The following is a 1153433-nucleotide window of genomic DNA, read 5'->3' as shown; positions in this document are numbered from 1 at the left end:
GTCGTCAAGTCTAGGAGGCTTAGGTGGGCAGGTCATGTAGCTAGAATGGAAGAAAGTAGAAACGCTTTCAAAGCCTTGACTGGAAGACCAATCGGAAGACGACCATTAGGAAGACCTAGGCGCAGATGGGAGGATAATATTAAGATGGATCTCGCAGAGATAGGAATACAAACTAGAAACTGGATGCAATTAGCTAAGGATAGAAGTCAGTGGAGAGCTTTTGTGAACGCGGCACTGAACCTGCGGGTTCCATAGGCCATAGAGTTAGTTTTTTAGTTAGTTAGAGGTTGTTTGACCAATTTTTACTTCAAACGTTCTGTTTGCTAGATAGCTTACAAACCATCGAATGTACAATGGAGATAGATCTATGTTTCTTAATTTATCAATAAGAAGTTTGTGCTCTATGGAATCAAAAGCTTTTGACATATCTATATATATAGTGTCTACTTGTAATCTATTCTTAAGTCCTAAATGTGTAAAATCAGTAAAATGTACTGTACAAGATTTGTTACAATCGATTTCCCTTTATAAAATCCATGCTGAAATTCACTTAATTTGTTTTTTACATTAAAATATAAATGTTTGTGTATTATAATTTCAAAAATCTTGCAAAATGCATTGACTAGTGTTATTGGTCTATATTTTTTTTTTTTTTTTATAATTCTACGATCACCTGCTTTGTATACTGGTAAAATGTATACTTCTTTCCACATTGAAGGAAACTCACCATTTCTCAGGGATGCATTAAATATATTTGTTAAAACAGTTGACAGTTCGGTACTACAGGCTTTAATTATATAATAGGGAATATTGTCAGGACCAGGAGCTGTGCTCGCCTTAATAACTTTGATTGCATGAATTACATCAGACTCAGTGATATTCGGTATATCTATGACGTCATGGTTGCTAATGAGCGAAGGAGAATTCATAAAATGGCTATCTGGGTAATGTCCTAATTCTAAATTAAAATTTTCACTAAAATCATCTTTAAATAATCCCACAACATCATTTAATTCAGTAACTGATTTGTCATTATGTTTCATTTCAGTTGGTATTTGCTTGCCATCAGAATTTTTAAATATTTTCCAGAAAAACATATTGTTATTGACAACACTATTTTCCAGACTCATACACCGTATAATATGATTTTCTCGCCTCTAATTATTTCCTTTTGACAATTTTCCGTAAATTGAAGTATCTTTGATACCATGTATTACTATTTGTTTGTCTTGCTATTATTATTATTATTATTATTATTATTATTATTATTATTATTATTATTATTATTGTTATTATTATTATTAATAATAATAACCTTTACAGTTGAAAGAAAGCAATTTCGTTCCTCAAACCCTGGAAGTGGAAGAAGGACTCTGAATATACAACATTAATAAGCTATGTCATAACATCCAGTTTACAAGTTTTCACCGAAAATAAGAAACACGACCTAAATAAAATTTATACATGAATCTTTAAAATTTGTTTCAAAATTTGTAAATGTTCTGCTAGGTAGAGCTAGGTTGATGAAATAAGAATCCAGACTCCCACTACCAGTTTATTTATAAAAGTGATCCAATAACAACAATATTTTCACAAATACTTTTAGCAAAATTTCGTCTGTTATAGAAATTAGGTGCTCCAAGGCCGTGCGGTCGTGGGCAGAATCTCCACAGAACACCAGAGCAGGATAAGCAGAGTGGCGTAGGAATCCCAAATGCTCCGCAGCAAGCAGTAAGGGGGTTAAAGTCACAGTGCCCCGAAGCAGGCTTAGTAGCTGAAGTTGGAATCTTGACAGAGCGCCGAAGCAAGCTAAGGCAGAAGCAAAAGAATAGCCAAGAGTCCCGCAGCAGACTATGCGCTTTCATGTTGGTTTCTCCTAGTGCTCCAGGCAAGCAAAGGGAAGAAGACCAATCAAAGACTGTCCGCTGGTTGCAGTTCAATTTATAGGTTTCTGGCTGCGGTGGAGCTGCAGCTGCCATGTCGTCATGTAACTTGTAGGAAGTGCTGGTGGTCTGTCATTTGCTTCTCTTATAATGGCATGTGGTATATAGTACTCGAATATAAATACATGTGAGGATGCTTGCAAACAGGAGCATATAACATAGTCTGTATACAGAAGCACGTGGTACACTACAATATACGTATAATAACAGTAACAATCTTTACAGATAAAAGAAATCAATTTCACTCTCCTTCCTCTTGCTCTGGAAGTGAAAGAAGGACTCTGAATATACAATATTAATAAGCTCTGTCATAACATCCAGTCTACAAGTTTGTACGGTGAATAAGATAAAGAAACACTACTAAACAAAATTCCTACAATTTGTTTCAAAATTAAGTCAAATGCATATCGGCATAACAAACATGCTATTTTCCCTATATGAATCAGAACAATGGAGATTGTCACTTTTATGCAACAAATAATAATGTTATTAATAGTGGGTTCGTGTGCTCTCAGACACACATTCAATTATCTATTTTATTTCTTGTTCCATTATCAGATTTTGAGAAAATCATCGGTGCTGTTATGCAACAACCACCAACCTTCACTTTTCAAAAGTGCAGTTAACCCTGCTGTAGGGTGCTGAAATATGTAAGGAACATACTAAAATCCCGAATTCGTGTTTGCAATCTGACTGCCACCAATGGAAAGAAACACCAATGTTCATGTTGGGTCAATGCAGTGTTGCCAGATCTACTGATTTTGCAGGAGATCTCCTGCTTTTTCTACGTTCTACTGATCTACTGCGAAAGAAAATGAAAAGTGAACAATCTCCTGCTTTTTCCTTACTTCGAGAAGTTGAAGAAATATATTATTATTAATATTGGATTTTCAATGCTTCCTCACATAAAAACATGAAATTTCTCTGTTATAATACACAAAGCACTGTAGAGCATATAGTTATAGAGCTTTACTGTATATAATATGAATCCAAAGAATACAACTGTACGTCATCTTCTATATGCATTAGGGTTAGCGTTTTTATGACTTTCTGTAAGATTTACAAGTAAGTGTTGTTCACATTGGGACGTGAGTTGGAAGAGTGGCTTAGATCACTTCCCCACGATCGTCAGCAAGAAATCGTCTTACGCCACGATCACGTGTGAGTGTACCATACAGCTACATTATCGCTACGTGCATGAAAAGACATTTTCCCACTGCACTTTGCTCTTTCACTATGTTTTACTTCACACACGTGTGTATCAAATAATATTACTATAAATCGGGACTTTTCCCTTTCATTTGCTCAACGTAGTTCATCGGAAATGAATTTTGGACTGCTTGTTTTGACTACTGCCCCTTTAATAATGGCAAATTTTATTGCCCCTCCCCCCGGATTTACATTCAAATGCCACCACTGTATGTGTCTACTACTTTCTCCTGTTTTTTTATCTTCGAATCTCCTGCTTTTCCAACTGACTGGTCTGGCAACACTGGGTCAATGTCTGCTACGGCAAAGTTGCGTCTATAAAATGGAGCCGCCTAGTTAACCAGGGTGTAAGTAAAGTCAGGTTAATCTGCAACTATCAGTTATTCCGCATTCAATATTAACAATATCTCTTATGGCAACTTTTCTAGTGTTGTGGATTTCAAAAACAATACTAGAAGATGATGCCATTACATTATTACAAAGCTGTTATTACTATTAATTTTGGCTATGAAAAATATCTATATTTGTTTTGCTTGTTTTTCCAGTTTTCTTGATTAACATACTTTTGCAGATCAACAATAGCTATTAAAAATCAATGAACAGCTACATTATTCTGCTACTATGTGGTCTAACCGGTTGTGACAGGATACACGTGTAGCTTAGTGAAATCAATTGAAAATTTTGTGCCTTCAGACATGTTCCGTCTTGCAGTAAAGTGTTGTATGTTTTATAATAACACGATGTGTAAGCTTACTCTCCACATCGAAAATTTTCCAGGAGTTCTGTAGACCATGACCACACGTACTAGATGAAATCTGCAAAAGGCGTTAAGCCTTATATCCACCCAGGGTGTGGGGTCCACAAACAAGCCACCAACTACGTCTCGTCTCTTTCTTAACCACCTTCATTGAGCCATAAACTGAAAAATTTCGTTTCATTTCATTTTTATCTAGAAGTGAATATCAACAATCGCTTGAGTATAAGATTAGCAACAATAGTTAGTTACAAAAAGACATGACTCCATAGACAGCTCGCAACAGTAACTACGTATAAACGGAAAGATTATGTAAATGGGCAGAATAAAATCAATGCTTTGGAAAATATGAGACAAAAATCAACAAATTCAGAAAACCTTGCAACAAATGAGTTCTTTATACACTCTAACTGCGAGAACATTGAGTTAAAGAATAACGTTTAAAAGTACAGGAATGTGGAAACAAATTTTATTTTTTTTTCAAATCTGACAGACCTATGGTTGGAAGGATGAAGCGTGACCGAAAATGTAAAGTCTTTTTTAGTTAATCTCGTGAAGACCGGAAATGCCAAGCCGTATACCAGTAGCAGAGGAAAGTAGGTTGCATCGAAATCATTTGATGAGAATGCTACTTGAACTTGCTCTAAAAAAAATACCAACTCAGTAGCAATAGGTCTTTAAAACAAACTTTTTACTCAGTACTGAAATATAGGAACATTTGAAGCTAGGTGTGTATTGTTAAATGCTTGTAAAGTAAAAGAAAAACTCTTATACGATGCATCCTTTTAAAAAGTAATTATACTAGAAAGTATTGTATTCAGGGTATAGAAGTTTCAAAATAATTCTCTTAAAATCATTGCAAAGTGGACATTGCCTTAAAGAAAAAATAAATCAAACTTTTAAAAACAACCGCGGGGAGGCTAATGGTGGTTTGAATCAAGTATTTCAGGACAAAGTGGCTACTGTAGTGAATCATATTTCATCATAACTAATCTATTGTTTCCATTGTGCTGTAGCCATACGGATCCAAACTTTGAAGTATAGATTTGAATTTCTCTTCAATGTAAGAGCTGTACAAGGCACGAGTAAAAGGAACTGTTGTCAGCTTCGCAAAGTATAAAAAATATGTATTACGAGAAATTCAATATTCGGTTGAAAAAACACAGGAAGGTAAGTATTTTAAAAGTGGCATATTTCAATCGAGGAAAGCAGGATTGCAAAGTGATGAATTGACAGCTGCGGAACGTGATCATGATAATCGCTTAGAAACTGCATCTGACTTGTATGAACAAGTAAAAAACGACTTACAAGCTACTGCAACAGACAAAAGAGCTGAACCTCTTATCTTTTGTCTACCCGTTACCTAAAATGTTGACTAATGTAGTTTACTACGAACATGAACTCAAAGTATACAACTTGAGTATTCATGTTGGTACTGATGTTCAACATTTAATTAGAACATCAGATAGGTAGAGGATCACAAGAAATGGACTCATGTATAAGAATACACATTACAGAAAGATACTGTGAAAAAGTTAACTTTATGGTTACATTGTTGTGATGGGCTAAATAGAACTATCAAGCTTATGCTCATGTTGATAAATATTCTTGAAAACTATTCTTCCCTTGAGTCCATCGTCATTAAGTACTTGCTGTGAGGAAGCACTTTTCTGACGAAGGACTCTGAATTCGTCAATGCTGAATGCGCTATGAAAATATGAAAACACTTGTACACGGATAATAATTACATGAATGCTATAAGCGAGTGACGAAAGCAAAAGAGATTTCAACTGTATCACATGATTAGTGAAGTTTTTTTGCCCATCCAGACTATTGAAACCCTATTATGAATCGTGAACTGGACTAAATCAAGGAAGAAACAAACTTGTTGTTAATGCAAGAAATTTTTTTGAAGGAAGATTTCTCCACCACCCTATACATGAAACAAAACGGATGATCAACAGAACTTCAAGGTCAATATAGAGAAAGGTGGTAAAGGATAGAGCCCATCATTAAAGCAAGTACAGTTCGCCAACTTTGTCCTAGTGGAAAACTAATCTCTAACGAAAACAAGGATTTAAGTGACATTATGCAGTTCATTTCAAAGGATGACTGATTCTTTTACAAGTTTCTGAAAAACATTCCAGATGCAGATTTCATAGATGATGTTATAGTTTTGGACCTAGTATAGATATTGATCTTGACATCAATGAAAATTAGTCTTCAGAATGACATGTTAACGACCTTTACAAGGACGCTGTTTATAGAATATTTTCCATTTATACTTAACATTTTCCACAAGTTTTCTTTCTAGTTTGGCATGATTCTTTATTTTCCCCCAATTGTATGGAAAAAAATGTCAATAATAATTTGTTTAGACGTTAGGTGCCAATCAGAGGCGCGGGTCAAAGTGCCAATAATGACTCTGCGCGCTGGGAACAAACCGCCCAGCGTGCGAATTCAAAATTTATCTATTATGGATAAATTTTGTGTGTGTGTGTATGTATAATGTGCTTTTTCTACTTCTTGGACGAAACATACTCAGAACGTGGGACCTGGGGTGGTTGCCACATTAACCATTCCTAAAATCCGCTTCTGTTAGTATTGAATGTTTGACTGAGATGTTAACAGAAGATTTTTCGAGTTGTGTGATTATTATTATTATTATTATTATTATTATTATTATTATTATTATTATTATTATTATTATTATTATTATTATTATTATTATTAATAATAATAATAATAATAATAATAATAATAATAATAATAATAATAATAATATTCAAGACGGAATACATAACATTCGTAACACTACAGAATTTGCAACAATGAAGGAAGGCAAATTCTAAGATTTAAATGATTGTTGTAGATCCAAACAATGTAATTACAATTCGTAATAATCAACTAAACCACGATCTTAGGTTTAAAGAATTGTTACAGATTGTTTTATTGTTCAGGACAATCAGTTAAACTATTGCTCTGTAAAAATATTGCGATAAACAACAGTTGTCTGAAAAAAGGCAAGAAATGAATTCCTACGTCAAGCATAAATCAGCATGCGTTATCACACTCTCCTAAATAAAAATAGTAAAATTTGGCAACAATTATAGGTCTACCTATTATTGCGATTTTCTAACACTATTACATTTTGGGTTGACATATGTATTGCACAACACCGCCCTAATTTCCTTTATGAAATAGAGCTAGGAATTTTAGGTACAAAATTTTGGATAAAAAGGAACAGCAAAGTATAAAATTTTGGTTTAAAGTGTGCAAATATTATGCAAAATATTGGGAAAAAGGTTGGAATTTCAAATGTAAATATTCATACAAACAGTAGCAAAGTTATTTTATACTCTATAGAAGGACTAAAAGTTTAGTGATGTATTTTTTTTTTAAGTCACAAGTCCAGACAACATAAAATATGTATTACATTTAATGTTTTCCATTTCTATGAGGTTGGATCTCTGGTCAGTAACTAAGGTTCATGCTCTACAATTAACATACGTGGGGGGTGCGGTGGCTCAGCGGTAGAACGTTCACCTCCGGTGCTTGGGGTTCCTGGTTCGATCCCAGCTCGCGTCGTGTGGACTTTGTGGTGGACAAATACCGTGCTCGTGGGTTTACTCGGGGTTCTCTCGTTTCCTCCCACTTTCTTCATTCCACCATTTCACTCATCATCACCATCTCCTTTAGCCTAACCGGCATAATCGTGGGACGTAAAACTTAAAGATTTCATTTCATTTAATTTACAATTAACATACATGTTTTCGGCATTGAAGGCAAAGGTTCGATTCTCATTGCGAAATTCATGTGGTTCGGAGTCATTGTTACACCTAGGTCTACGTTCAATGTAGCTTCGGTGTTAACCAGGACGTTAAAGCCCAAATCCAATCACTAAATAAATATTTATAATTAGAAAAGCACGTAACAATACTGATTAATGATAGCCGTGATTGGTCACTTTGATGTTGTCACCTCTCTTTAATTTCAATTCAATAACTATCGAATAACGGAACTGAACTAAAGCAAAATTAAATGAGACACCACAGACGCTTGGCGTTTCTTGTTTATTTATTATAAAGACAAAACGCAGAAAAGAATTCGAAACTAATATAGTCATTTCATACCAAAGTAAAAGAAATGATAGGGTGCAGCAATTAAAATTCCTTGCCCTACTTACGTGCTTAAAAGTGGTTGTTCAGGAAACTCATATGAATCTTCCGTTTTGTTCTTTTGCTTCTTTTTCTTCTCTTTGTGGTATGTCTTTTAGTTTCGTTACCTGTATGGAATGTTTTAATTAGTTTCATTCTACTTCATACAGTGCTCAAGACTTTCCTCGTAAGAACGACTATACTTATCCTCTACGTACCTGCTTTCCTATCACCATAAAGAGCAATTCGATACTACGAAACACAGTTCCTTTCCGTATTCAAACGGATCTTCACAGGCTCTATTGATAATGGGAAACAAAACCACATAACATTAATAACGTTCAAGGTTTAACTGTAGACCACTATCCTATCTTTATGTTACATACACTGGATGGCGCACACGAAATCATTATACAACTCCCCTTTATATCTTCAATTCCACAACATGGATACGTGTTCTCTATTTTTATAAATGTAACGTTTTCAAGTATGTTCGACGCACTGAAACCCTTATTTCCCTCAACAGCTTATTTGCAATTCGCTGAAGAAATAAGCCTCTTTGCAGGCATATTAGAACTCAGGAATGAGGATGAGCTCACATGATAGGAAACCACTGACAATATTATTCAACATACAAAAAATAAAAGGCATTTTTGTATCATACCTCGTGAATTGCATGAGGCTCTAAATAAATGTATATATGTATCTATGTTATTACATTATTATTATTATTATTATTATTATTATTATTATTATTAGTGAAATCCTATTCTTCCACGATGAGAATAAAGTTAGTGATATATCATATCTAAAAGTGAAGAAATGAGTGAAGTAAATAAATAAGAAAAGAGAAACACCATTCATTATGCCCTTCTCAATATCAGTTAAATATATAAATAGCAAAGAGGGAATAAATAACAAACTTTGGCGTTGTCCCTGTCAAGATCAGTAATAGAAGATAACAGTAACATAAGAATGACTAATGCCTTCGACATTTCCCTATTTCATGTAAGTGTTATAAATAAATACATAACGAATAACAACACCTTCGACATTGTCGCTTTGAATATGACTGAAATTAATAAATAGCGAAGTGAAACTTCTTCGGCAATACTCGCCAGTTCCCGGACCATCTGCCACGTCCCTTCTTGCCTAAACCTAGGCTAAAATACCATTGAGATTGTAAACAAGAAACTTAGCCAGCTTGAAAACTATAACTCGACGACACTAATACAGGTAATTTTGGACACGTTATTTTTCAAGACTACCAGCCGCCATGAGAGTGGGGCCAAAACTTGGACATAAACAGTTTTGAAAGTGATACTATTCATTTAAGTGACACCGGGAACTATAAGTTCGACAGCAATATCAGTCATTTTGGAGATGAGATTTTTCACGATCCCCCTAACTTTACATGACAATTGGGGCAAATATTCGATTGAACGGAGTCGAGAGTGTTAGCATTTACCTCAGTGACCCTGATAACTATGGATTCCACAATAATATCAGTCTTTTCGATTATTTCCACATGTCACCCTTTCCCACCCTCCTAGGGGTGTCTTACTGAAATAGTACCGGTACTGCTTTTTAGATTGTAACTCATATGTGCATGTCAGCTTGTTTTTAATGATTTGATTACATACGGAGTTTCATTTTCCTAAAATGAAATATTCGTGAGATATTCTACTTTACACAAAATTTTCAAACAATTTTTCACTTAAAAGCCCTCTCCTCACCCCTTAGCATAGGAAAAAGAAAGTCCTATGTATAGCCTATGGTCTCTTTTAAACTAATGTTTTTGATAAAATTACTTTGATTTATAGCATGTCACGTTTAAGATTTGAATACCAAAGAAACACACAAACAGGAACATTTATTTCTATATTATTATTATTATTATTATTATTATTATTATTATTATTATTATTATTATTATTATTATTATTATTATTATTATTACTTCCACAACTCTTCTGATCATCTCCAAATTACATAGAAGTTACTGACATACCTTCTCTTCAGGCATTAGAAAGCACAGCTAGCAATAACGAAGAGAATAACTGTGAATTATTAGAAATTAATGTGGTACATACTCTGAGGCGTCTTGCCTTTGTAATAAGGATTATTATTATTTTATGGTACTTAGAACTATTTTAAAGTCCAAAGGTATCATTGAAACCTCAACTAAGATTTAATTTCCGTCACGTTTGTATCACTACCGTTGCTTTCTTGCAACAAAAGCTCTTAGATTTGAACGACTTTGGGGCAGCGTGGCTTAATGAGAGAGTGTTCACATCTGGTGCGTGGGGACCCTTATTCAATCCTAGCTCAAGCCAAGTGGATTTTGTGGTGGAGAAACTCCGTGTTTGTGGATTTTCTCGGAGTTCTCTGTTTCCTCCCACTTTATTCATTCCAGCATTGCATCTGCATCAAATCATTACAGCCTCTTCGCGTAGCCGGCATAACAAGTGGGACATAAAACTGAAAGATTTCTTTTTATTTCAATTGAACGGCTTGGACGACTCAAATTCCGGTGAAATTGAGTTATTAGTGGGAATGGGTTGACATCGAACGAAAGAAGAGTATATATATATATTTTTGTTTAAGAAATGTGCCTACAGAAGACGGGGGAACCATGTTTGGTATTGTCATTGCATTGAAGTGAGTGAGAATGGTAAATTCCTTTTTCCTACTTTACTCGAAATTTAGAATGTGTAGTATACCATGATTTACCAGAGATGTTCGTTTAGAAGTAATTTATGCATAAAGGAGTATGTATGATACCGCTACGAAAAGACAAACAACAATCAGCTAGATGACGATGTGGTTTACTACATATGTCTACGTAAGCATCCATTTCTTATAGCAAAATAACTATGTAAGTGTTATTGTCAACAAAGACACTACCATATAAGTTTTAACACATAGCAGAATATAATACAAATTTTCTTGCTATTATTTTGTTTCTGTAGTAAGAAATGAGGTTAAAAATATTTATTGAATTATCACCGCATATATGTACAGTAAAAATGAGTTCTAAATAAGTTGGTCTGTTGTATATTCTTGGTTTTGCTTTCAATTTTATCGAAAACTATGCTGGAATTCCCTCCTGATTACGTGGTTAGATTTGGCCTGGGTCACTAGGGTTCAATTTCCGGTGAGAGTTCATATATTTCGGAAATCCCATTGAGCTGAGGGTTGACGTCTCATGTAAACTGGTGGTGAAGGGAATTCTAAACTCGAAATCCCTCACTCACTCACTAACGAAAACTACACATTAATTTTCTACTGTGTTGAGCGCTCCGCCTATTGATTGGTATATTTGTCTTCTTTGTATTCTTTTTGTAAAAATAAAACAATACTTCAGAATTTAACAACTAAGAAAATACTCCTAGTATTACTCTTCTAACAAAACTACTTCTTACTATAGTGTTTACTTAATAATACTTGTTTCAGGAAGATTACCATGCTGTAACTTTCGCTACATGTTTTTTTAAAGAATGTTTCGTTTGTTCATTCAACATCAAATCTATCAATTTGGATCATTTTGCAAGAGGCTAAATTTGAAGAAATTTGAACTTTGTGATATATTCTTTTTTGCTTAGTATTTAACCCTTCGCAAAAATATTAAATTTTCTTTCTCATACAATTTCGTTTCCACTATAACAATTAAGCATGAAGATCTTACTTGAATTGTCAACATCTAATTTTTAAATATGTTGGTTTGTTGTAAAATGTTTTTGTTTTTACATCAGCCGGTTGGGTTTCGTAATTGACTTTTTTTATTTCTTTGTGTTCTAAATCAAACTTATTGATTTTATCTTGAGTAACAAAATAATATAAATATAAGAGAAATTCGTTGCTGTCTTATGATTGTGAAGCTTTATTTAAGATTAGTATCAGATATAGTTACACAAGACTCCAACTAAGTCAAATGTTGAATTGTTCTGTTTATTCACATTATTGGTTTCCAAATGTATTTATTTCGTTGTTCTTTCCTAATGACAATTATGGTTTATTAATAAAGAATAAAGGTTGTACTTATTCATCTTTTCTACACAAGACAACGAAACTTTTGTACACCATCACGCATCTTCAAACACAATTCTATAACATTCCACATGCTTTCATTAAAAAAAAAAGAAAAAAAGCAAAACAAAAAAGCGAGACTATAATTTTAACACACATGTTACTAGTAATTACAACCACAAAATATTTTGCTTAACTGTGATATATTGAAGTATATTTCTAATGATCTAATCCACACTAAACAGGTCTAATCCTTCAGCAGATCTGTTAAAGAAAATAGTGTACTGTTTTTAAGAGTACAGCTGTAAAATAATACAAAGAAAACTGTGTAAACCAACTTTCACCTCTGTTAACTTCTAATCTATTCCCAGTTTGTTTACAAGTAAAGTCTACCCTAATTAAGTTGTTGTAAAATGTAATAAGGCAGAAAAGTGTATATTGAAATTAAATTTTCAAAATAAGTTTTTAATTGAAATAGCAAGCACATTCCTAAATTCCTGTCATCACATGTTATATTTAACTACAGTCAGCAGAGAAAACCATTTTCTCATGATCCTATTTTGCTGGTCTACACAAAGCTAATCGGAAATAACTTCTACACCATGTTGAATGCAAATAGCTTTAGTGTGTTGCTTCAACGTATGTTCGTGAAACTCCGAGTACTTATATATGTATATGTGTGCGTGTGTGTAAAATGAAGGAGCAAAGTCTCTTCAGAAGCAATTCGTTGCGTAAGGTAAACACGTCAACTCGAGGCATTAATCTTCTTCTGATGCTCCGAGTGTTTCTACAGAGTTCACTTAGTTTCGGAAATTATTCTCAGGAATGTCATTGTGTTTTCCTCAACATCCATCTGTGACAGAAGCAACGGTTTTGCGGACAGGGCAAAATATCTGTCACATGAATGCAACATTTTCGCTCAACAACCCTACTTTCAAAACACCCTTCCATTCTTGCTTATCCCTTCCGCTAGTACCCTTCTCGTTCATCCCTCCTTAAAATCCTGTTGAATTCAAATGAGACAACACGCACTTGACTGAATCCAATTACTCCACGCGCACACCAGAGAATAATGTTGACGAACACAGAAAATCAGAAGAGGATATTATAACAAATATATTGTATATTACATCCAAACGTTTTCTGATTTCTCAAAGACCGTTCGATTTTTTATTCGATTTTCAAAAAAAAATCTTACAAAACTTAAATTAGCAGTATCAAAATTATGTTTTATTCTAAAGAAAATAGTTATATTTGATCCAATTTGATGCTTAAGAAAATCATTGTTTATACGTATATCCATTCGCAATTTGTTGAGTCATTTACGAAAAATACAGAGAAATACGCATAGATGTAGAAAGTCATCCTTGACCCCCTCCCCCATATCTTAGAAATCAAAAGTCAATCACTACACAATGTTTCACACGCTTAAATATCAGAACACGTTCTAAAACCACAATAATTTAAACTCAATCGGATTTGCTAGTTGAATGGATTTTTGCTTTCAACTGCCCATAACTCGGGAGCTAAGAGCCTATACAACATAATATTTCACATGATTTTATAGCTCTACGCTATGCCAAGTCTGATTCTGATTGACTTTTGTGTATCGCTTTTGTTTGCTAAATTATGACGCAGGATGTGACTCGTAAACCGTAAGCCTGCAAAACATAATATACCATACACTTATACAAGATGTCAAGGTCTACCATCATAACAATCTGCCCCCGATCAGATTGTTTACATATACCTAAATTCGCTTGCCTTTGAAAATATTACGCACAATTTCATCGCCCATACCAAGCTAACTGTAAATCTTTACAAGATAATATTACGCACATGGACGCCCGCAGGAGTTTTTTTTTCCAAGGGAGAGTAAAACACCTACACATACACACAGACATATACATATATATATCACTCTCTCTCACATAATCACCGTAAGAGACGTGTGCACATAATCCTTCATGTCAAACTGATCAGTTATTGAAACACAAACAAACTATTTGCTGAGCAAAACAATATATTCACATAAAAAACTACATGCGTGTTACAGTTTCGCCAACTAATATTTTGGCTTTATCAGACACTATGAGATACATGAGACACGTGCAATCTTATATACACACAAGATCAGTTATTTTAGCACATAGTATAACTTCATTAACTATATAGCAAATCAGCAGATTACATGTAGGATATCATTGACAGGAAAAAAATACACAACACAAATAATCTACATTTCATTCACTGGTGTTCATCGAAAAGAAATTGCGGCCGACGAGGACCCTCCTTAGCGAATCTTGTAATTTCTTGTTCTTTAAACACATTCTTATTTTTAAACACATGTTTTCGATGGACACTTAATATACACAGTCCACTGAGTTTTTCCTCCTTCTTGAGCGTAACTAAGTTATTGCTCTCATTAAAGTACTAAATGAACGTTCTACTGTGCAAGTAGTCCCTGGAAGCGAAAAAAAAGTTTCTGTTACACTCCCAACAGGGACAACCCAGGCTTTGGCAACTGTGTATAGTTGGTGAAAGCAGTTAATGACATCTCAGCAATGATTTTCAAACATGTCCAAAATAACTTCAATGTATTGTTGTATTTTGAAAATATCTATTGTCTCTCCTTGTAGAGCATTCGTAGTTGGCTCTAAAATAGCACTGTATTTGGCCATGATGTGCATATATTACAAATGTACCAAATGACGCTGAAGAATTGAGCACGTCGTCGCGCTTCTGTTTCCATCAGAGGACAGCTGTTTTAGGCAGTTCACTATTTCTGCGAAGTTTTCCGAAACTATTATGATGTTTTTCTTCTTTCCAGACCACCATGTTTCACAGAAGAGAGACACATTACTAACAAGAATTCTTCTAACGGAGCTTTCACGATAAAAAATGATTATATTTTGCACAGTTGCAACAGAACTTCGAATGTGTTGAACTTCATTAGAGTCATTAATAACCAAATTTAATTTGTGGCTAGCACAGTGAAGAAATAACGCCTTAGCATACTGCTCTTGTGTTATTTCATTCACACCACCTTCCCAGGGGCGAATCTAGTCCGGGGCCGGGGCCTAGGCCCCCTAGGGTTTTGAGCGACAAAAATTATTGAGACTATTATTTATATATTTTGAAAGTATATAGTAAACTCATCATATACCTATTATAGTCTGCTGTCTGGCTGCCCTCCAAGTTTTTACATTCTAGATCCGTCACTGCACCTTCAGCTCGTGCCATTGTGGTGCACCCATCATAACCCGTTCCTGTACACATAATTTCGACATATCAAGGTCACATTTTGACAAAAAGGATTAAACTTCATTTGCAATTGCCTTTGCATTAAGTTCCTGTAAAGCCACAAAACCAAGGTATTCTTGTACTTTGGGTTGATTTAGAGTTGAGCCTAAATATCTAATTCCGACTGACAACTGATCTTCGCCAGAAATGTCCACAGTTTCATCAATAATTACTGAAAGTTGCTTTCCTTATCTGCTTTCTTAAGCAAAACATTTTAAAATTCATTTTCACAAGCTGAAATCAATTCATTTTCAATTCAATGAGAAGTATTTTTGGCATTGACAGATGGTCCTTCAATGTGTTGTTTGAACACAGCGTGCCAATCCTCGATTCAAAAGTAACAGATCATGGAACACGCCCGAGCCTGATTTATCACCACGAAGAGGTAATTTATGTATTGTACAGAAAAAGATGGAAGATAATATAGAAAGTAGCTTTTTTTCTGTTACTTTCAATTTGCTTTCTGAGTCCGGAATCCATCTGTCCTATCACGTTTATTGCTTAATTGTCCATCGTATTTAAAAAGCATTTGGCTTTTTGAACTGACTCTTTATGTCGTTCAGATTTCATGTGATATCCTGCTGCTTCGTGAAACGTTTTATACTTAGTAAAAGGCCTAATAATAAAACTATCCTGAAAGCATATACTGTTAATGGTGAAAATTGTGTTTAAATAAAACACGTGTGACTCAGAGGTACCTTAAGCACGGAGTAGTATGATAACTAGGACCCATAATCCTTTATCCACTGATGTCTGAAAGGATGATAATTTCCTCTTTAGAAAAGTCTTATATCCTTTGCCTCTAAAAAAGTATTATATTCAATCTGAACACTACACCATTAAGATACATTAACAAACTAAAGAAACAAGCAACAGTAATCGACTCCTGAAAGCAATTGAACTCAAACTTTTGTCACTAGAACAGCCTATAAATGTTAAGCTTTTCGAAAATCAAGTGAGGGGAATTTGCCCAGTCTTGCCCCCCTCTGTGGGCGCCCATGATAACAAACGTTCTCGGAGTAGGTAGAGTTCTACCACCATGCCGGGCCTGATCTCAACCGGATGTTTGGTTGCTTTTTTGTTTTCTTGTTTGCTTGTTTGGTACATGGATTATCGAAAATACGCCACGAGTTCGACTATGTACAACTCGTGAACAGTAAGCCTCTACATTATATTTCACATGGTTATAAAATAAATCTAGGTTTACCATCATGGCGAAATTTATCCTGATAAACATATTCAGATGTTAATGAGTATCAGGGACGTAGCTAGGGAGGGGCACGGGGGGGCACCGGCCCCCCCAAATCTTGGTTTGGCCCCCTCAAATATTTATTTAAAATTATGTTACAAATTGTTTTTATCCGACAATAAATGAAAAAAATATCCATAGTAAACTGAAATTATTCATACTTCTAAGAAAAGGTTATTTTTAAAACCCATTTATAGGCTATTTCTTAAACATTAAGTGAACGGTAATGTGAGTTTAAGATCAGTAACTTTGGGGCTGGGAGTCGTCGGGCCTTATGCAGAGTCGTTTTGACGCTATATTAGTGCCATACTAAAGAGTTCGACTAACATATGTTTCTTGCAGTAGTCAAGCCTTTAGTATGACGCTAATATAACGTCAAAACGACTCTGCATAAGGCGGGTCATTTTTAACATTGCTAGGTTCTTCCAGCCCATAGTGATTCCAGCCTTATAGTCGCCTTGAGGTACCAAGGGCTAAAAATCTATACGAATGCACTTTTTATAACCGACTAACAAGTAAAGGGTCCAAATGGTTGAGTTGAGATGCAGGATGAGACTTAGTGCACCTGATAAAGTATGTGAAAATATTTTTATGTGCAAAATTATAGTGGCTGAGCGCCATAAGGAACGGAGGGGGAGGGGGTCAAATTTGGTGGGAGAAAGGTATGTTATGTTATAGAAATATATCAAATAAACTGTTGAATTGTAAAAATAGTGAAAGATAGACAATTCAAACAGTGGTACTTTCACATATTGAAAAGAGAAAAATGGGCAAAGTAGATCAGAAACCTCCGCCGCTATTTTGCAATCTGTCATTTTGAAATATGTGATATTTTTTGAAATGGAAAGGTACTCACGTGATATATCAATTAGGGCCAACATGTTTTTAAACAGTCAATTATGAACTTTAGTGATCGTTATCTGTACTTATTTGGAAAATTTAGGACCATCTTTAGAATTATTTACGAAAATTTAGGAGAATGATGACAACATTGTGAACGCGTTCGTCAGAAAATTCTGCAAGGAAAATATATCTGTAATTGGTGGTATTCAAGCATGTCATCTTAAAACAAAACTGTTCTTGATGAAGGAGGCAATGGAAGAGTGTGCTACGCAATTCGAAATAGATTTTCCTGAATATGAATTCGTTATTGTAAAAATTACGTAGTACCTCTTATGGAGAAAGAAATTACAAATATCTCGGACTTGCGAGCTGTTCTGCCCAAGGCAATTTTCCCCCAAATTACGAATTTGCTGGAAATAGCCTTGACGCTACCTGTGTTATCAGCTTCTTGTGAGTGTTCTTTCAGCGTGCATAAAACTCTCAAATCCAGTGGCGTATTTACGATTTTGTTTCGGGGACTTTGCTAACTTTAGTCCTGGAAATATTAAAATTCTGCAAGATATGTCATTTACTTTAATATAGTAAATAAAATTTCGTGGGGAAGGCTTAAGCCCAGAGCCCCTAAATACGCCACTGATCAAATAATATCTTCGTTATAAGTCTGGTCAGGACAGAACATCAGCATTAGCCGCACTTGAAATAGAACAAGAGATAGCCTCTAAGCTTGAAGAAAATAAAATTATTGACATAGGCCTATTCAGAAAGTCGTCGCAGACGCGCTTCAGTTTGTGTCCAACAGGTAATTTGTAAATGCAATGCGGCACAACATTGTCAGGTGGATGCAAGAACAGCATAAAAAGTGGTGGTGTAACATTGGTGGGGTGCTGACTGCCACGGGTGCTGACCGCCACAGCCAATTATTGGTGCTGACTGCCACAAGCCTGAGAGAAAGTTGCTAGACGTAACATTACCGGACGCCAAGAAGCATGAAAGAAACTAGATGATCCTTAGGATCGTGTTGTTCAGACCAGCACCTAACAAAGGTAAACAAGTCTCTGTACGTACACTCATGTCCAAAATTATTGTCACACGATTATAAATATGTTGTTCTAGTAATATAATTTGATAACGAATTCGCCCGGTATTTCTTATAATGTTAGTATGTGTATAATCGGCAAAGATAAATATGTGGTAAATTTCACGTCAAAAGAGCAATAAATAAGAACAATAAAACGAAAATAAAATTTTCCTGCCCATTTAGTTACATTTTATTTTACTCATTATGATTTTCGTATTTATAATTCTTTTCCTATGAAATTTATCACAAATATACATTTGCTGATTATACACATAATATAAGTATTAAAAGTACTCTGCAAAATTATCAAATTATATTCTTACAAGAAGACAGTTATAGATATGTGACAATAATTTTGGACATGAGTGTACTTTCAGTTTTCTCAGGGAGCGGTGCGTACAAAATTGGTACGATTTATGTATTCTCACTTGAACTCCCTATGTCAGCATGAACTGTGTATAGTTGTGCAAATTGTTTCGAGCAGCTCTTGAAAGTTCCATCAAAAAAGCACTGCTGGCTGTACCTCACAAGGGAAGTTCAGGAGAAAGCACTCGCCTGCAAAGAAACTAAGCATGCCATTTGAAGTTCCAATTCTTGCTAATTATAACAAGCTAATAAAATTCCTGTACGGTTGAGAACGGTTCGAGATATTCAACTTGGAAGTTTATATGAGAAAATGAGGATATACGCATTTATACGCGTTAAGTACAACATAATTAGTAACGAACATTGATATACGAATTGAAAGTTATCGGAAGTAACAGAAAAAAAGTGTTTCGCAATAACTAACGGGTTTGTTAGATACAATTAGTCATTACATTGTTCACAATAATCATAGGTTAGAGATGGAAATTGATCACTGTTGTTCTTCTGTTTTATGAAGAAATGACGCAGGCAAAATACTCCCTTGCACCATGAACATTTTATATGTGCAATTGTGTTGCATCCGTCAAGATAACAGTTCGCAGAACCAAAGCAAAAATCAAATTCGACAAGTGATTCAAAAGTTATAGGCCTATAATTTGTTCGTAACCTGCCTTGCAGAACGCAAACTGAAACAATCCAATGTATCGCGGTGATCGGAAGTGATTCGTATGGACACGAACTTTATTTGATTGTTTCGTTGGTACATTATAACGTCCAGATGAAGAAGATTCATACTATGTACAAATCTCCTGCCATAATCTTTGATTGATCGGAATCAAAACACATCAAATGGTTGCACAAATCATGTGCAATTCTTTGGTATCTTCTCAACCATTAGGTCTTTGCCATCCGTCATGCAACTTGTAATGGACAATTTGTCTGTGAATGGACCCCAGTGATCAAGCAATAGCAAGTTCAAACCATCAGGCTTCGCCATGAGGAAGAATACTTAACGCATTGAAACGTGCATCCACTCATTTTCTCATATAAATTTCCAAGCTGAATATCTCGAACAGTTCTCAACGTACAGGAGTTTTATTACCTGTTGTAATCAGCATGAATTGGTCCTTCAAATGACATGCTTATTTCTCTGCAGGCGAGTGCTTCTCCCAAACTTCCCTTGTCAGCTGGCTTCAGACAATCATATCCATTAAATAATACAATAAAACAATTAATATAAACAATGAAATGTGCAAATTGTACATATAACAGAAAAGACAATCCCTTTATAAACATGCAAGTGTATGTCGTTCCACTTAGTGAGCAACTTTGTAACTTATAGGATGCCACATAGATTTGCTGTGATGATTATTAAATTAACCCCTACTAAATTAATTAATAATCATGAATTTAGTACTCTCTTTCCAAATACAGTTTCTCCCAGGTTCGTGGCAGTCAGCACGCCGTCGTGGCAGTCAGCACCTTCATATTTGCAATCAGCGACAGTCGTGGCAGTCAGCACCAATAATTGGCTGTGGCAGTCAGCACCCGTGGCAATCAGCACCTATCCGTAACATTAGACCATTATTTTACCAATTACTATTGTATATGTACTTCGTTGATTAGATTTTTTATGCTTACGGACGTTCAAGTATTGTAGGCCTCTTTAATATTCATATGTTTGAGACGCACGGAAGACGTTAACTATTTTGTGAACAATAAAAATGTACTAATATATAAAGGAAGTCAAGAGCTTTAATAAATGCTAAAGTTTGTTAATGGTTATTAAATTTACATAATAGTCAGTTGAAATATTGAAGTTTATTAGTCTAGTATAGGCTATAGTGTTTCTTTAACTATGTAGAATATTACATTTTAACGCAAAAATATGTCTTGAGAGCCTTTGTGTTCAGTTTAGGGAACCTCATGAAAATCATGTCACTTTTTTTTAGGGTAGTTACTGTATCACCTGTTACCTATTACTTGTTACTATATTATTTGAAACTATTTTTATCAAGCTACAAAGTATATAAAGCTACAAGGAAAAAATGTACAGTATATATAAATGTATCAAAAAGTAATTATATGAAGTATTGCGTTTTTTAATGTTCTAGTTGGATGTCCTTGCATAAGTAAACAACACTACTAATACATAGTTTTTAAATTATTGTTTTATTATCGCATTTCGTAGGAGAGGTTCACTTTTCTTTTCTAACCCCCTAAAGAGTAGTTAAAGTTTAACTTCAAACAATTTACTGGTGAGTTCTCCATACGATGTTTTCGTGTTGATTATCCGCGGTTGCCGCGCCACCCGATTCAGCGAATTATCGTGAGTACACAATATAATTTGCTTGAAAAACTAGCTCTTATGAATCTTTCTAAGTAAGCATTAGTACTTTTCACATCATACTTACGTGATCGCAAACGATCTGTAGCTTACAAAGGTCATATCTCCAACAATTTTAATGCTACATCGGGAGTACCGCAAGGATCAAACCTTGGACCTTTATTATTCCTCATCACTATCAATGACATAACTAAGCACATCAAGAAATCTCATACTTTACTCTTTGCAGATGACTTAAAATTATATGCTCAAATTAAATCACTTGAAGACTGTAAAAACCTCCAGGAAGACTTGGAAAATGTAAAACACTGGTGCCACGTGAATAAATTTAGCCTAAACATAACTAAATGTAAAGCTATTACATTTACTAGAAAAGGAAAATACATAAATTATGATTATACTATTGACGGTATAAATTTTTGTAGGCCGGAAACTGTTAAAGACCTTGGTGTTACCTTCGACCCAAAACTGACTTTCGCAAATCACTTTGAAACTATTGCAAACAATGCTTATAAGAGTCTTGGATTTGTTTGTCGTGTAAGTAGAGACTTCCGTAGCCACACTACAATTTTAAAACTATATTATTCGTATATCAGATCCCAACTGGAATACGCTTCTGTTATTTGGACTCCTCATAATGGAAAATATATCCAGATGATTGAAAGAGTGCAGTGTAAGTTTTTGAGATTACTAATGTATAAAAAAACTGGAATGTACCCAGCATACATATCATACCCAGAACTAACAAACAATTTCAATATACCGTCATTAGAGCAACGTAGGTATGTTAATGATTTAGTTTTTCTTCATAAAATAATAAATAATAAAATTGATTGCATAGAACTAAGTTCTAATATATTTCTGCATGTTCCGACGTCTAGAACGAGGTTAAGCAATAGTAGTATTATGTACTGTAAGCAAGCACGCACTGACATCCTGTATAAATCCCCTTTATGGAGAATGAGCTCTCACTACAATAATATTGAAGAAAAGTGTGAAATGATAGACATATTCAATATGTCTGAAAAAATGTTTAGGAACACAATTTGTAGTATGATGAGCTGAGTTAATTAATGAAACAATAAAAATTTCTGTATGTTTTTCTTCTGTAAAAATAATGATATTTTATCATATATGTAAACAAACACTGTAAATGGGCAGGACGCCTGTTGTGTTGTTGTTACAATAAATAATACACACATGGTTTATTTCATTTGCAAATGTGGCCCCCCCAAACTCAGAACTCTGGCTACGTCCCTGATGAGTATTGTTTTTGAAATGAGCAATAGTAACACAACAACCAAAAATTCTGTACAATATGATACAGTATGTTGTATAGAAAGCTTTCATAGTAAGTAGAGTACCACTATGCTAAGTTTAATCTTGATTGAATGAGTTAGGCATATGGGTTTTAGTTTTCGAAAATATGATCCGTAATTCACTAGCTCATAACATCAAAAAGTGATATCTTTTATACTTATATAGCTCGTTAAGGTTTATTGTCATGTCGCATTTTGATCTCCGTAGGATCATTTACACTTACATGGGTTTTTGTTTTCGAAAATATGACGCAAATATTGACAACCTTTAACTCACTAACCATACAGCGAGGAAAAGAATTGTAGGTGGCGCACTTTAAAAGTTATGTTACATGAGTAATTGCTGTAGTTTTTGGACTTAACGCACAGCAGACATATAACTGAACACTCATGTTTTATAATACTTCCTGTATAAGTGTTTCATCTATACGTACTTTCCGTATAAAACAATACAGGCATTCAGGATCTCACAAACAAATTGACGTATGTAACATAAGTATATGCATTGATATACGGAAAACTGTTAGATGTCAGACATCCTGCAAGACATCCTGTAACATCTAACAAGGGAAGAGAGGGAGATTATATATCGAAATGGAAGATGGTTTATATACCAATTGAAAGTACCAATGGCGCCTATTACGAAACCGTGATAAAAATTTTCCGAATGCATATACTGTGCGAGTTATATGAATATACAGGGTGTCTACAAAATCCATTTCCATCCCTAGAAATCGCAAAAGTGGAGACAGATGCCAAAACACGAAAACACGTGTTTGATCATTTTAAAAGTACAACGATCAAGGCAAAATATGTTGTCTAAGGGCCTCCTGCAGGGTCCCAGGCTGGGTCCAACTCAAAAATTGCAAAAGGTAAGGGGTCAAGTAGCATCTCGTTGGAAACCTTTTACGAAATGAAATGACGGAACGAGTCTCGACTCTCTGATATTACCCTGTGCAAGATGGCCGCCGTTTTCAATATGTAGCAAAGACGTCATTGTAAAGTCTATTGCTACTCCCAAAAAACCTGAAGCAGTGAGACAAATGTCAAAATAGGAAAACATGTGTGTCATCTTTTCAAAATTACAATGATTGGAAGTAAAAATATTTGTCCCAGGGTCCAAGACAGGGTCCTACTCAAAATTATCAAATTGCAGGGCGGTTCAAGTAGCACATCGTTTAAATCTGTTGTTAAATGAAAGAAGATAGAACAAGCCTGGACGCTCTAAGATAACACTCTGCAAACATCTTGCGTTTTATTTCCTTTTTCTATAGTTAGGTTTTAGCTTACTTTCACTTTAAATCTTGTGCTCAACAGAAATGCTCCTACTGTGAGACTCTGCTCTTTGGGCCTAGTAATGTCTAAATACATAAAAATATATAATAAAAAAGCAACGTAAAGAATAAAGAACGGAAAGGAAAGACATAACATTTGGCATCTTTGAGTATAGAACTGACTAGTTGACATATAATGTGCTACCACGAACATAAATAAGTAGAGGTTGGAGCCAAAAGAAATAAAGACTCTTACCTCTACTTATTTATGTTTATAACTGTACAATAGTGATACTTACGTTTGTTGTCTGGATTATCAATTATAAAATGATTTAAACAAACAAACAAACAAAAACTCTTGCAGCAGGAACAGTGAATACTTGCAAATATCTCACAATGACAACAAGTGCCGATTGCAACATGGAAAGTGAATGCGCTCAGAGAATCGAAATGAAGATGTACATTTAGACCGAAAACCATTTTACACAGGGTAATTTTAGAGAGTCGAGACTTGTTCCGTCTTCTGTCTTTTCTCAACAGCTTTCCAACAATATGCTACTTGACCTCCCTTGCCATTTGAAAATTTTGAGTAGAATCCCAAGTGCGGCGTAGTGGAGGATCCTGGGACAAATATTTTACTTTAAATCATTGTACTTTTGAAATGATGACACTCTTAATTTCCTGTTTGACATCTGTTTTACCATTTCAGTTTTTTTTTTTTTTTTTTTTTTTGTAGTGGCCATAGAGTTTACAATGACGTTTTCGCTAACATTTTGAAAACGGACGCCATTTTGCACAGGATAATTTTAGAGAGTCGAGATTCGTTCCGTCTGATTTCATTTTCCAACAGGTTTCCAACGAGATGCTACTTGACCCCTTACCTTTTGCTATTTTTGAATTGTATCCCGCCTGGGACCCTCCGGGTGGCCCTGGCACAACAATTTTTGCTTTGATACGTTGTACTTCTAAAATAATCAAACACGTGTTTTCGTGTTTTGGCATCTGTCTCATCGTTTGCGATTTCTCCTTTTGCGAGTGGAAACGGATTTTCTGGATACCCTATATATTCATATAACTCGCACAGTATATGCATTCGGAAAATTTTTATTACAGTTTCCCGTAACAGGTGTCTCTGTGCTTTCGATTGGTATATAACCCATCTTCCACTTCGATATATAATCTCCCTCTCTTCCCTTGTAGGGGCAGTGCCTATGTAGCATAAGGATGACGTATGTTGTATACTGATTTGTGCAGTAAGCAAGGGAATTCCGTGTATTTGTACAGTATACAGCTGTCCGGAGATCGGATTGTTCACAGTGTAAGCCTGTACAAAATAATTTTGCAAACTTTTATATAAATTTAGCATCATACAGAAAATTTGATTCCGATCGGATTATTTACACATAAATGGGTTTATGCTTTTATGAATATGAATCAATATTTGACAGCTCGTAACTCGGGAACGGTTACACTGTATGATATATTGCTTCACACTAACTTATAGCAGATGAAGTTCTATCACAATTCTATGTTTGATCCCAATGAGTTTCTTGTATGGGATTTTGTTTTAGAGTATATGATAGAATCTTCGATTGTTCATAACTCGGAAACAATAAGCCTTCACAACATATTGTCTAACGAATTTATAGTAGAACAAGGTCTATGGCAGTACCAACTTTGATTGTGATAGCATGAGATCGGTTAAACTCTTACAATATATATTGTGTTTGATTTTTTATTGACGAAGATAACTGTTTCATCTTAGCTCACACGGATCATTGCATTGTTCCCTTTGTATCGTTACTTGTTTACATGGAGAGTAAGTTATTAACATGAAATTGAATATCCCTTTGGGGATCCCATGGTACAATTTGTACCATACGGGGTGTTTCATGGTACATTGCGTTATAACTCTAGTATTCGAGCTTTTTCGTCCGTTTTTTTTTTCAAGTCCAGAGGCATTGTAGAAGACATTACGTATGGTTTCACACCTTCCTGCGTCGAGACATAGGAGGTGATGACGTCATAAGTCTAAAATTTATGTTTTCGCGTAATACTTTTTTGGGGGGGTTATGCAAAGTATTTTTGGCGGGCTTATTTTTGTACGTAGAAGATTGAAATTTTGCACAAACATGCAGTCCACCGAGTAGTATTTACCAGATTTTTTTCTGATTTCTGCGTTAAAACAGGGGGGATCCAGAGGGTCAAAAAGTTGAAAAAAGGGATATTTTTACCAAAAAATCCCGTTTTTCCTCATTTTCCCGCCTTAGATACATGATGGAGACAAGTAAATGGTATCGCCTGAAAGGCAGTTCTATTCTGAAGAGAATGATGTGCGACACATGGCCCTAGGGTAATTAGGGAAGTGTCAGGGAATTTTTATCAAAATATACTTCTGTATAGGGGAATTTTGGACATTTTCGGTATTATTTTTTGCGGGCTTATTTTTGCACCTAGAAGATTGAAATTGTGCACAAACATTCAGTCCACCGAGTAGTATTTACCAGATTTTTTTCAGATTTCTGCGTTAAAACAGGGGGTACAGAGGGGCTGAACGTTGAAAAGGGAAATTTTTACCAAAAAATCCCTTTCATGGGATTTTCCCGCCTTAAGTACACGATGGGGGCAAGTGAATGGTACTGCCTGAAATGCAGTTCTATTCTGAAGAGAATGATGGGCGAGACATGACCCTAGGGTAATTAGGGATGTCTCAGGAATGTTTAAAAATTTCCTTGGTGAATGCCCTTGGTATTCAAGATAGAAACTTGAAATTTGGCACACACATTCAGTAAACCAAGTGCTATTTATTAATTTTTTTTAGATGGGTACGTTCACACAGGGCCGCTCCAGAGGGGCCCAAAGTGCGAGAAAAAAATTCCCTCCGAAATTTTTCCTTTGACATCATTTTCCCCGCTCCTGGCATACGGTATGAGCGTGCAAGTGGTATCGTTTGAAAGCCAGCTCCATTCTGAAGAGAATGAGGTATGAACCATGATCCTAGGATAAATAGTGACGGTACAGTAGCTGCTTGACTGAAAGTCTAAAAAATAGCCCAAAAACCCCGGATCTCTTAAGGGATATAATGACTGAAATAATTCAACTAGGCAAAATTCATTCATATAGTCTATGTTATTTACTGAAGCAAGTGAATGAACTGTTTTCATTCTACACGATTGTATCTGTCTATCTGCTAATTTGTCTATTCAATGATAAAACTCGTCTAACGTATCCGATTTTAATGAAACTTGGTATGTATATATATCTCCAACCTTTCTAAATAAGTCTATTACTCAGGGTTACAATCCATAAAGAATAACTGGGTGAAAGGGCAAAAGCATTCCTGTGTTCTAAATTTGAACCATTTGTTTTGAAAACAATTTTGCATAATACACTAAAAAGAAATTACTAGATTTTGACAAACAGGGTGTGTGTAATTATTTATTGAATTACAATGATTCTCACAGCTTGGGGTTAAAATTATTGAAGAACAAAATGATGAATCTCCACATTCTCCCGAAGTTTCGTTACATATTTTTGATTTGGATTCAACATTATGTATTTTTCTTGAGGTTTTCGAATTGAGATATAATCAAGAAAGAATAAAAAGGTGAATTAGCTTCCCAATTCCTTTAAAGAATAGATTCACAGTAACATTTGAGAACATTATTCGATTTTGAGAAAATTTTGCTTAGATTTTCTTTAAGGCTTTTCGACAGTCTTCCGTGCTTTGAAATACAATCAGTAATAAATAATAAATTGAGCTCTCTAATAAAGTATGAGTTACTCCTCCACAAAAATTTAGAAAAGTTCAAAGCAGGCCGATAGCCAGCCCAAAAATGTAGGGGGGGGGGGGGCGGATCCATCTATATTATAGTTTATCACCATATTATAGTTCATTTGCAAACCTGCAGTGAAAAGTTTATGGGGGCAGTAAAAATTTATGGCAGCCCGCCCCACCTAGCTCCCGTGGATATCGAAATGGTTCAAAGATAATTTATATAAAAATAATTTGATTTTGATTCAGTATATCTTTTTTTTTTCTGACATCATAGTTATCCTGACTCTTTGCATTAAAAATCAATCAAGAACTTTTCTCCTCTCTGTAGAGAAATACTGTAGTTTCTACAATTATCTATGTAAAAAAAAATTGTATTTTAGACAAAATTGTATGTATGTTTCTTAAGGGTCTCAAACAATCTCAAATTCTTGAAGTTAAGGTAGATAAAAACGATGTATCACTCTTTCCGTTACCCTTAAAAATACACGAGCTCCTTCGTAGCTAAACGGTTAGCGTACGCGCCTTTGGCGTGGGAGACTCGGGTTCGATTTCCCGGGGAGCTCATATGGTTCGAATTCCACGTTAATCAGTAGGTAAACGTCTCATATAGCCGCACTGCTGAAAGGAAGGTTAAACTCAAAGTCAACTCGTTTCACTATAGTTTTCGAAAAACAAGATTATTCGATGTTTGCACCACATGGTACACTTAATTTTTCTCAGAATTCCCAATTGGTTTTACTGATTGGAGCTTAGATGTGTGAACAGGGCCGTGCCGTGGAAAATCAGCGCCCGGGGCGAGAGTATACGACGGCGCCCCCATACATATATTCCAAGCAATTTTTTCTATCTTTTCCTTTTTTCGCCCCTTCACTCCGGCGCCCGAGGCCGTCGCCCCGTTCGTCCCCCATGGCACGGCCCTGTGTGTGAATTACGTGATGTGGTTTAAGTATTGTAAATAAAGCATTTCCGTGATAATTCTTAAAAAAGCTTCTATTTACATGAAACATAATGCTCTTTTTGTTTAGGATTAAGTTGTAATTAGCAAAATAAAAGAAGAAACGTGTACAGTGTATCTCGTCACAATGTACAACATTACTAGTGCAACCACTATTTAATTGATATCCTAAAATAATTTTAACAACTAACGAGAATTAACATTTAAAATATGGTTTGGATTAGGAATTAGATTTCTGAGCTCCCTGCACCTATGGTCAGTTAGCCCGTCACCTATATATTTGGCATTAAAGCCCGCCATGTTTGGGATTGAATTTGTAATTTTGCATTATCAAACAACCAACTTCATGAATTATTTATAAAGTATGATAACAAGAGAAAAATATATATTGAATAGTTGACGAAATATATGAAATAATAGCCTAGAGCTGCTCTTTTCTTCTATAATTGAAGAGGTGAATGTTTTCGTATTTTGATAATTTTGGATGCATGCTGAAAACTTTGATTTGCTTTACTCTAAATTTTCTTTCTTTCCTATCCGCAGAAGATGAATAAAATTACTAAACAAAGTTAGCTAATTGAAAATTAGATAATCAATTTGAATGTATGTTGGTTTCTTTTGCACTATGTCCAGAAAAAACACACACTGATCCTTAAAGACTTATACTACTTTTGTCAGAGAAACGGTACTTCCCGATCTTTAAAAAAAAATCGCTACGGTTCTCGCTTTTGAAGTGGAAGACCCATCTTGAACTATAGGCTACAGTTTATGTACCGACATACTCACTACATATTATAGGTTATATCTCATAGCCAGTGACGACGCCAGCTTTAAGTTCTTTGGGGGGCAAAGGAGGGGCAGATACATTTTCAGGGGGGCGGCTATTTGTCATACCAAAAATGACATATTTATTACGTTTGACTTATTTTACATTACATTGTGTAATTTCGTTGCTGTTTTCATATTAGACCTATATGATTATAAATTAAACTTATTTCAAGTAAAATTTGTAACTAACAAATTAGTAACGTCTGCACATGAAATATTTTTCAATGAAACTTTTGAAGCCTAAATATAAACTGAATTACTTTCGCGTATGCAACACATTCGTCTAGTACTATATGCTATGTATATATCTTCTCTCTCTCTTATATATATATATATATATATATATATATATATATATATATATAGAGAGAGAGAGAGAGAGAGAGAGAGAGAATTTTCGAGGAGCTGCTGAAAATATCGTAGTCCAATCCAGAAGGAGTGTAGGTACTAGGTAGAAAAATGAAAAGAAAATTTAGAAAAACATATCTCTGTATGTACAAATACAAATTTTCATATTAATAATGAAATTCTTATTGTTTATCAGGCCTCTGAAGTGATTATGTGTGCCCAAACAGATAATTTCACGAATATCCACATCCTAACTGTTATAACATTTTTGTGCCACCAAGGAAAGTTACCGAAGTGAATTAATTAGGAAATCAGTGAAACACCGCGGGAGTCTCCTCCGTTATATACAGTGGTGGAGAAGGAAGTGGCTTAGTATAAACATGGCGATTTCTCAACAAATTATGCTTTACGTCCAGGATGATTAAAAGCAATGACACTTCCCGAAATCATGGATGCAATATGTGACATTCTTCTTGAAAATTGCAACATTTCAGCCAGTGGTGGATATAGCCCGGGGCCGGAGGGCTTAGGCCACCCCAGTTTTTGAGTGACAAAAATAATTTAAGCTATTATTTATATAGTTTTTAAAGTGTATAGTAAACTCACGATATACTTATTATAGTCTGAGGTCTGGCTGCACCCCGCTTTCTCAGTTTTTACCTTCTCAGCAAAACTCGTGTTAGAGATTCTGAACTCGTAGGTAGCATAATTCAGAATGACTTGGGTATGCTCAAGTTCTCGACATAATGGGTTCCCATAAAATCTGTCAGGAGAATAAAAGAGTGACGGCATTAAGAGAAACCTTCTTCCAATTTGAAAGTAATGCTGACCAATTTCGCTCACGAATAGTAACCATAGATGAAATATGGTTGTACCACTATGATCCTGAGTCGAAGCGTCGAAACAATAGTCAATGGAGTAGTAGCACTTATTTCTCCATCGCTCCAAGCAGTTCAAAACACAGAAGAAGGTTGAGAAACTTTTTCTTCTTGGATAAGTATGGAGTGGTACTCATAGACTACCTCCGCAACGGTCAGATGTTTAATCCAGAATCTCTACATTGCTTACAAAACTGAAAGAAAAATTCAAAGTTCAACGCCGCGGAAAATGAAAAGAAAGGAATTCTGTTCCTTCAGGAGAATACACCTGTCCATAGAGCCCCTGCGAACACAACTGATATTGCATAATCTAGGATTTCAATATCTAGATCATCATTCTTATTCCGCAGATTTAGCTCCGTGTAACACGTGTACTTATTTCCCAAACTTAATAACACTTGAAAGGACGCCATTTTAGATCTGATAGGGGTAGTACTACGAATAGTGGTGCGAGGAAACCTTAAGTTTTTTTTTTTTTTTTTAACTTTTCAGCAAAACTGGAGCAGTGTACAAGGTAGTATATTGACTCTCGGGGGAAGTGATGAAGAAGTAAAACTTCACCATTCCACGTGCAACCCATCTGGGGTGGGCTACGAATATTTCAGCAGTTCCTAGTCAATAAGATAGACGTCTCGTCAGTACTTTGAGACAAAACAAGTAAGGGAGCACTAGTATAAACCAATTACCAACAAGATCACCACTGTGACAATACGTTTTATTGGGAATCAATTTAATTCCATAAATTTATTATTATCATTTGCAGGAAGGGAAAAAAAACTCTTTTTATCCCCTTCAAAAAATTAAGCCCTGGTAGTTGCAAACTAAGCTGTTATAAGCACATCCTCTGAATATTGAAAGCCGAGAATAATGTTTCAGAAAAAAGAAGTATAGAACCTTTAAATAAAACAAAATATGAAACTGAAAACTTCAAACCTGGATAAATACAAACAAGTTACGTAACTGGTTTTACCTTTCTTTTGTTTCCAATCGAAGTTGAACCAACGAGAAGAAAACAAGTCGACCAAATCTAGTATTGTTCGCTAGGCACAATAATTAAAAACCATAAGAAAGAAGTATAACTAAAATTTACCTCAAAAGGCGCTAAATTAGAAAACAGAAATATGCGTGCATATCTAGACGCTCAAAGAAGAAAGCTTGAGGACTAATCTACCACATAGTAAATGCATGGAAAGTAGACTAGAATTTGACAATGAGATTGGTTATGATACTGATATAAAATACTACATGTAAAATGTTTAAAGACTGTAGGACTCTGGGGGGCAGTCTAGGTGGCAGTTAGGGGGGCAGAAGTAGCTACTAGGGGGGTGCTCGCCCCCTTGTCCCCCCTCTGGCGTTGTCACTGCTCATAGCCATTGAAAAGTTAACTTTGTAGACGAAATAAATAAACGCTATTCATCGAAATCTGATAATATAAAAGCTTTTAAAACTACAATTTGATTGGAAAGATTAACTCTATGTGTAACAGACACATTCCATGATATTAAGGCGAAAACAAGAAAAATAAAACACAAATGCAATGTGCACAGTGTGTACAGAGAAGTTATTTTATAACGGAAAACTGATCAATGATCTCATATGCATGTATATACGAATCAATCTTCTATATGTGCTCGCTACAAATAATTGTAATAATGTTTTCATTCAATAGGAACATAATTCGAAATTTTAGAACATTGAGTTATATTGATTGATCCTTTCTCTTTCTCTTGAGGGGCACAGTTACTCAGTAGTAGAGCACTTACCTTTTGTACGTGGGGTTCCTGATTCGATCGCCAGCCAAGTAAGTTTGTAGTGAACAACATCGTGTCCGCGAGATTTCTCAGGGTACTCCTACTTCCTCTCACATTCTCATTTTACCAATTATTACCTAGTTATATCATAAATACTGTTCCAAAGTTTGGACTAGCGCTGTAAGCATCCGGAGTGGCACAGTGCTGCCATCTGTGTATAAAGCGGAAGATGCATTTAGTGTGTGTTTGACTGTTCATGACATACGTTAATATTGTACTGAGTTCTGATGGAGTAAGGCAGTTACGAAAATCGTGTTGCAGTAATTGCACTACACAAGGTCGGGAAGGCAGCAGGTTAGATTTACAACCTCCTGAAACCCCTACAAATCAGCAAGAGATTCGTATATCGCTCTATGCAGCGATACACCGAGACTGCAACGGCAACTGACCGCGCAAGGATCGAACCCCGTAGGTCCAAAAAGCAGTCGCAGCAAGAATTCGAAGAAATCCTGTTCGAACACAAAGTGTGATGGCTGCTGAGATGAAAATCAGCAGCAATTCCATGTCTCGTTTACTCAGGAGTGTCCTATATGTACAGGCGTATAAGAGGTGGACCGGTCACTTTCTGATCCAAACATTAATGCCAGAGAGGGTCCTTAAATCAAATAGACTGTTGTGGCATTACGCCAACAATCTGCACGGAAAGTTTTTGTTCACTGACGAAAATGTGTTCGTAATTGACCAGGCCTACAACGCCCAAAATTACGGTGTGTATGTCACGTCATCTACTGCAGCTGCTGAGGCAGCTCTAAGGTTTCAGAGGGCACATCATCCTGCCTCAGTGATGGTTTGGTGGGGAGTGAGCTACTCAGGCACAACCCAGCTGCAGTTTTGCGAACAAGGTGTTAAAACATCTGCCAAGGTGTAGCAGGACACAGTGCTAACACCGATAATGAAACCATTATCTGCTACCATGTTCCCTGGAGAAAGGCGGATCTTCGAGCAGGATTCCGTTCCAGGCCACAAAGCGAAAACAGCCCAGGACTGTCTGTCAGGAAAGGTTCCCGACTTCATTTTGACCGGTAATTGGCCTTCTAGCAGCCCGGACCTTAACCCTTTGGACTACAAACTTTTTTCAGTCCTTCAGACAAAGGTCTGCCATAAGCATCATTCATCTGTCGACAGTCTGAAACAACCCTTGACCCGAGCAGTGAACAATTTTCCCATGGACGTTGTGCGTAATGCCATTGACCAGTAGCCGGACAGACTTCGTGAATGCATCAAGGCCAAGGGGGACATTTCGAAAAAAGTCAGGTGTACAGCATATCAATGTAAAACATGACCAAAATAAATTGTCTTTGTGTTAATACTCTCTGTGTTATTCACATTCAAACTTGGACAGTATTTATGATATAACTAGGTACATCATCAATCACTTATATATCATCTGTCATCCTCATACAAATACCAAGTGGCACATTTGCCATGTACAATTAGTAAGGTTGAACAACCAAACACACAGTGAATTAAGCAGTGCTGACTGCATCAAAGATAGTGATAAGCGCAAGAGTCTTGGTCTTGCAGTTTTTGCAAGAGTCTTGCATGCAAGACCAAGACCAAGACCAGGAATCCCGATGCAAGACCAAGACCAAGACCAGGGGGTGGAAGACCAAGACCAAGACCAAGACCATACTTGAAAGACCAAGACCAAGACCAAGATTCTTGCGCAAGAGGCTTGCACAAGTACCGGCTAAGTAGTAGAGCGTTCACCTTTCGTGCTGGGGTCCTTAGTTCGATACCAGCTTGCACCATGTGAGATTTTTTGGTGGATACAGACAGTGTGCGTAGGTTTTCTCGGGGTTTTCCCGTTTCCTCCTACTTTCTTCATTCCACCACTTCATTCATTTCTCATCATCACCATCTCTCTTAGCATAATCGTGGCACGTAAAACTAGATACTATATCATTTCAAAACGTATTAGTGGTGTTCTTTTTCTAAAACTAAAGAGAAATGTAGTATTGGTAATTCCGTACACCATAGGTGCCGACTCTGATTCCGAGGCTCAAGCATCCATTGGAAATTTTTAATGTGTGTTCATAAAATCAATATCAAAATAACATTTTCTTGACATTGACAAAAACTTGTGTATGTGACCGCAAGTTTGGTTTCATGGGCGGGTGCTTGTACGTTGAAGAATTGTCTATCAATATAACTTTTAGCCTCCTCAGGCACACGAGGATTGACAGATATAATATTACACACCAATAAATAATCCATATTCACAAGCGAGAGTGATTTGGTACAGTTATTTCAAATAACTTGGAGTTTGGTGCTGGGTTTTTGTATTTCTAGTATAGATCAAAAGTATTTGTATAAGTTGAGTTTACACAAAAGACATGGACAGTTGAGTCGTTTTCAGTTTTTACTCAAGTTATACTAAAATATTAAGAGGTTTGATTATAACCGTTATTATTTTAATTTGTCTCTCTCTTTTTTGGCCAATATTGATAACATATCATCAGCATAACTATTCTGCCATTATTGGCAGGTCACTTGCTGCAGCTGAGAAACTTCGATGTACTGTGATCCTCAGCTAGTCTCTTCGTCTTGACGTAGCAATTTTCTGTTTTGATACCTTCTTTCAACTACTGTCTCCTTTGCCCCCTCTATCTCTTTCCTTTCACCATATTCTCTAGCATGTCCCTCATAATAAAGTTCTTCCTTAGACCGTGTGCGTCCCAAGCAGTTCCTTTTTCTCCTCTTAATTACATCTAAAATTATTCTTTTCTCCCCTACTGCTACCATTTCTAACACCTTCTCATTTGTTTTCCGTTCAACCTAGCTAATTTTCTCCTTTTATCGAAAGCCTCCAATATTTTTGTCATCGATTTTGCGTAATGTCTACGTTTCTGTTCCATAGAGTACATATTAGAATCAGTAAAATAAAATCTCAATATTTAATTGGAAGTTTGTTCAATACAAAGATTAGCTAATCTTAGTTGAAATTTATATATATATATATATATATAATATATATATATATATATATATATAACACCTTTGGAGTGTAAAAATAATTTAAAAATTTATGGTATTTCAGTAATCTGTGCGTCTTAATTTTCTTCCATGCGTCTCTCCAATTTGAGAACCAGTAGAGTATTGAATCTGTTAAGAAATATAAAAAGATTACGAAACATTGTAATTTATCTTATAAGTACTGAAGCGTGGGGGACCCATTGAAAAAAAAGGTTATCACCTATGTTGTATTATATCATCATACCTACACGAAGGTAAACTATATTTCATTTAGAAACATACATTTTATTTCCGTTACTATTGGCGCATTGTAGGATTTATCCAGAGTAAAATGTACGTATGTAAAACATAAGATTTCTTAAAACCAAGACTTGCAAGACTCTTGCAGCAAAACCAAGACCAAGACCAAGACTGGATCTGCAAGCCCAAGATCAAGACCAAGGCCACCCGGGTCTTGGTCTTGGTCTTGCATTTGCTCATCACTAATCCAAGGGGAGAGAGCTTACAAAAACACTTTGTCTTTGTAGAAACAAGTGCATATCACAGTTAAGAATTATATTGAAGGTATCATGAGAATTACTTTGAACGATATTCGTATAGCATAAGAGATGTGGAAGTTTTTAAAAGTCACTTACTGTTCGAAGGAAGTATATATTTAATAACAATTTAATTTCGAGTAAATGAGGTAAAAAAGGAAAAAAGAAGGAAAATAACCCTAAAGTTCGAGTGAAGAAAATTTCTAAGGTAGGTTATGGGTTTTTGCAATTACCTTATAACGGGATCGAGCTCTGTGACAAAAGGTCTGTTCAACATCAATCATGAGCAAATGTTTCTAATTGAATTCTAGCAGAAATTGGTACTAGTAATATGCTAGCAATTAGTAATCAAACCACTGATCTAATTTGTTCACCAACTAAACAAAAAGGACTATTTCATTTAAGACAATGCAAACTACACCTGTTTATATAAGATATTTTCCATCTAAAATAAATAACCGCTTGTTACATATTAAATTCTTTGAAGCCGAATAATCCACAAAGTCTCCTCTTTTATTTAACTGACTTCATCCAAATATGCCAGATAATAATTTTAAACACATCAATATGAACATTAGTAATATAATTAAGTCATAAGAAATGATATTGTTTATCAAAAGACAATTTAAGATTATAGGATCATCATTTTCCGAATGTTCCTAAAGAAATATGCATACGGAAGCGAACGATAGAAAATACTAGGAAACAAGCATTTCGAGAACATTCGTAGATTTCATTACCATTCTTTACTGCAAATTATGTGCATCGTTTACACAAAAAACTATAATTCTAATCAGGATTGTCATAGGCAGGTATTGAAATATCATACACAAACGTTTTTTAAATTGTACATAATTCCAAACAATTTACTTCACACGCAGGATGATTTTAAAATAATCTATGTTACACTGTGTTGTATAAATATGTTCATCCCATTTATGAGTAATAATTATACTAGTATGTGCACAGGATATAGAAACTTTGATTATTTGTATTAACACAACGTAGAAAAGCAATAAATTAATCTAAATGAACTCACAATAACCAGTAGAAATAGGAAAAGAAATTCATGGATCAAGAGAATGTAAAGAGTGACGGATATAATCAGAGAAAAGGATTAGAAAGGCAGTGGGTGTGACACATTACAAGATGAACTGCTGACAGGTGGACAAAAGCAATCATTGACTGGATACAAAGAGTCGAGAAGTGACCTACGAAACGTCTTAATACAAAGTAATGTGACGAATTTAATAAGTACTGTGGCTTAACTTGATAACGGACTGCCCAAGAGAGATAGCTGAGGAGAAATATTGGTGTTACCATCATACAGCAGTGGATCCACAACGGTAGATAATGATGATGAATAAAACAATTAGAAGAAGATTGTTATTAAATACGTCCGCGAAAATAAAGAAAAGCCTACTCGAAATTTATGGATTATTGGTAATAATAGACAATTCATTGTGCATATAGTTATGTTCAAATAAGCAGAGAAACATTGAACTCTGAACGGAAGGCAATCGAAGCCCAGCCTTTTACATGTTGGATAGTTTCTTTACCACTAAGCAAGGTATTCTCATCAATTCTTGCTTTTCCTGTGTGCGTTATTCGTTTTCCATATTTTACCAAAGTCTGGCAACTCTGTAGTCTAACCCGGGAAAGCCTGGTGTCCGCTACAGGGGACAGTAGTTTAAATGTCTCCTTTGTTTTACCTGAAGGAAGTATTTCGGTTATATTTGGAGTTTTGGAAAGTTTATAGTCTGAAGATTACCTGGCAGTACTGTGCGATTTCAGATCCACCTAGCGGCGGAAATATGAAGTAGAGAATTACGCATTCTGTGGGCTGAGTGGCTGTTTGCACACTTCGCTGCATGAAAATAGCTTCCAAGAAAGGTAACAGATAACTATCTTTTTTAAATTCTTGATTTATTATCTTGAAACATTCATGTTCACATATAAAATGTAAGATTTGGTCACAAATAAGTAAAAGTACTTATAATTTTGCAAAAGAAAGAAGGTATCCCCTGTGTGGGACACTGGGCACTGTACGTACATAATCTCTTTTTTTGTATAATTTTCGAATTTGAGAACACAGTTTGAATATATTATGTCGTAGATTTCTTACACTGTATACAAAGTAGATACGTGATACTTTGCTTATTATACTTTGATTTACTTACTTTGATTTACGTCCAGTTTTCCTCAAAGGCGAAGGCCTTCGAGAACGGTTCCTGTCTACAGAAAGGTTTTCAAGATGAATTTGTCTACTACATAACAATGATAATGATTGTTGTAAGTAAAGTAAAAAATTAAACAACAATTATAAAAATTGCATTGTATTGTTGAAGTTTATATAACCAAACCAAACCTAATCAAATCTACCTAGCGCAATCTATTTGATTACGTTTTCTATGTGTAAGTAGGTTGTGCTTTGTGTGCCAATTTACGTGAAGCTAATTTTCTTTTCAGCCTTAAGCTCCATGAAATTGTAGAAATCATCTGAGATTTGGCTATAAATTGTGGTCAGGTGCCACGTGAACAGGCTATTTGATTGCTTTTGAACCCTATCAGGAAGCTCACTATAGCAAGCTAGCGTATAAAGAGGTTCTTGGTCTAGGACCAAGTGTTGTTTTGGATATCGAGTTTAGGTTACCGCAAGGTCTTGGATCTTACAATTTTTATTTTGATACCTTTGTCATAACATTGCCATTTATTGAAACTTTGTCAGCGCATGGAAATGGAGACACTGGTACAGTACGAGAGAATCGTATCCAGAAATGTCCGTTGCAAGAGACAAAGTCGCTTAAGAAGGAGAAGAGATGTACGCTCTCCGTCGCAGCAAAAAGTGATATGGTTTTAGTAAAATGGCAAGATAATAGTATTGTGAGTGTATTATCTAACTACTGTAGTGTACTGCCAATACAGAAAGTAGATAGTATTGGTGTTGTTGCCGGAAGGAGAACAAAAACTTCTGTGGAGAGCCCATCTCTTATTCAAAAATACAATAAATATATGGGGAGAGTCGATGAAAATGTACACTCAATACGAATTTTCTTTTCGAGGGAAAAAATTGTGGTTCACTCTCTTCGCGTTTGGTGTGGATGCCGCTTCTCATAATGCATAGCTAATGCTAAAAGAATGCGACCAAGGTGAAAAACTCACTTATTGTCAGTTTCGTAGAATGACTGTTCAAATTTACTGCGGTATTTATGGGGAACCACCTGTGAAGAGTGTCACTTGTAGCGCGCCATCAGTGTGTGCCGAATGACGTTCGCCTTAACTCTAACCCTAAGGACCATGTACAAAGAAGTGCGCACAAAAGAGGTGTGGTTTGAGCCACAAAACACAAGAATCATGTAACAAAAGTGTGAGATTGGGTTACATGTTCGTTGTTGGTATGACTTTCACAGCCGAAAGTAAACATTGAAGTCCCTATTGTAATTTGCGTTCTGTAATGCTATTCTTTTACCTTGCTTTTGGGCAGCGTATTCAAATGTTATAACCAGAGTATCCGTATTTAATATTTTGCATTTTTATAGTTATTCTATGTATAAGTGATATTTGTGTTCATTTATATTTTATTTAGAATAAAACCTGTATTTTTTAAGCCACTAGTCTTTTCAATATATGCCCATTATATTTCTAAAGCCCAGTGTCCCCTACAGGGAAACCCCTATTTCTCCGCATTGGGTCCACTTATGAAATTATTTTCCTGGTAATATCGATTTAGTGTCTCCAAAGGACGCAAAAAACAAGAAAATTATTGAATACACACATTGCAATAAGTATGGGCTTTCCCGGGCTTAAACAGCTTCCCATGCTTTCCTTTCCGTAATCATCCCAGCAGGAGGTGACCAAATGTTTTAATGTCACAGACACCAGATAGACATGTTTTCATATGTTTAGTCATTTCTTTTGTTGTTGTTGTTTACCAAATTCATACGCGTTTTTTCTATCTTTCCAGTTGGAAAAATGCGTAGTTGTTTAAGCTTTACAGAAAGGAAGTTGCGGATATGTGAGTCTAACATTTCATAGAAATTTTACGAATATAATATTTCAGGTTAATCGACTTCTGCAATCTGTAGTGTATTCTACTTTAATAACTCTTAAATCCCCTTTTTTCATTCTGGTGTTCTGTTGGTTTATTGTTTGGGTACTATTGTATACGATATGACGTCATATCTGGCAACGTGATTTGAAGTCCTTCTACCCCTAGTCAGATTGACTTCAAATCGGGTGCGTATTGGCTGGAGCTTTTTTTCTAAGTGTAATATTGTGTGTAATATTATGGACAATGAGGGAATGAATCGAAGACGGAAGTGTTCAGTTATTTAGTTCTGTAAAGTAATTGCGTTTTCTTTATAGTTTCTTCCTCTAGTCTTCTTTAGGTAAAAGTAGTGCTAAATTAATATATCATTAAATTTAATTATTTTTATTAATTTTGCTATAACCTACTCTTTCTACCGTGTTATACATATATATATCTATAAAGAGATTAACTGAAATTCAAATTGAAATTTGAGGATCTCTCTCTCTCTCTCTGTATCTATCTATCTATCTATCTATCTATCTATCTATCTATCTATATCTATATCTATATCTATCTATCTATCTATCTATCTATCTATCTATCTATCTATATATATATATATATATATATAATATATATATATATATATATATATATATATATATATATATATATATATATATATATATATATATATATATAAATCTTGTCCTATATGAGCTTTACTCATATATTTATATACGGTATATTTGGTTCTTTACTTGTTTCTTATTATCTTGTCAATAAATTGTTCATTGGTCCGTTTTAAATGAGGATAATATTTTGATTTTAAAAGCCTATAGGTTCTATTATATCTGCCTAAGTGACTTATCCAATCTAATCACGTGCCGTTATGTGTGTGTCGTGGGGGCTGCTGCTATAATGCGGGGAAGTATTGTCTGTTATTAAATTATCTAATTAGTGGGATAGTGCTTCCCTTGACTTCCGGTGGTGCGTTTACGATACATTACAAATCCGATGTCCTTTTTCAGTTTTCTGGGATAATATTTCAAGTATATTCCAAGAATAGTGAATAAGATAGGGTTCCAGTTGTACAGGGCAACATCTTGAAAAAGCTACATATACTCTTTACATTACCAACCTTTGAGTGAGTATTCGATAGAAAAGAAAAGGTAGGAAAGACCGAAGACACCTGTAGATTGAATCCTTTTGCTTTACAGCAGAGAGAGAGAGAGAGAGAGAGAGAATAAGAAATAACATCTTAAATGATATGAATTTTCATGATTATGTTTATGTTAACCCGTCAAGGAAGTTCTCGCTCTACTCACACAAAGGAATGAACACTATCCAAGATGAGGTAATTGTGCCACGTAAAGACACAGGCTGCTGTTTAGTTTAAGTAATACTGCATTTTAAATTAAATTTCATAAACTACCACTATGCTCAAATTGGTCTACGACACCTCTGGGAGTCCAATTCATAGTTTGACATTCATGGATTATTTAATCAAACTCTCAACTAGCAGTAGTTCATTTAGTTTAACTACGACGCCTTACCAAGAAAGTAAACTTGTCGAAATAAGTATCATTACATACTTACTGCGTAATGTTCTTGAAGATAACAAATAGCTTTTCTCATTAACATCGTTGTCACGTATTGCATTTACTCTCTTGTTTGCTCCTTGGAAGAGCAGTGTTTTCTAAGTTTCTGTACGTTTAAATACATGTGCTGACGATAATCATTGTATCGGGAATCGTTCTTCAACTAACCTCCAAGCTTCGGAAGCATTTCGCTGCGTTTCACCATAAATAAGAATAATGTCCCTGTAATTCTCACGTAAAAGAATTATGTCCCTACAACATCAGTCATTTCGTTACAAATTAGGTTCCTTACTACCTACTGCCTCTACTAGTGCAGTCTATGACCATAATATAGAAATAAAGACTCAACAGGAATAAACAAGCTCCATCTAACGACCCATCTTCATCTTTCAGGAAGTTCAAGATGGCGTCTAGTGATCTGTCGGTGTTTTGTTGTGATCTGATATTTTTAAGTTTTTGTCTGGTTTACCCGTGTGTTAGAGCGTTTCTGTTATCTATATCTGCACAGTGGTGTGACATTGATAAACAGTGTGTTTTTCAGTGTAGTGTTTTTGGTCTTTTTGCTCCGAAAGGATGTTTTCTTTTCCTGTATCATCCTTTTCAAATGCTCTTTGGACTGCCATTACGAAACCTTCTTCTGTCGGGCAGACATTTTCAGGTAAGAATTCTAACAGTAGATGGCACTACCTACTACTGGTCGTTCTGCTTAATGGCTATGTAGACCCCAATCCGGGACCCAGTGAGCGCCATGCCCTTTCTGTCTATTATCAAATTGTTCGCTTCATTAAAAAACAAAGTGACTGCGAAGTACATTACGTGAACTTCTATAATATAACTGTTTAGTTTTTTTTTCTGAAACTTGGATGACTGATAATGTGCTTCACTGTGAACTACCATTCTCCGACAACTTTCCTATATACAGACAGGACAGCGGTTTACGTGGTGGTGGTATAATGATATGCGTAATCTCTACATTAAAAAGTAAAAAACGTAACGACTTATACAATAGGGAGCATGAAATCTTATGAGTTGAAATAAAAGTTCCGGATGGTCAAAAGCAAATCATAGGCTGCTTTTATCGACCACACAAATACTCTCTCTTGTACATACTGGAAGCATGTCGTGATTCTATGATTGCCGCCGTAGCAGACTGCAATGCAACTTTTCTTGGAGATTTGAATCTCCCCGTTGACTGGCTTTCTCCCACTTGTGGTGTTCCACACTCTAAAACTTTAATAATAATTTTTGTTTTTGGACAATTTTATACATTGTCTTGGAATTGTACAGTGCAATATGCACCCTACTAGACGCAATTGTAACCTGGACTATATTGTGTCAACCCACAAATCTACTGTTGTGTTTCCTAAGTTACACATTTTCCCATATGATCACGCACGACTCTCTAAGTGTGTTCTTTCCTCATGTAAAACACAAAGTACTTCTACGACAAAAGTCTGTGACTTCTTTACCCGAGTGGAAAAAAGCCACTTGGAGTAAAATACGTCAAGCTTTTCATATTTTTCCATGGTGCTTACTTGCCTCAGGTTCAGTTGACGATGCAGCTGACTTATTTACTAACGTCATACAGGCTGTTGTTAAAGATTTTGAGCCTTTCCATAAAAGGCCTTCTTCAAAGTTTCCCCCGTGGTTTGATGAGGAAATAAAGTGCGTACTTCGCAACGAAAAGGTGCATGGAAGCAATGGAAGGATTTGTCCAGCGAATATACTCATAAGTACTTTACAGTTATTAAAAGACACAATAAATATCTTATGAAAAGAAACTATGATGAGTACACTGAACACTAGGGTGGATCGAAAAAAACTTTTTTTTAGTTTCCGAGTTGCTATGCCGCGGCAAAGTTGTGGTTAGTGATGACTTGAAAAATAAAAAAAGAAATGTCGAAATCGGTTAATATCTTCCGATCGCGCAAAGCGTCTGAAAAATTTTAAACATGAAAAGGTTAATTTTCTCGTACTCTTTATTAAAATAAAATACTCTCGTATTTTTTACGCTATAGTGATAAAACGTTACAACATGCCTTATTTAATAATAAAAACAGTTGTTTTATGATTTTAGAGATTATCTTCCGATTGCGCAAAGAACAATGAAGTTTAAGAAAAATGTCTGTTGTTCGTATTAAAAAAAATCAAAAATTATAAACTGCGATATTTTTAATGCCTTATAGTGCTGATGTAATAACATGCGTTCTAATATGTTTTATAATGTTTAATGTTTTAATGAGAGAGTTCCAAGGCTATGACATATAATTTCCAAAGCTAACACAAATGTGAAGCTCTTCGCTTGTTTTTATATATAAAAACAACCCAGAGGAGGAACTGCACTTCGAGTTCCACCCACACTCTTCCCATCCACTCAGCCATAAAGGGTGTGTACTATTTACAATATTTACATATTTAAATTTGTTTTTCTTTTTTGAAAGATTTACAAAATTGAAGCGATTTTATAGTCAGATTTTGTTCTGAACTCAGGCATCAAAGATCTGGATTTCAACGTTGCTCTGATGTAGCCATCTCTTGATTTGGATCCGCATACTTTGAGCGAAGCTTCTGTAATTAGCTTCACTCATCGCTCCACGGCTTGCGTATGGCGGGGGAACTTCTTGATATCCCCATCTGGATTTCACCTCGTTGAATGAAAGAGTTGATGTCGTTGTTTGAAACTTTTCGAAGAAGAGGTGGAGAAGAATACTTGGCTTCAGTCCAGTCAATCATGTCAATGTAATCTGAGGCTTCAAAATGTACAGTTGGAGTAAGAAATGTTCTGATGGTTTTTCCTTTCGAATCAGACTGCCTGGCTTGCAACACTCTTCTAAGCTTTAGTTCTCTAATGTGCTCTCTCTCATCAAAAATCATGGCTATTAAAAGATTTTCGGGGTGGGCAAAGAACGAGTTCCTTTCAATGACGGGAAAACAACTTGCTTCAAATTGTCAGGCAAGTATCGAGATGTTTCAATTGTTCTATATACATGAATAGGTCCATTTATGAAGGTATTGCTGTTTTTAATTGCACGCCACACTGGCATCTAAGATTTCAAAATGAAAGTCACTATGGTTTTTAACTCATTTGAAGGATTTGCTTCACTTATGTATAGTCTGAGAACTCTATTTGCACAAGTGAGCCATCTGGAATGTGAAAGTGGTCCGGGATCACTAATTGATAAATCACTTGGACATATGCCACTTTTGACCGCCTGACATATATCTAAAAGATATCTCTGGTCTTTACTCAAAGAAATTCTGTCAACTTCTGAAATTACACAATCTATTGGTTGAAAATCTATCACTGGCAGTTTCTCACACCCGCTTAGATTATTTCCAGTTGGTCCAGAAAATGTTGTGGGGCCAACTGTTCCTCTATCCAAATGTTGAAAAAGATGACGGAAAGGTAATTTATTGGAATCTAGTAGGCAAATAGGCCATTGCAAAGGTCGCCCAACATGGACCTCAAGATGATGAATAACACCATTTTTCCAGCCAATATTTGTATTAGTACCATCACAACCGATGATATCCAAATCTTCCACTGAAATTCCTTGTTCATTAAGGCAAGACACAATATTTTTAGCAGATTCAGAGCTCGGCGACATATGGCCAATGTATGCAGAACCAGGTTCTTTGATGAGCGAGAAATGGTAATCCTTAATAGTACGACGAAATTGTTTGGATTCAATCTTATCTATAACCAAGGTGTTATCCTTTCTTCCATCAAAATAAATACCACGCAGTTTATCTAAATCATTTTCACTGTTGTTTTGCAAGTCACTTCTAATTTTGCTCCTTTCCCTTCTAATTTTACACCTTCAAAAACCATAGACGTATCTGCTTTGGTTATTATACCAAAGTCTTCTAGCACATTAGGTGCTATAGCAGAACCTGCACGGTCACTGACTCCATATCGATCGTATGTTAAAGCTGTAGCTCCTAGTTTAATTCTCATCTGCCATGGAGATGGAGACTCCTTTTTCTCAGAGTCATTTGGTTTGTATTCTGGTTCAATTTCAGAACACACTTCGGCTGAACAACTTGGCTCTTCCACAAGTAAACAATCAGGGCTAATCTCTATTTAAATCTCTATTTAAAGTATAGCTTCTTCTTTCAAGTCTACGTTTCAACTTTGATGTCTCCTTCCGATCCAAAGCACTAATTTTTCCTAACCCATGCTCCCTCTGAAGATATAAGAATTTTCGCTCAAGGACAAGAATCTTGTTAGGTTTCTCACACGTGCGCGATCGGAAGATACTCCCTAAAAACATATAACATGTGTTTTTCTTATTAAATATTACTAGTTGCAACATTTTATCACTATAGTATTAAAAATACGAGAGTATTTTGTCTTCATAAAAAGTACGAAAACATTAAATTTTTCGTGCTTTTTAAAAATTTTCAGACGCTTTGCGCGATCGGAAGATATTAACCGATTTCGACACTTCTTTTTTTATTTTTCAAGTCATCACTAACCACAACTTTTCCGCGGTATAGCAACTTGGAAACTAAAAAAAAGTTTTTTTCGATCCACCCTACTGAACACATCACAATCGATAAAAGTAAAAACCCTAAGCGTTTCTGGATCGTAATAAACAATCGAAAAAATAGTTCTCGTGTACCGACAGAACTGACCTACAAAAATGCTTGTGTAAATGAAGAAGACAGAGCAAAGGTTTTTAATAATGGGAGGGGGCTAGTATCTTTGCATCATCACCTCTTCTTCCTTCTCCTACCCTCTTCAACCGGTCTGTTCTGAGTCTTTGTCTTCCATCAGTACCACACCGATTGGTCTTTGTCTTCCATCAGTACCACACCGACTGAAGTACAATTTCTTACTTTGACATAGATCCAACAGCGCTTCTTAGGGCCAGATAATATCTACACTTGCTTCCTACGCAGTGTTGCCAGATTGCTTTCTCAACCACTTTCGGATTTACTAAATTGCTGCTTTGGAGAAGGTGTCTTTCCAACCTGTTGGAAGAGAGCTAATACTCCTGTTCATAAGTCTGGTAAAAAAAAATGACGTGTCCTTTTATCAACCTATTTCATTATTATCACCTCTCTCACTTATTTGTGAAAAGATAATCTAAAACAGGCTCCTTCAATTTGCTGCTCCATTCATAAACTCCTCCCAACAAGGCTTTTTGCCAGGTAAATCTTGTCTTACCAATTTATCTGTTCTGTCCGATGCTGTGGACAGCATCTCAAAATATTTTCAACTCTACATTTTGTATTTGGACCTGGCGAAGTCTTTCGATTCTTTTCCACCATTTTATATACAAACTCAGTTCTGGATTCAATCTGCATGGTAAATTACTTTGTCTGCAAAACTATCTCAGTAATAGGACACAACGAGTTTCAGTTTCAGATTACTTTTCTGACTTAGTCCCATATCTTCTGGAGTTCCTCAAGGCAGTGTTCTGGGTTCACTTCTGTTCCTATTATACATGGAGGATCTGCCTTCTTTGTTCACAAACAGCTCTAACAATATTCTTATATTCGCTGATGATTGGAAACTCTGCAGACAAGTACAGTCAGAGTTCGACGCTCTTTCTCTTCAGTATGGTGCTTCAATCCTTCTCAACTGGTGTAATTCTTGGAAACTTTGCTCAAAGATCAAAAAATGTGTTTCTCTTACGAATTCTCTAAAAAAAGCTATAAACATCTACAAAATTCGTAGTAACAAAAATCTTGTTACCTCTTTCAGAAATCTTGGTGTTATCATTGACAGTAAGCTTAATTTTGCGGATCATCTAAGCAAAATATCTTGTACTGCTATGAGAAAAACTGCTTCACTCGCTTCTTTATGCTTCACTGACATGAAAAATACTAATTCCTTATGTTTGTTCTACATGTCATATGTTGCTCCTATTATTGAATATTGCTCTCCTATCTGGTCTATGACCTGCCCTACTCATTTTAAAAGATTAAATTTCTGGAATTTATTTCTTTTTAGCCTTTGTATCATACTGAGTATCTCACTTTCGACCCCTTCAAAAAATGATACTCTAAATTCCCTCAATGTCAAACCTCCCCTAGCGAGAAACAAAATTTCTGACCTAATATTTCTGCATAAAATTTGAATGGCCATATATCATGTGAACAATTATTAAGTCGGATCAATTTTAGCGTACCCGCTAGAACAGCACAGTCTAGTGATCTCTTTTACACTCGAGCAGCGAGGGTAAATATTGTCCATAAGTCTCTTCTAAACCGAATTTTCAGTACTTATAATCATTGCCAGAAACTGTAGACGTTTCTTTAAACGAGTATACTTTCAGATCTTCTATAAATAAGCTATTTTTATAATATTGCTTTTGCGCTGTACCATCTTGAACTCCATAGTTATTCAATTGTTATGTTATCAAAATGTTAAAATGTTTCTGTGTAAAATGACTTAGTGCTGTATCTGAAACCTATTATAAATAAACAAATAAATAAATAAATAAATCATGCATGGTTTTAATTACCTTCGCTATTATTTGCAATCTGGGTGCATCGTAAAGTTAGGCAACTGTTTCTTCAGATAAGTATGGTTGGTCGTCTATCTACGTATTGGCACTAGTGGATAACTTAGTATATATATATATATATATATATATATATATATATATATATATATATATATATATATATATATATATATATATATATATATATATACAGGGTATTAATGAACTATACTAACAAACTGTAAGAGGTGATTCCTCAAATCAAAATAAGATAAATAACTCATATGGACCTATGGGGAAAAGTGCATAGTTTCAGAGCTAGGGATGTCGCGAAAAAGACAAAGATCAAAATCGCGGAAAAGACTAAGATCAAAATCGCGAAAAAGACAAATTTCAACATGTCCTTTCGAATTCTTGAAACTTTGGATGGTGGTCATTATCAGCGTTAAGGAAGCGACGCATACACAATCCAGAGAGCAAATTTCGTCAGTTTTCATTAGGTATACCGGGTATTCTCTACAGAGTAATTCTCAAATATGCTCTCAATAGAGTTTTCAAGAAGGGTCTTAAGAAGGCAGAAGATAAGCCTTAACAACAATAGACATCCAATGATTCGGAGGAAAGTCGGAAGTGTTAGGAATGGGCCGCTACATGTTCTTTTGTGTTCGGTGATGTGTTTCGTCATGATGCAATGTATGATGCAATGTGTTTCGTCATGGTATATTTCACGTTTTCTTCACTTACAAGAGTGAAAGTTTTCTTTCTCTCTTGCAGCATGTGTTTTCCCGAGTATGAGAAACCGTGCTGCTGACGATTCTTAACACTTCCGACATCGCGCCAAAGGATTCTTTGTTCACTGCTATCAAAGCTTATCGTTTGCCTGCTTTGGACCAATCATAAAGTCAGAGCGTATCTCAAAATTCGGTTGATGGCATGTCTGGAAATTTCACCCTGTATGGAATACCCTGTACATCATATGCAATGAAAATTAGTGAAATATGCATTTTTGGATTGCGTATGCATGACTTCTTTTACGCATATAAGGATCACCACCCACAGTTTCTGGAATTCGAAATAGGGCATGTTGAAATTTGGCTTTTTCGCGATATTTGGACAGCCGTAGCTCTGAAAATATGCATTTTCCGCTATAGGCTTATATGAACTTTTTCTCTTATTTTGATGTGAGGAATCACCTCTTACAATTTGTCAGTATAGTTCATTAACACCCTATATATATATATATATATATATATATATATATATATATATATATATATATATATATATATATATATATATATATATATATATGTGTGTGTGTGTGTGTGTGTGTGTGTATTGTTTCGCAGTGGAATATGTGTCATATTTGATGACACTACAGATAAAGTGACAGGCATAGTAGGGATTGTCGTAATCGATGCAATTAGTTTTAAGTCATGTACATCTGTTCTAGTGTGTAAGGTCATTGAGAAATGCAGCAACAAGACAATAGCCAAAATATTCAATGATTCTTTCTGTGGCCATGCATATCACATATAGAAATGTTTCTTAGTTACCCAGCCTCCAACATCAAAAGGATTGGGAAACGTTAAAGTAATTTATCCGAAGATTATTCACTCCACTGTGTAGCTCATACCTTTTATACACGTGCTTAAGATTTTCTAAACTAGACTTGTTTATAACATCAATGAAGTCTTTCTTCTGGAGACTACCAAAAGGATTAAAGTGTTGAAAGGTATGTACCCTTTACATCTAACTGAAATACAAAACCATTCTAATACGATAAAGAATGTGTAGAATCGGTAGCTTATTATTCTCGATATCGTCTCAGAACCATTTGAAACGTGTTAAGTGCTCTACACTCTGAAAGTGCTATTTCAATCCAATCTTCTGTTTGTTGTTAATGTCACCACAGTGAAAATGAAATAGCATACATTGAAACTAATTTGTCGTACACCATACTTGCATTATCATGTTTTCAGAAACAAGGCATTCAACGGAACGAGAGACTCGGTATCGTCGGAAAGGTAGGCGAGTATCTCAATTCTGATGTTGGAGAGCTCCCTTGTGACTGTTCGGTTATCATGCGCGCCTTTAGGCTGGGATATCCGGGTTCGATTGTCCATGGAAGCTCATGTAGTTGTTATTCCATGTCAAACTGTAGTCGGCGTCTCATATATTCTCGTTGCTAAAAGGGACGCTAAAAATCAAATCAAATGTCGAAGTCGCAGAAGTAGTGACAGAAGTTCTACGTAATGCTAGCAGGGAATTGAGACTGTATTAAAATAAGTAAAACCAATCCAATCATAAGCGATAAGTCAAATATAAGACTGTAGATTTAGCACCTCAAAATTAAGCAAACTTTAAAATCATCCTCTTAGTGCTTGTGATGTAGAGCGATATTTCAGTCAGTACAAAGATATCGAGAGACCAAAAACATAGTTTCAGATTCCAAAATTTAAAACAATGATTTATTGCTCATTGTTTGGCAAATAGGCAATCTTAATAAGTAATTTATTACAACACTAATTTGTAATAATCCTAGTTGAACGTGAAATATTGGAACAGTACTGTCTTAACTAGCTTTGGAACAATAAATTATTAATTGAAATTTCTTAATGTGTTCAACTACTTGTGTGAAGAACTCGTACTGGTTTAATCACTTAGAACTTGATCTGCAAACTTGAAAAGAAATGAATAAAAGGAACGACAATAAGAATAAAAAATATTCTAAAAGGTGTTTTACTAAATTGTTAATCAAAATAAATGTTCATTAGAACAGACATGAAATCACACACAAATTATGAAATCACTGTGAATAAATATTCTTGAATTATTATTTACACATATGTCAGTGAATGTTTTTTCCAAATTTAAATAAATATAAACGGAGATATGAAGTCGTTTGCTAATACATATAAATTCTAGCCTTCATAATGATTAGTAATGGACGGATGTTAGAACATGTATTAAAAAGTTATGAGACAGGGACAAATGTTAATTAAAACACGAGGGAAATAATTTCAGCAGTTGGTGTTATTGTGAGTTCTTTATATTTTCCACAGTCGTGACCTTACGTAACTACACACATGTTTCGCCATTATGTAAGAACTAGACAGTTATCAAAGTGGACTATCCCGTTGACATAAAGTACAACGTATTTCATTAATTCATCAAAATGTTATTATTACATGACACATTAATAACATATTATGAAGTCTTATGCTTCCCCTGTCTCTGTAAAAAAAATATTACAAAAACAATGAGGATCCTTTGTAGCACTTCATCGGCGCCATTATAAACGCAATTGTGAACTAGGTAAATCCATCTCACTGGTGTATCCAGTATCAAAGCTAATGAATACGTCATAATACAAGCTTTGCCCCTTTTCAAATGAGCAGTTAGGATTTAGCTTGCATTGGTGAGCTGAAAATAAATTAACAAAACCTTCATTTGCTGAGCACAATACGCGTAATTATCACCTTTCAGTTCCATAGAAACAAGGAAAATATAAATGAAACACTCACAGTGACAAATGGGTACAAGAAATTATCCTACATTGTTCTCCGTAATAAGAGAAGTTGATACCTGATATTTATACCTTAGAACGTAATTAGAATAATATCGTCTGAGTAGAATAATATGGTCTATTTATATAAGCATAGTGAGACCTTGCAAGTTAAAAAGTAACCAGGATATTATTTTGAAATTAAGACATTTTAGTCAAAACACAAAGTGTCAATATTAAATTTAACCTGATATCATTAAGCGGATATGCCTTGTCGTTTCAAAGCATAAATTTAACATTTTTAAAATAAAGTCTTTTTTTTAAAACATTTTGAACCCGATTTCTACCTGTAAATTTTGGGTGGTTTACATTATAAAATATGTTTTCTAAACTCGAAATGAATGAAAGCATATTATAAAATTTCGTGTTTAACGCGACATTGAATCAAAGTAGAAGTTTAGGAACCCCATACTGTATTTATTAGGCTCTCTAATCCATATCTCATGAAAGCATTGACTTGCGGGAACTGCCTATTTTGCATGACAGTCTGTGCACCTGTAAACGTTACTGTATCCAAGTCTCAGTTGTGGGGCGGAGCTCAAGTTAATAAAAGAGACCCCCCTTCCATAATATAACTAGAATTAGGAATTACATATATGTGGATTCAGAATCTATGGTCCTTTAGCCCTCCATAGATAAGGGATGAAGTCTCTTCACAGTTATCATACTGCATGGGGAAGTGGTAGAGGAGGAAAGTGGCCTGGGATTTTCATGTTGGGTGCCATCCCGGCATTCACCTGGTATGAATGAGGAAAACCCAGGAGAAAAACTTCATGAAGATGTATGTTTAATATTCCGACCAATTGTTAGCAATGGTAATAAAACCTTTCTCCATAATAGTAAGTGACGTCTATGGTGTAGCACAAGGACACGAAATATTAAAGCTTAAAGTCGAATTAGAACATGAAGAATGATCAGAAGGTCTTCCGTATATGTAAGAAACTATTATTTAGAGGTTATATTTGCAAATTGAACAATTAAACGTCCAAGATGACCTAATTGCAACTGAGCTAACTCCAGGTGGGCACTGAGTCGATTGCTAGCATTTAATTGCGTAACACAAAACTCAGCTTGATAGCATTTACCGTTTTGTGTTACGAAAATCAGTATAGAAACCGAATTGACTCACTTTCAGTATTGATAGTGTGTTGTGGATAGTCACGATATATTGTCCTGAGATGTTCAATCATTTGAAAAACAAAAAGAAAGAAACATGCATCACGCTATCTGTTACTATTCTTGTTCAATGACGGTAAACGTCGAAAGTGGAAATCAAATCGGAAGTACAATTAAATTTGAATATATTCTGGTTTTTGTAGAGTGTTATGGATAGCCGTGTCCTGAGATGCTGAATCATTTTTAAGAAACTGCTTCTCGCTGGCTTTTACCGTTTTCATTCTGTGGCAATAAACATTGAACCAAAAGATGATTAATTTAAACCAATTTCGCTTTAAATAGGGAGTTAATAGAGAGGATGGAACCTATCCTTGGGACCATTAACGGATTGGGAAAATCCACATTTCGATACCTCATACATTTTTGCTCTGATAACTATCAAGAGACGGACAGACTAAAGGAACGACAAAGCATGCATAACATAGTTTAGAAGTCTAATAATTTAGACAATAAAATAACAGGTTTTAAAGGAATAATGTAGTTGTTTAATGCATAAGAATTGGTTTAGTGAAGAAGTGTATCCAAAGCTGACCTATGATAACAATTCCTGCTGAATTAAATTTACACCTTTAAAATCACTCCCCTCCCCCTCAGTTCGCGACATGCTAAAAGAGACCAATAGACTGGGTGAGGAAAAGACTAGATACTTTATTAATATCAGCACACTAAACCATGTAGATTAGGATTGCCCATGAGACGAGACGAGACGAGACAGTGTTTCCGGGACGAGCTCTTCAAGAAGAAATTTATGCAAATTGTTTAGTCATGAGGAACCTTGATTGGCGAGATGAAGTACTAGATAAAGGATCATAGACAACAGATTCAAACGAGACGATCTTAAACACCACCTGCTTGTTCACTAACAAACTTCCACCAGATGAGGATGTATAATATACATGTGTGTATATGTGTATAGGTGTGTGTGTGTGCATCACAGATACGGTTATGGGTACTAGGTAGAGTTATAATCAGAGATTAGTATTTTGAGAATAACTTTTGTTGTTGTTGAAGGAATTTTCTCGTTTCACCATTCGTGTATTAATTTCCTGAACGCTTAGCATGCATTTGTGAATTATGATATATCTGAAATGAAATCCAAATTTATGTTTACGCTGCTTAAGACAAGAGAAGTACAAAAGCGAATATGTACACTATTTTCACAATATTTGACATGTAGGTATCCTGTCGTTATTTAAATGCTAAGAATGGGTTCGAAACGTTCCTCAATTCGAAATATATCTGAGACTTCAGTATTTTTAAAATTTTCAATTCTGCATGCATCCAATATCAGGTGAATCTAGTTTTGAACAATTATTGTAACTGTCCTCATTGATTTAATAAAATGACTCCGATGGAAAGAGAGTAAATAGAATTTTCAAGATTTTTGAATCCTACAATTTTCGACAGTTTAACAAACTTTGTATAGCTCCTGTAAAAAGAAACAATACAGTGAGATATTATCTAATTCACTAACACATGTTCTACAAACATTGTGCAACCTATTAGATCACTGACTTATAGAACGACACCATACTACAAGTTATGTGGATAAATGACCAACATAACTGATTTTATTGTACCTGATTAAAAAAAAAACATTTTAAAGCCCCCATCTTGATTAATAACACTGCCTAGCAAATATATATAGTTGTAATATACATATTTTGAGTCTCATCACCTAGCATTTCGGCCATCCTATTTAATTGCAACGATGATTATTTTCTACAAATCACAAATACACTGGTACAATATACCTAATCTTTGGGGCCTGAGCAGGAATAGTAGGTACATCACTAAGCCATCTTATTCGAGCAGAATTCGGTCGTCCTGGTAGTTTAATTGGAGACGATCAAATCTACAACGTAATTGTAACTGCCCATGTCTTCATTATAATTTTCTTCGTAGTTATGCCGATTATAATTGGCGGATTTGGTAATTGATTAGTTCCCTTAATATTAGGAGCACCTGACATAGCATTTCCGCGCTTAAATAATATAAGATTTTGACTACTTCCCTCCTCTCCACTTTCCTCTTAACTGGAAGAATATAGCAATTGATACAGCAAACGTAACAAATGACCCACGTGGATAAATGACCAACATAACTGATTTTATTGTACCTGATTAAAAAAACATTTTAAAGCCCCCATCTTGATTAATAACACTGCCTAGCAAATATATATAGTTGTAATATACATATTTTGAATCCTATGCAGTAGTTTAATAATAATAAAAAAAAAGAAACTGGTTTAATATCTGAAAATGTTGTTATTTTTAGAACGAATATTAAATTGTTATTACGTTATAATATAGGCTATGTTTACCCTATTTTTTCGTACGTGGCTTTATTAAAATATGAAATGGATTTTAGTTTAACGTGACGTGCTTTTTCGTGCGTTAAACTATAACTTAAATTGTTAAAAGATATATGTATGCAGTTATGTTAACTGTTTTTTACTCGCATTCTAAATTAAATAAAGTTGCATAGAGTTTAGTATTTATCTAAGAATTACCTTGTCTTGATCATCTTGAATAAAAATTGTTTTCAAAAATCTGCAAACTGATTCTTTTTACTTTCCACTTGGCAATAGGCGACTTTGAAATATACTCAATAATCCAATAAATGTCTCAAGAGGGTCTGGACGTAGTTTCCTTACCTCGTAAAACACTAGGATCAGTAAGAAAACATAGCTTTAGTTTCTATTTCATAATTAAAAGAGAAAAAAGTATTGTAATCTTTATTCGTACTTTTAGATAGACGGAAATGATTGGAAAATGGCTATTTCATCTCGTCCTGAACCATTTCTTGTAATCTTTGTCTTAAGAATCAAGGGGAAATTTATAGAGTAGTAGCCGACAGACGACCATTGATGCTCCTGAATTATCCCAGTGTCATAAATCTCTCCGAAGCTCTAGAGAGCTATTCTATACCCCTAGGGACATCTAAACGTCGTCTTGAATTGGAACTTCAGACTCTTTGCTTCAAATCTTCAGCAATGACTTGCGACTATTACACCGTCAAAGAATCATATTTTGAATGTAATATTAAAAGTGCGTGAAGCAAGTTTAATTCTATTAGGAAATACTGTGCTGTTGTCTTCAGAAATTGAATGGGTTTATTTTAATAATCAATCTTAAAATAATAGTTATAATTGTTTAACTCTTAGATTACTTCGTTCTTTTCTTATAGTAGCATCTCTAAACTATAGATTTATATACGAAGAGTAACATGAGATTTTCCTAAACCAAATACTCTTACAATAATTTCTTATTTATATCTTTCTTTTTCGCTTCGTTTCTCATTGACTTTTCTTCAAGAACAAATTCCTTTATTTATTTATGTAGTAATTTATAGACCCATAACTCGAATTGGCAATTATTTTTCTTCCTTGCTAAAGTGATAGAACTGAAGAAAAGATCTCAAACTGCTGAATGAGCTGGAAAAATAACTTACGCCGATATTTTATTTATTTGTTACAGTTAAATGTTCGTTCCAAATGTTTCACGCTCTAGAGAATTAAATCTTATCATTAGATCACTTTATGTTTGAGCATTACTAGAGAAAATTCTTTCCCTATCTGTTTCCTTTCTATTTTATTTAAAATCGTAAAGTAATATATATTAGCCCATTGATGTGAAATAAAACTCCGAATACATATACCTAGTATAAATTACGTATTGCTTTCACTTAAATCTCGTTAATTAATATACATTTTACCAGCAGATTTTTTAAATACATATTTTAATAATTTTTGTCTATGTTTGTATAACTCCTAAACTTGCTAACAAATTACGCAATCATTAATTAAAATTGTAACTACATTCCACGGATATTGGAATATTCTTTAGTATTGTTTTACAGATCGAATATGTCCGTCTGTTTTTATGTCTATCTACGTTGTCCGTCAACTGGCATCAGATCATAAAGGAAATAGTCATAAACGGTTTTATTCCATGGATTCAGTATCCCAGCAATCCTCTGTGTTCTTCTTCATGTCTCTATCGTCACAAGAAGTGGTAAAAGTTTACTTTCGATATGAATTTTAATTTCAATAGAGTGAAAATGTTTAAAGATCTCAGTGATAGAACACACTTTCATCTAATTTTAGCATGTAGCTGCTAAAAGTGCTGAAATCTGCTGAAACTTGAGGTTAAGGTATTGGTCATCATTGGAGAAAAGCATAATAAATAACAAAAACTTTCTTGTATATATATATATATGAAACATTCTTGCTATTATATACAGAAATTTTTATATAAGCGCCTGTTGCCAAACGCTTTAAAATTCTAGGTTTAGAAGTAGGTTCAGAATAGAATTCCAAGACTACTCTGAAAAATCCAGTTTTAATATGAATGTATTTATATATATATATATGTATATATGGATACGTATATGTATGTAAGTATTACCGCGTATAAAGAAAGAAAGTGAGAGGGGAAATGAGATTAAAGGAAAGTAAGGACAGTTTTTTCTTCACTTTACATCAGCAAACACAAAAACTATATGGTATCAATCTTTCATACGGAACATGACTTTTTTTTGAGACTCTTCCAATCTGAGTGTTCTGCCTGAAGGCAGGTTCTAGCTGATTTACTGCTGAGTACCAAGGTGAAATCACTAAGTCAGTTAGACAGTGGTAGGATGATCAGTTACTTTTCTTTTTGGTTCGAGAAGGGAGTTCGACCAACTTGCAATTAAGACCTGGAGTTTAGAAAATTCGTAAAGATACCACATTGCAGGAACTTTGTAATTATAGAATTATTACAGAGAGAGTCGCTTCTGTACATTACTACTGATTCAAGGTGCATTGATTGGAATTGAAATATTACTACCGGCTTCACAAGCTTAGTCGTATAATACGACTGGATAGAATATAATTTAGGCTGCATTAGAGACAAGTATCAAAAGTCACATATTATTTTTTATGCTAGAATAGGGGGAACTATTTCACAAGGTATTATGAATTACTATCCGTTAATATATTACACGAAATTAACAATACGTAAAGCAAAAAATTAACTATTAATTGTTTTCAATACTCTCAATAAAACAGAAATTTCAATATATAGGAAGTTTTCAAAAAGAAACAAACCGGAGGCGAGGAACAGAAACTCTTACTTGTATGTTAGAAGTATTGGTCCTGGCTGTTGAGGCACTTGAGGTGAATGGCTGTATCCCTGTGCTGCGTTGAAAACCAGTTCAAACGTATAGATGGACATCGTCGTCCAAGTTGAATCGTTTGCCCCTCAGAGGCTTTTTAAGGGGACCAAAAATGTTGTAATCACAGGAAAAGAGGTCTGGACTATATGGAGGGTGACCGAGAACCTCTCATTTGAATTTCCACACGGCTGCCTCGACTGTGTTGGCTGTATGAAGTCGGGCATTGTCATGAAGCAAAATGATCCCATAGGTGTGCTTACTTGGTAGTTTTGATTTGATCGCTTGCGAAGGTTGGTCAATGTTTGCGCGTAACGCTGGACATTCACTGTCGTTCCGTGCTGCACGGAGTCTATAGGAATTGTTCCGTCTTGGTCAAAGAAGAATGTCAGCATAACCTTTCCGGCACTTTTGTGGATGATCTGGGATTTTTTTGTGTTGGTGACCTTGGATGCTTCCACTGGAGATTTTGTTGTTTCCATTCTGGTTCGAAGTAATGACGCCAAGACTCAACTCCAGCCACCACTCGTACCAGGAAGAGCTCTTTCGTGACTAACCGGTTACCGTACACGCCCTTGTGGTGGGAAACCTGGTTCGACTCCGGCGTGAGCTCATGTGGTTCGGATACCACGTTAATCAGTAAGTCTCGTCTCATATAGCCTCGCTCTGAAAGGGACTTTAAACTCAAGATCAACTCAAAAACTTGTGTCAGGAGCTCATTCCCTTCCCTGGAATAGCGCTGCAAGTGATCAAGAAAGTGGGTCATTTGACATGCTTCCTGTTGTATTTGAAGGCTGTGCGACACACTGAGCCAGTTCAATCTTTCTGTCATGATGGTGTGCACACTTCCGACGCTCAAGTTGACCTCGGCGGCTACGGCTTTCACTGTAACTCTGTGGTTCTGGGTATCGTGTGCATCAATCTGCTGCACGATCTCATCTGTAATGCGGTGGGTGTTCCAGACCGTGTGTCATCGGCTAACGACACCCGTCCTTTCCTGAAGCACTTGTGCCACTCCTTGACCCTTGCAAGGGACATGCTGTGTTCACCGTGCACTTGTGACATTATTCGATGAGTTTCTTTTCCCCCTACTCCTTTCGCCATCAGAAAACGAACAAAACCTCTTTTTCCTTCCTTTGACTTCTCCATTTCACTGTTGCACTGCTCACAACACGAATGACCACGCTGGATGATTGGCGTCTGCTGGCTTTATAAGTCACATGGCTTGCACACGTGAGCCTCTAAGGGCGTGTTGTGAAATTACGCGTTCTTTTCGGAACGCCTATTTGTTACACGCGCAACAATATTACCATTCAATCACCAGTTTATACATTACAGCCGTCGGCTCGTTTGTTTTTGAACGCTCCTTATATAACATTTTACAAAAGTAATAATTTGCACATGCAAGGATTTATCATGTACATGCAAATTCCACAACAATAGTGAACCAAAGTGACTCATTGTAATTTGCAATGAAAATAATAAAGTGCAGACTTAAATTGTTGCACTTGGCAATGTAGAATCATTAAATTCAACGATAATTAGCTCTAGCAATAATAAACGGATAATCAAGCAAGTAAATATTCCTCTAAAAATCGTTAATAACGTATTTACATAAGTACTATGACTACTTCATACATTACTGCCATATAACACAACTAAAATGATATATCCTACTATCTATTGATATAATCCCTAGTAATACACAATTATTGTTAAATTTGTAATGCTTGTTAATGAAACAAATTATAATACAAATAACGATGACAAATACAAACTTTTTTATCAGTCTATTAGTGTAGAGTCGCGTACATTCACATCTTAGTAATTTCAAGTATTAATATAAATAATTTTAAAAATCTAAAGTAAGAATCTCATTTTGAAGGAGTTATATAATAATATTATATATTAATGCATATGAACTTTTTATACTTAATCTAAATTATATAAACCTTCAAATTAATTGTTGTGCGATTCAAACAAGTTAGTTGTGATATTGGTTCCAGATAGCTCTGATCATGTGATATAATATCTGTTATCGTAGCTAACCCGAAGTAATAAATATCACCCTCTTTCTACCTCTCTGGAAGATAAGTATGTAACACACACAGCAGAAACGCATCAATAAATACGTTCTTTTAAGTAGAAATGATAGTATATTTTGTTTGAACTAAGTCATTATTTGTTTTGCACAATTCTAGCTATAGATACCTACACTCCCTTCCAGAGATCAAAGCAAAAATTTTGACTAATCTTCAAAATACACTGGAAATGCTTTTTCCCTACATTCTCGCGCAAGGAGTAACATATATAAAGGAAGTAGACCATTTTAACGTTGCCACCAAATACGTAATTGGTATTTACAAAATAGTCTCAATAAATTATTAAAAGAAGATAAAATTAAAGAAAACTACATTTTCCTGATGATCAAAACCACTATATTGAGGAAAATCACAAATATAGAAACAATGATCATATAAACATAGAATTAAAAATATCTAGATCGGAAGACTGGAAAAGATACTATATACTAAATGTCTCACCAAATAAAGTTACACGATGCAGAGTAACTAATACAATTTAATGAATAGCACGTAGGCCCTATACGTATAAAACTGAAACGTATTTATTTATGATAAATCTAAATGTCATTCATCGTATAGAAGATTTTAAATAATTAGTTATAAAGGAAGTATCAATGAGCTCATATCGAAACCTACCGTAAAATTTCACTCCGAGGAAGGGAGTCCCACAAAAAGACCACACACAAAAAAGCAGCTGCGTTTTTGAAGTGGAATTAACCAAAATGGCAGATCGAAATGTCGGGTATCCATGTCGACAATTACACACTACGTTCAGTACCACCCTTTGTAAACTGCCTGTTAATAATAAAAAGTCAATAACAACAATGTGGGTACATACTATACCTAAGGGGAAGTCGTACGGTAAGGTGAACCTTGACGGCAGCCATCTTGAATGCAGGACAAATTTTGTAAATAGGAATAGGGCAATATGATACATGATTTCGGGCTACAATTTAAACAGAAAAGCAATGGTAGCAATAGCTTTAAGATACGCTCATTTGGTAAAATGTTAGAGGCATACAGGCCAAGTTCACGTCTCATATCGCTTCGCTGTTGAAAGGGACACCAAACTCAAATCAAATCGAATCAGAAAAAAAACTTAAAATGTAGTAGAATATTGAGTATTATTGCCATTCTAGAATTAGCATCGAATAAATTATTTATATTTAAATTTCATGTGGACGCAACAATGAAAATAATGTATTTTCTAATCAGGCTTTCAATGTATTTGAGATTTTTAATTTAAACTTACTTTCCTATTAATATAACGTAATTCCATTTTTTTTAAATTTACTTTTGAAATATAGTTTCCATGTAATTACCAAATAATTAGAACAGATAGTAACAGAAAAAGAGTACGAAATACTCTCTAATCATTCACTCTCACTTATCCTATCAGCTAATTTTCAAGAGAGGTTTCTACACATAGAAGATGCTCAATAAGGCAATGTTATTAGTGTAACACTATTTGCTATTACTTTCTGCAGTGTTCTATCAGATATGCAGACTCATGTCTGTCGTCTGCTATGCTTTCACAGTCTTTTTCTTTATTTGCGCTATCTTCTTCATGGTACATCAATTAACTTTAAATCATCTTGTTACCCGATCCAATAAGACACATTTCCTGTTTACTAGTATGAAAACTAAATTTGTACACGTTTGCCTTTAACAAACTTACCATGTTGATCTTTACCTATCTCTTGATGACACTTGTAAATCAAAAATGTGAATGAAATCTGAGTTTTACGTCCCACGATTATGCCAGCCAGGCTAAAGGAGACGGTGTTGATGAGAAATGAATGAAGTAGTGAAATGAGGAAAATGGGAGGAAATGGGAGAACCCCAAGGAAACCCACGCAAATGGTGTTTGTCCACCACAAAGTTTAGTTGGCGGGAGCTGGAATTGAACCCGGGACCCCATGCACCAGAGGTGAATGCTTTACCACTTTTTTAAGTTTTCATTTCACATGAATGTTGACTATTACATTGTATAACAAGACAAATCAAAAGAAGTAAATTAATACAGAAAAAAATAACTATATTATTGTTGGACAAGCAAAATGCGTAAGAAGTTTCCAAATTTTTTGTCTCTATTTGAGGAGTTACATTATACAAATGCAATCTCTGAGTTTGTAAGTACCAAATAAAATCCAAATATGACAACTTGATAGGATATTGTAACATATAGAATATAATATGTCCATTCAACCAATTAATCGCATTTAGTTTGGTCTGAGGGTACCAGTGATAGTATGAAAATCGTAAGGTGGAGGGAGAGAATGTAAATGGTGGCTGTCGAGAAATAAATCGCAGCATCCCACGCAAGGCATCCAAAATTGGTCGTGTGAAAATACAGGATGTGATGCAATGTAGTAGAGCATCAAGCTGACCATATAAAAACACTCCGCTTTCACTACATGATGGATAGCAAATAATTTCTCATTTATAGGTAATAAGTCATAAATGAGACAGTTCCACGCACTTCTAACATCTGCTATGAGACACTCTGAATTACAGTTTTTCCATATACGTGGCCAATTGTACTGCAGAAATTTTTGACACTCTAATGGACTAGCACCCGCATAAACTGATAGCATTAACAGCGAATAGAGTTGTTTGGAAGACAAATCATTGGGGTTTTCTTGAATACCACTGTAAGTCCCAGTATTGAATAAAAGTATGAATAAAAGCATAAATTAATCTGTGATCAATTTATAAAAACGAATTAAAGGCGGATTACTCGGAATATAGTTTATGCTCAAAAGTGGAACCACAGATACGTATGAGCCTATTGGTCCATATAACATCGGTAGCCTGTTCCCATATACAGTGTCTGACATTTTTCTAATATTCACTGAATTTAATCTACCTGCAGAACTTGGAAGATATAGATTTTTTATTAATTCTAAAGAACATGTTTGACCATATAAAGAAAAAGACACAGTTTATCTTTTTTTTTTTTTTTTTTTTTTTTTTGCATACAGTTCTGGTGAAGAGCATATTTGCGATATACCAAAGTTTGGAGTAAATGTACGTATACAAGACTAACTTTCTGCAGTAAGTTCAATGGTCGATACCTTTGTTCTTTAGTAAATGAGCAAATCTGCTGCACGATTGGATCCCATATTAAATTGTAAGAGCACTGGAAATCACAGGAGAAACGTAATCCCAATATATTAACACTGTCGGCTACAATATAAGTATCCATTAAAGGAAAATAGTCCTGGTGGGCATCCACATAATAAAGCAGAATAATTGACTTCATATAATTAATCATAGCTCCACTCACGTTTTGGTGATCCCGTAAACAGTCTTGGAGATAAGATAATTTTGTCGGTGTCGTACCCATTAAAGTCGCATCGCAGGTAAAATCTTGCACATTGAGTACTTGAAAGTCATTTAACTGAAGTTCATGGAACTGCATCAGTTTTCGTAGTAAAACGTCTACAGCAAGGCAACATAATCCCATAGATAACGGAGATCCTTGCTGTGCGCCACAATTCACATTGACCTTTTGTTGTAGTATGTGTATACGTTGACTGTACAACCTGGACAAATAACGGAGGAAAGCCATATACACGAAGGACCGCAAATAAGTAGTAGTGAGATAGATAGTCAAAAGCCTGTTTGAAATCAACGGATACGAGAAAAGGAAGATTCTGTTTAAACTTATAGTATGCTGAGAAATCACGAATTTTACTAAGTGCTGCAAAAACATTTTACTTCGGATTTAATGCAGCTTGGTAGTCACTAATAACTAAAACTTAGATAGCTTTAAGTAGATTATCAATAACTTTTTGGAATATTTTGATATTAGTGTTAAGTAGGATCATGACCAATAATTATGAACACTAACTGCTTTCCTTTCTTTGGAAATAGTATTTTGGATTATAGGTATGCTATGTTGACGGAGTATATCATTATGTAATTCACTTAAGATATCCTGGAAAATCCCCCAATAATGCTTGTAAAGTTCATAAGACATGCCATCAGGCCGTGCACATATGCGATCTTTGCAAGTTTGAAGCACACAATAAATATCGTCTTTCTGTATAGGTGCCATAATGATTTTCTAATAAATGTTTAAGTACTTGAGGGAGCAACACTTGTAAATATTCGCTAATATTTCGCTGGTTCTTGGCAATCTTTCCATACATGTCACTAAAATGATTATAAGGATAGTCTGATGAATGCGATGAGGGTCTGTAAGAAATCTACCATCTTCTGCCTGAAGAGAGCTCACATATTGAGAATGCCGCTGTTTCGGTGACGAATATAATGATAAAGAGGCGGTTGATAATTGGGAATTACATCATTCGTATCCATTGTGACATAGTATTTCTGAAGTAATTGTGATTGTACACTGAGAACGTGGGCTTTAATATGATTGATCTGTTGACGATTGGTAGGGCTACTAGGACGGTCCCAGAAATCAATTAAAAGACGGTAATAGTATTTCAGTGTATTGTGTACATCCTGTTTTCGTTCACGACGTTTAGCCCGAAAAAACTCCTATTTTTGGTTTGACATAACGATTCCACCATTCAATGATATTAGAAAGATATTTTCTCTGATTTTGCCAATATGTCCAACACATATGAAAGTTTGTACGCATATCGCTATGTTGTGACCGTGTATTGCTTAATTTCCAATGACTTGAATCATACCAGTATTAGTGACCTTGACTGCACTCAGCAGAAGTGAAAAGAGGAAAGTGGAAGATCCCATCATACAATAGTGTCCACACAAATCAACGAACCCAAAAGTTCTTATGACCAAAATAACAGCAAATCTTCGAACATTCTAGTGCATAATATTCGAGGAATAAAATAGACGACCTTGAGGTGCTTGTAAGCTCTATAGAAACAACACCTGATGTAAGTTGTATTACCGAACATTGGTGCAATAAAGATAATCTAAATTACGTAAAAATTCGGAACTATAGGATCATTAGTATTTTCTGCAGAACAGATCATATACGAGGTGGGTCTCTTATTTTCTTAGCAAACTCAGTAGAAGATCAGGTTAAGGAATTAACTGATTGTGTAGCTTATCACGTGAATTTGGCTTCGAATGTTCAGCTGTGTTATTTGAAAATTTAAATTTTATTATTATGACAATATACCGTAGAGAATCTGGTTCGATACAAATGTTCTACAAGATCTGCTCGATAAAATCAATGAATTACATAAAAAGAAAGTACCAATATGTGGTGATTTTAACGTAGATTTTTTGAAACAAACTTCGAAAAAACATTGTGTGTTGTCGCTCATCAATTCTTGTAATATCAATTATATGATTAAAAGACCAACTAGAATAACTTCACACTCACAAATAACTATTGATAATGCCTTTACAAATATAGAGTACGAAAACTTTTGATACCACATACTTGATGGTCTCTATGACCATACGTGTCAATTACTGAAAATTAGGCTAGGAAGTAAATTTAATCACATCAATAAAACAATTACCTGTAGGTCTTATAGCGCAAAAAATATTAGTAAATTTCTAAACCTACTTGAAAAAGAAAAAAATGGGAAGATATATACAAAAAGACTATATTGACAAATCCTTTGAATTGTTTTCCAATATCCTAAATGTTTTCGAAAAATGCTTTCCGAACGTAAAGCGCGAAAGCTCAAACAGGAGTTATAAAGGGTGGGTAACGCCAGAAAACAAACAGTATGGTAAACTAAAACGCCAACTTCTTAGACACACACAAATTTCGGTAGGACAGAAATCTTATATTAAGCTATTTGTGAGAAAATAAAAAAAAAAATACGAAATACCAAACAAGACTTTTTTCACGCAAAATTGCAACTGCACAAAATAAATCTAACGCTTTATGGGAAGTGGTAAGATATAATATTGAATGTAATAAAAAAAAACATGATATCAAACTAAATATTAATAGAACACTGACTAGCGACCCATTTGTGAGGCCCTAAATAAACATTTCAGTGGAGTTGCTCAGACAGTCACTGTTATCTCAAATAACACAGAAGTTCCTATGACACTATTAAAAGCGGCTACTTCAGGAGTATCTGAAACTATGTTTTCCAGGCCCATAACTGAATACGAAATTATATCCCAAATAAACAAAATGCATGATAAAGCCACAGATGAGGAAATCCCGGTAAAAATCACTAGACAATGTGCCAAGCTACTAGCATCACAGCTTTCTTATTTATTTAATGAATGCATTGTACAGCGGTGGACACTTCTAAATGGTACACCTTAGCCGTAAATCTCCATATGGCTGTACCATTTAGAAGTGTCCACCGCTGTACAAGGAATCCTTCCTACTAAACTAAAACTAGCTAAAATTGAACCAATTTTTAAAAAAGGTAACAAATACTTAGCTGAAAATTATAGAGCAATCTCACTATTACCTGCTTTTAGCAAAATCCTTGAAAACATAATCAGAACCAGGCTCCTACATTTTCCATGATACACGATACTATATTAAAACACCAACACGGTTTTCTTCCAGTCAAAAGTACTACTTCAGCTACTTTCAATCTTATTGATAGTATACTGCAAGGACTAAACGAAAAACATCTAGAACTAGGTATATTCTATGATTTACCTAAAGCTTTTGATCTTGTAAATCATGAAATTCTCCTGCAGAAGCTGGAACACTACGGCATAAGAGGCAAGTGTTTGACGCTCTTGGAGTAATACTTAAAAGATAGAAAGCAAACAGTAGAAATCACTAATACTTCAACTGGACATTCACAGAATTTCCAATCAACTCTCAGAGAAATACGACATGGTGTTCCTCAGGGCACCATCCTAGGTCAGTTCTTTTTTTCTAATTTATATAAATTATTTACAAACGAACATACCAGATACAAATATAATACCGTATGCGGTTGACACCAATATAATAATAAAAGCTAAGAATCTAAATTCATTATATCTTAAATTTGAAGAGTTTACTGAACCATTAAAAATGGTTTAGCAGTAACAAATTAGTTTTGAATAACATTAAAACTCAATATATTTTTTTTCACACCACTTAAAATAAAAGAAGAAAAGATGACATGATAACAACAATAAACACATCTATGCAAGTAGCAAGTACTACTAAATTCTTCGGGACTATTATTAATGAAAATCTTAAATGGACAAAACATATTCAGGCAGTATCATATAAACTTGACTAAAATTGTATGCTTTAAGAATATTTAAAGGCACTTTAAACTAGAGATGCAAGGGCTCGGAAAAAAAAAACCGGCTTTTTTGGAAAAAAAAATCGGTTTTTTCCGCTTCGCTTTTTTGCTTGGGAAATTTTGGGCTTTTTTGAAAATTCTCCTTTAAATTGATAAACCAGATTTTGTTTCGCTTCTCTACAATACAAAAAGTCATTTAATTAGTGGTTGATGCCGATAATAATATAAAACCTCGAAAATAAACCATGAATTTCGAAAAGATATTTCAAACAGTTTTACTTCTCAACATATTTACATTATGAATTCCAAAGGATTAACCAATGTATATAATAAGATTTTTTTAACCTCCTACATACAAAAGTAAGCAGGGTTGGCAAGAGCCATGGTTGTTTTTGAAAATGCCAAAAACCCGTTTTTTTGGGGGGAGGAGTTTAAACTAGGCTTTTTTGGTTTAAACCAGTTTTTTTGGGGGGGTTTAGATATTTTGCTTTATGTATTTATATTACATATTGACAGAAATAAGTTTTTTCGCCTTGGTGTTATTATGCAACAACGGGGTTATGCTGGAAGAGGTCACATAAGCTTAAAGAAGTCCGGTCAGTAAATTTCTTAAATTAAGAAACTCTCGCCCTAGCCATCGGGAAAATCCCGTCATTACTCTAAATGTAAAACAATAACGGAAAAAATCCTGTTATTGCTTTGCATGTAAAATTTAAAGGTCAACGTATCATAATCAGTACGCTAAAACTGAGGTAATAAATTACAAATTTAGTGCGTACATATCATTGAAAATACAATCCAAGCTAATGTTGGAAGCTACGTAGGCAATCGATAAATTTTGTCAATTTATATCAGTATATTTAAGCAACCTTGGCTTCTTTATAAAACAACAGGCATTCAGGCATGCAGAAATATACAATTTAGTTTCGTTTCGTATGTTCAGGCTTAACATCCTTACGTAATACCGAGGTTATCAAGGAGAAGACTTTCGCTTAAAGTGACATCCGAATCGCTACTTTGTTTACGCATGAAAGAAGGATTGTGGTTCGACCGAGAATTGAACATGGGACACCTTGATTAAAAGGTGAAAAGGAAATAAAACTAATGCAGATGGTTTGATGTATGGAAACGTCACCATGAAGTTCACACGATTCGCATTTTTCGTACCTTTTATTTTTTTTCGGTTTAAACCAGTTGTTTATTTTAAAAAAGAAGAAAAACAGCTGTTGTAAACCAGCCAACCCTAAAAGTAAATACTTCTTTTAAAAAAATACTCAAATAAGTAGCAAAATTCTATGTAGTATTTTTACTTCAAAATATTCCATACGCTCTTTTTGGAACAAAATAAAATTAAAATAAAACATAAGAAAAATACTTAGTTTTATATGATACACTTAAAGGCTGCACACCTAGAGCTTTTGGTTTTGTATATTCTTGAAATTCTACAGTTTTATATAAGCACCATCACGGTTTATTCAGTCCTCAAGTTTTCTGTATTTTTAACAAGAGGGATTGAACACGAAGGGTGTGAGATAAGAACATGGTAACCCATAATTTTACTATTTTAAGAAATTAGAAATTTTCTGCTGCACAATCCATTTTGAAAGTCGGAAAGCTGATTTTTCACATAAGTCTATACATGAGGGATTAAACGAAGCGGTATGCGTTGCTGCCTATCTGATGCTGCGTAACTCAGCAATTGAAAATTTGTTAGTTACCATGTTCTTGGCTCACACCCTTCATATCATTATGGACCTCTCCCTACCCCACCAACACACACACAAAAAAAGGACTACGGAATATATTTAAGTTAAGATAAATACAACTGCACAACAAACATGATTGACTGGAGCTTTTGCGCTTCTATCGAGAAGTCCGGAATTCAACTCAGCATTCGACCATTCTGACAAAACTTTTCTTCATTCCATCTATGAAATAGAAATAGTGCGTGTACTGTGAGTTGGCTGACTTCATTTCTTATTGTTATTAAATCGTTATTATTACTAATTATCAGCAGTGACGGTTTTGCGAGGGTTAGGGGGGCGGTCTTTCGGACAGAAGCCTGTTCCCCAAAATTACGGAATGTCTAAAACAAACTAAATATCTATTAGTTATGCCTTCACTCATAAACTTTAAGCTGCCGTCAAATAAAAATTACGAATGTTTAGAAAAACTAAACATTAGTAAGAAAATAACCCTCCCAAAATACTTTTCTAAATCCGCCACTGATTCTCAGTATAAAATGATCTTCAAGGTTGTATCCGGAAGATTATCGCTAAATATATAAACGAAACGAAATACAGTATTAGTTATGCTTGTACTCATAAACTTCAAGCTCCTCTCAAATAAAATTAGGAGATTTTAGAAAATGAAACAATCAGGGAAACCCGTCCCAAAGTACGTTTCTATATCCGCTACTGATTATTTGTATAAATTAGTATTCAAGGTTTTATCCGGAAAATTATTGCTAAATCGTTGCCCAGCTACAGTATAACAGAAATATGGAAGTACGGTTAGACGGATATATTGAAAAACGTACGCTTTGACGGATATATAGAAAAACGTAAGTTTAACTTCTGCGTTAGAAGCTAAAGTACTAAGCTTTTAGAAATGAAACAGACGACAAACTGAAATGATATCGAGAAGAAAAAATATCGATAACTCAAAAGTTAAAATAAAGTTAAATAGCCTCTAAAATTGCCCTCAAATACTACATTCTTCATGTTAGCTTTAATTCGTAAAACATGTCCTCCATTCATGTTGATGGTGAATTTTAGAGCGAAATATGGCATTTAGGTCATGGAATTCTTATCTAAGTATAGAATATACTATAAGAAAGCTACTTAGATAGAAAAATCATGAAACTGAAAAAAACCAAAATTTCCAAAATTCTCGTTTTTTTCCCAAAAAAGCCGGCTTTTTATGTGAAAAAAACCATCGATTCAAAAAGGCCGGCTTTTTTGCATCTCTATTTTAAACACAAACACTCTCATACAAGTCTACTAGGGCCTTATCCATCCATTTGTCAGTTTTGGAATTATTTTCTGGGGTAACTGTAGGGAAAGCTCTGCACTATTTTTAAAACAAAAACAAGCAATACAAATTATAGCAGCTTTAAAGCGTAGAAACAGCTGCAAACATTTTTTTAGGAAATTTAAAATAGTAACTCTTGCTTCATTGTATATACATGAAATAGCTAGTTTTATCAGAAACATATACGAGAATTTTCCAACAACACACATATAGTATTAGAAACATTTATAAGAAGTTCTATTTCAGTAGATTAAGCTTAGTCCAGCATGGACCCAGACATATGGGTAACACTACGTACAATAAACTACCAAATGAAATGAAACTTGAAAACAATTACAAGCTTTTTTAAAGAAAAATCTAAAAAAATACTTAATCCAAAACGCGTACTATTCCATAAATGAGTATCTGCAAGATTAAAAATGTCAGTAACTGACAAATTAGTTTTTATTTAGCAAATACTGGAAAATTATGTAAATGTTTAATGTTCTATTAGTTTTCCTTTTATTTTCCTTCACTTAATACTATTTTTGTTAATGTAAACTTTTAAATATTTTTTGTAATGTAAAAGTGTTGATGACTTTCTTCACTTTAAGTATTATGTATTTTTATATATGTATCTATTTGTGTACTGTACTGAACCCTCTAAATACCATGTATTATGGTTTCATGGAGTAAATAAAACAAATCAAAGCAAACCAAATCAAATCTTGATCCATATGTTGGTCTAATACACGTCTGAAATTTTAGAGTACAATAAAGAGCAGCATGGTTAGTGAACGCTGAAACAATAATATCAATTTCGGTTACCTTATACCTTTGCGTATCCATGAAATAGAAACTATGAAGCCCAAACATCATTTCTGAATTTTGAACGTAAATTTAGGAACTGCTAATGGAACCACCACACGTCTGGAATCCATAGAAAATTCACAAAATTCTGAAATTCCATACTAGGACGGAAGTGAGAGTCACGTCTCGTTGTTGTTCCTACGTGCTTAGATCACCACCGGTAAAAACGCAACTAGAATCTGCCGGTAATAGGGATAATATGTCTTCATTATAAAAACGTTCGCGTTTAGCACGTTTGCTATTGCCCTATGGATCATGCAGACTTATCACATAGATGCCATCAATGTAGACACTAATACCACGTTCCGATGGAATACGTTTCACTTGAGAGTAATCAATACCATCTTTCAATAGGATCGCAGTTCCACGAGCATTGGTACCCACATTTACAATCGCACTGTATGTGGGAAGAAAATCGAAGACAGAAAAACTAACTTCTTGTAGCAAAACGTATTCAAAACTTTGTTGTTGAATAAACAGTTTAAGGTTCTGCGTATAACAGTCAGACTTTATACCATTTATATTTAAAGAACAAAATTTTCTTGCATTTGTTTGAAGAAAAGGCAGAGGGTCTGACAACACAGGAGGATTGAACTGCGGAACCTCATATTGGATGTATACTAGGTAAAACATATCATAATTGACATTATCGGAACGTAATTCCCTTCAAATCAACATAACGGAAAAACCAATAATATTAAATACAAGCTAGAAAGAAAACACTGCTTCACAGAAATGCATTCCACGATTTAAACAAAACGAGAGTCGCAAAACACCTCTAACACACACGGACAAAAAGGGGAGGAAAACACACCAAAGCTTATTACGTAACATGCTGCTTCGTTGCTGGGACGTGTGGTTATCGCCTGACGAAGTCCCGTGGTTCTTAAAGCTGGGTTCAACGTCACTATTCTGAGTCAATGACTCGATTTCACTTCCATTGTCTGGAATTGTACTGCTGTCCTTGGAGAAAACTATCCTCTTCTTCCTTAAAGAATGCCTAGGGAGTTGAGAAAGATTCGGCTTATACTGTTTTTCGGAACGAGGGGAGATTTCATTAATATCAAGGGAAGATAAAGTAGATTTTTGATCCTTCGTATTGTGGAGTGACATGGCATATGTATTTTCACTAAGTGATAGGGCAGCGTTCGTTTTAATATGTGATCTATGCACTAAACGGTCTTGACTCGAAACTGACAACAGTAGTTCTGGGAAAGATTCTTCACACAACGTCGGCTTGAGAGCAGGAAAGGCATTAAGATCGGCAACTGCGGGCAGAATACGATTAGAGTCACGATTGGTAGATGTAGGGGGAAGAACATGGGCAGAAGGATACCCTAAAGCATGTGTTCCTATTTTCCATTGTGTCAGTAATCCGCGAGTAAATAAATATATCATTTTTAATTCATTCGGTCTAGATTCTGGTCGAGATGAAGCACGGGATGGTACTTTACATTGAGAGAGTACGTGATCCCCCAGACATTGGAAACACGTTTTTTGTTGATTATAATAAACAACATATGCAGAATATGACATCACTTTAACTTTTGAAGGAATTTATTTTTCAGAATAATATATACAGATCGAATCAGATTCAAAATTGTATATTTATAAGTAGCACTTCACTTTTCGTTAATAATTTGCTTGATTTCACCATATTCGCTCAACACTTCATGAAGGAAACTATTGTCTACTTCAAGAGGCAAATCAAATACCCGAACTTTGATGTAATTGAGTTCAGCGTTCGATATACGAACAGTACTGCGTAGCACATTTGAATGAACATAGGGAACAGTTTCAGGTAACTGAGTCATTTTTCACATACAAAGCAAAGCCCTCAGTATGCAGCTGTAAAGCGACTGCTTGGTTCATAACGTCACTAAAGTTCTCAGATAACCAAACATGAATGTCACTTGCACTAGGTTTTATATATATCTCAGAGCGGTGGAATTCGAATTTCACGGGGGGCGCGGTGGCTCAGTGGTAGAGCGTTTGTTCTTGTGGTGGCCAAACACCGCGTTCGTGGGTTTTCTCGGGGTTCTCCCGTTTCCTCCCACTTTCATCATTCCACCATTTCACTCATCTCTTATCATCACCGTCTCCTTTAGCCTAACCGGCATAATCGTGGGACATAAAACTTAAAGATTTCAGTTCATTTCATTTTCAAATTTCAAGTTGAAAGAATCTAGTCTCAGTTCATACAAATTCTCCGGTGTTGATCAGTGTACAAAAGTTTATAAAAGTTTATGCTGTGACTTGGTGATTTAATATATATATATATATATATATATATACAGCCCCAGACAACACGTACGTGTACGACACATGTGCACTATCCATGCATAAGCTGTACATTTGCACATGTGCATTTGCGTGGATGATGAACACGTACATAACCCGTGCATAAGCCGTACACGTGAATTATCGTGGATGAATCACATATACATACCCCGTGTATGTGCACATATGCATTTACGTGGGTTATGAACACGTACATAACCAGTGACTAAGTCGTGCATGTGCACATGTGCATTTGCATGGATAAAGTACACATTTACATAATCTGTGCCTAATCCGTTACATATACATGTGCATTTGCGTGGATGAAGCACAAGTACAGAACCCGTGCTTAAAGCCGCTATGTGCACATGTGCATTTGCATGGATGAAGTACACATTTATATAACTCGTGGTCTAGCCGTTATATACACATGTGCATTTGTGTGGATGCAACGCACGCACGTAACCCGTGCTTAAGCCGTTATGTACACATGTGCATTTGCGTGGATGCAGCGCACGTACAGAACCCGTACTTAAGCCGTTATGTGCACATGTGCATTCGCATGGATGAAGCACACATTTATATAACCCGTGCTTAAGCCGTTATGTTCACATGTGCATTTGCATGGATGCAGCGCACGTACGTAACCCGTGCTTAAGCCGCTATGTGCACATATGCATTTGCATGGATGAAACACATATTTATATAACCCGTGCTTAAGCCGTTATGTACGCATGTGCATTTGCATGGATGCAGCGCACGTACGTAACCCGTGCTTAAGCCGTTAAGTGCACATGTGCATTTTCATGGATGAAGCACACATTTATATAACCCGTACTTAAGCCGTTATATACACATGTGCATTTGTGTGGATGCAACGCACGCACGTAACCCGTGCTTAAGCCGTTATGTACACATGTGCATTTGCGTGGATGCAGCGCACGTACAGAACCCGTACTTAAGCCGTTATGTGCACATGTGCATTCGCATGGATGAAGCACACATTTATATAACCCGTGCTTAAGCCGTTATGTTCACATGTGCATTTGCATGGATGCAGCGCACGTACGTAACCCGTGCTTAAGCCGCTATGTGCACATATGCATTTGCATGGATGAAACACATATTTATAAAACCCGTGCTTAAGCCGTTATGTACGCATGTGCATGTGCATGGATGCAGCGCACGTACGTAACCCGTGCTTAAGCCGTTAAGTGCACATGTGAATTTTCATGGTGAAGCACACATTTATATAACCCGTGCTGTAGCCGTTATGTACACATGTGCTTTTGCGTGGATGCAGCGCATGTACATAACCCATGCTTGAGCCGTGCATGTGGACATGTGCATTTGCGTGGATGAAGCACATTTAAATTACCGGTGTTTAAGCCGTTGTGTGCACATGGGTATTTGCACGGCTACTGCACGTGTGTATGAGACGTCCATAATACCGTGCAAGTGTATATTTTTACTTTCATTCTTTTACTTTTATTCTCATCAACAGAAAGTAACCTCCATTTTTGGTACGTGTCGTTTTTCCTCCAGGCGGTGTTATAGAGACTTTTCGATGAATATCAGCCGAATGATTGTAAAAACTCCATAACGTCCACTGAGCTAGGATACAATATCAACAGGTGGCAGCATTGTACTGATGTAACTACAGTCAGACAGTTCATAGGTTTACAAAATTATTTTCGTGACCGATTACAGCGGAATATGTTGCGTTATTTGTTACTTGGCAAACATGTCAAAGATACTACCTAAAACTTTGCTCGTTGCAAATAATAAACTCAAAAACTAAAATTCTCACTGACAAGTCTTAGTTACTTGTTATATACTTTGAAGGTGATGTCTTTGAAGATACGGATTGTGTTACTGTGTAAGACACCAAATATATAAACTCTTTTTTTTTTCGTTGCCTCTCGAATTTGCTTTTACATCACCTCTGTGCTACGAGGAAATCACCTGTGCACTACATGTAGCTAAGTCATTTGGGTACTGCTTGAAATTTACCTCTATCGAACATGTAAATCATCTGGGTACTGCGTGTAGAGCACCTCTGTCCTACATGTAAATCACCTGTGTGTTACGTGTAAATCATCTCTATCCTACATGTAAATCATCTGGGTACTGCGTGTAAATCACCTCTGTCCTACGTGTAAATCACCTGGTTACTGTGTGTAAATCACCTGTGTGTTACGTGTAAATCATCTCTGTCCTACATGTTAATCACCTGGGTACTGTGTGTAAATCACCTGTGTGTTACGTGTAAATCATCTCTGTCCTACATGTAAATCACCTGGTTACTGCATGTAAATCACCTGTGTGCTACATGTAAATCACCTGTGTGCTACGTGTAAATCACCACTGTCCTACATGTAAATCACCTGTGAACTACATGTAAATCGAATACGTGTTACTTGTAAATCATCTGCGCGGTAGGTGTAAATCACTTGTGCAGGACGTGTACGTGTGCATTGCACATGTTCTGTGTACGTGAAGATGTTGAATAGGACCTGGCATGTATATGTGCATCATATGTACAGGCGTGCATTTATACAGATGATGCACATGTTGCATCCGTGCAATTGTACATGTACTATACGCATACTGTACGTGCATTGTGCTGTCTGGGGTGCGTCCCACTAGCTTTCGAACCCGAAAAAACGTTATAATTTCCGAACAAATATACATGAAATTCACAGTACACGTACCTTGTTTCATGCTGAATACATGACCGTCACAGCAGGTGCTGAAAGTGTCCTCCCTGGACGTCAAGACATGTTTGTACACGGCATTCCATATTGTGAAAAGTCCGATGTAGAGTCTCCGGTGTGATCTCATGAATCGCATTCTCAATGATGTTTCGCAACTCTTGCAGTGATCGTGGGTTGTTTTTATAGACACAACCCCCATAAGAAGAAATCAGGTGGTTTCAAATCCGGGGATTTTGGCGGCCATAATCTTTTGAAGATTATCCTGTCAGCAAAAAAGGACTCAAATTCTGCCATGGCCACGTTGGAAGTATGGCATGTTGCTCCGTCTTGTTGGAAATAACCGCGACGCAGTTCTTGATCATCCAGCTGATTCACAAATTCACTGAAGATTTGTAAGTAAACTTGTGTGTTTACTGTATCTTCAAAGAAGATGGGTCCAATGATACGCTGTCGGGAAATTGCACATCAAACTCCCACTTTCAAGGAATGAAGTGGAATCTCATGGTACACATGCGGATTTTCGGCGGCCCACACCCGAGTATTCTGCGAGTTCACATAACCGGAGAGATGGAACCAAGCTTCATCTGTGAACCAAGTATAGTCTAGAATTCCCGGATTGTCATGCCACAAAGCTTGCAACCAACGATAATACATCACGCGCTTTTCCCAATCTGTAGTCTTCAACTCCTGGACGACTGTAACGCGATATGGAAACAGCTTGGCTCTTTTTTTTCGGCTCTTTGCACAGTTGACTTTCGCTTCCCTACCTGTTGTGATAATCGACGCAGGCTCTTCTTAGGGGACTGCAAAAGACGTTGCCGCACATTCTGTACTGTCTCCTCGGACATCCGTGGACGCGCGCCTCCATGTACCGTAAGCAACGTTCCTGTTGTTTCGAACTTTTTCACCAAATGATATATTGATGATTTCGATGGTCCTTTACGGCATCCAAATTCACGGCAAACTTCACGTTGATCGGTTTGATATCCAGTATTTTTTAACAATGAACACGCGTTCCTGTACGGTGTACAGAACCATCCACGCGATGCAGCGACTCGAGTCACACTAATGCACGAAGACCATGCCAAGCAACACTCCCTCTGGCGCCACCTATCGTCTTTGTTTTGACGTGTGCGCTTCTGTTCAACCCTTTCTCGTGTTTAGCATGAAATATGGTACGTGTATTGTGAATTTCATTTTCTTTTGTACATTTGTTCGGAAATCACAACATTTTTTCGGGTTCGAAAGCTAGTGGGACGCACTGTATATATAATAAGACTGCCTTGAACAGTTTTGGGCATAATTGTAGAGTATACGTTGCCTGAAAATAAATCTACGTTATTAAGAAATGAATAAATATAAAGGAGTAATAATAATAGTAATGATATATATGATAATAAGTATAAGTAAAAAATTGACGCCCGTGCATATATGTACCCAGTTGTAAATTTTGCCACAAGTTGATGATCATATATATGTATAATAATAATAAACGTTAGTGCATTGATCATTACGTCAGAATATTTGTGTGAGGAGAGTGTGTCATGTTAAAATGACGGGTGGTATTTTCACTTTGTGGCTTGACATTTGATTGCAAACATACAGGCCAACTAATCGACAGGCTTGACAATACGAATAATTGTCTTATAGTAAACGATTCCAGACATTTTCCAGTTAATCACAGAATAAAATAACCGTTTGCAGAATATACACCATTTAAAATACGCGTTCAGCTCACATTTCCGATACTACTTCGCAACTTTGAATTTTTTCCACGTCACCTTTAAGCTATGTTCACTACTATTCGCAGGGGTGATGAGGTGGATAGGATCGATTAATATAGAAAATTTATTACAGTGGAATTCGTTATTCCGTACCAAAGTATCGATCTTCCCCCTCCAAATATTTTAATTTTTCTTAGTTTTAAACTAGGTAGTGATTAAAATTAAATAACACCTCAAAGTTGGCGCCCTTGCGGATGTGGGAGCTACTAGTAAGATTTGGCACATAACTTACTAGTACAAAATTTGTTTTATTTAATTTTTTGTTAATTTTGGTAAATCCTAGTTAGAATTCTCTCTATTTTATCGACTTTATTCTAGTTTTTATACTTTACGCGGAACTCTTCTCAGTTTCTGAGGGATCGAATATTTTTTTGAAATTCTAAATTAAGAAACCACAGTGACACTTCTCGCTTGTCCGGCCGTAATCTGAGTGAATTGGTACCGGAAACGGTTAATAGTCTATCATTCCACAGGGCTTATTCCTTGTGAGATGGTTCCCTAGAAGGCACGGACTAGTACTTAGGCACTCAGAGACCCCGTTGGGCCACGCATTTTAGTAGGCCACTCTTTTTCGGCATATGAAAACATATTTGGTTGCGGATTGTTGTATGTCTAAATTCGACCATTTATCTTTGCAGTTTTAGTGTCCTAGGTTATTCCTTTAACCCTGCGTTTGCTTTTTCTTCTCTTATCTACCTATCCCTCTATTCTGTTCTTCAAGATTTTTCTTTAATTTTTCAAACTTCCCCCCACAAGGTTTTGAACTTGGCAAATATCAACTGTCTAACATATATCTTTTGAACTTGAATTACCAACTGGGATGTCGCGAAGTACAATTCGTGCAGGTATTCGTTGATGGGGAATATTGAGGAAACTTCTCCCCATCATATTTCGACCCACTGCAATAGCGAGCGATGGTTCAGTACACGATAAAATGTTACCTTTTTTCATAATTTGTTCGGGATTCCCCTTCGGATTATCAGTCATCACTAGTTTTGTTTCCATTGGTTACCATGAATGTAAATGTTGTCATAGTAGTTTGGGCCCAAAAATAGTGTTAACATTTTCGAACATATTCTGTTTTTACGTGGCTGTCATGCGAATTAAATGTCTCAGTTTAATTAAAATGTTTGAGAATATTGATTTTATCATTATGTGCTATCAGTTAGTTAATTTTGCGATATATTCTGATTCTCTCATGTGAAGTTATGCAACCAAAAATTTTAATTGGTTGGGGTTTATTGATTTTAAGATTTAAATGATTATTGAATATATGTATATTAGGATATAAATATGTGTGGTATATATGTATGATATTGAAATAAAATGTATAATGGAGAATTAAATAAATACCTGTAAAGGGTCTTGGTATCTACCCCGAACGGTCCTTGGTTGCTATAGTTCCGAGATATCCGATAAATGTAAAATGTGAATGTTAGAATATACGGCCGTATGTTAGATATTCTCTTCAATCTTTATGATATCATTAAGTAACATATGTAACAATTAATATCATCTGTATTACACTAACTGCATGTAGAATGGGATTTAGACAGGTCATCGTAACCCTAAATCTACCCTCAAGTTACTAAATTGAAACTCTTCTGTAAAACTACATTTAGATTCCATCCCTCCCATACGAATTCTCAAACTTGACCAGTGTTTCCAGCGTTTCCAAACAATGTATAGTCGTGTTCTCAATAAAAACGAAAGTCCTTCTGAACTTGGAAAATTCTAGTTCCTACATATACATTGTGTAAATCTAACGATAAATGTTTGCACTAGGTAGTATAAGGTGATATTAACTGAAAGATCGTCAATGAATGGGATAGTAAGTGAATGACAGAATAAGTAACATTAGTCAATGTGATATCAGTAACAATACTTTGATATCTTAATCCCAGCATTGGGAGAAATGTATTCGATAGAAACTTCAACGAACAGAATATGTGTAAATGACGATTAATAAACGTAATCATATGTTTGTATAAGAAATGCAATAAAGTGAAATGCATGGATACCAGAAAGGGTGCTTCGACACTACGTATGATATTATAGCTCGTCTAGAGCTACGAGAGAGGACTCGTATCATTACTTTAAACATTTTCATATATGGAATAAAGACTCATTTATAAGCCTCATTTTAAGTTTTTTTCTTTCAGTCATCGTATTTTATACTGTACTTATTCAATGATCTATATCATATTTACCGAAAGTTCAATAAAAATATATTTTTTATTCCTTTTAATATGTCTGTTAATATATATATGTAAATATATATATGTGTATATATATCCTTGCATTACTATTGTTCAATCAAGTGTGTGGATTCAGGTATTTATATGTATGTTTAAACAAATGTTTCACAACAAAAAATATATACATTATTTTTTTTCTTGGCTGATTCAGATGTGTGTTCGATCTCCATTTGAATATTCAAATACTGGATACAGGTTATTTAACATTTCGAAATATTAGACAAAAAAGTAAATTAAAACTTCTAGTCATCTGGGCTGGGTTAGGTCAATTCCCACTTGTGCAGTTGCCTGGATCCATGTCGGGATCCTATGAGGGAACATGTGCCTCTCCGGAATCACTTCAAAATTGATCCTCAAATAATAACATTCGAATATGAATCACCTTCGTAAGAACTATTCAAGATCCTTAGCATATTTCCACAATTATCCAGTAATCCTTTACCTCTAGTTTCTTCTTCCTTTCTACTTTTCTTCTTCCTCTTTTCGTCCTTTCTCCTACCTTCTTCTTTTCTTTCTCACTCTTTCTTTCCTCTTTCTAATAAAACTGAAGACGGGTAGTGACTGGGAGTTATAGCTATAGACACGGTCATTAAATTGCTTTTATGTTCCTCTTCGGAAGTCCGATATGAATTAGTAAATCCTAAAACATACATATGAAGCAAGAATTTTAAAATTCATTTATGTTCATTTCATATTTTACTAAAATTATCAAGATTCAGTTTCAAAAATAAGTCGACTCCACATCTTCCCAGTCACGACATTTGTCTTCAATTGGAATTGAAGTGTTGGAAAAACTTTAAACAGATAACTATGATATATACTGTCAAAGCATTTTGAGAAAACTGTAAATGTGATAGCAACGGGAGTGGGGGAAGCAGGCTCATGATACGCTATAAAATATGATATGTTAGTTAAAGCATCATGAAGATGAGTGTGTTGGGGATGCGTATATTACCTAGAACTTTGCTTTGCGAATATGTCAGAAGCTGTTTCATACGAAATGTTATTCTTCTTAAGATTTTAGGTCTACATATAAAGACTATTCCGACAACAATTATTGATGTAGTTAGAAGTGATTGTTTACGTACTAAGATAATAATATCTGTGAAAAGTCACTTTTCTATGCTACAGTGTTGTCTGTAAATTGTAGAGATTCATGAAAAATGAGGCAACTATATTAACCCTTAGATTCATGGTATGAAAATTATACATAAATGCATATGCAGGGCCTCCGAGGCCCTGTAGATTTTTCAATGGAAAAAATACGCTTTTAAATCATTTCACCTAAATAACATGCATTGGCGTTTGTAATAATGTATTTTATTATAACTATAGTCTATAATACACACACACACACACACACACACACACACACACATATATATATATATATATATATATATATATATATATATATATATATATATATATATATATATATATATAAAGCTTTTGAACTCTAGCTATGCAGCATGTATACCAAGAGCTTTAGTGATTTGATTATTATTGGGATTATAAGCCTTTTATGACATTTATATTATCACTACAATGACTTAAATAACATTAGTTCCTATATCACAATACATAAACTTTTCTAAGCATGTGCCGTCCAGTTTGCAAAGTTCAGTAGTTCAGGAAACACTGTTTACTTATGAGAAGCAAGAGTTACAAACTAACTTACTGTGTTGCTTACCAAAGTTTTTTCCACACATGAAGCATGTCAAGGTGCTTTTTCTGTGAAGATCGTAAGGGCACAATCCGCATCTCCTCCTTTTTGGTTCTTGAGCTCTGACTTCTTCTTCGGTTGGCTTGGAAACTCCACACCTTTTCAAGGCATCTTGAACTGACTTTGGGAGATTAGGTATTGAAAGTCTCATGATCATCTGAGGTTTCACTAATTCTTCTGCGAGTTCTCTAAGAAAAAGATTACGTTTGTCTGTTCTGTTAGGAAAATAGCCTGGATGTTGAGGGGAGAAGACAACATAACTGTTCAAACTGTAACATCCATCATATTCGTCCATAATACAAAAGGACTTTGTCTTTTGGAAGTATAACAACGAACTTTCTGGTCCATTCCGTCGACACCTCCCTTTGTTGAGTTATAGAAACTTATTATTTCCGGTTTCTTCTTCGGATGGTCTTCAACAATGGATTTGTCATGATGCATTGCACTAAGCATAATTACTCATCTGTTCCTTTTGGGTACGTAACTTACAAGAGTGACGTCATTTTTGAAGGCGAAAATTGAAGATCTTAATTCTCTTGAGGGGGATGCTTTCAGCTCCTTCGGGATATCAGATTTGTTTTGTCTCATTGTTCCCACTATTGTGATTCCTTGCTGAAGCATATCCTCTGCAAGACTAACATTGGTAAAATAATTATCCATTGTTACGTTTCTTGAAGAGTTTTTCACGGTTTGAGTGAGTTCTTTGACAATATTTGCTCCCAAATTTCTTTGAACTGGCTCATTTCGTTTTCTGCCTGTATATACATACCCATCAACAACGTATGATGATTTGGCGTCGCACAACCAAAATATCTTTATGCCATATTTGGAAGGTTTTTTCGGCATATATTGGATGAAACTACACTTTCCGCGAAATGGCACTAATTGTTCATCAATCGTTACAAACTCACTGGGAATAATTACTTTTCTGCAATTATGAAGAAAAAGATTCCACACATAACTAATTGGTGCAAGCTTGTCCGTTTGCAGACGAACACTTCGTGTAAGCTTGTCGTCAAATCTTAGTGCTTTACGGATATCTTCAAACCGGTTGACAGATGTTGTTGCTTTGTAAAGATGATTAGACCTCTTGTCCAGGAATAGCTCACGAATAGGCACATCCCAACTCTTTTCAACTCCAACAAAACTCATAATTACATCAATATCTATTACATTCTCCAAAATTGATATACGTTGGATACAATTTACTAAACACATTTTACTTCTTTGCGAATTTACAATGTAAAATGCTTTGGGGAAAAAATCTACAAGAAAATCACTATCAACGTGCGTAGTGCCATCTATTGACAATCTTAAAATGTATAAAAGCACCCAGTTATTCAATGCCAGGTCTGAAAATATTATAGAAAGATATATTTTACGTCAAAAAGTTTGAAAATAATGCAATGCGAACGCAATCTGTTCAAGGGCCTCGCAGGCCCTGCATATGCATTGATAGGGTATAAATGAAAAAATGCAAATTACTAAAAAGCGTTGACAGCTAATGGCTACAGAAAGACAATACACAATGTACATCCTCAATCTGAAGATTACGCAAAGCCACAGCCTTTTACACAATAAAATATTTCAAAGGCTAAGGAAACAAAACTACATAGGGCCTCGGAGGCCCTGCTTATGCATCCAAGGGTTTGAAAGTAAATATAATATTCTAAGGGAAAGATTAGATTTCACTAGTTTTCCACTTTTTTCTAATTTAATTCATTTTTCAATGTCCTCAATTTGAAGGGGTCGTTTATATACATTTGAGTACTTACATCTAGGATATGAGGAATAAAATTACATAGGAGATTCATCCACACCTTTGAGATTAGGTGTTGTATACAGTGTTTGTAATAGTTAACAAATTGGGACAGTATATTTAAAACTTCATGGATTTTATGTTATTATCTTTCGTGACTCAAATTTTTGTTCATCTATAAGCCATTGTTTTTGAACAAACATTATGTTCGACCCATTGTGCATCATTCTTGGGGAAACTATATAGATTTCCCATATAGAGTGAAATGATATAGACTTCCTACAAAGAACTCGTTCGTTATTTTTGCAAAGGCAATAATTGGGCTTTGATTTCTTGAGCCCTAACCAGAGGTCATCATCGTTGTTTTGCGTGTTGGTCAAAGGTAATATGGGATATATAATACGCATATGTATTGAATAGAATAATGTTTACTAAGCGAGGAGAAATTTAAATGTACTAGGTTATTCCAAAAATACATGCGTTTGCCTCTATAGTGTGATTTTAATTGTAACAGTACCTTCGACTTTGCATGAAGGTATTGGTGATATTCAGCTCCCATAATTACGAAATTTTGAAGGATAAATTTATTATTTTCAAAATTTTCATCCAAGTAAAATTGATGTGAAAAAGAGCATGCTGATCACTGAAACAAACCGTTTAGGGTGTATTTCCCTATAAATGTTTAATAAGAGAGCAAGAGTCGAATATCGAAGACGAGTGGGAGGTGTAAAAAGAACGGCCCAGATCTTTTGGCCATCATACAGCAACTAAAACATTTGTTTTTACTATCACCTAGAGCTTCGTAGAAAACCCGAAATTGAGAAATTGGTCCACAAAATGTAAAATTGAGTTATAATCTGTAGCTAGAATGTTGGGGCTAGAAACACTGTAGATAGTTTATGCTGGGTCAGTTGTAATAAACTCTTTTCTTCGGTTGAATCCCGGTGACGAATATATAAATTGCACAATTTGATGGAGTTAATTGTTCTAGAGAGATTCTTTCATCTGAGTGGTGCGGAATTTACTTGAATCCTATATCATTGGACAGATTATAGCCATGGTCGTAACTTGGGGGCGGCAGGGGGGCACCAGTCCCCCAAGGAAGCTTCCCGCTGTTCAAGGAGGAGCCCATTTTAAGACAAAATTTTCTTACTGCACATACGATGCGAACATGAAATTATAAATGAAGCATCAAACAGGTTCACTACATTACATAAACAAACCAGCACACAAAAGGTAAATAAAACAAAAATGAATCGTAGGCCCATTTCAGGAAAAGATGTCTACTATTAGGGGACCTAGAAATAATATTATTTAGTATGTCTTTGAGATTTGGCAATATTGCCCCCTCAATTTATTTGTCATGTTTGGAACGGGCCCAGGGGCGTAATTAACGGCCCCGCAGACCTTGTCGTGAAGGAGGGCCCACAGGCTCCGAGGGGAAGGCCATAAAGAGTAAGAGAAAGATGAAAAGAGGAGGCCAAGAATTAGAAAAACAACTTTTCCTACGCGTATTAATGCTTGCAACCCAGAAAAAATCTAACTTACAGCGCTGAATATAGCTGTACCTACTCCATTCTCTGTAGAGCGGTAATTTGCTGGTATAATTAACAAAACCAGCCACATTGGGGATGGCTAGTTCTTGAACGAAAAATACATCAATACCAGCTGCGTATATAAGCTCCATTAATGCCTATTATTTGACAGGATATGTAAAATCGTTAGGATTGATAGTTGCAAAAGAAATACTACACATAAAGATATGGATTAATATTAAGAAAAAAGAATTAAATAAAGTTTCACTCATAAATAAATAGATAACAGAAATCGCGTTGATGCATATAATTTTTGGTATCCACTTGAGGTCTATCTGCCTTTAACGTGTTTGTATAAGCATGTATTCGTAAATCTGTAATTCATAATTTATCAGAAATATGCAGACACAACAAAAACATTTGTCTATAGTTTACGAAGTTTATGTTTCTCAGGTTAATCTATAACAACCGGCAGTGCAGAGTTTAGTTCATAGCATCATGATCAGTTTCTACGACTTCCGTGACGTGTTTGTCACCTACTTCTATGTCAATTCAATCCTGTGGAATATTTGGAATTGTGACTTCACGAGAAAAGTGTGATGCTGTATTACAATCTAGAAGAGCTACTACGACCGGTTCAGTTGAAAGCACTTACAGACGGGTAAGATTTGAGCGAAAGTTAAAATTTGTCCTATATTGCATGCAAGTATATTCAGGACTTGAAGTATAAGATGTTTTGGTAGAATGATCAGGAGGAAGAAAAGGAAATTCCGTGTAATTTACAGATGTTCAATGAGTATTTTTGCTGGAGGCGGCAGAGAGTTTCGAGCTGATGCCTTGCCATAAGATGAAAAACTTTTTTCGTGAACAACTTTGGACAAAATAACCCTGAGAAATACACAGCTCACATGTTTGTATTTGTCTTTAAGAAAATTCTTCTTGAAAGAAAATTCTTGATTTTCATTATAACTATCTTGCGACTAATACTTGTAATAAACATGATCTGTATAATTATCTTCATCAATTAGTGACTGTATATCACTATAATGTAATAAAAATCTTGCTAAATGGTGACTACTAAGTTCCGCAGGGCACAACGAAACTTTAACGGGCATAACACAATGGTTAGTTAGATCAATATAAAGAAAATGATCGCTGTATTTGACCTCAAGGTGTGATTTAATGAGCATCTTCACATAACAATTTAATTTCTAACTTGATATAGAAAGTTTTGCGAATGAAGCCCGTTTCCATACTGTGCATTTGATCTATGGATAATTTAAATATATTTAGTTACCATTCATGTATCATCTGTGACAAAAAATGCATGTGTTTCGCAGGATAGTATTTTGCCTGTCACTACAAGAATAAAATAGGTACGCAAAATTTTCTACCACCTCGTGCTTTATTTAAATTGCTTCAAAAGTTTCAAAGGCCCATTCACTAACAAAATCGATAAATGTACTATCTTTCTCTTTGCAATTCACACAAGACGCTATAGAAATATAATGCAACTAACAAAAGGAAAAAAATCAAACTACGTTTTGTTCTTTCACAGCACGAAAGATACGGCTTTTAACCACATATTCCCAGAATAAATAAGTTCTGCTACACGTTATTCCGTGGCTCATTGGATCCGTACAGGATTCCTACACACACGATCGGTGTTCAGATCTTCGTCACGTTTTGCATGTGTTTTTTGTTATAGATCAGGAAGTACATCATCAAAAAGAAAAAAAACATGATTACAATTCCAAGTGCGATTCGACATTCCGTAATCAATCCTTCCTCTCTCAGTCTCTCTTTTTTTAAATGAAGAGGATGGTATAGGATTTTCCGTCCATGAAGACCGTTCTAGATTTTTCTATTACTAAAAACTATGAATAGATTTACAGCGGAAAAATAAATGGAGTTCTCTTCGATTATAGTCCATAAATAGCCATGATCAACGAGATGAATTTATGTTATTTTGTGTGTGGTCAGCACATTGGCTTCCATCACATTTTTTCCATAAATATAAATATAAATAAAATATTTTTTTCTTTAGACATAAAATATTCAACTTTAATTCCAAAAACAGACCAAGTACAAAATATCACTATGCCATTACTTTTCGTTACAGAAACAAATGGAAAATTGTATTGGCTTATACTTGAAATTGTCGAAGATGACGTGACAAACAATGAACAATTCTGTAATAAAGTAAGCAAAGGTTTATATTAAAATAAACAGAAATGAAGTGCAAAGTATTGGAAGTTTCAAACATATTTGTTCTTATATGCTGAAATACAAGTCTCTTGAATAGGTACGGTTACATGGTCATAAAATATATCTTTACGGTCACTTCGTCATAAAATTTTAAACCTTGAGAAAATGGACACAAGTTTGACGCCCCATAACTATAATATTTTCATTACAAACTGACTAAAGTAGCGATAAATACAGGGATATCTTAAAGTACTAGCTCCTGTTTCCCGATTTGTTTATAAATCAACATAACTAATTACGTTACTGGATTTTAGGTTAAAAAATATTTTTTCCTTTGAATATATATTTCAAGAAGAACAAGTAACGTCAACGTTTCACTAGCAAATGTAGGAAGTGATCAAATTTATTAATAATTAAGATGGCCTACTTTGTTTATTACAATGTATTTTTGGCGAAAGCCCCTACATCAAACTTTTTTTTTTTTTTACAAGAATTTGGAATATTTCTTAAAGTTTTCAGAATGCTTGCTGTTATGCATACATGCTTGTATTTTTTGATACGAATACAATTTTACTATAAGAAAATGGATTGCAAACCGCCCTTTATAGAATATCCCTTACTAGTTGATGTAGTTGATTTGAGTTTAGCAGTTCAAAAGCGTGGTTATTTGAGACTTGGAACTACAACTTACATGGGATCCAAACAATGTAACCTCCCGCCTGAAACTTAAGTCCATTTTTTAAGTATCTGATCACAGTCACTTTCTTATTGTTAGTATTGAATCGAACTCTTGTAGTATACTCAAAGGGGGGCAATGAAGAAACTTGTTACTGATTTTTTGACCTGGAAGCATCAGACCCATAATCAGTTTTTGCCCAAACAAACCTGGTGAGGACGAAGCATTGTCATACACACAGATAATTTGTATTACCTGTTAATGTACTTTTAACCTTTTCTGCTAGTCTAATGGGTAACACGTACGCCACTGGTACGGGTTTAATTTCCATTAGGAAAACACTAAAATTTCCTTTAACAAACATTTACTTTAATTGATCATCTGTCGTCTTTAGTCTAAAGGGCTTAATTGTGGAACGTTAACATAATTCCTCATTAACGATCATTTCATTTTGAAATGTAATTTTAGGAAACACGATTCTGCCCTCTCTTCTCAATAAATCCGTAATTGTCTTTCTCTCTGGATATGTGCGTCTATGTGTATCAAAATATTGCACTGAAAGGTAACTACAAGGTCTATAGGAGTACAAAGGTGTGAAAAGTACGGGATAGGTAAGTTGTATGATTTTCTTATGAGGGATCGTCAAATGTTAATCAAGCGAGCCCGTAAAATTTCTCGTGTAGAATATAAGAAATTCCACTGAGCCTAAATTAGTGTTTGTTAAATCTTTTTGAGTACGGTATCAATAAAACCACTGCAACACTTTTAGTGTAAGAAGACAAATAAACGTAAAATATATTAGAAATAATGAAGTCTTCGGAGATTAAGAAATCTGAAGCTCATGAAAAGATACGAGAAATATTTAAATGATGGTGGTGATTATAGAGAGGAGTGAGAGAAGCTTCAAGTATGGAATAGAATTGTTTTCTTCCAATAAATATTGTTTTTCTTTTTTTAAAAAAAAATGTATAACTATAGTGACTGCAATGACTAGTGAAGTCTGAGCTTTACACCAATCATAGAACTGCTTTCCCTCACGTGTGATGCATCGGAAGAATTCGGGACGATTCGTGAAGCTGCCTTCCGAACTCACACTTAAAAAAAAAAAGTGAAACAGCAGCATTGCACTAACAATGTTGCCAAACTTAGAAGACATGGCAAATGAGCGACAAAATACAGCACTTAAAGAATTATAACAAGAACACTAATAATTATTCGAAATAAATGATAATAATAGCAAAAATATAAAATAATAACCACAACAAAACGACAAAACGATACTTTGCGGCAACTGTTCCCTCAGGAAATCCTCTCCACATAGCAGGAGAAACAACACTGGTAAAAATTCATGGGTATGTGATGAATAACAGGACACACCCTCGCGTTCTAGTGAGTGGTAAAGTTGGTAAATCTAGGTCAAGTTTCACGAGTACTCGAGATTACTATAGAAGCCTTTATTTTCTGGATAACCCTCGTATAATATTTACATACATAGTAAACGAGGAATTTATATGCTAGTAGTGTCTCCCTAATTTCAGGGATTGTTGTGAAACATTTGTTCCCTTAGGCTAAATAGCTTTTCAAGAATAATTTTTAGCTCTTGCTAATGTAGTAAAAGAAGATTTCTATTCAACTTCACATTTCTAGAGATAGTAGAATGTCATGGGCGTTGATGAATGAGTCACTTTTAATATTTCATTTAATAGAATTAAGCACCCTACATTTTTCCTTTAGAGGAAACATTCCTAAACTCTGATACCTAGTTTTCCTTATCTTTAGTTGATACTTTAAACATCGTATTAACACTTTGAGCTTTGTAGTACTTTTACTTTGGATATTTTTCTGAATAAATAGTTTAAAGTGCAATATTAGTTAAATTAACCCTTGCTTCCCTTAGGTGCAGTATTGTTTTTTTTTCTTTCAAGAAGAAAAACATGCATTTCTTATTGGTTATTTCAGATACTGTATTTTACACCTTCAACTTAAAGGAATCCTTGTAGTGGGCGTTCGGAGCACAAAGCTCTGAAAAAAAGAGACAATGTTTGTACAGAACGATAAAAGATTCGTACATTGGAAAGTTAACAGTATATAATACTGTTAATAGTAATAATAGCAGTAGAAAAGTAAGAGTTGAAGTTACTAGTATACGACTTACAATATAGGCGTTTGTTTAATATATCTGGACGTTGATCTTTTAAGTTCTTTGTACTCTGAATACGCCATATTAGGCCTTGTCTGAGGATAGAATAGAAAATTTTCAGATTATAATTTTTTCTTTCCCCCATTAGGACTGCAATTTTTGGAAATGTTTAAGCACGCATTCCCTTACTTTTAGTTAAGAGTTGAAACAATGAATATCTACCTTTAACTTAACTCGTTTCTTTCATGGGAAACAAATAATGGGAAATAATAATATTATACATGTTGCCACTTTTCCTTCCTTAAGAGTGAAATTTTCAGAAACTCTGAAAAACATTTCCTTTAATTATACTTAATATTTCAAATACCAAGTTTCTCATGTTCAACTTAAATGAATTTTTACTTTGCACATTTTTGAATAAGTAATTGGGAAGTTTTAATATTAAAGAATTTTGCCTCCTTTCTCTCTTCAAGTATGTATTTTCGAAAAAAAAGCATAAGCAAATATTCAGTTATCTTTAGTAGTTTATATCTTACCTTTTATCTTTCTAACTTCATGGATTTTTAAATACATTATTCTTGAAAACAAATAATCTACTGTACCTTGGAATAAGTCTTTCAGAATGATGCTTTCCTTAACAAACTGACAGTTCTAAACTAAGATTTGGATAAAAATTTTATGGAAAGATAATATGACATAACACTTTATACAATGTCACACAATGCAACCACAATATCTTCATTTTCATGTTATTCTTCTTGTTTATTTTGTATTAATGTACAGCTTTTATGTTCTGCAGATATTTATTAAATAACTTATTACAGTTTTTTTCCGTTCTAAATCGAGTACCAAACTGAGAAATTTAGCAATGAATAAAATAGTGAACAAGAACCTGGATATTGAAAAATATAAATCAAGATGAGAGGAAGAAGTGAGAAGAATGTGAAAAGTATTAGAAAAAGTATTTAAATCATCTGTCTTTTCATGTAACACTTGACAATAAAGAGCTTTTTGATTTCGTTTATTTTAAACCGATTGTGAATTTTGTCATATCATTTAGAAAACCAATCAATTTAGTTTCGCAGTGTAAAGCTACGGTAGACTTCCGAACTATGGCAATTCAATATTCGAACTTCAAGTAGTATATCTATAACTACTGTTTGCAGTAGAGTAATAAGATCGAAGGTAAAACCTGTTCCTCGGACGCTGAACCCATATCACGAATGCGATATGCTTTATTTTTTTTTGTTCAATTGTGATAAAAGTTGAAACCAGAAATTGTTAATTTGAACCCGGTTTAAATATCTGGTTAAGGGAGGAGATAGAAACTAGGCTTTGAAAGCTGAATCGATTGCCAAAAGAAAAGAAAAAAACTGCAACTCAATATATCTTATCGTTTTTGTTCTACAGAAATTTTTGAAAGTGAGAGTAGTAGTAAATTTTAACCTATTCTGGTTTTGGTAGAGTGTTACGAGTTGTCATGGTATGTTCTGTTGACATCCTGAATAGATTTCAGAAAACCATGTGTCGCCATCTCTTACCATTTTTGTTCTGTGGTGATAAGTATTGAAACCAAAAATGGCTAATTTGAACCACTTCCTATTTGAATAGATGGTTAGTGGAGAAGAGAGAATCTATTCTTGGAAAGCTAAAATAATTGGAACAAACCGCATCTCCTACCGTGTTTACTCTATGAAAATAGCAGCAAATTTCAATCACTTTTAATTTTGGTATAGAGTTTGAGATAGTCATCGTACGTTGCCTTGAGACGCTGAATCGTTTGCAAAAACGATTCACGCCATCTGTTACAATTTTTGTTCTATGGCAATAAATGTTAGAACAGGAAATGGTTAATTTTAACTACTTCCGGTTCCAATAAATGGTTAAAGGAAAAGATGAAACCTATTTTTGGGACGCTGAATCGATTGCAGGAAATATCATCCCGATATATTTCACCGTTTGTGCTATCAGTATTGAAATATAGCAAGTAATATTATATTTCAACCACTTCTGATTTTGGTAAAGTATTTGAAATAGTCATGGTTTATTGCCTTGGAACTAAATCATTTGACAAAGAAGCACATCTAGCTATCTGTTACGTTTTCTTTTTATGGCAAAAAACCTTGAAACCGCAAATGAATGATTTGTACCACTTCTAGGTTGAATAGAGAGTTAACGAAGGAAATGAAACCTATCCTTTGGACAGTGAATTTATTACAAAAAAGCACATCTTGATATATTATTTACAGCTTTCGCTCTGATACCTGCCGACAAACGGACGGGCAAAGCCGTTCTATAATACTTTCAACAGTTATGCATAGTTTGTACTTCTAAATGGAGAGAAGTAAAAAGGGATTCACGTTTCTCTTGAAAGAAGTTCCTTCAAATATAGATGCGTTTACACTATTATCGTAATGAATTGTTGTTGTAGATGTAATTGGAATACCTTGAAAGTTTTCTATTGAAGTAGACTTAAAGGAGAACATATATTGTACTGGGAAACTTTTTGAGTGTGCAGAGACCTAATTTGCTTACCATGGCACGTAACTTTTGTATTCCTCACCTATCTTATATGAGAGTTTTAGTGGTTGATGTCTTCTCTAAACTACTCTATACCGCTGACGTTTTGGGGTTACAATTCATATGCATAGACTGTAGGCTACCGTGATTATAGAATTTTCAAATATAATCACACAAGTTAATTAAACAGGAACTGACTTAAGTATTCAGCCGTGTAATTAAAATAAAACGTTATTCGTAATAATAATAATAATAATAATAATAATAATAATAATAATAATAATAATAATAATAATAATAATAATAATAATTATTATTATTATTATTATTATTATTATTATTATTATTATATCGGTAGTACTTGCAATTAGTAGTAGTTAAAGCTATTCTATTTGTAGGCTGCTCAACCATTTTATAGTAGGAAATGCTTGCTCATTATTTCATTGGTAAAACAAGTACTCTTTAGCGAACCGCCAAACAACGAGTGTATCAGTAGAATTCCCCTATCGTTACATGGTATCAGGAAATCACAGTCTGTTTACTGGAGTTTTCACAGGGAGCGCTAATGAGGATGCATAACTGCGAAAATCTTGTTTATATTTCCGTAGAGGGATTAGTACACTCATGGATTTAGTTCCAATGTGGATAACCAAAGTATCCACGCTCCATGGCCATTAAACCCTCTAGCAGCAGTATCTGCACAATGCAAGGGGAGTCCGGCTGAATACACAACTCAGCATAAACCATGAGTCAGGGAGGAGGAGTAGACGCGCTACGAATGCAACCCGAGGCTGAAAGATAAGACCATTATCTAATTGCTAGAATACATTAAATAACTTGCAAAAGAAATCACATCATGTTAACTATTAGCTAATTTGGAAGGAAGACTCCTTCTCTAAGCCACTATCATTATACATTTATTATGAATTTTGAAAACACATGATAATACTAAAACTTTTGAGTAAAATTAACGAAACTCAGTCTGTTTCGTGCTACTCTGTTTCCATATTGCTTTGGAAAAGAAAATTACCTACAAAAATAAATATACAAATAAATACATACTTAACTGACCATTTTTTAAAATTCTCTGGTGGTCGTCTAAACAATCTAAGGTCGTGTCGTTAGCTGATTGTCATATTTTTGTGGTTAACAAATCTGTATTGAATGATGATAATCGATATCAACGCAACTATGATTCCTCTACCATCAGCTTTCATGAACCACGGCGTCTTGTTAACCTCTTTTAAAAAACGCGGATCTTTTTCGTATTTTTGCATTTTGGTTATTGCCATTTATCTTAAACGTAAATAAAGTGGAATTTTTTCGTTAGTGTCAAATTCCAGCCAATCACAAGGCCATTTTCAAATGACTACGAATGTGTACTCGTTGCGGATATGATATCATATTGAAATTCACAAAATCTTGAAAGAAACAACAAAAAAAGGAAAACTTGCAAAAAAAAAAAATTGTTGCAATAATGACTTTATACTGGCTCTAATCTTGCTACCTTTGTGGAGAAAGAGTCTTAAAATTACACTGTTGCAAATTATATGATTTATTCAATTTGCTTCGTTTACCAACTATAAATTCCATTCAATCAAATTTAGTAGAACATAAAAACTTTTCCAATCTATATATGTGTCATTACAATATTGACAGTCAAAAAATTTGTGTGTTTCGTTCACTGTCATGGAGAAATTATGTTCACGACTTTGAACAGCAAATCGCGTAGTTTGTCGAACAATCAGCTCTACAATATCTTCCGGAAATAAAATGCGAGAAAATGAATAAGGCGATTCTTGATTCTTCATCTGAGTAAAGTTGAAGCTAGTAGTGCCTTTGAAAGGGAGGGGTTCCCTGCAAAGTCGTTGTCCTTATTTGCGTAAATTATTGGTTTCTTTGAATTACTTGGTGAAATCCCTTGTACTGTATCTGTATCATGTTCACAACTCTTCACCAAGGTTTGTGGAGCGAAAAGATCAGTAGACTGATGGGAATATGCAAAATCATTTCTCGGGGTTTGTATGGAGAACAGACCGGTAGAATGATGGGAATGTCCAGAATCCTTTCTCAAGGTCTGTGGTGCTAGTATCCAATGTTCACCACTGTTGGAGCCAGTCTGGGTCACTGCTAGTTTTGAAGTTCCAGGTTGATCACTACTTACTAAGAAAGAATCCACTATTTCATTTATATCGTTGTAGGTATCATGATCCGAATGTTCCATCAAAGTTTCTGTCTTACTCGCTTGATCCCTTGGAATCAAATTCAAATCAGAGCTATTAAGATCACTAACACATTTTAGAATTTCTAGAATATCTTCTTCCAATAACCTTCTTCTTCTGGACATTTTGCAAAAAAAAAAAAAAAAAAAATGCTAGTGACTGAACATGTACCAGTGTCTTTTTACACAAAATGCTATTCACTGTATACGGGAAAATATGGGTTACTCTGATGCACTTCGTAAACAAACGCATACTTTTCAAAACACACTGCTTGCAACGCAGATAGACACAACAGTTTAAACTAGAATAAAACACTGTAATGAATGTTATTACAAATTCTAGCCATAAAATACCGCCAACAACAATCACTAGGAGAAAAAAATAAAGGTGTGTCTAATTTGCTGACGAACACATTTCTCTGGCCACCAGCCAAACTATAATGGCCACCGACACCAAACTCTACACATATTTCAACATCAAAATCGCCCACATATTTAATAAAAATCATAAAAATGTCCTGATATCTAATATTTTTTTAAATCAAGAAAAGCTATCAAAAGCATGATAGAAATTTGGCCACCAGCCAAACTATAACGGTAACAGACACCAAGCTCTACAAAAATATCTTACTATATGAGCTCGACATATTTGCGAATATATATATATATATATATATATATATATATATATATATATATATATATATATATATATATATATATATATATATATATATAGTGGTATTTAATATACCGTTATCACGAAAAACTAACAAAAATGGATATCAAACACTACAACACCGATATATTTACTAAACATCATAAAATTATTGTGATATTTAATATATCTTTATCAGGAAACTATCAAAAAATAAAAAATTGGCCACCAGCCAAACTAAAATGGCTACCGATTCCCAACTCTACACAAATATAAACGTATATGACCCAATTCTACACGTGGCATATTTTCCGACATTTACTATATCTTTATCACAGAAGCTATCAAAAAATTGATAAAAATTTGGCTACCAAACAAACCATAATTGGCACTGTCACCAAACTTTGCACAAGCATCAACCTCTAAAATTCCAATGTATTCAGAAAAAAACATAGAAATATCGTGATATTTAATATATCTATATCATGAAGAACTATCAAAAATATGGTAAAAATTTGGCCACCACAGAAAATATAATACCCACCGACACTACACTCTACACAAACATCAATCTCTAACACCCCGACATGTTTACTAAAAATTATAAAAATATCATGATATTTAATATATTGTTATCACTGAAAAACTATCATAAATATGATTAAAACAACTAGGCCAACACGGAAACTGCAATGCCCATCGACCCCAAACTATACAAAAATCAATCTTTATGACTCCAAAACATTTATTGAAAACCGTAAATATGTCGTGATATTTAATATATCTTTATCACGAAAAACTCAAAAATATTTTAAAAGCTAGCCACAAGCTAAGATATTACGGCCACGACACCAAACTCCACACAAATATCCTCCTCTAAAACACCTATATATTTATTACAAACCATAAAAATATCACGATATTTACCATATCTTTATCACGGAAACTATGAAAAATATTACTAAAATTTGACCAGAAGCCAAATTGTAATACTAACCGACACCAAATTCTACACAAACATCAACTCCTAAAACCCCAAAACATTTAACAAAATCATAAATATATCATATTTTTTAAATATATCTTTATCAAGATAACTATCAAAAATATGAAACAAATTTGTCACCAGAGAAACTATAACAACCAACGACACTAAACTTGACACAAATATCAACCTCTAGAACTCCGACGTATTTAGTAAAAATCATTAATATTTCGTGATATTTAATGTATTTTTATCACAAAAATCTATAAAAATATCGTTAAAAAATGACCACGAGCCGAACTATAACGGCCACCGACACCAAACTCTACACAAATATCACCCTCTAAGGCCCCGACAAGTATACTAACAATCATAGAAATATCACGATATTTAATATATCTTTATTAAGAAAAACTATAAAAACTATGGTAGAAATTAGGCTATCAGCCGAAATATAACAGCCACCAACACCAAACTCTGTACAAATATCAACCTCTAACTCCCCAAAATATTTTCCAAAAATCATAAAATTATCGTCATATTTAATATATGTTTATCATGAAAAACTATCATAGATATTATAAAAAAAAATAGCCACCGCTGAAACTATAACGGCCACCGACACCAAACCCCACAAAAATATCACCCTCTAAGACCCCGACAAGTATACTAAAAATCATAGAAATATCGCGATATGTAATGTATCTTTGTCACGGACAAAAATTTGGCCACCACGAAAACTGGCCAACACGGAACTCTACACAAATATCAACCTCTAAAACCCCGACAAAGTTAGTAAAAATCATAAAAATTTAATATATTTTTATCACAAATAACTATAAAATATATAATAAAAATTTGGCCACCAGCCAAACTATAACTTGCACCTACACCAAACTCTACAAAAATATCAACCTCTAAGACCCCGACACATTTAGTAACAATCATAAAAGTATTCAGATATTTAATATATTTCTATCACGAAAAACTATCAAAAATACAATTAAAATTTGGCCAACAGCTAAGATATAACGGCCACCGACACCAAACTCTACAGAAATATCAACCCCTAAATCCCCGATATATTTACAAAAAATCATAAAAGTATCGTGTTATTTGAAATATCCTTATCACGAAAAACTATCAAAAATATGATAAAAGTTTGGCCACTACGAACATTATAATAGCCACCGACACCAAACTCCTAAGAAATATCAACAAAGCGCAGTGTCAAAATTGGGTCTTGGAAGTCAATATCACACGTACTATGCATCAACTAAGAAAAATGTGAAAAGCCAATGTACAACACGAAGGAATCTTCAAAATGGGTGAAACACGAGGTTTCCTCCGTCCCCCGTTTTGGGGGAGTGGAGAATACGTCAAATTTTCAAATGACAATATAGGTTGAATGATACCTTGTTTGATAGATCGTAGAAAACCTAACAGCTTAGAACAACATATTATTCAGGGAAGCCTCTATCAATAGCATTACCACAAGCTAATATTATCTGAAATAGTAGAGTAATATTATCTACGGGATATGTGCGATGTTAGAAGTTACTTTCAAATACAGTAAACAAATAATCTCAATACTTAACGTGTCACAAATGATCCTCAATATGCCATCCATCCTCTTCCACACACTTTCGTAAACTGCAGCAAAGGGATGTACGTGCAGCACGTAGCATCTCTGGACTGACAGATGCATGCACATAGTTGAATATGCACCTTCATATAATCAAGAGTTGTCAGTACGTTGGATACTATTCGATCCTTAACATATCCACAGAGGAGCTAAGCAAGTGGAGTTAGGTTAAGAGATCGTGGAGGCCAGTGAATAGAACCTTTACAACCAACACATGTATTACCCATACGTTGTTCCAATAAGGCCCCGACCTGGCGTACGTTGTGTGTTCGAGCGCCATCGTGTTGATACCACATACGCATAAGTTCGACCAGAGGAATATTCTGTAACAACTTTTGCAATAGTGCATCACTGATTAATGCGGCATAGATATTGGCAGTAACATATCCATTAAAAAAATATGACCCAATGATATGCTTATCAGAAATGCCATACCATACATTAAAAAACCACCGATGTTGATGAGAACTTGTCTCTGCCACAGTAGATTTTTCCTAGCCCAATAATGCATATTGTGCCGGTTTACATGCTCTGTGTTGCACTCTGCACTCTGGCATAGCACAAAATTGCACTCTGGCATAGAAATCATTGACAGAAAGTTCCCGATGTAAGATGATATGATACGGATGAAACCTGTGCTCATGTAAAATACTCACTATAGATTGTAGGCTAACTTCACTGCACTGAGACAAGTGTCTCGTACTAACATGAGTGTTTATATGTACTTCTCCAATATTCCTGTTGCCCGTTTTTCATTTGTTGCAGAGCGTTATTGACTCGAACCCCATCTCCGGACGAGACACCCATCTTGCCGCAGACGTCTCTCCAATCGCAAAGATACTATACGAGATGTTTCTTCGCGTTCGGGTTAGCGTACAACCTACAACGATATTGTCTATCTTTATACATACTATCTAATTATTGTTTATAGTTAATGGTAAAAGTACTATTTTGAAGGCACAAACACTTAGGACAAGAAGAAAGATATAAAGAAATAATTGAGCCCCTCGGGGGAACATAATGGTAAGCGCCAAAATCGTTATTTTGAAACTAATCTGTTACACAGAAATGTTTTCTGGAACGGAATGGTATCCGCCTCTTGAAGTTAATGAAAGCACTTAACCAGGAACATAATGGTAAAGGACAGTAAAAATGGCGGGTAGTAGCAGAGTCGCTGTGTATTTCTCTCGCTATTGGATAAATTAAATAAAATAGAAGAGGACTATGTGGATTATTGTGATCTAGACAATAGTGTTGATGATCCTGATTATGTTCCTGACTCTGAAGAAGTATTACAGGTACGAAAAATAGTATTTATTTTATTGTTATATTACTTTGGAAACAAAATGGTAAATACACTGATATAACATTATGTTACTGAAGTGCGGATAACTGCAACAACGAAAGTGCTATTATTATTTACCAGGATAGTGGAACACCTCATACTTCCACGTAGTAAAAAATAATTTTATTTACATGTATAAGTATAGTAAAAATGGATAACAAAAGTAATAAACTGAAGAAAAAATAGTTTTAAAGTGGACACTTCTAATAATAAGAGATGATAAACAGTATGTGAGCGTAATGTACAAGAAGCACGTAAATAAAGGTGTATAGTGTATCAAAACTTGAACCTTGGGAAATCAGAGGAAATTGCAAGCTGTCTCCTTCGCTACTACAAAGACAACAATATAAAAAGGAAATATTTGATCGCAATTTCGGACAACTGTGCCGGTCAAAATAAAAATTGGAACATAGTTATGTTCTGGCACCAGTGTTGGGCAAAATCAATTGAAATCAATTGCAATTGATCAATCAATTGAAAGTAATTGCTCTGAAAATCAATTGCAATTGATTTCAATTGCAATTGATTTCAATTTGTAATTGACAATTAGTTTCAATTCCAATTGAATTCAATCATAAAATTTGCAATTAATTTTTCGTCAATTGTTAATTGTTAATTGGTCACCAGGAAATTGAAACTTTTAATTGTTAATTGTCAATCGCAAAGAGTGCAATTGAAACATTTAATTGTTAATTGCAATTGATAATTGAAACTTGTAACTGTTAATTGTAATTGTTAGTTGCAATTGAAATCAGCAATTAAAACTGAAGATAAGAAGATATGTGTATATTGTGTTGTCCACTTGTTACTGTTTTACATATTTAAAAAAAAAAAGTACTAATAAGAAATGCTGGATAACTACCATCCCTTCGCCCTCCTGGGAAGAAAGCCGTGAAACTAAGCATTTTTTAAATATATTATGTTTATGATTCTATTCCCCTCGAAAGAACTCTATATGCCCGTCATGCATACAATAGCGATGGGCACGAGCGAGTTCGAGCGAGTTTTCTTTAAAACTCGACTCGACTCGCAGTAGACATCTTTGAGCTCGACTCGAGAACTCGGCTCGAAAAGTTTCCCCCAACTCGACTCAATTCGGATCGAGTTTCCAGTCGACTCGAGCCAAAACGAGCTAATTCGAGCTAAATCCTTTGTGTAGTTCCAAGTACTACTCTCTACAAGTATCCCATATAGACAATACAATTATCCATGATATTACTACTATTATTACCTGACAGGATAGCAGTGCGGTTTTGGAAAGATGGCGCTGCTGTTGTGTTTACATAAGTTTCTTGGCAAGCGCGGTGGGACAGGGGAGCGGAGAGTTTCATTCTGCAGTGTATCCAACGGTTTTTAAAAGTTGCAGTTTGGATGATATGCATAGCGTAAACTCTTTCCGCTTAATAAAGCCGTAAGTTATGTGGTTGTAGTGAACCATTCCTGCAGTAATGCAGATGTATTGTGGATAGTGATATATGAATGGAAATTACAAATTTAAGAACAACATAGCACAATTGACAATTCAGTGAGCTTCTACCGTGTATTAAGCAGACTGTATAAAAATTGATTACGTTTTATTCGATGCCATTATAAAATAGGAGCAGCCTGTAAAACGCTGCTCGCTAGTTTGTTCGTAAGTCAATATGGAGGGTATATTTTGTTGTAGTTGATTTTTGCTTGTTACTTAAGATGTTCTGTAAATAACTTCAATAACTTTTGAAACTTTTTGTCTTAACTTGAGCCAGGGGCGGATCCAGGCTGAATGTTTGAAGTCAAATCAAGGTAAGAGTGTATTGCAAAAAGTAAAACAACTTTAGAAAAGGAGAAACAGCTATTGTCTGCAATTCTAGAACAGAAATGGCCATCTGCGATTTCGAAGGTGGACATTTTTTTGAGCAAGAACGAAAATGTAAATAATTTCTTACAATTTATTGCTTTATTTGACTTCTGCAAAGTAAAACAAAAAAAGTAAGACCTACCTATTTTAGGTTTTATTTTACATTTATAATACAAAGGTGAAAATTCTTAGGTTTTATTTTTAAAATAAAAAAATATCCTATTCTGTGGGGGAGGGCTATTGCCCCGATCGCCCCACCCCTTGAATCTGCCCCTGACTTGAGCATATGCCTGAAGTGATTTACTACGAACAGAACAATAAGAACTGTGATAGATTGATTACAAGTAATAAGGTTAGAAACACTGCTGCTTGCATTTTAGTTCCAAAACCGGCCGCCCGCACTCGTTGGCTGGTCAGGTAATACTATAACTAATTATTATTATAACACCGTATATAAACATGGAATATAGGCGGTTTGTATCTGAATACTAAAACTTAGTTGACTGTCGATCTCGGTCGTCAAGAAATCTTCAGGAGGTAAGGACATCGGTCACGAGGTTCTAGGTTTGAGTTGAGAAGGAGCAAGTATTCGGGTTTAAGCCAAAAATTGTTAAAAGTTATGGGACTCTAGCCAAACATGTTCAAAACTGCTCGACCCGGGTTTAGGGTTGTTAACGACTCAAGCGGCTCTCTCACAGCTCATTAACTTATGAAGCCGAACAGAGAAGTGAGCCGAGCCAACAGCTCATCCAACCGAACCAGCTCGAGCCGGTGGATCACACGAGTTGAACCGAACCGAGCTGATTGCTTACCCCAACCGAGCCGGTTCGAGCCATCAGCTCAGTTGAGCTGACTCGAACCCAGCCTATGGACTCGTTTCAACGAAGCTGGTTCGAGCCATTGGTTCCAATCGAGTCGAGTCGATGACTTGTCCCTACCGAGCCGGCTCAAGCCATCGGCTCAATTGAGCCCAGTCGATGGGTCATCCCAACCAAGCCAGCTCAAGATGTTCGCTCAGTTGAACCGAGCCGAGCCGGTTGACATCACTATCCCGGTTGAGCTTCTACTTTGGTTAAAAAAATAGACCGTGCAGTTCTCAACCTTGATGGTAAGAACTACAGACTTATGAATTTCGCCACCAATGAATTTCGAGGTCGTTGCCTTCACATTGTTTTGTGTGTCTACTTCCACGTGTTGTGCGTCATGGAAAGTGGGTTAAAATGAGTCCCCAAGGTGGGACGAAAATGAATCACTGTTCGTCACCAACGAATTTCGAGGTCGCTTCTTTCGCATCGTTTAGTGCCAGTTTCTTGCCGTTTTGAGCGCGTAATTTTACATTTTGTGCGTCACCGGAAGTGGGTCAAAATGGGCTTCTAAGATGGGACGAAAATGACCAAGAGTTCTGCCACTATCGAATTTCGAGGTCGTTAATTTCACATCGCGTACTCTTTCGTGCGGCTATTTCGATGTTTTGTGCGTCAGTGGAAGAGGGTCAAAATGGGCCTCGAAGGTGGGACGAAAATGACCCACTGCTTCGCCACTACCGAATTTCGAGGTCCTTCTTTTCGCATCGACTAGTGAATTTTCGTGCCGTTTCGTGCCCCTATTCCCACGTTTTGTGCGTCACCGGAAGTGGGTCAAAATGGGCTTCTAAGATGGGACAAAAATGACCAAGAGTTCCGCCACTATCGAATTTCGAGGACGTTAATTTCTCATTGCGTACCCTTTTGTGCGCCTATTTATGCGTCACTGGAAGAGGGTCAAAATGGGCCTTGAAGGTGGGACGAAAATGACCCACTGCTCCGCCACTACCGAATTTCGATGTCCCTCCTTTCGCATCGACTAGTGAATTTTCGTGCCGTTTCGTGCCCCTATTCCCACGTTTCGTGCGTCACCGGAAGTGGGTCAAAATGGGCTTCTAAGATGGGACTAAAATGACCAAGAGTTCCGATAGTATCGAATTTCGAGGTTGTTAATTTCACATCGCGTACCCTTTTGTGCGCCTATTTATGCGTCACTGGAAAAGGGTCAAAATGGACCTTGAAGATGGGACGAAAATGACCCACTGCTCCGCCACTACCGAATTTCGAGGTCCTTACTTTCGCATCGACTATTGAATTTTCGTGCCGTTTCCTGCCCCTATTTCCACGTTTTGTACGTCACCGGAAGTGGGTCAAAATGGGCTTCCAGGATGGGACAAAACTGACCAAGAGTTCCGCCACTATCGAATTTTGAGGTCGTTTCTTTCGCATCGTTTAGTGACTATTTGTAAAAAAGTTTTCTGTGCCTACTTCCTCGTCTTGTGAGTCACCGAAAGTGAGTTAAACGAGCCTTCGAAATGGGAGTTAAGTGACTCACTGCTCCACCACTACCGAATTTCGAGGTCCTTCTTTCTCATTGACTAATGCCTGATTTGTGCCGTTTTGTGCCCCATTTCCACGTTTTTGCGTCACCAGAAGTGTGTCAAGATTAGCCTCCAAGGTGTGACGAAAATGACCTACTGTTCCGACACTACTGAATTTCTAGATCGTTTCTTTCGCATCGCTTAGTACCTTTCTTTCTTTCTTTTTTTTTAAAAAAAAAAAAGGTTTTCTGAATCTATTTCTCGTCTTCTGCATCATCCGAGGTGAGTAAAACGGGCCTTTAAAGTGGGAGTTAAATGGCTCACTGTTCCACGACTATCGAATTTCGGGATCGTTTCTTTCGCATCGTTTAGTGCCTGTTTTGTACGTTTTGTGCGTCACCGGAAGTGGGTCAAAATGGACCTATGAATATAACGAAACAAGTTAATGCTGTTCCGCCACCAACGAATTTGGAGGACGATTCCTTCACATCGTTTAGTGTGTATTTTGTACTGTTCTGTTCGCCTACTTCCACGTTTTGAGCATCACCAGAAATGCGTCAAAATGGTCCATCAAGGTGTGAGGAAAAAGAGCCATTGTTCCGCCACTATCGAATTTGGAGGTCGTTTCTTTCGCATCGTATAGTGCCTGTTCTGTACAGTTTTGTGCTCCTATTTCCACTTTAGTGCGAGAACAAAAATGGGTCAAAATGGCCTACAAGTATAGCTGTTCCGTCACCATCGAATGTCGAGGTCGTTTCCTTCACACTTTTTATGCATGATTTGTGTAGCTTTGTGAATCAGTGGAAGTGGGTCAAAATGTGGGATGAATATGTCTTTTTCTGCCATATTTGTAGGTTCTCTTTGATCCACTTTCGGTGGCACAGAAAACGTGAAAATATACGCAGAAACGGTACAAAACATGCACTAAACAATGCGAGAAAAGCGACCTCGAAATTTAATACTGGTGGGAGAGTGCGTCATTTTTCTTTCCACATTGAATGTCCATTTTGACCCACTACCATTTATTCACAAAACGTGGAAATAGGCTTAGAAAACGGTAGAAAACACAAGATGATGTGAAGGAAACGACCTCGAAATCGTTCCTGACGGAACAGCATTAACTTGTCCCACCATATTTGTAGGATAACATTGACCCATTTCCGGTGACGCGATAAAACGTGGAAATAAGCTCACAAAACGACACAAAAATGGAAATTTAGCTTAATTACATTGAAATTTTAAGTTTGCACGGTATACTTAATTATATGGAAAATTTTATACATGTTTTCTTTACGTTTGTCTGCTTTACGTTGATTTGGGACTTTTAAATTTTATTCTTTTTTCAACTGAAAAGTATCTATAATTTAAGAAGAAAATAATTATCAATGATAATTATCTATATAATTGAATTCATGGTGGCTAAATTTGAAAATCATCGCTAATGAAAGTATCACCATTGATCTCAGCGACCGCGAAAACTACTGATTTGACACTAATATCGGTCATTGTGGATTATTTTTACATGTCTCTTGATCCACTTTATAATGCCTCCGTTCCTTAGCTAATGGAAGCTAAATGTGAAAGTAAACGTGGTCTTGAGTTTCACCATTGAGCTCAGCGACTCCGAAAACTATGAATTTGACATTAATATCGGCCATTTTTGATTATTTTTACATGTCTCGGAATTTCCCCCTCTGGTGACCCAAGGCACGCATACAACGGTGGATGAATTTGAAAGTCATCGTTAATGGTAGTGTCACCATTGATCTCAGCGACCGCGAAAACTATGAAATCGACATTAATATCGGTCATTTTCAACTACTTTTACATGTCCCGGTAAAGGCCCCCCTGAGACCCCCTGGTTCGAATTTTGTCAAAAACGCTTTTCCTTGGTGTGGGACCTGGACCAATGTACCCGTGACCAAAATTTGGTTACTCTCGGTCAACTTGTCTGGTCCCTAGGCCGGTCCCGGAAAACCCCTATGACCCCCTTAGTTCGAAATTTGAAAAGAAAAACTCTTCGTCTTGATCTGGGGCCTAGACCAAGCTACCCGTGACCAAATTTTGAAAAGTTTCGGTCCACTCGTCTGGTCCACAGGCCGCACAAAGATACACAGACACAAACAAACTCTTTATTTTATTTATATTAGAAAGGTCAGATCCGCCGTTATTGTAATAGAGCGGTGCTTGAGCGATTGATAGTAGAAATACAAACTCCGATGAGTGATAATTTTGTAGGCTTGTTTTATTACAAGTTTAAACTCTTTAGTCAGTAGAGAAGAGGGCGTGTATCATGGGTCAGAATTGATGACAATGGGTTTTGGTAGTTCTGTGGGTCACAGTGGGTGAGAGTGGTTTATGGTGGGTGGTGGGTCAGAGTGTGTCACGGTGGGTCGTGGATCACGATGGCTGGTGAGTCAATTGGTCGTGGCTAAAGTTTTCATTTTCCCACGCCCTCTCCAAACTACAGTGTTGAAAATTAATCAGTGAAAATCAATTGCAATTGATCAATCAATTGAAAGTAATTGCTGTGGAAATCAATTGCAATTGAATTGTCAATTAATTTCAATTGCAATTGAATGGCTGAATTCAATTGCAATTTCTTTCCACTGCAATTACTTTCAATCAATTGATTAATTGCAAATGATTTTCCATTATTAATGGCCAACTGCAATTAACAATTAACCATTACTTACTTCAATTGTTAATTGCAATTAACAATTCAATTTAGAGATTAATTGTTAATTGTTAATTCAATTGAAATTTGCCCAACACTATCTGGCACTACCTTCTATCTTTAAACACGTTTGAAGTTATTGAACATCGTTTTCCTGTTAGTGGCCACATAATGTTGCCCTCAGACAGGGATTTCGCTGTTATTGAAAACTACACACGACGTTGAGCAGAAGAAGTTTACAGTCCATCACACTAGGAAGATATCAACTGGGAAAACATACTAGGCTTGCTGTGTTAATATACACGTACAACATACAGGTACGTTCAAATGTTCCCAGTGGAACACTGAAAATCACAATTCCTGTCCTTTTTGATCGACTTTATTGACACGTGAGCAAACCAGCTAGCATTAAGTAGGTTTAGTATTAACTCTGTTGCGAAGATCATTGGTTCCTTTCCCAAGGCCGATAACGTTGATGGGGTTTCCTTACTCTAATTGCGCGCATGTTGAGATACTACCTTCAAAGAGGTCCTAATACTTACCTTCCTACCCCTATCTCATAACTAACTAACTAACTCTATGGCCTATGGAACCCGGAGGTTTAATGCCGCGTTCACAAAAGCTCTCCACTGACTTCTATCCTTAGCTAACTGAATCCAGTTTCTACTTTGTATTCCAATCTCTGCGAGATTCATCTTAATATTGTCCTCCCATCTGCGCCTAATGGTCGTTTTCTGATGGGTCTTCCAGTGAAGACTTTGAAAGCGTTTCTACTTTCTTCCATTCTAGCTACATGACCTGCCCACTTAAACCTCCTAGACTTGACGACCCTAACAATGTTGGGTAAACCGTATAAAGTATGTAGTTCCTCGTTATGAAGTTTCCGCCATTCCCCATTCTCGTTCCTCTTGGGTCCGAATATATTTAACATAGCGTAATTTTTTATTTTTTAACAAATATGGCGGGCTCATGTACGTTTATTTTTGTGTAGAGTTTGATGTCGATGTCCTTTATAGTGGGCTGGTGGCCAAATTTTTATCATATTTTGACAGTTTTCTTGATAAACATTTATTAAATATCGGTATAATTTTATTAATTTTCTTAAATATGTCGAGATAGTAGAGGTTAATATTTATGTAGATTTTGTGTGTCGGTTGACACTGTAGTTTGGCTGATGGCGATTTTTTTGTATTTTTAATAGTTTTTCGTGTTAAAGATATATTAAGTATCATGAAAATTGTATGAATTTTCGTAAATGTGTCGGGTCGGGTTCTGGTAGGTTTATATTTGTGTAGAGCTTGGTGTCGCTGGTCATTATAGTTTTCGTGGTGGCCAAATTTTAATTACATTTTTGATAGTTTTTCGTGATAAAGATATATTAAACATCATGTTATTTTTGTGATTTTTAATAAATATGTCTGGGCCCTAAAGGTTCATATTTGTGTAGAGTTTGGTGTCGATGACCATTATAATTTAGCTTGTGGCGAGAGAAGTGTGCCGGTCAGCAAATTAAACACAGGTTTATTGTTTTGTAACACCAAATCAAATTCGTACTAGGAAATAAAACAAGTGCAAGCAGAAAATATAATGTTAAATGAAAAAATCGTGAGAGCCTAGCAGATGAGGACCATTTTCTCGGCCGAGAAAAAGTTATTCAAATTTGTGGCAACATATGTGCCAAGCTCTCTGAAGTGGTTAATCTCTTCATATTAACGCTATAACTCCCCTCTGTATGCTGTATTAATTTTGCTCATTTTGTTTTACATTCATTACTTATTTGAGAAAAATATAATTAATATTTCCCAATACTATGTAGCGTTTACTTATATAACTTTTGAGTTAAATGCGTTAATCCTACTACTGAACCATAATACACTCTTCACAAATCATAATCGTACTCGCAATGAATGCTTTATTTGAACTACAAACCTTCATAATACATTAGTATTCATAAAAATAATCTGAGCTCCTAGGCTTATTAAATATTCCGTTTAATACTCAATTATAATATTGTTACAGTTCCAATAACCCGTCAATACGATTCATCATGAGAAACAACACAGAGATGAGTAACTAATATTGATCGTACGCTATTCTGAATACACCCAATTAATTAACATTTTTAGCAAGCTATTATTACATTTAATCCACAGAATCCAGCACTTCTCAAGGAAAATTAAAACTAGTGCGCTCTCTCGAAATCTTCCTACGTCTACTTCTACGTTGACCTTACTCTGGAATTAATTTATTTTCCTTGTTAGCAAAACACACATCAGTCTCTGGCAGTTGTTTGGAGTTAAATACTGGTTTCTATTTGACTGTCATTGTAAAATACATCTAAACCATATAGCAGTATATGTAAAGCTCGTTACTAGCTAACTCTCTATAGTTCCTCTTAGTAAAATTCGTTATGTGTTTATTACTATTATTTTAGAACGACGACTCTATCTTAATAGATGTTATTCAGGTCTTAATATTAGGATTTAACCTTAAACTATTAACGCTATTCATTGTTGAAGCGAGCAACTCTCCAGTTAAGGTTAACTTAAACTATAGGAGAAATCTCCGACGAACACACACAATGTTCTAGAAGAATCTGAGGGTGATTTCTTAATTCCAATAAATATTAAGAAATTGGGTAATACGCACTGCATTTTTATTGGCCCATTTTAACTACAAGTAATTGATACGATTGGAAACTCTAAAACAATAATATCAATATTCGATAAAGTTATATTTTCTCTACGAAAGCTGGAGGCAGAGGATAAAATGAGTCCCTGATATAAAATGAGTCAAAAATGTACATTATAGGATATCAAAACTGAACAAATTTTAGAAAATTTATTGTAGGACTCTGAAATAAATCAAAGCAGGGTTAATAGGGGATAGGAGGGTAAAAGCGTAAATTCACTTCTTCACTCTTTGCTGATTTCAACTTCATACAGAAGGGATGATTGTTAATATTAAAGAATCTAAGCGATTTTGAGTTGATCGTCCCTTTTGAGCAGCGAGGCTATATGAGACGGGACCTACTGAGTAATAGTGGATTACTATCATTTCTAGTTTTAGTACGTAGTTAAATTCTGAAATAAAGTGTATTCTTGTGACATTTGATTGATTGCATGAATCCCTTACTGTCTATCTATTACTGGTTTTACTTTATAGTGATCAGTATTAAAACTGGAATAGTTGATTTAGTGCTGTTTCCGGTTTTAAGAGAGAGATTCGAGTGGACAGAAAATATATTCTCTGGACGCTTAGTTGATTGCAGCAAATCGTTTCTCGCTATTTGTTAATATTTATACTCACTCTACAACGATCAATTTTAAAACTTGAAGTCGTTGATTTCTATCCCTACATACGTTACGCGTACTCCACGTAAACAGTGCTGGGTTTTCTCTCTTATAAGTATCTGGTCATGTGCCATATGACATTGCCACATCGTTACAATTTTCCGCGTTCAAGAGCCAAAACAAGGGCCGAGAGATAAGGGGTCATTGTGTTCACTGAGATTCAGATTAATCTCAATAATCACAGTAATTTGCCGTCGACTGGTTTGAACACCACAACCTTATTTTATTCACTGTATACGTATCATATTTAGAACTAAGGCGGAAAACAAATCCTGTATGGCGCGCTTCTTTTGTGTCTTATTCTCTTTCTCAGCCCGAGTTTGAAATTTATCTGCATTTCAAAGGATGGGAGGAAAGGAAAAACTATATTAGAGCATAAGCTGAATGGTTCTGAGTAAAAATGTAGATCCAAGGAGGATCTTACCAAAAGTTACTTTCTTAATTTATTCTTTCAGCTCTTATTAATGTAAAAATTTTACACATATTATTTTATTTTTTAATAGTATAATCCCATATACGTACTACACAAAAAAGGAAGAAAGAAAATAAATATATCCTATCCAGTGTCAAAATATTATGCGAATTTGTACTTTCTCATTATCCAACTCTATTCAACTGTGTTCATCCCACTTTATCCTCTACTCATTAACCCATGAGGTCTTACTTTCTAAGAGATTCCTACATTTTACCATATATATAACTATTTTTATCCGCAGTGTGTCGCTTTCATATTAGTAACCGCTGCTATGAGTTTTCTTGACTGTTTCTATATTCGTGGGCGAAAATTTGTTTACACTACCCAATAGATTCTACATGCTTAGCAGATCATCTAGACATAATGGGCCTTATGCAGAGTTATTTTCACGTCTGATTAGAATCTTACTAAAGGCCTGACTACTGCAGGAAACATATGGTGGTCGAACCCGTAGTCGTAGTCGTATGGCACTAATCACGCGTCAGAACGACTCTGAATAAGGCCTAATAGGTTTAAGCAAATAAATTCAATATTTTTGTAAGTTCATTTTGCCCCTTATCAAGTTACTTTATTGAAAACTAAATATTTCTTTGCAAATGTGTTCTCTCATTACAAAAATTCTTGAAAGAATTCTGCCAGGAAACACTTAAACCAGCTTAATTGTGTTGTTTTGTTTATAATAGTAGTATTAATTTATATTTTGTATTATTATTTCATATTTTAAGGGAACATTTTTAAACAGGGTAGTTTTCTATAATCCCATATACTTATCACTCATCTTTAACCAAAGAGTGAAGGAAAATTTTATAAATGCTAAAAATCCTCAACGCAAAATCGTATTTCCCGGCGGGAGCTCATGTGGTTCGGATTCCACGTTAATCAGTAGGTCCACGTCTCATAGAGCCTCGCTGCTGAACGGGACGTTAAACTGAAAATCAACTCAACTCAACGCAAAATCGTATTTACGCAAAATTTTCTATGCATGGGCGTACAAAATATCATGTAAAGTTCTATGGTCAATCGTAGATGAATCATTCAGAGGAATACGGTTTACCTCGTACTTTATGTCCATTTTCCTCCCTTTTAGGAGATTAGTGTTTGATTTTGTTCGATAATATAAATTGCATTTCATTAATGAAAAAGCTTCATAATAATAACTTTACTCCTTTCGTATAAACATTACAATCATTCTAGAATCGATTAACTATTTAACAGGTTTCCAAATTAATAATGAAAAGGAATATCTTTGTTTTGGTTCACTTAATCAAACTGTCAGATACTTATATATGTAGTTTTCAGTTTCTTGACACAAACTTGACTGGTGGAAACAACTGTAGATAATGAAAGTTTGTTAATTTCCTATTCAAAGTAGACGTATGTAATATTGTATAACGTCTCAATCATAATCACTTTTAATATTGTTCAAAATATAAAAATACAATTACGAAAATGGCTTTAACCACTCTTATTATTATTATTATTATTATTATTATTATTATTATTATTATTATTATTATTATTATTATTATTATTATTATTATTATTATAGAGATTGATTCACTTATATTGAACCGAATTTGAATGTGTCACTTACCAAGAAATACCGTGTTTCTAACACCGGTTATTTTTTAAATCTGCAAGGCACCACCACAGACTAATTTATTGAGTTGCTTATGTAAGTATTACGATGTATGGCTAAACATAACGCTACTGAGGCCAAAAGCACGGTTCATTCTCCCAAAGTTACAAACTAAAGGTGAACTCCTTCAACATACTCCCCTCTTCTCTGTAAACGATTCTGTACGAAATTTCTATTTATGAAAGCAGTTGTGAAAATCTCCAGATTTCACCGTCTTGAGTGTTACTGCCGTTTTTTGCTCCACGTTTACCACAGTGTGAAGATGAATTCTCTTGAGAGGACATTTCACTTACGGTAAAATAGAAATAAAAAATCACACAGAGCCAAATCTTGCGAATAAGGTGGGTGTTTAAACACTGGGGTCTTCTTGGCTGCTATAAACTGCTTAACGGAGAAAGCAGCATTCGAAAGAGCATTATTGTGATGCAGATTTCGTTCATTATTCCTTCACAAGAGGCTCCTTCTCTTTGTCACACTTTTACCCAGCTTCACCAAAACCTGATTATAACACAGCTTATTCATTGCTTGATTTGATGGTAGCAGTTCAATCAGAAACAGGCTATTAATATCAAAGAACACAATAAGGATTATATTCACTTTCGATTTCGAGCAGTGACGAAGGAGTTTTCCAGTGAATAGATTCCTTTTCGTTTCATGATCATACCGAAAGATCCACTTCTCGTCATCAGTGATGAGTTTCGTTTACAAAAAAACGCTTCTGCTTTCAGTTGTTCGATTAAGTCACTGCACACGTGCTTCAGGAAGTTGTTCTCCTACTGTTATCTTTATTTACTGGGATAATTTTAGCGCAAAACTTTGGGCATATTTAAATTATCGTTCACAATTGCGCGGACACACTCTTTATCAATGATCACCATTCCTCTATCATTTGAATGCTGAGCCTGAGATCTTTCCGGATAATTTTATTCGATTTTGCCACAATTTCCTCTGTTGCTGATAGTGACAGGACTATTCGGCCTTTCATCATCATCAACGTTCTCGTGTACTCTCTGAAGCGTTTCTGCTACTCAAACACTCGCGTACGTGACAACTATTATCACCATACAAATACTGAAACAGTTGTTCACTCTTTCGGTGAATTTTTACATTTCATTAGGTATTTGATGCACTGCTCAATTTTCACATTTGCCATTCTTCCGCAACACAATTGCATACCTCTCTCTTCAATCGTTGTTCACATACTAAATCTCACTGAGATTGGCAATTCATGTATATCATTCTCTTCTCCAAGATTCAAGATTTTTCTGTCCTGGGCTTCCAACTGCTTTACGTATACTACTGCCACGGTTACCTGTCTCGTATTTTTTTTCTTAGGCAAGCCTTGTAGTTTGTTTTCGTAACTTTTGATTGCCTTTCACATCTCAGGAACTTCCAGGAAACTTGTAATAATTAACGGAGCAATTCACGCTGCGAAGCAAAAGGAAACAGAGGGGAAAAGTTAACCAAACAATTCCTTGCTGGTTTGTATTTATTAGTAGCTGTCTGTAAAAATGAAATGAAATCTTTGAATTTTACGTCCCACGGTTATGTCGCTTAGGCTAAAAGAGACGGTGATAAGGAGAAATGAGTTAAATGGTGGAATGAAGAAAGTGGAAGAAAACGGGAAAGCCCCGAGAAAACCCACGAGCTCGGTGTTTGTCCACCACTAGCTCTCTGTGAATTTTCAACCAAAAGTCGTTTTGGGCGTGTCTTTATTTTAGGTAATACAGCCAATTCTGGTATTATCTTAAACTGACTACCTTAGCTTCGTATGTTGTAATAGGCAGAAGAAATCAAGCAATAAATGAAGAATATATCGTAGAGTTTTATTGGTAATTACCATACTGAAATTACAACTAAATCAAGTATGGCCACAGGTGAATTTAGAACACAGTAGGGCTCAAGATATTATGAAGGATATAGTTATTTATTAAAAGTGGTTCAACTTATCTCTAATTACATCATAATGATGCTCTCCATTACGCTAATTGTTAAGGGTAAATTAACATGATTGTCATTTTAAATAACTAATTATCAGAATTAGGAGGTTTAGGGGTACGGAAAGTTTCAGATTTGAGTCTCCCTGCATTCTTGTCTTCTTCTTATGGGGTGTTGTCGCTCGTCTCCAAAGTTCTTAATATTCCAGTTGACGATGTGAAGATTCCTCATCTGACAGAGGCATTAGAAATATGGAGAGGCATTTATAACACAGTTCCGGTTGTAAAGGAGTCGCAAAGAAAATGGGATGAAATTGTAATCAACGAGATAGCTGAAAACGAGGTAGTTTCGCAAAATGACATTGATTCAGCTCGCCTCAAAGCACTACGTCAAAAAGAGTCTGGAGAATGGTTGCAAGCCACACCCTCTAAAAACATCGGAACATTTTTAGAAACAAATATTTTTCAAATATGTGTAGCTTTACGCCTAGGACTTAGTATTTGCTATGAATTCACATGTGCGTGTCAAAGTCGGATGGATGAGAAAGGCTTACACGCATTAAGTTGCATCAAAAGTGGAGGGAGAATTTCACGTTACAGTGAATTAAATCAAATAATAAAACAAACCCTCACCAGTATAGACTGTCCTAACATTTTAGAGCCACCAGGAATGTATCGGAATGACAATAAGCGGCCAGATGGAATTACTTTGACACCTTGGAAAAGGGGTCAATGTCTAGTATGGGATGTAACATGTGTAGATACTTTTGCCCCATCTTACTTAACGTCAACTAGTGAAGAAGCGGGAAGTGCAGCAGAGACAGCGTGTATGCGGAAACATTCTAAATATTCAAAACTTAAAGAAGATCACATTTTTATTGCGTTTGCCACGGAAACAGTGGGCGTTTTTAGCAAAGAAGCCAGAATGTTTTTAAAGGAATTAGGATCAAAATTAATTAATAAATCAGGAGATCCTAGAAGTGCTTACTTTTTGACACAAAGGATAAACCTAGCCATACAAAGAGGCAATGCCATTAGCATATTAAACTCCTTCCCATCTTCACCCAAGCTAGACGAAATTTTTTATCTAAAACTAGCAGCGTTCACCCCGCTTCGCTGGGGTCACCCCGGAACGCAATAAACTTTGTTACTTAGATAATTTTTACTTTTTCGCTTTCAAGTGATATGATAAAAACCACAGTAGATTGCAGTAAATGTTAACATTATATCGCCTGTCATTTATGTTAACCCGCCGAGTGACACGGTCATGCGGGTTGCATATAAATACGTTTATTTTTACCTATGATGAACTAACAAAGGATTTGTACGTTATGGACACTTGAATGGTCAATTATCTCAAGACACTGGTAATTGAAAATTAAAGTGATATGATAAAAACCATCTAGGGTCCAAATCCTAATAACCCCCCAAAAATGAAAGAAATTGGTTCAGCCGTATTAGCGTGATGAGGGAACAAAGGATTTGTGCGTTCTCTTTTATATATAAGATAAATATAAACATTTTCTGAATGTTAATAATTGCTACTTCAAAGACATATACAGTATAAAATGATATTTTTGTTTATTATTGTGTGACTGGGATTATGGCAAAATCTAAGTATAGAGGACTGAAACACTTATTAATCATCATGTGTTATCCTTCGTTTCTACAATTGTCGGTTTATATAGTACCAAAATTATGTTTAATTTTTACTGTTTGCTGTTTTAAATATGTTAATTTTGATGTTTCTCTAAATGTATTAGTACTTTTGTATATACTATTTTTTTCTAGAAACTTCATTAACCAGAAATGTTATATAGAAGCAAATTAAAGCAAAAATTATCAGAAATAATATATTCCCTTTTTGTTTAAATTTTGGCGGCTAGCGAAAATGGATATAGATGGATTTTGTTAAAAAGAAAGGTCAGAGTGAACAGCATTTTTTTTTTTTTTTTTTTTTTTTTGTGGGTGAGGAAATGAATGGTAAATTTGGGAGGACTGTGCCCAATCACTTTCTGGCATGGGTACTACTTACTTAAATCATATTGTGTGAATATCGAACTTAGCAATGGATTGCATGCAATATTTTCATATTGCAGTAATTAGTATATTTAACAAATTTTACAATTAGAATATTTTATGCTTCAAAATACACTTACCTTCTGTATGTTGACCACCTGTCTAGGATGGCCAATTTTTTAATGCATCCAATGGAGGTCAAAATATATAGCTTTCCCTGTGTTTCAGTAGGTTGTAAAGGAAATCAGTGTATTCGTTTGCAAATGACATATGTCTTAACCGAAAATTACGGTTCAAAATTTGAAAAAGACACTTAAAAATATAAGATAAAACTAAATATTAAAAGAGTTAAAAAATAATGATAACTAGAAATAAGAAAACCGTGTCAAATTCGAAAGTCAAAATCGAGTTAATTTGAACAAATAAAGAGCTTAATACACTTATGTAGCATCATTATTGAACACTTCAGACGTGAACTAAGATTAAAGATATGAATAGATAGATGTAGCGAAAGAAATAATTAGGAAAAATTTATTTCATTACTGTTGTCTTTCTTTCTCTTATCTTTTGTTTCTAGATTGAATAGAGTTAGAAAAATGATTAGGTATGGGATAATTAACTGTATGGAACAGTAACATGAATATTGAAGGAAAACGACAAGAAATGACTCGATATGTGGTGAAGTGCAGGGGACAAGAAAAAATAAACATTAGTGAAGGTTGGAGAAATATAAAATACGGCAATGGAAACAATTAGTGTAATCTAGTTAAGGAATATTCTTATTTGAAAGAATAAAATCTACTTAAAACCTGCGGGAGAAAGGCGAGTCAAAATGATACTATTAATTTATTATTTTAGTTCAAGCAATGCTCATGTCAAAAGAAATAGAGTTGTTGTTCGATCTATAGTGATGATTCTCACAAGAGATAACAGCACCTCCTAATAACATCATCAGTAGTGTCGATATATCAGACTTTAGTATATTTATCACAGGTATAAAATTCGTTTTGAAGAATGGCGCTGAAGATTTATCCTTACTAGGAAGCTTACATAACAGCAGCTTTTGATGCCAAATAGATTGATTAGAAAACCAATTTATTGATAAACATTGATTGCACTTGCATAAATGAAAACCAGATAAGTGTGATATAGTTGCATCAAGAAGAGATTCCACAAAATATATTCGATGTTTATCTTTCTTTGACGATTGGCAGGAGTTTGTATCTGAGTAGTTCCCTGCACCCATATTCCAGTGTAAGCTCTATACCAGATTTCACGAATTGAGAAATTTTTCTTTGGTGCTCTGACAAAGCGCATACCACGCATCATTAACGGGCTGCCCAAGCTTGTAAAAATAATTAGTTGAGTCTGGACATGTATTTCCTGCGTGTGACTCAAATTAAATGGAAATTAAGATACACGTTTGATAACAAGAGTTTAAAGACACTAAATTGTCACTACACATCGAAAACGTCCTCTGTAGATTAGGATGGGTCTCCACTCTGCATATCCAGTCCCAAGGCTGTGTTGAGAAAGAAGGAAAAAAAGAGAACACTATATTTGGAGCGCTAAAATGACAGAGAAAGAAGTTTGGCACAATTTGGGAGAATTAAATTAGTGCTGTGCAATTGTATAGTTGTTACTTAAGAAATCAAGACATGCGTGGAGATAATAATGCGAGATTCCCTACCGAGTGAGGTGGTTATGTCAACTTCTTTAACGATTCATTACCATGGACTGTTAGATATAAAAGTGTACGTGGTAGTTCAACATGGAATTTTCGAAGATTTGAGGTAGGCAACTATTGCCATCCCTACTGGGGTAGAGCTTAACCTCAAAAAGAGCAATGTCTGACTCTCCAAATCAGTCGTAAGGTTTGTTATTTGTCATTTGCGATGTATTTGTACCGTAATTAGAGGAAGGCAGAGTTTGGAACCCTGTCGCTCGTACCAGTAAGAGAGGCTGATGCTTCTCTTGTAAATAGTTTCCTACAAACTGGATTTAGGCTAACACTGAAACCGGGAAGACATGTCATTCGGTATGAATGGTAGAGGTCTTGCGTACCAGAAATGTAGTGGGTCGGTGGGTCAAGTGGGTCAGTGGGTCGTGGGTCAACAACATGTGACCCACTGTGACCCATCACCCACCGTGACCCACTGCGACCCACCGACTCAGTCTGATCTATCGACTCACTCTGCTCTCTGCATTGTAAACAGTATCTTGTGAAGACTGGTAAATTTGTCTTCGTTTTACTTTCAAGACCTTCATTTCCCTTCCTTTTCCATTTGTTTCTGCCTACTTACCTGAGGTGAGTATATCTAACCAAGTGTAAAAAGAACTTCAGGCACTTTTGGATATTGATATTTGTAATTGTAACAATAGCAATAGGGTTTGTACTACTTCTTGCTTTCGAGACCTGTGAGTTTTGTAGAGAAGCTAACTCATGGAAAAAATACATTTTTGAATCTCTGTAATATATAAATTATTATATAAAAAAATTGAATGTAACAATGTGTGCCTGATCATCACGGTCAAATTGCAAACTCAAATGAAATTACTTTTGGTATATAGTTGGGCCTTAATCCACACTGGGATGTTATATTGCTTTCATTATAATACATAATATCCTAAGGAGGTAGTGAGGATCCGAATTAATGCGAAAAAGAAATGGAGTATATCGCAAGCCGTTAAACTTACGGAGCTGAAATTCAGTATATTAACTCTTTATTGAAAATAAACAGAATGTGCCCTTGCTTTTTTTTTTAAAAATTCTCCTTTATGGAGGTGGGCACTTTCTATATCTCGAAAATTGATAGTGAGTTTGTTTGTAAAAGTGATCTAAAACGATCGATATTGTTAAGAAAAAATAAGAAACAAAAGATACAGTACTTTGCTTCATATAGCCATTGCTTTCTACTATAATAATTGCTGAAGCTTATGTTTATTATATGGAGCGCTTACACCACAGGGCAATCAACCCATAAAGTTGCAAGAAAAATAGACATAAAATTTGTACTGTAAGCTTAATTACACGGAAATTTTAGTTTGGATTGTACGCATAATTATATGGAAAATTTTACTCTTTTTTTTTTTTCCTTTACGTTGGTCTACTTACCTTGATTTTGGACTTTCAAGTTTCATTCTTTTTTCCACTTAAAAGTATCGATAATTCATCAAGGAAATAATTATACTATGATAATTCAATTGGAATTCATCGTAATTTGGCCCATGGCAAACAGGAGTGTGGTAATTGAAGGGAAGAAGGAGGGAAATTCCCATTCACCTCTGAACACTTCTCCGGAACTTCGTTCCGTTTTGCTTTCTGGGGGGGGGGGGCTCGGTAATGACATCAAACCTTCATGTGTAATTACAAAAATTAAATTTATAAACAAATAAGAAATCATCAATTTATCTGGCTTTAATTGATAATTTATGCACAAGATTCCTTATCGAAGGTATGGTAGATGAAGTTTCTGTTCTCCATAGGTCGACATTGCCAACCGACATGGTCGATATGAAAAGATGTTGTATGGTGGTAGAGAGATGATACTTCTTGCTGAGTATTTCAAAACTGGCCGAGACAAATCGTTATCAGACTTAAGTCTAACAAGCAGATTGTCCATGAGGAGTTGCAGAATCGGGTAGAAGTATTATCAATTTCCACGACAGAGTGCGAACGGGGATTTCCCCTTATGAATTTCCAGATAACTTATTAGAAATAGACTAAGTGCTCAAACTTTGTCTAACTTGTTGTTCATCAACGTTAAGGGCCCACCGCTAGACAAGCTCAAAGTAGACGAGCTAGTTATTTCTTGACTGAAGGATGAACATAATTCCGCTGCGGATGATTTACCACAAAAAAGTTCTGGAGGCCAACAGGAAATAAACCCGATTTCAGATTTGTTTTAAGGTTTAAAATTACGAGTTATGGAAAATGTATACTTGTGTTACTAATGGCTTATTTGTGTTATTCAACTTTGTACCTAATTTTTAGTAAGTCTCTTCTTTGCTTGAGGTTAACTACTTTGAATAAAAATTCATAATAATTGCAATTATGCATATTTGTAACTTAAATTTAACGTTGTGTTTTAGCGATTACACAAATTACAATTATGAGCATACTATATGAAGATGCTCTCATAGAGGGTACCCGAGCATCTTTATACACTATGAAAAACTGATTTGTTGTCTTTTGTGAAAAAAAAAAATACTGTGAACTGAGAAATCATGACCTTTTCCATATTGTGCAGGGGTATTTTTCCTGTGAATAGAAGTTTCTTTTGGAATGCGTTGAGAAATTAACACTTGCAAGAATACTCTCTTAGTATATTTTATATTTTAGACACGCACTAATTTCCCCCCACCTCGAAGTGCTTTAATTTCCTCACTGACAAACACTTTACTATTTGATATTGTAATGGTCAGATCCACCGTTATAGTAACAGAGTGGTGCTTGAGCGATTGACTAGAAATTCAAACTCCGATTAGTGACAATTTCACAGTGTTGCTTTATTACAAGTGTAAACTCTTTAGTCAGTACAGAAGAGACCATGGATCGTGTTCAGAGTTGATGACGATGGATTTTGGTGAGTCAGAGTAGGTCAGAGTGGATGAGTGGTTCATGGTGGGTGATGCGTCACGGTGGGTCAGAGCGGGTCACACTGGGTGGTGGATCATGGCGGGTCAGAGTAGGTCACAATGGGTGGTGGGTCAAAGTGGGTCACAGTGGGTGGTGGGTCAGAGTGGGTCACGGTGGGTGGTGGGTCACTATGGGTGGTGCGTCAGTGGGCCGTGGGTCAAGTTTGATTAACCTACGCCAACTCTGTTGCGTACTCAGTGTGGAATATGAATGATCTGAGGTACGCAGGGCGGGAATTAGTAAACTTACTCCGGAATTCCAGATCCCAAAATTAGCTTATTCACATCGTGGGATTCGGTATCCTAGATTTTCGGCACTAATGGGTAGGTAAAACTACCTCACTGCTCGGATGCATCACTACAGATATTGCTCAACTTCTAATCGCTGGGGGAATTATATCAACGAATATATTTCTTGTAGACACTCAGTGGCCCAAAGAATTTGAATAAGGAGACTAAGGTCCTACAAGCTTAGTGGGCGTAACCCATTTCCTTCTTTGAAGATTATGTATTCCATGGGAAGAAGGCAAGGACAATCGCTATCCAACGCTTGCAATCATGGAACAGCTATAAACTTTTACTTAGGTCCTTTAAGGCAATGTATACAACCATCCCATAACGAGAAAACCACAAACGGCGTAGCCGTATAAAATATTTACGTATATGCAGATACTCCCAGCTTCACAAAATTAAGGTACAATATTGACGCATAAATTTTACGAGGGCGAAGAAGGGGCTATTCACATACCAGGGATGGCCAAAAATTTTCGGAAACGGATATCTCGGAACCAATGAGATCTGGATCCGAACCTCAGATCAGGATCTCGGATCTGAATACGAAATTCAGATCTCGAATCTGGGTCCGAATCCCGGATATGGATCCGAAATTTGGATCTCAGATCTGGGTCATGATCTCAGATCAGGATCCAAAATCCGGTATCGGATCTGAGTCCGGATCCCGGATATGAATCCGAAATTCGAATCTCGGATATGGATCCGCAATCCGGATCTCAGATATTAATTCGTATCCAAACCTACATCTGCAATTGTGATGATAAATTTGAATATCTAAAATTCGTCAATTTTTTTTTTTTTCAGATTCACTAATATAGTAGTATCCTATGCTTTTAAATGTTTCCATAACACATTTGTGCTACCTTTGTTCTTTATTTTATTTTAACCTTGCAATATTTGCATGTTATACTTTCTGTTGAAGTCTCTTTAGTAAAATGTTTCAAAGTTTGACTTCTTCCCATTTCAGAGTATAGTGACTGTCTGAAAACTGATGTAAATGGTAACAAATTCTTCTGTTTAGCTCCTCTTCAAAATTTAATGTAAGCTTCACATTGAAAATAATTATTTTATTCTTAGATAATAACTTTACTATTTTCTCATATATAAATGAAAGATCTTTTAGATAAGGCCCTTCCAATCACAGGAATACTAGAAAAACAAACTCTTTATTAATTGTAGTTTCTGACTCACTCGAGCCCAACCATCAACAAATGTAATAAATTATGAACTTCGAAGATACAACCAAAACTATAGACTGGTTGGCGTGACATAACAGTAGAATTGTAAACATACAGACGAGAACTTCAGAAGAGCAATATGGTTGTGTAGCTTTTATACATTATTAGTTATTAACAAAAGTGTTCGTTGTATGACTTTAACACCTAACTTATGGCTTGCCCTTCTGAAATCGGGGATTTGTTGAAGGAGTAAATAAAAAAGAGATTTCTGTTATTTTTTTCTTCAAACTCCAGGTTTATTTAATCATACATTGCAGGACGTAACCAAAACATATTCATGCATCGTATCATTGAAGTGTTTCGTATTTTGTATATTAAAGTGTTCAAAAATATTTAACATATCCGCATTTGTTCATGTGATCTCAGGTTCAATTCTCGATGGGAATATACATGAAACAATTGGAAGCTAAAATAACATGAAAATAGTACTCAAAAGTCAGGAAATTGATATTAAATTTTAAGCTATCTGTTGGGACTGTAAGGCTGTAGTTAAATTAACTCACACGCTTCATGAAAATATATTCTGACATTATTGTTTATTTAATATAAGCTACCAGATACATCTTCAGAGGCCATTTTACATTGTAGTAATCAACAGATGAAAACAACATTGGAAAGGAAATGAAAGGAAGGTCTCTAGAGCCTTAGATTAACGTACTAACCTAGCATTTGCCCTGTATAACTGAGGAACAACCCAGGAATATCCTCAGTCAGGATGGCCAGTCTCCGAATTCGAACCCAGTACTACCCATTTTCGAAGAATTCATCAACTAGCCTACGCTCGCTCCGTATTATTATTATTTAGCTAATAATTAACGTAATATTCTAAAATTAGTGCAAATTAAGCCCTACTTTCTTTATTGCTGAAAATGGCAAAATACCCTTCAACTAAAAAAGGTTAAAAATAACTAAACTTTGAGCTACGAAAGACGCGAGACGAATTTTATTGAAAAGATTGCTCTTCCTTAGTGATTACTTGTACTAACTATGAACATGAATTAAAAAGAAAACAATTAGCTAGTTCTGAATTTCGCAAACCAGCTGAAATGAAAATATTGAATAAAATTTAATAATGAAGAAAGCATTTAACATAATTAAAACAAACTAAGCTCTTGGCACGACAGTCCCTTGGTCCCTGCCAGCGGGCTTACGTTCAAAGTGGAGAGGTGGTCAGCGGAATGACACCCAAAGTTCCTAATGCTGGCTATCTAGACTTGAGGCCGCTATCTCTTAGTTCAAATAACTCCCCAATTCTCCTCAGGATGCTGAGTCAACATTGAAATTTTTAGTGCCTCTCCGGAAATTGAACCCGTGACCATTGGCACCGAAGGCACGCGCTAACAATTTTTTTTTTTTTTTTAAAGTCATGTATTTAACCAAATTTTCTCTATTTAACCTGGTGAATGCTTTGCAAGGATTACACTGTAACCATTACGACACCACACATAGAAGTAAACGAGAACAGTTAAAAACACTTGGGATTCGAATCCGCAACACTCACAACAAACGATCCATAGTCTAATGCCGCAGAACACTCGACTATACCTGTCGGGATTTCTCGGCTAAGCGGTAGCACATTTAAGGTAATTGATTATCTTAAATGTTGCTCCTAAACACCGACAATCTAAGTCTTATGTATCAAATATTTACTGTGATAATACCATTCGTTTTCTATAGATGAAAAGCTATAGTAACTCACATAATCTAGTACAGAAATAAGTTTTGATTTTCTAATAGCTGGTGATGGTGATAATCAAGGTTCAGCGAAGCATGATCTCCCAAACCCAAACTGTTATATTGATGTTATTGGAAGGCTTGAAAAGTCATCGTGGGTAAGTGAATTACCCACTTGTCAGCATGAAGGGTGCTTGTGATGTGATGTAGATGTCTGTCAGATGTAGGCTCTACTACTTATAATAATTGGAATTTTAATTTTCTGTGTTGTCGTAAACCCTCTTCAAGAAGATTTACTGTTAATCTTAGCTTTGAAAATGTTACATAAGGAGTTTTAATTGCTATCTTTAAGTTACAAATAAATCTCTTCATTCCGGAATTATCGGATTTATTTTAACGCTTAACTTTCACCTCTCTTCTGATTTACGAATATTTAAATCACGGTTGTCCCCTCAAGTAAATTAGTGATATTCTAAGTCCTTTCGAACCAACTATATATATGGTTATTCTTGTTATATGTGAATAATTGAGACCAGAAGCAGTCTACAGGCTAAGTCCAGAAGAATCTTGGCCGACCTCCTGATAAACCACGTCGTTCAGCAAGGTAAATTGTGACAATCCAATTCTCACATGGGGAAACCTTCCGGTTCCATATGAAAGCTCCCATAAGAACTAATACCATAATCAGTAGAGTATGCCTTGTTAATTTTTCCCAATGTGAAAATCATTGTTAAAAAAGCAAGGACTTTATTTGAAAGAAGTCGCCACTACAGTTTTCGTATTTGTACACAACACTCATGAAAAGTCATGTTAAAGCGCGATTTACCCCTGAAAAAGTTTTTTTTTTTTAAAGTTTCTCGTGTTCTCCAAAGTATGTCCGGAATTAGTGTAAGTACCTTCCGCTCGCATTACATCGGCTACGATCTTGGTACTAAAACATGTTTCGGTTTCCAGATCTCAAATATTTATCTTTCAGCCTAATTTTACGTATGAATCCGAAATTTCAAATCTAGATAAGGGGCACCAAAATTCATGTTTTATCCTCGGTGCTCATGTTGTGATTTGATAAATTATTATTAAATACAATTTTAAGGTATACATTTAATATTTTGAGCAAACTTATAGGGACTTATCAATATTCGTCTTAATTTTCTGTTTTGTTCTTCACTGTCAAGACTTCATGAACTTATTTTGAGCGAATTTTAGATATTCAATTTTATCGCAATTTCGGATGTGGGTTAAGATAAGAATCAAGATCTGAAATCCGGATTTAGGATCCAAATTTCGGACCCCGATCCGAGATTCGGATCCGTATCCGAGATGCAGACCCAGATCTGAGATCTGGATCCTAAGGATCCGGACGCAATCAGATCCGGATCTTCGGATCCAGCCATCCCTATTCACGGCTATTTTAACGCCAACAAAATTCGTTTCAGTTTATTTTGGAATAAGTACATTGCGTGCAATTTGTAAGCAGCCAACAGTGGCCAACAGTAGTAGAGAATTCTATGTATGCTAGTGAGTGAGTACGTGCTAGGAAGAAAGGAAATCAATGTTGCCAGATCTGACAATTTCCATACATAATAAGATAGAGCTAGATTTGTATAGGTATTCGACCCTGGTATGATTGATAATGAACTTTTACTTTTTAAAAAATATTATTTTCTTTAATTTAAAAAAAAAAACTCATGAAATAGCAACTGTTCTTTAAGTTTAGTCAGAAGATATATAAAAGTGTTCGGTTCATAGCGAATTCTAATTTCTTTTTCTTTTTTTTTTTTTTTTTCAGATTGAATGATGGCTCTGTCTAAAGAAGAACGAGTCGAGTTGGCACTCTTAAGTGGACGCGAAGGATGGTCGTATCGCAAAATTACGGAAGAATTTAACCTTCGGCACCGTCATCGTCAACCTATTTGTTATGCTACGTCGGGAAATAATCATCAAGTTTAAAGAAACAGGCAGTGTGTTGGAGCTATTCCATCGAGTTTATCTTAATTTTGCAAAACGCATCAAATTACGTATTGAACAGCACGGAAATCATGTTGAAAACATTATTTATTGAAATTAAATTGACTAAAATGTGTTTGTCCTCTGTACCCAAACTTTATGGACACACTAGTATCTACATACTCCACGAAACAGAATCTTAGATAGTAAAAGAATAATTCGGAAGGAATTGTTTGAAGTATTAGAAGTTCCGTTTTGTAGCATGGAAGCAAAGAAGTAGAATATAACTGTTTGTTAGACTAAAAATGTAAAAAAGATGTAAGCTAATGGAATATACCTAGGTAATAGCTAACATATGTACTTTGAAACACGTGATTCGCAGTTCCAACGTCGATGGGGGATCATTTGTGATTTCTATTCCGCATTATGAGCCAATTGGAGGACTACTTGAGTTAAAAGTTTTAGTATTGAGAGCAGATATACAGAAGTATGCTATTTACTAAAATGTATGTTTATACCTCAAACTCGAGAGGGAAAGAATTGCAGACTAACATGACTTCCCTGTCATAGCAGCACTCTTAAAGACGTAAGGAATTAAACATTTATGTAATTATAAAATATTATGAATGTCCAACGTTTGACTTTAGCAATACCATCACCCTACTTCATTGGAAGGCGTGTAGCATGGCATAAAAATGAGACATTCTTCTGTGTTTTGTCACTGGAAGTAATGACATGATGGCACTACAAACACGGCCACATATTTGTGTGCATACTGAGGAAGGTTGTTCGAACTTGGGTGCTTTGTTTCATGCGTAGATGTCACCAAGTAATGTGAACACGAAGTAATGTGACATGCCAATCGTCACTTTTAGTTCGCAACTTTCTGTTGAGTGACGAAAATGGATAAAGAGAAGTTGATAACGTAGTACAGACTAAAGAATGTCTGTATAATATGTAGCACATATACATTTGGCAATAAATATGACAAGAATTGAGACTGTTAGATAACATTATTTTAATAAATAACATTTTAAAAAGACATTTATATACAAATACAAAATATATATTGTTTTTGTGTTATTTATATGACACGGATTTTTACTTTATATGGGAAAGATTTTTCAGATTCGTGAACGTAGTGGGTCAGTGATAAAGTTATTTATCTCTGAAGCATGGAGTCTCTGTTTCAATCCCAATTCGCGCCAAGGGACCTTTATGTTGGATATGCATTAAGTGCGTCGGTTTTCTCTGAATTTTTGCTTTCCCTCCCACTTCATTTACTCCTTCATTTCGTTCATTATCAACACAGATGTCTCCCTTCACCATGGACCATAGTCGTGGAACGTTAAACTAAAATGGCGAAGAAATAAACAGCTTTCAAAAGCTTTCTCATTAAAAAATCTTAAAATAATGATAGCATTTATGTTTAAAGTCACACATTATATTATTATATTACAGCATGTAAGTATTTTTTACAAATGGTGAGCTAAAGGAGATGGTGATGATTAAAGTTAATAATATGATTGGATTAACGACGTTTGAAGTAAAGAAAGAACATCTTATTGAAGAAACAGGAGGAGTTTTCTGCGTGGTTATGAAGTGTACATCTTAACATCTGAAGTTATATTTTTATCAAATAGATTGTATTTTACTCAGAGGCGTCATTTGGGAAATGCAGGTTGGCATTTGCCCTCTATGAGTTTCAGCAATCCATACATTTTAATTGATTATATACTAATAGTAAGAAAACACGAAACCTTTATGTCGGTAGACTATATTGCTCCCCTCTGGCAAAATCTGAAATGATGATACTGATTTGATTTGACCTTATCGTAATGTTAATCATAAATATGTCACCTTTTTATAAGTGTGAATTATCATTCTAGCTCCTTGTGTTGTCTTAAAATCAATACCGTAATTTAGATTTTGCCAACGAGAAAGGGGTAAGATTGTTCACCCACGTTTTATTAATATATTAAAATACATTTGCTCAAAAAGCATGCGTTTCTCAAAGTCAAGGGTAATTCCCCTGCCCTCCTCAAATAACACCCTTGCTGAAAACTGTTCAAGTGAATAACATTGCGGACTCACTCTTTGGACAGAGAAAACAACTGTAATAATGTAAGAAAATATTGCCTAGCAACCTTATTCAACTGGTCAGAATTACGTCTTAATTTATAGAAGTCTGGTGGAATTTCGTATTTTGAAACCGACAGGTTTTTCGGTGTGTGTACGGAGCTCCAAAGAAGAGTATTTTCATAAGAATCATTCTCAAAAAGCTCTCAGTGTATTCTGTTCTCAAAACATTGAATTTTATGAATTACTATATGTGCTACTTTAATAAATTGTATATGTAATATTATATTGTCACAGAAAAAGAAAGCATGAAAGGAAAATGAAAAAAGGGCTATTTCATACATTTATAGAAAATTAATTCAACATGTTAATCCAAAAGTTAATAAAAGTAGAAAATAATGTTATGAGCAACACTCAAAAAATAATTATCAGAACCAGTATTTACCCTCAACAAACTTCCTTATCAATAATTTGTACGCACTATGGCTAATTAGAGTACAATTTTGACTATGTAACAGATAATTGCGTTATCTTTAAGCTAAAGAAAATGGCATTGATTTGTCAGTTTGTACGTGAATTTAGTTTTACTAAAGTAAATAAATAACGAATTAACTTAGGTTTCTACAAACCATAATATACCTTTGAATCAGCGCCGTAACTTACATTTTTCTGGGATAAGCAAACATTAATACGCGTATTTACGCCCCTAGAAAAAGTTGTTATTCTAATTCTTGGGCCCCCTCTTACTCTTTATGGGTCGCCCGGAAACTGTGGGCACTCCCGCATGGCAAGGTCTGTGGGGCCGTTACGACAAATTAATTAAGGAGACAATATTGACAAATCTCAAAGCCATACGAATATATATTGCTTCTAGGGCCCCGTAATAGTAGACTTTTTCACTGAAATGGGCTCCTGTTTGTTTTATTTACCTTCTGTATGCTACTTTGTTATGTAATGCAGTGAACCTGTTCGATGCATCATTTATAATTTCATGTTCGTATCGTATATGGAGTAAGAAAATTTTGTCTTAAAGTGGGCTCTTCTCGATCCGAGGGGAATTTCCCTGGGGAGTAGTTGCCTTCATGCCTCTCACAAGTTACGGTCTGCTTTGAATCAAAACTATGCTTGCCATTAATTCCCAAATTTCACAAGATAGGAACTGAAAATCGAACCTTCCTTCAACGACAGCACTTTCAAACACCAAAATTTCAACAAAAAGAGAGGGAAAAGGTTTCTAAAAAAGAAAACGACGCCATCTAATATTAATAAATCTGGTTGTATTTCCCATCAGGAAGTCGCGGTTCGCAAGAGAGATTGCCGCCGTCGACTGTGGTAGGCCGCCGGTAGGCAGACGGCACGCGTCCGCGGCGGCACGACGATCTACTTGTTCAAAGTTGCCGACCTTTTGCCGAGGAGGCAAGCGGTCGAAAATCGTAAAAAGACAAATATCTTTTGCCGACTCTTGGCGACCGTCAAAGTACGTTCGGACTGTTCGTTTTCGGACTGTTCGGCAAGGCAACTATTCGACGGCGGCGCTGGCGCATTTTATGCACCTTTTTTTTTCGTTTGCCGACTGCTTGGAAATGTTATTTTCCAGCGGCTGCACCGGCGCATTTTATATACCTTTCCGGCTGTTTGCCGACTGCCCGAAAGGACCTCTTTTCGATGTCGGCTTCCCGATTCTCCCAGAGGCGGCGTCCGACCTCTTGCCGCCGTCGTAAATTGACCCTTTGCCGACTGGAAATCAACCCTTCAGGAAGGCAAAATTTTCATCACCTTTTACGTTAGTCTTGCTTAAATCTTCCCCCATGCTATGATTTCTCGACAAGGAGTACCCTTGCAAGTTCTTGAAGTATAATACTTGCATTTTTGTGTGTGTCACTGTATAAAATTTATTCTCTTTTGCTTTTTTGCACCACTCTAAACCATAAAAGAAGTTGAATGGGACATGCAAATATTGTATACTTTCACAACTAGCAATTTTATAATCTCGCTAGAGAACACGCACCACTGTTCGCTCGCTCTAGCGTGTGAATTGAAGGAAGGAAAAATTTGGCGAAAAGTGATTTTCTAAATTTTTTAAGGTACAAGGGTCCCACTCATCCTGTAAAATGAGATTTAAATAAAAATTAGTGAAGTAAAATTATAAATAAAAATATTGTAATAAAAGTTATGTAGTGGCGGAGAGATTCAAACCGTGCCTACCACTCACGGCCCTGGTGTTTTCCCCCTGAAGTACGGATTTCTGCTTGGAAATAGCGTTCTTTTGATTGTATTATGGGAGTGCAGCCTGTATACCTCCTTGCTTTATTAAGTATTTTTGCCATAATAAAATGCCGCGGATCCCTTATTCACTCTATTATGCAACAGCTATTCACAAAAAGACAAAATCAAGTTATAACCTCTAGCAGTAAGCCAGAGCTCTTAATCTAAACATTATCCAAACTAACCGAACCTAAATTTAGGGAATTACTGCTGAATCGCAGGACCAACTTGTGAATCGAAAAAAAAAATGTACCAAAAAGTACTCCAATCGTATATTTGGTTGGATTATATTAAGTTAGATCGATTACGTTACATTAGGATAGGGGCATGTAAAATACAGTGCAAAAAGCACAAACCATCATGTGCTATTTGGCCATTAAAAAGCACGAATGCTATATAACTGAGTCAGGGCAGGGCAATGCTGGTTGTCCCTCGCTTGAAGCGTATGGGGGTATCCGAAGGGAACAGGTGCGTCAGCGACGGTGGGTATACGCCTAAGCGAGGGTAGTGAAAACATGTGGGCTTTGGTAATGATACATATTTCAATATCACTTGTTGTGGTTTCATACTATAACGCTTCAGTTGTAAACATAAAATACAGCTTTCGTACACTGTGCAGAAATACATTGCAGCTGAGTTAGAAGCCACATACCTTCAAAACTAAGGCTTGTAAACTTTTGCAATTTCAAGAAGAAAATAGTTTATTACAGTTTTTTAACTCTCGCTCGTTATTTTTTAATAAAAAATGAAATGAAATCTTTACGTCCCACGTTTATGCCAGTTAGGTTAAAGGAGACGATGTTGATTAGAAATGAACAAAATCGTGGAATGAAGAAAGTGGTAGGAAACGGGAGAACCCTAAGAAAGCCCACGAGCACGGTGTTTATCCACCACAAAGTCCACACGGCGCGAGGTGGGATCAAACCAGGGACCCCAAGCACCGGAGGTGAACGCTCTACTACTGAGCCACCGCGCCCCGTATTTTTTAATAGTTCTATATAACTCACACATGATATGTCATTCCCTTGATATACAGGGTGTCCGAGAAGTCCTTCCCTGATTACAGAAATTGATAACTCAGGCTAGAAATAAGATAGAAATATAAAACTGGTGTTGAATTGTTTACAAACTATAAAAGTTTTGGTCACATGAGTGCACTTCCACATGAGCACCCTTGGTAGCACGTAGCACATCAGGCGTGTCTGCTGAGGTTCTTAGTCGACCAGACCTCGGAAGGTCAGCAACCGACCCTGTGTTCTTGAACTTCTCATGTCAGTCTTTAATGCTCTTGACATCAGGTGGAGTCCTCCCAAATGTTGTCTGGAATTGTCTCTGCACCGTGGTTGGTGATCGTGTCTCATGGTACCACAGGACACACTGTGCCTTCTCCTGGTTGGTTGGCATGGCTTCTTGGGCTTCTTACTTACGTACTACAAACCTAAAACAAAAAAATGAGACTTGGTAAAACAGAACAAACGTAACACAGACAAAAACTTTTATAGTTTGTAAACAATTCAACACCAGTTTCATATTTCTATCTTATTTCTAGCCTGAGTTATCAATTTCTGTAATCAGGGAAGGACTTCTCGGACACCCTGTACACACACCATTTCCACACTGCCTTTCGCGCCACTATATCGTAACAAGTGTACCTCTCCACGAAATAGTCTATCCGCCTCCACATACAGTGAAGGTTACATCAAAAACAACCACTTTCTTAACTTACTATTCCCATTACCTGACTTTCACTCATTCTTCCCCACAATATTAAACAAATTCTCCAATTCACCCGGTAAATGTCCAGCGATACAGCAATTAACCCAAATTTAGTACCTTGAGTCGTAGTCTTACAAACGTATTCTTATTGTGTGTGTTGTTCGGGCGTAGCTGAGAGCGATTATTCAATAGTAACCCAACGTTCTATTGCACGGGAAGACGGACGTCTCTGGTGGAGGAACGTGGGGGACGCGTCCCCCAATATTTCGAAGTACGAAATATTTAATATTTTATTCGAATTTAATTTATTTAGTAACAACAGAATATCATATAAGTAATAATAATTATATTTATTAGGAATATAATATTCAGGCTGTGAAACGATTGTAATCGATTTCTTGACATGCCTTAGGGTTCCGTGAAGGTAAGTGGAAAGGTAACAAATAGAATTGAACTTAATAAACAGGTTAGGCTAGGTAGTACCATGTAAATCATCTTCCTTGATGTCCCCTCAAATTTTACATGCCAGAGACGCCAGTGCGCGGGAACATACTATAGCCGAATCTTCTTCATGTACAGGAACAATTTACATATGTAAAACAACATATAAAATTTATGACAATTTGAAATGTATATGCATAATATTAAATTAACTCACCACATATATATAGCTCTTCCACTTCGTATTCAGGCCACGATTCCTCAGGTTTCACATGGAATACTATTAGCCGCTTAATATTTAGTTTTATTCGTCGTCTTCCCCACCAGAGAACTTACACATCACGTTTCCGTCATATTTGTTTAACCAGCAACTTGGTACAGTTGAAAATGAATGAACATTTTTTTCACACAAAAACTCTTTTCCCACTTGTAAACTCACCTTCACCTTAACCTATTTATAGGTGTTGTAATTGGCAGAGTGCAGGCATAGCCTGTTTCACTCACATCCTTTTGTAAACGTTTGAAGACACTGACTATAAAAATCAACAAACTTTGTTTGAAGCAGTCCACCCACACTGCATAACCATGTGGCCAATGAAAAACACGAACCGAACATACAGGCAGCGCGATCAGACGACGATTTCTCCAATCAGACTATTCAGCGGCAAAGGTGTTATCACCGCTGGCGGGCCGCCATCGGGAAAGAGCTGCAAAACGGCATAAGAGGAAAATGCCCACATCCCGCCTTGACGTCGCCCGTGTTTGCGGCCTGGCTGCTGAAGTAGGAGGCGGTCAGCCATTGACGGCTGCAAATTGTCAACGGGGGGGCTTATACGAGCATTAACTGCCGCAGTCGTTTTGTCCAGGTCCACTGTCTGCCGACCCTTTAAAAGGATCATCAGCTTACTGAATTAGCTGTTAAACTTACTTTCCATATACTGTTCTGCTTTCAGGTCTTATAGTACAAGAGTTATCTTACTAGTCGGCGAACCACCAGCGTTTCGGCGCCTTCCCGAGCATATTTGCCGTCCGCTGTTTACCGACCTTCTTTCGGCTCCTTTACCTGTCGACACGACGCCAGCGTTTCGGCTTCTTTCCGACAACATTTACCGCGATCGGCCTGTTTGCCGTCTTCTTCAAAAATGTTTGTCAAGGATCCTCTCGTACTTGTATTTTAATTTTAAATGTTTACTTCCATATACCCTTTACGTACAGTCCCTTTACTACATTTCTTTTTGTTTTTACATTTACCTTTCTATGCTAGGCACGCCGTCAGCGTTTCGACGTCTTTACAACCATCATTTGCCTCGATCGTTCCGTCCGCTGTATGCCGACTTCTTGCCGACTCCGTTTTCACAGGACATATTTAGTGGAATTAGTGTCCACCCACAAGAAAAACTATCCGACTGTTTCAATTTTTACTTCATCATTAAAGAAGATACAGGCTCTTTTAATTTTCCAAAATGCGACTCGTTGCCGCTGGTACGCGATATTGAAACTTTCGCCGACGTCGTTCCTAAAGAAATTGGCGACAGTGTTCTTTTGCAGTCGTCGTCCGACTGTCTGCCGACTTTTTCAAGAAAGCTTTATACGAGGGGAATATAACCCGTAATTCGTATTTTAAAGCAACAAATTATCTTTTAACTCTCTTTGTTTTCTTTTGGTGAAAGACTCTGTGCTTCCTCGTCGCGATCGAAAATCGCGCGGAAAGATTGAAGGTGTTCGGCGCCGGTTATCCGACCGCGGCATCTGGTCGGCATGGACAAATTGTCCGACTGTAGGCGGCAGGATCTTAATGGGGTTAAATAATCATTTTGAACTGTATGTTCTTCCATCTCAACATTTTTATAAAGTTTTATAGCCGCATTTATATATTCAGCCTTATATATTATCAACACATTTATTATAGAATAAAAATCCTTTTTTATGTAGTAAATATTTCAACAAAAATATATAATTTATATCGTTTTAGATTTTCAAACTACGTTACTCGTATTAATCGAAAGTCTCTTAAAACGGATATGTCCGTCTATCTATCAACAAGTAGCAGAGCAAAACCAGTATGGTTGATATATCATCGTGATTTTAGAAAGTGCACCAATAGCCGAAACAGACAGTAATACAAAATGGCAAGGTCGGAACCACATGCTGGATGTGACATCACTTCAATGTCATCAAGTGTCTGGATTTTGTTGCAACTAAGAGACGAATTTATATTTGAGTTATTCTGTTGCACCAGGCCACACTTTCATTTCATCAACGCAGCACAGTTTTGGCGTAATGCATCATACATTCTCTCCAATTATTCCGAATAAATATCAGAATTGATGGTACAATCTTTAGAAATGAATTCGAAGTGGGATATACCCTTGTAACTCCACCACACTCAGAGCAGAGCTTTATGCTAGAAATGTTCCTTATTGACGATGAGCTTTGGAACTTGGTCCTTTCTCAATTATTCTTTGGGCACAATCGGAATTCGGAAAAGCGCCCATTATTCATCCCATGTGACAATTCGTTTTATGAAACTCGCATTATGTTTATTTTGCAGCAGTAATTTTCACAAATCTACTCTTCTCTGGACCCGAGCTGTGGCAGCACAATGTGGCAAATCCTGCTATTTTAACCGAGTTCTTAAAGGTAACGTTCTACATTGGACTGTGATATGCCGAGTTAGTTGGACAATCATGATCTGCTGGTGAAACAATTTATCTCAATGACCTGTCTTATAACCTCAGAATATGGTATCCTTTTACGATTGGACCATGGCAGATGTCAATATATTCAATAGCTGCCCGAAATTTCTGTAACCAACGAGTTGCTGTGATGTTGTTTCCCGCACCTTCTCCTTCTGCATGACAAATGTTCTCGGTTTATGCTCTAGTACGAACTCTTACAGTAAGGGTTTGTATATCAGACGTTGTTGAGCACTCATCCTCACTGCCAATAAAAGCTCACTGAATATAATGAGGTAGTGACGTCCTTCGTGAGAAATAGCTCGTTAGCCACACTACCTCTTGGACGAGTTTGACTTTGTACTTGTGGTAGATAAGGTGTGTACACGCGCCTGCACTTTTGGTTTTGAAAAGATTGAAATATTTACTATTAACTCCTGTATTGAAATCGATTAAGCATTTCAAGAATATGCTCCTTCTTATGCTCTAACCCTCAGTATAAGCATTACAAGGTACCAACGAGTTGTTTTTTGGAATTACTTGTGTGTCTCAAAAAATATACCTAGGTAATATGCTCGCCCGTATGTCTTTAATAAACCTGAAGTGATAGAAATTTAATACTGCTTCTGATTTGGATATTGATCTCCATAGAGTAAAAACTGTCAGGAAAAGCGAAAACAGTATTTTGTTCAGTCGATTGAACGTTTCAACAATAGGTCTTAGCTACTCCATTAACCCTGTATTCAAAAGGAAATGCTAGAAATTAACCATTTCCAGTTTTAATCTTGATTGCCATAGATCAAAAACGGTAGGAAATAACAATAGCGTTCTTTTGAAATCGATTCATCTCCCCCAAGAGTATTTCAATTAACGATATGCATTAAATCGACTCAATACTTGAAGGAAATGCAGTATTTTCAATAGAATATCACAAGGAGCAGGCCCGTGCTGGCCCACCGGGACACCGGGACATGTCCCGGTGCGCCCTCCGAAACATCACATTATAAATAAAAGTACAAGTTTTTTAAAATAAATTCTTACAGTTGTTATTGGTAAAGAACCTGTGGTAAGTACACTGCGCCCTGTATATAGGGCGCCCTTGCGAAACCACATCAAAGGCAAACGGTTTTATTTATTCTTCTGTATGGCACAATTCTATACAATGAATACATACTTTTACTGCTGGTAAAGAAGCCGTGAAGGGTACATTGCGCCCTTGCGAAACCACATCAAAGAAAAACTGTTTTATTTATTCCTCTGTATGGCACAGTTCTGTAGAATGAAGCCTACATACTTTTACTGTTGGTAAAGAACCCGTCAAGGGTACACTGCGCCCTCACATAAGGCGCCCTTGCGAAACCACATCAAAGAAAAACGGATTTATTTATTCTTCTGTATGGCACAGTTCTGTACAATGAATACATACTTTTACTGTTGGTAAAGAACCCGTGAAGGGTACCTTGCGCCCTTTACATAAGACGCCCTTGCGAAATCACACTAAAGAAAAACTTTTATTTATTCCCCTGTAGCTGTATGGCACAGACAATGAATACATACTTTGCTGTTGGTAAAGAACCCGTGAAGGGTACCTTGCGCCCTTTACATAAGGCGCCCTTGCGAAACCACACCAAAGAAAAACTTATATTTATTCCCCTGTAGCTGTATGGCACAGTTCTGTACAATTAATTCATACTTTTACTGTTGATAAAGACCCATTTGGAAGGTACAGTGCGCCATGCGTACAGAGCGTCCTGCGAAACATCACATTATATATTAGTGGCTTTAGTTGTTGTTCTGTAGTTCTGCATATCATTTCAGTATAGTAAATTTATATAGTGGCTGTTGGTAAAGAGCCTGTGAAGGCTATAGTGTGCCCTTATAAAAGACGGCCTACGAAATATCATATTACAAATATTTAAAAAAAAAAATTCTTCTGAAAAGTTTTGTACTATGCATTTATGCAGTTGCTATTGACAGAGAATAGGTAAAGAGTACAATCACTTTTCAAATTATTATAAAGCCAGTAAAGCAATTACTAATTTATTGGCAAAATACTAATTTATTGGCAAAAAACCAAGTTTCAGAAGTTAAGCGTAATCGATATAGTGCAGTTTAAACAATTCAAGATTATTTTAAGCTCTTTGTTTACAAATTTGATTGTTCCTGTGTGTTTTTGAGCTGTGTTCGAACAATCATTCCATTGTATTTCTAAAATATAGCTTATATCACTATATTTATTTATTGGTATATACTTAGCTTCATTTTGTTGGACAAAAAATTTATTAGAAGAAATAACATTGTTTCTCTAATAAAGACGTTTTCACGGTTTAGCTATTTACGTAACTAATGGCGCCCTATATACACAGAGTGTAACTTAATTAATATAACAAAAATCCTGAGGTGGTTCCCGACACCGAGGTAAAATGAAACGCATGAACCCAACTGGGTGTAAAAATGCCTCCCTTCGGTACCTTGATCACTCAAAATTTGTCGAATAATGTAAAAACAGTCATAGCTCAAGAACAAAACGTCCGATCAAAGTCAGGTAAAAGAGAATGTCCATTAATTTTAAATTCAGTTAGTGCACAATCGGATATAGTGCAATGGCGGCGCAAGGGTGACTCCCGAAGAAAGTCCCATTTGAAAAGTATTCCTTTGAGTATTTTATCGAACGTTACGTGAGGGAAATAAACAAAAAGTTAAATTCAAGATTTCAACAATCAGAAATAATAGTATATCGTTCAAGTTATAAGAACACTTATAATTCGAAAGAAAGAGAGATACACATATGTAATTGATCTATTTTATGCCAGTACAGAATAAACTCTCATAAGAAAAACTTAAATGAAACGAAATCTATGTCTTCTATGTCTTCTAGGCTAATGGTGACGGGTGATAAATGAACGGCTTCCTGACCAAGTTACGAGTGTGTGAAAATGGAAAAAATAACTTTGGTTAGGTTTAAAAGGACAGTGCATAGGACAATCAGGTGGCATGTAAATAAACATAACATGTAGTATCCAAAAATGCAAAGATCATAAGCGATGAATGAGTATACAATGGTTTCTCTACATAGTACAAGGATTCCCAAATATTTCCTGAATACATATTTGTCAAAAGTAACCTGGATTAAAAGGATTCCTCCTCATAATATGTAATTCCGTGCTATATATTATTTCTATGCACAGAAGCAACAAAAATAGACGAAACACGAGATGTTGTACATGTTACATATCGATGCGAAGAAATGCACAGAGTATACTTGATTTATCCGTTAGGTGAATATTCTTCCAGGATACTTTCAAGGGGCTTTTCCCCTCCCTTGGAGTTGGCAAACCGCCCCTTACCCATGAGCTACAAAAAATTACATTGCTATTGTGAATATACCAAAATCGCGTCCTAGTGTAGCTCACTTACATTTTGATTTTGTTACTGCTGTAGAAAATTTCTAGAAAAAAGCTCGTTGGAATTACATCCAAAAATTGGGGAAAATCTTTTTTCGACGTTCTAATGTATCTTGTAGCTGGATGAATACCTACATGGAGGAAAGAGAATGTGGCACTTTTCCGTACATGTAGCAGTACATATTTAGCTCATAGTGCTTTCACTAAGGGCATGATGCTTTGGTCGCACACTACGGAATTCTCGTCCCTTGTGTGTCAATTGCGAGTGGCTCGCAGAAGATTGTCTTGCAGTTTTGTGGTGGAATAGCGTCAGTTAGCGTGGTTGTGCTATAGTAGGCATCTACGCAACTTGAGTGATATACATAGTCCGATGGAATTGCTTTATAACAGAATAGGAAATGATGTGTTCAACGTTAGAAGGTTGTGTCTAGGTATTCACGATCGTGTAAAAGTATAGACGTTGGTGTTTAAGTAAAATTGATCGTGTTAACCTGTATGTGCCTGCGCAATGGTAGATTACCCTATCCATTAGCTGGCAGATATTCACCTCATTTATGGAGATGCAAAAAGAAATAGCCCAGAGGCGATTCGTTTATATCATGACCGTCGCCCTCAAAGGAGACTAATTTTCCCTGTATTCTTTCCACGCGTCCATATTCGCATTCGAGAAGTAGGATCTCTTCAATTTCCCCTACATGAAATCGGAATAGCACCATGTGGGCAGTTGAATTTGAAGACAGCGAACTTGGAATGGTCAGAGACCGTCCTGAAACTAGTAGTAGCCAAGTGAAGGGCGTAAAAATCCACTGAACGATCAGCAGCAGATATTTAATGTGAACGTGCTCTGCAATATAGTGGATAATTTTGTGGTAGGACCTTATTTATTACCTCTGTGAGAGGACGTACTTTTTTATTTTTACGTAATGTTCTCCCGAAATTGTTAAATCATATGCCCTTGAACATAAGACAGTAGATGTGATCCCAGCATGACAGCTATATTAACAACAATATGCAGACCTACCTAAATAAAACATTCCAGATCTTTGGATTGGGGAGAAGGACCTGGGTTATGATGACCTCGTTCACCCTACCTCAGCCCCTTTGATTCCCTTTTTAAGGGGGTAATTGAAACATTTTTTGTATGCAACACCAGCTACGACAGCCGAAGAACTTGTTGTTCGAATTAATATAGTTGCGGCAGTCATCTGAGAAATTTCAGGTGTGTTTCATTGCATGCGGAAAATTTTGCTTCACCGATATCACCTTTGCAATACTGTCGACGATCTACAATATAAGACTGTGAACTCTTATTCACAGCTGTCTCGTGTTACAAAATTACTTTTGATTGTTGAAATCTTGTACTTGATTGTTGTACATTTTCCTCATTTAACGTTTGCTAAAATACTCGAAGGAATACTCCAGTTTCTTTGGGAGTCATCCTTGCACCGCCATTGCACTACACCTGATTGTACACTAATGGAATCTACAATTAAACATAATGGACATTCTCTTTTGCCCAATTTCGATCCGACATTTTGTTCTCGAGTATGGCTGTTTTTGCATTTTTCCGAAAATTTTCGGGTGGTCATAGCTCCGATGCATCTCTATATCCAGGTTGGTCTATACTTCCCATTTTGTCTCTGGGACAGGAAACATCTCCTGACGTTTACCACTTTAATTAAGTTATACCACACACACACACACACACACATATATATATATATATATATATATATATATATATATATATATATATATATATACAGGGTGCGGCACGTAAAACCGGCCCGTCGTAATATTCTGGTATATTGTGTTTTTGGCAACACTTAAATAATCTACCTTCCTACCAAGAGATGGAGTGTCGAGGTCGGGTCGACCTACGTGACCTGCAGCAGTCACGTGCAGCCGCAGCCAGTGAAACTTGTCGAAACCAGTTGAGAAAAAGGTCTCGTTGTGTTAAGCCGGGTGAGTGTCAGTGTGTGATAATGCCGTATTCGATACCCGAGCATGTTGCCATTGTTGAAGGGTTCATTCTCACTGGAGCTTTTGTGAAAACAAAGAATTTGTTTCGGGAGAAATTTCCCAGGAATTGATTGAAAAATGGCGGCGTACAGGATCGGTTCAAAATGCTCTCAGGAACAGACGACCATCTGTCTGCACACCTGAATTAAAGATGCAGGTGGAGGAGATAATGACAAGAAGTCCTCGAAAGTCAACTAGGAGATTGAGTCAACAGGTTCATGTGAGTGAGAGAAGTTGCAGACGTGTTTTAAGGCGACTGAAGTTAAAACCGTACCGGATAAGTGTTGTGCAAGAACTGAAGGAGCCTGACCTGCAGAAGAGGGTGCATTTCTGTTCATGGCTGTTGAGCAATGTTGCCAGTGGTTTCTTGGATCCACTAATGCTCATCATGAGTGACGAGGCGTGGTTCCACCTGTCTGGGTACGTAAATTCCCAAAACAACCGGTATTGGTCGACAGAAAATCCACACGCAATCCACCAGGTTCCCTTGCATGATGAGAAGATTGGTGTTTGGTGTGCCATTTCCGCCACACACGTTATTGGGCCCATATTCTTTGAGACGACAGTGAACAGTGACGTGTATATGGGAATCCTGGAGGAGTTTTATACACACTTGACCGAAGAGGAGCGTCAGTTATGTTACTTTGCCACACATCAGCTGCATCATTGTCCCTTGTGCATGAGATGTTTACACCAGAGAGGACAATCAGCAAAGGCTTGTGGCCTCCTCGGTCACCAGACTTGTCCACGTGTGACTTTTACTTATGGAGATTGTTAAAGGGAAGAGTATACGAAACAAATCCACACACAATTGAAGAACTCAAGACCAGGATCCAGGATGTCACCAATAGCATTACAACACAAGAACTGACAAGGGTATATATGAATCTCCTCAATCGTGCTCACATGTGTGTTGAAGTGGGCGGAGGACACTTTCAGCACCTGCTGTGAAGGTTGCTGTGAAGGTGAGTAGTCATATTCAATACATTACATTTCATTTTATGTGTTCACTTTACGGGCCGGTTTTACGTGCCTCACCCTGTATATATATATACGTTTGTATGTGCGCCCTTTTGGTAGACATGTCCACCGCCCCCGTTAGTATCCCAGCACGGCCCTGACAAGGAGTTGGTTTGAATTGTTCCTTATTTTATGTGTGTTTTGTACTAATTATTAAACTTTTTATACTTTTATATAAATTGATAAATTGAATTTCATACTTTGATTCATTTTACTTATTAAAAATAATAAAAATAGCACTTTTAGATGCTCACTTCATATAATATTGTAATACTGTATATCATGTTAGCTGTTGAAAAACTTTGTTCACTGTAACGGGTATATAAAGTCAATGGTTGTTTTTTTCCGTAACTAAAGCTGGATATTTCTGTTCATTGAGTCCACATTTGCTGGATATATTTACTGAAAAATCACAGGCAATATGTATATTATTATTGTCATCTAATCGCTATTAATAACAGCTAAACTATTTATATTTATGTTGTCGAATCATTTTTCTCTTCCTTTTGTAGGAACCTTTTATCCCGAGAACCATATAAATAATATTTTATATCCTTAGGTATCAGGAACTGTTTCTGATTTGAATGAAGTTTAGAGCGAGATTTAGGTTGGATTTTGTAATCTACAACATATTAGAATTAAGATACTTAAAAATATTTACCACTATTCACTTTTTGTTTTAGTTGTAACGCATAGTTTGGACAGAGACATGAAAGCGTCGGTTGATGGCCTATTAATAAATAATATAAAATTCGAGTTATGCTTTTTGACACAAGAAAAATACTTTAAATAGCGGCATTTAATCTGAACCCCATCTTGCAGACCAAAGATTCAATTGAGTACAAGTTTTGTGTATATATATACGAGGGTCACTACAAACGTTGTGCGATGAGAAATAACTTACATAATTAAAATCAATTTAACACTTATATTTTCTCAAGGTATTCATCATTACACTATACACACTTTTGAATCCTCGAAAACCACTTTTGGAAGCAGTGTTTCCAGTGTTTTTCTTCAAGTGTTGAAATTTCATTTTCGTAAGACACTACAGCTTCTTCAGGGCTGCAAAATCTCTTCCCACGCATGCGATTTTTGATCCTGTGGAACAGAAAAAAATCACATGGGTCCAGATCAGGGCTATACGGTGGATGAGTCATAAGTTTGACCTCCGTAGATTCTAAAAACTGAATTGTGATGTTGGCCGTGTGTGTGGACGCATTGTCATGATGAAGCAGGATCTCACGTAATCCAGCTCTTGGACGCCATTTCCGAAGCTTCTGGAACACTTTGGTTAGGCAAATAGTGGTGTAATACTGAGCATTAACAGTCCTTTGTTCTTCAAGTGGAACAGTTGCAACATGGCCAGATTTGGAGAAGAAAGTTGCGACCATCTGCTTCCCCACACTTCGGGGTCGCTTCACTTTCGTGGGTAGATTTTCGTCTGGAACGATCCAAACTGTAGACTGGCATTTATTTTCAGGGTCAAATTGATAGATCCAAGTCTCATCACCAGTAACAATATCAGAGACGCATCGAGAATTGCCTCCATCAAATCTTGCAAGCATTTCTTCACACCATTCCACACGCATGAGCTTTTGCTGTTCAGTCAAAGTGTGAGGCACCCAACGAGATGAAACTTTCCTGAGCCGAACATGATCATGATGAATTTTTGTTACTGCTGGGGATACAATGTTCACTGTAGATTCAATGTCCTTGAAAGTTGTTCGAGAATTTCTCGAATGACTTGTTCCACAGCGGCAATGTTTTCATCTGAGACAGCTGTTGCCAGACGTCCAGCTCTCTCTTCATCTTTAAGCGATGTCCGACCTCTTCTGAACTCACCAAACCACCGAAAAATTGTAGCACGGGAATTAGCAAGGTCCCTAAATACCCCTGCAGACGGTCAAGACTTTGTGTCTCGTTCTAACCACTTTTAGAACCGTAAAGGATCATTGTCCGAAAATGTTCCCTTTCGAGCTCTATTCTATACAGCCGAATACTGCTCACATCAACATACAAGTGAAGGCGATACGACCAAGCCGATAAGCGAGGCGAGTTGAAACTCGCTTCGCTTCTTCGCTCTCGATACCACTACCGAACGCAATTGTTGGAATTTAAATACTGTGCCACAACAATGCGTATCTCAAAACTTTCGTAGTGACCCTCGTATATATATATATATATATATATATATATATATATATATATATATATATATATGTGTGTGTGTGAGTGTGTGTTTTACATAAATCTTAACATTATATAGTTTTCTTATCCTCTTATAATTGTGCTTGTGCAACAGAAATCAACTTTATTAATATTATATTGTTCAATTATATAAAGGGAGTGCACTTGGTTAGGTGTTAGAAAGCACAAAATGACAGTAGGGCCGTAAACGTTTCCAAGATAAGGGATTACTGTAGAGAAAGTTCATTTTTTATGATGTATATGTAACATTGTAGCTTCTATGGAATATAAAACAAAAATGTATGTAGTAATCTTTAGAAATATCCTCACCTATATTCTAATTAAGTTCCTGAACCACAGATTTTCAAAAATTTCATTAGAGAAAAATATTTTTCTTTACGATTTGTTGCGTTATAATTTCTACTCTATTATAATATGTGAGAAGATCAGTAAAATAATAAACAGTCTATGTTGATTGTTTCTTAACTATAAATATAATTAGCCTACTTAAAACGTAGATGAGAAAACATGACCAAATCAACATGCACGGCAGTGCATGGCAGCCAAGTTCCGCGAAGCAAATGAAAACTGGCCTGCACTGCCGTAAGCATATTATACACGAACAAGAGTTTTCGGTAAAATCGCCGATTTCGATACTTTGTAAAAACGATTCTATTAAGGGTAGAAACATGAAATTTAGAATGTGAGGAGATATCCCACAGATCTACACATATGTCAAATCCCACATTCCTACCTTCAACCATATTCGAGTACTGCACCCCCAAAATATGCAGTTTTCAGGCTCACTGACTCACTGACTCACTCATCAAATTGATGAAGTACTTCCCAATTAGATAGAAATGTGAAACGTTTCATAAAGGTACCCTATAACAATTTGAGTATGGAAAAAGTCCGAAATCTGATGAATGTGCTATGGGAAATTTTGTATAGGCAAAAAACTGTCCTTAGCCAGGAGAAAAATCGTTTCATTCACTCACTCATCAAATTGATTAGGTACTTCCCAATGAGATAGAAACTTAAAACTTTACATAAAGGAACCCTATAACGACCTGAGTATGGAAAAAGTCCGAAACCTGATTAATGTGCTATTGGAAATTTTTTATAGGCAAAAAGCTGTCCTTAGCCAGGAAAAAAATCGTTTCACTCACTCACTCATCAAATTGATTAGGTACTTCCCAATGAGATAGAAACCTGAAACTTTGCATAAGGGTACCATACAATAACTTGAGTATGGAAAAAGTCCGAAATCTGAGGAATGTGCTATGGAAAATTTTTTATAGGCAAAAAACTGTCCTTAGCCAGGAAAAAAATCGTTTCACTCACTCACTCATCAAATTGATTAGGTACTTTCCAATGAGATAGAAACCTGAAACTTTGTATAAAGGTACCCTATAACAACCTGAGTATGGAAAAGGTCCGAAATCTGAAGAATGTGCTATGCGAAATTTTTTATAGGCAAAAAATTGTCCTTAGAAAGGAAAAAAATCGTTTCACTCACTCACTCATCTAATTGATTAGGTACTTCTCAATGAGATAGAAACTTAAAACTTTACATAAAGGAACCCTATAACGACCTGAGTATGGAAAAGGTCCGAAATCTGAGGAATGTGCTATGGGAAATTTTTTATAGGCAAAAAATTGTCCTTAGAAAGGAAAAAATCGTTTCACTCACTCACTCATCAAATTGATTAGGTACTTTCCAATGAGATAGAAACCTGAAACTTTGCATAAAGGTACCCTATAACAACCTGAGTATGGAAAATGTCCGAAATCTGAGGAATGTGCTATGCGAAATTCTTTATAGGCAAAAAATTGTCCTTAGAAAGGAAAAAATCGTTTCACTCACTCACTCATCAAATTGATTAGGTACTTCTCAATGAGATAGAAACTTAAAACTTTACATAAAGGAACCCTATAACGACCTGAGTATGGAAAATGTCCGAAATCTGAGGAATGTGCTATGGGAATTTTTTTATAGGCAAAAAACTGTCCTTAGAAAGGAAAAAATCGTTTCACTCACTCACTCATCAAATTCATTAGGTACTTTCCAATGAGATAGAAACCTGAAACTTTGCATAAAGGTACCCTATAAGAACTTGAGTATGGAAAAAGTCCTAAATCTGAGGAATGTGATATGGAAATTTTTTTATAGGCAAGATACTATCGTTAGCCAGGAAAAAAATCGTTTCACTCACTCATCAAATTGATTAGATACTTCCCAATGAGATAGAAATCTGAAACTTTGCATAAAGGTACCCTATAACGACGTGAGTATCGAAGAAGTCCAAAATCTGAGGAATGTGGTATGGGAAATCTTTTATGGGCATAAAACTGTCCTTAGCCAGGAAAAAATCGTTTCACTCACTCACTCATCAAATTGATTAGGTACTTCTCAATGAGATAGAAACTTAAAACTTTACATAAAGGAACCCTATAACGACCTGAGCATGGAAAAAGTCCGAAATCTGAGGAATGTGCTATGGGAATTTTTTATAGGCAAAAAACTGTCCTTAGAAAGGAAAAAATCGTTTCACTCACTCACTCATCAAATTGATTAGGTACTTTCCAATGAGATAGAAACCCCAAACTTTGCATAAAGGTACCCTATGACAACCTGAGTATGGAAAAGGTCCGAAATCTGAGGAATGTGCTATGGGAAATTCTTTATAGGCAAAAAATTGTCCTTAGAAAGGAAAAAATCGTTTCACTCACTCACTCATCAAATTGATTAGGTACTTCTCAATGAGATAGAAACTTAAAACTTTACATAAAGGTATCCTACAATAACTTGAGTATGGAAAAAATCCGAAATCTGAGGAATGTGCTATAGGAAATTGTTTATAGACGAAAAATTGTCCGTAGCCATTAGGTATTTCCCAATGAGATGAAGATGTGAATGTCTACACGAAGGTTGCTTATAATGGCTTAAATATGGAAAATATCCGAAATTTAAGGAATATGATATGGAATTTTCTATGGGTGAAAAATTGTGCTTACTCAAACAGAAATCGGTTCATTTACTCACTCATCATTGATTAGGTGCTTCCAAATGAGATAGAGATTTGAAACTCTGCATAATGGTACCTACCTTATGTAATGACCTGTGTAAATAAAGGTTCCAAATTTAAGGAATGTACTATGGGAATTTTTATGGGCGAAAAACTGCCCATAGCCATTAGGTACTTCTTAATGAGATGAAGATGCGAAACTCTCCATAAAGGTATAACGGCATGAAAATGAAATTTGAGGAATTTGCTACGGAAATTTTTTCATTAGCAAAAAAAAAAAAAAAAAAAAAAACTGTCCTTACAATCAGAAATCGGGAACGATTCCGTTATTGAACACATCATGTGCATAGTGATAATGTTGTCAATCGTCTGAGTAGTGTTGTAAATAGAAAAAAAAAAGGTTCGTATTTTTTCAGAAATGTACGTTTTTTTTTTAGAAAAAAACATTGCCTCTCGTTTTTTTCTAAATTTCGTTTTTTTTTTCAAGTACTCATTTGTAATGCATCTTACGTCTATTTAAGTATGAAATATTTTTATGTAGGTGTAATCACCGTAAAATGCAATATAAATTAAACGCTAGATACTGATACGCTACAAATATTTTACAATTTGCATGAATACCATACCTATTAACAATTCGGGTTTCAGCAGTTTTCATCAATATCAACTAAGAAATAAAAGTAGAAATGAATTTTTCTTTTTTTTTTTTTTTTTTGTGAAAGCAGGCTTTAATAAGTACGAAAATAATGTCACAAACAGTATAAAATTCCAATAACTTGTCTAAAGGTAAAACCTAATACTAATTTGCCTAATAGTATTTTTCTAAATATCATATATAAATAATTTGTCGACTAGATATATATGATATGCAGATCCGGCTCTACCATATATGCAGTGGCGTATTTACGATTTTGTTTCGGGAGGGGCTTTGCTAACTTTCAGGGGGGCTTTGCCTGAAAATGTGAAAATCCTGCAAGATATTTCATATATTTTACTACAGTACGTAAGATTTCGGGGGGGGGGCTTAAGCCTGGAAGCTCCCCCTAAATTTGCCACTGCATGTATGCAACACGTGCATTTGCGTGGAACGGCAAGCTTGGATGGTCCGGCAAAATCTGTCACAAGTATATTATTTAAGTTAAATATTTCTTGTTGGAAACAGACTTCATGATGATGGTAGTTGCATTTACTAAGCTGACCTTCTATTTGAATACTACATTCATAAATTATGTTTAGGTTGCATTAGTTTAAGGCCACATGGACAATGCTAAAGCAAATGGTCGAATAAATCCGAGCACAAATTGCTTGATTGTTGTCAAATGCAAGAATTCAATTCTCGAATAGTAGTGAATATCTGTTCTATTTAGTAAGTTATCACAGTTCTGATATGAAACTAATCTTGTTTTTGTCAGAAACGAGTTCCTTATCATTGAAGATAGAAACAAGTTTTTTTTTAAAAAAAATGTTAGAAGATGTAGAAGAAAAAATCAAGAAAGAAAGATAAAAGAGCTAGTTGCACTGGAATTGCAAACTGATACATTGAGATTGAAGCTCGATAGTGAATTCTATAAAAATGATTACCATCTTTCCTCTTCAGGTGTGTTTGCTTTATCTTTCACTAACATAATAGATTAATATTTAAAGAAAAAAAAACAGACACAACGGAATTGCATTTTTAGTAACTATTTAAGCCTGCACTTACCCTCGCCTTTGTTGTTCATGCTGGAGTAGCATACTTAAAATCATGACTTTTAAGATTTGTTCTTTCTGGAGAAAGGGGGAGGCGGCAAATTATGCAATTGCACGAGGCGACAAATTGACTAGGACCGCCCCTGATGATATGCATATAAAAGACATGAATATAGGATGACTCAATTGAAGTAATGCAAGGTGTTTCAAAATTAATATTAGGGTTTTGAAACTTTATAGTATCTATTACAATTAACTTATAATTATAAATATTATATCAAATGAAAGAGCAACTCAAACAGTTTTGTACGCACGCATGTACATGCATTGTTTCTTCTGTCTGCCGTTAGAAAGAGCAAGTAGCGAAGATGGAGACTAGAGAGCAGAAAGCTTCTTGTGTTTTAATAAAAACTGAATCTGTACAGCGCAACCGTCTGTGTGAAGAATATTAAGGAGACGCTTTCAACTACGTCTTTATCGTTTGCAGTTGCTACAGGTCTAAAGCCTACAGACTACGGTTTACGTGCCAATTTCGCAAGTGAAATATTCCTGTAACAATGAAGATTTTCTGGATCGTGTCGTCTTCAGTGATAAATCGAGTTGAGTTGAGTTGATTTTAGTTTAGCGTCCCTTTCAGCAGCGAGGCCATATGAGACGTGGACCTACTGATTAACTTGGAATCCGAACCACATGAGCTCCCGCCGGGAATCGAACCCGGGTCTCCCACACCAAAGGCGCGTACGCTAACCGCTTAGCCACAGAGGAGCTCAGTGATAAATCGACATTTCACCTAAGAGCTAATATGAACACTCATAATGTTAGCATCTGGCCGTCAGCAAATCCTCAGGAGATGGTACAGTTGAAACGAAGCTCCCCTAAATTGAATGTGTTTTGTGCCATATGGCGGAAAGTTTATGGGCCTTTCTCGCCTATCGACTAGATGTGTGCCGTGCGACGAATGAATCTCACATTGAACACTTCTAGCAAAGACTGTTTGAGGTGGTCTTTTACTTGATGCATTGCTTATAATTGTACGTAAAATGTAATAAGTACTACGAAGAGTTAAAACCCCACAATTTATTTTGAAACACCCTGCATTTCTCACCAACAGTGTTGGAACTAAGATGTAAAAAAGAAGAAAATTTTCCTTATAAAGTTATTGTTTACAACGATATTATTATTAGTCGAGACTATAACTACAACAACAACACGAGTTAGTAGTAAATGTAATCAAATGTATACTCGGTGGCCCTGGTGGCCAAAGTGGCACACACAGGTGTGTCACTGGTTTAATCCGCTCCTGTGTGGACACTAATTAAGATATCGGGATATTATTCTTGCAAAACATGGTTGGACTATAGTTTATCATATTAATTTCTTTTTCTTCTGGTGTCGAATTTCCTTCTCAAATTTCACCCCAGTCAAAAATTCAGAATTTTCTAATTTCGAATTTCCTTTACTTTTTTCCCTGTAGCTTCCTTCGTTGTAGAAAGACATACTTAAGACTTGCCAGGTAGATACCTTGGATAGATACTTAACTGTGGACATCAATTGGACGGGCCTGCGCGCAGTGTTACCGATTAGGGAAATTAACATTCTCCAATATTTGTGCAAAAAATTAGACATTTTTGTTCATAAATCCGCACCTATACGTCTGAGTGCAAATCAACTTACGCCAATCGAACATTTGTCCTTACTTAACAAACGAAAGTACAGATCGTTACAAGGGGGTAATTAGGGGGCGCACATAAAATTCGTATTTAGGTTCTAACCCTTGATTTTTCTAGTTTTTCCTTACTTTTCTGTTTACCGTAATATATTTTTGGTAATTAGAAGCTTTGTTCCTTAAATATCGCCATAATACTTGTAGGATATATTAATGGTGTACCAAAGTTTAATTTAAGATAGTTTGCGTCTGTCTGGTAGCAGTGTTACAAGCTACAGAAAATTTTAATTCCAGATTTTAGGGGGAAAGTTTGGAAAAATTATATGTTTTGTCTATATTATTTCCCACTTGTTGGCTATATCGGAACAAACGTACCAGTATCTAGAAGTCTCATCTTTGCTCTACACAACGCACTATAGAAAGTTTCAATAGGATAATTAGGGGAAGTACAGTTGAGGTTTACAGTGGACCTTGTTCTCCAATTGGAAAGATAACTGTGATTTTTTTAAAGATAGAATGAGATATTTTTTATTGACATGCTTACTTTATTAGATATCGTCACAATACTTGTAGGATATATTAGATGGATACCAAAGCTTATTTTAAGATAGTTTGTGTGTGTCTGATAGTTGTGTTGCCAGCTACAGAAAATTTTAATTCCAGATTTTAGGGGCAAATTTTGGGAAAAAATTCCCTTTTTTATTTCTATTATTTCCTTCTTGTTGGCTACATTCGAACAAATGTACAGTGTCTAACAGCCTCATCTTTAGTCTACACAGCGCACCATAAGAAGTTTCACTAGAATAATTACGGGAAGTACAGTTGAGGTTTATAATACACCGTGTTCTGGAAATGGTAAGACAATGGTGAATTTCTGAGGTAGAATGAGATTTTTTTTAATTTCATGCTTACTTTGTTATATATCGCAATGATACTTGTAGGATATATTCTTGGAGTACTATGGTTTATTTTCAGATAGATTTCGTCTGTCTGATGGCAGCGTTTCCAGCCAAAACAATTAATTCCCGCTATTAGGTAAAAAATTAAGAAAATTTCCCTTTTCCCCTCTATTATTACCCTCTTACTGGCTACATTGAAACAAACGTACCACTACCTGAAAGCTTCCTCTTTGCCCTACAGAACGCACCATAAAAAGTTTCAATAGGATAATTAGAGAAGCTGTACCCCGGCATATTTGATTTTTGCTTCTGAGGCGTAAAAAGTGTCAAAATTTCATGTGTATGACAGAATTTTTTCTTTCCCTCTTTGAATGGAAGCCAGCGACTTCAGGATTTCACTGTACCTTGTCAACACACCAAAGATTTGTTTATGTGACTTGAACCCATATAACAGCAGTGGTGCTAGATACAAAAAATTTTGAAATTCGGTTGGGGAACATTTTGTAAATTTTCATTCCTACATTTCCCTCAATTATTTCCCACCTGTTGGCAACACTGCAATACAACGTACACCAAAAAATAGCCACATCCATTTTCTAAAAAACAAGGCCTTAACCATATCAATCGAATGAATAGTTTTTGAGCAATAAGTCACTAACTGGAAACGTAGGAAAACGCCAAAAATGACCTGGGGCCGAAAGGAATAATCACACAATATTGCTCATATAGGTACAAAGAAACAAACGATTTATAAATTACGAGAGCTTCGACTCAAGTTCTGTTGATTATTTCAATAATCTGCAACATAAATCAATAAATAAGAGTTGCCAGAAAAAAAACAGACATTTGAAAAAAAACATGAAAAAGAACGATGTTTTTTATTGAAAAAAAACTTCACAGAAAAAAAAACGTTTTTTTACAACACTACGTCTGAGTGGTCGAGTTGGTGTATTGGCTATATTTAACATACGTTATCCATATGTTACATACGCACTGCCCTCTTTCCCGCTTAGATGTTACACAATGTCGTTGCAGGATGTCTGACATCTAACAGTCTTCCGTACATTACGTACGTCAACTATAAGTTACATACGGCCATCTGTATGTGAGATCCTGACCGCCTACATACAGTATTTTCGTTCGTGTGGAAAGTACGTTCATTCGGAACACTTATACGGAAAGTACGTTCAAATATACTTTTTCAGTTATACGTTTACTGTACGTTAAGTCCAGTAACTACAGGATTTAGACATGTAACAAACGTTTTTACGTACGCCACATACAGTTTTTCTCAGTGTGCGAGTAAAATAAGTGAAAGCTAGTAATAAGTAGTTAAGCAAGTTAATGAGGCACGTTCTGTGAATCAGTTAACTTTTAAAACCGTGGGCTAAGACACGTACATACTGCCGTAAATTTCGCGGTTGGTAACCCAGACAAGGAAAGCCAATATTTTGTCTTTTTCCGGTGAATATTTTTCCTTTATTGCAGTCATTGGTATTAAATAGATATTGAAATTAATTTGATAAGTAAGATAATGTAGAGGTGAGAATATTTAAAATTAATGAAGTTTTCGAAGAAATGAGAAATCCAATTGTTCGAATTTATGTGAGACTAGCAACAAAATTTAACCGATTTCGTAAATATATTGGTACCAGAGTTATATTATAGTTACCACAGTCGTTATGTAAAAATGTTCTTGATACTTCGTGTTTCTATCTGTGAACAGTGTGAGAATCTCTTACGTATCAGCCTTTTCATCAACAGTGAATTTCGTGTCTTTTGTTCTTTATATTTTATGAATTCGCCCTTCGGGGGTTCGCCCCTACACCCTCGCCTTTGTTCGTCCTACTTCCTCACACCTCTTAAGCTTATAATTCCCGAATTTCAAGTTTCTTTTCCTATTTCAACTATCTAAAAGATAATATTTTGTATTCCAGGAAAACGCCTATTTAAATAACATGGTGATTTCTTCATCTTCCTTTAGACTCCTTAAAAATTAAAAATATTCAATTCTAGCAATTTTCCTGTTGGTTAGTCCCGGGAGGCTACAATCGTGCCAAATTTCATCATTCTAACCGTGCCGGAAGTGCCTAAACATTTTGGGGTTTAGAAGACGTCCAATATAAATAACATGGAAAAGGTTTTTCTGTTCCCTATAAAACTACTCTAAATTTGGATATTTTCATTTTTACTGACTTACTTAGGTAATACTAACGCAAACGTTGAAGCATACCGAATCTCACGTTTGCATTCCAGTTTCAAGTACCTAAAATATGAGATTATTAGTCCAAAAAACGGCTTATTTAAATAGCATGGGGAATTTCTTCATCTCCCCTTTAGACTTCCTAAAAATTAAAAATATTCACTTTTGGCAATTGTTCTGTCGGTTAGTTCCGAAAAACTACAATCACGTCAAATTTAATCATTGTAGCCGTACAGGAAGTTCCGTATAATTTTGGGGTGTAAAAGGTGTCCCATATAAATACGTACCATGGGAAAGATTTTTCAGTTCCCCAGAAAACCACTCTAAAGTTGGAATTGTTTATTTTTACTGATTTACTTAGGTAATACTAATGAAAACGTACAAGGATGCCAAATTTCAATTTTTTATTCCTATTCCAAGTTCCAAAAACATGAGATTATATGTAAAAAAAAATTACCCATTTAAATAACATGGGAAAATCCTTCATCCCCCTTCATCATTTCAACTTTACACGTCAACCGGAAGCACCCCTTTAATTTATGCCAGTTCATGTAGCTTTATATACAGTTAGGATATGTTGGTGGCAAATATTATTAAGTTTACAAGCTATTTGAAAGGTGTATATCATTGGAAGGAAAACCCGAGGCAGTATGAAACTGCGCAACATGTGCGTCATGTAATGAACTTCGTAATTTCGCAATGTGAAAAGGTAGAGAACAACTATGTCTAGTGATGTAGCAGCGAGGATTCAGCATCAAGGGTTTTGGGCCCTGTTGATACTCTTCGTATTTAGGCAATGAAAAATGAGATGTTAGCAATCGTGATTTCGTAGTTCGGGTAAATGAATTGGAATCTCGTTTGGACATAACGCTCTGACAGATATTTGATACAATAAATCCTCCCGGCTGTTCTAGTGGCTAGCATGTGCGCCTCTTGTACAGGTTTTGGGTTCGATTCCCGGTGGGAGAGCCCTTGGGAACTAATGATGTATGTGACACATTATGACTCCTTTAAAAGTGTACAATTTTAAATTTAAATCCAGCAATATGCCACAATTGAGAATTCCAATATACGATATTGACATGGTGAACTACGAAAAGAAGTGAAATATGAACAAAAACACCAGAGGTGCAAAAAGTGCAGCCAAGTTCGTCAGCCTCAAAAAGTGTTGAGATGGGGATGGATGAGCCAAGTTCCTTGGCCACTGCATCTGAAAGGGACACTGGAACTTGGCGCGAGGTGTCAAGGAAAATGATGTTAAGGAACCTTAGGGATAATGGTGGTGGGCGTGGTGGGTTTGGGACCACCATCAACCTTAGGAATATCAACTTTGCTAATGAGCTAAGGCACATATACAGAACCCGCAGTAAGATTGGTGGTTCGAAACCCAGACAAGGAAGACTTATATTCCTCCACGAAGTGTCAAAGTAAATGATGTTAACGAGCCTTAGGGGTGGTGTTTGTGAGCGTGGTGGATTTGGGGGTCACCACTAGCCTTAGGACTGAAATGTCCCGGTCGTGAAACTAGGAACAGACATCTTAATGTATTCGAATATGTTAGACACCTCACGCCAAGTTCCAGTGTTCCTTTCAGATGCAGTGGCCAAGGAACTTGGCTCATCCATCCCCATCTCAACACTTTTTGAGGCTGACGAACTTGGCTGCACTTTTTGCATCTCTGGTGTTTTTGTTCATATATAATGATTACACAATTGCACATGTTTCTTCTTACATTATTACGTTCAACTATCAGCTGGATGCATATTAGCGCCAGATGGACAGTACAAGAAGCTTTCAGAGAAAATTATTATTTAAAACCATGGTATTTTTAAATCAATAATTGCGTCGTAAGTTCTGGTCTATTGTATACCAAAGACCTATGTATATTTGAAATTGAAGATTTGTTTAGTTATTTAGTTACATTTTCTTATTCTGTGATAAGTTTTGATGACATAGTGTATATATAAGATATTATTGCAACCACAAATAGCCACGATATATATATATAGAGGTTATAAAAGGACATTACTAGCGAAAAAGAAGCAGCAGTAGTAGTTGGTACATACTGAACACCAAGTAAACAACGAATGAACTGCTTTATTCTAACAGAAAAAATATTCAATGGAAGAAGAAGCCATTGATTTCTCTAGATTTGCATGTTTCAACAGGTAACTGAGGTTTAGTTCACTTATCGGCAAGAGAAATTTATACAATCGATTAGTTTCTACAATGTGTATAATAATAGATATTATAAACGACATTATTGATGTTATCAAGATAAAAGTCCTTCAATCAGCTAATCATTCAAATCTACAAATAAAGCAGAAGTTATATTTTTCAGAGTTGAATTTAATAATAAGTTGTCTAAAATTTCGAAAGACATCGAGGGTTAAGTAATTATTTTTAGAAGTTAATGCATGGAAAAAGAAAGAAAATAATATGTATATCCACATTTATTGCAAAAAATACCTTTTTACATCTCCGTTTCTCCGAAGAAACTATTGCTTCAAGAACTTTCGTAGGTAACGGTGTCTTACTACAATATCCGTATGCCTACTAAAATGCATATACAATTGAACGTAAAGAAAAACTTTTACAATAAACATTTTACTACCTTGTGTTATTTACAATTCTAAATTCCGTAATTGCAAGGTCAATGAGAGAAATTACTAAACATGGAAATGTCTTAGAATATAATTAGAATATAATAGCATAAATACAGCTGTAAGCCTTTATACTAACACTTAAAAAATCGTATCTTCGATATTGCTGTATCTGACAAAAGTTTAACGAATTAAAATTGCCCACAATTCAGCTGAAATTAGCATAAACCCAGAACAACATACATATAAATCCATTACATAAAACATATACACTCACAAGATGTAATATTTCTATTTAATATGTGTATTATAGAAACTAACGGAAATGAAACACACATTTTAAAGTATATACAATACATGAATGTCACTTTAATTTACCCACTATTTTGTTGCTCGTAACCAATGCTTACTGCAAGAAGTTAATCCATTTTGTTTTGTACAAGAGACAATAATAATTAGGGCCCGAAAGTTGAGGAAAAATACTCTTTTTATACGAGTGCCAGAAGGCAAGGCTTAACTTAATATATGTGCATTTTGGGTCATTGTAGGCCAGAAAATGGTGGAGTTTAGTTGTTCTATTTTGTCTTTTTCGAAGTTTTTTTCTTTATTGGTCTTTCCAAAAGCTTTTTATAGATATTAACTTTTTTTTTGTCACTTTAGATAAAAATTGACTGGCCATTATCCCGAATCTCCATCACCTCTTAAACATCTTTCCTTTAGTAAAGAAAATTCAAAATATAAGACAATCTTCAACGACTGGACTGATAAGAACAGACTTGCAACAATCACAAGTCAGATAAGGAGGTGTAACAATTTCCTGTAACAGGGGGCGACGGTGGGGAAGTTTTCTTATATTAGCTTGGACTTCAGTTTGTGGAAAAGGTACAGGCTAGCAAAACTTTCTTCTTGCGTCAACTTGTGTCTAAATTTATATAATGTCTTGTACGGAAAGGACAGGAAGGCCCAAGAATGAGCAGTTACCTGGGACGCCACCGTCAGGAGAGAAGGAACAAAAAAATTAAACAGTTTGGTACTTTTTTTGAACAGTTACTGATCTTTTTCTCCCACAAAAAAAAGAAGAAATGTCGAAGCACCACGGTATGTGTTGTATGTTTAGACCTGAATGACAGGAATTTCGTGCAGACCGTAACGGCTGATTGCAGTGGCGTATTTAGGGGGTTATTGGGCTGAAACCCTCCGCGAATTATTTTTTTAAATCATTTTCTCGTATCTGTAAATGGAGATTTCGTGACCTGTGTAGTGCATATAATCCCAAAATAATATTTTAAATACGCCACTGGTTGCTTTAAACTGTATTTCAACTCAGAATCGTATTAGAACCCGCCCTACCTCCTTCCGAAAAATGGCTTCGAAATTATTAAAGACATTGTAGTAAAATGTAAACCATATGTTAGAACAAGAAAAGGAGCAACACTCTTTGGCCAGGTGAAAATTTTGCCTTGAGAAGTTCCTGGAAAAGGCCTAGTAAAAATTTATTTTCGTACGTCTTGCTACTCAAGGCTGCCGAATTCACGTCCGGCGGGGAAATAATTTTGTTCTTTACTTACAATTTAAAACATAAAATATTTAAATATGTTTTTATTACGTGCCAACTGATACACAGATCAATTATAATTTCAGAGTGTTATGAGCCAATGTGGTGTCCTGGCCTTCTCCAAAAGTGACCGGTTTCTAGTTGTCCTTCAAAAGTGATCAAAATGTAGGTTTTAACTTGGAGAACAACAAAAAAAATATATAACAAAAATGCAAATTGAACGATAAAGCAAAGCATTTCATGGATAAAGTTTCTTCAACAGAGTACTGCTAGCATTTATTGAGCATTATATTCATTAAATATGTAATTCTAAATGAATAGGGTCTTATTTATAGGTCCTTTTTTCCAGTTTTTAGGTCCATTTTTTAAAGATATTTTAAATCTTTTTGTAGGTCCTTTTTATGCAATTTTTAGGTCTTCAACTTCCGAGGTCTAATAATATTGTATACAACTAGGTCTGAACTTATTATTACAAAAAATGAAAGATATTACTTATAGAAAAAGAATGATATTGTTGCGTATTTATAGAGATGAAACAATAATACATTATGGAATGAATAAAATATGTTATTGTGAATTATAAACTTGAAGTTTGCTATTATACAATTATACCCTAAAGTTTCTTAAAATATACAACAGTGATAAATTTCACATTCTTCCCCACGATTCATCATTATTTTTATGTTAATGAATGTTAGGATTCAGAAAATCTTATTTCATCGTCAATTGCCTGGAATACAAAGAGTACACATCAAAAACATAAAAGTTACAAATAAAGCTAAGTTATTGTAATTGATGACTTCGTGTTGCAAAGAAAAATGTAGACATGAGAATCGTTCTACTAAAATCAGAAAATCGGAAAATCAAGTTTGCTACTTTAGTGATGAGAACAACTTGCAAGCAACAGCACAAGGTGGCACTATTAAAACTTCCTCTTAATACTAAAGTTGTAAATGTCATTTTCCATTTTTCAGTGTCAGTACTAAACAGTTATAATTATACAATTCTTATTTTTCCTTGCCTCGGAGGGGAAATTAAGACATTTTTAGATTTTGTCACCATAACGCGTACATTTATACGAAATTTCAAGTTTACATGTTTACAGGAAGTACTCTTAGGGTTTGAAACATTTTCATACACGATGAGATTGAATTAATTATTTGAATTTCTCCAAGTAAATTTTCAAGATGGAGTTGAAATATTGTTTTCATATTTTCATTTATTTATCTAAAACCCTTATATTTATAAGAAGTTTGGAGTACCCATGCATACAGCAAATTTTGAAACATCTTATTACAAGTGACGTAACGATATATAGTTTTGTCCATACCCCTTAATTTCTTCCTGGTAGAGAAAATTTTAGAGTTTCCAGATTTTTTCCGTACGTTGTATCAACTACAACTGTATCAACTTTCAAGTTTCGGTGTTTACGGTTAGTATCCTACAAGTTTTCAATCTTATTTATAAGTGTTACGACTATTCATATTCTTTTATATATATATATATATATATATATATATATATATATATATATATTTAAATCCCTCTACCAATATGGGGACCGTCATAAAACGTATCCTTTTTGCAACCGGGTGAACGGCTGGAGTATAGAAATTTCTTTTTGGATATATTGTCTCTAGACATTGAGGATGACACCGTAGTCAACTTTTTTTCTTCAAAATTGATGTATTTCTGCCTATTCCCAAACTGGCGTTCTTCTGGAGACAATTCACTCAAGTACCTCTTCGGAGTCCAGTATAGATGCTTTTTTGCGTACAGTTTCAGGCAATTTCTGCGCCCATTCAAGCAGAAGTACCAACGTTTGCTTGGGCGTCCAATTAGCCTTACAATGAAGCGGACTTCAGGCGAAGCTGTGTATAGATGTTTTACGCACCTCTAGTTATGGTAACAGATATGTATGTATTTATCTGATTTAGCGACGAGCTTTTTATTCTGTTCCTTCAGCTTTTTACTATATACAAGGAGTATCAGACCACCCGTCCCAGGCACTTTTCTCGCCTCGTAGTGCACGTAGCCACTTGAAACAAAAAATGAACTACCAAATCGTATGTGAAGAATCAAACAGTGGTGCCTCCGTATCCAGCGGCGTAGCGGGAATACTTCCACGGGGGATCAACTTCAAAAATTTTAATAGAATACTTCCACGGGGGATCAACTTCAAAAATTTTAATAGAATACTTCCACGGGGGATCAACTTCAAAAAAAATATATGGAAAGTGGTATGAGTTTCGATTTCTTTGGAAGTATTATTGAAAAACAAGCAATTTTGCAGGAAACACTTTTCTTTAAATTCTACGGTTTGTCATCTATGTGTGTTATTTGTTGTTGAATTGCTATCAGACCACCCGTTCCACGCATTTTTCTCAGTTCGTACTTCGTAGTGCATGTAGACACTTCATACAAACAAACAAACAAAAAAAAAAAAAAGAATTACCAAATCGTATGTGAAGAATCAACTGTGATTCTTTCATATTCACGATTCCCGGCGAGAGCTCGTGTGGTTCGGATTCCACGTTAATCAGTAGGTCCACGTCTCATATAGCCTCGCTGCTGAAAGGGACGCTAAACTAAAATCAACTCAACTCTTTCATATTCAGTGGCGTAGCGAGAATACTTCCGCGGGGGATTAACTCCAAAATTTTAAATGGATAGTGGTACCAATTTCGATTTATTTGGAAGTATTATTGAAAAGGAAACAACTTTTAAAGGAACATATTCGTTAAACTGTACGGTTTGGCATCTACTGTATGTATTATTTGCTGTTGAATTGCAACTAAGAACAACAGTTTTAGTTGGTAATGACTCCAAAAGAACATCAGATAGCACATGTTCTATTAAATAGTTGTTGAAAACCCTTTACAGAATTCAGTATCAAACGTTAGGGCATATCTCGTCTCCTTATCAACAAACGAAAACAATATTACAGAACAGTACTAGTTTAAATTTCGGAATCTGAACCAATTTAAAACAGAAAAACACTCTGGTTTTAAACTGCGTATGAAACAAATTTGGATGTAAAGTCCAACACCCCTCCCAAAAGAATCAAACTTACGAAATCACTGCCACTCTCTTAGTCTTCTTAACGTATGTAAACATTTTAATAAATCACTTTTTGGAACTCATTGCACAAACAATTGTTCAAGAATAGTATATATAAACAAACTGAAGATAATAAATAAAATAAATAACATGAACTGCAAGTTCTGAACATTCTCACCAAAATATCGTACCCCCCCAAAAAACTCACAATAACTGTTCAAAGGATCGTCCAGCACGTGCGATGCACATTCGAATGCGCACCGGGACATTGTAGATTGCTCTTAACACTTCATTTCCTCTTAGTCCATGGCAGACATTATAGATCTTGTTCATTGTGTCTTCCCTTGTAGTAGGACGCTCTTGCTAAACCAGCTCCTTGACTCGTCCCCAAAAGAAAAATCGAGAGGAGTCAGATCCGGAGAACGAGCTGACGAGGAAACGGCTTCCTCTTCCGATCCAAATGTTTGGAAATAAATGAGCAACAGTTTGTCCGGCAACTCTTGCAAAATGAGCAGAGTAACCGTCTTGTAATCACATTGTTTTACGAGTTGCTAACGAGACCTCTTCCAAGAGCTCACAAAGAACATCTGACAAAAAATTAGCGTATCCTACTTCTGTTAAAGTACCTTCGAAGAAGTAAGGTCCAATTTGGCCTCCCAATATACCACAGCAGACATTTAGACCTCAGATATGTTGATTGTCAACTTCACGTACCCAGTGAGCATTCTCGCTGGACTAGTAGTGAGCGTTGTGTAAGTTGACCTACATTAATCTTGAAGGTCGCCTCATCCGTACACAGAATGTTCTAGTGAAACATGGGTTCCTGGCGCTCACCCATTGACAAAACTCCAGACGGTTATGGAAATCTTGTTCTCGGAGTTTTTGGTGCAGACGAACATGATAAGGATTTAACGCGTTATTGTGCAGAATCCTCCAAATCATTAAGTGGCTCATAGCAGCATCCCTAGCTAATCGTCCTGTTGATATTTGAGGAACAATAAGGACTGCATCAAGGATGTCGGGAGCCGTTTATCCTGCACATGACGCCTGATCTGCAGACGCTGGTGGTGGTGAGGATGGACGTGCCCAATCCTTTGCACACAAAGTGCCGATCAGATACTCGTGGACGTTTGCGGACAGAGTGTCAGTGTCTGTGAATATCTGAGGGTTCAGTGAATATATTCTAGTGAATTCAAATCGGTTGAGAGCTACGTCCATGTGACATACCTTTTGGTATGCCTCTGAAACAAGATGTGCTACATCGTATTCGGATGTCTACTCCAGCATTTTTGCGCATCCACAGTGAACAAGCATTATTGTATGCGTCTTGAAATGGTTTCATAAAACATCTAGCAGTGAGTTGAGTCTTGTGAGTGATATGTGGAGAAGTACTGAGCAGTGAATCCTGTGATTCCTCGCATATTTAATCACTTTCAGTTCTTTATGGCTGCCATGTCCATCAACAATTAGCAGAACTGGGATGTGAGGGGAAGGATGACAGAATTTCACAAAGTGTTGCAACAAAGTTAAAAAAAGTATCACTCGTTATCCAATCAGTACTTTGTGCTACAGCAATACTCTCAGGTGGAGCATCAACAAACAGTCCCTCACTCGCTCTCTGGCGCGGAAATACGACTATGAAGAGGGGTAGTACAAACTGACCAGTAGCACTCACTCAGAATATCAATGTTATATTCCGACCTCTTTCGCCCGACGTAGGATTGCCAGATTTTGTAAGCGAAAAACCGGGACACCAATCTCACGCTATATAGTCATTAAGATCACGGTTCATACTCATTTGTCAAGAATCGATTATACCTGTCTTTTCCAGATTAGTAGCTACTTACAATTTTCAGGTGAGACATACTAGTTCTTGCGGGCTGATTTTTTTTCGATCTGAAGAGCGAAAACAGGCGTCCTGAAAGCCTTTCTCGGGGCACTTAATTCTTTCATTGAAAACCGACACGTCTGGCAACCCTAGCCCGATGTCAACTTGCCCAGAACTCGTTTCCGTTTTTCACATATCACTTTGGGATTAACATGAACACACGATACACCAATCTCATGAGCGTTCAGTATTCGTGCTGGTGGAAAAGAACATTTGTTCATCAGTGTGCACTAATTTGTATAGAACTTTGCAATTTGTTCCTTATTGAAAGTTGTTGTTCACGATATAATTACCGACCGCGGTGGCTCAGTGGTAGAGCGTTCACCTCTGCTGCATAGAGTTCTTGGTTCGATCACAGCTCCGCCAAGTGACCTTTGTGGTGGACAAATACCGTGTGTGTGTGTTTCCTCCAGGTTCTTCCGTTTTCTCCCACTTTCTTGATTCCACCATTTCATTCATTTCTCATCATTGCCGTCTCCATTAGCCTAGACGGCATAAGCGTGGGAAATAAAACTCAAAGATTTCAATATACTTGTAGGCACAGGTGTTCTAACAAATAAATTGGGAAGTTACTTCTTAAACTCGTATAAAAACCTTTCACAGCACTCTGTTTATCTTTGTTGAACCTGTCATTGATATTTAGTTCTTCAGCTAAGTCAAACTAGCTTCAGGTATTCTTACCGTGATAATGACATTAAACGATCAGCTAACTGTTTCACATGGCATTTCAGCTCTTTTCCATAAATATCGGGGAAAGTATTTTCTCAACTCCTAACTTACGCGCAACAGGTAATTTCATTCCTTGCTTTCGCTGTGACAGTCTGTGTTGTAGAGAAGTATTTGGGACACCAAATCTATGTATCAAATGCCATGTGAAGCAGTTAGCTGATCGCTTAATAGCATTGTCATAAGAAGAATACCTGAAGCTAGTTTGACTTAGTTGAAGAACCAAATATAAAAGCATCACCATTTGTTGTCTGAAGTGTATACGTGCACTACAAGTCGAAAAAAAGCCTGGGACGGCTAATCTGATACACCCTGTATACATGTTACTTTAAAATTTCTGCAAAATTCCGGAAATGGGTTAAGTGAAATAACATCTGAGGTTTCAAACATTTCTTTCAGTTTCAAACAGTGTTCAGTTCTTTTAAAATAAAACGTTTATTTTCCTTTAAATGGGTGAATATGCAACTGAGGTAAACAGTATTGCGTTTTTTCTCTTCAAATGTAATTTTCTGTTATGTAAAAGTAAAGCGTTGACTTTCATTTATATATCTACAGAATACTTCAAAAGCGCTGTAATATACAATAAATTGGTGAAACTGAATTTGCGGTGAAAATGTGTGAAAACAAAATTTCTACAATTTTAAACATTATGTTCACTTCTGTATATATTAAGTGTTTCTGAGGTTCCCAACGTAGTTTCGTTGGGGTAAATATCCGTGGCCATAGGAAAAATTGTTGAATATGCATCTCAACTAAAAGTTCATAAGAATAAAAGTTTAGCAGTTTCAACGTAGGTTTCAATTAAAGCGGGTTGCAGGACATTTTAGATACCGTATTTACGTGAGTCTAAAACGCCCTCAAATGTGAGACGGAAAAAAAACTACTCGGCATTGACTTTTAAGAATGAAAAAGATAAATAAACATGTGAAAACACAATGAAAATGTTTCGTCTTCCATTTTCAGTTTTCAATTTCCGGATAGAACAATTTCCCATTTTTCGGAAAATGTGGGTATTCCTAGTACACATTTTTCACAGAATCATGACTAACGAGATTAGCTATCTCCGGCAAAACTCAATCGTTTTCTGCTGTAAATTGGGCCTTACTGACAGTGCTTGGGCCTAAACTTGCAAAACACCTCGATTTTGGGGCTGAAAAATAATTAAAATGTGCGTTTTAGGATTGCGTAAATACGGTATTTGAAAACGAAGGGAGGACAGGAGGATACCACAAGACGCTCAACCGTTCGCGATATCCCAAAGGAAAACTACATCCATTTAAGCTGCGACTTTTCCTTCCCGAAGATCGTGAATATAAACTAGTATTGTGTGGTCATTTCTTGAACATGGATAAGAATATTGCACTTTGTTATTAGAACATATAAAGAAAGCATGGTTCACGCAAGTTGGTGCCCTAGCACACTACGTCTTGCTCATACTAAACTACTTGAAAACTAAATTTCAGGCAAACTGTATTGATCGTCAAGGAGCCCGAGGCTTACTTTGAGTTCGATGAACTACGCTTTCTGGGAGTACGGTTATCTCTGTTGTAATGCAGCATATAGATTCGCGACGGGGCTCATCTTTGCACGAAAACAAAGAATATATAAGGGAAGCAATTTTCCCAAATTCCTCCCCCCCTATCCTTTATCATTCCACTTCAAAACATGGGTAGAATTCAACAGAGGGCACATTGAACAAATGTGCTCCCATCTATGATACGGTCCTTTTTGGACACCCTGTAAACAAACTTCATATTTCGTTGCTTCTTGAAACTATTGTCATCTCCTTAAAAATTTTAACCTTATACGTATAGCTTTACTACGAACTTTTATATTTACCTATCATCCTCCGCAACAAAATCTACTTTTTTTCTTGACACTCACCCTCTTTAAATCAAACATTTTTCATAGGGATGCACGCGAGACGAGACGAGACGAGAAATGGAAATATCTCGTCTCGCAGCCTCAAATGTTGGTCTTGTCTTGCGTCTCGTCTTGTCTCGCAAATGTGAACTCTCGTCTCGCGTAAAATTTTGAGTCTCATCTCACGTCTCGCGCGAGACTATCTCGCATGGTCTCGCATATATTCTGGGTCAAAATTTTGCAATGTGTTATTCTATGGCTGTTAATGAATGATGATGTGATATTCTGTCCGAAGGCAGGTATTTGACCTAAAAGTCCCTTGGCAAGGTGAATCCATGTTGGTTTGCCATTGCTTTCCATGGGATGAATGTTTATAACATCCTAAGGAAACGGAACCTAGAGTTCAACATGGTATCCGAACTTGTGTCCCCTCCGCTTCAAATTAAAAGAAAAGTTGTGCTGGAATTTGATTGCTGGACCATTAATTTTCGTCAAATTAATAGCATAATTTACAGCAAAACCAGCATAAATTGTTACTGGATCCAACATTGTTTTCCAGCTTAGAGGTCTCCAGCAATATTTGGCTCTTCAAAAATATCGTCGCCACTATCAACATTTACACGTTTTGGTCGTTTCCTTGAAGGGTGATTTTCCATTATAAAGATGTTTTTGTATCACCAAAAGCACTTGTAGAAAAAAAAAAACTCCCCACAACACAATACGACCCAATTCTTTCGGTTCGTTCGCGCTTGTGGCAATGTAGCATTATCGCATTTTATCAACTTTCGCTTTTAACTTATATAGTGTTGCCAGATCTAGAAAATAAAATACTGACAGATATAGGGCTATTCCTACTATCTCCCATCAAACCTATAGGGCCATCCTACCAAACCAGTGTTTGAATTAAACTTCCGAACTAGAGGGGAATGTTTTTGACAAATATATAGAAAGAAAATACTTATTCCATGTAAAAATATCATGTTATTTCTGGGAGCCGGGTCGGGGATAAACTTTGACGAGAGGGGATTTTTCCGCCATCCCCCAACATTAATCGCTGGTAGTAATGTGAAAAAGACAGAAACAACAGAAATATAACATTTCGCAGCAATAGATTCTTATTCGCTTTCCAGACCAAAAACAGAAGTTCATGTATTCGTGCGCGCCCGCGTGTATGTGTTTGTGTCGCAAAATAAAGTCCAAAATCGATGCTGTAACAAATTTCCAGTTTACAAACTTTTCTTTTTTAATGATGTTTAGAAACTAAAGAAGACTTTAATTCTGAAAATCGACCTTGAATAATAATAAATCTCATAAAATGTCTATTGCCCCAATCACTTTTTTGTTCCTGGAGGCATTAACGCTCAACTTAGAAAACTCAATAAATGTAAACTCACTAAATATACAATTAAATGTAATTCATAAGTGTTGCGAGACTTCTCATGCGAGACTTAACAGAGTCTCGTCTAGCGTCTCGTCTCGCATGGTTTAGTCTCGTCTCGCGTCTCGCATAAAATTTTCACTCTCGTCTCGTGTCTCGTCTCGCATTTGCGAGACAAGACACGAGACAAGAAGAGACTTCTCGCGTCTCGCGTGCATCCCTACTCTTTCAGGCTGTTGCTTCGTAATGGACAATTTAATTGTCTCATTTTTCATTACAACCTTACGTGCTTATTGACGAGTGTCACATCAAGAGGCAAGTAAAAGTATTGAAGCCTAAAATACCAATTATCTATAAAGAAATCCTACTTCCAGTAGTGACAGCAAAAGCAATAGTGTTGATTATCCGCATTAATTGAGACAGGGGTTACGCATCTAATTAAACATGCGTTTGTTTAGCAAAGAAAGACACTACAGTGCATTGTTACTTTTCTTATAATACGTCAGGCTTGAAAATGCAATCTCAAGCAGTGATGGCGGAATCTCAAGCAATCTTCAAAGCCTTCAAGTATTAGTTTAGACTATCATGTTTACGTTGTTCCAAGAAAAATATATAAAGGAAAAAATGTCTGAACAGTGATCAGAAGGAATGATGCTTGCTTCAATTCATTATTTCTGATCACTGTTCAAATGATGTATGTCAATGGAATATTGTCCCACAACCCATTGACCCACCACCCATTGTGACCATGATCCACTGTGCCCCATCATCCACCATGACCCACTTCGACAAACCGTGACCCAATATGTCCCACTACCTAACGTGACGCACTCTGACCCACTACCCATCAAAACCCATCGTAATCAACTTTAACCCATGATCCACGTCCTCCTGTTCACTGACTAAAGAGTTTACACTTGCAATTAAACAATGCTGTGAAATTATCACTAATCAGAGTTTGAATTTCTACGGTCAATCGCTCAAGCACCGCTCTGTTACAATAAGGTGGATCTGACCTTTACAATATAAAATGGTAAAATATTTGCCATGGGTACATTTACGATGAATGTGAAGTATTATATATAATTATTTCCTTGCTGAATTACAGATACTTTTCAGTGGAAAATAGGATGAAATTTGAAAGTCTCAAATCAAGGTATAGTGGACCAAAGTAAATGTGAAAAAAATGTAAAGTTTTCCATATAATTAAGTATACAGTGAAAACTTAAGATTTCCATGTAATTAAACTTACAGTACAAATTTTGTATATATATATACGCAAATTTTCTCGCAACCTTATAGCTTCACTGCCTTGTGCTGAGAAGGCTCCATATAATAAACATAAGATTCAAAAATTATTATATTAGAAAGTAGTGGATATATGATGCCATTGCTTTCTAATTATTACTGCTTTCTAATTAATTGATACTGTATTTTTTGTGTCTCAATTAATAATTGTTTCTTATTTTTTTCTCAACTAATATCGATCGTTTTTGATTAGTTTTACAAATCAACCCACTACCAATTTCCCATATATAGAAAGTCTCCCCCATAGAAGAGAAATTGAAAAATTGCTAGAACACGTTCTGTTTATTTTTAATAAAGAGTTAATATACTGAATTTCACTCCCTAAGTTGAACGACTTGTGAGATACTCAATTTTTCGTAAAAACTTGGACCTCCTCTCCCCCTTTAGTACATGTATTATAATAAAAGTGATATGATAACATCCCAGTTGGGATTAGGGTCTAACTATCTACCACAATTCATTTCATTTGGCTTTGCCATTTGTCCGTGATCATCACTCACACATAGTTACATTCGCTTTTATGTAATAATTCATGTATTACAGGTAATTCAAAAAAGTATTTTTTCAGTAGTTAGCTTCTCTAAAAACTCTCAGGCTGTATCTCGAAAGCCAGGTAGTAAGTCCTATTGTTGTTACAACAGTTAAAAATATCAATATCCAAAATACCTGAAGTTCTTTTTTCACATAGATATACTCATCTCAGATAAGTAAACAGAAAAAAATGAAAAAAGAATAAAATGGAGGCCTTGAAAGTGAAACACAGGCACATTCATCAGTGTTCAGAAGATGCTGGCTACTATGGACTGAATAGAGTGAGTCAGTCGGTCTGAGTGTGTCGGTGAGTCAGAGTGGGTCACGGTGGGTGGTAGGTAGCAGGGGTCACGTCCTGCTGACCACGACCCACTGATCCACTCACAAATCTTGACCCACTGACCTATTCCATCTGTGGTGCAGACATTATATCCTTTGGGGACTTTCCTTGAAAAAAAAAGAATCATCATAGTTCAAGTCTTCAAAAGTGTGAAGGCTGATTGAGATTCAGACATCACTTCAACAAACCAGAAAACAAGATACAGTAATCACAAGAATTTTCATTGAATTTGCGTAGTGAGGACAACATAATTACAATTCCGTACTCATTAAGATTACTCGAGAAAAGTATAAATAAGTCATGAGAGCTGTCAACGGAACAACTCTCTTCTTCTTCGGTCGGGGTAAAGTAGGACTAGTTTATCAAATTGAATGTAAATGTTCAACTTTCTAAATTAAAACATTCTGATTTGCTCAGTGATGATATTAATGTATATTAAGTAAGCAAAGCTTGTAACATGTAAAATGTCACAAACATTATCACAAAGACATACTGGAAGTGAAAATACAAGTATTGATTAATTACTTTCTTATTGGAAAAAAATTCTTCAATTTACACACAGTATGAAAGATTATAAGTTACTTTGAATAAAACCGTCAGTAATAGAACTTAATTACTTGACCAATAATTATGTAATAATGTTTGCACTAAATTATTTTGAGAACCAACTTACATCATTTACTTCAATTATTTTAACTCCAGCCAAAAACAAAGAATAATTAAGGAGGAAAATGAGTGATTGAACAACGAGGAAGAGTTGTACCTAAATACATGAAATTACTCGTACTTTTAAAGAAGCTCGAAAGCAGTTGACTGTACCAGTAAATATATCAGCACAATCTTCCTATCTTTACCCAATAATGAAAAATTAAAATTACCCTTACAATTTCAACCTAGAGATTACAAATGTTCAGAAAAGGAAGTTCATATCTCATTTAAGGGCTTGATTGTGCCACCGTTTTAAAGTTATTTGCCTTTCTCATTGTTAAAGCATGCCATACACCATGAATGAGCTCGGTATTCCGTTTTGTAAGAACTCCGTTCGAACTTTTTACATGTCAACAGAGTTTTTTTTTTTTTTTAATACCGTCAACCAGAACCGTAAATAGAGATTTCGGTGCCCGGGGTGAAGTAGAATTCAGCACCCAGTACAGACACCTTACCAAGCTTTTTTTTTTTTTTTTTTACATAAGAAAAGCAGCTTTTGTTATTATACTACACTGAATTTTTATTAAGCTGCTTAAAAGAGCATTACAACAGCCAAAAGCGATCATTATGTATGATACAAGATCATACGCGAAGACGAAAAGGTTAGCGGAGGACCGTAGAGCATGGAAGCTTCTCAGCTGCGGCAAGTGACTTGCCAATAAAGGCAGAATACCTATGATGATGATGATGTATTCTTTTACAAATAAGAGCTGCTTTCAAGTTTTTTTTTTTTTTTTTTTTTTTTTGAATTTTTTGTTAAACTTGACAAAACTCCCTTTGATTCTATACAAATCCACTTGGAGAACAGTTATGGAAACTTACAGTACAACTATTTGCTATATTTGATTCTATCGATAAGAAATGAAATTTCAGTACATTAGAAACTATGTGCTTTTAAAATGTTCGAAATGAATTATAGCATTAATTTCCAGTAATAATTGTAAGCTATTGTAATTTTATTCTGTAGGTAAATAGGATTTTAATTTCAATTCTTTTACGATAAAAAAATATTTTGTGAAATGTAATGGACATTTAGAAGGAGCCTTCTTTGCGAATTTCTCAATATTGATCTATGGAGCTAAAGAATATGTTTAGTGCTGTATTTCAAATCCAAAATATACTTCGCTACACATTTTGAAATAATAGTAATTACTTAATCTCTTAATGAATAGAAGTTCTGAATTTAAGGTTGCTTATTATTAATTAACATATTAAAAATACACGAACACACACATATATATATTATATATATGTGTATACGTTTGGTATGTATGCTGATAGAAAACCACAAAACTAGATACGTATGCACAAAAGAAAATATCCTGGCGATACAAGTGGTTGAAGGAGAAATAATTCCAACAAATTCCTTCAAATTGGAAGCATTTCTTATAACCTATCAAAGGAATAAAAAAATACACTGGTAGTGATCAATCTTTGAGAAAGAGAAAATTCGCTGACTCCTTTCTTACACCTGCTTAAAGTTCGAAAGTGTTATTATTCCTGTTGTTTACCTACACTTTTAATATTCCCGCGCAAACAGCAACTTGCATGTCCTCTCGTGTCTCTTCACTCCTTTCATTTTTGTATCTTCATTCTCACAGAAATATCAATCCCATTGGGTAGAAAAGCATTATTAAGTAAGCAAACTTATCACCATCAACGTATTTCAGACTCAGACTTTGACTGTTTCTGATTTTGAAAACGCTCTTGAATACATTATAAATCATTACTTAGCACCTTATATATATCACATCGTCATTAAAAATGATATACAGCAATAACTTTCTTTAAGTACTAACATGTAACACTTCCCAAGTGTAACACTCCGATTTTGATAAAATTTGGCAGGTAGATGTTACACATGAAAAAATTATTACGTAATTTCTTCCTACGGAAAAAGTTTTAGGGTGCACAAGCCCCAACCCAAAATTTTGAAAGTTGGCGTTCGAAAAGCAAGAAGTGGACCGAAGTAAATGAAATTATGCATAGATACGGTAGAATTAAAACGAAGGAATACGTATTTCGTATTTTCTTTAAAAAAAAAAAAAAAAAAAAAACTGGTGGATGGGGCACAGACCTTTCCAAACCTTTGATTACGAAATATCAAAAGTGCGAATAAGTATATATTAGAAGTGCCTAAAGGATAAGAAGAATTACTACAACACTTTGTGTAGGGACAATAGGCAAAATAATAATAATACTAATAAGCAAACACGTGTTTTTAGTTTCTGCGGAAAAATAGTGTTGGGCCAAGGCCCCTCCGAAGAAAGTAAATATTACAGCAGAAGCGCAAGAAGGAGTGGAGCGAAGCGAATGAAATTGTGTGTAGATATTGTATATGTAAAATAAAGCAACCCGTGTTTTCCAAGTATCCCGTACTGATTTGCTACAAATTTGCAGATCAACAGTAAACAGCAAATAAATCGACACGTGTTTTCATTTATGGAAAAACACTGTAAGGGTTAAAGGCGCACCCCGAAATACTATAAAATATGCTATATGTAGGAAAAACTAGTGTGAAAATAGTGAAATTTTACCAATAGATAGATGTCCCAAAGTACAGTGAATCAATACAATGAATTTCGAGTGTTTCGTGTTTCTGCCCTCAAAAGTTCAAGTTCAAAGACTGAAGTTAGCGCCCCCTAACTACTTGCGAAACACATATTGCCTTATTTTACATATACAAGATCTATGTATAATTTCATTCGCTTCGGTCCACTCCTTCCTGCACTTCTGCTTTATTATGTACTTTTTTTAGGAGAGGACCTTGGCATCCACACAGTTTTTCCGCACAAACTACAAAACACGGGTTAGCTTGTTTTTGTGTATTGTTTCTTAACATACTTACGTTGCGATTCTCTATGTAATTTAGGCACTTCGAAAGTATACTCTTTAGCACTTTTCATATTTCGTAATTAAATATTTGGAAGGGTCTTTGCCCCACCCATTTATTTCTTTGTTTCAGGAAAATACGAAACAAGTATTCGCATATTTTATATCTACTAGGTACAATATCTGTGTACAATTTCATTCACTTCGGTCCACTTCATACTGCGTTCGGGCGTGAACTTTCGAAATATTGGGTAGGGGTTTTGGTCCCCAATTATTGTTTCTCCGCAGAAAATTAAAAAAAAAAAACACGTATTCGTGTATTTTATGTGTAGTATCTAACTGCCAAATTTTATCAAAATCGGAGTGTTACAGTTGTATCAAATTGTATCAAAATCGACAACAACATTGATTTAATAGGGCGTCAATACTTTTTTAATCATTTCTAGCACTTTTTCTTTCTTTTTGCTCGTTCGGCGCTTTCTAGCCATCAGCGCCCGGGACGACCGCCCCGCGCGTCCCCTTCGAGCTACGGCTCTGCGGGAAACATATCTGAGATTTAAGGAAACTAGTATAAAACGATTAACAATTTTCTTATAAATGGATATAAAACATTTTTAAACTTCTGCCAGTAACTTTCGGCTTTTATTATGTGAAAGTGGGCCAAAGACGCCCAACACTGCTTGTAAAAGTATTTGACATCCCACACGATTAATATGTATGATAATAATTGAAACAACGTATTATAATAATTATTTGTAGATAGTCACATGTATTCTATGTACAAGCTAAAAACATTGTTACTTTTTCTTATTGTCTTGTATATTACTATATAAAATATTCTGTCAGTTTTTAAAGTTATATTTTAATCATTGTTTGATTCATTCATTCGTGTTGTTTCTTCTAGCTTCCGAAACCGCGAGAAATCTCTTTATCTGCAAACAGAACAAAGTGCATGCACGAGCCAATGGTGAGCACAGCTGCCAACTGCGAAATGAGAACTTCCGGTGGTCCAACGCGCCTTGATGTAGATAGAACTATACGCTCGACAAGCTATACGCTCGCGACTGTCGCGCACCTGCCGATGAAACCCTGAACTTCAGTTATACAAAAAAAAGTTATCTCAGCACCGTTGGGACCACCAACATCAATTTTCAAAGTTGATTTCTACGCATTAGTGATGGTGAGAGGAGACCGTCTAACATGGTTTCCCACTGGACGACCATATAGTGTCGCCTGATCGACCAGGTCGCCTGATGGAATGCAAATCGCCAATGTATGGTCGTTCCACCGGTATCAGGATAAATATATATATATATATATATATATATATATATATATATATATATATATATATATATATATATATAATTGCAATCCTAAATTTCTTACTTGAGGGAACGGAGTAAATTTCGAGTTTTCATATTTCATTTCCTTCATTAATACTAAAACCGATACTTAAGTCTAATTTAGAGTTTCAATATCTACAGAAAATACCACATAGATTTTGAATCCTCTTGTCATAAGTGACGTAATATAATGTAGTTTACCACTTCCCCTAATTTTCCCCTTGGAAAGAAATATCCTGTTTGCGATTATTTTTGTTTGCTTGAATTGGAAATCTGCATTTGTTTCGAATAACAATTCTGTCAAATTTCAAGTTACTACGTTTACAGAAAATATGCTATGGGTCTTAAATCAGTGCCTTAACGAAACGAAACGACGTGTAACTTTATATTTACCCCTACTCGTCCCTCGCGGAGGAAGAAATTTCCAGTTTTCAGACTTTCTCATCTTTTATATCACAAATTCTACATTTGTGGCAAATTTCAAGTTTTCATATTTATAGAAAGTGCCGTATACGTTTTAAAAGTTCTTGATATAAGTATAACAATATTCAATTTTTGGTCGTTTCCCCTAATGTTTAATTCTTCGAAGAAGAAATTTCCAGTTTTCTATTTTTCCTTTACTTGTGTTATAAATTTTATACTTGTGTCAACTTTCATGTTTTTAAGTCCAAAGGAAGTCTCATATACGGTTTGATAAATTACTGAGTGGTGAGTTCTAGAATTAGAGATATTCAGAAAATTCTACCTTGTGAACAGTTAGAGATTAAATGCAAAAAGTTAACATACGCCATAACTTCTGCAGGTCATTGAACCACGTGATTGCAATTGCATTATCTTTATATGAAGCGAAATTACGAATGTTCAAAATATGCCCTGCATTTCTTCGTACAAATAGACTCTCTGTGTGACCCAGCTGAGAGTGAGCGACAATTTGGCTTGCACATTATTGTGCACCTAGATATCATCTTCTATTCTTAGAAACTAATTAGTTGATTCTACTCGCTTATGTAATTATTGTATTTGGATTAGTTTAAATCTCCACACAAATATTTCTATAACGAAGGTAATTGAGCTCATAATAGATCCAAACAATAAAACATAAAATATAGGTTTAATGTGTTGCATATTAATGATGATATTGCCATGAAATTCATATTTATCATTACACATCATATTCAATGGTTTTAATTTTGTCCATTTTGCCAATAAACCAGAAGAAGCAAGTCTTCCTATAATTGTGTCCATTCTTTCACTATACGGAGATTGTCTGGGAAGTATAAAGGATTTCATGGTACTCCCTACATATTCGGATACTACGTGAAGAGGGATATTACCAAATGAACATTCAATTGGAATTTCAGAGTATAAACCATATAGATTAGACTTGCTTAAAATCAGTGCCACAGACTTATTTGTCGTAACCTCTAGAAGTTCTTTAGAATAATTTTTAATTACTGTGTATCTAGAACACAAAAGTCGAGTTTGGTAATTTGTAGATGCATTCAAAATATCATAAATGAACCGCCCACCTTTGATTGTTAATTGTAAATTATTAACATCCTCTATTGTATTTATATCAGTATAAAATCTTGGAATAGTAAGGGAACCTACAACCTTAGCTACATATAATGAACTAATTATCATTGTAAAATATACCCAGGAAAAGTATAATATTTTTATTACTTTATATTTAGGCTTACGAACAGATATTTGAAGGAAGATTCCATAAAACTTAAAGATAACATCATACAACGTTTTGTAATATGGTTCTTTAAAACTAATTTGAAACATTATTGTTAGAATACCTAAAATTATGATCAGTACAAACAGGGTAAGCCATAGTAAATACTGGAAAGGTAGAAATAGAGCATAGTAATCTGGTACAGCATCTGATCGTTTTACTACAAGAATAATTTTGTCAAACATAATTGGTGAGATAAAGTTTACGTATTGGAACCTATTGTATGTTATATGTGAGGGACCAAATCCTACGTCTGCCTTACCTTGAACTATGTCTCCCATAACATATGTCCATGACTTATTTGGTAACTGAGAACCACCTTCCACAGTATTATGTTTGATGAAGTGAACTGGTGTAAAATTCATATAAAATATCAGTTCTTGAAACACATGACCAATAGGCCCTCCATAGACGTAATTCTTTTCTGCGTGATCTACTATTTCAAATTCATAGGGATATTTCTGAGTTATGTAGGATATGTAAAGGGGAGAACCGTGTAGGTTTCTAATCTGTGTTTCCCTAATTACATAATCACATATTACTTGACTTGTAAGTTGTTTTCCAATAAAATTTCTGTTACAATACTTATGGATATGTATAGGACAACTTTTAAACTTGTTTGTCCTTTTTATATTATGGGACCTTTCGAACAATCCAATAATATTATATGGTTTCAATAAAGATAATTTTGATAGAAAGTTATTAAGAGCACTTTGGTTGATTTCTTTAATGTACACCACAATTACGATATTCTTGCATTTTGAATGTAAATGACTTTGATTGTATCTTGAAGTAACCGAATGCATACATTCAACAGGTATTTCACGAGTGCATACATCCAGATTTAAAGCAATACATTGTTCTATGTCGACATTTGACTCACATTCTACAAAATTGTAGGTTGGTAAGAGTATATTCGTATGAAGAAATTTGAGAAGAACAGTTATAGTTTGGTCCACATTTGTGAAGTTTAATATAAATAACGTTTTGCTGTAAGTTTCAGTCCATATTGATATTATAGTAAATACCACTAGAATAAGTTGATTATACATATTGTGAAGGTTAAATATTTCTGCTATCACATTATTTGTTCTGATAAGCGCCACTATTTTATAAAACATGAAATGAACCCATATTTTCTTAGTTTTGTTGCTCGTGTAGTATATTGTAATATTAGAGTTGTGGATTTCTACATACAAAGTAATATATTACCTACATAACATGTATAAAATATTATTTGTATACCAGATATAAAAAAAAATATATATATATTTTAATCGTAATAATATGTCTTTCAGCATACAAATTATAAGCTACTGTCTTTCAACGGTACTGTGTAACATACAAGATGAAAAGCGGATTCATGTATGCTACATAAGTTGAGACCGGTCAAAAAGAATCGCCGTTTAGAAGTATGCATTTCTATGAATATCAGAAATTGAAGAAAAATTACATAGGATAATCACTTTAGACGAAAACTGCATGTAATAAGACAATCATAAACAGACATAACATTTGTAACAAAAGTAATTTCAATTGATAATTAATGAAAACTACATTAATACATTGTTTCACTACTGAATTTATATTTTTAATAATTTTGAAGATATGTCCGCTATCTACAACTAAAACCAAACAAAAGGAAACTACATTGTCCAGAAACAACTTTCTTCTTATTATTAGTGGTTTTACTAAATTACCTCAAGATTTGCAGCAAACTCAGTAAACCAAACCCTATCCCTAACATCCACTCCACTTCTTTATTACAATTACAACTACCAAGTCATGCCGGCAATCAACATTCACAATCTAGCATAAGTAACCAAAGTAAGTAAGTATCTAATGGGAGGGCTATACTTAGTACACCTTATTAACTTGTTGTATCACGTACATTTGTTCATTAAGAACATTTTCAATAACGGTGGAACGAGTTATCTTATCTCACATTACTACACCTACTTATTACAATGGTAGGCTACTTAAGTTTATGTGTAAATCATCGTCCATACTTGCAATACCTATTTAGCAGAAAATTCTATGTAATGAATGAATGGGTACAGAATTTTGTTTTGAGAAATTAGAGAAAACAATTTTCTCCATGTTATAGATAATAATACAGTATATTGCTATGAAATAATTATTGTAGTGAAATGGCAACACATAAATAATTGTGTTTGACTTTATTGATTTTATAACACCAATCATTCCTTAAGGTAAACATACAAATCAATTACTTACTAGAGGGAAAAAAGTTTAATGTGATGACGTATTTACATTGCATTAGAAATATTTATATTACTTCGATTTAACAAAACACTTGCGAAATGATTAGGTTTATTTTTGTTGATCACAATTAAAATAATTTTGTATTTGAACGTTGATTTACACATTGTTTTCTAATATTTTAGCCTAGTTTATTTATGCCAATCAATCATGCTGAAATGTCCAGAAATTTCATCAATTTGACAAAATAATAATTTAAAGATTTAAAGAAGATAGTAAGGTCTATATTAATTGACACTTTCCCTTTGTCTGTCTATCTGTCTCTCTCTCTCTGTCTCTCTGAGTATATACAGGGTGTAATAAAAAGGTGCGGCAAAATTTCAGGTGTAGATTCTTTACGGGTAGACAAGCAAAAAAGTTCATTGACTATATTTCGGGAAATGCAACGTTATAGAGCTACGTGAACTGAACCGCCTGACTGTGTAAAAGTCACATTTTGGTCACCCCTTAATGTGACTCAATTTAAACGTCAATAATTCAGCCACTAATTAAGCTACAAAAATACGTTTGGTATCTGCAAATTCCTGAAGGACGACGCTTTCCGCCGATATGTATTTTATGCATGTGGGAGTACCACTGTGGACGCGGGAGGGTAACTACGTGTTTCTTTTCCACCACGATTTTGGGGAAAATATTTCTTTCCCCTTGGGGGTACACTAAGAACAATTGATATGTGAAGCAACGAAAAAGTCCACTATATTGTAATACCCTGTATGTGTACTTGTTGCTTATATGAGGGAGAGGGAAAGTTTCAGTTTTTGACGTAAATTACATTTATTTTCAGGGTGGATCCAAATGAGACTTCCTCTTTGAATATGGGGGAATTGCACAAATGTTACCTTGTTGAATTTGTGTTTCTTGAGCTTTCCAATCATGATTCTGTGATTATTAGAGGGGTCACCAGGGTCCCTAACGTGAAAGTCTACGATTTCGTTCAAATTCCTGGCCGGGGTTTAAAGGTTAATTTCCTTAATGCTAAAGTGCAACAATAATGCAAATCGAAAAGTGACAATAGCATAGCCACTCTTGCTTGTCAGTACCAAAATAGGAAGAAAAATATATCATGCGGGAGCTACAACCACGAACACAAACTGTTCGGCGTCATCGATGCAAATATTTATTTGCAACTTTATAGAATTAAACGCAGGCGTAATGTCTTAGATGAAATTTTGAAAATGTCTACCTTCTTGCCCGAACGCAAGCTTCAACACGAATACGCTTTCAAGTTCCAGAGGTTTACTTTCCCTGGCAAAATATGTCTATGCGAACACGGATTTTTTCTACAGTATCCACAGCAGACTCTACACCAAAGACTTTAAATGCTTCCACAGGTATTAATCCAGAGGATTAGATCTAGTGAATGTGGAGGCCAAGCAACTGGTCCTACACGCCGTATCCATCTATCAAGAGATACAGCATTTAGATACTGCCGCGCGGTAACTCATAAATGATGGGGCGCAGCTTTATGAATGAAATGCACAAATGGACCCGGAACCACGGGCAAGTTATTCAAATATCCGCAATATGTTTGTATGAGGTCTCGATAGTACGGATGGATTAACCTATCTGGAGGCCCGGGGCTAGAAAAAAAATATCTGGCTCCTGCTGACTTCAACTAATGCATTTCTGTGAATATACAGTAGGAAAATTGAGGGAATATGTTTTATATTTTTGGTCATATTTTGTTTTACAATGATGACTGTGTCTTCATGATTCATTTTAGATAACGAGTTGAGATTCTGATCAGAGTGGAGGCCCAGATTTATATCTCCCTCTAAGCCCTACCCATAATTCAGCACTGTTCGATAGGCATTTCCCGTCAATCTCTGTGGTAGTATGTGTGGGCCGAGTAAAATGTCGCCGACAATACCGTACGACACATTGAGAGCAAATTATTGTTCATATCTTCTGGGACTGATCGCATGAGGATTATCGTCTACCCAAACATGTACATTATGGTAATTGCAAAATGCCTTCTCCTGTGAATTGAGCCTCGTCTCTAACACTATTGATTATTGGAATACTGGATTAACGACTCACTGCTGGAGATCACACTGGATTAAACGTACTCACGGTAGATAATCGGCTGTTGACAAAGACTGCAGTCGTTGCAGGTGATCTGGATACCGACTCGCTCGACAACATGCATATGCATGTAGTTTACACGTAGTTTCCGGTCGAATAATTTTGTGCTGCACTTAGGGCTGTTCCTCATAGCATCTAAAATAGCTTCAAATGCTTTTCTATTACTATCCGCCAACCCCTATGTGAAATGCATATCGACCAATTCTCCATGTTGTACGTGTTGCACCTGTGTCTTACAAACTACTGGCCACAGATATACATGTTATGCTGTTTAAAATCACGTATTCCCATGTTCCACAATACCACCTGTTGCCATTAGCATTAACCTCCCTCTTCTGTTTTTTCTTGGAAAATTAATATACTTAGTCGATAAAAATAATTATGGTACATTTACATATTACATGTACCCTACTCTCTCACATACTCGCATTTGATTACTACTAACACTAACAGTGTTGATATGAAACAGGAAAGTAATCTATAATTAACAATATATTACACCGTGCAAGAGAAGAAGTAGTGAAAAGTGACTACGAGTAGTGGTGTACTGCGGAAACAATGTGATGAAAAATGGAAACAACAGTTGTTGTGACAATGGTGCTGGAAAACAGAAGAAGATGGTTAAAGTGACTTCTAACTGTGCCGTGCAAGAGAAGACATGGTGCAGTTGGCTACAAGTAGTTTTGCGGAAGAAGGGAATATGTGGTTGTGGAAATATACGTATCTGTGGACAGTAGCTTGTAGAACATAAGTGCAACATGTACACAATGCAGAATTGGACGATATGCATTTCACATGCGGCTTGGCGGATGATAATGCACTCGAAGCACGGCGTCTGTACTAGCAGAAATACCCCGAACAGCGCTGTCCAAACATTTGAAGCTATCCATCGCCGCTGCGTGAACATGAGAATTTTCCGCCGCTTGCTGCTGGAAACAGTGGAAGACCAAGAGCTATGACCCCACAAGCAGAAGAGCATATTTTAAATTAGATGCTGTGAGGGTCAGTTCTACGTGCAGCACAAGAGGATTGGATCAGCAACTACATGTAAGCAGATATATGCAGACGTATATCGACGAGTGAGTCATTATCCAGATCAAGTGCAACGAGTGCAGTCTTTGTCAGCATCCGTTTATCTGCCGCGAGTACGCTTAATCCAGTATGATCTCCAGCAGTGTGTCGTCAATCCCGTGTGGAAATCCTCAATATTGTTTACAGATGATGCTCAGTTCACACGAGAAGGCATTTCAATTACCATAACGTACATGTTTGGGTAGACGATAATCGTCATGCGATCAGTCCCAAAAGCCACCAATAACAGTTTTCTCTTAGTATGTGGCGCGGAATTATCGGTGGCATTTTACTAGGCCCAAACATAATCCCCCAGAGGTTGACGGAAAACACCTATAGGGATTTCCTGCAAACACACATTCCGGATGAATTGAATAACTTGCCCCTGGCTCTGCGTCCAATTGTGCATTTCATGCATAAGACCTACCGCTCACTGGCAACATTTTGTGGGACAACTATCTTTTTGCTCTGGCCAAATGCATTGAGTCTTATGGGAGTCCGCTCACTGAGGCGACGGCGACATAAAAGTTGCCGAGGTACCTCCAAGTAGAAAGGTAAAAGATAAATGTTTTCTACAAGTTTTTTCATGTAACAGTTCGTTCCGTGTATAGCGCGTGAAAAGAAGTGTGCGCAATGGAAACTAATACATTCTTTGATTAGTGACTAGCATGTCTTTAATTAGTGATAAAGACTATGAAAAATTAATTGAGGAAATAGAGAAACGCCCAGCGTTAAAGAAGAAATATATAGGTCTATATAAAGAAGAAGCTGTGGAAGGAAGTGTGTTTCGCTGTTATTAGAAACTAGAATGAGCTTTCCAGTCAAGGAAAAACAACACAGGTAGGAACATTATTCGATAATGACATATCGCTGTCATACTACACACTACTACTTTCATTAATTTGCCACAAGTAGAACAAATTAGAGATAAAATTATCATTCTCAATTTTCTTTCCATTTCAAATATAAAAAAGAAAAAAATACTTTTTAGTATAATAATGGCCGATTTTAAAACGTGAAGAATACGCGCGAAGATCGAAGAAAGCCAATTTTTATTTTATGGCTATACGTAGAACATCTGAGAGTACAGTTACGGTACAGTGTTGTCGGATTGCCGCTTTTGTTAGTTTCGTTCTGTTAGTTATTTCCAGTCGTTTTATATTTTCGTTATTCTTGTTATCTTTTGATTCGAATAATTGTTCCCGTTCCTATTAGCTTACACAATGCTGTTACTTTTGTCACCCATTCACGCTCATGGACGTCATTTAGGGGGTTAGGAGGGGGCCCCCAAGAATTTGAGGAATACATATACTTCAATCAATTTTCTAATAATATACTAGTAGAAAACGTGAAAGTCTTCTGCCAGTGGTGCTCTTGCCCCCCTCAAGCTCAATCTGAAATGGCGCCCCTGTTAACGCTACCTTACAAAGTTTGATAGCATTGGCGTAATTAGAATAATTCGCTGGGGAGCCATAGCCCCTTACTTCTACAAATTGCAAGAACATTTTAGAAGATCTTGTTATAATAATGTTATATATGTCGTCTGAGTCCATCCCCCGTCCTCACTGTTAATCTCTTCATATTATTTAGTTCCGCATTGTTAGTTCCACTCATTGCTTGTTTGAACTTATACACCTTTAACAAGCCCGAAAACCTGTGCACGCTAATTCCGAGTGTAAATTCATAAAAAGAAGAAAAGAAATTTAAAAAACTCATGCAAATGGTAAAGGTGCCCACGATAGGGTACATGTCTAATAGACCTTTCGTACTAATTTGAGGACGTTCAATCTACCCAATTTCAAAATTCTTTTTCTCGAGACCCTATAGATGGACATGTTAAGAAAGTTCTATTGAATTGAGCGTCTAGAAAAGGAGGAGTTTGAAATTAGTTGAAGCAGGTCTTATTTCATTGATTTAAATTTATCTATTTAACCATTGGAATGCGCGGTAGTTTTTTTTAAATTCCCGAAACCAGCGATTATGTGAACTGTTCCGGTTGCCGATTATGTAAATTGTGATATCAAATGCTCGGTAACTTTTCTGTTGCCGTCGCCAGTGAGTGAGGGTATTGCATAAAAAAGTTTGGTCACAGTGAAGTTGCTGACTGCAAGCGACAGCAGATCAAAATCCTATGGATTACTACCTGTGGGAGCATTTAAAGTCTTTGGTGCACAAGTCTGGTGTGAATACTGTGGAAAAAGTCCGAATTTCCATCGACCCAGGTTGACAGGGAATATAGAAAACCCCTGGAACTTGAAAGCGTGTTCGTGCCTCCATATGGCGATGCATTAAAGATTGCATTCGGGCAGAAGATGGACATTCTCAACATTTACTCTAAGGCATCACGTCTGTGCTTAATTCTATGAAATTGCAAATAAATATTTGTATCGATGACGCAGAACATTTTGTGTTCGTGGTTGTAGCTCCTGCATGATACGTTTTTTTTTTCAATTTTTGTTTCTGACAAGGAAGAATGGTTGTGCTTTCGTCGTTTTTCGATTTGTATTATTGTTGCACTTTAACATTCAGGAAGATAAACTTTAAACGCCTGCCAGGGATTTGAACGAAATCGTAGACTTTTAACTTAGATACTCTGGTGATCCCTCTAATTATCACAGAAACTGATGCAAAAATTAAAAAAAAAAACAAAAAAAAAACAGTATTTTACCCTGCCCTCTCCACCGTAGTACCCCCAGATACATAAGATGCATATCGGCGGAAAGCTTCATCCTTCAGAAACACATTGCTACAAAAATTATATTCCTAGCGTAATTAGCGGTTGAGTTATTGAGATTTAAATTGAGTGACATTGAGGGGCGTCGGAATGTGACTATTTCACACCATCATGCTGCTTAATGGCATAAATCTGTAACAGTGCATTTCCCAACATATAGTCATATGAACTTTTTTGCTTGTCTACCCAGAAGGTATCTACCCCTGAAATTTTGCTGTACCTTTTTGTTACATCCTATATATATATATATATACCAGGTGTTCAGAAAGTAACGATGCGGTGCCATGTTGTGGTGTGCTAACAATAAGTGATGACTGATATGATTGTCAATTAGTAATACAACATTTTCCATTCTTTAACATATTGGAACCTTATTTGAACCGTATTTGTCCAGGTATTTGTATTTGTTCTCAGGTCCGGATTGGTTGAAGACAAACGTCTTGTGTGACATCATTGGGATCCAGGTCATCATGCTGAGCGATGAGATATTTACAGGACATCTTCCGTGACCGCATCATCTCTCGACTACTCTTGCCTCAGCGTTCACCAGAGTTGACTCCAACGCATTACTTTCTATGGGGTACGTTGAAGGGAGAGGCCTATGAAGGCAATCCGCACACCAAAGAAGAACTCAAAGCTGCACTGACACGTCACATTTTGAACATCACTCCCGATGTTCTGCACAACGTCTTCAAGAACGTGCACAAACTTGTACAACTGTGTCTTCCAGCATCTCTCATAACTTCCATGACATTAAAGTTTAACTTTGAGTTAATTTCAGTTGTTTAAAGTGGTTTATGGAAAATAAAATAGGTCAAGTTATGTACTGCATAGGTACTTTCTAAACACCCTTTATTGAACTATATCATTTTTGAATCAGAATCCACATGGTAACTAAATAATACAGGATAATATCACGTTGAAAGACCCTTAGTTGATTGTGTTGACTCATTCAGATGTAGAAATAATGAGTTTCGTAATTATTGTATGGGGGATGTTTGACTATTATTCACTCAGACTTTTATATTGGTTCATATCCATTGACATTGCTATTTTGTGCCTACCAAGGTTGAGTGTTTTTAGCAGAATGGCAAGCGACCCAAACTTATACAAACAGAGTTGTTTTTGGAACCAATGCAGTGTAAAATATGATAATAGACTACAGCAGCTCAGAATGTCCAGAGCTCGAAAGGAGCATAGAATTGAGTGCACTGTTCCCCCCACTGGGCTTCGGCCTACTCGAAAATTTAAAATTGTAAATTTGTAAATTGTAAAATTGTAAATTAATGTACCGTGCTTTTCATATTTCACGGAAAGTATTATGGGATAACAGCTTTTATAGGAAATAGTTTTTCATATGGGTACTGTTTACGAAAAATCCACTATTCAAGTGTGAGTTTACCTATGAGAGAGTTCAGAATTAAATAGTGGCAAAAATAAACGGTGTCCTACACAACAGACTAGTCCCCTATAAAAGTTCTAGATAACCCCGAAGCCCTATGAGGGGAAACCGTGAAGTATAAATGTAGCATTCTATTCAATACACCTTCTGAGATTTTCCTGTCTCACTTTTATTTTGTGTGGGTTGTAGATCATGGGCACTTAACCTATATATGCCCAAAACAATTTTTGTTCGTGGTTTTGTTCACATTTTGAGTGAATATTTCAAACATAGCATACACAAAAGGAATATGCATTATTTGCTCCGAAACGTTTATTTTCACGGATTTTCGGGATGGGTCGTTAACGATTCAGTGGGCATACAGTTTGTAACTAATTTAGTTGTACACAACTTTGAGTTTAGAACAGTTATCAACAAAGAAGACAATAATTTTCACTGTGTAATTATAAAGTGCTATATACAGAGTGTCTCAAAAGTCCCCTGAGAAGGTTAACTCTGCTATTACCAAAGTTACAACAAAATGTAAGAGAGGATACCGTCTCTTAATATGATATTTACAATCTAAAGTGAAGGAATTTTTAAAATCGGACGAGCCGTTAGGGCTGTATACTCTCTATGCGCCCAAAGTTAAATGAACATGCAACGTTGCCATTTACCTGGATCCACAACATAAGTCAATTAAGTTACTGTATTTTACGCTAACGTGTCGATGGCCAGCCCCCATTTCAAATATGCCCCCATTCACCATACTCTTACAAAATTTATCCATCCTCCTATAAATCGCAACGTTGCATTTTCATTCAACATTGGACGCATGAAAAGTACAGCCCAAAAGGCTCTTTCGATTTAAAAAGAAAATCTTCACTTTAGACTGAAAACATCACATTTGGAGACGGTTTTTCTTCTTTCATGTTGTTTTAACTCGGATAATAACAGATTTATCGTATGTCAGGTTACTTTTGAGACCCCCTGTATATAAATATATTGCAGGAAAACAATTGTTCGTCACGATTTCGTTAGGCTTTTTCAACATAACTATACAGGGTAATTGAAAAAGAACTCCCTATAGTTTTAAGTATACATTTAATTGGGAAATGAATGTAAACTTATATCAATGAGTGCATATCATGAAAGAGAATTCCTCCAAGTTTTGTTTAATGTTGGTAGACTGCAACGTGGGATCCATTTAGCCCTGTACACGTCGAGACGATATTCCACTTCTCGCCACGTATTCACCAATATTTCAGGTGTAACTGTCCCAACCGACGTGATGATCCTTTCCCGTAAATGATTGATGTCTCTGATCTTTTCACTGTACACATTTTTTATGTGGCCCGAAAAGAAAAAAGTCCAGTGGGGTTAAGTCCGGGCTTCGTGGTGGCCAAGGTATTGAGCCAGCCCTGCCTATCCACCTTTCTGGAAAGCGAGTGTCAAGAGCCGCACGCACATGGGGCGCCATCTTGTTGGAAGTCTTTTTCCGCCTCAATATCGTTCATTTGGGAAAAGACGTACTCTGTCAGCATGTCATAGTAAACGTCCCCGTTTATTGTTTTTCTACAAAATGAAAGGACCAATCACACGATATTCCATCAAACCGCACCAGACATTAAGTTTGGGAGAGTCACGTTGATGCTGAATAACTTCATGTGGATGCTCTGCCACCCAAATTCTGCAGTTATGACGATTAACTGTTGCACTGGCATGAAATGTAGCCTTATTAGAAAAGATAATCTTTTTTAAAATATTGACATCATCAATTCTGTGTAGAAAGTCAGCAGCAAACTCATACTTTTCGATTTTATCAGCAGGTTTAATTTCATGTAACAGTTGCAATTTGTAGGCGCTAAACTTTAGTCTTTTTATTCACAACATCATACATAATACCTTTAGGCGCACCTAATTGTAGACTACATCTGCCCAATGACTTCTTCGGGCTCCGAACACAAGAAACACGGATCTGTTCAACAACATCTTCAGAATTTTCGGTCTACCTGGCAATTTTGCTTTTAAAACACTACCGGTTTCCTTGAAAGACTTTAGCCAATGACGGATAGTTTTTGCTGTCGGTGGTTCACCACCATACTGACGTCTACAATTACGTTGCGCTGTTATAACTGACTAAGTTTTCACAAGCCGAATAACACACTGCGCTATCTGTTGCGGAGTACACATTGTTGTTGAGTTGCTCTGCACTGCACGCCTGCCTGGACTGAACTCAGGAAACAGAGGAAGAAAACAGCACTGGTGCCTCTCAAGGTTAAGCAGACCTGCCAACTAGTGATGGGCAAAACGATTCACCTCTCAAATTCGTTGGTCAGTAGTTCGCTCATTAAAATGAATCGCTTCATTTAAACAGTTCAGTGACACACTTACAACCGGGAGAGGGTGCGGTTAAAACATAAAATCATAGTATCAGACTAAATACAATTAACGGATGTCATCTACGAAAAAGTGTAATTCTAATGCAAAATCGAACAATTTGGATTAAATAAAATTATTAGAATCTAAAAGATACAACACTAAAGCTATATATATATATATATATATATATATATAGGATACGGACCCGCTTATTCTTAGTGAGGAGTTTACTTCCCGAGTTTCATATTTCTAACTTCACAGTACCGTGAGAAACTATATTTTTAAATGCCCACCGCTCACTCCTCCTTAGGAATCAATGATATGAAAAATTCGAGTTCGAGGTAGGTGATAACTATATCTAAAATTTCATTTAAACGGTTCAACTGTTTTCCCGTGATGTGATCATAAACAAGATTCTTGTCATTTTTATATAAAATAGATTTTTGTGTCAATAATATAATATTGCGGTTTAAGAATTGTTTAAATACACAAAGTCTTAATAGGGGCGTAGGCCCCAAACATCCCAACCCTGAGTACATCCATAAAATACAGAGCTGTTCGGATACAATTTAGGTGAAATACGTTTTGAATTTTGTACATCACAGCCTTAAGAATTTCCATAAAATACCATTAAGCAGACCTTTATTATTTAGGCTGAAATTAGCTTCTGCAAAGAAAATAATGAACTAAGTCATAATCAGATTTGATTCTCTCTTATTATAAAATGTAATTACAGTTTACTGCAATTATTAAGAATTTATTTGAATTATATATGCTTATTTCAACATATCATTCCCTCTTAAGAATTGTGTGATGCATACTTGTATTTGAAACTACCAGTTGCACAATTGGTGTACGAACAAACATAGTAGCACTAATCAGTTCTTACCACTACTGCACATTTATGTTCTCATTTTTTAAATATTCTCAAATGAATAGCTGTAGCTGATTTCCAGAGCAGATGCAGGGAAAAGAAAAGGACCAGCTGTTAAGGGCTTCTATTTACTTGACCTACTCCCCCATTGTGCAAATTTAATTTTAATTAATAGTGAAACGTTTACGAATTAGTTTTGCGCTTTATATGTGAAATATCATCATAATTCCAATTCTTGCATTAAAGTGCAAAACATTTACGTTGTTGGTACTACTTTTAATTTATTCAAGTCAAAGTTACACATACATGTACAGTAAATACATTAACATTTATGACAACGCACACTTACTGAACTAGATTGAAAAGGAGCTCACTCTAGTGAGAAACAGCGAAACCACCTCTCCAAAAGAACAACAGACTAAACCGACCACAAGATCGTGAAGCAAGAGAGTGCTTCGCGAGTGAGTGACGTAGTGCAAGATTCACGTTCCTCAAACATTGGCACTCCCAAAGAAACGTGGCTACCAGAGAATAGTGATTCCAAAACAATCACGACTCCTGAAGAGTAGCTACTCTTGAAGAACTACAACTCCCGAATATTCACGACTCTTAAAGAACAACGACTACCAGAGAATCACAACTCTTAAAGAACAACAACTCCAGGAGAATTACGACTCCCAAAGAGTCGTCGCTCATTTCTAGTGAGCCATGACTCACTCACTTACCCAAAAGAGTCGGTCAGAAGAGAGTAGGCTCACTCGTGAATTACACATCACTACTGCCAACTGCAGGGGAGCCAAACTTGGGGAGTTGATGAATCAAACACCACAAACTAGAATAGTGTATGTCACTTTGTTCAGATTCTAGGATACATTAAAACTAGGGAGTTCTTTTTCAAACACGCTGTATATGAAAGGCAGAGAAGCATCTGTCGTGGAGTGCTACACTACATTTTCTATGCCCTTTTGTTGTTTTAGTACTGTAAAGCTCATAACGACGCCTCCGTTGCTTCGAAATAATCATATGTTCTTACACTTTTACAGTAGAGCCCCACTACGAAATGCTAAACTTTCACTGGTTAGGCCTTTTGTTCTTGCCAAAAGCCAAGAATTATTCAACACAACATCGAACATCCAAAACGCAATGGGTATGTCCCACTATTTTCCTCTGATACTAAGACGGTAAGCTTCTATATTTTGGTCCATTCTATCCACCTTGTCCATATATTTACTGTATATTTGGCTGGGGAATAGTTACTTTTCTCTTCTCTGAAGAAGAATAATGTTCTGTACTTTGCACAGGATGAACGTCAAATTCAGTTGAGGGAACCGTCACAGCATTATTGCCCTTCCACCTAATTGCGTTAACGTTGTTTATAGAATCACCTTTCGCAACATATGTTCCAAGTCGTTCTTTCTTGAAGGTGTTTGTGGCAGGTCATGGGCATTTTCCAACGCGATTTTCTTCTACGTTTCCTGTTCCACAGAAACCTCTTTTTGAAAATTACACCAATAACACTAACAACGTAAAGGTATTGTCAAAAAATAAGGAGAAACAAAGGTCCTTATATTTTGCTTGATTTTTTTTTTCAACCAATCCAAGAACTACATATTCACCTAAATTATGCGTAGTTCGTTCAGCGACGCATCTTACTTGATTCAAATCAAACTGCAGGAAATAATCTAATCTACTACAAGCTGCGGTCGCTTTGAATCCAAAATTACTAGACTTGCCTCGTATAAATTGCTTGCAACCATGGCGATAAAATTACGATAAAATTATTTCTACGTAAAACCATGTATTCTTTTGTTGCTAAATGATGTAAAAGTCAAATCTATATACAAACAATTGATTTCAATAAAGTAGGCCCACTGGGTTGATAACGACTCACCTGCTCACTGGGTCGTTAACGATCTACCTGAAATTTCATAGCTTCTAAAATCCATACTATTCAAAGTTATACAATATGGCTCATAACATAACTATAGCGCTCTCTCGTCTTTCTAATAACGCTATGCAATGTTTAAGAAAAGAAAGCGCATAAGGTGTATAATGTCTTTTGTGGAGGAAAGTGGGTGAGTAAAACTAGCTATTACAGATTCCGGGAGAAAAATTATTATATAAGAAACTAGATGTAGTGTCAGATGCAAATAACTACAAAGGCAAGTAAAAAAAAGTAATCAAAAAATGGAAGTCAAGCATGAAATAAGCAATTGTATTTAACCATATTAAACTACCTCGAATCGAAAAAGTGGGTCGTTAACGACCTAGTAGGCATATATGGGAAAACTTTAAGCGATTTTTTATAAAATTTAATTTTATTTATATAATAGCTGAAAATTTGATTTTTTTTAGTACATTGTAACTCAACGAATAAGAAATCCTACATACTACTAATACTGGAGATGTATTTGATAAAAGTGATGTTGTTTTCGCTTCAAATGGAATTTGACTGATATTGCTTTTCCTCAAGTTTGTTTACAAACCCTTTTATCCTGTATCGTTCATCTGTTCTCTTCTGTCCGTTTGCAGGTTTTTATTTTTGAGTCATACAGGAACATAGTTAAATTTTTCCGATCTGGCTATGTTTAAACATATTACTGTTTGTTTTTTAGTTTAAAAAATGTTTTATGTACTTAAAAAGATAAATGTGTGTTTGTGTTCCTTTGCTAGCTCTAATTAAGCTGGAACACTAATAAGTTAAAGCAGTTTATTACTAAATTTAAAACTATTTTTCTACTATTTATTTTAAATATGAAAGTGAACAAACATTAATCCATGACTAATTTTTAACATGTTACAATATTAAATTATAATAAGTAATTGCATGTCAATTGATTTATATTTTTATAAGATGTAAAGAGCAAACTAAAAACGTTAAGATATGTTACGAATATGTTCGACTTTGCTCTGAATTACATGAGTAAATTGGGTGTAAATTGTAAGAGAAAATTGTGAATTCTCATAATTAGAAAAGAGTTATAGGTAGTTATTTAGTTACAACTAATTATATAGAATATATATAATTTAAAAAAAAAGATTTCTGAGGTAATAAGTTTTCACCGATCTGTGTAATATCAAAATGTCGGGTTACAAGACATAACACTTACATTCTTGAAAATGAAAAAGAGGAAATGGAAATTAAAGAATCCATGAACAAGAGAAATATAGAAGGAATCCAATGGAAAAAACACAGAAGTGAAGGAGAGAGAGACAATTAAAGAATTTTAAGATATACAATGAGGGTGAGGATGGGGGATCAGGAGGTAATACAAAAATTATTATAACAAGATTTTCTAAAAGATTATTGTAATGTTGAGAAGAAAATGGCCTTGCCGCCCGACCAAAATATCCTAGTTACGCCAGTGACTAGTACCTAAGGCTCCCAATTCTCAGAGTTCTGACCTCATAGGTGAGCTCTTCCTGAATCCCAATTACTCGAATTTTTAATATTCGGCAGTAATAGGTCAGATTTTTCCATTCTTGTTTTTCAAATGAACAATGTTACCTTCTTACTCGGAGCCTATGGCACTAAATTTAATGAGTTGTGACCTTGTATGCCGAGTTTGCTTGAGTTATGATTATTCAATTATAAAACTTCAACAGTAGGGGAGGCAATCTTCATATAGATTTCTTTTTCTTTTAAAAACGTTACATTTCTACCTGGAGTTTGTCTACCCCTCCCTCCATTTCTGGCTTGTTTCTACTACTCAATTTTTGGATTAAACAGATTTGATATCTCTATTCAAATTTGATATAGATATGAGTAATATGTGTTTTGGTGACAAATTTACGATGTACCGGAAGAAAAAATAAAGGGAGGGATATTTAAATATAATTTTCTTTCAATTCAATTGCAATTAGATTATCAGAATACTCATGAGAACATATTTTCACATCTGAATTCATTAAATGGGAAAAAGAAGTTACTTTTCTTTGCCCAAAGATATTATTTAGTTGTAAGTCTGAATTACATTTTCATTTGTGTTTATTTGATTTTCAGGTTACTAAAATATTCTGAATTGGGAATTGTTGTTGTGAGTTCTAAAGAAGGTTAGGTTGGAATGGAAAGATCGAAGACTCATAAGAAACTTATAAATAAACAAACAAGTAAGTGTTAGGATAGGGGAGGAATTGAAAGAAGAAATTGCAATTGGAAGGGGAGTTCGACAAGGATGCTGTCTCTTGCCAAACATTATTCAATATCTATTTAATGAGATAGTGAAAAAGAGTTTAGATGAAGACGGAATTTCGGTAGAAGGTAGAATGAAATGAAATGAAATTATTGAATTTATGTCCCACGCATATGCTCGCTAAGCTAAAGGAGACGTGATGATGAGAGATGAATGAAATGGTCTAATGAAAAAGTGGGAGGAAACAGGAGAACCCCGAGGAAACCCACTCACACAGTGCTTGTACACCACAAAGTTCACTTGTCGAGGGCTGGGATTGAACTCAGGACCCCTAACACTAGAAATGAACGCTTTACCTCAAAAGGTAAAATGTTAAGATGTATAAGATTTGCAGACGATAGGGTGCTTGTTGCAGAATCTGAAAAGAAAATAAACAGGATGTTAGAAAACTTAAGGAAAGGCTTTGAAGAATATGGGATGAAAATAAATGTTAGAAAGACAAAAGCGCTGGTAATTGGAACGAAGCAGTTCGTGTCAAATATAAAAGTCGGGGGAGAAAATAGAAGAAGTGAATAGTTTTAATATCTAGGTAGTATTCTTAGTAATGACATGAAGTGCTAACGTGAAATAAAAACAGGAATAGAAATGGTGAAAGAAGTATTTACGAGGAAGAAAAGTTTATTTGTGGGACTTTGAATAAAGTATTAAGAAAAAGACTTATAAAATGCTTCGTATTGAGTATTTTATTGTATGAGGCGGAAACACTGACATTACGTAAAAGTGATGGAAAACGACTGGGAGACTTTGAAATGTGGGCGTGGAGAAGAATGAAAAGTATTAGTTGGGTCGAGCTGAAGATGAATGAGAAAGTGTTAGAAATCGTGGGGGAGAAAAGAACACTATTAGGTATTATTGAGAAGAGGAAGAGAAACTGGTTGGGACACTGCCTAAGAAGAAACTGTATCACGAGGGACGTCCTAGAGGGTACGGTGGCAGGAAAGAGAGGGATAGGTCGAAGGAGACTACAATTGATAGACGACATAAAAACAGAAAGATCATACGTGAAAATGAAGAGTTTGCGAAAAACCGTGGAGTATGGAAGCTTCTCAGCTGCGGCAAGTGCCAATAAGGGCAGAATACCTATGATGATGATGAATATATTATGGACGACCAAAGCAAAACTTTTGTCCATGATTGCAATTTATTTTGTCTTCTTTTAATATTGTTGCGCATAAAAGGTAAAGAAAATGCAGGAAAGATTTCTCAGCACATTTATGTTACCAATAGACTATATAAAAAATAAAGAATTTCTATGTAATTCCATCTGAGTGAGCATTGATAGATTTCATCTTATGACAAAATTCCTAACAGATCTTAAACTCGGATTTCTACGTCTTGTCCACGGGCATGATAAGTTACATCCTCAGAACGATTATTTTTTTTAATGCATATTTCTTGATTGAGTGATTGTGGTTTAATGGGTACGTCAGTATCTAGGCTACTTGTCGCAGTCGCGATCAACATCATGATAACAAAAAAAATATCAAAATATAACTGCTGCAAAATAGAAATAAAAAACTACATGAAGAGAAAATAATAAATATACGAGGGTAAACAATACATAAAATAACAGAAATAGGAAATATATATCAATAACAATAAGTAGGCCTAGTAATAATAGTAACAACAGGGAACTAATATATATCAATAGCAATAAATAGTAATAATAGAAACAATAGAGAAAATGTATACCAATAAAAGTAAATAGTAAAAACAATAAAAGATCAGAAATTAACGTTTGAAGGAAACCAAAAATCTAAAAGAAGAAATAAAATAATGTATGAGAATAAATATATAACAATAACAATAAATATATATCATTAACAATCAATAATAACAATAGAGAAAATATTTAACAATGACAATATTGAAAAACAGTAAAAGGTCAGAAATCAATGTTTGAGGCAAATCTTTCATCATGGGCCAAGTACCGTACACGTAGTGTCCATTAGTTCATCCTACACCATGTGAGATTTCGAAGAACCTGCAGATGTGTTACGAACAGATGTAGATTTTGGTCTTTTCGTAAACCTACCATATTTTCTCCATGAGAATACGAGACACCTTAGTTCCCCCCTCCCCAAACCTTCCAACACAATTCAATGAACTGTAACTCTGGTTATGAACAACAGTATAGTAGGCCGCGATGGCTCAGTTTAGAGCGTTCAGGTCTGTGCATGGGATCTTTGGTTCGATCCCAGCTCGTGCCAATTAATGTTTGTGGTGGACAAACACTGTGTTTGTAGATTTTCCCAGGGTTCTCCAGTTTCCTCCCACTTTCTTCATTCCACCATTTCATTCATTTTTCTTCATCACAGTCTCCTTTAGCTTACCAGACATAAACGTGAGACGTAAAACTAAAAGATTTCGTTTTATTTTTTTTCAACAATATAATCGGCGAAAGTTCCCTAAGCTGCCGCTACTTTTCTCTCTTCATTTCCTGTGATTAATTGTACGAAGGGAAGATGTTTACAATCCAACTACAAAAGAATCGCCTTAAAAACTTTCGTATTATAAAAATGTTTTTCAGTAGATCAATATGCAAATTATTTAAATCAGTGATACACTCTAACTTCAATATTCTTCACACGTTTAGCAACATTTATTTATATAGCTGTATTTGCCAAATCTATGCTGGTCAGTTTAATCTGATGAAAAGCTGATTTTTTTTCTTGTTTCGTGAGACCAATTGTCAGGACCAGTTCTACATATTTCTAAGCCTTGGATCAAAGCACAATTCTGTGCCACTAGCTGCTCGAAAAGATTATAATGTTTGTTAAATTCTCTATTGTCTTACTGTAGAAAAAGTCACTTATCTTCCCTGTGCTTCTAGATGTAGAAACACTCAAATCTATCTTACGTTTGTTTATATTTTTTATGTTGGAGAATGTCCGAGTTTCCACCAAATGCAGTGGAAAAAGGAGCATTGCAAATTTCGCTCGCTATCACGTCGGACAGGGTGGTGTGATAACTTGCTCAAAACTGTTACATACTACAGCTTATTGTTCATTCATTGTAATCCAGCTTATTGCAATTACAGGGTTCCCAGCCAATGTAAGAATTTTTTACTTTTCACGTTTCAAATAAGCTGATATCAATGGCAGAAATGGAACGGAATTAAAATACTGCACATTTGCCTGTCCCGACAAAATTTACGGGCACGCGGGACACTTGGATCCAAAATCTCTCCAAGTTTTTTACGGGACTTATGGCAGGCTTATCTTTTCGGGGAAAGAACTGCATCACTGAGTCGGCTTGTATGTTTCAAGTCGTTTACAAAAGATGGGCGGCAAATATCTGTTATTCACCGAAGACCAATACTAATAGAAACATGTGGGGTTTTGGGGGGTTCACTAGTCGATTTGACTGGCGTAGGAATTTCTGGACTTTTGTCAGGAACCAGGTCGGTTTGGGTGGAAATTTCGCAGGTTTGGGTTGCCACAGATTTAAGAGAAGTTGCTGCAGCAGTAGCAAAGGGAATAAAGAAGGAACATTTGAATCTTATTAATCACTTATAAACATTAATGTATAATTGGAATTTGCTCCTCTCTAAGGATTTTTGGGACTGATTACAGGTTCGGAAATTGCAAATCAAGCTTGGATACTCAGGTTATTCAACTTGTGTCAGACGTTGATTGTGAAAATATGCTATTCCAGATGCTGATTCAAATCCACAATCACTTTTCCACATTCGGTAAGCAGACCTTGCTGACAGTTCTCTTTCTTGGGGAACCTCCACTGACCTTTCATTTCGTCCATTTTTACTCTTAGCTAATGCTCTTATTGTGCAATAAGTTATTTAGGATTCCATCGCTTTGGACACTCTTCTTCACTGTACAGCTTGCAAAGTGGTCACCTTAGATACACTTGTAAATTAACTGCTGACCAATCTTTGAAACACCGCTGCATCCTATTTTCATCACCAGTGTCTGTTCACTTTATGACATTATTTTATTCAATTTGGCTTGATCTATTATAGTCTACCATCTAACACACCAATGACAATGATCATCAATGTTATCTCCTCACATATCTGATGTGTTGTAACTACAGTAGTTTCCATAATGTGAATGAGTATATGTGTATGACATTCCAATAAATACATTATCTAAATATATTTTTCTTTTCATGAAAGTTCCAAATCGATCAAGGGATAGTTTCATAGTATCGTATATCTTCTCACTTTCCTTACGTCTTTCTGGAAACAAATTTACATGTTGTCCTATGTACTTGAAGGTATTGCTCTTGCATTCGAATCACAGACATAAGGAAAACTTGGATAAACTATACTTTCATAGGGATCTTTCTTCGTTTCAAGAGAAACGAGGATATTAATGCAGAACTTTAGTTTTAAATAATAATATATTAACCCGATATTTTAACTAAAAATTTTAAACGCTACATCAAGAGGACATTTTCCTTAATATATAACGTTTTGTTATTTACAATGTTTTAATCACTCAGAACAAACCAGTACGTGCTGTAAAATAATAAGATACCTATAATTCTGGAGATGCACATTTTGAAATTTCTGTTACTAAACAATGTATTAGAACAGCCATTGTGTTTATTTTAAAAGTGAATAAAGCCCTTTAATGGTCAAATTATAATACTTGATGAAAGAAAATAACTTCAGATTGTTTAGAAGTTAATTTCAAATAAATTATAGCAATTTTCTACTCTATCTCTTTATTTGCTGCTTAACCAAGGATGTAGTATAAACTATGAATACGTTGATGTTGAATAGAAAAAAAATGTAAAACCGATTGATGTATATAATGATTTCATTAGTTTTTTATGAGTTGATGTTCTTTGTTAAATATAAGATTCTTACAACATTGTGACTCATGTCCTTATAACAGGAAATGCTAAAAATGTTAAAGTAATGAATGCTAATCTGAAATCATTAAGGAATTTGATATTCAGTGTTATAAACATTTTTCTTCTATTTACATTTCTCTTCTTGTATTTAATGAATGAAATATATTAACCACTGTAATATGCTACTTTTATGTTTCTTAATGGAAGCTAAAACATAAAAAGCCACTTCAACGTCTGCTATGTTCATCAATAAACTGTGGAAAAGTGTTTGGATTTAGAGAGATATATTTTAAAATTTTGTATACTTATAACTACCGTACAGCGACATTAAATTTCTGAGTGACATAAAATGAAACATTTAGTTTAAAGTCCTAGGAAATCGAGGCGAAGGAAGACGGTGTTGATGAGAAATGAATAATATGGTGGAATTAAGAAAGTGGGAGGAAACGGGATAACCCCGAGAAAGCCCACGAACACGATGTTTTCTGTAATTTCTAATAACCAAATCATTGGAAAAGTGTGTTACGTGAAATATTAGCATGCTTATCAGTTTTCTTGCTACAAATACTGCTTTATACTGAATATCAACTAGCAGACCTAATATTTTCTAATTTTGAAAAATATAATTTCTGTAAGAAAAATAGTAAAACTCGAAACACATCCAATTACTAATAAGCCAAATACTGGTATTAAGTGCTCAAGAGATATTACAATGTTATCATCAAATTCGCATTTAGCATTACATGCAATACTATAAGGGTCAATTTTTGACCATTTAGACAGTAAACCAGAGCTAGCAGCTCTCCCTATAAGTATGTTCATTCTGTCACGGAAAGGAGACCATTTTGGTATAACAAATGACTTAATTAAAGTTCCCAATGATTCAGAAACTTCATGAATAGGAAATTTGCAGAATGAACACATATTAGAAATTCGGAGTAAGTAACCGCGCACATATAACTGACTAAATAGCAATGCCTCACTTCTGTTTTTCATAATATTAACAACTTCTTTCTCATAGTCGGAAACTACAACATATTTAGAGCTTATATCAATTGTTTTAGGATTGGAGGATGAACCCAAAATATTATGCATTGTTACTCCACCTTTGATTGTTAATTGTAAACTAATAACATCATCTAATGTATTTATATCAGGATAAAATCTCGGAATAGTCAGAAAACTTACCACCTTACCTTGATACAAAGTAATAATTACTAATGTAAAATATGACCAGGCTAAGAATATTAATCTTACCACCTTGCACTTAGGTTTACTGACTGACACTTGCAAAAATGTTCCGTACAGCTTAAATATAATGTCACTCATTGTTTTATAAAATGGATCCTTAAAAACATAGGATATTTTCATAAATCTTATTACCATGCTTACAAGTATAAACACAGCAACCAAACTTAGCCATAATACATAACGAAAAGGTAGAAATAGAGCATGATAACGAGGTAGAACATCTGCTTTTTTAACAACCATTACAAGTCTGTCAAATAAAATTGGTGACACAAATTCTACAAATTGCAGCCTATCATATGTTATAATTGAAGGTCCTAAACCTAAATCTGCTTTTCCGTTAATTATATCTCCCATAACGGATGTCCATGACCGATTTGGCAACTGGAAACCTCCTTCTAGAGTTTGATGTTTTATCGAATGAACAGGTGTAAAATTCATATAAACCATAAGTTCATTAAACATGAGGCCAATGGGTCCACTATAAGTATAATATTCATCTCCATTATCAATTATTTCCATTTCATAAGGAAATTTTTCAGTTATAGAGGATACATAAAGTGGAAGACCCTGTAAATTTGTAACTTGTGAAGTAGTAATTACATTATCACATACCAATGGATGTTTGAATTCAATACTAGCTACAGGAGTTAACATGTTTTCTCTGTCGTAAAAGCTATATGTTGCAAGGTAGAAGTATTTATTCTTTACTCTACTTGTTTTGAACAATACATTTATGCTGTATACATTGAACAAAAATAGCTTCGAAAACAAACTATCAAGGTCTTCTTTATTAACTTCATTAAGGAAGCTAATAAATAAAATCAACTTACATTTGGAATGGAAATTTATTTGTTCATATGTTCTAAGAGCTAAGAAGAAGTCTTCAGTAGATTCTGCTACTATTACTAGAGTATGGTCTTCTATATAAAATTCAGTTGACTGATCCATATTTAGTGATGTGCTTCTACCGATACTTGACATGCATTCTTCTGAATAGTAGATTGGCACAATTAACTGTGTTTGTAAATGTTTCAGAAACAAAGGTATTTGTTGCTCCGTTCGTAAACAGTTTATTATGAGAAGTTGTTTAGTGCTAGGCACTATGCATAAAGACGTTACAGCAAATGCTAATTTCATTAGTAACTTGTTTATATTTTCTGCATTGTATATTCCGTCTATTACTCTATTAATTTTTAAGTTCTCCATTATTTTTAACTGTAGAATAGAAGCAAATCTAAGCTATTTTAGTAGTTTCTCCGTTATTGATACGTTGAGAATGATATATCACCTGCAATAAACTGTATGTGAAAATCTTACAATAGAAATTAGTGATTATATTAGATTGTAAAATAACTACAGTATACTTTAAAAAATACTGTGCATGAATATTATTGTTACAGCGTAAGTAATATGGAAAATTAGTATGCAACATATGAAACAAAGGATACGCTATAGGTTTATTTATCATTACTAGAAAAACAAGAAAAAATACTGTATCATGTAAATAGTCCAAAATTTTTATTAGAAACATGTTCACATATTAAGGCAAACAACCTTAATTTGAAATTTGAGTTTTGAGGAAAGATTAAATTTATTTAAAGGTATCCCCAATTCATCCGAACTTAACAGAAAATTTACTCTTGGTACAAAATGGATAACACTTGAAATTCGAAAATTGTCAATTAGTAATCAATGTTATACAATGTGTCCGTAAAGTTGCGCAAACCAAATTAAGATTGTCTGTATCTTTTGAACCAAGAACGATGAAGAACTGAAACTTGAAACAAATGTAGGCCTAAGTGTGTTCTACGTAGATATTTTCGAGACCATGACCGATGTTGGAATTTGTAACGTTTTTGATAGTAACGAAAGAAATTATCGAAAGTGTAAAATACAAAATGTATATGCAAAATGAAGAAAATCAATATTCATTTGCAGAAAACTGATTTCCTGTGGGTGAACCTATGGGTATATGTGCAGTATACATCAGCGATTATCCATTGGTGCGAAAATGTGAAAGTTGATGCAGTGTTGCCACACAAAAGGTTTATTTATTGCAAGTCCGTAAAATGGGTGTGTTTTGACAGAAACCCGGCCACTGCAAACACTGTTGTCGTAAAATTGCTGCGACAGGCGTGATTTAGGTTAATTAATGATAAGCAATGAGAATTTTGATAACCTAATTTGAGAATTTTGATAACATAATTGATAACCTAAGTTTTATGCAAAAAATTGCGATAAAAAATTACACATCAACAGCTGGCAACCCAGGAATGATAGCAAAAAGAGAAGAGCACCTTACAACAAATGCTTGAAGTGGCTGCCGTGTTTTTGTAGACATAAATTTACACGTTTTACAATGTTTGTTGACGTCTTTTAAAGAGTGTTCCTAGTGACTGATTGAAATTTTGTTTCAATGTTCGTCTTCAGTTCCTCAGTGGCAATGGGGTTTTTCTTGTGCACCACATTTTTTAGGAAATACGACAAGAAAAAGTCAGGAGATTTAACTTCGGACAACAAGAGGGTTACAAATTTTTGGAGATGATGTGGTCACAAAAAAAAACTCTCCTAATATTTGCTGTAAAGCACCCTTCTCTTTCTACTGGGATTCCAGGATTGTCAGCTGTAGGCGAGTAATAGTTTTATCGTAATTTTTTGCTGAAAAACTCAGTTATCAATTGTGTGCAAATTCCAATTGCTTATCATTAATTAGCCTAAAACACACGTATTGCAGTAATTTTACGGCTACAGTGTTTGCGGAGGCAGCGTTTCTATAAAAAAGAAGAAAAGAAAAGAAAAAGTAAACTAGGGATGCGCACGAGACGAGTCAAGACAGGATTTTCCTGACAAAATTCGAGTCGAGACACGGCTCTTCCAATAGAAAAATATGCATTTTTCGAATCGTGACATAACTTTTACAGCAGATTTCCGAGATGAGACAGCCACAAATCTTGTCTCGTGCGCATCCCTAAAGAAAACACCCATTTTACGGACTTGTATTGTATAGCCTTTTTATATGGCAACACTACATCAACTTCGTCATATTTTCGCACCAATAGCTAAATGTTGATGCATACTGCACATATACACAGAGATTCACCCACAGGAAATTCGTTTTCTGCAACTGAATAATGATTTTCTTCATTTTGTACGTTACCAAAGAGCTAAACACCTGACACTCCAACATCATATAGTTAATATTAGACATTAATTTCATATTCCCTTCTCTCATCTGCATAAAAATAAGATACTCTTACACTTCATTATTATTATTATTATTATTATTATTATTATTATTATTATTATTATTATTATTATTATTATTATTATTATTATTATTATTATTATTGTTATTATTATTATTATTATTATTATTATTATTAATATTATTAATAATATTATTAAACTGGTCATTCTGAATATGTCAACACTTGTTATTTAGTTATTTATTTAACTAAAGTCAATTCTCAAGATGTACGACACAAATAACCATATTAATAGTTAAGGTATTTGTACAAATTAAAGTTCTACAATAAAACATAATTAAAAATATACCATAATAAATAATGTTCTCAATTAGTTTCAGTAAAATCCTGGATGGAGACGTGTTAAAGTTTAGTGTCCTCCTTAGTACTAGGGCTATATGAAACATGTACCTATAGTTTAAGGCGTAAATGAATGACTGTTGTGCGTTCAAATGTCAATACCTTCTCTTTGAGAATCAAACACAAGAACTCTACATGGAGAAGCGAGAACTAACCACTATAGCAGTGGGAAGAGTTAAAGTAAGTGAAAAGTACTGAAGTAAAATGTTAAAAATTCGGACTTCAAAGAAATAAGATCGTTGGCATGAGTCATGTTGTTTCCTCAACCAAGTAATACCTTCAATTCATTTTGTATTACATTGTATATTTTATATTAAATAAAATAGCATGTGTAATATTTGAATTTGTAAATTTGGTAATACTAGTAACAATTCGATGTCATTTTTAGTTATTTAACAACCACTCTAGAAATGTTTTTTTCTTATTTAATTCATGGTAATTATATGATTCTAACCTTATCTTTATACGGAGAATATGGTAAATTGAAAATTTTGAATTTAATTTAAAGCATTACAGAGTAAATTCAATTCTATAAACAGTAGATGATTTTCCTTGCCGAGCATAATTTTGTTTAATTGAAGCTACGCCCATAAGAAATATTATTAATGAAGATAATCTGCAAAATGTATTTTCTCTGTTGTCAAACTAAACACACAAACAATATTATATACTTTATGTAATCAATTTTAATTATTTCTTCGGTTGTGTAAATAAAATTTTAGCTTTTGGGGTCATAAATGACAATCCATTTATTGTGATTAAAAACAATATTAGAACACACTGTACAATTTTGATCGATGCCCTTCTGTTTTTTTTTCGGCAACACCATGATCTCATTTCAATAGAATTTATATTATTTCTGATGTAAAACTTGTGACACGTGGTTTCCACTGACATATTTCAAAACTACGAGGGCAAGTCAATAAGTATCTCAAATCATTTTTTTTATTATTTACAAACACAACAGTACAATGTTTTTATTCATATCGTTTATCAACATAGCATCCTGCCTTCCAATGCACCTGGTCTACCGTTGCATAAGGTTTTAGTTATCCTGTGCAAAAGAGGTTTCTGATTGCGCAGAAGCCAAGAATACACTTCTGTCTCCACCTGTTGATCAGAGTTGAATCGACGGTCTGTGAGACCATCGTTAAGTGAACTAAACAGATAATAATCTAATGGGCGAGATAGGAACTGTATGCAGGATGCTCCAACACCAGAAATGAAGAGTTTGTGCAGTGTGGGCGGCAGTATGTGGACGCGCACACCATGCAATATAAGAACGTCTTCCGACAATCGACATCTGCTTTTTGTTACGAATTGCAGGCTTCAGCTTGAGTAGCAACATATTGCTGTACATAGTACTCTTTACTGTTGTTCCCTTTTCCAGGTAATGAACCAGGATTGGAACTTGTGATTCTCAAAATATTGTGAACATCACTTTCCCTGCAGAAGATTGACTTTTGATTTTTTTTCTTGACGACAGATCCCATGTGTTAACTTTCCATGATCCGGCATTTGCTTTCTGGGTCAAATTGATGGATCCAAGTTTCATCTCCAGTGATGATTCGCTTGAGAAACGCTTTGCTCTCATTAGCATAATAGTCCATTAGATGCTGACAGTTCCTCACACTGTTTCTCTTGTGCTCTTCATCGTCTTTTTCCGGAACTCATTTTACACAGACTTTGTGAATGTTAAGGGGCAGGACCATGGAGGACCATGACTGATCTGCATATGGGTTGCCACTTCATCAACAGTTACTACTCTGTTATTCAGAATCAAGGCATGGACTTGTTCAATAGTGTCATCAGTTGTTGCTGTAGCTAGGCGCTTGTTCTGTCCTCGTTCTTTTATGCTCACTAGACCACTTTTCAACTGTTCAATACACTTATAAACACTTCGCTGTGGTAACACATTGAACCCGTATTCCGGTGAAAGTCTTGTATGAATTTCAGCTCTGGATACACCTCCAGACCACAAAAAGCGGATGACAGATAGTTTTTCTTCTTTGGTACACACAGACAGTGTTCTTCTAGACATGTTTTATTGGGGGGCAGTGCCCCCCGAAGCTCTGAGAGTGTCCCCGAAAGATATCAGAATATTACTCTATAGTGTAATAACAAATAGAATAATACCAGAAATGCCCCTCCGACTACTCAATTTGCCACCCGGAACATTTTTTTCTGAAAGAAACCCTGCACACAGAAAGTGCCGTGCCTATCCTTACTTCGCCAGGACAAAGCGGACCTATGTAATATTGTAACATCTCTGCAACCTACCACAAGCGAAGCCAACGGTGACACTTAGCGCCTGGTAAGCATACAATGTTGTAGAGATAACTTAAAAAGAAACTGAAAAGCGTACATATGAATGAGCTTTCGTAAAGGCACTGACTTTACACAACGCCGAGGGTCAATTCTATTGCTTGTTTATCGCTACTGCGAAGACAAAATGTAAAAAGTTTCTAAGGACCTCGTTCGGACTTTTGACGTTCGAATTATCGACGTCCTACTGTATCTAGAAAATACACGTTTCTTTTTCCTTAACAGTTTCTCATCTTTCCTATTCTTGGTTTTATTTTCGTCCGCTTCATGTCTTCACTAACGATACTTCCCAGGTACCGAAGAGTAAATGCTTCTTTCACTTTCGTATCTAAAACTCCTATATTTGATACATTCTATTGCTGCATTACTATATCATGTAACACATTCGTGAATTGTGGTTCCCCAAGTATGGGGATGTTGTTATATTTAACACAGCTACTTCGACTCTATTATTTCTACAACGTTCGTGGAATTAATACAGCCTATTGTGTGACTGTTAGTCATGGATCTGACTATGGTTCTGTAGGAAAGTTTGAGTATGGAGATTTTTTCTTCAGAAATCGTTAGTAGGTATCTTACTAATTATTTTTTACTTGGGTGGACATCCGACATCATGCACGTTTTCCGGATATGACGTCATCAAATATGGCGGCTACTTAGTCACAAAAATGTTCATATCTAGGCTAATATCGGACTGATTAACATGTAATTTTGTGATTTTTCTTTAAGGATTGCTTAACAGGGTTCCTAGTAAGTATTTTTCTTACTAAAGTCATCCGACACATTGCTCTGGGATGACGTCGTCCAAGAGGCGGCTGCTTAATTACAAAAAATATTCATACTTCTGGTAACATTTTACTAAAATTAATACATAATTTCGTTATAACTTTTCATTTATGTTAAACAATTTTTCATGCAACTAGTTTCAATTTAGGTGGTCATCCGACAAATTTTTGAAACATCATCCCAAATGACGTCTATTCAATCACAGAAATCTTCATACCGCTGGTAATATTTGACTAATCAACATGAAAGCTTCTTTGGTTGTTTTAAGGAAAACAGCAGGTGACGTAGTAAGTACTTTTAATTTAGCTGGACATTCAACACATTTTCCAATATGAGGTCATCAAATATGGCGGCTGCTACATTACATTAATTTTGTTCGTATCTATGTCAATTTTAAGTGTAAATTTAGAAAATGCTTCAAGTGTCCTAATTAGGTTATAAGTTTCTTTTTCCTTTTCCCTCAGGCTTTTGAAATGAAAATATAGTTGCCACAAAATTGTCGAGAGTCCCAATATACTAAAAATTAATGCATCATATGCAATGTAATTGACCCTTGTGTATTAACTACCGAAAATGGCAGAGAAAATTTAAGGGCAGCTGCCCAAAAGCGAAATGACATTGTTGTTAAACCTTTTTGCTCTATAAATGTGTAAACAATATTTTGCCACAATCTGAATAACGCATGTTATAAACGTATACTCATAAAAAGACTTTTGCAGCCTGAAAGAAATAAGAAAACATTAACAAATGAGACTATGGAAACTAATTCTTTATCTAATGATAAGGAAAATGTTTGGAAATCGTCAAGGAAACGAGCACGTCACCACAGTCCTCAAGGAGAGACTTCTAAGCGACACCATTTGTGTGTTATTTTGAACAAAAAGAATCACATAATCGTGTTTACGAATGAGTGTCCAAGAGCTATCCAAGAGCTTTGTACATCTAAATAATTCTCTACTCCTCGATGAAGAAGGGTTTACGAGGAAGCCACAAAAAGGAGCGTTATTGAAAGGGCTACCTAGGTAAAAACGTCTATCACTATAACCAATAACGATCCCTTGTTCCAAATGGATCGGAAAACTTGTTTGTCTATAGATGTTATGAATTCCACCTGGAAAATGAAAACTGACAAGAATTGTGTTAGTTAAAGAGCTTCTTTTTACTTTACGTATATTCCGAGAATTCCAAAGAACTGTGAAGGGTCGATTATGTGTTTGATAGCACCACAAACCATCACCAAAAGAACACGAGAAAATGCGAGGGCAAAATAGTGTTTCTGTTATATATACAGCTACCATCTCCGAAGACATTCAATTGGCCGTATAACTTACTAGTTTCTGAGGATCTTCAAGCAACAAACTGCTATTTTAGTGTTTATTGCAAAAATATTGATGTCATTTTTGATTCAAGCTCCATGTTAACTACACTTTAGTGCCTTCGCTGGTGATGAGATAACATTCAACTGCACATCTGTGAAAAATGGAATGCAAGTTAATCATCCACAAATAAATTGTTTACTAGTAGAGGAAGCTGACTTTAGAATGATGATTCATTCTAAGCATGTATCCCAGTATGGGTTCACCAAAATTGTTCCCATTAGTGATGACATTGATATAATGGTATTAGCATTGTTTCATTTGCCTACTCTACATTGAATTGGTTTACAAGAAATGTGATTACACAATGGAATTGTTGAATCCATACAACTTTTGAATATGCATTTTAAAGAAAAATTGGAAAAGACCTGTGCAAATTGCTTCCAGCTATTCATGCTCTGTCATGGTCTTACACTAGTAAGTTCGGTACGAAGAAAGCTGCTATTCATTCTGCAGCGAACATATATGTGGAAAATTTTGTAGTGATGTCTGACTGGGATGATGTAGAAAAGGCCTTAAAGTTGCAGGAGAAGAATACTTAGTACAGGTACCGAAGAAACTATCCCATTGCAGTCTATAGATGAATTCAGGGTTTGTCAGTATCATCATGGAAAAAATTAGACATTGACGGGACACTTATTAAGCTCTTTTATGCATACCTTTAGCGAAACTGTATTGATGACACAATTGTTCACTTAGACCGTGTGATTTTGGTTTTGAAGTAACAGAAGATTGTTTGATGTCAAAACAAAACTAACAGCAGTATCCTAATGAGTTTGTTGGGGCTTGTACTTCTTTGACATATACAAAATCCCCGTACACTGTAAGAAAAATAAGGAAACATGTTGTTCCTTTTGCAAGTGTAAAGGAGTCGCATTCAATTTGTAAAAATCCTTTTAAGACAAGATCTTTAAAAGCTCTTGGTGATACTCATTGTAGTATATTACATTCCGTTTTTCATATAGTGTATTTTAAAACTTCTGATGCACCTCATATTTGTAAACAGATCGGTTTTTAGGGAAGGGTATTGACATTATGTTGTTAATAATATTTATAAAATCAGAATGAACGCAGCTGTTTATAAATTTATTATCTTGATAATTAGTTATTGCGTTACAACATATTTCAGTTAAACGGATTTAATAGAGCGCATAGTTTACTGGATTAGAAAATTAGTTAGATTTTTAGTTCTCGATATTAATAAGAGGAACGGATATATGAGTTGCTGTGAATGTCTCTGCTGATATAAATGGTTTAATATATTTTAAGTACTATTTAAATAATGTATATTTAGCACATCTAAAAATATGTTAGAATTAAAGTGAATTGCTAGTAGTAATTAAAACATACTAACGAAATTTCATGTTGATTAGACAAATATTACCAGCGATACAAAAAATTCTGTGATTAGATATGTCATCGTGGATAATATCATATGTGGAGAATTTGTCGGATGACCACCTAAATTGAAATAGTTACAAGAACTTTGGTCTAACAAGAATGAAAAATTATAACGGAATTCTGTGTTAATTTCAGTAAAATATTACCAGAAGTATGAATATTTTTGTAATTGAGCAGCCGCCATCTTGGATGACGTAATCTCAAAGAAATGTGTCAGATGTTCACTTTAGTAAGAAGAATACTTACTAGGACCCCTGTTAAGCAAATCTTAAAAAAAAGAACGAAATTGCATGTCAATTAGTCCAATATTAGTCGAAATCTGAACACTTTTGTGATTAAGCAGCCGCCATCTTGGATGATGTCATCCTAGAGAAATATCGAGTATTCACCTTAGTAAAAAGATACGTACTAGGAACCCTGCTAAGGAATCCTGAAAGAAAAGAACGAAATTACATGTTAATCACTCCAATCTTAGCCTAGATATCAACATTTTTGTGATTAAGTAGCCGCCATATTTGATGACGTCATACCCGGAAAACGTACCAGATGTCGGATGTCCACCCAAGTAAAACATAATTAGTAAGACAGCTACTAACGATTTCTGAAGAAAAAATCTCCATACTCAAACTCTCCTACAGAACCATACTCAGATCCTGGACTATGTACATTGATTTCACTATCACACCAACCAAATTCACCAAGGGGCGTGATCGTTCTGTTATTACTCTATTGGTCTGTACTACGTTGCGATGCACTTCCTACTATCTGATAGCGTCTGTCACTAGGTGCACCGTTTTGGATGGAACTCTATTGCTTCTTTCACCGCCAATTTATATTAACCGCATGTTTATATTTGGATCCACTTGGACGAGTTCAAATAAATCTTTTGTGTGTTAGTCGTGTTAATGTTACATATTATGACATCTGGCTTTAGGTGGATTCAAAAAAGATATAGTTGATTTGAAAAGTATTTAATAGTTATATTTATTTTCAGTGTAAGGTTAACACAAATAAATTTGTTTTGGCATGCGTTTGCTATCGTAAATAAAATCATTAATAGGCCTACATAATGCAGGAATTCAAAAGGTATTAACACTTTCTTGCGAAACACATAATCAAAGAACTATATGTAAGTATCAATATGTGAAGGTGTTTGTTGCCTCCGATATAATTAAGAAATAGTTTAGATTTATTAACAATGCTGAAATTTCTAGTTCATTGTTTTGAAAGGTTAATTTAAAGGGTATTTCACCAGTGGCTGTGGACAATTGAAGGATTTTGAATAGCAAAATGTGGTTGAAAAATACATCATTTAAAAGAGGTTAAGAAAAGAAATAATGTGTTATTTCTCCATATTGATTTATATAGCCATATTGTTTTGTTTATCACATCATACTTCTTTGCATGGCGTAGAATCACATGACAACAATGCTGAACTAATAATTGTATTTATAGATTTTTCATTGCACATGTTTAGATTATGTTTTCTAAAGTTGTAGGTCAATATATGTTTGCTTTCTAGCCGTAAGCAAGCACAATATAAATTAATATTACAAGGGAAAATTAATGTCAAAAAATATCAATGGGAAGTTACTCTAGAATAGATAATATGGCAAACGAAAAAATTGTATTTCTTACTTTTACTAAAACGTGCAGTGTAGATTCAAACATAATGAACGACTGGTCTTTAGGAGTACTTAATTAAATAAGAAGACTTTCATGAATGTGAGAATGTTACTAAGTAATGATGTTTGCTTTCTTCGTGTTTGTCTATCCATGACCAATTGAATGAATATAAAATAAATGTGGCAGAAGCTTGATGTATAAAGACAGGCTGTTCAAGGAAAGCATCATGAACTAAGTATATAAAATAAAGGAAGAATAACATAATATAATATTGTAATTGCCAAAGTTTCAAAAATAACAGTTAAAAGAACTAAGATAAATTTTATGATTGGTTACTTTATTACTAACATAATTATCCTTTATGTAATATTTTATATTGGTTTTACACAAAACATCGTTAAAGTAATGTAGAAAGACTTCTTTATTACACAAAAAAGAAAGAAAGAAAACAAAATGCTCGATTGAAAAGTCAGTTGCTATTGAGTTAATAAAAATGATTATATTCAATCAACTTGTTTTTTTTTAGCTATAGTCTTGGAACGTTTTACTTTTCTTCTTACGTGTTCAGATAATATAATTACCTTTATAATAATACGAAATATGTAAAGGTTTATTCTGGGTTTTCCAGGTGTGCAGAAAATATAAAATTTACCAAAATGTTCTGTTGCCTTTTCACCCAACATCTTAGAACATATATATATATAATCTAAGACGTACCTGGAAGATAAAAAAGTCGCGGTAGAACTTCGTGGGTCGTGAAGCGAAGGAGGTATCAAATGTATTTTGAACTTCTACTAATGATTTGAAGTGGCTCCTCTAGAGTGATTTTCCAAAGAATGGAACAGGTAATAATTGGACGGTGCAATGTCTGTGCAGTATGGCTGATGCAATAGTGTTTCCCCATCCAAGGAGTAGAATGGTGTCCCATTTCATTCTAGCAACATAGTGTGAAGATATGTGAAGACCGACAAGGGGCGACTGCACAATAGGGCTTTGCATTGTACTGTAACAGTAGGCCCCATTTGATTCAGAAGTGCTGGCTCCAGAGTTATGAGTTTCTCTTGATCACGGCTCAACTGCTGACAGTACACTGTTGCATTGACGCTCTGATCAGCTGGTAGCAGTTTCCGATGCACGATGCCGCGAGCAGTCCATCAAATACACAGGAGGTCCTTCTTCTGGTGCAGTGTAGGTTTCAGCTTTTTTCAAACCGGTGTATGAGATGTTAACCAATAATGGTGGCACCGTGGAGCTTCTCACACCCTTCTCGCTCGGAGTCAAATCATATGAGACACGTCGACCCAACTTGTAGTGTTTTCCAAGTTGATGGAGGTGCTGCCAAGTTGTTTCTCCACTCACACTGAATTGTAGTCTCAGTTCCTCACTTGTCTGGGGCACTGTTCGCCTCAATTGATGGGTAAAGATCTTCATTTTGTACATGTGTTGGTCGTCCGGCACGCGGTGCAACTTTGAGTGTTTCGTTACGGTTCTTAAACTAGATGAAGTACCGCTGTACTGCCCGCGTAAGTACGACACCCTCACCAAAGGCCTGGCATAACTTCCGCCCAAACTACAGCGGCGTTTGACCCCAGTTTGAACTCGTAAAGCATACACTCCCTTATGACGCTCTGTGGAGGTCCCGTTGTTCACTCTGTCCTTAAGCAAGTTCAAGTTGGAACTGAACTGCCACAGCCAGATAGTACGTTGGATATACCCACACCTATAATTGGCCTTCGCCTTATCTCCATTCGCATTCAACACACGGTGTGAGGGCTAATTGAACATCCATAACAGACATCCATAAAAAGCGACAGAACTCTGTTAGTTACCTTTATATATTGTTTACTAAGGAATAATTGAAAACAACATTGCTTTTGAGTTGCTATCAATTCTGTTTACAAAATATATAATTCTGGTTGATGAGTCTAATCTTTGAATACAGAATTCACGTAATATTTATATGCAAGAAAGTGATCCAAAAGTTGTTGAAATCGGAATAAATTTGTAATGGTTACAGAATATGAGTCATGGTAACACTGTGATGTGGTACTGTCTCCTCCACTATGTCTCCCGGTTGAAAATAAACTCTTCCAGTGAGGGAAAGAATGACAGACACGTACAGAGCTTTTATTAATAAAAAATATCACTCTCTCCTAGAACAGTAACCACCTGACAAAGAGAAACTGTTACAGTCCTATTTGGTAAATACTTTCTTTAACACGATAAAACATTAACCTCCTTTAATTCACCCTCTTTTCCGATGAAATCATTTTGAATTTGCACCAAACGGTAAACGCACATTTGATGCAGGGTAACCAACAACTAACACATCCTTCATTTAATTCCACCTTAACTCTTAGGTTTATGGTGAGCCATGTCGATATGTAGAATCAGCACTGAAGTGATGGATGAAATTTGTTAGCATATAATATGGCAATTCATTTCCTTAGATAGCTGAGGAAATATTATAATTGTTGCAATAGTAAAAGACAACTGACATACTGTATTTTCAACTATGGACACTTTTCTGAGAACAAAATTACACCAGAGTAATTGTGTGACTTCCAAAATTCCATGACCTTTTGCTCGGGATTTTCTTTATATGCGAACGAATTAAAGAGTGCATTTATCATGACCAGAAATGTGAGGGACGTGGAGGGAAGCACTCTGTCCTTTGTTGTAGAAATAATCATGCCATATTATCTGATCTGTATAAGCATATTTTCGTTTGTAAGGGGCAACATGAAATTCTGGAATGTCAGTTCCAAGTGCATTATTCCGAAAGACTCGAAAAATTCAAACTACAATACCTGGTAAACCAAATCGCCATTGGCAGCCACATATTTTGTCATTCCTGAGCCAACGATTAAATTCCGTAGTGAATAGTCTTTAATCAGGCGTTGGAAGAAATCCGATGATGTTGCACGACTAAACCACCCAAGAAATGCTGAAGAGACCAGAAGAGATGGAAGCTGGTGGAAGAACATCAGGAAAACACCTCAGATGAAGAATGGTTTCATGCTGCAACTTACGAATTGTCCACAATATCTTTTCAACGACAATTAATCAATCACTGGCAGGTATTATGAACACACAAATTTTGTTTTAAATTTGCAATATGCTTGCTGGCAAAAACGCAGTGAATTTCACGGCGTTCAGCACTGGACCGATATGCAGTGACGATTTTGCCTGGACAGAGAGAAAGACGTAATGGATCAACTCTACTCCAAAGTTTTAGAATCCGCATGTATTTTTTAGAACATTCAGACACTGTCTTTGCTATTTACAATTGTAATAATATAAATCCATTTTCATAAAATGTGACAATTGAATTTAGGAAACTTTCCCGGTTATTACTTACTCTCCGAGAACTACACACGTCTAAATCGTGAATCTAGATGACTACGTCCATTCATATGTAACCCATGAGTCGAATATTTTAATCTTATCGATCGCACGGGTTAATCGAACGAAAGTGGAATTGTGTATGCTAAACTTGTCAACAATGGCATCAAAGCGTTTTTGAGGAATTTCATTTGCAATTTGCTTCTGAGGAGATTATCTGAATATAATGTTGGTGGGTATCAAGGGGCAGGCTCGAAACCAGCCACGGACTTTTCGGTTGGGTATGAGCATGTTAGGGGAGCCAAGTCATTAAAACTTGTCTTATAAATATCTAAATTGTGTTTTTGTATTAATAATAGCATTTTGTTTTAAGGTCTGGAGAGGCCATGAAACGTTTAGGAGGTCCTGTCCCCCTCTAGTCCTCCTCGGGTTGCGGGCCTGTTAAGGGGTTCACTTTGCACTCCATCTTCTCCCTCTGAGTACCACAGCCTGTTTATTTGGCAACATTATGGCGATAGACACGTGATTTTACACAATCTGGATTGAGTTGGTGAGGTGTGTGCCCCACCAGGCATCAAAGTGAACATTTCATTCGCACGAAGATAATATAATATGACATACTTGGCTTTATAGGATTTTGCGCCACACTATCCCTACTTCTCAATTTTTTGTCCTGGTGTCTATCGATAGATGAATGTGGATTTTCACTCTGAAATTTCCATTTATACATATCATAGTACAAAATTTTCTAAAGATATATAATATATCCATCCAACTTGGCCTAGAATCTCTTCTCAACTGCTCTCTTACGGATAGGTCATGGTTACAGGCATCTCTCCCAGTGGATCACTGAGGTCTAGGTATTCGTCGAGCCCTTGATTTGGCCACTCCATCTTTCCTTTCTTCCATTCATAGCTCTATGCCATTGATCACTTCTCTTCTTCGCCAGGATATTCATCAAGATTCTGAAGCTGAGATTAATGATTGTATCTCCCAGTGGAGATCGTGCGGCGGACTTGCTCTACCTGATCTTGATAAGAGAAGTTTACAATCTTCATGGGACGCTTCTCTTATAAACTCCAGATTTTCTTCTCTTCTTCAGTCCTCCACCAATCCTGAGGATAAGGCACGTCTTCTAGGTACTTCATCCCCTGAAGCAGGTGCCTGGGTACAGGTTATTCCATCTCCATCCCTAGGGCTGCATCTTCCCGACGAAAGTTATCGAATCACTTGTGCGTTACGTTTGGGAGCAGATGTCTGCGAACAACACCGGTGCCTGGCTTGCGGAAGTTTAGTGGATAAGAAAGGTATACATGGCCTCTCATGCCTCCACAGTGCTGGCAGATACTCTCGCCACTCAGATGTAAATGACCTCATCATGAGAGCCCTCATCTCTTCTGGAACGCCTTCCGTGAGAGAACCAATGGGGTGTAGTCGTTCTGACGGCAAGAAACCTGATGGAATGTCTTTGGTGCCATGGAAATGAGGGAAGGCTTTAATATGGGATTTCACTTGTGCCGATACTCTAGCCCCCTCTAATCTTCCTACTTCTTCCACAAAAGCTGGGATGGTGGCAACTCGTAGAGAATCTGAAAAGAGACGAAAATATAACAACCTCCTGGACAAATACCACTTCATCACCATCGCCATCGAAACTTGTGGGTCCTGGGGTCATGAAGGATTAAATTTTATTACAGAAATTGGGCGCCGAATAACTCTCAAAACAGGCGACACTCGAGCTTCAGCCCTTCTTATACAGAGATTAAGTATGGCTGTGCAAAGAGGGAACGTAGCAGCGATGCTAGGAACGCTTCCACCGGGAAAAGCACTGGAAGAAATCTTCCTTCTGTAACCACTCTCCTCTCACCAAACTCACGCAATTATTCCAATTTGTGTTATTAAATTTTAATTTCGATATTGTTACAATATTCGTTAAAAGAATAATTATACCAATGATTGTTATACATCAAATAAAAAAATATTTAATAATATACACAATATTATACTCTAAAAAAAGACTTTTTTTTTACAAGTTATATGCTGAAAGATGACTCGAAATTGTCACTATTAAGAATGCGAAAATTTTACAGATAACAAATAAGTGACTTAGGGTCATTGTACACTGTCATATATAGTGTACGAATCGTCTTACGAAGGTCCGTTTGGGGTACTGATCGGAAGAGATGTTGTTGTACATACGGACTAACGGTGGAGAGTAAAATTTCTCTTATTCTAAGCGAAAGAAACTGCTAATTTTCAAAAGCAAAACATTTGGTTTTAAATTCTTCTATAGGTAAAATACTACAGACGTAAGATTGTGCGACCCGCACAGGTACTACAGAGTGTACTCTATACAATTAGCTGAAGAGCAGCAAGTTTCAGGAAGTTAAAAGGTACCTCCTTATTTTGGAAACTAGAAAGAATAGACCATATGTTCATATAAACTTTTCTGGATTAATATGAGCTCGCATAGCCTCCAAAAATATATGCACCTCATCAACGGTCATCCTATGTACATACACACACACACACACACACACACACACACACATATATATATATATATATATATATATATATATATATATATATATATATATATATAGAACAATCATTGATGACATCTGACTCATGAGTATATTAAGTATCGAAACAAGTATTATTTAGAAACGAAAGTTTATATAAATAGCTACTTAAATTTTCACTTTTGATTTGGTTAATTTTCATATTCCGTATTAATATTGGTACCGGTGAAATGCAAATACCCTGCGGGTACAAAATCTTATAGTAGGACATTGTATAGATTCCAAATTCCATTAGTAATTCACAATAAATGTAGCATCGGAAAACTCTGTTTCATCTTATACATTTGTAAATATTATCTACGTAGGTAGTTTGGTTTTATAATTCTAAGCATTTGTTTTGAGATATTTTGGTCCTGAATACGTTTTACGAAAATAGCAGAACATCCAAACTTAAATTATGTATTTTTCATTTAAAGCTTCTTATTTCCTTTTAGTCTGGGTTTAAAATGAGTTGAGTTGAGTTGATTTTAGTTTAGCGTCCCGTTCAGCAGCGAGGCTATATGAGACGTGAACCTACTGATTAACGTGGAATCCGAACCACATGAGCTCCCGCCGGGAATCGAACCCGGCTCTCCCGCGCCAAAGGCGCGTACGCTAACCTATTAGCCACGAGGGAGCTCTGGGTTTAAAATGACACAGATATATCGACATTATTGCCAACTTTCAAACTCCAATGATTGTTTAACTGCAGAAAGTGTATTAATAATATTAGTTAAAATAATGTAAAGATATACCAGCAACGTATAACAGCAATATAATGTATAATAACATTAACACAATAACAAGAAAGCATTCTAATGCCACTTAAGGTGGCTCATTACAAAATCTACTAGTCAAATTATCTCAATTTGTAACTGGTCGTTAATGATATATGTGATCGTCCATTGTCAATATGGTCTACTACACCCTTTTTATGTTGACCAGTTCCAGTCGTTCCTTTCCAATTCCTAGATACACTGGAACTAACTGTCGACAGTACGTGTTCGATTCAATTGTTCTGCCTCACGGCAACAGCTTGTTATGCACGATACCCTTCTAATCCAGGTATAACTTTTCTGGGTGTCAGTATGGAGTTTGCCAAAGACTGTGGTGCCTCTTGGTTCTAACTCGGTTGGCTATGCTTTTGTCATGGGCGACGATAGCTCAGAATTCAGTCTACATCATTCATTATCAGTACTTACTACTGAACCAGTAGCAGTTAAGCTTGACCTGAACCATGCGTTTAAACTTTCACTGCATCATGCGCATATTTGCACTCACCCCCAAATAATTATTATAAGCCTGCAAAATGTCCTTAGCAAAAACACTGTTCTGCAAGATATTTTGGTGGTAGATTATATTGCTAGGTACCGGGACATGTCTTCATTTGCGGAAACAAGATTGCCCACACTGCCGGCAAGAACACCTCATTGGCAGAGGTAGAAATGCAACATCCTTTCCAGTGCATGGATATCCGTAGCTGTTTCTTCAAACGGATGTGCACTGATTGGCATGCTGATTGGGACAAGGCAAATAAAAACTGGCTTCGCTCAGCAAAAATCTTTCTTACTATTGGACCTAGTCGCAACTAGCCCTCTAGATGAAATGATTATGAAACACTTGTGTTCGGACACTCTTCAATGCATTTTTATTTAGAATAGAAAATAAAAAAAATATGCAGTGATCATTCGTATTGTGAAGACTATATCGTGGAATTGAGTATTCGATATACGAGGGAATGATAATATTTTTTCCTGCAAGGTCATATAAAAACCACAAATCACAGAACTAAGTATGTACTATCAAATGAAATCTTACAAAATTCTCTACAAGATCATGAGCTCATTTTCAATCTACAGCAATACATTTGCGCCAGCAATAAACAAGTGATTTCATTCCGTCGGCATGGAACTTAGGATCATTTGAGCGTAACAAAGAGTAAACAGAAGTCTCAACTTCTGCATCACAGGTGTAGTGTGTGCCCTTCAATTGTTCCTTCAATTGTGGAAATAAAAAATCACCAAGGGCAAGATCAGGGCTGTAAGATGGGTGGGGTAACATAGAGAACTTCATGGTTTCAAGAACGGATGTAATCATGTGGCTTGTATCTAGCCTTGAATTGTCATGATGTACGAGGACGTTCACAGCCTGTCGAACCCTGTTGACACGCACTCTTAATATTTTCAGTATTGCCACATACGACTCAGAGTTTACACTTTTCCTGTTGTACAAGAATTCACAATGAACAGCACCTCGGCTATCCCAGAACACCTTTCCTGTTGTTGGCACTGTTTTAGCTTTTTTGGATCTTGGTACCGCTGTGGCGAAATTACATGGATTGTCTTTTGTTTTCAGGCTCATAATGGTGGGCATATGACTCACTACCTGTGAGAATTCTTTGCTGAAATGCTTCACCTTCAGCCTCATACCACTGCAGAAGTTGTTGAAAAATGTGTAATCTCTTCTGTTTCATTTCTTCTGTCAACGGATGAGGCACCCGATGGGCACACACCTTGCGGTACCCTAAACTTTGAATAATATGTGCCACCCTTTCACGTGAGATGCCAAGGGCATTGGACAGTTCGTACTGGGTGATTCTTCGATCCTGACGAATCAATTCATCAGCAAGTTGTTAGTGATGACCATCTGTCACACTCACCGATCTTCCTGTATGGGGTTCATCGTTCAGTGATGAGGAGAACGGATCTGCGTCCTTGGTCTTTCGGGCACAACGACTCACAGTTTTCACATCAACACATGATGCACCATACACTTGCACTATACGACAATGAATGTCAATAAGAGGAACGCCCTCTGTTGTGCGAAAGAAGCTCTATTATTGCCTGCTGTTTTAATCGTACATCCAAATTTGCTGTCATGTTTACACCTATAGCTTTTCCGAATACCATCACACTGGCCTCAAACTTGGTACACTTAAACGTCACAGACCACCAGTCACACAGACCATCAAACCACCAGTCACAATTTCGGAAGGTACCTAAAAAATAAATGTTAGGAGGCAAAAATTATCAGCATGCGCTTGTATTCTTGAAGAATGGCTAGAAAATTCTATACATCAGAGAACATTTAGGATTACCTGGGGAATCGTAGTTTTTGAAAGAAAATGTATTATTCCGTAACCGCATTTTCATCTTTATTCGTTAAATTTTGAAAGCATATTTGTTTTGAGTTTTTTCTTATTATACACTTCACTTAATATTTTATTATTGTCTCAATTTTTGTAATTTTCTTGTTGAATATCTTATACTTTGTTATTTTTATATTTTTCAATTTTTATAGGCTTTTTTAGTTTTAATTTCTTATTTTGTAGTGCTTTTCTTGAACAAATTTTTTCAAAGTTTTATTTTGAATATGTGATGTACTTTATGTCTGGTATTTGCCATATCGTGATGGGAACAAGTAGACTAGCTGCTGATACTCTCTCCAATCAAATCAAATCATCCATTCTTTGATTCCACGTTAGGCTGTAGCTCCATGTCTCGTGAGCATCACTGATACCAATACGTAAGGAAAATTGACATAGGAAATAAAGTAATTTTAAATAAGAAAACTAATTTATTTTAACTATTAAAATCTGTAAATTAATTCGTAAAAAATTACTAAATGCATAATATTATCATGACAGTTGTATTTTGTTATTTTTAAAGTGTTTGGTATAATTTAAAATGTTTATACTTTCGGTCTGAAGAAGTGATAATACAGAAATTCTTGCGTGAAATACGTAGAAAAAAGTATTGTAGTTATTATCTAGAAAATTATTTTGTCTCAGTGAACAGTCAATTTAGGGTATTAATACTAAATATGGTAAGGTTAGAAAGTAAGCTAGAAAATGATATGTTTGAAAAGGAAATCACAGCGTAGAAAAGTGTTAGAGAGGAATATTGCCTGTTGCATGCTATACGTAATGTCTATTTGCAATAAATAATGAACATCGCTGAATATAGGGCAGCGTCCTTTGTATTAAAGGTAATTAGAATGATTACATATTGCACTGTGATTGAAGCAGAAACTCGACCAAAATTAAAATAATTGACACAAGAAAAAGAATGCAATAGAAATAAACGGCAAAAGGAAGTAGCAAGGTGCAATCGAACAAAGTTCGTGGACAATAGAAATACGAAGTAAAAAATAAATAAATAAACATATTTCCGGATCGATTGAAATTATAAGGCTGATAGAGTAAAATAAACTAGTACCTAGAAAGGGATGCATAACAATAATTGAGAGATAAAGCATTTTAGTTTGTCAGTTTATAATAAAAAGTTTAGAAAAATATTTGTGTGAGTCATAATATTCAAAATCATTTTTCTGTTACTCCTTAATTTGTGGTATATGAGCAGTATCATTCTTGACTTTCACTTAACATATTTCTTAAATAATTATCCAAAGTTAAAGGCACTTTATTTTGCATCAAAATAAATTACTTACTTTAAAAATTAAATTCAATTTTTCAGCTTAAATGTGTGTGAAACTTATGCTTGACGCGGCATCACAATCATATGATATATTATACAGAATCGAATCCGGTTTTCCTGTGACGAAACCTAAAACACTAATATTATAAGGAGTTCATCGAATAAAGATTTCTGATAATATTGATAGTTTGATGTATATTTTTAAATACAAGTTCGCTATCGCATTGAAAAACTCGATACAGACTGTTATGTTTTCTTTTTCTTTCTTTTCCCTTTCTTAGCTTAAAAGTTACATCTTCAACACAGTAATTTAGAAGTTACAATTTTTCGAAATCAATGTCTAAACAGCTATGATATTTACCTAGGAAACGAAATTACGACTTTAATCCACCTTGTCCAACATTTAAAGAGGAGGTTTCTTTGAAATTTTATGCCGTTGCTATTTTTACAGAGTAGATAATATCTTAGAAAGAAAGATAATAATTCCTTTCACAAATTTTTCACTTGAGGTTAATACATAGTAGGGGGAACATCAAATGATGTAAACTCTCCCAAATTGGTATCTTTCTGAAACCAATGGGGATGAGATTTTTTTTAAATGAACGTTACATTGCACGAATTTTGTGTCCTAGACAAATCAGTTTCTAGTTCAAATAGTCAAAAAAGTTGTTCTATTAAATCAAATATCTTTGAGGTTACTACTGTAACCGGTAACAATAACTAACTAGGATATGTTGCATGATAATGATTCTTCAAGTGCAAACGACATGTTAATATCCTGATATCGAATACGTAATGTTGACAAATTTAGTCTTTTCTTGCTTTACGATTACTGAAGTTCGATGTTTGTATGTTATGACGATTGCACAAAAGGAATGTGATTTTCTGCAATCTAGTGGCAGAAACTGCACCTTTGGTGGTCTCCGCTTTTCTTGTCACTGTAAAAACATTTAAAAAGTTTGAAGATTTAGGGTTGTGGGATTCCATCTTAATTTCTAATTTCATGTCCTATATAGTCTTGATGTTGAAAACGGACGTCAAATGGGAACTAACAATAAATTGAGACAAATATTTCAATAGAGAGGTAACAACTCCTCTTTATCATTATAGATACATTAACATTACATGTTTAGAAATAGTAGACATTTCTCACAAGGTAAGAAAGACAGTTATTTGCGATTGCAAATTTGAGCATTGTACTTTTTTCATAAACAGTATAAGTGTTCCGATCAACAATCTAGTCTTTCGTTTTTATCATATATTAGTTATAATATGTAGTATACCCAAAACACAGGGATGAAATAAAACAGAGCATGTAACGTGATATGCAGTTCCTCACATTTATCTGTTGATATTGCGTTTTCTCGTAGAGAATAAGTGAAGATGTAGTATGTAAATTTAATACAAATGTATGGTTTTAACAACAGTAAAATTCTATCTGCTGCGAACTATACTTTGTTTGCTTTGAACATTGTGATTCGATTTCAAAGCAGACGACAAGAAAAGTTCTTTTCACCTTGTTTAGCACAAACTAATAACACGCTGTTGAACTTGGGTTTACTACGCGTCCGAGGAAAAAGCCTTCTAAAATACGTCTTGGTTGTGAGCTCTGGAACCATGTCTCTCTGCGGTTTCTCCGTGAGCAGCCAAGATTTTTCGTTTAAAATATCTAGCTTGGCATCCAACCACATATTAGCATTACCAGGAACATCTTCGAATACTGAGGTATGGAATTTAATTTCCTGTATCGTCCTCGAGATAAATTCTACGACTAACTGAATTTAGTCTCTGCCTTCGGTAAAGCAGTTACGAATTCACATGAGTTTCAAAGCAAGATTCCATTTAGAAAACGTATAATCCAGACAATACTACTGCATCTGAAACACAAAAAGAGAATTATTACTCCTACTATTACTATAAAATCAGAAGAAATCTTACATGTATATGTCTATGAGATATTATTTTTCTCTAGAACACTATACTGAAAAAAAACATTTGTATAATTATTATATAAAACGAGTCTCTAGAAAAAGCATTTAGAGACAAGAAAGGTTTTGAAGAAATTTAAATTGGTATAAATTATATTAATTCCCTCTCTCTTAATGTCGGAAATAAGTTTCTATTGGTTATTTCAAACTGTATTATCTTATTAATTACAGCTATTGCTTAATGAAATTATTCAAGTTATTAAAAGCACCGAGTATTGGAACCTGTGCTAATATCCATTGCAATTGCTACTCTTTTAAGATTTATCTTTCGATTCTCCTTCCATTTCTTGTTCTCCTTATCTTACCGATAAATATCTTTCTGAAGGGCTACCAAAATATAATTATATTTAACCGCTGTATATTGCTCGTGCCAGAAAATTACCTAACTTTTTTCACTCTAGTTTAATCATATTTGGTATCAACATGTTGTGCAGTCAGAAACAGTATTAAGTTGGAGTTATCATTTCTTATATCTCCAACCTATACTTAATATTGTTTCTGACTGTAGCAGGGTATGCACCTACTGTAAAATTTTGCGTCATTTAGTATCCCTCTGCTTTTCAGTATATTTATGCATCTATGGTTTTCTTCAATTCTACACTACGTCCGTTCTAAACTCTAAAAAAAGTGAACCAATGTTGAACCAATTACTCAACATTTTTTTTTGTTGATCAATGCATGAAATGTATTAGGGGGGATGTATCGAGAAACAGGAAAACTTTTTTAAAAAAAAGTCGATATCTCGTATCTTATTACAGAAATAAATATGGTGGTTTCGAAGTAGGCTACCTATGATAGCAGCCTCTGCTTCCATTGAGCGGATTCTTTCTACGCTTCATACAACTTTCATTATACACAATGGAATGAAAGACAAACCATAAAAATAGTATATGTCTTTTCTCCGGAAGTGGCTGAATGGATTTGTGTAAAAAATGAGAGCTTTCTTAACTATTATATTGTCTTTATTAGGAACTAAAACTAATGTAAATGAATTGATATATGCGTAGGAAATCATGTGTTGAAGTTTGCCTTTCACTAAAGTGTATTTCAAAAGCAAAATTATGTTTCATCGTCGCAAGTTACAAATTCAACTAACAGAATACTTCTAGTTCAGAAATATTACTATAAGATTAGTATTATTGTTAGAACAAATACGCGTATCAGAAATATACTTCTCATAATTTCTGAAGAAAAGGTACACATAGGACAAAAATTTCACTTCTGCAATAAACATATGAAATCTTTGGCCACTATTCACATTGTTTCGAATTGAAACAATCCAGAATGCGCCGTATCAATATTCTCATTTGTCTTGCTAGCTTTCTTCTATGATCTTTTCATCTTTTTTGGCTCGCTTTTCTGTTCTTGTACAAATAGCTACTATTCTTAAATATTTTCGGACAATATTCTTGAAAACTAGTGAAAGCTTCACAATAACTTCTTCAAAGCTTCACATCTTATGTATTTAATATTCGCAAACAGAGAACCAATAAGGAAACCTCTATTAACATAGAAATATTAATTATCGACAGCTGTTTGTACTACTATTGCAGCAAACAAGAGAGTTTGGAAAAACATTATCAAATCATATTTTGTTAAACTTTCATTGGAGTTCTGAGTTTTGCTGCTAAGACATTTGTTGAGAATCTGTAGTTTAGCAACAGCTTAAAATGTGATCTTGATTTCATTCATTAAGATCTTGATAGGAAATATTTATGTTCGCATTATTTGTTATGGTGCACTATGAATTCTTGGTCACAGCATATATGTCGGTTTATTCATCAGTTGATAAGTTAAGAAAACAATATACAGTGTTCAATATACACTGTCATTCTGCTGCTCCTCACGTACTAAGGCGCTTGCCCTAATACACTACTTTAAAATTCCATTGCATCGGTCAGTGCCTGATCGTTGCCAACCCAAGTAACTGAAGTATTTTCATCTCCAGGTACTTCCATTAAATTGATGAGTATCAGTATATGCTTGAAAAAAAATGCTTACAGAAAAGAAAATGATCCCGAACATTTTAACTCCAACCGGATACATTCCCACTAAAATAATAAGGTTACCATAAAATTTACTTAAGTAATTTTCGTATATTTCCTTAACACCTAAAAGATGGAATTTTCCATTTGTGTTATTAATTATTGAAAACTGTTTTTAATTAATTATTCGAAAGTATAACTAAATGGTAGATCAACTAATTGTAGCGAAACTACACCAATATAAAATATGGTAACATTCTATGATTGATATATATTTTAAAGTAATTATATAAATATTTAGTGTGATACAATGCTTCATTTAACGAAAGATTCATTGAATAAATTTTCTGATGAATCGGCATACTAATTAATTATGTTAATTAATTAGGTCTTTTGCAATAAAGAACAGAGAGCAACTATATGCATAAACATAATACCAACTACGACAACTTAAAATATTACCAACAACAGACTTTGATAAACTATCAATTTATATTATTGGAAATCACATTTTATTGCTAACTAGCTGAAATGTTCGCTCTTTGCACGGGGAAAATAGCTTAAGTTTGATTCCCGCCTTTAAATACGAATTTTAATGACAGTGTAATGATAAAAACATAAATGTACTATTTTTGAGATATATTGTGTATCCCTATATTTCCTTAGGGCTTGATCTTATTTCAAAATGGCACGATGAAGTTTGAGGTAGGTATTGTGTTCCAAAACTCATTTCAAATGGTTTAATCATTTTCCTTTGATGTAATAGCAAACAATAACTAACACGGATTTCAATGTTCTGAAAGCAATTACATGAATAATAAAATTTCTGTTCTTTCGAAAACTTCAAAACACCTGCCCAATTATCGTTCTATTATACATGTATTAAACTTGGGTTCATGGATCAACTTAGCGACCCAAAAGAACTATAGATTTGACATTAACGTCGGTCATTTTGGATATTTTAATTTCAACTCTTCTAACGATATCTCCACTCCCATGCTGAAATTGAATTTAAGTGACATCTGGATTGTCACTATTGGTCTCAGTGACTCCGAAAACTATTGAGTGAACCTTAACCCAGTTATGCCTGAAAAAAATTTCTACTATTAATTGTCTTAATCTTTTCTATTTTAGCTCATATTACTGGCTTATGACGAAAAAAGGCAAAAAAGATGATCCCCCACTTCCAGTTTCACCGGGAGGGGGTGTCCTTTAAAAAGGACAGTAGGCACATACAAGTATAAAAATAATATATTTTTGAAAACTAAACTTTTGTCAAGTATTTGGAATGTTGTCTACAAAGAAAGGAAGAATGCAAGTAAAGTAACGAAGAACCCAGGTATATTTGCAGTTGCTATTCATATATTTATTCATTACATATCTTTCTTTTACATACTCTATAAAAATTACATATTATTCTTCAAAATACACACTTTTAGTGGTATCAAAATTTTTCAATCGTATCCTTTTCCTTGCACTTCTGATTTCATTTCGGCGTGTGGTACGCATCAAAACATTTACCAACGTGTAAGGTTACATCACACTTTACACACTTTTTTGAAACTTTCTTGTGGCACAGGCGGCACCTTATCTGCTTTCCCTGAGACACCAGCTTATGATCCAATCGATCAAATCGCATCTCTGCATTTTCAAGACTGGACGGGCGCAAGAGTTTACATTTCCCTTTGGATTTGTTGGATTCCAAAAGTGCCAGTGCAATTCTTCTCCGAAATGTCAGTTGACCAAGTTTCCTCCCCGTTGTCTGTGTAATTGCCATGAGTTTTGTGTTGCAGCGTTTAGTAGAAAAATAACCAATGGGAAGTGCCATTTTTTCCCTCGAATTGTAGTGCGATACAAACTGATATTTGATCAGAACCATCAACACCCCCATTGCTGTGTTGTACACATATACGTTATGAGGTTGTTGTATTGTAACATTCGCCTTCTTTCTTTGAGAAAATCTGGAAGCAGTATTCATGGGAGTTGCTGGTATGGCATTTGAAGCCACAGCTACAATGTTGTTGTCATAGATAAATTTGTGCATGATGTGAGGAATATGTTTAGTAACATTTCCTGCCTTGTACACAATTAAACACAATTTGATTATTCAACATCTAAATTAAAATTTTTTAGCGAAAGTTTGGTTAGTTTGCAATAGAATAGTGCTGATAAAGAGTTAATTATGTTGTGAGGAGTATAATTGAATAATGTTTGGCCTTGTACTTCAAAATATGATCCTGCCTGCTGAAGAGAATACTAATCCACTTATTTTAATAAAAATATTTCATATTGCACATTGTGCAGTTAAATGTTATGTAAATATAGTAGCAGAAATGAAAATTGTATAAAAACAACACGAACCACAATATTTGATTTTCTTAATTTTTTGACTCTTATGTTCCTTGTGTCCTTTTTGAAGGACACTAAGAATTCAAATTGAATTACAAGAACGTTAAAAGGAAAATTAAATAAATATCATTACGGACATTATACCTCTTCTTTATTCAAGCAGCGCAAACCCTCAACAATGAAATAAATTCAATAGTATTTATAAAAGCTATCCTTTTAGAACGACATCTGTCCTTCCCTGCCATTCTTCTAACCACATGTGACAATACGCGACCACCACGCCACCTATATTTAAAACAAAAGAAAGCGCGCGCAAGTGATTTTTTGAACATTCTCGTAGGCATATAAGCCAGTAGAAAGCACATTGGATTGATAGAGCATAGACGAGGACGCCTTAAAGTAAGTATTGCAGAGTGTCCTTTTAAAAGGATGGTAGGCATATCTGGATCACCATTATTTTAAATGTCACTTCTTTTCCCACCACAACCCTGGGAATAAAGGGTTGTGTAGATGCATTGTCGACAAAGTATAATTACGAATATTGTAATTGATAGATCAACCAAGTTTGTTGGAATGGCCGTTGGCATTCCAACATATACCCACACACAAACATCCATGATGTATATATGTCACATAGATACCTAGGTCTTAATGGTACACCTAAAAATATAAGACCTCATTTGAGATGCGGAAGGAAAAATAAAATTAATGAAGACTGTTGAAAGTGGTATTGTAATCTTAACTTAAAATTTAAAGAGTCACGATCCTCAAAATAATTTATTTGTGAAATCCTACAAACCTTCATGGAATATGACTGCAACTTTAAAATTATGTTACAATTTTATAACAGTGTGTTATTAAGTTTTGATTTCAGTTCCTCGTATTCACTACAACTATTTTTCTCTTCTTGTTTCTGCACTCAGAAAATAACTCAATGGCTTAAAGAAGAGAAAGATTCTTTATTACAGAAGAAAAACATTGTTTTTTATTCTGAATTATGGCACGTTTAGTTTGGATTAAGATAGCAATCAACCGAAGATTTGCTTTATATTATTATTCCTGCTTTCCTGACTCCCAAAAGTCTCTTTCCTAAAGGACTTTAGACGAGCATTCTACTCGCATTTCCTGAGCAACCCAGGTGTTCCCTGCAACTAAAACGTATCGAATGTGCAATTTGGTAACCTATATCTATTGTAAAATTTTCTCACTCTTCACTTTCTAAATTTATAAGTTCATTATTTTTAGTAATACATAACTCTAATAGTATTATTTTGGAAAACCATCTGTCTTTGTTAGTTACAAAAACTACGAACTTAAGTTCATTTACTATATTTTCAATGACTGTTTTTCTGATAATTCATAATTAATTTATTTAAATACATACTCCTTTCGCAATTTTAGTATTATTACTTGTAACATTTTTTATATTTCTGAGAAACTGCAGGATTCCTGTGTTATATAAATTCATGTTCAGATGGATTTACTTTGAATTAACTATGTTGTGACTTTTTTTGTAAGTCCTGTACCATCTTATAACAAATCGACATTTTTAACAAGAAAGGGAGTCTCAATTCGACTTGCATATCATTATCATCGTCATAGGTATTCTGCCATTATTGACAGGTCCCTAGCTGCAAATAGCAAGCCTCTATGTTCTACAGTCTTCAGCTAATCTCCTTGTCTTTATACATACATTCTCCCGTCCTCTCTTTCCTGCCACAACATCCTCTAGCATTCCTCACAGTTCGTTTCTACTGTATGTCTCAACCTGTTTCTCTTCCTCTTCTTAATAATATCTAAAATAGTTCTTCTCTTCCTACCATTTCTAACACTCTTTCATTCATTTTTCGCTCGACCCAGCTAATTCTTTCCATTATTCTCCACACCCGCATTTCGAAAACTTCCAGTCGTTTTTTGTCATTTTGAATAATAATAACGTTTCTTTCCTATACAGTATACTCCAAGCGAAGCGTTTTATAAGGTTTTTTTCTCAACTCTCTACTGAAGGTATCACAAAACATACTTTCCTTCCTCCTAACGACTTCTTTTGCTATTCATATTTTTTGTTTTATTTCACGTTCGTACTTCATATTATCACAACATATTATTCAGGTATCGAAAACTGGTCATCTATTCTAGTTTCTTCCTTCCCACTTCTACATTTGACATCGACCGCTTCGTTCTAATCACCATGACTTCTGTTTTTCTCACATTTATTTTTATTTCATATTCTTCACAACATTTTCAGTTTTCTAACATCCTATTGATTTTCTATTCAATAATATATATTATGTGTCTATGTTCACATAGCTGAACCAATTTTGATTATTCTTTTTCTCTTTGAACAGTATACTTTCCTTGTGTTACCATGTGAACTTCATAAGAATATAACTATAATCTAAGGAGCAAGACCAAGAAACTCCTCAGTTGGTTGATGTTCATCATTAGTTTATTATTATTATTATTATTATTATTATTATTATTATTATTATTATTATTATTATTATTATTATTATTATTATTATTATTATTTATATTATTATTATTATGTGTATGATCATTCATAACTTCGAAACAACATACAGAGATTTTGATTATTATTTTTTCTTTGTGGTCACTTGTTAACTTCGTACGGATCTAATGGTAGTTTTGGGGGTTTTAGTGTGGACTTTGGACCTTTAGTTTAGATATCTAACTAAAATATTAGGACTCGGACGAAATCTGTAGAAAGGTTTTTTTCGGACAGGTATCCTGAATGAGGTATTCCTGGGTTTTCCTCATCCACATCAGGCAAATACAAGGGTGGTACCTAATATATAGGTCCCAGGCCGCTTCCTTCCATCACCAATGCCTTCTTTCTTCCATTTCCCCGGATAGTGTGCTCGCCGAGGAACATCATCTCTCATACATGACGGGATAAATGGTCATAGATGCCGAAATGAAAATCCTAAATCCTAAGCTACTAGAGTAATTTGAATGTGGAAAAAATAAACAGATTTAAGAGAAAAATAACTAAAAATTAAATAAAAGCAGAGATACAATATTCTTAAAAAGCAATGTTATTCGGTTTTAACAAAAGCACTAAAAATAAAATATAATTGTAACACTCAAATTAATACCTAATATAATATTAGTGTTGATGATAATTTTATTAGGAATAAATTTATTTGTCTTGGCATAGGCTTCAATTTTTCGTAGATAATAGTAATTAAATATCATTTTCTGCTTTTATTATTTTATAATTTTTAGTGGTTTTGTTGAGGTCAGTTATATTGCTTTCTTAAAGATTGTATTCGTATCAATAATCAACTGGCTAAATTTATTTATTAAAGATATTTCTATATAAATATGTAAGTATTCTTACATTATACATTTAAGAAAATGTTTCTCGTTATTAAGTACTTACTGACATGACTAATAATAATACTGCCCTATTTTTAAAATGTACCAATATTTTGTATTTATATCTTTATAAAATTTGTGTTACGCAATAGGTTGACAATTTGCTAATTTAAAATAATGCATACTCTCGTTTTCACATAATTTGTAAAGGTTTTCACATTAGTTCTTGTTATAATTAGTTATATTAATACATTAGTACATTTGAAATATGTAGATCACACGACATACTTATATCGTTAAAATTGCAATGAGCATCTCACTATACCACATCTAAATATGCTCTTTAGAGCACAACAATCACCTTTATGTCTTTTGTGCACAGTAATAAGGACTTAAGTCTGGAATGTACCATTAGTTCAGTGACAGTACGGCAATAAAAAAACGTGTTACATATACATACCAGAGCTAGTCCAAGTAAATATTTGTAATCATGAGTCAGTAATTTTTCTTTGTTATCTTTAATTATTATCTCGTTATTGTTAGCTGCTGTTAGGTTTGCGGGGAGACAGGATAGGCAGCGTCCACGCTTTAGAATTTTTTGTGCATTAAGTTTAGATAAGTTAAAATTTTGTAAAGTTTCTTTTCCCTTATTTCTTTCTTCCCTTTGTTTTCAAGATGGAACTATATCCTTTTATAGACTGTTTTCTCCATATTTATTGAAAGAATCTATAGAAGCATAGGAATACCCGCCGTACAAGGAACAAAGGACTAACTGCTTGCTCTGTAGAAGCCCTCAAAAGATGGTAGGCACTCAGTCTATTATAACGTTGCCAGTCTAGTTAACTTGAAACTACCTAGATAGATTTGTAAGTGTCCGAAACACCTCTATTTCTTTTCGGTGTTGTTGTTGGTATTTATTTTGAATCACCTTTCGAGCTCTCAATAAAAAATGTTAAATTGTTATAACATGTCTTTTAAAAACGGTTTGTTTTATCTGTTGTATACCTAACATTCGAAAGAAAATCTAGCAGAAAGTTTAGATGCCGCAGTGAAACAACTGTTCAGTGAAACAACTCATGGTCTTGCGAAAACAGCATCAGATAAACTTTGCAAGGTATTAGGCAAAACTTCCGGGTAAAAAACAATCTGTGCCATTCCAAATGTAATTAATTTTGAAAACATGGAATTGGAAGAGAACGTAACACATTAAGACATTTGGTGTTTTTCAGATGCACCAGTGACTTCTCCTGATGTAGAAAGAAACTTTTCGACCTACAAAACCTTTCTTACTGATAAACGCAGACGGTTGACAGAAGAAAACCTAAGGAAAATGTTAATAGTTCATTGCAACAGAGATCATTAAGACAAGATATCTTTGCTAAGAAACTGACATTTTATTTTTATGGTATATTTCAGTGCATATGTAAATTTTTTAAATGTATATTCTAGTGAATATTTTTTATATTTTCCGTGAATATTTGCTTGCATTTTTTTTCGTGCATGGAAATCCGGGCTCTACTAACCACTATACCAGAGGGCAGAACTGTTTCGAAAATGTTGATTAGCGGCTCATGTAAAGGAACTATTCTTACTATTGTTGCAAGTCACTGAAAGGGACCTAATAGCTTATGATAAAATAATTTTCAACGAACTTCGATACTTGGGAACGAGTTTGTATTACCTTTAATTCCCTCTACACCAAAGCAACCTGAATTAATATTGGAAATCGTTTCCGTGATATTTCTCGGGGTATTCCCCTTTCCTCCCAGTTATTCTTCCATCTTCATTCACTTCCTTTAATCATCGTCTCCCTAAGCGTAGAGGTCATAGTTGCGGGACGTTACTCTGAAATATTTCACTTTACTACTATTGGAAAGTAAACTTGTTAGTACGACATTATGATGAAATTAGTATATTTTCACACCATTACAGAAAAATGTCACCTGCGCAAGGTTGATAGAAAATACCATTTGAATTTTACAACCATTCCCATATACTTACAGGGGCCACGGCGGTTCAGTGGTACAGCGTTCACCTCTGATGCATGGGTCCCTGCTTCAATCCCAGCTCGCGCCATGTGAACTTTGTGGTGGACAAACACCGCGTGTGTGAGTTTTCTCGGGATCCTCCCATTTCATTTCACTTTATTCAATCCACCCTTTCATTCATTTCTCATAATCACTGTCTCCTTTAACCTAGTCGGTACAAGCGTGGGTCGTAAATCTTAAAGATTTTATTTATTTTTTCTATCTACTTACAAGAATACTGTACTCTGGAATAAATTGAAGGGCAACGGGACTTACTAATATATGGATACAAGGAGGAATTAAGAGCAATACTTGAGAAGTGCATATATGATAAGCAGTAATATAGCAGTATATTAATTAAAAACGCGAAACATTTATGGGTGTATACATACAATGCCTCTCCCATCAAAATCTTAATTGACGCTGCTGTGTTGTGTATTAAGCTTTAGAGATGAGGAAGTGGAACAAACCTGTGAGCAAATAAAAATATTGAAGAAAGTTCAAGACCAGGACAATTTAATCATCGTGAGTGACTGGAACGCAGTAGTCAGCAAAGGCAAAGAAGAGAATGTAACTGGGAATTTCGGCCTAGGAGAAAGGGATGCAGGAGGTGCACGATTAGTTGAGTTCTGCAAAGGACATAATCTGAATGTAACAAACAATCTCTTCGAACAATCACTAAGAAGAAGATACACATGGACAAGACAAGAAGAGAAAGAAAGATAACAAATAGACAATATACTGTTCCGACAAGCATTTAGAAATCAAGTCAAGAACAGTAAGAGTTACCCAGGAGCAGACGTTGACTCAAACCATAATTTATTTTTGATGAAGAGCGAACTCCGACTAAAGAGGAAAAGAAAAAAAAATGAAATGAAATCTTTGAGTTTTACGTCCCACGGTTATGCCGGTTAAGCTAAAGGAGATGATGTATATGAAAAATAAGTAAATTGGTGGAATGAAGAAAGTTGGAGGAAACGTGAGAACCCCGAGAAAACCCAAGAGTACTGTTTGTCCGCCACAAAGTCCACACGAGCTGGGATCGAACCAGGGACCCCGAGCAACGGAGGTGATAAAGAGGAAAAGAGTGATAGCAACAAACAAAAGATGGAACAAGTTTAAAAGATTTGAAAACATGAAAAGGGAATTTGCAAATGCGACGGACAAAGAGACGTCGAAGGTAGCTTAAGCTGAGGATGACATCAACTCGAAATGGGAAGCCATGAAAGCAGGGATTACAAAAGATGCCGGCGAGCACATAGGAAGAGAAATGAGAAGCCAATATAAACTCTGGATAACAGAAGAAATATTGGAAATGATGGAGAAACGAAGACAGTTCAAGATAACAAACAAAGAAGAGTAATACAGAAGGTACAGAAATCATATCAACAGAGAAGTAAAGGAATCCAGAGAAAACTGGATAAACAACCTGTGCAAGGAAATTGAGGAAAATATAGTCAAAGGCAATACCGAAACGGCATAAAGAAATGTTAGGAAACAGTTCGGTGAGAAAAAGAAACGTACAGACATTATCATAGACAAAAACGATACAACGCTAATAGAAGAGGAGCAGATAACAAGGAAATGGAAGGAATACACTGAAGAACTCTACAAATGAGACAGAGTGATAGAAGAAAAAATAGAGAAGGAAGAAGACTCGATGAAATTGAAATAGGACCATGAATTACACTGTGAATTTGACAATGGTTTGGAGAAAATGCAACATGGTTAAGCCCCAGAAATAGATCAAATACCAACGGAAGTAATTAAGAATCTCGGAATAGCAACAAAGAAGAAACATTTAATTTTATTAACGAAATGTAGTTCTCGGGAAAATTACCAAGCGACTTCGAGAAAAGCATATTGGTATCTATCCCAAAGAGAAAAGGCGCACGGAAATGCGAATAAAACAGAACGTTAAGTTCGCTTTCACATGCATCAAAAATACTGTGCAAAATTGTTGCACAATAAAAGGGAAAATCGAAGAATGGCTATCGGAGAACCAGTTTGGATTCAGGAGAAAAAGAGGAACAAGGCAAGCAATGCTGAGTCTACGGTTAATCATGGAACAGCACATCAGAATAAACAAACCAATTGTGATAGCATTTGTAGATATAGAAAAAGCTTTTGACAACGTAGATTGGAATATCATTGTCAGAGTGTTAAGAATCTGAAAGCGGATTACAGAAACAGAAGAATAACATACCAACTTTATAGGAACAAAACAGATGTTATAGGAATAGATCAGAAGGAAGCAGAACAAGAGTGAGGCATGGATGCGAACTTTCACTTCTCCTATTCAACGTCTATGTAGAAGAGGGTATGAAAGAGATCTTTGATAAAAACGAGAAAGGTGTAAAAGTAAATGGTCAGGTTTTCAGCACAATAAAGTTTGCTGATGACATAGCATTGATAGAGGAGAACGAAAATACTTGCAGGAAGCACTTTCAAACCTGAAAGACCAAATGAAAGAAAACATACAAAATGAAGATAAATAAAAATAAACCAAAGCGATAAAGTGCACGAGAGAAGGACAGGAAGTGGCAAACGTATTGCTAGATGGAGAGAAACTAGAAGACGTTAAGACGTTTTCCTATTTAGGAAGTCTAATATCCTCGGACGGAAGAAGTGAAAAGACGTAAGTTCCAGAATAGCACAGGCTAAACAAGTATTCAATAGGAAAAGAGGACTACTAACATCTAGATATATCTCGTTAGACGTTCGTAAACAATTTATTAAAATATGTATGGAGCGTGGCACCTTACGGATCAGAGACGTGGACATTGAGGAAAGCTGAAATATCCAAACTGAAAGCATTTGAAATGTGGTATTGGCGCAGAATGATGCGCATATCATGGACCGAAAGGAAAAGGAATGAAGACGTACTAAATTAAGCTAATGAAGAACGACAAATCATGAAGATAATAGAAAAAACAAACAGAATGCTTGGCCATCTAATTCGGCACTCCGATTAGATCACCGTGCTGATAGAGGGAAGAGCAGAAGAAAAAACCAAAAAGAGGAAGACCAAGGATAGAATATCTAGATGTAGCTACGAAGAAGATGTCTTATCAAAGTATAAAACAGTTCTCCCAAGAGAGAGAAGGGTTTTAAAATGTCCATGTTACCCACCAACCTATGGTTGAGGTGAACAAGAAGAAAAAGAAGTGTTGTGTATTAACATAAAACCCTATTCGTTGATATGTTGATCTTAACTTTATTATAACCACAATATCAAGTTAAATATCTATCTATTTTGTTAATTTTAGTCTGTTTCTCACGGGAAAATTTCTTGAAATACCTTCAAAAGCTTAGTCATTTTCAGTTTTCACTTCAATTATTAGACTCTTGCGTAAGAGTTGGAAGTCTTATGGAACGACTTTGTCCGGCCGTCCACCACTTAGTCGACAGGTATCAAAGCAAAGACAGTAAGACATATCAAGATGTGGTTTCTTGCAATTAGTTCGTCATCCCAAGGATAGGTTCCATCGCTTCTATTAACCATCTATTCAAACCAAAAGTGGTTTAAATTGGCAATTTTTAGTTTCAACGTTTATTAGCATAGCACGTAAACGGTAACAGACAGTGAGAAGTTTTTTAAAAATTTTTAATTAATTAATTTATTTATTTATTGCAAACGATTCAGCGTCTTAAGGTATCTCAATCTTCATTTTCTATTGAAGCTAGAAGTGTTAAAATTAAGCTTTTCTGGTTTTAACATTTATCACTATAAAAGAGTAGTGGTAATAAACAGCTACAATAAATTTTCTTCTATCGATTTAGGGTCTTAAGAGTACATACCATCAGAAGCAGCGAAACTCTGCTAAAACCGAACGTGCTTGAAATTTACTACTACTTCCAGTTTTAACACTGATTTCAGTAGAGCAAACCTGTAAGGGATATTGAAATGTGGTTTCTTGCAATCAGTTCTATTTGTTCCTTTAACTAACTCAATCCGAAATTGGCTCAAATTAACGAATTTTGGTTTCCATCTTTAGTTGCATAAACACAAATAGTAAGGCATAGCGAGTAATTGCTTTATGATTCGAATTCAGTTTCCGTGGAACAGATTCTACTTTTTATCTTCGTCGTGTACTCCAAAAGTCTACCATTGTTTCACACGGGAAATGAACCCCGCTTGTTCTCATATGTTTCCAAGGTTGATTTGTAATAATAATTCTTTTATTAATTCCTTCTGCTCAATAATGCTGGTAAGTATTTAAAATGCAAGAAACAAAATATCAGTGTTTAGTTTAAGTTTTGTTCAATATAAAATTTGAGTAATTGTGGTTGAAAAAAGAATGCCTTTGTAGTGTAGACATTACTTCATACATTATTTTATTCCAACTGCTTATCTTATCTTGATGGTCTTTCGGGCTTCTCAGTGAGAGTTCTGAGTTTGAGAACCACTGGTTTGTTGAATCTATGAGAAAAGTAGAATAAGAGAAGTTGTGATTATATCTTAGAAGTATGTATAGAAGCTTGAGTACTCATTGAAGAAATTAGAAGACGGTGTCTATGAAGTATGAAATATATTCGTATAATTTATATTATTAATTGTTATTAGCTTTTAGTAATACAGTAAATATCTTTTTAGTGCAATAAGAGTTTTCAAAATTGAATAAAAAATAAATGTAGTTTATACATTATTCACTTTTGCTTCATTTAGTAAATTAGTTTTTAAAATACTATGAAAAAGGTAATGTAAAATGGTAATTGAGTATTCGCTATAAACACCTTTACCTCCTTTCGAATTTTTTGGGTGTTGCGTCCTTCTTTTCTTTCTCTGACATCATCCAATTCTGGAGAGAAGAGCATCGTTGGAAGAGAAATTTCATTCAGGAGCCAAGCATTAAAGCTGAAGCTAGGAGACAAGATTGACTTAATATAGAAAGGTGAAAGTTACATTCAAGCTCCTCTTATCATGGTAGGTTAGGAGGTAATGTAAACGTTGGTGATTTCGCTCTTAGGAGAGGAAGCTGCTGCTGAAAGAGTAACATTGTGGACGAATCTGATGAGGTGGAGTCGTGTTAGTTTCCCCAACTCTCTCTCTCTCTCTCTCTCTCTCTCTCTCTCTCTCTTTCTCTCCCTCTCTCTCTATTCCACCCTCTTCTTGTTCAAGGAAGCAGTTGTGTTTGAGTATTTGTGTGTTTGTGTGTGTTGTATTGATCGAAAGACTTTCCTCATACTCTACCTTTCAGTGTGAAAAAAAAAAACAAAAACACTCACTCTATTTCTGGACCCCTTTAGCATCACTTCTATACAACGATACCGAGAATGAATCGAAAATCACTAAAATTACGGTGACTTCCGTTCATTTCGATGACGTAAACTAACCTCTGGAGCTTGGAACGTCAGTTAGTATTTTCAGAACATTTTAAGTGCCACCAATAGGTTTTATGAGTCCTTCAAAATCTATACATTAATTTTATATATATATTTATAATTTTGTTCAAATGACTTGAACAAATTTTACAGTACTGAAATAAAATCTTTCCATTTAATTCATAATTACTATGTCTTGAGGAGTCTTATCCTTTGGACTCAAATTGAAATATATTTTCAAATATATTCACAAACCCTAAATCATTTGCTGTCAATATATTTAATATGTGAATCTTCGAAAGGATAAATGTAAAATAGTGTGGTAAAATGCTTGAAGAATGTATGAAAAGATCATATTCAGAACAATATAAAAAATATATTAACTGAATAATCAGAAATTTTCGTAACATGACAGCTACAGGAAATTTGAATTTTCACAACTTGGTAGAAAGTAGAAATTTGAAATATTGATTTCATAATGGATGTAAGTAGTTCTAGTTATCAAATGTAAGCAACGAAGTTTTCTGTTAAGGTTTTAGATTATTTGGATTCAATATTATTAGCCAACTGTAATGAAAACATAATGTATTATCAAGAAATAACTATCTTATAAAATGCATTATTGTTGATTATGAGGGAGAACTGTACAAATTATAACATCAAAAAATGTACAATGTCTTCGTAAGTTTCCTCTATTTTGTCATCAAATACTTAGATTAACTTCTATATTTTAGACCTATAATTTCTGCTTTATTTCAAAGAATAATGAAGAAACAACAAAATAAACAATACTATTTAAGATCTATGAGATCAATCCCATAATGAGGATAGACCATGTTTTTACATTATCTCAGAGTGAGTCGGAAAATACTTTAATTCAGAACTTTTAAAACAACAACTCATAAGTGTGTGTGAAACATTCGCTTGCTGCCATAAGAGTTTTTTTTTTCAGAAGTAATGGATTATAGAATTAACTCACGAACCCTGGTCAATGCTATGGAATAGAAGAAATGATTGGCTAATTAGTTTAAAGTATCGTGTACAGTTTAACCTCGAAGATTTATGAGACGTGCACCTAAGGCTAAACGTAGGGTTGGAAACATAAGAGCTTGCATTTGGAACACAGAAGAAATGTATTTAGTGTCAAATAATAAAGAAAGGTACTTTTTCTAATGTTTAAGTCTTTAATAATGAATAAAACATCACTATACATAAGAATGTTTTGGTTAACAATGCTAGAAGAAGCAGGAAATGATCGAACAAGTAACTAATTCGTTCACTGCAAGTAGAATTTTCTTCAGTCACTGGAACTTCCTCTATTTTCGAAGAACCTTACCAGTTCTTTCAACACCACACCAAATATTCTTTACTACTTCTCACTTCCTTCTCCAGTTTTTCTCTTTTATTGTATCTCCTGTGCAATCCCCAAACCTTCCCAAAGAAAAGAAGACGGGAAAATAAAAGACGAGGCGAATATTCGGACTCGATCTCGTTGTGTCACTTGGTGACGATCCGTAAAACGAAACTCAACCCATCCCTGAGGAAAAGCTCTATCCTCTCTTCAAGTCGTCCTTTTTTTCGCCCTTTCTCCATGAACAAACCTCAATTTGAATAACGAAAGCGGTGGACGACCTCCTAAATGGACATTCCCGCCTGCAACCACGTCACAAATCGCCCGTTGGCGAATATGCAGCGAATAAACCAATAAAAAGATTTTGTGGTTTTAGAAATGCAAAGACAGTTTTAAAAAATAAATAGAAAATTTCTTGAAAAGAAGTAATTCCCAAGATACTTTTCCGTGTGCACCGTCATTTAGGATAAACAGAAAAACATTTTCATCTTCGAGATTATTGAGCTTCTGATATATTAATGTTAGTAAATCAAAAACTATTTCAAACGTTGAGCCTTATCTACCTTACGAAATTTAGCACACGACACAATAGTTAATTTAGCTCAGAATTTTCTTCTTCCTTTTATATAATTTGATATTTCTGTTTACCCCTTATGTAGGGGTAAACAAAACATTAATTTACAAATCTTGATTGTTTATATTTATTCTTTACAAAGGAAAACAGAAAGGTTCCTTTTAGTTATTGTTTTTTCTCTAATTAGAATATGAACAAAAACACCAAAGGTGCAAAAAGTGCAGCCAAGTTCGTCAGCCTCAAAAAGTATTGAGATGAGGATGGATGAGCCAAGTTCCTTGGGCACTGTATGTGAAACGAACACTGGAACTTGGCGCGTGGTCTCTAACATATTCGAATACATTAAGATGTCTCTTCCTAGTTTCACGGCCGGGACATTTCAGCCCTAAGGCTAGTGGTGACCCCCAAAACCACCACGCTCACAAACACCATCCCTAAGGCTTGGAAACATCACTTACCTTGGCACTTCGTAGAGGAATATAAGGTTTCCTTGTCTGGGTTTCGAACCATCAAATCTTACTGCAATATACTGTATTCTTACTTCACATTGTACCTTAGCGTCTTAGCAAAGTTGATATTCCTAAGGTTGGTGGTGGTCCCAAACCCACCACTCCCACCACCAGTATCCCTAAGGTTCCTTAACATCATTTTCCTTGAAACTTCGCGCCAAGTTCCAGTGTTCGTTTCAGATGCAGTGACCAAGGAACTTGGCTAATCCATCCTCATCTCAACACTTTTTGAGGCTGACGAGCTTGGCTGCATTTTTTTTTTTTTTGCACCTCTGGTGTTTTTGTTCATATTTCACTTCTTTTTGTAGTTCACCATGTCAATGCCGTATATTGGGATTCTCAATTGTAGTATATTGCTGGATTTAAATTTAAAATTGTACATTTTAAAGGAGCTATAATGTGTGACATGCAACATTAGTTCCCAAGGGCTCTCCCACCGGGAATCGAACCCAAGACCCTGTACAAGAAAGACGCACATGATAGAAACTAGAACAGCGGGGAGGATTTATTATTTAATATCTGTCAGAGAGTTATGTAAAAACGAGATTCTAATTCATTTACCCGAACTACAAAATCACGATCGCTAATATCTCATTTTACATTACCTAAATGCGAAGAGTATCAACAGGGCCCAAAACCCTGGATGCTGAATTCTAGCTGCTACGTCACTAGACATAACTGGTGTTACAATATACTTAATTGTTCTCTACCTTTCCACATTGCGAAATTACTGAGTTCATTACAAGACGCGCATGTTGCGCAGTTTCATACAGCCTCGGGTTTTCTTTCCAATGATGTATACCTTTCAAATATCTTGTAATCTTAATTATATTTGCCACCAACGTATTCTAAATGTATATAAAACTACATGAACTGATATAAAATAAAGGGGCGCTTGCGGTTGACGTGGAAAGTTGAAATCATAAAGGGGGATGAAGAATTTCCCCATGTTACTTAAATTTGTCTTTTTTTGGACTTATAATCTCATATTTAGGTACTTGAAATTGGAATACAAACGTGAAATTCGGTATGCTTGAACGTTTTCGTTAGCATTACCTAAGTAGGTCAGTAAGAATTAAAATTTCCAACTGTAGAGTGTTTTTTTTGGGGAACAGAAAAACCTTTTCCATGTTATTTATATTGGACGTCTTCTACACCCCAAAATGTTTAGGCACTTCCGGCAGGATTAGAATGATGAAATTTGGCACGATTGTAGCATCCCGGGACTAACCTAGAGGAAAATTGCTAAAAGCGAATATTTTTAATTTTTAAGGAGTCTAAAGGGAGATGAAGAAATCCCCATGTTATTTAAATAGGCGTTTTCCTGGAATACAAAATCTTATCTTTTAGATAGTTGAAATAGGAAAAGAAACTTGAAATTTGGAAATTGTGAGCTTACGAGGTGTGAGGAATTAGGCTGAGCAAAGGCGGCGGTGTGGGGCGAATCCCCAGGAGGGCAAATTCAGGAAATATGAAGAGCAAAGGCATGAAATTCACTGTTGATGAAAAGGCTGATACGAAAGAGATTCGCACACTGTTTACAGATAGAGATACGAAGCATCAAGTACATCTTTACATAACGACTGTGGTAATCATAATATAACTCGTGGTACTAATATATTTACGAAATCGGTTACATTATGTTGCTAGTCCTACATAAATTCGAACAATTGAATTTCTCATTTCTTCAAAAACTTCATTAATTTCAAATATTCTCACCTCTACATTATCTTACTTATCAAATTTATTTCAATATCTATTTAATACAAATGACTGCAATAAAGGAAAAATCTAAACCGAGAAAAGAAAAAAAATATTGGTTTTTCTTGTTTGGGTTTCCAACCACGAAATTTACGGCAGTATGTACGGGTCTTATCCCACGTTTTTAAAAGTTAACTGATTCACAGAACATGCCTCATTAACTTACTTAACTACTTATTAATAGCTTTCACTTATTTTACTCGCACACTGAGAAAAATGTATGTGGCGTACGTAGAAATGTTGGTTACATGTGTAAATCCTGTAGTTTTTGCACTTAACGTACACAGAACGTATAACTGAAAAAGTATGTTTTAAACATACTTTCTCGTATAAGTGTTCCGAATAAACGTACTTTCCGCACGAACGAAAGAACTGTATGGTGGCGGTCATGATCTCACATACAGATGGTCGTATGTAACTTATAGCTGACGTACGTAATGTACGGAACACTGTTAGATGTCAGACATCCTGCAACGGCATTGTGTAACATCTAAGCGGGAAACAGGGCGGTACGTATGTAGCATATGGATAACGTATGTTAGTATTGATTTCTGTAGTAAACAGAAGGATCCCGTATATTTGTACACTATACCGCTGTCCGGATAACGGATTTTCTCAGTAATCTTAGCTCGTTTTTCTATTAACCTAAAACGACAGGGACACGAACACCAAAACATCGAGGAGAGTTAAGATTCCAAAGATTCCACCTGGAATCGAACCCAGGACTCCATACACCAAAGGCGCACATGGCAGCCAATAGACCAGCGAGGATGGCACCAACTCGACCACTCGGACGATTGACAACATTATTACTATACACATGATGTGTTCAATAACGGAATCTTTCCCGATTTCTGATTGTAAGGGCAGTTTTTTTTTCTTTTTGTTTTGCCAATGAAAAATTTCCCATAGCAAATTCCTTAAATTTCACTCTCAAGCCATTATAGGGTACCTTTATGGAGAGTTTCGTATCTTTATCCCACTAAGAAGTACCTAATGGCTATCAACAGTTTTTCGCCCATAGGAAATTCCATAGCACATTCCTTAAATTTCCCATGAAAATTGATCCATGAAAAATTTCCCATAGCACATTCCTCGCTTACCGTCCTTTTTCACTCTCAAGTCATTATAAGGTACCTTTATGCACAGCTTCACGTCATTATCTCATTGGGAACTAGCAAATCAATGTGATGAGTGAGTAAATGAAAAGTTTTCTGCTTTGCTAAGGACAGTTTTTCGCCCATGAAAAATTCCCCATCGTATATTCCTCACATTTCGGAATATGTTCACATTTAAGCCATTATAAGATACATTTATGGAGAGTTTCGCGTCTCTATCTCATTGAGAAGTACCTAATCAACTTGATGATTGAGTGAGTGAAGCGATTTTTTTCCTGGCTAAGGACAATTTCTCGCCCATAAAAAATTCCCATACCACATTAACCATATTTCGGACTTTTTCTGTACATGAGTGATTATAGGGTGCTTCTATGCAAAGTTACACATCTATATCTTATTGGGAAGTACCTAATCAATTTGATGAGTGAGAGAGTGAACCAATTTCTGCATGGCTATGAAAATTTTTCGCCACTAAATAATTTCTCTTAACACACGCCACATATTTCGGAATTTTTCTATACTCAAATCATTATAGGGTACCTTTATGCAAAGTTTCACGTCTCTATCTCATTGAGAAATACCTAATGAATTTGATGAGTGAGAGAATGAACCGATTTGTGTTTGACTAACAACAGTTTTTCGCCCATAAAAAACTCTCATAGCACTTCCTCACATTTCGGACTTTTTCCATATTCAAGTCATTACAGGGTACCTTTATGCATGTCTCTGTCTCATTGGGAAGCACCTAATCAATTTGATAAGTGAGTGAGTGAAATGATTTCTTGCCACGCAAAGGACATTTGTTTGCCTATAAAGAATCCCACAGCACATTTATCATATTTAGGACTTTTCCTATACTCAAGTCATTATAGGGTACCATTATGTAAATTTCCACGTTTCTATCTCATTGGGATGTGCCTAATCAATTTGGTGAGTGAGTGAGTGAAATGATTTCTTGCTTGGCTAAGGACAGTTTCTTGCCCATAAAAAAAATCCCCATAGCACGCTCCTCAAATTTCGATTTTTCCATACTCAAGTCATTATAAGATACTTTTGTGCAGAGTTTCACGTCTTTGTCTCATTGGGAAGTAGCTAATCAATTTGATAAGTGAGTGAAACGATTCCTTGCTTGACTAAGGACAGTTTTTTGCCCATGAAAACTCAAATTTTGGACTTTTTCCGTACTCAAGTCATTATAAAGAACCTTTGTGCAGAATTTGACGTCTCTGTCCCATTGGGAAGTACCTAATCAATTTGATGAGTCAGTGATTGAAACTATTTTTTTCCTGGCTAAGGACAGTTTTTTGCCCATAAAAAATTTCGCATATAGCATTCCTCAAATTTCGGACTCTTTCATACTCAAGTCGTTATATGGTACCTTTATGCAAAGCTTCACGTTTCTATCTCATTGGGAAGTACCTAATCAATTTCATAAGTAAGTGAGTGAAACGATTTCTTGCTTGGCTAAGGACAGTTTCTTGCCCATAGAAACTTTTCCATTGCACATTCCTCAAATTTCGGACTTTTTCCATACTCAAGTCATTATAGGGTACCTTTATGCAAAGTTTCACGTTTCTATCTCATTGGGAAGTACCTAATCAATTTGACGAGTGAATGAGTGAAACGATTTCTTGCTTGCTTAAGGAAATTTTTTTCCTATAAAAACTTTCCCATAGAACATTCCTCAAATTTCGGAGTTTTCCATACTCAAGTCATTATAAGGTACCTTTGTGCAGAGTTTGACATCTCTCTCCCATTCGGAAGTACCTAATCAATTTGATGAGTGAGTTAGTGAAACTATTTTTTTCCTGGCTAAGGACAGTTTTTTGCTCATAAAAAATTCCCATAGCTCATTCCTCAGATTTAGGACTTTTCCCATACTTAAGTTGTTAGAGGGTATCTTTATGCGAAGTTCCACGTCTCTATCTCATTGAGAGGTACCTAATCAATTTGATGAGTGAGTCAGTGAGCCTGAAAACTGCATATTTTAGTGATCCAGTACTCAAATATGGTTGAAGGTAGGAATGAGAGATTTGGCATATGAGTACATCTCTCGGATATCTCGTTAAATTCTAAATTTTATGTTTCTACCCTTAATAGAATTGTTTTCACAAAGCCTCGAAATAGGCGATTTTACCCAAAACTCTTGTTCGTGTATAATATGCTTATAGCAGTGCAGGCCAGTTTTCATTTTCTTCGCGGAACTTGGCTGCCATGCACTGCCGTGCATGTTGATGTTGTGTTATTAGTATAATAATCCCAGCTGAATCATAAATGTAGACGTTTTATATCTTGTTCAATAGTGAGCCAAACTATAACGCAAACTATGAATCAAGGTAGAAACATATAATAGTAATTAAAATGAATCTCATATTTAACAATCACTTTCACCTTTGATTTTATCTTTCTTTTCTATTATATCTTTCATCAGCCTCTTTTATATACAACGATCAATCTTTATATGGTTATTTCGTCCGAATCTATATTCTTTAGGAACTAAATTGTAATACATTTATATATATTTTGGTTTTGATCTAACGTTAACCGCTTCTGTTTGTTCCTGGTAGTTAATTTCCAAATCTCTCTCTACATTTTCATGGCCCATCTCGCAGCAGATCATGTTTCCTTGCCTGTAAGTATTATAATGACTGTCTGATTGTTAGCTGATACTATTGTACGAAAGTACCTCAGAAAGCGACCTCCATTGTGGGTCTAGGAGTAATGGCCGGAGAGCCACTTTTGTTGCATCATGTAAACTGTAATTTGGTTTATATATCCCACATTTTGTGCTACCATAGAAAATCCTACCAAATGCGGGGTACTCAAAGTAATAAGATTTCTTCCGGCAAAATATTTGTCAGATGTAGACATTCATCGTATTTTGTACGCTGTCTACGGCCGAAACGTTATACGTGAAGCTGCTGTCCCCCAGTGGATTAAATTTGTTAACAAAAAACATTTATGATAAAGTCAGGAATTGTAGTTAGTGATTATCTTATCAAGAAAATTAACAACAAAGTTAGTGGGAATAGTCTCGGAACTTTTCGAACAATTTTCGAGCACTTCGTGGATTTTCTGTACGATGTAGTCACCGGAAAATTAGGCTACCGAACATTCTGTGCTTTTTAAGTATCGAAAATGTAATAGAGATTCCGAAAAAGACCAGAATGGGCTTTTTATTAGATTTTCTTTCCAGGTACAAAACGGTAGAGAAGGAGTTTTTGACCAGAGTGGTGACTGTCAACGAGATTTGTATGGTGTATATAAATTCGTAAGCAAAACGGCAGTCAATAACATGAAGTCATATCATTTCTCCAATGCGAAGGAAAACCTGTCAAGTTTTTTTCAGCAAGGAGGATTATAATCATCGTGATTTGAAAAAATGAAATGAAATCTTTAAGTTTAACGTCCCACGGTTATGCCTGTTAGGCTAAATGAGACGGTGATAATGAGAAATGAGTGAAATGATGGAATGAAGAAAGTGGGAGGAAACGGGAGAACCCCGAGAAAACCCACGAGCACGGTTTTTGTCCATCACAGAGTCCACACAGCGCGAGCTGGGGCATCTTGATTTGAAATGCTAAGTGAATCTTGATAGTCGAACTCATAGAGCATAGTACAAATATCAATTTAGAAGTTTACTGAAACTCTTTGAAAAACTGGGAACAGTACTCAGAACGAATGTTTCGGTCTGCTGCCTTCTACAGTTGTGTTCTTGCATGGCAACGCTACCCGTCCCCACTCTTCCTGTCGAACAAAAGGCCTTTTGCACCAAAATAATAGGCCAAGTTTAATCATCCTCTTAACATCCCGGATTTGATTTCTTCTGACTTCTTTCGTTTGCTCACATGTAGAAGTGGTTTAAGATACAGCACTTTGCTGACTAGAATCTACAAAATAGTTTGACAGATCGATTGAATTCCCAGGAAGTTCGTTTTATACAGATTGGTGTGACAAATGCTTGAATTTACATTCCGAACATATGTGAAAATATATAGGACAGCTGTGCTTTTCAAATTTAAGTACAAAAGAACTTATATATGAATTTTCTTTTAATTTAAGCAAATTGGAAATTTCTTTCCGAATTACCTTCGTACTTATTCTTCACTTCTTTCTCTTCTTACTTCACTCTGTCTTCCGTTTCATCTTTCTAAAACCTGCTGCAACTAATAGATTTTGATTTATCGTTTTCCCTGGAAGAAACTGTGGAGTGACTTTAGGAAGTAATGTCTTGCATTACGGACGGGTGCATTTTGACAAAATATCATGACTACAATAATAGGTGAAATTGTCAAAGTAATATCAGTTCGATGGAACGTCAGATGTGTACTCTGTATTTCATACGGTATTATCGCAGAACTTCAGTCTGATCAGTTGTTTCTGATCATTTGTTTCTACCGAACCGGTTTTGGAGAAAAACGAGATATCGGTTTTTATAGAAAACGGTTTCAGGTTTTATAATAAAACGGTTTGGCCCATCCCTACCAAAAATACAGTATCATAGGAGTGTGAAATCAGGTAGACGAAGCTAGGTATATAAATTCTTCATTGAAAGTAAAGACACGAACTTTAAGGCAGGAAAATGGGGTATTTTGTATAACGTATTTTTTCATACGGCAATTGAAACTCGGTAACTCGGTTTTCCCATTTGATATCATTTCTTGAACATCGTTATCATCTGTGTTAAGCTGAAATTTATCATGCCACTTTGATTAAAAGGTGTATCCTAAGGATGACTGGAAACTCAAAATCACGAACTAAAATGCATATTATGGGTTATTGTCTATGTCTATGTCTATGTAACATATTGTCTATGCACTTTGATGATATGAGTATCTTAAGATTGGAAGGAAATCAAGAGGGTTAAAATACTACCCAAATCTTATTCTCCCTATCTGAGAACGGGCATTTTAGTTAATATACAGGGTGTCAAAGACAATATGTTACAGAGCTTGTCTGTAAATTCGTTGAACGAAACTGGTTAAGTTTCCTCAATACCATTTGTGCAATTGCGGCGTCGTTTTCGAAATACAGGGTTGCCAATTGCGACTCACTATTGACTTTTGTGAATGGGCATAATAGTTATAATATTTTGCAGTTATAATATCTAATAAGGGTTTACCCAACATTGTTAGGGTCGTCAAGTCTATGAGGCTTAGGTGGGCAGGTTATGTAGCTAGAATAGAAGAAAGTAGAAACGATTTCAAAGTCTTGACTGGAAGACAAATCGGAAAACGACCATTAGGAAGATCTAGGCGCAGATGGGAGGACAATATTAAGATGGATCTCGCAGAGATTGGAATACAAAGTAGAAACTGGATGCAGTTAGCTAAGGATAGAAGTCAGTGGAGAGCTTTTGTGAACGCGGCATTGAACCTCCGGGTTCTATAGGCCATAGAGTTAGTTAGTTAAGGTGTTGTGTATACAGTTAGTGCGACAGTGGTTTTCAACGGAGATGATAACGCTGGAAACCATGAATAACATTATGTGGAAAAAACATCACTCTGTCCTTATTGCATGTTTAGTGTCCTTTGGTACTGCTCAAGAAAATATGGGAAGACAATAATTCTGTGTTGCTATCTACCAGGAATAAACACGACATCACGGCTTCGCCCTTTATCATGAGTTGTACTGACTTGTTGTACTGACCGGTTTCAACACTCTATATCGGGCTCCGTAAATCAGCATGAAAGACAAGAAATGAACAATAAACTCACTTTTGAAGAATAAAAAACAACAACGAAAACCATCGTAGCACCCCTAGTGTTTTCCTATGTACTGTAGAAGTTCGAATATTACAATTGGTATTCAGTTATTGCAAGTAATTAGAAAGTGGCACTGAGAGATCTTTGATCTGAATAATAATTACAATAATAACAATAATAATAACAAGACGGCAGTAAAATAAGAAGACAAAGAAGAGGCGGTGGAAGAGTAAAATTCTAATTTACAGTATATGTAACGAGAATCGACATGATATGTATAGCTTTCAGGATTTCAAATCTAGTTTGCACCCTTCTATTTGAACGAACAACAAAGAGAGACAGAATGAAACCTGCACAAGTAATATTTGTTCGTTCATTTAACAGACGTTCTCAGGGTCAGTGCCTCTCCTCTTGTCCACTATTTCTATCTTAATTGCATCAAATCCCACCTAATTGTCTGAGCAGTGTCCCAATGTAACCGAAGTTAAGCTTATGACAACACTTCAATTTTAACAGTGCCTCAGAATCAGACGCTACATGTTGATCGGTATTGTACAGACGAATCGGTTTTAAGGAAGAAAAAATGCAAGTTTAATGGCATATCCATACACATATAATGGGTACACTGATATGTTTTTCGTATACGGACAAAACAGGCTAAATGAAAGAAAGGCAAGGGGACTGTATCTGGAGTGTTTTTCGAATAGGCTACAACCTATACACACATAATATTTGAAAGCCTTGCATGTCGTTTACGTGAAATAGACTTTCTGTGCTACTAAGCAAGAGTGTGGGGTTCCCAGGAGAGTACCATCAGTGTGTAGCAATGTGTTGAAAACAATCGTTCCGCCAGCACCATAGCTTTCGCATATGCCTTCAATGTTGGCCGTATGATGGTGTGGTGCGTTCTTGACAATGTACACATTTATAGTAATCACATCCAGGAGAGAAGTTGAAACCACTAGAGTTCGCTACACACGGGCAAATCTGTTGATGGTTTCTTGACAGAGTAGTTAAAGATTCGGAGTTCACATCCTTCCTCTTGTTTAGCGACGAAGGTATTTTTACACAAACGGGAATACAAGAAACGTACACGTATGTTCAACTGAAAAATCATATGCTGTGCATTCCAAAGGTTACCAATATCGTTTCTCGGTCATGTTTTGGCTGGAACTGTAGAAGATCAACTGATTTCAGCATGATGGTGCAGCTCCACAATTCATTGCATTGAGTATCTCTAAAACATATTTGAAGAGAGATGGATCGGTCACAGTGGTCCAGTGGCTTGGCCTGCTCCTCTGAACTCTTTCCTTTCGGGTTTCATGAAGGAACTTCTTTTTGAAACCTCAGTTTATACTTTGGAAATTCTACTAGAAAAACTGTGGCAGCTACAGCAAAAATACTTAAAACGCCAGGCATCTTTCAACGAGTTCGTCAGAATCGGTATAGAATGTATACAATGTGTTTTAATGTCGATAGACACAATTTTACGCTGTTTCCACTCTTCGTCGAACATAACAAAGTATGATTTTCAAGATTCTGTTGTTGCTGCACGGTGCGATTGACATTTCAATAACAAGACGGCAGTAAAATAAGAAGACAAAGAAGAGGCGGTGGAAGAGTAAAATTCTAATTTACAGTATATGTAACGAGAATCGACATGATATGTATAGCTTTCAGGATTTCAAATCTAGTTTGCACCCTTCTATTTGAACGAACAACAAAGAGAGACAGAATGAAACCTGCACAAGTAATATTTGTTCGTTCATTTAACAGACGTTCTCAGGGTCAGTGCCTCTCCTCTTGTCCACTATTTCTATCTTAATTGCATCAAATCCCACCTAATTGTCTGAGCAGTGTCCCAATGTAACCGAAGTTAAGCTTATGACAACACTTCAATTTTAACAGTGCCTCAGAATCAGACGCTACATGTTGATCGGTATTGTACAGACGAATCGGTTTTAAGGAAGAAAAAATGCAAGTTTAATGGCATATCCATACACATATAATGGGTACACTGATATGTTTTTCGTATACGGACAAAACAGGCTAAATGAAAGAAAGGCAAGGGGACTGTATCTGGAGTGTTTTTCGAATAGGCTACAACCTATACACACATAATATTTGAAAGCCTTGCATGTCGTTTACGTGAAATAGACTTTCTGTGCTACTAAGCAAGAGTGTGGGGTTCCCAGGAGAGTACCATCAGTGTGTAGCAATGTGTTGAAAACAATCGTTCCGCCAGCACCATAGCTTTCGCATATGCCTTCAATGTTGGCCGTATGATGGTGTGGTGCGTTCTTGACAATGTACACATTTATAGTAATCACATCCAGGAGAGAAGTTGAAACCACTAGAGTTCGCTACACACGGGCAAATCTGTTGATGGTTTCTTGACAGAGTAGTTAAAGATTCGGAGTTCACATCCTTCCTCTTGTTTAGCGACGAAGGTATTTTTACACAAACGGGAATACAAGAAACGTACACGTATGTTCAACTGAAAAATCATATGCTGTGCATTCCAAAGGTTACCAATATCGTTTCTCGGTCATGTTTTGGCTGGAACTGTAGAAGATCAACTGATTTCAGCATGATGGTGCAGCTCCACAATTCATTGCATTGAGTATCTCTAAAACATATTTGAAGAGAGATGGATCGGTCACAGTGGTCCAGTGGCTTGGCCTGCTCCTCTGAACTCTTTCCTTTCGGGTTTCATGAAGGAACTTCTTTTTGAAACCTTAGTTTATACTTTGGAAATTCTACTAGAAAAACTGTGGCAGCTACAGCAAAAATACTTAAAACGCCAGGCATCTTTCAACGAGTTCGTCAGAATCGGTATAGAATGTATACAATGTGTTTTAATGTCGATAGACACAATTTTACGCTGTTTCCACTCTTCGTCGAACATAACAAAGTATGATTTTCAAGATTCTGTTGTTGCTGCACGGTGCGATTGACATTTCCCAAACACATATTTAGTTGATTCACCATTTGTCTTTTACTCAGAGGATTTTGAGTTTTGCATGCTTGCTGGTTGTTGATTGTGTGCACAGTTGTAATCTCGTCCTCTTTGTTCCAGAACTGAACATTGGTGGAATATAATACACATATTTGCAGATCATTCTTGAATTATATTAAGTTAATGTTACACCAAACTTTGAATCGTAAAGGAATATAGAATAGCCTTCCAGAATGCGGCTCAGTTTGGGCGGGAAATTGGTTGCAATAGCAAACACAGTCTCTCAAAGCTCACATTCTACACTGACAAACAGGCCTGCTCAAAATCGGGGGAATTTGTTCTACATGGAGGGAAAATGAATCGCATTTGGTCAAATATATACAGAACAATCTTCTGTAGTGTCTCTTAACAATATTTTTATGATAGTGTCTTGTTCATTGATAGAAGATACAACCGATTGTGCTTGCGTGTTCTTTCTTGCCTCTATATGCAATTGTTTACTGTTGACTGCCGAGTATTTGTATAAGCTTCTTAGTATCTAAGCTATAATGACTCTTTTGTTTTTCGTTCCGAAATATGCTCAGTGTTTAAGATTTCTTGTCGTTCCACCGTTTCAGTTCTCAGTATTCTCGATAGCAGAATATGATTGCGATGATTTTTTACCGCTCCGATTTTCTGAAAGAGGATAATAAGTTTCAGTAAAGTGTTTTTCTTTTTTTATATAATTATTTCCGGGTGAACAGTTTTAACTGCTTATATTTGAAACATGTATATTTTGTAGCATGAAAAAAGCTCTTGAATGGATATTCTTCATAAGTGTTACTACTACATTGTAGCGAACAGTTAGTGGTATTAATATTAGCTCGCAAGAGCAGGGAATGGAAATATGCAAGAAGGGAGGAGTGGAGAAACAGTTAAGCAGACTACAGGAAAAAATTATTATTCTGTCCATGAATGCAAGACTCAGGGAAAATAACATATATATATATATATATATATATATATATATATATATATATATATATATAATACAGCAATATTTCTAAATCCATTACTGGTTAAGATTAGTTGTTCTTCTTCAGTCAACACTACCCTTACCAATATACTTATTTCGATTTACAGTAACTGGACATCCTAGAAATTATTTTGTAATTGAACGTCCAATGATTATGAGTTCAACTAGAAATTAGTGAATGATTGTGATTGTCGGAAGTAAATTTTTATGTGTGCGATGATTAATGAAGGTAAATTATTTAGAAAACAAACTTTTGGTGCTCTTCCACCGGGAAGCAAAAACATGACCATGGGCATAGAAGGCATTTGCACATGCCTCTGGACCAGCGGAGATGGCTATGCATCCTACAGCTACACTCTACAGCTATGCATCTTATACAGTGTTGATTCTGTTTCGTTTCGGTGTCTCGAAAGTGTTGTCTCACCCCGGAAAGTGTATGTTTCTATTAAACAAATCTGCATCGTCTCGTTTTGTGAGCAATCCTGAAGACCCCATTATTTTATTTATGTCTGGTTTCACGGCAAAGCATGGGCGGACTAAGGGCCGGGGACTCGGGTGACTGCCCGAGGTGCCACAATCAAGGGGAACCAAAACGAGCCTCAAAACATAAATTTTATAATGTTTTTTCTACTGACGTTTTTGGTTTAAATATTTGTAAAGTAGTGCCAATTACGCCACCGTTTTTCCAATCCACCATGGAGTTTCAGAGCACTAGGGTGCTGTATCGACAAATGGAGACATGGTATGTAGAAGAAACATTAATAGAGATTGTTGCATAGTCGGATATACCAGTAGGGTAGAATGACTCCCGATGTTATTGATATAACAATTTACAGTGTAACCATAATTATGTCACAATTAGTAGTATCCAATAAATGTTGTTTGATATTGTTTTTGTTTATACATATCGGTACATAAATAATAATAATAATAATAATAATAATAATAATAATAATAATAATAATAATAATAATAATAATAATAATAATAATAAAAGCACAATGTAATTGATGTCATATATATTTTTTAAGAAATAAATATACCTATATAATGTATTTGAGTAATGGAGTTAAATATTAAAATCACTGTAATAAAATGGAAAATATAGGCTGGGACTAGGAGAAAGGAGCCAAAAAGTTACTTTGGTCGGATAAAAATTTTACTTTGGTCCACCCCTGCGGCAAAGCTCTCATCCTTGTTGTATTACATCTTGAGTTTAAGCCTTCTTACGGTGGCCACATACCCATGTGCGATAGCTTTACAAGATGTGTTCCCCCAATCTTCATTTCGCTGTTTTCAAATAATGAACACAAAATATCATCATTTACTTATGCACATCATCGCACAGTGGGGTATTTCGGCTGAAGAGTTAGTCAATATGCGAAAAGAACATTTATTGGGGTAGAAACTCTGTTATGGTCTAGTCGATTAGCATTAATATTATGCGAGAGTAATCCATTACAATTCATAGCAGCAGGGAAGATGTATTAGTAGTGACTATTCAGTCCTTGTGTGTAACAGTGGCAACTTCTGAAGGAATTCTAATTGGGAAAATTAAATTACATCGCTACAAGTGAAGATAAGGAACCTGATCAAATGGATTTATTCGTAGTAATTTTTATAGCTTTGAAAGTTGTATGAAACTTTCTTTCGTTAGCTTGTAGCTTGTCTTCCAGATTCAGCAAGTAAACATTTGACCACTTTGTCACTAACAATAACTATTCACTGCTAGAATAGTTAAAAATAATATTAACACACTAGGATTGGCAACACAATGTTCAAAACCAAAATAAATGTTATAGGAGTGTATACTAGGCAAAAACTAGACATCCGAACATAGAAAATGAGATTTGCCAATTCCTGGTCCTATTGGAATGCTAGTAAAAGAAATCAGATGCGCAGTCCATTCTGTGACCAGTAAGCATAGATGTTGGAACATGCAATGCTCAGCACTATTGTCAGAGAAAAATTAAGTGTATTATCTTGCAGGAAATGGTCTGGTCTTCATAAATCTGACAATTACCTTTCGATTTACAATATGAGATTGCGCTAGGCGACTGCAACCTAAGACCATCTTGTCACCCTCATTTTAGGGTGCTTGTTCATTATTCGTACAATCCCGCATCGCGACCAGTGACTTCCATTTCATTTCAGCATTGAAGATAGCTCCTACTGAGCTGAAAGTACTTTGAAACAAATGATCCATTAGTTTCAAAGCAGTAAAGATACCCATGAAGAAATTATAACCTACATAAGAGACACATTCTTTTTAAGAGTTTAAAGCATCATGACAAATGTACCAATGTTCTTGATTCTTATGTGGAAAAATGAAATATGTCTTGTTCTTTATTTTTGAAGTATATTATTTGTCTTTTTTAAACATCTCTGCCCATAGCTATCCATGGATTTTTTCCGACTTACCTTCATATTTGAACCATTCATGTATTTACTCCATTTGTTACAACATATCTATTCCTTCATTATTTAGTTTACTCTACATGTCCTTATTAAATACTTTTAGTTGTTCCATTCTATATATTGTACACCAACCATATGTTAAAACAAAGATAGTACAAGTATAGTACCAGAAAGACTACTCTTTTGATAATTCGAATCCCTGTCACGTCTCAGACGATGTGTATTTTTCTTTCACTACTCATTTCGTTATCATTATTTAACACTCACCACATCCTTAAGTGTAAAGGAGAAAAGTGTAGGATGTAAAGCTCAAAATTACAATATAATTACTTATTGCAGGTTTTAGAAAAGAAAGAGTTAATCGTATATTTGCCAGAGTTGGATCATTTTCAATAGCAAAATATCAAATTAGATAATAAACTTGAACAAATAAAATACTACTCTGTACAACAATCCTTTAATAAACACATGCGACATGTCACATAAGTATATATAATTCTTAAAGAGAGAAACAATATTTAATTCATATAGTTGTGAGGTACTAAAATTACGAGTATGATAACCATTTTATATCATTGCTATGATCATAATGAAACCAATTATATGTTTCAGTCTTACATACTGAACATTTCATTTTAAGAGATTCAACATTTTACTTTAAGAGATTTAAATTTCTCAATGAAATAAAGCAATCCGTTACGATCTCTACACTATATTAATGGTAAATTGATAAACGGACCATAAGCACTTTGACATCTTATTGCACTTGAAAATAAAACGCTTCAATGGGTATCAAGATGCCAGACTCCAACTTACTTTCGAAAACTTGATCACTAATAATCGATCTTTCTGCCTTTGTACCTGCATAGTTGTTTCAAGCGTTAGAGAGTGGTCTGTCCGAAATTGACAATTGTAATTGTTTCATGCTACAGATCCACACGTATTCGTTTCGCTACTTCAGAAATATTCGTTTTGTTAAGCATTTCATTACTTTAAAAAATAGTTTTCTGTTTACAACGTGAAAAATAAAAAAAAATAAAATACGAACTGAATCCGAAGAAAATTTTGCTGTATTATGAGTACATCATAATCGGGTAAGTGAAATTAAGTTACTAAGTCTTGCTAGTAAAACTCAAGGTTCACTTCATAAACTACGTGGCTCATAATTATGTAAATAATGTTTGGCTGGCTGTAGTATTTATAATTCTGGACAAAAATATTCGATATGGCAACAAACACTATGTAGCCTGAGAGTAGGGATAATGCAAGATGGAGTGCAGCCACATTGTGTCATACCAATGCGAGAGTGGCTGAACGAAATATTCCCGAACAGTTGGATCTATCGACTTGAGTGTGTGGTGCTGCCAGCTCGATCTCCCGATTTACCACAATCTGACTTTTTCTAATGGGATGTTTTAAAGGACAAAGTATGTCAACACCACATACACAATTTGACCGAAATACGGGAACCTATCACAAAAAAGTTCCACAGGATACCAGTGTTGGTCTGTCAAGCTACTTGTGACAAAGTTGCTCTTCGTCTCCATTCATGTATCGATTTGGATGGTGCATTTGTGGATCTTGTCATGGAGAACATAAATTAACATTTTTGTAAGGAAAGGTACGAGAGTAATATATTTATATTCAATTTCATGTTTAAGTATTGTAGCTACTTTCTTTACTGCAGTTTTTGAAACATCGCATACATAATTATGGACTAACCTGTATGTATTTGTTTCTTTATGGCTTTACAAATTTGTGGTTGGTAAGAACTGTATCTAAATAGTCTGTAGGATGACAAAGCTAGTACTTTCAATGTACTGTATATCGAATTAATATTGTATAAATAAAACTATATAGTTCCATTATCTCAGGTGTACGTAAAACATCAAACAGATTAATAATAATACAAATAACTATTATACCGATTTGCTTTTGGTGACGAAAATACTAAAGAAAACGCAAGTGCAATATAAATTTAACTTTGTTTATGTACGACACAAGAATCAACATAAAAAGCCACTTATATTCACTGTGCATTGATATAAAAGTTTTTGTTGATTATTAAAAACAAAAACAAAAATTATTTTAATATTATGTATAGACTTTTATTTCATATTGAAGACTCACAAAGGAAAAGTAATGACAAAGAAATATGTGTAGGGAATCCATGATCATGCTATTCAGACTTCTGAGTTAGCGAATTTTATGACATTATTCTTTCCCCGTAGGTGCTTTAGTTACGGAGAGTGAGACAATGAGTAGCAAAAGAGATATCGGCAAAGAAAGATGGAGAAGAAGAACGAAGAAAGTTCTTCTTCTGTTCTACTTCAAGAAATTGACGAACTCCAGACTTCAATGTTAAGCCCATTTAGCGGAAACGAGGAAAATATAAGTGGGACCTCTACTTTAGTTTGAGTCTTTATCATACAGAAAATAAAGAATATCTTGTTCCTTATTTCATTTTTTGTTTGAGTATACTTGGAAAATTGTTTGTAGATAAGAAAATCCAATTTTTAAATGCAGATATTAAAACCGACATTGTGATGGTATCACGCTCAAATATTTACCAATGTCCCAGATGACTTAAATCTAAGTTAGTTGTATATACCTAATAACAAACATATAAAAGTATGTTGAGTTACAATTGAACATTAATAAGAATAAACATATAAAGTGTTATTGTATGCATCAGTGGTTGCGAGAGGGAGAAAGAAAAGATATATGACCTATATTTATTTATTTAAAAATCAAGAGACAAAAATAACATTTCCTCAGAAAGCATGAATAATCTCGTAATATACCAGAAGCTGATTATGTAAAGCTCAATATGGTTAGAATATGAATCTGTGATTAATTTGAAACTCAGCTGCAAAGTAAAACCTCTCTATGAAATTGATATTAGGAAATCGGATTTTAATTTGATTCACCCAGTTTGTGCACTAATTATTATATGGATAATAATTGATAATGGTTCACCTGAAACTTGAATGATATTTTCTAAGTTTTAATAATTTAATGCACATTTTATCAAGTTCAACTTACTGCATTAAGTTGCATGACGTGGAATTCAGCATTGCACATTCATCGCCGGATATTGTGCGACTTGCGAAGATTAACGTGGTAGAAAAATATTTTCGTAAGAGATCTCTGGAAGCCATGGAAACTATTGTGTAGCAATCTCGACTGAGTTGTTTTGTCATAGTATGGAATCCAATAGTTTGATTTCTTTTTTGTGGCAATACAATTCCAGACTCTTTAAGACAACAAAGTTAGCCAGTTGGTAATTTACACAGTAACAGATTAGACCGGCTACAGCTAAAAAGCTTATATCTGCTATACAACACAGCTGACACTAACAATTTTTCTTTTTCATTAGCTCAGCCGCATGTATTCTCAGTCGGTTACCTTGAACGTTCAAAAACCGACGAATTATCATCATTGGGAATGGTTCATACTTGCACATTTTTTCTTTATTTTTTTAAAAAGAATAGAAAAAATAAGAAAAGAAAACACAATGACAATTGTGTAATATTATTCTATATATTATTTTAAATAACCAAAATTAGATTTTCATTGTTATAATTATTAAAAATATTATTAATTGCCATCGCACATGCTGACCACAATGTTAGTGGTTTTCTTTGGATAACGTGAACATTGAGTCATGAAGAAATTTTTGTAGAAACTTCTCATTGATCAATTCAGTTTTCTTCTTTTTATTTTATGCCTTTATTTTCATGATTGTAATTAAGTAAACCAATGATACATAATTAATGGATTAACAAGTTATATTTATTAACAAAAAGAAATGTTTTTTATAGCATTACACTTATGATGAAAAGCTACAAAATATACTTTGATACGAAAATCCTTTTCTACTTATAAGAGCAAAAGTCCTATATACTTTTGCTTACAAACAAAATCAGAAAATATGCATATTCTGCAATTTTCTATGTAAATCATCGATTTCTTTCTTTTCTTACCAATTCATTATTTTTCACCTATTCTATGACATATATTTCTACAATTTGCTAAACATAAGTTTTCAAACGATATGAACAAGGAATAAAACCAGCATATTTTATTAAGGATTAGGGATTAGATTTCTGAGCTGTTGATATCTATGGCCATTTAGCCCTTCACGTACGAGGGTGACATCCCTCGGCGAGCACATTATCGGAGGAAAGAAAAAGAAGCAAGCGGTCTGGAACCTGTATGTTAGTTATTATCCCGACATTTGCATAGGGTGAATGAGAAATCTCATGAAAAATCTGACTCAAAATGTCTGGCCTGAAAAAGCTGTTACACTTTTCGACCGAGTGCCACAACCGGGAATCGAACCCAGGACCGCTCGCACCAAAGAAGATAGTGATAGCGACTACGCCACGTGGGGCCAAAGCATATTATATTATCACTAATATGTGTCAAAATAAAAGTTCCCGAATTCATACATTAATTTTGTGAAAACCAAGCGAATAAGACACGGGAAAATCCTACAGTACATCAGCATATTGTATCCAGATAGCTTTAAAGCAAATTGCTACTTTATTTTGCGCATATCATGCTGGGTTCAGAAACTAACCGCCTCTGGTCCTATTAATAAATTATTCTGTTTGCGTTATTCCCGAAAGTAAAGTACAGTAGACTCTGCACTATCCGGCCTAGTTAAGAAACAGAAAAAGAAAAAAAGAAAACTCCGTAATAAAATAAGAAATGTTTTGTAAATCATCTACTAAACTTGTGACGCTTTCAAAGAAACGCGACTATCCTAAGAAGAAACAGTCATAAATCGAGGACGTTTCCAAAAAACTAGAAACTGTACTTTTTGACTGTTTTAGGTCTAGTTAATTTTGATTGCGAGTTGCATATGGCAGTACGCCAGTGCAAAAGTTGAAAACTCCTGATTTACATTTTTTTCATGTTTCTTGCAACTAAATTAGACATTATTATATTTATTTTAAAATGTATATATACCCCTCCTACATTTATTGATTTCTGACTTCCTTTTCATGTAATATCATTTAGACGTATGTTACAATATTAACAAATATTTATAAATTATTTGTCTGTATTAAGTGTTCATGTAATATTAGTAAGACGGAATGTGATGTAAAAAGCGTGTTTTAATGGTATGTGCGGAACAACAAGTGATTAGTACCACATAGTACCACATAGTACCACAATGTACTCGGCATTTTCGTTATCCGACTTGCCCTTCTGTTACATTAGACCAGATAGTCAGTTGTCTACTGTATATACATTTACGACACAGATGATGAGAAATTCATCGAAGGGAAACAAAACAGACTGGGCTAGAATCGATTTAAGACGAGAGAGAACCGTTTGGGAATCGAAGCGAGACTTTTACAAAACATGATACGATACAATAAAACTTTTTCTCGTCTCGTCTCGTTTCGTGGGTAACACTAATATGGTTATTTTAAGAAAGTAAATGTCATCCCTGTTCTGCTACTTCCCCATCGAATCTCCAAAATTCCTTTTCTTGTTATACCTATTATATGTCTTGTCCAAATTTCAAGTTTCTACTTTAAGCTGTTTGGCTTGAACGTTGATCAGTCAGTCAGACACTCACCCAGCCAGGACTTTTTTCAAATATATATATATATATATGTATTTGAAAAAAGTCCTGGCTGGGTGAGTGTCTGACTGACTGATCAACGTTCAAGCCAAACAGCTTAAAGTAGAAACTTGAAATTTATGAATATATATGAATATATATGAATATATATGAATACAGGCCGCTACTAAGGGGAAAGGAACGTGCCCTGGGCGTGTGGTTGGAAGGGCGCCTAAAGGGGCAATGGATAGATAGAGGTACATATATATTACGGGGCTCCGAATTTTATGTTTGTCCCGGCTGATATAAACCCTGTAAGAATAAAGAAAATATAATGTCCGTGAAGTTGACAAGCCACTTACGTCAGGCCCTAATTTCGAATTTACACGTCACTTCTGCTACGTTAGTGTTCAATAGTGACGCAAATCAGTTGTACTCCTGAGACAGTGTGTACTTTTTTAAATAATGAGTATGACTCTTTTAACTGCATGCCAACAGACATCCATTTAAGAATCATCTCAAAAAATGAGGTTAACCATTAGAGCAAGGTAAGAGCTCATTAGTGTCATCAATATTAACGTTAATGTCTCCATCATACAGCTCTTGGCGTAATAATACGACTTTAACAACTTTATACATCATTCTCATCTTATTAAAATGAGCCAAACGAAGATGATAACACCACGCTCCTTGTTAGAGTCTCAATACGTCCCCCAATTCTCGCGAACGTAATGCGTAATGTGGATGTGTTGCCTGACGTACCCAAGTTAGTTACTTCGTTGCAATTATTGTTTATCTGTTATTTATTGCTAGTCTGCAAAGTATTCCTTGTCCTTGATAGTCATTGCGTATTGACAAGTAGTATGTGCATTACTGTTAGAAGATATAAAAAAATAATAGATAAAATCTGCTACTTAAAGGTTCATTTTTTCTTTTATACTACATATAATGAAATACTACTACTACTACTACTACTACTACTACTACTACTACTACTACTACTACTACTAATAATAATAATAATAATAATAATAATAATAATAATAATAATAATAATAATAATAATAAATAATATTCAAGTAACTTATAAATTGCATCACATTGGTAACAAGCGACTCATATTTTCACTTCATAAATATTCGTTTGTTACGATTTTCTCCAAAACTATGCATGATAATTATTCATCTTCAGTATGTCATTTTCTTTATCTCGGTGCGACATATGTGTTACCTTTGGACAATATCATAGCAAAAGAAAAAAATAAATATTAGGAGTACATCATACGTTTTGGTTACATCTCATTAACAATGGTAACATTGACTAGTGTAGACCCTATACTTCAGGGTGTAAGTTTCAGCTTATCTTGCATCATTATTCTTAGAATTACATTCTTCTTATTCTTAAGATTCTATTATTCTTAGGATTCCTTTGCATTAGAACAAAATTCTTAGAATTACAGAAAGGAAAATAATTTTTCCGAAATCGGAATCTTCTAAATTTCGGATTTTTTCGCGAATTCCGAAATTTTTCCGAATTGCGGATTTTTTCTGAATTCCTGATTTTTCCGAATTCCGAAATCAGAATTTGCGAATTCTGGATGTTTTCCCGATTTTATTTTCCATATTCCGGAAAGTAAAATTCTGGAATTGGCCATCCCTGGTTTCCATAGTAGAAGAGCTGCCGGCAAGCAACAAATCATTCCAACGAACACAAGCCAGAAGGTTGGTATAGTGTACCTCGAAATTGAACCCTAGATGAATAAAAACATGTGTTATTGAGTCATAAATCACGCTACATGTGTTTCATATCACGTGGTCGGATGTGGGCGTAGCGGCAACCCCAGGATCGCTTCTTATCAGACTGCACTGTGCCAGCAGTGAAATTTCATAGTTGCTATCTAATGGTGTGGGGTACATTTTGTTGATTCGGCCTAGACCCGCTTGTTGTTGTGCCTGGTAAGGTGACGAGTGTAAATTATCTGGACGTTGTGGACAATTCCGTGCGTGCCACATTGTGTAAATTGTTTGGAATGGACCCATGTTACTATCAGAATGATAATGTCCTTGGCCATAAAGCTGCCAATGTTATGTCGTGGTATGACAAGAACAATCTGCAATGACTCCAGTGGTCTCCTCAATCGCCCGACTTGATTTTGGTATGGTTTTCTACGATTTTTCCACAGTCTTTGCATTCCGATCTTATCAGAAGATTCACACACACACATGGAATAAAAGAAAGGGTTGCCAGGCACATCTGTTTCTGATCCCCTGGAACAACTAGTAAGTGTTCTCGCCTTTAAAAGAGAGAGATCTCATTAGACTCGCTACTGAAAGACAACATTAAGCTCCAAACAAACGAACACAAAACATCATTAATATCACAATAGCTTAATAAATTTAATAATTGCAATTTCTCTTTTAACAGAGTTCTTAAATATCACCTTCTGTTACATAATATTCTGCTTTTCGTTATTCGACGCGACTGGATTTTTTATACTTAAGAAAAATGAAATGAAAAATTCAGTTTTACGTCCCACGAGTGTACTGTGTAAACTAAAGGATATAATGATGAGAATGAATTAAAATAGGTATTGAAGAAAGTGGGAGGAAATAGAAGTTCCACGAGCAAACATCATGCACACGGTGTTTGTCCGCTACAAAACTCACTTCGCGTGAGCTGGAATCTAGCCAGAGACCTCAAATACCATCGGTGAATGCTTTACCACTGAACACCTTTGTCCCCCCATATATATGCTCTGAAAGTAATAGGAGAAAACACAAAATGTCAACTATAACACAAGTATATATGTTAACTAACGAAGCTCAAAGTTTATGTCATATAGCCCTAATACTATTTCTAACTCGTTTCTGATACCTCGCAGCAGGCTTTCTATAGAGATAATATACTATAGAGTAGAATTTATGCGATCAAAAACATGAAATAAAATAATGAAATAAAATCATAAAATAATGGTTCATACTGCTAGGCGATTCCTATTAGAACCTTGGTGTCTGCATTCTGTGCAAACTACATGTCCATGAAGAAAAACATAAATAGGAAATAAAATGCTGCTATTAACTACAGAAATTTATGTATAAAGCTCAAGCTTCTGAGATATTTTCTCAGATCACCATGTTCTCTCAGATGATGAAGTATTGACCGTATGCTATTATCAAGTTTTATATAGATTGCTTTTTTTTTTCTCTTCTTAATTTCCATTCTTCTGAAAACATTAAAATTAAATATAACATCTTCCTTTAGTATCTTCACAAAGTTAAAAATTTGATAAGAGGTCCTGGATATTTTGTTTAATCGGTTATGCCAACATTCTACGGCGTTATTTGTTGGGTCCTCTGACTGCTACAGTTCCAACTTTCCACAGGAATATTTGAATTTTTCAGCCATTGCCCCGTAAAGTAATCGTTGAAAGCTTCGTTTTTTTTTGTTTTTTTTTGCCAAATTGGCCAGTCCTCCATGATGATCAACTAACCATCAGAGATATATTCTACTGGTATTAGTGCCAGTGCTGCACATATCCGAACATGACGGTACACCTTCTGATTCTGAAGATAGTCATCGACTAGCACTATACCCTGTACTTTCCGCCAGATGCTCTGGTTAAAATGCTAGCGCATCCTGAAATCCCTGCATTTGGAAACTTACTTAATGTACTAATTGCTCACAATCTTCCTTCAAAATTCTTGAATGATTTTGTTCTCACCAAGTTTTCACAAATGAAAATAGATGTCTATAAGTGTTCTGTGTTTCACCAGGGAGCAGAGCATATAAAACTGGCACAACCGATGTACTGTCAAGTCCACTTCCTAGATGGACATGCATAGAGCTGCGAGAATTGCTTGGAGAAACTTTTCAACGTACCATCCGCGAACCACTGTTGGCTAGTCTGCAGAGCTGATCTAAGACCCTCGAATCCAAAAGAAAGTATTCGTTTGTCGTCATCCAGTTAGTCGTACTCCAAGAAAGAATACCATCACTGAAACGAATAAAGTCATCGGGCCGCAGATTTTGCTAGGAGTCTATACATATCTTGCTTAATGCCAAGAACGTTCCTTATAGCAGGGTTTAAAGAACGTTTTTTCTAGGTATATAGTGGAATGGTAGTCACCAGAACGATTTACAGAGATAGCCACTTCATTTTTAAATATCATAAACACTGGTGTCAATATTTTTGGTGCTCTCTCCTTCACCTTGTAAATCGCATTTTTACTTCATAATCTGCGAAGTCAGGCTCACATGTATATGCTCTTAGGAAGGCTAGTTTCATCCTCTGACTTCCCTGTTCTTGGAAACTTTGTCTTTTTTCCATTTATGCACAGTTGAAACAAAAATAATATATGTTACTTTCAGGGCCGGCCTTAGGTGGTGCGGGGCCCGATTGGAAACATTTTGCGGGGCCCTCGGTTTACAACTAGCTTGCACTAATATATATATATATATATATATATATATATATATTGCATTCTCCTTGTTGTTCTAGTGGTTAGCGCATGCGCCTGTGTTGTACATAGTCCCGAGCCCGATTTCTGGTGGGAGAGCACAAAATTTCATAATTACTCCTTTTCATGCAGTTAGAATGGATGGCAATCACAATGTGCGCTTAAATGATGCGTGAAAGTTAATAGACTAATCATTTATAAGGTACATTTCAATATAAAATTACAGCTAGCAATATTAGTATATCAATCTGAAAAGGACAGTCATAATACTACTTGTTTTAGAGACTGTGAAATGATTTATTTAAACAATTAATTTAGTTCAGAAAAGACAAGACAAGAAGTGTTGCTTCGTTCCCGCGAAGTCTTGGTGTCATATCTTCTTGGCGATGATTGTGGAAATACACTTATGTTTGATTGAGGGTAATGTAGAAATTGCCTAAGGTTAATGGTATAATGTGTAGCTTCTTCTGTAGAATCGTATGTTTACATGTAGTTTCAGCAATAAACTTTGTAGCACTGATAGCACATATCTACACATTTCAACTTTCAAAAATGTGCAGAGATTATGCAATCCTTACTAAATCGAAGTCGTGAAAAGGAAAATGCAGTCAGTTTTTTCGTATCAGCCTAAGATTTTCTGCTATGATAATGATAATTATTAACTGCTGATAGGAGCAAATGGAATTTGAGATATAAAATAAAAGGTGTTTATGTAGATAAATTCTATGTTTTAATGAAAGAAATTCATGTATGTGATACTATGTCATTCTAAACATTGCAAACACATAATTTATAAACTTATGTGTATATCGTTATTACGTATTCATATACAGGGTGTTCCGGGAAAAGCTGACAAACTTCGGATATGTGTTCAGAACCTCAATTCAAGAAAAACTCTTCAACTTTAATTTTGTTGTTTTGAAACATTTATCTTGTATAGAGATTCTGAACACATATGATAATTTTGTCAGTTTATCCCCGAAATAAATTGAATGTTTACTTATAAGCTTGATTAAGAAAAATGATTAACAGCAAAGACAGTTTCGAAACATTTTCCCGTTTCTATGTTGTGGAAACCTCTTTCGGAAGGAACTAACAGTAATCTCTCATCATGGATAGGTCCGATTTCCCTTTATAACGTTTTTCCATCTGCAAAATGTTCTGGTGAAAACTCTCACCCTGTTCCTTACTTATAGCAGCTAATTTTTCAGAGAAATACCTCAAATAGAAATGCAGACAGTGAATGAATTTTAAAATACATATTTCACTGTTGTACCTCGCAATTTTTCAAGAAGATTCTGTACCAGTATTTTATAATTTTCATTTCTTACAAGTTAACCTATTGATGTCTACTTTCTTCACCAAACTAGGCAGAGAAGTGTGGACTATCAAGAAACGAGCGTAAGCAAAATTTGAAATGCTTCCGTCCATAAAGACGACCGCAGTCGCCAAAACCCTAATTGATCAGAATAAGCCATAACAAGGTGTTTCAAGTTTGAAATTTTCATTTAATTTGTAAAACGGGTAAAGGGATAAAAAACAAAGACACATTTAACCGACACCGGGAGGATGTAGACATCTATTTGAGGGTATGTTTATCATGGCCATCATCTTAAAGTCAGCCATCTTGTATCTCGCTCGTCTTTTTAAATAGGAAGCAAGACAAGTAAAATATCAAGTTGGCTAGAATTTTACGAGAAATACAATGGTGAAGTCTATGTTTCCATACATTTATATTTGTAAGACATAATGAAATGCACATTGATATGAATTCGTTGGTTCAAAGATTTCTTAACAGCTCTATTTTTTGAAAAAAAAAAAATCAAGTCAGGAAAATCTAATGTACGCTAGTGAGAATATCGTAGATAGCTATTTATGAAAGGTATAAGTATAATCAGCTTGAAATCGGTTTCGATTGCAGACAAAATGAAATGACGATGAGACGATCACAAACCTTAAGAAACTGATGGAAGATGGATGACGTATTTTCCATTGGATTATTCGAGTAAGAAGACAAACCTTCATAAGCAGCCACCTGTTCAGTACGCACTAGTATACATTCGATTTTCCTGACTTGATCCCTATATATACCCACGGGATTTTTCGCAGGAGAGGGCAGTCTTCTGGTTTTGTGTTTTTAATATAGTTATAATAAGAGAAAGGATATGCAAAGAATTCGCACTGAGGCTGATTTATTTGATATCTCAGTATTCACGGTAGTATCACATGACACAATCAGTAAGAACGCCATGAATTTTCATTTAGTGGGGCATTCAAAATAAAAGAGGGTGTGCACCCAGAATAATGATATACAGAATAATGATATAATGATACACCAACTCAAAGAAAACATTATTTTTACGCCTAGAGGTGCATGTAAGGAAATTTGCGGGAGCGTTAGAGGTGTGCAGAATACTCCCTGGATATACTATCAATTTTTACAACAGAAGTTTTAAACGTAAAAAATAGAGAAACTACTGCTGCATTAAATTCAGAAAACATTCGCCTATGCCCGGAAACTTAATACAAACTATTCATTTACTTGTTAGGGAGAGGCCATATTCTCCCTTGTGGAGTTCATGGATGTATTTGTATTCCAAAATGTTGTGTATACTTGACATCCGAGAGTAGCAGAGCCATCTTAACGGTATCATAACCACTTGGCCGGGAGCCCCGCGAGCAGAATTGCATGTATTAATTACATATATTAGTACACGGACAAATTTAGTCTAATTTAGGAGGACAAATCTAGTCATAGGAACCACAACACATTTGTTTGCTCTTGGGCCTAATATGCTGTTAAAGCGGCGCTGGAGAGTAGATTAGACTGGGCAGTAGAATAGACGGCCTAGTGCGGGGCCCCCTTAGGCGCGGGGCCCGATTGGGAGCAATCGGTCCAATCGGCTTAAAGCCGGCCCTGGTTACTTTAATGACGTAATGAAAATAACGCATTTAGTGATGAAAACAATGGAGTGCCATTTTTCTACTTTTTATAAAAATAAATGTATTTAATTTTTGTCTCTTAGTAAAACTCATTCTTAAGGATGTTTATGCGTATGTACATACTAAAACTTAAGAGCCTTTCTCATATACTTAACTTCTGAAATTCAAGCTAAACGGCTTAAATGGTCATTGCTATGTAAGTCATGAAAAACCCTTACAAAAGACTAAATATTGAGATGAACTGTAGAAAAATTTGAAATTGTTACATATTACTGAATTTATTTAATTGTTCATCTTCCTAATACATGTCTACATATTAAATTTTGCACAGAAAATATGAATACATCTATAGTCAGCTATTTCTGAAATGTCAGCCATGTAGCACTTAAAATAACCACAAACAAAAGTCTAAAACATGATTGCTAGATTTTTCTTTTGTTTTCTTTAGACAAGCTATTTGTAAGAAGTTACTTTTGTCTTCTGTATTTGACTTTCAGATATTTTGCTCCGATATGCCATCTGGTAAAGAAACAAATTGCCCGCCACACATTTATATTTTGCTATTATTATTATTATTATCATTATTATTATTATTATTATTATTATTATTATTATTATTATTATTATTATTATTATTATTATTATTATTATTACAAAACTATACTTCCAAAAATTAAAAAAAAGAGTTCTTAATTCACGAAGGAGCATTTATGTAACTCAGACTTATAGACACCATATTTTAAAATATGAAATAACAGAAACAAATATACTCCATAGAAACGAGCGTCAGCGGAAGTTCACACTTCAAATTGATGAAATTAAAATAACATTCCCTGGCATGACTATAAACGCGCAACAGAACACATCTAGAAAAAATCAGACTATCCTTAAATATAAATGTATATCAATAGAATCAGCCCATACAAACATTAAAACATCAATTAATAACAATCGAGTACTGTGTAAGGTCAAACGAGCAAATAATAAAATGATCAAAGTAAGAAATGGAACATTCAGATATAATTTAAATTTTGAGACTAAAGTAATACAATCCTAATATCTCTTTGGAGAAGAATGTTTAGTGAATACAAAAAACTATGGTTACGGAATGGAAGCAGTAACCCAATAATGTGTTCGGGACTGTTTGTATTATAAAGGGTGCGGCAGAAATAGTTAGACGATGTAAAATGAAGATAGAAAACGTAACCCGATAGATAACGTGCTAATTGTTGTTTCGTTTTGTAAAGTGGTTCATAGCATTGTGTATGCATGTAGGCTTGTTCGACTGTTCAGTGCGCATGTGTAGTATTGTAAGAATTACGTAAGCTTTCCGTCAGTAGTCATGGAACGTTGGTCGGATGAACATCGCGCTTTCGCAGTGGAGTGTTTCTTCAAGAACAAAGAATCTGGAACAATTACGCAGCGTAAGTTTCGGAGTCATTTTAACATTGGCAGAAATGGACAAGTACCGACACGACAAACTATTCTTAATTGGGTAAAAAAAAAAAAAAAAAAGTTCCGAGCTTCGTCTTCTGCAAGATCAAAGAAATCCTCAGGTCGTCGACGTTCAGGGAGAACACCAGGCAACGTAGAGAGGGTTCGAGAAGTCTGTGTCACTTGGCATGTTTCCACCCATTCAAATTCAGATTATTTACAACTTTCTCCCTGAGGATTTTAATGCTCGCGTACAATTCCGCAATACGTTGTTGCAAATGATTAACGAGAACCCAAACTTTCTACAGAGATTAATCATGTCCGACGAGGCTCATTTTCACATTGACGGGTGTGTAAATAAGCAGAATATCCGTTACTGGGCACCCAGAAATCCAAGATTGTTGCATGAAGTGCCCCTTCATAGCCCTAAAGTAACAGTACGGTGTGATGTTTATTTTGATGGGATTATTGGACCATACTTTTTCAACGGTGAGGGTGGTAACACTGTAACTGTCACGTGTGCTCGATATGTGGGCATGTTCGAAAACTTTTTACTCCCAGAACTGCGACGACATTGCCTTAGACAAATGTGGTTTCAACAAGACGGGGCCATGCCCACACAGCAATTGCATCGATCAACATTCTTGCGAGGATGTTTCCAGGACGGGTTGCCTCTCGTCGCGGCAATGTTCCTTGGCCTGCACGCTCGCCTGATCTATCGACATGTGACTTCTTCCTATGGAGTTACTTGAAGCAACAAGTGTACGCAATGAAACCTGCAACATTACAGGATTTGCGTGAATCCATTCAACATGCAATCACCAAACCCCGCTGGACATGGTTCAACGAGCTGTGAGTACTGTGAGGAGACGTGCAGAGATCTGTTTGATTAACCATGGTGCACACCTCATTGACATAATTTTCAAGACATAGTTACCATATGTAATGCTTTTGTATGTACATTCTGCACATGTAAAACTTTTGTTCATAAAAGGTCATTAAAATATTTAATTTGAAAAAAAAACATAGTCTAACTATTTCTGTCGCACCCTATATGAATTATGTTTATAATAGATCTGACTTATAATGTAGTCATCTGGCAACCCATAGCTTATTAGTCGATTTTGTGTAACTTTTCACGATTATGATATAAGATAAATCAGAAAGAACAATACCGTGGCAAACAACACGAAATTTGAGTCGTGGCAAATGATACCGTGGCAAACAACATATAATCTGGATTTTTCAGTAATAATACGAAATGGTGCTATTCTTCGATTTTGTGTTAAAATGGCCAGTGTGGGATATATCTATTCTAGTGGAAGATAATGACCTATAAGTAGTTATAATTATTAACTTATTTTGTGTGCTTCGGTCTGTTAAGTGGTATTTCTAGTATTACCACTTATAACTTGCTCATTCGACAAAATTAAAAAGACTTGAACTTAATTCGAAGTATATATGAAGTTTCCATGTGGAAGTTAAGTGGAATGTTCCATTAGAAATTAGTATCATATTCTGACAAGTTTATGGATCTTCGGTTATTGTGGACTTGTGGATTTACGGGTAAGATGAACTATGTTATTCACTATAATATTATTATACCCAAAAATAAGGTAAGAACATTTAATACTGACTGTTGTATACGAGAAAAGTTGTTCTAATTGAGGATGCAATGTTACTGTTACTGTTTAAAAGTTTTTACAAAGAATTATATTGCACAGTTCAAGTTTTTAATTGATATCAAGTTGGATGTATTTTGTATTATTATTGAGTTTTTCACCACGAAAAGACTATTAAATTGCCACTATAAATTTTATGAAGGAATGTTTGTTTGAATGCTCCAGTGGAACTAATAAGTAATTCTATAATGCTTAATGCTTTGCACGTTATATTTCTGATCACCCAAAAGTTAACTTTAATCAATTTGTGTAATTATTACTCGGCAGAGGGCGTGTCTCGTTTGATGCAAGACGCGTTGTCACAAAGATCAGAATCCCTATCCGTGTTTTGAGTGCGAAATTTTTGTGCAAAGTTACATTTATACGAACTGTGCATTGAAGTAAACATTAGTGAAGAAAAGAATAAACTGGCTCTGTCGTGCTATTGAAAAAGAAAAAGAATGCAGGAAGTGTGTTAACCTAGCTGTGACCTTGTAGCTGGCAGTAGACAGACATGTGTATTTGTTTTTCTACGCACATTCAAGCCTTTATACAAGTTAGAGGTCTGCATGGACTCGGGCCTACAAAGCATATATCACTTCGGGCTCGGGCCGTAAATTGTAAAATATACAACCATATTTCTCGGGCCTTTTGGGGCCCAGCTTTGTAAATATACTTTACAACGATATATATTGCATCATATTTTTCTGGAAAACTTTTAAAGCACAACTACAAATTTAAATCTCTAATTGTTGTAAATAAAAATACAATTTTGCGTTAATTATTAAGGTTCCGTAATTCGGGCTTATTTCGGGCTCATTTGATTATCACATGAGCTCGGACCGGGCTCGGGCCTAAATGCTGAAAACTATTTCGTACTCGGGTCGGGCGTCACATTGTAAATTCACGGGCCGGGCCGGACCTGGACATAAAATTTCGGCCGTGCAGACTTCTAATACAGGTAGTGATCAGAACAGAAAGGAAAGTTTTGTTTTTAATACTCTTGATAAATTTGTTTGGTATTGTAGTAATGACTTATAGTAGATCATTTATGCGACAGAGACCACAGTCAGTGTTAAATCATTTTGATAATGGAGATATAAGAATTTATAATCATTTTCCTAATATTATGGATGGCAGTTTCTCATCAAGTGGTTATTATGAAGTTCAAGGTCGATCTCGAGCTGAGGTAGGTAATCCATTCGTTACGCCTGGGAATGCAGACAATTTGGTGGAACGCAAGTGGTTTCTATCGACAGAAAGTGATAGTGATTGCGGAAGGTCAGTTATGCATAAAACAAATATAAACCAGTTTCATAGTAGTGGCAGTGAAAATCCACTGTTTGATACCATTCCTTTCGTTGTTCACTCGGCAGAAGTAGTCGATAAAACAATTTTTTATCTTGTGAAAAAGAATTTCAATATGACGCTGGAAACAGGAATCCTTTTGTAAATATGAAGTCAACGCAAACTGACTTCATATTACTATGTTATTTCATGATTTTCGTCCATTTAGGAATAATTTAGATAAGCTCAGCATAGGCGTAGCAAATAATATATTTTGCAGGCAGAGCAATGAAATTAAATTGTGTGATGGAAATTACGATATTACATTGTTTCAATGTTATAAATTATGTTTAACTTTCAATGAATGAAAAAAAATACCCAAAGTAAACTGAAATTATTCATACTTCTAAGAAAAGGTTATTTAAAATAAAATACATTTATAGGCTATTTCTTAAACGTTAATTAAACGGTAATAAGAGTATAATATCAGTAACTTTCAGTATCAGTATCAGTATCAGTATCAGTATCAGTATCAGTATCAGTATCAGTAACTTGTGAGGTTCTTCCAGCCCTTAGAGAGTTTCCAGCCTTATTGTCGCCTTGGAGTACTAAGGGCAAGAAATCTATGCGAATGCATTTTCTGTTATCGACTAAAATAAAACTGAAAGATCGATTCGACTCAGAGGCTAGGAGTATACGCTCCCATTGGTGACATTTGCAACATAGTATCCTATATTTTAATTCTTTTACAACAAGGTATTGAGTGTAGATTTACTTTCTTCTTTTTATTATAATTATTTTACAACGATTTTGGCAAAACAGAGGAGGATGGAATATGTAAACTACTTAGACCCTGACTTATCTGCTGGCGCTTGTAATACTGAGCGGGAAAGTGGAGTGCGCAGTGTTAAGTTTGATATGTATGTGTTCTTAGAATGAAGTTAAATATGGAGAGATTTATAAATATGGATATTTTATTTAATATGGAAAAAGAGATAATCAATTGGTGAGTACTTGCGACGAAACTGATTAAGTGCATGTTGTTGCTGAGAAAAATATTCATTCGGACACCGTTGATGAAGAAGCTAAGGAAGTTGCTAGCACCTCACATCTAAACGTTAATGTGAATGACTGTTTTCAGGGCTTTAAACAAACTGGAGATGTTCTGGTTCTGCAAAATCACGCATCTAGAGAAGAAATTCGCGTGTTCTTAAAATGCATAGTGCTGATTGTGATTCATTTGCATCGATAGGGATTGGCTTTCTGAAGCAACGATGAAGATGACAGCAGTTTATATAAAGGGATTTTTTTTCAAACATTCAAGTTGTTAAGATGTCTTGACCCTTTTTTTAAAGAATTATACAGCGCCAGGGAATATCACTTATTTATCCCCAGAAATTCAAAATGAAGTTTCTTTGTGCTGCGATAAGGAAATCATTAATGTCATTGTAAGTGAATTGAACGTCGCTGGAAATTCAGCGTTATGGATGATGAAATGCAAGATGTCAATGTTTCTGAACATATGTTTGCGTAAAATATGTGAAAAATTCTAAACCGAGAGAGAGCACATTTTGAGGTAAATGCTGAATACATATCGAAAACCATTATCGAAACTTTGGCTTCTGTAGGTGTTAATAAGGATTGTAAATGAATTGGGCAAGATTACGATGGGGCGAGTGTTATGAGAGGCCACATAGGCGGTGAGCAGAAGTTATTTTGGAAATCTCATCCCCTCGCGCTGTATATCATTGCTATACGCACCAGCTAAATTTAGTAATTGTAGAAGTGTGTTTGTTCGAACAAACAAATACTTGTTTGATTTACTGAAGACTTTGCATAATTGTTTCTCTGCCGTAAAAGCTCATAATCGATTACAGCAAGTTCAAAAAGCGTTAGGTTTGGAGCAGTCCAGTATACCTGGCCTTTCAGACATTTCTTCGGCTTCACATATTCGTTCACTGAATGCTGTAAAAACGAATTATGGGGCTATTATTTCGGCATTAGAGGGTAAGTATGCTAAGAAGGCTACTAAAGCTGAGGGTATTGCGAACGAACTGAAATCATTAGCAACTGTTTAATGCTTGATTGTTTTTAGCCAGATTTTGGGAATTACTAGTGGCCTGAATAATTTTCTTCAAGGAGAAGATATTACGCTAGCAGACACCCAGCAACTTATTTGTTCGGTTGTTGAAGCTATAAAAGAACATAGAACAGAGGAAAATTCATTACGTCTCTACACTGAAGCATTGAAGTTTACCACACAAAATGGTGTAGAATGTTTTAATCAACCAAAGAGTCGAGAAAAGCGAGATGATATTAGTATGAAGGTTTTCTGGTTTCGGGTAGTATTCCGAAGAAAAAAACACAGGGTTATACTTAGGCGAGTTTTCGTACACAACTTCTATATCCAGTAGTTGACAACATCGTGAATGAGTTTGGCAGATGATTCTGTAAGGAAGATTTATCTGTGATTCGTTGCATTCAAGCATATCATCCTAAATCAAAACTGTTCTTGATGGAGGAGGCAACGGAAGAGTTTTCTACGCAATTCAAATTAGATCTTCCTGTACATAAATTCGTTGCTGTAAAAAATTACGTAGAATCTCTTATGAAGGAAAAATAAATTACACTTATTTTGGACCTGTATGCTACTCTGCCCAATGCAATTTTCCCCCAAACTGTGAAATTGCTGGAAATAGACTTGGCACTACCTGCGTCATCAGCAGGGTTAGGATTTTTAGGTGCGCACTTTTTCTTTGTAGGGCAAATTAGAACTCTCTGAAAGAAATCAATGTGTGAGATGTTGCCTGAAATTGAGAATGAGGGTCATTTTTCAGCACCTTTTCCCCTTTTTGTCGCCTTTATCCTTTTTTTCTCCACTCTGTTCAAATCCCCTTTTCTCCCTCTTTTCTGGTCTTTGTCTTATTTCTTCATTTTTCTACAGCACATTTTACCATTTTATTTACTTTCCAATCCATAAGAAAACATCAACAAGACAGTATCCTGCAACACATTTCTAGTTCAAAGCATCAAAAGAATAAGTCTCTTCAAACTAACAAATTCCGACAGCCGCTATTAAGAAGCGCCTTTGAGCAGTTCTTCAAAGGTCCAAAATCTAAACGAATTTAGCATTGGTTTTTGTGCAGCTTTAATTCCACTCAATAAGGTGAACCATCCGGCCTTGAAAGGATTTCTTGAAAAGAATACACAAACGTCAGTTCCCGATGAGAGTACTTTAAGAAAAAACTATCTTGAACCTGTTTATCAAGAAACCATACAAAGAATCAATGAGAAGGTGTCGGATTTCGATGTGGGAATCATGCTGGATAAAACTACAGATTCAATGATCGATATATTTTGAGCATTCTGATCTTTCCCGTGGCAGGTGAAAAAGTTTAGCCCATGTTCAAGATGTATGAGTTGCAGAAAACCAATGCCAGTACAGTCATGCAGTCATTTATGGACTTTTGTCAAAAGCTCTGTCCCAATGATACCCATTTCGAGAAAGTTGTCCTGGTCATTACGGACCAGGCTCCATACATGCTTTCAGCAGTTAACCAGTTGAGGACATTGTTTCCCAAGTTAAAGCATGTAACCTGTTTGGTCCATGCCCTTCATAGGGTTTGTGAATCTATTAGGAATGAATACGACATAATGAATCAGTTCATCGCTTTCCTGAAGATAATTCTCCTGAAAGCCCTGAGTCGCGCCGTTGTCTACAGAGAAATCACAGACCTACCCCTCCCAAAATTGCCGGTCGTTACTCGCTGGGTAACATGGATTGAGTGTGGTGTTTTCGTATGTGAGAGTTTTGAGAAGATCAAGGACTTTGTGCTTTCTTTGGATCCAACTGACACAGATGCTATCACGAAAACACAGCAACTGCTACCGAAGAAGATACAAGATTTACAGACAGAACTATTTTGTGCCTATGCTTAGAAGTATATTCCAATAGCCATTAAAAGTTCGGAAGAAGAAGGCTTCGAGAACAAAAAACAGTGGAAAATATTTACATCGGTGAGGAAACAGTTAAATGGTTCTGCCAGAGACAAGTTCACAAGAATCCGGATGTTGTGGAGTTTGCTACATCTACAGAGTTACCATTCCGAGTGAACACGAAGTTTGCCCCTTGTGTCTGTGTGTGTGGAAAGAAGTTTTAGAATCTATAAAGATGTCTTATCTTCTGATAGGAACAAACTTACCCTTCAGAACATAGAGATGCTTCATGTATTGAGGTACAACAGCTTCATGTTCTTTTATTCCCCTCTGATCAATAATTTTCAATGGTGTGGAAAAACATGTGAATTTATTTCAATTATCTTAAGTAGGAAAAGAAAACTTTTTGTCGTTCATTTTTAGGGCTATCTTACATTTACTAGTTGTGTTTTTAGTACGTTTATTAGTTGTGATAAAGCAATATTATGGATAGAGTTAGAATGTAAACAGGTTTTTAATTCACACTATTGTTGTACAAATAGGAACATGTTTTTACTTTTTTAAACTTTCAATTTCTTAATAAATAATGTGTTATGGGCTATAAAGAGAAAGAACATCTTTTTGTCCCCTTTCTTGGCTTATTTTTAGCACCTTATCCCTCCCTTTTTGCCATGAAAATTGCACCTAAAAATCCTAATCCTGGTCATCATCTTCTTGTGAGTGTTCTTTCAGCGTGCATAAGAGGCTAAAATCATATCTTCGTTGTAAATCTGGTCAGAACAGAGCATCAGCGTTAGCCGCACTTGAAATAGAACAAGAGATAGCCTCTAAGCTTGAAGAAGACAAAACTATTGACATATTCACATAGTCATATTATAGGAGTCACAGTTTGTGTCCAGCAAGTAATTTGTAAATGCAGTGTGCCAGAACGTTGTCAGATGACACAAGAAGAGTGTAAAAACATAGTGTTGTAATATTAGGAAAATATTTTACCAATTATTATTTTATTATATATGTAATTCTTTGATTGGATTTTTTATGTTCACGAAAGTTCAAGTGAGTGTAGGCCTCTTAGATATTGATTTATGTTTGAGATTCACGGAAGACGTTAACGATTTTGTGAACAATAAAATGTACTAATATATTAATAAAGGAAGCCAGGATCTTTGAAAGAATGTTAGGTTTCTTAAAGCTTATTAATTTCACACGATAGTCAGTTGAACTTATATTGAAGTTTATTAGTATAGTATATGTTTCTTCAACTATGTAGAATATTACATTTTAACGCAAAAGTATACGTCTTGATACCCTGTGTGTTCAGTTTAGGTAGCCTCTTCGAAGTCATATCACCTTCCTACGGTAGTGAACGTCTGTTACTATATTATTTGTAACTATTTTTTAAAAATACAAAGTATATAGTAAAGGCAGGTTTAAATGTACCAAAAAGTGTTTGTATGAAGTATTGCGTTTTATAATGTTCTAGTTGGATGTCGTTGCATAAGTAAACACTATTAATACATAGTTTTTAAATTATTGTATCGTTATCGCATTTCGTAGGAGAGATTAACTTTTCTCTTCTAACTACCGAAAAAGTAGTTAAAACCTTAATTTAGGGCAATGTATTGATGAGTTCTCCAAACGATATTTTTGTGTTGATTATCCACAGTTGCTTCGCTACTCGATTCCACGAATTATCGTGAGTATACTATATATATGCATTTGCAAATATGCCCCCAAACTCAGAACTCTAGGTACGTCTCTGATCAAAAGTATGTAAATGCTATGCAATCTCGAGGATATAATCCAATTGAATTTGTAGAAATAGTTAAAAATGGATATGAAATACTCCAGGGTAGATTAGATAAGGATCATGTAAGAGAATTTGTGTTGGATGGTCTGGATCCACAACTTGAAAGGGAGATATTTGGAGTTCGAGTCCCGAGTAGCTTAGAGCCCTTGGGAATGAATTACATTCATATGTTATTTATTTAAAGAATTTAAATACTCATGAGACACTTAATAAATTTTCTGAAACTGAAGAAAAGCTAAAAGAAAGGGGGCTTGAAAAAGCCTATAACATGTTTTGAGAGTGGTGGTCCGCATTATGCTAGAAGATTCAATTTGAAACGTGTGTTGAGTATCCCTAAAAGATTGAATAGTTTACAGGAAGATAATAGGGAAAATGAAAATGTAGGAGGAGATATTAAACATAATGCCAATTTCTTTCATAAAAGAAAATAAAAGATAAAAATCTCAGTCAAGAGAAAACATGTATTAATAATTCAGATGTAAACATAGCAATAACAGTACGGAAATAGATGGAGACAAAAGTGTTGCAACCTTTGTTGAGACTTTTATATTAGGAAAAAGAATTCGAGGTTTTATAGATTAATGCTCGGCTATTAGTGCCATAGACGCAACTGATTTTAAGCAATGGAATGAAAAACTTAAAAATAAATTGAAAATTAGTCAGGATTCTTTTAGAGGTAAACGAATTGACAATAAAACAGTCACATTGAATAAAGCAATTATATTGCCCTTAACATTATTAAATCGTGTATATAAATTTAAATTCTATTTAGCAGATGAATTGAAACCGACTTTTATTTTAGGGATTCAAGAGTTGAAAAAATGAAAGTTTCAGTTACCCTTCCTACACAGGATGTACAATAATAACATAAAATGTAGCTAATTGTTTTCTTGCGAAATAGGAAAACTGGTGTAGAAAATTATAACTTTTTCTCCCTTACCTACAAAAAATAATTCGGACAAATATACTAGGAAAGGGTCGATTAGAAGGATGATAGAAGCATTTAACAAACTAAACAGAAATACTAAAACATTAGATATTTATGCTTACTCTTTTACAAAATTCCAAGCAAAAATTTTGAAAATAGTGTGTAGCGAACCAGGGAACATCATAATTATTACTATTAAGTATGCTGCCTTTCGGCAGGTCCTGGGACTAATGATGATTTTTCAATTTTAGATTTGGGCCTGTGTTTCTTCCACTTTTGTCGATCTTCAGCTTCCTCTTTTAACTCCCAATATTTTCTCCTATCTTTCAAATCATCGATCACCTGGGTTCTTCTTCTTCCTATTCCTCGCTTCCCTTCCATCTTTCTTTCTATGGAGGTGTAAAGAAGACAAATTCTTCGCAAGATGTGTCCAATTCAATTGGCCTTTCTACAAAGAATGGTGGCTAGAAGTGTCCTCTTCTCCCCTATCCGTTTAAAAATGTCTTCGTTTGTTGCTCTCTCTGTCCATTTTATCTTCTCCATCTTCCTCCAGCACCACATTTCGAAGCTCTTTAAATATTTCTTCTCTAACTTCCGTAATATCCAAGTCTCTTAACCATACAGTCCAAAGCTCCATATATAGCACTTGACCAACTTCTTCGTAAGTTCAATATAAGAGTGATCTTTTCTTGTCGAATGCTTCTTTAGCTATGGCAATTCTTGACCTGATCTCTTTTGTGCAGTAAGTGTTTCTTGTTAAAATACTTTTCACATACTTGAAATTGTCGACCTCCACAAGTTCTCTTTGTTCTACTCTGATCCCTAAGGGCGTATTTTCACAGGATAACCTCATGAATTTCGACTTTTCGATGTTAATTTCCATTCCATACAGTTTTCCGGTGTCAAATATTTTGTCAATCACCTCCTGTAGTCCTTCGGTTTTAGCCATTGTAATCGTATCATCTGCATACCTGATATTGTTAGTGATCTGCCCTCTAATCTTGAAATCTCCAATCCCTTTAATGCTTTCTTCATTAAACATTCACTGTAAATGTTGAATAATTGGGGCGACAAACTACATCCTTGTCTGAATCCTCTTCCAATCTCCACACTATTGGTGTCTCCTTCATCCAAGCGCAACTTCTCTCGTTCTATGTACATTAGGGTGGTCCTTATTTATATGGGCAAAAATAAATTTAGGACTTTCCTTGGACTCACCCCCTAAAATTATTCCATGTGGGACAAAATTAAGCCACGAGAAAAATTAGATCCATTGAATAATTTTAAATGGTGCCCCAAACGGCCTAAAATTTTGAATGCGTTTACAATACATAGTATCTTGGATAATGGAACTAAAGGAAATGACCAACCTAATTTTGTATAGCATTATTATGGCGGCCATCTTGAAGTCCGCCATATTGAATTCAGGTCAAAATTTTCAAATAGGAAGAGGGTCATGTCACATATCATTTTGAGGTGGCGTTTTCCCAGAAGCACAAATCTTGTATTATTTTCAAACTACCAATAATCTTGTAAGAGTTATTACGTGTGAAAAACGAAATGCTTCGATGCAATGTTATTTTATTGTAGTTATGGACCACAGACTTGTAAGAATTTTGGAAGTATTTTACATAAACTGGAAATAAACTGCTAGAGAAAGTTAAATCTTTGTTTCCCCATGAACTACCAATAAGTTTTTCCATCAAGATGATTCATAGACCATTATGAGGAAAAAGAAAAAATATAACATGGAAGAAATTGAAATATTCCTTATTTATGTAGTACTGTAGCTTTGGGATAAGTTTTCAATAGGTTTTCAATCTTATATACTACACAGTTCACTTTTGTCACATCTAGGAAAAGATTATATATGAGAATTCACTATGTACAAAATAAACTTTTTCTGATACTCATTTTTCGTAAAAACGATGTTGTAATCTTCTGTTAGTTTCACTCCCCTTTCAGCTGCATCGTTTATTACGGAGATGAATTTAACTATTATCTTTCCTTGAAGATAGTCATTGTTATCTGACCATGAAATCGGATCACACTCAAGAAACCCTTTGGGTATTTTAAATCTCACGAGAAAAAAATGTTTGTTGTATGAAAATCACTGATTTCTCTTTTCGCAAGAATTTTTGATATTTTCCTTGCGTCAAGCCTCTTTGCTGCTTCACGGTTTCTCCTTACAGTTTTAATTCTTTCAACCAATTTTTGTTTTTCCACTATGTTAACTTCATCATCAAAAATCTCCAATGCTACATATTCCTCCTTCAAGTACCAGAGATGCCGAGAAAATTTAGAAAGAGCCACTTCAGATAATTCATTATCTATTTGCCTATAACTGTACAAAGCTTTCAAAAATTGCAGGTCTTGTAATGGTGAATGAGATACTTGATCACATTTAAATCAAGCTTGGTCATATAGTCGTATCAGAAAAATTCATGCATTCCGAAGACCCGTTTCTATTTGCTTCGTTAAACGAAAATGTTGGCGAAAGAGAAATATTTTTAAACAGTATATTGCTTTTCCCGTCTACCTAGCATGGTGAATTGCTCCAGGCAAACGAAAGAAAACTCTTCGAGGAGGTATGCCATCCAAGAATGTCAGTTCTAAAAATTTACTGTAATCTTCTTTGCGGTGTCCTGCTTCTACAATTTTGATAGCAAAATTCAATACTTCATTTCTTACATCTGAAATGTTGTTCCTTACGTCATTATCATAATCAATTCTGGAATAAAGTTAGTACAATCTATTTTAGACAAATCGTTCTGTAAATTCTTAAATAGGCGAACGTCCGGTCCAGATGCAAACGAAACACAACACTTGTCAAATACACATTTTAAAACCAATTCATAAGTGTAGTGTCTACAAGGAAGGTACAGAAGATCATTTTGGAGCATCTGCTCTGGCAGAATGAAAGCACCGTTCACATGACACATATTGCAGGGAATAGTGTGACAACAAACTGCCTGCACGAACTTTATCAAGTTCCATTCTTCAAGCTAATGAACTGTAGTAGAAATAATATGTTCGTTCTCCTCTTCATGATGACAAACTGAGAACACCAATTAGTCTCTCATGAGCATCTCCTGTAATAAATATTGATAACCTGTAGATAGTCTCTCTACCAGTCAAATTCGGCAGTAGTTTTCCGTCTCATTGCACAAACAACGCATTTTATGCACTCCGAAATTGTTTGTGTGGTCTTATGCAACTTCGCTACGGATTTTCTCTCAGCATCGATGCATATTTATTACTAATTCCTTTACATTATGGCCTAATGTTTCTGCCGTCGCTGTCAGAATATGTATTCTCGTTCTATCAGTGGACTTGTTTTTATCAAGAGCAGCAACCTGTCTTGGAGTTTTAAAATTAGCTTTTCCCCTTTTACATCTCTTGCAGGGTCCGGGCGCACACAGGCACATATTTACATTTTATCTTACATACTCAACTGGGTTTTCCTCTTCATTTCTTGAAATGCTTACCTCCGTGTATTTTGGTGTAAAATGCATACAAATCATTTTCGGAAGTGCATTTTTCTTTCGCGTTCCTCTTTCTAATGAAGCCGCGCATATCCCTCTTGTTCTTTTCGAGCCAAACTCATGTCTTTACATTTAGTTGTGTAAGAGTTATTACTTGTGAAAAAGAGAAATATTTTCACAGGTAATAATTCTTAGACGACTAACGCTATGTTTAAAATAGTAGCAGATTTGTGTTTCTGGTGAAACGCCACCTCAAAACGATATGTCACATGACCCTCTTCCGATTTAAAAATTTTGATATGAATCCAAGATGGCGGACTTCAAAATGGCCGCTGTAACAACACTATACAACATTAGGTGTGTTTCTTCCTCTAGTTCCATTATTCAGCGTATTTTTGCGTTCCCTTAAGCCGTTTCTAAATTACAAGATTTTATTCCAGATTTTTCCCATATATTATGTACTGCAATCGGATTCAAAATTTTAGGTCGCTTGGGGCACCATTTAATATTATTCAATGAAGTTAATTTTTCTCCTTCCTTAATTTAGTCCCATATGGAACCATTTTAGGGGGTGAGACCAAAGAAATTAGGAAATCAAAAATTAAGTACCACCCTAATCGTCGTTCTCTCCCGTTGACTCCGATTTCTTTAAGTATTTTTAGGAGTTTCGTCCAATTGACTCGGTCGAAAGCTTTTCACCAGTCGATGAAACACAAGCACAACTCTTCCTTTACATCAAGAATTCTTTCTGATATAATTCCCATCAATCCAATAGCATCTCTGGTGCCTTTTCCTTTCCGGAATCCAAACTGATATTCTTCCAACCTCTCATCATTCTTACTTTCGAGCTCCCGGTTCAGTATGTGTGCAATGATCTTTCCAGTGCACAGTGGTCCAGAAACCCCCAAAACCTGGCCAAAAACCAACTCCTTAAAAATAGCAAACTACCAAATGTGTTTGAAAGTCAATGACCTGGGGTATTCAAACCTACCTGGGTCTTAACGAAATTGTCACCCCTTAGTCAGAAAGTGACTTCCGAAGTGAGAGGTTAACCTTGTGCATTAATTACTGAAGATTTTTAAGTTAGCGCCAACAAAGTGTGAGAATGTTTTCTACCTAGTCTTCCTGTAGCCAGGTGGAATGAAATACTTTTGTCACATCTATAAAGATTATTATTTATGATGATGAGTTTAGATTAGTGTGTAGCTATTAAATTTATCGATTTACAGGGATGAAATGCAAGTAAATTGGAGCAAGAAATGTTATGTGTATTTTTTTGTTCTCATAGAGTTATCTTTTGACTTCCACGTACTTCCACTTTGGTATCGCACTCTGGAAGTAGTTCAACACTTCCTCTTTCAGAAACCGTAAACCAAACTTGCTCATTTTTGCTCGTCTGTGAAATATTTTTTTTGTAAATAAGACTCATTGTACAAAGTGCAAAATTATTTGTACTGTATTTTTTTCTTCTATTTTTCAGCCATGTCCTATCAAACACCAGAAAGACAGCTATTGGAGGTCCTTCGGAGTGCAAAAGGAGACAGAGCTGTGAAAAAGAAGCACCCGTTCACGTACCTCAAAGATAAAGCAACTGCTGAATTGTCAAAGGAAGCCAAGCAGAGTGTGCACGTGTTTTGCTCGAAATTGTTTCACATGCTTGACAAGTGCAACAGTAATTACCAAAAATTGGAAGAGGAGAATGTGGATTGGCTAAACGGTGAGTTATTAATGATGACTGAACCTGTCAGTGAAGATGACTGGAGGCCATCGACTTCAGTAGGTATAGCTGGACCTGGAAGACCAGAGGTGGCTTTCTCTGTGAGCAAGGAGCGCTCGAAGAGGAGAAAAACAGGAACATTGCGCTCCTCATTCAGCGGTACTACTCTTGCTTATGCTACTCAAATGAAATATAGAGAGGAGAGAGAATTGGAAAAAACGAAACTTCTTCAAGAAATGGAAGAATCGCCTACTAGGGCTGGCAAGATTCGAAAGCCATGGGCACATACCCAAAAACAGAATTCCAAATTTTAAAACCCAGAGGAGGCTTTGGCACTGATACTCGAAGGAGATCTGACACGTCACTAGTACCAGCTGCTAAGAAACGGAGCAAAGGACTTGGATCACAATATATGTCTTGCTTACAACCATGTTCTGGACGCAAAGAAAGTCACTAACGTCACAGAATCTGTAGCTGAAGTAGCTGTACAATCTCTCCTCGACCATACAACTGCAATAATTCTGCAAATACAGGAACCTGTGCTCGAAACCATCCCAGAAAAGTATCAGAAATCTCTGCATCTGATTACCAAATGGGGATGTGACTGAACCTCTGGTCAAGCCCAATTCAAACAGACAGCTCTGGAGGTGGGCTTTCAAGACAGAGACAATTTTTCATGTCAGTTGTGCCTCTGCAACTTTATTATGAGAAAAAAGGGGTTAGAGTTGTAGTGTGGCAAAATCAACGTCCTTCATCGACAAGATATTGTCAGTCGATAAAGTTACAATTCAGGAAAGAAACTGAAGAACTTGCAAGGGAAGAAGCTAGCCTAATGGAAGAGCAAATTAGGTGCCTGACTCCAAGTTGCATCAGTATTCCGCTGTTAGGAGATCGCAGTATAGAAACAACTGAATTCGAGGTTACACACAATCTTCAGTTCACAATGGTGGATGGCAAAATATGTAACGCCGTAACACAAACAAGATCGGCACAAACTTGCTACTTATGCGGCGCTAATCCAAAAGAAATGAATTCCTTCCAGAAGGGATCCAGAACTGTAAAACCGAAAACTTTCCGATTCGGATTGTCCACGCTACATGCCTGGATTAGATTTATGGAGTGGTTGCTGCATGTGCCATACCGTTTGGAATTAAGAAATAGCAGGTGCGGAAAGGCGATCAACCGACCATGATGAAGAAAAAAGAGATCCAAGAGGCCATGAAAGCTGAGTTAGGCCTCAATATTGACGAACCGAGGCAAGACAGCAATGGTACTTCCAACGACAGCAATACAGCCAGACGATTTTTTGGAAACTGAAACAAGTTGCAGCAATAACAGGTCTGAATGAAAAGCTTGTTGAGCAGTGTGGCGTCTTGCTGCAATCATAGTCTTGTGGACTGGCTATCGATCCAAACAAATTTGAAACTTGGACAAACGATATCAGGGATCTCTACACCAATTCTCGCTCATGGGTCTCAATAATCTCGCACGACCTATTACCCATTGCACAGGTGACGGAGGAGGCCCAAGAAGCCCGACATAAGCATATTAAACATTATCGGGAGCATCATTCCCGAAAGTGCTCACGCAAAGAAACAATGAAGGATGTGTTGTAGCGGGTCCTAGTGACAAGCAACCCAAAGATATCCACGCTTCGGAATCCCATAACACAGAAGCACAAGAAAAGAAACTTATCTTCAGCCGTACTGAACCTTTTGAAAGAGATGGAGCTGTCATCTGAGGATGAATCAGAATAGGCTTATTGTGTAAAAGTCATAAACTGTTCAGTTATTCTTTATTTCACGTGCAAAAATATTATTCTCATTGTGCAAATATGTGCAAATATATTATTAAAATTGTTAGTAAAACATTTTGTCTTCTTGTTTCGCATTCATTAACAGCTGTCATCTGAGGATGAATCAGAATAGCCTTTATGTGTAAAAATCATAAGCTGTTATTAATAACATGTTACGCTGTATTTTATGTGGAAAAATATTATTCTCGTTGTACAAATATGTGCAAATACATTATTATAGATGTTCTTCCATCATTTTGTCTTATTTTTAGTATAACATAACATTTCTGCAACGAAAAACACAATATTTCAACTTTTCGCACGAAAAGATAATTTTGGCCAGGTTTTGAGGGTTTCTGGACCACTGTGCAGTGTGGGAAATCAGGTTAATGGTTCCGTGATCGCTGCACTTCTTTGCTTGCTTTTTCTTGGGCAATGCAATCATTGTAACATCAAGAAAATCCTTTGTCCATTCTCCACTCAGGTAGATCTTTTAAATAAGCTAAGTTAGTGCTTTCATTGCTTTGTCTCCTAATCCCTTGATCAAATCTACTGACATGTCATCGTCTCCAGTGGCCTTTCTTCTTCGCATGTCTTTGATTGCTTGTACTACTTCACTTTTCAATATACTGGGATCTTTTTCATCATCATCCACTTCTTCCTCCGCTTCGATTGCAATATCTTTGGGGTGGTTCTTCTGATCAAACAGATCTTTTATGTATTCCTCCCAATTCTAAGGATTCTCTGATGGTCAGTAGTTACATTACCTTGTTGTTCTCCGATGTCGAACGTTCGTATACTTTCGCCAGCTCTCCCTCCTAATTCTTGTGCTTTTTAGTACATCAGATCATATCTGCCGCGCCGTTGAAGTTCCATTATTTCTTCACAAATCTGCTTCATGCACATTTTTTTTTTACTTGGTCCGTTTCTTTTCTCAATTCATTATTCAGCCTTCTGTATTCATTGATGTCCGTGTTTTTTTACCATTCTTAGTTCCTCCATCTTCTTAAGCATTACTTCAGTTATCCATGGTTTTCTCGGTGCTCTTTCCATCCTACCAATGTTATTGTGGAGGGTGTCAAGTTGAGTCTGTTTAACTTTTTCCCATCTATTCTGTATATTGTCAACCACATCGCCCATTGCACAAAATTTTTCTTCAATCTCTTCTTTCACATCATCGTCGATATTTTTTAATCGCTCTAAGTTCCATTTTCGATTTCTCCTCCCATTTTTCTTGATCAACTTTAGTCAGGTTTTAACTTCCACCACCAGTAGATTGTGATCCGATTCAATGTCCGCTACTGGCAATGTATTTACGTCTCGTACACTATTCCTGAAACGTTGCTTTTGAAGAATTTAATCGATTTGGTAGCATTTCTTATCTCCTGGACTTTTCCACTTGTATAGCTTGTTTCTTTCTTTTCTTAAACCATGTATTCATCACCACCACATCATGTTGCGTCAGAAGTCGATAAGCTTTTGACCTCGTTCATTTCTTGTATCTAGTCCAAACGGTCCCACTACCTTATTCGCAGCTCCTTTTCCAACTACGCTGTTGAAGTCTCCCATTACTATGGCCTTGACCTTGGACAAATGGATAAACGTAAAGTGGACATAGTGGGCTTGATTGAAGTGAGATGGCCACGGAAAGATGAGATAGTATCGGTGCGTTGACCTCTTTCTTCCTGATGCAATATGTCACTGATCTGATCATACATTACTTCTACTTCATTATCATCATTGCCAGTTGTTGGCACATATTCTTGTGTTATCACAATATTCACTGATTTTTCATTAAGTTTTAGAAACTTCAAGCGGTCACTGCAATGTTCCACTTTGGTTACACTTTTTGCTACTTCGTTCTTCATTGCTATCGCAACACCATTCTTGGCCTTATCGCCACCGGAATAGTATATTCTGTAATTTCTCCACACTATCTCATCTTTCCCTGGCCATCTCACTTCACTCAAGCCCACTATGTCCACTTTACATTGTCGATTCTCCTATGATAATTCTTCCCGGAGTAGTCCCCACCCGAAGATCCGAAAGGGGACTATTTTACCTCCGGAATTTTTACCTCGAAAAGGAATATCATATTTATTTATTCTCCTCCTTCGTCCCTTCTGGGAAGAAAAATAACGTGGTATTATTCCCATTTCCTTTCCATATCTCCATGGCGTTGACCATCTAGTGGTTCATCCGCCTTTTAGGGAAGTTTCACCTCCTAAGGACGAGAAGGTTCCCTGACCTCCACCCGCTCATCCACCCTCCGAGAAGGCCGTTTTCACTTGGTAGAAACTGACTCCTTATCCCGGGAGTCGGTCGGTCCCCACTTAGTCGGTCGGTAGCCGCCAAAGACGTTGCAGGCTTTCACCCACAGGGAGGTGTAGGTTGGGATTTTCCCTTCGTTTAGGATCATACCCGAAGGTTTTTCTCAAACTACTCCAGTACTTTTAGAAAGCAGGAACATCATAATTTGGTAATTATGCCTGCTGTGTTATTCTTTCTGAATAAGGCATGATGACATAGATTTTTGTGCCTAATTTAGCACGTGTTGCCGTCATGTGACGTAAGGTTTTGCTTACTTGCTAGAGAAAGCCCAAAAACCAGTTATAAAATTGCGTAGCTCAATAGACTCAAATCAACAATTTTGTTTGTAGTACGTAAGCAGGTGTTGGATGGACAGTAGAAGACCATTTGACACCACTACCCTCAACCGTGAAACTGTGCAAACATGACATTTCCGATGGTTGTAATCCAACAGAACTTTCAGAGAGCAAAAGGGATATTTGCTTCCATTCGGATATTGGGTTAGGTTACAAACGCACTTGAATATATTAGTAGGGCAGCAGCACCTAAATCATTAATCACAAAACTCAAGAAACAGACACTCCAGGGGTATTTGGATAACCATCACTGGACTCTGAAATGCTGCAAATTGGTTTACTGTAGTGACATATCATGTTACATTTTCTTAAAATTATATGGATAAATGTAGGTGTGGTGGGGTATTGCAGGAGAAATGGTGGCAAACTCTAAAGGATGGACTGATGAAGAACATACCTGACAGGATAAAACTGTAATAGCAATACCTGGTCCATTTGCGAGGATCTGACAGGGACCGGGTTCTCGGATAATTCTACCAAGTGGGTGCCCAATTACTTGTCACGACATAGTGTATAATAGAATACCTTAACTTACTGTTAACTTTCTTGTTCACTTATCTATAATTCTACTAATTTGTTGAATCTCAGCCTTTCCGAAAGTCAAGCCCATAAATATGTCCATTACAAACAAAATTGCTACCTTAAGGGCTAGCAAGTGTACCATATATAGATAGAATATGAGAGATAGTAGTAATTCGGAAAGTTAGAAAGACGCTTTTACGTATAATACAACAAATTGATGTGTATATGATTTCTTCTATATCAACTGCCATTCTCAACCAAATGCCATATAGACCAACTGTCGTGCCAACCAATTATTTTGTCGACAAATTGTCTTGTCGGTTAGTTATACGTTAATCTAAAATCCGGATCCCTTCTAGTTGAAATAACAACTTTCCGTCCAATACTGTTTTATTTAGTTCGATGTTTTATAAATAAAAATTTGTAAAATAATGCATCTTTCAGATACGTGAGTTTCCTTCCGAAGATTTTAAAATTACAATATTGCCTCTTAATAATAATAATAATAATAATAATAATAATAATAATAATAATAATAATAATAATAATAATAATATAGTTATTCATTGAAATGTATTGTCCATTTTCAGCACCGAGGATAAGGACTTGTGTTTACAGTTTAATACGGAACCCGTAATATCGTAATACCTTCAAATATCAAGGTTTTGTAGCGAGAAACGAATCAGGAATCTCGTGCACCAAAGTTGTGTGCAATGGTCACTAGAGCATCCAACAAGGCATTTATAATAAAGTATAGAAAATTAATTTACAAAGAAAAGAAACAAAAGGTGGCATATCTTTCCAATAAAAGGCGTCTTATGAATATTCATAACTCGTAAAATTAAGCAATCAGCTCAGCAAAAGTGAAGTCGAGAGTTATATAGGAACTAATGTATTGTAATTGTCAAGCGTTTTGATATTTTTTACCTAATGTAAAATGCTAGAATTTTGTACAAATTTTATTGAGCATAAAAATTGATCAAAAATATTTAGAGGATGATAGCAGGAAGAAGCAAGAAAATCAGTGTAATTTGCTTATTTAAACATAAAATACTAATATTCTGTGAATAATTTGTTTTCCAGGTTCGGTGTATATTTTAATAAATTATATTTGGCTGGTTTACGTAGAACTCGGTTTATCGGTTTGTCTCTCCATTAATCCTGCAAATCTCTCCATTAGTCCAATAGTATTTTCAAATAACTGAAAAAATTACGAAGCACAGATTGTTATATTGGAAAGAATTACCAGGTAAAAGGACACAAGCTGAAAAAGAATCATATTAGACAACAAATTGTTATCGCAGTAACTTGAGTTTGCACTACTGATCCTCAACGTAGTAATTTCTTCTTATTCTTTCCTTCTTCTTTTACGAGCTGTACATGAGGGGCACGAAACTTATCTCGTTCGAATCTACAAGGGGTCCGAGAAGTCCTTCCCTGATTACAGAAATTGATAACTCAGGCTAGAAATACGATAGAAATATGAAACTGGTGTTGAATTGTTTACAAACTATAAAAGTTTTGGTCACATCAGTACACTTCCACATGAGCACCCTTGGTAGCACGTAGCACATCTAGGCCATATTCAATTTCCATCCACACATTAGCCAACATCATTGGAGGGATCGATGCAACGACTGTGCTTATTCGTTGCTGCATGGTTTCAAGATCTGGTACATGTGTTCGGTAGACCTCATCCTTGACATAACCCCATAAAAAGAAGTCTAATGGGGTTATGTCAGGAGAGCGTGGAGGCCAAGCTGTTGGTCCATCACGACCAATCCATCGCCCAAGAAATGTCCTATCGAGATAGGCACGGACGTCCAAACCCCAATGAGGTGGTGCACCGTCTTGCTGAAAAACGACATCAGGGTGATACTGAAGCAGCTGAGGAACAGCATACAGCTGCAACACAGCATACAGCATACACTGCAGATGTGATGTTATCCTCAGCGAAGAAGAATGGCCCGATAATTCGATTTTGCAAACATTCACCTTTGGACTGCCTCTGGTGAACTCCCTGACCTCCCTGGGGGGTTCTGAATCCCAAATGCGTACATTATGGCGATTCACTACTCCACTGACAAAGAATGTCGCTTCGTCGGAAAAGCAATTCGTCTGAGATAACCATTATCGTCCTCAATACGTGATAGCATTTCGACCGCAAAGTCATATCGACGTGTACCGTCTTCGGGCAACAGGGCCTGAACGAGTTGCACTTTGTAAGCACGAAACAATAAACGTTTGTGTAAAATGTCATGGATAGAGCTTTTTGGCATCTGTAATTCACGTGAGGGTCTGCGCACCGATTTCTTATGACTTCTCAGAAAAGACTGCCGCACAGCCTCCACTGTGTCTGCTGATCTCGGTTCTTGGTCGACCAGATCTCGGAAGGTCAGCAACCGACCCTGTGTTCTTGAACTTCTCATACCAGGCTTTAATGCTCTTGACATCAGGTGGAGTCCTCCCAAATGTTGTCTGGAACTGTCTCTGCACCGTGGTTGGTGATCGTGTCTCATGGTACCACAGGACACACTGTGCCTTCTCCTGGTTGGTTGGCATGGCTTCTTGGGCTTCTTACTTACGTACTACAAACCTAAAACAAACAAAATTGAGACTTGATAAAACAGAACAAACCTAACACAGACAAAAACTTTTATAGTTTGTAAACAATTCAACACCAGTTTCATATTTCTATCTTATTTCTAGTCTGAGTTATCAATTTCTGTAGTGAGGGAAGGACTTCTCGGACACCCTGTATGTCCCATGGATTTTCTAGCGAGGTATAGTTCATGTCCGTTTGCAATAAGAGGAGTCGCTTGGGCTGCCAACCTGAGGGTACACTACAGTCCATCGAAAATTCTACAAGGTAACTATCGCAGGCGTACGACGTTCCAATTTTTTTTCTCTCTCTTCTATTTTACCCTTGGCATTCATTGTTTATATTATTGTTCCCAATGTCTAGCGTACATATGAGATCCTTTTCTCCCACATACGACAAATAACAGGGTTGCCACAGTCCCAAAATGACAGAATATATGTTTTCATTTTTCTTACATTATTCTTTTCCTTTATACAGGTAGGACACTGGGACACTAAAGTTACCTAATTGGAATCTGTGTTTGATAATTTTTCCAACTTTTCAATGAAGTTTCGTTTATGTCCCTGTAATAATTAAAACAGATACTAGAGCCGCCAACGTCTAGGTCTACAATTTACTTGAAATTAATTGCCGTCCAGAATAGGTTGGGGAATACAGAGGAAAGCTTTAAAAGTGTCGCAGCTGCATCTGATTTTGGATCACTTGTCTATGCACCCAGTTCATTCGTATACCAAGATAAACGGATTGTATTTCAGAAGAAAGAAATGCAATCATTATTTATTTCACTTATCCTATAGTCCTTTTTGCATGGACAAAGCATTCAGTCTCTTTACTTAAATTGAGTCAACAAGTAAAATAATTGAAAATACTTTGCCTGTTGTTCCCTTTCTCTACATTCTTGTATAGTTTATTCTTACTTTAATAACGAGCTTCTGTGACTTTGGCCTGAACTGAAGACAACTGAAAATAATGTCCCACCACAATTGTGGAGATCAAAAAACTAGTTAGAGAATGTCGTTTACAATTCCCCTTAAGTAACTTCTATAGATCTTTACTGTAGAAACTCTACTGAAATACTATATCTAATTAGCAGGCGTCACACAAATCACTGCAATGAGAAGGGAAAATATTTACGTATGTATGAGCGCATAAGAAATACATTAAAATTCAAATCTATTTAAAATTTATATTTATTAAAACTACCAAGAATCGAAATACTTTTCCTCTCTTCCGTAACATTATTGATAGAAAAGTGCCACCACGAACGATCAAAGTAAGACCCTATTACACCCCACTAAGCAGTGGTGGAATTCCTCTTTAATTCCTGGGATAACTCGACATAATCGACTCGTGGTACGAGTTGCCAGTATATGTGCACGATACAATGAATCAAAGTAATGTGTGTCAATAAGTTCAGGAATTAAGACATGGTAATTGCAATAAGTGGCGTAAAGACCTATATTAATAGCTTTACAAATGTCTATTCCTGATTTGGGAACAAAATCTACTTCAGTGCAATAAATCAAATTGATTATATATTGATTTACGTTTCCACGAGAATAAAGCTTCTACCTTACGAAACCATTTTTTTCGTGTTTACCATTACAGAGTTACAGCGGATTGGGCATTACTTTTCGGCTAACCTTCGTATGAATGATCCAGTTATCGTCAAAAGTTTGGTTTGTTGTTTCCTTGATTAACTCTTTCCTATTCAGCACCTATGCTGAATAATGCTTGAACCTACAACTTATCTTCGAATTCAAATCACATTAATGGGAACCAGTAAGCAAACCAGTTTCTCCCACGTCAAATCTACCTACTTTAGCTAAATAGTTAAGGAGGAATTATGTTTGGCATTTCATATTATCTGATTTTAGAAGATGAAAATAAACAAAATAACACCACTCGAGCTATCAAATATATCAGATTTGAATCATGTAATGAAAAACTGTATGTAATGGAATAAAGTTTTTCATTTCAATGAAATAAGCAGTATAGAATACAAACAATATAATCACTACTACAAAGTACTTGTTCTGAAATATGAGTTAGGGGCAATGTATATCCAGAGATTAAACTTCGCTGGTGCATCGAATTGTTTGACACATATATTTCATGTGATTTGTGATTTGTGTGTACATGCTTCTTTTTTTATTATTTTGCTGAACGCATTAGAAAACATGAATACCATGTGCTACTATACGCGAGGCATTATATCATTTTCCGAGTTATACTCTGAGAGTTATTTTAGTGTTTTTCGTTAACAATAAACAACTGATATCATCACAATATTGCAACAGAAGATGTACGTTTAATCAATAACTACTGAAAAAATATAACATGAACACAAATATGAAACTGTTTTAAACAATAACAATTTTCAGAAAGGAGTAAAATATTGTAAATTTTATTACTGCGCATATTTAAAATAAAATAGAAGTGGAAATGTATATCAAACATACGATAAGATCAACTTTATACTTATGAAATGTATTCTTAGGCTGTTTCGTGTTAGGTCGATGTATTGTTTCGTAAACGCAAATGAGAAAAATTATGTTCCAAGTGTAAATTAATGAACTTATAGACGAAATTATTCATTAAATATCTTAATATATACACTTAACTCAGTTTTGTCTATTATCCACACTTCCGTTGTTAAGATTATATAAAATAAGGAATTTTTTGGAAAGGTAACCAGTTATCTTTCTAAGACATCAACAAAAGATTAATTTTATTAAACTATTTAGATACTTGTTGAAATATTTGTACACATTTTTCACAAGACAAATAAAGATATCCATTTGTATTCTTCAGTTCTGGAAAAGCTTTTTAATACTTCTTCCGTCGAACACTATGTTCTGACAATTTCGTATAGAAAACACAATACAAAATGTTTTTTCTGACATCGTTCTCAGAAACTGTAAGTTCAGATAAAGACTTTAAACGAAGTTATTGTATGATTTCCTATCTAGATATCTTAATTTTAGTTTTTTTTTTATCAACAACGACTTGAGTTTTTGTACACATACTGATAAGAAAGAATGGGACTAATTTTGTTGAGTGAATTGGAAACAATATATTTTATTCCAATTTCATTACTGCTTAATAATTAGAATTGATGGCAGGGTCAGCCAACGACTGGAACGATCTCTGCATATCAGTTTCCGATATGTCCCAAAGAGTTGATGTCACAATCCTTTTCAAAACATAGTCACCCAGTAATTTCAGTTTTGGAAAAAAACGATAGTTATAGTAATATGGATGGAACTAATAGCGGGGTTAAGTACGCAACTTGCTTATGAGGCAAAACTTGCCGTACAATTATTGTCCGGTGAGCGAAAGAATGCAATTGATAAGGCAAAGAAACTGCAACATGACTTCTTTTCTTGTCTAAACCCTACACTAAGATGTCGCGATTCCTTACAACAAACCGTCTCCTGCAACATATCCTCTCAATTCTGTGATGAAATCTTCTTTATGCATTGAAGTTGAGGACTAGGTCTTGCTTCATCGTCAATTGATTACACAACAGTTTTAGTCACTCATGGCACCTACATATATGTACAAGAGTTAAACAAATCTTTCCATAATTTACCACATGAGTTAAACAGTATCGGTGGCATTTTTGTAGAGTTTCAAACATAATTTAATATTCACTCGTTGCTTCATGGCTCTAACATGGCAACAGACTTCCACTACTGAATCAACATGACGTAATAGTTCTCATCATTTTAAAGTGCTGCAATTAAAACGCACCAGTTTATACACGGAGGTTACATATTACGTTGAAATACAATCATTAATTGTTAACATTTTCTTCTTTCCAGTGCGAAAAAATCAGGCTTATTATTTAATTGTCAGTCTATTATACAATTGTGTGTCATATTTTCCTTATTCAAATACATCATACTTTTATTATTATTTTACAAACATTGTTAAATATGAAATTATTCACCCTGTAAGCACTGTATGTAACTATTATCAAACGTGAATTATTCAATAATTTTCAGAACCTAAAAATATGTGTAACAGCTCAATGAAAATTTTAGTTAAATTATATTTTTAATTTCTCAAACTAGAAATATATTAATAGCTGGAGCAGAATCTATTTTGAATTTCAGTTCAATATCCAAATATGATCTAACATTTTACAAAATAAAAAAAAAGAAACTCATGCTAGAAACATTTAAACTCCATATACAATGCATAAATATGATTGGTTATTAATAGCATGTATAAGGATAAAAATTTTAGGTCAGTTTAATCTCTGTATATTTAATAACAACACTTAAATTATAGTAGATTTTAGACTCCTGGATTTTATTCAATTTATAGCAAACAGAAAAAACATGATGAAGATTATAAAAAGATAGCATAAACAGTGAAAATAATCAGAATTAAAGTATTGCATTAACAAATAGTAAAGAACGAAATAAATAATTTAATTCGAAATTTCCAGTAATGAACTGCATCGTGTGCGCAATGCTACAGAAGAAGAGAAGTTTTAGTTTATTTAATCACATTTTCTATTTAGTTTCTTCATTACGTACAGTCAAGAAATCAAAGGAAACCTGGAAGTATAACTGTTTCTTAGAGAGCCTTAATTTCTTAATGAAACATAAGATTTTCATTGTCCCTTTCTTTTTTATGGGCTTCACTTATTTTTTCTTTTATCTTTTTCCTCTTCTTTTGTTCTCATAATTTTCCCTTTTATGAAGCTTTCGTCATCTTCTTCTTTCTTTGTCTTAGAACTACAATTTTTGGCTCTCCTAGTTGCTTCTTAACGGTTTCCAGGGTTGAATGATAATGCTACTCCCTCCGTTGCCAACTCTTACCTTCATCTTGGTATTGCGTCTCAATTTATCTCCGGGAGTTTCTTCCTTCTTTCATGGCTTATAATACCCTCCTCTTAGCATCCATCTCATGCTTCTACCCTCTAGGGACAAAAGAATAAATGAAGTAATGGGGAGGGGTCCTTGATCCACATAAGCTGAAGCATAGCAGGAAAAAGCTGCTTTCCTTCATCCATATTCTCTCGTGAAGAACAAGACCAAAATAACATTTCTTCGAAAAACTTAACCAATAATCTACACATAATAAGAAACTTGAGAGTCTTGTATCCTGTAAATGCGGCTACCACACTAACACGTAATTAATCATTTCCACTTCACGTTCCTTCTCTCAGTGGCAACCTAGTTTTTCGTTTCACGTACCTTGTAATTTAACAAGCCGAGGGAGGGAAAGCAAGAAAGAGGAAAGGAATTCCCCGTTCTAAAAGGAATATTGCATGCTCCTCTTGTAAGTACACAATATCTTTTACGCGATGTTATTTTCTGACAGAACATTTTAAGATTTCACCATTTCTCTAGTGCTGTAAGATTCGCTGACAAATTAATTTGTAAGTAACGGAATGATTTACAACTACTCATGTCAATCGTGATAAACGTGCATACACAAGATACTAGTGATTTATTTACGAATTGATAGACAACTCAAATAATCGTGTAGTGAAATATGTTATTACGCTTTTTGGATTTACCATTACGTATGAAATAATACAAAGAAAAAATGAACAGTTATTAACCAAACTGAGTTTTTTTATTTAGTCTGTACTCAGTTTATAGCATATTAAAACATCTACTATGCACATGTTTAAAAACATAATGAGGTATAGATTGTTTTCTGCTCTTCTCAGTAATCGAGAAATCTAGTTTCTGAGTCCAGTCATCGAACTGTGATTTTCCAAGATTGGTGACAGTAGACAATTATGTATGACAGTGAAAATCTGAATATATGGCTTGATCAACATTCTTCCAAAAATATCTTAACAACATGTTTATTGATTAATACTTCTAGCACAAACAGCCATTGGAAATGGGCATGAGCCATAATAAATAAATAAATAAATATATAAATAAATCCTATAATTATGTGAATCTTATTAAATGTTGTGTTCATTAAATTTTCCTTTCACATCTGAGAGAAATTTACGATATCTCGGTGGATAATTCATTATACCAAATCGACATGAAATTAAGACATAATAAGAAACTAAAATGCGTCTTTTCGGACCTAAAAGCTCATTATGTTCTAAAAATGAGTTTTAATTAGGGGTGTTCGATAAGGCTGAGGACCTATCGAACTTCGGGACTGAAAATTTATCGAGTTGTCATCGGTTACTCGAAACCTTTCGAGTATTTGAAATTATCGAAGTTTCGGGTATTATCGAAATTTCGAGTATTATCGAAGTTTCGGGTATTATCGAAATTTCGAGTATTATCGAAGTTTCGGGTATTATCGAAATTTCGAGTATTATCGAAGTTTCGGGTATTATCGAAATTTCGAGTATTATCGAAGTTTCGGGTATTATCGACATTTCGAGTATTATCGAAGTTTCGGGTATTATCGAAATTTCGAGTATTATCGAAGTTTCGGGTATTATCGAAATTTCGAGTATTATTGAAGTTTCGGATATTATCAAAAGTAGTGATGGACAGTTCGGTTCCTTCACCTCTCCAATGATTCCTTCTTGCAGCCAAACTAGTCAAAAAACATTTTTCATCTGATAAGTTATTGCAAAGTTGTATTTGTGAGGAGAAAGGAAACCGTGCAGAAAGGGATTGCTTTTTCGTCCCCCCTCCCCACACACAGAAAGCGTTCATTTTTTTCCTGAATTTTATCTCTTGTTTGTTAGTTGCTAACAGCTAGTGTATTAGTGTTGCCAGAGATACGGTCTTAAGCGTACAAATAAGGTAATTTGCTCTTCATATGATATAGTATACACCCAACACCTCAACCATATTAATCACGCACGGTGTTGCTAAAATGTTATAGCAAAATTTTATTTTTAAGCCAAATGTGTTATCTTCTGTCATGTTTGCTTTCTCTTAATGGCCACTATAGTGCGTCCAGTAAGAGAACGTCTCTGACAGCTCGCAGTGACATTGCCACTACTCGCGTGTCAAAATTGTTTTCGGTGCAACTGTAGTGGCAATTTAATTAATGGTATAAGACAGAGTGATCGTGGTTGGTAATACTGGTATCAAAGTAGCTACTGCAATGTCCCACCGCATGTGGTAAGAAACGTCAGAGACCATCTCTTGTTGGCCGTGCTATAGTTCACACATTGCCGCAATCAGATATAATGATGCTTTGGGCGCAAACTCCCCCTTTAGCCTTTCAGTAAAATAAATGTTAGTCAAATCAGTGGTGATTTCAGGGGTTGTTCAGGAGGAATATTTCCCCACAAACATATCTCTGATCATGTTCACCGTGGTTTACCAGTATTTTTGCTACTTTCACCCTCCATGTATTCAAAATCTCCCGGGGTAGGATTACCATAATTTCTGGATATTTTTTAGAATGATGTGTGTGTTTATTGAGAAGTTAAGAAAAGTCTAATCTTAACTTCCTAAAATGCTTATGCTCATTTTCTATACTTAAAATATATTTTTTATATTATTGTCTTAATTATTTTCCTGAGTAAAGTATTCTTTCGAAGAACACCTTATCGTTATTGATTTTTTCATAAATATCAGCACAAGACAGAATTGCAAGCCAAGCACTTGACCAAACACAGCGAAATTTCCCAGTCTTCCATTTTCCCTAAAATTTCGGGCATTAGTTAATCTCAGACAATTTTCCGGATCGGGCTTGAATCTAGGACGTATGATAAGACTACGCGGGGGAAACCTTGAAATCATCACTAAGTTTAATGAAGGTGAAAAACGGAAATAAATCTATTTCCTCGACAGTGAATATACAGTGTAGCATATGTTCTATACAGTTGGTTTGTACATTATAATGAATCCACACACTAGCGGGTCCAGAAGCGTCGTTTGGTGGAGGCAAATTGCTTCCTGGACGAATAATGTAGGTTTTAAAAACGTAAGAGTTTTGCATCAATTTAGAATAACGTGGTGCATTATTTTATATAGAGTGTTTCAAAACAACACCGCCAACGTTTGGGTTGCCACATTACCTAATTTTAGCGGATAACACCAGATTTTCAGGTCTTATATTCGGCCCCCGCTTACTCATCTCTTAATCACGAAAAACCATCCGCTTTTTTGGATTGGAGAAAAATCTAAGACAACTTTGTTGATAAAGTGTTGTTATATTGAACGTAAACCGCTACATTTCTGTGTCAATCTCAATCGCGAATGGACAGATGACAGAAACAAGATGAACGCAAAAACTGTCAAATTATTACTACTGGTTTTGTACAATATGAAAGACGTATCATGCGTACAATTTTATGATAAGATTTTATGCCATCGAGATTTTTTAAAGGAAGTTAAAGGGAATGAAAAATGTAAAAAAAAATTGGCATAATCATACACATTTTGGTTCAACCCATGAATACTAATGTATGATCTCATGGGTGCGTATTTCTTTGATAACATTCTCTCCAGTTCAAATGAACACGTCTATGTTGTTACGTGCCGTTTTATCCAGTGGAAAGCAGAATTGAAGCCCATTTTATCCAGTGTAAACCTGAGCGTCAAGGGGAGGGGGCTATAGCCCCTTAGCCCCCCCTTGGATCCGCCCTTGTGTTCAACTAGTCTTTATATATTCAGAAATGATTGCAAATTGAACCTACAGATCGTTAGCATATTGTTTAGATTAGATTCATTATTAGTATTTTTTGTTTTAAAATGTTTATACTGTATTTCATATATTGTGAAACTGTGGTATTTTCGTATGTTAGTATGACTTCAAGTAGAAATCTTTGAAAATGATAAGAAATTTTATAAGAGATGGACCAAGACTCTTAAGTATGTTTTAGCTTTCTTACGATAAAAGTTTAGAAATTATTTTGTATTCCTTAGAGAGAAAACCGTATGAACAACATCTGCCATATATCGCTTGCTTTTTTTTTTGTTTTGTTTTTTTGTTTTTTGGAAAACTTGTCTTACAGAATCCTTATTAGAGATATTTTACTGTAATACTTATTTAATACTTACTTTACAATTCGAGACTCACATTTGTTGAACTTAATAAAACATTAAAGGCAAAAACTAAATTTTCTTTACTTTAGTTTTGTTAGAAAAGTACATTGGAAGTGTCGAAATCACAAAAAAAAAAAAAAAAAAAAAATGGTCAGAAGGATCGTCAGTATTTCTAATACACAAATTCACATCAGTACTTACGGTTTAGAATCCCCCGCTTTTCTAATTTCAAAATATGGCAACCCTATCCTGAGACCAAGATAAAACAAAAAGTAGAGACCAACCTGGGTGCACAAATGCTTCCTTTTGGAGTTATAGGATGCCAAAAACATGAATAAATGAACTTTATAGGTCCATAGCTCCAATACTATAGGATCTACCGTAGTCCGGTCAAGATTTTATTTAGGAACTAGTATGTGCCCTATCCAAATATCCAAGTTTCAGAATGATCCGAATATCCCACATGACCTTTTCGTTGACATTTTCACTACAGTAACTTAAACACACTTTCCAGCACCGTTTCAGCTTGAATTAGCAGTATAACCTTGTTTCCCATAGAAAAATCTGATTACAACCGAAGTGCAATGTAATCGCAATCGATTTCAAAGACATTGGCTTCTTGTTTCGGAAAAGAAAGAAACAGTGGTGAGTAGTCTATTGTGTGCAGGACACGACAGGAGAGATAGGGTCTAATATTTCTTTCAACAACTGCAAAGCAAGTAACTGCAGGACCATCTTTCTTTGAAAGTATGTTTGCAACAATATACGAAGCAGCTGAGAGAACTCCTGAGGAAATAATGTTTTCTATTTTTCCTTAAGAAGTGATCGGAAGTTATTTTAATTTGATATGGAAATTGAATCAGAGCCATTGAAATGTAAGTCAGAGGATGTGTGTTTTCCTACCCTTTCCCCTTCATCCCTTTTGTCCCTCCCTGTTTCCATCCCCGACCAAGTAAGTTTGTGGTGGACAACATCGTGTCCGTGGGTTTTCTTGGCGTACTCCCGTTTCCTTCCACATTCCCATTCCACCAATTATTCCATCATCATTCACTTGCCTTAATCATACTTCTCTCTTAGCTTAACAGACATAATAGTAGGTCATTAAACTGGAAGATTTCACTTCATTTCATTTTCCTTTAGTCTTCGTTCTGTCATATGTAAAGTTCTCCCTTGTGCATAGCATCATGCCATGAGGGCATGTAGGAAGTGTGCCCTCAGTCGTAGATGAATGTGGTGTTGTCGGCACCACGCTTCGGGCGCATCCCCCCCCTCCCAGGTACGCATTGAATCTGAGGTTGGTGATACCCAGAGCCGCACGGCATCTTATGCACAAAATCAAATATCGTAAAGAACCAAGAGCAACAGATACCTGACATATGCATTTAGACCAATGCTCTTTAAAATCGGATAATTCATTCGAAAGTTATCGTAGCTTTCACACGCCTACGCCCAAAGTAAGAACAAATACTTCAATTCGGGAAAAATCCCCTTGTGGTATGGCAACCAAAACAATAGGTGTCTGGTGAAAGCAAAAGAGAGCATTTTAAAATGAGTTCCATCAAAATCGGAAAATCCGTTCGAAAGTTATCGTCGGATGCCACATACAAACAGACAGACAGGACGGCTTCGCACCCAAAATTCTAAAGGTTTGTTTCACGACAATCTCAAATACTCGAAGGCATTCGAGCGCCGGAAAGTAAATTTTCGAAACGGAAGTTTGATAAGTCTTCAGTCTTATCGAATTTCCTTACTTCTACCTATATCAGTAGCTGTCTCTATACAGAACTTTAAATTAAACCTTCGAAATCATATGTAAAATTATTTTTCTGCCTGCTCCGTTATTGGCGCAGTCGGCAAAGTGACTATTAGTAGACTAATGGTGTCTTGGATTCCAATTCCATTCAGGTGATGCATGTTTTCTCTTCCTCTTTCTCTCTTCTGACAGACTGCTTAAACCTTATACAGATCTGTGGGAAAAAAAAAAAAAAAACTTTTTCTTCACTTCATTGCTAAGGGAAGAAGTTTTAATATGAACACCCTGCATATATGTAATACATATTATATACAACTATGATAACCTCGAATGCATTGTTTCTTCCGAACACTCCGATAATCCCGAACTTTCCAAAATATTCAAGCGACTCAACAAATGCGATCATATTGATATATTTCTGTATTTGCTGCTTTCAAACAATTCGAGACTCTCGAAGAGTTCGAGTGTCTCGAAGTTGTCTAATGTTTTTTTACATTTCGAGTGCCTCGAACACTTCGAGAGTCCCGAACATTTCGGGAGTCTCGATCATTTCGGGAGTCTCGATCATTTCGGGAGTCTCGAACATTTCGGGAGTCCCGAACATTTCGAGAGTCTCGAACATTTCGGGAGTCTCGATCATTTCGAGAGTCTCGAACATTTCGGGAGTCTCGAAAGTTCGATAATTCGATAAAATTAAAATTCTTTATCGATGAAACGGTTTTGAAATTTTATCGAATTGTTATCGATTACTCGATTATCGGAACAGCCCTAGTTTTAATAAGATTCTAGTTTAATAAGTACCAGTGTCAAAGTGTACAGTACGAGAAAGAGTTTGATTTGTTAGAGTGCACACAACGTCAAAACTAAAGTCCGAATTTTGAATTTCCCCCGATTGTCCATTTCCCACTCAGAAATTTTTCCCACTCAGAAATTCAGAAGGTGACTGAATATTTCAAAATATGAAATATTTAATTCGAATCATCGATTAGAAAGACATTTAATTTTATTTTACCGTTGTAGACCAGTTTAGATTAATATTTTAATCCTGAACATTATAATCCTCTAATCTAAACAGTATTGCGTTTAATCTATCAAGTAAGGGCGATATTCATAATTATTCCCATAGGAATAACTGAGGAACCGATGTTGATTGTCCATATCTTGATACCCACTCGATGAATCACGTCCATCGACAAAGGCGGTTCCTAACTTTTGCTTCTCTATCTTCTAAACAAAGTGAATGGTGATCTATCACATATAGTTCTTCAGCATATGTGTATCTGGACGTTACATGGACAGACAGAGTAAATACATAAAGAGTTTTCAGTAAAACAAACTTCCTCCCAATAGAACTCGAATGGTCAGAAAAATATTCAAGAACTACTACAAGGTATATTTACACATCTGTGTTTCTGAAATGTATCTCTTGAGTAATTGTGACATTACAAGACCTAATATTTCATTACAAACTGGACTGTATCAGACTATGTTCACAAACCTGGAACTAAAGAGAAAGTCTATTACTTCTTGCAAGATTCTCGAACCCCTTGGGGAGTGGTTCAGTAAATTTCAACTCAGCGTTTGTTCGTCGATCTAAAGTTGTCACAACAGATGTTAACATTATCCACTTGGAACAGGCCACAGATGGCCCAAGGTGTGTTTTAAAGTAAGGTCCTACACTTATTAGACATCGGGACATACACGTGATAATGTAGCCAGCACCGTGCTCTTGCAATAACTAGGTCATTTAGATGGAGGACGAATGCGTACCCAATACTTCAGAGACTTGTCAAATTCTTTGTGGAAATATTTAAGGTATCGAAGCTGTTATGCGTATCAGAAGTCTCATAAAACAGCTATGTCCATCTGTCCATCTGTCGACAAATATTAGAGCAAAAACAGTAAGAAATGCCTCGAATCGTGTTTTTTAATCGATTTGAAGTCTCAAGAATTGGATGCATCTTCTCCATCTTCTCTGTTAACAAATTATTCAAACCAGTATTATTAGAAATTTACCGTTTCTGTTTTCAACGCTAATAGCCATAAAACGAAAACCGTAACAGGAAACGACAAGCATATTTTGAAATCAAATTTGCACCTTAAGGAAGAGACCATCTCCACTCGTATTACTCTACTGAAACCGGAAGTAGCATAAATTTACTATCCAAGTTTAACAGTTTAACATTGATAGTTACAGAACCAAGGTGGAAGAATATCGTCGTGCGTTTCCTGGAATCGATTCAGCGTCTTAAAAATTATACGCTCTATATCCGTAACACTTTACTAATAACAGAAGTGGTAGAAACTTATTAGTATTTCAGATTTAAATATTGTTGTTCAAAAAGCACCAACGGTACAGGATACCAAGTGGTTTCCTAGTATCGATTTATCGTTATGTGAATAAGTTCCAACTCCTAATATACTCTTTTCGTCAAACCAGAAGTGCTGGAAATTAATCGTTTCAGATTTCAGCCTTAATCATCATAGAACGAAAATGGTAATAGATAGCGAATAGTTTCTTTTTTTTCTACAGTTGATTCAGTATCTCTAAAGAGATTTCATCTCCACCGCACATTACTCCACTGAAATCGAAAGTGGAAGAAATCTACAAATACTTTTGGTTTCAATATTAATCTGCATAGAGTGATAACGGTGAGATAATTGAAGAAAGTTCTTTTTTTTTTTTAAAAAAAAAAAAACGAAACTCTATTCCGCATTATAAACATGTTTCATCTCCTTCGTTAACACTCAAGTCAAACCGGAAGTTGCATAAATATACTAGAAATTCCGAGTTCAATGTTGATAGTCATGAAACAAAGGAGGTAAAAGATAGCAACAAGCATCTTCCTAGGAATCGATATAACATCTTAAGAAACCAAACCATATCAGCCTGTAAAACTGTAATAAAGCAGGAAATGGTAAGGAAAAATCATTAGTATTTCCAGCTTTAATATTGATTTCTATAACGGTAAGAAATATCGAGAAGCGATTTCTTGAAATCAGAAGAGTACGTTAGATGGCGGAGCAAAAAGAATCGATACAAGTTATTAACATTATTACAATGGATTAGAAGAAAGTGATTGACACTAGAAAGCCCACTTCCAGTTTCAAGCATAATCAGCTGTTTCAGAGGTTATAGAGATCAGCAATATTGCCACTAAAAGATGTATAGACTTGGAATATATCATGAAATATGAACTGTGCTTGATTGTTTTAACTTTAAAGATGCCTCGTTTCGACCAATAAACAAGGATTCTGTTGCTAGCGCCTTATGTAAAACATCTAAGTCTTCAGCAAAAGAACCAAAATTGTTGAAAATGAAATTCATGACATGAAGTTGTTTCATTGTTTGAAATGGAGAATTACCAATTAATTTTAATAATTATTTTTATTTGCAAATTTCGTACACCAAACATTCAAAGGGCCATGATTATTTTTAATATGTTACATTGCTGAACTTTTAACAAAAGATCCATTAAACAATTAGAATTAGAATTACGACAGATAAATTTTAAATGTTGTATTGTGAGAATGATGCAAGAACAGTACTATTATCGTAAAACAACCGTAAAGAAGGCATGAATTGAAGATACTTAAGCAATTGAAATATGATTCTAAATAATTTGCTCTTTTTTCCTAGACTTTCTATTACTCTTTGTAAATGGTGGACAAACTTTTTAGGTAATAAAATCTTCTAAATCAGATCTCAAGAACGGCACAAAGTACCTACTATTTATACGAGTGTTCCAATGTTATAATAAAACACCTCGATTCTTTGACATTGGCACTGAAAAAAAGTATGTACAGTAAAACCTGTCTTCAACGGACCCTTTATTAAACGGAAAACTGTCTTAAACGGAAATATTTCACGGTCCCATGAATTTTTGAGAACAAAACGTGTAAAACTCCCTTCATTAAGCGAAAACTGTGTTACGCGTACAACGGAAAGAAAAATAAACATTTAACGGAAAATTCTGAGTTCCGGACTACAGCGTTTAAAAGATGTTTAGACATTCTGTGAGACATATACATTACACTGTCTGCGATAAAATGTTCGTTCTTTTGTTAAATATTTCTGGACAGTGTTGACCTTCCCCAACCACTACTCATATTCACCCCCACAAATTGTCCTTAATCCCCGCAACTTAATCAAGAATCATATGGAATGTCGGAAAGAAGAAAACGAGATAGAGGAAGAAGAGGAATACGATACCGAGTTCCAAGAAGAGTGTAGAATAAATACATATCAAGATTCTCTCAGAAGTTTAAAGGAACTGCAAAAATTTGCCTTACGAAAAAATGATTCTGATTCACTTAGTATAATTTCTCAGGTAAAGTGTATGCGGAAAGTCAAGCAGCCAAGCAGCAATGTACACAGAAAACCTTGCTTGGCAATTAGAAAAATAAATGAAACGTGTGCATAGCATATTTTGTATTCATTTTAATTTTTTGTGTACTTATTCGTAGAAGAAAGAAGTACTGTAATCGAACAATGTACGTACAGCAATATATTTTCTCAGTATGCCCCTTTATAAGCATGTATTTTTTTTTAAAGAAAGGAAAAGTCTACCTCCACTAAGCGGAAACCTGACTTGAACGGAAATTTTTGCAGGTCCCGCTCGATTCCGCTAAAGACAGGTTTCACTGTAGTTACATCTTGTAGAGACAGATTATGTCTTTCAAAAATCCGTTTGTGGTATAAGCGAGGAAACTATATTTAAGGAAGAGACAATTGAGCTGGAAAACAAATAATTATAAAATTATATAAAGGTCTTGACAATAACTATTTTCTTATTGTAAGAAGGAGGAAGTTACAAAGCAAAGTTCATACATCAACTTTACCTCCGTAAAATTAGCGACCAAAAGTTTAATAAATCAATATATTTTTAGAGTTCTGAGTAGCACTCAAAGAGTTCTAGAGTTCCTGCTAGGTTAGACCAATAGTTCTGGGTAAATATTCTATAGCGATTTTAAAGTTTCGGTGCTAACTTCACACAAAGCCAAAAATCTTAAAATGTCTATATTTTTTTTAGAGTTCTGAGTAGCACTCAAAGAGTTCTAGAGTTCCTGCTAGGTTAGACCAATAGTTCTGAGTAAATAAAGATTTTATAGCGATTTTAAAGTTTTGGTGCTAACTTCATGCAAAACCAAAAATCTTAACATGTCTATTTTTTCCGAGTTCTGAGTAGCACTCAAAGAGTTCTAGAGTTCCTGCTAGGTTAGACCAATAGTTCTGGGTAAATAAAGATTTTATAGCGATTTTAAAGTTTCGGTGCTAACTTCACACAAAGTCAAAAATCTTGAAATGTCTATATTTTTTGAGTTCTGAGTAGCACTCAAAGAGGTTCAAGAGTTCCTGCTAAGTTAGACCAATAGTTCTGGGTAAATAAAGATTTTATAGCGATTTAAAATTTTTGGTGCTAACTTCACCCAAAACCAAAAATCTTAAAATGTGTATATTTTTTAGAATTCTGAGTAGCACTCGAAGAGTTCTAAAGTTCCTCATGAAAATTTAGAACAGTTCTTGCAAAATAACGGAGTAAACGGGAAATAAATGTTTCCTCATAATCTACTGACCACACATTCAATCGGTGCAAATCATTAACAAATATTTTACACGTACCTAAGAAAAGTCAACAAAAGTTACCCAAAACATTATAGAAATCCACAAGTGCTACTCAAAACTCTCATCAGAACTCTATTTCATTACAAAACAAAAGAGTTCTATCATCTTGTTCACAGACGGTTCGTGAATAGCCCTTAAATTGTTGATTTAAATTGTTATAAATAAATATTTAACCATTCTACGAACAGAACTTGAAAGAACATGACGAGCATTATTAAGAATTCTGATCAAAACTTTATTTCATTACGAAATAAAAGAGTTCTATCACCTTGTTCAAAGTCGTGTTGCGAGAGTCCCATAAATTATTAATCTAAATTGTTATAAATAAAAATATAACCATTCTACGAACAGAAATTTATAGAACTTGAAGAGTGATACCAAGAACTCTCATCAGAACTCCATTTGATAGCGAAATAAAAGAGTTCTATCACCTAGTTCACAGTCGGTTCCTGAAAGGCCTTACATTGTTAATTTAAATTATTATGAATAAAGATTTAACTGTTCTACGAACAGAACTTTATATAACGTGACGAGCGCTACTCAGAGCCCTCAGTAGAACTCCATTTCATTGCGAAATAAAACAGTTCTATCACCTTGTTCACAGTCGGATCGCAAAATGCCCATAAATTGTTATAAATAAAGATTTAACTATTTAACTGGAGCTAATTAATAATAAGTAAATTAACACTAATAACACTAAAGTTTTTCAATTTTTTTTTAAATTTTCACTTTCATTGTTCTTTACAGCTAAATTTGATTAATTACACTTCTTTCTTATATATATTAGGGTGTCCCTTATACAAGGTAATTTCGACTTACGGTACACACACCCGCGAAATATATTATATGTGACTGTAAGCACGCATTAATGAAATAACAGCTCCATACAAGAACGTTATACCCCTGCCGACTCGACGACAAAGTCATGAAATAACATTTGCATATTGTAATATAATTTAGGATGTCCAACCAAAAGGTACACACAAACGAAACTTTGCATGAAGCAACTAGAAAAAGGAAGACACCTGCGGTGCATTGAGGACCATCACCAGATGAATAGTGTTCCCAACTCAAGAGAAAGTTAGGGGCCGCAATGGCTCAGTGGTAGAGCGTTCACCTATGGTGTCTCGGGTCCCGGGTTCAAAACCCAAGTAAACTTTGTGGTGGACAAACACCGTGTGCGTGGGCTTTCTCGGGGTTCACCCTTTTCCTCCCACTTTCTTCATTCCACTATTTCATTCATCTCTCATTATCACCGTCTCTTTTAGCCTAACCGGCATAATCGTGGGACGTAAAACTCAAAAATTTCGTTTCATTTCCAAGCGAAAGTTATTTCTCGTAAATGAAATGACCTAAATTGGATATCATCACTGGAAGCAACAATGAAACTAAAGAAGATAGTGATGGTAAACGCAGATCAATGTTGCAATTTTTTTTTTTTAGAAATAGCGTGAAACATGTGTTAAATGGAAACGCCGTTGGCGCACACAGAGAGTGAGGTACTAACGTTTTGCATACCTAAAATTAAGTATTTACAAGAACTGATCACGCTGACTACAAGTCTAGGAAGTTCCGTTGAACACCGTTGCCATAAAAGGAAAATAAAATTTGAGTATGGAAAAGGTGCAATAACTCGGAAAAGGTCACTATGCAATATGTTTTAAAACCTATAATGCAAGGTAGTAGAGCATCAGGAGCAGTACTGTGGTTATATGAGACCGATAAGTCACGTACTGAATGCGATATTCGGTATCTTGTTAAAGCTGAGATATGTGGTTTGTAAAAGATGGTAACGCTGCGTGCGCCAACCGCTTTTGCATTTAATACATGTTTCACGTTATATCTGGAAAAGTTTGCAACATTGATCTGCATTTGCCATCTCTTTTGTCTTTAGTTTCAGTGTTGCTTGAAATGATGATATCCAATTTATGTCATTCGATTTACAAAAACATAATTTTCTCTTGGGTTTGAAACACTGTTCATCCGGTTATGTTCATCAATACATGGCACAGGTCCCATTTCTCTAGTCGATTCTTGCAAAGTTTCAATTCTCTCTCTCTTTTGGTTTCTCCGTGATCACGATTGGACATTCTAAATTTTATTATAATGTGGAAATATCATTTCATGATTTAGGCGTCACGTCGTCACGGTAGGGATGCGCTCGAGTCGAGACATGTCTCGAATCTCGACTCGACTCGACTCGAATTCGAGTCGAGATTCGAGTCGAGACACACTTTGTAAAATTCGAGACGAGTCGAGACAAACGTATTTCTCGACTCGAATTTTCGAGTCGAGACACGAGTCGAGTCGAGACGGCTCTTAAAAATCTCGACTCGACTCGAATATCTCGAAAATCTTTCTATAATTTTTAATATTATTTTGAAGAAAGTATTCACTCAGAAACAGCCTTGAAACCAATTCCAGCTTTTATTCCTTCAGAAAGGTACAGAACGCATAAAATTAATAGTTAATCTTAGATCAAGATTTAATTTTCAGCTCAATTCAGTTAATTAGAACTAATAGTTAATGTCGTTGTATTTGGTTGTACTGCAAATATAATGATAATGATAATAATAATTGATTATCTAGTTTGTATAAAACTATTATCCGTAGTCTAAATCTAGTTTGTATAAAACTATTGCGATAAAGTGAACTTCATAAATTCTCTGAATGAGCAGTTGGTAGTCTATAGTAATTTAGCATAGTTATAATTATTGTGTTTTCGTTCCCATGAACGCAATACGTAACTTCTGGATTATTCGCTTGCCCAACTATTCTGAGGCTTTAATATGTTGCAGCATATCACGAGCTACGGATAATATATAATGTAACATTTGTTGTACATCACGTATTATGATACGAGACTATTTTACATAGTATATCTTATCTAATATAAATAAAATAAAGAGTTTGTTTGTGTGTTTGTCTGTCTGTCTGTGTGCGACCTGGGGACCAGACAAGTTGACCGAGAGTTAAAAAATTTTGGTCACGGATACCTTGGTCCAGGTCCCAGTCTAAGGCGAAGCGTTTTTGTCAAAATTGGAACCAGGGGGTCTCAGGGGGGCGTTTAGCGAGACATGTAGTAAAAGTAATCCAAATTGATCGACATTAGTGTCAAATCCATAGTTTTCACGGTCGCTGAGATCAATGGTGACACTTCCATCAGCGATGACTTGCAAATTCAGCTACTACTGTATGCGGGCCGGGTGTCAGCGGGTGAGGAATACCGAGACATGTATAAATAGCCCATATTGATTGATACTAGTGTCAAATCCATAGTTTTCGCGGTCACTGAAATGAATGGTGATACTTCCACAGGTGTTGACTTCCAAATACAGCCCCCATGCGAAGAATGGGTATATTAAGCTAGTATTACAATAAATGGACTGCTTGGATGCCAAGAACTAGTACAGATAAGTACCATTCACTTCTATGAATAGGTATTTTTTAAAAGGATTTTTGTAAACACTAAGTTATAAAACAATGAACTACATACAGTAGTTATGGTTTTGGTTCCCAACATAAAAGAAATATGGATTGTTCATGAGATATTGAACTTCAACTTTCACTCCTGGAAAATTTCAATTTTGGAGTTAGGCCACTTGGCATCAAAGCAGTTCACTGTAAGATAAATACATTCCGCACATTAGTAACATAGTTGTTCAGGGGCCTTCGATTTCCATCCTCTCAAATGAAAGCTAAACGATTGCTTGATACATGCTGACTATATAGGAGAAATAGTGTATTAAGTTTTCGAGCTTTGGTGCGTATCCTTATTTACACTCTGATATAACTTTAAGTTCACACTCAAATCGAGCTAATTGTTTAATGCATTTCGAAAGCTTTTGTTTTTATGCAGCTCATTAAGGAAAATCTATTTCATAATCGTAACATTTATGTACTAAGAAACTATGAACGTAAAGTGGACTCGACCTAGCCCCATGGCCGCTGTGACTCAGTGGCACAGCTCTCACCCTTGGTGTGTGAGGACTCTGATTCTGTGTGTGTGTGTGTGAGGCAATAATCCACAAATATTGCCTCAAGTGAGTTTAAAGATTTCTAAACACTAGTGCGAAACCGGGCTCTGCCGTTGCGATCGATTTACAGGTCTTGAGACGAAAGTAAGAAGGGACTTACGCACACAGTAAGTAAAAATAATTAATATGTCTGTAACTTTCCCCCAAATGGGTGTATCTTAAAACTAACCTCGCCATTATTTTTCTAATTAAATTCTAGCCCGAAATTATGTATCATATTACCCTATTCCCATTTTGAAAACTTGACCTTAATTCAAAATGGCGGATTTCAAGATGGCTGCCATCAAGGTCATATCTACCATACGACTTCCCCCCAGGACTTATATGTATCCACATGGTTTTTCTTCACTTTTCTTCATTAACGCTCCGTTTACAAAGGGTAGTAAGGGACTTCTGTAGTAATCTCTAATAACCACATCACAACTCTTAAAAGTTATTTAAAAAAATAGAAAACATGCACCATGGCAAAAATTTGTCATCACAAGTAATGATGCATGCATGCCTTCTATCAGCAAAAAAAGTTTCATTGAAATTGGAGCCGGACATTTGAGTGATGTCCCTTGTGGGATGTGATTGAACGTGACGTCAGAACACATCGCCCCCCTTCCCGGAATTACGGAAATTAGGTGACCTGAGTGAGCACATGTGGTGCCAGCTCTCTCCAGCGACCTATCAAGGATCATTGCGTGTATGCCAAGACGTGTCGCCGTTTTTATCCATGCCAAAAGTCGACATACTGACAATTAGGTAGGTAGTCATGAAGGTCTGGCTGATGTGTGCGTATATTTTAACTCGTACATTTTGTCTCGACTCGAATTTCGAGACGTCTCGACTCGAATTCAAGTCGAGTCGAGACAGAGACTGTCGAGTCGAGACACGAGTCGAGACAGAAACATATTTTCGAGTCGAGACACGAGTCGAGACAACATTTTCTCGAGACGAGTCGAGACAGGCTTAAATCTCGACTCGACTCGACTCGAATGCATCCCTAGTCACGGGTTAACGTTCTCGTAGGGAACTGCTATTTCACTAATACGTGTTTACGGTCACATATAATACATTTCGCAGGTGTGGGTATCGTAGCTCGAAGTTACCTTAAATAAGGGATACCTGACTGAAATCCGTATTTTTTTGTTTTACAGTTTTACACTCAATTCACTCGTTCATAGCTGAGCAAAAGTTAACATATTCGTACACTTAACTAATACATAACTCATTGTGTTGCTTGTATCTGAACAACACAAGTAAATCTACATACATATTACAAGTAATCACTTGGTAAGGTAATTACTTTAAATGTTAATATAATTACTTGGATTGTAGTTTGCCACGTATTTTAATACACCTTCTTTCTACAAGACTGGCATTTGCTAAAACAAGAAAGTACATTTCCTGTATAAAGATAATGGAATCTTACATGTTGTACCTAGATCAATTGAAGGAATTGCAAAAATATACATGTTGCAAAATATACATGTCATATTGTAATTAACTACTTGGACTCTAAGGAGAGCCAAACTCGAAAATCAATGTATATTTTTTCAACCAGCGTGCTCAGATTGAGTCCTAGGAGCTTGAAGTTCTTTATATACATTCGATTTGGTATGGTTTTCTTCCTGATCTCCGTTTTAAAGTTTCTTAACTGATCTTCATGCTATTTTTACTCAAAACATTCCTGGGCCGTTAAGGCTCCGTGGTAAAGCCTCACTCATAATGCATGGGATTCCTTGTTCGATTCCAGCTTGTACAAACGGGGCTGTATGATGGTGTTCGGGGGTGTGTCATGGGTTTTCCCATTTTATTCCACTTGTTTCATCCTACCATTACATTATCATTAAACACTGTCTCCCTTAGCATCGGTGCATGATCATAGGACGTTAAACGAAATATTTCATTTCATTTCATTGAAAACATACTTAACGACCAGACTTTCAGCTTGTATTTCACAGGTAATTTAGAGGAAAATCAAGAAGGTTCAACATGATCTTTCCCTGTTATAGTTACATTTGTGACTCCGCTCTAGTAGTTTTTTTGCCAGGTTTCCCCTCATACTCATTTAAGAGGGCATTGAAACGAGAGTGAAACGTGAAAAATTTACATCTCCTAGATAGTAGAAAACGTCACGAGGGCTCTGTTTTGAAGAAACAAACTTCAAGTAATAACCATAAATATATTCAAATAAATTATTTCTAACATTGCTTGGTTGTGTAATCTTAAGTGACTTGCACCTAAAAGATTGTCAACTTTCTTCCACTTTAAAGAAAACTTTTTAAAAGTCAGACTTATGGTTGATTTTCCACTCAAACTTAATTAGAAGCAGTATTTTATGAATATCGATATTTAATATTCAAACTTTACAAACGTAACATTTTGATTTATTCGCTTTACTCGTACCATAATTTCCAACTCTGAAGAAAGGTTGAATGATCAATGTTGAAACATTAAACATAAAATCCTGTTTGCAGTGGCAATTGATCTCAGCAATTTACAAGTAAGCTTTAAGCTGAAAATCAATTGTGCCCGGAAACCATACATGATAGCCTAAAGGCATCACCACTTTCAAACAAGAGTATCCATAAATATACCTAATTGTGCAAATGTAGCGTCAAACTACTTCTCTACAGCCTATTGTATGATTTAATATCGTATTGAGACTTTTTGTTAATACTTTAACCAAACAATAAAACATGTTCACATGAAAATTGGTATTAATTAATTTTAATTGTCATTAACACCTGAGTTGAAATTTCTTGCTTTGAAAAGAGTAATCTTCCACCAATTTTACTCTCGCTCTATGAATTGATGGAACACTTATTCAAAGTTCATAATATATTCACGCAATTTCCCGTAGTGGACATTTAACGAAAACATGAACTGGAGAAAAGTTATAGTCTGGAAGTGCTGGAACACCCTTGGCCCTGTCAGCTCCATTCATCTCTGAGATGACGGACCAGTGAACGCTTATCATTCTTTCGCTGTAATTCCCCAAGAGCGGCTTGCTAAAAAGGAAAGATTAATGGCCTATCCTTCTGTCGAGAAAGTTCAGTGAAATATCATTCTTCAAAGTAGAAGTTTTCTACTTCAACGCCCGAAACATAATCCAAAGTTACATGGACATTACGCTCCTAAGCTTGAATGACGAGAGAAGATTATTATGCAGAAAAAATATCATTGAAAACTAGAGGAGTTAGTTCTAGTTTCTTTAAAACAAAAGAAATATATTAAAAGAATTTAGATCCTTCCTTTTATAGTTGTTAAGTCACTTAGATGATTACGCTATGTCTTTAGTTGGGAGGAGTGTTACAAATTGCGCCATTTAGTGAATGTTAGTTTCGTATTTTGTTAGTAATGGGTTATAAATTCTTACCATAAAACGTGATAAATTTAAAGCTACAGGAAGAAGAATAAAGAAAAAAATAATGATACTTTGTACATAATACACAGTCTTTTATAACAATGATAATTTGCTAATAAACAATCTGACGGAATTAGGAGAAATTATGAGTACAATATGACTACATTATGTTTGATGTGTTAGCTTATAAGCTATGTAAGTGTACTTCTATATACAAATCTCTCTAATTTTGTCTCTGGTAAAAATCATCAGTTACAAATAAACTGAGTGATATTCTTATCATCACCCTCTCTTCCTAGATGATTCATAATTCTGACATTGTAATGAGGATAGTAATCCGATCTACTTGTTTTATCTCCCACCGAATGAATATGAAGAGTTAAATGTAGAATTATAGAAAAAATAAATTCATGAACATTTTTTTAGGAAAATAAAGAATGATGAACGAAGTTTACTTTCTTGCACTAGGTTAAGTGTTAAAATAATAGTCATAATTTCTTTAAAGTTTATTTATTTATATATAAATGTCCATTCGGAATTGCACCTTAATATATACTCTAATATATGCACTGCATTATAAAAACAGGTTTTACTAAACTTAAATAGCAAACATATTCTCGTAGAGCAATATCAGTTGCATCAAGACCACTAATTTAAAATTTTTACTAATTTTTGAAGGAAGAATAAAATATTTATGTAAAATGAGACGAAATTTCAATAAGTTGAATAAATGTTTTTTAATAACATGAGAAAAGTTTGACATAATTCATCAATGTACTATGGGTTTATAGAAAAATATGTTGTAACTTTTAAAAGCATTTTTTCATTCCATGGCAATCAAACAATTGTCAACAGGTCGTTAATTTACAATTTTGCAAATTATAGACAGCGTGGGATATACTATTTCTTATTGAATATAGTCACATTTACTTGAGTTATAATAAAAATAATTATTCCTTAGATAGGCTATTTTCTTAAGAAGTGATTAAACAGCTGAATAAACTTCAAATGATTACGAGGGATTCAGAAAGCCACTCATGTTTCGGCTAGGTATCGCTAAGGGCATGGCAAGTGTCCCAATTTTGTTCAGGAGCTTCCGCCTGTTCAGTTTGTATGCAGATGTGGACATGTAAACTTCGTGTAGCTTCTATTTGGTTCGGAAGACATTGAAAACATAAATGCTTCGATGAAAATTTCCTCAGATGTGAAGTGAAGTCGGCCATACAAGTTTTGTTGACGAAAAGCATCAAACCGATTATCAATAATCGACAACTATGTAAAGTTTACAGTAAAGATGTGGTGAGTGAAAGTGAATTGCGCGCATTGATGCGTCATCTTTAAAGATGATCGCAAAAACTTACGCGATGAAGACTGAAAATTACTTGAACAATACTAAGAGGTGTACTGGATACTTGTACCAAAAATCACTGAGATACCTTGAAAATAAAGGAGGGGGAAATTATTTACCACTGTAAAATGCATATAAAATAATAAGGCTAATCGTTTCCCAAACAAAATACGTAAGGTAAAAATTTGCTGACAAATTACTATTTATCCTAATATCATGGTTAACACCTCATTCTCTTCAGAATGAAACAGCCTTTGAAATGGTGCTACTAACATGTCCAAATCATATACCCGAAAAGGGAAATTTGATGCGAAATGAGAAATGTTCTGCAAAAAATCCCTTTTGCGAAGTTTGGGCCCCTCTGGACCGGTTCTGTGTAAATGTAGAGGACCCAAATTCACTTGAGAAATACTAAGAGATCTACTGGATACTTGTACAAAAAATCAATCCGATATCTTGAAAATAAAGGACGGTAAAAATCCCTCCGTACTACACATATATGAAGCTAAGCCTAATATTTCCCCAAACTAAGGACAATTTAAAAATTTCCTAACAAGTCACTACTTCCCCTCATGATTCATACCCCATTCTCTTCAGAATAGAGCAGCCTTTCAAATGGTTCCACTAACATGTCCATACAATATACCAGAAAGGAAAAATATTGACGCAAAATGGGACATTTTCTGGAAAAAATCCGTTTTGCAAAGTTTGGTCCCCTCTGGACCTACGGAGCGTACGCATTCGCTCTAAAACGTAAAATGATCTTAGTTTGCAATACTTCAGTAGCTGAAAATGATGAAAACGGACGAAAAGTCTTAAATAGAAGAGCTTTAACGCAAAATTCCAGAAAACAAAGAAAAAATATATCGTATTGGTGACGTATATGCCGTTACTACATCTACGTAGCGTATGCATTCGCTCTAAAACGTAAAGAAACTTACTTTCCAATGTTTCCGTGTGTAAAAAATAAAAGAAACCCGGACGAAAAGCTTAAATAAGAGAATTATAACGCGAAGTTTCAGAAAACACCTGTATGGTACAAATTGTACCATAAGATCTTAAAAGGGATAATAGAATTTCTCTATATTATTAATTATTTACAAATACCCAATGTTATTTATCAATGCTTAAATAACTTTATAAATTATTCTTCTATTTTTCTGTAAGAGGAGGTTTCACTTAATGGTAACTATTTGTTTTTATGAGGTGAGAGATACACTCATCTAAAGGACTGCCCTTTTCTCTTCCCTTTTGCAGGCATCACAGCCCATCATTCCGTTTCTTTTTTCAAAAATTGCTCTTTTTCTTCATGTTGGACGTTTGTCTTCACAGAAGAGATTTTCCCAGATGACATACCATCATAGGAAAGCTTTTATTTCCTCTTGGTTGTAGGACAGAGGGATCTCAGGTAAGTCACTTTTCTACGATGCACTGTAATGAAAGAATCTTTTATTGAGGTCGAAGGTAAGAGACAAAGTTCGCTACTAAAACAGAAGATGAGATCTTAGGTCAAGTAATAAAGTTTGTATGTTCTAACGGTTTCGTAAATGTAGTTTACCTTAGGTCTCCATGTAGCTTTCAGTGATATGCTTTCTTCTTCTTTTCCGTGTGACTTACAAGAAAATCTTAACAAATTACTGGAGACAGTTTTGTTTAGATATTATTACATCAGTGTTGTTTGTCGTTCAAGTTTTCATAAAATAAGGATTAAGGATTAGAGACCACGAGAGGAAGGAAAGAAACTGCAACTTCCCTGGATTGCGATTATACATGCTTTGTTAAGTAAACTTAACAAGATTATGTATGAGAATAGGATTATATAAAGGATTTGCCTTAAGTCTAAACACCCACGGAAACAAAGTTCCATCTCGATTACTTTTCTTCGTTAAGTAGGAGAAAAATCATTGTCTTAATCATCATCATAATTTAAGCTTATAGCCTAGGTCATGAATGTGAAATAAATTTGTAAAATAAAATACATCAAACCGATTTTTTCATGCACTCTTAAACAAATACATAGTTAGCTGTGTACTTCACTTCATCCATTTCTAGAACAACGTTTAATTTTAAACTCAATTTAAACTAATTAAATCTCTGATTTCAAAGGTCAATACATCATCAATACAAAAGATAGATACATATAACAAACTAGACTTTTATCCCTGTATTTTCTGTATAGAATTTTGTTAAGTACTTGTAAATGTTCATTGGGGTGCATGATTTAAAACCGACCCCCAAAGAAAAGTGCATGCGTTGAGTTTTGTTGATACAGAAGGCGTTAAAAGTGTGAACCATTGATATTACGACACGCTTCAATCCTCTTGAACAGTTTATTGAAGGCTCATTCTAGAAACTGGCCCAGAGTCATATTTCTTACTTCCTGGTGAATGTTCGATTTCAAATGTTCAACATTTCGTGGGCTGGGATTAAACCTTATTTTTCATACAAACTTCTTTATCCTTTGATTTTACTGATCTCATTTCTTATTTAGCCACATGTTTTTCTTTTACTCATTGTTGGACTCACTACTTGGCACTAAATATTCGATCATTTTAAAAATGTATGTTTTTATATTAAAAATAATATTTAAAAATATTAAAAATTATAATACTTAAAAGAGTACTTAATGTAAAATACAAAATAAAGAACAGACTACGAAAGCCAATGACTGTGTGTGGCACTAAAAGCACCACGTCTTCCTTACGTCGGCACTCATAGAGGTGACATAGTGGTCACTACTCTCTACTTCTTTCCAAGTTACCTCAGGTATCCATATTAGGAAGGCTAAGTGAACATCAGAGTCCAATCAGAAGGATGGTAGAACAAAAAAATCCCCTTATGTTTCTCTGATTAGTGCAAATAATAAAAATTATGAGAAAGCGTTAAGAGCGTTCTTTTTTAAATCCGTGTTTAAACAAATTCTACAAATTTGTAGATATTAAGTTTCCCCAAATTATTTTTGATATTTCTCTGGCGTCAAGCACATGAAATTTGGTACACGTTAAAATGTACACAATTATCTCTTGACCACAACAACAACAACAACAACAACAAAAAGGAATGTGGTACGAATATTATTGCGTAAGTACTAAGGTTAAAATTGAGATGGAGATTTGATTCATACAAGATTACCGGTTTTTTTTTTTTTTTTTTGTATATTCTATTATTAAATTTTACTCGGTTACTATAACAGAGGGGATAGCCCATCTTTGCTATTGTGGAAAACTTTATGCTCTTGCTTTCCCATAGATTTCGATCTATAATATGTAATGTTAATAACAGAAATTATATAAATTTTCTTTGGAGGTAATTTAAATTCATGAAAAATCATTGCTTGATGGTACTAAAGCAATAAGATTTAAAATATCGCACATTTTGTGATACTAATAGAGATATATATATGTCCCCACTGCTTATGATATCAATATTATTTTTATTTATATTTCGTAGCATATTTTAGTAACATACAATCTTATTTTTTCTAACAAATTTAATGCAAAGCAATAAAATAAAAAAATAACTATGTATGAATTTTAACAGTATATGGTAATGTACACTTGTGTTATCGCCACCACTAATTTACCGTATACTGCATACAATGTATTTTAGTAAAACAAACTAAATGTTTCAAGTAAAACAAACAATTTATTCAATATATAGTCAAATGAATAAATGATACTGTAAGAAATCAAGAATCTCTTAAAGAATCAATATTGTGATAAACAGAATGAGATTACTAACGAAATAATATAACTACACTAAGGTAATAAATTGACTGGTGTCCATTTTTTGATAGTCAGTTCCTAGTCACTTTAGTTCTGCTGCACAGTTTAACAATTTTGTAGAGAATTAGCCACTTTGTTAAATGAAAGAAAATAAAACTTTTATCCTTGAAAGTAGAGATACACTACGATCAAAAATTTTGTATCACTACAAACCATTGTAAATTAAGTGTTATCTCATCAAAACGTAGATCAAAAAGTGAAGACTTTCTTTATATTTTAGTTTCACTAAACGGCGTGACAAACATCTTGGCATTTGAAGGCTGCGCTTCAAGTTCCCTTTAAATGTTGCTAGCAAACGAGAGGCCAGCGGTATTGCCACGTTTATTTTGTTCACATCCACGTCTGTCCTCTGCCAACTGATCGCTCTGTACTTCGTCTGCTTAGCCATAGCCACACCCATTAGCACTCAGCAACGTCGCGTCAGGGCTTTTATTCGTTTAGCTGAAATGCCAAGATGTTTTTCACAGGCTTTATTTCCTAGGTAATTGGCCATTCAATTCGATATCATTTCAAGACACGTCCTAATTGGAAAAATAACAATTGGTGATATATCTTCAGATGAATGATCCTAATTTAGAAAAACATGTAATTTAAACGTGGTAAATGTGATTTAGGGATAACAGATACAGCTTTCTACATGCAATGGAGGAAAATAGAGAGCAAATGCATTTCTAAAGTTAATTACAGTTGAGCAAAGATAAAGCGGGAAGAACCTAACACACTAAAATTGACTAACAACTCCATTTGCTTTGTCAAATTTCAAAATGTGGCATATGAATAACTGACGCTCTACTGGCTGGTTAAGAACGTGCACGTTTCGTAATAATTCTGACAAAGCAGAAAATAATATGCTTGATTAAAGGTATTGTCTGTATTATTTCGCTCTATATGCAGACATTATTAAATTATTTCTATTATGTAATATGTTCTACTAGATGTGTCCTGAGATAATAAATGAGTCATGTGTAGATTGCGAAATTCTTACATTAGACTAAATTCGTACATTCACTATACTGATATTTTTGTCATATCGGTATAAATATTGTAGTTTTAAGTAAAGTATTGAGTAGCTCATGCCATGTTTTACTAATCGTTTGGATGATACGAGTTCATGTTACTATATCCAAGCCAAGAATGTAAGCCAAGTACCTAAGTAAAGTTTTTTTTTTTTTTCAGATTTCGTATTTCAACTACTACCCATTTAACAGAAATGTCGAGGTTTAAAAAGAAATAAATTGAAACAGGAAACCCAAGTCAAGCTCCTTCCGCGAAGTTAAATGTATTTTCTTTTCAAAGTTCACCGTCGCTAATTAGAGGAAATTAGTTTCTAGACTAAGAGGGGTTTTCGTTACAGTTTGGATTCTGTGGAGTGTATTATTTTTCATAGTGGCTTCCAGAATCGAAATAGTCGAGAAACATCATTTAGAATACAGAAGTCAGAGCTTCAGTTCTTAAGTCATGTATGAATTTTCCAAAGAAAAATAATTTTACTTCCTTATGTTTAAATATTTTATATAACCGAAATACACTATATTACTTTAGTACATGGCAGTAACAATTACAAATAGTATATGCTTTTCTGTTAGGTTTACTTGTCACTCTTAGATATAAATTTGCTACTTAAGAATGTAAACTTTTCATATACTGTATGCAGTGTTCCAAGTGAAAAAAGGCGGTATGCTTTATTATGATTTTGACTTGACATACCGGCTGCCTAACTGTTTAAATGCAGTGAAATGCACTCTTCTTACCTAAAAGAGTGTGTTTCTATTTACATCATGACTGAAAATCATTGGAGATCTTTTCTGTAGTAACGCGGGGGGAAGTAGGCATGGAGAGACTTTGATTCCCTCCAACTTTCTGAAAAAGTCCCCTTATGGTGTATTATAGAGAACTATACACGAAAATTCTCAAAAACCTAATGAGGATATTAATAATTTCCTGTAGGAAAACTCCCGGTCCTCCACTCGACTGTGGGGTATTCCAAAAACCTGGAAAGGCCGCTCCGACAGCAGATAACTCCTAAATCTCTTCATGCTCAAAACACGGCATTTATATGCATTAAGGCAAGAAGACACATACATACAAACATACCTGAACAAAGAAATAATTCAATATGGCACATCAAAAAATCAACTAGGTGAACTTCTTTGCAGTCACTTCATTTTAAAAACAAAAGGTAAGAAAACTGTCGGTGTTGTCAACTTAGAAATTATTCCTACACAAATAATAAAACCTTTTACGTGCAAAGTTATTCGTCAATTACTGTGTATAAAATGGATTTATTAAAAGTATCTAGCATCTACTTTCCAGTAACGGTATGCTTTAATTATTGGAAAACCAGAGACGGTATGCCTTCATCACTGAAAAACCAGAGGCTGTTTGGCATACAACCGGATACCGTCTCACTTTGAATACTGATTGTACGAAAATAAATAAATAATGGAATAAAAACTATTAGAATATCGAATTTGCAACAAACAATAACTTTTTTGTCGATTCTCTCGAAAACTTCGCATGAAAATTTATCATGATAAATGCAATTTTGTACATCTCAATTTAATATATCAATACATATTTTCTTGATATAGAAATTATTATAGTTAAGTAAAATTAATATTGAGCTTATTTCATTAGCTTCTAGAACGTTCGTTTTCTCTAAGATTTTCTCGGAAGACACATGGCGACGTACACCATCTTACATCATTTTGTTCAAATCAATGAAGTCTATTGGTTGGTGTGTCTCATCTTTGGGATGGTTTTAATTCAACAGTACTAGTATTGTTGACAGTCAGTAAATTCATTTGGTTTCTTCCGAAATTTTTAAGACGTGTGTTTAGTCCCAAATATGAGTTTCAATTGATGACATGCTTCCACCCGATTTGATTTGAGTCGACAAATGTAAACAGAAATACAGTGCAATGAAGTGATATATAGCTAGTAATTAATTACTTATGAAGGTCTTGATTTAAACCAGTCTTGATAAGAGTTAACTAACTTGCAATTTTAAAGAGACGATTAGATGTTTTTGATTCTAGGTCACTTAAACGAACTAATGTAATACACACCTTATACAATTCTGTTTCTTTACCTACACTTGTAGTCCTCTTCTTAATCTTTATTTTTCCTTGTTTCAATGTGTTAGGATCCTTTTATAGCAGTTCTCTTCTTTCTTTCAGTGCCTGTTTTCCTTAGCTTTTTCTCTTTTCTTTTCTACTGAGGCAAAACCACAGCATACAGACAGAGCCCACCACCCAGCCACATCTTGGAACACAATCAGCCTTTCTAGTAGGATGCGATCTCAATTAGGTTTGACAGTCGGCACTCCCACTGTGTTCGTAACATCCAGCTCGACGAAAACTTTCAACTCAGTTCTCTTTCTTTCAATGGGTAAGAAGAAAGAGAGACAAAAAGAGAATTCTTAGAAAAAGCAGTCTGATAATAGAACCATCCTCCGAATTCCTCATATTTATCCGTTCTTTCTGCCGGAAGAACAGAAAAAGCGGAACGAGTAAAGAAAGCTGAAATTAAAAGAAAAAACATTTCCAAGAGTGTCTAGAAAGAAGAGAGAAATCGTGTACATAACTGACTTCAAAAAACCTGACTAAAATAACCACAGTGGACTTTTTTTATTATTATTTCATTTTGAGCGACTTTTATTATTATTTTTTTCTTCAAATCCAAGTCACGTCAGATTTAGGATCAAATTAGTAAGTGCCAACTTCGTTTTTTCTCCTACATGAGAGATGAAATTAGATTGGAAAGATAAAATTTTATAAAACAATTTCTACGTACGAAATAGAGAAATAGCACAGAAACCCATAACCACATTTCCTGGAGAAAGAGACCAAAGAAAAATCTTTCCTTTCCATTCGCATAGTGTAATTGGTTAAAAATGTGTATATATATATAGATATAGATATATATATATGCGTGTGTGTGTGTGTGTGAGTCTGTGTAATGAATCATGAACAATTTAAAACTAATAGTTAGTGTAACAGTTTAAGTACAATGGCTTGGAAAAATACTGAGAAAAATAAAAGATCGGCATAATCAATACGCAAACAATATCCTATGATTTAAGAGAGGTACGTTGTATAATATTTATAGAAACCTATTCGATTGTTCCACAGACACCTTTAGAAGTAGTTTTACCTGATATCTTACGTCGTTTTCAAGATGATAAGAGTCTGTGTCCTATGTATGACTCAAACAGAAGGATCCTCTTTAATTACGCGTATTAAACGTTCTAATGTAATTTGAAGTACTGATTAACTAGAAAAACTAGTACTGATTAAGTAAATGCAAGTTGGAAAAACAAAGTAGCTTTAGTATATGTTCCTTTGAGCCAAATCTCAGCTGATTGAAACCTGAAACCTATTCCTTTTCTCTTCATGTACTACTATGAGCAAAATAAATGACGCGTCTCTTTATTTAGAAGTTTTTTGAAAATATATCCGTTTTCTTTATATGTTCGAAATTTCGGAAGGTATCCCCAGCAGGACAGGTTAATAACAAACCCGTTTTTAATATTTGTGTTAGATATTAGCTTAAAATAAATAAATTAGAAGCAAAAAACATTAAATCGACAGAAATCTCGAGAATTACCAACTCTGCTAAAGTGGGAAATATTCAAGAACGCGAGGGAATTCTGCAGTTCAACACGAAGCAGCGACATCTATGTCATTGAGAGAAGCGTGGATTAGATCTACAAACGAAAATTTTAACGAAATATTTCTAGTATGTCTTATTATATGCATTATCAGCGAACTCCAAATATATGAATCTATGCTAAGTATTAACGTATAGATAGTGCAAATAGTGGAAATTACGTATGGAAAAAGACGAATTGTTAGCCCAATCGTAATGAAAAATCGTCTTTACTGTAGAATAGGTTCAGCTTACGTAAGAAAGCAAATAGCTCAGTTAGATAAAGCAACGAGACTGTATACCGAAGGTAGACGGTTCGAATCCTGTAGAAGTACTGTTGTCATTTTTATCACTAAGGTTATTTTATTAATTTTTTATTTGGGAAAGAATCAAATTGTAACATATGTGTAAAACTCATGACGATACCAAAAAAAAAAAAAAAAAAAAAAGAGAGAGAAAATATCGTCGCATTTGCATTAGCGTCTCTAATTTTTGTTTGCAAACAGATTCGTAATTATTTCCCCTGTGCTCACTGATGCATAACGAATGTTTTCCAGTAAATGTTAATTCTAATTTGGAGAATTTTATAGTTTCACAATGTTTCTCACTACATAGTCTTCTATTTACGTGTTTGGATATTTTGATAACAGATTTCCCTATTAAATGTTTAATTTTCTCTATAAATATTTGTCTTAAATTGAAATTGTTTTGAATTTACTACATAAGCAAAGTTGCCCGAAGGAGGAGAGCTCAAGTAATAGATATTCTACGTAAAAGCAACCTATTGTAGAATGATGATGCTTCTTACCTTCAGCACATAATCTTAACGTTAGAGAGTCAGAGAGAGAAAAATCCTGTTTTTCTTCCCCTATGACCACTCATCTTAAAGCTCTACCTATAATGATTCGTGTCACATAATTTCGGCTCTCCAAAGACATTCATATTTATTATTATTATTATTATTATTATTATTATTATTATTATTATTATTATTATTATTATTATTATTATTATTATTATTCCTGAATATGCCACCCTTACATAATGTAGTAACTTTAGACATCTTAGTTTAAAGTGCTTTCTTTAGTAATAATTTGAGCAACCACGTCACAAAATTTAAAATGTATGAGGGGGCACGACGTTTTATTTCCCCTCCTCTATTTTCAGTACCGTTCAACAGAAGGTATATAATTTCTGAGAAGCAGGGAAGACAAAATGAATAAAAAATATATTTTGAGCATCCTTTCCTCCTTCGTGAATGGAATATCACGTAGCATTTTTTATTCTACTGAAGACGACCCTAGGCCGTTATGGTTAGGTAACAAAAGAAATACCTAATATATTTATAGCGCCCCTTAACTGTAATATTCCCTGTTCTTTATTTGTTCGAGGATGCCCTACACAACCAAGGGTGACAAAAAGAATAGGAAAAGTGTCTAAAGATTACAAAAGACTTTATATTTTGTCAGAAACAACGCAGTATATACACAACATTGCTTTCATTAACAAGTGTTTCACCCTTGAGTCGCTTATAAAATTAGGCAGAATAACTTTTGCCGATCATTGTTCTAGAGGGATTTGTCCAGGATGGTTTGGTGTCGAGCTAATAACGATGAGTATGTTTATTTACATCACCGTTAAAGAAATAGCAAACTTTCTGAAAGGAACTTACTTAGGAAACAGATCTTCCTTCTACTTAGCCAGAGCCCACTCTGAAAAATTGCATCTGGCGTTCTGAGTGAAAGTTCTATGGGACTATTAGAAAAATATATTCCCGTTTCCACGCTGATGGTAGAATTTCTTAAACAGTTATTGAATTACGTGCGAAGGGTAGGCGTAAATAGCGCCCCCGCAACAATGCGGCGTGGGGACCGCACAAGCTGCAAGGGCAAAACATATACAGAAAGTACGCAGGGGCGGAGCAGGCCAAATTTTCACACGGGCAAAGTGACTTTTTGGCGCCCTTCCCCTAGTAGTAGCCTATATTTTACATTTTATCATAGTGTTTTTAATAGTTTAAACCAGGAGCGTCATTTCAGATTTTACTTTGGGGGAGGGGGGCAAGACCTCTTGATATAAGTAAAATTTCGCGTTTTTCACTGATTTACTACTATTCTAATGATAAAATCTATATACATCTCAAACTCAGGGGGGCAAATGCCCCTCCCTGCCCTCCCTAAATGACGCCTCTGTTTTAAACCCATTTTCAAAAAGAAATCCATTACCTAGGAAAACTTCACAAAGAATATGGCCCGCTATAAACAATACCAACTCCACCCCCCTGGTCTAGTGGCTAGCACTCCTGCCTTCTGTGGTACCGGGTCCTATTCCCGGTGGATTACTGTTGAACGATAAAAGTGGCTCGAATTCCACTATAATTAGTATCCACATCTCCCTTGCCCATTAAGGCATAACCGTGGAATGCTAAACTCAAGCAAACAAACAAACAATACTTAATTCCCGGCACTCTTTATTCTACATGCCATCTCTCCATTTTTCGATACAGCCCCCTTAGTACTATGAAACTCTCTTCTTCCATAGTGAAATGGAAAAAGATCATATAATTGCCACTACTTTACAAGAATATAAACCAAAACGTCAGTAGAAAGCACATTATAAAATTTACTTTTTAAGGCTCGTTTTGGTGCCCCTCTTTCTCTGGCGCCCCGGGCAGTTGCCCGGCCCTTAGTCCGCCCTTGAAAGTACGGACGCATAACTAAGGACTGCGGAGGAGAGGTTAACCTTCATGTTATGCCACTGGTTTGACGTGTTTGAAATGTTCAGTAAGTGATCGGTTAGTGAAATAATTTCGACGGTTACTGATATTTAAAGTTTAGCTAAGACAAAGCTACCTAATCAAATACATTTGATATCGAGATGTCACAATTTGATTTTTCCTTACATAAAAAAGATAAAAACAATAGTAATAAAAACCCTTACTCGTACTGGGCTCCTAACTAACTAACAAACTAATTCGTACAGACTAGTTGCTCTGACCAACTGAGTTTCGATTTCTTACGCGAAAGAAGTCTGTTATATTAAGAGGCATGCTTTTCATTATCAAAACTGTTCGAAGTAATACGAACATGGCTTAAGAACAGAGACGGAACTGAATTACCACTCGATTGACCTTGAGGGCAAATCACCAAAGCGTAGCTATAAACGTAAGTTCAGCATGCATTTCTCTGGAGTTGTGTTCAGTATTCCTATCTGCCAGACATGCTTGTTCGTAGGAGTAATATGTTACAAACCTAACCTTTCGATAGAGCACAATGAGAGAGAATGAGAGGAAAGGAATTCTTGCCATTGTGAACGTGGGATACCACCATGTACAATAAAACTGACGCGTCTCCTTGAAGTGATATTTCATCAAAAATAACTCGTTTTCCTTTATATAGTCTATCCGAAGTTTTTGAGGGTTTCAAAATGAGGAAACGTTACTGACAAACAAGGACGCATTTAGGGGTGGGTCCAGGGGGTCCGGACCCCATCTAAAACCCCAACTTTTCTGTAAATTTAGCCTAATTTTGGGGATTATCTTTTAAAATTTTATTATAATTTATCCTAATATTGAAGTCGGACCCCTCCCGAAATAAATTACTGCATACGTGTCTCTGATAATTTTCAATATATTAGTTAAATAATAAAGTAAAATAACTAAATTAGGAGCAAAAATCTTCAACACGGGCTAACTTTTGTCCACTGCCAATATTCCTAGAAGGGATATTAATAGCAAAAACTGCTAGTCAATGCTAAACCTTGGAACGTCATCCCGAACAACAAGTCTATTATTGAGAACTACATATGAAACATGTTATTAAAACTTATCCAGCTTTTTCTCTGGCATGAAATTAAAATGCACTCTCCTAAAATGTGTATCTAAACATTGTTGTACGTATCTACGAAGCAATGAAAATTTTTTATCGAAATATGTGAGCAGGAAACTCTAACAGCCAGCCATTTTATTTAAATCCCAATAAACCCTGTAACCGTACGTTAACGTGAGGACAAAGCTTGGTCCATTGGTAAACTGTTTGAAGAATAAAAACTCAATGTTCGTAGGTTCGAATCTATCCAGTCACCACAACATTTTATTCTTATGTGTAACGATGAAATAAGAAAAAAATGTATAACCGTTAAGACAAAACTTCAACCAAGTCTGAAGAGAACAATACTAAAATAGTAACACAATGACGTCAACCAAAAATTATTTCATGTAGCGTTTGGACGAAATTACAGCAGTTAACAATTGCAAAAGTAAAAACAGGCTGATAGCTGTAATGTAGTCTAGACTTCTGAATGAATTTACTTCCCGAAAACTTCCGTCTCGTCATTGGTATGACGTTAATCATTGTAAAATCTTTCAATTGGAAGTGAAATGACACAAACTAAAACAGTTTTAAATCAATAAATGTCTATGTGTAAAAGTAGGTATCTCTTATCTGTAGTTCTGAGTTCCTTTTACTTTGAAGTGACAAATGAGAGAAGAAAGTATGGTGTTCGAAAAAAAAATCAAATTTGAGATTTCAACGAATTTACACGTATTATAGCCCCTAACACCGAAAAAGTTATTTTTCGATACATGTCTATCTGTTCTTCCGTCCGTTCGCTACACTTTTCTGTGCACTCGTCTAGAGGCCATACCGTTCAACTTATCTGCACCAAATTTTAGTTTAAGATTTTCATAGTATTTCCTATAATTTTTTTTATTTCCCTCCTACTCCCAAAACAAGGGTAGTTTCCTGTACGATGAAAATAGAAAAAAGATATTTTCTCATAACTGACTCTAACGATCTTGTTTTCTTTCTTTTTTTATAAATCAATATTTAATTAGCAACCCTATTTTGTGGTATAAGGCATTTATCTGAGAAAAATCTACAAGGGGTAGTTTATACTAAGGGGGTGAGTTTTTTCTCAGTGATTTCCTCAAAATGGACTCAAGTGTTTTCGTTCATATTTCATAAATAAAGATTTCATTAATAACTTATCAATATGGCATAACTCGTTTGTCCTAAAAAAATGCGAGGGGTAGTATATTCTTGGTGGAGTGTTGTCTGGGCGATTTTCTCAAAAACGACTCAAAAGAGTTTATTCATATTTCAAAAATAAATATTTCGTTAATAACCTAACAATATGGCAAAACTCGTTTGTCCTGAAAAAATATGCGAGGGGTAGTTTACTCTTGGGGGTGTTTTTCCTCCACGGTTTTCTCAAAAATGAGTCAAGCAATTTTGTTCGTACTCAGAAATAAATATTTCATTAAAAATCTAGTAATATGGAATAACTCGCTTACCCTGAAAGAACCCTCAAGAGATAGTTTATTCGGGGAGTTATTTTTCCCTCACGATTTTCTCAAAAATTACTCGGACAATTTTATTGATAATTCATAAAAAGTATTTCATTAATAACCCTATATTTTAGTATAAGTCATTTCTATGAAAAACAATTACAACGAATAGTTTATTTTTGGGGTCAAGGTTATTTCCCCGACAATTTTCTCGAACGACAGGCGATTTTGTTCAAATTTCGCAAATAAATATTTCATTAATAACCAAAAGTATATCTTAACTCATTGTTCGAAACAATTCACAAGAGGTAGGTTACTCCTGACGTGTTCTTTTTGAACGAATTTCCCAAAGTGACTCATTTGATTTTTTTCATATTTCATAAACAATGATTGCATTAATTGGTCTATTATATGTCTAATGAAAATGTGCTCAAAGTGTGAGTTAGTTTTGTAGTGTGGATTTTCTTCAATCGAAGTTTTTTATTCGATAATCTGACATTCGATGTATTTGAATAGTACGATAATTTTATTCGTATTATCCAAATACACACTTCAGTAACAACTGCGGCCTAACACAGTTAAGAAATTCAATTGAAAAAGTTAAGTGCGGTGGCCGTGTAATTGAATATTTTTTGAGAAACTACCTAGCTTTTTGTGATAAACTCAGGCTTTTCTTTTTCAAGCGACAAAAGAGAGAAGAAAATATAGTGATTATGAAAATAATATCAAATTCAGATTTCAACGGATTTACATGTTTCATGGCGTCTACATACCGAAAATGTGAGTTTGCGACACCCGTCCTTCCGGTCCGTCCGTTCGGCACACTTTTATATGCACTCGCCTAGAGGCCATACCGTTCAACTTATCTACACCAAATTTTAAACTTAGGGTTTACTTAGTATTCTTACAGGAGCTTTTCCATTTTTTCCTACCACCTAAAATAAGTGTGGTTTACCAACAGCCGAAAATCGAAAAACGCTATTTTCTCAAAATTGGTTTTAACAATTTTGTTTATTTTTCATTAATCAATATTTAATTAACAACCCTATATTGCAGTATCAGATATTTCTCTTAGAAAAAATTTACGAGGGGTAGTTTATTCTTGGAGGTGACTTTTTCTCGACGATTTTCTCAGAAAAGACACTGGCGAATTTTGTACACACTTTATAAATAAATATTTGACCTTACAACATGGTATAAGTCAATTGACCTGAAAAATATATGAGTAGTAGTTTTTTCTTGTACTTGAATTATTCCCAGTGAGTTTCTCAAACACGACCAGTTGGCAACCCTGTATCTCGACAACGAAGCTGAATTCGAAAACTGCAAGAGGAGCATTTGTCTCCTTTTGATGTTACGAATCACCTCCCGAAGTTTGTGGACATCTTTCAGGTTCACCTTTAATGAAGCTTCTTTTCGAAAAGTTAACTATTAACTTTAAGCATTGTTTATCTTTTTTTAAATCACAAATGCCGTTATTAATTTTAAGGCAGAGAACTACTTCTGAGAGAATAGATCTTGAAAAATAATTTTAAAACTTAGACTTTTGTTTTCGAGACATTCCAGACAAGACGAGACATTTTACATGCTATCTCGTGTCCAAAACATTTGCCTCGTATTATCTTGGATGTCACAAAGCGCGTCTTGTCTCTTTCTCGAGACATGTCTTATCTCGTGCGCATTCGTTAACACTTGGAAAGGATTATCTTTCTACTCAAAGCATTGTTGTTATAATGGTTGCATATTTATGATAATTGCTGTCCACATAAATTACAGTCCTTTCAGTTGAATTAATTTTTATTATTATTATTATTATTATTATTATTATTATTATTATTATTGAAATTGCAATATCTAGTTTAACGTTGGACGATTATGCACCTACGCTAAGGGAGAATGATGATGAATGAAATGGTGAAATGAAGAAAGTGGGAGGAAAATGGAAAATCTCAAGAAAACACATACCCATGCACACGGTATTTGTCCACCTCAAATTTCACTTGGCACGAAGTGGAATCGAGCCACGGACCCTCTGCACCAAAGGTCCCTGCAATGCTTTATTATTAATAATAATAATAATAATAATAATAATAATAATAATAATAATAATAATAATAATAATAATTGAAGCTTAACGAGTTTCAACCGTACGACTCAACCAACGTTTGGGTGCCTGTTCATTCGTCTGCTCCTCTCAAAAAAGACATTTCATTTTAATGAAACTAGTAAGTGCCTTCTTTTAGCTCTGCGAAGTAACTATTGCTTTGAATATGAATCTGCAAAACATAAGAGGTAAAATTAACCAAATGGTGCAAGTTTCCACTCATATATACAAAACAATTTTGCAATATCAACTACGTGACTCTTGTCCCATAAAGAAGCCGAAACCCCTACACCGAAGAGCCCTCCGAGATTTGATCATTGTCCACACGGACTGAAATTGTCATTTGAAGCCAAGACTTTAATATGAAGCCAATAATTTCTTTAAAATAGACGGAAAATTCGAAAGTTATAAGCATTTTCATATTTTTGCCTTTTCCCATAAGGGAGCCGTAGCCCCCTATACTGAAGAGCCCCCCCCCCGGAGATTTGATCATTGTCCACTCGGACTGGAATTATCATTTGGAACCAACATTTTAATACGAAGCAAAATATTTCTTTAAAATAGTCGAAAAATTCGAAAGTTATAAACATGTTAATATTTTTGCCTTTTCTCATAAGGGGGCCGTATTAGCCTACACTGAAGAGCCCCACGAGATTTGATCATTGACCACTTGGACTGAAATTCTCATTTGAAACCAAAACTTTAATATGAAGCCAAAAATTAAACTTTTACATCAATTTAAACTGACTGGGTTCCGGTTCCCCCCACTATTGTTTAGTTTAGTTAAGTGGTAATTTGTGACAGCTTCACATCATCAAAAGAATGTTTCACTTCCCCTCCCCTCCCCCAGGAGTTCGTGCTGGATCCACCACTGCAAAACAATAGACACTCTTCCTATTCTTTTTGTCACCCTTAATTGTGTAGGGGCTCCCTCGTACAAATAAAGAAGCGGTAATATTACAATCAAGGGGCGCTATATATTTGGTATTTTTTTAGTTACCTACCCCTAACCGCACAAGGCCATCTTTCGTAGAATAAAAAATATTACGTGATATTCCAATCATGAAAGGGGAGAGGATGCTGTAAATATATTTCTTATTCATTTTGTCTGTCCTGCTTATCAAAAATTACTTTCTGTTGGAAGGGTACTGAAATGAGAGGGGCAAAATAAAAAGTCGTACCCCCTCCTACATGGTTGCTCAAATAAGTACTAAAGAAAGCATTTTAAACTAAGATATTTAAGATTTAAACTAGGAAACTAATATATCCTTACATTATGTAAGGATGGCATATTCAGGATGATTATCATTATTATTATTATTATTATTATTATTATTATTATTATTATTATTATTATTATTATTATTATTATTATTATTATTATTTGAACGTTTTTGGAGCACCGAAATTTTGTGAGACGAACAATGATATGTAGAGGTTTAAGATGGGTGGTCATAGGGGAGGAAAAACCAGGATTTTTCTCTGTCTGACTCTCTAACGTAAAGATTATGTGCTGAAGGTAAGAAACATCATCTTTCTTATTTTTGTTGCAACCTGATTGTTTGGTCACATTGAAATCTTTGTTTAACACTATTACAAAAGGTTCATTATTTCTTACAGCTTTTGGACCACAGTTTTAAAATTTTTGTTTGAAAATTTTTTAAATCTAGAATTGTATCTACTATTAACAGTCTAATAAAATTGGTGAAAATATTTTCGATTTGAAAACAGATATGTAACTATTTACTAACTAATATATATGAATAACAAATTCACAAATTTGACTTTAATCACAACTCATACCCGGACGTCATTAGTGGAAAACTACTGTCGGTGTAATCTAATTTGTTAATCACATTGAAATTTTAATTTAAAAGTTTAAGTGTAAGAAGAGAGCCGTAAGTGTTTAAAAGTAAAATATATGGTAATATTGTACACAGATGTTGCGTTATCGTAATGCGATTATACATGCCTGAACCACTTTAAGTAACGTCAGAAGAATTGCAGCACATTCGTTTATAATTGGTTGTGAAATCTTCGGGTAACATTTGAAAATATATTTTATTTTTACTTTTATGATACTTTTATGGAGCACGTGGTTGGTTACTGTAACTTTCAAACATTCATATTCTATAATGGATTTGAATATTGTTTGTAAAGTTTATTCTATATTTTATATTTCTTCATAGCTTTTGTTTGCAGCATAATTTTCATTCAAATTTAACTGTTGTTAAGGATGTGATAATAACTATAGATGGAAAATCAATTACTATATTATCACAATATACTGTTTATTAGTACAAGTATGCAATCAGAAATGACGACGACAAACTTTACACATTACATAAATGTTTACGAGATGCAACACATATACTTAAGAAGTACTTTTAGCAATACACTTGCTATGTAAAACATTGTAATGCACTTATAAATTTGTTCAACTCAGTTTGTAAAACATCTGCAATATTTCGTTCTATATGCAATGAACTTTTCTTAGAAGATGTATAATTTTACCATCGAATATTCTACGAAATTCTGACATCAGATACATTATGTACACTAATATATTTATTAAGGCCTATTTACAATGTTAAAATGTAATGGTATTTCGAGAATTTGTTAATTAAATTTGAATAGACATTTTCTAAGAAATTCTTTGTAAAATAAGTATATGGTACTAGTATTTAAAAATTTAATAGATCATGTTCTTTTCAACTTCCGTTGGTGAGTAGCTTGGAGGTAAATTAAACAAAAATATCTTCTTCAAGAATCATCAGGTGTGCAAATTTTGTAAAAATTATTTGGCTGAATATAGTTTTATAACATTCTGATGTAAATTTAAGTATTTAAGTATTTTTAAAGCATCAATTTGTGCAAAACATTTTATATTTGAAAAAATTCAAACAAAAATGTTGAAATAAAATCTAAAAGCCATGTTTAAAAAATTTGGACAAAGGGCTTCAAAAGCTTATTAAAATTTTTATTTAAAAGTGAAAGTGTTTAACATTTTTTCAAAGAGACCAAGGCTTATTAACACTAAACATGAAATAAAAAATATTCAGGAATTTTATGACTAAATTTTTCAAATCTAAGAAATATTTATTCAAAGATGTTCCAATAAAAATCTGAAAACAATAACAAAAGTTACTTTAAAAAAGAATTACAAAATCTTTCAGAATGTTCGGCCACTCAAATTGCACCAAGGGCAACTTTCCATTAATAACCACAGTTTCTCTACGCGATGCAGGTGAAGTCTTACTATTTCCTGGTACTGTTTAATCCAAGTTCATCACACGTTTGACTAGTGTCCTCTATGGCTGCCATCAGGACCTCGCCATCAAACACCTGTGGTCACTTGCTGCAGTGTTTATCACAAAAACTCAAATCTCTTGACCTGAACTACTGGCATCAATACCTGGCAGTGTGCCTTCCACGGCATCGTTTCCAAATGTCTGATGTATTCGACCACTTGATGCAACTGCGTTAGATCTACTTTAATGTCATACAACGAAAACCACGAATAAGTTGCTTTTATACCTCAATTTCTCTTCGGCATTAGGCGAGCAGTTATTGTTAAATGCCCGTGATGTATTTACATCGGCGCAGGTCGATAGTCACACTAACCTCATTGTATTTCCGCTGCGTTAATCACTTCGCTTCCTCTCTGTAAACACTTCTCCAATTAGAAGTCAAAAGCGGGAAGAAAATGTTTGGTTACCTTGTATTTTGAGTTTATACGATATTTAATTTTACGGCGCTTTATTACAATATTAGTTATATTTGTAAGTTATAATAAGAAACTGCATAATTAAATGCGCATACATTGTTTTCTTTCCTTCTCAATTGGTTAATATTCTTCTATTATTCTTTCTCGATACTTGCAACGTAACATCAGCAACCGTGCCCACAATAATAATAATAATATAATCAATGTTACTGTTAACAAATATCTTAAAAAATAAAGAGTAACAAGTAATATAAAAATTAGGAATATTTAGTCATGAAATGTGTAGAGTTTGTGAAGTTTACTGAATCTAAATTATGAATGCTCATTACAAGTGGTGTTTTATTAATAACTTCACACATTATTTGTCAGTTGTTCGCGCCTCAAAGTTTGAAAATCAGTGATGATATAGAGAAAAAATATTATTAGTGGTATATCAATTTATGACTGATAGATAATAAAACCAGGAATAAACTTGAGTTTCCTCAATCGATACATCTGAAAGATATTTAAAAATATTTGACAGTATAGTTACAAAGTTAAAATGTGAAACAAAAACTAATTGAAGGCGAAAGCGTCTATAATATTTAATAGTACATTTTTTTTAACAAAAAGATAATAACATGTTAGTACAAAAATAATTCAAGAGCATTTACGAAATATTGTATTGTGACATGGAAGCACAATATACAGATGTATCGGTGAATTATATCATACTTTATTCTTCACACAATTTGACATGTAAGTATACTTGTTTTTAAAAAATGAAATATTGGCTTATGTACAATTTCTATTTATTTTAAAAATGGTCATGTTCTCTATCGTCGTAGAGGTGTACGATAAACACGGACAGCCGTCATATTTCTTGCGAAAAGGTCCTAGTTCTCTGTTAGGAGCGTTCATCTGCGATGCAAGTTGTCCCTGACTTGTTCCAAGAGCATGTGAGTTTGTGATTAATAACATCGTGTCAAAAGACTTTTCTCGGAATTCTATCTTTTTATTTTTCATACCAGTTATTTCATAATAATTTATTACCAAGAATCATCCTTCTGCTTTAGCCTAAACAGTATAATCGTAAGACGTAAAACTAGAAATTTATTTCAACTCATTTCATTTCAAATTTAGTTCTATAAACACATTTCCATTTAAAAATAGTGGTTTCAAATAAATTTAAATATAAAATATTTGAAATATATTTCAAATGATGAACTTAAATTTACCATCATTTTATTTTCTTCTGAAGACGTCAACATTTTTCTTTGACTGAAAATACCCACAACGTTTTCAGGTTACTTTTTAAGAACTCTTGGCTCAGGAAATGTTTGAAGCGTCAGCTCCACTGTAACCAAGACCACAAAGCAGTTAGCTTTCCAGAACTCAAGTAAGAAAAATGGAGTCTGCAAGAGCATTTGTTTAACTGAAGAGCCGCAAAGTAACCCAGAAACATCTGCATAACACTGGGTTTTGTGACAAGTTTATAATTACGAAGTAGTTGTTTCATGAACTTCCAGAAAGAGTTCTTTGTTGTGTTGCGTTATGCTGCAAACAACAGTCTCTAACTCTTTGTTTTCTTTAAAGTTTGAAACCTCGCTAATACTTACTTATATATTCTATGCTTGTAGAGTACACATATAGTAACTCTGGTCTGAGAGGTCTTCGGTTCAATCTTAATAGTCAGTTGAGTCAGTGTAAAAATATTTTACTTAGGGAAACACATATGAAATTACGCACCGTGTTTATGTACATATCTAGGAATAAAAAGAATGCCGCGGCACTTGATCAGAGGTCATAGACCCTTGTGGTGACATCATTAAAATGACTACTATATGGAAAGACTGGTCTGGTTAAATGATTTTATTTGCCAATCATAATATTGTAATAATTCAATACACCATTTGAAATATATTTAATTAAGTTACAGAAAAGTTCAGTTGAGGGAGAATATACCCTGACAAAATAGGATTTTTTTTAAAACTATATTTATCTGAAATTTGACTAATTAATAAACAAATGAAACACTAACTGGGTTATAAAAATCTAAATTTTTTTTAATTATAGAAGTCAATCATAGCAATGTTTCAAACATGTCTGGAACATACTAATAAGTTCAGGCGAGAATGAAGCAACTTTATCCTCAAGCTGATTACGTTCAATGTGTTTCATATTCTCCTACTGGGTTCATTGCTAATTAAACAGATACGATATGTTTCTTTTAGCTCTATAACCATTTCACGACTTCTGCGCACTGATGGAAACTTGTTAGTACTGCAAACTTAAACTCGACAGTCTGAGCAAATCATGATGGTCTGCCCGTTATGATACGTGTCACACATAGCAAGATGATTTGCCAGAAGATATTCAACGCTTAGAAATAATTTCCAGTTACGAAGTACAAAACACGAGACAAAGCCAGATCACTAATGAAAAATCTTTCAAAGTTCTTTCGAAAACAGAATTTATGGCAGTTCTTCGGGAGCTAGAATAGATTGCTGGACTTCTGGTCTAAATATTGATGCAGGACAAGTATGTGTCTTGTATATTTCACTATCAGGTTTCGTGTTTTAGAGAAGAATGGTTTGGCTTGAAGAATTGGACATACCTCTGGACATCACAGTAATGAGCTCGATGTCAAGAGACGGAGAAATATCGATTATTGCCTGGTGACATCTTCACTGAAACGACAGAACTAAACAGTGGATAAGAAAGAATTTATTGTAACCGTCCCAACAAATTATTCATTACAGATTTCGTTCTATAGCAGTCAAAGTTCAAAAACCAAAAACAACTTATTTTTACCACTTTCAGTTTGAATAGTTGATTAGCGGAGAAGATGAAGTTTATTCTTGGAAAGCTGAATCATAAAATATAAGCCTTTCACGATATCTTTTATCGTTTTTATTCTATGGAAATCAATATTGAATCTGGAAATACTGGTCAATTTCTACACTCCAGTTTCAGTAGAGTGCCATGGGTGGAAATTGAATTATTTTTTTTTTTTTAGATAAGGAATCAATGCCGAAGAACAAAGAATGCTTGCCGCTACCTGTTATCGGGGTTATTGAATGTTGATCAATGTTGAAAAGGGTAAATGTTGATTTCTACCATTTCCGGTTTCAATTCAAGAGTAAGAGAGAAGATTTAACTTACTTTGATTGATTTCAAAATATTACTTTTCAATATCTCTTACCGGTTTTGTTCTAAGGGAATCAATATTGAAACCTGAATTAGTAAAAAATTTCTTCCACTTTCAACTGTAGTAAAGTGTTCCAGGTGGAAATGGTTTGCTTCCTTGAGACGGTCAACTGACTCAAAAAGTCGTTTTTGGTATCTATTACTGTTCTTGTTCTATGGCAATCGGCATTTAAATCATAAACATTAGTAAATGCTTGCCTCCTCTATTTTTAGTTGGGTAATAGCGAAAATTACATCTTTTATTTATATGCGGAATCAAACCTACGAAAACACTTGCCGCTATCTATTACTACCTATATTTGTTCAGTGTCAATCATGACTGAAACCGCAAAACGTTCATTTCTAAAACTTCCGACTTTAGTCCAGGGAGAGTTAGTTTTGGAATGGTGAATTGATTCAAGGGTGTATATGTATCGTATGTTCTATTGTATTATGAAATATCGTATGTTCTCTCTCTCTCTCTCTTTCTCAAGCAAAAAAGAAATTGTAAATACTAACAGGAAATATCTGACTTATTTTAATCTCATTAATGTCAGTTTTCTTTGCAAATAACAATAGAATAGCAAAATATTATAGAGAGCAAGGACGATTAAGTTGAAAATAAATATGTAAAGGAGAAATGTGTGCCTACTTCTACCTGCAACAGAACATCCATGAATGCAGCATTAGTGAATAAAGTAATTAGGGGCGCTCATCTGTCCTGGGTCGTTCTTAATTTACACAATTTCTCTCTAAAAAGCAAAATGTAGCGACTTCTAATTTACTTTAAAAACTGTGGTTTCCAAGGCTACCCACTCATTTAGGTATACTGGTTACGAAATAAATGGAACATCTTTTTGTTTTGAATTTTAAACTTCACTTTTAGTTATAATGGGTTTAATTACTACATTTTAATATTTATCTTAAAATTTCAATAACGCGGTTTCCATAGTAACTTTGTACTCACCCTTAAATCGATTGTCTCATTGACTTAGGCTGAAAGATAAACTGAAGTAAGAGCTTCGGATTAAAATAAGTTGCTAATGAGTCTAAAGTGTACAATTTTGAATTAATTAATTTTACGCCTTTTGCCATATGGGTCCGCGGATGCTTAGTGGTAGAGCGTTCACCTCTGCTGCCTGGGGTCCTTGGTTCAATCCCAGCTCGTGCCAAGTTAGCCTTATGGTGGACAAATACAGTGTGCATGAGTTTTCTGGGTGTTCTTTCGTTTCCTCAAAAATTTCTTCATTCTATAATTTCATTCATTTCTCATCATCACTTTCTTCTTTTGCCTAGCCGGCATAATCGTGGTACGTAAAATTTAAAGATTTCATTGTTTTGCCATATGTGTTGAAAATGTGGATAAATAAAATAACCTATTTACCACCTACAGACTAAACAACAAAATACGAACATTTCTATAAAATAAATTACAACAAAATTTAAAAAAGACATGGATTAGGAATATGGCAGAAGTGATGGACATTATTGTGCAATTAAAGGAACTGAAGTAGTTGCTCCAGATTTTATGGAAATTAAATAATCAGTTAAACAAAACAACCTTTGATTTGATCAGGAAGTGACCTGGGAAGTTTTCTGACACAGAGGAGTACAATGTTAAAAGGATCGCTTAAGGAGTAAAATGAGCCAGATGAAAAGCACTGCCATGTAAAATTCAAAAGAATTGAACACGATATGTGGTTGTAGAAAAATGTTGGGAAAGTCTTCATACAGCAATGGATTGACAGTCACTGATTATGAAACACGTTCATAGTTACATGCGCTTCATATATTATTCAGAGGTCGCTGAGCAATGTATTGTAATCATCCTGTTTTAATATAATAAACTAAAGCATTATAGACGAATTACAAGACAAAATATAGTGAATTATTATACAATAACATGGGGCCAGCTATACTTGAGTATATATTTTCCCTCTGTTATTCTCGTTCCTTTATCTCCCACAGCTATTGCTCTTACACTGCCATTTCCAGAGCAGAACAATGTTCATTCAGACAATTTTCTTTTTGTGCTGCCATTTTGACGAAGAGTCAGAGACCAAAATACGTTGTTTGTTTAATCGAGGAGCCGAACCTTTAGCTCATTGTGGTTTTCGGACAAGTAGCCACTTTCCACTCGAGAAACTGTTTCACAACGGCCCAATTGGAACGTCTTCGTTTTGCCACGCTAACTAGAACACGCTTAATGACTTAAGCGGAAATTGCTTGTTTGCAGAATGTAGAGAAACTCTTACAAAGTCTAAGTGGTAGAAACAAGTTTTACTTTTTCCGTTACAAACTAGCTTAAACTGAACATTTGCGTTCTTGGAATAAGAATATTGTACTAATTAGAAAGAGATTTTGAACTCAGTGCTTTATTCATTGTGGCTTCAGTTTCATTTCTAGTTTTACTTGCAATTGTTTTAGTTCATTACAAGAAAGAAACTTACGTATTGATTTAGATCAGTGGTAGCTAAATGGCGATCCTCAGACCAAATTTGGCTTGTTAGAATAAAATGTTTTCTTCGAGCATGCAAATAAAATTGCCATGTTTTCATTTTCTAACTTTATTCGTGACAGGAAGAGTATAGCTGGCCATCATAACCTGAATCGGAAATTGAAATTTAACTGTGGAAATATTATTAACTTTTTACTACCAAGTCCATTCGGAAAGATAATGAATTTCGTACTGGGCATATTTTCTTATTTTTTTTTAAAGAAGTCTAGATTCCAAATAGTTCCTTTCAAATGATCATACATCAAGCTGTAAGTAGAAGCCTAGGTACAAAATCATATATCCATGATTCACAGACTAGACCAAAGATTTAGAACATGTATGACTTACAAACATTCGGCAAACCGTCGCCTCATGAATCAAGATAAATGACTGTCAAATATGACTGGTATTTTGTCCTGGTCTGCAATGCAATGCATAAATCGGCGATCTCTGTTCTAGATGATAATACACTACAAACATTTCAACTAATCACAGCTTCTGGAACAGCATTGTCTACACTGTGAGTTAGCTGTTCATCATGAACTGAAATAAATTTCAAAACTTACTCATGACTGTAACAGGTAGGTATTCTAATTCTTGGTAGACGTTGTGGATTTATCTGGTTTGTAGCTTGGAAAAACTAGAAACTCAAATTATTGTGTTGAAAACATTCCCCAAGAGATAAATTTATAAAATTGTAATGACGCAAACTAATATTGTGCAAAATGTTATTCCAATTATTGACACTTACAATATAAAAGCATTAATTAGTAGTAGTTATATCTACCATTAATATTTTCTTCGAAACTGTCCTTTAATCATATTTATTATCATTAGTGTTACACTCGTGTAATTTTTAATCATTCATCTTCATCTATCTAAATCCTAGTAATAGTAAAGAAATTACGTAGGTATATTCATCCTCTTCTGTCATGCAATTTCATGGAACTAAATGTTCAATACTAGCTGACAATAATAAATAACTAACAACTTAATTTATATGTTCACCATTCTTCACTATTTTTCAAATGTTCTTTTGGTTCAAATACATTTGTTTTACTTTATCATCCCTACATAAATTGTTTTGGTATTGTTTGCATTTATCTTTAAACACTCTAGCCAGTAACAATGGCCATGACGCAGGTGTCAAATAATCATAATCTAACAGTTATACTTATAATCTATATATATATAATAATAATAATAATTGTAATATATCAGTTACAATAGATATCACTCTCTCTCCGACTCCAAAGAAAATTTAATGCGATCATTAGTGATACGGCCATCACAATTTATTTCTATTACTGCTTTCACAATGGGTTGTTGGTACTCGCTTCGTGGCCGTCTTTTCAAACTATTTCAACTGCATTATTTCAGGGAGCAACACACTCGTTGAGTTGATTTTGAGTTTAACTTCCCTTTCAGCAGCGAGGCTATATGAGACGGGTGCAACCCACTCGTATTAGCCATTCCAATATCAGCCATTCCAATTCATCACTAAATTTGTAGGTTCCATCTCCAAAGTACTCGGTATCGCATCATTATCATGATATCGCTCGTCAGTAATCTTCTGCTATATTAACTCGCGATTACTAGTGCTTTTAATTGATTCCAAGACAAATTTTCCATAAAATTGATTTTTCATTAATCTCTAATTTATTATTCTAGTAAAACATTTTATCGTGACAGTATATAACATAGTGGTTCAACAATCAACAAGCAAAACAATATGTACCCTTTGTTCTAGAAATGTTTGCTGCATGTTCTAGGCCAAAAACCTTATATATTGCTAATTGTCAGTGACTCCGTTGATTATCTCTGTAGAACCAAACAGTGAAATTGACAAATATGTAGAAGTTTTGCTCAATATCATATGTTCTTAAAATTATTATGGTTTCAACTGTTTGACCTTCTCCAGCGCCTGACACAAAGCTCCATTTTGGATTTGTATTATACTATTGCGAACATTTTCATTTTAGATTCCACACAATAATTGCCCGGAACGATTTCCTCTTTTAGGGTTTCAATATCTCACTTGTTTGTGTGACTCCTCTATTGCATGGCGTGCTTAGTTACAGACTTGCCTCACTATTCATTAAGATTGTAAAATAGATATAGCACCGATTTAAACGAATCCAAGAATAAGTGTCACAAATGGCATGTTGAATACAACACTAAGTGCTAACAATTCTTTCAAAGTTTCCAAATCCTGACAATCCACGACAGATATGAAACAAAAGAAAATTGCAATTATTTGATACCTTCGACTTACGATACTGTATAAATCGCTTCAGATACATCAGGATCTAGTGATCTATTTGAACAATTAGCACGTTGGCAGACATGCTGCGATCATTCAGCCTAAGTTGGGGACTGGCTCCGCGACAAGCATCCCAGTTCGTTGTTCCTCAGATATGGATATTATATCCATGTTCACGTAGTGCACAATCAATTTGTGTCCCTTACCTTGATTCCCAGTTACGATGCTCTAAAGGAGTCGGATACATTCACTGCGTTACCAGATCGAAATCCTGAATACCTACGGCTTAACTTACTGGTCAAGGTGGCCCACTAGCGAGTCAGGTCCTCCCATGTTTTTGCAGACGTGGTACCCTAGCGATAAGGTAAACTCACCTCCCGCTCATGCCTGCAGCTACTCAGATTATTGGGATAAGTTAACGCAGGCTATCGAATCTCAAGGTATGACCACAGTTTGGCAGAGTCCAACACAATCCGGGAGCCATAGGCATGTTTGAAGGGGCTTGTTCAGTCCCAACCCTGCCTATCTGTATACGTACAATGACTACCGCCTTCGTGTGTAGATGTACAACTCACAAGTCAAGATACTTCTGTATCTCTCCCGGTATTCTCTGATACGTATTAAGTTACCATTTGAGTTTGATGCCAACTCTTATCTCACAGAGCTTCCTCCCTTCTACTGGAATCAGAAACAGTTACCCAGAATCCCGCGATAGGCACTTGTACCCAGTTACCGTTGAGCCTGCCTGCAGGCAGGAATCTGAAATTTCCTTTCTGATAGGATCAACCAAGCAATAGAGACTTCCTCTAATTACTGTGGAGGTAGGCTCACGCAAGCAATACTGAGCTACCCATCTCTTATGTTTCAGATACCACTTAGACGTTATAGCTTAACTACCTTCAGAATCCATTGGTACGTGTAGGCTACCATTAGCAGGGATTACCCTATCCTCCCTCTGGTCGTTCAAGCAATACGGAACTTCATCTAACTGCGGTAGAGGTACACGGTACATTAGCAGACCTAATGGGTGATGTACAATGCTTCCCTTTAAAAACCCATTTGGGAACGGCGGTTCCCTGGTACGAGCGTGAATCTCAATCTCCGGCTTAGTCATCACTACAGCTCTTAGTCTTGAGGTACGAGTGTGCGTTGCGATACAAGTATCCCATCCCGGGCCCAAGAGCACACACGAAACACTCTTTGAGGGCTATAGTACAACGTGCTCCAGGTAGGCCATAGACGCGCTGCACTGAGTACACTACTACCCTCCTTTCATGCGTGTTGGGGTACGACGTAGTCTTATCTCCAGGACGCAGGGCACAACCCATTTGCCCATTTCGGAAGATATACGAAGCCTCACCACCACCGATAAGCTGTTATCCTGATACGCACTAACACCTACAGAACAGTGTCAGTTCCTGGCACAGGATATATGAGAGTATTGTATCTCCACACGCTTCTCTATCCCTATTTCCCCTCATGGTAGAACCAGTCATCACAACGCATGTGATCTGGGCAACAACGAGCGTGTCCCCCGTCCCAGCACGGTCTTGGGAATGCCATGGCGTGGTTCTATTTTTCATTTTTAAATAATTAAATTGAAAGAATATAATTTAAATTCCAACTAAATAAAATGAAAAAAATGAAAATAAAGCTTTGAGTTTTATGTCCCACGCTTATGCCGGTTATGCTAAAGGAGACATTGATGATGACTAATGAATGAAATTGTGGAATGAAGAAAGTGGAAGGAAACTGGAGAACCCCGAGATAAACCACACACGCGGTGTTTATCCACCACAAGGTTCACTTAGCGGGGGCTGGGATCGAACCCGGGATCTCAAGCACCAGAGGTGAACGCTCTACCACTGAGCCACCGCGGTCCCTAAATAAAATGCATTGCTGCAGAAATGCACTATTTTGTTATAACCCTTATTCTATTTTAAAATATTATAATTGTAACAATATAGTTTTTAAGTCATATTTAAAACTACAGAAGTTGCAAATCAGAAAATTGTTTGTACATCTATTAACATGACTGTTCTTCATTAGGACTTAGCATTATCTACTAAGACATTTGCTGTTTATAAATACTAGTTTTTCCCCCAAAACTTTCTAGTTGTCTGTAAATTTCCTATATGCTGGCAACATATTTTATTGTCAGGTAAAAGGCAGCCCAGATAGTGAAAACTGTTAACCTGACTGTGAATTGTTACGAGAATAATTGACACAAGATTAACCCTCATAAGAGCCGTGATACTGCGAAGCATGCAACAAAGGAACTCAAGCACCAATTCACACAGTCTATACCTGCCATCACATCCTGCCGCGAGTTACATTACATGGATAGACAACCTGGGTTGCATAGACTAAACCTCTGAGAAGGGACCATGACCCTTTAGTACGACACTAGCGGACCACTGATGACTACAAACATATGGTAGATGAATCACTGATATATTGTTGCAAACCACGATCCGTGTTTATGTATGAAGTATGTACAAAGAGTTGTATGATCCACAATGGCTCTGCCCAAAAGAACGGAAAAGTAGATCTGTAATGCTGTGGATTTTAATGTAAAAGCTTTACTTTCAGCGGCTAATGAGCTGACATTTCCCGGTTGCGTCACTACCATTGATTATGTTTTCATTTTAGAGAACCAAGTGCATCTGATAGTTTAGAGGTTTCCGTCTAATGATTATTATAATGCATGCATTATAATGCACTTGGAACTTTTGTTGTGAAGTTTAAGGAAGATCGGGGTGAAGTTGAACACTTCTTCTGGCCTGACCAATCCTCAAACTTAGACACGAGTCAGGCAATGGGTCTTAAGATGATTCAGAAACACATATATATTAAGTAAAGGGAATATATATATTTTTGGACAAATATCATACATTAAAGATAGGGGCTATGATGGCACCTCTGACCCATGTAATTCCGGATTTGATCCCAGCCCAACACAAGTAAAAATTGTGGTCGACAAACACCGTGTGAATGAGTTTTCTCCGGGTTCTCCAATTTCCTGCTACTTCTTCGTTCCACCCTTACCATCCATCTCGTCATCACCGTTTCTCGTCTCGATGCATAATCGTGGTAGGTGATATATATATATGGTGTTCCAAAACAACACCGACAACGTTTGGGAGGTGATTCTTGACACCAAGGTAAGACGTAAAGTATAGAACAACCTGGGTGAACAAATGCCTCCTTTCGGAGTTTAGGGTGAAGAAAACACAAATGTATAGTTTTTTTAATGTCCATAGCTCCAAAAATATGAGATCTGGAGAGACTACCGTAGTCCAGTCAAGACTTCACTTAGGAATGAATATGAGCACCATCCAAAAACGCATGTTTCAGATTCTAAGGTGCATACACAACAATTTTTATAGACGCGCTGTGGGTACGGGCATATAGTTTGAACTACGTCTATAAAAATTGTTGCGGGAGTACCGCAGGATTCTGAAATATGGATATTTTCGTTAGGTCACATGGTTGTTCTTATATAAAGTTTTGACCCGACTACGATAGGTCCCATAGTTTTGGAGCTATGAACCTATAAACTAGATTTTTTCATGTTCTCGGCAGCCTTTAATTCCGAAAGGAAACATTTGTGCACCCAGGTTGGTCTATACTTTTCGTCTTATCTTGCTGTCAGGAATCACCTACCAAACGTTGTTGGTGTTCTTTTGAAACACCCTGTATATCTATCTATCTATCTATCTATCTATCTATATATATATATATATATATATATATATATATATATATATATATATATATATATATATATATGTATGTATGTGTGTGTGTGTGTGTGTGTGTGTATGTAAGACATCTATGAAGTAAACGGATTGCTGTGGTAATAACGTTGTTATGAATGACGTTTCTGCATTTAAAAAAAGCAACATTCGAGTTGTTTAGCCTTTGTGTAATATTTCTATTATATATATTGAATAAATGAAACCACCTTTGTTGTTCGTACGTTTGTATAGTTTTTGTGCCCGTGCCACAGTATTTTACAGATGACAAAAGATCAAGATTACATTCACAACTTTTCTTTAGCTTCTATATTTTATTTTGCTACACAGTTTTCTTTCTTTCTTTTTTGTAGCGTTCGTTTTTCCACTTTTGACTCCTATTCTGTTCCCATGTTTTCCGATACGAACTTACTTCAAAGGTTCTCTCGTTTATTTTCATTTTCTTTTTTCTCCTCGGTTCCTTTTCCTTTCGGTCTTTCTTTCTTTCCTTCATTTATTATTTTTTCCTTCCTATTCTTACTCGTGCCTTCGGAAAAGTCATCAATCTATAGAGAAGGACCCTGCAACACGATCTGACAGGCGTATGCCACCATTCATAACGCCACAGATGTAGAAGGAACCAGGGGAGAAGAAAAGAAGGTGGCAGTCGAAAAACAAGACGTGACAGCCTGGGAATGAGATCCTTTTGGCGGGTAAAGGATGGAAGAAGAATGGGAGTGGAATATTGAAGTAAAAGAAGACAAGTAAAACAGAAAGAGACAAAGAGGCAAGGCTCCTTCTGAGAGGAAAGTGCGGTTGAGCACAAAAGCAAGTATAAAGAAAAAAGAAGTTCATCAACTTCGACAGAGGAGGTCGTCGGGAGACATCATCACTTTACTTTATTTTCCTCAACTAAAACCACATTTCAGTAACTACGTTAACGTGAAAGTTATTCCCCAGGTAGAATTAAGTTAATTAATACACTTTTATCTATCTAGATATATAGGTTTCTTACTTCCTTAATCTTCTTGCCTTCCTCTCTCTTTAATACCAACCCATCACATGCCGTCATACTGCGTTTATGTCGAATTGATAATTATAGAGAAAACAGCTTGTGAAGGACGACCAGAGCTCTTCAAGTATCTGAGGAAGAATGAGAATATTAGGGGTACTTGTTAAATAATCAGAAATGTCAAATGTTACCAGATGAATGTAAATATAGAAATTCATTCCATTTATTTTCATTCAATAGACTTATTTCATTAATTAATCGAAAAGTTTACACGATTCAAATCTGCTTAAATGCAATATTTGTCTATTCATTTCTTTATAAAAAAGTTGTTATTGACTTAAGATCTACATTCTGAGATATTACCTACTGGAATTTTCTTTACCTTTTTTTTTCAATTGATATGAAGTAAAATTTCAGGGTTTGTGTATTCTGAAAGTTAACGCTCTTACACAGATACTGTTCATTCAGTGGAGCTTAATACAACTTGTGCATATTTTACATTTTCAGATTTTATTCTAGTCGGAGTGCATATGGTCGGAATTTCACTTCACATTACTAATTTGTGATTGTGATAGTTGATTACCAAGAAGCAAATGAAATATATACAGCTAGACATAATCATGAGATCTGTATTTCGTAGTAAATAGTTAATGTTTTAGTTAAATGTCCAATCCTGATATTTGAATATGCTTGGTGGTACGAACTGTTTTACCTATTCGCGTATACGTTTGATTCCTATATGTTTTCTAACTAGAAAATTATCTCTATCTCTCGCATTATATATATAAAAGGGAAGGAGTTTTCTAGTTAGAAAAAGTATTGAAATCAAACGTATGTACTGTATGTTGCAGGATCAGCTGTTGTATATCTCTCAGCTGTAAGATAAACTCTAAGCGTATAATACTGCCTTATTTTAAAGTAAGTTAATATGTTTCACAGTTGAATTTTATGCTAACATTTCTCCAAACTCTTTTATATTATTTAAGTTTATAAATACGTTTATATGTATACAGTAAGATATATAGTTGATAATATAAATATCATTATTGACAATTCATGCGTAAATAGAACCTTTTCCTCAAACATATGTTAATCTAGTCCATACTCACTCCTCGGGCGAACATAGTGATTCACGCCACCTCCGGTGAAATTGAATTATTACGTGAAACGGGGTTGTGATCAAACCACAGAAGAGTATGAGTGGTTTTATTTCGGAAAGGTACCACCAGAAGGCGGCAAAAGATCGCTTAGTATGTGTTATTGTATTCAATTGCATGATACTGGTCAACTTTCTCTTTTAAAAATGTAATGAAATCTTTCACTTCAACGCCCAATTTAGGATAAGGGAGACGATAAATAAAGCAAGTGTATGATGATTTAAGAATTGGTGGAATGGGAAAGAGGGATTAAACGAGAGTACCCCGAGAAATCCAACGGACACCATGTTGTTCACCACAAACTTACTTGGCCGGCGATCGAACCAGGGACCCAACTAGATGTAAGCGCTGTACTATTGAGCCACCGTGTTGTCTTCTTTAGCAGTTTACTCGAAAGTTACAAAATATGACATACCATTATGTTCATCCAACATGCTAAAAAATGAATTTATGCCTCACACTATGAATTTGAGCGCCTGGCATTTTATAAACAGTGTGTTTGCAAACTATACATTACAACGTATGAGAGCCGATTCTACTCATGAAAACAAGAAAAAATCTAATCTGTATTCAATAATCATTTTGTAATTGCGTAAGGGATATCCTCGAGGCGTGAGCGATTCTAGAATATTCCATTAGGAAAGGTGGACTAGACTGAAGTCCACCTGGAGTGAAGTCGAAGTATGTTAGAAAAAAGTATTTTTCCTATGTTATGAACGGTTGCATAGCTACGGCAAGGAACGACTGTATCGCTTAAAATGCATTGAAATTAAATCTTTAGTTTGTCTCCGAATCACGCCCTGTGGGCTAAAGGAGACATTGTTAATGATTATGCAAAAATCGGTGCTGTGAGAATGTAGTAGGAAACGAGAGTTCTTCCGTCTCAAAGGAAACAGAAACATGATGTTATTCACAAGTAGCTCACCTATTCATGGATAGAAACTGGGTTCATATACAGTAGAGATAAACGCTCTACCAATGAGACACCGGGTCCTAACTCCCACAAATAACGAAAGATCGTCGACAACGCATGCGAAGTGATTATATATGGAAGAAAAAAGGATTGCGTAACAAAAAATGCAAGTTAAGGTTGGTAGGCACCTTCGAGAGCTTGCAATATAAATAAAAGAGGGGAATGCCGGCAAGGGAACCATACTACAGAAATACGTCACCAGGTGGATCACAAACGGTAAACGACACGGACTGATGCTGTGCCCACTGCAGAAAATCCACCTGAGCATATAATCACGACACCGCCAGTCGCCCAAGACAGTTAGACCAACGCTACAACCGAAACACAAACCGCACCAGCGTCAACCACTACAGGGTCAGCACCAGCTACCGCAGTAGAGAAAACAGATGCCGAGACAGCACTGTCCTACTAAACCACCGCCAGCAGCGGATACCTCCCTGATCACCACTCTCAAAGCAATAATAAATCTTCTGACTGGTTTGACCGTTAAGAAATTCCTCGAGACGCTCAAGACAGAACTACACAAGATTAGTGAAGCCAAAGACCAGGTCTCCAAAATGGCGGCCATCGTAGAAGTAGTTGACGCAAACATCGACGATGGATTCCGCTAGAATCGGAATTAACCGGGACATCATATTGATCTGCTGGAATGCAGATGGCATCAAAAATCAGCAGAATGAATTCACAAGCTTCCTGACCAGGGAGAGTTTCGACTTCGCGCTAGTCAGCGAGACTTGGCTCAAGCCTCAAAACACTTTTCGAATCAGGAATTACAACATATACAGAACTGATCGAGCAGGCATCAAAGATGGCACAGCAGTAATCATCAAAACACAGAATCCACACGACCCATTTCCACTACCACCATGCAGTCAATAGAAGCGACAGGTCTAACTCTGCAATATATTTCAAACCTATATAGTAGAAATTTTACGTTCTATCACTAGTTTTGTGCACTATTTACTTCAAGCTTTCTACATTGCTTGGAGAAGTAGTCTGTATGAACATGAGAGAAAATATTGGTGGATTGGATTTTAGTCTTCCTTTCATTAATTTCATTCCTGACTGATTGCAAGCATTTCATTATACTGTGGTAAGAAAGTCTGTGCAAAAGGACAACAATACAGTCAAAGCATATTATCGTATTCTTTCGTCATGGCATTTTTACAGTATTTAACTGAGGTATAGTGCTAAGGCTTTATATACAGATTTAAATGCAGGTAAGGACGGAGCTTTTAGCACTCTTTTATGTGATATTTCCATGCTTGCCCCGGTGAATGTCTAGCAACAGCCGGAATTATAACATTTCTATTTTCTGATTTTTTCATTACACTAGAGTTTTTACATGACCAGTAATGGCGTAGTTCCATTATTACAGTCATTATCTATAACATCATATCTTTCATAAGCTTTGACGGCATCATTTTTATCTGGAAAAGTAAGGAGAAAATATAGTAAAACGGACAAGAACAATTAACATTCTCCATAGTGTTGAAAAGTCATTCTTCTGCAAGTTCCAAAAAATCACCGTAGTTTACGTACGGTGTGTAAGAGGTGATTCCTCACATCAAAGTAAGTCGAAAAGTTCTGATGGACCTGTTGGGAGAAATGCATAGTTTCAGAGCTAGGGCTGTCCAAAATCGCTAAAAAGACAAATTTCAAGACGCCCTATTTCGAATTTCAGAAATCGTGGATTATGGTCCTTATCCCTGTAAAGGAAGTCACGCATACAAATCCAAAAATGCATATTTCATTAATGTTCAATAGGTGTACAGAGTATTCCCTGAGGGTGAAATTCCCAGACATGCCATCAATCGAATATTGATATACGTTCTGACTGATGATTGGTCCAAAGTAAGCAAACTATAAGCCTTGACAGCAGGGAACACGGAATCCTTTGGCACGTCAGAAGTGTTAAGGGTATTCAACAGCATGAGCTCTCTCGTACTCGGGAAAATGTATACTATGATGTTTTCTTTCACACTTATAAGTGAAGAAAACGTGAAATATACCGTGACAAAATACATCGCATCACATGTTATTTTGAACATAAAGAAGAATGAAGTTGCTTTTTCCTAACACTTCCAACTTCCCTCCGAAGCACTGGATGTCGATTGTTGTCAAGGATTGCCTCGTGCCTACTTTGGACCCTCCTTGAAATCAGGGTACACCTGAAAGGTCTGAGAGCATATTTGAGAATTATACCCTGTACAGAATATCCTGCACGCCCATTGAAAATTAATGTAATATGCATTTTTGGATTTGTATGCATGACTTCCTTTATCCAGATAAGGACCATCATCCCCAGTTTCTGGAATTCGAAGCAGGGCCTGTTGAAAGTTAGCTTTTTGGCGATTTTGAACAGAATAGCTCTGAAACTATGCAGTTTTTAATTGGTCCATATGAACTTTTTTTCTTATTTTGATGTGAGGAATCACCTCTTACATTTTGTCGGTATAGTTGTGTGTACGTGTGTGTGTGTATGTGTGTGGGGGTGTTTGTGTATGTTTGTGTTCTAGCATGACTCTGGAATAAACAGAACAATTTCAACGAAGCTTGTTACACATATGGCTTGCATGTGGATATATTATTGTGAGGCTGATACACCAGTAGAATCTCTAGGGCTGAGAGGAATGAATGAATGACAAATAAAAAATAGACAAGAAACTATATTTAGAATAAAATCTATAGTTTTCGTTGCCACTGTGTCAGTCACAATACACATGCCGTTTAAGTTCGTATTCAACTGAAATGACTGAAATTAATTCCAAATACATAATCTTTGGGGCAGCTAAACTGATTAACGACAGTCTAGATGACAAATGAGCCCACCTGGACAACATCAGTGAATCATTTGGTATTAAAAATATGTGCTAAAGAGCTTTCCATTATGCATGATATTACGAGTAATCACATTAGCAAAACTGATCATATTATTTGTTAATTACAACCTATTTAGATGTAAGAAATATATTTACTTGATGAATAAGAAACTTTACCAAAATCCACCCTGAATTTGTTTCAAGTTTCATAACGAGTTTGTATCTTAAAATAACGTCAACTGCTTTTCTTGATCTGTGATAACAATACTAACCAACAGACACTTTTTTAACAGAGTATTGCTGAGAAAAGCTATTTCCGAAACATATGGACAGTATTTGAATTAATATATGGTCTAAGATATAATAACTTCGCGAATTAGGAGAAAAGAATTGCAACTTTATCCGTTTCACTTCATCATGCCCATATAGTTATGTATAAAGATAGCTCCGGTACAGTAACCTATTACAAAAGACCAATTACTTTCTGCGTCATAAATTGCGCCATTTACAGAGCCGCGAACCTTCCTTGCAGTTTATGATGCCATTTGCAAGTGACTGCGTGTGAGGAACTTTTGGAATGCAGATGACAACTTTAGTGTTCGACTTTTCGTACCAGATTTCGTTTTACGACTGCACATCGCTAGCTATGTAATGGCCTGTTTTGTGGTCAACTTGGTTTGGAATGCTGCAAAAGCATTATAGTTACTCTAGTTAGAAAATGCTGTGTGTGTTTTTAATTATCTATGTATTCTTTAAAATTGTGACATAACAATGCATTAGGGATCTACTAGCAACGATGTGCTTGTGTAGTACATGTAATTTTAATTTTGGTAATAACCTAAAAAGGAAATCAAACTTTAAGAGAATCCAAACCTCTCTTTAAACCCAGCCAGTGATTCTCAGTTGCTAATCTATATTATAAAAGAGAACGTACAAATCCTTTGTTCCCTCATCACGCTAATACGGCTGAACCAATTTCTTTTATTTTTGGGGGGTTATTAGGATTTGGACCCTAGATGGTTTTTATCATATCACTTTAATTTTTAATTACCAGTGTCTTGAGATAATTGACCATTCAAGTGTCCATAACGTACAAATCCTTTGTTAGTTCATCATAGGTATAAAAATAAACGTATTTATATGCAACCCGCATGACCGTGTCACTCGGCGGGTTAACATAAATGACAAGCGCTATAATGTTAACATTTACTGCAATTTGAAAGCGAAAAAGTAAAAATTATCTAAGTAACAAAGTTTATTGCGTTCCGGGGTGACCGCAGCGAAGCGGGGTGAACGCTGCTAGTATGGAATAAAACGTAATAGTTTAGCTAAATTGCGGTATTCTTCGTTTAAAATGTTTACAGCTAAAATAGTTTAGGTCACAACCTGAGATTAAACATGAGAATTTATTTTCTTCTTACATATTCTAATACGTATGTAGGTATTTGTAAACCATCATATTATTATAAGATAAACAAACATATAAAAGTTTCTGGTACCATGTTATTACATTTCCAAAGTTAAATTTAACTCTAGATTTCTTGTTTGCATGAAAGCTTAAATGAATGTCTCTCTTCAATAACATACAGCTTATATCCGATTATTTAAATTCTTTACAATTAATTCCAGGCATAAAATATACCTCCGTTAATTCACCTGTGTCTTAGATGATGTTAAAATTGTTCGGCTTAATATAATCAACAAAACGCTCAACCGATTTAACTTTCTTGTTCCCAACTCTCAATTGAATCATGTTATACTGCAGTTATTACAGGAGCATTTATTTGTGAAATATAAACAATAGTCGTTTTCGAACAAATGAAGATGAATAGGACTTTGCGAACAGAAAACTGCTTCAAGAAGAGTCATTCTAAACAACAACTACCCACTGTAATTTTTTCACAAGAAATGAATTTTCGTGGGGTCGTTAGAGAAATATTTATTTATGAAATACGAACGAAATCAATACAACAGTTTCTGAGCCGGAGAAAACTTACCTCCAAGAAGAAATTATTCATTGTAGACTTTTATAAGAAATAATGGCAAATTATAGATTTGTTAATGTATGAGTAATACTAATTTTAAGATTTGTACTAGGTCTCATTTTGTTGGAATTTCCACGAGAAATTTTGTATGCCGCTCTACAGGTTTGTAAATTTAATATTTCTTTATGAAATATAAATAAAATTACCTGCGTTCTGTTTGAAAAATATCGGAAGAAAACATCCCAACAGTAAAGTAACCCTTGCATACATTTTCATGAGGAATACTCTAGTGATACCAATTAAATATACTTGTGAAATATGAAGAAATTTGTTTCTGAGAAAGTCGATCGAAAATTCCATCTTTGTAAAATTTTAATGGAGTTAACACTTCCCCCACAATATCAATGAAATATAAACAAAATCACCTGTTATTAATATTTGTAAACTATCCTTATTTTGAGAACCGGAAAAATATCAGAAAATCTCACTGAAGAATGTTTTTAAAATGTTACATTTACTATTTGGTGTAGATACATTCAACAGTATGATCTATGAGCAGCAGAACCTATATACATTGGCGGGGATGGAAGAACGAAAAAACAGTTGGACAAGTATCCTAAAATTATTCTATTTCGAGATGTAGTGGTTGCGAAACTTATAAAGTGTTAAAAGGTATTTTTTTACGATCAGCATACTTTCATCTCTCTACTATTTTCGTCGCTCGAAAGTCAAAGCTATCGAAAAACTTCATCTAAATTAAACAAAGTTCTTTCTGATTGATTCTTTGATTGGATTGTTAGATTGAACAATGCTTGAAGACAAAATCTACTAGCTCGGATTCTTTCTTGACAGGTTTATAAACGGAGTAATCAGTATATGTTTTCACAGTTGCAATGATGTCGAAGGTAGCTCAAACGCGAGTTAATATACGGTCGACAAGAGAAATTATATAGTTTATATTAGTTAGAAGTCCCTCGCGGCTTGCAAATCACTCATCCGGTTCGTTTTCAGGAAGGAGGTTATGTGGGTGTTCAAATAGTTTCCCTGGTGAAATGTTATATTGAAAATAAATCAAATTATACTGTACGTATTATATTAAGTAGCACGACAAGATATAATTGAGGCAAAGATTTTATCTTTTAATGCGCGTGTCCATAGACTTAAATACCGCATAGGTTTCCACAACGTATTGTTGGGTATAAGTGCTATTTTCGGTATAACTTGGAATCGATATGAATAGGTCACATATGTTATTGCATAAATTAAAAGTATCATGTGTAGACCGTTGAGAGGAATGGGAGTTTGAATAAACAAATAACTAGTATATTTGTCGGGTTGCGATATTCGTCGCCTAATACTCGCTGAGAGCTCTCTGGTTGCGATAGAACCTAAATTATAGATAAATAGTCCAGGAAAATTAGGCTTTAACCCGGACATTTTGATAAACAAGCTGAAAATAGGTGGAAATGTTCAGAATGTTATCCTAATCAACTCACCCAAAGTCCAAAAAAATCCAGTTTGGGGAAACCGAGATATGACGTCATCAATATAGCCACCGTCCGAATTCATCCCTTAAATTTTAAAACGTTAAATCTACTCTGCCTTTCAAGATAGAAATATAATTTTCTCTTCATGTTGCAGGAAACTTATTGTAAATTGTTAATTAAAATGGCTACTTGTTTTACATTGGCACTGTTTTCAAATAGAGGACCTCAAATTGAAAATAATGTGCATTCTAGTTCTTTTTTCTGAAATTTAACTGTAAATAACTTGAAAAGGGGAAATATACGATAAAATGTCTTGAAGTAATCGTTATTCATCGTTTCAAGAGCTTTCCAACGATCCAAGTTACATTGCTGTCTTAAACTAACATAGAAATTTAATTGTATGTGAAGCAAGCCGTAATCTCTTATTAAATTTATTGTGACGCTGTAGGGGTTAAAGACCAGTCCGTAGGGGTAAAAGTTTAGGGAAACCTATGCAAAATTAGTGAATTTTCGTAATTTGGTGGGCAAGATCCTAACCAACATCCCGAAGACCCAAAAGATCCCACTGCTCCAAGATTACGTCATCCAATATGGCGGCTATTGCCAATATGGCTGCAGCATCTACGGGCTTAAAACTAGAGTTTGACTTGGGCATTTCGAAAAACTCGCTGAAAATTGGTGGAAATATCCTGGTAAGTGATAAAATTAGAGACTGAAAGTCTCAAAGCAACCATTTTGGGGAAGACGCGCCATTTTGAAGACTGCCACCATCTTGGGTATTAGCGTTTTGGGATGTATCTTTAAATGTAGCAGTCCGATGAAACTATTTTTCGGGCCAAGTTAATATTTTTAGGCCAAATCACATAACTAAAAGACTAATTTCAAATTGAAACCATAATTTAATGCGTCTTGACTACTTTAATTGAATTATGTGCCATGGCAGTGGTGTAAAAAAAATAAAAGTTTTAGTAAACATCTTTACAGTAGAAAAATTATAAGTAAATATGTAGTTTTGAAATACTACCCGAAACGGTGTTTACTGAAACTATATAATAGTAATGTCCTAATTGATTCACACCATGAGAGCCGAAGAAACACTGATTTTTTTTTTTTTTTTTTTGTTATAGAAATCAGAGCATTCACAATTATTGTTATTCTATAACATTGTTGAAACTATTTTGCATGTTACACTTGAGCAGCGTCTACTGTGTCATTGTCCTCAGTATCCTCACAATGTGCTTGGTTTTGGCATCCGTGGCCAGCGCAGTATCCACATACACTAGTACATCGTAAACTACTTCTCAGGCACTTGCAATCTTTTTCACATCCTGACTTACATTTGCAGGAAATGATATGTAATACATTGTTAGGTGCTGCATCTAGCTCGCTGGGGGCGGGTTTGTATCAGCCGTTCTTCAGCATCCAACCCCATTCTGTTGGATTTAAATGCACACCCTTCCACTCTTGAATCCAGCAGATAAATAAAGAATCAAAAATCCAACAAAAATATTTACGTATGATAAAAAAAAAACGAAAAGGTATAAAGGAGCTAAATGCAGAATATTGTGTGGATATGAATTTAATTTGAGTAAAAAGGGAGAGAGCTGACAGAGCAGTATAATCTTCATGAAAGTGTTTTTAGAGTGCTATTCTTAGTTGTAATTCTTTCTGTGAGAACTACCCACCGGATCTTGCAGAGTCAGGACGGCTCATTTTGTCCCGACCACAAATATAAAAAGCACAAAAAATAGGATGAAACAATTTTTGTTTAATTCGAACTGAAAACATGCTGTTCTAACGAACGAAAATGAGTGAAAAGTTTTGTTTGTTTCCAGAAACGGAGGGATAAAAAGTAAATTAATTTGAATCTGAGCTTCACCTGTTGATAAACTCGAGAGAAATGATGCTTTGCTGCAGAGAAAGTAGGTGGAAGATTCGCCAAATCAAATAATTTCAGAAATAGTTTTGCCATTTTGGGAATATAAAGTTCATACCTTGCTTGTTCCAAAATTCCATTAATGTCACATCTATACAAACTAAGCAGAATAGTCTCTCCTGCCGCAAGGATTTTTTCATGAGTGACGTTTGGTTTGTCAAATTTTAACACCTTATCCCTCAAAACTTCGTTGTAATTAGGCTTTTTGAAAGATTTGACTTTTCCTTTCCTGAAGGGCGCAGAAGTTGTTACAGCCTGTTGCAGCGTGGAAGGAAAGTATGGAAAGGAGATTTCCAAGGCCAGCCTTTAATTTGACACTGCAGAAGATTTCGTCTGCATTTTTCTTCCCAGTTATTAACATTTGGACTTTTTGTTCACCAGAAAGAGAAACTATAAGAACAAGGAGATAGGTGTCTTCTTCTACAATGACGAAATTCAATCCTTTTTTTGACGCTTCCACAGAATTTAGCACTACCATCTTATCTGTTTTGTCTGGAGCTTGAAGTACTTTGATGACAACTTTTTCAAGATGACCTGACAAAAGTGGATTGAAGCCTGTCTTATTCTTTGCGTTTGTCAGGAATACTTGCTATGGTACAATTGGTACGGTAGCGTCTGTGATAACCGTCTCTGCTGCTGCTTATTTTCTACTTTTGATACCATGTTCTTCTTCCTTTGTGCTTGGAGAGACATAGCCGTCAAACGCCACCATCACTTTCGACCATAGTGATTAGTTATGTATTTCACATACTGTTGGCATATCTGTTCAAAGTTTGCTGGATGCATTCATGCCACACAATGCAGTAGAAATTCTCAATCCATTGTGAAAACCAAATTTGGTGTAAGAGGTTTTTATAAGGTCCTACCTCCAGCAGAACGCTTATGAATGCTGACTTGTTCCTTTCCGCATTACTGAACCATCGAAAATTGCAGGTGATTTAGCAGTCAGCTCGTACTTGAAGGAAACTGCTACCATCTCTTCACTGCGCACAACGCACAGAAGGCGATGGAAAAGCTGGTTTGGGTTTACTTCAACGGATGTGTCTTTTAATCTTAATCGTTCTGGCTACACTTGCAAGTGACTGAACCGTATCTCTTCGTTTAAGATGAACGTAACTGAAGCGCTAACCCACAATTGACTTCATGGCGTGCATACCGCACTCATGAGCATTATCGCAGTAGACGGTTTCATCAGCAACCAATCCAGTAGATCATGAAAAAACGAAATCTGAATATCATTCCAATGGGCTATGAGTTACGAGCCAACCCACTAGCTTTTCGACCATTTTTGTCTCTGGCCATTCGGAAAGTTCTACATGTTGCTCGGACGTTTCGGAATAGATGCCACTAAAATCTATTCGCCTCAATAATGTTCAATGAAGCTGGCATTGCAGACACCCAATAAGCAATCACTACTTCAGACGGCCCCCGTCCGTGTGTCAATTCTCCAACAGTTTTCATAGTTAACCTAATACTTGCTGGATGACCATGTACCTATGATCCTGACCCCTGACCAAAATTTTTCCGATCTTCTAATAGTGAAATAGCCTTTGGTGGCCAACCGTTTGAATTCTGAGATTGTCATGGTTTTTTCTAATTTCATCATTTACTGAAGGCAAATCTGAGTAAACCTTGCGTAATTTAAGTGCCCAGCAGCGTACAAATACGGTATAGTACATTTTACAGAGTAGATGTAGAAGTTCACTCACTAGAGCGTTCTGCTGTAATAGAAAGACGCATAATGTTGACCATTTGGAAGTACTTCACCGATAATTTGGCAAAACGACTAGATGAGGAAACTTCCAGTTTGACGTTTAACAGTGTAGAAGCTTCAATCAAACCTTCAGGCATGCAAACCGTTTTCAGCGAAACATTTCCTTCGAGTAGATCATTGAATAATGTCTTGGGTTGTTGAGCAACGTCAATATTGCCCATTTTACCCAAAATGGATGCTTTTAGATTTTCAGTATGGTAATTTTGTCACCTCCTGGGATATTTCCACCAATTTGCAGAGTATTTTTCGAAATGTCCGGGTCAAAGCCTAGTTTTAAGCCCTTAAATGCGGCAGCCATTTTGGCAATAACAGCCATATTGGATGACGAAAACCTTGGAGTAGCGAGATCTTTTGGGCTTAGGGGATGTTGGTTAGGATCTTGCCCGCCAAGCTAGGAAACTTCACTAATTTTGTATACGTTTCACTAATTTTTACCCCTACGGAGTGGTCTTTAACCCCTACAGTGTCACAATAAATTTAATAAGAGATTACGGCTTGCTTCACATAAAATTGAATATCTCTGTTACTTTAAGAGATAAAGGAACGTAACTTGGCTCCTTGGAAAGCTCTTGAAACGGCGAATAACGATTACTTCAAGACATTTTATCGTATATGTACCCCTTCGCAAGTTATTTACAGTTAAATCTTATAAACAGAACAAGAATACACATTATTTTCTTTTTGAGGTCCTTTATTTGAAACCAGCGCCAATGTAAAACAAGTAGCCATTTTAAATAACAATTTACAATAAGTTTCCTGCAACATGAAGCAAAAATGAAATTTCTATCTTGAAAGGCAGAGTAGATTTAACGTTTTAAAATTTAAGGGATGAATTCGGACGGTGGAAATATTGATGACGTCATATCTCGGTTTCCCCAAACTGGATTTTTTTGGACTTTGAGTGAGTTGATTAGGATAACATTTTGAACATTTCCACCAATTTTCAGCTTGTTTATTTAAATCTCCGGGTTCTTTCATTTTTCTCTAATTTTCCTGGACTAGAATAGTGATTAAAATAATTTAAGAGTGTCGTTATTAATAACATGTTAATTCTTATTTGTTATCAATACTGTCAGTTCGGTGTATACACCGCATTGCTCTATGGAAGCAGTGAGTCGAGCTTAAGAAATTGCAATTCATATTCATCATATACCATCATATGCATGCATTTAAACTTAGTTTTCTTTTTTTGCCATGCAACAAACAAAATCAATCAAACATTAACATTACTAGCAAACGTTTTGCTTTAGGCTAAATAAACTGGACGACGAGCATTAGAATTCATTTCAGGTTTAACTGTACAAAACCACCGTCACTAAACTGACTATACAGAGTAAAAGCATAGTTAAAGTACATTCTTCCTATGTTTAATTTTCCCGAAGTCGAGACCCAAATGAATCAAATCATTGAGTCCAGAAACTGTGGTATTAATTTTTCCTGAATGGCAAAAGTCTTTTCTTTTCGCATGGCCCCAGTGGCACTTATCTTGCTGGACGTTATTGGTTTGGGTACACACCTAAGTTTAAGTTCGGAACACACTTTAAGGTGTTGTTCCCGTCTTACGTAGCCTCGGTGCTAAAATTTCAATCTGCCAATCAACCACCCGAAAGTGGGAGACTCACCACATTGCATGGTAACTGTGATCAATCACACAAGATAAATGAATTAGTTATTTTGATACATTACTATATATTCTCCATCTTGAAAGCTTTTTCGTCTGTCTCAGAATACTAGGGGTGTTAAAGCACCATTAGTCCATTCTCAATTCCGTTGAAGTTAATAGTGAAAGTTTAGTTGAAATCGGTCCACCAGCTGTTGAATTAATGACTTACATATATTCATTGCCTTTTATAGTTTTATTTATTAACATAGATATGTGTCGTTAAATAATATAGTAAATGTATAAAATTTTGTCACTATTCGTTGTCACTGGTTTTGAGTGGAACAGTAGGTAAGAAATCATGGCTTAGACTTAATATATTTAGCATTTTAATTGAAAAGTTTCTTCTCAGATTTGTATTCAACTCACACACCTCTCAGTTGTTTGTTTAAACTAAATTGGACTGATCATAATGAAAATGAATAAAGTAAAAGGTATGTAAACACATACGGCTATGTAAAGTTATGTAAAAGATATGTCAAATAAATACATACAGCTGTGTAAACTTATGTAAAACATATCTAAAATTGGTACATATAATTAATTGTCATTAAAAAGATCAAAGTAACTTTTAGAAACAAACCGCAAGAAATGTATAATATTATTTTTCAATTGTGATAATGCAAGTCCGCAAACGGGTACACAGGATAATCTAGATTAGAAACAAAGAAAAACAAGTTTAAAACACATAGTTTCCTAACTAAGCTATACGAGCTGCCAGTTCTGTTTTCTCCCTTACCAGAATGAACAGTAGAGAAACTATTCAGTTCCCTCAATATTCATTGATTGTTCCCTATAACCCCTGCAAATAGCAGTTTGAAATGTGTGCCGATGTATGCGCGAATAGTACTGTCTTTCGCAACTAAATGGACTTGCTGTTTCTCATAGGTGGTGCATTCCAGCAGTACTTTTTCCGGCTTGCGAGTACACAAGCTGGTAGCGAGAAGACAAGATTGAGGCGGACAAGCGTGGATGAAGGTGGACAGTCTGGTTTCTCTGGAGAGAAGGAGATACTGCTTCAGACATCCATAAGAAGTTAGTAGCCATATGTGGGGAAAAAACAAGTTGTAGATTCATGTATCGTTGAGTGTCAGAATTCAGAGACACCAGGGATTGTGCTGAAAAGATCAGAAGCATTGGGCATCCAGCAACTGCTCGCAAACCAAATCATATTCAGTATGTCAATGAATTGATAATGAGTTTGCATTGAACATTTGATGAACTAGAGAAGGCAACAAGTCTATCACGGGCAACCCTATACACATCACCCATGATGGTTTGAAAATGAAGAGGGTGTATGAACAATGGGTGCCCCATTCCCTGACCATTGCTCAGGAAGAGAAGCATGTGGAGATATTCAACAGTTGGTGCAACAATACAGTGGATATCCAGCGGAATGCTTTGAGCTTCTGGTCACTGTCGACGAGTCATGGTTCTTCCATGAAACTCCAGAAAAGAAACGCAAGTTTATCGAGTGAAAGCTTACTGGGAGCCTTGTTGCAAAGAAGTCATGGCCGGGACTATTGGTGCAGAGACAAATGGCGACTGTGTTCTGCAACCAGGAAGGGATACTGCTGGTGAATTGGCAACCTCTTATTACCTTGTCAACAGTGTTCAGCACTGCAGTTTACGGCACCAACTCCTACGCATTTCACAACGCCGTCACGGAAAATGGGACCATGGCGTTCTGCTGCAATACGACAATGCACGAAAAGATACCAGTCACCAGATTATTGCCACCGTGAACCAGGGTTTACGGTATTGCCACATACTACATATTCGTCAGATATTGTATGGCTCCAAGTGACTATGTCCTATTCGACTGAACGAAAGCGGTCATGCGAGATAAGAAGTTCACCATCAACGAAGAACTTCCTGTAGCTTTTCACCACTGGCCACCACTGGAGTTGGAATATTGGAATGGTTTGCTACGAAAATAGCCAGAACGATAACAAAAGTTCATAGTCATTGGCGGGGAATACCTGTAATATCATCTGTATTCGTTTGTTCAGTAGAGCTCCTTCGTGGCTGAGAGGTTAGCGTACGTGCCTTTAGAGTGGGAGACCCGGGTTCGATTCCTGGCGGGAGCTCATGTGGTTCGGATTTCACGTTAATCTGTAGGTCCACGTTTCATATAGCCTCGCTGCTTATAGGGACGCTAAACTAAAAATCAACATCAACATTGTTTGTTCAGTAGACGAAAATTTAATGTCAGCCATTTTTGAACGATCTAAGTTAAAACAGTATTTTAAAAACAGATTTATCTGAGCCAATCAGAAGCTCAGTCCCCATTCATAACTCAGCCTCTGTGTAGTTACATTATACGTATGTGTGTCCATATATGTCTGCTATTTTCACCACAATGTATGCATTCGAAACCCCAGGCGTGAATATTTTCCCGTGGTTAATAGTCCGAGAATCACGTCGCCAGGGAAAAAAAATCTATTCGATTCTCTCTTCATATTATATTAGGTTTCCGGGTCTAACTGGCAACAAGATATCAAGGAAAAATAAAAATTTACTATATTAAGGTATGTACCTAGAACCTGTAAGTCCTGGAAAAAATATGAGATTGGTGCTTGAATTCTCCTCTTGCTCAAATTCTGTGAACGACAATGGTTACAAACCTATGAGATACTATCTACGTCACTGGTACTGGATTAGTACTGGATATAAATTTTGGAAACAAACATTCTGTTATTTAGTTTTATTCTTTTGACGTTTTTCAATTACAAATAAAATCTAACTACATCTTTCTAAATGTAAAGATAGTAAGTTGCTATAAAATTTAGGACCTAAACATGTTTCAAGCACTTTAAAAATATTAGAAACAGCAATTTTAGATATTTCTCGACAAACAACTAGGAGAAAAACGAGAATAGACGAAATTGTCTCCACTTTCCAATTCAGGGACACGTTGTAAAGTGGTTAAAAAGAAAGACCTATATAGTGACAAGCTGTGCTTAATAGCAGACATCTTCAAGGAAAACACAAGTAAAAGAAGAATAACACAAAGTTATATTTTCCTCTGCTTTTTCTGTAATGCTTTTTATTTGGCTACGTAAAGTAATTTAGTTTAACGCACAACGAAGGCCTGTCAGAGAGCGCTTAAGAGTGGCGCTCAGCAGCTCCAACACAGACCTTCCGACCTCTGATAAACAGCCTCTCCCAAAGGAATGGCGTGTCTCGACACGAATACATGGTCTCATTCTCTCGGTTTCGTTGCTTTCAGCCAGGTCGTAGACGGCTCTTTCCAACTTGACATTAACGTCAAAAGCCAAGTCTGTATATCTGAGGGGCGAAAACTTGCTTTCCTCTGGAAAACGCTGGAAATTGGCTATCATCACATACTCTCACGCCTTGCTTCCTAACATCAATGGGGCCATTGAAAAATCTTTGTATCCGACGAGAAAAATGTTCCTAAGGAATTTAGATGATTTTTTTCTTTTTTAAAGAAACAGTATTAAGAAAATTTATCCGCCAACTACTTGCGTGTGTGGCAGCCATTATGTAAGTAATATAGAGTTAACTGATCTGCTCTAAACTTCCCTAACTATAAGTGCAGAATTGATTTATTTTTCACTTAGTGGTGGGCTAAGAATAAGGGGTCAGCACTGAAGAGATTCTCGTGCAAAAAGGGAAATACAGTCCCATAGACTCAGAAATGACTTATATACCTGTATATAAAGTCAGAAATGTGTACTGTACAAAATAATAATAATAATAATAATAATAATAATAATAATAATAATAATAATAATAATAATAATTCACTATTTCATGTGTTACCTTCACATTGTTTAACATGTATAGGGATCACTGAGAAAACCATATTGTATCAAGTATTTATCCGCTATTTGACAGAGAAAATTGGCATTTTTTATCTCACTGTTTGTAACATGACTAAATTCTGTTGATCCAAAACATACTTTATATATTTAGTAAATCATTGTATAATGTATTGTAGCCAATTACCATTCTATATATCTATTATATATGCAGTGTATTGGGTGCAAAATGCATTAGATATTTTGATAGGTATCTACATTTGTTATTTTGTTTTAGTTAGTGCTACTTACTACAATGTTTTCATCAGGATTAGAATATTTATATCAATCTTATTTTTGTTTCATAAAACGTTGATAACAATTTGCTGAAGCGCATCTTACCTATAATAACATCTTGATATGTTCCTTTTGTTCCATACTACCAATGAAATAACTGCCTCATCATGTTATTATCCTTGCTCTGTATGGACAAATATTATTACAAATTGGAATGCTGATCTCATAATTTGCAATATTCTACACCTCTTTATTTCATCTGTTCCCAGTAAGTGTTAATTCGTAATCCTGTCATTTTGTTCAAACTACTTTCATTGGTTTCATTAAAATTAAGAAATGTGTATATGGTTAATAAAAGTATATCACGAACCAAAATGGTATTAGCATTTTGTAATGTCTTTTTAGTTTACATCTGAACTTATATATGACATATTTGATAACATATTTGATATATGTATTTCAAATACACCATGACTTCAGTGAATTACATACTGGTACTCTTGTGTAAACAAATGTGGAACAACGGGTATATATAATAACTATATGTTATAACGGGTTCTAAGTTCGATTAAATAAAAGAAAGTAAAAAAAAAATCATATAAGAATATCAGAATTATGGGAATTGGGTACTACTAAACGGTCAAATATGCAAATGCTTATTACTGATTAGGAATTTATATTCAGAAATTCACGTTCACAAATTTAGGATTGAAATTCTACACCTCAACCCTAAACTGCATTACTTTAAAATTTAATATTGCCATTATTTACACTTTCGACTTCAATTTTGTTACAATAGCGCCTCATATTAAAGCAAATAATTTGTTTCCAGCCCAATATTACAGTCTTCTGCTTGAGATAGTTGCGCTATATGTAATTTTAGCAACATCACCTGAAACAATCATATAAAAATTAAAATGCTCATTTCCAATTTCATTATATGAAGCAATATCAGACATTTAGCGTATTGTTAAATTTTGGTGGACGCACATGAAACGTAAAAAATATTATTGTGTTGTTCTGTAACACTAATTGATATGTTGGCGTATGTTCCAAATCAATTGCTTTTCATAGGTGACTTAAATAAATATTTTTTTTTAGTACAAAGACTTAGTTAATGTGTGTAATGGGTAAAAATAAAAATTGTTTCTGCACAAAATAAAAAAAATATACTTGAAACTGACCGTATAACAGAAGGGCAGAAGTAGTAGTTTTGAATACGAATGTATACTCTGCACAAAGAAATTATTTTGCACAACTCAAAGTGTACGTCAAAGTTCTGATGCGTAACACTTCAGTAAAAAAACTTTCTCTTATCAAACATTACGTCTCGCATAAAAAAGAATAGAAACTTTTTTCCTAGCTGAAAAGTTAGAACTTCATTTGAGACAGCAGGTATTCCTGACATGAGCCACGAAAAGAAAGACGGAAACTACATTGAGAGAGAAAGAGCAGAATGTTATTTGCTCATATTTTCAAAGGGACAAGACTTTTTTATATATAACCAAAAGTTAGGAAATCTTTGTTAGGAAAGACGTAGTTTCATTCAAAGAGAAGAAAAACCTGACAGGAGTACGAAAAATAGATTCTTTCAAACATTCCATGCATAAAATAAAATTAAAAAAAACTATCATGTTTGTCTGATTCATTTCATCATATAGATGAAGCATTACTCTGTCATTACTGCGTACAAAATTTGACAAGAAGCATTTATTATAACAAGTAAATATATGAAATGAGATAAGATATTTAATTTCACGTTCCGTGGGTATGCTGTATAAGCTAAAGGAGATGGATGGAAGAAAATAATCATTTAAGTATTTGTGGGGGAAATGAGAAAACGCTCAGGCAATCATTTCCATTGTCAGTTACAAGCTTACATATTACGGGATCAAATCGGGTACCTTTCGAATTAGAGGTAGGTAATGTTATAGATATCCTGTCATCTATATTTATTTCCAGAGAACTATTAAAGTCTATCTTAATTTACATACGAAATAGAGTTATATGATACATGTTTAATTGTTTAGGTCGTATCTATAGTATGTAGTCTAAAGTGAAATGAAATTTTGCAGTTTTACGTCCCACAGTTACGATATGCAGTCAGGTGAAGCTATTAGAAAAATTGAAAATACTAAGACAAAATGGAATGATAAAAAAGGGAAAAGTACAATTTAAGCGAAATATTACTATCTATATATCGCATTACCAGGCGATGCTATTATTCTGTAAAACTTCAAAGGTCAATGTCATTTGCAGGACTATTTTCAGGACTATTTGCAGGACAGAAAACAGTCAGCGGACTTAAATAATCTTATAATTAACTCAAATGAGGAACTATAAACAAGTTAACTTACTTCAAATGACTATACATATATGCGTATCAAATAAAACACGGATAGATTATGCGGTATATGTAGTACGATATTTTTTTAAGAAAACACAAAGGCTTGGGCTGAGTTTTGAAACTATTAACTGCAAATCAATTAAAATATGGATCGATCATTCTGGGAAGAGCCCAGCCTCCAAAGAAAATTTTGGGAGTCTAACAGGGCCTGAGTTCCTTGGATCCGGCTCCACTGATTGATACGTAATACTATTTTGAAAGAAGAACTTGTCCGACTTCATTATTCGTTAAATGACTTTTGAAAATGCTAAGACGCAGTAATTTATTTGTAAATATTAAAAATACAAAATTCGTTGGATAATTTATTCGTACTAAGAGTATTTCTCCTTAGGTTGCAAATATAACTGAAGGTTCCTGATTGTATAATATTTGTGAAAATTTACACATTGAGATGCAAGGGGAAAAGGGGAGAATATAGTGTCAATTAACAAGAATTTTAAAACGCACGAAATTAAGGGATAATATCAAATATAAAACCATTAACAGAATTAAATCTGTAATTCGTTTTCTCCATTCATTTTTCTTCCTATATTTTCAGGATTAAATCATCATTGAATTTCTCAACTGGAGATTATCTTCGTTTAGCAGCATCCAACTGGAGCTCAACCTTGTAAATGAAACATTTTTAAAAGACTAAAGAGAGCGGGAGGGAATCGAACCCAGGCCAGGAAAGTGGCAAATCACAACGCTAACCAATCACCTAAAGAGTTACTTACTCTGGCTCGCCTAAATAAAGTCTATTTTCTGTTCGCTCAAAACAGTAGCTTGTTTATAGTCAAATTGATTGCCAAAACACAACAATATGAAATATATCGAGTCCCTACATTGGCTCACTATGCAAAAGTAAATGGAAATGTTCAATATTACAATAATACGATAAAGTGGAATTATGTCTGTGCAAATACTTTTATACTAACATAGAGTATGAAGGTAATCAATATTTGAGGTTACTGGGTTGACAATGTTACTAACCTGGTACGAAGTGTTATGTTCTCAAATAACAGTAGATGTACACATTTTTAGCCTATGCTTGCTGACATCAAAACATGCTTAAATATGGGGCACTGTCTTCCGAAGTTTATGTGTGGCATAAATGAAACATGCGTCAAAATCATCATCATCACCACCAGGCGCGGGTTCACGTGGTTCGGTTTTTACGGTAATCCAACTCAGAACATAGTTCTGAGTTAAATATCAACTTAAAACAATACCTGTATATATATATATATATATATATATATATATATATATATATATATATATATATATATATATATATATATATATAGGTAGATAGATAGATAGAGAGAGAGAGAGAGAGCAGAATAAATATGGTTGTATTTTTCATAGGATCACGATGGCTTAGTGGTAGAGCGTTCACCTCTGGTGCATGGGGTCCTTGGTTCGATACCAGCTTGCACAAGTTGAGATTTGTGGTGGAGAAACCCCGTGTTGCGTGGGTTTTATCAGGGTTTCCCTGTTTCCTCCCACTTTCTTCGTTCCACAATTTTCATTTAGTCCTCATCATCACCGTCCCCTTTACCTAGCTGACATATGCTTGGGACGTCTAACTTAAAGATTTAATTTCATTTATTAGTATAATTTTATTAGATTAGTATAATTTTAATCTGCATCTTTATAAAGCAACTTGAACAATCATATAGATGTATAATGCTTAAAATTGAATTAAATCGCAATTTCAGTAATCTGCAACATCTTAGGTTTCTCATTCATTCACATCAAATATTTAGTTATTTTATACTTGATAGCAAGAAACATGAAATGAAATGATTAAGTTTTACGTCCCACGGTTATGCCGGTTAGTCTAAAAGAGACGGTGATGATAAGTGAATGAAATGGTGGAATGAAGAAAGTGGGAGGAAACGGGAGAAGCCCGAGAAAACCCACGAGCACGGTGTTTGTCCACCACAAAGTCGATATTAGCTGCTATACAAGACACAATTATTTATACCTTTGGTTTGGGAGGCCCTGGTTCGATTCTGGCCGGAGCTCATGTGGTTCGGATTCCATGTTAATCAGTAGGTCCCGTCTCATATAGCCTCGCTGCTTAAAAGGACGCTAAACTCAAAATCAGCTCAACTAAACAATTATCTATACATTAAACTTAATTAGGAAATCTGTATCGTTATCATAAGAGCAAGTTTATGAAAATGAAATGTATAATAATGATTGTATATAAATTAGAGTTTACGTAATGTTGTAATGCTCAATTAGGGTTTCAATAGTGGACGGTTCAAACTGTCAATCCCATCATTGTAATTATTTCACTTCAGTGTTCATGTTCCAAATGCATTGATACACTAGCAAAAGCAAGCAAATAGTCGCTGCTCAGACGCTGAAGTCATGGACAACTAACGAAATCATGGACTCCGTGTACTAATCTCGCTGCGGTCATAATTGTTCATAGTTGGGATTCATTTGCTACGAAGCGTATTTTTGCCTTGCTGAAGCATTCAAATCTCTTCTATTTCTAGCGGTAGCTTCTATTTCTATCAGTATGTTCTGTTGGACGCCCCAACAGATCATAAAAGTATTTCTTATTGCTAACAGCCAGAATCCACTCCTCATTTCGATATATGTTGTTTCACTTAAAGTGAGCACTGTACAACTGTTTAAGATTCTGTTTTACTTTCCTTCAGACAACTTTTACACATTAACAGACAATATTGTACTGACCTTGTAAATGCCTCTAGGCATAAGACAAAATCAAAATGTTAACGCACTGTTCTATGAGTATTAGGTCAGCAGAGGTTTCGATTTATGTTTACTTGCTATGTTCCTGCTCTTTTTAGAAACGACAGCTATTTGTCGTATAAAGGAATGAATTTGTTCCATTACTTTTTAAACGTTCATCCACTAAAGCTAAACAATCATCTGTTTTACAGAAAAAATAATTTGTCAAGTTTTACTTTCCTCTTTAAAATTTAATTCTTTTAAAGTGCTGTATGCTAATCAGTGCTTTATTTGTAGAGGGGAAGAGGAAATTATGTAATTATTGCTTAGAAACCATGTAGAAACCTAACAATTCTCATAAGCATTATGAGTTCGGCAATATTCCTTCTACAATACTGCAACTATAGTTTCCATCTCAAATAATACGTAAAATATTAATATTAATAATAATAATAATAATAATAATAATAATAATAATAATAATAATAATAATAATAATAATAATAATAATAATAATAATAATAATGTTTTACTATCAGACTTGAAAAGATTTCTATATGATACATGTATTCATGAAAATAGTCACTACTTGTTTCGTACTCACTTAGTCTTCCATTCCCAACGGGAGCTCATGTGGTTCGGATTCCACGTTAATCAGTAGATTCTGTCTCATATATTCTCGCTGCTGAAAGGCATGTTAAACTCTACAATGAAACTCTATCTTTGAGTTTTACATCTCACGAATATGTCAGCTGGGCTAAAAGAGACGGTGATGATGAGAAATAAATGAAAGGGTGGAATTAAAAAACTGGGAGAACTCCGAGAACACCCATGCACACGGTGTTTGTCAATCACAAAGTTTACTTGGTGCGAGCTGAGATCGAATGCACTAGAAGTTAACGCTCTACCACTGAGCCACTGCGGCTAGTTTAAACTGTACATATCTAACATGTAATACTTCCTAAGTGAAACACTCCGCTTTGAAGTACACTTTTTTTGTTGGTAGATAATAAAGCATGGTCTGTCGATCATTGTAAAGATTGATGAGTTGTCTTTCTCTTTTCTTTCAATATCAGGCCTAAAAGTATGTGTGTAGGTAGAGAGTCGTATTCTTCAGATTGCATACGTCTCATCATTAAACATGGCAGCAACTTTGTGCTTATATGTGCTACAATTTCATAGTATTCAGTTTTTCCTATTATTCATTCCATGGGATGAATTATTCCACTGGCAATATGAACATTCTACATGATCAAGTGTGGGACGATACAGATCTTATTCTCTAATACGTGTTTCCACGAGACGAGGCGAGATAATAATCAGGTTTTATCGTCTTGTCTCGTATATATTTGTATAATTTTCGTTACACCTCCATTCTTAAAGATTTTTCTCATCTCTTTTCGCATCTCGGAATGCTTTTCCTGTCTCGTCTCGATATTTCTCGTCTCACTTTGTAAATATATGTACAAAATCTATGTTCTTCTTAACTATATAAAAAGTGTCATCATCCTTCTGGGGGTAAAGAAGTTCAAAAAGGATGTGACATAACAACACTTAAATCATATTTATTTTTGGAGTGTATTGCGCAATGACTTGTACATCTCTAACAATGTCGGTCCCGGCGTCTCTCACAGAGGACATAAAATATGACGATATTATTCTTTCTTTACAACTTTAAAAACAGACTGGCAACATTGAAAAGTATTTACAAGGTATGAACCAGTTTCCAATGTTGCCAGTCTGATTTTAAAGTTGTAAAGAAAGAATAAAATCATCATATTTTATGTCCCCTGTGGGGGACGCCAGGACCGACATGGTTAAACATTGGTGAACGCTATTTCTTATGTTGATACAATTATTTTATTAATTTATAGATTTTATACTATGAATCATATTACACTAAAAGAGTGTTTGAGATCTAATACTTGGGTGAATTAGTGTTGACTTTGAAACTCGATAAATTTTTCGTTTTGTCTTGATTCTTTTCTCTAAAACGATTCGAGAATTATCGTCTCGAAATTGAAAATATACTTCTCGTCTTGTGGGTGACATTACTCCACAATGAGACACAGTCTTCCAAGATGACAGTGCACAGGTACGCAGAGACACAAGTAGACAGACCTTGTTTGAGAAACATCAGGATGAACTCCATCACCTATTGTGTTCCACTCAATTCCTCGAATTGAAAATATCTAGTAAGTTCTGAAACAATATATCTGGGGCAGGGTTATATTCTCGCTGATGTACCTGGGTACTTTACTATATGATGAACGATCCATACTATTCGTGTGATACCTACTGGTAATTTTCATTAATCATTGTATCACTGGTGTTTGCTATGATCTGTATTTGTGCTTTTTCCCCTGCCATATTCGTACTTAGTGCTTCAGGGGTTTGTCTCATATCCACGCTCTGGTTCTGTCGATTGATTATCATCACTGTATTAATTTGTACATACATATTATTGTGAAACCCGAAGCTTTTTACTTTTCTTTGTGACGCTGACAGCCCTGACTATACATTTTCCGCGGCATTACTAGTATTATATTATTGGTACTGTGAGATGAGCTGGTTGTTCATATGTGTTAAATTCTCATATCTCAGTAGCACGACCAATCCTTCTTTCTGTCTTCGGGGTAATTCTCCTCTGTACCAGACATACCTCTTTGCGCTTGTATTGGGGGCTTATGTTTGCATATGGTCACTATTTGTGAAAGTGGTTATTTGTGTCTGATGCCTTGCGTCGCTCTTTTCTGACTGTCTGATTATTACTTCATACTGGGGATCCCAATCAGTTTGTGGGAGTCTCCATGGTGGCATGACCACCCCGCTTACATTTATACGTTATTGGATTTGTCGTGTACAACTATTTGTGTAATTATTCTACCCAAGAGTAGTATCTTTCCACGATCGTGAGCTATTCGACATATTAGCGTCTTTGCAACCATTTGAACGCTTCTTAGGGTAAAGCGATGGCACTCTTAATTAATGTTCGTTGGATATTTTTTTTTGCTTATTTTCATGTTTATTATAATCTCCTTCAAATTGTCAGAATAATATCGTTCCCCTATATCTATATCTATCTATCTATCTATCTATCTATCTATCTATCTATCTATCTATCTATATATATATATATATATATATATATATATATATATATATATATATATATATATATATATATATATATATATATATATACACATTTGATATTTCAATTTTGCATACGCAGCTTTGCATTGAGATTCTGAAATCAGACGCCACTACTATATTAATATGTTGAGTAGCCACCTCGGACACAGACTTCTATCAAAATCAATAGTTTCTGTCATTCTATGATTGTAGTATTTGATGTTTCGCATTTAAATATTCGGTTTCTGACTTGGGTCAATATGTGCAGTACATTCAAATAATAATAATAATAATAATAATAATAATAATAATAATAATAATAATAATAATAATAATAATAATAATAATAATAATTACCAAAATGATATTGCAGATCTTATACATTTTACGTGTTTAGTTTGCTTATTATACTTCGTCTGGATTGAGTTTTATTAAGAGTCTGTTACTTACCCTCTTTATTGGAGCATCACGATAATAAAGTTTACTTCAATGTCTTACGTTCTCACCTACAGATTATTAGAAAATAATCAGAGGATGCCTTTATTCGTTTATGAGAATATATCGTGAAGACTTTTAGTCCTTTCTCTTCTCTCTACTCCCTTTATGTGATGTCCTAGTCTTGAACATCTATTTTTCTGAGCTCTGACGTTGACCGTAAACATTCCATAAAGGCTTTGGTTCCTCTATTGTTCTTCATAGACTGCAGAAGGAAATAATCTTAGAACACGCTGAAAGTCTTGTACTCAAGAGTAATATCCGCTATAGGAGAATTCCATCTTCGGTTTTCTTAAGTCTGCCCATAGTGTAAACGTTCCAATTCAACTCATATAGTTTCCATTCTAGACTTTATTGAATTTTTCAGTAAAATATCATGCACTATACACTTAATGGAAAATAATACTAATATTTATCATAACGATATATTTTAGCTCTAAATGTTTGCCTTATCAAATCCAATTATTTAGCAGAAACTCAACATCGATCAGCAATTTTATATTACGGTTTTATATACTTGGGAAGTAATATCTTTGTTTGCAAGTGATGTGACACAATGTTGGTGTTGTCAAAGATACTGCTAATACTTGAAGTTACAAGACAATATAAAGAAAAATACAATTCTAATCAAAATTTGTGTGAAAGGAGTAATGTACATACTGATTAATAAAAATGAAAGTGTAATGGATTTATGTTGGTAAATGTTGTATTAAAATGTAATTATTTTAATGGGATATAATATTCTAACCTGTTAGAGTTGAACATTTGAGCACAAGAGGTAGTTTTCTTTCTGCGCAAGTAAAGTAAAATAAACATTTCACCTCTGAGTGAATATCCACAATTTTATTAACATAAAAGAAAGTAATAATTTTTACAAAAAGAAAAAATAATAATATGTATATTTTTTCGAAGCTGCTACTGAGTTACATGCCACAAACCTATGTTCGCAAGGAAACCAAAACTAAAACTCAGCGCCGTAACTTACATTTTTTGTGGGGGGAGCAAACATTAATATTTGGACCCCTTAGAAAAAGTTGTTTTTCTAATTCTTGAACACCTTCGTTGTACCTTTCTTTTACTCTTTGTGAGCCCCCGGGAGCCTGTGGGCCTTTATCCATGCCCCTGGACCCGTCCCATACATGACAAATTAATTAATGGGACAATATTGACAAATCTCAAAGCCATACAAATAAATATTATTTCTAGGGCCCCTAATAGTAGATATTTTTACTGAAATAGGCCCATGACTCATTTTTATTTTATTTACCTTTTGGTGCTTTTTGTTTATGTAATGTGGTGAAACTGTTTGATGATACATTTATAATTTTATGTTCGTATCGTATATGCAGTGAGAAAATTTTGTTTTCAAGTTGGCTCCCGTCGAACGGCGGGGAGCTTCCATATGGGGCAGTTGCCCCCTGCCCCCACAAGTTAAACCTCAAACTCAGACCCTGCTTTTTAACTAAATTTTACATATGCCAATAAAAGAGACTTACATGAAGATATGAGAACCTCTCAAACCAAGTCCAAAGTTCGTTTTTACGTACATGGCTAATGTGATTTCGTGGAACCCTCTGTTCACCCCGTTTGCCAATATTGGCACTTACCAAGACAAACAAATGATCTCACCTTCCCGGTACCCTTTTTCATTTCAAATATTTTAGTTATTAATTTGAAATCAAATGCTATAACTACGATTCTGCACCAACTAAAAGTCCCATTAGCTTATATCACCTTTGTTTCTTAGGACAAGTCACTTTCAAAACGAAAACATATTAATAGTGCATTTAAGTTACAGTCTCAAGTTTTTTTTTTTTTTTGTCTTACCATTACACTTGAGCAATAAAACCATGTATAATATTTGTATATCTATTAAGTATTATTTTCATATAATCTCTGTCCTCAAAATAATTCTTTTAGTTGCTTCTAATTGAATGTATAAAACAAGTTAATATGGAATCAAAGAATAAACTATCCAAATGGTTGCTATCTTAATTGTGCTATATAATAAAAGAAACGTAAACATTAAAGAATATCTTAAAAGTATTATTTTTGCATTAATACATTAATATAGAACTTCAAGACGTTTCATATAATACTTCAAGTATCAGACTAAATAAATTACTTTGAGTGACATTTTTTGTAGTGTTTCCATTTTCCTCTTCAAATCACAGTAATGTCTTATTTCTATAAACTATTTCTATAGTTATTTCTATAAACTAACAAAACAAAACGAGGAATGGAGTATGTATTTTGAATACTACTATTAATATCATCTGGAAACTTTATAACATAATACAGAAATTAACTCTTATTTCTTCTCCAGCACCCACTTTAAAACCAATAATACATAATAAACAAAACAGATGTACTCTATTAATTAATGCACTAGCTCATCAGACTCGTATTAAATTCTATTCTCAAGTTAATAATAACAAAACCGTACACTCTTATAGAACAAACAAAAACATTGAAATCAAAAATAATGACTATAATTAATGAATGAGATTAAAATGGTTAAAATCAGGATTGGTTGGTTTCCACTTGGTGGTTTTTTTTTTAAAATGGTTTAAACAAAAATAAATAAATAAAAGCAAAAATTCAACAAATAGTGTATAGTTCATGCTGGTATTTATCTCCTATCTCAAACCATTTGAAAGATCATATTCCATAGATTATAAAACCATAAAACATGAATTAAGTTGTTTATTAAAATTAAAAATAATAAAACATTTTCTACACATGTGTATGTGCAAGATTATGGTCTTATCAGCTGAAATGATTCGCGATTTATTCACTTCTCTCCTAATTGATATGCAAATTGCATAAGCTGTTGTATTTCTCACTCCGTGAATTTACTTGGACTAAATTATATCTCCTTTATTCTGCATTTTTTAATTGTCTATTTAATAGTATATATAACTGTGCAGATGTATAACTTTTTGTCTTTCTGAAGTGATTCTTAAAATATCCACAAATACATACGATCAGCACATCATACTTTCATCAGGTTTCCTCCGTGGGTTAGTCGATAGTTTCATCCTCTTTGTAGATAATCAATGGGTTCCACGCTCGAGTCAAGATGGAGGACAATTTCTCTCTGATGAAAATCAAGTAGTGGTTGGATCCCACTTTGAGCTAAGGGATCCCAGATTTTGAAGGGAGAAAGATAAGTTTTTACGAATTTCAGAGAAAAAGTGGAATATATGCTATATTGAATATGTACGTAAACCATAGTAATGCAGTGTAATTTAGATTGGGAACTGGTACATTTTCATTAAAAACAACTGCAAAACATTAATCACAAGAAAGCGTATTAAACTCCCGGTGAAAGACCATGTGACTCGGATTCCAAATTGAGCTGTAGATCCTTGTCACATAAAACCTCGGTGCTGAATGAAGCGCTACACTCAAATCTACGCTTCCAAGTATATTTTATAAATTCTAGTTGCCTTTTAACTGTATTTTAATGAAGATTGCATCTATTAACAGTCCTACATCCTTTTCTATATGTTCAATAATATTTGCAGAACATTTCGAAACATACAGTCATTTGGGATTATGCTTTCATCAGTTCTCACTAGCTTCTGTTCCTAACCTCAGTATATTGCTATCGGTAGAAATTGCGATATGGTCGAGACGACGACGATACACGAAGGAAAAGTGCTGTATCCAAATTATCCTAGATAGGAGGTAAAAAACGTAACAGTTTTTATTTTCCTCTCTAAATATTATATTAACATCGTTATGTTGTATTGTTAACAGTAAGTGAGAAGGCAGTTCATGTAATTATAAAAAATGCACTCAACAAATCACATAAAAAGTATTTAAAATGTCCAGGACTATGATTTATTTTATTTATTAGAGAAACCGGAACAAACCATTTTGCGGAGAAATTTAAAAAGTTCAACTTCAAAAGTGACACAACACATAAAATTTAAGAGAAAAACTTAAGGTCTGGCAACCCTATTTAAGCTCTAGGATCCATTCTTCATAGCCCCGTTGTTGCATAAGACTGCTAAGACCAAACAAACTTATTTCTATCTATAAGTAATCTAAATACGTAAATTACGCAAATTAAAAATTTAAACAAAAGAAACTGTTTTAAACGAAAAATCAAAAAAAGCATTTTTTGCCAACTTTGCTTAAAATTAATTGTTAGAAAAATAAAACGGAAATCCACAAGAAAATAGAGTAAATTAATGGCTGTGTATAGAGGCTCTCCCTACATACTACTTTTATGCACTTTTTGTTTTGGCCACTAATGTCGACAGAGGGCATAAACATGAGATCTTAAACTTGTAAAATGTCGGCAAATTTCAAATGGACAATATACACGACGTAAATTTATAATTCTACCTACTCTGCCACATCACTGCAACGATGGGACGCTAACTTGTAGATATGAGCAATGTCGATGATCATCAATATTAATATCAATTACTTATTCTGTCCTTACTAGCAAATCTCTTGAAAGAATTTAGAAACTACCATACTTTATGGATTTTTTCGTCTTAACATAGCAAGAATACATTTCAATATTATTCATCAATTGTTTTACCTCTTCTATACCTTTATATTACAAGAATATCACTTCTTCTTAGAACCTATTAAGTAGAGCTTTATGAAGATACATCTGACACAGTTTCTTTGAGTATTAAAGAATGCTTGTCGGATTGAACGAATCAATGCCTGCGACAGAATACTACCAGAAGAGTAACCCGTGTTGGAATGATCAAACTTGACAAGAAAAACAATGAATTCCTGGAAGAAACAGTAGACCATACAGTAGTCAATATGGAAGAAGTCATAGTGTTTGACGCAGAAACTTGACTCTAATTCTAAGCAATTGCGAGAGTAAGCTCAACGAGATCAATAGCAGCACTACGGTAGGGAAAGCCATAAAGAACTATCTCACAGTCTTCCTACCTTACAAAAAGGAAAAGAGTCAATAGAAAATTTCTTGTTCTTTCTCATGGCTAAAAAAGACTTGTTAAGAATTTCCACACACACTAAGATCTAGAAGACGGACGTTTTTAGAAAGATTTTTTCGCAAGAAGGCAACAATTTGGTAAAGAAGAAACTAGAAGCCAAACTGAAGCAAATGATAAGGATAGGAACATGAAATGTACACAATATGTAATAGGAAGTAAAAATATAGAAATATCGAGTCAAATAAAATTATCAGTATTTAGTGAAAACTTGTCTAGTTAGGTGGAAAAAGTGAAGCGGAATTGGATAGCGACTCATATAGAATGCTAGACTGAAGTAACCAGAAAGATAATCATCATGCCATACAAACTATTTTTATCTTCCACTTGAAAGAAAACAGATAGTGCAAAGAGAATTTATTTTCAGATATTTTCATTTTTTGACATTGTTTCGTTTTCCGACAATCAGCAACTTTATGGTGGTAATGTGACATGGAACAAAATGTTGAACGAGTATAATTTCACATCGACTATCATCATACTTTTTAAAATTTATAATGAAATTGGTACACATCCGTGAAAACATAATTGTTTGTTCAAACGTGAAGAGTGGGTAAACTGAAAAGATTTCTGTTTTCAGAAGTCTAGCAGGTATTACTCACATTGCAGGTATTATTCACATTGCAGGTCTCCAACTAAAATAATGCATACGCTCGTGGACAATACAATAAATACTGAAAACAAATGTTACTTTCATGAAGGCAATTTAGCATATCTCCTGAATGAAAGTAGACATTACCATGAAAATTGCTAGTGTTGTTATATATATCAGGTTGTTTACAAACTTTTTGCATTTTTTGTGCAAAGCAGTGACTGAAATAAGCTGGTACCAGCTGATATGGCTACTGGTAGTAAATTAAGATACCAAACCAGTTGTTCAAATTTAGAGTAAGGTCTATGGTATTGAAATTATTCGTAAAAGTACACTGTTCATTCGTAATTCCTCTCTTTCTTCTCTCATTTTTCTCTCTTGCTTTGCTGGTTTGAATTGCAAACCATTCTGCATACTTCACTCACTTCCCACGCAACAACGGTATAGAGGACAGACACTTTCCAGTTTCCAGCATTGTCTTTAAAATATTACGACTGACAGAACAAAGGCGTCTGTAATAAAAATAAACAAATACAGAATTTCTGATAACGTCAACTTTGCTCGCTACAGTATATATGATTATTGAAATACACGGTTCTCAGAGTACCGAGGAATCAAGTCTAATATTCAAAATTGTGAGAAAAATAAAAATAAAATATCTATGGTACCCTTAAGCATAGATTACATGGATAAGTAATATTTTTTGTATTATACAAGTTTTTTACTCTATCTAGACAGGAACTTCATGTTTTAACTAATTTTTTATATATATGATGATAATTGTATTTCGGTAGAAGGTAGAATGATTAGATGCATAAGAATTGCAAACGATATAGTGCTTGTTGCAGAATCTGAAAAGAAAATCAATAAGCTGTTAGAAAACGTGAGGAAGGACTGTGAAGAACATGAAATGAAAATAAATGTTAGAAAGACAAAAGCCATGGTGATTGGAACGAAGGGGTCTGTGTCAAACATAAAGTATGAGGGGAGAAAATAGAACAAGTGAACAGTTTTCGATATCTGGGTAGTATCCTTAGTAACGGCGTGAAGGGCGAACGTGAAATAAAAGAAAGGATAGAAATGGCGAAAGAAGCTTTTAGGAATGAGAAAGTCTGTTTTGTGGAACCTTGAATAAAGAGTTGAGAAAAGAACTCATAAAATAGAGTGTTGTACTGTATGGTTCGGAAACGTGGACATTAGTAAAAATGATGAAAAGCGACTGGAAGCCTTCGAAATGTGGGTATTGAGAAGAATGCATAGAATTAGTTGGGTCGAGCGGAAAACGAATGATTGGGTGTTAGAAATGGTGGGGGAGAAAAGGACAGTCTTAGATATTATTAAGAAGAGGAAGAGAAACTGGATGGGGCATTGCCTAAGAAGAAATTGTCTCCTGAGGGACGTTCTAGAAGGTATGGTAGCGAAAAAGAGAGGGATGGGGCGAAGGAGACTACAATTAATGTATGATATGAAAACAGGAAGATCATACGTGAGAACGAAGACGTTAGCGGGGAACCGTGGAGCATGGAAGCTTCTCGTGAGCATCCTTACAAGCTGCGCATGGAACATAAACTGAACGAGGATGACCCTGAGCGCCAGTTGAAGTTCTGCATGTGGGCTACTGAACAACACGAACTGGATCCTGCGTTTGCCAAGGGCATACTGTTCAGCGACGAGGCGTATTTCACTTTGAACGGGGAGGTTAATCGACATAATTGTCGATACTGGTGTGACGCAAATCCGAACTGGGTTGACCCGAGTCGAGAACATAGTTCAGCGAAGGTGATTGTGTGGTGTGGCATATGGGACACCCGCATCATTGCGCCATTTTTCATTTACAACACCTTAACTGCACCACAGTATCTGATGCTGCTGCATGACCTTGTGTTCACTGCCACACTGAACGCTGACGGCATTCTCCCATCTTATTTTCAGCACGATGGAGCCCCTCCATACTATGGACTTTGTGTCCGTGAATGGTTGTATGAACAACTGCCAGGGAAGTGGATTGGTCGCCGTAGTCCCATGGAGTGGCATGCCAGATCCCCTGACTTAACGCCTCTAGATTATCTATGGGGACATCTTAAGCAGATAGTGTATGCTGAGACAATCCGTGATTTGAGACACCTGCAGGATCGCATCCAACAAGCTTGTGACCAAATTTCAGGAGACATTCTCCTCCGTGTGCAGTCAGAGTGGTTGCGGCGACTACAGTTGAGCACTGCACGGGATGGACAACACGTAGAACATTTTTGTAGCATTCAGTATCAAGGTAATTTCAAACATTTGAACATTACTAACTTCTAAACTGTACCAGATAGAAAAAAACAAATTACGCCACTAAATTCCTGAGCTCAGGTTAGTGTTATTTGATGTTTCATACACCCCCTTCCCATTTAAACAAATTGACTTGAATCCATAATGGCGAATTTCAAGATGGCGGCCATGAATGACATACACTCCGAAAGTAGCGGCCCCTCACCAAGCTTCTGTTCCCATCATCACTCTTTACTTTTCCCTTCGATTTTCAAACTTATACAGGTGTCCAGTTTTTTTTGACTCACCCTGTATATTTCTCATATCCCTGGCCTCCGTCCCCTCAGGACTATGAATACAACAGATTCAGCAAATAATTTTTTGATTTATAGTCAATAATTCTTGCCAAGTTCAAAACAACTACATTTAGGGAAATAAGTATATTTGCATGCATGCTGTGTATAGACGTACTGTTGATTTTTTCACATAATATTACTTTCAAAGAAGTTGGATAGTGCTACAAAAATTATTTCTCGTCACACTTTGCTGCATACCATATAAATAATGTATAAAATTGTGAAGAATATTGTACTAAAGAAGTGGAAAATATTAAGGTAAGAGAGTACCGTATACGAGACGGTTTCTTTCCTAGTCTTTAATTCACTTTTCTGTGTTCATCTGGAAACAATGGAATCAATGAGTAACCTAGCTTCACATGAGAAATTATGTATATTTTTGTTATTAGTTATTATGTATACAGCACATATAGAGATGTTTCTTTCTTCTTTCCTAAGCGAATTTCAGCATTTTACAGATATATATATATATATATATATATATATATATATATATATATATATATATATATATATATATATATATATATATATATATATATACATGAAGCGTTCTAAGAAACATACCAAAATTCTAGCGTATCTACGCTAAAAAGCAGCAATCTACTTCAGAGTGATAGTAAAGTGTGTTTCTTTCCTAAATGCTAGGAAGAATTTGGAAGAATTTGAATAATTCTTCCACCATGTGATTTATTGTAAGAATTCAGGCACCATTATGCATATTCGGTCCTAGAGAATGGAGAATATTAAAAGACTAGTTAAAGACTAATTTAAAAATTGTTTTGTTGGGCAATGGTAATTACTTTATGCCATTAGTTTATGCAACTAACATAAAGGAAACATATTAAACCAGTTGAGAATGCTCGAATAGCATTGCCAGAACGAACTTGAAAAGAATTATTTTTATCGAAATTTAATTCCTGGAGAAAATTCAGCACAACAAATATAATTGGATCCTATATTCTGATTTAAAAATCATTTCATTGTAAATAAGTTTACAGCTTGGATAGATCTCTATACTGTTGTTTCTTGTGAAAATTCGAGAGCAGGAACAAAACTTTTTTAATTCATTACAACAGGAACAACTGACCAAAACTTGTACCAATTCCTAAACAAAAGAATGTATTATATCCTTCACTAGAGAATTCTAACAATATAATTCTACCTGCACTTCATATAAAGATATGACTTTTCTAAAACTTCATAAAGCTGTTGGATAAAAGTGTTTGCCCTTCACTTTCTGATGTAAAATTGTTCTGATGAAAGTGGTGCTCAAATCAAGAAATGTATACTTGCTGAACCTCAAATAAGGTATTTGGCTCAAGATTAAAAATTCGACAAATGAAGGGCCAGGGGGAAGAACGCTTTCAGTCCAAAAAAATCGATATCTCCAACACCAATTTTCTAATTTGCTGTAAAAATAAGTTTTTCTTTACATATATACAATATTTACCATGATATAAACTTAAAACTATTTTTCTAACAATGTAATGACAATGGTTATTCAATGAATAACTTGTGTTTTTCCTCTCCTAAAAATTTCATTAAATGGACTGAAAGCGTTCTTCCCCCTGACCCTTCAAATATTAAGCCAAGTTAAAAATCAATCATGAATTTCAATAAACACGTTTAAGAATTTCTATATTTCTATTTGATTATAAAGCAACAAACCGGAGTGATATTTTGAGCCAATTCAAAAGCCATTATTACCAGCCAAAATATTTTAGGTAAGCTGAAGCAATTTTTCATTTACTATTTATTATTAATTTGAGATTTAATTTTCTAACTTACACAGTTGCTCCTGTTGAGCAAGGGTTATGGATATGAAGAGTGTGTAAAAAGGAATTTTGAGACCATTTTCCATAAATCCCTCTGCCTTACAAAAACTGTTGGTGATAGAGAATAACTGATTGATTACATATTAGGAATCTTCCATAAGATCAGGTGTTTTCTCTGTTGTACAGAGAATAGAAGTTTCATATTTTTATTCGTTTTATTTAAGATGTTACGAGAAAAAAGATCCTTTACACGAATACTTGATGCTATTTATATAGTTGAAGCAATGAATTGACATGACAACATCTGTACACTTACGGTGATCGTTGTGTGTATTTTTAAGTGAATAGTTTAGTATGCAACACATCGAGAGCAAAGGTGGTTTCAGTAAATTCGTAGAAAGTGGAATCTACTCATTGTCATAGGAATTTGAAGCTTCATTCCATATTATATATACTATCGCTCAAAAATTTTCAAAAACCCTGAATTTTTATAAGCATCTACTGTGATCCTATTATTTTGGCATGAGATCATCACCGCCTTGCATCAGATGTACTCCTGTCTGAAGCATAGAATTAGACGACAGTTTGTATTGAGGACTGAGAGGTACTGCAGATGAAATGTCAAATTATAATTCTTAAAATTGAAACCAAGAAAGACAATTTGATATATATGTTGCATAGTATAAACAAAACTGTGGAAAGTGAGGCAAGATATTACTTTTGTTTGGAAGGGTAAATATAGAGGGTAAATTCTGTAACACAAGTTTCAAAGAAAAAGTAGTTCTCCAAATTTTACAGTTCTCTGTACCTTATAGATATTCTGACTTTAACGAAGTCGGAAACGCTAGTCTTTGAAAAATGTTTATGATCTTTAATATACACCTTTCTCTGCTCACTTGTCGCTCAGTGGAAGCGTATATGTAATGCTTGTTTTTACTATTTCAAAGAGCAACAATGGAGCATACGAAATTATCGTAAACACTTTTCAAAATATGGTACTTTTGGCGCTTTAAACGTTAGCATATCAAGAAGCTATAAAGAACTGTCAAATTTTGAAAGCTACATACTGTTTCAGTTTTTGTTACTACGTAGACTCTCTATGTCTATAGTTTCCAAAAAATAACCACAACCTCACACTTTTGCTTATACTATGCAATATCTATATCAACTTGTCTCTTTTGGTTTCAATTTAGTAATAAAAATAATTTGACATATCATCTGCAGTATCTGTCAGATCTCGACTCAACTGTCGTCAAATTTGATGCTGTAGGTAGATGTACATCTGTGCAGGGCCGCAAAATTCTCGTGCCAAAATGAGCACATTATATGCTTATAAAAATCTGGGGTGTTAGAAATCTCTTGAGCGGTAGTATATTCGAGGTCACACTGATTTGGGAGGTGTGTCAGTGACGCAAATTTTCTTAAGATAATACAGAATGAGCTCCTTGCTCTTGGAAAATTAATTTGAAAACGCATTAACTTTAAAATTGATGTCTTGTGTAAGTACGACTCAAAAAGTATATGTGAGATAGGTCTACGCATATGCCCACAGCATATTAATTTATTCCAAATTCGACAACTGGTGCAAAAGTATGTAGAGCTCGCCGAAGTTCGGACAATAATCAGCTAAAAATTTGTCCAGTATTGTGATTGGGATATTATACTGACAACGAGATATTGACATTTTTCTTTTATTATTAACCAAATTATGTATAATCTTTCATTTTGCATTGGGTAAATTTGAAGTAAAATACATCTAAATAAAAGTCACCAGCACCCTTATAAATAAACGTGTTAGAAAATGATGTACGATATTTGAACTAAATTCACCTAACATATTTAGCAATAATCGTACTAGCATGACTGAATCAGCACATTATAACATTTTCTTTTAGCTTTTCGTTCTGTGGCGTTGGGATTGCTGTAACGACAGAACGTAAGGTACATAATTGTGTTGTTATTAGCTAGATGCTAAACAGTTTCTAGAGTTGATTTTATCTGTATGTGGTCAGATAAATCACTCTGGCACTTTTGCTATTCGTTTTGATATATACGTTAAAATATACTGTACTTTAAATATGTTCAGCTGAAGCTAGGAAGTTGTGAACTGATTAAATAAAGCTATAATGTAGCAAATAAATATTTTGCAAAGCAAGTAGTAACAAAGAGCAGTAACTAACATAACTAACCAATGGTTGGCTTACAACTCAAGTTGAACTGCAGCAATTGCAGCAATAATAAAATAATAACTCTCCATTTCTCCCCTTCAGAGAGCTGTTTAATTTCCTTTTCGTTTTACCCTCCTGGCGGTTTCAACGTCTGCAGTAAATCCAGATCTTGTTTCGCTCTTCGAAAGTCTTCAGCGTCAGCGGCTGATGAATGGACATCCAATCAAGGTCAGTGGGAGAAAAAAGAAAACTAGAAAGGAAATTGCGATCCTTTCTTCAAGGAATTAGGTTTTTGTTTACTTGGTGCTCCTTCCCTTCCTTGTTCTTACTCTCTCAAACTGTTAAACTATCAGAAGAAGAAAGTTAAGCTTGGCCATAAATCTCGAAGTGATTGCACACCCTACATTATTCCAGGAAATTAATCAATCTTCGATATATTAATAAAATTGTTACCACTGCTATTCTTCGTATTCTAACTTGAGGGTAAATAAATATAGATTTTGAACCAATCTTACGATACATATTTAAAGAATTTCAATTTGATTACGATCTCTCCTAGTGTTGTTCAATTTAACTTTTCGGAAAACACAAAATGAATTCTTCAAGAGATTTAAATTTCAAAAAATTGGTTTCTGTTTTCTAACGAAATTTTCTTTTTTTCTTTTTATGAAAACGTTTCATATGTTTTAACGTTTTGAATTAGTGCTGGAAAGTGCATCTGTGTAAGACGATAATGTTTATTAACATACAAAAACAGATTTACGCGTACATATAATATGCAAGATATGCACATTTCTTGCATGAAAAGAGACTAAACGGTTCACCTTCAATGTGGTGATTTGAGTCTCTATTTTGGCACATTAGAACTTAGTACAATCTTACATGTTGTGCGTAGATAATGTTTCACATCTGCAGTCATTTCAGAATACGAAAAGAAATATCAGAAATATCTTTTGATTGGAACACGGATCATGTGATTGATAGGCTCATACTTACTCCTACTCCGTACCGAGCAAAGACAATCCCTTGCTGTCAGAGGCTTGTTTTGCTAATCTTTCTTGTAACATACCAAATTCACATATTCATGCATTTATCTATAGCGGGAACAAAGACCCATAATTTCAATTTCAATGTTATATGACATTTTTGTCACTGTTTTATCTATAGCATCATCTCCCGTTGAACACGGGCGAGAGCATTAGATGTACACTCATGTCCAAAATTATTGTCGCATGTCTATAAATATGTTATTCTAGGAATATACTTTTATAACAAATTCGCCCGGTATTTCTTATAATGTTAGTATATGTATAATCGGCTAAGACATGTATGTGGCAAATTTTATGTCAAAAGAGTAGTAAATAAGAACAATAAAATGAAAATAAAATTTTATTGTTCATTTGGCAACATTTTGTTTTACTCATTATAATTTTCGTATTTATAATTCCTTGACTATGAAATTTACCGCAAACATACATTTCCCGATTATATTCATGTATATAATATCAGTATTGAAAGTACCCTGCAAAATCAATTTTGGACATGAGTGTACATCTAGTTAGGTATATAGTAAAATTATGTCACTTTACCTGCACTGTTCTATCCCTAGCATCATCTCCTGTTGAACACGGACGAGAGCATTAGATGTACATCTATTTAGATATATAGTAAAATGTTGTCAATTCACCTGAAAACTCGAACACCAAGTCCAGGCGGCGGTGGCTCAGTAGTAGAGCGTTCACCTCTTGTGCTTGAAGTTCCTGGATCGATCCTAGCTAGCGCGAAGTAGACTTTGTGATGGACAAACGCCATGTGGGTCGGTTTTCTCGGGGTTCTTTCGTTTTTTCCCACTTTATTCATTCCACCATTGCATTCATTGCTCATCATCACTGTCTCCTTAAATCCAGCTGGCAGCGACGTGAGACGTAATACTGAAAGATTTCTATCACTAAGTTAATGATATACCACCTGAACAGTACATAATTAGTATGTGTTACTTTTTTTATTTAGCAAAACGCGTTAAATACAAACGATCCGTAAAAATTATAATGCCCTTTTCTTCTGTTAGCCAATAACTCGGAAAGCCTACTTTCCAGTGGCGGCGCCGTTGCATTTTTTGCGACTTTCCGGCTGTTTGCCGACTGCTCGAAAGGATCTCTTTTCGATGTCGGCTTCCCCATTCTCCTACAGGCTTCATCCGACGTCTCGCCAAAGTCGAAAAGTGGCTCTTTGCCGACTGGAAATCAACCCTTCAGGAAAACAAAATTTTCCATCACCTTTTACATTAGGCTTGCCTAAGTCTTCCCCCATGCTATGATTTCTCGGAGCACTCTTGCAATTTCTTGAAGTACAATACTTGCATTCTTTGTATGTGTCCCAGTATAAAATTTCTTCCTTTTTGCTTTTTTACAGAACTCTAAACCAAAAAGAAAAAGAAAAAGAAATTGAATGGGACATGGAAATATTATACTTTCAGAACTATCTGTTAATGCGAATTCCACAAATTTATGCTTAACGAAAGCAGTTAGCCGTCTCGTGATAACTCTATCTCATGCACACTACTGTTCCTACAAAGCAATTTTTCGAATCTTTTTCAGTTTGATTACAGAAAAATTATAAAATTAGCGTCACTTTAGTTGGGTTTATGAGACCCCAGACACACAGTAACACACTCCCAATGACTATAATATTGATAGGTATAAGGGTTCTATGCCAAAATGAACTTGTAGAGCTTCCACAGGTGTAGTACCCATTGCCCCAGACATTCTTATTAAAATACTTCTTTGAATACTATCTACCTTTGTTCGCATTTTAACATTTTCTAGTAGTCTGTGGCTCCAAGAACTTGAGCCATAAGCAGCGATTGCTATAAATGTTGCCTTGTAATATCTTATACAATGCCTTGCAGACGATCTAAAGTCTCTTGCCATTATATAAAAAGTATTTGCAATTCTAATTATCTTCTCTTTTTGTTTGTTTATATGGGCTGCAAAATTCAGCAGTTCATCTAACCATATGCCAAGATATTTGAAAATTTCTACTCTGAAAATGGTCTTATTATCAATTTATATAATAGGGTTTCTTTCCAATTTCCCATTAATTAACATGTATTTTGTTTTGTCAGGAGATATATTTAATTTCGTTAATTTAAACCAATTTAATAATTTTTCCATAACTAGGTTTGACCTTGCTTCCAATTCCGTTTGGCTTTTTGCATTTATGATTAAGGCTATGTCGTCTGCGTAAGTCACTAAGCCAGTTATTTCTTCTAAGTTATTCATGCTTCTTAAACCTGGTTGCAGCATGATGTCCCAGAACAGAGGTCCCAATATAGATCCTTGTGGACATCCCTTTGTTATGTGTTTTTTTCTTTCTTATTTCCATATTAGAAGCTGAATAAATTACTTCTCTATCTGTGCTGTAACTTTTGACTAACCGAAGAATACCTGCATCAATCTGTAGGTTCTGCAATTCTTTAAACATAGCAGGCCACCATAATTTATCAAAGCGCCAGCAATACGACAAAAATTACGACAGTGTATTTTCCTCCTATGCCTTTAGCTCTTTCTATTAAATCCAAAAGTCTGTTTATTGCATCTGGCATTCCCTTATTTTTTCTAAAACCGAATTGTAGTTTACACTTGGTTAAATCCCCTCGCTTAGCATTTATTCGTTTAGCTATTATTTTTTCTAGTAGTTTGCCTAAAATATCCAAGAGGCAAATTGGTCTATATGACTTGGGAGAGGTGATCGTACCGGCTTTTTGTTTCTGTAATATGATTAATTTGGCTTTCTTCCAGTTTCTTGGGAATGAACCTAATTCAATGCATTTATTATATAACATTACTAAATAGGGTACCCAACTTTGCTATTTTTTATAAATTTCGGATTTCAAACCATCAGGTCCTGGCGCTTTGTTGTTTTTCATATCCTTTACAATTGTTTCTATCTCCTCATTCTTAGATTTTATTTCTTCTAAGTTTGAGAGTTCACTTGGATTTTAGTTGATATAGTTTTCCCTGTCCTTATTTTCGTCATTATCTGTAGATGGGTTGTCATTGGGAAGTAATGTATCTATTATGAACTCCATTGTTTCTTTCGTATCACTTGTGTATGTTTCATCATGTTTCTTTCATATTAGACAGCACCAAGGAAGGTTGTACTTTCTCTGTTATTATTTTATAAGGCATGCCCGATGGGCCCATGCTTAATTTTTCCATGGCAAAATTTGACCATGCCTTATTTTAGCTCTCCTTTAATTTTTCTTTATATTCATTTTTAATTTGAAGGTATTGATTTAACCTTATATCCTTTAAATGTGGATCTTGTGTCCTTTGGTACTGTCGTCTTTTCGCTCTTAATTTTCTTTTTAACACTTTTTGACCTGAATTCCAAAAATAGTTTGTACCATTTGACTTGTTTATACTCCGTTTCTTTATTGACTTTTTAACTGCTTCAAACGGTGAAATACCTATTTCTTTTATTTTGTCATTTAGTTCATTTTCATTACCGCAGTTTAATTCTGGTAAACGAATTTCTTTATTTAATTTTTCCCAATCGATCCATTTTATCTTATAAGGTATATCTTGTTCATCTCTTCTTCTAATGCTATTGTCCGGTTTCACTATATTAAATCTTATTATTCGGTGATCACTCGTAGTTTCACTGTCTAATACCTTCCAATTAACGATGGCCCTTATAAAATTTGTAGACGCAAGTGTTACATCAATGTTCGTCTCGTTCCCATTACTGTTTCTATATGTCGGTGGATTATTAGGCTGATTTATTATAATTAAATTTAGTTCGTTTATCATGTTTTCCTAATTTTCTCGTCTTTCATCCAACAGGTTGGAATTCGAAGAAGGTGATTTAGCGTTTGCATCTCCACATATTAACAGTCTTTCTTCTGAGTATGTATTACAAACTGACATTATGTTTTCTATATATGGTTCTATGGGATGTGAATACTGAAAGTAAGAATTTATCAATATAATATTTATTAAACCAAATTTTATTTGTATACAGTTTATCAATTTATTTGAAAAATGTACAATATTTTAAATCTGTAGTCCATTGTTTAAAACTATTATTGAGACAAGTGCTTGTCTATCTTCTCTTATTATTCTATAATTAATATTTGGAATTTCAAACTCGTCATTTTTAAAACAGGGTTCTTGTGGACATAAAATACATTTCCATTCTACACTTGTTTGAATAATTTCTTCCATAACGACCTCTAACCGCATCGTATTAAGTTGTATAATTCTCAGGTTATTATCCATAAAACTTAAGTGTGTGAGGTTTTGACCCAGCAATTGGGCCAGTCATCGTGGCCGTACAGTCGTAAAAATGTATATAAACTCTATTCAGGCCCAAAATCTAAATTTCTTCTTGCATAGCCATGTCTACAAGCTCTAATAGTTGTCTTGGGTTTGTAGGGAAGTTATTTAGACTTACGAGGAAGGTCCATAAACCGTGAGAGTTGAATTTTGATGAAAATTAGTGACAAGATTCAGTTCGAGATGCTAAGTAACGTAGTAATAGTCACTAGATGCGCAAATGCTTCGTTGAGTTGCTACACCGACGCCATCTTGAAATCCAATAGGCAATGTCCAAGAATACCCTTTTGGCATAAAAATGAAAAAGCTTTTGGTAGATCTGACTTCAACATTGTAAACCGGGATAGGGCATCTATATGTGGGAGTACTTCCAGTGCATGATCGCCATCTTGAAAGGCGCCATATTGAATCGCGGTCAAATATGATTAAAGGCAAGGGGGCCATCTGGGATATTAAATAGCACTGGAATTTACTCCTAATCAATTTTCGTAACTAATGTTTACATATCTATTTTCAGTTCAGAGTTAAAAGCTCTCTCATCTACAGGAATACATAAAACTGCGAGTTAGATTTGTGTTATGAAACATAGTCGTGCGAGCAAAACATAGTCGTGCGAGCAAATACAGGGTTTTAACTAATGCAGTAGTAGTCATTTTATTCACAAGAGCCACTATACCAATAAGATCTTGAGCCTAGTGAGAGAAATCATAAATTAAATTGAAATGCCTGTAGTGAAAAAAGGAAAGCAGCACTGTAATAAATTATACCAATTTCAAAGTGCGATGGAATAAACTGGTGGTCGATGAAACACACGTTTAATAGTAGCTACTGAAGAGCATAGCGGGCATAAGTGTGGGACGTTGAACTGAATCAAACCAAAAATCTGTTTTAGGCAATTTTACATGGTCCATTATATTGTGTTTCCTGATCCAATCTTGAAACCTACGCAAAGACCCTCATTGTTGCAGAATATTGCGTTCCTTTTTTCCAATACTCTTATTTGACAACCTATAATTTACCGTACATATTACGAAGTTAAAATACTTTAATGCATTTATTGTCACTTTTGTCTAAATAAAATCGATTTATCGCTGACGCATTTGAACAATGAAGGGGATTTAAATTATCAGTTCACAGCCTACTCTTAGAATATACACCTGGAAACATAGAATTCACTTTTTCTTGTGTGTGTTCTGCTATTAGTGATGTACACACCTGCTAAGAAGAGTGGCAATAAAGATTGTTACAAGATTCAATATCAAGTTGCAATCCATAAAGGGCCTCTTCTTGTTTTTTTCTTCAATATTAAAAAATAAATATTAGCATCTTTCCACCTTTAACGGTAAAACACTAGTTTATAATAAGGACAAGACTAGTTTTCATATCAAAACTGTGATAAATAACTAATTGTAGCAGGTGTTTCGAGGATGTATTTATTATTGAAATCACGTACTTGACAACTCAAGAAATTCATTTTGGGATTTGTTTATTCATGTGCTGTAACACTCACAGTGATGGCTCTTTTTTGTGTTTGAAATATTCTATGTGAATGTGGTGAATTTCCTCAACATTGTACTCCGTACTATTAAAAACAAAGTAGACTTATTAGTTGTCTTGACTTTAGACTATTGTTTAGGGTATTAAGACATATCACGCAGAATTTAGAGAGTTTTCCTACAGGCAATAATTGCAACATGGGTGTGCAGTGATGTGTATGGTGTCTGTCTCCGAATGGCAAACGGTAGTAGTACAGCAATTTTGGTGCGGGCAGGCGTGTGACGTTCGATATGAACGATTTGTTGGACCAGTGAAACATTTTGTTCCGTGCATAAAATGCGAACATTTAATCCAATAAACGTAGTCAACATTTTAAATCAAGCAGTGGTGGAAAAATATAGTGTCGTGAGTGAGAATGGGGTAGGAGATAAGGCATTTCCAGGTACATTGCTTGCAATGATAGCAACCAAATATGATGGTAACATTTCTCTAACAGTGAGTGACACATTAGATGTAGACACTGACACAGAGAGTGAGCCTGAAGATTCGATAAACTAAATGGATTTGGAACAGATAACTAGTCCATCAATTAGTGAAAGTGAGCCTTCTACGAGCGAGTGTGAGATGTCATCTCCAAGCCGGAGAAAATCTATGCGTGTGACAGAAGCTGTCGTTAAAAAATACAAACAAGTTCAGGAGCACGTTGCATTATAAAATCCATAAAGGGAATCCAAAAAGAATGGGAAACGTAACACTGTTGCAGCTGCAGCGAAGAAATTCAAATACAATACGGCGTTTGTTTATAAGCAGGGCCCGGATCTTGTTGACAAGTCAACTTTTTTCTGTTACGCATAGGACAAGGCAAGTTCAAATAAAAACATTATCCATCAACTCTAGGTTCTAAAAATATAGTTTTTTAGGGTCAACTTTAGGTCACTTTTTGCCATTTTGAAATTTCCGGTCATTTTTTAATATTTTAAGGTAACTTTTAGGTCACTTATGGTCTTTTTATTCTTTTTCTTCTACATAAGGAAACCTTTACATGAACACGGTTTACGAATGTGGAAAAGACGAAGTTGAATAATCTCTTTTCTTGCTTCTTGACTATTGGGGTGGAAAAACTGCATTCTTAACAAACTAACGAAAACTAAACTGTAGCTGGTTAACGAAAATTGGGGGTTGGTAGGTGGCCAAACAGATAGTTTTGAGTTGTTGACCACAAAGGATGTGATCACGTGAATAACTAAAAATGGATTAGAAGGCGTACAAGGATTTTAAACAGGTTTCTATCTATTATTTTCATGTAGTCTACACTTGCGAACTAGTATTGTTTAAGAGTGCTTCCTAGCTTTAACTCAGGAGTGAATTGACACCTTCAATACTTACAATGCCGTACAATGGACTGATCAATAGAAATAAATGATCAATGGACTGCAACTAAACGAAACAATACTTTTTGAATATGAGTGAGAAATGTTAACTAAAAGTCCAATGGACATTAAAAAATGTCAATGTTTAACGAAATAAACGTTTAAGAAAACGCAAGTTTTAAGGTCAATTTTTGTGATTTTTTGGGTCATTTTACAGGAATTTTAGTGTCATTTTATAGGTCACTTTTAGAAAATTTTAGGTCCACAACATCCGGGCTCTGTTTATAAGGCTTTGAAATTCCGTAACAAACCTCCTCGCTCTCATGTCATGTCACTACTAAAATACGAAGTACTGAAAACATTCAACATTTATCGCACTGAAGGACTTACGGTACATGATTATCATTTAAAAACGTTCATGTTACTGACAGCGAGGAAATTGAACTATCCATTCCGTGCAAGGGCACAGGATTCGCTCACGAAGGATTACTCAATTTGTAACGAAGAAAGATGTTGAAAACGAAGGTGAATTACTTGATAATGCCCAACATTTTGTGATTAAAATTAATAAAATAATACATGAGAAACCGTACAACAGTGAATGCATGTTTAATACTAATCAGTCTAGGTTTGAGTACGAAATGGCCTCTGGTAGAACTCTGTCAGAAATAGGTGAGAAACATACCACAGCAGTTGTTCAGTCTTTGGCCTCAGTGTCCCACGCATATACCATCCAAATTCACATTTCCCCAGTACGGCTAGCACACACATATATGTTTCCAGGAGCCTAAAGGCGTGTTCGGACCCAAAGTGAAACAACAGTTAGCTAGACAGACACCTTTCAACATTATTATTGATGCGAGCAAATCAGGAAAACTCACTCGCAAACACGTCAAACGGTGGCTAAAAGACGTGGTTATTCCTGATGTGCAAGAGGATTCCCTGCTGTTGCTTGACTCATGGAGTGGACGGACGAGTGAAGACGTGCGAGAATTGTTACATGAGAAAAACATTCGTGTTGAAGTTATACCCCCAAAGACCACCAAATGTATTTAGCCTCTTAATGTATACTTTTTTTTTGCAATATAAACTGGTAATTCGGAGACTTGAGAATTATTTTCGACATAAATTCATTGTTTCTGGTACATCGAACAAGTTATATGAGAGAATTTTAATAATGAAAATGCATTCTGTTGTGTATCATCAATTTTGTGCTCCAGTCCTAAAGGACATGCTTGCATATGCAAGGCAAAAATGTGGGTAAGTCACCAGAGCAATAGTTGGTTCATTTACAAATGCTCTGGACTATGTTGCAAATAGAAAATAGTGTCTGCGGTTATGAAGATTGTGACGAAAATGCATTTGTAAAGTGTTTGTACTGTTCCATGATGCTGTGTGTTAATTACTTCGTTATGGATCTCCATCATCACAACTGAAGAGAAGATTTTATTGATATAGTGGCTATTGTAGATCAAGTGACTACTACTGCATTAGTTAAAACCCTGTATTTGCTCGTATGACCGTCTTCCATAACACAAATTTAACTTGCACAGTGTTTATATGTTCCTGTGGGTAAGAGAGCTCTTAACTCTGAACTGAAAACAGATATGTAAACATTGGTTACGGAAAGCGATTCAGGAGTAAATTCCAATGCTATTAGATACCCCACATGACCCCTTGCCATTTATCATATTTGACCGCGATTCAATATGGCGCCTTTCAAAATGGTGATCATGCACTGGAAGTACTCCCACATACAGATGCCCTATCCCGGTTTACAATGTTGAAGTCAAATCTACCAAAAGCTTTTTCATTTTTATGCCAAAATGGTATTTTTGGACATTGCCTATTGGATTTCAAGATGGCGTTGGTGTAGCAGCTCAACGAAGCATTTGTGCATCGAGTGACTATTACTACGTTACTTAGCATCTCGAACTGAATCTTGTCACTAATTTTCATCAAAATTCAACTCTCACGGTTTATGGACCTTCCTCGTTAGTTCCATTTCGTCCTCGTCTCGTGAGAAAGGAAAAACTATCTGATTTCCATTTTCCTTAAGATTGCGAATTATGTGCTTCAAGGCTAGTCTTAAAATTGCAGACTGCCCTAGTCTGAAATGTTTTAATGTTAAAGTTCTCAAAATATTTGTAAGATCAGTTTTATTTGTTTCGCCAATCCTCTCCTTTCCATCTTGATTTGAAGACTGTCTACAGCTACTCCTGCTTTGAGCATCTCCCATCTTCATGATTGGTTTCTGGGCTTCTTGTTCTTCTTGTTTGGAGTTTCCAGAATCCAACGCAGTATTACGACTTACTTTATTCTTGTTCTTCTTCTTCCAATTTCTCTTTAAAATTCCCAAAATTACGGGATGTTCATTTTCCTTCATGTCAGAAAGGTTCTTTACTTGACCTCTTTGGAGGTCGCTCGGATTTTCGCTAGGACTTTTATTCTCATCCTGGTTTGTTCCTTCCGCTTCAGTAGCTTCAAGTGATTTATTAGTCTCATTTTCCACTATTCTTTCCTTGTTTATTCGTTGTTCCTTGTTCTCGTATGTACCCTCTTTGAGACCTTCTGTACTAGTTATTTGTGTGGCGATATCTTTACGCTTCTTCATTGTTATCTTAGAAGTATGATTCTCCAACAATTCACTGGTCTCTTCCCGTAGTGGTGTCTGGATTTCTTAGGTTATCATGAAACTTTATAAGCTCCCAATCCACTTCAACATATATATGCGTGATTTCTATTATCATTTTAAAAATGAACTTTTGAATCGCAAAATAACAATAATCTTGAAAAACAGACCTGGGCTATTTTCTCCATAGTCCCATATCTATTGCCGGAATTATTATTTGGATATATGTTAAGCACCCGTTGTTTTTCTGTAAGAAATTCAAAATTGTTCCTAGATCCTCTAAAATGTTTCTTTGCATGAAATAACATGTTGAAACTACATATGTATTTGTTTATGCTATATAACACCTTTATTATTTTTCCCTTTCCATCAAGTATTTCGAGGTCTTTGAACTTGTCACGTCAAATTTTTCATGGGAATTGGCAACAATTCTTGCAACACCTGCCGGGAATGTCCTTAAATTTGGATTTATAAGGTGTAAAATGCATAGTCCTTCAATGTTTACATCGAGAGCTCCTGGTTCCTCCCACTGGTACGTCAGGTATATTGTTAATAGCCCAATTCAGAAACTTTTCTTCACTCTTCTTTAAATTGTAATCTCTCATTCTTAGAGAGTCCCTTTGCAATTTTGAAAAATTGTTTCCTTCTTGTTTGCTTTTTCTGCTTGACATGTTGATATTGTCGCTTATATCCGCTTGTTTTGTATGCTGTTCTATCATAATTTTCTCAGTTTCCGCAGCCATAGTCATACTTAGCTACCTTCCTTTCGTAGAAATACTTATAAGTCAAGCAGTCCAAGCAGTCTTTTTCAACTTTAGCTTACATTTCCTCTTCCTGATTTGGCAGGGGACACATACTTTTGTGTTTTCCAAATACTTACGGGCGTTTTTCACACGTTTTTCCTTCTCTACAAAGGGGACATCTTACTTCCTGTGCACGACAATATCGTGCTATGTGTCCATAATCCTTTCATTTGCTGCATTTTGCCACGCTTAAGAATTCCTTTACCGAAAGCGACTCATACATAATGAAGATTCGCTTGTTGTTTAGTAAGTTCCTGAAGATGTTGAACGGGACCTCTATAACTTTGTGGCATCTGGGCGCATTTTTTGGGCCAGTTCGAAACTTAGCCTTCATCTCTTTCCCTGCTAGCTCTTTCTCCTTCTCTTCCACGTTTTGTCCAATGAGCGTCTCAATTAGGAGGTCATGGGAATACGTTAATGGTATATTATATATTGTAAACTGAGAATTTCTTTTATTTCTTTGTTCCATTTTGATCTCTTCCAGTAGTTGTTTGATTTTCTGTAGCTTTTCTAGGTCTTCCTTTGTGGCAGGCTCAATAATAAGTGTTTTACCTGCTGCTCTAGTTGCCATTATTTTAACATTCTCTTTTTCATGATTGAAAGTTGTAGCTAACTTTTTCTGCATTTCCTTAGCGTCCATCACTTTTATGGCTTCTTTGGGAAAGATTGTCGGGTGTTGTTTTTTAATGGCTTCTTTTATTATTTTTATTCGTAATGTGTCTTCATTTTTGGTAGATTCCGAAAATGTCAAGACAGGGAATTGGTCTTAGTTTGCTTGTGCAAAGTTCTGCTTATTCTTTAATTCATAATTTTCTTCTTTGAGTTTGTCGTTTTCTTCTTCTAATTCTTTTATCTGTTCCTTTAAACAAGTAATGATACCCTCCACTTTTGATTGGTATGCTACCCATTCCACATATTTCTTTTTCAACGTTTCTATTTTAAACTTGCCTACTTTACTTGATTCGAGCGTATTGTACATGAACTTTAGTGATTGTTCACACATTTTCCAATTTTCTTCTTCTTCTTCTTCTTCTGTGTCTGTGTTTCTCGTACTTAGAGGGGTTGCTGCTAAATTCTTTGGCATCCTTGGTGATTTGTTCCCTGACTGAGAGAGTTGGGCATCCAACATCTCTTCATAACTCCCAAAATTTTCCCTAGATGTTCTTTCATATCTGAGACGCGATTTATTTCTGTCCCTGTCCATCCTCGGATGTACACAGCCCCTTAATTTTACGGATAAACCTCTCAAATCAAACGTATTGTGGGTTGTCTATAAGTTGCTTGCATGACTCGAAGTAACAATATTATAATATACAGTTTATACCAGCTCTCAATAAACGCGCAACATTATGCAACTCACATTACCACTGAGTCATTCGGGTTGCCAAACCACCAGTCATTTCTATCGTAAGAGCTGTATCTTTGTATTAGAGATATAAACACGAACACATAACCTGCATGAAATATAGAGCAATTACGCCTCAAATGTTATGCAACCTCCCTTGCACAACGATCAAGGATTTGCCTAGTTTAGAGTCAAAGTACAAACTGAATAAATACACTATATTGAGCATTCAATGTAAACACATTGTTCAGCATTCTTTAAGAGTCAATAAACGCATTCGCTTACTGTTAATCATTAAAAAGTATAATTCTTGTCACTAAAAGACGCGACTTTAAAACATTAACTCAAAGAATAAAATATAACGTTAAAAGTTTAAAAACTTATAGCGTCTTTGTGTTTCGGTAGAATTAAATAGAATTCACATACCATGTGTTCTAGGACCCGCTCTTTCATTTGGTGCTGTTGTCAGACCTCTTATCATGATATACATGATATACATATACCTCTTATCATGTCAGACCTCTTATAATTACAAAGTTGTGATAACATGCCTTTAAGGGTGTCACCTACACACTCCACACACTTCACCTTGACAGTTTTAACGTCCCACAAGTCAATTAGGAGTGTTTTGCAACACGTTTTACCTTCACTAAAGATGGCTTGCGACGGAGCGAAAAAAACGCGTCTTCACTCATTCAAGTCCAATACTCTAATATATTTCAATATCACTTGTTATGGTTTCAATATCACTAGTAACTGTTCAGTTATACACATAAAATAAAGCTCTTGTACACTGTGCAAAAATACATTGCCGTTGAGTTAGAAGCCACTTAACTTCGAAACTAAGACTTGTAAAATTTTACAATTTCAAGACGAAAGTCGTGTACTACAGTTTCTTAACTGTCGCTCGTTATTTTTTAATAGTTCTATATTACTCACACATGATATGCCATTCCCTTGACATACACGCTCCATTTCCACACTGCCTTCCGCGCCACTATATCGTAACAATTGTACGTCTCCGCGAAATAGTCTATCCGCCTCCACATACAGTGAAGCTTACATTGAAAACAGCCACGTTCATAACTTTTACTATTCCCATTACATGACTCTCACTTATTCTTTCTCACAAACTTAAAGAATTCTCCAATTCAATCGGTAAATTTTCTAAGATTGGTCCGGCGATACATCAACTAACCCAAATTTAGTACCTTTAGTACCTCCACCCACACTGCATCACCATGTGACAAATAAAGAACACGAACCGAACATACAGGCAGCGCGACCATTCGACGATTTCTCCAATCAGGCTCTTCAGCGGCAAAGGTGTTATCGTCGCTGGCGGGCCACCATCAGGAAAGAGCTGCAAAACGCCATAAGTGAAAAATGCCCACATTCCGCCTTGACACAACCAGTGTTGCCGGCCTGGTCGCTGAAGTAGGAGCCGGTCCGCCATCGACGGCGGCAAATTGTCAATGGGAGAGGCATATACGAGCATTAACTGCCGCTGTCGTTTCGTCCACTGTCTGCTGACCCTTTTCCGACTCGTTTTAAAAGGATTATAAGCTTACTGTATTAGCTGGGAAACTTACTTTCCATATACTTATTTGCAGGTCCTATAGTACAGGATTTATCTTACTAATTGGCGAACCGCTAGCGTTTCAGCGCCTGTCCGAGCATCTTTGTCAAGGTCGGTCCGTCCGCCTTTTGCCTACCTTCTTTCGGCTCCTTTACTGGTCGGCACGCCTTCAGCGATTCTGCGTCTTCTGCCGACAACATTTGCCGCAGTCGGCCCGTTCGCTGTTTGCCATCTTCTAAAATGTTTGTCAAGGATCCTCTTGTAATTTAATTTTAAAAATGTACTTCTCATATACCCTTTACGTGCAGTCCCTTTACTGCATTTCTTTTCATAAATTAACCGTTTTTTGGGGGGGGGCACGCAGTCAATGTTTCGACGTCTTTACAAACATCATTTCCCGTGGTCGTTCCGTGCGCTGTATGACGACTTTCTGCACACTCCGTTTTCACAAGACATATTTAATGCAATTAGTGTCCACCCTCAAGAAAAACCTTCGGACAGTTTCAATTTTTACTTCATCATTAAAGAAGACACAGACTCTATTCATTTTCCAAAATTTGACTCGTTGCGGCTGGTGCGCGATATTGAAAGTTTTGCCGACGTCGTTTCCAAGAAATTGCATGCAGTGTCTTTTTGCAGTCGTCGTCCGACTGTCTATAGACTGTTTCGAGAAAGCTTTATGCGACGGGAATATAAGCCAAAATTTGTATTTTAAAGCCAAAAATTACCTTCTAACTCGTTTTTTTTTTTCTTGGTGAACGACTCTTTTTTCTCGTCGCGGTCGAAAATCGGGAGGAAAGACGCCGGTGTCCGGCTCCGGCAATTCGACCGCGGCATCTAGTTGGAATGGACAAATTGTCCGACGGTAGGCAGCAGGATCCTGATGAGATAAGTACTCATAATTTTATCTGATACAGGACCATTTATGGGAGTCATCTTGAAAACGGTGCGAAGTATCAAAAATTGTTTCCTACAAAAATTGTTCAATTTTCCAACCTCTTTCGAACGAGGTATCACTCGACCTATGTTCCCATTTGAAAATTTCCCGTACTCCCCCTGCCCCTAAAATGGGGCGGAGGAACCTTGTGTTTGACACATTTTTAGTGCCCTTTGTATTGTACATTGACTCTTAACATTTTTCTTATTTGATGTATAGTTCGCGAGATATTGGCTGGTAACACTTATTTTAACACCCCCCTCTCTCTCTCTGTCAATATATATATATATATATATATAATATGTTATAGTTAATTTTGAAAATATGTCAGCTGTAATTTAAATTAACGACTTGATTATCCCGTTTCATGTGTTTTTACGTAAATTATCTTACACAATTATAGAAGGAATAAATTAGGAACAAGGTTGTAAGGAATATATATGTATTTGTTGAACATTCACGGGTATACTTATATCGTGACACAAATTTATTCCGGTATGATATACACTAATACTTCATATTTCCATTAATTTTCATACCAGCATGTAAAGTTTTTGATTGGACGGTAAACTTGAAAACATATATATAGGATACCAGTGGTGACGTTTGTAATTTCTCGTTTCGATTACTGGTTATACAAAGAATGTTTCGAAAACAAGTGAAATATTAACCTTAATGAAATAAGAAGACACGGAATACCGTTCATCCTAATTTGATCACTTACGTGAACGTATTTTCGTAATAGAGAGACTACCAAAGACCCTAGTTATTGTTGGATTATTACACCAATTTATAATTTTAGAACAAAGGTTCAATTTCATCTTTTATAACAGACGTTTGGTTTCAAAAACCGAAAATCGAATTTCAGATTTTCGATTTTTCAGAAAACCAAAAATGTCATGAAATGTAAGCAGCATTAGCCTCTTCCTTACAGGTATACAGAAATGCGCCAAGCTAGCAGTATGCAAGAATATATTTAATTTTTGGCAAGGTACAGGAATATGACATTTGTCACATCTCATATCAGAACTAACCGCTGCCGTAAGACTCGGTGAACCACCGATGGACAACTAGAAACAACTCCCTAAAAATTGGCGGCCCCATAAAGACGATTTGCGGTGGCCGCACTTCTCTTTTGAAATTATACCACCAGCGACAAGGACACGGAGAAACGGCAATGAACTTCAAAATTACACCTCCCAAAATATGTTAAATCGTCTATATGCAATTACATTAAAGTGACTTTAAAAGCTGTTAAAAAAAGTACCCCAGGGTGAGCGCGAACCACCAACCTTATGATTCCTAGGCGCGTGTTCTTCCGACTTCACCAAGGAAGCATTCAAAATATCTCGCTTGTAGAGGGATAAATCATCGAGGTCGTTTTAATTTGGCCAATCAGAATGCTCCTTTAACCGTGTATATTTGACGATAACCGTTGGGGATCAATTGGGATCAGATAAAATGCGTTCGCCACGTAATTTTATAATAAAATGGCACGTGCCTCTTTAATTTTTTTTTCATACTTCTTCCGTATTCACTTCTAAAAATCGGCGACATTTGCCATCTAAATTCATACAATTTTACGTACTCATTTCAAGACTTTTCATTTCATAATATAGGGCAGGGGTTACTCTTGAGCCCCGGAGCTCACTTTAGGGACAATTTTCCAGGAAAAATCATATATAATATATAATAAAATACCGTATGCACATGACTCGCTATAGTTTGTGTTGGTCCCTTCGCGAATCGAAAGAGTGCAGACGAAAATGAAGTTCTCCTTGCTACGCGGGGGTAACTTGCAATACCCCGATTCTAGATATATGTTTCGACTCGACGAAACTCTGCCGCAGTGGCCCATTAATGTCAATCCTTCCATGGATCGCTGTATCGACGGTCGACATTTACCGGAAAATGGGCTATTATGCGTTGGTGAAGTGTGCGGCATGGGGAAGATATCTCGAAAATTCTCAGAAGAATAAAGTAAGTTTGCAACTCGTATTAAGTTGACTTTCTTATTTAGATTGAAACACATTAGACTATTTTAAGAGCATGACATATAATTCTATCTATGGAGGCAAGGTGACTCAGTGTTAGAGAGTTTACATCTAGTATGTGACATTCCTGGCTCGACCCCTGACTAAGTAAGTTTGTGGAGGACAAAGTCGTGTTCGTGGGTTTTCTGGGATACTCTCGCTTCCCCTCACATTCTCATACTACCAGTTCTTCTATTATAATTATTTTGCCTTCATTTTCTGTCTCTTTAGCTTAAACATCATAATCGTGGGACAATAAACTGAAGTATTTTATTTCATATCAATTCAGTTCGAGGTAAATGGTAATACAGTAAAACCTGTCTTTAGCGAAATCGAACGAGACTCAAAAATCTCCGTTAAAGAGAGGTTTCCGGTTAACGAAGGTAGCCCTACGCAAAACGTGCATGAATATAATGCTGTACTGAGATAACACAAGATACTGAACGTACCTTAGTCAATTTACAGTATTTATTTCTACTACGAATTAATACACGAGAAACGTATAATGAACAGACAAAATACTGTAGAAACATTAGCTTAATTTTTTCAATAGTCAAGGAGAGATTTTTGTACACAGCGCTGCTTCTCTGCTGAAATTTCAACAGAGATTTTAGCCTGAGGAACCACACTAAGCATATCAGTATCATTTCGTCGTAATTCAAATATTGTAGTGCGTTTAAACTTTAGACAGCATCTTGATAAAACTTTAACCTACACTCTTCTTCTAACTCAATGTCTTATTTCTCTTGTTCCTGCACCTCATCTTCTCTCTAGTACATTCATGAAACCGGAAAATATTTCCGTTTAATAAAGAGTCCGTTGAAGATAGATTTTACTGTAATTAATTAATTAGCATGTTTTTATTACCTACTGCACAAGTTTTGTTCCGTTATATAATATCCAACACAGTAAGAACTACACGTGTTCATATAACTGAATCACCGATGTAAATGGATTTTTATGAATCAACGCAACGTTACCGCTGAGTATATTATTTGTCTCAATACAAAGTCATGACTTTTTCCACTCATTTGTTAACGATTTTGAAAATAGAAAAATAAAGATGGAATATCTATCCCTTTTTTTAACAAGGTTAACTAAACTCACTTTAATTCTGCTTACAAAAGAAAGTTAAACGATGGTTTTCAGTTAGAAGGAACTTTTCTGACTTTCAATAGCAAACGAATACATCTTTTAACTAGAGATCTGTAAAAACTATTCGGTGGAAGTATGCAGCAAGGAAGTACGAGCAGCACTCAAATGCAAACAGATAACCATCCCTATTGTATAAACCTTCCATGATTGTGTACTTTCACTTTGCCTTATGCGATTTTAGATCGTCATACTCAGATTACATTTCATAGAAAGGATTGCTTCCTTGCTTCTTATCTATGTGCTTCTTTTTCGTTTCACTATATTATTTTTCCATGAATATGTACCGAAACATTCGTAAGTAAATCCTTAGTTGACAATGTGTATAATACAATTTTATGCCGAGTTTTACGTAAATTACACGGAATATACTACTAATTTACATCACGTAACAATCCAGTTAATTACACAAATGTACAAAATTATTTATCTTTTCAAAAAATAACCTAAAATAAACTAAAATAATTCAAAATCAGAAATGTTGAAAGCAGAACACGAAACACAGTTTCTTCAAATTTGGTAATTGTATCAACTGAAGCGTAGTCTGAACATTCAGAGTTTATACTAATAACGGAGAGTGCGGAAAAGAACATGTAACGTAAAATAATGTTTTACTCTCTTTGCAGACTGATGAGCGGACAAAGCATTGAGAACTGAAACCGTCAAATGAGCCGATAGCAAGTGTAAAGCAGAATAGGTTTGTTAGTGCAGAAAATCGTCAGGCGTGATGACCACAAGGCGTACGAACATCAACAGCAAGTATTGTTGTTACGTTGTACAATCGTTCCTTGTGTCACCATGGCTTCTCCAGCTTGAATATTTTATCGACCAGAGGTTATTTAAGACGCAACGCATTACGATTAAAAAAACATAGTCATACTCGCAAATCGTAATACTTTGTTGCTATTTATATTGGCAAGGCTACTTTATGAAGTCAATATGGAAGTTTACAAAATTGAATAATTTACCGGGAGTCCTTACAAATTCATAGAACACTTTTCTCATTACCTAACTCTAATATATCTTGTATGTATTGTCCATATAGAGGTTACGCTTATTTTATACAGTATATACCAATATGTACTTAGTTTTGATAATTCATTTCGACCTAACTTTAATAGAACAAATGTCCACTTATAACTTTCTAAATGACAGTTGTAAAATTAGAAACGTATTTTCCTTTCCGTATTTTCCTTACTTAGCAAGAGATTAGGATTTATGTTGCAAGTTTTTACTATGTGCTAAAAAAAGAGAAAGATTATTATTTTGAACTCGCAATTTTTTTCTTTTTGTCTTTAATACTTGGAGACCGTTGGAAGGAGCAAGTATATCAACTTAGATAATAATAAGGAAGGTGTGGATGGTACTGTCGTAAATTACGTTGTTGATTTCCATATAGTTGATAACAGTAATTCTCACAGCAGTATTTGGTTGACTTCTTTTGTAATTCTAGTGACAATGATTGCGGTGGACTTAACAGACAGTAGTATTGCAACCCACCCGGATTCAAGTCACATACAAGCAACTCCGAGGAAAACGGAAAACAAATCGTTTAGAAGTTTCTTAATTAAAGACTGGAATTATGAAGACGGCGAAAATTATAGTTCTCCAAATACAGGCAGTACCTCAAGGTAAAAAATAAAAATAAAATAAAATAAAATAAAAACTTCAGAGGTATTGAATAATAAAATTAAGAAACTGTCGAAAATCTACGACTTAATTTGGGAAATATTTAGGAGCAAAATTTGTGTTATTATGTATACATAGTTTGAATGAAATACTGCACTAACTTGGAAGTGAGTATATAGTTTCCTACATGAAAGAATTATTTTAAGTTTCTAGTTGCAAAAATTCTACTTCAATTACCATACTTTAAAACAGACTAGACGGGCACCAGTAGTGGCTTGGGTGTATATGTTTTTGTCGAGACTATCAGCAGAGGAACAGCAGCTGCAACATTATTTAGTAAATGCGACTTTTCATTATATTCAAGATGTGGTAAATACCATGATGTGACACTTCCTACTCTTGGTTTAAGGCGAGCACTACCTGCTTTAAAGCAATTTTGTGATAGTATTGCGTAATGCTGGATACCGTTAGTGGTTCTAACACGGTATACTCAATACGTCTACAAAATTTAATGACGCAATAGGCATTCTGGAATGTCAAGCGACTCTATTCCAAATTATTTCTTATTAGCTGTGTTTAAGAGACAACCAGAAAAATGCACACAAGGGAATAATTCCTTTCAAATAACACAATACAGGATCAGATTCGCGAAATTTTGAATTTGATACTCAACTATTACTGTCTGAATCAAACAGAATTAGCATGGGCACGGTTCAGAATGTGTGCAAGAAAAAACAAAACAATATTTTCCTTTCCCTTAGTGCTACTATACTCAACTTATTGAGAACAACTTATGGGGAATTATTAAGACAGTAACTTGTAGGGAAACTATGTTCATCATACTTAGAAAACTGAAGATTTTTTATAATCATTGTCATTCTTTGTCTTGGAGAATCAGAAACTCAAGATAGTAATAGTGGCGAATATTAGGAGCGCCTAAGGCAAGCACAAAAATTATGGCCCAATCTTCCTACTTCATCAACAGTACACTATTATTTTGTTTCTATTTATCTGTCAGACATAATTATGACTTGTCTTGAGAACACATCATTATTAATTTAAAAAACTCGTTATTTGGAATACGTATTTTATTGTACTTACCACTTTATTTCTAAAGATTCTACACGCTTAAGGATTGATTGATACACATAAGAGCCAGGTAATACCTCAAAAATGTTATTCAATTTAAAAAGAAAAAAGTGCCGTTACCAAACTTTTGCTTATAAAAGGTCCATTTTATAAATAACCGAAAAAGGTTATAAAAATACACTTTGATAAAGTTGGTGCTACTTTGTTATTTTTTGTTAGTGTCCTACAACTGTTAGCAAATGATGCTGGCACGCCTGCCTCGTGAATTGGATTCTGGGAATCAGCGAAACAAGATGACGGCACTCTTGCAGGTTTGCACCAACATGGAGCAGCGGTATGTCATTAGATTTCTGTTAGCGGTTGGATGCCAGTGCAATATGGTGAAAATTGTTTGAGTCCAACAGAAATGTACCAGTATGCATATAAGTTCAAATGGGGTGTAACGAGTGTTGAAGATTTTTCACGCCAAGGACCTGTGCAGTCAGGGAGAACAGCATTGAGAGTTCATGAAATGAAATAAAATCTGATAAGTTTTAGGTCACAAGGTTATGCCGCTAGGCTACAGGAGACCGTGATGATGAGAAATGAATGAACTGGTGAATGAAAAAAGTGGGAGGAAGCGGAAGAACCCCGAAGAAACCCAACCACACGGTGTTTGTCAACCACAAACTTCACTTGACATGTGCTGGGATCGAACCAACGACCCAACGCTCTACCACTGAGCCACCGTGACGCGCAAGAGTTCACGAGTTTTATGGAGAAACAAGTTATAACGGCGAATGATGTTACAGCAAAGATGAACATCAGTATACCCCTACGTCATTAATAATATGGATGCGCTGATTCGAAACTTATGTTTATCCGTCCCTTCAGCTAATAGAAATCTAATGACACTTTGCGACTCCAAGTTGGTGCAAACCTGCAAGGTGTTCTTAAGTTAAGTTCTATATTTATTGAAAATTTCAAAGAAAATTTAGTAAAATAGTTAGAAATACAAATACACGAAATTATAAATTATAATAAAACATAAATATGTATAGCTATGAATACCCTACAACGTAAATTTCCTCTCTTGCGCTTCAGACGATGCAGTGAAGTTAAATAACCTAATAGTGTGCATAAAATACTGTGGGTAATTTTGTTTCAAACTATCTGGCAATTCTGTTTGTGACACGCAGATACAAAGAATATCGCCATCTAAAATGGGTTAGGCTAACGGAATAAATAGCTTTAATGATAATATTATTTTTAATCTATGGATTTATTTCATTCGTGAAAAGAACTGCACGGCACCTCTCTTCGAGTGTGCCTGTAGATAGAGTGTAGGATGCTGTAGCCTTGAGCCGGCCCAGTTGACTAGGGATGGGCACGAGCGAGTTGGAGTGAGTTTTCATTGAAACTCGACTCGACTCGGAACAGACATCTTTGAGCTCGACCTGAGAACTCGGATCGAAAAATTTCATCCAACTCGACTCGAATTTGACTCGAGTTTCGAGTCAAGTCGAGCCAAATCGAACCAAATGCTGTGTGTAGTTTCAAGTACTTTCCTCAAGTATCCTACATAGACAATATAATTATTACCAATGATACTACTACTACTATAACATTATTATTATTATTATTATTATTATTATTATTATTATTATTATTATTATTATTATTATTATTATTATTATTATTATCATTATTACTATTATTATTATTATTAGAACAACATCGTGTATAAACATAAAAGGTAGATGGTTTGTATCAGAATACTAAAAACTAGTTGACTGCTGACCTCGGTAGTCGTGAAGTCTAGGAGGCAAGGACATCGTTCATGAGGTTCTGGGTTTTAGTTCCGGCTCGAGTAAGTATCCTGGCTTGAACCAAAACTCATTAAAAGTTAGAGGGCGCCGGCCACACATGTTCAAAATTGCTGGGTCCGGGTTTAGGGTTCTCAACGGCTCGACTCATAGCTCATTCCCTATCGAGCCGAGCCAACAGCTCACCCACCCAGCAGAAAAAACGGAGTTAATGGCTAACCAAAACCGAGCCGGCTCGAGACGATGGCTCACTTGAGCCGAGTCATTGCCTCATCCCGGCTCGAGTTGTTCGCTCAGTTGAACCGAACTAAGCCGTTAACATCCCTACACGGGTTGGCCTTCTGCTTCGGCTCAAAACTTTCACCGTGCAGGTCTCAGCCTTGGTGGTGAGAACTACAGTATATACTTATGTTAGTGCTCACGACATTTGAGACTGTCTAGTTATAAAAATCCATTGTCGTCTCGTTAATCGAGACGAGGCGAGATGCGAGCAGAGTCTCACATTGTGAGCAACACTAAAAATATTCCACATTACTGTTTACATTTCTCATAGCTTTCGCTTTCCAGTCTAATCAGGCAATGATTTCAAAACGAGTTAAAATGAGCTAAACGAGCGAGCCATTTTTCAAACTGGACTCGACTCAAAACTCGACCTCAAAACGGTGACTCGGCTCCAAACTCGACTCGAAAATATTACCTTTGACTAGACTCGAAACTCGACTCGAATTCGCTTCGAGTTTTGAGTCGAGTTGAGTTGAGCTCGACTCGTGGCCATCCCAACAGCTGACAAATATTTCGTGAGTTTCAATATGATTTGATGTCAAAGAGCAACAGTAAGATAGAACTTCTAGTACGTATACCTAGCGAAAATAATATCAATATTGATTTAAGAGATAACTGAGTGAAAAAATCTTTAAATTAAGAACTCTACAGTTTTGAAAGTTCTATGCTAAAATCAACTCATATTTGTCTAATTCATTCCTTACTTTACATAATTGTGCTTTATATAGGTATTACACATCAGTTTCGCGGACATAGAATATCTGAAACTAAATAAAACAACTCTTCCAACAATTCAAAAAATCCAACCGGTCAAAAAATGGCTGAACCGAGAACAAGTTGCAATACATTTACTGTTAACGGGATCTTATGGAAAATTACCAGAGGAAAACAATAGCAAAAAGTCTATCACTCTCCGAGGTGGGTATGCAGAATTTTCCAACACGGCTGCCACGCGCTACTACTATTCGCAAAGTTTTACTTACGTATATACATGCTGTATCACGGATTTTACTGGAGGAAGTATACCATTGTATGAGAACATCATGCAATGTAATAGTTGTTCTCATTTGTTTCAACTGGTAAATTATTAGAAGTGGAATATGGGGCTTAACAGGTTAAGAAATTTAGGTAGGAAAAACACTGAAACGCGATTTTACTGTAATGTATAATTTAGTGTTGACTTTTTCTTTTAAAAAAGCTTGGAAAACAGTGTTGAAAAGTCTCCACTCTCCGAGAGTGCATAGGTCCGCTATGGTGATTTTTCCAATATGAGCGCCACGTTTCCTAATACTTGATATTATTACATGCTGAGGATTGTTTAATATTTGGAACATAATTTTTATATCAATTGGAACCAAACTCTTAAACAAGTTTTTACAAATGTTTTTATTACAATATTTTTTTTTCCATGGTACACTGAAGTTTTGTATCCAGTACAATTTTCAATAGTTTCCATGTGTTAGACCTTACTTACATTAAAATGAGTATATGCTAAACAAATTAACCATTATGCATTATGTTGAAAAAAGAATTACATGTACAAGTATAATATGTACAAAACTATGTTAAGTTGTGCTACAAGGAGTTATAAATGAAGTAGGCAATGTTTAACACTAATGTATTTAAATTTTCAAAGTTAATTAACATACTTGGGAATATGTCATAAGCAGCTATGGCAGATTTAAATTTTCTCTTATAATATCACTTTCATCTCAATCATCATCTATGTCAACTTCCACAGAATTACAACAACTTGTATCTCTACAATGAATACAAACATTTGTACTTAAGCATTCCTTGCCTTCTGCATACATACTGTTGGGTAGCAGATTGTGTTGTGCTGCATCCGCATTACAAATAAGTGGGTGCTGGTGATTGTCATTTTCACTGGTTTCAGGTGTTCGTGACGCAATTCCCATCACCAGGTACATGGATTCATTTCATTACCCATTCACTGTTGAACCTGATGATGCACTCGTTAACTATGAAATTTACATGCATCTACTGAGGGAAGCAGTCCTTTCGGTTTCACTTGTTCTCTTGATTTTGTCTCCCTTGATGTGAACATTCGAAACCTCATTTTCTTTAGTGTATCCCCTGAATAGGATCAATATTAACAGACGAAAATCATATTCACGAAGAAATTAAATGTCGACTAAAAGCAGGGAATTCGTGTTACTATTCGGTTCAAAATCTCTTGTCGTCGCGAATTCTGTCGAGGAATTTGAAGCTTAAAATATATAAAACGATAATCATGCCTGTTGTTCTGTATGGTTGCGAAACATGGTCGCTTACTCTGAGGGAAGAACATAGACTGAAAGTATTTGAGAACAGGATCCTGAGAAGAATATTCGGACCCAAGAGGAACGAGAATGGGGAATGGCGGAAGCTTCATAACGAGGAACTACATAGTTTATACGGTTTGCCCAACATTGTTAGGGTCGTCAAGTCTAGGAGGCTTAGGTGGGCAGGTCATGTAGCTAGAATGGAAGAAAGTAGAAACGCTTTCAAAGTCTTGACTGGTAGACCCATAGGAAAACGACCATTAGGAAGACCTAGGCGAAGATGGGAGGATAATATTAAGATGGATCTCGCAGAGATAGGAATACAAAGTAGAAACTGGATGCAATTAGCTAAGGATAGAAGTCAGTGGAGAGCTTTTGTGAACGCGGCACTGAACCTCCGGGTTCCATAGGCCATAGAGTTAGTTAGTTAGTTAGTATCCCCTGAATTTCCATATAAAGGTAGACCATATGTCGTGACCAGCAATGTGAACTTCTTTCAATTTCCCAGCTGTCTTGAAATCAGCAAAACGTTTCTTAAACGTCTTATTGGACTTTAACGTTTTTATAGAATCACATTTTCTTAGGCCGTACGGTCGTAAAACTTTAGGTATCAGTATTAATTCCAATATAGCAACACATAGGCACTTTTAAGACATAACAGAACAGGAAACAGTTTCTGACCTGAATTGAGCTTCAGATTAACATGTCTCACTGCAGGTTTACTGCGTTAGGAAGTTACAAGTCTGTTTCAATATTGAATTTGCACAGTTTGTGAGCCTACCGTAGTTTCACACCTATACAGTGAAACTCACAACTTATTCTTTTTTTAATTGTGGAGGAAGAAAATAAGTCCAACTAAGAGTTGAACTTTTGATTTGGTGTTTATTTCCTTCTTCCAGTTGTAAATTAAATTAAAGCTAGGTAGAAAATTCAACATTCAAAATCTAATACACTCTTACACGGTTTCTTTTTTCGTAAATTTTTCTTTAGAATATTGATTTCATTACGTACATTTATTACTAGATCATCCTTTAAATTTTCTTGATACCTTCTCAGAAGTAAATATAGGTTAGAAGCGACTAGTGATACTTCTCCTCCTCCTCCTCCTCCTCCTCCTCCTACTACTACTACTACTACTACTACTAATAATAATAATAATAATAATAATAATAATAATAATAATAATAATAATAATAATAATAATAAGTAGTAGTTGTAGTAATAGTAGTTGTTGTTGTTATTGATGTTGTTTTAAAGAGATAGTGATAAAATAAAATTGTAATGGACGAAGAAGTGAAACATCAGCCAATGGTGTGAAATTTGTGATACTAAAACAAGTAATTAAGTTATTTTTAGAAATGACTTCTATTGTATATGCCCAAAGTGAGTTTGATGGATGAATATAATAATTGGTCTGTGTCCAGTGTATAGAGGGATATAGATATAAAAATCCTTATCTGATAGATTTAAAATTCAAATTCTTTCTTCAGATGTTCTGTATGTGTGGAATACAAAAATAGTAAAACTAATATGAACAAATTGATGTATAGGGAAAGCTACACGATGCTGAAATACACACGTCTTCGAACAACGTGCGGGTAATTTGTGGAATTGACAATAACAAACGAAAAAAATGACTATGATTCTCACACGAAAGAAGATGAGAAGTTGATCAGTCTGAAACCACAGTGAACTAATTTTATTTTCGTTTTGAGGAAAATTACCGTTTGTGGGAAAAGTGACAACTTTACACGAAGTGTTGCCATTGAGAAATGGGCTTCACATGATCTTTACCTCAGTTTTCTACACTTAGTTCGTTGTGACATAAAGTTCAGTGCGGAATACTAGTAACTCAAATAATTTCATGTTTAAACTCAGAAATCGGCGAGAGTGTATTTCATTTTTGTTTAAGATAATATAATACTACATGATTTAAAAAAATCCAAAGTAACGTGCCATGCCCACTTATTTCATATTCACATAAAATTGTAAAACGAAAAGTAATAATTACATTCAATTATACTATTATTATTTAACCTGTCTGAAACCAGAGGGAACTGACTACATTCCCGCTGATTTCTAAATTTACGCAAGAAATCATTTGAGTTACGCGTATTTCACACCGAACATCATGCCACAACGAAGTAAGTATAGAAACTGACCGTGAAATTGATTTCTCAATGACAGCAGTTCGTGTCAAGTCGTCATTGTTTCCATTAAGTGCTAATTTCCAAGAAAACGAAAAGGTATTTAGTTCACTCTGGTATCAGACAACTCAATTCAAAGCGGGAGTTGTAAAGCCTTTAGAACACAGATTGGTTTGGGTAGACTGAAATGTAGACATAGGATAATAGGAAGAAGTTTCATAACAATGCTAATTACATTTTCGTGGTACAGAGGATGAACTTTCTGGTACAGAGGATGATCTTGTTTCAAGGAAGATGAACTTTTCACCTTCTTGGGCAATAGAGTTTGTTAGTCATACGATAGTTACAGTTATTGAATTCAGTGAATTTTGCCACTGTAGATTGTGGCAATTACTCAACTTCGCCGTTCCTCTTCTCCTATTCAATTTATTTACTTTCATTTCATTCGCACTGCCTTCTCAAATATGAGGATGGTATGAACTATCAGCTTTATGTTAACAGCTTCTAAAATCTGCATTTTTGACTTGGGTATTTTAAGGTCAGAATTTTCCATTTTCTTTCTTTGTTTTTGTTCATTTTCTTTTAAATTGGTTATATTGAAATGCAAATAATTGAAAATGTAATTCATGGAACTATATGTTGATAATGTATTCCTTTGCTCAAAACGAAATTTGATAACTTCTTTTGTTTATTTGTATATCAGAATATTAATTAATGGGTTGATGTACCTTTTCCACTCAGAGATTAACTCTCAACAGGCTTGCCAACCATACGATAATTTATCGCGATATAGTATAATTTAAGTCTTATGCTATATACGATAATGACCTTGCGGTAATCAGTGACTATAGGATATCTTTAGAGCACACATTTTTGCAGTTTTCGAATGTGCAGATAAATTGTAGATGTACATTACATAATTATGCAACTCTATCCATCACGACTCTGGAACTCACTACAGAAATAATAAACACTTCTGACCAGAGTATATACACTTGTTTATTAAAAACTAAATTTCAGTGTAACAGTTTCAACAACGTAACGTTCTCTTCATCAGACACTAACTCTGAGTTAGTGTCTGATGAAGACAACCTTACGTTGTTGAAACTGTTACACTGGAATTTAGTTTTTAATAAACAAGTATATATACTCTGGTCAGGAGTGTTTATTATTAAATAATTATGCAACACACATAGAGGTTTATACAGCTATTTCTGCTAAAATAAGTCAATAATGATTTGAGAATCAGCAAATATCAATCCTGCATCTATTCTTTAAGTTTAATTATGTTTACGAGAGGGTGCAAATATTATTGTTGTTCAAAGTAATGTTAATGAGGATTTTGAAAAGAGTGGTGAAGACAGTTATGCCAAATTGGAGTTCGAAACTTAAGATCACGATATAACTATTATATATTATTGCTATTATTAGTAGTATTAAACTTGTTTCTGCAATTGTACGTAACGAATATAAGTTATTTTCTCTAATATACTATACTTTTAAAGACGAAAATAGATTTTTTGTTCACTGAGGTTGGGAACCCTGGATTTTAAGGTGTCTTCTGCTCACAACGGGAACTTAACAACAGCTCATGTTTTTATATGAGATTTGATGTTCACTGCGACCCGAACAAAAACGTATCTTCGTGTTCTGCATGAAGGGTATTTCTGTTTAATTTAGTTACCTGGCTACCAGGACACTATATCGTAGAAAAGGGGTGTGGGTAGACAGTTGCTTTCCCTTTTGTTCAAACGGTATAAAGAGAACCGGAAATTACAAACTTGTAAACTGATAGACAGAGGTTTAGAATTAGACATCTCAAGTAATTATATTATACTAAATTATATTTGATAATTTAGTAATAATGGTTGCAGTACAGACTTTTATTAGAACAGATCACTTATTACTCCTACAAAGTAAGGCATTTTCACTTTGTTAACAGATTTGGCTTTAAGCCAATTTTTTAATGGAGATTGTTTTGATTTCGTGGTAAATTCAATAAATAATTCTGAATAATACTGGCGGACTTTTAACTGCAAATACACACTTATTTCCTGGAAGGTTTGAAGAACTTGAACGATTTTACTTAAGATCTTAAAAATTATTAGTAAAATTTTGTGACTTACAGTGGGAAGATAATAATTAAGCTGTTTTCTCTACAATATTCAGTTGAATTTCTAGCTTAGAAGATTACAAATTAGATATTTTTAGCGTGATTTCAATCAAATAGAATTGTACTGCAGCAGACACACCAGATACAATCGACTTCGCATATATGTTCACCTCAATTCAAGAAAAAAATATCTATGGTTCTGGTTAGAAACGCCTAATTACGAAGATAGGACTAATTTAAAGTAACTAATGGAATTGGTGGTACAGTATCCATATTGAATAATACAATGTAAAAGTTTGGCATACGTATTAAACTACAACACAAGAAATAAATGTATGTGCATCTTTGGACGGAAACGCCTAATTACGAAGATAGGAAAAATTAAAGGTGTAGAAACTGGTAAGAGAGCAGTTACCTTACATTACCCCTATAATCGTAAGTAGGTGTTTTCGACCATAGTCACTGATAAGCTTTTCCTTGTATTTTGGTTCTGAATGCATATGCAAAGTTTGTCGATTTATTCCCGGAACACATTGTGCATAAGCAAACACGTCGATTTCATCATACACCTGGAAAGATATAACACATACAGGAATTACGAATAACGGTTTCGGAAGCTGAACTGGGAACTGCGTTCACATAACTCTTTTTCACCACTTCGGTAAAACCTAATTTGAAATGTGATCGAAGATGTACAGATCCCTGTGTGTAGTTGCAAGGGTAATTACTATAGACAGAAAACTATTTTTCTTATTTAAATAAAATATTAACATTGACTAGCCATTCTATTTTCTGTATTAGAAATTTGATACTGTTATGTAGTGTACTTATTACCCCGCTCTAGTATATAAACTACCTCTACATTACTTCCCCTTAGTAAACACACACAAACATGTAATATATACGCATTATAATGACATAACAAAGTAAATTAAAATTCTCTCCCGTTCATTATGGTTATGTTGAAAGGCTTTAATGAGAATTAGTTTTCATTGTCTTAATTAAATACTAATTGAACCAATCACCTTTTTCGTTGTTTATAAAAATAGTATTATTTAAATTTAAAAGTAAATAGCCAAATAATTCACGTAACATGTTAATTTGCAAACAACATTTGTGGTTTTCATTAATGTGATATGCTATGGGCATTTTTATTTTACATGATAATCACATTGCTAATGGGAAATGCTGTATACCATAAGGGAAACATTTATACCAATTTCCATATTAATGAACATTAATTTATAATATGTAGTAACACCCATTGTCTGGTATATACATGTGTTACTACAAAATTAGCAATATTACTGAAATTACATGTTAATACAGTAGAAAAGGACAGTAAATTGTGGATCTTCTGGAAATCATTCTGTATTACCTGAATTTTAGTTCCCAAATATATGACTTAGGTATAATAGAGCAAGCAACCATTTCTATTTGGGTCAAGATGAATCTCTCGGTGGTATCTCGAACTGTTTGGCTATGTGCAATGGATGCTCAACTGCTATTGAACAAAAAGATATTTTAGAAATTCCGACAGCTTACGACTCAGAAACGAAGTGTTTCTTCTCACTCTTTATTAGACTTTTCTCATATTCATTTTGTTAAAGAAAGGTTTAACAAGGTTGTATTAAGAGGTGATGTTCCTTGTCTAGTAAAAATGAAAATGAACATAGTTAGTTTCAACTATTAAAGCGGAAATTATTGTGTCAAGTCAAAGTTGTAGTGAATGAACAGTTTTGGTTGGATCAACTTAGGTTAGTTGGAGTTTAGTGTTTTCTTTCATCTCCGAGATTTCATGAGGTCTGGAGCTACAGCATAAGATGGTATTAGAGTAAATTTAATGCGTTTCAAATGTCACGAATTTCATGTCAGTACATGGTACACTAAAGGTATGGGCATTAGCTATTATACCAGCAAGGAATACTCTTAACCGTCACAAAGTATTTTAAAGAAGAGGTGCAGATTTATTATTGTATGACAAATTTAATATTTAATGAACATGGACCAAAATGAAATTAGAGTTTTAGAGATTACGTTAGTCACCAATAATCTTACAGTGTATGGTTCAAATTTTATTGTCACTCTTTATGGGATATAGTTAATATACTGTTATGTCTTTCCTGCATACAGTAGTTTCGCGTCTAAGCGTATTGGTAATATTCCTTAATTAATTATATATATTCAAAATATTTTTCTAAATTAGATTATTTTTAACAGAATATATTCAAAATTTATTTATACGTAGGTTAAAGGAAATAATTTTATATCACTGTTCGAACGTTTCTGTATATTAATCAATTTTATTGGATTATTTCTCGTTATTGGATTATTTATTCTCGGCGACAGGAGTTTCCCTGTTTCACAATATTCTTTGTGTGTTTCCATGGAAATATTCGAGTATCCTCTTTTCTTAGGATGATTGATATTAATCGTAAACATTCAACAGCGAATATTCTGAGCTAAAGATTGATAGATCCAATGGTAGAAGAAGATTACGAAGAGAACGGATTATGTAATTTTGCTGGACATGAAATTGATATATTTTAAATAAATTATATAAAGGTTTTGATCAGTGTCAGCATAAAAATTTGTTATGAATATAATAATTTACATGAGATTAAGATTTTACATGTCAAATTTAAACTTGAATATTTGTTGAAGTTCGCCATTTTTGGGAATTGAAGTGATCCGACTGTTCGAACGTTGATCTTTGGAGAAAATGAAGAAGCGTTTATCACCTAATTATTTGTTTGACTACTGAAATTTATAGGTTGAATATTATCTTTTTTCTTATTGTTGGGAATAAGTTGGATGTTAATGAACCAGAAGTTGGTTAGTGCATAAAAGTTTACTCTGTCTTGAGAATATTTGGTAGTCCACCAGTTTAACTTTTATTACTTTTCACAAATACTAAGATAAATAGAATTATACAAGCTTAAACCATTGCGTCTTTTTCCCCCAGAGCAAAGTGGCTATAATCTGAGGCCACTGCATGATGTTTCTGCTTTTATCTTGAACCCCACTTGACCACAACTAAAATGTTTTGATTAGGAATTAAAATTTGGTTTAACTTCTAAATCTCAAATATCATATATCATATATATATCATGTGTTCGATGATTTGAAAAATAGATGAAAATATCGGGAATTAAAAGAGGAAGCTGAAAATCGAGAAACATGGATGAAATATTTCCAGGCCCAAAGTGAAAACCGAAAATCATAAAGAAAGGGAAAAGACACCTCATTAGTACCAGAACCTGCAAAAAGACAGAATACTTAATAATAATAATAATAATAATAATAATAATAATAATAATAATAATAATAATAATAATAATAATAATAATAATAATAATAATATGGGTAAATTACGTTCCTACCACTGAATCTGTACCGTTACTTTTAAATCAAATAATTTCAGTTGCAATGGCAAATTATACATTTATTGTTTATTGAAAAGTTTACAGTTTCAGTTATCCGTTTTCTTTTCTTCTTAATTAAACTTACTAAATTAGTATCAATTTTCATCTAGATTTCCTTACAGTTTTATCTTTACAAACCTGACCTGATTTGTATAAATGATTATTCATGCGATTCACAGTAGCTATGGCTATGACTGACTGGAAGAATAAATTACGAAGTAGATTAGGAACAGTTTAGAATTAGGAGAGACAAGGGCACAAGAGATGCAATTAACTTATTACGAGTAAAGGTTTATAGAACAAGGGAAAGAGATGTATGTTCTATTTATTAATTTAAAAAGGTTATTGACCACTTTAACTGGGAATTTTTGTTTGGAGTTAGAAGAAGGTTGGGTTAGAATGGGAAGTTCTAGGAAAAGAAACTTAAATATAAACCAACAAGTAAGTGTTAGAATAGGGGCAAAAATGGCAGACTAGAGTGCAATTGGAAAGGGAATTCGAGAAGATGATGTCTTTTACACATATTATTTAATAACTATCTAGAAGGTATAGTTAAAAACAGCCTATGTAATGAAGACGGTATTTCGGTAGGAGCTAGAATGGTTACTTGTATACGATTTGCAGATGATATGGTGCTCCTTGCAGAATCTGGAAAGAGAATCAGTAATATGTTACAAAACTAGGAACGGCTATGAATAATATGGGATGAAAATAAATGTTAGAAAGACGAAATTCATGGTATTTGGTACTAACCGGTAGTTGTGAAATATAGAAATAGGACACAAAATAAACCAGGTCACTAGTATTCACCCCTGAGTAGTATACTGCAGTCCATTTAGGAGAAAGAACTGTCAACTTTGAATTTCCTTAAATAAAATGTTAAAATAACATAAAATGCTTCATTTGGAATATTTTATTGAATGAGACAGAAATATGGACATTACGTAAAATTAATAAAAAGAAGACTAGAAACTTTCTAAGCATGTGTACCGAGAAGAACGGAGGGAATATGCTGGGTCGAGCGAAAAACAAATCAGAAGGTGTTAAAATGGTTGGGAGGGGGAGAGAATGTTAAATGTAGTTGAAAATAGTAAGTAGTTGGGACATTGACTAAGAAGGAACTATATCATGAAGGACGTGATAGAGGGTTATGGTGTCATAAGAGAAAGGAAAAGTACGAAGGAAGCTACAGTTGTTGGAGTGTATCGAAGCAAGAAAACTATACATAAACAGGTTAGCTGAAGACCATAGAGTATAGGAAATTCAATTGCGATAAGTGAGCTACAAATAATGCTAAGTACTTATGATGATGATAGAAGTTATTGGAGAATAACTTGAGCTATATAATGAAGCAATATTTTAGTGAGAATAAATGTGTGCAATTTGTCAGAGATGTAGAGAATATATTTAAAATGAAGAGCACAACATTTCATTTATTTATTTATTTTTATTTTATTTTATTTTTATTTAAATATATATTTATTTATTTTTTCATTTAAAAGGGACGGCATTTGTTATATTTGCACAACGAAAGATTACGCTAGAATATGTAAAAATCAAAGTTCGAGTTTCGATTAACACTAATAACTATACTTATTGAATTTATGTAAACATTTAAACAAAAAACTTTGTTTAGAAAAAAAGGTCTGTGAAGAACTTACAAGCATTCTTTTGTGTACAACATTATGCATTGTGAATGAAACTATTTGGTTCCAAGAATTGATTTACGTACAAGATACCGCTAGAACCAATTAGTAATAAAACGCTGTATTAAGTTATCAGTTGTTTATTATTTTGAAAGGTTCTTTTTCGTCTTATATTGTACAGAGAAGGTGTGTTTGATTCTGAAATATTGCTAGTGTTCAATGAAGAATAGTTGGTCCAAAGATGAGGAATATATTTATTTATTTATTTAATTTTATTTGAAAAGAACACAACAGGTTATACTACCCAATTACAGTGGTAACCAGGAGTAAAAGTGGATCTGAAAACGTAGGGGGACGCATGATATAATCCCATCCACAATGCCTATCTTTGCTCATTGAAACTTTTAGGAAGTGGAGGGACTCCCCAGAAATTCTTTTGGAAGTGTTTTGACGACGTCCTCCCATATTCTCTGTCACGTTTACCCCTAGTTGTAACACATTTGCGAAACCTATCTTGATTCATTCTATATGTAACCAGAACATTTTTATATTTATCAGTTTGTTGTACACTGCATATATCCTCCACGTTGATGACGGTTTTCTTGCATTTGTTCGAGATTTCTTACAATGAAAGAATTTTTTATTGCCTACACGCATGTTGCTACAGGGTACCCTGAGATGAAAGGCAGAGACCAAATTCGTACTATTTAATTCGTTATTTAATATTTTGTACAAGAAAATCATATCAGTTAACACTCTTCTGTGATTGAGAGACATTTTTTTTATCATTTTCATTAAGCGAAGTACTATTATCGTATCTGGGGAAGATGTTTGTTCTCTTGTATACCAGAAACCGTAGAAATTTATTCTGAACACTTTCTATTCTAGTAGAGTATTTCTTAGTTTGGGGGTTCCATATAATAGACGTGTATATGAATAATTAGACCTTATTGTTGTTATCAGAATTATATACGTGTATACGAATAATTAGACCATCCTTAGTTTTCAAGAAAATGAAGAGAAATTATTTTATTTGTAAACCTGAAATATAAATTGATTGAGCTCTTTGATATGACACTTTAAATTCTGATTTCTTTACAATTAAAATATTGTCAAAAGATAAGACACACATCAGACGATAGGTCATATCAAGCTGAGCAAAATATCATCGTTGAGTGTAAATTCACATAGATAGTTTCCGAGAAAATCGAAAAGGAAATCAACTTTTGTGGTGCTAGAAAGTAGGTCGTTATGCTAATAAGAGTTTACAGAGTTTACTTTGTTGGAAACATTTCTAGTACATTTGCATCTACTGTTGTATGTCTAAATAAAGACGACAAGCATACTTCTTTACCAGAGGCGGATCTAGAAGGTAAACACCTGGGGGAAGGGGAGCAGTCAGGTCCCAGACTATGATAGGTATATGGTGAAATCAGGTAATCTCGTGATAATTTTTGTGAGCTTTTGTGCGAAAAGAAAGGAGAAGGACAAGCATACAGTTATTTTTTCGGCAGATAGCACAAGATTATAGGATGCTGTGAAAAAATTGGCGGTAGAATGGAGTAACGTTTGGGGTCTGGATGAAGTGTTGTCCGAAAGATCTGTAAAAAGGATCGTTTTTCATAGGTGTTTTGCAAGATATTGAAAACATTACCTGCAGAAACGTTACAGCGAGTGAACACCTGCCTCATTTTGAAGTAGAAACTCAAAAAATGAGTGAAAATGTCTGTTATTGGCAGTTATCATTTCATTGTAATTGCTGAACCCTTATTTTCGGTGACTAATTTCTTAGCTTCAGCCATGCATATTACCTCTAACCTTGAAACTGAAAACGAAATATCAGCTTGTTAAAATGTTTCGAGGGTAGAAAAACTGGTTATATGCTACACATACGCATAGTAAGTGATAATAAGTTTCTACGCAGTTGTAGTAAGTGGTCATGGAATGCCAGAATATCGTAAGGGGAGAGAGCATCCATGCACCGTGCCTAAAAGTCATGATTTCACCATACCTGAGTTTACTATAAACTTTCAAAAATGTATAAATAATAGCTTATTTTAATCACTCGAAAGTTGGGAGGTTTAGGCCCCCAGTCCCGGGCTATATCCGTTACTGTTTTTTTTAAGGATATACTAATAAAATATGTATATAATTTACGGTAATATATATCATTTGAGCAGATTGTGGATCAAATGCAACAAAAGTTTTTTTATTTAGTTTCTAATTACGATTATTTTCTGCGGTATTTGTAACGAAAATCTTTTGACAATTAACTAAACACGCGGCCAAAAAAATATGTTGAAGAAGAAAGTGAAATGCATACAGCAGAACTTGTATGCATTCCAGAGCCTAACCAAACAGAAATAAATATCGCTGTAAATAAATTAATCAAACACAAACCTCCAGCTATGCACAAAATTCATGTTCAGATAATTTAGCGATAGGGAAAAAATATAGAATGAGATATGCAAACATATCAGCTGTGCAATGGAATACGAAATAATTCTAATCACCTGGAACAAGGACGAAGCGCCACAAGAACGGAAAGAATCGAAAATAGTTTCAATTCAGAAGAAAGCTGACAAAACTGATTCTAATAATTATCGAGGATCTCTCTTTTCTCATCATTTTATAAACTCCTCTCAATCATTGTCTTAACAAAATTGACCCTACACACAGGTAAAATTATTGGAGATTCATTTTTTTCTCTGTATTACGCTATACGGAAAATTAAACAAAGCAACAAAAGCATAGAGCTGAATGGCTGTTACCAGGTTATGCTAGTAGTGTCAGTCTGATAGAAGATGATATAAGGACACTGAAAAGAATGGAAAGGTTCTGTTAAACAATGCAGGAACATGGTTTAGAAGTAAATTCATGGAAATTCACCGTGCTTTGAAACTACAAGCTGTGCATACATTTAAATGCCAAGTAGTGATTTCGATCAAGTGGACACTTTCCAATATCTAGGAGCAACATTAATAGATCAAAATTATGTTCACGAAGAAACTACATTTCGACTGAAAGCAGGAAATGTCTGCTATTATTCAGTCAAAATTTTGTCTTCGTGCTCATTCTGCCGAAGAATTTAAAACTTCAAACATAAAATAATGATTATGAATGTTATATTGTATAGTTGCGAAACATTGTTCCTTACTTTGAGGAAAGAATCCAGTCTGAAAGTATTTGAAAATAAAATCGTGAGGTGAATATTCGGATCCAAGAGGGAATGGACGAGAATGCAGGAAAATTCATAGCGAGAAACTGGAATTTATACTGTCTATCAAACATTCTTAGGGTAACTAAATCTAGGAAGCTGAGATGCCCAGGTCATGTAGCCAGAATGGAAGAATATAGGAACTTAAAAAAAATTAACTGTAAACTCAATTGGAAGACCCTAAAAAGACGTAGGTGCAGATAAGAGATGGCGGGTTCTCGACGAAATAGAAAAAGGTAAAACTAGGTAAAAGTTAAAAGGTAAAAGGTGGACCAAATTATGTCAATGTAGTGCTTGTTAATATGGCATTGAACTTTGGGATTTCAAAGACCAAGGACTTAATTAATTTTCAACATAATACTAATGGTTTAGAAAGAGAATTTGGGGGATCTTGTATCTATCAAGATTTAAGTTACATCTTTCAATATATACAGTATATAATGGGTGGTTCACGGAAACAAGGACCGCCTGTATTTTTGCAATGAAAATCCTTATTGTTGTCGGCACAGTCAGTTCCACTAATCATTGCCATTGATTGATTGTATTTTCTAAGAGAGTTATATATCTATCTACCTATCCATTACCTATCCATCTACTATCTCTCTATCCCTCTCTCTCTCTTACAGAGTGCTAATGAACTATATATACAGGGTGTTCAACAGGCCCTGCTAAATTTAAGCTAAATTTCAACAGGCCCTATTTCGAATTCCAGAAACTGTAAATGGTGGTCCTTATCAGCATAAAGGAAGCCATACATACACAATTCAAAAGTGCATATTTCTTCAATTTTCAATAGGTGTGCATGGTATTCTCTACTGAGTGTAATTCTCAGATATACTCTCAATGAAGTTTTCAGAAATACCATTATTTCAAGGACGATCCAAGTTAGGCAAAAGGTAAGTCGGACAACAATGAGCATCCAATGCTTCGGAGGGAGGTCAGAAGTGTTAGGAACCGGCAGCTTCATATTTTTCTGTGTTCAGAATAACGTGTAATGCGATGTATTTCTTCACGGTATGTTACACGTTTTCTTCACTTATAAGCGTGAAAGTAAACATCGCAGCATTAATTTTCCCGAGTACGAGAGACCGTACTGCCGACGATCCTTAACACTTCCGACATCGCGTCAAAGGATTCCGTGTTCACTGCCTTCAAGACTTATTGTTTGCCTACTTTGGTTGGACCAATCATAAAATTCAGTGTATATCTCAAAATTCTGTTGATGGCATGTCTGAGAATTTGGCCATGCAGGGAATACTATGTACACCCATTAAACATTAATAAAATGTGCATTTTTAAACTTCGTATGCATGACTTTGTTTACGCTGGTAAGTACTACCATCAACAGTTTCTCGAATTCGAAATAGGTCTTCTTGAAATGTGGCTTTTTCACGATTTTGGTCAGCCCTAGCTCTGAAGCTATGCACTTTTCCCACAGGTCCTTATGAACTTTTTCTCATATTTTGATGTGAGGAATCACTTCTTACAGTTTGTCAGTTTAATTCATTAACCCCCTTTATGTACCAGATGGTTCATTTGCGTCTTACAATTAGTGAAGTTGGACAAACAACAATGCAGATAAATAAGGCTAGGTAAGCGGTAACATGCTTACAAAAGCACTTTGTCTTCGTAGAAAACACATGTTTATAATATAATATATTTAAGAATTTTTTTCTAGTTTTTTCATTGGTATATTTTATACATTATTTATATTTTCAAACAAACTAATAAAATCAATAATTATTTAAAAATTTAAAATTACAGAAACAAATAGAAATTTGAATATAACGTTTCTACAACAATTAATTTTCCGACATTCTTAGATGGAAACCTCGGCCGAATATATGATTGTTTACAAATATTTAGAATAGTAATATTGATTCAAACGGAGGTCGATGCATTTGACCAACTGTGCTCTCTGCTGAGAAAGGGAAAACCAGAATTAGTTTTCTTCGGGCTAACATAGTTCTGTATAATGTATTGTCTGACGCTTTAACTCCCAGAAGATTTGGGGTTCAAATGTATTCTAGATCTCTCTAACTTTATTTTCAAATTTCAGTGCTCTTAGTGTACTATTCGCCGTCAGAAATTATAAAAGAAAAGTCTCTTCTAATTCTTCACCAGTGGGTAACGTGCCCATAATAGCGGCTACGTTCCCTCGTTGAATGGCAATGCTTATGCGTCGAATTAGAAAAGATTTAGCTCGAATGTCTGCTGATTTAATGGATATACGCTTGCCAATTCCGTTAATAAATTTTGCGCCCTCTTGATCCCAGGATCCACTAGATTCAGTTGCTATTGCAATAAACCAATACTTATCTAGGAGATTAACGTATTTATTTCTTTTTCTTTTGCTCTTCGTGCAGCGATAAGTCCTGCTTTGGTCGATGAAAATTGCAGATTGGAGGGTGCATAAGTGTCTGAGCAAGTGAAATCCCAAATCAACGACTTTCCTTGCTTCCAGGGCACCAAACCTCCTGGCCTTGTTCCGTCTGAACGGCTGCACCCAATTGGTTCTCTCACTGCTGGCACCCCTGCGGATGTTAAGGCTCTCAAAATAATGTCATTCACATTCGAATGCGTGAATGTCTGCCGGCACTGCTTTTGCATGACAGACAGTGTAAACCTCTTTTATCTACGAGAGCGTTGCATCTTGGGCAGTGGTGTTGTTCGCATATATTTGCTCCTAGTCGAAGGGCGACGGACACACAGAAGCTTTCGTTGTCTAGGTGTAGGCCGAGAGAAGGTGAAGGTAGAGCTTGAAGCCATGCTCCGTTTTCAGGGGACATGACAGCAAGTAATCTGGCCTTATCTTCGATATTATTAGAAGTCTGCAATAATAAATCCAAACGGTAATTCACGATAGGCTCGTCCCAGACCGACTGATTATTTCGACTTTCGACTTAAGAATTATATTGAAAGTAATATGCGAGTTGCTTTTACCAATACTGAAAGAAACAAGTTATATTCCTATAGAATAAGAGAAGTGGAAATTGTTTAGAAATCGATTATCGTTCCAAGAAGGTATAGATTTAAGATCAATCTACATTTACGTTAAATGAGGTAAGGGAAATAAACCGAGAGCTCGAATGAAGAAAATTGTTAAGGCAAGTTATGTGTTTCAGCAATTATTTTATTATGCAATCGAGCTTCACGACAAAAGGTTTGTTTAGCATCAATTGTAAATGAGTGTTTCTAATCAAGTAGAGCCGAAATTCCTTAATAATATACTAGCAATTAGTAATCAAATGCTCAGAAATCAAAGCACTGATCTAATTTCTTCATCAATTAAACAAAATAAATTTAGACCATCTACACTACACCTGTAGTTTCAAATTAGCAGAAGTCAGTATGTTTCAAATCCACCATTAAATACAACATCTTTAATCTAAAGTAACCTATTGTTATATATCTAAATTTTCATATGCCAACTAATTCACAAAGTCTTCTCTTTCATTTAACTGTCTTAACTCGTACGAGGCCAGATAATAACTTCAAACACCTCAATATGAACATTAGGAATACAATTTAATTATATACACATTAAAAATGATTGTGTTAACTCAACTCAAATTTAACCCGGGCAGTGGTTCCAGTGTGACTACCATTATGCGGTGTTAATTCAACACAGGTTGGTGTTTAACACAGAGGGTGTGTTACGGTTTTAACACACAACCAGTATTGGGCGGTGTTAAATTCGGATCTGTGTTAGTATTTTCGGTATTGATTCGACACCATGACAGGGTGGGTAGTGTGGGGAAAAGTGTTGAGTGTTACTTCTGGCAGCGTTGTACCAACACGAAGAAGGTAACACAGTGTGTAGTGTGTTAATTATTTAGTGTTAATGTTACACCATGTCAAGTAGCAATGTTACTGTGTTATTTCAACACAATTTCCTTACTATTTCAACACATCATTTGCGTCATAATTTAAGGTGAAAGCCGTATAAATAACACCGTTTCCGTGTTAATTCAACACTCCCTGTGTTAAAATTCAAGGTCAGTCCACCAGATTAACACCATTTTTGGTGTTTGTTCGACTCCACTTCTGTGTTACTACGACACCTATTTCGGTGTTGAAATATCGCCGTGTGCTGTGCTGATGTAACTATTTTTCTGTTGGAAAAGCTTGTTGTGTGCATACTTACAATTACCGAAGATTCCAGTTTCAAATTAGAATAGTAAACTGCAGAACACTTCATTTAGAAAATCTTCATAAAACTTTTTGTCATCCTCCCCAACATTTATTGTGCGAAAGACAACCTTCACCAACATCTTGTTCAAGAATGATAGGAAACTCTTACCTATATCCTTATAATAGGTTTGCCTCTTAATTGTGATTCGACTTGTTTTCCGCCATTTTTGAAGCTCAGTTCCTTGGTGTTGACTAGTGAGATCTAGTGCAGGGTAGAAGTGACACAGTAATAGGTATTGTTTCTCCCTGGTGACATATTTCTTCAGAAACATTATGTAAAATATTTGAGAACACATTGCGCGATTTACAGATTGAAATTTTGCGAATACCTGGATTTGATTAGGTATTTCTTTCTAATGTGTTTGTCTGTAGCTTCAGTACATAAGTCTTTATAATTAGATGCCTAACATATTTGGCAATCACGCAGAAAACAACACCAAAGATTCTACACTTGTGTCAATTTAACACAAAGGCTTGTGTGTCATTTCAACTACCAGCATTTGCCACACAGCTCCAAATTGAGGGTCGGTTGTTCTAACCACATTTTTGTGTTATATTTTAACACAATCGTGTTAACACATAGGCATGTTGTTGAAATAACTCAACGGTTTTTTACAGTGTAGAAATCATCTTGTTTATCAAAAACAATTTAACATCGCACTATCTTCATTTGCCGAAATTTCTAAAGAAGCATGCATACCAAAGCTAACTATAAAGAATACTAGCAAACGAGCATTTACAGAGCATTAGTAAATGTTCATCACCGCTAATAACTGTGAATTCCGTGTGTTATTTATATCACCAGTAACAGCTTAATTTGAATCAGAGTTATCATACGCAAATGTCAAAATATCATAGGTAAATGCCATTCTTTGAACTTTGACGATTTTGATAAATAGAACATAGGAAAACAATAAATTAAGCTAAATATGCTTGGAATAACCGGAAAGATAGGAAAATGAATACATGGATCAGGAAGATGATAGATGTGACGGATATAGTCGCGAAAATAAAGGGATTCAAAAGGCAGTGGACGGGACACGTTGTAAGCAGAAATGATGACAGGTGGACAAAGGTAATCCTTCACTGGATATCAATAATAAAGAAGTGACATAGAAAACGTTCTAATACGAGATGATGTAACGAAATTAAGAAGCACTGTGGGTTAACTTGAAAACGGACTGCCCAAGACAGATGGTTATGGAGAAATATTGGATACACCTTCATCCAAGAGTGGAGTGACAACGAGTGTCAATGATAATCATAATGAATAGCAATAATAATCTTTATCTCAGTAGATGCAGAAAATACCTACTAGAAATTTCCTAAAAAAATACCTATTAGAAGAAATAAGCCTACTAGAAATTTAGTGTGTAGTGTACTGGTAATTATAAAGACAATTGGTTGTGCGTGCAATTATGTTCCAATAAGCAAAAAAAAAAAAAAAAAAAAAAAAAAACAACCTGAACGCTGAATTAACGGTAATCGAAATCCGGACCCCTCCATGTTGGATACTTGCTGTACCACTATGCAAGAATATATGATCAATTCTTGCTTTTCATGCGTGTGTTATTCGTTTTTCATATCTTGTCAAACTTCGGTAATGCGTAATTTCAACAACCCCTCATGTTTTCCTTTCCGTGTTCCTCCCAGTAGTACATGACCACATCTTTTTATGCAAAAGACACTAGATAAACATGTTTTCATACGTTTAATCATTTTTCTTGTTTTTTTGTTTTCTAAGCAAATATGCATTTTCCTATTTTTCCAGTTGCGTTGGAAATGTGTAGTTGCTCAAACTCCATGGCCGAGAAGTTGTGAACATGTAAGTAACATTTAAGTAAGTTAGTTTACCAATAAAAGAAATCAAGTTTACTAATATTGTTTTCCAGGTTAATCGACATCTCCAAACCAAAAGTCCTTTTGCAGTTCGTCGGGATGAGGAAATAAGATAGGGATTTAGAGTTGCTGGGCAACATCTTCAGAAAAGTACAAATACATACGAAATTTACCTTGACAGCCTATGAGTGAGACTTCGATAGAAAGGATACTTTCCTCTTTAAGACTGAATTATTTTTGCTTTACAACAGAGAGAGAGAGAGAGTGAGAGTAAGAATAAAATTTAACATTTTAAACTATAAGAAATTTCCTGGTTGTATTTGCGCTAACCCGTTAGGGTCATTCTCGCATTGTTCACACAAACAAACGAACACTATCCATGGTGAGGTAATTGCGCCACATGAAGACACAGACTGTTGTTTAATGTGCTGTAATACAGTATCCTAAATGAAATTTTACAAATCACTATGACACCCACATTGGACCGCGAGACCTCTGGGAACCCTGAACCACATTTTGATATTCATGGATTATTTAAGCAAAATTGTCAGCTCGCAGTAGTTCATTATAGCTTAAGTGAACGCCTTAAATGCCAAAAAATGTAACAAGAATGATGAATTAAATACCACTACATTTTTATTATGTATCGGATGTTCAAGAACATAACCAATCACTCTTTCTACATTATCCTTGTTGTCACGTACTGTTCTGTCTTCTTATTAGTACTTAGCATGACCCAAGTGTTCTAAATCTTAATTCTATACGTCTAAATACATGTACTGACTGACGGGAATCGTTCCATTGGGAATCATTCCTGTCCGTGTATTCATCACGTAAAAGCACCTCGAACACCACTCATCTCGTCACAAATTACGTCATTTACTACTGATTAATACTACTACTGCAGTCTATGACATCATACAGAAATAAAGGCCCAAAAGGAATAAGGAAGTCCTATCTAGCGATCATACATAGTTTTAATTACTTTAGTAATTACTCGAAACCTGTGCGCGCAGTGATGTTTGGCAACTGCTTCTTCACATCAGTATGGTTGGTCATCTACAGTACTTACGTATTGTAAGGCGCACTGGAAAATTTATCTTGTTCATCCGCTATAACGGACAAACCAAAAGAGAGAAAAAAACGAAACTTTGCGCGAAACAAATATAAGGAACAATTGATAACATTCCCAGAGGAACATAGTGATCTCCTATAACCTGGCAAGTAATCTCTATGTTCCTTTGGAGAATCCCTTACACACATCTTGGGGAGGTTTGAAGCATACATTTTTAATCGACAGGTATGACTTCGAGTGTCATGTTCTAAATCGCACTCTCTACGTTGAGTTGTTTTTTAATTACAGCCCTCTGAAATTCATTTTCCACACGCTTTCGGAACTATCCCTCACTGACCAAAGTTCCAGAGGACTTGTTTGCTTGTTTCGGTGTCAGGATCAGCTTCCGAAGTTTTTTGTAGAACCGGTAAAATATAGAACAAAATCACTACTGGTTTAATCAGGAAATGATTTAACTGTATTGTACAATATTATATTAAATACCTGTATTCCGCCAACAGTCCGTATGAAATTCTACTACTTTTTCTCTAAATAAAGATTTCAGTGGACCAAAGCAAATCCACATATGTTTGATATAATTCTGACTGTTGGTACCAGTATAAGTTATCTCAGAGAGGTGGATACTTCTTTTTTAACAAGACTGTACACGAGTTTTAGTACCGCATTAGAAAAAAATCCAATAAATTTTAGACTTCATACATTTCTGTCCAGAAAACATGTATGTATTACCTAAGTACATTAATTCTTTAGTATTCTGAACATTTACAGTAGAAATTCTGAACACATACACTTTTTCAATTGTTACTTCTTGTTTCTCAATTAGCGTACTGAATGAACAAACCTCTATTTCCTAGAATGATTGTGTCAACAAACCGTTCGTAAGCGTCACTTTCTCTCCACTGAAGAGCAAACATGTGGAAGCTTTATTGACTTTCAGAATGAATTTATGTGTTCTGGCACGGCTTTGAGTTCGACCACAATATTATGATCATACTTGGCAAGCGTTCGTTTCGCGCTGCGACGTTAGCCACATTTGTTACGTCTCCTCTCTCTTCAGCACCGTCTCCTAAAGACCATATAATGTCATTCTGGCGTAAAACGGATATGCTTGATTGACCAAAGTTGTTAAATTTAAACGGGTTTCTTGCTCCCAACTCAACACGAAGACATCGTTGCTATTTTATCAGCATGTTGCAGAAAGTGATTGTTGTTCTCATTAAATGAAGGGAAATTACCTGTTTCAACATATTTTGTTACAATAGCACATAATTGTTGTACGAAAGTATCAGAGATAGCTAGCTTGCAGGTGATAATTACGTGTTCAATTTGTATTTCGGTCCTGTTTTATTAAGTTTGGTCTTCATTATATATCGTAAAGAAAGATAAATGGAACTTATAGTCAAATGCACTTCAAATAGTAATTGGGTTTCTGAAGATAGCACAATATTCCTTCGTTACAAGATCCCTTCCATATATGTATATTGGCTCTGTTTAATTTCAGTTGTGCTCCGAAGCACTTCTTCCCACCTCAAAGAATTTTAATTACCACGTTTAAATAGCCTGGAATTTTCCATGATTCTATGTGATGAGCTTTCTTACTGTTCAATTGCATTGAAAGATAAAGTAATATCCAGAAGCTGTTGTGATAATAACATAAATTGAATGTGACATTATTCAAAAGGGTAGGGGTAAAATTTTAGTGTGGCTGTGTTGGATCGAGTTAATCCTACGCCAACTAGTAGTGAGTTCATTGGTCAACCTTAAAAATAGGCTTAGCAAAAACCCATTTCAGCTATTACCCCCATTGTTTACAAGCAAAGAATCGTTTTATCGAGCGACGAAAGTATATGAAACAATCTTCCTAAACAATCAATTAACTGTGAAATGCAACTACCTACGAAGGCAATTATCTTCTTTATTTTGAAGACAAACGTAAATTGACAAGTGTGTTCGAGGATGTTCATTATATTGTCACTGACTTTCCTACCGATAACGACCATGCTTTATAAGGAAAGGAAACGAGGATCTCCGTAGGTCATTCAGATGTGAAATGAAACAATGGATCATGTGTCGCACTCTAATTGTATGGCATCTCTGGATAAGAGTAACGTGATTTATCCATCTTATCAACGTTTAGACATGATTTTTGGTATCCCTAGCTTATACGTTACAGTAATTCTGAGATTTGTAAACTATTTTCTGATAAAATGTTGAAAACTTATCAATGAATATATGAAAAATAATAATAAAATGACGATTCTTAGAGAAATTTTAAAAGAATAAATAATGTTATGCAAATTTTATTCTAAACGAAACATGGAAGGACCTTTATGAACCTTGATTGTATATTTGATTGTATATACATATATATTGAGTACCCTGTCAATTAATTAATTCGGTACCATTTCCTTCCCCATAGAAATATTTCATACAAATAAATATTTAAAATCGTAGAATCTCATCCTTGTGGAAATATTTTTACAACAGTAACAATAAAATAATTAGCACTGGTTTGCGTTTACACCTCACTTGATAACAAGAAGGTTAACAAAGAAAATAACAAATATCCTAAACTTATTTTGTTATTTACATAAATATGTTTAAAATAAAAGATTATGTTCAATGTATTAAGAAAAAGATTTACACTCGTTGTGGACTTCAGTGAATGAGATATAAGAAAGATGGAATCATATTTGTGGTATTAAATGCTAGTGTGGTAGTCGAATGAGTCTTGATAAACCAACGTTTTGCAATAAATACTTTAAAAACTAAAACAAAGATTAGAATAGTTTTACCATAATAAATCAGATCGTTAAATTTTTAATGGACCTAAGGCTAGTAACTCATTAACGTATTCATATTTAAATATTATTTTTAGTACAATATATTCATTATGATTTTTTAGATGTTTGTATTTGTATACGAAACATCTTGATTTATTTTTCTGTTTTGTGTTGTATGCAAACATTCTCCTAAAGTTCCTCTGTTCCATCCAGTTCCTTTATATATGTAAGTTTAACTTAACCTATTTCGTCTGTTTGCTTGTAGTTTAGTTCGCAAATTGTCAATTGTTTGTGTACACGCTGTGAGCAGAAGTTCAGAAAATAAACTATACCATCAACGAAAAGAGTGAGGGACAGAGGGGAAAGAGAAATAAAAAGAGAGAATGTGAGACTTAAAGAGATCCACAAGAATCAAAACTAGAAGATTTTATCTCCAGCTTACACTGGTCATGACGTTTTTGTTTAAGGAGAGAAAAGGGAACAGAAAATACAGGAACTAAAATCAATTAAGTGTCTCTGTTTGGCCACCTGTCGCAGGTGTAAACGATATACCGGTTACCATTCGACACGTAATAGTATATTGCATTTAATTGATTTCTCAGTGATGACAGAAAACACAATAAAAAGAAGCAATATGGTGTAAGGTTTCAAATTTTTGATACAACGTTTGGTTCTTATGAAGGTATAAAGATTGGCTCATCTATAATTTCTTTTCAAATCAGAAAGATTTTGATGATGTTCCTTAAAGCTAGAGCTACGAGATACGCTTTTATCAATTGATTCATCCAGTTCCAAGACGACTCTTCTCCATTTACAGCAAATCCCAGAAAACAAAACAAAACAAAAAAAAAGGATCTACATATTTTGTAGAACTGGGAATACTTCGGTGTTCATATGAAAAAATTGAACATCCTCAGATATTTCCAGTTCTACAAAACGTACAAAACGCATCGATCCTACAGTTTTCCCTGGTTTTCTTGGATTTGATACAAATGGACTAGATTCGGTTTAAAAATGGACGACTTAATTAGAATACATAACCGTTATACAAAAGTCACATACAACTGCATTTTGTAAAACAAAGAAAAATAAAAGAAATAAGAAAGAACATTATATTACACTGATCCAATCTTCTAATTCGACCTAACTGTAAAAGGGAAAGAGTTTGTAAGTTTTGTACCATAGTATCCTGGACTGTTATGTAATCTTGCTCATTGTTGCTGGTATAAAAACAAGGGGAACAATAAGAATCATTGTAGTAAACACCTAACGTCTCGTGGGTCATGTTAATCCCTAATGTTAAATAGTCATGCTAATAGTTGTCGCTATATGCGCTATCTCTTCCATGTCTGACACTGATAAAAAAAAACTCTCATCTGAGATTGTTTCGTGTAACCAAGTCCTGGAAAAATTGAATAAGAAATATGGTATATACTTCTGGGATGGTTGCTGGGCGAACTCAAAAATGATATAAAATGTAATCAATTCAAGCCTTTAATTAAACATTATTTTAACCTATAGTGTACAGTGAGCCGAAACTTTGGGCGCAAAAACTAGTAATATTTAATTAATTTTTAATTAACATAAAATAGTACTAAATAAAGATAAGATCTTGTAGAAGTAACTGTAAATACTTGTTATTATTATCATTGTCACTAAACTTGGTGTCGTTATTGCAATCCTCTTAAGTCCACTCTTAATTAAATTAATTTTACTCTTTCTATCACAGCACGTAACTGACTATTAAAACAAATTTTATTGACTGTATTGACTGATCTATTACTCCAATTAAATAAGATGTATTAACCATTCATTGTAACACATTTATAGACTGAAATAGTAGTGACTTCATTTCCTCTCCGTTACCATGGTGATCGCCATTTTGTTTTCTACATAAACGTGAGTTGAAGTATGAGGTGTTGTGTAGTTTCATGTGCATACGAACAATGACTGTGAAATTATTTAGAATGTTCAAATACTTTGATAACGAAGTGAAGTTGGTGGGAAAAGGTACAACAAGAAACAACTAGTCATGAGTGGTTCTGCACATATATTTAAACAACTGTTAAAACAGTAATTCTTCGTGCTTGGAATACTATATGTAATAGCGATACCACTGAGTGAAAAATTTAAACTTACAGTGAATAAGATGGATGCACTTTGACAGATATTGTAAATATCAAAATGAAAATAAATAACAAAAGTACGATATGAAAAAGAACATTTCCGAGGGAATGTAAACTTGCCCTTATTTCATTTTAATATTTGTCAATATAGGCCTATAATTTTCTCTCTATGAAACTAAATATTACTTACCTAATTGTTTTTCCCATCTCCTTTTTCTGCTTCATTCATGGGAAATGTAAAAAATTGCTATCGCTATAAATTATACAACCAGTACATAACACATAACCATTTTTACGTTATTTCTCAGCCTTCGCTCGTGTTTGTATAGAAAATAAAATGGCGATCACCATAGCAACGAAAAGGATGTGACGTCACACTATTTCAGTCTATTCATATAAATCTCTCATATCTTGGATTATTGTTTCCTCTTTCTTTATTATTTATTTTGGAGTATACATGAATAAGACTACTATTCCAATACATTCTATAACCCATTTCCATTTTTTACTGCTTGGCATTATAAAAAACATAAGTTAACGGGAAAGATTTATCGCTTCTCGAGTGGAAATGAAACATCTTGTTAGAAGAAACAACTAATATAAATTCATTAAAGGACTGACTTATTTTCTCAATAAAAATAAAAAGAAATAAAATGCACAAAGCAATTTTGTACTAACTGTTTAATGTTATAAAATATTCATGCGAATAAAATTTAGAAATAATATAATACTAGCATACACTCATAACAATATGAAGAGGTCGAAATTAAAATGGAAGTAATTGTAACACATTATAACAAATACAATGTTATGAAGTTTATGTGTAAACCAAACCTTATTTGGAAAATAAAAGTACAATTTATATAATAAATACATCGCGTTCAATTAATGTAATTAACTGTAATGTTCCTTTTTATTATAGTTGAATAAAAGTTGGCTGTGACTAATATGTGTAATAAATTGCAGCAGGAAGTTAACACACGAGTCTCCTCGAAGCAGCACTAGGAGGTCATCACTGTTTGTGCTCATTAAATATATTTCAAGTTCCTAAAATTCACGTAATGAAATGTGAGTTTTTCAAGTGAAACCGTTTTCAAATTAAGTTTGATGCAAAAAAAATTGAGGCATACATTTTTCTATATCCGAAATAGAGTTCACACGAAATTGTCATTTAACTCGCTATTGTGATTTTCAAGTTGTAGACAAACACACACACACAAACACAATAACATGTTATTTAGATCTTATCAAAGGAAGGTAGATTTAAAAACTTTGGAATATAACTAATTTATTTCTTGTATCCGAAATCTAGTTTTAAGTAAATTTCATAAAATTTGTAAGAACTGTTTGCAAAATTCATTTTACAATCATTCATCTGAGAAACTTGCTTCAGATGATTTGGATGATGAAGTTCAAGTAGTAGATGCATCGCTCTTTCATAAGCATTTCATTTATTTAGCATTGATGAATCAGAGATTAAGATATTTGTATAAGAAATGAATAGAATTAAGTTTTCGAAAGCCAGAATTCCCATTTATATTCTACTAATATGCAACATGCTATTCACATCTATTGATTTATAGTTCTAATATAGGTTTTCGTTGTAAGTATTCATTTAATTAGTGCAATGTAAGTGGAAGATGTTGTAAGACTTAAATCAACTCTACCTTACACACACAAACACATACAGCTACAGACATTATATACGATAAAACATGTTTCTTGAGTATCGTAAATGAAAATTGTTATTTCGTGGTTTCAGAGTCTCTTGGTAAATGTAACTAAATGACACATATCTGGAGGAATAGAACGTCCTTGAGGAACCTCGAAGACGTTAGAATACCGCAACCAAGAGAAGTAACAGCCGCAGCAAACGATAATGAATTGCTGTGTTTCATGTAATGTGTGTTTGGAAGTATCATGAAACTGTTTCAAATCTCTTGCTTGCAAATTAATTTGTCGTCTAATGACGTGAAACAAGAAGCTAAATTTTTAAAGTAAAATACAATTTCACGAAATTGAGGTATGCGCCGTTTCAAGTTCTTAAAGCACAAGTTCAACTTTAAAGCTTTAAATATCAATTAAATGTATTAAAAATATACTTTCAGGTTTAACGAGAGAGAAACAAATGTCAGTGTAGTTACAAATTGAATTATTTTTGCTCAAGTCGCATATTAGCGAAGGAAATCAATACTGTTTCATTATCGAGATTGGAACCTTAAGTTATATTAAATTTACAGCATCTATACACCAACTTACTATTTGTAAGCTAATGCTTATACTGTTTCATAGGATATGTAAATTACTTGTATTTCTTGAACACAAACAATTTGCTGAGGAAACAGTATATTCACATAAAAACACTACATACGTGTTATAGTTTCGCCAACTAGCACTTTGCCTTCATCAGACGCTATCAACGCTTATATTTCTTATCTGTGACTTTGAAATGAATTACAAGAAGAACAAAGTTATTCAAATTATCGTGCTTTATTCTTAGGCTACGATAATATCTATATAATGAAAATCGAAAGCTTTAAATGTGACAAGAAGCAGAATTCTCTGTGAATTGGTATCATCATCTACATGCTTTTGTTTAAAAGATTTTCTTATCTTATATTACAAACAACTACTTTATTACTACACTCAAATAACGGAAATACTTGGAAACCTTAAAACAAAGTGGAACACAGATAGTGAGTCAAATTCAGAAATTTTCAGGCCGCAAGCCTGTGGAACAGAGAAACTGTTACAGAACCTAGCCTGTCCCTAGTCGAGCGATCTACATTTCATAGATGATGTAATGGCAAACTTTGTTCAGATCTGGCGAATAGTTACCGAAAAATTAAGTACATATCAACCAATGCTATATTGTCTGTGTCCGATCACGGTCACCAAATAAACTATCTTTATTCTTTAGAGGATGAGCTATTTGCCCACTAAATTTCGTTTGTTATTGTCGGCTATCAAATATAGCAATCTTTATTCCTTAGAAGATGAGCTATTTTCTCATCAAATCTGTTTTGTGTCCGGCCAACAGTTACCGAGTTATAAAGTACCAATTAAAATCAAGACGACCTTGTCTCTATCTGATCAAGGCCACCAAATAAGCGATTTTTATTCCTTAGACGTTGCACAAGTTTTGCTCAAATCCGATCAGTAGTTACCGAGAAATAAAGTACCATATACAAGACAAGATAAGCAGAGCCGAGTCTATCCGTGTCCGAGGTCGGCCACCAAATATAGCGATCTTTTTTCTTAGGCTATGGCTATTTGCCCATCGAATTTCGTTTATATTCGGCCAGTATTTACCGAGAAAGAAAGTAGTATATACAGTAATTATTATTCAACAATAATTCTTCAATATTAGTTGGTGAAGTTTCAAGTTTACGGTAATTCCCAATTTTGAATATTCAATTTCTAGTTAAGAGTGAGGAAACAGAATAAAATATTGACATTTTCTGAGAGAAAAAAGCAGGAAAGACGTTGGCTTTAATGATTCTTCAAAATAAGTTGGTGACATTTGAAGTTGATGATAATGTGTCATTTGCGAATTTTTGAAATTCTCTTCAGATGATAGGATACAAAATGAACTATTCGCATTCTATGAGCTCGAAAAACTCGAAGATGATTTTGACGTCTCAAGTTATTCAAAATGAGTTTTTGGTGTTCTAAGTTACTAGTAATTTCCCATTTTGAATTCCAAACTTCTCGTTAACTGTGAGGGTAAAAAACAAAATATTGCTATTTTCTAAAGACGCAAAGCTCTGAGAAGACGTTGCTGTTGTTAGTTCTTGAAATAGTTTGTGATGTTCCAAATTAATCGTAATTTGACATTTTGAATTTATCTTTAACTGTGAGGGTAAAAAATTAAATATTTCTATTTTCTGAATGTCGTCCTGTTTATTGTAATTTAAATTGAACTAGAAGGCGAAAATAATTTCATGCGGAAGTGATACCGAATGAAAGACCATTTTAAAGAGTTTTGTTGGACACAAATGCTGGTTTCCCTCTTTCAGTCTGGAATAAAACTTAGAATCGAAAAGATCACAAAAAGAACAATATGTTTATCTGAGTTTAAGAAAGTACAAAAGGCGCAACCGTGTGCTTTTATCTTCTTTCACGTTAGACTTCAAAAGCACATCTTGAACTATGGGTATGGAAATTACTACATCTTTTGAAAGAAACTGAACTTTAAAATGCACTTTAACTGTTTTGTGCTCGTATTTATTTTTCTCCTGACCGTAGCTGACTAATGTATGGAAAACATAGCAAATAGCCGTAAGGTTTTATAAAGTAAAAATTGTGAATTACATTCAATATGCAGATACTGACAGCACCATTGGTGATTTGAATTGTGAATTTTCGCTAATTGTGAAAGTAAGAAATGAAATATTCGCAATTTCTTTATGTGCAAAACTCAGAGAAGACGTTGATGGCTCTCAAGGGTAATGGTCATTTCGCATTTTGAATTGTGGATTTTTGTTTAACTATAAGGTGCAAATATATTAGCATTTTCTGAAGGTGCAAAACCCGGAGAAAACATTGGGTTCTTGATTATTCATAATGAGGTAGTATGTTTCAAATTAACAATAATTTTCATTTTAAGTTTTGAATTTATCGTTAACTGAACGCAGAAAATGAAATATTCCCATTTTCTGTGAGAGAGAAAATTTCAGAAGTTGTTTTTTTTTTATGAGTAATTAGATAGAAAGGAAGATAAATGAAAGTTTTTGATGAACATGGTGTGATTGGAAACTTTTAAGACATGAGATGCCGCTTTACAAGAGGAGGGGCTAAGTTTCACCCCGAGTGTCTAAATGGATGCTAATTCTCCACTTAAAACATCCTGCGCAAATCATTGTGAAATCTTTATCAGTAGAGAGTGGCAGTCTGAAAAGTGAAGAACAATATTCATTTCTAGACGGATTAATGATTCCGTAAAACGAATTAAATTTTAAGAATGGATGTTCTCAAAATCTTGTGTTAAAACTCAGAAATCACTCTTGGAGACTTATGAACTCTTAAAACCTGATTCCCGGGATAAACATCTGAGCAAGTCAAATATTTTATCTGCTACAACAGATTTGAAGATGGCTGAGAGTCAGTCGAAGACGAATCCCATGCCGATAGACGTTTTAGTTCAAATACCAATAGAAATAATTTAAAAGTTCGTGGCTTAATGCTTTCGAACCGTAGACATAAAGCAGAGAGCAAACTGATGAAATGATATGAAGTCCATACGCGGTTCAGTCAATTTTAACTAAAGAATTTTAAACAAAAGTCGAGTGTTCAATGATAAATTTTTAGACGAGCAGAAGCAATACATACTTGAAGTGTCCCATGGACGTTATCATATTTAACAAATCATTGTCAGATTATGTCCGACAATGATTTGTTAAATATGATAATTACAGGCTACGAATATTTTTATAGGTATGAGTCATAAACAAGAGGTAAAATCATCTCACTAGAATGGTCGAAGATCGCAATGACTGCATAAAAACCGAGATAAAGTCGGTCAATTTTGAAGACAATGGTAATCGAGTTTTCCGACTCCAGGGATAACATGTATCATAAATTTACCCCTAAGGACCAGACAGTCAACTAGGAATGTTACAAATAGTGTCCTTCAGCGTTTGATTGAAAATTCTGGAAGAAAAGATCTGTTGTGTGGTGAGGCAGGAAATAGATTCTCCACCACGACAATGCTTCGGATCATCGTGCGTTCTCGTTCAAAGAATTTTTGGACAAATTCGAAGTACCTGTCCTTTCTCAATCTTCCTATCCCCTTGAATATAACTTACCAACTTATAACCGTTTTATTAATTGATATCTTTTCCGAAAAGAAAATCAATTTTACTCCATTGAATGTATTCCGGCAAACATGGAAAACACGATTTCAAATAAGCTGATTTTTTTATAAATCAAAAATAAAAACGATGTTTAAAATATTAAATACGTGCGTCCCTGCTCAATAAAGTTTTTAACCTCCCCTGAGATTCTGATGAAACTTACCTGGGAACATCCTCTTAAAAAACTGTCCAAGCATAACGAAAATATAGGTACGTGCATTTCTGTTTACGAAAACCATGAATTCTCCCTTGAGATATTCTCAAAATTTATATGGGGTCATCAGTAAAGAATTCTCTTTCAAGCAAAATAATAATAATAGTAAATCAAAACTGATCAATGTTTTACGAAAATATACTTGAGCATACATAAATATGTAATAATGAAATGCATTAACGACATACTGTTATAGATTATTCAGGCCTATACATGAGTGTATTACTTCAGATCTTTAAAAAAGAAAAGAAAGAAAGAAAGAAAGAAAAGAAAAGAAAGAAAAAGCAGAAAATGTAGTGAGTAATATTGGCTTGTTCAAGCTTCAAAGTTTTTAATATGAACTGATATTGCTGTTTCTTTTGCTATTGTAAATATCTTCCTTTGAATTCACTTAGTTTAAGCATTGATTATATAATTACTGTTTGTACTAAAATTTTTACTTCGTTGAAGATCACTATAAATAGAAGAGAAGTTTGCGTGTAAGATACCAGCGAGCAAGCGCTTGTTAAAAGTTCATCTGACTCTCGTTAGCCACGTCTGTGACCAAGATGACGTCATGCGCCAGAGCGACAAGAATGTAGCTCTGCATTGCATTCACCTTGTAGTCTTTCCACCATGGCAAATCCCAAGTAGTGTTTATACCAGACTAGAGCATATAACTGGCTTACAAGGTTAAAATCGTAAGTGTTGCCAACGAAAAGAGGACATTACGCCAGAAAGATTTCCAACAAATATTTTATTAGTTTACATTTTCATGTGTTCCAAATTATAATGTTATGGGCAAAATTATTGTGCACTACTTTCTCAATTCTCAAAATTTGTAAGAGTTCCCTCGTGATTATAAGGTTAGCATATGTGTTTTTGCGCTCGAGAGCACCGGTTTTGATTTCCGTTGGGAGCTCATGTGTTCGGAATCACTCAGTAAACTATAGGTCTACGTCTCGTATTACCTTGCTGCAGAAAGGGACACTAAACTCTAGCCAACCAACCAACGAAATCAAAATGCATCTAGTCGAGTGGTCTGAGATGCTCACAACGTTGTCAGACCTCACGATTAGACGAAGTGAGGCCAGATGAAGTCGCGGGTTTGAATTCCCTTTGTAGAGAAGGAGTGTTTGTATATGTTGTTATATTGACTATCATAATTATTGCGATCATTTCTGATTTTCTCATATACTCTACAGAGCTTCCTTATGATTATACAGTTAACATACATTCTTCAGCGAGTGAAACTCTGGTTCGACTGCCAATCTGTGTTCATGTGTTCAGATCCCACATTAAGCTGAAAGTCTACCTCTCATATAGCTTTGGTACTAGCAATGACATTCAGCTTCAAACAAGCAATCAATCCATTTATTCTAAAAAACACACGTTAATTATAGTTTTTTTTAAATGTAACCACAATAGAAACAATTTTCTCCCTCACCATCCTTTATTGCTAATATTTTTTTTCATCTTCTCTCTTCGAAAAATATGGTATTTATGGATTTAATTGTGACCTTAAAGTAGAATTAAACTACTAAATTGAAAATGTAATAGCTCTTTGTATTCCAAAGTTTTGTATAAGGTAGTACTACTCACATCAGCCATGAATTCATTCTACTCAAACATAACTATTACATTGAATTTGTACAAAGAGACTTAAACCATGTGATATGGTCGGATGAATCATCGTTCACCTTATGTCAAGGAAGCGTATGAAGCGAATGCTGCCTCCGACCAACCATGTAACATGGCATCTCTGTAGTGCCCAGGACCACAATATTCTGGTTTTCACTGGTCGTGTCACTGGCCGTGACTATATCGCCATTTTAGGGATCCGTTTATATCCTGTGGTCCATATTTTTTTTTCGGGAAATATAGCAATATTTTAAGATACTAAAATCTACTGCCCATCACACTACTGGAGCTGTTCCAGCGTAGATTAAGGAACATCTAGGTGAATTTTATTCCTTCCCTGGCCTGCCTAGTTTCCGAACCTGAATGTAATTGAATTCCTGCTTTCCATTTTGGAGGCACGAATCCAACGCAGATTTCTGCTTCCATTTTCTCGCTCACTCTCTGTCCACTTTCTACCATTTACGATCTCTACGACTCTATTCTATGTCGCATAAGAGTTGTTCGGAGCGGTCCAATAGTCAGAGCAGCTATCGGAAAAGTGGTCCAACGCCATACTAAGCTGGTACGTATTAAACCACGGAGGACAAATCAGCATGGGGTATTTGCCACAAGGTTTGAATAGGTGCAGGATCGTCGTAAGAGGCAGAAGCACCATTGGATTTCAACCAACTCCATGTCTTGGAAATACCATTCTGTAGTTTCATCGCCACAGATTCACTTGAGTTAGACACCTGATTAGTCGAATGGAGATGAAGGAGTATATCTTTAAAGACACACCATTACTAGAGAACTCGACGCCCCTAGCAGCTCAACAGGATTGGGATCTAATTGTTGGCTGACTCCAGTGCATCTAGGTTCTTCCCGGGAACACTATTCGTCAACCCAGATGATCAGAACAACACCAGTCTCGTTGGAATTATCAGGCTAGTGCTCATCCTTTGCCCCATAGTTTAAACCTTACTTTCTTTCTCTCTCTCTCTCTCTCTCTCTCTCTCTCACACACACACACACAAACACACACACACACACACACCTTTCCCTCAACTAGTCATTCTCATAAAATTGGATTGGAACATTTGAATTTTATTTAAATTGAACCATAATTTTTGCAGTTAAGTACCGTATTGAGCATCAGTTTCATCCCCAGTTGTCACATTCATTTAAAGAGTATTTAGAGATTGTTCTGAGCTACAGATTCATGGCACGTCGGAGCACAATAACTGTTCTTTTATTGTATTTACGATAATTTTGTCAACTTAATGATTGGTTTGTTAAAGTGTAATGGAAACATCAGCAGCGAGGCCACTTGTTCGTGTCATGTTATACTATGAAATCAGTAACAATAAAACAGGGTTTGAGAGTGAAAACTTCTGTAAAGTAATGCGTCTTAAAGTCAGTCGTATTTTTTTGTCTCCAAAACGAGGCGAGATTTGTCTTGTTTCTCGTCTTGTCTGGAATTTTAAGATGCACTTGCCGTCTCGTTCTAGAGAAGGGGGCACAGTGGTTCAGTAGTAGAATGGTTACCTCTGCTGTATGGGATCCTTCGTTCGATCCCCTTCCAAGTAACTTTGTGGTGGACAACACCATGTCTGCTGGTTTTCTCAGAGTACTACTGTTTTCTTCTACAATCTCATTCCACCAAATCTTCCATCATTATTCACTTGCCTTTGCCTAAAGGGAATTATTTGGAATATTAAACTGAAAAAAATTCATTTCATTTTCACTTTTCTTTGTAGAAAAGAGATATTTCTGGTTTCATGGACGCACTAACTCCATAATATTTTATTCCACATTTCAACAGAATTCTCGTGAATATTTTAAATATTTGTTAAGTGGGTAATATCTTCTCATCTGATTCGATATGTGAGTATTCTTTTTGTTTTATACCACGCGTTACAATCAAATGCAAAGAAAGTAATTACGTACAAAACATGCAGGTAAATAGAGGATACGGATTGCAAATAGCCTATGAAGGGGTATTTAAAATGACTGAGTAAATCGAGGATACGGGTTCCAAGTCTAAAGCTCATTAACAGACAGATTTTATCGTCATTGAGAGACAGGGTTTTACATGCATGCAGATTGACGGAAATACAAAAAGATAATAATAAGTAATAACATTAAAAACAATCAGAGTAATGGAGGGGGCTCATTCTGAATCTGAAGTCTATTCTTTCTATTTATCATGTCGTTCCATATGAAATCCCCGTTTTTATGTTGGTTGATTTTCCTTATAATTTAACTTGTGTAGTTTAATATAAGTTGATGTATATATATTACTTTGTTGCTTAATCTTTGCTCTATCTCTAACTTTTTTCAGAGTAGAGCAGAAATATAAAAGGAATTCTAAATGAAGTATAGACATGGAAACCTATGTGGCTTATTTTGCTTTATAAACTCAAACTTGAACATTCTAAGCCCACATAACTCTAAATATCAATGCTACTTCTCAGAAAAATAGTACAGGGTGTTTCAATAAATTATTCAATTTTTCATTTTATTGTTGTGACCAGACGAATTAACATATACAAATAACCAAAGCATCACTGTAAAGAAGAATGTTCTAAGTTTCATTACTGGTAAACAGAATGTTTGACATGTTCAACATCAACCACATCCCTGTTGCATGCAAATCGTGAAATTCTGGAAAACCCGTCTACTGATATTTCTATTGACAGGTGTGTATCAGTCAATGATTACCCTTCGCAAACCTTGCAGTGTACGAGGTGCCCTAGCGATCAATTTTTCCTTCAACAATACCCATGGGAAAAATCGAAGGGGTTCAAATCAGAGCAGGTGGAGTGGCCAGGAAAATCCACAATCCAAGAACCCCGGAAATCGATTTAGCTCCACTAGATCCTGGAACTTCGAATGGAGATAAATGAGTACTTTTGCAGTCTTGTTAGGTCTAACCCCTTCCTATTAGAAACACTGTTGACTTAATGGAAACTTTTTCGTCGCAATTCAGGAGGAAAAAAGGTCGCGAACATTTCCTTTTAAATTCTCACAGTGACGTGTTCATCAAAGAAGAAGAGATCAATCAACCTGTAGGTTCCACACCACATTAACAGTTTTGGCCGGATGAAGGCTGGTTTTCTCGATCACGTGTACATTTTTAGCAGTACTTAGAACGGGTATTTTGTTTGTTTACGCCTCTCGTGAGGTGGAAGTACGCTTCATCTATCATCCACAGTTTATCCAACACATCTGAATTTTCTTATACGTAATTACCGAATTCACGTAAAAACGTCTCCCTCTTAACAAGATTAGTATTCGTTAGCCCCTGGCAATACTTGAATTTTGAAGGAGAAAATCTGCAGATCTTGCCGAAGAATACACCAGGTGCTGGCTGATTGCACTTTCATCGGAAGTACATGAACACTTAGGGTCTTATGAATAAAACGGAGTCTTGACTCTGCTCACTTTGTTCATGAGTAAGGTGAGCAAGCTCTGTTTCATAAGCAAACTCTCAAATTTCAAATGAATAAAAACTATCGTAGTTTTGAAAACTTAGTCCTAAATAACCTAAGCATGCTCACAGTGTTTGCTCCATTTTACGCCATGACGGCCAAACAAGTAGGGCTGTGCGATATCGAATAGATATATCGATATCGACAATATCGATATCGAATATCGACCATATCAATATCGAATATCGACAATATCAATATCGAATATTGATATCAACAATATCGATATCGCATATCGACAGTATCGAATATCGATATCTACAATATCGAATATCGATATTGACAACATCCAATACTGATTTCGACAATATCAAATATGGATATTCAACATATTGATTGGTCTTGAATATTCATGTTGATATAGACAATCTGGTCTCAAAACATTTCAATGGGGGATATCTCAGAATACTTGTTAATCACAGAAAACAGACTTGTGTTCCTTCTAATCCACCACTCTTTCCTCAGAGAAAGTTAATAAAAATAGTCATTTAATTTCTTTCCCAGCTATCATATTTGTCTTCATTACGGAAATAATGAGAGTGAAGCAGGGTGACATAGAATATGCGTGTTTTATTTGTGTGTAGGTGTTTATTTCATGTGTGAATTGTGAATGTGCACGTGTGGCGGTATGCGTTTGATAGAGAGAAGTTCTTTCTATAACATAACAAGTGCGTGCGTGGTATTTTAAGCTCACGCACAAAAAATACTTGATCCAGATATGGAAGGTAGGGGCCGCGGTGGCTCAGTGGTAGAGCGTTCACCTCTGGTGCATGTGGTCCCGGGTTCAAACCCTGCTCCCGCCAAGAGAACTTTGTGGTGGACAAAACCCGTGATCTTGGGTTTCCTCGGGGTTCTCCCACTTTCTTCGTTCCACCATTTTCATTCATTTCTCATATCACCTCTTCTTTAGCCTAACCTGCCTAACCGTGGGACGTAAAACTCAAATATTTTATTTCATTTCAGAGGTGGACGAATGACGTACCCGATCAACAAAAGCAAACTCGGGGAATTCCCGTTTTTCTTTTCTGCTAATCATTTGATGCTTTACTGCAACAGGAAATCGATGCATAACCAGTTGTTAGAAAATTAGAATAGCACCACTGCCTACAGATATGGAAGAAAACCTTCACTGGAGGAAATCTCATGACAGTGACTTACCAAAATTAGCTCTTCTGGCTCGTAAGTGTTTGTGTAGGTATCAGCGTTCTATCGGAAAGTGTATTTAGTTGTGGATGCAATATAGTAACTGATGCTTATACTTCACTTAGTGCAGAACTTGCTAAACAACTTATTTTCATTCCATGAATGAAAAAGCTCATTCTAAATAGTAGTGTCAGGAACTGTAATGCATCATACATTTCTAGTTGAAAATTCAGTGGTAATTGGTATATTTCTAAACAAGACAGTTATTGTTCATTTCTCTCTCTGTGTGTGAGGTATGTGTTTGTGTTCTTCTAAGTTAATCCGTTGGCTTTACAAATGTAACACTTGGACTTATTCTTTTGTAGTATTCTATTTTAAGATTCAATTAAAAAAGCATGCGATCAATCGAGATCTGTAGCATGTAATTATTAAATTTAGAAAGGTTCTAAGTCATTCCTAATAATAGTGCACCTAATAATACATATTCTAATACTTAAGCAAATCCAAAGAAATAATGAAGTGTTTATACTACCTAAACAGAATATGTAGGTCTGTGTATTGAAATGACAGAATGGAGGCTTATGTTTGTTTTAGTGGGCGAGTTGTGTTGCCAGATGTAACCGAAGGTGTAAATCAATTTTTCTGCAAAACATGTAAATTGACTCATAACTCATACGTATGGATGTTCTGTCGTTAATTTTCATTTTGTTTAGTTGGAGTAGCTTGGAAACTAGGGAGCAGAAAAAACAATTTTTCATTTCCATCGACAACTAATCGGATGAGGCCCCTGTAAGAGGAACTAGAGAAATCGTAGTTTTCATAAATTAACACTCTGAATTGGCAACTTTGCTGAAGTTTCAGTACATCCAAAGGTGTGTTAAGGATCTGTCTACATTATGCAATTCCTGAAAACATGAAAAACATACTTTGAAATTATCATGATAAAACGTTTACTTACATGCACCCGGCAACGCTGCTACTATCAGAAATGAGTTACCAGCTCTACAGCGGATGCTGGGAGTGTCCCCTGTTTTGATTCGCAGCAACCTTACGAAGATTAGACGTGTTAATGTTCTCAATGGCACTGCGAATGTTCGTTTCCAGATCTTGAATAGTTCAAGAATTGTTCTTGTATACCCCTTGCTTTAAATAGCTACATAGAAATGAATAGCAGTGTTGCCGAGTGCATGTAAGTAAAAATTTTATCATGATAATTTCAAAGCTTGTTTTTCATTGTTTAAAGGAATTGCATAATGTAGACAGACCCTTAACACACCTTTTGATGCACTGAAACATCAGCAAAGTTGATAATTAAGAGTGTTAATTTATGAAATTACGATTTCCCTAGTTCCCCCTTACAGAGGCCTCATGCGATTCCCCCTCCCCTTACAGACACCTTCGGTTACATCTGGCAACACTGTGTGGTTCATAGTGTACTTCAATCGTTGCTTCCTATTTTAAAAATATATGCATGAACAAGGCTTCATTTTGATATAACCATTATTTGTGTATCACTTAAGGTTCAAAAGTTCTACTATCCCAAACTCCGGGTTGCATTGTATATTGTGTATTGGTGCATTGTGTATATATATATTAGCAGTAGTAGTAAAGAACAGGAAAGAATACTTTCTAATACTCCCATATACTTTAAATAATACATTTTTTTTATTTCTATAACTATAAAATCTATTAATCCGTTTTAAAGAGCGACAAACAATCCGTCAGAGTGTCTCTAATTTATATTGCGTTCCAGCGAGCATATAACGACCAGATTTCTTCAGCATGGCAATTGGAGCGAATGTTAAGTCTCCTTTCCCCTATCTCAGAAGTTAAAGGCTCTGGTCGTTGCAGTGCTTCTGCAATAACGCGGCACGGTTTCCAGTGAACAAGAAGGTTTTTCGTGCTAAATAAGATTTCTGAATTTTAATTTACTATCAATTGAAAATGGAATTTATTTTTATGCATTCATAATTACGTGACTATACTGAAGCAAATCAATGTAATGACAAAAAAACAGTGTTTGCAGAATTACAAAATAAGAAAGAAAATATGTAATAAAGTAGATAACAAATGAAAGTAAACACACATTTACACGTTAATTCTTAGCTTATATAGATAATGAAGGCTTCCTGTACAGCAGTTAGTGAACCAGATATTGATAAATCAATATATAGAATTCTCCCTCTGTGGGTAGTATTTTAGTATATGAATATTTGTTTTATAAAACAAATGTATTTTATATTCTTGATAACTTTAAACATAAAACTGTATGATAGGAAACGCCACATTGAATTTGGGACTAATTAGCAATGCTCAGGGGCGCTACCACGAGGGATGGGTCCACCGGGTTCGGACCTCCCAAAAATTTCCAAACTCGACTAACATTTGTAGACTTTCTTAATGAACTATACTTGTTTAACAGAAAAATGATTGATGTAGACTAAATATTTTATTTTAATCCGTATCATGTACTCTTTCTTTTCTTATAAAAATAATCGTTCTATCATTTTTTTTTAAATATAGGTGAAATACTTTACTACTTATCGTCTTGTCGGGTGCAGAATAATACAGGCTTGATATTACAAGACGTATTGGACCCCTCCTAGCAAACATTTCTGGATGTAAAACTGGCAATGCTGTTTGCTTTGACGTTCTTCGACTTTATGTGTCTGTTACATGCTGATCTTACGTCTGGCGGGTTTTAAAGTATGCTTTCCAGAACATACTACATTAATAAGCATTGTTTTGCCTCCTATGGAAGTATATTGTGTTCATCGTGCATTGCTACAACCAAGACGGATGATTTGGAATGTAGGTTTTCTTTTACGCACGTGCGTGAGTTGATGTATATGTGACATTCGCGACTCATATATCTCCTTTGTATCAGCTGTCATTTCTGAATCAGCTGTTTTTGGTTTTAATTATTAGATTTACTTGAGTTGTGTACTCTAATTCTGTAAATAATCTTCAAATTCTGAATGAATTCCATACCATGACTTCTGTAACTAGCGTACAAAAAAGCAATTTGTCCAGCTCTCCATTGAGGAAAAACTTGCAATGAGGGTTAGAGGCTTAGACAAAACTAGCAAAAGGCAATTCGGAAGGAAGTTCGAAAGAATCCGGTTTAAATTCACAGGATATCATACGGCAGCAATGTTGTTTGCCTTAGATATATTTCTACAATTTGTTTTAAATTTTCCTAGATAAACTGTGAATAAAGTATATTCAATTTACATTTTTATAATAATAATCCCTGCCACAAACTGTCTTCAGTCTATGCTGCAGAGGAATTAGGATCACTGTCAGGACTGGGTTTGCTAGAATGAATTGTTCGCAATAATCTAGAAAAAAATAGTGAATTTACAAAGCTTCTTAAATTATAATTAACTGTCCCTATGACGTAAGTAAAAGGAAACAAGCGTTTTTCCACATCGAAAAGAATTGACACTTTTAAGAAATTCAATGTTCCAAAAAAGATTATCATCATTGGTTATACTTTCCATAGAAAAAGACCTCATAATGGGAATACCAGAGGTCAACAAGCATGTATTAGAGAAATTTACTCCAATCGAAGAGAGGAGAATAGAACAAAATAGGGTGTCTAATCGGATAAAATGTTCTGCATTTTTTTTTACTATTTTTAAAATCAGAATTTTATTTAATTTCACATGTCACATAGCATTTGCATCTAAAGTTATGCTGATTAGGCAATGAGTGCAGTTTCTATCTTCTGTCTCTTATCGTTCGCACTGCAACACCGGAAGCCACAATCCACTGGCCGTCACTGGCCAGAAGTAAGAAACAAGAAAGTATCTACATTTTCGACCATTAGAAAAAAATATGAAGAATCATTTGGTGTCCCTGTAACAGAATCGCACTTGAATAAGGAATAGCTAACATGAAACCAGGGTTAAGAAGAGAACGGAGCAGAATAGGATAGGAAACATATCAATAAAACTGACTGATTGAAAAAAAAAACTACTGGAGCTAATAGATTGAAATACCAATCCTGTCATTAATAAGTTTGAAGATAAGCCTACTTTAGTCTAAAGTCATATGCTATTTCTGATTAAAATATGACAATTTATAATAAAACAGGCATTTCTAAAATAAGATACACGAACGCCGGGAGTCCATGGACATTTTAAAGCCTCTCCCTGTGAAATAAAAGAAATTGGCCTATAGCCTATAGTCGGTACGGTTAATTTATTTGTCATCTTACGTCTTTATTATTTTTCTCGCAAGTATTTTCTTGCATAAGCTTAATGAGCTAATAATTGAAGTCGTCGTTTCCATGTGTAGGAATACGAGCGAGATTTTTCACTTAACATCCAAATAAGTTACATACGTTTAATGTGAAACGATCCAATAAGTGTGTAATTATATATATGCTTTCCAAAAGTACTGGAGAGGTTTGAGAAAAGCCTTCGGGTCTCATCCTAAACGAAGGAAAAATCCCAACATACACCTCCTCGCGGGAGAAAGCGGGCAACGTCTTTGGCGGCTAACGTAGGTGGGGACCAACCGACTTCCGGGATAAGAAGTCAGCTTTTACCAAGTGCCAACGCCATGCTCGCAAGGCGGATGATCGGGTGGAGGTAAGGGCACCTTGTCCTTATTAAAGAAAACTCTTTTAAAAGGAGGTGTGCAAATGAAATGGGAATGCTACCGCATTATCCTTTTTCCAGAGGGGATGAAAGAGGAGAATAAAGAAATATGATGGTTCTTCCCGAGGTAAAAATATTCCGGAGGTAAAATAGTCCCCCGTTCGGATCTTCAGGTGGGGACTACTCCGGGAAGAATTATCATAGAAGAATGGACAAATGTAAAGTGGACATAACGGGCTTGAGTGAAGTGAGATGACCAGGGAAAGCGGGAAATTACAGAATATACTATTCGGGTGGCGATAAGGCCAAGAATGGTGTCGCGAAAGCAATGAAGAACGAAGTAGCAAGGAATGTAACCAAATTGGAATACTGCAGTGACCGCTTGATGTTTGTAAAACTACACGCAAAACCCGTGGATATTGTGATAATACAAGTGTGTATGCCAGCAAGCGACCATGGTGATAATGAAGTAGAAGTAATGTATGATCAGATCAGTGACATATTGCATCAGGGAGGATGAGGTAAGGTCAACGCCATAGTAATGGGAGACCACAACAGCGTAGAAAGAGCTGCGAATAAGGTAATGGGACTATCTGGAATAGGTAGAAGCAAAGAACGAGGTCAAATGCTTATCGATTTTTGTAGGCAACACGATCTGGTGGTGATGAACACTTGATTGAAGAAAAGAAAAACCAAGCTGTACACGTGGAAGAGTCCAGGAGATAAGAAACGCTACCAAATCGATTTCGTTCTTGTGAAGCAAGCTTCAGGAATAGCGTACGAGATGTAAAGACATTGCCAGGAGCAAACATTGATTTGGATCACAATCTACTGGTGGCGGAAGTTAAAACCTGGTTAAAGTCGATCAAGAAAACTGCGAAGAGAAATCGAAAATGGAACATAGAGCGACTAAAAAATATCGACGATAATGTGAAAGAAGAGATTGAAGAAAAAATCTGTGCAATGGGCGATGTGGTTGACAATATAGAGAATACATGAGAAAAAAGTTAAACAGATTTTACTTGATACACTCCACAACAACATTGGTAGGATGGAAAGAGCACCGAGAAAACCATGGGTAACTGAAGCAATGCTTAAGAACATGGCGGAACGCAGAATGGCAAAAAAAAACACGTACATCAATGAATACAGAAAGCTGAATAATGAATTGAGAAGAGAAACGGACAAAGCCAAAGAAATGTATACGGAGGAGATTTGTGAAGAAATAATGGAATTTCAACGGCGCGGCAGATATGATCTAATGTACTAGAAAGAACGAAAATTAGGAGGAAGAGCTAGCAAAAGTATATGAACGTTCGACATCGACGATCAACAAGGTTATGTAACCACTAACCATCAAAGAATCCTTAGAAATTGGGAAAAATACATAAAAGATCTGTATGATCAGAAGAACCGCCCCAAAGATATTGCGATCGAAACAGAGGAAGAGTTGGATAATGATGAAAAAGGACCCAGTATATTGAAAAGTGAAGTAGTACGAGCAATCAAAGACATGCGATAGAGAAAGGCCACTGGAGACGACGACATACCAGTAGATTTGTTCAAAGAATTAGGAGACAATGCAATGAAAGTATTGACTTCACTTATTAACAAGATCTACCTGAGTAGAGAATGTCCAAAGGAGGAGATGTTACAATGATTGCATTGCCCAAGAAAAAGCAAGCAAAGAAGTGCAGCGATCACAGAACCATTAGCCTGATTTCCCATACTGGAAAGATCATTGCACACATACTGAACAGGCAGTTGGAAAACAAGATAGATGAGAGGTTAGAAGATGAATTTGGATTCCGGAAAGGAAAAGGCACCAGAGATGCTATTAGATTGATGAGAATTATATAAGAAAGAATTATTGATGTAAAGGAAGAGTTGTGTTCGTGCTTCATCGACTGGCAAAAAACTTTCGACTGAGTCAATAGGACGAAACTTCTGAAAATACTTAAAGAAATCGAATTCAACAGGAGAGATCGACCACTCATTCAAAACCTGTACATAGGACAACGAATGAGGATGCGCTTGAATGAAGGAGAAACTAATAGTGTGGAGATTGGACGAGGAGTCAGACAACGATATAGTTTGTCGCCCCAATTATTCAACATTTACAGTGTATGTTTAATGAAGGAAGCATTAATGGGAACTGGAGACTTCAAGATTTTAGGGCAGATCATTAGCAAGATCAGGTATGCAGATGATACGGTTATAACAGCTAAAACCAAAGGAGTACTACAGGAGATGCTTGACAAAATAGTTGACACTGGAAAACTGTATGGAATGGAAATTAACATCGGAAAGTCGACAGTCATGAGAATATCCCGTGGAAACACGCCCTTGCGGATCAGAGTAGAACAAAGAGAACTTAAAGAGGTCGATAATTTCAAGTATCAGGGAAGTATTTTGACGAGAGACGCTTATTGCACCAAAGAGATCAGGTCAAGAATTACCATAGCTGAAGAAGTATACAACAAGGAAAGATCACTCTTAACTAATCTGGCTCAATATTGGACTTAAGAAGAAGTTGGTCAAGTGCTATATATGGAGCATTGGACCGTATGGTTCAAAGACTTGGATATTACGGAAGTTGGAGAAGAAATATTTGGGGAGCTTCGAAATGTGGTGTTGGAGGAAGATGGAGAAGATGAAGTTTACAGAGAGAGCAACAAACGAAGAAGTTTGAAAACGGATAGGAAGGGAGAGGACACTTCTAGTCACCATCCTTCGCAGAAAGGTCAATTGGACTGGACACATCTTGAGAAGAAATTGTCTTCTTCACACCGCCATAGAAGGAAAGATGTAAGGGAAGCGAGGAATAGGAAGAAGAAGAACACAGCTGATCTATGATTTGAAAGATAAGAGAAAATATTGGGAGTTAAAATAGGAAGCTGAAGATCGACTAAAGTGGAAGAAATATTTCCAGCCCCCAATCTAAAATTGAAGATCTTCATTATATATATATATATAATATGTGTGTATGTTATTATCATATTTTACTGTATTTTTGGCCTTCATATTAACAAAGACTACATGCCATCACATTTTAAACTTTCCGTGGGATAAGGAATGAAGGAGAAGTGGACAGAGCTTCTGATAAAAGCATTATCCTTAATTCATATGGTGGGAATAGCGAAAGCCATGAAAATTTACACAACATGTCCAACATTACAGGTATTCGAATCCTCGCTGCTTCGCAATGGCGTCCTCTTCTTTAAACTCTCTCTCAACAATATCAAAATCTTGGTCTTTCATTTATTTAGTCACATTATGCAGAACATAGCAGGCTAGAATCACTGTACTTTTTTTGACATTATTATTTTATTTTTCGGAATACGGAATCGTTGCTTCACTTGTCCGAAGCATCTTGCTTACAACGTGTTCCCCGGTGAAGTCGTTGTTGAATTTCCTTTCTGTTGTAGCTGGATTGCGAAAAGGAGTTAGGCCAAGGAGAAATGGCATATATAGAGTCTCCCAGAAGCAAGGCTTATGATCTGTTTTCTGCTATGTCCCATGCGAACAGCTGACTTTATCCATATTTGCGAATCGTGCATACAACCTGGCCAGGGAACATCCACACTCGTGAATTCCTCGTCACAATTGAGGAGTTTGGGTGCAATAAAAGCGTAATTCTGAAAGATGCAGTTGGAGAAAACCGATGTTAAAAATTTAAGTAGTGTTTTTTCTTCCATAAAACAATGGAGTATGCAGCATTTATTCCGATTTGAATTGCAATGTCACCAGGAGGCTAAATAAGCATGGCATAAGCACAAATGCGTTTGATGCAAGAAGGGCGTAATCTTGCTTACGCCCTTATTACATGAAACTCCTCAATTACAAGTGGCTTCAACATTCCAAGTGTAACGCTCTTTCCTATTTACAGACTCATCCCCGTGTTCGTGAGGCCATTTAGTTTCGATATATATATATATATATATATATATATATATATATATATATATATATATATATATATATATATATATATATATATATATATATATATATATATATATATACAGAGGGTGTTCAGCCTACGTTTGGCCGATTTCGTTCCTTCCCCCTCCCGGGCAGAATGGACTCAGCCGACCTGGCTCGTGGCGTCCTCCAGTGTTGTGCAGTGGCTTCCTGGGAACGAAGTTGTTTTTCCGCGCGGACGACAACAACGCACAAAAAAGGACCATTGTTGTGAACGTAGTGTTAAATCTGTCTCTAAGTGTGTGGGTTTCCGCTCTGTGACCAAAATGCCGCCCAAACTATGCCGGTTTTGGGAAGGCTATGTTGCTGCTCTTTATGACGCTACTGTTTCTGTCATTAGAAAACAGTGCAAGAAGAATGGTTGCAATATCAGTTTAAGTGGAATAAAAAATGTTATTAAAAAGTACAAGGGCAACGAAGTTCCACCATTTGGATCACCAACGAAGTTGCCTTGGAAGTGGGAATGCACCAAGGCCATCTCCACCATGCGGAGGAAACTTCGTAAAATGGCAGTGCAAGAAAATCCGCCAACACAAAGGTGTATGGCTAATCGCCTTGACGTGCCTTTGGGGACTGTGAGCCGGACGTTACACCATCAACTCAAGCTGGAAAAAGTCATGACAGCTCGCGGCCATCTTCTCACGGATTCCCACCAAAAGGAACGAAAGTGTAACTCCCGGAAGCTGTACGAAAGGCATCTGGCAAAACAAAGGTGGGTGTACGTCGTAACGCTCGATGAAGCATGGATTTACTTTTCCGTCTGCGGCAAACCGAGAGTCATCATGAACCGAGAGGAAGACGCCAAGAACTTCAGAAGATGCATCCGTGTCTGTAAAGAATCTTTCCCAAAAGGGTTCATGGTCGTTACTGGCTACTGTTACCGAAATAAACTGAAGATTCGTATGGTGGCGAAGAACTGCAAAATAAATTCGCAGTATTTTCAGGAGCAGATCATGCGGCCGATCTACGAGCATAAGATTCCAACAATGTACGGAAATGATGCCACTCTGGTGCCCATCCACATGGACAAGACCTCATCACACACCTCACAAACTTCACGATATTGTGGATTCGGATTTCTGAAGCGAGCTTTGGGAAAACGCCGTGTGACAACTGTGGAAGGACTTTGAAAACCTGAGCAAAGGGAATGGGACAAGATTCCCCTCCCAGTTCTTCAGAGAAGCCTATTACAGTGGAAATTACGCTGTCGTGTTATTGTTAGGAATCAAGGGAAACACATCGAGCACTTACGGACCAGGCGCCATGGATTCTTCTAAATTTTTAGGTAAATCGAAATTGGCCAAATGTAGACTGAACAACCTCGCGCTATTTGTTTATTGATGTCTCCTGTTTAGCAAGAGTTGATGTGAATTTTATTCACGAGGATATTCTCGAATATTTTCCCTAGAACTTTTGAAAATGTGATATACACAGTATTTTCTGTTGTTGCTGCATTTAGTCATTTCCATAAGACGTCATCACTTCACAGCTGGAGTCAGCAAATAAGGTAACCCAATATTGTTGGAGAGAGTACTCCGAAGTGTGAGACATATCACAGTTTTATTCATACGAAATTAGAGCTATCTCAATAGTGGTGACTCCTTGCTCAGACGCAGAGTGACCTCTCGAAGAATTTGCTAATCTTTCTCGTCTTTATTCATATGAAAAGGAGTAAACTCTCCAAAACTGGAGTAAGCTCACCTTGCTCAACTTTATTCATAAGACCCCTATACTCTTTCCTGAAGATTCTCTACGCTTTAGTAGGCCATTTTGGTTCAAGATACCATTGTACAACACGGAATTTTTGTTACGTGATTAAGGGCGGCGCCATTTTGAAGTATGCGTAGTTGTCAAGTCTTACCAAATGTCAAAAGAAACTTAGAAGTCCAGTGTACACGACAATATCATTAACAGCGCTCCATCGTATTTTGTTTAGTCACAGTGGTAAAATGAGAAATTGAGTAATTGACTGAAACCTGTGTTATTAATTAATGCATAATGAGATACTGGCTTGAAATGTTCTGTTCATTAGATTTGGCCCGTGTGAGAGCTGAAAGCGTCATTTTCAAATAAAAAGCGGTGAAATTTTATAAAATTATTCCCAATATAGATGCCTAGTCAACTAAGTGTTTTCAATTTCGATAGTTAACTTATCACCGTTGTTGAAAGCTGCTCATTATTGCCAAATGAGTCGCATTATTTCATTCTGTTTTTCAAAAATGAATAAGTAATTCTGTACTCTCAGAGCTATTAACTCAAGAGTTTCCAAAGTCTTTCTAATCATTATACGCTCTTCGTATCTATTATAGAAACTATTTGTTGCAAAAATAATGGTAAGCCACAAGACGAAACTATGTTTAAACAATCTAAACTTAACACAATATCTCACCTTTTTTTGAGAAAAATATGATTGTTTTCATATTGTTCATAGTTAATTCATCTAAGGGAACGGATACGTAGAATTTTGATATTTTTTTAATTACAATTGATGGAAGCTGCTCATTTTTGTCACAGTCGAACTGTTTACAGTCAGATTTAGCTGATTATATTTAAAAAGTTCCCATATTTTCGAAATAACAAATTCAAAAGTTTCCAAAGCGTTTCTGTGAATTACAACTATTTGTAACTACTGTGTTATCGACAAGCCATAGTTGTAAGACACAAGACGGAATTATATAAATTTTATTTCGCCCATTCTCTCATATAAAATGGTTAGCTATTTTAATATTACCAATAGAGATATCTGGTGAATTGAATAAATAGAACTTTGATATGATTCAGTTATTATTGTGTTCGTCAAACAAGATCGAACTATCCTATCTTAAAGTGAGGGTTAGTTTATAATTTTAAACAAGTTGCAATTCTGTTAGAACAATTAATTCAAGAGTTTACAAAGAGTTTTTATCACTTTAAACTCTATGTAGCTATTACCTAAAAGACATTGTTCTGACAAAACACAAGATTGAACCATATAGGAACATTTTAAACAAGATACATTAATTTGACTATTTTCTGGAGGAAAGGGTTAAATTTTTAGCACTGTTCCACTATTCCATAGCTAGGAAGCCGAGTATGTGGATTTTCAATATTTTGCTCCTGACTGTTCTTTGAAAGGTTATTGTTCTGAGAAAAGATCGAACTATTCAGATCTGTAGCTTCGGAAGTACAGCAGACAATTATGGGCTTGAGAAAGACATGTTTTATCAATAAATTGTATACTAATATTCTCGTAAAAAGCGTGAAACTCTTATTTCGGTAAATTGACTCACTCCTTGGCAAAACCTGAAATAACGCTACTTAAAGTATCTTAGACTTAGTTTGCAATAAAACATATTTCAATAATTTCGGAATGACCATTTGAAAAGCATTTCAGAGTCTTTCTTGCCATAATCATATGTATCATGATTTGATTCTTGAAAAATAAATAAATAAGAATAAATGTTGAAACGGAAGACCTTAACCATATGTGTAAATTTTGAATCGGCTTCAATAACACGTCCATATAGAAAGCGATGAATATTGTAATACTAACTCCAATAAATGAATGTAGGTAGTGTAGTATGACATTTGGGTTGTTTGTTTAAGATCATATTTTGAAATTTACAATGCAAAATCGAAATTCACTTATTATAGGACAAGGTTTATTGTTTTTTTAAAAAAAAAAAAAAACTTTCCTTGTTTAGTAGTGTTGCGACACAACTTAACTGTCGGGATAGAAACGAGAGGCACCTAAGAGGTGCAGGATAACAATACCAAATTTATAGCAATAAAGCACATGTTAAACGGGGGCGTCTCCACAACTAGAACCATGAGCAAAATTAGACAGAGTAACGAATCTGAATTTAGTGTTAAAATAATTTGAAAATAACCAATGCATTTTCATTGAGAATTGGTAGCAATTAGGGCGTTAAGGAATAGATGGTAGAGCAAAGGAATAGCAACTAATTTAGAACAGTCTCTTCCTAATTGGAAGTAGTTCCAATCTCCTCCCTCTTACTCATAGGTGATGTTTAGGCGCTGTCCTCGAAGTGCCAGTGACTTGCAGGTTGGGTTGTCTTGATGAAGTCCATGATGAAAACTTGTCCAACAAACAACCATGGCATTGAATGCCGGTCCCAAAGGCAGGGAGACTCCGATGTGTCTCGCGTCGTGGTTGAGATCTGAAGACCAAGATCGTGCTCTCTCAATTGCTTTTGACCTGACTGTCCCTCTTACGTCAGAATGAGATGATGGTGACACCACAAGATTTCCTGAGCGTGGTCGATTACCCAAAACTGACATTGAACAAGTCCATGTTTCTACATGTCGTCGACTAAACACAAAGTTCTCAAACTTCCTCCTGAGCTTGCTAACGTTGTTAGGTAGATGAACCAAAAGGAGACTCACCTGAGTCAAAGTACTTACTTCTATATTCATTACTTCCTTGTTGTAACATCGTGTCATGGGTAAACGAACGAAACGAACAATGTCTTATAGTAGCCTGACTATGAGGAGCCAATGAGGTCGAACCAATTGAGAGAGGCAATTGATCTAACAAAGCAAATTAAAAGCGTCGCGTGTGAGACTGTTACAAAGGGTGAAGGTTCTAAAGGTCGCTACCACTGTTTATTACAGATTACAAGTACAAAGACTTCCTCAATAACAGCAAAGCAATACTTAATTTATCTTTCAATGTGAAGTCAGCTAGACATACAACAGAATATTGGTGTTAATAACATCAGGCAGTGAACTCTTGAAGGCTGCTTGGCTTCCATTGATGACTGGTTGAATTTCCACATGAAATAAAGATATCCTAGCTTGTCCTTACTTCATATCCAGTAACAGTAGAATTAATATTCTCTCACGATGTATCACCGTGAATTTTCAGGAAAGGTTTTTTATATACCTAGGTAATTACCTTTTACAGTTATTAGAATAAATGATTGCAAAGGTGTACCTGTAACCTGTACTTACAATCATTGAGTGAATTTCCTTTCCAGCATCGATTCCACAAGAGATCACATCCTAAAGCCTCTCATGACTATACGGGAGACCCGGAACATTCACGGTGGAGCTCATGTTGTTCAAATTCCGCAGGTTCACGTCTCATATAGTTTCGCTGTTGAATGGAACGGTAACTCCATTTGAACCAACCAATCATTTCTATTTGAAGTATACATTGGAAATAATTAGCACCGCCTAAAATCATCGTTCTCGTAACCTAGGCAGAAACCTTCGTTAACCAGTCGGGCAGTAATTAACATAAACACTTTACTGTAACAATGTCCTTGGAAATAGTAATTTGCACAGACGCAAATACCCTCTTTCACTATTGGAATGAGAAAAACTTTATGTTATGAGTTTTAGGCAGAGAATAACTCGCTCTTCAACTTGAGGTTGGCACATTCAATCACATTTGGTATTTGGAGCTGTCTGATTCATAGGAAGGTCAATATAATTTTTGTCCTTCACTTCAGTAAAAACTGTTACATTATAATTATCTTTCTACAGATTATTTTCGTATGACAATGATTTCGCAGAAAAATGTATACATGTTGTAGGTTCATTTGAATCAAACTGAGAAACGAATGTCAATAAATCGACAAAGTTGAAGCGGAAGCATAGACAAATCAGCTAAAACAATCATTAAGTCCAAGTGAAAATGATAAGAATGCGACTTGTCATTGCCACCTGCAGCTCGAACTTTTGAAGAGAGTTTACTTCCGGAAAATAAATATCAAAACATATCAATTTTCTCTCATATACTATAGTACTTAATATTTATATTTAAATAGTATAAAACATTTTATTTCCTTGTAGTTAGTGATGGACTGTGAGGGAATAATTGTAGACTGACTATAAAATCCATGCTGTGCCAAAATAAAAATGTTGAGTAAAGATTATAGATTTTACTTCATAACTGATGAGACATATACCTACGCGCATTCTTCTGGAAATTATTTGAAGTATTTATACTTCCACAGTGAATACTAGGTAGCAGGGTTGGAAAAAATACAGTTTGTTTTTGAAAAAGAACAAAACATGTGTTAAAATATGAAAAAGGTGTTTAAAATATTTTAAACATATTTTAAAACACACACGAAAAAAATGTTTTAAACATTTTGAACAGTTTAAAACATGATTTTAACATATATTTCAAAATCGGGTAATAAACTTATTTGTTAAGATTTCTTGCTCTTTACTAGCAATCGGTGATGTTATTCTAATTCTTTAACAACCGGGTCTGTATATATACACAGAGAGAGTGAGAGAGGGTAGACGGATAGGTAGATAAATAGATACAACTCCCTTAGGAAACAAACCGTACAAGGTAGACCAAAGCAGTTTTTTTATTGGATACCACGAGTGACAAGAAGCGAGCTACACAGCATTCTAATACAAAGTGGTGTGACGAAATTAGGTACTACTGCAAATATCTAGGAAATAAATTACCCAACATAGATGGTTGTCAAAAAGTAATGGAAAGACTTTAATCCAGCAATGGATCGGCAAATGTTGATAATATATATGCGTTTCAAATATAAGTAGACCTAAATAACCCTCATCATTACACTCATGTGATCCCAGTTTCCATTCTTGAATTTTGAGCATTTGAGGTTAAGAAATAAATCGCTTATACTTTGTTTCTCGGAATCATATGTTTAACCCTTTAGCTGTGAGAATTTCTAAAAACAATAATAGTTAAACTAAAATTTACTGTTCCTGAGTATAACTGGGTAAAATTTACTGTTATGTCCGGTTATAACAAACGGTTATGCGAACTCGGAATATTTAACAACCGGTTCTAGCGAATCGATCGGAACCCGCTGAATAGCACCACTGCTTGTAGTTGACCTTTTCATTTATCCCTGTTAAAACTACAATGTGTTGGGTACAGAATATTTCAGTATAGATTAGAAATTCTCAACTTTTTTCACATCACGATCCCCTTTTGTTACACCCTCTTGCCAGTAACTCTCATAAGTACTTTCTTGGTTGTAATAAGCTTGTTAGGTTGTTAGATTGTTAGGTTCTAATAAGCTTGGTTGTAATAAGGTTTTAAAATCTACCTACTATGGAGATTTCACACCATCTATCAATATACATGGTAAAATAAAAGTCCTCACCACCTTGTGTGTTGAGAACGTTTTGAGGGAGAATCATGAAACTTGAAAGTGGTCTGATACACCAGATTGTGCTATCATGCATCATGGCGGCCATCTTTGATTGCAATTCGAAATTTCAAATGAAAAGGGAGTGATTTTACATGTTTTAAGGTTAGAATTTTACCAGAAATACGCTTGTGAGGTCATTTTAGCCCTAAGACAAGTCATTTCAAAGCCAGTTTCTGAACGTTTTCTGGTTATGTCCTTAGGAGCTAAACTCACGTATCGTGAGGCGGGTGAGACTTAAGTTGCAAAATTTGATTACTATTTCAGAACACTGATGCTAATATTTTTTTAATAATACATTTTCGAAAAGTAATATTTGAAGTACACTTCGCGTTGTGCTAACTTTAGAATATTTTCTGTAAGCCTATATAATTGGTTCCTTTTTTTCAAGCCAATAATTTATTGAAGAAAAGTAATGTTTGCGGCGTTCAGAGCACAACGGATCCAACTCCATTTTCAATAAGGTTCAGTTTTACTCAGGAAATGAATTACATTTCAAAACGTAATATCTTCGCAGTCAAGAGTCCGAAATAAATGTAACTAAAACCACGTAAAATCGCGTAGGATAGTTTCATATGACAGCCGTTAGAAAGGGGCATCAATGGGGAAGGAGGCCGCCGCCCCCATCCCCACCCTGTATCTGAGATTTTGGGGACAGTAAGGCAGTTTTAGAAACCTTTTGATAAGCAAAGTCCAACAGAACAAGTTTGAGGTCCTTACCAGGGTTACAAACCGTCCCGATTCTGTCGGGACTGTACCGATTTCTGACATATTTGTCCCGCGTTCCGACCGGACATTCGTCGGTACGCACATTGTCCCGTTTTATCGATTTTCTAAGTTAATTAATATTTTACTGGACCATTTTTACAAAGAAATAACATTCTTTTACATTCAGTTTTATGTACAGAATCACTTGTAGCAAATGTATGTTTTAATTTGACTAATAAAAAATAGCAGCTCGTCTTTAATTTATAGTTATTCCCTAATTGTTTTGAGTTGATAATCCAGCCTATTATGATAAGAGTATATTCCATACAACACTAAAAATAATGCTTTAGCAACCTCTTTTAATCGCTGTTTATGTTAAATAAAGCACTCATGTGTGATAAAAAATCTATACAGTTTTTTTCTCTAAACTTCGTTTATATTAAATAAATTACAGTTGTTTTGGTTTGAATTTGTTGCATATATTGCTTGTACTTACTGATGAGCAGTGGGTAGGAAAATAAAAAAATAAGGTGCCGCATTCATTCAGGTTCCTGTTATTCAGCTGATTATTTACATTGTTTCAACGACTCGCCGTATGTGTAGTTTTCTCGCGGGGGTAGGTTCCAACACAGATTGTTCCGTCCGGATATTTTCTTAAGAGAAGTTGGCAGGCCTGGTCCTTACACAGAATAAATAGGAGGAAATATAAATGATTAAAACTGGAACGTTACTTAGGCCCAATTTCCAGAATTTTAAGCAGGCTGGAAACTCGAAAGTAGATCCACTTTTGAAATTCTAGGCCAAAAAATAAACAATAGAGCAATTTAGGCCTATAGTTCCTTACGGTCAATAGAAATGGTCATCAAAATCCGTATTTATACGGTATAGGGTTGGGAAAGTCCATGATTTTTATTGAAAAAAAAAGAAAAGCCGATTTTTTGGTTTAAACCAGTTTGTTGTTGTTGTTTAAACCACGTCTCTCTGGTTTAAATAACACTAGTTAACAAATTTAAACTTTTTGTTTGTTACATGAGAAAAATCACCTGATCTTAAAGGAACTTTTTGCGCTGAATTCGAATATGCACTCGGTTTCTCTCCATCACGTACAGTTTTCCCGTAACGGAGGGATTTTCGGGAAATTCCCTCAAAAATTTCCCTTTTTCAGATATTTTATTCCCCTAGCTCCTGTCCCCTTACATATAGTAACATAGAAATTATACCTTAGTATACCTTGATTTATATTTAATAAACCCTAAAAGTTTCGTAAAAATCGCTTTGTTCTTTCTAGAGAAATAAATATATTTGTATGTATACTCTGTGCACTGTTTATTGCACCTGATAGTAATGCTTTCAGATCTCCTGAGTTGGGGTAAAAACGATTTGCTTTATTACTACAAACACAGACATAAAAATTAATATTTACAATAGTCAACAACACACTTGTATTGCTCTCTGTAAATTAGAAACGTGTATAAAAATAGAATGTACTTCCAACGTATATTTTTTAAACGTACAGTATATGTATATCTTAATACATATATATACAATTCTCCAAGTTTTTTCGTTTTGTTCATGAAATGGTTATCAATATTTGTTATCAAATGTAACAGAATGCAAAAGAAAGAAAGAATGGAATACAGACTCATTGTTGACAACAATGAACTAATGCAGTCTGAATTTTCCACTACGGTATCGTTTCCCCCCTCCCCCCGCGCATTTCTTTCTTTCTTGTGTTTTTTACACCTGGTGAGGGACTTTTGTACATTTTTATATTGACGTGTGGTTTAACTAGGGATTGTCCCGTTTTTTCACTACCATTCTCGGTGTCCCAAAACATCTTCCCGGGACGCCAAAATGTCCCGTATTTACGTACATTGGGTACAAAAAACTTTCGAATCTAAAATTTCCTAATTTATATTATTATTTTCTAAGCTATGTGATTATATTTTAATATGTCTAATTACTGAGCAACATCATTACGACGTTTGCGATATTGGATGTAGTGGGGGTGGCTGCATTGTTTTCCCTCCTAGGCCTCTCCCTACAAGACTCCCACTCCGCAGACGGTAGTGCAAGGCTGAAAGTCTTATGAAAAACAAACTGCTTTTACTCTCTGTTTCGGGCGGTGGAAGACTGAGGCGCTGTCCCCAGTACAGTACAGTGTTTCCGTACTGTCATTTACGAAAGGGGGACAAAGTATAGAACTATAAAACTGAAAGTTAAGAAAAACAAAAACTATTTGTAAGTGAAATAATGTTTAAAAGTAAGAAAAAGAAAATAAAGGAAGTTGGAATCCGATGTTGAGAGTAGTTCGTTATAAATTCTACCGGTGACAGATTTTGTTGATTGACAAATATTGATGAATGTTTCATATATTTTTAGTCTTGTTGTTCACCTCAACCATAGGTTGGTGGGCATCATGGATATTTTAAAACTTTTCTCTCGCTTGGAAGGGCTAATGTTTTCAAAATTTCATTTTTTGTTAGTTGCTGATAGAGGGGAGAAACCTATCCAAAAGTAAAAAGTTGTCCCGTTGTTTCTAGTTAAGGATTTGGTCACCCTAGGTTTAACACTACTTCACTTTCAAAGTTGTCTTTGCTGCTAAGAGTGCTTTCATGTTTGATCTTAACGGCATTATACCCAACTAAGACCAGAAGTTTAGTTTGTGATCAGTACAATGGCGTCAAGAGGACGGCGTTCGTGTGTTAACTCACCAAATAGATTTTGTTATGTGTGTGGCAAGTTTGTAGTTAAAGGACAGTGTAGATCCATTACGCCATCGGTGAAACTAGCATATTATATATATTTCGGATGTCGTGTGGGAGATCAGGACAAAACTTGGGCACCCAACATAATTTGTGCGTCGTGCTACGTCACTTTACTTGCATGGGCCAAAGGGAAACGGAGGTTCATGAAATTTGCTGTACCAATGGTGTGGAGAGAACCCACCAACCATCTGGATGATTGTTATTTTTGTCTCACAGTAGTTAAGGGACATTCTAAAAAAAGCAAATACACAATAAGTTATCCCAACGTTAAATCCGCAATTAGACCTATTCCGCACGGGGATGAACTTCCACTTCCCGATCCCCCTACCAACTGGGAAGAGATATGGCCAAAAGACTCTGATGATGATCATGACCTTAATGAACCATCGACATCAACATGTACATCCAAGGATCCAACGTTCATCCCTGACTGTGTTCGCGAGCCACATTTCATCCGGCAATGTGAACTTAATGACCTAGTCCGTGATTTGCACCTGACAAAACAAGAGGCGGAACTTCTGGGATCAAGGCTCCAGCAGTGGAACTTATTGGATGCAGAAACGAACATATCAGTGTACAGGAAAAGGCATGTTCAATTTTCAAGCTATTTTTCAATGCAAGATAATGTGTGCGTATGTACGGATATAAATGTGTTGATGGCGGAGCTAGGAATTCCTTACGTTCCAGAAGAGTGGAGGTTATTTATCGACGTGTCAAAGGTCAGCCTTAAAGCTGTCCTTTTACATAATGGAAATAAAAAACCTTCTATACCACTTGCGCACTCGGTGAAGATTAAGGAATCCTATGACACCATGTCAACTTTGCTAAATCTTATAAATTACAAAGACCATTGTTGGCAAATATGTTGTGATCTCAAGGTAGTTGGTATTTTATTAGGACTGCAGTGCGGTTACACGAAGTACCAATGTTTTTTATGTTTATGGGATAGCCGAGCTGATGACAAACATTATGAAGTGAAGGAATGGGAACCTAGAGTGAATTACGTACCTGGAGAATGCAACGTCAAATACGCTCCTTTGGTAGATCCTAATAAGATATTACTACCGCAACTTCATATCAAGTTAGGACTTATGAAAAACTTTGTCAAACCCATGGACACATCTGGTGAAGGTTTCAAGTATTTGCGAGATAAGTTCCCTAACCTGAGTGATGCTAAGATTTCAGCGGGAGTGTTTGTTGGTCCCCAAATTAGGAAATTAATGCTTGATGATAGCTTTTACAGCAAGTTAAACAGTGCTGAGCTAGCTGCCTGGACAGCATTTAAGTGTGTTGTGCGCAACTTTCTGGGCAATAACAAAGCTGAGAGTTTCACAGAAATCGTACAGGACATGATACAGAAATACAAAGAGTTGGGTTGTAGGATGTCTTTAAAAATCCACTTTTTGCACTTCCACCTCAGCTTCTTTCCTGCTAACCTAGGTGCTCTCAGCGACGAACAGGGGGAAAGATTCCACCAAGATATAATGGCAATGGAAAAAAGGTACCAGGGACGATGGGATCCTTCAATGATGGGGAACTATTGTTGGGGTATTGTTAGAGAATGCAACATTTTTTACAAAAGAAGGAAGTAGTGTACGTTTTTGTAACCCAATGGAAGTTTCATATATTGTGATAGTTTTGATTATCTTTTCATGACCTTTTGGTACATTTCTATTATTGTGTATTGTAAATTGTCACACTTGTATTATATTATTGTATTATATTTTATATATCTGTTTGTGGTAATAAAGCAAAACGTTTTACCTCAACTTAAGGGATCTGAAAGCATTACTATAAGGTGCAATAAACAGTACACACAGTATACATACAAACATATTTATTTCTCTGGAAAGAATAAAGCGATTATTACGAAACTTGGAAGGTTTGTTAAATATGAATCAAAGTATACTTAGGTATAATTTATATGTTAGTATATAAAAGGGGACAAGATCTTGGGGTGTAAAATAAACGAAAAGGGAAATTTTTGAGGGATTTTCCAGAAAATCCCTCTGTTACGGGATAATCGTACGTGATGGAGAAAAACCGAGTGCATATTCGAATTTAGCGCAAAAAGTTCCTTATGTTATTATGCAACAACCGGGTCATACTGGAAGGGATCAAAGAAGCTTAAAGCGGAATCCAAACCGCTTCTCGGCTTACATCCGGGAGAAATTGTCCTCCATTTTAACTCGAAACCGGGAGTATTTGGCCACAAATGCTATACGACTGCTGACTAACTCACGAAGGACTCCTGATAAAAATACGTTGTATTGATCTTTACATATGCCAACATATTGGACCGAGAATCCGGACGTTGACATATACAATTTTATGCACACACAACTCAATGTATTAATAACCATAATAGCATGGGGGCAATTTGAAGAGTTTTCTTATAATAAACTTAACCATTAAATTTTAGGTAGAGCAAATATTAGTTAAGATGGATGAATTAGATTGTAGAAATAAAAGTAGAGATATCAGATCAGAAAATTACCCAAAATCTGGTGCTGAGGCCTTACGTTAAAATTTATAAAAGCTGTCATAATGAATTTTGAAGATAGGATAAGAATCAAACGAATTTTGAGACAAGGTAGAATAACAAAGTGTGATATCAATTAATAACCAGCATTGTACTCACCCAGACTTTGACGAGTGAAAATTTTGAGATGTTGATCCTTCCAGTCAGACGGTCACTTCAGAACTCTCTTTAGTTCTCAACTCTTTTTCGTCCACCTACCTTTTCTTCGTAGTTTTGGTAGCGTCATTTCTTCCGCTTACCATTACATTTTTAGACTTACTTCATAACGTGAAGTGGGAAGTGTTATTATTTCCTTGATACATTGCTACGTAACATATTTTTATATTTCCTATTTAGAAGAATGTTTTAACTAGACATAGTTTTAAATTATTATGAGACTTCCTTGATTTCTTTGCATGTGTGAATGACCTACAGCACCAGACTGGGGATTGAATTTTATTTGCATTTAATATAACAAGGTTTACAAAATATTGAGCCAAAACCAATAAAATATTGATCGCCCTTCACCAAAATGCTTTAGTCACATTATATTCCTCCCCGCTTGGATATTCGGCATCTCCGATGTCGATATAAATATTTAAAAATCAAAGTAACACCAAACCATAAATATATTGAATATATGTATCAAACGTTTTGTTAAAATAAAAATCAGTTTGTGACAAGTTAAAATAAAAGAGTTATAAAACACTGTTTAGTCCATGATAATTATATCAAGCATAGAAAAGAAGTGATTACGTTTGCATATTGCAAGGTCAGTAATACAGTCTCAAGAATATACATGCGTCCTTGAATACACAAACAATGTCAATGTAAAAAAAAATCTCCATACAGCAAAACAGAATATAGGTCAGTTTTACATTGTTTGTGTTCTGTGATTGAGTGAATTGTATTTGTTTTTAAGATTTATTCGCTGATATATTGGTAAGTAATTATTTATATCATTATATAAAAACAAAATTCACTCGTTTTTTTTTATAAACACTGATTGTGTGTTATGTGAATTTTCACTGATGTTCGCAACTGCACTACACTAAATAATTATGAATATATGTATATATGTGTATATAAGTAACATGAAGATAATCATAATTATATCCATCACCAAAATTATTCGTGAATTCACTCTCACTTTTCTTTTTACTAAAAATTAAATATGCACTAAAATCAACACACTATTTTACATAATTATATATATATATATATCGGGTGTTGCAAAATAAGTGTTACAACTCTTGGGAGGTGACTCCTGCCACTGAGACAAGAAAAAAGTTCTCTTCAACTTTCGGCTATCGGACATAGTTTCAGATCTACAAGGTGCCGAAAGCGTGGGAAAATGACTTTTGGGACGCCAATAGTTCGGAAACTATCCAACGTAAACAGGGCGGGTAAAAAATTTACTGAAGAAGTCATACCTGCTGTATTGAATTTTGCATGTTTCACAATCCTACCATGCACGCGCAAGGGATTCCCCAAAGGAACGTAGGGAGTCCCGGATAATCTTCCAAATGAAAATTGGTCTAAATGGATATGAATTGATAGGGTTTGTACCAGATAACAACAATTCATTTGAATTACGTCGATATCTGGAACAAATACAAAATGGCGGACACTTTCATGCCCGTTGTTTGTGGTTGCATAATCGCCAGGAACGGATGCTGGCCAACAGTGACGTTCTGAGTATTAAGTATAGCGAATTTGTACTCAAATGGTCTAGAAAGACATCTGGAATGTCGGTAGAGCACAACAGATGAAGCAGGGTGGTTCACATGTGTGGAGACACTTAGCAAAAATGCTCAGAAATGCACTCATACTAAGTAAACGTGAGTTCAAAGCGTCAGAAATGTAATGAATAGCATCAAGAACATGAAAGCCATTGCCAATTCACCAATAATATTCCCTCAAACCGATGCAATATGATGTGCACGGTTGCATACCAATAAGGATGTAACAACTGAGGCCAAGTTGAAATTGTGCGAGGGGATTCACTAAGAAACTAGATAAACTAAAGGAATGTCACTAGTGGGATCGCATGATCGATATTGAAATGTGGCCAATGTTTGTGTGGATACCAACATGTAGCTAAAGGACAAATGACATGTCCCACTACTGCTGGAACACCGCCCCAGGTGCGCAAAATAGGAAAATCACATTGTACATTCTGCTATTACATCTGGTGCACTTTTTGGTAGAATGTAACTACAACACGATTGTATTAATGTCCCTCTTTGTTTGCGACATTGTCCCACATGCGACACATATGAAAAGAAATCTCTTAATCAATTTTTCAAATTCTGATAGAGCGTGAAAATAACGAACTTGTATCATGTCCCACGTCCTCTGGGACATATCACGTACTCGAAATATAGGAAAACACCTCCAGAAATTCATAACTTACACACAGTGCACATGCCAAGACAAAGACGAAAATGAACCAATTTGGCACATGTAACATTACTGCTGGAACACCATACATATGGAAAATAAAACGACATGAGAGATAGGAAGAAACATCTTAAAGCTCTGATTGTTTACAACTGCAGAAGAAGTAACAAAATGAAACATACAAGAGCGCTTGCCAAACAAAGTGGGTACTCCTCAAAGAAATGAATACAGTGAAAGTGAGGCTCCCTTGATGCCTCAGGGCTAGAGCGCTAGCTTTCGCTCGCGTGGTCGCAGTTTCCAGTCCTACTGGGAGCCCACGGCCTCAGATTCAAGACCCGAGTAGTTATTTTCCTATTTTTTGCACGTGGGGCGGTGTCCCAGCAGTAGTGCGACACGTGGACATTTGTCCATTAGCTGTTGATATCCACACACACATTGGCCACATTTCAATATTGATCATGCGATCCCACTAGTGACATTCCTTTAGTTTACCCAGTTTCTTAGTGAATCCCCTCGCACAATTTCAACCTGGCCTCAGTTGTTACATCCTTATTGGTATGCAACCGTGCACACCATATTGCATCCGTTTGAGGGAATATTATTGGTGAATTGGCAATGGCTTTCATGTTCTTGAACATATTCATTACATTTCCGATGCTTTGAACTCACGTTTACTTAGTATGAGTGCATTTCTGAGCATTTTTTCTTAAGTGTCTCCACACATGTGAATCACCCTGCTTCATCTGTTGTGCTCTACCGACATTCCAGATGTCTTTCTAGACCATTTGAGTACAAATTCGCTATACTTAATACTCAGAACGTCACTGTTGGCCAGCATCCGTTCCTGGCGATTATGCAACCACACACAACGGGCATGAAAATGTCCACCATTTTGTATTTATTCCAGATATCGACGTAATTCAAATGAATTGTTGTTACCTGGCAGAAACCTATCAATTCATATCCATTCAGTCCAATTTTCATTTGGCAGAATAACCGGGACTCCCTACGTTCCTTTGGGTAATCCCTTGCGCGTGCATGGTAGGATTGTAAAACATGCAGAATTTAATACAGCAGGTATGACTTCTTCAGTGAATTTTTTACCCGCCCTGTTTACGTTGGATAGTTTCGGAACTATTGGCGTCCGAAAGTCATTTTCCCACGCTTTCGGCACCTTGTAGATCTGAAACTATGTCCGATAGCCGAAAGTTGAAGAGAACTTTTTTCTTGTCTCAGTGGCAGGAGTCACCTCCCAAGAGTTGTAACACTTATTTTGCAACACCCTATATATATATATATATATATATATATATATATATATATATATATATATATATATATATATATATATAGCATTTTCACTATTGATACCACATTATTTCACACATAATCACTTAGCACTGTTCACTTACACATATGGACTTGGGGGGAGGGGAAATCACACTAGGAAGGGGGGTTCAGACGAGTATTTCCTGGTTCATCCGATTTCCAGTGGATATGGCAGGAATCCAAATGTGTCCTCTTCCGTTGTACTTGTTGAAATTTTTAGTGTGCATGGAAAATATATTGATGGAATTTAGTAGTTAATATCGTCTTGATGTAAAGAATGATTATTTATTAGCATATGGTATGTCGACATAGCCGTCTTGAAGTATATTCTTTAAAGTCAATGGTTGGCGATTTGTAATTTCAAAACTGTGGGGATGTCTTAGAGTACATGCATGCTGGTTTGATTTACACGACACAAATTCGACTTAAGAAGAAATATTTGAAGTATAGTTGGAATAAGTAACTATGTAATTTAAACCATGAACGCGCAGAGAAATATTATCTGAAGAGAAATTAGGAATGTTTTGTTTTTGTTCATTTACGTAGTAGATATCATCATATACAGGGTCTAGTTGAGGTAAAGATGGGATTTGAATAGAACAAATTTTTTGCTGTGGCTGTTGATTTACATTTTCTGAAGATTTTCTGCATTGAAAGTAAATAAAAATGGCTAACATAAGGAGAATTAAGATAGAAATGATAGTGAATATAATTATATAGAATATGGCGAAGTTCATGTTGATTATTTGCCTATAAAGGAAAACAGAAGAAAATGCTATATAATTTTAGTATGGGAGTTTAATGAATAGATTTATAATTACATAAGACACAATATATATTTGTTTCATATGCGCATACACACTTCCAAAAATTCGCTTTGCGAATGCCTTTTTGTGTACCACCTTTTTTTTCAGTTTGATGTCTTCGTCTCGCTTTGCAAGAAATTGATATTCAAAACTGGAATTTTTCTTTAAAAAAATAATAATCTGTCTTTGGATTTGCTTTGCAAATCATGTTATGACTATTATTTGATTACTTCAGTAATATATAACTTAGGTTTCTATCATCATGTTGCAATAATATTTTTCGTATAAGGAAACCTTTCATACACTATTCGTTTGCACGTGCTTAAAATCATTTAAAGTTTCTTCATTATGTAAATGTAATTTCGTATTTATATTCGATAACTCCCTATTAATTTTAAATAATTTTATAGATAAAAATATGATAATGAGAGGTGACAGTACAGCACTTGTAGTAGATATTATTAATAGCAATGACATTGGGTCATTAGAAATTTGTAAAGATGGAGTGTAGGCATTTACAGTTATATTTTCTATTTGCTGCGCTAAAGATTCCAACTTATTCGAAAGAGTATCCATATGAGGAGAAAACGGGGGATAAGTGATGTTAGGCATTAACATTTTGTGAGTTAAATTTAAAGTGCGTCGTGAATCAAGAATTTGATCGGCTATTGTTATGGATTCAAAATCTTCGTACACGAAAAATGAAGCATTTTCATGATTGACGTTGACACTGCTATAGGCTGGTTTTCCGTGTATCCTTTTAATTAGGTGACCATTTACATTTGTGGAGAGAATTATTCCCAAAGGAGTATGCTTGAAAATAAACTTAGTATTTGTTTCTCTGGTTTTCATTTCACAAAATTCAGTAGAATTATGAAACAATAAGTTTGATAAACATTTCGCTTTAGGTAAGATCGACATTTGATTAGTGTAGCAAAGAAACAAGAAAGAAATCCAATGGCACTGATCTTTTTCTATTAAGTGAAGAGAATCTTGGTATAAGTATACATGTTCTGGAAGCTTGAAGGAAACAATACGATTTTGTGATAAATAACCCAAATTGGTTACTTGGTATAAAGGATTTATGTTTTGTGGAAGGATTAAAGGAATGTCTAATAAAACAGATAGCGTATGAATGTTGGGATTATACTCTAAAAGAAGCGTTTTCGTAATACCATAAAATAAACCTAAGTCTCTTTGAAACACACTATACTTAAGTAAAGAATGATTAGCAATAAGTTCTTTGGCATGAATAGAATTTAGAATTCGAAAAGTTAATTTATTTGATAGCACATCTCTAAAAGTACGTAAGGTTTCATCTTTTGAAGCATCGTAAGCTTGTTTAGCCAATAACCAAGTATCAGAGGACAGATGGTTACAATATTGTTCAAACATGTCTTTCTTTAATTCATGAAGAGCCGATTGTATTACCAAAATAGTGTCATGTTGTATAGACATTTGATTCTTAAAATCTGCTTTCAATTTGAAATTTCAGTAGTGAGAATTTGATCGTGATTTCTGAGATGGTTAACTACGTGCTTTAACTTTTGTGTTTCGTAATAATTATATGTTGAAAAGCCAAGATAAAGCTGAGAAGAATAAGGACCGTTTCTTCTTAGATTCACGTGTTGTTTTGTTCCGAAAACATGAAATGACATGGAATGAGATTCGCTAATTGGTCGTAAAATGTCGTGTCGTTTTGAATCCAAGATTTCGCAAATAAATGTGAATTAGAACAATGGTTAATTCGTATTGTTTCAAATTTCAAATCAAAATGTATCCTTAAAGGAACGAAAATTTGGTCACTATGTTGAATCGAAAGTCCAATTTTATGAATAGCAACGCCGAACTTCTGTAAAGTTAACTGAGAATGTTCAATTAAATCATGCACACTTGCGTATGTATCAACACCAGCGAAAACAATAATTGAAGCTATGATCAATTTCCTAATGATTTCGTTCATGTTGCCTGAAATAAAAGGAGAAAAACGAAATAATAGGTTCTGTACTTTACTAATGCAAAAAAAAAAAAAATATAACATTAATTAATCTAAAATGCAATATGTATATGTATATATATATATATATATATCAGTTTTAGCTAATGTCTCTAACGAAAATTTTATTCTGGGGGGGGAATGGGAGGGGATTCCGAATCGAAATGACGTCCTATTCTACCCCAAAGATAGATGAAAGAGTCAACACAATGTTACAAGAGTACTAAATCGTATTCAATGTTCGAAAAATGAAGGTTTGAACTACATTTCTGCAGCTCGATTTTGCAGCTTTTAGCTTAAGGTTTGGTTGAGTTTTAGGAGAGCGCCTTATACTCGCTCACCCACAAAGAATACTATTTAGTACAAATAGACCACACCAACATATAACCTAACTTAAACCGTATTTACAGAGGGGAAAAAGGGGATGAAATAAAAATATTCTAACTTACTCTTTTCTTTCATGAATTTCACTAATTATGTTATTTAAGTTATTTTGATAATTTAGATATAGACTTCTTCTTGCACAATTATGCTGTGTTTCACTGGTTGCATATTTCCAAGGATGACGTTTGTCTCTTCTTGTCCTTTGTTAGCATTTTCATTTGCTGTTGAAGATTGCAGCGGCTTTAATCGACGTACTTCTATCTCATCTTGGACATCAGCTCCTTTTGCATTTTTAAAAGAAACAAGATATTTGTTTGAGCTGGGCAAACGTGATAGTATCACACCTTGCTTGTCATAACGGAAATCAAATGCTGCTGGTATTCCTTTATGTCTTGTCACGTTTTGAATCAAGACCTTTTGTCCAGGGTGAAATTGTGTTTGCGCATGATGGTCTTCGTACTTCTCCAATTGCTTGAGATAACTTTTATACATATTCTGATAGGCATCATCTCTAGCGAGACGCATCGTTTCCATCCGTTCGACATTTTCTTCCTCTTAAATTGGTGATCAAAAACAATCTTTGCTTCAAATCCATGGAGCAAGTAGAACTCGAATATTTAGTAGTTTGATTCTTCAAATTATTTAATTCAAACACAATTTGCGGTAACATGATGTCCCAATTATTTCCAGTTGATTTGATGTAGTGACGTAACGCTCTTTGAATTGTGTCACTTGTTTTCTCAGCCAAATTGAGAGAATAATGTGAATTAACTGGAAGGAATTTCAATTCTATTCCTAATAATTTCGCTAATTCTGACATGATCTTAGATTTATGAGATGGAAGACGGTCTAGTATTAAAGATGATGGTGCCCCGTACTTTAAGATGAGTTTATTATAAATAGCAGTCTCAATAGTGTCTCCCGTTAAATCCGGTATGCTTTCAGCTATGACATATCTTGTACACGCATCACACATAATTAAAATATACTTGTGACGATATGTAGAAGATGTTGGAAAGGGGCCGCATTGATCAATTGTGACTACTGAAAATGGGGCCGCTTTTGGAAATATTTGAGGTTTAATAGTAGCTACTTGGCTTCCTCTTTTATTCACTTGACAAGAAACACATTGTCTAATTTTCTGACGAAAGTAATTGCGCATGTGTGGAAAATACACCTTTTGTAGCGGTAATTGATATGTACGATTCTGGCCTGCATGCGCTACGGCTGACGGATGAGCGTGCAATAAGTTAAAAATTTCATCTCTCATTTTGAATGGAATACACAATAAATGTTTCGTGATATTTCCAAATCTATGTGCACGGTATAACTTTCCATCAATTAATTGAAATGCTCTAGCTTGCCGTTCGAGCCTGTAGTCTTCTCCTTGCTTATTTTCCTGTAAGCATCTGTATATGGGTCCAAAATAAGAGTCCGTCTTCTGCATTTTTCCAATGTTTTCGGGTGCTTGGAAATTTACTAAACATCTCTCTTGGTCCAAATCTTCTAATAACAGGTCTCCCGGTTGTGGGGGAACAACCGAAATGCGACTCATCGAGTCTACAGGGTTATTCTCACTGCGAACATGAACAGGGGTAAAATCATACTCCGACAAAATTAAACTCCAACGAAGTAGTTTGGGCGGTAGATTAGCTGCTGTCTTGAGGTAGATTAATGCTCGGTTGTCTATTTTCAAATAAAAATGCCTTCCTATTAAATAATATTTAAATGCCTTTACTGCGGCTAATACGGCTAGCAATTCCTGTTCTATTGTTGAAAGTTTCTGTTCTGCTGGTGTCAAAAGCCTCGAGTAATAACCAATGGGAGTCCAATCTTGTAATTTTTCGTCCGTACACTGCGTAGAGATTGCAGAAATTCCGATTTTGGATGCATCTGTCCATAAACACAAAGGTTTGTCTGGCCGGTAAGGAGCTAGTATTGGTGCTTCCAAAAGTTTCTTCTTTAATGTCTCAAATGCCTGTTGGTGAGTAGAGTCCCAACTAAATTTCACGCCCTTTTTTAATAACTTTTGTAAATTTTGTACTACTTCCGCGTAATTAGGTAAAAATTTCCTTACAAAATTGCACAAACCGAGAAACGATCTAACGTTCTTCGTCGATTTTGGGACAGGATAAGTTTCAATTGCTTTTAACAGCCGATCTGAGATTTGGTAGCCATAACGCGACACTTTCTGTCCGAGCGCTAAAATTTCTTGAAATAAAAATTGAGATTTTTCTACTGAAATTCTAAGTCCTGATTTTCTAAGACGTTTAAAAAGATCTCTTAAAATCTCAATAATTTGTTCCTGTGAGTTGGCAAAAATGTATAAATCGTCTACATAACAGGCTATGTTTTCTGGATGGATGTTGGCCAACACCATAGACATGAATCTATTGTACACAGCACCACTATTTACAAATCCTTGGGGAGTAACACAATACTGAAATGTCCCAAGTGACGGTAGAGAAAAGGCAAAATATGAACGAGAATCTGGTAATAATTCTATATTAAAGTATGCCGAAGTTATGTCCAAATTTACATACCAAACATGTCCAGCCATGGAAGAAATTATATCATGTATAGGTGGTAAAGCCAAGGAATGATGAACCACTTTTGAATTCAACAGTCGCATATCAGCTATTTTTCTCAGCTTTCCCGATGGTTTTCTCAAAAATAACACTGGCGAATTAAAAGGAGAATTAGACCTTTCCACAACACGTTGCTGAATTCATGTATTCACGTACTTCTGATTGCAAGGCTTTCGAAATTTGATATTGTTTACGAGAGGTAGGTAACTCTGACTTTAGTTGCACCCTGTATTGATATCCTCTCGCAAGGCCTAATTTATTTGGATTCCAGGTAAAAATATCGGCAAATTCACAACATAAATCTATTACTTTTTGTTTATATTCCGGACTAGCTTTTTCTCCTATTTTCAATTTTGAAGCATCAAATAACCTATGACCTTCTTCCAAAAATTCATGATTTATGTAATCGTCATCTTCTAATGCGGTAATAACATCTGTCGGTTGAATATATACGTCTTCTGCCTTACCAACTACGAGATTAGTATTCAATACTACTTTTTGTGCTAATGGATTTATTATTTCAATAACTGGAGACTTATCTGACACAAGAGCTCTCGGAATTAAAATTCCTAACCTTTCCGGTAATTCTTGATTCGGTTCAAGAACAATTTCTTTATGTGACCTAGATTGTTTTAATGTAAGTGGAACGATAACCTTAGATCTCGCTGGTAGCATAGATCTTTTCTTTACAACAAATTTAGGTGCAAAAGCTTCCTCAACCAAAAAGAATACGAAATTCGACACATTATGCTCCTTATTTACATCAATTTCTGTATTCTTGTGTGGTAATCCAAACCTAGTTAACGTTAAAAGATTCTTTCCTAGACACAAGTTAGCTTGGTGAAATATTAAGAAATCGTTTCCTATTAACACTTTCGGTTTAAAATGTTCCAAGACACGAAACTTGTGGTGAAAAGTCCTTCCATTAATGCAAAAACGAACAATTGCCATATATTTTATAATTACGGGGTTCTGAGATACACCCGACACTTTAGTCTGTGTTTCAATAAGTGTTACATTTCTGGGCAACAATGATTTTTCTATGATGCTGATAGTAGAAGCAGAATCAGCAATAGCATTAACTGTCTTAGAATTTACGTCTATAGGAAACTTAGCTATTTCATTTTCTATATTTAAAGGGACTTGAATGAATTCCTTTTTCGATTTTCTAGCATTTTTACGCCATTCGTTATATGTGACTAGATTATCTTTCTGTTGACGGTTTTGATTATTAGGCTGTACTTTGTTATTCTCCGAACATGCACCGCCGTCATGCACGGATGAACTCAGTTTAAACCTTGCGTTTGAGATGCATTTGCGTTTGAGCCCTGCATATTTTGATAAGTAGGAACTACATATTGGGGAAAACTTTGTTGTACTGGTACCATTTGTGGAATGCACAGATTTCCCTGTGATATATAATTTGGGTCATTAACTACTGGTAATTGCCAAGTTTGATACATCTGGGGTACAAATGACTGTTGTGGGTAATAATTATTTCGACCTCTACTTTTAAAATTATTTTTACCTCTAAAAGCTTTGCCTCTATATGAACCTGTTCCAACACTATTTTGTGACTGATAATTATTTTGTCTATAATTTCTCGAATTTCCTCTGAAATTTCCACGAAACTTTCCTCTATGGAAACCTCTGTTGTTCTGATTAAAATTTTGTTTAGCAGAATTATTTCCCTGTGTTATCTGGACATTAGTTTCCTCACATTGTTTTTGTGTATCCTCAAAATTTTCCATTTTCAACGTTAATTGTTCTAGTTGTTTCTGAACATTCTCCATTGCCTGCGATATTTTGTCATGTTCTTTGTTATTTCGTTCCGATCCACTAGTTTCAAATTTATTATCGTCCTGTTTAGTCACTTTCGCAACCTGCGAACTAGATCTTATATTAGTACGCGATCTCCTATTTTGACGCAAAACTATATTATCTTCATCTTCATCTGACTCGGATAATTCGGCCTCACTTGATTCTGATGATGTTTCAGAATCCGACGACATATATTTACGCAATTTTCCCAATTTACGCAACTCCTTTTTCATTGACGAATTTAGTCTAGCATGAAGCTCGTGTTTCTTCCTATTTTTCACCCTATACCTATTCGTTTCGAGATTATTCAAGGCTTGAATAAACTCGTCCAATGAATTTAAATTGCTGCACACCTACTCTTTCTAAAAAGTATGGCCTCAAACCATTTGTCAAAATAGAAATAATCTGGGCTTCCGTTAATGTAGGTGCTCCTTTATCTATTAGTCCTAACACATCGTATATGTAACTTTGTACCGACCCGTGTTTCTTTTGAACTCTGTTTTGAATTTTGGCAAATATATCTACATTCTTTTTCGGTGTTTTAAAACACTTTTTTACTTCTTCCTTAAATGTGTCATATGACTTAGAATTTAACTGCTTTCTATTTATAAAAACACGTAAATCTTTAGCCTCATCCGGGGATAATTTGTTTAGCTTTATAGTATCGTCAAATGCAGAAAAGAATCGCTGAATAGTCATTTCTTTCGGATTATATTTAGGAAAAGGAAAAGCATTGCTATACACATTTACAATAGGTCGTGAATTTTGGTTGGGTGTTCCTGACTGAGAACTAGATTGAGAAACATTATGGGAGGGAGATAGAGGGGTCGCCATGTCTGATCTTAATTTCACCCTACGTCTGCTCATAAGTTTTATAAGAATAATATTTAATTCTTGAACGTGATTTCTGTACTGAAACTAACTTCGTTTTTCAAGATAACCTTCGCACACGCTAATGTCTACATAAGCATTTCCTGTTTCAATGCACTGCAATACGATATCCTAAGAATGCCTGACATATGAAAAACAACTCAAACATGAACGCAAAACGTATCTATATGTATATGTAATATTTCTTTATTGTAAGTTACCACAGAATTCTCTATAGGAAATGGTATGCACATATTCAAACATATATATGAGCACCATCCTGGATAATAACAAATCTGATATCCCATGTAATTTTTCTCTGCATGATTTTATTCCTTACTCATATATGTGTAGCTTCGGGATCTATATCTATATTTTAAACGGAAAATTGTTCTATAACGTGTTTCTAACACGGGCGCTAGCCACAAAATTCGGCGCTTATTTCACCATGACATATGCCAACATATTGGACCGAGAATCCGGACGTTGATATATACAATTTTATCCACACACAACTCAATGTATTAATAACCATAATAGCATGGGGGCAATTTGAATAGTTTTCTTATAATAAACTTAAACATTAAATTTTAGGTAGAGCAAATATTAGTTAAGATGGATGAATTAGATTGTAGAAATAAAAGTAGAGATATCAGATCAGAAAATTACCCAAAATCTGGTGCTGAGGCCTTACGTTAAAATTTATAATAGCTGTCATAATGAATTTTGAAGATAGGATAAGAATCAAACGAATTTTGAGACAAGGTAGAATAACAAAGTGTGATATCAATTAATAACCAGCATTGCACTCACCCAGACTTTGACGAGTGAAAATTTTGAGATGTTGATCCTTCCAGTCAGACGGTCACTTCAGAACTCTCTTTAGTTCTCAACTCTTTTTCGTCCACCTACCTTTTCTTCGTAGTTTTGGTAGCGTCATTTCTTCCGCTTACCATTACATTTTTAGACTTACTTCATAACATGAAGTGGGAAGTGTTATTATTTCCTTGATATATTGCTACGTAACATGTTTTTATATTTCCTATTTAGAAGAATGTTTTAACTAGACATAGTTTTAAATTATTATGAGACTTCCTTGATTTCTTTGCATGTGTGAATGACCTACAGCACCAGACTGGGGATTGAATTTTATTTGCATTTAATATAACAAGGTTTACAAAATATTGAGCCAAAACCAATAAAATATCGATCGCCCTTCACCAAAATGCTTTAGTCACATTACATACTTGTTAATATAATTGTCAAGAGTCATTTCAGAACAAAAAGATAAACTGTTGCCCAAGGAAAACCATTATACAGAATAACATATGGACAATTTCAAAATACTGCAGAGTACTGAAGAACAAAGTTAGTCCAAGTTAGTTCACTAAGACTTTTATTAGTGCAAGTTAAAAAAATACAACGACTTAATTTGCATATGAGTAAGAAAAGGAATAAAGATAAGAATTATTTGAGTCCACTTAGGCTCTGACCCAATTATACATAAATAGATACCAAAGATACTTTTTATTTCCATAAATGCCCCTCGTGGGGGTGTATGACCCCTCCCCCCGAAAATGTACGGCATTTCCATGTACTTTATCAATAACAAACATGATTAAAACCAAACAATATTTAGAATTTTTCTTTGATTGCAGTTGGATAACAATAATAACTGCAAAAAATTATAAAAGAAACATTCATAAACTTATAAAAAAACAGAAGTTGCTTTTGTAGTATAATCCCTTTGAGTAATGAAGGGGGAATTTAGGTCTGAATTTAATACGAATTATATACGGAAATGAAACGTGATTTATGAACATTTTTCGTTTTTTGGTTTAAACCAATCGTTTTCTTTGAAAAAGCCAGCTGGTTTAAACCAAAGTTTAAACCATGGTTTAAACCACCTTGGTTTAAACCAGCCAATCCTGATTCGGTATAAGAACTTCAGATCTTTTTGTGGATTTTGCTCAGCAAAGGGTTTCTTTCGCTGCATGACTGCTCCCAACATCTGAAATTGAGGCTAGGGGCAGATGACTTCTAAACGGACTCCCATCTCTAGCGGCAATCATATAAAACTCTAGATTGCACCTTGTCATGTAGTTTTTCTTTCTTTCATTTCGGATTCTTTCTTTCTCTAAAGATGTATATATGAAGACTGAGAACCAACACTGTATCAACGAATGCCTGCGATATTTCAAAAGCACAATTTAGCAAAGAACCCTTTGTTTGTTTCCTGAATACAACACACAAACTTGATTCTATGATAATTATTTTATTTATTTTTAATATCAGTTCTATCAGAAGTCCAACCTTCGACTACGACACTTTCTCGCAAGTTAACTAATAAGCATTTAAACAGTACAATAAACGTTAAAAACAAGGGGGAAAAGGGACAAAATAAATTGTAAATTCTTGACATGGGAAAAATATAGTCTTTTGTATGAGAAGCAATTTTTGACCATTTCTTTCTCTGGCAGATTTTTTTTTTTTTTTTTTTTTTTTTTTTTTACAAAAATGAAATAAAATAAAAATAAGTTTATGTTTAAAACAAGTCTTAAAAATACATATGTTAAAAACAAAATGCTTAAAAGTATATGAAATTTGTTTAAAACAAAATCAATTGTTTAAAACAAGTTTTAATAATTTGTTTTAAACATTTTGTTTTAAGCAAAACAACCCTGCTAGATAGCCCGTTGTTCACTGCGCAGTATTACGCACATAGGCTACATTTTGATATTAAACCGAAATTTTTTACTTTTGGCACTGAGTACGGATTTTCAGTCAACAATTGTTGTTTTATGTGATATGTTATTTACAGGTGTGCATCAAAATGTGTGTATATTTATGACTGTGGTTGAGAACCGGCCCTTTGCCCCAGTTGGTATTGTATTTTGACCCTTCTTGGAAAATATCCTGCGGGCATCTCTGTGGCTTTGCAATGTTTTTCTCCCGGAATCTCGTTATCGATAAAGGTATGACTTGACTATATAAGTCTTGTCCCTGCTTGTGAGGATTGACAAGGTAACTTACTCGCTGTTATTTTATGTAAGTTACGAGTAATTTATGTCATGTTGGAAATAAGTTTTTCATGCAGATAGAAAGGTATTTTACTTAAAAAATTAAAAATACTCAAAAACAGCACACTGTCAAAAGTTGAACGCAAAATACATTTCATCCTGTTATTACCTGAAGAGCGAACGAGTGCAGGCGGCCGGTTTTGGAATTAAAATGCAAACAACAATGTTTCTAACGGGATTACCACTTCACGCATATGTTCAAGTTAAGACAAACACAGCTTTAAAAGTTATAGAAGTTATTTCCAAAACACTTTAAGGGACTGCAGAAAAGCACATGCACCCTCCAGATTAATTTGGCAATAAATTGCGAATAAACTAACCTCAGTGTTGTACAAAGAAACACTAAGAACTTCCCAGCATTTGAGTGTAAGGAATTCCTACTTCTCCTATTAACAAAACCTCGAATTTCATTATTGTGAATCAAAGTTATACTTTGGCAACTGCGCTTTCATTGCTTAAAGCAAGTTCTATTGTGTAGTTTAGAAATAAGATGTTTTCGAAATTGCGACCAGGTTGGACCATGTGATCTCCGATCGATTGTCTAATCAGGGAAGGATCTGAATGGGGTACTGGAGTTGCCGAACGACATGTATCAGATATGAAAGAGGGGTAAAACTATGAACATATACAAATTTATAGCGGCTGAGGGTAACATGGAGAAGCATGAGGTCGGAAGAAATATGGCCGGCCGTAGGACTCAATACAGACCAAAGGAACAGTGTGTTTACATGGAGAATATTTGAGAGTAAGGGAAAGATCGTCAATTCCCTGTAAAGATGCCTGACATCCCTTTGAATATCAAGGCACTTGCTAGAAAATCAACAAATGTGTGCATGATGATTTGAAGAATTTTCTTCAGAAAGTATTTGGCCACGTGTGCACTAGAATCGCATTTGCGTAGTTTTGTAACGAAGATGATAAATTAATAAATTCCACTGTTCCAGATAATATTGACTTTCACAAGAAACTGATACCCCCAGGCAAGTATACACGGGGGGCCGAGCCCGACTTTTTTTTTTTTTTTTTTTTTTTTTTTTTACTGACCTCTCTAAAATTTTCATGGTAGGCTTGCAAATGAACTATACTATGTTGGATCACCACCCCCGTGCACTTTCGGGCTGGCTATGAGCCTGACCGCTAAATGCATTGGACGTATTTAAGCTCTCGATGTTGGATTTTTTAGCACATACAAACAGTACATGACGTTTATCACGGATGCTGCGTTACATATAGATAGATTTCATGTATGGCATTGTGACAATTTCATCCGTCTCTAAGCTTTTACGTATTTCCAGTTTAGCGCTCCCCGGTCACCAGTTTCAAACATGCCTTCTAAATGGCTGGATATCTTGAAGAGCATCCTCGAAAATTCCAGACTCCAATGTCCTATTCTTTTGATTATGAAACATAATCAGATTGTCAGCAGTGTTAGGCAATTGTCCCTGTTTTTTCAAGCGTGGACACTGCGAACAGCTCTTGTGTTTTCATCACAATCTTATAGATACTCTTCACATCAACCGCCCTTCATAGATTGGAATGCGCCTTTATCAGAATACTTGCTTATGTGATGATATATGAAGAACCACATCATAATTGTACTTGTAATCCCCAACCCTTATTTGTTTCGGGTGTTTTAACATGACGACGACTGTCCATCTTTAACACTGCAATATCACCAACTCTTGCATGTGCAAATTTTTTTTCTAGATGCACATTCCCTGCCAACATGTTGCAGATAGTTAAGATATACGATTTTCCACACGCTCATTAGAACATATGGTACTTGTCGCTTTTTGCACGTAGATATTGCTGGTCATTTTTCTTGTATCTTATCAATACACCAAACGGCAAACGGCAACAAACGTTTGTGCAATATCTCCTCACGACTTTCTTTCATGTTACTTCTCAACTCACAATAGAGTTACTACAGAATCGTTAACACCAATGAACTCCTGGAAAAAATTTCAGTGACATTTGATGTGCCACATGACCTACTTTTTCTTTTACATTGTGAATCTAAATTTAAGATGGCCACTTTCAATATGGAAGCCATGATGATCATGTTCCCCAACATAGAGCAGATCTTATCATGCATCTACTACTAAAAATTTGACCTTCATTTCTGTGGGTATTCACGCGCGGAACGACTAATCTTTAGTTTTCTCTGTTGTTGAGCCCTATGGTCGGCCATATTTCTTCCGGCTCTCATGCATCTCCATGTTACCTTCAGCCACTATAAATTTGCACATGTATATAGATAGTTTCACACCCTCTTTCATATCTGATACAAGTTGTTCGACCACTTGAGCACCCCATTTGGGCCCTTCCCTGGTAAGCTGTGTCTGAGTAACAAACTACTTTTGCATTGAGATCATTTTCGGACGTGCTGCAAAAGTTCGGTCAGAGAGAAAGTGATAATCTTTCACCGCCACACTCCTAACCGCCTCCGAAGGAGACTTAGATCCGCTCCTGATTGATATGGTAGATAAAGATAACTCTCTCTGATGTCTAACCTGTCATTATTTAGCATGGTTTGATAATTTAAAAAAAAAAATCCAACAATTCTGCCACATTTTGAAAACTTTATTTGAAAGAAATATACCCAGTGTTAAATTCGAGGCGATAGGGGAGCATATAAAGTTTAAAGTGGGGTGCCTGACAATTGAAGGTTCCTTGTCCTTCCAAACAATTGAACTCCGGCGAAGTTCAGAAAAAAAGAATTACGTATTAAAAAAGAAATACAAAATACATTTTCATGGTAACTCTTAGAGGCATTATGTTATTATAAAATTAATGATACTTCTGAAACTGATTAGAGTGAATAGATATGATTTTGAATAACAAAACCACTTGCCTAAGTTTTTCAAAGTATGAAATTTGAAGAACGAAGTTTGTCTTCCACTGTTATCTCTTTGTTCAAAGATACCAGTGATGAAACAATTGGCCGGAAATAACAGGACCGCTTCTTTCATCAATTCATGAAGAAGATGAGTGTCAATGTTAGGTACGTAAGTTCAGTATTAGCAAAAAAAAAAGGTTGTTTAAAGATGATTACCTTTGTCTTTGAATTTCATATGCAGACAATAATATAGGGCTTTTCATATAGAGGTAGGGAAGGGGCATATTTTGTAAACAAGACCGTTCATCTGATATGTTTGAACTATATGCAATTTGTGCTTACAGGCTAAACTCAGTCCTTTGAAGTCAATCGCCAAATGATTATGTAAGAACACAAAGATAACACTAGGCTCCCAAGTTCTAAAATTATATTGTTTAAGAAAACAAATAATAGAATTAATTCTTTGTCATGTGAGACCTAGAGTCTGAAAGAAATTCAGAGGGAGTTCAAGGGGAATTTCTGTACTCATAAATAAAAGTTGTGATTTTATTATGTGTTGAATCAATTATGCTTAAGCTTACATTACCCATACGCTGATGTCTTATCAATACTTTCTTTCCACATTTACCAAAAGGCTGGATTACGATAATCTAAAGGAAAGATGAACTGTAATCAGATTTTACAAGTCAATCCCAAAGGCAAACTATCCAATCCCATAGTCCTTTAAAAAATGAAGCAAAGATTTCTTCTTCGCTTCCTCCCCCCCCCCCACCTTTGCCAAAGAGTTCACATTCATCGAAAAAATGAAATGAAATTTCTGTAGTTTAATGTCCCATGATTATGCTCTTTATGCAAGAGGAGACAGATGATTAATGAAAGTAAAAGATTGTAAAATTAATTTTTGAGCTCTCACTGGGATTTGAACCCAGAACCACGTACAACAAAGGCACATGCACTAGCAAAAAGACCAACGTAGAGGACTTGTACAGTTCTCGAGTGGAAACGTATCGGAATTCTTCCTTGTCTAAAGCCCAAGAAAATAATTTGTTTGTTAACCGATAAACATACATTTAAAACAAACACAAGCATCGCGAGTCTTATTGTTAACTTGATTTAAACTTACAGCTACAAGATATTACGCAAGTCTCTAATCTATCAACCCTTAATTAATCATTTAGTCATTGGTATCGTTATTTCTGTATTTTACAGGTTGTTCCTGTCTTATGATGAAATCAAATAAAACGTAATCATTTTTTTTTTTTTTTTTGCAATCTGCTTAATACATGATAGAAACTCACTTGCGTGCTATGTTATTCTTAAATTGTTAATTTCTATGCATATGTCATTATCCACAATACATCTGCATTAGTGCAAGAACAGCCATTCCTGCATTCAATAACAACTATAATATGGTGTTCTTTATTAAGCGAAACAGATTAGGCTACTTACAACATGTAAATTGAAACTTTTAGCAATCGTTTTATACACTGCAGAGTAACGCACTCCGCTCCCCTGTCCTACCGTGCTTACTTAGAAACTGATGTAGACATAACAGCAGTGCCCTCCATGAAAAACCGCACTAATATCCTGGTCAGGTAATAGTATGAATGAAGTGGCATCAAAACGTTCAGAGTAAAACATTCCTACGCATAATATTGCCTAGGACAAAACCTCCCCGCCCAAAATCTTGCGGGACAAACTTTCGCCATAGCGACTTACTCAAAGTATTCAAAATACCGTTGTATGTATATGCACTTAAATAATTTATGCAGTTGAGTCTCTATTAACAGATATATTTAAAATACTGACAGAGTTTTGTTAAGGCAGTCTTATCCCCTCATCTTCCGCTCATGTTTCTAACATTCTGTTTTATCTCTTTATTACTACTTTCGATTCACTAGAGAACTATTCTCAATTCACACGTATATAGCACAGAAATCTTCGCCTTTCTGCATATTAAAAGCAGAGTACAGTACAGTAGATAGAAACGATACTGGTGACACAGATAACATTGATTTAAATCTATAGAAAATAATATACAAGTTGTCCCTTTATCTCTTAAAATCGGAATTTTTGAAAACGCTAGTACATGTTTCCATTGTTTCTAATGAGAAGTTTATATATAGAGATTAATCATCTTAACATAAATAATTCGAGATGTAGTAGATTTCTGGCATTAATTTTGAACCATTAGTGGAATTCACAGTTCACATTCACCAAATAATTTTACTAAAATAGATTCAACGAATAAGATTTCTCATAATGTTTTCGCTTTAGTGTACAAATTGAGTGGTGTACCGAGGTATTATTATTATTATTATTATTATTATTATTATTATTATTATTATTATTATTATTATTATTACCATTATTATCATCTCATACAGGTATATTGTTATGGCGAAGTTTTGGCCACGCGAGATTTTAGTTACCCGGGATTTTGCTCCCAGTTATTGGGTGGCGAGGTTTTGCCCACGTAAACCTTTCATCGCTGAGTTTTCGGACGCGAGATTTTGCCCATATACCATTAAACATTATGAAATATTTTTTAAACGTAATCTTGCGTGCCACAAATCATGTTACTTATTTGTTATTTGTACAGGCAAAAGTCCATTAAGAAGTCAATTTGATAGTTTATAAAATGGCAAAATTAAGCGAAAGTCGAGAAAAATTTGGAATAACCATTTAAAGATCTTCTTTCTTGTATCAAACCAAAGAGTAACAAGCATAATAAATTTAATTTGTAGACTTGTTTCTAAATTTTTTACGCACTTCACATATAGTACGTGTCACGTAGTAAATAATTATTTCGTGTAACTACACAACCCTGGTTACGGTCGTGCCGCCAGCCTCGAAATATTTCAGCAAACAGCCGTTGTTAGTCTGTGTACTACACATTTCTCTTTCACATACACACACACACACACACACAAACACACACATATATATATATATACACTACACACACACTAGCAAAATAAATCTGGTTAAAACCAGTTTGAGCACAGGAAGGGAGGGAGAACGAGATATTTTCTTAAGTTTCCAATAAAAATCGAACCAATGCCGGGAGAGAAATAATTTGATCTTGTTTATTTATCAGTGTATATACATTCTAGATGCACACTTTAACTTTCATAAGGTATTAAAGTGTTTTCTCTCGACTTTAAGGTCTTTCTCCAGAAATAAAGTTCCATTCTGCAAAGTGAAAAATTAAAATTTGATTTACACTAAACAACTAGTAAGTTTACTTATATTTTTGAAATCAGTCCTTCATAGTAACAGCGTTGCTGCTAGAAAATATATTTTAATTGGATTACTGATTCTCACATGTACGTGTGGTATCTGGTACAGATTGAAATGTAGTGTATGTTTCTTTCAAATGTGTTTATGATATCACAATTTTGTATGCGATGCTTAATGATTCAGTACAGAATTTCCTTCATTAGTGTAGAAAATCTCATGGTTTTAGGTGAGATTGGAATTCCTATGTCGCCCAAAATGGAGGAAGTTGTTATTTTGGAAAAATCAGTGTCCGATATGCAAGATGGGATTAGCAGGATGGGATTCTTCATCAATTGAGGTCGTTACTTCAATCACAAATAATAATATTTCCTATGTGAGATTGTGATAATATAGTGCGTAAGACAGAGATCGTTGCTCGCTTCATTCAACAAGGCTGTTATTGCGTTTTCACTTCAATAACGTTGAGATTTGTTGGAAAAACCCTTTTGGGGGTGTGACGTGTTGTAGTTGAGCAATTTGAGATGATAGGCTGATAGTCTTGAGGGGAACCTCATCGAGGATTCAAAATAGAAGAACAACATTGAGGTTTTAACTGTTTTCGATGTTTCTGTGTCCATATCCCTGTCAAATCCACGCTTACCTTCGGTGTGGGGTTCCTGATTTAATTCCAGGTCAAGTAAGTTTGGAGTGGACAACATTGTAACCGTTTCAACGTTATTCTCTTGTTTCTTCCTTTATTCCCATTCTACCAATTCTTTCACAGTAATTGGCTTTCATAATCACCTGCCTCCTTTAACTAACATTGTATAACCGTGGGAGTAAAATTGAAAAAAATCAAAGTTTAAGAAATCTTGTATGTTGAACAAGTGGTTACGTGTTCAGTGATCATTAGCTTGGGGAATACGAATTTTGTCTAGTCAAAATTTATTCTAAGATTGATTAATTATATAAAGCAACTCTCAAAGATAAGGCTAGTCTCATTTGAAAATCCAGATTAAAACAGATTTCTATACTTAGTTGTTTTCATCTCTATGTGGTAAATAAATATTGGTATTTAATACGTTCTGTTAAGCTTCTGTTTCTTAGCTCATTTTCTAATACGTGTATTTCTCTTACTGTGAATTCTGTAGTTCTTTCTTTTTCCTTTGCTCTACGTTGTAGAACAAACAAAATTTTTATTATTATTATTTTATTAAATATTAATTCCTTATTTATCTATTTTAGTAAATAAATTTCATTACCTTTTCTTCACTAAACTAAATTCCAAATAACAAGAATACCATTACAGAAAAACACTCACGTGCTTTATGAAAATCAGCTAGAAAGAATAAAGTTACGCTGAAACTCACTGATTGAGTTTGCCCCTTTTCCATTGATGAAGTCTACCAATAACAAAGGACCCCACTTAAAACAAAATATTTGATGACAATTGGATGTCTTTCAAAAGATGAAGTGAATTAGTAATCTTCTTTTTGAGTAATTTCCAGACTGAACAATAGGAATACATTTCAGTGGTTACCTCTGGTGCGAGGGGTCCCTGATTCCACCCCAGCCTGTGCCAAGTTATTGTAACATATAGAAATAGAGGAAATAAATTCATTTTTTACTTTGGGAAAATTAACCGCTCGCTCATGACCAATATTAAGGCCATCTAGTGCAGATTCTTGAGAAACCTTAAATAAAATACTGATTATTGTATCAAAATTGTATAACTTTTACAAAAGCATATGCCGAGATTCATTGAAGTCAAATAAATTTTACCAGTTTTTTAAATTGCAAAACAGTCCCACACACAAACACAGGTCGAGTCGCATGATAGAAGCCTGCTTCAATAAGTATGATGATTAGGGTGACCAAATATTTCCATTCTGAGATCAAATACTCTACACACTTAGACCCTATCTTCTTGCCAAATCGTTGCTTCTAGAGAACTATTTTGCTGCTACTATTTTAGGGGTTTCTCTCTAATTTAAGAGACTCTCTACTTATGGAAATACCTTTGTTTCAATTCTTCTGTTGATTTACATCAATATACTGTTTCTGATCAAAATAGTTTTCAAGTTTAGGAAACCTTATACGCTGAACAACTAGTTACGTGGTCGCCTTAGCGTTGGTATTTACGTCTATACGAAAAACGAATGCACGTTTAGAAATAATACATTCTAAGGATACAATATCTTATGACAAGTGACATTCTTTCACTTATAACAGTCTTGAACAATCTTATCGAATTTTGCTACCCGTAAAAGGAGCTCCATCGAACAGAATATACTCTAACTATAGGTTGGAAGGGCAATAAGATAACTTAAAACTACAACCTTTCTTGCAAAGATTACTCTTCTCTGTAACTGTTTATTGCTGTGTAACCCTCTTAATTCGAAGCGACCACTACAAACTTTTCTCTATTCTTAGCAGATTCTCTAATAATGGCAATAATTAAAAAAAACAGTAAATAATAGCCAAAACATGTACTACATTCACCAAGAAAAACATTGCATTCAAAACAACGTTAAATTGTGTTGGTGAAGCTGTTCTGTTCGTGCGTTTGGAAAGAAGCAACGTGAATGTTGCCCAAAATGCTCTTTGAGATTGCTACTCTTCCAATCATTTAAGTAACTTATATACTTTAATTTAATAATGCACATGGAATTTTGTGAATAATATAAGTAAGAAATGAACTAAATTAAATTCATATAATTTAAGGATGTTTTTCAGAATTAATAATAATGAAATATTATTAATATCGATTAATTGTCTGTATATATTAAGACGACACCTCATTAAAAATAAGTCAATTGATTCATGTCCTTTCTAAATTCAAAATCTCAAATAGTTGACAAACAATGCGAAAAGTAGGGTCTACATATTTATGATACGTTAATCCGAATTTTTATTATGCATACACATTGGACTTATTATTTAAATAATGTACAAGAAACATTTCATTTAAAAAAAAAGAGACCAAAATCAGAATCCTGCAAAATATTTAGATTAGTAAAATAATTTTTATAGTACACAGATACTTCTCAATATTTTTAAACGAAACGCAGATGCAGAAATGTTTAGTCTCACAAAATATTTTTGATTTCCTTTCAGAACAATGGCTCAGTATTTCAGATATAAAAAAGGACTGTTTGTTGTTACTAAAAGAGTGTGTGTGACATCTTTTGGACAGAACGCACCACCCGCTGAGAGCAATTTGAAATACGTATTCAACACGAGAATCCGATGAAAACTGTCGATTCTCGTTCAAGAGAATTTTTCCTTCTAACTCACGCTGACCACAACAAAGTATTATTTTTTTTTTTTTTTTTTTTTTTTAATCCGTATTTCAACATGCATGATGAAACTGAAAGAAAGTTACAACAGTTCTAACCTCACTTCAAACTTTCCTAGTGTACAAGAGACAAAGTGGTATTTAAATCACTTTCAACTATCATTAGAGAGTTTGTTGCTTTCTAGAGAAACCTGCTTCTTCGGAATTTTTTCTTGGACTGCCATTGTTAAATTGTCTGATGAATTGAAGACTTTGGGGCAATAAACCGTTAAATCCAAAAACGTGAAAGTGTAAAGGAGATAGCTTCACTCGGTTTTCTCTTCATGCGATTTTATTTAAGCTTGGCACATATACACTAGACCGAAAATAAATCGAACCGTTTCTTTCGGAAAATAGGTTAAGAGGGGCAAAGGTCCCTTTTTCAAAAAAGAACCCCCTTGATTAGAAGGGCCAATTTAAAGAAACGAAACTCTACCGATGCAAAGATGACTTCAAAGTAGGAAATACGGGTTTTGTCGTTTTGGGGAGAAAAGGGTTGTACAGGCTATGGCCACCTTCGAAATGACAAAGGACCCCGTACAATCCTTATGGAAATTGAATTTCGGTGGAATTGCTTAAAACCATGTTATGTTGTTGATATGATGTTCCTGAGAAAAAGTATCAATGAGCAAAACCACATATCATTGACCGTTTGACCACTGCAGGGCCACTTTTCTTAAAACAGCCGAAGATAACGACATCCTGGATTTCGTAAAAATGACTAAAACCGTTATATGTTGTAGATATTATGATCCTGAGAAAAATTCTTAATGGGAATAACCATCTATCACTGACCATTTGGCCGCAACAGGGCCACTTTTTTTAAAAACAGCCGGAAGATAGTGATATTCTGGATTTCGATGAAAATGACTGAGACTGTGATTTTTTGTAGATGTTCTGATCCTGAGAAAAGTCCTTAATGGGTACAACCATTAACCACTGACCGTTTGACCACTACAGAGTCGTGTTTTGAAAACAAAAGGTAACGGTATTCCATATTTCGCTGGAATTGCCTGAAACCGTGTTATGCTGTATATATTATGACCCTGTGGAAAAGTATTAACCCTGCGTTAGTCTGCTGGGGTGTGACAAACCCTGGTCGTACTTTATTAGTTTATTTCTTAACGATTTGGCAACACTGAACTCTGTCCATCCGTGTTCCTGGCAACTATTTATTGTTGATGTTTGTAGTGTATTTGCAATTGTAAGTTCTGGAAGTGTTACGTAGTTATCACACTTTTGTTGGCTTTGGGGTATGACACATCCTGCCAGACTAGTCACTGTTCTGTTTTAATGTGCGGACTAAACATAATAAAGAGCTCATTTTTCGTTACAGTTTCTTTGCTATTGTTTTGTTAGTGCTTGTGTATTCTGCAAACAACGGATTCTGAAGTGGAACGTATTAGGCAATTGCTACAAGAATGTGAAGAAGTGGAATCTGATATGGAGGGCGGTGAGAGCAGTGATTATTGGTCGGACCATGCTAGCGAAAATGAACATTACACAGATTCTGAAGAAAATGCGGATTTAGACAATACCAATAGTGTAAATGAGAATTTTTACGTAGGTAAGGACAGTGTCACAAAGTGGAGCAAGGCAGCACCACGTACAAACACAAGGGCACGAGCGAGTAATATTATTAGAACACGTCTCCCATGTGTACGAGGTATGGCAAAGAACTGCAAAATCCTTCGCAATGTTTTCAGTTATTTCTTACTGACGACACTGGAGAAAATCGTAAATAACACTAACAAATTCATAGACAGTGCGTCCCAAAAGTATGGTGAACATGAAAAATATAAAGTAAAAATACGTCATTAGTAGAATTGAAAGCTGTGATTGGTCTTTTTCACCGTATATGGCAGGTCTTTACAAAGCAAACAGAGTGAACTTAGATTATTTGTGGGCAAGAGATGGTACAGGTATGGATATATTTTGGAGTACAATGACGATGCAACGCTTCCGATTCTTATTCACTTGTATACGTTTCGACGACAAATCTACGAGAGCTGAGCGATCTCAATTTGATAAACTTGCACCAATAAGAGATTTTTTGAATCTTTCATTGAGCAGTGTAAAGTACATTACCCTGTCGGTGAAAATGTAACAATAGATGAGAAATTCGAAAAGTTTATAGGAAGGTGTCAATTTTCGCAATATTTACCAAACAAGCCAGGCAAATATGGCATTAGAATTTTTGTAGATTCAAGAATCTTCTATTCACAAAACCTTGAAATATATGCTGGTAAACAACCTGATGGATCGTTCAAGATCCATCTCCGGTATCTGTCGTAGGGCGAATGATATAGAGCGAATGGTATCACCAATAACAGGCTCTGAAAGAAACGTCATGGTGAATAATTGGTTCACCAGCATACCACTGGTCAACAAACTACTGAAAGATCATAACCTAACCTTACTTGGTAAAATCAGGAAAAACAAGAGAAATGAAATGAAATGAAATCGTTGTTTTACGTCCCACGCTTATGCCAGTTAGGCTAAAGGAGACGGTGATGCTGAGAGATGAATGAAGTGGTGGAATGAAGAAAGTGGGAGGAAACGGGAGAACCCCGAGAAAACCCACGAGCACGGTGTTTGGCCACGGAAAAACAAGAGAGAAGAACCACCTGAGTTAACTGAAGGTACACAACGAACAATGAACAACAGTTTCTTTGGTTTCACCAAAGATATGACATTAGTTTCATACTATCCCCGAAAAAATTGTTCTTGTCGTTTCTACTATGCATCATGATGACAGGATTGACGAAACAACAGGTGATCTTCGAAAACCAGAAATGATCACAACGTACAATTTATATAAGGATGGTGTTGACACAGGGGATCAAATGTGTGCTACGTACGACGTTTCTAGAAACTCTAGACATTGACCATTGACGGTATTTTATGCTGTACTGAATATCTGTGGTATCAATTCTCAGGGTATATTTGTGAGTAACACCAGTAAGCAAATAAAAAAAAACCTAAGTTTCTAAAAATGTTGAAATTGATCGAAGAACACCACAATCTTCGGGCTGGTTCCAGCAGCAATCTTCTCAGAGAACTACAAGTGAAGCTGAAAAGGAAACATCATACAGAAGAGGAAGTTCCAGCTCCAGGTCCAAAGCGTTCTCAAGGAAGATGTGTAATATGTCCACGTTCCAAAGATCGAAAGACTAGCTTCACTTGTGCAAAATGTGAAAAAGTTCTGTTTGGAACACGCACTTTCTCTTTGTAAAAAATGTTATGGACAAGCAAACAACAGTGAATCCAACTGAATGTCACTTAATTTTATGATATTTTTTTTTAAATTTTTGCTTTCCAAAATTATTTGTAACGATAGAAAAGCTTTTAGAGCAAACGTGAGGTATTTGTACAAAACATAAACCCCCAAAATAAAAATAAATATTGGGGTGTCCCACATCCGACCAGACTAATGGTGTATGTTTTTTCTCCAGACTAACGCAGGATGGGCTCAACTACCGCTCACTGACCGTTTGACCACTACGAAGCCACTTTTCTGGAAGTAACCAAAGATAGTGATACTCTGGATTTTGGTAACAGTGATATGTTGTAGATATTGTCATCCTGAGGAAGGACTCAATACACAACCATAAATCACTAATTCTTTGGTCACTACAGGTTACTTTATTGAAAACAGCCGAGTATAACGACGTTCTGGGTTTCGGTAAGATTGAGTAAAACTAAGATATGTTGAAGGCCTTCTTATCATGAGGAAAAGTCTTAATAGACACAGAAATCGAATTATGACCGTTTGGTCACTACAGGTCCAGATTTTTCAAAACAGCCGGGTATAACGATATTTTTGATTTCGGTATAAATGAATGAAACTGTGATATGTTGCAGATGTCAAGACCCTGAGAAAAATTGTCTAGGGCTTTCCAAGGTTTTCCTTTGTAAATCAAGTTGATTATCTGAGTGTTGTCTGTGCTTAAATGATGTTGGCCACTACTCTTCCCATCCCGTTTTCCGGTTGTGGGATCGGACTTTTCAGGGTTTCATATAATTTTACCAAAATTCCAGAGTATCCTTACCTTCTGTTGTTTTGAAAAATGTGGCCCCGTAGTTGCCAAATGGTCACTGATTGGTGGTTTTGTCCATTGAGATTTTTATTCAGGATCACAATATCTACAACATATCACAGTTTCAAGCAATTTCATCGAAGTCCAGAAAAACGTTACCTCTTGTTCGGTTTAAAAGATAGCCCTATAGTGGCTAAACGATTAGTGATGGAGGGTGGTAATTCTTCACATTTTTTCTCGGGATCACAATATCTACAACATATAACGCTTTTAAGAAGTTCCACCGAAATCCAGAATAACGTTACCTTCTGCTGTTTTCAAAAATGTGTTCCTGTGTCCGAACGGTCAGTGATTTGTGATTGTTCCTGTTGAGACCTTTTCTCAGGCTCAGAAAATTTGAACATACTCGTATCACAGTTTCAGTCATTTTCATTGAAATCCAGAATATCGCTATCGTGAACTGTTTTTTTTTTTTTTTTTTTTAAAAAGTGGCCCTGTAGTGGCCAAACGGTCAGTGATTTGTGGTTGACCCTGTTGAGACTCTTTCTCAGGCTCACAACATCTGTAATATACTCGTATCACAGTTTCAGTCATTTTCATTGAAATCCAGAATATCACTATCGTCAACTGTTTTAAAAAAAGTGGCCCTGTAATGGCCAAACAGTCAGTGATTTGTGGTTGTGCCTGTTGAGACTTTTTCTCAGGATCACAATATCTACAACATATCACGGGTTTAGTTATTTTTACCGGAACCTAGAATATCCTTATCTTCGGCTGTGTTCAAAAAATGGCCAAACGGTCAGTGATTTGGGGTTGTGCTCACTGAGACTTTTTCTCAGGAACATCATATCTACAACATAACATGGTTTTAAGCAATTCCACGGAAATCCAATTTCCATAAGGATTGTAGGTGTCCTTTGTCATTTCGAAGGGGACCACAGCCCCTGCAACCCTTTTCTCCCGAAAGCAACAAAACCCGTATTTCCTACTTTGAAGTCATCTTTGCATCGCCAGAGTTTCGTTTCTTTAAATTGGCCCTTTTAATCAAGAGGGAACTTTTTTAAAAGGGGCCTTTGCCCCCCTTAACCTATTTTCAGAAAGAAACAAAAAAATTCGTGTCGATTTATTTTCGGTCTAGTATATATGTGCCCAGCTTAAAGAAAATCGCATAAATAGAAACCCGTGTGAAGCAATTTTTTTTACAGTTTCACTTTTTGGACTTAATTGTTTTTTGCCCCAAAGTCTTCAATTGTTTCGTTTACTTGTTTTCCATTAAACGTTATTTTAGGAATGGATAAGTATAAGATTGATAGACCTCTCCTAAGAATTTAAAGGAAGAAATCTTACTTCCTGAAATTAGGCTTATTTAGTGAAAGCATTATTTCATTAAATATGATTGGTTTTACTTCACAGAATGATACACGTATTATACTGCACCTAACAATTAAATGATAGAAATAATAAACATATAACTACTTAATCTCGCGCAGAAATGAAAGGCATGACGTATCTTAACATAGTATCCATATATACTGATATTTATATCCTGATTTCCAGTATGCTATGAATACCGAATAATATCGGTGCACTAACAAAAACGAATCGTACAGAATGGTACCGAAAAATATCGAATGGTACAGGACCGAAATATTGAACGATACTAAGCAACTAAGAATTCCGAAATAACGAAAATACCGACAGCCCGAAAAATGATATACCGAAAATAAGATACGTAACCAAGAAGAGAATCAAATGAAAGGAAGCAACAATCAAGATAAAATACATGACGAAATTCACAAAGAACTACAGGTTGTATGCATTACAGGACTCAGGATTTAGATTTCTAGACTTTCTACACCTGAAGTAATTTGGAACGTCACGTTCTTTGAGGGAAGGCATCTCTCGGCGAGCACACTATCCGGGGAAAGGAAGGAAACGGCCTGGTACCTATATGCTACTTATCACCCCAGGATTTGCCTGGTGTGTTTATGAAAAATCCAGTAAAATCTCATTGAGAGTATCTGGCCAAAAAAAAAACATTTTACACATTTTTGACCGAGTGCCTCCACTTGGAATCGAACCCGGGACCCGTCGCACAGAAGGCGAGAGCGTGACGACTGTGCCAGTGTAGGCGTTACAGTTTTTGAGTTAGGTAATAAGTCTGAAGAGACCTATTTTAAAAAATCAGAAATGTTACAGCGTCTTGTAAAAACCATATAATTTTAAAAGCGAAAATTCGTATAAAATCGCTTTTTTTAGTTGTTAAAAGAGTAAAAGCGGTAACGTAAAGCAGGGTGGCTGGAAAAAAGCTTGCTTTTTTGTTCAATTCGAATTTATTTAGTTCAGAAAAGCTGGACATCTATGCAAATGTCTAACTGTATTTCCTAATCAGACAATATCTTAAGTTCGCGATCGAGGTCAAAATTTTGTCAAATTGTCAAAAATCCCAGATTTTTGGAACATCCTGTATAAAATACAGTTTACTTCTTATAGTTCAAATAGGGCAGACATATTTTTCGTAGACGTGTAACAATGCACAGAAGAAAGGAAAATCGAAAGCGGATTGTATTTTCAGTTAGAGCATTGAAGTCAAAATTCGTCAAATTGCCAAATCTTGTAGTTTTTGGAACACCCTGTATAAAATACAGTTTACTTTCTTATAGTTCTAATAGGGCGATAATTTTCTTACTGATATTTAATATTAAACAAATAAAAGAAAATCGAAATTGCATTGTATCTTTAGTTCTTACATTGCATATCAGAAATTGTAAACTTTACAAAAAGAAGGACTCTTAACTCATTTCTGAACTTAGATGATCCATAACTCGTCACTTGAACTTCAAATTCCACCCACACCCTTCCTAACCATTCATGGAGTTTCAAATTTATTCCTTTTCTATTTCTGGCACAACTCTGAAGTCAGCTTCTCACTGAAATTTGGCATTAGTATAGGCGAATTAGGGTTGGAGACGGAAAAAATATTAGGAAGCAACTTTTCATTTTAACACATTCTATGGACTCCCCTGATACTCCACACAAAAGTCCTAAAATATCCCACGTGGACAACCGCCTGAAATGACGTAATCAATATGGCGGCCACACAACTACGACTACTTATGCTTATGAGATAATATCTCATCACAGAACTGAGATACAAATTTCCTTCTGGTGCTAAATTAAAGATAAGGCATTGTGTAAGTGATTTCCGCTAACATCTTTCTTACGTGTTGCCGCCATTTTTAAATATGGCGGTTATTATCTTAAAAATTAATTTTCTCCGTTTCATTATATTTGTTTTAAAGTAGATTACTATGAAACTATCAGATATACGGAAAAACGCATCGAAGTAAACGTTATAGAGTAGAGTCTCACCTTTCTAATGATATCAATATTATTTCTGTATCTTAAAAATTAAGCGAACTACTTCATTTTCTGTAGCGCAAGCAGTTGAATTTTTAGGACTTAGAATACGCTAAACATGTGAGAATATTTTTACAATAAAGGCGGAAAAACGTTTTGAAAAGAAACTTTTAACACAGTTTCTTTAAACCGCTGAGACTTCTGAGAGAATCGTCAAAAATAGCAGGTTTTCGAGCCATTTTTGGTTTAATTTTCCTATGCTACATTAAACAGCAAATCAAAAGTGTCGTCCTTATAAAATCATTTCTATTTAAGGGGCCATACCCTTTTGTTGCAGCCTTTGTTACAAGTGTCATGCATCTTTGTATGGACTGTCTCTCACGTGGAAATTTTACGTAGTCAAACTCAGGTAGTTTATTCATCTTTAGTAGTGACAATATACTCTCTGTTGTTACATGAGCCATCATTGGTGGTGAAGAAAGTTTACATGTAGACGAATATATCAATGCTGTGAAGTCAGTGGCTTGAAAATTAAGATCAAGTGGCAGTAAATTTCTCACTCTTTGACATAATGATGGGTAATTACGTCAATCCAACACCACTGCTAAAAGATTTTCGGGGTGCGCAAAGACAGCTCTCCACTGTATCGATAATTTCCAGTATGTGCTCCGGTAGATACCGTGTTGTATGCAATGATTAAAGCCATGTTTTCACCATTTTTGTAAAAAGTATCCTTTCTTTACAGCAAATCAAACTGGTGTTCTGTTTTAATATTTTACGTTGCTAATGTTTTCAGCTTAAATAAAGGATCTCTCATCGAAATATACAATCTCAAAATACGATTGGTAGAGACACTATTTTTTGATGACACGCGAAAATGCGAAATGTATCAGTTTTGTATGAAAATGTTGTGTGTAAAATATATATTTTTTTCACTAATTTTTAGATTATATAGCCCTCGCAATTAAACGCAAAATTCGGTCGAAGTAGCAAAATTTGCAATAAGTACCGATATTCCACGAAATTTACCCAAAAGTGACAATTTTTCGACGCTTTTACGATTTACTCATTACCATTATTTCTCCCTTCTACATACTTGACCGTGAGTAAACTACTAGTTCATTTGTTTACCACAATGAAATATGAGACTGTCGGATGTCTTTCGCCAGCCTTCTCTCAGTTTGTTTCCTTGGCTGCAACGAGTGTGGTTCCAGATTTGCCTCGAGTGCTTCTGAAAATCACATGTTTCGATAGAGTACACGATTTTGATACATGTTGCGTAGCTTCCAAACTATCATTGTTTTTATAAAACATTTTTGTGGCTAACGCACGTAGTTGCAGGCACGATCTTGTTACTAAAATCGCAAAGTATTTACTTGCTTAAGGTCACTGTCTCGCAGTGCTGCTACCTGCTCACGGCTACCAATACACATTTCAAACATACACATTTCGTTATTCTATGTCACCGTGTAGCAGGGTTTTTTTGTTTAAAACAAATTATTAAAACTTGTTTCACACAATTGATTTTGTTTAAAACAAATTTTATATAGTGTGTTTTAAATATTTTGTTTTAAACACGTGTATTTTTAAGGTTTGTTTTAAACATATGTTTATTTCTATTATATTTTATTTTTATAAAAACAAATCTGCCAGAGAAAGAAAATAGACAAAAAGTGCTCCCCATTTAGAAGGCTATTTTCTTCCCGTGTGAATATTGATTATTATTATATCTCGTAACTACAATAGGTCAATGTGGTGATCCACAATTTATTTTGTCTCTTTTTCTACCTTGCTTTTAGCTTCTATTGTATTGTTTGAATGTTTATCAGTTAACTTGCGAGAAAGTGTCGTACATGAAGATTGACTACTTGTAGAACTGATATTAAAAAATACATAAAAGACTTATCAGGGAAACAAGTGTTTGTGTGTTGTATTCAGGAAAGAAGGGTTCCTTGCTAAATTGCTATTCTGAAATTAAAAATAAATATCCCAGGTATCCATTGATACAGTACATGTTGGTTATCAATCTCTGTACAATTTCCAATCATTTAACATAAGAAGAAAAAAGGGCATCATTTGGAGATAATTTTTCAAAGTAACTCTAACTCTATCAGATAAGAAAACGACCATACGAGCTCGTTGCGAACGTGTAAGAAAGAAATAGTTGGTTTAATTCAAAGAATAAACAATCAATATAAAAAATCCAAAACCTGGAAACCCAAACTGATAGAAGTGTTGATCCGAAAATTACTTCTAATTCTAATGTCAGTGATGTGGTTGAGATGCAAATGGGAACTTCAGTTAGAAGCTAATTTTCTATCATAAATTTTTTCATTATATTATGAAAATTTTATTTCGTCTCTCTCCCTCACCTCCGTTCTATTCTTTTTAAAACTACCCCCTTGCATAGCTTGTATTAAAGGGATCAGGCGAGAAAGTGCAAAGTATGGGAGTCACTATCCTTTAAAGCGTGATACTTATTGTCACATCACTGCTGAACGTCAGTGAGGATCCTGGAACGACTTGATCTACATTTTCTGCCTGAATGTATTTACCACGCTACAGGGCGCAGTTTTTGGTCTTTTAACATTAAACTTTGAGGATAGAGGCACGAGACAGCGATAGATTTTGACTGCGATGCGACCTAAAATTTCAAATTCGAATCACACCTTAAACAATAGGTCTTGCTACTGATGCAAATCTGTAATCAATCAAACCAAACACACTTATTTTATGAGTTTCGAAGAAACTTGGGTTGCAGGATAAATTTGGCTCTAACTTAGGTTTTTTTTTAAAAAAAAAACAAATATATTTTTAGAGATGGGTTGTTCAGCACACAAAGGTTCCAAGTCCAATGTTAAAAAGATTAATTTTTGCTCAGCAAACGTAGTATCCTCGTAACAAAGGGTTCGAAATAAATTAAACAAAAACCACGTGAAAGTGTGTGGTATGGGCTAGAGTTTTATAAGACAACCGCTAGACAAAGGCGTTTCTGGAACAGGGAAACAAGTGGGCTAATTTCCTCCTACCTGTTCATGAATTTAAGATATTGACATTGTTTTGTGTACGTTGCAGCGTGGAAAACATTAACAAGTCAAGCTCCGAATGCCATAGTCAGTGATGCATAATTACGTTAAATAAATGCAGGATGTGTCAGAAAGAACACACTGACAAAAACGTCATATCTTCGCAACCACAAATCCAAAACGAAACTTTTGCTGAGCACAGTCCAACAGCACAAATTTGAAGTCCTTACACCGAATTAATACGGATTTTGATCAGTTATAATCCATTTCCGTTGGCCATAGGAAGCTATAGGAATATGTTGCTCTTTTTTTTTTTTTTTTTTTTTTTTTTGACCAAAGGTTTCAAAGGTGGCTCTACTTTCGAGTTTCGGGCCTGCTTAAAATTCTAAAAAATGGGCCTAAGCAACTTTTCAGTTTTGATAATCTATATTTCGTCCGTATTTATTCGGTGTAACAGCCTCAAACTTGTTCTGTTGGACTTTGCTAATCAAAAGGTTTCTAAAACTGCCTTACTGCCCCCAAAAACTGAAATTCAAGGGGCTGCCCTCCTACGCTCACTGACACCCTTGTCTAGCGCCTGTCATATGAAACTAGCTCACAACTTTCACGTGGTTTTAGTTTCATTTATATCAGACTCTTGACTGCGAAGATATAAAGTTTTGATATGGAATTTATTTGCTGAGCAAAACTAAACCTTACTGAAAATGGATTTGGATCCACCTTGCTTGAATACCCCAAATATTACTTTTCTTCAACACAAATATTGACTAACAAGGAAAAAAAAACAATACCTAGGCTTGCAGAAAATATTCTAAAGTTAGCTCAACATGAGGTGTGCTTCAAACATTACTTTTCAAAAATTTATTATTTTAAAGTAATTTTATTAGCATCATTGTTCCGGAAAAGCAATCCAATTTTGTAACTAAATTTCAGCCGCTTTCAGATGACCAATTGAATAAAAAGTATGCACACGTGTGTACAATTCCCATAACAATATAATTATTTGAGTCAAATGTCGCAAAGAATGCCATGTTAAAACCAATGGTCATTAGAAATTCATTTTGAAACCACTGGTGCTACATAAATGAAATTAGGTTAAAAAAAATAACAAGTGCGTTATCAGTAATACCTTACGGAAATAGAAAGTCACCATATTGAAAGTCTATAGTCTGTAAATCCGATATGGATACGCAAAAGTCATTTCCAAAACTGCTCGTGCTACAAAACCGAAAATTTGGTATAATAAGCTGCATTATCACTAGTGAACAACGAAAGTATTAAATATTTTTTAGAAAATCATCTTGAATGCAATGTGCCCAACAAAAATTCATTTAAAAAATTTATATAAAACCTATTGTTTAGTCAAACAATTTTATTTCTGTTATCAATGTTGCACTAAATGGTATATACAGGATGAATCTGTAATATCGGTTGAAAATAAAGTAAAAAGTCTTAACAAATAAGTTATTACACGATTTTGAAATATGTTTAAAATCATGTTCTTAACTGTTCAAAATGTTTAAAATATGTTGTGTGTGTGTGTGTTTTAAAACATGTTCAAAACATTTTAATATTTTTTTTTTATGTTTTAAACACATGTTTTGTTCTTTTTTTTAAAAAAAAATACTGTATTTTCTAACTCTGTTCTTTAGGTCCTCTTCTAGGCATTACATTTCCTTTGCCGATCCACTTCTAAGTACTACATGGACAATAATCAATCAGGCTCTTGAAATAAGGGTATATTATCTTCTTTTCTTATTCTTCGGTACATTTTATTGCCTACCTTTCCTTATATCAGAGTTTCATCTTTGTGACATTTATTTCGTAATGCTATTCTAGTTTGCTCTTCTCTTCTAATTTTAATTTTATCCATAACCGAGACCGTGTCCGATTATGTAATTAAATCAAAATCGTATAAAAGACTGGAAGCAACTGCTGCGGTCACTGTGTCCGATAAACCGATCGATCACTTGCTTAGGATGTAGCTGTCAGTTTCAATCTCATTTGCGGTTGTACTGGTGAATATTCTGCTCGTATGTTTTCTTCAATACTGTGTTTATCTTCTCGTCCAAACAAATCTCAAATGATGTTGTGTTACCTTGGTACTGAACAGTAACAATTACAGCTGTTTCTTCCTCTCTTCTTTTATTCTAATTCTTGTAGTTTGTTTCTAGTACGTTAACAATGAAACAAATTCTTAGCGTTGTTTGCTTGTGAAGAAATTTTCCTTCAATCATAAATCAACTGTATTTTATACAGTGTTCCAAAAAGTACGATTTTTATCAATTTGAAGAAATTTTGTCCTCAATGCGCAAACTGAAGATACTATCCGATTTCGATTTTATTTTATTCTGTGCATTGCTACATGTCCGCGAAAAATCTTATGACCCTATTAAAACTATAGAAAGTATAGTATATTTTATACAGGGTGTTCCAGAAAGAGTACAATTTTTGACAAAATGTTGAGTTTGTTACGTAAACTGAAGATATTGCCCTATTTTAAAAAACAGATTATAGATTCACGTTTGGTTGGACGTTTTACTTTTCCACACTATTAGAATTCGATTTGAGAAACTAAATATATTTCAACCCATCGTAATACGTACGGAAATTGAAAGTGGTAACGAAATATGATAATTCTATCGAAAATATGTTGTGAGAAGCTCATAGAATAGGAACCTGAATGAAGCATCGGATATTGAAAAATGATTATAGAGACAGTGGTAATCATAACGATAACGCAAAAGGTGATGGTATGAAAGCTCTGGATATGATAACCTATATGTTATATAAAGAATACGAATTAATACTACTTATTAAGGCTTCTTTTTGTGGTCTGTGCTGGAAACTCAATTTTTTTGTATCCTCTACTATGTACAGATATTTAAAAACTCTCATAGTGTTGATACTTTAATGTTGAGAATGTACAGCCTTTATAGTTTGTGAAATTTTAGCCTGATTCCCACAAATAGAAAAGATAAAACAAGGACATTCTGTTTAACATGGGTTCTTGTCATCACGGCAGGATGTATCATCAGGTTGCATATCATAGAGGTTGCATACAGATATAGAGGTAAACTGCGAATACATTCAATAAACAACCTGACAGGCGACAAGGAGTGGTCCTCTAACTTGGGAGTTTAGAGTAACTTTATATTGTAGACTAACAACTTTATCCTGTAGGAGAGGGGCTGTACTTGTTCATGCACACTCACAGAAAACCTCGGGCTAGGACTGATTACCAACACAACCTAAGCAAAATAGAAGTAATTACAGGTAGAACGAAATACATGGAAACTCGACGTGACCAAAATAATGTAAATTATAGTTGCGTTAAAATATCAGATAATACTATTAACAAAGTGAATACTGCCAAGTATCTCGGATAACATTAATAGACCAAATTCATATCCACGAAAAAAAAATTTAATGTTAATCGAAAATTCTTGTTAATATTCAGTTCAAACTCTTTTGTTTTGTAGGGGGGCGCGGTGGCTCAGTGGTAGAGCGTTCACCTCTGGTGCTTGGGGTCCCGGGTTCGATCCCAGCCCCCGCCAAGTGAACTTTGTGGTGGACAAACACCGTGCTCGTGGGTTTTCTCGGGGTTCTCCCGTTTCCTCCCACTTTCTTCATTCCATCGTTTCACTCATCTCTCATCATCACCGTCTCCGTTAGCCTATCCGGCATAAGCGTGGGACGTAAAACTTAAAGATTTCATTTCATTTTTCTTTTGTTTTTGTAAATTCTGACGAATAATTCGAAATTTGAAGTGTATAAAACAGGAATTATGTTTGTTGTGCTGAATGGTTGCGAAACATAGTCCTTATTTAGAAGGAAGAATATAGACTGAAAGTACTTGAAAATAAAATCCTGAGCCTAAAATTCGAACCCAAGAGGAACGAAAATGGAAATGACGGAACCTTCATAACGAAGAACTGCATAACTTACACAATTTACGAAACAGTATTAGGATCTTCAAGTTTAGGAGACTCAGGTATATAGATCATGTAGCCAGAATGGGAAAAATATAGGATCAGTTTCAAAATTGTAACTGGAAACCCAATCAGAACAAGACCATAGGGCAGACGAAGCCGCAGATAGGAAGGCAATATTAAGACAGACCTCACAGAGTTAGGAAAGCAAGGAAGAAATTGGATCTAATCAACTAAAGACAAAAGTCAAGGGAGAGCTTTTAAGTATGTAACACTGAACCTCTGGATTCGATATTCCGTAGTTAGTTTAGTTACTTAATTAAAGCGAAGACATTAGACTGGTAAGAAAACGTTCATGAGGGAGGTTTGTATGGTATATATATATATATATATATATATATATATATATATATATATATATATATATATATATATATATATATGTGTGTGTGTGTGTGTGTGTGTGTGTGTACACAATATCGGCCTTGTAACAGCCAATGCTACACAAAATATAGCAAAAGAATGTGTTTGATTATTTTAAACCAGTGCATGCTCCTTAATTTTAGTTTTAGATTCTTTCAATATTTTCGAAAATATAATAACTGCAAGTTTTAAAGGGGGCTCTAACACAGTACTAGTGTTTGTGCCTAGTCACTATGTCCGTAGAAACTACATGCAATTTAGCTTGGAAGGTCATTACCTCCACTTTCAATGTACCAGTTTGTGCAGTGTGTTTCATTTAATGGACGATTTTGTGCATGTTCTATTTCGAACTAAGACGATGAATAAAAATAGAATACGATGGATTCGACTAATATCAATAATGTTCGGTCATTTTTAAATATATCTCCCTCCCCCTTCAATAAGTTGCCGTAAAAGTTAAATGACAAAAACTATTTCAGGTCCGAACCTCATCTCTGATGAAAATTTGATCAAGATTGGTCGGGTAGTTGAAGAATTATTAAGTCACAAACACAGTAACTTTCGTTTATATATCTATTGATTTTTAAATATCTCCGCCACCGGGTACTTCAAGAATTATTAAGTTTTATTTATTTTTATATATCTCCTCCACCCATATATACTACAGTAAAAGTGAAATGTTAAAAATCATCCCAGGCCTGAACCTCATCTACGTTGAAAATTTGATCGAGATTGGTTATTAAATCAATAGTTATGAAGTCAAAAACATAGTCCCTTTCGATTTTATATATTAGATAGGGCACCTTACCAGAGTAGAGCTAAACGGCTCATGCGAGTGGAAAATCACTTTCATTTTAGATTAAAAACCACCTCTCTCTTACAAATATCCTCTCTATCCATTTTTCTCATATTCCTACATAACGGTGTAAGCTTATGGCCTCGGAAACTTGATACACTCTAAGTATGTGCTACACTGGTGTGAAGAACGTGAGAACAAGATAGGTAAAGTAACTAAAAATGCTGTGTAGTCGGTGGAAATGAGCGAATGTCTGCCGGAATGCTGCCACAAATCTCCTGCATGTGCACAGGAGCAAAAAGGATTGTATGACATGACGTTATCTTAACCGTAGCCCCGAATTTGTCTGCTCCAGCAACATGAAGTAATTGAATAAATAGGACGAGACTATGCATCAAGTACTCACATGTTAGGGGACAAAATTTAGATGACTTTACATGGGAAAGAATCAACTGGAGACTGACGACTGTGGCACCGTAGTTTAGTATGAGCAACATGTGATGACCGTTAACTTATGATCGAGAGAAAAATAAGTTTGCCGCTTATGTCCCCATTATACAGTAATCAGTTATTGAAATCAATTTATATAATCGAAAATAAGTGAAATACAATATGTTTTTGAAAGACATGTATCAAATAAATCCATATATTATTCCTAATCTAAAAATAAATTTCCTCTTTGAATTATACAGTTATTTATTTGTTATCTCTTCAACTTTATTTTAAACCACTGTTTGAAACAAACACAATTTTATTCAATATTTCGTCATTGTCTTATTGTGTTTGTATTAGAATAAAATATGACTGTATTTCAAACTCATATAAACGAATTGGAGTTCACTTTATCCTAAGTCCTTACTTGTAATCTTGTGGAGTCTTACACATATTTGTCGTTTATTGCATTTTGTAATTGTATATTTAATTATTAAGTGATTCGAGATTTGAAATCACTAATTTTCGATAAGTTTGAAAAATATTAGCTTTTCAATTATAATTGTTATATTAGTTACTAACAAATAGAAGTTACCCTGATTACTAATTCTTCATCCTTCTGTGTTGAATTATATATACGGGTAGATATAGATATATATTTCAGTATGACATTCTGACGTTCAGATGCAGAATATCTTCTAATAATGGGCATGACAGACGCATTATAAAGGGCTTCAGCTTAAGAATGGATACTTAAACCCAACTTTTGATTACTCAAGTTTCGTGTGAAAATCAATAGCTATGACTGTTAAGTGTAACACTTAGGGCTAACGTGTACCCTTTAGAAACTAAGAACTTTTACAAATATTATTTGAAATACGGTAAAGACTGATTAGAGCTGATTAAGGAATGGTGGTTAATTCTTGAAATTACCTTAGTTTATGGTCAAGAAACCTAATATATAACTACCATAATCAAGAAATTGGAAAGAAAATTTCTCAAAGAAAATGAAAACCTTTATTGAGCAAATTGGGAACTATACAAATGCTGTGTTACTCAGTGTAAAATTGAAATTTTCGAGAAAAGGAATTTTGACACTTCCAATATCCCTGTTGGTACAGGTTTGATCTGAAATCAATTCATTACATTTCCTTAATGACATAGATTACTTTTATCGTTCTGTTCGTATCTGCGTAGCCCAGATTCGAAATTTGGGAATCTACTTCCAAACCTTGTAATAACGTGACTCGTATTCTCAATAAGTTTGCCTTGCAACACTTCTCTCTTTTTATCCTTTAGCGTCTTCCTAAAATGAAATTCCAGTATTCTAGAGTCAACTATTGAACTGCCATTTAAAAAAAAATCTGAGCTGAGGGCTGCCATATTTACATTTTTTTTTAATTTACAGAGAAAGAAAAATGAACTTTATAAGTATTATGCAAAAGAAGGTGATCTTAGGTAGTGCGCTGGTTTAGAAAATTTAAGTCATATTTACTTTAATGACGTTTCTGACAGGTGGGAAGTGAAGCTGAACTTCACTTTTGCCAGATGAATTTCACTTTTGCAGTGTCAAGAAAGTGCTATTTAACTATAATGAGAACTCACGATAACGTGAGGACACAAAAGTGCATTCTCTATACTTTAATGTAGTGTTAAATTAATTTCAGGAGACTCATGTAGTACAGTGCATATTATACTGTAGTTACCTCTATACATGAAATAGTATGGTTTTACTTTTACAATATTGCCCAGATAGCCTCTGTTTCTATGCAAGTGTTACACGTCGCTGGTGAATATGCTATCTAATAATTTAGAATTTATATATGTATGGTCGTTCCATTCCTGTATTTACCTTAGAGAATTCCGTCGTGCCGTATATAGTTACGTACTAGTCTTCGATGTGAGAGATCCGAGAGCTTATGCAATTTTGACTCCACATTAAGCTGTAGGTCCACGCATCATGTAGCCAAGGTGCTGAAAAGGGAAAGTAAACTCGAAAGCAACCAATCAATTCTGTGACTGGTATAAGTTATATCTCTAGCAATTCATATATGATATTCAAATTATGGAATATTCATGAAAGTTATATAAAATTTGGTTTCAGCATTACATACAGAGTCTTGAGGGCTAATCCTCAATTTCACATAAAAATTGGAGTGTTTTGTTATGATCGTTGTATATTGGCTTTTAATGTTTCTTCCATTCATTTGATGAGTCATAATGCGTTGTTTTATGCTAAAGTTTAGTAATGTTATTTTGACAAGTAATAAACTTTTCAAGAAAATATTATTATTTCTACTTTCACTGATTTAGCCTCTTCTCGTTACTTCAGAGGGAACTCTATAGTCCAGAGTTCCGTATTGAAATAACAGAAAAGAAACAAAAAACATTGTGTCCTTTAAGGAAGTAGTATGCATTATTCTTAACACTAACTGCAGTTTTCAGGAAAGAATACAGACTCTTTTTCAATCAAGAGACAGTAAATATTTTCTGTCAATTGTCTGGCAACATGGTATGTAGTCATACGAGGCTAGGTTAGTGAAATTCGATATATTCTGCGTAAATTGTTTTCTAATACAATTTTAGTTCGGTTAAATGATATGCTTTAAATATAATTAGTACTATATTAAAGAGCTAAAGACTATGATTTATATCTTTAATTCGAAAATGCCCTTTTAAATAAGTGACACAAAAACAAGAAAGATATAATTTTATGAAGAGCTAGTGAATGAAGAATTAATATTTTTATTGGTACTCTTGTATCGATTCTTTTGCATCACAGTAATAGCAATTTTACGGTAATGAATATTCCAGACACATCTGTAATCATTATCAAATGATTTCATGTTCCCTGTTTGGAAATTACAGCCAGTAACTGAAGATCATATTGACAATAAACTATTTATGAAATACGTGCGCCAGGAAGGATGGAAAAATGAAATAATAAATGCTGACGTAGGCAGCACCAGTTTCGGAAGTTATATGTATATGAATGCTATTTGCTCTCGTAGTTTACGTCAGGCAGATGGACAATCGATAAACACGAAAATGCACGGAGAGAACTCTGGTGCCATATTATATATATGCATATCTCTTTTACTTTTTTTATTAAAGGGAAAGGCTAATATGAAAAATGAGAACTCAAGTAAATTGTGTGTGTGTGTTTGTGTGTGTGTAGTTATCTGTTGGTAAGCGTGAGGTATCATGCTCGATAACAAATTGCAAATGTACAGTTTTATATTTGGCATAACAAACAAGAGTTAAGAGTCGTACAGAAATGTTCAAATAAAAAAAATATACATCGCCAACATAAAAAAACACCATACACACCGAGATGCTAACATTTTGTGCTGTACATGTATAATATACATATGTATTGTATTTCACGTGGCATGAGAGTCAGTAATTCTCTACGAAAATTGGTTTTGGAAGAAGAAAAGTGTATTATAAAGCTAATCTCTGCAGTGAGTTGTTCACAGTTCAATCCAACAACCCAAACCACGTCTCGTGAGCCATATGAATCCCAATTGATGTGAGCTTATTATACTCCTTGTCAGTGGATGCATCTGTCTTCTGTTCCTACTATACTTCTTACTAACAAAACTTAAGATGTCCATGAAATGTTAAACTAAAACGTTTAATTTATTTTTTTACGAGAAAATTAGACATCGCTATTCTTATGTAGGGTTATCACATGCCCTCTATTACTCGGAATATCCCCTTTCGGGAGCCCTAAATCTGATCCCAGCAAGATTTTATTACAATTAAAAAATGCTATATTTTTAAAAACTATAGATAACTTGTTCAACTTGAAAATTGATATATATATATATATATAAGGGTGTCCCCTATTTTGGGTAATTTCGTGTTGCCATACGCACACCCCCAAATGCATTCTATGTGACCCTAAACACACATTAGTGAAATAGCAGCTCTCTACGAGAAAGTTAATCCGTGCCGACTTGACGACAAAGTCATCAAATGACGTTTCCACACTATAATATGCTTTAGAATTTCCAACCGTGATAACGGAGAAACTAAAAGTGACAGTAAAACGAAACTTTTCACGAAGCAACTAGAGAAAAGGGGACATCTGATCTTGTATTAACAAACAGCACCGGATGAACAGTGTTGCCTACCCAAGAGAAAGTTGTCTACCACTGAGCCACCGCAGCCTCTTTGAGAGCAAATGTGGAGTGCTCTGGATATTCCCTTCGTAGGAATCTTTCCTGATGAAAACTAATCACTTCATACCTGTTTTCATTAGCTATTCGTTAGATAAACACAAATCGATGAGCTCGTCAACCGAAAACTGCATTGCACTGCCGAAGTATTTATTGTTACACAAACGACACATTGAGTAACTGCAGCACATCAGTTTGTCAGCACTAACCAGAATACTGCCAACAAGTTTTCGCATCTGCATGAAACGAAACACTTCAGAAGGAAGTGGTAGCTGATGTGGTAGGCAAATGACTCTTGCGAACTGAAGTACTGTGGTAAAGAGGGCGTGATTACGTTCTTTCTGTCATCAGTTTCGGCTAGCACTGCACCTACTGTCCATTTTCTGGCACTCCGTGCGTTTGTCCTACTAAAAGTATAAAATGTTTTCACTGGCAAGATAAAAAACTGTTGTGGAAATTTTTTGGCTTGAAATTTCGTTGACACTAGACACAGATCATGCAAATCGCGACGAGACTACAGAAAGACATGCGAGACTAGTATTAGAGATGGCACAATACTTTTTATAACATCTACAAAACTAGACAAGAAAACTTTACTATTGATCACAAGGGGAAAACTACAACAGCTTCTCTGACCGGATTAGATTTCGATGTTTTGTTCGCAGTTATTGCATATTCCCGTCACTTTTCTGGAGAAGAATATTTGGAAACGATATATTTCGGGCACTGACCAGTAACATAGGTTCGTTTTTTCTCGATTGTCCACTATTTATAACAATGTTTTCCACAATGACAGATGCCACTGAGTTAGAAGCTTATGCTTTAGCTGATCAATGTTTTTCCCCATTTTATTCACGTAGTGGACATCTTTCTACTAGAAACAATTTTATTGCGTACAATTGACGATTGTTTGTTTCAGATATACGAAATATTCTACTTTTCTTTGGGCTACTCTTGAGCCACCTACAGTATATTCGAATTCGTTTCTACAATAAATAAATCCATCTATTACAATGCAATAATGTATATTGTTTATGATAAGAAGTCTTTTAAGTTTTACGTCCAACGGTTATGCCGGTTAGGCTAAAGGAGACGGTGCTAAGGAGAAATGAGTGAAATGGTGAAATGAAGAAAGTGAGAAGAAACGGGAGAACCCCGAGAAAACCCATGAGCACGGTGTTTGTCCACCACAAAGTCCACACGTCGCGAGCTGAGATCGAACCAAGGACCCCAAGCACCGGAGGTGAACGCTCTACCACTGAGCCACCGCGCCCCTCTGTGTTTGATATGACTTCATCCGACCTTTCGTTCTCGAGCCATTTTCCATTTTTGTCCCTTTTTGACATATTTTCAGTGCCCTTTATCTCCGAAACGACGCACTTCCGTACATTTGTTCCTATTCTCAAATTACTTCTATATCATCGTATATCTGAGTTTGTCTTAAGGTCACAGAAATGCACTGTGTAAGATAAATTTGCGTATATCAACATTGCTGCAATTCTTCATTTCTAAGAAATCATTAGGGGCGCGCTGGCTCAGTGGTAGAGCGTTCACCTTCGGTGCTTGTGATCCCTGGTTCGATCTCCGTTCGCGCCGTGGGGATTTTGTGGTGGACAAACACCGTTCTCGTAGATTTTCTCGGGATTCTCCCGTTTCCTCCCACTTTCTTTATTCCACCATTTCATTCATTTCTCGTCATTACCGTCTCCTTTAGCCTAACCCGCATAACCGTAGGACGTAAAACTTAAAAGATTTTTTTCTAAGAAAACACAACACATCTAGGTATAAGCGCGAAGGAAAGAAATTTAATATGTCTGTAATGGATAATTTAAAAGTTTGGTTGTATAAATTATATTCTTTTTCTGAAATATGTATATACTTTTGTGAAATCTGAAAATATTTGTTTTAAGTCTGTCACATGATAACCCTTTCCATGGGTCAATATTTATAGGCTGGATGAAAAAGTAGTGTCAACGCTGTTCTCACGTCAGAGAGCTGTGTCTCAGCGTTACAAGATTCTTGCTGCTGATGAGGGTATATACGGTGATGAAGTAGGGTGAGTGGTAACGGCTATATATTATTTAGTCAAAAGCAACAGTGTTGTAAAATAGAGAAGGAAATTAAAATAGAGAAGTGTCATAACAAGAAATTGCGGAAAGGTGAATGACATGCCTGAATAAGGTTGAAGTGGTACGTGGACGTAGTGTACAACAATGTTTTTTGGGACTTTGTGAGAACGTTTTGGCCGAGATGAAGAAACAACTTTACGGGAAGCACTACCACACAAGAGAAACCATCATCCAAGCCGTATGGCGGTCCTTAAGATAAATCGACAAAGGTTTACTCGCTGATGGAATAGGACGCCCTCCACAGGTGTGACAGAAGATGCTAGAGTCTGGAGGCGATTACATTAAAGATATATAAGAAGTATTCTTCTGTCCATAAAGCCAGATACGATTACAACAATGTCGCCATTATTTTTGATCCAGTCCTTGTACATTTTTATTAAAAACTCCTCGCAAGCCACTCATGTCTGTAAAACGATATTCCTAACGAGAAATGGAGTTAAATGACAAAAGTGTGATTTGTCCAATTGGGATTTCTGTTTCCAGCCAGTGTATTAAAATTTCCAGCCAGTATATGACTAGGATTATTTGTGTCGTTTTCATTGCAGATATTATTTCTGGTTGAAAAAGAATTCTCCACGCTCTAAATGATAATTATAAACATATTTTCACAATATTTTTTCTCAAAGTAGAGGAGTGAACATGATATATAGAGAAATACTTCTTTTAGGCCTATATAAATACTCCCTCGTCATATATATTGAAAACCATTTCATTCTCATACATATTGTAAAGAGATGAGTTTTGTCTTCTGATACTAATCTAGGCCCACATTTCCTTTCCTTTACTCTATGTGTTTGGAAGAGACATGAATCTTCAACAAAATAACCTAAAAAAAATTGGAAGAATATGAAACTGATTTGTCAGCTTGTAACATGTTTTTAATTTCTTAAGAAATGTTTCGTATTCTACCTTAAAGCTTTCAACTTTCCGCGTGACACATATCGATTTCTGATAAGGAGTATCATGTTTTTAAACGAAATGTATAAAATTTACAAAACTTATTGATTTTCCATATATTTCCATTTTATTTGTAATATAGATGTTATAAGAAGGGGTCCAGTAGGAGAAAAGTTTCCTAATGTAGAGGTCCAGTTCTGCTCAAAACATATACGACAAACTAATGTTGAAAAACATCAGCTTCAGTGTAAAAAGTCAGAGACGATGGGTTAGATTTAATGAATGCTACAATTTCCCTTCTTGAAAGCAAGAACTGCAGAGATGTTGAAACGTAATATAATGTGCTCTGGCTTGTCAAGCACTTTCCGTTCGTACTCTTAAAACTGAAATGTGTATGACATGCTTACGTAGAGAGTTCAGTTTGTTGGTATAACTTCCTCGAGATCCCACGAAAAAGTTGGAATGATACGTATTTTCTACACGTTAAATTTTATTTCGCAGTATCCATGTTGCCTATACTATATAATGCAATTAGCTAATCTACATACATAAAAATGCTCACTTATCACCGCAGCTAAGTCATTTGAAATAATTTTTGCAGTGTATTTAGTACTTAGATATAAGCGTATTTCTGTAATTTCACCTTGACAATCAAAGATCAACAAGTTGAGTAATAATTGATAGTCAAATTGTCAAAGGTTTCATTATTATGCCTGGTTACTATTAATTTCCATAGGCCTTGTAACCAGTGATGTAAGATACATCCATTAGGCCACCCTCTTTGATAAAAGTTTCATTATTACTCATTTAGCCTATTACTTAAAATCCTATATATTTCAATTAATTGTTATATTATTTGTTTAATTGTTATATTTAAAGGTTTCTTGTCATTCCAGCAAAGTAGGTTGAATATAACTAACCAGTATATAATTGTCAAAAAAATTGTATGAACGATCTAGTAGCATAGCGTTAATGTCTCTAACTACTGGTTTTGTGCAAATGATTTTTGAAAACTTCGTTAGTTTGCTATTTATCATGGTGATGATTGATTTACTTATGAAAAAGGCGAATGCTTTTTCATTCACAAAAGTGACCCTGGCTAGATCTTCTTCAACAAAAATGCAGTACACTATAAAAAAACGCTACGCTGTGAGATTGCAGTTACCAAACATATATGAGGCCTCTAGGGTAGCAACGTTCCAATTTTACTCTTTTTGTATCAAGGCGTTCTGAAATATCCTTTTATTGTCATTGAGGGTGATTTTATTAAAAAATTAACAGAAGTAGAATGTGGTACATACGTCGCGTCCATAGATAGCAGAAAAAAAATCAAAATTTAAGATCAATAGGTAGAAACGTCGTTTGTTTTCTAGACGTCTCGTAGTATATGTGCTTATGGAATCCGACTGAAAATATGAACACTGATAGGTACGAAAACGTAGACGAGAGAGCTAAAGTAGAAAAGAGAGAAGAAATTAAATTAAATTGTTAACGGAAGATTTACAAAGAGCGATGCAAAAATGAAAATAAGAAAGCTTGAGGTGTAGATCTTTGAAGATCTATCGCAGATATAGTTCATCAAGCCACTACAAGAAAGTAAAAATACAATAATGTACCTACTGTACAAACAAATAGCTATCGAATTGAAAGAAAATTACCTAAGCTAAGAAATGTGTAATACCATCCTGACACTAAACTATCTTAAAATGGTTACAAAACGAAGTTCTTTGTAAGCATAGCTGTACTGTGCTAAAGATAATATATTTTTTTCTTTATGATGTATCATATGGTTAGTTTTCTTAATAAAATACAGGAAAGTTGTCCAAAGAATTGTTAGGAGTTCTCGTTAGAGTGCAAATACAAATAGTCGAAATCCAAAGTACATAGTATCCTGGAGTATCAAACCAGGTCAAAATATACAACACTTTTGAATTGTATGATTATATATTAAATCTATATAAAACACACTAATAAGTGCTTGAGTAGATTTTACTTCCAAAAGAAAGTTCACACTAATAGTGATTTTATTCTCATGGATGATGATACTCAATCCCAGAGGGCGAAGTCTGTTACGAAGTTTCTTAGGGAACATTTCATGTGAAATCAACCAATGAAATGACAAAATCTGACCTGACGATCTTAGATTGGTGCACAGCATTATTACAGTACGAGATGAAAAAATCCCGAATATTATCTCTCTCCTCCTGAAAGTGTCCCCATAGAGGGTGTTCAAAAATTGCGAAGAAGGGCATTTTTACAGTTACAGTCATTATTAAAAATTGTCATAAAATGGGTAATATGTGCACTAGAGACGTGGAATAAACACCGTTGGAAAGCTTAAAGATTGTTCAATAAATTGTACTATATTGAAGAAACTTGTATAATAAAAGCTAACAGTTCAAAAATTCAAATTAAAATTTAATTTTGAATTTCGCACAGAAATGTACCTGTGAATTTGTTGAAAATTGTCCAGATTGTAGTCTCATATGTGTACTAAAACATCACAATGTTGCATTTTGGGCACTCAATGGGTTCCGATTCAAAATTCTACATAAGCCAAACATTGCAAGATATTGACCATGTGAATATCTGGGTTCAGATCGATAACCATTTGCCTGTAGATATTTGCCTGCAGCATCAAAGGAATTAATATTCAACTTTATTTGTTTCTTGATGTATTCATTTGAATTTACTCAATTATCCAGCTTTCGAGCTATTTAGAGAGACATTACGTTTCCGAACAGCACTGAATACAGGTCATTATTCTTGCTAGTCAGTATGGATGGTGCTCAATTTATATTGGCCATATTGATACATGTTATTTTCATTCCTTTGTTTCAGGATAGCTGTCACAGAACTTGTTATGAAAGGAGGGATATATTTTCTTCGCTTTCACAATATATGTATCAAATGTGTTATGAAACACAGTTATACTGTTCACAATCACTTCACACACACTTTCAGCACAAACAATTAGTCAATAAATTCTTTGTCCTATTTCAATTGAATCGGTCATTTGAGAAACACCTCATATCCAAAAAAGTAAACTTTCGGGAAATCAAAGAAAACACAGCTGGTCCATAATTTAACATCATATATTTTTTTGATTTTTTGTATGTTTCTACAGCGGTTTGGTAAGCTAATTCTACCAAAATAAAACTTTATTATTTTTCTTTTGATATTTAAAAAAATATAAACGTTGTTGTAGATGTGTTGTTTCTCAAATAACTGACTAAACGATAAGTTATCAGGTGTGAAGTAAAAGGCAAATCAATTCAAGTTATTAAAAAAAATCAGTATTTTCTTTTTGAAATAATATATACACATTTTCCAAACATTGTTTCTTAAAACAGTTCAATGTCATCCAAGCCGATAGTTGGCCACTTATAAATTCTTGAATAAAATTCACCAACAATGCAGGTATATAATTTTCGACTTTCTTTAGGTCATTGATTTTGTAGATATTGATAGGTACACATTTTTGCGGGTAGGTACTGATTTTTGGAAGCTCTCGTAAACCAGTTCCTAATGTTATCAAGTCAAAAGTTTGTTCATTGAGTCCACTAATAAAGTTTTTTACTCTAACTTGGCGTACCTCTTTATTAGAGTAATGAAACTCCATAAAAGATGAAATGTAGAATTTTATTTTGTTTTCTCTTGGGATGTTCCTTGCTTGAGTTTCCGTAGCTATTACTTTTTTTATATAAAATTGACCACACCATGATTTAAAATCCTTTACTTTTTCACTTTGTACTATTTCCACCAGGAACTTGTCCTGAATAGCAGCAGAGTGCAACATAAGTTGTTGAGATTAAAATAGAATAACAAAAAACAGTGCTGGAAGCAGCCACATTAAAATAGAATAACAAAAGCAGTGCTGCCACCAGGCACATTTTTTGTAAGTCATTTGAGAAACAACACATTTCCAGGAAATGAGGTGTTTCTCAAAGGAATCGATATTTTCTAATGCGCCATCACCATGGTTACTAAGTGGAGATGAGTTGTTTTATGCGTATTGCATTTGTCTAGCCTTCACCAACAATTTAATATGTCTAATTCAATTTTGGCCGAAAATAGACATGAGGTGTTTCTCAAATGACTGATTCAATTATGCACTTTTACATGTCTGCGGTAACCATCCTTTCCATTTCGTATGGTGTTCTTGTACGAAAAACTTAAGACAATTCTGTATGATTTTATTGGTGTGTTCCACTAGTCCTATGGAAGCAGTATTATATACGGGTGAGTACTTATATAAGAAATCGTACTCCTATGCTAAATTTTGCAAACAAGTCGCTCCATGTACTGAATGTTGGTCCCAATACAGCGTTGTAAATGCTCCAAATTTGAGGATGATATCATGTTCCAAAAATTTTTCTGTTTTCCGCGTTTATGGCGTCTACTGTTTTTGCAATCACATATCGTGTAGCAAGTTCCGTGGCTACTAGTATGTACTTATTTCTTCCTTCTCTACTTGCAAAATGCCCTAGTTCGTCATATATGCATGTTGTTGCTATCTCTCCCACCGGGTGATGTAGTAGTTCGGCCTGCTTCTTTTGTAGTAGTTTCTTTAAACGTTGGCAATCCTCGCATGTGCGTATTTTGTGAGCAAGATAATTTTAGAGATGCGGCATATAAAATTTCTTGATGGCGGTATTGTACGGTTTTGAAGACCCAAAATATGGATTGGCCACCTGGCGGTGGAAGGTTGTGAACCACAAATCGGCTAGCGATTTCGGTATACATAGAAGGTATAGTAAGCCATAAGCAAGGTATTTTCGGTTTCTATATAATATGCCGTTTTTAAGAGAAAAAAGTCTTGCTGATATGACCGTGAAGATCTTGTGTAATATGCCATTACAGTCTAATGATATTATGTTCTTAATAGGAGGGTGCCCGAAATTTTTTGCACCGACTGTACCTGACGTTTAACAAAAAAATTTCTGGCTGTTCATATAATTCGTAATTTTATTTGTTATTCTATTTCAAATTAACATGGAAAACAGTAAAAAATTCATTAGGAATTATAGTTTTGGGAATCAATATCTTTATTTATATTTTAAATTAGTTATAAGTCTTGTATATGTATATGTAAATGGATTATTACAATTCTTACGGTGTCAGTGCTATCCGAAAATATAGATCCACTATTGGACGGAACTTTCCAGATCAAATAACCAATCTAAAATTCGACAGAATTTTCAGGACCACCCTTCACCTCTCTTTTAGATACCTAGGTCCTTCTAAAATCTAGTTTAATCCAGATTTTACCAAATTTTATTCGTTTTAAAGCCCCACCGCCAAAAATGCTTTGTTCTGATTGGATGATAAACCCACGCTATGATATTAGGGCGCAATTATTCCATTCCATGCCGGAACGTCTCGCTGAAGACACTAGATTTGGATCGTCCAGCTCAAAAAGTTGAAAAAGGAGTAGAACAGCTGCAAACAAGGTAATATTTGGGAGTTTATTAACATGTAAAAATCACTGGAAGTCTTGAGGAGCCATGAACTGTTAAATTTCATAGTCAAAACTGGACTAAAAAAGGCTGAAATAGTAAGGGCAATATACTGACGCCATGATTTCATCTGCCGATCGATATGGACAGGATTCAGAAGTGGTGTGATTTCTGTTTTCTTTTCTAAAACCGGTTCTGAAGACCAGTGTTTCCCATCATATTTCCACCTTCCAATTTTCCTGCTAATTGAGGGTTACAAGACCTGTCCATATAGAGATTTGTTTATGTAGGTAGCGAGTGATTTTTTTTTCAACATACATGGCGGTATTTAATTTTGTTGTAGTTAGAATAGTAATCACAATGTACGTGTAAATTTACAGTAAGGGCTCCTATCTGACTCCCAAATTGGGAGTACGGCTTCCAGCGGGATGAGTTGAACATTTAGTTTGTTTCCGGGTTCCTGCCCCTTCAGGGCAGGGGTCCTATTGCTAGCTAATACTCCGATATGTCCCCTCAGGGCATTAATTAAACACTCAAGAATGTGATTTAGTGAATACAGGGCCAGTTGGCCCTGTTTCCTTTCTTCCCCTTTCCTTTCATAGAGCCGATTTAAAATGGTAAAATATGAATGTTTTCTGTGTATATTTATTAGTATAACATGTATTAATGTAGTGTGTAGTATGAATGTGGCATGTATGTGTTCGTAATGTAGAAACATGTTCTAGTAGTAGTAATTGTGGTAGTTAAGTGATGAAAGAGTGTGTGAGATAATTAAATATGGACAGTGTAGTATTTACTATGCGATAAATTCTTTATTATTCCGTCATTAAGTGAACTCATACACAATATTTAATAGTGAACTTAATATAGTATAATAATTCCGTGTACAAGGTCACATTCAGTTGTTCAAGGGTTGATTATATCGTCGCTAGCCCTAGTGTCAAAAGTCAGTACTAACCGCCATTCTTCTGTCGAGATGCTTAGTGATTTAGATTTCATGAAATTGACCTTTCTTTCCGAAATAAAACCTAGAAGGTATAATTCACAGCCCATATGAATGTACAGTTAGGTCAAGTGACCCAAAATTAATATATTCTGAAAGTTTCAACATTCTGCATAGTCTAGAAATCGAGATATTTAAGTAAATAAACAATACGTAATTTTTTAACAGAAGTCGGGCGATATGATGCTAGTTCTTCGCTTTGGAATTATATTAGATGTCCATTTTTTCTTCGTGGCTGCAGAAGTTCATTGTTACTGCAGAATTTTATAAACATTAAATATTATCGCGGATAATTCTATTTTCAGTGAACATACGTAGGATTTTTTTCTTCTTTCTTCTTAATAAAGCTACCAGGTATTACATAGTATTGTGTGTGTGTGAAAGAGTCTTGAGTTCGAGTGAGGTTGTCGTGCGGTGATCGGAATGGGAAATGTTAGTAGTGACTATAGATTTTAAAGTATTATGATGAAATGTGTAAATAGGCTGGGCGTAGATAGAGGAAACAGGGTGTTTGTAGAATATAGCGTCGTGGCAAATGAATATTAATGTGAATATGAATATAAAGTGTATGAATATTGTAGTAAATGAATATAGAAGATAGAACGCCCATATAGTTAAATATATAGTAGCCCAGTGAATACTTCGCCGTGTGTTGATATATAGATATTGAATAGATACGTGTAGCTACAAACATCTCAAGTTCTGACCCCTGCACCATGATATCACGCGGACCGGAGGGCAATATATAGTCGGACTATGGTAATACTTTGTAGTTTAATGTGTTATAGTAATAATCAACCATAGTAATACCATCTGATAGAATAGGTAGCATCATATAATCGCTGACTAGACATATTGAATAATAAATTATGAAAAGACAGTAGCAGTTATACAACAGGGCTGTAGTGAATTATATTTTCTGGTCGGGTTTTAAAATAGAATATCCTGCTCCGTGAGATTTTTTTTCCTTCACGTTACCTACTCGGGCTAGCTTACAATGTTCATGGAGGCGACAGCTCTGACAGGGTTACAGAATCAAAACAATTAATTATTGAAATTTATTCGCGTACCCGGATGTCGACCCCTAGTCCCTTTAAGTATTTTCATTTCTTTTCTTAGTTTAATTAGACGAGGGAAATTAACGACATCCCAGACTGTGGCGTGTCTGCGCAGGGTAGCTATCGGTGAGGTTTGGCATAGAAATCACCGATCCAAAATTCAGTTTATTTATTTTTTTTATTTTTGGCAAATCTTAGCTATCTTAGCTAATACTTCTATTCTAGTTTCATTACTGTCCTCGAACCTTCTTAGTTTTTCTAAGGGGTCGAATATTTTTTTTTACTTAGAGATTTCAAAATTGGGGACGCAGTTACCTGGTCCCTTTCCCCCTCTCCTTTTATCCTGCTGGTCTGGGCCGGATACGGGGATCGGATTTCAATCTTACAAGCAAACTCTTGTGGGATTGGGATCTGATGGACACAGAACTTGCATCCTTGGCAGCAGGGCGCCCCTTGAGTCTACGTATTTGAGTAGACCACCCTTTTTGGCATGTTAAGAATATTTTGGCTATGGATTTTGTTGAGAGCGAAATTCGACTTCTATCTTTGTAGCGTTAGTTATTTCTCACTTAAGTCTTTGGCGCCCCTATTCTTCGTCTTCCTTCTTCTCTATCTCTCTCTCTGTCTTCATTTCTTCAAGTTTTTTTTTAATTTCAACCTTTCCCCCCCGATTTTGAACTTGTCGCTTACGATTTATTTAACGTACAACTCTGATCTGAAATTACCAGCTGAGACGTTGCAAGACACGATTCATGAATGGAGTAGATAATGATTGGGTCCTCCATCACATTTTGACCTATCGCTGAAATGAACAAAGACTTAGTATTTGACGACACTTCGATTACGTTCTTTCACCGTCGTTCCTCTTAAGTTTTTTTTTTTTTGATCCATTGGTCACTTTCCTTTCTGCTTTGGTTTTCGATTACTTTGTAGTTAACCTGGGCCCAGAAATTGTACTTTGGTTTATCTAGTTATATCTTTAGAAATGCTCTGTGTTACGTGCCTGCCTCACAAAGTTTTTTTTTCATTATTTAAGCACGAATTGAATATATAAAAGTGAAAAAATTTATAGATGCGCGGTATCAGGTAGAAAAGCGATTTTCTTTTTCATATGTAATGTCGGAAGTCATTTGTTTTGGACAATGTTTCAACCTTTTCAGAAATTATTGTTGGGGTGATTAATTTAAATGTGTGCGCATTTATTGAATATAAATAAATATATATATATATATATAGAGAGAGAGAGAGAGAGAGAGAAATGAATACGTCGAAATGTATATGTACTTAATATGTGAATATGATTTTAAAGTAAAAGTATGATATTAAATGTATTATGAATATATGTAAGAGCGCTCGTGTCTGTCCCCCCTAAACGTGTATTGGTTGCTATAGTTTGCCAGTGAGTTTTCCGACGAATTTGAGAATGTAGATTTTGTCATGAATACCGCCGTGCACTTAAGTAATTTTCCTTTTCTTTTGAATAAATGTAAATGATACCTCATGTAATTCTGTAATGGCATGTATTGGAAAGTAACGGCAGGTCCAAACGTAACCCACATCATAACGAATATTATCCCTGAACTACCAACCAAAAACCATTGTGGAAAGTGTACCTTGAATCCTTCTCACCTGCATATGTATCCTGTGACTTGACCAGTTTTTTTTTATCCTCAATTTAAACCTTCATACTCCGTACATCTGCGGGAGATCGTTTTAAAAATCCGAATTATATACAAATATATACGAAAGTGATCCTAAGGAAAGGCCTCATAACGTGTCCCAGTGTTGCATAAATAACTTAAAACTATTCAATTAATAAGTTTGGAAATGGACCGTCTAAGAGGAGAAACGTCCTCTAGCGATAGTGATTTTTCGAAATCCCTGGATGGGTATAAAGCGTCGCAGTGTGCGATTGCAGATATAAACTGTTAAAAGTTATAAACCAAGTACAGACGACGAATGGTTTTGTAAACCAATAGATATATATATACATATAGAGATATATATATAAACACGAACGAAGTTAAATGGAGCGAAATGTTTTGGACACTATGAGTAGTGCGTGATTTGTGATTTGAACGCTCAAAATCATTAATATCTTATTACCCAATGTGAGGTAGAGACTCATATAAGTTCTAATACACCAAAAAGTTTTTTTTCTTTCCTCTTTGTCCAATTTTTTTTAAAGTGAAATAAGTGTCTTCTTTGCGTATGTCGCAAATCATAATTTTGTCAAAATGATTGAATATATAAAAAGTTACTAAAATATAATACTATGTACTCTATTAATATATAACCAAGAACTTGTGCTTTTAAGATTTTCTTTATAATTATTTGTTTTGTCTTTTCTTTTCACTATGGATGTAATAAATTATTTGTATCTTTGTAGTTAGTTGGTTTCCTTTAAACATATATACACTGTCCTGAGTGAGTGAGCGTGTGAATGCATGATAGATTTAATATAAGTAATTTTAGTGATATCATTTGTTGTATTAACATTTATAATATGTGTGTCATGTTTTAATATATGTGTTAAGGTAAATAACCTAGGTCATGAAGGACCGTCACTAACGGTTTAAATCGGCTCGAGGAGTGAAGCAAAAATAGCAGGATAAGCCTAAATACGACATCTTTCTTCTAGAAAGTCGAATCTTTTATTGATACGATACATAAATTTATATTGAGTTAATAAGTTTTTTTTTTCTTCTTGGCTAATTCATATATGTGTGGTCGATCCTAGAGAACAGAGTTCAGATGCTGGATGGTTATCAATCACCGGTTGGAATAACAGTACAAAGAATGATTTCACTTTTCTCATTTCCAGGTCTAGGTCTGGGCAACCCCACGATCGTGGTGCCTGGAGCTAGGTCTGGGTGGTATGAGGGAACATGTGTCTATTCCGAAGCATTCCAAAATTGATTAGTTGTTAATAACATTTAGAATGATTCATCTTTCAACGACTTTCCCGACCTTTTACTATATTTCCGGAATTATCCAGTAATCTGTTTCTTATTAAAATACCCTATTTCTTTTCTTTCTTCTTTACCTACCTCCTTCTTTTACCCTTCTACTTTCTTCTCTTTCTTTCCTATTTCTAAATGAAAGAAAACGGAGTCATGATTGAGAGTAGTCGCTATTGGCACGGTCAATAAGTTGTTTAGATGAGTTTTCTTCGGGAGTCCGATATGGAATAATTAACAATAACAGAAAGGTTTATTGGAAGTTACTCTATTGGAAAATAATCTGGATTTTAATCAGTAAGTGATCTTTCGTAATCGTCCTCGTTAAAGAGAATTAATTTGTAGCGACTCCTCTACATTGCTCTTTTCTTCGTTTACTACTATTTTTTTTCTAACGTTTTCTATCAATATTGGCTAACCGTGACAGGACCTGTTGCCCTGGAAACAGCGGTTTCTATGGCAACGGACATCGTTTTTCTATCAATATTGGCGACCGTGACAGGACAGTTACCATGGAAACAATTGTTTTCCCTGGTAACGAATCTGAAATTATTTATTAAACACTGTTTAGGATCGAGCAGATATTGACTTGGCCACAAAAGGTGCATAATTAAAAAATTACAGTGAGATTAAATAATTATTGTCATTGGCTGTTCTGCTATCTTTGTCTCTCTCTGTAGAAAGGGGGAAATGAAGGAATTTGCTAAAGTGACTTCTAAAATTTGAAAATGCTGGAAGTTGACCCAAGGAGGGAATTAGATAGGAGTCCCTTAATTTATGAATAGTACCTGATTAATAAGTATTGTTAGTTTATAAGGATATAATTGCATGTGTTTATATTGTGTCTTTTTATATGGAAACTATGGCAACCAATAGGGAAGTAGTATCACACGAGAACGCGGAAGTCTCATGTACACAATGTACTTTAGAAAGTAGTGAGAAAAGAGCTCGCGTCTCTCGTAGGCTAGTGAGGTGTCACGAATGTGGGCTGAAATGGATTCATTTCAGTTGTATTAATTTAGAGGATACTGCTGAAAATGCAGAAAAGGTCCGGGCTGGTGAAATAGTTAAATACTGCAAAGAATGTGAGGGGAAGCTCCACCAGTCGCGTGAACCCATGAGTTTATCCTCTGAAAAAGAAAATGAACATCCCGATTCGGACGGTGAGCGAGGGTATAGTACCCCGAAGAACCGAGGCCAAATATCTCCAGTGGAGATATCTGACCTCGATGATGATGAAAAAGATGGGGATCCAATTGGTGATAAACCCAAAGAAAAGCAAAGGAAGACTGTGTCATCTAATAATGACGCTCTCCTCCTTTCATTGCAACAAATGCTACAAGAAATGAACGAAAATAACCGGGAAATGAGACGCGAAATAAATGAGAAAATAGATAATAATAGCCTGGAAATGAGACGCGAAATAAATAATAATAGCCTGGAAATGAGACGCGAAATAAATGAGAAATTTGACACCTCGAAACGAGAAACCGAATCTCGATTCGAGGTATTAACCCAGAAAATCGACAACATATGTTTGGACTTTGCTTCCTCAATAACCACATTGAGGCAGCAAACGTCTACTGAAATTGATTTGTTCAGATGCGAGGCTCAACAGTCACTAAAGCAATTTCAGCAGGAGACTGAGGGTAAATTAGAGCATGTAAATTCTGAAATTGAACAAATGGATACCAAATTGCATAAAATCAACAATAAATTAGAAACACAGCAGGCCGAAATTGATAGTTTAAAGTCAACCTTGTCAGACTTATCATTGAAAACCAAACTGGAAGTAACTGACCAGAAAATTTCGAAAATTCAAAACGAGATAGCAAATATTCAAAAAGAAATGACAAAATCTAGTCGCGAAAAATCAGAGGTAACCTATCCTTTCCCCGGTAGCGATTCCTCAGAAATATTACCCGCTATAACAACTACCCGTGGCGCAGGAAAAGAAAATTTAGTGTCAGTTGATGCACGGGATATTGCGACGCACTACCCCATGCATCGGTCAGAACCAAAGTCGTGGTTCAATTCCAATAGTGTGCCGAATCAGTCGAGTGTTGTGACGACTACGGTCACTAGCGTGAGTGCTCCCTCCTTACATGGAGGTATACAATCACATAGCGTGTTGCCGGGAAGAGGAGATGGCTGCCATTCTGAGTCGTTGTTCATGGGTGCGATTGGTCCGGGGATGGAGCCCAACATGTTCAATACGACCAACAAAATCCCTTTCACTTACATGGGTAATTATAACACCGCTACTACGTCGTCGGTGGTAAATCCGGTGACGACTCCGATTGTGCAGGAGAATATGTTAATTCCCAGTAACTATTCCCCTGCTTATGTTAGTATGGGTTCCAAGGTTTCGCTGAGGGGCATCGAACGTTTTCCCACTTTTGACGGGAATATTACCAATGGACAGCCTCGTGTTTTTCTGCGTAGATTGCAGCAGTGTTTAGAAATGTATCGGCTGACCGATAGAGAACGTTTACAAATAGTTGAAAAACTTTTAATTGTAGCATCAGGCGCGTGGTTTGCTTCTATTAAATATAGAATTCATACGTTTGATGATTTTCTGATCCTTTTTAAGGAAGAATACTGCAACGAACATATAGAGAGGCTTCAGAAACGCAACCTCCAATCTTTAAGATATGATCGAGCCAAGTATGGGTCCCTTTTGGACTATGCTTGGAAGATCATCGAACTGTACTATCAGATTGCAGAGAATAAATCGCAAGCCGAGCTAGTAGACATAATAGTGAACGCTCTTCCACCAGATGAGTCGCGGGCTATTGCTTCCCACTTGTGCCAAACGGTGCGAGAAGTTACGTCACGTCTAGCTGCCCTGTGTGGGAAAGAAACTGGGGGCCCACCGAGGAGGCTTTTTCGCCCGACAAGCAAAAGTTGTGAAACCCGTGAAAAACAAGGCAACGGCTAGTTGCCAAACGGACTTTCTGAGTTACACCCAAGCTGGATCTCGCTATCCGAGTGGGAGTGGCTCAGAAAGCAATCAATATAACGGTCGACGTCTGTTCCGTAACCGACCGATGTTTAACAATCGCCGGGGTTATCGCCCCTATGACCGCACAATGGGGGAATCGAACCCGAATAGGGACGATAATAGGAGGAACTTTAACGGGGCGTACCGGAGAAGAGAAAACGGTACTGGTCAAAACGGCAATATTAACAATAACTGTGCAAGTAGATCTCAGAATTCTGCCCCTTCGCAAATACAAACTAATGGCGGAAATGGAATTCTAGCCACTCGAGGGATTGATAGTCGCGAGACCGCTGTCAAATCGACTAACTAATTCCGCAACTACTTGGTGAAATGGGGGAGGATAGTTGCGGGAAAATACACCCCATTATTTTGAAAAATCAGACAGACCACGAATGTAAATCTAATTTGTGGACACAAAATTTATCATTTCGGGACTCGTTACAATTTGTTATAAAATTTGTTATAGATGAGGAACCCTTTGCTTCAAGTGAAGAACGCTATTTTTCTACCTCTCCCAGCCTACGAGGAAGTATCGGCGGCGTTGAACTTGTCGCTACAATAGATAGTGGCTCGGAGCTCTGCCTAATGGACTGGGAGGTGTGGAAAAAATTAAAGCAACGGTTTCCATCCGCTAAATTGAGACCATACACGGGCCTTACACTTGGCGCTTTCGCTGGAAAAGAAAGTTTTTCGGTTCAGGGCGTTCAAAATTTTAACCTAAACATACAAAATCATATATTCGAAATAGCCATCTTCGTCATAAAATATTTGCGAACGGACCTAATACTGGGATGTCCGTTTCTGGACAAATTCCATTGTATCATTGACCGGGAAAAGAAAGAGATTAGAATGAAGGATAGTTTAGGGAACACTGTTGTCGTTCCTACGGATCGACCAAACATAATGCTAGTGAAATTACCAGTAGAAGAGATTGCAATCGGTGAATCAGGATGGCCGGTGGTGGATCAACCCATGCTTGACCCCAGTTTAAATTGTCAAGCTGCCTGTGCAGTGACACCTCTCCACAAGGGAGGGGTTAACAGGGGAGATCAGCTGGATCCACTCTTGGGCACCGAATGCAATGTCTCGGAACAAGAGATTGATTCATATATTGCCACTCGGGATGACTTACCATCACCGATTAAATCAGGTCTTCGGAAATTATTAATAAAGTACCGTTCTCTTTTCTCTGAGTACCCACGCCGCGTTAACGCGCCTCCCTATAAAATACAGTTGAAGGATGAAGAACCAGTTGTTGGACCATGTTATTTCGTCCCTCAGGCTATACAACCTGAGTTTGAAGCAGAGTTGAATAAATGGTTACGGTTGGGGATAGCAATAGAACAAATGTCTCCATATCGAAATCCTATTCATGTCGTCCGGAAGGCCTCTGGCGGTGTACGTCCGGTTTTAGATCTGAGGGCTACCAACTCAAAAATTATATCTCCACAGGTGCAGGTAGAACCTATCAATGAGTTACTACACCGTGTTTCGCAGGCAATGTGGTTTTCGTTGTTTGACGCGTCAAGTGCATATTATGGGATTAGTTTACACCCAGACTCTTACCAATGCACCAGTTTTGTGTACAAGGGAAGACAATATTGCCTTACTGTTCTGCCACAGGGGCTGAAAAGTAGTCCTGCTGTATTTCAATCGGTAATGACAAAATTTTTTAATGACTCAACCCGTTCTTTTGTTATTTTGTACTTAGACGATGTTCTAGTAAAATCAACTACTGAAGAAGAGCATTTGGCTCATTTAGAGAGAACTTTCGAAATCTTTAAACAAGCAAATTTTTCATTAAATTTCAAAAAATGTAAGTTCTTTGCACGGGAAATCAAATTTTTAGGACATATAATTAGTGGCAGAACAATAAGGGTTGACCCTCGACTCAATGAGCCAATTCGTTGTTTTCCAGTACCGAAATCCAAGAAAGCATTACAGAAGTTTTTAAGGCTTATAGGATGGAGGCGAAAATTCATCCCAAACTTTTCTGGTCTCACTGCTAATCTGTATCAACTCCTGAAAAAGGATCAGAAATTCGTACTGAATAACGAAGCCTTGGAAACTTTCAATAAACTGAGAACTCTTCTTAGTAATCCACCTGCATTAAGTCAGCCGGATTTCTCTTTGCCTTTTCACATCCATAGCGATGCGTGCATGGAAAATTTGGCTGGCCTACTTGCACAATATCCTTCAGATAAAGATAATCCTAACGTCATTGGATATGCCAGTCGACGGGTGAAACCCTATGAGTTGTCTCTTTCAATATCTCAGATGGAACTCCTGTCAGTCATGTTCCTCTGTGAACATTTTGAGCAGTATATCATGGGTCGTACTACTTATGTCCATACAGATAACGCGGCAGTCACCCATGCATTCACCCAAAAGAACCTTGAGCCACGAACCACCCGCATTCTATTGAAACTGCAGAAATTTGATTTAATTTTTCAACACTGTCCAGGCAGAGAAAATTTTGTAGCCGACACAATTAGTAGATACCCACCGGAGGTATTGCTTGAGCCCGAAACACATTATGTTCATTTTTTAACCAAAACGCAGGATGCTGATATTAATCTAGACTTTATTCGAGAAAATCAAATAACAGATGAATTATGTAAGAACCTGTTAAAGCAATATGAAAACAACCGTAATCTGGACAGAGTAACAATGTACTGTGGGTTAATTTATATTAAACCTTTGCGTATTCAGAAATGGCTCTTAGTGATACCGCAGAGTTGTATACCCCAAATTATCAGTGTTGTCCATTCTACCGGTCACTTTGGAGTTCAAAAGTGTTATCGTTTTTGTCGAGCTATATTTTATTGGAAGAATCAAAAAACCACGATTAAAAACTTCATACGAAATTGCATAGAATGTGCCGAAACAAAGTTTACAAACCGTGCTATAGCTAAGCAGGAATATCATATTCAAGCCACCGTACCACATGAGACTCTGGGGGTGGACCTTATTGGAAAATTGCCCCCCAGTCAGGGATATTATTATATTTTATCTCTAACAGATATTTATTCTCGTTTCGTTACTTTCCTTCCACTGAAAAAGGCTCATACTAAGGAAATAATCACAGTATTAGAGAGACGATACTTTCATCTATTGCCTTACCCACAGGAATTCTTATCCGATAAAGGACCACAGTTCCAATCTAAGTTATGGCAGGACTTTTGTAACAAATATAAAATTAAACATAAGAAAACTTCCAGTTATTCCCCGCAGGCTAACGGCGTTACAGAACGTAGCCATAAAGAACTCAATAGATTAGTTAGATTATGGTGTCATGAGGATCAAACCACTTGGCACAAGTACTTAGTTAAAATTCAGGACCTTCTGAACAATTCATATTGTTCCAGTATTGGCTGTACGCCTGCGGAACGCTTTCTTAGTTATTCTGCCGTTGATAGCTATAGGAAAGTGTTCCCATGGCCCAAAGAGTTAGATTCCATAGATAACCGTTTCCGATACGCTGAAGTAGAGGTAAAATTAAAAAGTCATGCTAAACAGTCGTCAAACGCTATAAATCTGCAAGAAGGGCAATTAGTGATGTTGAAACTGCATAACTTATCCTCACTTATAAAGCATGAGTCAGCAAAATGGATGAAAGTCTATACCGGCCCGTTTTTAGCAGTTAAATTATTGAAAAATTGCGCTGTATTACACAATCTAAAAGGAGAAAGTATCGGAACTCACAATTTCCAGAATCTTAAGCTTTTCAACTGTACTGAGGACAAAAAACGGGAACTTCTATCTCAATACCCAAAGTGAATGTTACACTGTCTCATTTGAGTGCATGAGAGTATGAGTGAGTAGTTAGTTTATTGGTATTAATACATGTTAATTCTATTCAACAAAATTTTGTTATTCAAACAAATTTTTTTTTAACGACGCCGGGGAACTGTAATATGCCATTACAGTCTAATGATATTATGTTCTTAATAGGAGGGTGCCCGAAATTTTCTGCACCGACTGTACCTGACGTTTAACAAAAAAATTTCTGGCTGTTCATATAATTCGTAATTTTATTTGTTATTCTATTTCAAATTAACATGGAAAACAGTAAAAAATTCATTAGGAATTATAGTTTTGGGAATCAATATCTTTATTTATATTTTAAATTAGTTATAAGTCTTGTATATGTATATGTAAATGGATTATTACAATTCTTACGGTGTCAGTGCTATCCGAAAATATAGATCCACTATTGGACGGAACTTTCCAGATCAAATAACCAATCTAAAATTCGACAGAATTTTCAGGACCACCCTTCACCTCTCTTTTAGATACCTAGGTCCTTCTAAAATCTAGTTTAATCCAGATTTTACCAAATTTTATTCGTTTTAAAGCCCCACCGCCAAAAATGCTTTGTTCTGATTGGATGATAAACCCACGCTATGATATTAGGGCGCAATTATTCCATTCCATGCCGGAACGTCTCGCTGAAGACACTAGATTTGGATCGTCTAGCTCAAAAAGTTGAAAAAGGAGTAGAACAGCTGCAAACAAGGTAATATTTGGGAGTTTATTAACATGTAAAAATCACTGGAAGTCTTGAGGAGCCATGAACTGTTAAATTTCATAGTCAAAACTGGACTAAAAAAGGCTGAAATAGTAAGGGCAATATACTGACGCCATGATTTCATCTGCCGATCGATATGGACAGGATTCAGAAGTGGTGTGATTTCTGTTTTCTTTTCTAAAACCGGTTCTGAAGACCAGTGTTTCCCATCATATTTCCACCTTCCAATTTTCCTGCTAATTGAGGGTTACAAGACCTGTCCATATAGAGATTTGTTTATGTAGGTAGCGAGTGATTTTTTTTCAACATACATGGCGGTATTTAATTTTGTTGTAGTTAGAATAGTAATCACAATGTACGTGTAAATTTACAGTAAGGGCTCCTATCTGACTCCCAAATTGGGAGTACGGATTCCAGGGGGTGAGTTGAACATTTAGTTTGTTTCCGGGTTCCTGCCCCTTCAGGGCAGGGGTCCTATTGCTAGCTAATACTCCGATATGTCCCCTCAGGGCATTAATTAAACACTCAAGAATGTGATTTAGTGAATACAGGGCCAGTTGGCCCTGTTTCCTTTCTTCCCCTTTCCTTTCATAGAGCCGATTTAAAATGGTAAAATATGAATGTTTTCTGTGTATATTTATTAGTATAACATGTATTAATGTAGTGTGTAGTATGAATGTGGCATGTATGTGTTCGTAATGTAGAAACATGTTCTAGTAGTAGTAATTGTGGTAGTTAAGTGATGAAAGAGTGTGTGAGATAATTAAATATGGACAGTGTAGTATTTACTATGCGATAAATTCTTTATTATTCCGTCATTTAGTGAACTCATACACAATATTTAATAGTGAACTTAATATAGTATAATAATTCCGTGTACAAGGTCACATTCAGTTGTTCAAGGGTTGATTATATCGTCGCTAGCCCTAGTGTCAAAAGTCAGTACTAACCGCCATTCTTCTGTCGAGATGCTTAGTGATTTAGATTTCATGAAATTGACCTTTCTTTCCGAAATAAAACCTAGAAGGTATAATTCACAGCCCATATGAATGTACAGTTAGGACAAGTGACCCAAAATTAATATATTCTGAAAGTTTCAACATTCTGCATAGTCTAGAAATCGAGATATTTAAGTAAATAAACAATACGTAATTTTTTAACAGAAGTCGGGCGATATGATGCTAGTTCTTCGCTTTGGAATTATATTAGATGTCCATTTTTTCTTCGTGGCTGCAGAAGTTCATTGTTACTGCAGAATTTTATAAACATTAAATATTATCGCGGATAATTCTATTTTCAGTGAACATACGTAGGATTTTTTCTTCTTTCTTCTTAATAAAGCTACCAGGTATTACATAGTATTGTGTGTGTGTGAAAGAGTCTTGAGTTCGAGTGAGGTTGTCGTGCGGTGATCGGAATGGGAAATGTTTGTAGTGACTATAGATTTTAAAGTATTATGATGAAATGTGTAAATAGGCTGGGCGTAGATAGAGGAAACAGGGTGTTTGTAGAATATAGCGTCGTGGCAAATGAATATTAATGTGAATATGAATATAAAGTGTATGAATATTGTAGTAAATGAATATAGAAGATATAACGCCCATATAGTTAAATATATAGTAGCCCAGTGAATACTTCGCCGTGTGTTGATATATAGATATTGAATAGATACGTGTAGCTACAAACATCTCAAGTTCTGACCCCTGCACCATGATATCACGCGGACCGGAGGGCAATATATAGTCGGACTATGGTAATACTTTGTAGTTTAATGTGTTATAGTAATAATCAACCATAGTAATACCATCTGATAGAATAGGTAGCATCATATAATCGCTGACTAGACATATTGAATAATAAATTATGAAAAGACAGTAGCAGTTATACAACAGGGCTGTAGTGAATTATATTTTCTGGTCGGGTTTTAAAATAGAATATCCTGCTCCGTGAGATTTTTTTTTCCTTCACGTTACCTACTCGGGCTAGCTTACAATGTTCAAGGAGGCGACAGCTCTGACAGGGTTACAGAATCAAAACAATTAATTATTGAAATTTATTCGCGTACCCGGATGTCGACCCCTAGTCCCTTTAAGTATTTTCATTTCTTTTCTTAGTTTAATTAGACGAGGGAAATTAACGACATCCCAGACTGTGGCGTGTCTGCGCAGGGTAGCTATCGGTGAGGTTTGGCATAGAAATCACCGATCCAAAATTCAGTTTATTTAATTTTTTTTATTTTTGGCAAATCTTAGCTATCTTAGCTAATACTTCTATTCTAGTTTCATTACTGTCCTCGAACCTCCTTAGTTTTTCTAAGGGGTCGAATATTTTTTTTACTTAGAGATTTCAAAATTGGGGACGCAGTTACCTGGTCCCTTTCCCCCTCTCCTTTTATCCTGCTGGTCTGGGCCGGATACGGGGATCGGATTTCAATCTTACAAGCAAACTCTTGTGGGATTGGGATCTGATGGACACAGAACTTGCATCCTTGGCAGCAGGGCGCCCCTTGAGTCTACGTATTTGAGTAGACCACCCTTTTTGGCATGTTAAGAATATTTTGGCTATGGATTTTGTTGAGAGCGAAATTCGACTTCTATCTTTGTAGCGTTAGTTATTTCTCACTTAAGTCTTTGGCGCCCCTATTCTTCGTCTTCCTTCTTCTCTATCTCTCTCTCTGTCTTCATTTCTTCAAGTTTTTTTTAATTTCAACCTTCCCCCCCCCCGATTTTGAACTTGTCGCTTACGATTTATTTAACGTACAACTCTGATCTGAAATTACCAGCTGAGACGTTGCAAGACACGATTCATGAATGGAGTAGATAATGATTGGGTCCTCCATCACATTTTGACCTATCGCTGAAATGAACAAAGACTTAGTATTTGACGACACTTCGATTACGTTCTTTCACCGTCGTTCCTCTTAATTTTTTTTTGATCCATTGGTCACTTTCCTTTCTGTTTTGGTTTTCGATTACTTTGTAGTTAACCTGGGCCCAGAAATTGTACTTTGGTTTATCTAGTTATATCTTTAGAAATGCTCTGTGTTACGTGCCTGCCTCACAAAGTTTTTTTTTCATTATTTAAGCACGAATTGAATATATAAAAGTGAAAAAATTTATAGATGCGCGGTATCAGGTAGAAAAGCGATTTTCTTTTTCATATGTAATGTCGGAAGTCATTTGTTTTGGACAATGTTTCAACCTTTTCAGAAATTATTGTTGGGGTGATTAATTTAAATGTGTGCGCATTTATTGAATATAAATATATATATATATATATATATATATATAGAGAGAGAGAGAGAAATGAATACGTCGAAATGTATATGTACTTAATATGTGAATATGATTTTAAAGTAAAAGTATGATATTAAATGTATTATGAATATATGTAAGAGCGCTCGTGTCTGTCCCCCCTAAACGTGTATTGGTTGCTATAGTTTGCCAGTGAGTTTTCCGACGAATTTGAGAATGTAGATTTTGTCATGAATACCGCCGTGCACTTAAGTAATTTTCCTTTTCTTTTGAATAAATGTAAATGATACCTCATGTAATTCTGTAATGGCATGTATTGGAAAGTAACGGCAGGTCCAAACGTAACCCACATCATAACGAATATTATCCCTGAACTACCAACCAAAAACCATTGTGGAAAGTGTACCTTGAATCCTTCTCACCTGCATATGTATCCTGTGACTTGACCAGTTTTTTTTAATCCTCAATTTAAACCTTCATACTCCGTACATCTGCGGGAGATCGTTTTAAAAATCCGAATTATATACAAATATATACGAAAGTGATCCTAAGGAAAGGCCTCATAACGTGTCCCAGTGTTGCATAAATAACTTAAAACTATTCAATTAATAAGTTTGGAAATGGACCGTCTAAGAGGAGAAACGTCCTCTAGCGATAGTGATTTTTCGAAATCCCTGGATGGGTATAAAGCGTCGCAGTGTGCGATTGCAGATATAAACCGTTAAAAGTTATAAACCAAGTACAGACGACGAATGGTTTTGTAAACCAATAGATATATATATACATATAGAGATATATATATAAACACGAACGAAGTTAAATGGAGCGAAATGTTTTGGACACTATGAGTAGTGCGTGATTTGTGATTTGAACGCTCAAAATCATTAATATCTTATTACCCAATGTGAGGTAGAGACTCATATAAGTTCTAATACACCAAAAAGTTTTTTTTTCTTTCCTCTTTGTCCAATTTTTTTTAAAGTGAAATAAGTGTCTTCTTTGCGTATGTCGCAAATCATAATTTTGTCAAAATGATTGAATATATAAAAAGTTACTAAAATATAATACTATGTACTCTATTAATATATAACCAAGAACTTGTGCTTTTAAGATTTTCTTTATAATTATTTGTTTTGTCTTTTCTTTTCACTATGGATGTAATAAATTATTTGTATCTTTGTAGTTAGTTGGTTTCCTTTAAACATATATACACTGTCCTGAGTGAGTGAGCGTGTGAATGCATGATAGATTTAATATAAGTAATTTTAGTGATATCATTTGTTGTATTAACATTTATAATATGTGTGTCATGTTTTAATATATGTGTTAAGTTAAATAACCTAGGTCATGAAGGACCGTCACTAACGGTTTAAATCGGCTCGAGGAGTGAAGCAAAAATAGCAGGATAAGCCTAAATACGACATCTTTCTTCTAGGAAGTCGAACCTTTTATTGATACGATACATAAATTTATATTGAGTTAATAAGTTTGTTTTTTTTTTTCCTCTTGGCTAATTCATATGTGTGGTCGATCCTAGAGAACAGAGTTCAGATGCTGGATGGTTATCAATCACCGGTTGGAATAACAGTACAAAGAATGATTTCACTTTTCTCATTTCCAGGTCTAGGTCTGGGCAACCCCACGATCGTGGTGCCTGGAGCTAGGTCTGGGTGGTATGAGGGAACATGTGTCTATTCCGAAGCATTCCAAAATTGATTAGTTGTTAATAACATTTAGAATGATTCATCTTTCAACGACTTTCCCGACCTTTTACTATATTTCCGGAATTATCCAGTAATCTGTTTCTTATTAAAATACCCTATTTCTTTTCTTTCTTCTTTACCTACCTCCTTCTTTTACCCTTCTACTTTCTTCTCTTTCTTTCCTATTTCTAAATGAAAGAAAACGGAGTCATGATTGAGAGTAGTCGCTATTGGCACGGTCAATAAGTTGTTTAGATGAGTTTTCTTCGGGAGTCCGATATGGAATAATTAACAATAACAAAAGGTTTATTGGAAGTTACTCTATTGGAAAATAATCTGGATTTTAATCAGTAAGTGATCTTTCGTAATCGTCCTCGTTAAAGAGAATTAATTTGTAGCGACTCCTCTACATTGCTCTTTTCTTCGTTTACTACTATTTTTTTTCTAACGTTTTCTATCAATATTGGCTAACCGTGACAGGACCTGTTGCCCTGGAAACAGCGGTTTCTATGGCAACGGACATCGTTTTTCTTTCACTTGTCCGGGTCCTTCCCCCTAAAACAGAAATAATATCTTTGTAATTGTCATCTTTACGGTCTTCTCTTGCCATGATTGGTAAAAGCTCGTTATCACATGCTTCTACAATATTAACTTGAAGACAATTTGATTTAAAAGCATGGTAGTCTTCACCCTTTTGTTAGGCATTTTCTTCTTTTTCCTCGTCTTTCCTAATATCTTAGGTTTGTTCGAGCCTACTAATTATATCTGCTGGATGTTTGGATCCAGACAAATACTGTATATCAAAATCATAATCAGCTAAGAATAGATTATATCTTCTGTACTTCCCGAATTTGTCAGGCTGTGTTCATCGTCGCTATACACTTTGCGTCTATGTAGACTTAATTTTCTATTTAGTAAAAAGTAGCGAAATTTGCGCAATGTGTATATGAGATCGTACAACCCTTTTTGCCATATAATAGCTTTCTCTTCACTTTTCGTTAATTTTCGAGAACAATAAGCAACAACCTTCTCAGTGTCGGTTTTTGGGTCATAGCAAGCAAGAATTCCGGTTATTTCCATTTGACTGCTATCGCTGTAGACGCGGCTTTCTAGCGAGTCGTCAAAATGAGCGAGTGACGGAGCGTTTAATATGTCTTCTTTCAATTGTTCAAAGAGAACATCGTGCTTTTCCATCCATTTAAATTTAGATTTAGATTTTACTAATTGCTGGAAAGGTTCAATTTTTATCGTAAAGTGTTTGATGTGCGCCCTAAGGTATGAGCATAGGCCAATAAAGCTTTCGAAAATCCGCTTAGTCGTCAGTCTCTTAAAGTTTCGTATCTTTTTAGCTATCTTTGGGGATATTTTAATGGATTCCCCACTAACAAGGTGTCCTAATATATTAAGTTCCCGGTAGCCAATATGTATCTACTTGTGTGATGCCCGAATATCGTGTTTCCTAAGCTTCTGAAATAATAATTCTAAATCCTGTTGGTGCTGGGGAAAATTATATGAACTGGTGACAAGAACGTCGGCAAACTTTGTAATTCTGTTTGGTAGTTCTTCCAAAATCATCCTAGTAGCAAGGGACAAGCTTTGACTCGATGTACAATGGCCCATCGTACACCTCAAAAATTCGTATAATTTTCTATTATGATTGAGATCGAAAGTTATACGGCTCTTAGGATGCAACAAGATTTGGAAGTAAGAATTCGAGAGATTGACAGTTGTTATGAAGTTTTCCCATTTACAGAGTTTACAACGTCCTATGTTGATTGAAATGGCACCGATAAGTACTTGGTATAACTGGTACATATTTGTAGATTAAAAACTATCCGAAATCCTTCGTATTAGGTTTCTTGAGTACAAGAAGAGGAGAAGAAAATTCATTATTGTCAATAAGTCTGATTATTTTGCCTTGATATGGTCTTGAATCTGTTTCTCTACTTGATTTCTAATATGTAATGGAATAGGTGGGGAACGGTTGTGTAATACGGCATATTTAGAAATCCTAATTTTATGAACGTATCCGCTAAAATATCCGGTGTCATCAGGGACATACGTAAAAACGTCTCTATATTTAAACAATAAGTCATAAGCTGCTTGTTTTAGCTTTCTGTCCAGGTCGGGGTTAACGTCAAAGAGCTCTTTATTAAAGTGTGTTTTTAGTACTTTAGACTTCTTCCGTTTCCTCTTTTCCTCTTGTGCAGCAGGTTGCATTTGTACATTATAGGTATGGTGATATAACTGTTGTACAGATTGTCTTTGGTTCGGTTCGTAAGCCATAGGATATATTATGCGGGTTAGGTATATGATTCTGGCCGTATAACATGTGCAGTTTTTGATAGCTCTGCATGCTCTCTTTTCCTCAAAAAGCCATTGGAGGTTTCCAAAGTGTTTAATTTAGTCTGTAGGGCATTTACTGTCCCAAACCTTTCCAATACTATTTTATTACGGAAATCTCTCTGTAGTTCCAAGGATAAATGATAGATTTTTTGTTCTTCACTCTCTTCCGGTAGTAACTTTCTGATTGCTCGGAGTTTACGTAAACATTATGGTTCTATGGACTCATCCATCCCTGTAGAACCTCGAACAACTCCTGTTCTGCTTTATACGATGGGACCTTTGGTCTACTTAATGCTACCAATTTAGATTTTAAATCATCATAGGTCATCGTACCAAATTGAGTTTGTTTTTTAAGCTGTAACACGAGATTTAGTGAAGTGTCTTGTAAATATATCGGTAGAATTTCCTTCTTCTTAGCCGGTGACCACGACTACATGGTTGCCATACGGTCGAGTAGAATGAAAAACCTGTCCGGGTCCTCGTGAATGTGTCCCGCATACTTCGTTAAATATGGCATGTTAAAGGATATATTAGATGTACCCTCTGTCATATTTGTGTTATTTACTCTTGATCTGTATGTTCGTTTGCCTGACCTAGTTTCCGGCATAAATCGCACTCAGGAAAGGTAAGAATAGAGGGAGGGACGGAGGGGGATTACGTCAAATTTAGTTGAATATTGATACTAATCTCGTTAGTGCCTAGATAAAAAGTTGAGAAAAAGAGCGCCCCGTACAAAACTCTTGTGCCTACACCACGCAATGTCTTTATAGGTAGAGTCAAATGATGGATCGGGTGACTTTTGCCCTTCACCAAGCTTTATTACAAAATATAATAAATACAAATGTCTCTAATTCAATGTCTCTTCCTCAATGACCAAGTGAAGGAATATTAAATGTTTTGCCGGGTGCCCCTTAGACTCATGGCAGTTCCCAGAACACTTTGACAGGGTTGTAGGTTAGATTTGGATGGGATCCCTAGGCCCGTGCACCATAGGGCAAGGAAGAGGTGCTCCTAATCCACAGCGACATAGGAAGGTAAAGGTTAAGTGATCAGTTGGTCGACTGATGCTGGGTCCCTCGGTGGTCCGCATTTTATCTGTCCTCTTCTAAAGTGAGTCCTTGCGTGAGGTCCGTCTTCTTTCGGCGTTCCTCGTAGTTTTTCGTGTCGGATTCTAGTCTGTTATGCTGTTTTCAAACAATAGCACGTGTTGTTTCAACATGTGTTCTTGTCATGATGTGAGGAGCATTGCAATATATTGATATTCAAATGTTGAAGCCCCTTAGATCTATCTTTTTGGTCCATTGCTCGTTTCATTTCTCGTGATGTTCTATCAGATTTGGGCGACAACTTGTAGGATCTTCCCTTGTAACAATTGTATTTAGAAGAGACTGTAACTGCCATAGAACTTGAATTTAATGAATGCTAGTTTTAACTCCGTATCCTTTTGAGTAAAATTTAACTTGCATTAATCGTTGAGTAGTTTGTGGGTGACTCAAGCTACATGCTGTAACTCTTATGTAATCTGATGAATAGCCTCGTACACAATAAAATGCAGTAAAATAGCTCACGCACATACAACAATAAAAATTGCAGTTTTCGTTGAAGTAGAAATATCGTTTTTTCCCTTAAGGTTCTTAATATAGTTCCGTAGTAAAATATCGTAGATCTCAGGTAAATATTTTGTCTATTGTGTCAGTGTCATTCAATGAGTCAAGTGTCGTTTTCATTAAAGATTCGATTCAGAGTTTGCAATTTCCATTTTTCTAACGTTTAACCGCCTGAAATAGTAGCTTGACAAAAAGCTTAATTTGCCATCGCTTCATTATGTCCAGAAGTACATGTTGGCGCAATAAAATTCTCCACAGGTTTATTGAATTTTTAATTTAATAGCTGCTTCAAGATTTGTAAGAAACAGACAAGCAGGTAACGGCTCTGAGATTAATTTTCTTATAATACCGTTAACAAAATGTCATCACGTCACAAATACACACTACATGTATTTTATACAATTCCAATTAGTAGTGATGAGGTATTGATATCCAATCTATAGGTGGGTTCTGGGCTACTCTATATATCTATATATCATCAACTATTAAAAATTTCTTCAAATGTAATTCAAACATTTCACCCATACATGGTCGTGAAGCATCTATTGAATCATTAAATTATTTGTTAGTGTTGGCATAAAATGTAATGTGTACTTATGCTGTTTGTAAATGTTCTAAGGTGTGCTCGAAAAGGAAAAACATCGTTTATCATCATACCTTAAATCCCCCACAGCATGACATCGTCATCTTATATACATATAACATTTATATTCTTAATCACATGGAAATATTGATATTTTTAACAATTACCGGAGAGTTAATAATGTCTTCTATTCAGTATCAAATGACAAGAAGTTTATTTTTTAAAAAAAGATTCGCAATACATAAATTCTTCACAATGTAGATTTTTTAAAAATCTTAGGTGTATAGGTTGCACATATTTATTTTGAATTTTGTATCAATTGGTGTTAAGTTTCATTATAGTAACTTTACATGAATCACACAATACAAATCAATAAACGAAATGAAATGAATATATATTGCTTGTGAGTGGGTAAGTATGTGGGTGTAGTTGAGGTATTCGAGAAAGAAGTTCAGCTTTGTAATACTTCATAGAGGGCATCAGTCCAAACAAAACAATAAAAGTATATGAGTAGCCTAAATGGCTTAGTTTCTTTCGTTTCCAAAATTAGGGTTCTCAGTTGAAATTTACAAACTTCAGTAGATCTGAATAAGATGTTACGTTTAAAATCATGCCTCATTCGAGATGTGATACAATGCGCTTTCAGACGATTTTCAGTTGTGCCGAAGAAGAAGACTAACACAGAGATGTTTAAAATTTTTACTCCGAAATTGCCTGTTTTACCATGATTCCCTGCTATTGAGTGGCAACACTTACTAATCAAACAGAAATCTAATGGGTGGGCACTGTACGTTGTGCCTAAAATGATGTGAAAACTCCACATTGACCCCTGGAATAGTAATCGAGCAAAAAGTCCGGGCGACACGTTACGCTTTGAAACCCAGTGAATCATATACCATTCGTTTGGCAAAAGTACCTATTCGTTTACTTACTATTAGTATTTAATTAAGCTACATTAATAAAGTCATGTGAAATATATTAATTTTGTTACAATTTACCAAATACAACATATATGCAAAACACTAGCACACGTTAAATACAGACCTGTACTTTTGCATTTTAAGCTCCTGGGATCAAGAAAATTTTGAGTTCCTTTGTCTCTTATTTGTTCATATTCATCATAAACCTAAATAATAAGTCTTCATCCGCTTGTCATTGAGCCAACAGCAATGTGTCGAGGTGTACGGAATCAAACGTTCGTATTATGGTGGCACCCAAAAAATAATAGGCTCAACTCCGTTGCGTCGTAAGGAGAAAAGTTGAACAAACACTGCTTACAGTATAAGCCTTCCTTAAATTTCTCTATCGTGGACTGCTCTCTTTCTCCTTATGTCACATTTGAATCTCAATTTTTCAATATATTACTCCTAGAAATTTTCTACATTGATCCCGGGCCCCTATGCTTCCGGAGTAAATACGGACCTGCTTGCAATACAAAACTAGAATAACTGAAGTAATTGTTGAAAATCTCAACTCAAGTAGTGAAAATGTCATCATCGCCTTTGATGCACTTGTCGGCAATGCACCAGCACTTGCTTTCTTGCTCGTCTGATGTCTGTGTTCTCTTCGATGCTATCGAACGACAGAACGATAGTTTATACTAGTTATTCTCATGCATAAAAATAATAAAACCACCTACTCGTCTGTATACTCTCATAATATTTGAACTTCCTCACATATACAGTATATATATATTAGATGGCCCTAAACCCACTTATCAAGATTGAATGTCAATATCTCTCCAATAGTTGGAATTATGTTACGAAATTTGTAGGATATGTTTGTGGTATTGTTGAATTTTGTTACTTGCACTCTTGTTTTCAGTATGCTTGTTACATTTAATGTCACATTTCAAGCACATATTTTTGATCGACGAGTATATTCTAGCTGTCTATAATCCACAATGAGTGTGACGTGCATTCCAAGTGAAGTTTGGAGTCAATATTAATCGATAGAGGCCTACAGAACAAATTCAGGGCGGCAGGATTTGTTTCGGATTATCACATGCATAAACAAAAGATTTCCACATCACACTTTTCCAAAGTACGTGACATGATTACAAAACATCAACGAAGCTCAGGATGCGGGCGTTTTAGGCGTAGGGATTGAACTTAGCATTGTGCAATACATTTTGAAGACAATTCTTCTTATCTTCCTTATAAAGTCCATATTTAACAGCCACTAATGGAGGAAGACAAGGAACAGGTAATTTCTGCAGTCACTGCTTAACTCTAGAAGAAAGAGTGGTGTGTAATATGGGTTCCGGTAAATCACAATTTTTGACTAAAGGTTTCTGAACCAGTAGAATAGACAGAAATATGTTTCCTATGTTTCAAGATGATTCAAGTCTTCACCCACTGCGAAAGACAGTGTGATGTGCCATCCCCTGTTCATGGTTGGAATTGTGCAACCAATGTTTTAGAGGGAAATATGTCATTTCAGAGATGCAGCCAAGTCCTTTAGACAGTTCATTCCTATCATTTTAGAAATGTACTCACCGCTGCTCACGAACTATTGGGTTTCTCACACTGCTATTTTTGAACTTTTGCGTGAACGCTTTGAACAAAATGTACCACTTTGGATCATTCAAAACACTATGACTGTATCGTCGACTTCGTATGTATCATTCGTATGTATCATACCTTAATAATAATAATAATAATAATAATAATAATAATAATAATAATAATAATAATAATAATAATAATAATAATAATAATGTAAGTAGTTCGAAAAGATTTCTGTTTCTTTGATAATGGTAACTGTATTTTTACTTCTTTATTTGAAAATATAGTTTCCAAAAATTATTTTTATTTGAACAAATCAATGCGTGTTTAATGTAGAGTGTAATACAAAATTAAATTCAATCAAACTCAACTCATCCATTTTATTCTTCATTCTGATAATTATTATCTCATCTTGTTATCCTTCTAATTATTGTGAAACTGATCCTGATAGTATGATCTTTGGTATAAGTAAGTATTTCTCAAACTTTTATATACTGCATACGAAACACTATTATTTGTATATGTTAAATGCCGCAAGAAACGATCACATAAAATACATATTACTGGAGTTTAATACATTTAACGTTACGGATTACCTTATTTCTGGAAGATTTTTTCTGTATTTATTAAACTTTAGGAATGTACTTGGATTAAAAGTATCATCAGGATCATCATAGATATTATGATGTCATTGGCAGGACACTTGTCGCAATTTAAAAATATTTCATCCTTCAGCTAATCTCTTGATATATTATGTGTGATTTTTCAGTTTTGATACCGTTCATCAACTATGGCCTTCTTCGCCTCGTCTCTCTCTTTCCCGTTAGTATACTGTAGCATGTTTTTCATTACACAATCCCTTCTCAGCCAGTCTCAACCAGTTTATCTTCCTCTTTTCTATTATTTTCAATTTTTTTCTCCATACATTTCAAACAACCTCTCAATCGTTTTTCGCTCGGCCCAGCGAATTCTTTCCATTCTTCTCCTTAACCTCAATTTGAAAGCTGACAGTCGTTTTACATCAGCGTAATGCTCTTGTTTCTTCCTTATAAAGTACAATACTCCACACGAAATATTTTATGAGTATTCTTCTAAACTCTTTATTCAAAGATAACCAAAATAGAATTTTCTTCCTCCTAAATTCTAATTTCGCCATTCCTATTTTAGTTATTTCATGTTCGCAGTAGTATAATAATTTTATGTGAGTTATTGCACAAATTTCAAATCAAATGAAGTTTCTCTCCTTCTACCATAAAAATCAACTAATTAATCAATTATGTATTATTTAGGAATGTTGCATTTTCTTTTACACGTCTTGTTTAATGCCAAGAAACTTACACTTGTGAACTTTTTAAGAGCTAATGAAAATATCTGTTTAGAATATTTTGTTTTCTGTAATCCAACAACAGACCATGTGGCATTAGTAACTTACGGATCATACTTTGAGAAACCTGCCCGAAAAATAAGCAAATGGTGAATTTGTGTACAAAGGAAAAATAGGCAACAAAGAATACACAATTTTGAATATGAATCTTCGTATTTATTTTTCATGAGAACATACTCACTAAAATATAGCAAAAACAGTTGTTTAACTATGACAGTTAAATATTCACTGAGCGTATTGTTATCGTTCTTTCGTTTTGATATTTTTCCAAAGTCCACTTTCGTCATTAATGTATTCGATACTGTTTCACTTCGTTCAACCATTTAACTAATAACCATTCTCACGACTTTCAGCAAGTTCGTCTTTTGTATGAATTACACAAACACAAAATGTAAGGTTTATTTGTTGGAATGTTGTTTGTTACATGATGTCTATGTCACTTTTGATAACACATTTTCTGTAAATGCTTTTTATCTTACTTATTGTACTACAAAAGCATCCATGGTTCCGAAGTCCTGCTTACACCATGATACGATAACTTGATTGAGAACAACAAGTCTGTGGAGCAACAAACTGACACAGAAAACAACACACATGCTAGGAGAAGCCATACAGACGGGGATCGAAGCCAGGACAATCCTCGTCCACTATGCTGCATTGCTGCTGGGTTCTCTCCTGGAAAGAGATATAGTTTATTAATGTAGAGTGTGTTAAATGAAATATTTCGTTGTTCAATATTATCAACTAATAAAAACAAACTTTTAAAGGTTATTGTCAAATGATGAACATTTCTCATAATAGCTTAGATACTTTCTGATAAGAATAAAAATATGAGAACATTTAAATTAACGGATGCTGAAGAATCATTATGCATATTAGAACATCAACGTAAAATATTTTCTATATAAACAGGCTAAATGAATAAACTGTAATTCGTTGTTTCATATGCTCCTAACATTTTACTCATCCAAACGTTAGCCTTGCATCATAAGAAGACGAGCTGCCAAGTATAGAATTATCATGTGATTTGTGCTACAAATTCTGACCTCTTAAAAACGCTCCTAAACTTTGCCAAAAATAAAATTAGCAAGAGTATCCAGCATTCTGAAAAATATTTGCTCTAACTGTTCGTTATTTGATGCTCAAATTAATATTTAAACATGAAAACAAGGACAATATGACATCGCACGAGTAAAACTGTGCAACTTCCGAAAGTGATTATTTTTCCTGTCGTAAAGGAGAAAACTGCTGAATCAGCAACGCTGAAGACCTTTATTTTTAAAACAAAAAGTCACATTGCATTCAAATATTTTTATTTGTCATCGTTTTCTAAAACTCTAAACCCAATAATCCCAGTGCTAGTAAGTCAATATGGAGTCTATGTTAATAAATGGGCCAATCCATCTGAAGTGGTCCAAAGACCGCCAAAATGGTAGCTCGACCATCTCTAAAAATTATAGAAATTGGAGTGTAATGAACCTTCTGTATGAGAAGGTCAATAGCATCATTCACGTTGTTGTACATTCAAGTGTTCCTAAATGGCGGCCATCTTTGTTGTCGGTGAAGTGCCAATTTTTGCATTTGCAAACGTTTACGAAAATTACAGTTTCTGAGGACATACGAATCAGATGAACACCAAATAAAAACGAATGTTTAGAGGAGAGAATAAGGTACACGGAGAATATACATTTTTGCTTCTAAATAAATATACAGAGTTGCAAAACAGTACTTGAATTCACTAGAAAAAGTACAGAAAATTACACTTTTAAAGGGACTGTAGTTTGGAATGCCATAAAGTGGGGAGTTCATAAGTTTTGTGCTGAATACTATTGCATGTAAAGAGTCTGAAGAAATATTCACATCTACTACTATTACTAGTACCATAGATTTCTGAAGGTCCAAAAATTAAACTTTCTGATTTTCATGCCATTTTTGGGGGCATAATATCTCAGGAGGGCAATGTGTTAACATTGCTACTTAGGCCACAAAGTAATTCTGTATGTGAATAAACTATTGCAAAAAAAAAAAAAAAAAAAAAAAAAAAAAAAAAAAAAACTAAATAAATAATAATGACTGATATTGCATGGAGAAAAAAAGTAAAGACATGGTAAAATCGTGAAGAAAACAGACGCGTGACGATGCTCATAACCCGGAAGAATTTAGATGTTTTGATATGCTTCATGCTAGATCTAAAAAATTACGCATGGTTCAGCAATTAGGTCCCCTTTCGTTTGTGTTCAGTTGTGCAAAAGCTTGAGAGTGGCGTTAGTTCCATCTCTCTAGCTCTTTGATCATTGCCACGTCTATATGGTGAGGGTTTAGCTCCCCCTTGCACCCACGACACCCATCGTCGAACTGGACCGCGGTATTAAGGGACTTAATGTATCAGCAATGTATCATTGAAATCCAATCACAGTTACGGAAGTTAAAGTGTTCACATGGTTGTGTTACACATATCTATCCTATCCTGCTGAAAATGGCATACTTGTGGAAAATATTTCAGATGATTGTTGTTTCTCTCCTCTTCTATAGCATTACAGCAATACCTTTTAGTACCTGTAATTACAAGTTCTCGCCTTTGCACGATTTAAGCAGTGTTGCAAACTTCAGCATTGTTTACCATATCGCCGGAACGGTTTGAGATATGGAAGTGGTGTAAATGGCAAAATAATTTACACATCCATTTAAAACCACACAAATAACTAAATATGATACCTATCTCAGCATTTTTTTTTTCGAAATAATGGTTTTCAAAGAATTACAATTTTAACGTCTTGGTAACTTCATTTCTATTCATTCGAAGCAAGTCATACCATGACCATGGTATCCAAGTCTAATGTACTTTCGATCTGCATTATCCTGTACATCTCTGTTATGCTATATTTGCGTTAGATGCTTCCCAATTTTGGATTTTTGTAATATTATAACATCCTTAGTTTGCAACACTGAATAATAAAAGTGGTATTTTAAGTTTACATTTCGCACGTTGATTTTAAATATGTAATAGTTTGACGTAATACCTTTAGAAAATTAGGTTGGCAACACTATTTGCTGGGTCTTTTTGTTTAATACACAGAAAAATATACCCCTCTTTATAGTTGTTTCATGCAAAGTTTCGCTTTCCTCTCTCTTCTGGTTTGCCCGTTATAGCGGATGGTCAAGATAAATTATCCACCCTGTAGACATGACAATGGTCGAGGAGCTAGAAAGATGGAACAAACGCCACTCGTAAGCTTTTGAACCACTGAACACAAACAAATGCGAATCTAGTTGCTGAACGATGCGTAGTTTTTGAGAGGTAGCACGAACCATATCAAAACATTTAAATTCTTCCAGGTTACGACCATCGTCATGCGAGTGCTTTTTTCGCGTGTTTTACCATGTCCTTACTTTTTTCTCCATGTAACATGATTTTTTTTTTTGTAATAGTTTATTCACATACAGAATTACTTTGTGGCCTAAGTAACAATTTTTAGCACTTTACCCTCCTGAGATATTACAACCCAAAAATGGTATCAAAATCGCAAATTTCAACTTTCGGACCCCCATAAATCCACGGTTCCAGTAGTATCATAGGTATCTCTGCAGACTCTTTACGTGGAATAATGTTCGGCACAAAACTTATGAACCCCCACTTTACCCCATTCCAAAATACAACCCCTTTAAAAGTGTCATTTTCTGTACTTTTTCTAGTGATTTCGTGTATTGGTTTGCAACCCTGTATATTTATTTAGAATTCTCCGTGTACCTTATTTTCTCCTCTAAACATTCGTTTTTGTTTGGTGTTCATCTTATTCGTACGTCCTCAGCAACTAAAATTTTGGTAAACGGTTGCAAATGCAAAAGTTTTCACTCCACCGTCAATAAAGATGGCTTCCATTCAGAAAACACTTGTACATTCGAGAACGTGAATAGTGTTATTGACCGTGTCATACACAAGGTTCATCACACTCAAAATTTTATAATTTTCGGAGATGGCCCAGCAACCACCTCTGGACCACTTCGTATGGATTGATCCAAATACATTACCAGCAGTTGTATAGGACTAGTTTCAATACTCAAAGAGCACGTAAAATTCTAAAGAAACAAAATATAACCACAAAGTCCATATTAGTTTTAGAAATATTTACAATGATAAGACAATCATCTGCAGACATGTTGCATAAAGCGACTAAAATAATATGAAAAATGTGTTTAAAAAAAAAAAAGTGATCTACTTATTCTACACGAATTTCGTTTCCAGATTATCCAGATACATTTATCTCCATATATATACTAGCTGGAGAATTTCTTTCTGGAAAGTATTTGAATCATTTGCCCCTTAAGTTAGGCATTTCAATGAAAGCACAATTACCAAAATGTGCCGATTATTAGCCCTTTTTTATCATGCCGACAGGAGTTGAACGAGGACTTAAATAGCAATGCAAACGTTTACTATTTATCTCAGCGACTCAAAAACTGTGGACTGGACTTTAATATCGGTCAATTTAGATTACGTTTACACGTCACGCTTTTCCACCCCAAACTCTCTCTTCCATACCTATGAAAAGTCATTTGTATTTAAGTGGCATCGGAAGTTAAGTATTCGTCTCAGTGATACCAAACAATATGGACTTAGCACTGATATTGATCGTTATCGATCACTTTTTATATTTATCTGTGTACGATTTACCTTAATGAACTACGTAGAAACGAAAGGGCTTGAAATAATACATTGACTAATTAGCACAGTTAAGGTGATTCTTAAAACTTTCGAAAATTTAACAAATTAATATAAAATTATATGAAGTAGATTGCCTGCGAAAGTGAAGTAGATTGCCGCATATGAGGGATGATGTCTCTCTACAGCCACATTGTACTGGGAACTGGAGAGAAAGATAGAAATAGAAGAAGACCATTATTAGAGATACCATCCCGGCATTTTTCTGGTGTGAAGGAGAGAAACCCGGGAAAAGTTCACTTAGAATGGCTGGCTGAGTGTCCTTACGGGGAATCGATCTCGAAACTGCTTCCAACAAAGGCAAGAGCGTTAGTACCTACGCTCCACTGGGCCACTGTATAAGATTTGAGTTTTATTTTCTATATTTTTCGATGTTTTTTTATTGCACTTCTATGTGAAATATACCACAAAATAATTGAACACAAGCAAACGTCATGGCAAATGGTAGAAACAATTAGTGAAAGGAAAAGGAGTTTTAATATAAGTTTTAACGAGTTTAAAATATCCTATTCTTTTTGTATAATTGGTGCGCTCAGGTTAGAAAAGTTAAAAACATGAAGAGCTGTAGTGCAGTAGTAGGTAAGACTTTTGATCACCAACATAAGGGATTAAATTTGATTCACACTGTTAGTAGGATTTCCTTCCATTTATCGTTTTCTGAAGAGGTTCACAGATTAACCCAGCTTCTTATAATAGATACTTAAGACAAAAGAAAGAGAAAAATAGATTATATCATTTTGTGCTCATAATGAAATAATCGTAAGTGTCGAGTCTTATCTTCACATTGCTTACGGATTCCTTCGAATTGATCACTATTTACTTCTAAACTCACCCATACTAATGTATTTTGCTAATTTTTTCGGTGAAGTACAGCAAAAAGTAAACTTACTTATTTATTACTACAGTAACGTACTTTACCAGCGTAGCGAAAGTGGATAACTATGTTTAGGGTTTTCTAATTTTAGAAGTGTATTAGCCTAAGAATAAATTATAAAAACATCAAAGAAAGAGTATTGAAGTTTTAATTTCATCCTACGTTTATTTAATTGAGTCAGTCATTTCGGAAAGGACATTTATCCAGCAAAGTAAATTGTTGAGGGGAAAGAAGAAACTTTGGATTGCAAGCTCGATGACATTGAGGCAATAGTACAGGATATGTATCATAATGTCACCATACAATTGGCCTCTTCACAGGGTATGCGCATTTCTTCGCGTACGTCTCAAATTTGCACTAAAATGAAAATGTAGTGCGAATGGACATATGGCCTTTTCGTAATGACTGATTCAATTAAAATTAACTATGAACTGTAATACGTACAAAGGTTTTAGTATTTAAAATAAATAAGTAAATAACCAACTAGACCTCTATGCAAAGTAGAATCCTGTACAATTTTGCATTTTTCTGTGTCTTCAAAGAACATTTTCACTCATTTAAATAAATACATACACATAAAAGGTATAATTATGTGATGTACAATCTTGTTGTTAGGTCTAGCATTAATTCACATCCATCGTTATTTATCCAATGACAGAGAAACATTTATCATTGCCCTAACTAACACATTTACCGAAACATTCAGTGAAATAAATTACAATATTCATGCTTGATATATGTATTTTTTACTGATATCAGATCTTAATTGCGTAATGTGTTATCGGAAATTAAATGTATATGACTCGAAGTAAAGCTGCATGTTGATCTTAACTGAGCGTAAACGATATTCTGATCACGTTACGTTCTTCGACTACGTTTAATTTTCTCTCTCATTAAACATTAGATAGATGTAAAGTATCGATCGTTTTGTCATTAGTGGAATATTCAATTGTCTTGTTTGCAGTTACCATGTGCAAAATTGCTTGCAAACAGCGAATACAATCTTCCGCTTCACTTGATGATTTGAGTTAAATGATCGTAGTGTTAGATAACTTATCAGTGTATTTAAAATGGTATTTGTTGCATACATAATCATTTACCGAAACTTAATATGTAACAAGGGAATCGCAAATTCAAGCTCAATAATATAATTCATTTTAACTTACCTTGAACTCTTAATTACTCGTACAAAATATTTTATGAATATATATATTCTTACTATTTTTACTATTCTTTTAGAGTTATATACAGAAGTTGTACTATTGGTGATCAATTCATTCTGACGCTCAAGCCTCATAGCAAGTTACTTCCTAAATTAAGCACAGAAGTTGGAAGATTTCTTATTTACATACACAATTTTCGGATAGTTGTAATCTGCCACAGTAATACCATGAAGTCTCCCCCCCGAAAAAGCTATTCGTACTTCCTTGAGTTCAGTGTTACTTCTAAATAAGAAGAATGGAGATTGATTTATGAATTATTTATTTATTATTTGAGAAATTGAATTTAAAAGTTCTTAACCCCTTCCCTGCCAGGAATATAATTATGTGCCTTTGTACGTCATAAATTCTTTCCAGGGCCGCGGTGGCTCAGTGGTAGAGCGTTACAACCTCCGCCAAGTGAACTTTGTGGTGGACAAACACCGTGTGCGTGGGTTTTCTCGGGGTTGTCCCGTTTCCTCCCACTTTCTTCATTCCACCATTTCATTCATTACTCATCATCACCGTCTCCTTTAGAATAACCGGCATAACCGTGGGACGTAAAACTCAAAGATTTCATTTTCAAATTCTTTCCAAGTATCCACTTTTAGTTCTTGTTTGGTATCGCAAGGTGAGTGTGTCTCTCGGTACCTAACATTACTGGATATCTTGATATGACAGTTTGCCAATGGATGGCAGCACTTTCCCTGCAATTGGCTGTACATGAAGCATAGTCTTAAATGTTGTTTCATTGCTCTGAGAGTCGGAAAGTAAACTTATGATTTGCTTGCACTTTCAACGTAAAAATGTCAAATTTGTACAGTGATTAAGAACCAAATAGTAACTGTAAGATTTAAATTCATTTAATTTAAATCATACTATTTGGAACAAGTACAAAGTTAAACGAATGATATATATATATATATATATATATATATATATATATATATATATATATATATATATATATATATATATATTATTTTCTAAGGCGTGATCATTCTTGTGAGAGTACTATGCCTCTTATTCCAAATTACCCTATTTGATACTATGTAGGATAGCTTCCTGCTCATGTAAGTATTCTATAAATACCAATAAGAAGTAAATTTACATTATAATTATTTGTTCTGATAACGGTAAAAATCAGATACTAGGGGACAGACTAGTCAATTAGACCTAGAGCGGAAGGAATAAAATGCTGATAATTATCATTTCCAATAAGTTGCTTTGTTTCAATAAGTTGCTTGCATGTTTAAAAATTCCTTTGTACAAGAAAAAATGTAAATATACTTAGAAATAACTGTAACTAAATCTACTGACTCATCTTCTGAAATTCTTCAAATAGTTAAAGATTAGGGATTTCGATTGACAGTCTTCAGCCACAATGAGAATTTAGATGCTAATTTGCTCTCCTTTCCAACATTATATTATCTCAACAGCGCCTCACGAACAAAATATTCTCATCTAACAAATGACTTGAACATATGAAAAGAAAAAACGGGACATTTTTTTACGTTTGAATAGGTTATATATTTTTGCCTCTATCTTTCTCTCTCTATGTATCTCACAAAAAGGGCAAATTTACACTTTTTCATTTTAAAACCATTGAAAAGGTTGTGGAATTAATTAAATAGCAACTAACTATTAGCAACTAACAAAAAATGAAATTTTGAAAACATTACTAAAATACATAAAACATTCATCAATGTTTATCAATCAAAATCTGTTACCGACAGAATTTATAACAAACTACTCTCAGCATCGGATTCCAACTCCGATTATTTGCTTTTTCTCACTTTTAAACATTATTTCACTTACAGCTAGTTTTCTTTTTACTTTCACTTTTATAGTTCTATACTTTTGTTCCCCTTTCGTAAATGACAGTATATTACATCTTAGTCAAATCATGAATTTTAGGTTGGAAAGCTTTCTTGTACCTAATGTACGTAAATACGGGACATTTTGGTGTCCCGGGAAAATATTTCGGGACACCGGAAATGATAGTGAAAGAACGGGACAATACCGTTTTTACGGGACGGTTGGTCACCTTACCTAGAACAACCTGCTGGCCACACCCCTGATTATCCTGTAATAAAAGTTGTGAGTTCTACTTGCAAATCGAAACAAAATCCACTGGAAATTAGACACGGGACTCAACGCTCATTTTACTATTTTTTTTTATATGGAAACCTTTCAAAGCGTGTATCATCACAACCAGTTGTCATAGAAAGATGTAATTTTCACGTATGTGTTCGTAATTCTTTTCTCTACTCCCTAAAGTGAGCAGTTAATGTGCTAATACAATATTTCAAAGTAGCGCCTCTGATATCGTCAAGATGCGCAGTAGCGCGAGAAGTCAGCGTGCAGAACTGCTTGTTGCGAATTGTCAACACCTCCCAATGCCAATTGGATGGCGCGTGAAGCCAACTCAAGGCCATGTCGTTTCTCATTTGAAACCTCCAATAGTGACTAACGAAACAGTTCTCCACTCTAAGATGAATCTGTATGGTTCGGATCGTTTTTTCCAAAGAACTCCATATATAAATCTCAATATTGCTGTGTATGTAATGTATTATTTTTTTATATATCGTGTGTTTACATAAATATAAATACTGACCATGTATTTACAGGAAATGCTTGAACGCAGCTGAAAATATCAAATCTGGAACAATTCCTGGAAATAAGTTAGCAAATAATTGCCTTCGTTGAGAGACCTTCTCCAATTCTCATCATTCCAACGTCATTTTCTTTCTGGACAGATCTTTCTCGTCACACTGAGTATGTATTGAAATTGAAACATTTGAAAAAGTTTCAACCTGGCCGGGATTCGAACCCGGTTCCAGCAAACAGAAGTTAATACTCTAACAACTCGTCTACCGTGTCACCTCAACATCCGTCTAAACTTTTAGCTAGTTAAAATCGTTGCATGTAAGACTATACAAATACTATAATAAGAAGACGTTCCTTATGAGTGTCACAATGACTTACTCGAGATTTCCTTCTTTAACTCAAAAACAAGTTATATAGAGCTTCGTCAATGAGAAAAATATCACGAAACGTTCTTGAAGTTGAGACTACCTCATCGTTTTTAACTGCTCCCGATTTACATTACTATATCCTGACCAGCGAACGAGTGCGGGCGGCCGGTTTTGGAACTACAATACAAACAACAGTGTTTCTAACCGGATTACTTGTAATTAATCTATCACAGTTGTTTTTGCCCTGTTCATAATAAACCACTTCACGCATATGTTCAAGTTAAGACAAACACAATTTCAAAAGTTATGTAAGTTATTTTCAGAACATTTTAAGGGACTGCAAAAAAAAGTACATACACCCTCCATATTAATTTGGCAATAACTTGCGAATAAACTTACCTCAGTGTTGTACAAAGGAACACTGAGAACTTCGTAGCATTAGAGTGTAAGGAATTCCTACTTCATCTGTTAACAAAACCTCGAAGTTCATCTTTGTGAATCAAGGTTATCTTTGGCAACTGTGCTTTCATTGTTTAAAGCAAGTTTTATTGTGTAGTTTTGAGATAAGGCGTTTTCGAAATTGCTACCAATTTCGACCATGAGATCGATCGATTGACAGTACCTTCAGTAAGAAATTTACATTGAGATCATTTTCGGATGTGCTGCAAAAGACTGGTGACAGAGAAACTGATAATCTAACCGCCTCCAAAGGAGATTTGGATCCGCCCCTAATTAAGATGGTAGATAAAGATAACTTTCTCTGATATCTAACCTGTCATTATTTAGCATGGTTTGGTAATTTAAAAATCTAGTATTTCTACCATATTTTGAAAAATTTATTTTAAAAAAATAAACCCAATGTTACATTGGGGGCGTTAGGGGAACGATTAAAATTTAAAGTGGGGAGCCTGACAATTGATTTCTTATAGCTCCAGTGAAATTCAGAAAAAAATGAATTTCATATTAAAAACGAAATACAAAATACATTTTCATCAGTGGTGCCCACCCCCCCTTATGTCCATGACGCCCCCCCCCATTGTCTATCCGTAGGTGTTCTTCCATGAAAAAAATCTTTTCGATTAATTTTTACACCCCCTCAAATATATTTGTATAGATTTTTACCCCCCAAATATTTCAATGACGCAGTTTGCGTCATAGCCCCCCTTTGTGGGCACCCCTGTTTTCATGGTAACTCTTACATTCATTATGTTATTATAAAGTTAATGGTACTTTTGAAATTGATTAGAGTGAATAGATATGTATTTAAGTAACAAAACCACTTGCGTAAGTTTTTCAAAATATCAAGTTAGAAGAACGAAGTTTATCTTCCACTGCCATCTCATTGCTCAAAGATACCGGCGATGAAACAATTGGCCGGAAGCAAGCGGCCGCTTCTTACATCAAATCACGAAGAAGAAATGAGTGCCAATGTTAGGTACGTAAGTTGTTCTTTTCTTTTTTTTTCTTTTTTTTTTTTAAGGATCCGCTCTTGGAACTATACGTAGCACATTTTAGTACTTACACTTGAAATAAAAACACAGCTGTTTAAAGACGATTGATTGAATTTGTCTTTGAATTTCATATGTGCACACAGGATTTGTTAAACAAGACTGTACATCTGATATGTTTGAACTATATGCAACTTACACAGGCTAAACTCAGTCTTCTGAAGTAAATCGACAAATGATTATGTATTACGGACACAAAGACAACACTAGGCTCCCAAGTTTCAAAATTATATTGTGTATGAAAACAGATAGTAGAATTAATTCTTTGTCACAAGAGACCTAGGGTCTGAAAGAAATTCAGAGGAAGTTCAAAGGGAATTTCTATACTCATAAATAAAAGTTGTGAATTTATTGCGTATTGAACCAATGATATTTATGCTTACATTACCCATACGCTGATGTTTTATCGATACTTTTATTTCACATTTACCAAAAGGCTGGATTACGATAATAATCCTAAAAGAAAGATGCATTGTAATCAGGTTTTACAAGGCAATCCCGAAAGACAAGCTATCCAATCCCGTAGCCCTTTAAAAAATTAAGGAAAATTTCTTCTTCACTTCCTTTTCCCCCAAAGGGTTCACATTCATCGAAAAAATGTAATGCAATTTCTTTAGTTTAACGTCCCATGATTATGCTCTTTATGCTAGAGGAGACGGATGATTAATGAAAGTGAAAGATTGTAAAATTAATTGTTGGGCTCTCACAGAACCACGTACAACAAAGACACATGCGCTAGCCAATAGACCAACGAAGAGAACTTCCACAGTTCTCGAGTGGAAACGTAACGGAATTCTTTCTTGCTACAACTTAAGAAAATAATTTAGTTGTCAATCGATAGACCTACATTAAAACAAATACAAGCATCGCGAGCCTTAACTTGATTTAAACTTACAGTTACAAGATATTGCGCAAGTATCTAAGCTACCAGCCCATAATCTTTTAGTCATAAACATCTTATTACTGAGTTTTACAGGTTTCTACTGTTTTATAATTAAATCAAATAAAAGGTAATCATTTTTTAAATATATAATTTGCTTAATACACGGTAAAAATTCACTTGTTTGGTATCTTGTTCTTAAATTGTTAATTTCCATGCATATGCCATTATCCACAATACATCTGCATTACTGCAGGAATAACAATTACTGCATTCAATAACAACTATATAATTTATGGAGTTCTTTATTAAGCGAAACAGATTAGGCTACTTATAACATGTAAACTGCAACTTTTGAAAATCGTTGGATACACTGCAGAGTGACGCTCTCCGTTCCCCTGTCCCACCGCGCTTACCTAGAAACTGATGTAAACACAACACTAGCGCCCTCCACGAAAAACCGCACTAATATCCTGGTCAGGTAATACTATTCTTCCTCATCGTAACATCTAATTTCCAAAGTGGAAAAGCCGGCAGTATTTACGCCGATGTCAAGAGTTTCAGTATTGGCGCGCTACCCTGTTTGAAGTTGGTCATGTAAAATGTACAGAAAAATTTGAGCAAGAGAACAGAACTTAATCAACCCTTGCGGAGCTTCTATCCCGTTCCTACTACTACTATTATTATAATAATAATAATAATAATAATTATTATTATTATTATTATTATTATTATTATTATTATTATTATTATTATTATTATTATTATTATTATTATTATTACTTTTACTACGGATCCGTATAGTAAAACTGAAAGTTTATTTTAATGAAAAATATGTTACGAAAATTTAAAAAATCCTTGTGCTGGGTTCGAACCCACGCCAAAAACTATTTTCATTACTAGAATGTTCCCTAGTACGCTCGGCCACGAAGGCTTCCAGCGGTTGGCCTTAATTTCCGCTATATGTAAATCATGAATCTTGATGCTCTATCTGTATCGGCCAATAAGATTAGAGGATACCTGAAATTCTTGGAATCCGCGAAAATAGAAGCCGCCAGAGAGGCACGTAGCCAGGATTTCGTAATAGCGGGGATCCATGATAAAATATTGAGGTTATAACACCAGGGGTTGGGTCATTCTAAACTATTTTACTGGTAAAATATTTTGGATCCTGTAGCCAGAATTGTAATGAGGGGGCGTGACATGAAATATTGTGATTACCCACAAAAGGCTCGATCAATCTAAACTATTTTACTGACAACGTACCCATATTGGTTTGTTAGGACAATAAAATGAGGATATGTTAGTAAGTATTTTAGTAACAAACTATGAAGTAATCTCGAGTAAAAGGACATTTAAGAAATGAAAAATCTATAGTCTTCCGAGGTCTTTCAAACTAGATTCTTCTTATCTTTTCTTCTTTTCCTTGTCTTCGTATAATGCCGTTAAGGATAACAGCCAGATCTCTTTCGGCAGTGAAAACATCCTGTCGCGAAATGGATTAGTGTTGCCGCGAAATTGAAAATTTCTTTAACAAGTGTCACTGGAATCTATGTTGCCAGGCTCATATTATTGGGGATTATTGGTATTTCTTAAGTTCTACCTGAGACTCTATCTGATCGTCATTTGTAGTCCATAGGATTAGCATGCAGCTAGATGCAATTCAGAATGCTTGGTTACTGAATCCATTTTTAACTTGACTCCCCCTTTCTCCCCCACACAAAGTTCCTCATAAGAAAGAGTAACCAAACGCTTGCTGTATCTTTATATTTTTAAAACTGGTCCTTCTTTTTCTCATTTCTTTTCGTTTCATCTTTCCTAAATGTTTTTTTTTTCATTTCTGGTCTCGAAGGGGGGTACGGACCTGGACCCACCCCTTGGCTATGTGCCTGCGGCAGATATTATTTTTTTCATTCTTTGCATTGCATCAACACGTGTAGAAATAGAAAGTTCTATTTTTATTTTCCGTAACTACTAGTTTGTTGTTTAATCTTTGTATGAGGAATTTCTGGTAGATTCACAAATTATGAAACTCGTATGGGAGAGACACGGTTTCGAATCCGATCTTGGCAGCGCCGTAACTTAGATTTTTTCTGGGGAGGGGGCAAGGATTAATACACGTATTTGTTCCTCCTAGAAAAAGCCGTTTTCCTAATTCTTGGGCCCCCTCTCCTCACCCTTCTCTTACTCTTTATGGTCCCCGGAGGTCTGCAGGGTCGTTCGTTATGGCTCTGGATCCGTACATTTTTTTCCTGAAACAGGCCCAGGACTCATTGTTGTTCTATTTACCTTTTGTATGCTGTGCTGTTTATGTAATGTAGTGAGCCTGTTTGGTGCTTCACTTATAATTCCATGTTCGTATCGTATATGGAGTAAGACAATTTTGTGTTAAAATGGGCCCCCTTCGAACGGCATGGAGCTTTCCTGGGGGGCAGTTCCGGTTTCAAGTTATGGTCCTGCGTCGTGGCAATCATTTTTTCTTAATTGGAAGGTATCGTTTACGTAATTGATTTTGCAATTCTGTTATGCATTTATTATTATTATTATTATTATTATTATTATTATTATTATTATTATTATTATTATTATTATTATTATTATTATTATTACTATTGCAAAGTCGAGACTTGCCTACATATTATACATTTTATGAATATTTAATTGGATTTCAAGTCTTTTTGTTGATTAACCACTTTAGGAGGTTTGGGGGAGGGAAATATTATCCTGTTGCTCTTCATTTGTTTACTTACACGCTACACCAAGAATGGATACTACATTTCACCTTTCTATATATACAGGAAGTACCCTAAAGGTTTTGATGATCATAAAAGAGTAAGTGAATAAGTGATGAGATCTATGAACTGTGCGTATTAACAACATTTAAAATATCAGATTGTCAGTCTTTCAGTAAAATATAACAAATGATGATTTGTGGATATACTAAAGTTATTCGGATAATGCAATAGTTTTGTCATGAATAGCTAAGATCTTGAGTGTTTCGTGTATTATTGCTCTTTGTTTGGTTTGGTTTTACAGATTTGATCAGAGATGGTGTGGGTCATTGAAAACTTTACCCACGACCCACAGGGAGCAACTCTGACCCATGATCAACCACCCACCGTGGATCACTCTGACAAACTACCTACCATGACCCACTCCGACTCACCACCCACCATGAACCACTGACCTACCAAAACACATCGTCATCAACTCTGACACATGATCCATAGCCTCTTCTCTACCGACTAAAAAGTTTATACTTGTAATAAAACCAGGTTGTCAAATTCTAACTAATCGGAGTTTGAATTCTACGGTCAATAGTTCAAGCACCTCTCTGTTACAATAACGATGAATCTGACCTTTACGATATAAAATGGTAAAGTGTTTGTCATGGGCAAAATTACGATGAATTTCAATTAAATTATCATGGTCGAATTATTTCCTTGTTGAATTATCGATACTTTTCAGCGGAAAATCGGATGAAATTTGAAGTCCCAAATCAAAGTAAGTAGACCAACATACAGAAGCTAACATCACAAATTTATGTCTATTTTTCTCACAACTATATGGGTTGCTTGTCCTGTGCTCTAAGCGCTCCATAGAATAAACAAGCTTCTGCGATTGTTATAAAGCGCATAGTAAGTATATATGTATATATGATGCGAAGCACTGTATTTTTTGTTGAGTTGATTTTGAGTTTAACGTCCCTTTCAGCAGTGAGGCTATATGACAAGTGGACCTATAGTGTCCCACTGTCGGCAGGGTTCCGTGGACTAGAAACAGTTATCTCGACTCGGCGTGCTGACGTTACCATTGCGTAGCAGTAATGACTTCTTTTTGGTCAGCGCTCCTTCGATTCGTCGCGGTGAATCGCGAAGGGACCAACACGAACTATCGCCAGTCATGTGCATGCGGTTATTATCATATATTATTTTTTCCTGGCGAATTGTTCCTAAAGTGAGCTCCGGGAGTCAAAAATAACCTTTGCCTCAACACGATGAAGTGAAAAATCTTCAGATAAGTGCGATGATTGTATGAATTTAGATCGCAACTCTCGTCCATCATTAGAAAATGAGCATGGAAGAACTATGAAATAAAGTAAATAGACACGTGTCATTTTGTTATAAAATTACATGGCCAACGCCTTTTATCTTATCCCAAACAGTTATCGTCTCATATACACGGTTAAATTAGCACTCTGATTGACCAAATTAAAGAGATCTCAACGATTTATTTCTTTACAAACGACGTTTCCTTCCTCCTCCGTGGCGAAGTCGGAAGAACACCCATTAATCATAAGTTTGTCGGTTCGAACCCTCTCCGGAGTAATTTTTTGGTACTTATTTAAAGTGTTTTTTAGACTCACCTTAATGTAAGAAAATGACACATAGGCGATTTAACATATTTTGGGGGAGTAATTTAGTGGTTCATTGGCATTTTGTCGCGTCTCTGTCACTGGTGGGCCGCTGGTGGTATATTTTTCAAAACAGAAGAACGGCCACCGCGGATTGTGGTCCACCGACACTTACGGCATGAATTACGAATTAACGTGAATCCGAACCACATGAGCTCCCGCCGGGAATCGAACTCGGCTGATCGCTTTCAATTATTTTTACAACTAACCCACTATCTATTTACCATACGTATAAAGTGCACCCCTCCCCATAAAGGAGAATGTTAAAAAAATGCTAGGAGACGTTCTGTTCATTTTCAATAAAGAGGTAATATATTGAATTTCAGCTCCATAAGTTTAACAGATTGTGAGATACTCAATTTTTTCACTAATATTCGGATCCCCACTATCCCTTAGGATAGTACTATAATGAACGCAATATGATAACATCACAATTTTGGATTAAGGCCTAACTATATACCTAAAGCCATTTTATTTGACTGCAATTTGCCCTTGATGATTAGGCACACATAGTTACATTCAATTTTTATATAATAATTTATATATTACAGTGATTCAAAAATGTATTGTTTCCAGTAGTTAGCTCCTCTAAAACTCACAGGCTGTGTGTCTCGAAAACCAAGTAGTAGTATACGTCATATTGCTATTATTACAATTACAAATATCATTATCCAAAAATGCCTCAAGTTCTTTCTTCACTTAGAGATACTCATGTCAGGAAGTAAACAGAATCAAATGAAAAATGGAAATGGAGGACTTGAAAGTAAAATGTAGACAAACTGACCAGTGTTCAGCAGCATATTTTTAAATCACGCTCGATTCTAGTCATAGGAGCTAAATACGCGGTTCTGGTAACTCGGATTTATCCGTTTCTCGCCACGTACCAGAAATATTGCAAAAATGAAGTGACCGTCACTGGCGCTCTTCGTGGCGGAAAGTACTAGCGCAATGTGCTAGTAATTGTAATTGCTTTTGGTGTGGGTTCAAACCCGGGCCAAGAAAAGTTTTTTATTTTTATATTTTATTTTTACAATTTCCAAAACTTTTTTCATTAAAAGATGAAAAAATACTCAAAAAATGATTACGTTACGTGTGCAGTTTTGCTATACGAATCCAGAGTATAAGTGGTAGTAGTAGAAGAACGAGGAGGAGGAGAAGGAGGATCGCGTAAGAAGCCCCGCAGGACTCGTTTTGTTAAACTTTAACTGCCACGATATAAATTTAACCTCAACTGCTTCTTTCTTCTTCTTCAATTCCAACAAAGTGACAATATTCTTACTATAATACACAATACAGACAGCAGAAGGTTTGGACAATCGCAAGCTGCAACCAATCAGAAACGTTCTACATGGCTAGGGTCAAGGGTGAAAAAATATGCTGTTCAGGAGATGCCGTCTATAATGCAGTGAGCACAGTGGGTCGGTGGGTCATAGTGGGTCATAGTGCGTGGTGGGTCGCAGTGGGTCACATATTGTTGACCCACGACCCATCCACTCACTCAGAAAACTCGATCCATTTGATCCACTGACCCAATCCAACTCTGGATTTGAGACCACATAGAAAATGGAAGACAAAAAATGCATGTAGCCATTCAGTAAATTTTTATAATCTACAAAACGGATACTTCTGATGTATACTAACATGAAAAATATTCAATTTCTCCGGGTCTAAGAGTTTACAAAGATATTTTATTTTTAGTGTAATTTTAAATATATTTTCGTATATTTCCGGGCAATGTATGGTTTTAAAATATGCACTAGCCAGTTTGAAGAAGAAGAAAATACGAAAAAGAAAGCGTATCAAAAATTGAAATGAAATCTTTAAGTTTTACGTCTCACGATTATGCCGGTTAGGCTAAAGGAGACGGTGATGATGAGAGATGAGTGAAATGGTGGAATGAAGAAAGTGGGAGCAAACGGGAGTACCCCGAGAAAACCCACGAGCACGGTGTTTGTCCACCACAAAGTCCACACGGCGCGAGCTGGGATCGAACCAGGGACCCCAAGCACCGGAGGTATACGCTCTACCACTGAGCCACCGCGCCCCCATTTATCAAAAATTGATTCTAATATAATGATTTTTAATGAGTTTTTGTCTTCACGTTGTCATAACAACGTTTTGTAAATAATAGATATAATTCCGGAACCATCACATAAAGGTATGTACACATAATTATAAAGGCAGGGGTGCCCACAAGGGGGGGCTATGACGCAAACTGCGTCATTGAAATATTTGGGGGGGGTTAAAAATTTATATAAATATGTTTGAGGGTGTGTAAAAATTAATCGAAAATATTTTTTTTTTTCATGGAAGAACATTTACGGATAGACAATTGAGGGGGGTGCGTCATGGACATGAGGGGGGGCACCACTGATAAAGGTGTGTATTTGATTCAATAATTGTGTGCCAAAATAAAAAGCAAGGGAAGCTAAATGCAATATAGACTGTTTTAAGTGATTTTAGTGATATAATTTAGCTATAATTATGACAGGACCTGTGTATAACGAGTTACGTTATAAGGTGAAACGACCTGTGAAATGCCAACAACACAAAATTACGACATCCGTATGAACTTCATTCGTAACCGTCTGAAAAGTAACGAGTTTGGTCAAGAATTGATGAATACATAAGGTCTAAACACGTCCTTACTGCTGTAGTATCGGAGAAAAATGAGTTCCAAGGAATTGTTCCTAGCTGTGCACAAATTGCAAATAGTGATCGAACTTACAACGCTAGTCACGGGAATGATCCTATTTAAGATGTCACCTCACCTTTTTACCTAGAAGAAGGGCGAAACAAAATGCATTACTGTTATTAGCTAACAAATATTTATATTCCATTTCTTGTCTTAAAATGATTCTATCTGTCAATTCTATATGTAAATCCATAAACGTAATAATATTATTGCGTTCATGTGTAAACCTAAGAAACATCTGACATACTGTATATCTTTTCTGTTCCTATGAATACCTTCGACCATGTTACTTTCCTTCTGTGGTAATAATAATAATAATAATAATAATAATAATAATAATAATAATAATAATAGTAATAGTAATAATAATAATAATAATAATAATAATAATAATAATAATAATAATAATAATAATAATAATAATAATAAAGAAATGACATAATTACAACACAAATTACATAAACATTATCTTCCCATTCAGAAAAATTAATAATTGCCACGACGGGATTTGAATCCAGGTAGCTGCAATGGGAGTTTCCTGCTTTCACTTTCTTTTTTCAAATAAATCACCCCAACCGGAGTATTGTTCGCCACTGGCACCTCATATCCTTTCGACGTATTCCAAACGTTACAGGGACACGAACACAGATGTACTGAGGACAGTTAAAACTCCGACATTGCTCTTCAGAGGAATTCGAACCGCTAGTGGATTGCGCCTCATGGTCAGCAGCCTCATGATCATGTGGCCTCAATTTGCCACAAATTCCTCATATGACCATAAGAAAATAAACTAGTAGTTATGGAACATAAACATAGAACTGTCTATTTCTACACGTGTTGATACAATTTAATGAATGTTAAAATAATTTATGTTTCCTCTTTCGAAATTAGAAGTTATGGTAAAGACGAAATGTAATGTTAATCGGGATTATCCCTGCAATCGATGACCAGCGCCGTAAGTTAGATTTTTTCTGGGGGGAAGCATTAATAAGCTTAGTTGGTCCCCCTAGAAAAAGTTGATCTTCTAATTTTTGGTCCCCCTCTTTTCAACTTTCTCTTAATCGTTATGGGCCATACGGGAAGGTCTACCGTTTCGTTAGTTACTCCCTGGGCCCATTCCATATATGACAAAATTGTTAAGGGGATAATATTGATAAATCTCAAAGCCAAAGAAACAGATATTATTTCTAGAGCTCCTGATAGACATTTTTTACTGAAATGGGTCCACGACTCATTTTTGTTCTATTTACTTTTTGTGTGCTGTTTTGCTTATGTAATGTAGCAACCCTATTTGATGCGTCATTTCTAATTTCATGTTCCTATCGTATATGGAGTAAGAAAATTTTGTTTGAAAATGGGCCCCCTCGAACGACGGGGAGCTTCTCTAGGAGGGCAGTTGTACCCCCCCACAAGTTACGGCTCTGCAGATGACGTAGGCTCAACTTGAAGAACATTTCGTGATATTTTCCTCATTGAGCAACGTCTATATAAGTTATTTTTGAGATAAACAAGGAAATCTCGAGTAAGTCGTTAAGACACTCACACAAGTTGCTTATATTTTCTTATTTATATTTTTATTTATATTTTGTTTATATTTGTTTGTTTTTGTTATATTTGAGTATCTTGTTTATATTTTTCCACGAGACAACTTCAAGTAGGTATTGGTTTGGGTGGAAGTTTAAATGACGCGGTAGGCGTGTGGTGTGTTTCTGTTTCAATTTCAATTTCAATGCATACTCAGTGTGACAAGAAAGATATTCTCTCCTCCAGAAAGAAAAAGATGTTGGAATGAGGAGAATTGGAGAAGGTCTCTCAATGGAGGAAATCATTTGCAAAGTTATTTCCAGCAGTTGTTTTAGATTTGATATTTTCAGCTACTTTCTAATTCTTTCTACATATGTGAACAGTGTTTTTATTTCTTTGAATATACAGTATATAATGAAAAAATACATTACATACACAGCAATATTGAGATTATCATATGATGTTCATTGGACTTTGTGGTGGACAAACACCGTGCTCGTGGGTTTTCTCGGGGTTCTCCCGTTTCCTCCCACTTTCTTCATTCCACCGTTTCACTCATCTCTCATCATCACCGTCTCTTTTAGCCAAACCTTCATAATCGTGGGACGTAAAACTTAAAGATTTCATTTCATTTCACGCTCTGAGCCAGAGAGATTGATCTCAGAATGAAGAAATGTTTCGTGCGTCATCTACTCACAATTTTACTTCCATACAGACTTGACTCAGTGCTACCAACTTCTGTCAGTGCCGAGAAAAGTTACGTGTAAGTTGGGTTGTATCTATCTAGATGCTCTCACAACTGCAAAAACCTGGACCCCAAGTGTTGGAATTAGAGCACTTAGGGGGGAGGTACTTTTGTGGCTGGGTGTACATAACTGTGATAACGTCTAATAAGAAAGTATCGTCTCTAGGCTGACTATCGTTTGTGATTTATTATATTCCTATTATTTAATTGATTAATGCTAGCGATTTGATGCTACAGTAGCAGGGACGACAGACCGCATTTGAATGCTGACAATGGGGTGAGGCAAGGCAGAGAAATACCAATATGTTGAAAGACCAGTTCAGGAAGGAGGGGGTCGTTGCTCCCTTGCATTTCTACTCTCCACCCATGTATTTGACCATATCCATAACATATTACTATGCTATTCACCTGAAGTCCGGCTCGTGTGTGTTCATACCGTCTATGGAACTTTTCCCCTACACTATACTCCACGCTTACCCGCCCTCCTCCCCTGTCTTTACATTCTACGCCTCTGCCCTCACTTGCCAGGGTATTGTAGAATGTATTGTGGTATGTGTTTAACTGCGATTCTATGCATATTTTCATCGAAGTCGCTCCTTATTTCGTCTTATTATTCACAACGTTTTGTGTTGGCACTGCCCCTACTCCTCCCTCCCATAAATACGAAACGGTTGCGATCGAGAGTTCTTCCTGCCTATGGATTATCTTGTTCACTAACACGAATCGATTGATCATAGTCTCGTTCCACATTTCGTGTGACACCAGAAAAAGGTCCTTTATAAAATTCAATCATTTTCAATATTTTATTGTTTAAAATTTCTTCAGAATTTGTAAGCGTAAAAATTCATAATATTGTGGACAGCTAGGAATGCACGCGAGACGCGAGAGTGAAAATTTTATACGAGACTAAACCATGCGAAACGAGATGCTAGACGACACTCGGTTAAGTCCCCCATGAGAAGTCTCGCGTGGCTTCTCGCGGTCTCGCAACATTTATGAATTACATTTAATTGTATATTTAGTGATTTTACATTTATTGAGTTTTCTAAGTTGAGCGTTAATGCCTCCAGGAAGAAAAAAGTGATTGGGGTAATAGACATTTTATGAGATTTATTATCATTCAAGGTTGATTTTCAGAGTTAAAGCCTTCTTTAGTTTCTAAAAAAAAAAAAAAAAAAAAAGCTTTATAAATTGGAAATTTATTACAGCATCGATTTAGGACTTTATTTCGCAACACAAACACATACACGCGGGCGCGCACGAATACGTGAACTTCTGTTTTTGGTCTGAAAAGCGAATAAGACTCCCTATTGCTGCGAAATATGATATTTCTGTTGTTTCTGTCTTTTTCACATTATTACTAGCGATTAATGTTGGGGGATGGCAGGGAAATCCCCTCTCGTCAAAGTTTATCCCCGGCCGGGCTCGCAGAAATAACACGATATTTTTACATGGAATAAGTACTTCCTTTCTATATATTTATCAAAAACGTCCCCCTCTAGTTCGGAAGTTTAATTCAAACACTGGTTTGGTAGGATGGCCTTATAGGTTTGGTGGGAGATGGTAGGAATGGCGCTATATCTGTCAATAATTTTATTTTCTAGATCTGGCAACACTATATAAGTTGAAAGCGAAAGTTGATAAAATGCGATAATGCAACATCGCTACAAGCGCGAACGAACCGAAAGAATTGGGTCGTATTGTGTTGTGAGGAGTTCTTCTGTTGTCTACAAGCGCTTTTGGTGGTATAAAAACATCTTTATAATGGAAAATCACCCTTCAAGGAAACGACCAAAACGTGTAAATGTTGATGGTGGCGACGATATTTTAGAAGAGCCAAATATTGCTGGAGACCTCTAAGCTGGAAAACAATGTTGGATCTAGCAACAATTTATGCTGGTTTTGCTGTAAATTATGCTATTAATTTGACGAAAATTAATGGTCCAGCAATCAAATTCCAGCACAACTTTTCTTTTAATTTGGAGCGGAGGGGCACAAGTTCGGATACCATGTTGAACTCTAGGTTCCGTCTCCTTAGGACGTTATGAACATTCATCCCATTTAAAGCAATATAAAAACCACCATGGATTCACCTTGCCAAGGGACTTTTAGGTCAAATACCTGCCTTCGGACAGAATATCACATCATCATCCATTAACAGCCCTAGAATAACACATTGCAAAATTTTGACCCAGAACATATGCGAGACTGCGAGACCATGCGAGAAAGTCTCGCGCGAGACGCGAGATGAGTTTCAAAATTTTGTGCGAGACGTGAGACGAGACTTCACATTTGCGAGACGAGACGCGTGACGAGACGAGACTTTTTTATTTCTCGTCTCGTCTCGTCTCGCGTGCATCCCTATGGAGAGCTATAGCAGATCACCCCAAAAGGTAAGTTGCTTCCCTTGTAATTAATCAATTAACAATTACATTTCTTCACAGCTGAGTGCTTAGTAATTCCAAAGAACCACAATCACTGTATTCTAAGTTGTTACTTTTTAGGGAGAAAAAGAACGTATTAAAAATATCAAGTTCGTTTATAGACTGTTTTCCATTTTTAGCAGCATTCCAGGAACATTTACTCCGCCTCACCCCTAGTTAAAATTAATACTGTTTATTTTCCACTATTTTCATCGCCTTTGAGATTTTAATAATATACTACATTCAAAAAGAAATGAAATAAAAGCAAGGAATGGAAAGAACAATCAGCGCAAAAATAATGAAAATAATTAAACATGTAAGTTTCGTTTCGTAGTTGCGACACTACGATAGACTTCCGATTTATGTGGTTCGGATTCCACGTTGATTTGTCTGTCCATACATGGAATGCTGTAGGTTCGCAGTTGAATGAGACACAGAACTCTAATTAACTGTGACATTTTCCATAAGTAGAAGCTTTGCTTTGTATATAATTAAATACACACTAATTATTTGTTGAGCAAAGCCATTATCTTTTCATTAAAAATTAAATACCTGTTACAGTTTCACCAACTAACATTTTGGCTTCATCAGACACTATGAGTTACATGATATAATAATTCCTGTAACTCATATTGTCTGATGAAGCCAAAAAGTTAGTTGGTGAAACTGTAACATGTATTTAATTTTTAATGAAAATATAATGGTTTTGCTCAGCAAATAATTAGAGTGTATTTTATTAACTGTATATTAACCTCTAACTCGTAACATAAAATCATAGTTCAATGTTTCCTTAACGAATGAAAAAGTTCATTTGTTTATTGTTATACATTTTGAAATGTCATGATCATAAAATTGTAGAAATCTATGAAGAAATATTTACTTTTTTACGTGTATTATTATCGTAATCATGTATAATGCCTGTTTCGAAGGAGCTAAGGTGCTTAACTAGAAGTGAAACTCCAATGCTATTTTGTACTGCACCTTTTGCGCCAAATGAACATGAAATCACAATTAACTAAATAATCAACTTACTATAGTAACAAATATTTTATAATGCGTCGTCGAAAAATATCAGTAATATAGTATTGGTGAGTTAAAATTTGGTAATATCAGGTTGTCAAAAAAATATTGAGCATCTGAAGTTCAAATTTGAGAAGACATTTATTGTCATTCAAAAGTAACATTACAAAACTACATATAAATCATTTTATTTGATGATCTGCCGTCGTCCTGACAACACTATAATCCTGTTGCTATAAACTTTCTATTATTTCTGGTAAAGCAAAGAAGCATTGCGTTTACTGTTTTTTTTTTTTTTAAACTAACTTAACACCATTCAGAGTATTCCTCACAAACCGAAGCAAATAATACTCTCTTAATGCCAGTTACAGGTATACGGTGGATGCATTAAAATACATCAGTCAAGTTCTCGAAACTTTTTACTATTCGTTAAGGATGTATGTGGCCTTGAATTGTCATAATAGCATATGGTATCTTTTCTGTAAAGCAGTCTTGACCGTTTCTTTTGAATTTCTAGGTGCACTCAAATTAGTTGTCCATAGTACAGATTCCAGCGTATCGTTATGGCAAGCTCGTGATACACGATAATCTTGAAGCCCCATCAAACTCATACTATTAATCCTCCTGGACTTCAGTATGGTCTTTGCCACTGACTGTGGAGCTTCTCCTCACTTTGACCACTATCTTTCTCGCAGTTTGTTTCAGGTTATACAATGTATTCATTATCGGTGATCGACCGCTTCAGAAATGGCTCGAAGTCTTTACGTTCTAGTAGAGATTCCTAGAGAAAAATTCGATCCAGTCCATGTTTTTGAGCCAGATCATGTGATACTCAAACGTCGTGCTTCCTTTTGGTAGTCAACTTTCTCCAAATGGTTTATCACTATTTGGTGATGCATGTTTAGGTCATTGGTGATGTAGACTTTCTACACACTAGTCTTGCTCGACTTTCATCAGAATATCATCCAGTTTTCTCTGATATTCTTGTAAGTCTTACTAGCTTGGACTCACACCTGAGAGGTTTGATTCACCAATATCATATCGTGCCTAAATGGTAAGTACATTTTAGACTACCTGACATTTTTACTGATCAATATTGTCTGCACTTGAGATTGCAAATGGACGAATACATTTTTACACATAAATTATTGTTTAGTCGACACCAATGGGTTGGTTCTACTAGAATGTTTCATAGTTTAACAATAACATATTTAGTTTAATACTGTAGTAGAAAGTTGCTTGAGTTACATTTTAGGATGTTCTGATTTCAATGACTTTATATCAGTAAAATCATGTAAATAAGCACATTACTCTTCTTTTACAGTCAAATATCTTTCTGCTGAGCTTTCAATGTTCCAACATACGAAACTCCAAAGCGAATAATTATAAGATTAGCAAGAAAGCTTCTGATGCAGATCTAGAAAAGAACGGGCTACAAGTTCAAGCATGCAATGGATGAATCTGACAAACTTTCCTCAACGTTTAACAAATCCTTGTAAGTTTTCAACTTCATGCAAAGTATTGAATTCGTGGTTCAGGAGTTGTTTTGGTGGAGGAACAATTGAACGTTAATATATTTTGTATATGCTTATCAACCATTTATGAGTCACTGTAGTACTTTAATAACAACAGTTATTTTTTGTAAATTTCTTCTATGTCGTTCTCCTCGCATCTTTGTGCAACTTTTTTTCTATGCCCTGGTTACAAAACTCTCACTTCTGCGTCATACATTGGCAGAAAGGACATAACTACTCCACACTTCGTTGGAAACTTTTGTAGGAAATCTTCCAGAAAATCTTCATGAACATGCAGCATCGTATCCACAGCAACTTGCAGCTGTATTGTCATCATTTCATCATCTTGTCTACCACTTGTATCCTCCATGTATAATATTTGTTGAATTTCATATTTCACAACTGTCCGTTTACAATGATACATACGTAGACAATGACGGTGGAATCTGTATACATACAGTTCAATATACAATATTTCTTTTCGAAAACCTCTCTTTTCTCCCTTTCAATATCTTTTATTCAATAAATTATATAAGTGCATAAAAACTAATAATAATAATAATAATAATAATAATAATAATAATAATAATAATAATAATAATAATAATAATAATAATAATAATAATAATAATAATAATAATAATAGGAATGGTATTTCCATTATTTTCTATAATTTCTGAAATCTAGATGACTTAAATAAAAGTAAATAAATAATAAAAAATCAATATCTTCTAAGGTGGGTTTCCATTGCAAAATAATTGTCTACCAAATGTTTACAAAACAAAAAAATAAAATAAAAACGAAAGCTTTAGAGTAATATCTCTTCTGCTCCAATTACTCCATTTAGTTAAAGGTATTCGATTACAAACTCAAGTGAATGATTCTATGAGAAATAATTGAAATAATAGGTGAGAGGAAACGGAAGAACCCTAAGGAAATCCACAGAAAAGATCTTGTTTATCAAAAAGTGTTTACAAATAAACAAAGCAAATAAACCAATGTATTGAGTAATCAGAGATTCATTTGATTCTTAGTGAAATGAAAATATAAAATTATAATTATGAGAGCAATTTGTGGTAATACTGTTTACGTAACATTGTTAGTACTTTTGTATTTTTGTTGTTTTTTGCTCTACACATAACGTACATAATACGTAACGTACTAAATTATTGTTAGAACAAAAAAGAGTAAATTGAGAGAAACAAAATTGAAATCAGCCATTAAAATTAGTTATTCCTTTTATATAATCATGTTTTCTATCCACATTCATTTGAATTTACAGTTTTAGATGAATATAGAGTAGTTTGTATGAGAAAATTAGTATAAATAAGTCTAAGTACATTTAAAAATGTTTATATGTAGTATGAAAGCAGTGACAATTTTTAAATACAAGATACTTGTTTCTCATCTAATGCTTTGACGTATTTCTGAAACACTACAAGAGTAGTTGAAGGATTTATTCTATTGGCATGTTAAGTTACTAGCTGCTGGTATGTTTCCTTGTTAACAAACATTGTATATATTTGTCTTTGACAGTATAGCAACAAATGAGTGAGGGAAAAACATTATGAAGGATTCTGCCACAGTAAGAAAAAGGTAATGAATTCATGCACTTCTCTTAGCGTGCCTTGCTGTTCTGTTTGGAGAATTGGAAACCTCTGTGAGCGGTTGAATGAACCTACGCACAAGAAAAGAGGCAGAGTGTAACTATACCCTGCATCAAGGCTTTGAACAAACAATGTTTATATTATTCTTTCTTTCTTTTCAGAACTGGAACTGTTTACTTTAACCTCAAAGGAAATAGAGGGAGAGAGAAAATTGTTTCACGAGCAATGTAAAGCAGAGCAAGAACCCGGGATGGAAACACACAATTGCGAAAAGAAACAATAAAGCAACCACAAAGAACACTTGAAAAGAAGAAAAGCACAGAAGAAATATAGACCACACGAGGTGAAAAATGTTATGCATTTACAACAACTCGTATGTGTAGATTTGAATCGTTCCTCTGTGCGTACGTTTACTAAATGCCACTGTTTACAAAAATGAAATGAGAAAAAGCTAATAAACATGCATGCATAAAACCAAGCGATCTTTCAAAAAATGAGAGAAAATTATTTTGTGAAACGTCTGAGCGAACGTCATATTATTTTATCCTTTTCTTTACTCTATAATTGCTCACTATGTTTGCCTTTAAAAAAAATACGCGGATTTCTTTACGATATATATATATATAAGCAAAAACGTTTCCTCTTCTGGCTTCTCATACATCAGTTTCCCACAGCCCTAAAACACAGATCTCTAAGCTTCACAAAATGCTTAACTTGATATGAAAAAGAGCTTGAAGCCTAGATACGGGAAAGAAAATTTTTACCGAACTTTTTATATATAAAAGCGAAAACATTTCCAGAAAATATGTATAAATGTAAACACAGAATTCATAAGGCATATAACGAAAATTACTTTATTCCAGTGGCTGTTAAATCTGGATAATTATAAGGCATTAACCACTGAGAAAGTTCTAAGTTAATGCTATATATATATATATATATATATATATATATAACAACCATATATTCTAAAGAATGTTAATAATTTAACCTGTAACAGAAATTTCTTGACAAGGAAAGTAATCACTGTTTGCTTGATTATGTACTAAATCAAACATCATTAAAATAGATCATAATTATGTTGTAAATCTACATAAGTAAGAAAGTATTTATCCACGAAAAAATATTACAATCATTCTAAAGCTTAAAGTTTTTAATATTCTATTTAGTTTCCTGTTTATACAACTAGATAAAAAATGATTCTTTGCCACAGCACAGTAACATATTGTAATGGCAGTTTATGTGAAACCGGAACTCAGCAAGATAAATTATGTTTCTGTGTCTAAAAGGGTGCGTACATTGAACATACCTCACTAAACTATCATAGAGAAGTTTCTATATTTTTTTCACGTAGAATTTCTTTGATCAGAGATTTCTTTCACTTCCAATCTTTATCTCACTTTGGAAGGAGAGCATGAGAGCATGTATAAATCTCTCGAAGGAATATTGTTTGAATCTCATATATAATTAACGTTCATTTTGATTGATATAAGAACATTTAAAAGTCTGTCTGGAAAAAGTTATTTGAATTGCACAATTTGTAATCAAATTCTGTTGTTTGAGAGTCGTGTCAGCAATGTATATCCTGTAATATTTCAGTTTAATATCAAAGGAATGTAAATTTATACATATTGTTCTCAAATAATAGAAATATTTCAACCTGTCTTACATTTAACTTCGGCTTTGTAAAATGTATTCCTTGTTCTCAATCAACGTGACAACTAAGCTAAGAAGTAAAGGTACGTTTGGGTGAATCGAGTTGCTGCCCGAAACATATGTTACACAGTAGTACCAACTGTGCTCAATAAGTTAGGGAAGTTTGAGGCGCAAAGCTCAAAAGCTTTAGGAGGTACAGTCACTAGATCGTTACATAGAGATACCGGTATACTATGTTCTAGCCGTTAAACATAGTCCAAAACATTAGAAAGAACTCTTATACTTATTATTTCCTCTAAACTACACTCATGCTCAAAAATTAAGGATAATTGCAGATTATGGTACTACATAACGTGCCACTACACAAAACTGGCGCTAATAGCATAGGCACATAGTGAACACAACATACGACAAACGAAACATATCCGTACCACGGTATTGGTGATATCCACGGTATCCACGTTATTGGTGATAAGTTGAGAAATACATGTGCTACACAACGCCACTGTTTCCTGCGCATGCACCCCGACATCAATATGGGATATGATCACCATGCACACGTACACAGGCCGCACAACGGGTTGGCATACTTTGGATCATGTGGTCGAGCAACTGCTGGGGTATAGCCTCCCATTGTTGCACCAGTGCCTGTCGGAGTTCCTGAAGTGTCCTAGAGGTTTGAAGACGTGCAGCGATACGTCGGCCGAGAGCATCCCAGACATGCTCGATGGAGTTTAGGACTGGAGAACAGGCAGGTCACTCAATTCGCCTGATATCTTCTGTTTCACGGTACTCCTCCACGGTGGCAGCTCGGTGGGGCCGTGCGTTATCATCCATCAGGAGGAAGGTGGGACCCACTGCACCCCTAGAAAGGCGAACATACTGATGCAAAATGACGTCCCTATACACCTGACCTGACACAGTTCCTTTGTCAAAGACATGCAGGGGTGTACGTGAACCAATCATCATTCCACCCCACACCATCAAACCACTACCTCCATAAATGTTCTTTTCAAGGACATTATGGGGTTGGTATCTTGTTCCTGGTTCACGCCAGATGATAACCCGTTCAGATTATAGATGATGAGAATTACTGTTCATATTATACCTGGACTCGTCCGTGAACATAACCTGGAACCACTGACCATTGACCACGTACTGTGTTCTTGACACCAGGCTTTACGGGCTCTCCTGTGAACAGCTGTCAGTGGAATGCACCTTGCATGTCTCCGGTCGAATAAACCATGTCTGTTCAGTCGTCTGTAGACTGTGTGTCGGGAGACAACTGTTCCAGTGGCTGTGGCAAGGTCCCGAGCAAGGCTACCTTCTGTACTCCGTGGCCGTGTGTGGGCACTGATGGTGAGATATCGGTCTTCTTGTGGTGTTGTAAACTGTAGACGTCCCGTACTGTAGCGCCTGGACACGTTTCCTGGCTGCTGGAATCGTTGCCATAATCATGAGATCACACTTTGTGGTACACGGAGGGCCCGTGCTACGACCTGCTGCGTTTGACCAGCCTCCAGTCGCCCTATTATTCTATCCCTCATACCATCATCAATATGAGTTCTTTGAGCCATTTTCAACACACAGTCACCATTAGCACGTCTGACAACATCTGCACACTTACACGCTGCACCGTACTCTGACATGTACCAACACACCTCTGCGTATTTGGACTGCTGCCAGCGCCACCGTGCGACGACCGCACCGCATGCACCGCACCGAATGGTCAAATGCACCACATGGTCATACGCAGAGGTGATTGCCAACCAAAAACCGCACACCAGAGCGTTGTTTCACCATGTATCCGCATTATCCTTAATTTATGAGCACGGGCGTAGATTATATTCTTGTTTTCAGCACATTTAGGTAATAAAACACAAGATAAAGTTGTTTGTTTTGCTAATCGGAAGTGGTTTTGTTATTGCATAGAAAAGTTATCAATTTTTACAATCAATATGCAGTTCAGAAAAGAGTGCATGCCTCGTACAAAACTCTGCTCACACTAAGCACACCTAAGAAACGTATTCAAGTCGCTTTTGAAACATTTGTCGTTCACAATTCCATCAAAGCAGTAATCGTAAGGAATGATCCAACTTTCAGGCTCCTCATTCAAGTATCCAGCCTTATGGAAAGCGAATCGAATCACGTTGCGGAAACGAGGAGCACTGAACTGGTAAATTGTGAACGACTACAGTTGTATAAACCCGTTACGATGCCAAATGTTCACTTTTCTCCCTCTTATGAAACGAGCAAAGGGTTTGTTTGGACGGAAGAACTGAACAGACACATCCTGAATCATGCCATTACATCCACCAGGTATTAGCCGTTTGATCAGTGCAAAGCCTTCTGGCACACACTATGACGAAAGACTGTCGTCTTTGTTTCCAGACCATGAACCAAGTAACAGGAGGCCTTTCTTGCTATGACTTGGAATGCTTTTCCATATGACGTCCGAATAGGAAGTTTTAAGAATCTGCTTGTTCTTGTTCGGTGTTTTACCAGCAAATCAGATTAAGATAATATTAGCCAGATCGGCTAGTCTTACTGCAGGGAATCCACCGTTTGGTTTAATCACCAGAACAGACATGGGACGCAGAATTTCTCCTTCCATGGACACAACTGGCATTATCATTTAGGAATCAGATATTCTACTCACATATCTCACTGTTGTTCCGATCTTTACAGATAATTTCTGCCTAAACGTCCGGTACGAATGCAATTCCTTCTCGAAGTGACTTTGATCCACATTGAAGACGTTTGCAAGTAGAGTGTCATCAGTGATCATAAGCTAAAGTACTGAAATAGACTCTCATAACATATACCTCTGTGTGACCTTCTAATGGCTGTATCTTCTAAACCATTTGAGCTTGGCACCTATAACTTTCCTGATATATTGACCATACATAGTACTACTGTATCACATATGTCTCGGACAGCAACTCGATTCACCCAAACATGACTTTACTTATAAGAAAAGTTTCTTAAAGAGAAAAAAATCAGTTGAGTTTATTTTGAGTTTAACGGTCTTTCAGCAGCGAGGCTATATGAGACGGTACCTACTGATTAACGTGGAACCCCAACCACATGAACTCCCGCCAGAAACAGAGCCCAGGTTGTCCCACTCAAAGACGCGTACGCTAACAAACTTAGCCACGAAGGGAGCTCAAGAGAAAACTTGCCTTTACTAAATTCTATAAATACGATTTATGATATTCTCATGTGTAATTATTTTAATACTTATAATGTATGTCACTTTCCTTTAAATATGTGTTTCTTTTATTTCTTTTACATTATTCGTTTGTTATAGTTATCGATTTTCAAAACTATACAACAAGCTTTGTTTCATTTATTCAAGTACACAACAAAATGTTATTGTATAACATACTCAAAAGAGCGAAAGAGCTGGTAATTTAAACTTTCTTTTATTTCTCATTTGGGTTCAGCAAACACACAAATGTTGTTTCTTATTTTTTACAACTTTAGCTATAGAGACGAAATAAAAAGTTACCAGTAGTACAATAGTAAAAACAATATTTTTTCCATAATTTTATTAGGTAACAGTTTTGCTGATTTAGTTCTGATAAGTTTAGGTTCAAATTTTATTTGGTTTTTGAAGACATAAATATTTTATTTAAAAATAGAAATATACTAATACGTTAAGCACGCATACTGAGTACTTCGTGAACACCAGTAATCATTCAAACATGCATATTAACAATCTATGTCAGAATTCAAATTGGGCACGTCTCATGAACCAACGTCTACCAGGATACATCTCATGAACTAACATCTACCAGTTAAGGTCCTAATAAATTAGAGTAACAATACGCAAAATGTTCATGTCTGAAAGTCTTATATTTAGTTTGGTCTTGCACCTGCATTAATATCTAAATAAGGTGTATTGAAAAATCTTTTTTTTTTTTTTTTTTTTTTTTTTAGAAAATTAAAGGTGGGTAGTGTGGAAAATTTACCATTTGTGACCAAAACACCGTCTGTATTTTTTTTATTGTTTTGGAGGTCGTTTAGGTGGCGCGCATCGACCTTGAAGTTTGGTAGTGATTTGGATATGTAACCACGCACAACAATTTCACAAAAATTTTTATTTCGCTATTTTATATATTTTTCTGCCTTACGGTCGTTTATTGTTCTGTTCATAACAAATATGTTAAATTCGTGCCTCAGGACTAGTTTTCTATGCTGTTCACGTTCGCTTCTGGTCAACAATTGCCAATTTTAGGTTAAAAATATGCTTTTTTATTGATGTTTTCCAGTTGTTTCGACTTTGAGTTTTATTCGAAAGTTTTTAGATGTAAAAGACTAATTAAATGATATAACTTTCTAATTACTAACAATTCCTTAATTACTATCCAACGCTTCGCTTATTTTGATAGCTCATTATGTTCTGAAAATAACCCAGAGCTCACCAAGGGGGTGGGGGGTGGGTGGACCGCAAAGTCCACCCATCCAAAATTATATTGGGAAACATGATTTTACTAAAGGATATGCCAAGATTTTCTTTTAGTTTTCTCATTGGACCTTATAGTCATTTTTTGTTCTCAATGTCGAAATATGACTTCTAGATTCCAATTTTGCTTTCATGTATCCATCACGTGCACTGACGCCGAAAACGAAAGAAGCAGCCTCTATGATGATCTTCATAAGTTGTTTCATTTGTTGGGTGTTTGAGAGAAAGTCTTGAATTTTTGCTGTTTTTTTAAAATAAAGTCATCTACTACTTTATCTGTAATATTATTGCTCAACGGAGGTTCCTGGATGTGCATTCATGTCATAGTATCGTTCTGCATTACAATTGGTAAATGCAATCCTCTTCATCCTCTTTATCAATTCCTCGCAAATCAATATTTCTTATGTCTGAGTTTTGGTCGGTTATTAAAGTCAGCAGAATATTTTCAGAATGGGTAAGGAATGCGTTTCGTTGAATGACCCTATCAATCAGATCTCTCAAATGGTGTGGGAGAAATCGAGACAAGTGGATCATATTACAGAAATGTCGTGATCCATCAGTTACCAATGGTTTCTTCTCGATTCCAAACCACGCCGGTGCCTATATCTTTATTATGTACGTTGCAATCAACTACAGTTATTTAGAGGGGTGGAGCGCTTTTAGATACTGTACAGCCGCAGCACTCGGCATGCCGACGTTAAACACCGTGTCTGGAAAAGTGGCCCGGGCTTATTCCGCACTGAACTGCGCAAACAAACGCTGTTCGAAACAGCTGAACAAATATCCAAAATACATTGTTAGTTCATGCTTAAATCTGTTATAAGGAATCTAGTCGCGTGGTTTACGCACTTTTTTTTTACCAACTATCAATTTTAATGCAAAACAATACTATGACATAATTGCACCTCCAGGAATCTCCGTTGAGCAATAATATTACAAATGAAGGACTTTATTTTTAAAAATGGCAGAAATTGAAGACTTTCCCTCAAACACCCAAGGAGTGAAACTACTTATAAAGATCATCATAGAGGCTGCTTATTTCGTTTTCGGCGTCAGTGTACGTGATGAAAGCGAAATTGGAATCTAGAAGTCACATTCTGACACAACGGAGAAAAAGTGACTATAAGGTCCAAAGAGAAAACCAGAAGAAAATCCTGGCCTACCTCTTAGTAAAATCATGTTTCCCAACATAATTTCAGGTGGGTGGACCTCGCAGTCCAGCCACCTCCTTTCGGTGACCTCTGGGTTAACTTCAAAGCATAAACAACTATGAAAATAAGCGAAGCGTTGGACAGTAATTAAGGAACTGTTAGTAATTAGAAATCTATATCATTTAGATAGTCTTTTATATCAGAAAACTTTGAATAAAATTCAGTCGAAACCAACTAGAAAACATCAATAGAAAAGCACACTTTTAACCTAAAATTGTCAATTTTTGACCAGAAGCGAATGTGAACACCATAGAAACCTACTCTTGTGGCATGAATTTCACATATTTCTTATAAACAAAACAATAAACGATCATAAGGCAAAAAAATACATAATAATACCTGAGGAAGAAGTACTCACACTCATATCTTTTAATTTTCATACACAAATTTACGCATCTTGTGTCGTTTATTCCTATGTACGTATATCTAATAGTACTTCACTCTCTTCTCTTCCCTTTTATCTTCTCTTCTCATGTCCTGATATAAAGGTTCATCATGTCCTAATGGAAAGGTTCATGGAATTCAGGTTTGTTTTAAATGAAGTGTAAAATATTTAAAAGTAATATTTTATTCGAGGCTAAACAAAATGATGGCTCAGTTGCCCCCGGTGTTGTGCCTGATGCTCGCCTTCAGAGTACTGGATATTTGAATTCATCATAATGAGTCGGATTAAGCCTTAAGCTGAAGATTCACACTTCATATACCTTTGATGTTGAAAGACGCTAAACTTCAAGAAATAAATAAATCTATCGAATGTTGGAAATGATATAGAATCTATACCAACAGACTAAGTCTCTTAAAGCTTAAGCAATTAAGCGTATAGCTGAAAATAGGTGGTTAAAAACTGATATCATTATTACAACTGACAAGATGTCTATTCGACAGTGTCTGACATGATCACGAAACTTAGGTCAGTGCTTATAATGAATTTTATACCAGACACTAAATTACAAAACTTAATGCTGTATAACTCTCTTACCGCATAAAAACTTTCAGTTGAACTTGTTTTACTTTGCTGGCCCATTAATATATTATTATACTCATTTCAAAACACTGCGTTCTCGATTTATTGACACCAAAAGAAATTCTGTAGGAACATGCAATTCTATTATCTACAGAGAACACTGATGCTGGAACCCGCAAGACAACTTAGTACCATTATATCGATTTGCAACACTTAACGACAATTTATGATATCAAGCAAGTCGGCCATCTCGATCGTATCATCCATTGAACTCATCAGCTACACACTCCTATACCATTAAATTAACCATAGCTTGCACGACGAACAAGAGCAATAATTTCACTTTTCTCATATTTTTCCATTCATTAATTCAATCCATATCGAATTAAATATTCCCAGAATAGAGTAAATGTATCTTACTAGAATTATGTTGTATTCGTATTATGTCATCATTACATAATTACTCAGTTTGTCATTTATTATTTCATTGTCGGAAAACGTTCAAACATTTAAACAAAAGAGTGAAAAGTAAATAAACATCAAAAATATTTCGCTTCTATTTAGTCATTTATATTTGATTATTAATGAACTGTATCATTAAATTTCATCCAGTTTACGTGATAGCATATCCCCAACTCTTGTTCAACTGTTATACATAAATTTAATTCAATTCTCTCTTTTTAAATTTCATTTTTTATTAATGTTATCTTTTACTGTTTACTATTTTCGAAAAGCTGTACTATTTCTATATTAGTACATACGAACAATAAGTGTTTTTATGTGTGTTTACATATTATCTTTTGTCTTTGAAATTAAAATAAAATATACATGCATACACCATGCAAAATGTAGGGAAATACACAATATTAGAAAGTTTCAAAACGAAAGACACTGCGCAACTTTGTGCAGGAAACGGAACAAAGAAGGAGAAAGAAAGTTAGCAATTCAAATTTATCTACGTGTCATTTCAATTAAATAGAATAACAAAAATTTACATGTATTAAAACTTCACACAATATATTATCCTTAATTACTATTTTGAAACGAGATCAACTGAGGATACCATGGCCTAAAGTCCTGCTTCAAAATATGATTTGCAATTTAAACAAAGTAGTATGTTTTTATATTACTAATATTACTAGAGCGGAAGATGTATTCTGTATAAATAAAAGTAAACTAAAGTTGATTGCAGAGTTCCACGCAAATTTCATATTTAATTATGTCTACAAAGTAGCGGTAAGAATCCAAGAATTATCTTCACAGAAGATTTATACATGCAACGTGTCTGAAGGCATGCATCAGGAATTACCTTAAGTAACAACCATAGACTGCAGAAATAAAATGGAGATAGAGAAAAGAGTAAAAACGACTGTATGTGCTCTCATTTGAGTTCAGCAGGAAAACGCTAATGACCATAGGAGTTTGTAGATGGGAGCATGAGCGAGAACGCGGTACGAGCGTCCGCAGCTATAGAGAGAAAAACAGAAGAGTTGAAAAGCAAGCAAAAACTACGCTCCTGCAGTGAAGGTGGTATGAAAACCTGAGGTAGCTTTTGTCCAGTATGTACTTCCCATACAACCAGCCCGGAGCTAACAGACTGAGAAACATTAATTGTGAGCGCAATCATGATCATTGAACATGAAAGTGAATGCAGATATGTTTTGACTGCATTTCCACTACGGTTTTGTTATATCAACTATGACTCCATTTTCTCCGATCTTTTCTTAAACATCAATGCGTTTATTTTTGGAATTTAAAAAAGGAAATATTATATACGTATTTGAACTCTATATACGTTTATGAAAAGAACTTAAATGTATTATGAGTATTTTTAACTATTATCATGTTAATTTCATTTAAAAGAACACTTCGTAACACAAAATCATTTTGATTTTTAACAGCTCAACAGCAGAACTGTTTATCAAAAGTATATTATTATTTCAAATAAATAATTGGCGTTCTATTGCAATGAATATGGGTATAATAAAATTGTAAATTATCACAGCTTTCCTATATAGTATATTAAAATTAATGTATTAAACCAAATCATAAATTATTTTTCTTTTGACCCTAATGCATATACCTGATAGAAAACCAATACAGAAAGATTTTCATCTAGTTCCGTATTTTTCGTAAAGGGAATCATTATGTGAGAAAACAAGTGAGTTCAGTTTCGCAGTTGTGAAAATATAATTGCCTTCCAAGTTATGCAAATTAGATATTGAAACACACATGTGAATCCGAATGAAATAGAAAAATGATGTGAAAATCAGAGCATGTTCAACCGATGATGAATCCATTAAAAATGTTTCTTGCTATGTGATACTGTTATTACCATATAAGAATCAATATGAAACGGAAAGTTTTACAATTTCTTGCTACTTTCGATTTTAACGGAATGCATATATGAAATTGTTTCTCGCTTTCTGTTAATATTGTCGCTGTATGAGAGAGTCAATAATAAAACTGTAATAGATTTTTATTATTTCTGATTGCAATAGAGAAGTAAAGTTGAAAATGGAAACTTTTTCAACTAAGTGATATGAGTTACGTAATTCATATAAAAGTCTACTTCTCTCTATTTATTCCGCTTTTCGCAATAGTGGTCAGCATTTTATCCAAAAATCAAAATTTTTCACCACTTTCAGTTTCAACATGGAACATTAAATCCATATCAGACAGCAATTACTTACTATATTCTACCGTTTTTGCTCTCAAATGATCAATGTTGAAACTGAGAGTAATAATAAATCAAAACCATTTCCGTTCTTTGTAGAGCAATACTGGATAAGATATAATCTTTTGAAATGCTGAGTCGATGCAAAAAAAAAAAAAAGGACAAAAAGAAAAACACACAAAAAGAAAATAGAAAAAAGTTTGTTGTTATCTATTATCACTTTTGTTCTGTCGATCAACGCTGAAACCTAAAATGGTTTATTTTTACCACTTCTCACTTGAAGAAAGTCTTGGCAGAGAAAATGGAACACATTCTTTGGATGTTGAAACTATTCAGATAATTTGCTTGTCGGTATCTCTTATCGTTTTTGCGTTATTAAAATCAATATTGAAACCTGAAGTACTAATAAATTTCCGCCACTTTCGATTTTAATAGAGTGTTCTTGAAATGCTTAATCGATTCTACAAAACCGTTTATTTGTATGCATTACAGATTTTGTTTTATCAAGTTGTTGGTGATCAAATTTTGTTTTAGTTTGACGTCCTACGATTATCCGCCAAGGCTAAGGGAAAGATGATGATGAAATGAATAATGACAGTGAAATGAAGAAAATAGTAGGAAACAGGAGATTCTTGGAAAAGAACACACAAATGGTGTTAATCCACCACACTTTAATTGAGGTGGACTGGTATCGATCCAAGGACCAGAAGAAAGCGAAATACTACTTTCATGGTGGTCAACGTTAAATCCGAAAGTACCAGTACATTTTGCAACTTCCCTTTTAAGTAAAATATTAATAATAAAAAAATAGTACGCTTTCTTTTGAAATGTTGAATTTCCCGATATCTCTCACCGTTCCTATTCTATGGGGTTTAATGTTGAAACTGGAAACTGTTGATTTCTACCACTTTCGGTTTGAGTAGGGGTTAACGGAAAAGACTGATCCTATGCTTGGGAAGCTGAATCGATTCCAAGAAAACGCTTCTCGCTATCCATTACTGTTTTAGTTCTATCATGACCAATCTTGAAACCAGAATCACTAGTAAATATTTACACTTTAGGTTTCGAGTGGAGATTATGTATTTCTTTGAGACGCCGAATCAATTTTAAAAAAATCGTTACTCCATGTCTATTACCTTTTTTGTTCTATCAGGGTCAATATTGAAACCGGATGATGTTTATTCATACTATTTCTGGAATGAATAGAGAGTTAACAGAAAGTATGATACCTATTCCGGTAATATTAAATCAATTTTTAAAAAAGCGTTGCGATATACGTATCTTATCGTTTTTACTCAATGTAAATCAATATTGAGGCAGTAAGTACTAGCTAATTTAAAACGCTTTTGTTCTTAGTATTGTTACGCATGTAGTCGTTGTCTTTTCTTGAGATGCTGAATCGACTTTTAGAAAAACGATTGTTGCTATCTATTACTGTTTTTGTTCTAAGGTAATTAACAATGAAATCAGAAATGGTTGATTTCTATCACTCCTGAATTGAATAGTGGGTTAACACAGGCGATGAAAGGTATTCTTAGGATGTTGAATCGAGTATTCGAAAACGCTTCTCGATATTTCTTCTTTTCTTCTCTATGGAGATCTCAGTTCAAGCCGAAAATATTAGTAAATTTCTATCACTTTTTCTTTTAGTACGGTGTTATGGGTGTATGTGGTATGTGTCCTAGACACTTTGAATCAATTATAAAAAAACCTTTTCTTGCTATCTATTACAGTTTCCTCGGATAGCGATCAATTTGGATAGTAAATTTTACAACTTTCGCTTTAATAAAATAATGCGAATGGACTGGTGTATTTTCTTGGTACGACGAATCGATTGAAAAAACTCTTTTCGGTATCTATTGACGTTTGTGAACTATGGCTATCATCGTTTTGGAAAAGAAATGGTTTAATTTCTAACAATTCGGAATCAATTCTTATCTTCAATTAATTAAAAAGATGTAATATTTTCTTGGAATGTTAAGTTAATTCCAAAGCATCGCTTTTCGATTTTTTGAACGTTTTTGAACTTCCAGTTCCAATTCTAGTAGAGTATTATTGAGAAAGTGAATCGATTTAAATTTTTAAAAACGTGTGTCGCTATGACAATTACTCGTTGGAACTGGAAACGGTTAATTTGTACTACTTTTGTTTTGAGTATAAAATTAATGGAGGAGATACAATATATTCTAGGGAAGCTGTATTAATTGCAAAAGAACCGCTTCTCGATAGCTCTTACTGTTTTTGCTGTGATACCTGTCAACAGACGGACAGAAAGACAGACATTGCCGTTCTATAAGACTTCATTTTCATTTGAGCCTCCTTTCAGCAGTGAGACTATATGAAAAGTAAACTTATAACTGAGCGTGGAATCCAAACCACATAAATCCCTGCCGGGAATCGAACCCGGATCTTACATGCCAAATACGCGTACACTAAGAGAGTTCCCGTTCTATTTGATTTAGGATATTTTACTCTACTTTCGTTGCCATTATCTTCCCCGATGTAAACTACAATTCAACAAAAATAATATTTTAAAGTGTATATACATGAACCGAAAACCAATGATTTGCTTTTCTTGAAAAAAAATACTAATAGACTAAACACTTAGTAAAGAGGCAACGGTAACAGCTGCCTGTAGAAATGGGGTGATAAAAACATAATAATTAGCGGTTTTTCCAGAATGTTGTAACTGTGAATAACGAAACATTGGTGTCAATATCATTTCGAAAACGTTTATCAAATTGACGATTTGATAAAACATTATTTTACACTGAATCACTTTCAGTATGGATTGTAACCTCAGACAAGGGACGTTATATGAAGGGTATTGAGAGTATATTTATTTCACAATCATTTTAAACTTTATCAGATGAGAAGATGGCTTTCTGAGCCTTATATTACCTGAGGACGAACATGCTTTAGTGTTAAATTAGTTTCCTTCACGACATGAGGCTTGTGCCTAGGAAACCACAATTCGGTTCGCAACTACTGTTTTCACTCAGTTAACTCTAGTTGGATCGTAGGAAGAACATTGTGGACAGTCCCATCGTTTCAAAGCTAGCTTTTACTTGCTTTCACCTCTTTCTTTCTCTCCCATTTCCTCGTCCGTTTTTCCTCTCTCAGTCATTAGTGTTTTTTGTCCTTAAAACCCATGTGAGAGCGCGTGACCCTCCTCTCTTCACCATTTCAAGAGTTTGTGGTTTTCTATTTAGGTAATTTCCAATTCAGACTCTTCTCTGGATCTCTATATTGGATTAGATAGTACTAAAAATCTTATATTATCTCTAACATAATGTGCATGACCGAGATTTTACCTAATTGTGTAGTCATTTTTAAACTGTAATTTTTCTTTTAATTGCTAACAATGCATGTTGGTATAATCGCCACAAACTTTTAAAGCTTCGCTTCCTGAATTATTATTCGCAACTTTATAATCTAATTGACATGATTTGCAATTAGTTTGTTTTATTTGTTTGCTTCTGAAACATCGCATCCTCTTGTAATTACATCCTCTTGTAATGACCCAAATATTTTTACACGTTGTTGATCACACGTTACCACGTATAATTTTTCGCCATTTCAGTATTTTTGTTTTACACAATTTCATCATTTTGTCATTGTTTTAATTAGACTTTAATACCAAGAACTGTGGGCTCATCACTGCATTTTGTCCGGAGAATAAATAAGCATAATATGTTTACAGACCATCAGATTAAAACTACTAATATTAATTATTAGATAATTTTGTATATTCTTTACTTTCCAAAGGGATCACAAAAACGTAAATTTGTCCTAATTTAGATTGCCATTAGTCATTATTCTAAAAAAAATCACATATTCTTCGTAAAATTTATAACTTCTGGTTTCTCATATTTGTAGTTGTGAATAGAACACAAATATTTTTTATATATATACCTAGTTTTCTCAAATATATATATATATATATATATATATATATATATATAATCGTCGAATGTTGGAAGAAGATACCTTGCTATATCTCTTATTCGAAGGTATCTTTTATCGAAGGTACATTTTCTGTCTTTTACCAACATGATGGTGCCTCTCCGCTTTATGGAAGTTGTGTTTGTGAATATCAGGATGTAGAGTTTTCTAACTAGTAGATTTGTATACGTGGTGTTGCGAAGTGACCATCATGACCCCTGACTTCACTCATCTAGATTTTAATAAATCCATTGTGCATTCACTGAAAATTCAGGATATGACCACCTAAAAGAATGCATAACAAGCGCGTGTGCAAACAAACCTGAAAACAAGGTTTGAGCAAGGTTTTGAGTAAGCGGAAATAAAAAATGACTGAAAATTCTACGCAATGGACAATATATGGAACACATCCTTTGATCGAGGGAAATCTATGATTTGTGACTGACGTAAAACAACACAAAATAGTCATAATTGTGTTCTACTTTTGCAATTCATTGAAAAACCTTTGTTTCATTTGGGTGTTTTGAAACTAATGAACCAGCCTGTATTATATACATATAAATATATATTGGAATGTAACTCTATATAAAGACTCTGGAAGGTGATTTTACGACTTGAAACAAGAGAACAAGTACACATGAACATAGTTCTGAAAAAGTGGAAATTTCGAAATCTAATCGTGTTGAAACTCCCCTAACACTTTTTCCTATTGAATAGAGATATTGACGTCTGGTGAAAAGAATGTTTTAAAAAGCCATGCTCGATAATAACGATGTAAGGAACAGAACGGAGTAGTGTGAACTGCGCAAGAGATTTCCTCACAGAAGAAACAGATTCACCAAATCAGATAGAGAAGGGACAGTGAAAACTGAAATATATACATAAGATGGCGTTGTTACATTTGATGTACACTCATGTCCAAAATGATTGTCGCATATCTATAACGGTCTTTTTCTAAGAATATAATTTGATAATGATTTTGCAGGGTCCTTTTAATGCTGATATTATGTGTATAATCGGGAAATGTGTATTTGTGGTAAATTTCATAGGAAAAGAATGAGTAAAACAAAATGTTGGTAAACGGGCAAGAAAGTTTTATTTTAGTTTTATTGTTCTTATTTACTGCTCTTTTGACATGAAATTTGCCACATACATGTGTTTGCGGTTTATAGACACACTAACATTATAAGAAATACCAGGCGAATTTGTTATTATATTATATTCCTACAACAACATATTTATAGACATGCGACAATAATTTTGGACATGAGTGTACACACTCAATTACCAATGTCAACAAACAAATGTGAATTCTCGATTTCATCGAAAGTTTGGTTTGGTTTGATTTGATTACATTTGTATTAACGTCCGTTTCAGCATCGTGGCTATGTTAGACGTAAACCTACACCTTAAGGTGGGATCCGAACCATATGAGCTCACATCAGGAATGGAACCAAGGATTCTCATGTCAAAGGCGGGTATGCTCACCACGTAACCATGAAGGAGTTCGAGGAGCAATTCAAACAATTGGCTATACCACGGAAATGGTGGTTCCTTAGATCAATGATACCAGAAGACGCAGAAAATCTCTATGACGGAAGGGAGGGGTTTGCGTCTTGTTGCTTGTAGTTCATGTTATACACTTTATCCTCACTGGGACGACATCTTCGGTTTAAAGGAGGATCCAAGATAGTGTGGGCCTCTACCGGGATTGAACTTGGACAATCCTGTTTACAACGTGGCAACACTACTACTACGCTACCATGAAGGAAAACATGTCGAGAAGAGAAATGTAACTCTACAGAGATCATGTTAAGACTACGTGAGGAATACAAAGATAGGACTACACCTTTTCCTTACCTCGTTAAAAATGTAGGCCGCTCATTCCGCCTTGTACCCAAACATTTCTGGAACCAGGACTGTAAACGAACTACCGACTAAGCAACTATGGCTAGAAAGACATAACAATAAAAATAATAAAAGAAATATTACACTGTCAAAATGAAATAAAATGAAGTTTTCGCCCCACGATAATGCCGGCTAGGCAAAAGGAGATAGTAATGATGAAATCTCAATGAAATGGAGGAATGAAAGAAATAGAAACGGAAGAACCATGAGAAAACACGATGTTTGCCCACCACAAAGATTATGTAGCGCGAGTTGGGATCAAACCAAGGACCCCATGCACCAGAGATAAACTCTCTCTCAATGAGCCACTGTGGCCCCATTACATTATCGAAATCAAAGGGCCATTGCTATACTGAGAAAACACAGTACGCACTACGATGACTTTCTGCGAGAAGTCTTCTGAATGTTAGTCATGCTCAAGGCAATCCAGAGGGAGTTAGTACCGAATAGTCACAAATTGCACAGCAACAGATGGGAGCACCAAATATGAAACATACCTGTCAAAGTAACCGGTGCAGTGGAAGTTTGTAAATCTGAGTTCTATGTTTTGGGACCACGTCCTAGTGTGCTGTGCAGTGCAGACGACAGAGCAATCAGGAACAGGGAGAGGTTATTTCCGTGTATAGACCAGCAGTTAAAAATAGTTTGAAGGCAGTATAATTATACAACGAAAGATATCCCAATAGGCAACAACCACATCACACAACATTGGCATAGCTAAATTGTTGTTAGTGTGAGACGGAAATTTTTTAGTTTCCTGAATTATACTGGTACGGTAAGAGAAAAATGTACCCTTCATGGGGAAAATATATTCTAGAACATGTAAACACTGACCCAAATGTAACTTCGAGAGAGCTTTCTTGTCATCGTCAGTCATCGGACTACACGTGAATCGGAAATCTTTCTTCTCTTCTCAATTCTAACGTGTGAAAGGTCCATCTGCAGTGGATAGAACCACTGTAGATATTTTATATCCTTAATTTGGTTTACAGATGAAGACAAATTTTGAAAGTACAGTATATATTATTTCCATAACAGTTCTCTATGGTCTGCGAATAATCCACATAGAGTGGCACAAATCCGTCACCAGCAACAGTTTAGCATCATCGTGTAAGAAGAAATTTTGAGTGACCGTCTGCTTGAACCATTTGATCCTCCACGACTCACCATATCTCTATATCTGATCTTTTTGAGAGAAATACTTAATTCATTTCTTGAGGATGTTTCATTGGCATGAAGACAATGCATGCGGAAAATGCACGGTGGCACGCCGGTTCTTTTATATTCTTATGTGCGAAAATATTTGAACAGGAATTTATCTAGCAAATGAATAGGGCGTGGTTGTTCTGTGTCATTGCCTGCCCGTTCGCCGGACTTAAATTTTGTGGATGTTATATTCTTGTGTTAACATTTCAAAAGTGTTGTTAATGGAACTTCATTACTGATAATCATACAATTGGAAGAACTGGTAGAAGCAGCATGTGATTCTTTGCAGGAACAACCAGGAATGTTTGGACATGTGCAACATTTCCTACGATGACGTTTAAATGCCTGTGTGCAGATTAGTACATATAATTATGAGCAACTTCTCTAGTTTTCATACGAGGGCCGCGGTTGCTCAGTGGTAGAGCGTTCTCCTCTGGTGCTTGGGGACCGGGGCTCGATCCCAGCCCCCACCAAATGAAATTTGTGGTGGACAAACACCGTGTGCGTGGGTTTTCTCGGGGTTCTCCCGTTTCCTACCACTTTCTTCATTCCACCATTTCATTCATTACTCACCATCACCGTCTCCTTTAGCCTAACCGGCATAACCGTGGGACGGAAAACTCAAAGATTTCATTTTTTCATTTTTCTAGTTTTTATACGGGAACGATTATCACATGATCTCTGTAACGTTTAGTGCATCTCTTTGTGTCAGTCATTTACCACGTACAAAGTGTTTTTGACAATGTAGCTTCGCTGCAAATAAGGTAAATGTCTCGTTGTTTCTTGTTACTTTTGCAAGCCTGCATATCTTAGGAGTCGCGGTTACCTAATCGGTAGGATACTAGGTACATATGTACGATTCGGGAACCAAGAAAGAACAAGAAGAAGGACCATGGTGCTGACCACGATAAGCACATTTTTTTAAAGAGGTGAAGGAAATGTGTATCCATACCTTCCTATTACTAATATGTCTTACTGGCATGATCTGTTTATACTGTATCCTCTTCCTGACATTTTATAATTAAGAGTACATTTGTTCGATTCCTCGTAGGAAAGCATAATACTAAGAATTTTTTAACTACAGATGTAGTACCAATACGAATAACGTGAATGACGTGTAAGAAATTACATAGAAATCGGACCATTCCTTCCAGGCTCTTCACTTTTTAGTATAAATATACTTCAAATAGATGTAGTATATACTTCAAATAGTTTTGAAAGCTAAATTTCATTAAAACAACATTATTTAGAAAGCTTTATTGACATTAATGCTGACACTACAGTAATTTAATGAGTCCATCTATCATTAAACAAAGGATATCTTGCTGAATTCAATAGCCGTTCTACTGGTATAGTGGCTAACATGACCGCCTTCGGCTCTTGTGGTCTCTGGTTCGATTTCTTGTGTAAGACGCTAAATTTAAACATTATGGTGGTTCGTATTTCGTTTTGAACTGTACATCTATGTTTGGTATTGCATTGATACGGAAACGAAAGAATAAACTTATTCCACTAACCACCTTGTTGGACAAAATCTAATCTTGTCATGTTTAAACAATCATAGGTCTTCGTTATCAAATAAATAAATTTTCCTCTATTAAGTTTCCAATAATTCCTTTTCTTTCTCTGATATTTTCCTTTCTTTGTTCTTTGCTTCCTTCTTTCGCTTCTAATAGTACAAAAACATACATAACGTAAAATATCGGTCATTCTCTTATATCACACATATTTCAATGTATATTTTATTTTAGACTCCCCATATTAAAAACGTGGAATATTTAGCTATATGATGCACGTATATCATTTGTTTATTTCCAATGTTTTCTCTTTTACAGATACTATAAAATATATAATTTGCAATAAATGAATCGAAAAGAAAATAAGAACTATTTTGGGGTCTGATCCTCTACTAAAAGAAATAATTCGAAATCATCTGAATAATGTTGAAGAACTAATTAGAAGAATTTAGTCGTATGTTTCGTTGAATAATTGGTAATGAATTGAAATTGTTCTATTTTTCTTCTATTCAAGTTATCATATAGAAGAGAATGACATGTAGATGTTACAAGCTAATGCCTTCCGTTCGCTTGTAAATTCAAGTTCCTTGCTCAGTTTTCTTGCTCAAATTCTTCCTCCATAGAGAAAAGTCTAAAATGTTAAAAGAGTTTTCAAATGTGCTACCGGTAATTTGGAAAGGTAGAATAACATTCTAAATAGTTTGCAGTTGCTGCCATATGTTATTAATTTAAAACAATTAGCAAAAATAATATTTGTTGTTACGTGTGAATTATATAGTTTAATATAACTCTTGTATATAAAGATATCATGTACATTATTTTACATGTATATTACAATGCTACTTTGGGTTTGAATCATAGAATTGAAAGTTGAAATTTTCTAGCAGTTATGTTTGAACATAGCTGCACGAAAGAAAAATGAATGGTATTGTTATGAAAACTTGAACAGATATAAAAGCAAATTTCAGAAATCAGAGACAATATAGGATAGTGTGATTCGTAGGAAGACATAAAAACGTTTGCTTCGCATAAAATCGCTGCATTTTCGGTATACTACATTTATATACTTCATTTCTAATACTGAACAGGAACTTTTTTCTTTGTAGTATATAATCCTTTCACAATTACTATAGAACAGTGTTGGGCAAATTTCAATTGAATTAACAATTAACAACTAATCTGTAAATTTAATTGTTAATTGCAATTCACAATTGAAATAAGTAATGGTTAATTGTTAATTGCAGTTGGACATTGAAAAAGGAGAATCAATTGCAATTGATCAATTGATTGAAAGTAATTGCAGTGGAAAGTAATTGCAATTGAATTCTGTAATTCAATTGCAATTGAAATTAATTGGCAATTGATTCAATTGCAATTGATTTCCACAGCAATTACTTTCAATTGATTGATCAATTGCAATTGATTTTCACTGATTAATTTTCAACACTGTAGTTCAGAGAGGGCGTGGGGCAATGAAACTTTAGCCACGACCAATTGACTCAGAACCCGTCGTGACCACGACCCACCGTGACCCGCTCTGACCCACCATCCACCATAAACCACTCTTACCCACTGTGACCCACAGACCCTCCAAAACCCATTGTCATCAACTCTGACCCATGATTCACGCCCTCTTCTCTACTGACTAAAGAGTTTAAACTTGTAATAAAACAAGCTTATAAAATTATCACTCATCGGAGTTTGAATTTCTACGATCAATCGCTCAAGCACCGCACTAATACAATAACGGCGGATCTGACCTTTATAATATAAATAAAATAGAGTTTGTTCGTGTGTCTGTCTGTCTATCTTTGTGCGGCCTGTGGACGAGAGGAGTGGACCGAAACTTTTCAATATTTGGTCACGGGTAGCTTGGTCTAGGCCCCAGACCAAGACGAAGAGTTTTTTTTTAACTCCTTACTAGGGGGTCTCCAGGGGACGTTTACCGGGACCGGCCTGGGGACCAGAAAATTCGACCGAGAGTTACCAAATTTTGGTCAAAGATACCTAGGTCCAGGTCCCACACCAAGGCAAAGCGTTTTCAACAAAATTCGAACCAGGGGGTCTCAGGGGGCGTTTACCGGGACATGTAAAAGTAGAACGATATCAGTGTCGATTTAATAGTTTTCGCGGTCGCTGAGATCAATGGTGAAACTCCGATCGCATTAACTTCCAAATTCACCGTATTCGGCTGCGGACCGTGGGTCAACGGGGGTGGGGGGTGATACCGAAACGTAAAAGTAATCCAAAATGACCGATATTAGTGTCAAATCCATAGTTTTCGCGGTTGCTGATATCAATGGCGACACTACCATTAGCGATGACTTTCAAATTCATCCACCGTTGTATGCGGGCCTTGGGTCACCAGAGGGGGAATTCCGAGACATGTAAAAATAATCAAAAATGATCGATATTAATGTCAAATCCATAGTTTTCGGGATAGCTGAGCTCAATGGTGAAACTCAAGACCGCGTTTACTTTCATATTTAGCCCCCACCAGCTAAGAAACGGGGACATTATAAAGGGGATCACGAGACATGTAAAAATAATCCACAATGACCGATGTCAAATCCGTAGTTTTCGCTGTGGCTGAGATCAATGGTGATACTTTCATTAGCGATGATATTCAAATTTAGCCACCATTGTATGCGGGCCGGGAGTCACCGGGGGTGGGGAATTGCGGGACATGTAAAAATAATGGAAAGTGACCGATATTAGTGTCAAATCCATAGTTTTCTCTGTCGCTGAGATGAATGGTGATACTTCCACAGGCATTGACTTCCAAATACAGCCCCAGCTCCCATCGGCTGTGGGCCAGAGGCATTGTTTTTTTTTTTTTAAATTGGAACCAGAGGATTATAGCGACTTTTACCGACATATGTAAAAGGTAGTAGAAAATGGCAGATGTTAGTGTCACATTCATAGTTTTCGCGGTATTGGTTGGGGGTTGGTGGGGGCCAGAGGAGATTTTTTCACAATACGAACCAAGGAGGTCTAAGGGGTGGTTCACCGGGACATGTAAAAGTAGTAGAATTTGTGTCGAATCCTTATTTATTGGGGTTGCTCAGACGTATAGTGACACCCCCGATAGTGTATACGTTCAAATTCAGCCCCCATCGGCCTTCCCAATGGAAACACATGTACGTTGTTGGATATATATTCACACAAAATATATCCAATTTTAGAAATGTTTCTTAATTGTTCTCCCGTTGTTCAGTTCGTTTAACGGGCATAACAGCTAGTACGAAATGGTAAAGTGTTTGTTATGGAACAAATTACAATGAATTCAATTATATAGATAATTATTATAATTAATAATTATTTCCTTGTTGAATTATAGATTCTTTTCAGTGGAAAACTGAATAAAATTTAAAAGTCCCAAATCAACGTAAACTAGACCAACGTAAAGGAAAAATGTATAAATTTTTCCATATAATTAAGCTTACAAACTTAAATGGAAATTTAGCTTAATTACATGGAAATTTTTTGTGTCGTTTTGTGCGCCTATTTCCTCGTTTTCTGCGTCACCGGATATGGGTCAATGTTATCCTACAAATATGGCGGAACAAGTTAATGCTGTTCCGTCAGGAACGATTTCGAGGTCGTTTTCTTCACATCATCTTGTGCGTGTTTTCTACCGTTTTGTAAGCCTATTTCCACGTTTTGTGAATCAATGGTAGTGGGTCAAAATGGGCATTCAATGTGGGAAGAAAAATGATCCACTTTCCCACCAGTATCGAATTTCAAGGTCGCTTTTTCGCATTGTTTAGTGCATGTTTTTACCGTTTCTGCGCATATTTTCACGTTTTGTAGGCCAACGAAAGTGGGTCAAAGACAACCTACAAATATGGCAGAAAAAGACATATCCATTCCACTTTCAAGGTCCATTTTGACCCTCTCCCACTGATGCACAAAACGACACAAATCATGCATAAAAAATGTGAATCAAACAACCTCGACATTCGATGGTGACGGAACAGCATTAAGTTATTCCCCTATACTTGTAGGCCATTTTGACCCATTTTCGTTGTCGCACTAAAGTGGAAATAGGAGCACAAAACAGTACAAAGCAGGCACTATACGATGCGAAAGAAAAGACCTCCAAATTCGATAGTGGCGGAACAATGGCTCTATTTCCTCACACATTGATGGACCATTTTGACGCATTTCTGGTGATGCTCAAAACGTGGAAATAGGCGAACAGAACGGTACAAAATACACACTAAACGATGCGAAAGAACCAACCCCGAAATTCGATAGTGGCTGAACAGTGAGCCATTTAACTACCACTTTAAAGCCCCGTTTAACCCACGTCGGGTGATGCACAAGACGATAAATAGGCGCAGAAAACTTTTTTAATAAAGGGCACTAAACGATGCGAAAGTAACGATCTAGAAATTCGATAGTGTCGGAACAGTGGGTCATTTTCGTCACACCTTGGAGGCTCATCTTGACACACTTCTGGTGACGAACAAAGCGTGAATAGGGGCACAAAACGTAACAAAACAGGCACTAGTCAATGCGAAAGGAAGTACCTCGAAATTCGGTAGTGGCGTAGGAGTGAGTCATTTTCGTCACACTTTGAAGGCCCATTTTGACACACTTCTGGTGACGCGCAAAACGTGGAAATAAGGGCACGAAACGGCACGAAACATTCACTAGTCGATGCGAAAGGAAGGACGACGAAATTCGGTAGTGACGGAGAAGTGGGTCATTTTCGTCACACTTTGGAAGTCCATTTTGACACACTTCTGGTGACGCACAAAACAGGCACTAAACGATGCGAAAGAACCGACCCCGAAATTCGATAGTGGCAGAACAGTGAGCCATTTAACTTCCACTTTAAAGGCCTGTTTAACTCACTTCCGGTGACGCACAAGACGAGGAAGTAGGTACAGAAAACTGTTTAAAAAAATAGGCACTAAACGATGCGAAAGAAACGACCTAAAAATTCGATAGTGTCGGAACAATGGGTCATTTTGGTCACACTTTGGAGGCCCATTTTGACACACTTCTGGTGACGCGCAAAACGTGGAAATAAGGGCACGAAACGGCACAAAACATTCACTAGTCGATGCGAAAGGAAAGACTACGAAATATGGTAGTGGCGGAGCAGTGGGTCATTTTCGTCCCACATTCGAGGCCCATTTTGACCGACTTCCAGTGATGCACAAAACGTCGAAATACGCGCACAAAAGGGTACGCGATGTGAAATTAACGACCTCGAAATTCGATGGTGGCGGAACAGTGGGTCATTTTCGTCCCATCTTGGAAGCCCATTTTGACCCACTCTTGGTGACGCACAAAAGGTGGAAATAATTGCACGAAACGGCACGAAACATTCACTAGTCGATGCGAAAGAAAGAACCTCAAAATTCGGTAGTGGCGGAGCAGTGGGTCAATTTCGTCCCACCTTTGAGGCTCATTTTGACCGTCTTCCAGTGACGCACAAAACGTCGAAATACGCGCACAAAAGGGTACGCGATGCGAAATTAACGACCTCGAGATTTAATAGTGGCGGAACTCTTGGTCATTTTCGTCCTACCTTGGGGACTCATTTTGACCCACTTCCCATGACGCACGAAACGGAAGTAGACGCACAAAAGGGTACAAAACGATGTGAAGGAAACGACCTCGAAATTCATTGGTGGCGGAAGAGCAATAATTTGTTCCGCCATATTTGTAGGCCCATTTTGACCCACTTCCGGTGATGCACAAAATGTGGGAATAGGCGCACAAAGCGACACAAAACACGCACAAAAGATGCAAAACAAAGTACCTCGAAATTCGTTGGTGGTGGAACAAGTTAATGACGCCGTGAGCACCAATATAAGTATATACGGTTCGGCTCGATAAGTGAATGAGCTATGAGCGATCCGCTTGAGTCGTTGACAACCCTAAACCCGGGTCGAGCAGTTTTAAACATGTTTGGCTGGAGTCCCATAACTTCTAACAATTTTTGGCTCGAGCCCGAATACTTGCTCCTCCTGAACTCAAACCAAGAACCTTGTTACCGATGTCCTTGCCTCCTGAAGATTTCTTGACTACCGAGATCGACAGTTAACTAATTTTTAGTATCCCGATACAAACCGCCTATATTCCATGATTATAAAGGTACACGGTGTTATAATAATAATTAGTTATAGTAGTAGTAGTAGTAGTATCATTGATAATTATATTGTCTATGTAGGATACTTGAAGATAGTAGTACTTGGAACTACACAAAGGATTTAGCTCGAATTGGCTCGACTCGACTGGAAACTCGATCCGAATTCGAGTCGAGTTGGGGGAAATTTTTCGAGCCGAGATCTGGAGTCGAACTCAAAGATGTCTGCTTCGAGTCGAGTCGTGTTTTAAAGAAAACTCGCTCGAACTCGCTCGTGCTCATTCCTATTGTATGCATGACGGGCATATAGAGTTCTTTCGAGGGGGATAGAACCATAAACATAATATACTGTATTTAAAAAATACTTAGTTTTACGGCTTTCTTCTCAGGGGGGGAAAGGGATGGTAGGTATCCAGCATTTCTTATAAGTACCTTATTTGAAATATGTAAAACAGTAACAAGTGGACAATACAATATACACACATCTTCTTAACTTCAGTTTTAATTGCTGATTTCAATTGCAATTAACAATTACAATTAACAATTACAAGTTTCAATTGTCAATTGCAATTAACAATTGAATGTTTCAATTGCACCCTTTGCAATTGACAATTAACAATTAAAAGTTTCAATTGCCTGGTGACCAATTAACAATTAACAATTGACGAAAATTTAATTGCAAATTTTATGATTGAATTCAATTGCAATTGAAATTAATTGTCAATTACAAATTGAAATCAATTGCAATTGATTTTCAGAGCAATTACTTTCAATTGATTGATCAATTGCAATTGATTTCAATTGATTTTGCCCAACACTGCTATAGAATAATGTGATGCAATGTATAAAAAATAAATTGGATTCAGTATTTTAAGATATCAAAACACAAATAAAAATCTTATTGGTAATGTAAAATATGGTTTTATTTGTATTTTTGTCCCTTGATGTACTAAAGTCAATAGTATTTTTATGTCTTGCATCACACTATTTTATAGTAATTGTAAAATATATTTTAGTTGTGATCTCAAAAAATGTGAGGGACTCGGGGAGAGATAATGGTAAGCAAAATTAAATGTAATAACTGAATTGAGTTATTACGTTTAATGGGTTTGATCCATCAAAGAACAGTGTGGAAGTATTTTTAGTTCCGAATAGTATCTGTTTACGGTAGGAAATGACTGTTAGTTTGATATTGAATTTCATGGTAATGTTGGACTTTCTTTACCAGTTTGCTCGAAAGTTAGAGAATGGTACTTATCATTGTCTGCCCCAGATCTACTCATATATGATGGAGATAAGATGGAAGAAGTCAGTGGTATGTATTACGGTATGTGGGATATAATATGTTTATGTAGTTTAAAGTCAATATAAAGAAGAGAGTAGTGCGAGTGTAAGAGGAAAGTAAGTTATAAATTTATCGATCTCAACAGTTACAAAACACGTTACAAATATTAAGAAAAAAGAGAACTAAACTTTATATTTCGTAATATCAAAATGAGAAAGATTTATTTTAACAAACAATATTCAAGGAGCTTTAAAACCTGTTTTCATTTTTAAAAAAGCGCCTGCGGTAACAGTGTTGTTTACTTAGAATCATCCTTTGTTGATATAATAATACTCATTCTAATAGTAACTTTACGCTCTCTCATCTATCATTGCACATACTTAGAATATATACAGAATGATAATACAAACGTATATTATTTGTTCTCTGAAAACCCGTGAGATCCGTAGCAACTTTTGTTATCATACATTTATATACTCATTGTGTACAGTGTATAAATGCATTATATACATTTAAGTACAAAGACGTAAAGGTGGAATTAAATCTAGGTGTACAAGTCAAGAGCAACAATCTAGGAGTCAAGAGCAACAATCATGCAATTATCAGGTTGGTCTGAATGAAGTGTCCGCTTTAACATCTGGTGAGAAACATCTCAGGAAATGAAAAACAGACAGAGGAACTAATATCACGCGTTTAACGCCTCAAACTTTGTATGTATTTACCAATCAGACTGGGGTAGCTCAAGAGATAATTCATCATGTAAGTGTACCGTGGATAACATAAAGTTGGGAGTTCTCTTTTCGGATACAAACTTGGATATTCTGCTGTACAGGCCGAAAAATATATATTAACAGTGCATTTGAACCAGAAATATGTAATGAATGCATTTGTAAAAATTTGCTTCCGTGAAATAGTACTGAAAATTGTTACCTGTACGTTCTGATGAACTTCAGGTTTGGATGAACATCTCAAAAATCCGTGTAAACGAACTTTCGGGAATATTTTCGTGCTAGAGCAGAGGAGGTAATCATATGCCACATATATATCATTCTGCTGTTCCATACAATCAGTAATGTGAAAAACTGGTACCATATGAGTTGTCACCAGCCGGCAAAACTCGCATTCTTAAGGGTAAGGAATAACCTGGAAAAATTTCTGCATCGGGTTGTAACTCCAGATAAAAGACAGATCTGATATGGCAAGGACAATGATCTTTATTAAAGTTTATGGTGGTTTCTGAAATTCATCTAAGATGTTGCTGGTAAGATACCTATGGTGTGGTCTTTCTCTGTCATTGTGGAACCGTAACTGTTGATAGAGTACTGAGGTCCTACAAGTGCACCCCAGCTTTGTTTGCAAACATACAGAATTGTCCAAAAGACATGATGTCCTCACGTTATTGTATGACAATGGACACTCAGTTGTCGTTCAAAGAACGTTTAAATTTTCCATTAATTGCAATATTAAACACTTCGTTATTTACCGTTTTCCCCTGATAACTTTCCTACTGACTACCATCTCTTCTGGCAAGTCAATCTCTTCTTGTGACGAAAGACCTTCACTGATCAACAGGGTGGTGCAACGTGCAGTTGATGACATAAAGAAAAGTAAAATAATATGTGTATTATGTTATGTTATTACTTTATACTACTTACCGTTGAGTATATGGACGTAGGTGCTCGCTGGCTGGGCATTATTAGGAACACAGCTGTAGTTACCAGAGTTGGTCATATGAGCATTATTGATAACCAGTGTACTGGAATACTTTTCACTTGTGACGTTGACACCTGTATCGTAATTTATCATTCTGTTATTATGATACCAAAATATATAAACGGCAGGCTGTGTACTGTCTTTCAGGATGCACGTTAGTTTCAGTGTGCTTCCACTTTTTAAGTACTTGTCCGCTGGACCTTCTATCTCCGCGCGGGCTTCTGAAAAGAAAAAAATAAACGAAATATTGTTTAATTATCCCTAAACTACGTTTAAAACAAATATATTCTTCATGTAAAGATTATCGATATTGTAGTAATTGTACCGCATATCATACTTCATTTTATGTAAAGAATATTATGCATATTTTTAACATCTATATGAAATTGGTGAACTTAGAGGGCACTAATGAGACTAACTACTGAACAATGTTCAAGCCCTATAGATAATTTACGAATGTAAAGAATGTTGATTTCAAAAACAAAGAAATGACCTATATATGCTTAAAGAATAAAATTTTAATGCAGAGAGAAGTACAAGCATTTTACAGTTTCACATGAAATGAATCCTTCTTATCATTGTAAGTAATAATATACTGTTTGAAAAATAATTCGTCTCAATCAGAGAGACTTTCGCAACTACGTACTCACGCATTCTAGAAGCGAAATTTAAACAATGAACTTAAGGTTGTATTATATGTTATTTAGATGGCAGTGGTTCATAAAAAGACTGAATTATTAGTGGATTGTGAGAGGAGAATGAACAAACTGGAAGCACTTGAGAAAACCAAGGAACTCAATGTTGCCTATATCAAACTTTCATAGCCAGGATCAAGTGTAATACGTCTCTCGCAAAGGATGAGCGATGTAAAACGGAAGAACCGTGCATCCGTACTGTTTTACAAATATGGTACTAGTTAACAGGGTACTATGCATATTGAAACTAATTAATATATATTTGCCATTGTAATTGGTAATTTATACGCTATTGGTGCCAAATGTCGAGATCTTGTCATTTGACTCGTTATTCCTACTGAGAAAATTATCCACAAAATCTTAAAATTTATATTTCTTTAAGTTAATCCTATATTATTGTTTTTCTCCGAATAATATGCCCATGTAATCTTAGTTACTAGTTTGGAATTTAAATCTCCCTTTCCGCACCGAGGATATATAACATATGAACCTCACAATTATCGTGAGATTCAAACCAGAAAAGATCTCACCGGGAATTAGAACCGGAGAATTAACATTATGATGTCTTACATAGAAGATGAATAACCTTAGATAATGAGCGTTATAATATATTGAGTATGTTAAAATTTTAGGAAATAAACAACTTGTGCTACTAATATGGATTTGAACTATTTCGATATAGTAAATAGCAATGTTTTTCTTTTGTTCTATTTGAAAACTAGTTATTTGATATTCCAGATTAAAATTGTGGAATATTAACAATGACTTGTGCTTACATATAATGACATAGTTACTATTATTTATTTATTATACTATGTAAACCAACCAATCCCAAAATTTTCCAAAGAATAAACTTCTTCAACGATTGAAACTAAAAAATCCATAGTTCAGATGTACGCTCAAGTGCTGAAAGGCTGCAAGTGTTGAAAAAATAAAAGCCTCCATCAAATGCAAAGCTATAGATTCCATGCTTCAAATATTCACTACATTATTACTTATTTGCAGTAAAAGCCTATTGAATGAAATGTCATGGCTATATAGATCTAAATTTTTTACGACATGGGGGCGCGGTGGCTCGATGGTAGAGCGTTCATTTCCCGTGCTTGGGGTCCCTGGTTCGATTCCAGCTCGCGTCATGTGGACTTTATGGTGGACGAACACCGTGCTCATGGGTTTTCTCGGGGTTCTCCCATTTTCTTGATTCTACCACTTCCTTCATTTCTCATCACCATCTCTTTTAGCCTAGCCGGCATAACAGTGGGACGTAAAACTTAAAGATTTCATTTTTGATTTTTACAACACACAACATCTGTATTGTAATAAACTAGAAGCTTTATTTCTGAACTAATTACGTTTACCACTAACAATAGCGACACTATGCAGCGTAACTCTGAAACATTTACTTATTCTACTAACAGTAGAGACCATACACCGCAGTTGTAAGACATTTACATTTATCGAAGTCCAGGCTAACATCAAAGGCGCCGATTTTAGGGGTGCCGGGTTGCCCAGAGCCCGTCCCAAAGCTCATGTTTGCCTGTATTGTATTTATGAATATACAATATTTGGCATAATTGGAGTGAAATTTGTCTTAAAATTTTCACATATTTACGTTCTCCATCTGAATGGGCCCCCCCAAATTTACAGAGAAATCGGCGCTCTTGCCGCCATTTGCACTGCTTCACTTATTAGTAAATAGATGTTTATCCAACACAATTCTAGAAAGTTAAATAACAATAAAGCTGATTGGGTTGGATTCAAACACAATAGTGTCAAGTGGTAACTTTGCTCCTATAGAAATTACTTTTAAACAATTGTTATTTTATTGACCTTTTATATAATTAGTGATAAAGAATTTCCGGTTCATTGAAGCTGTATACAAAGTCTTTAATGTCTAATTATTGAAATGAACTCTTAAATTGTAATGCTATTAAATACGAATCTAATAAGTTCTTACACTAAAATCAGAAATACTCGTTTGCCCAGTGTCCTGTACTTTGAAGCGTAAGAAAATTCATTTCTTAGAGATAAGTTAATATTTCTCTCTAAAATCTAATATACTAATGTTCTTGTTTGAAAATTTGGGTTCCAACCTTTAAATCTTGCAGCAGGCTACCCAAAGCTAGTTGTATGGGTTTTATAGTTTTCTTCAGTCCTATTTGATAAATACTGGGTTAGCACATATAAAATATAAAGTACAATTATGTAGTCCATTTTTCATTAATTAATTACACTTTAAAATGTTTGTGCAACTTACCTGGAACACTGTCTATAAATAAATATCAGAATTATATGCTAAGTTAAATGCTTATAGAAAACGTAGGGTAGAAACAAGCTTTTCTTCATAAAGATAATGGTACTTAATGACAGTATACACAATATAAGTTGTAATAAACTTATGTAGTTTAAATTACATCTGAATGAATAGTTACTTTGCAAACATGATTTTAATCTATATTTGAAACAGTTTAATATTTATATCAATACAAAATATTATTTAACGACAAGTATGTTAATCACGACCTGTGTTTCAACGGATTCTATAATAACTGATTAGAGAGATCCTCCATGTAATTGCAGAGTGGAATGGGAGATTGTTTTCCTTGCACTGGTTTTACAGTCGAGTGAACCAAAGTAATGAGTTCCATTGTATCCCAACGAAAAGAGCGCACATATATACATACATATGAGATTTCAATTTTGAAGAGCATACTCATCTGGCTTTGGGATATAATTTTACTGAAACCACGGTCGTCATGGAATAGTCAGCATTACATACGCAACCAAGTGTTCTTTGAACTAGCTCCTACATTGGTTTCACTACTCGAACGTAAATTTCAAATGCGGTATTATGGTTGTACACACGTTTCGCTCTTTGTCGTGTATACATGGTTATTCTCCACCCCTTTATTTGGCATATGTGGTTCTTCTCGCTTATTTGCGTCAATCCTCACAGAATTTGCATACTTAATGATGACCAATATGAGCAAACTTTGTATTATAGGCGCCTGTGTAGTGTTGAACCACTGGGATATACACAAAAATATCCACATAATCTTTAATATTTATGGGAATCTAAGAGAACGCATTCCTCCTTTCTAAGCTTCCGTAAAAGACGTAATTCAAAATGTAAATGGTTGATTCTAAAATTTGTAGATTTATGTACTTATATGTGTGCTGCCAAGAAGAAAAATCGTAGGGCAATGTCACTGTGAATTACACAATATTAGGATCAACATATGTAATATTTTTAATAACACTGAAACAACTATTTATATGGTAAAATTGCAGTAATCTTAAGAAATAACTGATTTAATTCAATGACATATAAATGCAGTATTAGCATGGACATATAAACACTCATTCTCTAGTTCATATATATTCTTCGGAAACATATAATTCTATATATATATCCTATATATCAATCCTATATATATATATATATATATATATATATATATATATATATATATATATATATATATATATATATACTTTTCTATCAGTAAATTTGAATGAATAAACTAGTATGAGAAACACTACATTTTGAGGAGCTTACAAAAACAGAAAATATTTCGATACAACCATAAACTCAAAACTGTGCTACTCCAATGTAGTTATAGGCTAATATGCCTAGGTAAGACAAAACACTAGGAGAAATACGGACACATAAAAAGGATGAAACAGTTTGATTGACAACATATATCCTGAGAATTGTCTACATAGTGTGTGTCACAATCAATGTGCCAACCTGGAAAAAGCACCTTCGTCAAATTTTCTACGCTATGCACGTTACAAACTTGTATACGAAAAATAGAAATATGTCACTGAACATTTTCAATATGTAATTGACTAATCCAAAAATTTTCCTTTCTAACCACTTTTCACTTTCTATTTTGTACCAATCTGCACTTTCTCAATAAGAAAAATAAAGTGAAAACAGTGACAATTAACAATGTTTTTGCTTTTAAAGATGTCTTATTTTCAGTTATATGTCACTATCTATAGTACGGATCTATCTGAGAGCATCCTATAAAAATATACGTTACCAGTACGCGTGTTCTGATGTCAAATTACAAAAGTACATAGGTTTAAAGATGTCACTTGAAGTAGGTCAAAAAGCAATCTTGTTGCTCTTCTATTGTTTAAGTGTGTTTTTAATAAAGAGTCCCAAAAACTAAGATAATTTTCGTGAAATTCGTTTCGCCTCTTTCTAGAATCTTAGTGTAAACAATATAATTTTCTCCACATATTAGCATCATTGGCCGCGATTAGTTATAACTATTATAATTCTCGTGTAAAATAACTGATTGAGTATCCATAAACGTCTTTTTAATTAAAGATATCTACTTACAATAGTTACAAATCAAGAAATAATCGTATTAGTTCATAGGTAAACTACAAAATTTCTAGAGATTTCAAGCAAGTTCAGATGTTCGTGTTACTAACGACATAATATTGTATTTAAAAAATGGTATCCAGAATATTGATATACTACGTTAAAGTGGAGTGGAAGAGCAGAGTGGAAGATCTTACTCATGTCTATTAATTGAAGTAAGAATGGAATGATGGATTATTTCATATTGTTCAAGCAAGAAAAACTAGAACATATTGTTTACAGTATTAGAAATTGTCACAAGAAATTTTATTATCTTCACAGTTCATTTCCAATCTATATAATTCAAAATTAGATTCTATTCTTTATTATATAGTTTCAGTTTGAGTGTTTTGCATTCCTGTGCAATTTCAAAGCAATGAAGGACGGGACCTCTTATAACGCGGTTTTCAAACGACGACCAAGGATTTAATTTGGTGCAGTTGATAGGCCCACAAACCATCATACTAGATCAACCTTTAAACTACAAGCCCTTCCCTACAAACCCTTTCGTTTCCATGTAAACTTGCTTACCGACCCACTTTACTAACCTAAGTTGTGTTTGATATAAATCTTGTCTGTCAATTACATTCCTCCTAACGCGAGATATAATCTATAACAATAAAAATGAATCAAGTGATGTTGTTCGAGAACTCCCTCCTAAACTGCTACAAACATTTACATAAGTTTCGGTGCACGAATAGCTAAACCATGACATAACTTAGGTTTTTATTATATTACTTTGATTAAATGTATATTCTAATGGTGGGAGCGGGGTATTATAATATATGCGAAAAGTTTAATATCTCAAGAGCATGTCAAGTCAAAAAGATGAAACTCGGTAAATAAACTCTTCATTAAAAATAGTGTATTCGAGCGTGTTCGAAAAGTTCTGTTTCAAGGTGGCATGCGAACATTTTGTATCACACACACACACACACACACACACACACACACACACACACACACACACACATGGATATAGGGAAGAGTGTTGAAGCATCATTGTAGAAGGCCAGTAGCAATATTAGCCGAACTTGGTACGCATATGAGTTACAAGCTGACTAAAATATCGGGAGATAAGACAACACTAGCACCCTTAGAGTAAAAATCACAAAGGGTGATATCAAAATTACGTACGACTTATCAACGTAACGAGTATTAATGGCAAATCCATAGTTTTCGGAGACACTGAGAACAATAGTGAAACTCCTGACGTCGCTCAGTCCTCAGTGAGAAGAATACACCCCTATCACCCCAATGAGTGAAGGTGAGAAGGGGTAGCTTGTAAAAGTAATAAACACGATCGATATTAGAGTCGCATCCATAGTTTTTGGGATTGCTAAGATAAATAGTGACACATTCCTGATACCATTTAAGTCCAAGTTTAGTCCCACTGGCATGAGGAGTGAGAAGGTGTGAGAAATAAAATGAGGTGCCTAGTATCAAAAGAAGCCAAATCCATTTTTTTTTTAATGTATTTATATATCGCTTGTTATGTTTGATCTAAAGAAATTCTATGGAAACAATTTTGTTTTAAAACTTAATATTTCATACTAATAAAACTAGTTTAAATATGGGACTTTGTACGCGTGTATACGGAGCTTCACTGCACGTTTTGCGAGATTACTCCAAGCTAAGCGAAATGGAGATGGCGGAGTTTGATACTAGGCGCCTCAAATATTCAGAATGACCGAGGTTACTGAGCATTTCATATTTTTTCAGGGTCATGGAAAATCCGTTACCCATAAGAAATTACTTACCGAACACACTTAGTACACAACTAAAGCTGAATATTTATTATGCTACTTTTATTTAAGGGCTTATTCTAGAAGGGAAGAATATTTCAAGATTTATGCCAGAGGTAGAGCATCTTATGGAATTTTATTATTACACTTTCATCGAAACATCGAAACGCGTATCGTAAGGGGGAAGGGAATTATACTATTTTCCTTAAGCCTACTTCACCGTGCGAAGAGCGAAGATTCTAATTAATCTATTACAATCTTGATACTTAAAATTATATTTGCTATTAGTGTACTATTTGCTTTCGTTATGCTTCAATTATTTCTAATTATCTAATAATTATTAAATAATTATTCTATTTAATAAAGTAATGTTTAGTTCAATGTTCAAAAGCAGTAGCAATTTTAAGATATGTTACACCGATTTTTGTTATACGTGGAACAATATTTGGAATGTGATTTTACTTAGAAATACTGTATATGCCAAACATTCTATGTTAAAAGGAGATGTAAACGACTTTCTTTTCCAGTTAAGGGCTTCAAAACATGTAGAAAAATCGATTTAAAATCTCATATCACAAAAATAATTACAAACATTTAGGAGAAGAAGAAACACAAAGGATTCTAATCGATCGAATGTTATAGGCAAGCATATATTTCTGTGTTAATATCGCATTGTTCTATCTAACACCCGCGTACAGCAGAAGTGCGTCTTAGATGGTGTCAGAAGTGACTGTTCTGGCAAGACGGAGTGGTTACTCTGCAATTAGGGTCCTTTCTGTTTCATACACAGAGGCAGTTTGAGTGTTTCTTAAACATAGAGGAAAAATCCAAGGTGTGTTTACACTAATCGCATAGGACCCAGTTCCGGAATTCTAGTAAAATAACTAGTTAGCTCTACATCGCAATAATCATTGATGTTCACACTTTTATGTCGTCGTTACTCGTATCTGCACAGGCAAATACACACCCCAATACCGCTAAACAATCAAGATTTCTTTATTTTGTACAACATTTTCTAGCTTGTTATATAGGCTTCAGAGTTAAGTCTGATCGAGGAATTTGAGGCATTGTGGGATGGTGTTTCAACGTTAAACAAGTTCCTGCAGTGATTGCCACTCAATTATCTGAAGATCTATAGCGAGTGTAGAATACCATGCCTCAGACACATATTCAACAACAATATTACTGACTACCTGCCCAAATAGTTCCCAACATGACCACTCGTAGTGGTTAAACGTACTTTACGGAGAGTAACGTACGTTTTTGAATACCCGGAACAGCGTATTAAGTATACCTCGAATATGTCATACGAAGATCGATTACCTGTAATCACGTTTGTCTTGCGTGTAACAACATTAGAACATATTGAAATCCACTCTTGTAACATATTGAAATCCACTTCTTGGTATATAATTCCCTAAGCTCGTGTAAGTGAAAACAATATTTATATACATATACGAAATATTATCCACCTTTTTCCCATTACAAATTATTAGATTGCAAGCCCTTTGTTTAGAAGTTGGTTTTCTCTTTTCCTCTCCAAACCTCAATATTGAATTTATCCTTCTTCATCTATCCAGTAATTGAATTTGCAGTATTGGCACAAAGTACTGAGATTGGTAATCTGTTCATAGAAACTAATCACTACTCAATTTACATCATTTTACGGGATAAAGTTTCGAAAATAAACGCTATATTTGTTAAACTGTCCTTACCCCTCACACTTTTGAGTTTAATTTCATCCATTAGTTGACCTAAATGAAATATTTTTATTTATTAAGTATTTCCATACATTAAATTCGTATGTTATGTGCAACAGATCAAATAAAGTTATTCTTCATTTAGATGAGTGTGATAATAATTTATTGTGTATCGATAAATACCCATATAATAAATTTCGTACTTATATATTCTCACTGGATATAAAATAATAGTTTATAGAGTATTCTGTGTACGAAACAAAAATTCATATACTACAATTGAACCACTGATTGGAAAAAGGGAATAAGTACAATTTTTTGCGATTTTAACCTGAGATAGCAGATATGTTCCTTTAATATAGTTACATCGTTGAGTAGAAAATAGGAATGTTTGGGCAACCCTATATGACCAATGTAGAAGACAAAATATCTCGCTGATTAGAAAAAGGGAATAACTACGTTGCTTATTTCCTTCTTCCAATCACTATAGGATACCACCACAACTGTTAGACTGTGTGTATGTAGACAACCATTAGAGCCCTCTGCTGACGTTACGATACTTCGCATTGTCTTCGCATTGCACAATCTATAGAGCAATTTTTGCCCCAATCAGTTACAGATTTACGTGTTTTCAGTGATACAAGTGGTGATCATACAATACCAAAACTGGAATCATACAATTACATTAATGCTTTTCAGTCTGATCATGTCATAACGCTTTACCACTGTACAGCAATATTTGCCTGTCAGAGGTCACAGTTTTTACCATGCGACCGAAATTTTGTTATAATCAAACGAGAACTCAAACGACACAATCGCATTTATTTACCAGCACAGTATAACCACATGATTACGAATGCAAGAAATACTGATACTCCATTTCAGGTTTACAAAGTTGTCAATGAAGAAATCTTAGATTTTAAACATTGGCGGTAACCGTTTTACAAGAAATCTTCAGGTAACATTGTGGACAAAACAGTGAAATTCCCAGTAAGTAAATAGATACACTGTTTATAAAGCAGAATCTCTAGGTTATGTGCAAGCTCATAAGTTCATCAATTAACTAAGAACTGATATTTTTCGATTACTCAAAAGTAATGTCACAAACGTTCCACTGCCAACGTCAAAGGCATACGATTGGCAAGTCCCGATCAATCAGAAAAAGATAAACGATTCTTCAGAAATCATCAAATCCATACCTGATCAATACAATAAGTTTTATAGGATGATTTGTTCATGGAAAACCACTGACCAGGAAACTGCAGAAGACGAAGATGCAGACGGATAGGACCCTATGTAAAGTCATTCTATTTTGACAACGTATTTTGCTACGTATTTTTTCAGCTGTCTATTGTATTACTTTTCTTGATGTACAAATAACATGTGCTTTACAAAAAAAAAAAAAAAAAAAAAAAAAAACGGTGACAATAACAGTGTTAGAAGCCTAACATGCGTGAGAGTTCGGATACATATATCCAAGATTAACATACAACATTGTATTCAGCATGTATATTTTCATAGCTTTCTATCATAAACTGCACATTACATGCCCTACACACAATTACAATTGCGTCCAACTCTAATTGATTGGAAAAAGGGAATATTTTTTCCATTTTTAAGCTTATTTAACCAATTGCAGTGCTGTAATACAAGATTCTCCTTCTTGTCTTAGTGTTTGTTAGTTCTTTTGCTACAAGTAATCAATTATACACTTTTTTCAACAAGTACAAACAACGCCTCGGGAAGGTTTTTTAGCGTTTTTGAAAAGTTAGGTCTGATGCACTTATTCCCTTTTTCCAATCAGTGATTCAATTAAGCTTTTACATTTGACTGTTGAAATATTACTCTAAGATATTTTATTTATTGTTATTATTTTATATTATTATTTAACAATCACCAGATACAGCTCAGAGGCAATTTTATACTGGATATCTAACAACAACAATGACATTGGAATGGATTTGGGAAGGTATCGGACAGGAGGTTTTATGTAGGTAGCATCCTGGTATTTGCCTGGTAGGATTGAAGAAAACATAGGAAAACCCCAGTCAGAATGATTGGCAGCGGGAATCGAACACATGAACTCTCGAATGGGAAGCCAATGCTCTGTTACTTCGCATAAAATTAGCATAAAATAAGATATAAAATATTTTTGATCACTTTGATCCTTCTTTTACGCTACTGGTCAGTCATGGAGTTAAATCCTGAGATTACCAATATTGAGATCTTACTGAAATTTTACAAAATTATGTCTAATAATTTTGTTGCATTCATGGCTAAACATTTATCTATACCCCCATGTATTATTATAGCCTTAGTAGTGACCTAAATAAAGTGAGTAAGTGTATTTTGAACATTAAGCTTGATGTTTTTGTTGGAATGTAACATGGATGTTGTAGTTGGATTTTCATGTACATATTATAAAATAGGTTGCCATTAACCTTGTTTGCAGAATTACCCCAGTAAGTACATGCCTTTCGAAAATATGAATCATAATATCATTGTCTCACTGATGTAACAAACAAACTAAGTTGACATATTTGATGTTTTTGTCTAACATGAATATATATATATATATATATATATATATATATATATATATATATATATATATATATATATATATATATATGTGTGTGTGTGTGTGTGTGTGTATGTGTATGTATGTGTGCATATGCGGCGGTGGAGACGGATGGATAATTCTAGAAAATGAGTTATTGTCTGGCTACCACAAGTAATTCAACGTATTAATACATTTAGAACTCTTTGAAATATTATATGTAAGCAGTTTTTATAAGGATTCTTTCTACAGTTGTAAATTAAATCAAAGAAACAAAGAGTTAATTGTACGAAAATCTAAAAATTTTAAAACAATTATGGGAACAAAGTACCGAAGAATAGATATTTACTTTTTCATTTTAAATTTTCATTATAACAGTTTTTTATATTTTAAAAATTTAAAAATGTATAACAATATATCTATATCTATCTATCTATCTATCTATCTATCTATCTATCTATATATATATATATATATATATATATATATATATATATATATATATATATATATATATGTGTGTGTGTGTGTGTGTGTGTGTGTGGCAAACATTATAATATATTTTAAAACAATAGTATCATAATTAACAGAATAAACCATAACACTTCTAATTCAGAGAAGACATTCACTTGAATTCAAGTATAGAAATCATTTTGGACTTGCTGAAGCTAGAAAGTTGCCGCAACTATGTAAATAGTCCATTATTATAGAGCAACGGTAAATTCTAAAAATCAACATCTTCTTCTCACCAAAGTAAAAATATTTCACGAAATGTAATTACGCTTCGTATTGTATCTGTATTATTGGAGAACCGTTGCCAGAACAATTTATATCTAAGTTATGTTCTTGTTAAATTAGCATTTCAGATATTACGTATTTAACTAACGACTTGCAGAATCTAATTCCTGTCATTTTCAAAATCTGAACACTTTATACATAGAAGTAACAAGTTTGATATTCTTGTTTGAACTAAGACCATATTTTGCTTCTGCCAACAAATGTATAACGCAGTTAGCGATATCTTCAGTGTAGCTTGGAATTTAAAGTTAAGATGTAGTAACAAAATTCCAAAGACAATATAAAATCACCTCGTGCTACATATAAAACTATTTTCAAGACGAACACTAACTGTGCTATGTCGAAATATATTTGCACAAATGTCACTTACAAATGATATGTACTGTGTTCCGGACGTCAATAGTCCTATTACTGTCATCTACAACCAAAGTTTATGGCATAATTGTGGAAAGAGAATCTCAGTCAACAAATACTAAACCAAATTCAGAATTATATATATGCAAAGCAAAATGCAAAATGATGAGAAACAAATGAAGAGTGTAGAAAGGTCAATAAAAATCTGTGAGAAGAAAGTGCCTTCATTGCCCCCGTTAATGTATCCCTAGGGCTAACTTGAAAATTGTAAATGGTAACAGTCGAGCGATATCTCGTTCCGTAATCTTGGAAAACAAATTTACTTTAGCAGAAAACAAGTGTCAATATGAAGAACGTTTCAAAAATGACCGCTGAAAGTTGGTCCTGTTTTATATAAACTTGCACAGTTTATCTAAAACACGGTGAGAGAAAAATCAATGGAGCAAGAATCGGAATAGACAAATGACATATCCTTAACGGATAATAAAGCGCTAGATTATATAAAGCAAAGTACGTACATTACTTACTGAGTCAGAGATGATGCTCAATATATTCTATTTAGAGTTCGTTAATAAAGAGACGAAGAGACTCGTTTCTTCAACAATAGTCTTTTCAATTCGAAAATCCTGCTCATTAACGTTAGGTTTTCTTTCCATTTGCATGAATTGATTACTGTTGGCATGTTAACTCAGAACTTATTTGTTGACTGTTGTATTAACATGTTACGAGCATCAGTCTCAATTTCTTTTCATGCTTACGTTCGTCCGTATCCACCTGGACTAATTACTTGGTTAATAAATACTTGCATATAAAAATCTTGACCACTGTTATATCATACTCTGTCCACGCTGTGAAGGTGGATCAAAAGTAACTGATACCAAGTCACCTGTAAGAACGAACGGATACAACAGACTGTATTGATTCAGAAAAATCAAAAATATTCTACAAGGAGAAATAGTGTGTTTCTTTTCCGTGATTTCCTGAATTTGTTATTGAAAGAAAATAGGATAACTCATGTCCGTACTTCAGCTCGTTTCTGATAACCGTAACATACTATCACAAAGTTATAATTCGGACTGTGTTGTTCTTGTGATATTGTTCTGGAAATTATTATGTCAAAACCTATCTCTTTACAAAACGAGGACCTGATTAAAACACTCTTGAAATCCGTACTTTGTTAGGTTATAAAATAATATATATATATACAGGGTTGGACAAGAAAGTATAAGAAATTTGCAAAAGTGTGAAAATCATACCTAGTATGGTGTGGGGTCTCCTTTTGAGTTCAAAACAGCTTGGATCCCACGTAGAATGGACGTATACAGCTCCTGAATAGTGCTGTGTGTAATTGTGTACCATTGTTCCTCAAAACATTCTCCAGTTTCTTAAGGGATGCTGGTGGAGGGTAATGAGACCGAAAACGCCTTTCTAACTCAGACCACAATGGCTCAATGATTTTCAGATCTGGTGATTGTGAAACCCAGGGAAGATATGATAGCTCCTGGTCATGCTCCTCAAACCATGATTTCACCGTTTTTGCAGCGTGACAGGGTGCCATATCATCTTCGTAAATGCCATCACCATCAGGGAACAACATTTGGGCCATGGGTAGAAAATGGTCAACCAAAATATGGCTTCATATGGCTTCATAGCATTCATCATTCCATGCAGGGCTATGATGGGACCTGCAGAAAAACACGATATCACTGCCTATAGTGTAACAGAAACACCCCTCCCCTATGCTTTACAGTTGGGAGCAGACAGTCTGTATCATAGGCCTGCGACGGTGTTCTCCATACGTAAACACGACCGGTTGTTGGAAACAAGGTAAAAGTCGATTCACCGGACCATATTACGTGTTTCCACTGCTCATGAGTCCACGAGTTGAGGTACTTGCACCACTGGATACGCCTCTTCGCATTTACTGCTGTGACCAGATGTTTGGCGATAGCGGTCTGCCATGAATTTTCATTTTATGAAGTTCCCGTTGCACTGTTTTCAATGAAACCGGGTTCTGTAGGCCGGAATTGAGTTTAGACATAATTTTCATTGCATTTAAGCTGCTACAATCTGTTTTAATGCCCTCCGGTCCCTATCTGACAGGATTGTCTTCCGACCACTGTTGTGCTTTGTAGACGTCGTTGCCCATGAATTGTGTATGCCTCGTGACATTGGTCAGAGTGCTTTTCGATACCCCCACTATGTTCTCAACTGTTGCCACTGAAGCTCCAACCAGACGGGCACCAACGATCATGCCTCTTTGGAAGTCTGTCAGGTTGCCCATTTTACCGCAGCACTTTCACACCACGACACTCACAGGTGAAATGGTTACTGCTGACGGAAGAGGAAGGTTCACATGACACATTGAAAACCAAAAACGATCGGCAACCGCAACACGTTTTGTACAGTGAATGCACAAATTTACGTGTGCTGTATAAAGTGCTTTTAGATTTTTTGTCTATTCCCTGTATACATATATATATATATATATATATATATATATATACATATATAATTTCACAATATCTGAGCTTACGAGATTTGTTCATGTGAATAACGTTCTGTTTGCCAAGCAGATGCACTGCAATGACAAATAACATGTCATATAACTTCATAGATATCTATAATATGTACAATAAATTTTGATATCGTTGTCTGTTTCGATTTTTATTGATTTCTCAAGTTTGAATCAAATTCCTGTGTCATTATGCCCACAAACAGTTTAATTCAATGAGCACATTATGAGCATATTGGCAATGACTTGTGCCGTGAAACTTCAGACGAATATCAGCCAACGGTTACGTGTTTCTCGATCCTAGTTGTATATGGTTAATTTTTCCTTGAACGTAATACCTTATGTTATTGGATTTTATGTTTACTTTTCAGTAATGTAGGGATATGAAACATGTAGTATGTCGTGATGGTATAAAATTTTAACATTATACTCTTGTTAAATAGTTTCAAGTTTTAGATAGTTTGAGAAGATGTAAATACCAGCATCTTTAAACTAAGATAATCTCATGTGTAACTAGTTAAATATCAACATACTCAATTGAAATAAACTTGATCTTGTTGATGTTCCGTTTGAACTTCCAAACATACAGCAAAATATCTAGTGTAAGTTTTAAGGGAAAATTCCGATGCTTTTTTCCTTCTTTGTTGTTAATCACTTTTATATGATTGTAATGTACAAATAAATAAGTAAATACAACATAAACTCTTACCAGCTTTTGTATGAATTTATAGATATTCATCTTGTTTGGCTAAAGCTTCCTAGAATGATAGATTATGTTCAATTATTCGACCGTTTACCTTCCATTCAACGTAAAGTTATTTATTTATGATCGATGTTACGTGTATACAAATAGGCTAAAAGGGAGAAAGAGGGTTTGCTATAAGCTGGATGATTATTTGTTAACCTGACGTTTGAGGTTCCATAAACATTGTTCCATTGTTGGAATTGTGTATTATGGTCCGATTACAATAAAAGAATACAATTGGTGGGATTTGAGTTTGAACAGAGATTACGTGTAGCTCAGATGCGAAACTATCAGATCTAACTTTTCACTCTCTTCGAAGCTACATAGAAAAAGATATAAGCTCCGAACAGAATTAAATATAATTACCTTAGCATCGACATAAAATACGTGCTCAGCAATGATTGACACGTGTACAAAACACAAGCATCACAATGCAAACTTAAATTGTGTTTCAGAATGTTCCTTACTATACCTCATATCAAAATGATAATATTGTAAGTTCTGATAAACATCCTTTAATCTATTTCGTGTTACAAACAGAAGTGTCAGTTTTCCATACTGGGAAATCTACGGGGTGGCGCACAAAAAACCGGCCCGGCACGCCACGAGCATGCACAAAAATGCATACAAAGCACAAAGATTCGGTTAGTGAAATGGACTTACTTTACTTACTTACTTAGTTTATTTACTGACGTGAGCTTGTGGTCTTTTCTTGTTTTTTACAGTAGATGCTGAAAATGACCGCCTTGTGTTTCGATGCATTTTTGTGTGCGCACTAACGTGTTCTTGTACACTTTGCGCAACTCTGCCGCATCAATTGCGATAAGCTCATTACGAATGTTGTCCTCCAAGTCTTCTAATGTATTTGGATTATTCGCGTACACTTTTCGCTTTATATTACTCCACAGATAAAAGTCACAAGTTAACACATCCGTCGAACACGGAGACCACAATCCTTTGCTGACAGTCGTTTCTTCTCTGAATCTATCATGAATTCGTGGTAGTGACTCGCGTGAAGTGTGACAGGTCGCCCCATCCTGTTGAAAGAAGGCATAGGAACGTTCGTGGAGCGTCAACGACGCGTAAAATTCATCAAATATTCGTATATACACATCACTGTTTATTGTTGTTTCAAAAAAATAAAATTGTGGGTTTCGGGACCCACAATCCGAATTGCTGGCACAGCACTCTATACTTCTATTTACTGATCGTTAAGAGGTTCTTCATGAATCTTATAGGGATTGGTTGTTGACAAGTACCTTCTGTTTTGGGTGTTTACATGTCCTGTCAGGTGGAGTCAGGCTTCATCACTCATAAAATACAATATTCCATTATGAACCATTTCAAGTAACCACATGCACACGAATAGTAGTAATAATTCACACGATTTTGCTTATCTTCCTCATTCAGTTCTTGGACGCATGTCACATTATACGGCTTCATCCGTAGATCTTTTAAGACACCTTGACAAGACTTATGCGAGATGTTCACTCGTTGCGACAATTTCCTGGTCGATCTTTTGGACTCTGAATTATCAGTGCTTGAATATCCACGATCACAGCAGGTATACGAATAGACGAAGCTCGAATTTTTTTTCTTCCACACTGCACCAGTAGTACATCACTTCTTCTCCAAATCCTGTATACTGCTATTTGCCACTACGGAAACGTCAGAAAACTTCCTTGCAAAAATGTTTTGCGTTTCCTTAAATGAATCGGTAGACATACCCCTCCACTATTTCGATTCCTTCTTGTAGAGAATACATCTCGCTGAGATTACTTCATACGTCTTAACAAAGTCTCCACGGCTTTCGTAAACAAACAACACACTAGCAACAATAGACGCTAAAAAAGTTGTCGAAACAACAGACGATAATGCGCAGTCTGCCTGTCTGTAACGGGAATGTTTTTCGTGCGCCACCTGGTAAAATGTGCATTAGATGAACCATGCATGAGACAAATATTCAGAGCTATAAGCCGATGAAAATGAGAACAATCAGTTTTCGAAAACCAAATGCGTAGCCATGACAGGTCCTGGCTCAAACATTTCGAAAACTTACAGAATACAAGTACACGATACACATTATTTATAGATACCCATTATTCATAATACATACAAAACGTATTTTTAAAGATTTGGTTGGATATCAAAAGTATTTCCAACGGCTGTTCTTCTGAAATTCCAACATGTTGCATAATAGAGATATTGACATTAGTAAATCTTGAACTAGTTTGTCTTTAATGAATCAAGCGCTAGTCCATTATATTCATTATTTGCTGAGTTAAATAGTTTTTAAGCTACAAGATTTCAAAAACTAACATTCGCATATAAATAGAGGTTATAACTGTTACTTAACTCGTTCCCTTTCTTTACTTTTTTCGTTTGAAATGAAGGATCGCTTTTAAAGTTATATATAAGTATGAATACACTTTTCAGACTTATCTTGCAAGGAACCGAAGCTGAGGCATGACGTCTTTTGTACTCCTACAGCCAGATTCAATTCCCGGAAAAAAGATTCTGTTTTTGCGTTAACGAAGCACAATGAGTATTTGCAGAGCTACTGAAATATAGTGGTATTGAATTCTGGTTTAGAGAGACAAAAAGCAGCGATGATACATGACGTGCTGGCAATATATAAAGACCGTCTGCTGTAATAATCTATCATGAACTGTTACGTCAAGAGACTTTATTATTTCTATATGTATTGCATATTTTTTTCGCAAAATTAAATAAAAATACAGAACAGAGAAAAAGATTCCAATATTTTGTAAAGATGACTTTTTCTTAAACTATCAAAGCAACCATATTTTCACATTGCCAAAGGATAGTAGTCACAAAAATTAATTGATTGAGGTTTAATGAAAACGTTAACATCGAGGCTATTTTCCCCGATTCACAGAAATAATGGTTAGCTCTTTCAGCTATATAAGTTTTTAATATAGGTGAGATAATTTTACAATACGGGGTCTCAGTGGTAGAGTACTTACCTCTCTTGCGACGTGTCCTTGGTTATATACATGGCCATGTTACTTTGTGGTTGACAACACCGTGTCCCTTGGTTTTCTCAAGGTTTTTCCGTTTTTTTACGCATTTTTATCACCATCATCACCAATTAATCCATCTTTTTTTTTGCCTAAAAGGCATACGCGTGGCACGTAAGACTAGAAACGTATTTTCATCTCGGGTAATATAAAATGTACAAGATACATCTACAAATTATATGAAAATTAATATACCATTTATTAGAGGGTTCGGAAAACATTTTATACTACTTGTATGATTGTATTAACAAAAGACTTATTAAAATAATATTTTTTATCTTGAAGACACAACAAAAACGAAAATCCTGTCATATTATTTTTCCAGACAGTGCTATATTTAACGTAAAATTTTCGAGAAAATAAAAGGAAAAAGTATACAACATAAATCGACAACAATTGTACAGCAGAGCAGAACATTATATGGCACTCAGATGCTGAAAACGCTAACATTCTTTGGTACCCCTCTCAAATGCCCGGAAGCCCCTATCGTAACCCTTAATCAGAGCAGTTAAACGTAGATAGGTTTCCTCTCCTTTTCTTCCTTCCCTTCTCCACAAAGCTTTATGTGCTGACCTTTGCATCTGTGGCTACTTCAATCACCTTATCGCTAACCAAATCACTCACGCTCCACCATTCCCGAACCAAACAACATACCCTCAAACCCTGAAACACCACTCTAGTCTTTTCTCATAGAAAAAATCCTTATCCAAGTGAACGAATCTTCGAATACAGTCATTTTGTACAAAAGATTCTATTTCACTTCTATCTACAATTTCAATTAATTTTTTCTTGAATTTAAACGGAAAGAGATTTACTTAAACAATTTTCTATGTTAGTAAACATATGTTCGCTTGAATTAATTTAGAACTATTGTACACAAACTTCAATTCTCCGAGTGATGTTTAGATTCTACTGCAAATAATTCTATTGCAAATAATTCTAGTTTAAACCGAAGAATTTGATCCATTCTCGATCGAATACATGTAATCTAACTTAAAAGCAGTTTATACCCGGCTTAGATTAAGGAAAGTTACTCTAAATCGAAACTATCTCAGGTTATCTTTGACTCTCCTTAATAATAGTTGTAACGTTAGAAATCACTAGTACTACACTCGCTAAAACAATGGTGTGTGGCGGTTTTGTGTCCGACTTCGTCCAAACCAATTACAGGAAAGTAAACTAACTAAAAGCAAGAAATTATATTAAATAACTTTGAGTTTCAAAGAAATTCAGTACTTATAATGTTAAGAACACATTTTTTAGAGTAGCACTGATCTTGTACCGAGATTGAAAATTCATATTCTATTCTGTAATAAATTATTGAAGATGGAAATAGTTTTTATGATACCATATAAAAATCTATTATAGCTTATCCAGACTAAAGAGTGGACTGTTGGTCTCATAGGAACAGCGATGCCAAGTTGAGCATTAAAAACAAATGCAGAACAGGTCGCGCTTCTATTATACTGCCGGCTGATGTTGCCAACTCACGTAGTAAAATATCCACCACCACGACGATTAATAAATAATAATAATAATAATAATAATAATAATAATAATAATAATAATAATAATAATAATAATAACTTTATTTTAAGTGCTATGAACAGCTCATAAGCAAAAATACAGCACTATGTTAAAATCATTATATAATCATTTTAAACAGACCAGAAATTATATAACGTAAAATGACTATTAGAGCAGGTTAAAGCCTTTGTCAGAAGATTAATATATTAAAATTATAAGGTTCAAACTGATATATTAAACAAAAAGTAAAAGAAAGCTGTCAGTCTCAAAATATACGATTAAAAGAACTATGCAAATTAAAGTCTTATTTAACTACCATTTGAAATAATGAAACAACCTTACTTAAAATTTGACCTTGACATGCAAAAATCTCTTTCACTTATTGTCATATTTTAACGTAAAAGACTGGTTCTTTGAGTAAAAGATTATAATACGCTGAATATACACAATAACAATAAAATAAAGATAAGCAGCTAGAACCCTTGTCATAAAGTTAAAACAGTTTAATTTTGTAAGAAATGCTCTGATATTTATCCTAACATTTGTTCATTTTAAATTGTAAGACATTGTCATCCTTCTTAGTATTTCACGTTTTAAGTTTAATGCAACCAATGTCGATTGATTCCTAACACTATAAGTCGGCACTCTTATTCCTATATTTTCTAAGCAATATTCGCTACTATATTTATTTTTCCAACACCATTTGAATAAATAATTTATCAGTAACTTTCCTCCTTTCCGATAGTTCTTGAAGTCCCCAAAATGTTAACCAATATCCATATTCATGTGCATAGTAATCTTTTTTCATTTTATAACACAGTAGCCTTACGAAACATTTCTGTACAGCTTCGATTTTGTTAACAAGTGTGTTGGATAGACTATTCCAGACAACTGAACCAAATTCTAATTTAGATCTAACAAGTGTCTTATACAAGTATACATACGAACTACCATTTATAAAATAATAATAATAATAATAATAATAATAATAATAATAATAATAATAATAATAATAATAATAATAATAATAATAATAAACTTATCACATTGAATCAATTGCACTCCAAAGGATCAATTCCTTCCATATGTTTTGTCTGTCCACTCATTATCCACGGCTATCCCAATATTTACCCACGATTCGCCCATGTATACTATGTTTCTATTTTGGTTTCGAAATTTTCTTATTTGCCGTAGGAACGAAACAATATCCTCTCTATATATAAGCATGGCCTTACTTTGTCTTTTCTCATAAACAAATTCAAGCTCTTTTAAACATACGTGGAACGTGGATCTTTTATAGTTCGGCCAATCTGAATCAGGGACGTATCCAGGGGCGGATTGCCCTCCCCAGAAGAGGAAACTTTCTTATTTTTATATATAAATAAGACCCATCCCAAAGTTTGGAGCCCTTAAAAGTAGCAGTATGACAACCCCCCTCCCCCAGAAGTCGGTCCTGGATCCGGCCCTGATCTGAATTCACCTGTTTGACAACGGAATTGAGTGTTGGTGGCAAATTTCTAAAGAATAACTTATGGACCTTTTGTCTGATCGCACTGTTAACAAATTCATTATATTTTACAAATCGACTGTTCTTTGCAGTTTTCTTTCTTAATCGCTTCTTGTTCGGTGTTACTAAAGGTCCACGTTATAACTTGCTTCGAATTTTGAAAACAGTTGTCCTGGAAGTTTTCGCGGCTTCAGCTCTTTCACTCGCGAATCAACTTATACTTTTACCCGGGCTTTTCTGCTTTAAGTAATTAAACACGTTAATAACAATAGCCCTTTCTTTGCTTTTCAACACTTGACCACTGTTACGCTTAAAAGAGGTGCTGGCTGTAACTTCTTACATTTTGATATATTAACACAGACTCACACACCTATATACACACAGACACACCCGATTTTGTTCCCAGAACAGCACAGTACGTAAATAAACACAATCAACAAAATGCAGAATGCTCAGAGACCACACTCCACCACACACTGCACAATAGCAGACACAACAGAGAAGAATTTTGCCTGGAGTCTGAGATGAGTCATCTAGCGCGACAATAGATGATACAGTAGGTAAGCAATTAGTCCTACCCACCGCAAGAAACCGTCTCCCTATTTCCTGGTGTAGTTTCTGAAACCAATACTATTACAAAACCCAACAAAAATCGATCAGTTTCGAACTCCCAATGAAATTTCAATACAAGAAAGATGAAAGAAGAAATATGAAATGTGTCCTACAGTAATTCTCGCTAAAAATTTCCTTCCCGACGAGGAATATATCTAAATAATCAAACTCAGATGTACCGAGAAAAAATTCATGGATCAGTGCTAGGCCTAAGAAGTTCTATACTTAGTGTTTATTTTCAATACAAAGCAAGTTAATAGTTTTGGAAAAATATGGAATGTGGCTGTAGCTTTGTTAAATAATAATAATAATAATAATGTGGTGTCTGGTTCGGTGTTAATGATTTATGATCGTAATTAATCATTCGATGCTGACATTACCGTAATTCGGTCAATCTGGGTTCGATGATAGCGAACCAGACAACCAGCTAAATAAATACACTTAACATACAGTATATCATTAAATAATTTATTCTTGAATAATTAGACAACAACAACAATAACAATAACAATTAAATTAAAAAAACGGCTTAGGGCTTCGCATGGGCAGTGTGGCTACTATCTATTTTCCTATTTCATTCGTAAAGTGTTGGGTTTATAGTTTAAGCTTAAGTTAATTTAATTGACTTTAGTTGAAGCTAAAGATCGTTCGGTTTTGTTATTAATTGCTTAATTTAGACATCTCAAGAAAAACTACTAACCTGATTGCCTTTGAAGTACTTCGGTCTTGGTATGGAAGTGTCCAGATTATAATCACTAAGAATATACAGACTTGGATGTCAAATCGCGGGATCTTTCCGAAACGGGAGTTTAGTCCAGACTGTCCTCCTCGAGCTCTATCTGCAGGTCGAAAACTACCTTCCGTATTTCTTGCAATCCTCTGAATTCCTCTCAATGCAATTACCTCGTAGGTGACTTCCTTGTAGCAAGACTTCCTTATATCTGACTCTGAATTTTACCATATTTCCTGGTTGCGACGTCTATAGAGCAATGTGCGTATACACGGAAGTCTGGTTTTTAAGCAACTCAAGAGATTCTTAAGTCGATGCCCTTAAACACTTATACTATCTAACCTGCCAATTATTAATGTATTCACCACACTGCCTGCCCTTTAGAAAATAAATCGGATGATAATCCGGTTTATTTACAAAACATAGAACTACAATTATGGATCACCCTGTAACAAAAATAGTTAATCACAACATAATAAAATATACAAAGAAAATACAAATGCAATGTGTATACGAAAACATAATAGTAAAGCTGATTATTGATCATGAATAAAGTTTTCAGTTCTTTATTAAAGTGTTTCTAGTTTTATGTCTTTTTTTTTTTTTTAATATATGGAAAAGTTACCATTGAAATCATAATGATGTAGGTAAGCCATGAAGACTACCTAAAATGTGTGTCAGTAAGAGCACAGAAAAAAAAATCTACACAAAGCAGTATTACTTTTTTTTTTTTTATTATTAAATCAGACGTCGGTCGCAACTGTAAACTTCTTACGTTTGCATATTTAGTAAGTACTGGGAACTCGTGTAGCGAGTAGATAACGATATATATATGTATCGACTTTATTAAAACACAAACTGAAATTTATGCACCTCATCAGATTCACTCTTCGCTGCTTACGTAACGATAACTCGATGTAGAGAATCACTAAGGATGTACGCATCCGTAATTAAACACTTTGAGAAAAAAAAGAAAAACACTGAATCAGCACTAACACAAACTAGCAGTCGTAACACTGAAAGATTTCTTCTCACAGTTTGATTGAGGATGGCTTCCGGACGTCGTATCGAAAGTATATTGAGGGGCGGTACTCCGTTGTTGAGCCCCCCTTGAATGCAATCACAAAAAGAATGGATATAGTTTGTTTTGAATATAGTGAAGTTCCATAAATTGATCATAAAATAATTGATAAAACTCCGGGTAGATAGTCTAAATCCTATTGCTGTGTTGAAGTGTTCAAAAGGATGGTTAAACAATTTCGAGTGATTAATGGACGTGCATCACGATTTCAAATAGGCTTCTTCTTCTGGAAGGATATAATAGGTCTATGCCATCGACGTAAAAACAATTATCAAAGATTAAGATGGTAAGTTTATATTATCGGGTAATAAATGTCACTAATATTACTTTATTATTTCTAGAAAGTCACTGGTTCGATAATTTTCGAATGTATTCACTAGGCATAGATTGCGTATTTACATTGTTCTGTAAAGTTGCACATATGCATTGTTCAAAGTATTTTTGCAACTATGATTTTCGTCTGTATGGCACTGGCAACACAGGATCGAGAGTTGCTTGGACGTGAACAGTGACGGTGAATCGTTGTGATTCGTGTTATTTGTGTGTTTTTGTTCTTGCAATGGTGTAGTGTTATTTAAAATTCATAGTGTTCAAAACGAAAAATAAAACGGTAATGTAGATAATTACTATTACTGTAGAGCCCAGACGACGATCACTGGTTAAAACTCTGCGTAGATATGCCAAGATGGCGTTGAATTCCGTATATGCAACTTGGTTCATTAATCATTGTAGAATACGCACTTCATATACACTTATTTGATTTAGTTTCGTAGTATGTTTAATAATAAATATGATAGTAGTTCATTTGTAGAAATAAAACTAGTTCAAAATCATTGACACAAACACAGAACATCCACACACACTAACGGTCAGTATTAGTAGTCTATCTTGAAATGTCATAGACAAAACCATGATAATTAGCTTCAACTTTTAATAATTTAAAATACCATAGGAAAATAACAATAAGTAAACTCAGTAAATTCAGTAATAACAATCAGTAAGTTCATTAAATATACGCTTTAAATTTATTAAATATATGAATAATATCGTACAAATCTAAAGTATAAAATACGCCGTGCATTATATAATTTACCCTTGCACTAAAAGTTAAATGTCGATTATAGTATATTTACAAAAGATATTTACTGGTTTAATTAACATTATTAGTCATACAATAAATACTAAAAGTTACTTTCTTTTTCATAAAAATGTTTTTAAATAACTCTTTACGACCTATTTTCATTTAGACTATACGTAAATCGAGACATATTTGTTCGCATGTATTGGTATCGTCGAGAAAATGTTTAGTATTATTCGTGCGAGCTTCAAATGAATGTTTTTCCCGCATGACCGATGTTGGTACACACTCGCGTTTCTTCCTTGCACTATCTTGGTGTATGCCAATGATGTTCGCATTCGTTACTGAGGAACTTGTCACTTGTGTATTTGAATTAATTTTAGGAACAGTCTGTGTACTTTTGTGAACTTTTTGGCCATTATTTGATATCGTTATTGCAGACAGTTCATATTCGGGTGTTTCGGCTGTAACTCGCTGATTATTACTGAGCTTGTTTTCCTCACTTTTCTTGCATGCCTTGTAAATAATATAAATAGACGTAATAAGAAGAATAAAAAGTAACGTAGTTATACAACTAATCACTGCTGTTTCGAAGTTGTTCATATCTGAAAAAAAAATAAATCGCGTCTTAATATCTTCGCTTTGTACGTAAATATGTTAATAAATTTACAAAGCCACAAAAATGTCTTAGCAACTATTTTATCATAATCTCGTATAAAATTCAAGTGTATCCTGAATATTACAAGCTCTGCTCATAAATGATCAAGATGCATATAAGAATTCTTAAACACTTATGGTAGTCTTTGACTGCCGTGCGTAAAGTTTCAATGTTGTATATGGATCGTAATTCCATCAGAAAAACCGGCTTCCAACAGGTAAGTCTGCAATGGAATGACCCCATTAATAAATATGTACTTGGGATTTGATATGACATCTGTAATATAGGTCGCACCTATATCAGGTTGTCTATTGAATTCTAAATATATATTTTATTAAGGCTGGTTCCAAGGCCAAACTGAGATTCGAAGGAAAGAAAAATTGTTTACAACTTTTTCACTTTTAATCTCAGAATGCAGAGGACATTGCATTTTCTTCTAATTATTCATCTTCTATTTCTATTCGTTTCTTGTCTATGAAGTAAATAATTCATTGTTGTTTACATTTAATTTTTACAATACTTAGTTCTTTAAACAAGGCATTAGAAGTCTCCTATACATATATAAATATAAATTCTTTGAAATAGCTTAATGTATAAAGCTTATTTACTAACAGTTTCTGTCTTTCTATACTAATATAAGCCATTTATTAAGCCACAAAAGTACTAATATAATGTATTCTTTTTCTTTTTCTCTTCTAGGTAAGTTACGTGATTCATCAAGTGACATCTGTTTATGCTGTAAGATTTGTAGCACTGGGTAATATTGAGGCGTGTTAAATATGTGTGCGTTGTACTGTAAGTAACCAGTTTCTTGTGTAATCATAAACTTATTCCGATTATGTCGATTCTGTTTCTAGCTAAAGGAGTATGAAAGACAGTAAAGTAACCCAATGTTAGTTCTGCATTTACCTAAGGCATACTTTTGAGAAAAAAATATAGATCGGGTTTTAAGTCGACCTGTTTTAATACTGTTATATTATACAGCCGCAGTAAACTCGGCTGTTCAAAGTCTGCCTTATGTAAATACCCCTTCACCAATAGATATATCATTGTGGAAGGCCTCTCTAACCGTATTCGGATAATAAATAATTTCGATAATTAAGTTATATAGTTACAGGGTTGTTAGTATAGGGCGTACATATATGAACTCTAATAGACATAGTAATTATATACTAAAGCCATGCTTTTTTTTTTCCAACTATCTCGTACGTCAGACGCTTGTGTAGTTTGTATCAGAGCAATTTGCTTAGAAAGTTTACGTATTTGATACCATGCGAATATCACTAAAAGTGTTAATATCAGTAGTATAGACACTAGTATCACTAGTGCAATAACTGATGGTTTATGGGAAGAAATCATATGATATACGTTGCTATCCTTAAGCTTCAAAACATCTAGTTGAGATACATATTTATCCAATTCCTGGGTAAAATTATCTGGCATTGATTCTTTTAATATCGTAAAGTTAACGGTGAGTAACTTATAATGAATATTAAGCGTCTTTCTTGATTGTAATAGAACTGAATCCGTAATGATAGTCGTAAAGTCTTGATAAGCAATGAAATGTGAACGATTCATAGCGGGAGTAATCTTAGTTTTGCTTAATTTATTTTTCTCACCCTTTGATGAAATAGTTCCTGTTTGGAGTGAACTATATAATAAACCTGACTCAGTATATTCATAAATAAATTCATTTTTCGTTAAAGATATCAACATTTCGCAGCTATTAGTAGTTTTGTTAGATATTATGTCTGATAAACATCGGGATAATTTATAATCATTTTGCTTAGTATTATCACATAGAAATAGCATTGACTTCCATTGACATTTGGAATCCACTAGTTCGTAAATTTTGTCATTAAACCTAAACACTTGTTGTGGAATCGTATATTTAAGAATTTTGTTATTTGAAAGAAATCCTAAATTTGAAATAAAATATAACTTATGCAAATTTTCAACAGAAAGAATTGGAATTTTCAAAATTACAGCCAATAAATCAAACTTAGCATTATATTGAATTATATGCGCTTCAGTAGTTGTAAATAGTAACCCAAGATCGTGTTTAAATGCTGATTCTTTTAGCTGATCAGTTTCTTGAATTAATTTCTCGGCATCTCCTATTGATAAAATGTGATTATTGATTTCGTTTCTAAATAGTGCGTGTAGCAATTCTCGTACTTGTAAGTTATGAACACTATGTACTATATCCATTGACATTGATATTAGTTCAGCTTTCATTTTACACATGTCTAGCGTTAATTTGTTCTTAAGTGTATGTAAAGCCGAAGAAACTTTCATAACAATACCCTTTGTTATTTGAATTTGTTGATTGAATTTTAAAACCATTTCGTGCGATAAATTAATTAAATGTCTCTGATTACTGGCTAAGTGATCAAGTACACCATTAATTTTATGAATTTCATAAGAATTATAAGCTGACCACGCAATTCCTCCTAGTGAGAGTATAGCTGAAAGTATATTTCTCTTTGTTCGTGCCGGACAATGATTATTCTCTGCATTTATTATTAAATGGCAGGGAATTGACGCTTCTATTTCCGTTCTTAGTTGTCTATCCTGTTCGTATAGTCCTGAAGTTGCGTAATGGTCCGCATGGACTTCACATGCATTTGAATGAAGACTAGAATGAAAGTAATCAATATGTATTACCATTGGTTGGTACAAATATTCATTAGCCATAGCCACTAGTCCACGTTCCGACATCGAAATTCCTAGTTCTTCAAATATAAGATGAGGAACTTGTATGTCATCCTCGGCGTGTATTGCTGAGATCGAAATTAGCATAATAATGTGGATCAATCGTGCCATAGTCTGAAACGAAATATAGGTCTATATCAGTGTACGAAGCTCGTATTCGTACGTTAATTTGCTAATCTTATCTATTGTAGTATACTATCTTATCTATTTAGTAATACTTAAATATCTGATAATTAATCCAGTTATGAGTTTTTTTTTTTTTTTTTTTTCATGTTGAAATTTTACGTACTTTCGTACGGTCGCCAGCAATTATTTCACATCCATTGCCATAAGCAGCCTACATTTGGTTAGCGAAGTCCAAGTCCACAGCCTCAAACAGCGGATAGAAATAATTGTAAAATTTCAAGCTGTTTTTTTTTTTTTTTTTAATTAATTAATTAGTATTGGGCATTACTTTGATTCGTCGAACGTCGATGCAGTCGGTTTTCCCTTTCTTTTGACCATCCAAAAATTCAACTTCAACAACGTTGGGATTCTTAAATGACAAAACTCTCCCCTTCTGATTGTACTTGTGCGCAAAAACGTCGGGTTGATTGAACTTTCTGTGAACGTCGAGTATTCTTACTATACTCCCAACTTTAATATGGTCATGTTGATCTTTCCCATGTTTAGCTTTACGTTTTTCAAAATCTTTCAATAATCGTCCCTTCACAAGATCTCTGATTATTTTCATATGCTCAATACGGCTTTCGTTTTCAAGATATTCAATTCGAGTGTGAAATTCAACATCCTGTGCTTGTTTCGGTTGATATCCATAAAGAAGTTCAAAAGCTGAATACTTTGTTCGTGAATGTTTCGAACAATTTATAGCCATGGCGATGGTTGGAAGGATTTTAGTCCAATTAGAGCCTTCATCGTCCAAATAACATCGCATTATATCCTGAGCCGTTTTTGAAAATTTTTCTGCTAAACTTTGACTTTCGTGGTATGCTGTCGGGCCAAATACCAATTTGAACCCTAAACGATTTGACAATTCTTCTAGAATCTTGCTTGTATGGCCACGAAGGCGGTCTAGGTTAATCGTATCCGATATGCCGTATCTTAAAATTACATGCTGGTAAAGTGCTTCAGCAATTTCGTTACCCGTAATATCTTTAATAGGTATAAGAATAAGGAACCTCGTTGCAACATCTACTACAACTAACACATGGCGAAATTTATGGTCGGTCTTTAGTGGTCCAAACTCGTCTAGATGTATATGACTAAAAGGATTTGTAGATACTCTAACGCCTGGAATTAACTTAGGTTTTCTATGTACCTTCTTATTTAATGCACATTCCTCACAGTTTCCAATCATTTTAGCTAATATTTTCCGCATCTTGGGAAAATATATTTTTGCAACAACTCTTGGATAGATCTTGGTTAACGAGAAGTGCGCGCCAGATTCAGGGTTTACATGGTAGTATTGAAAAACTTTTGGATATAGTTTCTCTGGTATGCATGTTAACAATTTCGTGATATTTGCATACTTCGCTTGCCTATACAAAATTCCATTTTCAAGTTTATATGCTAAGCACTCCCTCGTAATTTCAACTTCTTCCGGATTGTCTTGATGGTCCTTAAGCTTCTTATATATGGGTCCACACCACGGGTCCTCCTTTTGCAATGTTGTCAAATCTAATTCCGGTTCCAGTGAAAATAAACACATGTCATAATCGTCATCTTTCCCTACATTAAAATCTCCCTTGTGGGGTTTTGTTCTTGTTTCCCTGGATAGGTAATCGCTTTCATTCTGATGACTTTTTACAAGAATAGGAGTAAACTCATATTCTGAAATATACATATTCCACCTAGCTAGTTTTGCTGTTAAATTTTTCGCTTGTTTAATGAAAAATAGCGCCCTGCTATCCAATTTTACATAAAAATGTCTACCCAAAAGATGATAACGAAAAGCTTTGAGACAAGAGATGAGACTAAGCGCTTCAATTTCCAAAATGGTAAGATTACGTTCTGCTTTCGTTAATGTTCTTGAAAAATATGACAATACACTAAGCTCCTTCAATGTCTCATCTTCTGCAATATAAAGAATTCCTCCTATTCCGGACATTGAACCGTCGGTCACTAATAACAATGGCTTTTCAGGGTCGTATGGTGCTAGTGTTGGTGCATTCGCTATTGCCCTTTTCAGGGTCTCAAAAGCCTGTTGTCTCTCATCATTCCAATAAAATTTCGCTCCTCTCTTAAGCAATGGCTGGAAAGGTTGCACAATTTTCGCGTAGTCTTTTACATATTTTCTACAATAGCTAGTCAATCCTAACCATGAGCGTAACTTTTTAATGGTGCTTGGAGGTGCACATTCTTCCACTGATTTCTTAATCCTGTCACAAATGGCGTAACCATGCTGGTCAATTTTATAGCCTAACGCTACTATGCTTCTTTGCAAGAAGGCACACTTGTCTAAAGATAACCTAATTCTCATGCACTGTAAACGCTGGAAAATTTCACGTAGAACTTCCACCATTCTTTGTTGATCGTCAGTGTAAGCCAATATATCGTCCATATAATGAGTCATTACATCTTCTGACATACCCTGGAAGGTTATAAACATCAATCTAGCATATATTTGAGGACTGAGTCGATAGCCCTGTGGTATCTTGCAATACTGAAATGATCCTAAGTGTGGAATGTGGAATGCTGTACATGGTCTAGACTCTTTAGCAAGAGACACGTGGAAATAAGCAGATTTTACGTCACACTGTGAATAGAATTTATGACCGGATGCTTTTGCTACTATTTGAGGAATAGGTTGCAGATTTATAGATGAAAAAATAACGCGTTCATTCAATCGACGAAGATCCGTAACTAGTAACGAAGATCCACAATAATAATAATAATAATAATAATAATAATAATAATAATAATAATAATAATAATAATAATAATAAAACTGAACTATCTGAGATGGTAATTTCGTACTTGAAAAATCATCCTGCAGATCATCCCCTGAAATTATTACTGCCTTTTTATTCACAGTGTCCCTCGTGGATGAGTGTTTACGCTCGTCGCCTTGTAAGCAAAGGGTCACGGGTTCGATTCCAGGTGCGGACACAAGTTGTTCGAATCTCACTTTAAGCTGCAACTCCTTTTCTGCTCTCTTTCCTTTTTGATTAAAATATTTATCTTTGGTTGAGATAGAAAGAAAAGAAAGAAAAGGAGATGGAAAGAAATCAGAAAGATTACTTTTTTCCAAAAATCTAAAAGATTTCATTCAATTCTTTCTGGCCGTACTTTTATTTCTTTTTAGCTACGTGAAATCAGTGGAAGTGACAATACTAATGAGCTCACGAATGTAGGTTAACACTACGGTGAAAAATTTCGGCAGTTGGAAACGCTATCTTTGAGCAGACAGTTTTAGTCACGTACAAATGGAGCGGCAATGTTCTAGCAGCTATTACGCTTATCGTGTCTTCCCCCTTCAAGTTTAGAAAACAAAATCTAGCTATTAAAAGCTAACTAAATACTTTATAAGGAAAAGAGAAGTTATGAAAATTATTTTTGTATCGTCGGTAAATATTTAACATTTGTAAAGATAAACTACAGTAGTGAAATCTGTTCTCTTTAAGGGGGTAAGTACGCAGAAGTAAAAGCCCATAAGCAGCCACAGTACAGACCAAACGCTGGACGAGCAATAGTTTTATTGTTCATATTTGCAATACATGTAGGAGACTGTTCCTAAAAGTCGTTCTAGGGCAATCTTTGAAAATAGGTAAATATACTAGATATATATTTTAAGAATGTACACATATGCACACATATTTTAAGAATGTAAGATGTTATCGTTGGTGAAAAGTGAAATAGATGTATATTAGTACTAATAATGCCACAATTTTTTTCTATTATTGTAAAATTTATATATTCTTAAACCCAATGTATTCTTCAACTTCCAGGAAGCTGTTTTGAGTATAGGAATTCATGGAGTCTACATTTCGTAAATGTTTAAAAATTAATAAAACACAAAAGATATAATCTAAATTCGAACTTTGAATAGCTCTAATGGAATGAAGTAAGGTGACTGGTGTCATTTCGAATTATTTTATGTGATTTCTTAATTTGAGACTGTTGTATAAGATTATAATCACAAGTTGCCATATTAAGTAGCGGTGACGAAATATCAAAGATGGATATAGCTTTACTTATTTCTCATTTTCAAACTGTTGCACAAATGTAGAAACTAAGTTTGCTGTCTTTATTTATATTTTCCATGCATTTTGGGTGTTAACGAGATGAGTACCTGCTAAATTAACGTCATATTATGACCTGAAGCATTTAGAAAAGATATCCTCCGAACGATTACTCTTTAAAATGAAGTAACTTAACACTTACTTATATCTTGTTACACATAATAACACATTCACGTCGAGCTTCTTTCATTTGAACCTTCACTACAAACGTTTTATTTACATTTTAATAACATATTGTGAATTACATCCACCATAATACATTTAACGGTGTGGAATATCTATACCATATTTACTCTATCCGAATGTTTTACATGAAAAAATTATTTGCTTTTATTTTCTTTAAAAAAACTGAAATTTTACTGGTTTAATTTTAATGAATTATTCTTTAAATCTATTTAAATGTCTTACTTTGTAAAAACCAAATTTTGTGGTAGATGTGATATGGTTCCTAGTGCATGGGTTTCAATGTTAAGAGTATAGCAATTAATCATGATATATTAAATTTCCTAGTTAACTGTGTGTTTTTTACATATAGTACACAAATAAAAAAAACTATAAGTTCCAGAAGAAAACCTATAAACTATGGATATTACTAAAAACAGAATGCATACTTTCTAGAGTTATAACAATGAGTTTCGTAGATGGTCTTGAAAATTTATTTACGCATGTTAAATTACATATGTAAATTTTGTAAGATCGATCTCAACTGTTGGCTAATAAATGTTCCAACGTCAGACATTATTTTAGTCAAGCAGATATTAAAGTTTAAGAATTAATCATAATTTTGGGCTATAGTTCTGTAATAGTACTTACTGTCATCTTACTAAAGTTAAATTAAAGAGCTTAATGACCATATACTGCAGAATCAGTTTCGCCTTATTAGTTGCATGATTCTTGTAGTGTCAAGTTTTAAGTTTCAAACAAATTTGTTTTTTTCGATTTTCTCAGATATTACTCATGAGGTTTTACGTTTACTCGTATCATTTTTTCAGAACACTGAAGTATATCGATTTGCATCTTTCATCCTTGGACTTCTTTTTGTTTTTTGTTAAATGCTTGTAACATTTTAAAATGTATCAAGTTTATTCAGCTTATTGTAGAAGTAGTGTTAAATTTATATATAATGCAAATTCATTTTGAAGAAAAACAAGTGACATAACAAGGGAAAAGAAAGGAATCAACGGACTATGGCCATCTTGGAACTAATATTCAGTGTGAAAAGCAATTGACAAAGCTACCTCTTTCTGATAAACTACGGCTTTTATCACTATAAACTAATCATTTTTTGGTACCACTTTGTTTAAGTTTAAGCCGCTAAAGAGATTTTTTGTAATGGACGAAGCTTATTTTAACATGAGTTGTGTTAATGTTTATACCCATGAGAATTATTTCGAGCTATTAGATAATTATCAAATTTTGAACATCTTAAACGAGGTTTCCGACACTATTATCTAATACAGTGAAAAATTTAATTTCTTTGATATGTTACATCATTTATTCCTGTATTATTTTCTGACAATCCCTGTGCAATAAGTCATAATTTTAGAACAATTAATGTAAGTATCTTTTGAAAGAGCAGGTTATATATCTTTCAGAACTACCTTTAAATAAAAAAATAATTTAAATGAATTGTTTCATATGATTTTCTTTCAAGAAAGGAAACCAAAAATCTTCCATCTGTAAGGCAAAAATTGTATTTAAAGTCGGCTGCAAACAATTAATTAGATTTCAAGAAGAAATCAGTAAAACCATGGCATTAACATTCCAGTTAATTTCAAGGAAAACAAAAATAATTTTACATATAAATCAATGGGTAAAGAGTAAGTAAAAGATATACCTTTAACGACAAGTATAATACCCAAGGCTATAACCAATCTATCAAGATTTCATACACTACTTTTTAATGGTATTAATCTGATTACGTTTCAGATGATAACAAGGAAGCATATAACCTTTCAGACATACACTCGAGAAAGATTATTAATCCTTCAATTTCTTCGCAGGTGGATAAGAGAGAAAGAAAATTTTCTCCTAATATGTTTACTCTAACGTTTACTCTAATATGTTTCACCAGGTTTTCTCAATAAAAGTAAGTTCTAATCTTACCTATATATGAATCAACAGAAAAATTTACGAAAGTGGATCAAGAAAATGTGTTTGTTTTCCACCAAAACCTGGTGGCAGAAATTCTCTCGAAAAATGTGTTTCGGTCTAAATATATATATTTTAGAAGAGATATTCAAGATTTGTTATTATTACTAAGCTGCTACAAAATAAACAATGTGGTGTTACATTTCACAGAATGGTATAGTGACTGTTAGTTGCATGCTATCTGTTCAGCATGTCACAACCCTTCATATTTATTTAATAACTAGAAACGAAGAGAAAGTAACCATAAAAAGAATAAATATGAACCCTAACACCAATGGATAGGCCGGATGTTGGCTTGAACTCAGCCTATTTTTTTGGATATTTAAACCATGCAACAAACAACAACGTTTTTAATGCAGATCTAGGTATTAGTTTGCATCTTACTTGTAATCTGTATCTGTATAATATAAAAAAAGGTGTTCCTGAAATATATATACTCTGTTTTTTAGATGTTTTTACACATGCATTTCATCAAAGATGCGATCAAGTTAAATCGCTTTAGTGCACAAGAAACGGAGAGATTATTATCATTTCGTTTAAATGTTAACACAAAATCATTGTAAACTAAATTTCCGGAAAGTTGCTGCTACGTATATTTTCCGTCTCAAAACTTAGAGAAATCGACTTCTCGAATGGAATCTGCATTTGCGTCTGTCGAAATATATAGGATACAAATTTTATGATTATTCACATACCGTATGAAACGAAAATTGGTTATAACACTGGCATACGTTGTTTCCTATCTATCCCTCGGAGTGACAATTCTTGAAGCTCCATTTTCAAACAATTTATAATATATAGATAGCATTTATACAAAACTGTAAGTTTCTTAAACGGGGAAACGCTTAGCTCATTTCCCATTCCCTTAGATATTGAATTTCAGAAAAAATCTGTGCAAACTGTAGTGTAGAGTCTGATAAGAAGCTTTCAATAAAATTTCAGTTTCCTATTCGTAACGCTTCCACAGATTAGGGAAACGGTGAAGATATGTCCAATTGCCCTCTGATTCTTACTATTTTAATTCCGTGAACATAATCTTATTCTCAGCCTGGAAATCACTGACTACGCTTGCAATAACCTTCAAGTTCATGAGTCCAACAGTTTCAGAAATTTCTTGAACATCGAAGAAAGTTCCTATCGTAGTGGTTGAATTTCCAAAAATTCAGTCTTATTCTTCTCCAAAGTTCAATGATAATTTTTATACAAAATTTAAAGTAACTCCGTCCAACAGTTTCAGACACCTTACGAACTGTGAAAAATATTTCCAATCTCTCTAGGATCCCTTCCACAACTTTCTGTCTTTTTTCACCCTAGGTCTCAAGGAGAATACTTGTACAATATGTCAAGTTTCTATGGCCAACTGTTTTTGATATATTTTAAATGTCAATAAGAAAGTATCAAAATCCCCTTTACTATAATAGTTATGCATTTCGTAAAACACGTCCTATTCTCAGCCTAGGATTCACGAAAGAACATAAAATTTTAAAAATTCAACATTTTGTACCCAGCAATGTCGAAATGTGGTGAAAGTCGAAATATAATTCAAGACTCCCATATTGTTCGCATACGTAACACTTTGTCTTATCCTCGGTCTAGGATTTAAAGAGAAAATTTGTACATAAATTCTATTTCCCGTTTTATAAGTGAGAACGGCTTCAATATGAGTCAGTACAATATATATATATATATATATATATATATATATATATATATACAATGTCTTTCTTCATATACATTACGTAAACATGTAGGTAAGTCGGCAGACTGGTGGGAAAACATCTCAAATTTACTTTCTTCCGTGAATAAGACTTACCCACTTACCCACATGTTTTCGTGCTAAATTAAATCTTCTTCTATTGAATTTACTTACTTACGTAGTTACTTGGTACCCTACCATGAAACACGGAATATTTCAATACTCTACGGACTGTTTCTGCGATAACGTTCTTGCCTAACTAGGAGTTTAGGAATGCCGTAATACTCAGTGTACTTAACCTGGGATTGTTCTTAATTTTGAGAAGAATAGCACGTTCGTCACAATCTGACCATTTCCTGGACTGTCCAATTTGTGGTATGGATTCTATTCTACTTTCTTTTTTATACATCCTTACAATGTCTCTAACGGTACTCTTGGGGATGCATAATATTTAATCTATTTTAGCCCTTTTCCATGAAGACAGCTAACCAATTGCTACTGCTCGAGACTTGTATTTTTACCTTTGTTACCCATATTCGCCACAATCCAAGTAACCTGTTTGATTCACAACGTTCAGTGCTGCGTATGCACCTCTGTCATGACCTCTTTTTTGCTGTCATCTGAAGTACATGTCTTGTCACCATACCATGCCATCTACATAGTACAGAAACGAGTAAACACCGTTGATGCTATCGAAACCGAATATTAATGGGAGGTATTTTTGGACCATTATCTGTTTCACCTCCTGTTACCAAGCAATGAATAGCGTTTTGTGTCACATTTTTTTTTTCTTCCAGAATTCAACATGTATCCTCGTATCTTTTGCCTTACAAATTATGCTTACTTGACCGTTTATTATCCAAATCCAATTTGCTTTTGGCAATTCCTAATAAAAGCCGAATATTAATATGAGCGACTGTATTTGATTAACGTGACTTCCCTTGCTTGACACGATTTGGTTATCTATAAGATTTTCAGATGAACAAAATGTAATTGATGTTTTGCAATAAAAGCTCATCTTTCTCGATCTGACAGTGGCCAATTCGATGGTACAACCCACCTACAGTATTGCTGATGACGTAAGCTTCAATAAGTGCATCTTCACCAATAACGCTGTAACTATGATCATCCAAAGTGCTTGGCATTGTTTGGTAGATGCAGGCTTTCAGATAATTAAAAAATAATAAAATGGCATTAATCAGGAGAACCAGCGGGCTACTCAGTCTAGCCAATCCATCGTTGCGGAAATTTTGTGTTAAGAAATTTTGGCACATTTACATCGTATGTGGTCCTGCACCATCTTGCTGGAAATTTATATGGGCGAAAGCGTCTTCTACAGTCAGCCTGATTGCTGAAACTATGTGATTTCAACCATATCCTCATACATTTCAGAAGTCTAATTTTCATTGATAAAATGGGGCTAAGTATTGTAATGTTCAGCACTGCCGACCAGATGTTTGGTTTAGGTTGTTTTTCAAATGATCAACAGGGACTGCTTAGACAAAAATCTGCAATTATATATGTTAACGTGACCACTTAGGTATAACGTGACTTTATCAGAGAACAAAATGATGGTAAGTGATGTACAATTATCATCGATTGGTTTCATCATATCTTCATAAAATTCTACACAGCGATCAAAGTCAACTGTATTCAGCTGGTGTATTAGATAAAGTTTGTATGAATTAAAACATGCTTATAATTAAAATTCTCCGAAGACTACAGAAATACCTACATACACTACCGCTGTTGTATGGATTGAACTTCATTTTCTGCAATATTCTCGCCACAGGCATATGACTAATATCATGTTCAGCAGCTTTACGTGTACTGAGGTGAGGGTTTTCAAGAAACAACTATGCAATATCAAGCTGTTTGTCTTAGGTTGTTGGCGATTTTCGTCGACAGGGAATTTCACAATCCGTTATAGTTCCTGTATCTTCTGTTTCTTATTGTGCGCTCCACAGTAGATCTCGAAATGTGATTGTGTGGATTGCTTTTCGTTAAATATTACCCTTATTCCAGCATGTGATCAATGATGATTGACTCATCCTCATAAGATCAGAATAAATATAACATCTCTTTCGGAAGTGTGGACCATCATTACTTCTTTAGTAAACAACTTATTTAGGTAAAGAGAGTGTTAGAATTTTAGTTTGAGAGCTCTAATTAAAACCAGTTGAAACAAATGAAGTTTAATGTTCAGAAAGTTTTGTAATAGTAATTAATACCATCAACATCTAATCGCTTTCAATTTGCTAGATCCTTATTTGCTATAAACCATAAATATTTACAGAATATGCAATAGGAGTAACACATATCTATGTGTTCTTCTGATAACCTGTTATTTATTCCACTAATTTTATAAGAGCACATGTGTTACTCCTATCCTCTTTTTGTAAGGATTAAGTAGTTCGATGTAATAAGGGTGTAAGCGAATTTCCGCCCTTTTTGCATCAAACGCATTTGTGGCTTTTGCCATGCTTGCTTACCCTCCTGGTAACATTTCAATTCAATATCAGAATAAAATACTGCATATTACATTGTTTTATGTAAAGAAAAGAACTACTTAAATTTTCAAAATTGTTTTTCTCCAACTGCACGTCTCAGACTTATGCCCTTATTGCATCAAACTTCTCAATTAATAGGTCCACCGATCAACTTTAAACGTACTCTTTAACTTTCACTTCACAGGTGAATTTACATGTACTTTCAAATCAAATCATCACCACACACATCTACAAACCACAACAACAAAATGATAATTTTCACTTAAACTTTAATAGATCTACTGATCAACCTTCCACACTTACTTTCACCTACACCTCTCAGGTGACATTACATGGTCTATATTCAATCAAATCATTAGTATACACATCTTCATAACCAGGCCAAGCAGGTAAATAGCTTAATTCTGTTTTGACGCTGAGCATCATTATTTATCTGAAACGTTCATGTTCCAACAGGGAGCTGGCGTTAATCAACTTTCACAAATCTCACGATTTTGAAAAATATTATTACAAACTTGTTCGTACCTTTATTAGGTAGTATCGATTTAATAAGCAGTATCCACTAAAAATATTAAAGTAGTCCCTCCTACCCCGTTAGGGTATAACAAAATGGTTCGTAATATTTAGTAAAATTGACCGAATCTGAATTACCTTGTTAAATCTTTTATTATCATTTTGAAGCTTCGTAAAATATTAACTTACATATAACATAACAGCGAAACCATGACATTACATAACATTATATCTTGTTTGTTTCTTTCTATGACAATCTTCAGTTTGTCGTTCTTAGTTACGTATCAACATTCCATTATATCTATTAAATATATATATGTTAATCTTATATTATTTTCTCCTTTTTCTTCCTCTATAAAATAAACTGGATTGTACGTACTTATAAACCAACTATTGCTCGAAGAGAATACAAGTATACAATAAAGAATACAAGTATACGATAAAGAATACAACATACCGTTGTATATGGCGCTCAACGGACTTTTCTTTTATTAGTTTACCAATTAAATGAAAAAAACTCAGGACCGTTAACTTTTACACATTTTAGACGACCCTTGTATATATACAAATTATATTTTGTATCATAATTATTATTCATTATATTTATTTTATATCAACAATAATAATATATTTATTTTCAATTTCATAACTAATTATATTCTTACATTTTATATCGTCGATAAAGCACGTCAGAAGTCCAGTTTGTAAAATATTTTAGGTTTGTTTTTAAAAAATAAAGATCTTAATTAACAAATCAAAGTTGCTCGAGCAAAAATCAGAAAATAAAGTTGACACACATATACTTTATAAATTATTCCAGTTATACTTTGGTTTGATACCTAAAATATTATGCTAAGCTATTTGTTCTTTCAAATTACAATTGTCTATTGCATTTGTTAAAGCTTAAATATTATGTAACAAACATTCACAAGTTATCATTTTAATCAGCAAGGAATAATCATAGCATAAATATATAAAACAAATTCAGAAAGAAGACGAAATACTGATAATATCGAAAACAAGATATAACATCAAGACATACATTAACATGAATTAAAATATAACATTATGCGTTATATATCTCCACAAATCTTAGTTTCCTCCTTTTGAAACTGAATGCCATCTGTTATATATCATTTACATTAACTTTATAGAATCCAAATAAGGTATGAATAACAAATAAGATCATAACGATATTTAAAGCAAAAAGAAAATCAATCGATTATATTCTTTCGGACGCCACAACATTAGGTTACGTTATATTACCATAGGATTGAGTTAGGTTACATTGCGTAGCGCAATCTTGTGTACGTTCTTGTCTGCCATATGATCTTATCATATTGTGATTTCTACTACCTTAATTCCTACCATCTACGCATCGATTCTGAATAACTATATTATTTCTGTTGCGATTAGATTGTGTTGTATTACCGGTAAAATTATGTTCGGTTTGTTGGTTGGTAGGATTCAGCCCATTTGCTCCACTGTTAAAGCGAGGATTGCTATTCCACCTAGAATTTGAAATATCTTCAGACTGTATATTTACATTAAGAATGGAAGCCTGATTGACATGATTACGAGTATACTTACTCTGTTCTCTGTCCGGTCCTCTATTATTGTTTTGCATTAAAGCCTGGCTTTCAAAATTCTGCACAATCATAAGTAGATGATTGAAAGTAATGCATTGCACTGACATCAATATTTTCTGTAATCTGAATGGCAGTAATATACGAATGGATGCGATAATTCGAGACTCTGGATGGAATGGGTTAATAGATTTCCATTCATTATAAGTGGATACTACAAAATCAGTAATATTCTTATGTCCCTTTGGGTTAAAGTGTCTCGATCGGATTAACGCATCTCTGTTGGCTAGCATGAAGTCGTTCTCATAGTTAGCAAATAACATATTCTTAAAATCAGAGTATTTATGCAAATTATGGCGGATAGCTTTAAACCATGTTAAGCATGGTGGCACTAATACATGCGGTAAGATTCTTAGAAATTGCGTTTTCTCAATCCCCATCAAAGCACATTCATCCTCAAATTTTTCCAAAAATACACTCGCAATAATATCTTCGGACATTCCACTAAATTTTGTAAGAAAACGAATCTCACTGACCCGCAAAGGCTTACCTTTACTCGTAGCTTTCCGATTTTGACATCCCATACGTACCACCTTTTGATGTCGTGAAGTACGAACCATCTTTTCTTCACCGTCAGAGCTGGCTTCACTATATCCTGACGAGTTGTATTTTCCTCTGCCGTCCTTACCGTGTGTGGTAACTGTTCTCCATTAGAAGAAGTAATACTTTTCTTGGATTGAATATTATGTTCCATGAGAGTTGGGATGCATTTTTCCTTCAGTGTATTAACTTCCTCCTGTAACTCTCTGATTTGAATAGAATGCTCGTTAACGACTGTTTCCATAACTTCTACTTAGTTTTGCACTACCGTGAACTTAGGTGATATTTGTTCTACCTTCCTTTCATTCAAATCCATTTTCGCACTAAATTGCTGAACCGTCAATTTGTTTACCATTCTCATAGATTCTAGTTTACCGTCAATTTGTTCAGATAAATGCTTAAAATCTTTATTTTGTATTTGCATTTGTTCCCACCGTTCCTCAATTCGCTGTTGCATCTGGACCAATCGTTTGTTCATGTGATTATTTTGTTCATCCCCTCGTTGTTGCATTTGGTCCAATCGATGGTTCATGTGATTACTTTGTTCATCACCTCGTTGTTGCATTTGGCCCAATCGTTGATTCATGTGTTGTTGCATTTGTTTCATCTGTTGAAGTATTACTTCCAAGGTAACGTTCGGTTGAGTTGTTTGTTGTGGTATTCTATTAATGACATTCTCAGAAGTATTCGTCCCATTTTCCGTATCTGTGATAAAGTCATTTCTCGGGACACTCATTTTTACGCTCCTGTATATTTTTGTTCCACTACGAAGCAAAGTGAAATTTACGTCTCGGTCAATGGTGATAAAGATTTACTATTCTTCTAGTCTAAATCACAGTTTCCCGGGTTTCGGCACCATTTAATATAACAAAATGGTTCGTAATAATTAGTAAAACTGACCGAATCTGAATTACATTGTTCAATCTTTTATTATCCTTTTGAAGCTTCGTAAAACATTAACTCAAATATAACATAATAGCGAAACCATGACATTACATAACATTACATGTTGTTTGTTTGTTTCTATGACAACCTTCAGTTTGTCGTTCTTAGTTACGTATCAACATTCCATTATATCTATTAAATGTATATATATATATATATATATATATATATATATATATATATATATATATATATATATATATATATATATATATATATTAATCTTATATTATTTTCTTCTTTTTCTTCCTCTATAAAATAAACTGGATTGTACATATTTATTAACCAACTATTGCTCGAAGAGAATACAAGTATACGATAAAGAATACAACATACCATTGTAAGCGAGAGGGAGGGCAAGTTACTTTTATGTTAGTAGAATAGATCTTTTGCAAATATTGGACATGTGTTTCATGAGTTTTGAATCGCAAGTATATTTTTCGAGATATTCTACTTTCCCAGCATTTTTGTTACACCCTATATATATATATATATATATATATATATATATGTGTGTGTGTGTGTGTGTGTGTGTGTGTGTAGCAAGAGGTAGAGAGAAGAGATATTTTACATTAATACAAGTAGAAATAGTACTTTTAGAACAGAAACAGTGTACATAATAAACTTTTATCTCTATAATGTGTACAAATCCTTTGAGATACTTCTTTGTGGGTACACCGTTGTTCTTTTCAGGTGTTGATGGCAGAAAGCCCATCCTTTTGTTTCATTCTCACTTCTTAAATATTTATCCCTTCCTTGAGTACTTAACTTAATTTCCTCAAGGGGAAATTTACAAGATATCCCTCCAAACAATGTAGTGTTCCTTCAGGAACTCTATTCTTCCCCTGTTCAGGGTTAAATATTTTCAATTACAACATTTTAAAGAAGCTGTTTGTTTTATACGTCAAAGTTGTCGAACGAAGAGTTTCAAATTACATTGCAAAGTTCATGTGCTTGTTAACAACGCTCAAGGGAGTTTGAAGAAGAGGGAAATCTTGTATAAAATCATCTTTAGTTAAAGTAAGGACAAAGCAGAAGGGAGAGAGCCAGCACAGAGAAAACAAATAGCAGACAGTTGTTGATATCCAAGTGAAATGAAAAGTAAATAGAGGGGATTCAGTAACAGAGAACCAATGGACTGCGAAATAAAGAGAGAAAAGAAAACTCTGTTCTTCATGTCACAGAACTCAGACTAAACAAGTATTCAATGCATAATCACGTATAAGAAGGCTCATCACACTAAAAATAGAATGCAACTCTATTTATTTAAGAAAGTGCGAGGTTATCATTGAAACTATGTACTCTGAATTTCGTTTCTTTTAATAATGCAATTTGTACAATAAAGTACTCGTGATACTAATAAGGAAAACTCCTACTTCTAACAAAGTAAAAAAGAATTAAAACGTGCAAATCAATTTGACATCCGGTAAATTATCAGGTAATTATTATATTTTAAATTGTCTTTTTATAGTTATTTCTTCTTATAAAGAAGGTGTATGGTTACTTTGGTTCAGAGTTGGCAATAGTGCTCCGAAAATATCAAGGAATATTCATGAGTATCTACCTATTTCATTTTACATTATGAAACGGAAACATTACAAGTTTCTTATATATTTAATTAAATAAACAAGAAAATTTTGTCAGGATTAAAAAGAAACAATTCTTATTAGACTTACAGCTTACAGGAAATTCCCGAAACGTTGCTAAGAATGGATTTTGAAATATGAGTATCATTACAAATTTTTAAAACCGGGGTTTTTATATTGATTCACTACCCTGCTTCCAAGACATTTTTCCGTAAGGTCAAATTATAATCTCAAACATTTGGATATCAACAAACAATGTATGACAAATAACAGTAACAAATTCTATAAATAATATACCGGTATACAAAATACCAGGTTAGGTAACTATGGATTTTATTTCGAAACATCCATGATGTTGAAGCTAATACTTCAATATAAACTTACCTACAACTTTGAGCTCTATGAAAATACTCGTTGGCGGATGTGACGAAACTTGGCATTCATAAAGTCCTGCGTCTCTTTGTTGCACAAATTTTATTTGAAGAGACCAATCCTAAAATAAAAGGCAAACAAAGCACTCTTAGTTTCTTTCCAATATTTATTACAATTATTAAACTATCAGGCTGATCACTAATATAGACGAAAACTCTGTATGAAAATACTTCTCTGCGAAACTATAATGTATGAAACTGTAAAGGGGACTTTATATTATTCCTCTTAACGATTTCAAAGTTATGTTGGTAAACAATAATATAAAAAAATAACATTTTGAAATTCTTTTCTATAACATTTGCGTAAATCTTTAAATAAAATCCTTTAAAATTTAAAATTTTAATATTGGTCATAACAACTCTGATGTTGCTAATTTAAAAACGTAAACCACGCTACCCACAGTACCTTTATTGATCCAATCATTCCGTAATCACTGTTCCGTAAAGTAGTTTGTAATTATATACAGTCACGTATTTACGCACGGGCCAGAATAGCAAGTTACCAAGAGTGCAATTTAAAAATTGAGATTGAAGTGTTATGTGGAAAAAAGAGAGTCCTCATGACGGATAAATTTATCTGTTTTCAAAACTAATTAACTGTAATTAGAAACATTGGCAATACTGTGTTGCATTTTCAATAAACTAGTATGTAATACTTTTAGTTGTTTTGCTTTATTTTGTATTCTAGAGACGCACAATATTTCTTGTCTAGTGTCAGATCTTTGTGCTGTGTTTTCTTACACGTATCTGAATATGAAGAATATGATGCAACGCAATGTTTTCGAGAGACCAGGGCATAAAATTTACAATACGTATTAACAAATTCTTTTATTGACTTATTTTATCAATTCGAACTCCATAGAAGTACTGAACTGATGTTAGCGCAAACTAATTTCTTATAGTAGCAATTTATGTGTGTTACACTTGTACGTTGCACTTCTTATGAATTTACTGTACAACGAATAGTTTTAAGAATAAATAATGTTATGCAGATTTACATTATATTTATGTTGTAGGAATGAGACCATAATTTATTTATGCAAACAAGGGTTCACACACATACAAAGTAGCAATATTAGATTATTTTTTTTTAATTCTCTCCTTTTTGAACAAAGTGGATAAGGTAACCTAACACACGTTCCACCTAATGTTTAAAATGCGTGCTTTTAAAAAAAATCTAAATATAACTTACATCGTGTTACCACAAAAAGAACGGAGATTTGAAATAAATTTTCAACCTTCTGTAACTTTTTCCGGAACTATTTTTTCCACGAAACGTTCAGACCATTTGTCCACACTTGGCTTCACGCTTTCTGAAGTTTATAAATTATTTATCACTAAATGTTTCTGTGAAAACGGATTTTTCAGTCAGAGGGAACGAGCAAAACCATGAAAAATAAAATCCCATTCTCGGTGTTCAGAAAAAGGATTTTGAGGTTAAACCGTATAAATTGAAAATGATGAAGCAGTTTGCAGAAACAGCTTTACATTTTATATATATTTTAGTTTCACAATCAAAGAAAACCGTCCATTTAATAAAAGTTAAATGATATTAATTTTTATTGTTAGGAAAAAAAGGTTATAGGGGAGAAGTGCCGATTATCACACCCCTTCCTAATTCCGTACCCCGTTGGATTTCGGCCGGGGAGTGCTGCACTCTGGTGTTAACACGTGTACTATAATCGGCTGAGGTATCTACTCCAGTAGACGGAGTTTCGCCGCGCTGTGAGCAGGTAGAAGAAAAGCACGAGTTGTTGTAATTTTGGTGAAGGCCAAAATATTTTGCAAGATTGTCGTCAACGATATATTCTGCAGTCAAAGGTATGATATAATCATATAATTAGTGCATAAATGGTATGTGTAACTACCTAGTTATAGTGTAAAGTGTATATTGCGAAGTAGATACCAAATGTGTTGGTGGAAGTAGGCACCATGTTAGCATGCCCACTTGTGCCGAATATCGCACCCTGCATATGTTCCAAATACCGCACGGGTGCGATATTACGAATAGCACTTTTCACCTTGGAATTATGCCACATAAGGCTGTACAGGGCATGTTCCGTGTGGGTTGTGCCGAATAGGATATAGATAAGCTAGTTTCCATTAGGTTAGGGCGAAAACCAACTCTTGGGTACAATTTGGAAAGTGAATTAGTGAAGTATTGTGTAGACATGGAATCTGTGTTTTTCGGTTTAACGGCCAAGGATATCAAACTTTTAGCTTTTCAACTCGCTGAAATCAATGCCGCGTCCATTTTCGAAGAACGATTAGTCAGCTGGTGCTAAATGGTTTCCTGGCTTTATGACTCGCAATCCGAAGCTCACTCTACGAAAACATCAACCGACAAGTCTTGCTAGACTTAAGGGGTTCACTAAAGAAAAGGTTAATGCATTTTTTTTAATATATATATACGAACAACTGGTTGACATTGTGCATCATGACCCAACAAAAATTTACAACGTTGACGAAACAGGCCTTATCATCGTCCAGCACAAAACAACAAAGGTGATTGCTCTTAAAAGGAAAAGGCAAATTGGTTCAGTTTCGTTTGCAGAACATGGTTCCCAAGTCACAGTGGTATCATGCATGAGTGCGTCAGGGCATTTTGTACAACACCTTATTGTATATCCTAGAAAGAATATGAAGCAGGAACTTCTGGCTGGTGCCCCTTATGTCACCATCGCTCATTGCCACAGCTCAGGCTGGATACAAATTGATAGAAGCAGTTCTTAACGAACGTCAGACCCTCCAAAGATAATCCAGTTATTCTTATTCTGGATGGCCATTACTCACATACGCGCAATGTTAGGTTGCTTCAATTGGCACGCGAGAATGGTGTTCACATTTGTTCTTTGCCACCACACACGACACATAAATTGCAACCTCTCGACAGAGCTTTTTTGCAACCACTGAAGACATATTATGCGCAAACAATAGAGACATGACTCAAAAATAAACACAAAGCAGTTACCCACTACAAAGTTGCACCATTGTTTGGAGAAGCTTACAAAAAGGCTGCCACAATTCAAGTAGCTGCCAATGGATATCGAGTGACTTGTCTGTATCCCTGCGATCGCAATATATTTCCTGAACATGAATACATTGCTGAAGCAAACGAAGAAGTCAGCAAGGAAGCAGCAAACGGAGGAACTGTGGCTTCCACACACGTGAGAACACTTAGGCCTACATCACCAACAGAAGATACCAAGACATCTACAGCATTAGGCCTGCATGAGTCACCTGCTGCTCATTCTTCAAAGACTTTTGAAGGCAGTTCTTTAGGAAACACCGAAACGTTCAACCAGTCTTCGCATTCTTCAAATGGATGCACCTCCAGTGCATCGTCGCTCGTCTTACCATCGGGTGTAAGTCCAGTGCCTCATCATGTGCATAATCCTGGTATGTCTAGAGGAAGACGAGGTGGTTCTGCTACTCTTCTAACAAGCTCACCATACAAAAATAAACTCACTGAAGATCTGCAACGCATATCTCAAAAAGGAACAGTCAAACAAAAGGAAAAGAAAGCAGCAAAGCGAATTGGAAAGGACACACGTTCGTACAGAGAATAAACAAACGTTAAAGAAGGGGAAGAAAACAACACGGGAGAGAAGACCTGGCATAACCAGTGATGAAGATTTGGATATGTCTTTTCATTTAGTGTCATCTGATGAAAACAGTGAAAATGAAGACTGAGAATGTCCTTATTGTAACGGAACATTTTCACGTGACAAAGGAGGCGAAAAATGGATCCGTTGTATTCAGTGTAGCTCTTGGTGGCATGAGCTATGCACGAGTACTGACGACTACAAGCAGTTTGTGTGTAATTTGTGTTTGGAATATTATAATAATCACTTTCACATTGAATTTTACATGAACACTGAACTGCATTGGCGGCATTGCTTTTTTATTTCGCCTCTTCTTTAACTACATCTTTTCTAATGTTTTTTCAGAGCATTCATTCCATATTTCATTGAATGTTTCTAGGTTTGTTTGTAGGTCTATGCAATTTCGATGTTTTGTTTGTAATTTGTAGCACACATGTAAACTATTCTGCAATGTCCATGTTCCATTTCTAGATAATTTGTACAAGAATGTGTTGTATGCTTTAGAATGTAGACCAAACATGTGTTTTTTCTATTGTAGCATGTAAGAGGCCTTAATAGTTGTAGCATATTAACATGTAAGAGGCCTCTGTTTAATTACATGCCTCATTATAACTTCTTGTTCTTGTTTTCGGCAACAAAGTCTTGCACATTATGCCCTTACAAAATGTGTTCTTAATACCGCACCGGGGTACGATATTATGCACACTTGTTTTCAACTCGGAAAATCGTAGAGTTTTGTTTAAAACGTTATGTACAAGTATGTAATGTATGAAATCCATTCTAGGCATCACACGAGTTGGCAAACACTCCATCCTTTGCCTTGTCCTTGTTCTGTTTTCATTTTCAATTATTTCTGCTTCGCTACGTACGAAAAATAAAATAGGTGCGATATTCGGCACCTTTCCCCTATGTTTATATATAACGTTAAAAATCAATCTAGTTTTAAAAGGAGGCCTATGTTCCTAAGAAAAAAATGTTGAAAACAATGTTATTTATTAGTTTACTTATGTAACATTGTTATAATTTCAATTTAAAAGTAGCGTCCTTCATTGATTTATTTATATCTACCTTTATTGTTTTCAAGCAGTGAAACTCTATTTGTAAATTTATTCAGAAATTCTAGCAATGTCCTCACATTTTTACAGTGTTTTGAAAGTCAAAAGATCGACTTCCTTAAATGAAGTAAGCTTAGAAAACATCTTTTAAGTCTCCTGAAATAAACCATGGTTTTCATTGTACTATCAGATAAATAATTCTACAATGGTCTATTTAAGCCCTGATTTACGTCCGTGGATTTACTTGATAAAAGCAAGTGGGTGCATAATACTTGGCAATGGAAATCTTAAGTGTGTTTGCACACTGGCGCAAATCCTGGAGGATTGAGGGGAAGCTATCGTTTCGGGCTCGTATCGATTATGTTTAGATATGTCAAGATTTGAGAGAAGATAAATACCATCCCCAGAGATAACATACTGTAATACAGAATGCAGAATGTACACATAATGTAACATAACTGTCTAGGTTACCAAAGGTCAACCTTCAGTGGTGGTAAAAGGTTGCAAGATGTGACATTTGCAGCAAGATAGCCTGACTTCAAATCCAGTAAGATTTATTGGGGTAGGTATTCAGTACTGACATGGCGTCAGAAAGAAATATAGTAAACTAATTTTTTAGGAGTTTAGATCGAAATTTGGTCCATGAAGATGTAGCTCAAATGAATTTATTTTAGGATAGTTGGGGACAACAAATAAAATCATGTGAAATATTTTATATTAAATGTGTGAAATTAAAATGAAGGATAGAAAAGGCAAATAGACTACGCTTTATGTTAAAGTCATTAAATATCATCACTGTACCTTGTAGATGTAGGAGAACATGGTTGACTCCATTCGTGCTGCTAGTATAAAACAGACCATACATGTAGCTGAGTGTATCCTCCAACTCTAACGACTCGCATCTTAGATCCTGAAACTCGACTATGGTTTGAAAATAAGTTGTATTAATTCGGTTGCATCGATACGTTTCTTTTATACAAAGTAATATTTCTTAATTTGGTTTGTAACTTCTAACGTCGGGTCTGTCGACCTCTTTTGATGTAACGTGCGACGTCATAAGTACCGTTCTTTTTCAGATTCGATGTTTCTCAGGATAACATTGTTGTAACATTTCTCCGGGTTGTAAGTGTTTTGGAACCTTCAAGTCCAGCTTTTAGACAATTCCTCAGGTTTGTATCATCCAAAGATTGCTTGCTCAACAGAGGAGATATTCAAATTTTACTGACTTGGTGACATTGTGTTGTGTCTTCCTCACTTGGTGACATTAGTTATGCAAACCTTTCTGGTTGCAGGTACTTCAGCTAGATTTGATAGTACTGAGTTTGAGTGGACGATGTAAAGACGCAGTCAATTAAAGAAATCGTCACGGTCAAGAAAGATAGGAATTCTCGTATTGATTGGTAAATGCAAACGAATGAAGGTTGAAAAGAAAGTGATTCACATAAAAATATTCAAGTACTTTCAGTTCTACCAAACATACAGATCTTACAGTCTTTCTCAGTTTTGCAAGATTTGCTGTAAATAGACCACGCTAATTTGGAACTGAGTGATGCATATATCTCTATAGCTAAGACATTTTAAGAACTGCACAGTATCAATTTCCGATGTGTGAGTGATTAATTTCACATGTCATTCTAGCATCAAAGCAAGACCTCCATCAAAGCAGAATAATCAGCCAGTGTGTCGTATTGAATTTTCAATAAAAACACGGAGAAGCGGCCCCACTCCCGTTGTGTAGGGGGACGAGTTTGCGGGGCATGCGTGACTCTTGCTTACTATATATTTAGTGAAGAAAGGGCACATATCCTATATATGTCTCTTCTAAAATAAACGTGTCTTTCTAACCGCAATAGCTATGAATGTAGTGGAATTCGGACTACTCATTTTCTAATCTAAATTCGCTACCCCAATAAAGTAGGACTAGCTCAGGAGAGTAATGCTCCCGGAAGTAGGAACGGAAAACACAGTTCTGATTGGTTGGCGTTATCTATGTCTTGCCACGTTGCACTCAAATAGCAGAATTCAAACATCTGTTGTTATCGGTCCTCGTGGCCGAGTGGGCTAGGGCTATATGCTAGTAACGAAATCTGTTTTGGCTTGAGTTCAAATCCGGCCCCAGGAAAGTTTTTTAAACATTTTTTTTTACATTTTTATAACAATTTTTAAATTAAAATAATACGAAAATAATACTCGAAAATGTGATTTACTTACTTTTGAGCAGATCAGTAGTAGTAGTAGTAGGAACGGGTTAGAAGCCCCGCAGGGCTCGTTTTGTTGCCCTTGTACTCGATGATATAAGGCTCGCTTTGTTCCCCTTGTACTAAATGATATAGATTTTGTGACCAACTTAAAGCAATTGACTAGGATAGCGCGTAAAACAGCTGGCTAGAGTAGCGCGCGAAAAAACGTACTTGCTGGAGTATTACTCTCCCCAGCGGGTCGTAATAAAGTAGTTCTTTTAAACCAAAATATCAATTTTGAAAACAGAAAGTGAATTATTCCATTGTTAAAATAAGCTATTTAATTGTTGTATAGGGAAGTACTTAGATTCATAAATATTGTAATATAATGAATAAAATATTGATTACAATCGCCTACAAGGCTTTCACATTATTTTCTTCGTTAGTAGTTTAAACGTCCAATATTTGTGAAAGTGTTTGTTAAATTATGCGACCTTTGCTGTTCAATCGCTTGTTTGTGTGTGACAGATACAGAAGAGGAAGTTGAATAGGGACGTGATTAATAGGAAAACAAGACCTGAATTTACCTGCATCCGAAGAACGGCAACAAAGATAGCGTTAATTGAGTAAACCACTTGGAAGATCTGACGTTTGTATTTCATCTTTCCCTGTTTCCTTTTATCTTCCGGTAGAATATAATTATGGAGGAAAATTTAATCACAAATATCACAAGAATCAAAGGTTGCAGTAAAAAAAATAACTAAAAAAATAATTAAAAGAAGGCAGAGACATAAACAGAAGCTTACAATTTTATTAATTTGTATTTAGATTTGTGCACGATTTTAAGTTCAAATTTCAATTTGCTTTCTCCTAGTTTAGATGACTTAAAGGAAAACTCTATTAAAGTGTTGTTCGTGTTACTAATCTATAGTAACATGACAAATACTGATAAGTCTTTCAATAATAAATATTTTAAGATAAATACAGCAATTGAACTTTGCTGTACAATTTAAAATATTTTAGTTTTTTTTATGGATACCAGAAAAATAGTAGCATTAAAATAATGCTCCTTAATTTGCTACTAAATATTTTTATAATATAACTATGTTGGTAATTTTTAAACAATGACTTTATGAAAATAAAGATAAATAGTTTATTTCGTCTAATTTATCATTTATTTCTCTATAGTTAGTAGATTCTGTGAAAATACAATACTTCGTCATTATTTACGTATTATTTACTTTAGATTTCAAAATATTTCAGTAATTATTCAATTTAGGTGTCATCAACAGATTATTGTTATTATTAACTAGCATCAATTACCCGCTCCGGTGGGTTAAAATGAAAATTTAAATGCACAACACCGTATCACATATGTTTGGTATCCGTGAAATATGCTGTTTTCGTTTTTTGTGCCATCGATTTAAACGGCATCGGAAAAATCACCGTTCATCTCAGGGACTCCGAAAACTGGATTCGACATTAATATCAACATTTTCGATGATTGTTATATATCTCTCCCTCTCCTAAGTTGCAGGGCTGAATTTGGTTGTAAACGGGCCCGGAAGTGTCACTGTTCATCTCAGCGACCCCAACTGTGGATTAGACACTAATATCAGACAGTTTCGACCATTTTCATGTGTATCTTCCCATCCCCTCCTTTATATTGCGGAGCACTGCATCGCAAGCGTCACCGTTCATCTCAGCGACTCCGAAAATTATGGATTCGACACTAATGTGGTTTACTTTTTTATAGTTTTATGTATTTCCTTTTCCATTCCCCCAAATTGCTGAATTTGGATTTAATCAGTATCAGAAGTATCATTGTGCATCTCAGCGACTCCGAAAACTATAATTCGATACTAATATCGCTCGTTTCCGATCATTTATAAATGTTCCTCACTCTCCTTCCTCTCCTAAGTTGCACCGTCAAAATGATATGACAAAACCATCTCAGGTCTGAGCCTCATTTACCATGAAAATTTCATCGAGATCGGTCGGGTGGTCGAAAAGTGGTGAAGTCAGAAAGATAGTTACTTTCATTTCTATTTCTATATATATAGTTCCCTCCTCCCCATCCCCTAAGCTGCAACGTCAAAGTAAAATAACAAAAATCATCACAGGCCCGAACCTCATCTATGCCGAAAATTTGATCGAGATCCGTCGAGTGTTTCAAGAGTTATATATATATATAATTCATCCCCTCCCTCCCCCCAAGTTTTATCGTCAAAGTGATGTGATGTAAACCATTCCAGTAAAGAACCTCCTCTATGTTGGAAAATTTGAGATCGCTTGGGTGATTCAAGAGTAATGAAGTCACAAAATTCTTCACTTTCATTTTAATTTGTTTACATATACCTCCCTCACCCCTCCCCTAACAAGGGAAGAGAGGGAGATTATATATCGAAGTGGAAGATGCTTTATACACCAATCGAAAGCATTAATGACGCCTATTACAAAACTGTAATAAAAATTTTCCGAACGCATATACTTTGCGAGTTATATGAATATACAGGGTGTCCAAAAAATTCGTTTTCACCCCAGAAATCGCAAACGATGAGACAGATGCCAAAACATGGAAACATGTGTTCGATCATTTTAATAGAACAACATATCAAAGCAAAAAGTGTTGTCCCAGGGCCACCAGCAGTATCACAGGTGGGGTCCAACTCAAAAATTGCAAATGGTAAGGGAGTCAAATAGTATATCGTTGGAAACCTGTTGGAAAACGAAATAAGACGAAAGAGGTCTCGACTCTCTAAAATTACTCTGTGTTAAATGGCGGCCGGCCAAACTGTCAGCAAAAGCGTGTTGTAAAGGTTATCGCGACATTCTAAAAACAAACTGAAACGGTGATACAGATGTAAAAACAGCAAAACACATGCCATCATTTCATAAGTACAATGATTGAGAGTAATAATATTTGTCCCAGGGTGCTCCGCAGAGTCCCAGACAGGGTTCTACTCTTAATTTTCAAATGTCGAGGGAGGTCGTCGGAAAGCTGTTTTTATATGAAAGTAGATGGAACAAGTCTGAACGCTTTATGATGACACTGTGCAAACATATTACCCTTTAGTTCTTTCTGTAGTCGGTTTTTCTTTTGTTTTCACTTTAATTTTTGCATTCAACGTAAAGAAAGGAAATGCCCCGAATGTGAGATTCTGCTCTTTGGGCCTAAATAAATAAATAAATAAATAAACATAATAAAATAAAATAAAATTAAGAAATAAAAAAGAAAAGAAAAGAAAAGAAAAGAAAAGAAATAACATTTGACATGCTCGTTGTCTGGATTATAAAGTATAAAATGATTCAAATAAAAAAAATTCTTATACCAGGAACAGCAAATACGTGCAAATGTTTCATATTGACAAGTCCCGATTGCAAAATGGAAAGCGATTGCACTCGGAGAATCGAAATGAAGATGCACATTTTGACCGGCCGCGATTTTACATAGGGCAATTTTAGAGTCGAGACCTGTTTCGTGTTCTTTCACTTCCCAACAGCCTTCCAAAGATATGATACTTGATCCCCATACACTTTGTAATTTTTGAGTTGGGCCCAGTAGTAGGCCCCCCCGTATGGCTAGCCGAGTCAGCAAAAATTTTCTCGATTCTGATTGGCTGAGAGAGGTCACGTGACGTTAGGCCCCGCCCACGCGGGAAATTCAAATTTTCAGGTCACGTGGTATGATGACCCGCGGGGAAATCCCTCATTCTCTTTTATGACCGGGATTTTTGAAATTTGTTCCCTTTTACGGGTAAGATGTGTGATTCTGATTGGTTGATAGCTGTCACGTGATTTTAGACCCTGCGATATTTGAAATTCGTTCCCTTTTACGGGTAAGATGAGTGTTTATGATTGGCTGATAGAGGTCACGTGATCTTAGGCCCTGGGATTTTTAAAATTCGTTCCCTTTTATGGGTAAGATGAGTGGTTTGGTACCTTGAATTTGATTGGTTGATAGCGGTCACATGATCTTAGACCCTGGGTTTTGAAATTTGGGTATCCTCTTTGATGAGTGCTTTGGTACCTCGATTCTGATTGGCCGACAGAGGTTACATGATCTTAGACCCGCCACACGGTGAACAGGTCACATGGTATGACGTCATGTTTTACCCTTGCGGGGAAATCCATCACTAATTCGTTTCCTTTTACGGGTAAGATAAGTGGTTTGGTACCTTGATTCTGATTGGATGATAGAGATCACGTGATTTTAGGTCCTAGGATTTTTGAAATTAGGGTGTCCTTTCTGATGTATACTTTGGTACCTCGATTCTGATTGGCCGACAGAGGTCACATGATTTTAGACCCGCCACACGATGAACAGATTACATGGGAAAACCCCTTACTTATTTGTTTTATTTTATGTGTAAGATGCGTGTTTTGGTACCTCAATTTTGATTGGTGGATAGAAGTCACATGATCTTACCCCCCCCCCCAGTTCACGAGGGAAATACAGAGCGATATGACAGCGATCCATCCTAGACCGGGATTTTTTTTTTTTTTAATGGTTATGCGTAAAGTTCCCATGAAGGTTCAACCCCATCCTTAAATAACCCTTTTTTGGTATCATGATATTGTACTGAAGTTTACATTAAATATTATCGTTCTCTTTGGCAGATAAGATGATTACCAGCTTTTTTACCTTGATGGAGATCCTGTCCTTGAATTAGTTGCCTATGTCTCTGGAAGTAACAATGATGAAAGAGAGGTGTCGCTTGTAGATTTCTTATAACACATTGTTGTGAGTTTAAGCGATTTTTTAAACGCTCAGTAAGCGCTTCATTAATGGAAACAGTGTTGCCAGATTTTTTTTACCTAAACTGCTCCGATTCTTTTCGAAACGGTTCCGCAGAGTACAAGAAATTTTAAACTAAAAATTTTTTCGAACTAAAAAATTTCAAAACTAAAAAAATTTTAAACAAAAATTTTCGAACTAAAAAATTTTGAAACAAAAAAGTTTCAAACAAAAAATTTTCGAACCCAAAAAAAATTTCGAACTAAAAAAATGAAACAAAATTTTGTCGAACTAAAACATTTTTTAAAAACAAAAGTTTCGAACTAAAGATGTAAATCACATTTAAAAATTTTCAAATCAAACTTTTTATCGAACTAAACTTTTAAAATTTTCGAACTAGAAATTTAAACCAAGTTTTAGAAAAATCCTAAGAAATGTTTCTCCAGGAATCGAACTCAGGTCTTTCAAACCAAAGATGTGTATGCTAACCGCTTAAATGAATTCGGTTTTAATCGATCTTGGTGGGTTTCGAACCATGGTCCTTGAAAAGGATACACATATACTTTAAGAAAATAAATCTGACAGTGTAACGCTTCTCAAATCAAACTTTTTATCGAACTAAACTTTTAAAATTTTCGAACTAGAAATTTAAACCAAGTTTTAGAAAAATCCTAAGAAATGTTTCTCCAGGAATCGAACTCAGGTCTTTCAAACCAAAGATGTGTATGCTAACCGCTTAAATGAATTCGGTTTTAATCGATCTTGGTGGGTTTCGAACCATGGTCCTTGAAAAGGATACACATATACTTTAAGAAAATAAATCTGACAGTGTAACGCTTCTCAAATCAAACTTTTTATCGAACTAAACTTTTAAAATTTTCGAACTAGAAATTTAAACCAAGTTTTAGAAAAATCCTAAGAAATGTTTCTCCAGGAATCGAACTCAGGTCTTTCAAACCAAAGATGTGTATCCTAACCGCTTAAATGAATTCGGATTTAATCATGCTTGGTGGGTTTCGAACCATGGTCCTTGAAAAGGATACACATAAACTTTAAGAAAATAAATCTGACAGTGTAACGCTTCTCAAATCAAACTTTTTATCGAACTAAACTTTTAAAATTTTCGAACTAGAAATTTAAACCAAGTTTAGAAAAATCCTAAGAAATGTTTCTCCAGGAATCGAACTCAGGTCTTTCAAACCAAAGATGTGTATCCTAACCGCTTAGCTATGAATGAATTCGGATTTAATTATGCTTGGTGGGTTTCGAACCATGGTCCTTGAAAAGGATACACATACACTTTAAGAAAATAAATCTGACAGTGTAACGCTTTCGTTCGTGGATTAAAATAAAATGCTGATAGACTTCTTTGTGTGACGACATAGAAGCACATATGATTGAAAAAATGCAAACGTCAGCGGATCGCATTACTTTAGTTTTACTACGAACGTGTCAGCATGATTCATGGAAAAAAAGCAAACATTGACATTCTCGTATGGAATATGAGGAAAATGAAATGTCGTCACAGTTACGACAAGTAGTGACATGATCCTGACAGAAAGCATTTGGGATCAGAACTGTGATACTAGATGTTGTAACTATTGAGAAACGTGAATGACGTCACGATCGATTGTTACACATCGTTTTGGTTCGTGATTCATGACGAAAAGCAGCGAGCGTTTTGATTGGTTCGTTGTGATGTCATTTTATAAATTTCCTCGTTTCTGATTGGCTGACGGTGACGTCGTTTTCACAGCGACCTAAATAAAAATCTAAATTTCATTTTTCAAATCCTACATCGCTCTCAACTATCGTGTGAAGAAGATCTGTTCTTGAAAAGTGTCTTCATTTAAGAAGCTTTACTACACCGACTTTGTGTTCATTGAATTTGAGGTAAGTTCAGTGAGATTTTATTTTTCACCCAAGATTCGAAAATCATTTTTATTTTATATTTGTGGGGGTGGATCACTCATACACTGTTTTACTTTTAGTACGAAATATTTAGACTATGAAGAAATTAGTGGAATGGGAAAGTGGGAGTACGAATCAGGAACCTCCACACATTAAAAGTAAGCACGATAAATGATATGGTTTAGCGTCCCTTCAGCGAGCACCCGTCGGGAATTGAACCATGGCCAGAAAAATGTGTGCGCTTAGTTTTGAAAAGAATGCATTACAAAATTTCAGAAACTATGCCTGAGAACAATATGGTTCGATTCCCTTTGAAAGCATTAGCGGCCCCTTCAGCTTAACGTGATATTCGAGCAACCGCCCGAGATTGAACCTGGGCCAGAGGCGTGTACGTCAACCATTTAGCTTAGTTTTGAAAAGAATGTATGATAACGCATGAGAATATTAAATTTCAGAAAAGGCTTGACTACGCTCCGATGTGGGAAAGCAAACCCACCGAGGATTGAACCAGGACCTTCCACGTTAGAAGCATGTACGCTAACCACTTAGCCACGAGTGCATGAATATGTGGTTAAAAAGATTTACGCTATACAGATTTTGTTTTGACAACTACGTATGTGTAACGTTAATGGTTGGTGAACCTCTTCAACTTGCAAACGCATCATTTAAAGGTCGTTGTGAGTAGAAAAAATGCTTACGCGTACTTTGTCACATCTCAGTACTGTTGAAACATTCATTCATGCATTCTTTTTTTTATCACTATAGAATGGTAGGTCAGTTACATGCTGATGTAATTGTTTCGAGTTTGACAGCAATAAAACACACATTTCAGTAACATAATTATTTTTTAAAAAACTTTGATTTTTAGTACACGTGCTTTCATAATGAGATTCTGAACGTCACCGCCAGGAATCAAACTCAGGACCTTTACATGAATTGCTTAGTTAAGAATTTATCATGAATGTTATGATTTCCCGAACTAAGCGGTTAGCATACGCGCCTTTGGCGTGGGAGACCAGGGTTCGATTCCCGGCGGGGAGCTCATGTGGTTCGGATTCCACGTTAATCAGTAGGTCCACGTCTCATATAGCCTCGCTGCTGAAAGGGACGCTAAACTAAAAAATCAAAAAATCAACTCAAATTCACGCTGCTCAATTCCTTTTTTCCCATTACATATTTGTTTTACCGTACCTGTTTGTTTGTTTTCATTTTTAATCATGGTCCAATCGGGTTTTACTGTTTGTAATGAAATCACTCGTCATTATAGACGATTTATGTACGTTTATGTATTATGAGGCGTGTACGTCAACCATTTAGCTTAGTTTTGAAAAGAATGTATGATAACGCGTGAGAATATTAAATTACAGAAAAGGCTTGACATGCCCCGACGTGGAAAGCAAACCCACCGAGGCTTGAACCAGGACCTTCCACGTCCGAACCATGTACGCTAACCGCTTAGTCACAATAATAAAAAAAAAATACGCTATACAGATTTTGTTTCGACAATTACGTATGTGTATCGTTAATGTTCGATGAGTCTCTTCAACTTGCAAACGCATCATTTAAAGGTCGTTGTGAGTAGAAAAAATGCTTACGCGTACTTTATCACATCTCAGCACTGATGAAACATTCATTCATGCATTCTTTTTATCACTATAGAATGGTAGATCAGTTACATGCTGATGTAATGCTCTCGAGTTTGACAACAATAAAACACTCATTTCAGTAACATAATTATTTTTTAAAAAACTTTGATTTCTAGTACATATGCTTTCATAATGAGATTCTGAACGTCACCGCCAGGAATCAAACTCAGGACCTTTACATGAATTGTTTAGTTAAGAATTTATCATGAATGTTATCAAGTGATTAAGATTTTTCTTTCTTCTTTTCTTTTGTAGTAAATTCACGCTGCTCAATTCCTTTTTTCCCCACATTACATATTTGTTTTACCGTACCTGTTTGTTTGTTATCTCCTTTTATTAACATGGCCGAATCGGGTTTTACTGTTCGCAATGAAATCACTCGTCATTATAGACGATTTAACATCGAGGGCAGAATGCTCGAAATTCAATTCAACGCACCGCCCGTAGGAACCGATATCATACAGTATGTACACAACAGTTTCCAAGCAATGCTGGACCATTTGTTAGCCAATGTCGACGATGAGGCGATGGTTGGTTTATCAGTAATATCACCACGGAATACCAATAAACCGTTTTGGGTGAGTTTTCGCCAAGCACGAAACTTGACACTGGAAACGATGTGGTCCTCGTTCGAAAGAGTGTTACAAAGTAACAATGCATTTCTCCTGCACGAGCCATTCACCGTTCATTTCCATCGTGTGGATATTCCACGTGGCTATGGCGGTTTGCGGCAAGGAGTACTTCAAAATGAAGAATTGTTACGTAGCAAGCGAGGGATTGTACGTGTAAGAAATCAAGATTCAAGGTGCCTGGCGTACGCCCTTGTTATTGCTATTGGCCTGAAGGCATACAAAAATGTAGATATGCAACGACATAAGCAGTATAAAAATCAATCGAAATGTATTGTGGACGATGAAGTGAATGCATTATGTGCAAATGCAGGAGTCAATTTGGATCATGGTGCCAGTGTAAATGAAATTCGACAATTCCAATCATACCTCAAAGAATATAAAATTACAGTGTATACTAGTTTCACAGGCCATGATATCATGTACGAGGGGCCCAACGACGAAAATCGCACTCCCATAAATTTGATTTGTTTGGCTGGCCATTTTGACATCATTCAATCTTTAACTGCTTGTTTTGCAACCAAGTTCTACTGTGAAGCGTGCCATAAAAAGTATAGTAAACGCAATGAACATGTGAAAAATTGTCCTGTAACATGCTCCAAATGTTTACAGAGACCTCTATGCGACAAGACTCAAACACCGATATTGTGTAACGACTGCAATCGTCAATTTTACGGCGAAGAATGTTTTAACAATCATCGGAATGCAATATATCATCAAGGGGAACCTGTATGCAAAATGGTGAAGCAATGTACTAGATGCTACAGAGTATATTCCTTTGTACGAAGTGGAGAACGCCTTCATGATTGCAATGAGATCTTTTGCAATGTTTGTAAGAAGATTGTTCCGGGATCGCATCAATGTTTTATGCTTCCTGATCGCCAATGCTTGAAACCTGGTGTTCCTTCACTCATGCACGCAAAGAAAGCATTATTGATTTTTTACGATATAGAATCTATGCAGGACACGAATATTGGCGATAATACGTATGTACACATTCCAAATTTATTGGTTGCACAACAAGTATGTTATGCATGTGTTGAAAATAATAATATCCACCAGTCTTGCAGTACGTGTGGTCAGCGCCAGCATATTTTCCAAGGAGAGGATCCAGTTTATAATTTTCTCCAGTACTTGCGGGAACGTCGTCCCAATATAAATAGGATTTTCTGTGTCGCGCACAACGCTAAGGGATACGATGGGCATTTCATCCTAAAGGCTATGGTAGAACAATGCCAATGGAGACCCGACGTCATATTAAATGGAACCAAGATACTGAGTTTAACCTTGAATAATCTGACGTTCATTGACTCGTTGAACTTCCTACCTATGGCATTAAGTAAATTGTCAAAAGCGTTCAATTTACCCACAACCAAAGGCTACTTCCCGCATTTCTTCAACACCAAGGAGAATCAATCGTATATTGGACCACTTCCAGAAACGAAGTATTATGGTGCAGATGAAATGGCCGTCGAAGACAGAAACAAGTTCATGCAGTGGTACAACGATCATCGTAATGACACGTTTGATTTCCAGAAAGAAATTCTCAAGTATTGTATTCAAGATGTCAATGTACTGCGACAAGCATGCGTTTCGTTTATGACGTCATTTGAAACAGAAACCAAAGTGAATCCCTTCTTGGAGACGATCACGATTGCCAGTGCTTCCAATTTAGTATTCCGCCGGAATTTCCTTAAACCCAACACTATTGGAATTCTACCGGCACATGGCTATCGATGGAGAAGTACCCAATCGATTGCTGCAATGCAATGGCTGGCCTACATTGAAAAAACCGAAGAAAAACAAATCTTACATGCGGCCCGACAAAAGGAAGTGTTTATTGCGGGATTCCATGTTGATGGTTACTACCAAGATCCTGAGACGTTAGAGGAGCACATCTACGAGCATGCCGGCTGTTTTTACCACGGGTGTAAAGTATGTTTTACTACAGGCCGTAATCAGCCCATCTACAGCAATCCAGAAGACACTATGGAATTCCGTTATGAACGAACGCAAAGAAAAAATGCAAGACTGCGTGAATTGGGGTACATTGTACATGAAATGTGGGAGTGCGAATTTAATCAGTTCTTAAAACAAAATCCTGCAATGGCGACGTATCTGAAGAATCACCCGTACATGAACCGCAGACCATTAAATCCAAGAGATAGTTTTTTTGGAGGAAGGACCAATTGCGTGAAATTGTACCACCAAGTCGACGAAAAAGCGGGGGAAGTAATAAAATATTTCGATATTGTCTCACTTTATCCTTATGTAAATAAGTGTGCTAAATACCCTGTAGGGCATCCACGAATTTATCTACAGGGTGATGAAAATATACCACCAATAAATAAAGTCAATGGTCTAATCAAAATGTCGATATTACCAAGTCGCCATCTTTATCATGGTCTCCTGCCTTACCGATGTAACAAGAAACTACTCTTTCCACTGTGTGCTGCGTGTGCCGAAGAAATGAACCCAGACCCTACAGCAACGTGTACGCACAACGATCAGGAGCGATGCCTCACTGGAACATGGGTATCATATGAAATCCAGAAAGCAATAGAATTGGGATATCAACCAGTGGAAATTTTTGAAATTTGGGACTATGACATTGAACAATATGATCCCATCACGAAAACAGGTGGCTTGTTCACGGAATATATCAATACATTTTTAAAATCAAAAATGGAAGCGTCTGGCTGGCCTAGTTCCTGTGTCAGCGAAGAAGACAAATCAAAATTCATACAAACCGTCCTGGAGCGTGAAGGTATTGCATTGGATCCGTCCAAAATTGAAAATAATCCTACACGAAGAAGTTTATCTAAGCTTTGTCTTAATGCTCTTTGGGGAAAACTTTCGCAAAGATCAAACTTTAGCCAGACCACAATTATTGATCGGCCGGAAGAATTTTATGAAAAACTCACTTCCCCCGACATTAAACTCCATCAAATTGTACCCATCAATGATACGATGTTGTATGCGTTCTGGGAGTACAATGAACATGTGCCTGTTCAAAACCGAAACACCAATGTCGTGTTAGGTGCATTTACAACATGTCAGGCACGTCTGGAACTGTACAAGTACCTGGAAATGTTGCAGGAACGTGTTTTATATTTCGACACGGATTCTGTAATATTTACGGAGAAGCCCGGGGAGCCAACCATTGAACCTTCTACGTACTTGGGATGCTTATCGGACGAGATGGAGTCTTACGGACCACGAGCATACATCAAGACATTTGTCAGTGGAGGACCAAAAAATTACAGCCTAGAAATATACAATCCGGATACCAACGTCACCAGTTACATATGTAAAATTAGAGGATTTACATTAAATTACAATGCAGGACAACAATTAAATTTCAACACGCTAAAAGAAATGATTACAAATCAATGCCGTGGACAAGTCACCATCACTATCCCTCATAAGATATGCAGGACCAAAGACCATACCATCGTCACACGCAAAGAAGAAAAAATGTACAGTATCCAGTACACAAAACGTCGATTTAAAGAATTCAATTCCTATGATACGGTTCCGTACGGGTACGTTAAAAAACAGAAGATGGAACTGGAAAAAGAAGATGAAGAAGAAAAAACTGTAAATACCCAATAAGGCCGCCATTTCTTTTTTCCTTTTCCTTTTTTTTCACTCCTTAACCACAAAGCAGCAACACCAAGAAGAAAATGAAGTACCCACAAGAGTTTATAAACCATCAACACCACCATCAGTGGAAGAAATGCAGTCATCTCGTACCCAAGGGGGAACCTTGACCATAAAGCAGCAACACCAAGAAAAATGCAGTACCCAGAAAAAGTTCGTAAACATCCATCAGTGGATGAAATGGTGTTATCTCGTACCCGAGGAGGAAGATGAGCCTAAACAGATCCATCATTTACGAGTAAGTTTTATTTCTCTCTTATCAATATTGACTCATTTTTATTGTTTCAGAAAAAAAAGAAATTCTTAAAGTAATCCGTCGTTTCTTCTTTTTCTTTACAGGATACGTCTACAAGATTCGAAGATGATGACACGTCCAACATATTCATTAAACTAGATCCTGTATTTATTATGTTAATAAACATGTATAGGAAGACCACATACCTTTCGTTAAATACAACAAGTTGAAAAAAATATGTTTTATTATTTCTTGAAACCCTGAACACTTGTTTTCAAATAAATGGTAATCTTGAAAATTTAAGGTGGAAAATATATCCAAGATTTGGTTTACATGATTTTGTTCGAAAAAATAATTAAAGAATTTTTTAGTGTCCAAAATTTGGTTTTTAATTTAGTTCGAAAAAAATTTGGATTTGAAAACTTTCAAATGTTGTTTACAACTTTAGTACGAAACTTGTTTTAAAAATTGGTTCGAAATTTTTTGTTTAAATTTTTAGTTCGAAAAAATTTTGATTTGAAAATTTAGTTCGAAAGTTTTTAGTTTAAAATATTTTTCGAAAAATTTTTAATTTTTTAGTTCGAATTTTTTGGGTTCGAAAATTTTTTAAATTCCTTTTAGTTCGAAAATTTTTTTGATTTGAAAATTTAGTTCGAAAGTTTTTAGTTTAAATTTTTTAGTTCGAATTTTTTTGAAATTTTTGTTTCAAAATTTTTAGTTCGAAATTTTTTTTGTTTGAAAATTTTTGTTTAAAATTTTTTAGTTACAAATTTTTTTAGTTCGAAAAATTTTTAGTTTAAAATTTCTTGCACTCTGCGGAACCGTTTCGAAAAGAATCGGTGCAGTTTCGGTAAGAAAAAATCTGGCAACACTGTTTCCATTAATGAAGCGCTTACTGAGCGTTTAAAAAATCGTTTAAACTCACAACAATGTGTTATAAGAAATCTACAAGCGACACCTCTCTTTCACCATTGTTACTTCCAGAGACATAGGCTACTAATTCAAGGACAGGATCTCCATCAAGGTAAGAAAGCTGGTAATCATCTTATCTGCCAAAGAGAACGATAATATTTAATGTAAACTTCAGTACGATATCATGATACCAAAAAAGGGTTATTTAAGGAGGAGGTTGAACCCTCCATGGGAACTTTAAGGATAACCATAAAAGGGAACAAAATTCTAAAATACAGGTCTAGGGTGATCACCGACATATCGCTCTATATTTCACTCATGGGGTGTGTGGCGGGTCTAAGATCATGTGACCTCTGTCGGCCAATCAGAATCGAGGTACCAAAGTATACATCAGAAAGGACACCCTAATTTCAAAAATCCTAGGACCTAAAAGCACGTGATCTCTATCATCCAATCAGAATCAAGGTACCAAACCACTTATCTTACCCGTAAAAGGAAACGAATTAGTGATGGATTTCCCCGCAAGGGTAAAACATGACGTCATACCATGTGACCTGTTCACCGTGTGGCGGGTCTAAGATCATGTAACCTCTGTCGGCCAATCAGAATCGAGGTACCAAAGCACTCATCAAAGAGGATACCCAAATTTCAAAACCCAGGGTCTAAGATCATGTGACCGCTATCAACCAATCAAATTCAAGGTACCAAACCACTCATCTTACCCATAAAAGGGAACGAATTTTAAAAATCCCAGGGCCTAAGATCACGTGACCTCTATCAGCCAATCATAAACACTCATCTTACCCGTAAAAGGGAACGAATTTCAAATATCGCAGGGTCTAAAATCACGTGACAGCTATCAACCAATCAGAATCACACATCTTACCCGTAAAAGGGAACAAATTTCAAAAATCCCGGTCATAAAAGAGAATGAGGGATTTCCCCGCGGGTCATCATACCACGTGACCTGAAAATTTGAATTTCCCGCGTGGGCGGGGCCTAACGTCACGTGACCTCTCTCAGCCAATCAGAATCGAGAAAATTTTTGCTGACTCGGCTAGCCATACGGGGGGGCCTACTACTGGCCCCGCCTGGAACCCTACGGGTGGCCCTGGAACAACACTTTTTGCTTTGATACGTTGTACTTTTAAAATGATCAAACACGTGTTTCCCTCTTTTGGCATCTGTTTCACAGTTTGGGATTCTAGGGGGTGGAAACGGATTTTCTGGACATCCTGTATATTCATATAACTCGCATAGTATATGCATTCGGAAAATTTTTATTACAGTTTCTTAATAGGCATCATTAATGCCTTCGATTGGTGTATAAATCATCTTCCACTTCGATATATAATTTCCCTCTCTTTCAAGGGCGCCCATTAGGGGGAAGGTGGGGTTCTCGCCCCCGCTAAGAGGAAATCGTACTTGGGAGTATCGAAAGCCCAATAGAATTTTTACATTATTTATAGCAAAATTTGAAACTATATTTGAAACCTCGCTTATATTTGTCCCCCCTTGGAAACCACAACTTTGGCGCCCTTCCTTTCTTTCGTTGTAAGTTGCACAGTCAAAGTAAAATGATAAAAATTATCGCAGTTCCGAATATCGTCTATGTTGAAAGTTTAGTCAAGATCGGTTGGGTGGTTCAAGAGTTATTAAGTTTTATTTAATTATATATATATATATATCCCGCCCCTCCTCCGCCAATAGGTTCTATCGTTAAAAGGAAAATATAGAAAACTTTATAGTCCTGAATCTCATCTATCTTGAAAATTTGGTCGAGATCATTCTAGTGGTTCAAGAGTTATTAGGTTTTATTTATTTTTATATATCTCCCCTCCTCTCATTGTCCCTTAAGTTCTAAATGATATGAGAAAGAGCACCCAACGTGCGAACCTCATCGGTGTTGAAAATTTTATCGAGATCGGTTGTGTGGTTCAGGACTTATTAAGTTTTATTTATGGTCTTATATATATCTCCCCTCCCCCCTAGGTTATACCGTTAAGGGGAAATTATAGAAAAAGAAAGCTTCTAGTCCTAAACTTCATCTATATTGAAAATTTGATTGAGATCGGTCGGGTCGTTGAAGAGTTATTAAGTCACAAACTTAGTCACTTTTATTTTTATTTATATTGATTTTTATATATCTCCCCCTCCCCTACGTTGTTCCGTCAAAGTGAAATTGTAAAATACATCCTAGACTTAAACACAATACATGTTGAAAATTTGATCAGGATCGGTTGGGTGGTTCAAGAGTTATTAAGTTTTATTTTTTTCTATCTCCCCTCACCCCTATCCCTAAGTTCTACGGTCAAATTTAATTTCTGAAAGACTCCCAGGCCGGAGTCGTATCTACGTAAAAAATTTCATCAAGATCGGTCGTGCAGTTCAAGAGATTAAGAGTCACAAACATAGTCACTTTCAATTTTATAATATAGAGTTACAGTACTGAATTCGGAAGCTAGCTAAAATTCATTATACGCCATTCAATCAGTGAAATGGAATTGTTATCATGGTATTATTATATGATGTCCCGAATCGTCTGATTTTGCAATAGATACAATATACTGAAATAATTTGACAAAAGGTGACTTGCTGTTTACATTTAATATTATTTCCCATTACGAGCTCCTTCGTGGCTAAGCGGTTACCGTACGCGCCTCTGGCGTGGGAGTTTCGTATTCGATTCCTGGCGAGACTCATGTGATTCCGATTCTACGTTGATCAGTAGGTCTACGTCTCATTTAATCTCACTGCTGAAAGGAACATTAAACTCAAAATCAACTCAACTCAATTATTTCCCATTACATCATGTGCTAGTGTGCAAAACTAAAGGACGCAAAAGATAAAGCAACATAAAACATTGCATGGTCGATGGAAAAGAACGAAGGCTTTTCAGCAAGTTCCCAGAGGTTTCCTACACGTACACACGGAGCAAACTCTTCAACGAATGACGTCAGCTTGACTGTAACGTCGAATGGGTCTGCTTCCCCAACATGAAGCACTGAAATAAAAGGGGTAAGACGATGTGTGTCATCTGGAGAATTGTTAAGATATAGTGTGATGGTGTTACTCCTCACAACATGGACCAAGACAACATTTGAATGACTTCACGCTTGGAATAATAATAGGGAACCTGGAAGAAGGACTAAGTGTGACAAGTATCACCCAGGAACTTTGTTGCTCACAACATTGTTTCGCATTTATAGGGAATTTTCCAAACCAAAGGAAATGGTGTGCAAAGGAACGGTGGTCCACGATCAACTATAACAGAAGATTACCTACATTGTGCAAAAGGAAAGAGGGACCAACATCAAACAGCGGGTGAAATTTCAAACACATTTAACATGAAAGCTAGGTGCCCAATCTCACGCTCTACAGTGGTACGTCCACTGATTGGGAATGGTAAATGGCCATTAAGTTGTGCTCTGTTGACTTTCACACATTGGTGGCACCGTGTGTAGTGGTGCCGAAAACACAGGATTAGACCGAAGGGGTCCGATCTCTTATCCGCTGAGATAAATTCAATAAACTCATCTGACAAGAGGTGGGAACACTCCATAAACCCAGTATCATTATCGAACATGATCGTTTTAGTAGTCCAGTTGTTTTTGTGCGGGAGGCATGAAGTGCAACTTTTGAATACGGTAGATTCAAGGATCAACATTATTGTGACACTGTACTCCTTTTCCATGTGTGTTGCTCTGAGGTTCTGTCGGTCCCGAACTTCACTTTAAGAATGATAATATGCGACAACATCCAACAGTGCAAATGGCATTGCTAAAGGAACGAGAGGATATTCAGCGAATAGGCTGGCCTACAAGTTCTCCAGACTTAGTTCCTTTCGAGCATGGGCAGGATCCTATAGGGAGATGCCTTATAGACCGTTTAGATGCATCAAGCATGATCCGGCAGTGCTGGTGGACGAATGGACCTCCACATCACAACTCATTACCAGTAATGTAAACAGCACGGGAGCACATTCCAAAATGTACAACGCTGTTCGAGGCGATCACTCATCCTTCTAAGGATCATTTAACTTCTCTTGTAGTACAATGGAGTATAATACGAGGGGGAGTCAAATGAAAACCATAATTATTTTTTTTTAAATATTATTTATTGGTCACACAGGGTACAGAAGTAAATCACTTTTCAACATAGTCCCCTCCTCGTTCAATGCAAGTCCGCCAGCGCTTCGGAAGAGCCTGAATACCTGCATAAAAAAAATCTTTTGGGCTACGGCGCAACGACTCGTGCACCGCGTTGCGTACCTCTTCATCGGAGTGGAACTTCCTGCCGCCAATTGCTTCTTTGAGCAGACCAAACAGATGGAAATCGCTCGGAAATCAACGGCTGCAATGGTCTCTGGAGTCACTATGCGCCGTGCCTGGCCGGGGCGTGGAGCATCGGCCACAGACGTAACACCATTTGCAAATTTCCGGCACCATTCATAGATTTGTGGCTGTGACAAACACACATCTCCATACTGAACCTTCATTCGCCTAAAAATGTCAATCGGTTTCACACCTTCACTTCGCAAAAACCGAATCACAGAACGCTGCTCCTCGCTGGTGCATGTGGCTAGTGGGGCTGCCATTTTGGAACTGTTGTTGCGCCGGTGTTTGTGCATCTGCCGGCAGCTGCCACCTAGGAGACATCCGGCATACTATCGTAAACAGGCATGCCAACTTACAGCTCCCTGGCGCCATATGCGGATTTTTATTTCTACTTTTATGGTTTTCAGTTGACTTACCCTCGTACAAATAGCAGTGAATCTGTTTCTTCCTGTTGTTTCTTTATAATAGTGCAGCACTACTTTTTGTATGGTTCACATCTAACCGATGTATGCCGCTCGGAAGGACATAGTATACGAAACTTACTTTCGACGTAAAATTTTGTACACCAGTAATCCTAGCGTGGTTATTGTGTCTGCGTTTCTTCTTTAAATACTAACTGAACTAAACTCTCTAAAATCAATAGAGCTGCTGTACTTTTCTATTTTCGTTTAGTAAAGGTTTGGATTTGTGTTTAAATAATGAATTGAACATTTCATATTCTATTTTTGAACTGCAGTAGCACTCAAATGTTTGATTATCGAGTACACGTGAGAAGCTTTTAAATAATGACGCTGTAAATGACATTAAGTTATCATCAACATATTTTGGCAAATTGGAAATTACGGTATGCAAAGAACTGCCTTGGATCTGAAGCAAACTCAGATCAATTTTCATTTTGACTTTCGAGTTAGAGAATTTAATTTGTGTCTCAATGTGGAGCTGGTCGGTGTGCTGCCAACAATAGGATCATTTCAGAATTTGCTTGAGGGGAAGGGGAAAGGATGTCCTAAATAAGTAGGATTATATATATTATACTCAGAGAGAAAATAGACTCTCCTGAAGTCCCAAATGACGACACTGGCTGACAAGTAAATAACCTTAAATCAAGCGGACCAAATAACAAATTCAACACTGTTTGTTGCAATTTTAACTAGCATTAGAATTATATAAAGATCATAATTTTATGAACAATGCATGTAATTCAGCGTGCTGTTGTGCTCTAAATGTCTCTATCTATGTTAGGTCTCATGATTAATGAAGACTTGTTAGAACACCTTAGACTTGTTAGAAAAAGGTAGTATGGTTTGTAAACATGTAAATATTATATTCAAGTATATTATCGTTTTCTTTTATCCATAACTTATACTTTTTAATAATGATAATGACAAATGCAGCTTCTTCACTATGTAGTAATACAGTGTTCCACAAATACGTTTGACTGAGGACACAGCTTACTAACACCTACGGCTTAGTGACACAAGTTATATTAGGATAAATTTACAATTGGATGTTGATGGATAGAATCTGTTTTAAAATTAATCTGACCTAGGACTGCAATGCTCTTAGTAGTGCACATTGGACGAAACCTTGATAAGCAAGACGAGGAAGATTGCAAATAGTAAGCGTAACTGAAGTCAAAGAAAACGTCCTCCAAGTTATACTTCATTTAACGAGTCCATTGGGTTCAATCATTGATGGTTAAACTTCAACGAAATTATTATATTGTACTTGCAGTAGACACTTGCATAGGGACGGAGGACGCATAACACTGTTGTTCTGATGCACGACGCACAGTGTTCTTGCTGGTACCTCACAACACCCAATCACCATATCAGAATTCATTAAAGTTTATTGTTGTTGGGAACTGGAAGGAGCGATACAGAATAATTGTACTGGGCTCAAAGTGTCCAAGAAGGTTGCACATAGTCTATATTGAATGTTTGTTGTCAGGAATTATTTTTTGCAAGCAAGATGGATGCATCGTAGATTATTCTTAGCACTGTCATGAATGTTCTCTCTTCTTGGTAGAATTTCTTGTTATGTTAAGGTATACTCATTTGGCTTAGTTGAATCTCTTTTGGTAATTGAAGTACTCGATATGGAATATGGAAATATCACACAACATAGGGCTCAAAAAGAATGAGTGTATTTATGTTTAGAAGTTGTATGGATGCTCTAATCCTAAACTCTATAGTTACGGAACGTAATTAATATATTTACAAGCATTCTAATATGTGGTCTCAATTGAAGCAATTCTCTTCCTCTTTACTTTTAATAGTAATTAATATGGTCATAGTCGGGATGAGGGAGGCGAAGGTCGTCAATCTACGGGCGGTAATATATTAAATTCGGTTCTGCTTCCCGATCTAACATTTTTTTAAACTCTGAATTTCTTGACACACCTCATGGGTTGATAAAGCTTGAAGTAGTATTTCATTGAACATCGTAATTCATTCTACTGACCGTGTGTTGTTTTTCTTCTTACTATTGTTTTTAATTTTTTAAAGCTTGCCTACTCTGAATATCGATGTTTTAGGCTCCTAACTTGAGTACTGAAAATTCAAAATTTTGTGTGATATAGTAAAAGCAAGTTATTATTATTATTATTATTATTATTATTATTATTATTATTATTATTATTATTATTATTATTATTATTATTATTATTATTATTATAGAAAAATTACTTAATTCTTTCAATCGAACCCATGATATTTCAATGTTTTCAAGAGCTTTCTTTTCTTCTTATATTCTTTGCTTTCACACATTTTGTGTAGTAGTTAGGTTCATTTCCAACTTTCTGGTTCTAGGTCTTGTGACAATGGACATGTCATCGGAAGAGGAGGGACAAGATGAGCGGGCCAGAAGCATACAAAGAAAGGCTTAAGAAATGTGAATGCTTCTGGATGTATTTTGTTGGTTTGTTTTGAAAAGTAACTTTGTAATCCTATCATAAAGTCCACTTAGGTAGCAAAATGCTTTGAAAGAACGTTATCTTACATTCAAAAGGAGGTTACACTAGTAAAATGTTTTGCTCATTTCAATTAACTAGACTCTAGGGAATATTAGGGATGAAGACGATATTAAAGTATGAATACAATATTCTTAGCGTTTAGTAGAGGACTGGAGCTATTAGAGTACATATAGGAAGAGAAAAATTTAATTTTTGAAAACTAATGCAATATAATATATATCATATAATGTAAAAATATTAGTATAAATAGATCATTACACTATAATATAATAATCAATAAAATCGATAGTCAGAAAACAATATTAAAATGAAAATGTCAGAAAATAAATTTTGCAAAAGCACATGTCTAGTTGAGTCTCTGAAGGGGCTATTTAAGTTGCTGCTGTACTTTTGTTATACTTATTAAACTTAATGGAAACTAAATGAGAATAAGTTACTTTGAAAAAGGATATCTTATCTAAATTAGACTTTACTCATTACTAAGTGAAAAGTGAAAATCATCGTACTACGAAATTTATTAAAAATTGTTAAAAAAAATTCACTTTACACGCATTTGTCACAAACAAATTGCTTTCCCCTGAAGTTCCCCTATATACATGATAAAATTGTTTATCGTTATAAATTTGACCATATTATTGTTTAAACTAAAAAATTTGAATGTTATACTTCTCTCAAAATTCGATTGATTCAAATAGCTCCCTATTAGCTTTTATAAATAAGAGAGTGCCACTCGCAGACGTGGTAGTCAAAGGTGACGAAATGGCGCCCAAAGTATACAAACATTGTACCTTATACATATACAAATGCTTCAATAAATACATGCACTCCCAAAGCTTTGGCACCTTGCTTGCTGTATATATATACAATTCTAACAAACCAAGAAAATAGAGGTTGCAAATCACCTTCCTAAGAAACGATTTACGTTCCTGACAACTGTTGAATAAATTGAGAATAATAAAAAAAAAACGCCAACCTTTTGCATGAACAAACTGAAAGTTGAAGAGAAGTTTAAGGATCTGCTGCGCAGAGTAAATATGTAGTAACCATTTTTCACATTTCGACTCAAATTGCCCTTAACTCAAATAGTCCCATCTCTCCTATGAATTTTAGAAAATGTGCATAACCTGAGTGTTTCATAGCATATCACTGCATGACTAAGGAGTATTTCTTCTGCGGTATTCACTGATGATAAGGAAGTAGATATTAGAAAAATAAGAATTCTTATTAACGCAATTGTATGAAAAGTAAACATAATCGTGTAAAGTAAGCATATAATTTCCAGTATCCTGCGTGTCTGACATTGTAAATTATTCTACTTCAAGCAGTCGTGTTTATTCAAACAATAAGGAAAACATCTTTCCAGCGTGTATTTGTCATCGTTTCCTTTATATAAGGCAAAACCAGAGCACGAAGGCGACATCAAACAATTACTAAGAAACTTTTTCTCAGCCTTTCAAAGTGTCTCATTTCGTCCTTGAGGTTTGTGTGGGGGGGAATATTAGAACAGCAAGCAAGCCTGCTGCTGGTAGTTCTGCCTCTTTAATCAGAAAAGCTATTATTAAAGTCTAGAATTCCAGAAACGTAACGAAGAAACGGAAAAGGACAAACAAAAAGGACAAAAGTAAATGAGGAAACTTTGCTAATTCGGTTAAAATCTTTCTGCCGCTGTGTAGAAACATGCTGCTGCAGTTGTAAGCAATTTCAGTCATACGGCTCTAAGCTTGAAGGAAATCTTCTATCGCCATATTAAATTTTCCTTTAGTCTGTCTGAAAGGGGTCAGAAAGGGTAGTTAGTTATATGTAAAACATCCGTTCTAGTTATTAAGCATTACGGAACGGTGAAAATTAAGACTATTTAACAATCACGACCCCTTAATGGATCAAGCGAGAAGTAGCTTAAAACCTTTAGGTTGCAATTCTTCTGACAATACTTCTTAGCTCTCCTATTTATTTTCCTACAAGTGTCTATGTGAATGAATGGACGACATTCTTTTGTCTCTTTGATAAATGTGCTAATGTATTAAAACACTGCTGTTCATTTGAAGCGTATGTGGAAATATGTTTTTATTCATGTCATAATTTAAAAAAATAATAAGGAATGATAATTCAAGTATAATTATCCTTGACGTAATAATTGGTAATGATAATATTCAAGTATAATTTTGTGTATATGCAAAGTGAGACGCAGAACTAATCAGGATAATTTGTTAAATGTTAATTCCAGGGAAGCAAGACACATTTAGAAAAAAAGAATCTTCCGCAATACGCAGTGGCAACGTTTTCTGTAGTCTAACGGATTTATTTTAAATAAAATATTAATCAGGATATTATAACAACATAGTACTACTTATACTTGCAGCTTATTCACTTGTAGGAGGAAATAACTTTAAAAACTATGTTTTTAAAAACATACTACAAAAAACGCACTAAAAGCCAAAAACTAATAATAATACTAAAAAGCAGACGATAATAATAATAATAATAATAATAATAATAATAATAATAATAATAATAATAATAATAATAATAATGTAACATTTAAAAGCATAAAGTAGTTTATTACTATTATATAACTTTTTTGAAGTCGTGCCAAGCCGAAGAAATTATGCCAAATATAAAATTATTTTGATAGTAATTTTATGAATCATTAATATATTTGGCTTGTTACAACTTCAGAAAATATTATATATGATAGTAATAAACTATTTTCTACTTTCAAGTGCTTTATTATTATTATTATTATTATTATTATTATTATTATTATTATTATTATTATTATTATTATTATCGTCTGCTGTTAGCACTTCTATTTATTATTTTTATTATTACTTTGATTTTAATGTCTTTTCAAGTCATCTCATGTTTAAAAAAAAGGCTTTTATTTCTTGCTTTTCAGTTCGTTTTTGTTCTCTTTTTTTCTTTAGAAAGTTTGTTTTCAACTTTTTTTAGTGCGTATTAGAAGTCAGTTATTTTACTCTATTATTTTCATTTGGTTTCCATTTTTCTCTTACCCAGTACTATAGTTAGATAACTAACTAAAGGCAGGGAAGAATGCCTATAAAATGGGTCTCCGTACGAAACACGTGTGACTAAATGTGTAATAATTGATTATTTTAACATTATTAAAATATTTTTGTATTATTGGTAACAGCCTTACTTGAGAATAGCTCATTACATTAGTGAAAACCGAAAAAAATATCGGTTAGTCTAAAATCTAGTTAGACTTTTGCACATGAAATGTTATTATCCCAAACTACAAGGTATATTAGTTGCAGTGTGTCCAGTCTAACATCATTTAATAGCTGATAGTTAACAGGCACGTCACTAAACAGGCTAGTAGATACGCAGAGTGTTGGAATTCATATATCAGATGTAAGATATTGCACCATGAAGATTAGTGAACTTTCCGCAAAGCTGCACTACATTTTCATTTAATTTTGGTCAGGATGTAGATCTTCTAAAACATATAGGATATTTTCTGTAAACGTGCAAACTTGAGATTTGGTACAAGTATAGAATTTGTAGTAGAAATAAATGAATACATCTAAAAACTTGAGATTTTTCCCTCCATGGAGAAAATGTACTAGAGGAATACGAAACCAACATATAGTTCCATCACTTAAGACAATGATTGAAATTCTAGTACTTTTTTAGACATGTAAACTTTAAATTTGACACAAATATATGTTTCACCTTACAAATAGAGGAGAGAGTTCGAAACCACAAAATGTCTAAGCCTCTGAAATGAATGTAAAGCAAAAGAGAAAAATGCATATTGTTACGTCACTTCTGAAAACGATTCAAAACTTACAGAGTATTTTTTGAAAACATGCAAACTTGAACTTTAGCAGGAAAGGAAAGCAAGCTTTAAATGAAGTAAAATAATCCAGAAACTCCAAAACAGTCGTCTCCAAAGTGAGAGATTAAAAGGCAAGTGCAAGCTCAGATACTATAGTCATATATAAATCACTTGTGAAGGCGATTATAAACTTTTAGTATCCTTCCTCTAAACATGAAAGCTTTCATATCTAAGTAATGAGCTCAAAAATACTGATTCAAACATATATAATAGATTATTTCCTCTAAACAATAAATTTAAGATTCGACACATAAGTAAGTATTTGGTATAGATATAAAACTAATAAAGATTATAACTTCAGAAGTTCATCGAGAATAATAAGTGAGGGCGCACGTACGTTAAAATTGTATATTGGATCGATGAGTTACTGACATTGAAAACCAACAAAATCTTGTACAATATTTCCTATTAACTAGAAAACCTGGAACTTGATAATAAAAGATAAGAATTGAGTTTCCATCACTATCGCTATTTAATATGCTAACTAATGGTCTATCTGTCGTTTGTGATACTGAGTAAACAATTGTAATTTTTTTCTTTTTTGAAAAGTTGTATTTCACCAAAAATATAACCGCAAAAATTAGAATCAAATTCTTTTACATTTATCACTTTGTTTGGCTAAAAAGAATAGAAATATGAAACAATTCCAACTTCTTTTGAAATTCAGAAATTGGAATGTGAAATTTGTATATACTGAAAGGAACTGGCCAGGCAAAAGCTTCTCAAGGCAATACTGTATACCTACTTAGAACTTGTTTTCAGTTCTAAGGTTGCAAAATTACATTTTCCGATTTTTGCATTTCCATAGAACTTATCATCGTTCCAGAATAGTTACACGGAACTTTTCAATGTTGTTAAAAATAATATAAAGAATGGTTTGAACTACTGTGAATTTCAAACTCAATTTGTAAATTTCAAAAGGAAATTCTAAAACAACACCGTGTTCTATGAAAATCCGAAAGTTGGAAAATTAAATGTGCAATCTTAGTGCTGAAACCGAATTCTACTTAGGTATACAGTATCACCTTGACAAACTTTGACCTGACAAGTTCTTCTCAGTATCAAAGTGGCAAATTTCATATTCCGATTTGCCAATTTCAATAGAACTTTTCATCGTTTCAGATCTTTATTCTTTTTCAGGCCAACAAATTGATAGATGTACAAGAACTTGGCTCTATTTTTCACTTTTGTTTTTAGTAGAACAGTGTTTCATTTTTGTTCACTTTAGTTTTCAGTGTGAATCTCACTGAATGTAACCTTAAAATCTTGTGCAATGTTATGGTAAAAAACATGATCTGTTAGAGCTGAAATGCTACACATTTGTACAGTTTTCGTTACAAGATTGAATGAATTTTAAATACAGGCTCAGCGAACTTCGAACATTTTGTATGTCAGTATCAATTACATATAGCAGTTAGGTATGAACTAAATGGATTATGTGAAAGCTGGTAGAATTCTTACAGAACATTTATCTACGATTGTTAAACTTGACTGGTATAAAGAGACTACGGTGACTCAGTAATAGAGGGATCATTTCTGGTGTGGGAACTCCTTGGTTCGATCAGGGCTCGTGCCAAATGGACTTTGTGATGGATAAACACCGTATGTGTGGATTTTCTCGAGGTTATCCCATTACCTCCTATTCCCCTCTTCCACCATTTCATTCATTCTCACGACGAACATATCACTAGAAGATTAATTTAATTTCATTTTCTAACTGATATAAAGACACTAAGAATAATAATTACATTATTATCAATTCCATTTGAGTTATTTTCAACATTTTAGTTGCTTGGTTGGTTTAGAACTTAATGTCCCCTTGGAAATCGAGGCTCTGTGAGACATGGACTTACAACTTAAAGTGGAATACCATGAAATCTCACCGGGAACCCCACCCAAACCTCAGACATTGGAGATATGTACACTAATCTTATGGTCACAGGGGAGCTCATTTTCAAGATTTTGTCACAATGATATCTATAAGGTATTTATTTATTACCCATTAAACAATGGAATACAACTAAATAAAAAGGAGATATATTATTATCATGAATAGCAATTTCGTGTGTTCTAACATCATTAATATTTCGTCACAAGACTTTTGTGACAAAAAGCGTGTAAATTCATATTGGTATCCAAGCCCATGCAACTTAGTTGGAAAGAATATAGTATCAGTATTTTCTCTCTAAATTCTGAACATGTCTTAAACAAGTTTCATTAATTATTATATCTATTTCATCACCTTTTATTTGCATTTTCCATGCGTCTTACATATCATACACAGTAGTGATATAACATATGATCTAAATATATCAATATAGTTTCAGTTTCTATGCTGTAAAATATAATAAAATATATATCATTTGAAGAAACCTTATTCAAAATATCTTAATTCATTTCTTCTTACGATCCCGTAATTAATTCATATTATTCTGGTACTTTTCTCTTTTATCTGAATAAATCTCTACGTAAATCTGAACTTATTATTTACGTTACAGTTCAGTTAAAATTTTATAGTCTTTGGTACATAAACACTGCTTTACAACGATAGTCACACTGGTTAATGAGCAGGATGGCTGCAACAATAATCCATTGAAACGCAAGATTACAAACAGTCTTTACTAAATGCAGTCTGTGGGTGTTCTAGAATTAGCTGCAAGAACAGAAAAAAATATAGCATTCGTATTTGTCATAATGTTCTGGAGTTTAGTTTGTGGTGATTTCTCGTGAGTGGAAAATAGTCATAAAAGTAACCACTCGTTCAATTCACATTCAATTTCAAAGAAACAACCAAAATATAGTAAGCCCGTCAAAGCTCTCTGGTTTAATTTTGATTTTCAATACACTGCCTTTTTTCTACGTTTCCAAATTACCAGTATTGAATACTTTGAAAGAATCTTTTATTTTATACGATACATCCCCCCTAGACGTCAGTCGAGTCGAGTCTATGCATAAATACTGAATAGTAATAGAAGTAAGCCGAAAGAAACCATTAATATGACTTTCTTTCACCGGATAAAACTAAACTCTTGCAACATATGTTCTTAAGCAATCTGTAATAATAATATGAATAAAGCTTTAATACCAACATAGTTGGATCTACGGTTAGAGGAATTTGTTAGGGCTTAAATGTGAAATAATTGTTACTTTTCCCTTGCAAAGAAGAAGGGGTAGAAAAGATAAACAAACTGATAAAATAAATGACTGTTGAGGTATTGTTAGTTAATGACAGTGATGCATGTGTGAATTAGATACAATGGATCCACTAGTCACGAACGCAATCTGTTCCGTAACGCTCTTTGAGAACAAAAACATTCGAACAGAAACGTTCGTGAACCAAAATTATTGTTCACCATTGAAATTCATATAAATACAACTAATTCGTTCTAAGGAACAGAAACATGGTATTGAATGCATCTTTTACTTTAATAAGTGCTTGCCTGAGACAAAGAATATAGAATAAAAATTATATTATCATTATTAAAGACATATAATTAATACTAAATTAAACCAGTATGAGAACTAACATGAACTCAATAAGCGCAAAAAAAACAAAGAAGAGAAAAGAAGATTTGAACTCAGGACTCTGACAAGTAATGTTTACGGTAAAAGCACAAAAACACTACGGTGCATGTGTAATCGTACGTACACACGCATGTGTGTGTGTTTGTATATGTACTTTGAAATATCGCTTGTCAGTTGAGGAAAAAATAATTCATAAAACTTGTTTAAATTTGTTTGTCAATCGATTTGTTTGCGAACCACGAGTCCACTATAATTTAAAATATAAAACATTAGCGATTAAGAAGTCTTAAAGAATAATTATTTTTTATTGAAAAATAAGTAATAATATAGATGTGTCATTGATTACTGTATGCAGAGCATGGTGGGAGCAGTTAATGTAAATTTAAAAACATTTTTTATGATTTGATGCTACAGAATTACTCACCAGTATACTGCGTTTAGAATCAATCACGTACTTATCCCCCTTGTACCAGAGGTAAGCGCTCTGCCGCCGAGTTATCGTACTGAGGAAACCTTAGTTGCACTTAATGCCACCGTATTACATGCCAATACTCCACTGGACTTATATAGTACAATATTTCCATCTTCACATGCATAGGTCTTATTTGGTGCTTTTATTTGCTTTTCAGGAGTTCAGGAAGTTAGATCAGAAGGAAATGGAGCTGTGAATTCCGAAAATTTTACGTTCTTTTACGGGAAAGGAAATAAAAAATTATCAGTTAGGAACAGGGTTTTTCGTTCACAAACTAATATTACCAGCAATTAAACGGGTTGAATTTGTTAGTGACAGACTTCCTTTTATAACTCCTAAGAGACGGTGGTGTGATATTGCTGTTTTAAAAGCACATGCCCCAACTGAAGATAAGAATGACGATATAAAAGACAGTTTTTACGAAGAAGTGGAACGGAAATTTAAGGAACTCCCGCGATACCATATGAAAATTCTATTAGGGGATTTCAATGCGAAGATAGGAGAGAGAATATTTTCAAACCGATTATAGGGAACGAAAGTCTGCATAAAAAAAGTAATGACAACGGTGTTAGACTCATTTAACTTTGCAACATCCAGAAACCTAATCGTGAAGAGCACAAAATTCCCACATCGCGACGTTCATAAATACATTTGGACATCAGCAGATGGAAAAACACATAATCAAATAGATCACGTTTTAGTAGATAGAAGAAGGGAATCTAGCATAATTGATGTCCGGTTGTTTAGAGGGCTGATTGTGACACTGATCGCTACCTGGTAGCAGCCATAATACGAGAGAGATTATCGTTGAATAAAGGTAATATTCATTGTCCGAAAACGCAGAGATTCAATGTAAAGAAATTAGAAGAGAGCCAGGTAAGAGAGGTATACCAGATTGAAGTTTCGAATAGATTCTCGGCTTTAGAAGATTCCGAGTGCACTAGTGTTGAGGATACTCTAATTGAAATTAGAGATAGCATCAAAGTTTCAGCAAAAGAAAAATTGGGACACGCGGAAATACGTAGGAACAAACCATGGTTCGACCACGAGTGCATTAAAATAACAGAAGAGAAAATACGCAAAATTACGCTAGATACAAAATCCGAATGAAATAACTACACAACATTTCGCAGATACCAGGTGAGAAACTTTCAAAACTTTTAGAACAAAGAAACGCGATTTTTTGAAAGCTTAAATTAAGGAACTTGAAGATAATTGTAAAAATATAAACATCCGGGACATGTATAAAGGGATCAACGAATTTAAGAAAGGCTATCAACCTCGTGCTAATATATATTAAACAAATCTGACGGTACAGTTTTCACTGATACAGATAGCATCTTAAATAGATGGGAATATTTCTTTGACGATTTGCTTAACATGCAATCAAAAACTACTGTGCGTAGAGAAAAGGAGATACACACCGCAGAACCGTATATTCCAGAACCCAACCGAATAGAAGTAGAAACTGCTGTAAAGAAATTAAAGAAACACAAATCTCCGGGTGTAGATGAAATTCCGTCTGAGTTAATTTTAGCTGGTGGCGAAAAATTGTGGAACAAGATACACAAACTCATCCTCCTTATCTGGAACAAAGAAGAATTGCCACAAGAGTGGAAAGAATCAATCATTATTCCAATTTACAAGAAAGGTGACAAAACTGACTGTAATAATTATCGAGGCATTTCTCTTCTGCCTACATCCTATAAAATACTTTCAAATATTCTATTAGCAAGATTGACCCCATACACAAATTAAATTATTGGAGATTATCAGTGCGGATTTAGACGAAATTGATCAACTATCGACCAAATATTTACCATTCGACAAATACTCGAAAAAATTTGGAATACAATACCCCGGTACATCAACTATTTATTGATTTTAGAAAGACGTAAAACTCGGTTAGGAGAGAAACATTATACAACGTTCTTACAGAACTTGGAATACCGAGAAAGCTAATTTAGATTAACTAAGATATGTTTAAATGAATCCCAAAGTAAAGTCCGGGTAGGAAAATTTTTATCCACGAGCTTTCACGTCGAAAATGGCCTGAAACAAGGAGATGCGTTGTCGCCATTATTATTCAACTTTGTGCTAGAATACGCTATAAGGAAAATCAAAGATAGCAACCAGGGCCTGGAGTTGAACGGTATTCACCAGGTTACGGCATATGCTGATGATGTAAATTTTATAGGGGATGATAGGAGAACAATAGAAAGAAATGCAGAGATCTTATTAAACGCTTGCAGGGACATGGGTTTAGAAGTAAATGCAGAGAAAACTAAATACATGGTAGTACATCCTTACCGTAATACAGCAAATTATGGATGCGTTAAAATATTAAATAATACTTTTGATAAAGTGGATAGTTTCAAATATCTAGGATCAATATTAACAGAGGAAAATCTTATTCACGAAGAAATTAAATGTCGACTAAACGCAGGGAATCGTGTAACTATTCGGTTCAAAATCTCTTTTCGTCGCGAATTCTGTCGAGGAATTTGAAGCTTAAAATATATAAATCGATAATCATGCCTGTTGCTATGTATAATTGAGAAACATGGTCGCTTACACTGAGAGAAGAACATAGACTGAAAGTATTTGAGAACAAGATCCTGAGACGAATATTCGGGAATGGGGAATGCCGGAAACTTCATAGCTAGGAACTACATAATTTTACACGGTCTACAAAACATTGTTAGGGTCGTTAAGTCTAGGAGGCTTAGGTGGGCGGGTCATGTAGCTAGAACGGAAGAAAGTAGAAACACTTTCAGTCTTGACTGGAAGACCAATCGTAAAACGACCATTAGGAAGACCTAGGCGCAGATGGGAGGACAATATTAAGATGGATCTCGCAGCGATTCGATTACAAAGTAGAAACTGGATGCAGTTAACTAAGAATAGAAGTCAGTGGAGAGTTTTTGTGAACGCAGCATTGAACCTCCGGGTTCGATAGGCCGTAGAGTTAGTTAGTTAGTTATTTGCTTTTAGAAAATGCGCATTAGTATATTTATTACCAATTCGTAAATATCCATAATAATAATAACACATTAGAGCAAAAGACAAATTTTCAAAAGCATTTTATGGAGGATGTTTCTGTACTGTAACTGCCAAAATACAAGATACATAGAGTAATGATTGATGCATGAAAGAAGTCGGAAACAAGTTTCTATCGGTTGCAGTTGGAGTGCAGTGCAGTTACGATACTACAACAATACGCAAAAGAAGCATGTGTGTATTCCTAATATGTAAGATGTTAATCTACTATGCGAGTGCTGCCAAGAAAGACAATACCGAAAATTACTACCAAACACTTAATCATCACAATGTAAGAGCGTGCGGCATAGAATTGCTCATGGGAATGCTGTGCGATTTTAAAGAGAATGTTATATGGATTATTATTCTTACAGGGGAAGAGAATGAGATTATACCGGTATATCGAAGTGGAAGATGGTTTATACACTAATCGAAAGCACTAATGACGCCTATTACGAAACTGTAATAAAATTTTTCCGAATGCATATACTACGCGAGTTAAATGAATATACAGGGTGTCCAGAAAGTCCTTTGCCACCCCTAGAAATCGCAAACGATGAGACAGATGCCAAAACGGGAAAACACGTGTTTGATCATTTTAAAGGTGCAACGTATAAAAGTAAAAAGTGTTGTCCCAAGGCCACTCACAGGGTTCCTGGCGGGGTCGAAATCAAAAATTGCAAATGATAAGGGGGTCAAGTAGCATGTCGTTGGAAAGCTGTTGGGAAATGAAAGAAGACGGGAAAAGTCTCGGCTCTCCAAAATTACCATGTGTAAAATGCCGGCCGGTCAAAATGTCAGCAAAAGAGTCATTGTAAATTCTATGGCCACCCCTATAATTCTGAAACGATGAGGCAGATGTCAAAACAGGAAAACACGTATATCATAATTTCGAAAGTACAATGACTGGAAGTAAATATATATATCTCAGGGCCCTCCGCAGGGTCCCAGTAGGGTCCTACTCAATAATGTTTAAATTGCAAAGGGGTCAAGTAGCATATTGTTTGAAAGCTATTGTTAAATGAAAGAAGACGGCACAAGTCTCAACTCTCTAAAATTACCCTGTGGAAAATGGCGTTTGGTCAAAATGTACGTCCTCATTTCGATTTTCCAAGCACATTAGCTTCCCATTTTGCATTTGACACTTGTCATTTTGAGATACTTACTTGCATTCGCTGTTCCTGGTGAAAGATTTTTGGTTTCAATCATTTTATGCTTGATAATCCAGACATCGAACATAAATATCACTATAGTACATTAGAAAAATATATATGTTAACTAGTAAATTCTATACCCAAATATGTCAAATGTTATTTCTTTTATTTTCTTTATTTCTTTATTTGCTTTTATTTTATTATATTTATTTATTTATTTAGACATTACTGGGTCCAAAGATCAGAATCTCACAATAGGGGCATTTCCTTTCTTTACGTTGAGTACAAGAATTAACGGGAAAACAAACTAAAATCCGACTACAGAAAGAAGAATTAAAACGCAAGATAGATTTCCAAAGTTATCATAGAGCGCCAATTGAATTCATTTAACAACAGCTTTCAAACGACATGCTACTTGACCTCCCCCCTTGCCACTGAAAATTTTTTAGTAGGCCGCGTTCTGGGACGCTGCGGAAGACCCAGGGATAATATTTTTACTTTCAATCATTGTACTTTAAAATGGTGACATACGTGTTTTTCTGTTTTAACATCTGTCTCACCGTTTCGGATTTATGGAAGTGGACGTAAACTTTACAATGACGTTTTTGCTGACATATTGACCGGCCGTCATTTTGCACAGTTTAATTTTTAGAGAGTCGAGACTTGTTCCATCTTCTTCAATTTATCAATAGCTTTCCAACGATATGCTACAATATCCCCTTACCATTTGCAATTTTTGAGTTCGACCCCACCTGTGACCTTGTGGGTGGCCCTGGGACAACACTTATTGCTTTGATACGTTGTCCTTTTGAAATGATCAAACACGCACTTTCCTGTTTTGGCATCTGTCTCGTCGTTTGCGATTTCTAGGGGTGAGAACGGATTTTCTGGACACTCTGTATATTCATATAACTCGCACAGTATATGCCTTCGGAAAATTATTATAACAGTTTCGTAATAGGCGTCATTAGTGTTTTCTATTGGTGTATAAACCATCTTTCACTTCGATATATAATCTCCCTCTCTTCTCTTGTTAGTTGAAGAGACTGTGTGAAGTAGCTGTTTCCTGACTTTTGAATGCTCTCCAGAAATTTTGTCTTGTGTTAAGACTGACCACTCGCATTGTAACATTGATGTTCGTTTCTACATAAACATTTAGTTTACCTGTCGTTAAATTCGGCGTGATGGTTAGGATGAATTAGCTATATTGGCATAACTACAAAAAAAAAAAAAAAAAAAAAAAAGATGCACTTTTGTGCTCGTTCCTTTGGGAATATGTAAGGACTGTATTCATGCATCCTCAATTTCAATAATTCTGGTAGAGATCAAGAATCGCATCACTGCTGCCGTAATTAAGTGGAGAATGAATTCGGACTCGAACTGGACTATGCTACTGCTTGGATTTCTATCATGCATGTGAACCAAATGTGATATACTTAGGATAACTGTAATGTATGAAGAAACCTGTGAGTTGTCGCTTTTTCATGCATTGGTCATAATTGGGTATACTTTAGAAGATACGTTTAAAATATCAATAAGTCATTTACAACATCAATGTATTTAATATACATATACAGAAGACACGTAGAACAGTAGACCTTGTAACAGAAGTTTTTGTTGTGCATGGAAATCTAACTACAAAATAAAATTAGTTTCTTCCAGCAGTCAAAGAGTTTAAGACCCATCTCCGAGCCTAAAATTTAATCTACATGGTGCTCATTTCTCTTCATTCATTAAATTTTAATTTGCTGTGCTTACAAAAAAAAAAAAAAAAAAAAAAAGCTACAAATCGTCTCATAGGGCATAATCAGATTATAACTAAGGGAGAGCTCAAAGTATCAATGTTTCTGTAGATACTTATAATTACAATCATATAACTCTTTCTGAACAAAAAAGAAAACAATTGTTCTAATAGCAAAAGCTGACCAGTGGGTTCCTGTCTCCTGCCCATAGGCGGAACTAGATGTGGTCAAGGGGTTCCGTCCCCCCCAGAAGCCAAGCTGGCACTCCCCTGAATTTTTATACTGGACGAAAATAATGTTATTAATTTATCTCAATTTACACATAACAATTTTAGTGATGCTTGCATTCGACATGTTTAATAGTGTCTATACTCGTTCGTCCATCCATTTTCTAAAAATATGGTATGGTGCCTGGATGTAATAAAATCTCTGGACCAATGTGATAGTGGGCAGTATAGAGACCTCTCAATTTGCACTATATGCGGTTTTTTTTAATTTGATAGCTTTATTATGTAAATTAATTTTGTATTGACGTAGGAAGTTTTTCTTGTTTACATATGTATGATAAACCAGTCTGCAGTCTTATTGTTATTATTTTATTGATAGCATAGTAATGTTTGAATAGTTAAGATCCTCAGAGCAAATGATTAAGGTACACTAGAAAAAAAGAAAGGAAAGATAAAAGAAGCCAAACTCCAGAACTGCTAAACTTAAGCAATTACCCTCTATATACACGCATATAATAAGCATTCAAAAGTCACTATTCAATATCGTTTGTTACTTTTCCTGCATTATTTCCGACGTTATTCTGCATCCGAGTAAACGATAAATAATTTCCAAGTAGCAGAAGTTGTGCACATCAGGAACACTTTTTATATTTTGCTTTTGAAAAGGGAGTATATTTGTCCTATGTCTATATATATATATATATATATATATATATATATATATATATATATATATATATATATATATATATATTCCTGATATTTTAGTTTCATGCTGTAAAAGTTACATGGGTATCGTAGCAATAACAAGCAGTGTTCGTAGCTTGAGGGAAATTTCCCTAATCTAGAGAAATTTCGTAGGTATATTTAGCAGAAAGAGAAAAAGGGAATTTTTCGATATAACGTGATAATCCAGGGAAATTCTCGCTCTTGCTGATTGGCCAATACAAATACTTAAATTTTTCTTTGTTCTTCAGAAATAAACCAATAATAATTTCACTGTTAAATCAAGTATACTTTTATTAGGGCGTGCACATATATCTGTAAATTTACTAAGATTGCCCGTCTCGTTTAGGCTAATCGGCATAACCGAAAGACGCAAAACTCTCAGATTTCATTTCATTTCATTACTAAGATTACATTCGGCCCAGATCGGATTGACTTTCCATGAGTGCGCTCCGGTACAGACAAAACACAATCATTTAAAATAAAATAAGATTTCTTGAGGGTCCGGGTCCGGTGGACCCCTTCGTGGGTGTCCTCTGGCTGTAATATTTCCCGACGGTTGACGCTAGCAATGTAACTACAACAATACGCTAAAAAGCTCATATGTAATTCAGAAATATTACAAGAGTTGACATACAGATGGTCATCAGAAAAATGGAAACACCTGAACGAAATTGCAACTTACCAGATTAATATGGTATCGGGGCACCTTTCGCCTTTAGAACAGCCTTGATGCGACGTGGGATGGAGGCATAGAGGTCGTGAATGGTAGCAAGTGGAATTTTACACCATTCCTCGTGCAGGGCATCGGCCAGTTCTGTGAGAGAGGATGGAGGTGGAAATCGTTGCCGGAGTCGGGTTTCCAAGACGGACCACAGATGTTCAATTATGTTGAGATCTGGTGATTGGGCGGGCCAGGGGAGGTGTTGAACTTCATCCCGATGTTCCTCAAACCACGCTGCAACAACGTCAGTTGTGTGAATGGGTGCATTATCATCCTGGAAGATAGTGTCATTGTTTGGGAACAACATCCGGACCATAAGATGCAAGTGGTCTCCTAAAATTGAGACATAATCGTTGGCAGTGATTCGTCCGCTAAGTGCGACCACAGTACCAAATGAAAACCATGATATGGCGGCCCACAGCATCACGAGCCGCCGCCATGTTTCACAGTTGGGCGGAGGCACTGCAGATCATAAGTTTCTTTGGGCGTTCTTCACACATAAACACGGCCCGTGGTTGGGAATAGGGTGAAGGATGACTCATCCGACCATATCACACGTTTCCAGTCCTCAACGGTCCAAGTTGCATGGTCGCGGCACCATTTACAGCGTGCGAAAGCGTTATGGTCCCTGATGAGCGGTTTGGCCCGTGAGTTTGGCTGATTGAGTTCCTCCGTCATTTGCTCCGCAGTGGCACGACGGCTCTGCGTGACGATGCGCTTTAATACTCAAAGTGATCTGTCACTCATGATTTTCTTCCGCCCACTGTTCCGCTTCCCCGATGTGGTTTTCCCGTGTGTTGTGTAGGCCGTCATCACCTTCGACGCTGTCCCACGCGACACACCTAACACAGTAGCCACTGCCGTCACACTCACTCCACATAACCGCGCACTAACAATTTGCCCTCTTTGAAAATCTGAGAGGTCTCCCATTTTACACTACCTCCGTCTGCTGCAGCCACTGGACACTGCTGTTCTACTGCGCCTGACGTAGTATGCAGGCCGACCTAACACACCACCACCAGCGGTCCGGCGCTGCGGGCGCCACGACACCACTGCCAAACCATATATCTGACGTGTTGCCAACTACACGTGTTTCCATTTTTCTGATCACCATCTCTCTCTCTCTTCTTTGTCTCTCTGTTAAAATATTGTGTTCAACATTATTATCAATCAATTCTTCGGTTGAATCTTTGTTTCATTAAATGTTAGTTGTTTCAAATTTTACAATCACTTCTGATTGTCCATCAGGACCCCTGATCATACGTCCTCCCGAAAATTTTAAATTGTAAGGTGTGTAATTTAATATTTCATTGAAAAGATAATGGGAAACATCTTTTATAGGAAAACGAGTCCATCAAGTTCGTCTACTAGTAGTCTCCTCCTATATTGTTGACCTGCTTCTCTCTAATTGTATTTTTCTTTTAATATTTAAGTTGTACAGGAAGTTAGCTAACTATATTTCTCCGATTCTGTAGTTTTATATAGTTAGTTTCCACTTCCTAAAAAAATACAATGGGCAAAGATAAGTACGGGTGACGTCACGCCGTCACCCGTCTCCTACATTTCAGATCCACTTTTACCCTTGCGTAAGAGTAAACTGAGAGCATGACAGTTAACTTTTAGGAATAATGTATTTTCGCTCAGAATTGCATGAGTAAAAAAGTAATAAAAAATTATGAGTTTTCATAATTAGAGTAGATTTTAGGTAGTCTTTTAGTAGCGACAGAATATACTGAATATACAATTTTAAGCAAATTTCTGATATAATAGATTTTCAATGTACTGTTACATGACAGTGTCATGTTAGGAGAACTAAATAACTTGAAGAGTTGATAAATAGTGCGGGGTAAGGATATATATATATATGTATATATATATATATATATGTGTGTGTGTGTGTGTGTGTGTATATATATATAAACATTATAAGAAGGTCTTCTAAAAGATACTTCCAATTTTCAGGACTAAGGGGCCATGGCCCCCCTAGGAAAATATCCTAGTTACACCAATGCTCCTGACAACCTAATTCAGTCAAGTTGTTTTTATTCATCTTCTTCAGATCTATCCTAAACGTTTTGCCTCTTTTTTTCTAGTACTCAACAGTTTTTGCAGCTAAACATCTATACATCTAAGTATTTCCCTTCACTAGGTACTTCGATTTACTATTCATTAGATATTCAGTGACATGCAATATATTGCATATAGTACAAAGTTCTTGCATTCTAAAAGTATTAAAAACTATCAGGACACAAGCTATATTAATAAGAAACCGCAGTAACAGTGTGTACAGAACGGTATCAAAGAGTAGAAGCAACAGCATTATGAAATATCATAGGAATAATTTTATAATAATTTAACAGGTTGATTTCAAAGAAACACAAAGATATATCTCAAGTACCAGCAAGTGAAAGTGCAGAGGCTCAATGGTAGAGTCTTCTCCTTTGATATGAAGCTTTAATGATTTCCGATAATCATAAGATTATGATGAACAACACTTCAACGTACTCTCGGAATTATTTCACTTCTTCTTATTTCCCCGTGCCCTAATTTTCTCCATAGCAATTAATCTGCAATTATGTTTTAATTGCAGTTCACAATGTACAAATCAGAGACAAGGTTAACACCTTCGGTCCCTAAATGCACATTTGTGCACACAAATTGATATACTTTTCCTGATCGTTTCGTTAAATCTGCTCGATTAATTTCTGGTGTAAACACGCGTGGACGTCTCAACACCACATAGATTTTTTCCGGTAAGCTCGAGTGCAAGTGGCAACTGCTTTTCAATTGTTTTCAGATGGCAGATGTTGGTGGAACACAGACTTTTGTAATTTGGAAAAGCAAATATCATTTTCGCCCAAATATATTATTGCTACAATCAAGATATTTTGTTGATAAACAATTAAAGTTTCAGAGACTTGTTGGTGATTTTTAACTTCGCTTTATCTCTGGAGAACAAAAAATAATGAAAACTTATTTTGTAAAGTCTACAATTGTGTACACTAGTTTTATATTAGATAATGGTTTCTCTATATTCTTTCGTATAATTTTTAGGTTTGTTTTGCTACAAAATTGTACATGTTAGAAATGAAACACAATATAAATGCATTGAAAGAAGTAACATATCTATTTTTAACCATAGCATTATTTCATTTTCATTATTAGAAAGTATAGGAGAATTGTAACTATAACAATTTCCAATAATTGTGCTATTCATTGATGTAACAAATACTGCAAGCATATAGTCAATGGTTTTGGTCTATTCATTCTTAGGAGAGCTAACCACAGAAGATATTCTACATTTGCTTCAGATAAGTATCCAGATTTTATGGATAATGACTCTGATTGGCCAAATAACCTCGTGTATATAATTCAGTTCTTTAGAACAGATAACGAGTACAGCAATTTATTGCTAGCTATTTTCGTCTCTTACAACACTGCTAGAGCTATTGGAGTCATCATCCATAAAATCTGGATTATTATCTGAATCGTAGATATCAGAACCCTAAAGCAAATTTAAAACATATTCTGTGATTAGCTCTCCTAAGAATGAAAAGAACGAAAACGTTGACTATATGCTTGTTTTTGAAAAGTAGAGATGAAAATTGCTTTTATTCCACAAAAATAAGAAAATGGATATTCAGAAACACAACAAACAATTTGATGTCATGTTATGTTCTCTAGAAAGGAGAAAAATTAAAGAAAACATTACTAAATAAAATAGTACAGTATTCTGTTCATGCTATTGAGTATATAAATGTAGCTCTTGTTTTATTGGGTCACAATAATGTAATAATATGTCAGAAGAAAGGTGTGATATAGCAAGAAACGGAATAAAATATATTATAATTGTTTACAATATTTAGATGTGCAATTGTTTGTTACTGAACCAATATGCACAAACGTGGACATAGTATTTTCTTGCAACTCTATCCATCACGACTCTGGAACTCACTAAAGAAATAATAAACACTTCTGACCAGAGTATATACACTTGTTTATTAAAAACTAAATTCCAGTGTAACAGTTTCAACAACGTAACGTTGTCTTCATCTAGTTAGTGTCTGATGAAGACAACGTTACGTTGTTGAAACTGTTACACTGGAATTTAGTTTTTAATAAACAAGTGTATATACTCTGGTCAGAAGTGTTTATTATTTCTTTAGTATTTTCTTGTAAAACAATAAACAAATTGAAATTCTGAAAAAATAAATTGAAAAATATGATTTCAAATGATGCAGCATACAAACAATTGAAAGATGGTTTTATAAGGTTGGTAGTCTGGGACTGAAGGGGTTAATCAAACATTTAAAATAATTTTGCACTACCCACTCAGGTAGTTTCGTATCCATTCGAATATGAATCTAACTAAACTGCTGTGTCTATATGTGAGCTACACTCTACACTTATTAGCAATATGAAGTGGAAACCACGTGATAGTTCTAATGTCTTCCATTCGTATTCGCGAATATGAAAAAGAAATTTATATAATATTCAAGCATTTTTTACAAAATAATGACAACTGAATTTACAATTCCCTGAAAATATTCAAGTTTCTCAGTAAACTTTATAAAATTAAGGAGTATCCGTAGACTACTGATAACAATTTTTCGGTTGTCTCCATTAAGTAAACAAATCCTTTTATTGATATTTCTAGACTCCAAGAGAAATCAAAACATCGTCTAAATTCTCGTATAACTACACTTATATTCTAATTTGCAGAAATCAATGCCTTTTACACTTCAACTTTGTTTTTTTTCTGTTCTTTTCTTTTCCTTTTATTTTATTTTATTTATTTATTTATTTTTTTTTGCGGGGGGTATCGTTATTTCAAGTGAATTGAAACGGACCTTTACTTGGAATGGCTTTTAACAAGAAGGAAATATCAGTTGGTTGGGCATGATTTAAATTTAGCGTCTCCTTCACCAACGAGTCTATATGATACGTGAACCTGCAGCTTAAAGTGGGATCCGATCGACGTAGGCTCTTGCAGAAAATAGAGTGTGTGACTCCCACCCTAAAGATGCGTACGCTAACCACAGAGCTACGAGGAATTTCAGGAATTTCATTGTACCTGTTTTGTTGTTGACCTTGTGTTATTATTATTATTATTATTATTATTATTATTATTATTATTATTATTATTATTATTATTATTATTATTATTAGTATTATTATTATTATTAAAGGTATTCTACATTACGTATAATTGTAAAAAAGAAATATCTAGAAGCTAGAAAAGCCTATTATCTTAGCTTAGAAAACAGCATTGTTAGTGACAATAAGGTCTTCTGGAAAGTATTTAAAAACTCAGATAACAAAAAATTACCTAAGGAAATAAAATATAATAATACAGTAGCTACTGCACAAACTGATGTTGTGGAGTTGTTTAAAGACATGTTCAGTGAAAATTTTAATTTGGGGCTGTCATGTAAATGGCCATAACATGTATTCTATATTACCTATTTGTAGCGGAGATGTAATTAATATACCTAATATTTCTGAATCGGATGTCCTTAGTGCAATTAAACAGATCAATGGAAGTACCTCTCCTGGTCCAGATAACATACCGTACTATATAATAAAAGCATGTGGTACTGAGTTATCATCCATTCTAGCAAATATATTCTATGAATCACTCAGATGTGGAGAGTTTCCATCGACATGGAAACAAGTATACATTGTACCTGTACATAAAACATAAGATAAAAATAATATGAAAAATTATAGGCCAATCACATTAGTTAATGCATTTAGTAAGATATTTGAAATAATAATACATAACCATTTATACTTTAATGTAAAAAAATAAACTAACTGAATTTCAGCATGGGTTTTATAAAGGCAGATCAATTGTTACGAATCTTGTACATTTTACAGATTTTACGTACTTAGCTCTTAAGAATAGACTACAGGTTGACACTATATATATTGATATGTCAAAGGCTTTCGACTCTATAGAACATGCACTTCTAGTTCGTAAATTATCCAATATTGGTCTATCTTCTCAGTATATTCGATGGTTCCAAAGTTATTTATCAAACAGAGAATATAGAGTTAAAATTGGTCATGTAACTTCCAGCATTGGCTGTATTAAGAATGGTATACCTCAGGGATCTCCTTTAGGACCACTTCTTTTTTCATTATTTATTAACGACCTGACGGAAAGGGTTAAATTCTCAAATATATTATTATATGCTGATGATTTGAAGTTATTTAGAATAGTGAATAGCGAATACGATAACTACTTACTCCAAAAAGACTTGGATAGTATTAGTATATGGTGTAAAAATAATCTACTGAAAATAAACTGTAATAAAACTAAATTTATTTCATATACCAATAAGACGCAATACTATGTTAGCAAATATGTCATAGATGGAATATCTCTGCAGAAAGTTGAAAAGATTAAAGATTTAGGCATAACATTTGACATGAATATGAAATTCAACTATCACATGAATGACATAGTACATAGAACACGAAAGACTATGGGGTTTGTATTTAGGCACTAGCCTGAGTTTAAAAATGCAAACACATATGTATATCTATTTATGGTACTTGTAAGACCCAGATTAGAAATTGGTGCAATTATATGGAATAATATATCAACAACATTATGTGGCAAAATTGAATCGGTTCAAAAATGTTTCATTAGGCTATTGTGTAGAAATACGAAAAAAGATTATTACTCTCATAGTTATAATTACTGGAACGAATATTGGGAGTTGCAAGAATTACATGTAAGAAGAAAAATGACAGAGAAAAACTTTATTCAGAAAATCTTAGACAATAGATATAGTAGCGAATACTGCCTACATAATATAGGTATAAGGGTAACAACATATAATCTTAGAAAAGCATCGGAAATGGTTCCATGAATAAAAATTCTATAATCTTAAGAAAACTGACAAGTTCTTTTAATATATTATCGGGATAATTGTATTTATTAAACAGACGTATAGATTTTATTAGGTATTTATATTTTATATAGTATATCTGTATGTTTGACGGTATCCTTGTTTTAAGGACAATTTGGAGAAAATTGACTAACTATTTCAATGAATAATGAAGTAATTATGTTTATCCAGATAAGATACAAGTCATAAAATTATGTATATATTATAAGATAGACAATGACCTCCTATCATCGAAACAAATGTGTTATTAAAATTAAGAGGAATGTAAGATGTGTGTTATAACACTTAGTTCTATGACTATGTGCTGTATTTTTGCTATCTGGCTGTTCATGGCACTAAAATAAATAATAATAATAATTATTATTATTATAATTATTATTTATACGCGTTAAACGAGGAAAGTATTTAACAAACCCTTTTCATGTTTGCGGAATGAAATTCTCAGCAAATAGTGTTAAAAAAGTTTTGTAGAATTTTTCACTAATTATTTTTTTCAAACATATATTTATCTGAAATTCACAAGTGTCATAAGTGAATAACAAACGGTACCATAATTGTTTCCTGTTGCTGCATACAAACTAGGCAATCTTTTTATTAGAATTGCCAGTTTGGCTTTAAACACATTGAATGGAACCCTACAACTACGTGACATCTGCTAACTGCATATAATTTGCATATTTATAATGCAGCAGATGACTGTCAGCAACATCGACAAACACAATCCCGGCGCTCAAACAGGTCAATATCATCCCCAATGTAAATGTTGCATCGAATCACCTGATAAGCTCTCCATACGTTGTATTTGCAGAAACAACAACCAGTATATTATTGGCAAGAGAGATAGTTTCAATATTTTTTAGGGTATATCTATATAAACATTTCTGAATGCGTTGTGGTTTGCGTTTATTGATATCTTCCTGGAAGTTATTTATTTTGCGTGTTGTTATCACTAGTTATATTTGTTATTATTAACATTGTCAACAACGTGCGGAATATTTTCTAATTACAGAGGTTAAAAATAGCTTTTTTCTTTCGTTTTTTTAATATTGAAGTCAAAGTGTTTTTATTGCAATATAAATTTGCTATTAGTATAAGTTTCTAGTTCTTCGAGCTTCCTCGTGATGACATGATTACCATACAAAGTCTTAGATGCGGAAAGTCTGGGCTTGATTCTCTGCGTGACATTATGCTGTTCGGATCCTACGTTAAGATGTAACCACGTCTCATATAGATGTGGTGTTGAAAGAGAACATTAAACTATAAATCAGTCTACCAACTCGAATTTGGGGCTTAAAGTGCAGAAATTTGATTTAAAATTAAGATTACAATATATTACCTGAACAATAACAGTAGGGCTCTTACAGTTAACAATAAACAACCAAATCTGATGACAGTAGTAATTTGGCTGATATAGACAGTGTTAAATGTTGCACAAGTTATTATAAATATAAAAATTTGAATTTCCATTTACTGAATGTGTATGACATACATTTTCAACATCTCAGAGTAATGTGCCATGGCCAACGGAAAAAGTATGCTTTAATATTAATACTTTCTCTTTAACTCGAATCTACTACGTGATGTTTCATTATCATAAGTAATACTTAGTGCTCTGGACGTCAAAATTTCAGCTATAAACCGAATTTTACAGAAATATTGTGCTTAGGAGTACTGCGTAGAAGGTTTGTTATAAACAAGTTGAGAAAAGTTTCCAGAGATATACTCTTACCTGTGATATCTAAAATTTTCGAAGATATACCCACAGAAAAAAGAAGAAGAAGAAGAAATTATAGAAAAGAGGTGCCATTACTATCTCAGCTTTTAAGAGCCTTTTGCAATATATTCAAGTGCAAGAACTTTGGAAGGAGTTATTAATACTAATAGGCCGAAGGTAATTTTGCTCAACCCCTTTCGTATATTATATAACTCTTTTCCTGCCGTGTCTTGACCTGAATAGTGAATAGTCTGTCAACTTGGAGTATTAATCTGCCAAGCAACGATGTAACCAGCTCATAATTTTATTAAAAAGACATTGGCAAACTTATACGTCTTACATAAACTTTTGCACGTCCCAGTATTTCTATACTTACGCACTTCAAGTGAGTACCCAAGCAAACTGGAATTTATTATTTTCTACCTTGCTCTAATCACCATCAAAGTATTGACCATGAGCTTAAATGCATTTCTCTCAATGTTTCCCCAACCGATGAAAACAGTTTCGAAACTCTTCTGCCACAATACTATCAAGGTTTTCTTTCGGTAATGTTCTTGACCTCGTTGAGTCGAAAAATCTAACGGCTCAAAATCGGGTGAGTATGGTGGATGTGGAACAAGCGCAATGTTTTATACCAACAACTGTCACGCTGACATGACCGTGCGGACTGAAGCTTGTTGTGGTGCACCATAGGATCAAGACTCATTCCCAGTCACAATTCGTTTGAAAAAATTAGGGTCATCGTGCAGTTCAGGCTTCAAGTTTCGACGACAATTAACGCGAATATCTCTCTGTTTGTCTTACAGCAGGCGAGGCGTAACTTTCAAAGAAATCCATCTCATTTTCAAGTCGTCAGTTAAAATGCGCTGGGATATACTGCTGGTCAACTTCACTTCTTCAGAAATTTGTTCGATGGCCTTTTGACGATTTTCATTAATCACGCCTCGAACTTTTCTAGTCGAAGGACGATCAGGCCGTGATAAGTCTTCAGATGACATGTCGATATGTTTGTAGGAGCCAAACTATTTGTGTCTCCCAAAGCAGCATAATTAAAAGCTTGCCAAAGCGTAACAATGACCTGAGGTGAACGTTTTCCAAACAAAAAATAAAATTTAACAGAAATCCTTTGGTTCTTGTAATCCACTTTCTCAAAAATCAACCAAAAGGCGACTCTTGCACCAGTACCACAAACAATGTAACAGTAAACACGAACCACTCATCACTCAATTAATGAAACATATTCCACCCTAATGGAACCATGCGGCACAAACCATAACTATTTATAATCCGCTCAACATTATGTTTTGGACATTTCTGAGTGCTCCCTCATATATATATATATATATATATATATATATATATATATATATATATATATATATATATATATATATATATATGAGTGAAAGTCCCTTACCACCTTTATAAAATGAAAGCCAACGTAGACAATTTATAAGTTAGAGAGTAATCAACTTTCACCTTAGACACTGGTAAGACATGCTTCGGTAAGACATGTAATTGACGGATCGGTTCGATTTATATTACACCCCGCCTGAAAACTATCCACTATCTTCGACAGTTTGTCCTTGTGTAGATAGTGCACCACAATGTGTGTCCCTTTATCTTCTATCGCAAATTGCGATAAGAGTCCCACTACGCATACGCCCACTACGCGGCTAGACCGAAGTCCTGAGTGCCTACCAGTTATCTAGTAGTGGAAGCGGCCTTGTTAGCTTGTCAGGGCCTCCTATGATCGCCGTTACCCAAATTACTGGAAGAAGCTTACACAGGTTACCGAATCTCACGGTGTGACCATAGCCAGGCAGAATCCAACCCAATTCGGGATCCAGAGACATGCCCGAGGTTTTTTTCGATCTCTGTCCTACCTATCTCTATACGATCACTTGCTACCGTCTTCTGCGATGAGGTTCCGTGTACACGTCGAGGTACTTCCGTATATCATCTCGGATCCAATGATACGTGTTAAGTCACAATTGAGTACGGTGCATGTTCCTTATCCTGCAGAACTACTTCTCTTCTACTAGGATCAGAATATACAAATACCCGGGATAGGTACTCTTCCTCAGTAACCTTTCAGTTCCCCTGCAGGAAGCAACTGATATTCTCCCCGATAGGATCGCTCAAGCAATACAGGACTTCCAATTACGGTAGAGGTACATCGTAAATTACCAGATCCTATGGCTGACGTAGACTGTATCTCTTTAAAAACAATGGTTATTTAGGAGCGGCGGCTTCCTTGATAGAGTCATGGATTCTACACACAGTAAAACTCCACAAAAGACCGGGACATAGGATTGGTTTCAGTACCTTCATTACTCCTTAGACACAAGTGTGAGTTAAGTTACAAGCATCCCATCCCTGGCTAAAGACCAAGCACGAAACCAAGGTCCGTCGACCCTACTGTTCCGCGCTTTTACAGGTCCCTTCATAACTAGCTGTTTCTAAGTAGCCACTTTCTCCAGCTGTAGTGTGACGTCACCGCAGTGAAGCAGGGACAAATATCGTAGGCTAAGCCAATGTTCCGCCCTAGCGATTTGCAAAGGAAAACAAATTTTAAAATGCGATAAAAATAGGCTACATACAGATAAAATACGTACTTACTTTAGCATTGTGCAGCACTTGAAGAACAGCTTTGCATCCACTCTTAAAAGCATCCTTCTTCCGAAGTTCCCATGTTTTTCTAATGAAAAACCGAATTCTGAAGAATGTCCTAGCCTTGTCAAATAGTTTCAACGTAGAAGTGTCTTTCTTTGGACATCAAATGGTCGGCTAATCACATTCTTTTGCTTTCGACATTTTTTTTTTTTTTTTTTTTTGTAAAATTTTCAAAATACATCATCTTATTTTTTGTTGCTTCCATCCATCGGGAAGAAGGTAAAATAAGACCACAACATAGCCTTACATTGCCACCATTCAACTTGGAAAGAATTGCAACTATGTTTAATCCTAAGACTTCAACTTTCGATATGATTTCGAAGTTTAAGTTTTTACTCATAGTCTTATCGGAATCTCCATACATTGACTGTTTCCACACATCTATCAAGCCTCGAATCATTGCCACCTGGACAGTTCTGTGTCATTCCAAAATTAAGTAAACTATTCGTCATATGACACGCGCCCATTAACATTCATTCCATCAAATGTAAGCACTGAAAATTTCTTCACACTCTTTAAGTAGCGCCCTTGCTCCGTCAAAATTTTCAAAACTGGTATAAGAATACCACGAGAAAATGGTTATTTTTGCATGCAATGTCGAAGTGTTGACATATTGGGTACGCGGATTAGAACATGTAACCGCAGATAATTGTATAATTTATCACTGTGGCACGTTGTGTTAATGCACGAATAATATCTTAATCGGTCAATCTTAGTTTTTTCTTGCCATTTATTAGCATATTTACTTGGCCTTGTATAAAACTTTTTCGTAATATATCCACCACCGGTTATTAACCACTCGATTGAAACGATCACAATATTATATTTTAGAACCGGTCTTTGAAATTAATTATTTATTATATTAGCTTTGCAATTCTTTTAACTTCGTTTGTAAATATAGACTATTATTTTGGCTTCGTACATACTGACAGAGTTTAGTTTTTCGTTGGGCCGCGGTGGCTCAATGGTAGAGCGTTCACCTCTGGTGCATGCGTTCTTGGTTCGATCCCTGCGCGCCAAGTAAACTTTGTGGTGGACAAACAACGTATGCGTGGGCTTTCTCGGGGTTCTCCTGTTTCCTCCCACTTTCTTTATTCCACTATTTCATTCATTTCTCATCATCACCGTATCCTTTCGACCAGCCGGCATAACTATGCGATGTAAAACTTAAAGATTTAATTTTCGTTCTCTTCACGCAAAAAGGAAAGCTCTTCCTTTAATTCATGCCCCTCACTCTCTACAAAATAAACGGAACATAAAGAGTTATTTTTTCTTCCGGTTGTAATAGTTATTTCATCTGACCGTACCCAAATGCCTGATTTGTTTTTACTCTAAACACCTAGCTTTCGTACACTTATTTCTTTCATTATTTACAGGAACACGGCACCGTATGACACTGATAAGTTCAGTGAAGGCACAACATTGGTTTAAACTTATTCTTGAGTGGAATATTTAGAAATTCACGTTTTAAATCACGTTTATAAGCTTCGGGAATAAAATGATCGGAATAGATGCTGGCGTTTTTAACTATAAAGGTGTCTTTCCGACAGCATTTCTGTTGCCAAACTTTCCACATAGAATCCGAGGGAAATACCTGATAAATAACTTCGGAACCCTTAATATTTCTACTATGATTGCGACAAGTACTTATCGTACAATTCGACATGCTTATAAGCTAACACGAACACTACAGTAAATATTTTTTCTCAATACAAGAAAACAAGACTCATTCGCTTTCCTGCAAAAATCGAACTAACAAGCATGGGTGAATGAGAAGGACCTTGGGCGAAAGCTGTTTCTGCTCACGTCACGATTTTACTACATCTTCGGTTTTCAAAGAAGGGTAGTTATGACGCGACCTTAAAAGAGGGAAGGAACAATAGGGTCGACGGACCTTGGCACGAAACGCTCTTTGAGGGTTATACCTACATCATCTTCCCGGTAGGGTGCTGGATCCCTTCCCCGGGGCACACCAGCTAATCTTCTTTATGTTGGGATACGCCATAGTTTTATCTACCGGACCCAGACCGAATGACCTAATTGTCCATTCCGGAGGATTGCCGAAGTCTAGTCTCAACTGGTAGGTTGTTGTACGGTGTTGATGAGGAATCCATAAAAGGTTCAAAACCTCCAAACCGGACATACGAGATAATAGCTTGTTTTTACGTACTTCCGGTTACTTCTTCCCACCTAAATATACCTGAACACCACAATATGTGTGAAAAGGGGAAAGAGCGGGTCCCTCCTCCACTTGTTAAGTGCCCACAACACAGCACACACCGATTCTCACTGGAATGTCATGTCAGCCAAACTTCCAGTTACAGGTCCAGTCCAGTGAGCCGAAGCAGTCTGACGTCATCATCTTTAGCTCCGTTGTGCATTCAAGCGTGGAATGGGTATCTCAATAACTCTCTGGAGATGCAGAATAGATTTGTGGGGCAATAAAAAGGACAAAAATAAAAGTGCTACATAAAACCACTAACTCAAACGTGCTGTCTGCCTATGGTTTAGTAATAGCAACATTGGTAATTATTTCTGGGGTGGAACAAAATCCGGGACCAACTAATTCTCAAAAGAACGATGTAGCAGAAATCAAAGAAATGATTAACTCTCTATGAGGCTCTAATAAACTATTAGTGTCGGAAGTGGGACAGCTACGGGAAACCATGACGACTTTAGTGAATCGTGTACGTGCAGTGGAAAATAAACTCATACAAGTGAAAAGTGAACTAAACAATATTCGACATTAATTCATTTCTACAGAATAAAATGAATTGGAGAACCGTAGTTGGATGCAGAATTTAGGGTTTTATGCCGTTGAAGAGGAAGAAAGTGAAAATTGGGGCAACACTGAAAACAAAGTGCGTATTTTATTAAGGGATCGTTTCCAGCTGGACTTATCAGATGAGGACGTTCAGAGATGTCACCGTGCCGGCATTAAACTTACAGGCAAGTGTTGCCCAATCGTGTGCAAGTTCTTAAGTGATAAAAAAAGGAAACAGTTCTACAAAATGAGAAAAAGCTGCATGGAAAAAATATCTATGTAGAACAGATTACTTTTGCAGTGCAAGATGAAAGAAAAAGTCTGTGATATTATAAGTCACAAGCTCGCAATCAAGGAAAACTTTCCTATTTAAGCTATCGTTATTTATACATTGATGGAGGAAATACACACTTACATAAATGTTAGAAAAAGAAAGGCAGCGTGTGGAGCGTCTGCAAGAAACACCCAATCGTCCTGAAATTTCCCGAAGCACCTGTCATTCAACATGAAAAACAGCACAATTCCAGAACCCAATCATCCTCCTCTGTGTCAGTGAAGCGGGAACCGACCAGAAATCAGTGAGTATTGTGTTTCCAGGAACTGCAACATGTAAGTAGAACAAAACAATTTAACACCTAGAGCAACCTAAGTAGCATTCCTGTGCCAGGTGAAATTCCAAGAAATAGTGATTGTAATTCGAGGCCTGGTTTCTGTGAAAATAAAGTGCGTGAACCCTCTTCTCAAAAAGTTAAGTGTCAGAAGCAAATACGTATGCTTTCGGTATTTTATGAAAATACTTTTGGTTTGCGTTCCGAAGCTCAAGACTCTCATACAAATATACATTCAAATAACTATGAAGTTATTATAACCACTGAAAGTTTTTTTTTAACTGAAAATCATTTTGATACAGAATTCTTTGATAATTATCTATTATAATCCATTATAATCCATATATTGTTTTCCGCCAGGATAGAAATCTCGAATTGTTTCATCAATGCAAGGGAGGGGGTGTAATAATAGCAACACACATTACAATTATTACATATATTTTGTTATTTCGTATGACTTATATTTTCAATTTGTTCTAGTTAAGCTTGTAATTCACGGTCTTAAATTATTCATTTGTGCAGTGTACAGTCCTCCCGAATCAAATGTAGTAATAGATGCACGATTTTATCAATTTATTGAGACTAATTGTCCAATAGGTAGCAACACTCTCTGCATAGGGAATTTCAATATTCCTGTAATAACTGGTGGTGATTTTGAATTTTTATCATCAACAACAAACTATAAAACATTATATAACTCTATGTCCTTGTATAATTTAGCGTTATGTAATAATATTCATAACACTAATGGCTGAACTCTAGATTTCGTATTATCAAATATTGATGAAGTTCTCGTTGAAAGAGAATGTCGTCTTATTGCTAAGGAAGACAGACACCATCCAGCAATAAATATCTCTCTCCTGTAAAACTTTCCAAAGAAAGAAAACATAGAACCTAAAATATTTGGTTTCAACTTTAGGAAAGCAGATTTAAGAAAACTTATATGTTGAACTACTCAAAATAAACTAAGACTGTCTTTCGCACACAAATGATATCAATAGAGTTCTATGCAACGTTTATAACATGATTAATGATGTATTTATCATATGTGTTCTCCGTAAGAAACATATTAATGCAAATTATCCGATCTGGTTCACTTATAGTATAATTAAAAAATAAAATCCGAATCATATCATCATAAAAATGGAAAAGTGGAATAAATTCAAGCCTATATCATCGTGGAAAATTTCATGAGTTATGAAAACAGATAAAGACTGACATATCACTTGCATATAAGACATTCATTCTAGAATCTGAACTTTCTATTCATAATGATCCGGGCCAACTTTGGAATTTTGTGAAACGCAAAACCAAACATATGTCATCAGTCTCCTTGACTTACAATGGGAACTAAATCATGACATCGAGATTGCTCAGGCCTTCGCGCATTACTTTCAATCTGTTTATACCAATGCCTCAGCAAAATATGACGTAGATAGTCTAATTTCTAGCAAGACGGAATGCAGTAGCCTATTGGACAACTTTCAACTTGGAGAAATACAACTGCAAGAAATTGAATTGAGTATAGAGACATTTAAAATACGCTTAATGCCCTTAAGGTTTACCAAAAAGCGTCACGTCGACGTGGTGGCATTCCTCCGTATGTTGTCAAAGACTGTAGTGATATATTCAAGTATCCACTCCATACTATGTTCAATATGTCCATAAGAACAGGCACTTTTCCGGAGATATGGAAAGAAAGTTTAGTGTGTCCAATGCCAAAGTCTGGAATAAAAGCGAAATACAAAACTTCAAACCTATAGCTATATTATCTTCTTTGGCCAAATTCTTGAGAGTTTTTTATATACATGAATTCTGAATTACGTAAAGCCAGCTATATCAATACGTCAATATGGTTTCTTACGCAATAGATCTAGTGTAACAAACCTAGCAGTTGTAACAAATTTTACAGCAACGTAGTTAGACAAAGACGGCCAGGTAGACGTTATTTAAAACGACTGCAGTAAGGCTTTCGTTGTCGTGGAACATGATGTTCTAGTGTCGAAATTAGCAAACCTAAATTTTACAAAGTCGGCAATAGAATATATTGTGTCGTATTTATGTAATCGGAAACAATCTGTTCTATATAAGGGAAAGTTTGCTGAAAAGTTTGATACTGAAAAACTGTCACTGGAAAGTTTGCTACTCTGTCTGGGGTTCCTCAAGGATCTCATCTGGGTCCTCTGCTATTTCTCCTACTTATTAATGATATTCCGCTTTTTATTTAAAACCCTGAGATTCTCCTATTCGTTTATGTTCTAAAATTATATTCTAGAATTAATTCAACTAAAGACTGCATACAACTATAACAAGACCTACAGCAAGTTCAAACACGGTGCGATGACAACAAATTAGTAATAAATGTATCCAAGTGTAAATTTCTTTCTTTTATGAGAAAAAGAAATCCCATCACCTTTGACTACACACTGAAAGAAACTAAACTGCCTAGACAAAGTACTATTAAAGATTTAAGCGTTATTTTTGATAATGAACTAAATTTAACCCAACACATAAATTCGATAACAAACAGCGCATATAGAAACTTATGTTTAATGTACAGAATAGGGCAAGACTTTTTCAGTGAGACAACGTTAGCAACACTTTATTTTACATTGTTAGATCAAAATTAGAATATTGTTCTACTATATGGACCCCCAATAATAAAAATACTCTCAAGAAATAGAAAGCATTCAAACGAAATTCTTGTAAATGCTTACATACAAAAAACTAGTTTTTATCCAAGACATTTCTCCAAAAATGATCTAGTAAACAACCTTAATTTTCAAACTTTAGAAAAAAGAAGACGGATATTGGACTTGTTATTTTTATACAAGTTATTAAATAATAAGATTGATTGTATGGAGTTGGTCTTGAAAATATCACTGCGGATTCCCACTTGCAAAACCACAGCAGAGAATAAAGGGACATTTTATTGTGCGAAAGGCAGAAGCAATATACAATTTAAATCCCCTACGTGGAGGCTGTATACGTTATATAATGGCATTGTAAATAAGCTTGATAAAGTGGATGTTTTTAGTTTTCCAGAAAATAGGTTCCAACCATATGTGAAACAAGAAATTTTCTATAGAAATAATTAAGAATTCTTTGTATGTAACATTTACAGTATGTATACACACTATAATTGGGCATTAAGGTTGTTGTGTTCTTTATTAAGTAAATAGATAAATAAATAGAACTCTTGAGTGGCACCCTTAGAGATTGCAGGGGCAGCAACATCTTTCTGAGGATGAGCCAGATCAAAGACACGTCTGCAAATATGTATAGTGCAATCCGTATAACAATTATGTTAAATCTGATTATACCATCCAGTTTCTTTAAACTTCTAACTATGTATCATATATTACTTGGCCTCCTTTCTACTTAAACTTTTTGAGTGAAATTAAAACTGACGGACAGCAATATGATGACCGTTCTCCTGACAGGCAACATAAAGGTTCCTACTAGGTCAATCGTGTCCCTACAATTACCAATTCCGGCTATCTACACTCGCTTTCATTTTATAAGAAATGGTATAAGAGATGGTAATATATTTATTGTGTGTGTGTGTGTATGTGTGTTTGAGTGTGTATCCTGCGTCTTCTAGGAAATTGTACTCAAAGTAATGCACCCAAATGTCAATTCAAATTGTCTGTCCAACTCATCGAAGATCCGAATAGGTTAAATTTCATTCTATAATAGTTACGTATTTTCTTAATCTTTCAAACAATTCATGAGTTCCGTGAAAGTCGTATCCACAATTACGCACTTAATGGTTCAGTTTAAAATAAGCAATCATCACATCTAAATAGCTAAACATAATGTGCAAATAATTACATCTTAAAAAATATTTCAAGTATCTCCATCAACTATTTCAAAGAAATTATCCAAAAGTTACAGCTTGAAAAATCAACTTGAGGTGTGCAGTCATCGTATTAATGATCTAATTAGCTGATCATTTTCAACAAAGATTGTACCAAAGGAGTTTTTATACCGAGAAAATTGTCTTCTTAACTACGTACTCAAAATTATTCGTACTTTCGTGATGATTGCTTGACCTATATAGAAGATAAAAACTGCAAGAATTCTGATGTTAACAAATTATAGTTAATTTGCGATTGAAAGATACTCTAACAATTCATCCTATTCCGCATATCTTTACTGTTCCCACGTCTTATGAACTCCAGCACAAGTGAAGCGACTAATTTCATCACTCAGAAGTAGTCACAAAGTTTGGAGAATCATTTCAACTTAATAACCAATAAAAATATGTCATCCGTTAGTTATGTCCAGCAGGTTTGTAAGATTTCGACAAAGGGTTATGGAACATTGTTCCAATCTCTAGAAGATATGATCAGTAATTTGACGTAAGTAGAATTGTAACTCATAAAATAATTTTCAAAATTGTAAAGTTTCATCCTTATACATTACAATATATATTTACAAATATGAGTATAAATTTGTAGGAGAGTTTGGTTTTATTCAGCCCATATTACGCACGGTCTATCTTTTTTTAGCAGGAATGGTTCACAATGAGGTAAGATTACGCTTTACTCTCAATCACCCAGTTTGGCATCTGCGGGATTGGAGCCAAACGCTTTCCCCTTGATAGGACTCTGAATTGCCTTCCCGGGAATTATAGATATATATGTATGTGAACAACAAGCAAGCGGTTACACACACAAAGAAAAGAGACTAGCGTGCCTTCCCACTGAAGTTGAGAATGAGAGAGGAACATTAGATGAGTTTGAAAGTAGTTCCATTTTCGGAGTTTGAAGTCGAAGCGGAAAAGTGAACTATTTCCTGTGTCTATTCTTTTTCTTTCTCGCCTTGCTCCTAAACGTTATCTCTCTAGATTTTCCCTCCTATTTTTATTTCTCTTTAACAGTTTTTTTGGGGGTAAACAAAAATTGAGTTTTATTTTGCCAATGAAAGACAGCTTCTACGAACAAACAGCTAACAAGTCTGAACAAGAGTAATTCTAGCACAAGCATACCAGAGCTTCTAGTGTTGGTTGAAAACACGGAAATTCCATTAATCAAGAGACACTGCTGATGAAATTTTTAATATGAGCTACATGTTATGCTCATTCCGATTCAGCGGAAACTATTAACAGCAAATGCGTTTATTTATATAAATTAGAAGATGAACGTTTTATAAAATATGACACCTTCATAGACACAATAATTGTTTAATTTCTCATTTATTAAAAAGGAATTATAATTTATGTTGTGTTACGCAACATTGGAGTTTATGTCATATGGATTTTATTCCTATAGCAGTGAAACTTTACTACCTTAAACGATATTGTTTTCCATAATACCGAACAGAACCTGCAATAAATGAAGCTTTACTTGTACAGATACGTAATGGGACTATTTTGAAGTTTATGAAATAAATGTAGAGGCGTACTTATTTTCCCAGGACCAAATGCTCGAGAGGTTACAATAAATAATATAGAGAATCTATTAGAAAAATACAATTAAATAGAATTACCATGTGCCTAAATAGATCGTTTAATCGCTTTTAAGAACGAAATCCTACATTATATTCTTGGTGCGAATTAATGTAGTCCCTATTCTCTTGATATTAAGATGTTGCTCCACGTCTTATTTGCCCTTTCAAGCTTTAAAAGATAATTAAACTTAAAATTAAAACAATAACACATTATTACAAAATCTATTGTACATTGTTAACTATATCATTAGTTCTATAGAATAAAGTTCTGCAGTTTTTCCTCTGACTTCAACTCCATTTGTTTTATTTGATATTGTAGTAGACGAATACAATATCTTCCCTTCGCTCTCTTCTATTGTTAAACTCGCTCGCCTTTTGTGCAAGTGGCCTCGGATCCGATTCCTAGTGATGGAATCTTGAAAAAATAAGTGCGGTGGTTCAGATTTCGCTTTAAACTGTAGGTTTAGGTCTAATACGGCTTCGATGCAGAAAAGACATTTAACTTCAATTTATCCGCCAATTCTAAAGGTAATGACACCCTGACTGTTCAAAACTCAATACGGTAATTCGGTTTTCGATTCTTTCGTTTTATAAAACAGAACATTTCAAACTTGAAATATAAATTAGAATATGAGAAGTATGGATGTCATTTAGGCCAACCCCTGTATTCCTGTCTCAGGAACCATGGTCCAGGGGTGTAAATGATCACCCCTCTAAAATTTGAATATGGGTACGTTGGCCCTTCTCTGTAAGAGTGTATTGGATAAGATAATGTACCTCTATAAGTTTCGATGTTCCATCTCGTCCCCTTTTATAGGTAACAAATTCCCAAAAGTTATAAATTTGGAGATTTTTGTTCCTAATTTATCCCTTTTGACGAGTTTTTATCACGTTATAAATGAGTATAGGAGTGCATTGTCTTCCATAGGTCAGGGATAAGTTGTACCATGCATTACCATTTCGAGATGGAACTTATTGGACCACTCTTAATTTTTGAAAAAATGCCATATTTTAAAATTTTATATGGTAGTAAAGGACAATGATATGTTCCGTTATAAATTAGGGTGATCCTTATCGTTCCCATTCATGGGGAAGATAATTGCCAAAAATATAAATTTGGAAGAATTTCAACCTCATGCATCTTCTTTAATAAGAGTGTATCACGTTATATGGTTATATAGTTAAGTATAGGTGTCCAACATCCATCATAGGGCAAGGTAAATTAACGCACCCTCTAAAATTTCGGGACGTGTGTGTAGACCCATACTTAAATTTTTGAAATTGTATAATAAAGTAGAACCATAGAGTAGAATAGTACAGAACTATGGTATTTGTCTCTGTAAGTTTGGTCGGTTCATCTTGTTGCCTTTTATGGGTAAAACATTTTGTTAAAAATTAATTTGGTAGCTTTTGTCCTAATTTATAAGGTAAAAGTCATTTGGCAATAAACAGATAAGTATAGACTCTAGAGCAGCCTATCCCAACCTGGGGTTCGCAAGACGATCTCAGAGGGTCTGCAAGCCAATCTGAGAAAGGCACATACAGTGGTGAAAAATACATTATTTTAAGTTAAATTATCTAATTAAAAGTTTCTACGTTTGATACGCACATTTCCAAGTTAGTGGCTGAAAGATGACACAAACCATCACATTGACTGAGGTTGTCTACCTCGATGAGTCAGACACTTATTATCGTGTTAACTGTTGAAGTTAATTTATTTGATTTTTTCCACAAAAAATACTTTTTTATATACCGGATGGGTAGGCTATTGTGGTTTAGTTTGTTTACGTACTAGATTTATTTATATATTTACAACATCTTAGTCAAGGAGTCCGACCTAGGCATCATACCACTTTAACATGATTATACTACTGCACAGAAAAACACCCACACCCACACCCATATATATATATGAAACAGATGGTAGAAATATAAACTCTAACCGTATATATTGCAAGGGGTCCTTCACACGTATTGTAGACTCTAAAGGGGTCCGTAGTGTGGAAAAGGTTGGGAAAGGCTGCTCTAGAGTGTTGCTAAACATATTTCGTTATATGATTAATGTACATGTCACTACTATGTAAGATTCCTGTGTGTTCACATAATCAAGGGTTCCTGGGCACGATTTCTTGTGAGAGGATGATAGTGTCTCATCTCACGTTATGTTGTAGGTTTATGTTTCTTATATTTGTGTAATTGAAAAGTAATGTAAAACTTTAAGTCAATAATTTACTTAAAATAGTATTTTTTGATTTGTTTTAGGATTTTGTCACTCTTTTATTATTTATATTAAAGGATTTAGACATATTATTTTACTATTTAGTCCTGATTTTCATTGTACATCTGCGACATGAATCCTGTTCAGTCTTCCTGCTCGTTACATTCGATACGGAATGAAACCATTCATATATTATTTTTATAACTGCATACCATTCATATATTTTTTATATTCTTTTATCGTAATGCTAAGTGTTTCGCTAATCAATGAGATTTAAAATCCATGACGAATGCTATCCCTATTTTTAGCTATATGTATTTACTGGCTAAATGCTTGCAAGATATTTATTGTTTAGCCCTAATGATCAATAAATGAATGTTATTAGTTTGTTCCAAATGTTATAATTATTGCCAGTGACCTACCTTAGAATTTAGCAGCGCTCCTATTCTCCGATTTAAAGATAAGGTGTAGATCAGCGCCTCAGTGACACTAAAATCTAAGCTTAATTGCTAACATATAGTCCCAATGTTTGTGCGATTTTTCAGTGTTACCACGACTAATTTTTTAAATAAGAATTAATCATTTGACCAGATCCGAACAGTCAGATCTTCGAGATCATTTTGCGTCAAATTTAGTTTTGATTTTTCTTAAGAATCTGAAAATAGAATTTTGTTTCAAATCTTCTTCACATATTTTTGGTTGAAAATTTTCTTCGATTTTCTTTTTTAAAATGTTTCTTTTTTAAAACGTTTAAAAATCTAAAACAAAATTTTAATTTTCAAAAAAAATTCTGGATTTTTAAAGCTAATCAGAAAAATTTGACTTCTGTAAAGAAAAAATCAGTTTTGAAATTTTCTTAATTAAAAACCTGAAACAATTTTTCAATTTAAAAGTTTTAAAGTTTGAAAACTACGTAGTTTTAATTTCAGACAATTCTTAGTGTAGTACTTAGTGTATGTCTAAATTTCTTTTCACTAAATTGTGGTCCAGAAAAATAAAAATAATTCTAATTTAGGTATATGTACTTTTTTTAGCTATAAATGTGTTTTATAACTATTCTTGCAACCTTGTTTCCATATTGTAAGACTAAAGATAATAACACACTAATCAAGACTCTGACAAAAATATATAAAAACCTAAACACGAAACAGTTTCAACACACTAATTCTGTCTTCATCAGATTTCCACTTCTCTTATTATAATTGCCTTGTAATCAATGATAGAGTTGTCCTTACTGAAACTGACAGTTATTTCTAAATACATATTTCTTGGTCCTTACCTTTGTTTATTATACCTTTCCTCTTGGTATAATAAATATTAGAGAGATCTTTCTAATATGGTTCTTACAAAGATTATACATGAAGAAACTAGGTCAGGAAACTACTAAATAATATTAATTTACTTACCTTAGGAAAATAATTTTCTATTAATGGAAATATAGCTAGAACAAATGTTTGACCCTATTGGTATCCATTTAATAGCTAATAATATGCTTAACATTTTGAAACGTAACTTCAATATTAGATGCAAATGTGTGAAGGCTTTAACCTTCAGAGTTTTAAAATTTATTTTTATTATTTTAGTCCAGAAAACAAAAGACAACTGAAATTACATGTCGAATATCCTATGCTGTTATGAATATTTATATATACTCTTTGCCTAACTGTGAGAAAATGTAACCAAAAAAATATTCAAATTTAAAATGAGGATAGTTTTATGTGCTAATGAACAATGTTTAAAAATTTTATCATGTTATGCTCTCTTAATGTTCTTAGTAGTACCCGTGAATATTGCAAAACGCAAGTTATTAACACTTAGTTTCTACACTCTTATTCATTATACGTCAAGGAATAATATTTGATTTATTATCATACTCCGAATAGCTGAAAGAAATTGAAAATGTACAATAACGGTATATGTGTAAGATTGAATGAATAAAAGTGTGTATTTGTGTAAAAATAAAAAAAAAAGTACTTTGACATATGTCCTATTAGAAAACGCATTTTATAGAAACTTGTTTACAACGCATAGAAACACACCTCTGTTTCCTCCCTCCTCAACATTGTTACAGAAGCAAACATTTCAACATGATTCGTGTATATTGTAGCCCCACCCTTTTACATTTCTTCCAAGGACCGACGCTACAGAAATTCAACAGATATATCATGCCGTCAAGAGCAGCTGGTTTACCGTAGGCACAAAGAGAGAGACGAGAAGAGATTAGGTGAGAGGTAGAACGGAGCGACAGCACCTCTGAAAAATTTCCTTCCTTCATCCACGTGTGCTGCTGGTGCTACGCCCTACATTTGGAATTTCTACTTAGCGGACATTGTGATTAACGAATTTCAAATTTTTATATTTCATGCCTTTGGAGGTACAACTGTTCTTGTCGGGTCATTTCTTCTTTTCCATGGGATGCAGCTTGCAGACGAGATCATTACTCTTTTTTCTCTGTCCTATTCTGAAGAAACTCCTGTGTAATGATGTCAGTATACTGCACCAAAATAGGATCTTCACGGTTCATGAACACAGATCATCAAATTAGATTTTGAACGATATTAAAATCTTTGTAGATTTACTCAACCGTATGTCTAACGAATATTAGTAAAGAGTGTTTCACAAAGAAATCAAACTAGCTCTTTCATGTATATTAATGCAAAGGCTGAGTTTAATTGACATGCAAAAATGGCTTTTAATTATAACTAACAATAAAATAGTTCTCTCTTATCAATGAATCAGAGCGTCAAAACACAACGGTCACAAGTTGGGCAAGTATCCCTTACTAAGGACATAAACCCTTATTTACATAATAGTTTTGCCCGCATAACTTCGTAAAATGCACTGAACACCCATCTTCCAATGCAATATCATTACTTGCACTCCTAGAAAACATCAGTATATATATATTATAAAGAAAAACCTTAAACCTGACAAAAAAATTTCCTAAGTCTTACACAGAGCCTTTGAAAGAGCTGAAGTATTCAAAGTTATCCATCATTAATTGACATACTGCCCTAAAATGTAATCGTTTAAAAATTAGGACATACGCAGGATGTTAAAAAATACTGTTTAAACACTTGAGGGAGTAAATCTACGGAGGGTTATGGGTTCTTTCTGACTTATGGGTCACCGAAATATCCGAAAAATGAACTTTAGATCTACATAACGCAAACACTAAAGATGCCAGAGACAGCAGTATGGTGAGTTTCAAAGATGCATTGCCTTTAATTTTCAAAAATACCAAAAACCTAGGTGAATGGGAACGTCGTTCAGTATCGGCTCATTTGGTCTACTTTTACTTTCAAGATATTCGAGAACCACTAACTTCAACTGGGAATTTTTGCACACATTTCCACTCATCTTGATTTTGGCATTTTCGAAAACTAACAGTATCACATTCTATAAAATTCATTACATGTGTTTCTGGGTCGTTGTTCGTATTTGCGTTATGCCGATCTGAAGTTCTATTTCTCCGATATTCTTCTGCCCTTAACTTGGAAAGGACGCAATTTATAGCATTTTTGTACATATATATTGTGGTGTAATTTCACGCATAGATTCACTTCTCAACTGTTACAAACGATATTTAGCAATAACATGCATATCAAGACATGCTTACAGTATATTAGCTGACATATAACATTGCTAATTTTCTTACCGCTATCAATTTCACGTTCTATTTTTACAAACTGAAACTATTTGGACACATGGTCATCGTCCTGTACGTTTTGAAACAAATTAAATATTTTGTTTAACATCCTGTCATTGTGATCTATAAAAATTAAATATTGTTTTGAAACTTTATGCTTTTCTTTGTTTCTGAGTAGGTGGTTGGATTAAGATTAACGTAACTATCAAACACTAGGACTAACACTAATAAGTGAGCCTACATGTTAACGTTAAATTCAAACCACATAACATCTCACCGGGAATGTATCCCGAGCCTAGAACGTAAAAGACATGAATCAAAGCTCATCTGCAATAATGTCTTCATTTTTCTATCTATACATAAACAGCTTGGACCATATCGTCAAATTTTTAAGCTTATAGATAAATATCACTAAAATTTCGTACGATGCAAATATCGGCAAGGATAAATCGTTTGATGTACTGTACCAAAATAGTGTTGTGAATCCAACATAAATTGCTTTTCCAAATGGCACTATGTCAGATTATTACGTATTTTAAATTTACACTCTAAACAAAAAACACAATACCACATTTAGTATTCAATGTTGCAAACTAATGACGCCACAGGATCACAAATATCAAAAATTATGAAGTTTCTACAACAGTAATAAAGGAATTCAGACGTTCAAGGTACATCCGAAGTACTTTCGTGTCGAATATTATGATTCTGGTATAACGTACTTCGGATAAACAGGGGAAAAATTGCAAGGGATTGAAAATAAATAGAACTGACTGATGATCTTGAAAATACGTTTTGCGACTAACTGCAAACTCAAACAATTGGCCCTCTTTGAAAATCTGGGAAATTCTTATTTTGAATCCCTAACACTTGAGCTATTGGACACTCGAAGTTTTACTACAATGCCTTTTGTATTATTTTTCTACCCAGCACTAAGACAAGGTTATATTTTGAAATCGAGAAAAGGGAATTTCTCACTATATTTTATTTATATTTTAATCTTTACAGCACTGAAAACAGTTGCAAATACTCATTTGTGGTGTGCCGGATAACACTTAATTTTATACCAGAAGATATACAAGACATTTCTTTATTTTTTTGTGATCATTCCAGCAAGTATATTCATTTATTGAAGCGAGAGTTACCGAAGCTTGTAGTATTGAATTCGACACGCATTTGTGTGAATCTCCATTTGTTCGTCTATCTGTTCTACTATAATCGTTTTAAATGTTGCCCTATTTTAACGAAACTTAATATTTGCCTTCCTGTAACATGCTGAAACAACTCCTATTTACGGATGTAATTCATGAAAGTATAAGAGAATAAGAAGGAATAAAATTCGCCCATACTGCAAGTTTCTAATGTACATGCAACATAATTTTCCAATATAAACTACGTAAAAAGTTTTCGATTATAACAAAATTTATTATATATTTTATTTATGGAATTATGAATGCCGTCATATCTTAGGTTGAAAATCTCAAAAGAATGGAAGGATGAATTTATGCCCCATTCAATTTCAGAAATACCTTTGGTGTAATATGCCGTATATTTTCTTTGAGACATCTCAACCATCCCTTTTGCATCGAGGTAAGATCAGTAGGAAATAAAGTAGTGAAATTACCATCCAAGCTCCCCCTCCTCGAGTGTTTTACAGTTCAAAGATAAATATTTTAAAATTAATTCGGTTTTGATACATTGTTGAAGCGCGAAGTCTACCCTCAACATCAACCCAAAATTATAGGACTTAGTCTATAATTTCCGACAAAACACGTAGTATAAAAAATGAGTATTTTAAATAAATATTTAGGAAAATATGTTATGTAAAATTAGGCAGAACAAACACCCTCAACATTATCGAAACGTTGCTGGTACATACATATAATCAGCCTCTCGGGCGAACATATTGGTAAGTGGCACTTCTGGTGAAGTTGTTATTAGTTGGAGTGAGTTGGGATAGAACAACAGAACAATATGTAGGTAGTTTATTTTGGAATTGTACCTGGAAATGGTGGAGAAGGTTGTTTGGTATATGGCTTTGCATTGGTTGCATGGGAATGTTGAACCTTCTTTCCAAGTTTACTCAAAAATTAGAAAATGTAATATTCTATTATGTTTCCCCAAGTCACTCTTACATTTGAATGTATATGTAGTAATGTATGTTCCGTAGTAACGTTGGAACGCCAGGTGCAATTTAAACCAAACTCAGTATATACAATTTATGATTAACAATCTTGAAACATATTGTGGAAGTATGTTTGCCCAAAAGGGTGAGATATAGCAATAAAGCAGACCGACTTATATTAGTGTATAGTTTTCGAGGACGCTGATATAATTAGTGACACCTCCAATACCATTTAAAATCAAGTTGATCCTCATTGGCATGAAAGGTTAAAGAGAGGTCAAACATGAAATGAACAAAATCACTCAGCTTATTGTCGAATTCATTGTTTTCGGGTTCGATAAAAGCGTTGATCATTTAAATGAGTTTTGGGACTTAGTTTCAACGTAAAGCTTATTTTTTTTCAATAATACAAATTTGAGTAATAAGCGTTTCTTAGGGGATTTGATGTTTTGAATGTATGCCAAAAGTACAATGAATCTTTATCATTACACTTTTCTTGAAATACGTCTTCCAAGGAGGGAATATTCAAATATTTACCATAGACGTATTATCTTTTTGCGAAAGGTGATCATCTCAGTTACCATATTAACAAAAATGTGAAAATATTATGTCGGTGGACAATATTGTCTTCCCCCTACAAAATCTGAACAAATCAATTGATTTGAAAGCATCTATTCAAATTAGATTCCTGAGTTTTTTTTTTTTTTTTCATTTTTATCAGATTGCTAAATGTTTTCTGAAAATATCAACAATTCCACTATGACAAACAATGCATACATTTGTCTACTTTAACTATCATAGGTAGATGGCGTGTTTTGGTGAAAACGTTACAATAAGTGTTTCATAGAGAAGGAATATATAGGGTGTTAATGAACTATACAGACAAACTGTAAGAAATGATTCCTTCCATCAAAATAAGAGAAAAAAGATTAACATGGATCTGTGGGGAAAAGTGCATAGTTTTAGAGCTAGAGTTGTCCAAAATCTCAAAAAAGACAAATTCCAAGAGGCCCTATTTCGAATTCTAGAAAGTGTGGATGGCGGTCCTTATCAGCGTAAAGGAAGTCACGCATACGCAATCCAAAAATGCATATTTCATTAATGTTCAATGGGTGTACAGAGTATTCCATCCAGGGTGAAATTCCCAAACATGCCATCAACCGAATTTTGAGATATGCTCTGACTTTATGATTGGTCCAAAGTAAGCAAACAATAAGCTTTGACACCAATGAACACGGAATCCTTTGGCGGGATGTCGGAAGTGTTAAGGATCGTCAGCAGCACGGTCTCTCGTACTCGGGAAAACGCATACTGCAATGTTTTCTTTCACACTTATAATTGAAGAAAACGTGAAAATATACCGTGACGTGAAAATATACATTGCATCCCACGTTATTCCGAACACAATAAAACATGGAGCTGACGGTTCCTAACACTCCCGACTTCTCTCCGAAGCACTGATTGTCAGTTGTTGTCAAGGCTTACCTTCTGCCAATTTTGGACCCTCCTTGAAATCAGGATATATCTGAGGACTGTATTGAGAGCATACCTGAAAATTACACCCTGTAGGGAATACCCTGTACACCTATTGAAAATTGACGAAATATGCACTTTTGGATTGTGTATGCGTGGCTTCCTTTACGCTAATGAGGATCACTATCCACAGTTTCTGGAATTCAAAATAGAGCGTGTTGAAATTGTGCTTTTTCGCGATTTTGGGCATCCTTAGCTCTCAAATTATGCGCTTTTCGCCATAGGTCCATATGAACTTTTTCTCTTATTTTGATGTGAGGAATCAGCTCTTACAGTTTGTCGGTATAGTTTATTAACACCCTGTATACAAATATTTATCCACACTATTCTATACACACTACGTACGTATTACAGGTAAGCACGAACTGTATAATATATTCGAACTTCAATTACATATTTCAATATCCGTTTGTTTCTATTGAAAAACTGCATTAAGTTCATGCATGTAAAGCTATATTAAAAGATAATAATTTCCGAAATTCTTACTTCTATAAGGAATTTTGTATTAAAACAACATTCGATTACTTCCCATCATGAAATACTTGCTGTAAGCATAAGAAAGACATTATCTTGCCAATCAAAGCTGAAGAATGAAATCTTTTAAGGAAGGTAATAGGAAAGGATGTTCCAAACAAGCTTACTTGAGTTAAATTAATTGGACTCCATCCAGAATTACATGTTAGTCAGACAGTGCTAAAATTCATGACCGATTTCCTAGTTCTCGATTTCCAAGAAGTCTGATATAGGTTCTTGTTCCAATGGTAAAAAGAACTATGGTATTCTTAAATGAATTGTCAAAAAGAAAAAGAAAAGGAAGAAATATTAGTATCGATTGTAACTGATGGTGTACGAAAAACTAGATTTCTGTAGAAGCGTTTTAATTAAATAAGTAATATAAAACGCTAATAAAGAGACCCACTACAGGAATAAAAAATGTATGAAATGTTAACCGAAAAATCGGAATGAATTAAGCAAGCGATGAAATGTTTCACTGGCAAGTATTGCAAATTGAGATTACCACATTCTTTTTATCTTCGAAAATATTTATTCAAGATATTTCAAGACAACAATCGCATAATAGGCATCAGCGATCTAAATTCGAAGATCTAACTCTATTATAAATGCCACTTAAGTCCATAAACCCAAGTAAAATTGGGGTTTACAAGTTAGAATACTAAGCGTGATATTATAATTCAGCAGTCTCGTAGGATATATTATGTTTCGGGAGGAGATCTGTTCTTTGCTGGGAATCTTCTATCATCTTTTACTCGTTCCCAGAAAGTATTCAAATACCACATGCTTCGTAGTCACATCAGTAGTAGGTCAAAAGCTTAGTAACTTTGGAGCTACAGTGTTGAAGTTGTAAAGAAACAGTAACCAACCATTCTGTCACATTGAAACTACATGAATTGAACATATTTTACTTGCCTCCATACTGTTAAGAATGTTACATTTCAGTTTCTACGAAGAAAACATTACTTTCTACTCTAAAGTAGAATATGGGTTAGAGAACTAAATTATTCAAAAACTTTATATCCTTATCGATAAATTCTTACCTTTTGTAATATATTATACATTTTGAAATACATATAAGTAGTTTTTTTTTTTAAATAAATAAATTATGTATCTTTAAACATATATAGGAGTTTGTATTTGTTAAAGAAGTGGCTTAACTATCAAATAACACGACGAATCTCGTAGTTCGTAACAACAAATTTACCCTAATACATAATTGTTCTTAGAACAACATCAGATTCTATATTTAGCTTATTGTATTCTTCCACTAACGAACAGCAAAATTGGGTGTCAACTGCATAGAGAGACAGAACTAGTACGATGCATTTCTATCACGTACGGCGCACAGTGGTACAATTTACCTATATGTGTGTATTATTGAATTATGCGTCTTGTTATTCATTTTCGCAAAGCTTTACAGTTACCGATGCTGCACGATCGAGTAACACTGTGGCTCAAGTTTTATAGAATGGACATTGTTTCTTATGATTGCAGTCAAAACTTCTGCTTTTATCTGCCATTTTACGCGTAATTGTACATATTATCATAAACTATGTAGTTAAGTTTAGGTCAGTGTTTGCTAATTCTTGGAATAATTTGTATAAAAAGTTATTTTTCTTTTATTTACTTTCAGGCCCAGGAAGCAAACATATAACTCTAACAATGAAGCAATTATTTGATGTTATGCAAGAAAAGTTTTGAAGGGAAACGTAAATATTTGAGGGAATACAAAGTTAGGGTGACCGAGATAGCAACTGAAACACTTTAGAGATTTAAAAGTTGTGTTGAATCACGCAATATGCTACCTAAAGTAGATGATAACATGCAAGAAGAAATACAAAAATATTTCTTGACAAGAACCAACAGTGACTGCAAAACAGCATCAGTTTTCCTGTCAATGCCGCTGAAACGCATCAGAGAGGTTGGCGTCAAGTGACTGGGTTTGAGGAAAGAGGCGACCGCTCAAAAAGGAGAAAAACGGAATCATCACGAACAACAACTAAATGTGAACTTGCATATGCAACGCAAATGAGCCTACGAGCTGCAGGAGAAACCGAGGCTGCGAAAAAGTAAAGGACATTATTTTTAAAACTGGCCAGAGCTTTCAAATGCAGAAAGGCATACACAGCATCGTCGGATTCCATAGTTCCATTAACAGAGGAAAAGGAATTGTTACTTATTGTTGAAGCCAAGCTATCAAAATCACAATATAATGCCATGAGGTCAACTGCAAATGATGCCAATAGTAATATTTTTCCCGAACATAGAAGTGTTCTGGAAGCACAAACGAAGTGCTACCCTGACGTGACAGAGAATTAGAATTTCTGATAAAACTGCAGAAAGAACGTTGCAAAAGAACGTTGCAGAAAGAACCATGCAGCTAAGAGGATAATCGAAGTCCGAGATGCTGTTGTCCATACTTTGAATCCGTAAGAAAGGGCAAGTATAGAACTCATTTCTAAATGGGGATGTGATCGAACTTCCTATCATAAAGGATTCATCAAAAGTTCGAAGATAAAAATACATCTGATGCAAGCATGTTTGTCACATCTTTTTGTCCCGTTCAGATGAGAACTAAAAGAATTAAAGTAATTTGGCAAAATCCCCGCCCATCATCTCTCCGATTCTGCAGACCTGTAAGACGTCAACATACTCGTGAACATTCTGATATATTAGTGTCACAGAAGTGGAATACACAGAAAAGCAAACAGGAGATCTACAACCTTCAGTTATAAATTTTGGTGTGATCAAATTACCGCTACGTATAAAATTCTTCCAAGAATGGTAGATGGAAAGATCCGCAATGCTATCATGGAAACAAAATCTACACAATAGTGTCATCTATGTGGAGTCTCATCCAAAAAATTCAATAACGTACAGCGGAAAAATGTTTCTTAACGATGTAAATGTATCTTCTCTATATATCCTTCATTTGTCTTATCTATCTACATTACACGCATTACAAGCATGGGTACGTTTATTTCAATGTCTTCTTCACTTGTCTTACAAATTGAACATTTTGAAGTGGCAAATAAGAAATGTAGCTGACAGACTTGTTTTCCGTGAAAGAAAAGCAAAAATTGCTTTGAAGTTAAAGGACAAATTAGGGCTTATTATAGATTGACCAAACCAAGGTTACGGAAATAGTAACGATGTGAATTCAGTTCGATGATTATTTTAGATTTCCGCAGTATCCTTAATATTTTAATTTATTTGTTTCAATTTTAAAACATTCTATGATTTTCTTTTGGTTTGATTTATTTTGCAACAAGCATATAATATTTCAAACAGTAACTATATTGGTTTATAATTATATTAAATATATGTATAATGTATGTTTTTTTGGTATTTTGTGCGTACATTTTCATTTCGTATTTAGACAGTTCATCATTATTGATAGACTAGCAGCGTTCACCCCGCTTCGCTGCGGTCACCCCGGAACGCAATAAACTTTGTTACTTAGATCATTTTTACTTTTTCGCTTTCAAATTGCAGTAAATGTTAACATTATAGCGCCTGTCATTTATGTTAACCCGCCGAGTGACACGGTCATGCGGGTTGCATATAAATACGTTTATTTTTATACCTATGATGAACTAACAAAGGATTTGTACGTTATGGACACTTGAATGGTCAATTATCTCAAGACACTGGTAATTAAAAATTAAAGTGATATGATAAAAACCATCTAGGGTCCAAATCCTAATAACCCCCCAAAAATGAAAGAAATTGGTTCAGCCGTATTAGCGTGATGAGCTAACAAAGGATTTGTGCGTTCTCTTTTATATAATAGACTAGCAGCGTTCACCCCGCTTCGCTGCGGTCACCCCGGAACGCAATAAACTTTGTTACTTAGATAATTTTTACTTTTTCGCTTTCAAATTGCATTAAATGTTAACATTATAGCGCCTGTCATTTATGTTAACCCGCCGAGTGATAGCAGCGTTCACCCCGCTTCGCTGCGGTCACCCCGGAACGCAATAAACTTTGTTACTTAGATAATTTTTACTTTTTCGCTTTCAAATTGCAGTAAATGTTAACATTATAGCGCCTGTCATTTATGTTAACCCGCCGAGTGACACGGTCATGCGGGTTGCATATAAATACGTTTATTTTTACCTATGATGAACTAATAACAAAGGATTTGTACGTATGGACACTTGAATGGTCAATTATCTCAAGACACTGGTAATTAAAAATTAAAGTGATATGATAAAAACCATCTAGGGTCCAAATCCTAATAACCCCCCAAAAATAAAAGAAATTGGTTCAGCCGTATTAGCGTGATGAGCTAACAAAGGATTTGTGCGTTCTCTTTTATAATATAGATAGCAGCGTTCACCCCGCTTCGCTGCGGTCACCCCGGAACGCAATAAACTTTGTTACTTAGATAATTTTTACTTTTTCGCTTTCAAATTGCATTAAATGTTAACATTATAGCGCCTGTCATTTATGTTAACCCGCCGAGTGATAGCAGCGTTCACCCCGCTTCGCTGCGGTCACCCCGGAACGCAATAAACTTTGTTACTTAGATAAATTTAATTTTTCGCTTTCAAATTGCAGTAAATGTTAACATTATAGCGCCTGTCATTTATGTTAACCCGCCGAGTGACACGGTCATGCGGGTTGCATATAAATACGTTTATTTTTACCTATGATGAACTAATAACAAAGGATTTGTACGTATGGACACTTGAATGGTCAATTATCTCAAGACACTGGTAATTAAAAATTAAAGTGATATGATAAAAACCATCTAGGGTCCAAATCCTAATAACCCCCCAAAAATAAAAGAAATTGGTTCAGCCGTATTAGCGTGATGAGCTAACAAAGGATTTGTGCGTTCTCTTTTATAATATAGATTACTCTGAAATTATGCTCAGAAACTGAAAAATTGCATAAAACATGATTATTGAGTTTTATAAATTTATTCTACGTCATAGTTTCACTTTAACTGGCAAAATTAAGATCATAGAACTCATTCGACTACTCAACCACGACACTACAATTAATTTAAGCTTTTTTATTTATGTACTTAATGACTGCCAAAAATTGAAATTATATGCAATTAGAGGTTTTGCCCAGGAAATTGGGAAAATGTACTACTGTGCGCCATATGCTTCGAGTCAAATTGACTTGATTCTTTTTCATGTCTTAGAATAAACATACATGAAAATTCACAATATACCATTTCTTATTACTGTACCTTTTAACTAAAAATACTTCTGAATAAAGCTGTTGGAAAGTGTAGCACTCCAGATCCCAAATATCGTAGAAAATGCATGTGTATCAGCTAACGAACCCGGATTATTTCTTTACGAGCATAATTCCAGGTACAACTTAACGCCAGTTTACACTGAAATATCTAACAAATCTAAGAGATGATAAGATTATTATTATTATTATTATTATTATTATTATTATTTATTTATTTATTTATTTATTTATTTATTTATTAATAATAATTTATTTATTATGAATGATTGCGACCACAGCCAGAGCCATAATGATCATATATACAAATTATGTACTATAGAATATTACAAGAAGAATACAAGCAAAACAAAGAAATTAAAATACATAAAATCATCACAATCAAGTAAAGAAAAAAGAAAAAATTAACACAAGTTGAATTCAAACTGAATTATAAAATAAAAATAAATATAATAATAATAATAATAATAATAATAATAATAATAATAATAATAATAATAATAATAATAATATAACAACATCAAGTAATAACAAGAAAGGTTGACAATAGCTGACTAGAATTTATCCATTAAGAATGACGTCGTAGTGTAGAGTTGCATGCAGTTTCAGAAATAAAATAATTACGGGTGTATGTGATATTTCATTGTATAATTTAGGAAGCGTGTAGAACAAAAAGCGTTGAACTGTTGACAGTCTAGGTCATACTATATAAAAAGATGTGTTTTACGTGTTTGTCTCCAATTGAGTGATGTAAGTAAACAAAACTTATTCTTACAGTCTCTAACTCCAAAACTACAATATGCCAAGGAAATTAAACTGCATTTACAATTTTCTGGAACTAACTTTAAATTTATTAATTTTCACTTTTTACAGGTTTAAAATTACTGTGCTACAATTCCGGAGGTTCGAGTATCCAAGGCTATGCGCGCCGACTACGTGAGTGCTCCAGGGCTCCGGCATCCACACAAATAATCTTGTGGGTGCGCCATACTCACAAGATTTTTAGTTTGGACCAGATCTTAACCCGTTTCTCTTGCGTTTAATTAAGCCGTGTTACCGACTGAGCTAGGGCATCCCCAACTTATCCTTATAGCACCGGTATTTTTTACTTTATTACAGCATAGTCCTTTATGACAGTGTTCATAAAAGATTTTAACTAAAACTAAATCAACCAAATACCGAGGCATCTCTGGAAACATACCGATATAGGCTAACAAGGACCGCCATTAATATGAACCCATATAAATTTTGAAAATTCGTTGTTGAAGGCAGGTATTATACTATGACTCTTTTAGCTATAGGTAGCTTATTCAAAATGGTAAATATTCCAAACTAACGCTTTGTTTAACTTTACATATTGACTTTCCTCAACCGGGTATAAAAATTAATCTAAAATATAATAATAATAATAATAATAATAATAATAATAATAATAATAATAATAATAATAATAATAATGTCATATAATTCGATGCAACATGGTGTCTCAAGAACATGTAGTTTTATTTTAAAGTTTCTCATGACGAAAATTCCAAATTCACTGCATTACTAACCTTTGAAATTCAAAAATTGCACCAAAATACAGTACAACTTGGTTTTCGACGGAAAAATTGAAACTTCATGTTTGTTATTGTACAGGAAATCCTTCAGCTTTAAAGTAATATAAATTCAAATGTGTCGTTGAGATCTATGCACCAATTTATATGCAATGTCTGAATTTATTATCATTATTATTATTATTATTATTATTATTATTATTATTATTATTATTATTATTATTATTATTATTATTATTATTATTATTATTATTATTATTATACTTCCAAAGTATGCTATGCATAAGTGACGGAAGACTTATAGAACGGAAGCTCCGTCATAGCTAAGCGGTTAGCGTACATGCATTTGGCGTGGGAGACCCTGCTCCGGTTCTGGGAGGGGACTTATTGTTTTGGATCCTACATTAAGCTATAGGTTCATATATCAGGTAACATTGTTGCTGAAAGGGACTCTAAACTAAAATAAAATAAAATTTTAGAGAACGGTTACGTTAAGCTGTCTATCTGTCTGTTGACAGGCATCAGTGAAAAACGATAAGAGATATTGAAAAGTGCTTTTTTTTTAATAGATTCAGCACGCCAAGAATAGATTCCGTCTCCTCCTTTAACCTCTCATTCAAACTCGTAGTGGTTGAAATAAACCATTTCTGGTTTCAATGATTTCCGCTCTGTAACAAAAGCGACATCTTTTCGTAATAGTTTCAGAGCATCAAAGGAACATGTCGCCATCATCTACAACAATCTACGAAAACCGCAAGTATTAAAATATACTAGTATGTCCGGTTTCAATACCAATTTCCATAGATTAAATCCGGTCAAAAATATGCAGGAGCGTTTTTTTTTTTTTTTTTTTTTTTTTTTTTTTGCAAAAATTGTAAACCATTTTAAAAGACGGTGTTTTTATTTTCAGTCGACTCAGAGTCCCAAGAATATGTTTCACTTCCTCTATTAACATTCTATTTAAGCCGGAAATGGTACAAATCAACCATTTACAGTTTCAATCTTCATTGTTGCAGATCAGAAACAGTACTAAATAGCAACAAGCATTTTTTTGCAATATATTCTAAGTTCCAAAACTAGCTTCCATATCCTAGATTAACACTATTAAAACACAAAGTGCTAGATATTAACAATTTCCGGTTCCCTGGAAAAAAGGTAAGGTATAACGACAAGCGGTTTTTCGCAATCGCTTTACTGTCTGAAGGAACACCACCACCTGTAACTTGCTGAAACCGGAAATATTTTAAATTTACTAGTACTTCTTTCCAATACTAGTTTTCATAGAACAAAACGGCATAGGTTATCTAAAGATTGTTTTTGACATAGATCAAGGAAACATAAATTAACCACCACCTGCTACACTATACTAAAACCGGAAGTATTTTAAATTTACTAGTACTTCTTTCCAATACTGATTTTCATAGAACAAAACGGTATGGAATATCTAATGACTGTTTTTGACACAGATTTTGAGTCCCAAGAATGGATTTTGTCTTGATTTTTATGTATCCATTCAAACCGGAAATTGTGAAAATATGCGAGTTTTTGCTTATAACACTGATTAATTGCATAATGGATACAATGGAAATAGTTCGCTGCAAGAACTTTCTTTTGTATGAATTCAGTACCAACAATATGTTTTACTTCTGACTTTCTCCACTATTGCAACTGGAATTGATAAAAATCAACTATCACTTTTAATGACAATTTAACATGGATTCAACGTCCATAGAACAAGGTAGACCTATATCTCTGATTTTAGTACTAGATTGTAACCAGTAGTTATAGATGTACTACTTTAAGCTTGAGTATTGAAATCTCATACTTCAGAAGTCTATCGTATTTTCACATTCTGAAATTAAATTCAAATGTTATTATTACATTCAAGTATATTGCCCTAAAGAACTACGATAATAAGATAGTCTTAAACCAAATTTAATAAAATATACAGTCAACTGCAGTAAACCTTCTAGCCTCATTTCTTTAATTGAATTTTAATAAAGTCATAGTGTAGAATTATTACTGAATTACGTATTTACGAGATAGAAAAAAGAAACGTTTTAATATTTTGAAAAATAATTTTCTCTAACTTGTTATACTACTTCACGACTTTACTACCTATAGGAAGTGTTAAATCCCACTTGCTATTATTACTTAAAAATATGAGTTATTCATATCGTAGAGGCTATAAAAATATTTATTAATGAAAATAAACATATCGTCGTATATATATTATCTCAAAAACATCAATAGAAAAATAACTACATTAGCATCTGATAAGAGAAGATCCATTGTATCGTTGTATATTACGAATGTTAATGAAATACATAGTGACTAAAGTTCAATAAAATTCAACTACATATTTATTTAAAGCTAATTGTATACACTAGTAAAAAAAGGAAATATGGAATACATACAGAGAAATGAATCGTGTCAATTTGTACAGTTATTAAAGTAATATTTTTTGTTTAAACTAAAGAAATTCAGTTTGCTGTTTTTGAGCAATTCGTATAAAGTGGAAAATTTCTGTAATAAAATGGATTATATTCATTGTAGGATTCTTAGTTAAATACTGTACTGAAAAACTGAAAATATTATGTATTTATGAAATAGAAAACCCAATATTCTCGTTTCAAACAAATCAGATTTTCGAACATCGTTTGTATTTTTCGAAGCGAAATTATTTATGTCACCATTATACCTAGAATGGTGAATGAAATATTTATATGAATTATGAACAAATCACTAAAGCTGATTTTCAAAATAAGATGAAAAGGAAAGAAATAAAGAAAAAGAAAAATCTCCCAATTTTCACTATAAGCAAACTATCACTTCAAAATCATCCCCGTAAGTAGTGAACAGCACTACATCATGAGCTTATAAGAAAGTTTTCGAAAAAGCTATAATTTTCAGAATCTCATCTGATTACAAAAGATAATTTTCGAACGTAAGGGGAAATGTTAAAATAAAAGAGACAATGAGGAAGTCCATATTATGATTAAATTTTGTTATCGATACCTTATATGGTCTGTTCCTTATGTCATTGCACAAACGGAGTGAATGAATAAACAACGATGAACAGAAATATCCAAAACAATTTTTTTACAGATGAAAGAGTCCTGGAATGCTTAATTTCGTTGAAATCTCTAATTTGTTTTTTCCTGGATGATTATAAGTTTTTTTGTTCTTGCGTATGGTCACTCAAAAATAGAAAATAACGTTTGGCACACAAATGCACACAAACACACACACACACATTATATATATATATATATATATATATATATATATATATATATATATATATATATATATATATATATATATATATATATTCCGTTGCTGTAGAGTTTTTTTAGTATCATTACTGAAACATAAATTCCTTCAATTTGTACTATTGATTAGGAGCACAAACGTGATGAACAAACATACTGTTCAGAGAATCATGATTAAATTAGAAGTTCATACATCGTTTAAAGCTCCAATTTGAACCATGAATCACAGATTGCAATTTCAACAAGGTAAATATGTTAAATAATATAACTAAATTACAGTTTTACGAAATAATCATTGAATACTGTATATTAATTTCTGTCATTGTTAAATTAACAAGAGAAAAAAAATTCAAAAATCTTTTATATTATGATTGAATACCATCAATACCATCATTGAAATTATCAAATGATATAATTGTTTTTGTATACTTTGTAGTACCAGTGTTGACTCGAATGCAGAATGCGTGCGTCTTTACTACTCGAAGTTTTGGGTTTCATTTCTTTGAGCTAGGGAATGTTAAGTGTTAATTTGGAATTGTGTACGGTTGCCAAAGAAAATTGTTGAGCTTCATGTTTTTTGCCACCTTTTTAAAGCAAAATGTCGGGATACTTCATGTAGCTATTCAAGGTGGAGAGGGAGTAGAGCAATTCTTTTTTAAAAAAATTAATGTATTATATGTCACTTCCTAGAATGAAGAGTGAATCATTTATTTCTAACAGATAAAAGGAAAGCGAGACAATTAAAATCATATAAGCCCTATAAAATATATAATAAAAATATGGCCAGTTTTAATAGTCTGTATCGTATATATAGGGTTATATGTTAGGTATCTAAACATATCCAAATCAAAACATAGAAATAGTTACTCGTAACTATTTCAATCTTGTAATATATTTTTGTTATGGTAAACTTCTCTGTGTTGTTCTTATTGCTTCAGCTGCTGCCACTCCCAGGTCTATTGCTGATGCTGCTCACATTAATGTTATATTTCTTATTACTTGCTATTACCTTGAGAATTGGAACTTTAACAAATACAAATCGAGCTTCGGCTTTCTGTTGCCCCATTTCCTTTAGCCTAAAGGCCATACTGGTGGGACGTAAAAGTGAAAGATATCATTTCATTTTTGTTGCCAAGCGCATTGCTACTACCGCTGTTGTGAAGCTTCCTCATATGTTGAAGGCTACGAATAATAATGTGGAAATTACATTCCAATAATAATAATAATAATAATAATAATAATAATAATAATAATAATAATAATAATAATAATAATAATAATAATAATAATAATAATAATAATAATAACTGTGACCAACTTAATAAATATGAAAGTCGGGACATTTAAAGTTCCTAAATAACCAAAACAGAACGCTTGATACGTTCTTCAAAACCGAGACTGTCTTGACAACATCGGAACGAGTGGCAACTCTAGCATCGTGGGAAATTAAGATTAAACTTAAATTGAGACGTGATGATGTCTGATCTAGAAAGGCAGTAATAATAGCAATTGGAGTCAAACAAAAGCTTACTTTAAAGTAACAAATCTTTGACGTACATGTATTCATTTATAAATAAAACAAAAATATTTTAATTTGTTTTATTATTGAAGTATATTGTTTAAAGTGACCATGAACTATGCTTTCTGTCCCTAAATGTTGTTATGTTAATAACACCAGGATGTGTTTACTGTTTACGAGATTGCTAGGAAAATTAAAATGTAACTTTTGTACGTCACGAAAACCATATTAAAATTGATAAAGATGTCTATCAAAAAAGACAGAAAAAGAACTATTGCTTTGCCAGTGATTGTGCGTGTTATTGTTTCTTAGTGGTTCAATAAATGTAATACAAGTTTATGGGCAACGAAATCCACCTTACTAATTATGAATCTATGTTGTATTCATAAAATAGAAATCTATCTTACTTTTCTTTAAATTTTGAAGTCGTTCAACAGGAAAATTTGTTCAATTTTTAGAACTACAGAAGGATGCATGGTTTTTCCGTTCTTGACAGTTAACTAACCATAGAATACTTATTTGGGAGATTCATTCTTTTCATCTTCTTTTAAGTAATACTTGAGTGATCATTAATTGTTTGCACCATATACGTGGGAAATAATTGGTTTGCGATTTCAGTTCGGTGCAGCTATCATGCAAACACTCGACAATGCAAAATTACATCACACAGAACATGACCTTTGCCAATAAAATATTTTACTTCTAGGAGAGTTGGAATAGAGAATCACATAAACATCCCTTGTATTCTGGTACTTTAACAAAATGCAAATAATTCCATATGAGTTGAAAGTTGATTAATCATTTGTCATTAAGTACGCCATGCTGTTCGCATAATGGGTATAAATATTAGTTTATTTCTTGTTAGGCACCTTCTCGAACGAAGCTACTTAACACTGCCGTTGACCTATTAGTAGGGTTGCCATTCGTCCCGGAAAATCCGAGGCCATCACGGAATCGAGATATGCGTTCCGGTATCCCGAAACTATTTTTCGGGACACTTAAATGTTTCGGATTTCAGACAAGAAGAAAGGAAGGTATATTAGTTTGCTTTTTTTCACAGGGTAAGGTACATAGTTATTCTCTTAAAGTTCACGATTTAACTAGTTTGACATGAACGAAGCATTCGTTTCACTAGCCCAAGGACAAAAGGATTTACTGCTCAATCTTATTGTTTTCTTTAATACTCAGTTTCAATCTGCATCTTGCTTTTGAATTATTTTAATCTATAATCCCTGACTGTATTTTTGGAAATTTTCCGCTGACCATCAAGGAGAAAAATATATTGTTTTAATTAATAAAACTGAACAGACAATATTAGGAAAATTTGGAGTATTATGTAAAATAGAAGCTTATGAGGTGGGGAAAAATGTATTTTTTTAATTATTTACGGCAGATTTCTGTTGCCTTCTTTTTACGCAAGAATGGTTAAGCGTTTCTGTTGCCCCTTCTGCGTCACCACTTGAATGAGCCTTGAATAAAATAAAACAGACTGAAAGCCACGAAACATAACATATCCCGAGAATTAAAACAATAATGTAAAAAAAAAAAAAAAAAACAATTTTGCTAACAATTTGGCTAACAATCATCTGCTTACGTTTGCTTAACTAGGGAGGAGAAGGTCTACTAAAATGACTAAAAATGTGTTTACGTAATACTTTAACAACTCTACGAATGGAAGAAAGCAGTGGCGCATGTAGCCCGTGGCCGAGGGGGGGCCTGGGCCCCCAGTTTTTTGAGTAGTGAGTACCTTAAGCTATTATTTATATATTTTTGAGAGTTTACAATAAACTCATTATATACCTTTGATATTCTGGGTTCTGGCTGCCCCCCACCCAGGTTTTTTCTTCTAGATCCGCCTCTGGAAGAAGGTAAATTTATCTCTAAAACTTCTTTCCATTTTTAGCATTTCAAAGATTCTCGTAGTTTAGTAGCGCCCCGGATTTTCATTTTCGAAATACAACCCTACCTATTAGTTAACTCGGAATTCAAAACAAATGTGTATTTGACAATGGTAAGAACAAGCTATGGAGAAGACCTTAATGATAAAAATCATTGTTATTACAAGTAAATGGTGTAACTAATTGTAGTGCATTCTATCGTATGCAGTCTCGTACTTCATGGCTGATGAAAATTTCGTGCTCCTCTCCCTTTATTTGTCTATATTCAATATATTTCTAAATAATACTGTCGCAGTCTCATGTATTGAGCCATTAGCAATGGAGTGAGTGGAACAGAAACAAAATTACAGTGGTAGCCAATAAGCAATAGATTGACGCCAATCCTGTAGCACCAATATCGACGTAACCAGAAAACTCATTTTCGCTGTAATATAAACATTGTGTTTGGCGTAAATATCCCACAAACTTATCTTCATTGGACATTCTCTTTTCTCCGAGATAACATACTTCAATCTCGATCTTTTTATATGCTATCCCTCGAAATTTGCTGTCCTGAACCCAGATTCCGCAAATTCCCCTTGCTGTTATATATACATATGACATTATATACAGTGACACAAATTACATCCATGTATAAATTGTTAGCTATATTGGCCTCAGCGAGGTATCATAGCATAGTAGTAGTTAATACCCAACTAATTATGTGTTTGCATTGTACTTAAAATTATGATCACTCCCTACCTCAACACAAACAACGAACGTGTAATGGTACAATAAGTACACGTAACGATTTTTAAAGCAAACTTTTCATAATCTGAAGTTATTTCATCAATAATAAATCAATTTTCAATATTTAAAAATGTCCCATTATTGACTGCAACGACCAGTGTGTCACAGTTACGTAACACATGTATTTTAGCAATGAGACTCCCTCAACACTATCTTGATATCCAATTTCCATTTTTAATATTATAGTTATTGATTTCTACCATTTTTACACTATGTTATATATTCAAATTTTCCGTCTGTTGTTTCAAAATAGGAAACTATTAAAACATTGGTGATAATAAGATTATATTTGTAAGGTTTTACAAGTGCATAATCTAGTGGTAATCAGATAAGGTAATTTCAAATTTGAACATCATTTTAGTAATTCTAACCTAATGTGATGGTCCATCTGATAACACCATAAAGAGTTACATCTATTAACCATATATTAACTTCTCAATGTTTTAACACATTGTCACACACTATAATATTGTGCTCAGGAGTCAGTAGATGAACCTTATCACCCAAATATTAGAAGTCATGATAGATACATATTCTCGTGTTTGTAGTAAATGTTGAAATAAACTCGCTATGCATCTCCCTTTGAAAAATCCTTTATTCATACACGTAGAAGGTGTTAAATTAAAGAAGTGTGAATCATCTATCCCTATGAAAGGCTATGTATAAGTCAAACACTACATTATTCAACATTTAGTTACGACAGTACGTGCTGTACAACATCATCCGAAAATTTCCTACGTTTCTGAGGACTATGAATAAACAAGTGAAATCAGTGGCGGCCGGTGGATTGTGGTTTCGGGTGTTGCAGTGCGAACGATAAGAGACAGAAGATATAAAGTTGACTCATTGACTAATCAGCATAACTTTAAATGCAAATGCTATGTGACATGTTAAATTAAATAAAATTCTGCTTTTAAAAAATAAAAAATGCAGAACATTTTATCCGATTAATCACCTTAATTAATTAGTAAGTTCATTATCCTCTCTTTGATTGGATCAAATCTGTCTAATACATGCTGGTTGAACTCTGGTATTCTTATTGTCAGGTCGTTTTCGATGGAAAGCATAACCAATGTTGATAACCTTTCTTGGGACATTCAATTTCTTGAAAGTGTCAATTCTTTCTCATGCGGAAAAAAACTTTTCGTCTTTTGCTGACGCCATAGGTACAGTTAATATTAATTTCAGAAGCTTTGTAGATTCACTAAATATTTTTTCTAGATTATTGCGAACGATTCATTCTAGTCCCTGGCAGTGATCCGAGTTCCTCTTCAGCGTTGACTGAAGAGAGTTCGTAGCAGAGATTATTGTTATTTAAAAAATGTACATTGAACACACTTTATTCACAGTTTATCTATAAAAAGTTTAAAATAAATTGAGGAAATGTATCTGGTGCAAACAACACTACTGCTATAAGATATCCTGTAAATTTAAACTGGATTTGTTTTTCGAACACTCTCCTGAATTGCCCTTTGCTTGTTTTGTCTAAGCCTTAATTGCAAATTTTCGTCAGTTGAAAGCTGGTCAATGTTTTTTGTAAGTTATTTACAGAAGTCATGGTATACAATTCATTCAGAATTTGTAGGTTTTTTACATAATTAAAGCACGCACAATAATATTAAACCTAATAATTAAAAACCAAAACAGCTGATACAAAAAAAGGTATTGGTATGTGAATTCCGAATGTCACATATTCATACATCAACACACACACATGTGCGTAAAAGAAAAAACTACATTTTAAATCATCCGTCTTGGTTGTTATGCAATGCACGATGAACACAATATACTTCCACATGAGGCGAAACAACGCTTACCAATGTGTTATGTTCTGGAAAGGAAACCTCGAAACCCGCCAGATGAAGGATCAACATGTAACAGAAGCCAAAAATCAAAGGACATCAAAACAAACAGCACTGCCAGTTCTACACCCAGAAATGTTAACTGGGAGGGGTCCAAAGTATTTCAGGGAGGTCCAATACTACGTCTTCGTAACACCGAACCTGTCTTATACTGCACCCGAAAAGACGATAAGTAATTCTTACTTACTGTCACCTATATTTTTAGAAAAAATGATAGAACGATTATTTCTATAAGAAAAGAAAGAGTACATGATGAGGCGTAAAATAAAATATTTAGCGTACATCAATCGTTTCTCTGTTTAAACAAGTATAGTTCGTTAAGAATGTTTAGAAATGTTAGCCAAGTTTTGAAATTTTTGGGAGGTGCGACCTCGGTGGACCCCCCTCTTGGCTACGTCCCTGAGCATTGCTAACTAGTCCCAAATCAATGTGGCGTTCCCAATAATACAGGTTTGAGCTCGCTCGTGGCTAAGGGGTTAGCGTACGCGCCTTTGGCGTGGGAGACCCGGGTTCGATTTTTGGCGGGAGCGCATGAGGTTCGGATTCTACGTTAATCAGCAGGTCCACGTCTCATATAGCCTCGCTGCTGAAAGGAACGCTAAACTAAAAAATCAACTCAAGCAATCATACAGTTTTATGTGGAAATTATCAAGAGTATGAAATATACTTATTTTATAAAAGAAATATGTTTATAATAAAATACTATCCACAGAGGAGGGAAGCGATTCTACATACTGACTTATTAATTTTTGATTCACAAATTACTGTAGAAGAAGCCTTCATTATCAATATAAGCTAAAAATTAACTTGTAAATGTGGGTCTACTTTCATTTGTTTTCTCCTCTACTAGATATTTTCTTTCTTATTTTGTAATTCTGCAATCACTTTTTTTTATTGTCATTATATTGATTTGCTTCAGTTTGGTCCCGTAATTTAAAAATATGAATGCATGAAAACAAATTCCATGTGTTAATTGCTAGTGAAAGAAAATTCAGAAATCTTATTTAGCGCGAAAAACCTTCTCGTTCACTGGAAACTGTGCTGTGTTGCAGAAACACTGCAATGACCAGTCCCTTTAACTTCTAAGATAGGGGAAAGGAGACTTAACATTTGCTCCAATTCCCGCGCTGAAGGAATCTGGTCGTTGTATGCTCGCTGCAACACAATATAAATTAGAGATTCTGTGACGGATTATTTTTCGCTTTTCAAAACGGATTAACGGAACGAACAGTTACAGAAGTGAAAAATATGTTATTTAAAGTGTATATATGCGAGTATTAAAAAGTATTTTTTTCTGTTTTTTACTATTATTGAAAATAATATTTTTTTCTTGAAATACTTTGGTCGTTGCGCAACGCTGCAACACTAACATTAGCCGCCACTGAGTGAAATTAATAAACAAATACTATGATGAATCTCCTCTTCATTCAAGGCAAGTTTAAAGAAACTATATGCGGAAAGAGTAACATATTACTTCACTCTCCTTATTCATAATATGCAACTGTGAAGAAGCGAATTTACACAATTTAAAGACCATTGGCAGATTCAGGGGATCGGTTAGGTAGAGGGCAGGTTCCAAGAACGATGAGCGTAGGCTGAAAATGCTAAAGACAAAGGTTAGTTCTGAAGTAGGATAAAGTGTACAGTATGTATTCAAAAACAAGGCCGACCTGACTGATGACTGGAAATACGTGTTCACTGGATAGATAATTTAAGTGCAAAATGTGCATGCCAATGTATTACATTGGATTTGTGTTTATTTTATTGACTAGTATTCAGAACTGGCTCCTAGGCCAGAATGATTTTTTTTCGAATACTATATATATATATATATATATATATATATATATCTATATATATATATATATATATATATATATATATATATATATATATATATATATATATATATATATATATATATATATATATATATATAATGAATATATATAATGACTTAGGGTCTTCATTGAACAGTGGATTAGCAATGACTGTCTTATATATATTCATACACAATCATTGCAAATCTATTGTACAATCAAGACCTTAAAGTTATTTTTCACAACTATGCATCTCACATAATTCTTTTCAACGTTATATCGATTGTTTCGTGATTTTATCATATCACCTTGCACGAAGAAGTTCCCTATTTTCTCCTTGTTTCTTCATATCGAGTTAAAGAACTGCTTTCCTCTATCTATCATAATTTCTTCTTGCAATATGAACGGCATACTGCCAACTCAACGTTTTTATTTTCATGATAATATCCGTCACTTCTACCATTATCTGTTCATGCGATTCTTTTCTATCTTTGTGGGTGGTTCTTTGCATATATCTTTCCATCTTTCTTTTGCAGACTGAAAAGGTAAAAGTATATGTATATGCAATGAGAATTTAATATGTATGTTCATATTAATGTAGGTAATAGAGCAAGGATGTTTCTATTATCTATAGTAATATAAACATACATATTAACGTCTGAGAAGATAACGTTACATTATGGAAACTGTTACGAGATACTTGAATTTTTAATAAAGAAGTGCATACTTTGGTCAGAAAAATATTAATTATTTAAATAATAATTCCAGAGAGAGTATGTAAGAAGTAACATGCAATGAGAATTTTATGCTTTAGACTCACTGATGTTTCATTTTCAATATGAAGCTTTTCCTTCTGAAAGTCATCAAACCTACATCTGTTAATTTCTTCTTGGATGTTGTTCTAAATAAACATGTGTCTCAGATATCATAGGCACTAATTTTTAATTCCGTACTTTCAACATCAATGCTTAAATTGCTCGTGAAGTTATTTTGTTAAACATATTTTTCCTGTTTTCTATACTAAATTTCCACCCCATTTTCTTGCTCTTCAAACTATAATAATTTGCATAACTATGCTGTTGTTTCCAAAGAGATTGATGTAATCAGAGAAACAAAGGGGGTCAAATATCTTCCTTTGTATTTATACTTTCGTTCCCGAAAGTCAGAGATCAACACATACTGAAATTCGTTTTTCTCTCTCTTTCTATCAGCCTATCTATCTATCGATCTCTCCATATAATCTTTCTACAACCAAACAGTTCGATGTTTCCTGTAACTTGTTGACAGATAGTAACTAAAACTTTTACATAAGTTTCTTCGAGGCCACTTACTTTAACAGGTTAACTACCGAGATCTTCATGGAATAGAGAACTTAATCAATGATCGCAGCTCATAAGGGAAATCAGTGTTCGTTTGACCATTCTCTCAGTTTCCTAGTCGTTTCTGTATGAGCTTCTGTGCTGCAACACATCTACATGCAGCCTGTTTATTAGTATGGTGAGGTTTAAATTTATATAAGAGGAGTATCATTACTCTCGAGAAAGAAACTGTAAGTTTGAGCTAGAAACTTCATAGCTTTATAAGTTCGTAGATATAATTTGTGTCCTTTTCATGTGGCATTTGAACATGGTATTTCTTTACTCCCAAAAAGCTGAATTACTTGGCGTTACTTTGTATAAAGCTATGTTTCTTCGGTTTCTCGTCAGTGTCCTTTAATATCTCTAATAACTTCATATACTGGTACCTTTCATCATAGGCGCCCGAAGGGGGGCAGGGTAAGGCCCGGACCCCCCTCTGGCTCACGAAAATTTATACGTAATATAGAAAACCACGTATGTTAAATACCAGAAATACCATACGTAATATAACAACCATGGAGATGGGTAACCCTCTAGAAAATGTTCTTCGGGCGCCCCTGATTTTCATCGTTTCATGCTTTTTATATTGAATTTAACTTTCTCTTGCAGTACTGCCATGTCTACCTTCGCTTTCTTTCACTTTCGGTTCGTCGCTTAAGCATAATTTGTCGTTAAATAGTTATATTTCTTTTAATGGCTGTGCCATCTTCTCCTTTTCGATCTACTTCAATCCATTGCTTAGGCACTGCTTTGTCTTCGTTAGTATCATGTTATATTCAACTATTTTTGCATTGAAATTCCTATTAAAATATCTTATGTAATGCATTTTCAATTTGCTTTAGAAAGTTTTACATATTTAATTTTATATGTCACATTGTCGTCATTATTATTATTCTTTTGTTCATCAAATGTGTTTCTTTGGAGATTATACTCTCATTCTTGATTCTCGTAATACTTTCTACCTTCAGGCTGTATCCAGCAAAATTTTTGCTGTTTCTCTATTAGCTTCTGAAATGTTCATGCCCTCTTCGAGTGAAGCAAAATAGATTTTCGTCGCAGTTGAATTACGTTGTGTTGTTCTTGATGAATCTTTCCCTCACCGTACGTTTCCACCGCCCTGCAAGCTTTCTGATTTTCAGAGTAGAAGTTTGCACCGAATTATCTAATTGTTACTTCCCGTATTAAACCTGTTCAGAATATTTTAGACTTAAATCATGTATCTTGTTTGACATGATGTAGCTGGTTTTGTCGTCCTTCCACTTGGATGTCGTCATTTCAATTTTTGCGCCACCTTTTCTAGAGGAAATTCATAACGTAAATCTTCTAAGCTTTGTTGAATTGTACAAAGAGGTTCTTACGTTTGCCTTTTCATTCCGTTCATTTACGAAATTTCTTTTTTTACTTTTCTTTTGAATCTTTTTCTCCGAATCGTGCATTCAAGTCTCCCACGATAATATTTACATAATTGTTTTTGTTAATAAACTCTCTAATTCGTAGTCTTTAATTTTTTGCACTCTCCCTTCTGAATGGAGTGTTCTGGGAGCCTGCAATTAGTGTCTGATAATTGACAAGAAGGAGAGGATAAGAATTAGTTGAAGATATGAGGAACCGGCCCGATCTAACACCAAATATCTTACTCGCATCTCTCAGTTGTGTAGTCAGGAACTTTTCTTTACTACGGTGAACCTTACAGTTTAACAAATGATAAAAGGAAGGATAGGGAGTCCTATCAAAAAAAGCTTGGCCAATATCATGATTTCTCTAAAATAATTATAACCTTTATTCACCACTTCATGACAAGATAAGTAAAAAGGTCCTCACTCTTCAGAAGTCGAATTGTGAATGGGCAAGGCAACATTCATAATAAGTGCATTCATAGGGTGCTATCATACTTAGAGTTAGAGACTACTTTGCTATTAAAATTATCCATTACTTTATATAATTTCTGTCATCGGAAGCAAAAGCGCTAGGGAAGATTAGTTGGAATATTTTCGCATTAAGCGAAAAAAAGGAAAAAGGGAGATGAACTAATCAAAAGGAGGTACGTTCCCCTATTCAGTTACTCAGAATGTGACAAGAATGACTGAGTTTGATTTCTTACCAACGAAAATCTGAATAGCAATGTATTGAAAATTGTACGTCTAGTCGAGTAGAAAAGTTTGTCATGAAGCTGTCCCATATAAGTCGAAGGTGCAAGACATTTTTTCTTCTGAATTAGGTACCAGTTTCGAAAATCAGTTGACAACACTATAAATCCAATTTGATACATGTTTTTCCCTAAATTATCTAGACACTGAATTCATACTTTCACCACAATGCCGAGCTGGAGCCCAGAAATCTTCGAGAATAAGAGTAGGTCTATGTATCGCAAAGTCAACTGAGTCTACGGTAGCCTTTTGGGGCGAACCGATATTGAATTTAGGTGCTTTCTCCTGCTCAAGCGGTTAACTTATGCGCCTTTCACGTTGGAGATCCGGGTTTGACTCACTACGGGAGCTCATGTGGCTCGGATTCCACACTAAACTCGGATTTCATGTCTCATTTAACCTCGCCACTGAAAGGGACGCTAAAATCAAATCAACTAGTGAACCTTCGTGGATCCTCCACTGTTAAATATTATAGTGTCTTAAATGATTATGACCACTTTGTTTTGATTAGAAGATACATAGTTAAACTGATTAAATCACTATGATTCCTAGACGAGACACGAGTCGTTTGTGTTGTGTTATTTTGAGTCTCTCTCTTTTTTTTTTTTTTTTAATTAGAGCCCAATTACGTGCTACGAATATTTCTATATAATCCTTTAAGGATAAAGACGACGGGTAAACATACTCAAGAGTTATTATAAATATTACAATCCTTATTTGACCGTTTATAGAATTGTTAAAGTTCGAAAATGTGTTTCTTTTTCTCTAAGATAATGTCAGAAAATTTAATGGTACAGGCACAGCTAAACTTTCATCTCTCAATGACTTTATCTTCTCCCTATTCGACCGATTCGGCTAATTAACAGTGCTATTTATCTATTAAAATGCTACAATAGCAATTAAAAGCGCCTGAGCTCCAACCTATAACTTTAGCTTTCAAAATCTTTCATTTACGGATATGTGTGATTTCATGTTTAACAGAGACAAGCATTTTAAGTACTTGTACTTTAAATAGTCTAAATTAGTTAACTATATCTTTTTCATAAAGTTTATGATATAAAATTATTGTTCAAAGTCTTTGTATTTTAATAAGCCTTCTCTAAAATCAATGCATATGAGTTGTGCTTCCAGCTTCCGAGTTCTTTTAAACTATGTTTATATCTTTGTGGCCAATTATTTCAACAATGAGATTACGGAAACTACAGGCTATAGAAAGATGACGTTGTTTTCACTGATCGATTGGAAATTTTACGTAAATTGTCCAGTTCTAATTGAATTTTTTAAAAAAAAAAAACATGGCCATTATTTCTTTATTACATTTTTTTAGGGTATGCTGCAAGCGTAGAAATTAAAAAAAACTAATGCATCATATCCTATGCGTTATACATTCCAACACCACAATGTTGTATATTGGGGTTGTATATGTCTCACTCGTTTGTTCCATGGCCAAATAATTGTGAAAAAGGAAGGATAACCATTTCTCGAGTCTTAAGATAAATCTTTAATTTTTGACTGTTTTGCTCAATGAACACCATATATAACTGACATTATAATTAATTGTATACGTAATGTATTTGCTTATTACCTACTGCATGCAAGAAGAAAGAAAACACTGGTCATACATGAATTAGAAACTCCACCCGGAAGTAGGCTCAAATCTTGCAAACGGTGCGAGATATTGAGGAAAAAATAATCGAAAAAATCTCCCCTTTATGATACCCTTGCCGATTTTTTTTTTTTTTTTAATCAAGACGTCCTTCACTTGTGTCTGTAAAGGGACATGTACATATGTTATGAGGAATGAGAAGGAGATTTATGCTCATATGTGAATGATGCGCTGTGTAGAGAGCACAGGTTCAGCTAGTTTATTTAATCAAAAATCACTTGAAGGAATACTATTTAGCCATATATTACTGTCATGAAAGGTTGATATAACAATCAAATTTAGGAATTTGTAAATTTGTCTGTAAAACATGGTGCAAGGAAGTGGATTAATCTTTGACAGAAGACCATTTGGATAAACCACGGACCCGAAAACCCTACTTTGTCAATAGTAAATTTGAGAATTTTATTGGAGGGTTATGGCACTCAGTAGTATCGCACTCTGGCATATTTGATACTAAAAAAACTAGAAAAAAGTCTAAAACCATGGTTTAATTAATATAATACTTTTGTATCAAAATAATACATACTTTATTCTATTATATAAATACGTAGATTTTTCTCAATTGTGGTATTAATACTGAATAGGTCACTCAGAAATCAGTAATACCAATAGGTAGAGAAAATTCTAGTTTGTGAGATTTATTGACATTAATGTTTCGAAAATCGGCTAATTGGATTTTTGTCAAAACTGGTGACATAAATGAATTTTTCATTAACCCTTAGGTACTACGCATCTCTAGAAGTGGGAAGTAGGCATAGTGAGTCCTCAATAACTGTGAAAGAATTGTGGATGATCATTTAGATAATTCATTCAGATATTGAAAAATGCGAAAACAAACAGTAGTTTCATTTTTTCACACCTTATTTATTTATTTTTATTTTTTATTTTATTTTATTTTATTTTATTTATTTATTTACTTTTTTTTGTAATTTGTATAACGTGAGACAACCAAAGGCAAACCGTAACGTTTTGAATTTTAGATGTGATATTTTATAGTGTTACAAATGTACATCACTGTCAGGAATTTATTATTGACATCCTCAGTAAACAGGGGATTGAATATGATATAATAAAATAAAGAAAACAGTACGTAAATTATTCTCAAATTGCACAAATTTTGTTGTGTAAATAAGGATCTTAAAAGAAATATGAATATTATATCTAAGGTTTGAATACTTATCTCACTGTAATATAGTTTACTGATCATTAAAATAGTTTACTACTGTTCACCCATGTTCTAAATCTTTATAAATTAATTTAATGAAACATTATTAAATAAGACTACAGAACGCTTACTTCTGAATGTTGTGCGTGAACGGCTTGGTACCTTTCGTCGCTACTGTAGGTATTAAGTCCAACTGTAAGGAGATGGTAATCCTTTCGTCGTATCCACGATACCTGGAAAATATTGAAGATAGCAATTAGGAAAATATAGAACGACACTCTTTCCTTTCGAAAACTACATATAAGTCAAGAACATAGATAATATATGATTAATTCGTTATATTATTTTGAATTAGAGAAACCTTATTTAGTCCTGTTTGTTTTTAAAAAGATATGTGCAGATGAAACGCTATGTGTATATTTCAGATTGTACGCATACTATTCTGACAACAAAAGTTTGTAATGCTATGTAACTAATTTGTCTACACTTACACTTTCATCGTACAATGAGGACATCAGTAAAAGTGACTTTGTTTCGTGTCATCATGATTGAATTGAGGTTAGGAGAATTTGGTTGAATAAGATCTTTTAAGATCTGGGACACACGTGGATGAAAATCGGTCCGGGTGCTGAAACCGTATCACTGGAACGTCAGTAGTTTGGGTTGTATAAAAGCTTTTATTTTATTCACTGATGGAAGTATTGGTTAGAGAATCACTAGAGAGTATAGTAATTAATCAGTGATAGATATCAACAGACACGGGTGTCGAGGAGAAGAACACTCTAAGTACCACACTACAAATTGAATTATCAACAACAATAAAGTACAACCAACTGTTGTCTCTGGAATACGGATATTCGGTGCTTGGCTCGAAACATCATCACCAGCAGGTATGTGTCACAACCAGATACTGTGCTAATCCAATTCGTTATACATGATTCATATACTAAACAACAATCTCCTGAGTCCACATTACACTAACAACACTTTGAACACAAATGTTTAACAAATCCGTCAAAAACACATGTTTAAAATAGAAGTTTCTGTTATCATTTTGACAGGGCTCTGGTTTACCCTCAATTAATACAACCAGTGGTGGATCATCCCCAATTGCCTCTCACAAAATGCGAGTAAACGAAGTACTAAAACCAAAGTTACTTAATGTTAACTAGATCAATCTGGGGAGCTCAGAGTGCTCTACTTAGTCTAGTTTTATTCAATTTAAGTCAGAAGCAACCCAGGTTGGCATATATAATATACAATAATTCAAAGTTGTATTTCTATATTAGAATTAAAATGTCCCAAAAATAAAACAAAATTGCTAGGAAGTGATGTATAACTTAAATATACGGTAACTTTGTATTCAACTTTTAGCTTTGTTTCACATTTGAGCATAACTTTGAGAAAACTTATTCTCTTAGAACAATATGAAAATCTAATGTTCTGTCAGTTATGATTATTTATAAGATATCACTTGAAATATTGTATTTAAATCCACCTTTTCCAACTATCAATGCTTCTTTTTTCTTTTTTTAACACATATATTCACAGTACAGTTAATTAATGACGACGCAACACTCAAAAACATCATTAAGAATTATTTCGCTATTAACCAGCGAGGTGATGTCTTTAAAGCTGAAAGTGCTTTTAAAAAGCTGATTTAGAAAGTAAATTGGAAAGTCGCTAAAGCTCTCGCCTTCAGTGCGAGCGGTCCAGGGTTCGAATCGTGATGGGAGCACTCGGTCAAAAAAGTGTAATTTTTTTTTTCAGACCAGCCATCCTGAATGAGGTTTTCCTGAGTTTTCCTCATTCACACCAGGCAAATCCCGGGGTGGTACCTAACTCATATCTTCCAGGCCACCTCCTTCCTTCTCGATCCTTCATTCCTTTCCTTTTCCCGGATAGTGTGATCGCCGAAGAATGTCATCGCTCGTGCGTGACGGGCCAAATGGCCATAACTGCCGAAAGCCCAGAAGTCTAAATCCTAAAGGCAATATTAATGTAATTGATTATTTTTTCAGCATTAGGTAAGCATTTTGAATTTCTTTATAGATTCGATAATGATAAATGACGTCGTGTCCTTAGGTTATCAATGCACACAAAAGATGGCATTATCAATACAAGTATGCAATTACGACAAATAACCTTTCCATATAACATTTTGAATCCAAAAGATTGAATAATATGGATTCCAGCACTTCAATTTTAATTACTTGTTAGTAAAATTTACTAGCAAAGTACAATGTAAGAAATGATTCTCTGCGACTGTTTAGTAGTATGCTGTATTATCCCTCATCAACTTCTAAAACGTTCCAGATATATAGAAAACTTGGTTTAATGAATTGTATCGTTTGATTTTCATGTCTATTGGTCCTTTGTATAAAAATCGAACCAACTTTTGGTATAAGAATCATTTATCTTTCGCATATCTTATCCTTATAAATTCTAATTCGCATAATCATATGTTTCATTTGTCTACAAAGCAAAATGGAAAATGTCTGCAAAGAAACATGGTGCCACCTCCGTCAAAACTACTTTTACTCTTCTTAGAAACTATAATATATGTTCTAGTTCTCATTATATACAATCTGATAAAACAATATTGAAATAAGTCAGTTTTACATGCTTCAATAAAACTAGCTTAAGTGTTCAATAAATATTAGATACTCTATTTAACAAATTTTGTCAATATTATCATATATTCTCCAAAAAGTATTAGTCACTTTCTCTTCAGAAGAAGCTCAATAAAAATATGACTCACTGTGTTTCAGATTTTTAATTTTTCTCCTTCCCCCAACTCTCTTTATTCTTCTCTTTTATTACATAAAAGAAAATGAAACAAAAATAACGAACTGACAAACAGGATTAATTTGTAATTCCTGATTTTATGTTCAAAACTAAGTTTCAAAATAAAAGGTAAATTAAAATTATATTGCATATTGCAAATTATAAAGTGTGCAATGTTTGTACTCATGGAGAGTTGGATGTATATTATACAATAAATACCTATTCATTATCGCTTAAATCTGGCCAGTAGATTCAAACTGGATACTCATTAAAAATTGAGACAAACTATTCGGAGGAAGGGTACATAGCCCAACTTCCAGTTACAGCTACTGATGGAGAGAACATCATTAGTGAGTGGAAATATATCAGCATCTCCGGATAGAGCCAGGGAATGTTAAGGCAAACTCACACTCCCCTTTTGGTGTGAAGAGGCATCTAGACACTGCAAGGTACTAAATCTCAGGGTAAAACCACAATCTAGCAGAGTTCACCCAGTTATGTTACAACGATAACGTTGTATATATCATTGGCAATCTGTGCCTATTTACAGAAAGGGATCAGAGGTGAATTATATGAGCAATATAATGTATAACGAAAAAGAAAGACATGTAGAGATTTCGAGATTATTATTTTGTAATCGGTAGCTAAAATATGAGTTGTTGTTACTATAGCAACGATATAAATAATTGTACATATACGTAGACATCTTAACGAGTAAAGAAGTGTGTATGAAGGTCTATATATATTTTATTATATGTGCAGAAAAGTTAATTATATATACTCATCATGGTCAAATATTAAAAGCCAATTAAGAAAGTGATAAAACGCGTTAAGTTATTTAGAAGATTAACCTAAAATAAGAACCAGGCCCTTATAATGTGAACTTCTGCAAACTAAGAGGCTTCAATATCAGCCCTGCCTCCTGATATTAGGCTTAAGGTTCTATTCACTACTGCAACCAATGACTCGTAAAATTTGTCAATTACGAGTGAGATAAGTCTCTCCTCGGCAGAACTTCACTTAGTACAGGGATATCTATCTTTAAAACAGATACATTGTCATCCAAGGATCTAACTGTCCCCAACTGAATGAACTCTTAATAACAAACTACAGATTTTGACTGCAATATGGAACAGACTGCAATCGATATAAACTATCTGCACCACTTTTCTGAGCCGAGTATTATTGAACAAGGAACTTCCCAGGCACTGTAGCCCAATAACAACTATAACAGATGTCTTGAGTTATGTGGGTGACTTGTGCAACTGTATCGTCCGATTCCAGTCATTTCGGGTTCTCAGTTTTCTTCTCATTCAAGGAATCCCCTTTTACATTATAGTATTGAATTAACAATAAAATTGATGTACTAATACAGGAAGTAGAACTCGGATTGTATGTGAATATACTAGCTCACCATGCATGCTGCTATACGATTTCAAAGTTTTATCACAGAATGCACTCAATGTCTACTATAGTCAACTTAATAAACAGGAATAAAACATATATTTCCAACGCGGAAATACATACACCATGTTTTTGATGGCTAGGTAAAAAGTGCAACACTTTGGGAAGGAAACACTGTTTCATCTCTCCTATTAAGACATTGCAATGTTGCATTTTCATTTATTATCATATTTACGAATTTCTCCTAATGAGAAAAAGATAATTCGTTGAATGAGTGCAGACAGCACAAAGTCCTTTCTCAGAAAGATCAAAAGTATTGAGAAGACCAAATTAGGAAGTTGCCTCAAACATATTAGAAGATAAAGAAACCAAATTTGGAATACATTCTACTTCAATTATTTTTCTAAAAATGAATACATTTTTAGCGTAAAATGAAATAAAAATTTCTGTTCAACGCAAAATAATTGGATAAGAATTCACTAAACTCTTACAGATACATTTTAGAAAAAAAAACTAACAGACGTTACGTGAAGAGGAAATCCGCTCCTGTAAGGACCTAATTTGGGCACTTTAATGTCCTAGTAATATTAATATGGGAGTAAGTTTTTTTTTATGAAATAAGCATTTTGTTTCAGAAAATCTAGTGCACTAGAACCATACCTTGGATACTGTATTTCAAACTTAAAATAACACCTAGTAAATATGAGAGAGATTTCATCGTTTAGTACAAGGTTTCCTCTCATAGAATTCAATGCATGTAATGAAAATATTTTCATTTCATTTAACACAATTTTACTAAACCCTGATTATAACGTTTTACAAAAGCAAACATACCCAGCTGCAGGATAAAACTGTTTAATTTGAAAGCAATAATTGTCAATGAAGTAACATCAATAGCCTTTAGCTATATGCTTGTATATATATAGATATGCAAACCATTTAATATACACGTAGTTCATCCCTCCAGCAAAACGGTTAATCAAACAGACAAGAAAAATAGAACCTATGATTAAAATTATAAATATACTAGTCTATTTCACACACTTATGTAAAAAACAAACTTCACCGAGATTACATTGCAGTCATGTAAATTGCAGAATTCCACGCTTCTTTTAGTATTTCCATTTTGTTTATAGCCTTTTTGATAGTTCACTTTTGTTATTCTTAACAAGGAGTCTCCAACTACATTCAGCTATAAATGAAGCACAAGCATATTTTAACAAAGTGCGCACATTAATTCAATGAGATGCAGAAGATATTTTATTCCTCTTTAAAGCACAAACGGCGTTTACAGCTGACCAGGCAAAAACATTGCAAAAGGCAGTTCAAAATGACAGGCTCCGTACCGTTTAGAGAAGGATTTGCAAGCGATGTTTCGTGGTTAGTATGTCTATTGCGCGACACAATTTCCGCACGAGTGTTATATGTACTTGGTGTTAAACGAGCGTGACTTTAATTCATTTTACCCAGTTTGGCCTCATTTGACAGGATACACGACAATTACAACGACAGAATACCAGACTTCTATCCATCGCCAGCACATACAAACACGTAAACAAAATGTTCACGCTTGGCTTTGTCAATCATTAAGCTCTTTGAAGGCTGCATAGCACTTTGTAACCTTCCAAACACGAGGTCATGCGTCATTACCCTTTCAAACAAAATTTGACACACAACTTCACCTAAAATGTGTCGCATATTTTGTTGCATTGTTATTTAGTTTCAGTTGTTAATAATTATGAGTGGGTAACGTTGTTGTTTGAGTATCGTACAATATATAGCGTGTCATTTAATAGGTTTAATATTCGGGTCATTTGAGAGAGCTTATATAAATAATGAGAAAGCAATTTCCATAGTAAATCATAATAATTTATGGAAATAAGTTACTTAAAAAATATATGTTTCTGTGTAGAATAATATGTTGTGGAAATAAAACAAAACATTGTATTGTACATAAAATTATTTATGAAAATAATATGAATAAAAGTGAGCAATAATTTAGATTAAACCAAATAATATTTAATGTCAAACAATGCAAATATAGAATACATACATACATACCTACATATATATAAAACTTTACATAAAGCAAAAATTTAATGAACTGAAGTTATTAAAGACGTCTTAAATTTAAGATAAAAGTGTCCAAGTTATGTTTTAATTTCTAATAAATTTTACGAGTATAATAATATTGTGTATTACTAACATAAAATTAAATGTTGATATAAATTTTGTGGCTTCGGCCTAAAAGAGAAAATGTCATTTTTTGGAAAAAGAAAATGAGACTACTACATTTTCCATTTATGGAAAACCAACGTAATGGTTAAAAATATCCAAAGAGCAAGACGATTTGGACCACAGTAAATTGATATTCTATGGCATAGACGATGTTTAGTGTTACGCAGTGATGCAGGGTAAATTCAGGGTAGAAGGATAAATATATCAAACTCAAAATAATGATCGTATTCATTAATATACTGTATTTTATTAATATACGATTTATTTTATAATATAAACATGAGACCAGCAATAATAGTTCTTCAAGTTTAGGCTCTCCAAGAACAGTGTAAAGAGTATACCTTCGTAACCTATTCTTTATCGCATATGAATGGACAGAGACACGATCAATTCATCATCGTTCTCAGCCAGAGGTAAAAGTGAGGTGTAACGAGGGGACGCCCCAGACCCACCCACTTCCAGAAAATATCTATGGCGTCCCCTACTTCCTAATAAAAAGACAGTGGGCAAAAATAGGCACGGCTGACGGGTTGACGTCATGTGTCACCCTACCTTTTCAGATCCACTTTTACTCCTGTTCCTAGCAGAAGAAACTATTGAGTGAAATTTACAAATCCAAAACAAAGCGACGTAGACAAACGGAGCTGACTAAAGCTAGCCTTTCGTGAAACTTTGGCTAGCTTTTCGTGAAATTTCCGATTCTTTGTTCATAAAGTGTCTAAGGTGAGGATTCAGGTAAGCTAGAGCTGTAAAATTCAGTTTATATGCTCTAATTAAATATAATAGATTACATGTTTCTGTATTTTTGAAAATTCAATCGTAAGGCGAAAATGAAACAGTTTCTACAATTTCAAATTTATCTATATTTATTAATAAGATGTCTAATATGAGAATTCGCTTAGGTTGGTATGGGAAATTCAATATTTTAAACAATTAAAAATAAGCAAACATGTGACTTCATTGTCTCATGATAAGTTATTATTATAATATTATAATTTACGTTTCTTTGGACTCACTATTTAAATTTTACATTTTAAAAATAACGGAACAAGTGTCCCGTTGTTCTGGACAATTTCACTTCAAAAGGGAATTTTCTCCAACATTAAAAATTATAATTTTGTATTCATCAAGCTTTATTCTTCCCTTGCACTTCTACTCATAATGATATAACTAGTTGTGTGTTATTCTGCAATATTAATATTTTGTATTATCACGTTCATATTTGTTATGAGTGAAGAAGATAACTTGAATTTGTTACGATTATGAATTATACTTCTGAGCATCTATGATCTTTCAAGCTCGTCACGTATGAGATATGATGTTCCTCGGCAATTACACTACCCAGGGATGTGGAGAGAGACGAAAGGAATGGGAAAGAAAGGAAGCGGCCTGGGATTTTTATATTAGGAACCTCCAAGCATTTGCTCATGTGAAATAGGAAAACGACACTCGGGATGGCTAGCCTGAGAAAGGTTTTAAAACTTTGCGACCGAATGTCTACTCCTGGAATCCAACCGGGAACTGCTCTCACCAGAAGCAAAAGCATATAAGTGACTATGCTGTGCAAAGCCAGACCTTGAATTTGTCTTTGAACAATCAATGGTTTATAGAATCTATTTTACTTGTTGATTTGAAGGAATAATTCTCCATGGAAACAGAAGTATTGTTATATTATCATTGCATTGTACGGTCTACTGCAAAAGAATATATTATATTAATCATTACTTTCTGAGAACTTTTTCAGCCTACCCATTTCTAAACTTCACGGTACGTTGCTGTTGTTTCATGATAAATTTATAATATATATACCAGGGAAGCAAGAAAGTTCGTGCGCTTTTATACTATGGAAGAAAACTGTCAATTACAGGGTTTTAACGGTTTGTTTATTCGGCAAAATAGCCTCCATTTGATTCTACAACCTTCTCCCAGCGCTCAACAAGCTTGTAAATGTCAGTTTTGTAGAATATTTGTTCCCGAGACTCGGAAAACTCAGCAACTGCATTTTTGACGTCTTGTTCAGTCTTGAACTGCCTGCCACGCATACAGTTGTCTATGGCCAAGAATAAATGGCAATCCGAAGGGTCGACATCTGGGGAGTAGGGAGGATAAGATACAAGCTCCCAACCAAGTTCTGAGATTACTTCCAGCGCCTGTTTTGCGGTGTGAGGGCGCGCGTTGTCCTGGTTATAGAGCACACCTCTTTTGTTCACTAGTGCTGGCTGTTTCTGGGTCAGTTTGGTGGCTACCGTTCTCAGTTGTCATGAGTACACATCTTTGGTAATTGTCTTACCACGTTCCAAGAATTTGTAGTGCACGATACCGTTTGTAGTCCACCAAACACAGAGCAAAACCTTGTGTTGATGGATGTTCGGTTTTGCAGTCAAAGGCTTCGGATCATTCGGTGATAGCCAATGGTATGACCGTTTTTTATTGTCATACATGACCCACTTCTCGTCACACGTTATTATACAGTCCAAAATTGGACAGATTTTGTGTCTCGTCAACAAAAATGAACAGATATTCAGTCTTAGAACTTGGCTCATAGCGGTCAGCTCGTGAGAGACCCACTGACCCAGTTTTCAGGTCTTCCCCAACTGATGCAGACTTACCCGAATAATTTTCCTGCTTACCTCGAATCGGTGAGCAAGTTCCTCACATGTTTGACTGGAATAATCTTCAATAGAGGCCTTCAGGTGGTCCATATCCACTGATTTAAGCCTCCCAGAGCGAGGCTTATCTTGAAAGGTCTCGTCACCAGTTGAAAAGGTCTGGAAACATTTTTGTGCTGTACATTTACTTATTACACCCTCTCCGAGCGCAGCACATATTTTTCTAGCTGCTTCTACACCATTTGTCCCCAATTTAAACTCGTAAAGCAAACAAGCTCTAAAAACTTCATTTGACACTGACATGATCACGAGCGATTTTTACACCCTACACTGACAAATGCGTTGTTATATTCACCGTGGCTGATGCGTCAATGAATAAGCTTTCCCAAACAGTCAAAACTTTCGTGCTACCGGGACAGATGTCGCCGCAGCAGCCAAATGGAAGCGGGAGTGGTTCAAAAGCGCACGAACTTTCTTGCTTCCCTGGTATATTCATCTTGGTTTCACTAGGTCTTTCTGCTGGTCAAATTGCTTCCGCGCGCCCCTTTGATGTACGGTTTGCCTGGTTCTATTCCTGGTGAGAAAGCCCTGAAATATTTCGATACAACACAGTGGCTCGGACTTCACCTTAAATTGTAGGTCCATGGAATCTCGGTGCTAAAAGGAAAGGTCAACTCTATTCCAACCAACAAATCTTTAATTTAACTATATTTTTAAAAACATTTTTATTGTGAATGTGCGACGAATTTTTTTCGAAATTATATTTTTTAATTTTGCATTGTTGCGTGCTAAGATGCTCACAGATTAAGACCAATCATTTACAGTCAATAAAAATATACATAATTTAGTACATGGTAGACGAGTATCGCTAAAGAAGTTGAAAGTAGCACCAACAGATGGTATCCATATCAGCTTTTTCGAAAAAATTGTAATGAGTCTCTTTTACCCGTGTATCCTTCATTTCCTTTACAAATAAAGTTCAAGTTTGAATGAATTTAAACGTAAGTGACTGAATAAATAAAAAAAATATTAACATTGAAAATTGAGCCAAAGTCTTTATTGTTTAAAACGGTGTAAGATTTGAAATACCATAGTAGCATTACTTCGAGAAGAATGTTAATGATGGTAACAGAATATTCAGGATTAGTGATGGGCAAAACGATTCATTTCGGAGAATCGATTCATTTACTTTGATTCACTAAAATGATTCGATCATTTAATTCGTTCATATGAATTGGTCGTCCGCGCATTCCTTTTGTGCAAGTGAATTGGTTGGGATGATTGGCTCATTGAATCAGTTAGGTTTCCGCGCATCTCTTTTGCGCAAATGAATTATTCGATCATATGAATTGAGTGGGAATTATTCGATCATATGAATCGTTTGGGCTACTGCACTTCTTTTCTGCGCAACTTCATAAATTCCTTGTGAGAAAATGCAATCTCGTGAATCATCTTTGCCACGTGACACGGACATCGTTGCATTGGGGTGAGTGGAGTGGCTCGGGAACTCTTAAGCTTCAGTGCAATTATGAAGTTTCAATAATATGCCATTGTTGTTATTTTTGCATCTTGCTTTCATATTAGAGCTTGAGACAAACACTAAAAGTGTTGCAATCTCCACGTTTTTTTCTGCCAACTTCAGTTTTTCGAGGAAATATTTTGTTGAAATATACTCTGTATGATTTTCGCGGATATGAGCAGTTATAACAATTTATTTTCAACTTCTTATTGTCGTACATATTAATATGGGAAAAAATATAGAGCTCTGTATAGGCAACATTCATTCTTTTGGTTTTCAATACAGAAAGCATTATACAATGAGTCTGTAGTGTTATTTCATTTCTAGTGAGTATTATTTGCCCAGGTCATAAACTTTGTAAAGTACACATCATGTTAATGGATTTCTTTTGTTGCTGTAAGTCAGAGTTACACCCTGTAGGGTAAAGAAGATGTGGATGATTAATTAAAGTAAATTATCTTGCAGTCCATTCTATTCTATCCTAGGGATCACCGTGGCTCACTGATAAAACTATTGCCTCCTTTGCGCGGGGTCCCTGGTTTGATCCACTGCTAAGTAAGTTTGTGGTGTACATCATCATGTCCGTGGGTTTTATCGAGTACTCCCCTTTCCTTCCACACTCTCATTTCAACTATTCTTCCATCGTCATTTACTTGCCTTAATCATTCGTTTTCCTTAGGCTAATGGACATAAACATGGAACGTTAAACTGCAAGATTTCTATTTTATTCTATTATATTCTAAAATATGTTCTATTTTATTCTTGACTGGAAAAGATACTGATCTTCGAGGTAGAGAAAAAGAGGGAGTTTACACATGAACATATATTTAATACTATTGTGATAATTTTAAAAGATTTAGTTCGGGGAGACATTAAATAAACGCAAAATGAAATGAAATTTAAAAGTTTTGCGTTCCATGATTATCATCGTGTAGACTAAGGGAAACGATAATGATGAGAATGAATGAAATGGTGAAATGAAGGAAGTGAGTAAAAACAAGAGAACCCCGAGAAAACCCTTTCATATGGTGTTTGTCCACCATAAATCCCATTTGGTGCAAATATTAAATACAAAACCAGGGACCCCATCCATCAGAAGTGAACGCTTTACCACTGAGCCACTACTACTTCAATAAGCAAGAGATGAACATATATTTGCGAAAATACTGGTAACCCCAATTGAACCCAATCTGAGAAATGCACCGGGATAAACTTCTTGGCCTGGCGGATTTTCTCCCAGCCCACCCCTCTTATCATCAGTGTTTGTTTACATTTCTAAGAGAAAACCGTTAGTTTATTAAATTTCAGTTGAGTTTATTTACAGTTTAACGTCCGTTTCAGCAGCGAGGCTATAAGAGGCGTGGGCCTACTAATTAACATGAAATCCGAACCACAAGAGCTTCCGCCTGGAATCGATCCCGGGTCTCTCATATCTTGTTTACATGAAAGCTCAAAAAACTGTGTCTTCATGTATGTTTTAATAGAAGTAAAGCGAAAAGTAGTTACCACTAAGCTTCTTTCCATGTGGACAAGTGTTTTTATTGAAAGATGCTATACACTGTCTTCCCAGAAACAACCTTTAACTTATTCGTCTTTCTACATATACATTTTTAAAATCAATTATGTACAGTACAAATAATTTACAGTGCACTTTTTCTGTGTAAGTACTGTATTTACATTGAATATAATATAATACTTTAAGTTGATTACAAAACATTAAAACTGACCTTTTTGGCTACTGCAGTTGAAAGTGATGAAAATAATTTTATCCAATGCACGTACAAAATCTTAATAAAATGGATAAATGCTCATCAAGAGTATGTTGATATTAACTACGAAATCATATTACATCTAATTGAGCAACACTGCCAGTACTTCACGACAAGAAGCAAGCAACAAGAAAGTTTATTCTGAAAGTAATCTAACAACGCGGCTTCCTTTCTTCGTAGGAAACAACCCTACCACGCAGAAAGAAAAAAATCGGACGCATCTACAAAAGCAGGAAGAAAAGGCGAGCGTATGGTATTCTTTCTTTTCCACTCCCCGTGAACTGCAAGCGCATTTGCAGAAGCAACCTCACCAATTGTCTCACACAAGCTGGCAGTTTGTGATTCTCAATTCATTTCGATCACGGCAAACAATTCAGTGAAGTACAGATGATTCATTAGAAGAATCGATTCATTTGTGAAAAGAATCATAATTCATTTGATTCACGCCATGATTCGTTCATAATGATCGAATCGTTCATGATCGACACAATACTATTCAGGATTATTAATGGATTTTATTTAAATATTCTTGATAAATGCTTAAATTTTAATACTGTAAATAATTACAATTTTTCGAGCACTATATACCCGCCCAATATTTGACAAAAGAAACGAAGAAAATTGAGTCTATTATCGGTATATTGAGATGAACCTAGTGTTAGCAGCAACACAGCTTTAAGTTCAACCTATTCTTGTACATTATATATATAGTTTATCTTCCCTGCATTTCATATTCAGTACCTTGATTCCTATTTGTCGTATTTTTGTCTTTAAGATCAGTGTCCGCTATATTTTATTTTAGATAGTTCCCCAAATTTCGTCACGATGCTGTTTGAACATGGAACATTTCCTTCATTGAGAATTGAAACCGAAAAAGAGCGCTTTCTTAGATAAACTCTCCGCTGCCTACATATCATCCCCGCATATGATTATGACCCATATCACCGACCACAGAGAATTTCATGGTTTATATACTAGGACGCGATTTGTAGGGACCTCCTCTCTGTCTTGACTAATCTTTTCTTAATCAGGGATAATATAATACTTCCATTATACGCAGGTCGTTCATTGGTATAGTAACTCCACTAAAATAATCTCCTTTGATGAAAATCACAAATAACACGAAGATTATATTCCAAATTAAGTCCAGGTATAAGGCAAAATCAGCTATAAGTTATAAAACAAATAGGAAATAGAGAGTATAAGAAAACTAGAAATAATAATTTAAGTAGAAAGCTATTAACAGAAATCTGAATGGTGTTAATAACAGATATTGATGTTAATAAAATAAATTGTATTCAAAAGACTCTACCCACGTCACATTCATTCATTGTACTTTCCAAATGCTATATTAATATTGCGCTTTAAGGATGTTTTTATCAAAGCCACTGACAGGGAAATGAGTTTTAGTTTAGACGATATTGAACGTTTGTTGAGTCAAAGCATTCTCCTTAAACGATATATCTGTGATTAAATTGAATGATAAAAAATGCGTGGGATGGTTTATCGGAGGAACAGAGAGAAAAGAACGGATGACTTCTCCACAATTAATTCTGAAACAGAGATTTTCCATTACCGACTTTTCTGCTGCATGTTGTGAATTCACTTCGTGAAATTCGACGTTATTTGCTGATTTATCTTGGATCAGAAAATGAATTTAAATTCATTACAAACTAATTATAAGGATAAATCTAAAACGTTATATTTAAAAAAAAATATTCATGTTTTAATGATATTACTTACAGATACTTGTCAATTTATTAAAAACACCTGGAGTTGGAAACACATTAGATATGTACTTTAACAATAGTTAATCGGTGACAAAGTAATGTGCTTTCGGTGGTTGTGTATTGGGCAAAATATGTACTACGAAAGGGGCAATAGAATGCAGGGTCAATAAACTGATTAGGAGATGATAGTGTGTAAAATGAACAATTTGTCTAATTTTCTATAAAAAAAAATAATATAGTTTGTATGCAATATGTTCGGATTTAATATTAAAATCGAAAGCGGCGGTACATTTCTACCACTCCGGGCTTTAGTAGAGATATTTGAGTGGAGATTGCATATCTTTTTGAACACTTAATGGATCGCTTCTGGTTATCTATTACCACGTTTATTCTATAGCAGTCATCATCAAAATCGGAAGTGGTTCATTTATGACATTGTTGGTTTGAGTTTAGGGTTAAGAGAAATGTTGGCACCTATTCCTAAAACTCTAAATCGATTCTAAGGAAAATACTTTTTGGTTTATCTTATCGTTTTATTCTATATAGATCAATACTGAAACCGGAAGTAGCAGTGTGATTTATCATTTCCGGTTTCAGTAGAGAGTTAAGGATAGAGATGAAGTTTGTTCTTAGTTCGCTTAAACGACTGCAAAATATCACTTCTTGCTATCTATTACAACTTTTGCTCAATATTAATTAACGTTGAAACTGGAAATAGTTTATTTCTAACATTTTTGGTTTTAATATTATCTACATCAACAAATTATATCCTTAACTTCTGACCCTCTACATCTTAGTCGAAATTCATCCTCATTCATCAAGTAGTTCTCGAGGTTCTTTTCATTCCGGACAGACGTAGACACGGACAGAGTAAAATAAAAAGTAGTTTCGGTAAACGAAACTCCTTAAAAATAAAAATAACAATATTTTTCCTTAAACTTCTCCTTAGACAACTGTACTGATGTTGATGATTTTAGTACGCGAGTGGACCATGACCGAGCTTCAGCTTCTATCATATAATATTGTCAAAATAATGCGTATCCCAAAGTAGAATCGATGAATCAAAATTTTATGCTGAAAATTTGGTTCTCAGAATCCTGTTAATTTAGGAAGGTAAATCTTGGTATATATTGTAATATAGTATAAAATATAATATCTGGTAATATTTGAAAACTATGTTAATCTGAACTGGCAACATAGTTTTCACTTACGTGATGTAAGAATTTTTTTATTTTAAACTCTAAGCGCTTACGTTGAATATAAAACAACCTCTTGTTTTTGAATTGTAGTATAGATTATTTTGAGTCAGAAAGAGAACGTGGGAAAGTTGAAAGTATCTGCGTCAATTGAAGCTTGTTACATGATGAAACTCCTGTCATTTTCTTTTACTGATGGTTTATCAGTGACTCGGCAGCAAATATAGATTAGCCCCTTGGGACCATACACTTTCTCTACGTCTCTTGGTTCTATCAGACGCTTCCTCACACTGTTAAATAGAATCGATGCACGTGTCACAAACCCATTGCTGTAACCAACAGAGAGAGATAATGTATTTTATGGTCTCCCTACGTCACTCCTCCTACTCTCTCCCCCCCCCTCTCTCTCTCTCTCTCTCTGTTTCTCTTTCCCTTGTTCATTTTACTTGGATTCTCTCTACTTCTAGCTAGAAATCCCTGCCAACGTGTCATGGTGGTCCACTGACCAGGCGTTGCAGTCAGTCAGCCATGTTCGTCTGAAATATATATATGGCCAAGGGATGGCAAGAGCAAGTTTACAATTGACGTGAAAAGATCAATTAGACCAAATTTGAGTACCAAATAAACTAGATCGCTGGCGTTAGCACATTACTAACATACTTATTCTTTAGAAAGGTATTTAAAAGTTACGTCATAGAAAGGGATACAAAAAAATATTTGATATTAGTGAGCATGTAATTTCATGAATTAGTTCTCAAACAAATAATGAATGATGTACTGATATCATCATCATAATAGGTATTCTGCCCTTATTGGCAAGTCACTTGCCGCAGCTGAGAAGCTTCCATGCTCCATGGTCTTTCGCTAACCACTTCGTCTTCACGTATGAACTTTCTGTTTTTATATCGTCCACTAATTGTAGCCTCCTTCCCTGTCTCCCTCTCTTTCCTGCCACCATACCCTCTAGCACGTCTCTCATGATACAGTTTCTTCTCAGGCAATGTCCCAACTAGTTTGTCTTCCTCTTCTCAATGATATCTAAAAGTATTCTCCCCCGTCATTTCTAACACCCTCTCATTCGTTTTCCGCTAGACCCAACTAGTTCTTTCCATTCTTCTCCACATCCATATTTCGAAGACTTCCAGTCGTTTTTCATCACTTGTACATAATGTCTATATTTCCGCCCCATACAGTACGACTCTCCACACGAAGCATTTTATGAGTCTTTTTCTCAAATCTGTAATCAAAGTCCCACAAAACAGACTTTTCTTTCTCCTAAAGGCTTCTTTCGCCATTGCTATGCTTGCCTTTATTTCACGTTCGCACTTCATGTCAATACTAAGAATACTTCCCAGATATTACTTGTTCCTTATTCTCCCCTTATACTTTTATATTTGACACAGAGCCTTCGTTCCAATTTCGGGTTTTGTCTTTCTAACATTTATTTTCATCTCATATTCTTCAAAGCCCTTCCTCAAGTTTTCTAACGTCCTATTGATTTTCTTTTCAGATTCTGCAACAAGTGCCATATCGTCTGCAAATCTTATGCATCTAATCATTCTACCTCCTACCGAAATGCCACCTTCATCATATAGGCTCTTTTTCACTATTTCTTCTAAATAGATATTAAATAATATTGGCAAGAAACAGCATTCTTGTCGAACTTCCCTTCCAATTGCACTTTCCTCTGTTAGTTCCTCTCGTTCCTCTCCTATCCTAATACTTAATTGTTGGTTAATATATATATATGTTTCTTATGAGCATTCTATCTTTCCATTCCAACAAAATCTTCTTTGATAAGAGTATTGTACTGATAAGAGTTTAATATATTAATGCTCTCCTGAGGATGTTAGAGGGGTTATCATCGAAACGATAATCGGGAACAAATATAGAGCAAACACGATGGATTTTGTTTAAAGAAAAGCAGTAGATTTATTTTTAATATTAACTTATATCTCCATTACAACTGTATAAAAATATTATTAAATAGTTAAAATGATTGCATAGCACAGAGGTTGTTCGAGAGATGGATGATTGATGAATATTTCGTATGAACAGGTAACACAGTTGTAAATTATTTTATCTCAACCATATAGAAAAGATTTATCCCATTTTATAAAACCTGTTTCCTTTTCTCCTTTTATGAGAATTATTTAGTCAAGATTTATCTACATCATATTTTTTACATCCCAATTCTGTATAATTAACTATTTGTAGCTAATTTCTAGACTGTTTGGAATCAACTTTTCTACAGTCGCCTGTCGCCTAAGTATTACATTTGCTGAAGTTGATACCTTATTTAATATGTTTCTCGTGCTCCATAATAGTACAGCGTGGTCCGGAAGTGGACGTACCCCTAATTTGTGTTTCCTGATGGTTTTAGGTTTTACATTTGTTTGGTAACATTGCTTGGCATTGTCTGGCAACATTACTATCCATTTTCATTTGTTTTCTGCTTGCGCAATTTCCTGAATCAGACGTTTCCTGGCCGCTGGATTGAAAGAGGTTGTGCATCTTCACCAGCTCCCTTTGCCTGGTCTCCATGAAGTCCCGATCTGACAACATCAGGCAATGCTCTCTGGGGTTTTATAAAGCAACAAGTAAGAAACACTCGATATCACACAACGCAGGAATTACGAGCAGCTGCGGAACACGCCTCCACCCTCGTGACTCAGGAGAATCTCCTCAAAACATGTGCGAGAACTTGGCGCAGAATTCAGCTATGTTAAGACGTGGATGGTGATCATATCGATGTTTATGACTTAAGACTTCAAGATAACTGTGTACAGCCATCCTACCGTAACTAACACTATAATGTTGAAACTAATGGGGGACACGCCCACTTTCGGACCACTCTGTAGTAAATTCATCCTATTTCATAAATATATTTACCCTTTCTCCTCTGAGAAAAATCTTACGTTCAGTTCAAGTTTATTTTCGAGGCTTTAAGACCGAGCTGAATCGATTTATGGCATAATAACACAATTTCATGAAAATAGTTTGGCTCTTTTTCAAAGCCATGTCCCTAACTCTAAATTATTATAGGAAATTACAACCTCGTCTTTGAACCAACTTACCTTGAAAGTACGTTTCTACATACAGTTATTTATGGTTATTTAGTTAAATTCAAATTATATTAGGTGATGTATTTTACGAACTGACATGACTGGAGGGAGGAATGAGGTGGAAGTAATTAGGATAACGAATGATAGTATTGTGTATGTGATTTGTAAACACGTTCTATTTCTGCGTCCATGGTTCTGAGTTCGATTCTTGGATGGAACTCATTCTATTCTTTTCGTTCGGCTCCTAAGATGCCATGTGATGTCGCCGAGACTAGTATAGGTAGTCACTCCACTCTTGTACTATAAGATTATTACTACCAGTGGCGTACGCTGATTGTCAAATTTACTGAAACAGTCGAAGATTTAGTAAACACAATAAAAATAATATTATTTATACAAGTATTACAAGACGTGGGAGACCAGGATGCAATTCCCGACGGGAACTCATGTGATTCGAATCCCACTTTAAGTTGTAAGTTCACTTCTCACATAACCTCACTGCTAAAAGGAATTCTAAAACCAAATCAACAATCAACAACTTACAATAAATAATATGTGGAATTGAAACAAATCTTATTTTTGATTGAATCGCGAGAAAAAGCCTGAACCCATTGAAATGAATTTTTAATTGAAGTTGTCACCTATCTCAAAGTGAATTTTTAATTGTAGTTGTCACCTATCTCGAACTGATTTTATCATGTTACTTTGATAAAATTACATATTTTAATTGGGAGCAGAGGGTCATAATTTGGTTGGTTGAGTTCGGGTTTAGAGTCTCGTTCAACAGCGAGGCTACGTCAGACTTGGACTTACAGCTTAAGGTTGTATCGGTACCACTTCATCTAATTCCGGGAGAGTCGTAATTTATGCGAAAGATTGAGTATCTAACTAGCCCCTCAAACTAGAAATAAGAAACAAGGTATACTAACTCCTGATTAAAAATAAGTAAACATGTGTCACCCATCTTTTCCTAAATTCAGGCTGTAAGAGAAAGGGGAAAATTCTATTATTATTATTATTATTATTATTATTATTATTATTATTATTATTATTATTATTATTATTATTATTATTATTATTATTATGCCATATTGAAATCGAGTTGGTTTGTAGTTTGTAATTGCTTCATGGTAAAACGAACCACTTGTTTGAAATGAATTTTGTAACATATTTAGTGGATATCTCAAACGGGTATTTTATCACGTTTCTTCGATTAAAGGGGAATAGATGTTTGAAACTTTATCTCAGAAATAGAATATATTAAGAGTTGTTAGCATTATGCTTTCATTGAAATGTGTATCCTAAGTAGGGAAAAAGGTTTTCCACAAACCTATTCTGACTGTGCGAAGAACAGGGATTTGAGCTAGTACAACACATTTGTATTTATTATATAGATATTGTATGGCATAATTCTCTGTTAAATATACGAATTACTAAGATCCGGTTGAAAACTTAATATATTGAAAACTTAATATTTCTTGTACTTATCAATAAGAAGAAAATATTAAATCATTCAATGAATTTTTATTTTCCGAATGGCTATGAAGAACATCTGTACCCCTGACAACGCTGAACTCAACTGAACCAATAGAATCAAATGCTTGAAGGCTAGCTTGTGAGATGAAACGCAATTCACTTACTTCTTTTAAACATCACACACCAGACAGCTGGTCATCGTGTATCATAAATCTTTATACCAGTGTCTCATTCTTAGAAGAAGGAATAAGTACTAAAATAAAGCAAAATTTACTTCGCAACTGGATCGTCACACTCACACCTGAGATTATAAGAAATACGGATCTGAATTATATTTTTCTAAATTATACCTAATTTTGAAGTCATACATTTGGAGAGCTTTGAAATGTAGTGTTGGAGGAAAATGGAGAAGATAAAATGGGTTGAGAGAGCAACAAACAAAAATATTTTAAAACGGATAGCAGAGAAGAGGAACTTTTAATCACCATCTTTTGTAGGAAGGCCAATTAGATTGGACACATCTTGCGAGGTAACTGTCTTCTTCACACCGTCATAGAAGGAAAGATGGAAGGGAAGTGAAATAGGACGAAAAACACAGCTGGGCGATGATTTGAAAAATAGAATAAAATATTGAGAGTTAAAAGAGGAAGCTGAAGATCGAGAAACGTGGAAACATTTCCAAGTTCAAATCTAAAAATTAAAAAAAAAATCATCATTGCTCATAGGATGTACCAAAAAGGCAGAATACGTAATAATAATAATAATAATAATAATAATAATAATAATAATAATAATAATAATAATAATAATAATAATAATAATAATAATAATAATAATAATAATCTTTATTTTAGTGCCGCGAACAGCTTTTGGCAAAAATACAGCACTTGGTATCAGAGTATGCGATGTTATAATAATACTACTAAAAAGTAAATAATAAGAAAGAAAACAATAAAAAGAAGGGTACTAATATAAAATACAATGTAGCTAAAAGTGAGCTAAGCAGAAATAATTCCTTGTCAACGCAGTAAAACTTATCAAGTTTTCCATCCATCTAAAACAACAAGAAGCTAAGAACAGCAGTCATAAAATTACATTTGGCTTAATGTTTCTAAACGTCATTGATTAAAAACTATCAGTCAGATCACATAAAACTTTCACATTGTTTGATACAATAAGTCTAAAATGAACTTAAAGAATATGTCAATCTTTTAAAAATTTCACATTTCTAATTCAGAGGAACTAAAATCATGGTAATTCTTATGCTATGATTTGGCACTTTAAAACCTATGTTTTGTAAACAATATTCACTGATATAAATGTTATCTAGTATCTTTTGCATGCATACTCTGTCGAAATTTTTTCGTCTATTCATAAGGCTTTCTAAACCCCAATAATCAGTTGAATATTCATAACTATGTGAGTAATAGCTCATTTTCATTTTAAAACATAGAAGTCGAATAAAACATTTTTGCACAGATTCAATCTTGTTTGTCAAAGTTTTAGAAATGCTGTTCCAAATTACCGAACCAAATTCTAATTTTGGTCTTACAAGTAATTTATATAGAAATACATACGTTTTATCTCTTTGAAATACAGGCCACTGTTTAAACATAAAACCTATTATCCTTCTGGCACCTTGTACAATACAATTTATATGATTAGAAAACTTTAACTGACTGTCAAATCTAATACCTAGGTCTTTAATAATGCTTACTTTCTCAATTTGTCAACCACGTGTTTACTGCATTTAAGTCTTGCTGCAGTAAATAATTATCGAACTCATTGTTGACTAATCTGAACAACTTCATATCGTCAGCATATAGAAGACTTTTAGAGTATTTTATTTTTTCTGTCAGGTCATTTAAAAATAAAGAAAATAAGAAAGGGCCCAAGGGCGACCCTTGTGGTATTCCGCTTTTTACATAGCCTACACTAGAATGTACAGATCCGATTTTAACTTCGTAAGATCTGTTTGACAGATAGCTTTCAAATCAGCGATTGTACAAAGGTGACAAACCAATATTTGATAACTTGCTAATGAGATACTTATGACTGACAGAGTCAAAAGCTTTTGATATATCTATGTATATTACATCGACTTGCAATTTATTTTTCAGTGCGTTATAGGTAAAGTCTGTAAAATGAATTAGATTTGTTACAATTGCTTGCCCTTATAAAAACCATGTTGAGACTCATTTAAGATTTTTCTTACATTAAAGTATGTGTTTATGGACAATTAGTTCAAATATCTTCGAGAATTCATTGACAAGAGTTATTGGCCTGTAGTTGCTTGCAATTTGTCTATCACCTGATTTATACACCGGAACAACATATACTTGCTTCCACATTGAAGGATATACACCTGTACGTAATGAAACGTTAAATATATTTGCCAAACTAGTTTAAAGTTCAGTTGCACAAGCTTTTATTACATAATAAGGAATATTATCTGGATCTGGAGTAGTGTTCGGTTTTATTAGTTTAATTGCTTCCATTACATCTAAATCAGTAATGGTAGGAATTCCGATTAGAGCACTATTACTAACGATATTCTCAGGCAATACCTCTTGACCTACTTCTAAGTTAAAAGCTTCATAAAATACACTCTTAAATGCCTCAGCAATTTCGACAGTGTCTTGAATTAGCATACCATTACAATTTATTTGCTTCGGTACTTGTTTACAGTCAGACTTTTTAAAAACGTTCCAAAAATAGGAGCTGTTCTTATAAATACTATTTTCTAAACCTGAATAATAAGATTTTCTTGCTTCAATGTATTTCTTTTTTACAAGTTTCCTTAGGTCTGAATATCTCTGATACCATACGTCAACATTTGTTCTTTTGGCTTTAACAAAATATTTAGTTTTTTTTTATTATTATTAGTGCTTTCAATTTTCGCGTCATCCATGGATCCTTATATTTTTGTTTACAACCAATTGACTTCTTAGGAAATTTGCTTGTTTGAAATTATATGTATCGTACTGAGGAACGGGACAATATTTGCCACTATCTATTATTTTCCACTCAAACATGAATGGGGGAAAATAATAATAATAATAATAATAATAATAATAATAATAATAATAATAATAATAATAATAATAATAATAATAATAATTTTTGCACTAATTATTTTTTATTCTGATGATGTGTTATACATTTACGAAAAAAGCAATACAATATAGTTACAGACGTAATTGATAGATAAAATATACTATTATAGTATTTATGCATTTTTTAAATATATATCTTGCCATCATTTCTCATTGTTAGAAAAACAATATATTGTTAATTATCACAAATATGAAAAAAAAAATCTAATTTCAAGGAAGTTCATATAAGATTATTTTAGTATCTTCAGATAGTCAGTTCTTATCAGAAACTGGAGAGTGTAAGTTACTGCGTAGCGACAAAAAAGGAACCGTTCTTCATCTGAAATTTTCGGGAGAAAAGAAATTGAAACACAGCTCGACTGCGTCTGAGAAAACAAAATGCCTACTGAAACACTCCTTCATTCGTTTCGGTTGAATGCACGCCATTACTATCTAACATATCTAGTGTTGCAAGCTCTTGTTCTTCCTTTTGGAATTCAAGCGGTGAGCAATGTATTGCATATTAAGGTAGCAAGTAATCCACTTTAATAATGTACTTAATTTAAATCTCTTTATTTTGACTCCAGTCACAATTGAGCAGATTATTTTCAAGAGAGAACATTTTCATATTTTTCGAAATTCACTTTTCAACGATTTTTGAATATTTCTTAAGAGCTCTACAGGATAATGCAACAGGATATGTGCTTATGGGAACGTTTTTGGTAGAAATCAAATTTAAAGTTAGTCGTTTCTACCGAAAGGGAACATACTACTTCATTTTTTACTTCCACTGTAGAATTAGTAATACTGGAAATGTTACCTTGAAAATAAACTCATCATAATCTCTTTCGCACATTTCCACAATTAAATACTTCAAAATCTTAATTACTTGACAAGCTCAAATTCAAATTCTGAACTTTCTCACCGTCCAATCTTAAATATTTGTATTAAATTAGCATCTTTCGCACCAGTGACGTAGCCCTAAATGTGTAAGAATTATGCTCTTGCTAGTTACGTGACGTACCGTCACGAGTTCCTTCCAAGAATCCATTTTTGTTTTTGCTTGGTATTGCGAGACGAGTGCAATCCTCAGCACCTGGTAACAGTGTGTCAAGAGATGGCAACATTTTACCTGTAGCTGGATTCATGTTAGGATAGAACGAAACATCTCGATTTTAAAAGTTTATTTCTTATGATGTGGAAAAGTTGCCTTTTGATATGAAAAAGATAAAAATAAAAATATTAGGGTATGGCTACGGAGTAGGATAAACTTTCAGATCAGAAGGAATAAGAAGTAATACGCTGGTGAAGAAAATATCATTTCCGTTTCCTGTTCAGGTAGCTGGTTACAAACAAACCAGCTTTGAGCGTGTTATATGATGAAGCTTACATGATACTCGCCTCTGAAAATGATTTATTTCGTTTCCGGATATAATCACAACAGTTTAAGAGGTACATGTAATGTTTTTTTTTTCAAGAATGAAATTAGAAAATTTGTACTGTATAACATATTAAAGAGAAACAAAGCCACACTGTACAACAAGCGATATAATGAATAATTATTTATTGGGCGAAGAGATATATCTCAATCTGTTTGAAGGATATGCATATTCTGCCAGGAAGAAATTAAAATGCACATATCTTTTAGCAAAAGCTCTCTTGATCTATCTCTTTTTTGTTTGTTTGTTTGTGACATTTTAGGCGAATTTCACTAACTGTTTAATATATATTAATACTCAGAACACTGTAAAATCGTTCCTTAGTAAATGGATAATTATAATTGAATCGCACGTTTTTAAGGTATATTATAATCTTCGAACAGTGCCTGCCCCAGAATGGAGTGTGATACTCACCTGCCTCCGCTCTTTCCGATCCTCCCAGTGTAAGTTCGATAACAATTTTATCCTTGTGGTTACATACATATGTGTAATAATTTGAAACTCTTGATACAATTGATATTTGCAGGCAAAGGATAATTTTAAAATTGGCAAATCGCGTTATATATATATGTAAGGCAATCGCATTTAAGTAAGCACAAGCTAACCTAACCGTACCTCACCGCATATGAATTTTGGTAAAAGTATACTAGAGGCAATATAGTAAAGTTTAAACCTGATTTGTTAGTTTGTATCATCTCGTTTTACATAAACTATAATTGCTTCATCTTATCGATCTACGCTACATGGGACGTAAAACTCAAAGATTTCGTTTCATTTTTCGACCCACACTAAGTACGCATGAAAAATATGGGATCATTTTTTTAAATTTATGTCTAATGTACGCAAACAGTTCTCTGCAAGAAAATTATTTATGTAGAGGGAAAACATAAAAACAGCGTTAAAAATGGGTCATGGTTACTAAGAAATTGAAATGCAAATCCACTTGTAGTAATTACTATCCCTGGCAGGTGTAAGCTTTTCGTACATGTCTTTCCTTCCACGCATACCCAACTTTACTGATCCACCTGCTCACTACATATGCATCCTTACATGCGCTTGAACTTCAAGCTGCCCTTAATCATCATAGATGCAGTGTTAACGTGGAGTGACCAACGAGCGTAAGTTAGTACGTGTTTTCCTTATGAGTTTTAATACATGTATATGCTGGCATGTTACAAATCTGTACGCCGTTTGTGGCAGACGCAAAGAAAATAATTCAGATAACATTAGAACATTATATAGGATAGCCTAGTTACAGTTATACCTTTTAAATAATTACATCTGGTGACGCATTTCAACTAGACCAGTGCCAAGCAGGGAATGGACACCCGCTACAAAAGAATGAAGAATAAATTAGGAAATTATTTCTATGAAGATATTATATGTTTCTAAGATCAAGTATTCATAATTGAATATTCTAAAATTTATTCGTTATTTTAGCGCTGTACTCCTTTCCTCCGAATATCTGATCAGTAATTTAGAAAAATCAAGTTTTACTTCCATAATAAACATTTTCAATAAAGCTAAAAAAAGAAAAGAAAAGAAAAGAAAAGAAAAGAAAAGAAAAGAAAAGAAAAGAAAAGAAAAGAAAAGAAAAACAATATGTCAAAAGTATGCAGAATAACAGTTTTCAATAATTTTAATTAAACTCATAGCAGTAATTCAAATGTAGAGTAATTTGGTTTCTTATTATGATGAATATAGGCTTCCTATACGCATAGAGTAAATACTGTATATTCACTGCTATTCGTGAAAAATGTCGCCTTTTTTCATAATTTTAAGTTCGTCTTTCACAAGGTTCTCAGGTGCTACATACAACGCCATTGAAACTGTCTTAGCAACCACCCTAACAACAGACTGTTTGTAACCAATATGGCTGCGCCCAGTAAAATTCATAGCAGACGACTTCAGCAGCGTATAATTATATCATAGTACACATTAAATGTTTGCTTCGAAAGGATCACTTTTCTGAACATGTTTTGCCTTAAGATTTGCTTGATTAACCTCACCGTAAATTTAAACATATCTTCCTTTCTCCCCTCAAAAACAAAAGTCTGTTTCATCAATAAGAATACACAGTAAGAACACAGAAGGATTTTAGATCAAATAAAGGAGTAAAAGAGACTGAAATATAATACAAAACGCCTCATTTATGACAGTTTATCCTACGTATAGCACCTCAAAGCATGCTTCTATTCTCCTAAAATTATATTTTTGTTTTTACACACTATTAGAAATAAAAGTTCTAAAAATCGATTTTGTTTTTCGTTTCACCCTATGTATATGTAACATAACCTTATATGGTGCTTCCCTTCTGTGAGGATCTGAAAGTAGAAGTGTGATTTGTTTGCATTTTAAACATAAAAATGTCAGGTTTGGACATACGTACCGCTGAACATGTAAATAATCATATTTATTATACATACACAACAGCGAATAAATTTACATTACAGTATTTGTTCTGACGAAAACCTGTTGTAAATCTGGTTTTTGGAGCCAGAGTAGTCGATTAGTGCCTGGAGTGGAAGTAGTTAACTGTTTACAAAATTCAAACACATGTCAGTCTTCACTGTTTTACATGTTACTTCTGAATTAAATATTTTCTATCTTCATCTACTAGTAGCTGAAACGAATTCGAACAAGTCTAAACTTAAAGTATTGTACCTAGGTACATTCATTTTTTAATTATACCTCTGTTATAAATCTACGTAGTGTTCTAACTTATAATTGTAGATAGAAAGAAATAATAACCAAAATAGTAAATAAATGCGATGGTGACGCGGTGACACATTCGAAGACTGTTTACTTCGTGTGCGTGGATTATAAGGTTAGATCTCAGCTCGCTCCAAATGAGTTTTATGGTAGACAAGTACCGTCTGCGTGAGCTTTCTTGAGATTCTCCCGTTTCTTCCTACTTTCTTTGTTCATTTTCACTTTTTGTCTTAGCCCCATTGATAATTATGGAACGTTGAACTGGAAATTTCATTTCGCTTTATTTCAAATAATTGCATACTTTTTGTGCTGAGGTCGATGTAGTTATTAAGAATACTGACTGTCTCAAAACTAGAAAATATTGTGATATATGGGGTTTCTCGTATGCATACTTCTTTCCTTTATCCTGGTGTTGCCACCCGTATCATCCATGAAATAGGGAGATTCCAACATCAAAAAGTAAGAGGAATGTTTATTATGACAATTTGAAGTGTAAATGCAGTTGACCATGCGAAAAGCTACAACAGGTGTAACATTTATGACACACATTCCCATTTCACCTATTTAAGCAATTTGTGATTATTTTGTATTCAAATCATTTTACTGTCATACACGTAATATTTAATCTATTTTAGGTAATAATTTATGACAGCAAAGGATTCTAATTACAACCAACAGGTGGATATCATCCATAATCGGTGAACTGGTTTTGTTTTAAAAGCAGAAATTTATAATACTTGGGGTTCACGTTTTCCTTCCTACATTGTAAATTTTTTCTACCTTACACACAAGTTACACTGAGAGTAATTTACACTCAAATTCAGTAATTTCCGAATTTACACAGAAATTTCCACCATTTTTTAAACCGAAAAGTTACTCCAAATACAAATAATTGTTAAATATTATGTTATCTTCAAAGGAAAAAGACTTTTTAATTGCGTGTTTGTTTACAGTAAAGCAGCTGACAAAAGAAAATATGGTCATAAGCACTTAATTTCTGTACTGTTAGTTCACAAAAATATTACCGTGTATTTTTGATTCCTAAGACGACTCCCATTTCTTTTAAAAGATTACAAAAATATATCAAAGCACATGTCTTCAGAACTTACTATATAGCTATGTTAAAAATCGAATCAAATACATACTTCCGTTAGTCTTCGTCACTCAAAGGATCAAGTAAATCTGCGAACGTTCAAAGTGAAGGCAGTAGACGATGAAGAGAGTAAAGTTAGAGATTAACAGAAGCTTGTGATTCTGTTAAGAATGTGAAAACTAAACATAATATGCCGCGAAAGCAAGATGATCCCTATATTTGGGAACATCTTGGATTCAGAAGTATTTATGGTAATAATTTATTTGCTAAATAACTGAAATGAAATGAAATGAAATCTTTGGGTTTTACGCCCCACGCTTATGGCGGTTAGGCTAAAGGAGACGGTGATGATGAGTAATGAATGTAATGATGGAATGAAGAAAGTGGGAGGAAACGGGAGAACCCCGAGAAAACCCACGCACACGGTGTTTGTCCACCACAAAGTTCACTTGGCGGGGGCTGGGATCGAACCCAGGACCCCAAGCACCAGAGGTGAACGCTCTACCACTGAGCCACCGCGGATCCCCTAAATAACTGAGTAATATGGCGTAGTAATTACAAAAAGTGCATTAAATTGCATTTTTGGTTGCTACAATATGCCTTAACTAATAGTAACCATTTAGATTTTGTAAGTTTTTGTTATGCTTTTAGTGTTCTGGAAATTTATTTTTGCAGGCGGGCGTACGTTGTCCTTAAGCCAATGTCAAACTCGGCAGACGAATGGAGAGTATCGCATCTTACCTGCAATGTTATGCAATACTTTCTGCAGTCGAGCTTGTTGGGTTGCGTACAACAAGGGTTTATTTAGGCATTTGGAAATTTTTAAAAATGTCCGAAAATGAAACATACAATAGTAGATAGATTTCATTGAGTTGAACAAAATGAATGTAAATCCTCGCACGTAGTTTTTTGAGAAAAATCGATAACATTTTCTTTTGTAAATATTAAAATGAGTGGCGTACGATAACCACACCACTAATTACCATCCGAAATTTTATTTAGTATTTTAAAATAAATTAAATATCTTGCATTTTTTTTTCAAATTTCCAGGAATAAAGCAAGCAAAGCCCCCTGAAACAAAATCTTAAAGAGGCCACAGACTTATAGTAAAATACACATAAATCAAGCTTTTCATTCTGATAGTAGCAATAAGACAGTACACAAGAATGGCTAATGAGATATAGCTCAAAGTTATGGTCCACATTTTAATTTTTGTTTTACTACGATGTTACCCAAAGATACGACACATATCGATCGATATACAGGCTGTTCGGAATGGGACTAACGGTTTTTAAAAGTGTATAGTTTTAATATGGTCAGAGATAGAGAAGAAGAAAAAACATGCATTTTACAGGAGAACTCAAAAATTTATTTGGTCTTACTTACAAGTCATTCTAACTCAGTGTAACTCCACGTGGAGCTCCATTTGTAACTCTCACTATATCTAGCCTGAACTCAACCTCTCTCCACGTAGTCTGTAACATCTGAAGTGTTACTGAAGCAATCGCATCCCTAATACGATTATTCAGTTCATTAAGGTTACGTACCTTTTCACCAGAATACACAAGGTCTTTCACATATACCCACAGAAAGGAGTCCAGAGGCTAACATCAGGAGAGTTTGGAGGCCTATAACTGCATTATGTGTTAAAGCACACAAAAATATTCAATTTAGACTGTCTCTAGAATGTTCTATGTACGGATGCGGATTCTCAGATTCCTATATCCTAACATTGTGTCTGTTAACACGGCCAGACATGTGAAAAATTGCCTCATCAGAGAAAACGACGTTCAAATGGAAATTATTGTCATAATCAATCCTGTCCAGAATTCCAGCAGCAAATTCTGCTCTCTGTCGCTTATCGTTGGGCTTAATGTCTTATAATAATTGCACCTTATACGTGCTCAAACGTAATAGTTTGTATACCACATCGTGCACTGTTGACTTTGGAATTGCCAATTGCCTGCTCGCTGCGCTAATTGACTTCCTTGGACTACATGAGAAACAGTTTCTTATTGCTTCCACATTTTCTTGACACACAAGATTTACCACCGCTGCGTTGTTTCACTACAGTCCCCGTGATAAAAATTGATCCTTCCACTCCTGGATACTGTTGCGTGATGGAGAATCCTTGTGTAAACACGTCGAAAGATTCGTTGAAAATGAACATCACTTTTGTCTCTGCAAAGCACCACACGCGTTGCGGCTTTTCGATTGCCGACACCATTTCTGTTTATCGGTGATACTAGCGACGTCACCGGTAGTTGTTCAAGTATAAAAATTTGCTGAACAAAACTTTTTGAGTTTTCCTTCAATATAAATGTTTTCTTTTTTTCTTCTATAACTCTGACCATATTAAAACTCTACACTTTTGAAAACCATCTGTTCCATTCCGGACACCCTGTATTACATTGAAATGGAGAAAATGACATACTTACAGGTGAACTACCATGCATAGGTCTCAATAAAAACTCAGAAAAACTATTTTTATGGCGTTAAAATATATGGTGTTCGTTGATACTCTGACGCAGTGGTTTTATTCTGTTGGAAAAGCTGTTTCTATTATTACCAGCTAATTTATGGACTGTATAAGAAAAATATGAACCGCTAATTAGCGGATGATATCAATTGTTGTTATTTCTGTTAACAGTGAGGCACATACTACTTATAACTTACTGAAGTACTTTCACGTTTATGAATGCAATTGAAAATTCATTAGAACATACCAGCTCATAGATAGATACAGTGGGTTATTTTTCTATATAGTTTAGGAAATATATTGTTTTTCTTCGTTAAATACATGTCTAAACTATAATTCCTAAAGATCTCTATTATCAGCACGGTTCTTAAATGTTGTAGAGCAGTGATGGTGAAATGGTGGTACGCGGAACGGATGCAGACCACGAGCATGTTTCATCTCACGCACGCGGATAAAAAATTTTAAAAAATATATAACTTGTTCTTTTTTTAAAAAAATTAAAACATATACACATAGTTATCATAATACACCTGAATCGAGATTTGGCTTTTAAGTGTCATCAAGCCCATTTTTCAAGATAAGGATGTTAATAGAGGAGGATTAGAAAAATGCAAATTCGTATAGTTATTTTTAGATATTTACAGTTCAGGTTTTAATTGGCACACATGAATCAAGCAACCGGAGCGAACCAGCGTATCAGGGAGGAAGGGGCAAGGAGAACTGAAAATGATCCCCAAGTATAGTTCTTTATATGCCCTGCCCCGCAGCGCATTATAAACTGATCATCACTGTTTTACAGCATATATCAATATTGCTCTTTTTCCACTCTAAGCACTCTATATATATTTATAGACAATCATTGCTAATCCACTGTTGAATGAAGACTTTAAAGTCATTTTTCAGAACCATGCGTCTCAGATAATTCTTTTCAACGTTATTTTCGATTGCTTTGTGATTTTATCATATCACCTTGCACGAAGAAGCTCCCTATTTCCTCCTTGTCTCTTAATGTCGAGTTAAAGAACTGCTTTCCTCCATCTATCATAATTTCTTCTTGCAATGAACGGCATACTGCCAACTGTCGTCTTTATTTTCATGATAATATTCGTCACTCCTACCTTTATCTGTTTATGCTGTTCTTTTCTATCTTTGTGGGTGGTTCTTTGCATATATCTTTCCATCTTTGTTTTGCAGTCTGGAAACGGTGAATACCTAATTTAGTAAATGTTCCTGACTTAGTACATTAAAAAAGTCAATAATCATATTGAGCCTAATAATAAAACATATTTGAATGTAAATTTTCATGTGTAGTTCTTTAGATTTTTTTAAACGAATTTTTGAGGCGCTGAAAGTATGTCGTTTTTATTTTCCTCAAAGAATTTTTTATCTCTTTATGCACTGTATATGTAGCAAAATAAATCGTTTTTAGCAAATCGTTTATCTTTCCCTGACCGTGACACACATATTTTTTATTCGCCTATTACTTGTAATAATAGCATTTAGTAAATTAATTATATAATATGATGTTATTTCACAATTACTCTTTATTGCAATTGCCATTAATGAAATTGTGTTCATCCTGTACGGTGTGTTAAACTACACCTATATATAAAACAATGTAAACGCGCTTTTAGAGAAGGCTTCTTATCTTTCAAGTTTCTCCACTGTTCACAGCTGACACAAATGGCGTCATTCAACTGAATCCTTAACTTGAACAACCTGCCGCCAGCTGTCACAGAAATAAGGTTAGCCGCAAAACAGCACTTTCAGGCTGAATATCATCCACTCACTTATGATCCAGATTGTGAGAAGCCGCTCTGCTTCGGTCATCCAGCAGATGTTCGCATTAGAAAGAACAGTAAAGTTCTCCTCAGGTTTCTCGAAAATTACCACCAAAAGAAGGTTCACGGCAGACTATCAAACCTTTTGTCTCCCCATGAGATTCAGAGGAGAAGAATTTTGTCTACACATATGCTAATTTGCAACGACTAATTTCTATAAATAGATATAATGAGTATGATAAACGTAACAAACCACTCTTTCACTCCTTGTGTAATATGTAAAAAAGATAAATACTAAAATGAAAAAAGAAGCAGCGTCGTTGTATTTTAAGATTTAACCCTTAGTTGGTAACATCCAAAAAATAAGCTATAACAGTAACACCCGCCTGAGAGACGGACACGCACAGTTGAGACGCTTGAAGCCAAAGTGGTGTAAGTCAGTTTTCAATAAGGTTTAGTTACACCCAGAGAATTGATTCTACGCAACGAAATTAATAAATTGAATAAGAAGCACATCGTAGTTCACTTGTAAATGTACCCATGAGTTCAATGCAACATGCTTCGCCGCTGAGAATTAATTTCTAAACATATACCTTATAGAGTTTTATCAACACATATATGCACCCTAATAGAATATGCCGTTTGGCAATTAGAAATGAACTTACTGAAAACATTGGACACTGCTGACGAATAGATGAATCATTAAACGTAACACCCGCCAGCAAAACTTCACACCTTTTGAGAGACATGGTTGCATGAAAAGCATGAAGTCCAGTGCAGTCAATTGATAAAAGTGACACCAAGCTCTCACGCCCCGACTTGAAAATGGATCACAAAGTCATTCAATCATTAAGCGCTCCAATTTTAGTCTTAATCAGTATTCTTATAACTTGAGAAGGAGTTATGTAACTTTCCTCTCATCACTTCCATTGTACACTAATGCAGTTCACAGTTTCATTCAAAGTGTCATCAGTACGGAATAAATTCCAGAAGTCCTCTGGATTTGGAAAATTCTGTAACTAATTCGCGGGTCCTAACCATGATGACAATTTAATTTTTATTACGTCTTTCTTAGGTGTTTTAGTACCCAAATTTGGCTTCTTGCAACTCTATCTGATTGAACTACTGTATTTTTGCAATAAACACTATCAGTTTCTGTTGTAATTTCGTATTATTCTGATCACTTTTCTGATGATTGCTGTATCCATTATCAGATGTGCTATTGGCATCATTAAAATCTATTTCTGGGTTGCTTTCATGAACTTTTGGATAAATGATCTTGTTTAGGAACATACGAGTCATCGGATCCGTAATCATAATCAGTTTCTGATCTATAGCCATCTCTAACTGTTCTATAACCATTTGTAGTATATCCCTACTCCTTTGTGGCATACGTTTGCTATTTGACATCTTAAAATATTCAGATTTTCGAAACGAAAGAAAACCAAATATTAATATTTATCAGTATAAAGTAATATCCGTCCCTTAGACGGATAAAATATATTTCTTTTACAGTAATATCCGCTTGCGAGACGGGTTGGAATAACTTTAAACACTTCGAAGTTTGCAACAATGAGCTAGACACGCGACCACCTGCAGAAAACAGCACAGTCAACCCACAACTGAAGCATAGGTGAAGTATCAGATCATACCTCGAATATGAGTACCAACTCTGAAGAAGAAAATGTCGTACATCCGCCTGGGAGACGGATATTACCGACTAAGGGTTAACTTGTTTGAGGAAACACATTTGACGTGGACTGAGTCTCACAGAGTTAATTGCGGAATGTGAGAAACTGAAATCTTAAGTACTTTTTTTAACTATTGATCGATTTTTATTAAATGCTTGATGTTTGTTTAAAATGTATTATATCATTTTCGTGTATTAATTTTATACACACACACACACACACACACATATATATATATATATATATATATATATATATATATATATATATATATATATATATATATATATATATATATATAATATAGTAGACAAAAAATCTAAAAACACTTCATACACGACACGTAAGTTTGGCCCTCTACTGTACAACACGTGATGCGGTTGCCGATCTTTTTTTGTTTTTAATGTGTCACGTGGATCTTTCTCTTCCGTCAGCAGTAACCATTTCACCTGTGAGTGTCGTGGTGTGAAAGTGGCGCGGTAAAATGGGCCAGAGGCATTATCGTTGGTGCCCGCCTGGTTGGAGCTTTAGTAGCAACAGTGGCGAACATTGTGGGAGTATCGAAAAGCACTATGTCCAATGTCACGCGGGCATACACAATTCATTGGCAAACGACGTCTGCAAAGCACAACAGTGGTCCAAAGACAATCCTGTCAGATAGGGACCGGAGGGCATTAAAACGGATCGTAGCAACTAAAAAGAAGACCACTGCAATGGAAATTACGTCTGAGCATAATGGCGGCCTACAGAACCCGGTTTCATGGAAAACAGTGCGACGGGATCTTCATAAAATGAAAATTCATGACAGGACTGCTATCCCCAAACTCCTGGTCACAGCAGTAAATGCGAAGAGGCGTATCCAGTGGTGCAACGACCACAAGGCGTGAACTTATGAGCAGTAGAAACAAGTAATGTTGTCCCTTGTTTCCAACAACCGGCCATGTTTACGTTTAGATAACACCGTCGCAGGCCCATAATACATACTGTCTGCTCCAAAGTGTAAAGCATGGGGGTGGTTCTGTTACAGCATGGGCAGTGGTATCGTGGTTTTCCGCAGGCCCCATCGTAGCCCTGCATAAAATGATGAATGCTAAGGCATATGAGGCCATTTGGGGGCACCAGGTTCTAGCCATGGCCCAAATATTGTTCCCTGATGGTAATGGCATCAACCAAGATGATTTGGCACCCTGTCACGCTGCAAAAATGGTGAAATTATGATTTGAGGACCAGGAGCTATTACACCTTCCCTGGGTCCCACAATCACCAGATCTGAACATCATTGAGCCATTGTGGTGTGAGATAGAAAGGCGTGTTCGGTCCCATTACCCTTCACCAGCATCCCTTAAGGAACTGGAGCATGTTTTGAAGGAACAATGGTACAAAATTCCACACACCACGATTCAGGAGCTGTATCCGTCCATTCCACGTCGGATCCAAGCTGGTTTGGACGCAAAAGGAGGCCCCACATCATACTAGGTATGATTTTCACACTTTGCAAACGTTTTAGATTTTTTGTCCAATCCCTGTATCATTTAAATGTATTTTAACTAGACATAAAGCAATTAATAGAAGGTAAAACAAAATTACCTTTTTGTTTGGCCTTTGATATGAAACTATATTATACTAGTAATAATATGATAAATTTGCTGATAATCTGAATAGTTTTTAAAGAAAAAATAATTAATGATATTCTCACTTTCGTAATTAATTCTTTCCAGTTATCAAAAATAATTAAAATTTGTTGTTAGGTTTAGCTATTATAAAAATTTCCTCGTGTTGAATTTGAAGTATTCATGTCTGAAAGTTCATAATCGGATTTCTAAAATATATTGTGTTTAAACAGCTTAAACAGTGTTTAAGCACTTCCTGCGGCTCATTTAATCTCTTCTATTTCTTAGTCTCACAATATATACTAGTTCCTGTAAACTTGAGATTAACCTAAATGGATATCGACCCCAAAATTACTTGTTCTAAAAATGAGTATGTTAGCCAATAGTCATTCAAGAATACTTTTTGTGATCTGTTTTATGTATAATCAAAACGACGTAGTGATTTTACATTTTTGGAAGGAACATCAAGTAAATTTTATACTATAAAATATAATTTTGGAATATATCTGCAACATAGTACCTTTCTGCAAAAAGAAGGAGTAATTGTGTTCCGTATATTCAGTCAGTATTGAAAGCAAGTAGTTACTGATCATTTCATTGCGAATGTACGAAAAAATATTTGCGTGCTTGTAGTTCATAAAGATTAAAAGATTGGGTTCGAAATTGTTGAACGAACGGTGTATTCCAACTGTGGAACCTTCTCTTTCATGCAAATTATTCTTTCTTACATTTCATTTCACGATAGCATTATTATAGCAGAAGAGAATGTAGATAAAAATAGCCGTCTCATGCATGTTATTCCCACGTTTAGTGCCGAACAGGTGTAGGAAAAGTTTTTTGCTCATCTACTAAGAGAGGTATTCTGGTGGTATGGTGTGCCATGCAGAGAGTGGTACTTTATGGACGTCTAAGATATTTGCCAAGTCTTGTTAAATATGATATCGTTTACCTTATGTTTTTTATGTCCCTGCACAAGAGTCATTAATGAAATGAATACTTGACAAGGTAGCTGAACTAACTTCGCAATAAGTTATTTTCACAAAAGCTTGTATAATTTTATTCCATATATATCATTTCCCAAATGTATCCTTAAAAAATTTAAATTTGAGAATATGAAATATAAGTATACAACACAGGAGACGCGAAGAGTTCCATCATGACGAAGAGACGACGTTCTAAGTACACACCCGGGAATAAATTACACACATGCCTGTTCTTCGCACTGAGAAAATTGGTTAGTGTAAAGCATTTGAATACTCTTTCCTCCCTACGATACACGTTTCAATGAAAGTTCAGTAGTAGTGATGCAGTTGTCCTTTCGCTCATTGTAAATTTGAGTCGCATATACTGATTTCTATTACCTTTTATTTCTATATTTCTTTGCAAAGTATACATTATCTAATAACTCCATACATTCATTGCACAATTATGTCTTACTGTTGTCTACAGTTTTTGGTAATCACTCACTTTAATTAAACATAATAGGCCTATGTCGTATTTAGAGATAATCAAAATTCTTGAAGTGTTTTCGCAGGATATTTTCATAGTGAAAAATGAAAAATGATCATTCTTTTACAATCTTTCTTCAACTCGTCTCCACAGCGTCTCAAAAGTTATTAGTTTCATAACTAAGAAGCTTATAATTGCATATATAAAGGAGAATCGTAATTGGAACCGGTTGTAATATAATTAATAGCAGATTGATTGCTATGCAATTCAAGTACTAAACAAAATAATTCATCGCCGTTAAATTTTGCCCGACAAAACCTTATTACTAGGTAAGTTTCCTCTCTCTAGAAAATCTCCCAGGAAAGCCTATGTTAGGACATTGTCTTCTCGTAAAAGAAAAATAATCAAAAACCGGTGCAGTGGTCTAGAAGAAGTTAAGGACAAACATAGTTACACTCATTTATTATACATGGTTTAACATAAATGCATAGCCAAAAGTGACGAGGTGATTGCGAACATCCAAATAAGTAAGAATATTCTTATAAACATAAGTCGTTTCCGAGGTACAGGGTGTTCAAATGTCGAGTCCTTCCAATGGATTACTGTGGGAAAGTGAATGGAAATATTCAATATCACAGGAATAATAGAATGAAGTGGATTTATGCTTATGTAAATACATTTACACTAACATAGAGAATGAAACTCATCAAGATTTAAGGTTATTGGATTGTCAGCGTTGGCAACCTGCTACAAAGTGTTATATTTTCAAACAGCACCAGGTGTCCACACCTCAACATATGATTGCTGACATCAAAACGTTCCTAAATATGGTAAGTTATTCTCATGTGCATTAATATGTAACGACACAATAACACTTTCATGCAAAATCTATGAACTGTTGTTTCCTATTGTGCGCCGCTAATTTATTTCACATTTGGACGCCTTGTCTTTTAAAAACGAAGCAAAATCTGCCTCATGTATAGGAACGTTTTGATGTCAGTACCCATACGCTAGCATGTGGATGTCTTCTACTGTTTGAATATATAACAATTTGTCCCAGGTTGCCAACACTGACAACCCAATAATCTCAAATCTTGATGAGTTTCATTCTCTATATTAGTGTAAATGTGTTTGCACTTGCAAAATTCCACTTGATTGTATTATTCCTGTAATATTGAATATTTCCATTCACTTCCCCGTAGTGGGCTATGGGAAGAACTCGACATTTGAACAACCTGTATCTCGGAAACTAAGCGGCATAGGACCCATATTTATAAGAACATTCTTACTTATTTGGATGTCTGCAATTACCTCGTCAATTTGCCCTTGCATTTATGTTACATCCTGTATGTATAGAGTATATATATATATATATATATATATATATATATATATATATATATATATATATATATATATATATATATATATATATATATATATAAAACAACGTTTAGGAGGTGATTCCTGACAAAAAGTATAGACAAAAAAAAATGAACTTTAAAGGTCCATAGCTCCAAAACTAAGTGACCTACCGTAGTCTGGTCAAGACTTCACTTAGAAACTAGTATGTGCCCTAACCAAATATCCAAATTTCAGAATCCTGCAGTACTTCCGCAACAATTTGTTTAGAGATAGTTGGTGAATACTTCAAATTATATGCCCGTAGCCAAACTCCCTCTATAAAAACTGCTTCATGAGTGCCTTAGGATTCTGAAACATGTATTTTTGGGTAGAGCACATATTAGTTTCTAAGTAAAGTCTTGACCCGGTTACGGTAGGTCCCATAGTTTTGGAGTTATGAACCTATAAACTTCACTTTTTTCATGTTTTCGGCAGCCTATAGCTCCGAAAGAAAGCATTTGTGCACCCAGGATGGTCTATACTCTTTGTCTTATCTTTGTGTCAGGAGTCACATCCCAAATGTTGTTCTGAAACACCCTGTATATATATATATATATATATATATATATATATATATATATATATATATATATATATATATAGGGTGTTTCAAAACAACACCTATAACGTTTGGGAGGTCATTTCTGACAACAAGTATAGACCAACCTGTGTGCACAAATGCTTCCTTTCGGAGCTATAGACGGCCGAGAACTTGAAGAAATGAACTTTAAAGGTCCATAGCTCCAATATTATGGGACCTACCGCAGTCGGGTCAACACTTCACTTAGGAACTAGTATGTAGCCTGTCCAAATATCCATGTTTCAAAATCCTAAGGTATATCCGCAGCAATTTTATAGAGAGACTTTGGCTACTCACATATAATTTGAAGTACTCATCTACTACCTCTACAAAAATTGTTGCGGAAGTACCGCAGGATGGTAAGACCATGGAGAACTGAGCAGTGAAGAATATAGAATATTTTACTCAAGTATTGAAAATGGCTGTCATAATGTGCGAATAATTGTTTGTAAGTGCTTGACAGAGAAAATAAAGTAAGTAATATTTGTTGATGTCAGAACTATGAATATAAAACTTAAAGAAAGAAAGATGACTTAGTGATACATACATGAACACCGTACACTTTGTATACAACTGAAGAAGTAGAGACAAATTATGAGAAAATAGAAGGAATTGTAGACAGGGAGAAGAGGAATCCATCCGTAATTATAATGGAAGATTTTAATGTAGCGCGAGGACAGGAAAGTGATGTCGTAGGTAAATATAGCTTAGGTGAAAGAAATGAAAGAGAGAAGAACAATTGGTCAATTTTTCTACACATAATTCACTAGTAATTGGAAACATTTGGTTCAATCTATACAAGAAGATATGTATACATAGAAATTCTCAATATATGACCGAACATATCAAATAGACTATATTACGATTCAGAACAGGTAATGAAATATCTTAAAGAATACAAAAACCGTTTTTGGGACTTTCATTTACTATGCTTATAAGATTGTTCCGCGAAAGTGGATATTCAACTGAAACATGTAGTCAGATGAAAAGTAGGCAACAAGAAGTTGAGTACAGAAAAGTTAAGAACGGAAAAGTAAGAAATATTTTCATAGAAAACTTCGAAGTAAACAGTGAAACGAGGAAAGGATAGGTTTAAATAGTAAAAGACGATGAGAGCATTTTGAAGTTTGCATACAGCAGGCTGCAGAAGAAGTAGTAGGTTGCAATGAATACAAAACGGCTAAGAAAGCATGGGTTAAAGAATAGATGTTGCAGAAAATGAAGGAAAGGTGGGAGTGGAAGCAGGTTAATACAGAAAAGAAAAGAAGGGAGCAGGTTAATACAGGAATTCAAATAACGAGTTACGAAAGAAAGAAGAAAGACTTTTTTTAAAAAAAGTTAGGACATAGAAGAATTAGAAAAAGTTAGGAAATGTGTGTAAATATACAAGGAGGTGAAATCTGTGTAGCTGAGGAGGAAACAAGGCACTATTACGATGGCAGTATAAAAAAGAATAGAAGGTAGCCAGCAAGAGAAACGAAGCTTAGAAAGATGGAAACAATATGTTGAAGATTTATATGAGAATAAGAATAGCTTGCATGACCTAGACATGAAAGTCGAACATGAAGTACTCTAGAATGATAAATGGTTTAATATTCCTCGAGGTGAGTTTGTAAAAGCCGTATCCGAAATTAGGTATTGAAAGGGAACCGCGATAAATAATATATTAAACGTGAGAGATAAAGAAAGAAAAAGATTTTTTCCGCCTTTGCAGCAAAATCTATGAAACAGCAGAGTAATCAAAAGATTTTTTGAAGACAATCTTGATATCGTAAGGTAAGAAATCAAACTCAGAGATATGTGAGAACTTATGCAGCAGAAATTATGCTTCGATTACTAAACAGAGGGTTATATGGAAGAACAAATGAAGTTGTTGATGAGCAACAGTTCGGGTTTAGGTGACAAGCGCACGAGAGAGACAATTGACTTATTCACGATAATCGATGAATGGTTTATTGAAAAGGGGAAAGAAGTTTGCGTTTTATTTATTGATCTAAAAATGTTTTGATCACATGAACTGGGGGTTGTGTTGAGAGTTCTAGAGTAGTTGGGTTGGTATGGAAAGATGGAAGACTGCATAAGAAATGTATATATGAACCAATAAGTAAGTGTTAGAATAGAGAAAGAAATGACAGAGAAGAATGAAATCAGAAGAAGCGTTCGATAGGGATGTTATCTCTTGCGAACATTTTTTTTTACCTAGAACAGGTAGTGAAAAGGGGCATACATAATGAAAACTGTATTTTGGTAGAAGGTAGAATGATTAAGTGTATACGGCTTGCAGATAATATAGCGCTTATTGAAGAATCTGAAATAAATCAATATTATATTAGATAACTTCAGAAATGGCTGTGAAAAATATTGAATGATAATGAATGTTAAAAAGACGAAATCTATAGTGATTGGAACGAAGCGGATTGTGTCAAATATAGATGTACTAAGTAAGAAAATGGAAGAAATGACAGTTTCTCGACGCCTGGGTAATGTTGTTATTGATGATATAAAGTATGAACGTGAAATGAAAACAAGAGGAGGAATGCCGAAAGAAGCATTTAAAAGGAAAAATGATCTGTTTTGTGAGTCTTTGAATAAAGACTTAAAATATTCTTAAAATGTTTCGTGTGAAGTATTGTGTAATATGGTGCAGAAACAGGGTCATTGCACACAAGCGACATAAAAAGACCGGAAGTCTTCGAAATGTCGGTATGGAGAAGAATAGAGATCATTAGCTATTGAATGAAAGATTGCTAGAAATGGTGAGGAAGAAAGTAAAAATTTCAGATATAATTGAAAAGAAGAAGAAAGTGGTTGAGACATTGGCTGTGGAGGAACTATATCATGAGGGAAATGCAAGAAATGAAAATGAAATGAAATCTTTGAGTTTTACGTACTACGGTTATGCCGATTAGGATAAAGGAGACGGTGATGATGAGTGATGAATGAAACGGTAGAATGATGAAAGTGGGAGGAAACGGAAGAACCCCGAGAAAACTCACGCACACATCCACCACAAAGTTCACTTGGCGGGGGCTGCGATCGAACCCGGAACCCCAAGCGCCAGAGGTGAACGCTCTACCGCTGAGCCACCGCGGCCCCAGGGAAATGCTAGAGAGTATTGTGACAGGAAAAGACGGGGAGAGGTCAAAGGATACTACTGTTGATGGATGGTATTAAAACAGAGAACTCCTATATGAAGACAAATAAGTCAGCTGAATACCGTGGAGCATGGAGACTTCTCAGTTGCAGCAAATGACCTGACAATATTGCCAGAATACCTACGATGATAATAATCATGAATGTCATAATAAAATAGTAAGAATTGAAAAAGGAAAAAGATAATTTATAATAAAGAAGAATAATTATGAATATTTACAAAATATGCCTTTGGATAATTACTAGTCTTTCTCAAGATACTTGCTAATAACAAAATGTTACTGATGTTCCTCACTGATTAACTACATGGTGTTTAATTTGTCTACAGCCACTGCCCTTAAATAGACTCACAAACTGCAAATATTATTGTTTACAACTTTATTGGCATTAGTGCATCTTAATAAACCCTGCAAAAATAAACCCGTAACTTAAATTTCTATATTCACAGTAATTAGAAAGTGTTTCTCAGTTAGAAAGCATGGTTTCGTAATGATATCAAGAATGCAGCACTGCAGTAAATAACAAGAAGCTGACATACTATGTGAAGACATTATAAAAGGGCAACGTTTTTGGAAAACAAAAGGCGAATAATGTAAAAGAAAAGAAAAAGAAAAAATCTGTACTTAATTCTATTACACCAGTATTTTATATGACAAAAGTAAAAGATAGTATTAGAAAATCTCGATCAAGATATCCAACAACAAGATTTGATCGTTGTGTGTGTCGAATATGAAACAAAAACGTTAATAGTTCATGTCGGTTGGCAAGAACAAACGTGTAATCTCATAAACTTATCAGCGCAGCTAGGACCACAAAATCATAAGTGCAGTAAGGTAAAGGCAAACACAATCCCGATTTACCTAACCTGAAAGCAGTAGCACGCAATACATAACGACAAGTTCGCAAATATTAAGAAAAGCACCACCTACGAAAAGAATTATGACTTCTATTTATAAATAGGATATTGGTTTTTCTTCACGTATAATTGACATTCCAAACTTATATTTTGCATGCACAACGGACTACAGCTTTACACAATAAAACATGGATCATATAAGTTGTATACATAATACAGTCCATTATTTAATATCATAACTCCATAGCATAACAAACCTAGTTCATACTTTACTATCTCAACTTCTTATCCAAATTCACAATGTTCAAAGTGCACGTACCTGTAACAAAATTCCTCCCACTCAGGAATATTTTATAGTTTATTAGAAGTTTAATGAGAACATCAGTATTATTTGTCTCCGTCACGGAAAGGTCAATAGAAGACATTGCTCATAAAAGAACTTCTAACATAAAATCCGTAAATAAAAGAATGATTTCTAGAACAGAAGTAATGAAACAAAGGCTCAATTACAAGTAGAACAAAACAGAATTAAATTAAAACAAGTTGTGAAAGAACTAAACTAGTAAATGAAAGGAAAATTTATAAAACGAAATAATGCTTAAACATAGCAACAATAATAAAACAAAAGAAGTAAAACGCTAGAACGAAAGTCTCAGTGTACGTTAAATATCTCAATCGCACACATAAAAGCAAAAATGCAGTTACTAAAACAAGCGACAACTCTAAACATTCAAATACAATTATTAGCTAACCTTAAATGTTCTCTCAATATTCCATACATTCTACAAGAATGTGCCAAATATTCACGAATACTAATTATTCCTATAATTAACCAATTAGGCGTTAATACATATCAGCAGTTCTTCCTACCTTCAACTTTAAAGGAAACAAAATTTTAATCTATTTACATGGAAACAATGGATCTGTAAAAATAAATTTAATTCATCTCAATGCTTTTCGAATAAGTGAAAGAGAAAAATTTTTTTATCTTAGCCTCAATAGTATCTCTCCAATGTTCTATAAGTTTTGGTCTATCCTGTTAGTGACTCTCAACTGTTCATTAGTATTTACATCAGCAAAGGAGAAAAAACTTAATCGGTTTCATTTGAAAATCCATTTATTTCCAACTTCGAAGTGCTTAAAAGGATTGGAGAAGTGTTTCTCATTGAAACTAAATCGAATAAGAAAATACGCAAAGTTAATAGGAGGAAACTATTGGACACAGTACATAACTTATTTCCTTGTGCAGTGTGGATGTCACACAAGTTCTCTCTTTGCTTATATTCTTGACAAAAATATATCAAACATGGAGAACGGTGCATTAGAAAGTTTTGAACATTGCATTAAAAGATATTAGGAAACAGCAGAGTTCACTTGGGAGAATTAGCAGAGGTTATTATTTTCGTTTCTTTCTTTCTTTCCTTGAAGAAAGAGAAGCAAAAGAATAAAATTCAAAGAAAGGATGATCTTCTTAAGATTCACAAAATAAAGATCCGATAAAGATGGTTTGTAAAGAGAATAACTTTCACAATTATTTTTAGAATTTCAGGTGTTCTTCCTTAAATTTGTTTCTTCTTTATGTTCTGGTTCGAGCAATTTTCAATCTTTATACTTGTACATTTCTCACAGAAAGCTATACTGCCTTTCAGAAACTAACTCTACAAAATGACTCTAGTTCCTTACGAGTTCCCATAGGTCTGACCCATTTTCTCTGAATTTCAGACACAGACAACATTGAAGATTGAACGATAATATATGCCTGTCGAAATGTGATTGACTGTCCGTTGTACGATAAAAATAGCTATTATACAGAAAAATACTGTAATTTTAAATCGCAATTTGATTCATGATTTGTATTTCAAATCTAGAATGATTTTTTAAAAAAGAGACACGTAGTAGGGACAATATTGTAACTACAAATTTACTATGATAACTAACCATATATTTCAAGATTTGTTAGTTGTTTTCCTGTCAATTGAAGTATTCTCACAACATATTCCTTTCACGTGACCTTCCTTGGAGCCCAAACCATGGAGTATTTTATGAAAAGACTATAGAAATCAATACTGAGCAAGCAAGGGAGAATATTTGAAAGTATGCAGTTTTTGCATAGGAGAAAAAGAGGAAAGGTGGTCTTTTTTGCAAAGAGTTTAAAATCTCAAGCAAAAAGTAAATTGACACTTATTGTCGGTATTACAACCTTTATTACACTGTGGATTTATATTTTAAAATATAACAGAACATAATGTATATCAAAATTTGAAGAACCACTATACGCTAATACGTTTTGCTGCGTTTACTGTGGGGCTTTTGCCCAGTGGACTCTAAAAACTATCGTTCTTTGAGCGAAGCGGTTCAAGACATTTGCCACTTATTTTTTATTATTGACAGTTCTCTCCTTGACAATTCTCTCCATTCATCTCCAAATCATTATTTTCAAACACCCAATCGTTTTCCATAGATTTTTCGCAGCGTCAGAATTTGTTCATGGATCCGAAAATAGACTTATCTTCTACCTAAATGTTCCATTAGTCATTTCTATCTTTGCTTTAGTTTTACGTTCGCACTTCATGCCATCACCAATAATACTGCTATTCTATTTTCTGTCGGCTATTTCTATATTCAATACCAATCACTTTTTTCAAATTACCATTGCTTTCGTATTTCTCATATTTACTTTCATCAAGTCTTTGTAGCATTTACTAAAGTTTGTGACCTCTTACTGTTCTTCTCAGGTTCCGCAACAAGCGCCAAATCACCTGCAAAGTATCTACACCTAGTCATCCTACCTCCATCGTCTTCATTATGCATGTCCTTCTTCATTGCATTTTCTAGATATTAACATTGAAGAGAGAAAACATCCCTGTAGAACAGCTTTCAATTGCACTTTTCTATGTCATTTCGTCCCGTATTCTAGTTCCTCATGAGTCTGATTCTTCCATTCCAGCCTAAGTTACTTTAGTACTTCTACCAACAATTCGAAGTTTACTCAGTTGAAAGACTTACTAACCGTAAGTGCAGGTTTCTGACCTTACAGTTCACAATTGGCTATCGTCGATTAGATTTATTTAACGCTATTTGCTTGTTCATTAGTGTTAAGTATTTTAATGTATGGTCAACTTAGTTTCCATTGCATTTATATCTAGAATTAAATATGATTAAAAGTATAATTATATTTTTATCTGGAATAAAATGTTCCTTAAAAATACTAACTGACTTCAGAAAAATGTTAGAGCAGCAAAAAGTATTAAATCAATTTTAAATGTGCTAAAATGTTACTGTTACAAGTAAAAGCAAATGAAGTCCATGTAAAATAATAATAATAATAATAATAATAATAATAATAATAATAATAATAATAATAATAATAATAATAACGCCTGACAAAATTATATATTCAATGGTAATTTTATTAGGCATTAACTTGTTTGTCGAGGCACAGATTTCGCATTTGCTTTTATTGATGATATTAACATTTTAGCACAATTTGAAATTTATTTTCTCCTTTCTGTCGCTTTCAAAATTATTTTCTGCTTGCTACATTTTTAAGTTGGTTATTAAATGTTACTTATAAAATATTTGCTACCTTTTGCGCTTCTTTAAAAGCACATATACATTTTTAAATAAAAAAGGTTTGTTTTATTTACCACTTCTTCGCTGCCCAAGTAATACAGATATGTATAGGTGTATGCCTGAGGATAAACTGCTACCAGACATTTTGCCACAAATGCCTAATTGCATAGTCTACAGATTACTCATTCGTATGTTCTGGAGCATCATAATTAAACGATTGGTGAGCAATTAGTTACTCTCGCTGAATGTGTCGGTATTAGTCTGACTCAAAATAGCAAACAACTCCGTGTTCTGCCATACTACATAAATAAACAAAGGAAGAAACAAGGTAAGAGAGAAAAGAAAAAAGAAAATAATAAAACAAACTGAAAACTATAAGAAATGTAAAAGGAATGTATTAAAATTCAAAAAGTAATAAAACTACTAAACAAAAAATCGTGAGGAAAAGGTTCACTTTGTCATTTATGGAACAAAGAAATAATTTACATACGTACGTATAAATATTTTTCACTGATATTTTTGTCAGTAACCTGAAAGAATGGTCGATCTAAAAAATATGCTATAATTGCAACAAAAAAGTCATAAATTATAAACTAAATTACTACTATAAAATGTATTACTTTTGAACTTTTGAGCATTTATATTTTCTAAACAAAATTGTACCATTTTCTCATATATAGCCTTGTCAGACAGCAATATATAAAGACTAGCTGAAATATCTGGTTTTTGCACAAGAAAAATAGATTTATGCAATTATTTGGAAAGCATAATTGATCCTATTTTATTTCACGTTAGATGTGCATTTGAATTTAAAATTACGAAAACAAGTTTGGTCCAAGTGCTAACAGATTTTTAAATCATCTGATATAGTTCAAAGGTTTTTCCGTATTAGTGAGAGAGACAACATCGATATTATATTTATATACTGAGGAAAACATTATAGAAATTGACTGTTCTCCCCCCCCCCATTACTAGAAACGAAATTTTGGAATCGCTAGACATGTCCACTTACTTTGCATAAAATGTTCATATTTCAAATTTCAACTCTCTAACATGAGAGCTTGTAAGATAATTTATTTTGGAACACATGTTGAACTCTCTTTTATTCCCTTTCTGATACGCTATTTAATTTAAGACAAAAAAGACACGTAAAATTCCCAGTTCGATGTATAAGCAGAGTAGCACAAGCATTTCAGCGCGGATCTCATCATCCTGCTCTTGGACATTCAATCGCCTTACATGTAACCCCTAGTGCAGTTCGGCGCACATTATATGGCGATTTAAAGATCCCTTCAAAATTAAAAATACAATATCAACTCTTTCCTTATGATTACTATTAACAAGATGAATTCTGCAGGAAATGGTTGCAAATGACTTTTAAAATGGCTGCAATTCCTACATAGTGATAGTGCAGTGGATACAGAAAACATCCATCAAATATGTCTATATAGGAAAAAATCGAATGGTGGTAAATCAGTGAGCGTGAAGGGCACTCAACGTCTCCGGAAGGAGAGATGACATTCTACGGAAACATTCCTCGGAAGAATTTAAGCCTGTGTGGGTTTAAATTTGGATATAATACTTCGTAACAAAGATTTTATTTAAATATATGTATCCTACGGAGGCTAAAAGGTGCAAGTAAATTTTTTTGCAAAGAATCAAATATCTCACGAATCCCTCTATTTGGAATGTGTAACTTGTTACATACTCTTCATTAAAAGGAAACAAATAAGTGTTTCGACATTTCCAAAAATTCAGTCTTAGTGGGGAAAGGCGTATTGTTTCTATAGTATTCGAATTTTTCTTTCCTTTTTCAGAGAGTGTTGACCTTAAACATTCACTTAAGTTGGAGGTGTACAATTAGACATATGTGCTCCTAATCAAAAGTAAGTAAATATCATTCATCGTTTCAAGAAATTCGCTCATAAATAGTCCAATATAATATTCAAACTTTCTTTCCTATATTTTGAAAATTTCAAATTTAAAGACCCATTTAAGATGGAAGTGCAAAATTTGGTTAAAACATTCTTAACCCTTTCACAGAGGAAGTCGACTTTTGTCGACAGAACCAAATTTCCTTAACATGCGAATGCGATTATAGTCGACGTGTTAAAATTTTTTTGTCCGTATCTTGGCTTTGTCGAGAGTAGTCGCCAAAGTTGTGCCGTTCATTTTTGTTTGTGTTCTATTGTTTTCGATAAACAATAGAAATCACACAGAAAACCTTTGGCGACTACAATCGACAAACCCAAGATACAGACAAATTTTAATACGTCGACTATACTCGACATTCGCAGGTTAGGGAAATTTTTTTCCGTCACCTTCCACAGTGAAAGGGTTAATAAAAATAAGGAAATACGTGTTTCAATGTTTCTAAAAATTCTGCTCCTAAGAGTGGAAAAGAGGCGTATGTGTTATCTCTAAATTTTACTTATTTCTTTTTTCAGAAAATTTCCAATCTAAAATGTTCAAATTTCAAGACGTGAAATTAGGTATATAAGCTCTTAATTACAACTAAGGAAATATATGTTTTAGAGTTTTTGAAAGCTCAGCTCCTGGGGACCGAAAGGAAATTTTTTCAAAAAATTCAAATTTTTCTTTCTGTAGTCAGATAGTGTAACAAATTCGGATTTGCTGAAGTGGAAGTATTACTGAAGTGGATTTACTGAAATGTTACGTTCGGTGCACAATTTGTTTATTAAAAGTATGTGTTTCAGCATTTACGAAAACTTCAAATCTAAAGGGAAAAGAGAATATAAATCTCTACAATATTCAAATTGTAGGCTTAATCTTTATTACACCTTACTCTCCCCTTACCCAGAATGGACACTTTTGTTGGTATTGCTAAGGGCGTCCCATACAAACGAGAGTTTAAAAATGCCCGTCAATTCTGTTCTAGTAAGTTGACAGCACTAACAGTTACACAATTTTCACCTGTTGTCTTTGTGGTTAGTAGTCGAGGAGATCCGAATAGCACATGATCGTCATCTGTTTTCTGCACAGGTAGAAATGTAGCACTTCACAATGGAACTATGTGTTGTCAAAATGAAAACTTATCTCAAATGTGGTGAGTGTGGTGCAGAGATTGTTCATAAACTCCCTGGAATGTTTGGTCACCCTAATGCGCTGAATAAGTTGACTGTGATGAGACTAAATTTGAGAAAATAGGTTCAGTTGTGGACACTAAACCTTCGGGGCGTCGTCGTGTTAGTCGTTCTGAGCAAAACATCGCCATCGTGAGTGATGATATTGCTGTAAGTCTGGTGAAATCTATTCGTTGACGTTCACAACAATTCAATATTTCCAGATCCAATAAGCAACGAACTCTCAAAGATCTCCACCTTTTAGCATATAAAATCCAACCGACACAAGAACTGAAGCCGAACACTCACGAAGAGTGCTGAGCATTTATCGATTGGGTCCTTGCGAATAAAACGTAAACATCGATTTCATCAAGAAAGTAATGTTCAGTGATGGAGTGAACTTTTTGTTGAATGGCTTGGTAAACAAACACAATTGCAGAATAAGGGGCTCAGAAAACCAATTATAATTATGGAGAGGTCATTATATCCACAACGAGTGACTGAGTGGTGTGGCATTTGGACTGAGAGCGTAATTGACCTTAGTTTTTCGAAGATGTCACCAAGTCTTTGCAGTTAGCATACACTGCAAGATATGTAAATATGTAATATGTAAATTGTTAAGTTGATCAATAAATTGTATGTTGTTATGCATTCAAAAGTTGTCACCCTTTATGAGTCACCCTTTATAATTTAGGAGCCATTTATTTTCTTACACAGTGGTTTTCCTTGCATGCAGTAGCGTCATTTGAGGTTTTGCTAGGAGACAATATTCTCCGATATAGCTGAAGGTATACTTTGACGTTCTGATCTAGTATATTATTATACTATTGATTATAATGTATATACATCTCAAATGCCCCCTGCCACAAAATAACGTAAGTACTTGAGTGAAGTATTAAAGAATTAGTTGTACCATAAACATCTTTCCATATTGCTTCCATTAAGAGTAAATATATGACTCTATTGCATTGAAAGTTAGGGTCCCTGTCAAGACCGATGTTATATGACTGAACCTACTGCTTAACGTGTCATCCGATCCACATAAGTTATCGTTGGAAATCAAACGTGAATCTGGAGTAAACGTTAGAGACAAAAGAACAAGTAGCAGTGTTTTCGTTTAACATACATATTTTAATGTACTATATTGCATAGCTGTAGTATATTTATAAACTTCTTATATTCCAATATGAATGCTCTTTATCAGTATAACGTAAACTCTTTATTAATGAATAGCTTTTTAGACATAATTCGAACCGCTGTTAAAATAACATACCTCTGTGAATCTGCATTTTTATCACCTAGACCAACAGCGCATGGTTCATTGAATTCTCCGTTTAGTTCTGTTATTGTCCAGCTGACGGTTTACTTTCCGCAGGCCTAAATTTTTTATAATGTAATACGTCCAATTTTGACTTAATCTACTTGAAGAAAATGCATGGATTGTTTATTTCTATTTGAGTACGCATGTTTCTCAGTAATAGAATGGAGGAAAAATAGATTTCCATTGTAATTAGATTCAAGAGACATACAGTAAGAATTTAGGTTCAGCTTCCTGGACTTACACTATCAAGGAAGTTTCAGTTTCTTGACCAGCAGTGTATTATATATTTGCCTTTAAAGTTTAATTTTTAAGTATTATTATGAGAAATACCCATTTCTTTATATGTTTGTATTCAAGGTATCTTTTTATACCATTTAAAACTTCACAGTGTTTCAATATCCACGCATATAGAAATACTGTGTAAGTTTTAGATGATATAAGATGATATCTTGAATCATTTAAATGGTTTAAAAATGATGAACTTACAATTGACTTTGGCAATGTTTCTGCGACATGGATTCACATTTATCTCTGCAATGAAAGGTACTGTAAAATTGTGTACGTAAAATCTGCTTTGTGTATTTCGTTAATTTGGTTGGTTGGATTAAAATTCGGAGTCCTTTTCAGCAACCGAGGCTACATTAGACATGGGCATCCAGTCCATGGCTACATTGGACATGGAGGAATCCTAACAAAAATAATGTTTTCAAATTTTAAGGGCCTACCACCAGGAATTTACCCGGAATCCTGAATACCAAGATCGCACTAGCGATTAGACAAGCGGGTAGGTCGTATCTGTTTTGTGTTTTGTATATAGCATATATATTTAATGATATGTTTTTATTTCAAATTGCAAATCCTTCTTAACCATAGTTTAGTGTGAAAATGTTAAATTAGACACAAATTAAAAACGTATTTTCTAATTTTTGAAGTATTTCTTTGCAACTACTCGTGTTAGAATTGCAATCAACTGTTTGTCAATTGTGAAAGTAGAATACTAGCAAAAGCCTAAAATGTCTGTTACAACACTTTTGTAAATTAAAAATTAATTATTTCCGTTATTGCAGGAACATTAATGAAGATCGAAATTTCAGTAATGTTCGTTTGTTATTTTTTGTAATATTCTAGTAGGTGAGGAATCCAAGCGTGATGACAATGAACATTTTATAAACACGGTATAATTTCGCCCCGAGATCATTCCTAGAATATAATTCGTAGTTTCAGCAATATAATCAACTTTTCCTGGATTTAATATTTATTTTGTATAATAGGTAGAAAAAATAACTTATTGATTACAATGTTTCTCTACTACCTTTATTACCAGATACTGTTGCAGTTATTGATTTAAAGTCGTAAATATGTAGTAGGAGAAGCTCATAAAGTTGCATACTATATACATGGTTTTTATTCTCTTCTACATGAGGTTTTATGTGTTTCTGAATAATATATTTGAAAACGTAATATTTAGCAAGAAAACGCACAGTAACAGCAACGGTGGATATATGTATATAGTTTACAACATCATGTTTGGAAGCTTCATTTTGAATGATTAAAAAATATGTTGCCAGAAATTTTGCTTTGCTGTGAACGAACTTGAAGATCTATTTCCTGGAGGCTATTTAATGACACATGATATGGTTTCATTTTTCCATACTAATTAAATAATAGTATAAAATCCCTCACAAAGGTCTGGTTCTCTGAACTTATGTTTGTTTCCCAATCTTTTGTGATCTTTATATTAATGAATAATGGAAAGTCGTCACATTTATCTTCACCAATATAGGTGTATTACATTTGATTTGACTTAACACACTTTTGTCCTGTACTTAATATCTGCTTTAGTAATAAGAAATTCCCTATTCGGAATGCAAAAAAAAAAAAAAATGCCATTCCTCTAAATATAGTGTTTAAAAGTAATATTTCCCATTTTACCCACTTTCATTATTCCCCATCCCATTCCAGTAGAAGTGTCATTACTCTTACATGCAACACCCATGAGATATTTGTACTTTATGTATCAAGAAATATCATACTGTACATTCTTCTTATATTTGGGACAGTTCAGAAAAGGAAATATTTCCAGCATCATTCACCATTATAAATGGGTCTATTTACTCCTGGTAAAATATCGAAATTTAGTACTGTTCAAATTGTATTTGTGACTTAAAGTGCAGTATCGAAAATATTTTGGTAAGTGGTTAAGGAATACTCATCTAGAGGTGAAATTTTCAGCAACCATGCAATTGAACGAAATTTTTCCTATTCATAGTATCCCTTGTACTGAATTTAGTGTATTTGTATGAAACAATTGAGAACAGGAAGGTTTTAATAAAACTTAATGGCATATATATATATATATATATATATATATATATATATATATATATATACAACAGTATCAGTAAAATATAAATTTATTATTGAATTCTGTATACTTAGGAATTTAATATTTTAAAAATCCAGTAACTAGCTATAGATGCTTTATAACTATATATAGCAAGTAATTTTGAGTAATTTTGAAACACAATTTCTAGATCACCTTATAACAACTAATTGTTACTTTTCCTACATATACAGAGACAAATAAAATTACAATATGTAAAGATCTACTAGCAAACAAAATTGCTCCTAAATTTGACGAAAGTTAGATGGAATACGATATAAAACAAAACGAAGAGTCTTTACAATAATGAAACTAATGATATGCCACCAAATACGCTAACATTTTCTTTCTTTTTTCAACATGGAGCAGAAAAACAATTACAGAAAATGTATTTCATTAGCGTCATTGATATTATTTTCTGTGTTTTGTAAAGCTTTGTATTTTTTAGAGAAAGACAAACATAAAAGAACATAAAATAGTTGCTCATTTGTTGGTGGAGGCTTTCCGATTGACATCGTTGTACCGTTGTTACTTGTCTTGATATTCACTCAAAGTAAATATTTGACAAAATGCTATGTATACTTAATCATAATTATAATAAAATATGCATTTTATTACTCTGAATCGTTTCCATATTGCTCGGACATTATAATGTGTAGAAGCAATATCATGTGATTTGAACTAGTATTTGAGTACATTTATGAGTAATAACAGGAGAGTCATTACTAAAGACTACCCAAATCCATGGACAGCCTTCTGTGAGCTCTAGTGGTTTTCAGGTTTTTATGCTATATGCACCTAAGTGTTAACTTGAATTGATACAGTAACGCCATTAATCCTTTAACAATAAATAAATGAAAACAGGGGTGTAAAACATTAACAGCTAATTTTTCTTGTGTAGGAATACGATACATAGGTATAGAATGAAAAATAATTTTGTTATTACATGATTTACATTGCATTTATTGTTCTTGCTCTACAATAATCTTCATAATTATTTTCCCATATCTTGGAAGTTGATTGATAATAATTGCATATTGTTAATTGGAGGTAACAAAATGCATTTTTGTTTCTAATTAGCCGGTAGAAAAAATATGTCCATTATTGCATGTTAATACTCTCAGATAACTGTCGTGATTACTTTTCCGTCACTAAATGTCAGCCACTACTATGTTAATAGAAGGTTACGTGTTGTTCTTGTTAGCGTGCATGGCCTTCTTTGCATTGCAAGACATGTGTATTTGACCTTGGTTAATTTCTATGAATTTGAAGAAAAAAGCCCACACAAAAATTCAGGCGTAATATATGAAGGTAAATCTTTCAACATTTTATATAATTTGTGGTATATGTATTAGTATTGGAGTACGTGGCAATAGAATATATTTTTTATTTCAGTGTTACATGATGCAAATAAGGACCAAAAGTATTCTCATATGTGAATTTACAAAACGGTACTTCTCGTTTATTTATGTAAGACAATTACGGATTTTTACCGTATTTTAGAGTATGAAATACAATTGTGCATTAAACGGTGCATAAATAAATATGTATAATAAACCAATGAATGGCAAAAAGCAATGAAACTGAAGCCGTGGTTCGCTTTGGTATTGGAGAAAAACTTCTGAACATAAATATAGCACGATCTCAATTTTTCAACAGATATAGTTAGTTCGCTTTGCCACGTGACCCTCCATTATATTCTCTATCTATACGTATGTTTCAAACATATCTGAATATCAGTCTATTTTTCATGGCCATTCATTTAAGATAATGTCTTAGAGGAAAAACTGGCTGGTGTTTTAATGTATTTCAATGGCATCTGCCTCATAGTTATGTATAATACCTGTAGATTACTATAGCCTGACAAACCGATATTTATTCGCGAGCTAATAAATAATAAATAATGTTATAATTTTGCATAGACTTTATAAATGCGTATTACATGCAACATAGCTTGAAGTTTTACAATTGGTGCGGCCAGTTTCTGAACTTTAGTGAATAGATTAAGTTTTTTTTAAAAATGTAAAACTAAAATATATCAATTTTGTTTCGCATTTCAGTAGATTCTGATACCAGTTCGTAAGAAGGAAGCGGAACAGTCGACATCGCATGGACAAAAATCTTCAAGATCAAACATTCATTGGAGATAGCAGAAGGGCTGTGTATGGCAGACAAGTATCAGGAAAAGAAACGAGGGCGCCCGAGTTTCAGCACGGATATCCAACTCCCACGAAGAAGAACAAAACAATCACAACCATATTTGCAGTGCAAAAGGACGGCCAACACTATTGGCCTGAATTTGCAGAAGGAAGAGGGAGTTATAAGAATGAAAACTGAAAAGGTGTACGAAAAATCTTGTATGTAAGTTGTTATGTGATCTTGTGCTTTTCTCTAACAAAAAATTGTTACAATGACTTTCATGTAAACTAACAACAAGTGTTGAGAGAAGTTAATTCAAAACATAAATGGATTTGTAAACTATCATTTGATATAGTTTTACATTTATATAACTATATTAAACTAATAAGAGAAGAAATCACACCTATTTAAAAATATTAGTGTGAATAATTAATAATTTATTTACTATTATTGCATGATTGTACCTGGAAGTCACAACCCCACCCCCGTAACATACATGAGATAGGACAATTTTACCAATACTAATTATTTTAGACCATAAATATAGATATTTTTACCCATCTTTTGATTTTTTCTCTTAAATACCTTAATTCATGCAATGTAAGTGTTGAAAACCACGGTTAGGTTAGGTTCTTAAGAGTAATCGATAGTGGACCTCTTAAACTTAATCTATACCTTTATCTTTTACATAGATATATTTGCCTAAATCACTTTCCAAATGTCTGTAAGCTAATACTGTTGGACAGACTGATATTTATACTCAACTATAAAGACTATTAATTCCAATTCACTAAATCCATTTATTACCGTATTACATCCACATCGTACTTGCATTTCACTATACCGTATTATTTTCAAATACAAACAAAAGTATCCATTACCTACATATCCACATACTAAGAGAACATACTAGGATTCATATCAATCCATTTTTAATATATTTTCATTACATAAACTAACTGTTTGCACAGTATAGACCCTATTACCTAACAACCTACTAATATGAGTATGTGCCATTATTTCAAAACCTTATCAAACCGTGTTTTCATTCCATACCTACCAACATTCCCCCCCCTATATATATAAAAAGCCTTTACCTTCTAGGCACCAACTGGTGATTCCATCAATTTAATCCAAGTATAGGTAATCTAACTGCACCTAATTCCAATTACAATAACAATAGTATCACAGATGATCTCAACATAACAAATATAACGAGTTAATTTCAATTCCATAACTCTTTTCACTAAACATTCGCTTCTCTTAGTCTGTAGTCTAAATGCATATACCATGAATCAACCTTATGTGCTAGATTCTCGATCTTCATGGAGTGTACGTCTAGCTGTTTCTTAATTTTAGCCATATCAGCTCGCAACTGATCTAATACATCTTCACGTTCCTTTAACTCACCAATAACCATAACCAACTGCTCTATTATTCCATTCCGTTTCTTAACTTGTTCCACTCATCATCTCTCTTCTTTAATTCAACTGTCAAACATTACATCATTTCGAGTTTGTAGATACAATTTGTATGCTCTGTTTTACCTTGTTCTTTTCTTCTTCCCTTTTTTCCTCTTCTACTATTTCGTTTGTTCCTTTGGCCACCTCGTTTACCATATTCTGCTTGTTAATATCTTCAGAAGAGCCAGGCTTGCTTTCAGCAACATTTTGTATCTTTGGGTTTTCCAATAATTTCTTACTCCTCTTTCCTTTCTTTTTATTTTTCTTCTCGAACTTCATAATATCTCCATCCTTGTCTTGTTGACAAACAGTTGTTACTCCCTGCTGATTATTCTGCATTTGCATAACGAAACTTGAGCATTAGAATCCTCCACATCACGAGTCATTTGTACTGCTTTCTCAAACGTTATTTCTCCTTAGAAAGTGACACATTTCTGATTTGATTGTTTGATAATCCAACCCGAGACTGCATTCTGAATTTCTGTTACAAATTGCAAGACATTTTGGTTCTGTTTCTGTTTTATAGAATGAAATTTAAAGCGATGTGCCCATTTGCTGTACGTTATGTCTGAGTTGAACATGAATAAATGCTGTCTCTGACCTTGCTCCAAAGACGAAAATGTTGCCATAATAACTTAGATATGAAGCGTCGCTCGAATACGACTGGGTCAATGTTGAAAACCAAGGTTAAGTAAGGTTCTTAAGAGTAATCGATAGTGGACCTCTTAAGCTTAATCTACACCTTTATCTTTTACATAGATGTATTTGCCTAAATCACTTTCCAAATGTCTGTAAGCTAATACTGTTGGACAGACTGATATTTATACTCAACTATAAAGACTATTAATTCCAATTCACTAAATCCACTTATTACCGTATTACATCCACATCATACTTGCATTTCACTATACCGTATTATTTTCAAATACTAATTAAAAGTATCCATTGTCTACATATGCACACACTAACATTCTAGGATTCACATCAATCCATTTTTAATATATTTTCATTACATAAACTAACTGTTTGCACAGTATGGACCCTATTACCTAACGACCTACTAATATGAGTATGTGCCATTATCTCAAAACCTTATCAGTCCGTGACCTCATTCCATACGTACTAACAGTAGGGTTAAGAAACTTGTCATTAAATATTTTAAAAAAATATTTACTTCATATTAGAAAACCTCTTTAACTTGGAAGCGAAGTTACCTTGTTTTAACCATCTATCAATTCTAGTATTTTCCTTTCTGTCTCTTCTCTTCTCATTTACCTTTCATTATACTTCTATCATGTACTTCAAAATACAACTTCTCTTCAAATGATGTACTACTCTCTTTCTTTTATTACCAACAATATTGCTATTTTCTTTCTCCTATTCTCGAACTTCCTCTCCATGTCAATCAGCTGATTTTCTACGTTCTTCTTCGCCAACAAATTTCAAATGTATCAAGCTTTTGTATCATGTTTATGTTCTACCTCATAGAGTACAATACTACATACGAGATGTTTTATCAACATTTTTCTTAACTCTTCATGAAATATAAGTCATCTTAGTAAAGACTTCCTTTTCCACTTTTTGCCTTTTGTTTTGTTTCTCATCCGTACTTCATATCTTAACCAATATTTAATACCTAGAGAAAGAAAACTAACATTTTGTTCCACATTTTCTTAACTTGCTCTTGCGGTTGATAAAGATCGGCCAACTTCCATTGCGCGTTCACTATTTCAGTTTCATAACTTTCACAGCTTTTATTCAAATTTAGTAACATCATGATAATTTTTGGTTTATCTGCAACAAGACATACGAGGTTTGAAAGAAAGTACTGAATTAATATTTCATAATCGGAAATAGTTGCAGTAAATTTGTGTGATAGTGAAGCACCACCCATATCTTCCATCTTTATGAAGTTTGGATTAGCTTGACCATAGAAGTTTTGAGTGAGGAGTCATACCATGAACGCTTATAATTGTGTTGTGTCGAAAAATGAATTTGAAAGTCGAACAGTAGTTTAACATCAAGTTTCTTAAAAGTTTCAAACTGAAATATTTCGAATACTAATCGAGGCATACGGTGATACTTCTATGATTAGAGAACAAAGCTTTCAGTAGCATAAACATTTCTTGGATACAAGAGGAAGTCCTGTAACATTGATCGTTCAGGAAGTCCACGGTTTTCAGTTATCGATACAAACCTTAACAAATTACGCATTGTGATGATAACTAACCGAAGTATGTATTTGTGCTTCTACAATGGCTAGGTTTGTGAACCAGGGCATAAAATCTATTCTACGGATTAACACAGAATAATGAAACACGTCAATATAGTATGCCAAATTTGTGACGAAAACTCTTACTGGATGTAAAACTTTACTGTCAATAATTGTGCGCCAATATGTTACAACATGTCGAAAATTAACCAGATTTGTTGGAATCTTTAATCACCTTTGATGAAACATGGATTCTTATCTACGATCCGAAGACTAAATGACACTTTATACACTGAAAGTGGCCCGGTTTCCCCAAGCCGAGGAAAATACACATGTCATGCTAAACATAGAAGGCAATGCTGCTTGGTTCTTTGACGTACATGAAATTGTAAATGAACGAGTGAGTTCCTACTAGGGGTATTATCAACTAGCAATATTATATTGATTTTTGGAACAGACGAAAAATGAGGAGAAAGAGTCTTCAACTGTGAGAAAGTATGCGAATTCTGCACCACGACAACGCACCGACTCATATGGCATAGTTTGGAGCTTGAAACGTTACTATCACGAAACATTTCTGATTACCGGATCTGTGACTATGTGACTGTTCCTTTTCCCTACGATTAAAATCTGGCCTGAAGGCCATCTAATTTTGAGTATTAAGTTAAACTTAATCCAAAACAAGATGGGGGAAAAACTGTACACATACAAATATATATTGTTTCCATCGTTATAATCTTTCATCGTTACACTTACTCGATTTCTATGCATGAGTTTGAGTCCATGTGAATTGAAAATAGATTACCAAATTTTTTTGTAATATATTATCTTACAAACTCTATTTTGTTTCTCCTTTACTGAACGGAAGTAGGTGTTTCTTTTGATTTTTGACCTCATGATTACAAATGTGAAGTCACATATTTTGTGTCGCGTCTGGCATTTCAGGAATGAGGGAATGAAGTTTCGAAAAAAAACATATTCTTTTATGTACAGTATGTCCATTAATAAAATTGTTTTATATACAATGCAAACTAAATGTAAAATATGTACATGGGACATTTGGATATCAGGAAAATAAACCATTATTTATAAGATAGGTTTGCGTGCAGTTTAAACGAACAAAGACTAGCAAAAATGAAAAAAGACAGTAAAATTCAACGTTTGTACATAAAAAGATGCAGATGCAATCAATGCATTTACATATTGTCAGCCAAACTAAAGTGATAGTCAACTGACAAAAAGAAAGACAGATAGATGCATGCTAGGAAACTCAAAATACAAGAAACACTTATGAAACTTCATTCTTGTATGTTATTGGGAGTGTGTCACGTGTCCATAACCAGATTTTCTCTTCTATTACTGTCCCAGGATCTAAGTTGATTGGTAAAATCTCTATGCTCGTCATACACAGCTAATAGGATTTCGGGAAAGAAAGGCAGATGGTTCTTAGGAAATACACTTTGAGCGACACACTGCATCGCATAGTATGCAGATTTTTCATCAACTGCTCAACTAATTGCACATAGTTTTCGCTTTTGTTATTTCCCAGAAATTTTCCTAAGATATTCTTAAAACGAATCCAGATCTACTTCTACCCATTTCCTTCAGTTTTCCATTGAATACGTCATTTTTCAGCAATTGGCTTATCTGGGGCCAATGAATACATATTGTTTTAGTTTAGCATCTGATATATTTGGGAACATTTCCTGGGATACCTCAATCTCTGTCCTTCCTTTTCCAACCCTTTTATAAGTACCTTCATAAGACCCAAATTTAATGTGGAGCAAAGGAGGAAAACTTTTCTTTGGATCAACAAGAAGTTCCTCTTTCACATTCTTAATTCCAAGAGTGAAGGCTGCACATGTAAGTCATTTCCTTTAAATGTAGTGCATTGTCCTTACTCTACAGTTCCACCCTCAAAGAAAACATTGGTATTTTGTGTAACCTAACTGCAACCCTAACATGAAACTAATCACGTTCAATTTTCCACAGATGTAACCTGTGTAACCCAAACTTATACTCATCATACCTCACTTTCTGCAGCGGGAGTTTCAAATTTCGACAAGTTTACTGGAATGGAAGGGTAAGTATTGAGAGCTTATATAGGAAAATTAATATCATTTTCGAATTCAGCAGAACAGCATTTGAGAGTCGACATTTGAGGAAAGAAATTCAATATTAGGTGGTGTTATCATTACAGAAGGAATATGATGTGTGTGATCAGTTTTCAATAACTTAACTCTAAAACTATTCTATGTCTTATATTACATTCCTTTTATCCAAGATTTAAAAAATCTCATTTAAAGGAGAACCAACTTATTGTAGATAAAAGCTGGAGTTCACGGATAACATCTCAATACACTACAATATAATATTAAACATATCCAGAACAAAGAATGGTCTCAAGTTTTGCTTACTAACAAGCATGGTACAGAAACAAAAATCGTTGCCGAAATTTATCTACATTCTCTAAAAATGAAAAATTACTTAAAATAAGTTATTCTAATAAGACCAAACGGGGGCCAAGTATCCAATTACTGAAAGAAGAATATTGATCAGAAAATGTCTCTATGCACGACATTCATATCCAACTTACTGAAAAAAATCACTACTGTGTACTGGGCAAACTGTAATGTTCATATATGTACTATTATGTATTATCTCTCTCCCATCTTACAATTGCATAAAATTACCAACAATGACATGCGTCAGTTCGTACACAAACTGAAGCCCTTTGGCTCTAATGCAATCTGCATTTCCATTTTAGTAATTACAGTTGTCTGTTTTCCCATAAGAAAGTAAAACAAATAATTTTAAAACAGATCTTCCAGTTCTCTTTGTATATTGCAGTTCCCAATTCATAATTTGAATCTGTATTTGATTAATCGGGAGAAGCCTCCAAGGAGAGACCACTCAGGCAGAAATTGCAAATCATTAGTGATGTGCTGACAGGAACAGATCAACAGATTGAAGGAAACATAGATTATATTGTATTTCTCCTAATTGGTTTCAGTTAATACTGAACATAGTGTTCAGTTTTCACATATCTGTCTCAACACTGATAAAGTGTAAAACAAAGAAAAAAACTCTTAAATATGCGGATAATTCAACCAGCCATATATTATTTTGTACTTGCCGTATTTAATCCAATATAAGCAACACATTTTTTCAAACTTTAAGCCTGAAATTTTTACGGGCATACTTATAATCAAATAGCTGTTATTTAACTTTTGTTTTTAAAGTTGCTTTATTTTAGCTTTATTTTTACGATAATTGTATATAACTTATAACAAAAATAACTTTACATGAAAACGACTAGTCTGAATGCATCAAATAGGAAATACATTCTTATGTGACATATTGATTATTTTTGTTGACATTGATATTTTGATTATTTATTTTGTTTTTCCATCGTGTAAAACTATTGCTAACGTAAAGATCTAGTCTCCTTATATCTAGGTTGTAGTAATTTTCTACCAGTAGTGAACTAAGTATTTTGTTTCGGAACAATATATTTTCTTGAATTGAGCAATTCTTACGAGATCTAGTTTCTTTGTTGTATTTTTACTGAAAGAAGTATGCCCTAAAATTCAGTTTGTGTGATTTGGGTTTATGTCACTTATACATATACTGTTCCTTAAAGCCATGCATATTAAGTTTGAGGAAATTTCGTATACATGTGCGTAGAAAGATTAATATTCAAAATGGCGAAGAATTTTAACATGCTAATATAGAACAGTAGCATGGTTCAAAAATGCAATATTCGAAAATAGGCTCAGGCATATATGAACTAAAGAAAAGCCTTGGTCAACTGTAAATAGAAGCCTATGAAAGAATATTATATTTTACAATTTTAACACATACCAAGAAAGTAGTACTTACTATGTAGGTACTACTCTTATCAATACGGAGTATTCATAAGAGCCCAAGAGAGATACAAGTGCCAATTATGAATACTTTTGCCCTCTGAACAATATTTCTTTCACTGTAACATATTGTGACCCAGATAACTTTCTATTTCTAAAAGTATATACATGAAATTTAATATTGAGGTTATTAGAAGCAACAGGGATTAAAGACAAAAATATTGAGACAATTTCGTCGTTATCTACCAGCTACAGAATATGAATCCCATTTCCTCCAATGAATTGGAAAAACAATTACTTGATCATTGGATTAAAACTACACGGCGTTTCGAGCTTTAAACTCTCCAAATTAAAAGGGTGAACGTATCAGCTCATTGAAATAACATTTCAACAAAATAAGAAAATGCAGGGAGCCTTGATAAACAGAATTGTTTCTGTGCATCCATTAAGGCATATCTATTCGAAGCCTTTTCTAAAAATTCCGTAAGGCATCTCCATGACAAAAGTAAAATGGTTTACCGCGAAGGTAATTTTTTTTTTCAATATTATAGAGATTGACTAAGAAGAGACTCACTATCCAACCAATCGAATCTTTAGCTGAGATTAGGCTTATTTTACTCTTGTGCAGAACAAATATTCAAAGATCTTATTGCTGAAGGGGAAAGTAATATAGGTGTGTTGATTTCAGGTGAAAGTGTAAATTTGACCTGCGCGAGAACGGATGGAATTTTCGTGCCTTCACTTATATTTTTTAAGGACATGAAGTAGGAACTAACTAATGCTGCTCTTGCAGAGTCGATCTTAGTGTCCATCCGTAAGACTAATTTAAATGGATATATTTACTATATGATTCAAATACTTTGTATGTTTGGCTAAGTCCACTGCAAACAACCCTGTCCTCCTAATTTTGGAAAGGCCTTATTTCTGTATTTAGAATTTAGAAATCGTTCTATTATTTGAAAACTTGAATCTCATTATAATATGTTTACATCCCTCATGCTACCGTAAGCTAGAAACTTTAGATGCTGTCTTTCAAAGTTTAATATTATTGTAAAGAAATGCATCTAGTACCGTAGCCCTATTCAATCATTGAAATCTTTCAACTTTCCGCAGTCCTTGAGAAAATATATAACCAGACTGAACTGTTGAAATGGTACTTAACGGATTCAAAATAACTGGGATATATCCACTAGACACTTTTTTGTTTGATAACAGTGAATTCTTAAATTTTAATATGTAAGAGTTTAAATAGATACAGAGCGAAGTAGTGACTACATTCAATGAAACCACAACGACTGAATATAATAATGATGATAATTATGTATGTACTTATTGTTATAAATTATAACACACTAAATTCAAAACACAGAGACTGCCGTATTTTACGGACTATAAGACGCACGTTTTTCTCCGGAACATTGCCTCCAAAATTTGGCACTACAACATTCTTCCACAATCTTTTTTTTTTTTTCAGGTGTATATCTATGTAGATATCTGCGCTGCCTCGGATGGAGAGTGTTTGCGTATTATGTCAGTAGCCGATTGAACAATTGAGAAGAAAAGTTACATTATTTAGAGTATTTTTGAGTTTGTTGATTCGTAGAATATTGAGGGCATAGATAAGGAATTGTTTACGTAATATGTTATTATTTCCCCAGTCCATTCCAATTTACCATACTAAAGAGTTATATCCGAGATATTGTCCATATATCTCGGTCTTAGTTCCATGCCTTTACATAATTACAAGTTATTACTATGCAGTTGGAGTATGGGTCCTAATGCTTGCTGCATATATTGTGAATCAATTATGAAGTATAACGACGTCCTGTGCAATATTACGGTAACATCTATAGTTATCGTTACTACGTTTATATCTCATAAATAAGTATTCTATTAGCAAACCAACAACATAACACAATCCATTTTTATAGCAACACTTCAGAAACAATAACTTACTTGCATGTTCATGTTTCATTCCGAGACTTCCTCAAAAGTGATGCTAAAATGTTCTTGATATTTCAAAAATGTTGTGAATTATATAATGTGTATAATAGATTTATTCTTGTAGAACCACACAAAATATTCCCGGAAACCCAGGTTACTGCTGTGCTTTTATCACTAAAGTAAAAGAAAAGTCCTACGTTTATATTTGTGAAATTACAAGAAATAATCTGAAGGGCGAAAACTAATCTCTGAATGTGTTGAGGTAAGTTCGTAGATGAACACAATTTCAGAAGTTTAAATAGATGCGACTGTCGTGGAAAATAAAAACATCTTTTACGTAATTCCTAACTCTAGTGTTATGTATGCAATTGTTGTTTCTTGTGGAAGGGTTGATTATGCATGTCAGAAACCAAGATAGGGAAACGAGATCAGCGTATACTATTACCTTTCGTCCTCTAAGACAGCTTATTTAGTCAAAAGTTGCGTTTCTCACTACGCAGCATACGTTTGTTAAATAGGCCTCCAAACAAATTAAAGTAAGCCTTTGTAGCTTTGAGGTGATTCACGCCACGGCGCTTGAAAATACAGAGAGCTTCTTTCTGGTCGGTAGGTAGTGTTCTCAGCTGCTGATGTTCCCACAGATATATATGTAGACTACAAACATAGGACGTGGAGCAAGAGAAGCTGTAAACAAATGTCAGGGAAGAGATAGAGCTGGGAGATTTTCTCTCGATGAGAGCAAGGAATTACGTGTCCTACACGGTGCAGCCTAAATACGCTCATATGCTAACATCGGTTTACTTTATAACTTATGTTTAATTCATGGAACACGTAAACCCAAGCGTTTTCTTAGAAATATGAAAAGACTTCATTAAACCTGAATAGTCCTAATTTATGAGTAACGAGCCACGTCATCATCTTAATTTATCAGATATAAGATACCTGTTACAAAGAACACAAATTGCATAAAACGAGTATTTTAATACGCCATTCCGCCCATATAATTCACTTTAGTGACCAAACTTATATTCCGCTCTTTGGTTTTAACATGATAATAGTATGAAAGCAGCTATAAGCAAATCAAAATTTGTATTAAGTACTGATGAAACACACAGCAACACTTGATTTGACACTATGATCATCATGCTATGTATGTTCATGTTCAATGGGAAATTAAATAATCCCACGATTTGCTGGTCTTATATAGATTACCCTCCCATTATTTTCTTTACCAAGCTTTTCTTCATTATATTGCTTACGGAAACAAAAAGCTTTTGACAGTTAAATCAATTAGATGCAAAAATCGTCTAATCCCAAATTGAAAACATGAGATACAACAGGTCTTTCAATTTTCTATCTACTGCTGTATTCCAGCTGACAAAACTCTTCATAATCTATTCATATATAGTTCGAACATCGATGGAAAACGAAATATTCGCTAAATGTTTCTGTACATTGTTTGCATTGCAGAGCCTTTTCCTGTTTTATGAGATATGTCTGTAAGGTTACAGTTAACAATTCATTAATATCATTCAATCTACTACGTGAGAACACTCATGTAATTTTGAATTACATATTATGGATCTTCTAGGAACAAACTTGATTTGTATCATATGCAAACAGTACACCAGGAGCTAATCGTTTTATCTCAGTAAACAATAGGTATAACTTGGAGAAAGATCATGGGGGCTACTGTACGTGTTAAGTGTCTACAAGTCCCTAGACTGGATTTGTATTGGTATATCTTCCAAGGTAGATCCCTGTTAAAATAAAAGCAGTTAGTAAACCACTTCATCTGCAATACTCAGTTTTTCGTTAGCTACTTCCGGAAATGCTGTTGTCATGTTAAAAAGATTCGTCTTTACCGTAAATTATTACAACATTGATAACACTCAATTACACATGATGTGTATGAGTTTACTTCCCCAGGAATTACTCGTACAATCAGCAGGCCCCGTAAAAGTACTTTACACTTCTATGAATCATAGTTAATTGTGGAAATTCAGAATGTATTTTGACTGATTTAATATTATTTATTTCAACTGTTAAGTAAGTGGTATATACTGTATCTTGTATATAACTTTTAAGCTAAGCAATAACTTTTAAACTAATGGGGAAAACACTGAAAATCTGTACAATACAAATATCAACATTATGAAAGCTATTTAACATACTCTGTCATTTCATTATATTAACAATGCTGCCATACCCAACATGAAGTTTTACTTTTGCAAAATGTCACTACGTTAGATTATTACAAATTTTTAAATATAAATTTTAAAGAAAATCTACGATATCAGATTTATTATTCAATGTTATCAACTAAGAAAGTTACAATATCATCAAAATTTAAATTTTGGAGCTGTATACAACAGTAGTACCACAAGCAAGATGAATGAAACAAATCGCATCGAAAGTAACTCACTGTCGAATATTGTGACCATGACATGACGTATTTCAAATAAATAGTAACAAGGTTACAAGAATTCAACCTTTGGATATTTTCAAAAGGTTTTATTTCATACAACTGCTAAGTATTAGATTCAATCATATATATAAGCATAAATGTCGTTTTCAATAAATATAAATATCGTAATGCCGTTTAAAATAATTTGATATCTGAAATTGCTCCGGAGATATGAAGAACATTGGTAAAATTTGCTTAAAAATATGTAGTTGATAGAACTTGTTATAACTATAATTATAAATAACTACTGGTGTAATTCTATAGGCGCACATGGAATTAACAATAATCTAATGCTTCCCACAATTATCTTATTTTAGGGAGTATAGGAATGTCAACTGATCCTATATAAGACGAGATCTGCAACTTAACCCATGAGCTTCCACTACAAATAGAACTTGGCTCTGCTACGGCGAAGGACCTCTTATTGTGAAATTATTTACTTTCTCAAAGTAATACGATGGTGGGTATTTGGATCGGAGGTTAAACTATGTGTTCACATTTCGTACAGCCTTATAGGAACTTTAAACAAATACTCCAAAAAATAGCCATGTTAATCTGGAAATATTAAAATGTGCTATTATTATTATTACTATCATTATTATTACTATTATTATTATTATTTATATGTTTATTTATTTATTTATTTATTTATTTTAAATAGATAATGTTGTGATATTTAAATATCCGTCAAGCACTCAAGCAAGTAATGTCCGATGTATTAAATTCTGTAGAAAGTAATGTTTAGTTGGAATATAATACTGCCACATTATTATATTTTAACGTGTCTATCGATAATGAAATTCAACTCTTGCTAGTCATAAAATGTGTAAGTCATGACAGTTCATCGTATATCATCAAGCACGTAGTATTGAGCGCCTGTATGTGTTCTTTATGATTTAACGTAATATTACTTCTAGGTTAGTGAGGTTTGTATTACTAAGCAGAGCAATGTATTCTCTCATCTCTAGCTCGGTAACTGTTCAAGATCGGACCTAGATCAATATTTTTTGCTTAAAATCATCTATGTTATCATTTACTTTAATTACTGGTACTAAAATAATCAATTTGAAATTTATAATTAGGAAACTTCTTTTACAGGTTTGGTTTATTTGGTTTATTTCTAACAGAATATTGTATTTCATAACATACTATGATATACATATAATTAGTAGAAAAGAATTATCGTTTCATAAAAGTTATACTTTCTGAATATAATAGTTTACTGGATGTATAACATAGTAATCCTTTGTGATACCTAGATCCTACGGCTATTTAAATTTTTCCACAATATTTTATTGACATAGCATTCGAAACTATCATCAAATTTAAAAACAACATGCAAAATGAAATATTTCCCCAATTCCCGACTATGTGGTTACCAAGTTATTAAAATACTGCTGTTTTAAAAAAAGACACATGGACGAAAAATATCTATTCTTGTCCTACCTCACTTAAGTTCAGAAACTAACAGATACAAACCATTGTCTCAACTTTTTAGAAATATTTAAAATGTGTACGTTTTAAAAGGAAAATAAAGCTTCGTAATTGAATATTGGACATAGAAATGAAATAGCGTAAGGAAATCAAATACTTAGTTACGCAAATGTGTTTACTTAATATACTCATTAATTAAGTGTATTATGTTTTCAAACCAGCTTTAAAAAGATGTAAACACTTTTCTGCAATGTTAATATTCCATCCGATGCCCCTAAGACCTGAGGCAGTGAACAGTATTTGCAATTTTGGTACACGCCAAGTTTTCACAATATATGAGCTCAACTATTGTTGACTGAAATTGAGCAGTTTCTACAAAGATTCTAATTTCCTAACATGTTCGAGGAGATCGTGTTGATTTTGGTAAGTTATCCGACAAAAGCTCTGATACCACTAAACACCTCCAAAACGGACATACAGCTCTAATCAAGTAATAAAAGTGCACAAAAGAAAAAAATGTATATTTGTTTCAGTAATACACTTATATACGCTTTATTCAGTCTTGAAGTACTAGCTCTTATTGACAATATGATACCTACTCTGTAAAACTGCAGCCGATGTAGACTCGTAAATCTAACTTTGATCTAGAAATTTGTAAATGCATTAATAGATATACAAGCTCGTATACGAAATAAATCTACATTGTTAGTTGGTGTATTTTTAAGAGGCGTTTTTATGTTTCACATGAAACGACTTAAATGAATATTATACTTATAGGGAAATTACTGCGCCATTGAAGGCAAGCAATAAGTATAAGTAAAAACAACTTCATAATCTACATATAATATAAATTCCAGGTGTATTGTTACATCTTCAGTTTATGTGAAGAATTGTAATCTCTTTAATCGCAAGCTATACTGTATTAGTGTAAACGAAATAGTTATCGTTTCTTTGTATAACTGGAAAGATACAATATTAATTTCTCTTCTTAATTTAACGAATCTTTTAACCTTTCGGTGCCATACGTTAACTACTAAAGGCAATTGCACATTCATAAGATTCTTCACCTTATTTTATGAGTTGATACGTTTTAATGTATCGTTTAATTTAATATTTATTGATGCAAATTAACTTAGAACCGAAATCATAATAAAAGCCAGCGCCAAAGATTATAAAGTTTGCACAAAACTCTTGGGAGATCGACTGAAACCTCAACAGTATTGGGAACAAGGGAAGAAGAAAGGGCTGAAGAAAGTGGTGTTCTTTTCTCAAAAAGCTTCTTATATACATGTACTCAATATGAAATTGCTAAGCCCCAACCCCTGTGTCTTGCTACGAGATATAAATCATTCATGAATCTTACTAACATTCTATGGAGTAGTGTCTTCCATATACTCCTTATGTTTTCTTATTCGTATGTCCCCTAAACTATAAGGCTTCCATGAAAAATAAAATAGATGGTAGAAGACTTTCTACCTGCGCTTTTTTCTTTCTTTATACTGAAGTTTTCTCCTCTTTGTTTTTATTTGTTTATAAAGAAAGAAAGGTCACTTTGCATGTAACGCGAGGAAGCAATAGTGAATAGCAAAGAAGCAAACTTTTTAAAGGAAAATATCATTCGAAACATGTATTAACTTATTTCTTTCGTTTCTCTTCCTATATACATCTTCTAACATAGTGAAAAAGAGCATAATCCAGTGTTTAGTTTATTTCTTCAAGTATTTGTAATACATGTGTAAACATTTCAAGGTCAAAGTAACTCCTGTAAAAATAATAATAGGTTTCGTTTTGTTTAACATTGTGAAATCAAAGTGGATTTCCGAACTTTGCAAACTCAATACTGAAACAGGTCATAGAAGATTTAAACTTCTAGTTGTAGTAGAAGAATAAGGACAGATATGGAACTTATTCTCGGAAAGCTGAAGTCATATTAAAAATCAATTTTTTGCTATCTCTTACAGTTTATCTCTTTCCGTTTATGTTATATGAAGAGTATTATTAACTCGAAAGTGGAAGTATATTTCTAAAACTTCTGGCTGCACTAGAGGAACAAAGTTGGAGATGGAAAATATTCTTTAGATGCTTAACCCGCTGCAGGAGACTGTTTCTAGCTATCTCTTTCCGTTTATGCTCTATTATTGTTATTAGTGAAACTAAAATTAATAGTACATTTTAACACTTCCGATTTTAGCGAGTTAAAATAATACTTTTTCTCGAGACACTGAAATGATTCCAAATAAAAACTTGTGACTGACTATTATATTTTTTGTAGTATGCGACCAATGTTCAAACAGGAAAAGGTAAATTTCTACTTCTTCCAATTTGATTGCAGGATTATGGATGAGATGGAACCTATTCTTAAGACGCTGAATAGATTCGAAAACCTACTTTTTGCTATCTTTTAGCGTTTTTGGTGTATGCGATGAAGGTTGTAACCGAAAATAGTTTATTTACATTTGATTGATTAAATGGTAAACGAAAGAAATAGAATCTATTGTTAGAACGCTGAATCAATTAAAAATTGCTTTCTGCTCTCTCTTACAACGTTTCTGCTGTGAGGAAATCAATAATAAAACCGAGAATAGTAGGAAATTTCTACTAAACAGACAGATGCAGCAGAACGTAATACGAGGAGGACACCGAAATTATGCGTTTCCAAGAACAAGAAAATACACAGAACTAACCTGCGTCTATTTCTCAACAAACTCTTCCTCTTTATTGATACGCAGTTGACATCACTCCATCTATTTTGTGTAGCATGTGACATAGTCATCTTTGGAGGTATGTTTCAGATACTGAAAAATAACACTTTCCAGGTATAGTATACTGACAAAATGAGGTCCATGAAGACAATCCTTGAGGTTTGGGAACAACCAGAAGTCACTCGAAGCTAAATTTGGTGAGTTGGGTGAGTATGGCAGAAGTTTAATACCGTTTTCATCCAAGTATGAAGTCACAACTTTAGCACGGTGCGGCGGTGAATTGTAAATCTTGAGGATGAAATTGACATTTACCATTTGTAGTTGTTTCTCAGTCAATTGTAGCAAAAATGCTGTATTCAAAATGCACAAAAAACTCGTCCGTAATTGTATGACCTTTCGGAACAAAGAAGGATAATGTCACTCCCTGGAAATCATAGGAGATAGCGTACAGCAGCTTCTCACTAGATGCACCTGATGAAATTTGGGTGAGAGTGAATCTGTGTTTGCACTGCATCAACTACCATTTTGTTTCTAGGTTGAATAACGGAATCTGTGATTCATCTACTGCCAACTTTAATAAATTGCATCCCTCTCTTCTAAAGATTTCAAATTTGCAATATTTGATCGAATCCTTTTGATTGTCATTAAGCATTTGCGGAACCCAGCGAGAAGAAACTTTCCTTAGACCGAGTTCGTTTGTAATTTTTCGTTCTACTCTTTCTGCCTTGTTCCACGCCTATCTTCATGATGAAATTTTCAAAATGGGCAATGTTAGTGTCCGAGCCTGTAGCCAGCCCAAAAAGGTAGGAGAGGCCCGGTAGAAATTAGGGGGCCTGATCCAAATATATTATACTTCATCACCAAATTATATAGTTCAATTGCTAGCCTACCGTGAAAAGTTTAGGGGCCAGTAAACATTTAGGGGACCGGTCCCTCTAGACCGCCGTGGACACGGGCATGTTAGTGTCAGTTAATGCTGTTTTCGTATGTCCAGACGTGCTCATCTTTCACATGTGCTGGCCCTGCTCTGAACTCACGCACACACTTCCTCACAGTTTTTGCTGCAAGAACACTATCATCTCACACCTCCAACTGGCGATGAGCATCGGCTGTACAACGTCCAGCTGCGCTGAAGAATTTCACAATTACTCGTTGCTTTTCAACCGAAAATTCCATGTCCCCGAGCAGTATTAAAAGCATGTCTTACTCGATCAGGCACTGTGACTCCACTGCAGTCACCTAGTAAACAAACCCTGTAGTGCTTAGACACAAAAGATAGACATCGACGACACTACAGTTGCTTTCCTGTAATGAAAAAAATGTGGAAAAGAACAAAAAGGCACGTAATTTTGGTGTTAACCTCGTATGCTTTCTCCAGGGGTTGAATCAATTTTACAAATCTGCTTGTCACTATCTATTACTACTTTTGTTCTTTGATCAGCAACATTGAAATCGGAAATTAAGTTTACAACTCGTGTTTTTAGAAGGTTAACGGGAGAGATGGAATATACTCTTAAAACGGTGAATCGAATACTAAAAAGAAAAAAACTTCTCGGTATTTCCTACCAATTATGCTCTGAAACTCGCTGACAAACAGACGGATATAGACGTCGTATAAGGCTTCCGATACTTATACACAGCATAGTTCATAATAATAATAATAATAATAATAATAATAATAATAATAATAATAATAATAATAATAATAATAATAATAATAATAATAATAATAATAATTTATAGGTAAAATGGTAGATTTGTATCCAGAGACAGAAAGTTATATGCAAGGAACATAAGACTAGGTAAAAGACACAAAACACTATAGAAAACTTATCCAAGAATATCAATGAAATGTGACAAGCACAAAAGATGCAAAATATTCATATATTCAGAAATGATATAGCATATTACAAATGGATGCACAATAGTGACGCAAATGAAATACAGGGTTTTCATAAAGTATGGACGGATTTAATTCGCTTATAATTTACATAAAAATGCTCATATTGAAATCAAATAAAATGCAAACGGTAGCGGAAGGATTAAATTTTTACCTGTAATCTGCACCAGCTCAGTTCATTCACCGCCACACCTCCAACTGGGCGCCACTAGGAATCCACTTCTGTGGGCTGTTGATGATGCTTTCCCTTACCCTGCTCACTGTTGCAGGCGATGTTAGCGGCCTCCCACTTCGAGGACGGTCCAGGACGCTTCCTGTCTCCAAGAACTTAGCATGCCACTTTCGGATTGCACTCTCAGTCGGTGCCGGCTTTTTGAACTCTTTGGTGAACTTTCGACACACCAGAATTGGTGATTTTAGCTCTGCGTACCACAGAACACATAGCGCTTTCTCTTTCACCGGCGCCATCTTTGATACGGTAACAGTTTTGCCAACTAAAAATTTAATCCTTCCGCTACCGTTTGCGCTTTATTTGATTTCATTATGAGCATTTTTATGAAAATTATAAGCAAATTAAAACCGTCCAGACCTTATGAAAACCCTGTATACGAAATACATTACAAAGTAGAAACAAATCGTATACCAAGAAATAGGAACGAAACATAAAAGGATGCCAGAATAAACAGTGTTTACTCGATAATTATCAGCTGGAAGCTTATACTGAGACAAAGCAATACTAACTAAAATGAAAATATTAGTTCGAATATCACAGTATTACGCAGAGAAAAAGAATAAATTAATATTCTATATCCATCACAACACCTGCGAAACAAGTAAAATTACATAAAGTACAATATAAAATTTCAAACAATCTCTCTAAATCATAAGAGAGAAATAACAGTAATATTGGGTACCGAACTTTTCAACGAGACTTGAAGAAAAGCATTTCAAATTCGGAATTGAAGGAGAAAACAAAGCAGATAGACAAGTGGGTACATAGAGAGTAATCAGAAATTATCTGCAAATCTCAGTATAAAGCAAGAAACAGTAATATACTTGGATGGCTTGTATTACAATATCATCTGCTCACTTTAGGAATGGGGAAAATGTAATAATAATAATAATAATAATAATAATAATAATAATAATAATAATAATAATAATAATAATAATAATAATAATAAGGCTGTTCATACGTTGTTTTGTTTTCATTATTGTTATTTTATTTCTATTGCTGTACGTTTATATTGCCACTTGCATTGGGAAAAATCTTAATTCTTGAATTTAATCACAATGTTACTGTGAGTAATCTCATTATTTAGATTGTCCACTTGTTCATTACTCAGAAGTGAACTGTTCCATCAGAAGATAACTTCATGTACCTTGTTCAAACCATGGCATGACAATGACCTCCACGCAGAACATCTTCACTTTCCATTCATATTTTTTTCCCAAAAATCAAAGAACTAAAACAAAATAAAAGTTTAAAACACTAAACTGAGAGTAGTAAACTATGATAGAAATGTAAAATTAAGAGTCGCTTTTCTATGTAGAATTACTCAATTTATTTATTGTATTTCATCCTCTAATTTGATTGATAATTTGGTCCAACTCTTACACATCATTTTTGTTATTACGATCAAATTCATGTTACGTTAGTATTGAACATTTATTTGTGATACTTTTCTAAATTCTGTGTTTAACATTACATAATATAAAATAATAATATAAAAATCTCTTTAAAAAACTATAGTATTGATATGCCGCAATATCTAATTTTCACTACTGAAGAGACGGTACAAGGGCTAGGGAAAGACTGATAGTTGAATGTAGTTACAAAAAAAGTACATTTTAAAAACAAACTTTGTGTCTTTATGTATTTCTCATAACTTTTGTAGTTTTTCTAAACGAGTACTGTATTAATTGTACTCGTAACGAGTTTGATTTAATTACTGTATTACTTAGCAACATTTTGGTCCTAAAATAAAAAATTTTCTTAAGTAATAAAGAATATTCACAACTTCTTCAATAAGCAGCATTCATTGTTAAGGAAGAGGTAAGTTGTTATTTAATATCGCGTCCAATCCATACTACTTAAGGACGGAAATACATAAATAAGTAGTCGCAGTAAAAGAAAGATATACAATTATCTTTGTTGTCTATATTTTACGCAAATGAATCATTAATATAATACATTTAATTTTTAATATGTTGTCTACATATTTGTATCCAGCACCTTTGAAATCATTAAATTCTTAAACTAGCTTCAGTACAATAATAATAATAATAATAATAATAATAATAATAATAATAATAATAATAATAATAATAATAATAATAATAATAATAATAATAATAATAATAATAATAATAATAAGCTGTAAATAGAATACTGCTCGATTGAACTAATATTCTAGTTTAAATGTGATTTGTACTCATCATTCAAAACGCTACACTTTGTGAGGAATATATTCATTCGTAATATATCTACTTCATTGATATAATCTATATGCGTAATATATCTATATGCAAAAATGAATATACACAAGTGTGTTACATTATACATTCCATCGAGCAAATGTAATATTAAATATTAAACGGCTTCATACATTGTTTTGTTTTTATTTTCGTTATTTTATTTCTATTGGTGTCTGGAAAAAATCTTAATTCTGCAATGTAATTACCATTTAACTGTGAGTAGTCACATTATATAGTCTGCCAACTTGATCCTTATTCAGAGCTGAATAATTCGAACAGAAGCTAATTCAATGTATCTTTTTCAAACCAAGTACTAACAATGACCTGTAAGCAGAGCATGTGAGGGTTATATTTGTCGCATTCTTCTTTTTGTGTAAACTGTATGTAAGTGTGGTACAAGAAAAATAATATCACATTGAAATTTCATTTTAAAGAATTATTGGGCACTTGCATTCGAGAGTAGTTTACTTTGATCTAAAGCACTGGGAAGAAAGTAAGGAAATCCACTGAAGAAACTATTATGACACATAACTCAAAAATTTTCGAAGTCGAGTTAAACCAGTATAACACAAATATACCTTCATATATATATATATATATATATATATATATATATATATATATATAGAGAGAGAGAGAGAGAGAGAGAGAGAGAGAGAGAGAGAAGAGAAATATCAGAAGTAGTTATACAGCATGTAAAAATCAGCAAACCTTTCTATGTCGGAAACTGGTAATGTTAGATACCATTCTGGTACAATATTTCTTTCTCTAAAAGTAATTCGCACACATTTAGTAAATATAGTAAGTTTATATAAGTATTCAATATGGAAAATTAGGAGTTGTTTTCGTATTCTAGTAAACAGCTCTCTATTCTCCAACTTCATCGCACTGCTGTAGAGATCACAAAATATACAATTTTTTTTACAGATCTGAAATTGGTTTCTTTGTTCATTTTGATTTTCTAAAATAGTAATCAGTTCTAAGGTTACGAGAAAAATATATCCAATGCAATTTATGAAAGGTATTTAAATCAAGGAAACATAAGTGAAAAGTTAAAAAGTACATTTTGTATCTAATTGTGTTCATAATCGTTTACTATATTGCACTTATCACTTCTATTGCTAACCTACATTCAATTTTTATTAACATTTCCTTGGTTTTAATCTCCTACATGTTACGTTACATTTTATCCTTTCTTTGCTAGACTCCGTAAAAGCAATATAAACCGAGGAGAAACTTCGAGGTTAACAGCCTCGGAGCGAATGACTAATTGGACAGTGAATATGGTTTCGATAACTTTCATAATATTACATCATACTCATGTGGAAGAAAATGAGTGAAATTGATCTTGTTATTTATTCCGAGCTGTTATGACACAGGAGTAAGGTTTAAATGCGCATATTTTATTGAAAATAGTAAGTTCCCAAGGTAGGTATAGTAACCTCAATCCTTTCATCTTCTCCCTCGCCCCTTCCGCAGCGTACATACTTGGATTGACGCTGCTCCAAGAGGTGAAAAGCTAACAAGATGATGGCGTTTTATAAGCAAATAGCATCATATTGAATAAAGATAAAGAACGTTTATTCAGCACAAATCTATTTGCAAATAAAGCAGTCACCACATGCGTGAACTAAAAGCGGATTAATACTATACTAACGAAGAACATAAATTTTGTTTTGTGTATCAAAATAGACTTCGTACTTCAAAGAAATAGTAGCCTGATTTAATCGATCGAATTCTATATTTGTAACACGTTCTGCATATCAAAGTACATTAGCATATGGTATCTTCAAGAGCAAAAAAGGATTAACTAATAGCATATGTGTTTCACTGAGAATCCGAATCTAAGACAGTGTTCTCAATATAATGACAAAATATGTGTTTGCAAATTAGAAACCTCAGACTGCAAATATGTTAAAGATTGTGGCTTTGTTTGTGAATACACTTTTGTCCGTGTAAAATCCACAACAATGACGCATTGTTTCGTGAAGAACAAGAATTCTACTTTGTTTTGTGTGGAGCACATTTTGTGTCTCCGTGTGCTTTCATTAATCAGATGTAACTTACGACCTAGTCTTCGTGATGCATTATCTAACAAAAGACCCAGATGCCTGCTACAAAGAGCTAAAATATGGTGAATGGCTCTTGGTTTCACCGCTGAAGCTAGCAATTAGAAGCAAAAAAAGGACAAGAAGGCATTTAATAATAAAGAACAACAATCCATTGTTACCTGAACTTTAATTATGAGTGAATTATTGCTCAGGTAATTAAACTTCATTTCTAAAACAAATTAAACTTGCTGTAGAGTTGGATTATATTTTATAAATAGAATACAAATCTCTAGAAAACTCCTGAAAAGTTTATTGATGTGGCTCTATCAATTGTTTCTTTTCTTAAAATTATATTAATGCAGATATTTGAGCACTTCAGGCATAATTTTAATTTAGGTGTAATCCAAAAGTATCTACTAATATGTACTAAGGCAATTACAGCATTGGGATATTCAAATGATTAGGCTCCACATGGGTTTATTAAGAAAAATGAAAAAGACAGGTAAACCAACGTATTTCTCAAAAATAAACAAAGCACATTACATTAAAACTTCAAGCACCGATATTCATTGCACAGGTCTGTGTTGCTATGCGAAATGAATCGTTTAATTTTTACTCCAAGTGTAGTGGTTGATCTGAATAAGATCTGGAAATATTTTCCCTAATCATGCCTACGTGAACTAGGTAAAAGCAGTAACCGATGAAAAGCAGTAACCTTTCAATCTCACAAAATACAGTAGCAACTAATAACAGCAAAGAGCTTTTTGATACACATTTAATTATCATAGATATTTTAATTACGGTATAATTACGGTATGAATTGTATGTAATTTCCAACGTAACATGTTTTTACTTCGCGTCTAATTACCAGTGTCGTTAAAGATGGAAATGTATCATGTGGCTTATACAAGTAAAAATATACTTATACAGTAACCAAGTGAAGCGCATAACCAATAAGCCCAATGCATCCTATAATATACACGAGCTCCTAAATTTATGTTCGAAATGCAAAGTTAGTAGAAAAATGAAAATGATTTGTTTTGCATAAGGGAGTAAAAGTTATTTTACCGACAAACGTTTAACTTCTGATTCATTCCAGACTGAATAACAAGCTATTTAAATTTATACAGACTCATATTTTCAGTATTTCCGCGAAGGCTCCATCAACAAAGAGGTATATCTAATGCGCCCTACACGGGTTACCCTGTTTGTTTGTTTGTTTGTTTATTGACGTTTATCATTCCTTTCCAGCACTGAGGATATATGAGACGAGGAGATACATTTAATAGGAGGAATGTAAACCACCTTCATATGTTTAAATGGTAATGCTCTCCTATCGAAATTGAACTCAGATCAAGTACACCAAAGGTACATTCGCTAGCCGCTAAACCAGTTTAAAGGGTTAAGGTTATCTTCTTGTTCAGTGGCCCAGTAACTATCGACTCTCTAAAGAATCCAATATGTCAATAAATGCGAAGTTATAATTTCTACACTTTAATTGAACCCAATTGTAACTTAATTACATTAAGAAACTTTTAAATGTAATGTGTTTAAATTACATCATTACGTACATAAGAATCCACTGATGTATGGCTAGTTTGTAATGATATTGTTGTACAGATAGGAATAAAAATGTTAAAAGCTGAGATCTCGACTATGTTTGCCAGCAAATCTATTGGTATAGAACGAGAAAGGGTATTTCCTGGTGAGATAGTGGAATCGGTCCTTGATCCAAATTGGGTCGCTATCGGTAAAAAAGTTGCCTTTGACCTAAAACTACCTCCAAAAAAATTTGAACCCCTCCCCTTACCGACATATTGTATCATACATGCTCAAAATTGAATATTTTTTTTTAAAATTTTGGTGGGGGTAGTCCAAAAATTTTGAAAGTTTCACAGATTGTAGATACTATCTAGCTGCAAATGCGCAAGTTTTTTCAAAACCATCAATTCGTATTTTCTTTATTTTTTTGCGTGTTGATTTTTTTAATGTAGAAAATATTTTGGAGAGCACACGTTCCTGATTTTTTGGTTAAAAATTTGTTGTACCCTTAGGTACAACATGTATTTTTTCGGGGCCTGAAAGTGATGGCAACATTGTCAAGAAGAAATAAAACTGGAAACAAACGTGTATTTCGCACAGTTTTTTCACTATTTTAGGGCCCTCAAACAATCCTTTGCCAAGTTCAAAATTTTCATTTCTCCTGCGTCCCTTCCGCTTCTGTCGTTTTTCGGCTGCTTCGAATGTGTCCATTTCGAAACACAAACACGAAATATATTTCCGCAACAGTGCTTCCAATTCAACCAACAATTGCACAACAAAGTTACATACAGCTCGCGGTCACTGTGTGCGGCCACTGCAGCAACCACTGATAGATACGAGGAACCGACGCGAGGTATGTGTAGCTTTGCAAGAGTCGGTTGAAGTGGAAGCACTCTTGCGGAGATATATTTGGTGTTTCTACTCCGAAATGGACACAATCGAAGCAGCCAAAGAACGACAGAAGCAGAAGGGATGCAAGAGAAAGGAAAATTGTGAACTTCGGCAAAGAATTGTTTGAAGAAGCCCTCACCTTGAGGGACCTAAAATGCTGGAAAAACTGAGCGAAATACACGTTTTGTTTCAGTTTTATTTCTTTTTGACAGTTTGCCATCACTTTCAAACCACGATAAAAATATATACCTATGTTGTACCTAAGGGGATGTCAATTTTTTAAACAAAACAATCAGGAACGTGTCCTGCTCAAACAAATTTCTACACTTTTTTTAAATTTTCAACATGCAAAAAAAAAAAAAAAAAAGGGAAAATACGCATTGATGGTTTTGAAGAAATTGCACATTCACATCTATATAGTATATACAATCTGTGAAACTTTCAAAATTTTTGGACCACCTCCAACAAAATTTAAAAATATTCCATTTTGAGCATGTATGATACGATAATTCGGTAAGGGGAGGGGGTCATTTTTTTAGGGGTTTTAGGTCAAGGGTAACCTTTTGGGTCAATAGTAACCCAATTCGGATTAAAGGTCGATTTCAGTATCTTACTAGGAAAGACCATTTATGTTCACTACCGACAGTAGCAAGACCATGTGGCACTGTTGTAACTTTTTATTTCCACTGTGGACAGTGACAATTGCAGTGGTTACTCAATTATATTATGATATTAAAAGAATAATTTCAAATAATAACAGGACTATAATATTATTTTGTAAATTAAAACACAAAGGATAAAAGTACATATTGGAGGCATAGTTGCTCGGTAGTGAACCTCATGTTCGATCCTAGACCAACGTTAATTTGTAGTAAATAACTTTATTTTTATTATATTTCAAGAGGTTTCCCATTTCCTCCGTCTATATTCCTTCCACCTTTTGTCGTTCGTCACCTTCAAATTTCAATCCACAGAAGTATTACAGAGGTGTCTCGTGGTTAAGCGGTTAGCATACGCAGGAGACCTGAGTTTAATTCTCAGCGAGAGCTCATGTGGTTTGAATCTCACGTTCAGCTTTAGGTCCACGTCTCACGTAGCCTCAATGCTGAAAGGGACGTTAAACTCAAAATAAAATAAAATAAGTATTTCAACTAAATATTTCAATCCATTATACTTCCAAAGTATTCTATGCATTATTATCGGAAGTTTTATAGACGGCTATGTTTGTATTTCTGTCAACAAATATCAGAACAATAATTATCAGAACAGTGTATCAACAAACGTTTTTCTGGAATTGATTAGGCGTTCCAAAAATAGGTTCCATGTCACCTATTAACCCTCTATTCAAACAAGATGTGAGAGAAATTAACGATTTCCGGTTTCAACCTTGATCACTATAGAATAAAAATGGTAACATCTAGCGATAAGCAACTTCTTGGAATCGATTCAGTGGCTCAACAATACATTCCACCTACTCTCCTATCTCTTTCTGTAAACCAAAAGTCGTATAAATTACGATTTCCGGTTTCAACGTTGATTGCCATAAAGCAAAATTGGAAAGAGCGAAAAGCGGTCTTTTGGAATCGATTCAATAAAAAAAGAGTCGGAATAACAAGTTTCTTGTCATCCGCTAACTCTGTATTCACACTGGAAATGGTAGAAATCATCCGCATCCAGTTTCAATATTATTCGTCATAGAACATATTCGTCAATAAATAGCGAAAAGAGTTTTTTTTTAATTGATTATGCGTCCCAAGATGAGATTCCACTTCCACCTTTATCCTTCTACTAAGACCAGAAGTATTAGAAATTTACTAGTACTTACGATTTCAATAAAATCTCCACACAACAAATATATCGTAGTAAGATATAGGTAAAATCGGCTTTTCGGCATTGAACATTGAACATTCCACTGACATACCAAACACAAAACTGAGCGCTCTAAAGACATGCGTTGCTTTTAACAACAACATATTCTTCATGGAATAGCAAGAACTCTTTTGTAGCCAAATTGTTAGAATTAATGGTTATAATTGATACAAAAAGCGATACTCTACTCTTCGATACAGAAAAAATGATATATTTTTTTAGATGAAGTGCGTGTGATTCAGACGTTATTTTAAACTGTACATTCACATCTCACATAATTTCTAGTTCGCAAGACACGAAAACGTGGATTCATTGTTTACAAATCTCTTCACTTAAGGGGCATAGTTAAGTTACCATATTTGCTGTTTTTTAAAGTATGTTTTCACCTTCTATCGTTTATAAGATAATGCGTATATCTTTCACAGAAACGTAGTTCCCCTCTTGGCTAATTGTGTTATATATGCATAGCGTACAGCCAATATCGATTTCTTGAGGTTTCTTAGAATATGTCTATTTTACTGCACTCATTTCATCAATAACTGCGCTATCCCATACATTAATTTGCCGATAAATGGTACATATGTATTGCCACACACTTCAATTACTGATATAGAAACGAATCGATATTAAACTTATCTACTGTTTATAGACATGTTTATCTATGGTGACGAAAGTAAACATTTTCTATAGAGTTCCAGAATGATTCCTGATCGAAGTGAATTATCGATGTATGTTATCATACTGTGCATGTGATAGCATATATCGAGAGAGTAGGGTTTTAAAACTCATGTTTTATAGTCAGTATAGACGTGGCACTAGTTGCTGATAATTTCGAAAATTGCAAAAAACCAAAAGGTCGTCTTGAGTGCGATGTATTGTATTCCATGTGTTAAATGCCTTTTCAAATGTAGTTGTTCTGTCCAATCATCATATCAGACATTTAGAAAATAAAAACTTCGGTGATTCTACGTCGAGATCATGTGATGTCTTTCACATTTAACACTTTGAACTTTCTACAGTGTATTTTAGAAGTCCTGTTGTTTCCTATCCAAATAATCATTAGGATTTTACCTTATCTTGGACAATGATAACAGGATAATAAGAGAATAGATATCATTATAAAAATTCATGATGTACTACCTTAAACAAGAAGAATATTCATTTCGTGTATTGTATTTAATACCATTTGTTCCTTTTTCTTTTATATTTACCCGTTGCAAATCTGATCTGCTGGTTAACAGAAATCCATTCGCAATAGAATGTACCGTTATTCAAATAACAACATATCTCAGGAATACTTAACTACTAATACGCGAAAGGAACAATTCCAAGTAATTTCAAAAGTGTTTCGACACATAAACAAAGTGATTTATTATTTACGTATCACGTTTATTTTAGTGTGTGAGTGCTAATTTTGACACAAAACACCTCATAATTTACAATGGAAAACTGATTTACTTCTTTTTCAATTGAAAATACTAAAAAATGTATCTTTTCGCATCCTTAAATAAATCTCGTATAAGATATTTTATTTCGTGATTTCTCAATGTTTTACAATACTCTTATAATACTACAATATAGCATTCTCTTTCCAAATGCCATTGAAAATTTGCAGTCATTTTGTGTAAGTTAAGAAACACGAGTTGCAATTTGTCGTACAATATTTGTAACTATAGAGGATAAAGACAATAAAACTCCTCTCAAATAGCTCTTGCATATTTGTGCAACTTATATATCTTAGTATTTGTATGTATTTTTTTTTAATTTTCGAAAATTATGTGAAACTGAAAGTTGAAAGGTCAATTTAAGTTAGCCGAATCCTAATATCTAGATATGCTTATGAGAAATAGTCGTTCTTGTTTTTAAAGTTAGAGTGCTAGATTTAAACAACATACATAGCCTTAACTTTTGTCAAAGCTGGTAAAGATAATTGCATATAATTAAACACAACATACATTGCAAACTTGGAATTAATTCAAACTCATATTTGTACATTCTGACATAATACAAGGTGAAATCCGGAAGTTACTAAACAGTTGTAATAAAACAGAGGTAACACCGTATATTAAGATAATTTATTTTTATCTTTATAAATGCATTCCCAATAAATCATTACATTTCTATACTCATTACTTCAACTTCCTCATGTACACCACGAAAGTCACTTTTTTTAAAAATGTTGTTAAGGTACATTTTTACTGCACGCTGACTTCGTTGTACTATTTGAAGAGGATGCCCTTTAACAAAAAGAAACTTTCAGACTGGGGGAAAAAAATAATCAACAATTGTAAGAGTACACTAAGGTTTATTAAATTGTGTGATCACTTCAACGGCACTTTCCGGGCTTTAACAGAAAGTGTAATTATTATTCTCTTTGCATCGATGACAAGGACAACAAATATTTACTTAAAGATCAACTTCGTGTTCACAAATCACTGAACAAGATCCTTTGAATCATCGTTACATGTTACATGAAACAGAGAAAATCACAAATCTTCACAGATAAAATTACAAGTTTTTTGGAAGTTTTAATTGTATTGCGTGCTAATTTCTTACATATTAAAGCACTTCAAAAGAATATGAAGTAAAAATCTTGAAATTCTTTATCAAATAATTCTCTGGTACACGGATGAAGAGTATTTGTTAAAAAGTTTCTACGATTACTGCACATTGTCTTATCCATCCTTCGAAAGATACTTATGCTTAGGTACGAATTGCATAACTGAATTCTATTAATAATCTGATAGCAGTAACATAACAAAGTCTTTAAATTCTGCTTAAGAGCAACCAGAATTCCTTATGTTTGTATCAATAATAATGAAAGTTTGTTGACTGTAAGTTATCGTTACCTTATGTCTTATTAGCATAAACATGAATTGTAAAAGTCGATTTGAAATGTATTAATTATATTTACATTGATTTTTTTCTTATGATATTCAGTATATTCTATCAAAAACATCATTTCAACTTTGAAGAAAATGGAAGAGTAACGTTCATACAGTATGTTTATACAATGATTATAGACTGTATTAATAATGACTATGATTCGATTTCTTATTGGGAGCATTAAAAAGTTAGTACCACAATCATTTACCCGTCATTCAGAATCCGTCTTCTTTAGTTTAAAGGGCATAACCGTAGTGCACTAAACAAAAATCTACTTTGTGTCTTACTTTGTGTGTATATATACATCTTGAATGATTAATCAATGACTAGGCCAAACTACTTAAGTAATAGACTTGAAATTTGGAGAGCTCAGCGGAAGGGGAATTAAGGGGATGGTAGAAATTGCAATTATTTTACTAAGGTAACCATACCTTGAAATTTCTTAAGATTAGAGACACGAACTTTCGTATTTATACCTCCCGTTTGAAATTGGTTTGATCGTATATTTGTATGACCAAGAAGCGAAAAGAATAGATGAATAAAACGGAATATGGTATATAGGGCGTCCATATCTAAAAACTCCTTAGTAATAGAGATACGAAATTTGGTGGACAATAAGGAAGGAAAAGGTGAGACACAGGTTTCTCGATGCAGGTCAAATATTTTAATAAAAATGCTGAAAGACATGTTTACTTATTTTAAATGTAAAGTTGAAATGTCAAAATTTAACGTTTCTAAACTTAAAGCATCCTGAGTTATGGACATTTTATCGTTGGAAATTCAACTCGGAAGGGCATGAAATGGGAGTTGCAATTAATCTAACAAGATGAATGTACTTCGAAATCGCTTGAGACAGTGATTCTTAACCAGTGTGCCGTACAGTCTCAGGGCGCATCGGGAAATTCTAGAATTTAGATTTTTGTGGGGGGCTAGTCGCGAAAGACTAGCTCCCGCCCAAAGGATACCACCCTATATATCGGGAAGAAGTGTGAAGGAATGATGGAGATTGGGAGAGTGTGGATGGGTACTGTTATAGTTATTAAACTTTATTTCAATATTGTATTTTACATAATCATAAATATATTGGAAGGACATTTACTGGTCAGCAGAGCGTACAGATTTACAGATCGTATAATATTGGAAGGGAGGACATTATGGCAGTTACTCATAATTATATCTGAAGGTGGATGAGAATGAGGTGAATCAGACGTCACAAGAACGGGTTTTGTTAGCAAGACAGATGTGTGTTATCTTTAGAAATCATAAATCATTTACTCACTACTCAAAATCAATTTGAGAACTGTTGTAACCGTCAACGCTTCCAGATCTAACAGCACTAGCAACGCCTCCAGTACTAAATATAATAATTTCTTCGTAGAAATTTAAGGCCTTACATTAGTTTACTATTAATAAAAACTAACTAAAGTATGTAGCGATGAAGTGTGCGGAGGTGAGGTTAGATTTACATTGAAGTTGCACTATCTGATCGTGACGTAATGTCACATTGCTATTTAGTCCACTTTGCACACACAACTTTATTGATAAAAAGATTATTTACTTACCCTACGAAACATAGCTGAGCGAGCGTCAGAGAGCAAAGGTGTTCAGAAGCCCCGCAGGGCTCGTTTTATTCCACTTTCATCACAATTCACAGAACCACGTGACATTACATCACGATCGAGTGGTGCAACTTCAATGTAAATTTAACCTCACCCAAATGGAACTTCGGTAAAGTATGTCGTGAGTCAAAAAGGTTGGAAACCACTACTTTAAAAACATAAAATTTAGTATTCAAACTTTTTATTTAAAATAATTAAACACGTTTCGTTTTTTTTTAATTTAATCCAGTAGAGAGGGAGAGAACTGGCGGTGGTTCACAAATATGTCCCTAACCGTTTCTTAGTTTAGAGAAATGGAATTTGGTATCTAGACTTTTAGTTTTAAATAAATAAATAATCTTGTATTTCTACATTTCTTGATATTTGACTTATGGAGACAGAGAAATGGTGGGGGAGAGACTGCTTACACCGCGCAGCATCTTCAGTTGCTCGGCCCGGTCGAAATTTGCAAATAATACACGAAGTGTGCCAGAGTATGAAAGTAGTATTCATTAAAGCATATTTTCTTCGTGCAAGCAACGGGAAATTCTGCTAATATATATATACCAAGCGTTTAAAAGAAAATTCTGTTTGACCGGTATTTCTGAAAATATTAGTGAACTTAATATATGAAATTGAAACACTCATGGTAGTTTAAATTGTGTTATATGTAAGGAACAACAAAAACTGTACTGGTAGTCATATTACTCCATATATCTTTATTACATACAAAGGCATCCCGAGGAATTAAAACTTTTATTACTTTGAAATTTCACAATTTATATATTTTTAAAACTCATTGCTATATGTTTTGTTTTCTGCACTGAAATTGAGTTACGATCATCAATGCCGAATGAACGATGCCCGCACTATTAATCCGTCCAATAAAAAAAGGAAAGAAATTCCCGTTTTCTCTTCCTTCAACCAGTCTGTTGAGATTAGGATTGGAAAGATTATGTAAACAAAATACAAAAAAGAAAAAAACGCTCAGTACTTTTTCTTAATAACGGTACCATGCATATGAAGTAGAAAATATTTAAGTTGCAAAAAACTACAATGTTTGTGGAAACTCGGTTTTATTATAGCAAGTCTCAAAGGGAATTGTATTGACGAAGCCTCTTGCCTTTTATAAAGAAAGCCCCCTCCTTTATAAACATTGTAAACAGGTCTAACCGGAGTTCCAAAATGTTTACCATTCACATTATTCACAGTCTTTTGAAAGTTTTTGCTAGATCTGGTGTTGATCGATTCACAAGTTTTGTGGAAAAGTGGTCTTAACGCACAAAAATGAACACCATTAATTTAAATTTTTATATGCAGAGGAGGTTTTTACTCATAAAAAATTCATAATCAAATTAAATGCTGCTCTTGCGCTTATCCCTTCCCTTTCAAATGATGAGAGTAGGTGTCCTAAGGATAACGTTTAAAATTGCACAAGTACATTTTGTCCCGTCGTGCGTAAAAATAAAAGGAACTGATGAGGAGTATAGAAATAGACGCCCAGAACAAGATGCTAGAATTTCAAGTGTTGGTGAGTGCGCCACAAAGATTTCAATTGTTGGAACAGTATTGGCTACTGCACTATTCTACAGTCATTAAATCTAACATTGCAAGTTTGTCTCGTCATTGTTTTTATACCAAAAATATAAATCGTTATTTAAAAGGTAAAAAACGCCATATTTAAAATTGTGTTTTCTCTACCTGTATAGTTATATTCTTTCTTCAATTTATATACATTCTTAAGCTTATTGTACGATTAACTTCTGCAATTATGAAGTGCAGGAATATTGTGAGGGTGGTTAAACGTCAAAACTAGATTTTAATATGACATTTCTTTCATTTTTACAACCACTGACTAAATTAGCGTATTATTTCTTACGTAAGACGCAAATTTATAAATAATTTTAATAATTGGTGTTTAGATTAAACATACCAATGAAACATCCATAACTACTACTACTAGAGCAGCTACTATTACTACTACTAGGGCTACATGAGGTACCACTAGAGTACTACCAGATTCCGTTCTAAACGATGCACAATAATCTAGAATTTCTCAAATATAACATAGTTGACATATCTCTGACAAATCTTACAAAAATTAAATTTTAAATTTTATTATTCTGTATATGTTGTACTATGCGAGGATGTACCCAAATGTAGTCAGAAACATAATGTTGAATAGATTACCGATCTAGTCATTGTTTCTGTTGCTAGGTGCAATTACAATGGAATATCTTACATCAATTTGCAAGTAGGCATTAATCTGTGCTGAGTGGTTCGTTCATAGTGTTGCATTGTTTATGGGTGTTGCGGCAAGAATCTGTCGGCTTTTGATTGATTGTTGAGATGGAGGACCAATGGAGCTGTTAAATTTAGTTTTTAGTTCGAAAAAGGTATAGCTGACACGGGAGGGTCCCACAAGTTGTCGCTCAAATCTGATTGCCACATGGCACATCTGGTAGAGCATCATAAGAAATGAACGTGAGCAAAATTTTAGGTGCTATTGACAAGAAGGATAGGAGGTACGGGGATTCAAAATTTGAAAAACCAAAAAAAAAAAAAATATATATAATGGAATTGTGTACGTTTAAAGTAAATATCTTGAAAACCGTTAAAGCAATCAAAACAAAAGTTGCACAATATAATGAGAACAAAATGTGTTATCGAAAACCACAAACAGTGTTGCCACAGGTGAAGCAGTGTTGCCAACTAAGCATAAAACTATTTTGTTTGAAACAGCGCCATATACAAGTATGCACAGATATAAAATGCACTATTATCACTAAACATAACAGTGAAGTGTAGTGGTACAGTGTTGCTCTCAACTGGAGCTACATGTGCTGAAAATGTACAATGGAGAAGTCTGATATGTAGCAACAGATGTTAACAAGGGAATCTGGGTCTTATACTATGAATTTAGTTCAAATGCATAATACAGTTAGTATAACATAGCAAAATGTTAGCAGCGTCACAAAATATAGATGCATTTGAAAAACGAAATTAAGTGATGCCATTTTTACGTCCTGTGTCAGCTCCGAATCTATATGTGTGTGTAAAGTGGGATCCGAATCACTATGATAGAGAAAGGTTACAATAAAATGTAAGGTAAAAAGTACAACAAAAACATGTCCGAGGCGGGATTGAAACCCGTGATACCTAATATGTCGGTTGCCTAGCCATCTAGACCACACTAAAAACGAAATGAGGTAGTAATAAAATAATTATATTTTGCAATGTGAATACGGTAATATTACGTGTACAAACATAATATGTTTGTAGGAGAAGTAAAAGAAAATGTCACTTAACACGAAAGACAAATCAAGAAAGTATTCTTCCAAGTGTTGGTAAGATAACCAAGAACTGAAAAACATGCGTTTTTTCCTCGCGTGTATCATTTTGTTTTCGCGAGTTGTCTGCTTATTCATCGGGGCTACAGAAGCATAATTCAAAATCCTCACTTGTTTCTACTGCATTACTTTATTACTCTTTGTTGCCACATATCAGACTTTTCTATTGTACATTTTCAACACATGTAGGTCCCAACGCAACGACGGGACCTACATGTGTCGCAACGTCGCAACGCAACAATAGTGTGCAACGATGTATCCAACGCATTTTATCTGATCCCAAATGATTATCTGCGAATATACAGGTTAAGGGAGCACTCTTATTGGCCAAATTAAAAAGACCTCAACGATGTATCCCTCTACAAGTGAAGTTTTCTACATCGCCTCCGTGGCGAAGTCGGTAGAACACATGCCTAGTAATCATAAGGTTGGTGGTGGCGCCCAGCCCGGGGTATTTTTCATTTTTACAGTGTTTTTAGACTCATCTTAATGCAAACAAATCACGCATGTAGACCACTTAACATATTTTGGTTGAATAATTTTGTAGTTGATTGGCGTTTCGTCGCGTCTCTGCCGCTGGTGGTACAATGTTCAAAACATAAGTGGGGCCAGAGCGGGTTGTCGTTACGGGGCCGTAATTTTTGGCGAGATGTCGCTAGTTGCCTGCCGGTGGCTCACCGACGCTTACGGCATGGAGATGCTTCTCCAAGCTTTTAATGATATTACTTTGAGAGACACAAGTGGTTTTCTGGCTTCAAAGATAGCGTCATGTCAACTGAATACGGCAATCCTTCGACAAAAAGAATGAAGAAAACATTCGAAAAGTTCTAGATGTCCTTAATGAAAATCGTCGGAAAGACACCAGGCAAATTTCTGGAGAAGTGGGGTTGTCCTGCAAGCGCAATTTAATTGACGATTTGAAGATGAGAAGAATTTCCGCGGAATATGTACCTCGCTTGCTGTCAGATGAGAAGAGAGACATTTGAGTGAACGTTTGTCGCAAATTGAAGACAGAACTGCACAATGACCCAAATTTCCTCAAATCAATTGTGGTACTACGATTATGATCTTCAATCTAAGCAAGCATCTTCTAGTGGAAAAACACTAAATTCATCACTTATCCAATTAAAGCACGTCAAGTTGGATCCAGTGAAAACAATGTTAATTTGTTTGCTTTTTATGTGAATGGTATTGTTCACAAGAAATATGTTTCCCAGGGAGAAACAGTGAACCAGCAATATTACCTGGATCTCTCGAGAAGATAGCATGAAAGTATGCGGCGAAAACGTTCAGAACTGTCGAGGGTGGAATGTGAGTACTGCACCTTAAAATAGAGGGTAAAGGCAGAGGTAGAACAAACTCTAGTGACCTGAATCCATATAGTTTAAAAATGTTTCTCGCTATATATTATCACCTTTGCTTAATTGAAATATATATAAAACCAAATATAGTGATAGATTCCTAGTACTTTCGGTTCCAATATAAAATTAAGAGTGGAGGTGAAAACTATTCTTAGACTCTGAATCGTGAAAAGAAAGCTATTTCTTGCTATCTCTTACCATTTTTGCCCTAATATCTATTTACAGGCGTACAAAAGTACAGATAGAAATAGTTGTTTTGTAAGATTATCAATACTTACCCATACTGTATACCCAGGTAGTTTAAAATTCTGTTACTCTGACATTAATGAAGTTGCTATGGTTCAGACCGAATGTTAAGTTAGTGTTTTAATTTGTGACAAAATACTAATATTTAGTGTTGCGGCCATTTGTTTCGTAAAGTTTCTGTCCGATTACGGTGAGAATGTGTGTTGCTCAAAAATCACATTAAAGTGTATGCCCATGTATGATACGCAAGTAACTTAAAGCTGATATAACAATCCAAACTTATGTTATTACACTCCGAACAAACAAGTATAAGTGAGATTCACTAACAGTGTTGCCACAGTCCTATCTCTGGAGTGGGCTGAAAAATAGTACCAAATTGAAACAAAAAGGGCTGAATTCATTATTTTATACCAGTGACCCTATACAGGGGCGGATCCAGGACCGACTTCTTGGGTCGGTAGGTTGTCATGCTGCTACTTTTAAGGGCTCCAAACTTTGGGATGGGTTTTATTTATACATATAAAATAAGAAAATTTCCTCTTCTGTGGGGACGATCGCCCCGATCCCCCCTGGATCCGCCCCTGACCCTATAACACGAAACTAAAAGAGGTTAAGTTCTAGAACACTACCACCCCCTCTTCCAAGAGAGCAAATGAAAAAAGTGCTCTTTTTAAAAATTATTTTTTTAAAAATATCTAAATAGGAGGAACCCGAACAACCTTGGAAGTAGATGAAACTTTTCTCGCACGTAGGAAGTATAACAGAGGCCGAAAATTAAAAGGGAAAACAGTTATCATCTTCGGTACGTATTGTAAAGAAACCAAACGCTCCTCTATTTCAAAGTGACCAATAAACCAAAAAAGTATTATGGTCATATATGAAAAATATAAAACTAGGAACAAATCAATCATCTCCGAGTTCGTGTGTAAACAGTATGTTATAATAAAATATTAAAATATAAATTACACTGGTCGGCAAAATGAAACTTTTTTTTTCGCTCCCACGAAAGAAAATAGGTGATTCCTATAGGTTTCGATCTCCTGAGTTCGAATCCATAACCGGTTTTTCTCCAGGACGTATAGTTTACAGGGAGGAGGGGGTTTCAATATCCGCCCAAAGATGCTATTCTCTACCCATAATAATTTGCACGTTATAATTTAAATATCAATATAAATTATGCAGATAAAATTGCATAAAAAGTTAAAGTTTAACACTTACGTGTCACTTGGTTTTCCTACTCCTCTTGCAATTACTACAGGGTGTCTCGCGTGTCACATTCCAACAGAAGTCTCCCAACATATTCACACTCCATTTACCATTGTAACGCCTCTCCTCTCCATTTGCTGATGAAACCTTTCCCCGTGTTCGTCAGAGACCTCCCCCAAGCTGTATATTTCAGGGAAGAGGTCCAGGTGGCAAGCAGGAAGTGTAACTTTAGGGACACGTTTACTTTACGAAATGAAGTAATTAACCTGCCCACAATTCTTTGTAACCAGGTGACTTACGATTCCTTAGAAAGTTACTGCACACTTCTCGAAAGGCCTCCCAAGCCCCACTTTCTACTTCATTAAGCTTAGAAGAAAATGTAGATCCTTAAAAACGTCTCTGATTTGAGGTCCCGTAAAAAACCTTCTTTCACCTCGGCCTCGCTGAGTCTTGGGAATAGTTTTCTGAGATGATTAAATAATTCACCATCCCGGTTCAGGGCCTCGACGAAGACCTTCATGAACCCTAATTTCATATGAAGGGGTGGTAAGAATATTTTCTCCGGATCCACAAGATGTTCATTAGCCACCTTCATCTCCCCTGAAATCAGTTGCTTCCTTGGCGGCCATTTTGTGACGGTGTACTGATCTTTGGCTCGACTATCCCAATGACACACGAAGCAGAAGTGCTTTATGTAACCTCCTTGTAAGCCGGTGAGGATGGCAATAACCTTAAGGTCAGCGCATACAGACCACTGGAACTGTTGGTACTTTATTTTCTGCTATAGGTTTCGCATGTTCTCGTATGTTTCTTCCATATGTACAGCATGAACAATAGTGATGGCTGGCTTTTCATTGCCATTGTGTAGTAACACTGCCTTGAGCCTTATCCTAGAAGAATCTACGAATATCCTCCAATCTTTAGTGTTGTAGTTCAACTTCAGTTGTCCCATAAGCGATGGAATGTCACTGCAATACACCAAATCACCATCCTTTGTAACATTAGGAACTAGGATCACTTTTATTTTCCTATACATCGATATATTCACATCTTGGTTTAGTAGATTCCATTCTTGAAGTCGTGATGCAAGCAACAGGGCCTTGGACTTGAGAAGGTTTAAGTCTCTGATCAGATCATTCAGCTCTTCCTGACTTATGACATGTGGTTCATTAGTGTCAGGCACTGGAGCGTAATTAGGATGTGACTGTGTACTCAAAGATTGTGCAACATTCTCACAAGCAGCATCGGGTGAAACACTGCACAGGGTGTATGAGTCTGGTGGTATGGGTACAGGCAAACAAACATCATGTTTCACAGGTCTCCTCGCGGAATCCAAGTTAGGATACTGTATTTTATGCTCCATGTTTTTGAGAAACCTTTTATATTAGTCAGGCAGAAGTAACAGTCTGAAACATGATCACGGGGCTCGCGCTAAACCATAGGTACGGCGAACGGCATCGATATATGTGTACCTTTCAACCATCCTGTGAGAGTACCCGCACACGAGTTACAACGTTGTTTCGGAGCCCAAACGCGATCCTGGTCGCCGATTTTACACCCGAAGTACAAATGGTAGGCTGTCTTCAGGAACGGTGACAATGGCCTACTTTGTCCCTTGAAAATCACTTCCCCACATATGTAGCAGAATGAATCTGTCGAATTGTTGCAAGTTCTCGGCATGTTCGTTTAACGCAAACGCCAATATTTCACGCAGAAATATTTTTCACCTACGGAATACACAGACACAGCGTAACACCACCTTCTAACACGAAGATCAACTCGAAACTGAAATATTTGTTTCACGCGGCAACGTGGTGTATGTCTTGTCGCCTTTTTTCAACAACCTGTCTGTCGTCTAGACAAAAGGGAGTCGATGAATGATCGCAAGTTGATTACGAAATCTTTCTCCGTCAATAACGCCTAGGTTTTAGTGTATGCAGTGTGGAACAATACATCTTTGCAACCCAAGGGTAGAAGGTTCGTTTCCGGGGGTTCGTGAACTAGAGAAAAGAATGTTCCTGGGATATAGCCTAGTAACAGTTCTTGGATTAAGATAGAAATTCAGAATTATGCACTCCAAACACGGAAAACACATATTAAATACGAAAAGTACGATTGTTTTTGTCAATTATGAAAACAGCACCCCGCCAAAAAAAAAAAAAAAACCTTACGTGCTGGAACTTTCTCGATGAGATATTCGTAATCAGCTTCTCGAAATCTATCCGGTACACCCTTTCACCCTCGTGAGAGGATTTTCATGCCGACCACTGTTATTGCACCTTATTTTCGCTTATTTCATGACCAAAGAAGGATAATAGACTGTAAGAAGAATATAAGGTAAGTTAACTGACAATTGTAAAAACTGTAAAACCGGTCCAGGGTCCTAGAACCTTCCATGAAAGACATCAAAAGAAAGAGATGTAGGGAAAGTCTTACTGACATTTTTGAAAATGTGACATGTATTTGTTAAATGGTGCTGAATTGGGTAGAATTGTACCACACTTTTTCACAAAAGGGACTGAAAATTCAACCGTGGTACCAACGGGCCGACGAATGACAAAAAGGGCTGAATTTGGTACAATTGTACCAAGTGTGGCAACAGTGTTCACTAAGCAAATTTGAGTATCAAATACACATCTATTTTGAGTTATTAATTACATAACTTTCACACATTTCAATTAGTTCCTTTTTATAAACTGAAATCAAGATTTAAACTAGAAATTTTAAAACTTTATTTTCTTATTAATATAATCACGAAAAGAAGCGGTTCAAAAAATAAAGCTAATTTCTTATTCAAATGGTTTCACATTTATTTCAATTCGTTGGAAGATTCAGTTGACTGTAAGATTATGTGAATGCCGAAGTTAAAATAACAAGATTAACTGTCCTATCGTCATTTCATAAACGATGTTCACAGTACTTGCAAAACTAATTTACAAACCATTTTTTTAGAATTATTATAATTACTAAAACACGACTCTTATAATAATATAGAAGAATATACAGTGAAATATACGATTGCCTCTAGCAATTAGCTCCTTTTATTATAAATTTGAAGAACCTTTAAAAAGATTTATTAAAAGTTATTCAATTCAGGACCTCAATTTAAATATATATATAAACACATAAATATATATATATACACATAAACAGAGCATCTATCAAAACTGTACAATAAATTTCATCAAATTGTAGAAAAAGAAATAATACCACGGAATACGTTTGCTTTCACAATTGCTATAGTATTGCTTTTAAATACACATCATTTCTTCCCGAGTAGGCCCCATACGTCTGAAGCTAATTGTACGTCAACGCCTCCAATATCCTGTTCAAAACCAATCCACCAAAGCAATAGTAGGTGATTGTGATAATTTTCAACTTGAAGTGAAAACTCCACGTCGGACTATTGGAGGTTAGAGGTTGCCTCCAGGCTGAAGGAAAATCCTACACTTGGATAGGGTTCATTACAGTCATTACAGATATGTACCAAGTCAACTTCAAGATTTTGTTGTCGACATTTTGGAATATTACCATTGTTGTCATCCTTGACAGCAGACAGAATGACCAGAATCAGCATCATAAATTACGATCGTATTATATCCTTTGTACTTAAGAACCAACTTATCAATAATAATCACAATTACCATTTTCCACCACGCTGAGGTAATACCAAGGATCAACATAGATTTGAGAGGTACTGCGCTTAAAATCTATCAGAAGCTAACTTTCTTTCTCGATAATCTCCTTTTTTACCTTCCACTAAATTTAGTGTGTTCTCTCATATTTTGTAACTGTAGTGTTTCATTTATGCCCTCTTTAGTGTAACTTGCATAACTAACATCAGATCTGTTAGTTTCGTCCTCTTTCATTAGTTTGATTTAGAGTTTCCTCAGAGTTAATCTACCCTCTGCACAATATGTAAAGTATAGAGCAGAAACATATATCACCCTAATACTAAATCTCAAACATTTTAAAAGTAAGAAGTGGCTAGTTTAAACACAGAAAGGGTACTACGTAAGTCAAAGTAAACCTACAGAAATAAGACCTGCCACAAATCAATATTTAAACTAGTTATGATGTTTCGCTATTCCCAAACAAAATTTTAAACTATAAAGGTAACCAACAAAGTTTTGTCGCTTTTTGTGAAGATCTGTGTTTAATTGACACTTACACCGTAAGTTGAATGCGAATAGAGATAAAGCGAAGGTAAATTGTTGGTGTGTGTGTATCGAACATACTATATGATTGTGGCAGTTCAGTTACACCGTGAACTTGTGTAAGGACAGAATGAACAGGAGACCTCTACAGAGCATCATAAGGGCGTGTATGCTGTACGAGTTCAAATAAGGGTCAAACGCCGATGCAGCGGGACAAAAGGTATGCCGGGCCATTGGTGAGGGTGCCGTGACTAGTGTTGTAAAAGCCTGGGGAAAAACCGGAAATTTTGGGTTTAAAAAACGTTTTTTTTACCATTTCCCCGAGCTTGGAAAAAAACGCAAAAATTGGGAAAAATTGAAATTTTCGAATAGTTTACTACAGTATGCTTTTAAAATGAAAACTAGTTTACAGTTAAAATCATTGATTAGTTACGTGTCTTGTATTAGAATAGGGAAATTTTGTGGCAGCAAATATATTTGTACCACTCCTTTAAAGTTAGCACCGTGATAGAATGGAGTTATGGCTACAAAAGATACTAAAATATAATTCTAGTTAGATTAATTAATATAGACGCATTTAAATTATCTTAAGTAATATTATAAATTGCCGTTTTCTGGCAGGGGAATGTTAAATAACAGGGCCAGAATCATTTTAGTTAATACCAGTATGTTAAAATCAAACATGTATTTTATGGATATATGTATTGTCCTTGTGCTGTGTAAAATTTCCGCAAATGAATCCATTAGAAAAAATCTTTTGTTCGAAAATATTGGCAAAACCCAGAAAATATAACTTAAAAACTATTTCTTCGCCTGGTACTAATCTTATTTACTGTAACGTGTCTGCAACATGTATGTATACAATGTATTTCGCTAGCAGGAAAAATAATTAAAGCAACAGCTTTATTTTTTAGTTTTCTGATTTCTGATAAAAATACCTCTTTATTATTTGTAATTGTATTTTTTAGAGCAACTCAAAAAGAGGGATGATATTTTGTGTGAGTGTTACATACTGTTGTGCTCTTTGGGATCCTATTCACAAATTACAAGCAAATAACATAGAACGAGTCCAATTTAAATTTTTGAAACATCTCTATTTCAAATTGTATCATATATCAGCAACTACACTCTGTAAAGAAAAAATAGCGACACCGCAATTCTCAAGCTAACTTACAAAGAAAACCATAGTTGCAGCCCGTTAGAAGAGGAATAGAAGGAAATGAAGAGTGGGATAGTTCATTTGCGTTATCTGTGACACCTGTGGTGTACGACATCGCTTGCCAATTGTTTGTGTATCAGTAATATTTTCGCTAGATGGCACTGAGCGCGTCTCGTAAATTATTGTAGTGAAAATTTTGCATTGCATTTGTGATGTGTAGGCTGAGGTAAATAGCGTTTTATGATTGTTCTTTGCTTGTCAAGTGACAAAATTGTTGTTGTGCAGCGTTGTTTGTATGTGATATTGTTGATACATGTGGACTGTAACAAATAAGATGGGTAAGAAATGTGACTTGTTGCCATGTGAACAAGACATAATTATTGCTTTGCGCAGCTAAGGCAAATCTCTAAGGGAATAGATGGAATACTGAAAACCATGATTCTACGGCAGGAAGAGTAATCCACAAGTGGAAACAGCATAACAATCGTCCCTTCGTCAATAGTGTGCAAGAAAAATGAAAGCATCACCCAGAGCAGATTGCTAAATGAAATCAATAGCACTGCCGATTTCAGGAGTGATTTCGCCAAAAATCGCTTCTGTAGTTTGACATGATCTTGGAACTGCAGTTACTCGTACAACTGTATTGTCTTGACTGTATGAAGAGGATATTACAAAGAAGAAACCGCGTAGAAAGTCCAAACTGACAAAACACAGAGGATTTCAACATCTAGTTTTGTGAGTTGATATGCAACTTGGACTTATGACAACTGGAAGCACGTCGTTTTCTTCGTTGAAAAGAAGTTTAGAATAGAGGGAAACGATGGTGGTGTGAAGTTGTGGATACGAACAAGCAAGGAACTTGACAAGGATTTTGTTTGAGAGATGCAAATACTCAGTTACTGAGTGATGGTATGGGCTTGGTTCATCGTTAAAGACGTCAGAACAACGGATATATGTGAAGGATCTTTTGATGCACGAAAATATCTTCAAATTCTGGTACGTAAAGTTCTTACAACAGCTAAAGACGACTTTACTGAAGAAAATTTGGACTACTTCCTTTTCCAGGACGATAATGCTTCATGTCACCGAGCGAAAATCGTTAATACGTGGTTCAAGAATATGACTATTTAGAAACTCATGTGGCCTACAAACTCACCTGGCATGAATCCAGTTGAAAATTTGTGGATCAATATGAGTAGAAGATTAAATAGACAACTATCTCAAACAGAATGGAATTCAAGGAACAGATAATCCAGGTGTTATTCCGTGAAATCGAGATTGCATTTTGCAATAGCCTTGTTACCAAAGGGCTCCGATGATTCGCTGCACTGCAGAAAGCCCATGGTGCACATACAAAATACTAGTTTGGTGTATGGTACTTCCCGATGTTTGCACATAATATGTCTTACCCTCAAGAAATTCCATTTCTTGTTTTCTGCTATTGTTGTTGATCTTTTTCAGTTTTATGTATAACTCTTCCTATAAACGATTTTGCTCAAAACACACACAGCTACTTATATATGCATATAAATTCATTAAATTCATATCAAAAGCCTGAAACTCTGGCGCAAGTATTAAGAATGAACTGCTCATTAAGAATATGCATTGTAATATTATCAGGAATTCATGTAAAAAATCATATTGATTAAAGTATGTTGCGAAAACCATATCCGAGCAAGTGTCGCTATTTTTTCTTTACAGAGTGTAAAAATAAGATCTCGTATTCTTCTCTTTTAATTAAATTTGATATGCATTCTCTTTACAGTAGACGTTTCCTTATTCAGCAAACATATTTGTACAAGACAATAAACTCAGTAACATATAATTGTAATTTGCTCTAATATATTAATTTCAATATACCAAAACGACCATTGCGTAAGAATTTAATATTTAACATAACGAGATCTCATATTACAATTCACCAGGACTCATTCATAGTTAGAGCTTGTAAGAATTTCAATCAGCTGGTTTCATCAGATTTGGATCTTGACTTCTCTTATCCTACCGCTGTATATTTGCGTATACTCAAAAATAATATTTTGAAAAGACATTATGTATGGATTAATTAAATAATTAAGAAGTGTTATCTCCATGACTTATCTCTATGAGTTGAACCTATGCTGGAGACTTTTTTTTTATTTTTCATATTATTCATTTTTTTCATATTCATTTTTTTCATATTTTTCATTTTTTCATATTTTTCATTTTCTTTTAAATTTATACTATTAATATTTTAATTTGTTTTTATTATTTAACTTGTATTTTTCCTTGTTTACATGTATTCTTTTATTTCTTTCAGTATATAGATATATATGTATTTCATATGTAATTATGTGTGTATACATATGTTCCTCTGTAAATGGAGTTTGCCTCTGTAGAGGACTATTATAAATAAATTAATAAATAAATATACACACACATACACCGCACAAGTGCTTAAATTTGAGCAGCGACAAATATATTGAATACTTATCATGTGAAATTTCCGTTTGCTATTATTAAAGACTAACTGAATAAATATTCTTCGCAGGTGAAAATACGTTTCATTTTGGGTATAAAGGGCACCAAAACTGTCACCAATGAACTTAGGGACCTCAAACACTATAAATTCGACACTAGTACCAGTCATTTCCAATTACTTTTACATGTCGCACTAATATCGATCATTTTGCATCATTTTATATATATATCCCTCCTCTGCTAGATTGCGGGGATATATTTGGACTTAAACGGGATCGAAAGTGTCACTGTTCACCTCAGCGACCACGAAAACTATGGATTCGATACTGTTGTCAGCTATTTTCAATCACTTTTATATATTTCCGCTTCTCCCTCCCCTAAGTAGCGGATCTGAATTTTTATTTAAACAGCATCGGAAGTGTTTCTGTTAATGTTAGCAACCACGAAAATTATGGATTTGACACTAATATAGGTCATTTTTTATCATTTTATGTTTCTCCCCTCCCCTTCCCAGAATTTGCAGTGCTGAATTTGAATTTAAGCTTTATCGGAAATGTCACTGCTCATCTCAGCAACAACGAAAACTATAAGTTCGACACTAAGATCGGTATGTTTCAATATATATCCGCACTTCCTTCCTCCAAGTTGCACTTCCAAAGTGAAATGATAAAATCCATCCGCGGCCCGAACCTCATCTATGTTGAAATTTTTTAACAAGATCAGTCTGGTGATTCAAGAGTTGTTAAGTTACAAATATAGTCACTTTCATTTTTATATATGTAGATAACTTGTCTCACTAGAAAACAAGTATTTGTTTACATACAAAATGTTGTACATAAAGTTAACATTAAAGTCTGTATTTGAATAATAAATAATAGTAATTATATGTCTTATTGCATGAGTATTAATGAAATTTGTCTACTGCTCTTTCTCTCATGGTGTAATTTGATCAAAATTAACAAAATTTCACCAGATCAAAGAGCACATTAAGAACTGAGTTTCATTCAAAAGCCCTATTTTTTGCAACAGAAAAGCTTCATGATGGTAGATGTGTATGCAATTGTAAAAGTTCTGTAATTAATGCCCAACCAGGAGTAAACGACTAAAAGACACATAAAGAAAATGAGTACAAACTATTAATTTCCAAGAATAATTACAACAGTTTTATTTTCGAACGCTTCTTTTTTAAATATTCACAATATTGAAATGTTTCAATTTACATTTTTCACACGTTCGAAAAAAAGTTCTATTACTAGTAAAACTAACCTAATACAGATATTTTTGTTATTTTCTCATTTTTGCCAATTTTCGCGGAAAGAATCGGGAAAACCTTTTTTTTAACAAAGGTTCAAAATTTCCGAAAATTTTACAACACTAGTCGTGACAACGTGGGCAGTGCAGCGGGTAGTTGAACAAGTATAAAGACGGTGACGAAACACTCGAAGATGCACCACTTGCCGGAAGACCAACACATGTACAAAATGAAGATCTTCAGGCACCAATAAAGGTGAACAGTTGCCATACATATGAGGAATTGGGACTACAATTCAGTGTGAGTGGAGAAACCAGTCGGCACCACCTCCATCAACTTTGGAAGCACTACAAGTTGTGTCGATGTGTCTCACATGATTCGCTCAGAAGACCACGAGCAGACACCTGTATCTTTGCTGTCTCGTTAGAGGAGGGACAGATTGTTAACATGTGATGCGAAGTGGTCCCTGTACGAAGCTCTACGGCGCCATTATCATTGATTAGCATCCCATGGCCGGTTCCAAAACAGCCGAAACCAGCACTGCACCAGAAAAAAGCTCGTCTGTGTGTTTGGTGGACTGCTCGCGGCATCGTGAATCAGGAACCGCTACCAGCTGAATAAAGCATCAATGCAACTGTGTACTGTCAGGAGTTGAGCCGTGTTCAAGAAAAACTCTAAACTCTGGAACTAGCGTTTCTGAATCGCAAAGGGATCCCCCTATTACAGGACAACGCCAAGTCCCACGTCGCTATGATGGCGTGGGACACTTGGATGGGAAACACTATTGCATCCGCCATACTCCCCGGATATTGTGCCGTCCGATTATCACCTGTTCCCTTCCTCGGACTATCACCTTAAAGGACGCTAGTTCAAATCCCTAGTAGAGGTGCAGTGCAAAATGTACTTGATAATTTCTTTGCTTCACGGCCTACCAACTTCTACCGTGATGAAATACAGGCCTTCCAGAACGTTGGCAGAAGGTTGTCGATGCTGATAGGGGCTATTTTTGATCTTTCAGGTACATCATAGGTAACATATCGATGTTCGAATGTAGTGGGCGAAAAAGCGACAGAACTTTCTTCGTTACCTTTATGTATGTACTCTGTACCATAAAATGACATTACAATCAGGAATTAGAAGTTAATAACATCGGAATCAACAACATTCTAAATTTAAGCTTTTCTTATGAAGAAATGTGACTAATTATAACCGTAGTGTTAAGTGTGATAGAGACCCATGCATATCTCTGCAATGTCAGAATGAAGAAAAATATTTTGATGTATAGGAACCTTAAGAGTACTCATACTTTCGTCTTGATCCTTTGAGATTAATTTAGGTATGTTTAAATACTGTTGCACAGTAGACCAGAAATTTCTCCTCTAGTTTCGATTCTTGTCTCGAAATGTGACGAAGATCGAGACAAGAAATGCTGTTCAAATTCGAGATGAGAAGAGAATTTTCCCGAGTTTCGTGAGCAACACTAGTCACACAAGTCTTACATCTAAAACATTGTTCATGACTCATAGTAACATTGTCTAAAACATGACTCATACTAAAGAAACTATAATTGATAAAATGAATGTACGAACAAAACAAAGAATATTTGTCAACGCATAATGATACGCAAGTCACTCCAATAATAAATATAGTTTAAATGTTCTTACATCATCACCCTTCGTGGACATCTTGTGATATAGGATTCTGATTACTTCTACAAGAATTTACGAAGAAAACCAGAGCATAACATTTATGTATAAATTTACAAAACGAGACAAGCAACACTGAGAAAAAAACTGTAAAAGGCTTACGTAAAATCGTATGTTACATTTGTAAATCCTGTAGTTTTTGGACTTAACATAGAACAAACGTATAACTGAAAACACATGTTTTATAATACTGTCCATATAAGTGTTCCATCTAGATGTACTTTCCGTATGAAACAATATAAGCGGTTAAGATTTCACATACAAATGGACGTATATAACATATAGCTGACAAATGTAACACACATATATGTATGTAATATAAGGAAGACAGTTAGATATCAGACATCCTGCAACGTCATGATGTAACATCTAAGGGCAGTGATTATGTAGCATATGGATAACGTATGCTCTGTACTGATTTCTATAGTAAGCAAAAAGATTCTGTATATTTGTACAATATGCTGCTGTGCGGAGAACGGATTTTTCTCAGTGAACGAGAATCGACAAGAGAAAAGAAAGAATTTTTTGAGAATTAAGACAGGACAAGACTTTGACAAAAAAAATGTACAAGAAGAGATTATAAAGCTTTATTTCTCGTCTCATAACGTCTCATAATCAATACTAGTGTTAGAACGCTAATAATAATTTGATATATACAAACGAATTTGGCTTTTTACGAAGTGAAATTGTCCTGTTATGTCATTTCGACGGTCAGAAAGAAGCTAAACAGAACAATAATGTGTTCAGGAAGGATTTCTCGTGTAGTACGTACAATCCTATTCAAGAATCTTTCATCATGAAGTAATCTCTCCTTACCCTTAGTAGAATTTCAGCGTATATTCTGCGGCGCTTTTACACCTTTCTTGTTGACTTGTGAATCAAAGCACATCGATAACGGGTGCAAGTGAGATGGTGAATGTTCAAACTTTCGTAACGACACCGAGATACGCGTTAATGTTATGCACATCGATGTATCATATTGAAATAGAATTCTTGTCAAAAAATAACTTGCCATTTACAAAATATAATACATTATATCTATCTACAATTAAATATTGATTAAAATTCTACAATATTCTCGGGATTGGAAAAACTCCAAAGATGGGACATATATATCAATTGTTAGTTCTCTTTGAACTTAACAAAATAATATGGGTGAGTTTAAATCTTTATACGTATTTTTTAAAGAAAAAAATAGGAAAATGAACTTTTTAAAACAAATGCAACTGACACTAAAACATACCCTAATCAAGTTTTCTAGTATAGCACTAATAAGATGACAATACACAGTACGGTTAAAAGTTTAAGCCCAGTACTGCCATTAACTTTTAATGATAGAACGTAGAAGCATCTGTTCTGCTGGAAGAACAGTCACCGTCCTGCAGCTCTACCAACATGATTCGTTTTTTGCGCTACAACTAGAGTTCATGCTCTTTCCATAAAGAGAACTTTCTGTCATTCTGGAAGTACACAAAGTACTACGGTAGGACTTCTAGGACGTTACTCCCTTCCGAAAGAACGTTGTGCGTTCTAAGATTAACCTTTATATTTTGTTTAAATATAATCTATAAATATAAAAATGAAAGCGGTTGTTTGAGGCTTAAGAACTATTGAATCACCTGACCGATCTTGATCAACTTTTCAACATAGTAACATTCAGGCCTGGGATGCTTCTTGTAATTTCACTTCGACGGTCCAACTTAAGAGAGGGAGAGGTAGAAGATATATAAAAACGATCGATAATGATCGATATTTGTATCGAATATATAGTTTTTGGGATCGCTGACACGAATAGTGACATTTTTCGATGTTGTTTAAATCCATATTCATCCCCGCAACTTGGGGAAGGGAGAGGGTATATACACAGGGTGTTTCAAAACAAACCCGACAACGTTTGGGAGGTGATTCCTGAAACACCATGTTGAAACACCATATATATACATATACATACACACACACACACACACATATATATATATATATATATATATATATATATATTATAGAAAATGACCGACATTAGTGTCGAATTCATAAGTTTTGGGGTACCTAAGATGATAAGTTACAGTTTTGGTGCCCTTTATGTCCAAAATGAAACGTATTCTCCCCACACGAAAGATGGGCATTCTGCTAGTATTATCTAAAGCTGAGCCATACATTAATGGAATAGATCACATTAAGCTGAACAAAATTACATGTTTGAGGGTAAATTCGCATGCGTAATTTTCTAGAGAATCGAGAAAAATGTTGATCATAAATTTACCATTCATTGCGAATAATAATTGGTAGATTTTTGTTTAGTTATCTTTGTTTAGTTATGTATTGAAGGGGCATGAATAAAAACACTGATAACTAGGTTTTATCTATCATTGATTGTCTTCGCTTAACTGTGACACACATACTCCTAACAATAGCACACAAAGTCCTAAAAATGATACACACACACTATCTGTGAGTAAAAGGCATATTCAATCACATTTAAAATGCTACGGTACTAAGTATCCTGTTGATATTAAATGCCATTCATTTGAATTAGCAAATCTAGTTTCTTCTATATGATGATCTTAGATTCGTATTATTTTATCCTTCAATCTGAGATACTTTTAATTGCCCAAACTTATGTTCATTATCTAAATTAAATATTTTGTTTTGTAGTTAAATTTTGGCTGCAATTATCAAGCTGGGCCAAGGGAAAAAACACTTATCTACCATACATACGAACACCTCGTTGTTAGTCCGTGAAATTAAACGCTAATTTACGTTCAATACTTCAGCTATAGATGTTTATCCGTGGAGTTAACAAGCATATGTTTGCTCTGCAAAAGCTAAACATAACAAGTTTTATTTCTCTTGTGCTTGCTTAAATTACAACGTGTCGCTTAATATTTAGAACTGTTCCATGTGGAATGTTTTAATTAAATTACAACAAGTGTGCTTAGAAGATAGACTTTTATAGCGGCAACTACTTTATTTACTTACTTATTAATTTATTTATTTTTGAGAGTGCCAGTTTTGCAAGACATTACGAAAATAATATAACAACTATGTTAACTTTATCATTTCTCAAAACAAATAAACAATTATTACAACAGCTGCTTATATAAAGCATATATAAACCGAGTTGTAATCGTGAATCGACAAATCCGTATTAGCGTACAGCACTAACATCCGAAACTCCAGGAATCATTTTCTAGGTAAATATATACTCAGAACTAAACCACTTCAGTTGTTTCAACTAAAATGTGGCCTGGTAAACAATAATATATATATTTGTTTATACATTGTACGTAAATTACACTTAAATCATAAGATATATTTTGATAACACGTTATGTCTATCTATATGATAAATGTTTCTACATGTAAAGAATTATTCTATGTAAACATACATCAAATAAATTAGTCTCGTTTTACATTGGGGAACTACGGTGAACTCATAAATTATATTATCCCAATGTTCGAACCAAAAATGTCTAATTATAGTTTTGGTTACAATAAACGTATACGGAGGAAAATTGAACCTACTCTTGGGGCGCCTAATCTACAGTATATCGATGAACATTTCGTCTTTGCTATATAGTTACCAATAGTAAAACCGGAAAAAATAGGTTTCAAATCATCTTTTATTTAAAACAGTAGATTATACAGGGTGTTACAAAACAACACCGACAACGTTTGGAAGATGATTCCTGGCACCAAGATAAGACGAAAAGTATAGACCAACCTGGGTACACAAATTCTTTTCGGAGTTACAGGTTGCAGAAAACATGAAAAAATGAACTTTAAAGATCCATAGTTCCAAACCTATGGGACCTACCATAGTCAGGTCAAGACTTTACTTAGAAACTAATATTTGTGCTATCCAAAAATACATTTTTCAGAACCCTGAGTCACTGACGCAACAATTTTTATAGAAGGAGTTTGACTACGAGTATATAATTTGAAGTACTCACCAACTACCTCTATAAAAATTGTGAAAGTACCGCACGATTGTGAAACTTGGAAATTTGGATAGGACAAATATTATTTCCTAAGTGAAGTCTTGGCCCGACCACGGTAGGTCCCATAGTTTTAAAGCTATGGACTTTCAAATTTCATTCTTTTATGTTTCCAGCAGCCTAACACTCCGAAAGGAAGCATATTTGCACCCAGATTGGTCTATACTCTTTGTCTTATCTTGGTGCTAGGAATCATCTCCCAAACATTGTCGATGTTGTTTTGAAACACCCTGTATATAATGAAATTGCATAACAACATCCAATCTATAAAATCTGAGACAGCAAAAGATTTGTGTTTTTTTCCCTTGAGGAGAACACGTACACAAACCTGAGTATGCCAAAATGCAATGCTTAAGAAGGGGAATGTACCTGTGTAGTGCAAGAACACCGAAGTACGGAACTTACACTGTGAAGAATATTATACAAAACAATCTGAACATGTTGGTGTATGTAGCGCACTGTTTGTATGTACTCGTCATTTCAAGACAATGACTGTACCATCACGTTCATAACAAAAATGCATTTGGTGCATACGCGTATAAATAAAATTACTGCTACTCGTAACTTTCGTAAGTAATGTTGTTTCCTACAACAACTAGGTAAGGACCAGAAAGAAAGTGTGTCTCTGTACTGCAATACGAACTAAATGTATTTTTGAACGGCAATTGAAATAAATCCTTGTAAGTAAAATAACCATCACAACAATTTTCTTGAAATGAATATACATTTTGTATGTTGTAGCAACTATATTTTTTATAAAGCAAGTAATGAACGGACGTTGATGTCAGTATAGAGCGACTATGACCATCGATCGAGAAAGTACAAATGAGATAGCAATGATTTTTTTAAGTATGAATTCTCTGTTCCAGCAATTGGTACTATCTCCATTTGTGTATCTCTATTAGAAGCTCGAGTTTTAGATACATGTGAATTTTGGTTACAATATTGACCAATATATAGCAAAAAGGTAAGAGATTCCAGTAATTTTTAAATAACTTCTACGTTCCCAAGAATATATTCCATGTTCACCCTAATACCTCTACTAAACCGAAATTGGCAAATATTCACCATGTACGGCTCCAATAGCCTACGTGAATAAAGATGCATTAATTTACAAATTGCTATGAACTTTTGCTTTCCGATTCAATACAAATGTTTAATATTTACTTACATTTCAAAATACTCCGAAAAAGAAAATAGAAAAAGAGGAAGAAGATTTTATGTATTTTAATCCCCAAGGTTTTCTCTGCCTTGTGGCAGTAAACAAGTACTACTTGAAGAGCTGAGAGGGGTAGAATTCCCTAGTGTTTCTTGCTCTTTCCCTTAATGCTTTGTGCAGTTACGTTCCAACAGCGGAGATTCACTAAAATACTTTTTTTTGTTTACTAATGGACGTTGAGTGCTAATCACATTTGCAGTCCACGCATATAGCACGCACTTGCTATATAGAGATTAGAGGAGATTACTAATCATCATTGTTCCATACTCACTACTTTTTTCTACCTTTCTGATATCAGGTGATGTCACTCGAAAGAACTACACATATTTAGGCTATCTACGAATCGACTCATTTTTTTATATCCTTATAAAATAGTAGTGCTGCTCAACAAGTAATGAATCATCGATAGAGATACGACGTAATGAAAAGGATCAATGCCTGGTGAACATACAGGGTGTGGTAGGATATTAGAGTTAAGTGATTTTAACATGAAGCCAAGCGTTGTCGCGCTGAGAGATCACATTTTTGTGTCTTTTCTCGTAATCTGACTAGTCTTCGTTCAATGTTTGCTCAACTGTATCAATGCACCAATTCCGCAGTGATGGTTTTGTTGGGTTGGAGCAGCTCATAATACACTACACCCTAATAATCTCACTAAACACACAACATGACCTTGGCGCCATAAATATGCGACTTCACTGTCAATATTGGTTGTTTATTGATAGTTTACGCTTCGGATTATTGTTCCTTTTCTTCTCTTTCGTCATCCGTCACTATACGATGCTAAAAACGTTTTCTTCCGTGTCTTTGAAGCAACAATTCATACGTTATTTCGCGCTTTTCGATGTATTGGCTTGTACGGCACCCAATTCCCTTGTTTGTGAACCATTCCGATGTCTTTTGAAAGTTCAGAAATAGATGACTAATGAACATATCACGACTCTTTAAGTTCTGCGTTTGACTCAAGTCTTCATGGAGTAAAGTTTCCAGTTCCGTATATTCAAACTTCCTCACTTGTCTTAGACATTCCTTATCTTTCGTGCCAAAATTGCATTGTTATAACTTCGAAACAAACATTGACGTGTTGAAATTGATGGATCATAATCACCATTACTATTCGTTGTCTTTCAGTTTTATTTTTTAAAAATAGAACTAAAAAAGCAAACCTTTCCGCACATTTCGATTTATAAGCACAAACGTTAATATGTTCAACGCTCAAAAGAACAAATATTGTACTCTTCCACAAATTAACACATACAGACAAATAAAGTCATCTGTTGATTCTTTGACAAGAAAATAACATCATTATGACCCGATACAATATAGGACTAGTTACACCATCTCTTGGAAATACTTTAAAATTAACACACACATCCAATGGATCCTACTCAGTCCCCCATCAATGTCTAATGTCACCTTTAAGTGAGGAAATTAACCCGCATTCCGCTCCGCGTCTAACACCCTACTCTACTGGCTTGACATGAAAGGGTACCCTATCTTATTATTCACACACGTTGACGACAAGCATTAAAGCTCATAGCATCTCCTATATTGTGTGCAATTTGGAATAAGTATATGGAGATTACAAAATAAGGTCTGAGAAAGATATCTACAAATAATTTCAACAGTAATTAATGTTTCTATCCTTTCTATGTATGGTGTTCCTAGTACTTTAAATTGCGGGTTCAATTTCGGTGGAGACACTCGCTCAATAAGGTGAGCAACTTTTTCAAGGTCTATCATTCTGGCTTGGGATTTTCCTGGATTCTTCTCATTCACACCAGGCAAATGCCTGGATGGTACCTAACATAGAGTCCCAGGCTGCTTCTTTCCTTCCTCCGTTCTCCGGATTGTATGCTCGTCAAAGAATATCATCCCTCATATGTCACGACTTAAGGCCATAGATTCTGGTTGTGACCAGAAACAATTATGTATAAATAAAATCCTAGTAATTTATCGACACCTTGCGTACCTTTACTCTTCTATATTCTCTAACTCTGCATCTCTCATATTAAATTCAGGCTAATTAATTTGGATTCTTTCATTCAATCTCTCCATATACCAAATCTTGTATATTTACTTCCATGGTTTTAATAAGAGATGTAATAATGAAGCTTTCACTGCTCCTCTCCCTCTTTCGAGTTGAATGTTTAGAAATTATTTGAAAGAATCCATTAGAAATTAATCCATCAATCTATTCTGATACGTTATATATCAACCTGACTAAAAAAGTAGTTTTAGCATGATGTATTTTCCAAATGTACTGAAAATCCCTCCCGTTCTCTACTGAATTTGGGTAAGGCAATAACATTCGTCTTTGTATATCAAAAATCTCCTAATTACTAAATATTCAGGCTTTCCGTCCAGTGCTACAAAATAAACTTGATTATAGAAAAATTCACTACAACTCATATAATGACGTGGTATCATACGAAAAACGATTGCTCTTTACAAAATTGTTTCTGCGTGATAATAATAATAATTTAACTTCTGTATGTAGAAAATTGTATGTTCCACGTCGCACCTATCTAATATAACGACCTATAATTTGAAGGATTTGTATCCTAAAAGAAATACATTTAATTTCACAAAAGTATAAAATTGGACAGGAAAGTTTTCTCCACCTATGTACGACAAATTTGACACTCAAAAGTTTAAAGTAAGAGGTTTTATAATTAAACTCACAGAATCGAATTAAAAAAAAAGAGATATGTGGTTATCGGTGCCCTGCTAGTTACTATCACCTCTTGTAAAGCAACGCACTTTGCAAGGCAATTAAGCAACTGCCAGAATTATTCCTGGAATTCATTTTTTAAATATATTGCACTGTGTTTGTCGCCGAGTGCTGGATGTCCGGAAGTAATAAAGTGTTACGTAGGTGTTAACTCTAAAATATTCTAAATTCCCGTGGTGTTAAGTCATGTAAGTAACGTGGGTAATCAAACTTTGAATTCCATATTCATGTCACTTCTGCTGTTGCACAAATACTGGTCAGGTCTGTCGAGCACAGTTTGAACATTACAGAGCACGTTCTTGTGCGAACGACTTTTTGACTCGTCATCAGAGTATAACGTCACGCGCATTCTGAAAATTAAATAATTGCACCTTTTAACTTAGGGAATTTTATTCAATTGTAATATATTTTTATAAATAATCAGATATATCCGAGTACAACTTCAGAAGTGTACAGTACCAATTTCAACATAAATAGAGTTGATATGATCTAATTCCAATATTTCATTTGAAGCTTTGAAGCTTTTAGACGTTATTTCACTTTCAGAAGTTAACTTGTAATGTAATTTTCAAATTATTTAATGTTTGTGACAGAGGAGCCTCATAAAATAGTGCTGAACTTTCAAGATGAAATATGTGTTCATAATTTATATGATGTAGCCCTTAGAGAGAATAACTTCCAAAATTTGATATGGATTAATCATAGTAGTTCTATGTGTTCAAGACACATCTCACAAGGCATTAACAAAGCATGGTCAACAGTATTATCTGCAGTGCAGGTTTTTCCAACCTACCAATTTAAGTCCAAACGTTTTTTAACAGACTCCCGAAAGAAGAACTCACTTGACGTACGGTCTTCAGAACAGATTAGCCAATGTAGGAATGTTTAATGTAATCTGTATCACTACCTCAAAACCTCCTGCTAAACTGGAAACTGTTGTTCCCTTGAGTTGAAGTCAGAATAGACGAAACTCATCTTATTCAAACTTAAGATTATCTTATTGATGGTGGAGCTTACATGTGTTTACGATAGTAATCAGCGGTTATATTTTCTTACAAGGACTTTTCCATTGTTTTCTAAACATTACATATTAAAGGGAATAGATGGATAAGTACAGTGAAATGGCCCAAGATGAATCTTAAGATGATAAATGGTGGTATGTAGGTACCCCCAAGATACATAAATCCTCCACGTTTCAAACCTCAACTCTCATTGGTTCATGAGAAATGGCGCAAAATAGGAAAGGTGGAATTAATTTATTTCTCAAGAATGGCTTGATCGATTTTGTTGGATATACGTATGGGTGTATACAAGGACTTTGTATCATAAAATTAGCATTTCACCCCGACCATTTTCCCCCCTCAAAAGTTTGATTTAATATTTTGAGACTATTTTGACCTATATTGGTCTGTGAGCACAATTATAAAAAACTAAATTTTAGATGTCACTTTAACCCTACAATCACACACAAATATTTTTCCAAAATTGTATCACGGGTATGCTATTGTCAAAATTATCCAAAACCAACCTATAAGGGAGCAATTGCAAAAACAACAATTATTGATGTAGCTTTAGCATATTTGCTACATGAATAAAAGAGAAATCACACCTGAAAACGCCAAACTCACTGAGACTCCGTTTGATGGACTGTGGCGTCCCCATCCCCATTTTGAGGCAAAGTGAAGTAGTTGATGTTGGTGTTTATTTCATAAGAATCAATCAGCCTAAACATGACTATGATTTTAAAATTGTCTCGTAAGTATCCCATTTGAGGATTCTGAAGTTTCAGTGAATGTTTGTATAAAAAAATCAATGGTTACTATACCTACAGTGTCCAATCAAAGTGAAATAACATCAGGTGGAAAGAGAATAACCATCAACAACAACATAATGTAATGCAAATTTTGTTGTGATGTGTCCCATAGATCCTGAGATGGGAGGAAGGGGATAAGAAGTAGAATAGTAGAAAACTGCAACATTTGATAAGAATATAATTTAAGAATATAATGTAAGAATATAATTTGATAATGATCTTGCAGCGTACTTTTAATACTGATAGTATGTGTATAATCGGGAAATGTATATTTGCGTTAAATTTCATAGGAAAAGAATTATAAATACAAAAATTACAATGAGTAAAACAAAATGTTGTTAAATGGACAAGAATGTTTTATTTTCGTTTTATTGTTCTTATTTACTGCTGTTTTGACATGAAATTTTCCACATACATATCTTTGCCGATTATGCACATACTAACATTATAAGAAATACCTGGCTAATCGTTATCAAATTATATTCCTACAATAACATATTTATAGACATGCGACAATAATTTTGGACATGAGTGTACATTTCATCCAAGAAATAGAAGAAAATATAATACAAACGGAAAGTAAGTTACATGTAAGAAGTGCAAGTATTTTAATGTGAAACATATAATGATGAAAGGAACATTGTAGTAAGTACTTCGGTCTTTGTAACTGTTTTCATTTATGACCACACAAATATTGTCGTGATCGAATATTTTGCTCAATATTTGTGCTGGTTTTCGGATCCTCTACAAATACCTTCCATACCTTAGGTAATAAATAATGGCTGCAATATGGGAGGAAATGCCAATTGTTCGCAATCCATTTGCACAGTCACAAAAATAACTAATGACACTTTTGTAACCTATATTTGGATTTAGATGAAACATTTGTATGTCTTGCTTTGCGTATTTCTGGAATGCAATATCGTTTTCAATATCTTCTTGTTATTTTTATCATACTGCATTAATATTACTTCTATCATCCAACATTTCAGCCAAATAACATATTGCCTGCTTATATCGGAAAGATCCAAAAAACAATCCTTTTAAATATTTTTCGGTCATGAAGAAATAGATGTAAACGGAAGTTCTCTTGTTTGCAATTTCTTCTGTTCAACAAAGGCATCAAAGATGTTTTCATGTCCTGAAATTTTCGCAGATTTCATGATTGGGATGATTGGGGAGTGGTTTTCATCTGGTGTCACACGTATGAACATGCAGGCATTTGGCTGAAAGTGGGGATAGGGACGCAACTGGCCAACAAATGGGACCTCAGTGAGTTTGGCGTTTTTCAGGAGTGATTTCTTATTCATTTAGGAAGCAAATATGTTAAAGCTACATCAATAGTTGATGTTTTTATAATTGTTCCGTTATAGGTGTAGTATTGTTGGTTTTGGCTAATTTTGACCATGGCGTACCCGTGATACAATTCTGGAAAAAATATGTGTGTGTGATTGTAGGGTTAAAGTGACATCTAAAATTTAGCTTTTCATAATTGTGGTCGGAGACCATCATAAGTCAAGAAAGGCTCCAAATATTGAATCGAACTTTTTGAGGGGAGAAAATGGTCGGGGTGACCTGTCGCCAAGAAATTTTATGATACAAAAACCTTGTATAGACCTATACATACGTCTAAGTTTGAACAAAATCGATCAAGTCATTCTTGAGAAATAAATTAAACCCTTTTTCTGATTTTGCGCCATTTCTCATGAACCAATGAGAGTTGAGGTTTGAAACGTGGAGGATTAATGTATCTTGGGAGTACCTACATACCACTCACTTGTCGTCCCAAAATTCATCTGGGGCCATTTCTCTATATCTATTCACCCATGCCCTTTGTCTTAATGCATATATTTCATTTATCCATGTACTTTATGATCATTTACCACTGAACTTTCTACTTCTATTATTTGACGTGTAGTGAGACGTTAATTTAATCATCATAATCAAAGCCATCCTACTAAATGGCGAAAATGTTATGAATATACAAATCAAAAATATTTTCTCCTGAATTTATTTCACAAATGTTTCTATTATCTTTCTAATAGCCAAATTATTAATCTTCAATTTAAACCTAGTATTAATAAAAGATTTCTCTAATTTGACTGTCAATTTGCGATAATACATTTTAAGCTGTCGAAATTCTTGTCTTCACTATGATATATAATTATGGAATATTTGTTCTACTTAATTTAGGATAAGAGTGAATGAAAAGTAACTGTTTCAATTATGCAATATCAGATTTACTAAACTAAATTTTCTACTTTTCTGCGTTGTTCCAGAACAGAGCAAGTGTTTAATGTACTTCAAACTAGCTTTAAAGCTGGAATGTCACGCATGGTAACCGTCACGCGTAATTCTACCACTTACCAGTCCCTCTAGTGTGACTGAAGCGAATGAGCACATGTTTTGATTAAAACTTTTCTGTTTCTCGCTAAATGCCTGCATGTTCATTTCAGAAACAATGTATGCTTTAGTCATATATACATAGGGGTAAAGATTTGATCAAAGTAGAATGGAATATTAAACTTTAAAGTGGAATCATTGGATTCTGTGACTATGAAAAATAAAGTTTTGTTGCGTTTTTCATTCCTCGGGTTAAAAAAGTAGAACATGAAATCATATTTTAAAAATTTCTTGGCGACATAACTATTGCACAATTTGCTAACACAAATATAGTTAAAGCTTCTGGTTCGAGGAGGTTATGACCCGTAAGTACTCTGCAAATAAAAAAAAAACCGTGGATAGTAAGTGGGAAAGTGTATTGAATTATAAGAGATATGTTTCGAATTTGAAAAACAACGAATCACTAACGGCAAAAAATGTTTTAAATTAGTATCAAAACACAAAATATCCGTCTTAGACTGTGGCTTAAAGAATTTATCTTTTCATGTTTCGCAGCTTTAAAATGTCTTGTAATTCAGACTTGTATTCGGCAGTGATATGATCAATTTTACTCTAGAAAATAAGGCTTCGGATCGTCAATTTTTATGTAAAGATCACAAGAGATCATTAGCAGTTCTTAGTCCTTCATTGAAATTTCATTACCGTATTTGTTGTAGTTCTTCTTCACCAAAATCAATGTTAAGCAATTCTTCCAATTCCATTTCAATTAGATCGTCATTTTAAGATTTAAAAAACTCTTGAACGTTATTCAATTCCAATTCTTCGAAACCATCTTATCCTATGTTATTTGCAATTTGAACAACAATTTCAGTCATTATTTGTATAATTTGTATGGAATTCTTATTATTATTCATTGTCAAACATAGCCCAGATTTCTCTAGCGTACCGTCAAATGCCGTGTTAGAAAAGCAATATGACTGATTTTTAATTAACCATAATTTTCATTACATTTTACAAATAATTGTTATTCCCTTCAAAATAGTTATTTTGGGCAGCTACATAGTGGTGTAGATGTTGTTTCCAGACTTCGTAGCAATGGTGTAAGGCTTCTGCTGAAATACCTTTTATCTCGTCAGGTAGATTCTTCTGGATATTAACCAAAGTACCAAAATGACACACTTTGAAGTAATCGCTGTGCACGATGAATAAATAAAATGTCACAGGGTATTAGATCCGGCAAATAAGGTTGCTGAGGAACCATAGTAATGTTTTCTCTGCCAAAATTTATTGATGAAGACTTCGTGTGAAATGGTGCATTGTCACGGGGCAGCATTCAAGTTCTTGAAATGTTTGAACAATAATCACGTTCAAATTTAACTCTCCACTGATCATGGCCACTATCAATTCATTATCTGACCTCACAAGAGACTTCACTCTTTCCACATTTTCATCCGTGTTTGAGGCAGAGGGTCCTCCCGGAATAGGTTCGTCTTTCACGTGTTCTCGGCTTTCTGAAAACGGCTTGTGTCATCTGAATACTCGTGTTCTGGTAGGGAAAATTCTCCATAAGCCCTTTGCAAATTTTCATAATTCACAACAGCGGATTTGCCAAGCTTTACACAAAGTTTATTGGCACCACGTTGCTCGAACTTTAGCCGGTATATATTAACAAATTCACAACACAAACGCACACGCACAAACACAAATTCACAACAAACGCTCTCAACAATTGTTCACACTTGTAATCAGTCAACGGCAAGGATCTACTCAACTACCGTCTGAATGTGGAAGTTGCAGCGCTGTCGATTCATGGAAAGTGATGGCAATCACATAACTTTTCTAATACATAATGTGGAACTGCCTTGAAATCTCAATTAACTAACTAACTCTATGGCCTATGGAACTCGAAGTTTCAATGCCGCGTTCAAAAAAAAAACTCTCCACTCACTTCTATCCTTATCCAACTGGATCCAGTTTCTACATTGTGTTCCTATTTCTGCGAGATCCATCTTAATATTGTTTTCCTATCTGCTCCTAGGTCTTCCTGATGGTTTTCTGATTGGTCTTATAGGGAAGACTGAAAACATTCCTACTTTCTTCCATTCTAGCTATATGACCTGCCCACTTAAGCCTCCTAGATTTGATGCCCTAACAATGTTGGGTAAACCGTATAAATTATGTAGTTCCTCGTTATGAAGTTTTCAAAATTCCCCATTCCCGTTCCTTTTGGGTCCGAATATTCGTCTCAGGATCCCGTTCTCAAATATTTTAAGTCTACGTTCTTCCCTCAGAGTTAGCGACCATGTTTCGCAACCATACAGAACAACATGCATAATTATTGTTTTGTATGTTTTAAGCTTCAAATACCTCGACAGAAGTCGTGACCAGAAGAGATGTTGAACTAAATAATAACACAAATTCCCTGATTTTAATCGATATTTAATTTCTTCGTGGATATGGCTTTCGTTCGTTAATATTGATCCTTGATATTTGAAACTATCCCCTGCGTCAAAAGTATTATTTGATATTTTAACGCATCCATAATTTGACGTATTACAATCCCGACAAACTTCCATGTATTTAGTTTTCTCTGCATTTACTTCTAATCCCATGTCCCCGCAAACGTTTAATAAAACACCTGCATTTCTTTCTATTGTTCTCCTATCATCCCCTGTTAAATTTACATCATCAGCATACGCCATAACCTGGTGAATAACGTTCTAGGCTCTGGTTGCTATATTTGATTCCCCTAATAGCGTTTTCCAGGACAAAGTTAAATAATAATGGCGATAACGCATCTCGTTGTTTCAGACCGTTCTCGACTTCTGGACGAAATCCTGAAACCAATCTTTGAAAATCTTAAAAATGACTGCAGTAACTCAGCTATTTTGTTCGTGCGACAACACTGATAAGCCGTTGTTGCTTTCGTTGTTTAAAGCACAAGGATTTAATCATTCATTATTCATTAATTATTCATAAGTGATTTGAGTAAGTAATTCTCTGAAGCATTAAAATAAAACAGGAAAATAGTTAGTACCCATCATAGATTCAGGTGCACATCTTTGAGTTAATGGTTTTATTTATTGATTTATTTTGAATAAACCTGAAGAGTGATGGAATTCTGTAGATAATTAGCGAACTCAAATAGTTAGAGAGCGGGAGAGAGAGAGAGAGAGAGAATTAAAATGCAGAAACAGACATACATTTTGTTTTCGGCCCTAAATTTGATCTGATTGTACAAAGTGAACATGTATCAGCATTTTTAGACATCTAATTTCGGAAGTATTAGAGAACGGTTGTGTCAGTCCGTACGTCTGTCTGTCGATAGATATTGGAGCAGAAATAGTAAGAGATATCGAAAAGTTTATTTTCTTTTTTTTCAATCGATGGTGTCCGAAGAATAGATTTCATTTTCTCCATTAAGCGTCTATACAATCTGGAAGTGTTTCAAATTAGCCCTTTTTCGGTTTCAACTTTTATGGACATAGAATGAAAATGGGAATAGATAGGCCTAGTGAAACACTTTGCAAACGATTCAGCATCTGGAGACAACACATTATTCACAATACTCCATCGAAACCTGAAATTTTCCAAATTTAGTATTACTTCCTGTATAAATACTGGTTTTCACAGAGCAAAAACTGTAAGAGATATCGAGATACAGTTTTCGGTAATCCAATCAATGTTCAAAGAATAGATTCACCTTTTCCATTAACTATCTATTGAAACTGGAAGTGGTTCAAATTTAGCCGGTATCAACACTGATCAACCTAGACGAAAAATTGTAACAGATAGCGACAAGCAGTTTTCTGCAAGCTATTCAGGGTCTCAAGTAGGCATCACCACCACAAAACGCGGCACTATACCAAAACCAAAAGTGGTTGAAATACGCTACTTGGTCCGGTTTAAATATTGATTTCTGTAGAACAAAAACTGTAAGAGATATCGAGATAGTTTTCTTTTGAAATAAGCTTGCTTGCAGCTTGGCACGATTTCATCTCTTACTTTAAGAATATATTCAAAACAAAGTGGTTCAAATTCAATATTACTTGTTTTAATCTTTATTGCCACAGAACAAAAATGGTAATACATAGCTACAAGCAGTTTTCTGTAACTGACTCAGGATCTCAAGGAAACATATAATCTCTTCCAGTAACACTTTACCTACACCGAAGTGACTGATGTTCACTAGTACTTCTGGTTTCAATACTAATTTGCGTGGAGTAAAAGCTGTAAAAGATATCGAGAAGCTGTTTTTTCATGATAGATTCAGCTTCCAAAGGACATGTTTTATCTCCTCCCTTAACCCTCTATTCAAACCAAAAGAGATTCAAATTAATGATTTCTTGATTCAACTTTTATCGCCATAGAAGAGAAACAGCAAGGTATAACATGTAACGTTTTTCTGAAATGAGTTCGGCGTCCGAGGATCAGGTTATGTCTTTGATGTCATTAGTCTGTTCCAATTAATGGTTTCGATATAATACTTCAAGTTTGAATATTAAACTTGCGTAATTTGGGAGTCTACTGCAGTTCAACACTGCAAATCGAAATTAACTAGCTTAAACTTCAAAATTGTTATGCATAAATCTTGGAAATCTTATAGAACGGCTATATCCGTCCGTCTATCTGTCGACAGGCATCAGAGCAGGAAGGGTAATAGTTATCAAGATACGGTTTTTAGCAGTCGGTTCAGCTTCCTAGGAATAGGTTCTGCTTCCCTTATTAACTGTCTATTCAGAGCAGAAGTGGTTCCAATTAACCATATAAAGTTCCAACATTTATCACCACAGACCAAGAATAATAATAGATAGCGACAAACTGTTTACTGTGAACGATTCAGGCTCTCAAGAGAATATATCATCATAATGAATAATACTGTACTGAAAACGGAAGTAGTCAATATTTATTACTGCGTCCGGTTTCATTTCTGATTTTCGTAGATGAGGTCACATTGACTCAGTGCTTACCTCTAGTGTGTAGGGCCCCTGATTCGATCCCTGGCTATGTAAGTTTATGTTGGACAACATAGTGTCCGTGGGTTTTCTCGGGGGTAGTCCCATTTCCTTTCACTTTCTCATTCCACCAATTCTTCCATAGTCATTCACTTCATTAAATTAAAGTCTCGTTAGCCTAAAGGGCATAATCGCAGGACGTTAAACTGAAATATTTAATTTCATTTTGTTTTCATTATCATAGAGCAAAAACAATAAGAAATACCTAGTTTCAAATTGCTGCAATTCTAGGGCAGCTTGCCAAGAATAGGTTTCATATTTTCCGTTAACTCCCTATTCATATCGGGAGTGCTTCAGATTAACAATTTACGGTTTCAAAATTTATTGCCGTAGAATACAAACAATAGATAGCGATACAGTTATTTCAAAACTATATATATATATATATATATATATATATATATATATATATATATATATATATATATATATATATCACAGGCCGTATCATCACAACCCACATTGAAACTGGTTGCATTTACTAGTGCTCGCCATTATCTATTACCATTATTTTTTTCTATGGCGATAAACGTTGAAATAGAGAAATTGATTTCTACCACTACTTGTTTGAATAGAGGTTAGCTAGAGGAGACAACCATTCTTGGACGCTAAATAAATTGAAAAAAAGAAAGAAAAAATTATCGATATATCTTATCGTTTCTGCTCTGATACCTGTCAACGGACGGGCGTAGTCGTTCTATTAAACTTCCGACACTTATCCATAACATAGTTTGGAAGTCAAAACTGACGCGTTTAGAAAGTGGACCTGAAAACCGGCATGCTGAGTCACCTACTAAATAGTATGACAAATAAATCAAGTCCTGAAAATATTTCCCTTGAAATATTTTGATACGTAACCAGTAATATCCCATACTATAATAGAGCAATACTATAATAACCTATAATAGCGCAATAACTGTAAAAGGTATCGAGAAGCTGTTTTCTTGATAGGTATCCAACGTCCCAAAAATGAGTTATGTCTCGATTTTTGACAATGTGCTCAAACCGGAAGTGATAAAAATCAACGATTTCCGTTTACAATAATGAATACACATAATGGATAAAGCTAAAATAGATAGAAAGAAGCAGCCATTTGATATGGATTCGGTATTAGGAGAATATGTTTCATCTCTGATTTAATTCCTCTATTGCAACCGAAAGTGATAGACAAGATTAGGTCTTCAGTTTACAATATTAATCTCCATAGAGCTAAAATAGTAAGAGATAGTGAGTAATGAGTTTTTCATATGGATTCAACGTTCGAGGAACACGTTCAATCTTTGATCTTATTCCTGAATTACAACCAGAAATTATAGATGTCGTACTTTAAGTTTGAGTATTGAATTTACACAGTTCGGAAGATTACCGTAGTATCCCATTGTGAAATGAAACTCGCTTTTTTATTTATAAAATGAGGTAATGAGTCGTACAAAGAAGTCATTATTGTGACTTGATCAAGATACATGAATTTACGTTATGATGCTATTCAATTTGAGAAGAAAAGCCCCCTGGAAAGCTAAAGTTAGTTACTTATTTCAGTGTGCAAATCATGAATAAATTGAAGAATGAAGAGAGAATTTGGCAACAAGACATTCTACTCTATACTTCGTTTATCTTACTTCTGTTTAGAAGAATTTTAAAACAAATCAGAATCATAAGTGCATGGTGTAGCATGTCCGTCCAAATATCGACAATTTTCACTTAGAAGAACAAACGTTTTTATAATATGCAATAACCTTTAAAATTATGTACATTTCGACATGCAAATTGACTAAATGATGAATTGACTGCGTTTGAAATCAATAATGTTTTATTCACGAATTCTGAATTATTTATACAGTATAATTCGATGTAATGCAAACTACAAAAGTATATACAGCATGTACTTAGCTGTTTATGATTATTCATGTTAGAATATTAAATTGTGGCCATAATAATAGGAGAGGAGTATAAATGTAATTAATGTAGAGTTGAACTCAAGAACAAGAACTTTCAATTTGATGGATTTACCAGTTGAAATTATGACAAAATAATAAATTTGTGTTAGCCCTATTACCGTGTAATAATTTTGGAAAACATATTTTATAATTTATAAGTTACTATATCTCAAGAATTTATAACATATTTTTTTAAATTAAACCAAATTGACTTACACATACGATCAACTTAAACTAATTCATAATGATCATAAACTCTTAACAGAATTAATAGAAAAACAAATACTATCAGGAATATGATCATGAATATAAAGTATAATTGAAATAACCATAGAGAAAAATAAAAGGAGAAAGTGGCGTTAATAGTAGGATTAGTGCAGAGTACTCAAAGTAATTTACATTTCTACACATGGTTAATTAAAAGAATTGGAATTTTTATTTTGTAGTTGTGATGTTAGACTTTGGACACCATTTATATCATTCACTAATACATATCGTTATTATAGCTTCTGACTATTTTTCTCTTTTCAATGATTCTTGTTCATACACATGTTTATCTCGAAGTGTTTAAATATATTTTTAGTTATTAATGCAGAAGGAGTCAGGATGATGTACGATCTTGCTCTTTTCTTTAGACGTGTCTTTTTATGATTTCAAGAAGAGGAGAAAAATTAAGATGGAAGTTGCTACTTCTGAGAGTTGAGAAATAAATTTGTGTTGCTTGGAACGGAGAATGTAAAATGTATTATTCACAGTCATAAATCACGCGAAAAGTCTTTAATATTTTAGTGTTATTCTCTTTTCAAGACATTTGTCCTGGCTAAAACTTCGTTTTCGCGTTAAAAGTGGTGCAGCGTTTTCTTAAGATATGTATAAAGACACTTCTTATAAGCTCATGCCCCGTTCTTATTATATGTTTAAAATAATCTCTTGTCTTTTAATATATAATCAGATATAATTTATATCCAATGTTAAGAGTTTTACCACCTAAAGTTTTTCCTTAAATTTGTTAAAGAAATTCATCCTTTATTGATCTTTAACAAATTTTTATTATGAGTACACAATGTAACCTATTTATTTATAGTGCCTATGAAGTCAATACGTTGAGTTAGTTGGAGAAACTGTTAAACATTTATTACTTTTAAATAAATGGTTGAGTTGGCTGCCAAGTATTGTAAGTCACAAAAACTGAAAAATGGACTAACACCACTTATCATATCTAGGCAGGCAACTACACTTATCCGTCAAGCAGTGTGAGTCCTATTTCATTATTCCGCTTATAAATGGCGCTCATTGTTTGTCTGCCAAACGAAGCAGCTGAACGGCTTGACGTTCAAGTGCTGTAAGTCCCAATTCTCCCGCCTAACGCTAGTCCGCTCTGCTGCAGTTTCTTTGTTGTTATTTCTATTTCGAGTGTGATATCGTTTGCGAAATATTGTGTTGTTGTTGTGTACTTCTGGTAGTGTGAAGTATGGGTGAAGTTGATGCGGGGCCACGGGCAAAGAAGCGTCGTCATAGTCAAGGTGATCAACGGCAGGTTGCGAAAAAAAAGCGAAATTGTGGTGCAGCATACAAAGATCGTTCTGGCAAACTCATAATGCCGAAGGTATTTTGAAATGTAGACTGCTTGTGCCACAAGGAGAGTTCGCAGAAGATTTCAGAAGATGACCGAAATACATTGTTTGAAATGTTTGGCAAATGGGTGACTTCGGACAGCAAAGTGCGCATCTATGTGGGCTCGTTCAGGCTGTACTTGTTACTAGACATCGCGTCCATGATGATAGCTGACCTCCTAATACTGTTGTTAACAAATTTCACGTAAATGTGGGCTCAAACAATATTTTCTTCATACATTTGCAGTAAGTGACGGCACATTGTCCCAAGCTTTGAAGAAATACAGAGAAGGCAAAGTTCCCGATGAGGATTTGCGAGGACGCAAGAATAATCCACGAATGATGGCTCAAGATAAAATAAGTTTCATTAAACAGCATATAAACAGTTTTCCTTTTATGGAATCTCACTACACTCGACGTGATAACACAAACAGGAAATACTTGAGTCCTCTTCTGAACTTTGGGAATATGTACGAATTGTATCAGGAAGCATGCACTAAGGAGTATAGGGAGGCTGTGAAGGAAAGTTATTATCGGCAAATTTGTAATACTCAATTTAACTTACACTACCAGCAACCGCTAAAAGATACGTTAAGCTTTGTAACATGTACAATATGAAGAAAATGGTTCCAATTCTCACGGTGGAAGAAAAATTTGTACTGGACACAAACCATGGAGTACATCTAAAGAAGGCTGAGAGAGCCTGGGAATGCATGAAGCGTGATGTTTCTGCACAAATCCCGAAATGTACGTGATATCCAAGAATCTTCAGAAGGATCCTCCATTCCCAATATTGACAGTCAGTAATGCGTACTACAAGAGAAATTTATATGTTTACAATTTTGGCATTCATTACATGAAGAAAAGCAAGGGAAATTTCTACTGTTGGGATGAAAAATTGCATTTAGAGACTCACTGGAAATTGCCTCGTGTTTGCTCGTTCACTTTAATACGGTGTTGATTTCTAACCCAGCTTTCCGGCATATTGTAATTTCGTCAGATTCATGTACTGGCCAAAATCGAAATCTGAATGTAGCCCTAGCACTTCAGCGTTATGTTCTGTCTAGCAACAATAGTGTGGAAACCATTGAACAAAAGTATTTGGTCTCAGATAATTCATATTTACCAAACGATGGTGATTTCGGATGTGTTGGAGAAAACAGTCGAAAAAGAGTTTGGTACCGAGAGTATGTGCCGAGTAATTTGGTACAACGTGATGACGGAATCCCGAAGAATGAATAAATTTGACGTTTATGAAAATCAATCTGTCAATTTTCTGAATGTGAAGAGCCTCCAAGACTTTGTCACAAAACCTAAAATTGCGCCATATCATATCATGCGTACGATGAGACGCATGGACTATCAATCCTCTATAAAGAACTATTGAACGACATGGTTGACTTCCAGGAGCTTGACTTGGTGAAAGGTCATACCTCAGGAAGCAGAGCTGGGCGCCCATCACTACAACTGGAAACAGCATACCCTGATGGAAGATCCATCACAACAGCCAAGGAAAAGGATATTTTGGACCGACTGAATTTTATACCCCCTTGCCACCATCCTTTTTTTAAAGACTGACCGCAACAATGAAGAAATGACGAAGCCATGTAAGAAGGTAAAGAATTTGTATTGTTTACTCACGCAGTTTGTATTCTTGTACTTCTTGACATTAAACATCATTGCCAGTGTATGAGTAATGTTTCAATTTGTTACTTAATCCAAATTCATTTTCACAGTAGTCTTTTTTTTTTTTTCAGAAAAGTACTCTCATTCACACTAACTTAACTTTTCAACTTCTAATTTTGACGAATATGTAACTCCTGCAAAATAGATTTTTGCACTGTACTTATGATATTGTAGATCAAAATCATTATTGAGCAGTACCTTGATGAAGAAATACACATTTCTGAATTTACAGTTGCGAACTTTCAATGTGCTCTCCTGTAAAACAGGCATTTTGGACTTACACCACTTGGCAGCCAACCAACACAGATGTGGTTTTGTTGAGTAATTTATATTTCTAGTTTAATGTATAACTTTAATTCTAGTCTACTTTTAACAGCTTAAACCAGCTTTAGTGAGCCTAAACCATGATTTTGTTGCCCTATAATGCAGAGACCGAGTTTTTTTTTCACTTGATCAAAACTGAAATAGTGGTAGAGAATAATGAACTCAATGGACATGAAACATATTCTGGTGTGGAGAGATTTAACTCTTGAGCTATTTTGCGTCAAAGTTAGAGTTTCGACGTAGTCAGAAAAAGCTCAAGTTCTCATTTTGATGGCCTTATCTCAGGAACAATATTTCATGTACCTTTCAAGTTTGTAAAGCTCTAATACCATTTCAAATTTGGCGAGGTTGAATGAGTTTCATCGATCATGTACGATATATATTCTACTCTTGTGACTTTTTGTTGAAGAAAAGCACACGGAATTTGGCGTGTATTTTCTGTAGCTGAGTGTGTCATGCACTATGTTGTAATGAACTGAACCTCGTGTCCAGTAACGAAACCATTTCAGTCAAGATGACACGCAAGTTTTTCTGGATAAGATGATCTACTGCTGCTACAAACTTCTTTGTTACAACTTGATGAGCCTGACCCGGACAACTTTAATTCTTCTTCTCTTGCATCACTTGCAGACTAGGCTGTGATAGGCAAGCGTTCCCTGTTCTCGATTAATACCAACCGGTTTCACTCATTCACTCCATAAATATTGAATAACTAAACGCTGTCCTTGAGCAACTGCGTAGTGGTGCCACTAATATTGAATAATCTATTGCTCAGCTTCAACCCCATCTACCAGCACTGCTTCGTATTACCAGTTCGGAAAGACGTGAAGAACTGTCTGCAACTTTCTAAACGCCCAGGAAAAAACAAATTTTAATAGCATTTTATTCGATTCTCTGTCGTAAAGTAACTTCTTTGTTCATAATGTTCTATTAAGTATTAACTCTTTCAAATTAAACAACTTTATTCTTGAAATGGAATACGTTAACTTTTGATTCAGATTCAGAGCTAACACAACAAAGTTTTGTTTGAAATATATTTTTCCATAACGCTTTCTTATTTTCTTAAATATCATTGAAAATTAGTCATTAATGTCAAATTGTTCTCATTACATAGCCGATAATATTTCGAGGGTAATAGAGGATTCTTTGGAATAGTTGTTTGAATATTTTTTTATTTCAAATTGATTTTACAAAAACTAAACGTTACACATTTTCCTTTTACATATTCTGATTATGAGTCAAATGATGCTACTTTCTATTTAGAAAACAACTTGTAGTTTTGTAGACCACATTTGTCAGTTTTAGACTTCAAATAAGATCTGTATATTTAGACTATTCGACTTAATATGACATATTTTCAATTGAATACTGCAAAATAGGGGCTAATGGGAAGGTATCTGCAAACCTCTACTTACAGTATCGCTAATATTTTGCTGTTATCAAATTCCGAATAATAAACTTTTCTATGTTTATTTTTGTTGTTGTTTTTCTTGTAGGTTTAAGCCCATTCATTTAATTTTTACAGCAGTTTGAAGAAATAGTTTTGTGTTAGAAATATTTCGTTAATCTTTCTATGATTTCTTACGTAGTTAACACCGAGACCAATTTTGTTTGGCTAATTGGACTGTGTGCAATTGATTTTCCGAATTCCAACGTGGTCGTGCATTTCCTAGTGATGGATTTCATGAAGGTCATCCATCCACGTCTGTTGTAGCTAGTAACGTTGAGGATGCGGGAGATGATTGAGAGAGATTGGCCTGTGACTTACCGTAGATTGACGCATCCTTAAATATTGACATAAATGAAATACACATGAAATCCCGTGGTCACTTGAACGTACGAAAAGTTTCAAGCCATTTGATCCCACACAATTCGACCAAAGCTCAAAAACAGCTTTGAATTGATGTAAATTGATGAGAATTGATGTAAATTGATGTGAATTGATGTAAAGAAATGCTTAAAAAATTAAACTGGAGGAAAGTCAAATTTCATATATTAAATCACTACATGTGGCCAAACTTTGATCAATTAGATAAACCTGAAACTACACAGCAATCCACTATTTGAGTGTTCCGAAGTGAGAAGAACTAAAAAAAGTTATAAATTCGAGAAGCGCTGTCAACAAATAATTGCTTGCTTCTTCAGTTACACCGGGCATGTGCACCCAAAGATTGAAAAGATCGAACGACTTTAAATACTGAGTGTTATACAACAATTTACTAGTCAGAGATTATTATTGAATTGCATAAAACAAATCTAAATCTTCGCATCATTCTTCACCACGACAACAACAGTTCCCAATCGGTACACCAAACTGTTGATCTTTGTCCATAGAAAACGACAAAATGACTCATTGTCTGCACTCATATGATCAATCCACTAATAACTCAACATTGTTTCCACATATTTAAAATAATGTGCCTGATTGTGTCACCTGAAGCACCTGTTGATACATTCCAAACAGTTGTTTCGGATGTATCAACCACAGAGTAGTAAACATGCTTTTAAAATTGGCTTGAGCGTCTGCAAAAGTGTACCGATCTTAAGGATGAGTACTTTAATAAACAATAAAGTTCTTTCCTCAATTTTATGAGTCTTTTACCATGTTAATTGCAGAAACTTTTCCAGTAGTACTTGTATTTACCGCACTAAGTGTCAGGTATGAATTATCCGAATGTATATTTCCTACCATGAGTAGTAAGCTTTGGAGCACGTGTCCCACCACTAGGATACTATTCTGCTTTCACGACGCAACCAAAACTATGTCGAATGTATGTGCGTCGATTTTCTCCGGGTTTTCCCGTTTCCTCCCAATTTCTTCATTCCACAATTCCTTTCATTTCTCATCATCACTGTCTCCTTTAACCACGCCGGAATAAGATGGGACATAAAACTTTAAAAAATCATTTTTATCGAACGTAGACTGTATAGATATAGGTAGTTTCAGTTGTAAATACGGGCACTGACGAGATTGCCATCTTCTCTCTACGGGCATTGATATGTAAATTTTCAAACAGCTTTTCGTTGGACCCAGTATCGTCAATTTAGGGTGTTTTAAAGTTTTATTTTTGTTTGTTCCTCCTTTTATTCCTATATTTACCTGTATTTCTGAAACTTTTTGTCTTATACTTAACCATACTTTAATGAAACAATCACATTCCTAGTATGTTTAACTTCACTCAATATATCGTATTTAAATCTTATAGTTTCTAAATAACTATATTTACAAATTAAATACCTTTTCAAATTTCTCTTAAGTTAAAAAAATCTTCAACTAAATTATCTGGTTATTAGTTTTCTGTCGAAATTATAGTTTCATGTAGATACTGTATACAGCACTCCATTTCCTAGTAACTATCTTTGTGGTTTCTCTCTGATAGAGATTTGCTTAATTATAGGTTGTCCCTTAACCATAATCACAGAGAACAGACATCATTAGCCAAATGAGTTCCCATTAACCATAGCCCTTCAGGAACCATTATCTTAATCATGATCGTTAGTTCAATACATATTCCTAACTAACCTTTATTTTAATATCTATGAAAAGCCATTATTAACCATTTGTTTTGTATTTTCTCATTTGTCTAATATTTACACCTCTATAAGACGTGATTTACATTTTCGAATGCGATGCTTATTAACTTTTCCTTGATTGTTAGTTAAGTATTTGTATGATTTTTCTTTTTAAAAACTTGCAGGCGAACTGTGAAGTTAGGTTTATTAAAGATGCAGTTTCCAAACATAGCTACATCCAGAATGATTGTAGGTCAATAAAATAAAAATGTGGTCTAATATGTGAAAAACTATAGAAACACAAACTATTTTCACGTTAAGATCGAGAACTGAAACATTGTACTTGCAGAGTAGAATATCAATAAAACTTAGAATGATGCTTGAGAACGTTTCTTTGCAAACAAGAGATTTATCAATAAAAACAGCGATTGAACATCGCCCAACGACTGAGTTTATTAAGTTAACTAAATTAACCTTGAAAATGTATAAGACCAGTTAGTATACTAAGAACAGAAGCAAGAGCTCATATGAAGAATTCGGACAAGTCGGTTTCATACTGAATTTGAAAATGTAACCCTAATAACTTTTAAACATAATGTTTCACGTTCGCACTAAGGAGGTCAGTTTGTAGCTACGGCTAAATTTTGTCACAATCCGATGACACGTGAAATATGTTTCTTTCATTGATTTTATTGTCATTATTCTTATTATTTATAAAGTGAAGAGGGACTACTTTGTGATTGCTTCTAGTTTATACAAGTACTAATGGGTACGCGAGTGCGGTTACGAACAGAATAACAGACCTATAGTGAGGAAATATATGTTGACTTACGTATAATTTAGAATCTGGGATTCAAATTAACCAAACTGTATTTTGATGATTCTCCTCGACAACTGTTAAGTGAGTTTAATTTATAAGTGTCATTATGTAAAAGAAAAATGCGGTTGCAGCTTAAATTCATGCTAAAAGTTACCGTTAATTGTACAATGCATGGTTCTACCAACATAAGTGCCTTACAAAAGAAAATGCCTTATGCATGCCGAGCGCATTAAAGTTGATCTAGTCTCTGGAGAACGAAGTACCAGAGTGATTACAGACGATTTTATCCAAAGAGTACTCCATCATCAATGGTGCTGTGTGTAAAGTGCTGAAAAGATTCCAAGAAACCTGATGCGTGGCAATCGACCTAAAACTGGCAGACCAATCTCGGAGACAGAAGAGGCAACAACGGTGACAGTGTCGACATTATTCAGTATAGTCTCAAGAGAAGCTCGCGTGGTGTAATCTGTGAGAGTGGTGTTAGTTGTACCTCAATCATGCACATCATGTCAGTGAATAAATGGCACCCACATAAACTCAATTTCACCAAACCCTTACAGAAGAGGATCCAAATCGTCTATTAATCAAGACTAAACCCCTCGTTGTCATGTGAGAGGTACTGCTGTTGGTACCCAGCATCTCCACCATGTGCAAGAGGGAATATTAGCTCTGTAACACAAATTAATAACAATGAAATTGAAAATGTGACCCAACAAACCCATCCAAGGATTCTGAATATTCAGCATAAGGATGGTACTGAAGTCGGGAACTGAGTTGTGTTTGTGAAATGATAAGAAAAACATTGATGGGATAGCAGATTGCGATGTAAAAGGGTGAGAAAAGGGTGGAAAGTATGATTAACGTAAGGTGTAATATACAAAGCACTTTGATCGCCAGCGGCGATGATCCTTTAGTGATGGTCCACAAGTGATAGTAGGTGATAAAAATTAGCGACGAAAGTTACGGCAGACCAGCAGTCTTCCACTAATCGGCGGTGATATTCAGAAAGTAAATATATAATAACAGCTACGTAAATATAAAATATCACTAATAGCATTAATTAAATGTATACGAACTTTTGAATCAACCTAAGATTTTACAATTAATCTGAAAAAGTAATCTTCCAATCAAAATACTAATTTCACCGGTCCAAAGAAAATTCAGCTCTCACAAAGTTCTACAATTTCAAAAGTGTTAATACTCCAAAAATAAAAATTCACAAAAAAAATCACTAGTTGCGTTTAATTTCAACATTGAACAGTCATACATCCTGAATTTCTAGATAATTGAAGCAAAGTAAAGCAACAAACCATTTTTCTAATTTTGAGCACGAACTTTTGAATTAGCCTAATATTCGCTCAGATATTATTTAATAATAGAATTACTCATACCAAAAATTTCAATTCAAATAATTGATAAATCAGATTATTTTACACAAGTAATGAAAATTATTCGATTCTAAACTCTTTCTTCTCAATATCTCAAAGTCAGAACGACTGAATAAAGCTACTGGTATTGAGATCGTTAAATCGCTTTTTTCTCTTTTTATTTGGCAAAATTGTAACTTAATAAAAGTTGATAGAAAAATTTCTTAAATCTAAAAGGTAAAGAGGTGAGCAAGAATATTGGATCATGAACAACGTTTCGACCGATTTCCGGGGGGAGGGGGAGAGAGAAAAATCCAAAGAGAACAGAAAGCAAAAAAAACTGGCAAATTGTAGAAAAGAAACACTAAAGATAAGCAGAAATGAACGATTTAAATTAACCAACAGACAACCGAACTCTTTAGGAAGGCACATTTACACCTCTACACATACAGTCTAAATAGGCCACTTACCATAGTTATTGAGACGTAAAAGTTTTACTCCCCCTTTTCCTTTACCTGTCCACAATTACGAATCTGTGCCCTTAGGACTCTTCTTGGCCTTATACCATCTACACTACTGGCCGACCGAAACAAATCACGGCAGTATAACGTAGTTTTGTGAAAGAGAGTTTTTATTTTAGTAAAAGAAACTTACAACAAAGAAAAAGAAATTCAAGAGAAAAATTAATAATATTAATAAATATTATAATAAATATAGTGCATAAAGGCACAGAAGAAAGGCACAAAAGAAAGTAACAAACTTCACCAAAATAAGCTTGTAACACAACGCATGACAATAGGTCAAACAGACCTTGCTGCCCACTTGAATCACACATCCGACCATTTCAAACAGTTAAAAAACGAAAAAAGAACAAAACTAAATTAATAATCTTTCAGCAGAATAAAACAGCATGGAAATTCGTTATATTAGCGTTTTGGACTTCACTCACTTTCACCCCTTCGGTCCCCGCGTGCACATTTGTGTACACAATTTTATAAATATTTTATAGGGATTTGAGCTATTTTTTTGAAGAAACGCACCCGTGTGCACACTCGTATGTATATGGGGAGAAGCAAGAAATATATTTGTTCTGGCAACAGTTGCAGCGGAAGCGATTGTTCAGTTGTTTACCATGGAGGACGGAGGAAAAAGTCAAGGATCCTATAAAATAGAGGATCTGCCATTACAACAAAATCTTGAAGCCATACCTCACAGTTTCGCTATCCCTACTCTGCCCACTCCAGCCAATAGGATCGCAATGTTTTGAGTCAACAATCATGGCGGAAACGAAAGTTGCCAATCAGACGATGGCAGAAGCGAGAGTAACCAAACAGATGTGCCGATGCTCGGTTGCTTTATGGTTTCACCGCTTTAACAGGATGAAGATACCTATGGGCAGATCCTCTATTTATAACATCCTTGAAAAGTAGTCTCTCTTAAGGCTCTAAAAGTAAGTATTTTTAAAAATATTTCTTTTTGGTCTGTTGCTTTGAAAATTTCAGGGTGAAGAACTAAAACATGAAAGATCACTCTAATGTTATTACGTGTTTAATTACATGTTATGTTTCTGATCTATTACGTTGCACTTTTGTGTGTGCACACTTGTGTACATTTGTTCAGTAAACTACATTCATGTATCTATATTCCCTCGTATTTTGAAACACATTTTTTCCTGACTATTTTAACAGTTTGTTTGAAATTTTCTCTGGTGCTAATGATTGACAAAGAACTTACAACACATATAGTAAATTGTAATAGTAAAATAAAACTATACATCGAACTGTTGTGCTTGCAGTGTAGTTGTTTGTACCTTACTAACTTTTTTATTTCAGGAAAGCTAAACCAGGATGAGATTTTGGAATTACTACACGATTCAGATATTGACGATGTAGATGATGATCCTGCCTTCTTGCCCGATGAAGAATCGAGTGCGAGTTCTAATGATGATGCTGATGAACAGGTAGAATGTACGGAAGATTTTTTTCAGTGATCAAGAGAACCAAGCTTTGTAAAACTTTGCTTTCATGTGAAATTAATGTTAAGATGCTGTTTTAAAATTAACGTTCAAAAGTAATCATTTTATTATGTGCTTCATCAAAAAGTAAACTGATACTTAACTTTTTCGAGATATGTTGAAAACATTTACAGTACTATAACCCATTATTCACTTCATATGATAGCAGTGGATACGCGCAGCATAGTTTGTAATGCTCTTTCCTCTGGTGAGAGCGATAGGGGGTGGTATTTCTAGTGAGAGCACTCGATGAGAAGGTCTAAATGCCATTTCACGCCAGCCATCATGAGTACGGTTTTCTGGGATTTTCTTATTCACACGAAATAAACACCAGGATGGTACCTAACTGATAGAACCCAGACAAATATCTTCCTTTCGCTGGATAGTGTGATAATCTAGAGACATGATCATTTAGTCATTATTGGTTTTGGCTATAGTTGATTGAAATGTTTAGAAATGCAGTTGGTATGACAGTATAATAATACTGTGAATTTTTACTGAGACTTCACACATCTTAACTACTTTTTTTAATTTTTAGAAAAAGTATTGAAACAGATGATATAATTCTTTGTCAAGGTTTTTGTAAATAAATTTAGTAATTGAATATCAGATATTTTTGTGCGTGTTTTTCAGGGCCAGTTACTACTCGTAGAAATATATGGCGGAGTAAATATTTCCATGCAGTACAGATTCCTAATGAGGAGCCTAATGATTCAAGTTCAGCTATGGATTATGATTCCACGCCCAGGGATTATTGTGATAGGTATTTCACCGCTGATTTATTCGAAAGGTTTGCAGACGAAACGAATATTAGGTACATGCAAGATCATGGTAGTAGCCTCGGTACAAACAGTAAAGCAATAAGACGACTGTTCGGTGCACACATTCTAATGGGTTGTCTGGGCTTACCAAGAATAAAACTGTATTGCAGTAGGGTGTACGGTACAAGAATACCTCTAATTGCAGATTATATCAGCAAAAATCACTTTTTCATGCTTCGAAATTATTTACATCTTGTAAATAACCTGGAACACACTAATGAGTGCACGGATAAATTGTGCAAAATAAGACTTATACTTGAAAAAATCAGGGCTCTTATGCTAACTCTTCCACGTACTACAATATATTCTATTGATGAACAGATGATACCTTTCACAGGAAAAACAATTCTAAAACAGTATGTGGGAGGTAAACCCTGTCTAAGGGGTTTGAAGAACTTCGTAGTTGCTTGTCCAAATGGGTCCTAATCCTAATTACTTTCCAGAGAGTGTCAAAGGACTGAGAACAGCTAACCGGTGTAGACGAGAAAAGTGTAAAGGCAGAAGTAGGGTCAGGTGTATGAAGTGTAATGTACTTTTGTGCCTGAAAGATGGAAATGATAATTCCTTTCGTTTGTTTCACCTAAGATAGATACTTGAATCATGTAATAAATCTGTTCCACATAGATTACAATTTGTTTTTAGAAAATGTAAAGTACTCCTAGCTGTAGCAATCTAAAGCAAGTATGAATGATTTAGTACAGAAAAATGTAACCTAATAACTGACAGTGTATGTGTAGCAATATTAGTTGAAGAAAATAAATGTTTTTTTATTATGTTAATGTATAATATAGTATCTTTGTAATACTAAGTATAATGTAGAATAAAAATAAAACTAATTAACTAACTAACTATGGTCTATGGAACCCGGAGGTTCAATGCCGCGTTCACAAAAGCTCTCCACTGACTTCTATCCTTAGCTAATTGCATCTAGTTTCCACTTTGTATTCCTATCTTTGCAAGATCCATCTTAATATTGTCTTCTCATCTCCGCCTAGCTCTTCCTAATGGTCGTTTTCCGATGGGTCTTCCAGTCAAGACTTTGAAAGTGTTTCCACTTTCTTCCATTCTAGCTACATTACCTGCTCACCTAAGCCTCCTAGTCTTGACGACCCTAACAATGTTGGGTAAACCGTATAAATTATGTAGCTCCTCGTTATGAAGTTTCAGCCATTCCCCATTCCTCTTGGGTCCGAATATTCTTCTCAGGATAATATTCTCAAAAACTTTCAGTCTATGTTCTTCCCTCAGAGTAAGCGACCATGTTTCGCAACCATACAGAACAACAGGCATGACTATCGTTTTATATATTTTAAGCTTCAAATTCTTCGACAGAATTCGCGACGACAACAGATTTTGAACCGAATAGTAACACGAATTCCCTCCTTTTAGTCGACATTTAATTTCTTCGTGAATATGATTTTCGTCTGTTAATATTGATTCTAAATATCTGAAAGTATCCACTTTATCAAAAGTATTGTTTAATCTTTTAACGCCTCCACAATTTTCCGTATTACGGTACCGACGTACTACCATGTATTTAGTTGTATCTGCATTTCTTCTAAACCCATGTCCCTGCAAGCGTTTAATAAGATCTCTGCATTTCTTTCTATTGTTCTCCTATCATCCCCTATTAAATTTACATCATCAGCATATGCCATAACCTGGTGAATACCGTTCATCTCTAGGCTCTGGTTGCTATGTTTAATTTTCCTTATGGCGTTTTCCAGAACAAAGTTAAATAATAATGGTGACAACATCTCCTTGTTTCGGCCATTTTCGACGTGAAAGCTAGTGAAAAAAAATTTCCCACCCGGACTTTACTTTGGGATTCACTTAAACATATCTTAATTAATCTAATTAGAATAAAAATATAAATAAGTATAATATAGTAATTATAATATCAAATATAAAACTAGTGTACACAATTGTGCACATGGTCTTCCCACTTGTGGTTTTTCCAATTTCAAAATTTAAAGTATATATACATTCTAATGAAGGTATAAGTTGTTGACATGTAAGATATGATTAAATTTCAAAAATTACCTATCCTGGGACTGAAGGGATTCAACCCACTTACACTGTCGGTCCACGTCCAACTTATCACACCATAACGAAAGCACAGCCAGGAGGCAGACACAAACAACTGGAAGAAGCTCAAGGCCAAGACATGTTATCTCTGTGAACCATAAGAATCAAGTCATTGCCTGGGAGCTTCCTCCTACGAAACAACAGCTTGTTTTCCTATTCAAGGTTGCCAGCTCTCAACACCTCGACTTTATTCTCTCGTTCTTTCTGACTTTTTTTTTTAAAAAAAACGAGCAAACAATTAACAAATTTAAAAACTTAAGTATCTCATTTTCTTATACAAACAATGTGAAATCTTACATTTTTAAAAGTCTGCAACTATGAACGACTCCAAAGTAAGCATAAAACTGTAAATTTCTTTATAATAACAAGCAAAATCCATAACTTGATTCTCCATTTGCTGAAACCATAATGAAGAAAGGAATTCTAGGATACTAATGTAACAGATCGTTACAAAGTTAAAGGAACTAAGATAAAGGTTCTTCCAATATTGCAAACATGGTTGCTTTTCCAAACTGTTTCAGCGGCGATGCATGATTGACTCTAAGCTTAGGCAAAAAGTCGAGGCTACGAAAGTAATGATTAATGGAGTTATTCTTACACGGTGAAGAACGCGTACAACCTCTTGTTGATACGTGAGCCTTGATTTCGATCATTGACGTAGGTAAACGAATTCTTCGTAAATTGACACGATGAGATAGATGAGTCCTGAGTGGACTTCAACATCACAACAGGTAACATTAGGAATGCGGGAAGTGGTTGAGCAATATGCTTTTTGCCATTACAACATACATGATATTCTTTTATGTCTAGACGTAAAAGAAATACTTTTTGTTTCAAAAGAAATGGGAGTTTAAATATTAGCTGAAATAGGATTAAAGTTATTGTTAACTCAGCAACTGTCTTTTCATGTTGATAATGTTCATAATTTCCAAGTTTCACATCAAAATCACATTCACTACAGATAATTGTTATAATTGTTGTTATTATTATTGGCACTGAGTGCAAACTTCATGTTCACTGTACATATTCACACAATTGTTCAGTTAGATCCTAAAATATCTGTAGAAAACTAAAATAACAACAAAATGTAAAACATGTATACTAAAATTTTCTCTATATAAAGTGGATTGTTAACGACTCTATGGGCAGAAATGGGTCAATTAAATATTCAAAATAAAGTATTTCTTGTATGTAGTTTAAGTCCAATGTAGTGAATTTTAATCCATACATAAATTTTTACGTATTCTGCCTGTTTCTTACAGTCTATTAGGAAGCACTCTCCCCAGAATTATGTGCACCCTTTTCGTAAAATTATATTAAGGAGATTTGAACATAAAATGATTTAATTACTTTTCACAACGTATATCCAACTCGCATTTTACCTATCTAAAATACAAATTCCTAAATCCAGTGGTGTGTGAAAGCATACTTGGCATAATTGATAAATATAGAATTAGTAATAAAGTCTTTGATCATAAAAGAAAAAGCGAAAAATACTTACCATTCCATCTCCGATATTTTTAACAACGCAGGGAACTAGCGCTGTGCTGCCCATCTGCGCGGTTACACTAGTTGAGTTTTCTGTGGCGAACTCCACTTGTCCAGTAGATGTGGTTTCTGTCACCTCTGCAGACTGTGCTTGAGCTTGTGGTATACTAGGCACCGTAGCTCTGTCTTTGGATCCTTTGTAACCCTCATAGTTCCTTTGTTTCCTATTAACTGGTGCATCGTAAGCTGGTCCTGGAAAAGTAGCAAAACGAGATGGAAATATCAAAATAAGGTATTACATAATACCAAAAATATGTTCTATCACTATTTCTTTGAGTAGGTGTAAATGTACGCTAACAGTGAAAATAAACTTCAGTAAATATCTTGAAAATCTAGAAGCTACCACATTTCAAACTATTTATTTATTTGCAGATAGCGATTTGTGTATAAAATATCGTAAAAATAGATAGATAAGGAAAGATAGATAAGGATAAGCAGCATTTAAATTCTAAAAGATAAAAATGTTGATCTATAAAGTCATCAAATTGCCCCAAAATTAACAGTAAATGTTTATCTCCAATTGATAACAGACGATATACAATAAACGGCGAATGGTAATAAAGTGTTAACATAATTTTACACCGATAAAATAAAGTTGGTTAATACTTATCGGTGTATCACGTATCACAAATTATCTAGTAGTTACAGGGTGTATCGAATTTCATTCGTCTTTATAATTCAGAAATTATAACAATTTCTAACCTATAATTAAACGATTTAAACAGACATAACATTAGTTTCGATTTGAATGCATACACATCATTGCTGCAGGAATTCCCGATTCAATTTCCAGGATGAGCTCACGTAGTATGGATCCCACGATAGGTTGTAGTTAAAGGTCTCGTTGGTGAAATGTACGATGAACACACTTCCAAACAATACCACAACAATCTACTAGATAGGGTTTAATCCACTTTACCATAAGCATATCTGAACCAGAACATCCGTTTTTCATTTCAGAGACAAATCATACTAACACCAAGTTGTCTGCCTAACATTTCAAGTTAGAGGTAGGCTATATTTTATGTCGCTCTCATTCCCAAAAACTTCTTGATATTTGCATTCTGTATACGAAATAATATTTCCACATCCAAAATGTGTACAAAGAACGCTACTTAATTCAAAATATTTCTAAATTGGAACAAATAGTTACGGTACAAAAATGTTATCGTTAGTTGGCTGTATTATTACAAAAATCAATAAATATATTTGTGGTTATTAAAACTTAGATGATATATGTTTTTTAAAGAGAACTAAATTCTGCGACTAGTGTATCATCTACATGAAGTTACATACGTCACAACGAGAGATTTAATCTTCTAAAGTGACGTTATTATGGATTCTACAGTTACTCAGTTGGAGAATCTCAAACAGGGAAAGTGCTTTATATATATATATGTTTTCCTTGTCAAGTGAGATACTGTTTTCTATGAATAGAGGTCATTTATAAACCATAACATACTGTATATGATTGTAGGTGATGTGGCAATGTATTTTATTTATTAATTTAACATTATTCTGGATAAAATCATTTTACCTGAAACAACAATACAAGTATATGTTTGTGCTTGACTATTCGAAAGGCATATACTTAAATGTATGACTCCAGCGTTCAATATTCACCTGCTGAAGAAAAATATTAAAACTGAAGGAAACATTAAGACTATATTTGAATTGAAACATGAGTTGCACTATCACAAAACAAGAACTTTAACGGTTCCTCTCAACCTAAAGCTTCTCTATAAAGCTTACATTCGTATATACGAACAAGCATCTAGCATTGTTTGAAATATCTTATAAAATTATTTTTATGCAAAGAGAACAGCGCTTACCATTCTTTCTACTACATTGCTTTTGTATCTTCTAAACATCAAATGTCTTAAGGTTTTGAATTAAGTTAGTTTGTAGTCAATGTAAGGAATAGAATCTTGTATTTTCGAGATAGAAAACGAGTTGGATACAAGAAACAGCAACCACAACTTTACGAGTTCCATGAAATCTTATGAGCAATGAAATTGCTAATTTTCGAAAATAAGGTTCAAAAATGAATTCGAATTGAATTGGAGGAGAGCCAAGCAACGAAGAAGAAATTGTATTTATGAAACTACAAAATAGTATAAACGTATATATGGAAAACGCTACGCGGGGCAAATTGTAATCCTGATTTTTATCTCCCTTGAATTTTCTCCTAAACTGAAGCCACATACACAAAATTCACAATAAAAGCAAATTTTTAAATGTCTAAGTATTCACTGACAGACGTTGAGAAAAATATTACTGTTGAGATTATTCTATATGTGTATCATTTAATAATGTGGTGCATTATACCTCTAACATGAGCGTAGTATCTGAAATATTTAATCTACAGTTTACTGTACCAGCATATACATATACCATTATATTATAAATAGTACGTAGAGTTTTTTTTTAACTGTATGGAATTTTATAGTCTCTTTTGATATGGACTTTACTGTTTAATCAGTAATATAATAGACCTGCAGACAGGATAGTTTTAATTGTAAAATGATATAATGAATACGTTTCATTTTCACTTTTAAATAAAGCTTAGTAACGGCATCCAGACGTAGATCTATGTAGTCAGAATGGAAGAAACTAGTAACGCTTTCAAAATTTTAACTGTAAATCCAATTGGGAAACGACCATTAGGAAGACCTAAGCTGAGATGTAAGGACAGTATTAAGATGGATCTCGTAGAAATAGGAATACAAATTAGAAACTGGATCCTATTGAATAAGGACAGAATTAAATGCAGAGATTTTCTGAACGCAACATTGAACCAAAATGTTCCATAGACCATAGAGTTACTTAGTTAGTAACGGCACATTTGCAAAGGAATTAGAATCACACGTATAATTGTATCACTGATTGGAAAAAGGGAATAAGTACATTTTTTTGCGATTTTAACCTGAGATAGCAGATGTGTTCCTTTAAGATAGTTACATCGTTGACTAGAAAATAGGAATGTTTGGGCAACTCTATACGACCAATGTAGAAGACAAAATCTCTCGCTGATTAGAAAAAGGGAATAACTACGTTTCTTATTCCCTTCTTCCAGTCACTATAGGACACCACCACAATTGTGAGACTGTGTGTAAGTAGACAACCACCAGAGCCCTCTGCTGTCGTTACAATACTTCGCCTTCTTTTCGCATTGCACAATCTATAGAGAACTTTTTGCCCCAATCAGTTACAGATATACATGTTTTCAGTGATAAAGTTGTGGTCAAAACTGCAATCATTCAATGACATGAATGCTTTTCAGCTTGACCGTGTCATAACGGTTCAGCACTATACAGCAATTTTTGCCTGTCAGAGATCACAGTTTTTACCATATGACCAAAATTTTGCTGTAATCAAACCAGAACTCAAACGACACGATTGCGTTTATTTACCAGCACAGTATAACCACATGATGGCGAATGCAAGAAATATTGATACTCCATTTCAGGTTTACGAAGTTGTCAATGAAGAAATCTTAGATTTTAAACATTGGTGGTAACCGTTTTACAAGAAATCTTCAGGTGGCATTGTGGACAAAACAGTGAAATTCCAAGTAAGTAAACAGAGGCACTGTTTACAAAGCAGAATCTCAAGGTTATGTGCAAGCTCATAAGTTTATCAGTGGAGTAAGAACTGATATTTTTTGATTACTCAAAAGTAATGTTACAAACGTTCCAATGCCAACGTCAAGGGCATACGATTGGCAAGTCTCGATCAATTAGAAAAAGATCAACGATTCTTCACAAATCATCAAATATATACCTGACCAATACAAACAGTTTTATAAGATGATTTGTTCATGGAAAACCACTGACCAAGAAACTGTAGAAGACGAAGATGCAGGCGGATAGGACCCTATGTAAGCCCATTCTACTGTGACAACGTATTATGGTACGTATTTTGTTCAGTTGTCTATTGTATTACTTTTCTTGCTGTACGAATAACATGTGCTGTACAGAAAAACGAATGGTAACAATAAAAGTGTTAGAAGCCTAACATGCATCATAGTTCAAATGTATATATCCAAGATTAACATACAACATTGCATTCAACATGTACATTTTCATAGCCCTCTATCATAAACTGCACATTACATACCCTACACACAATTACAATTGCGTCCAACTTTAATTGATTGGAAAAAGGGATTTTTTTTTCATTTAAAGTTTTTCTAACCAATTGCAGTGCTGCAATACAACATTCTTCTTGTTGTCTTAGTGTTTGTTAGTTGTTTTGCTACAAGTAATCAATTATACACTTCTCGCAACAAATACAAACAACGCCTCGAGGAGGTTTTTTTAGCGTTATTGAAAACATTGCACTATTCTCTGATGCACTTATTCTCTTTTTCCAATCAGTGATTCAATTTATGTAAAAGTTTAGAATACACCATAGTCTATAGTTCTAGAGCTTTTCTTTTTAGTTTATGTTTAGTTTAAGTAACTAACAGGAGAAAAAATATAATATAAAAAACATATCCAGATGAGAGAAGTAGCAGCAAAAATTCAGAAACCGAGGAATTTTACCCCTTTTTTTCATCTTAGAAAAGTGAATTCTCTTCCAGTTTCAAAAATATTACTCACACTCAGAGATTTCGAATTACAAGAATCACAAATTAATAGGATTTTCACTTACCCCATAATTAAAGGTAACTTTTTAGAATATTATACGAGTATAGATATCATTTAGAAATTAGAACTAAATGATAATTTTAAAATAAAATGAAACTTTTCGGGTATATTGGCAATCAATAAAAATTAAAATTGCCATGAAATAAATATTATAAAGTACGTTGATCCATTTCAATCCATTGCAGTATGTACTGTACGATCATGCGCTAACATTCGAGTTGTAGTGAACAAATACCAACCTGAAAATTAATGATGTGAGGTACATCATGTAACAGACATAAATTGATCAAGAATATAATGGTTAATTGATCTCTCTACAAATCTTTAGAAATATGTTGTACGACTAGTTTTAAAATGATTGTCCAATTTTCATGAAGCATAGATTGTATTTTCTTTGAGATTTTTTTGTCAGTCTTAATTGATATATTTGAAGTTGATGAGGAGTGAGATAATGAATCACCCACATCTTGAAAAACATATTTAGCCATAAGCTTCGTATTAATTGCGCAATTTTCACGAAATAGAGTATGTGTTTTATTTCAATGGGGTTCATAGCATGCTATTGAAATTGACCAAGATATAACGAAATAAAATTCCCTTACTAGAAAATAGTTTTTAATTGGTATCGCAGAGTGCGCTTCGTAACACTAATTGGGGCGTTCTCCAGAAAAAGGAACTATAGGCAAAATGATGGTTTTGAGAAAAACGCAAGTGAAAGTTTGTATTACTTCTACTGAATAGATTTTTGAAGTGAAACATGAGTTTCGAAAGGTACTAATACAGTTAGCACTTACAGAAATTACGTAGCAAATATGTTTCCAGATACATATACTAATTCAACAGATTAAAAAATAATTAATACTCTGCCCAATAGACACTTTTTCCAAAGAACAGGATGTCGTGTACAAAGATCAAAATAAATTGAAAATGGATAGTACAAGGGAAAATACGATGTGTCCAATTATATTATGAATGGAAAGAATAGATATTTATGCGAGCCAGTACGCCCTTAAAGGAGTATACTGAAAATGATGGGTTTGAGAAAAATGCAATGTAATGTTGTGTCACTTGCATTTAATAGAACTTTGGAGTGAAACAAAACTCAACAATTTTCGTATAGCGAACATTTTAACACAATACAACGTCTTGTAGTAGCGCGCAAAGTGGCCTGTTTTCATATAACACAAAACAAATATTGAAAAATATTAATACTATGGAAAACTAAAAAACTACGAAAAAAAGACTAACGAGAAAAAAAGCGCTGGCTACAACACACATTTAAGTGGAGTTTTCCTCAATTCCCTGCATAATACATTCAAGCCAGTCCCTATCTGTTGGTGACAAGAAAACGATATCTTTAATATCTCGTTTGAAAAACTTTCCACCTACAGCTCTACATCTTTGCGAAGTATACGGTTTTCCACTTTGACGTTTTCCTTTCTGTGCCTCGTTTGATACTCACTTTTTTTTTTTTTTTTTTTTTTTTTTTTGTAATTCAGTTCGCGTATAATAATTTCTTCACCACTATCCACTACCAGCAGCACAAAATTCGTATAACAACACAGATACAGTTCCAGCAATGCTACCAACACGCTTAGGGTTCAAACCTTAGTGCGATACAAATACACACATAACTTGTACAGTGTTGTCAGATCAAAACGAACTTCTCAGCATTTGTTGAGCAAACAATAGTTGTTCATTTAAGCCGATCTCCGGAGAATGGGCCCATGAGCCTATATGCCCTTTTTCGGAGAACACCTCAATTGTAATATAAGAAGTAAAACCGTAAATATTATTTGTGTAACATACAAATACAATATTATTTGTTTAACATTTGTGCACAAATCTGGCAGAGATATAGCACTCATGACAAGTGATAACTAGAAAAGAAAATATAGTTAAAATCCTATTTTCCAACAATCATGATTTACAGAAATGATGTAATGTTGACTCATCAGTATATCTCGTAGCACTTACTAAGTTGCTTTGCACTCTAAATTTTATCTACCTGTAAATTTTAACTGCAATATCCTTTTGAAAATGAAAGAAAATGAAATAAAATTTCCTTATAATAAATGTTGACGATTAACACACAAATTATGCCTCTGAGTATATGAAACTGTTATATGTTTAAATTAATATTCCATCAATCTATTAGTTAAACCGCCAGTGGAAAGTTCAGTTAAACCACTTAATATCGAAATATGCTATACATTCTGTAATGTTTGCAAATGTTACCTCAAAGTTTTCTATTGAAATTGGAAATTAGATAGTATGCAGAGCTGAAATGAAAGGAATTCAATGAATCCTATCTTTCCACCTTCTCATTGATTAATTTCCGTATATTAATAGTCCAATTGTTCCTTTCAGTTAAATTAATAAAAGGAAATTGCATGCATTCATGTATGTCGTTCATTCCGGGCCAATAATTAACACATTACAAAATGTAACTGTAGGATGGGTAATGAAATAAATAGAAGTTAACATTATCAATTGAGATCAATCTACATTTCTGCTAGTTAGCTATTAGAATGGTTTTGTGGTCAGTTGTAGTGATTTATTATTGGGAAAGACTTTATCATAAAAACTTTCTTACAACTGAAATTCACAATTATGTAAATTGAATATAATTAACTATTGTAAATAAATTATTTTTCGATTATATTTACGACAACAAAAACAAGGCCATTGACAGTTAATCACACCCGTAAACATATTAGGTGTTTTATTTAATTGTGTTTAGCTCGAAACTTCAGATATCATAGTTTCACAGAGGTATAATTTCTGAAACATCACGTTCTAAAACGATTTTTGCATATCTCCCCTTTTCACTTCCTTTGATTCGTTCGTCAGATTCATCCAGACTAGGGTGTATTGTATTACAAGTTTGACTGAAGGATAGTTGTACGTGGATTACTATTCAAACGGGTACTATAACTTACAAATCATTCATCTTATATCTAGACACGTAACACATCTCTTCATCTGGGCATCAGCCCACAGACGGATTGCTCAATGGAGGACCCACGGGTAGGCACTGCAGAGCTACGAGCAGTAAACATCAAGGGTTATCTCAAGTTTTAGCTGGACCATCCAAGAGCCACACGAGGATGAAGCCCAGAAAGGATCCAACCAACAACCGTTCTATCCCTAATAATTCTCATCAACGGTGAGTTTTCTAAAGCTCAATTGCCCTCTGCAACATCAGCCGTATATTAAGGTTCAGTTGTCTACAGATTGCCACAATCGAAAGATAGCTACCTCGATCGCCTTCAGCAATTACCACACGGAAGTAAAAACATCTTACTTCTACCCCGGATCTGCATCAGGTTCCAATGGACTGCTTCTTTCAGTCATAATAACGATCCTCCTCTGTCTTCAATTTACTCCATATTGCCAACGAATTTCAATGTAAAGTTAAGCAACGCGAAGTTTGCCACTATCCAATTATGCCAACATCTTCCTCGAACCGCTATCACACAAATAATTCAGACAAGAAATATCATTTTAGAAACACATGATCCACTTTATAATCCTAATATAATTTCGTATATTTATCTCGTCTCTTCCCACTTCACCCAATGTTAAGTATCAAAGTTCCTTCAGTCACCAATTTTGGCGTCTTTGTAAAATTTGATGTTAGTAAATATTTAATAAATCACTTATCCCAAACACAGTAACCATTCTTTATCCGATTACTAAACTGTATTCTTAACAGATGGCATAACCTTCTTAAACGTGGTTAGCATTTTTGGCTTCTGTAAGTATATATATATATATATATATATATATATATATATATATATATATATATATATATATATATATATATATATATATCAGAATAGTTTCTCAAATTTCTTCCTTATCTTGTTGTCGTAGCCGATGTACGAAGTTGGTGAACCACTAAACAGTATTATGAAATTTAAAACTATGGTTCAATATTGTTTTTAAATAGTTGTTCCTAACCCTTCGGAGTCAATTTAGAATATCGAAATGTGTACACGTATCCATGTATACAGTTTCTCATGTTATTTCTCTTGAGTACATATTTCGTTTACCCTTATATAGGTCGAATCAGTATGTAATGACTTAAGGTAATTGCAAATGAAAATAATTAGGATTAAATTAAGTTGCAACAACTTCTATTGTTGGTAAAGCTTATGGGTAGCTTTTGTGATACTCATGTACGATAGGAAGTTTGTAAAATAAGTTCCGTTTTGATTTTTCTCTTCGGCAGCGCTACGATCGCAGTTCCAGTCATGCGCACTAGATACTATGATCCGAGTAGAACAAAATGATGACATTTTCAGATCTCTGAGTTTTGTGTCGTTCGTAGGGATTGTTTATAATGGCAGCGTTGATTTAAAAAATCCCGCCGCTTGTGAAATTAGATCTGTGATTCGTTTTCTGAATGCGAAGAATGTAAGGCCAAGTAACATTCATCAACAAATCTGCGAGGGTTACGGAAAAAAATACAATGAGTGATTCAATCGTGAAAAGATGGGTCCGACAATGTAAGAAAAAAGTGAACAAGTGTATAACGAAGAAGGATGTGGGTGTCTATCTGTGGTTTCTGATGAACTGGTGAGTGCAGTCGAAGAAACGATTAAAAACAGCCGTAGGTTTACGATTAATGCTCTTAGTCCTGAATTCCCACAAATTTCAGGAACAGTACTTTACGAGATTGTTACTTAGAAACTGAGTTTTCGTAAACTTTGCGCACGTTGGGTGCCTAAAGTTCTTACTGGAGAACACAAAAAACAACGGATGGGTAGTGTTCTTGATTTTTTGACACGTTATTATGATGATGGTGAGAACCCTTTATCGCAGGTAATCACGGGGAATGAAACTTAGGTTGCTTGTGACACCCCTGAAACGAAACGGCAATCCATTGAATGATTCATTGACTGTAGGCACACTTCGTCCCCAACAAAGGTTAAACGAAAGCAATTCTTGACATCCCGAAAAGGCATGTGCACAGTGTTTTGGGACAGACAAGGCATTTTACTGATTGAATTTTTACCACGAGGTGCAACAATCAATAAAGGTGTTTCTTGAGACACGCTTAAGAAACTGCGCCGTACAATACAGAAAAAGCGCAGAGGAATATTCTCGAAAGATGTGGTTTTCATTCACGACTACGCCCAACCACACATTGCGAATGTGACCAAAGAACTCCTCGAAAGCTTTGGCTGGGACGTTTGTGGCCATCTTCCGTTCAGTCCCGACTTCGCTACTTCCATCTCTTTCTGAATCTGAAGTCTTTCGTTGGTGGTAAGCGCTTCAACAACGCTGAAGAGTTAAAAGAGCATGTTACCGCATGATTGACAACACAGACGGCAACATTCTATGACTCAGGAATAATACGTAAACTTATATAACGCTATGAAAAATGTCTGGAAAATTACGGAACCTATGTGAAAAAGTAATGTAAGTGTTATTGATTTTTGTGCGATACATTGCTTTCATTATCTGTACTCGATTTATTATTATTATTATTATTATTATTATTATTATTATTATTATTATTATTATTATTATTATTATTATTATTATTATTATTATTATTACCAAAGGAAAATTACTTTCCAAATTAACTTCGTTGTGTTACCGATGTTTCTCAAAGAAAGCCCCCTTGAATTGAATATATTTGAATATATCCACAAGTTTTCCTATTGATTCATGATCCTCAAATACTTCTCGTGCCGTAATTTTATTACTTATAAACACTATCGCCCACATCTTCAAAAAGAAATCTTCAAACGGTGTACTAAACCCACTTTTCGGATTACCTATATCCAATTTACAGTTGGGAAGGAATCCTTGTAAATCACATCCACTGCCCGCTGCCAACAAATAAACATGGATCTTCTTTATATTTTGAACTTCCATTAATATCTTCCTTTCTTAACTTGTTATTTTAAAAAGGTAACACTTTCTACCAAAATAAAGAAACATCTACGTTAACGGACTAGATGATGAATACTTGTGTTGCAGTACTCAGCAAAAACGAGAGCTCCTCCGTGGCTGAGCGGTTAGCGTACGCGCCTTTGGCGTGGGAGACCCGGGTTCGATTCCCGGCGGGAGCTCATGTGGTTCGGATTCCACGTTAATCAGTAGGTCCACGTCTCATATAGCCTCGCTGCTGAAAGGGACGCTAAACTAAAATCAACTCAACTCAACTCAGCAAAAACGAAAGTCTGGAAAGTAAATGTGCTCACTTACCAGTTTGTTTATGCAAAATAAATAAGTAAAAATAAGATTTATAACTTTGGTGCTAAACAAAACAATAGCGTAGAATTTCATTGTCCCAAAATGCTAATACTGAAGAAGATATTTCTCATTTTTAAAATTATTTTAATATATTTAAAATATATTTAAAAATTTAATATATTTAAAAAGTTGTTGCTAAGTAAGTACATCGCAAGGCTGTATTGTATTGAAGTTATCATATTTCTTGAGATTGGAAACTGAGTGATGTCTTAGATGTTTTACTGTTTGAATAGAGTGGTTAACGAAATGTTTCCGCTGCCACATCAATAGTTTTGAAAATATTTTAAAAGGTGATACTCACTAATTATTTTTTACTTTATTTTTACATTTGCTCTGCATATCTATTTGTTTATTATTTTATTTTCTTTAGTTAATCATTTTATTGCCTTGCACTTTTACAATACACTGTGCTATGGTCCAATCATTATGGTGATATATATATATTTTAAATGTCTGTCGTTGGTTCATCCCGACGTCGATGTGTTCAAAGTATATGCACCAAATTTTCAACTTAAGGTTTCTATAATAGTCTCAGTTTATTATTATTATTCCTGACCTCGAAAATAAGAGTAGCTTATTGAAAGGTTAAAAAAAATTGCAATTTTCTCGAAAGCATCTGAGATGATTTGTTTATATTTCATACACTTATATTTCATTAACAACCCTACACTGAAGTACGTATAAATAATTTCTCTACGAAAAATTCAGAAGAGATAGTTTACTCTTGGGCGTGTGGAAATTTAGTTTATTTTTCTTAAACAAATATTTCAGTATTCAGTTAATACAGCATAACTCACTGGTCCTGAAAACTCCACGACAGGTAGATTACTCTAGGAGTTCAGAATTTTTTGATTAGTTTGAGAATTTTCTCATAATCAATTCAACCCATTTTGACCATATTTCATAGATAAATGTTTCACTAGTAACCTGACACTATGGTGTAACTCCTTTGTGCTGGACAAAATTTACAAAGGATAGTTTATTCTTCGAGATGTGTTCTTTTGAAGGATTCAGGTGAAATTTTCTCGATAACGTTTCAAGTGATTTTGATATATTTCATAGAGTATTTCATTACTACCTGACAATATGGCGTAACTCTTTTGTCCTGAATCAATTCTTAACGGATAGTTAACTCTAGGGGTACTTTTTTCGAGCGAGTTTCTCAAAAATAATCCAGGCGATTTTGTTCATGTTTCATAAGTAATCTCACAATACATGATAAGTTGTTTCTCATGAAGCCATTCACAAGAAGTAATTTGCTCTTGAAAGTGAGTTTATTTTCACACGTTTTTCTAAAAAAAAAAAATATTCATGTTACTTCCTGTATTTCATAAATAAATATTTTGTTAATAATCTATAATGTTGAGTAATTTACTTCTTATGAAAATATCAATAATTCGTAATTTACTTTTGTAGGTGTGTTCTCTGCAGACGAAGTTTCCTGAAAACGCTTTAAAATTTTGTTCGTATTTCACAGTAATAACTGCAGTAATGTTTCTGTAATAACAGTAGCATAGCATCATTTAGTCTAATAACTCGGAGAGAGAAAGTTTTATGCAATGGCTCATATCTTTTAGTTACTGTAAGGTTATCTAGGCCATGTCAATAGAAATACCTGAGCCTCTATATTTATGTGCACAAAAAATAATGGTTACATTCAACGTCTATTTTATCAATGCAAGAAAAATACATTTTTGTTGTTTTCTTTACTTACATTAGTTTTCTTACATTTTTATCATATTTTCCACGTTTTCCACCTTTATATACTTGGAGAGAGAAGAATTGTATGTTTTGATGAGTGAGTGAGTAAACGTTAGAGTCAAAAAAAACGACTTTCTGTAACCTATACTTTCTAAACTCTCAGATTTAAACTTCAAAGTTCTACTAAGCTATGGCCTAATAAGATATAACAACATCTATATTTCCTTTACTTTTGCTAGAATAATAAGAAAAATGGTGAAGAGGCTCTTCGTATGCTCTAACATCATAGGGTTTACTTGGTCCAGAGTTTAAAGTTTATTTCTACTTTAACGTCTTCTTTCAGCTATATAATGAGTAGATATACAGCTTAAAGTGAAATACGATCCACATGTAGGATACGAAAAGAGATCAAACTTGAAGTCCTAGGAATAAGAACAAAATTCAGGTAGGGTGGTTGTGCCAGTCTTCGGCCAGAACCTAGTTACCGACCACTTTTCACTTTAAAACGGTGTGTTAAGCTTATCCATGTCGTTTCCGGCGTCCTCCACAGGTGACATAAAATATGATGAAACAACTTTAGAATCAGACTGACAACATTGAAAACTGTTTACAGGGGTGATCCATCTATGACCATCCCCTGTAAGCAGTTTTCAATGTTGCCAGTCTGATTTTAAAGTAGTAAAGAAATAATAATTTCGTCATATTTTATGTCTCCTGTGGGGGACGCCGGGACCGACATGGTTATTTTAAGGTAAAAAACCATGATTTTCCGTTATAATTGAATTGCAGCTTATTCTGAACCAATTCCAAAGATACTATCAAAATATATTGCACCTCCGTTCGATAATAGTCAATCAAATATATGCTTACGGAAGACGCACTGAGTTTTCTGCAGTTTTAATCTGTTGCAAATGGGAACGAAAGTGCTATATTTTTTGTGCTTTTTCATAGTTTTATCGCACCAGGTAAGAAACACACATACTATGCTGTTACATGGAACTATAGTACATTTTAGCACATTTTAGTAATAAACCTTTAATGATAACTGTAAGATTTGAAGAATAAATAGATAAAATGTAGTGGTAATGACTTATGAAATATTCTTTGTTTACTAGGGGTCGACCACTGAAAAATTGTACAAACGTCAATAACGACTAACTTTTGATTCATCTGTATGAAATATGTTCCTAGTCACCAATTTTGAAGCTATAATGGTGAACAAAAACATTTACTAATGTTCGACCAGTACATTTCGTAATACATTTGTAGTGGTCGAGGACTAACATTTTTTTTTCAGTGTCCGTCCACGCTTTGCGTTTGTATTTTCCCGCAAAATTGATTAATTCAAGCGTTGATTCAGTGATTAATTTACATTTGTATACGCATTTGCTGAACCTTACTGTTAATAACTGAATATTCACCGAATGGCCGTAGCTTAATGGTAGTGGTCTCGGGCGTTAGGCTTAGGATCATGAGGCGGCAATCCACTGGAGGTTCGAATCCTTCTGAAGAGCAAGAGCGTTTTGAACTGTCCTCGATATTTCTGTGTTCGTATTTCTGTCGTGATTAGATTACGCCAAATTGGCGCGAAGAGCCTTAAGGCTGAATATCTCGGTTGAGACGAGATTTTAAAAAAATGGTAGATCTTTCGCTTAGCATTCGGCGGCCCTAACGGATGACCATCCTGACAGATTTTTTCGTTTTTTTTCCTCAGCCAAATGCTGGTATGGTACCTACAAAATAGGCCCTGGCCATCTACCTTCCAACATCCTCTCCCCACCCTATCCAGGCCGGAACCTTAGATCACTAAAGGCCATAAAATAAATTCAAACTCAAGTAACTGAATATTCATGCAGTTCCCCAAGATTTTCATGCAAAATTAACGGCACTGTTAGAGATAGGCATTAGAACAAAAAATTACAGCTATCGAGAAGTGTCCTTTTACAATCCATTCACATTTGATTTGAATAATAAATGTATTATATTTGGTCTAATTCGTTTACACCATTCTCCTTTCGTCATGGAACTGCATTCGAATATTGTTAGCAGAATAGCTAATATCAGCTTACGTCTGGAATACGCCTGTTTTCCGTGCATGTCCTTAAGAATTTTCCTGTTTCTTTCAAATATAATGAGTCTGAGTAGGCCTAAGATTAAACCGCCACCTTATTCAAACGAGAATCTACACAAAAACTCTGGAGACTTGTCGCAAAAATGAGCACTCCATACGAAAGGCATCAGCAATCTATGGGATTCTTCGTGTAACACTGATGGATATAAACTTCATTGACACAGTAACAAAGAACGGATAATGGTTCCACAACTATACCTAACACAGATAGAGGAAATATTAGCAAACTTGCTCATTAATATGAGCAAAAGGGTCTTTGCACAGAAGAAACACGATCTCCTAAACAGAGTTTAATTTTTTTTTTTTAATACAGAAAAACTTAAAACACCGTTGAAAGACGATCGACCTGGTGAAACCAGGTACGACGCTTACATGAGAAGAAAGCCAACATGTCCACATTTCGTAATTTTACAAGAGAGACCAAAAAACTGAATAAATCTATATTTACGATGTTTCCACATGTACTTTTCCTTTAATGATAGATGTATACATCTTTAAAATACACATGAAAAATTTGTGTATCACGTAAGGGGATAGAGTGGGCACTATTTTGTGTTTTGGACAAGTTTACTCTATGCAGTAAATGCATTTTTCAAACGAATTGTGGATTGAATAGATTAAAGAAAACGACCATAAAATTGATATGTAAACCAATGTTTTTTGATGTCATTCATTTGCTTGTTGTTTATGAGCAGGACAGAGTATCAACATAAAAGTATCCACTATCAAGAAACCAATATTCATGTTTCACTAAACACTATTTGGAGGTAGAGATGAGAAGTACACCTCATGATATTTTGAAATGCTGAAAGTCGTTTTTAGGTGTTTAGTGACTTTTTTGCCATAAATGTCATCGCTCAGATGCGCTATTTTTTTTAAAAATTCACGCCACCGGGAACTCTAGTCAATGAAATCATTGGCTTTCATTTGAATAATGGAAAACTTGTTGGAGATGGTCGAGGAAGTTTTAATGAGCTCAACAACGTCATCCACTGTGTAATTTTCCTCCAGCTTCAGCTTCTTCCGTATTATCCCGAAATCCCTATCATTGAGCATGAATGAGTGACCTCAGCTGGAAAACTACAAAGTCTCATTTACTTCCGACAGGGAACTCGTTCGAGACAAGTTTCATTTCTTCAGTAAACGGAAACTGAAGGTGTCGCAATGCCAATTTTTATTGAGGGGACAAGTGTTATTTCGGAGCTAAAAGGAAATGTGGCACAAAAAAGGAAATGTGTAAATGTTGGACATGTTTGCTTTCTGCAGTAACCGATAAATATATTAGGCTTTCTTAGACTTAGAAACTATGTTATGCATAAGTGCCTGAAGTGCTACAGAACGGCCATGTCTGTCCGTCCGTCCGTACGTACCTAGTTATAACTCTAAGGAAACAAACCATACAACGTAGACAAAAGCAATTCGTTTAGTAGATGCAAGTGACAAGTAGAGACGTACACAACATCCTAATACAAAGTGGTATCGGGTGTGACAATATTAGGTAACATTCCGAAAATTTTCGAAAAAAATTATCAAGATAGATGGTTGTCGAAAAATATTGGAAATACCTTAATTCAGCAATGGATTGACAATTGTTGATAATGGTATGTATACGTTTCAAATATAAATAACGCTCACCACTTCAGTCATGTGATCCCAGTTCTCATTCTTGATATCTGAGCATTTGAGATTAAAAAATAAAAACTTATACCTTGTCCTGAGAGAGTATATGTTTAACCCTGTAGCTGTAAGAATTCCTAAAAACAAAGATAGTTAAACCAAAATTTACTGTTCCTTGTTATAACCTGGAAAATTATGTCTGGGTATAACAAACGGTTCAGCAAACTCGAAATATTTTAACAACCAGTTTGCTCGAAACGGTGCGAACCGTCTGAATAGCACCACTGCGTACGTCTCTTTGTCAGTCAACATGTATCAGAACAAAAAGTAACAGCTATCGAGAAGTGTTCTTTTGCAATTCATTCACTATCCCAAGAACAGGTTCTATCTCCTACGTTAACTTTGTATTCAATCCGAAAATAGTGCAAGTCAACTATTTCTGGTTATAACGTTTAGGGCCATAGAACAAAATATAGTGACAAGCGTTTATTTTTAATCTATTCGGTGTCTCAAGAGAACATATCATCACCACCAGCAACACTCTATCAAAAGCTTAAGTGGTTTGAATTTGCAATGTACTTCCGGTTTCAATACTTATTTCCATAGAGCGAAAACAGTATAAATATTGATAACGTTTTCTAAATCGATTCACTGACCGAAAAATAGGTTCCATTTTGTTCGTTTAACCCTTGTATAAACAAAAAGGAATAGAAATTAACCATTTCCAGTTTCAGTGTTTATGGCCAAAGAATAATCTCGGTAACAGATCGCGACAACAGTTTTTGCAATCGATTTAGCACCTCAAGAGAACATATATCCTGTCTTGCAACAACATATCGAAACCGGAATTAATTGAAATTTATTACTATTTGCAGTTTCAATACTAATTTCCATAAAACAAAAACGGCATATTAAGGAGCTTTTTTGTTGTTGTATTTGTTGTTGTTGTCGTTGTTTTTGCAATCAACTGAGCGTTCTACACTGTTAAAAATAAATTCTTGAATTTGAGAAACCGTTTTTCATCTGTGCACCGAGACAATATTCTCTTACAAATGACTTTTTACAATTCTCATTCATAAGGAACAATATATTTTCTCGTTCCGCTTTATACAACCTCATCTAGTTTTCTTCATTTCTCATTAATGAGAGTTTCAAACTTTTGATCCTAAGAAAGGATATTCTCGATGCGCAGATAAGAAATTGTTTCTCAGATTTAAGAAAGTACTTTTAACAGTGCAAACATAGGTCGAATCTCCACCGCTAATCCTCTATTCAAACCAAAAGTAGTAGAAATCAACCATTTCCGGTTTTAACGTTGATCATCATAGAGCGAAAGCAGCAATAAATAGCGAAAAAAGTTTTCTCTATCGGTTCAATGTCTCAAGAGAACACAACCTGAAATACTTAGTAGCATTTTCGTTTTCAATACCTATTGTGGAAACAAAAATGCTAAGAAATGTCGAAAAGCATATTTTTGACACAGATTCAACGTCCCAAGGGTAAGTTTTGTCTCGATTTATACCTGTCTGTTTACACCGAAAATTGTGAAAACTCTACTACTTCCGGTTACAACAGTGATCGCGAAATAGATAAAACAGGAAATAGATAGTAACAATCTGATTTTCAGTATTTGGTCAGTACCGCAAGAATATGTTTGACTCTGATTTATTCTTCTATTGTGCTTTCAGATTCAGTATTAATCTTCACAGAGCAAAAGTAGTAAGAGCTTGCGAATTATGGTGTTTTGATTTGGATTCATCATCCAAAAAAGAGGTTCAATCTTTAATCTTATTCTTCAATTGCAATCTGAAGTTATAGATGCATTACTTAAAGTTGAGTATTAAATCCGCACAGTTTGGAAGTCTAACATAGTTTTACACTAGCTTTTTCTTCTTCTTCTTCTTCTTCTTCTTCTTATTGTTATTATTATTATTATTATTAATCATAATAATAATAATAATTTAAAATTAGTTGTATTGGTTAAAAGATGGATCAATAGAAACCGAAAGATAGAGAAACTGAAATTTAATTTTATAAAAATTTAGGCAGAAATGTAGACTAATACAGTTTCAAAAGCTCAATCTTAAACACATATAGTGTGATAAAACTGTCTTCAATATATGATACTCATTCTTCTCAGCTTTTCGACTTCCTAGTCAAATTTCTACTAGTTTTCATATTTACAGCAGTAGAGAAGGAAATCCGTTTGGAGAAGACAAAAACAACTGATACAGTATTTTCACATCCCATAGTCTATGAACTGGCAAAAAAAATTCGAATGTGATTCAGTATCCAATTAAAATAGTACATACTCCCAAATAATTCAAATTTTAAACACTAAGTGAGTATATGAATACAATTAAACTATCGGAATAATCATCATAAACTTTCTTTTCCAGCTTCTTAATAATGTGTCTTAGCAATGGAAAACAACCTTACTGTAAGTAGTAAATGCTCTCTAAGGGAATATAATACTACTTTTGAGGGAAAATGTAAACCAACATCTTGAGATGTCTGAAAATAAACTACATATATGGTTTTCTGCTAGATATATAGCTAAACTCCTTTTCTTTGTATAAGAAGTAGAAGCCGACGAAAATGAAGGAAAACGAGTAATCAAAGCTTTTCAACTTAAACTTGCTTCTTGCAACTTTGTAGTTTAATAATCCTTTAATCGGAAGGAAAACCAGAATCTCGTGAGTAAACTTAATTTTGCTGACGGACGGTGAAAATATTTAAAGTTGCCGACCATCCTGTGGTTTTGATAATTTGCCTAACGAGATACGTTAAACGTTACAAGCTTCTTCTTGTAAACTTTATAAACCGAAAACCAAGAAAGAATGTTTAATTTTTCATTTTCTTCATAGCTAAAATATATGTAAACTTTTGGTTAGACAGGCAAATAAGATTCTTGCTAACTACCCTGCACACAGAGACTTCCATGTATATAGGTGTTGACCTATTTAAACTCATTAAGCTCAAGCGTTAACTGGAAAGCAAACATTAAGTTTTAAGCACAACTCTAAATATATTTGAACTTTATGTAGGAAAATATTATAGTTTTTTAAACATTTCATTGCTGTAAAACGTACTGAAATATTTATAATTGTAACTACGGCATAAGAGAGACACTTTGTAATTATCTACTGTTTGAGAAAGGTTTTAGAAATTAGTAAGATAAGTTTGGATTTTTTGAAACAAGCTAACTAGTGACTCTTGAAGATGTTTGAAAGTCCAAAGAGAAGCAAGCACAAAATCAACATCTTATAATCACTTTCTTTAATGAGTGTGAGCAGTTTGATAATATTAGTACATTTATATTGTATACGAGTTCCGTAGTGTTGTCAGTAATTTGCATATTCCTTGCACAGTAAACGTATGGTTTTTATGTTTCACACATGAAATTACAACTAACAAAGTTGAACAGAGAGAGAAAATAAATATGAGCATTGCCGAACATGTGTACTTAAGAAATAATAAAAAGCGGAATGACTATATAATATTGTATAAAGTATTGTGAAATAAAAGTTATTTCCTTTTCGTAACTTTAAGGTAGTTCCACTTGCATATTATCTTATAGTTATTTAATTTATCAATATCACGTTAGTCAGTTTTAAAATATCAAATTTCAGTTTTCAAGCTCGATTTTGTGCCAAGCTTTTTACGTACATTTTTAAAATATGTGTTGTAAAGAAATTTTAGAGAGCACTAAAGTATCGAAGTCAGTACAAATATCTTCTATGTTATGGTTACTGAAAAAACTATTTGGAAAATGCTAAGGTTCAACCACGTTCATAAAAGATTAGAGTAAAATCCATAAACTACTTGGGTTCATACACCTTAGTAGTCCACCTGAAGTTAAAAGTACAGAACTTTGAGAAATTGTGGAAATCAACTCCTTACACTTTGACATTTCTATTGTGTTAACGGAATAATTACCTATAGTGACAGGTAATTAACCAAGGTCCAGTACTATCGAAGTGTATCCAGAAAATGTAATATACTGCATTCCTTATATTTTTCTGGTCGGTAATTAAAGAGATGCATTGAATGTTCTAATACGATCATGAACTAATGAAAGAAACTTATAATACTATACACTAAAGATGAACAGTAAAGTACATTGTACAGTGAATACTGTACATTGTACATTTAAAAATAATAAGTATACTATAAGGGTGCAAATACTGATCCAAAATTCGTTCAGAGGAACTTACACACGCCCTTGTGTGATTTTATTCATTGTACAGTACAATTAGGTGCCGTAAGTGACTTCTTATTGATTATAAAATTTGGATTCAATTTTCATGATGCTCATAGCCCTTTTCCGGGAGCGGCCTGTACTGTAAGATTTGCTCTTGCATAATGGTCTATATATTCACCAACTGCATCAAATTCGACCCACAGTCGTAATTCGGAGACCACGTTAATAGTAGGTTCTGTCTCTTCATAACCTCGGTGTTGCAATTGGAAGTAAATCTAAGCAGACATACACAGATAAATACTTACAATACCTATATGTTTCACAACTCCCTTAACTAATTATTTAAAAGTTCCAGTTGAAATCATAGAAAGTACAAATGAATCCTGCGAATTTTATTATTATTATTATTTTCAAAACATTCGTGCTACTCATTCATACAGTATATTGTATTTAGTTAGTCGAATATTATTTTTCAGAAATGCACACTGAAATGATCATAATTATGACCAATTAAATAAAATGTTCATCAAACATTATGTAATAAGTAATTTAAAACAATGCCTTTTGTAGGTAATTCTGTTCTCGACTTCTGTCCCTATAAAATCTTATTTGGCAATTTATAGTTTTGCAATTAATTTCTTGTTGAATTTTTTCGTTGAAATGATGCTGTAAACTACATTTCCTTGCTTGAAACTTCAACCGTAACTAAGAGAAAGACCGAAAATACTTGAAAGTTACAAGGAAGAGACTCATCTCCTCAACCTTAATTCATGCCATAATCTGTTTTTGCTCGTGGCACTTGTCTTTGAGAAGCGAATTCATGAAGTTGTTGGTAAACCACATCTGTCACCAACTCAAAGCTCACTCCCCCTTCTGCGCCTTTTCCTGCTCAACAACTCCGCCCTTGGCTTACGGAAAATCTTCATTTATTCTTGTAACAAAGCAGTCAAAAGGAAATTGATACGGCTTGGAAATCAATTCTTACAGAAAATGTTTTTCTTTCTATCCACTAGAAAGTTATCAAATATCAGTAAATCAAATGGAAACAATGATCAACATAAGAAGTGTTGAAAGCCAGAATAAGTTATTAACTCTTATGGCATAGAAGAAATCAAAAGCTAAATTTCACTGCCATTTACTAAGTGCTTATATTTATTATTTCTTTTCCTTTTATTTATTTATTTAATTATATTTTAATAAATCAGGATATGTACTTGATATATTTTTATAAGTAGTAGACATTACAACTGCAGAAGAGAAGTTTATAAGAACATACAACTGTTGGTCGTCAAAAATTGCGCTAGATCTGAGTCTAAACTCTTTACGTATACTTTCTTTTAAAAGTCATGATAAAAACAAATCATTTGTCTGAAGACAAACTGTAATTGGTTAGTTCAGGATAAATCAACTTGAACAGCAATGTGTTTAATTAAGATATATTTTATCTCCAACAATTACGTTGCGCTAGTTACTGTGATACAACGCATGTAATGAAGGTAGAGTAGTTTGTTAATAGTGTAGATGTCATTACTTCTCCATAGCTGTAACAAGATTTGTTGGTACTTATTCTTCTGTGTTGATTAGAATAACTGAGATGAAATCTCTAACAAGTCAATTCATTCATATGCACACTAAGACGATCGAAAGCAAATCACTGTTAACTACATCATTTTATATTCAACATAGCAAGTATCGATTCAGATAGATTCTAGATTTATTAATTCCACTAACTACTCCAAGATTTACCTAAACACTTGGAAAATATAAATGATTGCTCAAATATTTTAGTCATATTATATTATACTTTCGCAAATGTTATTCAGGCCTGGCCCAACTTAGTTGTTTACCCTCGCTGATCTGTAAGCGCGTGGTGTTAATGCTACGTTGCAATTTAGCGCACATCCTAAACTTTCCCAGCTGTTTGGGATTTGCTTATTGGCTTGACGTGGCAACAGCCAGTGCTTTCAAAGACATACAGCCATCAGCAACCAATGATAAGCGCAGAGTTTGGCGCTCTCTCTTCTGCTTTAGACTCTACTGCTACGTGGTTGGAGAACGGCTCACAGAATGCCACTATTGTAGTATATGTTACAAGTTCTATGCGTATCACTTTTAGAAAAGAGAACAATAGGTACAATTTGATACTTAACACAGCATTTTACGTATATAATAAATAAATAAATAAATAAATAAATAAATAAATAAATAAATAGTACGTTTCGGCAGTATAACAACTATCAATTTTATAAGTTCTATAAAAATTTGTTTTCATTGATTTTCTCGATAAGCAGACATGAGAATCTACTTTCAAGGAAGCCATTTTGTTCTCTTCGGTATTGCCTATCAATTCATTTATATATCATTCTTGCACAATATGACAGTTTCAAAAAATAAAGTTTAAGAGTTATCCAAATGTTAGGCAATACCAAAATAAGCACACTATATATTATTGTCTTGTTGCTGTCATAATGAAAAGCTTGATGATTGGTTTGATCGGTATCGGTTTAGTGACACCGGCATCAATATAGCTTTAGTATCGGTTTAATCTTGATAGGCCGTGAGATTGTCCTACAGCGTTAAGTTTTACGTTTACAAAGAATCTCTCATTCCCTATTTTCTCGAAAATTTTGCATGAGAATTTACACGTTCTATAATTTTCTTCAATTCAATGAGATATGCCTATAGATGTATGTTTCACCTTTGGAAACTATTATTTTTTATATGCTAATAATATTGTACTATTAAATAGTGTAGACTTATGCGTACCTAATATATCAATTTAAACCATAACAATATCTCTTAAATTAAGCAAACTTATTATTTCTCAGTTTTCTAAATCCTCAACTCCGACTGCTTGTGAAGTACCTCTAGCACATATTTTCTGCCTTCTGTTATTAATATTGTATTCGGCATATTATTACTTAATAATAACAAAAAGTATGCTATAGTAAATTAATTTTACCTAAGTATTTAAGATCTATCATCTGACAGATTTACGAACAAAATGTTTAAAATTAAATTTTCTTACTGAACTACATTCTACCAACAGAGTTCAACTAACTTAAGCTTTCATCCGATACTTTTTTTTTTTTTTGTAAAAAATCCAGAAAGTAAATAAAAAAAGCTTTTTTGTATAGAAAGACATATGGACTTAAATGCGATCAAGAGATTCGAAAATGGAGAGAAAGTAACTTGATGAATAGCTTCATAAATTACAAATATTTCTTGACATTTATAAGGATAATAAAATCCAGAAACTTAAGATAAATGAGATACGTGGCTTAAATGGACGAAAATAAAAGGGATTTCCGAAAAGTCTAGTTGAAAGACACGGTAAAAATAATGAACTTCACTGTGAACTGATATTTCCACCATACACATGAATACAAGGAGATTTCGATATGTTTTTGGCCTCTTACAATAGTATTTAAACAGCATTTATGAAACTTGTAAAACTTCTTGCACGACTTATTATGGTTCTGTGTGCATGTTTCTATTTCTACAGGTTTTGTGTGCATCTTTCTATTTAGTTGAGGTAAGGAAAATAACAGTGAAACCTGCCATCTCTCAGCATTGTGAATTTAGAAATGATATTTGGAATGTAGCTGTATGTCTATTAAAGACAAGACCAAAGAGAGGCCCTATTTTAAATAGAAGTTCTGAAAGGAGTTTAGAAGTTTATGTTGGAAGATCGACTAATTATAATCAACACAATTGTGATTAAATTAAACATTTATGATTTGCTTTCCGTCATACTGCACATACATATGCTCTTGCCTAGCAAATCAATATTTTGCATAACTTGTTGTTGTCACCTATTAACAAGGGAGGGTTACGAAGTGGCTCCGCTGAGATCCGAACGACATAATTGTGTTTGCATTTGATACGTTATAACTAGACGAATCCCAAAGTAATACGTGCCATCGGAATATTGTGAGTTACAACATATTTTGTAATGTAAAAGCTAAAAAGCTGGCAGAATAGTTCCAACCGGGTTATTTGTTCGGAAACGGTTTGGTAAATGGATAACTCGGCGAACACGTATACCGTTATTTTTAAGGGCACGATTTTTGGGATAAAAAATGTTTGCCCCAGGGTCTCCTACAGGGTCCCAGACGTGGTCCAACTCAAACGTTTCAAATGGCAAGGAGAATTAAGTAGCACATAGTTTGAAAGCTATTTTAAAATTAAAGAAAATGGGGCAAGTCTCGACTCTCCACGACAACCCTGTGCAAAATGACGGCAGGTCAAAATGTAAACAAAAACTTAATTGAAAAGTCCATGGCCACCCTTATAAATCGGAAACGGTGAGAAAACAGAAAAGGACGTGTTGCATAATTTTCAAAGTACAACGATTTAAGTTAAAACGTCTTGTCTCAGGGTCCCCACAGGGTCCCAGGTGGGGTCTAACTAAAAAGTTTCAAATGGCAAGGAGAATTAAGTAGCACATCGTTTGAAAGCTGTTGTTAAATGAAAGAAGACGGAGCAAGTCTCGACTCTCCACGACAACCCTGCGCAAAATGGCGGCGGGTCCAAATGTAATCAAAAACTTAATTGAAAAGTCCATAGCCACCCCTATAAATCGGAAATGGTGAGACAAATGTGAAAACAGGAAAGGAAATGTGGCATTATTATCAAAGTACAACGATTTAAGTCAAAACATCTTGTCCCAGGGCTCCCACAGGGTCCCAGATGAGATCCAACTAAAAAGTTTCAAATTGCAAGGGAAGTTAAGTAGCACATCGCCACTTAACGCTTAAAATCTATATCATTTATAACAGTACAAATCTAAATCTCTATTTTTCTCTATTATGTATTTAGAAACAATAGAAAGAGTAAAAAAAATTTAATTTCGATTCACTTCAACTATTATTTCATTCCTTAACAACATATATATGTTTCGTTCCTAATGCACGTTCGTCACGGTTCTCTCGATATCATTTACGTGAATATAACGAATATGCGATGAACACACAACTCTAACTTCCTATTTATACTGCTAAACAAAAGTTGAACAGCTTCGGGTATTTTTCTAATTTTTTCATACGTAGTTCACGCATAGAGGAATTGTTGCACCTGTCAGGTTGGGGGCTCTATTGTAACGTATTCGTGGTGGTTATATATGTATGCCATTCGTTGGTTTGATCGCAATATTTCAAGCAATACCAAATACACAAACACACACATACATACAAAAAAAAAGTTCATTTACAAGATTGGTACCAAACCACAAGTACCAAATCATTTCAGTACATCGAACTGCGTCAAACTTTGTTGGTGTGGTCACAATATTCCAAGAAGTAGCATATTTATATACAAACTCATTCTTCACGCTGGCAGCCATATTGGATTACAGATTATATACTCTTTGATATTTTGTGGATATCTACTATTGACCATAAGTTTAAATACCACATTTCAGAACTCAACACCAATTGTTTGAGCTGGATATGCGTTCGATACATAGTGCGGCATTTTGAACTCAAGACATCGCGTTTTTGAACATTTCGCATTTTTTCGTCACCTACTGATAACATTCATGCTAAATTTGTTTTTCCTAGCTTCAGCAGTTTGGTATGCCTATCCTTTCGACATAGGTTTTAAGTGGCCATCTTACATTGCAAAATATGTTGTAACTCACGTTATCCCGCCCGGTGGCACGTATAACTTTGGAATTCGTTTAGTTATAACATATCAAATGCAAACGCAATTGTCTCGTTCAGATCTCAGCGGACCCACTTCGTGTGACCCTCCTTTGTAAGGAACAGCAAGTGATTGTGACAGTTGGTGAAACGAACTCGGGAGTTCTCGTAATGAAAAGCTGTGGCAGAGTCGAGTCAATCAGAGCTTGTCTCTGACCAAGTTATTCCACCAAATTTAACAATCTTTATTCTTTAAGCAATTAGATAGTTGCTTACCAAAATTGTTCAGATCCCGACATTAAGTGAGAAATAAAGTACCACATACAATTCGAGCCGAGTGGATCCTGTTTCAGGCCAAGCTCGGTCACCAAATATAGTAATCTTTATTTCTTAGACCAGTGTTTGCCAAACTGTCGATCGTGAGCTGCTAGTAGCTCGCGGGGACATTTTTGGTAGATCGCGTTAACGCTCCGGTTGGCTAACCTTGATCAGTGTTGCCATTTGTTTATTACAAATGTAAAATTTTCTTAAAAGAAAGAAGTTGGTAGTTCTTTTGATTCGTAGCTCACAGTAGGATTTTAAACCAGTGGCGCCCACTGCCTTAGACGGTGTTGTACTTCTCCATCAATTTTCATTCAGGTTCGGCAAAGTAGTTGCCAAGAAGTAAAGTATCATATTCAACCCAATCCGAGCCTGCCCGTCGCTGAGTTTGCCACCACCAAATGCAGTGATTTTTATTTCATTAACGATGGGCTTCTTGCCCACCATATTTTGTTGAGATCCGGCCAGTAGTTATCGATAAATAAAGTACTACATACAGGTCGAGCCGAGCCTATCCCTGACCGATCTCGGCCATTAAATATGGCGACATTCTTCCTTAGACGATGGGCTCTTGTTCATTAAATTTTGTTAAAATCTGACCAGTAGTTACGATAAATGAGTACTATATACAAAAGGGTCAATCCTACTCCTGACTGAATCCGGTTACCAAACACAGTGATCTCTATTTTGTAAACGATGGGCTACATGCCCATCAAATTTGGTTTACATTCGACTGGTAATTTTCTGGAAATAGAGTACCACATTCACACAGATATACTGTACACCTGGAGTGAAACTATAAGCACCTGTATGCTTACACTGGAAGCTAACAAAGGCAGGATTGTATTCCTTTGTTGTTCACTCTGTGCCCTTCAGAAAGGATATATTTCTTGTGTATTTGATGGCAACGAATGACAGTTTGGTTAGTCAGGGAAAACCAATAGTGTTGAATGGAATATAACGATTCCTATCGTCTTAAAAAAGTGTTCAGCTGTCTCCATAAAAGATTTTGTTAGTTCTCTGGGATTTTCAAGCTGCCACACTTACTGGCTATCTAACTTCCTACCACAATGTCACTTGTAATTACTGCATAGTTCTCCCTTTAAAAAATAGCTTTAAACAGGTAGCATATTTGCAGTAATTGTACATAAACGAATTATTAAATTGTGATAGAGTTCAGTTACTTTTACGGAAAGATAAAACATTAGTTTTCCGTAAAAGTAAAATATGTTTTTTAAATCATTATCGTGGGAAGTATTATTTATTGAAAGTAACTTTCCACACAAATTGAAAAATTTCCAGGTACTACGTTTCACGCTCATCTCTTTCTTTACTTAAATGAACGTTCTTTTAATTTCACACATCAATTGAAACGTACACTGCCGCTCAAAAGTTTTTGAACATCCCAGATTTTTTGTAAGCATCTATTGTGATCATATTATTTTAGTACTTTTTCAAGAAATGTTACACATCTTACAAGAAGCAGTGAATTTACAATAAGTACAGAGAATCGTGAGTTTTCAACGTTGCAGCATACTTCTATAATCAAAAACTGATGTTCTAAATGCTGCTTTTTTTTCTCCTGTATTAGTCAGACTGTTCAGCGGCGAAGGCAATCGGGGTCAAGCCCCCAACCCCACACATTAAGTGGTATCAATAAGGGATCCTCCTTTCATAAAGTACATTCCAATTCCGATTTCCAATCCCCTCCCCTTTGTACTATGATATCGATAACGGATCCTTCTTACATGGATTACGCAAGTTATATTTGCGATCCCCAACGTTACGATGTTCTATTACAGTCCATTACATAAAAAAGAAGTGCATCATGTTCAAAAAGTTATTTGAAACTCTATGCTTAACCAATATAAGATTCGAGCAAGGTAATGCTTCTTCTTCGTAAGGATATGCTTCTTAATTTACCATCTGTCTGTGCGAACAAAGATCATTAAAAAGGAAAATGGATGTTCAAGGTATTTTGTATTTCTATTTTTTCATTTTTACTATCGCTTAGCCGAATTGATAGGAAACAGAACTTCAATGTGCATGGTCATTGGTTTCCGGACGAAGCAGTATAGTAATATCCTGGTGTTGAGCTAGTATTATGAGGCAATTGCAGAGGTAATTGAATTAAGAGGTAGAAAAATTTAGTCCAGAAAGCCAGAAATAATAATGCTTGTGAACCGATGTACTACCCATGCATCGTCTGTTGAAGCTACGCCATCTGGTCGCCTATCCAGTGCAAAATTTCTGACCTTAGGCCAATACATATATAATACCGGCAATGCTTATTACATACATATATATATATATATATATTTGATAATCCAATGCTATATACATAAAACATACTGATAATGTATTTTTTTATTACGTAGCTGTTAATATTTCTCTCCATGAAGTTGTTTTACTATACGTCACTAATTCTATTACCTTGTAATTAATGAAGAGATCTTTCATGGTATTTTGTATTTTGTATGAACGTTCCTTTAAAATCAAATATGTTAGTTGACTGTTAAGATCTCAAAAAATTACCTTTACTATTCAATATTTTATTCAAAATAACAGAAAGAGAGTAGTAAATTCTACAGTATGTTCCATACTTAGCTATTTCACTTTTGTTATTGATTATGTCCTGTAGAGGAATAAGGCAGGAATATCAAATATGACTCTGTAAACAGACAGCTACTTGGAAGCCAAATTCTTATTTTAAAAAGAAAATGAAACTCACTTTGCTCAGAGATCGAACAGAACTTATACATAAGTATTTTTTCTTGTCTACTTTTTCTTTCTTTTTCTTTTTCGTTTTTAATAAAATTTACTTCTATTTTCTTGTATTCTGGGAGTGTGTAACTTCCTTGTAGTTTTTGTTAGCAAAACAATTTATTCAATTCACGGAATATCTTTTTATGGAATAAGATAAGGATAATATGTGAGAATACATACTTATACACTTCTTCTCGTTTCACTTGAATAGCTCATTGAATTGATTCATTATATCTACGAGGCAACTAATTTAAGCTTGTACCTACATGTATTGTTAATATTGACGCCAACAATGCAGTTAATGGAAATTACTGTCATCATATAACGAAAAATGAGGTAGTAGCACGAGTATAATTGCAATATACGTATATTAATATCTGGAATACAGTCATTTAAATTAAATGGATTAAAAAGATGTTGACATATTGGATTATATTGATTTAGCATGATTTGATTCAGTGAACGATCCATTTAATTGTTTAAGTGTGTATTTTTCAATGTGCTCACCAAACGAAAAACTAGAGATTTACATGGCCATTATTTTGTTGTAATTTATATATTAAATATTAGACTATACATTCCTTTTTTATATAAATCAATAAACCACTAACCTAGTTAACTTATTTTATTTTGATAGATTTAATTACCTTAAACTACCTACCAGTAGCATAGCAAACGTACAGTGTTATTAACAAATATAGAAATTTAAGGATACGCACGGTAATCCAATTTAGAATAATTGAATACTTGGGTATTCATACAAAATATTCTTTAAATACTCACTGGATAATCTTGGTTAGAAAAGGTGCATGTTCCTATGAAGATTATTTAAGTAAAATAATAATTTTCAAATAATGGAGGACTGTTAAAATAGTTTTTTTCTAATAAAATGAATAATGGAAGAATAACTGTACCCATTCTAACAATTCCTTGATTCCTTATTCCAATAAATTAATAATTATTTGAATAAAAATAAATTGTTCACATAATTTTCGATAATTTTCTCATAATTATTTAAGTGAGTATACACAGTATATTTTCAAACAAATTATTCCAATAACAACTAGGTATTCTCACAATTACCGAAGTACAGAAATATTCTAACAATAGCAAAACATCCACATACTACATATAAAGCTATATTTTCTATACCTGTGGGAAGAGATTATGCAACCCAAAATCATATTTTGAATAGTGAGATCATAATATGCGTGTGGAATTCCGATGAATCGCAGGCGTAGAATTAATTACCCATATCCATGTTTAACTTTGAAATGGATGCTTAAATATTAACAACAAATTGTCAATTCTGTGTCAGAACTGTCGAGTTAATATCTCATTAAAACCTTTTATCGAGTAAAATCCAATAATATTAAGATTGTTGTCCAAACTTTTACTGAAGTTCATGTTTTAGAGAGAGGTTGTAGGATAATAGTCAGTAATTATTTGTTATATGTACAAAGGTTTCCATCATTTATTCAGAGGAGTAACGGGTGATTATTTATTTTACCTAGAAGCTTCCTTACAGTGCTACCCATATGTGATAAGATGCTAAACGGTGATCAATACTGATATTCACACTATGAAACTGTTGATACTTGTACTTTTTAATTAAAAAAAAAAAAACAAGTGAGTTTCGTTTCACAGTATGAAACTGCGGTAAACTTCAAAACTACGTGAATCCAGTCTCAAACTTGAGCATAATTAATGGCTGTAATAGAGTAACAAGATCAAAGATCGGACGCTGAATCCATATTAACAAGCCATTACTCGAAATCCCTTACTGCTTTTGATGTGTAACGAAAAAGGTGAAAACAAAAATCGTTAATTTCAATCATTATGGTTTTGATAGAGGGTAGGGGAAGAGATAGAACCTATTTTTGGGACACTGAATTGATTACAAAAAAAAGCGTGGTATCTCTTAGTTTTTGTTCCACGAAAATCAGTATTGAAACAATTACTAGTAAACTCAACCAACTCCGGTTTCGATATAGCTGTGCGGGTTGTGTTATGTTCTCTTGAGACCCTGAATCGATTGCAGAAAACGGTTTGTCGCTATCTATTACCATTCTTGCTCTATAGCAATAAATGTTGAAACCGGAAATGATAATTTGAACTACTTCTATTTTGGATAGTGGGTTAACGGTGAAGATAAAACCTATTTTTTAGAAGTAGAATCGTGGTATAATGACATCCCAATATCTCTTACCGTGTTTCTTCTATGGAAATCAGTATTGGAACCGGAAATAATAAATTTGACCACTTGCGGTTTTGATAGAGTAGTGTGAACAATCATGTTATGTTGTCTTGAGGCGCTAAATCATTTGCAAGAAAAAAATCTCAATATCTGTTACCGTTTTGTTATGTGGCGAAAAACTTTGAAACTGAAAACTCCCCATTAAACCACTTTCGGCTTGAATATAGTATTAACGGAGGTGTGAAACCTATTTTTGAGACAGTGAATCGATTGCAAAGAAAAACATTTCTCGATATCTCTTACCGTTTTCGTTCTGACATCTATCGACAGATGGACGGCCAGACAAAGTCTTATAGAACGAAAACGGTTCTGCTCTCACATCTATAGGTCTGTCGATAGATGTGAGAGCAGAACCAGTAAGAGATATCGAGAAGTGTTTTTTTTTTCTTTGCAATAAGACTTCCGAATGCATAGTTTGAGTGTCAAAAAATCATAGCCCCTAGTTGCAACTGTAATATTGTTGAAGCAATGTACTCTTCATTTATATCTAAACCATTTTAGTTGAAATAATTTTTGTACTTACAAAATTTGCAACAATTCATATGTCTCCCATTCTAATATTTAAGCAACCTTTGACTACAAACTATCCTTTTAGAAGGAACAGAACAAATAGAAGTTCTAAGTACTTCAAATGCTTTTAATTTAGTGTAATAATGAGATACTTTGAGTTGAGAGAAGTACGAAAGGAAATCTAACTCTTCCAAGGATTACAATGATAGTGTAGTGATTAATGCAGTTATTAAAGTCTTACTTGATAAATGTAGTATTCTATATCTCGTCCTTCACGTAAGGTGTAACATGAACATGAACACTGACAAAAAGTAAGAAAATGTTCATGGAATTAAATAAAACTACAATCAATAATAAAACCAAAAAACGTAGTATGAGTTCAAGTTTGTACTTTGTTGGTAAACGTAATTGTAGATGTAATTAGACGAGCATCAGTTTCTAACTCTGGAAAAAGAAGAAATATATTTATGTGAATGTGTATTTGTTTATCTATCCCTTTGTTTTGCGATGTCTTCACTACAATCTACTCGATCTTAATGAAAGTCGTTCGAAAATCAGTAGTCCCTTTAACAGCAATAAAGCATCACCAACGTTCGTTCTACGGTGGTAGAACTTAGAGGAAAACAAATAAAGCAAGTTATACAGTGCTTGAGTCGACTCCTGGTTTCGGAACCATGATCCACGAAGGCTTGTGTCTATCGAATGGAACAAGTAGTAGCTCAACCGAACAAGTAGTAATTCAATGTTGCAATGTATTTATGCTAGAATATTGAAGGTACTTTAACATTTCCCTACCAAGACGGACAATGGTGTCAGGATGACTTTCGCTACTGTACTTCCGACTTCGCAGTGCCCTGAAGTAGATACTTCTGTGATTTACAAGCATTGGTTTCATGCCTCGTACGTGGCATATCCCGATGAGACTTATCGCTTTTTTTATATTTGTTAAATCCACTACCGTCATGCTGTTTCAGGAATCAATGGTGTTCACTGAGGAGGTCACGTTTGAAAAGGATGATATCGTTAGCATACATAACACACACACACACACACACACACACACACTTGACAGATGCACATCTCCATGGCACGGTTGTCATTCATCATCAACACCAATTTGGACTCGATATATGATGTGGTACTGTCCATGATTACTTGATCAACCTGTACATGCTACCCCAAGACTAAATGGAGCACAGTATTTGACCTTTCTGCAGGATACACTCCCAAAATTACTGGAAAATGTTAACTTGCGATTCGCCGTAACATACGGTACATGTATTATGAACCTCCTGCGCAGTTCACTGCAAATGTTCGCCGGTGTTCGAACAACTTCCCAAGACGTTGGATCAGGCGTGGTGGTTCAGTACACTGGCCTGTCCGGTTTCTGGAGCTTAATCCACTGGGTTCTTATCTGTGGGAACACATTAAAAGTGAGGTGTATGCTACTCCTGTCAACAAAATCAACTACGTGGAACAGCTTATCCATTACGCCTGTGTAACTGTTCACCATGACCCAGCTATCTTCAAATTGATACTCCAATCCATGATCTGGTATTGTCATGCAAGCATTGCTGTCCATGGTGGACATTTTGAATATCTCCTGTGGTGTATCTAACGAACGTATGCTTGTGTCTCTCTGCACCTTGATATTCACCGATTTAAACTTACTGTTCCCATGCTTTCGGACTCCGCAAACTCTGCCAATGTGCCCAATATTCTAAATATATGCTCATAGGACCCGTTTAGCTTATCTCAGTGTTCGGAATCACCTCCCGAGGATTGTTACATTAATTAAGTTACACCCTGTATATAAAAGTAACGTGTTTTATATATATATATATATATATATATATATATATATATATATATATAAGCAGAATTATTTTATTATTGTATTAGGTCAGACATCTTAAAAACCCTACTCCTAAGTCAATTTAAATTAGAAGTAAATTACGCGCAGAGTTGGGATATCTAGCCACCATATTATAGCTACAAATATAGCTGTTCTTTATTTCTAAAACTTGGCGCCCAGGATTTTGAAGTTCATGTTCTATTGACGTCTATACATATATCCCACTCTTAACTGTACATATTAAAAATTTATCGACAGACATATTATAGATGTAATTAATCTCCGTGCTACAGTATTATAATACGGCTACAAATATAGCTTTTTGTGCACGAGAAAGCTATTAATGTCTTTACACAAATTCAAATCCTACTATATCGTTCACATTTTTAAACAATTACTGTACATATTAGCAATTATTGGTCATGACACACTAATATTACAACTATTCGTATCTTAATGTTATAACAACTCGTATTATATAATGTATCTACTGTTTTACTATATTTCCGCAAGAAAAATGTTTTCATAGTCCCCATGGTGATTTGGAGTTCAATAAGGTTATAGCGAACAGAGGCATACCAATAGTACACACGGTTAGGCTACCGAAGGAGCATCATGGACAAGAGTAGTACCCGTTTTTTTTTTTTTTTTTTTTTTTTTTTTTTTTTTTTTTTTTTTTTTTGTTCTGACCTAGGCACCAGTTGTCAAAGCTATGTACCGCGATAATGCAAATAAATTTGATACATTGCCTATATATTTTGGATTTTAATTATCTAGGCAACAGATTTGTGTTTCCAGCCACCACGGTTACCTGGCATCCCGTGATTTCTTGAGCCCGAATAAAAGGAATATTAGCACAAATTTATTATGTGCTACGTGTCATTGTTTTTAAACTACAACCATTTCTTTCCAACAACCTCACACGAAGTAATATTCTCAGCACGAGAGAATATTTATAATTTTTCTCTCGTCTACTCTGAGTGCGATTGTTTAGTATATGATGGCACACTTGAAAAACTTTTCCGAGCTCCACGAACAAATATATATATATATATATATATATATATATATATATATATATATATATATATATATATATATATATATATATATATATATATATATATACATATATATATACATATATATATACATATATATATAGATATATATATATATATATATATATATATATATATATGTATGTATGTATGTGTGTGTGTGTGTGTGTGTGTGTGTGTAATGTAATGTTTGAAGAATTTAGCCCTTTGTTTAAGTTTCGTTAGTTTAAGTTACACACTTTGTTCCTATATATAGTTTCACTCACTGGAACAGAACATTATGTATATTACTCGTCACCCATGTCAGAAACGTTCGTACTTATTCAGTAATCAGGAGATACGGTGAATCAGTGGTAGAGAGCTCAACTCTGGTACGAGAAATTGTTAGTCCTATCGCAGGTCATGCGAGTTTGTGCTGAACAACATAGTGTCTGTGGGTTTTCTCATCGTTCTAGCGTTTCCTCTCACGTTATCATTTCACTAATTATTTTATAATCATTCACTTTCAATAATAATCATCCGTCTTACTTAGCCTACTGGGTATAGGTGTGATACGTGAAAGTAGAAACTTTATTTCACTTATTCAATAACTAACCAACTACAACTAGTTTTTTATCATTACTGCGCTTTCATATCTGTTTATTTCTTGATTTAAATGTCAGCTCTTGTGTTCAAAGCATTTCACTCGATCTGTAAATTTTTACATGGATCACTGCTTACCCAATTTTTACCAATTATATCAGTTATGTATATTTCATGGACTAATATAAACAATTTACAAGTATATTCCATTGACTAAAAACAATAATGAAATCATATTAATGTATAAAGTAGTTTGATAATAGTACTGGATATTTCCCAGAGAGCTCATGAACACGATTATCATCCTAGTATTGAGTAAGTTTGTGCGTCCTAATGTCAAGTTCAGTAGAATTTAGATTATTTTTACTTATGGAAATGATTTCTCCTGGGTAATTTTTTTTAGATCCTTCTTGAATGCATTCGTTATGAAATACACGAGAAAGTTGAACACCAGAAATTAGCATTTTACTAAATCAGAATGTGCCTTTATACCGTTGATTTCCTCTTAAGTATGCACAAGATTCGCTTGGTAAGATTGGTGGGTGACCCAAATGAGGGCATTAATTAGTATGTTAACTCAGGCTGTAAACAATGCCCATTTACATAAAGGTACTAAATAAAATTACTATCGAAACAGGCTTACGTTAGTGTGCTTATACGTTTGTTTGAGTAGATATTCGAGTATATCTAGGTATCTTAGACATACTAGTATATCCAAATAATTAAAAATAAACAAATAGACAAATAGTTTTCTTTGCAAAGATACCTTAAGTCCTGTTACTTTTTTTTATTTTCCGTATAATCAGCAACGTCGTAGTCATTTGATAAACATGCGTCGTATTTTCCTCTAAGCTGCTTCCCTATCGAGCGGCGCAGACAGTTTACCTTCAACCTACACATGTCGTATGAACATGACGATCATGGTTATAAGCGTACGAGTAACAAACCGAAATTCAATAGCAGATTTTGACTAGTTAGAACCAACCCATTCCCGAAAGGAAGTGTTTTCCTTAATCAGCTAGCTGTAAAGTATTTTAGAGCACAATTAGAAAAAATCACTAAAATTTGCATTCTCCGATTTTCATTAAACATTACATGTGTTTTCTTTAAAGCTGCTTTGTTGTTGTTGCTTAAAGTTGATATCAGAGGCAAATGTGTGAGTTATCTCATCTTTAAAATATACATACGTAATGACTAATTTCCTTAAAATTTCTCAATTCCCATGAAGTACATGTGCTTCTGTTTGAAGCATCCATACCACACACATTACTTATCACTGGAATCGGCCAGGATCATAGAAGTGATTTCATTCCATCTTACAGGAACATGCCAGAATGATAAATTTCTCAGAAAAATTACAACGTTACCAAAAAATAACACAGTTTAAGTTCTCTTTAATGTATCCCAAAGGATATATTGCTTGTGGTTGAAAGTGGCAATAGGTGAATTTGTCTCAAGAAAATATTTCATGTAACTTCCTTAAAAAATATCAAATTTTAAGGAAACATTGCTACTTTGGAATGATTTATTTTCAAGTTTAAAGACACTTTAAATCATTGATGCATGAACTTATAGCGTAAATAGTATTTTAAGTTACAAGTGCGCCCATGGCGAATTGAATACGGGTCATGCATTACCTCCTTAAGTTAAGAATTTCTTATTTTATGGTTAAAATCGAACACGAGTAAGTGAAAATTCACGCCCAAGTTATATATATATATATATATATATATATATATATATATATATATATATATATAAGAGACATTCTCTCGTTTCTATGCATGTGGGAGCGGGTTAAATAATGTAAAATTACATCAGTCTCGGTGAATAGACATGGTGAATAATTGAATACCTCGAACCGTTATTATTAGAAAACATATTTTTACCCGCTTTTTGGTTCCTCATATAAAATAGATATATATAAAAGGCAGTAAATAATGGAGAATAATGGATACCTCAGAAACACATACACCAATAACATTTCTGGATTTCATTTCTATAAATTCTAGTGGTTACCATGATACATTCAAAATGATTGCCACAGCAATTTAATATCTAGATTAAACAACATTGGACGAATATATATATACACACAAATACGCTATTCAGGAGAGAGTTTATTTCATTGTGTCATCCATTCCCTTTCTTCTGGTTATTCTTTTTTTAAATTACTAAGTAAAAACGAATACTAGGAACATTTTGGAAAGTACGGTTTTTAGTACTAACAAATGGAACTGAGTGCGATAGTTTCTCAAAACAGTTCATAAGGTGCAAATATTTCATATTATAATGTATAATATGTCCATAGATATTTACATATAAAAACAACTTGGTAACATTATAAAAATATTTAATAATATTTTTGGATTAGATTATTTATTTTCTTCTACTCAAGAATTCCACTTAAACGAAGAAAGAAGTACAGTCCTTCTCTATGGAAGAATAGAGGTCTAATGGTTAAGATAGCCGACTACAAATTTGAGGGACCATGGTTCGAGTCCTGTTAAAGTTTTTTTACGATTTTTCATAGACCAAACGTCTTAATATTTTATTTTGCCATTGTCGTTGATGGTGTAATTTTGACAATGAAAACAAAGTTCGTATGAACATGCAAACAGAAATATGTATTTACGGTACTTCCAGAGCCATACAATGCGTCCTTATGGGCCTACTGTAAAAATGCTTAATTATATGAGGAACATGAAATACACTAGAAATATACTTGTTATAGAGTTACACATTCTCATGTGTATTATTAATTTAACTCTAATAACTGTAAACTAACTACAAAAATTAGGTATGTTCAAAACTAGAATATGCGACCTTGCTAGGAAATGGGCATTGTTAATGCAGAATATAAAACAAAAAAGTTCCAACTCTGATTTAGGGCATCATAGTAAGGAGAACTACACAGTTCTTGTCGAAACAAACTAATACAATAACGTCATGCATTTCGTTTACAGTATATCATCCGAAAAGCTACGAATGAAAATATCCATTCTCAGAAGCGACTATGTCATGTCTGGTAGCTGCTAAGAGTTGATAGTGAGTTAAGTTTCTTTTAGTTTAAGGGAGGCTATCTGAAGACTGTTCTGCTCCCAAGCAGGCCTTTTATATTGAGGCGTACAAGGCGTGACGATTAGAACGGGTTGAGTAGAATATTGAACTCCCACAGGCATACTGGGATCTAACTATATGGAGTGACGAGAAGGTATTATTGTCCGATAAATGAGGAAGACTCATTCTCTATAGATTACAAGGAACAAGGTATGTACGAACCTCAACATGTAGTACACACAGGGCTATCCGGGAAAGATTGTGGCACTCTTTTAGGACCACACGGCAGCCGCTGGCCCAGAACTGGTCCCAGCGCCGGGGCGAATTGTGCCAAACACCAATTGGCGTATCCCATTATCAATTTTGTGAGTGGTATTGTAGTATAGTACTGGGTAATTTGAAAATAGAATAATATAGCTTTGAGGTTACGGATTGGTTTAAAATGAGAAGGCACCCGCCCAGTTCATCAAAGGCAAAGATGTCATTTTGTACTGTCTTCATTGCCTTTACATTATTCAGTAAGATTAAAAAAAAAAAAAAACTTAAGTAGATGAAGCCTTTTACCTTGATTGAAAATATTATCTCTTTTTCTTACTACCGAAGTTAAAGAAGACTTAGGTGAAAGGAGCTAATAGACATCAGCTAAGACAGTGGTTTCAAACCTGGGGGCGCGCCCTTGAAGAAGATTGAAGAGAGGCAAAGGGGATCCAAGGTACTGGTAGAAAGTACATGTTTTGTATCAAAAAGGCCTTAAATTAAATACCGTAAAAACTCAAAGTAATTATTGAGTAAGAACTTTGACTCCATTAAGAGCAAAGCCGGAGGAAATAATAATAATAATAATAATAATAATAATAATAATAATAATACGCCCAATTTGTCGAAATAAATATAATTGTATTATTATTATTATTAATAATAATATTATTATTATTATCATTATTATTATTATTATTATTATTATTATTATTATTATTATTATTATTATATTTAAGAATTCATTGATGCATTTAAGATAGCAGGTCAGACAGAAAGCACGTGTGATCAAAACTCGAGAAGAAAGGAGGCATGAAGTATCTAGGATTTACCAAGGGAAGGGCCAAGAAAAGAAGTTGAGATCCTCTGATCTAAAGAAAACGTTCTTTTCAATATTACGTCAGCTATTGCATAATGTACTAGGAACCTTCTTTGATCTTTTATGCGATTAAGAAATTATTCAGATTTATTAAAAGGTTGCTACGCGAAAACATCAGGATGACCACACTACATTAATATCAGTTTCTCGCACTGTGAGTAAGTGGTATTACTAACACTCCGATGATAATAACTCAATGATTAGAAATAAAAACAAAGTCAGTTTTTTTTTAAGTATAGGGAGTAATATAGTAATAGCTATATTAAATAATATTAAGTTTATTGAAGAAAATAAAGGCGTTTGTGTCAACTGTATTATTTCTAGAAACGTATTAATTTGAAAATGTACTGCAAACAATCACTCTGTTGCTGTGATAATTGTGATTTATATCAGCCTTAACAAACTTTCAAAAAATTGGTGTAGTGGTAATGAATAATGATGGAATGCTTAATAGGAAGGAAACGAAGCACAGCGTTGTAAACTACAACTAAAAACGTGAAAAAATAATGATGCTATAGTGATCGCAACGACTCGTGAAACCTGGGCTTTACACCAATCGTAGAACTGCTTTGTGTCACGTGTGATGCATCGAAATAATTCGATCTTTCGTGAAGTTACATTTCGAACACGTACTTGAGAAAACGTGAAGTAGCAGAAGTGCAACAGCAATGTTGTCAAACTTAGAAGAAAAACGAACTAGCTACAAATCAAAATAGCACTTAAATAATTATAAAACTAGCTTTTAATCGAATTAAATGGCAACAACGACAATAATAAAAATATAAATGAACGAAAATAACAGAAATAAACAAAACGATAGTTAGCAGCAATCTGACAACACTGTGTCCTCAGGAATTGTATTGCATATAGCGCAAGGGATAACACTGGCAGATGGGGGTTGACAATCGTGTTACACCCTTGAGTTCTATTGAATGATGAAATTTCTATAATCTAGATCAAGCTTCACGATTCCTTGCAATCACACTTTTTATAGATATAATTTCATTAAGAAGAAGAAGTAGATTTGAATTACACTGCTAGAAAAACAACTACTTTCAATAACTTCCCTCCACCCACTAATGGAATAGCGTCGTCGGCTACAGTGCTTAATATTATTAGAGAATATCAATTATCAGGAACAAACCTTTGCATAGTTTCTAAAATATGTATGTGACTTCATTCTTCAATGATTTCTAATACCACCATCTCCCATGATATATGTACGCGAGATTAATAACACTCCATGTATCTTTAACTTAATAAATATCTCTCACATCAAAGTTCACAACGATAATCACTATCTTATAATTGGGGCCAGACGATAGTTCAAACAAGGTCATGCGAAATAATAAAGAAAAATCATAGCACTCCGTAAATATAATTTACTAGTATCATTGCTTCAACTGTGTTAAGAAATTGTGAGAGACCAGTTTAGAGTTAATACAAGACTTTCAAACATAAATATTTAATCAGCTTTGTTATAGAACAGATATATTTATGATTTATTAAACGAAAAACCTTATTAGTGTTTATTTTTGAACGAATATTCATTAGATACAGTTTGCAGTAAACAAAACGTTAGGAACTTTGACTTCAATAGCGGATGTAACTTTTGCTTTATTTCATGCTGTCGGCTATTTGGAAAAGTTTCTAACTAACATCGTTGTTTTCGACGCCACAAGGTTTCTTCGTTTTTTCTTCCTTTTACAAGTTACTCATTCTGAAAAGTCGTCTTCAAAACACCATCACAGAAAACAAAAATGCTTCGTCTGACGATTTTCTACAACACCCTAATCTTCAGCGATAAAGGAAAATTTTCATCCGCAACAGAAGTACGGAAAATAATTCGGTTTTAACTCATAAAAGTAACATTTCATAATCCAAACTTGAAGGTTGATATCATTAGCAACATTTTTGTCACTTGGGAGTTTGATATATATTACTATTTTTCTGCGGATACATTCTCACAGAAGCAAGCCATATCGTCAAAAGCTAAAAATGGCTTCATCTTGAAAATAATCGGTCATTTTGTCAAATGGTCACATCGTCAAACAATCACTTCCTTAACAGTCATTTCCATAAACGAACACTTCATCAGAAATTCAAGACAGTCTCTCTACTAACAACAACTGTTTAAACATTAGGCAACGTTCCCGGCATGGAAACAGTAATCTATGTAGCCAATTTCTAAATAAACTTTAATTTCCAACATATATGGGCCAAGAAATTATCTACCTGAATTACTGTTGAGGAATGCCTATATCTTACACATAAGTTTACATTAAGTCTCTCACTCTCTCTTTCTCTCTCTCTGTCTCTCTTCTCTCTCTCTCTCTCTTTCCCTTGCTCTCTTTCGATCAGTTCAATAATTATCTGCCCTAATTTGAATGATTATTATTCGTACTTCAGATACTTAAAATTCCAGAATCAGTTAATTAATACTTTCACTTACTGTCTAAAACTGAGTTTCAGAAATGTACAGATTCCTATCGATTTAATAGAAATACCTATTTTTGGGAACATGATAGATTTCTGAGTTGATAACCGTTATGAGCGACCGCAGTACCAGACGCTGGTTGTGGTGTGTTAGTGCTAACTTCGTGCTACGTGACAAGCAGTAGAACAGCAATGTGCAGTGAACTGGGTAGACGGGAATAGTGTAAAATGGGAGCCCTCGCTGATTTCCAAGGAGAGGAGATTGCTGATGACGTGGTGCGAGCCTGATAAAAGTGGCAAGTGTGCTGTGTGTGTAGTGAGGAACAATGTCTAAGGTGTCGAGCCCCTCCGAAACTCACGGTGAAACTGTGTAGGCGAAGAGGAACAACGATCGGACTAAACCAATCAGTGACCCTCCCGCTGAGCATTAAAGCGGATTTTCAACTCAGAACCAATGAACAAATGCGGTGCAAGTGACTAGGAAAGAGAAACAGCACCTCCCGCAGCCTGTGTCGACAATCACAGCTGTACAGTTTCAAAATTGTAATCATTTCTTTATAATCATGTGAAGAACATATTATATATATTTAATTAAACTCGTATGTCTTTTATGAAGTTGTAATTTTTACAAATGTCAAGATATACGATATATGTAGTTTCACAAAATGAAGATCATTAAGTGGCCTCCAAGAAAAGGGGAGCAACAAAGGTATAAATAGTAGTTTTCGTTATTAACAGTAAATCGACATCTTGTCAACGTAGGCTTATCGTGTCATTCATTGTTGAAAAAAGATGAAATATAGTAAATATGATATTGTAGGCACAAAGCGATTTCACATATACAATTAGGTGTGGTAGAAGAGGAAATGAAACAATCATAATGAATTACTCTGTTAGTAAAAACCATAGATAAATTGTTAAACAAAGTTACAAAATGTTTTAACGTTATTTTGCCAATCTGCTTCTACGATTATGAATACGAACTACGCGCTTGTGTCCTCACACACATATCGGGAAATGTGCCTCATGTGTATTATATAGATCACTCTCACCAGAATTCGATAAACAAAAACAGTAAAAACAAAGTTCTTTTTCATATTGAGTTAAGTCTGACTTCGAGAAATTTACAATTCCGATTTACTTAAACAGGAAAAGTCATTATTTTATGCACAGTATTTTAATAATTCATTTTCTGATAAACAAATTAATAATACGATTATTGAATATTTAACATTGTTTCTGGTATTCACTGTTTTTTCTAAATGAGTTGATTTTCTTTTTACGGATGAATTAAATATGATCTGCTCAGCGTAAACAATACATGACTCGATGAAGAAATACGTAGAGAGAATACGTAATAAATGTGAACCAAAATGAAAGCTTAGTGCTCAACACAGACTGAAACAAATAAACAAATACCAGATTTTGTAGGCTATATGTAAAATATCTTATTTTATTTTGTTAGTGACTTCTCAAAATTATCACTTCAGTGCCTATCAAGGTCAATTAACAAACACACAACTAATTTAGAATAGAGGCAAATATTTGCTTATATAGATCACAATGAAACTGCAGTACATGAAATAGGATTAAGGGATATGTGATAATTTCGTAATTAGATAGGTTCAAGATACTTTGTAATTGTGAGCGGACGAAGCTATCAATTCCAGTTGTCACGTCGTCAATTCTAGTATTGTAGTTACTAGTAAACCTATAAAACATCACTATATGTCCGCATTCTGTAGCTTTGGAGGAGTTCATGTTACTGTGTCTACAATATGTGTGTGCCTTTTACAGTGCTTTATCTTCAATGTATGTATATATTATATACAGAATACAATAATAATTCCATTCTATAACTATACTAACTTTTGTGAAAATACCACACCATTAGTAAGTGTTAAGACTTATGTTCTGATGTTGTTTCTTTTGGGGAGAGAAGTATGTTTTGAACAAACCGTGTTTGCTCTTAATTTCGACTTAAATTTCATAATCATAATATTGTAACAATTACCATTTTCATCAAATATTCATACTGTCTTACGTAATTAATTCAATTAATGCAAATAGGATTACAAATAGTCGCACGAAATAGTATTAGCGCATTCCTTTTGTAAAATAAGTAATAATAATAATAATTACTATTATTAGCTAAATGAACATTGATTTACCCAGACATAATTCTTTGGTTTTCTTGTATGATCAACCTTTTTCTAACCTCTCATTTCCTATTGTCAATTAGACTGATTACTCGTGTCCTTTCCGTCTAATTGATTTGGCGAATGGGGAAATAATAGTGAGAATACGAGAAGCGTTTGAACAGCTTATTGCAGCAGAAAAAATAGTGTAAGAACAAAACATTCTGCTTATAAACGTTCCACAAAAGCTCAAGAAAATCGTGCTGCAAAATTTAAGTATCTGTATCACGATATTTCCTACACATTAAGTTTAAAGCATTTTTGTAATAACTAGCCTATAAGAAAATTGGTTGAAATATTAAATATTAAATATTAAATCCATTTTAATATATTATTTATTAACATAGTTATCGCTAAATATACTACTTAACGTGACATATTATTTGCATTAAATATATTTCTCCCAAACAATTTTATCACAAATTATATTTCTTTACCCCACATACGGCATTAAACTGCTTTTATTGAAATAAAATATCCCAAAACTTAAAGTAAAATTAAAAAGTATATTCGTAATAATCCGAGAAATGAATAATTAGAAAACTTAATTTTAGTAAGTATTTTTCGATTTACTGTCCTGATAAGATAAAAGAAATTCCAATTATACTATATAATAAGACCAATACATATAAATAGCTTAGGTAAGTGTTTTTCACTTCACATTCTGAAAGAATAAACTTCCAAACTACCGATCAGTATTGAAACTAAAGGTTGAGAGCAGGATATCTAATTTATTCTTGAAGTGCTGAGCCTATACCGAAGAAAAGTTTTGTTGCTAGTCTTTAATGGTCTTGCTCTAATACTGCTTAACAGACGGACGGTCAGATAGATGGCCAGAATCTTTCTATAAGATCCCTATACACATATAAAACATTATTTGTAAAAAGTAAGATTGTGTTATAACATAAAGACAAATTTTATGTAGATAGGTCACATAGCTTGCTTGGTTGGAGTTTAACGTCCCTTTTCAGTGCCGAGGTTATATGAGACGTGAACCTACAAACTAAGATGGAATTCTAACTACCGGGAATCAAACACAGGACACTGTGTACCAAAGGTGCGCTGGATAGCCATTAAATATAGGATAATAACCAGCTTGTACATGAAAAGATCGACTATGGACGTTATTGCTGTTAAAATAAACTTTCGGTTTTCTACTAAAATGTGTATGAAAACCAGGTGTTCTAGTATTTATTTGACAAACTTGGGCATAAAATGTAAAACCGGGAAACGCTGTTATTTCATTTTCTATTTACCTAGTGTATTTTCGGAGAAGATGTATAACAAGCCGCCTGTCGTCAATATTGGAGTACTTCGAACAAAGCACCAAGTATTGAATTACCTTGCTTATTTCTTCATAACAATCGTAAAAGACATCCTAGGTATAAAAAAGCAAAATAGCGGGAAGAAACATTAGCAAGAAATTCCTTTTTACTATTTTGAGCGTCAGGTTTCGAGATAGAAGGTAATCTACAGAAACTCGTGAAAAGTTCCCCAGGACTGGTATTAAAAGACGTAGAAGTTCGCCTTCACTTTCATCAGAAGTCTGAGAATATTTCTGGCCCTTTCAAGACATACAAAATACGTAGCTTAGTTTTTTTCTCGTTGTCTTCAATCCTCCTGGCAATATCTCGAAGCAATTTACCTTTTTCTCAACAATGTTAAGGGCTGTTGAACGTACGACTTCTTTCGGAAGTTGTTCAAGGGCCAAACTTTGCAGCATTTTCCTTCCTTGCTGCATAGAGTATTTCCCTCTCTCTTCCTCTCTCTCTTTCTATGTCTACATCTGTATACATTCACATACACTGGCAAAGAAGTCCAGATGTGTATGTCGAAAAAAAAAAAAGTTCGAAGATGAGATAGTCATCAGGATTTCTAAGGACATCATATTTTCGAATAAACTTGTATTCAATCCTATTGTTATACTTTTCTATGTACTAACTAAATGAAAAAATAAATTTAGTTGTCATGTGTACACCACGTGAGGGAGTTTTGTTACATATTTAAAGTAACTGAATAGAATAAAACCAACATGACGTCTACGTACAGTTTCGTTGCATACTACCAAGGGGAAGCTCCTCTAGAACAGCCTCGTATAAGAATACATAGAGAGCCATATGTTTGAATCAGCTGGATGGATTACTTCCACCAACGAACTCGATTCCTACATATTGAGCCTTTAAATCCGGCCAAAATTGATGATGATCCATCAAGGATCGTTGAGATCTTTTGTCTCCCGGACTAACAGACACATTAAATACATAAAAGAGTTTTTATGAACCAAACTCCTTAAAGGGAAATGTTTCTTTCCATTTGCAGACCACGAAGTACCTGTCATAACCATTATCCATAATTCAATGAGTAATTACCTCCTTTTTGATATAGTGTGAAGTTAATAGAAATAATATTCACATTAAATGTTTGCTGTTAAGTAAATTGCATTATACTGAAGAATCTTAGTTAAATACCAAGAAAACCAAATTAAATCGATATATTATAAAATAGCAAACTCCATTACAGAAATCGGAGAAAAAGTCAGAAGTGTTCTCGCTTGATCTAATGACTAGCATCCTTGCCTCAAGTGTGGTGTCGTTCTGTATTCTCTTCGCACTGACTCATCAGTTTTCTTGCGATCCAGTTTAGTGATAATACGCAATGGTTCATTTGAATTACGAAGTAGCGAGCTGTGAGTCAAGGAAACCGAAACTAAGGACATTGCAATTCGATATGCTGGTTACATTAACGATGGTATGTATTTTTATCTTCTTTTCTCATAACCACAAGCTTGTTGACTGTATAATTTAGTATCAGTTTTACCTTAACACGTATCAATTTTCATGCTAATAAAAAAATCATTTTCTGTTGATTTTCTAGAAAACCACACCTGACTATTTCCCTGAAGCTGAAGATTTCTTCAGCTTGATGAGAACAATCGTTTGCTATGTGTTTCATCTTTATACATTTTTAATTAAAACTTAATAACATTGCAGAACTGTGGAAGAGTAAGAAAAATATAGTTACAACATTGTAGTAGCCATACAGTATAGACGTGGACAAATTACTAGGAAAATGGGAATTGAAAGTTGGAAACATATTTAAAAAAAAATCCTGAATCTAAGTACACATAGGACTAGTCATTCATACTATATTGTACGTCAGTACATGGTATAACCCATCTTGTCTACAAAAGCTTCAAATCTTTGTGGTATAGTTTTAATCAACGTTTTGCTTAAATTAGAAGATTCACGTTTTCCTATATATACGGTGTGCTCTATCAATTAGCTTTTATTTGTCGTAGGCCGTTTGTTTTTGATTTAGTATCAGTACTTGTCACAATGACTTGGCAGTGTTCATGTCTGTAATAGGACATTTCCCTGCTGTTAGTGTTATTCTCTTAGGCTATTTCCTTGTGTTGTAGAACACAAAATTCCCTTTTAAAAGTTTTCGGTGGACAAATATTGCATACACATTTGCATACTTATTCTTGAGTAAATACGTATTTGATCATCTGGTTAAAATCAGTCATTCATTGTTGGTACCATAAAATATCTTATGATCTCATTATAGGCCCCATTTATAACTGTTCTCTTTTTCTACAGTATGGCTTTTTCCTAGTTCAACCTTTGAAATACAGTGGTAATGTAGATTTTCGCTTCAGTAGGATATTTTACGTGCTGTACGATAAATTCTTCCTTCAAAGCCTCTGCTGAAATTCCTTTTACTTATTACGGTATTTTCTCCCTCTGCATGAGTGATAGATAGCTTTATCATTTCTCTGTATTGTTTTATCATCGGACAAAACATGCGTAGGTGAAACTTACGTATTTGTAAAATAAAACAAAAACAAACGTTATCTGAAATATACATTTCCAAGGAATTAATTTCTACTATTTATTTTTGTACTATATTTGTTTACTTGTTTCCATTGTTGAATAAGTCTTTTTTTTTTATAATAGTTTTCGTTACAGGACCGCGTTGCTTTCTCGCCATCTTAAAAAAAATCCTCCTTCACACAATCTTTGGAGAAATTTTTCTGTCATCCTCAGTCACGACACATTTTTGTTATTTTATGGTTCATTTCCGGCTATGATGAACTTTTTAAAGGATGTTGATCAGAAATATTAATTGTCCTTAGTACTAAGCCATATTTTCTCTTATCTGGTCTAGGTGCTCTTTTGTCCTTTCAGTTCTTTCCCAGCACGATTAATACACGACACACTACCTCCAACTTTTTTTTTTCAATTTGAGTTGTATTTGTGTGCGTCAGTAACGCCTCAATTGTTGTTCCTTTCAAAAGACATAATCTTTCTATTTCCCATTTCACAAGCTTTGTCTTACCAAATTGTAGAAGCCTTTACTGCCTGCTTCCATACTCCTGCACCTCGTAATTTCGATAGCAGACACTCTCCAATCATTCTTTATGCAATCTTTTACATGGGAGATTGTTTGCCAGTAATCAGTATTGTTTTCTGTACAATGTCTTTAGTGTACCAGGAGAAAAAGTAAGTAACATAAAATGACTAAGAAACATAATTCGTAGTGTGCAGCAACGTCAGTGAACATAAAGAATGCACTTATTACATAACAATAACTAAATAACTAATTCTATTGTCTATACAACCCGAAGGTTCAATGCTGCGTTCATAAAGGTCTCCATTAACTTCTGCCCTTAGCCAACTGAATCCAATTTCTACTTTGTATTCCTATTTCTGCCAGATCCATCTTAATATTGTCCTCTCATCTGCGCCTAGGTCTTTCTAATGGTGGTTTCTGTTTGGATTTCCAATTAAAATTTTGAAAGTATTCCTAGTCTCTTTCATTCTGGTTACATGACCTGCCCATATGAGCCTCCTAGACTTGATGATCCTAACAATGTTTGGTAAACGGTGGGTTTGAAAGGTAGAATTGGAGAAGAAAAAATATTTTCAACTGAATAAAAGCACAAATTCACTGCTTTCAGTCCACATTTCATTTCTTTGTCGATATGGTTTTGGTTTGTTCATTTTGATCTTATCCCTTTGAAAATATTTACTTTGTCGAAAGCAGTGTTTCTTTCAGAATATATGTTCCCGAAGGGGGGGCACACTTCGTATTCCACGGGGCACTGCTGGTACTATTCTATTTATTATTACATTATTGACGTATTATTGTGGTCTCCTCCGGGGGGGCAGTATTCCCTAAAAACATGTTTGAAGAAACACTTGTCGAAAGCATTATTTGATGTTTTGACATATAAATAATTCCCAGTATTATGATCCCGGCCAATTTATACGTATATAGTTCACTCTGCATTCACTTCTAAACCCATGTCATTGCAAGCGTTTAATAAAAGCTCTACATACATAACAATAAGAGTGGAAACGATCAAAATGTTTTTTATTTGCTTCATGAGGATTGAAAACAGATCTGAGAATCTCATAAGGTACAAACGAAGTAGAGCAGAGACATTACAGAGACTACAGTCAAATTCTAGATGGAACTAAATACCGTACCTTATCCTGAAAGATAAATTTTGCAAATAATTTATCAGTCTGCAAGGCTGAGATAAATAAGAATACGTATGAAATAAAATTAAAGATTCTAAGAATAATATTCCAAAATTACTACTCAAAGGCTCATGTTTAAAGAAAACTTAAGGGGAATGTAAAAGATGGAATGTAATAGGATTAAATTTGTAAGGGGAATGTAATGTGTAAGGGGAATGTAATAGGATTAAATTTGTTTATTGAAAGGTACTTATTCCAAAACATTAGGTGATGATATTCCTCCTGTTAATTCTTATGTTAAAACATTTTGTATATTCTTTCCGTACAACTTAAATTCTCAGAAAAAATCTTGAAAAATAGTCACACAAGAGGATAAATTCACTCTGACATTCTACTTGAATATGTCTACAATATTATCACCGACTGTAGTGATAAAATGTGTGTGTGTTTTTTTTTAATGGTTAATAGCTTCCATTGTTTACGAAAATGTTCTATTCTTGGATTTATTGTTTTGTGTATTTTCATGTTTGTTAATCATTGTTTATATTATTTGCTTAAGTAAATTATATTTACGTAAGACAAGTGTCTTTGCGTACCTACTTTATCATTATGTATGCAGTTATTAGAGTTTCCTCTTGAAAATTAGAACTTGAAATTTTAATGCGTGATAAAACTTAAAAGCTTCACGTACAGCATTTTAATGTCGTAAAATTGTTGTCTTAATAGGATGAGTTCTGGCCTATGGTGCTGAAAATTCCGATAGAAGTAAATGTGGTTGGAAACTCATATTAAACTATAGTCCTACGTTTGATAATCCTGTAAGATTTCATCATTTTCCTCTCAATTTGTAGTGGATTTTAAAGTAGTATACTCCGTTTACTACGCAAATTGGTAGTAATACTCCGAGAATGAAAAGTTCATGTTTATCTTGAATTTTTCAGTAAAGTGAATTTAATCTTCAGTTTGGAATTCTATTTAGAATAATAGTTAACTTTACAGGTTTTGGTACTCCTTTGTACTACTTAATAACCAATAATTAATTTTCTCACTGGAAAAAAAAATCGCTGTTGATTGATTTAATCAAATCTTTGTTACAAGTACACACTGCAGTTTACTTGACGTTTAACAGCTTTTCCATTACTTTCCGCTAATTCTTGTTCTCAATAGAAATGAACGATTTTTTTTTCGAATGTTTGAAGAAGTACAAACCAAACTTTGATGATATATAACTCGAGAACCGAATGTTTGAACAAGAAAATATTTCATATTCTTACTAAGCAAATTATGGTCTTTCCCTACGCGAAATTTGATCCAATGTACTATCGATTGCGTGCGATATAAACTGTTCTTGACATTGAATTAGGAAAAAAGAAAGAAAAAGAGGAACCAAATAAATGACTAGAATTGTTACATCTTTAATTCAGAATATTCGTTACATAGAACGTAGTGATTGCTGAAAATACTTTGATTTAGGATCAACATCTAAATGTTTAATAATTAGATAGATTATTTTGATTTATGATGTTTAATAATGATCTTTACATCTTAGTGCCAATTATAAAATAGCAAGCAAAATGTCCGTTCTTTGCATGGGAACAATAAAAGTATTTGTGTGCTTCTGGTGTGATTTTCGTTATAGTTGTTGATGGAAGTTCGATTTTGTGGAAGTTACGTGAGCATTGATCTCAGTTTAATCCCTTAGGGATCATATTTCGTAATATTTCATGTTATCGTCAGTCTAGGGTGCATAGCGCTATTTATACAAAGCTTGAAAATTCTACATCTAACAGTTTCGGAGATCTGAAGAACAGCAACATAATTTCCAAAATTATCTTTTATCCCTTTAGGAGTTGCGTCTCGCATCATCCCGACTTTTCTACGGCCTAGGCTACAAAGATATACTTTCTACAAAATTCCGAAGTTCTGCTTTTAATAAAGAGAGATTAGAACCTGCGACAGACAGAATTTCCGATATCGTCAGTATAATGATATAGATCTATTTTTTAAAAAATTGAAACTGAGAACATGTTTCTTACTGATCTCCTTCTTACACTTGTAACTCCTACAGACGTGACAAATCCATGTTCTTCAGTGGATCTCGAATCCCTCACGGACTTTCCCTCACGATCACCAGCCTAACGCCATATTACACTCTACATTCCAGTTTTTTTTTTTTTTTTTTTTTTTTTACTACCAAAGTACACTTTTTACTGACACATTACTTTCCTCTATCCTTGGTTTAGATAATACAGTAAAAAGTAGTCTTGCTGTCTTTCAGTATATTTTAGTTTTTAGTCCAGGTTAAGTACTACCCTTAGGGTTTCAGACACCCGCTATGAAGTTACTTATGTGTTGCACCCCTACTCTACATAGTGCTTCTTTTTGGTTTATTTCCTTGGACTACATTGCAGTATGTCCTTCGACATACTTTTAAGCATGTTGTAAGTGTATAAGAAAAGCATACCAGCAAAATAGTAGTAATACATCACACCAACCAACCACCATCTCAAAATTCCTTCCACTTAACATAGACTAAGTTGCTCCCTTATAACGTTGACAGAAAACTGTAATTACGAGTAACTCAGAAACGACATTCGTATCATTTGAGGTAAGACGCGCGCTTAAGGTCATATATAGGTAATTTAAGATAGAAAGACATTACTCTACTAAACAATCTTTAATATGAACATTCCGGATTTTTGTTTCCCTTTTCGGCAAATTTAAAAGTTAATTTTCACTTCAATTGGCATATCTGTTCGTTGCAGCAATTATTTCAGTGTGATTTACCACTATTAAATTCATAGAATTAAATAACAGTAATGTCATTTGTTATGTGTTATGTAATGCTTTCAGGGTTGGCTCGGGAAGAAACTTCTCTCCCCTGGAGCATTTCTTTGATCGTGCTCAAACTGGATTAACAGCATTTTCACATTATTAGTTTCACCTCAAGTTTATTGAAAGTCCTGTCTCCTGGGAAGTTTCTGAAATCATCACTTATTTTGTATACCATTGGGAGTAAACCCTCGTGCAAGAGGGTGTAAAACCAAGCATTCTCGAATATAAATGGAAGTAGAATAATTGCGGGTTCTACAATTCACTTAATTACTATGATCAATATAAACTGAATACAAACTAATACAATCCAATAGTAAGATGTATTACGTAATTACTTTTTTCAAACTTGTAGTTGGAAATAAAGTCAGAATGTGCAAACCTATTAAAATTTCATTGAATTCAGTTTAAATTCTTAAATTTTCTTTACATATTAGAAAGGTAGTTATGTAATTATTGTAACATTTAAACACGACAATAATTATAAACAAATTGGTTTATTTTCTTTCTCAAGCGATATCACACAAAATAAAAACCTGTTTCCATACAATTAACTATGTGAATACTGTACTATATCTGCAAAAATAAGTATTTGTTGAACCAACATATAACGAGAGAAACGTAATTAGGGCAACCAGAATGTTTGAAATTAGCTTTGATTAAACAGAAACATAGTATCATGCGTTCATGTTTTTTCATCAATTTCCGCTGAAAAGATTTTAATAATACAGGATTCATACAGTTGAAATAATTTTGAGATAGAACCAGAATGCTTGTTGTACTATGTAAACGAAGCAAGCAAACCACGAATAAAAACTTTGCATTTTGTATACAGTTGCTCTCTCTCTCTCTCTCTCTCTCTCTTTCTCGCTCGCTCGCTCTGTCCGCCTCTTTCCCCCTTTCTCTCTTTTCTGTTCTCTCTCTCTTTCTCCCTATATATATATATACCACTCTCTGTCTTAACCCCACACACGCGAGCATACCGATATATATAACGCAATGGGTAAGATTATTTTGTGATTTGGTCTTATAAATGTTTATGTTATTGGAAAAAATAGAAGAAATTTTAACAAGAACGAGTTAACTTCATATTCTACCGATACAACATAGAACGAAATGTAAAATAGGATGCTAATTGAAAATAACTTCCAGATAATGTTTTGCGATTGTACCTAGTAACCAGTTTTATTATCGTTTCTTTGAGCGAAAAGAAACTTCCAAATAGATAAATATACATTAAAAAGTATATACATTAAATAGTCACAGCAAAACTAGTGACACTCGGAGCTCTGTAGTATTTATTTATCTGATCTGAATGTAACTCCTACTTGTGTCACAATCAAAACAAATATTATGAAAAGGTACGGGCCACTACGCTAAACTTACTCGCTGAAATTCCTTAAACTAAGTAACGTTGTGCTGGAGTTACCAATGAATCATTTTCTTGTGAAATTCGAACAAACTATATTGCGTTTTCGGAAAACTTCGTCTAAAGAAAATTCATCCCCAAAAGTAAACTACCTCTATGGATATTTCATAAGAAATGACCTATGCTACGCATTACTGTTATTAATGAAAAATTTCGTCATATCAACAAAATCATATTGAAAAAACTGTGAAAAGTGGAAAAACTCACTACAAGGCTAAACTACACCTTGAGTATATTTTCATAAAAACGGTTTAGGTATATAGAATTATTAACGAAATGTTTATTTATGAAATATGAATAAAATCACCTGAGTAGTTCTTGAGAAAATCATCCAAAAGAGAACTCATCCTTTCTTCATAAGGAATTATTTATACTGTACTATAGTGTTATTAATGAAACCTTCATTTCTAAAAATACGAATAAAATCGAATGAGTCATTTTTGAGAAAGTTGTCCGAAGAGTTCAGGAGCTGTTCTTAATGTGTCTAAATCTTCAGGTTTAGTTTGTAGAACTTTTTCGTACTTATAAACTGTTAACTTTTTCTTGAACCAGATTTTCAACTTTCAAGAAGTCTTTCTTGCTAATCATCTTGACTGGAAACGTAAAAATTACAAACTTGTTAATTACATATTGTCTCTTCTCCAGATGAAAACATTGGTTTCCTTTTCGTCATAGCCAAGACGAGTAATTCTGGTATGGGTTCACGTCCTAATCATTGTTTGACAATACTCTCACCACTTCCATGTTACCTCTCACAAATTATTCACTGCATTCATTTCTTTGTTTGACATGGACATCATTGGTTACATCCAAATTATCTATATTGCAAGGATCCCCACATCACAACAGACGCACGTGTCAACTCAACACGTGTTATTATTTACAAACAACATAGCAGACAGCAAGCCAATGCGGAAGGACACCGAGGAACGCCGAAAGCAGACGGACCTCACGAAAGGACCCGAGGAGGACAAATAAAAGGAGGAACACCGAGGGACCCAGCATCAGTCGTCCAACTGATCAAATCACCTACACCGCCCTGAGGTCGCACTGGACTAGGGGACACCCATCCTTCCCGAGGTCGCACTGGACTAGGGATCCTCTCAACAACAAAGCCTTGCGAAGCTGCCTTGAGCTGAGGGACTATCCTTCCAAACTCACCGAACCGGCAGGTGCCTTGGAGACTGCTTTGAGAGAAGGGGCACCGTGCAAAACACCTATACTCCTCTACTTGGACATTAACGAGGAAACAGCATTATTCTCTTTGTAATCAAAGACGTTTTGCATTTATCAAATTTTATAATAAAATTGGTGAAGGGATAAATCTCGGACCATTATTGACTCTACCAAAAACATTACAATATTATCAGGTTAACCGAATAGGATGTGGACTACAACACCTACCTAGTAGAATTAATTTGTTAAGACTTTAATTTGTGAATTCATCTTCACGTAGTAATTTACCTTTTGCTGCTATTTAACTACGCCAATATTTTCTCAATCAGGTAGATGAAGTTTTTTTTATTCGTTTTATATCATATATTTTCTATAACATTGTTTCGAATACTTGGTTCACATTAAATCCAAAGGTATGTATTGATAAATTTTCTTCTCCGTTACGTTGCCTTCCTTTGCTGAACTCTTCAATATTGCATGTTAAAAGATTACATATCAACTACTATTCTTCAAAGGTTAAATTTAGTTTTGTTAGGCAATTTTCTGAAACTTGATGATACATGCAGAATATATATTTTAATTTTTCTTTAAATACTGAAAGGGTATCTTCTGTACGAACTTTTACAAATTATGTACAAGAAATTTAATGAAAATTCCATGATATATATACAACAGCAATTGACAGAAAAGGTTCTGGTTGTGTATCCGTATAAATTTTAAGTTTCCAATAAAACTTTTGCTATATTTCTAATTCAAAAGCAATGAAACGTTTCTGCCTGTCTATATATTTTTCTTAAATTGATGCTAAACTGTCGTCTTGTCATGTATTTCAAATACAAACTCGTCTTTTCTAAATTTACATCGTGCTAGGACCAATTCCAGGGACATCGACATCACATGGCGGTTAGCATACGATAGAATTGTAACTCCTGTAATGTTTCATAAATTGAAGGAGTTTCCAACACCTTATTGTCCCTAGTGTAAACATAAAGCAGTAGGGGACGTTCAATACATTATTTTTACTTAGGACTACGTTTTTTTCTGTGTGGAAATTTTTGGACTTACTAGTTCATCAACTACTAAAAATTTCTACCTTAATTCAAACGTCTCTTGTATCCATAGTCGTGAACTCTATTTAATTACCAAATTATTTGTTTATTTTGGCAAAGTGTGTAATCTGTGCCTTTTGTTCTGTACGTTTTCAAAAACAATATTTTTTTTATATCATCATAACTTGAATGCTTCAAAGGAATAACTCCCTACTTTTTCGATTCTAGGGCCCATGAGAGAATGTGATTGTGCCCACTGATCATCTGAATCCAATACACTTATGCACAAGATTGAACGTAAGACTTAGGCGAAGCGTCTAGAAACCCCAAATAGGCTTCAGCTCTTAAAATCAGCCTTTTTATATTAACCATTAGTCTAATACTTTTGATAATATGTAAAATGCATAATGACTTTCGTCCAATCATAAGAAAATATCTAATAAGTTATGAAATCACAAACACCCCAATCACCCTTTTTTGCTCCATCGCCCCTTCAGAAATGAGAATGTCCCATGAAGGACGTTAACTCCCACATTGAGAACCACTGTTCAAAGCACGATTTCGCCAACGTGTATATATAAAGAATAAGTATATGCTCAAGCAATTGAAATATTAATAATTTTAAAAGTTACTGAGACATTAATAATGTCCTTTATTCCATGTCAAGTAATGAAATTTATTTTTAAAGTTTCCTTTATTAAGATTATATAAATCCTTACAATGTATATTTAAAACTCTAAGCTGTATAGCAGAGAATCTACATATTTATTTTGAATTCTATATGAATTACTTTTGAGATATAATTACTTCACAATGTGTGAAATTATACAGACCAATAAAAAATGAAAAATGATAGATAGCTATAGGAAGTTATGGAATGAACAGCTACGTCTGGTGATTACAAAGTAAAAGAATGTAGTAGAAAAATGTAGTAATAGTTACCATTACTTTTATTCGGCTATTATAATCAGCTATTTACTTTTTAATCAAACTAAGGCCTATAAAAAGAACGCCGTCTCTAGTGACTACAGCGTAAAATTATTATAATAAGTCATCGTTATTTTTATATGACACGAAGAAACATTACACAAGCAGAATTTATTTTCCAACTGATTTTTCGTTTAAATCCAAAACGTCGGAAGCCTTGAAAACGAACCATGATCTCTAATGATGAGAAAGTAATACAGTTTAATAGTGCTCAATTGAAATATTAATAATATTAACTGTTGTTTCTATATTTCACATAATATGCAGAAACCATTTACGTTAATATATCTTAGTTTTCAACGCAAATTTATGTTTAACCAAGAAATAGATAAATCTTTATAATGAACTTTATACTATTCAAAGTAAAAGAACTAAGTAGTAGTTTTCAGTGCTTATTTTCTGACGTAGCGACATTTGATTCTGAAGTTTATAAAAATGCTATTTCTCTAGTCATTTATTTTTATTCAACATTTACGAAATGAATATCTAAATTCAAATCGATTTGAAGACTGGAACAAGAGTATATGCATTTGAAAGGTAATAGATCAATAAATTGCAACACGTTAGTTTTTGAAACTTACTGAGATTTTGACGTTTCCATCTGCATCCAACCAGAACGCATAGAATAACGTAATCGTAGTTAGTACCTGCAATTTATTTTGTTTGTTTGTTTGTTTGTCTGTTTCAGGAAAGAACAGCACTGGTAGTTATTCCCAAAGGAAAGTGGATATCTTGTGTTAATTTTTTGACAATTGTAAATTGCAATTTGTGTTAAAACCAAGGACACCTTGTGGAAGGTGTCTGAACCAGTGATTCCCAGCATTGGGAGGAGGCATGAAAAACGAGCAAGTGGAATGCAAGTTGCTGACAGAAATAAACTACATTTGTAAATTAATTTAAAATGTTGTAACATCATTATAGGTCATGTTAGGTATTGTGCCATTATTGGTAGCTCGCTTGTCACAACTGAGAAGCTTTCATGCTCCACGGTATTACGCTAATCTCTTCGTCTTCATGTATGACAATTCTGTTTTTATCTTCCATTAACTGTAGTCTCCTTCATCTCCTTCTCTTTTTTGCCACCATACCCTCTAGTACGTCCCTCATGATAACGTTCTTAGCCAATGTCCAATCAGTTTCCCTTTCTCTTCTAATAATATCTAAACTTATTCTTTTCTCCCCTAACATTTCTGATACCTTCTCATCCGTTTTCCTCTCGACTCAGCTAATTATTTCCTCTCCTCTACACCCATACTTCGAAAGCTTCCAGTCTTTTTTTTTTTTTTATGTAATGTCCATGTTTCTGACCCATACAGTACAAAACTCCACACGAAAAATTTTATCAGTCTTTTTTTTTTCAACTCTTTATTCAAGATGGAGCTCCTTCGTGGCTAAGCCGTTAGCATTTCGCGTGGGAGACCCGGTTCGATTCCCGGCGGGAGCTCGTGTGATTCGAAGTCCACGCGTAAACTGTAGGTCCATGCATCATATAGCCTTGCTGCTGAAAGGGACGCCAAACTAAACAATCAAATCAAATATTTATTCAAGTTCCCACAACTTAGTATCTTTTTCCTCACAAACTCTTCTTTTGGCATTTCTATCCTTGCTTTTATTTCATGTTCACTAATGCACTTCATATCGTCACTAATGATACTACCCAGGTATCTAAAACTAGTCACCTATTCTATTTTCTCCCCTTCTACTTCTATATTTGACACCGACCGCTTCGTTCCAATCACCATGGCTTTTGTCTTTCTAACATTTATTTTCAGCCCACATTCTTCAAGTTTTCTAACATATTGATTTTCTTTTCAGATTCCGCAACAAGTACCATATCATCTGTAAACCGCATACACCTAATCATTATACCTCCTATCGAAATGCCGTCTTCATTATGTAGAATCTTTTTCACTATCTCTTCTATACAGATATTAACCATTGTTTGCGAGAGACAGAAGGAGGCTTTAATTTAAATATCATATATGCACAGGATAATTGTTAAGTAACAATTGTGTTTCCATTAAGTACAAACCTGCTTTAAAAAAATAATATTGCACTATAATGTTATGCAGGGTTGGCCGGAAATACATATAAATAGCATAGAATTATTATTATTCTGTAACTGAAATCAATCTTGTATTCAATCCTGTAAATGAATTCAATTCTGTAGCTAAATTTCCAAAATGAATCAGACCAAAGAGTGATCAGGACGGGTCGGGGGGAGGGAGCGTGAAGTATGCATAGATCCCGAAAGTGGGCTTCAGAAAAACAAGATTGGGAACTTATAGTCTAAACTGTAAACCATCATTTCTAATAAGTAGGCCTATAAGAGTTCGACTTTTAGAAGATTCAAATATTTTGTTCAGTTTAGAAATAAAATAAGAGCAGAATTATTATTGTTGCTATTACAGAGTTGCAGTTATAAGCATTATCGTTATTTTTCATACAGCCTACAAAGGAACTAACTCGTTTAAATCAATAAAACTGAGAACGTTGAAAATGGATCTATTCTACTTATGTGGGACCTTGAGTATACGTTAAACTGTGAGTTTATGTATGGTATAGCCTTGGCGCGCTAAAAACAAAGAATGTAACAAATATGTGTCTATGTATACGTTTCGTGCTACTGTGCTAAAGGTATAGATAATTACAAAACTTTGAAATTTCTATATAGGGGTTATCGATACACGATCCTTCTGTACGCAACTTTCTCTTCATTTCAAACGAAAATCAATGTATTTGCTCGTATATGGTTAAGGAAAATAAACAGTCAAGCTGAGTTATCATTGCCTACGTAGAAACTTCAATTGGAAATGTGATCCGCCTATCTTTCGTTGTTTTGTTTCATTCCATGCAATACCGAAATATGTTACGAAAATACGTTTCTAGCGCATGTATTTATTAACTATTGCTATAGCAATATTCATAGATTTTTACATCAAAAACATTGAAGTTCATTGAATAAACTATAAAGTCATTTTGTTTTATTGGAGTAATTCATTACTATATGTAAAATAAAAATTCTTATATTTTATTTTACACACGTATACTGGTAGTTCATGTAAGTTTTATGAAAGAGTTTCGTCCCGAATATTTTACAGAAGCATATGGGCTTTCAAAAAGTTGTCAAATATTCTGATTTTGTTTTCATCCTTGTACTGTATAATCCCCAGGAGAGACAAAAAAGGTTATCTTTTATTACTGATATTTTATCGTTAATTGATTTTTCAATAATGTAAATATCGAAAATAAAAAAAAATCTGCATGTCAAGAGAAGTCTAACGAACTTTTGCGTAATATTTTGAATGTATGGATTGAAGGGGAAGCTTTATGTTCTTTTGAAAAGAAGACAGAACACCAAAAGAACTTTACATGCAAGAAATTCCCTTCGTTATGTTTAATTGTATTCTTAAAAGAATCTACAAAAATGACGGTACGTGAAATTTTTTCTCTTCATATTTCGTCTTTCCTTTTATTTCCTTTTTTGTGTTGAAATCAGCTTTTGACGTTTGCGTTTCTCTCGCAGCTCCGTTTCTCTCGTCTTTTGTCATCAAGCATCTCATTCGTTAAGACGGATAGAAAAGCTTCAACAACGATCTACCCTCCTTTCCACTTTCCCTCTCATCCTTTCTGTAAATTTGACACGATGATGATGCATTCTAAAATACCACAGAGGATGACACAGTTCACTAACTTCTAAAATGTCAAGATTTGTCCTTTCAGTTGATGTAACCAAGCAATATTATCTTGTTCTTTTTATCTTTTTCCTTTTTTAAATTCTTTTTTTAGAGCTTGGTTGTTTGCCTTATTTGAAATTTTTTGTTGGTTCTTATATGAAGTGAAGTATTTTAAGTAATCCTTAGTGGCAGAAACGCATTCCTATAGTGCTTAGGGTCCCAGGTTTGATCCCCGTCCAAATAAGTCTGTGGTGGACAACATCGTGTCCGTTGATTTTATCGAAGTAGTACTTCCGTTCCCTTCCACGTCCTCATAACAACGATTCTTCCATCATCATTCACTTGTTTTAATTAATTACACTGTGTGACAATAAAAATTTCCGTGAAACAAACAACTATGATTCCTATGAAGTTCAGTGCCCTGATGACGACAGTGAAAACCGTTTGTCCTTATCACGTAAGCTTTTCTCTGGAAACGCAAGTTTATCAGCGTAAACTGTATGCTTTTTGTGTGTTGTGTCACTGGAACAATGAAGCAAGAAAAGACCATTACATAGGCAAAAATTGGCCTGATAGAGAAAGCTTCAATCCTTGTGAAAAAAAGCTGTGGCGCATGAACCCCTTGTTCACAAAGATAGTGTGCTGTTACCGCTGTTACATCTGAAATTGAGTTTCATGAAGAATTTTGCAGAAGCAATGGCCAAACATGGCAGAAGTTTTCAATTTCTAATGTCCAAATTTCCTGCGATTAGTACAGCAAAAATTAAAGAAGGTGTTTTCATTGGGCCTCAGATTCGTTAGCTGATGAAAGAAAGTACCTTTGAAGAGTTGGTAACAAATACTGAGAACGCAGCTTGCCTTGCCTTCAAAGATGTGTGCAAAATTTCTTGAGTAATGCCAGGTCTGGAAACTACAGAGAACTGACAGAACACATACTGGATTGTTACAAATCTACGAGATGCAACATGTCTCTCAAAATACATTTCCTACATTCGCATTTGAAATTTTTTCCACCTAATCTCGGAGACGTCAGTGATGAACATGAAGAGAGATTTCATGAAGATATCTGTGCCATGGAAAGACGATATAAGTGGAAATGGTCACCAAACCTTTTGGCTTCTTACCGCTGGACTCTCCTACAAGGCATTTTACCATCCACCTACAAACAGAAAATTTCCAGGAAAAGTTTCTAGCTTGTAAGTGCATTTCACGCTGTTTTGTAGATTATGTCTTCGTTTTATTTTTTTTTTTTTTAATGTTTTGTAACAGCAAATGAGTTATGGTTATGTTCGTTATGTTCCTTCTGTACTGCAATTGAGTCTTTTCCACGTGTCGGACACGTTGTTACCTTGTTTGAATGTGAATTGCATTGTAACGCTAACTGTATACAATACAGACTAAGTGCTATATGTGACATATCTTATCCAGGAAAATTGGTACGCGTACCTGATGGAACATTTCTGATATCCGTTTTTGTAATCAGCGAATGTGAATTACTTAACAACACCTCCTTTTATCTTCCGGCAAGATACAAAGTTCACTATGTTATCTTCCTTAGCCTAAAGAGCATCATCCTGGGACATCAAAGTGAAAAATATTATTTAAATAATTATTTAGTTTTCAATCCGCTTCTTCTATTAAAATTCAAAAGCTACACGGAGAAAAATGATAATCCAGTCGGAATGTAAATGCTGTTTTTACCAGGTTACGCGCGTTACCAGGTTACCACATTAAGTAGTGTAATTTCATCCGTAGTACGATCTACACCACCGTCCAGCGAAAATTTTGTATTGTGGGACCAGCATTTTAAATCTAAAATTAACTCCATACCCATTCCGACAGTGGTAACTTACGTACGTAATGTTGTTACCACCCTCTTACGATTGTCGCCTCTTGGTTTTTCTAAATATGTGACTCCCTACCTTACGAGAGCAATAAGACGTCATATCATTCTGTGAGAAGGAAAGAGAGGAAAGGTGTTTTTAACATGAAATCCAGACGCCAAACTCCAGACTTGGCATGGTGCTCCCACCTGCTGTACTTTTATAAATGAAATTACATTACTTAAGGAGCACACCCGCGTAAATACGATATATCCACACGGAAATCCTAGTATTTTTTTTCTCAGTGTAGTAAAAATTCAACTTTCAATATAAAATACAGATAAAGTTTCATTAGTTGATCGTCTACAAGTCAAATTTTCAATATATGACAGTTATTAATATGTCATGAGTCTATTGTAGCAGGTATTGAGGTGGAGTTGAGAGGGCGGCCATATTTATCATGCATTAATCATACTATCTGCATATTCTTCGCCTCTTATCTCAACCACGAATACCGTTACCGGACTCGAAGTGGTTCGGGGAAGAGAATGATCAGTATATGTCTAACTACAATTGAAGTATATGTGTACCCATCTCGTGTTGCTGGTACGAGAATCTAGTACGTTTTATTATTATTATTATTATTATTATTATTATTATTATTATTATTATTATTATTATTATTATTATTATTATTATTATTATTATTATTATTATTTTGCTTACCAAACAAGATAGGATGCACTTAAATTGCGCAAACTTTCACTTCCTCACTGTTGACGCAGATAAATCCTTAATGAGCAGGCAACAAAATTGGAAATTGCTCAAAACCTGTTGTGCAGCGTTGCCATGATTACCATAAGCATTTCGATAAATAAAAACGGTCACCGAAAAGCAAGTTGTTTTAGGAAAAAAAAACTACAAAGTAATGGATAGCAATAGCATTTTCAGTTATTGCTATTATAAGTGTGCAAGGACGGGGAAACATGTCGCAGTCAATAATTTTCTGTATCATGTCTAACTGTAAGATTGCCTGTAAGAATAAATAAAGCCTAAACAACTTTCTTACTTGATGCAATTAATGGAAGTTAACTGTAAACACTGCGAAAACACAAGTTCTTGTTTTTCTTCCTTCAAAGCTACGCAGTAAAGTACTCAGAAATCCTACAAATCTTAGTGTGTCAGTAGATGGTCATTTCCTTAGACTAGCCGTTTCTGTAACATACTTACGAAACTCGAAACTCGTGGATTAAAAACTCTAATTTGAAACTCTCGTGGAAACCTCATTTCCAAAAATTGGCGTTAAAAGCAAAGCACAAACTAAATCTCCTACGCCGTCTCACTGGCACAACTTGGAGGTTAAATGCAAAGCTATTCCTCAACACCTATAAAGCATTCTTACGACCTATAGAGGTATTAACTTTTGGTCACATTGCCTGGTGCCATGCCTCACCCACGCTACACGAAAAGCTTCCAGCGTTCTGGAACACCATGTTATTTGCCTTACATATCATATTAAATTGCCATATCCAAATTACCTTACGTATGAGCACATTGACTTTCCTTGCATCACCGACCATCTCTCTACCCTTAGGGCACGATACATACGCTCTCGCATTACTACTTCCCATCCCTTATACCTCGATACTGTACAAGTTGATGCCTTATCGACGACCGTACATATTTCTACACTCGCCACTCAACATTCTGACAATGATATATACCCGTATTCACACATGAAATCTGGACGCAGCAGAAAGAGATATCTTTGCTACTTATATCATTCACGAACATCTATCTTACATTCTACCATCTTAGCACTTGTTTCTCATTCATAATTAACATTGGGTTTTCATCCTGTCTACATCAGTCTCGAGTCTTCCCGGGACAGAAGATAACTCATGTGTTCAAACTAACTTGCCCATTGTGATTGTGGTGTGAATGCTTCATTTCATCTATTCATATAAATATCTTACTTATTTACGATTTCAGAATATAGTATCCTACAGTTTATTAGTATTAATTTTCATATCCAGCACTTAGCACCTAGAATGTGTTCCTGCACTTAACTGTTTCCTCATTATTATTATTATTATTATTATTATTATTATTATTATTATTATTATTATTATTATTATTATTATTATTATTATTATTATTATTATTATTATTATTATTATTATATTTTTCATCAGGATTAATGTATTTGTATTTTGTTTTAAATATTAATCTACTCAGAGTCGCACTTAGACCAACTATACTCCTTTAAATTCAATTAACTTGGATTAACATCTGTGCCAATCTCTTTCCTAAAAATTGACGCTCTGAAAATGATGAATATATATATTTTATACTTTTACTCCCTTACCTTAAAAAAAGTAAGATTAAAACTGCAAGAAAATAGTTATTGGAAAACTGTAAGGAAAACAAACTTATATAAAATAAACAAAGAAATATAAATATTTCTAGAAGTTCCTTTTAAATATCGTAGATAGAAGTTCGACCAATCAGAGATAAGGATTTGTTTACATTATCCAGTTTTGGCCAATCACAAACAAGCATCTGTTTACATATTTCAAGTGTGTTTACCACCTATCTTAACTGTCCTTTCACCTTTCTATAAATGATCCTTGTCTTTACATTTGCATCAAAAGGAGGAGTTCGTCATGGGGAAACATGCTGCATTTAGGAATTCATAGATGAACCATGAGAAAGCACGTATGACGTTTATTAAAACTGTAGAATTTAAGTTCCAAGGATTCAAGCTGTAAACGTGAAATGTTCTGTATATATATATATATATATATATATATATATATATATATATATATATATATATATATATATATATATATATATATATATATATATATATATATATATATTTTGCTTTGTAAATATTATATATAGATTGCAATAAAAGTACATCTCACAAAGGAATGGTGTTCATACATTTTATTTCGGTGGAAAATTTCATACAATTTCCTGAACATTGTTGTTGTCAACGTCGTGGTGGAAATTTGGGCAATTTCAACACTCTCTACTCCTCGTTAATAAGACATAGATTGCAAAGATTATCAACGATCTAATCCTTAGAAAAAATTGCGTAATATCGTTGCACCTAATTCTTAGAAAAAATCTAATCCTTAGAAAAGATAGATAATGTTCATTAAGGCCCCTCTTTTTGTTTTGTTTGTCTTCATCTTTCTTGGATATGAATATCTGTCGGCCAGAATACACCTCCCATTCCTCTCAGCCCCGACTGTTTCACATTAATCTTACAATAAAGTCGTGCCGAAACGGGATTACTTAGGGGAGTATTGTAACTTCTGCAGACAGCTGTGTTATTGCGACCAATGAATATACTGTGTTTTTCTTCTTTACTTTCTATTTGTAAATCAAATTCTACTGCAAAAAATCAAAAACTAACGAGGGGTATAACTCACCTATGAATACAAAAATAGTGAAAGAGACGTATTGAACGTCTCTTGAGTATTGAACGTAATACCAATTGGCATAACTAGGAAGATCGAGGCATTGAATTTAATAATAAGATTCAGATATTTATTGACATGTTCAGTGTTTCAGATATGCAAATGAAAGTAAATATCATATTTTTCTTCAAGGATCGTTTCACAAACCTACAAGAGCTACAAGAATCATTTCACTAGTAAAAAAGTAGTAAAAAGCAGTACTAGATTAATATAATACGTAAGTAACGTTTGAATTGTAGCTATGTTATTCCTATTTCTTCTATTTTTATTAAGAACTACACTAATATTGAGAACTACACAAATGTTGAAAGACACTACACTAGGCTAGTATCTTTTGAAAATGAAATGAAATGAAATCTTTAAGTTTTACGTCCCACGGTTATGCCGGTGAGGCTAAAGGAGACGGTGATGATGAGAGATGAGTGAAATGGTGGAATGAAGAAAGTGGGAGGAAACGGGAGAACCCCGAGAAAACCCACGAGCACGGTGATTGTCCACCACAAAGTTCACTTGGCGGGGGCTGGGATCGAACCCGGAACCCCAAGCACCAGAGGTGAACGCTCTACCACTGAGCCACCGCGCCCCCCTAGTATCTTTTGAGAAAGATATACTGCTTACATAAAGGATGTTGGGAAACATAGATGATATGTTTATGTAATTATGTTGCAAAATAATTTTACCATTCTTATGATATTCATATAGTGAATTCATAGTGGTTAACTAATCTCGGGTTGTCAATCCTTGTTGGGGTTCTTCGATTAGTAGCTAAATTCCCATTGAAAATATTCATATTGATATTATTTCTTGCAACTTATAAAGTAAATTTCGTAATATGAGACAAATAGATTCACATTAAAGTGAAAAATATTTTATTCCGTTTTCCCCTTTGTTACTGATATTTCATTTGTACAAGTCAACAGTGTACTCGTAATGTCTAAGACAGAAAAAAATATATGTCAAATTTCGTGTATTTGTATCTAGTTTCTGAGAGAATAAAATAAGCTTGTAATCCGCTAATAAAATTTCCTTCTCTGTTTCTGTAAGTCGTCGAATTCCGATATCTCTTCTTCTACATTAGCATGAATCACTTTCATTTATGTCCATTCTTCTATCACATGTTGCACTTTCCTTGGAAATATAACCCTCCATGACTATTAAAAGTTAGATTTTTAAGAATAATTAGCTGTGCAATTACTACTAAAGAGATAAAAGGTTCCTACAAGGAGGAGAGGATTCAGGATGGATTCCTGCAGGGGATGGAAAGCGAACGACTCTTTGCTTCTTTTCTTGGATACGCTCTCCCAGCTGCACTTTGATTGGAGTTCAAACATTGTTTCAACACAAAAGAAGAAAGAATTCAATGAGAATCTTTTCATATTTAAATCGTTCTACAATTACAAACCTTCTAAGCACAGAGAATTAATAAATACACTCAAAAATAAAAAATAAACGAAATGAAATTGAGCTCAAATGTATATCTGAAATAGTAAATACTAGCTGCTTTACGTATTCCAGATTATAAAAGAAACCTGTTATGGAAACGAACATTTCTGAATTATTGACATCTTGAAGTCTTTTAATATAATGGAGGAACAGATTAATTTAGTAAAGCCGCAAGCTATTTAATTTAGCTTCGGGTAATAAATTAAGCTTGAATTAACTACGTAGCAGGGATTAAAAATTTCAATTAAGGAAAGAGTGAGCACTCACTATAAGTATGGAAACACTATAACACTCAACCAAATCATTAGTTAAGAATTAATGTCATGCTGACCACAAGTCGATGTAACGATGCTCTTACCAACGTTTCAGATGGACCAATTTAAAGTTAGTACTTAGTGTGTGATTAAAGTGCACATATCCATTTGTGCTGTAAATTATAACTTGGTATAATTGTGATAATTATGAGTATTTTTAAATAAGTAACCAAATTTCGTTCCTTACCAAAAGTAAGTTCAATAGTAAATGCTAAGAATTTATTTCAAGTGAACTTAAGGTTTCACGTTTCTACTTATGGTTGATTTAAAACTTTACTGAATGCAGGAACCAATTTTAAATAATTAATTTAACTACAGTTGAATTAATCTTAAGCTGAAACCTCCAGAATATTTACACAAAATTTGCAGATTTGTTAATTTAACTTATAATAAATAAGCTATTCGTGTAATTAGTTCAACTACGCAGGTATGGTATATGGCGGCCACTTTATAAAATTATTTTACATTAATAATTTTAGTTTAAAAGGTGCCCTAATATGTTTTGGAGCATATTTTCTTGGCGCATGCGATAAAATCCACGTACATACAAATTGATAATATGCTGGCAAACTGATATACCATGACAACAGTTGTTCATGAAAATAAGCCAGCATTTATACTCTTAACCCTGCCAGATTTTCAGCACGACTATTTTAAAGATTTTAAAATGTGCAAACAAAAACATGGAATTCCACATAGAAAGCATGAATGCAACATCCAACCAGTTCGGGCCGCGGTAGCTCAGTAATAGAGCGCTCATTTCTGGTGCAGGGGGTCCTCGGTTCGATTCCAGCTCGCGCCAAGTGAAATTTGTGGTGGGCAAATACCGTGTGCGTGGGTTTTCTCGGGGTTCTCCCGTTTCCTTCCACATTCTTAATTCCACCATTTTATTCGTTTCTCATCATCATCGTCTCCTTTAGCCTAGCTGGCATAATCATGGGACGTAAAACTTAAATATTTCATTTCATTTAATTTTCATCAACCAGTTTGCTGCAATACAGCTGGAAAGAACGATCTGTCAATATGGTGTTAATCATATTAGCACAAGTACTTTAATGTCGTTTCAGTTAGGTTAGGTTAGAATACTGTTTGAAAACTTTTATACTTTATAAAGGCATTATTGTTCTAATGAATCATGCATAAATGTATATTTCTGTTACTAATATTACTAAATACGTTGTATGTGATATTTAGATAGCAAAATATAATGGTAACAGACATGGGCGTCTCTGACGGGGGGACAGGGAACGTATCCTCCAGTATTTTGTTGAAGAAATGAAATGGATCAATGCTGATGGAAAGAGAGGCAGAAGGAATAAAACTATATCTGTTGTTAAATATTAGGTTGGTGTGATTGAAATGTCCAAAAGACGTGTGCCACTTTCAAGGAAAGTTTTTTTTTTCATTATTATTATTTTAAGCCACACTTCTTGTATACTCAACGTCTCGGCTGCAGTCACATACGTTTCTCATTTCGTAGCCAGCAACGAAATGGATTCCACCACGAAGGAAGATTGGAGAAGAGGATATGTATAGAAAGTTGATCTAAGAATTAAGAAGAGAAGTCTATAGACAGGGAAATATACAATAGAAGTAAAGGTGAGAAAGTGTACTAATGTATATAAAGGTGAATTTAATGTAAATAACAAGGGAGCACTAAGTATGATGATATAGACACTAAAAATAGCAATGAACCTTTAATGAGCAAATTGCAGCTTGAGAAAGATGGAAAGTATACAATGAGGAGAGGGATGACAGCAAGAATATTATTTTTATCTTAGGTATTAAAACGAAAAACGAAGTAAATAAGGATGTCAAAGAAATCGGGATGCTGAGAAACAAGTTCGAAAACATATAGCGAAATGAAGAGCGAAAAGACAATATACCTTACTTTATTAAGAATACAGGAAAAAGGAAAACGAAATATCCGAGGACCAAAAATTGTCTTCATTATGAAATTTTAATTTACCCAGCTGCTGTATGGATTTTAAAGAATATAAATATTTAAAGGGAATAACTGATAAATATTTAGATTACACATTATGATCCACATATAGTAATACATCAAATATATACATTTTTGTAATATATCACTTTTTTGTTTTTGAGGTTAATATTTTCTGCTTACGTAAGGCAATATGCCCTGAACCAGTAACGTCCACACATTACAGATGGTTTTTCGTGAAGTCGAAACCTAGCTACATTGCTTCATCGCACTTGGAAACGTATATATATTGATGTAAAATCATTGCATCTCATACTAATCATGATATTACGTTAAAATGAGTTTTGTCAAACCCATCCTTAGTATAATTATCATCTCATATCTTTCTCTATTTTTTTATATTATTCAGCAGCTGTCTTGACTAAAATCATTCACAAAACTTATATCCATAGGTATGTTAACACCTTAACCACAGTAAAATACCACTTCTTGCGATATCAGTGAAGTCAAGCAGTGCCGGGTCTGATCAAAGGAAAGTGGTTGACTGTTCGTACTCTGTAGATGGTATTGGCATTGCGACGTCCAGATAGCATCGTGAGGACAATTAGGGAGTTATTTGAAAAAGGAAACACCAAACTCCGGTCTTAGAAGCTGCTTTAACTGCGACGGGAGCACTGTACTCCTCACATGTCACTCTACATAGGTAATAGCATGAGTGTCACAAGATACATTTTGACCCCTAAGGCTCTTGTACCAGGAGTGTAATATTTACTTTATAACCATACATAGAAATGTATTTTCAGATAGTAAAATAATTATCCAATTTCTTTGCAAAGCGAAGAAACGTTTACGAACACTGGATGCGTGTAACTTTAGTGTATATTTAGTTATACAAAAATAAATTTGGATACAGAGCTAACTTGATAGTTTTCTTCATATAACTTCAACATTATGACTTTTTATTTCTATTACAGTATTATTCTTTTTTCATTATTTCTTATGTCCATACTATTAAATAACTTCACATAACTGAACATTGTAATATTGCAATTTTAAGGTCCGAGAAAGTAAACGTAATCAGGGATTACTTTCCCTCTTTATTGATAAATAACTCGAAACGGATTAACATCAGTTTTAGAGTGCTTTTCCCAATTTCTGTGGAAACAATTTTATCATAAATTAGCAAAATATTTTGTGTTATTAGATATAAACATCTTTTATTTTCATTTGCTTCTTTCATGTTTATATTACTACTACGTAGGTACTATGGTGAGTGAGGAGTTAAAATTTAATGTGTTGGCATTTTTACCAAACCAAGGATAAAACCTGAAGCAACTCGAGTTAAAGGATATATGGCACATATCCTTTTTTCGCTTTAGCTTTTGTGTAATTTATCAAAGGCACCAAATAACTGTCTTGCCTGCTGTGTGAGATATTGACGTGTATGAATAAGATATTTTTGTGTCATCTGGCATGTTCTTTGTGAGTTGTAAGTGTGTCATATATGGCACTTACTTATTTCTCGTCGGAATTAAGTGAACAATCTAAAATTCAGGTTTTAATTCATTTTTCAAGTTCCCATATGGAAATTTCCAATACTGATTTTTTTTCGCTAAAAGAAAAAATCATGCAAAAAGAAGTTAAGAAACAATCCGAGGTTCTGGTGTACATTGACCTTTTCTTAATTAGAAGGATATAAAAAAAATCTGAAGTATCATATCCGTAACCCTTTAAGAATAAGATACATCCGCCATTGTATCTAAAATTTAATGTAATAAACAGTGAAACTAGAAGAAATAAGTATATTTTAACGATCTGACCTTATATTTAGGATGAAAAATAGCATAATCTAACGCGTTCGCTTTCTGATCAAATGAGTAATTCTCCTTGTCGGATGCAAACCTTAGTTGAGTGTCTGGTCTAACTTCATTAGTAGGATTAAAGTTCCAAAGACTTTGTATTTATGCAAGGAGTTAAAGCAGAAAAGGCATTTTTTTCTTTTTGTTGATACGTACTTTTTTCTTATTTGCTGTTTAAAATTTGCAGATACTTACCTATACCTATACCATTTTAGGGGAGAAAGTGGATATGTATTTAGGGAATAATTAACAAGTAATTGCCTTTATTTATGACAATATGACTGGAAAAACGAGGTTACAGATTACCTACTAGCGTTCTTTAGCTACCTAGTAGCGAGTTTGGTAGGCCTTCTGATTGAGAATGGATTTTTCGCGTTTCCACCATTAGAATGACAGATTGGTTGACGTATTTGAATAAAATGCTAGTCTATTCCCTTCTACTTCTTTTCAAACTATTATTGTTCTTATTGCTTTTTCATCGCAAATGATTCCAGTGAAAATTGAGTGGGTGAAAACCTGTTAGTAACATTTTTGTGTATATCGTGATATGTTCATAGACGGTACAGACATACTCTAATGTTCATGAGACAAAGAATTCTCAACAGAACAACATTGAGTGTCACAGATACAATTGTTTATAATCATATTTTACTTTTAATAATCTTATGGGATTTGCCAACTTTAAAATCGTTTTCTTGGAAAAACAAATTATCCACTTACACCGTTATGGTTGTCACCCATTCAATTGACCTTAGAGGTTATATATATCCAAGTAAATATTTAAGTAAAAGTTAATAATAAATGTCCAAGATTTGTACGTGATATGCTACAATCTACTCTAGTTGTGCGTTTGGTAATATCGTGTTTTATAGGAAATATAACTTTGATTCGAATTCCGCTTTGTGTCTCTTGTACCATTTTTGCCCTAAAAACGTCTTTGTCGTTCACCGTGACCCGCGGCTGATCTTTCTTTGACTCTTAGTTTTCATATTTCATGGATTGACGCCTTCGCTTCAAGTACTCCTCTGTTTGTCTCTTTCTGTCTCTCTTGTGCCCTCTCCTTTGTGGGTTAAGTACAATCAAATCTACATTTCCTTCTCCGAACCACATTTCCAATAGTTTCCAACTTTTGGGAAGAGTAACTCCACTGTCGCCAGCCTACATTCACTCCACTATCTATGTCTTTTCCCTCCTAGTAATTGGAGAAGGGGAAGGGAAACGATGTTCCTCAAACAGGCCTCCAGCGACGACAAGGACATGGATTTTTGATTGAAGGAGCTGGTTGGCTGTTCAACACTCTACAACAACCAAAAGTATTTCTCGCGTGGAAGTTAAAGAGAAGATGGTGGAATAGTGAGCGTAGCTGAACCAAAGTGTATTATCTGAATTCTAAAGAACAGTAGTAAAGATTTGCTGAAGACAAGCAGATGAGCTATAACAATGAAACAGCTTCGGTGCACTTCAGAAAATAATAAATTTTAGACGTTATTTCCCTGTCTTTTACTAAGTTAAATCTCAGAAATAAATTAATCTATTTCTGGCCGTAAAGATAAATTTATGATCTTGTTTTTATGTTTAATAATAGTTTGGCTTTATAAGTGGGTTTTCAACATCCTTATTTTATTGCAAAGATCGCATAGTGTGATTCTACATGTACATTACACGGAATTGAATAAAAATTTGGAGATAGGAAGAAATGAATTTAATGAAATATTTCAATTCAATATTCCTTTTAGCGATGTACCTCTTTCAAGCAGCAGATCTTCAACATGGAAAGTGAAGAAGCTGAGAGGGCAGCTCCATCTGTAATTCATTCATCATTCCTTCATTTGCATATGCTGAGCTTGCCCTCCTAGCAGCTAATATCGGTGACGCACTTGTGGGTGGTTGGAGTCTAGGAAGATTATTGAGTTGAGTTGATTTTGAGTTTTACGTCCCGTTCAGCAGCGAGGGCTATATAAGACGTGGACCTACTGATTAACTTGGAATCCGAACCACATGAGCTCCCGCCGGGAATCGAACCCGGATCTCCCACGCTAAAGGCGCGTACGCTAACCGCTTAGCCACGAAAGAGCTCCTAGGAAGATTATGTTCAGTGGATATATTCGTCCACACGAACTGAGAATACGCCCGTCGCGATTTGCTTGTGTATGACCGCGGAAGAAAAATATTTATTTTAAGAATCTTCTATTTTGTGCCATCGTTTCTCAAACTGTGGTCCTTGAGATATTTTTAGATTAAACATTAATCCCAAAAAGGCAGAACAACAAACTTCAAATAAATTAAGTATTAATAGTATAGTTGAGACTCTCAAACTGGTAATATATATATTGCGCAATTTTATAAAGCAAAGGTTATACAAATTCTAATAATTTATATGGCGAGGTACGAGCTATGCAAATTCGCAAATGGGGTGAAATGCGTTTCTCTTTAAACAAGATAGCTTTTTACCTATAACAGCTAATGGGATCAAATTTGGTATATAGATACCTTAGGTCAATACCGAAATCCAATAACCGAACCAGCCATCTAGGGTCACTCTCAAGGTTAAAAGATCAAATTGAAGACTTTGGGGAAAAAAAAACGTTAAGTCCAAAAAGTGAAAATGTAAAGGAAGTGAAAGCTTCACAAGGGGTTCTCTTCATCCGATTTTCTTCAAACTTGGCACATAAATATACTATACCGAAAATAATTCGACACGTACTTTTTTGTTTCTTTCGGAAAATAGGTTAAGGGGGCAAAGGGTGTCTTTTCAAAAAAAAAAAAAGTCCTCTTGATTAAAAGGGCCACTTCAAAGAAACGAAACTTTGCTGATGCAAAGATGACTTCGAAGTAAGAAATACGGGTTTTGTCGCTTTTGCTAGAAAAGGGTTGCAGGGGGCAATGGCCCCCTTCGAAATGACAAATTACTCAGCACAATCCTTACGGAAATTGGAAATGAAATCTTTAAGTTTTACGTCCCACGATGATGCCGGTTAGGCTAAAGGAGACAGTGATGATGAGAGATGAATGAAATGGTGGAATGAAGAAAGTGGGAGGAAACGGGAGAACCCCGGGAAAACTCATAAGCATGGTGTTCGTCCACCACAAAGTCCACACGACGCGAGCAGGGATCGAACCAGGGACTCCAAACAGCGCAGGTGAACTCTTTACCACAGCCACCGCGCTCCCATGAAATTGGATTTCAGTAGAATTTCTTCAAACCGTGATATGTCGTAGATATGACGTTCCTAAGAAAAAGTCTCAACGGGCACAACCACAAATCAGTGACATTTGGCCACTACGATTCCAGTTTTTTTTTAAAGCAACCAAAGATAGTGATGTTCTGTATTTCGGGGTAAATGCCTGAAACTGTGATATGTTGTAGATATTGTGATCCTGAGAAAAAGTCTTAATGTTCATAACTACCAATCACTGATCGTTTGGCCACTATGAGGCCACTTTTCTGAAAGCAGCCGAAGATAGCATGGGCGCCCACAGAGACAGTTGCCCCTCCCTGGATTTTCGAAAAAGGTTAACATTTATACGCTCTTCTGGTGACAAAGTATACTTTTAAAATCAACATTCACTAAATACTTAGAATAACAAAATTTAGTCAATCACATCCCCAAGATTTTAATCTACTTCTCTCCCCCATATGATCTTTCATATTTTTCAGTAATAATTATATTCAGCCTGATGCTGCATGCAATGTTTAGTATTTTGAATGATGGTATCCGTCAGTAGAGTTGAAAAGATAATTTCGCTCTTTGTTGTTTCTTTTGCTGACGTGGTGCTGATAGAAATGAATTTTTGTTTTGTTGGGTTTCATTCTAGCAATTATATGTGTGTGTGTGTGTGTATTGTCCCCCCTTGGAAGATATCCTGAGGGCGCCCATGGAATATAGTTATATTCTGGAACATGATTAAAATGACTGAAACTGTGATATGTTATAGATGTTGTGGTCCTGAGAAAAAGTCTCAATAGGCACAACCACCAATCACTGACCGTTTGGCCACTACAGTGTCCCTTTTTTGGAAACAGTAGCTAACGATATTCTGGATTTCGGTGGAATTGCTTGAAACCGTGATATGTTGTAAATATTGTGACCTTAAGGAAAAGTCTTAATGGGTGCAACTACCACTCACTGACCATTTGGCCTCTATTAGGCAACTGTTTTGAAAGCAACCGAAGATAGTGATGTTTTGTATTTCGGTTAAAATGACTGAAACTGTGATATTGTAGATATTCTTATCCTGAGAAAAGGGGCTACTACAGGGCTACTTTCTTGAAAACAGCCGAATATAATAATGTTCTGGAGTTCGGTAAGACTGAGTAAAACTGAAATATGTTGAAGATCTTATCATGAGAAAAGGTCTTAATGGACACAACCATCGAATTATGACCGTTTGGCCATAGGACTGCCAACTCTGGAAAATAATAATAATAATAATAATAATAATAATAATAATAATAATAATAATAATAATAATAATAATAATAATAATAATAATAATAAAACAACCCCCCCTCAAAATTCCCTATGGTATACGTCTGAGTGTGAAGTTCGGACCCATTCATGGGAAGGAAATGTACTATTGAGAACAAAAGTGCACTAACACCTGTATTCTGCATATCCTTAGTACAATCACTAATAAGCTTAATAGATATATTATCTTATAACTGAGAAACTGAAATTGACATTGATCATTTTATTGTATTTAACAGTAACTAACAGTTCTTTAAAGTCATTGAAACAGTTGAACAAACGTATATTAATTTTTACGTGACAATTTTGCATTTGGAAAATGAAATTTGTTCTTTAAATTTATGCTTCAACTACAGGAAATCGCTTTAAGAAATCCTTTATCACTCTCAATAAATATATAAAATTCAAGCAAATTTCAAAATTTCCCTGATACAGCATCTGTCTTCTTTAAAATTATCTAAATGCATGAACAAAATATATTGATCGTTGATAGATGGTGAAAGGTGACAGTTTTGAATTTACAGAATGAAAGTTACTTTTTAAATCTATACTTCGAACTACGTAGATACAAATTTGAGGGAAAACCAGTCTTAAAGAGTATGGTAAGAAGTTTGTACCAATCACCGTCTTTAATCAAAATCAGCAATATTTCTGGCCAGGCCGGTCAAAAACCTGCCAGTTGTCAACCCTATTTGGGCACTACAGGGCCGTACAGCTCTATTTAAAAAAAACAGCCGGGTATAACGATATTTTGATCTCGGTATAAATTAATGAAAGTGTGATATGTTGTAGATGTCGTGATCCTGAGAAAAATTGTCTAGATCTTTTCTTTATTACGTAAGATGAGCATGTGAATATGGTCTATGCTTAAATGATGTTCGCCGTTACTCTCCCCATCTCTTTCCGAGTTGTGGGATATCAATGTTCTGGGTTTTATACAATTCTACCAAAATTCCAGAGTACCCTTACCTTCTGCTGTTTAAAAAAATGTGGCCCCGTAGTTGCCAAATGGTCACTGATTGGTGGTTGTAACCATTGAGACTTTTTCTCAGGATCACAATATCTACAACATATCACGGTTTCAAGCAATTCCACCATAATAAAGAATACCGTTACCTTCTGTTCTTTTTTTAAGTGTCCCTGTAGTGGCCAAACGGTCATTGATTGGTGCCTGCGCCTGTTCAGATTTTTTTTCAGGATCACGGTTTCAACCAATTTCACCGAACTCCGGTATACCATTACCTTTATCACTAAAAAAAAGTAGTCTAGTAGTGGCCAAACGGTCAGTGATGGATGGTTGTACAATTTGAAACTTTTTCTCAGGACCATAAAATCTTCAACATATCACGGTTTCAAGCAATTCCACCGAAACCCAAAATAACGTTACCTTCTACTGTTTTAAAACATTTGGCCCTGCAGTGGCCAAACGGTCAGTGACGGGCGGTTGTACAAATTGAGACTTTTTCTCAGGATCACAATTTCTACAGGATATCATAGTTTCAAGCAATTCCACCAAAATCCAGAATAATATTACCCTCTGCCGTTTTCCAATATGTGGCTCTGTAGTGGCCAAACGGTCAATGATTGATGGTTGTTCTTATTGAAACTTTTTCTCGGGTACTCTAGATCTTGCTCTGTGATACAACTTGTGAATTAGTTGCTTGACTATCTATAATTTTTACGTGTTACATTTTTGAAAGTGTGATTTTTTAAAACTACATTCATATATGCTGCTATGATTTTAATGGGGTTCGAATCTAATATAGTGACCTCGCCATCCTCGTTCCACGAGCGCCTAGTATAGATGCATTATTATAAAATATTCTTGACAGCCTTCAGTTATTTAAAAAAAAAAACTCAGGTACATTTTTCTATTAATATTAATATAAGATTAAGACAATTTTAATTAACCATATATGCCCATAGTTGCGTTTTCGAAACATTTGTAGTACTATTAAATAATAGAGTTTTATTTTCTTTTATAACTATCTCGGTGTTGCGTTTTCGCAACAGGCATTTTTTCGTTAAGTAGTGCAAATACGTAAAAAGTTTTTATAAATTCTGTTTCTTACACATGCTATTACAATATTATTTAATTTCGGAGCAAAAATATTCTGGGCACATATGGGTTAATAATTTTTCAAAAAAAAAAAAAAAAAAACTGAAAGTATCTCATATACTCGTATCTTTTTTAAAAAAAATATGACAAATATCCTTTCGGAGCAGACGAGAATGGTGTAACACGTGGAATTCTGACTAAAAGAACTACTCCCCAATTGAAAGAAGTTAAAAGTACTCTGTGCACTAATTTACGCTATTTTGTTTCTTTCTGTTTGTGTTCTTCGTCTTTTGGAGCATGCATTTGGTTGACGAGAGGGATGGTTTGGTAGCCTCAGAGACGAACCGAAGGAAAATTCTGGCAGTTGTGAGTCCCTCCCTTACCCCTTGTATAGGCATACTTACTAAAGATTCCTTAAAAACTGGCTTTGCTTTGTCTTCACGTCTTCATTCAAAGCATCACCGTAACCAGACTTATGTTGATTGCCATCAAAGTTAAAGAAAATCTGTCTAATTACCTTCGCCTGTTTTTCACTACGCTTTACTGAGGATATTACAGGAATGGTTACTGATATATTTATTGTAGGCTCAAACTAAAACTGAAATAACATATTTAATAAAACACATTATTTTTTAAGTATATGGCCACTTGTATCCATGCGGTTGCGGTAGCGCTTGCTCGACTGCCGCGGGCCAAGAAGTGTTCCTTTCACTTGGTGTTGTGTATGTGGACGACATTAGAAATGGTAGGAAGGCATACGTCAAATGCAGTATTACTGACCTACTCAGTGAAATTTCGTAAGTCGATTAAATGGACCCAGTAGTTCTTTATAATTTGTACAAGATAAGAAAAACCGTAAAAGAAAGTAATGGTAGCGCTGTGAGCAATCGGCGAACAGAAACACTATGAGTAAAAGCACCCATATAGCACCTACCACTCACGGATTGTAACAACCCAGTGGTTGGATTTTTGGACCACGGAGGTTGGATATCCACACCAACATGAAAAAGTGCTCATTTGGCTCAATTTATCAGACGACCTAAGGATGTCAATGGCGAGTGCTGCATTATCTGGTCCCCAATTCTTCGTCGCCGGCTTCCCCGACAACTAATAAGGTCTCATCTTTTCCATGGGACGTGCGTCGGTTCTGGCTGTACCTTCCATTCCGCTTAACCCCGTCGTTCCCACACTGACCTACGCTGATGACATGATTACACGATTGTTCAAGAAGGAACTGTAGTTCTCTTCGTGAGTGCTACGGTATGGTATTGCAGCAATGGCTCAGCTTTCTTCTTTTCATCAGGTTTCCAACAAAAAATTACTACACACTTTAAGAAGAACTTTCATTTTGGGTCTTGGATCACTCTCTCGTAAAAAGCGAAAATCTGCTGCTTGTGATCAAAAATCATCCTGCTCTGAAGAAGCAAAACAACGTGCATACAAAAAATGAATTTAACCCCAATAATCAATTAATATTACAAAATGTTAGAGTTGTAACTTTTCGTTCAGTTCAATTTCTGAGAGGAAATATGAATTATTGCTTCAGTGTCATAACAATTTGAAAGTTGCCATTCGAGATAACATTAACATGTCACTGTTACGTAGGTTCTATCTCCATAGAAGAGTAAGAGGAGTCCTACAATCTAGAAACAAATATACCAACAGAAGTCAATTATAAAAATTGCTTGAAAAGAACTCAAACACTGATATAGAAACAAAGGACTATTTGTTCCCTCACATACTCGTAATTTATTGCGTATCAAAGCCTCTAGAACGAAAGACTTCAAGGAAGTTTAAAATAATACAGCAAATAGCAATCACAACGCGTAACTTATGTGCGTCATTGGAAGAAGTAATTTTGTGGAGCATTTCATATCACAATTGGATAGCAATACGAAACTGTGTGGGATTGCAAATTTCGAATCATTCTTTTTTCCCTCTAGCAGAATTGTTTTCGTTAGGCTTACAACGTAAGGCTTTGAAAAACATACGACAAACTTCATAGAATGAGAGGAAGGTAGAGAAAAAAGTGGAAAAAACAATATGTTAAAAAAAATCTCGCTAAAGGTCGAAACGGAAACAAGGTAGCAAATAGATGTTCGCCAACAGCCAAAGCTTACTGTGCGTTTTGCCAGAAGAATTTATTCCATCAATTGTTGAAATGTTCTGCTTGTTTATAAGAAAAATAATGGAATAGAAGAAAAAGTTTATGTCTAGTCCTTCAATGTGTTTTAACTGTGATATAGAGCAGTTATTCTCAAACTTTTCGAGCCTAGCCTCCCTTAGATGAATGCGATTGTCCTTAGTGCACCCATCATCTTAAACCAATCCACCCATCCACAAGGCTGAACATAAGACTTGGACGAAGCAGCGTAAGAACCAGAAAAATCTTTATTAAGTAAATGCATTTTTATTTATAATTTGATTTACGTTAGGTAGGTACGTAGGAATTTATTTCGGGGTGTCAAAAGCTTGTCTGGGGTTAAATTCAATATAAGCATAAATTATATTAAAATTTGTAAACATCACCTGTAAATTTAGACTAATTTACGGAAAAGTCGGTATTTCGAGGGATTCGGACCCCCAGGACCCACCTTCTGAGTATCTTCTTGCTTACATTAGACATGATTTTCCTTATACATGTTGCAATCTCCTCTTTTCGTTTCAGCGCCCCTTTGAAAATAAGAACATCCCCTGGTGGCGTTACCACCCACATTGAGAACCACTGATATAGAGTAGTAGAAAGTTAACTGCAAATCGGGTGTTTACAAACGCTGTTGCTAAACCCTAGTCAAGCACCTGGCGAGCGAAGTAGCATTGCCTGACCCCCTCCGATTGCCCTCACTCAGCAGTAGTTGAAAATCTGCAATTACCATACATTACAGCTGGCATCTTTACATACAACTATTAGTTGTTTTTACAAATTTAAGATAACCACGAAATCAATTTTATTTTTTCATGTATGATCCTTGTTTCCCTCTATCGTTGTTACTCTAGCTACACTTAGAGCCACAGTACATGCCAATACACAATTTTACACTTTCTCAGCACTAACTCATACACATTTATTTAGTCATTGTTGATTGTAATTCCCGCAACATCAAAAATATAAAATAGGGAATTTAATACCCACGGGAATTAGACTTGATATCACACGCACTGAAAATATGTGTTAACCATCCCGTTTTATATACATGGAGAACTTCCGCGTTTAAACAAAGATATTGAAAGTTTTAAAGTGCGTTTGTTGTATACACAGGGAGAATAAATATGTTGTGTATCTCAATGAACAATATAGTTTCGAAAGTAAATTTGATACACTCTGTCTATTTGATATACAATATAGAAAAGCGCATAGCTTTAGTCCATTTTTAGTATAACTAATAACCCTTCTTTCTGTTTTCATATGATAAAGTGCTTAGTTGAACATCTTACTCTTACTTTAGTACAACTGAAGAGAGTTCTCGGTACATGCATTTAGTATTAGGTTAAGCCAAAACTAGTCTGATAATGTATTTTTACGTCCCGTTGTGGATCCGAAGAAAGTCTCAAAAATCGTTAGAAGCAAAGAATTTTCCCCGTTTACTTTAGTACTGTAGCATTCTGGATAACTTAGTATTTTAGTCAGCAACAGAAAATATTTACTCATATGCTGGTGATCCTCGCACTGCTGCTCGATTAAGTTCCATTCAGGTATAAAGTCATCGTCTTCTTCTTAACGGATCTGTCTGAGGATAGGTTGAGACTGAATTATCATAATAACACTAATTTGTATAATTTTATAGCATACGAACGTGAGTGACTGAACAACAGAACATATTTGATTTGAGTTTGAGTTTAGCGTCAGCAGTGAGGCTATATAAGACGCGGATCTACAGATTAATGAGGGAACTGAACCACAAGAACTCCAGCCGGGAATTTAACGGGTTCCCTACTACAAAGGAGCGTACTCTAACCGCTTAGCCACAAGGGAGCTCAACAGAATGAATTCAGGTATGAGAGATTTTTTAAAATTATGATAAAATTATACTAATTTAAGCGTGTGTTAAAGATGCACAGGAGTGTACACAGGTGGATTTCAAGGTGTAGGTACGCTCATAAGATTTTTTGGGTTTTCTTCATTGAAACTGACACATTTCAGTATATCGTAATCATGTTTCAAGAACTCTAAAACAAAAAGTTCCGTAAATGAATAAAATTGAGTCTGCAATGCAAATTATCTTAGTTTTGTTACAACCAATTATGGTCTCCTCCACTACCTTTCGTTTGGGGGACGACTGGAAATTTAGAGGGATTGAACTTTCACCCAAGAATTAAGGGGAAGAATACTGCTGGTCACTACTGCTGTTTAACAGCGACATTCGTAGTTATACTTTTTCTTCATCTTTTAACCGAGTACAGAAAAGCAGGAAGTTCTCAATTCCTGTTTATACGCGTATAGATAAATAGATAGATAGATAGATAGATAGATAGATAGATAGATAGATAGATAGATAGATAGATAGATAGATAGATAGATAGATAGATAGATAGATAGATAGATAGATAGATAGATAGATAGATAGATATAGATATAGATATAGATATAGATATAGATACTGTGTTTATATTCATCCATAACTTTAAAAATAGATGCACTGATTTTTGTATTACTCTTTAAACAGCATTCCTTTTCGGTAATCTCATATTAAGTTAGTATGTAAGGTAGTATATAATAGTTTTCGAAGCTAGATCATAAAACATCTCAACGAGTGCTGTGTGGAAACCGTAATTAGCCAACTTTAATATGGGTATGTTTGTTGACGCAAAACTTCAATATAGATACACCGATGATGTTTTCTTTTCTTTTGAGAGTGCATTCTTTCCTTGTGGTCTCACGTAAACTTCATGAGAGTCTAAGAACAATCTTCGGAGTTATACTATGAAACTTTTCAACAACTGACAATGTTTATAGCATAGTTGTGTCCATTATTACGGATAACTTCGATATACATGTATCGATTTTATGATTATGTTTTATTTGATTCCTGTGGACCAGTGTAAACTTCATACGGTAATCCCACGTACCCCTCGGTCCACGTTCAATGCACTAACTTAAAAACAGTGTATATTAGTTGGTCAACACATATTACAGATTCTTGACATATTTTCAGAAAATGTGTTGTAGATTTAATTATATCAATATCATGTCTTATCATGAAAACAGAGGTAAATAACTCAGGGGCGGGTCGAGGGGGGCGGCGATCGGGGTAGTCAATCGGCAACCCTAATACTCTATAAAATTTTATACATATTGTGACTCATGTTTTAAACAACTAATTTGAACTGAAGAAAAGTGAACAGAAGTTTAACATGTATTTAAGTATAAAACGATTATACTAGCAGTGTAAGATGTTAACATTATTTCGAATTTCCAAATTTATGAAATGCATGATAAGAAACAGAACCTTGCCTACGAAAACTATTCATGTAGAAGTAGTGCCCTACAATCACAATTCCTCTTGCAAGAATTACACAAAAAACACAATCCTTCTCTTTTCGTCTGTCGGTGCAGATACAATGACATATTATTATATGTTTTCCTGAAGAGAGAGAGAGAGAGAGAGATCATTAGTTATGTGTTATTCAAATGGCCAGTGGTGCATTCAAAAATGGTTTAGTCTCTCCATCTTTTGAGTGATATTTCCCACTACTACTACAACTTCCCTTGTTTTATGGATGAGGACAAATTCACTTCAACAATGAAGTCTTTACATTTTCAACTCAATGTTTGCAGTTGTCGTGGGCTTTGTTTCAGGACATGCAGAGTCCTTGCACATGAAGAGGATTATGGTTATTTTAGTGAATGTTGTCATGACATCTATTGAGGACAAAGAAACAAAGAAATGTCTAATTTCCATGCATTTCATAACATTCATACGCTGTAGCTTCAGTAAACATAAAGGATAAACTCCATATTCCATGATTTTTGTAAACCATAAAACAAAGTTGTCTCATGTTGAAGAACAACTCAAAATATTTACATAACGTTATTTAAATCAACCTGCAGAGTATATAGTGTGCCTGTTTTGCTTAATGTACGAACAATATACAGTACGATATAAGATGTACTCGCCCTATAGTCATGTTTCCTTGCGATTGGAGTATAGAGTGTGGTCCCAGATTAGTAACTTATGATTCTGTACTACATAATTAATATTTTATGTATATCTATGGGAGGCCTACTGTTTAAAATGCTATTGATTAACGAATAACTCCCCAAAGGCCAGGGACCAACTAAAATATTTCAAATGAAAATGTATGTCAGGAAAACTTCGGAGTAGAAGATTTCTGCTAACACATAGTAACTTTATTATGGGGGGAAATACTGTGAAGGGCGCCCATCGGGAGGAGCAAGGTGGGGCAATTGCCCCCTAGAGGAAATTGTACTTCAGATTATCGAAAATCCAATAGAATTTTTACATTAGTTACAGCAAAATTTGAAACTATTTTTGAAACGTCGCTTATACTTACCCCCCTTGGAAACCACAACATGGGCGCCCTTGCCTACTGTTTAAAATGCTTGTCATGAGAGAGAGATACCTAGGACCTAGGGATCGGGCATCTACTCAAAATATTGAAATTTAAAGGTATGTCCCATTGAATGGCACGTAAAAGAATACCGGTGTTAACAACTACACAGTATTTTGTAGCTAGTAGAAACCTTTACTGGTGAAAGAATTGCATCCAGAATCTCTACCGGCAGAACCAGTGACCGAATCGCATCCACAAGTTCTTAGGTTCCATGTAAACACCAACGGAATTATACCTACATACCAAGTACAGGTAGATTTTGGCCGTAGGATGTTGCCGACACACATACACCGGCATACTCACACTAATGTCACCTCGAGTTTGTTTGTGCGTTGTTAAGTTTTAGAGTTTTAGAATCCATACCACAAAGTACTACTTCAATAAATCCGCTGATTTTTCTTGCTGTGATCATGTGCACACCCAAACATTAGCGCATTTTTTCACTATGAAACTTCCTGGGCCCATCTCGACAGTTTTCCTGTGCTGAAGACCGCCTTTCTCTCTGATCAACTTTATTGCTCTGATCACATGGCACTGATCTAGGCACACTTAACCACGCCACTTCTCTTCGACATATGTATTCAGGCATCTGAAAATTACCTTGCTTTTTCGCAGGACGACTAATTTTTGTCCGGTAGGTTGACGTATGTGCAATTGAATAATGAATAGTTCCATGTACAGTTTGATTGCATAGTATTACACAGTGCTCAGGAGACCTAGATTTGATACCGGTGGGAATTCACGTGGTTCGGATTCTATGTTAAGCTGTAGGCTCACGTCTTATGTATCCTTTTTGCTTTAAACGTACACTAAACCCTAATCCATTCAGTCAAATATTATACAGGATAGAGGAGTAAATTTTACTATAACAAATGCTCAAAATGTGCACCATTTATCTTCTCATAGTACAGTAAACAACTCTGAAATTCTTGATAGAGCGCGAAAAAAACATATGTCCCCATAAGAAAAATCGTTCGTAGCTAAATCTTGAGGTCGACGTGCCAACTCAATCGATCTTCGCCGACCAATCCTTTTGTTTGGGTATCTGTCGTTCAGAGGTTAACGCACACCGTGGTAATAATATGCAGAGCAAGCATCGTGTTCGAACATTCCTTCATCAGTAGTAGCATTTTCAACAACATATGGGATTGTGGGAGCAGACCTAAATAATGTTCCTCGGTTAATGTACCATCAGTGGAAAAAACCCAATGATATTGTTGCATTACATACCTGTCCAAATATTTCATTCTTACTTGGACCTGAGTATGACCTCGGACCATATCCCACTGGACAAAAATAAGGATCTAGCCGGAAAAAATTCTGATGTGCATAATAATTCTGATGTGCATCAATTCAATTATGTAATTTGTACCCAATTGAATATGTTATCTGTGCACCTATAGTGCCCTATAGTACGATTAAACCATACCTCCTTGCACTAATGGTGAATTTTGGATTGTTTTCAAAATTATATGGAAAGTCTTTCTGTGTCAATAAAGTGACAAATGTACGAAACGTATTGCATTTCTTTTATTATTGTACTGCACGTAATGAGAAACAGTCTGACAAAGATGAATAAGGGTACAAATATAATACAGACACAGTAATGGAAACAAGAATATTATAAATGAATTTCAATATACATTTAAATAAGAATATACGCCTGAAACTAAGAAACAACAAGGACATAGCTAACTGAACATTCTTAAAAAAACACTTAGTTCTGTTATCCTCATTCGTGGACCCGCTAATTCTCGGTTTCGGGCTATCGACGAGCAAATCCACCATTTTACGTAAGCATTGGGTAACAATGTTTCCATGTTTCATAGGGGTTATTGTCAGGTAAACTTCTCATTTGACATTTTCACACTTCAATACTGTGTGCAATGTGGATAATATATTCGGAAAATCGTATACAGGCATGCAACACAGATAGGCAAAAACGATATTTTCCCGGGTCATGTTCAGTTTGCTTGTTTGCCAAGTCCAAAGTGTTCATTTTAAATGCCCTAGTCCCTCATACATAGCAATATTGTGAAAGAGTGTCAATGTATTGCATTTCTTACCATCCGCCATTGTCATCATCATGTGATTCTCCTCACATACATACTTTTCATTCACGGACACTGTTGTTGGGTGAAGTTCTGATACCTGTCGTTCAATGATGCCTTGCTGTATCCTTGTACATTAGTTTGATTAGACGACAGAATCTTGTCGACGAAGGACGTGGGTTTTGCCACAATATCAGTCTTTTATTACGTTCTTGATCAAAATAAAACTGCAGCGCTACCATTGAGATTATAAATATGTCAGCATTACTTTGAGCAATATTATCTACAAACGCCTGTATTCATTGTGGCCAGTGCTACCATCACAACCCCATTTGCAGGTAATGTTTGTAATTCCTCTTCTGTGTATGGCACTGAAAGAAGTACAGGGGATCTGATAACAGTTTTCTCTATAAGTTGTTTCCTTGTGGCTCTCCGAGGGGTGCTTTATGAACTCTATTTTACAATGGGGGCTGCGTCCCGCTGACCCCAAGATTGGACAAAATATTTTGCAGTATGCAGTATTCCTTCCTGGCTATGTGGGTTTACTAACGGTTTCATTTTCATTTACTTTCCTCTCTCTGTACATTGAACAAGTACTTTTTTGGACATTCTAACCTTTCCTGTTCATAGACCAGCTGTGAACATTTGAACAAAGCACCCACTTTTGGGGCAAATTTTAATGGTTTATCAAGCCAGTCATTATACGTCTTGAGAAATCGGTTTTTCGTTCTGGAACATTTCTTCCACCACTTGCTAAAATCATTGAAAAATGTCCACACAACTACATGTGCACAACTCAGTATATCCTCTGCAGCATCGTCTGTTTCTAGTTTCTTGCAGGCATAAGTTGCAAGCTTACCCTTGGCCTCTATTTGTTCTATAGCAAGTTGAACAGCTCTTGTCGTGTCACCGAAGCCATCATCACAGTTGCGTATTGTAGCATTTGTAAAGAAATATAAGGAATGGGGGCAGATGGGGGCAAATATTTATTTCGACAACTTGAAAGTGAACACTTCAGCAAAACAATTGTGTAATTTTCACAATACCATTACGTGCCACTCGAATTTTATTTCTATATGAAGACGGAGAAGCTTCGTTTTATAGGCTTATTTCGCAGGATATGAAGTTGATGTATGTTGTAGACACTAAAGCTACGAGTGGTGACCGCATATGAACTACATTCAAAGTAAATATATATATGAAAAACAATAACGCTAGAAAATATATCTCACGTAGTTTCGTCCACCACGTACAGTCGAAAACAAACATTGACACGGAGGTGCTAAAAGTATGCAAAAATATTCACACAGAAAAGTCAACACTTTTTTCCGGCTAGATTGCCATTTTTGTCCCCTGTGCATATGTGGATTATCATCACTTCAGTACCGCACATTTCGGGTATTCACCTGCACATTCTGGAAGAATGTGCTCTCATCGCTAAAATAAATGTTGTATTCAAACCGATTGTTTTGGGCAATTTGCGTGGTCACTTCTTCACAAAACTCAAGGTGACGATCGCAGTCATCCGCACAAAGATTTTGTGTAATGTGCAGTTTATACAGAAACCGTTAATGCTTTCTAACATGTAAGAACGTTCCCAATTGTGGATTTCGGAATAGTAGGCTCGTTACTCATTTGACGTTACTGTGGTGTTATTGGCATTCCCGATACCTCTTACTCTATGACCGTAGGTCGAATCGAGCGAGACCTATCTTTTACACTTTCTGTTTCTCGATATTTTGTTACCAAATCAGACACGTACTTGTGATCGATTCGTTGATCAGGAAATAACTCATTAAAGCTTCTAGCGGATTAAGTTCCAAAGTTGTCCGTCCGTTTCTATCAAAATTGTGGAAATTTATCGAGAAGAAATGGATAATTTGCTCTTTACGTGCTTGATAATATGCAAGGAGAGCTGAAGTCGTGTTTATGTTTTATAAGCGATTATTTGGCATGGGGAAGAAACTACTTTGCGCAAAGTTACGGCATAGTTAGATTGTGGAAAGTAACGAGCGTTTGTATTCTGAACATAGCTGCAAGGGTACAGAGACGCTCCATTTGGAAACCTTACGCACAGATGATAAATTACATTATTAATTTCAACAAAACGGGTCTGAACATTCCTATCCCTAAGCGAACCTACCCCACCCTACTTATTCCTACCTTACTCTATTATACCCTTTGAAAGCAGTCCTAAAAATATGATTTTTATATTTTCGTAGCTTTATTGCCGTTTTTATAGAAAATTAGGCGGACGACTAACTTCGGACTAAACGCCCTTCTAGCAGTTGTGACCACACTTTCCAGGGGGAAAAGATGTTTCCACTTCTTTTTTCCTGAACGTGCAATAATGTTTAATACATCTGGTCGGTAAGCCAGTTAGTAATAACAAACTTAAATGTAGTTTTGAAAAAAAAAAGGTTTTCAATGTTAAATTCGTTTAAATACAGGTACATACTCGTTCTCGCAGAACAATTAGACAGACCAGTAGACATCGAACACATTCAGAAAACCGTGAAATTTCCACTGCTTAGTTGTTCAGCCAATTTTAAGAATTCTAAGTTCTTCTTGTTGAAAAGAGTTCGTTTTACTAAAAGAATCATGGGGTAGTTTATTGTATGAAATTCACAAACTTTTTTTGGTAATCTTACCTTGTATTATTATATTTTTTTAAAATATGTCAGATCCAAAACGAAATCTAATACAACATGTTATCAATTAAATTTAATAAGATCAAACCTTTGCAATTCTTAGCTAACATTTCTCCAAGGATGGAATCTTCTTTAATGAATTGTACATCATTGTTCAGAACAAAGGAGACATATTGGCTGTGATAAAGTATTCATCTTTGATACGAGAAATTCTTGGTTCGATTCCAAACCATATACTCTTGTGGTGAACACAATTGTGTCTGCGAATTTCCTTGGGATTCTTTCATCACCTCATTCTTGTACGACCAGTTCTTACATAATCATCGCTTTCAGTTTTTATTTATTTCCTTTGACTTGAAATGGAAACTACATGGGAGGTTAAACTAAGTATTTCATATCAATCTCGGAAATACAATTAATTAAAGAATTCGAATATCCTTTCTGTTATCTATGTTGTAAATATTCCTATTGGGATTTGTTTGTAATTGACAGCATTGTGATGAAACAGCCTTAAGTATTATGCTGCCTATCCAATGATCGGTCTGTCGCGGTTTCCAATTCTGCTTAGGGTATGGTGTTAGGAATTTCACTTTCACTATTCATTTCATCATCACTCATTTTGAATTCATTAATCGGCCATTTCCTTTAACCTAAAAGGTAGAGATGTAGGAGTGTATATGAAGCAAACATTAAATAAATAAAAATTTTAATTTGTTAATGTTGTGTAATTATTTCTTATAAGTAGTATTGTATAAAGGAGAATATATGACATTCTTAAGATAATACAAATAACAATAAATACAATTTACTATTTATTAGTGTATACAATTCAAAATAAATATAAATTTGTTTCAGAAAATGGAATTATGGGTCTAGGTCAAAACCCCACAGCCAAAACCCCCACACTCAAGAAATGTAAAAACGCCCACACGATCGGTCGTAACTCCCACACAAATGGACAAATCTCCCGAACGCACGAACGGTCAAAACCCCCACAGCCAAAACTCCCACTCTCAAGAAATGTCAAAACGCCCACACAATCGGTCATAACTCCCACACAAATGGACAAAACAGCTACAAATAGCAACGGTCATAATCCCTACATAAATGGAAAAAACTCCCACACAAATGGTCAAAACTCCCACATGCAGAAATTGTCACAACTGCCACACAAATGGACAAAACCCCCACACAATCGGACAAATCCCCCACACTCTGATATGATCATGATTGCACGTCTTTATTGCGGCTCTTTATGACGCCCACTTTAGTGTTTCTGTCATTAGAAAACAGTGCAAGAAGAATGGTTGCAACATCAGTTTAAGTGGAATAAAAAATGTTATTAAAAAGTACAAGGGACATTTCAGAGTGTGGGAGATTTGTCCGATTGTGTGGGGGGTTTGTCCATTTGTGTGCCAGTTGTGACAATTTCTGCATGTGGGAGTTTTATCCATTTGTGTGGGGGTTTTGTCAATTTATGTGGGGATTGTGACGTTGTTATGTGTGAGAGTTTTGTCCATTTGTGTGGGAGTTATGACCGTTGGAGGTTATGACCGATTAGCAGTGTGGGGTTTTTGGCTGTGGGAGTTATGACCGTTCATGCATTTGGGAGATTTGTCCGTTTGTGTGGGAGTTATGAGCGATTGTGTGGGCGTTTTTACATTTCTTGAGTGTGGGAGTTTTGGCTGTAGGGGTTATGACCGTTCGTGCGTTCGGGAGATTTGTCCATTTGTGTGGGGGTTATGACCGTTTGTGGTGTGGGCGTTTTGACATTTCTTGAATGTAGGTGTTTTGGCTGTGGGAGTTTTGACCTGTTCCCATCAAAGAAGAGACCAGGTCACTTATATCGAATTGAGTTCCCTTGAAGAAGAGTTTCGGTCTCTTGTCAAGTGATGACGAAGAAGTAAAGCGGAATGTGAGAAGAGTGCTAATAGAGACAGCTCTGACTTTTTTTTGCAAAGGATTTGTACAAATTGGTGCAACGGTGAGACAAATGTCTGAATGTCAATGGGAATTATGTGGAGAAGTGAGGAAGGACCAACCTATACATGTATATATAGTTTATAAATTCATCTTTAAAATATTTTTATAGCTTAGGTAAACTTATATATTGAATGAACCACGTATTATTGGCAACAAGTGACACATTTTAAGCCCACTAAATTTCCATTTTTCTCAATTTTCTCGAAAACTACGCATGACAATTTACCCTCAAGGAATTTGCTTGTCTTGATATATTCCACTTATTTGTTAGTTAAATTAAAATGTAAGAGTTTTAGGTTCTAGCTCATTACCATGCCTTGTATTATGATCTTTGTTGTGTCAGAATGAAGGGCTTAGTGTGGATATGTGTCAACATCAGTTTCACCCCAATAAATGGGATAGTTCTCGTAAATCAATTTTTAGCTTCACAAAGAAATTTGTTTTCGCTATTAGTCGGGTATATTTTCTTCATCTCAATAAGATACTATATGTCTCATCTTTAAACAATTGCTTTTCACTAAAATCTAATAATATTGTAGAATGTGCTTTTGACCGTGTTGTTTCTAGTTTCAGTTGTTTTCTATTTTATTGCATCCAGTTTACGACAATAACTAATTTATGTGATAAATAAACAAATAAAAACATAATTATCACTCACTTTATTCAAATTGGCAGTATTCATCGTGCATTATATTTGTATCAAGTATTTTTTTTATGTTTCTAGTGTTTGGTTTAGATCTGAGATATAAATGCAAAGCTGCTAGTTGTTAAGCAGAAAATGAAATGAAATAAAATTTCTAGCTTTACTCTCATGATTATGCCTTGTAGACTAAGGGAGATGAATGGTTAATGAAACTAAATGGTTATTTAAAAAATAATGGAATGAAAATGCAAGAAGAGACGAGAGGATCTCCAGAAACCTCACAGTTAAGCAGAAAAAAGTTAATTGTATCTATCTTCTTATAAATGATTGCACTATTAATTGGAAAGTTTAGGGATAGATTAAAGATATTAAGCGATAAAGTTACCATTTGTATAATTCACAGAAAGTTAGAAAATAAATACGACTGTTATTAATTGTTTTATATTTTAAAATTATAATTACTAAAAGTCAACTAAGCACTAACGACGTCATAAAATACTTTTAAAGATAAATACAGGATTTAATATAAGTAGATCAATACCGTATTTATTTTTCATGTCATAAAATTACTAATACTATTCTTAACTGCATTGGCAATTATGATAACGAAAATTTTGCATCGGTTTTATAGAAGCAATTAAAATGGAACGTAAGCTCAGATTATATTGGCTACAATCCATTCGTTTGGCCTCGCAGGAATTTTAAAAATTATTGAAATATATAAAATTTCCTTTTTAACCGAATGCGGTGTCGAGACTAAATGACATATTGTTAAGAGAAAAAAGAAGAAAGCCAGATAAACATTTTAGTTGACAAGATATTTGGAGAGTGAAGTAAAAGCAAAAGCTAAAGGCTCTTCAATATTGCGTTATGAGGAAAAATTCGTGGTTCACATTATGTCATGTGTTGACAGGGTCAAATACCAAAGTTCAACATGTATTAAATAAATGACAGCACCCTTGACAGTTTCCCATTTCTTCATGTTTTGTAGTATCATATCCTATCAAGTTCGTATAAGGAGTTCGTAGAAGGAAATGTCACACATCAAACTGCAGAGGATTATGGAGAAACAATATCGTGAGTTATATGAGATTTTACTGAAATAAGTCTTGGTGTTCATTTAAGATAATGAGTACGATACTTTTACATAATTAAAAAGTTAACATGCGAAAAGCCTATATAGTGGGCGTAAGCTACAATAATATGAATGTTCTTACTTTGCAAACGAGAAAATTGATATACTAAACCAACCACTAAATATTTTTAGAGTTCTACCAGGCGAACACAATGGTGATACCTTTATACAGTTACCGAACAACTTCCTTCTACTTTCTTGACTATTACTATTCCTATTATTGTGTTCATTGTTCCAGTGTAAACTAACTTTCTAAGCTGTATCTGGAATTTTGTTACGTAAATAAATTTATTCGCTGAAACGTTTTGTATAACAGGCCTAATTTATTAAAGTAAATTAATATGCAATTTCAAAATATCTCTGTTAATCACTGGCGCAAATTACGGGGGGAAGAGGGGAACATGTCCCCCAATCTTGGCCCTGGGGGAAACTGTTCCCCCCAATAATCTGACTTAAAAAGTGTTTTTTCGGGATAAGTTTGATGATTTGTGTCCGACTGCCACAAAGTAATGTAAGATGAAATTGATTTCTCTTGGCTTTTCCATTAAAAAAAAATCGCATTCTGCAGTATTTCAAACTGAATTTCGTGTTATAGTGCGTTTAGTAGTCTTATCAATATGTATAATTCCACTTCCGTTACTTGGGCATAAATTGCAATAAATGCCACAGAAGGATATGCCCCTCTCCTCATGCTGGAAAGTTGACTCAGCTGTAGGTACGGGCACAAATTCTGGGGAAATGGGGAGACATGTTCCCCCTTCCAACATTGGAACTGGAGGCTCTCCCAATAATAAGATTTGAAAAGTGCTTTCTGCAGATAAGTGTGATGATTTGTGTCCGACTGCCACAAAGGAAAGTGAGATGAAATTTGTTTCTCTTGGCTTTTCCATTTTTAATGAAAATGAAGGCGTGCGACTGTGCGTGACGTAACCTGATATGAAATCTTATTTCCTCCTCTCCCTTAGGCCCTAGCACACGAAGAGTATAGAGACTATCCAAAGTCAGTAGAACCCATCTTTTCAGTAAATGCGCATTTAATCTATTTGTAGTATCAGCCTAGGTATCTACTCATGCTTCGTAAGCTAACTAACTCTATAGCCTATGGAACCGGGAGGTTCAGTGCCGCGTTCACAAAAGCTGTCCACTGACTTCGATCCTTAGCCAACTGGATCCAGTTTCTACTTTGTATTCCTATTTTTGCGAGATCCATCTTAATATTGTCATCCCATCTGCGCCTAGGTCTTCCTAATGATCGTTTTCCGATTGGTCTTACCGCTAACACTTTGAAAGTGTCCCTACTTTCTTCCATCCTGGCTCTATGTCCTGCCCACCTAAGCCTCCTAGACTTGATGACCCTAACAATGTTTATTAAGCCGTATAATTTATGTAGTTCCTCGTAATGAAGTTTCTGCCATTTCCCATTCCCGTTACTCTTGAGTCCGAATATTCGTCTGAGCATCTTGTTCTCAAATACTTTCAGTCTGTTCTTCCCTCAGAGTAAGCGACCATGTTTCGAAACCATACAGAACAACAGGTATGATTATCGTTTTATGTATTTTAAAATTCAAATTTCTCGACAGAATTAGCGACGACAAGAGATTTTGAACTGAATAATAACACGAATTCACTGTTTTTAGTCGACATTTAATTTCTTCGTGAATGTGATTTTCTTCTGTTAATATTGATCCTAGATATTTGAAAGTATCCACTTTATCAAGGCGTATTACGGTTCCGACGTACTTCCATGTATTTAGTTTTCTCTGCATTTACTTCTAAACCTTTTTCCCTGCAAGCGTTTAATAAGACCTCTGCATTTCTTTCTATTGTTCTCCTGTCATCCCCTATTAAATTTACATCGTCAGTGTAGGCATAAACTGATGAACGCCGTACAGCTCTAGGCCCTGGTTGCTATCTTTGATTTTTCTTATGGCGTATTCCAGAACAAAGTTGAATAATAATGGAGACAACGCATCTCCTTGTTTCAGGTCATTCTCGACGTGAAAGCTCGTGGACAATTTTTTCCTACCCCGACTTTCCTTTGGGATTCATTTAACCATGCCTTAATTGATCTAATTAGCTTTTTCGGTATTTCAAATTCTGTGAGAACGTTGTGCAATGTTTCTCTCCTAACCGAGTCATAAGCCTTTGTAAAATCAATAAATAGTTGATGTACCGGGCTACTGTATTCCCAATTCTTTTCGAGTATTTGGGAATGGTAAATATTTGGTCGATGGTTGATTGGATTTGTCTAAATCCACACTGATAATGTCCAATAATTTCATCTTAGTATGGGGTCAATCTTGCTAATAGTGTTTGGAACGATTTTATAGGACGTTGACAGAAGAGAGATGCCTCGATAATTATTACAGTCAGTTTTTTTTTCGCCTTGTTGTGGATTGGAACAATGATTTATTCTTTACACTCTTGTGGCAATTCTCCCTTGTTGATGAGGAGAATAAATTTGTGTATCTTGTTCCACAATTTTTCGCCTCCAGCTAAAAGTAACTTAGCCGGAATTTCGTTTACACCCGGAGATTTGTGTTTCTTTAATTTCTTTATAGCGATTTCTACTTCTATTCGGTTGGGTTCTGGAATATACGGATCTGTGGTGTGTATCTCCCTTTCTCTACGCACATTAGTTTATGGCTGCGGGTTAAGTAAATCGTCAAAGAAATACTTCCATCTATTTAAAAGCTATCTGTATCAGTGAGAACTGTTCCATCAGCTTTCTTTAATACTCGTATAAGCACGAGGTTGATAGCCTTTCTTAAATTCGTTGATCCCTTTATACATGTCCGAATGTTTTTATTTTTACTATTCTCTTCAAGTTGCTAAATTTTAGCTTTCAAAAAATCGCGATTCTTTATTCTAAAAGTTTTGGAAGAGTTCCTGCCTCATGTCTACAAAATTTTGTGCAGTTATTTCATTCGGATTTCGTAGCCAACGTAATTTTGCCTGTTTTCTCTCCTCTGCTAGTTCGAACCATGGCTTGTTCCTACGTATTTCCGCGTGTCCCAATTTTTCTTTTGAGAGAGGATGCTTCGTAAGCAAAGAAAAGAATTCAATTGCTGGAATATTTTTCTCCATAATCTTAAGGTTACATCTGTTAAATAAAGAGTATATGACATGCGTCAGATTTCTGTAACGATTCCTGTAATGTTACTGAGATTATCATCATTTTGCTCAAGGAGTATTGTTGCATCATACATTAATGATATTCTTTCTTCATAGTTTTGGGGAAGTCATTATTTATATTATTATTATTATTATTATTATTATTATTATTATTATTATTATTATTATTATTATTATTATTATTATTATTATTATTATTATTATTATTATTAAACAATTTTAACATGGATCTTTGTGGATGCCTAATTAGAAACATACCAATTATAAATATGCATGTATTCAGATTTCAGAATGTGTTTGTGGCAGTGATTTGTAATACTGATATGTACTACTACTTCATCTACATCGCCTAATATATAATATACTCTACAACAGTTGATCAGATTCATCTACTCTAATACGAGTTTCATCTCCCTTCTCTAGAATAAGCCTCAAATCTGCCCACATCCCAATGTTGAAGACAACGAATGGCGTATTTAGGATTTTGTTTCGAGTGCCCATGCCCAACACAAGGAAGGAAGTGGGCAATTGCCCACCTGTGTTTGAGAATTAAATATATTTTAATTTATGCATAAATTGAAGTTATAATGGCAAGAATTGCAGACCGATAAATCGTATATGATATAATACAAAAATTTAGAAGTGAATCTAACCCTTTATTCTATTTACACAAGAAAAAGGAAGCATCCTCTTGGCCTTCCTAATTTCCCGGGCTAATTATTCCCCCAATTTGATTTTATTTAATTGAAACATTTCCTTCTTTTAAAAAGAAAAAAGCGATATAATATTTCCTTTGTTATAATAACTAAAGTCCTGTCATGTCAATATCCGCGCAAGTTGGTGTTCAACACCAGTTTTTAGACGGCCGATTTGAATCACAACTGACAACGGTTGATAAAGTATGATAGGCGAAATTAAAGAAAGTATCGTCAAGAAAAAGAAACAGAAAAGTAGAAAGGACGAAAGAAAGAACAAAAAGATGCAGTTCTTACATGGAATGAAACTGAACAAATACAGTATTACTTCTGAACAAAGAGCATAAGAAAATGGAAAGTCGATGACATTCTTTGAAATGGTAAAAAGGATTATTGTTGTACGTGGAATGCGAAAAACTAACAAATTTATTTCTGGGGGAGCTTGAGGCCGATAGCATCCTAAATACGCCACTGAAGACAATTCTACACCCCTGATCCTTCAGAGCATTGCTTTTCAACTTCATAAATATTTTGAGCATCGCTTATATATATATATATATATATATATATATATATATATATATATATATATATATATATATATATATATATATATATATATATACACTACCTTCAGTCCTCTAAAAGCTTCAGTTGGTTATTTAGATAAATATGTTCAAGATAGTGAGCAGTCAAAACGTTTTATATATTATTTTCTTGCAAATAAAAAATTGAAAACTTCTAAATTAATTGTGAGCGGAATAAGAACCAAATTGAAAATTTTACTGTTTTGTCCAGGGAAAATATCGTGTTTTCTTCTGTATTTATTTCTTTGCCTGACTGCTCCGTTATAATGGAGATTTCTGTTCTTGTTGACTTGACAACGGTTCCTTGCATCGCTGAAGAAAAGCTGGATTTAGACATTACCTTTTTTTCTTTGTTTTTAAGAAATTCAGGTGTTCTATCAGAAGCAGCATTTCATTCATGGTGCTAATATAACTGTTGTAGTATTTCGTCTATTCTTTTCATATAAAAGGTTCCAATTGTTTTGTCTTTCTGCAGAGAGGTACTTTTCGTATCCACTTAATAAAATTACGTATTCATTTCGTAATGAATTTTCAGCCTTTATAAGTTGTTAAAATCACATTAAACTGTGCTAGTTCTTCAATGTATTTCAAAAGCGAAGTAGCTCACCGAGGAAAATCGTATTTCGTAATAACAGCATTTATGTATTAATAAGCACAAGTGGGCAAGGGCTAACGAATTATGAACAGATTTGGTTAAAGAAATTTGTTCAGAAAATGGGAGAGCCGGCGTTCGGATTATAGCTTAAATATCAGAGTTTTGAATGGGAAAAGTAAGCAAGGAGATTGTGGGATGCAAACAAAAAAGTGAAAATCCTATGATTGGAAGAAGCACGATGGAAAGGAAATCAAGCAAGAGAGATCGTCGAAGGATACAAACTTTTCTATAGTAAAGCAAATGAAAGAGAAAAGAATAAAATTCGAATTGTTGTGACAAAGAAGTTAAAGGACGGAATGTAAGAGGTAAAACGAAAGAGTGATATGATTATGAGAATCAATCTGGGATTAGGAGATATTTGGGAACCATATTAAGTGACTAGGTACCTCAAGTAGGATGCAAGGAAGAAGGAAAGGAACGCTTTTGGTAGAGTTTAACCAGATATTAATGCACGTAATATCTGGTTATTGAGAACAAAACGTTAATTGTTTTAGCAGATCTAAATGAACATATAGGATAGAGCAAAAGTGAGGAAGAAAAAATGCTGGAAAGTGAAGTTTTGGAGAAAATAATGGAGGAGGTGAAAGAATAACAGATTACGCAAGCATTCGATCTGTCTGTAGTTAATGCCTATTTCGAGTAGTGAAAAAGCTAGCTTATAAAATACAAGAGTGGAATCAAATGCAATCAAATTGACTATATTTGGTGCCGCAGGAAATAAGGAAGTGAAAGACAGCAAGGTGATAAATACAGAAAATGTGATCTCACAGTATAGGTTGCTTATAGCCAATTGTGAGATAATAGTGGACAACTGCACAAAGCACACAAGACAAGTAGAACAAAGGACAAAATAGTGGAGACTAAAAGAAGAAGGCTCATGTAAAAGACTCAACAACAAATAAAACTGGCAAAATATGTACAAAAGTCGTAGAAGTTGAATAGTTATATTGTAAAAAAAAAAAAAGTAGAAAAAGTGCAGGAGAAAACTCAAGGGAAGCAGACAGAACGAAGAAATTCAAGTGGTAATAAGGTATAAAAAAGAAATTAAGAAAAAATGAAGAGATTAAATATATAGCACAAAAGATAGAGTGGCATAAAAACTGGCAAATAAGGAGACCAAAAGAACTGTAGCAATAGCTAAATGAAAGGGAATAGACGAGGTCTATGCAGAGCAGAAAAAGAAAAACTGATACAGATAAATAATGGGAATAGCCAAAGGAACAGATACAGCACCAAGGACATCACATCAATCAAGCAGATAAAAGACGAGAGGGCAAAATGCTGCATTACGAGAACTTCCAGTCAGGTGAAAAGGTTTTTCAAGAAGCTACTAAATGAGGAGAGAAATGTACATGGATGAAATGGCAACAGAAAAAGAGATTGAAAAAATGAAATGAAATCTTTGAGTTTTACGTCCCACACTTATGCCAGCTAGGCTAAAGGAGACGGTGATGATGAGAAATGAATGAAATGGTGGAATGAAGAAAGTGGGGGGAAACGGGAGAACCTCGAACAAACCCACGCACACCGAAGAAGGATGGAAAAGCAAGGTAGAAGATAAGTAGAAAACCCAAGTTGGAAAATTAAAAGTGGCAAAATAGTGGGTGTTTATCAAATCTCCTTTGAACTTTGAAGTACACTCAACAAAGAAGGAATGGTTGTGGAACAAGACGATAAAGGATTAAAGGAGGAAAAGGTATACTAGTACCGATTTATAAAATTAAGGGCGATGTACAAGACTGTGGAAATTACACGGGAATTAAATTGATGTCTCATATCATAAAGATCTGGGAAAGAATAATTGAAGTAAAGGTACAAGAGACGACTGTTGGTGTGGAACAGTTTGCATTCATACCAGGAAGAGGAACAACAGACGCGATCTTCCCTTTGAAGCAGCTGATGGAACGATGTAGGGAAAACAAGTGTAGTTGCACATCATTTTCGTCGACTTGGAGAAGAGGTATGATAAGCCTATGAGAAAGAAGGTTTCTGAAAAATATGAATGACTGATAAGGGACATATACGAGAAAGCAAAGACAAAGTGAATAGTATGGCTATGATAGATTTCCTTGTAGAAGTTTGACTGTATCATGTATCAGCTTTCAGACCATACTTATTCAATTTGGCAATAGATGTGTTGGAAAGGGAGGTAAAAAGTAGAGAACATGGAGTATGTTGTTTGCGGATGAAATTGTATGCAAAACATCCACTAATAAGGCATAGAGGAAACTGGAAGAATGAAGAAGGGTGTTGGAAGAGAGAGAAGAATGAGAATTTAGAACAAAGACATCATATATTTCATTCTACAAGGAGACGAGGGTTTCCTACAGCTACAAGAAGAAAGGCCACTTCCTACCTTGAAATTTAAGTGATTTAGATCACATCTTGACCAAGATGGCCTAGCTGGTTAAACTGGAGAAGGATAAGAGGGACTCTGTGTGACAAGAAAGTCAGTTGACGGTTAAAAGGCAGTAACAGTAATGAGACGAGGAATATATATGCGATAGGGAAACCTGGACAATCACTAGGGACTAGGAAAGAAGACAGAAGTGGCGGAGATGAAAATGTTAAGATGGACGTGCGGAAGGATAAAATTAAGAATAATTATACACTGATCACCAGTAGAATTAGAAGCAGAAGGACAGCTGCAGAAACCGTCTTACAGTGGTTCCACCAATACATTGAATGAAACACATCGCGCGTGTACTGCTACCGTGTGCTTCCTCTCTCAGTGCCCGTGTCAGTGCATTGTGCGATGGACAAGACGAAGGGCCTGAGTGCGTTTGACCGTGGTCAAATCATAGGGGCCAGACGACTGCGTGGCTTAAGTTTGGAAGTGGAGAAGTGGCTGCTGCACTCGGATTTTCAAAGACAACTGTGTCAAGGGTGTATCACGATACCTGGCTTCCTGTAAAACTGCACCTTCATAGTCAAACTGATGCGGTTAGGGGCGAGTCAACGACAGGGGTAGGCGCTGACTGGCCCGCAACGTAAGAGCCAATAGATAGGCCACAATGCGTCAAATCGCGGAGAGATTTACTGCAGGACAACAACGCCATGTTAGCAGCCACACAATTCACAACCACCTACTCGCCATGTGGTAAAGAAGTCCGGCCCGCCCGAGTATCCCTTCTAACTGCACAATACAGGAAATAACGTCTAGCATGGGAAAAGGAACATCGCTACTTTACCGTGAAAATGTGGAAAAAGGTTGTCTGTTCAGATGAGTCATGTTTCACATTCATGCATGACAATGAGCGGGTACGGGTGCTTTGCCAACCATACGAGGCAGTGTTCAGGCCAGTGGTGGTGGTGTTCTCATCTGGGGCATGTTTACATGGACTGAAATGGTTCCCCTAACACATGCTGACACGGTCTCTCACAGGTGAACGCTACCGCGATCTTCTGAATGACCATTTCCTGTACTATGCTAGGATCCAACATCCAGATTGTGAAATCATCTTTCAGCAGGATAACGCTCCGGCCTAACGTTTTAAAATAGTAGCAGGCGGGTTTGATGAGCAATCCTCTGATCTGGCGAAACCTCCCTGGCCATCACAATCACCGGACTTTAATCCCATCGAACACATCTAGACGCCTTCGGGCTGTAGTGCCTCTTCCGACCAACCTGCAGACTCTGTAACAGGTATGAATTTAGATGCCACAACAACACTTCAGGCACCTCGTGGAGTCCATGCCACTGTGCGTTGCAATCGTTATCAGAGCGAAAGGTGCTGCTTCACGATATGGGGTAGGTGTCTCTCATTCAACTGGTGATCAGTGTATAACAGACATTGTTAAGGTGGAACCCTTGAGTAAAATGTTTCGAGAATGGAGACTGAGATGGCTAGGAGGTATAGAACGAAGAAATAACGAATAAGTTGGAAAACTTATGGTAACAACAAAAATGAAAAAGGAAGAGAGGAAGACATAAAATGAAATGAAATGACAAGATACAGTGATTTGAGTTGAGTTGATTTTGAGTTTAACATATCTTTCAGCAAAAAAGCTATATGAGACAGGACTTACTGATTAAAGTGGAATCCGAACCACATGACCTACCGCCGGGAATCAAACCCGGGTCTCCCACGTCAAAGGCGCGTACGCTAAGATACAGTGATTTGAGGGAGAGAGAATCAAGAATAGAGAGGAGTGGAAGAAAAAATTAGAGGAAACGCAGAATCCATATAAATGTGGGAAAAACGGAGACAAAGTAGAAGGAGAATGAGAAGTGAACTAAAAATAGATCCTTCTCTGAGAAAATGTCGCCCCACTCTCTTCCTTAATGATCTGGCTACAGGCCTTCATAACGTACGTAGTTCTGTAGATGGTTCCGAAAATTTGATATGTGTGAACTTGTAGAAATTTATGTGTTGAACAATAAGTTTTTGCTATATTTTGTATAGACACTGAGATGGACTAGCTCCATGAAAAAGGCAGTGCTGTAGATGTTAGGAGGGCGCCATAAAAATTGGTCGAAAAAGGATTTATTATGACATTTATAGATGACTGTTGTTATAGACATCTCATATTACGTTTGTTACCACGCATAATTTTAGCGACAACGTAATATATAATTTTGATATAAAGATATTCAAATAAAGGTCTGTTTCAGTTTTATGTTTGTTTACAGAAGACAAGCGTAGAACCTGCAGACAATGTAGCTATAACTTCAGACTAGCCAAGTTTACACACGCCTTGAAAATTTAATACCAATAAAGGTTCACAACATATTCGAACTACGTTGTATACTATTCCAGAAGAATTACATAAATGTCTCACGGGAGTTTATTCATTTTATTTTCGCTATTAATTAGACTTTTGTGGGACTATCAAAAAATGGAAGGAGCAACTAGTATTTTGCTCTGCGGGCCATTCAACCCCTAGAAGCCATATATATGTATGTAAACACGTGAAGGTTACAAAATTTCGATTAGGCTTATATTAGTTATAATAGATCTTATGGAGAAAAGAAAACAGCCGGTGGACCGAAGTCATAAACAAAAAAAATTGAGAAGTATTTGTCTTCTTATGAGTCAAATTGTAGGCTATCTGCAGTGATCTCTGACATTGCTCTAGATATTCCTACTGGTTTCGAGAGGTTTTTTTATATCCAATTAATTGATAATATATTTCTTGTTTTGGTTTTGTTTCGCAATAAAAGTAGGAGATTGATAGACACTATATACTGGTTATATTTCCTCTCCATTGGTAATGATTTTTGGAGTAGATTAGGATCTAGTTGATTTATTTTATTCCTTTTCTACCTATACCTGCTGTCGTCGTAGTATTCCTTCCATGGGATCGTCCTTCTTTTCCCCCTTATTATACTTCTTTGAGCTCAGCAAATAACATCCCATTTCAGAAGACATAGTTAGGATGATTATGTCAGTGTGGCAGGTTTCGATTGCTGTACTTTATTTTCGCGTACACCGAAGCTTGTTTCCAGTAGATAATTACTACGACAAAATCATAGAGACATACTTCCTCAATTATTTTCGTATTTGCTTTATATATATATATATATATATATATATATATATATATATATATATATATATATATATATATATATATATATATATATATTGGATTTAACGCCCCATGTTATGCACCCAGGCTTAGGGAGACGGTGAGGATGATAATGAACGAAATGGTGGAATGAACAAAGTAGAAGGAAACAGGAAAACACCTAGAAAACTCATGGACACGATGTTTGTTCAGCACACTTGACACGAATTAAAGGAGGGACCTTATACATCAGAAGTAGTTTCTTTCATCCAAACAAATACGATTAGTTAAACTCTGTAAATTAAAGACTTTTGCTCAAGACTTCAGTAATCAAAGCTTTGGTAATTGTTAACATTAATCCGTGTATACATTATGCTTATTCATTATTTATTTTTCAAAGACAATGCTTTCTAGTAGACAAACACAGACAAAAGTAATAGATATATTAGAGATTATGAATGAAGTTTTCCTCATTAGATAATATAAAAATTATTTCTACCAAAAGTGTTGTAATGCTGTACTTGCCAATAAATAGAATTTCAACAAAAATGCAACTCCGTGTACTTTCCAGTTTTCCAATAATATAGTGCATTGCTTGGGCGATTCCAGGTCAAAAAAGACCAACATTTTAGTGGTTATTTTAATTATTTTCAATAGGATTGTCATGGATATAACTGAATGAATCAACAAAAAATATTACTAATAGTAAACAGTTGAGGGAACATGATGAAATACACAAGAATTCAAGATCTAAAGAATACATTTAATGATCAAATAAAAGCAATAAATAAAGTAGTAGTAAAAGTTAAATATGCATTAATTTATTATAAAGTACAAGTAGATTATACTTTCTCTAGGATTCAATCCGTTCAACTACAATTACTGTATCAGCAAAAACTTTCTAACACAGACAACAAAGGAATATATGCTAGTACCGTTTTCCAACATAATAGAAAAATGAACTAACTTTCTATAAAATGAATTAAGATCAAGCTAAAAGTTTTATAAGTGAGCACGATGTGCTGAGGACAACATTTTATAACAATTATTTAGGATTTTATGTTAACCATTTCGTAAAGTTTTTGTTATTCTTTTTATAATAAGAATTGATTTTGATTCGAATAATTTAGATTAATTATTAGAAACTCCAATAATTTATCCGCCATGATTTCTCGAAAAAAAATATATGAAATATGAAATATGAAAGTCTTTTATTTTTGTTATATTACTACTATAATTATTACTCCACAACCAGAATGATTAAAGAACTTAGCATTTAATCAAATATTTGAAATATGTCTTTTATTACTGTACATTATAAAGCAAAATATGTATAAGAGTATGCAGACGCAGAAATACTATATTCATCGATTATTCCTAGTAATATGACTGGTAAAGAGGATAATAATGTCTTATATTCCAAGCAAATATCAGTAGAAGAAATATATCTTATTTCATATACTATCAAATGTTCGAAACTTTTATTCTCGAAAATACCATTCTTCCTACCAGACTAGACAAATATGATTTTAATGAACAAATTATACACATACTTTTGATAAAATATTTTCACATTTACTGAAGCTAAAAATAAATTAAACTATAGCAGCAATGAAAGGATCCCAGGAAGTAACAGCTAATTCTAATAATCATATTAGGACATTTTGTATTATTAATCTACATTTACTAGTACATTTACTTAGCAAATAACGAGAAAGGTACTTACGATAACATATGGTACTATTTTGAAGCAGGAATAGAAATTTTGTGTAGGCTTGACTTACCTAAAAAGGAAAACATAATTTATTAATTAAGTAAAAGAAAAAAGAATGACGATTTTATTACTAACTGATAGTATATTATGCACGAATGCTGAATAAGGAATTCATTAAGTGTATTATTAAGCTTAACGGAAAAATGTTTAAAGATATGGCACACACAAAATGGTGAACTTATTAAGCTGAATCAATAGCGTACGCAGAATAGGGTACGCAGAGTGGCTCATGGGGCTTCAGTTTCTCCCGAAATTAAAAAAAAAAAATCATCATTTTCAAATAAAAGCAGTAAAATGTGAGTAGTAACCAGAAAAATAGTAGTCGGAAGAGTACAGTCTTACCTAGAAGTAAATGAATGAAAATTTCCTATCTCATTAGGTATGAAAAGAAAAGTCGTCCCACGTTCGTCCCACGTTCCGTCCCACGTTCATGCACCGAGGTTAACGGAGGCAGTGGTAATGAGATGGGTGAATCTCAAGAAAAAAATGTAAGTTATCTCGAAACATTTTCCCAATTATAAAAGTATTATTTAAAATACTTATTCTTGTTGTCTCTACAGCTTCAGTATAGCGCAGTTTTTTCATCATTAAAACTAATGAAAATGAATTTGAGAAACACAACAACTGAAAATAGTTTCAATGGTCTCTTTATTCATGGAAACTGGTTACTTACGTATAACCAACGATCAAATAATTGACCATTTTGCTGGATGGTCAATTATTGGACCATTTTGCTGGACCGCAAAGTGTTCACAACTCGTTGAGTAAACTCTAGATACAGATTACGAACACTTTTTTCTCAATACTAAAATGTTTTTTTTCCTACAGTATTCCTGAAATGATATTCCATGGTATATATTTCAATACTGCTCCTAGAATAAACACTAAAATCAGCAGAAACGCAAGATGTGTCGCTTAACACAACTTATATCGATACTCATCACATACTTTTGTACGAGAATGAGTAAATGAAATCGGTGTAACAACAAACATATCACTCATAATATTTCAATACACTATATATATATAAACAAAAAAACACTCACATCAGTTGATTTTTTAAAGAACACAAAAACATGATAAACATAGATACATTTAGTGAATTTTTCGCACATTCAGATATGAAACACTTTAGATTTACTGAAATTCGCGATCTCAAATCACTGAGTATTTTCTTCAAATCTTTTGTACCTCCTAAAATCGAATATTGCTCACCGATATGGAATATGGCCTGTGCTTCAAACTTATCTGTCCTTAAATTTTTTTCTTGCCATTTTCAACCAAAGAGTTCCTTCAGTGCGTAGTCTTAATAAAACAGAGCTCCTAAACAAACTCAATATTCAGACTCCATTTACTCGACGTATGGTAGCGGACTTGCTGTTTCTCCATAAAATTATCAATAGGAAAATTAACTCTGAATTGTTGGTCTCCGTTGTCAATTTTCGCCTACCTTCTCGCCTTACTCGTAGTCATACATTACTTCCATATGTAACGCCCAAATTATCAATTATGCAACGTTCCTTATACTTCAGGCTGGCATCATTGTATAATAGTTTATTACCAGATGTTGATATTTTTGATTCTGAAAATCATTTTATAAACAAGTTTCTGCAAATATAGTTCATGTTCTATGTATATAAATATATTTTTGTATTTTTTTATTTTGTAAATTTTTCTTTCTTTTTTGTTATTTTATATACGTTGTTACATTGTTTCAGTGTAAAATATACATTGATCTGTATCTGAAACATTTGTAAATAAATAAATTCCTGTAAAGCAATCTCCTATTATTAGAAATAAGAAAGATCTTGTTTGTGATCGCATCACGGGAAAACGGTTCAACGCTTTGAAATAGATTTTTCGAAATTGTTAGTACCTACATTGACGTCAGTTTTTATCATGTTGTCTTGATTCAAGGTATCATCCAGTGGGGGTACAAGGATTCACAATGTATTAAATATGTAAAACAATGTATAGTATGTCACCCGCTAGTCAAGTTGCGAACACAATACTGACAAATAAGGTTTTTCAAGTGACACTCCGATTTGCTTGAAACTTCTGGAGTCAAAAAAGAAATCAAAAGTAGAACATGCGTGTTTCTTATATCGGCCAACGTTAGGGATGAAGGGGATAAACATCCCCTTATAGAGCGAACATAGGACAATATGACACATTTTAGCAAGGCCATAACTAGCAATGCATAATGGGTATTTGCTTGAAACTCCTGGAATGAAAATAGGAATCAAAAATAGGACATACGTGTTTTTACATCGGCCAACGTGCGGGATGAAAGGGATAAACACCACCCTAAACTGCTAACATTGGGCAATATAAATCCATGCAGGAAAGGCCATAACGAGCAACGCACTCTTTCGATTCTCTAGATTACCCCCTTCATCTCCCACGTTGGCCGATATAAAAAAACACGTATGTCCTTCTTTTGATTTCTTTATTCACTCCAGGAGTTTCAAGCAAATCGGAGTGTGACACTTAAAAACCCTTGCTTGTCGGTATATAAACCCTTCATTAAAAAGAAGTGAACATGTGTCCCAGCGTTTTCTAAAATACCCATTTTAAGATAAAGAGAGAGAATTTTCTATTTTTTTGTTCGTATATATTGAAATCGACTTTGCCTGTTGTTTGCGATCTCGTTACAAGGAAACAGATCAACAGTTTGATTTTTTAAACATACTTACTACCTACTGTAACCTAAGCTTTCATCATGTAACTTTGATAAATGGCGTATCCTAAGGGAGAGAGAGGGTTCAAAATTATGCCGTAAATAGAATATCTTATTTTTCTATAATTACACTTTCATTGATATGAATATAATAAGGGAGGTAGGGGGTTCAAATATTTTTCATAAACTTATCCTTCGGTTGCGAAAAAGGGCATTTTCGCTTGTCGCACAATAAAATAAGTAAATTTTAAGCAAACTTTTCATCTCAAAGAGAGAATAATTTTGTAAGGGTATCAACCGTGTATTTTAAAATGTGTAACTGATTATATTGAACAGTGTCATAAGAATAAAATTTATTACAATGCAACACAAAATAATAAGAAAAAGTGGGGCAAACGGACGCGCTAATGAAATATGTCTGAAGATTTTTATATATTTTATATTTGGAAGGTAGATACATATAGCATTGGAAAGTACAGATATTTACTAATAGGAAAAGTTGTAAACGAAAAGTGGTAGCTACATTTAGTCCACGAAAAAATCGCAAGAAAAAATAATGCTGAAGTGCCCATATGACTCCGACAGTGGGGTATGACAGATGTACACAGTGTCCGTTTGCCCTTTTATACTGTCCTTATGCCCCACTGTCGGGGCATATGGACAGTACAAAGGGCCAAACGGACACTGTGTACATCTGTCATTAGAATCACACAAAGTACGGCTCATCTCTATTGGAAACACATGAAATATGAAACCAAAAAATGACATCTCAAACACTGAAATATTTTCCCCTTGCTGTATACCAGGGTTTCTCGAAGTTTTTGCAGTTGAGGCACTCCTCGACCAACAAAATCTGAACGCGCCTCCCTGTCAAAAAAGAAATGTGTCAGCAACATAAAGCACGTGTTCCAAAAAAAAAAACTATCACTATGATAAACTGTTCATTCATGAAATCACGAGCGAAAAGATCTCATTAACACAGGTGATCTACTCGTACATTGTATACGCTGAGCATTTTCGCGGATCCCAAGAGCTTCAGATATCCTCTGACCTGATTGGCCGACACAGATACGACATCACGAGTCATTACATATATATAGCACAAAGTAACCGACAGCTGTAGTTGGCCCTCGTGGCCGAGTGAGTTAGCATAAGATGCTAGTAAGGAAAATCGTTTTTGGCGTTGGTTCAAACCCTGCCTAATGAAAGTTTTTTATTATTTTTAAATTTTTGTATAACACTTCTTTTGTTAAAATAATATTAAAAATAATATTCAGAAAATGATTTAACGATTATTTTTTTTAATTTTCATTAAACTTCTTTCATTAAAATAAGTTTGATCTTGTACTATACAGATGTGCTCGAACTCGATAATCTTTCTCACGATATAGAATGCGATAATTGAATATGATAAGGATTTTTCATTTGTGTTGAAAGTATGACATTGTGAGCTCAAACCTGATAATAAAAGTAATACATCCCCCCGTACACACTTAATAAAACGTCTCTAAAACGAATTAACAAACTGTTCTATTGGTAACGTTGAATCTCAAATGGCTTTCCTAAGCAAAGTTATTGGTTCTGTTTGGAACAACTGTCTAAATATTGTTCAGTTGTGTTATGGATTATTCTTGGCCGCCCTCTTCTTATCTTCCCATGTACAGATTTAGAGGTTTTAAAATTTATTCACAAATTTGCGAATCAACTTCTCTGCAGGTCCGGATTTATTAAATATCTTATGAAATATGTATATTAATTTATTCAATTTTGCTCCTCTGATACGGACTATCATGACAAAGCTTCGTTCTTCTGTATTCATTATTTAAGACTTTTGAAAAAGAATAAAAAAGACAAGTAAAAAATATTGATTTCTGATTAAATTGTACCTACAAAATAAATATTGTGCACTTTTGTTACATTTTTATTATGATAAATATTAATAGACTTGCGTTTTTAAAAACATATCAGATTTCACCAAAACAGATATTTACTTTTGGGGTACTATGTATTTCATGAGAATGTTACTGCATGTGGATGTGATAAATATATAGTCGAATGAAAATAATTTAAAATTTACGGTAAATTGAGAAATTGAAATTAAAATCAATCAACTCATCGATATTCCTCTAAATCATAGAATACTTAAATTATATTTTTACCTAACGTAATTCTAAAACTACTCACATCCTGTAAACTGGTTTCTTAATTCACAAAGGCTGTCTGAGTTATGCCAAGATCTTAGAAAATTTCCACCTTACATCAAAATACTGGATGGCTGAAACGTCAAATATAGTACTTGAAATAAGGAAATCTGTATTTATTAGCACTGAAAAAAGATAACCACAATTTATTGTATATGCTTATTATGTTTTCCAGCACTTGTAGTATATTTTAACCAACTATGATATATAGATTTACATATCTTTGATAACAAACTTTTGTTTGTGTTAAGTTCATCAAATACATTTTCGATATCTTGTTAAAAATATTTTTGTTTATTTATTTATTTGATTGATTGATTGAACTCAATAATGTGAAATCACATAGTATAAGATCGCACGAGCAAAGAGACAAGTCTCCCGGCGCCTGATCCATTCAAGGAGGAACTCACTCAAAAATTTCCAACAGGAACTTTCCAATGCGGTGGAGCACCATCTTGTTTGTAGATAATGATCGAGGACTTGCGGTATGTAAGTTTATTTTCAAGTTCTGGCATCATACTATTTTGTAGCTCTCAATAAGACTCTTCTGTTCTAGTCTGTCAGTGAAGAGAGTAGTCTTCCTGACCTTGGAACATCAGCAACACTACCGGTGGTTTCAAATTTGAGATTCTGTTTATGTGATTCTCTTGTTGGTAATGAACTTTCAGTAAGCCTAAAACGAAAGTCTCTGTAAATATTATCCGCATATTTTATCAATTTCCACCACAATTGATGCATGTATATTTTATTTTCTTACAGATCAAGACAGATCATTACTTACACATTATATCACACATAAGAGAGAGACAGACTACGTGGTGAGTATGTACATGATAACAGTATTCTGCTTACATGCTTTTGTTAGTTTCTACTGATACCACCAGGTGCTTGTAATTCAGCAATCTCCGTATATAAATGTTAACGTTTTGTGGGTAACGCTAGGGGTTAATGCAATTTGCATGCAGAAAACGTTAACATTTTAATTCTTAAAGTTGGATATGAAAAGGTACCCAACAACAACAACAACAAAAATGTGCTCAGAAGCTTGAGATTTAGATTTAGAATACTATTTTCCGGTTGCATGTCTATCGAATACAATACACAGTTCCAACCAGAAATATACTTCTCCCTATATTTACCACTTGTGAATTGTAGTTTTCATGTAATTATGTCATGTAAGCCAAGGGTTTTTTCTTACATTTTCAAAAATTGTTTCAGGTGGACATGTAATCCTTCTGAAATGCAGCTCTACATATACAGTTTTTCTTAGGGGGGAAAACTTAATTTTGGATCACTCTGTACATTGCCTCTCGTTAAAAAAAAAAAAAAAAAAAAACTATTTAATTTTACGGGCACCACTTCTTGCTGAAGACTGCATTTTACACGTAAATTTCAATTAAGTAACACACACACACACACCTACTATGTATGTATAGAACTACTATATACCAATATATAACTAATCAATCTGAATGAATTAACCAAAATATATTTGCCTCCAGTATTTATTGTTGAATTGACAAAGTTTCAACTTTTCTGCCTCGAATTAAGTAAATATTTTGTAGCCACTAGTTTAATTAACTTCAACACAGATATTCAATAATACATCATATGCCTGTAGTAATATATTCGAGTGATTTTCATCAGAGAGACGATAATAAAAGCAAATATTTGCGAACTTTGTTACGTACAGTATATTGTTAATCTTACCACTAAATTCATAATGGCAGAGTAATGTGGATTACACAATTGGAAGAGAAAAATATTTTAGTCTATTTGAAATATAGTATATTAAATTCCATTTATGGTATCTGACAGAGAGGTAGCAAAATTGTTGAGAAATCCTTAGATCGTAACTAAATAATTCAAATCCTGGATCATGTTATATATGTGTGAAAGAACTTTTCTTTATTTATTTTTACTAATCATTTTGTTTTCTAAGTTTGGGATTCTTGTGCTATTCATTGTTGATATTTGTGATTATCGTTAATTTCACACCTGCTGGGAAGTTAGTAACCATTAGTGGAAATTGACTGCGGAAAGAACATTGCTATACAGTTCTTATTAGCAAGAAACAATAGACTGCAGTGACGATTATTAGGAATAAAATTGTTGAAACATATTTTGAAATCAATCATCGTAGTAATGACACATGACGATAAAAGTATAAATACAGTATTTTTAAGAAATTCCAATACATGTATTCCAATTCCAAACGGCATGTGCTCTATCTTCAACGAAATCAAGGAGGTTTCGGTCTTTTTAGTGTCCGTCACAAATGCCTAGCATTATATATGGCTACAGCCAAGATGCATATGAACAATGAACTATTGGCACCACAGACAGCGCAGTGGCTTCATTGTTGAGTGCCTCACCTCTGGCCTAACAATAACCCTGTATGTGTTCGCTTTCCAAATGTGTGTCCTTCGTGTATTATACAGTTAATGCTCGCATGGTCCACAGTGCCTTTTAAGGATATGCCGGAACATTGGACCCCAAAACTCCTCTATACTGTGTTACTTGCGCCGACTCTTCGAAGTTTCATGCCCCTATGCCAACAACGAACACCAGATCGTAATTGGACGATTATTTGGAAAACAATTCATGCACCATACCCCATGGGACGAGCCACGGACGTTTGGTATGGCATTGTGAATAATCTAGTAGTTACCAACGTACGACTTGCTGAAATAGCCCGCAGTACATCCGAACTTTGTGACTTGTGTTCGTACATAGATACTCCCGAGCATCGCTATACTTCTTGTCTTGACACTCAGCATGTGTGGCAGAGGCTAAGCGGCTTTTTCACACTAATTTGCCGCTTTCCAGCGTCCGCCTTTACATCTACTATTCTCTTCTTCCCTGACTTTCAGTGGTATCCTCCTCTGAAACGGTAGGCAGTAGTTGGGTTAATTGGTACTACGATTCTTTTTATAGACTAATACAGATCTTATTGTGATCCTCGCCTATGTGTAGAGTATCTCAACAGGATAAGAGAAAAGGCTTTCACTCAACCTCAAGAACAACAACTCTTCGCTCGCTTTTTACGGGTATAATTTGACACTTGACAATTTTCTTTGTACTTGTATTGTACCATTCTGTTTCTTTGTTAATTGACATTGTTCCGTGAGAACATCACGTCTACCAAGCATCAGTGTGCTGTGCTAAATAGTGTAGTCATGTAACTTGTTTTCAGGAAATAAAAAAGGGGTTAGAAAAAAATTGTGATAATCGCCGTCTCCTTTGGCCTAGTCGGCATAATCGTGGGACGTAAAACTTAAAGATTTCATTTCATTTTGAAAAAGATTTCATATTGACACACAAGTACACCACTTTATGATCTGTTGTTATAAAGTTTTCGCCCTTGAAATATCTATAAAAAGGAGCAATATTTTGAGTTGCACAAGATAACCTACCTTCACCGGTAGATTATGTAAATGGAAGTTCACTTTTAAAATTAAGATTATAGATATATTTTCTTTCAGTTGTAATGTTTTTAAGAGAAGTACACGAATAGCAAAAAATGAACTTATCGATTTCACACTATGAATTCCTCCTATAGAAAATAAATGTATTAAAAATCAAACTAAAATTTAATTGAATTAACAACAGGCTTTGAATGAAAGAATACAGTATGTCTCTAACCATTTAATTTCACGTTGTAATGTTTGACGTATTACAACAGAGCAGAAAAAGCATTGTGTCTGTGAGGGAGATCAATTATTGTATTAAAAAGTACCAAGTTTCAAATAAAATGAGTATGTAAGTCCATAATATAGAATTATAATTTCTATAGTATTATTATGTTAATAAAAAATATATCTGCAATTATCCTTTTGTACTATAAAAATTAGTTGGAAACCATGACCTGAAGACATATTATGAACATGTTTGAATAGCAACTCAGTTTTCATCTAACTACTATGCAATATTCAATTTCAATCAGATAGGATAATAATACTAAACATCAGCTGACGCATGCAATTAATAACGGTGTCCAGTAATCTCATTATTCAGTTATATCTCAAGATAGTGTTAGTTCACATAACCTCCTCTCATAATGAAAACATAACAATTCGTACCTGCATGTATTGCGCAATAATATCAAAACCAAACAACGCCTTCCAATAACCTGACTTAACTATCAAGAGTAAGTTTCCATTTGCACGCTTCCATAAGCAACTACCATATGGTAACGTATAGCTACAGGCACAGATTAGCACTGCCTTATCTTAATAAAGTGGATTATCAGCCATTTTAGAAGAATTCAGCATCTACCACTGACCTACTTTAAAAGAGTTATATTAGAAAAGGGTCATTTTAAAATGAGACTGAACTAATGTATATTGCTTTGTAATAAAAATTTCAGAAATTCTGAGAAAAAAATTGCAATAAAGACATGTACACTAATGTCCAAAATGATTGTCGCATATTTATAACTGTCTTCTTGTAAGAATATAATTTGATAATAATTTTGCAGGGCACTTTTAATACTGATACTATATGTATAATCGGGAAATGTATATGTGTGGTAAATTTCACAGGAATAATTACAAATACGAAAATTGGAGTGAGTAGAACAAAATGTTGCTTAATGGACAAAAAAAAGTTTTATTTTCGTTTTATTGTTCATATTTATTGATCTTTTGTCATGATTTTTGCCATATACACCGTGTATATGTCTTTGCCGATTATACACATACTAACATTATAAGAAATATCCGGCCAATTTGTTATCAAATTATATTCCTTCAACAACATATTTATAGATATGCGACAATAATTTTGGACATGAGTGTACATATTCTCCATGTCTTATCAGATGATTACGTAATTAATCTATAGATTGAATTTTTATTTAAAATTTTGTAAACTTTTGAGTAGATTCATGTCAGATTGTGATAAAAATTCATTCCAAAAAATTTAAGAATAGGTCTATGACAAAAAATAATAAATTAATCAGTAAAATAATAATTAACGACCCCGCATTGCGTGTACCCTCTCAAGTTCTGAAATTACATTCTCATAAGGATAGTTTCTTGGTTCTGCAAGTGAGAGTCAGGGACAATTTTACCGTCACTGGAATTAATTATACGTACGTGTTGAATAAGTATGTCTCTATTCTTTAGTTTTATGAGGAATGTTCTTTGCTTTCTTGTCAACAAAAAGGAGACTAACGCTATGTTTCTCATTTGTGATAGACGCTGACTGACGTCTTCTGCAATTTTACCATATGGCATCAGTAGCTGATGGCATATGCGGCGGACTCCTTTCATGAATTACGTTATGCACTAAACATATTTATTACTAAATTAAAGTATCATTCTAAACAATGTAAAAATAATAAAATAAAACAACGAAAATAATTAGAATATTGTCAATAATTAAAACATGATTAACATCAGCAATGACTTTATAACGTTAAAATTCTAATACTATTAAAACAAATATATAGTCTATACAGGGCTAGCATAAATAATCTCCTGATTCGTTCGCATGATGTGCTAAAAATATAAGAGAAATATATAGCATTAAAACACATAGCGTGAAAGGAGAAACTCTCCAAGTTTTGTCTCACATATAGTGAGAAACCATAGGACATCATTTTGATAGCCATGGGATTATTTGTGAGAATAACTTTAACAGCAGAAAAGCGTGAATAGTGCCTTAAATTCCATAACACAAGATCAGTAATTACTACCTAAAGACATTTCTGCACAATATTTCATAGGAAAGCATCAAGGAAAAATATAGGGTAGGTAGGGGGAATCGGATCACTTTTGCAGAAAACATCAAATTGGAAGATTATTATGCTTCTACTTAAACGAAAAGTACATGTATAATAATAAGTGAACCTTCATCTAATAGACTGTAATGAAAAGTTTTAAAATTTAATAGTCCTTACCCCAAAAATTTCACTTTGTAACAGATGATAGTTCGATCCGATTTACCCCAACGTTATAGGGTAAATCGGATCAGTGTTGGGGGAAATTGGATCACAATGATCGTGACATGCAAATGCCACAAATAATTTTTTTTTTTTTTTTTGCCTGCTGATTGAAATATGCCTTTAATGGCTTAAAAACACGCACATCAAGCGGCTGAAGAACACATGTTGTGTGAGGTGGCAACAATAACACTTTTATATTACATTTTTCACACATATCTACTACAGACAGGGATGTGTGCGAGCAATGCCCATCCATAATTAAAATAACTTTACCAGGACTTCGATGTTTGCGGAGATGTTCCACCCATTTCTTGAAAGGTACCTCGTTCACTCATCCTGATTCCGTAATATACACATCGGATTCTGGTGGCATACTATCACTACTTTCAGTCTCTTGCCCTTGAAAATGACAAACGAAATGAAAACGAAATGAATCTTTCAGTTTAACGTCCCACGGTTATGCCGGTTAGGCTAGAGGAAACGGTGATTATGAGAAATGAATGATAGTGCAGTCGCTTGGTACAAATTTCAATAAGAATATTTCTTTTCGGGATACCAGAATAAAATTTGGCATAGTTATTTAGATGGTAATACACAATAAAAAACCACCGGGACACAAGTCATAGGAGCTTCTATAAAAGGAGGGTAGGGGGATAATGATTGCAATTAAGTTCTTTGGAAGTAGGATGATAAATAGAAAGTAAAGGGAGTAAAATTAAATAATATGGGAGCATTTACTAAATTATTGCGTGTTAAGATAGAATATAGTGCCCTGGTGGATGGGTGGCTCCACTCGTCGCCTTGCAATCAAGAGGTTCCGAGTGCGATTCCCGGTGGGGACACAAGTGGTTCGGACCCTTCGATAAAACAGTAGGAGCCGTCCTTAGAACGTCTTCATCATCCCATGGAAGGCAATGGCAAAACCACCATGGGTTAACCTTGCCCAGGGACTTTCGGGCCAACTACCTTCCCTCGGACAGAACACCCATCATCATCATCAAGTAGAATATTAAAAATAAAATTATATGTACAAAAGTGTGTTTCAAATCTATTCTTTTTTATTTCGAAATTTGCTAAAATAAGAATGTAACCTTAATGAATATTCCTTCCTTCCTTTCTTTTTTTTAAGAAATTGCGAACAATTTTAAAGAGTACTGTATTTTAATCGTTCTCTACTAGAGATGGAATGCTTGTCTAAGTCTTATCTATCAATAACTCACTCACTGTATACATTGTCCGTCACAAGAGCATAAGGCGATACACTGCATGTTCAAGCTTTGACATTTGCATTTGTTCATACACATTGTTTTGCAGTGGCAGCAGGTTAATTCCGAACATTTCATTGATACTTCTGGAAGAACTGTTCATAATGGTGTAAGCCATGGTGGGGAATCTGAGACTTTCCATCCCCAGTCGGTAACATCAGGAATGTCAGTCTGACGCTGTAGACACTGTCTCCAAATACTGGCTTGAAACATTGTTCTTTTCAAGTGATATCTTAAAGCATCTTCAGCAGGGGGTATATTTTCAAGGGATCTATTCTTCTGTGTGAAAAGTATCCTTCTGCATTCATTGACTGTTTTTGTTGCGCTGGTTGTGTCATACAGAAGCACTGTAAAATACTGTATCATATCAAAAAGATCATCAGATAAAATGAATGAGGTAGACAATCGAATAAAGACGTCCGTTAGTTCTGGCAGTATCTTCCACACATTCCAAGGTTTAGTTTTACTAACCCCATGAAAAGAAGATACTGTGCCACAACCCGTGTAGGCATGAAAAAACGGCAATGCTTCACAAGTTTCAGGACATACATTTTGTAACATTTCACAGAGTGAAAACTGTTTTCTGTTTTTGCCAACACCGTAAATAAAGTGCAAGTTCTGCAAATCGAGAGCCTGCAACTCCTTCAGGCCCACTGCAGCAATTATTATTACATTTGAATCTACTGTTGAAATTACATTTTTGTGGCCACATAAAACTGCATCTTTCACATGTATAAGAATTGTTGTATCTGCTTCTTGATGTGAACAAGAAGACAGTTGGTTGTTGTTATGGTAGGATCCTACTCAAATTATGAGGTCTTCATCAGTGCAATTAACAACCTTACCACCAACTTCCAGTGATTCAATTTCAGAAGCAAGTAAGTGGAAACGTTGCTTTTTATTTTCATCAACTTGCAAAAATTTTCTAAATACCCTTGGGAATGGTGTTCTTTTGATTAACATTTTTTCTCCAGAACCTCGTTTCAAACGAGTGTCAGCCTTACGACTTCTTGCCAAGTATCTGTCAAATACTACATCAACTCTATCAAATTTCTGCAGGTGAGATTCTAGGGCAGGTCGAAATATTTTGGTTGCAAATTCTCCAAATGTTTTAAATGAACCTGGAGTAAGAGAATGTATAAGGGCAGCACCATCTATAACAATAGCCGAGCAAAATGAAATACTACAGTCACTGTCATGATTCTCACAAACATCTGAAGATAAACACGTAATAATGTCAGACTTTCTTGGTTTGCGAAGTTTGCCGAACTCGCTAATAGAGGGAGGATATGGGTGAGTTTCGTGAGAAAAAAATGTTGTAACGTCAGGTTGCCTAATCTGACTCGCCACATACAATTTGCATAATATATGCTTTCTAAGGACTGTTGTTTGCATTTGAAGTTTAGATTTTCCCTTTGTCATTCTGTTGTTAAATGACACTAAATTACACCTTTTAATTACTGTATGAATTGATGTTTTTCCCGTCAATCAACCTCTCTTGTACAAAATTTTCATACAGACATCTTCCAAGATTCCTGGCTTCTCTGACCGACTTCTCTTCATGTTTTGTTGCACATGTTTTGCTAACTGCTGTTGTTATTATATCTTCTTCAAATGGGTTACCATGGTTTCTAAAGGAAGCTACAACATCTAAAACGTGTTCCTTATATCTTTCCAAAAGCTTTGCTGCTTTCCTTATGCTGTACATCATTTTCATCATCTGCATCTTCTTCACCATCGAAAACTGAAAACTGTTCTTCAAAGTCAGATATCATTTTTACAACATCTGGCCCTGCAACCATCCATTTCAAAAGTGCAGCAGGTATGTCAAAAAGTCCTATTGCTCCACAAATTCCTTTAACTTATTTGTTATTTTGCTCATGCAAATGGTCATCCGCCATTGCTGAAAATGCTCGATTGCTCTTCTGACTTACGAATTTGCCTTTCATGAATTCTTTATATATAAACGGATGGCGCATCTCCAGTTCTTTCAGTGTTTTGATGAAAACTGGCAACCAGCGGGCATAGTTTGTGCGATCTAAAACAAATATCCAGGGACATATATCTTCCAGAATAGTTTTTAATTGTACAAAATTTCCTTCACGCACATTTTGTAAGAAAGAGAGCAATACAATCTGTAGTTCCATAGATATTGACCAGAAAATAAATTGCAGAGATTCTTCATTGCGTAGATAACACCATTCGTTAAAATCTGACATTCCTTCAGAGACATTGATATATTTATATGCTTCGTATGCTTGTTTTCAAAATATATAGTGCAGACACTGTTACTTGGTGAGCATAGTGAGCGCGCTTGACATGAGAGCACGATAGAAGCGATTCAGCTTGTCCAGTTGATGTTGTTCTAGCATCAACTAAAACATCAGTCCATGAGATTATTGAGATTACTTAAACAACATGAGATTGCAACATGAGATAACTTAAAAACAGATAGTTAACACTTAACTACAATAATAGCTTTGGATTTACTTATAACGTCTGAACACGTCATTCAAAATTTAAAAAACGATTCTTTCGTTGTTATTACAGTAAATAGCATGTTTAATTTTGCATTAAAATGGATGTAAATATGCCATAATTCTTTATATTTGTAAATATATTACCTTAATACTTTTAAAAGCTCGTTATTTGAATTTAGAATGCCAATGAAAATATAAACTGGCACGAAGGACGGCAAAAATGGAGTATTTTCAGTTTTTGCCGCCATTTTGGACGCCATCTTGAATTCTGTCCGACGGGGTGATCATCGTTTTTGTGTCCCGGCGGATTTTGATTCAACATGTTATAATTAATAAATGTGCCAAGTTTCATACTGGTATCCAGAATAGAAATATTTTTGTGCCAAGCGACTGCACTATGAAATGGTGGAATGAAGGAAGTGGGAGGAACAGGAGAATCTCGAGAAAACCCACGACCAACGTGTTTGTCCACCACAAAGTCCACACGGCGCGAGCTGGGATCGAACCAGGGACCCCGAAGCACCCGAGATGAACGTTCTACCACTGAGCCACCGCGCACTTTATACCGTTTACCTAACACTGTTAGGGTCATTAAGTTTAGAAGGCTCAGTTGGGCAGGCAATGTGGACAGAATGGAAGAAACTAGAGACACTTTCAAAATTTTAATTAGAAACCCAATCAATAAAAGACCATTAGGAAGACCTCCGCAATGGGTGTTGCAAAAATAGGAATACAAAATAGAAACTGGACCCGATTCGCTAAAAACAAAAGCCAATGGAGAACCCTTGTGAATACGGCATTAATTCTACAGGTTCCATATACCACAATTCGTTAATTAATCATGTCCTTTCATCTGAAATGTATATACTAGAACGTTTAACAATATATTTCGTATATGTTCAAAGAGATGTCTAAATTATTGACGAAAGTTGTACATATGAATCATCACTTACATTACCGACAGTAATATGAATTTGAATCTAACAAACTACTATTATAATTACTAATTATTATTATTGTCTTCCTATTCCATTTAGCAATAGAACTATAGCAAGTTTATTTTTTTCTCCTATTCTTCTCGCTGTATGTGTTATTAGATTTCAATAAGTTCTGAAGTTTACTGAAGTCTTAATATCTCACAACTAGTTATTTAAAATATGAAAGTTTTTCAAACCGTTTATATTTCAATTTAAACATTTCTATTCTCTTCGCAATAAATCTTTGTAGGAATAGGAATAGGAATAGAAAAAAAATACATCGTGACATTATTAATCTTCTTGTATGAACCTTCACACTTATATTATTTTATTGGTAATTTAATCAGATGCAGGCACTATATCTTTTCTATTTATTATTTTAACACTTGCGGATACATTCCCATTATGCATTTTTTGTATTCTGTTTTTCTTTTAATTTACTTTTCTAAGCTATGAGAGAGTTACCACGCAGACCAGTGTGATTTCATCTTTCGTGTGTGTTCTCGTTTCGGATGCTGCGTTGCTGATATACATAGCAGTCTAATATCTCATCCCAGACAGTTGCACTAGCGAGAGATTTTCAGTCCATAGCTGCATTACAATGTGGTCTCTGATAAAATCAATGTCTTTTTATTAGTTTGTGTGTATGTGAGTGTCATTCTCTCTGGTTTCAAAATGCGCATATAACACACCAGAGACTGCGGGTTAACAATCAAGTATTCGTGCTCCGAGGGACATTTGTTCGGGTGTTGTCTGTTTAATTTGTGCGGCAGACTATGTAGTTTGCATATATGGATTAAAAACCGCGCATCACGTCGATGTTCGATATACTTAATCAAGAGCATCGACGTGATGTATGATGAAGTCATCGTTGCTTAATTGAATTATTATTCCAGATACGTATGTTGTTCCTTAAAAATATATACTTTGCATTTTGACATTTTTCAAATTTGTGTACAAATGCTTTAATTTCTCATCATAATGGTGGTTAAACATTGCCACAATCAATCATTAAAATATATATTAACTCATTGACTTGTACATTATGGTGACTTCGAAACTTTGAACCTACAACTCGTACAAATCTCCTTAAACCCTAGACAGTAGATAAGGCGAGGTTTTGCAAAATTCAACATCAAGAGTGCAGGGCTGGTTAGAAATTTTATTGACTTTTACAATATATCTGAAAGCGATGCAACTAGAAACTTGAATTTTTAACAAATATTTCCAGTGAATTTTATATTCTGGATAAAACGTTTCGCAAAATTGTCCTCTTAAGAGGGAATGAAGTTAATTTTTTTTTTTTTTTTTACTATTATCATACTTCTTTTAGAACGAAAGGAACTATTGGCATGGCATTTACTAGCATGTTACTTTTCTTTTCCTTGCAGTCAAAGAAAATATCCTTTACTTTACAAATAGAGTATGACGAGTGCTAGGACAAAATATTTTATTTAATTTATGGATGTAAGGGCACAAAGGGGATTTTTGACGTGTAATGGGGACAATAGTGACTTTTGATACTCAAAGAGGGCTACCTCGGTCTACATGAATGTTTGAAATACTCCTCCGGAGTTATACGGAACGGGATGAAACTTTACCTTTTTTGATGTTCCGTTTGAAACTTTGGAAATAAATCCCTTAAATGTATATAGGTATGAAGTATCTTTATTCAAAGTACATGACTTGACTAAGTCATTCACTTTACTTAATTCACCATGACTCTGTTAGAGGAATAAGTTGTAGAATATTAACCAATGCGTGATATTGTATTTGTTAATAAGTTCATATGAGATGATTTTTTTGCTCTTATCTCTCATTGCTTCTAATCCCAATTCTTCTCTTTTTTATTCGAAACAGAAGTATACAAGAACAACCTGAAAACTCTAGATCAGCTGAAATAAAATATCAGTACAGCTACTGTTAACGCGAATATGTCATCGAACAAACTCATTCATCATAAACTGCATGCGTATCTCAATTAATGGTAAACACTTTCAGCACATTCTTTAGGGATATTTGTTAGAATTTATATCTATTCGTTGCGTGTTTTATACATTTTGATACCCAACTTTCTTGCAGATATTTTAAAGAAAACACACTCTGTCTAAAATAACAAAGAGTAAACCATTTAGTATCTAGGATTTAGGATTTAGCTCTCAGGGTTTTTCGTATCTATGGTCTGGGGCCTATAAGTTAGGTACCACTCCGGCATTTGCGTGGTGTGAATGAGGAAAACCGAGGAAAACCTAATTCAGGATGGTTGGCAACCTCATTCAGGATGGCTGGCATGAAAAAGCTTTCTACACTTTTTCGAAGGAGTGTCCCCACCGGGAATCGAAACCCGGACCGCTCACCATTTGATATGATCTTCTATCCCAAAGTTTATCATTGAATGGTAAACTAAATATTTCACACCAATTATATAAACTGTATACGTGAATAATTTAATTCTTCATTCTATTATATGGGGCCACGGTAGCTCAGAGGTAGAGCGTTCACCTCTGGTGCTTCGGGTCCATGGTTCGATTCCAGCTCGTGCCAAGTGGACTTTGTGGTGGACAAACACTGTGTAAGTGGGTTTTCTCGGGGTTCTTCCGTTTCCCCCCATTTTATTCATTCCACCATTTCATTCTTTTATCATCATGACCATCTCCTTTAGCCTAGCCGGCATAATCGTGGGACGTAAAACCGAAAGACTTCGTTCTATTATCTTAAAAGTCTTATTCTGGCAAGTCTTTCAGGCAATTACAGAATACCATATTTCAGCAGAAGAATGCCCGCTTATATAAATCTCGTAATGTGCGAATCTTTTTCGAAGAATAGCATATCCCTGCTTCCTTGTTATCCAGTCTCCTGATACACTCACCAGTCAAAACATTACGACCACCCGTTACTTTTGAAACGAACCCGTTGGGCTGACGTAAAAGGCACGGAGCAAACAACAGAACAGGTCGCCGGACATTAACAATGATTTCGTTCGCTTAATCATTATGATGGTTGTGCATAGAATATGGAAGGCCGACAATATATTAGAATTTAATGGTTTCAAATTGTGATGCCAGAAAGTTGGAATAAGCATCTTGCCAACAGCTTGTTAGGTTTTGACGATCTGCCATAGTGCTTTCCAAATGTGGGTAAAGAACAGTGAAACCAACACCAAAATACAAGATGTGAGGCAGCCACACCTTATTGAAAAAACACATCTTGAAATAAAGTTCATCAAAGATATTGTTTATAAATTCCGCCATGTGGCCACGAAGATTACAGTTATATAGCTGTTTTTAAATGGAAAGTGCCACTTCGTAGTAAAACCAAGTTCTGTCATAGGCCTGTTCCAAATCGAAAAATATATCAACAAAGTGATGAGGATCCAAGAAGGTTTCTTGAATCTAGCTTTAAAGGTGAGCAAGATTGTCTATAGTGTATCGAAAACCACACTGAAACTTACTCAACAAAGAGTTTGATTCTAGATACAAAACGAGACTCCTGTTCATTATGAGCTCGAAAAGTTTATTAGTACAGCTCGTAAGAACAATGGAACTCTAACTCATGCTGCTCGTGCTTTTTTTTCTGGTTTCAAGATTAGATGTATCAGAACCTCCCACCATCGAGATGGTAATATTTCATCCAACCAGATGCGATTAAACAACTGTAACAATGCAAACTATGAATCTTTCGAGACGATGCATAACATATCATAATACGTATATGCATTCAATCCCTGGAGCAGTATTCGGCGAATGGATTAAGTCAAAGTTGAATTTGCATTTCAGCTATTTCTATTCAAGAGATGTGACCCATGTTTGCACTCTAAAACAACTTGGAATTTTTTAATAGAATGTAGGTGTAATTTTATCTCATAATATTAGCTTGCTCCGACAAGAATCAGAAGGGAATTGGAATCATTAATATTCTTAAACAGTTCAGATATTTTTATAATAGAAGTGGAAGGATCCAAAATTGGAAATAATTTTATCATATTCAATTTATTTTATTTATGTTTTCTAGAAAGATATTTAACATGTTAGGAATATAAAAATGTGAAAGCATGCTTGAGATCACTAGAAAAACAAATAAATACTTCTAGTGAGGAATAACTCTCTCTGAGAGGTAACTCAAAACTTAATTTCTTCAATTCAAACCAGCTCAAATGTAGCTCAAACGATTGTAGATACTAGATTTTGATGATTGAAAAGTGGTAGTGTTAGCATTAACATAGTATACTCTCACTTTAGTCGTAATGAACTCTCTCAAGGTAATAATTAAACACTTAGTACTTTCAGGTCAAACCACCTCAAACGTTTGCGTATATAAAATTTTGAAAATTTAATACTTTGTGTTGCGAAATCACTTTGAGATGGATACCAAGTAAAGCGACGCAAAATAAGTGGTTAGTAACTCTCTAAGAATGGTAGCTCAAGACATAATTCATTCAGCTCCAACGCAGTCAAATATATCTCAAAGGCTTGCATATATTAAATTTTGAAAATTGAATATTGGGAATAACAGCATTAAATTAATACCATATTTAAAATCGTGAATAACTATCTCAAATTGACAGCTCAACTTTTAATTCCTTCAGCTCAAACCAATACGTATACTAAATAATTCGCTCAGAATGATAGCTCCAGAACTTAATTCCTTCAGCTCAAACCACCTCAAATGCAAATCACATGATTATGTTGAATATAAGCTTTACATATTTAGTTTATTTTTTCTAATATTAAAGTTCTTATGAGTAAAAGAAGTGAAAGCATGCTTAAGATTACCAAACACCAAATCACCATTTAAAGTAAAGAATAACACTCTTAGAGACATAGCTCAAAAAATAATTCCTTCAATTCGAGCCAGCTTAAATGTAGCTCAAACATTTGCGTATATTAGATTTTTATGAGTAAAAAGTAGGAATATTAGCATTAACATAGCACTTCCACTTTAAATCATAATTAACTCTCTAAAGATAATAGTTACACACTTAGTTCTTTCAGCTCAAACCACCTAAAACGATTGCGAATATAATTTTTTTAAAAATTGGATAATGTGTATTCCAACATCACCTTACTACAGATAACCACCTATCACCACAATTAAGTGGTTAGTGACTCTCTAAAACTGGCGACTCAAAACGTAATTCATTAAGTTCCTACATGCTCAAACATACCTCAAAGGCATTACACTTTGAAAATTGAATAGTAAGGATGACAGCATTATATTAGCACTCCATTTTAAATCATGAATAACAATGTCAAGTTGACAACTCAACTGTTAACTGCTTCAGCTCAACCATTGATTTTGAAAATTGGAAATTGAGAAATTAACTTAGCACCACACTTTAATAAATAATACTTTAAGGATGATAGTTCAAAAGTGAATCGTGTTTGAGCTCAAATCAGCACAACGGTAGCTCACATGATTGCATATATTAGACTGAAGATGTAATAATTGTTGTACCAGCACTAACTTAGCACCTTCATTTTAAATCGTAAATAGTTCTCAGGTTGATAGCTGAAGACTTAATCATCTTAGCTTAAATGTAGTTAAACGGTTCTGTATATTAGATCTTTCAAATTGAAAAGTGGTGGTACCAGCATTCTGAGTGCAGATTCGGATTCCATTTCAAGTCGTAGGTACCTATCACATGGCTGGGGAGCTAAATAGGAACGTTACACTAAAATTAAATCAAAAACTTCTTCTTCTTCTTCTTTGGTTTTGCAATTGAGACGTGAGCGCAACAGTGGTCTAACCCACATTTTTAAAAATGGAGAACAATCAAGTTAAACTTAAATAAATGTTTTTTATACAATGTATGCATGTACAATGTATGACACATTCAACCACTTGTGCTTTATTGTACAGAAAACCACATGTGTTTAAGTTTAACTTGATTTTTCTCGAATTTTAAAAATGTGGGTTATATCACTGTTGCTCTCACCCCCTCAATTTAACTCTAATACATGCAATTTTAGCGACAAGTGCGAACATAATAGTACCCCATCAGGATCCTGCCGCCTACAGTCGGATAATTTGTCCATGCCAACCAGATGCCGCGATCGGACTGATGGCGCCGGACACCGGCGTCTTTCCGCGCGATTTTAGACCGCGACGAGCAAAAACAGAGTCGTTCACCAAAAGAAAAATAGTTAGAAGGTAATTTCCCTCGTATAAAGCTTTCTCGAAACAGTCGGCAGACAGTCGGACGACGACTGCAAAAAGATACTGCCGGCAATTTTTGGAAAAACAATATCGGCACGACGTCGGCGAAAGTTTTGATATCGCGTACCAGCGGCATGGAGTCGAATTTTGGAAAATGAATAGAGCCTGTATCTTCTTTAATGATAGCGTAAAAATTGAAACTGTCCGAAGGTTTTTGTTGTGAGTGGACACTAATTCCATTAAATATGTCTTGAGTAAACGTAATTGGTCGAAAGTCAACATACAGCGGACGGAACGAGCTTCGGCAAATGATGGTTGTAAAGACGTCGAAACGCTGAGGGCGTTCTGTCCATAAAAAAAAGTTAAATGTATGAAAAGAAATGTAGTAAAGAGACTGCACGTAAAGGGTATATGAGAAGTACATTTTTAAAATTAAATTACAAGTACGAGAGGATCCTTGACAAACACTTTGGAAGGGGACACCAAACAGCGGACAAGCCGACAGCAGCAAATGTTGTCGGAAAGACGCCGAAACGCTGGCGGCGTGCCGACAAGTAAAGGAGCCGGAGGAAAGTCGGGCAACAGCGGACGAGCCTACCTCGACAAGGATGCTCGGACAGGCGGCGAAACGTTGGCGGTTCGCCGACTAGTAAGATAACTCTTGTACTATAGAACCTGCAAGCGGAACAGTATATGGAAAGTAAGTTTCACAGGTAATACAGTAGGCTGGTTATCCTTTTAAAACGAATCGGAAAAGGGTCGGCAGACAGTAGACGAAACGACTGCGGCAGTTAATGCTCGTATATGCCTAACCCATTGATAATTTCAGCGGCCTACTTCAACGGCCAGGCCGTCAACACAGGTGATGTCAAGGCGGGATGTGGGCATTTTCCGCTTATGCGTTTTACAACTCTTTCCCGATGGCGGCCCGCCAGCAACGATAACACCTTTGCCGCTGAAGAGCCTGATTGGAGAAATCGTCGTCCGGTCGCGCTGCCTGTATGTTCGGTTCGCGTTCTTCATTTTGTCACATGGTGATGTAGTGTGGCTGGACTGCTTGAAACAAAAAGTGTTTACTCTTATAGTAAGTGTCTTCAAACGTTTACAAAAGGATGTGGGTGAAACAGACTGTATGCACTCTGCTAATTACAACACCTATAAATAGTTGAAGGTGAAGGTGAGTTTACAAGTGGGAAAAGAGTTTTGTGTGATAAAAATAAAGATTCATTGGCAACTGTACCGAGTTGCTGGTTAAGCAAATATGACGAAAACATGATGTGTAAGTGCCCCTGGTAGGAAAGACGACGAATAAACTAAATATTAACCGGCTAATAGTATCCATGTGAAACCTGAGGAATCGTGGACTGAGTACGAAGTGGAAGAGCTATATACATGTGGTGAGTTAATTTAATATTATGCATATACATTTCAAATTGTCATAAATTTTATATGTTGTGTTACATATGTTAATTGTTCCTGCGTATGAAAAAGATTCGGTTATAGTATGTTCCCGCGCACTGTCGTCTCTGGCATGTAAAATTTGGGAGGGACATCAAAGAAAGTGATTTAAATGGTACTATCTAGCCCAACCTGTTTATTAACTTCGATTCCATTTGTTACCTTTCTGCTTACCTTCACGGACCCTTTAAGGTACATCAATAACTCGATTACAGTCGTTTCATAGCCTGAATATTATATTCCAAATAAATATAATTATTATTATTTATATGATATTCTGCCATTAGTATATAAATTAAATTAGAATAAAATATTGAATATTTTGTAGTTCAAAATATTGGAAGGACGCGTCCCCCTTGTCCCCCCGTGTTGTCACACAACGACCAACTTCACTAATTATCTTTAATTGTCCCTATCATCATAATTAAGCATTTTCGATGAAAGTCGCAGATAAACAGTATTGAGGTCCTGAACATGTATGTGAAGTTTTGGCGGCTGTTTTATGCAGCATAGTAACCCTATGACCAACTCCACTAATTAAATTTAATTAGGCCTGTCTCCATAATTAAGCGTTTCCAATCAAAGTCTCAAATATTTTTTCCTGTATAGAGGTCCTGAACAAGTATGTGAAGTTCGGCGGTTGTTTTATTCAGTGTAGTCACTCAATACTTCAAAATTCAAGATTTGGAGATCAATACTTTTACGCTTCTAATCTCTAAAGTAAACATGTTACTTAAGTCTCTTGTTATTCTTCTTCTTATTATTATTATTTGTAATATCTAATTGCATATTAAGAAACTCGTTTGTAAGTTTTATAAAGAGAATTCATCCCACAAGGTTTTGGTCAAGTGAATTTTGGCCTACGCCGTTTTGGGAAGTGTGGTTTTGGCCATGCGTGATTCTGACTAGGCGAGATTTTGGTGTGTAAGGTTTTGGGAGACGAGGTTTTGGGTACGAGATATTTTAGTCAGGCGAGATATTTGCGCGGGGAGTATTTGTCCCGTGAGGTTTTGACCTATGAAATTTTCGCGGTGATGTTTCGACCTCGAGATTTTCTCCGTATTTTCTTTAGCTTATAGGCATGATAATCTGTCATTAAACTATAAAATGTGCTTTATTTTATTTTATCCATTATTTAATCACTTTGTGGTTATGCAACCACGCACAACATACCAAAACTCTTTCTTCATCTTGACTTTGTTCAAGACATTGATGTTCTTCTAACGGATTTTGATTTCCTGCTGGAATGTCGTTCCACATATTACGAATGGGACTCATATTTCTTAACGAAATATCCTGGAAATATGTTTGGATAGAACAGATTGCATTACAGAGCATTATCTACCTACTACGATAACATGCTGTCTTATCTCAATGAGAATTAGTTTTGTTTTGAAGACTTTTACTTCCAAACTCAATTCTCCAAATTCAAGAGGTTTAGGGGAAATATTTACTGACTTTTTTGTTGTTTCTATGACTAGATTCATCTTCTAAATTTTGTAAACGACCTTTAGTTGTATCTTGTATATCAGAGTTTTTCCAAGCTCTTATTCTAACATTCAAATACGTTTTAAATACAAATAAATATAGTGGAATAAATAACCGGAAAGAGTTGCAAGTAATATAATAATTTCTCTCTAATGTTCAACTGCTCTCTCTAGTGAAAGCTCCATGCATATTTGTTTGGTTGGTTGGTTTATTCTATTGATTATTTATTAGAATAGAGAACAATCGTATTAACAAACAACAGCAAAATAAAATTTAATATTGTAATATAAAAAGAGAAAGGGAAAAAAGAAACAAGAGAAAATACCCTGAATATTCAAAGGTTACCTCAAATCGCTTTCATTTAATGGCCCTTGCAGCACTAAGCACACATTTCATATTAATGAAGATATTTAAAAAATAACCTTTGTATTCCCATTCTTTATTCTCAGGGTTATTGAGAATTTTTGTCCTATATTATTCCTTTCATTAATTTAGTGTTGTAATACAAAACATGTGACCTAAGATTTAAAAATCATACATTATTTTTTACATATGTAATGTTTGTTTTTGCATTTCAACAACCGTTATGTATTAGGTATAAAAAATAATTGAAACGTAAAAAGATGTTTAAGATAAACAGGCATTTCTTTGACATTTATATATTTGGTCTAGGAATTAATTCGTGCGGTTTTTAATACAAATTGAAGCTTTATTTCAAAAACAAAGTAAATGAATACGTTAACAAAAATATTGTCCATCGCTAGCCACTACTTTCTCCCATCTTTCAGGCAATTTACGGATTCCTTGTCGAAAGAATTCCTCATCTTTTGACGCAATCTAATCAAAGATCCATTTTTCGATATTTTCTGAAGAAGTGAACCGCTGTCCAATCAAATCGTTATTCATGCAATCGATCAAGTAGTAGTCAGACGGAGCAGTGTCTGGTGAATATGGCGGGTGGAGTAACACTTTCCATCCGACATTTTCCAAATAGGTTTTGACCGGTTTTGCGACATGTGGTCGAGCGTTATCATCTTGATAAATAAGTTTATTATGCCTGTTATTCCATTCTGGTCGTTTTCAGGCCAGAACTTGCTTCAAACGCATTAATTGTTGTCGATAGCGGTGTCCATTAATAGTTCCACCAAGTTTCAGAAGTTCATAGTACACCACACGTTTCAAATCCCACCATATATACAGCATAACCTTTGCACAATGAATATCTCGTTTCGGTTGTGAAGGACCTGGTTCACCTTGCTTCACCCAAGCCTTTTTTCGTTTAGGATTCTCGTAATGAATCCACTTCTCATCACCAGTTACAATTCGATGCAAAAATCCCTTCCTTTTCTGTCTTTGAAGCAGCAATTCGCAAACGGTTTTTCTTCTTTCAACGTCTTTCTTTTCAATTCATGTGAAACCCAATAAGACATCTTTTGAATCATTCCTATGGCTTTGAGACGTTTGGAAACTGTTGTTTGCTCAACTCCAAATGCTTCTGCAAGTTCGTCCTGCGTTTGACACGAATCCTGATCAAGCAATGCTCTCAATTCTTCATCTTCAAATTCTTTTGGCTGTCCAAATCGCTTTTGGTCTTCCAAGCTGAAATCACCACCTTTAAACCGTGCAAACCACTTCTGACACGTTCGCTCAGCTAGAGCATGGTCACCAAACACTTCCACTAAAATATGATGACTTGCGGTAGCACTTTTCTTCATGTTAAAGCAATGAAGAATAACTCCCCGCAAAAACACTTTATCAGGCACAAAATGCGCCATTTTCAGTTGAAGAAAAAATGTTATTGTTTCCGCTTCAAGCAACTGACATATACTAAACAAGATGCTCAATGACAGTAGTTTTCAACGCATGTTTGGATCAACGAAACTATGGGACAATAAGCTAGTTACACCATCTTTTGTAAAACCGCACGAATTAATTCCTAGACCAAATATCTGAATAATGAGGCACGAAAGTGCTTAAACAATTCCAAGATTTATGTTTATCTCTTATATAGCTATTTGAAATTACCCTGTGTCGGTATAAGTGATTTGTGATAACAATATATTTTATGTTTTACATGACAACTTCAGAGTAGATATGTCAGCGAGTAAGAAATAGTTAAATAAAGTTTAATTTTAATATATTGCTTACAAAACAAATTTCACTATTGGATCTCTTGTTGTATCTAGTAATTTCAGTATGGATTGTTGTTACTCGTCAAATCATTCCAGTAATGATTGTTCTTTTCCATCAACTTTCCCATCAACCCATGACGTCTCAAATCAAGCCATTCCAGTAAATACTTTTGTTATCCGTCAAGTCATCACAATAAGAATTGTTGTTATCCATCAAAATCCATCAAACTATCACAGTAGAATTATTGCTATCCACCTCTGATTATTATTCTCCTACTATTTTCTTCTCCATTCAAATCTCTCCTTCCAGCAAACATTCCAAATAGAATTTTATATAGCTAGTATATACTTCTCATTTGGGTCATGCACCTCACCCATCTTAGACATTTCAACTCTTGATTAAAGATAGCATCGAAGTCTCGTCTCGTATCTAAATTTTGGGACGAAAACAGACGTTTATAAATCGAGATGAGACAGATTATATAGATGCTTGCTTAAGACGAGATCGAGATCGAGATGTATACTTGTAATTCGAGACAATACCGAGACGAGACTAAGCTAATATAAGCTATCCCGAAAATCTCAACCTAGTATCCAATATAGTCAAAATGATTCCTGAAACTATCTTACCCAAAATTCATGCATTCTTAATCTACATGTAAAATATTAGAAAAATTATCGGTGAATGACCGCAGTCATAGCTGTATAACTATACAGTACGGGAGAAATAGATGAACGTATCTCTGATAACGTGGTATATCAAAGGCATTGCAAACAGCACCCATTTTGAGTTGGGATTCAATGTATGTTATTCTCTTTGCAGTTATGTAATTACTCAAAGAACATATTAATAACATTTCAAAACCTAACACATACGGTTTTAACCTCTCAACACTTTTTTTTTTACGAAAAAATATATTTAAAATTTTTCGTTATTTTACTAAAACAGCTCGTATAATTCATCGTATCAATATTCATTTGAAACAGAGTAAACTAGTCAGATTAGAGACGAGTAGAGGCAGAAATTACGGAATATGATAGATCAAGACGATGTAAAGAGAAAAGAACATCAAATTTACCCAGAGAATTGATTAGAACTATCAACCACCACTTCAAATTAAAAATGAGTAACAAACTGAATATTAATACAGGGTATACCAATAATCGGGCGAGTTTTAAATGGTAATGAAATCACGAAAGTATTATATGCTATAAGATACATTAACATTTGCTGAATATAACATGACAGTTTTTTTTTTTTTCAAATTACATACTCAATATGCCCTCAATTTAGATGCACACACTCAACTAGCTGATCGCTAAAACTTCCATTATAAACAATGATCCAGAGCTTTTTACTCTCTAACCTTAATGGTGTTAATGCTTACTTTCAACAGGATGGGACCACAAGCCACAATATTTTTTTTTCACTTTTCCTTATAAGCCTCATCCTCAGAAAGGTGACTTTGAATGACCAGCACAATTATCAGACTTTAGTGTTTGCGATTTTTTCTTGTGGAGCCACCTAAAGAGTATTATTGACCAACATCTCACATAACTGAGGAATTGAAGGTGTGGATACAAGAAGAGATTTCGAGAGTTCGGTAAAATGTTACGTCGGGTATGACAAGTTTTCGCGATCTGCTGGTTGACTGTGTGCATCAAAATGAAAGGCGTATTGACAATGTTGCTTTGAAAAATTGAAATAAATGTTACGTTAATCGAATACTAAGGCATATACATGAATAAAAGCAAACGTGTCATAACATGTAATATTTTTGATATTTCATTACCATTTAAAAATCCCCTGATTCACTGCTGGAACCTGTATTTCCTTCTTTAAAAAAGTATGACCAAAGTAAAATTACTAACCAAAAGTACTACAAACATTTCTCTCTTTCATTATCTCTACGTGGAGTGTAGTTCGAGATTTAATATCAATGATTGTAGTGAAATTGTGAATTCACTGCATTATCAGTGACTGGATTGAATAACACTGATTCAGCAGGAAGAAGATTAGCACTGGGACTGATTAATTAGAATTTAACTCTATAAAACGTAGTGAGGCTATTTGAGACATGATCCGTTGCTTAAAATGGGAACTGAATCACTATTTTGGTTTTGTTTCAGGTTTGATACACTCATTGAGGATTGAATCCAAGTACACACGAACAGAAAGCATAAGCATTAACCACTTATCAATGAAGGGATAATCGGTCTACATTAATTCGGCAATCAAGAATGAAGTGAGGAAACAAAAGAAATGACAAGCTGTATGTTGCTACTACTTATACATTTTTAATTTTACACACTTTATTTTGAGGCTATATGGAAACTTAGACCTCAAGACCGAGACCGAGTCGACAATTTCTAACTCGAGACGAGACCGAGACCGAGACCGAGACGGAGACGGAGATCGTTATTTACCAACCGAGACTATTTGTCTCGATACCATCTCTTGATTAATGGATTGAATTTAACTTCTCTTTTGAGTAGTGAACCTATATGAGATGTAATATACTGCTTAAACTGATATCTAAACCACTGCCTTGGCTTTTCATTCAATGTAAATGTCTCTGGCGTGGTCGAATTCAGGACTACACACAAAGAAATCACTTGAATTACCCATTCATCAACCCACGAAGACAAGTTTGGTAGTGTTGATATTCAATCGGATTCCAAAGTTTAGTTGTGCTATTTTTTTTTTGTTTTTTTGTTTGTTTACCTTATTTTAGCACGGGGGTCACTCTCACAGGGGACATGTCTTCCCCAATATTTGTAAAATGGTTTCCCATCCTCAATATTGCATCTTAGGTCAACTATGACCAAAACAGGCTCAACCATGTAAAAGTTCACAAAATAATGTTAGACAAAGTGGATATGAAAAAAGTAGCACTGACGTTTGTTTCCAATTGTGAAACAAGGCAGTCAGTTTTTGGTCCTACGAAGGTGAAGGTGGAGTAACCAAACCGTTTTTGTTTAGACAGCGAACAGGAAAGCGAGTTTAGTTTCACTAAGAAAACATAATTTTCAACATTTATAACTATACATGTTGAACCTCACTTACATTGGCTGTAGGCTTGTAGGCCTAAAACCTGTTTTCAAAACTTTGATTCTGAGTATTCACTTCACACCGCCTTTTATCATTATTTTGTTTTTGACATACACTTGCAATCATTTAAGTCTAACTAAAATTATAAAAATACATTGAATTTTACTGTTTGAATAAACAAACGAACTGTGAAATACGTATGTGTGTGTGCGTTTTTTTGTGCCATATTTTCAAAAAAAAACTTTCAAAGATAAAACAAAACACTTTTTTTTGTTTTTGTTTGCTTTTGAAATCAAAAATGCTTAAAATGCATACGAAAACTACTTTTTTTATTTTCCGAGAAGGACCCCCTGCTTTCCTTGGGAATATTCCATACACTCCGCTCTCCCCAGTGGTCTGTCTCCCCAAGTTTATGTGCTGCTGATACCAAAGTTTTTTCTATCACTTTGATTTATTTTGTTTGTTTGGTATTTAACGTCCCTTTCAGCGCTGAGGCTATATGAGGCGGAATTCTACAGATTAAGTTAGAATCTGAACAATATGAGCACTCACCAAAGGTCAAAACCAGATATAACACGCTAGAGGTATAAAAAACAAACAGTATATCTACAAAAGTGTTATTGATTGATTGAAGTCAACATGTCTTTTCAGCTTTGAGGTTAAATGAGGCAGAATCTACAGTTTCAAGTAGGATTCGAGCCACTACTCGGGTTTGAATCCAAAGGAAATACCCCACCAAGAATCAAACGCCAAACCGCGCCTACAGAAAGCACTTTTGTTGTCAATTAGCACTCGTGCCACTTTTAACATACGTAATAGTGCATGAATTTCCTCGGCATATTGAGCCTTTCAGTAATATCTTGTTCTCTTTGTTTTCAGTTCTCAAATCTAGGCGCAAGTTTTCAAATCTACTTACCACAATAATACAAATAAAATTTAATACATAGGCCTACCTATTTTGGATTTAAATTATCTAGGCGCCAGATTTGTGCTTCCAGTCGCATAAGATTTTTGGAGCCTGAACAAGAGAAATATTAGCTGAAATTCATCATATATTGCATGTGTTGTTGCTTTGAAATTTCATTTTCTTTCACTTTTCAACAACTTCACACGAAATAGTGTTCTTAGCATACGAACATATTTATAATTTTTCACTCGTCAGTCTGAGTGTGAGTAATGTTTAGTATAAGGTGGTACACCTGCAAAACATTAGATTCTGAAGGTATTGCGTTGATAGTTCGTTGAAAATAAGCTTTCTAAGGTCCACAGGAGGAAAAAATCATAAAAGCAAATGTTTGAAGACATTTGACCTCTGGTTTCATTAATGTAGATTGAGTTCCCTTATATTGTTACACTTACTATAACAGACAGTTTATATTAATTGTCATGACAGATGACAAAGTTCGTGCTCATTCTGTAATCAGGAACACCGTGGATCAGTGGTGGAGTGCTCACTTCTGGCGAGAGTAGTCCCTCGTTCAATCTAAGATTATGAGTGTATGGTAGATAACATTGTATACATTAGTTTCCTAGCGTCTCTAGCGTTTCCTCCTACATGATCATTCAACCAAATATTTTCTCTCTCTTAGCCTACAAGACATAAATGTGCTACGTGGAAATAGAAAAGTTAATTGATTCCGTTCAGTAATTAACCAATCGCAACTATTTTGTTGTCATTACTGTGCTATCATATAAGTTTATTTCTTGGTATAAATAACAACTTATGTGTTCATGACACTTCAGTTTATCTGTAATTTCAATTGCTCGACTACTCTTTGCAAACTCTATCAAATTATGACAGTTACATACATTTCATGGACTAATATAAACAATTTAAGAGTGTGTTCCATTGGCTAAAGAAAAGGACGATAAAATAATATTGTTAATATGCAAGGTAATTGGATAATAGTACTGGAAAATTCCCAGAAACTTTATGGACATGATTATCATCTTAAGTTCGTAGAGACTTTATGTAGTATGGACGTCAGGCTTCATACGGACTATGTGGGTAACAGTTGGCTGCAGGATGAGTAAGACACGATACCTCAGCACATCTGATCGTGACCAGATACTTACGGATAGATGTCTAGATCACTCCATCTCTAAGGTACTGGTACTGAGCTTTTTAAGTTCACTGTATCAAGAATGTTCCGTGAATGCATGGATCCGGGTAGAATCACTGCAGCAGGGTCAACTGTCGTGGTGTACGATGTGTTAATGATAAGAGAGCCGTAGGCTAGCTCGGATGGTAAGAGCGGAAGACGAGCCAGAGTGCAACAGATCACATGTTAATTCAATGCTGGACAACAACGATTTTCCAGAACCACCTCCTCGGAATGGTGTACAAACGAAAGCGCCCCACGAGGAGAGTATCTCTGCTCAACACCCATCACACCACACAATGGTTGACATGAGCAAAGAAACATCGGAATTGAACTCACAGGATGCAAATAGTCGCCTGAACAGATCAGTCGAGGTGAGTTGGTACACACCAATGGTTGGGAATGAGTACGTTGTCAATTACAAGAGGTAATTGACCCATCATGCCAGCAGAGTACCGTGCATTCCAGTTCCGTTCCGGTAGTATTCTCGAATTAAGAAAGTTCACTGGGATGAAATGGGGCCATTGATACGTCTGAGAACGTCCCTTACCGACGAACGTTATGTGAACCTGCTGACAGATCATGTTCACATCATTGTTGCACCTCCTGTGCCCTGCAGGCAACCTGTACCTACAGCAAGACAATGTTTCAACCCATCACTCCCAAATTGTAACTGACTGTGGGTGTGAAGAAGCTTGCCTATGGCCGAAGGATCCCAGATCGTAATTCCATTGAGCATATCTGGGATGCTGTCGAGAAGGATGTCCATAGCCTGGACCCTATTCCAATCAATCTTCTTGGATTATGGGAGAGTGTGCAGGGATTGTGGATTAGTATGGGTTCCTAACGCTTACAGTGATTTCTGAAGTTCATTCCACACTGAATGGCCACCGTCATCGAAACAAAAATCGGTGGTACACGCTACTTGCCAGGTCTTTCTAGTTGTTTCTCGTGAGTTCATATGAAACTAAAATTGAAGAAGAATACATTCATTAGCATAATAAAATTACCTTTGTTCTGAAATTAGGGCTCTCGTAAACATAATTAAAATTGCACGAAATTAGTAAATATTGTGAAAGACTTAATTTCAGAGAAAATGAATAGTTTTATTATTCTAATAAATGTTTTATTCTTCAATTTTAGTTTCTAATGTATAATTTTAAAGATATTTGTTTTAGTGCTCTTTCAATCCATTGGAGTGAAATTGACAAACACTAATGTTAATCTAACAAATCAGTTTCATCCGCTGGGGTTACAATTCACATTGCTCCCAATAGATCGTTAAAATTTTCAACTTGTAAGGCTCAAGGTTCAGAATTAATTTGAACTTGTGGTTAAATTAGATGGGTAGATATTGAGATAGTGTTAAGGTTGAAGGCAAATGAAGTTACATAAAATAGTAGACCTATATTTAGGTCTAGACAGAGTAAGACAGCTATTTAGGAAGGCAAGTTTGATAAGGTTTTTGAACCACTTCTTCTTATTATTTTACAATTGTTCAGCTTTCCTACCTTTAATAAAGGCTTAAGAGGGGAAAAAAGAGGAATTCACATAGCAAGTTAATCATTAACTTGGAAGCAAAAGTGAAACAGTGCTTTCTTTTCTTGTGTTATATTGTTTACTTTCGCAAACCGAACGAACAGTAATTTCACATGTACTGGTATTACATTATCTATTATTAGGTAACAGAAGAATCACAAAATCATAAGGGTCTATCCTTTACTGCACATAATAATGAACACTAGATAAATTTGTAATGTGCAACCATCAATCGACAATGTAATTTTGAGCACTCAGGCACCGACAATTCAGATTAATTTGTAGTGTTAAAGAGCGCAGTTGTGATTGTATTGGTTTCAGTGATGTATAAAACGTGAGTCAAAAGCAAAAACAATATTAGCGGTTCTCAATATTAGAAATTCACAAAAGACAAGAGAAAGAACTAAATAATAAAAAACAGCGCAAAATCTTATCTGCTGCTTATAATATAAATAAAATCCCTTATTCAGGTTGAAATCTGGATATATATATATATATATATATATATATATATATATATATATATATATATATATATATATATATATATATATATATATATATATATATATGTCTGAGGAGGAGAAAAACCTGGTAATACAAATATAATTAGTTTCGTGTATGCTTTATATGTAGGGTACCATATGATTGTATATTTGACTATTGTATATGTATATATTACATGACATATCTCTTAATGGCAGCAACAAACAGCTAAGTCATTTCAGACGTTGCTTGGCAGGATATGGTTCACTCCCAATATATGTAAAAAATTTTACGTACGCAGCTCAAAGGACGATACAACTAAATTTCTTTTATATACCAGTTACGGCAATATTAAGTTTCTTCACGCTTGCAGATGAATGTATTATTTAATATTTCTTTGTTAATTGAAGATTGCAAAATATATATTACGAATCTTGAAGTTGAAGCAGTTTGTCTTTATCCCCAATATACAATATATTTTCCCAGTTTCTTAAAATCCGTCCTGGCTATTTTTAGGGCCCCAGACAGAGGACGTCAGGTAAACCTATCCATGCAGCAAAATTCATCCAAAACTCTGGTTGATGTGGAGGGCGAAATAAGGACCAAGAACTCCATATAGATAAAGAATTTAGAAGTGAAGAAGTGCTGTAAGGTTAAAGTTAAAGAAGATGAAATTCAGTTTACCTGTATGTTCAAACAAAATTTGGATGAAATCCCTCATTTATTTATTTTTTTAAAGTAAGTACCTAAAACGATTACCTTCATCAAACCGTTCTCACGAATATATTACAATACGATCCATCATTAACTCATCACAATTCAATAAACATATATTTATAAAATAACTTGATCTTGTTAACGTTTAAAGTCATATTGTTATGACCTAATATTTTTACAAGAAAATATGATAGAATCGTGCGAATGAAACATCCACTTAAATGAGTAAAGCAATATATGTTTATAAACTGCATTATCTGATTAAAACAGCTATATCTTTTTAATCACATTTTTAAGAATGCAGTTATAGTATTGCAACAAGAAGAATAACAGAGAATGTTGGAACAGCTTACCCTATCGATGCTCGTTTCTTTAATTCCCACTGCACAGAAATAAAAGAATCAAGAACCTAGTATTGATTCTTTTATAACCGTCACTAAGTTATAGGAGTATTTTTTGTGACGTTCTGTATATTTCGTAAAGACAATAATTATTTTTCGATTTATACTTTATTCTGCGACGCAAATGAGTTCTTTCTTTGATGGGAACTATTTTTCTTCCCACGCAACAGGACAAAGAAGTCTTTCATCGTTTATTCATATATATATATATATATATATATATATACCTGAAACGTTACTTTGTTGTGAGAACATTTTAGTGGGCGACGAAGGTTCTCAGTGTTTCTCCCTGACTTATTAATATGTAAAGAGGTGTTCTATGGTTATTTGGAACTGAATTAAGTGTATCTTCAAATCATTTATGGAAATACTGCGATCCAGAGCACACCAGGTGTTTGAGCGGCAGAACGATGCCAGCCACATCGATTTACCAGTTATCTGAATGTTCCCGCAATCAAGTTATCGCAATGTCTTGGCCAGTGAACTGAAATTAACGTTAATTTTTTTTAATATTCTATTTGCATGTACATACAGCTGATTTAACCTGAGTGCTCTTGAGAATCAACTGCTAACATTGATCAGGCGATCAGTGCAGCACGTATCTCGAACCTCTGAGTTCGAGGAGTATTACTCCGTACATTCAAGCAGCAACCACGTACGTTGCATCGAGCATAATGTTTTGCTAAGGGGCATAGTTATTAGCCAGTCAAGGTCCTAGTTATGGCTAGCCCCAATTAGTGAAATCCCAGGTTCACATACCTAGTGCGTCTTAGTTATAAACGCGATCTCCAACATTCCCATTCCATTTTGGTGATTGTCTACATACTTTTGTTGAAGATTAACGCCGATCTCCAAGGATTTTCTGGAGCAGCATCCATACTATTTCGTAGAATCATCCCGATATTCTTCCCACAGTGTTAATCCCCCATGTGCATTAACGGTGTAAGAAAAGTATTTATTGTGGAAACCCAATCATAATCTTGCATATATATATATATATATATATATATATATATATATATATATATATATATATATATATATATATATATATATATATATATATATATAAGTGATAAAGGGCTATAGTGTAGTGAAAAAGCAAAGTGTGATTTTATTAGTGAAAATAATTATATATATTCAGTGTTGATTGTTGTGATGTTTTTTTTCTACTACGTCATTTTTTAAATAGTATTTTAATCAATAAGCATAGTGTCGTTTAATCCAGTGTGTCTTTGTTGTATGTATGAATAATGTTTGTGTGCGTTGTGGTCTGAGTGACCGTCTGATCGTCCGTGAGGTTTTCGAGACGAAACATCCGAACGTCTCGGTGCCTAATGCTCATCTCGATATTGAGACCGGAGGGCAATTTGGGAACGATTTTGTAATCCCTTTTTGGAGATGTCCTACTCTTATCCAGGTAAGTCCAGGTCTCCGGAAAATACTCATTGGCAGGACAACGGAGGACAGACCCCGGAAAGCGGTTATACTTTCATATCTAATGAACTTTCTACTTAATGCACTGTAAAGGGATGTGCTGTACTACGAGCCTTTGGTGTGGAAGACCCGGGTTCGATTCCCGGCGGGAGTTAGTAGGTCCCGTCTCATATAGCCTCGCTGTTGAAAGAGACGTTAAACTCAAAATCAACTCAACTCAACTCAAGTCAGTTTTTTATCATTTGTGTGCGCCTTAGAGGTGCACATGCAGTGTATACAGAAAGAGAAAGTAAAAGATGCCACCAAAAAGTACAGAAAGTGCTTAAGTTCAAGAGGTATAACAATAGAAATAAAAATAAACTTTTCATTGTTGCATTGTTATGTTCGCAAATATTTTGCACTGTAAATATTGTTTTTTTTAAAAATATTAATACAGTATGTTAAGCTTACAGTTAAACAGAATTTTCCAAGAATTGTTCTAACAGAATTTTCCAAGAATTGTTCTAACAGAATTTTCCAAGATTTCTGTTATATGTTTTAAATTATGCTTTACACTTTATTTTCTAAAATTATGCTTTATTATGCATTTAAAATTAGTTTCTTTTGGACCGTTTGACAACCACAACCATATTCAAGGTACCAACCATATGTGTAATTTGACGTTATGCTTTTTATATTTTTGGGTTGCCCTAGTTATCAATATGGTAATTAATTATTAATATGGTAATTAGTTAAAAATAACAGGTGATAAGTAACACTTCATCTAAAAGAAAATTAATTACCATTATTTAAGCGGTTCATGAGAGCCCAAAACCAAAATCTTACAAAATTAAAAACATATTAAAAGGTTAATGCGTTAAAATATAGATGCTCTTAATAACTAACAAGAAAATCAAAATTCAAATTAATAGAAGTCTAGGTATATGATCTAAGGTTGAGAGCTACACTACATTAAATAAAAGTAAGGAATTCTTGTATTTTATTGTTTTGAAAATATTTTCTCTAAAGTCAAAATCTTATATATTTATACGTTTATATATTTAAGAATCTTAAAAGAGACCCAAGATCTCACATCTAAAAACTACTTCTCCTTACCTTGATAAGATAGCTACCTCAAAACTAAAATCAAAATCTCGGATTAAGTTTAAATCATTCGTAAATTGATCAAATATCTTAGGAATCTATATCTTAGGACTTCCTTTTTCGTGCATTTCCAAGACAGGTGTTGTATCTTTTTTTTTTTTTTTTCAAAGGTTAGGTTTATATTTTATGGCTGACCTGGCCTAATTTTAACCGTGATACAGTCTCTTAAAACTAAAATCACTTTCGTTAAGGATTCTAAGTATTTTTTTTCTATAAGGAACAAAGATTAGGTCAAGGAAAAGGAAATATCTTAAAAGAAGGTTTATTAGTCCAAACTCGAACTAAGTCCGTAAAGGTTAATGCCCTATTATGGTCGAGCCGAACTTTCCTTTCATTTAAAAGAACAGCACTCAGTCTTCTATAACAAACAGGTCGATTTCATACCTGCCGTCAATAGGGGACACGGAGTCAATGTATTGAGTTTAAATTAAATTTTCTATGACTAACCCAGAAATGAACTAGTTTCCAAAAGAGCCCAATAAACTCACTTCACCAAAATATCAAACCCAATGTCCTTATCCTCATGGAGTAAAATCTGTAAATACAGTAAAATAATGATTCCTACTCTAAACATTACTTCTACAAAAACCTATTACAAGGGTAGTTCTTACCCTAACCTTATCACTCATACTATTATCTCAAAGTAAGATATTGTACGTTTATAGCAAAACTAGCAAACTTGAGGTAGTCTGTCAGCTAGAACGTAAGAGCCGTAAATGATTACAGTTTACTCATGATCTGTATACTTAAAATACGGTTATCATTTTAACTGTAAAGATGGTAAATCAGTGGCTAAACAGCGAAGTGAACTTTTAATCTTATGCATATACAGTGTAGTCTCAGTTTTCCTGTCATATGACGTAACCGTTTCCCCCTCCGCCCCCAACCCCGAACAAAAGCGACAGAACCTAAAGGAAACTACAAAGGATAACGGTCTTCTTCTCCATTCTCTATTCAGCTAACAGCAAAAATCAGAATTCTAACTGCAGTAGGAAGTCGAAAATCCGAACTAATCCGTAGGTGCTTCAGATTTTCGAAAATGACCAAGAAAATGCTATTTAGGCTTAAATATACTGTACGGTATGCTCTTTTATCGATACAGTGGTTATACAATACATACAGTAATAACAATACCGTATGTTAGGCTACTTACATTTAGTGTTTCTGAAGAACCTGCTCGTACACTAAATTACACTGTCCTTGTAATTCACACTTAAAACCTAACTTGTATAGGCCTAAGGGAAGTGCTTTTGCCAAAACACTGACTTCACACAACGGCGATGGACAACTCTATTGTTTGTTTATCGCTAGCGCTAAGACAAAATGTGAAAAGCTTCTTGGGACCGCGTTCGGATTTTTGACATAGGGTTTTTAACGTTCGGATTATCGACGTCCTACTGTATCTAGAGATGTAGCTAAGTAAGGAAAGAAAAATTATTTTCACTAATGATAGTTGGTTGGTAAATAGAAGTTACAAGATTTAAATGCATAAGAGTAATATACATGCTTTCTTTTCATATACATGTTTTAATAATAGGCCTACATTTATATGCAAATATATTAAAACCAGCAATAGAGCCAAAATAGAGTTTGCAGAGTAATATAAATATTTTTGTAAAATTTAAAAATTAGTTTTTCTTCTACAAAACAGAAATTCATCAGGAAACCAGTTGAATTCACGTTAAATTCACTGGTGTGACTAAAAACGCGATCCCTTTACCATACCAAAAGCTAAGAAATAATATTGTACAAGCCGCACTTGTAAATATAAAATGCGATAGATAATCGCAAACATAGGTCTTCAATACGGTATTGGTTCAAATGTTATGTCATGTCGTTCAAATTCTTCTTACATAGACTGCAGAATGTTTCAATTGTCTGTGGTTAGCTGCAGATGAAACCTTCAAGTCTTACCATAATTCACCAATGACACATGTTGGCATGAATACATGCATTTCAAGTATATATATTCTCTTCCACATAGCTGCTTTTCAAATTTCACATTCTTTTCACAAACTTCGTATTTCTATTACGTCGAAGACATAATAAACTAATTTAATTTTACGGGCACCATACGCAAGTCAATATTTCTAATGTTTTGTTTTGAATAATTGATTTAAATACAATGACATTTCAGGCTATAGCTCTTGGATGAAATTCCCCGTGGGATCCCAGTACTTTAGCAATACTACTTTTCTTTCATCGTCTGTTGACAGTCCTCCCGAGGGAAAATCTGAAATAGCCACTTCCTACAGATTAGGTATCAGGCCTTTGATGAGTTTTCAACAGTAGATGTCCTTTTGAAATTCTGTTGGTTTCATTTTACGCTAAAATGATGAGTTCCATTATCTAATCTTTAGATATGAGAAGCGTCTTTTCTCTTCTTTAAATCGTGTCTAGTACTGTACAAACTGTGTTTGACTGACTTTCTGTTCTTTAACTACTGGAAATTCCTTTGCAGAAACGTTCCGCAAGCCTCCTTTGCACACTTTATTACTCTTCTAATGTCATTCATTACCCATAACATTTTCGTCATTAGAGAGCATGGTTCTTTTGTAGTAGTAGCAGCATTAGGCCAACGTTCGATTTCACGCGGTGTTGTATTGGTTTTTAGAAGAAAAGCGCCGTCATTTCGTTACCAGGAAACTGATTTTAACTTACTACATCACTTCAAAATTTATTACATCATTCGTTCGTTTTTTTTTTTTTTTTTTAATTTTCGTACATCATTGTTCTCTTGGTTTCTAGAGCAATGGCGTGGAACATTTGCAAAGAAATGTTATTTAACCAAGTAGAAGTGTTACTTGTACACTACGTGAAGGAATTTGGTTTGTATGGCGTGATTTTTTTTCAATTAATATTAAAACCGGAATGATAGTAGATTTTTACCGCATACGGTTCTATTAGAGAGATTAGGGTGGAGATGAAACATATTCCTGAACTCTTAATTGATTATAGAAAACTGGTTTTCTCTATGTATTATCATTTTTCTCTAGGTCTATAGCGATCAGAGTTAAGACCGGAGGTGGTTCATTTCTGTCACTTCTGGTTTGAGTAGAGAATTTTAGAGAGAGTATAATATTAATTCTTAGAACGCCAAATCTTTTCTTTAGAAAAGCGCTTTTTGCTATATCTTATCGTTTTTACTATACGTAGATCAATATTAAAACCGGAAGTTACAGTGCTTCTATCACTTCTGATCTTAGTAGAGAGTTAAGGGAGATAGAAGTGAATAAATGTACAATTACCTAAACTTTTCCTGTGACATTTTGCTCAACACATAGCTTTACAATGTAGGTATATAACATGTATTTTTCCCCGCCAAATAGCGCCATTCTTTCTGCTTCAATACTTAATATGCGAAATATCTTGCAATTAATATCCCGGATTACAGGGGAAAATCTGAGTCCACGATGTAAAATGTTTTAAAGGAAAGATAATAAGCCATAAGGAGCTTTTCTAAATCTTAACATCTTGTCACTCAGTCAGTTGGCTTTCCTCTTTGTGACTCGTCAAGACTTTTCGTCACCCTTCTGACATTTTCATATTTTTGCCTCTAAACTTAGAAAATAGCAGACAGTAGATATAATCATTTTACGAAACTTCCTTAAAATGTAAGAAATAAAATAGTATCTATCAGGTCGTCTAAGAAGTCTTGTGTCTTTTGCGCATGAAGTGTTAATGTCCCAAAACGTCTTGTTAAACTTAGTTACTAGTAGTTCTGAGCTAGTATTTAATATTGTTTTGGTCAAGAATATTGATGAAAGAATATGGGTGATAAGTAGGCCCCTATCCTTCTTAATTAATGCCAATTATTCGGCAGTTATCTGTATGTAGCATTTAAATGAAGTCAGGTAAATAAATTTGCAAAACTAAACGAGATTCTTTTCGAGAAAAGACGAGAAAATCTTTTTAAGAGTCGATATTAAATGTGAAACAGCCCTTCGAGAATCGACATGAGACACGAAAATGCTATTTTTTTGTCTCACTTCGTCTCGTTGGCAATACTAGTTATCTGTGATATACTGTATATATCGATCCTTGTTACTGATTTATGGTTCTCTCTAGCAGTCTAGTGATCAGATAAGTAGACTGCAAGTGATACAAGTAGCCCTGAACCCTTTTTAAAAAGTGGGCCACTCTACTTATCTATACTCGGTTAAGCAAATGGACCGCGTCGTCATGGACTTCAGTGGAAGTACATAGTTCCTACATTGCCACGACAGCCCTACAAGTAATAGCACATTCTGGCAATCTGTACACTCACATATAACCCATCGTTCAGACTCTAGTTGCTCTGCATTACGTCCTTACTGTCGATTGGCACCAAGCCAAAGATTATTTATTTGGTTTTGTAATTGATTAGCATCGTTGCAATTTAATATTACTGAAGTTTTCGTATTCGTATTGAAATAACTGGGTGAGTTGACAGAAAAATATTTGTATTATAGTTAAATTAAATGTGAGTGGTCATTTGAACTTTTCATTCTCTTAGCTAATACCTTGCTTGGATTGATCCTGGTTTGAGCTTGAAATGAGTACTTAGCACAATTCAAAAATTCAATGGTAGGTTTTGTAACTTTAAACAAAGTTCTATTTGCATTTCGTTCTTCAAATCTAACATCAAACCTTGTGCAAAAAAATAAATAATTGAGGGGTTTATGTAACAAGGGCGTAAGCGAGTTTACGCCCTTTTGCATTAAACTCATAAGTGGCTCTTACCATGCTTGTTTAGCCTCCTGTCGAAATTCCTAATCAATATCGGAATAAAATGCTGCATATCGCATTGTTTTATGTAACAAAGAAAATACTACTTAAATTTTCAACATTGTTTTTCTCCAAATGCATATTTCACACTTACGCCCTTATTGCATGAAACGCCTCACTTATACAGAGCGTTCAAAAAGTCTCTATACACCTGAATTGTTACATATTCAAAGCAACGAGAAAATTATTTTACTCAAAATTTACTATATTTTATGGCATAAAAGCACTATGTACAGGGCGTAGTATATACACACACATTTTCACAGCAAAAGTTGGAAATGTCCCCCCATGAGCCTCCAAACATGCTTGCACACGTTCCTTCTTGTTCTCAAATACTCTCACAAGTTGTTCATGTGGAAGGCTATGAGCAAAATCTCGAATAGCTATTTCGAGTTCTCGTAGCGTGTGGGGGTTCCCTTTATAAACAGAATTCTTTGCATAACCCCAAAAGTAAAAATCCGGAGGAGACCGAGGTGGCCACAATCCCTTTGAAATTATTCGATCTCCAAAAACCTCTTACAGTAATCTCATGGATTGGCGAGCTGTATGTGCTGTAGCGCCATCTTGTTCTATCCAAGCATTACGAATTTCGTCTTCCGTTAGTTCTCCCATGAACTGGTGAATAATTTCACAATAACGAATTGAATCTATTGTTTGTCTGAAAAATATGGGGCCGACTATTCTTCTTCTGGATATTGCAATCCACACCCCTACCTTCTGGTCGTGCATAGGAACTTCATGTATGATATGTGGGTTTTCTGCACACCACAAACGTGAGTTCTGGGCATTGACGTAACCTGATAAATGGAACCAGGCCTCATCAGTAAAAAAAAAAAAAAAAAAAAAAAAAAAAAAAAAAAAAAAAAAAAAATCCAAAACATCGTCAGACTTTCCATAACAAACCGTGTAAACCATTCACAATACTGCACTCGTTTTACACTGTTGGGAGGAAGTAACTGCTGCACCGCTCTCACCTTATACGGGAAAAGACGCAGTTTCTTACGAATCGCCTTTTGTGCGGTACCAACACTTATTGCTTCTTTCTGGGCAAGTTTTCGAAGTGGTTTATGGGGGCTACGTTGCATTGCATCCGATATGTGTAGCATTTTTTCTTCATCGAGCACTGACGGTCTACCACTTCGATCATAGTCCATTATCGTTCCAATGTCTCTAAATTTATCGATCAGTGCCCTTACAGTGTGACGATTCGGAACAGGTGTATCCGGAAACGTAGCTGCAAACTTATCTTTGACTGTCTGTTTGTACTCACCTTGTTCACGGAACACATGTTCAACCAGGAATATTCGTTGTTCCAAAGTTAACACCATTGTTTCAGAGACCGTTAACTAGATGCAACAATCACTTCAACGTCACTTTGCCGACTGGAATCTAAGAAAGGAACTTCACGCAAGGCGATAATATAGCAGTGTTGCAAACCTTCGCATAAAATTTTATTTCATGTGACTTTGAATGCGACTGTGACTTGCCACGATCCAGGCGTATAGAGAGTTTTTGAACGCTCTGTACAAAGCAAAATGAAAAAAAAAAAAAGTGGAAACCAAAATATGTTTATATTATCTACGTACTTTACAGTGCTATTATTAGATTATCTACTTATTTAGTTTTGTACGCGTTATGTATGTTACAAAGTTATGCTGCTGGAATTTTCGCATGTTACGTACCTCATTGGTTGGGAGTTTGTGTACTTTATTTAACACACAAGCAGAGTTCTGTTTTTCTCTCTCTCTCTCTCTCTCTCTCTCTCTCTCTTATCCTCGACAATGAAACAACATTAGTGCAGACAGGTCACAGGTGCTAGAAGTTCAATAAAATGAATAATAAAATATGCTATTAGTTTTCATACTCGTTTCTTACGGCACCTATTCCAGCAGTCTATTTTTGGCTTTTTTCTTCTAATCTTGTTGTCTACACCTACTACGTACGGAAGACATCACCAAATACAGTAATACATCTTCATTCTTTTCTTTTAAAAATTTTTCTTAATAACAAATAATTGAATATGTTAGCTCTCACTCCTTCTCTCTCTCCGTTTTTTCTCCAATTTTTACTATAATTTCTGTCTACATAAATTCTCAAAAAAATTGATAGGCCTATATATCTAAAGAAAATATTTTGTCAATAATTATGAAATGGAGACTGTTTGTATAGTTATTTATATTTAATATAACGGGATGAACTCTTGTTTCAGTCATAGCAGACTGTACTTTATTGATTAGGTTCATTTCCAAGTTGTCGGGAAGAGAAATTGCAACCATAATATTAATATTTTTATGAAGACTGCATGCCTTCAATCCAAGCACCCTAAAAGCCTTGATTCTGCTTTATTACGCGAAGACAGCAGAATGAATGAATTACTACAACATCTTCCACTTAAAGACAACCCTATATTCTGTTAAGTCTCAATGGCAAATAAAATCTTATAAGTAATTAGTTAGAGCTTTTGACACATATTCATGGATTCAACATTCTACTGGCACAGTCCTATAGATATGTTTATTTCATTCTACTAGCAAGGCTTAATCATTTCCCTACAGTGACTCCAAAACTAAATAACTTGAATTTTGGAGAGCTATGTCGTGGAGATTTTCACAGTATCACAGATACAGAAGCAGAATAGTGAATGCACCACTGACGGAAATAAGGAACATCATTAATTTCACAATAAGTCTCAGTTAGTCTTTCTCTAAATAATTCGCACATATGCGAGTTGAGTTGAGAAATTATTTTTATGAAAAAAAAATGTGTAAAACGTTTAGAGTATTTCAAAATGATTCGTATTTAAATCTTAAATTTTGTTCATCGAGAGCTGTGCAGCAGTCGTTATTCTGACCGTGTGCTTTACCACGTTTGCAATTTTCATTATGGACAATAACTTAGAACAATGAGCGAACGCGAAATTTTGTATAAATTTGGACTAATTTTGGACTTCTGCACAGGGACGCTTGACATGATTTGGCAAGTGAACGGCGATGTTGCAATGAGACGTTCGAGGTGTTCTGAGTGGTACACGCGCTTCAAGAGCGGAAGAAATCACTGGATGTCGAAACCATTTAGTAACTTGAGCAGAGGATCGTCGGAGAACTATCCATAACATTTCCTCCATTGCCGGTGTGTCACACGGAACAATGCAGGCAATTCTCACGTGTGATTTGAACATGCACTGTGTTGTTGCAAAGTTCGTTCCCAGGCTGCTGAATAACAGAACACTGTGTTAAAGTCTACCAAGAACTCCGTCTACGTTCTGTGAATGACTCCGTCCTTCATGTCTTGGATCATTGTCATGACGAAACTTGAGTGTATGTTTACGATCTTGAGATAAAGTAATGGTCTTCACAATGGAAGAGTCCATCATCTCCACGACCGAAAAAGCTCAAAGAAGTTAGCAGCTAGACCAATTGCATATTCATCGTCTTTATCTACATTCGTCCCCAAGGGCCAGGCCATCAATAGCTAGTTCTACTGACGGGTATAAGGCGTCTGAGGGAGGATACTCGGAGCAAGCAAACGAATCTGTGCCTCGTGACAAACTCTGCTTTACGACGACAATGAACCTGTCAATGTGCTCTTCTCACACGTGAGTTTCTCACCACAAACAAGACGATCGAACTTGCGCACCCACTCAACTCTCTAGATTTCACTCCTGTGAACCTCGCGATCTTCCCGAAGCTGAGAATCCAACTCAAATGTCGCCGTTTGGACACCATTGCAGAGATCCAGCCCGAATCACAGAAGGTGCTTAACACGCTTAGGAAAGAAGACTTCCAGGACACATTAGAGCAGTGGCAGAAACGCTGGAAGTGCTGTTTGTTGTATGATACAAAGTGAATATTTTTAAGGTGATAGTGTGTAATTCTAGATAAATAAAGTACTTTCTTGTAAACAAAACTAGTCTCGAAACTCTTTCATAAGACATATATATATATATTCAAAGGCAAAACACTTCCGAGATTTTACAAAAGAAATTAAAACGTTCACGAGGTTTACAGAAGTGTTTTGCGTTAGAAATTCTGAGTCACTCTCTGTTACGTTTCTTTTAAAAACAAGAATCTCATTTCAAAATTAATCATTATAAATTAATTAAATTAACAAATTTAAAAAATATAAATGTCTTTAAAATAAAATTTTGAAAATGCACATATATAAGGATAGCTTTGAAGAATTATGTGAACATTTATCTTAAAATACAGAAGTTTAAAATTTTTGTTTAAAACATTTTACTATTGCGCAAATTCTATAACAAATGGGTCTGGTAAACCACTTGCAATGAGTTTAGTTTGTTCATCAACATCAACAAGCCTTTTTCAAAATATTTTATGGTCGTAACTTTCTCTTAACACGACATAGAACAGGAAAACAGACTACAGTCACTAACAGAAGTTGCTCAATCATTACAAAGGCTGATCTACATAATGACGTCAACCTGTGTGCACTAAAACAAAGCGTCATAGTATACTGCAAATGAATAATTTGATTATTCCACGAAATCCAAGTTATTCCATCAAACATTTCAGTTCCATGAAATTTTGGACATATGTGGATTTCTCTAAAGACTGCTTTCTTTTCACAGCGTCAGGGCTTTCCGTGGCTAATTGATAAGATGTTACGTGGAATTCGGGAATATCCTGTTTTCTGTTCTCCTAAGGAGAATCCGTTTCTATGAAAGTGATAATCCATAGTAATAGCTTTCTTGAATACTTTTGTGTGATAAACTTTAATACTTGTACGAGATTCAATCGTCTAGAATTGGTCAACTCGGTAGTAGCAGCTAGTGTCTATATGTTTCTAAAAAATAAAATGCAGTATACTTGTTTCAATATTCATATATTTTGTGCTACAACTTTTCAAAAAAATTGTATAAAAGATTGTGAAGAGTGAAACTCTTTTTACTTGTCAATTTTTCATTAAACAGAATTTCCTGAATAGAATTTACATCACTACTACCAAACTTAACTTTGAGAGTATTTTTAATTATTGCCACATTTTTACTAAAAGGACTTTTCTAGAATTTGTGAAAAAAAAGTAAATAAGAGCCATATCTGAGTAAAACTAGAACACGAAAAAACACTCACCTACTACAACATAAAAGAAAGTAAATGATGTCCACAGGGAAAGGCACATAGAAACATTTCCTTTTTTTAACTAATGGTCCAGGAACGAGCTGTCTTTGCGTTGATACTATCTGTAAATAGCTTTCCCCAGCTTTTAGGGATGGGAATGTGGTCTAGTAGTGAGTTGTGTTGCCTCAATACATGGTTGGAAAAGAGTACTCCAGTGGGGATATAACCAAACGCTTTTTCACTCCTTTTTTTAACTACTCCCTTTTAAAAATCCCTCATGATTCAATTGCGGTTTCCGTCGAGATAGATCGTGTGGAACGAAACTCAAGATGAAACAAGAGGAAGGAAGGGTTCTTTTATTGCTTGTCACTACCATTATATACTGTTCATTATGAAAAGCATTTGTGTGCGTTATGTCTATTAAAGGAGTGCTGTCCTTATGTTTCTGTAATAAAATATTTGGAATTGAATCGAAACGGAAAGTAATAAAAAATGAATGAGTGTTAAATATCTTCCTGCTAACAGAAGATATTTAAATTTAATTGCGAAGTCAAAAGCTCTGCATTTCCTAATAAATGGGAATGTATCAAGCACATTAATCATAAAGGTTATTAGCCTTATCATTACCAAGACACTTTTATTACATGGATATCTACATGTTTTAAGACCTACAAAAAATATACGCTAAATTACAATTGAAAGCATACATGTTTTAATTACCCTAATGAAAGAAATGTATAACAGGTTTATGATATTCTGAAGTTGAATGAAACTTGGACATTATTCATTATGATAGTGTTCAATATTTTAAATTTATTATTCAGATATTTTTCTGCTAAATTAAATGTAGTATTACATATTACAAAACAAAACACTTATAACATTATCTCTTAAACACTTATAACATTGATATTTCAAATTTAAAATATCTGTTTTGTATTTAACAACGAATTCATATTTATTTTTTACATCTTTAAAAAGTTGCCGATAGATCACGACATTAGTTTATAAAACGTGCACTGTACACACTACCCAACAAAAGTTAGTTCATGTAAACTCGGTTCGATTAGATCATAACATTTTGTAACTACACCAAAACTATGAAGTGATATTTATAAACACACACTTTATAAAACCTGATGCAATTGCTCTCTATACAAACTCGGGCCACAAAGGCATACACGTTAGCTACTAGACTGGCAGAGAGGGCTATACAAGAATTTTAGACTATATCCATAGGAGTGAGCTAAATATTTCAGATATCACTACGATTTCATATATCTGTACTTTCGTATAGAAACAACAGCGTTATCTACAGGGGATACACAAAAAGATCTAAAAACACTTCATACACGACACGTAAGCTTGGCCTTCCACTGTACAAAACGTGTAGCGGTTGCCGATCGTTTTTTGTCAATGTGTCATGTGGACCTTCCTCTTCCGTCAGCAGTAACTAGCTCACCTGTGAGTGTCGTGGTGTGAAAGTGGTGCGGAAAATGGGCGACCTGACCGACTTCCAAAGAGGCATGATCGTTGGTGACCGTCTGGTTGGAGCTTCAGTGGTAACAGTGGCGAACATTGTGGGGGTATCGAAAGGCACTGTGTGCAGCACAACAGTAGTCGAAAGACAATCCTGTCAGATAGGGACTGGAGGGCATTAAAACGGATTGTAGCAGCTAAAAAGAAGACCACTGCAATGAAAATTACGTCTGACCTCAATTTCTGCCTACAGAACCCGGTTTCATCGAAAACAGTGCGACGGGAACTTCATAAAATGAAAATTCATGGCTGGGCCGCTATCGCCGAACCCCTAGTCACAGCAGTAAATTCGAAGAGGCGTATCTAGTGGTGCAAGGACTACAAGGCGTGGACTCATGAGCAGTAGAAACACGTAATGTGGTCCGATGAATCCACCTTCACCTTGTTTCCAACAACCGGTCGTGTTTACGTATGGAGAACACCGTCGCAGGTCTATGATACAGGCTGTCTGCCCCCAACTGTAAAGCATGGGGGTGGTTCTGTTACAGTATGGGCAGTGATATCGTGGTTTTCTTCAGGTTCCATCATAGCCCTACATGGAATGATGAATGCTAAGGCGTATGAGGCCATTTTGGAGGAACAGGTTCTACCCATGGCCCAAATATTGTTCCCTGATGGTGATGACTTTTACCAAGATGATTTGGCGCCCTGTCACGCTGCAAAAACGGTAAAATCATGGTTTGAGGAGCATGACCAGAAGCTATCGCACCTCCCCTGGGTCCCACAATCACCAGATCTGAACATCATTGAGCCATTGTAGTCTGAGTTAGAATGGCGTGTTCGGTCTCATTACCCTCCACCAGCATCCCTTAAGAAACTGGAGCATGTTTTGGAGGAACAATGGTACAAAATTCCACACACCACGATTCAGGAGCTGTATACGTCCATTCCACGTCGGATCCAAGCTGTTTTGGACGCAAAAAGAGGCCCCACACCATACTAGCTTTGATTTTCAAATTTTTGCAAACGTTTTAGATTTTTTGTCCAACCTCTGCAGTATCTTGGTGTAAATTCAAATTGTTGGAACCTATTTTTTAATCAAAATAACTTGTTAAGTAAAGTTATAATATTCAAGTATACACTTTATCATATCCAGAAATAAAGGTAATATATCTTTCTTTTCCTTCGATATATTAAAATTTTTGAACAGATTTAAAATATCATAACAGGTGTTTATAATGTAATAGGTGAAACCTTATCGTCTTCAATATTTACTTGAATTGAGTTGATTTTGAATTCAACGTCTCTTTCAGCAGCGAGGCTATATGAGACGTGGACCTACTGATTAACGTGGAATCCGAACCATATGAGATCTCGCCTGGGATCGAACCCGGATCTCCAATGCCAAAGGCACGTATGCTAACCGCTTAGCCACGGAGAAGCTCAATATTTATTTAGTAGATAGTAAATGCTATATGGAGTATGAAATTACATTATAAACTTTTATTGCAAAATCAGGCCTCGGTGGTTCAGTTGTGGAATACTTAGGTCTACCTTCGGTGCGTGAGGTCCCCTGTTTTATTCCAGCTTGAACTAGGTGGGCTTCGTAGTAGATAAACACCGTGTGTGTGAGTTTTCTAGGATTCTGTCATTCCCCCCACTCCCTTCATTTAACGATTTTATTCGTTATCATTATCACTGACTTTCTTAGCCTGAGAGCATAAAAGTGGGACGTTAAACTAAAAAACGTGGAAAAATGACAATTCTTAAGTCATCCACTTAACTCTCAGTACATAATTAGCTTTGTCAGCTTTTCCAACAAATACGAGTAAATTTGAATCCTCCAGAATAAAGAGGTCGTTCGTTACATTAAGTTTCATATTTTAATTTTATATAATCTAATAACAGAACTTCTCAATAAGATTCTTAAATGACTATAATTCATTCCTGTTTAAAATGTTACTACCTTTCTCAATTAAGTATTCGTTTATAACAACTTCCAATACAAGATTGTATACCGTGGAAAATATAACAATAGAATAATATCCACATTTTCTTGTAGTTCTTTCCAGATCAGAATTTATTTTAACATTTCAGTTTTAAATATTTAAGAACTTGTAATATTGTGTCTCCATCAAATTATGTTCTATTTGTTAAAAGCAAGCTTACAGTATATTTGCTGAATACCAACTTCAACAGTATTTCTCTGTTAATCATTTATGTGGCCAGGAAGTGTTATCTGTAAATTATGGAGGTACACAATGATTCACATATATCCATTGTTCATGTTGTTTAAATAAAAGTAAATAACACACTCTCTCACACATTACGTGCTAGACCAGACACTATATGAATATTGTATTTTTGTTCACAGCTTGTTCGTACAACAAAACTGGCTTTGGGGTTAATCATTAAATATGGCGAATGAGACGTACTTTGTTTGGCTTCACACTGTTTTCTCCCACAAACAATGTGATATGAAAAGGAAGAAATGTGATGCTTTTCTGGTCATTATTATGAATATTTTATGATGTTAAATCAGAAAATGTCCACACACACACGCTGAAACATGATAGTAATGCCACAGCAATGTATGCGAGAAGCGGTTTAATGCAATCAACACTTCACTGGGCCTGACATATACATGTCGGCTACGCAATGCTAATCGCTACCCTATGTTAACCTAATGGCCGTTTACTGTCAGCAATATCATCTCGGCTTTTTGTCCCATGTTCACTGGCTTGCACATTCAGAACAATCATTTTTTCCCCGCCCTTTTTTTCTCTGACATTGTCCCACGTAAACATGGTTAAGTTGGTCCTATTAGCCTTGCTCTGCGTCGGTTGTTCGTTTTCCCATGTGTATATCACAAGTTTCTTTCTCCCTTTTTCTTTGTTAACAGGTACGTAGGTAATTATAATGGAAACAGATGATGTTATAATGACTATATATATATATATAATGCATATATAGGTGTAATACATTACTGGCAAAAATGTAATAGACTTTTAACAACCTTTGTTTATGTATTTTTACAGTAGAATGAGCACTATTGCATTAGAGACATTGATTCTATGTAAAACCATAACAACATCCCGTATGACATGAAATTGTCGCAGCAAATGAAACATACCTTAGCAACTGAAGTAACCTCTAATAGCGCACAGATTTGCATCGCCACTAACGAGGATAGTGCCTCAGAAAGAGATATTCGTCTACCCGAAAATAGATTCAATTTATAATATAGTTTTTCAACATATGAATGGCTCGGAGAAAGACAATGGTAAGTCACATTTTCTAACTTTAAATTATACTAGAAAAGAAAGTTCAACATTCCCATGCAATGCAATTTATCGGCACATATCAAACAAGCTTCTCCTGCCGCCTGCAGGTACATTTCCAAACTTATACTACCAGCATAATGTTCTTTGGTCCAATCCCAACTCATTCTACCCAATAAATCAGTGTTACCAGAAGTGACGCTTACCATTGCCTCTCCCTGAGTAGCTAATATAATTAAGATGTTAACGATGGAATTAGCTTATAACAAATATTCTCTTCTCGAAAATTATTAAATTATATAAATATCTTCTCAGTATCTTCACCAATTCTTTTCAGTCAGGAAGAGTTAATAATATATACTACAGCAGTGGTTCTCAACCTAATTCCTATCACGACCCCAGTTTTATCACATCCTCTTGTCAAGAACCCCCTTTTGGTTTGTAATAAGTAGGGCCCGGAAGTTGAGGAAAAATCCTCTTTTTAACGAGTGCCTGATGACGAAGCTTAATATAATATAAGTACATTATGGGTCATTGTAGGCCAGAAAATTGTTGATTTTATTTGTCCTTTTTGCCTTTTTTCGTCTTTTTTCTTTATTGGTCTTTTTAAAATCTTTCTATAGGTCTTAACGTCTTTTTTGCACTTCATCTTTCGACAAAAAATTTACTGGCCATTAACTCGAATCACCACCACCTCTTAAACATCTTTTCCTTAATAAAGAAAATTCAAACGATAAGACATTCTTCAACAACTGGACTGATAAGACCGGATCTGCAACAATCACAAGTCAGATAAGGAGGTGTAACAGTCAGTGTCCTCCAGCAAGAGTGGAAAGGTGAAGAAGTTTTCTTATTTTAGTTTGTACTTCAGTTTGTGGAAGAAGGACAGACCGTTAACCTACCAGAAGCTTGTATTTCTTGAGCATTATATTCATTAAATATGTAATTCTAATTAAATTGTTTCTTACTTTTACGTCCTTGTTCTCCAGTTTTTAGTTCTTTTTTAAAATATCTTTGGTCTTTTTATAGGTCCTTTTTAGACAATTTTTAGGTCTTCAACTTCCGAGCCGTAGTAATAAGCTTGTGTGGGATTTTTAATATACCTATTGCGGATATCACACAATATCCATCCATTTCTTGTGTATGGTGGATACAGTAACTTTCCTAAAAGCGAATGATTTTAAAGCAAACAAGCTCTTGCAACTAGTTTTCTGCAACGAAGACTTGGACAAGTTCTGGCTGAAGAGAAGAAGAGAATATCCTGGTCTGGTATCTACTGTTTTAAGAGTAATAATTCCATTTGCTACATCGTACCTGTCCGAAAGTGGTTTTCTTCCATTGTAAGCATTTCAACAAAGACAAGAAATCGCTTATCAGTTAAGAAAGTATTTAAACAAAGACATGAAATCGCATATCAGTTGAAAATGAATTGATAATGTGCCTCACGAAGATTGAACCGGACATTACCGCACTAGCGAAATCACACCATGCTCAGGTGTATCATTAGCTTTCAAATTGTATTTCAATATGCAGGTTTTGTTGCATTTGCATTTCTCTGGTATTTCAACATGAAGTTCTCATTAGTTTCACATCGTACCTCTTGAATTGAAATTGATTTTTAAATAAGCCTGTACCTGTTGAAAATGCTTAGTAAACCTATTTTTATTGTTGTTAACAATATGTATAAAAATAAAAATATGTCTATCATAAAAAATTCAAAGTAGCATTTAAAAATATTTTCCGGCATTAGATTTTAATTATATTTATCTCTTCCGCTTCTCTTCGCGATCCCCGTAGGGGTCGAGACCACAGGTTGAGAAACCCTGCACTACAGTGATCAAAATTAATAACTGTGAGTTGTAAAAAGGCATGAAAACAAAATATTTCAGTTTAACGTTCCATCATTATAAACGTTCCATGACCTTTAGGCTAAGGAAGACGATGATTAAGGCAAGTAAATGAGAATAGGGGAATTGGTGGAATGAGAAGGTGAGAGGAAATTGGAATTGTATACTTTTTTTAACAGATCCAATAGATCAATGGTTCCCAAAGTAGAGAGCTTTCCTTGAGAGGTGTAAAATTACATGAGCAAATACGGAAATTAAGTGAACTAATAAATTATTTTTTTAATTTCCAAGACATCCGATTTTCATCTATATTGACCAAAAGAAAGAAAAACAAAAATATTAAAATAATAATGGTTAAAATTAATATTCTAATACATTTGAGAATAATTAGAGTGAAAACTGAACAAAATTCAACTGCCTTGTAATTTATGTAAACGTTTTTACATTTTTTTTTAAAGCTTAAACGTTTTTAGAGTTTTAAAATAGAAAATAATGGTATTAAAATCAAAATTATTTAAAAGAAAAATTATGTTGTCTTATGAATATGGATTACCATTATTATTATTATTATTATTATTATTATTATTATTATTATTATTATTATTATTATTATTATTATTATTATAACGCATAGAGCTGAAGCAGGATCTATCGATTGATTATTATCGCGCATAATTCAACAAACTTACATTATTGAAGCAATATTGTGAAGAATGACGCAGTGCACAACACCAGATCTGCAATCATTTTTGAAAGTGATTGTGCTCTTCGGGGTGGCCGTCAAAACATCTATTTACGCGATCTCTCCAACAGGGTTAGGAGTATCGCGCACATAGATAGGTGAGATTGCACACGACGGTGATACTACACAAACAACCTGATATGATGAAGAAATTGCAAAATATGTTTTAGAAACATGACACAACTGACAGTGAACATTTGTATGCTACTATACAATAGATTACTTAATATTGGTACTATTAAAATACAACTATAAACTGTGTTATCAAAACAAGAAACAACTTTGAAATATAAAATTACTCAGCGGAAGAAACCGCATTGAACCAAACATTCACATAGTCAGAGCACTGAGACAGGGAGAGCCGAGAGCAGTTTTCGGAGAACTGGCTTGAGTTCACCCTTCATGCATAGAGATACATTCCAACAAATAACTTAAAGTTTCAGGGGAGCTGAAGGTGGTCCCAGGGCGTCTCAGTCCCTCTGGTCACCCCGTAGCTAGGGAAGTGATGTATCTACAAAAACTAACTGTAATTATTACATACTTTCTCATTAGTCTCTAAGGTACGACATTTTCGAACATGTTACTTATCCCGCATGCGCGATTTCACATTGTTTAACCCTTAACGAGTTTTCGTAACCATTTGGTTACACATGTTTTGATCTTGCCTATTGCGTTTGAAGACTATTATTTTTAGGTATTGTTCCTTGTGGTTATTTGTGTACATGCTTTCCGCGATCCAGAGAAGCTATTGCTTCCTGGTGACAACTCTGGTAAATTTTACGCGGAAGGTAGTCTGTGGATATATTGTTTTGCAAGCAGTGCCGGAAACAGACAGAAAAGATAGTGAACCGTTAAGGGATAAACAAATGTAATTTTATAGACAATAATAAGAACAATTCTTAAGTTAGTTTCATGATCTTACACATGATATATATGATAAAGTGAAATTTAACTGATAGAGTAAAATTTTGTTCTTTACAAAATGTATTGTCAAATTAAATGAATTGTCATGAATGATATAAAAAGATTTGTTCGCAGTAAAAGTGGTGAAATAACAATACTTCTCATTTTATTTCTCAACGTATTTTCAGTTACACAGTTCTTTCTCAAATAGTGTACCATACTACAGTAATAGGACGCAAAACTAGGAATTGTGCCGCTAGAATCTTATTATGGTTGCTTAGCCGAAAATTCAACAACTAAACAACATATCAAATTACAAGTTAAACGAAGTTATTGAATTATTTCCATCTTTATTATTTTCTACTCATAATACTATGATATACGAGATCCGGGAGTGGCGAAGGAACACGTAGCCATAAGCTGAAGTGAGCGCTGTTGTGTGAAGTCAGTGGTAAGAGAAGTGCGGTACGATAAACATAGCTGCCAGCATAATGTCTCTTGCCCAGTGCGAGATGTATGCAGTTGTTAAATTTCTCAACGCTAAGTAGTCGCCATCAGAGATCCATCAGCAATTGTGTGAAATGTATGGATCATGTGTTATGAGTGAAAGTCAGAGGATGGTACGGACGCTTTAGCAGACCGCATCAATATGCACAACGAACATCTATCTCTGCTGGTTGGGATATTTTTCACCCCAATACTTGAAGCAATTTCTGGCCGGACAACATTTCGACAGCACAGCTGAATTGCAGACATTCTGGCTGCAGACATTGCAGCAGCATTCTTTAAAGCAGACATATAAAAGCTGGTGTCGCGTTACGATAAATCCTTCAACATGGAAGGTGCGTATATTGAGAAGTAGGATATGCATCACTAATTTCACAGTATTAAAATCATTTTTTTATATGTTCGTTTTTCTTCTAAAGTTCATAGAAATTTACTTTCTGGATAGCCCCTATGCCTTGTACGTCTAGTAATTTTTAGTTTCGTATTCCCAAAAAGTACTGGTGAAAAGATCCAAAATGGTTACTTCATCTAATATTAACTACTTGTTTAAGAGCTGAGTGACGAAAAACAAAGAACACCATATAAATTAATTACTTAGATTAAAATTTTACCATTTGTGGATCTCCTGAACTTTGTTCTGTGAAGTGTTCAACCAAAAAGTCGAATTCAGTGAAAAATAATACACCATTTTTCCTTCATACTCACCTATATTCTTTTGATATAAGTTGCTCCGAAGCTCTTGACAATGTTGAGTTATAATACCTTCCCTTCATTTGGAGGATCATTATTAAAGTTCTACTTATGGAAAAATAGGGAGGTCATTATTATTTTCTTCCCTCTTATTAGATTTTTATTTTAATTGAAGTAAAATATCTGTTGCCATCAAGAGATTCGCTTCACTTTTTATAATTATGTAAACTTTACTTTACATGCAAATAAAGCCGTAACTTATGGGGGTAGGGGGCAACTTTCCCCTCAGGGAAGCTTCCCGCCGTTCTAGAGGTCCACTTTAAGACAAAAGTTTCTTACTCTATACGATATGAACATGAAATCGAATCGTATGCTATCTGAAAGATGCATCAAACAGGTTCACTACATTACATAAACAAAACAGCACACAAAAGATAAATAAAACAAAAATGAGTCGTGGGTCCATTTCAGTAAAAAATGTCTACCATTAGGGGCCCTAGAAATAATATTTATTCGTATGGCTTTGAGATTTGTCAATATTGCCCCCAAAATTAATTTGTCATGTATAGAACGGGCCCAGAGGCGTAACTAACGGCCCTGCAGACCTTGCCGTGCGGAAGAGCCCAAAAAGAGTGAGAGAAAGATGGAAAGAAGAGGACTATTTTTCTTTCTAGGGACCCAACTTTTTCTAGGGGGCTCAAATATTAATGCTTGTCCCCCCAGAAAAAAATCTAAGTTAGGGCGCTGCATGCAAACCTTTATTTTATATATAAACTTTAATAAAGAAATTTAAGTTTTCTCAGTTTTCCATTAATCTACACTACATATTTTGCATAATTACGTTGAGTATATTCTTTTAGTTCACAACAGCTTATATAGAAGAGCAGTATGTTTTACTATTACAGTCTCTACGACGATTATAGTAAAAAAATAAGCGATTTAATAGCTAAAATTTATTTATAAGAATATTTTCTATCACCTCAAATGGTGTACCACCTGCTTGCACTGTGATAAAAACAAGTAAATTTCTTCTTATGACTATCGAAACATGCTCTGTAGTTTATTAGGCATACCAGACACAGTTTTGTCCACATTCTTGATAGGCTGCTGCTAATCTATTGGTGAGCTTACAAGGGACATATTTCGGTTCGAACGCGAGGATCAACATAAAACTTGGTAAACATAGACAGGACTAAGTACTGACCACTGTATGGTAAGTCATTCCCGTGTAAAACTCGTTTTCCGCCAACAGCGCCACCTATCCTTCGAAACACTAGTAGTTAGGCTCCACGTTATATGTGCTGAGTGAAAATCAGTTAGGTGCGTCAGTGTGTGGTAGTAAGCTCGAATTAGTGTTAGGTGTGTTAGTCAGTGTGGACAAAGTGGGTGAGGTGTTGGCATTAATCCCTTCATGTAGTTGAACTGTTAAAAGACAAACTAAGGTGCAGATTTAAGAATCAAACATCAGCTGGAGCAGAAGATGAGTCATTTGCGACATTTTGGTGCAATTTAATTATCAATGAGTACGAAAATGAATTAGAAATGATACACACATGGACATTCGACAGAGATGATAAAGAAAATGTCACGGCACAGCAAGCTATTTATGATAGCAGTTCAAAGCGGGAAGAAGATAGCAGTCTAGAGCGGGAACAAGACAGCAGTCCAGAGCGGGATCAGGGCATTAGTCAAAGCGAATACGACGTATCTTCAGCATGAAAACTGAAAAGAACAGACATTTTATCGCAGTTTACGGACGAGGATGTCCGGAATATATACAAAGATTATAATGAAGGAGAATACAACTCGTACAGGAAGCATCTGGCACGACACAAGAAAAGTATTTCTTTAAGTACTGAAAGCCTCTTTTGGATTATGTGCACGCGCTGTCTACGAACTCCGCTTCATTTAAAGGGAATGGGGAAATGAAACTCCAAACAATGAAGTTTGAAGTCATCAGATTATTTGACGAGGCGCGAGAGCAAGGAACATCAGTGCATTACTGGTATTTACAGTGCTGGGCTCTCCAAGCGGCAAAAGAAGTTGGTTTATCTGATTTCAAAACGTAGCAGACTCTCATTGAAAATCTTTAGAAACAAGCAGACATTATTTCACGAACGAGAACGATCTTCATCAAATAATTCGATGATTTCACATTTCACTGTTTGGAGTTTCATTTCCCGATTCTCGGTTCCCGCTCTGGACTGCTGTCTTCTTCCCGCTCTGAACTGCTATCATAGATATCTTTCTGTGCCGTGACATTTTCTTTATCATCTCTGTCGAATGTCCATGTGTGTATCATTTCTAATTCATTTTCGCACTCATTGATAATTAAATTGCACCAAAATGTCGCAAATGACTCATCTTCTGCTCCAACTGACATTTGATCCTTAAATGTGCGCTTTAGTTCGTCTTTTAACAGTTCAACTACATGAAGGGGTTAATGCCAGCAGCCCGCCCCATTTTTTCCACACTGACTACCACCCTAACACTAATTTGAGCTTACTATCACACACTGACGCACCTGACTGATTTTCACTCAGCACCTATAACGTGGAACCTAACTATTAATGTTTCGAAGGATAGGTGGCGCTGTTGGCGGAAAACGAGTTTTACACAGGAATGACTTATCATACAATGGTCAGTACTTAGTTCTGTACATGTCTACCAAGTTTTATGTTGATTCTCGCGTTCGAACCGAAACATGTTCCTTGTTAGTGGAAAGTTCTTCGTAGAAATCGTGTAATGATGAGTCATTGTATATGGTCTTCTTTAGCTTGAGTGCTCCATCCAAAAGTGATTCTAGACTATTTAGTTAGTATATGGGCTGGAACAAAAGCTAGTAGAGCAAGATTTAAGAAGGCATCATCTTGCTTTCCCTATTTCCAAAGTGGGAAACGTTCTGATTATTTTATTTCTGCTCCATTGGCTTAGTTCCTCTACTCTGCTCTAGCCCATCTACCTTCCTCAAAGTCTAAAGGGAAAATTGAAAATTAAGTGCGTATAATTATGAGAAAGTTCGAGAATTAAAATGAGATTCCACTTATCAGAACTGAATGATTGGTTACGACTTGTTATAAGGTCAAAAAGTCGTGTATATATATATATATATATATATATATATATATATATATATATATATATATATATATATATATATATATCCTGTACATTTCCTCTATACTATATAGTGTACTGTAATCCTGTATACTGTATATTTTTAGTTACACCTCATAAGTAGTATTTATCTTCAAATTTAAACTTTTATATTAACGAGAGTAAAGAAAATGATAGCACCACTCAACACAAAACTGGATAAAGACTCACAGACACAGAGGATATGGAAATTAGCTACCCTAAATTATTCTTGTATGTGTGCCAAAGGATGGTCTTGAGAGAAACGACCGACGCTTCTCTTAACCTAACTTAGAAATTATATTGCTAATCTTGGAATCACTTCTTTAATATTGATAGTCGCTATAGATCTGGATTAATGTACCTGTACGTGGGGTTTTAGCTCACTTCAGGGTGCAACTGATGGTTATTAAGTATACAGTGTAACATACGTAGAATTTACGTTATGACTGGATAAAATATTTTGTTTCAAGTACGATATTTCTTGTAACGTAAATTAATTCTACGGTTAGGTGTCTGCCTCTATGATAAGGGTATATGTTCTTATGTTAGTAGAAAAGACACCGCAGTAAAGGAGATCATGTAAACATCCATTCTTTAAGCATATTTGGCTACATCAGTATTCTGCACATTTTTATCTAAAGATAACAGAGAAGTCTTGAACAAACAAACATTGTTCAATAATTGTTAATATTCGAGTTACAGCAATTTCCTTTAAAGTAATGAAGTATGTACTATTTCTACCAAATTCACTATATGTTTAAGCTGATAAGCTCCTCACGCAGCTTGGCAGCTTCTACTTTGTGGTAGTATCAGTTTCATTAATTCTAGTACTGTCGTGGCTGACATTTTCTTTGTTGGCATAAGATGAGAAATCTAGCCTTCACAGAGAAACTTTCCATCAGCGTCGCACACAATGCTTTAAAGTGGCTGTACCGGAGTGTACCTTGCGATACTGACCTATTCATGTTATTGTGTTGTTCGTATTATATACAATACTCGACAGAGATATATAGTTTAGAATGTCTTGTTGCTTATGAATTTATTATTATTTACGTCACAAGATTCATGACATTAAATGTCCGTTAAAGAAACTCAAGTCTTGATATTTAAAAATTGAATTAAGCAGTCAAACATATTGAATACAATGTAAAACTAATACTGAAATCTAAATTTTAAAAAAAATATATTAGTAACTGAAACTATTAGTTACTAACGATTTTATCAGATCCAAACGGTTTAGAGCCAGAAAAGAAAAAGTTCCAAACAGCATAATATGAATTTCATGGATATATAGGATGTTAATTAACTAGACCGACAAACTGTAAGACATGACTCCTCACATCAAAATAGAAAGAAAAGTTCAGAAGAACTTGTGGGGGAAAAGTGCAGTTTCAGAAGTAGAGCCGTTCAAAAACGTGGGAAAATATATCCCAACATGTGTTATTTCTTTCCAAGGAACACATTCTTAACGTTTCAACTGAATTAGTGGTTCATATCAGCGTAAAGGAAGTAACACACACTCCATCCAATAATGTATGTTTCTGCAATGTGCAATGAGTGCGCTAGGGATTTCCCATGAGGTATAAGAAATTCTCAGACACGCTTGGACTCGCACTTTTAAAACACATGCTGGAAATTAGTGCCCAACTTGTACTGGAGACCTAGAAAACAAAAAATATTCACGGTAACCCCACTCACTCAACCGATTGAGATGAAACACATACAAAAAAGTTCATCCTCACGATACATATAGAAAAATTTTGATGGTCTTATAAGAAAGCCAAAAGATATGCAAAAATTTCTATGACTGCATCATCGAAGAACATAATTGATCCCTCATTTTCATAATGAAATAAACAGACTAATTTCCTTCCTATGCAATGTCCTCACCATTAATTTAGCACTAATTTTTAGCATAGTTTACAAAATTAATGTTGCATTATCAAAAATGGGTAGGACTATCTTCGCGTGAAGACAATCCCATCCATTTTTAGTAATGGAGAACTAATTTCGGAAAGTGTGTCAAAAATTAGTGTTGGCAATACCGCACATAAAAGAAAATTAGTGCTCTTACACGAAAGCCAAATGATATACGTGAAGTTTAGTGGTTGCATCATCAAAGAAAATTGTTGGTCCCTCATTGTTATTCATTTATTTTTATTTTTTTCTGGACATTATCAGCATCTATAGCCTTAATCTCATTACGTATCAGGGATGACATTCCTCGCCAAGTAATATTCGGGAAAGGGAAAGGGGGAAAGAAATTAGGAAACAAGGGAGCAGCCTGGGGCCTGTTTGTTAGGTACTATCCCGGTATTTATTTGGCGTGGTGAAAGCCTAGGAAGAACCTCATTCAGCATGGCTGGCCTGAAAAAACTGTTACACCTTTTTAACCAATTGTCCTCACCGGGAATCAAACTCAAGTCAATACCTTTCATGATGGGATAACAGCACTAACTTTCTTTCTATGAGATATTGTCAGCACTAATTTTGGATAGCATGCCGAAAATGAGTGTTGACCATGTAACATAGAAAGAAAATTAGTGCTTTTGGCAAAAAGCCAAAAGTTATACAAAAATCCGGAATGGCGACATCATAAAAGAAAATGATTGAATCCTCATTTCATGATAAGATAAATAGCATTCATTTTCTTTCTATGCGATATCGTCAGTACTAATTTAGCATAATTTTTTGCATAGTTTATAAAATTACTTATATCTTGCTGAAAGTGAGTAGGACTATTTTTATGTGAAGACAGCCCCACCGACTTTAAAGTTCTAGATCCCAATTGTCCACGGAACCTCTTGATGTTGATAAACCTGAAGAAGAAAATGTTCTGTTTTGAAAATTTATTTATTACGCAGGTGAAAATTAAAGGGATATGAAAGTTACCTTAAAACATTTTTCATTCTATTCTGCTTCGTGATGTGACATAAATTCACCAAAAACACACATATGGATCATAAGGTATCCACATCATAAGGGATCACAAATGAAACGTACTGCATGTAATCAGGATCAATTTTCGGTATCACATATTTTAAAGAAAAGCTTAAAGACTTTCAGTCTATTGTAAAGAAAAAATTCCGCAACACCTCATTCTGAATGACTGATCAGTTGTTTTATTTGATGATGCCGCCATTAGATTTTTGGTATATCTTTTGGCTTTCTAGTAAGAGCAGTTATTTTCTTTCTATCGGCATCGTCAGCACTAAGTTTTGGTATCACCATTTTTTTTTTTTTTTTTTTTTTTTTGCATTCTTTCAAAAATTAAGTTTTCCATTGCTAAAAATGCGTGGGACTGTCTTGACATGAAAATAGCCGCGCCCACCTTCAACAATGCAGTAGTAAGTTTTAAAATTCTTTTGCTTTTCGAGATGAGACCGAAACACACGTTCCAGTATGTTTGTAAAAACTTTAGAACTCTGTCATAGCCATTTATCTTCTTATAGTTTTTGTATGGACAAACAGTTGAATATTATCACTGACTATTTATTGATATTAACTATAACTTCCATATAAATTTCTTCAACATTGTTTGATTTTAGAGCGTTAATAACTGCGTAAGTCTTCTTGGAGTCTTCAAAGAAGTCTTCATCGAGTAATATGTTTTAAATGTCGTCTCATAAAAATTCAATATCCAATTTTCTTCACTAAATTACATGGTTGTGTAATCCTAGGGGATTATGGTAGGTCATGTGGTGTATAGCTTACTAACTGGATAAAGTACTTGACAAATGCATCGGCTCACATTGCTGTTACTTCAAACTATCATCAACAGAATTTTCTACTATTTCTAAAAGAATTTCTCAATTAGTTTAAAGTGTTTGACCAACACCAAAATTTTGTACATTTACCGGGAATTGAACTCAGGATCACTTCATCTAATATTAATTCTAATTATTCCACTACATGGGAACACTTTCTTCGATTAACTACGTGCGAATATTTCAGATAAAAATATCTTTTAAGTCCTAAATTTCCCTTTTCTAAATTATGTTTTTATATTCACCATAAATTGCAAAACAATTCTCTTTTTTGTTTTCTTTTCATCAATAAAATCAAGTTGCATCTGCAATCAGAGTTAATGTTTCTGTCGTTCTCCACAATTAACCCAACAGTCCGTAAGACATCGGAATGACTTCGCCTTGGGTCATTAACAGAAGCATTAATCAACCGATGTCAGAACGCTGGGTTTGATTGCCGAGGAGCAGGCTTGCAGTAAAATTGTCCATTACATCCGAGACACAAATTACAAATCGCTTTACCAGTGAGATTGAGAGAAAATGCACAGAATGGATGCCTCGCGCAATGATACAAAGAGATCTTACCCTTAAAATATACGACTAGCATTTTGTTCCTCTCTATTTTAGTGAAATCAATCTACCTCCCTGAATATGTTACGTATATTGTTTTCGCTCCGTTTCCGTTCGAGTCATCAATTCCAACCAAGAGTAATCGATAGAACGTCTCCAAGAGCATCTAATAACGTATACATGGAAAAGAGGAAACAAACTTTGGGGAAACGAGTGGGAGAGAAACTTATCCGTTCACAGACACGTGATATCTCGACATGGGTTCTAGAAATTGCCACAAACATTCTCATTCTCTTTCTCTCTTTCTATTTGTCTGTATCTCGTTCTATCTATCTTCCTTTCTTTCTTTCTTTCTTTCTCTGTGAGTAAAGCCAGAGACGCGAATGTTGCTAGGTTGATCTCTGTCAGCAAAACTACGACTTCACTTTGCTTCTTTCTTTTTCTGCTATTTTTTTTATTTTTTATTATTTTCCCCTTGGTTTCGTCTTTCCAATTTATTTGTGGCTGTTGTACTGTGAACTGGAACCGTTCTGAACTTAGAAAGACATATACGCATTAAACGAAAGAAAGAAAGAAACAAAGAAAAAGAGTTGTATTCGCTGTGCACACTTCTTTTCTTTGCTTTGATCCTTGATGTTAAATTTTGAATTTCTTTCACCACTTTGAGAACAATTTTGTAACACTAATAACAAACTTGCAATATGTTAGAAACAAGTATTCAGTAGTACTTATTTAATATTAAACGTGCTTGGATTGTTGAAAGTAGAACTACTGAGTTTCAGATGGTAGAAACTTCGCAATTCCACTAACAAGTAACTCTTTTAACTACATGAAACTCTCTGGAAGTGAAGATATTTCTCAACAGGAAATATTCGAATAGTAAAAGAAATAGCATAAAAATTACTACACTCATAACTAGTTAGCAATCTCAAGTATTTCAACTTTGAGCGTAAGTTGTATTTAATTAACTTGTATTTTGTCTTTAAATACAGTACTCTTCAATAATAAATAAGAAAGTTGAGAAGCAATCTGGGTTTAGAATGGGTAAAGGCATTAGAGTATAGAGTTGAAAGTTTTCACAACCAGGAAAGAAAGTTGATGGATTGCACTTTCTCTTTTCTACTTATTACCGATACTGCACAGGTTTAGGGAAGAATTGTCTTTGAATTAGAGAAAACTTTCGATTGAAAACATAGAAAAAGTTCGTGCGAGTAAAAAGGAAGTTAATCCTCATGGAATAGCAGGATCGAAGACTCATAGAAACTTATATATAAAGCAAACAGTGAAATTTTAGCCCACAATAGAAGAAAACTGGCAATGTGAAGTGTGACTGGAAGCAGAACTTGACAAGGACATTGTCTTACGTCAGGTTACTTAATATATATTACCTAGAAGAAACACTAAAGAAAGTCTTGATTAGGAAAACTGGTATTTGTTAGGAGATGGAAAAATTAAATATATTCGCATTGCTAGTGATATGCTTGTTGTTGTAGAATCTAAACAGAAAAATGGCAAGTTTTGAAAAATGAGAAAGGGTTTTGTGTGAGACAAAATATGGATGAAAATCCATACAAATACCCACCCACCCACCCCAAAAAAAAGATCAAGAGGATAGTGATTGAAACAAACATAACTGTGTCAACTATTCGCAGTGGCACGATCTGCTGTATTACACACTTTACACATTTCTACGATTTGGGACCGCCGTGAACTTAACGTCAGAAAGAGCCACAATGAACCCAGAATCTCTTCAGCTTTGGCGGTATCAAACTACGTTCGACCACGCTGCTTCACGGAGTGACTAACGAGATAGTGTTGCTCGGGTTGCGCATGGTACACAGCGATGGATTGCCCATGTACAGTGCAGTTGCACATTGAATTTGGCTCAATAGAACTGAATCAATCTCTGTACTCCGAGATAAAATGATTTTTAAATTTCTGTATATGGCCTAATAAACTGAAAATACTTTCCTTCAAGATGCTCTGTAGTTACATCTATCAATCTCAAAAAAAGGAAAAGTCTAATTTTTTATCCTACTTATGTTATCCTACTTCTATCCTATTTGTCCTACTTATGTTCCGAAGTCTTAGGCTTGTCTGCAAATTGCATGCACATTAGCGACATCTATTGGCCCAAGTAGAGTAATACGCAGCTAGCGACAACTATTAGCCTAAACTATCAGAAATTAGAGTGACTGACATAGTGAGATGTCTTGCGTTAATAATAAGAATTAAGTGTATATAAGTATTTCTTTCATACGTGTTTATGCGATCTGTTGCATATCAATGTTATTCACAGACTGAGATGTTTTTGTTCTATAAATAGGATTATATATAAATATATTATGTACATTCTCCTGATTACAAACATAACATCATGAAGTTTCACCGAAGTCATTCTCAGGAATCAGAAATTCCCACCGGAAATCCTCAAATTTACCCATACAAAATGACACTCCAAGTCCCTTCAATAAGTTTTTATGCTAGTATTTTCCCATCCTATATTTTTTTCTGAATATGACCTCGAATTAGTCTACATATTATATATATTTACATTTCCAATCATCAGTGCAAACAGCTACATTTAAGAAGAAAAATAAAGAATCCTTGATCTGTAAATACGTGTGCAGATCTCTGCACTAAGAAGACAAATTCATACAAGTGAGACATTACCTATTTAAACTTTGAATATATGCCAAATCCGATTAAAATTATTTGTTTTCAATAGGATTGTCGTAGAATACCAAATAATTAATGGTATCCCCCCCCCTCTTGCTTCCTCCGTGTGCATGTCTATAGATGAGAACTCAGTGTTGGTTCATGTTTTGAAAACATGCTTTGCTACTGATTCATATCTTAACTCATATTCCAACTACTCTGTCTTACCCAGCAGAAGCTCATGTGGTTCGGATTTCATGTTAATCAATAGGTCCACGTTTCATATAGCCTCGCTGTTGAAAGGGGCGTTAAACTAAATATCAATCTACTTTGCCTTAGTTTCGTTTTTGCTCTTCTACCTGTAGAATTGCTTTTAGAATTTAAGATCTAACTACAAGTGAAAATCACTTTCGCAAAGGTCATTTCAGAGCTTTTATTTTCTATAGAATTCAAACTGGGAATCATATGTAAAAGAAAATGAGATATATAAGTTTTACGTCCTACGATTATGCCGGCTAGGCTAAAGGAGACAAATATGTAAAAGAGCTAAGTCTCCATATTAAGTCAGTTTGTGAAGTCTATGAATCACACCGTTGAATATCATTTCACTTGAGATAAGACTGAGACCGCTGTTCTGCAGTGTCTATTTCCTGAAACGCAGCAAATCAAACCTTCTTAGTAAACATAGAAATAATCACAATGAACTATCTCGTTCGAGGAGGAAACGCATAAAGAAACAGGAAGCTTTCAGGTCCTAGCTCTCAAGCGATTATCATTGGGGGACCATCAGAAATTTAAGTACAGAATGGGCACGATACCAACCTTTGATAAAATCTACATACTTCATCTGTTATGGTTTTCTTCTGTAATAACGAAAATGTGTAGTACACACTGCATTATGCTATTGTTACTGGTTTTTTGCAGTGTTCTCACAGGAAGCATCTTTATTACCAACTCGTTGTTCTTGAATGGTATTTATATAGCCGTAGCAAAGTCTAATATGAGGATGCATACACAGCAATAGTTTTTCTTCAAAGTGATAAACACTGTAACTATAATTACCATGAAGATTAAATCAAGATCAATTTTGTAATGCAATAACTCATGAAGAGAACGAGTAGCATTAATTTTCAATATAGACTTAAGTTCCTCACATAAATCGTAAAATGTGTTTATTAAATGCTTGGTTTCTAGAGTTCATTTTTCTTTTTACAATTTGAACTCTCGTTAGCTTTAACATAAATCAAAATAATAAATGAAAGAGCTCGGAATATTTCTCTCTACATTTGCCAATGTAGAACTTTGTAGTTTAGCAAGTAAATACACTTTATACATCTATATAATATACTTTAACACAATTACATGAAGTTTATTAACAAATACTTTAAACTAAAATATAAAAATATTAAACCGTCGTAAGTTTTTCAAAAAATGTAAATTGGGGCTCGAATCTGTAGTGAGAGTGAATGGTGACAAGGGAGAGATTAAGTAAATTAGTAACAGCAACTAATCAAAGTATAAAAATGCAGTGTTTTTCTAAATAATCCACGTAGTTAAAAGTTAATAGTAATTTGCACTACTTACTAATAATAATATTCATGTAACTAAAAGACGATCCGCTCAGGAGAGTAATACTCCTGGAAGTAAGTTTTTCGCACGCTACCCTAGCCAGCTGTTTTACGCTCTACCCTAGTTCTAAGTTGGTCACAAAATTTATATCATGGAATCAAGGTGGAACAAAACGAGTCCTGCGGGGCTTCTATCCCGTTCCTACTCCTACTCCTCCTACTCCTACTACTACTACTACTAGTACTAGTAGTAATAGTACTACTACTACAAGTGCTACTACTACTATTACAACAATAACAACAACTACTACTACTACTTATCTGCACAAAAGTGAGTAAATCACTTTTCTGAGTATTATTTTCATCTTATTTTAATGAAAAAGTGGTATGAAACTTTTTAAAAAATAAAAAAAATTCCTTTCCACTCCAAAAATGATTTCTGTTATTAGCCCGTAGCACTAACAAACTCGGCCACGAGGACCAATAGCTGCAAGCGTTTGATTTCTGCTATATATATGCTACGTGGCAAGAAACGAATAATGCCAAGTAATCAGAATCGTGTATTTAGTTCGTACTTCCGGGAGTATTACTCTCCCGAGCTAATCCTACTAAAAGCAGTAATTTTCTAATACGATATGAAAAATTTGTATTTTCATTTAGATATTTACTTGATTACAATACATTTAAATTTTGAACTAGACAAATCTATAAGATATTCAAAATCACTTAACATTGGTGAGCAAAAGTGAACACATTATTTTCCAGAATGTTTCCTCTAAGTTTAGGAAATATCCTCAAGTCATGTTATTTCACCATTCACATTCACTCTCTTCATTATGAAGCACCATTTTGCGATTATAATTTAAATAAAATTCTACATCATTATTAGCGTTTAATGAAGAACAAATGTTCAATGATGAGATATAACACGAAATTGCCGTTAATTAGTAAATTTTAATTTCTGTCTTATTAAAATGATATCAAAATTTACATATATATTAGGGATTGTCAAAATTTATTTTCTGGGATCGGAAAATTCACTTTCCGGATTTCGGATAAATTTTGGAATTCGGAAATCTTCCGAAATTCGGAATTTTCTATTCAGGAATTTTTCCCAAATCCCGAAAGTAAAATTTTCGATTTCGGAAAATAAATTTTGGCCATTCGTAATATTTATATAATATTTTGATAATATTTTTCCGAAATTTTCCGAATCTTCTAAATTCCGAAATTTTTCAGAAATTCGGAATTTACTAAACTAAGGATTTTTAAAATTTTACTTCCGGATTCTGCAAACTAAAATTCCGGTATTTGCCTTCCTCTCTATATATATACAGGGTGCTTCAAAACAACACCGACAATGTTTGGGAGGTGATTCCAGACACCAAGATAAGACAAAAAGTATGGACTAACCTGGGTGCACAAATTCTTCCTTTAGGAGTTATAGGCTGCCGAAAACATGAAAAAATAAACTGTAAAGTTCCATAGCTCCAAAACAATGGGACCTACCGTAGTCGGATCAAGACTTCACTTAGGAACTAATAGTGCGCTATCAAAAAATACATGTTTCAGAATCCTAAGGTACTTACGCAACATTTTTTATAGAACGAGTTTGCCTACGGGCATACAATTTGAAGTACTCAGCAAGTACCTCTTTAAAGTTGTTGCGGAAGTACCGTAGGATTCTGAAACTTGGATATTTGGATAGTGCACATACTAGATCCTAAGTGAAGACTTTACCTGACTACGATAGGTCCCATAGTTTTGGAACTATGGACCCTTAAAATGTATTTTTTCATGTTTTCGGCAGTCTATAACTTTCAAAGGAATCATTTGTGCACCCAGGTAGGTCTAAACTTTTTGTCTTATCTTCGTGCCAGGAATCACCTCCCAAACGCTGTAGGTGTCGTTTTGAAACACCCTATATATATATATATATATATATATATATATATATATATATATATATATATATATATATATATATATATATATATATATATATATATATATATATATATATATATATATAAGTTTATGATCACATCGAGATAACAAGATAGCAAGCTTGTAGGTAAATTATCTTGTGTAGTTTATGGTAAAATCGAAAAACCGAACTTTTGGGGCAGAACAAACTTTGTCATTCGTTATGGAGAACAACAGGCGGTTTTTATTTTGCTGGAAGACGTTGTAATTTAGCTAATGTATGTACTGAATATGTAGCAAAATGCACTGTTAATTAGCAGATACTGGTTTGTCTTTTTCTACCAGCCTCACATACAGTCTTTATGAACATATTAGCTGTAATATTTTCTTATTTTCTTTAACATAGAATATATTTTTCTTTTGAAGCATTATCACTGAGCGCTTTGTAATTACGATTTGATCATAATAAACTGTGGTTTTTCCCACCTATAAAACAGAAGTAATTTCAGAACTTCTCCCTCGGAGGACTTCCAATGAATGGAGTGTGAAAAGTAGTATTGCAAAATTACTGGTAAGGCACATTCAACGTGAGTCAAGTGACCAGGAGGAGGGACTTTTCCTGAAATCATCACTACCATAAAAATCTGTCGCCAACCAGATGCCGCATACCTATTAGAGTAATGCATTACCAGCGCATCCCTCTCTAACTCTATAATTTCTTGCTACCAGTGCACCTACCTAAAGACCTACAAATGCTACTTTTCAGTTCAAATATCTCTCCATTATTTCATAATGCGAAGTCAATATAATAAAATGTATACCCCCACCGCGAATTGCACGTGAACGATAAGCAGCAAAAAGAAAGTGCTAATCAGTGGCGTCTCATGAGGTGGATGTTAGGGCGTTGGCACGAAAGAAAAAATACATTAATCCTCACAACCATAGGCGAAACTAGAGGGGACCCCCTCTCCCCAGGAGCAAAGTTGGGCCGACCCACATTTTTTTCTTTTTTTTTTTTTTTTTTTTTTTTTACTGATCGAAAATAATGTGATAAGTTATCCTCAATTTACGCATAACTATTTTATTAGCGTTTGCATTCGACATACGGTGACTATACTTTGCCCACCCATCGATTTCTTGAATATAGTCTGTATCTGTAAGTTCTCGCAATTTTCGAAAGTAAGGGAAAATGGCCATCCCCAACAAAATGTCCTAGTTACACCAATGCCTACAACATATAAATAGCAATTTTCTTCTAACAATTTAGTCTGGAAATTATAAAGATGAATCAAGGAGTATGTTATTACGTAAGCAATACATTTAATGAGAATAATTATATAAGGAAAATATACCTTCAAAGTATGAAGCTGAAGATCAAAAACAAGCAAAATATGAAACTGAAAATCAAAATCAAAATTAATTTACTTAGAATTACTCGAATTCCAGCTCGAGTCGCCTTTCTTAACGTAGAAACCTCTGGATCACTGCATCATAGAATTTGGATTTATCTCCCTCTCGTAACTTGGATAACAGTTCTCTTTCAATGGAAATGAGGCTTAAATTCGTCATTCGGTGCTCGGTCTGAGTAGCGCGGCAGAACGTGTAGATCCTTTTCAGTGACGAAAACGATCTCTCGATAGATGATGTTGTGGAAGGTACTGTTGCAATCAGCATAGCTAACTTATAAATCTCCGTGAAGCCACTCACCAGATTCATATTCATCAAATATTGAATGATTTCGATGGGGGTTTTATTTGATTCCTCATTGGAAGCGTACCACACATGTAGTTCATTTTGTAGTTTGAACAAATTAAAAACGTCACCATAAACTACCTGCAGCTTTTTTAACAAATCGTGAGGAAAGTTTTCTCGTTTGTTGAAGAACTTCAGTTTAGATGGGTTTAGGAGATCAAAATACTGCAATTTTTCGAAAGACGCAAATCTAATTGTAATCTGATTGCTGATGTTGTCAATGATTTCAAAGTACAGTCTCCGGCAATGATCCTTCTGTGATTAATCATGTAATCTCCTTCTTTTTATCTGAATCACTTCTTCGTCCCCTACATCTCTATCAACAGAAGACCAGTCTATTTCAAAATTCTCTCTTTCCTTTTGCAGTTGGTTTTGAAATTCAGTAATTTTATTACTGCAGTATAAAATATCAACATCCCTAGACTGGAGTATGTTGAACAATATATCTGAGAAAGCAAGTAAATTGGACAAAACCTTTATTAAAAATATATTTTCAAAATTTCTTAGGAAGCTAGCAAATCCTCTGCCTGTCATTGCAGTTAAATTGTCGAAGTCTCCACTTTCACTAACATGATCAAATAATCAATGATTCTCTGTTTTTACTGACCGTATGAATAAGTCTAGAGGTAAAATTCCATCGAGTACAAGATAATGATGGTAGCTTTTTTGACATGAAAGCAGAAAGTTCGTGCAACCTCTTTGGGGAATGAGAAAAAAAAGGCAGGCAGGGATTTAAGACCGCAAAAAAATGTTTTAAGCTCTTTGTTACATTCCAATGACTGTTGCAAAACTAAATTCATTACATGAGCATAGCAACGCGTAAAGAGAGCTTTAGGATACTTTTCCAACACTTTGCTTTGAAGGCTATTGAGATGGCCGCTCATCACCGAAGAACCATCGTATGTCTGGGCAATTAATTTGTCTGCGCATTTATAGGTATTCATTATTTCATTAACATGATTGAAAAGTGCCGCTGCAGTTTTATCAGCACTCATGTCATGAAATCCAAGAAATCGTTCTACGATTTTTTTCTCCGTCGCCGAAAAATATCGTAAAACAGCTGACAATTGCGATTTATTGCTTACATCTGAAGTTTCGTCAAGCATAATAGCTACGAACTCTGTGTTCTGAATTTCGCGGTAAATTTCGTCTCTCAGTACATCGGCAACAGAATTTATCAAATCATTCTGAATGCTTGCTGAAGTTCCACGAAAAACTGAAGAAGTCTGTAAGTGTTCTTTTAATGTGGAATCAAACTCTGCACTTGCAATAAGAAATTTCACATAATTTCCCTTGTTTAGAGACGCTGCTTGCTCGTTATGAGATCTGAATGGTAGCTCCTGTTTTGCTAAATAGCAGACGGCATTAATCAACCTCTTTAATATTTCCCTATTTTTCTTTACTTTTTCGTTGTGCAGCTCAATGTCAGCCCTTCGTTGGGAATCCAAAAGAACGTCTATTCTTGTTGGAGTTGCAATGAAGGTATTAAATTTTAAAAAGCTAGAAAGATGCATTTCAGACTCACCATGCTTCTTCACTGCAGTATTAAGATGGTTCAAATCCCCGTACCCTTGATGATTCCACACATTTTTCTTAGTTGAAAATAGCAAACATGTCCAACAGTAAAATCTATTCACTACACTACACCCACAAAGCCAATCTGACATGTCGTACAACTCCATTCGAAAATGTCTCTCAAAACCAGCACCACTTTTGCCCTTCACAAGAGTTGACATCGTGAGATTAGGACACGGTCGACCACGGTCAATTATTTGTTTTTTCTCATTATAAGAAACTAATGAAAAAGGATTTTTTAATAGGTTTTGAATTACACTTTCACTAGTCATCTTAAAAAGCTGAAACTACTACACTCGTAAACGCGAAAGACAAGGGGACACCCAGCATTGCCAAATCAGAAAGCCAAAATATCTACAATCTACCCCACAATATATATATAGCTTTGTAGTAGAAAAAAAAAGTAATGATTCTCCTGAATCGAACTTTTCTCGGCTACCTACTAATTTCAATATAATAGGCCTATTTAATAAATAATCTCAAAGTGAAACAAATCCTTTTTGCGGCATTCAGAGACAACAGAAAAAACGATGTTTTAAAGAAAGGGAAAAAAACTTTTACCAAGCACTCGAAGACAGTAATAGGGGGCCCGAAACCGTAAGTCTTGCGGATGAGTCACTAACCTAAGTGAATGAAAATTAGGGAAAGGAAAAGGCAGAATGGAAAACCGTTCCGTAGCTCAGCGTCGTTCTAAAGCGGCGAAAATACAGCCAAAGCGTGGCCAACGACTTACTCGCAGAGGTGGCTCCTCAAAACATAACGGAGATCGTGTAGCTTTTCTCGGTTCTTTCGCACTTCAACAGTTGATTTTGTCCCGTTGACAAGTGAAAAAAGTCCCTACTTCTCACGATAGTTTAATTAAATTAAAATACTCTTTTCTTAACTTTTCGTTGGGCGTTAAGACACGACTTGCACACCCAAAGAAGACGCTACTGGTGCTAATCATTTTACTAAACGAAATTACGTAACTGAAGTTTAATACATTAGGCTATGTATTTCATTCAGTGAAAAATAAGATTTTCTCTGAGCAATAAACAATATTTGTTTTAAAAAATCCTCATTACTTTAAACTATTGTGTACTAGCAAAGTTTTAGCTGTAAATCCAATCGGAAAGCGACCATTAGAAACACACAGGCGCAGATGGGAGGGCAATATTAAGACGGATCTCGCAGAAATAGGAATACAAAGTAGAAACTAGGTCCAGTTACCTAAGGACGGAAGTCAATGGAAAGCTTTTGTGAACACGGTACTGAACTTCCAGCTACCATAGACTATAGAGTAAGTTAGTTAGTTATTTTGTACTAGCAATTTTTCCCACTTGTTACAATAAACACCATTTTCCACGCGTGCGCATTCTTATTCACTGACTTTCAAAAAATGACACTCCGATAGTTAATTATAATGAACAGAATACTTACAATCAAATTGTAAAATATATAGTGAAAACTTGTCCTTGTCTAAATTCATTCTTTGATTTTAAAAAAAGAAAGAGTAAAACGATAAAAAAAAATATTATGTAGTTTGATGAGAGAACAAAGAGACGCTATTTCATTTCTTACTCATATACATTTTCAAGTAAAATTTCACAAATTTTAAATATACGGTAACTATTTATGAAAGCATGTCAATCTACCGTAATTTGCTCTTAAATAATGTATATCTATATACAGATTGTATATACAAATACATTCAGTTTGAAACATGTTTTTATTGTTCAGACTGAAATTTGCAGACCAGCAGACTTCAAATATGGATGATCTTTTATATGTTAATGCACTTCCGCTTAATAAACACAGAACGTAACTTTCATTCTAATGGTATTACAACGTCAAGAAATAAAGCACAGAACAAGAATAGTACAGTAGCAATTAGAAATGCATCTAAGGGACTCTTGACTGTTTTGTGATTGAATATTGCTTTACATCAGAAGTATTTTATTTGATTGATTAATGTTCATACATATTTTGGCTTTGTCTACTTATGTAACGTAATTTCTTAGCTTTTTCTCAGTGGTATGTACCGTGCAGTTCCTTAAGCCCAAGCCAAAAGTGATTTTTAACAATATACTGAAACCAACAAACTGATAACTAGAATTCAGTTGAAACATGAATATTTTTAAAATAGATATATTATCTTTGGTCCACGCATCACAAAAGGTTCTCACTTCTTGAGTATAAGATGATAGCCTTAATTTATATCAAGAAATCATTAATTGATCTAGTCAAGTGAATATGTGGGAATTGTAGTTCTTATTACTTCTTTTTTATGTAACCTACGTAATACTAATTGTCAAACGGTTTCTTCAATCCATCTCCCATTTTCCTGACTTTTATATATACTTGAACTTAAACCGCAGAGAAAACGAACCTGCCACTCTAATAATTCTCTGTTAGCCTAATCGACTGTTCTAGCTCTGCTAGATTAGTTATTTACAATTTGTTTTAAGGCAAAACACTTGCAAACAGTACAGTAAAAACTCCGTTTATAAGGCATAGCACAAATATAATTGGATTGGACTTGAGTTTAGTGTTCCATTCACCAGTAAGGCTATATAAAGTGGATCTACAGTTTAGTCTGGGATGCGCTCCCGCCGGAAATCAAACCAGACCTCACACTCGAAATTCGCCTATAGTATCCCATAGCCACGAGGAAGCTCAATATAAACGTGTCAAGGCACAGCATGACACAATAGCATAAGCACAACATATGAAACACACCCAACACATATTGGAGTAATTTATGTCTTTCTTAATTGTTCACATACTACTGTTTCAGTACAATTGTAGTAGAACGCTTCTCCCATTTATAAATGTCATTTTCATGTCATTTTCCTTAAAAGAACTAAATTATTCACTGCTTTCTCTGGTCTCCTACTAAATTATTTAACTCATATTCGTAATGAAGCACGTAAATAAGCTGTAAGGGGGAATCTAAATGTGTACTTTCAGGACACCACACGGAAATTCTCAGTTATAAGTGAAACGCATAAAAATGCTAGCTTACAGTCAACATTTAGCTAGCATATTAGTAAGATATGTATGTAAACGAAATTGAGAGATAGGAGGGATGATTACAGTTGCTGTAGAACACAAAAGTAGGGAGAAAACATAAAACAAGGCAATTGTGTTATTTAGTTCCCTTGTGATAGGGTGTATAAAGCGTACAATCGTCTTTATATCTGTATGCAAACACACCATTAGGAATGTCCCTCTCAGTTAAACTCCACAATCGGACAGTTGAAAGCACTTTTCCCCTTTCTTTCTTATTTTAAGTGAAATCGTTCTGAGAGAAACAACACATACACTTTTGCATTCAGTCTGTCATTGTGCCTGTATTTGATTTCTTTCTCCTTTCTTTCCTGCTAATCACTCTAAGCTCAAAAACAGAATAATGAATTAAGTGCAGAGGATGCCAGAGCTTCACGATAACATAGCGTGTTTTCCGATGGCTGCCACCCTTAATTTACAGCGAAAATACAGCCGTGGAAAAATATCTCCATTAGTCCACCACGAAGAATATCAAATGAACTTAGTGCGTGTAACATATATAAATACTGACGGAATAGTAATATGCTATATTTTATTTTATATTTGAATATTTAACAAACTAATAGTCTAGTAATCTAGACACTCAAGTTCCGAAAATCATTTCCTATTAAATTTTTGGTAGACTAATTCGCATCTTTTGTATATATATATATATGTTGTGTAATCGCATCATAACTAAAGGGAAAATATTGAACAAAATCTTATATATTATCTTCATTTCGCGCAAAGGGGTTAAAGTTTGAAAAAATAATTAAAAATATCAATTATTGCTTTAACGCTCAAATTTTAAAGGGTAAATTTTTCTACTTCCAACAGCATTGCATTACAGTAGAGCGTCGATTATCCGAAGTAATTGGAGGACATGCGTGTTCGGAAAACTGGTTCGTTCGGATAATCGAATTGTACTGTACTGTACTGTACTGTACTTCTACAGCCAGTGCCAAACCGACAGAAGTGTGCTGATTGTTGAAACACAGCGACTGGCGACTTGGCCGGTCAGCAGCGCCTTATGAAGGCCCCATTAGAAGCAATGTTCCGCCAGCGGTGGCTTAGTGCGGCGACTACTGTGGGAAACTTGGTTTGGGAGTGAGGGGGATGATGGACGGTAGGGTGGGAGAGTAACAGGTGCGAGCGAGTACACAGTTCGGTTAAGCGGTCGTTCGGTTGACCGACGTTCGGATAATCGACGCTCTACTGTACTTTATTTTAGCTGCTTATTAAAGATTAAACAATCAATTAGCGGTATGTTAGAGTTCATGCATGGCCTAAAATTAGTGAATTTTGGCGAAAATCTATCTTTTTTAATGTATTACAAAACGACGCACTCTTGTATCTAAAAAATACACAAGACCATTTTCTTTTTTTACTCTAGAGAATGATTCTACAGTATATCTTTCAAATTTGATATGAAATTGTTAGCTTGTACCTTTTTTTGCACATTACGCAAAATTATTTTTCACAAAGTAAGTCAGATCTCACTATGTGGAAGTAGCTGCAATTCGAACTCCACCCCCATCCTACCCAACAATTCAGAACATGTTAAATTATGTTGCTTTTCTTTCACCGTTATTAGTCAAGGGCGTCATCTTGAAATAGGTTTATCGGTGTAATTTGGGATTACAGTATTACTCTAATGTAGTAATCTCTGTTGCTTTGTCTGCACAAATTTCTGATGGACTATCACAAGCTTACCTCATCTTCGTACTATTTGAATATAACAGGGGACGTTTGTAAATTCAAAAGTCAGTTTCAGTTGTCAAGCTTTTCATCATTGGAGGGCATGACAATTTACATTTCGTCCAATCAATAATATTATATTCTATCACTTTTCAAGGTCACATTTCTATAGGGCTAGAAAATAAAATATTCTTCTAAAGTGATTCCGTGTGCGCTTCATTGTTTCTTTGTTTGATGGTAGTTGGTTTTTTAGGATAACGTTCTTCTAATTTCTTTTTACGGTGTTTCCTGTTGTAGGCTTTTCGCCACTTCAAGGATCATTAGCATACATATTTTGAAGATCTCAAACACTGTTCATTATCGTCAGCTCGTATCAGTTGAACTACCATTTTATTCGTACCAACTTGACAAGTGTATATGTTCATTAGAGGAGTATAAACCTCACGACTACAAAACAGATTCAAAAATTAGTCCATTATTTTCATTATTCCACACAGAGCGGTAGCTAAAGGTGGGCGAGCGGAGCGGTGGCCCCGGTGCGCCGAACAAGCAAGTAGAAAGGAACAGTGTTGGAAATGAGTAAAGACGCGTCGCCCTGAAAATATATTGGGGCCCTCTTAAATCAATATTGTTGTCAGTTTGCAAAGAAATAGTTCTGTTAAAAATTTTCTTGCTCGTAACCCGAACGTTTCAATACGAGTCACAACGAGTTTTTACTTATTACTTAAAGAAAGTTATTATTTATGATTTGTTAATGACGATGTGATGTACAAGGTGCCAAGTAATGATTTATAGTGTACACAGGAGCGTTCTCAAAATCAGAAACAATCAAAGTCTGAAATACGTGTTCGGCGTTTTGATGGTGTGATGAGTTTCCTTAGTTAATCACGCTTTTCTAAACAATCGGATTAATCACGACGGTGAGAACGAAGGTATGAAAATAAGAGGAGTGAAAAGACACACGCAACCTGCTGTTTGCACGGTCCAAAGTAGGCAAACGATAAGTCTCGACAGCAGTGAACATGGAATCCTTTGGCGCGATGTCGAAATCGTTAGGATCGTCAACAGCACGGTCTCTTGTACTTGGGAAAAAGTATGTTGCGATGTTTTCTTTCACGCTTATAAGTGAAGAAAACATGAAATATAAAGTGCCGAAAAACATAGCTTCACGCGTCATTCAGAACACACACATACACACAGAAACATAGAGCTGTCGGTTCCTAACACTTCCGACTTCGTTCTAAAGTGCTGGATGTCAATTGTTGTCAAAGCTTACCTCCTGCCTACTTTGAACCCTCCTTGAAATCAAGGTATATCTGAAAAGTATTGAGAGCATATTTGAGAATTATACCCTGCGCACCTATTGAAAATTGACGTAAAATGCGTTTTTGGATTGCGTATGCGTGATTTCCTTTACGGTGATAAGTACCACCATCCACAGTTTCTGGAATTCGAAATAGGGCCTTTTGGAATTTAGCTTTTTCGCGATTTTGGACAGCCCTAGCTCTCAAACTATGCACTTTTCGCAATAGGTCCATATGAACTTTTTCTCTTATTTTGATGTGAGGAATCACCTCTTACGGTTTATCGGTATAGTTCGTAGGTCCGTATAGTTATATGTATACTAGGGAATGATTAACAGAATTATTCACATTTCCTCAAAACATTTTAATCATTTCACCCCATCACGTCGTCGTTTTTCAACACACGTTTTGTAGCTTTATGTTCACAATATATTGGATATATCTATATACTTGCCTGCCGTGCCTAATAATCGCCTCATGTTGTTATGGAAGTACTGGGTACAACACGATTACTTCAGGAAAGAATTGCCCTAGTTTCTTACTGTTCCATATTACAATAGCACCAAAAAGGCTACAGATTTACTCACCTTCTCTGCTGTCCGTGCTCGCTGCATTCTATAGTTCGCTTGTTTCCTCTGTACATTGCCTTCTTCGTCAACCCCAGACTCAATACTGCACACACAGGGGCTTTGCAAGATCAGAGCCGATCATGCTTTGTTGCCACATATCATTAACCCTAACTCTATTCACTTCACCCCTATGATCACTTCCCCCGAATTACACTAATTACTATAATTTCAAACATGTGCAGTAGCCAAACTATATTTTGGATTTTAAATACAAACATTAAACATATTCTTCACCTCCACTGATCAATTTTGAGAAATTCGCAGAGGATGCTCCTGAATTTCCGCTACATTTCACAAAATTTTTTACCGTAAAAGAATCGAAAAAATTAAAATGCTATTTGTTTGGTCACATATAGAATAAAATTTCAAAAGTTTACAATTAATGCTGTCATCCATTTCGAATATTTCAAAAGAACATAGTTTCTAATGTATTGAAATTTCATTTATCATCGATAGTATAAATCATTGTAAATAGTTGTAAAAGATATGAAGAAAATTCCATTAAACCCTTCTACGGTAGGGAAGCCGTGTTAAACATGTTGTTGGTGGGCATGGGTGGTGGCGTTGGAACGGTCCGACTCTCTTAAGCATAGTGGTGATGTTAGAAATTGGGACCGGTCATGAGGCCCCAGAAATTGAGTCCTGAAGTCTTGAGCACGGGTCCTTCCTATATGTCTATTAGATATGGAATTATTGTATGAGGGTGATGGTGTTGGAAATTTTCGGGTCGTTTTAGCATATAGGTAATGTCAGAAATCGGGCTCTTGCCTCGAGTCTCAGAAATGGGTTCTCGAAATTTTTGGTTCGGGTTCGGTTCATTCTCTATCTGTTTTAAGCAGGGAGTTGTTGGATGCAGAAAGCTCCGGATTCTCCTAATGCATCGGTGATGTCAGAGATGGAACCAGGGATCTGGGACCCAAGAAATGTGGTTTCAAAAGTTGAGGTTGGGTCTCTTATATTTGCTATTAAACATGGAGTTGCTGTACTAGGGTGGTAGCGTTTGGAAGGTCGGAATGGATTGAGGACAACGATAATTTCAGAAATCGGGCTCTGTCCTCGAAGCCCAAGAAATGGGATCCCGACGTTTTTGGGTTCGGGTCCATTCTATTTCTCTTTTAAGCATTGAGTTCTCTGATGCAGATGATGGCATTAGAAAGCTCCGGGTCCTTTCAGCACAGTGGCGATGTCAGAAAATGGGTCCCGGTCATGTGGCCTCACGATGTTTTGGGCACGGATCCCGTCTATAAGCCTATTAAACATTAGTTGTTGTACGAGGGTGGTGCTGTTGGAAAGGTGCGAAGTTTCTAAGCACGGGCGGTAATGTCAGAAATTAGGCACTGGAGTCGAAGATCCGGAAATGGGATCCCGAAATTTTGATTCTGCTATTAAACAAGGTGCTTTTGGATGCAGGTGGTGGCGTTGGTCCCTTTAGCGGTGCGGTGATGTCAGAAATCAGGTCCGGGTTCCAAAGTATTGGGTTGTATTGTAAATTTTTGCTGTGACTCAAACTCAATACTTAATTGCTCGAGATAAACCATCAATTCAGCTATAAATATGGTTTTATCTTGCGCGATCAGTTATTGGGAGTAAGCTAGAGAAAAGGCTTGCGACACAAATAAAAATTGGAGGCCCGGACCCGATTTCTTACAATGCTGTCTTCAAGGGACCAATACTTTTCCTACACTACCACGGGACCTCATTTCTGGGGTCTTTGCTCCCGGATCCCAGTTCTGACATCACCAATGTGCTAAGAGGACCAAGACCTATCCAACACCACTAACTGCGTCCAACAAGTCCATGTTTAATAGTCGAATATAAGAAATCGGAGCCCAAAACTTCGAGACCCCATTTCTGGGGTCTCGGGGCCTGGTCCCAATTTCTGACATTACTATTGTGCTCAGAGAACCCGGACCCTCCCAACGCTACCATCCGCGTCTAACTTCATGTCTAACACGGTTCCCCTGATGTAGGATAATCGGCTCCATGCTCTTTGCATACCTGTTGTCCAAGTGGATTTGTATATTCAACCAGAGGTAGTTTTGTCAAGTTTAACAGAAAGTCCAAAATAAGCTTCTTGAAAACAGCTCTTATTTGTAAAAGAATACATAATGATTGCTTTTGGCTGTTGCAATGGTCCAAGAAGCTCAATAAAAATTCATCGTAACATAATAACAAAAACTGTTTTTCCTATATGTAAAAAAGAAAAAAGCTTGATGACTATGGAGGGGCGCCAAATTCTACTTCGCCCCGGACGCCGAAATCTCTAGCTACGGCTCTGTTTCCACAGCATCTTTGTTGTTTCTGTTTATCCTATCGTCTTGAAGTTCTGCTCCCATATCTTCAGCCTGTGTCAATCCACTTAAATTTAACAAATGAATCATAACTTTGCATCTAATAGATCATGTTTTCGTCCATCTTGTTTTGACAGAATCGGAATTAGCAAGTGCTATGATACCTCCGAACCATGACGCAGCAACTTTGATAATAGCTTGCTCTAGTGACATTAACAGGAACTCGAGAAAAGAAATAACTAGACCATTTAATGAACTGTCTTTCCGTTAGATGAGGTTTCTTTTGCTCCTGACATGGTATATCTTCGATGCCAAGAAGCTTTAGTTAGTATGATTCATTAATGGTTTAAAAGACCAACATTTTGATTAAACTATAAAAGCTTATGAAAATATTGTTTATTTTGTACATGGAACAAATAGGTTATTGAGAGATAAGAAAGTGCAAAATGAAACAGCTGATTAAATATGTTATATTGCAATGTGTACTTGTAATACGATTTGCTAAAAATCAATAAAGTACTTTTTTCCAGATTAGGAAAATATAGTAATTAGATTCACAAATTTAGTAATTAGTCAATGTTCACAAAATATTAATAAGCAGTATAAATAATATACATTACTTAGTCCGAGATCTATTTACCCTTTACTTTATTTGCACACACTTTATTTGCCCTTGATTACCGAAACTGCCGTGTTGTTTTTAGAAAAGCTCATCAATAGTGTATCAAAGTAACATAGTTTTAGTAAATATCAGTGGTGAGGTTACGAAATATGACGTCATCAAATTGGCCGTAATCCAACATCCATAATTGTGTCTATTACTTGCAAAAAAAAAAAAAAAAAAACATAGGACACATTTTTTCTGTGGCTTTTGTGTAGATGTGTAAATTTGCTTGAAATACATATGCTCTTGGAAGAAATGTCTTGTTTTCCCGCTGAAAACTTTGTATTTATCATATGACTGCTTTACATCTAGTTTGCACAAAATTGTTTTATACTATTTTCTGTGAAATTTTCATTATAAGTTTTCGTCTAAGCAGAAGTGGCTTGTCCTAAGGGACGTCACTTTCTTCTACTTTTGGGACAGCAGTGAACTTTCTATAATATACCACACGATATCCATCTTGAGTTTGGTCAAAATAGTCTGGAAGATATTCACATATATGTTTTGATTCCTTCCATTTAATAATTGAAGTACCTTTCTCCTTGTATGGTCCTTAATCTTTGTAACTTCACCATTGACTCTATCTGTATGAATAATGCATTTCATCGCTCCTTTCTTAGCTCCTTCCATCTTAATTAATGCTTTCCCGAAACATAATATATCTGGTGTCAGTTATCATTTAAATTATTAAGCAACAAAACTATATTGCTCTAAGGGGAGTTATTAGAATTTTGTTTGTTCAACAAAACATAGTGGCGAAAGTTTACACCTTACATAAAAGATTAACATAACTATTGTCATCATTTAATTACCTACATTAAAGTAAAACAATTAACTCTTGTTGTATTTAATGAGAAGCTACATGCAATCAAGTGTCGCGATGAGACGACAGCCAATTTGATGACGTCATATTTCGTAACCTCACCACTGGTATTTACTAAAACTATGCTATTTTGATTACACTATTGGTGAGATTTCCTAAAAGCAGCACGGCGGTTCTGGTAATCAAGGGTAAATAAAGTGTGCCATACTTCTCGGACTAAGTAATGTATATTATTTATACTACTTATTAATACTTTGCGAACCTTGGCTAATTACTATCTGTGAATCTAATTCCTAAGTTTTCCTATTATGGAAAAAATAATTTATTGAATTTTAGCAAATCGTATTATAAGTACACATTGCATTATAACATAGTTAATCAGCTGTTTCATTTTGTTCTTTCTTACCCCTCAATAACATATTTGTTCCATGTACTTTTGTTGTAAGTAGCAAGTAGATTTTATTTTGGCAAATATTTGAGTAAGTTCAAACCCTAACTTTGATGGCTATTAGGTACTTAAGTTGGGAATCAAAGGCCTTTATATCATAATATTTCATACACACGCTGAGCTCGTCAAGGTCTTCATTGTGTTTCGTTTCGTCCAAATGAGATGAGATTTATCACTTGTGTATAATACAACTATACTTTCATTGATTTTTCGTTTAGTGTGTAAATCAAATGAAGTACAGGAGTAGAGAAGATTTACACACTTCTCTGTATAACATAAATACTTTTATGTATTGTTGAGTACAGTTCTCTTAGACTCATTAACATATTTCTCAACACGAACTTTTTTTTAACTTGGAGAAAAATTGAAATAAAATTTGTACATATATCAAAACTTCCCTGAAAATACAAATTAAAAAGAAATTTGATCTTGTATGACAGGAGAGTTGTTGATATTGAGAAATATTAATAACATTAATATTAAATTGAATATGTTCAGAGAGTTTGTTGGAAATCCGTTACTGACAAAATGAAGCTAGTCTCTGAATATACTATCGCGTTCCCCTTGAGTATTTCATGTTTACCCATGGAGGGAGCTCTTCATCATTTGGGAAACACAGCTTTAATTAAATGACCTTTACAACATTCGTCTCATGAGGTAAAAGCTAAAATACAAGCCACCACCTTCAACGCTACTATAATGGAATTTAGTGGTTGGACATACATTTCTTTCACTGTATTAAATTTCACATCCCCTATGCAGTTGTTTCCCAAACGAAATGAATTTGTTAGAGTACTGGGCTATTTGATAAATTTAGTGTCAGTTGGGATTCGAAACACTCCGAATGATCTTCTCTTTATGTGCATAAACTATCTCAATTTTGATTTAATGCCATTCCCCTTTTATTTTCAAATTGTAAAGCTTTAAACGTACTATTCTCCCGCATATTTGGAAGCGTTTCACCGTAGTGTGATTCAACTAAACTAAACTGGTTGGGAATACGCATTATTTAGTCAATCATACTCTCAGAAGACTAGAAGCTTACCAACTTTAATGATCATTGAATGGTTCTACATTCTCAATTCTGTCGATTTGTTGGATTCATATAAGAAACCAAGTTACAAATATGATAACATTCCAAGATGCTTCATGAAATTTAGTTACTTATTTTACTATGTAATGTTAAGAAATTTATTATTAAATAGTTCAAAAGTTTAGCAGTTAAATTAACATAAGGCAGAAGGGACGCTGAATATGTGTTATAAAATTAAATGATCTCAATATTACACGATTTTGATGGCTGAGAATCTATTCCAGCTCGTTCATGATGAACTTTGTTATGTTTTCAGGAGTTTCATTATTGATGACAGACACATGCTTAGGTTTGTTAGGATGGTAGTACTAAATACTTTACGTTAACACGGTAAAACTGATTCAACTTCAAAATTTTACTTTTCGTAATATGAGTAAACGTAATGTTTTGCGTAGAGATATTTTATATTAATCTGGTGACAAACATTCTTCAACCTCTTTAAATTAGCTTTAGTATATGGTTTAATTAAAAATACTAAGGGCTATAGCGTTAGTAGGTTTTATCTCATAATTAAATAGATTTGTAATAAAGCTTCCGAATATACTATTCTTCAGCAACTATTCTATTTTCTTAAATATCATTTTAAACCCGTTAAATTTGATTTAAAAAAGTAAATATTTTCTTAAAGCTTACTCAATAATCGACCATGATATTGTAGCAAAACTGGAAAAAGAAATCTATATCCAGTGCATGTTATTGAATTTATAAAATATACGATATGATCTTATTAAAATTTCAATCAATTAAAAAATAAGTTAAGCCTAATGACATTAATTTCTGACTATTTAAAATATTTCTTAAACGAATCGTCAAATATCTTAAGGTAAAATTGCTATTGTGCGCAGCAGCCGATTTGATGTTTTATCTTAACAGTTGTTTTTACGTAAACCAATCAGCTTACAGCAACATTGCTTACGTTTTGAAGTGGGAGTCTGCTTCAGCCGGTATGCTGTATGCTCTTAGTGAGATGAGATCCTTCTCAACATGTCGCAATATTTGCTCGCTGAAAACTAGTCTCTTTTCGCCAGTTTGGGAATAGTACGTTGCGCTCTTATTGATTCACGTTGAACAACAACTTGGCTGCTGCGAAGTATACTTAAAATCCGTACGCTATATATTATTCTCTATTTAGTTTATCTCTAATATCAAATCAAAAAAAAAAAAAATATGAGTAAATGGCTGAACAAAGTCTGTACGAAGTGTATATTCAGTTATCCACATGTACTTCCATAATGGGCAATTTCGTAGCTGATCTTTTAAACCAAAAATAACCTTTCTCCATTTTTGTAATCTGGCGATTTCTGATTTTTCTTTAAGAAAATAGTTATAAGCAAGTCATACTGATTATGAAGGACCATGCAGATTATAAGTATAAGAAACTATGAATCACATGGCATAAAACTACGTTTAAATGTATACTTGTACTTGCTGTAAGCCATAATCTGTCATTACCAAGTCCTAATTCAGAACTTGAGCAAAAATAGAGAAGAAGACTGACCTTATTTCAATGCTTTGGGATTTATCCTCTGCAGTTATATAAGATCACATAATAAATGCGTAATGTTGGCTGCACATATGCAAGGTGTTCTTAGAAACGGAGAGGGAAAAAGTACATACATTTTGACCTCTTGCAATTTCCTCCGTGCAGCAAATCAAAAAAGCGGCTTTGTACACGATAACATCTAGGAATATTTATATGTGTATGAAAGTTAGTGGCTCTACATAGCTTCTTTGTATGCGAATAACTGATGACAGACCACACATAGAGAGACGCAAGTACATACATTCCTGTATTATTATTATTATTATTATTATTATTATTATTATTATTATTATTATTATTATTATTATTATTATTATTATTATTATTATTATTAAAGGTGATATTTTACCACTAATTATGACATTATAGCCCCATTAGCGTTATTGTTAATTTCGAGATAACCATAATGTGTAAACTGAGACATGTAGTTTCTATCAAAGTGTTTCTTCGAAGAAATCCAAAATCCTTGATGCGAAATATTCTTAACACGTAACTCCTTATATGGAGAAATTAGATTGGCTTCAGCTTGAAAGATGAGCGCAAATTAGAAACTCTTGATATTCTCTTTAAAGTTCAACATATTACATGAAATTCCTATTTACATTCCACACTCGCGTTTCAATCCGTAACACACCATTTGAATACAAGACAACTTCACAAATCTAACTTTCTAATTCTTTCACAGTCACTTCTGCACGTTGGCGGAATGATATTCCCAGGAGAAATCAGAGATGCAACTTGGTTGCCATGTTTTAAAAGACTTCCTAAATGCTTATACAATGTGCTCATTTACATAACAACTGAAGACAAATAAGTGGCATTAACAAATCACAGCATATTATACTCTCAATTTTATGCAATATGGATTAAAATGTTTTCATATTATTTATGAAGAAAAACATACGAGGAGTGGTATAAAAGTTCCCGGAATGTTGTTCTAGTATTGGCATTTGTGATTTAATCACAGTTCATCTTGTACAGTGCAGTTCTTAGGTTATTTAATTATGAATTTTACAAGTATTAACAACAGGCAGTGTATGAGTAATGTGGCTGAACGAAGATGTGTGTGGTGATCAGTTGGTGCAATTTTACAGATCAAACAACGCGCAAACACAAAGTTCATGTCCAAATTAGGGAAAATCTGCTTCAGAGACTTTGATAACATTAAAGACAGTATAGCACCATCGGATGTTTGGCTCCTTCCACCGTACTTCGGAAGATACCTAAAGACTACCAAATCAAAATCGTAATTGTGTTGTCAGACATGGTGACAATCAAAATCAAAGTTCTTCCAAATAACCATTGGAATTACTTTTATAATTTTTGTGCGATTTGAGACGAGTTTTAAACCAGTCTAAAATCTTAGTCTATGCATATGGTATTAGGCCGTTTAGAATTGAAAATAATACTGACGACAGTAAATGTACTAACGGATGCTTTAAAGAGGCCTATATCGAGAAGGTAAGGGTATGAATATTTGCTACTTACATTTATGTTTTAAACTATTTGAAAACTCATCGTTGCTGAAACGAAAGATAAGTATTGGTTCCTTTAGTACTCGTATTTCCCCTCAGTCTAGTCCAGTGATTTCGAACTCTTTCCTTATGGTAACACTCATTTGTACACCCATAGATTGATATCAATTATAAAACATACATTCTAGTGTAACAAAGATGTATATTTATTTATTTATTTATTTATTCTGGGTACTACATCCCAATTTTGTACTCCCAGGCTTAAGGATACGGTGGAGATAATGAACAAAATGGTGGAATGAGGAGACTGGAAGGGAACGGGAGAACCACAATAAAACCCACACATATAATGTTTGTCCACCATGAAGCTTACTTGGTTTGACGTGGACAGGAATTGAACCAAGGATTCATACACCAAAGATGAGTGCTCTGTCACTGAGATACTGTAATGTCAAGATTCGAAAAGTTGAAACATGAACCGATTGATAGAACCAATATAAACTACGCCATTAAGAATAGAGACATCAGATACTATTATCGAATCTTATCTGCAGAAAATCTTAGCAACCAACACCTTGATCACGCAGTGAAAACGCTGAATAAAATGAAGGAAATTTAGTATAATATCATCACCAGTTCTTCACTTGTTTTATTTTCTGAGTTTATACAAAAGATCTCGCGATATCCTTGATGTTATCGCACAATCGGATTTGGAAAAGTCGTTTAGTTAGTGTCTGGCAAAATAGTTGTCTTGAAAAGCAAGTAAACGAGTAGGCTTCTCTATTGCGGAAAAATTCGTTGTTCATGATGTTTTAAAAACAAATGTTAAATGTAAATGCACATATTGCAATTACAACATAGCTAATCGACTATCTCATAATTTCCTTTCTTGTACTTCTAATTAACGTTTAACAGCATTTTAGTTTCGTGCATTTTTGTTCTAGATAACAATTAGAGAATTTAAAAAAATGAGTTAAGTACAAACCCAATTTTATGACCTGTAACTCGAAAGCTTGCACTTAGAGGTCTGCACGGGCTCGGGCCAAGCCAGGGGGCCGGACCCAGGCCTACAAAGCATATATCAATCAGGGCCGGGCCGGGGTCTGGCCGTAAATTTTTAAACAGACAATCATATTTCTCGGGCGTTTTCGGGCCTAACTTTGTAAATATACTGTACAACGATACTGACCGTCCTTTCTAGGAAACTTTAAAAGTACAACTGCAAAGTAAAATCGATAAGTGCTCTAAATAAAGATAAAATTTTGTGTTAATTACTAAGTTCCTGTAATTCGGGCTTATTTCGGGCTCATTTGATTATCACACGAGCTCGGGCCGTTCTTAGGCTTAAATACTAAACCATATTTCGGACTCGGGTCGGGTCTCACATATTAAATTCACGTGCTGGGTCAGGCCCGGCCTAAAACTTCCAGCCCGTGCAGACCTTCACCTACACTCCATACTAAGCTCGTCAAGGTTTTCCAACATACCAGGCTTGGTCAAGATGAGTTTAATCGATCCCGTACAGAGGTACGAACCCCAACTATGATGAGTCAAAACTTAGAATCCAACTACTTGTACGCTATACTATTTCATATGCATAATAAACTCGTCAAGGTCTGAAGTCATACAAAATTTGATCACGATAGAATTAGTTTTCTTAATCATGTACAATACTTATACTATTCTTGTGTAAAATATGCTTGCAATTCTTACTTTTTATGAAAATTACATGAAGGAGAAAACTAAGGCTTAATTCATTGAGATATAGTCCATTCAGACCTGTTACTACCAATTTCCCTATAATATATATATCCTTAAGCTATCTTCCCATTTAGTATACTCTACGTTTCGTACTAGATTTCAGTACATTCCAGGATGCTAAGGTATTGGGAAATTGCTTCAATCCTCTAGCCTGTGAAGAGCAATTATTGTGCATCTTCAAAGTGCTAATGTTTATTTTTAACGAGATACTTTCTAGATATATTAAAACATATTATGCAATACGATTTAAATAAGAAAAGACAAGTTAGTTTCGTTTCACAGTATGAAACTAAGAAAGACTTCCAAACTATGCGAATTCAATACTCAAGCTTGAAGTAGTATATCAATAACTATTGGTTACAATAGACGAATAAGATCAAAGACAGAAGCCATTCCTTGGATGCTAAAGCCATATCTAAAAGCTATTACTCTCTTCTATAATTGTTTTCGCTTTGTGGAGATTAGTATTGAAAGCTGAAATGCTAATTAATGTGTGTCTTTTCCGGTTGCAACAGAGAATTAAAATTAGAACTGAACCACATTCTTCGTGTAGTGAATCCATATCTAGGAACGTGTTGCTGTCTATTTCCGTTTCAGCCATTATGCAATCAGTAACGTAACTGCATATCGTAGATTCTCACCAGTTTCGGTTTGAACAGATAGATATTTCTTTCAGTTATTGCTCTATGGAAACAAGTAGTGAAACACGAGTACTAGTAAATTCCAACCACTTTCAGTTTCCCTCGAGTGTTGCAGATGGTAAAGGAATTTTCTCTTGATACACTGAATCGATTACATTAAAAAATCTTGTCCCTATCTATCACTTTTCGTTCAATAGCAATGAACATTAAAACAAAGAGCGGTTGATTTCTACCAAATTCGGTTTGAATACAAGGTTAACAAAGGAGATGGAATCTATTCATAAGACGATGAATTGATTACAGAAAAATGTTTTTCGATATCTATTACCGTTTTTGCTCTATGCAAATCATTGCTCAAAACCGGAAATATAGTGGGTGATGAAATATAGTGTGTTGCCGTGAAACGCTGACTTGATTTTAGAAAATTGCTTTTCGGTATCTTTTACCGTTTTTTTTCGATGAAAATCAGTATTGAAACCGGAATTTAGTAAATGTCAACCACTTCCGGTTTCGGTAAAGTGTTGCGGGTGGTGATAACACGTTCCCTTAAGACACTGAGTCTATTGTAAAAGAAGAAAACAAAGAAAAAGGACACTTGTCTCTAATTGTACTGTTTTTGTTCAAAGATGATAAAAGTTGAAACTGGAAAAGTTGTATTTTGGAAAGCTATCTCCTGTTGATACTAAAACTAACGAACTAACTAACTCTATGGTCTATAGAACCCGGAGGTTCAATGCCACATTCACAAAAGCTCTCCACTGACTTCGATCCTTAGCCAACTCGATCCAGTTTGTACTTTGCATTCCTATTTCTGCGAGATCCATCTTAATATTGTCCTCTCATCTGCGCCTGGGTCTTTCTAATGATCGTTTTCCGATTGGTCTTCCAGTCAAGACTTTGAAAGCGTTTCTACTTTCTTCCATACCAGCTACATGACCTGCCCATCTAATCCTTCTAGACTTTATGATCCTAACAATGTTTGGTAAAGACCGTATAATTTATGTAGTTCCTCGTTATGAAGTTTCCGCCATTCCAGATTCCCGTTCCTTTATATTTGGCTCAATATCTTGTTCTCAAATACTTTCAGTTTATGTTCTTCCCTCAGAGTAAGCGACCATGTTTCGCAACCATATATAAAAATATGCATGATTATCGCTTTACATATTTTAAGCTTCAAATTCCTCGACAGAATTCGCGAGGACAAGAGATTTTGAACGGAATAATAACACGAATTTTCTGCTTTTATTCGACACTTAATTTCTTCGTGAATATGATTTTCGTTTGTTAATATTGGTCCTAGATATTTGAAAGTATCCAGTTTTTCAAAAGTATTATTTAATACTTTAACGCATCCATAATTTGCCGTATTACGGTCCCGACGCACTTCCATATATTTAGTTTTCTCTGCATTTACTTCTAAACCCATGTCCCTGCAAGCGTTTAATAAGACCTCTGCATTTCTTTCTATTGTTCTCCTATCATCCCTTATTAAATTTTCATAATCAGCACTCGCCATAAACTGGTAAACGCCGTTCAACTCCAGGCCCTAGTTGCTATCTTTGATTTTCCTTATAGCGTATTTCAGGACACAGTTGAATAATAATGGCGACAACGCATCTCCTTGTTTCAGGCCATTCTCGACTTGAAAGCTCGTGGCCGAAAATTTTCCTATCCGGACTTTACTTTGGGATTCATTTAAGCATACCTTAATTAATGTAATTATTTTATACTAAAAGAGATGCAAAATATTCCACTTTTATATTAAAAATATCAAAACTACTTCGTTACTAGAAGACAAAATCCTATTTTTATGACCCAGTTTTGAAATCCCATCTTCTTAGTCTCATTTTTGAAGTCCTGAGGGCAACTAAATATCTACTGTAAAATCAGTAACTTAGACAGTGCATAATTTTGAAGCACTGAAATTTAGATAGAGTTTATCTTGTATATTTTCTCGAAACTTTTGTCTTAAATCTTTGTATCTTCTAGAAGTTAACATGCCAGCCAGTTTGTCGACAGGTATCAGATCAAAAACAAAAAAAAATAGTCACGTTACAGAAGTGGTTTCGCACTATATGCAAAACCAGACATTTCAATCACACGAACCCACTATCACAGTTTAAGTTAACGAGATTAAAACTTTGTGAAAAGATATTAGAGGATCATTTTATATTTAGGATCTACCGTGTGCTAATATTTTGAACAAAATGTTAAAGGACACTTATTTTGTTCAATAGTGTAAGAAAATAAGTTTAAAAAGAGAAACTTAGACAGTCTAAACTTGAACTGTGCCCAACAATCCTTTAATGCTCCAAATCAGATAACGCTTCTTATCTCTCTTGTTAGGGACTAAATTCTCTTACTACAAGCGAACCTAAATTTACTGATTACCAATCATGTATTTACTCCACTAACTTTCATATGCACATAAGAGTATCCAATACATAAATCCTGATCGAACTAAATCTCCAGGTGTTTATTTATCTAATCAGAGATTACACTTAAGAGAGGTCAACATACAAATGATTCCCAAAATCCAATATCCATCTTAGTCTGATTGAAATCCATCTTGATTCGAATATCTGTTTGCTTGCACGGTGTATTTCCTAACAACTAACATTCCATATAAAGGCATGTGTAAACTTCTATAACATCTTGTGTGCGTAATCCATAGCCTCATTCTCTACAAACAGTTTTCAAAAAGAAGAAAAAAAGCAGAAGTTCTCACTTCGTCGTTTTAAATTTTAAAAAGGGAAGAGAATATGAATTTATATAATTATAATAGTTATTACTAGGGTTAGGATCTTGATGATTTTGCATCTTTTTTCTGGATTAGTATAAATATTGCTCGTTGTGCTATAAATCTTGTTTTATTAAAAAGAAGTAATTTAAGACAAACTTGTTTGTGCATTTTTTTGCATTTTTTGCCCATTTCTATGTATAAGTGCATTTTTTAAAGTTTTTGGGCATTCTACGTGCATATTTAGTATTTATCGTTACTTTTAACCGCATAATTCTCATTTTTCTTATAAAAACAAGAAGTTGAAGGAGAATGCTTCCGCCTACACGATTCTAGTTCGAAGATTCGTTGGAGCAGGTGTGGCCAATGTCCGCAGACTGCAGTTTCTGGTGATTAGTCACATGAAGCCAAGGAGCGAGAGTTCAGTGACCGTTGCATTCGCTGTTTTGGTGAGCGGTTGGTAGACGCCTAATTCTGCAGTTTATGCCGAAGATAAAAGAGAATAGTGCTTCCAAGCTTAAACTATTTGTGAGTGAATTTGGAGCTGAAAAAGTATTTACAACAGATGTAAGTGTTCTGTACTGCAAGGTGTGTGATACGGCAGTTTCAGCCGAAAGAAAATTTACCGTTGAACAGCATGTTTCAAAGGACAAACACACACGGGGACTTAAGTTACGTGCGAAACGAGAGGCAAACGCCGCGCAACAACTTCTGCCGCAGTGTGATACATCCAAAAATCATTCTGTTTTTTTTTTTTTTCGAAGATTTGTGTGAAGCATTTATTTGTGCTGACATTCCGTTGAACAAAGTGAACAACGTGACATTGCGTGCCTTTTTGGAAAAATACACTCGTAAACCCCTCCTGACTCTTCGACATTAAAGAAGAATTACGTGAACAAACTTTACGAAAAAACAATGCAGTGCATTAGACAAGAAATGGCTGGAAAGAAAATATGGGTGTCCATGGATGAAACTTGTGATTCGGAGGGACGAAATGTAGTAAATGTTGTTGGAGGGTGGGCCGGGTAAAACATTTCTTTTGAATTGCGAATTTCTGGAAAAGGTCAATTATTCCACGATCAGTAAGTTATTTGATAAGTCAATGCATCTCTTATGGCCTAATGGCGTCCTTCACGAAAACGTGCTGCTCTTTGTAACCGATTCTGCACCGTATATGGTAAAATCAGCCAACTCACTTCAGGCGCTATATTCGAAAATGATTCACACTACGTGCCTCTCGCATGGTTGCCACAGAGTGGCTGAAGAGATACTTGTGCAGTTTCCTGATGTTGATAAACTCATAGGAAGTGTAAAGAAAGTGTTCAGCAAGGCCCGACCACGTGTAGCTGCTTTTAAGTCGGAGCATCCTGAACTCCCTCTACCACCTAGCCACGTTCTTACCAGGTGGAGAATGTGGCTAGAAGCCTGTGAATACTATTGTCAAAACTTCGAAGCTGTGAAGAAAACGATAGACTCTTTCGACTCCTCCGAAATTTCCGCGATTCGAACTGCACAAGAGATACTGCTCAATCCTGAAATTCAAGGTAAGCTTGTGCACATTCAATCTAATTTTGGATTTCTACCAGGTGTGATTACTTCTTTAGAGAAATCTGGAGAAAAGTTGACTTCAATTGACTCAATCAAAAATACAGCAAGTGCATTAGAAAGTGTTCCTGGGGAAGTAGGACTTGTATTGTCAAGAAAAATGACAGATGTATCGAAAAAAAACTCAGGTTACCATGTTTTGTGCGATAGTGGACATTCTTTCAGGCAGAAAATTTGTACTGCCCAAATTAGAAAGTGATCTAGGAATTAGTGATATGGTCTATTTCGAATATGCTACGGTGGTTTCTGTAGAAACTGAAAGAACCTTTTCAATGTACAAATCGTTATTTGCAGACAACCGCCATGCATTCCAGTTCAAAAACCAACCTTCATATTTTTTGTTGTTTATATATATGTAATGCACTAGTAAATAGTAACGGATGATTCTCTGTGAAAGCATTTTTTTAAAATTATAGTGCATTTTTTTTAGATTTTTAGTGCATAATTGCATTTTTTATTTTGCATTTTCCCCACATTTATAGTGCAATAAAATCCTAACCCTAGTTATTACCATAGGTATTCTTTCATTGTTGGCAGGTAACTCGCATCAACAGAGAAGCTTCGATGCTCCACTGTCTTCCGCTAACTTCTCTGCCTTCACGTACGATCTTCTTTTGTTTTGATATAATCCAGTAATTGTAGTCTCCTCCTCCCCCTTCCTCCCCCTCATTATACATTTCCTTCCTAGTCAATATCCCAACCAGTTTCCCTCCCTCTTCTTAGTAATATCTAAAATTGTTTTTTTTTTCTCCTCCATCACTTCTAACACCCTCTCATCCGTTTTCCGCTCGATCCAACTAATTATCCCCATTCTTCTCCACACACACATTTTGAAAGTTTCCAGTCGCCTTTCATCGTTTTTGCGTAATGTCGATGTTCCTGACCCACACAGTACAATTATAATGTTTGTGTTCATAAATAAGCATATGTAAAAATAAATTTGTTAGAAGTAGTTCATGCTCAAAGTTAGGAACTTCAGGTTAATACTTGTTTATTGCTATTGCTAATGTAACATTGAATCTCTACATGAGTGAATTTCAAAGTAGCTGATACATTACGTTGTAGTACACTTCTACGTTTAGAAAAGGCATTGAGGGAAACAGGAAGAGCAAAGAAAGGGATAAATAAACAAGTAGAGCAAAGAAGGGAAACAACGCAAGAGAATGAAGTAGATAAGTGTTGGCAGTGTAAGAGTAATCATGGATCCATCTCCGGTGTATCTGCAAAGCCATTGGCTCTGTCATCACTTTTATGTACCTGTCACCACTGTTTTTATCAACTCACCGTATTTCTCTTCTGCTTCCTGATTCTGTTCGAGTGGCTCGAGAATGAGAACAGCAAGCTTTGACGTCACAAGGATCAAGTTGGAAATGACTCTTTATACAGTATATTTTTTTTTTTTTTTTAACATTAAAGTAAATTGGCGAACGCACTCTATTTACATGATTTTCTATTCCAAAAAGGGGAAGAAAGAAAAAGAAAAAAGATCTTAATTAAATAATTTTCTCTTGCGATTTTTTGTTCCAGACTTTTTCATGATTTCTTTTTTCGTTCTTTAATGAGATCTGCACCAAACATTAATATTTCCTCTGAGAACATGTTTCAACATAAAATTTTCATTGTATGCTTTCAACTCTTAAATTAAATTAATAAAAGAGTTGTATGCAAAAAAGAAAAATAAGACCATTAGCACTCCCCTCTTATCTTTTCTTTAAATAAAAGCTTTCCACGATTGATCTTTTCCCCTCGTTTCCTTTCCCTGCCATAAATAGCATTAAATTCTCTATAAGAAGATTATAAAGGAAGAAAAGAATGTACATGTACACTCCAGAAACAAAGATATAAACAGTTCTGTGCTGGTCATTATAATTTAAAATGATTTAACGGAAATAGTATGTCTAAGTTTGGTGAGACTTAACTTATACATGAAAGAATTAAAAGTTTTATAATGAACGCCGTTAGTATGTAACTGAGATGTCAATTATGACTTAATGGATAGTGAGTTGTTTAGGAGTTTAACAGCCTTTTACTTGTACAGTCTTGTTCAAAACACCTGGACACTCACAGGTTTTTGAAATCTATTCAAATCCATACTTTCGATTAGATCTATCAAAATGTACTCTTCCATTGATTAACTAAGCAGGGGCGTTAACTACAGGCTAGCTAGACTAGCCCAAGGGTCCACAAGGGGTGAAGGAGTCCAGCATTTTTTTTTCAAGAAACCATTCTTAGCATTAAATAAATTAAATATATAACATTCATATCTATATTATATCAATGTACGCCATTCTTATATCTTACCTTAATATCGCAACGAACTACTGTAGTAAGATTTTTGGGAGATATTTTAAGTATTCAGTCGGCACTTTCTTACGACAAAAATAACTGAATTACTTTCACTTTTATAGTGAAAAATAGCAAAACATTTTAACGTAAAATGTATAGACTACTACAATACAGTTGTAAAACCACTAACCTAAAAGTAAATATATTTTGCATACCTATTTGGTTACGTATTTTTATTGTGCAGGGTATAAAAAGGTTTTTATCATTATTAGCTTTAAGGATATCAATTTTCAGTTATAGAAATCGAAAGAGGAGTTCACCATAAAAGTGAGTCAGAGATCTGTACGCCTCTAGTTACGCTCATGTAACTGACAAGTAAACCTTACGTTTGGGTGAATCGAGTTGCTGACGGAGACACATATGAGAAAGTAGTACTAAATGTGGTCAGTATTTCAGTGAAGTTATAGGTGCGAACCTCCAGGGGTTTAGGAGATACAGCTACCAGAACATCACATGGAAGTGCAGAATAGTCTTCATACAGTTGGAGGTAAAAGCTCTATAAGACCTCTTGTAACGACAAAAGGTGAATAGCAAATATATGGGTACATATTAGGACTAGGAAGAAGTCATATAGTAAGGGTATATCTTACGGCGGCCATCTTGAAATCCGCCATTTTGAATTAAGGTTAAGTTTTTAAAATAGGAATAGGGTCATGTGATACATGATTTAAGACTCGAATTTAATCAGAACAACAATGGTGACGTTAATTTTGATTTACGGGCAATTGGTAAAAAGTTATAGGGAAATTAAATATTGTTGCAGCATATGTATTAGTCCTTTACCTCACCTTGTAATTTTTTTGTTAATGATAATAATTAAATAAAAAGCAGATGGATAAATATTAGGTCTATGGTAAGAGTTGCCTTGATGGCGGCCATGTTCAAATCCATCATTTTGAATCAGAGTTTTAAATAGCGAACGAGAAATAGATGTGAACAGGATACAAGAAAAACAACGAAATGGCATGCAAGTGCAGCATCAAACAACTAACATTGTAACGCCAACATTCTATTTTTGATTAACTTCTAGCCCGAAGTCATCTATTGCATTACTCTATTCCCATTTAATTTTGTGCTGAATAATGATAAAGCAAAAATGGTTATACCATTGGATTTATGGCAAATTTGCTATTAATAAGATGTCACTGTTATGCGTTTTGTTTAAAACTTTTGTCTGATTCAAAATGGCGGATTTGAACATGGCCGCCATCAAGGCAACTCTTACCATAGACCTAATATTTATCCACCTGCTTTTTATTTAATTATTATCATTAACAAAAAAATTACAAGGTGAGGTAAAGGACTAATACATATGCTGCAACAATATTTAATTTCCCTATAACTTTTTACCAATTGCCCGTAAATCAAAATTAACGTCACCATTGTTGTTCTGATTAAATTCGAGTCTTAAATCATGTATCACATGACCCTATTCCTATTTTAAAAACTTAACCTTAATTCAAAATGGCGGATTTCAAGATGGCCGCCGTCAGGTATACCCTTACTATATGACTTCCCCCTAGTCCTAATATGTACCCATATATTTGTTATTCATCTTTTGTCGTTACAAGAGGTCTCATAGAGCTTTTACCTCCAACTGTATGGAGACTATTCTGTACTTCCATGTAATGTTCTGGTAGCTATATCTCCTAAACCCCTGGAGCTTCGCACCTATAACTTCACTGAAATACTGACCACATTTAGTACTACTTTCTCATATGTGTCTCCGTCAGCAACTCGATTCACCCAAACGTAAGGTTTACTTGTGAGGTTTTTATTTGAAACCTATACACTAAACTCTGTATCTTCAATTAGGCCAGTGGTGACTTAAAGGGATTGCCCAGGAAAATTCTTCCTGAGCTGAAAACTTCTCCACGTTTCTACCTGGAGCCATATCTCCGTTCATACTCAATATGGGTTTCCAGCAGCTATAATCATAATACTATTTTACCTCCATCCTTATGCATTCAAAGTTTCCATGACGGAAATCTGAAGTCAACACTGATTGCAAGAATATGCTATTTAAAAAGTGGTGAGTGACAGTTTTATTTTATTTTTAATTATTTCTTATAAAGGAGACTGCACATATGAGCTGTACACCTGCTGGTATGTACCTATTTACTTGGTAACATACGTACATCTATTTACTTATTTTTGCTTTTAAGTAGTTAAACTATGATTCAAATGTTACACACAATTTAATTACACCAATTCTTTGTTTCAATATTTTAAATGAATTTTAGAGGGAAGTATTCAAACAAAGGTATAAATAACTTTTAGAATAGCAAACACCAAAAAGGAAATAAATGAAAAAGGAAGGCTATATGCGATGAGAAAATCAACAAATGAAAACTTAATTATATAGTCTCAGTCAAGCAGTTTTCTCAGGTTAGATTTATTCATCATGCATGATGCATTATTATGCGCAATTTCAATAACAAGCGTACGATATGTTTGTCAATAATCTACTTTCACCTTTTTCTCTATTTGTCCAAAGTCTTTACAGAATTTATAAAAAAGAAGTACGTACTTCCTACGTGACCGGTGCGTCACGCACATTATAGACATTAAAATTATATTTATTGTATTATACTTAGTATATATGAAGCTTTTGCAGTGTGTAATTTCCTCCATTTTTTGGTAGTTTGTGCAACTTCTTTCAACAGTTCGTCTCTGAAACATGTCAATTCATGTTTTTCATTTCGAGTAATGCAAAACTTCAATACAACAAATAACTTAGTGATTTTCTACATTTTCTAACTATGTGATCGTGAAGAAACCGATTGGCATCGGTTATCGAACCAGCAACACGGTAAGGCATCTCCTCAAACAGAGAAGGAAGAGTTGAGTTGATTTTGAGTTTAACGTCCCGTTCAGCAGCGAGGCTATATGAGACGTGGGCCTACTGATTAACGTGGAACCCGAACCACATGAGCTCCCGCCGGGAGAGAAGGAAGAAGCTTCAATGCCTCATCAGTTAATAAGCCATTCCATTTATCGGAGAATTTACATTACAAAAGATTATATGACTCAATTGAAATAAAGAATGCAGAAAATTTCCTTTCCTATCCATGTGCCGTTAAAATAATAACAACCACTTTTCTTTAAGTTATCACTTTCTTAATCCCATTCCAAATTTTCCCCACTGTCGGCATGGCCTGGTACTTTGTCAAGAAAGGATACCCGCTGGGAGGAGCGATCTACATCATGCCACTTGACATCCACAAAATTGTGTCTTAAATACTAATCACAGAGTTCAAGAGATTATTCATCTCTGATTCATCTTCGATGGTAGTTGGTCAAACGACTCTAATGTTCCGAGATCAAGAACTGGAATTGCAACATCTTCACATTGGTCTCTTTGTCGTGGTTTATGGTTTGAGGGGCAATTCGTCACATCATCATAGTGCTTTCTAGAGCAGATAGAGCGACGTTGTAACCCGGCAAGTAATAGGTGATCTTTGTAATTCTTCTCCTCACACAATCCCTTGTTTGCCTTCTTACCTATTTTCTGCATACTTTGTAAATTATATTGTTGAGTATAATTTCTATATTCATGATCAATTTACACTCTATCTATTCCATACCTTCTGAGTTTTGCACTCTACCAATTCTACTAGCTATATCTTCGTTGAGACAGAAAACTGGTTCCCTATTTGTCTGATAACCGGTCTCAAAACATGTGTTTTGAGTATAGCTAAACGCTGTAGATGCTAGTCTCTCAGCTTTAGATTAGTCCTAAAACAGCTAAACTATGTATACAAGCACGGGAAGTTTTTTTTTAGAACGATTGCATACGTCCATCAGATGAAACTATCAGAACGAAAAGGGTAAGATATTGTAAGAAGTGATTTTGTGGTATTCGTTATTTGTCACAAGAATAAGTTCCCTTTCTCCCTTTATTGCTCTATTGAAAAAAAAGTAGTAGAAAGCTACAACCAATTTTTTCAATGTTTACCAACAGAGAATAAAATTTATAATAAATAACGGGAAACTTTTCATATGGGTTCAGCTGTTAAAAATTCCATCCTGGATGCTCATCCTGGGAGACCAATGGGACCCGATCTCCCAAGAAGTTTGCTTGAGCTTCGTATTTGTATTAAAATCATCATCGATGTCCTGTTAGTTATATTTAACCAACCTACAGTAAATGCCGCCACAACACACAAAGTTGTACAAAAATTGGTTTTCCATTCCTGCTCCCATAACTCTATTAAAACCAATTTAAATCTAAACTTCTAACTGCAATTTTTGATCCTCATGAGCAAAAGCAATAAGAAATAGTAAGAAATTGTTCTGATATCAATTGAACCTGTGTCTTTAGTTCTCTATTGAAATTTAATAGTATCACTAGGAGTTTCAATACTGGATTCGGATAGTTTAGAAATCTAGCACACTTTCAGATTGTGAAACAAATTCGCTTGCAATATAAGCCTTTTCTTAATTTATTTGTTACAAATTGCAATCAGCAATGTAACGTTTTTCTTTCTTTCTTTTTTTACATATAGAAAGTTGCTAGTTTTAATGCATTATTCTGAATGTTCAAGGCACTATTCTTAATAGTCTTTATTATTCTTAAATCTTTATCACAGCATGTATTTTAATATATTATTCTGTTTATTCAGAGGATGTTGTGTTCTCACAGCTTCCATGGGCATTACGCCACTGGTTGCAATAATACAGCGTCCTTCAAGGTATTTGTACATTATGTGTTTCTTATTATTAATTGTGTTTGTTCATTCATATGGTAAATGTGTTCTTATTTCATGTGATGAGCTTTAATGCGAACAATCTGGGGTTCGATTTCCGGTAGACATACTCGGTCAAAAAATGTAAAAGCTTTTTCAGGCCAGCCATCCTGAGTGAGGTTTTCCTGTGTTTTCCTGACTAGGCAAATGTCAGGATAATACCTAATGTATAGGTCCCATGCCGTTTCCTTCTTCCCCCAAACCTTTCTTTCTTCCGTTACCTCGGACTTCGAGGGATGTCATCCCTAGTACGTGACAGGCTAACATGGCCACAGATGCCAAAATCCTAGAAATCCAATTTATATTCCCAATCCTGATACCATGAGGTGTAACTATTTAACTATTTTCTCAATAAAATAAGTTTTTTTTTAAATGAATGCTTTCATATTACGAAACTTCCAAAATCGAAATTTTTAGCAGAGGTATGTATCACAATGTTTATATCTATCTATCTATCTACTATATATATATATATATATATATATATATATATATATATATATATATATATATATATATATATATATATATATATATATATATATCTGTATATAGGGTATGTTGTACACACATTGTGTTCACACGTGTATATAACGCCTAACGATATGTTTTTCTTCTTGTGATCCGTACGCTTAATATGTGCTCGTTATCGAAATTTCACGACGTTGATAGTTCAATATGTTTGACTTAAACTAACAACGTTATGATGTTTAGAATAAAAAAGCTAAGTTATTGTACCATGGAAATCGTTTCAAAATTATCACAGATTAGTTTAGCTGTTCAGGTTTCTAATCGAAAGTTTTTAGAGATCGCTAGAGGCTATATGGTTAGTGTGTGTGTCTTCGCTGTGGAAGACAGATATGCGATTCTTGGTGGAGCTTACATGGTTCTAACATGTAGGTCCATGTCGCATATAGCCTTGGTGCTGAGATGGATTCTAAACTCCAATTTATCATATAATTGATAACGCATTTTAATTTTAATGGACAGTATACTCGTTTTAACGGAATAAAAGAGAGCAATAATGGTCGGGTGTTATTGATTGTCCGTAATTTACATTATATCTGTAATGATTGATATTCACAATTACATTACGAAAGACAGAGGAAAAATGCAGTAACGGACGTTTAATCAAGTACAGTATTGAGTCTGACAATGTAAAACACAGAATACATTGTAACTATGCTACACTATAATACAGTACATTGAACAGTTTTAATTTAAAATCAGGACTTTCAGACAGAATCGACTTCTCCAAATTATGTTCGTTGCTTCCAAAGTCCGTCGAGGGATATTTATTTTAGCTATACGTAATAAAAATTAACTACTTTTTTAATTTTTTATAGAACTATTAGATTGAAATATTGTGAATATAAAATTTCATATTAAAAGTAAAATGAAAATGAAATATTTCACTTTTATGCCCAAAGTTATTGTGTGCGCTTTTGGTGCACGTAGTTCTGGGCAGGATGATTTCATACGATTTCTCCGGGAGAAATATCAATATACTAGGGATGAAAAGTAGTAATACAAAAATACTGTGAATCTACATTAAGGACGATAGCATATATAATCCGGGGAGGAATTTTGTGACTCTAGGGAAAAATACCTCTTTGAGCTACTCCCTGAAATCATTGTTGATTCCGAGTTCGAATCCCAGTTTTAAAGCATTAAAATTTCAACATATTACTGTAGTTCGGATTCCATCTTAAACTGAAGATCCATGTCTAATACAGACTTGCTGGTGAAAACTTAAAAAACAAATAAACAACTTGCATTCAATATCAACTCTTTCAAATATCTTTTTTAACCCCTGCTTGTCAGCCCATCTTGAGAATGCCGAAATAATATTTTCTCAACTATCTTGATCAATAAAAAGGGTGTCTTTTCACCAGAGAAAGATAGAAGAACTTTGGCTTCCAGAAGCACAATTCGCATCGGACGCTTAACTCTTCGGTATATCGGCTACATGTAGCACATATGCCGTGCAAGAAAATAGTCCGCTACTTGTCATCTCCTACAATGTTAATGATGAAGAGGACATTATGTGTAATTCAATACATAAAAGTTTAGTTCGTGCTTATTTATACGAATAATTTCACAAATTATGGAATGAGTGCACTAAACACAATGAAACCAAACTTCATAAAAACATACTGAGTTTACAACAGTGAAAAGCCAAACGCAGTACATGCCACTTGATATATGTATTTTTAAGTGAGTTATACTATAACTTAACTATAACATTAAAGGTATTTGTATGATCTTATTCGCCGCACTTTACCAATAAATTGTAAATAAATGAGAACATTTTGTTTTAAAAGAAAATCACGAATTATTTTAATTGATGGTTTTATTTTGCTATTTCATGTTAACTTGTTCTATTTGCCAAAGTTAGCTACTTATCAACAATAACATATATTGAGTAATTGAATATATATATATATATATATATATATATATATATATATATATATATAAGCATCCAGTGCTAATACTAACATATATGTCAGAATCTACAGTCTACACCGTGGTCTATAGTTTCAATACAACATTCAGATAAAAATAAAAATTTCCTCTCAGTTATCCCTAATAATAGTGTATTTGTTTAATTATTGCAATTGCAAAGCATAATAATGAAAATAAAAGTGACTTAATTATAGGGAGTTCAAATCTGAAGGATGGTGTAGCGGATCCAAGGTTTCATACAATAGTTACACTATTTCAAACACTACAATGACCCATAAAGAAAAATTGAATCTATGAAACTGAAGATGGGACTTAATTTGCGGTTACACGTTATATAAGGGTAATATACAGTAAATAATATTTTCTTTATTATTTGCTTCATTTAATAACAAAGAAATAAACACTTTCTTAAATAATATTATTCCGCGTAACAGGCACCTATGTAATAAGGATTACAGACCTGTAATTGATCAGACAAGTAAGGAATTTGATTTATCTTGTCTTTTAAGTCTAATTTTAGTATTTACTCTTCATGCTGTATAGAGTACAAAATTATTTCTTTAGATGTTTGGATTGAATACTTTCCTACTTATGTAACAAAACATTTCACATTCTATGAACCACAGCAGTGAAAACAGTCATGTACTGATATTTCTGTGTAATTACAAATGCCATCATGACTGCATACGAACTGAAAAAATTAAGCTCTGGAGGTTGTGAATTTGTTTGTCCACATGTATCTGAGTGATGCTTGTGCGATAGCTTTATTCAACGAGCCGGATATATTTTAAAGTTCGGAATTTTGCAATAGATTCCTCACACTTTTAGTTTTTATTGCTTTTTACCTTTTTGGGTAGCGTACTGATGAACCGCAATCAAAACATTATTTGCGATGACGACAACACGTTTGCGCTCTCTTACAGTCTTATGGTTAGTGAGTGTATCTTTCATTCATGTAGTTCGGAGTTCAATTTCTTGTGAGGTAATGTTTTCGATGTTCAATCACTATCGCGAGGCAGTTGTGGGAATAATTGAAAAAAAATGAAATCTTTGAGCTTTACGTCCCACGGTTATGCCGGTTAGGCTAAAGGAGACGGTGATTATGAGAAATGAATGAAATGGTGGAATGAAGAAAGTGGGAGGAAACGGGAGAACCCCGAGAAAACCCACGCACACGGTGTTTGTCCACCACAAAGTTCACTTGGCTGGGATCGAACCCGAGACCCCAAGCACCAGAGGTGAACGCTCTACCACTGAGCCACCGCGGCCCCTGTGGGAATAATTGAATTAAGCAGTAGCGTACTCTGGCCTGTAAAGCAATTTGTGACGGTCACAGGAATTGATATACAACTGATCACATCATACAACTAAATCCATGAGCCTTATTTGTAAGTTATACTATCAAAAAAATAAGTTCATTTTTAGTTAAAGTAGATCGCAGTTTTTCACTATTTCTTTGAAAGAGTGAGTAAGGGTAATTTACTGACGAACGGACTTTCTTTTTATTGGATTTGAGAAGTAACCCTCCACTTGATGTATAGCACTTGGAAATCGATACTTGAATATGCACAGACAAGAGATTTATGCCCAATGATATTTTATTTGCTTTTAATGCTGAGACTTTATTTTGTCTACCAGCAGTCCTTACGTTATTATATAAGACACCAATATATCTTTGCAGATAAAAGTAAAAGCAGTGACCTTATAAGCAACTGTAACAATATATGCACAAAGGTTCCTTCGAAGTTTTCACTGAAAGAAAATACAGTTATTGAATAGATCTCTTTAAGGCATTCCTATTTCCCCTCAATTCGCTGTTCCACCAATTATTTCATTAGCACTCGCCTCTACTTCCCATTCTCCATATCATCCTTCAAAGCAGAAACTTAAGACGCAATATAAAATAGAAACCCATCATAAATTCTTTTTATAATTAGTGTTTCAAGTGTTTCCATCTTGTTTCTCTTAGCCTTAGTTCCCTTTTTAATTTTTTTTTCAAACAACCATCTCCGAAAAGTGTTTCGTCTCTATCTAGTCTTCATATCCATTAAATTTGTTGGTTAGTGCAATAAGCTTGAAGATTGGGTGATTGGATGTTTACAATTACTTACCATTTGAACCCGTTTATTTTCCAAAGCTCTGTTATGCAAGTGTCAAGATAATAGATTTAAGTAAAGTACTTGAATCCTTTTCTTTGTGAGGAACGACTTTTGTTGAAATGTGTTAGCATATGTATTTAAGCTCTAAATGGCCAAATAATTTAAATAAAAAATAATTTTGTATATTATTTAAAAGATTTGTGAAAAGTTGAAAGATGAAAATAATAAGTAAATAACTACCGCTTACGCTGATTGTGGAAAGAGTCTATGCTTTGATAAATTTCTTATTGTGCTTTTCATACTAGTCTAAGAACCCTGAATCAATAAAACACTATTTTCTTTCATTAAACATTTCTATCTCTGGAGTCACGAGGAAAAATGAATAATGAAACCTTTCAGTTTAACGTCCCACGTTATTCCTGTTATTTTTAGGAAGAAGGACGATTAAGGCAAGTGAATGATGATGGAATAATTGGTGGAATGAGAATGTGAGAGGGAACGGGAGTACCAAGAAAACGGACACAATGTTGTCCAATGCAAAAGTCATGAGAAAAACGATCTCAAAGCTGAGATATAAATATCCAAACTTTGAGGTCACTTTTCTCATGACTACATAGAAGCATATGGTTAAAAAATAGTTCCATTGAATTCACTGTTCTCAAATTAATGTGGAAAGCGCAATTAAAAATTTATCTAAACGTGGGCACTTTTTTTCTACCATTGCTATGAGCAACAGTTGTTCGTTTTACATTATTATTTTATTTAGTCCTGAGGTCTGTTGGATTTAATAACATGTTAGACATATTGTTTCTTGTTGTTGTTGCTGTCTATTATAATTACTATTTAGTGGCATTTAAAATAAATAATTGAGCTAAGTAATCAAAGAGTAACAAACCAAATGCTTAAAGTCGACCCGAAATGAGTGCGTTCAAACTTGAAACTAGCTGAATCCTTTTCTTGCTCTCGGTAAGTGTAGAAAAATCGATAACACTGTTTTTGGAATAATATTAGTGAATTTCCGTCATGCTTTCCCTTAAGTTGCTTTTAAATAAGTTTCTTTCAAAATAGAAACCTAGTTAAATCGTTTCTCTTTTCATCAACACATTCACCCATCTTATAAAAGAGAGTGATTATGCAAAATAGTCAGCCCATTCCTCAAAAATTAGTTTTCCCAAAGCTGTTCATACATTATATTTTCAGCACAACAAATCACCGTCTTAGTGACTATAAGCTAAATTAAGCCCCTTTACAAGAAAGCTCGACATGTTTAAACCAATCAGCCGACAATTTGGAGTACAAATTTTCTATTCACCACATCGCCACTCTCATCGCCATTTTTGCTACGAATATGTTTCTTGACCAAATCCGCTACTTGTTTCAATTATCCTCATGAAGCTAAGCAAATATCGCACTATGAACACCATCTCGTTTCTCTCAACGCTCACCCATACGAGCACTCACTAGATCCGGAGCTCCTCAACTTCGGTGGTCTCGTGGGTAACTGGTAGCTCAGCGCAGCTAGGACATTGATAAAGTGGTCAATTTAAGCTTGCGAATTTAGGTGATGATTGGTTCAGCCGTTTTTGCTGTTACTCGATGTAAAGAAACGTCGAAATAACAACATAGAATTATATAATAATGTATCTTTATGTATCCTTAATATCTGAAAATAGTTTCGTTTCCCAAACCATTTTACAACCACAAACTGATTTTCAATTCTGAACGACGAGAGGTAGTAAAACGTGGAATCTCAAGTGTGATGTCCTGCAGATTAATATTTTCTTTTCTCTTTCTCTTTCTTTCTCTCTTTCACTCTGTGTAGGTGAGGAAAGGGATCATTACACTATGAAACTAAAGACAAGTGAGAGAGTAAGGAAACAAACGCACGTCAAGTTCAACTATAAACGTCAATTTTTAAATGATGCTATTAAGATTCGCGTACAATCAGTTGGCCCTGAGATGAGACCGCTGTCACTTTGCTACCATACCAATAAGTCCTTACTTTCTTTAAAGAGAAAGAAGTATTTATTCATTATTCTATTACTTCTATAAGAGCGTATGTGCTTATGTAAATACTATTATGAAAGATTCACGTGTGAGCGGTTACTATTTATCCATTTTGCTGGGAAATAATCTTCGATTCATTGCAAATATAAACCAAAGTGGCTAGCGTAAGTAGAGAGCACCTAATTAACTGAATTTCCGCTTTGTCCGGCACAACACTGCAAAGATAATACGCTTCTCCTCTTATAATTTCCTGTAGGCGGAGGTAAAGAAGATATTGAATATTCGGATATTGATCAGGGCATTTAGTCTCATAAACAATGTATCTTAAACATAAGTATAAATACGAATAACTTACTTCAGTTCTATATAACACCAGCACGGAATACATGGTATATATATATGAAATTTTTAAATATAAAGAGAGGCTTAAAGTTGTAGAAGTAACATTACACCAGGATGCAACTAAGCAATAAGATTTTACTAGCCCAAGAAAAAAGTTACTGGCCCACACCCCGCAATAGAAATAATTCACTTACCTTCGGTACTATATTATGTACTCGTCCCGGGTGAGTCGGTGAGTGTTTATTTGCATCCTTGCATTACAGTATTTAAATTCAAATTAACAGCTATCATTCGTTTTCTCCAAGTTAAAAGATAGTTAAGATTATCAATAATCAAGATTATCTTGCATAATTTGTTGTTTTACTGTATTATTAACGCTCTATCCAGCATTTATATAAAACCAAGTCTTACGGTCTAACATGAGAATTATTAGCAATTGTTAGCAACTTGAAGAATGTATAAATTCAATGAAGCCTCCAGATAATTAGCAAAGGATCTCTTTCTTAGAATTGAAAATAGTTGGATGACTTTTTAATTATTTTATAAATAACGGTAGAACTCATTATTCATAGATATTTAAATTAACTTTAAATATTTCACATAACTGGATCCTGTCAGTTTAACTTATATACTAGTAGAAGAAATGATTAAATATGCTGAAAAATATCTTAAAACGCATTTACGAAACATCCTTTTTATTAATACTTGCTAAATACTTTAGTAGGAAAAAGTTTATCTTGTAAAAAAAACGCTACTATTATTTTACACAAACTTTAAAACAAAAAAAATAACTTACAATGCATTTAAAATTTCTGTTTCCGTAGCATCTAATAGTGATTTAGCTTTAAAAATAGGTATATTTACCGGAAGGCTTTGTATCTAAGACAAATATTTCCCGGAACGGTGTTTCGCCGCTTTCCGATCATACTGAATCATGGATGTCCTATACTAAAACAGGATCATTACATATTGTTAGGGTCTATATTCTTCGCACATTTTAATTTACTTGTTTTGTAAAAATAATGGAATAATTATGTTGTAAAGTCATATATTGCAGTATGTATGGAAAATTGATTCTAAATATTGTTAAAGTTTGGCGGGGAGAAATTGTACGAAGGTCAAACATATACCAGTAGAGTGGCCTCATTGACTCAAAGAAAATGATATAGATGAGTGTAAACCCTCCTGCATAGTTTTCGAGAAAAATATAATTTGTAAGGTCAGAAATTGATGCTGTACACCAGCCATTAGAATGAAACTGATATGAAACTATACACTAATTTAACTTCTATGATTATTATGCTAGCAAGACGAAATTAGACAGTACGGTTAATTTTTTATATGTAATTTTCGAAAAAATTAAAAAAAAACTATGGTGTTAAAATTTATATAGCTCATTGCCAATCTGAAAAATTGATAGATTTTATTTTAGAATAGATTATTTATTTATTTATGTATTTACAATAAAATTCACTGCTAAGCAGCAAATAGTGTTTATTGTTATTTTGTTTGACAACGACACAGTTACTCCTAAAAGTGACACATATATTAGTTGAAAATGTATATTTAGCCACTTGTTTTCCTACTTCCTTTCATTAGTTTTGTTATCATTGATTACTTAGATTTAAAATTTTAAACTACTCTACAGAGTAAGTATGATGCATTAAATTAAACATCTTACTTCATTTCAACTGTGATTAATTATGAAAGAAATACAATACTTTGAAGTGAAACAGCAAATTCATGAAAGTACATTTCAAGCCCCACGATTAAAAATGCGTTAAATTTTATATATTCGAATATCTAATTTATAAATAGATATATTTGCATTAAAAACTTTTTAGAATTAACTTGGATCTGCATGTATATATAAAAAAGATATATCACATATAAAAATCATAATGTGTTTATGGTACAACTCCGCTGCTTGGTGTGAACACTATATAGATTGATTAAGATTGTAGTAATTTATAATGGTTTTATAAATTAGATCAACATAACCCGTTTTTCATAAAGTTGTTCGCTTTATAACACAAAGAAAACGGAGACCATTGTGTGTTTATTCCTAACAAACTTCAAGCTTTCAGTTCGCTTAATGGATCAAGAGAACTCATCGAAAGTGCCAGCTCTAGTAATTGATCAGACAAAGTTCCATCAATCAAGTTTTGATTGACTGTGAGGAGTGCAATTGACTTACGTTTATCCGTGTTAAGAGCTCACTTAAACAATATATTTTACAAGCACTTGAAATAAATTGATACTGATTTTTTAAAAACATATTGAAAGTTTCATACAGTACAAAATATAACTTCTGTTTATGTAAAATCACGAATCAAGATGCAACAATATTTGTTAGGATTTGTAATTGTAATAAGTAATAAATAGTAAGATATTCGATTTCTTTGAACAAATAATAATAATAAAAGATTGGCATTTCTTTAGATATGTATATTTACTCCTCATAGTTCTAGATTGTAGGCTAATAAGTAGGGTTCTTCACTAGAAATCCAAGTTATGAGTATCTACAAATATAACCTCAGAGTGCTGTCTTTATTCCTACGTTAGTATGTTTAACAATGTTTCAAGTAATAAGCAGAAGACATATATATATATATATATATATATATATATATATACGACTCTCGTATGTCTGCTTTTAACGCTTCGCCGCATTCCCCCAAACATTTTATTGATCTTTGATGCAATCTGTTTGTTGCTTGACGAATTTGTATAAAGACAAAAATCGCTGTATCGCAGTCCCTTACTGAAGACTAAGCATCTTCCACGCTACATTAGGCTGAATCAGAATATGTGAACAGAATACATTTTTTTTAGAACTCGTAGATAGCTTGTAAGTTTGTCAGTTTGAACTACTTATGTTTCATCTATTTGCAAGTATGTCTTTTATTGTTTCTTTTCAAAAGATACTAGTCGGTTGAGTTTGGAAAATAGAGGCAGCGAACTCACAAAAGAGTTCCAGAAAGAATAAGAAGACATTTGGTATAATAAAAACTTATTTTTCCTTACTCAAAGTATTTAATTGTCATTTCTTAGTATTGTTTTGTTAAAAGAAATAAATTCGCATTGTATGTCCAAACATTTTGAAAATTTAAATAATGATTAGAAAACCGTACATAGCGTGTTATTACACCTATGTTATTTCTTTGGCGGAAGTGTTACCACAAAATTTTCAATTTTTTTCTATCATCTGATCTAATTTCTATTATAAGTAAGAAAACGCCACTTGAAATTGTAACATTTTGATACCTCGATTAGCAGGTAGAAAAATACCCTGCAGTTGTTAGCAATTACCAAGTAGCTCTATATGTGGCAACGCCCACTAATGTATTCAAAAAACGCCTTCGAATTTCCATACGTTCATACATTTTTCGAACGCTTTCTTCATAGCGAAGGAAAAATTCGTTTCACTCTTAATCGTTTATAACTTCATTATATTTTGAGAATGTCTTTGTTAATTTTTACTGATCATGAATAGAGTTTTTCAACTGTATCAATGAAACTGGTTTGCTTACCTTCATTAGCGACCACAGCTATAAGAACGAGATGTAACACAAGAGCGACACCTACACAGGATACCATGCGTGAGACCAACCATCGTGCCATTCTAGATCGGACTGCTGGGTCCCGAGAGAGAAGAAGCTGAGAAGTAAGATACATTAAAAGAAGAAGTCCGCAGTTTGGAATTTGGTCATTAGTTTATGATTTCTACGCGAAACTGAGAGAAAGGAACAGAGTCATTAACCAGGTGTAATCCTCAATTCAGGATATGCGTCACCACTTTTTGTAGTGAAAATTAAGTGATCCATTTCTATGTAAAAACGCACAGGAAACAAAACAATAACTACGTTAACACTTATTCCTATTGCACTCGTTCGTATACTTGATCAAGAAAGAAACAGGAAATAATCGCTAAAAGATTCCACTAAAATACAAGTATCCGACTCCTTATAGCAGAAATGAAAACTATGCACTATTTTCAATGTTTATTTCTGCTTCACGAATGAACAAATATCACTAACACATTAAATAACCTCTATCTAATCACTGATGTTTCTTTATACTACACAAACTGTACGATAAAAATATTTAACGTTTTATTTTACTGACATAAACACACACTAAAATGTTAATACAAGTTCCAGAGGGAATTTATTTCACTTCACAGAAAGTTAACATTTAATATTAATAAAGTAAATTAATATGATCTCTACTTTTAGTTGTTAACAGAAACAAATCACTTTTCCTAAATCACTAGGGGAAAATGTCTTCTAAAGATTTTTTCACATTTCGGTGCGTTATCAAAAAATCTTGGTGTTGAATAAACACAGTTAAACTATGCACAAAACACTAATATTTTCTGTCATTATTTTACTTCCAAATTCAGATTTATATTACTTTTACTTTTTTTAAAAATAAAAATATCCTTGTTATATTTTCATAAGCAAAAAATGTTCACGTGCTAATAAAGTTTTCTTTCTTTACTGAGAGGACAGTTATATTTTTTCCTTTCAGATATTCGGAAGGAAAAATGTTCCCACTGAGTACATCCTCAGAAATTCGGTTGAGAAAACTGACACGGAGGACATTATAAACATATATGTATTTTTTTCAAGTTTTTCTCTATGACTAAAAAAGTTTCCACTAGAGATAGAGAGGTGAGTGGTGGGGAAAAGAGGTATAGATTTCAAACTCTCGGGCGCCGGCGGGAAATCTTTCCGCCACGTGTTACCTCGCTCCCGTTTCGCGAACAACTGAAAGCCCACCCAGCTCTTTCGCTCTCACACAGCGTGAGCTATCACAGAGAGTCGCCCCTAATCAATACCCCATCGTCAACTGCTGGTCGGCACGAACCCGCCACATGTCAGATTAATCATTTCTAGCTTTCCCAATTTACTATAAATTCTTATTATATAAGACTTATATGTTCCTTTCTTTTCTGCTGTTTTTTCTCTGCTTCTTTGCCTGTCAGAGAAGATTCCTCCACAGGAAGAACAAAAGAAATTTACAATGCTATATCTCTCTTCCTTTGTCCCTCTCTACGCTCTATGGCGGTGAAAACGTAGTCGCACAATAATTGTCGGTTTCCTGGAATTTTCCAGGAAAAGAACTGAATGTCTCCGAAAATGGTGTATATAAATCTTTTACTTAATTTAATACACATATTTATGTGATATCACTGCTTCATCAAATAAGAGAGATTCTCAATTTTAGAGTACGTTAGATTGGAAACCTCAGCTTTCTCTATTACTGTAATGGATTAGGAAAAAAAGAATAGAAATCATCGTTAATGCGCCTTCTTTAACCGAGAGCATCCAACTTACTTCCCGAATCTTTTCTTCTCGTCATAAGTTGAATGCATTAACCAAATAAACAGCATTTAGGTTTCTTTCAATTCTGTCGTCGTAAACTTAAAGTCACATCTTCTCTATATTATAAAGTTCAGATTGTCTTCATCAATAAATAAAAATTCGTATAATTTGCCTATATTTCTTTTTTACTTTAACGTCCCACGTATGTGATTCAAGCCTAGGGAAAGACGATGATGGTCGTAATGAAGGAAATAGTGGATTGAAGAAAGTGGGAGGAAACCAAAGGGCCCGAGAAAACTCATGCACAAAGTGTTTATCAACCATAAAGCCCACTCGACTTGAAACGGGTCGAAACAGGTATATTATGTATCAGAAGTGAGTTTTCTTATTATTACTCAACTCATCTTAAAAGTGCAGATAAGGTTTTCCTAAGTACTCATCCTGATATTCATATATATCATCGTTTATTTAGCAGAAACTACCAAATATAAATGCAATGTATGCATATTCAAATTTATAGTTTCCCATTTCTTGCTATCTTCAAAGATTTAACAATCTTGCTCATGGAATGAATGAGTTCTGCAATCTTGACGCAGAAAACAGGTTCTCAAGAACGTCGTCCTACTGCACAGTTAGACATCAGACTTTTGTATGGGATTCGTGTTAGATGACTGTCCAGCGCACTGATTCCTAACCTTGTTTATCTGGCGAAACCGTTCGTAAACCTTCACATCCCTCATCCTTCCTCCCAGCTCGTTGGTTATCCGTGCAGTTTGTCTGATCTCGTCTGCGATTTCAGATGCTATATTGAATTCTCAAATCCTATTATTATTATTATTATTATTATTATTATTATTATTATTATTATTATTATTATTATTATTATTATTATTATTATTATTATTATTATTATTAAGAAGAAGAAGAAGAAGAAGAAAAGTAATTATGTTAATTTAATAATAACCATATAATCATTAGTTTATATTTACATTTATTAAGCTTTTAATTTCGTGATGATAGAAGGAAAGGCAGAAGGGAAACCAGGAAGAGAAAGACCAAAGATAGAATATCTAGATGCACTTACGAAGAAGAGACGTTATCAAAGTATAAAATAGCTTTCCCAAGCGAGAGAAAAGTTTTAAAATTCCCATGTTGCCCACCAATCTATAGTTGAGGTAAGAAAGAAAGAAGAAAGTTTTTAATCGCTTAGAAATCTTCAATAGGAATAGGAAAGAGAAAATCTCAAACACGTAGCGTCTGTGAAAATTGCCAAAGGTGTTGTAGCTTGTTATTATCAATGATCCTTTATTCAAAATTTCAAAGTTTATTTATATCAGTAGCTTGGGTCTCTCTTGCTGCTCTTCACTCTTTCCAGGTTGAAAACCATTGGTCTATCTCACATAAAGTTTCTGAAGACTTATTTTGCTGATCTAAATTCGAGCGTCGTAGCGTGGGTTTTTAATTAGGAGATGTTTTATGTGTCTGTAATGTATTATTCTCAATATTCATCATTGTTCTTAAATTAATATTTCATTATTTATTTTAACGCATTATTCTGTTTAGTCAGAGGAAGCAGTACTTCTACGGCCTCCATGGACGCAAGGCCCTTCTAACTTTAGTAATGATGTATGGAGCACCAACCTTCATGAGCAAAGAAGACTTGTTGAACCCAAACCTCTGAGGTTTTGTAATACTTATATATGAAAAGTATATTATACAAATCTTGGTCGAAAAGTAACCCACAATCCACTTTACCAAGGTAATGGTAAGCAGTACGGAAATGAAATCTTATACACGTGTATGTATAAAACATTGGTCTGTTGGCCCTTTTGAAAATTTCTCAATTATCTGCTTGCTTGACTGTACTGCAAAGGTCTTAGTTTACATGCCACTAATTCTCTTCGTAAGGTCTTGAGATCACGACACCACGTTTTTACACATGCAATGAGCTTGTCATCTTAAAACTGCTTTCCACGCGGCACTTCAGTCTCCCAAACATATAATAATCTGATTGCCCTAGGTCGGGACTGTGGTAGATATAGCACCACTGTATACCCTGTTGGCCGATCTTCTGAACTATCATATTGCAATGGTCTTACGGCGATACATCTTGATTTTCCTTGTAATTCTAGCTTCCTTGTTCATAAGATACGTACGCTGAAGTTTGTCCAAAGACGAACAAAACAATGCAAATAATGAGGTAATTAAAATTTCGGTAGGTAATGCACTAGAGATTGTAGTAGTAAATACGTCCGTGAACTTGGCCCCCCCACTTTGAGCACTAACGATAAAATTAGTGTCAATCGTTAGTGTATCGTTAGTGCTTCTTAGTGCACCAACCCCTAACGTTAGTGCTTAGTTAGTGTAGGAGCTACAAGCAAAAAACCTTTGGGGGGGCTAACTTCACGCTGCCCCCACTTCAAGCACTAACGAAATAACTAGTGCCATTCGTTAGTGTATCGTTAGTGCTCCCTAGTGCACCAACCCGTGACGTTAGTGCTTCATTAGTGTAGGCTCTAGAGCCAAAACAATGGTACACGCTGCCCCCCCCCACTTCAAGCAATAAGGAAAGAAATAGTGCTGTTTGTTAGTGCATCGTTAGTGCTTCTAGAAAATACTAAAAGTTTTGTTAGTGCTTCACTATTAGTGTAGATATAGCCAATTATAAGTCACGAAACTCCCATAAGAAATGCATGGGGAATTTTTCATTGCGTCGAATTACCGCCGAATACAAAAGCATTAATGAATTCTTGTAGTGCAATACTTAGTGCATCGTTAGTACTTCTTAGTGCACCAACTCTAACGTTAGTGCTTCATTAGTGTAGGAACTACAAGTGAAAAACTCTTTGAGCCTAGCGTAAACTTGGCCTCCAGTTTGAGCACTAACGAAAATATTATTACAATTCGATAGTGCATCGTTAGTGCTTATGGAAAATACTAATAGTTTCGTTAGTGCTTCACTATTAGTGTAGATATAGGCAATTATAAGTCACGAAACTCCCATAAGAAAAGCATGGCGATTTTTTCATTAGGTCAAATTCTCACGAAATTCAAATGCAGTAGTGGTCTCTTCTAGCGGCATCGTTAGTGTTTCGTTATTGGTTGCTAGTGCACCAAGACGGAACATTAATGCTTCTCATCGTGAATGCTTTTATTGACTAGCGTATAGTTAGCTTCCCCTAAGTTTTATTTTCTACCGTCCATACTGTTGATACACTAATGTTTGGAGTCTGCAATAACAGGTACTAACACTGCACTACACTATAACCATTACACTATATGTGGTTATTAGTGCTTTTAAATATGTGGGAAGTTTACAAAATTAAAAATGCTAAGTGTCTAAATTTAGCCCCGCACGATCAAGTGCTAGTAAAACTATTTACATGTTTAGTGCTAAGTAATTTCACATTAGTGCACTAAACACTAACGATAGTACTATCATACTTTAGAAGTTATTAATGAATAACTCGTTCGGGGCTAATTTTAGATTTTTCAACTTTTACACATTTTTTTAGTAATTGTGCCACAAAAGTGGGACTAACACCAGTGGGTAGTGCATTAATAGAGCCCTATTAAACACTGATTGCTATCATAGTTTAGGAGTTATAAGTGAACTAGCAGCGTTCACCCCGCTTCGCTGCGGTCACCCCGGAACGCAATAAACTTTGTTACTTAGATAATTTTTACTTTTTCGCTTTCAAGTGATATGATAAAAACCATAGAAGATTGCACTAATGTTAACATTATATCGCCTGTCATTTATGTTAACCCGCCCCGCTTCGCTGCGGTCACCCCAACCCGCCCCGCTTCGCTGCGGTCATCCCGGAACGCAATAAACTTTGTTACTTAGATAATTTTTACTTTTTCGCTTTCAAGTGATTTATAGCGCCTGTCAGTTATGTTAACCCGCCGAGTCACAGGGTCATGCGGGTTGCATATAAATACGTTTATTTTTATACCTATGATGAACTAATAACAAAGGATTTGTACGTATGGACACCTGAATGGTCAATTATCTCAAGACACTGGTAATTGAAAATTAAAGTGATATGATAAAAACCATCTAGGGTCCACATCCTAACAACCCCCCAAAAATGAAAGAAATCGGTTCAGCCGTATTAGCGTGATGAGCGGACAAAGGATTTTTTGTACGTATTGACACCTGATTGGTCAATTATCTCAAGACACTGCTAATTGAAAATTAAAGTGATATGATAAAAACCATCTAGGGTCCAAATCCTAACAACCCCCCAAAAATGAAAGAAATCGGTTCACCCGTATTAGCGTGATGAGCGGACAAAGGATTTTGTGCGTTCTCTTTTATATATATAGATAACACATTCCGGACTAAATTTAAATTAATCGAAGTTTACAATAATTGTCTCACAAAGGTGGAATAAACGTCAAAGGTTAGTACAGCGTTAATACTCCAAAAAGCTCTAACGTTAGTGAAATCGTAGTTTGGGAATTATTAATGAATAACTCGAACAAAACTGAATTTAAAAGTGTCGAAAAACACTAATTTTCTCACAAAGGTAGGACAAACGCTAAAGGATAGTGCAACCTAAACGCTTCAAAAAATAATAAGTACTAACGTTAGTGCTATCATATTTTTGGACTTATTAATGAAAACTCAACCCGGTCTAACTTTAGGTTTTTCAACTTAAACAGTTTTACACTAATTGTAACACAAAAGTGGGACAAACACAAGCTCTTGCTGCATTGCTAGAGCTCTATAAAACATTAAGCATTGTCGTTAGTGCTTTCATGAATAGTCCGGATAGGATTGAATTTAAATTTTCGAACTTCACACTAATTGTCCCACAAAGATAAGATAACCACCGAAGATTAGTGACTGTTAGTGCTTCATGAAACACTAATCACTTAACGTCAGTGCCGTCACAGTTTAGGAGTTTTACCAAATAACTCGAGCGGGGCTAACTTCAGGTTTTTCAATTTTTACACAATTATTGTAAAATTAGATAAATTTTAATTGAGTTCCGTCCGAGTTATTCACTGATAACTCCTAAACTATGATAGCACTATCGTCAATGCTTACTATTTTTGAAGGACTAAAAACGCACGATCCTTTAGCGATTATCCTACCTTTTGATTGACAATTATTATAAATTTCGACAAATTTGAATTTAGGCTCATGCGTGCTATTAGTTAATAACACTTAAATTATGATAACACTAGCATTAGTGCTTATTCAGCAGAGGACTAAACGCTGGTTTGCTCAATTTCTGTCAGACAATTTAGCGTAAAATTGTACAAAATTTAAAGATCTAAAGTAGACCCCCCCCCCGAGTTATTCACTTTTAACCCCTAAACTATGATAGCAGTAACATTAATGCTTAGTGTCTTTCGGAGGACTAACGATATACTAATCTTTGACGTTTATTCAACCTTTGTGGGACAATTATTGTAAAATTCGCTAAAATTAAATTAAAAACAGAGTAAGTTATTCACATATAACTCTTAAACTATAATTGCGCTAACACTAATGCTTCGTGTTTCGGGAAGCAATAAGGATGCACTAACTGTTGACGTTTATCTCACCTTTGTAGGACAATAATTGTAGAATTAGAAAAATTTCAATTTAGTCTTGCAAATAATATTCACTAATATAGAGTTGAATCAAAGCACTAACGTTAGAGTTTAGTGTACTAATGGGTACTAACGATGCACTAACAATGTCAAACGTTTTTTTTAGTATTTGAGATGCGTGCGGGGCTAAATTTAGACACGTAGCATTTTCCATTTTGTAAAATTCTTCCACGAAATTTAAAAGCACTAATAACCATATATTAGTGTAATGGTTACTATTACGTTCGGGAATTTAACACAATGAAAAATACCCCATGCATTTCTTAGGGGAGTTTTGTGATTTATAATTGGATATATCTACACTAATAGTGAAGCACTAACGAAACTATTACTATTTTTCATAAGCACTAACGATGCACTATCGAATTGTAATAATATTTTCATTAGTGCTCAAACTGGAGCCCAAGTTCACGCTAGGCCCAAAAGGTTTTTTTACTTGTAGTTCCTACACTAATAAAGCACTATTGTTAGGATTGGTGCACTAATAAGCACTAACGATGCACTAAGTATTGCACTACAAGAAGTCATTAGTGCTTTTGAATTTGGCGGTAATTTAACGCAATGAAAAATTCCCCATGCATTTCTTATGGGAGTTTCGTGACTTTCAATTGGCTATATCAAACACTAATAATAAAGCACTAACGAAACTATTACTATTTTCTCGAAGCACTAACGATATACTATCGAATGGCACTAATCTTTTCGTTAATGCTCTAAGTGGGGGGCCAAGTTCACGCTAGGCTCAAAGGGTTTTTCACTTGTAGTTCCTACACTAATGAAGCACTAATGTTAAGGTTGGTACACTAAGAAACACTAACGATGCACTAACGATTGCACTAAAAGAGATCATTCGTGCTTTTGAATTTGGCAAAATTTAACGCAACGAAAAATTCCCCCTTGCATTTCTTACGGGAGTTTTGTGACATGTAATTAGCCATAACCACACTAATATTAAAGCACTAACGAAACTATAAGTGTTTTCTAGAAGCACTAACGATGCACTAACGAATGGTACTAATTTTATCGTTAATGATTGAAGTGGGGGAAAGCGTGAACTTGGCCCCCCAAAAGTTATTTTATTTATAACTCCTACACTAATGAAGCACTAACGTTAGCGGTTTTTGCAGTAAGAAGCACTAACGATGCACTAACGATTGCACTAGCAGAGGTCAATAGTTCTTTTGAATTTGGCGGTAATTTGACGCAATGAAAAGTTCCCCATGCATTTCTTATGATAGTTTCGTGACTTATAATTGGCTATATCTACACTAATAGTGAAGCACTAACAAAACTTTTAGTATTTTCTAGAAGCACTAACGATGCACTAACGAACGGCACTATTCCTTTCCTTATTGTTTGAAGTGGGGGCAGCGTGTACCATTGTTTTGGCTCTAGAGCCTACACTAATGAAGGACTAACGTCACGGGTTGGTGCACTAGGAAGCACTAACGATGCACTAACGAATGACACTAGTTATTTCGTTAGTGCTTAAAGTGGGGGGCAGCGTGAACTTGGCCCCCCAAAGGTTTTTTGCTTGTAGCTCCTACACTAATTAAGCACTAACGTTAGGGGTTGGTGCACTAAGAAGCACTAACGATGCACTAACGATTGACACTAATTTTATCATTAGTGCTCAAAGTGGGGGGACAAGTTCACGGACGTGTAGTAAATACGTAATTTATGACGGAGAAATCGTTGCTTGCGATTTCAACAATGGACATGATTGACTAATTAGAATTTTAAATGGATAATGCACTAGAGTTGAGTTGATTTTGAGTTTAACGTCCCTTTCAGCAGCGAGGCTATATGAGATGGACCTACTGATTAACGTGGAATCCGAACCACATGAGCTCCCGCCGGGAATCGAAACCGGGTCTCCCACGCCAAAGGACCCTAAAATACGCTAACCGCATAGCCACGAAGGATCTCTGGATAATGCACTAGAGATTGTAGTAGTTGATGTGCCTGAGTGAAATGACAGCAATTACCAGTCGTTCTTTCAGGAAAAAAATGTTCCACGGGTGCACACTTAGTATTCCGGGGAGGGGGGCACTGCTGATACTATTCTATTTATTATTATATTATAGACATGTTATTTTGGTCTCCTCCGGGGAGCAGTGCCCTCCCAAAAAAACATTTCTGGAAGAAACACTGGCAATTACTGAATTTATGACAGATATATCGTTCGTCACGTTTTGAACAATGAAATGCTTACACTATGGAAATAATGACGTAATCAAAATTTAAGACTTGCAATGCAGTAGAGATTGTAATAGTGAATGCTTCTGCGTAAAATTGTAGTCAGTGCTGAATTTATGACGGAGATATTGTGACCTATGTTTTCAATAATTGAATGCTTACAACAAGAGAAATAATGAGCTAATCAAAATTTCAGAGGGTAATGCACTAGAGATTGCAGTAGTGTATATATCTACGTAATACAGCAGCCACTGTTTAGTTTATGAGGAAGATATTTTGGTTCGCATTTTCTACAATAAATGCCTATAACAAGGGAAATATTCACTTAATTAAAATTGTACATGGATAATGCACTAGTCCCTGTAGAGGATGCCAATGTTTTTTTTTTTTTTTTTTTTTTTTTTTTTTTTTTTTTTTTTACAGCTCTGAATGAAGTAATAATTTGGGCCCGAACTTTATTTATTTTCTAATATAATTCTATTAGGCGATAGTTGCGCCATCTGATGGTAGTTTCGAACTACTTTCAAGTGTGGAAGAACCTTAATTTGTATATTTATGTTCCTTTCTAACATAGAGGCTACATACGACATGAACCTATTTTGAGAATTGGTCTCTTACGGAAAATCAAACTAGGGCTTTCCAAAAGTTACGATCAATAATCGAACCCAGAGACCTTCAATACTGTTAATACCCAGGGACCTTCCATTGTGGTAACATGTGCACTATATAAGAAAATATTATTATTTAGCAGCAACCTAGGGTCCTATATGTATGTTAAATTGCCAAATGGCCTTGATTTATCACCTCCCAAAATTATTTTTTAACAATATCGTACCCATAAAAAAAGGAATGAGATGAACCGACCAAACTTATAAAGATGCATATCATGGTCCTATACTACTTTTCCATGGCAATTTCTAAATTTTAATGGAGCGTGGCTAACACATTCCTCCCGAAATTTTAGAAGGATGTTTTAATGTACCCATGTTCTATGACAGGTATGAGTGTTATGCTCAACTATATAATAGGGGAGGGGGTTAAATTCTACACTTGTATTCCACATATTGCCTGGACTTCATTATGCTACTCTGAATAAGAGAATGCAAAAGAACAGTTGCGCGAGCCCCCCTTCCCCTCGCACAACATATTCCCCTAGGAGTCAAGGATACCAAATGTCTTACAAAAGTGATCATTCCCCGTTTGCCCGTCTTTCGTAAATGAAAGCAGATAATGAAATGTAAATAATTACCACAATCATAGATAATGTTCTACACCGGAAGAGATGGCACAAGCATTGTCAGAGTTGCCATCCGTAGAAATAACAGTGTTACCAAATTAACAATTCTCCAAAAATGTAGCTTAATTGATATATGGATTTAAACCCGGCTGTATTGTGTTAAATTTTATTGCTTATAATGAAATTATATAAAATAGAATTCTTTCATATTTAATAGCACATAATTAAGAGTTAGATTGTGAGGACCGCAGTCTTAATTGTAAGAAAATATAGAATGCAGCTTAGGGTAGTGGAATGTGATGTGAAACTAAACATTTCTATATTTTTTCGTTTCGGTGTTTACGAGGCACCTTGGCAACAGAACAAAACAAACACAGCAAACATACGTACAGAAACACTTTATGCATTAACACCACTGGCCTTTCCAGTCAAATGTAGGAAGTGTTTTTCTTCATTCTTGAACATTTAAGATGTATTTGTGTCTATTAACATAACCTATTCTAAATTGAGCAGCTTGGATCACCAAACTCACAACACATTCCACGCCTTGACTATGGCACGGTATAGGTTCAATTGGAAGTGGTCCATCAAGAGCTTGAAGAAGATCCTCACTGGTTACATTTCCCAGAATTGGTGGAGGTGTAATCGGTTCACATTCCGAATTAATCATATTTAAGTAATCGTCTGCTTCTAAATTAAGAGGTTTTGGCAACTGGAAGTCTCTTAGTTCGCCAGAGGTTATTTGTCTTGCTTCAGTGAATTGCCTTTTCTCTACAATACTTCTTCAGTCAACATTGAAAGAAGAAATTTTCCCGGATGAGCAAAATCCGAAACCAACCAGGCGCATACACTCTTATAATTAATGTCACTAGGTATTTTACGTTTTCTGATGGTTCACTTAGAGAAACTTATAGTTGAAGTATTCTATTGGCCTTTGTAAGCCATCTTGCATGATGCATTTTTCCTGGCGATCTCTTAGCTAACTGGTCTGAAACATTGCCGCGATGAATACTGTAATACATTTCATAAAGGTATTTTTGATCTGAGCTCAAAGTGACAACAACCTCTGCTGAAATTTCTTGAATACTGCTTTCTATTACGTCAAATTTGACTATTTTCAACTGAGTCAAATCCTTGCTAATTTGTTGCCCGATTTTCCCTTTAAAAGTGTGTGGCTCTGAGTTTTTACCATCTATTACTTCAAAAACATGCTTAAAGGGAAGCACATTTGTGTCTAAAAGGCAAATGATCCATTGAAGTGGTTTGTTGAGATGTAGTTTAATAAACTTGATAACTCCACCTGCACGTCGCCCTGTATTTACCGGAGTACCATCACATAATATCGCTTTAATTGTTTCTTTGCTCTCAGTATCTCCTAGGAAAGTGATGATTTCTTCAGAAATGCAGTGAGCAATCCCGTTGTCTGGAGTTACGTGGTCCATGTAAACATCTCCAGGTTCCTTTACTATAACATAATGCTCCTCATGCTCCATCCCATTTGCAGTTTTCCTTTCATTCTTTCTCCCGTCAAATCCAATACATTCAAGTTGAGCATTTTTTTTTATTTGATTTGTAAAGTATGCTGTTCTCCAATTCGTTTTCTTTCCCTTTCCACTTCTTCTTATCTGACCTTTCAGACCGATCTAGGATTCCCATGTCTTTCAAAACAGCATTTACAATAGCAGCCGCAGCCCTGGAACTGACTCGAAATCTGTCTGCCGTAATTGCCAAATTTTCGTAAGTGAATCGGATCTGCTGATTTTCCATGAGTCCATTATTAAGAACATAGTCACTGTCATTGCACATTTCAGGCTCAACACTATCACTAACAATATCGCCACATATCGTATCACTATCAGTACTTGAGGCTGCAATTAAACATCTCTGTCTTCTTTCAAGTGCCTCTTTCCTATCTGCTGTTCTCCTTCGTGCGACAGTTGCGCGTTTATCAACAGAGCTTAGCTGAGTTATTCTTATTTTCTGTCCGACGAATGAATCCCACTCTAGAACAGGAATTCTGATCTCACATCTACAATTCATTCTACTAATACCTTTGTCATAACACGAACAAGTACAGATGTCGAACATGTCGTATGATCTTAGTTTACACTAAAAATTTACATTTCTCCGTTTACGAGGAACCTTATTTAGTTTAATAGCAAATTCTACTACCCGTTGCACTTTTAACACTATTCCTTCAAACCCAATGTATGGAAGTGGAAACTTTTCCCAAATATTTTGCACTTCTCTAGCAACTATTCGGTAACACTCCTTTGCTGTTCTGCTAGCACCAGAAAGTTGTTCTTCACGTTTTCTTACATACAAATAATGTCTGAACACGTCTGATTTTGATGGTATCATGGATAGAGGAAACTGTAGTGCAGGTTGTCCAAACGCTGAATTCTGTGTTTTGCTTCTGGTTGTCATCTCCACACTGATCAATGGTATCGAGTACGTAACAGTCCACCAGAGAAAGTTTTTATTTGCTCAAAGTTAGATTGCTCTTCTGGATGGCTGAAAGAAACATTACTGTATTATATATAGCACACAGTATACAACACAAAGTAAGAAATGCTTTAATCTCAAAACATCACTATTATTTATTACTATCGATTATTTTTTGAAATTTCCAAAAGAATATCACACCTCTACTCTACTTAATGCTTCAATTTACTTTCTGTATTATTACACGTTGTATAAATATCACTCCTTGTGATGTACGCACATGGTGAGTCTTTAAGTCAATACCCCCGAAATTCCAAAATGTTTGAAAATCTATTAAAATTTTATGCGATATTTTTACATCTTCTATATACATTACACTCGTACAAAAAATCCCTGAACCGCCAATAAATGTCTTGATACATTCCTGAATTTTTACAGCTGTATAAATTGCCTATTTAATACCTGTTATTTCAGAAAATGACTAAAAAGTTCTTATTACTGATTCACTCAGTGCTGCTATACAATATAGTGAATGGCTGGGGGAGGCGTGGGAGGGGTAGGAAGGGTCGCAAAACCCTGAAATTTTGCACATATCATGAGAAAGACTTGTAAAACTCTGCGCATAGTGTGGAGCCGCGCTGGCTCAGTGGTAGAGCGTTCACCTCTGATGCCTGGGGTTCCCGGTTCGATCCCAGCCCCCGCCAAGGAACTTTGTGGTGGACAAACACCGTGTGCGTCGATTTTCTCGGAGTTCTCCCGTTTCCTCCCACTTTCTTCATTCCACCATTTCATTCATTACTCATCATCACCGTCTCCTTTAGCCTAACTGGCATAAACGTGGGACGTAAAACTCAAAGATTTCATTTAATTTTCTCTGCATATTGTGGATATTCAAAAACGAAAATTCAAATATTTTTGACACCTCCCCTCTACTATATAACCATATAACGTAATAGAAAACCTTCCAAAATTAAATTTGACCATATTTACTCGTGAAATAAAACGACATGAATCACTCAAACTTAAATAAGTGCATACTATAGTCTTATACTAACATAACAAATTTTAAAATTTCCGAATTTCTAAAATGTAAGGGTGGGCCGATACACTCCTCCCGAAATTCTAGAGGGGTGCATTAATGTACCCCTGTCCTATGAAGGATAATGGACTCGTATACTCATTCATATAATCACATAACGTAATAAGCTTTCATTAAAGAGGATCCTTGACGTCAAAATACTTCCAAATTTATATTTTACACAATTTTTTACCCATGAAAGGTAAAGAGATTTAAAAATTTGGAAATTTCCAAAATTTAAGAGCGGACAGATATACTCCTACTGAAATTTTAAAGAGATGTGTTAATATACCCCTGTCCTATGAAAGGCAATATAGCTCATGCTCATCTGTAACATACACACCTTCGTTAAAGGTCAAAATCCTTCCAAATTTATATTTTTGTCACTTTTTCCCAAAAAAGGAAACAAGATGAAACATCCAAATTTGCAAAGATACATACCATGGTCCTGTTACCATATGAATTTTTAAAATTCTAAAAATTGGTAAATTTCTAAAATTTAAGAATGGACCTATACATCCCCTCCCGAAATTTTAGAGGATGTGTGTTAATGTACAACTGTCCTACTAAAAACAATGGGCCTCTATCCCATTCATGACGTGACAAAACCTCATCAAAGAGAATCATTAGGTCAATTTTGAATTTTTGGTAATTTTAAAGCCATGAAAGGGAACAAGATTAACCTCCAAACATCCAAAGGTACATATCGCTGTCCTATGTACCACTTCTGGGGTGAGGCATCGTACCCATTGCCAAATTTTTGATGGGATGGTCCTATGCACCCCCTGGACCATGACCCCAGGTGTAGGGATATAGGGGCACAAAAATTGGGCCAAGTCATGCTATTACTATTCATACTGGATTCTATTTATTCGATACCAAACTTATATCTATTCTATTGATTATATGGGTTAGATTTCAGTTCGTGAAAAATTTTCTGTTTATTCGACGGATTATGGACCTAAGCTTTGGTTATGTCTTTGTGTATATCGTAATGTATGGTAGAGATGGTACACAGGTTATTTCCTTTCCCTTACCTTTTTATTGTAAAAGTTCTCCACAGGTTCTTTGTACACTATGCTACAAATAAGTTGTTTTCCTCTAAATAATAGTGCTCTCTCTATGAGTTTGGATTTGCTGCCCGTAGCAACATGGAGGCCTTTGAGGTTGACGGTTAGGAATCTCCTGTCCATGCAGCGCGAAGCCGAAAGGATCCTCCTGCCCAGTGCAGCGCGGAGGTAAGATAGAAGCCTCTTGCCCAGAACAGCGAAGAGATAAGGTTAGGGAGTCTCTCCTGCTCAGAGACGCACGAAGAGAAAGGTATGAATGATCAGCTGGAACTGATGTCTTCACGATCCCGACGTGCTTTTTTTTATAGCCGTATTTTGGAGGCGGGGCCTGTGGAGTGATTGTAGGAGTCCTTTGTCACTGCTCTCGATGTCCTTCTTCGTAGGTGGCTTCTGTTAGCTGCTTAACGATCCTCGTGCAGAAGCACATGTTGTTGTTCTCAAATATGAGGAGATATTGCAATATTCTGAAATTTCTAATACACACATTATACGATTACTATTTCCAATATTTCACATGGTCATTAGACGTTGTGGTATCCAACCTGAATTCAGCAATAATCATTATTCGGTAACAGTGAAACCACTTGACATGAATACTATCATACTATCGAATGGTCAGATTGTCTGTTCCACAATCTTCCCGTTCAGCGATTGAAATTTAAAGTGCTTCTTGTTGTATTGAACTATGGGAGACTTTTGAATGTTTGGAACATTTTACTAAACTCCAAGTACTTGAAATTTTATGAATATAATTGAGTGGCGGTTAGAGAGATGGTAACACTTCTACTGAAGAAGGATTATTAATAGCAGCGGCAGAGGAATCTTTTTCTCTGCAATTAGTACGTCAAATGTGTTGCTGATTGAAAGAAAAGAACGCAAGTTTCTAAAGTATGAAAGTAAGTTTGTCGGTTTTGCTTTTTAATCTTCAGAGTCGTTTTGCGTCTTTCATTGCGAGAATAACAGCCATACCTATGTCGGAAGAGGATTTAGATATAAATTTATAACCTATTTGCATAGCAACCAACTAATTATTATAAATTCTAAATCAGATTCTAGTGGACAAGGCCAGAAGTCGACAGCTAGTAGTAAGAATTTTGGTGATTCCCAAACTTTCAAAGAAATAACAACCAAAATTCAAAATTGTTAATCTCAGGCAAAACCACAAGCGAACAATTCGTAACTTAACTATACTATCTCAAAACTCTAAAATCGTGTGCACTTACTAATCTCAATTGCATTTGGGAATTCGTGTTTTTCGTCCTTACACAACATTCAGCTTGTGAAGGATAGAACCTATTAACAAGGGCTCGAAACCATTATGGGAGGATCGATCCTGTGCAGTTGGCAGGTTTGCAAACCAACGTACAACATCAACCCTTAGAGTTTACTTGGCGTGGGAGACCCTGGTTTGGTTCCTGATAAGAGCTCGTGTGGTTTGAATCCTAAGTGGTTCTTTAAGTCCACTTCTCACATAGCCCCGGCACTGAAAGGGACGCTTATCTTTAAATGAACTAAGTCACGAATATCAACCTTTACAATATAGACCAGACCAGTTCTCCCCATACTCTCTCTACACCAAAAGACATGAATTAAGGAACCACACCACTTCTCTCGGCCAAAAAGCAATTAGTTTTGAAATATTATGTTATATAACTCAAATGACGAAACAAATTAGCACAAAAAGCAAATAATTATTTCAAATCAATGATAAAGGTATCAAAAATAATTCAATAGGGAGAGAAACTAGAATTCAAATCTAAAATTTGTGTAATTCAATTAACTAAATTAATCTTAATAAGACAATTTAATGGACAATTTTATTTTTTCTTCAGTAATAAAGAATATACTTTCTTACTAACGTTTTGCGTAAGTGCAGAATAATAAGCAACAGCAGAATACATGTTTAAACTTTCAGGATTGTAAAGACATTTGCCGGATCTTTTCGAGATCTTCGTCAAAATTTATAATCTAGGCGAAACAGAGGATCCCAGAAACCCCCAGTTAGAGGCTTGGAAAAAGAGTATGTTTGGTTTTGACGGTTGGGATGCGGAATTCTGGATTTCATGCGAATGTTCAAGATTTCGATTGAACAATAGATATGAATTTTAATAATTGAATATAAATTCTATACAACCCGCTATTCGTACCTTTCTTTTCTTTTGCATAACATGTTGGAAAGAAATAGGAATCATATTCAAGGTAGTCATTATCAGTTTCTGTTACTACGAGACAATTAACATAGATAGTTAACGAATATTCAGTCGAAAATAATTTCACGTTTCATTTGTTCATTTCTTTCTTTATTCTAGGATCTGTACGCGAATTGTTCGTTTCGAAAATTCATATTACAGATAACGGACTGCTGAGTTAATATACACATTTATATTTTCATGTGTCTGCAAGAATGAACACTTGCTGTGTGCAAAGCTACTGAAGCGGAGTATCGTTTCTATCATCTTTCTAGTGTTGTCGTATAGTCTATAGAAATAAAATTGAAATTGAAAAAGGTTCAGTATGTGTATCTTCGTTGTTCGATTCTATTGAAGCAGCCGTTGCCATGGTTTACTTTCCAAGCGTTAATGTCATGAAGAATCGATTTGGTTTATTTAGCTCTATGTCCTATGAGTTAATCGATACAATGAAATGCTGGAAATTAAACACTGGACACTCGCACGAAATGTGACGAAAGAACAATTATGATTTGTGGAAGATAATGGAAATATTTTCGTAATTCATGACTCTTTATTATGCCTACATCATCATCATCATTCTCGTCATAATCGTCACAAGACTGTCATTGTTGGCAAGTCACATGCAGCGAACTTAGAATCTCTCATCACTATGATTATTCACAATTACTCTGTTTTTGCACTAAGATTTACTCTGTTAAATATCACCAACTATATTTAAATCTATTTCCACTTCTTTCAGTTTATCTTCTACCAAACATTGTATTACATCCTGCATTAGCAATATCTTCTCTTCTAATCAGATCCTTAGCTTACATGTATTTGCAGAGAGAAGTCATTCTTTCTTCTACTAAGTTATTGTAAGTTTGAAAGATCTAATTTCCAGGTGTGCTCCATTCCCCGTACCTTTGGGTGAACACCAGACTAAGTATGAGTATATAAAAATATAGTATCTATATCTATATCTTCAATTTTATTGAAGATATTGAAATCCAATTTTTCTTTTTATCACAAGTCGATTGTATTATTTTGCAGTCTAACGAAGTACTGATATGCATATTTTTAATACTTCTCTTTCAAGTTTGAATTTTATTTTTTTATTTTTTATTTTTATTTATTTATTTATTTTGAAAATTTCTTTCCTAAAGCTTATTAACTACAAATTCCCTAGTTATTTCTTTCCGAAAAAAATGATAAAACTTTCAACAGTAAATAGTTAAAAATATATCGATATCTTTCTACACAAACGTTGAAATAAAAAAAAAATACTACTAGGTATTTTAAACTAATTTATGATAGTATTAGTAAGTGACTCTTATTCAAACCAAACTGTGAATGAAATTTATGAAAACCTAGGAGAAACATTTATGGGTGAAAAAATGCAATGTTCTAGAACAGTATAATTTGTATTTGAGGAACTTGTGTTAAGTTTTATTTACTAGTATTATCTTCGCATAGTACTAGAGAAATGTACGTTTATTTAAATCTTCAAATAAGTTGTGTTAAAATCGCGTATTCTTCTTCATAATTTCTTTTCTTCCGTACTCTTCACATTTCTTCCAAAATTTTCTAACATCTTCCACATTTTCCCCTTAAAACCAATTATAGGAGTTGTCTACAAAGCAGGGATAAAAGTGGATCTGAAAAGGTAGGGGGACGCATGACGTTACACAGTCCTCATTGCCTATCTTTGGCCATTGTGTTTTTTTAGAAGGTGGGGGGACGCCACATATATTTTTTGGAAGTAGGAAAACGACTACCCCAGTGCGTTGCCCCTCACTTTTACCCCTGCTGAACAGAAAATATGATTAAACCACTTTAAATCTTGGAAAAATAATACCTAAGAGAATTCTTTGTTCAAACACATATAGAATAAGATTGGCGTAAGATAATAATCTTTTCTCGAATTCCTTTTGCAACCATAATTCTCTTTGTCATCTTTTTCCTATTATAGCACTTAAATGTTGATTCATATTCGGATGTGGCTCATAAGTCTTCAATCCTTCCATTTCTAAACAACTTTCTTCAGCACTGTCCATATTCACTTCACTTAGTCAAAAGCCCTCTCTAAATCAACAAACACTAAATATACTCCATTTTCGTTATCTATAAATCCTCCATCGATTTCCCTAAGTAAGTAAACGATATATATCTCGTGAACTAGTTCATCACAACTTTAAACTGTTCCTCGTCAATTTCCTTGTTTGTTCTGGTTTTACATTAAAGTCTCACGTTTGATATTTGCAGTACAACTTTCCCCGCACATTGTATTAAGCTAATTATTCTGTATTCCTCGTTACTTTATTGTGTTGGTTTATTTTTTCAACGGAATCCGATTATCAGTTTAGAAAAGAACACTTCTAGCTATTCTCCTGTTTCATACATTTCATAAAGTACACAAAACACTTTTTTTCTTCCTCTCAATTTTTAATTGAAATGAGCCACTATTCTTCTCTCGACCACTATTAATTGTCTGCTCGTTTCATGATACCTTTCGTGAAGATTATCGGGTTTTCATGAATTTTGACGTATTTTTCTCTTTGAAATCCTTCAGCAATAGAGGAATGAAATGGAATAAAATCAACACGTACTTTATACATTTTGCAAATATTCACATAAACAAATAAAACATAATATTTTTCAGAATAACTTTGGTAAAATTATTCGACTTTAACGTAATGTGGGTACATTTTCTTGAGAATTTTCGGGACAGCGTTGGCTCAGTGATAGGGTGCTCACCTCTGATGCGCGCGGTTCCTGGTTCGATCCCAGCTCGCGCCAAGTGGACTTTGTGGTGGAGGTTTTCTTGAGGTTATTCAATTTCCCCCCTCTTTCTTCATTCTAAAATTTCATTCATTCTCACCATCATTGTCTCCTTTAGCCTACCTGACATAACCGTGGGACGTAAAATTGAAAGATTTCATGTCATTTTCTGAAGGATTTCTGGCATATTCATTATTTGATATCGATTTAGTGGGGTTTCGATGTTAGTCAAAGCAAGGAAGCAAAATGGGATAGATTTCCACTGCTTAAACGTTTCCTTACATGTATGATAAAGTAAGGGAATAAGAAAATAACTGAATAAATGGATAATTGTCCATCACAACTTAACTTGTAGTAAGTTGGTGGTTGATTTAGACTTTAGTCCCGTTCAACACAGAGACTTTACGAGATATAAACCTACAACTTAATGTGATCAGATCCACACGATATCTCACCGGAAACTGAATGCGGGTCTCCTAAGTCGAAAGCACGTGGTATAAGCTAATTATGTGGGCGTTCACCAAAGATTTTGTAAAAATTATTCGGTTTTGATATAATATACCGTATGGTTTCACTGAAGTTTTCAATCTTCTCTACTATCTGAAGTTGTTAGTCAAGAACAATATTGGTAAATTTATCACACAGTACACCTCGTTTCGCAAGCTAACTTACGATAGATAAATTTTAATATTTGTCTTCTCCATTTTAGGCTAAATAAAAATCCTTGTTTTGCCCAACTCTTTTTCACTTAAAATGGCGAACAATCGCTGAATTAAAGCTGCAGGAAATTACAAAACTAAATTTCCTACTACATGTAGAACTGTGAAATTGATAAATATGTTCTTGGTATAAATATTATATTCATCCGGTGGATATTTTTAATTTTGTAGATACTTTAACGTTTAACAAATAGATTAAGGGGAAATGAGAAAGCTATTACATTTTTAATGAAACGTACTTTTATTGCTATAAGTTTATGTAAAATGAATTAATGAATATCAAATGAATTATTAATCAACAGGTAAATTAAATATTTCACTAATCTCATCCGTCACAAACTCACTTGATTTCGATTTCAACACTAACAACCTCATTTGAGTGTCAGCCGTTTTAGATTCTACAGATTCTCCATTCAGAATTACGGTAGCTTTACACTCATCTTTAAATTTCCAGTGGGACCCTTCACCTACACGACGGTTAACAATATAATTGTCGTAGCATAAGAAATTTACCTTCTCTTTAACTAGAAACAAATAAATCTTTGAAGTTTAATTTTAACATACTTAAGTATAATAATCACTATCATAATTAACAGCACAATACGTTAAGTTTGAACACCGCGCACACTCTTATACATGGGGGAGATACATCGTTCTTTTTGACTGATAGATTGATTTCTCCATTGGGACAATATAATGGAGAAATACTCGCTTCTGATAGCTTAAAAGGCTCATTGAAAGCTAAGCTTCGGGAAAATCAAGAAAAATTAATTTCAAGGCTCTTGTACGAGTAATTTCAGTCGGTTTTTGTGACGTTTACATGATTTTCTTTAACTCACAATGTAGTTACAACCCCGACTGCGATTTTCCCACCTTTTTCCTTCTCTTGCAGGAGAAATGTCAAAAACGCTGAAATGAACATCATTAGACAACAATTGCCATCTCCCATCCACCTGCTCTGACGGATTTAAAGAAATCGTTTCTTACATCTCAAGTTAATTATGCCCTGTTCAAATGTCAAGTTTCTAGCACCCTTTCACATGCCAATGTTCCATTTTGTGAAACTGTTTCTTCTTTTCAATACGCAGTTATCTTATTGATTATTATTTTTTTAATGGGGGTAATATGTGTTTCCATATAAAGAATATACCAGCTAAGGCAACTATCGTTTTTTAGCTATGTTATTTTAAAGGACGGGAAATTCTAGTTTCTTAAAATCTTTTTTTTTCTATTTTCTTTAAATGTAGAGTTTCTTTTTTCCAAAGTATCTGAATTTCACATATTTGTGAACTTAAAGTGATGTTTTCTCAAAGAAGAATGTTTTTCTCGTCTTTATTTTACATTGTAATTAGCTGGATGTATTTTACTTAGAATGTTCCATTTTTGAAACTTTGGCCTGTAACAATATATAGACTATGGTAATCCACAGCTTGTCTTAAAGAGTTTCCGAACTCTCTCTCTCTTTTTTTTTTTTTTTTTTTTTTTTTGTCTGTTTACTGAATGCCCCAATCTATGTGTACATCTTGATACAATCCAGACACCATAATACTTTTTATTGATATCCAGACTTAATGACACACTAAAATTTATTTAAATGAAGCTAGAGGTGTCATATGATCACAGGGGGACATCGTTCTTCTTTTTCTTTATACCTCCGAAGCAGATCTTGCCCCAGGCGGTAAGACTAACACGTTCAGATTTCAAGGGAGCATCATAATCAATACATGAAATTCAATAAGATCATAATATGAAACTTTAATATATATATATATATATATATATATATATATATATATATATATATATATATATATATATATTGAGAAAGTACATGCACTAACAAGAAACTTTTCGCTGTTTTTCTTCACACTTTATTCAGGCTGTTAAATAGTAATTATTTCTACATTGGTGTATTTAAAAGCTATGGAGCACTTTTGAGTCTCCTTGTCATATGACTTTATATGTATAATATATACAAAAGCTATGGATCAGTTGAGTCTCTTTGTCAAAGTCTTTTACAGAAATATATAAAATATGCAAAATAGCTGGATAGTTTGAATTATCATAATTTAGGCCGTCTAGTCATGGCTACAGTCGAATTATTGAGAATAGAAATACTCAATAGCTCGAAGAAAGTCTTCGAAAAATTCTTGGTTTGTAGGAAACTTGCTACATCGTAAGTATTTAGATAGGAACGACTCTGTTCTAATTATGCTCATTCTCCCAATTCGTCGTCGTATGTTACTCTTTACTCAAGGTGTTACCCTGTCGTTAGGGTTTACAAAATATAAACTATGGTTAACAGCATCGTGTTGGTATCATAACCTGTCAACCTGCTATACTCTCTCCAGCAATCATTTTTTTCCTGGCATTGTCAGCAATTACATTCTCCGAAATTGCAGCATCCTTTCTTTCAATTAATACCATAAAAGTTTGTGCGTGTCCCTTCAATACCTCTAACTACCCATGGGATCTGTGTTATGCAACGCCTGTTGCATTTCCGCTTTCGAAAAACACTCTCGTCAATTTCAACAGTGTGTCCTATGCCTTCATTTTTTGGGGGGTGGGGTTAAGGGGATAGTTTCCAACAGCCACATTGAAAGAATCTGTCTGAACTCATTCACCAGTTTGAAGACAGTATTTTTATCCAGTCCTTCTCACTTATAATCACAGTGGCCGGGTAATGCAAAATCCAGGCAGAAAGTACTTCTAAAAATGTAAATTTTTATCTGTGTTATTGCGAAGAAAGTACCTTCACCCCCAAAATTGTTCAAAACTCCAATTGTCCCGATTTTCTTCCAAAACATAAGTTTGCATCGTTCGTGAGAATATCTTTAAACTCCCGCTTTTATTAATCATCATAATACTAATCATTTAACTAATAAGAATAATCTACTTTTCATCACTCAGCTTGGTGAGTGTTGATCTTTTATTTAATTACATCTAAATAATAAAGAAGTTCATAACTATGAATATGCTGTAAACATTTCAAAAAGTATCCCGTTTTTCTAGTCTTGAAATCTGGGAGGCCTATTCAAAACAATAATAAAGAATTTTATACTGAGCAACTTAAATCTCTTGAAATAATAAGCTGTAGCGTAGATTGTAGAAAAAGCCTACATTTACTTCAGATCAGTAGTGTCAGTAACCCAGAAAAAAAATCAAATAAGTGGCAATTACTTAATACATTGAGAATAATCGTCTCCTATCTTAAGTACAAGAAAAGAAGAAAGATACGGGGCCCCATTCCGTATTGTTTTCCGCAAAATTTGTGGATTGCAACGCAGCGTAGATAAGGCAACAATCAATTATAATCGCTGTGCCGATTATCACTAAGTAAAACTGAAATTTTACGTTGCGTTCACGCAAACCACTACAGAATGAGATATCCTTGGCTTTCATAACACCTTACACAGGCTTGGTTTTTCCATCATACTATGAACATTTATACGAGGCGCATCCAGAAAGTAAGTTTCCCACGCGTCCCATAGCTTGGAAACCGTATGTTGCGCGAAGCGACCGCCTGTACGTGAGAGAGTAAGGTCCTAACATTGCGCATGCGTCAGCAGAACTTCTCTAATTCTCTCAGTAGCGTCGTGGCAGTGATTGAAGATTGGCGTTCCTATTCCAGTTCCCGCCGCGTGTGAAGTGCGAGCAGTGATAAAGTTTTTGAATACACAGGGCGTAGCACGGATTGAAATTCATCATCAGCTGTATCGTTGCAAAAATGTCAATGCTGACCCTGTGCACCTTGCTTTGTGCTCTAGGGTCAGTTGCTTCAACACAAAACTTCTTGGTCAACAGGCACTCCGTGACTTTGGTGTGTAATAAGGAGCGGAAAATCTGCTAAAACTGCTTGCTCATGCCGTTAGGCCCATGGACCTGGCACAGCTAACGATGGATTTCGATTGGTGCTATGCCCTGTGCATTCAAAAACTTTACCACTGCTCGCACTTCACACACGGCGGGAGCTGGAATAGGAACGTCCATCTTCAACCACTGCCACAACGCTACTGAGAGCACTAGGGAAGTTCCGCTTGTGCGTGAGCCATGCTAGGACCTTACTCTCTCACAAACCACTCGGCCTACTATTACCTCCACACAGATTGCAGACTTTCAAAGGTCTTGCGAATTTCCAGTTCTATGAAACTCTCTTAATCCGTTTCTTTCAATAGCAGCCCGCAGGCTTGTGATACTGCTTAAAGCATCCATATTTTTTAATTCTTATTTGCTAGTAATAGATTAATTAGTAAGTTAAATAACACTAGTTAACAAATTTAAACTTTTTGTTTGTTACATGAGAAAAATCACCTGATCTTAAAGGAACTTTTTGCGCTGAATTCGAATATGCACTCGGTTTCTCTTCATCACGTACAGGTTTCCCGTAACAGAGGGATTTTCGGGAAATTCCCTCAAAAATTTCCCTTTTTCAGATATTTTATTCCCCTAGCTCCTGTCCCCTTACATATAGTAACATAGAAATTATACCTAAGTATACCTTGATTTATATTTAATAAACCCTAAAAGTTTCGTAAAAATCGCTTTGTTCTTTCTAGAGAAATAAATATATTTGTATGTATACTGTGTGCACTGTTTATTGCACCTGATAGTAATGCTTTCAGATCTCCTGAGTTGGGGTAAAAACGATTTGCTTTATTACTACAAACACAGACATAAAAATTAATATTTACAATAGTCAACAACACACTTGTATTGCTCTCTGTAAATTAGAAACGTGTATAAAAATAGAATGTACTTCCAACGTATATTTTTTTTAAACGTACAGTATATGTATATCTTAATACATATATATACAATTCTCCGAGTTTTTTCGTTTTGTTCATGAAATGGTTATCAATATTTGTTATCAAATGTAACAAAATGGAAAAGAAAGAAAGAATGGAATACAGACTCATTGTTGACAACAATGAACTAATGCAGTCTGAATTTTCCACTACGGTATCGTTTCCCCCCTCCCCCGCGCATTTCTTTCTTTCTTGTGTTCTTGACACCTGATGAGGGAGTTTTGTACATTTTTATATTGACGTGTGGTTTAACACTACTTCACTTTCAAAGTTGTCTTTGCTGCTAAGAGTGCTTTCATGTTTGATCTTAACGGCATTATACCCAACTAAGACCAGAAGTTTAGTTTGTGATCAGTACAATGGCGTCAAGAGGACGGCGTTCGTGTGTTAACTCACCAAATAGTTTCTGTTATGTGTGTGGCCAGTTTGTAGTTAAAGGACAGTGTAGATCCATTACGCCATCGGTGAAACTAGCATATTATATATATTTCGGATGTCGTGTGGGAGATCAGGACAAAACTTGGACACCCAACATAATTTGTGCGTCGTGCTACGTCACTTTACTTGCATGGGCCAAAGGGAAACGGAGGTTCATGAAATTTGCTGTACCAATGGTGTGGAGAGAACCCACCAACCATCTGGATGATTGTTATTTTTGTCTCAGTAGTTAAGGGACATTCTAAATACATAATAAGTTATCCCAACGTTAAATCCGCAATTAGACCTATTCCGCACGGGGATGAACTTCCACTTCCCGAGTCCCCTACCAACTGAGAAGAGATATGGCCAAAAGACTCTGATGATGATCATGACCTTGATGAACCATCGACATCAACATGTACATCCAAGGATCCAACGTTCATCCCTGACTGTGTTCGCGAGCCACATTTCATCCGGCAATGTGAACTTAATGACCTAGTCCGTGATTTGCACCTGACAAAACAAGAGGCGGAACTTCTGGGATCAAGGCTCCAGCAGTGGAACTTATTGGATGCAGAAACGAACATATCAGTGTACAGGAAAAGGCATGTTCAATTTTTAAGCTATTTCTCAATGCAAGATAATGTGTGCGTATGTACGAATATAAATGGGTTGATGGCGGAGCTAGGAATTCCTTACGTTCCAGAAGAATGGAGGTTATTTATCGACGCATCAAAGGTCAGCCTTAAAGCTGTCCTTTTACATAATGGAAATAAAAAAACCTTCTATACCACTTGCGCACTCAGTGAAGATTAAGGAATCCTATGACACCATGTCAACTTTGCTAAATCTTATAAATTACAAGGACCATTGTTGGCAAATATGTTGTGATCTCAAGGTAGTTGGTATTTTATTAGGACTGCAGTGCGGTTACACGAAGTACCAATGTTTTTTATGTTTATGGGATAGCCGAGCTGATGACAAACATTATGAAGTGAAGGAATGGGAACCTAGAGTGAATTACGTACCTGGAGAATGCAACGTCAAATACGCTCCTTTGGTAGATCCTAATGAGATATTACTACCGCCACTTCATATCAAGTTAGGACTTATGAAAAACTTTGTCAAAGCCATGGACACATCTGGTGAAGGTTTCAAGTATTTGCGAGATAAGTTCCCTAACCTGAGTGATGCTAAGATTTCCGAGGGAGTGTTTATTGGTCCCCAAATTAGGAAATTAATGCTTGATGATAGCTTTGATAGCAAGTTAAACAGTGCTGAGCTAGCTGCCTGGACAGCATTTAAGTGTGTTGTGCGCAACTTTCTGGGCAATAACAAAGCTGAGAGTTACACAGAAATCGTACAGGACATGATACAGAAATACAAAGAGTTGGGTTGTACGATGTCTTTAAAAATCCACTTTTTGCACTCCCACCTCAGCTTCTTTCCTGCTAACCTAGGTGCTCTCAGCGACGAACAGGGGGAAAGATTCCACCAAGATATAATGGCAATGAAGAAAAGGTACCAGGGACGATGGGATCCTTCAATGATGGGGGACTATTGTTGGTGTCTTGTTAGAGAATGCAACATTTCTTACAAAAGAAGGAAGTAGTGTACGTTTTTGTAACCCAATGGAAGTTTCATATATTGTGATAGTTTTGATTGTCTTTTCATGACCTTTTGGTACATTTGTATTATTGTTTATTGTAAATTGTCACACTTGTAAATTATATTGTATTATATTTTATATATGTGTTTGTGGTAATAAGGCAAAACGTTTTACCTCAACTTAAGAGATCTGAAAGCATTACTATAAGGTACAATAAACAGTACACACAGTATACATACAAACATATTTATTTCTCTAGAAAGAATAAAGCTATTATTACGAAACTTGGAGGGTTTGTTAAATATGAATCAAAGTATACTTAGGTATAATTTCTATGTTAGTGTATGCAAGGGGACAAGATCTTGGGGTGTAAAATAAACGAAAAGGGAAATTTTTGAGGGATTTTCCCGAAAATCCCTCTGTTACGGGAAAATCGTACGTGATGGAGAAAAACCGAGTGCATATTCGAATTCAGCGCAAAAAGTTCCTTTAAGAACAGGCATTTCCTTTTATGTAACAAAACCTTTGTTAACTAGTGTAATCTATGGTCTGTGGTAATATGTTGCCTCTTCTAAATCTTCTCAAAAAAATGTCAGTTTTCATGGTATCCCCCTGAGATCGTAACGTGTTATCACCTGGGACAAGATCAGGTAAGACCATAGATGCTGTTCGGAAGAGGGGGCGGAGCTGACTCGAGCTGGAAGAAACACTTCTTTGACAGATATGAAGAAAAAGAAGAACGATGTCCCCGTAAGATCGTATTAAACTGAATCTGGATTTTCTAACTTTTCAGAGAGCCTCGCGTATATTCAGTTCCATTTTTTTATTATATAGAAAATTCATGTTTTTGATAGCTTATGCTATCCTCAAATAATTTGCGCACTTCATATTTTGTCCAATCATAAAATATTTGAACTAACATTTTCTAAATTCAAAATAAGTATGGCACCTAGTTCATTGATATTTATTCATTACACTAGTCAACACGATATTTTTCACAAAAGAATTAGATATTGAGCCTAATGCAGTTCGTCCACCTGAACTCAAAAATGTAATCAGATCTCTCTATCAGGCAAGATTTTGTTGTCACAGTCATTTTCTTCACCCTTATACACGAAATGGACCATATTTTCTTGATACATGTATGTGTTTGAAGTCACGTAGCTCAGAAGTTTATTAACGTAGAAAGATGATTTCGGTGTCAAATTATTAAGGAAGGACAAAGCTTTCATTTGTGTGGAGTTTGTTGTTATTGATTTGAAATGATGAAAGGGTCATTAGCAAAATTTTGTGGAAATTGTAGATTTTCAATTGAGCAATTCTTCCCCCAGCCGCTCTCCTTACCGCACCTTAACGAGCGACAAAATTATAATGTTAGACAGCTAATGGAGCACAAATGTCATATTGGTATTCAATTTACCGAAAGTGTTTTTGTTGTACAGTAAAAGAGTGCAAACTGATAGCAAAAAAAATGTTCCTTTTTCCATATAGGCCTGTAAATGTAGATCAAGATCAGATGTGTTTAGCAGGCAGACAGTGTTGATCATGTAATTAATGAACCTGTCAGGTTTTGTTTTTGTGTACATGGAGTGTTTTTTTTTCGTTTCTTGTGTTGTAAAAAATACTTGCATAATGCCAAGAAAATGTTTGAACCATCGGAACAATTTCTGCTACATTTGTGATTAAATAACTTTTCAATATCAGAGACGAAATTTTACACCACTTGCGAAAAAGTTTTACGAGTTTTACTTTAGCTATAAATCTGATGATTTTGATAAAGCATTGGCTCCGAACATACATATGTGTACCATGTGTGCTGCTTCTCACAGGAAAAATAACATACATTATTTGGCTTTTGCTATTCCCATGATCTAGAGGGAATAAAAAACATTCCAATAATTGTTATTTTTGTTTAACAAATACAAAAGCAATCACATCTAAAATAAACATACTGTTACATATTCAAAATTCCCATCTGCAGATAAAGCCTGTATTGTATAGCCATGTGTATTCTGTGCAAAAGTGATAAATAAATTTCGTGAGTTTAATTCATGACTCAGACTGCAACACAGTGAATTCTGTGGTACAAAGGCATGATAGAAGTGATCCTTAATTCGACGCTTCTTCATCAGAAACCCACCTACTAAGTCAAGCAGATCTCAATGATCTCATTCGGGATTTAAGGTTTTCTAAATAGGATTTTAAATTCGATGCTCAAAAGTTGGAATCTATTACACAAAGATAAAGGGTATGCGTGTATCGTAGTCGCGATAGGGAATGCAAAGACTACTTCTCGACAGAGGAGAATGTAGTGTTTTGTAATAATGTTAGCGCAGTTCTGGAGGCTCTTCGAAATGAACACCAGCGACATGAATAGCGATTTTTCATAGGCTTCTCAAAAATTAGTTTAAAGGCGGTACTTCTACATAATGGCAATGAATTACCATCAATACCTGTGGCCTATGTAGCTGACATGAAAGAGACATATGAGGATGTGAAACTGCTGTTAGGTAAACTCCAGTACATAAAATATAACTGGATAATTTGGTGTGATTTCAAGGTCATAACTTTAATGCCTGGCTTGCAACTTGAATACACCAGATGCTTCTGTTTTCTACGTGAATGGGACAGTAGAGATAGGAAGACTCACTGAGTTAAGAAACAATGGACCAGACGTGGAATTCTTTTTTCTAGTAGCAAAAATGTCTCACTCCATCGGTGAATCTTCTGCCACCGCTGCTTATCAAATTGGGATTTACGAAAAATTTTGTAAAAGCTCTTGATAAAAATTCTCCTTCATTCATGTATTTGAAACCGAAATTTTCCAAAGTTAGCGATGCAAAACTGAAGGAAAAAATATTTATTGGGTCAAAAATCACACCGTTATTGGATGATGACAATTTCAAAGAATTGTTGAATTCCCTGAAAGACTTAGCGTGAAAAGGCTTTGGTAATAACTGCCGTGGTTTTGTTGGATAACATAAAGCAGATAACTATCGTGAAATAATAATTTTGTATATTCGTACTAAGTTATGGGAAGCTACTAGTCATTAAAAATCTACTTCTTAGACCTTCACTTAGATTTCGTCCAATAAAATCGTGGCTCAGTAAGCGACAAGCGATTCCATTATCAAAAGTTCTATAATGGGAAAGAGGTAAAAAGACAAATTGAGTCCCAGGATGCTGATCGACTACTGCTGGACATTGAGGAGAGACACCCTAGAGGCTAAATATAGTTGAAAATCATCATTTACAACTTCTTAGGAGAGTAATAATGATGTTTTCTTTTTTCTTTACTGTACAGAAAGAACATTTTCGGTAAATCGAGTACCAATATGATATGTCTGTTCCATAAGTTGTCTAACTTTATAATATTATCTCTCGTTTAAAGATGCCGCAAGATGAGAGGTTTTTTTATTCTGAAAGCTGAATCCATAAATCGATTCTGAAAATCGAAACCGAAAATAGGTTTAAAAATCGAATTCGATTTTAAATCAGTTTTGAAAACATAAAACCAAAAATCGCTTTTAAGGACCGAAAATCGATTTGGAAACCACTTGTATACTAATCGGATGGCTCACACGGGAAGGTCCCACAAGTTGTCGCTCAAATCTGATTGCCACATAGCACATCTGACTGAGCATCTCGAGAAATGAAAATGATCAAAATTTAAGATGCTGTAGACCAGAAGAATAGGAGCTAGGGGGTTCAAAATTTAAATATCCAAAAAATTATATCATGGAATTATGTACGTTTAAAGTACATATCTTGAAAATCGTTAAAGCAATCAAAACAAAAGTTACACAATATAATGAGAACAAAATGCTCTATCGAAAAACACAAAAAGTGTTGCCATAAATGAAGTAGTGTTGCCAACTCAGTATAAAAATACTTTGTTTGAAATAGCACCATATACAAGTGTGCAAAAATTTAAAGCACTATTATCAGTACACATAACAGCGAAGTGTAGTGCTCCAGTGTTGCACACTGTTGGAGCTACGTGTGCCGAAGATGTTCAAAGAAGTCTGATATGTGGCTACAGATAGTAATAAAGAAATTCATTAGAAAAAGTGAGGGTCTTTCATTATACTTCTGTAGTTCCGGTGAATAAGCAGACAACTCGCGAAAACAAAATGATACAGGCGAGGAAAGAAATTTTTATAATTCTGTAAACTGGTTCTCCAGGTTATCTTATCAATATTTAGAAGAGTACTTTCTTGGTTTATGTCTTTCATGTTAAGTGACACACTCTTTTACTTCCTCTCCTATATACAATATGATTATGTTTGTATACTGTAATATTACTATATTCACATTGGAAATATAATTATTTTATTACTACCTCATTTCGTTTTTAGTCGGACCGGATAGCCGTGTGGTCTAGAAGGGTAGACAACCGACATATTAGAGATCGCGGGTTCCAATTCCGCTTCGGACATACCCGTGATTATGTTGTGAATTTTAGGCAATGAGCATCCTATGGTTCAGATATTGTTTCTGGACAGTAATGCCATATTCCAGATTAATACTCCCCCTTTCACACAACTGAGGCTATTGTAACGTTACTTGAGGAACATCAGAATGATGTTCAACACCTCCACTGGCTCGCTCACTCCGCAGACCTGAATATAATTGTACATCTGCAATCCATTTTAGAGACATGAATCCGGCACAGATTACCTCCTCTATCCTCTGTGACTGAACAAAGTGATGCACTGCGCGGAATAGTGTAATATTCCTTTCTTACTATTCATGAACTCTGATTCTTTTCCACGTCGCATAAGAAACAGCTCTGATGGCAAAAGATGGACCAACGCCATATTAATCATGTAAGTTGCACTTATCTCAAGTGTTTCCATTAAATTGATAAGGATCTGTGTATTAGTGGAAACACATTAACTATACGGCATTCTATTTCTGAGGTGCTTATCAGCAATAACGGATTTTAATAAATTACTTTTTGGTGAAATCTTGACATCGAGTTGAAATTACTTAAGTGAAATGATACAAAGTTCCTAGTTTTATGTCCCACGTTTATACCCTTTAGACTAAAGGAGACGGCTGATTTATGAGTGACCATGAAATAATTAGTGGGATGAGAATGAGAGAGGAACGGGAGCACCGAAGAAAACCCACAGGCATGATGTTATCCATCATAAACTGTTGTGGCCGGGGATAGAACTAGGGACTTCTCGGATTGACGTCAGTACTCTATCACCCAGAGTCACAATTTCCCTTTTGATTTTTTTTCTTCAGGGGTTTAGTAGTTCCACGTGAAACTTTGTTATCTAACTACGCTACCATTCAAACTACCGTCTAATATAAATGGTATGTAATTTCAATGTCCCAGACAATATAACGAGTGAAGTGTGCGTACAAATCTATCGAATGTGGATAATAGTTTATGTTTCCAATATTAGGACAGCGCTTGTAATTGCTTATTGTGCAATTATGCGACTTCCAGCACTGTCTCAGAGAAAGAATGGTCTTTAGTCTGAATTGCCGTTCGCATTACATACACAAGAGGATAGTTCGAATCACCCCTAAATGTTAGAACCTAGGTCAGCGTTTTTAAACCAGTGTGCCGTGAATGGGCCGCTGGTGTGCCTCGAGGAAATCGAAACAAATTATTAATTCTTTATCAATCAAATTGCAAGACATAGGAAAAATGTATATTTGTATTTCACGTTACTATAAACCTCTACTATAAATCAACAATTTTAAGTTTCATACCGTGTTACTTTTCTGTACATTTTTAATGTTGAAAAAAGTATTTTTTATCATTGTTATGACTATTAATTATTGCTTCTTTAGTGTTGCAGACTATTTCGTAACTTAAAATTTTAAAATATCTTTCAACCCTTTCGACTGTAACTACATTTGTTTTCTAAAACTAAAAGAGATTTGTTTGTGCGTTCATTATTTAGTGATCTTTCTTCTTAGTGAAAGGTTGGATACAGTTTTCGAAAAAGAAAGCTTACTTTTAAAAACCTGAGTCCAATATTTCATTGCAATTGTTTTCTATTTTTAAATTAGAATGTAAAATAAGCATAATGATTTACCACGGGGGAAAACCAGTGACGGAGCTTTCTTCTCTGTGAGAAGCAGATCAGTAATCACAGAAAAAAAAATTGTAAATTATATTTACAAATAATAATATTTATGAGTGTGCCGCGAGAATTCAAGTTACATCCGTAGTGTGCCGCAAGTTGAAAAAAGTTGGGAAACGCTGACCTAGGGGATTAGTACATTCAGAGCCAACCTGGCTCTACATATTAGAGAATAATCGTTAAACAGTTTGGGCCTTATGCAGTCATTCTAACGCGTGATTAGTGTCATACTAAAGACTAACATATGTTTCCTGCAATAGCCAGGCCTTTAGCATGACGCTAATCATACGTCAAAACGACTCTGCATAAGGCGGTATGTGTCCAAGGCGAGTTAAATTTCCGAGTTCCTATCATGCGATTACAGATGACACTTACTCAAAGTAAACATCGTTCTAGGTGGTGTCGGGATAGATTGCAGAGGTTAAGCTAATTAAGTGCAGTAGTATACCACAATTAGAGTCTTAGTGTCTTGCACACAGTGATCATGATGTACACGTCCGCAGAGGCGTAGATGAGCGGGAAAACTAATATCATTCCTAATCTGTAGGCTAACACTCGCACTCACTATCCACATTTGTATAAGATCCCGCTGGACACTGATCTTCACTCAGGGAATGTAGCTAATGTGTTGTACATTAGTGAGGACGTAATCCAATCCTCGAATATTATATCGAGTCGTTCAGGCTCCCATCTTTTAGAAAGATAGGTTGCGTCCTCATATCGCGAGGGTGCTAGCGAATGAAGAAGAAAACAAAATATCTTTTATTCTGACCACCTTGCTCTCTGGATCTAAACCCTATGAAGCACGTGTGAGACACGCGCATGACACCAACCGGTTACGACCATCCTCGGTTCCCGAAGATCTACAGGACAGATATTCAGCATCTGTAAGGCGGCTACGTGCCTAAGCAGAGACTTGTATAACCTTCAAATATCCACATCTATCAGGTGACCGTGCAAGCCAGGAAAGCATCGGTACCGTCGTTCATGCACATTTCTGAATACATGAGCTTAACCATTATGCTGCTGAAAAGTAGCGTCCGGAGTTGTATATGTACATGAATAGAGGAAATATACAAAATTCCATGATTTAGTAGTCACTTGAATAGATTCCCTTTAAATCGTAACAGCAGAAATCGACCCAAATGGCTTCATATGTCATTGCATCTCCCATTCTAATCTTCAATAGCGTTTAACGTGTATACTTCAATCACTAAAAGCCAGATGAAGCAGAATTCATCCGGAAACATGACAATCAGTTACTGAGTACGCTAGCAATACCGTTCACGTACCCAATGTAGCACGGTACATTTTCCGTACTGGAAAAACTTAAATTCACTCAAAGGTAAGCGTTACGAGAAAAATAGTAAAGCATTCAGCAGACGCCGTCAGAACGTCAACAAAGAATAGTCCATAGCCATTAATGTACACAAGTGTAAAGCTAACACTGTATTCGTCACAGGGATACGGACAAGATGTCTGTCATGTCCGTGAATTTTTGGCATATATTTTAAAATTAGTGTCGGTGTGGGTGGGGCCAGGTTCACGGATATATATCTGTCGTCTCGTTGTGTAATTCAATTGCGCAGTTCGCTGCTCATTAGGGATGCACACGAGTCGAGCCACACTTTGTAAAATTCGAGACGAGTCGAGACAAACGTATTTCTCGACTCGAATTTTCGAGTTGAGACACGAGTCGAGTCGAGGCTGCTCGTAAAAGTCTCGACTCGACTCAAATGTCTCAAAAATATTTCTATAATTTTTAATATTATTTTGAAGAAAGTATTCACTCAGAAACAGCCTTGAAACCAATTCAAACATTTATTACCTTAGAAAGGTACAGAATGCATAAACTTAATAGTTAATCTTTCGAGATCAAGATTTAATTTCCTCAACTCAATTCAGTTAATTAAAACTAATAATCAATGTCGTGACATTAGTAGTAGTCCCCGACGTATATCTAGTCGAGTCAGCAAAAATTTTTGTGACGTCATAGGTCAAAGGTCAATGACCTTGGCCCGGGGTCAATGACCTAGGGGTACCTAGGACCACCCCCTCTAAATTTTGGCAGGGGTACCTTGGCCCACCCCCTAAATTTTGGCAGGGGTACATAGGACCACCCCCCTTAAATTTCGGAAATTGCCAAATCTAAAAATTGGGTGTGGTAGCATAGGACCATAGTATGTACCTCTATCAGTATTGGGTGTCTATGTCGTTCCCTTTCATGGGTAAAAAATTGCCAAAAATTCAAATTTCGGAGGTTTTTGACCTAATTTATCACCTTGGATGAGGTGTTTTTACCCTATATGGCTATATGGGCGTATACAGGGGTCCATTACCTTTCATAACATATGGGTATATTAATGCACCCCTTGAAAAATTTGGGAGGGGTACCTTGGCCCACCCCTTAAATTTTGGAAATTGACCCATTTCAACATTGGGTATTATAGTACAGGACCCTAATATGTATTATGATAAATTTGGGTGGTCCACCTCATTCCCTTCTAGGGGTACAAAATTGCCAAATCTATAAACGTAAGCAATACGTAGTACCACGTGTTTGGTTTTTGGTCGATTTTATCCCCTTTGATGACGTGTTATTATCCTATATAGTTATATGGTCATGTATAGGGTCCATTACCTTTCATAAGATATGGGTATATTTGTGCACTCCTTTAAAAATTTGGGAGGGGTACTTTGGCCCACCCCTTAAATTTTGGAAATTGCTCATTTTATATATTTGGTATTATAGTACTGGACCCTAACATGTATTATAATAAATTTGGGTGGTCCACTTCGTTCCCTTTTAGGGGTACAAAATTGCCAAAATATAAACGTAAGCAATACGTTGTACCACGTGTTTGGTTTCGACCCAAGTTATCCCCTTGGATGAGGTCCTATTACCTTATATGGTTATATGGTCATGTATAGGGGTCCATTCCCTTTCATAACATATGGGTATATTGGTGCACCCCTTTAAAAATTTGGGAGGGGTACATTGGCCCACCCCTTAAATTTTAGAAATTGACCATTTTACATATTTGGTATAATAGTATAGGACCCTAATATATATATATATATATATTACTATAAATTTGGGTGGTCCACCTCGTTCCCTTTCATGGGTACGAAATTGCCAAATTGTTAGTACAACCACGTGTTTCGTTTTTGACCTAATTTATTCCCTTGGATGAGGTCCTATTACCTTATATGGTTATATGGTCATGTATAGGGGTCTATTACCTTTCATAAGACATAGGTACATTGGTGCACCCCGGGAGGGGTACCTTGGCCCACCCCTTTAATTTTGGAAATTACCCATTTAATATATTTGGTATTATAGTATAGGACCCTAATAGAGATTACTATAAATTTGGGTGGTCCACCTCGTTCCCTTCTAGGGGTACAAAATTGCCAAAATATAAACGTAAGCAATACGTTATACCACGTGTTTGGTTTTTGGTTGATTTTATCCCCTTTGATGAGGTGTTATTATCTTATATGTTCACATGAGCGTATACAGGAGTCTATTACCTTTCATAAGACATGGGTATATTAATGCACCCCTTGAAAAATTTGGGAGGGGTACCTTGGCCCACCCCTTAAATTTTGGAAATTGCCCAATTTAAACATTTGGTATTATAGTAATGGACCCTAACATGTATTATGATAAATTTGGGTGGTCCACCTCGTTCCCTTCTAGGGGTACAAAATTGTCAAAATATAAACGTAAGCAATACGTAGTACCACGTGTTTGGTTTTTTTTGTCGATTTTATTTCCTTTGATGAGGTGTTATTATCCTATATAGTTATATGGTCATGTATAGGGGTCCATTACATTTCATAAGATATGGGTATGTTTGTGCACTCCTTTAAAAATTTGGGAGGGGTACTTTGGCCCACCCCTTAAATTTTGGAAATTGCCCAATTTAAACATTTGGTATTATAGTACTGGACCCTAACATGTATTATGATAAATTTGGGTGGTCCACCTCGTTCCCTTCTAGGGGTACAAAATTGCCAAAATATAAACGTAAGCATTACGTTGTACCACGTGTTTGGTTTTTGACCTAATTTATTCCTTTGGATGAGGTCCTATTACCTTATATGGTAATGTATAGGTGTTCATTCCCTATCATAAGACATAGGTACATTGATGCACCCCGGGAGGGGATTCGGTATCATAGTACAGGCCTCAACATGTATTATGATAAATTTGGGTGGTCCACATCGTTCTCTTTTAGGGGTACAAAATTGCTAAAATATAAACATAAGCAATATGTTGTACCATGTGTTTGGTTTTTGGCCCAATTTCTTCCCTTTGATGAGGTTCTATTACCTTATATGGTTATATGGTCATGTATATAGGTTCATTTCCTATCATAAGATATGGGTACGTTGATGCATCCTTTAAAAATTTGGGAGGGGTATCTTGACACATCCACTCGGTTTTAGAAATTGTTTAATATAAGCATTTGGTATCATAGTACAGGTCTTCAATATGTACCACTATAAATTTGGATGGTCCACATCGTTCCCTTTTCATAGGTAAAGAACTACCAAAAATCAAATTTCGGAGGTTATTGACCCCTATTTAGCACGTTATATGGTTTATTACCTTTATATGTTTATGTTCCCTTTTAAATTTGGGAATTATCGAATAACAAAATTCGGTAAACGTTTTCTAGGACCCGTTGGTATTCCTCTTATGGCCAAATATTCAAAATTTAAAGGTTATTGACCGGCTTTATTATTGAATAAGTACAGGATTTATTACTTTTTTCATAAGACACAGGTGTATTTGTGTACCAATCTTAAATTTTGGGAGGGGGTACATTTCTTATTGTCATATCAATAATTGGTAAATGTTCTTTGGGTAAATCATTGTGATCACGTGATCAGTTATTGACCTATGATGGGATTAGGAGTCCAGGACATTGGTACATTGAAACTTTGTAGGATAATTTGAGAATGCGTCATTGGTATTGATTATTACAGCCAAATATAAACGTAAGCAAGACGTTGTACCACGTGATTGACCTTGATGAGGTAGTGTACAGGGATACATAGCTAACCTTATTGAAACTTATGACTCATAGTCTTAAGGGAATACATGCAACAACACTGGCAAAGTTATTGTTGATGCAATTTGATTGGCTGATCACTATCTTTCGTGCAATCTGATTGGTTGATCACTATCTTTCGTGCAATCTGATTGGTTGATGAGTTTTAAATCTTTGCTGTATTCAGTTTTTAAGTTTTGTTTTACATTTAAAAATCTTGTTTTTGTTCAACATTTTGCACTCAATGATAAATATGATCAAAACCGTTTATTTGTTAATCGAATAGTTAAAAACCGGATAAAGTTTGACGGTTAACCGTGAAACGTAAAAATTTTTTAGTTTGAAATTTTTTTTTGCTTGAAACATTTTGTTTGAAAATTCTTGCTTTCAAATTTTTTGTTTGAATTTTTTGTTTGAGAATTTTGTTTGAAATTTTTTTTGACAACTTTTGTTTCAAAATTTTTTGTTTAAAATTTTTTTGTTTGAAATTTTTTTTCGTTTCAAAATTTTGTTTAAAATTTGTTTGAAATTTTTTCGTTTCCAAATTTTTTGTTTGAAAAAATTTTTGTTTGAAATTTTTTTGTTTCAAAATTTTGTTTCAAAATTTTGTTTGAATTTTTTCGTTTGAAATTTTTTCGTTTCAAAATTTTGTTTAAAATTTTTTTCGTTTCAAAATTTTGTTTGGAAAATTTTGTTTGAATTTTTTTCGTTTGAATTTTTTTTTCGTTTCAAAATTTTGTTTCAAAGATTTTTGTTTGAAATTTTTGTTTCAAAGTTTGAGTTGACATTTTTAAAAGTTTGTGCACTTATTAGTAAAGAACCGGAACTGTTTAGAACAGAAACCTTTGACAACATTGTGGTGCAATAGTACACGTCAGAACCTGGGGTTGTACTTGAAATGAAAAAACACAATTCATTGAAATGGATCATTTTATTACACTCCACATACATCCATACCAGATAGTGGTTCTGGATATTGTCGATACAATGTATTTTGAACTTCTTGCACTAGTTTGTCTTTAGCATATAATTTTAATTCCAGTTGAAGTCTTTTAAGGTCTAGTGCAATATCAATTGGTGGAAACTCAATGTCCATTTGATCACAAATAAACTGTTTATCAATACAGGTATGCACTAGTCGGAACTGTTTAGAACAAAAACATCTGGCAACGTTGTGGTGCACGTCAGAACATGATAATGCAACGTCATCAGTTTTGCATCATCGTTCGAGTTAGTATTCATGATAACGTCATCATGGCTACTTGTCTGCAGTTTCTAAACACACGTGATGTGATGAAATCATTTACCAAGATTACTGATTTACAACAGAATGTACCTTATAGAATCTTAGCTAGCCAAATGATCCCTACAAAGTTTGGAGTAAGAATCGTAGTGAAGCTTGAAAATGATAAGAATATAATTTTACCAGCAAGATATTTACCCATGGAAGCATCAAAACAAGAAGAACTGCTGCGTTTCTTAAATACTGGATCTGTATCTTTATGTTACAAAGGATTCTTGGGTCGAAGTCATCAACTTGAATTTAGTACACAGCCAGATTCGTCAGCCATTGTGATGAAATCATGAATCAGCACATTTCTTTCCAATGACGTCAGCTGTAGTTGTATGAATGTGGTTGGTCGGCATGACGTCAGCAACTGTGATGAAATCATGAATCAGCACATTCCTTACCAATGACGTCAGCAATAACTATAAACCAGCAAATACAGTGTCATCCCACGAAATCATTTGAGCAAGTGCTTTTCAGGAGGAAAGATGTGTACTTCTAACGATAAAGAGTTCATCTTCGCAAGCTATTATCCAATCAATATATTTCAAACAAAACATGTGATGATTGGTATCAGTGCTAGAACATTTGACCCAGTGATTCGATTGGGCAAAGCAGAACAATTTGGTGTACAACTGACCTGTGAAGAATGGCAAATATTATGTTCACGAATCGACCAAATGAACGATTATTTTCATGATGAGCTAAATGTGACCATAGTCAAATCATTAGGCTCAAATCATGAAGTGGTGCTGCGTACAGTCCTCGAAGAGAAGATGGTGCTGTTACGTAAGAAGAGTACATTCCATGTCCCTCGCAACATGGTGTATCTAACGGAAACAGAATGGAACAAATTTATCAGCGTATTTCAGTGTGTGAAACATGCAGTGGAAATGTGCAACAAAACAAGTATATTCCTGAAAAAGTACTATTTTGAAAAATGTGTTATGCATATTGTACAACATGTATCTAGATATTGTGATGGTTGTCAACATCGTTCGTGGGTGCATACCTGTATTGATAAACAGTTTATTTGTGATCAAATGGACATTGAGTTTCCACCAATTGATATTGCATTAGACCTTAAAAGACTTCAACTGGAATTAAAATTATATGCTAAAGACAAACTAGTGCAAGAAGTTCAAAATACATTGTATCGACAATATCCAGAACCACTATCTGGTATGGATGTATGTGGAGTGTAATAAAATGATCCATTTCAATGAATTGTGTTTTTTCATTTCAAGTACAACCCCAGGTTCTGACGTGTACTATTGCACCACAATGTTGTCAAAGGTTTTTGTTCTAAACAGTTCCGGTTCTTTACTAATAGGTGCACAAACTTTTAAAAATGTCAACTCAAACTTTGAAACAAAAATTTCAAACAAAAATCTTTGAAACAAAATTTTGAAACGAAAAAAAAATTCAAACGAAAAAAATTCAAACAAAATTTTCCAAACAAAATTTTGAAACGAAAAAAATTTTAAACAAAATTTTGAAACGAAAAAATTTCAAACGAAAAATTTTTAAACAAATAATTTCAAACGAAAAAATTCAAACAAAATTTTGAAACAAAATTTTGAAACAAAAAAATTTCAAACAAAAATTTTTTCAAACAAAAAATTTGGAAACGAAAAAATTTGAAACAAAAATTTTAAACAAAATTTTGAAACGAAAAAAAATTTCAAACAAAAAAATTTTAAACAAAAAATTTTGAAACAAAAGTTGTCAAAAAAAATTTCAAACAAAATTCTCAAACAAAAAATTCAAACAAAAAATTTGAAAGCAAGAATTTTCAAACAAAATGTTTCAAGCAAAAAAAAATTTCAAACTAAAAAATTTTTACGTTTCACGGTTAACCGTCAAACTTTATCCGGTTTTTAACTATTCGATTAACAAATAAACGGTTTTGATCATATTTATCATTGAGTGCAAAATGTTGAACAAAAACAAGATTTTTAAATGTAAAACAAAACTTAAAAACTGAATACAGCAAAGATTTAAAACTCATCAACCAATCAGATTGCACGAAAGATAGTGATCAACCAATCAGATTGCACGAAAGATAGTGATCAGCCAATCAAATTGCATCAACAATAACTTTGCCAGTGTTGTTGCATGTATTCCCTTAAGACTATGAGTCATAAGTTTCAATAAGGTTAGCTATGTATCCCTGTACACTACCTCATCAAGGTCAATCACGTGGTACAACGTCTTGCTTACGTTTATATTTGGCTGTAATAATCAATACCAATGACGCATTCTCAAATTATCCTACAAAGTTTCAATGTACCAATGTCCTGGACTCCTAATCCCATCATAGGTCAATAACTGATCACGTGATCACAATGATTTACCCAAAGAACATTTACCAATTATTGATATGACAATAAGAAATGTACCCCCTCCCAAAATTTAAGATTGGTACACAAATACACCTGTGTCTTATGAAAAAAGTAATAAATCCTGTACTTATTCAATAATAAAGCCGGTCAATAACCTTTAAATTTTGAATATTTGGCCATAAGAGGAATACCAACGGGTCCTAGAAAACGTTTACCGAATTTTGTTATTCGATAATTCCCAAATTTAAAAGGGAACATAAACATATAAAGGTAATAAACCATATAACGTGCTAAATAGGGGTCAATAACCTCCGAAATTTGATTTTTGGTAGTTCTTTACCTATGAAAAGGGAACGATGTGGACCATCCAAATTTATAGTGGTACATATTGAAGACCTGTACTATGATACCAAATGCTTATATTAAACAATTTCTAAAACCGAGTGGATGTGTCAAGATACCCCTCCCAAATTTTTAAAGGATGCATCAACGTACCCATATCTTATGATAGGAAATGAACCTATATACATGACCATATAACCATATAAGGTAATAGAACCTCATCAAAGGGAAGAAATTGGGCCAAAAACCAAACACATGGTACAACATATTGCTTATGTTTATATTTTAGCAATTTTGTACCCCTAAAAGAGAACGATGTGGACCACCCAAATTTATCATAATACATGTTGAGGCCTGTACTATGATACCGAATCCCCTCCCGGGGTGCATCAATGTACCTATGTCTTATGATAGGGAATGAACACCTATACATTACCATATAAGGTAATAGGACCTCATCCAAAGGAATAAATTAGGTCAAAAACCAAACACGTGGTACAACGTAATGCTTACGTTTATATTTTGGCAATTTTGTACCCCTAGAAGGGAACGAGGTGGACCACCCAAATTTATCATAATACATGTTAGGGTCCAGTACTATAATACCAAATGTTTAAATTGGGCAATTTCCAAAATTTAAGGGGTGGGCCAAAGTACCCCTCCCAAATTTTTAAAGGAGTGCACAAACATACCCATATCTTATGAAATGTAATGGACCCCTATACATGACCATATAACTATATAGGATAATAACACCTCATCAAAGGAAATAAAATCGACAAAAAAAACCAAACACGTGGTACTACGTATTGCTTACGTTTATATTTTGACAATTTTGTACCCCTAGAAGGGAACGAGGTGGACCACCCAAATTTATCATAATACATGTTAGGGTCCATTACTATAATACCAAATGTTTAAATTGGGCAATTTCCAAAATTTAAGGGGTGGGCCAAGGTACCCCTCCCAAATTTTTCAAGGGGTGCATTAATATACCCATGTCTTATGAAAGGTAATAGACTCCTGTATACGCTCATGTGAACATATAAGATAATAACACCTCATCAAAGGGGATAAAATCAACCAAAAACCAAACACGTGGTATAACGTATTGCTTACGTTTATATTTTGGCAATTTTGTACCCCTAGAAGGGAACGAGGTGGACCACCCAAATTTATAGTAATCTCTATTAGGGTCCTATACTATAATACCAAATATATTAAATGGGTAATTTCCAAAATTAAAGGGGTGGGCCAAGGTACCCCTCCCGGGGTGCACCAATGTACCTATGTCTTATGAAAGGTAATAGACCCCTATACATGACCATATAACCATATAAGGTAATAGGACCTCATCCAAGGGAATAAATTAGGTCAAAAACGAAACACGTGGTTGTACTAACAATTTGGCAATTTCGTACCCATGAAAGGGAACGAGGTGGACCACCCAAATTTATAGTAATATATATATATATATATATTAGGGTCCTATACTATTATACCAAATATGTAAAATGGTCAATTTCTAAAATTTAAGGGGTGGGCCAATGTACCCCTCCCAAATTTTTAAAGGGGTGCACCAATATACCCATATGTTATGAAAGGGAATGGACCCCTATACATGACCATATAACCATATAAGGTAATAGGACCTCATCCAAGGGGATAACTTGGGTCGAAACCAAACACGTGGTACAACGTATTGCTTACGTTTATATTTTGGCAATTTTGTACCCCTAAAAGGGAACGAAGTGGACCACCCAAATTTATTATAATACATGTTAGGGTCCAGTACTATAATACCAAATATATAAAATGAGCAATTTCCAAAATTTAAGGGGTGGGCCAAAGTACCCCTCCCAAATTTTTAAAGGAGTGCACAAATATACCCATATCTTATGAAAGGTAATGGACCCTATACATGACCATATAACTATATAGGATAATAACACGTCATCAAAGGGGATAAAATCGACCAAAAACCAAACACGTGGTACTACGTATTGCTTACGTTTATAGATTTGGCAATTTTGTACCCCTAGAAGGGAATGAGGTGGACCACCCAAATTTATCATAATACATATTAGGATCCTGTACTATAATACCCAATGTTGAAATGGGTCAATTTCCAAAATTTAAGGGGTGGGCCAAGGTACCCCTCCCAAATTTTTCAAGGGGTGCATTAATATACCCATATGTTATGAAAGGTAATGGACCCCTGTATACGCCCATATAGCCGTATAGGGTAAAAACACCTCATCCAAGGGGATAAATTAGGTCAAAAACCTCCGAAATTTGAATTTTTGGCAATTTTTTACCCATGAAAGGGAACGACATAGACACCCAATACTGATAGAGGTACATACTATGGTCCTATGCTACCACACCCAATTTTTAGATTTGGCAATTTCCGAAATTTAAGGGGGGTGGTCCTATGTACCCCTGCCAAAATTTAGGGGGTGGGCCAAGGTACCCCTGCCAAAATTTAGAGGGGGTGGTCCTAGGTACCCCTAGGTCATTGACCCCGGGCCAAGGTCATTGACCTTTGACCTATGACGTCACAAAAATTTTTGCTGACTCGACTAGATATACGTCGGGGACTACTACTGACATTTGATTGTATAATAATAGTAATATTTGATTATCTAGTTCGTATAAAACTATTATCCGTATTCTATATCTATAGTTTGTGTAAAACTATTGCGATAAAGAGAACATAAATTTTCTGAATGAACAATTGACAGTCTATAGTAATTTAACATAGTTAGGGCTATAATTATTGTGTTTTTATGACCACCTACCTACTATCGATATAAACCCGTCCAGATGATAGTAGCGTCACATGCCGAGGAATGCCTGATAGTCAGACAGAATGGGGAAGGCGCGATCTCTCTGAGTTTGACCGAGGGCAGGTTGTAACGGCCCGGAGGATTGGCACGAGAATTTCGGAAACTACAGGACTTGTCGGGTGTCCGAAGTGTACTGTGCTGAGAATCTTCAACAAGTAGCGAAAGCAAGGGGAAACGACGTCCAAACGTCGAGGGGTTGGACGCCCCCCACCTCATTACAGATGTC

General features: G+C 34.8%; 2 protein-coding genes and 1 non-coding gene across 3 annotated transcripts; all 3 read right to left on the bottom strand.

Moving 5' to 3' along the window:
• Positions 1 to 174091: 174091 nt before the first annotated feature.
• LOC145679313 (glutamate receptor ionotropic, kainate 5-like) lies at positions 174092 to 175186 on the bottom strand. The gene has a single exon (XM_081749900.1). It carries the CDS (start codon positions 175184 to 175186, stop codon positions 174092 to 174094), a length of 1095 nt encoding a protein of 364 aa, XP_081606026.1.
• Positions 175187 to 550440: 375254 nt separating this feature from the next.
• Positions 550441 to 1108516, bottom strand: LOC145678375 (limbic system-associated membrane protein-like). The gene is made up of 6 exons (XM_081748449.1): positions 1107270 to 1108516; positions 888207 to 888445; positions 749699 to 749800; positions 651722 to 651830; positions 607013 to 607291; positions 550441 to 550988 (listed from the first exon to the last, which is right to left on the bottom strand). Exons 1-6 carry the CDS (start codon positions 1107412 to 1107414, stop codon positions 550801 to 550803), a joined length of 1062 nt encoding a protein of 353 aa, XP_081604575.1. The 5' UTR covers positions 1107415 to 1108516; the 3' UTR covers positions 550441 to 550800.
• On the bottom strand, positions 568859 to 568930 carry TRNAR-CCG (transfer RNA arginine (anticodon CCG)). Its single transcript has one exon. It is a non-coding gene; the product is annotated as a tRNA-Arg (tRNA).
• Positions 1108517 to 1153433: the final 44917 nt, after the last annotated feature.

The sequence above is a fragment of the Thermobia domestica genome, chromosome 2, assembly GCF_964235325.1.
Source record: "Thermobia domestica chromosome 2, izTheDome1.hap1.1, whole genome shotgun sequence".
Taxonomy (NCBI): Eukaryota; Metazoa; Arthropoda; class Insecta; order Zygentoma; family Lepismatidae; genus Thermobia; species Thermobia domestica.
Note: the sequence above shows the minus strand (reverse complement) of the source record. Positions and strands in the feature narration are given on the sequence as shown.

What these genes read in the sequence shown, in the direction of transcription:
- LOC145679313 (XM_081749900.1), bottom strand. Translation starts at nt 175,186, where the DNA reads ATGAATTTTACACCAGTTCACTTCATCAAACATAATACTGTGGAAGGT.
- LOC145678375 (XM_081748449.1), bottom strand. Translation starts at nt 1,107,414, where the DNA reads ATGTATCTTACTTCTCAGCTTCTTCTCTCTCGGGACCCAGCAGTCCGA. An exon ending in AGCTGTGGTCGCTAATGAAG is followed by an intron (nt 888,446 to 1,107,269) that starts GTAAGCAAACCA and finishes CTACTTTTCCAG; the next exon opens with GACCAGCTTACGATGCACCA. An exon ending in TTCACGCACAACATTCAGAA is followed by an intron (nt 651,831 to 749,698) that starts GTAAGCGTTCTG and finishes CTTTTATTTTAG; the next exon opens with GATTGGTCTCTTCAAATAAA.